The sequence below is a fragment of the Lissotriton helveticus genome, chromosome 8 (assembly GCF_964261635.1).
Source record: "Lissotriton helveticus chromosome 8, aLisHel1.1, whole genome shotgun sequence".
NCBI lineage: Eukaryota > Metazoa > Chordata > Amphibia > Caudata > Salamandridae > Lissotriton > Lissotriton helveticus.
Genome location: NC_136069.1, coordinates 772,306,494 through 773,459,926, shown reverse-complemented (window position 1 = coordinate 773,459,926; position 1,153,433 = coordinate 772,306,494). Strand labels below are relative to the sequence as shown.

The window sequence follows — 1,153,433 nt, the reverse complement described above, 5'->3', positions numbered from 1 at the left end:
AGGTCACGCAAATCAACACACATCCTCAGACAGTTGTCTGATTTTCGTGCCAAAACAATTGGTGGGAGCCACTCGGAACCCTCAATGGGCTCAATTACCCCGGCCGCACACAACCGCTCCAATTTTTTTTTTAGTTCAGGACGAAGACTCAAAGGCACCTTACGAACCTTGTGCGCACCAGCCTTAGCATCATCTTTGAGAACAATCTGGTGTTGGAAACCTATGAGTTTCCCAAGCTTCCCGTCAAAAACTTCAGGAAACATATGTTCCCACTTGGCACCAGACAATTGGGTCACAATATGAGAAGATGAAGCAGGATCAGATTGATAAAACTCGCTACGGGAAATTACCATATCAGGATGATTGGGATGATTGGGGTGATTGGGATCCAGCACAATGTTTAAATTTCCCTGCTAATCCCAACCTAAAAGATTGTCCCAACACACACAAATTGCATTAGGACCACTACATGACAAGAAACAAGTACAATGGAGTCTTATCAACTTCCATCTCGTTGCTGTGCAAGCTGACTTGGTACCGGAGTAGGACACCAAAAGTCTTTGTCAGACATTCCCAGGAATAATCCATGTCTACTACATACTTAATAACAGCATGATTTCAAAACTCTGAAATGTCCAGATGAAGATGACATGGTGAAGGTACCTACAACAGACCATTTGAAAGAGATTAGCTAGGAAGCAATACATATGACACCAGTAACTGTTAACTTCTGGAGTACACAGTACATGAGTAAATCATGTGTCAAGACTGTCCTACATAAACAGCCTTGCACAGTGGTTTAACACAGCAGTACATAGCTAACATGTATCCCTGAATGCCCTCCTGACAGTATCCCAACAGTCATTGCAATAGTCAAAGTCATAACATATCACAGCATACTTGCACTCATGAAAATATGTTGTGATGAGCTCTCAGCGCATGACAACTTCTTTCTCTTCACTACTATCATCATAAATTGTCATCTCAGTATACTCACCTGGTGGCTCCTCCTGGTCTCCATCCTCTGTGATGAGGGGGATGTTCCGTCACAGTGCCAGATTGTGGAGCATGCAGCAGGCTATGGTGATCTGACACACCTACCTGGGTGAGTAGAGGAAGGCTCTCCCAGTCCTGTCCAGACATCTGAATCTGGTCATTAGGAGCCCAAACGCCCCCTCCACTGGCTGCCATGTTCTCCCATGGACCTCATTGAAGCTGACTTCCACTGGCGTTGTCGTATTCCTCAATTGTGTCAACAACCATGGGCGGTTGGGATAGGCTGAGTCTCCTAGACCGTAGACACATATATGTGCAATAGTGAGTCACACACTTTAAGAATATAAGACCTGACATCACAAACACAAAGGTTGGACACATCATACTCACCAACAAGCCAGGCCCTCTCTGGTAGTAGTTGTGACATCAGCTGGGGTATGATGTACAAAGGAGTCACGGGCAGATCCTGGGAATATGCACAGATGTGTGAGATGTATAAATACGGTAAACAAACCACTTGCACGTTGATAGAATGGAAGTGCATCCTTTTCCTATTAACCTGTTCTCTGGCTTGCGGTGGTACTGAGGCAATATGTTTGCCATCAATAGCTCCAACCACATGTGGGTTGCGACCAAATCCATAAAAGCCACCCTTCACATTGGCCAAATCTTCACATCTGGGGAACCTTTTGTAGCTGTCCATGTGTGTCATCATTGCTAAAAGCACATCACGTAGTATGCCACTGAACATAGGTTGTGACATTCCACCAGATATAGCCACAATATACTGAAAGGAACCTGAGGCCAGAAATGCAGTGCTTCTATAAATATAAATTTCACCACTGGAGTCAGCATATGTTAGCAGTACACTGCAATTCACATCATAATTGTATGATATAAAATAGCATACATAGCAACTTAATGAAAGAGGAAAGTGGAAGAGATGCTTGAGAATGGTCTGGGTAATACAGTTTGCCAATTGACCACTGTTGTAGGGAGGCCATACTAGGCGGGATACAGCCTACATGATTACATTGACTTTCCAAATAAGTACAGGAGTAACTAGGAGTAATTGGATCAATTGCCATTACTTCAAGTTCCACCTATCCTCCCCAATCTGGACTCAACGTGTGTCTGTAAAAGTAGTGCACATCATACAAACTTCAATGGTATGGTGGAAACTGTCATGTTGTAGAGTCTTCATTGTACGCTTACCATCACCACCGTTGTACAGTGCACTGTGGTTATCATGTGTTCAGACACAGTAATGTGTAACACTGATGTTTGAGTATCGATATAGGCAGATAAATAGTTTTATAGGTCAGGTGACATGTTCCAACATATTTGTACTGGTGGTGTATGTGGTTTTCAACACTGGTATGGCAGATGCCTGACCTCATTAATGGGACATGCTAAATCGCCGACCTTTGGAAGATTTAAACCGTGTAGTAGGCAGCTTCCTCCACGGCAGTCACATCAATAGGCTAACATTGGATAATGTGACTGTCGCATCCAAGGGCTGTGGCCGTCAACACAGAAGACCGCCTATATGGCCTAATTGTTCGTTGCGTTTTGAAAATCAAATCACTTGTCTCCAGAAACTGCTGCTTACACCACCTCCTCAACGTCAGCTGCTTTTTTCAATTTCTGGGAGCTGTCACGGTACTCTGTATAGGGAGCAGGGTCCCTGCCTTCACTCCAGAGGAGCTGGAGACCCTGGTGAATTAGGTCTTTCCCCTCTATTGCCCTCTCTATGGCTCACCAGAGGAGCAGGTGAGTACTGCTAATACAGTCTGCACTCTGCAACAATTAACCCATCCAATCCCATAGGCCACAGTGTGGTTCAGAGCTCCAGATTGACACCACAGTTTTGTAAGTCAGATAGTGTGGCTCCTACATAGGACAATCATGTCATGGTTCATGTGGCACTGTGCTTTGTGGACTTCACATCACAATATTGATGTGTAATCCGTCCTAAATTTGACAGTGGTTGCATGCACATATTTATGCTTGTGTATATTTTATGCTTTCTCTGATGAATTTGCTATTCAGTTAATGGCAGATGTGCTAACAAATGTATAGGCCTTACACTCTAACTTCTGTATGTTTCCTGTAAGGAGCATGTGAGGATGATGTGAGAAATGTGTACCATGTCACTCAACACACATTAGGTCTCACCAAACTGTTGAGATACCTAGACCTCAGAGACCCCTTCAGAGTGACCCGCAATGGTCATGTCATATATAGGATGGCCACACGATGTACTTTTAGGTATGGAAAATGTGGGCACATGATGGTCATGTGGGAACAGTATGCTCAGCCTGCAAAGAGCAAACCCTGATAATGAGTTGTGCCATGTATGGTCCATAGCCCAGGATGTATCTGAGATAATGTGGCTATGGAACTGGTGCAAAAAGTACTCTCTCTGTATATTTGCTGATCCTCAGATGTGGCCTAAATTAGTATCACAGAACCATGAGTTGGCCTCAATGCACCCAGTATTACTACAGTGGGTATGGTGCATATTGAGATCCCCAGACCTGAGACTACTGTCCATGGACCTATAGCATCATTGTGTGTCATTGCCTTAGGGCAGACACATTTCTCCCACATGTCTGGGATTTTACCGTCCTATGAGTGATGCCAGCATTGTACAAGAGCATTGCTTGTGTGAAACATGTACACTGCAGATAATTGGTTACATCTGCAGTGCAGTTCAGAAGTTAATCACCGGCAGTGTAAGAATGAGCAATCATGCTATATGTACAATGGTATGTTGAAGTCGCTCTATATACACTGCCACATATGGCATACGGTGTGTCCTGTGATGCCAGGACTTCCCACACAAACACATGCAGACCTATTACGATGTCCAAATGAGTAAATCGCATCCACTGATCCTCAGAATGGGAGCTCTAAGCAACACACATGCCAGCCCTTTCACTGTGACCCAAATCTTAGAATGTAGTCAAGCAATGGTAGCAGTGATGTCTTGGACTGCTTGAATAAAGTCAATTGTACAGACTGTTCAGGTATCTGTCCAGTGATGCACTAGGACTGTACCCTGCGGGAGTACACAATGGCGTGCTGTGTTACATTAGAACTCATTTCAGAGCACATGTTGTGTGGCCCAGGATTATGTGATGTCAGTGGGCTGACCTAGTCAGTATAGGCATAATCATGATAGAGGTTACTCCTCAGATGAATTAAACAGTGTGTAGTAAAGCTTTTTGTGGTGCTCAGCATGTGAGCCTTATACATGTAGGACCCGATTCACAAAGGCAATCTGAGACAAAAGTCTAACTTTACGACTTTTGGTATTCACAGAGGTCATTTATGAGTTGTATCTTTACGTCCGCAGACAAGCCGGAATCTCTGCACCCGGACCGTACTCTCCACACCTTAACCGTACTCTCTGGCTTGGGCCAAATAAAGTGTAATCAATGGCCAGAATAAATTATTTTACAAAAAGGAACACTTCCCCCTTATCACACGTTCCTAATGTTCCAATGTTGCCCCCTCCCAAAGCCAAAAGGTCTTCTTTCCCACTACTATCCTTCACTTCCAAGTCCACCCCAAAAAAACCAGCCCCCCCCCACTAACCCCCTCCCTACCCCACAAGGCTTCAAAAAAAGGAAAACCACTCATTCAGAAACCGACCCTCCCCCTTCCCAAAATCCAAATGCTTCTTCTGGTGGGATGTATGGTCAAACCCAGTCCGCCCAATCCCGAGGGCAGCTCTCCCAAGGACCAACCCAGCCTTCCCAATCCCAACCTGCCCCACCCATATGACCTCATTCAGGTGCCTGGATTGCCCACTACATACCCCTTCCTGGGGAGGTGTTCCTGGCAGTGTTCTGGTAGGCAAGTTAGTTGGCACAGCAGTGTACTGGATCACATACTGGATTTTGGACTATCCATTGGCCTTTATTTTGGGCTTCCAATTTTTAGTCAATAATAAACAATTTGCTTTGTTTAGAACACCTTTGTCTGGCCATTGCTACTAATGCTACATGGTGTTATTGGCTTATTTGGGATTTGTGACTACAGTTGTGTTTGTTTGACCATGATAGGTGATCCATTTTCAGTGGTATGTATGGTCAGGCCTTGGGAGAAGTTATGGTGTTACAGAGGACAAGGGTCAATGTTCAATGGATGTATACGTGGGATGAGTTGCAATTGAGGATGGCTTTGCACTGGGTCAGATCTGCTATGGTATGTATTGCTTGACTTGGCCAATGTCCACGTCTTTCGGCTTGCTGTACTACCTGAGATGTAGGATGTATATATGTTTAATGTGTGCAATGTAGGCATTTGTTTCTCCACATATGGGGGATGTTATATTTTCATACCTAATTGGTACGGTGGATGCGCATGTAGCCTTTTTCATGTGTGTTCTTTCCACATACTTTTAATATATGTCTGACAACTGCTGTTGCTGCAGTGTTTTTTTCAGGACTTGCACTTACATATTGGTCACATGTGTATGCCACTTTGTCACAATATTGGTTGTCCCTGATCTACCTCATGCCACAGGTCCTATGCTCATGGAGACGTTGAAGCAGGTGCAATATGGACTGTGGCCTTCGCATATTGGCCTTCCAGGAGCCCCCAGGTTTGGCTTACCCAAATCTGCAGGGAGTCTTTACATTGTGGCTTTTACATCTATGAGACTGTGGTTTGTGGGAATCTCATTTGCCTGACTTTCCTTTTTCATGTGGGTGATGTGTGAAGGCCAATTATAGAGCTTTAGCAGAGAAGGTGTTTTATTTTCCTGAGACATGCTTAGTGATGTATGTTCGATGTCCCAACAGGACCCAGCTTATGAGCAATGTGAGGGTGTCACAGAAGATGATTGCTATGCTATGCATGAGGAGGAGATGTTTTGTGATACTGTTTATTGCACACATCAGTACACTCGATTTTGAGATGTCCACACATTTAGAGTTTGTGAGAGTGTGCCTGTACATTGTTACTAACCTGGACATAGAGGGAATCATTCAGATGTGATGGGAACATACATTCTGTGATTTTGCGTACAGTGACCCACAAAGTGTTTGGACAATGGATACAATGCTCTTGGCCTTATTCACAGTGTTTTGGCTACAGGTGTATGTAGTGTTGCAACCCTATGATTGATGTATCGTGTGTGACAAAGTTGGCTAGGAGGGCTTTCAGTTAGCTGATGTGCAGTGTCTGTAGATTTTCACCAGGGATGTTTAATCTGTCCACATTGACACATACACACACGCTCTGTCTTCTATGTTGTGGTGGACTTGTACAGTGTTGTGAAGGGGACTTTGGGTGGGATGACTATACTGGAGGGGTCTCTCACATGGGCGTGACCGATGTACATCAGGGCGTGGCTTACAAGCATTAAGATGTACATCTGTGATTGGCATACTTTCCTGGACAAACAGTATATTCATACTTTTGTCATATCTGATACGAGTTACACTTCCAGGACTATTGGATTTGCCAATGGTTGGTAATTGCATTTGTTATTGGAGCAGCAACTGTGACTTCATTGTATAATATTATGATAATGCTTCAGGTCTGACCCGACAACACTGGGAATGGAGTATTATGAGTCTTTTTGCAGCTACATCTGCGTCAGTGGATGGTGGTACTGCTGCAGAGTTGAATTTATTTCAACCCTGAGAGTGAGGGCAAATTTGGAGAGTCCGAAGGGACCCATCTCTGCATCTGCTTTTTTGACCTGCTGGTGCTAAGCACTGGCAGACCCAGAGCACTTCAAGCCCTGCTACACAACTCTCACTACTCGCTCGCTCCACTGTCCCTTCAAGCCCCCTCATGTCCAGCTGCTCATGAAATATTGGCAAGATTTGCCAGCGTGATGACTTTGAACCATGTTGCTCACACACCCCACTCATACTGAGCAAGATAAGCAACTGCTTTATTATGGCAGTGCATTGATTTTCTGAGGACTCCATGTACACGGGTAGGTGTGACACTTACCAAAGGTTGCGTTCATGACGGTGTCGATTTTGGGTGTCATCAAGCAGATTCAGCAATGGCAGGAAGGGTGCGATAGGCTCCTTGTCGGCACAGGACATGAGAAGCTCTGTGCAGGTGAGTTGCATCGTCATATCTCCCACTTTCCGCCAGCTCAGATGAGGTGGTTGGACCGCCATGGTCGGATCGTCGGAAATGCGTGTGATAATAGGGTGGCTTAATCGTAAGGCGGTCCGCTCTCTGATGAGCTCCATTGGAGTCCTCTGCATGAAATTCCGCTCTTGCTCGCGGAGTTTGCAAAGTTTTTCACACTTTGTGCTCTGCGTAGCGCACAGAGTTACAAAAAACTCCAGCCACGGAGCAGTTTTTTCCTCACTCACGATTGCCAGAGTTAAGTTGGCAAGCGCGAGCGGGTAAAATCTTACTCCACCACCTCCCGTGAGATTTCTCAATGCGAGCGGTTGCGGATGCCCTCTACCGTTCACTTTGAGAAACCATCTGTTCACGTTGAGGAAGCTGCCCTTCAAGTGGACCATCTACCCAAGCTGCAGAAAGAAGCGACCTCTTGAGCTGGCATGGGGAGGCTCGTGCAGATTTTCCAGCTCATGACAAACACCCTGTGCTGAAAATCAGCGCAAAAGGCATGACCTGATGCACTTCTCCGCTTCTGGAGCTCTGCGTAGCACAGCAGAATATTTGGATCACTTGGTGGATTTCCACCCAGGCCTACTCTATTGGTCCTTTCCAACACCACCGTAGTCGAAAATTCCTGGCAGATTATGAGGGACCGTGGCGGTCGGAAATCTATGCATATGATTTCATCGTAATAAGGCAGTGGAATTGACCACTTTCGATGATAGCACAGTGGTCCGCCTGCCTCCGAAGGACAGCGGAAGCAGGTCCGACCGGCATCGTAATGAGTCCCTTAGTGCAATTTTATTGAAAACTTTAAATGGGTTGAATCATGGCTTGATCAAAGTGTATGATTATTTTTTGTTGGTTGTAGTTTTTTGTTTTATGTTTAATGTAGTTTAAGAGCTCGTAGTGAGTACTCCATTGATTGTTTGGTAGTAGGTTATACATGAATGGTTTATTTGTGTTTTGATATTCACCATGTGTGGTATTATATCTGAGTGAATTGTTTGGAGTACATTTTGAAGGTCTTGTCCATCATCCAGGGTTGAAATTGACCTAATTGTAGTACATTATCTGCTGTCAAAAATATTAGGAATTGTCATGCATTGTTTAGGTTGTCACATAAGAAGAAGGGTTCCACGTTATGTGTACATTTTTAGTGTTCATGTATTTCTATATGTTCTGGTGGTTGGAGGGGTATCACTGGTGGCTTTTTAGTTTGTGCAAATAAACCCTTTAAAGTGGGTGCAGGTGGAAGTTAGCCTGTGATGTGTTTAGGGACTTTAGGGAGTATATCTTTTAGGATGTTTGTTGTGGGCTCCTGGGAATTAATGCTTGCCTTTCCTATATCATGCAATACCCCTCTTACTGTATTTCTTTTTACATTTCAGGGTGGTTCTTTTCCCTTACATTAATTACAACATAATATTTTATAGTGGCCTCCCATTTCATGCATTAGAATAATATTTAGTACTTTTCCAATTTACAGTTTCTATCAATGTACTTTTTTGGTTGGAGGTGTAGCCCATGTGACTTAATAATTGCTCTTCTTTCTGTGATGTTATCTATCTTGTTCTCTCTGTCATAATGTCTGAAAATTGTTCAGTTGTATAACGAATTTATGCAGCTACTTTTCTGATTTATACTTACATGTACATTCTTTTTAGATTTTCACTTTTTTTTGCAACTTTTCCATTGAAGGTGCTGTATTATGGAGCAGGTGCTTTCTTTTCTGTCGGTAGAAAAAAAGAGCATCAGGTTTATTTCAAATGTTTATTTGTTTGTAGAGACTGAGGACATCAGGTTTTAAGTTTTTCGGTTTTAGGATGTGTTGCTGTTTTATAATTATTTGCATATATTTACTTTTTTATGAATTTTTCTGGTTTGCAGTCAGTGTTGCTTTTTGGTAGCTTAACACTTTCTCGATGTAGTATTTTCTTTTAGTAAGTACATGTAAACAGATAGTAGTTGTAGAGTATTTTGTTAATTATTTGGTATTTTATAATTTCCATTTTATTTAAAAGTGAGTTTTAATTTAAATATAAGTTTTGCTTACTTTTCAAGGTAGTTGTTTAGATATATATATATTTCTGTTTTCACATTCTGGTCAGAGAATCTGGAAGAGTTTCATCTTCTTGTAGCTTTTCTTGTTTATGCAGTATTAATTTGACAATATTTGTGTGCCTGTTATATTGTTAATTTAATTATATATATACATATATTTATATATATATATATCACCTACTAGCGGTCGCCAGTAGGTCGTTATAGTTAGGACCTACTTTCCATAGGAAAAGCTTTTTTTTATTTGCCAATATCTTTGGTGTTGTTTAATGAATCTTTGTGAAATTTTCAAAATTAATGACCCACTCCAGTCAGCTCCTGTTTTGAAAGTTTCAGGGTGATTAAACAAGCAGGGGGCTGAGAAAAAAGGGTATCCCAAAACGCGTTTTCTCCATGTTAATTTTCATAAGATCTTTTGTTGCCGGTACAGCCCGAACGGCTGAACGGAATTACACCAAATTTGGCAGAGAGGTAACTCTTGGTCCAGAGTGCACTCTTTGCTTTAAATGGTGCAAATACGCTCAGTAGATCCCGAGAAATGTAAAAATTAAAAATATCGATATCTGGTGACTGCGGTGGATCCGCGAACCTTCCCGACCACGAGCTTCATTCTGTTTTTCTGCCAACACTCCAAACCAAGAAGTGTTGGCAGCCATCTTGTGACTCGGTTGAACCGAGTCACAAGTAAAAGGGTCAGAAAACAATTGGAAAAGAAGATAAGGGGGCAGGGGAGAAACACTCTGACACACTAGACCTGCACTAGGGGTCACACAGGGCCCCAAAAAGCTTTTTTCTTTTTTTTTTTAAACTGCAGGATTCGCTCTGGGTTCACAAATCCTGCAGATTTTTTTTTTAAATGAAGCAGGGGCTCCTGCGATTCGTTTTGTAGAAGCATGGGCCCTCGCAGCCCTGGGGATCGCTTTCTGCCCGGGGCATTTTTAAATTTTGGGTGAGGGGGCTTGCAGGCCCCTCAAGCCCCTGGGACCACCACCTCTCTGGGGCAACATAAATTAAAAGTATGTGTAGGGGGCTCCTGCCCCCCCCAACTGCCCTGGGAACCACCACCTCCTGGGGGCACTAATTATGCTAATGAGGGGGTCATTTGCGGATCCCCGGCCCCGGGGCACACCACCTCCCCAAGGCTATGTCAATGTTGGGAGGGAGGATGCGCAGCCCCCCTTCTGGAGCCCTAGATGTCCCTGGGGACCGCCACCCCCTAGGACCGGCTCACGCAATGTCCCGGGGTGCCTACCCCCTGTTCATTGCATTTTTTAATGACAGGGCGGGAGCTATGCATTGCAAACACTGCTTTGCTTCATAGAAGCGAGAGCAGGAATCCTGCTCTCGCTTCCACAAAGCAAAGAAGATTACTTTTGGACAAGGGGAGCTGCATGTCAGTAGCTTCCCATTGTCCAAAGGCAATGCCGGCTCACGCAGGAGACGGGGAGACGGCAGAGAATGCGGGGGCATTGGGGCACCCTCCACGGTCCCCAACATGAGGGTTGGCCCCGGGGATGTGGTCCCTTGGGCTAGAAGTGGCCTGGGAGGGGGCCACTTTGACCCCTCCCTTTTAATGTATTATTATTTTTTTTTAAACAGAAGGCAAGCCCATCGGGGATGGGGTGCCCAGTGCCTTTATTGGCCTCAGGAGAGAGGCCAGGCGGCCCCCCTCTAAAATTAAAAGTCAAGGCTGGCCAGGCCCTGGGGATGGGATCAGGGAAGGGAGCCACGCGCCCCCCTCCGGTATAAATGATTTAATAAAAATTAAAAACTAGGCCATGCCACGGGGAAACAGTCCAGCCCGAACTGCCAAGCCATGTCTTCCCTGGACCGGAAACAAGATTCCGAGGACCGGTTTCTGGCATTCCAGCCGTCTTCAGCCCGGCTTGCTTGAATCCAGTGGCAAAGTGAGCAAGGGACTCACGTCTGAGCATATATACTCCTCTATATATATATATATATTACCTACTGGCGGTCGCCAGTAGGTAGTTATAGTTAGGATTGATTTCCATAGGGAAATCGCAACATTCTATTTGGAATAACTTTGGCGCCGGTTGAGGAATCAGCCTGAAATTTTCAGCAACTTTGCCTCGCGGCTCTCCGCTCCTTCCCTGAAAGTTTGGGGGGGATTCATCAAGCGGGGGCCGAGATAAAAGGGGGGGTCCCAAAACGTGTTTTCCCCATGTTAATTTCCATAGGGCGGTCTGTCGCACTTTTAGCTCGAACGGCTGAATGAATTTTCACCAAACTTGGCAAAATTGTAGGGACTGGTAGCCCGATGTGCCTTTGCTATGTCTCAAGATATGTGCTCCAGAGGATTTTGAGTAATTTAGGTTAAAAAAAATGTATATATCTATAGGCGCGCCCCGGTACGCGTACCGGGGAGCGCTCCGGGCGCGCCACGCGACTTGCGCACGGCAAGCTGATTGGGGTGTCTGTAAACATTCGAAACAGTCCGCAGCGGCCGCCATCTTGTGTCTCGGTAGGATTGAGACACAAGAGGTGGCAAAAATCAAAGGGGGAAATGAGCAAAAGGGGGCAGGGTACACCCCCCCTGACCCCTAGGTTTGATGTGGGGGCCATAAAACGGTCCCGCGGGACAAACATTTTTTTATTTTTTTTTCGATTTTCGCGGGGGGAGCGCCCCGTACGCGCACCGGAGAGCGTACCGGGGAGCGTACTTTGGTGAAAAATAGTGAAAATAATAGTGTAAAATAATCATTTTGAGTGATTACAGGTAGGGTAGCTCTGAAAAGAGCTTTTGGGTTCTGTGGCTGTTTTAGGTACCTACAAGTACGTCCCACACACACCCACACGCACACAACCCCACACCCCCACACCCACTCACCCCCCACACACACCTCACACACGCACACCTCCACCAGCACCCAAACACCCCACACCCCCACACCGACACCTTACACATCCACACCCACACCCACATCCCACACACCCACACTCAAACACACACCTCACCCTCCCTCCAACACACACACACACAAGCACACACAGATATCTCACAGACACACCCCCCACACACACACCTCCCCCCCCCACACACACACCTCACAGACACATCCACACATCCCACACATACATACACATCCTACACACGTACCCCCACACCCACACACACCCCACAGACACCTCACACACCCACACTCCCACCTACACCCAAACACCCCACACACCCACACCCACACACACACCTTACACACCCACATCCCCACCCACACCCACATACCCCACACACCTATACACCTCATCCCCCCCAGACACATACACACCTCACAGACACACCCCGCACATCCCTCACACACACCTCCCCCACGCCCACACATGGGGAAAACTCAGTGAAACACTAAAATAATAATTTAAAGTGCTTAGAGGTAGGGTATCTCTGAATAGAGTTGTGTTGTGTGGGTGATTTAAGTACCAACATGTAGGTACCAATGCAGAGTCTTAAATTCAATGTACACCGTTTCCTCTGTAGATAATTTGCATGTTGTTATTGAAGTTATTGTGGTATATGGAATCCATACCATAGTCTGTCAGGAAAGCAGAAACAGATCCTTTAAGCACTCCTTGAGAAAGCCTATGGGATCATCGGTAGTCTACCATGCTCCCTTATGATGTTTTAAAATTGCACAGTATATTGTAAGTTTCACTTTATACTATAATATAAACATAATTATTTTGGTAGTACTTCATGAATTAGATATAAAAATGAATAATGTCTCAAACAATTTTTAATTATTAAATAAAAATTTATTGGTCAGAATTTTCATAGTTCAATAAAACTTCCAGCATTACATCATCTGGAATCTCCTCAAACATGCATGTTTCTATGTCTTGTAAACATTCAATAAATTGTTCATCCAAAGACTGATCCATAAAATCTTCATCCAAAAAATCTTCATTTAGAATCTCCTCAGATGTAATCTCGAAGGAAATATTGATATTTTCTTGCTTCCCTTCCATTTTTTTGCTGTAAATTGCATAACAAATAACTATATCAGTAGAATTAGGGCAGTGTTGTGTTTAAGTTCAGACAGGTAGTTCTGTTTTTTTAACAGTTAAATTAACTTTGGGTAGTGTATGGTAACAGGCAGGAAGTAGAAATAAAAAAAGTGCCTGTGAAGAAGCGTAAGTAAATTCATATTTATAGCAGAGAAGCCTAAGTCAATCAATAAATATAACAGAGGAGCCTATCTCTATCTACAACTATAGCAGAGGGACAGTAAATAATTATCAGAAAACGTTTTTACAAATTAGCTTAAAGTGCCCCTTACAAATTATCAACTTACTTTACAGAGAGGTGAAGAAGACAAAATGCGAAAATCCTTTCAAGATGTACCTCAAGTAGTTGTAGTCAAAATGGCCGTGTTTCCCTCTCATTTTTCATTTATATTCATGTACATAACCAATCAAATGTCAGGGAAAAAAAGTAGAAAATGAAAGTAACATTTTAATTGGTTGTAAATTCTAACACTTCAGATGTGTTTTTGACATGTAATTTACCTCAGGATATTTAGACAGGGCTACAGGCCAAATGGCTCAATGGAATTCCACCAAATTTGGGAAAATGGTAGGGACTGGTATGTAGTATGGCCTATTCTATATTTGGTGAAAGTGTATCCAGTGGTTTTTATGTAAATTAACTTTTAAAAAAATTTGGGAGCGCTTACCGGTGCGCGCCCCGGTACGCGTACCGGTAAGCGTAACGGGAGTCCTCCATTTTGTGTTTCGGTAGATTTGAGACAGAAAATGGAGGACAAACAACGTTGGGAACGGGTATAAGGGGGCACGGTAGGCACTCCCTGACCCCCTAGGTTTTCTGAGGGGGTGTTAGGAGGCCCATATAGATAAAAAAAAACATTATTTTTAAATTTTCGCGGGGGGAGCGCCCAGTACGCGCACCGGGAAGCGTACCGGGAAGCGTACTTTGGTGAAAAATAGTGAAAAAAAGTTAGAAAAAGATAATCATTTGGAGTGATCAGAGATAGGGTAGCCCTGAAAAGGGCTTTTGGGTTCTGTGGCTGATTTAGGTACCTACAAGTAGGTACCAATGCACAGTCTTAAATTCAGGAGGAATATTCTATTCCCCTCATCTGAAAAGTGCACACCATCTCCCCTGTAGATATCTTGCATGTTGTAACGCAATTTAATATTGTATATTGAACCCATTCCATAGTCTCTCATGTAAGCAGAAACAGATTTATTCACATGTTTCCGTGCTTTCTCAAATTGTGGACAAAATTGATTGGACCAGTTCCATTTCTGTCTTTGGCAAATATTGGAAAATACCAAGGCAGTTTGAGGAAAAAGTGCCATCAATTGTTCAAAGGTGTCCTTTAAAAGCATTTCCGGACCTACCCCAGTCAAAGTGCCCAAGTCATTTCCTCCACAGTGCACAATTAAAAGGTCAGGGTGTGGCAAATGCAAAAAGGTTTTCACCAATGGTATCAATTGGTGACATTTCAATCCTCTCTGGCCAATCCATTTAATCTTCACATTTGGTAAGTCAAGGTTGTGAAAATTTCTGGTAGCTGCATACCTTTGAGCCCAGTGGATATAGCTATGTCCAATAATCCAGACAGAATACATGGTGAGAGGAGATTCTGATGCAGTCAGATGAAGTGTGGAAAAGAAATGGCAGTTGGAACAATAGGAGTTTGCAAAAAAAAAAACCTGTGGAGTTTCAGTGCTCTTGAATCACAAGCAATGATTGGTAGAATGAGATAGTTGAAAACTGAAAGTTAGGGTGCATGGTTATGTTCTGTGTAAGAAGTAATTTGAATGGTTAAAAAAAAGTCATTTAAAGAAACCTTGCACCAGAAAAGCTGGTATATTCGCAGGTCAAACATCCTTGCTGAGGTGATTTGCAACATTGTAGAATAAACTTTTAACCCTGGGAGCTCAGTGAGGAGGGAGTTGCTATGGTAACAGGTAGAAAGGGCTGAGGGGGGGAAGGGTGTTGGTTTGAAAATACAGAGGGAAGAGATTTGATTGGTTACCATGAGCAATATGTGTGTAGAATTAGAGGGTTTCTATGCCTTTATGGTTTGCAGTGCCTGGAGAACATACCTTTTGCTCTGCTAAAGAAATATTGGTGTGTGTATCTGACACTGTTCTGAATCTCCTAAAATATTTGTAAAGGTGAGTTATGATTCATTTGATATACATAGAGACTTGTATACTCTATGGAGAAGATTTGGAAGCAAATTGTGGTTTTTTAATGTTGCTTTGTGTCATGCTTTTTGATAATGCTTGGTAAAAAGTTTTTACTGCATAGAGTAATTGTATTTTGTAAAATTGTGAAGTTTTAGTAGTGACATGGAATGCTTCTACATAGGACCTGTGCTGTGTTTTTTAAATGTGAAGTCAAAAACGATTTTGGGAAAAATGAATGGCTTTTACATTTTTTAAAAGGAATAAAGAATGTGTGCATGTTTAAAGAAATACATTTGACACTTTACAATGATGTTACCTGTGTTAACTCAGTGTAGGAAGCATATTGAGTTTGTTTGCATAGAGGAATTGTATTTTGTAAAATTGTGAAGCTCCATGTGAAAGCGTTTGCCTCAGTCTTATCCCTGTTGTGAGGCAGGTGCAAGATTTTGATGTAACAGTGTCCTAAAAGTGACGCAGTGAAATCTCATAGATTTTACTGCGTCATTATTACGAGGCTTTTTGTGGAGAAATGACCCCTCTCTGTACATTACACTTGACAGAGGTATAATGTGGTGCAAAAGGTTTTAAAAATGACGCATCTACCTACATGCGTCACTTTTTAAATATGGTGCAACAAGGCACATGTTTTATGACGCCAATGCGTCACAAAAAGTGACGCTTCAGTAGCGCAAAACTGACGCATGGCTTTATAAATGAGGATCAATTATGTCATCTGTGTTACCTTAGATTAGGAAGTAGATTGTGCAGATGAGGTGAGTCATGTCCAGAGGGACAGAGGAGGTGAGGTTTATGATCAAGACTGTAGTGGGAGAGAGGCCTTTCTCGGGAAGCATAGGTGGTGAAGCGTGTGTATAAGAGTGCAGTGGACTTATACACAGGTCTCATCTTCTTTGTACTTGTGGACAGAGCTGTCTTCCACTATACTCTTCAATACAGGCCTCACGTTTTGTGCACCCCTGGAGAATCCTCACCTGATCTGTAACCCTGAATAGATCGTTTGCTTTTTGTCATTGCTTTGTTGTTTGGTAATAGGGGTCTATAATGTGCTACTTTTTTCTTTAACACAGATTGAAATTGTTATTTCAAGAGTAAGCAAAGATGCCCACAAGGGAAAGGACAAGAAAACAACGTAACCGGGAAAAATCAAAAACAGCAACAGAATTACAGCACTCTTCCACAACAAATACTTCAAAAAACAGGAACCAAGCTCCTGGTAAGACAACTAAGTCTTTTCTTCGGAACATATGTACTTTAAAAAAAAATGATGGACAGCATGTAGAAAAAGAAAATGAGAGAGTAAAATTGAAAAGGAAGGAGAGAACTTCAAAGAATCCTAAAACTGGAGCAGGAGAGAATAATATGTATAGGAATAGAAGGCAGAATCAGTTTAGAGACATTCGTAAACGAATGTTTCGCAATAGGGTGGTTTTAAATTTGTTAAAAAACATTAGGAAAGGTAAAGAGAGAGCTGCTTTTTATAAGAAAAAGAAAAGTGTAGAGAAGATTGTTGATCAGGCTTTTGAAGTTAAGAAAAAATTATTTATTTTAATAATCAATAGAATTAGGACACTTAACAAGACAATTGATGTTTTCAAATCAAACAGTAGATGGAAAAGAGTAATTAATCGGACTAATTTTTGTAAAGTTTTTTCTGGAGAATGGATGCACAGTTCAAGTTGTGAGCCATTTTTTAATGAGGAGAGTTACTTCCAGGAGAATGATTTAGTGCATGCAGTTGACACCAGTGGTCGAGCGTATGAAGTGAAAGACGGTTGTCCGATTGAAAAAGAGAAACTTGTGCCTAGAGAACCAGAAGAGGTGTTATCTGATGGAGTTTTAGGGAAACGTACTAAGGGTCCAGTGTACACTTGGAAGTGTAGTCGTATTTGTAGTGTGCGACAGGAATCAATTGATTTGTTTTGTAATTTCTTACGTACATATAGTAAGAAAAGTCTAAAGCAGAAAGTGAAGTTGTTGCAAGACTTAGATCCTTGCAGAGTGAGAGAAAACACAGGTTTGCAAGGCCATTCACTGGCTTGTCTTTCTAGAAAAGTCTGTCAGAGTGTTTTTCATCCTTTTAGGATGTTAGCAGTGCATCATACTAAAATGAGGAAATTAGTGAGAATGTTGTATTATGCAAAAAGTCCAGCACTTAAGCTTAAACAAGTAAACAGTGCTCTTTTGCATGGAACTGAATTAGATGTGAAGAAGATTTGTGAAGAAATTGAGATTTGATATTTTGATAAAAAAAGAGGATAGTGTAGAAATTGACACAGCAATTCAAGGTAATGTGGAAGACAATGTACAGATTTCAAGTACAGAAAAGTTTGAGCAGGAAATTACCAGGTTTAAGGTGAAATCAAGTGAAAGGCCGAATTTTACTTGTGTGTGTTGTCGACGAAGTCATTATAAGCATCAAACTTGATTAGTTGATTTATACGTAAAAAGTGAAAAGGTGAATAATTATGAGTGGAAAGATTTCGCAACTTATTTGTGGGTGGAGAATTGTTTTGATTTGAGTTCTGATCAGCGTATTTTTAAATATTGTTATGATAAATTAAATCAAAACAGAATGCCTGCTAGAGCTGTTCATAATAATCTGGAGTTGGTAGACATTCCCCCTGAATTGATGGATTTAAATACATATGAGTCTATTTTGATTCAATGTGTCCACCCTTTTCAGGCAATTGTTCGCATGGAGCCTAAGATAGGGAAATTGCCTCCTACAGATTTGCAGAGAGGATTAAAGGGAAGAGTTGTTTATTTGCCTCTAGATTTCAAAAAAAATATTGATACAATTGGTATAGAAAAAGTAGAAGAGGAACCTTTAGTTATTCTAGTTAATGGGGTTCCGACAAAGAGTAAAAAAATCTGGCAAGATTTAGTGGATGTTAGGAAAGTCAAAAAGGCAACGTTGTATTTAGTCAAAAACAATGAGTATTACAAACATGTTTATGTTGCAGCAGAGGAAACAGCTGCAGATGAAGACAGTGATTGTTCAGGCGGCCAAATTAAAAAAGTTGATGTCTCTGAAGTGAAGAAATATATGAACATTATACTGTTCATCCTTTGCATTCCAAAGAAGTAATGGGGAATGCAATTGAATTGTTTCACATGAAAGCAGCAAAAGGAAGTCCCGTTAGTGTATGGGAAGAAAGTTTGGAAGCTCGTTGTTTTCCACAACTATTTCCAACAGGTCGAGGTGGACGATATGACGATCGACCACTTCAAATTCCTGCATCTGAATATCGAACTGTAAGATTATATGCTGAAGATCCAAGGTTTCGTCAATGCATTCCCTATTTGTTTCATCTACTGTATGAAAGTGACTTGTCTGGGCTTTCTTATGCAGTAAACCATATACTGAAAAGTGGAGCACATCTGCAAAATGTTTCGGCGAGGGACTTTATGGAGAAAGTGAATCTGCAAGATAATATTTTGGAATTTCATCTAATCAATCTCATGGCATGTCAGCGTGGTACAAACGAGTATTGGTACCGTCGTCATGGGGAATTGAAATGTATGCTAAGAAACTTAGTAACTCCTACATGGTTCCTCACTCTTAGCTGTGCCGAGTATGCATGGGACGACTTACTCCAATTTCTACGAGAGGCAAATGCAAATATACAAAATATAGAATTCAAAACACCTGGAGAACTGTGTTCTTTGGATCCAGTGAATGTATGCAGATATTTCAATCATAGATTTGAAGCTATGATGTCTTTTATTACCAACAAAAAAAATCCTCCCCTTGGAGAGGTTTTGGATTTCTTTTGGAGAAAGGAGTATCAAGCAAGAGGTGCTCCTCATATACATATGTTCTTGTGGATTAAAGATGCACCCACATTTGGAACAGATTCGGATGAAACAGTGATGAGCTTCATTGAAGAGTATTCAACATGTGCTGTTCCGAAAACTACCGAACAAAATAGTTTAAGGCAACAAGTTTTACGCTTTCAATCCCATCATTGTGGAAAGTACTGTCGTCGAAAATTCAGAAACAAGGACAAGTTCTACACAAAATGTCGTTTCGCCTTTCCACGACCAGTGATTTCTAAAGGAAGAGTAAATAATTTGATGTCTTCTCTGCGACATAGTGTTACGAGGAAATCACCAAAAAATACATACAATTTAAAAAGAAACGAAGAGTCCAAGTACATCAACGACTACAACCCAGTGATTTTGTCCATGTGGAATGCTAACATGGATATTCAATTTGTTGCTGACAACTCTATTGCTGTGGCTCGATATGTGATGTCTTACATCACAAAAAAAGAAAAGACAGAACTGAAGGAAATGTGGGAGGACATTTCACATGAAAAGAGTCTAAGCAAGAAATTATACAGTTACAGTCTGAAGATGTTGTCGCATCGAGAAATTGGAGCATATGAATGTTCTGATCGATTGTCATCAGCAAGTCTCTATGCCAAATCTAGAACCATCATTTGGGTGAGTCTAGGTCTTGCTGCAACACGAAATCGAGTTTTGAAATCTGTACAACAAATAGAGTTTTTGGCGGAGAAAGAACCAGAAAGTACAGATATTTTGAAGACCAACATGTTGGATACATACTATCCAAATAGAAGTAGTCATCTTGAGAACGTTTGTTTGTATGAAGTTCTGCAAAACTATATTTATAAGAGAACCATCAGAGAAGATATTAACAATGGAATATATGCTATCATTGGGTGTGAAGGATGTCTAGTGAGACAGAAAAAATGCCATTTAATTAATCATCGAAAATTGAGTTGCGAAAATCCAGAGAAAAGGGAATTTTACTATTTGGCTCTTTTGCAACTCTAAGCCATGTCGTACAGAAGAGGAACTACTTGGAGATTTTCTCTGTTACGTAGATTCTTTTAATGCAACCAAGGATACCATAGAATGTCCTGGTTTTCCAAATTATCTGCAAATGTTGAACGAAGAAATAGAGCAAGAAGCCACAATTGCTGCAGAGATTGCTAGAGACAGTTCCCAAGACAGTCAGAGTTCTGCTTCATTGAGTCAGGATCCACTTGGAGGACCAATTATCCAAAATGAAGCTGCCACTGCCATGGATGAGGTGGAAAGAGCTATGGAACAAGCTCAAGATGATGAAGTTAACTTAGAAGATTTGGTGAAACAACTAAACTTTGAGCAGAAACAGATATATGACGAAGTCACAGAACAGATTGAACATGGATTCAGTCATGAGAAAAAAGAGTGCTCATGTACATCATTTAAGCCTGTCCAACTGTACGTGAGTGGAGAAGCGGGAACTGGAAAAAGTTTTCTGATTAAAGCAATTGCAACTTATCTGCAGAAAAGGACTGAATCACCGCTGTCTTGTGTTGTTACCGCTCCAACTGGGCTGGCAGCACATAACATTAAAGGGATTACTTTACATCGTTTACTGATGCTGCCAGTGGAGCATGATAACAAATTGGAGTATCACAAGCTATCTGGAGATGCGTGTTCCGAAGTTTCGAGAGTCCTGAAGAAAATGAAACTTCTAATCATTGATGAAGTAAGCATGGTGTCAAATATAATGCTTGCTTTTGTGCATTTGAGAATGCAAGAAATTCTTAGAACAGACTATGATGTCTTATTTGGAGGAAAACACATTATTGTTTTTGGAGATCTTCTGCAGTTGACTCCAGTGAAAGGACAACCTGTGTTCAAAATGCTCACACATGAAGATACCAGGAAGTGCTTAGGAAGCATTGGAAACGTTAATATATGGTTAAACTTCAAATATGCAGAACTGCTTCAAAGTATGCGGCAGGCAAAGGATGAAGATTATAAAAATATTTTACAAGATGTAAGGATTGGAAAAGTAAGTCAGCAAGGGAAAGAAGCTTTACATGGATGGTTAATTTCAAATTTGTACCCAAATTAAAACATTCTTCCAGAGAATATTTTTAAGAAAATTAATGAGAGGAAATCTGCCATATGTTTGATGCCAACTCTGAAAGAATGTTCCATGTTCAACAACAAAATGTTAAATTTAGAAAATGAAGAGATAGTGAAACTGGAAGCTACAGATAAAATAGAGCATATGGGAGCAACAATTGTTTCGTCTGAAAATTTGAAATCAAAATTGGATCCATTAGAGAAAAGTATATCTAAAACTGCTGGTTTTGAAAAGACTCTGAATGTTTGTTTGAATTGTCGTGTCATTTTGAGAAGGAATTTAAATGTTGAAAGAGGTCTGGTATATGGAGCAATGGGTCATGTTGTTGGTTTTGTGAATTACAAAAATAGAGATGGAATTGAAATTTTAAAAATTAAATTTGATGGCATTGATGAAATAGAACAAATTTGTTGTTGTTCAGCTAGATTTTTGCTCATGAAAGACTTATATGTTCGCCAAAAACAGTTTCCTATTTGTTTGGCATATGCGGTGACAATTCATAAATCTCAAGGTTTAAGTGTAGATAGTGCTTTGGTGAACATTGGAAGTTCTGTGTTTAAAGAGGGTATGGCATATGTGGCTTTATCATGAGTCAGAACTTTATCAGGATTGTACTTGATTGAATGTGATGAAACAAAGATTTGTGCTGATCTAGATTGTGTTAAAGAATGCAATAGGTTAAGAAGAGAGTATGCTCCACATTTGCCTCAATATCCTCTGATTGAAGTGAGGTAGTAGCAAAAAGACAAAAAGTAGATGAAACTGTAATTGTAAGGAGAAGGAAAAAGGATTCTGTTGAGGATGTTGTTGGATTTCAGTTTGAAAACAGTTCTGGTGTCAACTGCTATGCTAATGTAGTAGTTAATGTTGTTTTTTTTCTTCAAAATTTACAAAAACAGATTGTCGAAAATCGGGAACAAACATTGTGCTGTTTATTGAATTCTGTGTTAGAGAAATGTAGTAGTGATAGAGCAAAAATAGAAAGTGTTTCAGAAATTAGAAATCTTCTAGACATATGTTCAGGTCAAAATCAATTTTCACAGAATATTCAGCAGGATTGTCAGGAATTTTTAATGTATATGTTTGATGTATTGCAAGATGAAGGAGTAGATATAAAAAATCTTTTTAACCTTTCTTATCAATGGCAACTTGACTGTGATAACTGTGCTTCATCAAGTACTACTAGAATAGACTCTGAAAGATTTATATATTTGACTTTACCAGACTGCAAATCAGTGCCTTTTAATAATCTAGTTAAAGCAGCGGATCACAATATGGTGTGTACCCAATGTAAGTCTGCAATGCTGTCCACATTATTTCTACAAAATTATGGTCACTATGTCATTTTAATGTTCCAACGATGTAGACCTGATGGAACTAAATTGACAACTTCTATTAAAAATTTCGTGGCTTCTCAGTTATCGATATTAGGAAGAACCTTTGCAACTGTAGCTATTATTTTTCATGACGGTCCTTCTACAACATCAGGGAATTACATATGCTATTTAAAAACTTCTAAAGGTTGGACCCAATGTAGCGACACTCATTTGACTTTCAAACAACGTTTGCCTTTTGGCTTTATAAATTCATACCTAGTGTTTTTACAGCCAAAATTTAGGTAAAGGTAATTGGCCTATGAAGACGGGAGGAGTACTGATATATACTCATACATCTGACACTATATGGCCAAATGGAAAGGTGACGGAATGAGTAAAGAGTCATGACTGAAAAAAAGGAGTATATGAAAATATTGAAAATATTTCAGATGTTCTTGGAGTTTTTCTTCTAGAAAGTCGATGAAATGGATTTTTTACTGAACAGCAAAGTACTTTGCAATGAGAAAAGGACCTCCATGATATACTATTTGGCCTCAAGGAAAAGTAAGTCAATCAAAGATTAGTGTACATTTGTCATTTGTCAGTATCTAAGTTTTTTTTTTAAAACACAATCTTTTAGATTGTGGGTTTTTTTCCCGCTGTCATATGATGAGTAATTTGAACTCACTGTTTTAAGTGAAATTCAATATATTCTGAGAACAGCAAAAATAAACTATGTAACATGTTGTACAAGTTATTCTATACTTTGGATTGTGTAAATTAAATTGTATTCCCATTCTCTGACACTCACTTTCCTTTTTCCATCCTCTTTGAGCTCTTTTAACTCACTTATAATGTCTTTCTCTCACTCACTGTAACCCCTGTTCTTTTACTCCACTTCTTTGACAAGCCCTCATTCTCATTTCAACTGTCTGCATCCCCTCTCTCCCTTGCATAACTTTTCAGCTTTCAGTCTCTCTGCTTTACTTCCCTTTTCCGTATTTTCCTCCTTTGCTCTTTTAGTAATTCCTGTTTACTCACTCAGCAGTATTATCGCACTCTATCACTATAAATCACCCACTCTCCCTCGCTTATCTTTGTTTGCTCCTTACTTTTGACCTTTTCTATCTATTTTTCGTTCACTACTTCTATGTCCTCAGTGCCTCACTCTCCTTGTGTTATGTTCACTTGTGTTTATCTACCTTCTATCCTTTCTTTTACAACAACTTCACTGCTCCTCTCTCATCGTTCTTCATCCCATGTCTTTTACTCTGCTTCCATTACTATCCCTCATTTCCTTTCTTTCAATGTCCTTCTCTTTACTTTCATCACCAAATTATTTTCTCTCAGTACCACTGTTTTAGTCGTCTTCTCCTCTCTTTCCTTTTTTTGATCCCTTACTCATTTCCTTTTCTCACTCATTGTACTCCACCTCACTCAGTTTTTCTCTTAGTGTGTCTCTCTACTAACTTCCTCACTCCATTTCCCTCAATCGTTGTATATTATCATCTCTCCCTTCATCCTTTCATTCTATGACTGTTCTTCACTTACTCTCAGTTATCTTCTATTCCTTATTCTTCTAAATGCATCCTTAATTAGACTGTTTTATGTCTCAGTCATTATCTTTTTACTTACTACTGTTTCCTGATTTAGTTTTGCTTACTCACATTGTTTTAGTATCTTTCTTACCTTCAGTTCATTTCTCTGTTCTTCTCTTCCTCTGTGTCAGTGAATCTATATGCCTTACTCTTAGTAATTTGCTCTCATTCTATTTCTTTTTTTATCTTTTTATCCTTCTACCTTACTTTATTTCCCTTTCTGTGTCCTTCACTCTTACTTTATTTCTAGATACACTGTTATGATTTTTAACCTCTTCATTTGTATCTTTTAATTTAAAATACATATTTTACTAATTATAACTTATTTTTTCTTCTCTCTTTCACAGATACAAAGTGTAGTAAAAAATGTAATTAAAGTTACATTTATTATATGGTAAGTATGACTAAAAAAATGTAGTTTGTCATCACCCTTTGCTTTAAGCTCACTAATATTTTCTCAACCAACCTCACTCCTGTTTCTTTACTCTGCTTCCCTCACTTATTCTTATTCTCCATGTTTACTCCAATTTCCCTATTTCCCCTCTCATATTCCACTTCTTTCAGTCCCTATTCTTTACTTCACTTACCCTCTGTTCCCTTCCTTTGCTTCTTCACTCATTCTGTTTTTCTTAATTATTTACCTTACTCCTACACACACACCTCACCCCCTAACAACACATACACACACTTCTGACATACACCCCACACACACACCACACACACACCTCATACACAGAAAAAAATCCCCCCACACACACACTTCACATACACACACACATTCCATACACACACATACATCTCACACATATACCCCCACACCCACACACCCCTCACACATATCTCACACACCCTCACCTCCACCCACACCGAAACACCCCACACAGCCACAACCACAGAAACACCTTACACACCGACACCCCGACCTACACCCACTGACTCCCTATAACTCACACAAACTACATTACTTATCTTTGTTTGCTATTTCACTCAAACCCATTCAGGTACTGTTACCTTTATTTCCTCTGTCCTTTGTGTTTGTCACTCCCCAGCTCTTATCCTAATTCAATTTTTCACTCTCTTTCACCCCTCTTTACTTATACTAACTGGTCTTTTCTTACCCTCCCTCACCGTTCTTCATTTATCCCAGTTACGCCACTACCGTTCATTCTCAATTTTTTTCTGTCCTATCTTTTTCTTTCAACACCCACTCACATTCTCCCACTATCTCTAGTTTAGTGTTCTTCCTCTCTCTTCCCTTCTTTCGCTCCTTTAGTGATTTTACTTTTCTCATTTTCACCCTATTACACTTTGTCTGTTTTTAACTATGTAGTAAATAATCCCTGTGTGTTTCTCCCTCTAGCTCTCTTTCTCTTAACATTACTCTCTTTGTGTTCTTCCCTCATGCTAACTCCTTCATTAATTTTTTTTTTTGTTGCGCTCCCCGGTGCGCGCCCCGGTGCATGTACAGGTACGCGTACCCTGCAGAAAAAAGATTGACACAGATTCTTTAAAAATGTAGGTTTATTTTTATAAAGTAAAGGTAGTTCTAAAAAGAACTGTTTTTTTCTTCTTTTTGTTGTTTTATATTTTTTTTATGTTTTTTGAACATTTTGTACTTTTTTTGGCTTTTCTGAACACTTTTATATTTTTTTTGTATTTTTTATGGGGAGAAACAAAAAACAGGGAATTGTAAATGGCTCAACTGGAGCATGAAAAAAATCAGGAAAAATTAGGTTTTTTTTGGACACTAATGGTTATCACCAGAAACCATGATAAGTTAAATGCTTTGCTCACCATAAGCAAGTAACTTGTTACAATATTTGCATAAACTGTTGTAATCATTAAACTTTGGTTGAATAGCAGCCAATGTGTCTCTTGCCCCCGAACCCGATGGAGTGGGTTGTTTTGATGTTGAGCGTCGAGACGTTGATGGGGGTAGTTTACTGCAGAGGTCCCTTAACTCTGCATTAGAGTAGTTGTTTGGATGCCAACGCATCATGTGGCAAATCATCGTATGATTCCCGAAGGAATACTTTTTGTTAGGGTTCCCCCTGGATAGCTCAGCACCACAAATTAAGCAAGTGACCTTTGCTGCGTTGACTTTTTTAAAACCCCTTGGGAGTTTGTAGAACTGCCATACAAAGTGCTCTTTGGGTTTGTAGGGCTGTTTATCTTCTGGCAGGAACTCTCTTGTCTGTGTCTCCTCTTCCTCATCCTCCTCCTCTTCCTGTTCACCACAAATATAATCTTCTGGTGGTCTTTTAGATGGTGGTGGGCCAGATGCTCCAGCTGCTGATACTACTGTAGCCATTTTCTGAGATAGAACTCGAAACAGGTCTTCCTCAGTCAAAGGACAAAGTCAGAATAAGGAAAAAAGGAGGGGGCTTTCATCATTTGGAAAACAAAAGTGTTCTGGACCAATGAAAAGTGTTATTTTCAAGTCACATGATCCAAGCTTTCATCATTTGGAAACCAAAACTGATCTGCACCAATGAAAAGTGTTATTTTCAGATCACATGACCCGGCGCGCTTACGCTACGCGCCCCGGGGCGCGTTGCGTAAGCGAGTCGAGACGTTGCTCGATCGTATGCGATCGCGTGCTTCCGGGTGCGCTTACGCAGTGCGTCATATGACGCATCACGCGACTACGCGAAACATCATGATGTTGTTTTCGTTCGCGGGAATAGCGCTCTCGGGACGCTCCCCGGTACACGCCCCGGGGCGCTCCGTAGCATTACGCTCACCCGTACGTTCACCGGTACGCGCCCCGGGAGCGCCCCGGGGCGCGTACCGGGGCAAACAATAAAAAAATATATATATATTTACACAATTTAAAATTTGTTATAAAAATTATTACTTTCATACCTATAGAAATTTGCTATTAAAAAACCTATGAAATTCACTGAAAAAACCATAGGTTTCACCCCAGTTATAGTTAGGAATTAGCATTTAAAAAACCTATTAAATTCACTGAAAAAACCATAGGGTTTACACCAGTTATAGTTAGCTGGAAGTTTTACTCGCATAAAACCATTGAAATTCCCACTTTATAGTTAGTTGGACTCACTATAACTTGCGCGTGCAATGCACTGCTGATGACGTCACATATTACATCACTCATGACATGGTCAGTGACATCACTCATGACATCACTGATGACACCATCCTTGTGACAGAGTGACAGACCTCCTTCCACTGTGATGTAACCCTTGAAACACATATTCAAAAATAGAAACTAAAATTTTCAAAAAAATGGAGATACCCATACCAGTTACAACAACCAATTCAATAATTCCAACATCTATATACACATCCACTCATTCACCAACAGTTCTATATAGTCACTCATACATATACTCACTCATCATATGTAGTGATACACCTATACATCCTCTTACACACTGACAGTCATCCAATAGATACTCTCACACATACTCACACATGTAAATAAACTATTGAACATCCATTTATTTGCATATACAGCTATACACACCGTACCACTTTACTTCTAAGGAAACTTACACATACTTACTCTCTTAAACAATCACTTATAGAAACACATACTAATTTAAACAGGAACTCTTACAATCCCTCACTCTCACATATACTCACTTATATACATCAATATTCACATATACTAGATTAAAACATATGTAGTTACTGATAAAGACACTAGTGAGACAGTCATTCACTCACTAACACACACATATACACACTCATCCACCCATACAGTCCTGCACATATGCTGTCTTCAAAACACATACAAAGAGAGAGTCAGTCATTCATACATGTATGTGCTAAGTAATACCCCCACCAAACCATACAAACACTCATACTGATACTAAGAAAAACATCTAATAACCCATATACACACACATGTAGCTACTCACCAACCCATGCAGCCACTTATACACAAAGTGACACACTAATACATATATTTGAATATTTAAACATTACTCTCTAATATATGTATTCACTAAGATACACTTAATAAACCAGTTAACCAATCAATTTTTTTTTTAAAAAACATCCATGTAAACACTTATTTAAACATTTATTCTTCCATCAACTTTTACATATACATATATAACACATATTTATTTTTCAGAAAGACACACGTTCACTGGATGGTGTCATCAGTGATGTCATGAGTGATGTCACTGACCATGTCATGAGTGATGTAATATGTGACGTCATCAGCAGTGCATTGCACGCGCAAGTTATAGTGAGTCCAACTAACTATAACGTGGGAATTTCAATGGTTTTATGCGAGTAAAACTTCCAGCTAACTATAACTGGTGTAAAACCTATGGTTTTTTCAGTGAATTTAATAGGTTTTTTAAATGCTAATTCCTAACTATAACTGGGGTGAAACCTATGGTTTTTTCAGTGAATATATATATATATAGGGTTGTAGACTTCCTCCTAAAATCATACACCCTGTGGATAAAAGTGAAAAAGAGGACAAGGACACACATTTAGACACAGACATAACACTCATATTTGGATAGCTGTTGGTTCCAAAAGGTTCTTTCAAGTATGGGGATAGAAAAAAAGTTTTGACAGGAATTTGTCTTACTTATCGTTTTTGGTTACAATGCCTCATGAGCCTTTAGCGCATTTTGGGGGGTTCCATCATGCTTGCATCAGCGATCTGTAGGCATTAGAAAACCTGATTTAGGATCCATTACTTACATCTATCGGTGAATCTGCTTTTTGGCTTGTTTTCTTAACTCACGGTTTTACAGGACACAATTCGCCTTCTTCCCCACAGCGCGGCTCCAACGATAACGTCGGTGTGGGGAGGGCTTGTGCTATTTATACCATAGTGTCCAGAGTTAATTGCCAAAATTACGGGCTTAATTGAAGTCGGATAGGTCCAAACATGGGCTGTTCATACCGTGTCCCTTCAGTATTCCCGGTTCCGCGCTACGGAGCAGTGTTGACAACTCCACGCATGCTCAGACATAGACGATGTTAGTGCGCATGCGTCGAAGTCAGAGACTAGGCGCATGCGCATGCGTAGATCGTGTTAGCCGGTTGTGGGATTGTACCGGTGTGAATGCTAGGTTTCACTAATGTTAATACAGAGAGGTTTCTTCGGAAATAAACGTCCATGGGGCAAAATAAAGTATAGTAAATAGCCCGGATTTTTGAAAAACTAAATGATGAATAAAGGCTCCATATGGAATGCAAATGTTTATGGGGCCAAAATGTAGTTTCATTTCTGGCAGTACAAATTTTATAAAAGCCAATATTATAAAAACCCACATATGTCAAAAATGTGATTGAGTCTTTGGCGGCTCCCATGGAGGAGATGCCGAGGTTAGATGGGAATCGGATCTATGCAATGGCCAGTTATCATGGTATCACGGAGAGAAAACAGAGCGATCGAGCACTGGGAAAGTAGTTAGTTAATGATGTGTAGTCCCTATGAGGTAATGGTTCAACACAATTGGCCCCAGGGTATGGCATCATTGAGGCCTTCGGTGTTGGAGCCCAAGTGGAACTCCATCTTTGTTCTTTTTCAAACAGGGCCGTTTCAGAGGGTAGCTGTTAAATGATGGTCCACATTAGTTCATTAACACAATGTTGCCTCTCTAGGTAATGTGCTGCCATCTTTGTTGTGGATTTTCTGCACCTCACATTGCTCTTGTGTTCACTTATCCTCACTTTCACGGGTCTGGTGGTCATGCCCACATATTCCAAACCGCAGGGTCATGTGATTAGGTACACCATGTTCTTGCTGTTGCAATTAGTGAAATTTCGTTGTTCCCACTTACTTCCATTCCTGAAGGTGAGGGACAGACTCTTCTTTGTTAGGTGACAACCACTGCAGTTGCCGCAGGGATGGTGTCCTTGTATTCGCTGTAGCCTAGGTTGTTGATTGGAAATGTTCGGTGGTCTGGTATGTACCAAGATATCCTTGAGGTTTTTACCTCTCCTGTGGGCAAAAAGTGGTTTCTCCAAATTCAGGGTTCCACTGGTTAGTGTTCTCCAATGCCTGGTAACCATTTTTGACACTTGGTTCGAATGTGTGCTACATGTGGTGACACATACTGGTCTAGATTCAGTATTGTTTCTGGGAACTTTGTCCTCCAGCAGGGCCTCTCGATTATTATTACGTGCCCTTTTCATTGCTGAGTTTATTACTTTATCAGGATAGTGTCTGAGTTGTAGTTTCTTTTTAAGATCTTGGGCCTGCGCTTTGTATTTACTTATGTCACTGCAATTACGGCGTAAGTGACGCGGGTGGAAACTGTCGAAGCGTAATAGGCAGTTCCTTGCAGTAGGTTTGAAATGGGTTTCAGTTTTCAGAGAACCTGATTCATGGTAAATGTTGAGGTCCAAGAAAATCATGGATTCGTTTGACATTGAATGGGTGAATTTTAGGTAGGTGTTTTGGTCGTTTAGCCAGATCAGAAAGTCAATGACTGACTGGTTGTCTCCTTTCCAGATGACCAAGACGTCGTCTATGTATCTCTTCCACGTCTGGATGTTGTTCCTGAAGGGGTTATTCGGGTTGAGGATCTTAGTCGTCTCTAGGTGGTGCACATACAGGCCCGCCAGGCTCGGCGCGAAAGTGCTGCCCATGCTGGTACCGTGGCACTGTAGGTACAGAGTGCCCTCATATTCAAAGAAATTCTTTGTTAGAGCAGTTGCGATGCACTCCATTACAACCCCTCGTGGGGTTTGGTATTTTCACGTGGTTGAGTGTAGTACCTCCTCTATGATGAGGAGAGTCTCGTCATGAAGCAGACTGGTGTAGAGACTCTCCACATCAAGGCTCAGCAATATCTGAGAGTCTGGGTTGAACGGGAGGTCTTTTAGTAGTTGTAGGACAGCTTTCGTGTCCTTCAAGTAGGTATTCGTGGCCTGGACTAATGGTCTCAGGAAGGCATCAGCAAACTTTGATAGAGGTTCTAGGATAGATGTTATACCTGATACTATAGGTCTACCAGGCGGTTGTGTCAGGCTTTTGTGTATCTTGGGTATGCAGTAGAAATAGGGTGTACGTGGATTTTTCTGCGTGAGGAATTCCCCTTCTTTTTTGGTTAGCCAATCATGGGCTAGGGCCTCCGCAACCATAGCTCCTATTTTGATCCTTAGTTGTTCAGTGGGATCATCAGGTAAGATTCTGTAGTTTCTCCTGTCAGACAGGAGTCTCCTGCACTCCTGGTCATATGCTGTTGGGGTTTGTAAGACAACCGCTCCCCCTTTGTCTGCTGGTTTTATCATCAAATCCCTATTCTGGGAAAGTTCTCTCATTGCTTCACTCTCCAGTTTGCTCATATTGTGAAAGGTATGGTGATTGTTGGTGTCCATTTTGCTGAGTTCTACCATTAGGGCTTTCTCGAAAGCTAGAACTTCGACTGGTAGGGCATGATCAGGAGGTGTGAATGTGGATTTTGGTCTCAGGCCAGTATCTGAATTATCAGGGGTGGTCTCTCGGTTGTGAAAGAAAGCTTTCAATTTTATACTTCTGATGAAGTGTTGTACTTCTGTATGCAAACGGAAGGTGTCTAGTTTGTTTGTGGGTACATATCCCAACCCTCTATTCAGAACTTTGTTCTGTAGTTCAGTTAGGGGCCATGGTGTGATGTTTATCACTAGGTTCCCCTCTTCCTCGTGGAGGCCTGGTTGGTCAGTGCCCCTGTCATGCTCCTGGTATGTACCCTGGGGTCTGTTTCTTCCTCGGGTTGCCAAGACACGTTGTTCCCCTTCTTGTTCCTGCCCCGGCAGGGTCCTTGAGCCCACCCTAAAAAGGCTGTTGGTTGTGGGCTACTGCTGAAGGGTCAGGCGCCCATTGTGGGTACATCGGTCCCATTGGTGGGGGCCCGTATTGGAAGTGTGGGTATTGTGGTTGGCCAAGAAAGGGGTTGTATTGCGGGGGGCCTTGGTAACCTCTCCATCTTCTCTGGCGTGGGTATTGGGATCTCTGTTGTCTAGATCCTCCCCTTTGGTATCTTTTTTGCTGATAGTTACTTGAGTTTGAGCTAGAAGAGCTGCCATCAGAGCCCACACTATCCGTGTTGCTTGTGTTGTTATTCGTAACATAGTCAGCTTTGGTGTATGGGTAGGCTCTTTCTGCTGTGAACGTATCCTTGTCTTTCTTGAGCTTACTGAACTTGCTTTGTTTTAATGTTATTTCAAAATCCGACATCTGTTGATTCAATTCCTCAATTCTTTTCTTTAAGACTGCTGGTGCGATGAATGCTTTTAACTGTACCTCAAGTTTTTGTATGTCTATTTTTAGCTCCTGGGCTTTTCTAGTGGCAGTTTGTACAATCAACACAAGTCAGTCTCTTGTGCAATGCCATGAGACCAAAGACCAGGCTTTTTTGAATATTAGGTCATCTTGAAAAAAGAAGGGCTCGTTCTTAACAATGAGACCTTGGGGCGCTATTTTGTTCCTCAGGTACTCCATCATCAAGAGGCCATGCAATGCTGTCCTGATTTGTGTTTTACGCAGATTTGTGAGTTCATCCCAATCAGCCCCTGCGGGGCCCGGGTCATTACTGCTCAATCCCTCAAAAGGATTGATGGCCGTCAATATCCTGTCGATATCTTCCTCACCAAAGGTGAGCCCATGCTCGTGTTCCATTATGATGTTGATGAGAGTGTGTTCCTAGTGTGTGTCTATGTGTGTCCAACAAAACTCCCACAGCTGTGCGCTGTCAAGGACATATGAATAACGAGCCAGGTATTTTTTTTTTAAATATCACTTTCACCACTCCACCACTCACTTTAAGAACCCCACTCACATCCACACATAGTCCACAGATAGTGCTCCCACTCAGTCGTTGGTCGTAGCACGCCGCATTCCGTAAGGGGTGCGAAGACCCCAATGATGATGCATGACACCAAGGGGCCTGTTGGTGTGTGAGGGGTATTTTAACAACACGGTGTGCTCCCTACCACAGTAGGGACTACCGCCAAAAACCACCCCCATATTTTAGTGGATTCCACTTTGTTTATTTATACCAGTGCGTCCTGCCCAGACAATGCACTGGCTGCACCCACGCTGAGCGCTTCAGGTGCCACGGTAGACGGTTTCTTTGCCAGCCTAGATGATCTGATGTTTTCTCCTGACACTCCTGAGAATAACTTTTGATTATTTCATACAGCGTTCCCTGAACAATTCGGCCTTCATTTTTCAAAACAATCCGCTAATTTGAACTTTTCCCAAAATAGAACTTTTGGCACAGAGTAATCTGCTTAAAGTAGAACTATTCTTAGAGAACACGATTTCGTGTTAGAACTTCCTAAAAGGACAATATTTGACTTCAACCTCGAAAACAAACACAGTTAAAAACTTATGCTATGGGACAGATTTCAGGTATCAATTGATGAATGTACTTTTGTATTATTTAAAAACAATACTGTCTCCAGAAGCTTGGGGAGAGTTGTAGGGGTGCTGCCTGTTCTATGGAGTCGTCTGTTTGGCCTGGTACAAGCGCTTAGAGACCCCCGGGTGATAATGCGCTATATAAATTGAAATAAATAAATAAATGGGAGAATATATGCTCATGATTTATCCTTGATTTCAGATGACGCCTATAAATTATGCATACAGTATATACTCATTTCATGTGAACAAGCCTATTCAAATGCATTTTTTGTATTTTGGGGTGGGATTGTGAACACTTTGCTTTAGATATGTTCAGTGCTTAGGTATTATTGAACTTAATAATCGTGGAGTGGATGTTATGTGGGAATCTAGGACCCTAGTGTAATTTTCCCGATTCATGCCCATATATAGGTATGATTCACCCAATCCTTATATAGGCATAGGAATCATTACCTTTTTTAGTCTTAGCCTGTTCAGCCCAAATGGCTACTTCCACTAAACTCCGAGAATCCACAACGATTTCTTGGAAAAACCAGCCTTCAGCAGTCAGGAACTTCCCCCTGCTTGAATACTAATTTATCCAAGAACTCCTGGAGTTTTCAAGGAACTGAGGCACTAGTGACGATATTATGTCCAATCTTACGTCAAACTCGGCACCTTCAAAGTATAAATATGCCTACATTTGCCCAGTCAAACACGCAGTGGTTTAGGAGCAGATCGACTAACTACTTGCCCGACGCCCTGCTGCTGCAAGTGTCGAAGGAAGCCGACCCTCCAACTGACACACTCAGAAGACGCTGTCTTTTCTCTTGCCGAGAAATCCAGCTCCGGTGTTTCCAGGCTACCCTTGCGGGTTGCTGGGAGATCGAGTCCTGAGAGAGAGATACAAGACCTCTATCATTCTAAAACCAAGGTACGGAGCTGATTAGACCCTTAGAGAATTCTTGGAACAGATTCTTGGCAGAAAATTACTAGACTTAAGCTACACCACACTTACTCCTCCCTCGTACTAGACTTAGGTTAGGTACCCCGGGGTAGGCGTATTTTAGAAGCACCAGTTGAGTACTTTTAGCCACTATTTTATCACTGTATGTATTTTATGCATTTTATGTATTCTATGTTTATGGCTTAGAAACCATATCATGCTCTTACAGTACTGTTTTATAATACTATTCGTATTATATGCATTGTACTTCTTAACTAGCATTTCAATTGTAGCAGTGCATTTCTTATGCTTAAGAAATAAGACTGTTCAATAAATACTTTTATTGAAAACGCCCATCTCTCTATTTCTAAGCAACTCTGGTGAAATGAAGCATGCACATCTGACTGAGTGAAATAGCCATCTATTGTTTCATTCTGGGGAAACAAAGTTGTCATGTTATATGGTTGTCAGAGACTAATCCCTTCTTGTACTTTCGAGAAAGTTTCTAGTGACCTCTGAGCTAGCTGGCACACACAATTAAGTCTAATATATTCGGCAGAGACCTAGTCGACTTAAGTCCTACGTCTAAGCTGCAGGATATATTATTCCAATGCGCAGAGCCTATTGGGAGTATAGGAACTACACTACAGACCATTGTCACCATTTATCCAACAGGTTCCTGAATAAGGACTTTCAGAATATGAAATTGTATTAGGATTTCCAGGACGATCTACAGTTATTTGGATCCACAAGTTGCCCTGATGATGTTCCCCCTTTGGGACTGGCACTCTTTGTTTGATGTTTTCGAGCTGTTAATTTATGTTTTTTTTAATAAAGTACTGTTTTTTCACTACTGTTGACTACTGGACTCCATGACCTGGAGCACACCCATTTCAAAAACCACATTCTTGGATCTGGAGAACAGAGGTGCAAGGCAACGGCTGGGGTTGGGGTTGGTTACGCAAGAATACTGCAAATTGGGACAAGAGTGTGGTGCGGATACAGGGGCCCACAGTTGCTTTTGTGGAAATGCATCAAAGACATGTGTGAAGAAGTTTAATAGGACTGACTTTGAGACTCTTCCGACTCTGCCAGTTGTTGGTTGGAAGGTACAAGAGACCAACAGGTGCAGCACTGCCAGCATCTTTGTCTGCGGAGGGATGTTGGTTGTCTGCTGTGCTGGTACCGTCAGCCTGTGGGCAGTGTGGTAGTGTGCACCAACTTGAGAATGGGGCGATAATTCTTTCGCCACTTTTGCTGCGCTAAAGTGCAGATAACTCAGCGATAAGTCCCCACTGTTGGGTTATAGGGTGGCTCTAATACAAGCCCTTGTGTTTATTAGGAGTTTGTTGTAGCTACATGAGAATCACAAGAAAATATTTTTTTAAAAGGTGAAAAAACGAGAAACGTGGGCAGGCTGCAAACACCCTGCCCCCTAGGCCTGCTCAGTGGACCCCAAAAGGACCCCCAGAGCCAAAAAAAGCATTTAAAAAAAAAAAGAAAGCGACTAGGTGCGAGAATCCAGATAAAAAAAAAAAAAATGATGGGGCGTATTCTCAAGGGCTTATCGCTTTGTTATCGGCAATTTAGTGCAGAAAAAGTGACGACCTGGTGCAACCTGCGATATATCCAGTATTCCAGCTAAAGGTTCTGCAAAAAACATTGCCACGGATGAGAGAGACAACTAAGGCTAATGATGTGCAGAGTAGGCATTCCCTTGCAAGCAAACACGAAAGCATCACTTCCCAATATTTTCAACGACCAGCCAAATCTGCGATCCGATCCAAAAACAGGCGATAAGACGCGTTAGCAATGTGAATTTAACACCTGCCTGTTACTGGAGTAAAGCAGGATGAATACCTACAGTATGAAAGGGAGCCCCGCTGAGAGCCACATCTGAAGACCAACATATGTCATGGAGCTTCTGATCATGCAGCTCTGATACCCAAGAGGGCCACAACACCCACCGCCACGACCCCCACTACCCCCCCAGACCATCCCCCGACTACCACCGAGGCAGCGCAGAACAGGACAGCGAACATACCGAAAATGGCAAGGCCCCTCAACCACACAATAGCTGAATGTTGGAAGAGGTGGGAACAAATTATGTGTGAAGGAGGCAAGCCACCCATGAATAAGAATGCACACAATGTCAAGTGTGGCGGTGATGTGCTGGGGAGACCTCACTCTGCAGAACACAGACCTCTCCATGTGGACATATACTGCTGGTGCTTGTAGTGTTGTGGACAGTGGACGCAACCATGTTACCTGAGCCAGTGGAGAAGATCTCTGTCATGTAGATGTGTTGTCCCCCCTGTAAGCGTTAGTGGATTGGGCTGGTCTGACGTACGCTACTCCAGCGTAGGAGTGTGAATAAATAGGCTAGAGCTCTGGGGGTGGCTCACTTCCGGGAAGGCCAGCGCGTCTGCCAGCGTGTCTGCCAGGGCGGCGGCCCTCACCCTGCCATGAGGCCGCTGCCGTGACTGTCGGCCTCCTCAACACAGGCCCCCTGCGAATCAAGTGGCACAGCACCAACTACAGCTTTGGACCTACACTGCGGACAACAGGGCTCACAATTCAGATCGAGTCCCGATTCCAGATGCAGCAGTCCAGTAGGCAACAGACATTGCTACCAGTGCGGCCCGCCCGGACCATGCATCATCGCAGGCTGCACACCCGCTTAGCGCCACAGGTGCCACTAACTCAGTGCACCACAAGTCACCGTCACGTGGCCTTATTGAGGTAGAATTAATTAGGCAAAAGACATTGCTCCCAGTGCGGCCCGCCCGGACCACGCATCATCACTGGCTGAGCACACATTTAGTGCTTCAGGTGCCACTAACTGCAGCTCAAGTCAACGCCACGTGGCTGTGGGCCCTTGCTGATCGCTTCCTCTGGCCTACACTGCGGTCAGCAGGGCTCACAATTCAAATTCAGTCTTAATTCATTAATTGCAGAGTCCAGCAGGCAACAGACATTGCTCCCAGTGCGGCCCGCCCAGGCCACGCATCACCACTGGCTGAGCACACATTGAGTGCTTCAGGTGCCACTAACTGTGCAGCTCAAGTCAACATCACGTGGCTGTGGACCCTTGCTGACCGCTGCTTCCAGCCTGCACTGTGGACAGCAGGGCCCACAATTCAGATCGAGTCACGATTGCAGATGATGCAGTCCAGTAGGCAACAGACATTGCTACCAGTGTGGCCAGCCCGGACTAACATCATCACTGGCTGCAAACACTCTGAGTGCTTCAGGTGCCACTAACTCAGTGCACCACAAGTCACCCACACGTGGCCTTATTGAGGCATAATTCATTAGGCAAAAGACATTGCTCCCAGTGCGGCCCGCCCGAACCACACATCATCGCTGGCTGTGCACACACTGAGTGCTTCAGGTGCCACTGACTCTGTGCAGCTCAAATCAACGCCACGTGGCTGTGGGCCCTTGCTGACCGCTGCCTCCGGCCTACACTGCGGATAGCAGGGCTCACAATTCAGATCCCGTCGCGATTGCAGATGACACAGTCTAGTAGGCAACAGACATTGCTACCAGTGTGACCCGCCCGGACCACGCATCATTGCAGGCTGCGCACCCTCTGAGCCCCACAGGTGCCACTAACTCAATGCACCACAAGTAACCGCCACGTGGTCTTATTGAGGCAGTATTCATTAAGCAAATGACATTGCTGCCAGTGCGGACCGCCTGGACCACGCATCATCGCTGGCTGTGCACGCGCTGAGTGCTTCAGTTGCGACTAACTGTGAGTCAATGCTACATGGCTGTGGTCCCTTGCTAACCGCTGCCTCCGGCCTACACAGCAGACAGCAGGGCTCACAATTCAGATCGAGTTGCAATTGCAGATGATGCAGTCCAGAAGGCAACAGAAATTGCTACCAGTGCAGCCTGCCCAGACCATGCATCATCGCTGGCTGTGCACACGCTGAGTGCTTCAGGTGCCACTAACTCAGTGCACCACTAGTCACTGACACATGGCCTTAATGAGGCAGACTTCATTAGGCAAACGACATTGCTCCCAGTGCGGCCAGCCCGGACCACGCATCATCGCTGGCTGCACACACGCTAAATGCTTCAGGTGCCACTAACTGTGCAGCTCAAGTCAACGCCACGTGGCTGTGGGCCCTTGCTGACCGTTGCCTCCGGCCTACACTGCGAACAGCAGGGCTCACGATTCAGATTGAGTCGCGATTGCAGATGACGCAGTCCAGTAGGCAACAGACATTGCTACCAGTGTGGCCCGCCCGGACCACGCATCATCACTGGCTGCGCACACGCTGAGTGCTTATGGTGCCACTAACTCAGTGCATCACAACTCACTGACACTTGGCCTTATGGAGGCAGAATCATTAGGCAAAAGACATTGCTCCCAGTGTTGCCCGCCCAGACCATGCATCATCGCTGGCTGTGCACACGCTAAATGCTTCAGGTGCCATTAACTGTGCAGCTCAAGTCAACGCCACATGGCTGTGGGCCCTTGCTGACCGCTGCCTCCGGCCTACACTGCGGACAGCAGGGCTCATAATTCAGATGGAGTCGCGATTGCAGATGAAGCAGTCCAGTAGGCAACAGACATTGCATCCAGGGCGGCCTGCCCGGACCACACATCATCGCTGCCTAAGCACACACTGAGTGTTTCAGGTGCCACTAACTGTGCAGCTCAAGTCAACGCCACGTGGCTTTGGGCCTTTGCTGACCGCTGCCTCCGGCCTACACTAAAGACAGCAGGGCTCACAATTCAGATTGAGTCACGATAGCAGATGATGCAGTCCAGTAGGCAAAAGACAATGCTACCAGTGCGGCCCTCCCGGACCACGCATCATTGCAGGCAGTGCACCCTCTGAGCGCCACAGGTGCCACTAACTCAGTTTACCATAAGTAACCTCCACGAGGCCTTATTGAGGCAGAATTCAGTAGGCATCATACATTCCTACCAGTGCGGCCAGCCCGGACCACGCATCATCGCTGGCTGAGCACACGCTGAGTGCTTCAGGACCCCTAACTCAGTGCACCACTAGTCACCGACACATGGCCTTATTGAGGCAGAATTCAATAGGCAAAATACATTGCTCCCAGTGCGGCCAGCCCTGACCACGCATCATTGCTCGCTGCACAAACACTGAGTGCTTCAGGTGCCTCTAACTCTGTGCAGCTCACGTCAATTCCACGTGGCTGTGGGCCCTTGCTGACCGCTGCATCTGGCCTACACTGCAGACAGCAGGGCTCACAATTCAGATTGAGTCACGATCGCAGATGACACATTCCAGTAGGCAACAGACATTGCTACCAATGCGGCCTGCCTGGACCACACATCATCACAGGCTGCGGACCCCCTGAGCACCACAGGTGCCACTAACTCATTGCACCACATGTAACCGCCACATGGCCTTATTGAGGCAGACTTCATAAGGCAAAAGACATTGCTCCCAGTGCGGCCCGCCCTTCCACGCCTCATTGCTGGCTGCACACACACGAAGTGCTTCAGGTGCCACTAACTGTGCAGTTCAAATCTTGCTGACCGTTGCCTGCGGCCTACACTGCGGACAGCAGGGCTCACAATTCAGATCGAGTCACGATTGCAGATGACGCAGTCCAGTGGCAACAGACATTGCTACCAGTGCAGCCCGCCCGGACCACGCATCATTGCTGGCTGTGCACATACTGAGTGCTTCTGGTGCCACTAACTCAGTGCATCACAAGTCACTTACACGTGGCCTTATTGAGGCAGAATCATTAGGCAAAAGACATTGCTCCCAATGTTGCCTGCCCAGACCATGCATCATCGCTGGCTGTGCACACGCTGAGTGCTTCAGGTGTCACTAACTGTGCAGCTCAAGTCAAAGCCACTTGGCTTTGGGCCTTTGCTGACCGCTGCCTCCGGCCTTCACTACAGACAGCAGGGCTCACAATTCAGATCAAGTCGCGATAACAGATGATGCAGTCCAGTAGGCAAAAGACATTGCTACCAGTGTTGCCCTCCCGGACCACACATCAATGCAGGCTGCGTACCCTCTGAGCACCACAGTTGCCACTAACTCAGTGCACCACAAGTAACCACCACATGGCCTTATTGAGGAAGAAATCAGTAGGCAACAAAAATTGCTACCAGTACTGGCCGCCCGGACCACGTATCATCGCTGGCTGAGCACACGCTGAGTGCTTCAGATGCCACTAACTCAGTGCAGCTCAAGTCAACGCCACGTGGCTGTGGGCCCTTGCTGACCGCTGCCTCCAGCCTACACTTGCGGACAGCAGGGCTCATACTTCAGATGGAGTCGCGATTGCAGATGAAGCAGTCCAGTAGGCAACAGATATTGCTACCAGTGCGGCCCTCACGGACCACACATCATTGCAGGCTGCGCACCCTCTGAGCACCACAGGTGCCACTTACTCAGTGCACCGCAAGTAACCACCAGGTGGCCTTATTGAGGCAGTATTCATTAGGCAAATGACATTGCTCCCAGTGTGGCCCACCTGGACCACGCATCATCGCTGGCTGCGCACACGCTGAGTGCTTCAGGTGCCACTGTCTCTGTGCAGCTCAAGTCACCCACACGTGGCCTTATTGAGGCATAATTCATTAGGCAAAAAACATTACTCCCAGTGCGGCCCGCCCGGACCACACATTATCGCTGGCTGTGTACACACTGAGTGCTTCAGATGCCACTGACTCTATGCAGCTCAAGTCAACGCCACGTGGCTGTGGGCCCTTGCTGACCGCTTCCTCCGGCCTACACTGTGGACAGCAGGGCTCATAATTCAGATCGAGTTGCAATTGCAGATGACGCAGTCCAGTAGGCAATAGACATAGCTACCAGTGCGGCCCACCCGGACCACATATCATCGCTGGCTGAGTGCTTCAGGTGCCACTAACTCAGTGCACCACTAGTCACCCACACGTGGCCTTATTGAGGCATAATTAATTAGGCAAAAAACATTACTCCCAGTGCGGCCCGCCCGGACCACACATCATCGCTGGCTGTGTACACACTGAGTGCTTCAGGTGCCACTGACTCTATGCAGCTCAAGTCAATGCCACATGGCTGTGGGCCCTTGCTGACAGCTGCCTCCGGCCTACACTGCGGAGAGCAGGGCTCACAATTCAGATCAAGTCGTGATTGCAGATGACGGAGTCCAGTAGGCAAAACACATTACTCCCAGTGCGGCCTGCCCGGACCAAGCATCATCAGAGGCTGCACACCCGCTGAGCACCACAGGTGCCACTAACTCAGTGCACCACATGTAACCGCCACATGGCCTTATTGAGGCAGACTTCATTAGGCAAAAGACATTGCTCCCAGTGCGACTAGCCCTGACCATGCATCATTGCTCGCTGCACAAACACTGAGTGCTTCAGGTGCCTCTAACTCTGTGCAGCTCAAGTCAATTCCACGTGGCTGTGGGCCCTTGCTGACCACTGCATCTGGCCTGCACTGCAGACAGCACACGCTGAGTGCTTCAGGTGTCACTAAGTCAGTGCAGCTCAAGTCAACGCCACGTGGCCCTGGGCCCTTGCTGACCGCTGCCTCCGGCCTACACTTGTGGACAGCAGGGCTCACAATTCAGATCGAGTCGTGAATGCAGATGAAGCAGTCCAGTAGGCAACGGACATTGCTACCAGTGCGGCCCGCCCGGACCACACATCATCGCTGGCTGCGCACCCTCTGAGCACCACAGGTGCCACTTACTCAGTGCACCACAAGTAACCGCCACATCATCGCTGGCTGCGCACACGTTGAGTGCTTCGGGTGCCACTAACTCAGTGCACCACAAGTCACCGACACATGGCCTTATGGAGGCATATTTCATTAGCCAAAAGACATTGCTCCCAGTGAGGCCCGCCCGGACCACACATCATCGCTGGCTTTGTACACACTGAGTGCTTCAGGTGTCACTGACTCTGTGCAGCTCAAGTCAACGCCACGTGGCTGTGGGCCCTTGCTGACCGCTGCCTCCGGCCTACACTGCGGACAGCAGGGCTCACAATTCAGATTGAGTCGCGATTGCAGATGACGGAGTCCAGTAGGCAAAAGACATTGCTCCCAGTGCGGCACGCCCTGACCACACATCATCGCTGGCTGTGCACACACTGAGTGCTTTAAGTGCCACTAACTGTGCAGCTCAAGTCAACGCCACGTGGCTTTGGGCCTTTGCTGACTGCTGCCTCCGGCCTACACTGCGGACAGCAGGGCTCACTATTCAGATCGAGTCGCGATTGCAGATGACACAGTCCAGTAGGCAACAGACATTGCAACCAGTGCGGCCCGCCCAGACCACGCATCATCGCTGGCTGTGCACACGCTGAATGCTTCAGGTGCCACTAACTGTCAACGCCACTTGGCTGAGACCCCTTGCTGACCGCTGCCTCCAGCCTACGCTGCCGTTACAAGGACTCCCTATTCAAATTCTGTCTTGAATCATTAATTGCAGAGTCCAGTAGGCAACTAACTATAACGTCCTTGAAACCTGCGCCTTTTTCAGTGAATTTCTAAGGTTTTTTAAATGCTAATTTCTAACAACATGATTGTACTCAGAAGATCCAATATTTCGAAAATGTTTTCCCCACATATTTTATCTTTTGTTCCATACTCCTACACTGCGGTCAGCAGGGCTCACAATTCAAATTCAGTCTTGATTTATTAACTGCTGAATCTCTGGCTGCTCACACGCTGAGTGCTTCAGGTGCCACTAACTCTGCAGCTCAAGTCAAGGCCACATGTCTGTGGGCCCTTGCTGACCACTGCCTCAGGCCTACACTGCGGTCATCAGTACTCACAATTCAAATTCAGTCTTGATTCATTAATTACAGAGTCCAGTAGGCAACAGACATTGCATCCAGTGTGGCCCGCCCAGACGACGCATCATCACTGGCTGGGCACACACTGAATGCTTCAAGTGGCACTAACTCAGTGCAGCTCAAGTCAATGCCACGTGGCTGTGTGCCCTTGCTGACCGCTGCCACAGGCCTACACTGTGGTCAGCAGGGCTCACAATTAAAATGTAGTCTTCATTTATTAATTGCCGAGTCCAGTAGGCAACAGACATTGCATCCAGTATGGCCGGCCCGGACGATGCATCATCACTGGCTGCGCATACACTGAGTGCTTCAGGTGCCACTAACTCTGTGCAGCTCAAGTCAACGCCACATGGCTGTGTGCCCTTGCTGATCGCTGCCTCTGGCCTACACTGCAGTCAGCAGTGCTTGCAATTCAAATTCAGTCTTGATTCATTAATTGCAGAGTCCAGTAGGCAACAGACATTGCATCCAGTGTGGCCCGCCCGGACGGCACATCATCGCTGGCTGCACACACACTGAGTGCTTCAGGTGCCACTAACTCTGTGCTGCTCAAGTCAATGCCACGTGGTTGTGGGCCCTTGCTGACCGCTGCCTCTGGCCTACACTGCGGTCAGCAGGTCTCACACATATCCAATCCTGACCTGAAAGAACACGCCATCATCGCTGGCTGTACACACACTGAGCTCTTCAGGTGCCACTAACTCTGTGCATCAAAACTCATGGACGCGTTATGATTGACTTTCGTGCTGTAGACCCCGAACGCAACAATGCGACCTCAGGCAGCAGGAATATCCTAAAGGGACATTAACAATTTCTTCACATGAGCACGCTCATCTCTAGTGCCCCTACCTCAGTGCATCACAAGTCATGGACCCTTTATGATAGAATCTTTTGTGTATGATTTCAGATCTGGTGCCCCTACCTCAGTACACCACAAGTCATGGACCCTTTACAATAGAATCTTTTGTGTGTGATTTCAGATCTGGTGCCCCTACCTTAGTGCATCACAAGTCATGGACCTTTTATGATTGAATCTCTTTATGTAATCAGATGATCACTGTTGTAGTTGATGCCAGCACCAACCATTCCCTGAGGGCTGGCCTAGACTCATCCCACATGCATCCAGCACAGGCATCACTGGAAATGTGACCGTGGTAATAAAAAGGGGCCAGGCGCACGTGCCCCTAGCCAGTTCCACTATCTATCTAACTGTGTCCGTGTGTTCATTATGTATGCATGATGGCCCCGGGCCCTACCACATTACATTGTGCTGTGGACAGCGGACGCAACCATGTTACTTCTGGCAGTGGGCAAGACATTTGTTATGTAGCTTTGTCATCCCCCCTGTTAGCATAAGCAGAGAGGGCAGAGATGGCGTACGCCAGTACAGTGTAGAGGTGTGCAGAATTTACCCAGGGTTCTGGCCGTGGTTCCGTTCTGGACTCGACAAGGAATTAACTAATGCGTGTGTCTGTGTTTTAGTGTTGGCGCCACCTGGCACACATAGACAATCTTGAAATGTAGCATGCATCCAGAGGGCGGGCTCGCATGAACGGAGAAATGAAGGAGCTCAAGACCGCTCAGGATCTTGGCTCATACTTGCCAAGTGTTGTGTGCACCTATATTGCCGCAGCATGAGCCACATGCCTAGCCCTACTCACAGCGCAACTTCAGCCAGGCATGAACTCTACATCTGTGTCCGCCCTATCCTTACCATAGCCCTACACTCATGTGGCCAGCTACCTTCAAAGGCCAACATCAGTGTGTCGTTGTCAGGCTTGTGGACATGCACAGAAAAGCATGACAGTGATTCGCCATAGGAGTGCAAATGATGCAACCACGCAGCACACACAAGTAAATAGGCTCAGATGGAGGGAGGGAGGAGCAACTGTGAGGCAACGTAACACACAGTGATGCCACACGTTTGCCACATGCAAGACACGTCAAACATGAATCCCAAAGTCTCACATATCCCACCCCACCCAAACAAGCCCCATCACATTGCCTGAATGCAAGCAAATGACAAACTAACATTAGGGTTGAAAGCTCCTTTGTCTGAACTATCAGGCGGGAGCACATCTATTGGTTACACATAATAACCCTTAGCAACTGACTTCTACCCCCATTCCGCTCAATGCTAGTTTCCTTAGTAATAGTTCATGGAACATTCAACTAAACTGACAGGCCACAAGTTCAACATATTTTCAAGTTCAATGGACAATATGGAGTCAGCACCCATCGATGAAATATTCTTTAGCAGTCTCTCCTGTTCTCAATACATATAAGAGTGCTAAGTCTTGTAATAAGAAAAAATCCGTACTGTTGCAAAGTTTCTTATTCAAATTCTTTATTGTGGTAATCCAAGACAGGCAAAAAATCCAAGCACAAATATGGATTTCCCTTCTTAGCCGACGCGTTTCATCTCTAACACTGAGACTTCTTCAGGGCTAAGGATAAAACATAAGATAATTACACACTTATCACTTTATACATAAATTAGTTTTTTTTTAAAAACAATAGAAATTTTGGAACAATGCAATTTCACATAAATATTTTGTATACAGGATTCATCCGAATTGGCTAACACCTGGACTCATATTTTTAACAGAACAAAAGATAGGATGTACATAAGAAGTATTGTCAATGTGAAAAAAGACAATATCCTATTTAATCCAAAGGGGTACTTTAAGTTTTTATAAAAACGATCTGGTATTGAGAAACCTGCTTAAGATACATTGATTTCCAGAGGATCTATGTAATAAACGAAACCCAAGAAGAACATGTAAGTAACCTGCATACCTCAAATATCAGTATTAGTCAAAGAAATCATCATCAATACAGCAAAGTAAGATTCCTTGAGAATGGCAGGTCAATGATTCCTAAAGAGACATGTGAAAAATAAATTAAAATTTAAGACAATAGTTATACTCTTAATTCAGCAGTTGCCACATGTTGTTAACTTATACTTAGTTTTACAAAGAACAATATAATCCTAGAGATCAATATTTCCTTGCTGCACAAAAATCAAGATTCTCCTATAAAGAGGAATATCAAAAGTTATTTTTATAAGATTTTTTGGAAATTTAAGCACTTGTAAGGAAAGGTAATCACTAAAACCTTTAGTATGGACTTATACTGCATATTTCATGATCTTAGGTCTTAATTTTTCAGCCTAACTTTGTACAGAAAAAAGTTGTTGGACCATCATTTTAAAGGCTAGGTAGTCCCTAAACCAAAGGGCATATATTTGGTTACTTTTTACGTCTAAGTCTTTGAAAAGTGTGATTAGGATAATCTTCTCAAGGAATAACAATATATGTTGTTCTTGTTCTTTGTCAGGCTGTAAACAAGATATAAAAAATACATTTAAGGCATGAGGTCACTAGAACCAGAATTCTCAATACTCTAGAAGTGAAATAAAAATGCCATGTGTAGTTTTTGGAAAGTACCTGTTTACATTATACTTGGTCTTGTTCCGCTGTAAGTGGCCCACCGGGAAAGAGAGAAAAGAGACAAAGACCACTTTCAATTACTGATCTTACATCATATAAACATTTTTTGGTAATAACTTATATGCAATCTGTCTCTCTCCCAGGTTATACCATTGATGGATTTTCTAATAAAAGATGTCTAGTTAGCTTATAATATCCTGACATTTTAGTACAAGCTCTATATGGTTTGTGTAGACTCACCATAAATACATCATTTGTTGGTTACTGACATTGAACAAAGAGGTGGAGCATGCCTGGGGCCCCAGAGCCAAGACCTGGTGTGATCATATCATATTTTATGCCCGCTACATTGATGATGTCGTTTTAATATGGAATGGACCAGTGAGAGATCTTATGGCCTATTTTAATTACCTTAATGAGAATGACTTTAATGTCAGATTAACTATCAAATACTCGGCCACCGAAATAGATTTCTTAGACCTGAAACTGTATGCCCATGATGGAAAAATTCACAGTGATGTTTTCAAAAAACCGACGGCATGCAACAGTATAATGCACGCCACAAGTGCTCATCCTCAATCGACCATAAAAGCCATACTTTATGGTGAGATGGTGCGCGCTAGACGCAATTGCAGTAGAGATTGTGATTTCTCTAAAAATTTGGGCCAGATTAAACAAAATTTCAAAGGCAGGGGATATGATTCTGAATGTTTGGATAAAGCAGAAACACGTGCATTGACTCTGGACAGAGCACGCATGTTGACTCAAACCAAAAACAAGAAAACCAGTGATACTCACTGGGCACAAGTACCTTTTATCACCAAATATAGTTCATATAGCAGTCATGTATATAATATACTACGCAAGAACTGGCATCTTCTGAAATCAGACAGCATTCCGAATGATATTGTTTCTACAAAACCTAAGATTGTCTACAAGAGAGGATCTACCTTGAAAGATACTCTTTGCTCTAGTTATGTAAGAACATCGCAAAAAAAGATCACCTGGTTTCCTGAAAACCCAAAGGTTCTTACACATGTGGCCGGATGTTCTGTATGCAAATTTGGCAAGAATAAAACAATCTAATTCTCATATAACGGCTCAAGACGCTTTGAAATAAAGGAGTTCATTAACTGCAATACCACCTATACAGTATATCTACTATTATGCGCATGTGGGAAAACTTATGTTGGCAGCAGTATTCGTTGCTAAAAACTCGATTGCAGGAACACGTTAGAGCCATCAATAATGGAGAAGTTAAATATCCGATGGCAGTTCATATCTGTAAAGAACATTCTAAAGAAAGCAATATTGAATTCCACGCGATTGATCATTTAAAAACATGGATCAGAGGAGGCAATAGGGAGCTTGCCCTTAGACAATTGGAATCTAGATGGATTTGCCGTTTGAGAAACGTACAGTATGGGTTGAATCAAAATTCTGAATTCCATCATTTTTTGTGAATCTATACACATCTGTAAATTCTAGCTCATTTTCTGCTATCAATTGTTTGGAATTATAATTAATGTTCTGTTTTATCATGGAATTTAAAACTTTTTGTAAACTACATTGCACATGAGATTTTTATATTGCCAATCACTTTAAATGTCCATTATTCGGCTAAATATACCTTAATGGTCTTACACATTCTTGTCACATACTTACCATCTACCATGCTAGATTAATGTTTTGGAATCTTTTCCCAATTTGTATAATGATGTAAATAACCGACAACTCCAGCACTTATATACATTATGAATGCCGAATATATTTATGTAATTATTATGACTACTCTAAGGAATTTATTAAGAAATAAGGTTGTGTTATAAGACTTGCCTCTAATATCAATTGGTCACTAACATTCCCTACATCAATCTTGCCAGTAAAAACATCCAGGGCACAAGGATGGCTTATATTCTGCATCACGGTTTACTATACTAATAGTTTGCATTTCTCTATACTGATTTGCACTGTATTTGATCCAGCTATAAAGCTTATGATTGAATCTCAATACAAACTTGACAGGTTGAAGTTTTACATCCCGAATAATGTTATTTACTGATAATATAGTCAGTTTTATTTTAACTTGCCCATCATTAGCAACATAATTGTATGTCTCCAGATGGCTGCTGCATCTCTCCACAAGTAATACGCTACTCACTTCGGGTTTTTTAATTCCTTGTTCCCAATGTTCATTTAATAGGTTACAATTTTATAGAGAACAATATCGTTTCTAATTGGGGGTTATACCCTGGCAGTTTTATATATCTTTACTCGTCATAAACGATACACACTTAATACAATACGAATGCCCGTTCCAGGATGGCCGCTGTGCTTTCTACTAGTGAGTTATATGGGTTCTGTAACGAACATGCGCGATAGAGTGTGAACACATTCTTATATTGTCTATTCTAAACCAATTTTGCTGACTATTGCATTTATGATATAATATTCATTTGATTTTTTTCCCTTGTCCACGTGACAAGTTTACAACTTACGTAATTTTACTAACTCATAACAAATGCGATGTAGTCTTTTACGCACTCGTTCGCTTTTAACATTTACCAAATCAGTTTAATTTTCAGTTATATAAAACTATTTTCATTCTGTGAGATTAAGAGCAAGTTCTAAAAATATGTACTCCTTATCAACAATGTGCATTCAATTTTTCAAGATGGCCGCTGCGCTCGTAATTCGCGGCATGCGTTCTACTTTAAATTTACATGTTTACCTTTACTTTACAAATTCGTGAAAGGATTTATAGAAACCATTTCGCGAATGCGAGGCTAATTCCTGTATTTACTTTATTTGTGGATATAATCCTCTAAAAAACTGGATGGCGGTCAATTACACTCTCAATTACATTCATCTCCATTTTCAATATTAAAATATTTGCGCGAATGAAATTAGCGCAAAAAATACACATTTTGGATAGTAGATCAATCTCTCCATTTCCACATAGATTTCTGATGTGGTTTCTCTTTATTTCCAGCTTTCGTATAGTAAGATCTAGGGACTTTTGCTTTTGTTTCATATTACAAGATGGCTGCCGTGTTTTTCATTACTAACGCAATATTTTTTGGCGCTTCTTGCACCAGGTAGCAAATTGAATTCAGGTGTACCCAATTGTCTTATTAACATGGGTATATAAGGAGCAGGTCTGACAGCTCACAATTTAGATGCTGTTTGACCGGTGATACGCGACTCTCCTTTGGCTACCATGCCTCTTTTCTGGTAAGTTGGGTTATAGACCTTGCTTTGCTTAAAAACTATTAAAGATGGCATTTACCTCAATTTTGCTCTTAAAACATTTTCTTTTCATTACCAGATCTGACCATATCACCACTTTTAAAGAATTTTTTAACTACTTTTGAGCTCTTGACAAAATTCCAAATAATTACATTGAAAGAATATGATACATCTTATTAATTGGCCAACTTTACCAGTCAGTGTTTCACCTCTCTTATAATGGGGACTTTTTACTAAACACTTATAATCTAATATGGCGAGTAAAAGTACTTTGTTCAATGTCAGTAACCAACAAATTATGTATTTATGGTGAGTCTACACAAGCCATATAGAGCTTGTACTAAAATGTCAGGATATTATAAGCTAACTAGACATCTTTTATTAGAAAATCCACCAATGGTATAACCTGGGAGAGAGACAGATTGCATATAAGTTATTACCAAAAAATGTTTATATGATGTAAGATAAGTAATTGAAAGAGGTCTTTGTCTCTTTTCTCTCTTTCCCGGTGCGCCACTTACAGCGGAACAAGACCAAGTATAATGTAAACAGGTACTTTCCAAAAACTACACATGGCATTTTTATTTCACTTCTAGAGTATTGAGAATTCTGGTTCTAGTGGCCTCATGCCTTAAATGTATTTTTTATATCTTGTTTACAGCCTGACAAACAACAAGAACAACATATATTGTTATTCCTTGAGCAGATTATCCTAATCACACTTTTCAAAGACCTAGAGGTAAAAAGTAACCAAATATATGCCCTTTGGTTTAGGGACTACCTAGCCTTTAAAATGATGGTCCAACAACTTTTTTCTGTACAAAGTTAGGCTGAAAAATTAAGACCTAAGATCATGAAATATGCAGTATAAGTCCATACTAAAGGTTTTAGTGATTACCTTTCCTTACAAGCGCTGCAATTTCCAAAAAATATTATAAAAATAACTTTTGATACTCCTCTATATAGGAGAATCTTGATTTTTGTGCAGCAAGGAAATATTGATCTCTAGGATTATATTGTTCTTTGTAAAAACTAAGTATAAGTTAACAACATTTAGTAACTGCTCAATTAAGAGTATAACTATTGTCATACATTTTAATTTATTTTTCACATGTCTCTTTAGGAATCATTGACCTGCCATTCTCAAGGAATCTTACTTTGCTGTATTGATGATGATTTTTTTGACTAATACTGATATTTGAGGTATGCAGGTTACTTACATGTTCTTCTTGGGTTTCGTTTATTACATAGATCCTCTGAAAATCAATTTATCTTAAGCAGTTTTTTCAATACCAGATCGTTTTTATAAAAACTTAAAGTACCCCTTTGGATTTCAGCACAAGGCAGCATCAATGAAAATCTTTCTAAATATGTTGATTTTTCCCTTCAACCCCACATGACCTCACTTCCCTCTTACCTCAAAGACACCACGGATTTTTTAGTTAAAATTAAGCAAGTCACTTGGTGTTCTGATTTTTGTTTCCTGGTTATGGACATTGAATCCCTTTACACTAGCATTCATCATCTGCACTGTTTGGAAGCAATCCAATTTTACCTTGACATGAGAGATGCAACGCTTAGAGACCACAATTCCATGTTACTGGAGATGATACGTATTTGTTTAACTAACAATCATTTCCAGTTTAGCAAGGACATTTTTCATCAAGAGCGTGGGGTTGCTATGGGCTCGTGCTTCTCCCCTAGTTATTCATGTTTACATGTTGGCTGGTGGGAGGAGCACGTTCTCCATGGGGCCCATCGCCACTGGCTTCAACATCTAGCCTATTATTGGCAATTTATAGATGATATTTGTATCATCTGGAAGGGCACACAGGAACAGGCAGCACTCTTTGTCAATGATATCAACAACAACAACCGCAATTTGATATTCACTGCCACCATAACATCAAACTCAGCTGAGTTTCTAGACGTACATGTCTACATTGATCAGGGTCAGATTCACACCAAACTACACAGGAAAAGCACTGCGGGTAATTCTATTCTTCATGCCTGCAGTGCTCACCCTCCACATACCATCAATAGCATTCCGTTTGGCGAATTCATTCGTATTAAAAGAATTTGCAGTGATTCGAAGACAACTAACCAATGCTTGGCTGATTCCATGCAAAGGTTTTTGCAGCGCGGTTACAAAAAAGATCTTTTAAATCGCGCACTCATAAAGGCATCTAGGCGCTCGAGAGACGAACTTTTGACTCTTAGAACTATTGAAACCTCTGAATCAGCTTCTAGGGGGTCTGTCCGCCTTATCACCACCTACTGCTCTCAGGAGCGTAAATTAAGACAAATCATCAATGCAGAGTGGCCAATTGTTCTGACTGATGTAATTCTAGGCCCAATCTTACCTAAATCACCAGCAATCACATTTAGGAGGGCACCGTCCATGAAAGATGCATTGGACAAAACCCAGCCTGAGCTTACTGTTAAAAGTCCTTGGTTTGCTAAAACAGGTTTTTTTAGATGCACGTCCTGCCGGGCTTGCACATTTGCTTTCAATGGCACGCACTATACATCAGCGTTCAGCCATAGGCCTATAAAAATTAATGAACATCTAACCTGTCGCAGTGAATTTGTCATTTACCAACTAACATGCACATGTGCATTATCATACATTGGGAGCACCAAGCTGCCAGCCAACCAGCGCATTTTACAGTACATACGCGCAATAGTGAATTCAGATACAAACTATCCGGTGGCTCACCATTTTAAGGCAGTGCATGATAACAAACTAAAGGATTTAAAGTATACTTTATTGTGCTCAGTCCCTAACCTTGGACGAGGTGGTGACCGAGAAAGACTACTCAGGCGGAGGGAAGCATATTTTATTTTGTTGCTAGATTCGAGATCCCCTAACGATTTGAATGTTATTGAAGAGTTACATCATTATTTGTAATGTTTGATGCTATTTCAATTCTTGCTTTTTTCTCTTTTTCTTTTTCTCTTCTTTTTCTTTACTTTTCTTGTCTTATTTAATCGTTGCTGAAAACTAAAATTTAATGATACATTTGTATTCACAAGTAGGATGTGTTCTTGAGGAATATAGTAAATGACATAATTCAAGTTCAAGTAGGGCTATAAGCCGCATGTGTGTTTTTAATAACTTAGTTTCATTATGAATTTTGTTTCACATTTTAAGCACTTGCACTTTACTAAATCAAGCATTAAGTAGTTGGCATGAGACATATGAACAAATATGTGTTGAATTGAATATGATGTGGGTAATATGACAGCTACCTCTATGCATTAGCACTTGAATCCATTGGATCTTTACCTATTTGTAGCAATGTACATATTTATGCATTAGCACTTTTGTATTCGAAATTTATTTCTGCCATTGAAACTGAGGTAGTAACATCTATTTGACATGAATTATTGGATATTTTATCCATTATTTCTATGCTTTTATATATTCAATCTTGGAAACCATCCAGCACCACATAACAATGATTTCAAATGGAATTTTAAAGCACTATGCTATAATTCTTTCTTTTGCCTCGTTTGCCAAAAAACTTTGTAAACAGTTATTTTTATGCTTGATTGTATCCTTCACCCATGCGTCCTGTTTCTTTAGGCGCTTGGGCTTTTAACCACTTTATATTGCTCTGCCTGCTCCTGACGCGTCATGTGATCAAGCTCCGCCTGCGGAGCGAAACGCGTCAAGGAGAGCACTTGCTCTGCTATGGAAAGCAATAAATTTGCACTGCTGACACTTTAATCGTGTGATGGCGTTTTGATATTATTCAAAATATACTTTGGAGGAGAGGTGGTCTGCGCCCGCTTGTGACCGCGACCAGAAGCGGTCGGGTTTCTTCTGATATATATATATATATATATATATATATATATATCAATACAGTACCCAGAGAGAACGCCTGAAGTGTTTATGTGCATCGTTTTACTTGAAGCCTAAATATTGATTATGTTGTTACCATCAACCAGGTGTTGTGTGCTTGGTAATCTGTTTAAGGCTGTTAGGAATAGGAATCATCTGGATGCAGGAATAAGCAATTGTTACTTTTTTTTCATTCCAATGCACTAATGTCCCTATTTTGACACCCCTGTCGGTGTGAGCAAAGCTACTGACCTTGTGACACTGAGTATATTTTATGTATGAAGTAGTAGCATCCTAATCACAGTGATAACTTGTAAAATTAACCGAATGTGTAGGGTGGCCAGATGGCCACCACCACTATGTGTTACTCCCTTATCCAGTATTCCAGTTGCTGATCATGACAGGAAGGGGCAGGGCATCATTGTGCCATATGCCCGCTCAGGTCAAGTGGCCAGGTGGAGTAGGTACAGATGCACACATGCTAGACCAGCTGCTCATTGGCTTTGTGCTGTAACCATCTTGAATAAGCAGTTTCTATTCTTTCCAACATCTGGCATCCGTTCACAACCACTGATAAAAAGGGATGCTCTAAGGACAAAACGTGCAAGTGTAAATATGAAGGTAAACTCATCATGAGATCAGAGGCCTAACAGGCAACAGGGCAAAATGTCACTTTTATTGAAACCTTCTTAAAAAGAATAGTTGACACTGTTGTTTCTCTGATGCCCCAGATTATCTTCAGGGGAAGGATGACCAAGAAAACAAACTGCTTAGTAACGAGAAGGCTGTGGACCTCACTAGTTATAATAGATGCATTAGATTCTAAGAAAGGCCTTACATTGGGACATTGACTCCCAAAGGAATTGCGCACTTTCGGGAGGAATACCCTTTGAAATACTGATGTATGATGTTTTTTACATTGAATGTAATCTTTTATGATTTTTTAAATCGAAATAAAGATCATTGAAATTGAGATGCATTAGTGATTAAGTACATTACATAGACTTTTGTAATTTTCTGATTGCATAAGGTAAGAAGGTGTCAAAACATTCTACTATGATACTACAGTGACAAACAGCATCACTGCTTGCTTAGAAATCAGAGGTCTACCTACTCATGCTTTCCAGTGCTTGAAATCCATTACTGTTATCCTCCTATACAAAGAAAACTTCATGACCAAAGTATTGATGTAGAGCCAGGGCAATCTTCATCTTAAAATTGATTAATAGTGGTTCTTATGGGGCTATTGCTTGCTCGCAGGAGACAATTAGTTTGTTGCACTTCTTAGCACTGGCCACAATAAGCCTATCAAAGTCTACATGGATGTTACATATGTGCTGCAGAACCATTAGACTTTCAAACATATGTGTGGTTCCCTGGAAATGGAACATTGAATTACAGGGCCCCAAATTCAGTGAGCAATAATCAAGTGGAAGCATGAAGGACATGCTCTTCGGTTGATTATGCTGTTTTTAAAGAAGGTTTTTTTTAGTATTTGGACTATGCAATTAATTTCTTTGTAGAAAAAAAGGATCCTATTGGTTTTTAGATAAGTGTTGCTCTCTACCTAATATAGTAATAATATATTCAACATCTAACTTTTTCATGTTGGGCACTGCCTGTGTACTTTAAAGATATTACAGTACTCGTTTGAAAATAAAATCTTACTTTGTTGTTTTTTTAAATTATAGGGCACCGGTAATAGCTAATATGTACAATAACTATAATAAGGAAGGAACGGAAATGGATTCTAGAGCACTCCCATTACTGTCTCAAGACAAACGCAAAGAAGATGTGTATGGGAGGGATATTCAGACTGCTATATGCCCCCAAAGACACTGCAGAGAAAAAAGATATATTGGTTCAGGACAGGATACTAAGAGATGTTTCCCTAGCAAATCTTGCATCAGATTAACGCCAAACAAAGAAGAAAAACAGAAGAGACTGGTATTGCGCAATTGTTTGCCCGATAACTTTGAATATCTTACCACTAATCGATCAGCCTTATCTAACAACAGGATGGCACCAAGCAAAGAACAAGACACTTTTTACTTTCCTGGGCCAAAAATGACTTCAAAAACAAAATCAGATTACAGTTGTCACACGTGCTCATCAACACAGTCCACAAGAAGGCCATCTGGTGTTTCTTCAACATGGTCGTCAAAATATTCTTCCTCAGGCTCGTCCCCCAGATGTTCAGCTATGCCATTTACTTCAGCATCCATCCCTTACATCAGCTTACTTTCAGATGATGAGGACCAAGGTCAAATTTTGCTATCTGAGCTCCGATTCTAATTAGTCTAATGTCAATCAGAAAACAGGAAAGTGATCAAACCAATAGATATTGTAAACATTTGGAATTTAGCCTCTAATTCTTGTGGGCAAAAATAAAAACTATTTTTGTATACCTGATTACCTACGAGATATTTTTTTTTATTTGTAAATAATATTATGAAAAATACGATGTAACAGGTGGCATACATACCATGGTATATTTTCGAGTTATATTTTAAAACTGTTGTAACTTTGTAATCGCCATTCTTTTTTTGTTTGTTTGTAAGGAAATCCCCACTCAACTTCAAACTACCTTTTTAGTTCCAGCGTTAACCGCGAACTTTTTGTTTAAAAAATACTTTAAAAATACATACCCGGAGGGGCCTTCAGTCAGCTTTCTTTATTCATTGGCATGGGTCTCGTCTATTACATTTTGTATCTGCCCACCACAGCATATAGTAAGTTAGTCAACTTCAGACATTAGTTTCTGTCTCTGTGAGTAAGGGCACTATGCTCAAGCAGTGGCATCGCCCACACAGAAAATAACCCCCTTCAGTGCCAAGGACTGGAAATCAAATATATACTTTGTCATTTTAAAACTGTTTCCCTTTGCTACGTTTCTGTTTGATGATACAGTGACCCAGGAGCTCCCCAGACACTGTTACTTGCCCATCACTCTTGCTTGCAGAGTGCCATATCCCGAACATGCACTGCTAGTGGCCAAAATCTTGTAACTGCTTTGGTAAACCAAGGTGACTGCATATTAATATGCTTGTGTGCACATCAGGGGCCATTTTAGAATGTTTTTTGTTTAACTGTATCAGAAACATTTCCCAAGAAGACTCTCGGCGGATCTGCATATGTGCAGACACCTGGGCTGCAATCATTGAATGTTTTTAATGTAAAACTTATCACAGAACCATTTTAAGATGCCAACTGGCTTGTGCGTCTGTGTTAATGTTCTTGGAGCTGCACATACAACCATCTTTGAATGGTTTGTGTTAAACCTTATCCCAAAAGCTAACCAAAAATGGTCATCCATGCTTTAATATGTATGTGCTCACTTGAGTGGCTGTCTCTACATGTTTTTGTAACAAAAAAGCATGCGTGGAGGCAGCACCAGGGATGGAGTCAAAGATCAGCCAGTGTATTATATTTCAGCCCATAGTCAAGCAGCGTCCGTGTCCATGATATGGAGGTGCCATCTCCGTATCGTGGACACTGACGCTGCTTTGACTATGGCTGTCTTCGGTCTTAAACCCTGATACTAGTGGCTTATCATAGCCCCATATATATTTGAGGACGGGTCATCTGTATTAACTATTTATATTTTGACATTAGTGGCCCAATTTTGGACTCATCTACATTGGAAGACTGTCGATCTACTTAGATTTCCAATACCTTCTTACAGTGTCCGGTGCAAGATTATACTTATATCCGCACTTTTGAAGCATCCTTCTTTCTGATTTCGGATTTCACTTGCCCACGTCGCTTTAGACCTTCGCATCATTGGACATTTGGTTCTTCCAATAAATGTATTCACCCTGATGAAGTTCCTATATTAGGAACGAAACGCGTTGGCTGTTGTCCTATTTTGAATATTTGAAGAAGAATAAAAGATATTGAAATATAATACACTGGCTGATCTTTGACTCCATCCCTGGTGCTGCCTCCACGCATGTTTTTGAAGTTTTGTCACTGGAATTCCAGTGCGACCCAACCGCAGCAGGTCTCGGAGGCTATTGGCACAGGACTTGACACTTTCTTGAGACTGAAAGATTGAGGTGCTCGACATTTAGTCAGCTGTGGTGTCGTAGCTTATCTTTCAAATGTTTTTGTAACAAGATTGACCTAAAATATTTTCGACCGAAACAAGCATTGGCAAAGCCAATAGGTAGGCGCCCAACAATAGTGTAACTAACTTTGCCAGTGCTCCTTGTTCTTTGTCTTTATGCTACCCTTCCCATCACCTGTTCTCTGTCCTTTCGTGAGTGGTGGTGGTGACTGACAGGGTTCAAAGAGTGTTCTGCCTGTGTTTGACATCTCAAGCCCTCCTCCCTTACAACTCACTTTTTATTTATGTAGGGGCTATATTGTAATGAGTGCTCTCAAAACAAATATGTTTTTTAATATATTGGTGTGCCCCTCTGTATTCTTATTGAATCTTGACACACTTCTTCTGCATGGCAAAGAATAGAAAATGTGCTAAAAGACTGGTTGAGGCTGAATTGGTCTGTGAAGTGTCTACCCAAAAACAGCACTTGTTTCTGAGTTTAAGCAAATTGCCACCAATTGATTTCTATTAGCACTGACTCAAAATAATTGAGAGTTCATATATAACATTTGACATATATTAAATTTGACGTACATTTTTTTGTATAAGCAGCATAATTCAATATAAAAATCTTTACCTGAAGTGTTCCCATCAATAATCTTTACAATGTAGGGTTAAAAGAAAAGTCAACACGTGTGAGCTTTGGTGGCTCTTTTACTGTTCAGCTGTTATACAGAAAAGCTTGGGGGTGACAGGCTGTGGGCTCTGTTCACATGTGCTAGAGTGCTTTCCCTGAAATGGGCTTGGGGACAAGCATGCATCCATTTGTTTTTTCTCTTCCTACCTTCGTGGAGGCCAGGACTCATTGATATCTGAGACTGTAGACCTTTGTTTCAAGCTTCGCGCTGCTAGCGGCCCTTCCTGCAGAGATACTGGCCTGCTCCGATAGGTCTAGGATCTACAGGGCTGCATGTCCCTCATAGGACTGTTGTATAACATTGCGCCTTTCATCCCACAACATTGGTGATTCTTGGACAACCCATATCCTTTTCGGGGATCCCCATCATGACTATCAAGGGCTCAATATACCCATCGGCTATAGTGCGACCTGGAATACCAGTTGTCTGTTTCCCTATCCTTCTTTACTGCTTGCTTATCATTCCAATGCATCCTGCAGGGGCAGGGGGCATCAAGCCAGGCCACAATATTGGGTGTGCTCTATCTAGCACACTCGCCACACCTGGCACTGCCAGCAGCCTTGTATTTACCCTTCCCTTCTCTTTGTTTTTCATTGCAGTGTCTCCTGCAAGGGCCTTGGGTGTCAGGCGAGGCTGCAATATTGAGAGTTTCCTCCCTGGCACACTCACAACATCTGCAGCTGATGGTGAACTTGTATGTATCCTTTGAGAAGTAGGTCGGCATGATAGTTGGTCTCCAGTACAGTCCTTATTACTATTATCCTGCACTGCCAGGTGCACTGTCTACGGTCACGTACTGCATTCTGTCCCACAGGAGGCAGTGGGAGTTTCATGCAAAGAGTCTGACTACCTGAGTCGCTTCCTGCCGACAGTCCTCTGACCCCTGGGTTATGACCTCCACAGGGGATTGGTGCACCTCTTTGATTCACAAGTCTACACAAAGGCCGACAGGTCATCGGTTGTTATTGTTGGGGGTGGTCAACCATGCCAAACTCAATCAGACTCTCTCTGACACTACCAACTCTGCAACCTCTGACATGGAGGCTTTTCAGAAGGAAATTACTGCTGTAGACTCGAATCTGTCTGGCAAGGACTCCAAAATGTCTGATCTTACCGCAGAAGTAATGTTCACGAGGCAGGAAGTCTTCAAGTTTCACACTCACGGAGACAAAAATGTTCAAAGGATTGATGACCTTGAGGCCCGTAAAGCTGCACTCACTGACTGGGAAGCCAATTTCGAGTTCCTGCACCACAAGGTCAACGACATGGAGGACGGGCTCGTCCGAACAACTGTCCCATTTACGATCTCCCTGAGGATGCAGAGAAAGGAGACATTGTATGTTTCTATCGTATTTTCTCTCTAAACTCCTTGACCTGTACCTCTCACAGCTTCTGGAGTGCCAAAGGGCGCATAGTTTTTGGGCTCGCACTGGGATTCAACAATCTTCACTGCGCCAATCAGTGCTTGTGACTGATGATACCAATATACCAGATCTATCCTCCATGTGGCACGGAACTCTAAAGAACTTCTGCTCGGCGAGGGACATCGAGTCTCCTTCTTTGCAGATAACTCCTCTACGTCCACTATCAGGCGGAAGAAGTCCCATGCACTCCAGCATTGGGATCTTAAAAATAACTGCTTAGAGTCTGCATGCATGCTGGTGACAGCGGATGGTTGCACCAAAAGCTTTTCCAACCAAGATAAGCTGGAATCCGTTTTAGACAAGATGAGAAAGAGTGAATGGATACTCTCACTTAACAGGGTATCTCATATCCACCTCCCTCAGTGGGTGTGCCTGACCAGCGTGAACCACCACAGCATCATTTGTGACATAAGAGATAACTAACTGGCCTGCACAGGAGATCAGACCGGGAGGGTCTCTATTAGGTGGTGGATTCCCTCCATGCAGAAGCTGACCATGACAAGTCAAGATTGCCCCTTAAGTAAGCATCTGCAGGTGCTGGACCTGAAGATGGTGGTTCTTTAAAATGTTCTGTTTAGATAGAGGGGTGGAGGGGTGTATTGATGTTGACCACCTGCTGCTGAGGAGGGACACAACATTTCTCTTTAGCTGATGCTCCATGTAAGCCTTGATGATGTATCTGTTTATTTACTATGGTTTAGCTAAGGCTCTGCTCAACTAGTGGACCTCTCCTTCCATTAGTGTAGGCAATGTAGGTGGGGATATTAGAGCTTCAGTTTGGAGTTTGTTGTTTTGGCAAACCTGAGCTTGGGCCTGTGCATCATTCCCTTCTCTGTCACACACTCACCCTTGATCCCACAGCGTACCTTCTACTTCTTCTTGCTGTGTCTTATTGGATTCTGTCCACATTATTTCCCCCATGTAGTGTCTGGGTTAGATCATAATCCCACTCTGTCTATACACCAGTATTTAGCTGGTTGCTCCCTCAGCTCCCAACATTTAGCAGGTGCTTCAAGTACCCTATTGTTCTCAGGTGGGAACGTGGATCAGTGCTGTCTGGTGTTGTGGAAGTTAGCTTAACACCTAAAGTTATCCTGATTCTTTCTCCTTTCTCTTCCTTCTCTCTTCCCCACTCCTCAACCCCTTTTATGTTTAATGGGCTTGCCATCCTAGGTTGTGGATGGGATCTTCTCCCAAACAGCATTTCTTTTGCTATCCTTCCTCACTTATTACCCCCCCTGCCCATGGATCAGTTGTTTGTTTTCTTTATACACAGTTCATAGCATTCATTCAGAGATGTGGCAATCCTTGTCATTAGTTACTGAGGGCTTGAGTCACAAAGGTGAACTTACACTTTTGTGTACATTTGCAATTGTTTGGTATTCACAAAGGGGTTCACGAGTAGTATCTTTATGAGGGTGGAGTCTCCACACATAAATAAATAGGACTGCCCTATCTTTGTATGTGTGGAGACTCTACACTTGTAAAGATACTACTCATAAATCTCTTTGTAAATACCGAACAATCATAAACCTTCGCAAAAGAGTAAGTCTACCTTTGTGAATAAGTCCCTTAGGATGCTAGCACCATTTCGCATTATGTTAAGCGCAAAAAGAAATTGCACTGGGTTAACACAATACATGTAGATATTGCACTTCCTCAAGGTATACATCTTTTACCTGAGGTGTCTCTAAACTCAAGTACGATTGGATGGGAACTGTGGTGAGTAACAGTAGGGTGGTGCAGTCCATTGGTGATGAGGCCCCTTCACAGAGATCTTCCAAGACATATGGGGTGACCATCCTTATTAGCCAGAAACTACCCTGCAAGTTACTCTAGACTTGGACGGATGAGGAGAGTCAATGGGTCTTTGCCAAGTTGCTTACCATGGGTCAATCGGTGATAGTGAGCTGCATTTAGGTCACTAACACAGACAAGACTCACTTTCTAGCCCACCTCCCACAACTTTGCATTGCATTTGGACGTATACCCCTGCTCCAGGGGGGATTGGAACTTGTCTCCTGACCCTACCTTGGATGATTCTGGATGTCTTGACTGCCACCATTTGATGTGCGGCGCTTAGTCCAACCTATGGTTTGGGACTAGACATTCTTCTCCTGCTCTCACAGGACCCAATTAAACATTGCCTACTACCTTCTACAGGGTCAGAAACTCTCACACGTGGTGGATCCAACATTCCAGATGCTGGCTTATCAGATAATACTACTGTGAATTTGGACTTGGATATAGGACTGGTGACTCTCCCCGCTGTCCAATTGAAGATGGGCGTTTGCATAGAGATAACCCAAACAGAATAAAGCTCAAAGCCCATATCAATGCTTGCCTCACTGAAAACTACATGTCAGTGGAGTAGACCGGGTGTCTGTGGGTGGATGGCAAAGCTGCATTACGAGACATGCTAATACTGAATTCTGCCATCAAAAAGCGTTAGGCCAGAGGCTGATACACAACATCTGGAGACCAAGGTCCATGATCTCCAGCGTAAGTACCTGCCGATGCCCACACCTGCACATCTTACACCCGATAAATAAAATGCCTACATGCATAGAATAAGAAATGCAAAGAACGTGTGACAGCCCACTGACAGGGAACAGTGCAGTGGGTATCACCGTGAGTTAAAAGAATGGTACCTTACTCAGGGGTAGAACATTGTACCCCTCATACCTTTCAAGAAACTGAGGTCTTGTACAGTGGGCTGCTCAAACGAATGCAACCTGAGGCGACAAATCATGATCTTTACATTATTTGCATTTCTTATTCTACAGAAGCCAGCATTTTGTTTCTCAGGTGCAAGATGCTACCCTCATTTTCTCTGTCCTGATGAGACCTGGCTACCTTTCGGGGTCAAAACACCATCAACGCAATTAACAAACAAACATAGGACAGCAAATGGCCTTAAGAGGGCTAATGGACTGTTTCACCATTAGCGTTGTTTGCTGAAAGAAACGGACTGTTATTTATTGAATGGATATTTCTGTGGTTCTTAAATTCACTTGGGACACTGTGCACATATTTTTTACTTGTAATGATTCAAAAGTTGCTTATCATTTTGAATGAATGTGATGAAGATCAATATAATCGGATGGTGGTCTGAGTTTTAAAGAGAGGAAGATGGCATTGAATGCTGAGGATTAATTAACTTTATATACCCTTTATTATTATTTAAATAATATTTTCGAATGCCATTGTTTAGTTGTGCAGTGAATACCAGGCCTCATGGGTTTATGGGCAGTTCTTGTAGCTTGGTACATGGCACACTTATTACGGCGTACAAAGAATGATGACAAGACTAAATTGGCTCTCCCGCTAAGTGCTGAAGAAACATGTGATCGTGTAGAAAGGCCAGACAAAGTTTCCTGCTGTTATCTAGTATGAGGTTTAGCTATAATTTCATAGGCAAAGTTAGATCCTTTTATGATTCGCCCCCTGCAGATGTCAACTGCAGAGGATTTCCGACGCCTACCTTTGCAATCCACAGGGGCACAAGAGAGGGCTGCCCTCCATCCCTGCTCTTGTTTCCCTTAGCCTTCAAACTCTTGCCCACAGCTATTCGCCTATTGCTGGTGGCATAGGGCATCAGGTTGAGGGATAGCGAGGTCAATGCCATATGTTGATGATATGTTGCTCCTTCTGTCCTGACCAGAGACTTCTGTTCTAGCTGCAATGGCTCTTATTGAACAATGTTCTGCACTGTCCAGTTATTAAATCAACTGGACCAAATGTGGGCGCTCCCGATGTCAAGGGTAATTGCTAGTGCATGTATTCAGATGTACAACATGTGGTGGAGGCGGAAGGGCCATAAATAATCTATGCCTCTACATCACCAGGGGCTTGCAGGAGTGGTTGACAATAACCTCTTACCATTGATAGACTTGGTAAAGTAGGACTTGTCAAGTGGAAGCACCTAAACCTCTCATTCTGGTGGAAGATGTAGACTTTCATAATGGTGGAGGCTCACCGTTAACAATTATGTGCTGGAGATGCTACCTTTTTTAACACCTTGCACTCTGCTTTTGGGGGTAGAGGTTGACATGTGGTCATATAAGTTGAGCAGGAATTGGCCTCGGTGATGGGCATCTGGCTTTGGGCTGATACTATGGCAGGGGGCCTCCGCCTCCCACATATGACCTGCTTTAGGTTTACCTTCCATCTTTCACAAATATCTCAGGATCTCCTTAACATTCTGGTTTACCTCTCCTCTATGCATTGCTCCATTGCAGAAAACCCGATTCTTCATATGACCATCATAGCGTTGAGCACTGCCCATTGGCAGGGGGGCATGTCTTCTTTTCACCACAACAAGGTGCTGCTTTGGTATAACTCAGATTTCTGCACGGACAATTAACAATTTTACTGGCTGTCCTGGTATAACAACAGGGTACACTGCCTGTTCCAGCTGTTTAGGATGGCATTATCAAAACCTCCCATGTGCTTAGAGATAAATTTGATCTCTTGGCATTGGATATTTGGAAGTGTCGTCAATTAGCTCATTACAACAGGCGTGTACTCAGACTTCTACCCCCATCTGTGGCACTGCCTTTCACCCCCATTCATCAATACCTCAGGCTGTAGAATCAATTTAGGGGGGGGGGTCATGGTTTTCTGGGGTGATCATCAATATCCAGCACCCTGGTCCTTACTTTAATATGATGAGACTACATTGGGCGAAGAATACTTGCCTGAAAACTGGGTGGCTGTACTCTTGGATCATGATAGGGTACTTACGGAACTAAGACTGAAGTTCCATTACTTTAAGGTCCTTAATGATTGGCATTGGTCGCCAAGGAAGTTGCATTGGGAGCATTTGCTGTGTCATGACAGGTGCTGGTGCTTCAGAGACTGCCTAAGTGATTTATATAATATTCTGTGGTACTTCTAGAGCTCCACTTGCCAGACATGTGGGCCAATTCACTTCTATATAGCCTGCTGGCTCCTTCCCCTGACACTCCTCCATGAGTCACAGATGTTCCTGATATAAATTGTCACACCCACAGATGGATAAACACCTCACCAGCAGTGGCTACACTATGTATTCTCCTCAACTGGTGGCAATCGAGCATCCCTACAGGGCTAGAGTGGCTTAAAGAATTACAAATAGTGGTGCTTCATAAACATACTACATATAAACTCAATGATCAGCTGGAGGTGTATGAAAGGGCTTGGGGCACATTTCTTTCTTCCTCACCCCATTGCCCCCTGTCTCGTGCTGCTTATTATTATTATATCCTTTGGCTTTAGAACAGGTATTTGACTGCTTGGTGTCATCCCCTTTCTGCTAAGCGTCCTACTCCCTTCCTATTCTCTCACCCCTTCTTTCCTCCCTGATCCTTCCTCTCCTCTTCCCCTATTCCTCCCACCTGTTATTGCAATGGTATTGGGGTATTGTAAGTCTTACTGTGCCTGTTGCCCTGTTGAGGCATGATTTCTTGCATTTTTTTCTATTATGTACTCCTCCCTTGATATTGATTGCTGCACTGCTGCTTGCTTTTGCCATTGTTTCCCTTTATTAAATTAAATAAACAGATTTTGCAAAACAAATGTATTGGGAATATTTGCTACTGATGTTGCAATTCACTAAGGCAAAAGTAGTCACGTGATGTGGTCACTAAGAGGAATAGGGGATCAAATTGAGCCAATAGTAATTGCCAGTCTTTCTAGAGAATGCATGTCACAATAATGTGGATTTAATATCAACATGCCAAATTATTGCGCCCATGATACCAACTACCAACATATTGTCACGGTAAGCTCATGTAGGGGAGTGTAGATCGACCATTTTTAACTTACTAGGATTACATATTCATGGTCGATGTCATGGATATAATATTTAGGGAGGTCAATATTAAAATGACGATGTTGTAATATAAGACCTTTTAAAGGTGTGTTGATTAATGGGGGTGTACATTCTGCAATATGTAATTGCAATTTTGCAGGTCTGATATGCTGATATTCCACTATTGCAAAAACCAGACATTTTGACTTTAGGATTGAGTAACATGTTCAGCGAGTGAAGATTGACGTGTTTTATGGATAACAGTAATGGGGGTGAAAAATTCTTGCTAGAGGAACTGTAATCGCCTTATATTATCCCACCCAGATGTACTTTTAAACACTTTTTTTGATTGATATTTTTCAGATGTTTATGGTAGATAGATGTTTTTCCCTGTCACACATGGTTGTTATCTCTCTTGGTATGTTACAGAAGATTTTCTAAAGCACAAGAATGCCACAGAGGTGACCTTAATGTGTTGATATATGATAGTATGACCAACACAATACAGAAGGATAACCACTGGGTTAAATCTAGAAAGAGAAAGTATTCAGAGGGCATTTAAAAAGACTATGATGTTCCAAAATCCTTATTTGCATAGTTAGCAAGTTCCAAAAGCAAGTGTTCAACATCAAAGTGATGCCTGTCCATCTCCTTGTCTTGGATCTGGTGATCGCTACAGCTATTCTGCTTGCCAACAGCTAATTTTGATAGTATACAATACATTTCCTAACATAATGACAACTACTTGCTGAGGAATACCCTCTGAACCTTGTATGCGGCCTTAAAATCAGTAATCTCCTTAATCGGCAAAAGGGTGGGGGATGCATGATTTCTTCACCGCGGGTATTTTAACAGGTGAATTGCCCCCTTCTGTAGTCTCTGTTGCTTATTAAGCAGAAATGTAGGCCCAACTCAGTGGATATAATTTGGCATAGTCCGTTGTAGGTATTATTATTTGACCAAGACTGTTCACACCTGATGAAGAAATCTTATACATTTAAGAATTATTGTAAAAGTGTGTAGAATAGAATAACCAGGAGTAAAGATACAAGAGACTTTTGGCACAAAGTCAGGTAAGGATCTATATTTTACGCACAAGGAGAGAGCAAGAGGGTAGGAAACCTAGTTGTGTCCTCCCAAGGACAATTTCGGCTATCTATAGGCAACAAGTTTATACTTCTGGATTAGGTCCTGGAGAAAATCCAAAGAGTTTGGAGTAGACGCCTTACCCACTATGTATGGTGACATGCTTCATCATTGGCCCCTATCCACACCCTGATTGGATAATACCACCATGGCAGACCCAACCAAAGTTGGGGGTTCATATATAAATCGCTGCTGGATATGGAGCAGGGATCCAGAGAAAAGAAGCAATTAAAATGTCTCAGGGTATACCCCATTTAATTTTCTATATTGTTTGAGTACCCCAGACATGATTGAAAACTTGTCGTAGGGGCTATTTGAGTATCAATGGCTCATTTACCACTATATAAGCCAACTTGTTTCAGTCCTCATTTAAATCCCACACAGGTCTGAGGCATTTGTTAGGGCTGTTAGCATCCCATCTCATCTACTCATTTGTACCATGCATAGAAATGAAGTCTACAGGAGCATGCCTCTCGCCTGACTCGCATGACTCCCAAATCTCCCATAATTAGGGTAAGAAGACTGGCTCCTCGGGATTTGTTTTTGTGCAGGAAAGTGCTGCATCCTACACAAAAACAATCCTGCCAACCACGCGGACATCCTTGCAACATGGTGCAAGGGTGCCTGCGTTGGCGCTAGGTACCTAATTGAGCGCCAACACTAGCTGAAAGGACAGGAATGCATTGTATCTCTTAAATATGATGCATTCCAACCCTTTCAAATTGGCATAGAGCAGTGCAGCAAAAAGTCTTGCGGAGCTGCCCTACCCCAAGTTGTTGTGAATGAGGCCCTACATTTTTGAAAAATACCTGTGGAGCAAATTTATTCCATTGAGCCTGAGTTACACTCTTGTAGATCAGGGGGGTGATGTTTTTTAGACAGTTAGTAAGACACTGTCCAGTGTGGGCTGTTAAACACCCTAATGACATGAACATTTGAGCAGTTGAATAGTATTTAATTGGAATATCTGTTAGAGACATCTAGCTGCAGATTCCTTAACTTTTGAATTCTCTCCATGCGCCAGTTTGGATCCGAAAAACTTTCAGCAGTACCTCTGTGTGCCTGGGGATGGCGTTGTACGACTCCGTGGTGACATCAACTCCAGTTTTGATGTTACTGGTGTCAGATAAGTCCCCTTTGGTTTGTAGATGTACATTTCTTCTTTTCCACACTGCTACGTGGATCTGAAGCAGTGATTCCTCAGGCCTGTTTCTGGCCTACCTCAAAAAACGTTGTCGGTTGAAACAGTGTGTCCTTCATGTCTTGAGGCTTTAAGCCTTGTGGGTCTTGTGCACAACAGATGTTGGCATGGACCCTCATTCCGTTTGTATGTGGTGTTTGGGAGCCGCCACGACTCTGAAGATTGCGTTTCCTATCAGAAGCTGAATCCAAAGGTGCTCAAGGAATGCCGTTTGAAACTTCTGAAGGAATAGTTTACGTGGTCCTCGAATATTTCACTGCGGCCTCAGTCTTCTCCTCATTCCGTCTTTCAGGTCTCCTCCCAGTCACCGGTTGAGGAGGCTGTACATGAATCGGCCTGCCTCGCACTCCCCCATCTTTCCAGGAGCCGGGGCGTCGATGGCCCAAATGAGAGATTATTATAACTCTTCATCTTATCTTTGGGTCTCTACCTTCTCCAGGTGCACCGTCAGGCCCCATGAAAGTGAGAGGACCCACACCGGTGGGTTCACCCTTGGTGTCAGTTGGGCCTTCTGAGTAATTAGGTTGATGCCAGTCAGCGTAGGCCGGTTCCACTTTGGTGCCGATGAGTTTTTCATCTTCGGCATCTTTCCTCCATCAGCCGGCTCCTGCAACGGTATTGGCGGTGTCGATCTGAGCCATTTCTCCTCCTCTCTACATCAAGGCGCCACCATCTTGATGACATGTGTGAAGTCCATGGAGCCTTCTGTGGGGATGGTGGTCCTTCCACTTCCCTCTCATGTTGGTAAGTCTGGGGTCACATTTTGGCAGATGATACGGAGGAGACAGGACTATTGCAGCTTATATTTGAGGCTATTCGGTCTCTTATGGAGGAGAATGGGCTGTATGCACTAGGGGAGGCTAGTGGTTGGCCAGCTTTGGGACTTCTTTCCCCTCCTAGCCTTGCTACCGAGGCAAGTTCCTCCTTTGCAGTCATGTTAAGGAGAGTCGCTATGATCCTAAAGTCATTTCTTCCTTCTGTGGAAAAGTCTACTGATCCCCTGGTTGATATCCTCTATCAAGGTCAGACAGGGGTGATGCCTATTCTCCCATATAGTGAGCCCCTGTATGGCATTTTTTTGGGTACTTGGGCTAAGCCTGATACAGAAGTCTCTGTGGATTGTGATATAGTTCGCAGGCACCAGCCTGCTCCTGGAGATCCGGCTTCTCTCCTCAGACATCCTACTTCTCGTAGTTCGGTGGCACGGGCTGCTTCAGCATCACACAATATGTATTATCTACCTAATGTACCATCAGATAGAGATTCTAGGAGACAAGATGCAGGTAGCCAGCCGCGGTCGGTAGGGGAGTACCTGCCGGGGCGGTGACGTGGGGAGGGGGAGGGGCAGGGTGGGGGTTAGTAATGTATGGATAATGGAGGTTTGCAGGTAAGTAAACATTTAAATAAATCAAACGAATTTCGTTGCGCGCACTGCATTGCATTTGGGGATGCAGTGCCCGCAACGAACTTCGTTTGATTTATTTAAATGTTTACTTACCTGCAAACCTCCATTATCCATACATTACCAACATCCACCCTGCCCCTCCCCCTCCCCACGTCACCGCCCCGGCAGGTACTCCCCTACCGACCGCGGCTGCAGGTAGCAGACATATTTTTCCTCAACTAGTACTGATTTAAGATCCATTAACACATCTTGTGTTCTTGGGCATTTTTCTAAAAAATAGTGGGATTCATTGCAAACTATGTTGCAGTCACTTCCAGATGACTTCCGATGCAATCTTGATCAGTTGATTCGGGATGGCCAACAGGCAGCTAAATTGATCATTAGATGTAGCATGAATACTACTGATTCAGTGGGTCAGGCCATGGCATCCTTTGTGGCACTACGTCATCGTGCCTGGTTAGGTACTTCAGGCTTTTCAGAGGCTGTCCAAGCTGCTTTGGTCAACATGCCCTTTGATGGCACCCATCTTTTAAGTGCCCAGGTTGACTCTGCATTACGGCGTTTCTGTGATAGTTGCTCTCTTTCTAATTATATGCCTCTATAATGTATTCGCTATATTAGACTTGTATGGGGGATGCTGATTTTTTGTTTCATATAGAGCTGGCCATGTTGTGGCAGTGCCATAGTTGTTGAAATAATGCCTGTTGGTGTCAAGCGATGTGGTGTTCCTGCGGTTATCAGATATTATTCTTTGAAAACTGTATTTGGCAGGTTGTGTTGTACAAGGATGCCTATTCCATAGGTGTTTCCCTCCCCCTTTTTCCTCTGATGATGGGCTTCATGCTCAAGAGGTTGTTGCTTGTTATATTTTCTTCCAGTTAGGAAGTTTACTTATGTCACCTGCTCCTTGGGTGGCATTTCAGTATGCCTCTATGCATTACTTTTGGCTTTCAGTGTCTCTTATAAGGAAATCTGGTTTATGCCCTTTGTGGGGTTTCTATACAGAGAGCATGCTTACTCTTTTTGGTAACTTTGAGTTTTTCCATCGGTCTATGTTTCTAGCCTGACCGAGGATCCCACTAGGACATTTTTTTGTATCTGTCCTTTTCACTATTTTTGGCAGTCTGCACTTTTTAATGAATTCCTATAGTGCATGGGCTGGATCTATCTTAGGTGATTTTCACAAAGGTTCTGCTACTCTTTTTGATGATGGTTATACCAGCTCTGCCACATTGTGAGGTCTTGGCAGTGAATCTCCTTGCCTGAGCCTTGATTATTATCCCTTGATGTTATGCAAGCCTCTTTCTTAGAGCTTTTACATATGGTAGGGTCAAGGTGTCTACTTCGTATTCTTCTGGACACTTAGATAATGGTTACCTCAATGATTTGGGGATTGCATTGTTTTTTACATATGTTCTTTGAACATGGTTGTTCCGCGAGCAATGCTTGCGAAGTTATCTGGGATGTGGTGTCATGATATTTTACCCCTCCGGGGTTAGGTAGTACTCCCATGTTTTGTATTTTGTGGTGGGATTTCTTTATTATCTTAAAAGAATATCCCTTACAATGGTTCTTTCTCTTCTTTAAGTACATTCTGAGTGTTGTTCCCCATATACTGGGACATGTTAAGCGTGTGGGTGTAGTTGCACGTATCCTTTTCGGAGGTTGGATGTCCCTACCTCATTGGGACAATATTTCATCTAATTGGCTTGTTCCTTTGCTGGATTCAATTGCTAAAAGCCTCATAAAGTCATTGGAGAAACATCATAAGAGTGAGCTCACTAAGTGTTGGGAGGGGAAGTCGCTCGAAAAATACCATGAAGCAGGTCGGGTGCCGAGGGGCCTCAGGAATATGTTAGCACCTAGTTTTGAACAGCCGAACCCGTTACTTTTTTTTATTTTAAAAGTTTTTATTGTTATAAAAAGGGAACATACAGATATATAAGTGGAATATACATTGGCAGTTTTTTTATATCTACAGTCCATTTGTGAAAGCGCGCTCTTTTCGTTTGTTTTCCCCCAGTTAAGAGGGGGAATTGGCAGAGAGCAACCTCGAGGCCTCAATGAGATTAGTTTGTTTGCTTATAAAATATGCAAGGATTGACAGAGAAAAGGATCTCTGTCAAAATTACATGACTGCAAGGTGAATTGGATGTGATTACCAATGACAACAACAAAGACATAATAGAAAAAAGTATGAAGGAAATGCATGCAAGAAAGGACAAACTTGAAGAAACATTTAAGACGAGAAAGATTTGGAAATTTGCACGTGATAAAAACGATTATGAGTAGGGGCAGGTGTTCACATTTGCAAGGAAGTATGACCTAGTGAAGAAACAAAAGGTGCTCACCAAAACCGGCACACAAATTGGGCAGACAGTAACTGAAGGTCAAACACTTGCAAACAGCATTGAAGTTGCAGGATCGGATTTAAGCTTAATACTGAGTGACACAGATTCAGAAGCAAGTAGTGGTGCGGCGAGTGTTTCTTTGGCATTGGGCCCTCTTTCCTACGCCGAGGAAATTGATTTTTCAGGGAACAAAGAAAACAATCCCTGCGACCGAGAAATCCACAACTACCTTCTTCAAAGAAAGGAATCGCCGAAGGAGGGAGCACCGCAAATGCGCCAAACGCACAAAGCAGAAGTCAATTGAAAAAGAGCAATTGGCGCAAAAAGTAGCACCACAAGCACAAACCATAATTAACTTGACTAATATTGAACTCAATAAGGCCGAACAACAACTTCTGGCATTGGGTTTAAGCTACAGCCCGGAAAGCAATTTCAACCTTGTACAGACACGTGTAGATGTCTATAAATTCATTCGAAAATTGAAACTCAGGAAATATTTTACAATCAAAAATCAAGGTCAAGATAAAGCCCCTGTCCCAGCATTAGTAGAAAAGACAAGACTTACGGCAGGAGAAATTCCGCTGTTAACAACACTACATGCATTACGGGGAGAGGAAGCTGCGTGTAGTACACAGACAGCAGCACAACAAGAGAATATCAATATCTCCTCACCAGGCAAAGTCCATTCAAAGCCCCCTCTACTTTTGTCCCAATCATGCCCCGGGACGCTGTAGATATTTTCCATGAGCGTATCACGGATGAATTAAAATTGTTATACAGAAAATCAAGCAATTCCAAAAATCATGGTAAAAATAAAGAATACTTTCAGCTAATGGCCAAACTTAAAAACAATGATTCAGTTGTAATTAACAGCGCAGATAAAAGTGGCAATATTGTTCTTTGGAATAAGGAATCATATAGGACCGAGGCATTCATACACCTTAATGACAGACAGTGCTACGAGCTCAGCAACGGAGTCGCAGTGAAAAGGATCAATGGGGATTACAAAAACGAACTGTTGAAATGGCAGCGAGAGGGTCTTATTAGTAAAGATGAATTTAAGTTCCTACACAAAGAATACCCTACCCTCCCGACATTTTACTTAATCCCCAAGGTTCATAAAGGTCTAGACCCATTGCAAGGAAGACCCATCATCTCGGCAATTAATAGCACATTTGAATGCACATCCAGATATGTGGACTTTTTTCTCCAAGAACATGTAACAGCGTTGCCTACTTTTTTACAGGATTCCAGGGACTTTTTATTCAAATTACACAATATACAGTGGGCCAATGATTATTTGTTTTTAACTTTGGACGTAGTCTCATTATACACCTGCATCAGGCATGATGATGGGCTCCATTCTGTAGATTTTTATCTCAAGCATAGGAACATAGACTTGTATCAACATAACAAAATGCTGCTAGGAATGATACAGTGGTGTCTTTTTACCAATATGTTCATGTTTGATGGCAAGGTGTACAAACAGAAACAGGGCGAGGCGATGGGGGCATGCTTCTCCCCCAGTTATGCATGTTTACATGTTGGCTGGTGGGAGGAGCATGTCCTCAAAAGACAGCACAATGCACTTTTTCAACAGCACGTCATACATATGTGGAGGTATATAGATGATGTTTTTATAATTTGGAGAGGAAATGAGGCTGAGGCAAAGGCTTTTGTGGATGTTATCAACTCCAATGACCTTAATCTCAAGTTCACATCCCAAATTGATTCTGTGTCAATCACCTTTTTAGACATCAAGGTAGAAATGTGTGACAACAGTATTCAAACCAGTTTGTATAGGAAGCCTACTGCTGGTAACACACTTTTACACTCCTCTAGTTTCCACCCTCACCACACTATAGCCAGTTTGCCCTATGGAGAATTTTTGAGAAATCGTAGGGCGTGTAGCACTGTGGCTGCCTTACCAGCGGCACAAACAGCTACTAAGAATAGACTATTAGAAAGGGGCTATGATTCGCACAAATTGGACCTGGCCATGAAAAAGGCAAACCAAAAAGATCGGTCCAAGTTGATCAAGGTAGTACCGGAATCTTTGGACTCAATGGATGGTCCAATTGACCCCAGTTCTAGGGAAAATTCTGAATCAGTGAATTCTTGCAGATTCATTACTAGATATAGTAGGCAGTCGCACTCTATCAAACAAATTATAAATAACCAGTGGCCAATAGTTTTGACTGATGCTGTTCTTCTGGGAGTTTTACCAGGCAACCCCAATTTTACCTACCGCAAGGCACACTCCATGCGGAGTGACCTTGTCAAAACTAGCCCAGAACTCTATAATAAAAGTAATTGGCTGTTTCCAAAGAAGTTTTTTTTTTAATGCAGTACATGCAGGGCATGTAAATTTGGAATTAATACCAACTCCTATCTAAATGCTTTCTCAGAGGTTCCCATTAAAATAAGAGGACATTACACTTGTAGAACTGAGTATGCCGTTTATGTATCAAAATGCATCTGCGGCCTGCAGTACGTAGGAAGTACCAAGCTTCAGGTACATGCACGCATTTTACAGCATTTGAGAGCAACAGTCAATGCAGATCCAACATACCCTGTTGCCCGACACGTCAAAACAGAACATAACAACAATCTGAATGTTCTGCAATACTTTGTGATTGATTGTGTCCCACAGAATAAGAGGGAAGGCAACAGGGAAAAGTCCCTCCGACAGTTAGAAACGAAATATATCATTGAATTGGATTCCAAGAGTCCGAGGGGTCTTAACATCTGTGAGGATCTACATCATTACTTTTAGGGCAATTTTAGAACATTGAATTTTGAATTTTGGGTTTCCTTTTACCATCAATGCTGGTGTATATATATGAATTTGATGATTTGTTGGTTTCTGAGGTTTTCAGATTTTAACTATGGCAGTTAATATGTATTGTATTTGGTTTTAGGTCATTTTTAATTGATGGTTTTTATATCGGTCTTGTGGTCAATCTGTATGCATTTTACTATGAATTTATGAGATTTGTTTTATGAATGATTGGTTTTATGGTATTTATTGGCACACTTGCACTGATTATTTACTGTCTCTGAAATGACTGAAACTCAGTTTACCCAAAGAAGACTATGTTTGGCCATGTTTTTGATTGCTGTCTCAATCATATTTTGGAGTTCTGTATACCCAAATTATAACCTAATTAGTCTGTCCCCAGTTTTGATTTATTTTGACTAATTTTTGATTAATTTTTGATTAATTGCTGCATTCAGGTATTGCTCTTTGTTCAGTCCTGATCTCGCCCCAACCATTCAACCCATTGAAATTGAACCCGGCTGGGTCAAATTGATAGGGTATTTCTATAGATATCCCTTCTGTTTGGGGTTGAAGTTTAAGTGATTTTTACATTTAAAAAATTACTAGTACAGTCACTTTTTGTTGCACTTTAGCACTAGCACTTTTGGAGATCATGGATCAGATAGGGTATGGACTTTTTTCGTATAATTCGAATACATGGACAATCTGAGCGTAGTTTATGAATGCCATTGATAAAGTGAATGAGTATCATATGTTTCAAGTACAATCATAAGTTCAAATCTTGCATTATGCAGTTATTAATTTGTTTTGTTCTTGGGACTATTTATATATTGGTGTGATTTCTATACATACGCTCATATGTTGCCATCAAGACAATTTTCAAAATGCAAATGTCCTTATGTATTTGTACAGATATTATTCATGAAATTTCAAATAATTGCAACATTTCTATTACCCAGTTTTAAATTTTTAGATTTCTGGATATAGTGTTGTTTTTATATTTTGCATTAGGTCCTTACCAGTGTCTATGTTAGATATAGCGTGGAGTTCAAAAGTCTGTTTTCCATGTTTATCTAGTAGCTATGTGACCTCCATACACAGGATTGGTAGATGGTGTTTTAAAATTTGTTTGGTCACTAATCACTAATTTCCAGTGAGCAAGGCGACTGCATTCGCCGAAATGCGTCTGGATTACAGCACATTCAGTTCACATGAAAATTTTAAAATAAAATACCTGCTTCAAGAAGAAGAAAACAAGCGTCCGTTTCTCTGTAGTTTGCAACATGCAAATCAGGAGTGTTTGACTCGATATATATATATATCCTATATATCCTATATATATAACAGTTCCGTGTGGTGAAATAATTAATTGAAGAACAACCGTTTGCTGCCCACGTTATGTTATTATTTCCCCACACGGAACTGCAATGGAAGCGAGAGCCGTAAAACGGCAACAGAAGGCGGAAACAATGTTTTAAAAGGGAACGCCGATAGCGAGTAAAGAAGGGGCAACACCCAGAGTACAAACAGACACAAAGAATCTTAAACAACTATTTGTGCAATTAGAGAAAGCAATGAAAAAGGAAATAACGAAAAGTTGGGAAGTAATTACTTTAGAAAAGTACATTGAATATGAACGTATACCCAGACGACTGAGAATATTCACTCTGCCGAATCATCCAGATACAAAACCTGAAATGCTGGTAGAGTGGGGCGAAATTTCGATGCAATGCTCTAAAAATATGGTACTGATAATTATCAAATATGCGAAAAAGGACATTGAAGAGTTACATGTAGTGATTGGAGACATTGAAAAGCTTATCTTGGACCTAAAACAAGAAGATGACAGCAAACAATTAAGAAAAGAAATGGAAAAAAATCTAGATAAATATGAGCATGAAGTAGAATTACGCAAATAGAGGAAATTCAAACGAGATGAGGTAGACTATGAAACTGGAGCAATACTGACATTTGCTAGAAGATTTGATGTATTGAAACATCAATTGGGAAAAATGGGACCAAATGCAAATTTCAGTTTTGGCACAAATGACTCTGAATCTGACCCGAGTGAGGAAGAGAGACCGAATAAATCTGGAAAGCCTTCTTTTTTTAGAAGAAATTAAGCTTATGTACATCGACCAAAGGACACCGAGGGTCAGAGGAAGTGGACGTGGCCGAGGAAGAGGCTCATGGTCAACTTCAAAAGGAAACGAAAAACCCGAAGGGGAAAAGGAACAATCAAAGGGATATCCACTGCGGAACCGCATGCGGAAGTAGTCGGTCACAAACAGCCAAATAAATATAAAAGGCAGAAACAGAATCTGATAATCAACCTTTCAGATCATGTATTGACGATTGATGAACGTAGAGTCTTCAATAAAGGACTCACCTTCTGTCCGGAGCAACACCATGACCATGTGGAGACACGAATAGATATCTACAAATTTGTAAGAAAACTAAAATTGGCAAAGTTTTTCAACAAAACGACTAATGTTATCAGTAGACAGAGTGAACCATCAACGAGTAACCTGGCCATTGAAGATCTACCAATCTTGAGAACAGTGATGAATCTGGCAGAAAATACTGATGAGGAAATGGCTACAGACTCTCAGGGTCTAGAGGAATTGATGATAATCACAAATGTGACACAGTTCACTGGATTCAAAGCCAAATCAAAATTTTGTCCGATGCTGAGTCCTGGAAACAGGATAGATACCTTTCATGATCTGGTGGTAACAGATTTAGAAGCAATGAGGAAAACAACCAATCAAAAGAAAAAAGAAAACTTGAACAAATCATAAAGACAAGTCATGAAAATACCAATCTAATAATAAAACCGGCAGACAAGGGGGGCAATATTGTCCTTCTAAATAGAAAAGATTACATCATGGAAGCACGAAGACAATTGGATGATAAGAAAAATTACATCAAACTTCCAACAAATCCAATTAACAATCTAACTCTCGATCTTGAATCCAGAATTAAAAAGTGGCACCAAGATGGATTAATATCAGAAGATGAAAGAACATTCCTAAGAAATGAAAGTCCGGTTTTGCCTACGATATTCTTCCGAAAGTACATAAGACACTAATAAATCCTCCAGGGAGGCCCATCATTTCAAGCTGCAATGCGCTCTACGAAAATGTCTCCACCTATGTAGACTCCTTTTTAAATCCTATTGTCATGAACTTAAGTTCCTATATACAGGACACAGGCGATTTTTTGAGAATTTTATCAAACTTGGGCTGGCAAGAGGGGTTTTTTTTCGCCACTATTGATGTGGTATCGCTTTACACATCCATAAGTCATGATGTAGGAATGAATGCTATCAGCTACTTTCTAAAACAACGTAATGAACACCAACTCAAACACTCAAGGATGTTAGAAGAAATTATATCATTATGCTTAAGAAACAATGTGTTCATTTTTGACAACCAAATCTACACGCAGATCTGTGGTTGCGCGATGGGAATGTCTTTCTCTCCAAGCTATGCCAACCTCACCATGGGTTGATGGGAAAAACACATAGCTTGGAGAGAAGACAATGAGGAGTTCACTGCTAAAACTGAATTGTGGTTGCGATTTATCGACGACCTGTTTCTCATCTGGAGCGGAAGCAAAAGTGAATTTGAAAACTATATGACTGTCCTGAACACAAACGAGGAAGGACTACAGTTCACGCATAACATCAGCGATAAGGAAGTTCAATTTTTAGACATTACGGTCTACATTGAGCATAACCAGATGAAAACAAAAGTATTCCGAAAACCAACTGCAACAAATTCGATCTTGCATGGACAAAGTTTCCATCCAAAACAACTCAAAAAAAGCATTTCCTATGGCGAATTCATAAGAATGAAACGCAATTGTTTCTGATGAAAATATCATGGGAAAAACTTTTCATGAAACTGAACAAAGATTCCTACAAAGAGGATATAATATCCAGGATGTAAAAATAGGGCAGAAAAAAGCTCGGAATGTACCCAGAATAAACTCACTACAGAAAAAAGCCAAAAAGACTGAGGATAATAAAATCAGGCTCATCTTAACCTATAGTAAAGAGAATTATCAGATCATGACAATTCTGAAGAAATATTGTCATGTCCTACAAAAAGATCCAGATTTGAAAAACAAAATCGGTGAAATACCAGATGTTACATACAGAGAAGCTCCTTCATTAAGGGACAAACTAGTCAAGAGCCTTATGACATCACAAAGAAAAACAGATTGGCTAACGGATAAAAACAAAGGATTTGTGCATTGTAACAAATGCAAAGCCTGTAAAATAGGAAAAAATACTCAGATGATAAAAGACTTTTTGGGAAAACCATTTTCAATCATGGAGAAAATAACACATGTGAAACAACTTATGTGGTATATGTCATCGAATGCCACTGTGGACTCCGCTATATAGGAAGCACGATCTGTCCCCTAAAGAAACGAATCCTGGAGCATTTAAGAGCTATCCATAATGATGACATGAATTATGCTATTGCCAAACATCTCAAAAGCCACACAGAGAAACTGTGGAAGGACATCAGATTCTTTGAACTAGTAACCATTCCAAAAAATGAAAGAGGGGGCGACAGAACTCTCAAATTAAGGAGACTTGAATCAAAAATGATTCAAAACTAAAATTCCCCATGGATTGAATACAGATGAAGATCTACATGTACATCTGGGCTAATTAAACCGATCGTGAGGCGGAAAGCAATAATAGACACAAACAATGGACCTTGTCGGGCACTAAGCCCTGGATTGTGCGTAAAATCTGAAATTGGATATTGTCGAGAGATACTAATCAACAGACATCAAAGAAATCCTATATTAAAGCAACAAAGAAAGGATATATAATTGACACCAACTATATTGAAACATAAAATTGCTATCCAGACCTTGTGATCGAGACATCAACAATGAAAGCCCCACCACTCGAAATCATTACATTTGGACACTGAGTCAAAATAAAAAGTGACATTTGAGAACTCTCGCCCTTTTGAACCAAAAAACATATCCGCTGATGGTGAATAAAATGAACTGAACTACAAATCCCATAATGCCTCCTAAAAGGCTAATATGGGGAGCTATAAATAGTGACACAAAGAAAGGACTCACATGCCGTGAGCAAGACCCGTGGGGGTTGAAACGCGTTGGTGGTGGTTGGGTGTGAATATTGCACTGTTACTGGAAGAATAAAAAACAAATACTGCTGACCTTGGTGTGCGGTTTTCTTCATTACGAAGAAGAAATTGGGAGAAAGATATATATGTGTATATCTCAAAACAAAACCCTTTAAGGCATAGAGTGACACAAAAATTATGCAAAAAAAGAAGCAGATAACTCTGGGTAGTTCTCAAGTTTAGGTGGGAAGCAGCTCCAGTATAGAGCACTCTCAACACCAGCATCACCCTAAATTTGCTCACCTCTGCAGACATATCAGAGGTGCGCAAATTTAGACTGTCGCTGGTCTTTGTTCTTGTTTGGTCTTTACAGATTTGCAATGAATGAGTTTATTCATCCTAGATCTAATGTGGATGTGATCTAGGAGTCCATTTCTTTAAGTTTTTAAGGGCAGGGTTCCCTCCAATACTCCTTTGTTGATGGATGGAACTGTATTTTTCATTGCCTCTCACCTCTTAGTCCTTAAACTCACTGTCCTTGTTTTCTATTGTATTTTAAATGTGCAAAGCGCACTGTGACAAAAAATAGTATCCTGGCGCTAACTATACCACTATGTGAAGAAATCGACTGAAGAGAATCTGAAATGAACTGAAACTGACCATTACTGAGGGAAAAGCCAGGTTTTCAAGGACCTTCTGAACTTTAACAGGTCAAAGTGCAGTCTAATGGAGATGGCATTTTATTCTAAATCGGAGCTGCTTTTGCGGTAAAAACACATCCTCCTTGTCGAACTTTTTAAAATCTGTATTCTTGGACACAGTTGCATGTGGCCGATTGGAGGAGTCTGCCAGGAGTGTATTCTATTAGCTTGGCTTGTAAAGGTTTTAGTCCTTTATTGTGCAGTGCCTTATGTTCAATACAGAGTCATCTGAATATAATTCTCTGTTTGATAGGCAGCCAATGATAATCTCTAAGGGCATTTGTAACAGAGGAGTGTTGAGGTCTGTTTAATGTTAGCTTTGCTATGATTATCAGGAAGTGTTCCAATTTATTTAATAAGAAACTGGGAGCTCCTGGTAAAAGGGCATTACAATAGTCCAGCCTACTTAATCATACACCTCTGGAGATCAATGATCTGGCTGGGAGATCAAGCAGTTGGTATAACTTCCTTAGGTAGCGAATCAGTGTGAAGCATGTCCCAGTAATTCAGTTCACTTGCTTTTCCATAGAGAGACCTTCATCTATACCTACCCCTAAATTTCATACCGCAGTTGAATTGCCCAACAGGGTTTCTGTGGGCAATATCTAGAAATTAGGGGGTAAAGATACAGGAATTTTATTATAAGGGAAACAAAGGAGCTCCATTATACTTCCACTCATCTTAAGTGAATTTGCATTCACCCATTTAGATATGTCCAGGATACATGCCTGAAAGTTGCACTGGTCTTTGTTTAATGATAAAATCAGATGGGTGTCGTCCACATAATTAATCAGCTTCATTTTGTGGGACTTGATAAGATAAATTAGGGGTTTAATATAAATGTTGAATAAAATTGGGCTGAAGGAAGAGCCCGGGGGATCGCCATTTGAAGTAATTCTGAATTTAGATAGAAAAGGGCAACAGATGCAGCCTGACAGCGGCCAATTAGACAGGATTTTAGCCAGTTTAACATTGGGGCTACCAACACCCACTGACATAAGTCTGGGCAGAAGAGTGCGGTGGTTCACCATGTCAAATGCAGCTGACAAATCAAAGAGGACCACTACCACAGACTGGCCGTTGTCTGTTATCCTCCGTATTTCATCAGTAGTGCAAATCAGAGCATTCTCGGTTCCGTGACCTGGACGAAAGCCGAATTGCTCTTTCTCTAGCCATTCGTAGTCCTCTAGGTATTGTGACAGGATTGTACTTATATAATGTTCTAGAATTTTCATTGGAAAAGGTAAAAGGGAAATGGGTCTAAAATTAGCTAGATCTGATGGATCGGACAGGGCTTTTTCAATAATGGCTTCACTGTAGGCCTTTCCCAACAGTCAGGTACTGTCTCGGTATTAAGGGAGTGGTTACAAAGTTTGTGAGAGCGTCGATTCGGGCAGCATAGCAGCCATGCTAGTGCTTCTCCATTTGTCAGCGGCGTTTGATATGGTTTCCCACTCTATCCTTCTGGATAGGTTAAGTAACATGGGTATACAGGGCACACCCCTGTCCTGGATCCGGCACTTTCTGGGAAACCGGTCTCAACAAGTCTTTCGCCATCCTTTCATCTCCTTGCGGCGCTGGTCGAATCCTGCGGGGTGAGGGTGACTTCCTACGCTGACGACACCCAACTGGTATTTTCTTTTGAAGAACATTTCGAAGGGGCATTCTCTAACTTTAGAAATTGCCTGAGTAACATCTCGGCCTGGATGTCACTCAACACTCTTAAGCTTAATTCGGACAAAACCAAGGTACTCTTCTTTAACCAAAAAACCCGCCCCGGCGCTTTGGGTGGCCACCTGAGATAAATCCCCCTCCCTAGCCTATTGACTCGGTGAAAAATCACAGCTTCAGGTTTGACAGTGAACTTTCTTGCAAAACTCAAATTAGACAGGTGTCCTCTTTTTGCTATGGGAAGCTCCACATGTTGCATACATTTCTCCACTTCCTTCCCCGGAGTCCCGTCAGAAGGTAATTCATGCTTTAATTACATCCCATCTGGACTATGCCAACAGTCTTTATCTGGGGGCGCCTGCCTATATTTGATTAGGCGTCTACAGATTGACAAAACGCTGCAGCCAGAGTGATTTTCTAAAATCCCTTTCCACCACTTGATCACCCCCCATCTGAGGAAGCTTCACTGGTTACCGGTGATTAAACGCACTGAATTCAAGACTCTCACTCTCGCATTCAGAGCTTTTCAGGGACAAGGCTCTGCATACCTGAGAGCGATACTCAAGCACTATCCTCACAACTGGACCCTCAGATCTAACCATCTTCGTCTCCTTGCTATCCCCTGTTTTCACAGGTCTAGTACGGGTGGCAGATTCCTTAACACCCTGTCCATCCTCTCTGGACTGCAAATGATCTGAAATGATCTGTAGTGTAAGAGGCATTTCCTGTTACAGCCCTAGTTTGTACACCAGTGGTCACTGTTTCACGTGGCTATGTGCTTCAACGAACCAAGCCTTCTTTCGTTACAGACCTTGTCTGGGCATTAACTTACAATTCATTTCCATTTTCTGATTATTGTTTCCGAGATACATTGATCCTTTTTGGCACACAGATTCACAGGCAGTTTCTATAGTGGCTCTGTGTTGTGGCGCGGAAGGTTTCACAGAAGAAACTGATGTCCGCACACCGGATAGGAATTATATGACTCCGCTGACATCACAACCGGAGTCTAAGTCGTTGCAAAGTTGTATGACTCTGTCCACTGGAGCACAGAGGTACTGATGAAACATGTCCACATCCAGACTGGCACCTGTGGTGAATTTAAAAGTTAAGGAATCAGCGCTGGCTAGACTGTGTCTATACCAGATAATGCGTTACTGAATGTAAGTAACTTATTCTTCTTGACAAATGGGTTACATCTTCTGTTTAAAGTATGATACAACAGAATTGTAAAAAAAACATTAGAGAGTGTGTTATGAGCAAATGATGGCATCAGAGGTGCATAATTCTTTCAAAATGTGCCAATGTGCCAATGATATTTCTGTGAGTTCATTCAGGACTGACATACATTCACAAAGATTTCACATTGGTTCTGTTTTCTTCCTTATTGCACACACATGCATATTTCTTAACTGTGTTTTAGCAAAGGTTTTATTTTGTGGTATGCACACTTTACATTCAGGATACGAATTATTCTTTATACTCTTTCTGTGGATGTGCTTTCACAGCAAATGTTTTGTATTTGAGTACAGTGGTGTTTGAGTGACTGTCATAGGGTGCCTACTTTATTCATTTCCTCTTGGAGGCGGACCTTTTCTTTTGGCATTTATGGACTCACAGGCTAGAATCTAGTTGCCAGTTGGAAAGGCTCTTTTTGCTAAAGTTGGGTGGTGTTCTTCCACTTTGTTCTCAGCCACCATCTTGGGAGGAGCAATATGAATCAAACTCACTCAAAAGTTCACCATTTTGGGATGTGTTGGGAATCCAGCACCTAATTAGGGTTCCTGGGTCTATGCACAAACTTCAATTTGTAGTACGCTTTTAGTACTAAAGTTCTAGTACAAAAATTCTACAAAAGGCTATTTGCAAACTTACCTGAAGAATATCAACCTCTACCACTCCTATCTTTTTCTGTGTGGAGATCTTCACCCCGACTTCCGAACCTCAGCAGACATAAATATACCTTTTAGTAGTAAATGCGGGAGGAATAGATGAGAGTGACTGAAAAATGTGGCCTACTTATGAGTAAAGAGAAAGGATTACACTGGAGTAAGAAGCGACTTAGGGAGGGAAATGCGCCCACCAAAAAAAGAGTAACCCCACTGCTATTCACAGACTGACTTCTAAAGTTTCTTTAGCCAAAAAGGGACTCAAAAGAGTATTCAATTACTCCAGTTCAGAGCTAAAGTAAGTCCAATACCACATATGGTAACCACTGGTACTGCACCACCCTTCCCTACCAAATATTGGAAGTACGGACTCAAAATTGAAACCAATAGGAAATAATTTTAAATTAAATTACCTTATTTAAAATATTTAAATAGATATAATTGAAAGTTTAAAATAAAAAAATGCAACCTATTTGTATTTATTTATAAAACATTTGAACAACTCTTTTTACATTTTAATGTGAGTGCATTTTAATAAAATGTTATTATGAAATGAAATGAAATGAAAAATTGCATTTGTATAGCGCGTAACTACCCTGGGGCCTCGCAGCGCTTGAAGATAAAAATGGCTTAGCGCAGGCTCAGGGTAGATCAGCAGGATTTAGCAAACAAATGCGTTTTCAAGGCCTTTCTAAAAGACAGGAGGTTGCTGTTTCCTCGGATGGCGAAAGGAAGGGCGTTCCAAAGTCTGGCCGCCGAGTGGGAAAAGGAGCGGCCACCCCAGCGGGCTCTATTAATTTTAAAAGAGGTGGCCAGCTGCAAGGTGCCAGAACGAAGGGAACGGGCTGGGACATAGGGCGTGACCAGAGAGTGCAGAATCGCTGGGCCTACACGGTGGAAGGATTTGTGCAGAATGCACAAAGCCTTGAACTGCACTCTGGCAGCCATTGGGAGCCAGTGGAGGTCTTTCAGTGCCTTCCTCGCCGACTGCCGACGGGGCAAGTTGAACAGTAGGCGGGCCGCGCTATTTTGCGTGACCTGAAGCTTCTGAAGTACCGAGGCCGGTGCTCCCAGATAGAGAGCGTTCCCGTAATCCAGGCGGGAGAGAATCAGGGCCTGGACCATGATCCTCCTCGCCTGGAAAGGGAGCAAAGGGAGCACCCGCCGGAGCATCCTCATTAGTCCAAAGCAAATGGCGGCCGTCTTGGTAGCCTGGACCGAGAAGTCAAGGGCGGTGTCAAGCCAGATCCCGAGGCTCTTTATCTGGGACCTAGGGGCGGGGAGAATGCCCAGACATGGTGGCCAGATGGATGCAAGAACAGACGGGGAAGGATTGCCGAGGAGAATGATGTCTGTCTTCTCCCCGTTAAGTTTCAGACAAGAGGCTTGCATCCATCTGGCAACCGCCTCTAGACAGGGGCCTAAGGTGTTGGATGATCCATCTGAGTGGTCTAGGGAGACCACCAGCTGCGTATCATCCGCGTAGGTGACAATACGCACACCAAAGGGATGGACTATCCTGTCCAGAGGTTCCATGTAGGAGTTAAAAAGGGTCGGGCAAGGGAGGAGCCCTGAGGGACACCTGAGAGGATGTTTGGGAGAGACTGTCTCGCCCTCGAAGACCTGAAAAAAACGCTCACTCAGGAAGGAGGCAAGCCATTCTAGGGCCGCGCCCGACACGCCCATGCCAGCCAGTCGATGTAATAGTGTGGCATGGTTTACCGTGTCGAACGCGGCGCTAAGATCTAACAAGATAATGGCCACCTTTCCTCCCTGATCAAGAACGGTTCTTGCGTCTTCTGTAACCGCTAACAAAGCGGTTTCGGTACCATGTTGAGGGCGAAATCCTGTCTGGGAGGCACGCAACAGACAGTTGGACTCTAAATAGTCTGTTAAGATGTTGTTAACGTGCCTCTCCAGCAGCTTACTCAGCCAGGGGAGCAACGAAATGGGGCGGTAGTTGGACAAGTTGCTCTGATCCAGGGTGGGTTTTTTGAGTAGTGCATTCACCATGGCACATTTCCAGGAGGGTGGGACCGATTTGGAAACAATGGAAGTGTTTAAGGTTTCCAAAATGACAGGACGAATAACGTCCAGGGCCTTAACAAGGATCCGGGGGGGTGCCGGGTCGTTGAGTGACCCGGAAGTGACTTTGGATATTAGTCTGTCCAGACCACAGGCATCAAGAAGCGGAATTGTGTCCAACTTGCAGAGAGCCAAAGAGTCAGCTGATTTGTGTGAGGTAGGGCTGGCGTTGACCATGGGATTACTAAAAGAGGAGTATATGGTCAGAATTTTCTTTGAAAAGAAAGCGGCCAGCTCATTGCAGCGGTCTTGTGCACCTTCGGCAGTAGGGCGCTCGGCCGGAGGAGAGATAAGGGACCTAGCTATCCTAAAGATTTCCCTGGGCGCATTGGCTGCTGCATTAATTTTCCCTTCATAGAAGAGGGCTTGCGCCTTTTTGATCTCTAATTTGTAAAGCTTCATTACAGCCCTATAATCCTCTTTCCTAGACTGAGAATGGTCCTTCCTCCATGCTCTCTCAAGTTTACGACACTCAAGTTTTAATGACCTTAGAGCGGGAGTATACCAAGGTGCGACTTTAGGTCTTCTAATAAGTTTACATGGGCGTTTGGGAAGGACGTGGTCAAGGGTACTGGAAATCCAGTGGTCAAAGTTGTTAGAGGCAGAGGCAGGAGTCATAACCTTCCTCGGGGGATCTTGGACAAGAACAGCTGTCCAGTCGGTGAGGGGGAGTGAGGACCATTTCCTGCCCAGATGCTTGATAGGAGCATCACAGGGGGAAGGAGGGTTGGAGAGCCAGGTGAAAGGTATCAAAAAATGGTCGGTCCAGGGTAGTGGAACAGGGGATTCTACCTTAAGGTTGGTGTTACTATATATGTGATCAAGAAGATGTCCCTTCTTGTGGGTCGCCTGATGGCCTCTCTGGCAGAGGTCTAACGCTTGCAGGTTGACCCGTAGGTTATTGGCTGACGTAGCATGGGGGTCATCCAAATGGAGGTTAAAATCACCAAGCAAAGTAAAATTAGGCGAGGTCACCACTGCATTGGCAGTGAGGTCCGTGATCTGCGTAATGAAATTATTAGGGGAGCCAGGTGGACGATAGAGTAAAATGCCAGAGAAGGTGGTATATTACTTTAATTATTTCTATATATCACTTTTACTAATTAAAAATGTGTAATGAAAAATATATTTTTTGTTGAATTTAGATTTTTGTTTTATTTAAACTTCAGAAAAAAGTGACTTTAAATGAATTTGATATATTTAAATCCATTTAAGATTTCAATTAAATTAAGTTAATAATACTGTCACATTGTTTCTTTTGTTATACATTTAAAATACATATCTAAAAATATATACATTTTATTTTACACACAAATATTTTTACAAATGTTTTCGGGTTAAATAAACTCTAGTAATTTCCCTGTACATCACCATAGGAAATCTCTAGTAAAGTATAGGAAAATCGAAAGAAATGATTAAACGTGGAAAAAGTTAGTAAAAATACTTTTGTGTTAAATATTATTAGAAATTACTTTTATAATTTATATTTTTCTTTTAAATGTAGAACAGAAGCTACATCACTGTTAAATTAATTTTTGAATAAATAAATCAAATTAAAAAAATCTGAAGTTTGAGTTAAAAAATACATTCACACTGAAGTAAACAAACTAATAATTATGTATTAATAGTTAATACAAGTGATGTATATAATTAAAAGTGATTTAATTATAATCTATTAAATAAATGTGTGATTCCTGGACATGGAAATTTAAGTAGAGGACCTCAAACTCAGTGATCAATAATCAAGAGGGCGCATGACAGCCACGCTCTTCGGTTGATCATGCTGTTTTTTTTAAGAAGGTGATGGAAATGTGAGATTCTGCTATCGATATCTCTGTAGCCAAGTATTGCTTACTGCCTTAATATAGTTATATTATGTTCTTCTTTAAAGTAGAAATCTAACTTTTCATTTTGGGCACTACCTGTATACTGAATAAATATATGTGTAAAATGAATGAGAGAGACCCCTCTGTATAAATATTACAGGCCATGTTTGCAAATTTAAATCTTACTTTGTGTTTTTCTTTTCTTACAGGGCCCCAGTAATACCTAATGTGTACACGGTCTCTAAAAAGGAAGGTATGGGAATGGATTATAGAGAAGTCTCATCACTGTCTCAAGACAACTACAAAGAACTTGTGTCTGATAGGGATATTCAGAACTCTATTTGCCCCCAAAGCCCCAGTAGAGAACAAAGCAATACTTGTTCAGGACAACAGAAGAGACAATTATTACGCAGGTGTGTGCCCGATGAATTTGGAGATTCTACCACTAATCAATCATTTCGTTCCAACAGCAGGAGGGCAAGTGTTCCTTCTGCTAATGCTCCAGAAAAAGAACAAGACACTGTTTCTTCCCCTGGGACAAGAATGGTTTACAAAATGAAACCAGATGGCAGTTGGTGCACGTTATCACCAACACAGTGCTCCAGAAGACCAGCTGACGTTTCTTCAACCTGGTCATCAAAATGTCCTTCCACAGGCTCATCGCCCAGATGTTCAGTTACACCATATACTTAATAAGTCATCCTCTACTTCAGCATTCTTTCAGATGACGAGGACCAAGGCCAAAGTATGCAATCTGAGCTCTGATTCTAATTAGTCTAATACCAATCAGAAAACAGGAAACCAATCAGACCAATAGATCTCCCAAGTAATATTGTAAACCTTTAGAATTTAGCCTCTATTTCTTGTGTGCAAAAATAAAAACTATTTTTCTATGTCTTTGTGTTATAAATAATATTCTGGAAAATATGATGTAACAAGCGGCAAACATACCATGTGATGTTTTCCATTTCTCCTCTATACAGCTGTATTTACTTTCCCAGTGGGGCAACTCAGCAAATGGAAGTGAGTGAAAATTACAATGTCAAAAGGTCATCCCAATACTCAAGAGCTCAAGAGATGTTAGATATTTTGAGAAGCATGGATATTAAAATTTCTGGATGAGCCATGCATCAGCTTCGGATATGTTGTTTATTATTTGTGTAGTTTATGATGAGAAAATATAGAACAATAGAATTTCAAAGGGTCAACGTGATAAAGGTGCCTGTCTACAACACAATGAGCCAGGAGCAACAGATACATTCCTCACTTTACCAGCCCAAGGTGAGGCAGGTGCTGTTCAGCAGACAGTGCAGCCTCTCTTGCCAGGTCCAGGGGTCAGCAGGACAGTTCTTCTTTGGTCCCTTCTCCAGTTCCAGTGCGATCTGAGGTTCAGGGGTCCAGGGGTGCCATATGTATGCCCAGAAAACGCCCCTGTGCGTTTATGCTGTCACTAGCCAGTGAGCTAATAGGATCCCCTCCTGTGATGATTTCTGGCTATGTGTGGCATCTAGAAATCCCAAAGACCACTATTCTGCACAATCCCAGGATCTCTGAAGTCTTCCTTGGATGTTAGGAGCTTGGTAGCCCAGCCTAGAGGTGTGGCTACCTGTTGGCTACACACCCACGAGAAAATCATTTTGGGCATTGGCCTCCCCTCTCTGTTCCTGCCACCAGCTGGGGCAACCCTTCAGGAGTGTGATCGCCACTTGTCCACCAAAGGGGGCTTCACGTTTCAAACTTGCCTTGTGGGCCACCACCCTAAGTGGCTTCCTGAAAGGGGAAGTAACATCTGTCACTGTAGCAGTATTCTATTGTTCCTGAGCCTAGGAGTCATTCACACCACTCCCCAAGAGGGCAGAAGGCTGTCTGTTGGCCAGCAACTGTATGAGGGCACTGGAAAAACTGGGCAACAGAGTGGCAACTTTAAAAAAGTTGCCTTTCCTCAAAAGTGATATTAAAATTTGACTTGGGCATCAAGTCAAGTTTAGTGCCACAATTAATTTAATACCTTGAAGTACCCATTTTTTGTATTCGCATTCAGAGGTTAGCCAGGCTGAGAGGTCAGCTTGTAACTCTGCATTAGCCTACTTTATCTACTAACTTTTCACAGCAAAAACAACAATTTGGAAGTTTTGCTCTAAGGGCATATTAAACATATATATCCTACTTAATAATGTACAGCTCCCTGCCTTAAGGCTCCATAGGCCTTTCTTGGGGAGACTTACATGAATTGTTACGGGAAGTGGGGGCTTTGCCATTGGTGTAAAATGCAACGTTGAACTAGCAGTTTGCAACTGCTCTACCAGGCAGCCGTGGCAGACAGGGAGCCATTTTGTAATTGGCACACACAGGATGACCCAGCCAATGTTCAGCCCCAAGTGGACACTCTGTCCTACATGCCATGGGTACCCTTGGCCCCATATTCTAGGGTCTCAAAAGTAAGCCAGCTTTTTCCAATTGGGGGTATTCAATTCAACTTACATTTTTAAGGGGTTAAAACACTGGCACTAAGGTCTGGTTAGCAGGCCTCATTGCAGTATCAAAGTCCGAAAAACAGTCCAAAACTTTGAGGATGATTATGCAAAAAGAGACAGTTGCTTAAAAAGAGGAACTGCCTCTCTTTGATCATTTGAATCCAGTGACAACTATCAAAAGAGCCTCTGAGACAATAGAGCTGAAAACCTACCTGTTAAGTACTGGGGGCCTTAATCATAGAAAGCAAGATGAGTCAAAACCAGAGACATGAACAAAACTCTGGGGCATATTATCAAGGCCAGGCGATATATTATCGCCGCTTTTATCGTCAGGAAACTGCAGATAAAGCGGCGATAATGGCCTTGATAATATGCTCTATGAATTCCAATCAAAGCCCATGTTAGATGTGAACACATCTAACATGGGCTTCGATTGGAATTAATAGAGCATATTATCAAGGCCATTATCGCCGCTTTATCGGCAGTTTCCTGCCGATAAAAGGGGCGATAATGTATCGCCTGTCCTTGATAATATGCCCCTCTATTCTTTACCGCTAACCAGTGCAGCTTGCAAGAAAATTGGAGATGGAAGCCCAACAAGGTAATTTAAATAAGAGAAGTGCAGGTGCATTCTGTACAACCTGCAAGTGCTTGATGAAATAATCTTAAAGGCCTAGGAAAAGTGCATTAGCGTAGACCAGCCTAGATGTAATTTGGGCATGTGCCAGCATTCTCTTGGACTTGTACGGCAGGAGGTAAGTACATTCATTGAGATTCCCCATAATTGCAAAAAAGATTCAATAGAGAGATAATGGTCAAAACTAGCTTGCAGATTCCTGACCACCATAACGGGGTGCAGATATTGGAACTGGCCAGCAGCTCCCCCACCAACAGGTGGAGGCTGGGCCATACAGAAGGGCTTCTGTTTTATCTGGATTACATAGCAGATTACTGGTTTGTATCCAGTTTATTACTATTCCCAAACATACTGAACGAGCTGTTGTCATATGATAGGAGAAGCTGAGTATCATCTACACAGGAGTTATCTTAATACCATAGGACTCACCCAATGCTGCCAACTGAAACATGTAGATATTAAACGTTGTACTCAAAGATGAACCCTGAATTACTTCCAGTTTGAGAGTCTTGGTAAGAGATGAGTAGAGTACCATCCAGATGGCTTGTCTTCTGTAATCAAGAAAAGGTCGGATCTATTTCAGTGCAAACCCTCTCACCCCAATATCTGAGAGATGTTATGGAATAATATTATGAGAGATTGCATCAAATGTCGCTGAGAGATCTAATATCAAGGCATCATTATTACCTTGATCCAAAGTCAATTTGATGGAATCAGAAATTTCCAGCAGAGCTGTTTTTGTATTAGTCCGAGATTAAAATCCCAAGTGGGAGGGTTGCAGAAGCCTATACTTCTTGAACTACACAAAAAGCTGAATATTAACAATTTTTTCAATATTTTATAAGAGAGAGGTCTGAAAAGTAACAACAGAGTTCTTTCAGTTTAATGCTTTTTTAAATGTGGGATCCCTTTTGTCTCTTTCCAGATGGAGGGAGCCTGCACCATCTAATAAGAGATATTAAAAAGTTTTTAGTACACCTGATTAGTATTATCCACTGCTTCAGTTAGAATAAACGTGGACAAGGATCTAACAGTGAGCTTGGCCTGCAGTTCAGAATTACCTTTTTTGACTCTTCTAGATTAATTAGCTTAAACTGAAATAGAACACTAGCTGTGGCCAAAGACTGTAATTCCATAGCAGTTACTGGCAGAGAATGGCAGAGACTGAAGATTAGGCTGAATTTTTATAGTTTTGTCTTCTAAAACGTCTGTCAATTTGGTACACAAGTCTGGGCAGGCTTTAATAGGAGGCCACACGCTTTTGGCTATAAAAGTTGGTGGTAACTTTAAATATTTATTGTGGCTTGTTGGCTGCCCCAGATGTAATAAGTGTAAAAAAGCTGCTCTGTGCTGCCCTTACAGCTGCAGGATATTTCATTAAAAAATTCTTATAGCTAGCTTTATCCACTGGTAAATCATTTCTCTGTCAGATTCATTTCCGTTTTTACAGTGCTTTTTCTCCTACACTGAAGCAACCGTGAACGACAGGGAAAAATAATCCTATTTCTGCTAGGTGATCATTTTCAGCAGAACAAGCAGATTTGCAGCTGACTGCAGCCAATTGTTAAATGTCAACACATATTTTATTTACATCACCCACCAAGATAGGAAAGGAAGTAGAGAGGACCTCAATCAACTCTGGAGTCTTGATTTTATCCCAGGACTGAAAAACGCAGAACAAGTGACGGTTCTACCTGTTTGTTTTCAAATGTTGCATCTTTTGACTATTTTAACTTTTGGATATGGATCATTTAAGAAATTGAGCTACTGGTTGGGGAGGAAGGTGAAACCCTTATCAAGCAGTAACCACAAATATTCTCAGGGTGAAGTCAAAAGCAATCCCTCGGGGAGCTTGGCACAGAGCAGTCAGGCTGAACTCAGAGGAAAGGTGTAAAGTATTTTTGCAGCACTTCAAACAGTAATACAGAGATAACCCACTACAAAAGGATCCCACAACAGATGTAGAAAAATAGAGTCATATTTAATAAATAAAACAAGACTCAGAATGACAAAAATCCAATTAGCAGAACTGGAGATATTACATTTTAGAGATTTTTGTGAAAATAGCACAAAAGGTGTAGAGTGCCAACTGTGGATATCTGGTCGCACCATACCGTGACAAAGTCACAAGTTCGGGCAGACCCAGTTAGGCCCACTGAACAAAGTACCTTAAATCCTGGATTGCGTAGCATTGCGAGGATCAGCTTTGAAGATGCGTCATGCAGCTGAAACAATACATTAGTTCTGAGATGCGGCGAGGCTGCAATGCAGAAAGCTTCATTGTCGTCAAAGGTGCTGTCGACAAGAGATTTGTGACGTGAGGACCTGCACTGGCAGGGCGCGTCGCGCAGCTGTGGTTCCGATGTGGGCTGCAAGGTTGTTGCTGAGTCCTTGCACTGGGAGAGTCCGTGCAGCAGAGGCAATGCGTTTGTTCTGGTCAGGTCAGAGCCGTTCAACAGAGGAGATGTGTTGGTTCTGCTGGATCCACAGATGGGCTGGTAGAGCATTTTTAGGCCCACTTTCAAGTTTCCAGGGCTAGGGTGGCACCACTTAGCACTGTAAGACTAACAGATGGCAGAGTCCGGGTGCTTGGTTCAAGGTTGTTGGAGTCACTTCGGGGCCCAGGTTCAACAGATTCAGGTCCAGTCCTTCTCACCAAGGCAAAAAGGCAGCAGGCAGTGGATCCGCACAGTAGGGCAGAAGTCCTTTGGAGCAGCAGTTCAGCAGAGTAAAATTCCTTTCTGCAGAACAGCAGTCCTTTTTCCTGGCAGAGTAGCCACAGGTCCAGAGGTTTACTGAAGGGTTGGTGTCTGAGGGTCAATATTTATACCTGGGCCTTCCATGGAAGTGGGAAGAAGTTCTAGAGGTTTACCTTTGAAGTAAGTCCACAGGCTTCCTACCGTCCCTGCCCAGTCTCCAGACTAACTACAGTAGGTATGCAGCCCTTTGTGTGAAGGTAGGACACAACCTTTTCACGTAGGGCATGCCCAGCTATGCCCTCCCATCCTGCCAGTAATGGCCCGTTCAGGCACACCTAAACTCTCTATGGTGTGTAGTTGTCTAGGAGGAATATACAAAGCCCAGCTGTCAGCTACACCCAGTCATGTGACCCAGATACGCTAAGGTAAGATTTATTGTCAAGTTAATTAAAACTCACAATTAAAATACATTGTTTATATAAGAAAGTATATCAAAAATAAAAAGTTGGTTATCAAAGGTTAAAATATTGTAGTTCATATAATTGGTTGGTCAATCGATGTGCCTCATTTGGGTCGCCAACCCAAGAATGCTCAGTGTCACTGTCTGGCTATTGCACTGTTACATCTTTTTGTGCTTCCTTGATCCTCATTGCCACTGCGTCAAGGAATTTTGAAGTTCTGCAGTTTAGTTGAGTCTCTTGCAGGTTGAAACACAGTTTAACTGCCTGTCGACAGGATCTAATCCCCTTCTGGTTCCAAATCACGCGTAGTAGTGTTCTTCTTATGTCAGTTAAACCTGGGCAAATACATATTATGTGGGTTAGATCTTCAAAGCCTGCTCCGCAGAGACGGCAAGTTTGGTCTTCCTTGTTCCTTTCCCATGAGGCCAAATGAGAGAGAATTGGTAATATGCCTAGGCGCAGCTTTAAGAATTTCTCCTTGGTCTTCTGTTTGAACCCATGGTCTAGGTACGCTTGGGGCTTTAAAGTTTTATAGTCATTTAAGACTAACCATCCATGGGCCCTTTTTGCCAGGGTTTCTTTGTCTTCCAGTAGCGATGTTTTTTTCGTTGCTTTTGTTACTAGCTTTTTAAAGCTCTTGTGGTCTACTGTGCTGTTCCAGAGGCCAGTCAGTTCGAGACTTTCTAGAGATTCTGTCAGGTACTCTCTGGCGTGCGATCGTTCTCGTCTTTGCAGTTCGGTCCAAAGGTGGGTATTTAGGGTGCCTGGCTCTGCATTTCTGATCTTATGCCAGCATTTTATAAAGCTACCCCTTCTTTCCACTGTTTGTTTTTGTACCGCGAACTCCAGACGAATTTGTGCAGGAGATGCGTAGCTGGGTAGCTGAAAGATTGACCTGTAGGTTTTGGCGATCACCTTGTCGAGTGTCAATGCATCTCTTCCGAAAGTGGATTCGCTCCCATATGTTAGTGTCGGTTGGAGACGGGCTCTTAGTACCTGTAGAAAAGGATCAAGCGTGTGATCTGGCAGGATCTTCTTCAAGGGTTTCATCGCCAGATGGCTCATGATTCCTTTTTGGTGTAGTGACTCTAATTGGGGTTTAGACGACCCTCTGTTGTCCACCAGAACACCCAGGTACTTGTAGCACGTCACTTGGTCCAGTTTGTGTCCGTCCAAAAAACAATTGTTCTTCCTGATCTTCTTATAGTTCACTGCCATGATTCTTGTTTTTTTCAGGTTGATGGTTAGGCCGTTGCGGTGTGAGAATGAGCTAGTGGTGTTTAGAAGATGTTGGAGGCCTGTTGGGGTGCGACTTATTAATACGAGATCGTCGGCATAGAGGAGGTTGGTCAGCGCAATGTCCCCCAACCGTGAGGCGTGCGATTTGGTGTTGTCCAATTCCTCTGGTAGGCCTGCCAGATAAAGGTTGAACAAGCTCGGTGCTAGGACGCACCCTTGTTTCAGGCCGTTGAAGCTGTTAATTCGCCTTGAAAGGTGCGTCTCGTCACCCAGCTTGATCCTGACCCAAGTATTGGTGTGGAGTAGAATGAGTTGGTTCAAGAGGGGGTATGGTATCCCCCATTTTTCGAGCTTTTGCCATATTTTACCCCGGTCCACATGGTCAAAGGCTGAGCTATAATCTATGAACTCACGAACAGTGGGTTCTTTCCCGATTTTGCCGCATCTGTCAGTAACGACAGAGCCATAATGTTGGTGGAAGTTCCCTGTCCTATACAGAATCCTGTTTGAGTTGGTGGAATTATGTGGTTTGTCTCTACCCACGATGTCAGTTCTTCTAGTAGTATGCCCGCGTAATACTTTGCCTCTATATCTAATAGGGCAATCAGCCGATAGTTGCCAGGATTACTCCTGTCTCCTTGCTTGTAGATTGGGCTTATGATGGATGCTTTCCAGGATTCCGGACATATTTCTAGTTCCAGAGTGCTCGTAAAAAGTGGCACTAATGTGTTGCTCCAGAATTCTGAGTCATGCTTGAATATTGCCGGTGGAATCCCATTTGGGCCCGGGGCTCCTTCCATTTTCCTCTTCTTGATTTGGGTTTTATTCCGGTTTGCGGTTATTTTAATGTCATTTTCGATGCTGAGTTTTGATGTGCTGTTATTCTTTGCCCACCCCTGCCTTCTCTTGATTGTGTTGTGCTCTTGTACTTTCTACTGCGGTTCTAAGCCCTTTTTCAAACTTTCTTGTTTCGCTATTCTCCTTATTAGGCTCTTTTTCTTGTGCTATCGAGCATGAGGGGTTGTTTTCATTAGATTGGTTAAAGTGGTTGTGCAAATAATCTGCCCAGGCTGGCTCTGATATATGTGAACTTATCCCGTGATGCCCTGTTCGCTGCAAACTGTGTACCGTTTTCCAAAAGTTAGCGCTGTTTTTTAGTTTGGAATCATACTTTATTTTTGCCCAGAGTTCGTCGTTCGCCTGCCTCTTGTTTTCCCAAATTTCCTTTTTTAGGCTTACTTTTAGACCGCGTAGGGTGTGTTGTAAGTGTTCTTTTGTGGGCTGTATGCGCAGTTGTTTCAGAGTTTGCTTGATGTCCCTTTTGAGGCTTTTTATCTCGGATGTGCTTGTCTTTCTCATTGTACTCTTCGTGGATTTGCCTTTAGACATTCTTGGTTTGGTTGCATGTTTGGTCCCGTGGGCCTTTGAGAACCCTTCCCAGACCTCTATTTGATTTGCAGCCAAGTTGCCTTGCTGTATTAGCTCCTTTGCATTGGTGGAGAGTGCTTCAATGTTGTCTTGTTTAAATCTGATGCGTTTGAAGTCTGTTGTGTATTCAGAGCCGATGGTAGCCCTGACTTCCTTGAAATTTCCACTAAGGGTGTTTAGGACAATTTCTTGCGGCAGATGGTTGCTTTGATCGCTGTCGCCCAATTGAAATGATCTGATGGCGTCAAATAAAGGGAGGGTTACAAATGTGTAGTCTAGATAAGAGGAGGATGTGGCGGAGTGATAGGTTGCTGCTGGGGGAATGTCTTCTTTAAACCGGCCATTCAGTGCTCTTAAGTTTAGTTGCTCTAGGTCTTTTAGCAATTGCATTGAGTATTTTGTTGGTTTTGTTGTCGGCACTTGTGCTTGCTATGGTATTCCCCAGGCTCTATTGAGTTCATGTGCTAGTTCGTCGTCCGCTGCGGTGCCAAAGAGAGAGAGATTAAAGTCTCCTGCCAGGATTATGTCCTCAACTTCCCACTCAGTCAAGATTCTTGCTGTTTCCTTGGCCAGTTCTCTTGCACCCTTCTGCTTGTGCTTTGGGTGTATGTAGGAGTTGATTATTACAAGAGGACGATCCGCCTTCCTTATGTTGAGTGTAATGACTGCCGCCTGTATCGCGTTAGGAGCTATGGTTTTAGTTTTTATTTCCCTCATTTATCCTATTGAGAGTATTGAGGCAAGGATCGTTAATCCTCCTGAGCTATGGCCAAAGGATGAGGTCCTGGTTGCAGGGCAGGTTTGCATCATATATCCCTCCAGGGCTATCTCTTCTACTTCCCATGTTTCTTGTAGTAATATTAAGTCAAATGACCTTAGGTATTTTAATGTTTCCTGGTCGTCCAGTTTGTGACCCAGATACAGGCTACAAGCACTAAATGGCTAAGACAGGAAAATGCCAACTTTCTAAAAGTGCAAAAACAACAGTTGATGGAAAGAATGCAGAACAATGTCATACATTCACCCCAGTACAGAGATCTGGGCCTAAATCCATCGTTTTTTTGCTCACCACACCAACCCAGTTCAGACATGGCCATATGCAAATCAGCCTTGACCCTGTGCCTCATGGGAACAGCTCAGCCCGAACTGCCAAGGCATGTCTTCACTGGACCGGAATCGAGCATCTTAGGACCGGTTTCTGGCTATCAGCAGTCATCAGCCAGGATAGCTTGACTCCAGTGGTGTGGAGAGCACGGGACTCACGTCTGAGCATACCCGTCCCACTCGGTGTGACAAATGCAAAAACACCAGTTGATGGACAGAATACAGAACATTACATATATCTGAACTGGGGTGGCTTGGTGATCAAAATAACGATGGATTAAACCCAGATCTGTGACTGGGGTGAATGTTTTGTCATTGTGCAACATTCCCTCCATCATCTTGTGTGTTTTGCTGTTCACCCTATGTGGGAAGGGTATGGCCAGACGTGGGTCCTGTGCTCACTATACCACTGGAGTCAAGATATCCTGGCTGAAGACGGCTGATGGCCAGAAACCAGTCCTAGGATGCTTGATTCCGGTCCAGGGAAGACATGGCTTGGCCATTCGGGCTGGACGGTTCCCATGAGGCACAGGGCCAAGACTGATTTGCATATGGCCATGTCTGAACTGGGGTGGCTTGATGAGCAAAATAACAATGGATTAAACCCAGATCTGTGACTGGGGCTGAATGTTTTGCCATTGTGCAACATTCCGTCCATCATCTTGTGTGTTTTGCTGTTCACCCTATGTGGGAAGGGTATGCCCAGATGTGGGTCCCGTGCTCACTACGCCACTGTAGTCAAGCTATCCTGGCTGAAGACGGCTGTTAGTCAGAAACCGGTCCTAGGATGCTTGATTCCGGTCCAGGAAAGACATGGCTTGGCAGTTCAGGCTGGACTGTTTCCATGAGCCACAGGGCCATGACTGATTTGCATATGGCCATATCTAAACTGGGGTGGCTTGGTGAGCAAAATAACGATGGATTAAACCAAGATCTGTGACTGGGGGTGAATGTTTTGCCGTTGTGCAACATTCCATCCATCATCTTGTGTGTTTTGCTGTTCACCCTATGTGGGAAACGTTTTGCCCAGACGTGGGTCCCGTGCTCACTACGCCACTGGAGTCCAGCTATCCTGGCTGAAGACGGCTGATAGCCAGAAACCGGTACTAGGATGCTTGATTCTGGTCCAGGGAAGACATGGCTTGGCAGTTCGGGCTGGACTGTTCCCATGAGGCACAGGGCCATGACTGATTTGCTTATGGCCATGTCTGAACTGGGGTGACTTGGTGAGCAAAATAACGATGGATTAAACCCAGATCTGTGACTGGGGGTGAATGTTTTGCCATTGTGCAACATTCCCTCCATCATCTTGTGTGTTTTGCTGTTCACCCTTTGTGGGAAGTGTATGCCCAGATGTGGGTCCCTTGCTCACTATGCCACTGGAGTCAAGCTATCCTGGCTGAAGACGGCTGATAGCCAGACACCGGTCCTAGGATGCTTGATTCTGGTCCAGGGAAGGCATGGCTTGGCAGTTCGGGCTGGACTGTTCCCATGAGGAACAGGGTCAAGACTGATTTGCATATGGCCATGTCTGAACTGGGATGGCTTGGTGAGCAAAATAACGATGGATTAAACCCAGATCTGTGTGGGGGTGAATGTTTTGCCATTGTGCAACATTCCGTCCATCATCTTGTGTGTTTTGCTATTCACCCTATGTGGGAAGGGTTTGCCCACACATGGGTCCTGTGCTCACTACGCCACTGGAGTCAAGCTATCCTGGCTGAAGACGGCTGATAGCCAGAAACCGGTACTAGGATGCTTGATTCTGGTCCAGGGAAGACATGGCTTGGCAGTTTGGGCTGGACTGGTCCCATGAGGCACAGGGCCACGACTGATTTGCTTATGGCCATGTCTGAACTGGGGTGGCTTGGTGAGCAAAATAACGATGGATTAAACCCAGATCTGTGACTGGGGGGGAATGTTTTGCCATTGTGCAACATTCCGTCCATCATCTTGTGTGTTTTGCTATTCACCCTATGTGGGAAGGGTTTGCCCACACATGGGTCCTGTGCTCACTACACCACTGGAGTCAAGCTATCCTGGCTGCAGATGGCTGATAGCCAGAAACCGGTCCTAGGATGCTTAATTCTGGTCCAGGGAAGACATCTTGGCAGTTCGGGCTGGACTGTTCCTATGAGGCACAGGGCCAAGACTGATTTGCATATGGCCATGTCTGAACTGGGGTGGCTTGGTGAGCAAAATAACGATGGATTAAACCCAGATCTGTGACTGGGGGTGAATGTTTTGCCATTGTGCAACATTCCCTCCATCATCTTGTGTGTTTTGCTGTTCACCCTTTGTGGGAAGTGTATGCCCAGATGTGGGTCCCTTGCTCACTATGCCACTGGAGTCAAGCTATCCTGGCTGAAGACGGCTGATAGCCAGAAACCGGTCTTAGGATGCTTGATTCTGGTCCAGGGAAGGCATGGCTTGGCAGTTCGGGCTGGACTGTTCCCATGAGGCACAGGGCCAAGACTGATTTGCATATGGCCATGTCTGAACTGGGATGGCTTGGTGAGCAAAATAACGATAGATTAAACCCAGATCTGTGACTGGGGGTGAATGTTTTGCCATTGTGCAACATTCCGTCCATCATCTTGTGTGTTTTGCTGTTCACCCTTTGTGGGAAGTGTATGCCCAGATGTGGGTCCCTTGCTCACTATGCCACTGGAGTCAAGCTATCCTGGCTGAAGATGGCTGATAGCCAGAAACTGGTCCTAGGATGCTTGATTCCGGTCCAGGGAAGACATCTTGGCAGTTCGGGCTGGACTGTTTCTATGAGGCACACGGCCAAGACTGATTTGCATATGGCCATGTCTGAACTGGGATGGCTTGGTGAGCAAAATAACGATAGATTAAGCCCAGATCTGTAACTGGGGTGAATGTGTTTGCCATTGTGCAACATTCCGTCCATCATCTTGTGTGTTTTGCTATTCACCCTATGTGGGAAGGGTTTTCCCACACATGGGTCCTGTGCTCACTACGCCACTGGAGTCAAGCTATCCTTGCTGAAGATGGCTGATAGCCAGAAACCAGTCCTAGGATGCTTGCGTCCGGTCCAGGGAAGACCTGGCTTGGTAGTTCGGGCTGGACTGTTCCCATGAGGCACAGGGTCAAGACTGATTTGCATATGGCCATGTCTGAACTAGGGTGGCTTGGTGAGCAAAATAATGAGGGATTAAACCCAGATCTGTGACTGGGGGTGAATGTTTTGCCATTTTGCAACATTCCGTCCATCATCTTGTGTGTTTCGCTGTTCACCCTATGTGGGAAGGATATGCCCAGACATGGGTCCCGTGCTCACTCAGCCACTGGAGTCAAGCTATCCTGGCTTAAGACAGCTGATAGCCAGAAACGGGTCCTAGGATGCTTGATTCAGGTCCAGGGAAGACATGGCTTGGCAGTTCGGGCTGGACTGTTCCCATGAGGCACAGGGCCAAGACTGATTTGCATATGGCCATGTCTGAACTGGGGTGGCTTGGTGAGCAAAATAACGATGGATTAAACCCAGATCTGTGACTAGGGATGAATGTTTTGCCATTGTGCAACATTTCGTCCAACATCTTGTGTGTTTAACATTCTAAAAGTGGCATTTTCAAAATTGTTATTTAAAAACTGACTTCACCATAAGTGAGTATTTTCTATTACAATACCAAAGCACAAAATATTAACTGGATACCTGTTCCAATTTGGAAATTAAAGCTTAATAAGTCTAATATGCTATCCTGTGGGAGAGGTAAGCCTTACAATAGTGACATACAAATCTAAGAGTTTTCACTATCAGGATATGTAAAACTAAAAAGGACATGTCTAACTTTTTAAATACACTGCACCCTGCCCTCTGGGCTGTTCTGGGCCTTCCCTAAGGTTGACTTACAAGTATTAAAAAGGAATGTTTAGACTTGGCAAAAGGTTTATTTTTCCAGCTTGAAATTACAGTTTAAAAACTGCAACCCAGGCTGCAATTACATATTACTCAAGTGGGTGGCACAATAAGTGCAGCAGGCCCACTAGTATCGTTCAATTCACAGGTCCTGGGTATATGTAGTACCATGTTACTAAGGACTTATAAGTATATTAAATATGCCAATTGGTGATAAACCAATATTTCCATGTTTTTAAGAGTAAGCACATGCACTTTAGCACTGGTTGGCAGTGGTAAAGTGCAAAAAGTCCTAAGGCCAGCAAATACTAGATAAGCATAAATAGGAGGGGTGAAGGCAACACATTTTGGGAAAGGCAACACTGAGGCTGAAAGGTCTAACAGTCGCCTTCCCCAAGTAATATTCAACAGCAACGGGTTGTGGTCGGAGAGGGTGCATCTAAGATATTTGGGTTCTGACACCTCTCTAAGTAGGTTAGAAGAAAAAACAGTAGAGCCCAATCTGAAATGAACATCATGATCCACCGAATAGTAAGAAAATTCCTGTAGTGTAAGAAGATGCCAGTCCCTAGGGCCTTAGAGGTTGTGTGTGCTGGAGGATTGGGGGGTGACACCTATCCAAATCTACATTGAAATCCTCTTCTATAAGTGTTGGATGGCCAGACCAATTAGTCAATAGAGAAGAAAGGGATGTGAAGAAATGTGCTTGCTTGTCCCAGGTTGAGTAGAGAGCAGGTGTTCAGAATATCCCCAAAAGGCATATTGGGTACCATGAAAATTGTCTAGAAGCCACAGGGACAGTTAGATTGGACCCTGTGAATTCCCCCAAAGAAGGAATCTCCTCCTCAGCATCGTGGAAAAACAAGGTTTAACCAGTTCAGCAAGGAATGAAGAATCTCCACCCTCAAAACATCAGAGCAGTTCCTTTGTTGTTTGTGGCATGATAGAAGTTAATATGATGTACAGATCACTGATGGTGTCAGAGTTATTATTAGAGTGACCTGTGGGAGAGTCAGAGGCTTAAGGTGGTGAAGTCTGGCTGAAAGATGCAGCAATGACAAGGGCGGCCACTTTACCCAGCTGAACTTGTCTGGGGGAAGTCGGGTCAAGACCTGTGATTGCCCAGCCCAACTGCCGTTTCTACGTGTCCTAGAGGGGTGTCATGAGTGTGTTCTTGGACTGTTATTTTTCTCTTTGTCTGCGGATTTGTGCCGCTCCACCCAGTCCCTGGTCTCCTCTGGCTTAGTGAAAAAATATGTACCTTGGTTCAATAACAATTTTCAGGCTGGAGTGAAAGGAGGTGTATCAAACCCAAATCTCAAAAAGTTGCTGCATGACATCTTTTGACCTGGCCCGTGATGTTGCAAGCAAGAGTGCAGTCTGGGAAGAACATCACTCTTCCTGACCCAACCTCAAATTGTCTTTCTTTACGAGCATTACGGATGATCAAATTGCAGCCTTTGTAATTCAGGATCCTTTCTACCATAAGCCTTGGTGGGGCTCAGGGAGGAGCGCGCTTAGTAGGGACACAATGGGTTCTCTCCTCTGTGAACCAGGCTGACAGACTCCGTGGGTCTACTGTTTCCTAAAACTATGTTCCTACAAAATGAATGAAGTTGTCCCCTTCTGTTCCCTTCAGGAGACTGATACAAATATTGTTTTGTATGGCTCTGTCTTCCATGTCCCCTGTCCAGCCCTCAAGAAAACACACTTGGGGCTATATTTATAAGAACTGGAGCACTGATGTTTAGCCGCTGCGTTGCGCTAAAAAAGTTACCGCCACGGTACGACAAATTCTAACGCCATGTTAGTGTCGTATTTACAATAAGGCGCTCCATGACATTAGGAAGAGGCTGGTGTGTGTGCCGTGTTGTTAGCAAATTTACAGCTAATGTTGCATAATTAAGGTTTGGCCAATTAGCGTCTAGAAAACAGATGCTAGCGTCACGTTTGTCCTTCTAGCAGGAAAAAAAAATACAAAAGCGTTGCTAACTGAAAGCAGCAATGGAGCAACCAGGAGTGAGCACTGTCCAGGACAACACGCCCAGCAACCCCAGTACCAGCCAGGATGTCCAGCCAGAGTCAGGGGAAGAAGAAGAGCAAGTTCAGTGAGGCGGAAGAGAATGAAATCTTGATCACTGAGGTGACGGAGCACCAACATCAGGTCTTTGTCAGCTCCAAAATGTCATTGTGAAGGAAAAAGGCCATATGGCACACCATAGTTGACTAGGTAAACAACATTGCCAAAGCCAAGAGGACATTGAGTGACTGTAAAAGGTGCTGGCATGATTGCAAGCGTGGGACAAAGGAGAAACTGGCAACCAATCCCAAGGCAGCATTGCAGACCGGAGGTGGTAGTCCAGCATACCAAGAGGTGCTGGATCCCTTGGAGGAGCAGTTGTCCGCTTTCATCTCCGAGGAGTTGGTGGTTGGATTTGCAGGACAAGACAGTGCTCACTATGACGAACTGCAACAGCAACAGAGTAAATTGCAACAAGGGGCAATGTGGGTAACTAAGTCAAGTCATGCAGGGCAGGTAGCTATGTCCCAGCACTCTGCGGCACTGTCTGTAGGCAAAAGGGTAAGATGCTGGCTCATCTATGGTTAAACATGAATCAATGAAAGGCTCATGGCCATTGCAACAATAATTTGGCATAGGGCAGCGCTGCAAACCTTCTAGCTATGCTACCCTATTCCAAAAGAAAAGGGCAGGACTGCACCATATCTACAAGATACAGCACATTCCTGTCCATTCTGCCAGCACTGGTGCACAGACAGCAGACGTCTGCTAAAGCAGGCACCCTTACACCATGGTGCAAGGATACCTGTGTTGGAGCTAGCCAGCTGATTGTGCACCAGCTCAGAACAAAGTACAGGGATGTGTTGTACTGTTATAACCACAGCGCCTACCTGAACTTTCCTAATGACACAGCTTGGTGCAGCAAGATTGTTTGAGGAGTTGAACAGCACCACATATCTATGAAATATTCACCTCTTTCTTACTTGGGATCATGAACATCAACCTAGCCTGCAAATCCATAGCATGGAAACAGTTTCTCAGGAGAGAAACAACACACCTGAGGGCTGGGGGATAAGTAGGCCATGTGAAGTACCTACACATAGGGACATTTCAAGAGCTGCCATAGTAGGGTCCACCTGAACTCTCCTCAGCTACTAATCTACTAAACATGACTGGGTGTGGGGGTGAATGCAAGTGATGTACACCAGAGGACCATGGGACATACTAACAGTGAAATGGTGCAGGACGTCAATGCAAACAAATCTACTGTGCCGAGCTGCGTCGTATAAAAAATGCAGCAATGGGCTGTATTTTCAGGAATATGTCATCCCAAAGCCGGTGCAAAAAGACCGAGTGCCGAACGCAGGCACTCTTGCACTGTTGGGCAAGGGTGTCTATGTTGGCAATAGGCTGTTCTTTTTGTACTGGTGCAGGGATAAACACAGCAGTGGCAAGTATTCCTGTAAATACGGCCCATCCTTTCCTGCACATAGGTAATCAACCATGGTGTTTTGCTTTTTATTTTTTATGCTGCAGAATGCAGCACACATAAAAAGAGAAAAAAGAGGAGAGTGCAACACCAGCAGCACCAAACCAGCCGCAGCTGCTGAGGGCGGAGGCCTCAACACCGCCCTACAAAGCGTCGCCTCGTGCCTCGCAGTGCGGGGGACTTTTGCTGTTTTACTTTCCCGACACTGCTGTTCTCCCTATTTTGAGGGACTGGAGGCACCCTGCCCCCTCTGAACATCGGTCCATCTTCTCCATGGACCCCCACTGCTGTTCTCCTGCGGGCATCACACTCTGGTGGGACTCGGAGTCCCAGAGTGCAACACCAGCAGCACCAAACCAGCCGCAGCTGCTGAGGGCGGAGGCTTCAACACCGCGCTACAAAGCACCAACATGACCCCGCTGCGCGGGACCCGCCTGGTGAATCCCGGGCCAAGGGCGGGCCCGTCCTCCCGTGATCGCCCGAAAGAGGCAGGGCAGGGCCACACCCCTGACATTTCATTTTGGGATTCAAGGTACTTTATCCTAATTTGTATTCAATTTTATGGACTTTTTTTTCCCCTTCCTTATTGCTCCCAAAGAGGTGTTTGTTGTGGAGGTTGGCGCCTTACCTCTATACCAACGATCCACTGCATGCTCATTTATACTTCCCATTGAGGAATTATAGTTATCACCATGGGCAAGAGGAAATCAATGGAGGGTGGGGAAGGGGACGGCTTAGGTGGTTCCTCTAGGGGCAAGAAAGGGAAAAAGGCTAAGAATACAAGGCATCCTGCCAGCAATTGTGTACTAGATAGGATAGAGTCGATAGTTAGTGACTGTGAAGAGATTCTAGGGTCAAAAACCGCTGCTGTTGATATGCCTAATAACAATCAGCAGGAGCTATTTGTCAGCAAATCCAAACGAGTAATCCCACCAATATTCAAGAAGCAATAGATGAGGAAATATCACGTCCCGCATCATGCGAACTATTGCCTAGCGATACTGCTGATTCACTACATAAATGTAACTGCGCAGGTCTAAACAAGGACTTAACAAAGATAGTTGTTTCATTACAAATGGAGGAAGAGTCATTAAGGAGACTGGTGGTGGAGCTAAACCATAGGTTTGAGCCCCCCCCCAGCTGTCCGTCCTCAGATTCAGCCTCTTGACACAGTACATTCCACCTTTTCAAACGGGCTGAACAGTAGCTCCCTACCCTGGGCGGGAGGTGGAACCCTACCCGAGCCACCGAACCTGGTGAAAGGTACTTATTCTCAGACCGCTATTCCAAATCACAAAAAAAAATCTTTTGTCGATGCAATCAAATCATCAGGGGCCCCTCCCAGTTTCCCCAAGATTGATGTAACCTCTCAGTACCAACATCCACCTATTGACATGAACATCCAGGCTGGGGTCAATAAAAATCGATTCCCTACTTTTCAGGGGGATAATCCTCCAATAGTGTATATGGTTAAAGTCCCAAAATGTTCCACTATGCATGGGATTGAGAGTAATGAGTCCATACGAAATAAAGCAATACACTGGATACGCCATGTACGGGGTTGTAGGTCTATAATCCGGAATGATATTGTCAAAGTAAGGAGGCTCACAGCGTACAATTCCCATTTGGATTGCATAGAGCTAACCCTAACAGATGCCAATCTAGCTGAGAACTTGCTGGCCTTAGAGTTCCGCACTTCCGCCCCAGAGCATCTGCCATTCAAATCAGACGTTTTCCTCTCCCGTCACTATCCAGGCCAAAAGGCCAAGAAGTCTCAGGGACGCCGGGAGGTGAGTCCAGCCTGAACGTGGTCGATTAACTAAATAGGGGTTCAAATCAGACTAATGCTTTTGAACTAAATGGAGCTAGCAGAAGGAAAAGTACTCCAAGCTCAAATTACTCTCCCCGGGTGGAAGCTTGGGAGAGGCATTGTCTGATGCCCAGCCATGCTCTCAGGGTTGTACTCCGCGCAGTGAAGTCTCTGTTGTTTTGTCAAATCCAAACTTGCTTAAATTTCTTTCTTGGAACATAGCTGGGCTCCAGAAGAAGGTATCGCTGCCTGATTGGAAGGAGTTCATTGAAAGCTTCAATGTTTGCTTATTTCAGGAGACCTGGAGCCTAGTCCCTATACATAAATCTGGTTATACCACCTACTTTGTGCCAGCTACAAACACGGGTAAGGGTCACCCGTCTGGGGGCCTAATAATCTGGATTAGTATTTTATTGAACTGGACAGTCACTTCACACACTTGTCTGTCTCCAGACATTCTCCATCTGACCATTAGAGGGCCACCCAATGGGGTAATTCTAGAGCTTTTCAATGTATATGTAAGGGGAACTGTGGGAGGTCAAACATCTCCGATCGTATCAGCACTGGAGCAAGAGTTGTCCAATACTCTGCCGCGCTCCAACATCATAGTAGTTGGCAACCTAAACTGCACATTCGAACCCTTGAGTGCAGATGACCTTTTGGGAACTGCTGAGGAGGATAGCAAATGGGACATCCCGACTCTTAACTTAGCCCCAATCAAAAAACAGTCACAGATTGCAGTCCAAATGAACGCACTCACCCAGGAATTCAACCTAAGAGCTGTAAATGGGAGGGCACGATCTGATCTTATGGGCTCTAATACCTTTAACAGGATAAGTTCCCTGTCCTGCATTGACTACATTTTAATTGACGTTTGGCTATGGAGGGACCTTCTGGATATGGTTGTCAAATCAACCTCTGTAAGCAACCATAACCCACTTTGTCTCCAAATGAATAATGTCTGGTCATACTTCACCCTAGACGCACCCACAACTACCTTAATGTCTTGAAGAGAGGTAATCCCCTCAAAATGCAATAGGCGGCTCAAGTGGCTCAAAGTGTCCCAGCATGAATCTAAAATATCAAGCATTAGGGAAATCCTTGACCAAAAGATCATGGAGCTTGAAGGGCTCCCAAGCAAAGCAGAGAGCCTTTCGAAATTTCCTGCGGTCTATCTAGAAACAACAGATAGGATTGAATCTTTCTTCATTGTGAAAGGGAAACTAGGCCCAAATAGAGGTCTGGCGCGGACCACAAATATATGGTACACACCAACATGTAGGGCGAAGAGGCAGGCTCTTACTGAAGCGCTTAAAAAGAAAGTTCCCTCTGCGATTCATTCAGCAAGGAAAGCATACAATAAGGCACTTGCTGAAGCAAAACGCAGTTGGAACGGGGATCATTGGCAGGACCTCAAACATGCATCTAAACTGAGGGATTCAACCTCATTTTGGAACTTACTTAAAAGCGGAGAGAGGAAAGGATTAGATCCTATCCCGAACCACATCACTGGGCAGACATGGCAAACTCATTCTACTAAACTATATTCTGGCAATGAAGGTCCCGCCACAGTCCCTACGGGGGCCAATATTTATTTTCCCTCACCCTCCCCTCCACCAGACTGTTTTGAACTTTATGAGGTAGAATTAGCAATAAATAGCATTTCTTCTGGAAAAGCTGCGGGCCCTGACGGCCTGCCTAGAGATCTCCTCCTGCACGATCCAAAGCCTTGGGCTCAGTTCATTCTACTTTTAAGGAATTCAATTGTTAGGGAGGCTGCAGTCCCCGACTCATGGAGAGGAGCTGAGGTCGTCCCAAACTACAAAAAAGGAGATAGGGAGGACCCTGCGAACTACAGGCCGATTAGCTTAATCAATGTGATCCAGAAGGTGGTAGGCAGGGTTCTCCTTATGAAGATAAGGGCCTGGATTGAGGACCAAAAAGTCCTCTCCCACTACCAAGCTGGCTTCAGGCAAAAGGTTGGCACCATGGACCAGTTTTTCAGACTTTTTCTGATCAATTGGAAAGTTGTTATAATTGAGAAGGGTAGTTTGTACCTGGCCTTTATTGACTTAAAGACCGCTTTCGATCTAGTGCCACTGGACAAGCTCTGGCTGGTTTTTACAAGAAATGGGTATCTCTGCACAGATCCTAAATTTTGTTAAATGTTTGCACAAGGATAACTACGCCAGGGGCTCACAGGGCCAGTTGACAGAGAGGGTCGAAGTGAACATGGGCGTGCGCCAAGGGTGCGTGTTGGCCCCCACCCTGTTCTCTTTATACATGACCGGGGTGGTAAGCCACCTTAGAGAGGACCCGGCAAATCCCCCAATTTTGGCTGGGGAAAAAACACCAACGCTCCTCTTTGCCGACGACACTCTGCTGATTTCTAAAACACCGGGCAGCCTCCAAAAACTTTTAAACAGATTCAGTTCCTTTTGCAAATCCATCCCGTGGGCTCATAATCAACACAAACAAAACAAAGATCATGGCAATTAATCCATCAAAACGCTTTAGGAATAACATCACTCTAAACGATACCATATTAGACACTGTTGAGTCTTTTGACTATCTGGGAATCCGGGTCTCCAATGGTATGAAATGGAGTTCCCACCTAGCCAAAATGCTCCTAAGTCACAAACGGGTCTCGGGGGCTATAGTAAGAGAGCAGCATCTTTCTTCGAGTAGACCAGTAGCCCCTGCACTCGTGGTCTACGAGGGTAAAGCGTTGCCTTCGGCCCTTTATGGGGCGGAATTATGGGGCTTTGAAAATGTTGGTGAACTTGTTAGATCGGAGAACAAATTTCTTAGAGATCTTACTTCCCTTCCGATATCCACTCCGTTAAAACCCCTATATTACGATATGGGAAGGCCTTCTATTCAGGACATTGCACGTCTTCATCCATTTTCGTTTTTGGGCTCGCGTCAGAAGGGTCCCAGAGCTCGTCAACTATGCAGCAGCACTCAGCGAAGTAATACTAGCTGATACAGGGAATAGGATTAGATGGTTGACCAACCTTAGGCAGCTCCTAGCTGACATTGGCTTTGGGGAGGCTTGGGCTGGCCAGATTCCGCCGACCAAGCTGGAGCTTAAAAATGCCTATTGGAAATGGGTACAGGATAGAGAGATATGCAACCCTAAACTTGGGCAACTCACTGAGGGGTTGCTTGAGCACAAACCCACTCAAAGATTAGAACCCTATCTCGATTTTATGCAAATACTTAGGGATAGGGCTCTTTTCATGAAGTTGAGACTAGGGTCACTTCCACTCAACAGTATGCCTGCAGCATTGATTAGGTCTAACACACCATCTGAATCCTGCCCAGGCTGTGCTGCTCCTAAAGAGTCCATTGCTCATTTTCTTTTTGCGTGTCCTGCGTACCGGACGGCAAGAGCCAAATGGCTCAAATCAGTATGTAAATAACTTGGCTGCACAAACTATCGTGTTGCATTACGTATCATAAGAACCAACACTACTTCTTTAACTCTGGTTTGTGGTGTGGCCAAGTACCTGGGCTGTGCTTGGATAATAAGACACACGCTCCGATCTCAACTACCTCAGTAATTTACCCATTTTATATTGCTGCTTGACTTCTTTTTATAAGTGCTACTTATGGTCTTAACTGAAAGCTTATCTTTGTAAAACTGCACAAAAAGTTTTATATACCGGATGAATTTATTTGCTCGATTCTATTTTTAAGATTTTATAATGAGACTTTTATATGTAGTATGCTTTTATGATAATTGTTTTATCGAATAAAGCAAATTTAGAGAAAAAATATTTATCTTTGTTGGCCCACTCTAAAGCCTAATTTTAAAAGACGTTAGTGTTTGGAGCTGCCTCAGATTGATGTTTACTTGCAAATCTGGGGCAGTGCCAAAAAGCAAAGGGTGCTGCATTGCAACGCATACATCAAAACACATTGCACACTCCTTTGACACAGAAATATGTGTCAAAGGGGACGATATTTACAAGGTGGCGTTAAGACATACAAAGTGGCTTAGTGCCGCATTGTAAACATGGACCATTGTAAGAGGTCATGATCTGGTGGCACAATACCCTTGTAAATATGCCCCCATGTGTGTCAAAACAAATGATGGTGTGTGGCCCAGGTAGGCTACTGCTAGTGCAGTACATAGTAGGTACTTGCTGTGCACGTTGAACTGCGAATCTGACTGGGGAGACTTTGCTTTGCAAAGTGATGAGAAGGGACATGTGTACTACAATGTACCTTCACAAATACGCATGTACTGCTGCATCTGACTAGGTCACACTTGTGAAGCAGCTGGTTAGGAATGACAGACAACAACCCATTGTGGTACTACAGTCTACATGTCATGTGGACCTTGTTAAAGATGGCGTATGTGCCAGGAGGGAATATCGACCAAAATTGCCTCACTGTGCCACATGTACAAGTCGGAGGATGTCATACAGGGAACTACTTAGTCATCACAAAAGGCACAAGTACAGGAAGGTCAGCGGCTGAGGTGGATGGGCCCAGTTGTCTTGGAAAACTGGGGGGTAAATTTATAAGTGCATTGCGCCACTGGAATGTCACTTTTTAGGATGGTCTGGTGGTGCAATGCCCTGCTCCACATTCACAAAGTGGCGTTAAGCCATTTTGAGTGGCTTAACACCACTTTGTAAATATCATACCCTTTCAGGGTGTGCAATGGGTGTTGCTGTGGCTGTTCCACCACAACACCCATTGCTTTTTGACGTTGACCCAGATTTACAAAGATGTGTAAATCTGAGACAACACCAAAAACTAATGCTACTGAAATGCAGGCATTACATTGGTGCAACAAGGACAAATACTTGTATTTCTCCTAATTTTTGCTCTTTCTATGAGTGCTACATTATGCAGCCCACAGAGAAGAAGCAAATTTCCTTTAATGTTTGTTCATGTACAGAAAGGTTTCCCTTCTTGCACATAAGCAACCATCTCTACAACACAGACACCCTTGCACCATTGTGCATTGGTGCCTGAGTTGCAGGGATTCATCCCTGCAATGCAGGCACCCTTGCACCATGTCGCAAGGGTGTCTGTGTTGGTGGTTGGCAACTTTTTTTAACGCCAGCGCAAGGGAAAACATTGAGGTTTTCTTGTGAATACGGCACATCCCTGTGCACTGAATTGTTTGCAGCGCCATGCGGTCCCATTTCTACGTGAATATGCCCCTCAGTATGTACATGTCACTATTCCCAGCACATCCCTTTACAAACAGCCTGCCATGTCGGTCCATTGGATATGGTCATGCATAATGTAGGTGTCGTAGGCACATGAGCGTCAATGTATGATCAGGGTGAAATCACTGTGTGGCAGTAAGAACGCTGCCAGAACCAAATTGGGCACAGCTAGAGGAGGCATGTGCAGATACAAGCACAGGGTCTGATCAAAATGATGTGTGACACTCTGCAGGTAACCAACTCCGGTCCTGATCAAATGAGTTGAACGTCAGTGATTGTAATCTGATGAGTATGACAGTGTCCATCTACTCAGGCACACAGTGGTAGTGAGAACAATGATGGGATCCAGTCATCTGAAAGGAAAATACAGTGCAATTTGCAACCCATAACCTTTTTTAAAAAAAATCTTTATTTTTTGACATTTTCCAGCCAAGAACAAGATTACAAAACTATGCATCGTGACATATATAACCAAGTACAAGACCAGTCGCAGTGACGTTGTATTCATACCCTCAATCCAGTCATATGAGGCACTTCTCATCACGCCCACATTGTTCAACAGCGATGAGGAGTTTTATCGCATTAGGCATTGTGACATTGTTCATAGCACTGTCCGAGGGATCTGGGGCCATTAAAAAGGTCGCAAGTAAGTACATAGGTGTCCAGTATGACATTATAGCTCAGCAGTAAGACAGACATATGGGCGTCCCGCCCAAATACATAGCCAGCATAAGTAAGTAATGAGCATTGTGGGAGCACTACAGCACTCGAAGGCCCTATTTACAACCTCCAGCAGTTACGCACTGGTCAGTAAGGAGGAGTCCGAGCCTCCCTCCTCCCCTCGCATGAGGTAAGTTTGTAGAGGATTCCTTATATCCCTTGCTCTATAAGCCATCGGCAGTGTTTCAGCATATATGGAGGTTTGCTCTTGACAATAAAAAACATCTCGTAACCACTCCTTAAATTTTGGTGCCCTCCTCCTCCCCCAGCGGCATGCCACCCTACGTTTGGCCATTAGTAACGCAATATCCAGAAATGTTCTACTATGTTTGGGTATTTGTGCAGTATATCCCAACAGCATGACCAGTGGGTCTCTCTCCAAGGTGACATCCAGCATGTGTTCGAGGGCCTCATGCACTTGCATCCAGTATTCCGATACCATCGGGCACTCCCATGCCAGGTGCATGAAACCAGTCCTAGTCCCATTACATCTTTCACATCTGTCATTATCCGAAAGCCGATATTTGTATTTTTTGACGGGAGTGTAGTAAAGACACTGCAAGAACCTATAATGTATGACCTTGAACCGGCAACTAGCTGATACAGATTCTGTGACATTACAACAATACTTCCATTGGTCGTCGGTGATTTCCTGTCCGATATCATCGCTCCAATGCTTGCGAGCCGAGCCTTCCACCCCCCTCTGTTGAGCTTGTATACTACGATATAACCCCGACACCAAGTGCTTCCCTTCAGGAGAGCTAAGAATGAAGTGCAGTGGAGCAAGAGTTTCCGATTCATGGGGAAAATCGCGAAGTAACGCCCTCAATCCCTGCCTCAATCGTACATAGAGAAAGACCTCCAAAGACCGTGGAATAGGTGCTCTAAAGAGCGAAACGACCCTTCATGAAACAAGTCCCCCCATGTAGTAACATGAAGACGCTTACATAAAGTCTGAAACCCCATTTCTCTGAAAAGTACTATTTGAGGGTGATATGCGAGTGGAAGTTGCGATGAATACAGTAGTGGAAACCCCAGCATACGCCCCATACGTCTCCATGCGTCCACTGGGCAAGTTATGGTAGTGAGTGGTGTCTCTATGGCGCTAATAAGGCCATGTATAAGGTCATTTAAAGGAAGGGGGTGCGCCAGCCAATCCTCAGTCGCTAGCTGTGGCATATATGTTGTAGGTACCATCCAGTGATATGCATAATGAGCTTGTGCACTGATATAGTAGGTTTTGAAGTCAGGAATGTCGAAACCACCCCTATCATAAGGTTGGGCGAGAACCGCCCAGCTAAGTCGTGGTTGTTTACCACCCCACAATAATCGTATTAGTTCCGTGCGCAGAGTTTTAAAGAAAAAAGCCCCAGGGTAATAAGGAATGTTAAGAAATAGATATAGAAATTGGGGGAGAACCACCATCTTTATAAGGGAAGCTCGCCCTGCCAAAGACAATAGCAGAGAGATCCAACGGGTGACATTATTGGTCAATACCGTAGTTCATTCTGAGCGTTTCCTCCCTATCCCTAGAAATCTGTATACCTAAATACCGAAGATTGGAAGAGCACCATTCTAGAGGAAAATCCAACGAGAATGGGGATACAGCAGGTGTGAGCGGGAAAAATTGTGATTTTCCCCAATTAATGTTGACACCCGATAGCTGTCAAAACACCAGAAATTCCCTCAGAAGGGGTTAATATTTTGCTGAGGTTCCCTAACATACAGCGTAACATCATCAGCATACAGTGACACCAGTATTTGTCGCTGAAAACACTTATTTTATTTTATTTATTTAAAACACTTGTATAGCGCAGCTGTCACCTTGCAGGTATCCTGGCGCTGTAAAAAATAACTCCTGAGGTGGAGGCAGTGGGGCACAACAGATAAATGTAACCAAGTTTAACATTTAGGGAAAAGCCAGGTTTTAATCCACTTTCTGAAAGGGAGAAGTTCAGTTGTTTGGCGAATGTCAAGGGGCAGGCTGTTCCAAAGTTTTGCGGCAGCAACTCTGAAGGATCTTCCCCCTGTCCTGACCTTGTAGAATCTTGGTACTGTAACCAGATAGGCTGTGGAGGAGCGAAGGGCTCTGGTAGGGATGTACCAAGAGAACATGGATTGCAGGGATTTGGGCCCAACTCCGTGTAATGCCTTGAAAACGAGACAAAGTGATTTAAAAGCCACTCGCTGTCTCAAAGGAAGCCAGTGCAGCTCGGCCAAAGCCGCAGTAGCCAAAGATCTCCTTGTCCAGCCAAGGGCTAATTTGGCAGCGGCAGATTGAACTCTTTGGAGTCGGTCTAGCAGTACGACTGGGGCCTCTAGCAGCAGCGCATTGCAGTAGTCAAGGCGCCTGAGAATAGTACACCTGACTATTAGCGCCCGGGCCTGTGAAGGAAGAAGTGGCATGATCTTGCGTAGGGAACGCAAGAGGGCCGAGCAAATGGACACTGTTTTCACAACCTGAGTTTCCATGCTGAGTTTGTCATCCATCATGACTCCTAGATTGCGGACGGTGGTGACCGGTTGAGGCTTTTCCAGGGCTTCAGGGGCCCAAAATTTAGATGGGAACACGCAAGGAATCCGACTACCGCAGCAGTACAGAACTTCGGTTTTAGAGGAGTTAAATTGCAGGGAGTTTTTGTGCAGCCAGCCGGCTGTGTCTCTCAGACAGTCGTGAAATAATTCCAGGGGGATTGATTCTTCACCCTCCCAAGAGAGGATGAACTGAGTGTCATCAGCATAGTTTATGGCTTTTAGTTGATGGGATTTTATTAACGTGATCAGAGGTTTAAGATAGACGTTAAATAAAATAGGGCTGATAGACGAGCCTTGAGGCACCCCATGGGGGACTGGAGAGAAGGCAGATTGAAACGGGGGGAGGGACACAGCCTGCTTCCTATCCCGCAGGAAAGAGTGAAACCAGAGCAGGGCGGTGCCATCAACCCCTGCCTCCCTCAGTCTTTCCAGCAGAATCACATGATTGACCATATCGAATGCGGCAGACAGGTCCAGCAGGATCAGGGCTACTGCCTGGCCCCTGTCTGCACGCATACGGAGGTCCTCCGTGGCAGTGAGAACAGATGTTTCAGTGCCATGGGCCGGGCGAAACCCAAATTGAATTTCGTCCAGGATGTGGTTCAGCTCCAGATGTTTAGAAAGACAAGAGCTCACCCAGCGCTCGGCGATCTTCGCTGGGAATGGTAAAAGGGAGATAGGCCGATAGTTCAGTAAGCACTCAGGGTTCAAGGAGGATTTCTTCAGCAGCGGTGTAATGAGAGCCTGCTTCCAAGGAGCCGGAACAAATCCGCAACGCAGGGATTGATTGCAGATCCTGCAAAGAGTGCAGAAGAGTTCCACTACGAAAACTTTCCAGGTATTAGGGGGCAGAGGGTCGAGAGGGGAACCCGAGGAGATCCCACGAGCCAAACTATCGAAATCCGCCTCCGAAATGGGGGGGAAAACACTGAGAGGCCCTTTCTCTGTGGAACTGACACAGCCTAGACGCTAAAGGCTCAATCGCTATGGCAAAAAGTAGTGGGGAGAGCGGACACCCCTGCCGGGTGCCACGCGATGTGGAGAAAGCCTTAGAGAGATGACCATTTATCAGTACTTTGGCAGAAGGCCGATGGTACAGCAGCTGCACCCAGGAGATAAATAGTGGGGAGAACTCCATCCTATGCAAGACTCCGAACAGGTAACTCCACTCCACAGAGTCAAATGCCTTAGAGGCATCTAAGAAAACAGCCACTACTAGGAATTCTGGCGCCACGGTCTGTTGCAATCCATAACCTTGCATAAAAGGTGCCCTACTCATCAATGAGGAACTGAACGTAAAATTGATTGCACCTTCATTGTCAACTAAATTACTCATGTCAACATCTAAAAGAGATCAGCAATAGTATTTCTCCATCTCATTGCAGAGGATGAACCCTCACCGACTTCAGCAATGATGGGGATAAACAACCTTCAAACCATCGACCAGGACACCCTACAAGAACTCCTTGACTCCATCAGGACACCATCTCTGGACAAGGGGAGGGTCAACAGCTTTGTGGGGTCTCTGCATCCCCACCTGCTAACCAAGAGGCAACCCCTGCCACCCTACCTAGAGTCCTGGCCTCTGAGGATCCACATATTACCTTGTAACGGAATGCGATAGGTGTTCAGCAGGAGTTGGTAGAGCAGGTGCGGGTGATGATGGAGACCGTGGCATCCACCCTAGAGGAAGACCGTGGGTGCCTCAGTACCAATAGGGACAACACTGTTGCCATCAGAGGCACCTACTCCTTGCTCCGTGGCCTCCAGTAGCCCCTGGTGGACTTTGCTGGGTTCATGAGTCAGAGGCATGAACAAATGCTCTGCCAGAGTGGCACCATTGAGGTAGCCAACCAGCTGGAGGAATCAGAAATATATTGGAGTCCATGGAGCGGAAGTAGGACTCCCACTTAGCTGCCATGGCTGCCTACCACTGGACGTTGCTTTTGTGTTGCTTCGTGTGTTGGCACAGATGAAAGCAGCTGCCGGCATAGGATCCACATCCTCCACCCCTGATGTGTGTGTGCCCCCCTTGGCTGTCGCACCTACAACACCCCCCTTACAGGAAGACACCACACACATCAGAGGAGGAAGACGTGGTCTGCATCTCTTTCCAAAACAACGTTTTTGGTTGCATCCATCGGTGCCACATACCCAGTTTCTCCTTTGCCCTGTGCTTATGAACATGCCAGGGAAAATCAGCTGCCACTGTCCTCATTTTGATTTTGCCCTGTTTACCTTGACTATTTGTGAATTTTCAATGTGGCATTTCCTCCCTAATGATATTGTGGTCATCTTCCTCACGGAAACACTACTATCCTCCACATGTCTCATGACATTTTACCCCCATTGACTCTGGATGTTCACTGGCTCAAAACATCCTTTGGGGTTGTTGTCCTATGAACTGTAGCTGTGAGCTGTATTCTCATTTGCTCATGTAAATAAATGCACTTAGTCCCACCTATGCGTTGTCTGTCTATTGGAGTCAGGACCAAGTTGAAAATTGGACATTCTATGAGGCAAAGACACCAACTGCTCGCCAAAGGGACATGTGTGTTTTGGAGTCAGGGACAATGCTGGGCTGTGAAAGTGTAACAAATTGGGTGAACTCTGTGTGTGTGGTGACTAGCAAGTGGTTACTCAAGGTTGCAAGCATGAAGTTCAACAGGTGTCATGCAGTCACAGTTAATGGTGAATGAAGTGAACCTCAACGGTCGGGTCTACACATGGATACTAGCAAGCAAACAGCATTGGGCTGACAAGTAAATGCTGCAAGTGTGAGTGAGTACAGGGCAGCCATCAGTGTGTAAATCTAAAAACCTGCAATTTGGACAAATGCTTTAACCACAACATTCTCCCAAACCATGTTGCATGACGTACCCACGCAGAGAAATCATATGTGAACACTTGCGCTGTGTACCATTTCCGTCATGAATGCCACACGCACTGCTCAACAATGTCTTTAGATAGATTATTTAAAGCCATAGCCAATCTGACAGATCCCTGTTCATAGGTAAAATACCTACTCACACATGTTGCAAAACACTGCTAGCAAACACAAATGCATGTACATAACATTACCTGAACACACATGCTAGCTTCCACACAGTAAATCATGATGTAGACCTGTACGTAGCAAACAGTGACATTTAATGTTCATAGAAAATTTACAATTACAAAAACTACCTAACCTACACTAACTAATCTAATCTAACCTACACTATCTTTTCCTACATACTATCTAAAACGACCTTAACTTAACCTAGCTTACTCTCTACATTTAGCATGACATGATAAACATAAACCTCCACCCCCTTAAGACACACGCCCTCACACAAGGACAACAGAAACTTCCAAATTATCAACTAACTACACATAGAATCCTAAACAATCATGTATTTTTTTTAAATGTTTTTTTAATACACATATTAAACACATAAACCTTCACCAAAAAAAAACACAAAGTACCCCTACCAACTAAAATTGCAACCCACCATTCTCAAATCCCCTAAAACCACATCCCCTACACTATCACTACACTAACTAACCTAAACTAAGCTATAAAAACAGTATTATCAAGATTAAAACTATGTACAGAGTGAAGGGCAGAATGGCTTCCATTCGGTTAACATGGCTTGGTTCTTCCCAATCGGTTACAATAAGGAGATAAGGGGATCAGGAACAGGTCGTCCCTCTCTCACCGTAACATATACAACACAAGACCTGTTCCTATAATGAGTGCACTTCGCCTGATCATAGCCAAACAATAATGTAATTTAATTTAATTGGACAAGCGGCTGCGGCATCTAGCCATCTTGTATTCCTAGATCAGGGTCACCCTTTTTAGAACATTAATTAAAATGATGCGCTGTTTTCTCTGTGCCTCCCCCAAGGACTATCTGGAGTGTAAGGTGAGTGAAAACAAAGGTGAGAAACGGAGTGGTGGAGCCTCACAGGAGTAACACCATGGAGGCTAGCAGGATGGTACTCGCCTGCTGCCTAGGTTCTCATCATCAGCATCCACCACTCCAACCAAGAAGTGATAGTGTATAAAGAAAAGGTAAAGGTGCTGGGGAAACAGTGCCAGCCTGTATACCGAGCGTGGTGCACTGCAGGTTTGGACCCAAAGTGCGGAAAAGCGTGTCAACTGGCACACTAGTCCTGTGATTATAAAACCGAGCTGGATCACACTAGCCAAATATCCTTTATTCTGTGATGTGTGCCTGCCCCATTAAAAAGCCAACATGTTTCGTTGCCTATTGGAAACTTATGGCAACTTCTTCACGGCCTGGGTCTGTCACTCCACCCTGCACCACATTTCAAAAATATGCCTGTGAATAATATACAAAAGGAGAAACAACGCATCTCTTATCAATTTTGCATTACATTTCTGAATGATTCAATTATTAAAAAAGTTAACATATGCATTGTATGCACATGTATCTAAAGCTCCCCCCTAGAGTATCACAACTGATTTACCATTTTTCAGCGCTCCAAAGGCATACCTATACCTCGAGAGTGGGTGTGCTTCTGTCACAGTTTTACAGAGTTTTTCCCTTGTGCTGCAGCTGTCAGCCTGAAACAATATGGTGCAGAGATCAGTTATCTTGAGGTATATAACACATTCATCTCTCTCGTACCAGTATTACGTTTTCTGTAATCAATACCTATATTCATGTGGGCATTCGTTCTGTTTATCTAACAAACCTTGTGGTGCTTCTAGAACATGCTGCCGAATATCGCGGCTGTTTAGTATACGATTATCTTACTCGCTTGCTCCACATTTATACTACCAATGTAAGTCTGTACTTATCACTAGTGCATCATTCATTCGCGGTGTCCATTGACATCGTCCTCACATTCAAACTCTTACCGGGACCTTGCGGTTTGTTGAGCGTTGTCTCAGCACCGTGCGGTTCCCGGACTGTGTTGTGGTTTTAAGCCTCAATCGGGATTTCCGCGCACTCACGTTGGTCACGTGGTCGCGGAAATCGTTTGTTTTGCATACCCATCGAGCCTGGGCGCCATCTTTAAATGTATCATGGTTGTACTTATTCTACCATAAAAATGGCGGAATTGCCCGTAACTCGAGATTTTCTCTGTGTTTAGGGCTGAGTTGATATTCAAATCCTAATATACTCTTCCCATATCATTCGTATGTTTGCATCAGAAATTGACGTACTATACCGGAATGGCCATTCCTGCACCTAATTATTACACATGTGTACTTCTGATAATCTATGCTGTTAAAGTGTCCATATTTCAAGCGAATCGAGTAACGCCACACCTACCCTACCAGGGTCATTAGTGTCTACATCGATGTTAGGAACTCGTGAATGCAACTATATTCAATTTGTGTCAATGGACAAACAAAATTCAAAATTATGTATTCTGATGATGTTGGCTTAGGTGTATATTATTTATGCCTATATATTGTTGTATAAGCTGCCTGTAATATTCGGTGTATAGTTACCCCATTGGTGCTGCAATATTACAAAAAGGTGTATACCTAGGTGGATGTAATACACCTAGCAATTAAATGTCAAGTATCTTAGTGATTCTTCTTGAATTCCATGTAGTTTCGTAATACATAGATTAAATGTCCACTTTGCCCCATTCAATGAGGTCGTTGAGTCCAACCTGGTTCTTCCCAATGCCTGCTTCAGTTCCTGGAGCAGTGTTATTGCCAGGTCCATTTTGTGCACAAGCACAGCCACCCTTCAACTTTAGATCCGAAAGGTCCTTCTTGATATCAAGGTCAATTGAGCGGGCTCCTCCAGTGGCCTACGGTGTGGGGCCAGGTGGTTAGGATGTGACACTAGTGGAAGTGCTTGCTACCGGTGCCTTGGAGGTACCATCCATCTTTTCCTGAGCTTCTCTTGTCTCGTGGTCTGTTGGTGGCTCCAGAGGAAGGACTTTCCACTTACCCAGATTCTTCTCCTCCTCGTGTTGCTTTCTCATGGCCCTGTGTTCCTTAGCAACTTTTCAAGGATGGAAGTAGCTCTCCTTTCTAAGGTAATGCTTCCTCAGCTGCTCTGTGATCATGTTGCCTGTTTAAGCAAAGAGGAAAATTGTCAGTCAAGGGTGGCTGGGAACAGGCGCAAAGGCCATGAAACAATATTATTTTAACAACATCTAAAGTAGCTGCCCTTACAGCCTAAATTCATATTGCAGCTTAGAGTGAGCATACACATGCCTATTATCTATCACATCAGATTTACTAAGGCCAAATCACGAAGGCATGGCAATTGTTGTACAATGTAACTGCAAAACCATGGCACATCTAGGTATGACCACGTCAGTACTCAGTATGCTTGGGAGCAATGCTCTTTGGTACCCATGGAATGTGACACGTCACCTTTACTGTACATTGGTCTGCCTTCTGCATCCTGCAATGGCTAACAATTCTGAACACTTGGCAGGTATGAAATGCAACCATGTATGCTGGATAAGTTCCTCACATAACACAGAGGCATAAGAAACGTCTCCTATCAGAACTGTTGTAAGTCCTTGGTGGACCATTCCACCGCTTTTTCCATGCTCCCACTATCATAGCATGTGCAACTGACATGCATCCGGAATTCTTCACAACCACGGCCATGTTCAGATGTGTATCTACAACCACATATTTTCACATAGTCTGCCAATGTGATTATGGCTCCACTGTCAAGCCTCTAGCATGTGGTCCATCCCAGATTGGCATTATATTCTCCATGACAGTAGTCAAAGGTTGATAGAAATACAAACATTTGCATCCACTTTTCCTGACCTATTAATCATCATACAAAAGTTTATTTGTGATAGGGACTGGTTCAGCATTTGTGGTGGGGACTAGGGAGGATTATGAACCAGGAATGAAAATGGGGCCTGCAGCAATCATGGCAGTGCACCACAGAGACCTCGTAGTAGGAAGGGCCTGCCGGTTTGTGCGTGGGTTAGGGAAGTGACAGGAGCGGTCGAGTGAAGGAGTTCAGAGGGGTTTAACGCTCTTGCTTCCTACCCAGCCCGCTATATGGGAACGTACCTGGGTGAGCCACACTTCCCTTGAAGTGCGGCTGGGCGATGCACCTGGACGTTGGCCTCCCGGCATTGTGGCACGACGTTCCACCTCCGCTCTCTGTTCTTCTCCGGCCGCCTCCTTCTGGCTTCGGTTCTCGCTCTCTCCGTCCTCGTTGACGCCCTCGTACTCCTCTTCGTTCCTCCGCAATCCGACTCGTCCTCTGGGTGATGAAACACCGGTCTCCATTGTTCACCGGTATTTACTTCCTGTATGATGTCACGGGGGGGGTGTTCCAACTCCGCCCAATTAAAGAAACAGTGTTCCTCCGTAGCTTCACTGTCGTGGTAATCCGTCTCTATCTCAGGTCTACTCCAATCAACAGCCTGCTGGGTGAAAGAAGGGGAGAATGTTTTGTAGGGATGTCCCTGAGGTATATCCGGTCCTAGAGGAGTTTCCTGCTCCTCCTTGTCACAGGTATTCACAAAGGGCATTACGAGTAGTAAAGTTAGACTTTTGTCTCATTTAAACTTAAATTTTGGTCTTAAGTTTAATTGAAACCAAAACTCAGACAAAAGCCTAACGTTATTACTCGTAAATGTCCTTTTTGAATACCGAAATTTGTAAAGTTAGGTTGCTAGAGCCCCTGCACCGAGAGAATTCACCAGAGACTCAGAAGAGTACAAGCTCCCAATGCTCTCTAGGACTCGACAATCTTCAATCGATGAGTGGCTCAGCCGCCAGGGAATTCATTAAGGAGGACTTCCATTTTGTATTGGGTGGCAAGATGCGCCATGCCACCCACCACTCTCAGGGGGTTATGGCTCAGTACTTTATCGCCCTCACAAGATGGCAGGAGTTTCCATCGGTAGCAGGATTGACGAAAGAGGCAAACTCCGATGCCTGTGTCCAGTAAATAGAGCTGATGCGAGCCAGGCCATTTCTGGAGCTCATCGTAATGCGTCCACCATGTTCCGTGGTCAAGCAACGCCCTCCCCCAACACTCGTCTTGTTTCTGGGATGCAGCGATGTAATACTTTTCTTTTTTGGGGGATAGCAACTTGTTAAGTCTCCCACTCTTTGTTTGACTTGCATACTTCTGGTTGTAATAGGATGAGTACTAGAGTAAAATGTGTGATGTTTGGTTTCCAATTGGGCAAACATCGCATTGTGATGAAGTGGAAGGGTTTTTCCATGCCATTAGTGATTCAGGCTCATATTTATAATTTTTTCATGCAGCGCAATGTGATAGGGCAGGAATGCTCTGTATTTAACATTATATGGTGAATTCCTGTCCTTTCCTAGCACTGGTGCACATTTGGCTGGCTAGCACCAATGCAGTCACACTTGCAAGCTGCCTCCTTTGTAGCCAGGATTGGTTTTGTGCATGAAGGTTCACCCTGCTGCACAAAAACAATCCTGAGTATCTTTTTCTTCTTTCTTTATGTGCTGCAAAATACAAAACATATTTCTCATTGTTGCACCTCACCTGGGGAGGCACAGCATTTTGACAAATTCCCAGGTCTATCAGTAATGGTAAAGCTGGGAATGTGCCAAAAGCCATAGTTGGATGTGTGGGAAAACCCACGCTCCACCTATGGAAGGCGTTACAGGAGGTTTTGTGTGTAGCTTCAGGAGGCTCATTTCTGCATTTTCAATGTGGGCCAGCTTTGGCGTCCTGTTTCTGTCTGTGTTTTAAAATTAGGGTGTGCAGGCTTCATAGGCCATAAATCCTTCTGTGTTATAGGCAGGACCGACAGAGTGACAGGGGAGAACCGAATTATGTATCACAGAAAAGTAATTAATGCAGCACATACTGTGATAGCAATGCCTTATTATTTTGTTATTTTTACACGTTAGAGGGCAGAGGTGTAACCTCATTACTACCAGTTTAACAGCCAAAAACAGCAATAAGAAATAGAGGGGAACCAGTTAGAAATTACGAAGTATCTTTCACTGTGCAGCAAAACGAGTTACCAGTGGCCGCCTGCACAGGTAAGGGCAGTGAGGCAGTGGGTTAAGGTGGGGGCGGCGTGGGGTAGGGGTTGGGGAAGTCAACATATGACGGGATAAGTTAAATTAAATTAAAAAATAAATAAAACCACATACCTTACGCTCGCCGCAGCAGAGGATTGGCGGGGTGGGAGATGGGGGAGTCAACATATGATGGGATAAGTTAAATTAAATTAAAAAATAATAACACTTACCTTGCAGTCGCTGCATCTTTGACTCTAATGCAGCGAGCACAAGGTAAGGGGTTTTATATAAAAAATAAATATTTAACTTATCCCGTCGTATGTCGACTTCTGCGACCCCCGCCTGCCACGCCTCGCCCTTCACTCTTAGCTGTGCCGGACCCGACTGCGAGTCATCGCATGTTTAGTAGCTTTTCTTCTGTTTGCACTAGAAGCTTTTTATTCATAACATCTGCAGATCATGCAGCAGATGATAGTTTATGTGTTATATCCATAACTATGCAGAAAACACTGCTGCTGCAGAATCACATAATTCACAATCCCCTGAGTCATTATCCTCTTTCTATATGTACTGCAGAATGCATATTTCTCCTTGTTACGCCTCACCTGGAGAGGCATAGCAGCTTTGGTGCATTCCCAGGTCTACCACTTATGGTAAATCTGGGAATGCGTCAAAATCCATGGGTTTTGTGCGGGAACACACATGCACCCACCCATGGAATGCCTCCCTGGGGCAGAGTAACGCAACGCAGCAATCTGCGTTATATTACATTACTCTGGATTTATCAAGCCACTCAGGGCTATGGAAGGTAGCGTTGCGTGACTTGATACATTTTATGCAGGATGCACGTATAACTATCCTACTTCCGGCGTGTCTCAGTACTGGAGACAGAGCCAGGATAGGTGAAGGGCTACTCACAACGCCACTTTCAGTGAGTATAAGATGCTTAGAACATATTCAAGCCATACCGGTAAGCGACTGTTGTATTACAATCTGCTCCCTCTTGTCCTCCTTCGTACGCAAGTTGTGAATGAGCGACTTGCTCTGAAATCATTACCATCAGCTTTAGACGTAATTACTATTGGGTGATTGCTCTTTACATAATCTGACAGAAAGGAATATTTTGACACTTCAATTATACCACCATTATTGGTAGCTGAGATCACTCAATCCAGTTTCAGACATCAGGCAATGATAAAGGAAATGTTCGTTTATTTAATGCGACAAGCTCAGAGCCTGCTTTAACAAACATACATAGAGATTGCCAACACAATACGGGCTATACTCATAGAGTTAGTTAAGCTCATGATTGCTAAGTGCCAAAAATCAGATCAACATGAGGATGCATGTGTGAGTAATTCTGTTACGGGTTACCATTTGTAAGCACGTTTAAAAACAAAAAAAAAAGTTCAAAACAATACTTGTGTATCTTAAGTATTGTGCTGCCACTGTGATTTTATTTTATTTTATTCTTCTTTCCCCACCTCTTACTTTTTTGATGTCACATATAGATACAAGGTGAAATGGCTGGTAACTCGAACAAACTGTATACTTGGAAGAACCAGCCCTGCAATAGTGTAAGATACTTAGAAAGTTTTCTCTGGTCGTTCCAGACGAATTGCCGATAGACCCCTTGGGGGGTAGATAAGGCAAGAAACATGTTGACCAAGTTTTTTAGCATGCATGCTTTATGGGACCATTATTTCCAATATGAGCTACACTGTTTTTACTTAGGTTAGTGAGCTACATCAATAAAGTTTAGTAAGCAGAGCTTCTCGAAACCTACTTTAAAATCACCCTGACTACTTCACTACACTACTTACCACCGCCCACACACCCTCACTCACTCCATGGCTTTATCAAAATGTACTCCACCAAAGTGCCCATTCCCGGGTTCGTGTTGGGCATTGCAGCGCCGGCCCAATGAGGAGCACGCCCAAATGATGAAGCATGATACCTTTCGAAGTGTGTAAGGGCACTTTCTCCAATTGGAGACTATTCCACAGACTTGACCACCACTATCTCTCTTAGGAACTGCACACCATTATATTTAAACTATGTTTAGAAGGGAGTATGTGTGCTGGACCTATTCAAAAACTCCCGGTTCCTCTCATTTTTGGGGACATGATAAATGGCATCACAAGGTTTGCGCCGCTTTTGCATCCCACTCCGTGGTGCAAAAGAGATGCAACCCTTAATAAATATGGCTCTTAATGCCTTGCCCACTAAGCCAGAAATGTTGAAAGTTCTAGTGCAAAAGCTTATCAAAGCTATAGCTTTTAGTTTTTTTATTTTGAAACTTTGTGCTGGGAAATGTATCCTTTTATCCCATTGTTTTTGAAAAACGAATTTGCATGGGATATGGCAACCGGCCTCCCAAAAATGCTCTGCCCGCCTAATGCAAACTCCAATGCTCCCTGCCCTTATTGACCAAGCGCAGCTAGGAGCTCAAACTCACCAGCCGCCACTGTCAGTCGGTTATGGCTTGGTTCTATTGGCAAAGTGTGCATGGGACCCACGTCTGGGAATTCCTGTCCCACTTCGGGCAACAAACTAAAGTATGCAAAAAGTGATGGATGGAATGATTGAATTAATTTTAGCCTCTGATAATTACTAGGACCACATCATAGTCCAATATTATTTTTACAGACCACGCCACCTCAGTTTGAACCCATGCAAATCAACCTTGACTCTGCTCCAATGGGAACAGTCCAGCCCAAAATGCCAAGCCAGATCCTCCATGAACCAGAATACAAGCAACCCAGAACTGGTTTCCTGCTTGTTATGGGCTCATTAAATAGGTATGGCTTGGTTCCACTGACGACGTGTGGACAGGCCCATGTGTGGGCTTACCCGTCACAATTAAGGCAACATACTAAAATTCACAAAACATGATGAATGGAATGCTTGAATTAATCTCAACCATTGGTAATTACTGTGGGCTGCATCCCAATCCATCGGTATTTGCACACGTCACCTCAGTTTGGATCCAGCTATATGCAACTCAGTCTTGACTCTGCCTTAATCGGAACAGTCTAGTTCAAACTGCTAAGCCTGGTCACCCTAGAACCAGAACACAAGCAACCCAGGACCGGTTTCATCGTTGTTATGGACTCATCAGCTGAGTATAGGTTGGTTCCAGTGACACAGTGTGCACAGACCCAGGTCTGGGCATACATGTTGCAGTTAGGGCATCAAATACAAGAACAAGGTGATTATTTGAGTGCTTGATTAAATCTCAGCCACTGGCAATCACTCAGGGCCTTATCCCAATCCATGATTTTTCACCCATCTTTCCACTTAGTTAGGACCCACCTACATGCAAATCATTTTTGATCCTGCTCCAACGGGAATGGTCCAGCCCGAACTGTAAAGACAGGTCCTCCCTGAACCAGAATAGCAGCAAGGTAAATCTAATGTTATGCCATGCAAGAGGTAGACCTTGCAATAGTGAGCAATACATTTACGAGTTGTTCCCTATCAGGACAAGTAAAACTAAAAAGTACATGTCCAACTTTTTGAATACACTACACCCTGCCCTCTGGGCTGTCCGGGGCCTACCATAGGGTAACTTACATGTTGTAACGGGGTGGGAGCGGTAACCCCTGTCGATTGGTGGGTCGCTGATTGTGCCTCCCCTCCTTCCCCTCAGTCTGATTGGGATACCAGTCCGCTACTTTCTGACCCCGGAGACGGAGACGAATTGAAGGAGGGCACCTTTAACTGGGCCTTCAGCGGTGATGAAGCCACGCCCCCGCATGACGTCAGAGGACCCGGACTGGACAAATACCCGGAAGCCCTTTATTCGGGGTGTGTCGACACCCAGGAGGAAGCGGAGCGAAGGTCGGAAGACGAGAATCGGAGCAAGGAAGACGGCGTGCGCTGGCTAGGACGTGGAAAGGACGGAGGAGAGAGAGTGGAAGACTGTGGAGAGCCAGGAGGCCAACGATCCGGTGAACTGCCGTGCCACACTCCCGAGGGAGGAGTGTGGCTTTCACAGGTACGGCGGCATTGGGCAGCCTGGGTCGGGAGTAAGGGGGCCCGTGTATAATACTGTACATATTCCTGCCTTTCGTTTTCCTTTCCCACATCCCGCATCCCCCTACCCTCCTATCCCTCCCTTTCGTTCCTCACTCACTCCTAGAGCACAGAGCACCGGCAATACTTGATTAGCACTGGTGTTCCCTCACAATCACTAGGTCCCCGTGGTGCAACCGGTATCAGACAGTAAGACTGACGGTATCCCTCTGTTGGTTTCTCTTTGCGGAGCTGACCAGGAGCAGTAAAAAGACACATCACCCGAAGTGCTGGCTCTAAAAGAAAAACCATAACATCCACTGAAAGAGGATGGCCTCGTCATCCACGGCAAGAACGGACGCCATCACTGACCGGGCAGATTTTGCAAGAGAAAGGTTGACTTTCCGGACTCGTAAAACCTTTATCCGAATAAAACCCTCATTACGCAGAACAAGTCTCCAGCCTGTTCTTAATCCCCCGATAGAAAGACTCCAGCCTGTTCACACCCCCACACTACACATGTGTTAGAAAGAAAGGCTTGGGTCTGGCTAAAAATTCATTTTGCCAGTTAGAAATGGCAGTTAAAATGGCACTACAGGCTGCAATGGCAGGCCTTAGGCATGTTTTAAATTACTACTTTAGTGGGTAGCACAATGAGTGGTGCATGGCCATTAGTAGCATTTAATTATTGGCATGGGGACATATAATAACTTACTAGGGACTTACAATAAATGAGCATGGTTGAAAAGAGGGGTCCCATGGGTACTCCCAAGGGCCCCAACCGAAGGCCTCTGAATAAAGAGGGGCCTGCTACATGCCACCAAGTTCAGGTTCTGACAGCGATTTCATGTCGGACAAACCGACTTGGAACGGCTGTCCTAATCCGACATAGTGATACGTCTGTCGGAAATGCATTCCATGGACCTGTACGATTCGTCTCCGACTGACTCTGAGTCTCCAAATGCCGGTCGGAACAGAGTCTGAAAGACCGAAAGGTTACCTTTCCATCATAATCAGTCGGAAATGTTTCCAAGTCAGTCGGAAACATAGATTCCGACAAGGGTTAGGAAAATGCCATATGGGGCCTTTCCGACCGACATCGTAATCGGCCCCATAGTTTTGAAGTCTGGGCATCACCACGGCTTGTATTATTTTTACAATGCTTCATTGTTATTATAGGCTATTTCTGACTGTGCATACATGCAGAAGTTTAGCTGATTTTACAGTGGCTTGGATCAAAGGATAATTGAGAATCAAACACTGCATCAAAGGTATTATGCCACCTCAACAGAGACTGGTGATTGACATAATTGCTAGGCCCCATACTTAGGTGATTGGGCGATTAATTTATCATCAACCACCACAATCTCAGGTTTCCTGCTGTTCAGGCATATGCCATTTAGCTTCATCCAATTTTTTTATTGCCAAAAGACATTCAGACGATATGTGTGATTCATTGCAATTTCTATATAGATCGACAAGTCTCACAGGATTACATTTAACAGTAAAGGCCTCTTTTTAGGTCAAGCCTATAGCGGATGGAGTATGGAGTGGAAGCTCTGTGGAAGCTACGCCCAATCTCCGCCCATGTTTTTATTTGGCTTGTTTCATTGTCTTTCGTAAATGCTGCCGTCTAATTGATTATGAGGCTTGTTAGTCCCTCCTTATTATGGCCATGTTGTCATTTGTACCCTATAACAAAAACCGATAGAGAGGAAGGTCCAAGACCAAACACAGGTACGTCCCCCAGAAAAAGACAGTATGAAAAAACAATGAGTAGCTGTGGGTCTAAACAAGTTATCCGTGAAGCAATGTCTGATAAACAACTCAAGTCTAAATGTGTTTATAAAACAAGAGAAAATGTGATTCAAGCACAACAAGATACTTCCATGCTATGAAAGTACCCATCAGTTATCGTCCGGTACCGCCCTTGTCATCATCTGGGCATCCTCACACCAAGGAGAATAATCTTGCAGCCACTCAGGAAATTTGAAGTGGGTGCCCCAGTGTGTTGAGGATTTTAAGGAAGGTGACCATGTACTGATAACTACAAAGCAGTGCGTGAAAAAAAATATAATAATGGTGAGTGTGTGAATAAAGTGTGAACTCTAAAATTGGAGAACCGTGAGGAAAATAATTTATTAGGTACCTCACATGTTTCCAATGTTTAAAAACCAGTGCGGGAACATAGTAGGTTGAACAAATAGCTACTATTTAGATCTTAAGGTCAACATGTTTCTGCAGTCTCCGGACCCATAAAAGTGTCCGCTGCTTTCATCAGGACCGTATCTCGCTACTGCTTAAAAAGGAATAAAGTAAAAAAGTTTTTTACTTAACGTGATATAGGTGTCACCTGGACGTCCTTAGGTAAGTATACGTCCTCCTAGGTTCTACTGGAAATCCAGGGGGTAGAGATAGAACAATCAGACAAAGACACAGACAGCAAAAAGACAAATAAAATTACATGTCAATAAGGGTAATCAAGTATTACCAACTCTTGGTGTAAGTATAGTTTACCCCAAGTGATGTCATAATATGTACATCTAGGGCTCAAAAGTACAGCCCTGGTCCGCTTACCTGGTAGGTAGGAGGAAGGTACTACGCCTCACCTGGCTGCGGCTCAGGTAGGTAGAGCACCGATCTAATAAAAGTAAAAAGCATAAACACAAAAGGAATGGTCACAGTAGGAATAATCAAAGTTCTTAAAAATCACCGATGTATCTGGTGATGACTGATATAAAGAAAAGTATCTGGTCTCAAGAGGTTTTCGACATACTATCACAGAATATAGCGTTGCGCTGCAATCCCTCTAGTCTCAATGTCACAATGTAACTAAGAATTTAAGGTGAGACTTATCCACATGTATCTTTACCCTGTTCTCAATTCTCAAATACTGGATGTTTATTAGGGGTAATGGGGTAACACCCTATGAGTCCTGTGGGCAGAGTCAGTCGAGTCGCTTTCCCTCCGATATAGTAGCCAACGTGCCTACTTCGCCAAAGGCGTGCGATTCCTGATTATTATCTCAGTAGGTTCCTCTCAAGATTGCTAGTGTACTCGGGAGAGAAGTGGAATAATTACGTTGGCATTCGCTGGGCACGTAAGAATGCGAGAGAGACTCTCTGCACTTCATAAGTTTGGCAGCGAGGCTTGCATCGCTGTAAAGTCTGGCACGGCTACTCATAGAAACTCACCTAACCGTCGGTACTCCGGGCGTACCTCTGGGCCGTCTTGGGGAGGTACCTGACCGGTTAGCGGCGCCATCTTTGTAGTGTAATGCCAGGGATGTCAATGCGTCACAGCACCTGACGCTGAGCTGGGCGTATTGTGGCAAAGCATGTAGGGAGCTGTAGTTCTTGCATGTCGTATTGTCCACAGTGAGATCGAAAAAGCGAGGCAGCGTTATCGAAAACACTTTGATATATCAACATGGAGTATACTTCAACAATGTTGGATCTTGTGAACGCAGCGTAAATCAGCTTTTTATGTTTAACTTAAAATCCAAAACCCAAGTCTCCCATATAGGGCTCCAAAGCGCGCGTCACAGCAATGCATGTAGGGAACTATGGTTTTGACACGTCAGTCTACTTCAAATTCATGATCCCTACAGTTGACAACCTGAGTCTTCCATAGAGGGCTGTGCTACGCGTGTCCAGGTAGAGCATGTAGGGAACTGTGGTTCTCCTATGTCGCTTATTCTATGTTCAGACTACAAATATGCGGAGAGCGGTTTATAGGCAAATTCCAAAGGTAATCAGTAACCGTGGTAAACCTTTCAGTTAGATAAAACCTGGCAAGACATGCAATTATAAATACCGCTAGGGTGGAACAAAGTCGATCATTTCAGGAGTAAGTGGTACCCAAACAACTTTGCGAGCCAAAGACGATAACTGATGGGTACTTTCATAGCATGGAAGTATCTTGTTGTGCTTGAATTACATTTTCTCTTGTTTTATAAACACATTTAGACTTGAGTTGTATATCAGACATTGCTTCACGGATAACTTGTTTAGACCCACAGCTACTCATTGTTTTTCATACTGTCATTTTTACCCTCCCATGGCTACTGGCCCCTTTACTTCGAGTGTTACACAGTACAGTAAGTGTTATTTGGACTGTGAGCACTACTTTGTCTGTGCCTTCTGGCCCCCTTCTCCCACCTCCCGCTGTCCGTGCTCCCCCCTCCCGTTGTCCGTGATGCAGTGCAATAGGTCTTGTGTAAATGTAAGTCCTATTGCATTGCAAATGCTTGTTTCTAATCCCAGTAGTTTGGATTGGCCTATTTTGATTGTATCCCCTCTGACTTTCACATTAGGTTGCCTCAGCAGCGTATCCTTCCTGGTCCACCACTGACTGCTCTCCCGCCAGGTTAGCCCCCCCCTTTTGTACATGTCTGGTCTCTCGCACACTCTTTCATGTTACTGAATGTTTTATCACACTCAGTATGAGTCTCAGGGGAGGCCAACGATTGTTTAAATTGTCATGTATGCCCCTTTCATGTGAACCTGTAGCAATCACAGCACACGGACAGCGAGACGGAAAGCCTGGTTTCTGCCCAGACCCGCCCTCTAATCGGACCATTCACATCCCCTGGAGCCCCCACCCCCAGTGAAAACATCGATTGTCTGTCTGCTCTCTGTGGACGCGTAGTGTATGTAGTTGGTGGGGTGGAAGGGACCCCACTGCATATAAAGAAGGGTGCCCCCCCGTTAGTACTCTGCATTTACAGGAGTCATATATGGGGCATGGTGCAGAGAGAGGCAGAACTGCTGTCCCCGGCACTATTCTAACCCGCATAGTAATCTCACCCCCCTCCCCCGGCTGCATGTAAACAAGGGTGTCCTCCTCCTGTGAATACGCTGCATTTACAGGGGTCCTGTGCAGGGCACGAACAAGGTGGCAGGCAGAATTGCTGCCCTGGTACTATACTCACCCGCATTATAATATCACCCCTCCACCAGGCCCCAGTATGAACATGGGGTGTTTGTCTCCGGCCACCAGTGACCATTAACAGGAGCCATGTCCGAGCACTGTACACTGAAGCATACTGTGCCATTCTCACACAGAGATACAAGTTAGGGGGCATAGTGTCTCATCATTAGGGGCCCTGCAGGCGCCAGTTATCAACATGCGAAGTTCAAGTTCAAGTTCAAGAATTTGTATAGCGCACTACTCACCCAGAGGGTCTCAAGGCGCTTGGGGAGGGGGTTCATTATTTATCGAATAGCCAGGTTTTAAGTTCTTTTCTGAAGGAGATGTGGTGCTGTGTCAGGCGGAGGTGAGTGGGGAGTGAGTTCCAGGTCTTGGCCGCCAAGTAGGAGAAGGATCTACCACCCATGGTGGATCTTTGGATACGCGGAACTGCGGCGAGGCCTTGATTGGAGGATCTCAGTTGGCGGGTGGGTGTGTGGAAGGATAGTCGAGTGTTGAGGCATTCGGGTCCTAGTTTGTAGAGGGCCTTGTGTGCGTGGGTGAGGAGACGGAATGTTATTCTCTTATTGACGGGAAGCCAGTGGAGGTCTTTCAGGTGACCGGTAATGTGATCTTGGCGAGGGATGTCCAAAATGAGTCTCGCCGAAGCGTTTTGGATGCGTTGGAGTTTTTTCTGTAATTTGGCTTTAATTCTGGCGTAGAGGGTGTTTCCGTAGTCTAGTCGACTCGTAACCAGTGCGTGGGTGACAGTCTTTCTTGTCTCGGTGGGGATCCAATGGAAGATTTTTTTGAGCATACGAAGAACGTTGAAGCAGGAGGATGAGACGGCGTTGACTTGTCTGGTCATCGATAGGGAGGAGTCTAGGATGAAGCCTAGGTTACGTGCGTGGTCTGTGGGTGTGGGAGCAGAGCCCAGCTCCGAAGGCCACCATGAGTCGTCCCAGGCAGAGGGGGATGATCCTAGGATGAGCACTTCCGTTTTGTCTGAGTTAAGTTTTAGACGGCTGTTTTTCATCCATATGGCTACTTCATTCATGCCTTCGTGAAGATTGGTTTTGGCGGTGTTGGGGTCTTTGGTGAGGGAAAGGATCAGCTGGGTGTCGTCAACTCAGTGCTACAACTCCTCGCCATGTGTTGTAAATACTATATAAATCCAGTTGAAGTTGCAGTACTGTACAACACCATGTAGAGAAGAGGCAAAACATTGTGTTTATTTTTTTTATTTTTTTTTTATTTAAAAATCTCTTTATTTTTAAAAAAAAATGTTTTTATTGACAATTTTTACAGCATATTTCCCCCCCCCCCCTGCACCAGACAATATCCTTTAACAGCAGGTATACTTCTAAATAATCACATAATAAAAGGGATTCCATTACATACTTCCACAATTTATACGTCTTGTAGAAAAACAGATTTAGAAGAAAATACATGAGAAGGAATCAATATAATAAAGCCAGTGAGACACAAATTAATAAAGAAAGGAGCTCAAAAGCACGATAATCAAGATACAAAAGGGGAACAAGAATCAAGAACAGAAATCGTCAAAAGCAAGAGGACAGGTTAAACCACCGAAGAGGCAAAAACAAGAAACATGAGTACAAAACATGAGTACAAATGGACACCTCTGGCTATTCGCCCCCCTAAACATTTGCCATCCTTCTTTTCCAATCTGCAATAGGCTTCCACAACTGTAAACCAAGTTCTCTGCCCTTTTTCCCCCTTCTGGCATAAATAGCTTTCTCTAAGTTGTGGATGCACAATAACCTAGCCAGCCAGTGCTGGAACGGGGGTGGTGTCTTATCTTTCCATGCAGTTGCTATACATAGGCGTAGAACAGCCATAGCCACAAATATAAAGCCCTCAACTTGATATTGCGAATTGCTCCCTTCTACTCCTAATAGTATTACTTCTGGTATCAGCTTCAATTTATATGCCAACGATACTTTCTATCAATGGAGAGAGGTTTGGACACCCCGCAAACATATGCAATATATCTGCCTCCATGCTGTCGCACCTTGGGCATCTAATCCCCTGTGTACCTCCCCACTGGGCGATTCTGGCTAGGGTATAATACAATTTGTATAGCGTCTTATAGTGTTGTGCCTGCAACGCCGCCGAGCAGAGGGTTTCTCTTCCTAACCTTAATGACTTTAAGAATACTCCCTCTGGTACTCCTAGGGCTTCCCTCCATTTAGTCTCGTATTTCTCCAGATCATCCCCTCGATGCTCTATAAGTTCTGCATATAATCTTTTAATTGTACAGGGTTCTGCCCCCTCAATCATCTGCAGAATCGAATTACTTAAAAGCCCATCGGTCCACCCCGTTTATTACCTAGGAAGCTTCTTATTTGCAAATATTTAAAAAAAAAATGCTACTGCTGACCCCAAATTCTTGTTGGATTTCTGTGAATTGCCGTACCCCTGATTCCCCTATTAAGTCCCCCATGTTTTTAATTCCTGAACGAGCCCATTCCCTAAATATGGTATCGGAAAATATTTCTGGTGGCAGCATAGGATCCTCTATTATTCTAGTATATGCATGAAACCTCCCTAAGCCAAAACTTTTCTTAAACGATTTCCATATTTTGTCTGCCGCTTCTAATGTCTTAAACCTGGTTCGCTTAAAATAGCTTGGCTCCGAGTATCTAAGGAGGGCGTTGTTTGTCTCATCGCCGAGAATTATCCCGTACACCTCTGTTGACCCTGTAGGATTTTCAGTTTCCCTCTCAGCTCCTCCCAACAACCCAGTCATTTGCTGCAATGCTGCCGCCCAATAATACATTTTAAGATCTGGTAATGCCCATCCCCCCCTGTCCCGTGGTAAAGACATATATTTCTGGGCTCTTCTTGTCTTCCCCTGGGACCACACAAATCGATTTACCATGTTCTCCACCTTATTAAACCAAATCATACTAAAAAACAGCGGAATAGTTCTAAATAAATACAAAAATTTCATCAGCAGATTCATTTTTACGTAGTTTACTCTACCTACTATGGACATATGTAAATTATTTACCCTGTCCAGGTCCTTTTTTGCTCTCGTAATAATAGGCTTAATATTAATTTCCACCAATTTTTCTAGCTCTGCCGTGATCTTAATACCCAAGTACACCCCCTCATCAACCACCCGTGCATCTGTACATATTGTGTAAGCGTTCTTTATAATTTGTGACTTACTTTTATTCAGAGCATACCCCGCTATTCAACCAAACTGATCTGCCTCCTGTTCTATTTCTCTTATTGCATCTATTGGGCTAGGTGTGATGACCGCAATGTCATCTGCATATGCTAGGACTTTAATGTCTCCCATCCTGGTAGTTAGCGGAGTAATTTGTTCATTCTGCTCAAATCTTCGTATCAAGGGGTCAATGTACATAGCAAACAAGAGGGGTGAGCAAGGGCATCCTTGCCGCGTTCCCCTAGTAATAACCAGAGGTCTAGTGCGGCCTGAATTTACCCTAACACAAGCAGTGGTATTTGTATAAAGTGATTGTATAACTCTTACGAATACTTCACCTACTCCCCCCCTTCTTAAAACTGCCCACAGATACTCCCACGCCACCCTGTCAAAGGCTTTTTTTGCGTCCAATAACATGGCTGCCATAGGGTTCCCCTCTACTTCCTGAGCATCAAAAAGTGTTATCATCTTCCTGACGTGTAAAGTAGTGCCCCTTTGTGGTATAAAGCCATGTTGATTAGTGCTGATCAGTTGAGTGATTATTTTAGCAAATCTAGCTGCCTGTATTTTCGAAAATATTTTGGTATTCGCGTTAATTAGTGTTATGGGGAGGTACGACCCTGGTTCTGTTGCATCCTTCCCCTTTTTAAGTATGATTACGATGTCCGCCCCGGCCCAGCTTACCGGAATCGCCTGCCCTTGCTGCACCCCCCTAAATGTTCTTGCTAGATCCTTAAATATGGAGGGCAGGAATACCCTATAAAACTCTCCTGGTATCAAGTCTGGGCCAGCTGCTTTCCCCTTTGGTAAACCCAATATGGCCTCATTAATCTCCTCATCCCTCAGATCAGCATCCAGAAAATCTCTATCCTTGCTATTCAGTACTTTACCCGGAATATTCTGTAAATAATCCGCTATCTCCCCCCTGTCCCGAGTTTGCTCTTCTTTATATAATTTACTATAATACTCCCTTAATACCTCTGTTATCCCCGTCTCATCCGTAATTAACCGCCCCGCATTATCTTTTATTTCCTTAATCTCACCCTTGGCTACCCTTTGTCTTGTACGTGCTGCTAAAGTATGTCCTATTTTTTCACTGAATTCATAGCACCTTTCTCTCTGTGTGTCGTATGTCCTGGCAGCTTTGATTGCCACCCCTTCTAAAGCCTCTGCCCTTGCTATCGTTACTTCCAATACACGCTCGTTATACTCGCGCTGATCTACTATGGCCTGCTCCAATCTCGCCTCAGCTAATCTCAGGGCATTATTTTACCGTTCGCTCTCTATTTTTTCCTTCCTTTGTTTAGCGATAGAGTAGCTAAGTGTCTCACCTCTTACCCCCGCCTTAAATGTGTCCCAATCATTCCCAATGGTGGTGCTCCCCCTATTAATCTCCCAGAACTCCTTGATCCATGAATGCATGTGTGTAATATACTCATCATCTTTCGGCAATCCCCTTTCAAATGTCCAAGATCCTACCACCCTCTTGAACCCAATTCCTTCTATTGTTAACTTTAGGGGATTATGATCTGACAATATCCGTGGCATCCTGTCTATCGTCGAAGCTGTTACTAGTGACCTTGAAACAAAAAAGTAATCTAATCTGACGCATTTCCGATGCGGAGCCGAAAAGAATGTATAACCCGGGTATAAAGGCTTCTGGGCCCCCCACACATCCATCAATGCATTATTCCTTACTAGACTCTGTATTGCCCTACAAACCCTCTTTTTCCTTCCATAGTATTGTCCCATAGAGTCTAGCCCCAATCCCCTGGCCCCATCAATGTTAAAATCTCCTGCCAAGATAGCACTTGGTGCCCATGCAGATAATTCAGTATCTAAGAAATCAAACACCTCTGGATCATCCTCTGTTGACCCATATATAGAACCTATAGTGACCCATACCTCCCCTATGAAACACTCAATCAAGGCGCATCTCCCCCACTGATCCTCAAATTTCTTCCTTGTTCTTATATTTAAATGCTTTGTCAATATAGCAACCCCTCTAATTCTAGCCCCCTGTTTAGAATTGGCTAACAACCTAAAACCCATCTGTTCCAACAAAAAAGACCTATTCCCTTCCACATGTGTTTCTTGTAAACAAAAAAAATCTACCCCGGTGTTTTTCAATAATAAACCTACCTGCTGCCTTTTTATTCTATCGTTCAGCCCACATACATTCATAGTCACGATTTTAATGTTTGTACTCAAAGTATACTTATTTTCTGATCATTTAGCCCAACCCTTATGCTCTTATATCTACTCAGTTCATGGTTTTGTTGCCTCTCCTCATTTTTGTTAATTTCTTTTCTTTCCACTGTGTACTGTAATCTTGTTTTCCTTCTTTTCTCCCAACCTGTACGACCCCTCCTGTCTCTCTCCCTCTGGTGCATCCCCCCTCCCCTATCCCCCCCCCCTGTCCACAGGCAACTAGGTCAATCCTGACCTACGTATGACTGGTTCCCAACCCCCTTGAGTGCTGCTGTACCCCCCCCTCCCTACATCTATTCTCCCACATTAGATGCAGATACAAAAAGAAAGCCCCTCCTTATTCATAACCGCGCCCCACCAATTCAAATCCTACTGTACATATACATAGTGCTATAATCCTTCATCTCCTTAGGACCTCTTCTGACTCGTTCTTATTCAGACAATATCAGTTAGTTTCATATATCTTTTGTTTGTATTATCTATTTCCTTCTATTTTCTCTTAGTTCAGTCAAAAAGCTCTGTGCTTTAATTTCCGAGAAGAACTCCTTCCACTGAGAGACTTCATCCTCCAATTGGCCTGTTCTTTCCTCTACTTCTGTCATTCGGCCAGCCATCTCCGCATACATCTTGTTCACTTTGCTCAGTGACCCCTCAATTTTGTTGCTTGTCCGTTTCGCTCTCTTAGCTTCAACCCTCACTTCTCCCTGCATTTGCCTGAGAGTGGCATACAGCATCTCCACTGAGGGGCCCTGTCCTTGAGATTGTCCTTGAGATTGTGAGCCTGAAGGGCCGTTATGTCTAGACCTACTTCCTCCTTCGTCTTGATACATTTTCGAGGTAGCTGAATAGTCCCAAACCAGTTTGCTAGGCCTCTCAATATGCCTAAGGCTGCCCCTGCTTTGCGGTTTCCTGGTATTCTGTTGTTTCTTTCTTACCACCGTTTGCCTCTGCACACTGTCATCCAAAGATGAATGGGTCTGTCCAATCTCGGACTCTGTGTCTGTGTCTGTCTCAGAGCCCTGTTCTGACGTAGATACCTCTGTCTCTTCTAGGCTTACATCCAAATCAGTTGTCTCAGACTCAAGTGGTTGCCCCTTGTTTTTATGCATGCCCGAAGCCTTATCTGTTTCATCAGTCTCGTCGTTTAATGAGAAGAAGATATCATCTCCTGGGGTCCCTGGTAGTGAAGCTGCCAGTGGACCTAAAACATCTGCTATTCCAACGACGGGGATCCCCCCTACTGACTGTGCAGAAGCGCCACCTTCCAGACCATTATTACTTAGATGAGCCTTATTCAACACTCCTTTGTCCAAATTTAAGCCACTTGCACGGACGTCGACATTTTCCACCATAGTCTTATCTGCACCGTTCCCTACACCGCCCCCCTGGCCATCTGCTGTTTCCCTATGTGACACCACAAGTAAAGGGTCGTCGTGTAAATTCGCTGTTGCCACCAAAGATTGGTTGGGGATGACCCCTTGAGCAGTAACGATATTGGTATGGGGCACTACATGACCACTACTGCTCGGGGTGTTAGTCTGATTATCAGGCCCACTAATACTGCCATTAGGATCCATTCCGCCAGCCGTATCGCCTACTTTCTTGCCTTCTGTTGTTAACTGACTTACCAATGCCAATGCCGGGGTGTAGGAGAGTAGGGTCTGCTATCCTATGGTCACCCCAAATTTTTGCTTTTTGCTTCACTGGTTTTCGACTACTGAGGCTGTGGGCCTGCTGATCAGACCCCCAGCCTGCTGTTCTCTCACTAAATTAATGATACATGTGCTATAGGCACATACCACAATTGGAAATGGACTCCTTGTCAGCCCCTGTATAATGCACTATAGGTGCCCAGGGCATAGGGGCCACCAAGGCCTACCAGGGGCTGCAGCATATCTTTTGCCACCCCTGGCTGGTTCTTAAATTGACACAACTGGCTGATCACTCAGCTGGGGTAAGGTGGTGTAATCACCCCTTACTTAGATATAGTATACCTATATCTAAACCTATATCTGGACACATATAAACCTGTGAGCCACTCCTATGGAAGGCCTCATCAATCCTGGAGGCAGAGTGCGTGGTTTAATGTGAGATGGAGCTCTAGCATGAGCTGAGCCTGTCTGCAGCTGTCGGGAACAACTCCCTAAGCTGTTTCAGGATAATGCCATACCATATACTCTTAAGTGCCTTATAATCCTCGCGGTTATATAGCAACTCTGGTTTGGCTTTATCAAAACATGTCGTGTAAGGTGTCATACGATTTGGAATACTATCCCCTCGCCAGTTCTGGCGACGGGGATAGCATTCCACCCCTCTAGAGGGGTAAGACATGTTCCTTTACTTTAATGCGGTTAATTTCTAAAAGGGCCTTAGATCCACAAAATGGATGCCTCTGCCACAGACAAGAGTCTGGACCCCTGCAGCTGACCGAAACTCAGCCAAATGGGGCCTGGACAAAGGGTTTCCTGCCACAGGAGGGTGTCACCACCCTCCAGACAGGAGATAGTGGATTGTAGCAGGGAGGTCTGAAAGAAACCAGACACTGCCTGGGGCGCACAAGGCTGCCCCTTGCATAATCCGGCCAAACCGGTTCTGGGGCACTCCAGCCCTCGTGCCAGGGCGGCCTGGATCAAAGGAAAGGGGTGTATCCACCCCCTTCCTGGGTCCCACCCATAGGGGGGGGGCCTAGCAGGTAATCACGCCCCCCAGATTCGAATAAGAGTGGGAGCAGTGCCAATGCACTTCAGATTTCCTGGAAGAAACATAAGAAACGAAATTCTGGACCCTTCGACATCCTACTCAACGTGGAAGCCCGAAGAATCTCCCTTGTGGTCAAGGAGTGACCACCCTGCACCAGCAGGCACCATCCAGCCCTCGACGTCTACTTTGTTGCAGTTCCCGCCGGAACTCGAGCGACAGAGATCGACGAGATTAAGCTTGTCTGCCTTCCAACAGCCCGATCCACAGTCCCTGCAGAGCTGAGACCCGTGGAGGCGACCGGAAGCGTGGGGCACGCCATCTTGAATTGACCACGAGACGCTGACCGTGCAGCCCACGAGTGACCCTCGAAGCTGTGCACCAGGGTTTGAGAAGCCCCAACCCTGAGCCACTCTTGCACCGAAGCTCACCCCTCTACACTCATCGAGGGCTGCGTGGGGCCCTTCTGCTACTTTTGGCTCAACGCGTTGGCCCGGTCACTTGCCAGCTGGCTAGTGGCCCCTGTGCCGACAAAAACTTGAAACCGACTTGTGAATCTGGTTGCTCCAGATCTGCACCAGCTCCCCTGAAAAGGAGCCCCCACTCTGACCTTCCTGGTTTGAGTGAGAAGCAATCTCCCGGTTCCGCGTGGATTGCTTTTGCCAAGTGTTGTTTGCTCCAATCTTAAAGCCGACAGCGCCGACCGTGAGAGCCTGCGTGGGACAGATCGTGACTTGCTCCTGGACGTCGTAGATGCCCCAGAGCCCACGTGACAGCGGAGAGAAGCACCTCGACAGCGACCTGATTGCGCCCGACATTGCCTGGTTCCGTCCTGGTTCCACCCTGGTCACTGCTGAGTGACCCAGACTCTGTCCCCTCTGCTTTCAGGTACTTTTCGACTCGAGTCCACCCTTGGACTCCACCGGACACTTCTCTTTCACCCCGCCTGCAGCCCTTTCAGCTTCAAGCACCAAGAGCCTGCGTGACGAAACCCGACTCAACTTCGACCCTGTGCACCCGCTTCCTGTGGGTGAGGTAACTTTGCTCCGCCGGTGTTCCCACACTGGTACACATCTCTAGGGTCTGTGTCTTAAGTTTTGTTCCTCTAGGTTCAGCGGAAGTGTCCTTAAACTTTAACTTTGCAACTTTTATGCACCATTGGTTAACATTGGTGCATGCGTGCGCTTTCCGCAGTGCTCCCGAATCCCGTGGGCCTCTCCCGACTTCAGCACTGCTTGTCCTGACTGCTCCCAGCGATTCCCTAGGCCCTAGGCCTAACCACTGTTCGATTGGTATCTCTTATACCACTTGTTTAGTATATGGTTTGAGTGGCCACCCGCCCTCATCCATAATTGTGCAACTTTGTATGTTTAAACTGTGCTTTTGATTTAACGCTTGTGCCCCTTTATTCATAAAGAATACTGGGGATTGTTTTTAGTAATAAACACATATATTTTTATAATATATACTTGTGTGGTGTCCTTTCATTTGATATTACAGGATTGTATGTGGTAAAACAGCTCGCTTAACACGACCTCTTAAGTTAAGCCTTTAGGCTGCTTAGTCCATGCTACCCCTAGGATAGCTTGTCTAACAAGGTTGACTTACAACCTGACACCATAAGGGATTGTTTGGTCTGATAATAGGTGGTTCCAGAATTGGAAACATCACCTATCAGGCCAACTTCTCACATTGGTGAGCAGCGGTGCGGATTTGAGCTTGCTGTTGTTTTACCAGTGCAATCTTTTTATCAAATTGAAAGATCACATCAAGTACCTCTAGGTACATATAAATCAAAAGCTTAGCATATTAAGTTCTACTGAACTTAGTAGTTGTAGATTAAAGGGATTAGCACACCCTGACTACAACTCACTAGTAAGGTACAGTAGGAAAACACTTAGTGTAGGTAGGTGCATCACTTACACCACACTAGAGTCATGTCTGACTCAGGAAAAGCCTCAGGGTCTACTCCTGTGACAGTTGACCTTACCCAGGCAACTTCCAGCTATGACAAACTAACCCGAAAGGACTTGATTGCCTTGTGCAAATCAAGAGGGTTAAAAAGGGGCAGAAGCCCCACCTGTCCAATCCTGATAGCCATTCTAGAACAGGATGACTTAGAAAGGGCGAAGGGAATTCCCCTAGGGTCAGGAAATGGAGAGAACCCACCTGTAACTGGTACCCCTCAGGGAGAAGAAGGAGAAGAGGGGGATGAGGACTCAGAGGTTGAGGACACAGAAGACCAGGATCAGGAGGGTAGCCAGGTTGGAGTTGACAGGCTTAGCCAGGCCAACTTAAACCTACTGGGGAATGGAGAGGGCCAGCACCTCCCCAGACCCTATAGCATTCTCCCAGGCAACAGAAGAGTGAGATCTCCCTCAGGGGACTCTCATATTTCTAGTGCCTCCAGAGAATCACAGAGAGGCATGACTGCTTCTCAAAAGCTAGAGCATAGGGCCAGAATGAGGGCTGTCAAACTCCAGATAGAGAGGGAGGAGGTAGCCTTGGCTCAAGCTAGACTTGCCTTGGCAAGAGAGCAGAAATTGAGTGGCTTAGATGCCACTGGTGGCAGCAATATTCCTAAAGAAAAAGACAGGGGCTATGATAATAGAAACCTGACAAAAATTGTGCCCCCCTACAAGGAAGGGGATGACATCCACAAATGGATGACTGCTCTGGAGAGAGCCTGCATGGTACAGCAGGTTCCTCAGGATCAGTGGGCTGCAATTTTATGGTACTCCTTTTCTGAGAAAGGGAGGGACAGGCTCCTCACAGTAAGACCTGAGGATGCCAAAAACTACACTGTCTTGAAGAGTGCTCTTATTGAAGGGTTTGGCCTAACCACTGAGCAATACAGGTTGTTGTTCAGAGACACCCAAAAAGCACAGAATCAAGACTGGACTGATTTCGTTGAGTGTGCCACTAAGGCTTTGGAGGGTTGGTTGCAGGGAAGTAAAGTTTCAGACTATTCAGGAATGTACAATCTTATAATGAGAGAACAGATCCTTAATAACTGTACAAACCAGCTGTTGCATCAATACCTTATTGACTCTGATCTGACCTCTCCCCAAGAATTGGGAAAGAAGGCAGACAAATGGGTCAGAACAAGGATTAAGCAGAAACCCCAGAACCAAGGTGGTGACCAGAAGAAAACAGACCAGAAGGGTGGAAATCAGAAAGATAAAGATAAAGAAAAAGACCAGAAGTCTTCAGGCCCCCAAACTAATAGTAAGGAGGGTGGTTCCCAAAATGGAAACAAGAAGAAGAAGAATAAAGGTCCAAAGACACCTTGGTGTAATACCTGCAAATCAGTTTCACACTGGGGCAGTGAATGCACTAAGGCAAATCCAGTCTCCACCACTCCAGCTCCTAAAGCAACTGCAACCCCTAGTACAGTAAGCAGTGGTGGAACACAGTCCAAGGGTGTAGCTGGGTTGACCCTGGGTATTGAAGTAGGATCTGGCCTAGTCAGAACCCCTACACAGGCAGTTCTCTTATATGATGTGGACATAGATTTGCCCACTGCAGTAAGTCCCAGTAACCTGGGCAAATATAGGCAGACTCCCTTAATTAATGAGAAACTGGCTCAAGCCTACAGGGACACATGTGCCAGTGTCACAATGGTGACACCTGACTTTGTGGACCCTGGACAGATTGTACTAGGTGAGAGTTGCCTAGTGACCAATGCAAGCAACTCCACTACTTCCCATAGTGTGGCAGTTGTGAACTTCTCCTGGGGAGGGGTAGATGGCCTAAAGAAAGTTGTTGTGAGTGCAGACCTACCAGTAGACTGTCTGTTAGGCAATGATCTTGAAAGCTCAGCTTGGTCAGAAGTGGAGTACAGGACTCATGCAGAAATGCTAGGGATTTCAGAGCATGTCCTTGCCATGACAAGGGCTCAGGCTAAGAAGTGCCTTCCTGAACCAGTGGTGGATCTTGGAACAATAGACCAACCACAACCCAAGAGAAGGAGCAAGAGAGGAAAGGCTGAGCCTTCCACCTTGCCCCAGGTTGAGGATCAAGTTTCAGAGGAAACTGATTCTGCAGTCCAAGAGGAGACTGTCTCTGAGGAACTTGAACCTGACCAGGTTGAGTTTCTGGGGACAGGGGGACCCTCAAGGGCAGACCTGAGGCAGGCTCAATTAGATTGCCCTTCCCTTGAACCCCTCAGACAGCAGGCTGCTGCTGAGGCTGCTGTGGATGCCCAAGGTACCCATACTGTGTATTGGGATGATGGACTCCTTTACTCAGAGGCTAGAGACCCCAAGCCTGGCATGACCAGGAGGTTGGTTATACCTCTGCAGTTTAGGGGGTTCCTCCTTACCTTGGCCCATGCTATTCCCCTTGCAGGACACTTAGGCCAGAACAAGACGTGGGACAGGCTTGTTTCACACTTTCACTGGCCTCATATGTCAGAAAATGTCAAGGAGTTTTGTCGCTCCTGTGTCACTTGCCAAGCCAGTGGTAAGTCAGGTGGCACAACAAAGGCCCCCCTAATACCACTACCTGTGGTGGGGGTCCCCTTTGAAAGAGTTGGAATTGATATTGTGGGTCCCATGGACCCCCAAACAGCATCTGGGAACAGATTTATACTGGTGGTAGTGGATCATGCCACCAGGTATCCAGAGGCTATTCCCCTGAGGACCACCACAGCACCTGTGGTGGCAAAAGCCCTCATTGCAGTTTTTTCAAGAGTGGGCTTCCCAAAGGAGGTGTTATCAGATAGGGGCACCAATTTTATGTCCAGCTATCTGAAAGCAATGTGGAAGGAGTGTGGGGTAAACTACAAGTTTACCACCCCCTACCATCCCCAGTGCAATGGGCTTGTGGAGAGATTTAACAAGACCCTTAAAGGCATGATAAAAGGATTACCAGAGAAGCTCAGGCAGAAATGGGACATTCTTTTACCTTGCCTGCTCTTTGCTTACAGAGAGGTCCCACAGAAGGGGGTTGGCTACAGCCCTTTTGAACTTTTGTTTGGCCACCCTGTGAGGGGTCCATTGTGTTTGGTGAAGGAAGGATGGGAGTTACCTCTCAAAAAGCCTAAGCTAGACATAGTGGACTATGTACTTGGTCTCCGCTCCAGGATGGCTGAATACATGGAAAGAGCATCCAAAAACCTGGAGGCCAGCCAAGAATTACAAAAAGCTTGGCATGACCAAAAGGCTGTACTGGTAGAGTTCCAACCAGGACAGAAGGTGTGGGTACTGGAGCCAGTGGCCCCAGCAGCACTCCAGGACAAATGGAGTGGACCCTATCCTATCATTGAGAAGAAGGGAGAAGTCACTTACTTGGTTGACTTTGGAACACCCAGGAGCCCTCACAGGGTAATCCATGTGAATCGTTTGAAAGCATTTGTGGACAGGGAGGACATGAGCTTGCTCATGGCCACAGATGGGGATCAGGAGGAAGAGAGTGACCCTCTCCCAGACCTGCTTTCTCAGAACCCTGATGATGGTTCAGTTGATGGAGTAGCCTTGGCAGGCAGCCTCACTGACCAGCAACAGGTGGACTGCAGACAAGTTTTGCAGGCCCACAGGCATTTGTTTTCACTCACACCCAGCCAGACTGACTGGTGTACCCATGTGGTGGACACTGGTGACAGTCTGCCTGTGAAGAATAAGATCTACAGGCAACCTGACCATGTCAGGGATTGCATCAAGGCTGAGGTGCAAAAGATGTTAGAGCTTGGAGTGATTGAGCAATCAGAGAGCCCATGGGCCAGCCCAGTAGTCCTTGTGCCAAAACCTCATACCCAAGATGGAAAGAGAGAAATGAGATTTTGTGTGGACTACAGGGGTCTCAATGCTGTCACTAGGACAGATGCTCACCCCATTGCAAGAGCAGATGAGCTCATTGACAGATTGGCTTCTGCCAAGTTTCTGAGCACATTTGATCTGACAGCTGGCTACTGGCAAATCAGACTAGCTGAGGAGTCAAAAGCCAAAACAGCATTCTCTACCCCTAGTGGACATTATCAGTTTGTGGTAATGCCCTTTGGTTTGAAGAATGCACCTGCCACTTTTCAAAGGTTGGTGAACCAAGTCCTTACTGGGTTGGATGGCTTTTGTGCAGCATATCTAGATGATATTGCTGTCTTTAGCTCCACCTGGGAGGATCACCTGATCCACCTGAAAAAAGTTCTGGAGGCCCTGCAAAAGGCAGGCCTGACTATCAAGGCCACCAAGTGCCAGATAGGGCAGAGTAAGGTTGTATACCTGGGCCACCTAGTAGGTGGAGGTCAGGTTCAGCCACTGGAGAGCAAAATCCAGGCCATACAGGACTGGGCTCCTCCAGTTACCCAGCCACAAGTCAGAGCCTTCTTGGGCCTGACTGGGTATTACAGAAAGTTTGTGAAAAACTATGGGTCTATAGTGACACCATTAAATGACTTGACATCCAAGAAGATGCCAAAAAAGGTTCAGTGGACAGTTAGCTGTCAAAAGGCATTTGATGACCTGAAGAAGGCCATGTGCTCTGCACCTATCCTGAAGAGTCCTGACTACTCCACACCGTTCATTGTACAGACAGATGCTTCTGAGTTGGGGGTGGGAGCTGTGCTCTCACAACTTAATCAAGATGGTCAAGACCAGCCCATTGCTTTCATTAGCAGAAGGCTGACCCCTAGAGAGAAACGTTGGTCAGCCATTGAGAGGGAGGCCTTTGCTGTGGTTTGGGCCCTGAAGAAGTTGAGGTCCTACTTGTTTGGAACTCACTTCCTAGTTCAGACAGACCATAAGCCCCTCTTATGGCTCAATCAGATGAAGGGTGAAAATCCCAAACTGCTCAGGTGGTCCATTTCCCTAAAGGGGATGGACTTTACAGTGGAGCACCGCCCAGGGACTGACCATGGTAATGCAGATGGTCTCTCCAGGTACTTCCACTTAGAACATGAAGACTTATCTGGTCAAGGTTAGTTTAATGTCCCTGCGTTTGGGGGGGGGTTGTGTAGGAGAGTAGGGTCTGCTATCCTATGGTCACCCCAAATTTTTGCTTTTTGCTTCACTGGTTTTCGACTACTGAGGCTGTGGGCCTGCTGATCAGACCCCCAGCCTGCTGTTCTCTCACTAAATTAATGATACATGTGCTATAGGCACATACCACAATTGGAAATGGACTCCTTGTCAGCCCCTGTATAATGCACTATAGGTGCCCAGGGCATAGGGGCCACCAAGGCCTACCAGGGGCTGCAGCATATCTTTTGCCACCCCTGGCTGGTTCTTAAATTGACACAACTGGCTGATCACTCAGCTGGGGTAAGGTGGTGTAATCACCCCTTACTTAGATATAGTATACCTATTTCTAAACCTATATCTGGACACATATAAACCTGTGAGCCACTCCTATGGAAGGCCTCATCAATCCTGGAGGCAGAGTGTGTGGTTTAATGTGAGATGGAGCTCTAGCATGAGCTGAGCCTGTCTGCAGCTGTCGGGAACAACTCCCTAAGCTGTTTCAGGATAATGCCATACCATATACTCTTAAGTGCCTTATAATCCTCGCGGTTATATAGCAACTCTGGTTTGGCTTTATCAAAACATGTCGTGTAAGGTGTCATACGATTTGGAATACTATCCCCTCGCCAGTTCTGGTGACGGGGATAGCATTCCACCCCTCTAGAGGGGTAAGACATGTTCCTTTACTTTAATGCGGTTAATTTCTAAAAGGGCCTTAGATCCACAAAATGGATGCCTCTGCCACAGACAAGAGTCTGGACCCCTGCAGCTGACCGAAACTCAGCCAAATGGGGCCTGGACAAAGGGTTTCCTGCCACAGGAGGGTGTCACCACCCTCCAGACAGGAGATAGTGGATTGTAGCAGGGAGGTCTGAAAGAAACCAGACACTGCCTGGGGCGCACAAGGCTGCCCCTTGCATAATCCGGCCAAACCGGTTCTGGGGCACTCCAGCCCTCGTGCCAGGGCGGCCTGGATCAAAGGAAAGGGGTGTATCCACCCCCTTCCTGGGTCCCACCCATAGGGGGGGACCTAGCAGGTAATCACGCCCCCCAGATTCGAATAAGAGTGGGAGCAGTGCCAATGCACTTCAGATTTCCTGGAAGAAACATAAGAAACGAAATTCTGGACCCTTCGACATCCTACTCAACGTGGAAGCCCGAAGAATCTCCCTTTTGGTCAAGGAGTGACCACCCTGCACCAGCAGGCACCATCCAGCCCTCGACGTCTACTTTGTTGCAGTTCCCGCCGGAACTCGAGCGACAGAGATCGACGAGATCAAGCTTGCCTGCCTTCCAACAGCCCGATCCACAGTCCCTGCAGAGCTGAGACCCGTGGAGGCGACCGGAAGCGTGGGGCACGCCATCTTGAATTGACCATGAGACGCTGACCGTGCAGCCCACGAGTGACCCTCGAAGCTGTGCACCGGGGTTTGAGAAGCCCCAACCCTGAGCCACTCTTGCACCGAAGCTCACCCCTCTACACTCATCGAGTGCTGCGTGGGGCCCTTCTGCTACTTTTGGCTCAATGCGTTGGCCCGGTCACTTGCCAGCCGGCTAGTGGCCCCTGTGCCGACGAAAACTTGAAACCGACTTGTGAATCTGGTTACTCCAGATCTGCACCAGCTCCCCTGAAAAGGAGCCCCCACTCTGACCTTCCTGGTTTGAGTGAGAAGCAATCTCCCGGTTCCGCGTGGATTGCTTTTGCCAAGTGTTGTTTGCTCCAATCTTGAAGCCGACAGCGCCGACGGCGAGAGCCTGCGTCGGACAGATCGTGACCTGGTCCTGGACGTCGTAGATGCCCCAGAGCCCACGTGACAGCGGAGAGAAGCACCTCGACAGCGACCTGATTGCGCCCGACATTGCCTGGTTCCATCCTGGTTCCACCCTGGTCACTGCTGAGTGACCCAGACTCTGTCCCCTCTGCTTTCAGGTACTTTTCGACTCGAGTCCACCCTTGGACTCCACCTGACACTTCTCTTTCACCCCGCCTGCAGCCCTTTCAGCTTCAAGCACCAAGAGCCTGCGTGACGAAACCCGACTCAACTTCGACCCTGTGCACCCGCTTCCTGTGGGTGAGGTAACTTTGCTCCGCCGGTGTTCCCACACTGGTACACATCTCTAGGGTCTGTGTCTTAAGTTTTGTTCCTCTAGGTTCAGCGGAAGTGTCCTTAAACTTTAACTTTGCAACTTTTACGCACCATTGGTTAACATTGGTGCATGCGTGCGCTTTCCGCACTGCTCCCGAATCCCGTGGGCCTCTCCCGACTTCAGCACTGCTTGTCCTGACTGCTCCCAGCGATTCCCTAGGCCCTAAGCCTAACCACTGTTCGATTGGTATCTCTTATACCACTTGTTTAGTATATGGTTTGAGTGGCCACCCGCCCTCATCCATAATTGTGCAACTTTGTATGTTTAAACTGTGCTTTTGATTTAACGCTTGTGCCCCTTTATTCATAAAGAATACTGGGGATTGTTTTTAGTAATGAACACATATATTTTTATAATATATACTTGTGTGGTGTCCTTTCATTTGATATTACAGGATTGTATGTGGTAAAACAGCTCGCTTAACACGACCTCTTAAGTTAAGCCTTTAGGCTGCTTAGTCCATGCTACCCCTAGGATAGCTTGTCTAACAAGGTTGACTTACAACCTGACACCATAAGGGATTGTTTGGTCTGATAATAGGTGGTTCCAGAATTGGAAACATCACCTATCAGGCCAACTTCTCACACGGGGCTAATGCCGGGGCCGCCCCCTCCAGTCCTGCACCCTCGCTTGCCTCACTTGCCTCCAGGACGGCACTGGGTGTGTCCTTTCCAGGCTCGGTTCCCGACGCAGTTATCAGCTGTCCCAGGCCGGACTCTGTAACTCCTACCAGCCTACAATCCTCCACGCAGGGCTCAGCCTCCCTCAGTGCTCCCGCTTGTCCGACTTGTTCTGCCTCTGCCAGCGCTTCCGCCGCTTCCCCGGGAGCTGGTTCTCGTGGCGGCGGCGTTGTCATGTTCATGGTGTCCTCTGCATCGGCCCGGATCTGTCCTCTGCTTCGGTCCATCGATGCCTCTCTGCTGTTGTTGCCGAAGGATTCCGCCAAGGTAGGCTGCCTCAGCCCCCCTCTTCCCCTTTTGGGGGTGATTTCCTTTGCTGCTGCCTCCTTCGCTGCCGTCTCCGTTCTCAGCGCTTTCTTCTCTGCCCGACCCGCATTAGCTGCCGCTGTCGTAGCCCGGCGCTCAGCCTTCTGCTCGGCTCTAATTTCGGCCTCGCGCTCCTTCTCCTTCCGCCTCAGCTCCCCCTTTTTTGTGGCTGAGTCCATTTCCACATCCGAATCCAGGTTCTTGTTTCTGGCAACCTGGTTCCTCGTCGCGATCTGCGATGGCATTCTTTCCAATCTGCTCCGCTCGTATTTTCTTTGAAGCGGCCTTCTTATGTCTTCTGCCACTACTTCGGGCCTCAGGAATAGGGTAATGTCTTTAACCAGCCGTGCCACCAAGCCCACACGCTTCAAAATCCTCTGCTCCAACCGTAGCAAGTTAAATGCAACTGCCCCGTGATTCCTCGTTTCCAACTGCATCGATATGGCATCTAAAGGGTCACCTTTTGCGTCTGCATACCCTCTCACAATGTGTTTATTTTTGTTATTTTTATTAATGTCGATGTTTTTAGGGGAAGTTCTCGTGTTTGGTTCTCTTAGTTGTGGCTCGAGTATCTGGATGGGCGGGGTGGAGCGGAGGACGTGTAGTGAATTACACTGCACATGGGCTAGCCTTTTTTTAGCATCATGTGGTGCTTGTTTGCATGTTATTTTCAGGACACTACATGTTGACGCTCATGCAAGAAACAACCTGACACTGTGCGCAGATAGGAAGAATAAAATACAGATGAATAAATAGTCGTTGTTATAACCCTCTCAATGCTCAGAGAGTTGGTAGCTCTGCACTACAGCTGCTAAACGAGTTCCTGGGAACCTTGTCTGCGTGCCCAAGGACATGCCGGAAGTGCCTCTTGTTCCCCCTTGCACTGCAGGATCAGACTGCCCTCCCGCAGTTTTGCTGGGTGTTCTGTTGCACATGGCGGGTGTGGCCAGCCTCGCTGTGTTGGCAACAGTGGTACATACTGATGTACATTTTCGCAAATGATGCACTCGGTGAGCACAGCTGATGGTCTCTGCCATCCTGGCACACTTTCCTCATCAAACAGGGATGCCTTCTCAGTTTCAGACCAGCGGTGCATACACACACACCAGTGTTTGCTGCCCAGCATGTGAACGGATTTCCGTCCCATCCAGTGCTCTAAACGGGCTGCAACATTTCTGCAAACAAACAAGCGCTTCCTGTGATTACAGGAGATCCAACTACACTCCTGCCTGCATTTATGGCCTTCATACCCCATTCTGGCAGAAATGGCAGCCTGCCATAAAACTGCAGGTACTTCTCAATGCAGTGCTATGCAGGGGCGGCCTTAGGCATGTGCAAGCTGTGCACCTGCACATGGCCACCAAACCCCAGGGGCCACCACGCCAATATATATCCTTAATATAATAATCCTCTGAGGATGGATACATATTTGTGTGGCGGCCCCTGGCAGGGATTTGGCGGCCTCCGGCTCTGTTCCACTTCCAAACACCCTGACCCACCTCCCCCCCTCTTCACTGGCCTCCGTGCTCCACCCCGCCCCCCTCTTCCAGGGTCTCCTACCTACGCTCCCTGCCCAGGGCCGCCATGAGCCTAGAGCCGCCCCTGTGCTATGTTAATGAACAGCAGATGTGGCAGCACCAAGGATAATGTAATGTATGGCTAAATACTTTATACAGTTCCAAAGGCCAGACCGATTGCATTGCAAATGCCTGGTTTATTAATTGTGTATACGGTTGAGTAGTTATATTTCTCTGCATATTGATTCTGCTTGTGACCCTCCCCCTAGGTGTTTTCCTTTTGGATGGCTAGGGGCTTATTTATAAGCCCCTTGCGCCACCGGAGTTTCACTTTTTGTGATGCTCCGGTGGCGCAGGAGCCTTCCCCGTATTTACCACAAAAAAAACTGACAGATTTAGGCCCAAATCTCTGTACTGGGGTGAATGTTTGACATTGTTCGTCATTCTGTGCATTGATGCATTAATCATCCTGAGTGGGATGGGTATGCCCAGACCTGGATCCCGTGCTCTCCATGCCACTGGAGTCAAGCTAGCCTGGCTAATTTATTTATTTATTTATTTATTTCAAAAGTTTTATATAGCGCTGCTGGACCCAAAAGTATCAGAGCGCTTTACATGGAGGTGAGAATCAACGAATGTTTGTGCGAGAAATAGAGAAACAAAAAGCAAAATATACGTAATGGAATCAAATATACATAATAAAGCAAAATACATAATGAAAGTGTAATCTGTAGAGCTTGCGTTATTTACCCCAGTATTTGTTGAGAAGAAGTACTTTGAGTTCTTTTTTGAAGAGAGAGTAAGAGGGGTTGCAGCGAAGATCTTTGGGGAGAGAGTTCCAAATTGTAGGAGCGTTGCCAGAGAAAGCACGGGATTGGGTCTTTTGACATTTGGGTCTAGGAGGGATAAGGACAAGGGAGTTTGTGCTTCTCAGGGACCTGGAGCATCCTGCTTTGTGTAGCTTGTTTGAAAGGTAAGAAGATGTGTTTTGGTGGAGAGCCTTGTGTGTGATGCAAGCGATCTTATAGGTGGATCTTCCTTCTATTGGGAGCCAATTGAGGATCTTGAGGGTAGGGGAGATGTGATCAAATCTTTTACAGTCGGAGATGAGTCTTGCAGCTAGATTTAGGACAGATTTGATCGGAGCAAGATGGATTTTAGGTGAGCCGGCCAGAGTTGCGTTACCATAGTCGATCCTAGAAAGGACAAGCGATTGGACAACAAGCTTGAAGTCGGCTGCTGGTATAAATGGTTTAATTTTCTTGAGTTGTAGAAGGGTGATAAGGGCACTTTTTGCTGCATTTTCAATGTGGGGTATGAGATTGAGGTTCTGGTCAATACTGATGCCTAGGGATTTAACGGAATTTGAAGTGGAGAGTGAACAGTTAAGAGCTTTGATGTCATTGATCCAGAGTTGGATGGGAAGGGAATTGTTTTTGGGGGAGAACAGTATGATTTCAGTTTTTTTCGGATTAAGTTTGAGATGGTTCTGATGGAACCAGGTTTGAACTTTAGTCAAGGTGTCATTGAGGTGAAGTATGTCTTTGTGGGATTGATCTTGTAGTATAGTTGGGTGTCATCGACATAGAGGTGGTAACTGATATTAGCTTGTTTGAGGATGAGAGTGAGTGGTTCCATGAACAGATTGAATAGGGTTGGGGAGAGGATGGATCCTTGAGGGACGCCGAGTGAGACGGGTTGGGGTTTAGAGAGGAAGTGGTTGAGCTTGATTTGTTGTGATCTGTTATGAAGGAATGAGGAGAACCAATTTAAGACATTACCTTCAAGGCCAAATCGAGCTTTAAGAATGTTGAGAAGGGTGCTGTGGTGTACAGTATCAAAAGCAGAAGAGAGGTCAAGGAGGATTAGTATTGAGGATTCCCCCCTATCTAGTGAGCGATGGATGTCGTCAGAAATGTTTAGCATAGCAGTTTCGGTACTACATCCATTTCTGAAGCCAGATTGGAAAACATCAAGTAGATTGTAGGTGATGATGTGTTTATCTAATTGTAGTAGGACACATTTCTCTAGGGCTTTAGAGAGGAATGGAAGGTTAGAGATAGGGCGAAGGTTGCTGAGGTCATTAGGGTCAGTCATGGGATTTTTTAGAATAGGTGTGATTTGACCAAGTTGAAGAGAGGCGGGAACTCAGCCAGTGGAAAGAGAGGAGTTGATGATTTTGGTCCAAATAGGTGCGATGATAGAATTAAGTTCTTGAACCAGGTGTGCGGGAAGAGGATCTTTGGAGTGGGAGGAAGGTTTGAGTTTGGTAATGATATTAGTGATCGTAGATTCAGATACTGGACCAAAGTCACTCCACGAGGCATTGTTTTTAGCCGGGGAGATGAGTTCCAGAACGGGGTCAGGTTGGGAGAGAGCCGGGAGGGCTTGAGAGGGATTGATATAGAGAACAAAGGTGAGTTAGAGGAGGTGGAGAGGGTGTGTTGGGTGGGGGGAGGTTGGAGTGAGAGCGGGAGGGAGGAGAAGGATAGTTCGATCAAGTTGATTTTGTTAGTAAAGAAGCTAGCGATTTCTTCACATCTGTCGGTAGAGGCTAAAATTTTGGGAGGGCCAGTGGAAGTTTGTTTTTTTACAATGTTAAAGAGTTCTCTCGGGCGGTTTCTCGCCTGATCAAGCTGAGTTCGGAGAAAGGAGGCTTTTTCATTGAAGATATGTTTTTTGTACTGGGCTCTAGTGGCTCTGAGTAGAGACAGATTTTCAACGGTCGGATGCTTCCTCCAGACCCTTTCAGAATGTCTAAGGGATCGTCTTTGATTATTTAGATCGGTATTGAACCAAGACTTAGGAGGGATATTTTTTTGTTGTTTGAATTTGATTGGAGCAATTTGGTCGAGGGCTTCATGAATAGAGTTATTATAGTGGTTAGTTAGATCGTTGGTGCTATCAGAGAGTGGAGGAAGAAGTAAGTGGTTCTTAATTGTCGATTTCAATTGTCCAGGGGGAATGAGGTGAAGGTTGCATGTGGGTTTTTTAGGTAAAGTGATGATGGGGGTGCTGCGAGGAACAGATCTATTCATGGTAAAAAAGGATTAGGTAGTGGTCAGACCAGTCAACCGGAAATATGTTAGATAGGGAGGCCAGATCACCGCTGGTCATGATAGCATCAAGGGTGGCACCTTTGTTATGGGTAGGAGAATGGCAGATTTGGGTCATATTGGTGACATCCATGGTGTCATTGAATATGATGACCGCAGGGTCATCCTTTTTATTCCAATGGATGTTGTAGTCACCGAGAAAGAGATTGTTAGGGTGTGAGAGTGACGCTTGGATAATAAGATCAGTCATCTCTTCCGTAAAGGGGATGTTATTACCCGGGGGGTGGTAGATCGAGTGCAGCCAGATGGAGGGTGAGTCAGGTATCGTGAGATCGGCGCAGAGGTATTCAAAGGATGAAGGATCTTGAAGGGGGACAAGTGAGATGTTAAGTTCAGTTTTAAAAATTAAGGCGAGTCCACCTCCTGTTTGTTCAATTCTATCTTTCCTAATGATAGAATAGCCAGGGGGAATAAGTAAGTCAAGGATGGGGGTAGAGTGGGGGGTGAGCCAGGTTTCAGTTAAGAATGCGATGTCAATGTCTTCGCTGAGAATGGTTTCAGCAATCTCAGTGGCATGGCATGAGGCGGAGCGGCAGTTGATCAGCATGCAACATAGGGGAGTTGGGTCGGGTGATTGTGAGGGAGGACAGGGGGGGATAGGTCTAAGTTGTTGGGGAGGTCTCGGGGAGGTCGAAGGAGGGGGGAGTCTGCTAGTTCCTAAGAGGACTGGGATATTAGATTGATGAATCAGTGGAGAGGTGGGCAAGGGTGGGGAGGGCGAGATGGGAGCGTTAGTAGATAAGTTACTTTCTACGGATGGTGGGTGAGTACCAGGATGCTGCGGTGAGGTCCTTTTGTCCAAGTCGGGCGGGATAATTTGGGAAGGATGGGTGTGAATGGGACTGGTTGGGTCAATATTGGAGTGGGGAGGCGTGTTGCTGTAGGTAAACGTGTTAAGAGGACAGAAAGTGGAAGGGTTGTAGAGAGTGTCATTGTGTGAGGAGATGGTTTTGGTAAGGAGGGAGATTTCGTTTCTGAGGGAGGAGAGTTCTAAAACTAGGGATGTGAGGACCAGTTCAATATTGGGGGATGCCAATGTGTGGTTAGATATGAGAGGTGGGTCTGTATTTATTGGGAGGATGACAGTGTTGGGGTTGGGTGGATGAGGGGGACGGTGAGGAGGATGGGGGGGAAAACCTGGAGGGGGTGGGATTAAAATGTGGGGGGATATCATTTTTGTAGGGCAGAAGTGGACACGAGGAGAATGTGGAAAACTTGTACTATTCAGGCTGACAGTTAGAAGAAGGTGGCATCGGGGAAGTAGGAAGAGGTGAACCTGTTGGATTGAGGGTAATCGGAGATAGTAGGGAAGCGAGAGGAGGTTGTTGTGGAGGGTAAAAGGTGGCTGCTAAGGGGGTGTGGGAATGTGAGCCAGAGGGACAGAAGGTATGAGAGTCGTAGGGTGGGAGGAGTGAAGGAGAGGGAGTGTGTAAGGAGGGGGGTAGTATCGGGGGTACATGGTAGTGGGAGAGGTGAGGAGAGAGTTAAGGGGGGGAGGTGCATGGGAGGGGGGTAATTAATGGAGCGTGGGGGAACCAGGAGGTAAGGGGCAGAGGGAGAGTTGGTAAGGCAGTCGAGGGGTGGGAGGAGTGTGGGAGAGAGCTTGTAGTTAGAAGCGGGGGGGACCAGGGGGTGTAGGAGGTGTCATAGAAGGAGTGAATGTGAGGTGTATGGGGGAGGGATGTGGGAGAGGGGGGTAAGAGGCGAGATATGTGAGATAGAGCTAAGAGCATTAGGTATTGATAGGGGAGCAAGGGGAGGTGTGTGGGTAGCCAGGGGATTAGAGGGGGTGAAGGACTCAAGGAGGGGGGAAGGAGAGTCGGAGGTAGAGAAGGGGGGTGGGGCATGAACACTAGAAGATTGTGAGATAAGGGAGTCATAGCAGGTTATAATGTTGAGAGCGAGAGAGGTAAGTAGAGATTGAGAATAGTCAGTTTGGTTGAGGGAGGGGGAGGAGGGGGGGAAACAGAGAGGGGATATAATGGGGTGTAAATTGTCATTTAGAGTGGGTGGGGGGGAGATAGAGAGAGGGGATAGAATGGGGTGAGGGAGTGGTGGATCAGAGCTCATACTGGAGATGAAAGTGGGGGAAGTCATTTGAGGATGTGAGGGAGAAACGATGTTGAGAGTAAGAGAGGGAGAGGGAAGGTCAGGAAGAGGAGATAGGAGGGAGGGTGAGATTAATGGTGAAGAAGGCGAAATGAGTTGGGATAAATCAGGGAGATGAAGTGAGGGGGTCTGGGATGTGATGGGAGGAGATGAAGAGGGCAGCGGGGGTGACATGGGGGGTTCAGGGATTGAGTGAGGGTTTGGGAAAACTTACAAAAGTGTTGTTCAAAGGTGTCAAGATGATTTTCAGACGCTTGGATGAGTATGGTTCCGGATTTGAAGATGGAGATAACTACTTCGCCTGGGAAGGATGAGGATGAGGATGATGTGGTGGAGAGTTTTAGACCGTAAGGGATATTATGTGAATTAGAGATAGTGAGGTGGCGTAAGAATATGCTTTTCCATTTGGATGGACGTTTAGTGAAGAAGACTAAGTTGGTGGTAAGTGAGGAATTAAGGTTGTTATGGTGATCTGGAAATAAGGTTTTTGTGTGTAGACAGAGCATTTTCTGTTTGAATTTCTTCTTACCATGTTTGGAGAGATGGGGGGGTAAATGATGGACCAAGTGTTTGGGCCGAGTTTAAAGATGGGAGGGGTTGAGCTAGAGGGTGGAAGAGAGAGTGGAGGCATGGTTTGGAGAAGGGGGGGAGAAAGGGGATGGATAGCAGAATGGATCGTATTGGTCAAAGAAGCGCAGACGGGAGGTGGAAATAAATCATAGAGAATAATTCGAACGAGAACTTGAAGCAGAATACAGTGAAATGACATGAAGGTGAGTTAAACGGAGCTTCAAAATAAACAATGTAACAAAATGTAAAAGGAACATCAAATATACACTAAAGCAGAATATATAACAACAAATTATACATAAGGATAAAGTGCAAAGTGAAGGATGGTACAATGACATAGGCAATCTAAAATAGAAGAATTAAAATTAAAGTTGAAATGTATGATAAATAGATTACAACTATATGAAGAAATAAAGTGCCATGAGGAAGGGGGACATAACTTAATACACAATCAGTAGATATGGAAAGTATACAAAGTCAGTTGGAATGTACAGTAAAGAAATCACAAATCAGAATAAATAGAATTAGATTTATGTATATTATTAGAAAGTTATAAAGTGCAGGCATAAAGGAAGTAGAGGAGAAGTAAGCTAAGTGAGAATAAAATAGTATGAAATAGCATTTAGTGAGGATAACTGGATTAAGGGGGTATAGTGAAGTTAAGGAAAAGAAAAGAAAAGAGAAGAAAATGGGGTGAGAAGGAGGAAAATGACAGGGGGAGATATAAGGGAGCTGGTTGTGAGATGACAGTAAATGGGATAAAGAGCAGAGAAAGAGGGCATAGGCTTGTAATTGAGATTAAAGATCAGGTCAGTCTTCAAAGATGGTCGCCAGTTTTGTAGAGGAGTAAGTAGTCCTTTTTTAGTGTCAATGTTACTGGTACGAGAAAGCAGTCCCTTCTTAGTGTCTAGGTCATCAATAGGGAGGAGGAGTTTATTATTGAGTGGGTAGAGATCGACAAAATGGAGGACAGATAAACTAGTTGATGATTGAGGAAAACAAAATGGACAAGGGCAATGAGTGATCAATTTTGCCCTTATAGGAGTGATGAGGGCTGGATCCCCACAGCTCACAATTTGCATGTGTCCTGCGTAGGTTGGCGACGAACAACAGTGCCCCCACTGTTCAAAACGGCAGCAATGTGGCTGCCCAGGGCATCAGATCAAAGCCATGATCTGTTCCCAGTAGGGATCGTTCGTAGGAAAATACACTGGAGCAGCCGAGCCCCTCCGATCCTACCTGTATCTATGAGGTAGTCCAGGGCATCAGGAGCGAAGATGCCCGCACTGTGAGGCAGTCCAGGGCATCAGGAGCAAAGCTGCCCGCACTGTGAGGCAGTCCAGGGCATCAGGAGCGAAGCTGCCCGCACTGTGAGGCAGTCCAGGGCATCAGGAGCAAAGCTGCTCGCACTGTGAGGCAGTCCAGGGCATCAGGAGCGAAGCTGCTCGCACTGTGCATCAGAGGCGGGTGAGGCACTGAACAGCGTCATGCAGCAGGGGTGTCTTGGTCAGACAGCCCCCAAGCTGTGTGTCTGCAGGCAGACCGGCAGACTGTGGCATCAGAGACGAAAGGGTAAGGGTCCGTCGCTTACGAATATAGCCCCCAGCCCCGGAGGACCCACAGGAAGGGAGTATCAGGAGCAACACGCTCGATGACGATGCCGACCAAGCTCCAGGGGGGCCCGTTCCACAGAGGCACCAGGACGCAGAGCGGCGGCTGGCGAATAAAGCATGGAGGCAGCGGTCGTCTCAAGGGGGGACACGGCACCCAGATTAGAGGCGGCGTCGAGGGGGTCTCATCAATGTCCCTGGTTCAGAAGAGGCCTCCTAGGTAGGGAGCAGCGGACCGAGTTTGTGACCGAATCAATACAATGTAGCTGAGGCAACAGGACGGGGAGCAGCAGCTGGCAACCAAAGTATTGAAGTATCGGCCGCATCAACAGGGGTCACTGCAGGGCACGCAGATCAGTGGTAGCTTCGAGCGACAGCCTCAAGGGAGGACCTGGAAGTGCACTCGGCTCAGCGGCAGCGGCCAAGGGGTCCAGTCAATATCCTCGGCTCAGCGGCAGCGGCCAAGGGGTCCAGTCAATGACCTCGGCACAGCTGCAGCACCAAGGGGTCCCGGCAGTTCTGTGGCTGGGCGGCCGTATCGAGAGGGTCCCGGTGGTGAGCACAGCTCGGACCAAAGGAGACCAGTAAGCCACCTCGTCGCTCAGATGTCTCCAGATACGTGAGTAGAGGTCCGAAATACATTTCAGTATCGTCGATAGACAGAGGAAGTCTTCTTGTCTTAGTTGGTGTGTTGAACGGAGATGGTTCAAGGTTTATCCGGGGATTTACACCAAAAAGGTGATCCCTAAACCAGGAGCTTTTCTTTCTGCTCCTCCTCAGGCGGCCATCTTGCCTGGCAAGTGAAACCCCGAAACTGGTACCACAATGCTTGTTTCCATTCCAGGGGGACCTTGCCTGGCAGTTCAAGACAGACTGTTTCCATAGGCAGCAGGGTCAAAGTGACTTGCATATGGCTGGATTTGAACTGGAATGGCATGAGGAGCAACGAACAATGGATTTAGGCCCTGATCTCTGTACTGGGGTGAATGATTGACATTGTTCTGCATTCTGATCATTAATTGTTCTTTTTGCATTTGTCACCCCAAGTGGGACGGGTATGTCCAGATATTGGTCCTGTGCCCTCCATGGCACTGGAGTCAAGCTAGCCTGGCTGATGAGGGGTGAAACCCCAGAACCGGTGCCAGAATGCTTGTTTCCAGTCCAGGGAGGACCTGGCCTGGCAGTTCGGGCTGGACTGTTCCCATAGGGAGCAGGATCAAGACTGATTTGCATGTGGCTGGGTTTGAACTGGAATGGTATGGGGAGGCAAAAAACAATGGATTTAGGCACAGCTCTATGTACTGGGGTGAACTTTTGTCATTCTGTCCATTAATTATTCTTTTTCCATATTTACCAGGCAGCACTAAGCGACTTTTATTTTGCTTAATGCTGCTTTGTAAATATCGTTCCCTTTAATGCAGTTTTCTGTGTTAAAGGAGCGTGCAATGGGTGTTGCTGGGGGCATTCCTAACACTGAGGCAGCACCAAAAACTTACGCCTCATCAGGGGAGGCATAAGCGAGGCACAACAAGGAGAAATATCTTTATTTCTCCTTGTTTTTCATTTTTCTAAGTGGGCAGTATTCTGCAGCACACATAGCAAGAGGAAAAAACCTCTTGTAATTGTTTTTGTGCAAGAATGTTTCCCTTCCTGCACAAAAACAATCATGTTTGCAACGTAGGCACCCTTGCACCATGGTGCAAAGGTGCCTTTTGTTGGCACTAGTTAGTACATTGTGTGCTAGCGCAGGGGAACAGGACACAAATGTGCTGTATCTGATAGATATGGTGCATTACTGCCCTTTTCTTTTGCCATAAGACAGCGTCGCAGGAAGGCCTGCAGCACTGTGCTACAACAAAAACTCACAAATGCGGGCCTCATTTACGAAAAGGGTTACATCACTGTAGTACACAGTGATGCAAACCTTTTTGGTGCGCTGTCTTTGTGACACCATGGATGCGCCGTATTTACTGTATGGCGCTCCATGTCGCAAGGATTGACCGATACGTCAGGAATCCTGACGTATTTGTCGGCGCACAAATGACGCTTTGCTGGAGTGTGTCTGGAAACAGACGCAACTCCAGCAATGTGTCATTTCATATGGGGCAAGCCCCATGTGAAAAGGCCTGCGTCACCCCTTACACCTGCTTCAAGCACGGGGTAAGGATTTGATGCAGTGAGGTCATAGAAGTGTTGTATGAAATCGCATAGATTTCACTGCAACACTTCTACCAGCCTTTTCTGCGCCAGAGTGCCCACTCTGCCTATATTATACCTGTTGCAGGTATAATGTAGTGCAGGGGTTTACAATGTGACGCATCTGCCTAGATGCGTCACTTTGTAAATATGGGTGCAGTGTGGCACATTTTTTACACCGGCGCATCACAAAAAGTGACACAACTGCGGTGTAAGTCCTTCTTAAATAAGGCCCTTGGGCCTCATTTATGAAAAGTGTTGCATCGTTGCGGTAAAGCCATGCAACACTTCTCAGTGCGCCCTCCTTGCAACACCACGAATACTCCGTATTTACTGTACGGCGCTCCATGTCACAAGGATTGACAGATACATCAGGAATACTGACATGTCTGTCGGTGCAAAAATGGTGTATTGCTGTAGTGTGGCTGGAAATAATTCAACTCCAGCATTCTGTAATTTCACATGGGGCAAGACCCATGTGAAAAGGACTGCGTCACCCCTTACGCCTGCTTCAAACATGTGTAAGGATTTAACGCAGTGAGACCATAGAAGTGCTGCAGTGAAATCTCATAGATGTCACTGCAACACCTCTAAGATCCTTTTCTGTGCCGGACGTGCCACCCTGCATACATTATACCTGTCACAGGTATAATGTAGCGCAGGTGTTTACAATCTGACACATCTGTCTAGATGCATCACTTTGTAAATATGGCACAGTGTGGCACATTCTTTACACTCAAAAAAACAGAACGTTAAAAAAGGGTTCTAAGGGGAAAAATGTTTAGAGACCAGCTTGCATCCTATCCCCCAATCTAACTATCAACAGACACACAAGGGATGCTAAGGGTCTAACGAAAAAATGAGTACACTCAATAAGTAGTGTGGTGAAGTAGTTAATGTAAGGAGAGAAAGACAGCTGTATGTGGAAAGATACCCATCAGCCCACCTATCGGCGGAATCTCATCCTCTGGGTATTGTTAAAGACTGGTATCTGCTAGGTACCTCTCTGTTGATATGTAGAGGAATACTAGCTTTAGATCCACCAGTGAGAGAAAGCCAACAGGATACGTTGGAGGGTTGAGGGAGAGAAAGGTTGAAGTGCACAAAGAAAGTATAGAATTGTGAAAGAGATGTGATTGATTAAAAATGCCTAGTATGATGTAAAAAAAATGCTTTATTAAGGAGGGATCATCATAGTGGCAAGATTAAAAGCAGAGTGAGGATAGTGTGTTGAACAAATACCACTATCAGTTATATGAACTATATGGTCAACATGTTTCAGCCTAACAAGGCTTTCGTCAGGACCTATTATAATTACACTACTGCAACATTGAAAAGTGAGAACAAAAGGTATGACCTACCAGTAATGATTTACTATAAGGTGGTCTCACATCGTGATGAAGAACTCTCCTAAAACAAAAACAATTATAACCAAAAGAAATGTGATAAACACAAAACATTGGTGCAAATATATCTGTGTATGTCCATTTATCAAATTTGGAACTTGAAGGATAGACTCACCCATAAATTTTATGGAGATAGCCTCACCTCGCCTGGCACTCGCTCAGGTCAAAAGAGGCCCCGCTCTATAGGGGAAGGGAAGGAAGAAACATCTGTTGTTGATTGAAAGCAATAGTCTTCTATCAAAATTCCTTCTTTTTATATTATTTTAAGAAAAAGTCACTCTAGAGGATAGGTGACACAGAAAGAGAGACCTCTACTAGCCTAGATAATGAAAAAAAAAAACATATTCCTTTGAAGCCATGTAAATAAGGTGACTTCATAACTTTGTCGCTGGTATAGTGAAAGAAAGGCGCTTGTCTCTTCTCTCAGTACAACGAAAAAATTTGAAAACTAAATAAACTTGTGCTGTTAAGATTATCAAAGTTCTCACAGGACTAGCGCAGTATATAAATGAGAATTTGACCGCCATAGTATCAAACCATGCAAAACTACATCGCAGAGAACGGAAACCCACCTATCCGTCGGTACCCCCGGCTATCATCTGAGCCGAGGGGAAGGTAAAGGGCATTCCGACCTGCTGTCTTTTTGTATGCGTGGTGCGGACCTGAAAGAAAGCATCTCGAAGATGTCTCTTGTTGATCCCTGAGTGCGGGAGGCCCGCGGTCCCTGCAGGGGACCCCATAGGAGGGCAAACCCCGTAGTAGTGCGCAGGAAACCGCAGGCCCGCCAAGGGGGAGGGACGGGGGGGCGGGGTTGGACAAAGGTAGGCCACCCCCTTTCTCTCCTGGTCTGATAAGGGGAGCACTTCCGTTCGGGCGCCCTCTTTGCTGCTGCCCCCCTTGCCGACGGTCGCCCCAGGCTGCCCTCGCCAGCTAAACACAGGCCCATAGCCCTTTCTTTCCCTCTCACTTCCCCCCACGACGCCGGACGCGAGGCCCGCAATTTCTCTCCCCTCCCTACCGCTCACCCGCGAAAGGGGGGAAGTGTGGAGGGGGGTATATTAATGATGTTGTTGTTTTCCAGGTTGCAGGAGGAGTTACAAGGCGACCCCCATGCAGGACAGGCGCAGGAACAGGACCTGAAGCCACAGTGCGAGAGGCACAATACTGAGTCATACATAAGCCGAGGGGCCCTTCTTGGGGACTTGGTTCAACGGCACCCCGTTAGTCCTTGGGCGGTTGTAAGCCTGAGCAACCGGGGGTTTGCTAATAACGCCCCTCCTGGCTGGGCAAGGTGTGAGTTGACTCTCCCTGGTTCAGAGGGGGGGGGGCAGGTGGACGATAGGTGATTCGGTGGGAGGCTTGCCTCCCAGGTTCGACACATGGCCAGGGCCACTAGTGTCTGCTTCATTGGCTCTACTTCAGGCGCCCTGCAACAAGGGGTTGCGGGGTGTGAGGGGTCACCTGTCAGTTAACCCGCTCTGTTATTTGTATCACAAATAAACCTGCGACTTCTTATTCCCAACATACTTGTCTGTGTATCATTTGGGCGGTGAGGGTTGTGGGACAAGGGTACCGATGCAACTACTATGGTTGTTACACAGACAGGATTTCGGAAGTTCTTACAACCGGAAGTTAATACAACCGGATGCGATATAGGGGACAAATAAAGCTCAAAATCAAACACCGACCCTGGCAATGTATCCTCATTGATTTTATCCATCATCTTAGTTGAAAGGCATTCCAACCTGCTGTCTATCGTTTACGCAGTGCGGACCTGAAAGGGGACACCATAAAATGTCTCCTGTGGTCCCGTGATTGGTTGTTAGTTACACACACAGGAAACCGGAAGTAACTATAACCGGATATCTATTGTTTGCGCAGTGCGGACCTGTAAAGAGACATCCCCAAATGTCCCCTGTAGTCCCGTGATTGGTTATTACACACACAGAAAAACAGAAGTAAGTACAACCGGAAGTGATGTGGGGGGCAAATGGAGCTCAAATACAAACACAAACCATAACGATGTTTCCTCATTTGGTCACGGCTTCTTTTAGCGTGTTATTTTGTGTCGTTGCGGACCAAAGAGGAAGCTTTGCATGAGAGCACCAATTATTGGGCAAAACACGGAAGCAGACCAATGAAAGACGCGGGCCAGATACTGCTAGATCAACATGAATTTTTTAGGAAATTTTGTTGTTATTTCGGTGTTACTTAAGTATTTACAAAACATGATGCTGTAATCATTCTGGCTAAAGGCTATAAAGAAAATTGTACCTTATAGTTAGAGGCTAATATGACGATTGTATCTTATGTTTAAACGGCTGGAACAACATGAATTGTTTAGGAATTTTTGTTGTTATTTCGGTGTTACTTAAGTATTTACAAAACATGATGCTGTAATCATTCTAGCTAAAGGCTATAAAGACAATTGTGCCCTATAGTTCAAGGCTATTAAGACGATTATATCTTATGTCTAAAGACAGACATCCAGTAGCCAAAGAACGCTAGGGCAGAGTAGGGGGCAATAAAGTGCCGGTGGCATTTGAAAAAGGGGGCTCAAAGTTGAATCCATGGAATTTCATTGTTTAATCCTGTAGTGTCACACTTTAATTTAAAAATCCATTTCTGTTCTTTTACGAACAAGTATCGAGAGATGTCGCTCACATGTTGGGGAATGTACGGTTATTCAAGGACTAACCATTGCATATCTTCGGCAGAGTGTTTCATCATCAAAAAGGGGTTGGTAAGTCGTGTGGCCTGTTTGTTACGCCTGATCGTACTCTTGTGTTCTTGAATTCTGAGTTCACCTTCCTGGACGTCATACCAACATAACGTAGTGAACAGGGGAAAGTAATCAAATATATCACCCTTTCACTATTACAATTAGTATGTCGTTTGAGCACCCAGGGGCGTGAGGTGCCAATGTCAACTGTGAGAGTTTTGTTGGTTTGGGGACACACTGAAGAGTTTCCACACGGATAGTGGCCTTGAACTGGTGGTAAGTCCCAGAGTGTTGTAAGGGACTCTTGAGGTGTGGACCGTGGTCTAGTGTGTACCAAATCATCTTTTAAGTTTGAACTTCTCTTAAAAGAAAACAACGGAGCCGGAATGTTGTTGCCAGCAGTGTTAAGGATGCGCCAGTTTCTCCGGATGATCTTTTGGACCTGCGTGGACACCGTGCTGAAGGTGGTCACAAAGGTTGAACTCTCCAGAGGAGTTTTAACAGCAGGTGGAGCAAGTAAAGCTTCTCGGGGATTATTAGAAGCCTTTTTACATGATCTTTTAACCAGGGCACTGGGGTATAGTCGCTGTTTCAGTTTGGAGCATAGATCTGCAGATTGATCCTTGAAATCAGATTTTTCTGAACAATTCCTTTGAACCCTTAGAAATTGTCCGAAAGGCAGATTCTCTCTTAAAGAGCGCGGATGGTAACTATCGAAGCGAAGAAGGGAATTTCTGGACATGGGCTTGCGATACAATTTGCTTGCTAGATGTCCATCTTTTTCCCCCTGATTCTTTGGTACTGGCACATACACTTTTCCAAGATGGCGCCCGTTTTATTTGTGTGCACATTTTATTTTATTTTATTTTAGATCATTCAGTGATTTTGAGAGCCAGTGGTAGTAGCTCTGACGAGTTACAATGTAGGTGATGTCTCGGTTTCGTTGAGTTCCCACCGTGATATATTGAGTATAGTTTTTTCGTTTGAGTCTTATGGAGCGATGAGTGTAGTCCATTTTTAGTTTCGGAGCATTGATGCATTTGAGGACGGTGGCGGCACTCGCGTTTGAGGAGGTTTACGTCCAGAGAGTGGTGTGATCAGAGCGAGGGCGAGTCGTAGATGTGAAATATTTACTCCCTAGAGGTAAGGCTTGAGAGACCAGTTGATTCTCAGTTACTGGTACGTTTTTAAGACTTGAGGAGTAAGTCTGGGTTTCCATTCATTTTTTGTCAGCAGTTTGAACAAGCGGAAGTTGAGAGCGCGTCTAAAGACTTGGTTGAAGGTTTTCCTGCTTTTAAGTCACTCGAAGTCGATACTAAGGTAACATGGTGGTGAGGCTTCCACTGTCATTCAGAGTTACCCTTGATACATTTTTGTATGACTGATTTTACCCATGTTCTTGTTGCAGGACCCTGAAAGTTTTTTGTCCTATCATTTAGTGAGTATAAGAAGTATTTGTCACACAAAGTGGTGGGTGACAGGGTTTCTTTCGTCTTTTTTCACGTTTTGAGTTTCACTATTTTCTTCATTTAAAACACACGTTGCTGAATACCTTGAGAATTCTTGACATTTCTGTAAACATAAAAGTTGAAACAATGTCCGTCTTTTATTTTAACCCACAGGCCCCTGATGAAGAGCTCCATGAGCTCGAAATGCATTGGGCACAGAGAAGAGCTATCCGTTATTGATGTCAAATAATTGTGATAATGCATAATATTGTATTAGCAATGTTTTGTGATTTTAGCAAAATCTATGCTGATGACAAAAGTTTATGAAAGTTAATTTTGTGATTCTATGAAGTAAATTTGAACAGTTCTACAAGTAAAAGTTTGATTATTATCATTTTTGTAAAAAGTGTGTTAAAACAAAGTGGTGTGCGTTTTGAACCACAACCAGCAACAGTGCACAGAGGTTAAGTGTGACCCACACTTAAGATAGGTTATTCAGTGTAGGCACGGTCAGGACAAACGTGCCACCTCGGTTGCACGCTTATGTTAAAAACTTAAAACAGCCAAATCATCTTTCATCATAATACAAAAACAGGAGTGCTTCTCTTATCCACTAATACATTTTGAGATTTTGTCTACACGGACCAAATTTCAAGCATTACAAAAAACAGAGCTAATATCTTAGCTTACACCAATGAACAAGCAGCTGACATGTATTCTTTAATTCAGGATGTCAAGTCTTCCAACGTACAAGGCAACACAATTATTCAACAACTAAAACAACTTGAGTATTTAGCAAAACGAGAAGTGAACCAAAAACTGCATGCGTCAACCCTGGTGCATTATCATAGAGTGAAAAGAATTCCACGAGGTCTGAGGATGTCAATCAAACCGATGTTGTATAGATTCCACCTGAATAAGGAGTTTATGGAAAGGTGGTACTCAATTCCTAATAAATGTTCCCTGGACTTGATCCTTTTACTGATTGAGGAACTGGCGAAAGTAATCCATGAACTTTCAAATGAAATAGAGGAAATTAAACACAATTTGGAATCAAGAATGAATAAAGACGACTGGGAAAAATCACTTAATGAGATCAATGCAAAGCTGGATAAATATTCCAAAGAGTTGCAGGAAGGAAAATTAAGGAAATTCAAACGAGATACGTTGGATTATAAACTCAATGAAGTCTACACGTGGGCTGAGGTCTACGCACAAAGGAAAGTTTACCCTAAGAAAAAAGCACCCACAACATCAGAGGAAAGTCTAGTTTCTGATACAGATTTGAACACAAATAGACCACCAGCTCAAACCCAAATTGTGGAAGTCTTATCAACAACTGAACTAACCGCTACAGAAGTATCAAGAACAGCAGGAACGAGCCAGTCTTTTTTAGCCCAGGGAGGGGACTCAAGCCAACCGCCAGGGAAACAACCACTATTAAAAAAACCCGCAGAGGACACCGAAGGAGCTCGCACAAGAAGCAAGAGACAAACATAGTTTTAAACATTTCAAAAACACAATTGACTAAAAATGAAGTTCTAGTACTGAACAAAGGCTTGGGATTTGTCCCCACATATGATACCAACAAATTGGAGAGTGAAATTGCTTTCTTTAGATTCATGCGAATCCTGAAATTGAAACATTTTTTCGCCAATGTAGTTCCACCACAGCCTGATAAAGAGGAACCGGAATTTTGGGAATTCAGACCAAAATCAAAATTTCAAGCACCAGTGTCACACAAAATCTTGGATGCCTTTGAAAACGCGGTTAAGAACGATCTAGATCGTTTGAATTTGAGCAAATCAAAAAGGAAGAACTTATCTGTATATGACAAGAACATATTGAAAGGATTGCAAGAAAACACGGAAATATTGATTCAAAAGGCTGATAAAGGAGGAGCTATTATAGTTATGGACAGGATCATGTACAATCAAAAAGTTGATGAACATGTGGCGGACAGACTAACTTATCTTGAACTAGACAAGGATCCGACCGAGGATTTGAAAATCACTCTTCAAGCGATTTTGACACACGCATTCCAATCAGGACATATCTCAACAACGACTAAGTCTTTTCTAACAGTTCAGTATCCTAGGAGACCACGTCTCTATATGCTCCCCAAGGTGCATAAGAATCTTCAAGATCCACCCATGCGTCCAATTGTGACCGGATGTGGTACTATTTTTGAACCACTCGGTCAGTACATTGACACATTTCTTCAGTCATTCGTTCAACAATGGCCCTCATACATAAAAGACACCAACGATTTTCTACTGAAATTGCAGGAAATTAAGATTACTGAACAAATGTTTTTGTGCACAATTGACGTTAAGTCGTTGTACACATCTATTCCTCTTCAATCTGGTCTGGAAGCCGTGGAATGGGCATTGTTACAACAACCTACAATGAAGGCAGATAAAGTTTTCATACTAGAACTATTACACTTTTGTCTGTACCATAGTAATTTTCAATGGTCCACCAAGTTTTTTCTCCAACAGAATGGTACTTCCATGGGTTTGGCGGGAGCCCCCGCGTACGCTAATACCTTTATGGCGAAATTTGAGGCAGACTTTGTTTTCAGCAACCAGTCTTGGAAAGAACAGGCGATAATATATCGCCATTTTATAGACGATATTTTTGTATTATGGTCTGGCTCCAAGGAAAGTTTAGAGACCGAAATTCGAAAACTTAACCAGTGCATGGATCAAATTGAATTTACACACACCATCAGCGATAAGGAATTACCATTCCTGGATGTTATGATTAACATTCAAGAGTTAAAAGTCAGGACAGCAGTTTTCAGAAAAGAAACTGACGTAAACAATTCTCTATCCGTTGACAGCTTTCACCCTTTAAATCTGAAGAATAATCTGCCTGTGTCTCAGTACATGAGAATAAAAAGAATCTGTTCGACAAAAGAAGATCTAGAAATAAATCTGACAGTACAGCAACAGAGATACAAAGAAAGAGGATATCCTGATGATGTTTTGGATAAAGCAAAGATGAGGATACAAACGAGCAGTAGAGAGAATCTCTTGAGGCAAAAACCCAAAAAACTGATTGAACGACATGTCTTTGTCTCCAAATTTTCTACTTCGTCTCAGAAAATCAAGAACATTGTAAAAAGACATTGGGCATTATTGCAAAATGAAACTGATTTTAATGGAATTTTTGATAACAAGCAGATTTTTGCCTTCACAAGATCTAAAAATATAAAGGAGATATTGTCCACACCTATATGACAAGCAGAAGCTAACCATAGAGGAATGAAAAATTTTTACAATTGTGTACATTGTTCAAATGTCATTGAAGGTAAAGTGTTACACCATCCTCAAACTGGACGAGAAATCAGTCTACATTATGATGGTGACTGCAATTCCAAAAATCTTATTTACTACATAAAATGCCCCTGTGGGAAATTATACACAGGTAAAACAGAAAGGAAATTAAAAACTAGAATTTCTGAACATAAAAGCATGATCAGGAACAAAAACTTCAAAAGCAATCTAGCAAAACATTGGTCGGACAATAATCATAACATTTCCCAATTCAGGTTTTCCATACTGGAAATTGTTACAATTTACGAGGGGGTTGATCTAACCAGATCCCTCCTCCAGAGAGAGATACATTGGATAAGAACTCTAAATACACATGAGCCAACAGGTCTTAATGAAAAAATAGATCTTACGTGTTTTTTATGATCTTTTCACTTGTGATCTGCTAATAAGGTTGCCGTTTGTACTGTATTATTATGATCAAGTTTGGTCATTGTTATGCATTGAGTTTTTTTCATTTTTCTTGTTTCACCATGAAGCATCTTCCTTTGCACCTTTTTTCGCCACTTTATATGTTGCGTATCTGTTTCCCCCTGATTCTTGGGTACTGGCACATACACTTTTCCAAGATGGCGCCCGTTTTATTCGTGTGCACATTTTATTTTATTTTATTTTAGATCATTCAGTGATTTTGAGAGCCAGTGGTAGTAGCTCTGATGAGTTACAATGCAGGTGATGTCTCGGTTTCGTTGAGTTCCCACCGTGATATATTGAGTATAGTTTTTTCGTTTGAGTCTTACGGAGCGATGAGTGTAGTCCGTTTTTAGTTTCGGAGCATTGATGCATTTGAGGACGATGGCGGCACTCGCGTTTGAGGAGGTTTACGTCCAGAGAGTGATGTGATCAGAGCGAGGGCGAGTCGTAGATGTGAAATATTTACTCCCTAGAGGTAAGGCTTGAGAGACCAGTTGATTCTCAGTTACTGGTGCGTTTTTAAGACTTGAGGAGTAAGTCTGGGTTTCCATTCATTTTTTGTCAGCAGTTTGAACAAGCGGAAGTTGAGAGCGCGTCTAAAGACTTGGTAGAAGGTTTTCCTGCTATTAAGTCACTCGTAGTTGATACTAAGGTAAGATGGTGGTGAGGCTTCCACTGTCATTCAGAGTTACCCTTGATACATTTTTGTATGATTGATTTTACCCGTGTTCTTGTTGCAGGACCCTGAACGTTTTTTGTCCTATCATTTAGTGAGTATAAGAAGTATTTGTCACACAAAGTGGTGGGTGACATGGTTTCTTTCGTCTTTTTTCACGTTTTGAGTTTCACTATTTTCTTCATTTAAAACACACGTTGCTAAATACCTTGAGAATTCTTGACATTTCTGTAAACATAAAAGTTGAAACAATGTCCGTCTTTTATTTTAACCCACAGGCCCCTGATGAAGAGCTCCATGAGCAGAGAAGAGTTATCCGTTATTGATGTCAAATAATTGTGATAATGCATAATATTGTATTAGCAATGTTTTGTGATTTTAACAAAATCTATGCTGATGACAAAAGTTTATGAAAGTTAATTTTGTGATTCTATGAAGTAAATTTGAACAGTTCTACAAGTAAAAGTTCGATTATTATCATTTTTGTAAAAAGTGTGTTAAAACAAAGTGGTGTGCGTTTTGAACCACAACCAGCAACAGTGCACAGAGGTTAAGTGTGACCCACACTTAAGATAGGTTATTCAGTGTAGGCACGGTCAGGACAAACGTGCCACCTCGGTTGCACGCTTATGTTAAAAACTTAAAACAGCCAAATCATCTTTCATCATAATACAAAAACAGGAGTGCTTCTCTTATCCACTAATACATTTTGAATTTTGCATTACACAATTCACGTAACAAACTTCACTGGTTGCATTTCAACTATTATGTAGAAATTGTGGTCATAGCGTCACTACAGACTGGTGCGCATATATGTTTCTGCTTCCTGGAATGAGGCTCAGGGCGGGTTGGGAGTGGGAGGGAGTTCTTGGTGTTATGCACTTAATTCGTATTATACTGCTTGCATACTTGTATGTGTATTTCTATGGAACAAATACGTGCCAAAATTGATAAATACATTTTTTTTTTAAATTGCGTGGTGTAGAAATATATGGTCGCGTGTTGAAATATGTTGAGTAGAATAATGTGGAATAATGTTGAGCGTTTTTATGTTGAGTGTTGGTATGTGTTATATAGTGGATGTATGGTGAGTGTATTTATATGGTATGGACTTCATTGTAATTTTGAGGACAGCATTTTTGTTGTGTTGTGTGTTCTATGAACTGTTTGTGATGTGTGGAATTGTGCCTCTGTTTTGGGAATTATGTGGTATGGTGTGGAGTGGAAGTATGTTGTGATATAGTTTGTATGTCTGTAGTGTGAATTTATGTGGTGTTTAGTGGGAATTTATGCTGTGCATTGAAAGTATGTGTTATTTAATGTATGTGGTATTGAATTGTGCGGTGTGGAAAAGTGTGGTAATAAGTAAAATAGTGGTGTTTGGAGGTATAAGTAACATTAACGCCTCTTATAAGTAACTCTTTTTTACAGTGTTTAGAAACAGCACTTATAAGCTATTAATTATATATATTTAGAGAGAGAGCTATATGTAGACACATATGTATATATTGTATTAGTAGAACTACTTAATGGTTCCCTTAAGGAGTGGACTGGTCCTTTCCTCTTTAGGTCTCTTTCTAGATGAATAATGAAAACATAATCCATAAGGAGGTTGTGCTCCTGAGCCTCTGGCACACACAATTTTACTATGTCTTACCAGAATGCCATGATGATGACTGACAAAACCCGTTTGACTTTAATGGCGAGATTTTCACAGTCTTTGCACAGACAAATTGCAGATAATAACATTTAGAGGTTTTTTAGATGGATTGTAATATTTTAAATAGTGCTGGAGCGATATTAGAAGGTCTAGTTAGCAAAGGCTCTAGCAAAACAAAAAATGACTTCTGTTTAAGTAATGATGTAATCATTTTCACAGCTATATTATTTATCTTGATACCTTAAACAACAAATTAAAATTTCTGTTAACCCATTCAATCTTATTAGAAAATATTGCTTTTCTCAATGACCAGATATGGTTGTAAGGTTGAGGTAGGCCTGCCAGAATTCGAGCCAGGGCCTGGAAGTTTACTCTCAAAGCCTTACAGCAGATGCTTAACCCATGTCACAAGTTTATGGCCTGATTTTGAAAATGCTATGTTGCTTTTGAGCGTCAATGCGTCCCCTGTTACATGTGTTGGTGCTCTCTAAGCTCTAATTACAGCCTCTGAGCACTTTTTGATTAAATGAATTGATCACAGGACACACTCCCCCCCAATGCTTTTTTTTTTCTTTCATAGCACGGTACGCCACCCTGATACAGTGGTGACCGTGCTTTTAATTTGTTTCTGGTCCAAACGCGGCTGCATGTTTTTTTTCTTACTATTTAGTTTTTGGATTACAAGCGCCCAATACGGCGCTTTCACTTTAATGTCGGCCAACCCCCTTTCTTTAGACACACCTCATCTAAAGAAAGGTGTGCAGCCATCAGTGTCTGCAGAAATGTTTCCAGGGGGGGCAACATTTTAACTTCATCACTCGCCTTCCAGGGGGGGGCAAAATGTTAACTTCATCACTCGCCTTCAAGGCACGTATAATGCAGACGGCCCATTGTCATTCTTTATGTGATGATTAGCAGCAGACAGAATGACAATGGGCCTGTCCACAGTCTGCTCGAGGTTGGGGAGGGGCTGCTGCAGCCTCTAGAGTTCAAAGACATGTGCGAGAGGCCCCAAGTGAGAGATCATTAAAACTCCTGGGGCTTCTCGCAGGGGAACAGCCTGCTGTAATTTCGAACATTACGGACCATTAGGAATGGGACCGGCGATCCAGGGGGGGCAAGCGTACCCCCTTGCCCTCCCCTGCGGACGCCCATGTGTGCAGCTGCTATTAAAGTGAAAAGGCGGCATGGGGCAATTTTACAAAAAAAAACTTTGTTTGTCAAGTTAACAAACAGATGCTATTTTTTGTTAAAGCACCCATACCGCACTTTAACTTTAATGGCTGCAGCGCCCCTTTCTTTAGGCAATTCTGGCCATTAACGTGAAAGCACTGCATGGGGCGCTTTTCTAAAAATAGTATTTGCAATGCAATAGGTCTCGCATTTGCGAGAGTTTAAGCTATTGGCATTGTCATTTAGAATGCCAATAGCGCAATCTTTCTTAACTGCAAGACTTATTCCATTGCAAATGCTTGTTATCCATGTACCTAAAAAGGCAGACAGCTTCTAACAGTATGAGGTGATATAGAAGGCAATGGAAATTAAGTATCCCTGCATACTGTTAGAAGCTGTCTGTCAGTTTTATGTGGGAAGAGTTTTAATATTATAAGTTCAAAGTCCATGAGTATCAACAGTAAATATGGCTTAAACTGTGTGATTTGCACAAGATCACTGTATGTTAGGGTGACGCCAAGACTGAAATTCAATTTCAGCAACAGTGTTACTTATTTTCCTATTTTAGGTACCTGGATAAAAAAAGTGATTTGATCACAATAACAGGATATTGAGATGAGGTTTCTTTTGTTAACATTTGCAATTTTTGTCATATTTGCTCTACAAAAGACCCTTTAATGTTTTAGACATAAAGTGTGTGCTTCTATTTGACATGGGCATTTTCAAACACCAGAAAATATTAGTGGGATGGGGAGGCTGGGTTTCTAGCTAATAAGCCCCGTGCCAGAGTCAAGGTCCTTATAATCATTATTGCTCTATTGTTTGTAAATGTTTATTTTTTCGCAGATTTAGGTACCGTGAACTTGGTAGGAATGTATTGGAGCTTTTTCTATAAACACAAAGTACATTAACCACAAACACAGTAATTGAGCTCAAAATCATTTTTCTGAAAATATGCTCTGGCATCTATGGTTATAAAGGGGCTTCCAATATTGTGTGCTCAGCTTTACTATGCGAATGCAAACATGTTACAGGAGCAATGTTTTCCATTGCAAGTCTTCCTGTTATATGTGCTGCCGTCCCCACTTCTGCTAAATAAACAAATAGCTTGGCCACAACATAAAAAATGTTGCGCCCTGCCGAAGTTTCGCAATAATGTGTTTTTTAATGCTTTTCTATTTATTGATAGTCAAGCATGTGTACTGGTGTAAACAATCTAATAAAATCAAATGGTAAGCACAATACAGCTGGTCCCATCTAAAGTTTAACAAAATGCCCTTCAAAATCCCTTTCTACAGCAAACACACAGAAACAATAATGACAATGTGTTTTATTCTATCTGCTTTTGTTTGGTTTGCTATATATATATATATTTATTTTACTGAATCAGCGACAGTTTTTTGCAATGGAGTTGTAATATTCTACAGTGCTGTTTATTCCTTACAAGGACCCTCTGTGCAAGATAATGCAGATGCGACATAGACAATTACCAGCCCAGGAGGGCCTTGGTCCGACTGCAGGCATTGACAAAACCCATCTGCTAGATAGATACAACCACAATAATTATGGGATAGGGACGGATTAGAACTGCCATGGAGGGCTCCATTACAGTGTAAATGCTATCATTGGTTCAGCAGATAAGACATAGGGAAAGTGAGGAGAAAAATGAGTGAGAGGCTTGAATAGTGCTCCAATACCTCGGCCAACATGGCGACTTTGAGGAAGGAGGCCCCTGCTACTCTGTACCACCCCCGATGATGCATGAAGAGGCTTAAAACAAGCCCAATCCCGCCTAAAAAGAAGCAAAAACCAAACCAAAATTCTACAAACAAGGAAATCCAACTTACTGTCAACATCCAAAATTACTAAAAATATATATAAGCGGAGGGCACAGTGCTGAAGGCAACACTAACCCAACTGTGGCATTAAGAGGAGGTGGGAGGGAGAAATGCTATAGTTAAATTTAAGCACGAAAGCTGAACACAGGCAAAGAGTAACAGAGAAGGAAAACAAAAAAAATAGTCCCCCAAAGAACATATAAAGAATCATAGCGGAATGAGACAGTACTAGGGCCCTGCTCTGTGGGAGGAACAGAAGAGAGAAAGGAGGGACAAAGAGGCAGGACTGACTTGCAAGCAGAGATTCTTATAGGACCACGACTAAGACAAATGAAAAGGAATGCCAAGAAAAGGGATGGACTAGAAGTCCACGGATCAATTACAGCAGGTCTCGAAGAGACAGTGCATGCGCTGTCTACCTCGACCTAAAAACAGTCACTTTCTTGGCTAAGTGGGAGGAGCAGTGGTCGCAGTTTTGTATGGCCGGGGAAAGAGCACCTATTATGCCAGAGGCATGTCCGTGTTGCCTTAGATCACACAGTTCACAGCTTTTATAACTGCTGCTTGCTCTGTTAGTGTTGCGGGCCAACCAAGATTTTGCAGCGAGGGTGTACCAATATTTCTGGAGCTGCCGACTTTGGAAAATAGAACAGAGAAACTGAGTTTGAATCTCGGTCAGCATAAGTTTTGCATTTTGAGTTTGGGCCCCACAAAAGCTTTTATTAATTGAGTGACTTCTATTCTGTGACAGTGTCCTAACTACAGGCCTCTACATTGGAATGCCAGGTCCAGCGAGCCTGGGCCCGATTCACAAAAATAATCTGAGACAAAATCCTAACTTTACGACTTTCGGTATTCACAAAAGGCATTTAGGAGTAGTAAACTTAGGAATCCGAACTTTACTACTCCTAAATGCCTTTTGTGAATACCGAAAGTCATAAAGTTAGGATTTTGTCTCCGATTACTTTTGTGAATTGGGCCCTCTATATTCATCCTGATGACCCTGGACGAGGCACAACAATCAAACTGTAATTTGAGGGCATCCAGAACAGTAAACTCAGGGCCACTGGCCTAATTAAAAGACTTGGATGACTAGCTCTCCCAAACTCTACTGTGCACATAAACTTTCCCTCCTCTCCCAGTCAGACTAAGGGGGAAGAGAGCAGGCAGTGTTAGCTGGCATGTTCCAAGGGTGGTAGGGCAGGTGGGACATTAAAAAAAAATATTAAAATTAAAACAACTGACCTGCAAGGTCTACACAAAGTCCTCCTCCCCAATGGTCTTCTCTCCTCCAGGTAGGCAGGCAAGCAGGCTCCAAACTCCCTTCACCAATCCTAGCGCTGCTCTCACCAGCAAGACAGCAGTGCTAGTATTGGTGGGAGTGGCCTCATTCTGGACTCCACAATGCTCTGGAGACTTTTGCTTGTTTAAAAAATTTCACTTTCTAATACTTTTCACATAATCTGATGTAATAAGGAAAAAATCTGCGGCATGTTAAAGAAATACACTTTCTTGAATGGAGAAGCAAAACTTATTATATTCTAACATGATGTTTGTTGAATGATTTACTTTGCAGATATTTGAAAAGCTTGCTTCTAGCAAGGACTCTTCCAGCCAGAGCCAACCTTTGGCTCGGCCCTAGATCAGCTTTCCCTGTTAATTTCTTGGTTCTTGGTTCTTCCAGGTGCTCCTTCCGCTATATTGCTACATTCTTGGGGCAGTGCATGAAAAAAGTAGAATGCAGCAGCACAGATCACAGCAGCTGCAGATGTGCTAAACGTTTTGGGCCTCATTTACAATAATTTGACGCGGGGCAGCGCTGCACGTCACTGTGCTGAGCTGCCCTGCGTCAAAAGAAAAGGACAGGGATGCACCTTATCTATGAGGTACAGAGCCTTCCTGTCCTCTCACACTGTGGTGGTGCTCATATGGCTGACTCGGGCCAACGCAGTCACCCTTGCACCATGGTGCAAGGGTGCCTGCGTTGAAATCAGATTGTGTTCGTGCTGGAAGGGACACCTCCCTGCACAAAAACAACCATTTCGCCACCCCTGGGGAAGCATATAAATTTTACCCATTCCCAGATTTACACTATGTTGTAAATTTGGGAATGTGTCAAAAACCATGGGCGTTGAGTGGGAACACCTTCCACAACGCCCATGGCATGTCTCCTTGAAGCAGTGTGAGGCAACGTAGCTACTTGCGCTGTATTGCCTTACACCATATCTACCAGGCCATGAAAAGCCACACAGGTATGGCTGATCTTAGAACGACATGCACTTTTTAGCCAATTTACTATGAAACCACTACAAACACCTAATTGATGTGTGACATTCAGTGTTAGAGTCTATAAATTGGAGGTCAATACGTGATAACAGAAAGGGGGTGCATTCGCATGGAACTGAGTCATGAAAACCAGAGTCTGGCTATCAACTTATACATTTAGGGCCATAATTATGTGAAAGTCATGCAGCGCAGCAAACCACCTTGCTGCACTTCTTGACAGGGAAAGGGCAGGAATATGCAGTATTTAAAAGAATACTGTGCATTCCTGCCTTTGTCCCTGTGTTGATTAAAAAAAGGGGGGTGGTGATGAACAGAGTGTCTGAATTAAGCAGACCACTCTTACCCAGTCCAAAGATCAGGGCTTGATCCATCACCGTTATTTAGCTCACTGCCCCATCCCAGCTCAGAACCTGGCTATATGCAAATTAGTCTGTCCCTGGCCCAGTGCATCATGGGAACAGGGCAGACCAAACTACCAAGCCAATTCTTCACCAGAAAGGAGACAAGCTTCCGGGGACCGGTTTCTGCCATTCCAGGCGTCGTCGGCCCGGCTTGCTTGAATCCTGATGGAGCAGTGAGCAAGGGACTCATGTCTGAGTATACCCTTCCACGCTTATGGTGGACAAAATGATTCAAAAAAGGGGGTGGTGATGAACAGAGTGTCTGAATTAAGCAGACCACTCTTACCCAGTCCAAAGATCAGGGCTTGATCCATCACCGTTATTTAGCTCACTGCCCCATCCCAGCTCAGAACCTGGCTATATACAAATTAGTCTGTCCCTGGCCCAGTGCATCATGGGAACAGGGCAGACCAAACTACCAAGCCAATTCTTCACCAGAAAGGAGACAAGCTTCCGGGGACCGGTTTCTGCCATTCCAGGCGTCGTCGGCCCGGCTTGCTTGAATCCTGATGGAGCAGTGAGCAAGGGACTCATGTCTGAGTATACCCTTCCACGCTTATGGTGGACAAAATGATTCAAAAAAGGGGGTGGTGATGAACAGAGTGTCTGAATTAAGCAGACCACTCTTACCCAGTCCAAAGATCAGGGCTTGATCCATCACCGTTATTTAGCTCACTGCCCCATCCCAGCTCAGAACCTGGCTATATGCAAATTAGTCTGTCCCTGGCCCAGTGCATCATGGGAAGAGGGCAGACCAAACTACCAAGCCAATTCTTCACCAGAAAGGAGACAAGCTTCCGGGGACCGGTTTCTGCCATTCCAGGCATCGTCGGCCCGGCTTGCTTGAATCCTGATGGAGCAGTGAGCAAGGGACTCATGTCTGAGTATACCCTTCCACGCTTATGGTGGACAAAATGATTCAAAAAAGGGGGTGGTGATAAACAGAGTGTCTGAATTAAGCAGACCACTCTTACCCAGTCCAAAGATCAGGGCTTGATCCATCACCGTTATTTAGCTCACTGCCCCATCCCAGCTCAGAACCTGGCTATATGCAAATTAGTCTGTCCCTGGCCCAGTGCATCATGGGAACAGGGCAGAGCAAACTACCAAGCCAATTCTTCACCAGAAAGGAGACAAGCTTCCGGGGACCGGTTTCTGCCATTCCAGGCGTCGTCGGCCCGGCTTGCTTGAATCCTGATGGAGCAGTGAGCAAGGGACTCATGTCTGAGTATACCCTTCCACGCTTATGGTGGACAAAATGATTCAAAAAAGGGGGTGGTGATGAACAGAGTGTCTGAATTAAGCAGACCACTCTTACCCAGTCCAAAGATCAGGGCTTGATCCATCACCGTTATTTAGCTCACTGCCCCATCCCAGCTCAGAACCTGGCTATATGCAAATTAGTCTGTCCCTGGCCCAGTGCATCATGGGAACAGGGCAGACCAAACTACCAAGCCAATTCTTCACCAGAAAGGAGACAAGCTTCCGGGGACCGGTTTCTGCCATTCCAAGCGTCGTCGGCCCGGCTTGCTTGAATCCTGATGGAGCAGTGAGCAAGGGACTCATGTCTGAGTATACCCTTCCACGCTTATGGTGGACAAAATGATTCAAAAAAGGGGGTGGTGATGAACAGAGTGTCTGAATTAAGCAGACCACTCTTACCCAGTCCAAAGATCAGGGCTTGATCCATCACCGTTATTTAGCTCACTGCCCCATCCCAGCTCAGAACCTGGCTATATGCAAATTAGTCTGTCCCTGGCCCAGTGCATCATGGGAACAGGGCAGACCAAACTACCAAGCCAATTCTTCACCAGAAAGGAGACAAGCTTCCGGGGACCGGTTTCTGCCATTCCAGGCGTCGTCGGCCCGGCTTGCTTGAATCCTGATGCAGCAGTGAGCAAGGGACTCATGTCTGAGTATACCCTTCCACGCTTATGGTGGACAAAATGATTCAAAAAAGGGGGTGGTGATGAACAGAGTGTCTGAATTAAGCAGACCACTCTTACCCAGTCCAAAGATCAGGGCACCCTTTTCGCTGCCTGGCACAAACGCTGGCTCCCTTGTACCATAGTGATAGGGTGCCTGTGCTGCATGCAGGATTGTTTTTGTGCAGGAAGGGACAGCTTCCTGTACAAAAACAATCCTAAGAGGAATACTCTTCCTTCTATGTGTGCTGCAAAACACAGCACACATAGAAAGAGGAAGTAATAAAGATATTTCTCCTCATTTCACCTCCTCTGAAAAGGCATATCTTTTTGGCGTATTTCCACGTCTACCTCTTTTGGTAAATCCGAGATTGGATCAATAACCATGGGAGTTGCCTCAGAACGGGAAACATCCTTTACAACGCAACTTTTACCACACTGTGCCTTTATGACGCAACTTTTACAACGCAAACCATTACAACGCATTGCGCTGGGGGGGCGCTCTAGGATAGGGAATACGTTTAATTTACTGTCCAACACCTTCCCTAGTGTCCACGGGGACTGGAGTTGGAATAGTAAATTAAACTATTCACTATCCAGCGCCCCAAAGCACTATGAATTGTAAAGGTATCTGTTGTAAATACCGCGTTGTAAAGGCATGCGATGTAAAAGTATGCGTTGTAACGTCATACATCCCGTTACTCCAGATGTATTAAGCCATTCAGAGCTACACAAGATTGCCTTGCGTGACTTCATAAATCGTATTCTGTCTTCTGTCACACTTGCACCATGCTGTGTACTGCAAACATGACTCAACTCCCCTCATAAATATGCCCCTTACTTTTTAAGTACTCTACTGTAAATACATTGGCAACAGTGACAAATGTGACTGTAAATCTTCTAGCCTAATTTGTCACAAAGGCTGCATTTTAAAATATTGTATGGGGTTAAGGCATCTTCAGAAGCAATCTTTCTGTGCCCAGCAAATCTCAGGAGATACTAATAATGGTAAGATAACTCTTGTGGTTAATATAGTTGCTGGAGAGATCTATGTTTTATTTAGTTACAGTTTAAACTCATAATTTTGCATAGAGGTTTAATGTGTATCCTGCAAAGCACTTTGTGTAACATGCAGATCACAGATTTTTATTTGATGTAGATAAAAAAATTTTTTAAGGAAATAAAAAATGTAACTACCTGCTTATAGCAGCCACATTGAATTGATTCCAACTGATATGACAAAACTGGCCCTGCCCTGCTTCCTAATCTGCTGACCCTAAGGCAGCGAAGGTCTATTAGAATAGTTCCATATCACAACTCTCATTAACTACATGACAGGACTAAATATGAATCCAACTGGAAGTAACTCCTTCTCTATTCTTTAACCCTCTAAGCTCTCTAAAAATGCAACCAGAAATTTTAAACACACCCTGCTCAGAAAGAACACAGACATTCTATTCTTAGACCCTTCCTTCGACATAGAAAAAGGCACCATTATTATCGATCTTATATTTTTCACCAGACAAATGGCAAAATGGCGTACTACCTTCAATAATTAGCTATATAGCAAGAAAAAAAAAATTCCATATGGTTCCAAGATTCTAACAGTACTTTCACATAATCTTAGAGCAACTCTGAATATTACCTCCTACAAAAATGGCACAGTTCTTATCCAAGCAGCAAATAAGGACCTCAAGCTATTTGACGACTATTTTGCCATGCTAAAAAATCTTGTGTACAACAAATCATATCCTGCACACCATCAAGACATTTCCTCGCAATCGGACCCTCAATCTGATCGTCACCTCGGCACAATAGAATGTATAATCTCTCAGGATCTGCAACAACCTATGCTTACAACCAGAATCCTTGCAACTAAGGGCAGCAACTCCCTTCTCTTAGCTCTCAAATCACCCCCATCTCCATTACCATCACAGCTCCCAGTCCCATCTCAAGGACCCACTCTACCACCCTCAATCTACCATGATTACCACTGGGATCACACAATGACAGGCTCCAGATAGCAAAAAGGAAAAAACCTATACACCCTGCTCTACCTCTCGTACCACTGAACACTACTAATTCAACCACTTAAAACTCCATCTAACACTGCCCAAGACAACCAAAGACCAAATCGTAACCCCAAAATGAATCCAAAGTAATACCCTTTAAAAAATGCAAAAAGGTCAGATAGAACTTCTACCAGATCCTCTCACACGGATGTTGAACAATCTAGTATTCCTCCCTCCAGATCTTCCGGCACTCTGGTCCAACCATTCCCTTCGTCCTTAGTAGAACAAGAAATACTCAAAACCCAAACTGATAGGATCTATCTAAACTTGCAAAACGCCGTTTCAGAAATTAAGAACCTTTTACTCATCTCAGAAAATTATCTCTCTAAAATCAACCATTTTCAAAAATTCACTCTCTCAAACCAGAGCAAGGCAAACCCTTTTACCCTGCCTCTATCCTATCGCCATCTCCGAACCTGCAAACAGCATCAATACCTGACAGGCTTGGAAACTCAGTACCTGTTACTCTCTTATGAATTTCCCCCAATTCTCCCTCCATGATGGTTGAACATGCAATTAGCTCACTCCCAATCAATGTAAAAAGAACTACTCACCCAAACAACAGAAAGGTTAACCCTAATAACCTAAGAAACAGTAACATTTACTCCCAAAATACATGAAACTAACAAGGGTAACTCCTCAAAACAATCTCCTTCCTTCTACTCAACTGCCGCTCAGCAATGAAACATGCTGCTGACATTGCTAACCTCATTTTGAGCCGCGAAGTTGATCTAACCAACCTGACGGAACCGTGGCTAACGGAATCTTCTTCCCCTTGCTTAGACCTTCTTGTGCCTCCCAACTACAACATTGTTAGGCTAGACAGACCACACAAAATGGGCGAAGGCATTGCCTGTATCCATCGAGTTGACATCTCTAGTACTATAATTCACTCCAACCCCCTCGAATCTTGTGAATACCTTAGGATCTCCTTAAAATCCACAGATAACCAGATCTGCAAACTACACATATTTTACCACCCTCCATGCAAAAAAGCCCTAGTCATTGACCAACTAATAGAAATCCCCCTCACATTCCAATGATATTTTCCTAGGGGATTTCAATCTTCACTGGGAAGACAACTATGATCCTCAAGTCAGTGCTATCAAAGATTTCCTTACAGACTAATCCCTAGTCTAAGCATGTACCCTTCCTACCCACAATAAAGGTGCAACACTAGACTGGATCATCTCCAAAGAAAAAATTATTAATGAAATCCAAATCGACCCCTGCGATTGGTCAGACCATCATATTATCACCTTCCAAATACCCCCTACAAGAAAAAAACCGACCTCACAATCTACCTAACCTAAACAATGGGTTTGTGAGACAAAAAAACCTTAAGTTGGGATTACTAACAACACAATATAAGAAAGAACTTCTCCCTCCCACCAATATGGAGAACGTCAACGAGCTCCTGGAACACTACTATTCCACAATGACAAAAATGATTGATGCTCTAGCCCCGCCAAAACTCAAAAGGATACTGGACAAAGATAAAAACCCTTGGTTCTCTCAACGAACAAAGACGCAAACCGAAATTAACAGAACGGCAATGGACAACATCCTTCATCCCCTAACTTAAGACTGCTAAGATGGTCCAGAAACTCCTACAACCAAAGTATCCTAAAATCTAAAAAAGACTTCTTCAGATCAGAACTTGACAAAGCCAAAAATAGACCGAGGAAATTATACGAAATACTAAAACAGCGATCAAACAAACTGGCCAGATCCGCACCCTTGACATCAAAATCTCATTTAAGCAGGGAAGAATTCTCCTCCTTCTTTACTGCTAAAGCCACCTCCAAGGAGAAGGAACTGAAGACTGCCACTGATAACCCCGCTTCCCCTAAAAATTCTCCCATCATTCATCCAACTCAACTTACTCTGTCAGGATCCCAAAATACACCCTACTGGTCCTCCTTCAAACTTTATGACCATAGAGACATCACCAAAATCCTATCGTTTATATAACTGAACAACCACTACAATTACCCCCTCCTGTTGAGTTGCCTGACAGCTATCAACCATACTATCATCCCCCTTTTGACAAAGATAATCACTGCATCGCTCTCTCAAGGATCCATCCTGGACTGCCTCAAAAACGGCCGAGTTATCCCCATCCTAAAAAAACTTACAGAGAACCATTCAGACCCAAATAATTTTCGACCGATAACTAACGTTCCCATGTTAGCCAAAGTAATAGAATTTTTTTTTCAACAACAGCTTAACCAACACATTATGGAAATCAGGCTTCTAACCCAAGCACAGCACCAAAGCAGCTATCCTACATATTGTGGATAATGCCCTACTAGCATTAGACCGTAATGAATCATGTCTACTTATACTACTTGACCTCTCATCTGCTATTGACACTTTTAACCATGGTAAAATTCTCAAGAGACTTGAGAACAGGATGGGTTTATCGGGAACAGTCCTAAAATGGTTTAAGTCCTTCTTAGACAACAGAGAGCAAAGATTCCTGGTGAATCGAAATCTATCACACCATCTCCTAACCTACTAGGAGTACCACAAGGCTCAACACTATCCCCATCATTATTTAATCTCTATATCGGACCCTTAACCGTAATACTACAGCAGGCTAACATCTCCTTCCACATGTATGCAGACGACACTCAGCTACATATCAAGATTACTTCCCTGGAAGAAATTAAGACGACGAACCAAGTGTTAAAAAATACCGACCACTGGCTAACAAGCAATCACCTTAAGCTAAACTCTCAAAAAAACAAATTCCTTCTAATCTCCTCCCCAAAAAACTCCACAGTTAGGAAAGATTGGACTAAGCTAATCACTGCACTAAACTGTACGCCGACCCTGGTGGATTCCACCAAGTCGCTACGAATCACTCTAGACAAGAACCTTAATATGCAATCACATATCAACCTGATGGCTAAAAATGCCCGTTTTCACCTCAGCTACCTTAGAAAAATGAAACGGTACATCAAACCACTAGACCTCAAAACTGCTGTTCAGTCGTTAGTCATCTCCAGACTTGAATATGGATGTGCCACTCTTTCAGGACTGCCCAAAGTCTCAATAACCCCGCTTAAAGCCTGTCTTAATGCAGCTGCGAGACTCTTAACTGGGTCTAAAAAATTTGACCACATCAATCCTCATCTGAAAGCTCTCAACCAGCTGCCACATGAAGCAAGAATTCAACTAAAGATGGCCTGCATAAAGCATAAGGCAATGTATCACAAAACCCCACTTTACCTAGTACAGAAAATCTCGATTTCTGGAGGAAGCAGGCTCTCACGGAGCGCCAGCGCTCTTCTTCTAAAACCTCCACTCTTCTGTAAGAAAAAACATATGACAGAGCCTTCTCTGGAGCTGCACCTAAATGTAAATGTAGTTGAGCTTATATAGCGCACAGCTACCCGCAGTGGGTTTCCCGGCGCTTGCTTAGGGAACCCTTCCTGGTATTCCCCTGTGAGATAGCAAGGTATCCACAAGGTGAAAGTCAGGCATCCCGCCGCGACCTAGAATATGGAAATCGCTCCCCACCACCAGGCAGTAGGAAAATCTCTTCTACTTCTACATTCAAAAAAGAAGCTAAGTCCTTCCTAATGAGCAAATTCCTCCCTTAATCCACAGTAATCCACTCATTACATGTTCTAGAAGCCTCATTCAGACAATCACTTTACCCACCCAAGCCTGTAGAGTATCCCTCTCTGTAAGCTCATCCATTACCAGACTCTAGTTGAAGTTCCTCAATCTCTCACTAGGCGCATCGCGATGCTCCGTACTTGCATTGAAACGTCTGCTTGAAGACTGCTTCCCCTACTGTCACACTGAGAATACCCAGAACAAGCCCAAATGTATGATAAGCTATAACCCAGGCTACTCTAATTGTATTAATGATTGTACAAATGTTTTTCTCTATGTTTTTTTCTTTCCTCGCCTCACATGTCCTTCGAGGTAACTACATTTATAGATTTCTATTGCATTTTTTAAAACTTCAATGCTATTTATCTATATTTGACCCGCTCTAATACTGTATAATGCGACAATTCTATGTATATGTGAAGTGCTTTGATAGCCATTTCTGGGTCTTGTTCGCGCTATATAAAACACTAAATAAATAAGTACAAATAGATAAGTGGGTTTTTCCTTTTTACACAGATCCTTTTATTACTTGCAGCTAATAAATTGCAATCCTTCTAATATAGCACTGTGAGCTATGAAATAGCATCAGTGAGCTCCTTTGTTAGTAATAAAGTCTTGTAACTACAGACAACCCCAAGCACTGTTACATTTTAAATCGTGTATATAGAAAAAGGGAGCGACCCCACTGACCAAGAGACAGGGTACCACAATAAAGTGTAAAAGGAATTTCTCATGGACAAATACCAATCTGCAATCAAGCATCCAACCAACCATATAGTTCAGACACACCTATACATACATACACAAAATTGAGGGAAAACCTTTTTATTTATACATGTAAGGACAAAGCCCCAAGGAAACAGCTGTTTGTAACAGAAAGATAAGTAACCAAGACCAATAAAATAAAAAACACAGATACAGTTTCTTACATAATGTACCCAAAAAACATACAGGTAATAAAACAGTCCAGTAAATATACTGCAAATAAAAACTACCCAGAGAAACAAGACAGATGTGGCAAATTACCTTTTTGGACACTCGGGTACTAGCCAAGAGATCCACTCCCTCAGCAAGCTTCCTGGGGTCAGTCAGCTTACTGTCAACTAGGTGCTGATGCAGCTCTGGAAAACAAATACTGAGCATGTGCTCTCCCAAGATTGAATTGTACAACCCACTGTAGTCATTAACTTTACTGACCGCACCCAAACATTCAGTGCCTTGATAAAGTAGTCCACAGAATCTGCCCAGGACTGGTTGGGAAACTTCTGACTGTCCCTGAACCTCTTGCTGTACTTTTTTTTTTTTTTAAATCTTTTTATTAGAGTTTTTCACCCTTTTTCCATATTTTCCATCACATATTACAGCACAAAGAAAAAATTCAAACGACAAAAATCATACAGGCATCAGTAAAATTCAGGTACATGTACTTTTCCCGTCCTAAAGACAAATTTGGACAAGGAGCATAAGATCAAATAGTTTTATAATCCCTTCTAACCCATCAATTCTCTAATCCACTCTATTTGTCCTATTTTTCCCTTGGTCTATTGATAGCCAAATCCGTCCCCCCAGTGCTCTTGCCCTTGTACCCTTCCTTTCATATATAGCTTTCTCCAAAATATACGTAGAGAGTAGCCTTGCAATCCAGGTTTGAAATGACGGGGGCACCCTATCAAGCCATGCCCTTGCGATTTCAATTCGATATATCGCAGTTACCATAAATAAGAATTCTCTGGAGTCGCCCACTGAGCCTGCCGAGACACCTAAGATTATTAATTCGTCTGTCAATTTAATCTTGATTCCCAATGGGTTCTCCAGAAATTCCTCAATTGCCCATTTTAGTGTATGTAGTTGTGGGCATTGCGCAAACATATGTACAATATCCGCCTCACTTGCATCGCACCTTGGGCAGGTGATCCCTGTGTCTCCCCCCCACTGTGCAATTCTGGCCGTGGTATGATAAAGTGAGTACACTGTCTTATAATGCTGTGATTGTAATGTCGCAGAGCATAAAACTGTTCGCCCGAGGTCTATAGATGTCTGTAATCCCTCCGTTGTAGAGGACACCTTATCTGCCCATTTACTGACATATTTTTCTCTATCATCATTTTTTAAACAGTACATCTCTGCATACAGCTGACGAATTGTACAATGATAACTCTTTTCAAGGTAGTCCATTATTCTGCAGTGGTTAAATCCTATCGAGCCACCCCTTTTGTTTGCCAAGAAGCTTCTTATCTGCAGATACTTAAAGAAGCTGTTACCCGATATCCCATGCTTCCTTTGTAAATCCTGGAATTGCATGACCACCCCCGCTGTATCCAGTAAATCCCCTATCTTCCTAATCCCCTTGTTATTCCAATCCTTCATAATTACATCCCGGAAGATTTCCTCTGGGAGTGAATGATTTGTGTACAACCGGGTGTAGGCGCTGTATCTGCCAAAACCAAGTTTTTTAGCCACCACGTTCCATACCTTATATGCCGCTCGTAGAGTCTTAAACCTGGTATGTTTAAAATAATTGTAGTCAATCGTATTTAACAAACCATTCTCAGCCTCCCCCCCACCAGTGCCCTATATACATTTGTAAGACCTGTGCTGCCGCCTTGCTGCTCGATATCACCTCCACCCAAAAGCCCCTGTGCGTACTGAAGGGCAGCTGCTAAATAATAAAGTCTAAAATCCGGGGCTCCCCAACCCCCTTTCTCCCTAGGTATTACCATATATCCATACGCTCTTCTGGTCTTCCCTTGAGCCCATATCAGTCTATTAAGTACTACTTCAAATTTCCTGAACCATATCTGATCAAAAAATAATGGTATTGCTCTGAAAATATACAAAAATTTCGGGAACGTAATCATTTTAATGACGTTTATCCTACCCAATAATGTCAAGTGAAGATTATGTATACTTTCTGTATTTCTTTTTACTTTGGATAGTAGTGGTTCCATGTTAAGCCCTACTAGATTATCTAAGTCCGTAGTCACTTTTATCCCGAGGTATGTGGCTTCAGTTACCACTCTGATATCTTGGTATGTTGTATAACTATTCTGCACGATCTGGGTCTTGCTTTTGTTGATTGAATATCCAGCTATCTCTCCAAACTTCAATGCCTCTTGCTCAATTTCCACTATCGCTCCCCCTAGTCTCGGTGTTATAATAGCCACGTTGTCTGCGTATGCAAATAGCTTATAGTCCGTTCCTTGTAACCTAACTGGATAAATATTGTTGTTGCTTGTAAGTTTTCTCAAGAATGGGTCCAAATATAAGGCGAACAACAATGGTGAGGCTGGGCAGCCCTGTCTAGTCCCGCGTCTTATCTGAACTGCTTTTGTATAGCTCCTGTTTATTCTCACTCTAGCTGTTGGCTGTACATAGAGAGCCTGGATTGCCTGACATAGCTCTCACCTATCACAAACCACTCCATAACCCTCCACAAATAGTCCCAGGAGACCCTGTCAAAAGCCTTGTCGGCATCAAGAAATATGGCCGCGACAGGGTCTCCTGCGACCTCCGCCGCGTCCAGAATGGTAATCATCTGCTTAGTGTGTTGGGTGGTTCCTTTCCCAGGGATAAAACCATGTTGAGAGGCAAAAACTAGCCCCTCAATCACCTTGCTCAATCTTTGTGCAAGTGATTTAGAAAATATTTTTGCGTCCGCATTTAACAAGGTGATTGGTCTATAAGACCCTGGGTCTAATAGTGGCTTATCCTTCTTTAAAATCACTATAATATCACCTCCTGCCCATGAGTGTGGTATTGCTCTACCTATCTGTGCCTGCTTAAAGGTTTCCACCATGTTTTCCCCCAGTATATCCCAGAATATCTTATAAAACTCTGCTGGTATTTGGTCAGGTCCTGCAGCCTTCCCCACTGGTAGAGAATTCACCGCCTCCCTTACTTATTGTAGCGTTAAGGGAAGGTCTAGTTTCTCTTTCCCATCTATACCTAATATATCATGTGGTATATCTGCCAAATAGTCCGAAATCTCCAATTCTGTATTACTTAGGTTCTGTTCATAGAGATTCCCATAGAAGCTCCTAAAAACCTCCTGTATTTCCTCTGGTTTATGAACTACATTTCCTGAGCTGTCTCTGATTTCCTTTATTTCCCCAGCTGCTAAGTTTTGCCGAATCCGAATGGCTAGAAGGTGGCCTACTTTTTCATTAAATTCGTAGCACTTTTCCTTCTTAGATAGAAAATTACCTGCTGCCTTCTGCGCCAGACTCTCCCCTGCCTGTGCTTTGTTCAGTTCTATCTCCAGCAATATCCCCTCTATTGATTCTTGCTTAGTTATGGCCATGACTAGCCACTCTTCTAGTCCCTCCAGATCTCTCACTCTATTATCCATGCTACTTTTCCCTTCTTGCTCCTCAGCAGTGTGTAGCTTAAAGTTTCCCACCTTACCCCAGCCTTAAAAGCATCCCAAACCATATTAGAGGAAGCTGAATTCCTATTGATCTCCCAAAATTGAGGGATCCATTCCTGCATATGCCTAATATATCCTGGCTCCCTCAATAAGCCTCTCTCAAATGTTCATATGGTGTTTTTAATGGCTCCCCTATTTATCAATGGAAGACTTAAAATCAGCGGATTATGGTCCAAAACTAGCCTTGGCAGTCTTTCTAGCTGTGAACCGCTTAAACTTGATCTTGAAATAAAGAAGTAGTCTAGTCTTGCTACCATCCTATATGGGGCTGAGTAATACGTGCTCCCTGTCCCTATTGGGTTCTTTTTTGCCCACACATACACCAGAGCGTTATGTGACACCATATTATATATAGCCTTACACATTTTCCTCTTTCGACCGACACGCTCTCCTCTTTTCAAAAATCCCGCCCCATCCAGACCATTGACATTAAAATCCCCACAACATATTATGGGCTCTGGCCACAGTGAAAGTTCTGTATCTAGATATTCAAACATTCCGGGTTCATCGTCATTAGAACCATAAACAGATACAATTGTAAAACATCCAGCCCCGGTCTGTACCTCCACAACCACCCATCTTCCCTCCTGGTCCTCCTTTTTTCTTTTAAGTTGGACTGAACCTTTCTTTGCTAGTATGGCAACTCCACGTGTTCTAGTTTCTTGTTTTGTATTTGCAAGCACCTCAAGCCCCATCTGTTCCAGAAAAAGCTTTTCTTTTCCTGCGATGTGTGTCTCCTGCAGGCATATTATTTCTAACTTAAGCAATCTTAACATCGCAGCTACTTTCTGCCTTTTATCTCCATTATTCAAACCAGATGTATTCAGATAAATAATCCTTAATGGCATTTATATTTTCTAGCTTTTCCTACTTTTCTCATCCCAAAGATCCTGCTGCTCCCAATTTGTGTTCTATTAGTGATACATTCTCCTCTCTTCCAATTTTGATAGTTTTGACTTTTTTGTGCTGTTTTTTTCCAGTGTCCCAACATCCCCCGGTACTCCCCCCCTCCGCCCCTCCACCCTCCCTGCATCTCCCCCCCACTCCCACATCTCCCACCCCCTTCTCCCTTCTACAGGCAACTAGGTCACTCATGACCTGTGTGTGACTGCTGTGTGTGGTAGAGTCGCCCCCCTCTCCTCCCTCTGATCGTCCAATCCCCCCGCTGCCATAATGCCCATAAGCCTGAATATCACTCCAGGTTACTGATGATATCTTATGACTACTACTTTATGCCTTATACCGTATTTCTTTTACAACAGCTATTTCTTTCCTCTCCCTTTACTCAACTCAGTAAGTTCTGAAAGATATTCTCCTGCCTTTATTTCTGAAAAAAACATCCTCGTAGCTCCACCTATGATGATTTTTAACTTTGCCGGGAACATTAAGTAAGCCTCTGCCCCTTGTCGCTGAAAGGGCGCGATTAACTGCCTGAGTCCCCAGCGCCTCTCCACAGTGACGTGGCAAAAATCCGGTCGAGAAAAAAAAGTGACTCCCTGTGATTTTTTTTTTAGTCTGGTCTGGTTTTTTCAATAACTTCTTGCCTTGCCAGAAAGTTTCCAAAAAATACCAGCATAGCTCTGGGCAAATTATCCCTCTTGCTGTACTTTTCAAAGGTCAGTCAAAACATAGCAATCAAGATGGCTTTCTTGGGGGTGTACCGGGTGTGGTCCCCAATCTCTAAAGGAGGAAATGTGTCCCGCCCCACTGTAGGCATGTGTTTCTACCCCATACTCTTCTGGGATCTTGTGAAACCCCTGGGCTACCTCCTAGGCAGAAAACCATTTGTCAATGTTGCCTGCTCCCACATACCTGGGCACCAAATCCTTGGTGATGCTGACCTCTTTGTATCCTTCAGATACTGCATGGTATGCTGCTAATAATGCTGCAGGAAATGTTCCTGTCATTCAGTTCCAGCTCCTTAAGACTCCTTTCATAAGCCAAATGCTCTAAAACTAGTGTTTCATCCATGGCCAGTCTCTTCTCCTCCATCCGGAGTTGGCCATGTCCAGCTTTAACTCTCACTCTTACCTCCTTTTTACCAGCTTCTCTTGGGATAAGTTGTTGGAAAATACACTAATCCCTGCCCTCGCTGGGGGCTCTACTCCAGGGGCCAATTGTTCCCCTTCAGCTGAAGGCTGGATGTCAGGAAGGCCCTCTATTTGTCCTTCAATCATCTCAAACCCTTCTGTGGTTTTAATTGTTGAATGATGGGCTTTTTCAACTCTGCCGTCGTGGTGGTGCTCTTGGCATGAAGTCCCCTCTCCCTGCAGAACTCCTTGAGCTATGCCACAGTGTATACATCCATCTTGGCCAGCTAGAATTCCATCCTTGCATGTGAGGTTTCAAGAGGAAGAATTTGGAAAACACAAAAAGAAAGCAATCAAGGAGAATTTAAAAACTTGAATTGGTCTTAGATTATTTATGTGGGGTAATAGTGTAACACAAGATTCTTGTGAGGCACTGCACAAACATATGTCCAAATCCTAACTGCTGAACACAAGTGGAAGAAATTGGGATACTGGTTGACGGAGGTGATACCCTTCTCAAACATCAACTACAATTCTTCTGAGGGTGAAGTCACAAGCAAACCCTGAATTAACATGGGCTCAACCCTTGGGTATCTTGGCACAGAGCAATCAAGCTTAACTCAGAGGCAATGTGTAAAGTATTTTTGCAACACTTCAAACAGTAACTCAATGAAAACACACCCCAAAAGGAGCACACAGCAGTATTAGAAGAATAGAGAAATATTTAACAAGACCAAATTAACAAAAATCTAATTAATAGAATTGGACATATTTAATTTTAAAGTTTTCAGTGAAAATAGCACCAAAAGGTGTAAAGCGCCAACTGTGGATATTTACTTGCAGAGAACCAGGACAAAGTCACAAATTCAGACCAACTGTAATGGAGAGTGAACCCGTTACAGTGATCCCTTTAGGCCCACTGAACAAAAGTTCCTTAAATCGTGGTTTGTGGAATGTTGCATGGATCCTCGTCAAGGATGGCTCACGCAGCCCTAGCGATGTGTGAGTTCCGAGATGCAGCATGGCTGTGATGCAGGAGTCTGCATTGTCAGTGAGGATCCCATCGATAAGGCTTGCTTTGTGAAATCCACAATCAAGGATGCCGTGACCCGTTGGGGCGATGCATAGCTTATGAACAGTTGCGTGGTCCAATCCATGCAGCAGCAGAGAGGCATTGGTTCTGCTGGACCCTCAGATGTTAGCAAAGCACCTTAAGTCCACTTCCAAAGGTCTAGGACTGGGGTCCAACTACTAGGCAGGGTAGACTCACAGGTGGTAGAATCTAGGTACAGATGCAAGGTTGTTGGAAGCCTGTTATGTCCCTATGTCTTCAGATCAGGAGGCCAAGTAACTAGCTCTATGAGTCACTTTAGGTTCTGGGTTCAAGAGATGCAGGTACAGTTCTTCTCACCCAGGCAACGGGGCAGCAGGCAACAGGTCAGCACAGCAAAGCAAGAGGTCTAAGATCCAGTATTTATACCCAGTTGGGCCTTTGAGGTCAGGGAGAAGCTTCTAGAGGTTTCCTGTTGAAACCCACAGGTATCATGCCTTCCCTGTCCTGGCACAAGACTAACTACAGGGGGTATGCAGCACTTTGTGTGGAGTCAGGACACAGCCTATTCAGGTGTAATCAAGGCTCTGCTCAGCTCCTCCTTCCTATCCTGCCAGTGATTGCCCATCCAGGCACACCCAAGATCCCTATTTTGTGTGGCTGTGTAGGAGTATTGCACAAAGCCAAACTGTTAGCTATACCCAGTCATGGGACCAGAGACAGGCTACAGGCATTTTCAGAATTACATTTTAAAATACAAATTCACCATAAGTTAGGATTTTAAATTGGGGGGCGGCCCGGCACTGATGGAGAGAAAGTGCACTCTCCGAGCTTCCAGGTGTCCCTCAGCCATCCAACATAATCCTGATGGATTTTTCACCCCCTTTGCCCTCATTGTGATAGACTAGTCCCCACTCCTGGTTGCTGATGCTAGTGGCCTACCTAGGTACTCATGAAATGAAAATCAGAGCAAATATGGCAGCTGATGGGTCAAAGATTAGCGTATGCTAAGGTAAACGTGGGGATGACACATCTGCATATGAGGTATATTGTTGTTCTATTATTTTGATGGCAGGCAGAGACCCCGGAGCTTTTCTCCATGAAGCCAGCCAGGAAACATCCTTTAATACAAAGCCAGTATCAGGCTGTGCCTTTACAGTGCCGGCAATAGAACAAATGCATCATTACCACGCATTGGTTTAGCACAAAAGTCCTTACAACAACTTGCTTGGGGGAGCATTGGTGAAGTGGTGTTGGATTTAAAGTCCAACACCTTGCCTACTGTTGCGTAGACTGGAGTCGGAATAGTAAATGATACTAATCCAAAGTCCAGCACACGTTTGCTCTAATGCCGGCATAGAAAAGGCATGTGAGCTAAATGCATGCATCATTCCGTCATACAATCAAGCCAGCCTACATCTACTCAGAGTTCTTCATGTGATCTACTCTCAAACTGTGTATTGTTCTATCTTTGATTGGATGGGGGGATGTTACCTCTCTGTTTGGGGTGGGGAGAGCCGATCAGAGGTCAGTGACATATTGCCCATCTGTATTGCAATTTTCTGTGAGATGGAGGGGTGCCTCACCTACATGCTCCTGTGGAGTTTTTTTGGTCCCAGTGGCTGGATTTGGCGTGGACTATAAATTGATTGAGTGGAATGCCCGGGGGGCCGAATACCATGGGGAAGAGTAACCAGGTTCAGGCCGATTTGAAGCACAGGGATGTCCACATTGCCCTCTTCTAAGAAAATGACCTAACTGCATTGGAAGGGGCTTCCCTCCATAAACAATGGTGGGACAACTTTATTATGCTATGTATTCTGCCTTTGCCGGGGAGGTCTTATTTGGGTGAGGCCAGGGGTATCTTTCCAGACTTTGGATATGCAATATGATATTGAGGGTCATGCTCATTTATTTGTACACCCCTAACACGGACCAGGTCTGTCTCTTTGACAGAATATCCCTGGTGCCATTTGCACCTCACCCTAGTTGGAAACTTCAATTGCAAAGTCGACCCACAACTGGATCATCCCCATCCTCCACTGAGCGACTCCTCTGTACTGTGATTAGAGGATAAGTTCTGGATGTGGCAAACACACTGGGGGTTGATGAGCACTGGGAAGTGCACTCATTAGGGCAACAGGCACTTCTCCTTGCACTCCTTCTTCCATGATCATAGAGCATAGATACCTTTCTGTGCACACCTTCAGTACACACACTAGAGACTCACTCTAGGACCATATCGGACCATAACCCATTGCTTATGATGCTAGCTAGGGTGCCCTCCCCTACTAAGATCCTGATTTGGTACCTCGAAAGTGGCAATCTGGAGGACCTAGCATTCCAGCACACAATAGAGGAGTGAATCTGACACTATTTCACAGAGAATGCACTTACCTCTACCTCTGCTCTCCTGGGAGACCTTTAAGGTTGTGTTCAGGGGCCAGGGCATAGCTTTCACATGTGGTGTCCATAAAACTCTTCAATGTGGGGTCCTAGCACAAGAGGGTGCGCTTAAGCACTTAGAGTGGGATAGATAGGAAGATCCTAGTCAACAAGAGGTGTTTTTTGAGGCACAGGAAACACTTGCGGAGCTCATAGAATGGCTCCACTGCTTTGATTACCAGGAATACATGGGCCAAGCACACGCGGAACATGGCAAGTCGGGTTCTCTACTGGCCTGGCTGGTGAATCCACTGAAAATAGGATGCCCCATACTAGAATTGAAGGATGCTCACACTGGTATAGTATATAAGCAGCTCAAATTTCACAAGCTGTTCAAGAATTACTACACTACCCTGTATGCGCAGCAGGGCCCTCAGGTACCTAGAGCAGTTTCACATGACCTCAAGAGGTAGCTTGAAAGCGAAGGGCAGACATAACTGGTGAGGAAGTAGTGGTCAGTATCACTGCCTTGGCCCGGATTAAAGTAATGGGTTCTGATGGGCTCCTGGTGAAGTTTTATGCTGCATATAGCGACTGGCTAATACATAAGCTCCTAGAGGTTTATCAAACTGCGATGAACACTCGATCCCTGCTGCTGACATCGAGGGAGGCACTAATCATACATTTGCCTAAACCTGGGTGCCCAGCGCAGGATGTAACGGTGTATCAACCCATGTCAATGTTAAACAACGACTATAAAATCTTGGCCAGAATTCTAGCTTTGCGACTACTAACTTAAATGCAGCACATTATCCACCCTGATCAAACAGGCTTCATACCAGAACGTAACACGGCCCTAAACATTTATTGGGCCACTGCGATCCTACTAGCAGCCCCACAGTTAAGTCCTGATGCGATCAGACCTAGGGACACTTTCTCCACTCCTGAGGCGGAACCGGGAGTTAGATTGCTCTGCACTAATTTTTAATGCACTTTACTTGACCGCATTGTTTTAATAAAATCCATTGTATTCCCCTCATATTTTAGCCATTAGGCTCACATTCTTTTGCGCCACATTAGGGACCTGATTTCCATCACTTCAGCCGATTAGGAGCTGAATTGACTCGGGGCTTGGAGGTGGCCGGCTACTCACAGCGGTCATCTTGGGGAGGAGGCAGGTTGCTGCTCTAGTCTTTGGGGAGGAAGCGCTGGACCCGCGCTGAAGTGCATAAATTCAGTGGGTGAGATTGTTCTGGTCAGACCTAGGGACACTTTCTCCACTAATGAGGCGGAAGCCGGGAGTTAGATTCCTCTGCACTAATTTTTAATGCAGTTTACTACTAGCTACTCACAGTGGCCATCTTGGGGAGGAGTACAAAAGGGGGTGGTGATGGACGGAGCATCTGAACCAATCAAACACTCACACCCAGTCAAAAGATCTGGATTTGATTCATCACCGTTCTTTAGCCCACTCTGCCACCCCAGTTCAGACATGGCTATATGCAAATCAGTCTGACCCTGTGCCTCATGGGAACAGTCCAGCCCGAACTGCCAAGCCATGCCTTCTCTGGACCGGAAACAAGCTTCCGAGGACCGGTTTCTGGCATTACAGCCGTCTTCAGCCGGCTTGGTTGAATCCAGTGGCAAAGTGAGCAAGAGACTCACGTCTGAGCATCCCCTGCCACACTTATGGCGGAAAAAGCTGTACAAAAGGGGGTGGTGAAGGACGGAGCATCTGAACCAATCAAACACTCACACCCAGTCAAAAGATCTGGGTTTGATCCATCACCGTTCTTTGGCCCACTCTGCCACCCCAGTTCAGACATGGCTATATGCAAATCAGTCTGACCCTGTACCTCATGGGAACAGTCCAGCCCGAACTGCCAAGCCATGCCTTCCCTGGACCGGAAACAAGCTTCCGAGGACCGGTTTCTGGAATTACAGCGGTCTTCAGCCCGGCTTGCTTAAATCCAGTGGCAAAGTGAGCAAGGGACTCACGTCTGAGCATACCCTGTCACACTTATGGCAGCCAAAGCGGTACAAAAGGGGGTGGAGATGGACGGAGCATCTGAACCAATTAAACACTCACACCCAGTCAAAAGATCTGGGTTTGATCCATCACCGTTTTTTAGCCCACTCTGCCACCACAGTTCAGACATGGCTATATGCAAATCAGTCTGACCCTGTGCCTCATGTGAACAGTCCAGCCCGAACTGCCAAGCCATGCCTTCCCTGGACCGGAAACAAGCTTAGGAGGACCGGTTTCTGGCATTACAGCCGTCTTCAGCCCGGCTTGCTTGAATCCAGTGGCAAAGTGAGCAAGGGACTCACGTCTGAGCATACCCTGCCACACTTATGGCAGCCAAAGAGGTACAAAAGGGGGTGGTGATGTACGGAGCATCTGAACCAATCAAACACTCACACCCAGTCAAAAGATCTGGGTTTGATCCATCACCGTTCTTTAGCCCACTCTGCCACCCCAGTTCAGACATGGCTATATGCAAATCAGTCTGACCCTGTGCCTCATGGGAACAGTCCAGCCCGAACTGCTAAGCCATGCCTTCCCTGGACCGGAAACAAGCTTCCGAGGACCGGTTTCTGGCATTACAGCCGTCTTCAGCCCGGCTTGCTTGAATCCAGTGGCAAAGTGAGCAAGGGACTCACGTTTGAGCATACCCTGCCACACTTATGGTGGCCAAAGCAGTACAAAAGGGGGTGGTGATGGACGGAGCATCTGAACCAATCAAACACTCACACCCAGTCAAAAGATCTGGGTTTGATCCATCACCGTTCTTTAGCCCATATTCATTAGCACTGCTGAACTGTCGGTCCCTCCCGAGGCACGCGGTTGAAATCCGCTTGCTTCTGGAGGAGCAAGACCCTGACGTCCTTTTCCTGACGGAAACGTGGCTAACGGAGACATCTGACCCAGATATAGTTCGGGCTCTCCCACCCAGCTATTTGATCTGTAGGCACGACCGCCAAACTGGTCAAGGAGGAGGGGTTGCAATAATCCATAAGAACTTATTTGTGTGCCGAATCTCTGAGAGTCCTCTCTCTGAGTGTGAGAGTGTGGCGTTTTCCATCTCTTTCTCCCCTACGTGCACCCTTTCCGGGATTCTGGTCTATAGACCACCTGGAGCTCATAACAGTTTTTGTAACAATCTCCACGATAAGATCACCCACACTATTAGTAGTACATCTAACTTTTCCATTTTAGGTGATCTCAGTATACACCTGGATAAATTAGAGGCTCATTCATCGCAAGATTTGCTGGATGTTCTAGGGATATTACAATTGAAACAAATTGTGTCTGGAACCACTCATATAGCGGGGCATTTGATTGACCACTTTTTTACTAATCTCGGAGACATTAGTTGTGATGAGCCGCTCTTTGTTCCATGGACCGACCATGCATTGCTTTCGTTTACTTGGATCCCGTCTGACCTAAATTATCCAGTTAAATTAACCAAGAAACTTAACCAGATCTGGTCGAAATTACCCCTGGATGACTGGGTTGCAGCCTTGAAGAAGTTCCCCCCTGCTACCCATGATAATCCCATTGTTGCCAACGCCGCTTATAATGAGTGGTTAGAGACCACCTTAGATTCCACTCTGCCCATGAAAGAAGTGTGCCATCGTAGTGGGTCAAACAAAATGCCTTGGTATTCCACGGAATTAAAGAGTCTTTCTCAGCTGTTAATAAAAATGAATATAGATCTACTCTCAGAATATATCAGAACCAACTAAAAACTGCACAATCTGCCTACTATCAGGATAAAATTCCTGCTGCAGCTAACATGCCTAGGAAAATTTTTAAAATATTCCACTCTTTGGTCACCCCCCCCCCCGTCCGGTTAATGCATCCCCTGACCCCCAGAAACGCTGTTATGACCTGGCTTGTTTTTTTACTACCAAGGTAGCCAATATCTATTCTGGCTTCCTCCCAGGTCCCCAGCCCCTTGGCTTGACTGAGTGTGGTGATGCCTTTTCTCCCATAATAGGTCCTGGTTCCCCCGTAGTCCTGGATTCCTTCCCTCTGCTTGATCTATCCACGGCAGAAAGTCTCCTCTGTAACCTTAAATCTGGCTCCCCTTTGGATGTCGCCCCGCCATCGGTCCTTAAACAGGTCTTGGAGACTGTCTGCCCTGTTATAAAAGACGTCATAAACTCCTCCCTGACAGCAGGCGTGGTTCCCCCTTCATGGACACATGCCAGGGTTAAGGCTCTTCTAAAAATACCTAGCCTGGATCCTGAAGACTGGTCCAAATATCGGCCCATCTCGCTGCTGCCTGGGCTTAGTAAAATCGTAGAAAAACACGTCAATTAGGCATTTTCATCATTTACTGAGATCACGGGAGCCCTTCACTCCACCCAAACCGGGTTTAGAGTCAGGCAGGGGTCGGAAACGGCACTAGGGCCGTAGTAGAGGAGACTAGGAATATTGTGGATGCTGGAGGGTGCGCAGCGGTGGTCCTGCTGGACCTTAGCGCAGCCTTCGACACAGTAAACCACCCACTCCTGATCCACCGTCTGCGGCAGGTGAGAGTCACAGGTATGGCCCTCAAATGGCTCCAGTCCTGTCTTTCGGGGAGATCCTTCTCGGTCTTCGAGGACGAATCATCGTCGAAACAACTTCCACTGCATCATGGCGTTCCCCAGGGATCCTCACTCAGTCCGACCATGTTTAACATCTACATGAGGCCACTTGCTGATGTGGTTCTTCCCTGGGGAATTCAATTGGTCACCTACGCCGATGATACGCAGTTGGTCGTCTCCCTGGCAAGGACTGACGCCTCGGACTCTGGGATTAATAATCTGGCCCCTGTCTTACCAAGGTTTTGGACTGGATGGACGCATCATTTCTCAAGCTTAACGGTTCAAAAACCGACATCATGCTACTGGGTTACAAGGCCCCCATTAACCTTGATCCATGGTGGCCGAAATGTCTTGGTCCCCCCTACCCCCAAGAACCAAGTTAAGAGTCTGGGGTTCAGGCTTGACTCCACCTTGGGATTTCAAGTTCAGGGCAGAAAAGTTGCCGCGACCTGCTATGGTCTGCTCAGGCTCCTTAGGAAGGTTCTGGTCCTTCTTCCATTCGAGGCCAGACGCTTGCTAGTCCAGTCCTCATTCTCTCCTGACTGGACTACGCAAATGCGGTCTATCTTGGTGCCCCTGCAGGCTCCATTAAAATACTGCAATATGTCCAGAATTGTACAGCTCGTCTTTTCTTGGACGTACCTAGACACAGCTCTGCGAAGGCTGCCTTGCATTCTCTTCATTGGCTCCCGATACAAGAAAGGATCTTGTTCAAAACCATGTGTATGGCCCATAAATCTGTAACAAATAATGGCCCGGCTATTCTTCGTCCTCTGTTCCGCCGCCATCAATCTCTCAGAACTCTGAGATCTAACCATCTTAATTTGCTGGTAGTGCCGAGGGTGAAGCGGTCACGCATGGGTGGTCGCCAGCTCTCCTTCCATGCAGCTAAATTCTGGAACCAACTTCCCGGGAACATCAGGCTTGAAGCTAACCATCTTGCCTTCAGGAAACGGCTGAAGACATTCCTGTTTCACTGAATGGTTCTGTCCCGATGTCAGGTCTAAAAGTGCTGGGATGCCTCCGGGTAGCCATGCGCTATACAAGATTGTATTCATTCATTCATTCATTCATAATGCCTGTTGACATAGAAGAGCTTTTGACAGCTTGGACTGCGAATACCTGTGATGGAGAAAATAGGCTTGGGCTGGATATTTGTTTATTGGACTAGGTTGTTGTAAGCTTGCCCTACGGAGAGGGTGAGGGTTGGGGGGGTGCTTTCTGATGTATAGTGTGTAGAGCAGGCACAAGACAGTGCCATCGCTGTTGAACTGCTGCCGTGCAGGGCTTGGTAGGACATGCACCACAGGGGTCTAAACACAATCGGGGAGATGCACCATAAAGCATTGAACATGGACGCATGCTCCTTTTTTTTTATGATAGGTGACCAGAAGTGGCCAAGGCCTCTCAGCTTCTGGGTGGCTTCAGGACTCTGTCTAGCCTGCGCGTATATTGGCAGATGACCTGCTTCTCCCCCTTACAACCCATAGAGGAACAGGCAGGGGACCTTTGGAGCGCTAGATGGGAGCAGATCTTGTTTAGTTACTTGGGCGCTCATCTTTATTGAAATTAACCTAACATACTTGAGCATAATATCCAAAAGACAGTTGCAGCACTCCAAGCCTGGGTGGGATTTAGGAGACGCTGCCCCTCTTGGTGATGGGTAGAATTGCACTGGCCAAAATAGTGGCATTACCCAGTCTTCTTTATTTGTTTGATTCTCTGCTTATAATCATACCCAAGGTGTATTCAGGGACCTAGATTCACTGTTCGTGGAATTATTTTGGAATTCAGGCCGGTACAGGGTGGCACTTATGAAGCTGCAATGCTCTAGCCTTGACGAAGGCCTTGTGGCCCCTAATTGTGAATCATATTATCTGGCGGCTTAGGTACAATGGGTGATGCTTTGGGTGGCAGCCAGATTTTATGGGGTAATGAAGGCAGAGTGTGTACACCCACATCTCAGTGGTTGGCCTAGCTGATCCTGGAGCCTGAGAAGGCAGGACTCAACTGGGGGGCCGACAGGCTGTAGCCAGGCACTGCTGAATACACTACCTCCCAAACTATAAAATGGTAACCCCCCTACTCTCTGGAGATGCCCCACAGCTGGGTCTCAATATTTTGTGTATGAAGGGGCCCTACCACAACTGACAGACTGAATGATGTTATGTAAAGTAATGGTGGGAGATCTCTATGAAAACGGTCACCTGCAGAGCTTTGAGGACTTACAGCTTGCATTCAATTTGCCAGGAGGTCAGTTCTTACTATATGGGATGCTTTCAGCGGCGCAGGGCCGGCGATGGGGGGATGGCCATGATGAACCTACAATGCATAAGTGGTATCATACTCTCTGTATGACCTCGGGCAAATGCAAAGCTGTCACAGTCCTTTACTAGACTCTGCAGAAGGATGTGATTACTCCCCTGCTCTTACTGTGAGACAAATGGGAAACTGACATCGGTACTTCGATTTCCAAGGCAGACTGGGCATAGGTCCTTGCTGCCACCCCTCGAATCTCACGGAATGCTCGGTTCAAGTTAAAAAAAGTGTTCTACCTGCATAGATTGTTCCTCACAGCAGACTTCCAGTCACTAATGAAGTCACTGACCGCAGCATCTCTCCCCCTTGACATGCCTTCAAAGTCTTTTTCCTAGACCAGCCAAGTGCAAGGCGACCACTAAATTCATACACCTTGTACTGATATTAGCCAAGAGGCAAATTATCATTAACTAGAAGAGCACCAAGGGTGTGCAGCTGGAAGGATGGCACATTGTTCTCACATGGTGGGCTGAGTATGAAAGTATGACTCCAATGAAGGATGACAAGCATGGGTGTGTCCTGATAGAGACAGCCCGAGCCTGAGAGGCACTACTGGAGGATCTTAAGTGGGATGGGGATGTTGACCAAGAGGACCCATCCACACCATAGGGTGACCCAGGAGTGGGGCCTGATGATGTATACCTTTTCCCCGGACTGACATGCCACCCGGCCCATAGATTCTTGACACAGACTTTTTAAAGTACCGGCTGAACTGGGACCATCTCCTCATTCGCTATGCCCCTGGTTTCTTCATAGATATAAGCAATACCATTCTACCACTTGTACACTTTTATTTGGACACTAACTGGACAGGGTGTTGGGTAGAGGGGGTTTGGGTTCTTGTTGCATTTTTGTGGCCTATGGGTGCGGCCACCGAATATTGTTACATTCCTTTGTTGTATGAATTGTTGCATCCTAAGCACTGCCATGCACTTTCGTCCCTTACTTGCAATGCAAGTTTTGTTTTATGCATGTACTCTGCTGAATACCAATTGCATTGTGGAAATGTGTGCTGGATGTGAATATGATCACAATGTTGCACCTTCAGTGTACCACTATAAAATGTTCTAAAAAAAAAGTTTGGATTTTAAATTGTTATTCCAGAGACACCAAACATGAACTGATTATCTCTTTTTATTTGGAAATTGCACTTATAAAATGTAATAAGGCAACTCCAATGTTATCCAATGTTATGAGAGAGATCAGCCTTGCAGTAGTGAAAAACTAATGCAAGATATTTTCAATATTAGAACATGTAAAACCTAAAAGTACATATCCTAGTTTTAAAATACATTCCATCCTGCCCTCTGGGCTACCCAGGGCCTACCCTAGGGGTTACTTATATGTATTAGAAAAGAAGGGTTGGGCCTGGCAAATGTTTATTTGTCAAAATGGCAGTATAAATTGCACACACAGGTTCTACAGTGGCAGGCCTGAGACATGTTTAAGGGCTACTAATGTGTGAGGCACAAACAGGGCTGCAAGCCCACTAGTAGAATTTAATGTACAGGCCCTGGCTAGAAGTAGTACCACTTTACTAGGGACTTTTAGGTAGATTAAATATGTCAAAGGGGATAAGGTGATATTACTTTATTTAGAAGAGAGAGCACAATCACTTTACCACAGGTAAAGTGCAGACTCCTAGGGCCAGAAAAAACAATATCAGCACAAAAATGGATGAGGAAGGCAATACGCTGGGGGGAAAGGCCCCCCTAAGGCTGACAGGTCTAACAATCCTTATATCACCTCCAGGCAATGGGCAAGTCTCACATGCCAATTGTCTTATTAAGGAAATTATACAGTTGGTATTAAAGGGCAATTTACCTGTAAGTAATGCATTAAAAACCCACCTTTGGACATACTGAAGTAGCCCCCAAAGTGTGACATTGTCTCAATTGTTGAGGGGTAGGCCTTTCTTAACTAAACTACAAACCCATTGGTTCAAAGGGAAAAGAAGGGTTGTTGACGATGTTTATTATGATAAGAAAGAGTTTTGAATAACATGGTCGAGAGAAAACAATCCAAAATGAATCAGTATTATGGCCAAAGAAATCTGTTGTCAAAAATGACGTGTTGATGATGTGGTGAGGATCAGATGTCCAGATGCAAAACTGGGAGGTGACGAATTCGGCAATCCTGTGTGGGTAGTTAAAATTTCAGAGATAGCTATCTGGTTGGAAAATGGTGGGTGGTGAAATATTTTGCGTGCTACATGGGTAGCTCCTTTCAAGAAGTTGCACATCCTTCCTTTTAAGACTAGTAGTGATGAATCTATGAAAGGTGGAGGAAGTGAAAGAGAAACAAGTTTAACACCGCAGATGCCAGCATTACCGCCTTCCAGAAAGTCACCACCATAAGAGCATATTGAACTTCCCCAGGAGGTTCAGGTTGACAGTCAATGCTTGCATTTAATTAAACTTACATTTTAGTCATGCACTAACTTCCACTAGAGGAGGGAGAAGATGCAATATTGCCTGGGCATTGTTATTATGCGATTTTACCTTTGAGCTGTTGCATTGTGTTTAGGACACAATGAACAATATATTCCTAGACAATTATAAAGATAGAGAACATATATTGAAATATAGGTCAAGTCACCATAACCAAAAGTAACCACAACAATTAATTACTAAAATACATAAAATACATATCTTTTATTAGATTTTTATTAACAGGTTATGCAAAGATAAAAACACTATTATTCCATATAAACATACAAGAAAGTTGTTTCAAGTTTACACAAATTAATATCAATAAAAATATACTATTAAAAATGGAGACAATGCTGTGGCGAAATTGTTTACTTTTCGACTCGCGTTTCGGCGCAAAGCACGCCTTCGTCAGGAAAAAAGCCACAATTCCTGAAATCAATAAAAGACATTTCTAAGCCAAGGTTAACATATAATCATCTTTAACTTACATTCACATTACATGTTTTGTTTCATTGGTCTGACTGACATATACAAAGCTGTATCCTTAGAACAATTTTTAAGTATACCTTCATAGTTTCTATCTAAATTGAAAATATACAATTCATTACAAACAGTACAATTTGAGGGGTTTTCTAAAAGGAAACTGAAATGTGGGAAGAATTTATAGAGTGTACTAGTCCTCAGTGTGAAAAAATTAAAAAGAAAAGTGAGGATAGATTCCAAAACACCCAGAGTGATCTCTATTTTATCAAGGGTTGTAAGTAACAGATTGAAACAAGAGATTCTTACTTTTGGTTTATGACTGCCAGATTTTGATGTATTAAAAACAACCAGATGACAGAAACCTGATGATGTACAAAGACACAGAGATGATATTGGTATTATGGAACGTCAAAAGTCAGATAAAGTGGACTTAATTTTTATTATAAAGTGTGTACCTTATTTCTTGTTTTAAAGGTCCATCTATTATATGGAAATATCAACCAGTTCTTGGCATCAATTGTCGTTCCTTAGGGGATGTTATCGTCACTTTGTGTTACACAGGAGAGAGTCTAATGACAAAGAGAGGCATGTTATCTTATGCCTAATATTTATACTATGCTGATGTGTTATTTAATATGGTCACCTAGTACTCTATATTACCTACATTTAGTAGATAGGTTACGCACTCAGGGGTACAGAAGAGATGTCTCGCATTGATGGCGGACATACAATCAGTGTGCTTTTTCCTTATAGACAAAAAGCAAAAAGATAAAATATATATATAGTCTTTACTCCCTATTACATATAACGCAAATTATTCTCGATAAATGAGGATAATATCATAAGGCTAAACATGGTTGAGAATTTATAGTACTTGGTAGCTTATGTTCATTTAAGTCAGTGATACTATTATTATCTAAATAAATCTTTTTAGAAAAAGGGGAGGAGTTTCATATTAATGCATATAATTTTGTAGGTACCAGTCGATTAAGACAAGCAAGCATGACCTTATTGTACGTTGGGGGGCCACATAAATTAAATGCCATAGATTTTTAAATGTGTTTGTGATTCTCTAGTCGAGCGCAGATATGAGGTTTACTAGTGACAACCAATAGAAACATACATGTGTAAAATATCAAGATATCCTAATCAAGAAAGAGAGCCCACACGTATCCTGCCTTTAATATAACATAGCTCATTTATGTAGTACAAGTAAAGTAAACAGCTAGCAATGTCGGCAGATCACTTTCTAATATGATAACTAAATGGCCAACAGTCTCTTAGTACGTATTACGTTTCAATAGTTAAAGCGGGCGGCACCACTAGTAACGTTTACCTCAATAGGGATATTTCTTATTTTTATTGTCCCCTCCTGGGTGAAGGGTCAGCGTTTCACCTAACGGTGGATAGCAGTGAATACAATCGCGGCGTGTAGTCGACGCTTTAAATGCGGTGGGTCATTGCCGGTTTACGTGACGTAGTGTCACGTGTTTACGGCGTAAATACGCTACGTAGAGCACTACTCGCATAGCGTATTACGTAAATATCTGGAAGTAAGGATAACATTAATTGACTATAGGGCATAAATCCTAGCTTGTGTTCTTGTGATAAATATTAATCGACTATACTGAATATACAAATAACAGATTCTTAAATAATTTTAAATGGCCCAAACATTTTTTTAACCAAATTGAATATGTCGGGGTATTTTTTATTTTATTAATATTTCTGTTCTATCATTTATAATATTAAGCTTAGCCTGACCGAGTGACCACTGACTAGAAACTAAAATACAATGAAATAAATAAAATAGAATATAAAAAGGTCAGTATTATTCGTCTAATTTTATATCGACAACCATGTGTTGTTTATTAAAGAAAGAGGAAATATTATGATTGTTACCAAATTAATTCAACAAAGTATAAGTACCAAAATGGACATCCCTACAAAGTTGAAAAGGGGGAAATTACTCTAGATGTCATCTACTGTCTTTAACATATAACAGAATACCTACCCTATGCCAATATTAGTTATACTTAGACAATGAGTGGGGCGGTAATTAAATGATAGCATTCTCCCATGGCAGTTCGCTATTAAGATTAAGGCCATTTTTTTATGTACCTAAGGAAAAAATCCAGAAGACGTCGCGTTACTTGCAAACTTTCATTCCATTTTTGTCATCTGGTAAATTAATTTTTTCCAGGATGCGCCATCTGATGTCTTCTGGTTTATGTCGCAATTCCTGGAAATGTTTCACCAGAGGGGCCATCAATTTTACTGTCTTTATGGCAGAGCGGTGTTCAGTGAGTCTTGTTTGTATTGCTCTTGCAGTTTCTCCTACGTAGCCCAATTGGCATGGACAGAGAATAAGATAAACTACATTTTTGTGTTATACAATTCCACATACCAGTGGCTTGGATCTTAAATCCATTAAGGATTAATGTTTCACCTGGTATTATAGAATCACAAGATTTGCATTTAGTACATCTTGTTGTTCCTCTAAGAGGAAATTCCCCATTGATGGGTTTCTGAATGAATGGTTGATTAAGCTTTTGATTGTCAAATCTAGAGTGTACCACGATATCTTTCAGGTTTTTATTTCTACGGTACGCGTAAAGGGGATTCTCCAATTTGTTAGTATTTTCTGAGTTACATTTCAAGATATGCCAGTTTGTGTTTATGATGTGTTTCACTTTGGCATTCAAAGTGGAGTGTCTAGTTGCACATATCAACTGTTTTTGCTCTGCTTGTTTCACTGTTCTGAGGAGATAGTCCCTATCATAAAATCTTGCCCTTTTGTAGGACTCTCTTACTCGTCTATGGGAATATCCTCTTTCTAGGAATTTAGTTTTCATTACTGCAGCCTGTTTGTCAAAATCAGATAGATTTGAACAATTCCGTCTCACTCTTAAAAATTGTGAGAAAGGAAGGCTTTGTTTTTGGCTGCGTGGATGGAAGCTTTTAAAATGAAGCAAGGTATTCCTTGCAGTTGGGTTTACATGTAAGTCAACTTACAATTGTCCTGATCGATTCATGATTATGATGTCTAGAAATTCCACCCGGGCAGTATTACTGTTGGCGGTGAACTTTTAAATGAGGATCTGTGAGGTTCAACCATTGTATGAATTCTGATAAGGTGTCTTGTCTACCGGGCCAGATAAAAAAGATGTCATCAATGTATCTGGACCAGTAGGCAACAGATTCATAGAAAGGGGCAACCTCATTATGGATAAATATGGATTTCCACAGTGCCATATAGATGTTAGCTATTGAAGGTACCACCGAAACTCTCATGCTAACACCTTTCACTTGGTGAAAGAGATGACTGCCGAATGCAAAAATGTTCTCAGTTAGAATTATTTGTAGACCATCTGTGATAAATGGTTTAGAGCAAGGTATGTTAAAAGCATCTATAAACCATTTTGTATCATCTATAGCTTCCTGTTGGGGGATGTTACTGTATAGTGACTCTACGTCTAGAATCACTAATACATCATTGTTACAGTTAAATGGTAGATGTTCTACTTTAATTATCATACCCCTAGTGTCTTGTATATATGATTTGATTAATGGATATAGGGTCTAAGTAGATCATCTACAAATTTAGACAGTGGTTCTGTCATTTTCCCAATAGTTGAGACTATCGGCCTGTAAGGAGGATTTTCCATATTTTAATGGATTTTTGGCAACCCATAGATGCACATAGTTTTGACTTTCGAGTAATTCAAGTAGTTGTTTTCTTTGGTTGTAATGAATCCTTCATTGAGAGCAAAATTTGTCAAGGTTAGTATCCTCTTTTAAATTTTAGATATTGGGTTCATTTTTATGTTTGAGTAAAAGATTATTATCTCGCAGCATATCTAACATGTTTTTCTCATAGTCTTCTGTATTAAGGACTACAATTCCACCTCCTTTATCGCAACATTTTATTGTGAGCAACTTATTTTGTGTGATTCTTTTCAGCGATAAGAATTCTTCCCTATTCAAGTTGTATAAAGGTTTAGGAATGAATCTAAGATGTTGCTCTAGTTGTTTAAGGACTACATGTTCAAAGGTGGATACTTCTGGTCCTAGTTGTTCAAGAACGTAGAAGGTAAAGCTAAACTATTATTTCCAGCGCTATTGCTCTCTGTTTTTTCATTAGAATAAAGAAATGTTTTAATCTAATTGTTCGAAAGAAAGAAAATATGTCCTGGAAGAGATCAAATGTATTCACAAAGGAATGGGGCACGTTTGATAGGCCTTTAGAGAGGAGATCTATGCTAGAAGTGTCTAGTTGCTGAGATAACAGGTTGAAAATGAGAATTACATTCTGTGTTTCCAGTATTGCTGGTTCCTCGTTTCTAATAGATATTGGGGATCTGGTTGTAATGGTGTCCCTGGTAACCCCCTCTGGGTTGGGTTTGTGGTTGGAACCTGACTCTCTGTCTGCCCCTGCGTGTCCCTCGATGGCCTAAAAAAGGCTGGTGGGTATTTTTAAGATTAATAGAACCGTATGCCTCATAATGGTGAGAGGGTCCTTCACTCTCTGTGTCGGACGTGTCAGAAAAAGTTTTTACTTTTTGTTGTCTAGAGGTTTGTTCATTCATGAAGTGATTTTGCTTATAGAAGTTTTCATTAAGGTATTGGTATGTTTTTTCTAATGTACAATACCTTTTATCCTTAGTCAATTCGTCTAATTTCCTCTTGTTTAAAAACTCAGCTAATGAGGCCAATACTCTGTTAGATTCTTCTAATTTTTTGTGCTTTCTTCTACACTATTATTCTTTTTTATTTTATCTTCTAGCTCACTCAGTTCTATTTTAAGAGCTGCAGCTAATTCTTTGGCAGTTTCAATACTTAAGATCATTAGAACTCTTGAGCATCGGTTTGCGATCATGCTCCATTTTTCTAGAAACTCTTTATATTGCACAAAAAGTCCTGGGATATTACGTACCCGTAGACCCTGGGGTATGATGCCGGCTTTCAAATACTCCAGCATGAATTCCCCATGTGCCTCCATTCTTTTGAGTTTCTTTTTTTAGATCTAATTGGTTGTTGATATCCTCATTATTTTGGTTATTGAATATAGAACTATTGCCAAAAGAGTTCCTGGTTCCTACAAGTTTGGCAAATTCCTCGTCTGTAAACCCAAAGGTTTTTAACTGGCCCGTTGTGTTTGGGGTGAGCGGAAGGTAAGAGATTGTTATAGTTTGAAGGAAAAGAATATATGAGACAAGAGAGGGAATATCTGTAGAATAGCTTCCAACAAATGTGTAAATTCTCAAAAATGAAGGCATACAAAATTACAACTTTAAGGTACATACAGTTTTCTAGTTAATGAGAGGCTTTGATCTATCTCTTTTTTATATAGAATAATGATACAGAGAACAGTCCCGCACAGACAGGCTGTGGGTAAATATGCGTGAGCAACAGAGACCCCCTGATAGTTTAGAAATGGAATTTCGAGGACAGGGCAAAACACAATGAACAATATCTTCCTAGACAATTATAAAGCTAGAGAATATATACTGAAATATATGTCAAGTCACGATAACCAAAAGTAACCACAACAATTAATTACTAAAATACATAAAAAATATATCTTTTATTAGATTTTTATTAACAGGTTATGCAAAGATAAAAACACTATTATTCCATATAGACATACAAGAAAGTTGTTTTAAGTTTACACAAATTAATATCAATAAAAACATACTATTAATTCTGTGGCAAAATTGTTTACTTTTCGACGCGTGTTTCGGCGCAAAGAACGCCTTAGTCAGGAAAAAAAGCCACAATTCCTGAATTCAATAAAAGACATTTCTAAGCCAAGGTTAACATATAATCATCTTTAACTCATATTCACATTACATGTTGTGTTACATTGGTCTGACTGGCATATACAAAGCTGTATCCTTAGAACAATTTTTAAGTATACCTTCATGGTTTCTATATAAATTGAAAATATACAATTCATTACTAACAGTACAATTTGAGGTGTTTTCTAAAAGGAAACTGAAATGTGGGAAGAATTTATAGAGTGTACTAGTCCTCAATGTGAAAAAATGAAAAAGAAAAGTGAGGAGATAGATTCCAAAACACCCAGAGTGATCTCTATTTTATCAAGGGTAGTAAGTAACAGATTGAAACAAGAGATTCTTACTTTTGGTTCATGACTCTTGATGAATGCCAGATTTTGATGTATTAAAAGCAATCAGATGACAGAAACCTGATGATGTACAAAGACACAGAGATGATATTGGTATTATGGAAAGTCAAAAGTCAGACAAAGTGGACTTAATTTTGACTATATAAAGTGTGTACCTTGTTTCTTATATTAAAGGTCCATCCATTATATGGAAATATCAACCAGTTCTCTACATCAATTGCCGTTCCTTAGGGAATGTTATCGTCAATTTGTGTTACACAGGAGAGAGTCTAATGACAAAGAGAGGCATGTTGTCTTATGCCTAATATCTATACTATGCTGATGTGTTATTTAATATGGTCACCTAGTACTCTATATTACCTACATTTAGTAGATAGGTTACGCACTCAGGGGTAGAGTTGTCCTTTTTTCAAATATTACCGAAGATATATTGGAACTTAAAACTGTAAGATCTCTTGAAAATAAAGTGGTAGTATCCAAATGCAAGTATTATAGCTCTATTGTGAAGTATCTTACTATCCCAATTAAGTATAATATTAAAGCTGAAAGCAACTGGTACTGTGCCAATAAATACCAGAGTATGACCGCTTTATAGTGTTAGTAATGTCACTATAAGCATGGTGTAGCACCTCTGGGAGGTTCTGGCAAATCTGAAAAATGTATGGAGGGCCTAATAAATGTTGGTAGCAGCACTGTTTTTAAAAGTATGGCAGCCATTTTGAAAAGTGGTGAATACTGGTCAATGTATCCTAAATATACAGGAGAACTATTGAAGCATTCCAGTTGACATTACAGTCGCCATATTAAGAACTTCTGATTTTGTCTATTTAAAATATAGTATGTAAGCTGAAAAGTAGTAGCAGCATGCCTTTGAAGGTATAGGTGTGTAGAGTCACCCGGTATTACCCCATCAAAGATTCAGCAGCCATGTCTTAATCTCACTGATCTAAAACGTTTATAGTGAAAACATCTGCGTTTGTTCATAGTGGAAACATCTGCGTTTGTTCATAGTGGAAACATCTGCGTTTGTTCACGAGTTTGCTTTGTTTCTACTTTTTTCACACACTCCCTCCTGTAACTAAGCCCTTTCTAAACCTGGTAGCTGATAATTGAAGTGTGTTTGTGATCGCAAAGCCTGCAGTTTGCAAAATCCTGGTCTTAACCACAGAAGAACCAGTTGCAATGTAGATAGAGGGAGAGGATGTGGTCTCACGGACAGACTGCCTACTTTGGAGCAGGGAAACCATGGTTTGAGCCTCGGGGTCATCTCCACATCCAGTGATTCTGGGAAAATCACGTAATCTCCCTGTGCCTACCAAAAATATGAATGTGCCCTTGTGTAACATAACTGGTTCTCATGCAAAGCGCTCCAATACCTTCGAGTCAAGTTTGCGCTATATAAATCTGCACAAAAAAAAGGTACAGAAAACACTTTGTTAATTGGACAAGTCATTCGGTCGATGAACTGCCTTCGTTACAGCACCAAGTACTTTTAACCACTGACATTGAGCAAGCAGACCATAATTTCCTCTTGACCTCCGGGTTTCTCCTTGGTCATTTCAGGTTTGTCAATCTATTTGCGATCCTCCTTGACAGGGGAGTTCAGGAATGAGGATCACATTTTTATTTCATGAATGATTTTATTGTACACGTACCAACAAAATTGGACAATGAGCTAATGGTTACAACTCCATAATGAAACAGATTGGAAGTGTGACCTTTGATTTTTTGCAGAATCAAATCTTGCTTTTTTCGTGGGGATCTCCATGGAATACCAGTAGGCCTCAATAAGCTGGTCTTCATCTGAGGGCAGTAACTTGTGGTGACAGCATGTGCAATGCAGGAGATGATAAGTCATATATGAACAGACCAAGTACGGGTATGGTGCCCAGAGTACAGTCTGAAAAGAGTATTCTTTAAGGGATTTAGACTGTCAAAAACCTTACTAGCCATTTTAAGGAAGAACAGTTAGACATACTCCTTTTTATCAAAATTGGCTGAAAAGCTTGGAACTGTTTTCAGCACTACAGCAGTCTGGTGTCCTTTTACGCGACTGGCGATCACTGATGTGCGTTCACTGTAAGAATACCCAGTTCTGAAAAACAACATTGAGAGTTATAACCCAATGACTGATTTCTTTAAAGGTTATAAAATTAGTCAGTGCGTTCACATTTAGTTATCATTTGTAACATAACTATACCCTATACGCTCGATTCACAAAGGTAAAGTTAGACCTAAAGTCCTACTTTACTACATTTCGGTATTCACAAATTGTAACTGTAATTGCATTTATATAGTGCTTACTACCACTCACGAGGTGTCAAATTGCTTTTTCAGTGAGTAGCACGCTATTCCAGAACCTAAAAAGGAGTTGTGGTGAATTAGTATAGTGATATATGAAATTAATTTGAGCGGTGGACATGTTAGTCTGTTATCTGGATTAAAAAGGACAGTGGAGGGATAGAAGAGGGAAGAGTTTGCATTTATAAAGCACTTGCTACCCTTGAAGAGGTGTTGAAGTGCTTTATGGCTAGTAGCACCATACACCGTAACCCAAAAAGGATTAGGGGTGAATTAGTATAGGGAAATATGAAATTAATTTGAGCGGTGGACATATTTGTTTGTTATTTGGATTGAAAAGGATAGTGGAGGAATATAAGAGGGAAGGGTTTGCCTTTATGTATCGCTTGCTACCCCTGTTGAGGTGCTGAAGTGCTTTTCGGATCCCAAACAGGATTAGTAGGGAATTAGTATAGGGGAATATGAAATTAATTTGAGCCGTGGACATGTGAGGTTTTTTGGGATTGAGAATGAATAGTAGAGAGATAGAAGAGGGAATGGTCTAGAAAGGTTTTTAAGAGGTACCTCACTCACAGCAGAATTTTGCACTCAAAACTTTACCTTATGGCTCTTTTCCCTCTAAGTTTACGAAGGCCCATTCTCAGGGAATTACCACTTCAGCGCCAGGACACCGATTGGTATTAGCGCGCTTTATAAGTGTTATAAATATGTTATAAATAAATACCTTTGTGAATCGGGCCCTATGAGAATAGACAGCTTATAGTTTATATATCATCTTTGAAGAGTTGGGTAAGCATAAACACTAAAAGGCACATAGTTAGAAATGCAGGACTTTACCAGGTCCTTTCGATATGTCTAGCAAGTACACGTTTATATTTCCAGACCTTATTTAATGCCAAAGGGCTGTTAAATATTGCAGGGTACCATGGCTGCCTGCTGTGTTCTTTTCTCGTTGTTCACCATTATGAGGCAATGCATAGCATGGATGATGGGAAAAAAGCCAGAGGTAACAGTAAATATTCATGGCAATTTAGTAATCAAATTCATTCTGTAACATGTCTTGTTTATGCCACATATTTATACCACATATTTTTACCTACGAACACTGTCGCATAGAATATAATACAGAGTTCATGTTTTTTTTGTTTACTGAACAAAAGTTAAGTACTTGAATGGCTTTGTTTAGCTTTGTTCTGTAGATATGGAGATTCTATAGATTGTCATTTCCATTAAACTTGGCACGAGAGAGAGAGGTGGATAGTATACATTTTAATAAACGTCTCCTACAATCCATGTTCAAACATCAGTCTGACGTTCAAATTATTTTCTGTAGTCTTTCCAAATAAAAACAAGTTCTTACAGTTAGGCTGGCCTGACCACTAAGTCATTCAAAGCTGAGCAGTGCCCATGGTTTTCTCCCAACTTCACAATCTGATAACAAGCCCTGCAAATGCAATTGGACTGGTCTTAGCAAGCTGACATGATAGTTATATTTCTTAAAATATTTATTCCAAGCCACAAAAAGAAATAAAAAAGAAAACACTCTGCTGGCCAGGCATGGTAGCCATATGCTTGAAATAAAAATAGCATTTATTTTAAAATATATTAACCATTGCGTGTATCCTTAATATGTCATACGTTTCAAACTTTTAGTTGGTATGGTGTATACTTCAGATTTCCTTATCAACGAGTAGGCCATTCCCATGTCGCCCATTCTGGAAGAACTCATTGATGATACTGTGCCGGAAGATGTATGCATCATGGTCACTTCCAGGGTATTTGGCCAGCACATTGGTGAACATCTCCAGATGGTCTATGATGAGCTGGACGTTGATGCAGTAGGTGATCCTCCGGTTCCTGTACAGGTGTCCTGTTTCAGCAGGGGGAACCAATTGCACATGCGTGTAATCAATGGCACCTAACACAAGGGGAAATCCTGCAATTGAATAGACGTCTTCCTTGAGACCCAGCTGTTGTTGTTGGGTCTTGGAGAAAAGGAGGTACTGGGGTGGGAGCCTGATGATAGCATCCAGGACAGAGGGTAGGAAAGCAGAAAATGATGGCTGGTATATTCCTGCCACTCTGGCTATTGTGATCTGGAAGGAACCAGGTGCCAGCACAGGAGCACTGCCATCAGTTTGACCTGTGGAGGGATGTTATTGGGCCTGGCAGTTGGTGGGTGGAGATTTGGCCCAATCTTGTGGAGCACTTAAATAATAGACTCTGCTCTTAGTCTGTAAAATTTTATGACCTCATCCTCCCAGAGGTCAATGAGGGGTATGCGCTGCCGGAACACACAATCCTTTTTCCTTCGCTGCCTACGTTGTGACTACGGTCTCCTCATGACTCTCAGCTGCAGAATGTCCACCTCCATGGCATAGTTGAGCTTGCCAAATTGTTTTGTGTGGTGTATCTTTATATACCACAGCCCCTGTGTAATTACCTATGCCTGGGTTGCCGATGTGCAGAAATGTTGCCACATTTCATGCTTCCTGCATTGTTTATTGATGATGCGTCACACATCAACAATACCATAAATATCACTAAATTAGATTTATTTTACATTTTGCAGGGTGAAGTCTACCTTCCATGTTTGCATTTGTGCATAGCGCAGCTGGTTTAGGCACAGCTTTTTTCCGAGGAGTTAAAAAACGGATGCATTTGGGTAAATGCATCATCTTGTAAATATGGAATACTTCTTGCGCCGCCGTCGTGTCAAAATTATTGGTGCAACACTGGCAAAAGCTTCTCATAAATATCCCCCTAAGGACTCCCAGCTAGACAACGGAGATGATTCAAACATGTGAATCCATAAAAGATATGAATACTGGAAAACTAAAGTTACAGTTAAGTTACTGCTTGTATTTCCACCCTACATTTTTACAAGAGCCTGAAATGGATGGGCAAAAAGTGTATCTGAGAAATGCTACCTTTAAATTGTGGTTTCTATCTGATTAGTAGCATATTAGGCTTTACATTTTGCATTGGATGTAATAGAATTCATGGGGTAAAGTATCCCCTGCTATACACTACAAAGATATTGGGAGTCATATAAACGTTCTGTGACCACATAGAGGAACAAGCCAGCAGCAGAGTTACATTATAAGGTCATGGAACACTGGGGCGAATTGCAATACCCTTCTAACATATGGCACAGAGTATTTTATTCCCTATAAGATATGGTCACACCACCATCCATCCCGCAAACCACTTAAATCCCTGGTGTAGTGCTCTTTCGTGTGCAAGAGATAGTATGGTTGCAGACATGAAGAATGCAAGTGAAATCTGAAGTGCAAAATTAAACTTAAAAGTCGGTAGTAATTTGTTGCCGATCATCTTAGAATCGGTCTAATGTACATCAAATTAAAAGAAAGGTGTAGTGGGCGGCAATGTAGGGACTGAGACGTAGATGGTTGTCTCAAAACATTTATTAGGGTCACAGACAAGTAGCAGATGATACAGTACACGACCACAGCCACAGCTGGGTTCTGGCCGCGACGCCTTCAGTCTCAACTCTCACAGGCGCTCACCTTGGAACCCTCGCAGTGGTGACATTCTAAATGATGTCAGCACGGAGCATTCCAAGGCGCGCTAGGGGACAGGAGGGTGGTGGCTAGTCAGAATGGAAGATACCACACATCCCCCTTCCCTACACATCAAAACTACAAATGATAAACAAGAACATTATCAGATCATGTCCCGAATATTAGGTCACATATTGCTCCAGATGTCTGGGCGGTCTAACCACTCTTTGGCTAGTCCTGCCAGCAGGATGAGCTAATACAGAACGCTTCCTAGGGGGCAGTTCACCTTGCACCAGGGGCTTATCCATTCTCACTTCCCCCTTTATAGAGTCTTGCTTTGGGGGGTGATACCTCACTACTCTTCCCAAGTTGGTGGCCAGTGAGTATGTCACCCCCCTCGGCTTCCTCTCTGGTTGCTAAAAATCTGGGGGTTAAAATCGACAACACCTTATCACTGAAATCTCAAATCACGGGTCTTACCAGTACCTGTTTCGGCCTGTTAAAAATGCTGCGCAAATTTCTTCCACTTCTCCCTCTTGTGCACAGGAAATTGACGGTACAGGCTCTGATTTGTTCTAGGCTTGACTATTCAAATATCCTCTACCTTGGCTTGCCTGACTATCTACTGCACAAACTACAGGTAGTCCAAAATTCTGCAGCAAGGGCCATTTTTGGCCTTCCCCGCCATGCTAGGGCCTCGGAGCTGCTTCTGTCCCTTCACTGGCTCCCTGTCAGGAAGCGGATTACATTCAAAGCCCTCACACTGGCTCATAAGGCACTCCATTCGGTTGGTGCCCGTTACATCCAGAAACGGCTTTCCTTTTACAAGCCATTTCGATCTTTGAGATCTGAATCTCTTGGCCTGGCAACGGTTCCATCTATCAGGAAAGTTAGGACAGGTGGACGTTCGTTTAAGTATCTCGCCCCGAAACTGTGGAATTCCCTTCCTGTCGAGCTGCGCCTCATTCCAAATCTACTGGCTTTTAGAAAGGCCTTGAAAACATGGCTCTATACTCAATTACTGTTATGTTCCCTGCTTTTTTTTCAGTCTTGGGTCAGAAAGCGCCGGGACACTCCTTGGAGTAGCCGAGCGCTATATAAGACACCCATTAACATAACATAACATAACAAGTTCCAAATTTTTCCCTCCTGGGTCTTCACAGCGTTCCTGAATAATTTATCAATCTTTGTAGGTCTGCTGAATTCCGACCAACTCGCCCTCCCTGTGGGTGCTCTGATTTTTATGTCATCTCCCACCCTGAACCCTGCATCAAGGGTGGAGTGCAATCTATCGATCCTTTCTTTCCTTTCTATCATGGCTTTGCCCTGTCTGTCTAGCGCTTTAGCCTCTCTAGAGTGATCAGTCCATCCTTTGTGCCAACCCATCCACCAAGGCAATAGTTTGGTGTTAGGTCTCCTCGCTCTGAGCAATTCGAAAGGGGTTGCTCCCGTCGTCTGGTGTGGGGTCAGACGGTAGGCTTCCAGACGTTTTGTGATTTCTTCTTTCCAGTTTAGGCCATTGGTCTTGGCTAATTGGATGCTATCTTTCAGGGTCCTATTGAATCGTTCTACCATTCCGTTGGTTTCGGGGTGGTAAAGCGCACAGCGCTTGTGAACAATCCCATAACTCTCGAGGAATTCCTTCATCTCCCTTGAGCACAGCTGCACTCCATTGTCTGTCAGTAAACTGCTAGGTGATCCTTCCCTGAGGAATAGCTCCCGCAAGAACTCAACAATAGTTTTAGTGGTGATTTTCGGTACTATCTTCACCTCTGGCCACCTTGAGTACAAATCCACTAGTACAAGGATGTACGGTGTGCGTGATTCTCCAGTCAGCGGGCCTATTATGTCCAGTGCCACTTCGTCCCACGGTCCCGAGGGGGTTGGCCTGCAAACCATGGGCGGTGTGTGTTGTTTCAAAACTTTGTCGCTAACTGTGCAAGGGATGCAATCTCTCACTTTCCTCTCGATTTCATGGTCCATGCAGTGCCACCAGTAGTCCTCTCACATTCTCTGTTTGGTCTTGGTGATGTCCAATGTCCGTCGTTGGCTAAATACACTAATTGCTCTCTTACCGCACTGGGCGGGACCAGCCTTGTTCCTCTGAACAGACATCCGTCAACATCAGACAGTTCCTCCCTGACCCTCCAAAACGGGCGTAGAGTTTCGCTTCGCTTGTCTTCGTGTCTCCACGTTCCTTTTACTCTCTTACATACTCTCATCAATAGGTCGTCTGCCTCCAAGGCCTCTTTCCACGATTCTTCACTTATGGCCCCTTGATTGATCACACACACATTCTCTGTTTAGAAGTCTTCATTGTCTTCACTACTCTTGTCTTTGGGCTTGTCTCCTGCCTTTTCTTCCACCAGTCGCGAGAGGCAGTCTGCTGCAAGATTCTTCGTTCCAGGTACATATTCAACACAGAATGTGTATTCCTGCAGGTTTACCACCCATCGCCTGATTCTGCTCGATATCTCATCAAGTCCCTTCTTGTTGAATACTTCAACTAGAGGCTTGTGATCTGTACGCAGGGTGAACTTGGTACCCCAGATGAAGTCTCTGAATTTGCTCATGGCCCAGTGTGCCACTAACGCCTCTCTCTCGATCACTGAGTAGTTAGTCTCGAACTTTTGTAGTGATCTAAATGCGAAGGCTATGGTTTCTTCTCCCTTCGCCCCTACTTGAGAAAGGACAGCTCCTAGTCCTTTCAAACTTGCATCAGTGGTTACCACGGTCTTTCTGTTAGGAATAAACGCTTTCAGGCTGGGTGCTTCTGCCAGTGCACTCTTTACCTCCTCAAACTCTTTCTGACACTCTTCCTCCCAATCGAACACTACGTCTTTCTTGAGCAGGCATCGTATAGTAAATGTTCTGCCAACGAAGTTCCTTACGAACTTACTGTAGAATTCCAGCATTCCCATGAACGACTTTATTTCCTCCTTGTTCTTTGGAGGCATCAAGTTGGTTATGGTGTTCTGAAACTCGGCTTTCGGGCGGATTCCATCTGGCGTCACCTTGTGCCCCAGAAAGACTAGCTCCTTGCACCCAATCCTGCACTTTTCCCTTTTCACAGTGAGGCCTTGTCTTTAAATCTCGCCAGTACTTGCCTCAACCTTCTGTTGTGTTGTTCATCGACCCTGCCAAACACGAGTACGTCGTCCTGGTAACATAAGACGCCGGAAATACCTCTAAGTATTCTCCCCATGATTCTCTGGAAAACCGCAGCTGCGGAGACCAACCCAAAAGGCGTTCTCTTGAATTTAAATGCACCCATGGGAGTCACAAACGAAGTGACCTCTTGTGAGTCTTCGTGGAGCTTGATTTGGAAGTAGGCCGAGGTTAGATCCAGCGTTGAGAATACCTTTGCTCCTTCCAGCATACTCATCATTTGTGTGAGGTTTGGCAGGGGGAATTTGTCCACGACCACCTCCTTGTTCAATGCCCTGAGGTCGATGCATAGGCAGACCGATCCATCCTTTTTTCTTGCTGTGACGATCGGCGCAAGCCATTCCATTGCTTCCACTGGCTCTATGACCCCTAGGTTGCATAACTTTTCTAGTTCACCTCGGACTGCTTCTTGAATGGCTAACGGAAGGTTCCTCACCTTGGCTACCACTGGTACAGCGCTTTCCTTCAGGTATCCTGTGGGAGTAGTTCTTCAGGCACCCCAATTCGTCGTTGAACACCTCCTTGAATTCCGCCTCAATGCTGTCCCTGGTTTCTTTCACTTCTCGTACCAAGATTTGTGGGGTTTTGTTAGGGTCAAGGTATATGCCTAGCTCCTTTTGTGCTTGCCACCCCAGGATGTTGTCTCCCTTGGTGGATACGTACACCTACGCCAAGGTGAGTCTGTCTTTGTATTCTATCGTGCCCCAGAAGTAGCCCTTCATGCTAATGGGTTGACCACTGTACCCCCCTGGTTTAACGTCCATTCTGCTCAACCTGATCTTACTCTTGGCCACCCTTTCAAACTCTTTGGCATTGATGATCGTGATCTTGGAGCATGAGTCGAACATGGCCTCAATTCCGGTCCCCTCAATCGTAATGGTGTCTTTGGGACTGTTGACTTGACAACTCTCAACTTGTAGGACGATTTCATCACACACTGTGTTCATGTTTTCTATTGTCTGCTTCTTAAAAGCCTGACCACTCCTGCAATACTGTCGGAAATGGCCCTTCCTACCACACTTGTTACATGTGTACTTGAGCGCGGGGCAATCTTTGTCATTCGCCATTTGTGACCTATTTTACCACACCTATAACAATTCCCTTTACAGGACCATCCCACTTTGCTTTCCTTCTGCTCCTTATGACCCAACTTCTGTCCTTTAATTTCCATTACGCTGTCCCCTTCTGCCACTACCTCACTCATCTTAACCTTACCCTCGCTGTCTTTGCCCTCACTGTCTTGCCTAATCTCACTCACACATTGCATCATGTGTTCTACCTGTTTGGCAACAATGAATACTTCTCTTAGTGGAGGGTCATCCTTTAGCCACAACTCTTCCCGTACCCGTTCCGTTCTGCACGCTAACACAAACTGGTCCCTGATTCTCTCTTCACTTGAACCCCCAAATGTGCATGTTGCAGCAAGTTTACACAAATCAGACACAAAGGGCCCGATTCACAGAATTAACTTAAGACTCAATCCTAAACTTACTACTATTTTGGTATTCACAGAATGCACTTACTACTTTTGGCATTCACAGAATAAACTTACTACTTTTGGTATTCACAGAAGTTAGGATTTTGTCTTAAGTCTGTCTTAAGTCTGTCTTAAGTTTGTCTTAAGACAAACTTAAGACAAAATCCTAACTTCTGTGAATACCAAAAGTAGTAAGTTCATTCTGTGAATACCAAAAGTAGTATGTGCATTCTGTGAATACCAAAATAGTAGTAAGTTTAAGATTGCGTCTTAAGTTCATTCTGTGAATCGGGCCCAAAGTCCTCAATAGATTCCCCTTCCTTCTATCCTCTTTTCCCAAAATGGTACCTTTCCATGATGGTGCTAGTCTTAGGGAGGTAGTGTAGGTCCAGTTTTTTAATGCTTATTTCGAAGTCCTCTAGCCTCAGGTGCACCTATCTCTGGAAGGTGCTCTAAGACTTCTTCACCTTCTGCCCCCAAATAATATGCTAACAAGGCTACCTTCCTCTCTAAGCCCAGATTTGGACCGCAAACAACAGCATAGTTCATAAACATTTTTTTCCATTTTTTCCATTGTATTGCAGGTTCCCCTGGATTCACTAAAAACATGGGGGGTGGCGTTACATTTTGCATTTTTCCCACTGAGATATCTAGGTAGCTTTAATGGCTATGGCAGGATAGAGGTTGCACTATACACAAACATCAAACACTATTTACTCAATGCACAAACACATTGTTGTCATGAAATATGAGGAACAAAAAAAAAAACACTAAACTCTTGAGCCCACAAGGTGGCACTGTTGTTCTGAAATCCCTCTATTGTCAGTCTCCCCACTCCTGCGCAATGTTATGGTACGGTTGGCAGTGAATTCCCTAACTAAGGTGAGGAGAGCCTTTCTAGCTTCAGCAGATACAGTGAGCGATCTCCAAATATCCCCTCTCAGCACTTGACTACGGCGGCAAGCCTGTCCAAAGCTACACGCGATGTTATCACTCCATAACGGTCTAGCGCGATGAGCTTCTGAGTGAACTCTGGCACTAGGGTCAATCTTCTTTTCGCTCTGACAGTTCCACACCTAAGCTAAGTTCAGTCTCGTTTCTTTGCGTAACCTCCGCCTCCCACGTCGCACTCCTGAGGTGACCTCCGACGCTACGCTCGCAATCACAATATGAGGTAGCACACTTTTCTCGCTTCCCCCGCAGCACTCTTCTTCCGCCGCACATGTCTTTCTCCTTAGCTGTTGTCTCTGGCAGCAGTCATTATGATGTTACAACTCAAATGTAATAAGCTGTTATATTGGGGGGCAGTCATTTCCTTATCACATGTGACATTATGATATTACAGGTCACAACTCATTTCTAATAAAGAAATGAGATCCAGTTTTTTATACAGTGATTGCATGCACCCCTGTATAATATATAGAATTATCGATGGGTAACTGTGAATAACAGGAATGTTTTTCACAACAGGATTCTGAGTGACATGAAAGAGACTATTTTTGAATTCACTTCTCGTGGTCCGTCAAACATTCGGAGCCGTTTTCAAGGGCTCCTAGTGGCGGACCACCCCTACGCTTGCAGCCGGTTGTCTTTGGCAGTGTTCTGTCCAGGACACGGTCGGTTGTTGCTGGGGGTTTGTCTGAGGCTGTGGGAGGTCTGCATAGTTGGATTCTGAATGCAGCTGAACAGTTGGATACACCACTGGGACACAAGAGAGTAAGACTGACACTGTCTAAACCCTGGTTCTCTGCTGAACTACAAGAACAGAAAATAGCGTGCAAAAAGCTTGAACGGAGTTGGCACCAAGCTTATTGCCCAACAGCTAAACAAGCACTTAGGAAAGGCCAGAATAGCCATTATGCTGCAATCAAGAGTTCTAAGGGTCTGTTTTACGTGGAGCGTATCACACTATCCAGGAATAACTCTAAAAAAATATTTTTGATTGTCCAGAGTTTTCTGAAGCCATGTGCAGAACGCAAGGCCGCTCCTGCCTCCAACTCTTGGTGCGAGCAGCTTTTGGATTTCTTTATTGACAAAATGCAGGCTATTTAGGACAGCTTTGGGCCGTAAAACCGGGGGCTGGTGGATCACTCACCCTGGCCAGCCGGTGTACTAGACTCTGCCCACGCTTCTTTGACAGTGTTCACACCTGTTCCTCTGCTGGACACTCTGGCCATTCTTAAATCACTTAAATCTGGATCCCCAGCAGATCCCTGTTTGGCTAGGCAGCTGGCAGCAGTGGCGGAGGTAGTTAACCCCGAAGTAAATTATATCGTCAATTTGTCTTTGCAATCTGCTACAGTGCCTAAAGAATGGAAACCGGCTAAATTACTTCCCCTGCTCAAGAAACCTTTGTCTATCCCTGACATTTTGGCAAACTATCGACCTATCTCACTCCTTCCAGCAGTGGCTAAGGTATGCGAGAAGGCAGTCCATAAACAGCTGACAGCGTTTGTGGAAACGGTGGGAGCCCTGCACCTGGCTCAATCTGGTTTCAGGGCCTCGTACAGCTTAGCGACTGCTCTGGTCCAAATGACCGAGGGGATTATGGAATGGCGCGACTCGGGCGGCAGAGCGGCCCTGTTTTTACTGGACCTCTCTGCCGCATTTGATACGGTTCCCCACCGTCATCTACTGGCCCGCCTGTCCGACATTGGAATTTCAGGCCAGGTGTGGAACTGGATAGAATGCTTTCTGACTAAAAGAACTCAGCAAGTGTGGTTGCCTCCTTTTTCATCTACCCCTTTAAGAATAACTGCAGGTGTTCCTCGGGGCTCAACATTGAGCCCATTACTTTTGAATGTTTATGTGACACCATTAATTTATTTGGCAGAAGGGCTGGGCGCTAAAATCATAGCTTACGCCGACAATACACAGCTGCTCTTTACCTGGAAAAAAGAGGAGGTATCGCTTGATGCCGCAAAAAAATGCCTCATAGAGGTTTTTAAATGGTTAGTGCAGGTACAACTCAAATGTAACGAGGATAAGACTTAGGTCCTCCTCTACGGGTCTTTCCCGCAGAATTTTAGGGACGACCTGTGGCCCGAGGGATTCCTATGCCAAAAACCATGGGTAGCCCAGCAACAAATTTGGGGATATGGTTTGGTGAGGACCTTTGATTCCCCACTCAGATTAACAAATTGGCAGGTGTGTGCTTTGGCACCCTGAAGATCCTTAAGGAATTTTTGCCAGTACTACCAAAAGCAGCTAAAGAAATGATGACCCGCGCTATTATCCTCTCACGGCTGGATTATGCTAATCCTCTTTATATTGGCCTTCCCTGTTACCAGCTAAAAAAGCTTCAGATCATTCAGAATGCGGCCGCCAGAATGCTCTAGGGTATTCCGGGTAGATCCAGTATAAAACATTTTCTATGGGATCTGCACTGGCTCCTGGTTGACCAACACATTCTGTTCAAGGCACTGACTATTGCCCATTTTGCTCTCTACAAAACTGTACCTTTATACCTTAGGAAGCGCTTTGAGTTCTATGTCCCAGCGAGACATTTGAGGTCCTGGGGATAATGCCTGGTGGCTGTTCCTCACTTCCGCCTCACCAGAATGGGAGGTTGCTCCCTCTCGGTAAAGGCAGCTTTGGCCTGGAATAGCCTGCCTTTTGAGCTCAGGTCCATCTACGGTCTTAGGGCGTTGAAAAAGCAGTTACAAACTTGGCTTTTCTAGTTCTCCAGTTGCGGCTTTCACTTCCAAGCTCCCCTGTCTAGGTAATCGCGCCGGGACACTTCCGAGAAGCAGTGCGCACTATAAATGCTGGCTAACATAGCATAACATAACATAACAAGAGTAAAGCTAGAGTTATCCATAATGTCATTCAAACCTTGAGATGAAATATATCCCTGTTATTCACAGTTCACCACCTATAAAGTTGCCTGTATCAACAAATCTGAGATCCAATTCCCAGCACCTGCTCTGTGTACCTCGTTATGCTAAGTTCCGTATGGAAGGCAGGTCTTTCACAGTGGGGGCAGCCAGACAGTGGAACTCCCTGCCTTCCCATATGCATCAGATCAAGTCTGACCATGAGTCCAGAAAGACCTTGAAGACTTGGCTCTTCAGCCAATGCTAACACCTCGGTTGGACCTCCCTCACCTGCAGTGACCACGTAGTGTCGGGACACCTCTGCTTGGGGTAGGTGTTTGCACTCTACAAATGCTATTATTATTTTTATTTATTTATGAAGCAGTAATAGTTAATTACAGGGTTCTGTTACCCACTATTGTGACATCTAGCAGTGAAATACTGGTTTTAGCATCTAGCCATTTAAACTAATAGCTGTCTATGAGTGCCTCACTTGGGAAAATCACCTTTGCTACGTGCTTAGCTGCAGACTTTTTGCTCCCTGTTCTCCCTGTTTGCCCTGTTACCTTTTGCCGCGGGTGCCGCTCATCTGCTCCCTGAGCCCGTTCCCCCTGGTGTGAGCGGCTCCGCAGTCGGCGTAGAGCATTTGCGCTCCCAGTACAGGACGGGCCGGGTCGAGCCCTTGGCGAGAGTACAGTGCGTGGAGCCTACCGGGGGACTGCGAGCACGAGCATCCTCAGCTTCACAAAGCTGGTGCCTCTTCCCCCGGCGGCCACGCCCCCAGCCTCCAGCAACATCAACGCCTGGGACCAACGGTTGAGTGGGTGCCTCACTTGGGAAAATCACCTTTGCTACGTGCTTAGCTGCAGACTTTTTGCTCCCTGTTCTCCCTGTTTGCCCTGTTACCTTTCGCGACACCCGCTCCGCGGGTGCCGCTCATCTGCTCCCTGAGCCCGTTCCCCCTGGTGTGAGCGGCTCCGCAGTCGGCGTAGAGCATTTGCGCTCCCAGTACAGGACGGGCCGGGTCGAGCCCTTGGCGAGAGTACAGTGCGTGGAGCCTACCGGGGGACTGCGAGGAGCAGCATCCTCAGCTTCACACAGCTGGTGCCTCTTCCCCCGGCGGCCACGCCCCCAGCCTCCAGCATCATCACCGCCTGGGACCAACGGTTGAGTGGGTGCCTCACTTGGGAAAATTACCTTTGCTACGTGCTTAGCTGCAGACTTTTTGCTCCCTGTTCTCCCTGTTTGCCCTGTTACCTTTCGCGACACCCGCTCCGCGGGTGCCGCTCATCTGCTCCCTGAGCCCGTTCCCCCTGGTGTGAGCGGCTCCGCAGTCGGCGTAGAGCATTTGCTCTCCCAGTACAGGACGGGCCGGGTCGAGCCCTTGGCGAGAGTACAGTGCGTGGAGCCTACCGGGGGACTGCGAGGACCAGCATCCTCAGCTTCACACAGCTGGTGCCTCTTCCCCCGGCGGCCACGCCCCCAGCCTCATTGTACTTTACTGGCCGGACTTCTACCGCGACGCGGGACGCGCGCGGGACGGAGCACGGGGCGAAGACCGGGCAAAGAGCGGGCCGTTTGAGGCCGTTCGAGCACGTGAGAGCCCGGCCCGGGCCCCCCCCCTTTTTCAATCGCTAAAGCGGGCCCTCTGTTCACACGGAACAATGTGTAACAGAGAAACCAGAAGCAAATCTACACTAGCTGCGGCAGGAGCTGCAAAGGGCCCAATCGACAATTATTTTGTTAAAGCAGGATCTCTGTTAATTGAAGAAATTGAGGTCCTGGAAAGAAGAATTTCCCAAGAAATAGACTGGGTTAGACGTTCTTCAATTGGGCCAATAGCTCAAGCTAGAACACCCGAGGGGAGGACTGAACTCATAACAAAAGAAAGGACTAATCAGGTAATACTTCATCTACCTAACCCAAATATTACTGACCCGGACTTAACCATCGAGGTTCCAAGTGAATTTGATGATTTGAGTATAATGGCCCTCCCAAATACTCATCCGTCATCTACATCACCTGTAATTTTACCCTTATTGCTTGACCCAAAAATTACGGTAGTTAATCCCCAAGACCCCAGCCTTAATAGAGATAGGGGGACCAGGGAAGGTGCTATACAAAAAAAGAGGGGTGGCCCCACTAAAGAAGCCAACAAGACAAAATCCCCAAAATCTAAATCCTCAAGGGGAAAAGGGACGAAGGGAGGTATTACTGATTCTAACCAAGAAAGCCAGGGTACAACAACTACCCCCATAATCCATACTATAACGGCACCAGCAATGGCCACAATCACTACCCCAGCTAATGACCCCTGTGATGATATCACATTGGAGGATATTGGTGTGCTTCTTAGATCACTACTGAGCCCCCTCGAAGCTCGATTGATCAAGATTGAGGCCAGGCTAGTTAATATTGAAAGATCTACTGTGCAATTAGCTGACTCAAGGAAACTTGACTCTAATATACCCATAGCATCAAAAGGGGGTCTTGACCCAAAACCCAAAAATGGCAATGTATCCACAGTTGCAAAGAAAAATTTACCCTCTACTGATATACATAATCTAGCACCCTCTGTGCCTAAAACTCCTTTACCCCCGCCCAACCTAAATTCCAATAATGCACTGCCCGTAATGTCTCAAATACAAACTGCTCCACGACTACTACCACTACACCCAAAGACATTGTCCCTACTCAGTCTAAACCCAAGGGTGATCAAACATTTACGGGAGAAAAATCCAACCACAACCGTAAATCAAAATTTGTTAACCTCCCTCCAGAGGCTGCCCCTTACACATTAGTTTTGGCAGGGGTTCCAGAATTAAAATCTACAACAATAGAAACAACATTATCACTCAGGAATAAAGTTATCAGCTGGTTATCGACTTATAGACCACTTCCGAGAGGAATAACCAGCGACATCTCTATGGCCAGGCGGGTTACATGGGTGGGATACTCCAGAAAATCAGTGAGGGAAGATTGTGTTTTGGTCACTTTTAGAGAACAGGGCACTGCTGCCTACATCTGTGCCTGGGACTCTGATGACCAAGCCAGTAACATCCAACCCCTCCCCCTCTCCTTCTTTTATCCATCAAGCCCATATAACTTGGAGGATGAAAGATGGGGGCTTCACCAAGACTTACTGGATGAATGGGGAAATGGTCGAAGGGAGAGAAGTGATCCTCCCAATTATAGAGGAAAACCTACTGACCATTTCATGCAGTTTGAGCAGGATGAAGGCTGGGAAAATATCACAAGGAGGAGGGGCCGTGGGGGAGGACCAGCAAGAGGTATCCAAGGGCCCCACAGAATGCACTATCCAGCCCAACAGATATAGCACTTTGGAAATGGTGGATTGACACATGGACAATGTGGGGTCCGAACAGACAGCACCGGAAGGGATGGGGAATAGTTCACTTTTATTATCCACTCTGCTTACAGGGACACACAACCCTCTGGAACCAAATCTAGTACCGGAACTCTCTCCAGAGGCTCTAAATGCGACCCATAACAAAACAAGATGTGCTTCGGCGCATGAGGTGGCTACTCCCGGGTGCAGGGAAGTTAATAATAACACCACTATGGGCCCACTTCTTTCAAAACCATGCCCCTTAACCCTGGTGTCGTGGAACGTAGCAGGATTGGCTAACAAGATTGACTCTCCTGACTGGGTCTCGTTTATTAGATCTAAGAACATCTTACTTTTACAGGAGACCTGGGCGCGTGAGGAAATCCTGCTCCAGGGTTTTGCATCCTTCGTTAAACCTGCTAAGTGGGGTGGAAGGGGAAGACCATCGGGAAGACTCGCGACATGGATAGCAACAGATTTAGGCTGCCAGGCTGTTTGCCTGGAAACAGATTCAGATGATATTTTGGCCGTCTTATTGGAGTGGCCAAATTCCTTGAAATTGGTGGTTGTAAACATATATTCCAGGCCGGTACCAATGTCCAAGGAATCAAGCACCATAGAGCAACTCTCTGTGTTCCTTGATGGCATTCCCGGGGAACTTGCTTGTCTGGTGGGTGGTGATTTAAATGCACAGTATGAACCACTATCAGGTTTACGCGATGGCCCCTCTTTTGAGGAAGACATACGCTGGCGCATCCCTGCGACGGTGTCACCTCCCCCGAGAGCGTGGACTCCCTTGGCCTTGCAGATTACTGCCCTCACCCTCAACCAAGGATTAAGGGCCTGCAATGGCCGTTGTAAATCAGACATACCTAGCACTTATACTTATAATAAAACCGGCAGAGAGTCGAGAATAGATTACATTCTCGTTAAACTATCCATGTAGCCACAAGTAATCGATCTTAAAATCATCGAGAGAAGGGATAGTGATCATAATGCTCTGGAACTTATCTACACTTCACCAGGGGATGAACCCACTATGTCAAGCACAAATAATGATAAGTCAGGGCTCTTACTAGAAAATACCCGGAGGAAAGTTAGGTGGGAGAATTTAGTCACCAGGGGAGATAGACTACCTAAACTATATGCAAGGATCATCCCGTACTTGGAGAAGGCCTTCCAGATAGGGAAAAAAGCGGAAAGTCAAGCTAATAGTGAAAAGCTTGCTCAGGTACATGATGGGCTAATTAGTACCCTAGAGAGAGACCTGTTTTTTAAGTCGGGAAAAAAACCAGGACCCCCAGCCAAGACCACCTGGTACAATGCTACTTGCAGGGAATCTAAGACCAAATTGCTACTTGCTATCAAGAGCGGCAACAATAGGGACGAAATCCAAGCCAGGAGAAGATCTTATAGGAAGCTCCTGGCAGATGCAAGGGTCGAATGGGACCAGGAATACTGGGAAAATCTCTCGAGGTCACTAACCACTCGCGACTCGCGCAAATTTTGGCGCCTGGTCTCAAACGGTACAGAGGAGCTACCCTCAGCTATCGAGCCTAATATTGCTCCCAGCTTATGGCAGAGCCATTTTAAGGCATTGTACTCAGCAGAAGAAAGGTCTTCTAACATCTCAATCAGTACGCCAGGTCCTGGCATATGCGGCGACAGTTTTACAGAAAAAGAAGTGAGGGCGGCTATAGCTGGGCTTCCCGCTGGAAAGGCCCCCGGTCTTGACGGGGTACCTGGGGACTTATTCAAACAAGAACCAGGAATATGGGCCCCATACCTCACATTGATATTCAATGCCATCCTGGGGGGTATGGAGGTCCCGGATACTTGGCTGGGCGCAGAGGTGGTCCCAATTTATAAAAAGGGGTCCCATCTGCTCCCAGCCAACTACCGCCCAATCAGTCTTATTGACATATCCCAGAAGCTCTTTGGGAGACTGGTTCTGAATCGATTGCAGGACTGGGTAGACGAGATGGGCATTCTGACTCCTTACCAGGCGGGATTTAGACAGGGAGTGTCCACAACAGACCAAATGTTTAGGTTGAACTTGCTATACTGGAGGACAGCTATAATCGAGGGCGGCACCCTGTACACAGTCTTTGTAGACTTGCGTGCCGCCTTTGATTTGGTACCAAGAGTGAGGTTATGGAAAGTTTTAGAGGAGTTGAATGTCCCTGGAGATATTCTGGGTATCCTGATGCGATTGCATCATAACAACTATGCCCGCGTTAGGTGTGGCAGAGGAGGCAACTTAACCGAAAGGTTTCCCGTTCGCAGAGGGGTTAGACAGGGTTGTGTGCTCGCACCGACCCTGTTCTGCCTCTTTGTGAACGGGATAATTGACCACCTAACCAGGATTCCAAACACCGATGCTCCAAGGCTGACTGGCAGCAGGGTGCCTGCGATCATGTTTGCAGATGACACCCTGCTGCTGTCCAAATCCCCCATGGGCATTCAACGTGTCTTGGATGGGTTTTTACAGTTCTGTTTAGATCGAGGACTTGAAATTAATCCCCAAAAGACAAAACACATGATCCTCAACCCCAAGCCGCACAATCGATCCCCACCCAGGTTGGGAGAAGTCCAACTGGAACGGGTGTATACAATCGAATACCTGGGGATCACTCTAAATGAACACCTAACGTGGTCATCCCACCAGATGAAAGCGAACATTAAACTGGCACAGTCGGCGGGTGGTATTATGAGACTGGCGAATAAATCCCCCTTCCGCCCACTTAGCCCCATCATTCAAATCTACAAAGCCCAAGCTCGGGGTGGTGTCACGTATGGGGGTGAGCTATGGGGGCACATTCCTTCATCTAAATTATTAACAACTGAAAACAAATTCCTGAGAAGGATTGTTGCTCTCCCACAGAGCACTCCACTACTCCCGCTCAGACTGGACTTGGACATTCGACCTATAACGGAGGAGCTGGGACTAAAGCCTTTGACATTTTGGCGGCGTCTATGGAGCAGTCCAGACCTTTCAACTTATAGAGCTGAGTTGCAAGAATTTCTAGAGCTACCCAATGCCAAAACAATGCCATGGTTGATCTATATCAGGAGAACGCTGGAGGCAATTGGACTCTATGAACTATGGACAGACCCACTAAACAGTTCCCCAAAGGTCTCAAAAAAGGCACTGGCAAGAGCCTATTACGATCACATGCTCCTCAGAGCCATGGACGGTGCACGTGCACGGGAGGGGTCATTGTCCAACAAGTTCACACAAGCAAAAGACTCCTACCATCTTGAAAGCGTCCTCGACGCCATATCTCCACAACTAACCAGGAAACTATTTCTCCAATGGAGATATGGAACCCTTCCCTTAGCATCATTCACAGCATCCTGGTCTTCTCATTCCTCTTCAGAAACTTGCCCGGCCTGCGGACACTCAAAGGAGAATGATGTTCATGTTGTCTTCTTTTGCAGGGGGTACGCAAGGAGCAGGAAATTTTGGCTAGTCCCCTTACTCAGGAACCTGGGATTCAGAACTTTTCTACCCGCCTATAGAGTCCTAAAGACAGATTTATCCCCCGCTCTAGTATTTGCTTTATCTAAATTTTTAACCTCTATGTGGTTTGCCCGATGTCGCTGTCTAAAAATGATGTGCTAGGAAACCTGAAGTCTTGGAACAGTCCTAAAATTATGTCATATTTTTTAAACTCCAGTTTTTACTCCGATCACTAATGTTGTTTAATACGCTTTTTAAATTTTGTATAGAATTGAATGTACATCTTTTATGATCTTGTGATCAAAATAAAGATTAAGTAAGTAAGCTATTATTATTTTTATTTATTTATGAAGCAGTAATAGTTAATTACAGGGTTCTGTTACCCACTATTGTGACATCTAGCAGTGAAATACTGGTTTTAGCATCTAGCCATTTAAACTAATAGCTGTCTATGAGAGCCATACCTTGCCAGACTGTTCTATTTGGTTCCCTTTTTACCTCAAAGGCTTTACATCTCTCTTCTGCAGAGGACTTCATTCCACCCCTCAATAGCAGCTTTAAGCACACTCACCTCTAAATTAGTACAGATGCTCATTCAAGAGCCTGGACAGAGAGGTTATGATTTTTCAGGAATTCCAGAAATAGTGTGTATATTGCATAACTGTCGATTTGAATTTGTGATGTGAATATGAACTGAGTTTGTGCAGCAGGGGGAGTTAGAAGATGGAGCTACACAGCCCCCGCCTCCCTTTTTCTTGCAAAAAAATGAAGAGAATCTGGTCCATAACTACTCAATAACATGTCAACTGCCCTTAAACTTGAATTTCTGTGTTATGTCAGTGATCTCTGGTTTTGAAATAGGCAAGAAACATCTGATTCCTGTCTATACTTTCACCGCAGAGGAATTTGGGCTTCGGTTTACTTAGGAGCTTATTTAAAAGAGCCATGCCTCAGCTTTGGACCATGTAAAGGGGTATATGCATGATTCAGGCGTGAGGTTCCGTGATTTTCGACTTTGCTTCGTAGTCAGCCGCCATTTTGTGACAGCCGCCATTTTCTGTTGCCCTCACTCAGGCGACACGGCGAACATAGTGTTTTTGCCTTTTCAGCTGCTCGCCTCTCCTGTTAAAAAGTAACCCTTTGTCCTTGTTTAAGAAACCGATGTCAGGAACTGGCCGAGTTAGTTAATCCATGTCTAGACTGATTGATCCTTGTCTTAGTTGGCTGTGTGGGTCTCACCATTCTTCCTTTATTTTATCCTGTTTAACTGGCCTTCACTATTCTCTCCGTGTATTCTCTTGTTACACAACTGTCCTTTGAGGCTCTCAAATACGTCCTGCCACCTGCAAATTGAATTACATGCACTAGCATTGATTAACTTGAGGGGAGGGGAGAACACGGGGTCTGAAAGAAGGGCGTATAAAAGATACCTGATAGCTTGTTTTTGAACTTTTCCCATTTGTCAGTTTTGTATGTTTTGGGAGTGGGTATTGTAAATATGTATGGTATAAAAGACTGTTCGCCACGGAATGAAGTGGCAGTCTCCTGAGAATTTACCATTGGTGTACTTCTAGGACCACTGTGCTTAGCTGCAGCTAATAAACCTGATTTTCTACGCCTAACAGAGTGTCTCGTGTCTCTGTCTGATAAGGCATGTGAACCCGGAGATATCAGGCGTGCCCTGCGCCGCTAGGCCCATAAGGCCCAGTTCTCCAGGTGTCTCAGAAAGATTTATGAAGCCGGGAAAAGCCATTGGTGTACTTCTAGGACCACTGTGCTTAGCTGCAGCTAATAAACCTGATTTTCTACGCCTAACAGAGTGTCTCGTGTCTCTGTCTGATAAGGCAGGTGAAGCCGGAGATATCAGGCGTGCCCTGCGCCGCTAGGCCCATAAGGCCCAGTTCTCCAATTGGCGTCCCAAAGTGGGGCGACTTCAGTGGTAGCGGTTCAGCCCAAAGTACGCGAGGAGCCTTGCAAGAAAATTTTGGAGGATTCGCGAACCACGTCAAGCGACCCCTGTATGTCGAAAGTGGACCGAAGGTCTTTTTCAGTGCGGCTACTCCTTTCCGACGGCTGCGGACGACTGCTGCCCTGACAGTTGCCCTGCCTTGACCCCCTGGTGATGATTGGTATCGCGTAATGTTAGACGGACACCTGTTGGTGTGAGAAAATACTTAGTTAAGTATATGTGGTTAGCTCCCACTCTTTTTGTTTTGGTTTTTATTCGACAAATGCATTAGTCAAAGCCGAGGGGTAAGTACGTTTGTGCTGTAATAATTGTCTTAAACCCCTGGAAGTTTGAGAATAGTCCAGTTCGTTACGAAATGCCTGGACTTAGTAAGTTTAAGACATATTGTTGTTTTCGTTGTAATAGGGATTCCCAGCTCGAGGACTCCTGTCCAATTCCTCTGGTTGGAACTCCCACTTATGAGCTCTATTCCAAACATGGTCTTGGTCCTATTATTTTTACTGAAACATGGATTCGATATACAAAGAAAAATTGTGTTTTGCAGTGGCCACAAAATGGTAGTTTTGAGCCTGACATATTAGACAATTTAGAAGCGATTTTGTTTAAAAGAAAAGCCCGGCCGGCAATGTTTGACTCTTTCCGCCTATGGCGTAAGGAAGCCAAACAGAAAGAAATTAAACAAGCGAAAAAAGATAAGAAAGCACAGGATCTGACGATCCTACAAGCTGCTCAACAGTTTAAAAATAATGAAACTGATCAGATGATTGAAATATCAGAGAGACAGCATCGTATGGCGATAGATAGATGCTATCCTGTATTGGCCCCTTCCACAAAGAGTAAAGATCTTGACGAAGATCCTTTAATGTCTCGTTTGTTGAGATTACCTCCATCTTATGTATTAGGTGCTAATGCACCTCCATTACAACCTATTGTTCAGCAACCTGTTGTCCAACCAGTTGTTCCAGTTCCTCCACAATTGCCTCTTCCAGTAATTCCACCCCCACTTCCTTTGCCACCGACTTCTGTACCTCAGTCTCCTTCACCGTCAGTTTCTTTTACTACTGATAGTTCTTCCCCTGCTGTGCTTAACACGATGTCTCCAATCTTACTTTCTGATTCTCCTACGGCCCGTCAACGATTAGTTGAGACCGTTTCCGGTCTTCTGTTGCCTTTCTTTGTGTCTCTTAATTTGACTCCTGCTTCGTCCCGAAGACAATCCCGTAGTCAAATTCTGGATACTGACGAGCGAATTAGGTTGGACTCTCTCGCTCACAATTGGATCATGAGTGGTCCACTGTATAATGTGCATGACATCTTGGATACTTTCCTTCAGTGGAATGCGCCTACGCAGAGATATGTTTTTAATATTATGTGTAATACTCTGATTAAAGGATGGGGTGATATAGGTTTGGATTTACCTCCTCAGAGTTTGTTTGAAATATAGGCTACCTTCGATAAGGGTCTTATTGTGGGTTCCGATGTCGAGGATGCTGATCGAACACTTATCACTTTTAGGTCTTCCTTTTTCTCTCAAGCTTCTCTTGAACCGGATCCTGCGGTGAGACATAAAGTGAAACATTATCCTATGCGAGAAGTACCTCCAGTATGGCGGGAAGGGGATCAGAATGCTGTTCCACCTGTCCCTGCTCATTTTCAGCGTATATGGGTACATGTTCCTTGGAAAAGATCTTAAGTTCTTGCGCTTAAACAGTCTCTACCGGACCCTCATAAAAATCCTGCTGGGTATTATAAAGAGTTGTCCCAGACTGTTGATGCGTGCATTATGAATTTGGGGGATATTGATTTACTGATGGGCAATGTAGTCCCTCAAGCATTATGGGCTCGGATTCGTAAGGAAGATCACGATCAAGCTTTGGGTGGTGATTGGGCTGCTTTAACTGCCGCAGATGCGCAACAAGTAGGTGGTGCTAAACCCAATGCTTTGATCACTGAATTGCCTGGTAGAATAATAGCTCTAATGAAAACGATGATGCCTGCCCTCCGAGTTAATTGGGATAAGTTAGCTGCCTGCAAACAGAAGAAAGATGAGAGTGTCTCTGACTTCTTTACTCGTTTCCAGGAAACATTTATCGACCATAGTGGTCAAGATATGAGTACGGAGGGTGGACAGCGATTATTTGTGGATACATTTGTGTTTAATTTACTTCCCGAATTATCGCATAAATTGAAAGATTCCGAGAGTTCGTGGGCCGTTTCTTCATCTGCTCAGATATTAGCTACTGTTCAGTATTACGAGAACAGGGATAAGGAAGAAAAGGATAAAGCAGAGAAAAAGACTAAAGAGTTGAAAATGAAGGTTCTTTTGTAACAAGCTTATCCCCCTCGTTCTGCTCAGAATCAATCGCAACAGCCTCCACAGTTTCAGAGATTGTTACAGAAACCTACATCGTTTGTTCCACGTGCTTTGTTAGGTCCTAATCAATGTGCCTATTGTAAAGAGGAAGGTCTTTTCAAGAATAGTTGTCCGGTTTTATTGCAGCGTAATGGTGGACTATCAGGGCCACGAGGCCGTGGTGGTTTTCAGTCAGCACTTAGGGGTAGAGGGCGAGGTGCACCGTCTCAAGGACAGCGTTCCTTACCCCCTCAGAATACTATGAATTATTTTGATTAGCAGAATTCTCAGTCTGCACAATATTACAATGCCGATTATTGTAGTGAGAACGAAAACCCTGACTTTTCTACTACCTAGGACAGCCGTAGACAAAGCAAGGGAGTGGTATCAGTTCCAGTGGATCAGGATGGGCCTTATGTTAACGTTGTTACATTGGGTGTTTCAGAGACGTTTCTTTTGGATACTGGTGCAATGAGAAGTTCTATTATTCACTCCAAACTCCCTGGGGCACCTTTGTCTGGCTTAACGAATGTTTCTGTAGGATTCTCTGGCGCCCCAGTTAGCAACCCAGTTTCATGTCCCTTACCCATCTCTATTGGGCCTTACGATTTGGAAGCCCTGCTCATTTTAAAGACTGGTTGCGGTGAGAATTTGTTGGGCTTGGATTTATTGAAACGTCTACATGCAACGTTTTATTGTTCCCCCTCTGGTGTACATCTTACATTAGGAGATACATTGATTTCTCCCATGTATCTGTCTAAAGATCAACTACCACTTGAATTGCGTTCACTTCCTGCTACGCTTTGGGCCACGGGTCCGAATGATGTTGGTTTGCTCAGAATTCCACCGTAGGTGATTACTGTCAAGCCAGATGTTCAGTTTCCACGTATTCCTCAATACAAGATTTCTAGCGATGGTGAAAGAGCTCTGTTGGCTATTGTGCATGATTTAGTTCAGAAAGGTGTTGTTGAAGAAACGAGAGGAAACGAGAGGAAACGTTTGCAACAGTCCTGTTTTACCTGTTCTTAAACATACCGATCCTTCTAAGCCACCTGTGTATCGTTTTGTGATTGATCTTCAAGAGGTCAACAAAATTGTTGTCCCTCAGTTTCCTGTTGTCCCAGATATTACTGCTTTGCTCACAATGGTACCTGCTTCGGCTGCTTGATTCTCAGTTATTGATCTCAAGAATGCTTTCTTCAGTATTCCTATTGCTGAGGAAAGTAGAGATCTTTTTGGTTTCTCTCTTGGAGGCCGAAGCTTTAGATTTAAACGTGCACCTCAGGGATACTGTGAGAGTCCCTCCATTTATAGCCAAGCTTTGAAATCCCAATTGGATTCTTTCTCTTTGCCTTCCAGTGCTACTCTTATTCAGTATGTGGATGATTTGTTGGTGGCTGCCGATTCGGAAGATATCTGTAAAGATGCGACTGTTTCGATTTTGCGCCACTTGTCTGACTTACATCATAAGGTGTCACCCTCTAAGTTACAATATTGCCGCCAAGAGGTTACCTTTTTAGGTCATCTCTTGTCGAAGGAGGGAAAGCGATTGACCCCAGAACGTATCCATGTAATTTCACGAATGTCTGTACCATCCACGCAAAAGGAAGTGCGTGCCTTTTTGGGCATCACCTCTTATTGCAGACAGTGGATCCCGAATTTTTCTCTACTGGCTAAACCTTTGTTGGGACTTACTCTGAAAGACACACCCCAACCTCTTTCTTGGACTGACGAATGTCAGAAGAGTTTTTCTGATCTACGTACTGCTTTGTGTTCTGCTCCTGTGTTGGGTACTCCAGACTATAGTAAGCCTTTTACACTCTATGTGCATGAACGAGAAGGTTGTGCATTATCAGTTTTAACACAACAATTTGGAGACAAACAAAGGCCATGGGCCTATTTTTCGGCTACTTTGGATCCAGTAGCCAAGGCATTACCTAGTTGTCTCAGAGCAACAGCAGCAGCGGCGATCTCTATTCGTCAATCTGCTGGATTGGTATTAGATCATACTCTTGTTGTTATGGTACCACATGCAGTAGATACTCTTTTGAACAGAACGAAAATGCAACATCTCACGAGTGCTCGTTTGTCTGGGTATGAGTTGACGCTTTTAGCAAGCCATATACACATCAAACGATGCAATGTTTTGAATCCAGCAACGTTGTTGCCTACTCCAGAAGAGGAGGATACACAAAATCAGCATGATTGTTTTCTCCGAACGGAGGAGGAAACTAAAGGCAGAATAGATCTAAAAGATACACCACTCGTGGATCCGGATGGGATCCTATGGGTAGATGGCTCGTGTTTTAAGCTTCCTAATGGTGATAAGACTGCAGCCTATGCTGTTACCACTTTGCATACAGTATTAGAAACTGCACGTATCACACACAATTCAGCACAAGCAGCTGAGTTGATTGCACTGACGAGAGCATGTGTGTTAGCGAAGGGGAAGAGAGTGACTGTTTACACCGATAGCCAATACGCCTTTGGCGTGGCTCATAGTTTCGGTCGCTTGTGGAAGGAAAGAGGATTCTTTACTTCCGATGGGACTAAAATACAGCATGGTCAGTTGATTACTGACCTTCTTGAATCACTTGCCTTGCCTATCCAAATAGAAATCGTAAAGTGTAGTGCACATAAAAGGATCACTGATGATGTAGGTCGGGGGAATGCATTTGCAGACGAAGTAGCGAAGGAAACAGCGAGAAACGTTAAGAGCCATATGTATGTTGCAGGGCCTGCAAATTGGGATAGAGAAGGAGGTATGTGTGAGGACACAGTGGAAAGTGTGAAAATGATTCAAGCAGAAGCGACTGAGAAGGAATTAAGCAAGTGGAGAGAAAGTACAGGAATGTTGGATGAGACAGGATGTTGGACGGAATTGTCGGAACACCAACGATGGTTGTTACCAGATGCCTATGTACTACTTGTAGTTACTATGGTGCATGGTCCAGCTCATATCAGTGCGAAAGGAATATGCAAGCTTCTAGCTCCAGTATGGCAGAATGAAGGTATTCCTAAATGTGCGGAAAACGTAGTGAAGCATTGTATTGTTTGTTTAATGCATAATCCAGGAAAGGGAACCCGAACTCCGGCAGGTAATTTTTCTTCCCCTACGTATCCTTTTGAGGTTTTACAAATAGATTACATTCATATGGAACGTTCCAACAACCTCAAGTATGTCCTTGTGGTGGTCTGTGCCTTTTTCAGATGGATAGAGGCTTACCCCCTTAAGGAAAATACTGCCTTGTCCACTGCCATAGTCCTCTTGAAAGAATTTTTCCCAAGGTTTGGTTTGCCGCGCATTGTCTGGAGTGACAATGGAAGTGAATTTGTGGGTCAAATTAAGGAGAAGGTGTGTGCGGGTCTTGGGATTAGACAGAAATTCCATGCGGCAAACCATCCTCAGTCAGCGGGTTTGGTAGATTGCTATAATGGCACTCTCAAGCTCAAATTAGCGAAGATTCAGGCCAGCACAGGCCTCGCTTGGCCTGGCGCTTTACCTTTGGCACTTCTCTCTACGAGAAAAACGGTGCATTCTCGTTTAGCACTTAGTCCTTATGAGGTAGTTTTCGGACGCCAAGCTAATGTTTGGGGAGTCCCTCGACCAAAGAAATATTCCAATATTCCATACTCATTGTTGGTTGACTACTTGCATGACCTCACCACTAAATTACGTGTTATTCATCAACAGGTCCAAAATGCTTTACCAGATGCTTCCTCAGATCCAGGTCATTCCATCCGACCTGGCGATTACGCCTGCCTCAAAAAAATTCCAGAGAAAGAAGAATCTGGAACCTCGTTGGGGGCCGCCGCGACAAGTGCTTTTGACAACACGTACAGCTGTGAAGGTCGCCGGAAAGAAAAACTGGGTCCACGGCATGCACTGTAAGAGGGTACCCCTGCCTTTACCTTATGATCAGTGGGTTCAAGAAGGCATTGGCGATAGTGAATGTGAGAAAGTACCCCGATTTGTACCTTTTAGTAGTGCACGCCTGGACGGGACAAGTTCTGAGAAAGAGGATGATGATGTGCTACAAAAAGCTGTACCACCACATTTAAGGCTGGATATGACTAACCCAGAGACTCTATTCCGGGACCAAACGATACCTGGCAAGGCACGGTACAACCTAAGATCTAGGTTGTCAAAAGATAATTGAACTCAAAAGACAATTGAACTGTGTTTTTCTTTTTCTTTGATTACTTTTTTTGAAAAGACATTTCCTTTCCACTATCCATCAAGTTGCAGGGTCACGGTAGGAGTCTTGGGCTGTGACCTGAATAGTGACTAGGTCAACAGGACTTGCAGTGTCATAGGACGGCTAATAATCACACCTAAGTGATCTAGGAAGATTACGGTGAGCAACGCCTTTAGAGAAGTGGATACTAAGATGGAAGGGAATGATGTTATGATTGTAAAAAGAAATAAGTACAAGAAATCGCTATTTAGTCGATGTAGCGTAGCACTATGTATTCTAGTGTGTTTATGTATTTTATTAGCTTTTGTGGGTTGGATTGTCCACGCTATGCAGCAAGCACCTGTTCCAACTTCTGTTCCTTTGCTCTCTTTTTCTACTAACTCTCCGCATAAGTTCTACACACTCCCAGACCATGAACAAGTTAGGAGACCAGAATATTTCAACAATTCTTTCATCCAGTTGTTACATCAGCATCAACTGGTAGTTAACACTACAGATTGTTGGGTTTGTGGGCTTTTGCCCCATAATGCTGAGAAAGGGATGCCACATTTAGTTCTCCCGTTTTCATATGAAGGTTCCGCTTGGGCTTATTTGGCTATGTTTTCCAATGCATATCAGAACCAACTTCGATATCCTCCTGGTGATCTATATACTGGTGGATCCGACTATAGTCATAGTCCTTTGATAAAAGGAATAGTGACTATGGCTAAAATTGCCGACATTAGTAAGATTCCCGTGGACGAGAAGCGAGCATATGATGGTTGGAATGTGACTCGCTACATTACCAGCCTCACTGACAGGGCTAAAGAAAGAAGATCCTTACCAATTTGGACTGTACCTCATGAAGGCACCCTGTGTTTGCAAATAATTAGTCAGAATAATAAGAATAAACAGGAGGGGAGTGTTTGTTCCCATACCTATGTCTATTCCCCCTTGATTTCTTCTCCGTTAGTACCATCTCAAGGTACATATTTTGTCTGTCATGATAGGGCCTACACATGGCTTCCTGCCTATTTTTCAGGAACATGTTATATAGCTCTTCTTCTTCCCCCTACATACACTGCTCCTTCAGGACACCACAGGAAAAGATATGGTGGAGGGGTTATTGATTCTGGACACACAGCTGGACAAGAGGGAGGAGACTTTATTAAAGGGTTTTTTCCCTTTTGGGGCCCAATGGTCAATAGCATAAACATTAGACAGTTGGTTCGTGTTGTTGAGGCTACGATAAATGTAACTTCCGGAGCCTTGAGTAACTTGATGGCTGAACTTCAGGCGGATCGTCTTATGACTTTACAAAACCGAATGGTTTTAGACATTGTTCTTGCTGATAGAGGAGGAGTTTGTAAATTGATTTGGTCTAGTTGCTGCATTTAGATTCCTGATAATGCCCCTACAGTATACCAAGCCATTTCTAAGCTACATGTCATTTCCGAGTCTATTCATCAGGACTCAGGAGATTGGTAAGTGATGGGATGGTTTTGGGGACTACTGTCCACATGGGGATGGAAAGTGTTAACTTTCCTTGGAATGATTTTAGCCATCATTTTCTCTTGTTGTCTCTGTTTGCAATGTGGTCCCGCTATCTGTGGTCTTTGTGCCACCTTGTGTGTTCCAAAGCCTATGTCACAGCAAACAGAAAATATTAAAATGATGTTGCAGCAACAGCTCAATGACCTCATGACCATTGACATTGACTCAGACTAGCGTGAGTCCTTTGTGTTTTGACTGAGTAATGGCAAAAGGAGGGTCTGAGGTTCCGTGATTTTCGACTTTGCTTCGTAGTCAGCCGCCATTTTGTGACAGCTGCCATTTTGTGTTGCCCTCACTCAGGCGACACGGCGAACATAGTGTTTTTGCCTTTTCAGCTGCTCGCCTCTCCTGTTAAAAAGTAACCCTTTGTCCTTGTTTACGAAACCAATGTCAGGAACTGGCCGAGTTAGTTAATCCATGTCTAGACTGATTGATCCTTGTCTTAGTTGGCTGTGTAGGTCCCACCATTCTTCCTTTATTTTATCCTGTTTAACTGGCCTTCACTATTCTCTCCGTGTATTCTCTTGTTACACAACTGTCCTTTGAGGCTCACAAATACGTCCTGCCACCTGCAAATTGAATTACATGCACAAGCATTGATTAACTTGAGGGGAGGGGAGAACACGGGGTCTGAAAGAAGGGCGTATACAAGATACCCGATAGCCTGTTTTTGAACTTTTCCCATTTGTCAGTTTTGTATGTTTTGGGAGTGGGTATTGTAAATATGTATGGTATAAAAGACTGTTCGCCACGAAATGAAGTGGCAGTCTCCTGAGAATTTACCATTGGTGTACTTCTAGGACCACTGTGCTTAGCTGCAGCTAATAAACCTGATTTTCTACGCCTAACAGAGTGTCTCGTGTCTCTGTCTGATAAGGCATGTGAACCCGGAGATATCAGGCGTGCCCTGCGCCGCTAGGCCCATAAGGCCCAGTTCTCCAGGTGTCTCAGAAAGATTTATGAAGCCGGGAAAAGCCACCCAGTGTGGCTTTGAGTTGCCTCATAAATCGTGAGTAATGCGATGCAGTGCAAATCGCTGCGTCACCTTACACTGTGCCAGGTTGGCCTTCCATGGGCATTGTGGTTGGTTTTCGCATGCAACACCCAAGAATTTTGATGCTGCCCCAGATTTACTTAATCACGTAAACCTGGTGCAGTTCCTTACACCTCCTCAGAGCAGGTGTAACAAGGAGAAATGTTTGTATCTCACCTTGTTTATTTCTCTTTCCATGTGTGCTGCAATCTGCAACACACATAAAAATAGGAAAACGGCTCTCAGGATTGTTTTGTGCAGGAAGGCTCTCCAAACACAATACTGCATACATCGCAGACACCCTTTCACTATGGTGCTAGGGTGCCTGCATTAGTGCTAGGCAACACATTGAGTGGCAGCACAAGGGGAAAGGACAGGAATCACTGTATTTCATAAATACAGTGCATTCCTGCCCTTTCACATTGGCATAGGGCAGCGCAGCAAAAATGACTTGCAGTGCTGCCCTACACCAATTCCCCATAAATTAGGCCCTTAGTGCCTAAACAGTCCTTACAGTATACCTGTTACATGTGCAGACATTAAAAAAAATTGGGGATAGGTAAGATTTGGTAAGTGGAAAGATTTGTGCGATATTTGGAAGGTAGAATGGAACATGCTGCTCATGCACTCACTCACTGGGAATGGTGAGGTCTCTTGAAAATTGATTCAGTGATGTTAGTGTATTCTCTAAAGTTCGGCACTTGAGTGTCACAACCTCCAATGAGGGTCTGCGCATACTCTTCACCCTTAGGAGAGGACCTGGGAAGCTAGTGAAGCTGCCCCTCCCAAAATAGAGATCAATTATTCAGTTCCTCTGCCACCTCCTTCTGATGAAGTAACTCTTTCAAGTATGCAGCTAGACGGGCTAGACTACTGGGCCCAGCGCATGATGAGAGCACTTGTCATGCACAGTGAACACAGCAGTTGCAGCCTTGGCTGGCTATCGGAAGGAAAGGTGGGAAGCAAGCTTAAAATTAGATCCAGCAGTCTGTAGTCCTGAGGAGAGCGTTCTAGTAGGTACTGAGGGGCGGCTCTAGGCTCATGGCGACCCTGGGCAGGGAGCGTAGGTTAGGGGCCCCGGAAGAGGGGGTCGGTGAAGTGGGGGGGGTCAGGGTGTTTGGAAGTGAAACAGAGCCGGAGGCTGCCAAATCCCGGCCAGGGGCCGCCACGCAAATATGTATCCATCCTCAGAGGATTATTATATTAAGGATATATATTGGCGCGGTGGCCCTGCGGTTTGGTGGCTCTGTGCAGGTGCACAGCTTGCACATGCCTAAGGCCGCCCCTGGGTACTGCCAGGGGACAGCATGCTGCAGGAAAATAAGGTCAGAAAGAACTCCTGCATAAATATCGCTCAAAGTGTCAATTTGATCATTCTTATTACCTGACAACATTTCCTCTCTTGTATTTTTCTTGCCGTTTCCGCTCTGTCAACTGGGCTATGGAGGCTGCAATCTCTCACCTAAGTTAAGCTACACACTTATAATGTACATACTTTGTTAATAAAGAAAAGCGACATGTCTTTTAATGTAGGTTCATATACGCAGAACCTTCACGTGTCTCTGGGTAAACACAGTTTGGGGTTTTAAAACACCCAAAAGTTTTTCATTTTCAGCTCACAAAGAAAGAATCATCCCAAAGCAGGAGTGTTGAGGCTCGGAGAACACATGATAGACTACAAACAAAAGCTATAAATGCTCAGGTGGATACTATCTCAATGGAGGGCCAACCTGCCATATCGCCAGTGATGCCTGGGTAACCCATTTTAGCAAAATGTATGCCGCTACTTAAGCCCAAAGCACCACAATATAGGAGCATATCTATGGGGAATTTCAAGTGACCTTGAGTGGAGTGGAAGACGCCATCAGTCGAGCATACGTGGTAATTCCTCTATAAGTCCTCTATAATAGAATAAGAGAGTGGGCAGAGGAAAAGTCCATTCTGTATCCGTGTCAATATTTCTTTAGGAACCGAGCTGGCACCACAGAGCAATGTTTAAATCTATCTTTAATCATTGGGAAATTTACAATTGATATTACCAAGGTTTATCGCAAATGCGATAAAAATCGGCCGCAATGCATGAATATCGTTGAAAAGTCAGCGATATTCATGCATTACCGAGCTAATGCTCTTAGCCATGTTATCCACCTCCCATTGGATAACATGGCTAAGAACTGCTCAGGGCAGGTGTTAGCTTTTGGAGAGATTCACGCTTAGCGCGAATATCTCCATAATTGGTAATAGGAGATAGCGATGTTAGCGACTGTTTCCGGTCGCTAACATCTTGGCACGCCCACTTTACATGTCATTAGTGATAAATATCACTGACATGCAAAGTGGGGCCCAAGATGGTCGCTATCTCCTACTAGCTGTCGCTAACTGGTGTTAGCGACAGCTAGGTAATAGGGAGATCATTTTATCTCCGCTTTCTTGGCTTTTAAAGCCAAAAAAGCGGAGGTAAACCCCCTTGATAATATGCCCCAAAAGCTTTTCTCAGAAATCTATGAAAGTGAATATCAATCGAAATCTCTGGTGTGGTCGTTATGCCAGGCAAGGGTTAGTTCACACTCTGAAGCTCTCTCTTAGCCCCCAAGGCCTGTCACTACTACCTTATGAGCCGTTTGAAGTGGGGAGAGTGCCAAGGGTTGCTTGGGCTCTTCTGAAGGCTATAGCATTGACAAGGTTTGTATAGAGGCATGCAGTCAGTCTTCTCAGAGAACTAGGAGGAGCTTTTTAGGCAGGAACCTCGTCCTCAGGTCCTAAATCAGTATTCGTACACAACTTTGTATCTATAGATCTTTATTTTTAGCTTTTCTGGTGCAAACTATACGTGTAGTGATTGTACTGTATATGAGTGTGACATTGGCAAAGGCAAAAGTTAGAATGGTGAACACACTAGTCAACACATAGGTTGATAGGTCCAAAGAAGAAACCTATCTTATACTTTTGAAGGTGAGAAGTGCATCATTAGCTCCACTCATCCGTGGTAGGCTGAACACAACTTTGGCTGAAGACTGCTTGTAGATATCCACAAGTCACATTTTGCTATAACTTGGGGCTGAATTCCAGACCATTGTTTTGCACCGTCATGCCACTCTAGACTGAGACCTGCCATATGAAAATCTGTCTTGACCCTATTCCAATAGGAACAGTCCAGCCCAAACTGCCAGGCTAGATCACCTCCAGATGAAAACACAAGCAACCCCAGAGTAGTTTTGGCCTACTTAGGTTTCATCAGTGAGGTATAGCTTGAGGGTATTCAGAAAAAATATTGAGAAAATAAATCTCCATACTAAAGTATTGTTTCAAAAATATTGTGACATGGAAATATTGTCGGCAAAAATATCGTTGTCCAGAATATCGATTTTAAAGTAAGTAATATCAATTTGCAAAAATAGAGTTGCTTAAAATATAGTTTTTTAAATATTGTTATATATTTTAGCAAACATTTTAAATGTATATGAGGTACTGTATTGTTATGTTTTATATTTTTCAAATATAATTTAGAGTGTCACTGGTGTTGAGGGTGCTCTATACAGGAGCTGTCTTCCACCTAAACTTGGGAACTACCCAGAGTTCTCTGCTTCTTTGTTATATAATTTATGCGTCACTCTCTCTATGCCTGCAAGGGGATTGTTTTTATATATATATATATATATATGTGTTGCAAAACAGTCCACTCCCATTCCGGCTAGACAAATGACCAGCACGCCATACCATAAGTTTTACAAGTATTTAATGTAAGCCCCTACCCCCACATGTGTGTATATATATATATATATATATATATATATATATATATATATATATATATATATATATATATATATATATATATATATATATATATATGTATTTGATCTATTTCTATATTAGTTAAAAATGTTGAAATTATGATATAGATTAAAATTATTCATTTAATAATTGTCACATACGAAAGATAGCATCCACCAGGGTACAAGGGGGCACACAGGAGCGTAATAATTGTTTTTTAAGTAGATATGTGTAATTATAAATATATTTGGCATTATATATGTGTCTTTAACTTTTTTATAACAACGTTTATTTGTTATATTTGTCAAAATATATGTTTAATCTATTTTTGTAAATGAATGTTACTATTTAATATATTTAATATGTATTATTATAATTTATGTATATTTAACAAACTAAATTTAATACAACAATATTTATTACAATGATATTGTCTTCAATATTTTTGTACTTCCTATTATAAGTGTGGGATGACTATATTTTTGACATCAATATTTTGCTCACGATATTTTGGTATCATGATTTTTTGGGGGTCGATATTTTGTCAGTGAACCTATCTTAAGCCCTACTGCACAGTGAAAGATGGAACCTACATCCGGGCCTACCTGTCACACTTAGGGCATCTACTGGAACAATGAAAAAGGTGATGGAAGGAATGCTTGACTTAATCTCAACCACAAGCAATCGCTTGGGACACATTCCAGGCAAGCATTTGTCCCTACTATACAATCCTAGACTGCTTTTAAAAGCGTATTTTGAGTTCCTGCTACGCCAGCCATTTCATGGCAGAGCCCTGCCATAAAAAAGACTGGCAGAGCAGGGACAAAGGGGACCAGACAGGGCCCCCATATGGCCTGCGCCATGAGGATACATTTAGGGGGGCATTTGCATATAGCTGTGTCTGAACTGGGGTGACAAAGTGAGATAAAGAATGATGATGGATTCAACCCAGATCTGTGACTGGGGGTGAGTGTTTGAAAAGTTTCAGTACTACGTCCATCATCTCCTTGTGTTCGCTTTTATTGCCCTAAGTTCGCAGGGTATGCCTAGACGTGGGCCCCTTGCTCACTTTGCCCCTGGATTCAAACTAACATGGCTGAAGAGGGCTGCTAGCCCGAAACCGGTCCCAGGATGCTTGTTTCCGGTCCAGGGAATACATGGTTTGGCAGTTCGGGCTGGATTGTTCCCATGGGGCACAGGGTCAAGACTGATTTGCATATGGCTGGGTTCAAACTGGAATGGCACGGTGAGCAAATAAACAATGGATTTAGGCCCAGATCTCTGTACTGGGGTGAATGTATGACATTGTTCTGCATTCTGTCCATCAACTGTTGTTTTTACTTTTAGAAAGTGGGCATTTTCTTGTTTAACCATTCTGTGTGTCTCTGCCTGTTTGTGTATTGAACTCTGGTTTTGGAGTGATAGCGGCTGGGGAAGTGCTTTCACTGTAGACAGCTACTGGGGGGTTGAGGTGTGCCTGGCCCTTCCTGGATGACTCAGAACTGAGCTGAATGGGGCTTGGCTGAATTTAGAGTAGTGGCAGGAGATTTCCTTGCACCTGAATAGGATCCATCTTGCTTACAGAATGCTGTCTCCGCCCCCTGTGGTCATACTGCACCAGGGAGGACAGAGCTGGTTTGAACTGGGCTCAGAGACCCTTGCACAAGGAGAACAAATATATTTTGGGGTATAAGTATTAGAGCTGAAACCTCTGAACTTTAGATCACTTCTGGAATTCAAGAAGAACCTTTACCAAGGAGAAGAGCTGGAGAAACTGGAGGAGGCATACTGTCCATTTGCCGTGTGTTTACTGGGGTTGGCCTGCAGTAGCTGTTTCTGCCAAGGAAAGGACAAGGACTTTGCTGTGTGCTGTGTCCCCCCCCTTGAGGATGATCTCCAAGGGCTGAGTGGAGCTTTCTTACTGTTCTGAAGTCTTAGGAACACAAAGACTTCATCCCCAGCTCCCCTGAACTTCCTTGCTATGAGTTCTGACATGCCAAGAGGTGCTTGGGACTGTGTTGGGCCTCTGGAGGTTGTTTCTGCTGGAGGGGGGCTGGAAAAGCAACTCAATTATAAGGAAGCAATGCATTGCTCTTCTTGCAGCAGTTTTCCCGACGCAGCACCGCAGTGCGAGAAGAATCACCAGGCATCGCTGCGCCACTGCCCAAACCAACGCAGCACCTGTCGCTGCTGCAAGAACCAACGCATCGAGGGATCGCGGCTGAAGAAACTGATGCAGCGCCACTCAAAGCCATCGCATTGATCGCCGATGCAACCCAGATTTCCACGCATTGTACCTGTGTGGCAAGTTTGCCCGATGCATCACCCGCTGACCAGTATCACCTTTAAGTCGACGTATCACATCCCCCTACAGACCAGACATGACGCATCACTTCTCCTGTGTGCAGCAGAACTGTTGCATCTCCTCCCCATGGTTTCAGGAACTGAAGCATCTCTTTGTATTCTCAACACTTCCCATCTCTGTGGCTGTTTGGTCTTGTGAATTTTGTCGTCACTACAGGTTCTTTGAGAGAATTCATACATCCGTAGTTTTCTATGAACCCAATTGCTTAAAACCTTTTTAAAGTCATATTCGTAATACTTGTATGTTGTCGTTTAGGTCTTGTTGAGTTTTTAATAAAGATACTTTATTTTTCTAAAATGGTGTGGTGTCCATGTTTGGTGTTATCACTCTGTTACTGTGTGTTTTTAGTACAAATACTTTACACATTGCCTTTAGGATAGGCCTGTCTATTTTTGACAAGCTACCCAGGGGGTGAGCAGGAGTTATCCAAAGTGTGTATCCCCTTTACCCTGATTAGAAGCTATGGTCCCTATTTGGACAAAGGGACTACTTCTGCCAATTAGAGACCCTTATTTCTAACACATACTTTTCAGGTGTCTCAGCTGCTGTTAGGAAAGACTAAAGCAGCTGTACAGTATAATTGAATTGAGCCTGTTAACTTCCAGTGTCTGCCTTTTAAGATAAAATCACTGCTGAACAGCAAAAGTAAGAGATTCTGCACTGGGTACATCTGAACATGTGTATACACTTGTGTGCATGTGTATTGGCACCGCGTGTGACACTGTCATTGTGCACAGCCTGGTATCTGTGCACAGGTAACTTGTCACAGAGGGGGCTCTGCAAGGATTGGTACTGATCTGGTATAGGCTTTATAATATGAGCACGTATTTGTATTGTATGTGTGTGGTGTTTACACTGTATTATACATTATAGGCAAAATCTGCCTTTAGAGTACAGTTTTACCCTGCTTAGGACCACATGGTCTAGTAAGGTACCAAACCTTTGTAAAACAAGTATTCAGGGTATGAATGTGCAGTCCCCAATAACCTATATTATGGGACTTCACGATTTTTCATATTTCTCTGGCTCAGCTCAGAATCAGATTTGAGGCCGCTATCCCCTCTACTGGGCCAAATGAATTACCCTGTTACCAGCAGAGGGATCAAATGCCTCTTCACACAAAAAGGCAATCATCAGTGATTGGTCCAGTTCCTGCAAGAGGAAAGGGATGGGGAGGGAATCTGAATGATATATTTAGCTTGTCACATTGCAACTGGACTGGGACAGCCCAGATCCACTAGATTAAAGGAGGAAGGCTAGACCTTTGGAGCCAAAACAGAAGGGGCTCATTTTTGAAGTTTTGGTGGGAGGGGTTCAGGCAGCTGTATTATCAGGGGATGGAGCTGAGACTGTCAGAGGAGCTCTAACCAGAGACAACTTCAAGTAGACATTTTGGTATTTCCGAGAATGCTGTGCAGGAGGGTTGGGACAGTGGTAGAGGGATGATGTGTTATTCTTGGACTGGCCGGGGTGCCTAGCCCATAAAACGTCCCTCTCCCACTAAATTAACCCTGCACCAGGAAGAGACAGTGTAGAATACCCTGGTCCTGGTAGTGACAACTGATAAAGGAGGCCCAGCTGAAAGGAGAAGCCTCAAAATTCCCAGAAAAGGTGCACTTTGGGACTATGACTCCAGCTGAACCGCAGGACTAGGATGGGCCTCTGGACGGAAAGAGAGTCTGGTCCCTTTATGCCCCCTCAGGACCAGATGGGATAAAGGGCCTGAATTTCAATGCCTCCTGGGTGTCCTTACAGAAGCCAGGTGGCTTTGAGTCTGAGGAGGGTGGCTAGGATGGCGTGTTGCTCGTTAGTTGAAGAGGAGCTAAGCAAGATTCCCCACCAGCAGGATTTGAGCACCTGGAGCCAGGCTTTGGACAGGTCTGGTGCACAGAGGACAAAAATCAAGCTCCCTATAAAATATTCCCCTTTTGAGTCCAGAAGACCACTAGAGAATGTTCCTTGTGGCTAGAGCTAACCAGCAGGAGCAAAATAAGTCCAAGATGAAGAAAAGCAGCACAACTGGGTCAAATATATGCAGTTTTAAATATTTGCACTTAAACAGAAAAGCAAATAAAGAAACCTACCAGATTGCCCAAGGAAGGAGGTGTGCGTGCGGCCCCTTCAATGAATCAGGATTGCTTCTACGTACAATTATAACTCCAGGGGCTGTAACAAATGTAACAGAAAGGAAAGCTTTACAGAGCACCATCCTCAATGGTCCTTGGGGGCCCCCAGTTACCGGGGACTGAAGACAAACCTGGCCATGTGCACCCAGCACCTTACTGCCACTCCCACTGCAGGTGCATAAGAAGTTGCTCTTGCCATGGTGGGAGCAGAAAAGAAGATGCTCCTTGCAGCACAGGAGCTGCACACAGGCATGGTTGTATGAGCCTTGGGTCTCTGCCGATCAATCAATCAATCAATCAATCATTGCATTTGGCAAGCGCATTTCTTACCTGTGAGGGTCTCAAGGTGCTGGGGGGTGGGGAATGCTGCTGCTGCTCGAAAAGCCAGGTCTTCAGGAGTCTTCTGAAGGTCAGCAGGTCTTGGGTCTGTCGTAGTTGGATGGGGAGGGTGTTCCAGGTCTTGTCGGCGAGGTGGGAGAACGATCTGCCAACGGAAGTCGCTCTTCGGATGCGGGAGACTGTGGCGAGGGCGAGGTCAGCGGAGTGGAGCTGGCGAGTGGGGGTGTAGAAGCTGAGTCAGCTGTTGAAGTACGCTGGTCCGGTGTTGTGGAGTGCCTTGTGTGCGTGGGTGAGGAGCTTGAAGGTTATCCTCTTGTTGACGGGGAGCCAGTACAGGTCTCTCAGGTGCGGTGTGATGTGGCTGCGGCGAGGGATGTCGAGGATCGGGCATGCAGAGTGCATTCTGGATGCGTTGAAGCTGTTTCAGGAGCTTGGCTGAGGCTCCTGCGGAGAGGCCGTTTCCGTAGTCCAACCTGCTGCTGACGAGGGCCTGGGTGACCGTTCTCATTTCGGTGTGGATCCACTTGTAGATCTTGTGGAGCATGCAAACGGTGTTGAAGCAGGAGGAAGAGACGTCATTGACCTGCTTAGTCATGGAGAGGGTGGAGTCGAGGATTGACCCGAGGTTGCGTGCGTGGTCGGTGGGTGTTGGAGCTGTTCCCAGTGCGGTTGACCACCAGGAGTCGTTCCAGGCCGAAGGGGTGGATCCAAGGATGAGGACCTCCGTCTTGTCCAAGTTCAGCTTCAGTCGGCTGTTCCTCATCCATTCGTTGACGGCCTTCATTCTTTCGTGGAGGCTGGTTTTTGGCAGTGTGGGGGTCCTTGGTGAGGGAGAGGATCAGCTGGGTTTCATCGGCATAGGAGATAATGTTAAGGTCGTGCCATGTAGATGTCGAACAGCATTGGGCTGAGAGATGAGCCCTGGGGTACACCGCAGATGATCTCTGTGACTTTGGAGCGGAAGGGGGGGAAGCAGTCCAGGGCCTTCTCTTGGATCCCGGCATCATGGAGGCATGTTCGTAGTGTGCGGTGGCATCCAGGAGGATGAGGGCCGCGGTTTCTCTGTTGTCTAGCAGGGTCCCAATGAGGGCAGTTTCGGTGCTGTGGTTGATGCGGAACCCGGACTGGGACTGGTCTAGGATGCTGTTCTTCTCGAGGTAGCGGGTCAGTTGTTTGTTGATGGTCTTCTCGATGACCTTTGCCGGGAACGGGAGTAGGGAGATGGGACGGAAGTTCTTGAGGTCCTTAGGGTCTGCCCTTGGTTTCTTGAGTAAGGCGTTGATCTCAGCGTGCTTCCAGCTCTCTGGGAAGGTTACTGTCTTGAAGGAGATGTTGCTGGCTTTCCGGAGATGGGGTGCGATGGTGGTGCTGGCTTTGTTGAAGATGTGGTGAGGGAAAAGGTCTGACGGAGATCCGGAGTGGATGGTGTTCAATATCTTGATGGTGTTGTTGCCGTTAATGTAGGTCCAGGAGAGCAAGTGGTTTGTGCGGACGGTGGTCGTGGGGGTGGAGGTCACAGTGGCTGTTGGGGCGGTCATGGCGTTGAAGCTGTTGTGGATCTCTGCGATCTTGTGTTGGAAGAAGGTGGCCAGCGAGTCGCACAGGTCTTGTGAAGGTGGGATGTCGTTGGAGTTGGAGCTGGGGTTGGAGAGTTCCTTCACGATGTTAAAGAGCTCTTTGCTGTTGTGTGCGTTGTTGTCTAGGCAGTCTTTGAAGGAGGCCCTTTTGGCTGATCTGATGAAGTGATGGTGCCTGTGGGTGGCATTCATGTGGGCTGCGTAGCTGTCTGGTGTTCGTTCACGGAGCCAGTTCTTCTGCAGCTTTCGGCAGGTTTGCTTGGAGGCCTGGAGGTCTTCAGTGAACCAGCTGGCTTTCTTGCTGGTGTGACTGTTGGAGGGTTTCTTGAACGGGGCAAGGGTGTTGGCGCAGTTGTCGATCCACTGTCTGAGGTTGCGGGCGTCGGTGTCGGCGTCGGTGGGGTCGGCAGGTGGGCTCTGGGTGAGGGTGATGGTTAGCTGGTCTTCGGTGACTTTGCTCCAGCAGCGGCGAGGCATCTGTTGGGTGCGGTGGTGGGTTTCTGGAAGGTGAAACGGATGTAGTGATGGTCAGTCCAGTGGAGTTCGGTGGTGTGGTTGAAAGAGAGGTGGGGGCTTGCGGAGAAGATGGGGACTAGCGTGTGGCCGGGTGCGTGGGTGGGTGTTGTGACGAATTGTCTGAGTCCAAGGTTGGCAAGGTTGTCGATCAGGGTGGTGGAGTTGGTGTCATTGTTGTTCTCGAGGTGGGAGTTCAGGTCCCCAAGGAGGATGTAGTCCGTGGAGGCGAGAGTGATGAACTGTGGTCGGGTCCGGAGGATTTGTAGACGAGGGTTCCTCTGAGGGTGGTTTTGGGGTTGGTGTAGATCTGGAAGTGCAGGTGTTCAGCTGTGCTGAGGGTGTCGTCGGTGCTGGTCAAGACTTTGAGGGTGATCCTGTGGACGATGGTGATTCCTCCTCCTACTCCATTGGTGCGGTCCCTGCGGGTGATCTTGTAGCCTTTCAGGATGGCTATGGTGATGTCGGGTGCCGAGGACGGGTTCAGCCAGGTCTCCGTCAGGAAGACGACATCTGGGGAGGTAGAGTCGAGTTGGTCCCGGAGTTCAACTGCGTGTTTGCGGGTGGAGCGGGTGTTGAGAAGGATGCAACTGAGGTAGTTGGGTTCTTTCCTGGTCGGTGGGTTGGCGGGTCAGATGCTGGTGAGGCTGCAGTTTCAGCAGGAGAAGGGTCCTTGGTGCGCTTCGGGGCAGCCAGGAAGTAGGTGCGTGATCGTCCGGCGTTGAATGCGTGGTGGGTGCCGGAGTCGTAGCGAAGACGGGCGTTGTGGCGTTAGCGGTGGCCAGGGGTTCAGGCGCTGGGAGCGGTCCAGGCACGGACGGGCACAGACAAACTTGCCTTAGGTGCGCCTTTGGCGCGACCTCTGCACGCATCCATTGTGCGGGAGCTGGGCGGCCTCCATATAAGGGAAGTAGGGAGGGTGGAGCAGCTGGGAGGTGGGAGTGGAGCGGCGAATGGGTGAGAAGGGGGCAGGACTGCAGGGACACATCGGGGGCAAGAGCGGGAAAAAAACAGGTGGTGGGCGGCAGGGTGGAAACAGAGGGCTAGCAGGGCACAGAAACTAGCAGGAGGGGGAAAAAAAGGAAAAAGGCAAGCTACAACAAGACAAGTACAATCAGAGCAGTGCAGCAGTAATGAAAAAAAAACACACCAGTACAACTGAAGCAGTACAGCAGCATAGGGAGCGACCTGCCTGCGAGCAGGGTCAAAGGTCGCTCATATGGCCGATGACCCCCATTGTACCCCCAAGCCTATGAGTGTCCTGGGTGGAAGCATGGCACCCCACCGTGGGGTACTCCACCACAAACACAAAATACATGGCAAAAGGCCATAAAAACAGAACAGGATAAAGGCTTTTCCTGCTCAATAAGTATGCATAATTACATCAAAGGACTGCCCCATGATGGCCTGCAAGAGGGCTGAGAATGCACATATTTTCTCTGTGATGTCCCAAGGTGAAGCAGGGGCACCACAAAAGCCTTTACTAAGTGTTGTGGGGGGGTTGCAGGGATTCTGACACCATTTTCTGAATCCTACTGAATCCTGCAGCTGCAGTTGATCTTGCACACCCCTAAAGGGCTACCACCCCACCAAGCTTGTCTGGTACCTAGACGTGACTGGTGTGCCCTCATTACCCCCTGCACTAAAGAGGCCTGCCGGGTGAGGTGAGATGGTGAGCTCGCATCTAGACTGTGCATGATAGTGACACTGCAGTGTGCTCTAGTGAGAGGGGCACTCCTGTTCCCTGGATGACTTTTCTGGGCCACTGAGTGACCCCCAATGCTGCCTGGCACCCAGTGGGGTCTTACCAGCAGGTGCAGCAGTGCCTGGATGTTAAAGTCGTCCCCCCGGCCTTTATTACACAACCTAGCCACATTGCATTGCATAGCAGGGCTGTCCATGCTACTTTGGACAGACGTAATCTCCTGGGCCACGTCATACTGTTGGACTGTCCCTTGAAGGTTAGTGTACTGACTGTTTGCCTGATGTGCCCTCTTTGAAACCCCCTTTAGTGCTAGGAGGTGCGTTAAGGCCCAGGAGTGGTCGTGGAGCCCAGTAATTGCGGCAGGTGCATTGGGGCAAGCACATTTCCTGATCCTTAGAGTGGAGGGTGGTGCACCTCCCTCTCTGGTGGTGGCAGGGAACCCGCCTTGACCGGATTCGCCTGCCTGTTTGCCTCATTTCACTGCTGGAGGGGTGGGCTACTTACCTGCCTCATTAGCCCAGAAGAAGTAGACTATTCTTTGGAACTCCACTGGGTCATTTTCATTTTACAAGAGGAGAACTAAGGTGTCTAGTAGGAACCTGTGACAGCAGGTTCTCGTACTGAGCAGGGCCCTTAAACTCTTAAGCACTGCAAGATATAAGCCCCCAAGATACTGCAGGCTAACAAAATGGATAAATGCACCCTTTCTGTGCCACAGGAGGGAGCTACAGGGGTGCCAGCCAACCAAGATCTGTCTGCGGAGCAGGGTGCCCCAACAATGGCAGACATCATGGAGGCAATCACAAGCTCGAAAGTGGATGTGTTAGAGAAAATTGATACTGGGGCCATTAAGCTGGGCCTCCTCCATGCTGACCTTCGGAGCATGTCAGAGATGATAGCTGAAGCCAAGGGACATGCTGCGGAACTCAAACAGGAAAAAGTGACACTGAAGAAAATGGTAGCTTCACGCCAGGCGCTCTCCACCTGCATGGAGGAATGGATTGGAGATACAAAGGGGTGCTTCAGAAAGAAAAACCTCAGATTTGTAGGCTACCCAGAGCAAGCAAAGGGAAAATCTATAGAGCTATCCCTGGAGGAATGCATTATCACCACTCTCAAGCTGCGGAAACTCTCCAAGTACTTCACAATTGAATGTGCCTACTGTGAATTGGCACCTGAGCCTTAGCCAGGAGCCTCTCCCCTTGCCATTATTGCTAGGCCATTCAATTATAGAGACCCTAGTGCAATACTACAACATATACTTGTGCATGCTGCTCCACAACATGAGGGGAGGAACATTATGGTATTCCTGGATTACACCCTCAGGGTACAAAACCGCCGAAAGAACTTCATGCCAACAAAACGTCTGTAGGAACTCAACCTCCGGTACAGCTTGATGTTCCCCATGAAACGCAAGGTACATCATAATGGATAGGCATGTTTTTTGTAACCCCGGAGGAGGCAAATTACTTGATTGACACGCTTGGGGGAGCAAAGCAGAAGGCACCCTCGAGCTGCAAATTGGATGGTAGTGCTAATAGCCACAGGACCACGCGGTGCGTCCAGAATTCTACTGGCTCGGAGGCACAGACTGGGGCTCAGCAGATGGGCCGGATTATGGTTTGCCCAAATGGAATATTGGAGGACTCTAACTGTGTGCCAGAAACCTGTGAATCCTTTCAACTCCACAGCGGGACCGTGACTGCCTAAGTGACATCACTGACTTAGGACTATGAGAGCTGCATGAGTGACTCTGCTGCCCTGGTGGCAGGGACATCATCCTGGACTGTGGGATCCCCCCTTGTAATGGGGTTACTACTGGCACCTGTAATGCATGCTGACTGAACAAAGCTGGGGACTCCAGGAGTCTTCAGATCCGAGGCTGAATGAGGCCATCCTTGTAGTAATGGATTCTGTTACTGTGCACATTGTTACACTGATGGGGAGAGATATTGTTTGAAGCACTTTGTTGTTTAATGGGGGCCTCATTTCTTCTGTGATGGTATTTGACTGGCTGTGATTGCAACCTCTAGATACAATATTGGCCGTCGGGAACTGACCGATGGCTACGGCTCCCTGGGGCAACATGAGTGCCATTGGCCTTGCTGCACTGGCATGATGCTGGGCTCTCAGTGAGAAGCATTTAGTAAAGTTGGGACCTCAGCCTCTGCTGGATGGATAGAGCAGTGGGTTCTGAGTGTTGGCTTGGATGTTATATTCTTCAGCTGTTTGAACACACTGCATTTGGGTGGGGATTTCTTATTTTTCTGTTACTGTTTGCACTGAGGTTGGTGGAACCGCTCTATGCTGCATGGATAGAAAGAGGAAGAAGGGGGTTGCGGATTGAATCACTCAATGTCCTAGGATATATCAGACATGGAAATTCTTACCCTGGAAGGTTAGGTGCCTCGGGCAGCCTGTTAAGAGGAGGAGGGCGTACACAAACCTGAGGAGATATGGCATCTCAGTGGCCTTCCTTCAGAAAACACACATTTTGCGAGATTGGATAGGACAGTTGTTCAGAAGATGGAGAGGACAGATATATGCATCATCCTGTTCTAGTTATGCTCGAGGAGCGTTGATCCAGGCAGCATCTGGGTCAGAGGTAGTTGACCCGTAGGGTAGGTTTGTCATAGTATTCGGTATGTTGGATACCAGGTCGCTTTGCTTGATAAATGTTAAAGCCCCTAATGTGAAGGATGTTGATTTTTATAGTGCATTGATGAGGATTGCTACTGATCATGTTGGTCCTGAGGTGATAGTCGCAGGGGACCTAAACTCTCTTTTGGATGGTGCAATGGATTGTCTCTCCCCCAGAGTAGACCCGAAGCCAGTAACAACTGGGGCGTTTTGAGAGGTCATGTGGGAACTTGGTTTCCATGATGTGTGGATGGAGCATAATCCACAGAGCTGAGCCTACTCCTGTTACACCCCAGGGTCTGGGACACATAGCCGTCTCGATTACTGCTTGATATCTGGTAACCTGGTCCAGGATGCTGTTACTGATTCCTGTCTGCTACACAACATTTTTAATCATTCCCCTCTATTGTTTTCCTAAACAACATGTAGGCGAGGCCCTCTGGTCCCTCTTTGGTGGTTGAGGGTGGAGGCCTTGGCAGATCCTGTCTCTGCCCATGCAGTATCAGAGGTAATACACCATTACTTTGATGAACATCTGGAGAGTGCCAACTCTAGAGTCACAGAGTGGGATGCTATTGATGGAGCAAGGTGGAGAAACAAAATTGTGTATACCGCTCATGAAGTAATTTCCTCATAACTATAACCTTTATTAATTGCGTGATGTGGAAAAACATTAACCAACATAGTATAGAATGCACACACAAATACGCGTGGGAATACTAATCTGCTTGTATGGCGAAAATATAACTAACTAATTAATGTTGTTGTCGTGATGTGAAATAATGCAAAAGCTTCGAAATAATTAAAAGCGTCATAAATGTGCTTTTTGTGCATGTATTTGTGGCAGGAACCGAAGGATAAGTGAGTATAAATCGCATATGTGTTGCTTGTTTGCTAGGTAATAACTAACAGGGAGACCTTAGTATGGGGGGAGGTACACAGAAGGGCTATATTTGGATGTATGACATTACAACGCATGCTTTTACATTGCATGCCTTTACAACGCTGTTTTTACAACGCAAACCTTTACAGCGCATAGCGCTTTGGGGTGCTGGATAGTGAATAGTTTCATTTACTATTCCAACTCCAGTCCCCGTGGACACAAGGGAAGGTGTTGGATAGAAATTTAAACTTATTCCCTATCCTAGAGCGCCCCCCAGCGCAATGCGTTGTAATGGTTTGCGTTGTAAAAGTTGCATCGTAAAGGCACTGCGTGGTAAAAGTTGTGTAGTAAAGGATGTTTCCCGCTATATTTCAATAATTAACATTTATTTGTGTTTGTTTCTATGATAGTTCCCATTCTGGCCTGTGAGGCCTAGTGAAAATATGGCTGCTTTATTAACTGTGAATAGAAGACGAACTGAGCATGCGCAGCCCAAGTCCGAGTTTTGAATGCGAGCAGTTTGTGCATGAACGAAACCAGTTCACGGACAACATGCCCTGGAAGTCCTGATGACTGCCAAAAAGAATGGACGTTTGAGTTACTGAACGTGGGAAAAGGCCATGGAGTTGCTAGTTGAGGATGTGACTAGGCCAAAGACTTTCTTAAACAAAGGACTCTTTAAAATTTAGCTGACACAACGGAAATCGAATATTAGAATGATGAGGTGATGCTCATCCACCCCCAAATTGTCCAATCAGAGCTCGAGTTTATGCTGATAGTTACTTTTGTTGATAGATAAAGTTAGTGAAAAAGGTATAAAAAGTGCTGATTTTGCTTAAGAAAAAACTCTCTTCCAATTTCCTCCTGAGATGCTGTCGGTATGCTGATTTTTCTGAGATGTAATTATGAATGAGAAAAGAGCTTTAGTTGAGGTTATTAGTTAGGGAAGTTAGGAGCAAATGAATTTTGGGAACTATCTGTCTTTTGCTAATACTTGTGTTCTGAAATCTAAATAATAATGTCTATTTTCGAACTTCTGAAATAAAAATTAATATAACTGATTGAGATAACACTTTTACTCTTTTAAAGTCATCTTTGAATAAAAAAAAAGCGAATACACTGTTAGACATTCTAAATTTAGCTTTTAATAAAAATTAGATAAATGGAGAATTAGGCTGGTTTTGTATTTTCCTACGCCAAATTTTTTATTAGCAGATCCGTTGACCATAACGGTGGTGTGTCTAAACAAATGACCTATCGATAGAAACCATGGTAAAACTCTTTAAACTGCAGGTGTAAATAGTATAAATAGTTAGTTTTAATTTTTAGACACTCCGTTATGATACAGCAGCTCTCCTTTGAATCTCACCGATCCATGAAATAAGATGGAAGTGTTTTGTGAGTAGCTCACAGTGTTATGGGCCCCACTGATGAGTAAATGCATGATTTGGTGATTCAGGGAAAGGTGATATGCTTTTAGAAATTATTTACGGAGTAGCGCTGCATCAGTAATTAGCTTGGTAGCAAAGCATTGGTTGCTATAGAATTAGCTAGGATTATGTATAAAGTGATATATAAGGATTTTGATGTACAGAAGTATGACTAACATTTGTTGAGTTCGTAATTACGTTATATGTAGTCCTGAAAAGGCTTCCGAGGATTGTGTGAAGCTACTCACTCTGTCTGCAGGCAGAGGAAGTGTGGCAAGTGAAGTCTCACATTGCATAGTCTGTTTCAAAAAGTAGTATTGTCGTATACTGCGGTGGTATTGTCGTTTATCACAAGTGGTGTTGTCGCACATCACAAGTTTAGGAACTTTCCGTGTGAAAGGATAAATGCATAGCGAGGGCAGTCTATAAAATCTTAGCCTTCAAGTACAGGGATCATTGCTTGTCCTGATTTAAAATTTACTGCTGGGAGAGTAATAGAGCTTAACCCGAGCTTGAGAGAAGGGTAAAGTAGAGGAAGTGGTGCTACTTTATCGCCGAATGTAAAATTCTGTGGTAGAGAAGAGGTAAGCGCTGTCTACTGGAAATACAGAATACTTGTGTGATTGAGAAAATTCTATCGCTTTGTTTAGCGAAATAGAAGAATGGAGTTGTTTTGTGTAAGTTTCTAACCGATTCAGTTGAATATCTTGTAAATACGGCTTCTCGAAAAACCTTGTAAAGGAGGGGTCAGTCAGCGCTGCAGAAGCGGGAGCGCTGGTGACGTCAAAAGTGTAGCGCAGGGATTGGTCCTCGTGACCAAGACAGAGTAAGGGCTGATTGGTGCATCACGAAAAGCAGCGAAACTATTGGTTAAGCACTAAAGAGACGTATCTTGTTCTAATTGGTATGCTAGTGTAAACCGCGCTGTGATAGGTTGGTGTTACGGAACAGCAATAGGAAAGTACGCGATCTTTTGAAAGGCAGGGAATTTACAGAAAAATTGATTACTATTACGAAGAGGAAAAGAAGAAACCTTCATGGTTTAAAAAGTTGAAAAATGTGTTTGTAAAAGACAAGGCACTAGTAACAAGAGAGGGAAAATTACTTCCTCCGCCAAAAACGCCTGCTTCCTATATGTTGTCAAAATATGGATATCATACATGTGTTTGGTTAGAGAATTGGGCAAGGTATACCAGAAATGATGGTGCGTTAGCTTCCCAGAAGTAGGATCTTTTAATTTGACAGTTTTGCAAAACTTGAGAGACAGGATGATGAAGCTTGAGCCAAGACCTAGACCGACTCAGTTTAAAGCTTTAGTTGAATGGGAAGATGAGATGCACAAAATGGAATGAGAAAGGTCGGAAAGACATATCAGACCAAGAGGTTGATTGCGTGGATTCATGGAGAGTAGAATGCGCAGATGGAGAAACGCTGACATGTGTGTTGGAATGTATCCAGGCAGATTAGTGGATGAATATGAAGGTCGGAAATGTACAGAAAAGAGAAAAAATGTGGAAACATGGAAAGAAGGTTATGGTGATAGTAATTTAGAGGATGCTGTACTGGAAGAAATATTAAATAGGAGACCGCCACCATATCAACCAGGTTCTTTATGAACTACACCTAATGCTCCGACAGTAGAAGAGAGAATTAATGAAACCCCAAGGCAATTTTCAAATTTTAGAGATATACCAGAAAGAGTAGAAGTGAGATATAATCCAAATGCCTCAATAACAGAAACAAGATTTACCGGTACGCCTAAGCAAAATAATGAAAGAGAAAGCGTAAATAGAGTAGAAAAGCGAGCTGAAGAACAAACAAGTACTGCCGAATATATACGATCTACAAATGAATTGACAGAAATGATACAAGAGCTTACGAAAAACATAGAAGCAGTAACAGTCCCAGTAACAATAGGACCTGTAATTCCAGTGTTTGAAAACCAAAGAATAAAAGAGCCAAGTCTGATAATCCCTTTACAACAGAGTTTGCAAAAAGTAAAAGAAAATGTTTATCCAGATGTGTCATAAATTAGATGAGGAAATAATGTAAATCCGCATGACTTAACTTTCAATCAGAGTCCAGAAGAAACAGATTGGGTCAAAATAGACAGAACTACACATGAACCGAAAGAATCTGTACATGCATTTTATGAAAGATTGTTGTTGGTATTTAAACAATACAGTGGATATGAGGAGTTGAGCGAAAAGGACATGAGTCATTTTATATATCGATTTGTGTATGGATTAAGACCAGTGATTGGAGATATGATTAGGCATAGTATGATAGGATGGCAATCGAGTACTGTAGATGATGTCTTAAGGAAAGCCAAATATTGTAATGAAGAAATTGATGCCAAACAAAAGAAATTAAAAGAAAAAGCTATATGGGCACAAGTGAAGGTAGCAGAACACCAAGTGGCACAATTGGAAAACAAAAATAGTCCTAAAGTTAGGAGTCCTAACTTTACTACTCCTAAACTGAGAAAAATCCTAACTTTAAGACTTACGGTATTCACAAAAGGCATTTAGGAGTCCTAAAGTTAGGAGTCCTAACTTCTGTGAATACCGAAATGAGTAAGTGCCTTCTGTGAATACCAAAATGGTAGTAAGTTTAGGAGTTTGTCTTAAGTTAGTTCTGTGAATCGGGCCCTATTGCCGGGGACGGTAGATTAATCTCCTCTATATATAGGGCGCTTTGTGAGGCTGTCCCACTGTGCACACTGCCGGTGCAGGGCAGACAGCAGGAGGCGCTGGGGGATTCGATTCCAGACAAGGAGGGTGAGAGAATACATTCAGAGGTACAGACAGCTACTACCACTTCAAGATTTAAGTTAATCCACTATAATGTTATCTCCCAAGTATCTCTTACTCCTGCCACACTGCACACTATTTACCCAGGAAGGCCATCTACCTGTCCCCGGTGTTTGGTTTAGAGAGCAGAACGTTCTGCACATGCTGTGGGGATGCCCTGAGCTTGAAATGTATTGGTGGACCATAGTTGACCGGTTGATCACAGCCATGGAGTAGGGGGCCCCCTTGGGAACTAAAAAAAATGACTGTTGCGGCTGATCTCGACACATAAAAAGAAGGACCTAAGTAGAGGGCTTCTTTTGTTGGGGTTAATCATGGCCCTTGCCAAATTCAGAGTGGCTATTTATTGGCTGTCCCTTACCCCTCTGGAAGCATGAGAATGGGTTAGAAAAATGACTCAGTGGCTGAAGAGAACCCTATGCATAAATGCTGGAGGGAGAACACATTAGCTGATGACTTGCAGGCTTAGGCTGCGATGCTTGAAAACCTAGTGAGCCCCCTGATGCTAGACCCCCTTAGGCATGCTGTCTTGTTAGGTCAGGTGTGACTTTGACCAATGATTCTAAAAGAGGGGAGGAGGAAATGGAGTTTCTTTTTTTTATTGGATGCCATTGCACGTGTTCCTCATGAGCCTACATGAATGTGATACCTGAGTTGGGCTGGATAACAGGGGTGTAATGATTCTTTCTTGTGCTGCCAAGAAAACAACCTACTAGACTCTTTGTCTTTTTCACACTCATATTTGCAGGTTACCAGACTGAGCTATTACCTGATTAGGACTTGACCGACTGGTGCTCCTCAACCTTTGGAAGCCCTGCTCAAATATTGGCAGTCTTTGGCTAGCAAGCATAGGTGAAATCTGGGTCTTTAAAGTTTAAAGATTGTGAAATGTCTGCTCAGGTTGAAACCTTCATTGCTGTTCTGCTACTTTCCTTACAAGGAGTATTTGTACAGCAGTAAGCAGCCCCTTCCTTTAAAATTTGGTTGCATAGCTACTAGTCATGTCACCAGCTTCCATTCTTGCCCGTCTGGCATCCTTTTACTCAGTTGACACCATCTCTACCTTGACCAGGTTGCTGTGAGGATTGCATGACTTTTCTGAATATTTTTGGGTGAGGAAGCACACTGCAACCCCAACCCTGCATCCTCTCTGGCTATGTGGTGCCGTGTAGCTGCCTATATGTTTTAGTCCCTCTACCGCCAAACTGTACTACCTAAATGCAGACTATCTAGGCAGAAACCTCCTTCTTTCATTCGTCTTGTTCTGTCTCCCTTTGCATGTTATTTTTCATGCTTCCTCCTCCATTACACTCCCAGGAGCTGCGCCCCAAGATAAAATGCACATAACACCAAAAGCTTCCCACATAGCATCACAATGAATATGCCTCTTAACTCCGCATACCATTATCCCGCATGCTGTCACAACGTGGTCGTAACAACGACCGCGTTGTGACAACACATACCATTATTCCGCAAGTCGTTACAGCGCTGGATGTTGGAATAGTAAAATTTACTATTCCAACTACAGTCTGTGTGGACATAAGGGAAGGTGTTGGATTTTAAATCCAACACCTTCTCCCCCCCCCTCCGCAAGTTGTTGTAACGACTTGCGGAGTAATGGTATGCGTTGTCACAACGCGGTCATTATAACAACCGCGTTGTGACAGCATGCGGGGTCACGAATGCGGGGTGAAAGTGCTTTACCCATCACAATATCTGCCAGCCATGCACTCTTCCATGGTGTAGCAAGCTGCCAATCCCTTACTGTGCTTTGGTGCCCCCCACAGAGGGGTATGAAGATCTATGTAACTGCTAAAATATAATACCTGGGGCGTTTGCTGATTTCTGCGATTGAGCAGCAGAAAATACTTCCGCCCACCAAGCAAAGCGTAGCTCCTGCCCATCCAACAAACAATGCGGTTCCTAACTCATACCTGCAAAAAAATGAACACACCTGTTAGAACAGTATCTGTGAAAACAGATTTTTGCACATTGTCTCCTGCACAAATTACCATAAATGCACAAAGCAATACATGTGGAACATGACCACTTTTCATCAGGAATAAAATCACCAAATGCATTCAACAAAGCAACCACAGCTCCAGATTGCCACCTTGCCAAAAATCTCACCATATAAGAAAATAAACATAGGTGGCACACTCTTCTCTGTTCAAGCAGCCAAACTATGGAACGTAATACCTCCAAGCATAAGATCCCCAGATAACTATGTTATCTACAGATGACTACTCAAGAGTTGGCTGTTTCCTACATAACCACCATACTCAAGCACAGATGTACAGCATAGTCCTGGGAATAAACATTTAATTTGATTATAAGTATGTATCTAGATATGTGTATTTATTTGCATAAAAATGTATAATAATTATATTTTAAATGTATAGATATTCTTTAGGTCTGCTTAACAAATGTGCATATTACTGATGATTAAATAAATGTAGATTATTGTATGCTTAACATGTATATAGGTCACTGCATAGTTTCATATAAATTACTTGATTCAATACTTATTGTTCTCCATTTATTTATCCGTCATAGTATGTAAATATTATCATAACAATTTTATCTACTTTGTGTCACTATTAAAATATTGAAATACAAAATTCACAAATATATTAGCTTAAAGTACAGCAACACTTGAAAGTCTGAGTTTATTTAATTCTTGATATATTACCTTCCTTATACATGTACACCCTCTATGCACCTACGTATCTATATATTTATTACTTTAATCCTGCTATAAAAAAACTTTAAGTCTCTCCTATGCTTCACCGTATACCTCTCTCAATATATCCTCTACCTCCACCCTCTGACTCATCCCAAACCTCATTCTGCTCATATTATCTCCAAAATAACCCTTTCTAGACTCTTTCTTGCTCTGTCCCTTCTTGGATCACCACAACTCTCATTTTACTACTATGGTCTCCCAAAGAACCCTCTATAAATTCTTTCCTTGGGTATCCCTCCTTAGACTCACCCCAAAACTCATTTTACTACAATGATCTCTGTAATCCATTTCTACAGACTCTTCCCTCCTCCATCTCTCCTTTATCCATCCCAAAACTTATCTTGCTACTATGATCTCCCAATAAATACTTTCTAGACTCTTCCCTCTTCTATCCCTCCATTACCCATTTCAATCCAACTAACTGACTCACATGAGCTCACATGGATTCATAATTCCCTGTACTAATTCACCACTAATCCTTTTTGGGTTCAGGAGTAGTGTGCTACTCACCAAAAAGCGCCTGTTTCGGGGTAGTAAGAGCTATATAAATACAATTACAATTACATTTTCATGTTCAGCGCTCTGGATGCCTTTGAAAATCCTTATATAAAGTTGCTTTTTCCAATAGTGTCTTGCTTGCAGCAACCACAGCAATGTCCTGAATTGTTATCAATGCATTCCTGTAGGAAGCTGGCTCTGTATATACTATACCAAAGTAATGTATAGTGTGCACAGAGTCCAGTGGATCTCCAGAGGTATAGCAGAGGCTAAATTAGAAAATCACTAACAGCTCTCCTTGTGGTAGTGTGGTTGAGCAGTTAGGCTTATCTGGAGGGTGTGTTAAGCATTTATTGTACTCACTCAATCACAGACTGATTACACACACTCAGAGACAGAAACCAGACCAATTAGGTAGGTATAAAAAAGGTATACTTATGTTTTATGTCTAGAACCAAGCAAAACTTGGCACAGGTAGGTAAAATGTACTTTCAATTGCACAACCTGACAGGGAAATGCAGTTGTGAATGGAATTGTAAATGCATTAAGGTTGTATTAGCTTTTAAAACAGTTTAGAATACATAGAAGTTACTTTGATTACTTTTGTTTTACTTTTGGATTACATCAACTACTTGGGGTGATATGCATGGATATCACACCGTGGATCCTACAATACAAAGGTAAGTAAGACACTTTTTAATTTAAAGCACAGTTATTCTTTTTTCATACAAAAACAGTTCAACAGAACATTTTAGGAACGAAACTCATAAAATTGGTTTCTATGAGAAAAGGATGATTATCGGTTTGCCGTAAGTAAACAACATGCACAAATAGTTTTTGGCCGTTAGAATCAAGTTTCCCCAAGGTTCAGTTAGGCAATCAAATTGTACGACCAGAGGCACTGAGACGGCCGGGTGCAGAGTGCATGGGCCCTATGTTAGCCAATGGGGCTAAGGGGGCTTTCGGTCAGGGGCTACTTACAAGCAGGCCACGTGGGTGGGGGAATAAAGTTCCTGGGAATAAGATCAGCACTGCAGGGGCCAACAATAAGCATAGGAGCTGCACCACCAGTGGCACAGAGGCCGCCAGATGCAGACTGCCAAGACGACGTCGGGATCCCTGTGGTATGCAATGGTGATCTTGGGTTTGAAGGAAAGGCTGCAGGCTCAGGCAAAGACGTTTAATGAAGGTCCCCACAGGCAAGAGAGGTGAGTATTATGCCACCCTCCAGTAGGAGGGGGACATGACTCTCTCTTTAATTGGGTGGGTCCCCTCATCTTCAATATGGAGGGAATAGAGATATGTGCTTCACCTCGCCTTCCCCACCTGAGGGGTGGGGTTGGCAGAGGTGTAGGCTGGCAAAGGTGGGCACACCTCTCCTAATAACTTGATTTTACTGCCTATTCACCCACCCAAAGTGGGGGTCAGTACCGGTGGGTGCCAGTTGCTGGGGGCAGCAAAGGGCAGGGACAGCTTACACAGGCAGCAGGGCTTTGAAGCTTCATCTTCATGGACCCAGCCCATCCTGGGTGTGGAGGATGTGCTTTGTGTCTGGACCCAAAGAGCGGAGGCCCTCTACCTAGAGGTCCAGAAACCTGTCTGATGGTGGCAAATGGTGGGCAGCCATTCAGGAACCACACAAGGCCTGGCCGTTTTTCAGGGGGCATCTCTAAGATGCCCTCTGAGTGCATTTTACATTAAATCCCACACCGGCATCAGTGAGGGTTTAATATGCCAAGAAGTTTTCTATCAAACTTCCCAGATTTCAGTAAAGCCATTATGGAGCTATGGAGTTCGTAATGACCAACTCCCAGACCATATACTCTTTATGGCTTTACTACACTTACAGGGCCTTATTTGTGAAGGCCTACAACACTTTTACGCTGCAGTTGCCAAATTCATAAGTTGACGCATCTAGGCAGATGTGCCACCTTGTAAAGCCCTGCTCCACATTATACCTGAGTCAGGTATAATGTATGCAGAGTGGCCATTCCCCCCCCATCAAAGCCACATAGAAGTGGCGCATTGAAATCTATAAGATTTCAGTGCAACACTTCTAGTACGCCATTGCATCAAAACCTTACGCCTGCCTCATGTCATGCATAAGGGTGGTGCAGTGCATTGAAGAGAGACCTCCCCCACACATTGCTTGGGTTGAGTCATGCTTGTGACACAACTCCAGCAATGTGTGACATTTGCACCAACGGATACGTCAGGAGTCTTTCCTTGAAACATGGAGCCCCGTACAATAAATATGGTGCATCCAGCATGTCGCAAGGAGGGCACAGTGAAAAATGTTGCATCCCTATTTTGTCACAGCGATGCAACAGTTTTCATAAATGATGTCCACAATGTCTAAGAATGGACTTAGCGCTATATAAAACCATTAAATAACATAACATAACTTAGACACTGTAGGGGTACAGCACTCTTGCAAATGTACCCCCACCTGTGGGGTAGTGCACCCTACTAGAAGGGCAACTTACCTGTGCACCAGGCAGTGGGTTGGATGCATGGCACGCAGAGATGTGTGCCATGTGGACTCTTCACTTTTCTCTGCACCAAAACATGCAGACTGCAATAGCAGTGTGTGGGTGTTAAGGTGCAGAGTTTTTAAGGGTGCTACAATAGGGGCTGGCACCCTTAGAGACCTTCCCTGGTCACAGTGCCCATGGTATCTTTCACAGCAGGGCTTACCTGTGGCCAGAGATGTGCCAACTGTGGGTACAAAGGAACAGTTTTGGGGAAAGAACATAGGCTCTGGGAACCTGATTGGCAGGGACCCAGTGCACATCTAGTTGACATGTATCAAGTATCAGGCAAAAAGTGGGGGGTAACCATGCCAAAAGGGGTGCTTTCCTACAATGCCTTTAGAACATTTGACAAAAACTATTAATGACGTTATGCTTCTTGTGTCTAGAAATATTTGTGACAAGTCAATGATATCTTTTTGTTGTGCTGTACTTTTGCAGTCTTCTACTCTCAATAAATTGCATATATACCGTTTCTGACTGCTAGTTGTGATCAAAAAGAATATCTTTTTAAGTTTTCATGTTTTTCGAAGTGTGCCAAGGATGCAAGTCTAGTTTAAAAATATATATATATATTTCTCCTATTTGACGGGGTTTATTACAATACTATGTCAAAATACGTGCCTTTCATTCCTGTTGTTACTGTATAGAGATTTGGGAATCACCTCCTAATCTAATGATCTCTCTTCAGACTGTGTCCTTCTTTTCCCTAGGAGTGAGTCAGGATAAGCGATGCCAACGCAGGGCTTCATTCGTACCCATTGTTGCAGGTGGTGAGCACTGGCACTCATTTTTGGTAATGACGACTTATTTTGTAGACCTTGACTTCTAGTAAGGTAAAAAAAAATGTAAGAAGAAGCAGGAAGCAGAAGACAGAGAAAGAGTGACAAAGGGAGAAAGCAGAGATGAAAAATAATCAGGAAGATTGACAAAAAGAGACAGCGAGTGAATGGTGGTTGAAGAAATATTTGAGGTGAACTCAGAACTTGGCAGCTTTGGTTGTTGGCAACCCACACATTTGTCAGCACTGGCAGTGGGCTCTTAAGAAATACTTTGGGCACATTCTTAATTGCTGGAGTGAAGGTAGTTAGTTGTCTGTTACTCAACATATTTGTAGTTAAAATGCTTGTCAATACCAGTGTACCCATATAAAAACAAAACAAAAGGACCTACCAGTAAATTTCCCCAAAATGTATCTTAGACTGGCTGCATCAAAGATATACGATATATAAGGTCTTTGATTAGGTGTGGTCCTTGGCAAGGTTGGCCACCCCCATGTTCTGCAAACTCTGGAACTGGAAGTATTTACCAATACCATTATCTCGAGGTGAGATATTTAATATGTGTGGTTAATATTTCCTATTCCAATTTCCAAGCTTTTAACTTGCAAATGGCGCATAACACATAGAATTGGTATTTAACACACAGAAATCTGCATGATTTGCCTTTTTTACGGTCCTTTTCCCCCGAAGCATTTCGGCAGGTTTGACTTGCCAGAACCTATTGGGAGAAAACTATAAGGGTGCAACAATTTACACACATTGGGGCATATTTACACGAGTTTATCGCCACAGGAACATTTTATGCTGTTCCTGTGGTGATAATCCCTTTGCCTTATTTACAAGGGAGCGTTAAGCCCCTTAATATGGCTTAACGCCGCCTTGTGAATAAGGTTCCCTTTCACGCAGCACTTTGTTTGAAAGGGGCGCGCAATGGATGTTGTGGTGGGCGTTCCGCCGCAACACCCATTGCTTTTTGAAGCTGCCCCCTATTTAAAAGGGTGGGGTAAATATGGGGTAGTGCCAAAATTAAGACAAAAAAAAACCTGGTCTTAACATGGCAAAACGAGGAGAAATTATACATTTTTTCTCATTTTTGCTATTTCTATGTGTGCTGTATTGTGCAGCACACACAGAAACAGCAAATCGCCATGAATTAATGTTTATGTGAAGGAATGTGCCCCTTCCTACACATAAACAATCATTTAAAAAATTATGATTTGCAACTTCTATGTATGTGGCACAATGCATCACACAGAGGAGTTACAAATCACCATTAGTTATTGTGTATGTGCAGGAAGGGGCACCTTCCTGGACCTAAACAATCATTCACTCAACGCAGGCACTCTTGCACTATAGTGCAAGGGTGCCTGCGTTGGTGCTAGGCAGCTAAAATTTACCGCCAGTGCTAAGGATAACGCGGGTGTGCGCCGTATCAATGTAAATACGGTGCAACCCTGCGTTTTCATAATGGCGAAGCACGGCGCAAGCAATTTTGGTCTAACACCGCGCTCTGCCATTCTCTGTAAATATGCCCCATTATTACACAACTCATACTTCCTATCAGTGTGCTATCTCTTGTTAGCATAGGGATCGGAATCTAAGTCAGCAATTGCAATGAAATTTTATATAGAAATTCTGTTTTATCAACAAGCAGGATACTCAACAACAGCTAATGTTAGTAAATGAAAACGTCTTTTAAAATGCAGCACCTAAACCGAATCTCGATTAGGTAAATTAGAGCCCAGTGTAAATAATGTTTTATTGTCACAAAACCTTCCTTTCCCACAATCACAGACTTCGAGACTTCGAAACAGCAGAACACAGTCACAATGTACCGAAGGCACTTTGCCAGTTGGAAAAGATTTTTTTCCAACTTGCAAAGTACAGTTTTCGATCCCTTGTGAATCGAAAGGATGAGGGAACAGTGAGATAGGGACACCACCCACTCCACTCCTCCGTATGGAGTGGCAATGGAATGTATCAGTGCTCTGCAACCACATTTCTGAGCCTAGACCATTAATACTATTAATAATTCTGTGAATTCTACTGAACGTTCATTTTACGTTGCACTGGAGTAGTGCACCCTTCACACTGCAAACTATAGGTAAAGCTTCAAAGCAGTGTGCAAAAGCACTAACACTTTGTGACCCAACCGATCATACATCTGTCCATAGTCCACACATTTGTGCAGCCGTGGTCCATGCAGGTAACAGCGGTGGGCGGTGGGGCCGGGTGGGGGGAGTTCGAGGGATGATGCAGAGGGAAAATTAAATAAATAATTAATTTTCCCTCTGCATCGTCCTTTGAAATCCCCCCTTTCATGGCCTCACCGCTGTTCCCTGCACGGGCCGCGGCTGCATTTGTGTGTGCAAAATTACTGAACATTTCCGTGAGTGCGTAAATAGATGTGAAATCGAGTAGTCGTGTTAATTGGCGACAATCTCTGCTTCCAATTAGTACTCTTGGAATTCTTTGTGGATTCTGGAAAAAAAACGGAAATGTACCCCTAAACATGGGCCTACACTTTCACGGGCAAATTTCAGATGTTTCCTAAAGAGTTCTGAGAATCAGACCTTTTTACATGGCCCTTTGAAAAAATCGAAATAGGACTTCTCAATGAGGAGGAAAACCCTAATTAGCGAAGTGGATAGGTTTGCCTGCATAAGCACATGCGATTCTTAGGCACCAGGAATTTGAATTTGACATTCAGTGAGAAATGTGACTTTTCTATGACAAGATTGACATGTTTCAATATGAGGTGGCAAATGTTCCTCATTAATGAGGCTGTAGTATTGTGGTTTACAAAATTCACCCCACAAACCGAATCATCTCTTTCTATTTAATAAAGGGGCGTTGTTAAAAATGTCAAAAGCATTAATGTGTTAATGCAAATTGATATATTTCACATGCCTCCTAGCAATGGCTATTGGCCTGTTTGTATAAACTCACATTGTCAGAACATAAAGAACCTGAAGATTTTCCTAGAAACACAGAGGTAAGTCAAGTAGCGAGTCCAGGATTTGAATTAAATTATCAAGATTCTAAGGCCAGCAGCCTAGTGACTGTACTAAATCATAATTTCATTATCCTCAGCAGAATAAAAAGGTGCATCAACCCTGAGAGGGTTCAATCCTAATAAACAGCAATCAACTCCAAAAAACGCTGAGTCAATTACCAAAGGGATTTTTGACATAAACAACTCTTTACGACCAAAAGTGGCCAGATTTACATCTGTTAAGAAAACTGATGGATATTAATATACTCTTCTGTCATTGTACGCCACAGCTGAGTACAATTATGCAAGAGTATCTCCCAACAAAAAGGGTGATTTGAGCATTAAACAACGTATTTTTTCTTATATCATGGTGATGCTTTTGTTGGTTATTAAAGTTCCTTTGCATAACCCTTATTTCTTTCATATTATCCATATGTACTATTTACGAAGACTTATTGTGTCTAGACCAAAAGATATATTATTCTTCTTGACTTTCCATCACTTGTATCACTTTTTATTGTATTTAACTATTTATATGCTTCTTAAAAACTAATAAACTTATTGAACAAAAAAAACAACAACGTAGTTAGCCTTGTGAGTTTATGAATGGTCACAAACGTCAATTTGTGAGCATTCACAGGCTCCTCTATGGCCATTTCCCACCCTGGAATGGTCTGATGTTTGTGATTCCAAAGGCCTAAAGTAAATCCCTTTTTAAAGAGGAAAGGGAAACAGAACATCTACAAACTTCACATTAACAATACCTATAGAGAATCCCTCCAAACCTCACTGCACTGGGCGCAATGAGTGGAAGTGCTTGCCACACCTAGACTCCACTAGGGGTGGGGAAAAAAGAATCATTTTTTATATGTAACCCTCAAACTATATTAGTGTCATGCTTCATCATCGGGTTCATTCTGACTCCTAAATCTTAGGGTACAGGGATGTGTGCCTTGTCAGTTCTTCACTTTTCTCTACACCAACACACGCAGCCTGCAATGGCAGTGCGTGGGTGTTAAGGTATAGGGCCTCTAAAGGTTGCACAATGGGTGCTGCAGCCCTTAGTGGCCTTTCCCGCTCACAGTGCCCTTGGCACCCAGGGTACCTTTTACAAGGGGTTTACCTGTGGCCAGAGATGTGCCAATTGTGGGTGCAAAGGCACAGTATTGGGAAAGAACACAGCCCCTGGGAACATGATTGGCTGGGACCCAGGGCCCATCAAGTCAGGTTGCTCCAGATGTTTGGAAAAAAGTGAGGGTGAACCATGCATACAGAGGCACTTTCCTCAGTGACAGCTGGCATCTACTGAGGGAGGGGGGATGAGAAAAGAAGATGAAAAACACCGAATAGTGACGTCCTTCTCTCACTCCGACCGCTTCCGTATGGACTGCAGTGCAGGCCCAGCAAACTCCTTCAACCAATTCTGAACTGCTCATGTGCTGTTAACCAGCATGTGAGCAGTGTCCTGATTCATGGGAGCGGCCTCTATCAGTGCTCCCGAGGAATCTGAATGCCTGCACTTTCTTTCAACCTGGCTGTCATAAGACAGCTAGGTTGAGAGGTTTAAAGTGCGCATGTGTGACTGGCTGTCGCAAGACGGCCGGCCAAAGGGACATTTGCCCTTTAAACAGTGCAAAAGCAGCCCTTTGCCCACCACTCCTCTCTGCTGTCACTCAGCAGGCCCCACCCCATTCTAACGCTATGTTCAGGACAAGGGGTTGAAAAATAAATGGTAATAAACTGCCATTTTATTTTTCATCTCTGGGGTTTTGGGAGGCACTTAAGTGGGGCGCGCTTCTCTGCTCCAATGGAGGAGCCGCTCCTGACTTTCCTACAAGGACGTATCACCCTTCTCCTTTCTTAGCTAACAATTGATCTCTCTACCCTCCAGGACTGGTCTTCACACTCCAAGCTCTTTGTTTCCAAGCATCTCCAAACTTCTTCAGAGTGTAGGGTAAGGAGATTTTCCACTTCGTGAAATGTGTATCCCTTGGAGAAAAAGTGAAGACAAATGTCACCTTCCACATAGGCACTGATGTCTCACATTGCTCATTTGCAATATGCACACAATTTTGCCTTGTGCAACTACCAATCTTTAAAAATATCCTAGGACTTTCCTGGTGCCTGGAAAGCTGAGATGGGCACAGCTTTCCAAACATACTACTGGGAATATCTCTAAATTCTCAAATGTCATACATCTACTGGCATATGTAGGAATAAATGTACATGTGTAGGCATGACTTTTTTCCTGACTCAGTCCCATCACCTCAAAGATTTCTCTTAAAGGATACACTTGTCATTTTTCGCAGACTCTATAGGTTGGTTGTGTCTCTTGGTGCAGAGTGCTGTCTCTGCGTCGTAGGTCTCCCTAGGGTGGAAGTCCTACCGGTGTGTTGGGGCTTGTGGGCTTCTCTATCTCAAAGCACATATGTTGACTGAGTCATCTGCTTAGCCACTTATTTCCATATGGTGGAATCTGTGTGTGGGATTTGGTCTTGCAGTGATCATGAAAAACCTGCACAGGTGTATTTAAGGGGTCTTTTAATTGGGCACTGCAGATTTCCCAGTTTGAGAGCAGTGGTTTGGGCCTTGAGACCGTACCTAACATCCATCTAAACAATTGTCTTCAATTGTGTTCATTAGTTTGAGTGTACAAGTGATTATGAAACACAAGTTGTTAGTAACAGGTTCGGTCACTTGATAGAACAACCTTAACTGAAAATTAAGATAAGGGGTCAAACTCATTAAATACTGAAGTTTAATATATATGACTAAGGTGTCGCAAATGGGGAACATCCTTTACAACGCAACTTTTACCACGCAGTGCCTTTACGATGCAACTTTTACAACGCAAACCATTACAACGCATTGCGCTGGGGGGCGCTCTAGGATAGGGAATAGATTTAATTTACTATCCAACACCTTCCCTACTATCCACGGGGACTGGAGTTGGAATAGTAAATTAAACTATTCACTATCCAGCACCCCTTAGCGATATGCGTTGTAACAGCATGCGTTGTAAAAACTGCGATGTAAAGGCATGCGTGGTAAAAGCATGCTTTGTAATGTCATACATCCGACGCAAATGACCCCAGGACATTTTGTTTGTAAGCAATAAGTTATTACCTCACATTAAAATAGACAATTTGTTACACATCCTTACTATTCCTTAGCATACATTTTTGCATATTTCAAAAGAGAAGAAAGGGTTGAGTGTAGGACATATTAAGTGAATCTCCTGACCTCATATTGTATCATTCTCCTATGATTTCCAAGCCTTTAAGATGTATCACCTTACTTCAGAGCCCTTGGTCTAAAGACAGAGCCTGGCGCTTGCATTTCGAAGACAGCATCAAGAGACGATTTTGCCTATAATGTGTGATGGTTTCCTTTTTCACACTCAGTGACGTAAAACATATGTGGACAGCTTGTGAATGCTATAATATTAGAAAATATCCCATGTATGTTAGCAAGTAAACTATGAGAATTATTATGAATATAATCTTTGCCTACTGATACAGTGACGTACGTGTAGAAACAAATACATCATATCGATATCACCATGTCGGCTACACCAAACAAGTTTGTTGTTTGGCGCCCAGGAGACAAATTCACACTTTTGATCTCTGCTACCACTGCAGACCAAAAGCCTGTTAATTTGAAGAAGTATCTCACTTTAACAACCACTTTATTTCGTTTTATAATTTTGCTTTGATCTTAAATTAAAAGAGAGGCAAGATAATAAAACTTACTTTGCTGCAATAAAACTTGGATCAAAATATTCAGATGTAGTCTTGTGCGCATATAGAGAACACGCGCTCAGAGAGGACAGTCCTGTAAAACATGCAATGAACAGTCAGTAACGTGTATGAGCACAGATGTTACGCATCTGCATGTTAATATATTGTGCATCGAGTAGATTTGGGCAGTTGCAGCCTTCAAAGTGTGGACTGATGACAACGAGTGTGCTTTATCCTGAATATTTTAAGACTTGGCCCTATTGAAACGTGTAACAAGCAATTGAGATGCCATTCGATATTTTTTCCAAAATCTCAAAATTTCTTCTTATTTCGTCTTAACCAGAGACATACCATGCATAGGAATTAAAAAGTTAAAAAAACAGTGGCGCAAACAGATTTAAAATAGATTGTTCTTTAAAATTGTGGAGATGTAGTTAATATGACCTTTTGCTGCACTAGGCGAATTTGTGCTGTATTTTTTTTTTAAATACATTTTTTTTGGTTTTCCTGAAGGAATTTAGGCCATAGCCCTACAAGTACCTGTAAGAAATAAAATAAATCAGGAGTACCAAAGTCTTTAAACAATTGCAATACCCGCGGAACATGCAGGTTACACAACATGAACATAATGCAGACTGTACTAGATCCCAGTAATTGTACAAAGGTTACATTCATAGAATGACAGGCTGTTACATAGTATAGAATGATTTGGTCAGTGGATATTTGAATGGGTAGTGATTCCTGTCAGGTATCCGACGTTTGGAGAAGGGGAAGATCTATCCCACAATATGTCGCCCAGCTGGTCCATATTTTCCTATGTTTTTGGGGCAACCACAGGCCAGAAACACGCAATCTCCGCACCCATACATCTGTCTAGCTCGGCCTTCATTTGCCTATAGTCAGGGTAGAAGTCCCCTTCTACAGTTGGGCATTATCGCGTTTGGAAATAGTAAGTGCCAAGAAGAGCAGATGTTGTTTGTACTTATTTTCCCCTATCTCGTTGGTACTGTGCAGGAGGAAGAGTCGTGGGTCAAGTGTGAGCTTCCATGGTAATACATTGCTAAGGCAAGACGATACCTTGCGTAAAGGGCTGCAACGCAGTGCAGCTCCAGACTGTACGTAAAAATGTCCCTTCCTCCCTCTCACATCTTAAGCATATAGGGGGCTGAATAACTCCAATCTTCCAGAGTCTGGCTCATGTGTAGTATGCGTGGTGTATGTACTTGAATTGTATAAGGCGGTATCGTGTGGAAACAGCAGTGCCCTGAGGGCTGGCAATGGCCTCAGCCCAGTCATCATCCGTCAAGTCAGGGATTTCTTCTTGCCATGCTCTTCTAGTCTTGTCAAGTGTCGTTTGTTTATGACCGTCAGTGTTTGATATGTTTGCCAGATTTTATGTAACCCCAGATCCCTCATCAGTAGGCGGCCCTCAAGAGGATGAAATTCCAGTAGAGTTTCTAAATCATGAATCAGGGGGCTCAAAGCATGGCGTTATTGGAGATATTTGAAAAATTGTGTCCTATGTAGTTGAAATTCTAATTGTAACTTTTGAAAAGATTTCAATGTAGTGCCCAGCATTACATCCCCCAGGGTAGATATCCCTACTAAGTGACACCCATGGAACCCCCCACAGGGCTGCCCCTGGATGGAGGTATGGGCCATGCCACAAAGGATTCAGAAAAGGGGGTGGTGATGGACAGAAGCTTGTTTCCTTTCCAGTAAAGAATTGGCTTGGTAGTTTGGTCTGCCCTGTTTCCATGATGCACTGGGCCAGGGACAGACTAATTTGCATGTAGCTAGGTTCTGAACTGGGATGGTGCAGTGAGCTAAAAAACGGTGATGGATCAAGCCCTGATCTTTTGACTGGGTATGAGTGTTCTGTTTAACTCAGATGCTCTGTCCATCACCACCCCCTTTCTGAATCGTTTTGGCCACTATAGGAGTGGCAGGGTATGCTCAGACATGAGTCCCTTGCTCACTGCACCATCAGGATTCAAGCAAGCCGGGCCGAAGACGGCTGCAATGCCAGAAACAGGTCCCCGGAAGCTTGTTTCCTTTCCAGTATAGAATTGGCTTGGTAGTTTGGTCTGCCCTGTTCCCATGATGCACTGGGCCAGGGACAGACTAATTTGCATGTAGCCAGGTTCTAAACTGGGATGGTGCAGTGAGCTAAAAAACGGTGATGGATCAAGCCCTGATCTTTTGACTGGGTATGAGTGTTCTGTTTAACTCAGATGCTCTGTCCATCACCACCCCCTTTCTGAATCGTTTTGGCCACTATAGGAGTGGCAGGGTATGCTCAGACATGAGTCCCTTGCTCACTGCACCATCAGGATTCAAGCAAGCCGGGCCGAAGACGGCTGCAATGCCAGAAACCGGTCCCGGGAAGCTTGTTTCCTTTCCAGTACAGAATTGGCTTGGTAGTTTGATCTGCCCTGTTCCCATGATGCACTGGGCCAGGGACAGACTAATTTGCATGTAGCCAGGTTCTGAACTGGGATGGTGCAGTGAGCTAAAAAACAGTGATGGATCAAGCCCTGATCTTTTGACTGGGTATGAGTGTTCTGTTTAACTCAGATGTTCTGTCCATCACCACCCCCTTTCTGAATCGTTTTGGCCACTATAGGAGTGGCAGGGTATGCTCAGACATGAGTCCCTTGCTCACTGCACCATCAGGATTCAAGCAAGCCGGGCCGAAGACGGCTGCAATGCCAGAAACCGGTCCCCGGAAGCTTGTTTCCTTTCCAGTAAAGAATTGGCTTGGTAGTTTGGTCTGCCCTGTTCCCATGATGCACTGGGCCAGGGACAGATTAATTTGCATGTAGCCAGGTTCTGAACTGGGATGGTGCAGTGAGCTAAAAAATGGTGATGGATCAAGCCCTGATCTTTTGACTGGGTGTGAGTGTTCTGTTTAACTCAGATGCTCTGTCCATCACCACCCCCTTTCTGAATCGTTTTGGCCACTATAGGAGTGGCAGGGTATGCTCAGACATTTGTCCCTTGCTCACTGCACCATCAGGATTAAAGCAAGCCGGGCGGAAGACGGCTGCAATGCCAGAAACCGGTCCCCGGAAGCTTGTTTCCTTTCCAGTAAAGAATTGGCTTGGTAGTTTGGTCTGCCCTGTTCCCATGATGCACTGGGCCAGGGACAGACTAATTTGCATGTAGCCAGGGTCTGAACTGGGATGGTGCAGTGAGCTAAAAAACGGTGATGGATCAAGCTCTGATCTTTTGACTGGGTATGAGTGTTCTGTTTAACTCAGATGCTCTGTCCATCACCACCCCCTTTCTGAATCGTTTTGGCCACTATAGGAGTGGCAGCGTATGCTCAGGCATGAGTCCCTTGCTCACTGCACCATCAGGATTCAAGCAAGCCGGGCCGAAGACGGCTGCAATGCCAGAAACCGGTCCCTGGAAGCTTGTTTCCTTTCCAGTAAAGAATTGGCTTGGTAGTTTGGTCTGCCCTGTTCCCATGATGCACTGGGCCAGGGACAGACTAATTTGCATGTAGCCAGGTTCTGAACTGGGATGGTGCAGTGAGCTAAAAAACAGTGATGAATCAAGCCCCGATCTTTTGACTGGGTATGAGTGTTCTGTTTAACTCAGATGCTCTGTCCATCACCACCCCCTTTCTGAATCGTTTTGGCCACTATAGGAGTGGCAGGGTATGCTCAGACATGAGTCCCTTGCTCACTGCACCATCAGGATTCAAGCAAGTCGGGCCGAAGACGGCTGCAATGCCAGAAACTGGTCCCCGGAAGCTTGTTTCCTTTCCAGTAAAGAATTGGCTTGGTAGTTTGGTCTGCCCTGTTCCCATGATGCACTGGGCCAGGGACAGACTAATTTGCATGTAGCCAGGTTCTGAACTGGGATGGTGCAGTGAGCTAAAAAACGGTGATGGATCAAGCCCTGATCTTTTGACTGGGTATGAGTGTTCTGTTTAACTCAGATGCTCTGTCCATCACCACCCCCTTTCTGAATCATGCCACAAAGGAGTCAACTGGGTTAGGGTCTCGCACCACCCCATCTGTCTCACCGTATACCGCCAAAGCTGTATTACCACTCTACTCACCCGGGTGGTTTCTGGAGCTATATAGGAGCTGCGTCGCCAGGAACCATGCCCCTGGTTACCGCTTACTGCAAAGAGCACAGATTTGGCAGGGTTGGTCTGCAGACCTGTAGTTTTCCCAAACACTCTGAGGATTTGTAAGATACAAGGCCCTGAAAACCCTGGGTCAGTCATAAAGAAAAGGACGTCATCCGCGTATAGCGCAATGCGGTCTGATCTCGACTGGGACCATTTAAATCCACAGAGCACTGGGTCACCTTGAACCCACGCTGCCAAGAGTTCCACTGCTAGGGCAGCCAACAGCAGAGATAGGGGCAACCCTGTCTCGTGCCCCTATAAATATAGAAGGGGTCTGAGCGAAGTTCTGCTATACGAACAGAGGCCTTTAAGTTAGTGTAGAGTAAACAGACATATGCTATGAAGCGGGGGCCAAAATTAACCGCTTCAAGTAATTTGAATAGATAAACCCAGCTGAGAGAATCGAAAGCTTTGTCTATGTCAGCTAATAGTATAGCTGCTGGGTGTCCCAACTAAGGGGCCATCGCTATGGCATTATGTACTCTTCATATGTTATGGCGAGTAGCCCAATGAGGCATGAAGCCTGATTGGTCTGGGTGAATTAAGTCCGACACACAAGTCCGTAGGTGATCAGCCAGGACCTTCCCAAAAAAGTTAGGCTCAAAGTTGATAAGAGAGATAGGGCGGTATGATGAAGGGTCCTCTTGAGGGTGACCCGGTTTAAGGACTAGAACTATCTCTGCATGGCGCCAATCTCAGGGTAATGTACTCTGTTCTTGGGCATCCTGTATTGCTGCCAGCAAATGAGGGCCTAATATGTGCATATTCTGCATCAGGAACTCCATTAGGAATCCATTGGGTCTGGGGCCCGCTCTGGGCGCATAGCATGTAAGGCTCCGCTCAGCTTCTCTAGGGTGATAGGTGCCTCCAGTTGGTCTCGCATATGGTCTGTGGGCCTTCGAGGTGGGATATCTATCCATCAGGAATTTCGGTAATTGGGCCTCTGAGAGCTTCTCACGATGCTTGTATAGTGAGCAAAAATGCTGTGCAAATTTCTGAGCCACCATTTCTGGGGATGAACACAAGACTCCCTCTGCATCACATAGGGTGGGGACTGTAGCGGGGGATTTGTCAACCTGGCATAGCCTGTGAAGCATTTCACTCCACTTATCTCCTCATTGGTATATCCGATGTTGCGACGCCTTGCAAGTCACTTTAACTTCACCCATTAGATATTGCTGTATTGTTTGTTGCACTTGTAACAAGTTGCTAGGAGAGAGGGGCTGGGGTCCCGGTGGAGTTGCATCGCCAGGGACGCCTGGCGTGACTCTTGGTGCAATACCTAATTTCTGCCCCACACATTGTGGGCTTTAGGGCTTCCCAAAGGATGCCTTGAGATGGGGCAGAATCAACTTAAGTTTCTAGATATTCGGATATTGCCGCATGTCTTGATAGTCCGGATTTCAAAGGTGCCACGAGGACAACCACCACCTAAAGGGGAGTCTGCGGGAACAAGTATGGATTTTAGGACTAATCGGTGAGTGATCCGATGGCCCTCTGGGAGGTGAGCGACTTGTAAAAACTTATGGATATATGTGCGAGGTGTACGGGGGCGTGGCCTGATAGCATGGCCGGCTAGACGTGTTTCTGTGCTGGTCCGGCCATGAGTAATGTTTATCCTACAAAATCCTGGCGATATGTTACCCTAACTAGTATATATTAGCACCAGAACCCTCCCCGGATGTTGTGGTGCCCGGTAGAGTCAGCCTGCAGTGAGGGTCTGCCGATACGAGCCGCGGCAAAACCCCATTGGAACTCTGATCCCCGTAATGGCGGCCGCCGTCGCAAATTGAGGGAAGAGACTCGGCGGGCGGTGGATGTGGCCCTCGACCCCCGGAATCCCGCCGAATGGCTGGCGCACCACTAAGACCCCAGGAAGGGGGATACAATAAGATAATGCCGAGCAGCGGGGTCAGAAGAGTGTGATCGGCAGGCAGGCCTCCGCAGACTGGGCACAAAAGCTAGGAAAGCCCGAGGTGGTGAGGCCTACCGGCATGCAATGAGCGGTGAGGATCCCGGCTACTCTCCAGGCTGTGTGCTGGTGGCCTCCTGGTGGCGCAGAGTGGTGGGCGCTGACCGAGATCGGAAGAACCCCCGGGGCCTCGGTGAGTGAATCCGCAACGAGTTCCCAGGAGGGGGGAAGCCAGGCGGGGCCCCATTGCCGGGAGGAGAAATCCACGCGAGGCTGTGGCGGTGCGGCCTTTCTGCATCCTGTCGGACTGGGCCTGCTAACAAGGAAAAGTCCGCTTGGGGGCCCGGCGGCGGGCTTGTAGTGCCTGGGGCCTGCATTTAGAGCCTGATAGTGGAGCATTGCAGCCTCACATGCCTGCATGAATTGACTTGCCTCACGGTATTTCTGCACTGATCCATCTGTAGGCCAGTGACAGGTCTTGCGGGAATGTGCTGCGACCTTCCTTGGTGACGGTCGGTGAGTGGTCAATCTGAGGTCTAAAAACAGAGGTGCACAGAATCGAGGCCGGGGGCTGCACCCTACTCTGGACCACTTGATTACAGTGCACTGAGAGGGGCATCTCACTGTGAAAGATCTGCAGCGCGAGCCACCCTGCCTCGGACCACACGGACCATAGTGAACAGGGAAGGCTATCCCCATATTACAGGACTTCTAGTGCTACATTCTGATTTACGTGAAAGATGGTCCTAGACCTATATTTAGTATTTAGGACAAATCAATTCTTTCAAAAAATACTGGTTCATAGGAATTAATCCTAAACGGAGAAAGAGAAATGTTCTTGTCTATACATATATATATACAAATCAAATGTTTCAAAAAATCCATTTTATTCGAACAATCAACATTTATTTGAATATTTACAATTATATAAAAATACTTTGTACATAGACCAAGAAAGAAAACTGCCGGGCGCAGTAGCAAAGTACAAGAAAAAGTGCTTGTGTAAAAGGAAAGATCGATAAAAGAATTGAGTAATTCACATAAGAAGGATAAGGTACAATTCCTTATAGCAGAAACCTAACCCAAATAACTAAATCAAGGCCATTTCATATTACAAAGACAAAATGTCATGGGGAGGGGGATGGGAAATGGATTCAGGTTTCAAAAGAATATGGGGTAAAGAAATGTCGACGTTTCGACCCTGGCGCATTGGTGGGTGGGTTGACACCTCAGCTACGGGTCTTCATAAGGACAAGGACGGGCAAGGGAACCTGGGGTAAAGACGAATAGATCATCAGGTCAGAAATTCTATATCAATTAAAAATTCAAAAGTTCAAGAGTGGCCCAAAAGATGGGTAGGGTACATTACCTACAACATAATCTGGCAGCACTTCACTTAGATGAGCCACCTAAAGATAGACAAGAACATTGGGCTAAGTGCCAAGATTCAAATATTGGCACTAAACAACTCTATAGGGTACTCATTTAAAATCATGAGACAAAAGAGAAGAAAGCACTCACCAAACAATGATCTGCTCCGCCAACAAATGGTATGCTATACTAGATCACCTCAAGTCTATCAATGACGAGGTTTTTCTTAAATGGGACTTAGTTCCAAGAGCTACAATATAAAGAAGGGGTGGTATGAGTCTTATGTATAGACCACACAAGTGATTGGTGCACAAAAATGTCGCAATCCCGGTATAACAAACTCACCATATGAGTGTATTATTCGGAAGTCACTCAAAAGTCGGTAGTGCAGCAGGTAAATGAATCACCCCGTCAGCTCTAGGTAAAATATGCATAACGCCATGTCAGTATAGCTAAGCCAATGGGTGTTTTAAAAAAATTACACAACCACCCTAGAGGTCCCTAATTGTGCATACCTGTTAGAGTTGATCATAGAGCCAGCACACAAAAGTGGAAGCCACAGGTGAGCAGCCAGAGTACATGTAGTTCTTGAAGGAGTCCCTCGTATGGCTCTAAAAATAGATAGTGCAGAACGCCCCATTAGTTCAAAGACGGCGTTCACGGGTGCAATCACAGGCCCTATCAAACGTTTTAAGAAAATATTTGTTTATATTTTAATATCACCATTATGCCTACCTCTACGGATTCATTAGATAGGTTTTAAATCCCTAAGGCGCTGTGCAAAACTACCGACTTTTGAGTGACTTCCGAATAATACACTCATATGGTGAGTTTGTTATACCTGGATTGCAACATTTTTGTGCACCAATCACTTGTGTGGTCTATACATAAGACTCATTCCACCCCTTCTTTATATTGTAGCTCTTGGAACTAAGTCCCATTTAGGAAAAAACCTTGTCATTGATAGTCTTGAGGTGATCTAGTATAGCATACCATTCGTTGGCGGAGCACATCATTGTTTGGTGAGTGCTTTCTTCTCTTTTGTCTCATGATTTTAAATGAGTACCCTATAGAGTTGTTTAGTGCCAATATTTGAATCTTGCCACTTAGCCCAATGTTCTTGTCTATCTTTAGGTGGCTCATCTAAGTGAAGTGCTGCCAGCTTACGTTGTAGGTATTGTACCCTACCCATCTTTTGGGCCACTCTTGAACTTTTTAATTTTTAATTCATATAGAATTTCTGACCTGATGATCTATTCGTCTTTACCCCAGGTTCCCTTGCCCGTCCTTGACCTGATGAAGACCCGTAGCTGAAGTGTCAACCCAACCACCAATGCGCCATGGTCGAAACGTCGACATTTTTTTTACCCCATAATCTTTTGAAACCTGAATCCATTTTCCATCCCCCTCCCCATGACATTTTGTCTTTGTATTAAGAAATGGCTTTGATTTAGTTATTTGGGTCAGGTTTCTGCTATAAGGAATTTCTACCTTATCCTTCTTATGTGAATTACTCAATTCTTTTATCGATCTTTCCTTTTACACAAGCACTTTTTCTTGCACTTTGCTACTGCGCCTGGCAGTTTTCTTTCTTGGTCTATGTACAAAGTATTTCTTATATAATTGTAAATATTCTAATAAATTTAGATTGTTCGCAAAAACTGGCTTTTTTTAAACATTTGATGGGTGCATTGTATATATATGTATAGACAAGAACATTTCTCTTTCTCCGTTTAGGATTAATTCCTATGAACCAGTATTTTTTCAAAGAATTGATTTGTCCTAAATACTAAATATAGGTCCAGGACCATCTTTCATGTTTATCATTTGATACCCAGGTCCTCTGACTATTTTGGGTGATACCCCATTTTTAAATGGTTCCTTGTGCAGGGATTCCTGCGAGGGTTGTTGCTTTATTTGTATATTTGTTTGCTACACAATTGTGTTGTGACTTTGTCTATTCTCTTTACCCTGTTTGACTGATTGGATATGTCAAAAAATGAAACATTGGTATATAGTGAGGAGTACATCAATCAATCAATCAATCAGTGACACTTATAGAGCGCGCTACATACCCGTAGGGTCTCAAGGCGCTTGGGGGAGGGGGGGTGCCGCTACTGCTCGAACAGCCAGGTCTTCAGCTTCTTCCTGAAGGAGAGGTGGTCTTGGGTCAGGCGCAGGTCGGTCGGGAGGGAGTTCCAGGTCTTGGCGGCCAGGTAGGAGAAGGACCTTCCTCCTGTAGTTGCTCTTCGGATGCGGGGGACGGCGGCGAGGGCGTGATTGGCTGACCGGAGGTGGCGTTTGGGAGCGTAGAAGTTGATCTGGCTGTTGAGGTAGCTCGGGCCTTGGTCGTGTAGGGCTTTGTGTGCGTGGGTGAGGAGGCGGAAGGTGATTCTTTTGTTGACGGGGAGCCAGTGGAGGTCTCTCAGATGTCCGGAGATGTGGCTGTGTCGTGGGATGTCGAGGACGAGTCTGGCTGAGGCGTTCTGGATCCGCTGGAGTCTCTTCTGGAGCTTGGCGGTGGTACCGGCGTAGAGGGCATTGCCGTAGTCCAGTCGGCTAGTGACGAGGGCCTGGGTGACGGTCTTCCTGGTCTCGGTGGGGATCCACCAGAAGATCTTCCGTAGCATGCGTAGGATGTTGAAGCAAGCCGAGGAGACGTTGTTGACTTGCCTGGTCATGGAGAGGGAGGAGTCCAGGATGAAGCCCAGGTTGCGTGCGTGGTCCGTTGGTTTGGGTGCGGTGCCCAGGGCGGGAGGCCACCAGGAGTCGTCCCAGGCGGAGGGTGAGGAGCCCAGGATGAGGACCTCCGTCTTGTCCGAGTTCAGTTTCAGGCGGCTGGTCGTCATCCACTCGGCTACCTCTCTCATCCCCTCGTGTAGGCTGGCTCTGGCGGTGGCGGGGTCGTTGGTCAGGGAGAGGATCAGCTGGGTGTCGTTGGCGTAGGAGATTATGCTGAGGTTGTGTTGGCGTGCGATGGCCGCGAGGGGGCTCATGTAGACGTTGAAGAGGGTGGGGCTCAGAGAGGATCCTTGAGGGACGCCGCAGATGACTTTGGAGGCCTCTGACTTGTACGGTGGTAGGCGGACTCTCTGTGTTCTTCCGTCGAGGAAGGAGATGATCCATTCCAGCGCCTTGTCCCGGATTCCGACGTTGCTGAGGCGCTGTACTAGGGTGCGGTGGCAGACAGTGTCGAATGCCGCGGAGAGGTCTAGGAGGATGAGGGCCGCTGTTTCTCCGTTGTCCATCAGGGCTCGGATGTCATCGGTGGCGGCGATGAGGGCGGTCTCGGTGCTGTGATTGGCTCGGAAGCCGGACTGTGAGGGGTCGAGGGATCCATTCGTCTCGAGGAAGGCGGCCATCTGCTTGTTGACGGTCTTCTCGATGACTTTGGCTGGAAACGGGAGGAGCGAGATGGGGCGGTAGTTCTTGAGTTCGGTGGGGTCCGCTGTAGGTTTCTTGAGTAGAGCGCTGAGTTCGGCGTGCTTCCAGCTCTCAGGGAAGGTGGCGGTGTCGAAGGATGTGTTGATGATGTCTCGCAGGTGGGGTGCGATGACAGCGTCGGCCTTGTTGAAGACGTGGTGAGGGCAGGGGTCGGTCGGTGATCCGGAGTGGATGGAGTTCATCGTGCGGATGGTGTCTTCGGTGCTGATCGGGGTCCAGGCGTGGAGGGTGGTGGTGGGGGGTGGTTGTTCGGTCCTGGTGTGCGTTGGTTGTTTGTTGAAGCTGTTGTGTATGTCCGCGATCTTGTTGTGGAAGTAGGAAGCGAGGGAGTCGCAGAGGTCTTGCGATGGGGTGATGTCGTTGTTTCCCGCGCTGGGGTTGGAAAGCTCTTTCACGATGTTGAAGAGTTCCTTGCTGTTGTGTGCGTTGTTGTCCAGCCGGTCCTTGAAAGCAGTTTTCTTGGCAGCGCGGATCAGCTGGTGGTGCTTCCGAGTGGCCAGTTTGAGGGTGGTCCTGTTGTCCGGTGTAGGTTCCCTTCTCCAGACTTTCTCGAGGGCTCGGCAGTTCTTCTTGGAGCTCTTGAGTTCGTCGGTGAACCATGGGGCTTTCTTGCTGCCGGGTCTGCTGGGCGGGGTCCTCAGCGGGGCGAGCTCGTCCGCGCAGATGCTGATCCACTTCGTGAGGTTCTCGGCGGCCTGGCTGGGGTTCGCTGAGCTGGCAGGAGGGTGTTGGCTCAGGGTGGTGTCGAGCTGGTCTGCTGTGATCTTGTTCCAGCTTCTGCGGGCGGCCTGTTGCTGGTGGTGGTGGGTCGTCGTTCTCTTGAAGGCGAAGTGGACGCAGCTGTGGTCCGTCCAGTGGAGTTCTGTGGCGTGGCTGAAGGCGACGTCTGTGCTGGAGGAGAAGACGGCGTCGAGTGTGTGTCCGGCGAGGTGGGTGGGGGTGGACACCAGCTGCTTGAGTCCAAGATTGGCGAGGTTGTCGAGCAGGGTGCTGGTGTTGCGGTCGTTGTTGTTCTCCAGATGGAAGTTGAGGTCCCCCAGGAGGATGTAGTCGGCGGAGGGGAGGGCATGCGGGCTGACGAAGTCGGCAATGTCCTCGCTGAATTGTGTGCGTGGTCCCGGAGGTCGGTAGATCAGGGTGCCTCTAAGGGTGGTGTTCGGGTTGGTGTGGATATGGAAATGCAGGTGCTCGGCGCTGGTCAGGGTGTTGTCGGTGCTGGTCGTGAGACGGATGGTGTTCCTGTGGATGATGGCGATGCCTCCTCCCATCTGGTTGGCGTTGCGGTCCCTCCGGACGATCTTGTAGCCCTCTGGGATGGCGATGGCGATGTCGGGGGCTGAAGAGGCGTTCATCCAGGTCTCCGTGAGGAAGGCAACGTCAGGGGCTGTGGCGTCTAGGAGGTTCAAGAGTTCGACGGCGTGTCTGTGGACGGAGCGGGTGTTGAGCAGGATGCACTTGAGGTGGGTGCTGCTGGTGTTCGACTTGGCGGGAGCTGGTGTGAGGCAAGTCCGGATGCAGGTGAACTTGCAGGCGTGGCAGCTGAAAGGTCCGTGGGTGCGTCGTGGGGTGGCCTGGTTGCAATCTGGTAGTCGGCCGGTGTTGAGTGCGATGAGGGTGGCGGCGGAGTACGTCAGGCGGGTCGGTCGGGGTCTTCGTGGGCCAGGGGTCCTGGCGCTGGGCGCGATCCGGTCGCGGACGGGCGCAGACGGGCTTACCTTTGGCGCGCCTTCGGCGCACAATCGGCGCGCCCGCTGCGCGTCAACGCTGCGCGTTCGCACGGTCGCCATATAAGGCGAAGTGCGCGGGTGGGCGGGGCAGCTGGGAGGCGGGAGCGGGGAGGGAACAGAATGAAAAAGGGGCGGGGTCAGCGGTGGTGGCGGGAGCGGGGAGCGGGGAGGGAAGACGGAGGGCGGCGAGATGGGCGGGAAACCAGGAAGGAGAGCGCTGGCCCGGGCAGCAAGTATCTGGACAATCCAGGCACACGCTAACACGGGCACACAAGTAGGGAAACAAATACAGGCACAAATGAAGGTCCAAACAAAGAGAAGCAGACAGCAGTGGAGAAAAAAAAAAAAAAAAAATACAGGCACAAGTGTAGGTCAAAACGAAGGAAAAACAACAGCAGCGGAGGAAAAATAGATACAGGCACAAATGCAGGTCAAAACAGAGGAAAAACAACAGCAGCGGAGGACAAATAGATACAGGTACAAATGCAGGTCAAAAACGAAGAAAAAACAACAGCAGCGGAGTCAGCCGGCAGCCGGCAGCGAGGCAGCGAGGCAGAGGGCAAGGCAATGGGGCACACACTCAGCAGCTGGTGGCCGTGCGGCGCGGGGGTGTCCCACAAGTACATCAACAAATTACTGACAACTCAGGGTAGTGGGATGTTTTTGGGCCGTACAACCCCCATTATTGACATAACCCTCAATGATAAAGCTTGAAAAGAAGCTTATCAGGACCAGGCTACATAGTCATGTCCTTACACAATATTTGCAGTCTAACATTATCCCTGTAGGTTTGCAGGTTCGTAACGAGCCGGCGATATTTGTGGATAATCCAAAATTTAAGGGCAAGTTCAGTTTCATCTCCAACACATGCTCCAGGCACTGGATGGTGCTTGGAGTGGAAACTGCTGTTGAGGAGGTAGAACGACTAATAAAAGAGATTAGTGATTTGAGGAAGGAGATTGTGGACGATAAGGCACTGACCAACGCAAAAGAGGCTTTGGAGCGCTTAGAGAGGACGTTAAAAGACTTTGATACGTTTACTCAGACCTCCAAATTGGATAAACTTGCCAAGGACTTACAATTCTTTGACAAGAAGACAGTTTAACCATATCTTGCAGAGGGTTATTATAACCAAGAATCACAGGGGACGTATTCTACCAGGGGCAGATGAGGTTATAGAAGGTATACCACTTTCTCTAAGTCCTCTGTCAGTAGTGGTTCATAGAGTGACCAACCTAGTACCAGTGGTGCTCGACAGGAATATCAACCTGATTTTTTAGAGCAGGACCAATGGAAAGACCAAAGAGGGAGAGGCCGCCCCTGGGGTCGTCCCAGGGGACGGGGACAAGCATCTTGGAACCAAGGGGCTGGAGATCGACCAAACAGGTACAATTTGGCCAGGAGGTACACGGGGACATCCGGACCTGGAAACAACATTACAGGTGGTGATTCCACCTAATAGTACCGTATCTGATCGGCAGACTGACACGGGAATCGCTTTAGAAGTGATCCCACCTATGGGCTCAAGATCTGATAACCCTTAGATTAACCTTTCCGATTATGAACTAACGACATATGAACAACAGGTATTGGAGAAAGACCTTTCTTTTGTGCCCACCAGTTTACCAAATACTTTCAATCTCAGGATCGAACTCCACCAGTTTTTTCGTAAAGTAAGGCTGAAGCATTTCTTTACTAAGATACCACATCAGCCAATCTTTAGTACTACTGGATTGCGCCCCCATCCACTTTCATTCCACCTGCCCATATGATGCCTCAGAAGGTGTTAGCATTTGAACAGGTAGTCATGAGAGATGTGAATAAAACTCTGAGTGAGAGAAAATATGTAAAATATAATGTATCAAGGCATGAACGGGAGGCCCTAGAATCTTTGAAGAAGATCTCTAATATCGTGATAAAACCCGCTGATAAGGGGGGAGCGATAGTTGTACAGAATAGGGATGATTATAGATCAGAAATTTGCTCCCAATTGGCAGTTGAAGGGAATTATAAAAAACTGAATACAGATCCTACGGGTGAGATTGCCACCTCAATCAAGGCAATTACTGAGAAGGCACTTGTAGATGGATATATTACCAAACATGAATGTGAGTTCCTTAACAATCCACACCCTAGACTACCAACGATATATACGCTTCAGAAGGTGCATAAATGCCTTCTGAACCCTCCGGTAGGACCGATTATATCGGGCTGTGGCTCGTTACTAGAGCCACTTTGCAAATTCATTGATATATTCATGAAGCCTATAGCTGAAGAAACAACATGCTATCTGCGGGACACTATGCAGGCCATTAAGTTGGTGGATGGACTAACTTTTGAACAAGAAAGGGACCTGCTAGTCACTATGGACATAACGTCCTTATACACCAACATTTCCCAAGGAGCAGCACTTAAAGTTATCAATAGGATCCTGGAAGAAAGACCGAGACCCCATAAAGTACCCTCTAGTTTCTTAATAGATCTCCTAGAGATTGCGATGCGAAAAACATTTCTTCTATTTCGATGGAGACTTCTATGTGCAGACCAGTGGTGTAGCGATGGGGGCTAGCTTTGCCCCCGACCTGGCTATAATTTATATGGACGCTTATGAACATGAACATGTACTGGATGAGGCTAACCCATTTTTTGATAATATCAAATTGTGGCGTCGATATATTGACGATGTCCTGTTGGTGTGGAGTGGTAGTATTGACCAACTTACATCATTCCACACCTGGTTGAACAACAGGAACAAGGACATACAATTTTCCCTGGAGTATAGTAGTAAGAGGATCAATTTTTTGGATATCACTATTGAAGAAGATCATGGCATTTTACAAACCACCCTATATAGAAAACCTATTGAGAGGAATACTCTCTTGCGGTACTCAAGCCACCATCCTCGAAACCTCAGGGATAATCTCTGAGGTTGCGGAGGAATTGTAGTAGGAAAATTGATTTCTTTGCAGAATCTGCAATACTGATGAAACGACTTTTAGATAGGGGATATCCAAAGAGTCTCCTTAAAAAGGCAACGAAGAGGGCGTGGTTCTGCCATAGGGACTTCTTGTTGGAACCAAGACAGGACAAACCAGAGGAGAAGGAACGTATGACCTGTGTCACTACGTTCAATACACGTAACACAGAGATTAAGAAAATAATTAATGAGCACTGGCACCTAGTAGCTGATGAAATAGGAATAGTGGACCAGCCTATGCATGCCTTTCGGAAAGGTAGAAGTGTCAGGGATTTTGTGGTCAAATCCTTACTCCCCAATAGAAACAGAGATAACCAGTCAACTTTATGGAATATGCCCCCAGCATTGGGCCATCATAAGTGTGGGGCATGCAAGGCTTGTGAAATGACGATGGAATTGAAAATGTTCACGTATAATGACTATAAGTATGACCTCCAACACCATAGCAATTGCAGTTCTATGGGGGTTATTTATGCGATACTTTGCCCCTGTGGATTTATGTACATCGGACAAACTGTACAGAGGGTGAAAGCACGTATTCTGCAGCACTGCAGCAGAATACGTTGCAAAGTACAAGGTGCCCCTTTGGTGGATCATTTTGTGAAATTCAACCCCCCCCGGAAAGTTTGAAATGGTGGGTGGTGGAGAAAGTGACTAGGAACCCACGGGGTGGGAATTTTACGAATACCCTGAGCATACATGAATGCAAGTGGATGCACTATTTTGATACAGTCAGCAGAGGCCTTAATGAATATGAGGAGGTCAATAGACAAATGGCTCCCTTGCAAAGTATGTAATAATGCCCCCGCTGTCTGTTAGGATGTAATGTACCCGATAATTGGTGATAGGTTAACTGTGGGACCACTTAGGTGTGAAACCATCAATATGCACCCTGGACAGACTCTTATTCTTTAGGTATATTGATTGCAATTATTTTATGTTGTAAAAACTTTTCCCAATGTTTTATGTTTGTGATATTGTCTTTTGAAATACAAAATGATAATTGCCTGCAAATTTTGATGGCTATTGTATTATATTGATGATGAATATATATTTAATATTTGCTTTCATCCACAAATGTCACGATAAATGTTTCACTAAGCTATCTGGCCTTTGGATACGATATTACCTGCTCGCCTATCTCGGAAAGGGTTGCTCTGCTATTGACTGGGGGACTCTTACTTTGAACTAATAGACGGCTCCTATTTTGAAGCATAAACGAGACTCCCACGTCCGTTCTACTTGAACGCGGTAGTCGGCATTTCTCGCGTTCGGAGACGTTGAATCCGGATGCGGTTTTGTTTTGCACAGCGCCTTGGGGATTTAAAACCTATCTAATGAATCCGTAGAGGTAGGCATAATGGTGATATTAATATATAAACAAATATTTTCTTTAAACGTTTGATAGGGCCTGTGATTGCACCCGTGAATGCCGTCTTTGAACTAATTGGGTGTTCTGCACTATCTATTTTTAGAGCCATACGAGGGACTCCTTCAAGAACTACATGTACTCTGGCTGCTCACCTGTGGCTTCCACATTTGTGTGCTGGCTCTATGATCAACTCTAACAGGTATGCGCAATTAGGGACCTCTAGGGTGGTTGTGTAATTTTTTTAAAACGCCCATTGGTTTAACTATACTGATATGGCGTTATGCATATTTTACCTAGAGTTGACAGGGTGATTCATTTACCTGCTGCACTACCGACTTTTGAGTGACTTCCGAATAATACACTCATATGGTGAGTTTGTTATACCTGGATTGCGACATTTTTGTGCACCAATCACTTGTGTGGTCTATACATAAGACTCATACTACCCCTTCATTATATTGTAGCTCTTGGAACTAAGTCCCATTTAAGAAAAACCTCGTCATTGATACACTTGAGGTGATCTAGTATAGCATACCATTCGTTGACGGAGCACATCATTGTTTGGTGAGTGCTTTCTTCTCTTTTGTCTCATGATTTTAAATGAGTACCCTATAGAGTTGTTTAGTGCCAATATTTGAATCTTGCCACTTAGCCCAATGTTCTTGTCCATCTTTAGGTGGCTCATCTAAGTGAAGTGCTGCCAGCTTACGTTGTAGGTAATATACCCTACCCATCTTTTGGGCCACTCTTGAACTTTTTAATTTTTAATTCATATAGAATTTCTGACCTGATGATCTATTCGTCTTTACCCCGGGTTCCCTTGCCCGTCCTTGTCCTGATGAAGACCCGTAGCTGAGGTGTCAACCCACCCATCAATGCGCCAGGGTCGAAGCGTCAACATTTTTTTACCCCATAATCTTTTGAAACCTCAATCCATTTCCCATCCCCCTCCCCATGACATTTTGTCTTTGTAATAAGAAATGGCTTTGATTTAGTTATTTGGGTCAGGTTTCTGCTATAAGGAATTGTACCTTATCCTTCTTATGTGAATTACTCAATTCTTTTATCGATCTTTCCTTTTACACAAGCACTTTTTTTTGCACTTTGCTACTGCGCCTGGCAGTTTTCTTTCTTGGTCTATGTACAAAGTATTTTTATATAATTGTAAATATTCAAATAAATGTTGATTGTTCGAAAAAACTGGCTTTTTTGAAACATTTGATGGGTGCATTGTATATATATATGTATAGACAAGAACATTTCTATTTCTCCGTTTAGGATTAATTCCTATGAACCAGTATTTTTTCAAAGAATTGATTTGTCCCAAATACTAAATATAGGTCTAGGACCATCTTTCATGTTTATCATTTGATACCCAGGTCCTCTGACTATTTTGGGTGATACCCCATTTTTTAATACATTCTGATTTACAACACATCTACCATAGTGCACTGTGAGGGCTACCCCTATGGCGGGGTACTTGCAGCGTGGGATAATTCACTCCAGACCACACCGATTACAATACGCTGAGAGGGATAATTCCCAGAACAGCAGGCACAAGAGATCTTTGAACCCCCCTTTCTCACCGCGGAATCCCGGTGGTGCAGAGGGTCTGGACCGTACCCTGACACAGGTGGCAGTGGGGGCCGCCAGCTATTGGACAGCCGCAGGGGTCCTTTCCTTCATACGGGACCAGGAACACTGCTGAGTGGGTGAGGAAAGGATGGATTGCGCCCCCATGTGTGGAATCCACACGTCCCGACTACACAGGGTACGCCATCGGGGTCCATCACCTAGCCGAAGTGGAAATGGGGAGACAGCAGCGACCAATGACCACGACATCAGCGCCGGCAATGAGGAGACAGCCCTCCCCAGGGCCTTCGGGGAGAAAACAGAATGGAGACCCACCGCATGCGGATAACATTTCAACCAAGTTGGACAAAGTATTAGCAGCAATAGAACATTCCCGGGTGTCTATGGAGAGTAAATTCGGTGAGCTAGCCACGGACCGCAACCTATTGAGAGACGATCACAGTAAACTGGCTGAAAAAGTAAACCAAGGGGAAAAGATGCTACATGGAATGGGGCCGCAGGTACAGACGCATCAAGAAGCCATCAAAGAGCTACAGAACAAAGTGCAATCCCTAGAGCGCAAAACCGATGATTTGGAGGGCCGCTCTCACCGCAGCAACATACGAGTCCTCAACTTACCGGAAGGTGATGAGGGGGCAGACCCCATACGCTAAATAGAAAATTGGATTAAAACTTTTACCAAGGACCAGGACCTATCCCCATTCTTTTCGGTGGAGAGAGCACACAGGGTCCCAGCTCGGAAACCGCCCGCGGGTTCCCCACCCAGGCCGTTTTTGCTCAAACTGCTGCATTATCAAGAGCGGGACGCAGTACTGCGAGCAGCCAGACAAGCGAGAACACTCAGAGTGGAGGACAAACACGTAATGCTGTTCCCAGATTATTCCCAGGCAGTACAGCGTCAGCGGGCCACATTTCTTGCGGTGAAACAAAAGCTACGTCAAATCAACGTGCAGTAGGCGCTCCTCTTCCCAGACCGCCTAAAGATTATTCACGGAGGATATACACACTTCTTCACAGACCCAGCAGAGGAGAGAAATTGGTTGGAGCGACACAGTGATGACCTGCCTGAACGCAGAGCCACGCCACATCATGGACTCCCCAATAAGCGGCGACTGCGCTCTAAACGGGTCGTCCTTACACAGCTGAATCGTCCGTCGGTCCCCGGCACCAGAAATTCCTCGGATCTGGAACAAATAATAGCGGACCGAAGAAGAGCCTTGCAAGCGGCGGCGGAAGCCCGACGCACGGTAGATAGCTCTGAGGGAGAACTTGGCCCACATATCTTCATGTCAGAGGAGGAAGAACACAGCGACACTCGCACCTCCAGAGAGGGCTCAGTCTCACCACCACTGGTGACCCCACAGACTGCTGACACGCTGATATGAAACATAACATGAAGTCGACATGGTAAGGGCAAGATATTCCATGCAGATGGACACCGGCAAGCATCACGAACCAAAGATGAAGGTAATGGCAGGTGCGAGCACACTCACAAATACACTATGAAGTGGGTAGCCAGAACACTGACCACCAGTGGCGACACCAAAACACCCCCCGCACAAAACGAACTAGAGACAGTATGAGATGTACAGTTTGGACTTATTGTGTCGAGCAATGGGCCCCTTATGTTGGGAATGTTTCCCGAACGTTGTTTTTAAGTTCCCCCTTCCCCATCACTTTCCTGGTACTCTTGTGGGAGCGAACAGCTGGACTGATATCGGACATGTGGAGGGTGGCTGGGCGGGTGGGGGAGGCCCTGGCTATGTGGTGGAGCGGGATAGAAAGCAGGCATACGTAAGTAGTCACAGACATGACGAGAGCCCCTAACACGTACATTACATTTATTACACTAAATGTGAGGGGACTACACAATGCAAGCAAACGCTACGCAGTGTATGCCTATCTAAAGAGACAGCAGGCACACATATCCCTCTTACAAGAGACCCATCTGACGACAATAGAGGTCGAACAATTACAGAAGAAATGGAGAGGCACCATTTGTGCCACTGGGTACTCAGCGTTCGCTAGAGGGACATTAATTTGAATCAGGCCAGGTAGCCCTTTTAAGGAACAGGTAAGGGTGGTGGATAAGGAAGGGGGATACGTGCTGATAGAGGGATTATTGAACGGGCAATCGGTATTGATAGGCAGTATATATGCCCCTAATGTGGAGCAAGACATGTTCTGGAGCCGCCTCACGAAAATACTAGCTCAACATACGCACACCCCCTGGATAGTAGGTGGAGATTACAATTGTGTCTTAGACACAGACTTGGTCCGCTCCCGCCCCCCACCGGCACATTCGCCACTCTATAGACAAACAGAACTCTTCAACATATGGGTAAAACACTGAGCATTGATAGATGCATGGAGGGCACAACACCCCACCACCAAACTGTTTTCATTTCATTTCATTCCCCATGATCTACGGGTGTGCCTAGACAGATTTTTATGCTCGGCAGCCTTACACTCCAAAGTGCAACACACAGATTATTTGGGGAGGGTGCTATCAGATCACGATGCCCACTCGCTGACCCTTAGGTGGAGACCGCCTCACCCCCCAGTAACCACATGGAAGCTACCCCGGGAATGTCTCACGGATCAGGCCTTCACACATGATCACGGGGAACACTTACAGGAACAATAAACGCAGGAACAGCATCCTCACGACTCTTGGAGTGGGATACACACAAAGTGATGGCGAGGGGTCACTGTATACAGTAAGTAGTGGGTGTACGCAAAACACTTGAGAAGGCGCTACTAGACACGGAACGCACCCTAGCAACCCTACTGAAAAAGGAGGACCGTGGCGAGACCACCCCGGAACGAGTAGCCGAAGCTAAAACTAGATACGCGGAAACACTAAGGGACCTCCACAAATATAATTTCAGAGTATACGCTGCCAGGGTACACCGGGAGGGCAACAGGGGAAGGACACTTCTAGCCTGGCTCGCTAGGCAGGACCCCAACCTGAAACCAGTCACGGAAGTGAGGGATCAAACAGGATGCCTCCAGACCTCCCAACCTGTGATATTGCAAGTCTTCCACGCATATTATTCCAGCATTTACCAGGCCCGAGACAGGAAGACCCCCAAGCAATCAATAGCTTTTTCCATGCACTAACACTCACCCAGGTTCCGCAAGCGGTTAAGAAATTGCTAGAGAAAAAGATACGAGGAGGTCAAACAGGCGATAACGGCATTGGCTAGGAACAAGGCCCCAGGTTTGGGTGGCTTCCCACTTGAATATTATAGCACTTTTTCGGCCCACTTGGTCCCACGTATGGTTATCATGTATAACGATGCACTCGAGAAAGGGGAATTACCAGGATCCCTTAGGAAATCGATTATAGTTACCTACCTAAAACCACACACAGACTCTACACTCCCGTCTTCATACAGACCGATCACGGTACTTAACGCGGACTGCAAAATACTGGGTAAAATTCTGGCCGAGAGATTCGCACAAATCCTGACCCCGTTGGTGCACCCAGACCAATGTGGGTTCGTTCCATGCCCTAACACGTCGCAAAATATACGCAGACTGTTCCACATTCAGGGCACGACAGGGGGACAGTTTCCTAACGCGGCATGCTTAATTCTAGATATTGAAAAAGGCATTTGACACCCTGTTATGGCAATATTTATTCGAGGTCCTTCGAAGAAACTATATCGGCCAGGGTCTATTAGCATACACAAGGCTCCTGTACACGCGCCTTACCTCTTGAGTCCGGATGGGCAAATACATCTCCCCAGAGTTCGCAGTGGAGAGAGGAACCAGGCAGGGGTGCCCACTATCACCCCTCCTGTTTGCCTAGCGGTCGAACCCCTGGCAATCCGCCTGCGATGGGAGGGAGAAGGCTAGGGATTTCCCCTAGCAGGTACAATACACTGTGTGTCCTTGTATGCTGATGACCTATTAATATAGGTCCGGGACGCCACCAAAGATCAGACGGCCATCTGGAGATCACTAGAAGACTTCGCAGAAGTCTTGGGCCTCTCGGTGAACTGGGAGAAATCCTCGCTCTTCCCGCTGAGCCCCCTCATGGCCCCATTCGAAGCCCGGATTGGTGCCCAGTCTCTCATATGGAACGCAGAGGCCCCTAGGTCTCTGGGAGTGCGACTGTACCACACCCCGGAGCATCTGTATGAGGGAACCATCGTAAAGCCCTAGCAGGACTCAGGTCGGCAGTAGGATTTTGGAAAACATTACCCCTGGCCCCCATAGGCCGAGTGGCAGTGGCGAAAATGGTAATGGTCCCCCAACTGTTGTACCATGTCACTAACCTCCCAGTGGTCTCTCTGAGACCATTCTTTAAAAAGCTAGACAGTCTCCTTACTGAACTTATATGGGGAGGAGCGTGGCGACGGGTCGCGTTGTCAACGTTATACCTACCCACAACAGAGGGGGGCTTAGGAGCGCCAGCATTCAAAGCATACTTCTTAGCGGCACAGCTCCAATGGCTATCGTATTGGACAGCGGGACACCACATAGGGGAGACAATCACTATGGAGGGCCTCATGCCACAACTGGCAATCCAAAGAATGCTGCTTCCCGGTACTAAACCCATACGCACGCGGCCACTACAGGTGTCCATAGCCCGCACCTGTATGATGAGAATACATCGTATGTCAAAAACACGGCCACCATACTCGCCCCTACTACCGTTGGTGGGCTTTCCAAAAGGAGACACGTACTACACACCAGGGGCTCTCCAGATATGGACAGATCTGGCAGTTACAGAGGTAGAATCGCTACTCGAGGAGGGGCAGTTGAAAACATACGACCAGATGATGGAGCAGTACGATCTCCCACCTGGGCAATTTCTAAGGCACAGACAGATACTAGATAGCAGCCGTAGGTACTGGAATCCTAACACAGGGGGAACCTCCAATGCACCCAGTGATCCACACAATATTACACATGGGAGTGGGGCGTCATTTGGTCACTTGGCTTTATAAGGTAGTGTGTGAGCTGACCCTCCCATCCCTTCAGCCCTTGCGTCAAAAATGGGAAACGGACATAGGTAGGGTAGTCCATGACAAAGAATGGAACACAGCCCTGGAATACCCCAAACAAGTTTCCAGAAATGTGCGATTCCAAAATATACAGTTTAATATCCTCCACAGAACCTACCTCACACCACACCACCTATACCAATTCTTCCCAGATACACACTTTGCATGCCCCTGCTGTCAAGCCCCAGCAGCAGACTTCAAACACATGTTCTGGAACTGCCCCACACTCAATGGTTTTTGGGACAGGGTTCATCGGACACTCACAGTAGTCACCAACATCACGACTATGTCCACATGGGAGGCATGTGCACTCGGGATTTTCCGCAGGCGGAAAACCGAGAAAGTACAATACTGATTTATGTCCCTAGCCATCATCTTGGCAAAAAGAGGAATAACCATGCACTGGAGGTCCCCTACAGGGCCTCCGGAAGCAGCCTGGGTAGGCGCCATGAACAAATGGGGAAAAGCTGAGGAAGAGACACTCCGGGAGGAAGAATTGAAGTGAATCCGCAAAAACCCTATTTCCTTAGAGTGGGCACAATTAATGCATGATTTACGCAGGCAACGAACCCACCGGAGACACCCGCGGCCTCACAGTCCCAGACCGAGCCGGCTACTCCAGCCCCCTGTACCTCAGAGATGCCACAACAAAATCCGCCACCCCGGACCCAATCAGGAGTGGTACCCACATAGAGTGGTCACCCCTTGGCAGAGTAAGGACCGCTGCAAAGACTCGAGTCCTCGGCCCCCACCGCCCCACGCACGCTACTGCTTCTCCACACATCACGGAAGTAGGAATAAGAGAAATCCAACCAAAGCCTTGTTGGAAAACTCCCGCTCCCCTTTAGTTCCTCCCTTCCTATGGTTTGCTCCAACAGTTAGAAAAGTTAGCAAGTTTAAACTGGATGGGGTCCCCCCGCCAGAGATTTATTGATAATGCATATGGACAAGGTTGACACGGCAACACCAAGGGATACACATCACAACAACCCCGTCAGGTACACCCAGAATGACAGATTACACCTACAAGTGACGCAGGGTCGCTTTTGTGCTAAGAGGGGTGGGTTACTTTCCCCCGACAGGTCTTTATTATCATGAGGTATACAACACTGACGCTGCAGGAATATGATGTATGTAACAATGGATCAAACAGTTCCAGAACGGTCGGACAACACAATGCTCATGTATGAGAATGTATACCTGGTTTGTCTTGTTATTGTGTCTTCACAGCCTCGCACTAATGTACTGAACTATAACTGTCATAATGCAAAAAACCCAATAAACCAATTTAAACAAAAAAAATATATGCAAGGTGTAAAAAAGTGATCTAATCGGGTCTGCTAACTGTGTACTGCAGACATGAATGTGTAACTGCGTTCTGTGGGGTGATATTCACGCCAGATGCCTACCCAGCCTAGGGTGGATGCCAATAAATTCAGTTTAGAAGGACCCACTGGTGGGTGGCAGTCCGTGCTGCGCTGTCTAGCCACTTGGTATCATTCCAGTCCCCATCTAGGAGGGTTAAGCCATCAAGCAGTTCCCCGTAATCCTGGAGATCCTGTCAACAAAGGTCATCCCCAGTGGGGGGGGGGCATAAATACTACCTATGGTGACATGCTCACCATAAAGTGTGCTGGTGATAATGGCATATCGGCCCCCTGGATCTACCCAGTGGTTTGTGTGTTGGAAAGAGACTCTTCGATGTATCAGAATGGCCGCTCCCCGTGACCCCCTGGTGTGTCCTGCGTGGTGTATATATTGGTAACCAAATCTAGCCAGGTGTGGGATTTTTGTACCAAGAAGATGAGTTTCTTGTAGGAGTAGAAAATCGGCCCGTATCTTTTGGCCTGGCGCAAGACCGCACCCCATTTTATTTCATTGAGAAGACCCCTGAGGTTCCAAGAAACCACAGTAAGATCCCCAAGGGGGGCTGTGGCAATCTGTACCATCATCCTGTATCCATGAGGTCACTGTAAGTATAGCTTTGGGATTTAGATAAGAAGTCTGCATGTGGAAAAACAATGAAACTGATTTCCCTTAGTATCCCCCACCCCTCTCCCACCACTGACATTAACTAGGAGCATCTGCCGCGGTGTAGGGCACACCAGGCCCCCAACTAGGGGAACCCGGGCCCCCACGCCAACAATACCAAACCCACCCACGAAACATTAACAAGGGGAGATGAGAAGGTCCAGGGCCTAGCAGCCCATGGCTGGGCATTCCCACCCATTCAGAGGACAGTGAGTAACATGATAGTCACAGTGAATAGCGATCCACGGCTAATATGATTTGCCACTTGATGTATGACTGGATGACTCAGGATGTGCGTTCTGGACTGGGGGATCGCTAGCCTGAACCGGATCTATGGCGTCTCTTTGATTTGGTCCTATGAGGTCTGTTCCCTTGTGACCCCCGGGAGAAGTCTGATTCCTGCGGCGGTGTCGTATGCGGCTTGAGGTGGGTGTGTTCATCTGTCCATGCGAAAACTGCTACCGGTGTGTCAAAGAAATACAACTTGGAATTGAATATAACTTGCATCCTAGATGGGTACAAAAGCATGTATTGCAAATTGAGGTCTTGTAACCTACGCCTTGCTGCCACGAAGGACTGGTGTTGCTGTTGGACCAGGCGTGTGTAGTTAGGAAATATCATTATGTGCCTCGAATCAAAGTTCTCTTTATGCGATCACTGGTCCAGGATTCTTGCCCTGGTTTGGTTTCTTAATCAGCACCCGGTGGGCCCGTTCCTTGACAAAACATAAGGATAACAGTTCCTTCGGCAAATATCTGTGAGCCATTGGACAATAAGGCAGGTCAAGGAGGATCCTTCACATCCCTCCGGCAGGCCCACAAAACGAAGGTTATTGCGCATTGCACGGCCCTCTGCATCTTCTACTCTAGAGGCTAGTTCCTGTGAAACCACAGTTAGTTTATTGACCTTTTTTTAGAGGGTAGTCACCAAATCCTCCACCGTCGATACCCGCGCCTCTGCTACTGTGATGCGGTCTACCGTTGTTCTAAGGTCCTGCTGGAGGAACGAGACCTCTGACCCCACTGCACTGATTTTGGCATCCAACTAATCTCTGGCGTCCTTAATCGCTGCTAGGAGTGCCGCATTGTCTGGTGCTGTGCCCGCCCCATCGCCCCCGTGGCACACCCTGCAGGCATAGTGAAGTGATCAAGGGGGCCCCGCTTGGGGCCAGTGCCACCAGGTTTATCCGAGACCATAGCAGTTGGCAAGAGGGAGTAGATGCAGGGGTCCTCCGGGAATTCAGATGTCGGATTCGTGTCCACGCCGGTGCAGGGGTTACTACTCTGACCAAGAAGAGCCATAAGGGTAGCGTCGGGCCCACAGCGGGGAAGCACTGTCAGCAGGTCCTCACGAATTTAGGCGTGTCCTGGGCCACAAACCGCACCGAGCCTAGCTCAGCCGCTTCCGCAGCTCAAGACCACCCACCAAGTAGGCCCTGTAAGGGAGCCAGGTCCGCTGGCCTGCCCGCCCAAAGTGCTCCTCACAAGATGCCGAACCTCGGGTCTTAGGGCCTCTGCAGAGGCTCCAGGGGCCGCACACACCTCACCGCCCTGAAAGCGATCGAACATAAGGGGGGAGGCCCCTGCGCCCCAGTCAATCAAGGGGTACAGCACCTTACTCTCCTCATCTCTCAGCACATCTCACATGCTCGCACCCTTGGTAGGAATCAGCACGGCGCAGCTGGGGGCCTGTCCTTGCCATCAATACAAGCTTCAACAACCTCCAATTAGTCCACCCTCACAGATGTATAGCGTGGGAGGGATGTATGACGTTATAACGCATACTATTACTCCGCAGACCATTACAACGCGACTTTTACTCCGCATACCGTTACAACGCATAGCGCCTTGGGGCGCTGGATAGTGGTAAGTATAATTTACTATTCTAACTCCAGTCCCCGTGGACCCTAGGGAAGGTGTTGGATAGTAAATTATACTTATTCCCTATCCTAGAGCGCCCCCCAGCGCAATGCGTTGTAATGGTATGCGGAGTAAAAGTCGCGTTGTAATGGTAGTGCGGAGTAAAAGATCCGTTGTAACGGGTGTATACCGCGTGGGAGAGAAGCACAGTGGCCTGGACGAGGTACTAGGCCCCCCTGCCTGCAGGGCCTATACGTAGGCTGCAGCAGTGATCAAGATGGCACCCCCGGTCTTGTATATATATGAGGCCTTCACTGGGTAGCCACGCAGGGTCTCGGGGGGCGCTGGCTCCTCGCCACGGGCTGGTTGCAGCAGGAAATTCTCGGCCAGAGGTCTCAAAGGGTGATCGGCAGCACCCGGTGGGGTAGGCCCTCTTTTCTCACAGGCCCGTTACGGCCCCAGGATGTAGGGTAGCAGTTAGTACCACACCTGCCACATCGCTCACCTCCAGGGCCACGACCACCGCAGCACCGTGAACGATGGGTCGGGTCTCCAGATGGAGGCTGCCTGCCCAGGCCCTGGCCGGCATCTCCCCTTCCACGTCTGTGCGGTGTGGAGCGCTCGCCCCGGCTCCGCAGCAGGCATCGCCGGGAAACAGCACTGCCTTGCACCGGCGGGATCGAGGTCTTTGCTAATCAGCTCCTCTGAACAGGATTATGGACGGATTAAAGGCGGATTACAGCACAGACGTGCGAACCCCGATTAGGCTGCGTCCACCATGTTGGCTTTCCAAGCCACGTCCCTGTGCTATATTTTAACAATATTATTTATTGTATGAATTCTTTAATAAACGTGCTGTTGCACTGTTTTATGTATGGTGTGTTTTATGGATGCATTTTCCGAATAAACATTCTTGACTTTCTGACTGACAAGTAGATTTTCACACAGTATAAACCCTATACTCTTAGGGTATTCTACTTTTAGTGTGAGGATAATTATCAGCTACTCATGAGTTCTATGAACTAATTAATGAATACATACATAAGAACAAACAGGGCTTGAGCTAGCTTTAAAATCTATGTCCCATGGCTTGAACTACTGGCAGGGAACTCACAATCCTCTGACCAGGAGAGTGTTTTTTTTTTAAGTTTGAAGTTTATTGAAATAGAAAGAACCAAAGACAGAAAATGAAGAAACAATCAAAAGTTATGCGAAAAAATGAGAGTAATCTTACATATTAGCGAATTACATTTAGGATACTGAAACATAAAATATGAAAATACAGGCAATGAATATGAGGAACATAGGAGGATGAGAAGATACCTTAAAATATGAAAACAGATTAAAAATATGATAAAACATTTGCTGTAAATAATAATATGATAATCGAATGAATTAAGGTAATGCATTTATGGAGGTTTACAAACTTCAACCGTACGTAGTGGAAGTGGTGGAGGAGGTCTAGCCACTGAGGAGAGATAGTCAGTGAGGGGAAGCCATAAGAGATCACGTTTAATTGCTAAGGAGATAGGAGAGACAAAATTAGTGTCAAGTCGGTGATTAAAGCAAACTGCATTCCACCATGCAGTAAAAGAAACATCCTCAGCTTGTTTCCAATGCGATGTGATATGGTGGAAAGCAATGGCTATGCATAAGTCAAGTAATTTGTGGTTGGAGTCGGATTCAACAAAGGTGGGGGATAGGGAACCTAAGAAAATGTGTGAAATGGAGAATGAAACCGTAAATTTGAAAAATTTTTGTAACTGGGACCAAACTAAGGGGTCGATTAGGATCGCGGACGGACTTGAGTCCGTCCGCAACCCCTGAGGAGGAGGGAACGTCCGCATGGGCTGCGGCGTTCCCTCCGATCAAATTAGGATGTGACCGCCAGGGTGGCGGTCACATCCTCTATCTCTAACATTGCGGCGGGTGCAGCTTCAAGCTGCACCCGCCGCAATGTAAAAAATCCATGCACAGCATTTGCGTGCACAAAGCGGCAGGCACCGCGCGGTGCCTGCTGCATTGTGCACGCAAATGCAGGGGGGTACCATAGGTACCCCCCATGTGCACCCCCCACCCCACCTTCACCCAGGGGGCCCGCAACGGGCCCCCGAAGTGAAGGTCCGTATGCTTTTCCACGGCGGTAAAGCCGCCGCGGAAAAGCATATATTTTCAGACATCCTAATATGCCTGGCGGTGTCTGATAGACACCACCAGACATGTTAGTGCTTTTCCGCCGCGGTCGCCTTCCGACCGCGGCGGAAAAGCGGCGGACAGATTATCAGACCCACCAGCCATCCTAATTTGGCGGTGGGTCTTTGGAGTCTCCGCCGCGGTTTTTCCGCATCCTCCAGGCCGGCGGACACTTCCGCCGGCCCGGAGGATGCGGAAAAACCGCCATCCTAATCGGCCCCTAAGTGCCAAAAACGTAATATAGGGGGACATTCAAATAGCATGTGTTTCAAATCAGCTGAAAGGGATGTGCAGGACCAACAAGTAGATGGAGTGTCTGGGGAAAAGGAGGACAGGAGCAATGGAGTGAATAATATACGATTATAAATAAAGAATAAGGTTTGTGTGGTATTTGCAGCTCTGGATGTACTGTGAACCTTGGACCAGATTTTGTCCCATAAAATAATGGACCATGTGTGAGATAAATCTTCTTCCCAAGCCAACTCAACCTTAGATTTGGAACGATCAGCAGAGGATTGTAAAGATTTATAAATAAATGACGCAGAAAGAGATTGATCGATAGCATTAGAAATCGAAAGATGCGTGGTAGGAATAAAGTTAGAGGTTGGGAGTGAAGAAAGATATTGAGTAAGGGATGGAAGTATCGATAAATATTGTTTACGGGATGAGGCAGGTAACGAGAATTGAGTTTGAAGATCTTGAAATGAAAGAGGCTGATTATCCGAGATAAGTTGTGAGATCCATTTTAGACCAAGGGAGTGCCAGGATTTCCAATATAAGGAACGATTGCGAATTTTGAGGAATTTAGGAGAGTGTTGACATCCAGATGATGAACACAGTGCTTCATTTCATTGAAGTTTTATTGGCAATAAGCTATATAAAGGGGTAACAAGTAAGGGGCAATCCATCCAACGACCGACCTTCAAAACATTCCACACTCAATTGACCCCCAATCAAATCCTTCTAACCACTACCATTCCACATTCCACTCTCTCTCAACATTCACATATAAATAGCATCAAATTCCATCCAGGCACTACCAAGCCCATGCTACAAAAGGATTAAAAATCACGAAAGGGTGTTGACTACAAGGTCTAGGCTGAGGGTGGGATTGGTTAATGATGCTGTTGACCTTGCTGAATCCCTTGTTAGGAGAATTCCCCTCTGCAGACCCTTCTTAGCTTCTGAGCCTTCACCAGGGGCCAGGACAAAAACAACTCTGTACACTTGTTACATTTTGGCATGCAGAAATTAAGTGTGGGCAGTGACCTCTGCTACGTCAGCGGAGCGCCCAATGATTTTTTACTCTGCCAGGCCAGGCCCCCCCCAGGCACTGGTGCCGGCACATGATGATGATCTGTGCTGCCCGCCTGAGGCCAGGTCCCGCCCAGGCCCTGTTGTCATCAGCCATTCTCAATAGATTCTATGTAAACTGTAACTGCAGTCTCACAGTCTAAAACTGTCTATCCGGTCTCCTCTCACTTACCTCAGACCGCAAACTATGGCCACTCTGAAGCAGGTCCGCCGCCAGCTGGAGGAGGCCGAGCAGCCAAAGCACCTTCGCTTCTGTGTTCAGAGATTCGCTTCTGTGTTCAGAGGGGCCGGTATCACTGCTCACGTAGCTATGAGAGGTGAGCACTGCCGGGATGATGCTGAGGCCGGGTCAATGAGGACGGATGAGACCAGGGGCCCAGAAAATGAAACCCCTGCCTCCTGAACTCCTGGGCCATGTCTGCTGCAGTGACTCAGAGTCTTTGGAGAACTGGGAGCAGGAAGGTGAGTGTGGTGCTTCCCAGAAAGGTGTAAGTGCTTCAACAAAGTGAATTTTTGCTGATATTTGGCATTCGGACTTCGAGTTGCTCATATAAGAGCTGCAGCAGGCCTGGGAGACTGCATCTCCAATCCATTTCTGAACAAATGCATGATGGTGGCTTTTTGCTAGGGTGGAGCGGTACTCAGCGGAATTCCACTGAGTTTTTATGCAACTCTGCAGAATTTATGAGAGCCTCGTTTTGAAGTAATTTCAGTTTTTTTTATTTATTATATTTTTGTGAAATCGTCTAGTTGCTGATAGTCCTACTGCTTCCTTTAGAGTCTTGGAAATCTATATGAGGACATCTATTCAAATAACTTGCTGTCTTTGCTCTCTATTTTATATGTGGGATGTCATTTAGGATCAGATTATGATATTGCAGCCCGTGTCCTGAGTTTGCTATTTAAGAGGGCATATGCTACCAGTTCTAATGAAGCCATTTGTTTCCATGCAATCCTGGTGACGACATCCCTGGACTGTTACTGCAACAGAATCCTTTTGTGTGTATATAATATTTCACAGAGCATCTGTGTGCTCTCAGTGGAACTGCATCCCCTCTTTTCTACGAGGCCATCTGCAGGCTGTCAGTGGAACTGCATCCTCTCTTTTCTACGAGGCCATCTGTAGGTTGTCAGTGGAATTGCACCCTTTCTTTTCTATAAGGCCAACTATTGGATGTCACTGATACTGTAGACCTTCATCTCTATGTAGTGTAATATGTGCTTTCGCACTACTTGTATGTAATGTTAGTAATGATGTTATTTTCGAGTTCACCCATGAAGTAATGTTTAAGATTATGAGCAGTGTAGTGATGGAGTTACAGTGGATAAGCATTACTTGAAAAATCTATACTCTTGGTTTGTCACCATAAATGATGTCCATTAATGTTCCTTCAGCTGAAGTAGTTTAAGGGAATACTTGTATACAGCTTTATAAAGGGAGGCATATTTCTTTTAAAACGCATTGTGAATGTCAGTCAGTAAGTCAATCAAACTTTATTCCGCAAACTCGCCATAAAAGTAAAGACAAGAAAAAAGATCTCAACGTTAGCATCACATTAATCAATAATGAGCAACAAGTACGGAGATTGCTATATTATTCCATATGTGATGCACAAATAATAAATAGGATCTAAGCAGTGGTTCATAAATAGTTACAATACGTAAAACAGTTAAAACATTCACCCATTTCTAAGACCTATTCTATGAGCAGCTGAATAAAGTAATAGCAGCAATCACAAAACTCTCGCCATTTAAAAAAATAAATATTTTTTTCCGCATTTATCGAACATTTCAAAACTGATTACTGCATGGCAGACTTCGGCTGAGCCTAACTGCTGTAGTTATAGAATATCTATCCTGTGTGTTCTAATATTTGAGGAACGAAGAACTGGTGCTAAAAATGTATACTATTCACAACAAGGAACTAAAGAGAGAAATCACCAGGCCACCCTCCTCTCACAAATCATCAATACAAACAAGACCTGGCTCTAGGAATGTTTATTTAATGTCACTTTTAGGCACTGCTTCCCACGTGGGTCTCTCTTTTTTACCCACTATTTGGCACACCGTCCAATTTCCCGCAGTCCCAAAACTCTCAAATTAATATTTTTAAAAAAAGGGAGAAGAACCACTGTCAGTCAAGCCGCCCAACCATGCATACCCTTCACCACAAAATGTGAGTGAAGAACACTTATTAGAAAATAAGTGAAAGAGTGAGGGGGCACCTCATGTATGCAACACCAAGGAGGCTACCAGCAGGTTCTCGCCAGTATGCCCACGTATATCATCATCGGTTGCCCACTCACTGAAACAAAGAAGTAGTGTCCAAGAGAGAGACAAGGAAGGCAGAAAAAAGAAATCAACTGTCCCAAGATATAAACCCCGTGATATGCAGAAAACAGTGTGTTCAGTGCACCTTAAAATAAAGTTAAGACTCACTGGTAAATTGTCCTCTTTATTTGAAGATGTGAGCTTACTCTGGTTAAAAGCACTGCATGTTGCTAAACTTTCCAAGAAGGCCTACATGTTTCATTGCCAGTTACATACATTGTGGCAAATTCGTCAGGGCGTGGGGTTCAATCACTCGCCTCTCTGGACAATGTTTTGTATAATGCGGATTGGCCAGTGTGGGCAGAGGGCTTTCATACCAGCCTGCACCAGACCAAAAGGGCTGTGTGCATCACTCTTACCCCTTGTTTGGAAAGCACTACCATTGCTTATCAGTTGCACCGCAACCGCAATCGTATAAAGCAGCATCTCTGGGACGAGTCGCTGCTTTATACAATTGCGGGTGTCTTCTTGGATAAGGTTAGCAACATGCATATCATGGGGTTTATATCTTGGGACAGTATATATATATTTTTTTTCTGCCTTCCTTGTCTCTCTCTTGGACACTACTTTCTTTGTTTCAGTGAGTGGGCAACCGATTATGATATACGTTGGCGTACTGGCGAGAACCTTCTGGTAGCCTCCCTGGTGTTGCAAAGGTGAGGTGCCCTCTCACTCTTTCACTCATTTCCTAATAATTGTTCTTCACTCACATTTTGTGGGGGAGGGTATGCATGGTTGGGCGGCTTGATTGACAGTGGTTCTTATCTCTTTTTAAAAAAATATTAATTTGAGAGTTTTGGGACTGCGGAAATTAAACGAGGTGCCAAATAGTGGATGAAAAAGAGAGACGCACGTGGGAAGCAGTGCCTAAAAGTGACGTTAAAGAAACTCTCTTAGAGCCAGGTCTTGTTTGTATTGATGCTACAAATGTATACACCATGTCAATATAAAGCGCAAAAAAGCATAAAATGTGTTGTACTTTTGCTTGGAACTATTATCACACAGGCAATTTGGGAGGTAAATGAACCACGCTCCTTGTTGGGGAAAGGGTAAAAGGAAATGTAATAAGACTAGGCATAGGCATGTTAAATACCATCTATCCTGGATATTTTCTATAAAGTTTAAATGAAATTCCAGGACGTATTGGGGAAGCAATGCAGGGTAGTTTAGCATTGAATGAACCTGAAAAGCTATTCTTTGATGGAACTGTTGGCGCTGTTCAACGAACAGAAGCGTAAGCAGTATGCTTCAAACAACCCCACCTGTGTCCAGATTAGTAAAATACTCTGGTTCTCCCATGCTTGCACAGATATCTCTAATGTAGACTAGCCAGGAAATGTTTGCCATGTTATCCAAGGCCATGCAGTTTCTTAAAATACGTTTTTAAGACCTTTTTTCTGACGTTTGCCATATCTTAAAGCATAACACTGGAGGGTTGGGGGTGGGGGGCACCCTGAATATATCCTCCGAATATGTCAAACCAACTTCAGAATGACAGAAGTAGGCAGCCATCCCTGCAGTGACTGCTAATAGTCTATGACATAATCAATTCACTTTGGTAAACTTTATTCTGTAGGTTTAAAAACAGCCATAAAAGTACATACCAGAAATGTACAATATTAAAACACAAATGCTTAAACACAAATGTCAAAAAGGTAGCCATACCTACTCCTATTGTCTTATCTAGCACATCATACTTTCCCTGAGGTGTACTGACCCCCTTATAAAAAAAAAGCAATATTAAAACATACAAAGGAATCTCCAAGTGCAAACCGACAGCTCAGTGCATTTTTAGAATCTCTAATATTCTGTGCAAGAAAAATAGTCTCAAGGTAATAATTCCTCAGATTCTTATAGTAGTCATGGCATAACATTAAGTGCTGAGTGCTTTGCGTAGACCAGTGATATTCAAATTACGGCCCGCGAGCCATTTGCGGTCCTCCTAACTCTCACATACGGTCCCTTGGTGAACAGCAGGCCTTGGCTACTGCTTACTTAAGAGAGCACTAACTTTCTGAAAGATATAAAATGATCGGGTAAGTGTTTATTTACAAGATAACCGAAGTAAAAGAACCGAAGCAAAAAACAGTATCTTGCACCACTTAACTTTCGGAACATGTTAATTTTGTAGACATCTTGCAACAAACGTGTTTAAAAATGACAAAGTCTCTTCATAATTCACTTTTTTTTAATCATTAACTTGCACAAGAATTTCACCTTACTACATGATTGTATCAGTGCATTTACAAGTGTTTTCTAAAAGTAATAGGGCCTCATTTATGAGGCTGTGCGTCACTTTTACGCCGCCGGTGCGTCACTTTTTGTGACGCACCAGTGGCGTAAAAAATGCGCCTTGTTGCGCCATATTTACAAATTGATGCATCTAGGTAGATGCGTAACTTTGTAAACCCCTGCGCCACATTATACCTGCGCCAGGTATAATGTATGCAAGGGGGGAGTATTGACGCAAGAAAGGGTCATGGAAGTGACGCGGTGAAATCTATGAGATTTCACTGCGCCACTTCTAGGACTAAAATGCGTCAAAATCTTACGCCTGCCTCACAGCAGGCGTATGACTGAAGCAGGACCTTTCAAATGGGGCTTGCCCCATGTGAAAGGTCACATTGCTGGAGTTGCGTCACTTTTGTGACACACTCCAGCAATGCGTCACTTTTGCGTCTACAGATACGTCAGAAATACTGACGTATCTGTAACTCCTTGCGCAATGATGCATCATACTGTAAATATGATGCATCATTGGTTTCGCAAGGAGGGCGCAATGAAAAGTGACGCATCGCTGTTTTAATGCAGCGATGCGTCACTTTTCATAAATGAGGCCAATAGCTTTTAAAATGACAATAGAAACATTCATGCCTCCTCCCTCCCTGACAATAATGCCAATAGTGAACTAAGAGGCAAGTCAGTTGTCCTATCAAATCCTCTGGATGGCTTATGATCCTTCCTATACATGGATAACGTTATAGTTTTTTTAATCAAACACATTAGAAGGTTTTGTATCATGCATATCCTGAGCGTGGATATTCCAAGTTGCTTTTACATGTGAAATGAAGAAAAAGGAGCAAAGTGAAATAAAATAATTGACTAGGATCACACAATTTCGCCAAGTGAGGAAGCCAGGACTGATCATAGGTTTTTTGCTTTCACATTGTGCAATTCTATTTCATTCCAATTCACTAATGAAGTTACTTATGTTTTTTACACTTGGCTTTCCCGAGGCAGTGATAGCTCGCAGAGAAGGCTTGTAAATGGATAGCGATTCAGATACTGCTTAGCACAGTATTGTCAAATCTATGACTTCTAGCGAATAGGGGATTAATTTAGAGGAAAGTATGGGCTGAAACCCTCAAAATAACTCCATGACTCACTGACCACACTTTGTACATGCTTCTGACTGGTCGTAGAGGGCCCCTGGTTGATTTCCCCATGGGCGGGAGGGGTGGGGGACGGTTTTTGTACCCTTGAGGGTCGGTTTTCCAGCAGTGCTGCAATATCGTCCCCCTGTAACAAAAGCGGGAGCGGTGCTTCTCACTAGCACCCCTTACCCCCTGGGACCAGTCAAGCAGCAATCTGCCAGAGCTAGTTTCTGTTACCAGTCTGGCCATGCCCAATGCCCACCTTACCCCCAGCTTACAAGGACCCACTCCCATCCTTTTGGCATCAATGTGGCCCTCAGACACACCACAGACCATATTTTTGTGGCTCCTGGGAAAATGTTTGTGAGTACCCATGGCTTAGACTAACCATCATATAGACAGGGTGTCTTCATATTAGGAAAGGCAACCAAATGATGAACGGGGCCCACTCGTAATCTGGTCAGAACATGACGGTTCTGAATAATATTTACACAAGACATGTAATATTGACAACCTTCCTGTGGGTTGAACGACATATGAAAAGCAACAGTGGGTTTCTTCAACTCTTCACACATTCTGCAATCATATCTATATTTAAGGAAGGTTACCTTATTAAAACTCTTGTTGAAAGATAAAACTTTGAGTGGATCTTAACAAACATATTAAATAAAGTGCTGAAGGATGCTTTCATGTATGAAAACCAAAAAATATTAGAATTGTTGTCCAAGGTAATACAGTCTAAGATAATCGATTTCGTAAAACTTTTTTTTTCTTTAGACCATTTGGAAAGAAAAAGTAATAAAGGTTTTAGTAAAAGCACATCCTCCAGATATAGCAGAGCAACCTCCTTATGGGCAATCAGGGATGAAGCTGAAACAGGTAGACATAACAAACGTTTTAGGAAAATATTTTCCTCTTCCTGGAGGTGGTTACTAGGGGTATAACCCTACAATCATGCCCCAAAAATAGCAGTGAAAAACTCTCTAGCCTTATATACATCTACCATCTTTTTACCAAGTCAGCTACCCAATTTATAGGAAAACCTAAAAATCACAAGGCAATTTTTGCTCCTGTTGGATATGGCATTTAGAACCTGCTGAGACCAGGCACGGTGGCGCAAGAATAAAATCAACAGAAGGAATCTACTCTGGTTATCGGGGAGTCACAAATGAAGAATGGTCTGCATTTTTGCACTTTCTTCCTGCATGCCATTGTATAGGTTTTAGCTTTGTTAATCACTATTTTCTTGGATTCCATAAAGGCCCCAAATGCATTCATCAGCTACTGCAAGCCAGGATAATAAAACACCATCATCGGCGTACAACAACACAGGAATGGGGTGTCTGGAGGCACTGGGCACATAGGCTTGCAGACCCTGAAGAGCACAATCAACTCAGTTAATAAAGGGAAGCCAATATACAGTCCTGCCTATTTCTCCTCCCGACCCTAAAGGGGGTGGAGCATTCACCAAGGGGGTGCCATAGACAATAAATTCTGATACAGACATGTGAGGAAGCAAATGATCTTCTCCAGGGCACCAAGGGAAATAAGGGTTGATCAGAGAATGGAATGGTCAACCAAGTCAAACGCACTAAATCAGCGAAGCATAGGTGAAGGGATCTTACCTTAGCCCTAGTATACTTTCTGATCAGCAACTCTAGATTTACACATTGCTCGACTGTCCCCAGGTCCTTCCTGAATCCAAACTCGATAAGATAGAGCTATTCTGTTCCTATTCCTCTAATCACATTAAGGGCATCTTACTCATCAATTTTACTGATGAATCTCGGGGGGAACTGGAGCAATAACATTTGGGGTCTGATTTATCACCCTTCTTAAAAAGGGGTACAATTATTGAGACAGCCAAGGAGGGAGGAATCGCACACTCTGCAACCACATTAAATATCCGTGACAGACTGGGGTCCCGCCTTGGCTGCTTAAACGAGTCAAGTGGTACCCCATCTGGGCCTGGTGCCTTCCCATGTGAGCTTTGATGCAGGGCAATGCGGACCTCTTACAAAGTAATATTTTATGGGAGGGAATATCTACTTAAAAAAACTTGCACACAGTTGGGCAGCTACCCTCCTGATTAGAGTTGAAAAGGACACAGAGCTGTACTATCCATGATTCACAAGAGACAAAGGAGTTAGGTTCTGCAATAAAATACATTTTACAAAATTTTGCTTTAACTCTATTCCAGAACAGCTTTGTATCCTTTGTCTCAGCAGCTTGGATCGGTTTGGACCAGGCCTATTCCTGTACCACCTTCTTCCAGGCTGCTTATACCTGGTAATAGTTTTTTTTGGAGGAGCTTGATAATGATATGATGCCCAGGGGAACAGTGTAGTGTCGATTTCAAGCACTGAGAAGGCTGTGTTAGGCGAATGGTCAAACCAAATGTTTTCTGGTTTTAGTGGGTCTCAGGGGTCATTGGGAAGGGAGTTTATTGTACAAGTAATCTGTTAAATGGTAGACAACAACTTTTCATGGTCTACCACAGCCTCCAGACAGTAACCAAACTCAGCTGAATTCCTACCTTCTACTTGGTGTAGTACTCTGTTCGTGCCCATTTAATGAGTACGCCATTAGGCCTGACTGGAACAATATTGACTTTGCAAACAGATTCTATGGTATTATTAGCCCAAAATAAAAAGGTAATACTACTGGATTAATGTTGTTCATTGCAGATGGGATGATACTACCGGTACAGAGCAGATCACAAGCAGAGATGGAAATCAGTACATGGTCAATGATAGTCTGGGTGTTTCTACCAATGAAGGAGGGAATCTGTACCCCATCGGCTTGGCATTTACAATCTAGCAAAATAAGGTCATATTAAAATAAAACAGATTTTAATGCATGCCCATTGACATGATGAGGAAAATGTGAAATGCCAACCTCATCAGAGCTAGAAAGTCCACATATCTCCTTCGCTGGGAGAGGGCACTTCTGAATATTAAAATCAACTGCCCATATCAAAACAAAGTTGGACTGGATAGGATGCAGAAAGTCTTCCAATCCCACATCAAGGGCATGAACCACCAGACTGCGGACAATATCAAATACATTATTTTAAAATTGACTACTACTAAATTGGGGCCACCCTTAGTTGATAACCACAGAAACTGGGAATGGGGCACAGAAGATGAAAGCCTTTTAACAATAACAGGTAACTTATTAGATATTAAAATCTGTAGCCTCCCTTTGGCACACCCTGCTAAGGATGGTACAACACCCGGGAAATAGGAAGAGAAACCCTCAACATTGATTAGGTCCACACAACAGGTTTTCTGGGCACAGATAATATCAGTAACAGAAGTAATATGTAGCAAGTGTGTGGAACCCAACTTATCCTGCGGCCCACAAATATTCCAGGTAATGCATTTATATACACCTTCATGACACTGTTGAATGGTCCTCGAAAGGAACTCCACAAGGAGAAGCTTGGCGAGAACACAAGTACATGCATTACCATTTACCATTGGCCAGTAAGTAGTATATGTGGTGCAGCCCTCAGATTCAGGTATACATGATAAATTAGAATTAAACGATTCTGCTACTAAGTTCACAAATTGGCCCAATGTCTGTCCGCACATCAGGGGAGGGGTAAGGTCCCCCTGTGATGGAGTCAGTCATTATCTTGCAATGAGCTCAAGCCTTGAAACCTGTTGGACAAGTTTATAGGGTGAATATAATGGAAGTTGCCCCCAGTCAAAAGTTGATTGTTTGATTTACCCATAGGCAGCGGTACAGTGCCTCGTAAGTGGCAATAAAAGAAGCCTAGTTGGAGTAAAGCAATGTTCCTAACCAATGGAAAGATATGCATTGACCTTGATAAGGACTCCCTTGCAAATCTGGGTTGCTTAAAATTAATGATAAGACAATCCCCTTGAAGACTTTCCTAAATTGGCCAATCCATCCCACTTGCCTAGTCATCAAAATTTGAACAGACCTGCTAAATGGGAATATATGTTTCAAGCGAAGCCAGTAAATACGTTTGTTCTTTAGCAGCTTCAGGGGTACATTTATGCCAGGAGTCAAAGGGGGGAGATTGACCAAAACTGCCACATAAGGGTGGTGTAAGTTACTAGTTACTGGGTTGCAAATATCCTCAATACCGTTTCAGTCAAGTGGCAACATAGACGTCTGATTCAGGGAGGAAGATGACTGAGGCTGGTGAATACCATCCATAGACAATGGGCCTTAATACGACTTTGGCAGTCGTACAACAGATGCTGCAATGCACTGTTCACTGTAGGACCACCAAAGCTGTGATGCTGCCGCCTGCCAGATTAGGACTTCAATCCTGGTCTGGCAGGCGGTCCTGCGGCAGTCTGACACCGGCCATACTGCACTTTCCTTCATTGTGTGGAATACATGCCACACCGTGCAGGAAATGGGGGTGCACATTCAGGGGGGCATTGCATGTGCCCCCACATGCACCCCCAGGTCCAGTAGTGGCAGAGGGTACTATTATGTCCCCCTTAGTTGCCTCACTGCCACCCTTTTCATAATGGGATCACCGCCATGGAAAGGGTTGTGGTTTGGCAACTCCTAATATGCTTGGCAGTTCCACAGCTGCACCACCAGTATATTACTATGCCTGACCACTGCATGACCACGGTTAGATCCTTGATTCCCTGATGGCCACAGCGGTCCTGTAGTTGGACTGCCACCATGGGTTCAGGAACTCGTAATAAGGATTTATGTCTTAGCTGTTAGCAGTATACCACCCATAGGGTTCTGTTTGAAGCCATGATGGAGATGGCTAAAATGGGGTAGCATGAGGGCACCACTATGAGTATTGCTGCTGTTGACATCACTTGTGGGAGGGCTTAATCCGTTATCATGGGCAGAGACAACCAGCTGCGCATGTCCTGGTGCGGTGATCCGGGTTTGGCCCGGGCACTCACCTGGGCATGACCAAAACAGGACACCTCTGATGAAGACCGTGACTGCCTGGAAAGCTGGAGGAGGAAGTCTCACTCCAATGATTATGGCAGCAATCATGGCAGCTAGTTTGTGGGCAGGGAAACAGATTTGTGAGGCTCCTGAACTGTGGGATGCCTCTGAAGAAAAAGTAGCACTCAGGCCAGGAACGTTGGAGGATTAAGTCCCATCTAAGTGAGTATGGCAGCGATTATGCCCAATGCAGGTGGCACAATAAATGAATCAAAGGGTCTTTGACCCCCAAATGTTCCAAATTGAACCATGATTTTGAGTGGTCAAAAGTATCAAACACGCTCAAAAGACCCATAAATGCTAAATGCAATGCTCATTTCTTAACATGGATGTACTTTCCAACCAAGACAGACAAGTCTAGGCATTGTTCCGCCTTGCGCATACCTTTTCTGAAACCATATTGGAAATCTGACATAAAAGTATTGGTTTCTGCCCAGTCCTCCAGCCTTGAGAAGAGTACACAACTCAAAAGTTTGACTGTGGAGTCTGGAGAGACCTCCCCAGCACTTGTCAATCACTACGCCACACATGGGGATTATTTTTACAAGTCTTTATTCATCAGCGTGTAACTGTAAACTCAACATTCTAAACCTGCATTCACTTCAACATGCTCATGCTCTTAGTATTATGTTACAGGTCAACGCAGTCCATCAGGAGCCAAAAGTGTTCCGTCACTGCTAACTCACATGACACTACAGAGTCCAACTTAGATATTGGGTGATAGCAGGCTGGGTAATTCCTGTCCCCCTTTTTAAAGAAGGGTACAATGGTTGCTTCTTTCCAGGTGGGAATTATTGGTTCTGTAATTACAGCTCTAATCACATTAGTGAGCAAAGGCACCCAGAGACCAATCTTTTCTTTAAAAATAGACACAGGGACACCGTCCTGGCCCAGAGCCACATCTCTTATCAATAGTTTATGCTACTTCATTTACCCTATAGAAATGCTTAACTAAATTGCAACCTCACTTTCCAATGTTAAATTAACCCCACATCCTGAATCACTTGGAAGATTACTGTCAAGTTTAAACACCTTGGAAAAATAGGTAACCCATGTGTCAGCAGTAATTAGGCAATCGGCCTTTCAGCAAATATGGGACGGTTCACCGCTTCCCAGAAAAGTCTAGACCAACAACTAGCGATAATTATCGCTATGTTGGTTTAGCGGCGATATTTTTATCGCCGACCTGCGGCGATTTTTATCGCTTAGGAACCTTGCTATTATCAAGGTATATCTCCTAAGCGATAAAAATCGGCCGAAATGCATGAATATCGCTGAAAAGTCAGCGATATTCATGCATTACCGAGCTAATGCTCTTAGCCATGTTATCCACCTACCATTGGATAACATGGCTAAGAACTGCTCTGGGGCAGGTGTTAGCTTTTGGAGGTATTCACGCTTAGCGCGAATATCTCCAAAAGTTGGTAAAATGAGATAGTGATGTTAGCGACTGTTTCCAGTCGCTAACATCTTGGCACGCCCACTTTGCATGTCATTAGTGATAAATATCACTGACATGCAAAGCGGGGCCCAAGATGGTCGCTATCTCCTACAGCGACAGCTAGGTAATAGGGAGATAATTTTATCTCTGCTTTCTTGGCTTTTAAAGCCAAAAAAGCGGAGATAAACCCCCTTGATAATATGCCACTAGATTCCTTGTCACTCCCTACTGCTGCTAAGTCGGCCCAAGCTGTTTTTTTTAAGTTCAGCTTTCCGGGATTCAACAGGGCCTTATAGGTCTTACGAACTGTAACTCACTCCTTGTTTCTCGGAAAGCTATTTACAGCTATCATAAATTGTTTATGCGGTCAGGAAAGGCTGCAGTAAACCACCGATGATGAAAGGGTTTATTTGCCCTAGTCTTTAAAGTTAAACATTGGGAAATAGAATGGCATAGGATGGCAAAACTGTTTATTATAGTGCCAGCCGGGACATTAGTGGACAAACACTTGTTTACTAATTCTGTATTTTTAATATGCCGATTGTTAGTGAATTTAGTCGCATACACTGTATCCCATTTCATTCCTGAACCCGGATTTACTGAGAAAATAATCGCACCCAAATCCGTAGTTTCACTCCTTATTGATGATACTAAATTCAAAGAGAATGCCAGGGGAGTATGCTTACTAATACAGTTTGGTATTATATTAAACTTGGCTATTAAAAACTAAACTCTTTTGACAACAATATGAAATCAATAATGGTGCATTTGCCCTCTGCGGTGAAAGTTGGGTGTTCATTAAAAGTTGCCTCATCAATGTCCTTTGCAAACGTCAACTCAATTATAAGGAGGAACTTATTAGGCGCATCTGTATAAGGAGTATTCTTGAAGTGAGTGATCTCCTGCCCCTCAGTATCCTCCATCCCAAATACTGTTGCCCAGATCTTAAAATACAATCGGTTATTGATAAACAGATTTGAAATTAATTCATCTAATATATCAACACTGCAATGATAATGGAAAATATTATGATCAGTAAATCCGTAACCGCTATGACAGACAGGCAATAACAATAATTGATGCAAAGGGTAGCGCAAAGGTCTTAAAGACTGAGAGAAATAATGGCAGCTAGGCCCCCGTTGCTCTACCAGAAGAACGGAATTGCAGGACTACAGTGTGATTGGTACCCATCCACACAAACATTTTCTGTATGCCTGGAGCCATATTATAGAAGTGCCCCCGAGGCGCTATGGGCGTTTGTGCCCAATGTACGCACCCGGGCTACTTTGGTATTACAGGAGGGGCCGCAGACGCTTGTGCGTCACCTTCTGCAATACTAAAAGCACCGGCACACATACATCGCCAACGCTTCCTCAAGAGGGCGTTCCCTCATTTGCATGGGGGTGTGGCCCCATGCAAATGAGGGAATCCCTTTGCCTCTGCCTCCGCACCTATTACAGATGTGGGGGCAAAGACGATCTAATTAACCCCTCCCATGCTCATGACGAGCTGAGCTCGTCATGAGCCACGGCGCTCCGGTGCTCATGACGAGCTCAGCTCGTCATGAGCCGTGGAACGCTCGCATGCGGGGATAATTCACCTGCTGTGCTGAGCGTTCCACAGCAGGTAATGCACCTGTGACGAGCTGAGCTCGCCATGAGCACAGGAGCGCCGTGCCTCATGACGAGCTCAGCTCGTCATGAGCATGCGGGCGCTGTGCGCGCCCCCCTCCCCCCCAGCACAGCGGGGGATTAACCCCCGCAGCGAAGGGGTTAACAGCACTGACAGTGCGCCACCTAAAAGGTGGCACACTGTCAGTGCACCCCCTGATTACAGCCCTCTGGTAGGGGAAAAAGGGGGTGCCTAGACCCTCAGACATCCCCTTGCAGGTGGGTGATGTCACTCACTACACCCACCTGCAACAGGATCTCTAATCCCCTTTAAAAGTGCAGGTGAATTGCCACCTGCACTGTGAAAACACAGAGCGGCTTCAAAGCAGCTGCTCTGTTTTTCACATGAATGTGCTGCCCCAGGTCACTGCTGCCTTGGGGGCAGCGCATTCAACCTAACACAGTGCACTTTCCTTGATTGCCCCGGGCACACATTTTAGAAGGTGCGCCTGGAGCAATCAAGGAACATGGCCCCTGTCTCTTGAAGTCATATTACGTCAAAATCCTTTATGAAGGTTAGCTAGTCTTCATGTGTAACTTAGAATGGACTTCTGCAATATTCCAGGATAACAAATATCTTTGGTCTTGATGTAATTGGAGGGTCCCCAGACGCACCTCTTTGTTGTTAAACAAGGACGTTGTGAGTATTAGGGGGATTAAAAAGAAACCTGCAACCGGGCAGAAGATGCAATGCTATATTATGCAAAAGTAATTGGTCTTAAGACCCACCTGCTTATGCATTTAACCTCTGCAGCCTATTGAGACAGCCAAAGATTTACAGAGGCAAGAGAATGGCCCCACCTCAACTGTCAGGCCTTATTAAAAGATGGTGAAGATGACAGGTTCTAAATGATGGTGCATTTGACAGGGAGACAAAGGAATCATCAGTGCCTCACTGAAGACCCCTCTCCAATTGCAATTGTGTAGGCAACCTGTATTTACTTTCTACATATGGACTGACATCTAAGATTTCCTCAGCTACCCAGAATCTAGATATTTATTTTCCCGCAGTGACTATGACTGCCTTGGTGATTAGTTTGTGAGTGAAAGTGCAAGTGTGTCATATACCAAGCTTCAGTGGTCCTGGACAGCACATGTATCAATGGTCCAAACCATAATGAGCACTGATGGTTTTGTGCACTAATGTGCATCAATGGATTAAGACTCCTGCAAGCATCAATAGCCCAAGCTATAAAGAACATCAATAGCCCCCGACAGTAGGGAAGATCAATGTTCACACTCATCAATGTCCCCCTTCTAACCAGACAGGGCTGCCCCCTGTCTCCACTTCTTTTCTCACTAGAACAGGGGCATCTGGCTGGGTAATGGACTACATGTGATTTTGCTCTATGCAGACGATCTCCTGCTGTACCGTAGGGATTTACACAACATACTTAACACCACCGCGGAAACACTAGAGAAATTCAAGATGATGTCAGGCCTCAAGGTGAACTGGGCCAAGTCATTCTTATACCCTTTCAGGGACGGGAACCCAAATCTGCTAATAAATAATTCTCTCCTCAGCTGGCAGCCATCCACTTTTAGATACCTAGGCATCATTGTCTACTGAGAACCCACTGACATCCTGGAGGGAAATTAGACTAGAGCTATATCTGCCATCAGGTCACATGTCAAGTTCTGGAAAACACTGCCGCTAAACGTGATGGGCAGAATCTCCCCGACCAAAATGGGAATGCTGACAAAGCTATTGTATTATTTCTCCAATTTCCCCATTTATGTTCCCACTAAAACATTCCGAGAGCTGGAGCAATTGCTCCGAAGCTTCATCTGGAACTCAGGCCACCACAGAATAGCATTATGGAAATTATACGCACCACCATGCAGGGGAGGGCTAGTGGCCCCCAATATGGAACTATATTATTTGGCTGAGCAGCTGCAGTGGGTGACGAAATGGTTCACGGGGAATAACTTAAATTATGCAGCTTCATCACACAGTGGGCGCAATCCCAGATTTACCACTTGTTTCATCCAATAGTCCGACCCCAGTCCATCGCCGACATGCCTAGCTCTAGCCTATTATTGCTACAAATGCTGCCTCTACCTCATGAGCTAAAAAACGGTGCTGGATCAAGCCCTGATCTTTGGACTGGGTAAGAGTGGTCTGCTTAATTCAGACACTCTGTTCATCACCACCCCCTTTTCTGAATCATTTTGTCCACCATAAGCGTGGAAGGGTATACTCAGATGTGAGTCCCTTGCTCATTGCACCATCAGGATTCAAGCAAGCCGGGCCGACGACGGCTGTAATGCCAGAAACCGGTCCCCGGAAGCTTGTTTCCTTCCCAGTATAAGAATTGGCTTGGTAGTTTGGTTTGCCCTGTTCCCATCATGCACTGGGACAGGAACAGACTAATTTGCATGTAGCCAGGTTCTGAGCTGGGATGGTGCAGTGAGCTAAAAAACGGTGCTGGATCAAGCCCTGATCTTTGGACTGGGTAAGAGTGGTCTGCTTAATTCAGACACTCTGTTCATCACCACCCCCTTTTCTGAATCATTTTGTCCACCATAAGCGTGGAAGGGTATACTCAGATGTGAGTCCCTTGCTCATTGCACCATCAGGATTCAAGCAAGCCGGGCCGACGACGGCTGTAATGCCAGAAACCGGTCCCCGGAAGCTTGTTTCCTTCCCAGTATAAGAATTGGCTTGGTAGTTTGGTTTGCCCTGTTCCCATCATGCACTGGGACAGGAACAGACTAATTTGCATGTAGCCAGGTTCTGAGCTGGGATGGTGCAGTGAGCTAAAAAACGGTGCTGGATCAAGCCCTGATCTTTGGACTGGGTAAGAGTGGTCTGCTTAATTCAGACACTCTGTTCATCACCACCCCCTTTTCTGAATCATTTTGTCCACCATAAGCGTGGAAGGGTATACTCAGATGTGAGTCCCTTGCTCATTGCACCATCAGGATTCAAGCAAGCCGGGCCGACGACGGCTGTAATGCCAGAAACCGGTCCCCGGAAGCTTGTTTCCTTCCCAGTATAAGAATTGGCTTGGTAGTTTGGTTTGCCCTGTTCCCATCATGCACTGGGACAGGAACAGACTAATTTGCATGTAGCCAGGTTCTGAGCTGGGATGGTGCAGTGAGCTAAAAAACGGTGCTGGATCAAGCCCTGATCTTTGGACTGGGTAAGAGTGGTCTGCTTAATTCAGACACTCTGTTCATCACCCCCTTTTCTGAATCATCTACCTCATTAGGAGCACAACCCCTTATGCTCCAGTGTTGCAACTCCTGGGGACTCCGAGAAACAAAACGGGCACTCATAATAGTGCACTTACACACTGACATGCTGCCGAGATACACACGATTGGTGACCTATACACCGACGTTACCTTGATTCCTTTAGACATATTGTCTGACGAGAATGACTTGCCGGCAGGTCAGTTTCTGTTATACAACTCGATTACACGATCACTCATATCGGCTTGGGGAGACATCAACACTGAACCAGAGATGCATCTCCTGATCCAATACCTACATGTAATGGGCAATGGGTCCCATATAGTGCATTAGCTGACAGAGGCACTTCTAACTCACACTACACAACCCATGGCAGCCTCGCGTACATGATGGGAGTAGGACATGGGAAATCTATGGATGGATCATGAATGGGACACGATCCTGGCTAGCCCCACGCAAATACCAAAAACCACCACATTTAGACTCATAAAAACGTACATTACACACAGGGCACATCTGTCTCCAGACAAGTTGAACTTGTACTTCGAATTAACCAATTCTGCATGCCCTCGCTACTTACAGGTGGGCGCGATCTTTCTACATATGATGTGGTACTGCCCCTCCCTGCAAATATAGTGGCAGGGAGTAACAGCGGCACTAGCAACCTACACTGGCAGGCCCCAATTACATACATGGGAGGAGTGTATACTAGGCTCCTTCCCCAGAACCAAGCAGCACAGGGTCACGAATCCAGGCCTTATGATCGCCAAAAGATTAATTACTAAACGATCTAAAAGCAGAAACCCCGTCCTCAACAATTGGAAAAATGCACTAACAGTATGGGCACAGGCAGAAAGCACGGCCCTGCATAGGAATGAGATAGCTGGCCTGCGCAAATATCCCATTACCCAATACTGGGACGTGATGCTGGTAGAACTGTAACAGGAAGATTAAGAAATCAAAGACAATAACTCACAAAATGGCAATAGTTTGGGGTCCGATACAGGCCCCTAATTGGACTACAACTCAAGTGCTAGCCACAGTACTCTAATACACATGTTGTATAAGAAGGGGTAGGGATGATACACATAGGGGCTTGAACGATACCAAACTACACATTATCCAGTCTTGAGAGGAAGGGACGCGAGATATGAAAATAACTACTTTAAGGGCACAGCCATATATGACAGCTTAGGGCGATCTTGGTGTGATGGAATGTTGTTGTTTTGTTAAATTAATGTTAAACACGCATTATACTGTTTTATTTAATGTAGGCCATGGGTCTGAATACAAGTTAAAATAGACAAATGGGCACACAAGTCTATTGGGACATAGTATACTTCGGGCGCTAGAGACAAATGTTATTATACCTGTCGGACAGACAAATTGTACTATGATCACTATACATTGCTTGAATATTGATGAACTCCCTTAACCCAGTTACAAGTGACTAAGGGGTATGTTCACATGAACGTGTGATAACTACCACAAGAGGAGCGTAACGCAACTTTCAACATCGCATCCTATCGCGGGAAAATAACCCGGGGTCAACGTGGAATTCACAATGCGGCGGTAGCATGCGATAGACACCAGATACCACGTCAAATGTCGGTGTGAAAATCAACAAGGCACCGCAAAAATGCGATGCGCGAACGCCCAAAAACATGCAATGAGGCCAACTGCTGTACAAAAAGTAGCGAAAACCAGCCATAGGCCTGCAAATCCCAAAACCACAGAAAAAGCACACCGGAAACAAGCCAAAGCACTCAGCAACAATGATGCACGCTGACCCAGCGCAGAGGCCAACTCCAATCCCACAACCCTCACAGACTGCCAGCAAGAAACAACGCATCGGAGAAGGCCGAGGAGAAGAGGGAGAGGAAGACGGGGTGCAGACTGCAGGAAAACAAGACCAGCGTCATGGAGGTAACAGAACACTACCAGCAACTGACCCACTACCAGACCACTTGGAATGCAGTCGGAGTGCCGAGGAGGCCAATCAACGAGGCCAAGAGGCACCGGCATGACGTGACAACATAAACCAGGCACAAAACCGCTGCCAACAGGAAGGCATCAGCGGTGACAGGAGGTGGCTGTCCAGTGCGACAGGAGGAGCTGGAGGAAACCCAGACCACAGTCATCAGTGTGAGACGGTGCAAGGAGTAGGGAGCACAGACACAGCTCACAGGACCTGACACAAAATCAGCAGGGAGTGCAACGAACAAGGACTGGGGGGGTGGGGGAGATGGGCACAATGGCATACATGCACAACGAGGTGTAGCACACTGCATACCCACAATCACCCAGGGTCATGTCCCAGATCCCCTTGGCACACTGCAACATACACACTTAGCAAGAACAGCACACCCACATTGACGACAACGTGGTACAATGTGCATAGCTGACACTGCAGAACAGAGGACAACTTGGCTCCGCACATGAACAGAAACATGCCCACTACATCTGACAGAGCCGGAAACTGTGAAATGGAAATGTACGCATATGACCTCACATCCGTCATGTAGTCCAAATGTACACTGTCCCGCAGAAGAATCCAGCACCCCCAAACAGTCACAATGTACATTGCCATACAGTCTGCATGCACACCAGCACAATGCGCCAACATACATGTCAACACAATGTCAACATGCATCTCCCCTTCACATCGCAGAGGGGCACGCAACACCCTCAGGAGAGCACAGAATACAATACATCTGTGATGCCAGAGAGGACCACCACACCGTCGACACCGACACCCTACAACAGCCCATGGATATCCAACGCAACCCCCCATCACAAGCCAAGCTACTCAGAGGTAAACACCGAGCCTGCAACAGACCACAGAGCAGAAAGCATCCGCAAGCACAGTTGGCTCACGACACTTCACCCACCCACACATGGCACCCCAATGCTATGTGTCAGCACGCCAAAAGGAGGTGGCTCAACAGGTGCTGGTGGGGACCTAACCCATGGAATGCAAACTAGGACACATAAGTAGGTGTCTATCACCCTTCAGGACCCACCCACACCCCACTAAGGAAACCCACCGTGCCATAGAGACACATGCAGATGCACATTCACAGTACAGAACTCACAGTATAAAACCACGCCCAGGGGCGCTCGAATAGCAGTCACACACCCATGTTGGCTTTGCCTACGACGGCCCTGCCACGCCTCTTACGAATTGAGTGGCTGACAACAACGCTACATGTCCAAGCTCCATCCCGCTGCCTGCCGTGACATGTCTGAATCTGATGTACATAGCACAATGTAATGTTGTAGGGCCCAGGGCCCTCATGCATAGAACAAGAACTGGCTATGGGCATATGACCCTTTATTGGCAGGGCCACATGTACAGTGACGCCCGTGCTGGATGTGTGTGAGGTGAGTGTAAGCCATTAAACACAGAAGGTCTGGTGCAAGCAACCGCTTGAACATTGGGCACCAGTGCAACGGAAACAGAAAACACATGCATAACAGAGTCAACTGCTGAGCAATATGGAGTGAGCCGGAGAAAGTACAGAGGACAGCCAACATGCAAACAGAAGTGTCTGTGAGTCGCAGTGCACTGGGGTTGGGACACTAAAGATGAGCGCGCTCATGTGAACAAAAAGTTTTGGATTGTGTCCCTTCGATATATTCCTGATGCAGATGCAGTGGGGTGTGTTAGACCTGCATCATCTTCCCCATCAGCGTCTCAGGGCCCCCACACTGTTTGTGGTGACATAGCTGCACAACTGCTCCACAGCACAAAACACAAGCAGAAATGGACAATGGCCTGCAGTGCACTGAGTCACTGGCACCTGGAGTGCTGAGCAGGGTATTAGGCCGATGATGGCATCCACGACAGTTCTGAGCAACTCCGTAAGTCTGTCAGGACCACCGTTTCGACTCTGGCAGACGGTGGTTGGAGGTGGTCTTTGCAGTGGTAGCATGTGCCTCCTGCGGTGATGCGACGTCCAAGCCGGTCTGGGCTCGCTTTAGTGTGAGCCCTGGTGGGACGCATTTGGGCCCATAGGCTGCGTACAGCACAAGGCCACAGAGAAATGGCAATAATGACCCATAGGCCAACGCTTCAGGGGCCATCCAATATCTCAGAAGAAGGGGTCCCGGACTAGACCAGCACAGAGTTAGTGGCCCCGGATGGAACAGGCACCCAGACACGGGGCGGTGACCTGCGGTGCAGTCAGATGGGCCATGCGACCTGAGCGGGTCCCCATCAATGTCCGAGGTGTATGTTATGGAGGGTTGCAGTGGGCAGTGGAAGGTGTCCTCCAGGGCATGATGCGGAAGTTTTGATTTTATCCGGAATCAGCAAATTGGGGGGTGGGAAGTGCAAGCCTAGTTTTCACCACCAATTCAGCATCAGCTACATGAGGATGAAAACTAGCCCCTTGTCCATAGACTCAGACGCCACCAATGTACGACCAGTGAGTGTCCATGAATGTCGGGCAACAGACTTAGTGGCACCAGGGCTGAGAGGTGATGCAGTCTGCAATGATGCCGGTACACTAATATGAACTCCGCCATTGCTAACTCATGACTCTGTGACCTACTGGACCACAGTGTAGGCCGGAGGCAGTGGTCAGCAGTGACTCACAGCCACCTGTTGTTGGCTTGTGCAGCACAGAGTTAGTGACACCAGGGCAGTTGTCTGTAGGGTACGATCACCTCGGTAACAATGCTCCTTTTTTCTCCGCTAAGATGCAACGCATCATCCTCTTACGCCTCTCCTTGCGTGCAATGATATGTAATCTGCCTCTACATACTCGATGTTCAGATCCAAATCTGTGACCTACTCGAGCGCATCCTAGGCAGAGAGCAGTGTGGGCCGGAGGCAGCGGTCAGCACAGCCATTTACTGACTGTTGTTGGCATAAGTTGGTGGCCCCACTGGCCTGTGTAGTTCAGGTTCAGTGGCACGACGTGTTCGGTCACCTCCGTGACTGTGACCCGGCTTTCGTCCGGACTGAGCCGCATCTTCCTCTTACTCCTCTCCGTGCGACCACTGGTGTGGACTCTGCCATTCGTGATTTGCGACTAGGTGCTGGATGTGAGACCTACTGTTTCTGCAGGGTAGTCCTAGTCCCTCATTGACGTGTTGCCGGCTGGCGTTGAACAGGGTTAGTAGCAGCACAGGTCACTGGCTGACATTGAGCAGGGATTGTGGCAGCACATGATGCCGGCTGGCGTTGAACAGGGTTAGTGGCAGCACGTGTCGCTGGCTGTTGTTGAACAGGGTTAATGGCACCACGTGTCGCAAGATGCCAATATGGAACTATGCCTCACTGATCTGGGTGGTCTGGTGCTGTGGCCGCTTGCCCGGATTTGGGGTCACTGCCATTCAGGACCCAGGACACAGTTTCACATATGGGACCTACTGGGCCGCAGAGGACACCGGTGGAGTATCTGAATTAGGAAGGAGTAATGTGGGCCAGCGATGGTCTGGAAGGCTGGCAGGGTTGTGGGCCTCGGAGCTTACACTGGCACGTGGTGGGCCCTCCTTGACACACGCCGGTGTCGGCAGGTGAGCAGTGTGGCCTGGCTGTGCAGGGGCGGGCCTGATGGGTTTGTGGTCCAGCGGGCAGGGGTAAGAGAGGCACACCGGATCACAGGCAACTCCGCTAACGAGGACGGCGGCGGCCTCGTGGTGGGGGTGGGAGGCACCGCTTTGGCAAAGGTTTTGGGCTTTCCGGAAAGGACCACGCCCATGGCTACATGCATTTTATTCACACCCCTACGCTGGCCTGGCGTACACCATGCCATCCCACTCTTCTCATGCTTGCGGGGGGGCATAACAGGCAACATTTCCGAGCGGAGCCCCAATGGCTGGGGTGACATCGTTGTGTCCACTGTACACTACACTCCATACAGCAGAGGTGTATGTCGCCGTGGATATGGGTGTGTTCTGGATACTGCGGTCTGTCCAGCACATCGCCGCCACTCTTGGCATTGTGTGGTTTCCCAATCATGGTTCTACTGCATCCTTCACACATGCCTGGTTGCCACCTCTCCCCACATTCGGCTATTGTGTGGCTGAGGTGCCATGTCGTTGATGGCTCATGTTCATGGCTTGCCCAGGTTACCATTGTAAGTTGTTCTGTCGTGTCTGGTGGGTGGGCATGTTGTTGTGCATGTTGGTTGCGATTTTGTGACGTGTGCATTGCCAGAGTTGTGGTTTGCATGGTTGTGAAGTTGAGGTGAGTGGGGTGTTAATTTGGAACTTGCCAAGGGGCTGTGCATTTCCCTTGGTGCCATCCTGGGAACGCAGGTTGCTTATGCACTGTTGGAGAATGAAGGGATCATGCTCAATGGATGTGTATTTGGAGGCGACATTGGTGTAGGTCTCAAGGTGTTCTGATGTTGCCTGCACCTTGATGTGTGACGTGTGCTTCCTGTTGTGGTGATTGTGTGCTCTGTCACCAGGGGCGCAGTTAGGGCATGTGTGCTGTGGATTGCCCCCAACACATGCGTGCAACCTGCAATGGTGTATGGTCCTTGCTTGGTCAACAGCGGTTCCTGCGCATTGTCTTGGACGTATGGGTACTGGGGTGCCAGGGTGCTGGTGATGTCCAGACAGGTGTGGGGGACTTGCATGTGGCTGGCTGTGAGACTACTCCGACTCTGGCGGTTGTTAATTGAGGTGTGACAGAGGACAACAGGTGCAGCACAGCCAGCAGCTTGGTGTGGGGTGGGATGTCGATTGTCCACTGTGTTGGTGCTGTAGGCCTGTTAGGTGATGATGGTCAGGTTGCCTAGGATGGTTGTCCCTTTCAGACTGTTGTGGACAGTAACAGTGCGTTTCCTGGGAGCCACTGTCTTTGTCTGTGCTGCCTCTGTGATGGTCGGGGGGGGTGTTCCAGTTGGGGGTTGGGGTCCTGGGGTGGTGGTGGTGGGTGTTGTGGCCCTCTTGGGTGTCCAGGCTGCATGATGAGTTGCTCCATGGCATCTGTTGCTGGGGTCCCTTTTGTGGTGCAGGCTGCCGTCCGACTTTACACCAGGTCAGAGTATGTGTTAATTTCCTGCTGCTAATGCGCCTTATTGTGTGTTTTGTGTTCTTATCGCCGAGCTGGCTGGTTGTTGTGAACGTTGAGGTCTCGTGTTGTCGTGGATTTTTGCACGGGACGCCTACTCTGCATCTCATTAGCGATAGTTGCAGGGATCCTCTGTGGCTATGTTTTTTGCGGCTGCTATCGAGGGTAAACTGGTGCTGTGGACTTTTATCACCAGCTTGTTAATGGGGAGGTAAATTTATCACGGCTTTGGCTGCGTTAAAGTGCCGTTAATTCGCCGATGGCTCCTTGTGAATATGTTCCTAAGCTGTCTTGTCTCCATACAAACCTATGTACATGCAAACGCAACCAGATACACGCCCACAAGTATATGGTACTTTACCCCATATGTAAACAGTAACTTTTATACAATAAATGCAAATAAAGAAAATGTAAACAATCAATATCCCCCTTCTAACAAGGATCATTGTTTCTACAAAGTAATGTGCATAAATGGCTCAAGGCAGAAATGAGCCTTGTCTGCAGGCCTGCTGCCTCTGTCACTCCATCTCCCACTCATGTCAGCCTGTCCAATAGTGCCCCAAGGGGCCACCACATACGTTTTGCAGCCCACAATTATTAGTTACTTTGCATCGTGGTATGGTCCTTGGGGTACATAACCAAAGAACTGGAGGCTAATCATAGATCCAAAGCTTGCTAACTGTGCCTGTGCGTACAAGTCCAGAGCAGTCAGCTTCTTGTTGTAATCACAGCTAGATCGGTGCAGAATAAGTTGCTCTGGTTGTCGTGTTGCGCAGCTGGCTTTAAGTCCAGTCTGGCTCAGGACTCAGTCATTCCCAAAGACAGACCCTGCAACACATGACAAGTGAGGTGTTGTTCTGCAGCTCTGAGAAGAAACAAGATAGTGCCAGGGGAATCCAAAGTAGCTCATAATAACCTAATTCGTTTCTTGAGGCCTCGCTCTTATGGAGACATCATAACAACTCTCTCCATGACTACATATGGCAGACAGGGACATTTGAAGGATTTGGGGGACCCGGGCCCAACTTATTTTGAGGGCCCCTGTTTGGAATAGCTTTGAATTTATGATCCAATTTCATCTTTTTTGTGCCCCCTTTGGTCAGGTCACTGACCGTGCACAAGCACACTAGTGCAAATTCGAAATGTGTTTTCATCTAATATTAAGGGATAGTGCCTTGTGTTTTCAATATTGTAACACAGCAGCAGCTCACTAATATTACTCCAAAAAACCTGTGACACCCACCCTTTTCTCATAATTCAGGTCCTTTTGATCTAAAAGAACCATTTTTTATGGATTTTGCATGAAACATAAACACAACATTTCTCTGCAAAATGTCTGCAATAGACTTTCACACATCACCCACATTAAAAATGAATTAAAGAAAAATGGTATTTAAAACAAACTATTGAAGCATCACTCAAGGTCACCAGAAAAAGACTCTCTGCAGAAAAGAGCTAGCTCTAAAAGGGGGCCCCCTGAAAGGCTGGGGCCCTGGGCCAGAGCCTAATTTGCCCATGCCTTAAAACATCTCTGCCTGCACTGCCACCATTGTTTCTGCTATAAAGTCTGCAAGCTAGGTCTAGCAACAAAAAGGTGCCTGACACATTTCTGTAAAGTGCCAGGAGATGCACGACATTGCCATTTGATTCACCGGTACGACGACCACTGCAACTTCCGGCAATAGCAGCTATCTTCATAAGGGCGAGGGGTGGAAAATGGCCGGTCTTTAAATTAATGTACATTTTTTGCTCTACAATTATCACTGAGATCCTAATTAGGGCAACATTGTCAAAATGCACAGACATTCAAGCTAAAAGAGGTAACTTGTGTACACTACAGAGTTGTGTGTAATCTCAGGTTTTTGAATGAACAACCTCTCAAAGTTATTACTCACCTCAACGTTCACCACAAATAGGCAAATTTAGTTTGACCTTGCGTTTGTGGTATTCACAAGTACAGGAGAGAGGAGGTGATCCGTCAGCTAGACTGCCGACTTTGGTGCTTAAAAACCAGGGTTCGAACCTCGGTGTTGCGTCCATATCCTGTGATTCTGGGCAAATCACTTACAGCCAGATACATCAACCAAAATAGAGATCGCAATAGGTGCGAATTAGCTATTGCGATCGCTAATAAATGAAAAGCCGTTCATGAAGCGAAAAAATCAAAAATGCGAATTCGCAAAATCAAATATGCGAATTCGCAAAATAAATTGCAGAATCCAGGTTGACCCCCGTAGCGAATGGTAATTAGCGAGAATCCAAGGATACAGTGAAATATATTGCGATTTCGCAATATCAATTTTGCGAAACCGCTAAATATTCGCTAACCAGATTCATAGAAAATCGCTAATAGCGATTATAGCAAAAATCGCTATTTGGCAATAGCAGTTTAAAGGGAATCACAATAAGGTGGTAAAAAAAAAAGTGTTCACTCACCTGCTATACATCTGAGGTCTATTTAAACAGACCCATGAGGCCATAGTGGCCTCCCACAATGGCAGGACTCTACATTTTTGCGAGGAGGAGGAGGATACTTGCAGCAGGCCAGGCCAGAAGGAGAATCCAGGAGAGAATTCTCCGCCTGCGCATCACTTTGTTGGGACAGACTCGTGAGCAAATATATGACAAGTACAGGATGAATGCAGCAATGATTCTATACTTAATAGATGAATTGGACCCACTATTGCAGCGCCAAACACGTAGGACCCAGGCAATTCCAACTCATGTCCAGGTGCTATGTTGCCTGCACCTGCTTGCGTCAGGTAGCTTCCAGGATATAGTGGCAGAAGCTGAAGGGGTATCACAGAGCTCCCTCTCGCGGTTCTTTAACTCCTTCCTGGCCGCCATGATGTCTTTGATCAACAACCACATCACGTTCCCCACAACCCAACAGGAATTGAGCCAAACAAAACAGGACTTCTACCAAGTTGCCCAGTTTCCACACGTGATCGGATGCAGAGATTGTACCCACGTAGCCATATGTCCCCCTGCCGTCAATGAGTATATCTTCCGCAACTGGAAAGCATATCACTCAATAAATGTCCAAGCTGTGTGCAATACTAAAAACATCATCACCGACCTTGTAGCACAATACTCTGGGAGCACTCACGATTCCTACATCTTCCGCCATAGTGGCTTGCACACACGTCTGCTCAGGGGTGATTTTGGCGATGGGCACCTGCTAGGTAAATTGAATACAATACTTATCACTGAATTATGTAATGGCAATGCATACCTGACACTATTTTATTGTTTGTAACTCTGTAGGTGACAGTGCATACGCGGTGAGGCATTACATCTTGACTCCATACCTGAACCCAGCCAGCCCACAACAACAGAGGTACAATGCAGCCCACATCAGGACATGTAATGTAATAGAACGGACATTTGGATTGCTCAAGAGTCGCTTCCGCATCCTGCATAAAACTGGAGGAGCAATGCTGTACCAACCGGAAACATGCTGCAGGATAATTGCGGCATGAGCTATGTTGCACAACATAGCAACAAGGAGAGGTATCCCCATTGAGGAATCCGACACAGAGGGCAACCAGCCACCAGCACACCCACGCCGGGCACATCTTGGGAGTTCAGCGGAGGGGCAAAGAAAACTTACAGACATCACCCATCATTATTTCTAAAGTATGTAATGATGACACACAACACTCAATTGCATTTGAAGTTAAAGTATTTATTACCACGTCAGGCGGTAGGGGTGTAAAATTGAACAGAACTGGTGGCCATTAGCACATTAACTGCATGCACTGAAGGACACAAGAGACACACAAAGGACTTGAAATGCAGTCACAAAGAATGTCTTGGACATGGTTACGTCACCATGATGATTTACACCCTTCTGATGATGTTTAGCGTCTCCTCCCTCTCACACCCAAATGTCTTTCTCCTGCATCTGCATCAGCATTCCCGGATGCAGCGGGAGGTGTTTGTCTACAGCTACTGCTCCTCCTGACAGTGGTGAGTGGCGCAGTGATGCTGCTTAGGCTGGATGTCTCACTACCCTCTTCCCCTGTAACATTGCCCTGACCACCAGTGCTAGACTGCATAAGTTCAACAGCAGTGGTAATTTGGCCAAGTGCCTTGGACACATCCCCACAACAATGGCCCATATCAATCTGCATTTCCACCGACCGACGTGACAGCTGTGCCATGCTGGCGCAAATCTTGTTGTTGGACCTGGTATAGCCACCCATGCAGGTCACGAACTGGTGATGCCTCCTCCTCTGTGTGGTGTATCCCTCCTGCATCACACGCGCCACCTCCTGCAGTGTGTTGTTTGATTGTCTGTTTGCCTCCACTAGTGCAGCAGTGAGTTCCCTCACACTCTCGGCCATTACTGATATGTTTTTTTCATTTTCGTCATCTGCAGGTTGATGGCTCTCATATGCCTCGCTTGCAGGCGCTGCACCCGCACCATCTGTGACTCCACACCACCCCACTCATTGGGAGTTCCTGCCTCCCTTGCCCAGGTATGGGTCCTTGGCCTGCGTCTTGTTCCTGGACGGACATGTGCCTGCGGTGTAGTTGTGTGGCTCGCACTCGGACGACTTGTCCCAGGAGCAGTAACTGGTACCTATTCTGACTCCATTGGCTGCAGTGGTGTAACTGTGGCCCAGTGTTTTGCTGGTGCCTTGGATTTGGGTGGTGGTGTCACAGGTTTTGACACGGCAGCCTCTTGGATGACCTTTTTGCTGTCTCCACTATCACTGTCATCAGTGTGTACTTCTGCTGCATCTGTGATGTGAAACAGTGCTATGTTATTTTATGTTGTTGCATTAGTTGAACAACATTAAAAATCAATACATTTATGCTTTCACTGTCTCTCATCAATGACTGTACTGCATTTTGGTAGCATTTGGGCTTACTATGTTGGATTCTGACAGGCAATTGGGTTCTACAGACTACAGGTCCCATGATGCATTGGTGTTCTTATGTAAAATGTGTACTGGACTATTTCTAATGTGAGTTTGCAGGTTGGTTTAAAATTGGGCACTATCCGTATGTACATTGATATGTTGATTTCCATGTATCTTACCTTGTGTGCTACTGGCCGCCCCGGATGTATCCATCTGCGTTACTCCCACCACTGCTTCAGGCTCGATTGTGCCCTCAACCATGTCCTCCTGGGCTGTGTTGTCTGGGACTGTTGGGCTTCCTCCTCCGGTCCCCTTCGCCTCCTTCAGCCTTTCCGCTATCCGCTCCTTGGCACGGCTACGCAGGTCGTACCAGCGTTTCTTTAAATCATCTATGCTGCGATGTGTGACCCCCACAGCATTGACCTTGTTTTTGATCCGGTTCCGTATCCTTCTTTTTTCAGCCTCTGGTAATTTGAGGGAGAGCTTTCCAAATAGCTTCTCATGGTTGTTTGCCACCTCCTCAATGAGGTGCTCAAGTTCACTCTCACTGAACCTGATTTTTCTCTTCCTGGCCACTGCACCCTCCTCTGTAGCTGTTTGGGACATTTTGGCTGTCTCCACCTGTAAGCAAACTCCAGTTTTGTTTTTCTGCTCTCTATCCCAGCACTCAGCTTCTGCCTCTCTGTTCCTCTGTGCACAGGTGGCAGCATGGGCTGATTGACTTCCTGGTTGCGATGTCATCAGCCTGCTCCCAATGCGACTCTGTAGTTTTCACATTCTCACTATTTGCGAAATCGCTATTTGCGAAATCGCTATTTGCGATATCGCAAATAGCGGGATCGCAAAATGCGAGAATGTTTGGTTTTCGTGATAGCGATTCCTTAACATGGAATCGCTATTGTATTTAGCGATTTTTTGCGATTCTTTATTTTTTTGCTATCCTCATCATGCATGGCTAACAGCGAATCCTTATTTGCAATTCCTTAATAATCGCTAATAAGGAATCGCTATTTCTTTGCATGATGTATCTGGCCCTTAATCTCCCCGTGCCTGAATGTGTAATATAAATACCGTGCTCATGTAAAGCACTCCAATACCTTCGGGTCGAGTTTGCGCTATATAAATATGTAAAAAAAAATAACAGGAGGCCACAGGCGGCTCAAAAATAAATATGCATTTGTTTAATTATTACTGACAATGTTTACCTCCAATAACGAGCGTGGCTCCAGCTGAGCAGGTTATTTTGGCCTTTGTTCTGTCTGAGCCCCCGATGGTCGAGCACTTCATGCCAATCAGTGCAAGTATGGACCCGAATCCGCTCAAGCACACAGCAGCAACCATGAGCGCCCTGCAAGCCTGAATGTAACCTGTAATAACAACAGCAGGAATCAGACAGTGACCCTCGACAGTAAACATACATATCCTCCGTGCTTGCCCCCCACATTCTCAGGACAAAGTACTGCATTTAGCATGTGCACACTTCTCCCTTACCGATACAGGTATAATGAACTCTTATATTTATAAGCAAATCAGGAGAATAATAATGTATTATCCAGTACGCAGTTACCACCAAGTTAAACAGAAACTGTGCGAATGATGCCACAATAGACACATTCGCAAAACACAAAGTCAATTAACTGGTGACTGGAACAAGTTATTTGATCTGAAACCATATACTCGTATTGGAGAGAGTTAGAGGGCTGTTTCTGGCAAATTCTACCACTCTCCTTAGAGGCCAATTACGATGCAGCTCGTAGGTCGGAGCCTTGGCCGCCACCTCGTAATAGGCCGTTTGGTTTCTTTTCCAATAGCCTCATTACGATGGAGGTGGTCGGGAAGGAAAACGTCTGGTCATTCCGGCTGGCTTCCTTGGCATTCGGAATCAGCCAAGTAATCTCAAGGGTGGATATTTCCACCCTTGAGATTACGATGATGGTTCAGACATGGTTTCCATGCCCACCATGTCGGAAAGCGTTTTCGGGGGCCCCCCAGCAAGGCCCCCTTGGGTGCACGGCCTCCAGTTGGAGAAGGAGGGGTGGGCCCCCCAGTTGATCCCTGCACCTTTGGCAGGCACCTTGAGGTGCCTGCAATGGGGTGCAGGGAAAGACCGCACCTCCTATTTTACTATTGGAGAATGCATTACGGCCAGCTTACAGCCGGAATGCATGCTCCCATAGTAAAATATAGGAATGCGACCGAACAGTGTTCAGTTGCATCCTAATGGGACGTTTGGGACTGCCGACCGGGTGTCAGTCTATCCCATGACCGATGAAGTGTGGGGCAGAAGTGATTCCACCGGACATCGTAATGACCCTCTAGGGGGGATATTTACAGCACAATGTCGGAGCGCGTTGTAACTCCAAAATTGGTAACGCTACAATCTGAATTTTTTTTTATTGGAAGGATGCGCCGTATTTACAAAAATACAGTGCACTCCTGTGTTTCCCCTAGCGCTGGTGCTAATAAAGCTGCCTAGCGCCAGTGCAGGCACCCATGTGCCATGTTGCCAGGGTGCCTGCGCTGCAGGTGGGTTTGTTTATGTGTAGAAAGGAACACCTTCCTACACATAAACGATCTTGAAAGGCGATTTGCTCTTTCTATTTGTGCTGCAGCACACATGAAAAAAGCAAAATATGAGGAGAAAATAATAATTTCTCCTCGCATCACCAGTCTAAGACCAGGTATTCCCCGGTCTTAGTTTTTGGCATAGAGGTATGTTTGAAAGTAGGCTTTGCCTTAAATCTACGGCCTGTTCCAAGGAAATCTGTGAGAAAGGCCAAAGCTTCTGTTGATAATAAATTATCCATCCACCAGTGCATATCTAGACACCTGGTCTGTTAAATAGTTCTAATATAGTGCAATAGACAGATTCTGTGTAGCAAGGACGTTTAAAAGTGTTAATTTTTCTTTCCAGAACTTCGCTGAAGATTTGGAGGCATTGGAGACTGTTGACTAATGTAGAATAATGTGGAATGCAGAGGAGCTTTATCCACCACCCACATTTTATTTTTAAACATTTTTTACAATACCACAGTACTCCTGCATTACTGCCACCCAAGCGGCATCCCAATGGTATCACCAGATCGCGCAAGCTTCTATTAGTGAAGCTTGTGTGGACTTTTGATATCATGCTTCCGTGGGAGAACCTCGCTGGAGTAACGTGGTGTCCGTGACAAAAACATTTTTTTTATTTTTAGCCCCATGGGGGTCCCTCTGGTTCCCTTACAAAATTGCCAGGGGGTCAGGGTACCCGCACCTTGCTCCCTTACATTTTAGTTTTCACCTTCATTTTATTTTAGTTTTCAGTACTCTGGGGATCAAACCCCTGAGTACTGTAAAGCCGGTCACAACATTTTCTTCAGGTTGTGGTCAGCCATTCAGATCACTTGGACTGATGGGACTGGTTCCAGCCCTCTAGGACCAGAACTACTTGCAGGGAAAAAAGGCTCTCTCAACCATTCAAATTACTCAATTTTTCTAATTTACAGTTCTACGGGAGCGCTGTGGGATCAACCATCCAGCAATACCTCTTTTTTTTTAGCTCCTTCATGACCACCCAAGCACCTATTTAAAAGCAAATGTCTCAAAAATGGTTAAACAGATTTACACCAAATTTCTTTTAACCCGTTGAGTGCTCATGACGAGCTCAGCTCGTCATGAGGCACGGTTGAGCTGCACTCATGACGAGCTGAGCTTGTCACAGCCGTTGGAACGTTCGCACGCGGGGATAATTTCCCCGCTGTGCAGAACGTTCCAAAACGGGTGTGGCTGTGACGAGCTCAGCTCGTCATGAGTGCAGCTCCACTGTGTCTCATGACGAACTGAGCTCGTCACAAGCACAGCGGCGCCGCGCGCATCCCCCCTCCCCCCCACACGGCGGGGGGAAAACACCCCGCAGTGAAGGGGTTAAAAAAGCATACTTCATGAGTGAAATTCTAACTTTCTGCCAATTTTGGTGTACTTCTGTTAGGCCTTTTTTCTGCATCACCCGCAAAACATCTTATGGGAAGTGAGATGGGTAAAATATATTTTTGGGCCCTGTCTTTTAATTGACCCCCAATTGACAGATCACTCTAAAACTTTCCAGTAAGGAGCTCAGGTGGATAAACCTTATTTGTAATTTTTTTTCAAGATTTGTTAAATGCCAGCGTCAAAGTTACATGCAAAACAAAAAATGCTCTTCCTTTAGAAACTGTAACCTAATCATACTTACACAGTCGTGACAGCCACAGTTTAATATTGAAATTAATACTACATGGTGATGTTCTCACCCCTATATTTTCTTGAGTTTTTTAACAGGCATGAACACAGTGAAATATTGTTGTTGTTGTTATAATAGAACACCCAGGAATTCTGATTGGTTTGCAAGGCAGTTCCTCCTCTGGGTATACTTTGATCCACCATGGAGCATCAAACGAAATCTTTCAGAGGTTCATGTAACACAATTCTCACTTTCCCGGAGCACTACTCCCATCAGAACATAGTTTGAGTAATTATCCTCCATTATTCACTATGTTTTTGAGGCAAGCAATGCAAAGGGTTGGGGGCGACCGCTGGCGTGCATGCTCTGCCTCACTCTCCAGCAATCCTAAATGCAAAATGTGTTCACCATTCTGATTGGTAGAACAGATAGTAAATGAGGTGGCTATCTTGAAATAGACACTTTTTCTATAGTTTCAATTCTTATAAAGAATTGGAGTTTTAATGATCTAGTATAGTATTTAGTTAGTGAAGCTTTCAAGACAATTGTGCCACTGGATTAAACACTTAACAAAATGATCTGGTGAATTAGGACTGAAAAGTCCTAATCTGTAGATTTTTTTCTACTTTTTACTTGCAACATGTTGTTAAATTTGAATGATACTTTCCACAGAGATAGATGTGCATTCTCACCGGCAGAGCCCATTCTTTGGGTAAGACTTAAACTATGTAATATTTAAAGACCTTGGGCCTCATTTATGAGGCCTTGCGTCAGTTTTGCGCTTCCGATGCGTCACTTTTTGTGGCGCATCGGCGGCGTAAAACATGCCTCCAGTTGCGCACTATTTACAAAGTGACGCATCTAAGCAGATGCGTCACTTTGTAAACCCCTGCGCTACATTATACCTGCGTCAGGTATAATGTATGCAGGGGGGGCGTTCCCCCATAAAAAGCCTAGTAGAAGTGACGCAGTGAAATCTATTAGATTTCACTGCGTCACTTTTAGGACGCTGTTGCGTCAAAATCTTGCGCTTGCCTCACAGCAGGCGTAAGACTGATGCAGGCCCTTTCACATGGGGCTTGCCCCATGTGAAAGGACGCATTGCTGGAGTTGCGTCACTTTTGTGACACACTCCAGCAATGCGTCACTTTTGCGCTTACAGATACGTCAGAAATACTGACATATCTGTAACTCCTTGCGACATGATGCGTCATACATTAAATATGACGCATCAGGAATGTCGCAAGGAGGGCGCACTGAGAAGTGACTCATCGCTGCTTTCACGCAGCGATGCGTCATTTCTCATAAATGAGGCCCCTTGGGCCTCATTATGATGCCGGTCGGACTGACCGTTTGACCGCTACAGCCGCAATCCGATGCCAACCACTGATGCCGGGAAAGTTTCACCGCAGTATTACGATGCAACTGCTCCTACCTCAGCGGTCTCATCTACAGCGATGCACATATCTCTTAATATGTTGCTGAAAGTGCGTACAAACTCACAGGAAACATGCAATATGTACACACATGCATGACATATATGGGGATCTGCCTTGTGCTGCGTGTACCTCATTGCTGGAGTGTGGCAAACTGTGCACAGTCCAGTCAAAGGAGATGCATACTACCTACGGACTTACCTGCATTCCAGTGCCCACAGGGTCAAAGTCTTCAGGATTCAGCAGGCGCGTTGTAGGGGGTCCATGCCAGAGACTTGTGGGGAGAAGCGGATTTGTATGATTATGCACCCCAAATCCTTTCTTTCCGATGATTCGAGGCTGCCTGCATGGTCAGCTCATCAGAAATGCACATTGTAATTAGGACAGTTCTATGACTGCTGTTTTTCTCTGACCGCCATCCCAGCAGTAAGATTAAAGTTTTCAGAGTGGGTGGTCTTCCATCGGTCGGATTGGTCTGCATTCAACATGCATCCTAATGCTGTGGTCGGTCTTACCGCTTCTGAGGAGACCGCGGCAGTCCAAACAACACCAGCAAGGCTGCGGATTTCGGTCTGACCGGCATCATTATGAGGCCCCTTGTTTTGAGTTTGGTAGAAGGGATACTTCCTCAAAACAGTGGTTATCCCATCCAACATATTGTAAGTTCCATAGGCTATATTACTCTTGTAATATTGTAATACAACGGATGGAAGATTTGCCACATTTTTTAAAGAGAATTAAATCCACCAAATTCTAAAATAAGGTCCATGTTTCCCCATGCCTCCTGAATACCATTTTAACTATCTAGGTGGAAGGTAGAGTTTGACAGTTCCCTCAAAAATAGAGGTGAGGGAACTTACAGTTTCTAATGGTAGACCTTCAGCTGGCTTCATAACCAGAAGCCCTTCACCCAGAAGTCCATCAACCTCATGACAACCACTAATTTTTCCAACCTGGTTCCTCCAGGTGAGGCATGGCACATCTAGGGAATGAAAACAAACAGTGACCCGAAGTGTGTTGGGAAAACCTCCTCCTTTGGGAATTAGTTTCTCAAAATAAAAAAAAATTGTGAGCTTGACAAACTAAACTGTATCAATGTGGTGGAATCACATTTGTTAGACCAATCCTGCCAAGCAGGCAGGGTTTACTGAATGAGCTAGGGATTCACCAAACAGATGGGTCACTCGTTATAGTCTAAATGAGCCACAACATTTGTAGAGAAACCTGTAATGTGATTTAAATTCTTCTGAGTGTCTTGTGAACGAGGCCTACCTTTTTGCCAGTGAAGGATAGAATGGATGACGCCATGAGGCCACTAAGGCTGATGCCTGATTCTGAGAGTGGTACAAAAGGGGGTGGTGATGGACGGAGCATCTGAACCAATCAAACACTCACACCCAGTCAACAAATCTGGGTTTAATCCATCACCGTTCTTTAGCCCACTCTGCTACCCCAGTTCAGACATGGCCATATGCAAATCAGTCTGACCCTGTGCCTCATGGGAACAATCCAGCCCGAACTGCCAAGCCATGCCTTCCCTGGACCGGAAACAAGCATCCGAAGATCGGTTTCTGGCATTTCAGCCGTCTTCAGCCCAGCTTGCTTGAATCCAGTGGCAAAGTGAGCAAGGGACTCACGTCTGAGCATACCCTGCCAACTTATGGTGAACAAAGCTGTACAAAAGGGGGTGGTGATGGACGGAGAATCTGAACCAATCAAACACTCACACCCAGTCAACAGAGCTGGGTTTAATCCATCACCGTTCTTTAGCCCACTCTGCCACCCCAGACCGTCCATTGCCACCCCCTTTTGTACCGCTTGATTCTGAGAGTGACAGCTACAGAGCTAGTAACAGTGAGGAGTGGGCATCCTTTTCATGATGGATCACAGCGTCTCACGCCGCTCTTGATTTGAAGCCTTTAACAATAGGAGGAACCCAGTTGACTTTTCGCTCCTGCTGGTCTTTCCATTTTTTGTAAAATTAGCACCGATCAACTGTAAAGCAGATATTAAAGGGGCAAAACAACGGTCAAACGTCTTCACCTGAAGGTTGTCTAACTCTCCTTTGCGGTCGCACTTGGTGGGTGAGGTTAAGTAAATAGAGGGTTCTTGAAACGTTTGTGATGCCACCCCTTCCTGCCTGTGTCTTTCTCCCACCTCAAATCAGCTGTACTACTGGGCGAGGGTATTGAAAATAAAAGTTGCTCACAGAATTTGTCTGTGCTCCTGTCTTTCAAATATCTCAGCTTGTTTATTTTTCCTTAATAATTCCAATTGCAGGGTACAAATGGTATGCAGAAAGCCTATGCCTGAGACATCCTACATAGGGAGGGCAAGCACCTTAATTTAAGTGAAAAAACCCTTTCCTGTATGAAACAAATGTGATGCAGATGCAGAAATCCTAGTCACAAATGTACTAACATTTGTCAAAAAGCAGCAAGACAACTTGCGGCGCTGCATCAAATGAAGTGAGCAGGAATTTGCCATATTTACCAAGACATGGAGCATTCCTGCTCTCTCTGTGCTCCTGCACTGAGTGGAGTCTAGCACCTACGCAGGCACCCTTGCGCCATGGTGCAAAGGAGCCTTGCATTACAGGCAAGATTGTTTTTGTGCAGAAATGGATACCTTCCTGCAAAAAAACAATTCACAGAGGCATTTTCCTTTTCTTTGTGTGCTGCAGAATACAGCACATGTAGAAAGAGGAATTAACTAGGAGAAATAAACATATTTCTCCTCATCATGTCTCTGTTGAGCTGGTGTACCATTTTGGCTGGATATGCGGGAATGCGTCGACACTCCACCCATAGAATGCCTTCAAAACGCAGAGTAACGGAAGGCAGTGACTTGCGCTGCCTTGCATTACTCTAGATTTATAAGCCATGGAGAGCCACACAGGGAGGCTTTGCATGCTTTAGTAAATCTCACTTAAGGGCTTGTGTTGTCTGGTGTGATGCAGGGGAATCGCTAGCCCTCAGTAAATCTGGGCCCTAGTGTCATAGGAGTGGTATGATTTATACCCCCTAGTTGGCAATAGATCCTCTCTAAAGAGCAGCCCAAACTCACAGCTCTCATGCATTTCCTCATGTAGAGACCAGGGGCTGTATTGCAGACAGCACCCTGGGGGAGCAACAAGCGTGTGCATACGCTTCTGTGCCCCCGGGGCACTGTAGTATTACAAAAGGGACTATGGATGCTTGTGCAGCCCCTTCTTTAATGCAGATAACGCTGGTGCACACATAGCACTAGTGCAATCTTAAGGGGGCATTCCCTCATTGGCATGAGGTTCTAACCCCATGCAACTGGGGAAAACACCACAATCTGCACTGACTGTGTGCCACAAAGAGATGGTGCATAGTCAGTGCGTCCCCAAGGGAGCCCTCTGGAAGGGGGCATTGGGGAGGCATGGACTTCAGGCACCACCTTGCAGATGAGTGCAGTCACTCTTTGCACCAGCCAGTTGGGGGGGATCTCTGTTCTGCCTTTAAAGTACAGGCTGGGCACTGCCTGCACTGTGAAAGATGGGGTGGCTGCTTGTAAGAAAATGGTTTACTGGATGAGGGTATGAAACCCTAGTCAAGTGACAAACACAATTCTTGTCAGGGTGAAACATAAGCAAACCATAAATTAACCTGTTCTTAATGATCTGATAGTTTGGCACAAAAGCAGTCAGGCTTAACTCAAAGGCAATGTCTAAATTATATATGGAAAAAACCTAGTTGATGGACAGAATGTAGAACAATTTCATACATTCACCCCAGTACAAGGATCTGGGCCTAAATCCATCGTTTTTTTGCACTCCACACCACCCTGGGTTAGACACTGGCTATATGCAAATCAGCTCTGACCCTGTGCCTCATGGGAACAGTCCAGTCCGAACTACCAAGCCATGTCTTTCCCAGACCGGAATCAAGCATCCAAGGACCGGTTTCTGGCTATCAGCCTTCATCAGCCTGGATAGCTTGACTCCAGTGGTGTGGAGAGCCTGGGACTCACGTCTGAGCATACCCAGCCCACTCGGGGTGAAAATTGCAAAAAACACAGTTGATGGACAGAATGTAGAACAATGTCATACATTCACCCCAGTACAAGGATCTGGGCCTAAATCCATCGTTTTTTTGCACTCCACACCACCCTGGGTTAGACACTGGCTATATGCAAATCAGCTCTGACCCTGTGCCTCATGGGAACAGTCCAGTCCGAACTACCAAGCCATGTCTTTCCCAGACCGGAATCAAGCATCCAAGGACCGGTTTCTGGCTATCAGCCTTCATCAGCCTGGATAGCTTGACTCCAGTGGTGTGGAGAGCCTGGGACTCACGTCTGAGCATACCCAGCCCACTCGGGGTGAAAATTGCAAAAAACACAGTTGATGGACATAATGTAGAACAATGTCATACATTCACCCCAGTACAAGGATCTGGGCCTAAATCCATCGTTTTTTTGCACTCCACACCACCCTGGGTTAGACACTGACTATATGCAAATCAGCTCTGACCCTGTACCTCATTGGAAAAGTCCAGTCTGAACTACCAAGCCATGTCTTTCCCAGACCGGAATGAAGCATCCAAGGACCGGTTTCTGGCTATCAGCCTTCATCAGCCTGGATAGCTTGACTCCAGTGGTGTGGAGAGCCTGGGACTCACGTCTGAGCATACCCAGCCCACTCGGGGTGAAAATTGCAAAAAACACAGTTGATGGACAGAATGTAGAACAATGTCATACATTCACCCCAGTACAAGGATCTGGGCCTAAATCCATCGTTTTTTTGCACTCCACACCACCCTGGGTTAGACACTGGCTATATGCAAATCAGCTCTGACCCTGTGCCTCATGGGAACAGTCCAGTCCGAACTACCAAGCCATGTCTTTCCCAGACCGGAATGAAGCATCCAAGGACCGGTTTCTGGCTATCAGCCTTCATCAGCCTGGATAGCTTGACTCCAGTGGTGTGGAGAGCCTGGGACTCACGTCTGAGCATACCCAGCCCACTCGGGGTGAAAATTGCAAAAAAGCCAGTGTCTAACCCAGGGTGGTGTGGAGTGCAAACAAACTATGGATTTAGGCCCAGATCCTTGTACTGGGGTGAATGTATGACATTGTTCTACATTCTGTCCATCAACTGTGTTTTTTGCAAATTTCACCCCGAGTGGGCTGGGTGTGCTCAGACGTGAGTCCCAGGCTCTCCACACCACTTGAGTCAAGCTATCCAGGCTGAATGAAGGCTGATAGCCAGAAACCGGTCCTTGGATGCTTGATTCCGGTCTGGGAAAGACATGGCTTGGTAGTTCGGACTGGACTGTTCCCATGAGGCACAGGGTCAGAGCTGATTTGCATATAGCCAGTGTCTAACCCAGGGTGGTGTGGAGTGCAAAAAAATGATGGATTTAGGCCCAGATCCTTGTACTGGGGTGAATGTATGACATTGTTCTACATTCTGTCCATCAACTGTGTTTTTTGTAAATTATATTTGGAGCACAAAAGCAGCAATAAAGTGAAACACAAAACAAGACACTTTTTTAAAAATAGAGTAAAATGTAATAAATTATTTGACATCAAAATGACAAACATCCAATTAATAGAACCAGAGATATGAAATTTTAAAATAAAAGTAGTGCTTAAAAACACGAAGTGGCAGCCATGGTTGTCTGGTTTTGCCAGATCAGGACAAAGTCACAAATTCTGGCCAACTGCAATGGAGTGTGGGACGGATACTGGGACCAAATTAGGCCCGCTGAACAAAGTACCTTAAATCACGGTTGTAATGTGTTGCAACGGAGCAGTGAGGCTGCGATGCGAGGTCCTGTGTTGAGGATGCATTGCACAACAGAGGCTCCAAGGAGCTGTGGGGCTGCAATGTGAGGTCCTGCGTAGAGGATCAGTCACACAGTGGCAGTTCCAAAGAGCTGCGAGGTCCTGAGTTCGGGCTGTGTTGTGCAGTGGATGTTCCAATGCGGAGCTGCAAGGCAATGTTTCACACTACTTGGAAGGCAGGGCAGCAGACAGAATACAGGTGCAGGGTTCAAGGTGGTTGGATTCCTTTTTTGTTCCATAGGCTCTGATCAGGAGTCAATTCTACTAGACCTTGAAGTCAATCTGGTGGTCCTTGGTTCAAGAGGCATGTCCAGTCCTTCTCACTCAAGCAACAGAGCAGAAGGACAGCAAGAAGGCACCAGAGTAGCAGAGCAGCAGAGTAGCAGTTCGTCTTGCATCAGACCAGCACAACAGTCCTTCTTCTGAGTCTCCCACAGGTCCAGATGTGTACTGAAGGGGTGGATCTGAGGAACCAATAGTTATCCCCTGTGCACATTTTGAAGTTGGAGAAGCTTCTGGAGGCCTACCCTTAAAGAGGTGTCTGGAATGTTCTGTCTCCCTATATCCCCAACTTGTTTAAAGGGGTACAAAAGACTAATGTGAAACTCTGTGGGAGTGTACTGAGGTAGTGTCTTTGCCATGTGCAAGTGTGGTAGGTGACAGCTCCTTCCACTCATCCTAACAGAGATGGCCCATCTTGCCACCATCTATTCCCTCTTTGTCTCACCGTCTGGGAACAATGCACAAAGAACAATTGCCAGCTACACCCAGTCATGTGACCCAGTGTTAGACTTGGCCTTTTTGGCTAAAGTTCCCTAAACTTTTTGCTTTCCCCCTAGATCGTTTTCATGACATGGAGTTGCCAATTGAGAAGCTTTGGGTACTTTGCCACTGCTGATCAGTGTCAAAGTACAAGTGTTCCCTGTGTACAGTGTAATGATAATAGGTTGGCCATGATTGGTATGTTTGCCTTATTAGTAAAGTCCCTAGTGATGTGCACTGTGTGTGCCAGGGCTAGTAATGCAAAGGTGCGCTGAGAAGGGAACTCAGGCCTGCAGTATAGGGCCTGGACGCGGTTTGCAAAGTTAGCATGTTAAGTGCAACCACTTGTCTGGCCTTACTTTCCTTTTTGCATACACAGTGAGCACCCCTGTAGTAGGTCCCAGGTAACCCCATAGCAGGGTGCAGTGTAAGTAAAAGGCAGGACATATACTGAGGTGTGTGCTATGTCCTGACAGTGAAAAACAATCCGTTTCGTTTTTCAGTGGTGAAATGCCATCCTGCCCATAGGTTAGAATGGGGGAGGCAGGTTATTGTGTTTTGTTAGCCTAGTTTCCTATAAGTTTAAAATGGAGAGGTGAAGTTTAGTATGTATGAACTCACAGTGCCATAACACATCTTTCTAAGAAAGTGGTTTTGTCACTGTGTGTTCAGAAACCACTCTTTTAGAAAGTGGCTGAGTTTTGTGCCTTAAGCATTTCTGTGTGTCTCTGCTGAATGTGGATTGACTGTCTGGATCTGAGAGGTCAGAGCATCTGGACAGTAGGAGAGAAGAAGCCCTGACCCGTCTCCTGCTGAGTGATTAAGAATCCAGACTCCCAGTATCAAAGGGAGAAAGGTGACACTGGGAGGGAGACACCAAGAACTGATTTAGGCAGGGAACCCTAAGCACAACTAACTTCAAAGAGATTTAGGGGTATAACTATGAGAGCTGAGCCCTCTGAACGTTAGAAGAGAAATTGATTAAGACTGAAAAAGCTTGGACCCATTTCATGGACAAGAGGAACCTCTGCTAAGGAAGGAACAACCAAAGAGACTGCTGGGAAGACCAACCCTTGCTTCGTGATCTGGGGCTGGTCTGCAGCTTGCTGTTTTAACCAAGGAAGAGGCTCGTACACCAACATGATGAGTCTAGGGGGTGGTCTTGCAGTTATTGCCTGTTTGCAGGAAAGAAGACATTAGATGACTAAAAGGAACCTATGTTTACATGCAGGCAAGACTTTGCTTTCTTGCTTTCTTGTTCTGATCGGTATCGTTAGATTTTGTTTGGGCTATGGAAATTATGGTGCCACCACAGCTTAAAGGCTCAGTGAGAAATGGCTGTGTCATATTTGACTGGACTCATGTCAAGGTGTGTCACAGATTAATTTGTGTGTCACAAACAACTTTAATAAGTTTCAGTACAGCAAGGATAATTGATCTTTTCAAATTGTGATCGGATTAAGGAAGTTGACCACCTGACAATTAGACAAAGCACAGTGAGGCCATTGGTTGGCCGCCAGCCAATGGTCGGATTCATTTCATTGTTCCTTGTTTAATCTGTAAATCCCTATGAAGCTATGCTACAGGCGTTCCTGAACTGCCTTGTTCAATTTGAGAGAAACTCATGGCATCATGCTCCACCAGGAACACCAAAGCCCAGGTTTATTAAGGCTTTACGTCACCCTTACACCATGCAAGGAGGCGCAGGGCACTGCAAAACCTAGAATGAGACTTACCAAGCTATACAAGGCCACCTTGCATTGCCCTGCGTGGCTAGGTAAATCTTGAGTAATGCAAAACAGCGCAAGTTGCTGCCTTGGGTTACTTTGGGTGGTGGGGGTGTTGCATGGGTGGAGTATGGGTGTCCCCCTATATCCACCCATGTATTCTGAAGCATTCCCAGATCTACCAGTACTAGTAGACCTGGGAATGCATCAACATTGTACGCCTTCCCATCAGAGGTGCAACACTCCTCTTTGTTCCTCTTTCAAAGTATTCTGCATTCTGCAACAGGCTTAGGAAGAGGAAAATGCCTCTAAAAATTGTTTTTGGGCAGGAAGTTGTCCATTCCCTGCACAAAAACAGTCCTGCCTGCAACACAGACATCCTTGCTCCATAGCACAAGGGTACCTGTATTGGTGCTAGCCTGCATATTGCGCGACAGCGATGGCAAAGGACAGGAATAAGCCATATCTTAACAGATATGCCCTCTCCCTTTCACTCAGCGCAGCAAGTTGTCTTCCTGCGTTGCCTGAAAAAATTGAGGCAAATTCAGGAAAAAAATAAGTTGATTAGCTTTAAGTGTAGATGTACCAATCGTGGGGTTTGCTGAAGGTGGCAGATGGCAAGCTCCAGAATGTGTTGCCTATCCATCACTTGCACATTATTGTTTTTCATTGTTACAAGTGCAAATTGAAATCGTATTCTATCTAGCTGTCTGGTTCTCTATATGATAACTTTTTTATTTCTGTTGGTGTTTTACTAATGTCAAATGTAATTTTTATTTTGTTGTATATGCACCTTAAAGCTCAACAACATACGACATTTAAGAAAATGAGAAACCTGGACATGCCTTTGACAGCAGAGGAGCCAGCTTCTTGTGTGCCCGAGCTTATCTTTAGAGAGTGAATCGCTGCTGGTTTAGAAAAGTACTTCAATTGGGAAGCTTTTGTGATCCTAGAAAATCGCAAAGATATGCTTCTTTATTTTTTAACGTCCAGAGCGCTTGTGAATTTAAGGAAGTGTGAACTTTCTTCCTGTTTAGGCTTTTCTTCTAACTCCTGTAGTAAAATGTGTGCCTCCCAGTGACGCATTCGACTCAGTCATTTTTATCTTTGATGATTTAATGGTGCACTCCTGACTTTCAGTACATTCACAAAAAATGATCAGTAGGGTGCATTGAACTGTATGCATGTTTTCGATTACATGTATACTTCTGCTGCCCACGTTTATTCTTGCACAGCGTTCATTTTCATACCTCTACTTTAGTTTGCTGCCCGGGACACATATCCTCAGTGTTAATAAATGGATATAATATGGGAACACATCTAGATAGAAAAGCTAATTCCCGATTGTCCCGGCCTGTTACTCCTCACTGGGCGCACCATTTATCTGGCTATAAATAGGGTGGTCTGATATCAGCTTTCCGGTTAAGAGGCTTTCCTGAGATGTCCAAGGATTACCTCTGTCTTGAATCTGCGTTTGCTTGTTTGTACTCTGAGTGCTTGTTCCATATTCTTCCCTAGTTAGGCTCTACAGGTTCACAGTGTTTTTTCACCTTGCTTTGTCTGACCTGCCTTCTGTTGGGTGATTGGAGCAGAAGTGAAAGATTATTGGGCTCTGGCCACAACACAGTGGAGGGCAAATTTACAAGGGCATTGCGCCACCGGAGCTTCATTTGTTGCGATGCTCTGGTGGCGGTGTGCACTGCTCTATATTTACAAGACGGCACTAAGCCACATTACGTTGCTTAACGCCACCTTGTAAATATGGTCCTCCTCAACGCGGTTTTCTGCAGCAAAGGGGCGTGCAATGGATGTTGCTGCGGATGTTCCGATGCAACACTGATTGCTTTTTGACACTACTCCTCATGGTCAGAGGCTCAAATCCCGGAGAATCCACTCAGCCTATCATCCATCTGAGGTTGATAAAATGAGTACTGTTGGGTAACATGAACATCTGTTATTCAGCGCCAAGATGCCTACGGGTGAACGTGTGCTTTACAAATACACGTTATGTAATACCACAGTTGTAAGCTTGTTATCAAGAATAGTGACAGCAAATAATTGTGTTTCACAAGCAAACATGTCCTATTTGCTCAGGGCAACCTAGACATTCATCCTGCTAACCACAACTCTGTGCCGATCCATACACCAAGTCATCTGTATATCCGCCCTCCTCTTCACACATATACATCCATGTAATATGCTATCCTTCGGTCCACCGACATTCATCCAGTCCTCAACACACATTTACCCACACCTATGCATGTATCCACCCATTCCATGCATCCATCATTCACCATCACCCAAGAACATATCTATCTCCCACACTCAAGCACTCATCCATCTACCCACACTTACATTCATCCAGCGCTCTGCAACCACGTCCATCCATCTAGCCACCCATTCTACTGTTGTAGGCATCTAGAGATAGCCAGGCATCTGGTCATCCTTGTATACAAGCACAAAGCCATCAATCAAATATGTGCCTGCAGGGACCCCAATGTGTGCTGTCTAAATGTAGGCACGTCTTCATGTGTGTGAATATTCATCCATTAGTGTCTGTATCCCTATGTCTGGTCATGCAAAATGATTACACAACAACATATGCTCATTACAACAAAAGAACACTTGAACAAGCCAGGGGCCTCATTTATGAGGCTGTGCGTCACTTTTACGCTGCCGGTGCGTCTCTTTTTGTGACGCACCAGTGGCGTAAAAAATGCGCCCTGTTGCGCCATAGTTATAAAGTGACGCATCTAGTTAGATGCGTCACTTTGTAAACCCCTGCGCCACATTATACCTGCGCCAGGTATAATGTATGCAAGGGGGGCGTATTGACGCAAGAAAGGGTCGTAAAAGTGACGCAGTGAAATCTATGAGATTTCACTGCGTCACTTCTAGGACACCATTGCGTCAAAATCTTGCGCCTGCCTCACAGCAGGCGTAAGACTGACGCAGGCCCTTTCACATGGGGCTTGCCCCATGTGAAAGGACGCATTGCTGGAGTTGCGTCACTTTTGTGACACACTCCAGCAATGCGTCACTTTTGCGCTTACAGATACGTCAGAAACACTGACGTATCTGTAACTCCTTGCGCAACGATGCGTCATACTGTAAATATGACGCATCACTGGTGTCGCAAGAAGGGCGCAATGAAAAGTGACGCATCGCTGTTTTCACACAGCGATGCGTCACTTTTCATAAATGAAGCCCCAGAACTATTGGCTTTTGCCAAAGCATGTCTGAAGTAGAATATTCTGCCCTTACTCCACTTCCTCACGTATAATGACTCAAAGGCGAATATCAACATGATGCAGACTTCATTTTCTACGCAGGGTTATACACTGGGACGAAATCAGTCACTCAATGAAACTTGGAGCGAGAGGGAAACATGCAAAAAGTGCTCTGAGATTTATGGCCCGTTTCCGCGATAAAGGCATCTCGCTAACAATAATTTGAGGAAATAGAGAATTGCTAACTATTATCAAACTGCAGGCTTAACTATGGCGAATATTCACATTACAAAGAACCATTTTGAGCCAAAAGATCTCTTTTTGGTGTCCTGCTGCTATACTTCCTGTAGTTATTGTTTTTTAAAAATAAAACACATTGAACTTAAAAAAACAAGCTCGGTGTAGGTCCTTCTTTGCTTATTCGTCTGGATAACATTTGAGGTCAGGGGAAATCCTGGTTTTGTGAGCAATGCTCCACATATACACATAAAGCTATGTTTATTAACATTGCCGGACAGGCCATTCTTCCATTTGGGCTGCGGGCTTTGAGGCTCCTTTCAGAGCCGGATGGGCTGCCGTGTCCTAACCATGAAAATCTCCCAACCTATTCAAGTCACCTGCAGTGTGAGACTAATTTGACCATTTTAGTAAGGGTGATTTTAGTTCCCAGCCTTGCCTTTTTTACTTAGTAATGTCACATCTTTGTTTACATTAGCCATACATAACTCGAAGTCGTTTTCGAATGTCTGATAATAGGACCCTCATCAAAGGGGAACCTATAAGTAGTCACTCGCCGGAAATCGACGACTCTCTATGATATTAGAGCACTCTGCTGGCATTATTATCAAATAACCGTGATGCACCGACTTGAGCAGGAATGTGGCCCGATAAAGGGAACCAACCGTACTTAACATTATACGGAGCATTCCTGTCCTTTCCTTGTGTAGGCGCACAATGTGCTGCCTAGTGCCAACTCAGGCACCCTTGCGTTCTGGTGCAAGGTTGCCTCTGTTGCAGGCAGGATTGCTTTTCTGCAGGCACAAAAACAATCTTATGGGGCATTTTCCGCTATTGGAAAGAGAACAAAATTGGGAGAAATAAGGATATTTTTCCTCATTATGCCTCTCCTGAAGAGGCGTAGCATTTTGACACATTTCCAAGTCTATCAGTAATGGTAAATCTGCCAAAATCCATGGTTGAATGTGTAGGAACACACCTATGGAATGCCCCCCTGGGGCAGAGTAATGCAACACAGTGATTTGCATTATGTTGCATTACTATAGATTTATCAAGCCACGCAGGGTCACGTAAGGTGGCTTTGGATGGCTTGATAAATCTGACATAGTTGTTGCGTCGCCCTTACGCTCTCTTGCATGGTGCAAGGGTGACTCAACTCAGTGATAAATATGCATCTTAGGGGCCGATTCCGATCCCATTCGGAAGGGCTCCACATCGGACTCAGTCTTGCCGAATCCGATTCGAACCCTTGTTTCCAACTGAATTGTACCCAGTTCTAAACGACTTATTACGATGCCTGGAAAACAATTTGGGCTGTTAGAATCGCTTCCGAAAGGCATTCGTACAGGTGGAAACTTCCAGAGCCGATTCGTAAAGCTCTATGGACACAGTTTCTGAGTGAGCGATTGTGATGACAGATACAGAAGGCCATTCCGATTCGGTTTGCCAGGAACGAAACGGCTGTCCTAATTAGTCGTTGGGGGCCCGTAGCAGGCCCTCCTTCACCTCTGAATCAGGCCTGTGGAGTACCCAAGGGACCCCCCTTTCCTATCATGCACAGTGTGGCAGGCACCAAGGTGTGCCCGCCACAAGGTGCACGATTTTCCCCATCCTCCCCTTTCTTCAATGGGAGCGTTTGTTCTCGTTCCGAACAAAGGCTCCCATTGAAGACAATGGGAGTCTGACCGAATCATTTTCGGAAGCATCCGGATGCATCCAATTTGCATGGTCACACTCCCCCGATCTATGTTGTCTGCACAGCATTCCGGAACCGATTTGGTCGGAATTCTTTCTGAACAGGATCGTAATTGGCCCCTAAGTGTGTAATGCATGCGCAGTTCACAAAGGCATAATAACTGAATGTATATATCGTCTGCATACATTATGAACTTGTAATTCCGTTCATGAATTTAGTAAACTGAATATTGCTGGAGAGGTTTTATGTGAGTGCCTAGGGCATGCTATGTAAAATATGAGAAGCACCCACAAAATAGTAACTTTCTAATTTGCTAAAGTTACCAAATGCATTTCCCACACTTATCAGTACATTAAGTTAACACCCAAATCCTTGAGGCATTAGTGGTGCACCAAGTGTGTGAAAGCTCACAGGTACCACATTGCCAGCAACACCATGCTCAGAGTAACTCTGATTGCCAGGCAACTAGCTTGTTACCTACCTAAGAGATGCATAAGCAGTCATTAAAGCTTCTTATTACTATGCAGACCATTCGGCGCGCACCCACCATCTTGGTGACAAACTGGGCAAGTTATTGGCCTGGCTGATCAAGCAAGATGCAATGACAGCTCCAGTGACAGCAGTGCGTGTCAATCAGGATACTATAGCATACACACAGAGTACCATTCATGCAGCCTTTGTGGATCATTATGTAGGATTGTACCGCTCTAGGTTGCAGGTTTCTGCTGCCACTATAACCGACTACCTTTCAGACATCACGTTGCCTAGCCTGGAAGATGTGCAACGGGATGAACTGGAAGCCCCACTTACACCTGACGAATTGCGCACTGTCATTTTTTCCCTATCTAATGGCAAGTCCCCGGGCCCAGATGGGCTCCCAGCCGAATTTTATAAAGCATACTCTGATATTTTGATCCCAGAACTTCTTAGAGTATATGCTGCGGCATTTCTGATTCTTCCCTCCCGCCCACGTTGAATGAAGCTAATCTAATTTCCCTAACGAAACCTGACAGAGACAGTGCGCTTCTGGGCTCTTATCACCCACTGGCCCTCCTGAATACCGACTACAAAATCCTAGCTGCTGCACTGGCTCAACGCTTAGCCTCACTGGTGCCCACACTCGTGCACAGCGACCAGAATGGCTTTGTGCCCACACGTAGTACTTCACTTAACATCCAGCGCTTGTTTAGAGTGCAAAGCTATGCCACGAAACAGTGGCCCCGATCGGGGTGTTTGGTACTAGATCTAGAAAAAGCATTCGACTCGGTGGAGTGGCCCTACCTTGTGGCGGTGTTGAGGAAATATGAACTCGGGGACAATTATATTCAGATGGTGGTCCTCCTGTATCAGAATCCCATGGTACGGGTTCGCATCGATAAGTTGTTGTCTGAGTCCATTCGTGTCAGGAGGGGCTCCAGGCAGGGATGTCCCCTGTCCCCACTGCTCTTTTCGCTGGTGTTGGAACCCCTAGCGGAGCGTTGAGAGCGCATGGTGTGGATTGGGGTATCCCCCTAGCAGACGGACTACATACAGTGTCCTCATACGCTGATGACCTACTTTTATATGTCAGAGACCTGACCTGTTTGACATCGGCCCTATCTGATATATTTCACACCTTTGAGACAATGTCGGGACTTAAAGTCAATTGGATAAAATCTGGGGTGTACTCCTTCAGTGCGGACACACAGGAGTGTGAAGTCACTATCAACAGGGGGCGGCTCGCCTGGTATCCTACTACGTTCCGCTATCTCGGCATACATATCTATAGAACCCCGATAGACGTGTTGGAGGGCAATTTAGTGCGAGCTGTCTCCTCCTTGCAAGCGCAAATGACCTTTTGGAAGACCCTCCCCCTAAACGTACCAAGCCGTGTCACGCTGACAAAGATGATAGTTTTGCCCAGACTATTGTACTAGTACGCCAACCTCCCGGTATACGTCCCAACACGCATATGCCGTGAGCGGGAAGCCTCAGTTAGAAATATCATATGGAACACGGGAAAGCCCCGCGTAACGTTGGAGAAACTCTACGCGTCTCTGGATGCTGGAGGCCTGGCGGTTCCTAACCAGGAACTCTACTATCTGGCAGCGCAGCTGCAGTGGGTGGCCGGCTGGCTGAGCGGGAAGAATCTGGGGGACACTGCGTCGGACTCCACGGTCTGGACACGAACGCAAATTCACGCACTGTTTCATCCACTGACCAGGACTCCCTATCTGTCACAGTTACATTTAGCAGTTGCTCGCAAGTGCTATGTGAGAAGCTTGAAACTTACTGGTGCCGTGGTACTATATTCGCCAGTACTCCCATTGTTAGGAATGCCCAGGGACGGAAATGTCGTTACAGAGGCGGCGCTGGAGCGCTGGGCGCAGGCCGGGGTGGACGCGGTGGGAGACCTGTACACAGAGGGATTACTGGTTCCTTTTGAAACTCTAGTTGTGGACATGGGACTCCCGACAGGGCAGTTCCTCCTGCATGCAACAATCTTGCACACGTTAACGCGGGCCTGGGGTGACCTTTCCGGAGAGTTGCCAAGGCATTTGCTGGTGCAATACTTGCATGTAATGGGGAATGGCTCCCATGTGGTCCAATGGCTGGCTCAGGCACGGCTTGCCCATACGCAGTGCTCCACTCAGAACCTGCGAGACAGGTGGGCGGTGGACAGGGGACGAGAATGGACAGATAAGGAATGGGCGGTAGTGCTAGCGGGCGCCACGAATATCCCACGCAACTCCCGCTTCAAGCTTATACAGCTTTATATATACACCGCACATATCTGTCGCCTGACAAACTCAATCGCTACTTCCAAACCACGACATCCGCATGCCCGAGGTGCGCACTTGTAGATGCAGATCTCTTGCACATGCTATGGTCATGCCCTGCATTGCAGACATACTGGCACTTTGTGACAGCTTCCCTTGCGGAAGGGGTTGGCAGGGAAATGCAGCATACATGGGAGACATGCATATTGGGTCTATATATATATATATATATTTGAGCCTCGGCCAAACTTCTGAGACGGCTCCAACGCATCCAGAACGCCTCTGCACGCCTGATCCTTGACATCCCTTGCCTCAGCCACATCACACCCCACCTGAGAGACCTGCACTGGCTCCCGGTCAACAAGAGGATAACCTTCAAGCTCCTCACCCATGCACACAAGGCATTCCACAACACCGGACCAAAGTACCTCAACAGACGACTCAGCTTCTACACCCCCACCCACCAGCTCCGCTCAACCGACCTCGCCCTCGCTAAAGTCCCCCGCTTCCGAAGAGGGACCTCAGGCGGCAGATCGTTCTCCCACCTCGCCGCCAAGACGTGGAATACCCTCCCCATCCACCTACGGCAGACCCAAGACCTGCTGACCTTCAGAAAACTCCTCAAGACCTGGCTTTTCGAGCAGTAGCAGCATTCCCCACCCCAGTGCCACGAGACCCTCACGGGTGAGAAGTGCGCTTTACAAATGATATGATTGATTGATTGAAATAAACAGAAGAAGCACACTAGAGTCCCCTCTAGATTCTGGGACCTATGGCTTATCACAGCGAAGAGGTTAATCACCAAGCGCTGGAAATGCAGTGAACCACCGCAGGTGGCACACTGGCGCAACTCTTTTGATAACTGGGCGAAGGCGGAAAGTACAACCCTTCACAGGGAGGAAACGGCGGCGCTACAAAAGTACCCTATAGCACAGTCCTGGGATGACACTCTAAAGGCTTTTCATCAGGCATGCCTTCGAAGAGGGGCTCCTTAGATATGCCTTTGCAGGCCCTGCTTGGGGGAGTAGCGACACTGGCGACTGGGGCCCGTGTGATCTCTTTGTGCCCAATGCCTCTCCACAGAACACTTTTGACATGCGGTGTTGATGAGTAGTTGGCCTAGACATCAACAGCTATACTCTCATTGCGCCGTGAGCCTGGCATTGGTGTTGCACAAGCTGATGACCCTTCCCTCCACGATAGGCCCTGAGAACAGTAGCAGCATGTTTCCTGGCCCCCGCACAGGCTATGCCCCATGAGCACAGTCACGAACTAGCAGAAGCACACCTATGATTTCGCTATTAGCTTATTCTCCTTTTTTCTTTTTTCTTCCCTCCTTTTTTTATCCTCTTCTCTTTTTCTGCCTTTTCTTACTTTGTGTCTCATTATGGTTTTAGTTCTAGCAGTTGATATAATGTTATGAATATCGGATTATGTACACATTACTCCATATCTATTTGCATATGCCAATAGTAATGTTTCAGATGTTCCGTTCTATGACTGTTTACTGCATTACTAGAGACTATAGTGCATGGTTAATATGGCCTAGATGCTATGTACGCTCTGAAGTTCATCTTGGTTTACAAACTCTTTTGATCCTCCTGCGCCTTGGGCTTTGTTGTGGTTTACTGATATCCGCCACATCCTCCTTTCCTATATGGACCTAGCGCTGAACAGATGCAGGATTTCTCGTATGACACGCCCTCGAGCGCATCTTTGATTTGCACAATAAGAAACATGTGCGGTACTGTGACAGACTATTGTTTATACTGAATATTATTGTTTGGCTACCAGATGTAATGTTACATTTTCACGATTATTGGGGGGGCGCTAGAGGGCGCACTGCGGGATGGCTGGCTGATCTGACAGCTCCGCCGGACGGGCTTGGAATAACGAAATATAGCCCATTAATGGCAACCGACTTTATCGGCAAACCCCTCATTCTACAAGATGCGAATGCGTAGCACCTAATGGTCGTGCCTGCGGTCCGGTGAGGACAACGCCAACGGAAAAATTTAGCCGGGAAGTCTGAGGCGCGCTCCGACCAGTACCGGGTAAGATGGCGATCACCGCTGCCGACCGCATCGCGCTACTTGCACCACAGTGCTGCAGGATCTTAAGCTGAGACGCTGCTGCAGACACCGGAATATATACTCCGAGTGCATCTCTTAGACAGAATCCCATCACACTGTGAGACGCCCGACTATGAAATCGGATGGCTGCTACGAGAGGTTTTGGCTGGCATGGCGGCAAACATGGCGACCCCCAACATAGATGCAGTGCTGCGCGTCGCTAGACCCAGCGCCTCATGAGGCACGATCGGACGCTTCCCAGGCCAGGCTGCTAATTGCTATATACACGAGTATTACGGAAAGGCCGTAGTTTATGTGGGGACAAGCGGCCCTGCGCGCTCGCACCTACAATTCAAAAACGGCGCAAAAACGGCTGACAAGATGGCGGCGCCCATCTAATCAACCTGCAGCTACCTAGATATCGTGTATCTACCAACTATACACACCAGAACGCATTGAGGACACAAACGATCTAGCATAACACTACACAGGTCTCACAGCCCATTGCTGGAGTGTTGTGGCGATTATGCACGAACGATAGAAGTGGTGGAGGCAGAGACCCTTGCGGCGGAACTGACTGGGGCTGCGACCGTTACCCGCATATCAACGGCTACCTTCCCCCTATGTAAGGCGATACCACATGGGCCCCATCAGACATCTACACCACATCATGGTCTCCAAGGGCATGGAATAATACGACACACAAGCGCTGCTGGCCCATCTGCTGCTCTGAACCGTGGTGTGAAGCGGTAAATCTCCTGCAGAGTGACACTTGTAGTTCAGGGTTGCGACACTGCTCTCCATCTCTCCCACATGTGCTTAAGGACTCCATCTATGCCGACTATAAGGACGCCATAGCGCCTGCTGGAGGGCGTCCGGCTCTTCACGACTATTTGGAAAGGGATCACTTTCTCTGCTGCCAAATCTAACCTGCTCTCAGCGCCAAATCCCATTGCATACAACCGGCCTGTAAACTAAGAAGCAGACCTTATTGAATGTCTGAAACGTAAACAATATTATGAGGCAGCATCTTTGCTACGAGTCTGCATCTTAATACAACTGCTGTGCCGTACCTTAACCCATCTATCTGCTGCATTCCAGCAAAGCTCAGCATTCAAACATGGGGAAACCGACAGGCAACAGCCAAAACTTAACTTCGAGCAGCGCAGAACGACACGTGCTCCTACTACCCATTCAGACACAGAGATGGACACAGCGACGGATGCAACGCAGGGGATGGACTCCATACTAAAGGCCATTCACTCAAGTCTCCAGGATATAAACGGGAAATTGGACAATCTAACCTGTCGAGTAGACAACATGGCAGAAAAACTAGATAGACATGGCGAAAGGCTAGATGAGGCGGAAACAAGAATATCAGCGGTGGAAGACGAAGCGCATACGAACACGTCTAAATGTACAGGCTTTGAGAAGATACTAGAAGTCATACGTTCAAAGGCGGAGGATTTGGAAGCTAGATCGCGGCGCAATATCGTGCGCATCACGGGTGTGCCCGAATCCACAAACACAGGCAAAATTGAGACCTATGTTGAGGACCTCTGTTTGGCACTCTTTGGCAAGGATGCGTTGTCACCTGTCTGCATTGTGGAGAGGGTTCATCGTACCTTGGCGCCACGACCTCCACCAGGTACGCCACCGAGGCTGATTGTGGCGCGCCTCTTGAATTACAGAGACCGAGATGTGATACTGCGACTAGCACGCGAGCGCAAGGAACTCGTCTACCAAAACAACCGATTAGAGTTTCACCCTGATTACACGATGGCTGTACAACAGGCGCGCAGAGAATTCAATACAGCTAAAGCCAAACTACGTGACCTTAAGGTGGACTACGCTATGCTGTACCCTGCACGTCTAAAGGTGACATGCGATGGCAAATCGACAGTACTATCGACACCCAAGGCGGCGAGCCACTATATCAAAACTATTGTGGCTTCCCGTCGGACCAGGGACAGACAGAACCAGGACCAGGACAAGGAATGAGGTGGTTTTGCGATTTCAGCACTGGTGGCGAGGCAGACACTGGTAGCTCTCGCAGACCAATAAGGTGGGGCTTTCCTCGGAAAGGTGAGCTCTGATCTACGCTACGATGAACTCCACACGATCGGTAAGTCCATCCTATGAGTTTCCATGTACTATTATACTACATCATTACGTAGGCTGTTAGCCAACCGTCAGGACAGGATTTGCCTGGATGGGTGGTAGTTCAACTGGACTTGCCAGAGGGAGTGCCTCATTGCAAGAAGGAGCTAATATATATGGCAGTATATCCCACAACCTCTGGGCGATGCTACAGAACTGCACAGGGTTTAGATTGAGCATGGAGGGAAGTGGGAGAAGGGGCCCAGATACATTACTGTCATCACTGCTAACAAGTACTACGTGGACCTCAATTATGTCCTGCCACTGCAACTCTGAGAAGAGTCAGCTGACTCCCAACCTCATTCTACTCAATAATCTGCATGCAAAAATGGAAGCTTACAGAACGCTCATGCAGATGCCCTGCAGACTATGATGACAGTTAAGGTTGCATGCTAATTTGTGATTATACGCTAGTGTGAGTCTGCTGGGCGGAATATGGAGCAGACATGACCACTGTGTGGGAACGCAGGTGACCATGACCGCCTAGGCACTAACAATGATACATAAGCACTCTATTCACAGCTGGTATTGCGTCCTGAACACTGATCAAAACGATATGCGGAATGACCGTTGTTTGAAGACATGCAATAACTCGTAGTACAATCTGGAAATAGGTTGGGACGCACGCACTTTTGATGACACTCGATAGACATTATTTGACCTGCTCCGATACCTATCCTAGCTGTTCACACACCGCAGAGGCTTCCTCAGTTACTATATTACCTTATACTACTGTTCATTGTTAGAACTGGCTATTTCTGGTAGGCTATGGCTGACGCCAAAGCCAGGCAGAAACCACCATTCTAGTCAGGGCGAGGGAGTCACACGCCAAGATAACCCCTGCTCACCCCCTTGGTAGCTTGGCACGAGCAGTGAGGCTAAACTCGGAGGCAATGTGTAAAGCATTTGCGCCAGCGCACAACAGCAACAACATCCTAGGCACACCACAAAAGGAACTCCACACAAGGTTATATAAAAATAACTTCTTTATTGTCAAAACCACATCAGATAGAAATCACACATGTACATTGTGCCAACTGGCACGGGCAATATTCACAAGGGATTATTTACAGGACAGGGCCACATGGGCCACTGTCAGAATCAAGACTTTAGAAATAGAAATACTGTCAGAAATTTGAATAAGTATAGCACAAAATAACAGTTGTAAATCCCATCCAGTAACTACTGGGAACAGGTAAGTACCACCTACGCAACCCTAACCACCTTAGGAGAATGCCACACAGGGGACCAGGACCTCACTAGGACCACCTGTACTAAAAAGAACAACCACCTAAGTATCACATAGCATTTAGGGGTATAAGCTCAACACATTACACATGATGCATGAAAACACATTCAGCGGTGTAGTAAAGGGAAACACATGATGCCTAGAAACATTCAGAGGTGTACGGACAACCACCTAAGTATCACACAGCGTTTAGGGGTCTAGAAAAGAACACATTACCCATGATGCATAAATATACATTCAGAGGAGTAGTAAAGGGAAACACTTGATGCATAAACCTACACATTCAGCGGTGTTAAGAACAAAGCACATGATGCAATAAAAATACATTCAGAGGTACCAGAACAATACAATAGCGCAAAAACTCACATGATGTCTAAAAACATTCAGAAGTGCAGGAATAACACATGATGCAAGAAAGCACATTCAGAGGTGCAATAACCATACAATTGCGCCAAACTTTACATAAGCCACCACCTGTGGCAGTCCCTAGGCCAACTGGCCGTGTTGGGGCTAGGACGCCCTGTGTCTCAATGTCAGGGGCCTAAACAGGGCAGGTGCCCACTACTTGCTGGGCACCTGGGACCATCCCAAGACCTAAACGGTGCAGCTGCCCACTAATTGCTGGGCAGCTGGGAAATAAAAACTGCGACAGGGCCCTCACTGACCCTTAGGCGCAAACTGCACCCACTGCTGGAGCCACACAGGCTCTGGACACCAACTTTGCCCCCTAAGAGCCCTCTTCTGGGCTCGCAAAACAACAGGGGGGGCAGGGAGCCTCTCGGGGCTCTACAACAAGGAATGCCCCCAGAGCCTCTCGTGGCACGAAACAAAGAAATGCCCCCTCGAGCCTCTCTGGAGGGCCTTGCGGGCTCTAAACATTGTGGGGCCATGGAGCCGCTCAGGGCTCGAACTGCAAATGCCCCTTGAGCCCCGCAGGCTCTGAACAACTATCTCGCTGGCAGGAGGGGGCGGGCACCGGCAATGTGCCCCGACGCCCCCTCTAACCACAAACGGCCCCCGGAGCCTTCTCATGGCTCTAGACAACGTTGGGGCGACCCGCTGCCAACCGGGGCCGCCCTGACTCCGTGCCTCTCAACCGGCACCAACAGCAGCTGCCCGGAGCCCACCCAGCCCCTTCTACTCACCAGGCTGTTCTTCGGCGGGGCTCCTCGGGTCAGGCGTCGCGGGGATTCTCTGCTGGGGGCAGCAGCTCCAGGCTGCCTCCTCTTTTCTCCGCCGGCGTCATCTCCTTCCAGGGCTCCCTCTGGTCATTGGAGACCCGCAACACAGCGGCAATCTTCTTCTGGCGGCCCCGGGGCTCTCCCTCGCTCATGGGAGCCCCGGGCCGCAGCGACCCTCACTCGGCCAGCTTAATCCGGCGGCAGTATCTCCGGTCTCCCTCTACACACGGGAGACCAGAAGACCAGGCAATCGCTCCCTCCCACGCCGCACAGCTCATGGACCACGAGGAGGCGGGGTAGGCTCCTGACCTCCTCTATCCACCACTTCCGGTTGTCTCCCTCGTCCCTCCCCCGGCCTGCCTGACATCCGGTTCGGGCGCCGGGCGGCGGCAGGGACGATCTCGCCGCAATTCACGGGGGAAAACGCCGGGTGGGCACCGGCCATGGAAAATAAAGCGCTTCCAAGCGCTAAGGACAATGAGCACAGCGCTACCAGCGCTATAATCAGAAATTAAGCGCTCCTAAGCGCTATTGTCCAGGTGAAGCGCTCACAGGTGCTAAAGAGAAGAAACACAGCGCTCCCAGCGCTAGAAGGACAATAAAGCACTCTCTCAGCGCTAGATGCAAATAAAGCGCTCCCTCAGTGCTACAGGAACAAGTCCAGCAAAGTCCTTAAGCACAGTGAAGAAAAGGGGACCCAGTAAAAGGGTCTCCAGAGTCCAGGAAAACAGCAGGAATCCAGGGCAAAGCCAAGTCTCCCCCCCATCAGCCCAGGCAAGGCAGAGGGGTCCCCCAGAAGTCCTCCAGGCATCCAGGGGCTGGGCAGCGCCCGCCCCTGGTAGATTCAAGTCAGAAACAAGAACATTTTGGAAGGGGACACAGCCCCTTCTTATTCACAGAAAAGTCTTTGAAGTCTTTGTGCAGGCAGTGTGAGAACCAGCTAGAACTGGTTATAGGGAAGTCCTTTCAGTATCAGGGTCAGGGGTGACAGTCTCCCAGCGGGGGGGTGGAGCCAGCATTGTGGCAGGCAGGCACAGCCTCATTCACTCTCAGGTGCTATCTCCACCCACTTCCTTGGCAGCAGATGCTGCCTTTCATCCACGGACTGACTCAGACAACCTCCTGGGGCTCTGCAGCCCCTGTCACCCTCAAACCAGACAGTCAATCCACAAGCAGGCCCAGGCACTCTGAGCCAGGCTCACCAGCCAATCACACGCCAGGCACAAATTACACAAATATGCCAACTTCTCAAAGTGGCACTTCTAGACTAGACACAACCATGCCGGATAAACCATTACGCAGCATTCAATCTCACGAGTTCGCACATATCAAACTCGACCCTGCACTCCCCACACATCAGGAACTACCATGGGCATACATATTCCCCATTCATTCCGATGGGAGGGCAGGTCACTCACTATACATACACAGTTAGCACACGCACTTTACACTGTACCACAGTGAAAAAGTGCGCCAAGGCCTAAAATCACCAACACCAGGTTCCAGAAACAGGCTAGGAAAAAGAAAAAGTCTCGGGGTGAACCTGCCAAAAGGCCCAGGTCCAACACAACCCCCTTCCAGCCAAAACGCAGGGTAGACCAATCACTCCACTGATGGGCTTCCTTGCTTTGGGCGACAAAACACGGACACGGACCCGCAAGGCAGGGACGCCCTCCTGTTTTTCGCCACTCTGAACCCACCTAGATTTCTCTCAACAAAAGCTCTCTGGCACAACTAGAGTACCCCACTGGTACTCTCTAGTCATCCACGGTCAAGACCAGGCCCTAGGCTATCCAAATGTCACAGGTCCTAACCACTTCACAGAGTGGGGGGCAGTAACCCCTGGCACACAATAGCCAGTCTCCACTCTCTCTCTCTCAGTGTAGCTACAACTACCACTGATCCTTCAACCTAGGGACCACACCCTCAGGCTGACCAGAGGTCACGGGCAAGAATGCCCCACCCTACCTCTACTTCTGGGTTCCCGCACCCTCACAGGGAAGCACTCACCAGAACACAATTCTCCTACCAGATCAGGACCTCACTCCATCACTGGTCTACCACCTGGAAACTATTTCACTCCTGAGGTACAAAGTACACAGCACAGTTCCTCTTCAAGCAGGTGGGGGGACACAGCACACAGCAAAATCCCCTTTCATCCACCTTAGTAGAAACAACAAACTGCAGGTGAGCCCCAGCTCACATAGCAAGGGCAGCCCCCTCAGTCTCTTCAGCTGATCTAGTTTGGCAGAGATTCCTCTCGACCTGGAAGCTTCCTAATCTCCCAACCTAGGATCTAAACCCTCAGGTTGCACCGGGGTCAGAAGTACATCGTCCCTCTGCACCCCCTTCCAGATTTCTGCACCCTCCACTTAGGAGCGGTACCCCTCAACACCAGGACCGCCGGAGTTCTGGTTACAGACACTCCCCGTCCTCTAGACACAGGAAGATCCTCCTCAAATGACCTGTAAGTACAGCCTAGGCCCCTGACCTGGCGCTCCCGGGGGAACCCTCCAGGCCCAGAGACAGGGTTTTGGGCCAACGTGGGACACACCGTCCCACACTCACTCCGCCTCCACTGAGACAGAGCGTGAGCCCCTACACCCCTACCATCCTAATGGGACCCCGCTGGGCTACACATGAACCTCTTCACCTACACAGGATCATCAGATACACAAGCCACTACTTTTAGAATCACTCCCTAATGCCTCTGCAAGACATCTAGCAGACCGCCAGAAATCCACCTTCTTATCCAGTGCCTCTGCAGGACCTCCTGCACACCACCAGAGGTACACCTCCTGTGCAAGCTCCTTTAAAAAAAAACTGACACCAACTCCTCCAGTTCAACACAGCACTCATCCACACACTCCCCCTCCAGACTGGAGAGACAGTTCCTCACTGCCCCTGACTCTCAACCTATACCCCTCTTACTGAGCACCAGGCACCATACTCTGGGAACTGGGAATGGGATTTCACTCACTGGACACCTTTTAGCTGCCACCACTGGATCCTACCATACTGGGTAATCCAGACACACACACTACACTCAGGAGATAACCACCCTCCCAACCAAGCCATTTCTCCTCCACACTCCCTCTCTTCCATCTACCCACACAGGGACAGGAATTGGGATTGGACACTGGACCCAGCAAGGGATTCCTAATCTATGGGAACCTCCCCCTCTACTGGCGTACCGCCCTGTCACTTTCTCTCATCTGCCACTAAACAAAGCGCAGATACACCATCTGAAAATGACACTCTTGAGGAAAAACAAAATCAATAACAATAATCCCAAACATGTGACTATCTAAAAAAAATGCAGAGTTTTGTAATGTAGCCAGCTGTCGCTGTGGCACTGCGCAAACACAAGTCCAAATCCGCACCGCTGACCAACAATGTTAGAACTGGCTATTTCTGGTAGGCTATGGCTGACGCCAAAGCCAGGCAGAAACCACCATTCTAGTCAGGGCGAGGGAGTCACACGCCAAGATAACCCCTGCTCACCCCCTTGGTAGCTTGGCACGAGCAGTGAGGCTAAACTCGGAGGCAATGTGTAAGGCATTTGCGCCAGCGCACAACAGCAACAACATCTAGGCACACCACAAAAGGAACTCCACACAAGGTTATATAAAAATAACTTCTGTATTGTCAAAACCACATCAGATAGAAATCACACATGTACATTGTGCCAACTGGCACGGGCAATATTCACAAGGGATTATTTACAGGACAGGGCCACTGTCAGAATCAAGACTTTAGAAATAGAAATACTGTCAGAAATTAGAATAAGTATAGCACAAAATAAGAGTTGCAAATCACATCCAGTAACTACTGGGAACAGGTAAGTACACCCTACGCAACCCTAACCACCTTAGGAGAATGCCACGCAGGGGACCAGGACCTCACGAGGACCACCTGTACTAAAAAGAACAACCACCTAAGTATCACACAGCATTTAGGGGTATAAGCACAACACATTACACATGATGCATGAAAACACATTCAGCGGTGTAGTAAAGGGAAACACATGATGCCTAGAAACATTCAGAGGTGTACGGATACCACCTAAGTATCACACAGCGTTTAGGAGTCTAGAAAAGAACACATTACCCATGATGCATAAATATACATTCAGAGGAGTAGTAAAGGGAAACACATGATGCATAAACCTACACATTCAGCGGTGTTAAGAACAAAGGACATGATTCAATAAAAATACATCCAGAGGTACCAGAACAATACAATAGCGCAAAAATCACATGATGTCTAAAAACATTCAGAGGTGCAGGAATAACACATGATGCAAGAAAGCACATTCAGAGGTGCAATAACCATACAATTGCGCAAAACTTTACATAAGCCACCACCTGTGGCAGTCCCTAGGCGAACTGGCCTTGTTGGGGCTAGAACGCCCTGTGTCTCAATGTCAGGGGCCTAAACGGTGCAGGTGCCCACTACTTGCTGGGCACCTGGGAACATCCCAAGACCTAAACGGTGCAGCTGCCCACTAATTGCTGGGCAGCTGGGAAATAAAAACTACGACAGGGCCCTCACTGACCCTTAGGCGCAAACTGCACCCACTGCTGGAGCCACACAGGCTCTGGACACCAACTTTGCCCCCTAAGAGCCCTCTTCTGGGCTCGCAAAACAACAGGGGGGGCAGGGAGCCTCTCGGGGCTCTACAACAAGGAATGCCCCCAGAGCCTCTCCTGGCACCAAACAAAGAAATGCCCCCTCGAGCCTCTCTGGAGAGCCTTGCGGGCTCTAAACATTGTGGGGCCATGGAGCCGCTCAGGGCTCGAACTGCAAATGCCCCTTGAGCCCCGCAGGCTCTGAACAACTATCTCGCTGGCAGGAGGGGGCGGGCACCGGCAATGTGCCCCGACGCCCCCTCTAACCACAAATGGCCCCCGGAGCCTTCTCATGGCTTCTCAACGTTGGGGCGACCCGCTGCCAACCGGGGCCGCCCTGACTCTGTGCCTCTCAACCGGCACCAACAGCAGCTGCCCGGAGCCCCCCAGCCCCTTCTACTCACCGGGCTGTTCTTCGGCGGGGCTCCTCGGGTCAGGCGTCGCGGGGATTCTCTGCTGGGGGGCAGCAGCTCCAGGCTGCCTCCTCCTTTCTCCGCCGGCGTCCTCTCCTTCCGGGGCTCCCTCTGATCATTGGAGCCCCACAACACAGCGGCAATCTTCTTCTGGCGGCCCCGGGGCTCTCCCTCGCTCATGGGAGCCCCGGGCCGCAGTGACCCTCACTCGGCCAGCTTCTTCCGGCGGCAGTATCTCCGGTCTCCCTCTACACACGGGAGACCGGAAGACCAGGCAATCGCTCCCTCCCACGCTGCACAGCTCACGGACCACGAGGAGGTGGGGTAGGCTCCCGACCTCCTCTCTCCACCACTTCCGGTTGTCTCCCTCGTCCCGCCCCCGGCCTGCCTGACTTCCGGTTCGGGCGCCGGGCGGCGGCAGGGACGATCTCGCCGCAATTTATGGGGGAAAACGCCGGGTGGGCACCGGCCATGGAAAATAAAGCGCTTCCAAGCGCTAAGGATAATGAGCAGAGCGCTACCAGCGCTATAATCAGAAATTAAGCGCTCCTAAGCGCTATTGTCCCAGTGAAGCGCTCCCAGGCGCTAAAGAGAAGAAACACAGCGCTCCCAGCGCTAGAAGGACAATAAAGCACTCTCTCAGTGCTAGATGCAAATAAAGCACTCCCTCAGTGCTACAGGAACAAGTCCAGCAAAGTCCTTAAGCACAGTGAAGAAAAGGGGACCCAGTGAAAGGGTCTCCAGAGTCCAGGAAAACAGCAGGAATCCAGGGCAAAGCCAAGTCCCCCCCATCAGCCCAGGCAAGGCAGAGGGGTCCCCCAGAAGACCTTCAGGCATCCAGGGGCTGGGCAGCGCCCGCCCCTGGTAGATTCAAGTCAGAAACAAGAAAATTTTGGAAGGGAACACAGCCCCTTCTTATACACAGGAAAGTCTTTGAAGTCTTTGTGCAGGCAGTGTGAGAACCAGCTAGAACTGGTTATAGGGAAGTCCTTTCAGTATCAGGGACAGGGGTGACAGTCGCCCAGCGGGGGGGTGGAGCCAGCATTGTGGCAGGCAGGCACAGCCTCATTCACTCTCAGGTGCTATCTCCACCCACTTCCTTGGCAGCAAATGCTGCCTTTCATCCACGGGCTGACTCAGACAACCTCCTGGGGCTCTGCAGCCCCTGTCACCCTCAAACCAGACAGTCAATCCACAAGCAGGCCCAGGCACTCTGGGCCAGGCTCACCAGCCAATCACACGCCAGGCACAAATTACACAAATATGCCAACTTCTCAAAGTGGCACTTCTAGACTAGACACGACCATGCCGCATACACCATTACGCAGCATTCAATCTCACGAGTTCGCACATATCAAACTCGACCCTGCACTCCCCACATATCAGGAACTACCATGGGCATACATATTCCCCATTCATTCCTATGGGAGGGCAGGTCACTCATTATATATACACAGAGAGCACATGCACTTTACACTGTACCACAGTGAAAAAGTGCGCCAAGGCCTAAAATCACCAACACCAGGTTCCAGAAACAGGCTAGGAAAAAGCAAAAAGTCTCGGGGTGAACCTGCCAAAAGGGCCAGGTCCAACATTCATCAAATGCGGGTTCATACTGATTGTGCGATATATTGATGTGCATTTTTTCGTATGTAACTTTGATTGACTGGCGCCGCTACCTGCTAGTCTCTATTTACTGCCAATGTCCTGCACCGCTGTGTGCTGTTATAACGTGTTAAGGCGCTATGCAAAGGATGTCACTGACTAACATAGTCCATCCACATCCGATATTTCGGATGGAGATGTGTAGCCCAGGCGGACCCCACTATGGGAAATCCCCACAAAACTTTATTGATTTTAGACTGTTTTCTGGGGTATGGCATCAGCAGGATTGGGCTGCTTTTGTGGGTGGGGGGGGAAGCATTTTGAATGTTGTTTTAATTTCTGGATCTGACCGCTTAAGATGCACTGCCTATACCCTACTGATACATGTTAGTTGCTGTTTCAGAGGTGCCTCCACAAGTTCTCCTTGGTATGACAGAAAGAACGCTATCCTCGAACACTATGATAACGTTTATATTTCACGACACCAGTTACGATGGCTGACACTCCGTTAACTACACAACCCTTAAACTTCCTTTCTTGGAACATTAGAGGCTACACGAATCCCAAAAAAATGCGCCAGATATTCGCGTGTCTGGATAGGTGGCACATTGACATTGTTATGTTTCAAGAAACACATGAAGCTCTGCAATCTACTTCTCAGGTGGAAAGGAGGGGGGCGGAATCCACTCACTGCTCAAGATATTCTTCGTATTCTAGAGGGGTCTCCATACTAATTAAGCAAGGCACAAACTTTAAGGTAGACACAAGGATCTTAGATACATATGGCAGATATGTCATCCTGAAGGGTAGACTTAGGGGATATCCACTAATACTGGTAAATACATACGGCCCAAACACCGATGCACATGACTTCTATCATACAATTTGGCAACAACTACACTCAGCTGACCAGCAAACGATACTTTGGGGAGGGGATCTTAACCTAGCCCTAGATGATAAGCTGGATAGATCGGGTGACACAACGGAACATCATACACAGGCTCGCACCAAACTCCTAGACATGATGTTAGATCTACGTATCACGGACATTTGGAGACCCGTCATCCAGGAATAAAAGAAGCGATACACACTTCAGCTGCACATGGCAGCTGGTCGCGCATAGATTACTGGCTAGGCTCGGATGCACTGCTATTGTGGACTGCGGCGATTAAACACATGCCTACAACTCTCTCGGACCACAACCCCATTAAAATCTCCCTAAACTTCCCTAATTATGTACCGCCACCTTATAGTTGGAGGTTCAATGCCACAGCATTGGCCGACCCTATATATGCAGATACTATCGAGAACGTGATTAGGGAATACTTCCTAATAAATGATAAATCTACTGAGGATGCATGTCTATTATGGGAGGCTTTCAAAGCTACAATTCGCAGTGTCTGTATAAGCACAAGAGCTGGAATACTAAAAGATATACGAACACAATTGGCTAGGTGCGAATCCAAGCTTAGAACGTTAGAACACCAATACGAAATAACGTCTCTTCCGACAACACTTGCTGAAATACGCACCGCACTAACCGAACACCACTCAATAGCTGAGGATGAGGTCAAGTACCTGAGTAAGAGACATGTCGCCCGCGCCTATGGGGCGGGCGGACGGCCCGGGAGAGAACTGGCGACCAAAATCTGTGCTGGCTGAGCTCCCACTACGGTAACACAGATCAGAGGAGGCGATAATCAATTACACACAGATCCCGCGGTCATCTTAAAATGCTTTGTTCAGAATTACGGAGACTTGTATCAATCAAGGCCGGTAGCAACACAGCAAGAAACGCTCCAGTATCTGGACGATATCGCCATTGCCTGGCTTTCTGATGCCCAGAGGCAGTATCTATCAATGCCGATTACAGTGGAGGAGGTAACAGAAGTGATCCAATCTCTGCCCAACGGTAAGAGTCCTGGCCCGGATGGATTCACATGTGAGTTTTATAAACAATACAGAGACCTCCTGGCACCTCGCTTGGTTGGTATGTTCGGGGCCGCACATGACGCTCAGATATTACCATCTACGCTTCGAGAAGCGCTAATAGTGGCACTCCATAAACCGGACAAAGACCCGGAGAATTGTAACTCATATCGCCCGCTTTCCCTTATTAACGTAGACTCAAAAATACTTGCTAAAATACTTGCGGTGCGACTCCAACCCCTTATGCCGAATTTGGTCCTCCCAGACCAATCAGGTTTCATACCCGCCCGCAACACAACACACAACACAAGAACACTGTTCGCGGTCTCACACTACCTAGACCCAACGACGAAGGCCGTGGCTGTGATGCTAGATGCCGCTAAGGCATTTGACTCTATCGAATGGTCTTATTTGATTACTATACTGCATAGGATGGGTTTTCCTCTGGTATACATTCAATGGATCCAACTGTTATACACGAAGCCCACTGCGAGAGTCAGAATCAATGGCTATGTCTCTGAGGCTTTCAACATAGGAATAGGGACCAGACAGGGCTACCCATTGCCCCCCTGCTATTTGCTCTGGCCCTAGAACCCCTGGCCTGCATAGTTAGGCAGAAGAGCCATCATCTCGCCCTGCAGTTTCCGAGTAGGCCCCTACATATCTCGCTATATGCAGATGATATGTTACTATATGTCCGTGACTCACCACGAAACCTAGATCCCCTATTGCGTACATACATCAAATTTGGTGGTTTCTCGGGACAACAGATAAATTGGGAAAAATCCTCGATTATCCCACTCACAGACACCACCACACCGCATGCTGTGGAATACCCATTAGAATGGCAAACAGACCCCATAAGATATTTAGGCGTATGGTTTCACAGGGATCCGGAAAAAGTCATTAGGACAAACTACGGTAGAACGATTGATGCCCTAGAGGACAAAACTAAAAGATAGATTCAACTCCCATTATCCCTAGCCGATCGAATCACGATAGTAAAGATGGTGGTGCTCCCCAAACTCCTTTACCTCTTTAACAATATCCCCATTCAGCCGCCAAGGGAAGTATTTAAGCGAATAACCACGATGGTCTTGAGGCTGATTTGGGCAGGCAGACAAGCGTGTATCGATCTAACTACCTTGACGCTGCCAACATCCAAAGGGGGATGGGGTGTCCCGGACTTCTTCCTATATTATCTCTGCGCTCAGGCACAGTATGCAGCCTTCTGGTGTCATAGAACCCCGTACTTGACTCATGTAGCTGTTGAGGAGGGAGATGCTGATCCCATTCCGCTCGACGCCATTATCACACATGACAGACCACCACTTCACGACACAGACATTAATACCATAGACGTTACTAACGCAGCATGGAAAAGACTAGGCCAGCTAGCCCACAAATTACCACTTTACGCTCCGGCTCTTCCCCTGCATAACCATCCGGCGCTGTCGGTAACAGCTGAACCAGTGGAAATGGGCCTATTAACACAAGTAGGACTAACTTCTATGGGAGATTTATATAAAGATGGAACTTTCCTTACAGAACTTGATCTAGCCTACATACAAAATCCATCTTTATTATTTCAATTTACATTCCATAGACTGAAAATGGCAATTTGGCATCTCTATCACACCCTTCCTGAGGAACCACCCACCCTGGACACATTGCAAATAATTCTAACGACCTCCAACACATCTCACTTAGTATCCAGACTTTATACATCGGCTCAAACAGAGATCGGACACACCACAGCTAAGGCGCGGGACCGATGGAACCCGCCATTGGAGGACCCCCTCACTGATAAAGACTGGGAAATTACGTGCACTCTGACTACACTCCTAACGCCGAATGGAAACTTACGAATCATTCATTTTAAATACCTACACCAGGCATACTACACCCCAGTCTCTCTGCATCAATACGGTCTGAGAGAAGATGCACGATGCAAACACTGTCACTTTCAGCATGGTGACTTCATACATTTAGCATACATTTAGCATGGCACTGTGTGAAGATCCAGGCCTACTGGCTGGAAGTTACAAACGAATTGTCTGAAATGGTGGGGATACGTCTGTTGTCTCCTGGGTCTATTGGGGAAAATGAAACAGTGCAGTAGCCCTGTTGCTAGCTAAGCGCAGAGTCTCAATGTGCTGGGGGAGTAAAAAGGTGCCGACAATCAAGCAGTGGCTCAGGGATATGACTTACTGCCATGATATATTACGCACATATGAAGAAACGCTACCAGCTAGGTCCCGGCCAAAGGACTATCAGATATATCTGACTGCATACCTAAATGCTCAAGGGGGTGAGTGAAAAATGTTAAGCCTCAAAATGATGCACCTGCTGTAAATTTTAGGATACTATTGTTGTGTAGGCACTGTTCAACCACAATTATCAATAATGTTGGAGGGGGACGGAGTGCGGTAGTGGACTGATCCAAGTTGTTTTTTGTTTGTGTTCCACAGTAAAATAAACCCCAAGACTCACAGTTACTATTGACGCGGCCAGCTCATGGTGGTTGTAGGCGAATTGCTGTGTAAACTGTACTACAGCCACTCACTTCTTCAGTGCTATGCAAGTACCTGGTTATAACGCTGCCGGCCTTCTTTAAGGTTGTAGGCACTGAACTGTGTTATCAGTCAAATGCATTTTCAATAAAGGTCTTGGAAATTAAAAAAAAACAAAAAACAATTCACGATTATTACTATGGTATATTGTAGTGTAGTTTCTATATTCCCAATAGGCTCTGCGCATTGGAATATTATACCCTTCAGCTTAGACATAGAACTGAAGTCAACTAGGTCTCTGCTAAATATATCAAACTTAATTGTGAGTGCCAGCTAGCTCAGAGGTCACTAGAACCTTTCTCGAATCAACAAGAAGGGATTCGTCTCTGACAACCATATAACATGACAACTTTGTTTCCCCAGAATGAAACGTATCTCTAGAGTCTTGGAAACAATAGACAGCTATTTCACTCAGTCAGATGTGCATGCTTCATTTCACCAGAGTTGCTTAGAAATAGAGAGACAGGTGTTTTCAATAAAAGTATTTATTGAACAGTCTTATTTCTTAAGCATAAGACATGCATTGCTACAATTGAAATGTTAGTTAAGAAATACACTGCATATAATACAAATAGTATTATAAAATAGTACTGTAAAAGCATTATATTGTTTCTGAGCCATATACATAAAATACATAGAATGCATAAAATACATACAGTGATAAAAGAGTGGCTAAAAGTACTCAACTGGTACTTCTAACATACGCCTACCCCGGTGTACCTAACCTAAGCCTAGTACGAGGGAGGAGTAAGTGAGGAGTAGTTTTAAGTTTTAGTATTTCTCTGCCAAGAATCTGTTCAAGAATTCTCTAGGGATCTAATCAGCTCCGTACCTTGGTTTTAGGATGATAGAGGGCTGGTATCTCTCTCTCGGGATTCGATCTCCCAGCAACCCGCAACGGTAGCCTGGAAACACTGGAGCTGGATTTCTCGGCAAGAAAAAAGACAGCGTCTTCTCAGTGCGTCAGTTGGAGGGTCGGCTTCCTTCAGCACTTGCAGCAGCAGGGCGTCGGGCAAGTAGTTAGTCGATCTGCTCCTGAACCACGTGTATTTGACTGGGCAAATGTAGGGATATTTATATCCCTGAGGGTGCCGAGTCTGACATAAGAATGGACATAATATCATCACGAGTGCCTCAGTTCCTTGAAAACTCCCGGATTTCTTGGATAAATCAGTATTCAAGCAGGGGGAGGTTCCTGACTGCTGAAGGCTGGTTTTACCACGAAATCAATGTGGATTCTCAGAGTTTAGTGGAAGTAGCCATGCCATATTAGGGCTGCAGCGGCTATTACTAAATAAGGCAATGATTCTTAATGCCTATATAAGGACGGGGTGATTTATACCTATATATGGGCAAGATTCGGGAAAAATTACACTAGGGTCCTAGATTCCCACATAACAATATAATGTGCCTACGAAAAATTAAAAAGCAATAAAAGATATTCAAACAAAAAAAATTAGAGCTTCTTATTTATCTTCTGTGACTCCAAAATATTACATCCACAGCTCAATGAGTACCCATTGCCACACAAACATCCAACATGGCAATGTTTGATCCTTTTACATATGAACCAGCCAGCTCTATAGACCAAACACGTCATCAGTGTGAATTGAGACCATAGCCCACTATAGAAACCCAGGAAACCGATGGACAGGATCCCCAGACAGCTGGCAGTGCCACATAGCCATAGTAACAGCAAACTCTGGGCTATATATATCTAGCAACAGCATAACATCTGTAGTATTGTGACTGAATATTTGTAGGAAATGGAGCAATGTACAGGAAAATTACAATTGTGGAAAAAAGTACAAAAATTTATTTTAACAGAGTCACACAATTGTCCTCACACTAAGGGTATGATTATGATGTGGTCAGAGTATTCTGACCCGCCCATAAACTCCTGTTTAACCACAGCTTTCAATTACAAGTCAAAAGGTATTGCTTGCTTTGATAACTATATTTCGGTCGAAAGACCATAAAAGTGCAGATAAAATACATACAAGGCACAATTCATTTAAAACAATAAATAGTGAACAAATCAATATTAGAGATAAAAATTGATTAAACTCAGCAGTTATCAAGAAGCAAGTAATATAAAATTCATAATTGATCACAGGCATTATACAAAACTTTTCCTTCTGCGCCACATACCAAGTAGAAAACGAGATACAGCAAAAACTATGGGGGAAGAGGTATCATACATTAGAACCCAACAGGCCTGCATACAATGTCTAAACCCCAGGTTCCTACATAATGGGATCAACCAGCATTTCCTTATTTTTACGTATGCTGGACAGAAAAACATAACATGAGGAACATCTTCTCGTTTATAATTACATGCCGGGCAGGCTCCATTTTCGGATTTTGCCCATTTAGAGGTAAATACCCTGATTGGTAGGCTGCCATGCCTGAGTTGAGTGTATGACTTCCTCGCAAGAGGTGGTTGAATTACATCTAGGAATTCCTCTAGTCGTGGTTCCGATTTTACTAAGAGGAACTCTACGGACAGCCTACCCAGGGTAGTTGATCTCTGTAGGGCTAATAGATTTTGCCGCTTCAGCAGATTTTGGAGTTCCGATCTGGATATCCTCGGGCAGCTCAACTCGGGAGTCTCCCAAAGCTCAGGCAAACCTATCCGGCACTAAGACCCTTAATGTAAAGCAGCCACGGGATATTTTTGCTTTTTAGAAGACCCCAAACCTCCAAAAATTCCGCTCTATAGGAGGCCAGCTCAGGAACTGACCAGAACCTCTTCCAATAGAGCATAGGCCGTGCAGCTACCAACTCCTCTATTGACTTCAGGCCCAAGTCAAATCGACGTGGGATGAGTGGTGTACTTTGTGGTAAACTCACCAGATTCCTCATAAAACACTGTTTCACCCTCAAAAGATTGGATGTATTCTTATGGTCCCAAAGTTCAGCACCATACTTTGAGGCTGTTCTCGCCTGGAGTTGATATATTTCAAGAACCGGAGCTGCCAGTTTGAAGTCGGATGTTCTGTGGAGCTTACTAATACCCCCTGCTACTTGTGTTAGCCTGAGAGCTGACTTAGAAATTTGGAAGCCCCAGTCAAAATCTTCTATCAAGGTAATACCAAGATAGACAAAAGTTTTGACATGCTCCAGGGGGATGCTATTGAGGACGGGATTTGGGTGGGTCTGTTTTGGGGGATTGAAGATAATAAACTTGGTTTTATCCAACTTAACCTCCAATCCACGCGAGGCACAGAACGTTGCAAAACCGTCCAGAATACGCTGGATGCCCGATGATATTTTGGATAACAGCAAAGTGTCATCCGCAAACATCAGAGCGGGCACCCGCCCGGAAGCCAGCCTGGGAGCGTCATTGTCTATTACACCAATTAAATGGTCCACAAGACCATTTATTTAAAGACAAAATAACGTGGGAGCCAGGACGCACCCCTGGCGTACACCCTTTGAAACAGGAAAGTGTGCTGAGAGATCGCCATGCCTCCCACACCTAACTTGGGCATAATTGCCAGTATGTAATCTGTTTAGGATGTTCAATAAATAGGGCGGGAGACCCAAGTCTGCTAAAACTTTCCACAACTTTTCCCTAGGAACAAGGTCGAAAGTGGCCCGCAGGTCAACAAAGACAAGGTAGAGGATGCCACCCTCCACTCTTGCCGTTTTCCAAAATAAAACCTGCAGCTGAAATATTTGGTCCAAGGTTGAAATGCCTGACCTAAACCCGGCCTGGAGTGTAGTCAATATTTTGTTTTCCTCCATCCACCCTTGGATCCTATCCAAAATGCGAACTCAACCTCCTTCAGAGTGATAATCTAGGGCATTGCAAGATGGCTCTCATCCTCAACATTCCGGGACCCAAGGCCCCCACCAATCGATACTCATGGCGGGGGCCTGGGGCGGCGAACGAAGGAGGCACCGTAGCCTCCCCCAGGGCCAGGTCTGTCACCCCTACCAATCTATACTCCTGGCAGGGTTCGAGACCTGAAAGTGGCACGGACTCTAGGTCCAAGTTAGCATATAATGCTCCAAAATGTGCTTCCCGGACTGAGGGTGCTATATTCGGGGATAGAGTCAGACCTCCCCCACTCACACCTGAGCTAACAATAGCCCAAAGCGACTTAGAGTCCTTACATGAGAGTGCAGATCTAAGCTCCACCCACCTAGTCTCCTCCCAATCCCTCTTCCCCTAATGAGGGCCTTTTTGTAGAGCAATCGTGATATCCTAATTCCTGCTCTGTCTTTAGTTTTAATTGCAGTGAGCAGGTCTTTTTTTGCTTTCCAGCAGGAGGCGCCGTATGTATGTATTTATGTATGTATGTATGTATGTATGTATTTATTTACTTATTAAGCGCGTCTGCCACCCAAAGGGTATCCTGGCGCTGAGACTGCATCCGTGCTACAAACAGGTCTTCCAATTACATTTTCCTTGGGAACAGGAACGTTTTCAGGTCCTTTTTAAAAGAGGGGAGATCCTGTCTGCTCCTCAGTGTCAACGGGAGCGAGTTCCAAAGTGTGGCGGCCGTAAAGCCTAACGCCCGGGATGTGATCCTGACCCGATGGGGTTTGTTCCCACCCACAGGGCAAAACACATCCACTAGCGTGACAGCCAACTGCTTATGGATTTCCACAGCTCTACCCTGGGGACCCAACTCCTCCATCTCAGAAATCAGAGGAATAGCTATCTGATATATTTCAGCAAGTTTGGTGGGGGAGTCCTGGAAATAAGGCCATTTAAACCTGTGCCTATTGTTGGCTATCATGAGAGGCAGGATTTCAGAATTAGGTTCAGGACCAGGATTTGTCAGCCCAAAACTCCCTGGCTTGAGTAATAGGACAAGGGCAATATGGTCACTGTCTTGTCTTGGGACAACCCTGAATTCCAGCAGCCTATCCCAGTATTTAACCTCCATCATTATATAGTCAATGATGGAAGTTTGCTCTAATCTGTTAAATGTAGCTGACCCCGGTCTGTCAGGTCCCAGCCTCCCGTTACACGCCCGCAAAGACGTTGTAAGGGAGAGTGATTTAATTTGGAGGACCAACGGGGTCCATGCCCTGACAGGAGGGATCTGGAGGTCAGGAATATGCCAAAACAGGTCCTCATCATCCTGTTCACCCAACTCTGCACTGCCAAGGGGCTCAAACTGACAAATAAAATCACCACCAAGCACTATAATGATCAAGGGATCAAGTTCCTGGATGAAGTGTTTTAATGCATCAATTGTGCCAGATTCCTGCCCACTTTTAACTGGCCTTGAGTAAATATTTAATATGGCCACCTGGGGCATGTTTTGAGGGGTTAAAAGTACACGCTGGACATCTAGGGAATTAGTTGGTATATGGGCAGCCTGGGCTCCCAGGTGCGTACCCACCCATATTGATAGGCCTCCCGATGGTCTCCACCTGCCCCTGGTTGTTGCCAGAATGTCAAAAGTTGCATAACCAGGACTTACACTCTCCTCCAGTGCCCACGTTTCCTGCATCAAGCAGATGTCGTGCATTACCATAAAGGAGCCTCACTCAGGCAAGAGCAATTTGTTTTTCAGCCCGGCCACATTCCAGGACAACATTTTTATACATCCATCAGCTACCCCAACATTGGCTGACGGTTTCCCCTTGCCTGGATCAGACCCGCTATCAGCAGTGGGAACCCTGGACTGTATTGTCCCTTCCCTTGTCTCGCCACTAGATAATGCCACATTAAGGGTACGGCCTCACAGCTAATGCACCTTTTCCCCCAATTCAATCCCACACTCAACGATCGAGTGTTGAGCTGTTATTACATTTTCAGGGGCAGTGGTAGCATCATTACCCTCCAGTGCAATTGCAAGAGTACATAGACTACTGGCAGTTTGTGATATGGAATTCTGCCTCTCAGGGCATCAATCCACCTGATCCAGCACACTAAACCTATTTCTTTGGGGAAATGATGAGAGTAAAGGAGCATATGAATGAGAGCCCTCTCAGGTTGTTATCCCCTGTTGCATTCTACATGGTAGTTTACTTTGGCCCACTCCATACTGGACACCTCTATTCTGACCGATTCTCAACTGGGAAGTAGGATAGAAGTATGACAAATGAAGGGGGAGAATTTGGGTGTTAGACCAGGTTGGAAGTCCACTGCAGATGTGTTCTACAGCACTTGTGTGCTTAAAATTAATTACATCACAGTTTCCTGCAATAGTTTTAGGTCCACTCCCAATCCATTCTATTCTTCTAACGCACAGTATTTCACCTGAGGTATTAGGGGGTGAAGGCCTATTTGTGTTGAGCAAGTGTATGCATTTATTTTTAAGATCAGTGTGATCCTCATTTTTTCCCTAGCTTAATGGAGGTACCCCAGCTAGTACCACAACATAGGGTAAAGACTCAGGAGGGAGATCAATGGACGGCAACTCCATTAAGGGACCCCTAGCTGGGATGTTTCTACTAGTTAGGGTTTGTTGGTCCGAGTGACTTATCCCCGGTTCTGATACCCCCCTCGCCACCGTATTGCTTCCGCCTCCTATTTTCTATCCCTCGGCAAGGGCTGGGCTATATCAGAGGTAAGGTTTTCAGTTGCCTGAGGGATTTCAGCAGAAATATTATTGCTAGCTGGCAGGCTCACAGGGTCAGAAATAGGCTTAGTAGTGCTCGCAACTAGTCGAGCGACAGAATTCCCAGCAACACTATTGTTGGCTGAAATGGTCCTACAATAAGGAGTGGGCTTAATAGTACCAGCAGACTCTCTGTTAGCATGCTTCCGCAATGGACTAGTAGGCTGGACTCTCCCTAAATCCATGTTGTTAAGTGTGGGGACTAGTCTGTCCAGCCTAGATGCCAAAGGTTTGATATGTGTGCCAATAATCTGTTCGATATGAGCCTGGAAGTCAGCAAGTAGGTGGGTAACCCAAAGTGGTGCTCCAACAGGGGATGGAAAAGAGGCAATAGCAACCGGTACGGAATCATGTTTAGACACCGTTCTCTTGGTTGATTTTTTGGGCAATTTAGGTTTCTTACTTCTGGGGCGCGGTTTAATAACTTTATTTACTACAGAGTGTGGGGGGGATTTAGCAACCTGTAGACTATCATTTACCTCTATGGCAACCTGGGCACAAGGCAGCTCAGCAAAAGAAGAAGTGAGAAAAAAACTAGAGTCAGGAGGATTAATTGTGACTGCTGGGAAATCCCTCACTTGCTGAAGCAGAGGAACAGCAGGGATAATTGATAATCTCCTCTCTGTGTTTTCTATGGCTATTGCCACAACACCAATTGTCTTCTGTAGCATCTTGTCAATAGCCGTTAGGCTTGGGAGGGGTTGAGTTGTTGCAGCCTGATGCCTGGTCATTGGGCGGGAAACAACAGACTTCAAATTTTTACCCGTATGACTCATTGTTATCAGAGTGGGGGGGGGGGAGGGCTAATCCCACTGTTCGCAATATGGCCTCCCAACGCTAGTAGTGATATTTAAATAGGCAGCCCTGTGGTCAAATATGTGTGTATAAACACAGAAATGTCCGATTAAAAGTATTTCCAGTTGACAGTCCCTTATAAAAAGGGTAAAACTCCGAAGTAATATTTTACATATGTTAGGGGGGTGGCCCGGCCCGAACTCCTCTGGCCTCTGACTGTCTCAGACGGTCCCGCCCTTGTCCCAGGCTTCTCCCGGGACGCTCCCGCGCGCGATACCACGACGCGGGGGCTCTTTTCACTTTTAAGCGCCTCCGGGCGCAGAATTGGCGGCAGTGGCTTCCGCCACAAAGGATCCCGGGAGATAAAGTCTCCCTCCGCACAGCGGCCGCAAAAGATGGTGTGCTGTGGCGGCGGGAGGGAGAGCAGCCAACCAGCATACAGTCAGGAGTTCTAGGAGGCCAAAGGTAAGGCCAAAGGTAAAGCTTCCTTCCCAGAAACAGCGTCCGGAGAGCACCCGCTCCACCGGGGCTCTCGTCACTTTTAAGCGCCTCCGGGCGCAGAATTGGCGGCAGCGGCTTCCGCCGCAAAGGATCCCAGGAGATGTAGTCTCCCTCCGCACAACGGCCGCAAAAGATGGTGTGCTGCGGCGGCGGGAGGAAGAGCAGGCAACCAGCGTACAGTCAGTAGTTCTAGGAGGCCAAAGGTAAGGCCAAAAGTAAAGCTTCCTTCCCATAAACAGCGTCCAGAGAGCACCCGCTCCACCGGGGCTCTCGTCACTTTTAAGCACCTCTGGACGCAGAATTGGTAGCAGCGGCTTCCGCCGCAAAGGATCCCGGGAGATGTAGTCTCCCTCCGCACAGCGGCCGCAAAAGATGGTGTGCTGCGGTGGCGGGAGGGAGAGCAGGCAACCAGCGTACAGTCAGGAGTTCTAGGAAGCCAAAGGTAAGGCCAAAGGTAAAGCTTCCTTCCCAGAAACAGCGTCCATAAAATAGTAGATGAATTAAATAACTCAAGGCTCATAAAGTTTCGGCAGGTCCAAAATGCTGAAACTTAACAGGTGAATTATGTACAGTATTGTAGCGCAAATGTAGCGCTTTCATTTGTAGGGGTGCATCATAATCATGGGTAGTCAACACGCATATATAATCCATTGTCATATTACCCTGAGACAGTAGAACCTGAAATGTATTAACATGAATTGTGGGGTATTAGGGATATTTTCATTTAAATGTGAAGAAATTAACATTAAATTCATGTGTTCAGCTGAAAACTTTAACGTGCAGAAATGTTGTATGCTGCGTACAGTATTTACGCATTTGTTGTGCTTATGTAACGTCTTGCTATAGAAGTGCTTAGCAAAAAGTGTTCATTTATATGTAATTTCATAAGGCCTATGTGCCGTTTCTTATGTTGGCCGATTTCTCACGTTTCTGTTGGAAGGTGGAAGAATCATCCTTGTTAGCTAGAATAATGTCTTTGTTTTAAGAGTTAGTCTTAGGGAGACGAGGATTCATTGAGCGTTAATATTGATAATGGAGAACTATTGTACTTTTTCATTGGAGCAAGCCTGGGAACCATGGTCATCTCGTCAAGGCCTCAGAGGATCGCAGCCTAATGGAAAATCACCGGAATCAAGCATCCTAGGACCGGTTTCTGGCTATCTGCCTTCATCAGCCAGGATACCTTGATTCCAGTGGCATGGAGAGCACGGGACTCACGTCTGAGCATACCCGTCCCACTCGGGGTGACAAATGCAAAAACAACAATTGATGGACGGAATGTTGCACAATGGCTGATGACAGCTGATAGCCAGACAGCCTAGGATGCTTGATTCGGGTCCAGGAAAGACATGTCATGGCAGTTCGGGCTGGACTGTTCCCATGAGGCACAGGGTCAAGACTGATTTGCATATGGCCATGTCTGAACTGGGGTGGTCTGGTGAGCAAAATAACGATGGGTGAAACCCAGATCTGTGACTGACGGTTGAATGTTCTGCCATTGTGCAACATTCCGTCCATCAATTGTTGTTTTTGCATTTGTCACCCGGAGTGGGACGGGTATGCTCAGACGGGAGTCCCGTGCTCTCCAGGCCACTAGAATCAAGCTATCCTGGCTGATGACGTCTGATAGCCAGAAACCGGTCCTAGTATGATTGATTCCAGTCCAGGAAAGACATGGCTTGGCAGTTTGGGCTGGACTGTTCCCATGAGGCACAGGGTCAAGACTGATTTGCATATGGCCATGTCTGAACTGGGGTGGTCTGGTGAGCAAAATTACAATGGATTAAACTCAGATCTGTGACTGGGGGTGAATGTACTGCCATTGTGCAACATTCCGTCCATCAATTGCTGTTTTTGCATTTGTCACCCCGAGTATGACGGGTATGCTCAGACGTGAGTCCCGTTCTCTCCAGGCCACTGGAATCAAGCTATCCTGGCTGATGATGGCTGATAGCCAGAAACCAGTACTAGGATGCTTGATTTCCGTCCAGGAAAGACATGGCTTGGCAGTTCGGGCTGGACTGTTCCCACGAGGCACAGGGTCAAGACTGATTTGTAAATGGCCATGTCTGAACTGGGGTGGTCTGGTAAGCAAAATAACGATGGATTAAACCCAGATCTGTGACTGGGGGTGAATGTTCTGCCATTGTGCAACATTCCGTCCATCAATTGTTGTTTTTGCATTTGTAATAAACTGACTAAACTTTATTGGGTGTCTGTGATTCTTAGGGGTCATGGTAAATTGAAACTGAAATGATTGACTGGCTAGTGATTTTTTCCCCTCCACGCTTTCATGCTGACCAAAAGTACCATCGACTTGGGGTTCCAGAGCAGATCTAGAACATGGAACTCTGCTCTGTCAACATTAACAGTATCATGTGGATTTTAGTGCGTTAAACAGCAAAACTGGCATGTTTTTCTCCATAAACTCATGATATCTGTTATTTATCGCACCAAGAAATAACATACACCAAGGTATCATTAATTATCAGGTGCGCTAAATTGCACCTACACTCTTGATCAGGGCCGAAGCATGCTAAATGAACATTTACTTCACACACCTAGGGGTCTATCCACTAAATTCTTACGCAAAGCAGTTACAAATACTGCTCTGATTGGCGTGAGAAAGAGAGCGTAGGAAAGTGCTATACCTACAGAGATATGGCACTCTTCTCCTCTTTCACTAGCACCGGTGAGCAATGAGCCTGCCGAGCGCCACACACATAAATCTGCACCATAATACAATAGTGTCTTTGTGAGTCTAGTATATGCTTTGTTCTGGAAGTGTATCCTTGCAGTACAAATACTATGCTTAAACTATTCTTCCTACTTTTACTATCTTGTGTGTGTGCTGTATGATGCAGCACACATGCAAAACCTGAAAGGAAAGGAGAAATAAAAGCATGTCTCCTTGATAGCGCATATGTCAAAAGAGCATTATTGTTTTATGCAAAACCCTGTCTACTTTTTTATTTTTAGTAGATAGGCTTTTGCATAAAAAAACATGGATGGTTGCATGATAAAACCCATGCACAACCCATGGACTCCCACCTTGGAGCTAATGCAAAGCAGCACTAAGCGCCGCTTTGCACTACTTTTAAGTGACTTACCAGTGCCAAGCAAGTTTCTGCTAGAAAGTAAATTGGAAAACAAAGGATTTGCATCACTTTTGGGATGCAAACGTGGCACAAAATCTTTAAATATACGCCTTAGTGGTATCCCTTTGATGGAGGTGGGGAGAGGCGAGGCCTGCTCCTTGATGAGGAAGGGGCCCATGGCTGACGCAGATGGACCAGTTGGGATGAACAGCCATGGAACAGAGCACTGTAACTCAAGGGGCACAGCATTCATGGGAGGGGGTGCACTTGACTCCACCCCGATAGGGCATACTGTGCAGTCCTGCAGGCCTTTCCTATTGAAGGGGGCCCACCTCTTACCACCTGACACCCATGAGGCTTTGTCCTTGTGCTACTTGAATGGTACCCCCAGTCCCTACTGACAGGTTAGATCCCATGTTTGGACTGCCCTAGGCTGCCTGAAGACATGAGGTGAGAAACTGCTGCAGGTTGCGACCGGACTATAACCTGAACTCTTCCTGGGACACCTCTTACTTTAACCCCTTGCATGCTGCGGACAGCTCCCGGCTGTCCGACGTCATGGTGGGGGTGTGCGGAGGACGAACGGGGGCGTCTGAACCCCGCCCACTCATTAATTCACCCGCACAGCAGAGGATTTTGCTCAGCACGCAAGGGGTTAACATCGCCGGGGCTGAGGCTTGAGGGTTTCCATGGCATAGATGATCGACTACCTCTGGTGGCTGGCAAAGATGCTGTTGTGAAGTTGAGTGGGAGGATCCCTGGAGCGCTCCCAGGCCTGGTCGGCAGACTTCCAGGATAGTTGCACCAACCATTGGAGTGAGGCCAGGGGGTTCGTAATTCCAGGCATGGAGCACCCACAACCCTCCTTTGGTAGGGTTAGGCCAATACACAGCCTGACTGCTCCTCCTACCTGCCAGTATCACAGGAACCGGTGGAGCAAGTGGGTCAGGCTTGATTTGGTGTGGTGATGACTGGTGGTGGTGGCCTTGTGCCATCCCCGACTTACTTCATCTCCCCACATTCCCGGAGACCCAAGGTGACTTCAAAGGATCAAAGGATACAGACGACCAACTACTACATTTGGGTGGGGGTTACCTTAGTCTAGGGCAGAGGGCCTCATCCAATGACCACCAGATCAATGGACAGGATTGCCCCCATCTTCACAGATGCAAACCAAGATGGACGGATCCACATCACCTGAGGGGCACCAGGAGGAGAAACTTTGCTGACATGCTCACCTGAAGGTCGGGATACCAGTGTTATGCATCAAGCCAAACAGGATTCGAAAGCGGCATTGGAATTTAAATTAGGAGAAGTGTAGGCCAGCGTGGCTCTTCTATTATAGGACCATCACGATGCAGTTGACAGAGTATCAGAAGCAGATGGATGATTCTCAAAGTTAGAGAACACTGTATGGGAGTTCAGATATGAGGTGTGCCACCTACCGGTGACATCCATGGCTCTTTCAGACAGGGTAGAGGATCGGTAGAATAGAGGGTTAGATTTTTGGCTTCTCTGAAGGAGAGAATTCTGCACCTGAAATCTTCGTAGAGCAATGGATCTGATCATTTATGGACGAAGAATGGCTATCATCATGCTTGATCATTGTAAGGGTGCACAGACTGCTAGCACAGAAGCCCCCCAGAGCCCCATCACACCTCATGAATGCCAAACCACTGAACTATTGAGAAAGAGATACAATTCTGCGAGGGGGATGGACAGTGGGACAATGCTCATTCAATCAACGCTCATTCAATCCTGTCCCTTTATGATCTTTCCAAACTACGCTTGTCTGACACAACAGCCATGGATATCCTAAGAGCATGCCAACTAGAAATTCTGTGACATAAAACTCTAATTCTGGTCTTCGTGTCAATTTTGCCAAATCCCTTTATTTCCCTTTGAGGGGTGACAAAGGGGATAAGACCTGACAGCTGAAACGTTCAACATGCCTCCTCAGTCTCCACTACTTTGGCATAGACATTGCCCTGAAACCGGGCCTGCCATAGAGCCTGAAACTCCGACCACTATTGCTCAGAACCCAAAATGACCTGGATAGATGGGTCAAATTATCGCTCAACATTTTGGACAGGATCGCACTGTTCAAGATGATGCTATTACCGCATTTGAGCTATGAGCTCCAAAACTTTCCACTCCTTATTTTGGAGCACTGGTTCCAGAATCAGATTGCCAAAATGCATACGTTCTTGTGGTCAAACAAACCCTCTTGGAAAGTGTGAGAAGCTGGCCTGGTATATGATGTCCACTAATGTAAGTGGGTACCTTTCACCAGTCCAGACAACCCTTTTGGCGATTTAAGAGGTCTTAGCCAACCTTAGAAAGCACTCTAAGTGGTAGCTGTGGAGAGCAGCCTTCAGGCTTAGTCCAGAAGGAGTGTAAAGCAGCTTGTTTCAGCAGAATGCAACCTTATTGTATAGGTTAAGTGAAAAATAACCACACAAGATATTTATAAAAATATTTATTTATTATAGAATACTCTCTAACACGTTTAGATTTCTCCTGGAGATAAACACAATACTTTGCATAGAAATACAGTAGATAGCACGAAATACACAGTGGACCCCGGTGGGGGACCAAACCATACACTAAGAAAGTGGTATAAGAACCACGACTCGGATCAAGACAAGGTCGAGAGGACGTAGAAATTCTGGGGACCTAAGGAACCTCCCAAAGTGAGTAGAAAGGGACCCCACAGAGAGCGCGTGCAGTGTGGAAACAGAACCACATACTCTGTACAACCCTAAATAGTAAGTTGTGGTTAGCTTTTTAAACATTAAGGACCCTTCCCAGTGGACCCTGAAGAAATCCCATGGAAGACAGGAGGTTGGAGAGCCACCCCAGCAGTGGATAACCTAGTACCCACGTTACCTACACCAGGGAAGCCAGGGGCATACGTGTTAAGTGGTGTCAGAAACAACCGTCAAACCCAATGGAGGACTTCAGGAAAGTGCCACTGCTGAGGAAGGAGAACGTGTCCTGTGGAATGTAAAGGAGGATTCTAGATGAGAGGTACCTGTAAGCAGAGGGGACCCAGTCTATGTCACTCAGGAGTGATCAGGAGACTTGGAAGACGAATGCCCTCAATGTCAGCTGTTGCAGGATGGGTGACAATGACCTTGACTCGGCCGGTGTGCGGACCAGGTGATGCTGAGGAGTACCAGGAGCCATGCACAAGCTGTCCCATGAAGTATGTTGAGTGCTGAGTGGTCGTTGTCCAGCGGAAGAACAAACAAGCCTTGGCAAATTCAACCAATGCAGGAATTGAGGAAAGAGCGATGTCAGGACCAGCAAGGTCTGTGAGACTCACCACAAGCAGGGGAGTCATGGCAGGCCTGAGCAATCAAAAGAGCCCACAAGAAACAAAGGTGACCATCAAATGGACCCACAGGAGGGAGGCACTGGATTCGCATGAGGACTTCAAACAGCTCACTTAAAGATGCTGGCCACGATGCACATGATGTGGTGTGGCTGAAGATTCTGTCACTGGAGGTGCTTGAAGTTGGGGCTACTTGGAGCTGGAAGATCTTCTTGGAAGAAAGCCAACAAGCAATTGCAACGGAAAGTTGACACGTTGCACAGGGGTTTGGTTATTGCAACCCCCACGAGGGATACTGGCCTCAAACTTGGTGAGAGGGCAGGGCAAGCCTCCAGGCTGTGGAAAACTACCACCTGTGTTGCAGAACCTTACAGAGTCCATAGGAGCTCAGGATCAGCAGACCGGTCAACTTAGTTGTGGTGCCTGCAAATGCAGGGGAGTGACTCATTCACTCCAAGGGAGATTGCTTCAGGTGTCTTTGATGCCCACAGGCCTTGGAAGGTTCCTGTATGGTGCACAGGTTCCGAAAATGCAGCAGACTGGAAGGGAGAAGAAGTCAATCCCAAACAAAGTCCAGTGAAGTCCAGAGTGCCCTTACGGTAGAAGTAGAAGTGGTGTCTGATCTGAATCTTGTCCCACAACTTATCTAGGGACCCAAACCCAGGTAAGCCCTTAAGAACCCTAAGGAAAGGGTTTGGACGATTCATGGGACCCTTCCAGGGCAGGACCTGGACAGGGGGAGGTTACTCCGATGTCATTTGTCCGGTTTCATGCCAGCGCAGGAGCCAACAGCTCCCAGGACTGATTTGAACTGGACTATGCATAGGGACACCAAATGTGCCCCTCATGCAGACTGAGAGGTGCTGGCAAGTGCATCCACTCTACCCCAATACACTAAATCCTGTCTGATAGGTGGTCCTACCTCCCTGTGACAGGATACTTATTGTTCTGCCTACCCATGCTCACGTTTGGCTCAGCAGCAGGAGGGCAGAATCGTGTCTCTAGTCAGCTGCAATAATTTTTGTGCTGTCCAGGTCAAGAAGTCTGGTAGCGGGAACACTGAGAGCCTAACAGAGGGCTTTTCCAGTGCTTGGAATCATACCTCCCACACCATGTATCGTGTGGGGGTATGATTCTAACACATTTCATACCAAACATGATAGGATTCGTTGCAGCTGTTTTCAGGATGGTCATCGCGTAATTACGTGGTGCCCCTCTATATAGTATATGGCTGCTTCACTTACAACACAGGAGATTGGGCTTCGTAGGCTGTTGGGATGTCCTGCTCATACAGGGGTACCTTCACACTTAGAACCAAGCACCCTGCCTTCAGGATTGATAAGGCCTGCTATAGGGGTGGTTTATAGTTTTTAAGTGCCGTGGCCCTAGATGTCGAAAACCTATATCTTTAGTAAGTGGTGCTAGCAGCAGCCCACACATGCTGCAATGGCAGGCCTGTAGTTCCATTTTGAATTGTCTCACATGGGTGGCATAATACATACTTCTGCTAATGGGGGGCCTCTGGGGTACCTATGCCCTGGGTACCTTAGTACCATATACTAAGGACTGATAAGGGTACCCCAGTATCCAATTATGGATGTACCTAAGTACTGAAGATAACACTTTAAGGGAGAAAGTAGAGGGACTGGGGTCCTGATTAGCAGGATCCCAGTCAGACTAGTCAGGCAGCTTAGCATCAGGCAAACAGTGGGGGTAACCATGCAGAAGGATCTTACCTTACTACAGAAAGCCTTTGTAAAATATGTGCAATCCACATTTGATGGTGGGATTGCCATGGTGGATGTGTGTCTTTATTACTGGATTATGTGGACTGGCTGGGACCGGAGGGTGATACCCAAGACTCTCATTTGGAGAGACCACTGGTTTCACCATGCAGCGTGACTGGAGTGGGTTTGTAGTTGGGACCTGATCAGAATATGAGAGGTAGGGGATGTATGGGAGTGAGCCCACATGAAGTCCTTTTGAGAGCTTTAGCAGAATTCAACCTGCAAAGATCCCAGTTCTACTGTTACTTACAATTGCACCTGCTCTCTTGAGCCAATTGAGCGTCACTTTAGAAAGCCTCAAAGTATAGCGTACAAATGCTTATGGCCACCCCCTGGGGAAAGGAGGAATTTCCCTGATTTTTAAGACACTGGTTATTCACTCTCCTGACCTTATCTCAAACCTACAAATGAGGTGAGAGTGATGGCTCGGTCTCCTAGATGACAGTGATTGGAGGGATGTATGCATGGACCCTGGACCCTCATAATATGGGCACATTTGCACCTTATTTAACTTAAATACATCCATCTCGCTTACCTCATGCCTCTAAAATTGTGGAGAGCCCACAGACTGCCTGAACCTAAATGTTTGAAGGAGACGTTTTCCATCTGTTAAGGGGATTCCCTGTCCTAATGAGGTATGGTTTAAGATCTTTCAACCTGATTCATGTACGGGCCGTTTTGCGTGTCCCTAATAGCGATCAATAGCGACTCGCTATTGAGGAAACGCAAAACGGCATTCATGTACTTTTCGGAGAAAAAATAGCGACTCGCATGCGGGCGCTAAAGCCGTTAGCGACCCACAAAAAACGCAGAATAATCGCTATTTCCGGCTACCTGCGATCGGGATTGCGACTCGCAATCCCGATCGCACGAGATTGCGCTCGCAATCCCGATTGCACGGGATTGCGAGTCGCATTCTCGCGGGATCTGGAAAACGGGAAGACGCATTCCGAGCACCGTGATGACATCACAACCAGGAAGCAGCCAAATCCCACCCCCAAACACCACAGTGACGCTATCAGTCGACTGTCCACGACGGAAAGCTGCCACCAACCCGCCGTTTGCGCATCCCGACCCCGCCGAAATAGCGACCGCTATGTCAGACGACCCGCAGCCCGGACCCAGCAACAGCGCTGGCCGAAAGCGCAAATTGAAATTTTCAGAACAGGAGCTGGAGAACCTCATAGAGGGTGTGGTGGCCAACCACGACCAGCTGTTTGGTGCAAACTCCCGGAGGGTCCCAGAGCAGGAGAAGAGGAGGATCTGGGTGGGGATTGCCGCAAGCGTGAACTCTGTGGGAGTTGCGGACAGGTCCCTGGAGGAATTAAAAAAGCGGTGGTACGACCTCCGAGGGCGTGCCAAGGAGAGGGTTGCGGAGCGCCTTGGTGAGGCATCTGGCACCGGAGGTGGTGGCCCGACTGTCCCACCCAACACCCCCCTGGAGGACCGGGTAGAGGACACGTTGGAGAGTGAGGCGTGTGTTGGCGTCACCCCTCTGGACTCCTCCCGCCCCACCCAAGACACCCAAGGTAAGTGGCATGCGACTGCGACCCTGTCCTCTATGACCGCCCATGACCAAATAGGCTCACTCATTGGCCCTTAGTCATGCCGTGCATCAGGAAATGCCCTGAAGCATTGTGGGAGACGTAGTATGTCCACAATGTAGTACTACCACAATGCGGCCCGAAAGGTTCCAAAGTGCGCAAATACACAGCCACCCAGGGAATGACACCCAGCATGCATGTAACATCTGCACGTCTGACAGTCACATGCACCTAATGAGTATCCACTTACCCTCACAGGTGCAGGAGATAGCAGCGACAGTGAGAGGCTGCAGATCGACGAGGAGGCCCAGGAGGAGGAATCCCTACCTGCTACCCAGCCACCAGCCCCTGCGCCAGCGCCAACACCAGCAGCCAGGCCACCCACCTTGCCTGCTGCATCCGCCTCAGGCCCACCGGCTGCCAAGGCCAGGCCACCCACCTTGCCTGCTGCATCCGCCTCAGGCCCACCGGCTGCCAAGGCCAGGCCACCCACCTTGCCTGCTGCATCCGCCTCAGGCCCACCGGCTGCCAAGGCCAGGCCACCCACCACACCTGCCGCACCTGCAACACCAGCTGCTGCAAGACCTGCAGCTCGTCCACCACCATCTGGGCCAGCCACATCCGCTACACAGCGGCCGACCACCAGGAGGGGCAATGGCCACTTCCACGCATGCATGAGTGTGGAGCGGCGCATGCTGCGTTTACACCAGCGCCAGTCGCAGCAGCAAGGAGCCATCCAGCTCCAGCTGCAGAAGATCGGCCGCAATGTGGCGGGAGTGGGCGAGAGGGTGGACCGCATGACGGCGGCCATTGACCGCATGACGACGGCTATGGAACACAACACTGCAGCGCTGGTGAAGCACCGAAGTGTTGCTAGCAGGCGCCACCACCAGTTGCTGAGCCGGCTGTCCACCTACAGCCGCTCCAATTATGCCTCGGCAAATGCCACCACCCTGCTTGCGCGCCGCTCCTTAACCCAGCAGCACCAACTCGTCCAGTGCTGCGAGGATATTACCCGGGTGCTGGAGCATTTGACAACCGCGGTCACCGCACTGCACGCACCTGTGATTCCGGCAATTGTGGGGGGTGATGATGCTAGTGAGGGTGCCTCTAGTGTCAGCAGCCACTCTGCCACGCAGGCCCCCCCACCTAGGCGCAGCGCAAGGGCTGCCCCACCTCCAGCTGCCCAGGAAGAGGAAGAGGCTCCCAGGCGCCTGGGAATTGTGCGCCGGAGGCGCCAATGACATTGTGTCAGGGACACAGGCGCAGGCTGAACTTAAGCCTGCCATGGAGCGTCTCATGCAGTATGCATGAATACTGCTTTTTGTATATAGTTGTTACGAAGACCCATTTATTTTTTTGTGATTCAAACAAATACATTTATTTTGGTGCACACATACGCCTTGTGTAATCATTACAGTTTGCATGCAATTGTGATATGTGGGGTGGGGGAAGGGGGTGGGCTAGAAATTGTTAGCTGTGATGTGGTTGCGACGTCTGTGGCCTTCAGCTGGGTTCTCCCCGCGTGCATGGTGCGCATGTGCTGGTGGCCGGTCGTCCCCCTCAGATTCACTGCCTGAGATGTCAACTGGTATCCGGCGCTTGGTTGCAATGTTATGAAGCATTGCACAGACAGCCACAATGCGGCAGCACGCTGCAGGACTGTAATACATGGCCCCACCTGTCTTGTGCAGTATACGGAACCTGCTCTTGAGCAGGCCAAATGTCCTTTCAATACAGTTCCTTGTCCGGATGTGCGCAACATTGTAGCGGCGTTGCTGAGGTGTGGCAGGGTTGAGGTAAGGGGTCAGGAGGTATTCCCGTAGGGCGTAGCCACTGTCACCTGAATGAGAGGAGCAGATGTTGATTGCCTGTGCAGCGCAGTTACTTCATAGCAATGTGACATTGTCGACAAAGTGTACTTACAAAGTAGGTGTCCTTCCCCAAACTCTCCCCTGATCAGTCGTGTGTGGAGTCCGCTGTGCCTGAAGATAAAGGAGTCATGGGTACTCCCTGGGTACTGGGCCACAATGTCAGTGATGATGGTCTTGGCATTGCAGACCATCTGTATGTTGAGGGAGTGGTACGACTTCCTGTTGCGGTACATATACTCCGTGGCAGCTGGTGGGCAGATGGCGACGTGGGTACAGTCTATGCAGCCAAGGACATGGGGAAAATGGGCAACATTATAAAATTGTAGTTTTGTGAGGTCCAAATCCTGTTGGCTCGTGGGAAATGTGATGTGCCGGTGGAGCTGGGTGAGCATGGCGTCAACAAAAGTGTGGAGGCAGCGTGACATGGTGGGCTGGGAAATCCCCCCAGCAGCGGCTACTATGCCCTGGAAACTGCCGGATGCCAGGAGGTGCAGGCTGCACAATACCTGCACATGTGTGGGCACAGAATTGTTTCGCCTTGTTGGGTGCTGCATGATGGGGTCGAGTTCTTGTATCAGCCAGGTGATCATTTCCCCATTCAGCCTGTATTTAGCATAAATCTGTTCTCTGGTTTGCCCCAGCAAGGTGACCCGCTGCCGGTAAATCCGTGCCTGCCTCATGCGTCTCCTCCGTGCTGCTCGCTGTAGCCTTCGCCGCCTCACCACCATGTACATCCCAGGCATTGTGGAACGCCTATTGCTGCTGCTGAATGTCCTTATGTGTGATTGGTCAGGCCTGGACCTGTTGGTGATTGGCTAACAGTTTTTCAAATTTTGGTTAATCATGGCTTTTATGGTTACCACCTGCTTTGAGTTGTCCTTAAATTGCGCCGCGCTAATGTGCGATTTAGCGATTTTTTGCTAATGTATTTCTTTCATGAATGCCGATTGAGACAATATTGCGTTTCGCTATTCAATTCGCAGATTCCGTGGTTGGTCGCTATTTCATTATCGCTAATGCTCGACTTCCCGGAGTCTGCGACTTTTACAGCGTAATCGCTATTCCGCTCGCTATTATTTTTTAGCGATTTCGCTATTTCGTACTTGAATGCCGATTCCGTGTTTTGCACCCGCAATTGCGTTTTCGCAGCCATTGCGGGCGCTATTTCGCTTCATGAATCAGGCTGTTTGTCTCTTTGTTCAGCTTCCTAGAAGGTCCAATAAACCCCTCACCAACGCTTGCCTTACAGGGGATCCTTGACAATCCATGAGGCTCATGCAGTGATCACACCCTGGTGGGGATTGGAACAATGATTACTAAGAGAGATATTGACAATCACTGCAATGCCACAGGTTTCCCCCACCAAATAGCATGCGTAATGGATTTGGGCAGAAAGCAGGAAGAGCCTATATTGTCCATGCAAGGAGGGCTATGTGCCAAGATAGGAACTAGTTGCTGTACTTTTATTCCACAAATGATGCGGACAACGTAACTTTGTCAGAGACTATACACACTTTGCACAATCTACAAAAGCAAATGATAAATGAAGGAGGTACCCCAGATAATTGGTTAAGTAGGTGGTTTACTTTCAATCAATCAATTACGTTTCTTGTATAGTGCGACTACTCACCCATGAGGGGGTCTAATGTTCAGTAGAAAAGCCAGGTCTTGAGGTCCTTCCTGAATTCCAGTAACAATGGTGATTGCCTGAGGTGCAGGTGTAGGGGATTCCAGGTCTTTGCAGTGAGGTAGGAGAAGTATCATCCTCCAGTTGTGGTCTTGTGGATCCACGGAATGGTGGCCAGGGCCAGTTGGGTGTAGCAGAGATGTCTGGTGGGAGTGTAGAAGGAGAGGTGGTGGTTGAGATATGCAGGTCCAACAATATGGAGAGATATGTAGGCATGTGTGAGGAGCTTGAAGGTAATTCCTTTGTTGATAGGTAGCCAATGAAGGTCTCTCAGGTGGCCGGGAATGTGCCTGTGGTATGAGATGGTCAGAATAAGTCTGACTGAGGCGTTCTGGATGTTCTGCAGTGTTTAGGGGGAGTTTTTGGGTGGTGCCGGCATAGAATGCATTGCCGTAGTTGAACCCTGGATGTCAGGACTGGTGGGAGCCTTGTTGCCAGCACTTGTGGTACTACTAGTTTGTATTTAGCTATCAAATTAGTTTTAGCCTGTTGAGGCAGGATTGATACAAAGACGGGAGGGGTGTTTCCAGGTAGGACACTAACATGTTTAGCAGATGCTGAGGGCAAAACATATCACTTTAGTGCCAAGTGTAGACCAAGGTTTGAAATCAGTAGTTGAAACATCAACTAGAGAGGGAATGTTATGGAAGAAATGAAATATGAAAACACGTCACAACAGGAGACAGCAGTGAGAAACGTTACACTGGTATGTGCAGTGAAAGAGCAGTGCAGGCCAAAAACTCATGCTAATGAAAAAGAGGTGAGGAGTTTACTAGACAACTGTATATGGTAAAGGGGGCCTGCAAGGGATTTGATTTTACAATAGTCTCAAGTTATTCAAAGATAAATCAGGGAGTTAGTCCTAATGGAACATATGCCAAAGTGTCACCAGACAACAATAAACACAAAGAAACAATCTTGATATAAGAAACACGGGCAAACTAGTAATTTGAGAAAATATATCTTATTTTATGTATTTTGTTGAAAAAATGGAGTACAAATAGATAAAAACATTCAGCACATTTATTATTTATTTATTTATTTTTTCAGCTTGTAAAGCGCGACAGCTACCCAAAAAGGGTTTCCCGGTGCTAAAAATGAAGGCTAGCGTGGAGTACGGTAAAAGGAAAAATTACTAGTTAAATAACCAGGTCTTAACTGCCCTCCGGAAACGGTTGAGACAGCGTTCTGCACGAATGACCAGAGGGAGGGAGTTCCAGAGCCTAGGACCTATGAAGGCGAAGGACCTCCCGCCCATCCTGGCAAATTTAACCTTGGGCCCACAAAAAAGTTCTTGGGTGGATGATCTCAATGTGCGGGTAGGGGAGTACGATGACACCAAGGATTGAAGATATCTTGGTGTCGTGCCAGCTTTTATTTTATGCATGTAACATAAAGTTTTAAACTTCACACGATTCTCCACTCGGAGCCAGTGGAGTACCCTGAGATGTCATGTCATGGGTTCATTCCTCTTGCAGCCACAGAGTAGACGCGCCGCAGCGTTTTGGACCATTTGAAGGCGGCGGGTAACCGCCTTAGTGACCCCCAGATAGAGCACATTACCGTAATCCAACCGGGAGGTCACCAAGGCGTTCGAGAGAAGCAAAAGTCAAATTGTCCTAACAATACATGACTTTACAAATCTATTATGGGCAACAAATCTTTGAGTGAGAATGTATATTGCTTCAGAATGACAAGTTTTCTTGGAAATAGACCAAGAAATGTCGACGTTTCGGTCTGTTCGGCGGTAGTCTCTCAGACCATCTTCAGGATGACAAAATTGTAGCTGACAGAATGACTCAGCATTAAAAACATCAAAGAACTAAGGAACCCGTGTGTAGCAAAAGAAGGTGATGAAAAAGATCATAAAGTACAGATGTCCAATTTATGCACCACACAGAGGAAATCAAATGCCTCCACCATCACCTTTTTATGTTGATGTGGTATCTAGTGTACCACTTACTTTCTCATCGAAGTAGGCAAACGCCTAGTACCAGATAAAAAAATCTGTGGTTACTGCTGTAGAGGCGTTTACTATCAGAAGAAAACAACAAAGCAATGTTGTTAAGACATTAAAACTATTAGTCTTCAAAACCAATTAGCCACATTGTAAGGTAGCATACTTGTGTTATAGGGAAGTTAATCTCCTATGTTTGATTCTTCAAGCCGGATCTGTCTGTTAGGACAATTTGAATTTTACTTCTCTCCATGTCTATGTGCCGAATTTTTTATCTATTTGTTCTCCATTTTTTCAACAAAATACATAAAATAAGATATATTTTCTCAAATTACTATGTTTCCCCGTGTTTCTTATATCAAGATTGTTTCTTTGGGTTTATTGTTGTCTGGTGACACTTTGGCGTTTGTTCCATTAGGACTAACTCCCTGATTTATCTTTGAATAATTTCAGAGTATTGTAAAATCAAATCCCTTGCAGGCCCCCTTTACCATATAACTTGTTGCCCAAGCCTCCAAGGATATATTGGGTTCCCCTAACTATTGATTACTTGAGAACTGAGCGCTTGACCTGTAAGGTCATAGTAAAAGGAAAACTCGTCTTTGAGAAGCTTGAGGGAATTTATGACCTTAGCCCACAGGCACACTGGCACGTTTTCTGTGTTTTCAATAGATTGACAAATTATTAGACAATAGAAGCAGAAGACTGAATTTGCCAAGAACATACAAAATCTGGTAACGGATCCTAGGAGCTCAATGATAAAGCATACACACAAACATACATGCATTCAACACAAATAAATGCATTCAATTCAAATACACATGCATTCAAGAGTAGAAGAAAACTAAGGGCCTCATTTTCGAGGTTTTGCCACAGGGTAGTGCAGGAAGGAATTTTGCTGCGCTGCCCTGTGTCAAAAGAAAACGGGAGGAATGCGCCTTATCTAGGAGATACTGTGCATTCCTGTCCTTTCCCTCTGCTCTAGCCCACAATGGGCTGTCATGGGCCAATGCAGGCACTCTTCAGCAGTGGCAAGGGTATCTGCGTTGCATGCTACTTGAGGCGATTTCCTCTTTCTATGTGTGCTGCAGAATGCTGCACACATAGAAAGAGGAGAAAACAAGTAGAAATTAAAACATTTCTCCTCGTTGCACCTCCCTAACGCTCCCCTTGGGGTGGTGTTAGAATCTAAATCATTCCCAGGTTTACAATTTCTCTTAAATCTGGGAATGCTTCAGATTTCGTGGGTGTAGGGTGGGAATACCCACAACAACACACATGGAATGCCCCTTTCACTCAGTGTTCTGCGTGGAAGGGGCACATATTTACAAGGCCATGAAAAACCACGTAAGGTGGCTTTGCGTGGCCTTTTAAATATGCTGCGGGAAATTGTACCACCAGAGGCTTTAAAAAGTGACTCTCCGGCAGTGCAATAGTGCTGCTAGGGGCCACGTACATTTTTCCCTTAGTTTTTTTCAGCATTGTTAGAATTGCAATAAAGGATGTGTAGAGAATTAGGTTAAAGTTTAGGGTCATAGGTGACATCATATTTTGTAACCACTGTGTAACTTTTAAGTAACTTAGTGTTTAAACTTATGTAACAAACAATGTCTGACTGTGGATAAAAATTGCTGCCTGTGAAGCAGCAAATTGAGGCCGACTGTTTACTTGTGTGAAGAAGATCACTGTCCCTGCAACATGTTCTTGTTTTGTGCTGTCTCTTTATTTCAACAGCTGGTACTATGACAATTTTAAATTATTAATTGCCTATTTAATAAGTAGTAATGAATGCCATTTTTAGATTTATTCTTTTTTTAGTAATTCCGAGCATGTGATTACTTGCACAATATACCACAGAAGATTTACCCGTTACATTAGATCAAATTTGCATACAGAAGAAACGTCATCAAATCATTTAACCTTACGCAGGAATCAACTCACTATTTTACACACGATTCTAAAATAACCCACACCAAGGGAAAGATGAAAGCAGTGAGGCAAAATCACCAAGAAATAAAAAAAAGCTATATAATCAAACTTTTATCTCTCCCCTGCAGGATCTCCCCCATCCCACTGTGCATAGCTCATGACATGACGCCTTCAGGTTTTTCATTAGTTTAAGGATAGATCTTATCAAGGGCCGGAGTTCGCAGATGAACTATTGAGGAAGACTTTTGCAGACCCATTTAGAGAAAACATAAATTGCCTTCTGTTCAACATTGCTCACAAGCCTTCAGGGTGTGTCCTTGCGCACAATGTTCCTTCTTGATGTCAACAAGGCCTCTCTTTCTAACCAAAGTATCTGTGTTTAGATCAAGAATGAACATGATGCAGTGGTTGTATAATTTGTGCCACTTTCTGTGTTTTTTTTTATCTCTGCTTTAATTCTCAACTGTCTCCATTCTGATAACCATGGGACCATCATTAGCGTGCCTCTATAGGCCGCAACCACTCTTGCAGTGTGGAGGGGAGACAATACACTGATCCTACCATCTGATGCACCACATCTGAGTTCAGGAGCTTTAGCACTAGGGCTCGTATATCTTCAGAATGTGCTCCCTGTGTAATGTCCTCAGAAACGTCTAGTACTCGAAGCACGGGCCTCTGCATAAGTTGTCCAGATGTTACAATTTAGCATCTAGCCTGAGGGTCCCCTCTGTTAACACTGATTTAAGGGACATATAGGGCCAGATTTACTAATCATTCATGCAACGTAGTGCAGCAGGGAAACTTGCTGTTCTTTTTTGCGTGAAAGAGAGTGAGTGGAAATGCACCATATTTACTAAGGTATAAAAAAACAACAAGGTGATGGATGAAATGCTTGAATTCATCTCAGCAACTGGCAATCGCTCTGGCTGCATCCCAATCCATTATTTTTCTCGCACCATGCCATCACAGTTTCGACCCAACCATGTGCAAATCAGTCTTGACCCTTTTCCTCATGGGAACATTTCCCCCTGAGCTGCCAGGATAGGTCAGGCCCAGCCTTAACCAGAATACAAGCAACCCAGGACTAGTTTCCCCGTTGTATGGACTCTTAAGCTAGGTATAGCTTGGTTCCAGTGGCACACTCAGCCCAGGATATACGTCTGGGCATACCTGGCGCACAAACGGCATCAAATGCAAAACCAAGAAGTTGTGCAAAATAACGATGGCTTGGGATGCGGCCCAAATAAGTTCGAGTGGCTGAGAACAATTCAAGCATTCTACCTGTTACTGTTTTGTATACATATTGTGTTGCCCTAAGTGGGAAGGGTATCCCCTGATATATGTCCTGTGCACACTGTGTCACTGAAACCAAGCTGTACCTTGGTGATGAGCCCATAACTAGGGTGAAACTGGTCCCAGGTTGTGTGTGATCTGGTACAGGGAGGACCTGGCTTGGCAGTTTGGGCTGTACTGTTCCTATTGGAGCAGGGTCAAGACTGATTTGCATATAGCTGGGTCCAGACTGAGGGGGCATGGTGTGCCAAATAACAATGGGCTTGGATGCTGCCCAAGTGATTACCAGTGGCTGAGAATAATTCAAAAATTTCATCCATCATTGTTTTGTTTACTTATTATGTCACCCAAAGTGAAACTGGTATGCCCAGTTGTGGGCCCCGTGCACACGGTCACTGGAACCAAGCTGTACCCGGTTGATGAGCCCATAACTTGCTCGTGGTCCTGTTCAGGGAGGGTCTGGCTTGGCAGTTCGGATTGGACTGTTCAACGGCAGCGCCTCTTATTTATCCTGCCTGCTGAGTCTCGACCTGAAAAAAGACCTAATCAGGCATTATAACCCCAAAAGCCTACAAATATGGCCATTTGAATGGCCCTGAGGCCCCGAACTGCATGCTATGTAACTATAAACTTGAATCTATGTTGCATGTAGTATGTGTATGTAAAGAATTGAATGGTCTAAGGCGTTATTGGTTAACTCCTGTATTTCATATTTTAGGAATCAGGAAATATCAAAACACTACTGCAGCATGCCTAAGTGTCACACATGCTCAGCTAACCGCAAGATTTCGGACATTTTTGAAGGACACCTACAAAGTTATGAACATGAATGCCTCGTCATTTCCCAACCAAGGGCCTCATTTATGAGGCCGTGTGTCACTTTTTCGCCGCCTGTGCGTCACTTTTTGTGACGCACCAGCAGCGTAAAAAAATGTGCCTTGTTGCACTATATTTACAAAGTGACGCATCTAGGTAGATGCGTCACTTTGTAAACCCCTGCACTACATTATACCTACGCCAGGTATAATGTATGCAGGGGGGACGTTCTGACGCAACAAAGGGTAATAGAAGTGACACAGTGAAATCTATAAGATTTCACTGCGCCACTTCTAGGACACAAATCCTTCAATTTCTTACACCTGCCTCACAGCAGGTGTAAGACTGACGTAGGCCCTTTCTCATGGGGCAAGCCTCATGTGAAAGGATACATTGCTGGAATTGCGTCACTTTTGTGACACACTCCAGCAATGCGTCACTTTTGCGCCATACAGACACGTCAGAAATACTGACGTATCTGTAACTCCTTGCGCAATGATGCGTCATACTGTAAATATGACGCATCATTGGTGTCGCAAGGAGGGTGCAGTGAAAAGTGACGCATCGCTGTTTTCACGCAGCCATGCGTCACTTTTCATAAATGAGGTCCCAAGTTTTTAGATCAAGTTTTTATGTTCTAAGATAAAAACAAAGTCAGTACAATATCTCTGGACAGCGCATTACAATTTATGCCACTCATGAAGAAAGTATTAGTTTCTGTACTAATTTTCTATATTGCATCAATCACACGATGATGCACTTGTTATGCATCAATCTGGAAGTGTAGCCGATGCAACGAAGCTTGGAATCATCTTGCTCATTGTGCACTTTGAAACAGTTTTTATATTAAGTATCTTTATGCTTTATGTTGCAAAATAAGAATGATGCTTGTGTGTTACTTTTAGCTAGCATTATGTAGTTTATGCCTTTTCAAAATGAAGTTGGAGTATTACCTTGCTCATTTTGCACACTGATGCAGATGTGATTCTAGCCAGGAATGATGTCACCGTTTTTGTCTGCTTATTGTACACACTTAATTTACTTTTAGACAATATCCTGACCACACTTTAATAAAACAATGCAAGAATGTCATTTTAGTTTTTTAGTTTTTGTGTTATGTAGTTTTTAGCTGAAGTATATTAATTTGATTAGTTTGAGATAACAAAATAATTTTTGATAAAGTGTTTATTGTTCTTTTTTCTCTATGAATTTGTCATGCACTTTTGATATTGTTATAGTTTTAAATAAACAATAAACATTTCCCTTACCACTGGGAATTACTGATGCTGGCTCATGTTCACCCGCCAGAGTTATTTTACTGCTCATGTGGCATCCATGACCACGCGCCATCTCCAGACACCTCTTCAGTGAGCTGCACCCCGCTGGTAGTCGACACGGAGAAGGCAGAATGAAGGTTCCCCATTATCATTCAAACCAAATCAGTAGCCTCAAAAATGACCCCAGAATTTCTCTGTCACCTCTTTTTCTTCCTGTGAGGTCCTGCCAGGCCCAGAGAAGCACTGTGCACCACGGCAAATGGTGCAGAGAAGTTGATCTCAGGAGCTCTCAAAAGAAGTGGTCACGTTAAGCCCCGGTTAGCTCCACCCCCAATGAATTTAATTTCTAAACTTTGATGATTATTTAGTGTATGGTAGGAAGTCTGCCAAGCCACAAGGTCAACTGCAGCCATTGCCTACTCATTCCCTTTAGAAGCCCATCTGCAAAACTGAGAGATCACTGTTAGGCAGACAGGGATCATGCAGCGTTCACTGGAGCCCCCACCATAGTGATTCAATTGAAGGCTGTCAAGCTTTGCTGAGCAGGTGCCATGTTTTGTGGGCCTACTCTGCAAAGCTTTTCGTTTTTCAAGAAATAACTCCCAAAGCAGAAGCTTGTTCCACTGCAAAACAGTGAGTTTTATTCTTGAGTGTGGGGATCATTGAGAGATTTCCTTGCCTTGCGGTCACTTTTTATATGCTTTAGGAGCCGCCTCGGCAGGCAAATATAGAGAAAGTCTAGTTACATGAGGTGGGGTAACTGTCACAATGACCTGATGGCCCAGTGAGCAAGCCCGTCATGTCAGAGGTTCCTGATAGTAGAACCAGCTGAGGCTTTGCACTCAGAAACCCAGGACTTTTCCTGACTCTAATCATAGCCAGAGAATCACAAGTTTGGTGGGGCAGGAGCACTGCCAATTTAGGACACTACTATGGCTCCATCAAACTGTAAATTACCTCTTTATGTGAATTGAATTATCTAGAACAATTTTGCTTTCCTGGTCATTCCTCTACTATTATTCCTTACTTGCTCTTTGATCGGTCAATTCAAGGCTTTGTTTCAGAACACGTATGTGAAACAATCTTCAATCATCCTCCAGACTACTTTGCCAGCTGATAGCTCGTACCTTACCTCCTTGCCATTAAGGTGACAAATATCTGATTAGGTCACCCCTGCACCCATGTTATCCTGCACCCCCCTTTTCTTCCTCTCAGCATATACTTTAACATATTATCACCCTTCAAGGACCCTACTGCCTCACTCTGCTTCCCCTACATCTGACCATGCTACCATGGCTCGGAGTTTCCCAATAAATTCTTCTTTTACCATCTCCGGTAAGCTGTATTTTCTCTGGAAAGTCCCACATATATAAAAACTGAAGCAAATAACCCAAACCTTCTGAAACACCCCCTACTTTCTAACATCCACACCCACATCTCTCCTTCCTGGAGCTCACCTTCTACTTAGCTCTATTTCTAGTCCACCCTCACCTTTTCAGTTACTCTATCAATCAATCAATCAATAAAGAGTTGATAAAGAGCAACTACTCACCCGTGAGGGTCTCAAGGCGCAGGGAGTGGAAGGAGTGCGGCTCCGTTGAGTGCTGGGTCATCCAACAAGCCAAGTCTTGAGGTCCTTACTGAACTGAGGCAGTGTGGGATATTTCCGGATGTGGAAGGGAAGGGTGTTCCAGGCTTTGGCTGTGAGGTAGGAGAAAGACTTTCCTCCCGTTCTAGTCGTGCTGATATGTGGGACGGTGGCCCGAGAGAACTGGGCTAATCAGAGGTGTCTTTTAGGTGCATGGAAGCAACTACATCTCAGACACCGAGTGCACCTGTCAACTCCTGCTGTTGACAGGTTTATGAGAATAATATTATGCTCAACTGAACCTTCCTTCCACCCATCCTATCACCATTCGACACCATAAACCTTTTGTTTCCCAGGGTTAGCACTTCTGTTACTCTCTGCTCTGCCTTGATGGGTATGGTACAGCATTGTGTAAATTCACTTTTTCAGCATAATATTAATCTTCACAGTGGGTGTCCTTCTTCCAGACATCCTGGTCATATCCTGCAATGGGGTTTGTCTCACCAGGGAACAGAAAAAAAACTTTATTGAGGCTGAGTGTCCAACAGTGAACTTTCAGATGTTAACGTGAAAGTGATCCAGCAATGATGAGTAGTAAGATCTCAAAGAATGATGCAGGTGTAACTTTTTGGTAAGGCTATATCTGCTACGGGCAAAATAGTTACTGACTCTTGTTTCAGAAGGGTGGGTGTTGGTAAAGAAGTGGAAGGTGACATTGTGAGAAAGTGGATTATTAGTTGGGTTGGTTCAGAGACCTCACCAATATGGTCACTATTCTTTATCAGGTCCAGCCGAGTTTACTTTAATTTAAACGTTAGCTCAATCCTAGGCAGCTGTGACACAGAACAGTCAATAAGTACACACGACACAATAAAAAACCCAGATAAATGTATAAAAACAGTGTACATTTTAATCTTTAATTTGACATCAAATTGACAAAAATCAATGAAGGAAATCAGAGTTAAGATTTTTCCAAAGGTTTTTAAAAACTACTGCAATTCACTCAAAAAGTTTGATAAATCACGGCTTTTTACTTGTAGCAATAGTTTATGAAACTAGAGGAAGAGGGTCCAGGCCAAAGTATTAACGGGACTCATAGGCTGGACTGCTGCAGCTTGGATCTAGAGTTGGGCTTGACGTCTGCAGACAGGAGAGGTCGAGCATTCTGGTGAGAGCCACACTTCTTGACGGGTGTTCGAGGCTCTGCACAGACTGGCAAAAAGTGTAATCTGGTGGAATCTGAAGTTATTCGCCCAGACAGGCTTCATCGACGATGGGGAGCTGAGTAGCAGCAGTGTGGTAATCTTTTTTTTTATGTTGTCTTTGAGCTCTAGGCCCATTAGTTACAGTTCTTCCAGGGCAAATAATACATTCTAAGCCCAGCCACAGGCCCAGAAACTTCTAGATGCCATGTGGGAGTTAGAACCCAATCCCCCAGAATGCACAAGATGGGTCCAGGGCTTTTCCATTCTAAACTGGTCAGCTGGGCTCTTGCAGATATAGGACATGTTTTGCCTTTGCATCCCTGGAGCTTCACAGTAGGTTAACCAACTAGACGTTGGAGTCCACTCTTTGGTCATTGGCAAGATGGGAGAGTAGGTCCAGTCATTGGGGTTCCTTTCCAAGATGTCAACAGTAGGAACAGTCTTTTTCTATAAAGTCCTGTCTTCAGTTTAGCAGTTGCATGGTAAAGCCTTTCTTTCTGAGTCCAACAGGTTCAGAACTGCAGTTCTTCTTCTGTTATTTCTAAGTCCAGCAACGTTCTAAGGCTGGGACCCAGTTTTGCCACTTACATGTCAGCTTTAGGTTTATGTGAGGGTTGAACACCATAACCAATGAGGATAAAATTCTCACAGGTAACCCTACCCACTCGTGTATCATATCCTGGGGAATTGGCACTAAACAATCCCACAGTGCACCTCTCTGCTCAAATCCAAGATATCTGTATATTTGTTCCCTTGGTCAGAACTGTACGCAAATCTCTCAGGTGTGTCCAGCATAATGAGCAACTCCTCCTGGAAAACCGCTTCAGCAGCAGGTTTCCCCCTCTAGGGGGAGATGCAGGCCTGTCTACATTGACAAAGGAAAGAGCAGGATACAGTGTGACTCACATTTGCCTATCAGAGGCGGCTGCCCGTGGCCACAGCTCACTGACCACATTGTCAGAAGCAGGTCACACCTCCTCCCACCAATAGGCTCTTTGTTACCTTGTCCTAGTGAGCCATTCTAACCTCCTGGCTGGAGGGCAGTCCATTCTCTCAGGTGACAACTGGTGTAGTTAAGTAAAAGTAGCTGCTAGAAACTGTTGACAAGAAGGTGGTGACTTTCTAAAGTCGCCTTTACCTTAATAGTTTTTTTTTAAAACGAATTTGGTAATAACTAAAGTTTAATGAACAATTAATTGGATACATTGGAATGCTACTTTTGGTATTCCCAAATGGAAGTTAGCACATAGTCAGCGCAAAAGTGTAACCCAATGTTAGCCAATGGGACTATCCGTCTTGCTACAGTGAAATCACCAATGATGAGTTTTCACTGTCAGGACATGTAAAACATAAAATACACATGTCCTTCTTTTTAATATTTTGCACCCTGCATTATGGGCATTTAAGGCCTTCTTAAGGAGGGACCTGTAACTTTTAAAAGGAAGGTTTGGGCTTCGCAAATGTGTTATTGTGCCAAGCCGAGTTGGCATGTTACAAGTGGCCTGGAGAGACTGTTGTGGCCATCTGTTCACTTTGTCACACTAGGAGTGGCACAAAAAGTGCTGCAGTCCACAGGGGACATTTAACTTATAGGCCCTGGGTACCCAGAGTACCATGTACTAGGGACGTATAAGTAAGTTAAAAATGCAAATCACGGATTTTTCAATTGCATATATCTTTAAAGGGCCGGAGCATGAACACTGGGGCCTGGTCAGCAGGGCCAGTTCACCTCAGAATCGAAAAACCCGAAAAATCCAGCAAAACGTGGAGTGAAAAGTGGGGACATTTCCTCACAGAGATGAAGAGAAAGTGGAGGAGACACATAACTGAAGAATGTGACTTGAGAGCGAGATGGGGAAAGGAGGACCAGTGAGTGATGCAAGAACTCTCAGTGAAGAAGTCGAACAAAGAAGGCAGGAGATATTTTGATGGGACAACAAACGAGTGGTGGGAACCAGATCCAGCAGGTTTCCAGAGGGTGGGTCATCAGAAGAAAGAGGCCAAACCAGACTAACAGAGCAACGGTGCCAGCAAAAAGGGGACTATCAATAAAATCACACACCATTTTTCACATAGTACTTTTAGGGAGAAAGGTGCTGAGTTCTTGGATGCCACAACTTCCTTTTGGAGGTCATGGCTTGAGACAAGAATTCGGATGTGGTGCAGAAGAAAGGAAGACCTGGACAACAATCACAAGGAGTGAAAATAAAGTCCTTTTCCGAATGGTTCATTCTGACTCTGGTACAGGAGATACTTGGTGCATCAATCACATAACATGAATGAGTCTGATATGAAGCAGCATTATCTCTGCACATGCTAAATGCAAGCCTTGAATATGTAAGTGTTCACAGGGCTGGCTTTAGCGCTGTTGGCGCCCAGTGCGATAATCATTTTTGGAACCCCCACATTCCATGACCGCCTCCTCGGATTCTCTCACTACCCCAGGGCAAAAGATTCCCTCATCTCTCCAATCATAAGGTATTGCTAAACCCAACGCCCCCCCTGAGATCGACGCCCCCTCCACAGGTCAGCGCCCTGTGCGGCCGCACCAGTCACACTGCCCTAAAGCCGGCCCTGAGTGTTCATGTAGGAAGTAGATTGTGTGCAGGAGAATACTAGCTAAAGATGCCATCCAGGCTCTGACTAGACACCCGAGGACTTTAGAGTGAAACCTACCTCTGGAACAGAACCCCTGCCCCTTTTAAAAATACTGAAGTGCTTTCTTAGTTCTGGCCACAGACAACTTTAGCTACTGTTGCCTGTTTGAGTTCATGTCATCAATCAGTCTGCATGAATATTGTGCAGTTTTACATTTTGCAATGATAATTGAAAATGCAGACACTCTTCAGCATTACATATAAAATACGTATTGAAAGTAAACAGCAATTGAACAGTGCTTTATCAAAAGCTCAAACCTTAAAATATTTCAAGGAAAGGATGGCATTGAAAATAGCTGCCATCTTTGCCCTGTCAGATCATATCTTAGAACTGTTTTATCAGTATAAATAACAATTGAAAGGACAATATAAATAGTATAACAGTGTCATCCGACTCTAGGGCATGATTGATATGCACATCACCTAAAGTACTGATCGAAATCTTCCTTCTTCAAAAGAAGTGCAGCACTGTGTTCCCTCACCAAAATGGAAGATCTTCCTTTAGTGTGATTCCAGTGGTTACAGCGGTATTCATTTACTATTCATTTACTATTAAAATATAGTATTTATTTAGTGTGCATGAAGACTAAGTAGTATGCCCACGAGCCAAAATATGCAAATTAGGGAATACTAGTTCTACTCAACTACCGTTCAAATACATAATGAACACTTCAATTGATTGCTAAAAGAAGACTAGTAGTATTCTAGAACAATAGTATTTGAAGCTTAGTAGTATTCTGTTAGAGTTTATTTGCGGCTCTTGGGCTATTTCAAGAGCAAAATGAAGGCTAGTCTCATTGATTGCGACCACTATTTGAAGACTAGTGGTATTCTTTGTGAGCAATATCTGAATACTAACAGCAATGAATGCGAAACGGGGTGGGGTGGTTCGCGGGGCGGTTCGCGGGGGGGTGCTTCGTGGGGGGGTGCTTTGCAGGGGGTGGTTCGCGGGGGTGGTTCGCGGGGGGGGTGCTTCATGGGGGGGTTCGTGCGGGGGGTTCTTAGGTCTAGTGATCACCATACTTAAAACTCGAAATTCATTGGATAATGTCTGTTTTGGTAGATTTGTTTTTCTCAGTTATGTATTTAACTTTTTTGCCCCAGGCTTCGTATTCCGCAGTGCTTAGGGGCAGATTTATGAAGGCCTTGCGCCACGTTTACGCCGCTGTTGCGTCACGCAAGGCGGTGTAAACGTGGCGCATCCCTACGAACGATTTACAATGTGATGCATCTAGGCAGATGCGTCACGTTGTAAAGCCCTGCGCCGCTTGTGGGCGTTCCGGCGCAGGGTGGGCGTTCCGGGGCAGGTGCGCCTCGCAAAAGTGGCTGAGTGAAATCTATAAGATTTCACTCAGTCACTTTCACCCCAATGCTGCGTCAAAAGCCTGCGCCTGCTTGAAGCAGGCATAGGTCTTGATGCAGCATTGGTCAGATAGGGCACCCCCGAGCCTTGCTGGAGCTGCGTCGCGCTTGCGACGCAACTCCAGCAATGCGCCGCCTTTACGGCACAGATGCGTCACGCATCTGTGCCGTTTTTGCCCCATGGTGCGCCGCATTGTAAATGCGGCGCACCATGGGTGGCGGAGCTGTGGCGCACTGTGGCGCACATTAACTGGCGCATCCCTGGGGATGCGCCAGTTAACATAAATCTGCCCCTTAATTTGTACTGGTGGTTGCTGGTGGTGGACACTGGCACTTTTTGGCGACTGGGATGCATTTTTCATCCTTAGCCATTGCTTCAGTGCAAATGAGAGAAAAGCAGAAGAGGGGAAGACAGGAAGGAAAAGAAAGATACAACAAGCATTTGCAATGCAATCGGTCTTGCCTTTGTATTTAGCTATGCAGAACATTAGCCTGGGTGCTGAAACATCTACTATTCTTTAGCATGGAGGGAAACTAAGCACCAACCAGAGTGCCACGCCAGGTATGGGAACACATAGAGAGAAATATTGTCTATCAGCGGCAAATTGTATTGTCCAAATGTCTGTTTTAATATAAAATTAGGGCCTTTGGTGGTCATATCACTGAAAGTACAAGATTTTAAAAATATTATTGTCTCGGGTGCTCATGGAAGACAATTTCTATGGTTTGGAATCTAGGGAATGCTAAAGTGATTCTGGTATTTTACTAACCTCTGCTGGTCGTTTTCTATTAAGACAGTTAATTAGAGGCAGTTGAACAGAAATAAAAGTCCCTAAGTGGAAGCAACCAAGTACTAGGGCTGATCTCCAAAGCCCACAAAGTACATACACATATAAGTATATATAAGTATATACTAAAGTATATACAAGAGGTCTCAAACGCTCGACCTAAAAACAGTGACAAAGAGAAAGTTGCAATGTAAAAGAACCTGCAAAAAGTAAAATTCAGAGGCAGGAAGTGTAGGACATTGGGAGGAAAGCTTAGAGGTGAAAACAGTACTAGAAAGCCTTAGCTTTTGGCAATTGGCAGAGAAACTTTGGGTCCTTGCATTTATTATTTTGTATTCCCACAAATGAAGCACGGCCATTATGTGTCAAACAATAACCATTAATCTTGTAATTACCAAGCAGTGTACACAGCTTTACTGAGGAAGATAGTACTCCAATGGCCCCACCACCAACCACCCTTCTCCACACCACATGCACACACTCTGCTCATGGATAAGAGCCTGTGGGCAGTTGGGGAGTTGTCGATTGCCATTTTGATTAGCACTGCCCTGGCAGGGTTTTTTTTGCCTTTCAGACCTCATGCTGGGGAACCGTGGTTCCAGAACGAAGGCCTGTGGTGGGAGGCGATGCGGCTGTGCATGATTGCTTCAAGCAGCAGGGAACCCCTTTCGGCTACAAGTGGTTCAACCTGAAGGGGTTTCAGTGCACAGCCTCTTGCAGGAGTAAACATTCATGCTCACAGAATGGAAATTGAAATAGAGGAGAAACAGAATCTACATCCATGTTTTTACCGTAAGCATGCAAGCCCAAACCACCCCTCTTTATTTTTGGTAGAACCACTTATCAGCTCCTTCAACCATTTTGGAAGATACGTGAAAAAACATCTAGGTACGGTACCGGTTCTGGTGACTTCAGAGGGATCTAAAATGAAGACCTGTGATACAGAACCTTTTCGGCTGACACCAGAGGGACTTCTAGTAATGACTTGCAGGCACATGCATCATTGTAGTCATTTGCGATTTCTTAATATCGAATTTTAAGGATTCGCAATTAAGAAATCGCAAATGCCTATGCATGTAGAAATCGCTGAAAAATTTACGATTTCTAAACATTCCTTAATTGCGACTCGAAAATTGCGAGTCGCAATTAAGGAATCCCTCCCCATTGATTGGTGGCCCAGGGGATTCGCTCCGCCACATCGGGACACACCTTGATCTCGCCGGTGCGTTTCCCGTCCAGCTCCTCAACGAAATTTGCCAACATCATGCACCGGAATGCGTGGGGACTCCGGTGAGCAAATTTTTTAACTCAAGCACGTCACGCTTCATCCTGGTTTTTCTGCCGAAGTCTTTACCTCAGGGTGCCCACCATTTTAGGTGCGCGCCTCGGTGAAAGACTCCTGTGCACTGACAGGCATACTGCCTATGCATCGGCCTCATCAACTGCCTTTTGTATTCAATTAGTTTATTTGCCTATATGCACCATCCTCTACAGGTGAAGATATTGTTGGTTATATCTAAAGTGACGCCAGGCTATGAAGACTATGAATCCCTACCACAACATGCTGCATAGGATGTTTTATCATTGTCTATGGTCAGCGCACCTTCTCTACCGCCTTATATCTTGTATATCCAAAGGAACACCTGGTTTTCTTTGATTCACTTGGAACCTTTATTCTTTTCTCCAAGTAGCAAGACCGCATCTCTGCTTTTTTTATTCTTTGTCTGTGACCGGCGCTTTTCCTCACTTGTTTGAACTTTTGCCTTTTCAAAGGATTTTTTTAATTGCTTGGAAGCTTTACTGTTTTCCTCAACAAGACAACCGCATTTCTGTCTTGTTCTCATAAGGTCAGCTCGGTAATTATTATTCTAACGCCGGTTATCTTACTATCTAATGGTGCTTCACGCATTTTTGTGACTCTTTTCCTCTCAGGACTCAAACTGATTAGTTTTCTTGGTGATTTTCTGATTTTACTGCCTCCAATAAAGTTGTGCATCGTTAATTTTACACATTGAATGACAGATATCTATGGGAAGGTTGGGCAAACCGGAATTAGTTTTTGTATCATCGAAACATGCTCCTTTGGCAGCACCACCACCTCTTTCAGCATCAGACTCCTCTTCTAATACAGATCAAATGGCTGGAGCAGCTTCTAACCGCACTTCTTTGACACAATCTTCTTCAAGCAAATCCTCTCCACCTGCCTCCTCATCTAAACGCTTGAAACATGATCCTCCATCTCCTGACAAAACACCATCTCCCATTTCTATGGAGTTGCTTTTAGAGGGGATACGCGCTTTGCGCCCGTTTGTGGAGGAAACCAAAGACAAAATGCAATTTCTTGAGGATAAATGGTCTACCATGGATAACAGAGTGACTTCGATGGAGCAGCAAGTTTCAGAGATACAGGTTAATTCTCAACAAATTTCCTCTTTGGAAAACATGGTTCTTAGCCTTCAACAACACACTGAAGACTTAGAAAATAGAAATAGGAGAAATAACCTACGTATATCTGATTTACCGGAGTCTTTGGAGGGTGATGATCCTGTATCGTTCTTCTCCTCTTTTCTTCCAAAACTCCTAGATATGCCATCTACTACCTCTCTCAGCATCCAAAGAGCTCATAGACTTGGTCCTCGTTTATCTCATTCAACAGCTCCAACTAAACCACGAGGCGTCATCATTCTCTTCTTGAAGTTTAAGGATCTTCTCTAAGTAATCTCTGCAGCTAGATCTAAGCGTCAAATGTCCTCGTTGGGACAGAGAGTGTTTTTGTCTCAAGATGTCTCAAGCTATGGCGTCTTGAAGAAAGGAGTTCCTGACTCTTCTTGCTCCTCTTCGAACTCTTGGTGCTAGATATGGTTTATTCCACCCATGTATCTTCAAAGTGACATACCAAAACCAAACATGTACTTTTCAAGATCCTGCGGAACTTAAAAACTTTATCCATATCCATACTACCAACGGCATGGATGCTACTAATTCTCCTAGTGGTTGACCATTTAATTTTTCTTTTTTCCTTACAGGGTTCCTGTTGATATCTCCATATTTTTCTTCTTTTTATCTGTTATAGGGTAGTTTTTACCTTTTGATGTTTCTTATATAGAATTAACAATGTTCTCTTTATTGTTTACATCTTTTTGTAATTGCTCATTTGAAGTAACATACGTTTCTCAGGTTTATCATATTTTTTGCTGCATGTTTGCTGGTTGTATTTTTCCTTATGTATTATCCTAATGTTAATCGTTTATTTTTGTCTATTCATACAGATCTGTTTATGTCCTGTCATCCCATATGGTTCCCTTCCTATTTCCTTTTTGTCCTGATGCGATCTGGATTCCCAGTTTCAGGTGGTTCGTCTTGTTGTGTGTCACCACTGCCCCATTATCCTTTCTTTGTTCCCCTCAGGTATGTTATTCTCAGTCATCCATTTTGGATATGTACAGTCTCTTCTTGTTTTTCTCCTCTCTTTCCCTTTCCCTCTTTTCCTTCTCTCTCCCTTTTTCCTAATGGATCTATTCTTCTTTCTTCTTACTATTTCAGTTTCATCCTTTTCTACATATAAAGTTTTAATCTCTTCTTCCTAAGGCTTCTTCATCCCCTTCTCTCTGCTCCTCCTTCTTTATCATCCTCTCTTTCTTTTACTTATTGGCATTCTCTTTTATCTTTTTATCCCTGTAGATTTTGTTTCCTTTACATTTTTATCATTTTTACCTTCAGAGTTATCTCCTGGAATGTAAAAGGCTTTAATAATCCTATTAAAAGGCAGAGAATCCTTTCCCACTTTGCTTTGTATAACCCCAATATTTATTTTACAGGAGACTCATCTTACAGAAGCTGAATCACTTAAATTAAAAATAAGCTTGGTGGGTACGCTTTTATTCTCACCATCCACTAATAAAAAAAATGGTGTTATCATTCATCATAAGAAATTGAAATGTAAAGTTTTATTGCAAGAAAATGACACTGAGGGTAGATGGATATTAGTCAAGTTGTCATTTAATTGTGTACCTTTAACTGTCTTTAATATTTATGGTCCTAAGCAACGTGATTGTTCTTTTTGGCCTTTGATTATGCAAAAATGTATTCAACTTAGAGATGATTTGTTTATTTTAGGTGTTAATTGCAACCAGATTGTAGACCTGGTTCTAGATCGAAAGTCCACAGTTTGTTTTTATCCTTATAAGACCCACAAGCAATTCCTGGACACTATCTCTCAAGAACATCTTATTGACTCTTGGAGATGTTCTCACCCTAATACTCTTGACTATTCCCTTTTCTCTACTCCGCATGCATCTCTTTCTCGTCTCAACTATATCTTTCTCTCTCAATCTTTGTCTCAAAATCTACTGTCTTCTTCTATTGAACCTATAGTTATCTCAGACCATGCCCCAATTGTAACGGACCTTGATTTACTCCCTCCACATCCAAAGCCTTCCAGATGGCATTTTAATAACTCTCTTCTTACTGATCCTCTTTTCTCCTCCTCTTTTCTCTCTTTTGCCAATGAATTCTTTATGCTTGATTGCGACGCCAGTACCTCTCCTCACATTATTTGGGACTCTTTTAAGGCAAATGCAAGAGGTTTCATTATAGATTTTGTCTCTAAGAAAAAGAAACGTTTCCTCCAGAAACAGAAAACTACAATGGCTCGTCTTAAGCTTTTGGAGCATGAATTTTACATATCCTCGAAGAAATCCATTTCACTGGAACTCATATGATCTAAGCTTGAGTTTAATAAAATTTCTACTGACAATGCATCATCAATACTTCTTTGTAGTAGCGCTCGTTATTATGGAGGGCGCAATAAAACAGGGAAACTTCTAGCTAATTAACTCAAAACACATAAGGAGCGCACTTTTATAGATTCTATTTACTCTTCTGATAACTCCCTTCTACACAAAGATCAGGAAATACTTGATGAATTCAAACTTTTTTAATCAAAATCTTTACATTCCAGAAACTCCCCCACTTCTTCTCTCATTCAGACTTATCTTGACAAACTTCCTACTTCCTCTACTTCCCATCTTAATATTCTTGATCTTGAGAATGACCTTCCCCTTAATGAGCTTTCCAAAGCTTTAAATACCCTCACTAAAGGAAAATCACCTGGACCAGATTGATTTTCTGTTGAATTTTACATGCATTTTTCTGATCTATTACTCCCTCAACTTTTAACACTTTTTCAATAATTTTATTCATCTGGTAAGACAGAAGGTGCTTTTCAAGAGGCCATTACTTGCCTCATTCTTAAAGAAGGCCTTGATCCTCAAATTAGTAAAAATTATTGTCCGATCTCTTTAGTTAATGTTGATTATAAATTATTTGCTAAAATTCTTGCTTTACGTTTAGACCCTCTTATGCCCCATGTTATTCGTAAAGAACAATGTCATTTTGTTAAGGGCAGACTTATCTCCGATAACTCTCGTCTCTTTCTCAATGTTTTAAATAAAGTTTCCTCCCTTTCCATTCCCCTGGCTGCTATCTCTGTTGATGCAGAGAAAGCTTTCGATAGAGTTGATTGGTCTTTTCTGTTTGCGTCATTACGTTGGCATGGTTTTGGTCCTAAATTCATATCCCTTATGTCCTTACTATATACTGCTCCTAAAACTTCGGTACTAGTCAATGGTCGCGTCTCATCTTATTTTCCTCTCCAACGTGGTGTTCGTCAAGGCTGCCCTTTATCCCCACTTCTTTTTTCTAGCCCTTGAACCTTTTTTGACTTCTATGGGTAATAACGACTCCTTCTCTGGTTTTCTTTATGGTGATTGCCAGTTGAAACTCTCAGCTTATGCATACAATATTCTTTTATTCATTTCTGCTCCTGAAACATCTATCCCTCCGTTATTCTTTGAATGTAATTCTTTTTTGCAGGTTTCTGGGTACAAAATTAATTCAGATAAGACTGAAATTCTCCCTCTTACAAAATTCTGTCTTCCCCATCTCTTCCCCTCCACAGGGTTTGCTTGGAATAGTTAAAAATTAAATACCTAGGTATATGGTTTTCTAAGTCCATCACCTCTTCAATTAAACTGAATATGTCTGCAGTCCTATCCCGAACTGAGAAGTCATTCTCCGCTTGCAATCCCTTTTTTCTCTCTTGGTGGGGGCGGTTGGATTCGATCAAGATGATGATTGCACCAATTTTAATTTATATTTTCTCCATGCTCCCCGTCCACATACCCGTTACTTACTTTAAATGTATTGACTCGTGCCTTTCTAGATTTCTCTGGAAAAATAAAAAATCCAGACTTGCCTTATCATATCTTCAAAAACCAAAATCTATCGGTGGAGTAAACTTTCTGGATTTTTGTCTTTATCACAAATCCTTCTCACTGCACCAGGCTTGAAGGTGGCTCACATCAGAACCCTCTCCTTTTACTCCCCTTTGGTTCCCCATTGAACAAACCTTATTATTACCCTTTTCCTTTAATGAAGTTATAAGCTTCTCAGCCAAAACTTCTCTCACTTCCCTCCTCTTATTTAGACACACTTGTTCCCTATTGAAACCTTTGATCCACCCCATTACTACTTCCAGTGAATCTTTCATAGTCGCCCCTATTTGGCATAATTCACTTATTCTCTTCAACAATAGTCCTATTTTTTTGAACGCATGGAGATTAAAAGGTATTTCATGGGTTAAGCAGCTTTTTGATGGAGTTTTACCTTGTTCGTTTCCCCAATTCGAGTCCTTATTTCATTGCCCTCGATCCTTTTTGCAGAAATGTACCGCTCTTATGGCGATAATTCTTGACATATACTATTCCCTTCCTCCTTCACCTTCGTCTGTTTTCCAAAATACTCTCCTCAAAATACTTCTTACCCTTCCTAAAGCCTCTCTTTTCTATACATTTTTATCAGCCCCCAATCCAGATTGCGTTAAATCTAAACTAGAACTTTACTGGATATCGGATTTGGGATGTGATTGGTCTTTCAATTTTTGGGATAAGCTCTGGTCCAGATACTTAAACATTTCTCATTCTGCTTCTCTTACCCAATCTCTGTTCTTCCTTTATCACAGACTTTTTCTTTCCCCTGCTTCCTTTTCACGTTTTTCTGTTTCTTCTGACTCTAACTGTTGGACTTGTGGTTCTTCTAATGCTGATCTTTTTCATCTCCTCTTTCTCTGTCCTACAGTTTCCAAATTCTGGGAGAAAGTTTGGTCATACATCTCTCGTCTATTTACCATCTCCATTCCTTATTCTATACCTCTCCTCTTTGCTGGTAGCTTTTCTGACTCTTTGGACCTTTCTCCACATTGCCATGGTCTTTTTGACCTCATGCTTGCACTCGCTTTTCAGCACATCTCCTGTAACTGGAAAGACTTCACAAATCTTTCCATACAACATTGGTGGAATACTCTCTGCCATTTTCATAGACTTGATGTTGCCTTTTCCTCCTCTTGCAACCCAACCATTAATAGAGATCTCTTCTGAATGCCCCTTACCACCTATTTGGACCGAATGGTTTGAAAAAATACTTTGCATGTCACCTCTGAAAATGTTAAACCCCATTGAAATATATAAACTCTGTCCTTCACTTTTTTCTCTACCCGATTAATTTATTATATGTACTTCCTTGCTTGACAATTTATATTGATTCATTTACAGCATTTTTCTAGTATGCCGTTCTCTGCTTTATTTCTTGATATAATAGTGTTAATATTCCCTCTCCTCCCTTTCTGTCCCCTCTTCTGTTCCCTTTCCCCTTCCTTCCCACCTCCTTATATAAAATCCCACAAATTGTTTTTACTCTTTTCTTCCAGGTGTCAGCCAAATACGTTGTTACAATGTTATATTTGAATTTTTTTGTATTTAAGCTGGTATCTTTATTTATTAACGAATTGATCAATAAAGATTACAAACATAAAAAAAAGAAGGAAAGGGCACCTAAGGTAATCACGTTTGAGGGAAGGGAAGATAGGATGTAGTTATTTGCTTATGAAATGGCTCAGAAAATGTGTTTTTTGGTTGATATTCTTGCAAACGAAATGTGACAGCATTATTGACTTCAGATACAAATATTGGTATGTGCTGAGGATTAGGGAGTGAAGGTGAAAATCTCAAAATGCTTTAGTAATTACTGAGGGGTAGTGCACAGTTATTTCAATCAGCAGGTTTGCATTTCAGAACCATATAAGGCCTGCCAGGGTTGCTTTCCATACAACTGTGATCAGCAAGTAAAAACATAGAATAGCTCTATGGTCATTAGCTTTTTCTCTTTAGAATAATTGTGATCTCTGCAAACCCCAATCCCTAGCAATTCTTAACCCTTTCTCACTGCCACAGTAAAAATGTGATCTATTAAAAAGACAATATATAACTGATTTACTAAATGAACTGTTGTTATAATAGAAAGATCCCTGCAGTGATGATTTATCAATCAAGTAAACTACAACCACACTTGGTAAAACACGTCATTCAAGACACATGGTATAGCAAAAGAAATACAAAAGTATTTTCTCTGTTCTAATAAAAATTACGTTAAGCATATATGATTGAGCAAAATAAGTGTGGGTATGCAGATTTCGTACAAAGTAATGTGGGTTTGTGAATGATCGATCCTGCTTACGTTTGTCCCCACTAACATCTACAACTCCATTGAAAAAGGGATCTTTCAGAAAGTAGTATTAGTATATCTAAGCCCTGCCTGCTGTGACAGGGCAGCTGTTCTTGCAGACACAGCTTCTCATGGTACATATGTGCACGTGAATGCATTCTTTTTTGTTCATGTTTAAACTGTATAGTGTGCAAGAGCACATACTAATGAAAATGACATGGAGCATTTCCATGGCTCTGACATCAGCATTGGTTTGACCATCAAGTCCAAATTCCCAGGCGACAATACCTCAGAAGCTTGTTTAAACACTATTACTACCACTGAGGAAGTGTCAGCCTCAGAAGGACAAATGTAGGACCAATCACTTTTGTGAGTCACAAATTGCGTCGAATTGTGACATGCAATTTGTGACTCGCAAAAGTTAATGTACAACACTGTCTCAGACACAGTTAGCAATTCACAATGGGGTCGCAAATTGCATGCCTCAATAATATTCATGAGGCAAGTGCAATTTACGACCCCATTGGGAATGGCAAGCACTCACAGGGATGGTGGCCTGCTGGGGTCAGCATGTCTGTGACTGCTTTTTCAATAAAGCTGTTTTTTTTTCTTACATGCAGTCCATTTTCCTTAAAGGAAAATGGGATGCATTTAAAAAAGAGAAATTAATATTTTCAGTTTCATTTTTTAAGGGCAGGCAGTGGTCCTATGGACCACTGCCAGCTCCTACGAAATATTTTTGCACCCATTCACAAAGGGAAAGAGGTCCACTGGGGACCCCTTTGCATTGCGAGTGGTTTACCACCTACTTGAAGTAGGTGATAATCTGCGTGTGTTTTGCACCCGGAAATGCGGTCGCAAAACAATAGTATATGGCATTGAGTCTCGCTATAAGGAAGGGAAGTCCCTTCGTAATAGCGAGAGTCGCAAATGCAATTTTTCTAGTCAGCGACTTGCAAAATAGCATTTGTACATGCCAAGACCCTTTTTTGCAGTCAGAAACTGGCCTATCTCCCTTTTGCGAGCTGAAGAAAGGGTCATACATCGGGCCCTAAGAATGCTGTAATATGTCTGACTCGTCCATGCACTCACTCATTAATTTATTGCTGAGCTGTTCCTGGGCTGCTGAAGGAGACACGCACAGCTTTGACACACTCTACTGCCACATGTCTATGAAGAAGAACTCCAGCACTGTGGGCCTGATCTGCTGCATGAACAAGGGCAAGGATCTTCAGCAATGAGGCAGAAGGATTGAAGTGAATGTGATCAAGAAGACCAAACGGATGAGAGCTGCACTCACCATTTAACTCACCCATCAATGCAGTCAATTATTCAAACATTCATCTATCTGTTAACTGAGTCAATTTATAGCAATGTAGGCAGTCAGCCGACAACCTAACTATTGACTCATGATCACATTTACCCACTCACCCATTTACATAACCATTCGCACAAATTTACTAATCAGTGGGAAAAAAATTCACCTACAAAAAATATGCAGACCTGTTGCCTTTGACAATACTTGTTTGATGAGTTGTTGGGCACTCAGACATATCTCCTTTGTATGTCTTAAGGAGGCAGTTTTCATAAATGAACCAATATATAAACACATTGTATGTTGTCTGTTAATACACCCTACCCCTCTGGACCAGTGGGAATGCAGACACTTGTGCAATACCTGGTGAGGTATAGAGCGCTTTGCATTCAATGCTAGAGTTCATTTTTGAGTGTACTATATTTATAGATTCACTGTGAGACAATTCATCATGATCAGACCCATATGAAATCCACCAAGTAATCAAACTAAGCAAACCCAACCGTATAACAGCTACTAAATATTACTCAGGTCTAGGAAGTACTGGGAACCATAACTACTGTCTCCAAATATTATGGTGTACATGTATTTGTTCAGTCATATTTAAAATAGAGGGCAGTAGAACTTCACATGATTCGTACAATGAATACTTTTCACCCAGTAGCCTCCTGGAACTAGCAATTACCCATACTAAGATGGAAGAAGAAATGGAAAAAAGAACAGTTAAGGGTCAAAAACCAATGGAGAATGGAGGACAAAGAGAATAATAACCCAATCTATTTAAAAAGGAGAGTCTTAAGGACTTCGTAAACACCAAGTAGGGCCTGTGTTTTTGTAAGTAAAGTAGGAGATTGTACCAAAGTTTTGGTGCAAGACAAGAAAAGAATCAACACCAATTTTGAGCCTCCTGTATCAAAGGCTACTGTAACAATCTTAGGTCACTGGGTCGCATGGATGTGTGTGGCTGGTAGTGTTGCCGATGGTTAGACAAAACTGATGGATGAGGACTGCAAAAGGATCTTCAACCAAGTGAAGTCCTTAAACTCTACTCTTTGATCCACTACAAGCCAATTGTGTTATCAAATGTATTTGTTTTATAGAAGTCCCATTTCCAATGCTCATCACATAATGGGCCATTTTACATTGATAATGATGCAAGCTGGGGTAGAGGGAATTACAGAAATCAACTAATGAACTCACCTTTGTGTTATATGTATTTCTGAGGGCAAAATCCTAATATTGACCTTTAAATCAGGAGTGGTAGGACTGAATCCCTTTTAAATGAAATTTGGTTACAAAAAAATCTGCTGATGCGATGGTCTTTATACATATGTAAATGTGGAAGCAAGGGCAAATTTGTGGATGCTTCGTTGTCGGCCCATCAATAAAAGGTGGTGAACATGTGAAATCTAGAATGTGTGTGTGTGTATTCATCAAACATTTGCTATAATATTCCAATATGGGAACACTAAAGGAAATTCTCCTGTCATGGGTAATGTTCATTCCTTTTCTTGGTGGAAATGGAGAGCCCCAAAAATTGAAGTGATCTCACTGATATAGTATAATATATTAGAAGTATTTATATTACAAATATATATATTTCTCCCTACTTCCAACCTACATTTACAAGGACAAATCCACTTTTTTAAAACTTATTTTCTTGGGGTTTTTGTAACAACAAGCAGTATTCATCACAATTCCATTGCAATTTCAATAACATTTTCATAACATGCTCATTCGGTCTACTTGAGTCCAATCGCAATTGGATGTTCAAAACGATTCTAATATTAGTACATTCCCCTTTTTACCTATCCCAATTCCCAACTCACTTCCTCCCACCCCTCTCCCAGATCTTCATCAGCCAGGCTTTATAAACATGGCTGAACTGTTTGTAGTCCCTCCGTTCTCCCGCCCATGTTCCTGGGGCTCTGTTTCTACAGTTCTGACCCAAGATTGCAGACAGTCCCTACCTTCTCAGGTATGTTTTTAATATGCATTTTAACTATTTGCACTGTATTGAATTTGCTGTGTGGAGTGAGGCGTGAAGCCCTTCCAAAATTCCATGTTGGTTTTTAGGAATTGCAGGGCCTTATCTAAATTCCCCTCAAATTAATCCACTTGGGGATGATATATTTTACCCCCGAGGTACTCTAGGCATCGGGCTCCCATTTAAGAATGCCCAGCTCTGCCCGGGGGACTCTGTTAATTATCAGCGTAAACAGTTTGGATTTTTGCCAATTAATCTTTAACCCAGACATTTCTCCAAACTCCTCCATCAATGCCCTGGGTCCCAGTAGATCCTCCTCTACATTCCCGAGGAAGAGTAAAAGATTGTCAGAATAAAGGGCAATGTGATGCATAGCATTCCCGAGGAGAATCCCTTGATACCGGTCTCCTGTGTGCATTAGGGAGGCCAATGGTTCCATAGCAAGAGCAAACAGCAATGGTAAGAGGGGGCAACCCTGCAACTCTCTGATATCGTCTGACCTGATTTGATTCTTGCCACTGGTCGCATGTAGAGCAACTTCACCCAATTAGAGAAGTCCTGTCCCTGACCCATTTTATCTAGGACACCATATAAGAACCCCCATTCTAGACTGTCAAAAGCCTTCTCTATGTCTACCACAAAGACCACCTCTTCATCCGTCCTGTTTTCCACTCTTGACATAATAGCCATAATACGATGAATTTTAAGAGCCGTGTTGCGCCCCGGGATAAAACCCGCCTGGTCCTGGTGAATGAGGCCTGTCAGTAACGGGTGGAGCCTTGTAGCCAATATTTTACTTAGTATTATAAAATCCAAATTAAGCATTGACAGAGGCCTATAAGCTTTGCATTTAACGGGGTTCTTGCCTGGCTTAAGTAGGGGGACTATCACTGCTTCCTGGGTGGAGTTTGGGAGGAGACCCTCTTCCATTGCCGCAGCACAACTCCACTTGATTTCGCAATGCCACAAGTGGAAATCTACAAGTATTACATTTTTGTATGCAGAAAGGGTCACAACATGATGGAATAGTGACTGCAACTTTAAAGAATTCAAAAGTACATTGATTTTTGTGAATTCTAAAAAGTCTGAGGTTATCTACCAGCAAAAGAGGAAACATCTAGTATTATATTCAAATGTTTTCACTGCCAGCTTTGTGAATCATGCCGATACAGAGAAATAGAAACCTTGTAATGTTTTTCTGACCCATTTCTCTATTGCTTAAACATTCCACCAGTATCCACCATGGCAAAGATGCATCTAATTAGGAGTGTGGGAAATGTAAAAACTGTAACCAGCAAGGTTTATTTAAATCAGGATTCTAGTGCCCCTTCAAAGCAGTTCTTAGCTGGAGCCAAGGTTTGAAGGTGGGGCCCACCTACACTATTTATGGGGACTGCCACTTATTTTTCATCATCATATTTTAACTCAGAGCAAGAGAGAGAAAATCAGAAAGGGGGAAAGAAGTAGGAGAAAGGAAAAGTCAGAAAAACAGTATTAAAGAAAGAAAACATGGATTAAAAAATAGCCTGTAAGAGTGACATAAAGGGGCAGAGAGTGTTTGGTGGTGGGTGGTAGAGACATGAAGTCAGTGCTTAAGTTGCTGGTGGGGGCCAGTGGCTCTCATTGTTGAGGATCCGCACACTTTTTTCGGCATCAGACATTAACCAGGAGCAAGGGAGGCAAAAAAATATATAAAGCTGAAAGGCGGACAAAGAGAAAAACCATCACAAAGGGAGAACGCACAAACTTACAAGAGTAAGATAATGGGGATGGGAGTGTTTGGCGGTGGATTTGGCAGGTGATTTTAAAACTACGCAGCCTCTGTAATGTGTACTTCGCCATTTAATTGTACCGGCTGCGGGCTTCTGAGCAGATCTTCGGCACTGGTACTCATTCTTTTACAAATTAAGCAGTGCTTGAGGAGGAATCAAAACTATGCACACTTGAGATTTGGCACCCTGACCAGGACTGGCGCAGCCACACCTGACGCTGACCTCAGGAGGTGCTGTGCCACAGCGTTACTTGTGTATCCAGTAGTTTTCAAGCAAGAATAAAAATGCCAAGATAACTCAGGTGATTAATATTCCTACTGGAGAGAGATTGGAGTTTTGTTTAGTGTCAGTTTTGACTCATCCTAAAGTAGTGCAGCAGGTTCATGTGCCTGCTGCTATGAAGAACTGAGTATGAGTGAACTATGAATAGCGATACCAAAGGAGATGATGGACGGAGCGTTTGAGCAAATCAAACACTCACCCCCAGTCAACTGATCTGGGTTTAATTCATCATCATTCTTTAGCTCACTCCATCACCCCAGTTCAGACATGGCCATATGCAAATCAGTCTGGCCCTGTGCCTCATGGGAACAGTCCAGCCCAAACTGCCAAGCCATGTCTTTCCTGGACCAGAAACAAGCATCCTGGGACCGGTTTCTGGCTAATCAGCCATCATCAGCCAGGCTAGCTTGAATCCAGTGGCAAAGTGAGAAAGGGACCCACGACTAGGCATACCCTGCCAACTTAGGGCGAACAAAGCAATACCAACAGGAATGATGGGCGGAACATTTGAGCAAATCAAAAACTCACCCCCAATCAACTGATCTGGGTTTAATCCATCATCATTCTTTAGCTCACTCCACCACCCCAGTTCACACATGGCCATATGCAAATCAGTCTGACCCGGTACATGATGGGAACAGTCCAGCCCGAACTGCCAAGCCATGCCTTCCCTGGACCGGAAACAAGCTTCCTAGGACCGGTTTCTGGCATTACAGCCGTCTTCAGCCAGGCTAGCTTGAATCCAGTGGCAAAGTGAGCAAGGGACCCACGACTAGGCATACCCTGCCAACTTAGGGCGAACAAAGCGATACCAACGGGAATGATGGACGGAACATTTGAGCAAATCAAAAACTCACCCCCAGTCAACTGATCTGGGTTTAATCCATCATCATTCTTTAGCTCACTCCACCACCCCAGTTCACACATGGCCATATGCAAATCAGTCTGACCCTGTGCCTCATGGAACAGTCCAGCCGGAACTGCCAAGCCATGTCTTTCCTGGACCGTAAACAAGCATCCTGGGACCGGTTTCTGGCTAATCAGCCGTCATCTGCCAGGCTAGCTTGAATCCAGTGGCAAAGTGAGCAAGGTACCCACGTCTGGGCATACCCTGCCAACTTAGGGTGAACAAAGCGATACCAAAGGGAATGATGGACGGAGCGTTTGAGAAAATCAAACACTCACCTCCAGTCAGATGATCTGGGTTTGATCCATCATCATTTTTTAGCTCACTCCACCACCCCAGTTCAGACATGGCCATATGCAATTCAGTCTGACCCTATGCTTGATGGGAACAGTCCAGCCCGAACTGCCAAGCCATGTCTTTTCTGGACCGGAAACAAGCATCCTGGGACTGGTTTCTGGCTAATCAGCCCTCATCAGCCAGGCTAGCTTGAATCTAGTGGCAAAGTGAGCAAGGGACCCACGTCTGGGCATACCCTGCCAACTTAGGGCGAACAAAGCAATACCAAAGGGGATGATGGACAGAGCGTTTGAGCAAATCAAACACTCACCCCCAGTCAACTGATCTGGGTTTAATCCTTCATCATTCTTAAGCTCACAACACCACCCCAGTTCAGACATGGCCATATGCAAATCAGTCTGACCCTGTGCCTCATGGGAACAGTCCAGCCCGAACTGCCAAGCCATGTCTTTCCTGGACCGGAAACAAGCATCCTGGGACCGGTTTCGGGCTAATCAGCAGTCATCAGTCAGTCTAGCTTGAATCCAGTGGCAAAGTGAGCAAGGGACCCACGTCTGGGCATACCCTGCCAACTTAGGGTGAACAAAGCGATACCAAAGGGCATGATGGACGGAGCGTTTGAGCAAATCAAACACTCACCTCCAATCAGATGATCTGGGTTTGATCCATCATCATTTTTTAGCTCACTCCACCACCCCAGTTCAGACATGGCCATATGCAATTCAGTCTGACCCTATGCTTGATGGGAACAGTCCAGCCCGAACTGCCAAGCCATGTCTTTTCTGGACCGGAAACAAGCATCCTGGGACCGGTTTCTGGCTAATCAGCCCTCATCAGCCAGGCTAGCTTGAATCTAGTGGCAAAGTGAACAAGGGACCCACGTCTGGGCATACCCTGCCAACTTAGGGCGAACAAAGCAATACCAAAGGGGATGATGGACAGAGCGTTTGAGCAAATCAAACACTCACCCCCAGTCAACTGATCTGGGTTTAATCCTTCATCATTCTTTAGCTCACAACACCACCCCAGTTCAGACATGGCCATATGCAAATCAGTCTGACCCTGTGCCTTATGGGAGCAGTCCAGCCCGAACTGCCAAGCCATGTCTTTCCTGGACCGGAAACAAGCATCCTGGGACCGGTTTCGGGCTAATCAGCATTCATCAGCCAGGCTAGCTTGAATCCAGTGGCAAAGTGAGCAAGGGACCCACGTCTGGGCATACCCTCCCAACTTAGGGTGAACAAAGCGATACCAAAGGGGATGCAGGACGGAGCTTTTGAGCAAATCAAACACTCACCCCTAGCCAACTGATCTGGGTTTAATCCATCATCATTCTTTATCTCACTCCTCCACCCCAGTTCAGACATGGCCATATGCAAATCAGTCTGAACCTGTGCCTCATGGGAACAGTCCAGCCCAAACTGCCAAGCCATGTCTTTCCTGGACCGGAAACAAGCATCCTGGGACTGGTTTATGGCTAATCAGCCGTCATCAGCCAGTCTAGCTTGATTCCAGTGGCAAAGTGAGCAAAGGACCCACGTCTGGGCATACCCTGCCAATTTTGGGTGAACAAAGCAATACCAAAGGGGATGATGGACAGAGCGTTTGAGCAAATCAAACACTCACCCCCAGTCAACTGATCTGGGTTTAATCCTTCATCATTCTTTAGCTCACAACACCACCCCAGTTCAGACATGGCCATATGCAAATCAGTCTGACACTGTGCCTCATGGGAGCAGTCCAGCCCGAACTGCCAAGCCATGTCTTTCCTGGACCGGAAGCAAGCATCCTGGGACCGGTTTCGGGCTAATCAGCAGTCATCAGCCAGGCTAGCTTGAATCCAGTGGCAAAGTGAGCAAGGGACCCACGTCTGGGCATACCCTCCCAACTTAGGGTGAACAAAGCGATACCAAAGGGGATGCAGGAAGGAGCTTTTGAGCAAATCAAACACTCACCCCTAGTCAACTGATCTGGGTTTAATCCATCATCATTCTTTATCTCACTCCTCCACCCCAGTTCAGACATGGCCATATGCAAATCAGTCTGAACCTGTGCCTCATGGGAACAGTCCAGCCCAAACTGCCAAGCCATGTCTTTCCTGGACCGGAAACAAGCATCCTGGGACTGGTTTATGGCTAATCAGCCGTCATCAGCCAGTCTAGCTTGATTCCAGTGGCAAAGTGAGCAAAGGACCCACGTCTGGGCATACCCTGCCAATTTAGGGTGAACAAAGCGATACCAAAGGGGATGATGGACGGAGCGTTTGAGCAAATCAAACACTCACCCCCAGTCAGCTGATCTGGGTTTTATCCATCATCATTCTTTAGCTCACTCCACCACCCCAGTTCAGACATGGCCATATGCAAATCAGTCTGACCCTGTGCCTCATGGGAACAGTCCAGCCCGAACTGCCAAGCCATGTCTTTCCTGGACCAGAAACAAGCATCCTGGGACCGGTTTCTGGCTATTCAGCCGTCATCAGCCAGGCTAGTTTGAATCTAGTGACAAAGTGAGCAAGGGACCCACGTCTGGTCATACCCTGCCAATTTAGGGCGAACAAAGCGATACCAAAGGGGATGATGGACAGAGCGTTTAAGCAAATCAAACACTCACCCCCAGTCAACTGATCTGGGTTTATTCCTCACCTCCAGTCAAGGCTTGGCAGTTCGGGCTGGACTGTTCCCATGAGGCACAGGGTCAGACTAATTTGCATATGGCCATGTCTGAACTGGGGTGGCGGAGTGAGCTAAAGAATGATGATGGATTAAATCCAGATCAGTTTACTGGGGGTTAGTGCTTGCAATGTTCAACACTCCGTCTGTCAACCCCTTTGATTTTGTCTTGAACTATGAATAGCACTTTAAAAATTAAATGTGTGTCAGAAAAAGGCTATGGAGAGTTGAGGGGCACTGTTGGAGGGTGGTAGGACATTTTTGGAGTAGTAGGTCATGGTGGGGGGAGGCCTCAAAAAAGATTGTCGCACCCAGTACCACTTGCGCTAAAGCTACCCTTGACCCTCATTTTCGATAGTGTGGGCCACAGGCTGCTGGAAAAAGCTTTAGACAGTGACCCTCCTTTTAATAATCAACATCAATAGACTTTCAAAGTAGCAAGAAAAACAGCGTTAAAGTGATAAAGAGAACAGCCTCAACAAACTCGCTTGAGGAAAAACAGTAAAAGGGAGATTTTGTTGGACCAATAAAACCTTTGCACAGCCTTATGTGGAATTCAGATGATGCTAGTAAATTAATGTAGTTATAAAAAAAGGTGACAATATTTTAATAAGATATTTACTCAAGCTTGGCTTGTTAAGTCAGGCTGAAGTATAAGTTACTCTATTGGAACTCTTCCCAGAGTGCTGCACTTTAGAATCAATCATTTTTATTAAGCAGCAACTCAACCTCTAACACAGCTCCGCTGCCTACATCCCCAGGCCGGCAGAGCAAATTCTAAGCGTCTGAACACAGCCCAGGGGCCTACAACCCGGAGGGCGGCCCGGCAAGGATGCATGCCAACACAAAGAAAGCAGCCAACACGTATAGCTTTTTACTGCATTTTAGATTAGAGCGAACCCAACACCCCCAACCCAGCTTACCCACCGCCCCCCTTCCTCCTTCCGCCCCACCCCCCTCCGCCCCACCCCCCTCCGCCCCCACCCTCCTCCGCATCAGCCTCAACTAGCCCTTTTATGGACCCTAAGGTTACCTCCTGTGTCCCCTCCTTTCCTCTAGCCACCCATACTAATGGTCAGCACCCCGTGGTGTCACTGGGATAAGCTGCAGGATCTGCAGAAACTTTGGACAGGTCACCTCAGGCATATCCCTGGATAAGAGATGGATAATTGGATCCCACAGCTCTGCATATTCAGCACCCCTACCATCAACACACAAAGACAGCCGTTCCATCGCCAAGAGGTGCCAGAGCCGCCGAATCCAGTCTCTAGGGTCGGGGGGATCGCTGGAGCGCCATTGCGTGAGGATGACTAGGCGTGCTACTAGCAAAGCCAAAGCTATTTGCTTACCCCTCATAGAGTGCAAAGGAAATGTCTTGGTGTGCGAGAGCCCCAACAATACATGCTCAGGTGCCCTGGGGAAGGTGATGTGAAAAGCATCGTCTATATCATCAAGAACCACTGTCCAATAGCGTGTTAATTTTGGACAGTGCCATAGCAGGTGGGTTAGTGTACCCGTGGCGCCACAGCCCCTCCAACATAAGCCCGAGTGCTTCGGATCCCATGCTTTAATACGCGGGGGGTGTAATACCAGTATGTCAGTGCCTTGAAGGCCGATTCAGCCCCGGCAAAGTTGGCGGTCGTGTAATGAGCGCGATAAAACACCCTCTCCTATTCCTTGCGCGAGAGTGGGCACCCGATCTCCGTCTCCCATCGCACCTGCGCCTTAGTACGCACCCACTTGAAGGCAAAATCCTTCTGTAAGTATTGTGCCTCTGCAGCAGGAATTGAAATATTAAGAATCTGCGACTTGGCGAAATTAACCTTAAAACCTGCCACGGCACCAAATTCGAGTAATTCCGCGGCGGGGTATTGCAATGAGGTGCGAGGTTGGGTGAGCGATAGTATCACGTCATCGGCGTAGAGACAGATCTTGTTGGTGACGGCGCCAAACCGCACTCCTGCAATACCATCGTTGAACCGCACTTTCTGAGCAAAAGGCTCCATGTAGAGGGCAAAGAGCAATGGCGACAGGGGGCATCCCTTCCTCGTCCCGCGAGAGATGGTAAAAGGCGCCGACCTGCAGCCGTTAACTCAGACCGCCGCTGTCGGCTCTGCGTACAAACATCGCACCCAACAAAGAAAATTATCCCCCAGGCCAAAAGCCTTCGGGACCGCGAACAAATACGTCCAATTGACGCGGTCAAAGGCCTTCTCCGCGTCTATTGATAAAAAGAGGGCCTGATTGCGTGCTCGATGTACAGAGTCCATGAGATGCAAGAGCCTCTTAGTGTTTTCCCCTCCCTGACTCGTCGGTATGAACCCCACTTGGTCAGGTTCCACGATACCGTCAATCAGCGGGCTAAGGCGCACTGCCAATATGCTAGCAAAAATCTTAGCATCGATATTGAGGAGGGAAATCGGGCGGTATGACCAGCACTCAATGGGATCCTTTTCCGGCTTGGGGATTACCGTGATAGAGGCCTCTGACATTGAGGGTGTTACCGCTCCCGTTTCCAGGAAAGAGTTAAAAAGGCGAGTTAAAAAAGGTGCCAGCTCCACACAAAACTTTTTATAAAAAATAGCTGTGAAGCCGTCCGGCCCCGGGGATTTGGCCACTTTCAACCGCACAATTGCGGAGATAACTTCTTCAATGTGAATATCAACTTCGAGTGCCGCTGCTGACGTCTGGAATAGGGGGTAACACCGCAGGATGTTAAGTATGCCTCCACCTGTGCGGGATCTACAGGTTCCCTGCAGTATAGCTCGTGATAAAAATGACTGAAGGAGTCTGCAATGGCAGAGTCACTAGTTTGTTCTATTGCGCTGGCATCCCTGATGGCCTGAACAGCGGCTTGCTGCGCTCTCGCCCTCAACCTGTGCGCTAACATCCGGCCCCCATTATCCCCACTGAGATAGAACTTGTGGCGCAAGAGCAAGAGGGATTATTCTGCCCGGTCAAGGTCGAGGTGTTTGAGCTTACGGCATTTTGTTTCCAACTCTCTCCAAATGCGCGGCGCCCTGTTCTCTTATGTATCGCTTCGAGCGCACCCACGTCCCCCTCCAAGTCCTCACGCTTCTCCCTACGAATCCGGGCCAAGGACGCAGACAATGCAATAAATTCCCCTCGGGTTACCAACTTAAGGGCCTCCCACATGGAGGTTAGCGCCATGCCCCCCTTATCATTCTCTGTAAGATAGTGGGTGATCGTATCCCGCACGTGTTCAACTACAGAAATTGAGGAGGGAGTCCCTAAACCGCCAACCGGCCGCCAGCGCCCTCCGGCCACCACACGCAGGCTGCACAGAAATAAGGGCATGATCAGACAGGGAGCGCGGGGAAATCGCAGCTGTGGACAGGTGAGGCATGAGGGACGTCGTCATAAGGAAGTGGTCTAGGCGCGCATACGTTTTACGGGCCACCGAGTAATGCGTGAAATCCCGCTCTAGGGGATGATGCACTCGCCACACGTCATGTAGCCCCCATCACGCAGCCACTGCCTCCCTCGCTGGGACATGGCCCCTGTCTGGTGTGAGCGCGCCGTAGATCTCTCTAGTTCCTGGTCGATCACAATATTCAGTTCCCCACCCACCAACACATCCCCATCCGGAGAAGCTAGGACTTCCGCAAGCGCCGTTTTCAAGAAGGATTCCTGGTGTTCATTAGACTCCCACTGCACCCTAACTACTAGGAGACGCCCCTTGATATCAACGAGTCAGGAGAGGACCTTACAGTGAGCTTTAACGCTGAACAGGATGGCCACCCCCTGTTTCTACGCCGGACCTGAGGACCACAATTGCACTGGGAAGCGTCTGTCCCTCATCCTTTTCGTATCCTTAGAGAGGTGGTGCGTCTCCTGCAGCAAACACACATCACCCTCTGCACCCTCTAACAGCGACAGTATTGCAGAGCGTTTAACGGGGTTATTAAGACCCCTAACATTTAAACTGACAATTTTCAAGAATCCACCCATACTCTCCAAGTATGCAGAAAGGCACTAGGCAGGGAACCCGGGACTGTGCTGTTGTGGTAAAATTTGGAGGCCCCCCTCCCCCACCCCCCCGAGGACTGATGCAGAGCCCCGAAAACAACCCCCCCCAAAAACCCCCTCCCCCAAAAGTGCAACAGAGCACAAACTCAGGGCATGTGGAAAACCAAAGGACAAAAGTCCGTTGAGCAGATCATCCTTACTGGGAAACACAGCACCCCTTAACACCTTACCCAACCCTGATGCAGGGCACCCTCAGTACTAGGCACCAGAAGGATGGAAAGACACAGTCTCTGCTCCTGAAATTCCCTCCCAGCACCACCCTGCGAGTCGTATCTGGCCAAGCAAACTACCTTCACCCTGCTCCATCACCATCAGTCACCAGCGCTGCGGAGGAGACTGCCGCCTCCCTTTCAATAAGGCTGATAGAGGGATCAGGTTTCTTCACCGGGGATGCCTTCCCCACTCTCTGCCACTCATTGGAGCGCCGGCGTCGTCATATAGGCGAACTCACTGCACCAGTCGCCGGCTCCGAACTCTCCAAGCCGAGCGCCTCGAGAGCCGCTTCCAGGGAACGGAGCTGTAGGAGTTTCCCCTTGTATTTAAAGATAATGCGGAACGGGTGACCCCATGAGTAGGGGATGTTTTTCTATCTCAGCTACGCGGTAACAGGCTTGAAGCTGCGACGCTTGATTAGCGTGGAGGCCGCCAGGTCCTGGAAGAGGGCGGGCTGATGCCCAGTACTGACTCCACCAGGCCCCTTGCCTTACGCAGAATCTGCTCTTTGGTCTGGAAGTCATGCACGCAGACTAGGATGTCAGGCGGCGGGGCCTTGGCACTTCTCGGCAGGCCGACGCGATGCACCCTGTCCAGTTGCAGCTCGAACTCTTCACCGACGCCCAGAATCTGCCGAAACAGTGCTGTCACGTATTCCCATAGGCTGTCCCCCTCTCCCTTCCAGGGGACCGCTCGAAGCCTAATGTTATTTCTCTGGGAGCGGTTTTCTAGGTCCTCTGTGTGCGCCTGCAGGTCCAGGTTCTGCTCGGTCAACCGGAGCACGTCTTGCTGGAGCTGGTGCAGTTCATCGGCCGCGCTCACATCATGCTCCTCTAGGGTCGCCACCCTGTCGCCAAAATCATCAACATCCCGCCTCATTTCGCGTATGTCGGAGGAGAGTTGCGAGTGGATCTCCATTATGCCCTCTTTTATAGCAGCGAACAGTTCCATCATAAAGGCCTTGGTCGCTGGGGCCTCTGCATCCTCCATGCGTGACACCGGGGCGTCCGGCAGCGGAGAGACCCGACTCCCTTGCTTCAACAACGGAACCTTAGGCGTCTTGTCTTTCTTGCCCCTATTGGACGCCATTTCCGAGGCCTGACAGTCCTCCGGCCCACCTCCAGCTCGTCACCAAGAGGGGTCGTTCACCTCCCTCCCTCCTCTGAGTACTTGCTTCACACCGGGTCACCGCTCCACACCAGAAAGCAGATGCTCCGCCGGGTCCCCGTATGCAAAGCAGGGGCCACTGCCCGTTGCACAAGTCCCAGGGGGGGCCAACTCGCACCTGGACCTCAACACACTATCCGTCCCAGCGCTAGGCCCTCACCGGCCTTCAAACGGCCCTTTAGTGCAACTCCCCATTCTCCTCTTGCAGACCCCGACCGGGGGGGGCCCCGCTGAGCTCCCCGTTGAACAGCACGCACTCCACTCCTGCCACCTCTCGCTCTCAGGCCCAGCCAGCTAATCACGACCCGATCCAGCCAGGAGCGTGCTCCGTCACAGTCCCATTCAGTGGCTGGCCCCTCACTTCCACCTCGAGGGGCCCCGCTCCGTCGCCCCTGGGCACTCAGCTGTACTGGGGGGAAAGCAGGCCCGGCCCCTCTAGAGCGTCTGTTAGCTGCCCAGTGGGCTGTCACTGCTGGTTGCCAGTCTTCAAGGCCGGCGCTGTCTCCATGTGGGGGGGCCACCACCGTCTCAATACCGAGACCGCCGCGCCCCGCCACGGGACCCCCCCCTCCGTCTGCCGATCCGCGGACCGACCCTCTAGGCCCCAGGCCCCGGTATGGCTGCCATGCTCCTTTCCGGATCAAGGCGCGTCACCTCGCACCATGCTAGTGGGGGGTCTGCTCGTGCCTCCTCGCTTGGAAGCCCCTCGCTGCCAGGCACACAGGCGGGGGTCTCTGCAACGCCACGCTGGGGGCGGATCGCCGCACTGCCAGGGAGCCGCCCCCAGCTCCTCACCTCCGTCCTGGGGCACCAGCGTCCACTCGACCAGCTGACTACGCCGCGGCCTCGGCCCTGCACGGTATGGACCAGGGCCCGTCCACAGCCCAGCGTCAAGCCTCACAGCGGCCCAGGACCCGCAAGCTCCTCCGCGGTCCAGGGGCCCGTAGCTCCCTCCAGGCCAGGCCTCGCCCGCGCAGACACACCAGCGCAGTGCTCGCTCCACCGCCGCCTTCAGGCCTCTCGTCGCTCGCCGCCTCTACACTCCACGCGGCAGGCACGGCCTACAGGAGCTCCGGGCCGCAGTCGCCAAAAGGGCAGAATATCGCCTGTTACTCCGACAATATCACCAGCGTCAGAGCCAGCACGAAGCAGGGAGCGCCAGCCGCCTCCGTGTCCGCTCAGATGGGCAGCAGGTAAGGCAGTAACAATGCTATTTTGCCAGGCGGTGCGGGAGGGACAGCAGGACACGTCCTACACCGCCGCCATCTTGGTCACCCCACCTCAAGTGCTGCACTTTAATAGCTACATCATATGTAGTTTATGGCATTTCCTACATACTACTAAGATGTCAGTGATAGATGCTGCCAATTCCTGCTGGGATATTTAATTATAAATCTAAGCTGCAGTAAATATGTTTAAGGCTGAAGTAAACATTGTCATCCCGATCAATTATACAGCGGCTTGTTTATATGCATGCAGACAGATGCTAATGCAGAAGTATCCGTGTCCTCTCCAAACCACAGGGATGTTCCTGTTTACAAACAGGGCATTATTCATCTTGATATTTATGACACACTCTTAGAAATGACTCGTGACTAGGAGTCTTGAAAATGCTACCCTGGGAAACAAGTTAAGATTGCTGAAGGGGGAGTGGTAAAGTAAAACAAAAAAAAAACATGAAAGGGGTACGTTAGATCATTCAAAGAGTTTGGGCTTCATCTTCCGAGTTTGATTCATCAGTATTCATCGTGGTTAGGCCTTTGGCAACTAATGTTAAATAAGGATACATGAAAAGATTTACGACAACGGGTGTATCTTTAGCCTACACACATTTATAACAAGCATTTACAATGCAATAGGTCTCGCATTTATGAGAGTTTAAGCTATTACCATGGTAAATGACAATGCCTTATATTTAACTTTTTTGATAATTAACACATAAATAAAAGGTATTGTAATTTACAGTGATAATAGCTGAAACTCTTGTAAATGCGAGACCTATTTAATTTCAAAGAAGTGGCCACTATTGTCCCGGGCGGAAGAGAAAGCAGGCATGGAGCACTAAATGTTGTAGGAGATCATGTCATGCCTGCAGCAGGAGATACTCATTAAAGAAAATAGTGCTAATAGACTAAATAAGACATATCGTGTAACAACAGAAGTAAAAGGCCCAGTCTTCATGGGAGGTTATAAATGAAGACAAGGCTGTACTAAGGAGGGACTAACAAGCCTATTAACGAATCAGAAGCCATAATTTACAAAGGACAATGACACATGCCAATGGGAAATATGGGTGGGGAGTGGGCAGAGCTTCAACGCCGTACTCAAATACATGCGTTGCAGAGCAGCCCATGCGCTGCCCAGGCTCAACCTAAAAAAGATTCAACGGGTATGGGGTAGCCACACTTTATGAAAGGGTGAGGCAAGTGTAGCCAGGAATTTAGGAAGGAGTCTTAGCCAGGGCCACTGGAATTCTGTGGCAGGGTTAACTGAATTATGCAGTAGGAAAAAGCACATTGTGCAGAATAATGTGGCACAATTTGTGGAAATGTTATTTCACTATTTTGTCATTTTTATATTATAAATACTGTCTGTTAAAGGCTTTACCTCAATAGTATGAAAGTAGAAAGTAGAAGCGTAATTGAGTTTCCTGAGGCGAAAGCCGGGAAAATAGCACTGTTTGTCATTTAAAAAATTTTAATCTGCCTATTTGCACATTTGTGAAACTTGCTCCCACCGCCTCCTCACCGCGCTCGAACCCTGGTCCCCGCAGACGATTAGGTGCTGCCGTAGGACGTACTGTGGGTAAGCGGACATATTAGAAGGAATTTGAGGTGCAGACTAGTTGCTCTCTAAACCCCGCCCTCGCAGCCACATAAACCACGCTTCCCTACTCGCGCTGGTTGAAAGTAGAAGCGTAATTTAGTTTCCTGAGGCAGAAGCCGGGAAAATAGCACTGTTTGTCATTTTAAAAATTTTAATCTGCCTATTTTCACATTTGTGAAACTTGCTCCCACCGCCTCCTCACTGCGCTCGAACCCTGGTCCCCGCAGACGATTAGGTGCTGCCGTGGGCCGTACTGTGGGTAAGCGGACATATTGGAAGGAATTCAAGGTGCGGAATAGTTGCTCTCTAAACTCCGCCCTCTCTGCTACATAAGCCACGCTTCCCTACTTGCGCTGGTTGAAAGTAGAAGCGCAATTGAGTTTCCTGAGGCGGAAGCTGGGAAAATAGCACTGTTTGTCATTTTAAAAATTTTAATCTGCCTATTTGCACATTTGTGAAACTTGCTCCAACCGCCTCCTCACCGCGCTTGAACCCCGGTCCCCGCAGACGATTAGGTGCTGCCGTGGGACGTACTGTGGGTAAGCGGACATATTGGAAGGAATTCGAGGTGCGAACTAGTTGCTCTCTAAACCCCGCCCTCGCCGCTACATAAGCCACGCTTCCCTACTCGCGCTGGTTGAAAGTAGAAGCGTAATTGAGTTTCCTGAGGCGGAATCTGGAAAAATAGCACTGTTTGTCATTTTAAAAATTTTAATCTGCCTATTTGCGCATTTGTGAAACTGGCTCCCCCTGCCTCCTCACCCCGCTCGAACCCTGGTCCCCGCAGACGATTAGGTGCTGCTGTGGGACGTACTGTGGGTAAGCGGACATATTGGAAGGAATTCGAGGTGCGGACTAGTTGCTCTCTAAACCCCACCCTCACCTTCGTTTAAATGACAGCACCAACTCGGACGAGCGCAGCGGGCGCGCCAAAGGCAAGCCCGTCTGCGCACGTCCGGGCCAGACCGTTGCCAGGTACCAGTCTCTATGGTGGTTCTGCCCAAGGTAAGGACCACACCTCTGAGGCTACTGGGAGGATTAGTTATTCTAGGCAGGAGTTATTAAATCTCGCTTCCAACCCTGACAGCCAGAACTGCCCAGACACCGCCACCCGTCTATGTAAACAGAAGTTACCACCCTGCCTGGAAGGTCCCTTCCCATGTCGGATTTGTAGATTCCACAGTCTTCGAGAGAATATTAGCACTCTTCATCAAAGCGACCCAGCCGTGGAAGACTGCTCAGCTGACCACAACTGGAAAGCTTTTTTAGCCAACGTACGCTCTCTCCCCAAACACGCCACCCACATATGAGACTTCCTCTCTTCGTCGAACCCTGATCTCGGGTTTCTCACAGAAACATGGATAAAGACCACTTCGGCCCGAGCTATTGCAACAGCCTTACCTGAGGGATATTGGATCCTAAAATTAGATAGACCCAGGAAGACCGGGGGCGGGACCGCCATTGTTTACAAGGATCCCATAAAGGTTACAGTACTAGATGAACACCTGAGCACCAACCTTGAGATGATTATATTTAGAATATAACTCCACTCCACTCACAGCTTAGCTGGAAAGGCGCACTTGTCTATCGCCCTCCAGGTCCCATTACCGATTCAATCTCACTTCTCTTAGAGCTAATTGCTCCCCATGTCATCTCCACTAACAGATTCATCCTTCTAGGAGATTTTAATATACATAGTGAGGATCTTCGAGACCCTGAGACCTTACACTTTCTTAGAGATATCTCCCCTCTCGGCGTGATCAAGAAAAATAACGGACCCACACACTGTGCAGGCCATACTCTTGACCAAGTGCTTTCCAACTCCATGGATCTAATATATAGATAAACACTACCCTTAACCTGGTCAGACCATGGCATGATCACATTTGATCTAGTGGGACCCAGTATGAACGTTCCCAACAAAAATCCAGGTACTTGTTGCTTTAGACAATGGCTCAAACTCTCGCCTCAATCCTTTTCCGAAGCATTTCACGCCCCCCACAGGTTCTCAATAGCACAGTTGAGGAGCACCTTAAATCACTCCAAAATGCCATCAACCTCACTTTAAATCCACTTTGGCACGTCGCCCTCAGGTCCCCTGGTACTCTCAAGAATTAAAAATAGTGAAAAGCAAATGTAAGGTACTGGAGCGTATCTGGCGCTGCTCCAAAGCACAATCAGATAAGGACAACTTTAAAGAGACGCTGAGAACATATCACAAGAACCTTAGAAACACCAGGAAAAAGCATATAGCATTACAACTAGAGTAGGCAGACAACACCCCTAAAACGCTTTTCCAGATCCTCAACTCTCTCGTTAACCCTAAAGCTTGCAATCCCAAGGACGAGTCCTCCCAATTACTCTGTGATAACATCGCCAATCATCTGACTCAGAAGATTGAAGACAATTACTCTAATTTCCCATCCCCCAGTTCACGAGAGCCAGACACAGAGATTTCACGCATTAGTCCATGCTCTCTTATCCAGCCATCCCTAAAAATGTTTCCCCTTCTCACTCTAGGAGAAACCGAAACCCTTCTTAAATTGGCCAAGTCAGGATCCCCCAAGGCCTAATTCCGGCGAGAATGGTAAAAACTCTTGCTACAGAACTGGCGGGACCTCTTGAAGCTGTCTTTAATAAATCAATCACGGAGGGTAAACTCCCAAAAGAATGGAAAGACGCACAAGTCATGCCTATCAGGAAAAACTCCAAACTCCCACCAGATGTGATCACAAACTACCGGCCCATATCCCTGCTTCCATCATACAGCAAACTGCTGGAAAAACACATAAATAAACATCTCTCATCTTATATTGAGACCTCTAATTGCTTAGATCACTCCCAGTCGGGTTTCTGGCCCCGTCATAGCACGGAATCCGCCCTGGTCAATGTCATTGATGATATCAGAACCCAGGCGGATAGAGGTCGAGCAGTAATCTTGATACTGCTCGACCTATCCGCCGCCTTTGATACATCACATTCTACTAGAGAGATTGCGCACCACAGGTATTCGGGACATCGCCTTAGAATGGTTGACAGACTTCCTCAAGGACCGGACCCAAACAGTCAATCTGGGCACATTCAAAGCTAAGACCACCTCTGTCACCAAGGGAGTCCCACAGGGTTCCTGTCTCAGCCCTACCCTTTTTAATATTTACATTGCCCCACTGGCCTCTCTGCTTAGGAAGATCGGGTTTATCCCGGTCTCCTACGCAAATGATACACAACTGCTCCTGGCCTATGATATTGATGCGCCCAACATCCAAGAAATCTTCTCCGAAGGCATGCTCACAATCGCGGCCTGGATGAGTCAGAATTTCCTGCAGCTTAACACAAGCAAAACGGAGATCATGCTATTCACGGAGGCAATCACCAACTGGTCCCCGAGCTGGTGGCCGCAAGAACTAGGAACAGCCCCCACCCTCAAATCAGTCGTAAAGAACTTAGGAGTACTAGTAGACAGCAAGCTAAACATGGATGAGTACATAACATCAACCAAACGCTCATGCTTCCATGCCCTTAGTCTTCTGCGGAGAGTCTTCCATTTCCTCCCCCTTTCCACTCGCAAGACTCTCATACATGCTTTAGTACTCTGCCGGCTGGACTTTAGCAATGCCCTTCTCATGTCTGCCAAAGACTCTGCTTTACAGACCCTTCAGGTGGTCCAGAATACAGCAGCCCGTCTGGTCAACAATTCTCCTCGCCGCATCCCATCCATTCCCCTCCTACGCAAACTCCATTGGCTCCCTATACGCAAGTGTGTTCCCTTCAAAGTATGCTGCTTAGTTTTCAAGGGCCTTCACCAGCTGGGCCCAACATATCTAGCCAACAAACTGATCACCTACGCCCCTGCACGAAGGCTCCGCTCCAAAGGCCTCCTGGTAATCCCCCGCTTCAAGAAAACAAAGTGGGGTGGGAAAGCCTTCTCCCACCTGGGACCCAAAATGTGGAATCAGCTTCCTGAGACACCGACTTAATCACAACTACCTCAGTTTTAGAAAGAATCTGAAGACCTTCTTGTTCTAATGCACTGATCTTACGCTTCTACAATCATTAGCGCGGAGATACCCCATGTGGGGTGATTCATGCGCCTTATAAGACATCTAAATAAGAAAAATAAAAAATAGTTTAAGTTTAACACCTAAATGCATCAAAACAGAGGTGGCCTTTCACTACGTGGGAAAAGGCATGCTACTCTATGGTTAAATGTGTTCGCAGCATTTTGAGTTCAATGGGATCATCTTCCACCCCAACATTTTTATAAATTAAAATCTACAAGTATGCAGAAGATGATGGACTGTGTGGCAAATGTGGCAAATCCATAATAATGCAGAAAATGCTGGAACAGCAGGATCACACAATTCCTGATGACTTCAGCCAGCTGATTTTGGTGATTGCTTCTGTAAAAAGGTGGACAATTATTTGGAGTGAACACCTGTCCACCACAAGCAATAATAACACTCCTTTTCAGAGTGACCCCTCAAAGTAATTAAATTAACCTGAGTTCAGTCCCCTTGTAGTAATGGTACACAGCAGACAGCCTTAACGTTGGGCAATGAGTAAAGTATATATGCAATACCAAAACAATAATAAAGTAAAAATGCCAAGGAATGAACATTCATTTAAAAAGACAGAGTAAAATGTAATAAACAAAATGACATCAAAATGACAAACATCTAGATATGAATTTATAAAGTTTTAAGTGGAAATAGCACCCAAAAACATTAAGGCCCTGATTATGATGCCGGTCGTACGAGCGTCCAACTGGCATTGTGTTGTATTGGAAACCAACCAACTAGTAGTCCACGGTTCCATCCGACAAATTAGGATGCGACTGCTCATGAGGTGGTCAGAAACATTCCTATTTCCATTGCGGCTTGTGCAGCGGCCGGAAAAGGGCTGCAGCACAAGCCGCATTGGGAAAATGGCTGTTTACAAACATCAATGCACCATATGCGAGGCACCCTTTGGTAGCAGAAGCCACAGAGTGACAGGGGCCCTGCTAGGGGCCCCCACAGTCTATTTCTAACAGCCTTTCAATGTAGGGAATAACATTCCAACTGACGGTTGAATGGGCTCCTTGAGCCCCTCGGAATCGTCGGTCGGTCTCTCTGTATCCTGCCTCCGATCGCCAAGCATCACTTTATGCGGTGGTCAGACCACAGCACTAGATGTCGGTCAGACTACAACTGTTAGGCCATCGGTTGCAGTCCGACCGACATCATAATGAGGGCCTAGGTGTCGATAGTATATGGAACCGGTAGACAAGGACCTAAATGTGATTTTATGCAAACTGCAATGGAGCCAGGGTTGGACATACATGGTTGGTTGGTCTGGTGAAAGTCTGGAAGGCCAAAAATTTGAAAATGTTTCGAAGTCCTACTTCAGAAAGCAATTTTGAAGAAAAGCATTGACATTTCCTCTATTTCATTCTACTTTTTAGTCTTCCGGGATTTCCCAATGCATAATGGGACTTTGTCAGTTTTGGGGAGGTCTCAGTGTGGAAAAAAGCTGAAATTAGATCCAATGCTTTAAAACTGCAGGTCAGATACTTGGTGGTTCACGCTAAACTTCGTAGCTCTAGAGAAGACGTTTTCATAAGTTTCCCAAAAGATTTCTTCTTGTTTTCAAACAACCACAGGAGTACACTTTAAAGTCCCCCAGGACCTCAGGGGAAGGCACTGTAGTGATGTAATGTAGAGTTTAAAATGTGGCATGTAGTCATGACCACATATATATTGTCACGGTTTGAAATAAGGAAGGGGTTAAATGAATAAAGCTCAGGAGCAGAGCAGAAGGAGTCGCTCCAGAGTCCTGATAATAGACGTGTTTTGAAGCATAAATCTGGCTCCGCATTGTCACCGATACGCTACCTTCTTTCCGGTAAAAGCATGCTTACTAAAAGCAACATTTAAGATCAAGCAGCATAGATAGCTTTGTTGGGGTCAGAAATCAGTATAATTAACACTCAAGTGTAATAACTAACTGTCTTTTCTCTGCACGTGCATAGCTCCCGATGCAATTGTTCAAAGGGGCATGCATGTTAAAATCTCGCGAGATCTGTCTCATTCTGTGGCCATATTGAAAGCAGGCAAATCCCAATGTGAGATTTCAAAATCTAGGTGGAAACCTTTTCATCAGTCAAGCTACTGGGACATTCATAAGAAAAAGGCCTGCCAGCCATATTAAGATCGGGCAAAATATCAGAAACTAAGGACAAATTTACAAAAACAGCTGAAATTGAGCTGGAAATTCTATTTAAAATAGTGATACTTAATTCTTAAAATTAGAAAAACACAAATAATTAAAATATATATATATAAATATTTTCTAAATAATAAGAAAATATACAACACAAAGCTGGAAGAAGGTAACAGTTCAACAAGTACAACTGCACATACACCTATGGATAATGTATATATCCATGAGACCTTTACCGTTTAACTTAGCGGATCAACAAACTATTGCGTGAAAGATGGGAAAAATGGATAAGGAGATTTGAAATTTTTTCGAAAGCCACATATACAAAGCACACTGATGACCAGGCTAGAGAAGTCCGCCCGCCATCATAACGGAGATCGGGACCGCCCGCCTGAAGGGTGGGGGTCCCATCATTGGCATTAGGATGCGCCCGCCACAGTGGCGGGCGCATTCCTCAAGTTAACATTGTGGCGGGCGATGCTCACTGCACCGCCCGCCGCAATGTGAAATACAAATGCACGCATTTGCATAATCGAAGCGGCAGGCACCGCGCGGTGCCTGCCGCTGCGATCATGCCAATGCAGGGGGGTACCACAGGTACCCCCCCGTGTGCCACCCCCCTTTGGCTGTCACTCTGGGGGCCCACAGGGGGCCCCCGCAGCAATCACCGCCTGCCATTCCGTGGCGGCATTGCCGCCACGGAAAGGCCCCTAATTTCAGGCATTGTAATATGGCTGGCGGTGTCCATTGGACACCGTCATCATATTATTCCATCACCGCCGCGGTCGCCTTGCGACCGCGGCGGTAAAGCGGCGGACGGTCTTTCCGTCCACCGCTGTCCCCTCCGCCATGCTAATCTGGCGGAGGGGAAAACAAGAGTGCTTGTCGGGCGGATTGCCTCCGCCAGGGTGGCGGCGGCCACCGCCACCCTGGCGGAGGCAATCCGCCCGACATACTAATGGACCCCTAAGGGGCCTATTAGGATGTCTGGCCGCCACGGCAACGAAGCATGGGACCGACCAATTGCCGAAGTTGTGGTGGTCCCACCATACAAATTAGGATATTCCTGCCACACTGACGGGTGCATCCTCGACATTAACATTGCTTCGGGTGGTGCTTTAAGCAGCACCCGCCGCAATGTTAATGCCCATGTTGTGCATTGCCATTAACAACGTGACAAGCACCGCGCGGTGCCTGCCACCTTGTGCATGGCAATGATGGGGAGTACCATGGGTACCCCCCAGTGCAGCCACCCCCCCAACCCAGGGGCGGTGGCTATGGGCCCACGCGGAGATTTCCCGCATGCTTTTCCATGGCAGAGTCTCCGCCATGGAAAAGCATGCTTCCTAATATGGATGGCGGTGTCTTCAAGGCACCGCCACCCTATTGAGTCCCTTTTCCGCCCCGCTGGCATTCCGACCATTGGAAAAGCGGCAGACGGTCTGCCCGTTCGCCGCGGTGCCCCCCACCATACTAATATGGTGGGGGGTGAACCAGGGACATATGGGGGGCAGATCACCACCACTGACCCAGCGGTGTCCACCGCCGGCCCAGTGGTGGCGATCCACCCAAAATCCTAATGGGCCCCTAAATATTTAATTCAGTAGGTGATGAAGTGAGGGATATACTTGTTACATTCCCATACTTGCTAAGAATACATACAAAGGGCTTATGAAATGCTTAAATGAAAGGTTCAATCGGAAACGATTTCGAGAGATATAATTTCAACATAGCTTGTCAGCAAGATAATGAGACCATTGATGAGCTTGTGACTAAATTGCGGAAGTTAGACATGCTCTGCGAATTTGACAAATGAAACAATGAGGGAGCAATCTGATTAAGAATTATTCAGGGATGTAATTCGGTAGAATTCACAAAACCTTTTTGGGAATAAACACATGACCTGCATACAATTCTTTGTATGGCATTAACTGAAACACATGCCAAGAAACATGGCACTAACATGGAACAAGGCAGGATAAAAACTTTGGAACACATTAGACAAATTGTCAAAAAAGATAATAAAGCTGAAGTGACTAAGAAAGACAACAAAGCTGAGAACAGAACTGACAACAAAACTGATGATCAATTTTTATAAGGAAAGACAAAAGAACATGCTATAGATGTGGACAACAGTGTCCTCATAAAAAACATGTTCAGCATTAGGGCAACAATGTAAGGAATGTGAAAGAATGATTAATTTTGCTAGTGTATGCAGGTTAAAGCGAAGAGACAATGAAAGAACATGGCAAGAAAGGTTAAAGGTAATGTTAAACACATTCATCAAGTGGAAAGCTTTGATGACTCTTCCACAGATGGACTTGATCATGAATGATTGTACATGACTGGGTAAAATAAAGATGAAACAATAATATGTGAAAGAAAGAAATTATCAAGAAAACTGTGTCAGTCGACATATTAGTAGCATCTCAAAACATTATTTTTGTTTTTGACAGTGGAGCAATATGTAACATCATGTGCATAAGTGAGTGTGACAAAATACAGGCAAAGCAACCACTTGTTTCACCGATTGTCAGTGTATTTCAGTGGGAAGCAAAATGCGCTGTCACTTGTTTAGGAACATTTGAAGAGAATAAAGCATATGGAAGCATTTCTCTCAAATAGGAAGAGCCTGTTCCTAAGGGAGAAACGTCTGGTTCTGCTTACTGTGCAATGTTACTGCTCAACTAATTGAACTGCTAGTTATGACATTTAAAATAACAACAGTACACGCTATACTGAGGGAGTTATCTGTTTTGACTAAGGGTCTGGGCAAACTAAAGGATAAGACTATTACTCTGCACATAAATGAAAAGGTCAAACTTGTGGCACAGATGCATAGGAGAGTATAAATGCATATGCAGGACAAAATGGAAGCAAAAATAAATGTATTGCTTAAGCAAGTGTTGGAAATGGCCTTTTTTGCAGGGTCCCCAAACGTTTTGCTTCTTGCTCCTATTTTTTCCTGACTTGTTTGTGTTGGTTTTAAGTCTCTGGGCACTATACCACTGCTAATCAGTGCTAAAGTGCATATGCTCTCTGTGTAAATTGAGTTATGGAGTGGTGTTTCCATGATTGGGTATTTGATTTACTTGTTAGTCCCTAGTAAAGTGCACTGGGTGTGCCAGGGCCTGTAAACCAAATACTACTAGTTGGCCTGCAGCACTGATTGTGCCACCCACATGAGTAGCCCTAAAAAGATAAACTCAGACCTGTTATTGCAGGGTTTGCACACCATTTGTACTTGCTGTGTCAACTTGGCCAGTGCACACACTTGCCAGTCCCTAATCTTCCCTTTTCTTACATGTCAGGCACACCTAAAGAAGGCCCAAGGTTCCCCTGTGGGCAGAATTCAGTGTATGTGAAAGGTAGGACAAGGCCTGGTGTGTGTGGAATCTCCTGATAGTAAATTACATTTCGTTTTTCACTATTGTAAGGCTACCTGTTCCCCATAGGACTGAATGGGAAGTTTGTTTATAACATCTCATAAACATAAATGGCCCTGGGAACTAGGTGGGAAAATAACATTTAGTATGCCTGAACTCAGAATTGAACGATGCATCTTTTAGTAAAGGTGATTCTTAAGTATGGGTGAATTTTGAGAATTCGCAGTACGTGAATTCGCGCGAAAGCGTATTCGCGGTCCGCAAAATCCGCGAACTTTTGCGAACTTGCGATTTTTTTATTTTTGCGTGTTTGCGGGATTTTTTTCAGCGCGGCTACCGCGAAGTTACACATGCGGTCGTACATGGGTGCGGCCATCTTGTTTTCAGTGTTCGCTTGTATATTTCTGTTTCCGGGCACTAGTTGCATGCTCGCGTTGTGCATTTCCTACGTGCGGGGGTGCAATTGCGTGTTCGCGTCCGTTTTTGCGTGCTCGCGGGGGAAATATCGTGCAAACTTACCCACGTGGTCGCAATGGGCGCGGCCATCTTGTTTTTCATTCATTGCTATGGTTCTGGGCATGCTTTTTCAATCCTCCTTCAATCTTTATAATCCTTTGTTTCTTTGAACTTTTTTTAATCTTTTTTACTCATTATCTATCACTCTATTTTTGTACATCTATTTTTTGTGTTTTTTTCTACTTTTCGTTACTTTAAAACTACTTTTTTTAACTCTCTTTTCTTTTATTTACTTTTTCCCGGCTTGGTGAGTACTAGTAGCTATTTAATCACTACTTTGTTGTCTTCTGCTCTGTGTTATGATATTGCAAATATATTTTTTTTCCGAAGAGCAAGAATGCTGCAGATTACATTGCAGGTAAATTATGTTTCAAAAGCTTCTGTGATTGCAGGTGCTCGCCTGCTCACTGGTGGTGCTGCTATGCTTACTTGTTTTCAATTTTGTGCTCATTTGGCTGAGTGATTATGTATGAGTGTACTTTACAGAACTGCTTAATGCTAGACACTAGAGATTACATTGCAGGTAAATTATGTTTCTAAAGCTTCTGTGATTGCAGGTGCTCGCCTGCTCACTGGTGGTGCTACTATGCTTACTTGTTTTCAATTTTGTGCTCATTTGGCCTGAGTGATTATGTATGAGTGTACTTTACAGAACTGCGTAATGCTAGCCGCTAGAGACTCAAGTCCAGTCCTTCCTTTGTACTCCTGCCACTAAGAAGAGATAGTGGTGGTGGATTGATAGTTTGAGTATATTATGACTGGTTATTTAGTAGGAAACTTTTTAGTGGTCTGCAATCATGACGGACTGTGTCTGTCACTTCAAGTGCTGCGGAGTGCTGCCTGCCAGTCCTAGTAGAACCTTTTTGTAGTTGGTTTAGTGAGTTACATAACTTTCCAAGTAGACGGTCCGCGAATCCAGCAATAATAATATCCTAGTAGACCACATCAGATAGGCCAATAAATTTAGTGCAATTGTTGTCTATTTCCCCAAAATAATTTGTTATTGTTTTTTTTAAATGTTTGATCTGGTTGACAACAATCAAACATGTTTGTGTCTTTCTTTGATGTACATCAGCAACTCCCAGGGGCAAGAGGATAGAGGAGGTAGCGGCGCCGGAGGAGCAGGAAGGCCAGGATCGGTCCGCCGAGGGCTCCTCTGCTGGCCCCAGTAAGTTTTCCTGTTAATAATAATAATTATACTTCCCTAACTTTTACAGCACCTATTTATTCCAAACGTTCATCATAATTCTATTTTTTCCTAAATCGTCTTTGATCTTCTTGTAGACTGTTTCTAAATTCTTATCCTGCCTCTACTATGACTCTTTTATTAGTCTGTTTGTGTTGCAAGCTAAGCTGTTGCTTTGACCTTATCCTCCCCAGCAAGTGTGTGGAATTATTATATTGTCATTTAATCACACCACAATGAAAACCACACAGCCCGGGGGAAGAGGGTTAGTGTTTGAAAATTGGATGGGAATGGGTTTTTTGGGAAAGTTTTGTGGAGAGATCAAAAAAAACACAGCATGGACAAACAACAAATGAAGAAAAACAAATCTTTGGATATGAAGATATCCATACATTTTTAAGGGACATAAAGAAGGTGCACTGCATGCATGAAGTTCTTTGCTAAATGGATGGTTAGGTTACTGACAAGTAGTACTTACTACAACTTACTAACTATGAATAAACAATTTGACAGTACAGGGCTGCAGTAATTACGCAATTTCACTTGCCTATCTGCCCTCAGAGAGAATAAAGACTTATTAGTACATTAAATTAGGTTTAAAAAAAGCAAAGAAACTTATCAAATAGCTGTAGGGATGAATTTGAAGCAGAGAGCAAACGCAAAGAGTCACACTCATAGAAGTTCACAACAATAACATTATTTAAAAGATAAGGAGAAGTAAAGAGGATACTGTAACTGTATGTTGTAGTTGTCCTGTTCAATTTGGGAAGTTGCATGCATCCAGCCATTCCTCTTATTCGCAGTACTCCTCCATTCCATCTGACGCTCCGTTGATCAATCTTGGTGACCAGACACACTGTCCACTGCCTGCCTGGTAGATGCGGAATTGCGGATTGCTATGGTAAGCCTGAGTTTATGTTTTTCCCACCGCACAGGGTAAAAGCCGGCCTGTAATTGTCGATGGAAAAACAGGAAGGGATATTAAATCACCACAGAGAAAAAATATAAGATACGGTGTGTAGTGCAAAAATAACACTTTCACTTTCAGAGGCAACAATATTACATACAAGCATCATTTCTAAAGTGCGTACTCTGAGTCTCCTTTTCAAGGATAGTAATTAGCACACAGCAGGCCAGGGCCATGCTGACGGTCAAGGCAGGCACCACTGAGTGAACCAACCTCCATGTAGCATGCCTCTTTGACACAGACAGACAAAGCAGATCTAATTTTATGCAGCAAGCCACATAGCCTTTACTTTACATGAACTGCTGTCTGGACTCTGGCATAACAACCAGTCCATACCACGACTAGACAGACATGTAGTTCTGCTGTGGTTGTTGTTGACTTGTTTACCTGTTTGCCACTCACAAAATGGCCATAGTACTTCCGTAAACCGACGATGATGATCTATCCTTCCCAGTGAGTGACTGTAAACATATTATGTAACTTTGATCATCAAGACTCATGATCATCATGGTATTGGCAAACTCTATGTTGTTCATGCAGTCACAGTCTACACACAGTGAGTCCAAGGACATTTTCCATAATAAAAAATGCAACCTAGTGCCCCCTGCAGTAGAAGTACAATTTGCAATAAACAAGGTAAAAACAGAGTAGATTTGAGTTACATTTAGTGTGTAAAAGATTAAATAATAACATAACACATATGATTCATTTCATGCACAACAAACAAACAGCAATTGCTTTCATCAGAGCCAGACAGCCAGTGTTGTCCACTGCATGCCATCTTATCATTCATTACCTGTTCCACTTTTTGTCCGCATCTTATTCTTAAAGTGAAGGCCCACAGGGCAGCCTCTCATGTCAATTTCAGAAGTAACAGTCAGCATATAGTCAGTAATTCCAGTCCCACTTCTTTTGAGGGGACTCATCTACGAAGCGACAGTTTCTTTATTCTGCATAATCCAGTCATCTGCCTTGAGGGAAATGGATAGGTGGAGTCTGGAGGAGGAGGATAGAGGAGCATGACTGAGTTGTGAACTTGGGAACTTCAGGAATGCAGACAGCGGCACCTTCAATAAGGAAATAAGACGAAGACAGTGCTGCTGATGGATTTGTTGTGATTAGAGTTTTGTTGTGGTAAGAGTTGCAAAACAAAGAAAGACACACAGGAATAAAAGTGAATAAGGACAAAAAAAAGAAAGTCAGTATTTCAGGCCTAGGTGTCAGGGAAGTAGAGCTCGTCCTCAAACTCTGTGAATTGACCCTGGAGTAGGTCAGCTAACAGAGAAGAACTTCAGTCACCTAAGTCGGTGTCCTCTTCTTCCTGCGTGGATTCACATATTTTGTAATCTGGCGGTATGAAGTGCTGATTCATCTTGATCAGTGTTAACCTCTCCACATTTTTGGGTGAGAGGTGGGTCCTTTTTGAAGTTACAATGGCACCAGCAGCACTGAAAATACATTCAGAAGACACGCTTGCGAGTGGGCAAGCCAAATAATTTAGAGCCAGCTTGGTGATCAGTGGCCATTGAGGCCTTTTCCCATACCAATACACCAATGGGTTCTGATCAACGAAGACCTCTGCTGGGTCATTCAGATAGGCCTGCACCATCCACTCAAGGTCCTGCATTGGTGCTCCACTTTGCGTACCATCTGTTGCCTTTGCATCAACACTGGAACAAGCAAACCCATGATGAGTTATCCAATCCGCTTCCGACAATATTATGTCTGGGCCTGGTGCAGGTGATGATGATGATACGGTTGCTGCTGTCGGTAACGGTTGTGAGGGAAAGTGACTGCCTTTAGCCACAGAAGTGGACCTTGACGCCGGATGGCCTGCTGCTTCAGTAGTACTTGTGGTGGTTTCTTCAATTTCCTGCCGCTCTTTTTCGAACCGAGTGGCTGACAGAGCTAGCCAATGTTTGTACTTGGAAACATCTGCTTCATCAAAAGGAATTAATGTATTGCTGGACAGTGCCTTTTTGTACCGTGGAACCAGAATAGTGGCACAAATGTAATGTTGTTCTGAATGTATTGCTTTAAGCCTTTCATTGTCAACTAGGCGGCTTAATAACTCTCCGCCAACTGATATGTGTCTTGTTTTTCAGCATCAACTCGGAACGTTGAAGACACCGCCTTCAGTTGGTGCTCTAGCATTCGCAACAATGGGATAGCTTTGCCCAAAGTACAGTCCTCTCTGCTGAGTTCACGAGTGAACACCTCAAAAGGACAAAGCATATCTGTCAGGCTTTTAACTAGGTCCCATTCATCCACCTCTAGTCTCATGTCTTTCATAGAAGCACCCCGTGCATTAAAGACATACTCATTGATTACCAAGTACTGCTCAAACAGACGCTCAAGCATGTAGAAGGTTGAGTTCCAACGTGTTGCCACCTGCGGGATGAGTCCTCTGACTGACACTCTACGGTTATGTTGAATGATCCTCAGCTGCTTCCGCGCCCTAAAAGAATGGCTGAAATGTGTGCAGATTCTTCGGCAGGTAGTCAGTAACTTGCTGACTGTGTTTTCTTTTTTCAAGAAATCTTGAACCACAATGTTAATACTGTGCGCCAAACACGGCACTCTGAAATAGCCACCATCAGACATGGCCTTAACTATTTCACTGCCATTATCCGTGGAAACATAACCAAACATGCGCTTTCTTGGCTGCAGCCATTCAAAGACCTTACTGTTAAACTCCTCCAAAATGTTTACTGCAGTCTGAGATTTCTCCATGGCAAACATGGCTACTGTTGCATGTTTCTGAGTAGCTTGAAAAATTGTGACACTGTCAACACCTGCAGCTATCTTCTCTCTAACCCCCGCAAAAGAGACCCAGTGTGCAGTAATGCACATGTAATCAACGGCTTTGCAACTGGTCCACATGTCTGTTGTCAGGTGGATACTGTGAACAGCACTCTTCTGCAAAGCTGCCCCAATCACCTCCAGCAAATCGTGATGTAGTGCTGGAACCGCAACTCTGGCAAAATAGGACCGGCTAGGAACCTTCCATTTAGGGCAGACAAATTCTAGAAAACCCACCCCTTCTACAAAAGAAAAAGGGAGAAGGTCCAGCGCTAACATTTTAGCCAGCATTGCATTATACAGACGTGCCGTTGGATGGTTGCGTTCAAATGGCACCTCCGATCAAAATATGCTTTTAATGGTGGTCTGGACCGTTTTCATATGTGATGACGATCCAGACTTCTTCAACCCAGTTAGGCTCATTGATGTACTTTTTCGCATTGGTGTCTCTACCAGACTACTGTGCCTCCTAGATGGTGCTGGGGTAGAGGAGAGTGTGGGCACTACCTCTGCAGTGCTGCTGCCAGGGGTACTGTGCGTACCAGAAAAAATGTTGCTTGATTCTTCACCTCCCCCTGCACGATCAGCTCCTCGTCATCAGATGCAATATCAATGGATACATTTGGATTTGTACTTTTGGCTTTCCGGATGTTACTTAGGTGCACCTCCCACTGGATAATGTGGTGTTTTTTAGATGACCTCTCTGGCCTCCGGTACCATAGTTGGTACCAAGCTTACCCCGACTAACTACTTGTTTACAAATCGAACAAATGACTAGGTTTTCCGCCTTTTTGCTAATACTAAAGAAGTCCCAAACTGGGGACTGGAGATTTCTGGTGGTGGTGGAGGTGCTACTTTCAGCTTCAATGCCAGATGAAGTGGAGGATGGATGTGGCGGAATTCGACTCTGTTGTGCACTTACAGCGCCACTACTTGAGGTCATGGAGGTCGAGCTGGATGGAGGTCCCTGTCGGCCCTTCTGACGAGAAAATATGGAAGCTGTAGGTCGTGTTGGTGTAGTAGTTAGTGTTACCTGTGTTGGTGGTGGTTCCAGTGGTGCAGCGACGCACACATCTTGCACAGCAGCATTTTTGGATAGGATAAAAATGTCTGTCTACTGCATGCCCGCTGGGGCTGGAGTGATGACTGTGATGACTGGGTCGTCTTCGTCAGACTGTTCATCAGCAGTATAATACATCACTTCTACTTCTTCGTCATCACCCATAACTGAAAGCCTTGTGGGAAACTTCCTTTTACCTAGCTTTGTCGGCTCATGGCGTGCCTCCCTCTCAGACTGCATTGGTGGCTGGCAATCAAGATCTAGATCATTAGAAGGAAGGGGGCTTGAATAAGAACTTGTACTAGCCCTCCTTGACCTTTTCCTTGCTGGGGATCTTGAAGACAATGGATTATCAGGAGGAGTGGCTTGCTCGGCTGATACCTCCGCATGAATCTCGATTTCCTGATGTGCCCGTACTTCTGGAGGAACAAGCATTGTGGGCAGTTGTGCCTCTCCATGCGCCTCTCCATGCGTCTCTCCTTGTGTCTCTCCATGCGCCTCTCCTTGTGCCTCTCCTTGCGCCTCTCCTTGCGCCTCTCCTTGTGCCTCTACTTGCACCTCTACTTCCGCCACTCCTTGAGCCATTCCTTGCGCCACTATTTGCAACTCTCCTAGTGCCACTCCTTGCGCCTCCCCTTGTGCCTCTCCTTTCGCCTCTCCTTGCGCCTCTCCTTGCGCCTCTCCTTGTTACACCTGTGGTTGTCGTTGCGGCTGTGGTTGAACAATCGTCAGATGAGTTACACCCTGCGTTGTTTGGATGCTACTCTGCGATGAGTCAACGCCAACATCACTGGTCGATGGTGAAGGAGCAATTAAAGAGGCTGCCTCTGCGGCACTCATGGACTTGGGCCTAACTTGGCGTGGTGGCACTGAGACCAATGAAGCGAAGGTGCTGCTCCCCGCTTGGTCCCCAGGGACACCGCTGCTGCAGGCGTAGTTTTTTTTTCCCAAAAAAAGTGTCTGTCGGCAGACCAGTCTCCTTGGTAAGTGGCACCACTTGCTTCTTCTGCTCCTTCTTACTGGCAGTGGCACTGGCAACTTTCTTGGTAGAGGAGCAACGGCCACCTTTCTTTGGGCCCATCTTCTTCAGATGTCAGAACAGCAGGACGCAGTTGCACGAGTTGCAGATTTGTCTGTGGCCACCACACGTGACGTCACGTGACATTGTTCACACACCGCAGCAGGACTTCTTCCTGGCACTACAACAAGTGATGATGATGAGGATGATTCCTGGTTGTCAGTCTTTGTGCACCTATAGCAAAGGAAGCCAGAGGAACATCAGTTAAATAAATGTTGCATATGTCGTGGTTGAAATAATATTTGCAACTAGGCATTTAATATCATTAACACAACACACCCAAAAAGGGAAAGACCCAAAATAAAAATTGCAATCCGAATCCATAATGGATGTTTAAATTAATAGAAGAGAGACCATGCAGAGAGAGTTGTTTCATGCACCACTGAGTACCCCTGGGCATAATGGATGAAAGCAAGGCAGACTGGGTGCAGGCCTATGGCACAAAGCGCACTGCCTGGCTACAAAATGGCCGCTAGACCCCCCACCCACATGGCCAGGCCCTGGACCAGGCCTCAAAATGGCCCCCACCCACTTGGCCAGGCCATGGACTAGGCCCCAATAACACCTGAAAAATCAAAATACACACAAAAATCACCCCAATCCAATGGCATCCATGCCCTAAATGATGTTTTAAAGCAAAATAACACACAGAAAGACTTGGCCCATGCACCACTGACTACCCCTGGGCATAATGGATGAAAGCATGGCAGACTGGGTGCAGGCCTATGGCACGAAGCACACTGCCTGGCTTCAAAATGGCCCCTAGACCCCACCCACATGGCCGGCCCTGGATCAGGCCTTAAAATGGCCCCACCCACATGGCCAGGCCCTGTACCAGGCCCCAACAACACCCAAAAAATCGAAATACACACAAAATCACCACAATCCTATGGCATCCGTGCCCTAAATGATGTTTAAAATCAAGAGAACACACAGAAAGACTTCGCCCATGCACCACTGACTACCCCTGGGCATAATGGTTGTAAGCAAGGCAGACTGGTTGCAGGCTTAGGGCACAAAGCACACTGCCTGGCTTCAAAATGGCCCCTAGACCCCCACCCACATGGCCAGGCCCTGGACCAGGCCTCAAAATGGCCCCCACCCACATGGCCAGGCCTTGTCCAGGCCCCAACAACACCTACAAAATCTAAATACACACAAAATCACCCCAATCCAATCGCCTCCATGCCCTAAATGATGTTTAAAATCAAGAGAACACACAGAAAGACTTGGCCCATGCACCACTGACTACCCCTGGGCATATATATTATATATATATATAAATTCTTTATTCGGTTTATTCACAATGGAAAAACCATAAAAGAGCAGAACATAACATACAATGCAAAAATACAGGTATTAGATAAAATTTCATATAAAATTCATTTCACAATAAGAAGATTAATCAAGATCTACAAGAATTAATCAAGATGTGCAAGAAGCCGCTCAAATTTAAGACTGACGAGAATTTTAAAGATTCTTTCTATGTTTCATGGTGTATTTTAGAAAACTACTAACAAAATAACAGACTTTTTCCGTTTCCAGCATTTGCAATCTTAGGAGGGCGGGTCTGCATTGTCTCAGCCCCCACGCTGTTAATATTGGTAAAAGCCAGATCTTTCTATGGGCTTGATGGTATTTACAAAGCAGGATCACATGCAGATTAGACTGTATTGAGAGACCATCACATGGGCAGGGGGGAAGTATGGCATTCCAGCAATTTTGTAATGGAAATGTGACCATTCTAAAAAAGGTATTTAGCCTGAATCTTGTGATTAGCATTCTCTCGTAGGTTGGTATTTGGAGTGCCAAATACGGATGAATGTCAAAGGCTACTTGAATCGTATTTGCATGAATAACCGCCGTTTTTGAGGAAATGGATGCGAGTCTTAAAGTTTCCAGGTGTCTTAAAGCTTTCTGTTTAAGATCTTTTTTCGAAATGTCTGTTACTGACACCGGGTCTAAATAGTAGTTCTCAGCACCTAGATCTTTAAAAAAGTTTCTGACATAAAGAAGCCATTTTATTTTTGTAGAATTGTCCAAGTTCATTGAGTCTGAGATGATGGCTTGTGTGAGGGCGTTTTTGTCTGAATTCCAAATACGGCGCCACAGCATCAGCGGTTCTATTTTGATTAAGTCCTCTATATAAGGTATGGCTAGTTCTAAATGCATTGCATAGGTAGAGGTGCCTTTGGGGGTGGCTAGTAAAAATCTTAAAAAAACATTTTCAGCTTTCTGGATGGGACTGATGTCAGTGTAGCCCCAAACTCCCGCGCCATATGTTGCGATTGCCTGGCATTTGGCGTTGTAAATCTTGAGGAGCTCTACTGGCGGTCTTTTGCCTAGTCTCTGAGAAAAAGCTGTTAGGGCGGCAATTGCCCTCCTAAATAGATGTACCCTTGTGTTCACTGCTGGCTTCCAGCTAAGTTTGTCATCTATCATGACCCCTAAATAAGGGTACTGAGGGGTAGCTTCAAGCTTTTGATTGTTGAGGAGTATGGGATTTATTCTTTTTTGGCCTCTACCGATTGTCATTACAAACGTTTTTTTCACGTTCACCTTTAAATCGAGATTGCCCATGAATGAGGTGTACCTGGTTACTGCTTTCTGGAGTTCGCGGGAAGTTCTTGCAAGGATTACAGCGTCGTCCGCGTAGAGCAGGGCAGGGATCAGGTGACGCTTTATACGTGGGAGGTCCTGGGCCCCCCTCAACATCTCCCCCTCCAAACCATTAGTGTAGAGTGAGAAGAGGAAGGGGGCCAGGACACATCCCTGCCTGACCCCACGCCCTACGCCAAACGGGGACGTCAGCTCTCCGTTTACGCCAAAACGCACTCTAGCTGTTGCTCCGGTATAAAGCTCTCTTAAAAGGTCTAAAAGGGGTTGATCTATTCCCAGTTGAGCTAGGACCTTCCACAGCTTTGTGTGCGAAACGCAGTCAAAAGCTGCGGAAAGGTCGACAAAGACCATATATATCTTGGTGGGGGTAGCCTGGGTATATTTGCCCATTATTAGGGTAAGATTTAAGACCTGCTCTAGTGTACCAAAGCCTTCGCGGAAGCCGAATTGGATATCCCCTGGGCATAATGGATGTAAGCAAGGCAGACTGGTTGCAGGCCTAGGGCACAAAGCACACTGCCTGGCTTCAAATTGGCCCCTAGACCCCCCACCCACATGGCCAGGCCCTGGACCAAGCCTCAAAATGGCCCCCACCCACATGGCCAGGCCTTGTCCAGGCCCCAACAACACCCACAAAATCTAAATACACACAGAATCACCCCAATCCAATGGCATCCATGCCCTAAATGATGTTTAAAATCAAGAGAACACACAGAAAGACTTGGCCCATGCACCACTGACTACCCCTGGGCATAATGGATGTAAGCAAGGCAGACTGGTTGCAGGCCTAGGGCACAAAGCACACTGCCTGGCTTCAAAATGGCCCCTAGACCCCCACCCACATGGCCAGGCCCTGGACCAGGCCTCAAAATGTCCCCCACCCACATGGCCAGGCCATGGACCAGGCCCCAACAACACCCAAAAAATCGAAATACTCACAAAAATCACCCCAATCCAATGGCATCCATGTCCTAAATGGTGTTTAAAAGCAAGAGAACACACTGACAGACTTAGCCCATGCACCACTGACCACCCCTGGGCATAATGGATGAAAGCAAGGCAGACTGGATGCAGGCCTATGGCACAAAGCAGACTGCCTGGTTTCAAATTGGCCCCTAGACCCCCCACCCACATGGCCAGGCCCTGGACCAGGCCTCAAAATGGCCCACACCCACATGGCCAGGCCCTGGACCAGGCCCCAACAAAACTCAAAAAATCGAAATACACACAAAAATCACCCCAATCCAATGGCATCCATGCCCTAAATGATGTTTAAAAGCAAGAGAACACACAGAAAGACTTGGCCCATGCACAACTGACAACCCCTTGGCATGATGGATGAAAGTAAGACAGACTGGGTGCAGGCCTATGGCACAAAGCACACTGCCTGTCTTCAAATTGGCCCCTAGACCCCCCACCCACATGGCCAGGCCCTGGACCAGGCCTCAAAATGGCCCCTACCCACATGGCCAGGCCCCTACAACACCCAAAAAATCGAAATACACTCAAAAATCACCCCAATCCAATGGCATCTATGCCCTAAATGATGTTTAAAATCAAGAGAACACACAGAAAGACTTGGCCAATGCACCACTGACTACCCCTGGGCGTAATGGATGGAAGCAAGGCAGACTGGGTGCAGCCCCATAGCACAAAGCACACTGCCTGGCTTCAAAATGGCCCCTAGACCCCCACCTACATGGCCAGGCCCTGGACCAGGCCTTAAAATGGCCCTCACCCAAATGGCCAGGCCCTGGTCCAGGCCCCAACAACACCCAAACATCGAAATACACACAAAAATCTCCTCAATCCAATGGCATCCATGCCTTAAATTATGTGTAAAATCAAGAGAACACACAGAAAGACTTGGCCCATGCACCACTGACTACCCCTAGGCCTGCTGGCTAGTGTGGCTTTAACACACACCACACAATTACAAAAAACATCCACACAGATATAATAACAGTGAGCTATTCAATTCATTGCCATCCATGCCGTAAATGATATTTAAGTTCATCAAAACTCACTGAAACAGTTGTATCATGCACCTATGACTAACCCTGGGACTACTAAATACTGTTGCTACCCATAATATATTTTAATTGTTTTTTAAAAAGTTGTAATTTTTTTTATAAATTGTAGTTGCAGCAACTGCAATGCCCCAAACAACACCAACTTACTTGTAAAATCTCAACTCCAAAAGTGATCCAAACAAAAAGTCCTCAAATACAAATATCCAGCAGCAGCCACAAAGAGTAATCCTTCCAGCTCCACATCCAAATGAAAAGTGACCAGGACATGGACAAAGCAGTGGGAGGAGCCTGCTGGACAGGAACAGGAAGTTGGAGACTCTGGGGCACTTCTTTCCTCCGAACCCCCAAAAATGCACTCCTTGCATAAAAAAGTGCAGCCAAATGTCAATCTCAGGAGTTATTCTGATACAAATCATCAATTTCACAAGGTTTATGCTGCCAGCGATAGATTTCTTGTGCAGAATTGCAATTTTTGCTATTTTGGGAAAGTGAGATGTTCAAATCTCCCACCGGATGTCAGCTGCATGGCAAATCTACGTGTTCGCAATTGTTTACTCTCACGATGCGTGATCGCGGGCCCTTATGATGTATTCGCGTTCTGAAAGTCTCGTAAAACAAGATGGCGGGACGCTATGACGTACTCGCGGTCGAAAAGTCTTGCGTGATCACGCAGCAAGATCGCAAATGGCGCAGCGCACGCAAACCGGGAGGAAAACAACTCGCCGGACTCAGAATCACGGTAAGACAACATCGCTCTCGCGAGATTGCATTTTTGAAGCACGACCAAGCAAAAAAAATCCGCCAACTCGCGAATCGCAAATTCTTTGACAATTTCGCGCGATTCGCGGACCGCAAAATTGCCACAAATTCTGCCAGCGGAACGGATTTTCAGCCCATGCTTACTGATTTTTACATTCTGTGTTGGAAAATACCACTTTTAGGAAGTAGGTATTTTCTTGCTCAGTCATCCCGTGTGCCTCTGCTGAAATGTGGATTGCCTGTCTGGGTTTTGGACGACAGATGGCTAGAAAGGAAGGGTTGCTCCCGATAGTCTAGGTAGGTTAGGAAAGGGCTGAATAGACCTGGGCTGCGATGGGGGAAGAGAGAGGGGATTTCCTTGCACCTCAAAGGGCCAGGTCTGCCTTTGAGAATGTCGTTTCCACCCCCTGCAGGGAAATCACACCAGAGAAGGCAGAACTGGTTCTGGCTGGGCACAGACATCCTAGAGGATCAAAGGATTTTGGGATACAAATACTGGGGCCCAGACCCCTGAACTTTAGCACTCTTTTGGATCAAGAAGACTTCCAAGAAGAAGAGCTGGAGAAACTGTGAAGAGGAACTACCACTTTGCTGTGTGTTTTGGTGTGTTGGCCTTCAGTGGCTGCTTCTGTCTTGGGCAGTGAAAGTACTGGACTGGACTGAACTTTCCGCAATCTTTTTTTTTAGTTACTCCAAGAGCTTGAGGTAGATCTTGCCCCCTGTTCAAGAAGTCTCAAGAACAGCAAAGACTTCAAGCTCTTCTGCCCTCAGCACTGGGGACTGTCTGTTTTGTGCTGCAACAGAAGAAAAGCAACCCGATGACATCTATGATGCTGCTGCCTACTCCGTGTCCTGAAGGCATCGCAGAGGGCACCACCGCAATGCCACACCACGACCCTGGTCTCACCGATGACGCCTGCTGACACTGCCACTGAACCGCTGCTCACACCGTGACTTGTGGGCACCACACTGCCTCGCTTCACGACAATGCCTTGGCAGTGCAGATGGCAACGCCGCACCATGACCCTGGTCTCATCGACGATGCCTGCTGACACCACCGCAGGGCCGCTGCTCACACCATAACCTATGGGCACTGCACTCCGCACCGCCTCGCTTCGTGATGACACCTTGGTACCGTAGAGGGCACCGCCGCAACGCTGCAATGAGACCCTGGTCTCACCGACGATGCCTGCTGATGCCGCCACCAGGCCACTGCTCGCACTGAGACCTGTGGGCCCCGCAATCTGCACCGCCTCGCTTCATGATGATGCCTTGGCCTCCCCGACGACGCCTCTCCATGCCGAAATCTATGCCGCTGCTTGCACCGTGGTTCAAGGGCACCGCTCGTAAAGTGATGCACCACCCTCATCCCGCACCGCAGCCTTGGCCTACCAATGCCGACGCCATCGACTCCAGTTCGTCAGTGGATGACAGCGCTTCAGCAACGAGGACGCTGCTGCTTGCACTGTGACCTGCCAGCACCGTGATAAGCACCGACGATGCCATCTGATGCCACCACTAAGCTGCTGTTTTCACCGCGACCTGAGGGCACCATACGCCACACTGCTGCACTTAGCACTGCAGCACAGGATGCCTGCCGACACCAGCGCTCCTAACTCCCAACAGAGAGGAGATCGACTTGCAACACGTGTGACTTAGAGGGCCCCAACAACTCCTGCACCGACCCCCGGAACCAACACCTGTGGACGCCGTGTTTTCGGAAGCTCAACGAGAGGTCGCCGACACCCTGCCTTTCTAAAAGGTACTGTTTGTGGGTCTTCCCAACACCGTAGCTGGCACGCGATGCCGCGGTCTGCCACAACTGTTTGGATTTGTTTGGTCACGACACTGTGATAGCCCTGGGCCGAGCTATCGACCTCAAGGAACAGTTTTTAAAGCATATTTTGACAACTGTATTTTTAAATACTGTATTGTGGAATTTTATCGTTTTTAGGTCTCGCCTGAGCCTGCGCGCAAGCGCTGTCTGCGAGACTTTTTGTAAGGGCTGGGACCACATTCTTGTGAGTGTGTTTTTTTGGGGGGTTCCCACGCTATTGGCCTTTGCATGCGTCTTTCTAAGAAAGACATCACACAATTGGCCAAAGGCAGGTGTATGTCCCACCTTGCCTGGAATTGCAGCCGCCTTTGGCTTGCGGTTACGCACAGCCTGCCACACAGCACCACCTGTTTGCAATTAGCTGCATTCCAGTATCGGGTTACTAATTTACCCAGCGCGGTCGCTGTTACTTTTTCGACCGCGCTTGTTTACACTGCTTGTTTTTTAACGTGCCTGTGCTGGGAGTCCCTCTTCCCTTTCACTGAGTGTTCTCTCAATCAGTGACCATCTGATTAATGCACCCTGGGGCCCAGGCAGGAAGCATTCAGTTTCTTTGTAGATTTCCTAAGAGTGCGGCTTCTCCAAACACCAGGATGTGCTGCTGGGTTGAAGAGGTCTGCCAAGGGCCTTTTATTTAGTTCGGACATTTCTTCCTGGTGTTAGTAATGGGCAGGTTTTATTGGAAATTTGTGAGAAATCACTGTAGGTGAACTTTTGAACTTGGGCAAGGCCCTTGGAGCAATTATCTGAAGCCATAACACTGAGAAAGCCTGCATTACAAAGGGGTTTAGGGGCAGCAAGGAGAGAAAATGTGCGCCAAGCCCTCGTGCTTGTTTGCTTTAAGTGTGCATCTCTAAACACACTGGAACAGTACATGGAGTCACCCCACATATGTGCGTTGTGAGTGTGACATGTTTCTGTGCATTGTGAGCGAGCGTCTCAAAACGCACAGACTGTGTCAGCATTATATCTACATGTGTGCAACAGGAGCATGACAACCGTGATGGCTGTGTTTGGAAGAGCAGTGTGTGTTGGACCCAGTAAAGAACCGGTTACAGAGGCCACGCAGCCGCCTTTATACTTGGACTTTTATATGGAGCATCCCAAGGGAGTAAGCGGATTTGCACAGACTCACAGGGTTTGTAGTACTTGAGTGTAGAAGCTGGGATTAGAGCTCCGCCGCCAGGTTCTAAAGTTCCTCGGGACATGTCAGGCTTGTTGCTTTATTGAATTTACTAAAGCAAGTGGCCCAAAAGTTAAATTACCTGCTGTTGTGCATGGTGGTTCGTTGTTTTTATATATAACAAAAAAATACAACAACATTTTTAGAAACAAATGTTACATTAAATTCCTACAGTTTTACCTACCGACCCTTAATCACCATTCTACCAAACTTTAACATGGATCAAGACATTTAGAGGCCCTGAGCACTTTACCTACAAGATTTTGGGGCCCCATGTATATCTAACTCAAAATATAAACAATAATAAACCGCACAATACAATTTTATTTTTCGAAATCAAAAAAAGCTTACAGTAAGATGGAAAAGAATGTTTCTTTTTTGTATATTACTGCTTTATAGGTTCAGCTGCAGCATGTGCAGTTTTGCTCCATATGGTCCATAGTAAATCAGGCCATGGAAAAGTTTTGTGGTGCTCCCTCCCACGATGCCCTAGCACGTGCCTATTTTGCATAATGGTTACTCCTGCCCTGCACAGATCAATGCACAGTGCCATGTCCGCACCTAATTTTGATTTTGGTGTTTAAAGAGCTTGATTTTCCGAGTGTAAATTCAGGTGGAAGTCACAAAATATGAACCTTCATTTGCTGATTGATTTTCTCACACGTATAATTGCACCACTGAGGTATACTTTTAATTCTTTGGTAAGCTGTGACATGTCTACGGAGGGGCAGGATACCTAGGGCCTCATTTATGAAAAGTGACGCATCGCTGCTTGAAAACAGCGATGTGTCACTTTTCACTGCGCTCTCCCTGCGACATGATTGATGCGTCATATTTATAATATGACGCATCATGTTTCAAGGAGTTACAGATACGTCAGTATTTCTGACGTATCTGTAGGCGCAAAAGTGACGCATTGCTGGAGTGTGTCACAAAAGTGACGCAACTCCAGCAATGCTTCCTTTCACATGGGGAAAGCCCCATGTGAAAGGGCTTGCGTCAGTCTTACGTCTGCTGTGAGGCAGGCGCAAGATTTTGACGCAACAGCATCCTAAAAGTGACGCAGTGAAATCTCATAGATTTCACTGCGTCACTATTACGAGGCTTTTTGCGGGTGATGCATACATTATACCTGACGCAGGTATAATGTAGCGCAGGGGTTTACAAAGTGACGCATCTGCTTAGATGCGTCACTTTGTAAATAGTGCGCAACAGGAGGCATGTTTTACGCCGCCGGTGCGTCACAAAAAGTGACGTATCGGAAGCGCAAAACTGACGCAAGGCCTCATAAATGAGGCCCCTTATACAGAGATGGCTGCCTGTAAACTGGGCTTTTTTTTCATTTAAAGAAATGCACAGTCAGGTGGAGAGCTTCTCTATCCATAGGCAGGAGACTTGCACGTGTTCTGTTAGTTTAGACCATGGGTACTCACAAACATTTTCTCAGGAGTCAAAATGTTTGGCTTGTTATGTGACTAAGGTCTGCATTGATGCCAACAGGATGGTGGTTGGCCCAGGGGTGTGGGGTTGGCTTGGGGGGATGGGGTGTTGGTGAGTGTTTGTGGTATGGTGGGTATATGAGATGCTGAATATATATATATATCTAGTGGCTGAACAGAACAATGTGAAACCAGAAAAGCTGGGATTCATCCCGCCTTCCTCACTTTACCAAATTGTGTGATCCTAGACAACTGTTTTATTACACTGTCCCTCCTTTTTCTTCAGTACTATATATGAGAACCTTGAAATACATGACTTCAGGATGTGCGTTTTACAAAACCTTCTTCTGTATTAGATTTAATAAATTATAATTTGTTTATATATAGGAGGAACCCAGGCCACCCAGAGGATGCACGTAACACCTGACCTGCCTCTTAGTTCACTATTGGCATTGTTGTCAGGGAGGCGGGTAGAATGAATCTTTCTAAATACATGATTGGAAACTATCACTTTTTAAAATAATACTTTTCAAGGCACTTATATAATCTAATATACCAATGATATATGGGTCTGCATATTAACGATATACCCTTTTTGAATTTTAAAAATACATTATCATATTTTTACAGGTTTGTTGCAATATGTCTTCAGTTTACCTTAACATAAAAGCTTTTCCGTTTATTTGACGTTTTTGGAATGTTTGTTTTGAGTTGAGCCAACAGCCCAGGGCTGCTGTTGACCATGGTGCAAATGCGGCCCTGGGGCCATACTTTGAGTATTACTGGTGTAGATAATGTGGCCGCTTGAGGGCATGTCGTCCTTGCTGGGACAAGCCTTGTCAAGGTATAATTGAACCTTCTCTATGTCCAGCCATTGAGGGCAGGAATAATTTCAAAATTTTTGACCATTCCCAATGGTCAAAAACAAGTGTAAACTTACTTCAAACACAGGAGTAAACGTGTTAGGTGTCACAAAGTGGCATGTAAGCGCTGTGTTAAGTACTGGAGAAAGAGTTTTAGATATTCAAAGCAAACTTGCGGTGTCACGCATCCTTACAGCTAATGTTACAGAAAAATGATTTTCACTTCTTAACACACTCTATACTATAGAATTACTGTGGTGGGAAACTTGGGAACACAGAAGAGGACAACAAATAAAGACCAGTGGCTACAGAATTTAGTGAACATTGAAGGGTACAGAATGTGCCTTTTTTTTTTTAGGACATTGGTTCTTAACCTGTGATTAGCAGACCCTTGTATATCCGTGATTATTTAGAAAAATATTAGCAGAATAATAAAGCATATTTACATAATACTGCAAAATTGAACATTTTAAAATGTGAAGCAATTTTAAATTGGATGCTAAAAAGTATGTAACCGTCCTTCGCTTTATTTGAGGGAGCAGCGACAGCACAGAAAAGAGAATCTGGTATGGGCAAATACACTCCACATAATACCACTCAGTACCACAAAATTATATGCTACATAATTACAATGCACTCAATGCAACATACACTCGAAATAATGCCACTCAGTGCCACATAATTACACACCACATAATTACACTCTACTCAATGCAACACAAATACGCTCCACATAATACCACTCTGAGCCACATAATTATATGCTACATATTTACACTGCACTCAAGGCAACATACACTCCAAATAATACACTCCACATAATTACACTCTACCGAATGCAACATAAACTCCACACAATACCACTCAATGCCACATAATTATATGGTACATCATAACACTGCACTCAATGCAACATACACTCCATATAATACCACTCAGTGCCACATAATTACTCACCACATAATTACTCTACTGAATACAACATACACTCCCCATAATACCACTCAGTGCTACATAATTACACACCACATAATTGCACTTTACTGAATGCAACATACATACACTCCACATAAATGCACTCTATACCACATACAACCAATCAACATAAATGCACTCCACACCATGACACAATTTCACTAAGCATAATTTCACTCAACACCACAGTTCCAGGCCACTCAATTCAACTCCGCACATTACCAATACACATTGCATAATTACACACCCAAAAAACATATTTCAACGCCACAATCCACAATGTTCCTCCAATCCACACCATATACTGTCACCACCTTAGCACCAAACATAATTCGCCACCACCATTTTGCATCAGCACACCACCTAAGCATCACGTCTGTCTGCCCTTGGAATCTGGCATCTGTTGATTCTCCCCTAGTGTCCGTCCGCTGCTCGTGTTCTAATTAAAAAACTGTTTTCCAACCTCCACTCCCCCATTATTTATGTTCCGCTCCTCCATAACAAAAAGATTTATAACAAACAAGCATGAGAAAAGGCAAGAAAAAGTTGCCAGCAGTACAAAAAAAGTAGAAGACATTTTTTATGTTAAAATCTTTATTTAATCAGGTTTTTTGGTTATATATAATGTCACCTTCATTTGTATAAAGGTAACACTTTTTATTATAACTTTTCAACATAATGCAGAGCAGCCACAATGCTCTACAACATTGCCAAAAGTTCTGGCTAAACACATAAGTTACCAAAGGTGAGACCTATTGGCTATGCCAATGCTTGTTGGTCTTGTCTTATGTATATAAAAATATTGGATCTTTTTCTAAGCTGGTGTGGTGTCCTTTTGTAGTGCTTACACTGTATTGCTGTTGGTTATATGCAAATGCTTTACACACTGTCTCTAAGATAAGCCTGACTGCTCGTGCCAAGCTACCAAGGGCATGAGCAGGGGTTATTTTAAGAGTGTAACTCCCTTATCCTGACTAGAGTGGTGGTTTCTGCCTGGCTTTGGCACATGCCCTAGTCTGCTAAAAATCCCATTTCTAACATTGGTTGTCAGCGGTGAAGATAGGACTTGCGTTTGCACTTGACTTACAGTGATTGGTATGCACTACTACCATATCGCAGACCATTACGTGCCACATACTGGTTCTGTTTCTTTTTGGCCTATTTTTTTGATCTTGCCAGTATGAACTTGCTACTTCGACAAGCCTGAATCAATTGCTTCATCTGTTGCATCCTTGGAATTGGCATTTAAGGAGGAGAGGTTAGAAACCTACAATATGAAGGAATTGAAGGCGATCTGCAAAAACCTCAAAATCCAGATCAGGGGCCTCACCAGAAACAAGGAGCTACAAAAGGTGCTGAGGGCCTGGGTAGCAGCCAGATATGCTAGTGAGCTATCTGGAGATCTTGGCATGGAGGCAGAGGAGCCTATTGCAAGGGTGGAAGTGTTTTTGGGAGGGGGGCACCCTCTAAACCAGGCAGCAGCAGTCTGTCCTCAGAGGAGCTGGAGGACAGGCGGGAAGCGAGGAAGTTCGCGTTGGAGACCCTCAGGATGGAAAGTGAAAGGGAAGACAAAAGAATAGCTATGGAGGAAAGGAGGAAAGGAGGATGATGTTAGACCATGAGTTTAACATTAGAGAGCTGGACTGGAAGCCAATGAGCTAGGTCCAGCCCAGATGGTGGCAGCAAAATTGTTAGGTCCAGTACTGAGGATGAGGTAGACACACAAACAGATGTGGGGCCCTGCTTCAAGGAGGGGGTTGACATACACCAGGGGGCCCAGGATTGTGCGGTAACTACAGTGGTGCTCAGTGTCCCTGAGGTGGATTGGAGAACTGGCACAGGGGATACTTTTCCTGGTAGTGGGAGGGACCCTCTACTGTCTCTAGATGAGAGGTACAGGGAGAGGGGTTCCCCCAGGATAGAAGCCCTAGTATGTGAGTACGGAAACCAGCCAGAACAGTATGGGTTGAGGGACAGCAACAGTCAGGAGAAGCATCTGGGGGTGACACGGAAGGTAGTGGCTTAGGTATTTCCCAATCGAGGGTAGTGAAAAAGGTTTGTGGTAGCCTAGATAGGTCCCGGTGTTGTGGGAGGGGTGTAGGGACTCACGCCCTGTCTCCAAGGAGAAGGAGAGGGAATGGGCTGCGGCCCAAGGTGCCCAAAACCGGGTCCCAGAACCAGCGTGGTTCCAGGAGGGAACACCAGATGAGGAGCCTAAGCTGTATTGATAGGCCGTCCGTTGAGGGGGATCTCCTAGTGTCAGGAGAACATGGAGTGTCTGTAAACAGATCTCCAGTGGTTCTGGTGTTTGGCAGTGCTGCTCCTAAGTGGAGGGTTCAAAGTCCAGATTGAGGGGTGAGAGGGGGATGCGTTCCCCAGTGGGAGAACCAGTGGGTCTGGGGCCAGCCATAAGGGCTGAGCCTCCTAGGAGTGACCATGGTGACACCACTTCTGTCCTGGGAGATCTTCGTGCACTGTCAGATGGACAGGGGTTGGGAGATCTGCACCAGGCAGACTGTCACACAACATATGAATCATGTGTTACCCTCAGGGGATGCATGCATGCTCCCAAGGAAGTCCTGGTGCGCCGGACAGTTGCTCAGCCACAGGGGTTAGTCCCTGGGGTGGGAGGCCAGGTTCAGGTCCTGCCTGACCTGGAGGGAAGGACAACTGTAAGCAGTGTCCTGACCGGTTTATCTTCTAGGGGTACCACTCTAGGTGGGAGGGTGCAGAACTCTGGAAGGGGTGCAGAGGGAGGGAGTCCTCGTCTCTGACCCCGTTCAACATGAGGGTTTAGATCCTATGATGGTGGATCAGTTGCAGGGTCAAGGCCCTGAACTGGTGGAAGAATTGTGTAGGAAGTCTGGTTCCAGCGTCCTGACAGTTTAAAGTTCTGAGGGTGCTTCTCCCGGGAGGAGAGTACAGAACCTCAGAAGTAATGGTAAGGGGAGGAGAGCCTCGCCCGATACCTCTGGTCAGCCTGAGGGTATAGACCCTGGGTTGGAGGACCAGGTTCAGGGTGTCCCTCCTGACCTGGGATAAGGGACAACTGCTAACGGTGCCCCTATCAGTTTCTCTTCTGGTGTGCAGCTCCAGCTGGTACGGTAAAGAGCCCCAGGGAGGAGGACTGGGTGTGGGAGAGCCCACCCGAGTCCCTTGTATAGCCTCAGGGTGCAGACCCTGGACTCAGATACCAGTTGCAGGATAGCCCACCTGAGCTGGTGGATGAATTGTGCAGGACACCTGCCACAGGTGCCCTGACAATTCTGGAAGGGGGTACCGCTCCAGGTGGGATGTATAGAGTCCCAGGGAGAAGGAGAGGGTATGGGGGAGCCCGCTATGCCTCCTGTCCAGCCACAGGGTACAGACCTTGGGCTGGTGGGCCAGTGTTAGGATGCCATACCTGACCTGGCTAGGGGGAGAGTACAGAAAGGGTGCCAGGCACCTGGGATACCGCCCCCCACTCTCTGACGCCACAATGGTTGGAGTGCCCTAAAAGGCAAAAGCCTCAACCTAGCAGGAAAGAACACGGAAGAGCACCTTTGCCTCATGGCACGGCAAGCAGTGCAGTGGGGAGCCTTACCTTTGCCTTACATTTTCCGCAATCATCTGTACGCCACCAACTACCGCTACCAACTGCGCCGCCGCCCCGGGACTACATCCCCCGCACATCAGTGACGCCACAGCAGCGCAAGGAGGCGCATTTAGCAGCGCGCCCCTCCGCGGCGTGGGACGAGCCGGGCAAAGCCCGGGCCAAGGGCGGGCCCGTTTTAGCCCATTCTAGGCCGGACAAGGACGGGACGGACCACCCCTCTAACATTCATCACTTTATCTAAGGTTAGTGAGCGGCAGCTAATACTTTGTTTGTAAATTCATTAACAGTTAGTGGAATTCCCCCGGTAATCATGTCTGCTACTCCATGCTAATGGGCACTTTGGACAATTTTTTTGTTAGAGTGTCCTCAGCTCTAGCAAAGGACATTGAGCTAACGGCAAAAAGACTGTCCTTGGACATTGCCTTTGATAAAAGATCTTCTTTGGGCAGGCTAGCCGAAGTTCGGTCTCCAGACTTGCAACGGATTGACACCAAAGTCGCTATAACATCCTCGGGGGGCGGAGAGAGGAGTCAGTCACCAGTTTTAGCTGGGCCCTCGACATGTCAGCCACCCTGTCCTATCACTACAACTACAACGGACAAGAGACTGGCTAAAAAAACATGCACTCTGACAGAGGTCACACGTTCTGAATGTGTGTACCCTGGGGATTGTCAGCAGAGACTTGCCAGTGGATCTGAGGGTTCTTAACGGGTTGTGGGGTTTAAGCTTTTGTTCAATATACATTGGTCCATGTCCATTGATGGTGGACTAGGCAGCATAGCTTACATTTTATGCGCTTTTTTATTGGGAGCCAGTGTAGGGTTTTAAGGCAGGGCAGAGATGGGGTGCGCAGGGGGAGATTTAACACCAGTCTAGCCGCAGTGTTTTGGAGAACCTGCAGGCGGGCCAAGAGGGTTGAGTTGACTGAGCACAGTAGCGAGTTCCCATAGTCTATCCGATTGATAATGAGTCCCTGGACAACGGGCATGCGAGATGAGAGAGGGATCCATTTGAAAATCTTCCTCAAGCTGCGCATGAGGCCGAAACTGGTCTGAACTACTTTGTTGGCGTGTACAGTCATTGATAACTTATTATCAATGATCACCCCAAGATTTCTGACTGGAGATTTGGGAGCGGGGCAGGGGCCGAGGGAAACTGGCCAGCAGTCATCGGACCAGGTCTTATCGGCCTTTCCAAATAGAACAATCTCCGTTTTGCTAGCGTTCAGCATCAGGAAGTTCTTTGTCATCCAGTTTTGAACGTCTACCATGCACTTTTTAAATCTCAGTTTGGTCTCATCTGGATCATGGTTAATTGTGATCAGTATTTGGGTGTCATCTGCGTAAGACACGGTTTCAAAGCCGTGTGCTCGAATAACCTTTGCCAAGGGGGAGACATAAAGGATAAAAAGGGTGGGGCTCAAAATTGACCCCTGTAGGACACCCTTGTCATTAGCATGATAGCAGGAGGAGTGGGAGCCAACTTGGACCTTTGACCGTCTGTTGGTAAGGTAGCTTTTTATCCATAATAGCGCAGAGCCCTCGACACCAGCCTCAGCAAGACGTTCTAAAAGAATGTGATGCGAGATGGTGTTGAAGGCTGCCGACAGGTCAAGTAGGACAAGTATGGCCGACTGTTTAGAATCCAGGGTCATTCTGATATTGTCAATGATCTCAAGCAGGGCAGTTTCGGTACTGTGGGATGCCCTGAAACCCGACTGTGATGGGTCCAGAAGTCTGTTAGACTCAAGGTGGGTGATGAGCTGCCTATTTATTAGAGATTCCATGATTTTGCCAAATAAAGGCAAGAGGGAAATGGGTCCATAGTTTCAGAGTAATTTAGGGTCGGCTGTGTTTTTTTTTAGGATTGGCCTTATTATCGCCTCCTTCCAGCGAGTGGGGATGGAGGAGTGCAGGAGGGACTGATTGAGGACTTTGGTTAAGGCGGGGACCAGGACAGGGGCGAGTTTTGCTAAGATTTGAGGGGAGGCGGGGTCTCCCGGGGCTCCTGACTTCATTTTATGAAGGATTGCCTCCACCTCTGTTTCAGAACAGGTTGAGAATTCCCTTAGGCTGTTAATGTGGGTAATTGGATCCCTGGAGTAGTTGGTGGGTGGCAGAGTAGTCTGAGGCAAGGGGGGTATTGAGGAATGTGTGTCATTGATTTTTTCATGAAAATACAGGGCTACGGTGTCAACCCACTCTTTAGATTTGTTGGGTGTTTGCTGGCAGGCAGGTGGATTGGTGAGCTCTTTTACAATTTTATATAGCTCTCTCTGAGAGTTGGCTGCTTGGGAGATCCTGTTTCAGAGATACACTTTTTTGGCCATGGCAATTTCACTCATGTAGGACCTGTGAGCTGCCTTATAGTGTAGCCTGTCATTAATGTCTTTGGTTTGGCGCCATTTTCGTTCTGTAACCCTGACCAAATGTTTGGTTATTTTCAGGTCCGGAGTGAACCATGGTGAGATCTTAGAGGGAGGCCTTGAGGCTCGTGCCTGGGCTATAGAATCTAGTGCTAGGGAGATGGCAGAATTCAGGTCGATCGCTGCAGTATTAGGATTGGTATTATCTGTGATAGGGGGCGGGGAAAAATGGGTGGCATAAGCAGTCTGGGTAATTTTGTTGAGTGATCTGCTCAGTTTTTCTTGGGTGATTTTGTGAGGTTCAGGGTGTAGACTTGCGATAGAGAATGTTATTGCAGAGTGGTCAGTCCAGAGCACAAGGGAGATCTGATTGATTTCTACTTTGGTCGAGTTGGTACAGATAAGATCTAGTGTGTGGCCAGCGTTGTGCGTTGGGCCGGTCGGTATTGGGTAGAGTCCAAGAGAGGTCAAGTTGTTAACTAGATCTACAGTATGAGGGTCACAGGTTAGCTCCAAGTGATAGTTAAAATCCCCTAATAGTAGGAAATTCCCTGTGGCCAGGGAGGAGGGAGCAATAGCTTCAATCAGCCTATTTACAAAGTGGATTTTAACTCCTGGGGGTCTGTAAATAAGGGCCACTTTCCATGCCTCCTTATTCCCGAGGGTCAGGGTGACAATGCCCAGTTCGCCCCAGGGCTCTAAGTAGGAGTCATGGGGATGGAGTTTAATGGAGGATTTGTATATGATGGCGATACCTCCTCCTTTTTTGCTGCACCGGTCGAGGCTGTGTAATTTGTAGTCATGGGGCAGGGCGATAGCAATGTCTGGGGTAGAGGACTCTTGAAGCCAGGTCTCTGTGATAAATAATATATCGGGATTGTCGGAGTCCAGGAGCGACCAAACTTCTAGGGCGTGTTTGGGCAATGATCTCGCGTTGCAATACATGCACATTAGGTTTGTCGAGGAGTCAAAGTTCGGTATGCTATTATGAGTTTGCTCTGTTTTAGCCAGGTTTGTACCATTTCCTTTGCAGTGGCTAAGTGGTTTGGGAGTTTTATTACTAGTGCCGGTTGTATTTAGGGAGTTGAGCTCCTGGTTTGTATATCGTATGATACCCATTTAGGAGTCTGGGCCCGAAGGGTAGTAAGGAAACTAATATAGAGAATGAAAAGAACAGGGTACCTGGCATCTGGTATCGTCCTCGTGTGGAAGATACGGGTCTGAGCGAGATGGGACCATCATTTTGGACAAGGCTGGAACGCCTCCTTAAGAAGGCTTGTGTACCATTATGTGAAAGATTGGACTCAATTGAATCTAGATTGGTGTGCCTTGAACTGTCGGTTGCTTCATCACGGGCTAGGGAGGGAAAGCAAGTTAGTGGGTCAACCAATAATCAAGTAGGTGTCCTTGGGTCAAATGTAACAGTTGCAGACCCTGCCCCCAAAGTATTGAGTAAAGAGAGTGACAGTGGTAACCTGGCAGGCCCCCGGGTACAATGCCCTGTATCGGCCCCGAATAATATGTTAACCGCCAAACGATCTAGAGATAGGGATAGGCCGCAGTCAAGGGAGCCCAGCCGGTCGGTAATTCACCAGCAAGCTTTGCATACAAATCCATCTGATCACAGTGAAGCTAGCTTACCGATTATTCAACTCCCCCCAGAGTCGTCCCCTTATGTGGTGGTTCTGGTAGGGGTTCCTTCACTAATCCAGGGTAAGAGGGAACCATATACTGAGTTAAAGAATAAGTGTATTTTCTGGCTCAACAAGAACCGCCCATTGCCATCCCACGTATCGACAGAAATTCTCTTCGCTAGAAGAGTGGGATGGGTGGGGAACAAACCAAAGTCTGTGAGGGGGACTGTATAGTCATTAATTCCAGAAATAGGAGGGCAGTGGAATACATCTGTGAATGGCAGCAAAGGGACTCAGTATCTGCAATCTGTTCTCTACCTTTGTCCTATTTGTATCCAATTGTGTATCCATGGCGTGGGGAAAATCCCCCTATGGGGGGGTATAATGGTGTAATGCGGGGAAAATAACGCTTTCTAATAAGTTTGATGGGCTATCTGGCCTGGAAGATTGCGACTGACTGCAAGGTGATATTCGCGATCGGAGGGCCAGTAATATTGTCCATGATGAGGGCGACAAAGTCAAGAGTATAATTGTAACAGAAACCTCTGACGTAAACATTGAGCCCCAAGCACTAACCTGTAAAATTCTAAGCTGGAACATAGCTGGTTTGAGAAGCAAGTGTAGAGACATGATCTAGTTGGGTGAGATAAAGAAATATGATATAATGGCATTCCAAGAAACCTGGGCGATTCACAACAATTTCAAAATAGATGGGTACTCACACTTTTTCATCCCTGCTAAACAGGCCCCGGCTGGTAGGGCAAAGGGAGGTTTAGCAATATTTTGCTCCCTGAAATTGAATGGCTCACTAAAACAGCTCGATGCGGGTTGTTATAATTGCCAGGTAGTGGAGCTATCATTGCCACAATCAGAGAAACTGCTATTGGTTAATTTTCATAACTCTTCTGAGAGTGAGATTTTAAATAAATTTTTAACCTGCTTAGAGGATTTCTTAATAGCATACAGAGCTAAATATCCAAGCGCTGAGGTAATCCTCATGGGGGATTTTAATATTCACCCATGTGGTCAAGCGTGTGTTTTTGATACTTTTGAAGGGCCCCCTGTACAGTTCAAACGCACTTCGAACACACTAAGCAAGGGGAGGCCCTTGACAACCTTTTGGCCACCACGCTTCTCTACGAATCGGGGTGTGTCGAGGGAGGTCTAAGGGCTCCTGCTTTTAAAGGTACGGAGCTGGGAACAGTTTTGGATTACATATTTAGGCCAGCTCTAGTTTTGACTAGAGTGGTAATATATAAGGTGGGGTCCTCCGCCTTCAGCGATCATAATCCCGTGACTTTAGAAGTGGCCCTGGGGGCCCATTTAGGTTTTATTGAAACAAAGATTGTGGGTATCAGGCGTGAGGTGATACCAACAGACCAGGGCAGGAGATTAAAATGGACAAACGTAGTCCCAGAAACCTTTATGGGAGAAGTCCTGTCCAAAGTAGAGAGAGAGGTTGCTATCTGCTTGAATACTGCTGCGCCAAGTGTAATGATAGTGGGGGCTTTTGACGCTATCTGTAACCAAATTAACACAGAATTAACGATAAAAATCCATCCTACAATTAACAAGGGAAAAAGATGGTTTGATAATTGATACCCCCTGTTCTAGGGCACACTCAGCCTTGCTTAAAGCCTTGAAAGGGTGCCCTAGAAATAGGGAGGAGGTCATGAAGTTAAGGAAGACTTATAACCAGGCCATCAGGGACAGGAAAAATCAGATTAAAGAAGAGGCCTGGGAGAAACTTCTGTCCCCGGAGGTGTTGAGGGACAGTGGGAAATTCTGGTCAACCATTAATGAGCCCTTTTTTTCTGGAGATGAGAATTCCCCACTTGATTGCAATATCCCTGACGACCGGTGGATTGCTCACTTTGAGAAGATTTTTGGGTCCCAGATGACAGAGAGTTCACAAGCGGCGAGCTTGAACTTAGAATTAGCCCCCACAGTGGTTTTTCAGGAGACAGAAGTGGCAAAAGCAATTGAGGAAACTAGGACAAATAAGGCGCCTGCGGACCTATTTAAATGTTTTCCTAGATTCTGGGCCAGGGTATTGACTAATGTCTTCAACGCCTCGGGTGCGAATTTATCCCCTGCGTCCTGGTCTAAATCCATTATTATTCCGGTTTTTAAAAAGGGTCAAAGAGATGACCCATCATGTTATAGGCCTATCTCCCTGATAGACTCCACTGTGAAAATTTTAGGCAGAGGCATTTTGGTGAGGTTGACAAACTGCCTTGAGGGGTAGAGGGATCTTGTCAAATGCTCAGTATGGATTTAGACCAAAAGAAGCACATTAAACCAATGTCTTAATCTGCAGCTTATTATTAGCAAATACACCATAGCTAAAAAGGGCTCCCTCTATATGGGGTTCATGGACCTCTCAACGGCATTCGACCTGGTAAACAGGTCGAGGCTGTGGCAAATTTTATTGAATATGGGCATTGACCAGGCTTTAGTTGAATTCCTGGCAGATCTTCACTGTGGCCTGTTAGCCTCTATCCGAGTCACCCAGGAAGGGAGATGCACAAGGAATTTTAACTCAGAAAGAGGGGTCAGCAGGGGTGCATACTGGCACCCCTACTTTTTACGCTTTATATAAACGCACTAGAACCTGCTTTGAAGGGAGCTACACTAGATGTCCCGCGTGTAGGAGAAATCAGTATACCAGTTCTCCTTTACGCGGATGACGCGGTTTTACTGGCGCGCACTGGTGTTGGTCTAAATAAATTGCTGGACATGTTCGGCAAAATTATGGATTCATTAGATCTGAAAATAAATGCTAAAAAATCTCATGCAATGATAGTGGGGGAACAAAGTAGAAAGAAAAAAATGATATCCTTTTCTTGTGGGAGAGATGAGGTTAAAAGGGTCCCTGTTTTTACCTACCTAGGGCTCCTATTTGATGAAAAAGGGCCCCGGGGCCCCCAATTGAAACATAAAAGAAATGTATTTGCCAGATTTACCTCAGCCTTTATGGGCTTTTCAAAACGTCTTGGGGCCAGACTTATGGAAGCTATCCTGAAGGTGTATAAGGCAAAGTGCCTAGCAATAGCTTCGTATGGCTCAGAGATTTGGGGGTATAGTACACAAGATCATCAAATTCAAGTGGTAGACAATATATTTCTAAGAACTCTATTGTCTATACCTCAGTCCACCCCCACTTTTTCGATTCATACAGAGATGGGGCTGGGTTACTTTTCTGATACATTGAAAATAGCCCCGCTAATATGCTGGCTTAAGACCTGGCTTAACCAGGAGATCTCATTGAACCATATGATCTTAAAAGACTGTTTAGCTCTAGACAAGGCTGGTAAAATCCCATGGCTGGCGTACATTGAATCTGCCTTTAAAAAACTTGGTCGTCCAGGGCTTTTTTTGGCCCCGGAAACCATTAAGAAACTAGATGTAGACTTGATTAAAATTGCCATGTTAAACCTTCTCTCACTTGAAAGGGAGGATTTAGAGCTGAAAAACCCATGGTAAGAGTGCACTATGGCCTAGTGAGCTCTCCCGGAATTGAGCCTTACCTGAAGTTAGTTACACGCCCTTTCCATCGGTATCTGTTAACCAGATTTCGACTTAACTTAATTCCCCTTACACTGGGAGATTTCCCTAAATCCTGCACTCTGTAGAGGCGGTCGCTCCCTCACGCTGATCCCCGATCTGCCAGACTCCTACCTTCGCCTGCCTGCCTGACTGCCTGCACGAAGTACCGCAAGTACATCGTAGCGCTTGACGAAGAAATAATTAATTAATTGCCAAGCGCATTTGGGATCGTAGCTATTTAATTGTGCAACGCTTTTGGCCGCATCCATTTTGTTTAGTTTACTGCACTGTTGTTGTTGTTGTGGCTCCCTACCCGAGTCTCCACCCCCGCTCCCGCCTCCCAGCTGACCCGCCCTCGCCCCTCCCCCCTCTACCATCCACATATGACAGATGCTTTTACGCGCAGCGTTCACGCGCAGCGATCGCGCCCTATGCGCGCCGAAGGTGCGCCAAAGGTAAGCCCGTCTACGCCCGTCCGCGCCTGGACCGCGCCCAGCACCAAACCCCCTGGCCCCTGCCGTACCCAGCCCTCTAGATTCACATATGATGCCGCAACTCTCCTCGCCCTCAACCCCGGACGTACTCCACAATGCTGCGAAGCCACCCCAGGACGTACCCACGGTCCCTTCGCCTGCCACTCCTGCAAGTTCACCTGCTCCAGGACCCTCACCAAATCCACTTCCCCCAAACATAGCTCCGACTCTAACCACCTAAAATGCATCCTGCTCAACACCCGCTCGGTCCACAGACAGGCAACGGAACTCTGGGACCTACTCGACACTGCGTCACCGGACATCGCCTTCCTTACAGAAACATGGATGAACACATCATCAGCACCCGACATCGCCATAGCCATACCGGACGCTTACAAGATTACCCGTAAAGACCGCACCAATCAAACAGGAGGAGGCATCGCCATCATCCACAAGAACACCATCAAAATCACGACCAGCTCCGACGATAATCTTGCAACCGCCGAACATCTCCAGTTTCAGATCCACACCGACCCTAGGACCACACTTAGAGGCACCCTCATCTACAGGCCTCCAGGTACCCGCACTCAATTCAGCGATGACATCACTGACTTCGTCAGCCCACATGCCCTCGCCTCCGAGAACTACATTCTTCTAGGAGACTTCAACTACCACCTTGAAAACAAACACGACAACAACACCTCCACCCTTCTAGACAACATGAACAATCTCGGACTCAAACAACTCGTGGACACCCCCACCCATGTAGCCGGACACACGCTCGACCCCATCTTCACCTCCAGCAAGCACATTTCCTTTGATCGCACCACAACTCTCCACTGGACGGATCACAGCTGTGTTCACTTCAGCTACAAAACCACCCTGACCCACAACCGCCCACAACCTATTCCTCGAAGAAACTGGAACAAAATCACCTCCGAACAACTCCTCACATCACTCAACCAAAACCCTCCCACCCTCTCATCGGACCCAAACCAAGCGGCCACCAATCTCAAGTAATGGATCACCCACAGTGCTGACGAATTAGCACCCTTGAAAAAACACCAGATCAAATCAACCAGCAAAAAAGCTCCCTGGTTCAATGATGACCTTAAAAAATCCAAGAAGCTATGCCGCACCCTGGAGAAAACATGGAGAACAAACCCAACCACCGTCAACATGTCCACCCTCAAGGCAGCGACCCGCAAACACCACCAACTGATTCGATCCGCCAAGAAATCAGCATTCAAGGATCGTCTCGACAACAACACTCACAACAGCAAGGAACTTTTCAACATCGTCAAAGAATTCACCAACCCCACCGCAGCATCTAACGACATCACCCCCTCCCAAGACCTTTGCAAAGCGTTATCCTCCTTCTTCTTCAACAAAATTACCTACATTCACAACAGCTTCGTGAATACTTTGAGCGTCCAACCCCCCCCCCCTCCCTCAAATCCTACTCCGCCAACTAACAACCTTAGCGCCTGGAACCCAATCTCCACCGAAGACACCATCCGCCTTATGAACTCAATCCACTCTGGCTCGCCAACCGACCCCTGCCCCCATCACATCTTCAACAAAGCGGACTCCATCATCGCACCCCATCTCCGTGATGTCATCAACTGCTCGTTCAACTCTGCCACCTTTCCAGAAAGCTGGAAACACGCCGAACTCAGCGCCCTTCTGAAGAAACCCACAGCAGACCCCTCTGAACTCAAAAACTACCGACCCATATCCCTCCTCCCATTCCCGGCCAAGGTCATCGAGAAGGCCGTCAATAGCCAGCTCACCACCTTCCTTGAATCCAACAACTCCCTCGATCCATCCCAATCCGGGTTTCGAGCCAAACACAGCACCGAAACGGCCCTCATTGCAGCGTCTGACGACATCCGAACACTACTGGACAACGGTGAAACAGTGGCCCTCATTCTACTTGACCTCTCCGCCGCTTTCGACACAGTCTGCCACAGCACCCTCATACAACGCCTCAGCAACATCGGCATAGAAGGAAAAGCCTTGGACTGGATCACCTCATTCCTCGCTGGGAGAACTCAAAGAGTCCCACTTCCCCCATTCAACTCTGAGGCCACTGAAGTAATCTGTGGCGTATCACAAGGATCTTCACTCAGTCCCACCCTCTTCAACGTTTACATGAGTCCACTCGCCTCCATCGCGCGTCATCACAACCTTAACATCATCTCTTACGCCGACGACACCCAATTAATCCTTTCCCTCACCAAAGACCCGAACACCGCCAAAAACAATCTTCACGAAGGTATGAAAGAAGTAGCCGAATGGATGAATCATAGCCGCCTAAAACTCAACTCAGACAAAACGGAGGTGCTCATCCTAGGATCTTCCCCCTCTGCCTGGGACGCCTCTTGGTGGCCTTCCGCTCTGGGCACAGCACCCACACCCACAGACCATGCACGTAACCTTGGCTTTATCCTAGACTGCTCTCTCTCGATGTCCAGACAAGTCAACGCAGTCTCATCCTCCTGCTTCAACATACTTCGCATTCTCAAAAAGATCTTCCGTTGGATCCCCCTCGAGACAAGAAAAACTGTCACCCACGCAATGGTCACGAGCCGACTGGATTATGGTAACACACTATACGCCGGAATCACAGCAAAATTACAGAAAAAACTACAACGCATCCAAAACGCATCAGCGAGACTCATATTAGACATCCCTCGCCAAGATCACATCACCGGTCACCTAAAAGACCTCCACTGGCTTCCCGTCAACAAAAGAATTACATTCCGCCTTCTCACCCACGCACACAAGGCCCTCTACAATCTAGGACCTGAATGCCTCAACACTCGACTGTCCTTCTACATACCCACCCGCCAACTAAGATCGTCCAATCAAGCCCTCGCCACTGTCCCGCGCATCCGCAGATCCACCATGGGTGGCAGATCCTTCTCCTTCCTTGCTGCCAAGACCTGGAACTCACTCCCCACCCACCTCCGACTTACTCAAAACCACATCTCCTTCAGAAAAGAACTTAAAACTTGGCTATTCGACAAATAATGAACCCCTTCCCCAAGCGCCTTGAGACCCTCTGGGTGAGCAGTGCGCTATACAAATGCTCGAACTTGAACTTGAACTTAAATGGGGAATACCGGATAATGCTGAGAGACACCTCCGTTTTGATATTTAGTCCGTTCTTTAGCTCTATTACCCAAAGCTCCCGATCACGTGACACGGATGGATTATTTCTAAACTTGAAGCGAGGGAGCTTCATGGCGTACATTCACACCGTCGGGCTCGGAGGATTCCGGTGACTGAACACTATCTTATAGGTAAGATAGCTAACAAAGAGGCAGATACTTTTGATTCTGTTGTCCTTAGAAAATCGGGCTGATACCAGAACGTTTTTGTATTTGTATTTGGTTTTAGAACATCCACGACTCGTCACATTGGCTTAAAAACCTTCTGAGCATTACACTAGGTAAGAATATGGCGAACTTCTATCTTATTTTTCTGTTTGATGCATTGAGCGATTTTTGAAAAGGGATTATGTAAATTTACAGAGTCGATAACAGAAAGGAAGTCAGCGCTCGTCCCATTCAGACAAGAATCCACTTAGTGATATAAAGGTATTTAGGATCTAGTTTCATACAGATTGGAGTTTAATTAGAATTATTTAGGATTGTTGTGTTAATTTTGTGGTTTATTTTGCAGCTGTTGCTTGTAGGAAAGCATTGAGGACTTCAAGTAAGTTGTGGCAGGATTTGCCGTGACACAAAGGTGTTGGTGATTGGGCATGACTCACTGATTTGAATAGAGTAGAACTCTTAGAATTAACGTGCTTTAGTGAATGATTTGGTCTCACGTTATAATTTTCTTTTACAGCTATACCCCTGAAGAAGAGACCAAGGTCTCGAAATGCATTGGGTGTGAAGTTATAAAATGCATATTTAGATATTGTATGTAATATATGGAATTGTTTATTTTTAACTCAAAAATTTCTTGGATGTAAAACTGCTACATTATTATTTTGGAAATATAAAAGCTTTTTTGAATAAGCAAATGAAAAAAATTAAAAAAGTGAATAGAACATTTTATTGCAAAAAACAACTTGTGTGTTAGTGCATGTTGTAGTCCCAGTCGCCCGTGAGGGGCTGGGCCTCTATCACTCATTGTTACTTATGCTCAGTAGGAATTTATACAACATTGCACACCTATCGAAACATTAGATTAAATTGAATCTGAGTGCGCTAGGTACATTACTAATTCTTGAGCCCTGTAAGTGTGACAATTTTTCATTACAGGATACATTTTGTTATGTTCTGCGAGTATTATGCAGACATCAGGAAAAAGTACTTGATACCAGTGTTAAGGGGAGCAGGGTTTGCGCAGGTCAGGCCGGGACATATATATCTGCAACTATTGAGCAGCGCACAGATTACTTTTCATGTTGCAAACTTTCTAGTGGCAGCTGTACGGATTAATAAGACGAAGAAAAGATTAGGCCCCACGGGAGCTGAAGTTTGACTACGAATGACGATGTGGTTTATTTTTAGCCTACTGTATATGGAATTGCCTGCTATTTTTATGCTCAGTATTTGGCAAGATTTTAACTGAAATTTTAATGTATTTCCACGTATGGAATAATTCAGTGTAATAACTGTCCCTTGATTGAAGCCCTATGAAATTTGAATGTAAAGGAATTTAAGGAAGTTTTTATTGTTTTAGCTTTGGATTTGCACAAATGTGGTGAATTTTGTATCTGTGCCTTTTTATGATTTTAAGTTATCGAATAAAGTATATGACGACTGATTGACTGACTTGGCTCTCATCACTGACAGTTGTCAGTGGCCACTGTGGCTGGCTGTCCGGAGAGACAGAGTTGCCCCTGGGAGGGGGAAAGGAGTCACCCCTGGGGGTGGACTAGGCCACACCCTTCTGTTGGCCATGTGGGTACTGCCTGCCTGTTGGGACACATCTGTGAGCAAAGTAAGTTTAGGTGCTGCACAGATGGGGTCCACAGGTGAGGAGAAGTGTTCCCCGTGGGTCAGCTTAGTGGGCCCTTAGAGTATGGATAGAGGGATCCGACTAGGTTCAGGAAGGCGTAGAACAGGAAGAAACCCCTGCTGTTGTGGGCCCGGACCCTGGTTCTATTGCCCCAAGCAGGGAAGTCCCTCGAGGTATGGATTGGTATACCCTTGCTTTAGACTGGAAGGGGGTTGTGTTAGAAATGGCCCTTTTTGCAGGATTATCCCCAAACTGTTTGCTTCTTGCTCCTATTTTTTCCTGACTTGTTTGTGTTGGTTTTAGGACTCTGGACACTACACCACTGCTAATCAGTGCTAAAGTGCATATGCTCTCTGTGTAAATTGTGTTATAGAGTGGTGTTTTCATGATTGGTATTTGATTTACTTGTTAGTCCCTAGTAAAGTGCACTGAGTGTGCCAGGGCCTGTAAACCAAATGATGCCACCCAAGTGAGTAGCCCTAAAAAGATAAACTCAGACCTGCCATTGCAGAGTCTGCATGCAGTTTGTAACTGCTGTGTTGACTTGGCCAGTGCAAACACTTGCCAGTCCCTAACCTTCCCTTTTCTTACATGTCAGGCACCCTTAAGGAAGGCCCAAGGTACCCCTGTGGGCAAGGTGCAGTGTATGTGAAATGTAGGACATGCCCTTGCGTGTGTGGCATGTCCTGATAGTGAATTACAGCCCATTTAGTCTTTCACTATTGTAAGGCTACCTGTTCCCCATAGGACAGAATGGGAAGTTTGTTTATAACATCTTATAAACATAACTGGCCCTGGGAACTAGATGGGAAAATAACATTTTGTATGCCTGAACTCAGAATCTAATGATGCATCTTTTAGTAAAGGTGATTTTTACATTCTGTGTTTGAAAATACCACTTTTAGGAAGTAGGTATTTTATTACTCAGTCATCCCATGTGCCTCTGCTGGAATGTGGATTGCCTGTCTGGGTTTTGGATGACAGATGGCTAGAAAGCAAGGGTGGCTCCCTATAGTCTAGATAGATCAGGAAAGAGCGGACTAGACCTGGACTGTGATGGGGGAATGGGGAAGAGGGAGGAGATGTCCTTGCACTTCAAATGGCCTGGTCTGCCTCTGACAATGCCGTCTCCACCCCCTGTCAGGAAATCACACTAGAGAAGACAGAACTGGTCCTGGCTGGGCCCAGACACCCTCTGCCTAGAGGATCAAAGGATTTTTGGATACAAATACTGGGGTCCAGACCCCTGAACTTTATAACTCTTTTGGATCAAAAAGACTGCTAAGAAGAAGAGCTGGAGAAGCTGTGAGGAGGAACTACCACTTTGCTGTGTTGGCCAGCAGTGGCTGCTTCTGTCTTGGGCAGTGAAAGGACTGGACTGAACTTTCTGCAATCTACTTTTGTGATTTTCTCCAAGGGCTTCAGTAGAGCTTGTCCCCTGTTCATGAAGTCTCAGGAATAGCAAAGACTTCAAACTCTTCTGCCCTCAGCACTGGGGACTGTGTGTTTTGTGCTGCAACAGAAGAAAAGCAACCTGACGACATCTATGACGCCTCTGCTGACTCCGTGTCCTGAAGGCACCGCAGAGGGAACTGCCGCAATACCGCACCGTGACCCTGGTCTCACCAACGACACCTGCTGCCGCCGCCACCGAGCCGCTGCTTGCACATGACCAGTGGGCACTGCACTCTGCACTGCCTCGCTTCACGATGAAGCCTTGGCACTGCAGGGGGCGCCGCCACAACGCCGCACACGACCCTGGTCTCACAGATGATACCTGCTGATGCCACCACCAAGCCGCTGTTGGATTGCGACCTGTGCGCACTGCACTCCGCACAGCCTTGCTTCACAACAATGCCTTGGCACCGCAGAGAGCACGGCCACAACGCCGCACCACAACCCTCGTCTCACCGATGCCGCCTTCTGATGCTGCCAACGAGCCGCTGCTTGCACAGCGACCTGTGGGCACCGCCTCACTTCACGACCATGCCTTGGTCTCCCCGACGACGTAGCTCCATGCCAAAATTCACGCTGCTGGTTGCACCGTGGTCGAGGGCATCGCTTGTAGAGTTACACGATGCACTGCCCTCATCCCACACCGCAGCCTTGGCCTACCGACGCCGGCGCCATCGGCTCCAGTTCATCAGCTGACAACAGCGTTTCAGCAACGACGATGTCGCTGCTTGCACTGTGACCTGTCTCACCAACGACACCATTTGACGCCGCCACCAAGCCGCTGCTTGCATCACGACCTGAGGGCACTGCACACCGCACCGCTACACTTCGCACCGCAGCACACGACGCCTGCCGGCGCCAGCGCTCCTGACTTCCAACAGAGAGGAGATCGACCTGCAATGCGTGTGACTTTGAGGGCCCCAACCACTCCTGCACGACCTCCGGAACTGATGCCTGCAGATGCCGTGTTTTCAGAAGCTCAAGGAGTGGTCGCCTATGCCGATGCCCTACATTTCTAAAATGTACTGTTTGCCGGTCTTCCCGACACCGTAGCTGGCCCGCGACACCGCGATCAGTCAGAACTGTTTGGATTTGTTTGATTACAATGCCGTGATAGCCCCGGATGGAGCTATCAACTGTTTTTAAAGCGTATTTTGAAAACGGTGGCTTTTTAAGTACTGTATTGTAGATTTTTACCGTTTTTGGTCTTGTCTTAAGTATATAAAAATATTGGATATTTTTCTAAACTGGTGTGGTGTCCTTTTGTAGTGCTTACACTGTATTACTGTTAGTTATGTGCAAATGCTTTACACATTGCCTCTAAGATAAGCCTGACTGCTCGTGCCAAGCTTCCAAGGGGGTGAGCAGGGGTATTTTAGGAGTGTAACTTCCTTATCCTGACTAGAGTGGTGGTTTCTGCCTGGCTTTGGCACATGCCCTAGTCTGCTAAAAATCCCATTTCTAACAGCAAGATATTATTGAAACGAGTGACTGATCCAACACCTTGGGTGTCCCCAATAGTAGTGCTATGCAAGACAAATGCAAGTCAAATTCAAATTTGTGTTGATAGGAGAGTACCAAACATCGCAATTGAGAGGGAAAGGCACCCAGGACCACATTTAAATGACACGATTAGTGTTTTAAATAAAGCACCATTTTTTTTCAAAATTAGACCTTTATAAGGGTTATCTTCATTTAGATATTGTTGAATGTTCAAGATATATTACAACATTTCAATGCACTTGGGGCTATTTTGCTACAAAAGACTTAACTTTGGGATATGATCAGTGGCAGAAATATTTCAAGAAATCATAGAAAATGTTATCAGGCCTGTAAAAAACTAAATGAATTACAGTGATGACATTCTTGTATTTGGAAAAACAGAAAGTGAACATGTCCAAACATTGAGGGAAGTATGTCAAGAGCTCATGAAAGCTGGATTGACGCTGAATCCAGATAAATGTGAGATTGGCAAACCAATAGGTAAAGGGATGAGACTGGACCCCATGAAGTCCAAAAGATATTACAGAGTTGCGCTCCTTTTTGAGAATGTCTAGTTATTACTTACGTTATATCAATGATTAGGCCACTTTTAGCCCATCTCTTCGAGAATTAGCGAAATATGCAAAAATATTTAACTGGGATTTTAAGTGGGAACATGCACTCAAAAAGTAAAAAATAATATAGCATCAGTGGCAAAAGTAAAATTTTTTGATCCCAAATCCAAACACTGAACCAATCATAGATGCTAGTCCAGTAGGACTTGGTGTCGCTTTAGTGCACACCAACTTAGGAAAAATACTTTTAGGTTTTTATTGTCGCGTGCCAGTAAAAGCTTAACATATGTCAAAAAGTATTACTTCCAACCAGAGAAGGAAAGCTTGGCAATAGTCTGTGTGTGTGAGCACTATCATGATCGCTTATTTGGAAAACTGTTTGTGAAAGTCACCGTTCACCGAGCACTAACAACATTTTTGGGAAATACAAAGGCAAAAAGACCTCTTTGTATTTAAAGTTGGGGTATTAGAGTGATTGGCTATGATTTTAAGATTGTTCACGATCCTGGAAACTAATACAATCCAGCTGATTATTTGTCAAGACATCGAGTTGATATGTGTTAAAAACAAGGTAATGAAATTGAAGAATATGTACATTTTGTAAATAATCAGTGGTTCCTTAGGCAATTTCATAGCAAAAATTGATCCATGAATGTAACAAAGAAAGCACTCTTAGATAAGTGAAATGCATAATAAGGCTAAATAAATAAAAACATGTTAGTGTCATGACAAAATGTCAACTTGAAGCGTATAGGAGAGATATACTTGCATTCAAGAACATACAACCTGAGCTGACAATAACTTCTTCTGGAATTCTTGTAAGAGGAAATAGAATAGTTATTCTGCATGCTTTGCAAAAACGTGTGATTAATCTGGCACACCAAAGTCACAGAGGGATATCAGTAACAAAAACATTTATGTGAAAATGTGTAGTTCCCAAAACTTTTCAGCCAAGTAGAAGAAATTGGCCAAGCTTGTCAACTTTGTCAATTTACTACTAAGGAAAGGAATGTTGATGAGTTACACATGTCCAAATTGGCAGATGCTGTATGGTCTGAGCTAGCATGTGATTTGTATGGGCCATTAGTTTGTGGACAATATTTGTTTGGCATAATTGATGAGTACTCAAGATTTCAGATGGGAAAATAGTTTCACCTATATCTACGTATGTGATACTCCCCATCCATCTACATGGGGTATACTCAAAGTATTAAAGAAAGACAATGGTCCACCTTTTAAAGGAAGAGAATTTAACAAATGTATTGAGTATATGGAAGTGATACATAGGAAAATTACTCCAATGTAGCTAAGGCACAGGGTTATTTGACCTATTATTCTAGCGCTGAGAGACCCTTTCAAGGATGGGTTGTTGCCCTATATTGAATTAACGTAACATAACATAACACGCCATAACAACATAACAACTGAATGGGTAAAAAAAATTAATGTCTACCATAAAAAAAATCTGTTCAAAGAGCTAAATTGTCACAGATTTCTGTAAATCGACCATTATGTCAGGTTCTAAGTGATTGCAGAAATACACCTGAAGAGTCGACTGGAAAATGTCCTTCCTTCAGAGTTGCTATTTGGACAAACTAGACAAACACGTATGCCACAAGTGCCTCTGAAACCCCTTAAGGACCATGAAAAGAATTGCCGAGCTGAGATGATGAAAGGAAAAATGTAACAGCATGCGGATCAAAGAAAACATGGTCAAGCAAGAAGTTATCAGGTTGGAGATTTTGCTTTGCAATAAAATGAAATGAAAAAACTTTTATAAAGCGTGATAGCTACCCTGAGGCATCCCAGCCCTGTGGACATACGTAGACAGGGGAAAGGAATCAGCGGCTGTTAAAAAGTAAGAATGCGGACGGGAATGGGAGAGCATTCCAAAGCTTGGCGGAGTTGTAGGAAAAGGAGCGTCCACAGCATCTACCTCTCTTTATTCTGGGCAGTAGGGCGAGGGAAGAAGAAGAAGTTGAGCGGAGACGCCTCTTTGGCTGGTAGACAGTTATCAAGGACTGGCTGATTAAACAGCTTATCTTCCAAAAAGCCTTGTGCGCAATGCACATGGCTTTAAACTGGATTCTCTCGTGAACCGGTAACCAGTGGAGGCTCCATAACCCGAGGGCTGCGGTCTGTCAGTGAGGGGTCCAGAGCAGCGTGCGGGCTGCACAGTTTTGAATTATTTGAAGTTTGCATATGGTGGATTGCAGGGCCCCTAGGTACAGGGCGTTCCCATAATCTGAACGAGAGAGGATGAGGCCTTGTACCATGATTTCTTTTGCATGGAATGGGAGAATGGGAAGTATCTTACATAGCATCCTCAGCAGACCTTAGCAGGTAGCCAAGAGTTTCGCCACCTGGTGGTTAAAGCTGAGGGTGCGGTCCAGCCATATGCCAAGGCTTTTGATTTGGTCTTTGGGTACTTGAGCGGGACCATGGCATTTCAGCCAGAATTGCTCCGACCTGAGAGAGGGAGAGTTTCCGAGAAGCATAATCTCGGTTTTGTCCCCTTTGAGTTTCAGGCAAGAGAGTTCCATCCATTTGGCCACCTCCTTAAGACAGTTTTCAAGGTGGTTTAATGCTACCACAAGCTGAGTGTCGTCAGCATAGGTGATAATTTTTTTGCCAAATGGCAGGACAATCTCTGCCAGGGGACTCATGTAAATTAAGAATAATGTGGGGCTCAGGGAAGAGCCCTGAGGCACACCACAGCTGAGGGGCATCCATTTTGATACAACATCATCCTCAAAGACCTGGAAGGATCGATCACATAGGAAGGAATGTAGCCAGGCGATGGTATTCCCTGATACACCCAAATCCCTTAGTCTCAGAATGAGCGTGTCATGATTTACGGTGTCGATTGCGGCACTGAGATCAAGAAGAATGATTGCCGCAGAACCTCCCTGATCCAGGATCCTCCTTGCCTCCTCTGTTACAGCGAGGAGGGCGGGTTTGGTCCCGTGTTGGGGATGGAAGCCAGTCTGCGAGGGATGGAGTAAGTTGTTAGGTACTAAAAATTCTACCAATACTGAGTTAATATGTTTTTTCAATATCTTACTCAGCCAGGGAAGTAGGGAGATTGGGCGATAGTTGCTCAGATTGTTCTCGTCTAGATTTGTTTTTTTCAAGAGGGCCTTTACCATGGTACATTTCCAAGCTGGGGGGACCACTCCAGTAGAGATGGAGGTGTTCAGCAGGTCGAGGACAGTTGGCATGATGTTTGCTATGACTGATGACAGTGCGCGGGGAGGCGCTGGGTCGTAGGGGGAGCCTGACTTTACCAGGTGCATAATGGGATCTAAAGATACGAGATCTAAAGGAGGAAGTAGTTCCAATGTGACTTGAGTTCCGCATCCTAAACAGTTTGTGGTTTCAGATAGCGTAGGAGTGAAGGTGGAAAAAATATTTTGTACTTTCTGATGGAAAAACTCTGTCAGATTGTTGCAGCAGGATAGAGCATCGTCAGAGGTAAGTTGCTTCTGGGGCAGTTTTGAGAGGGTTTTGGCTATCCAATAGATCTCATTGGGGGAGTTGGAGGCAGTCTTAATTTTTTCCTTGAAGGATGCAGCTTGAGCGAGTTTAATTTCAAGTTTATAGGTTGTTATTGCCTCCCTGCATTTGGCGTTGCTAGGGACTGCATAGGTCTATCTCCATTTCCTCTCTAACCATTTGCAGTGTTTCTTGAGCTCCCGTAATTTAGGGAAGTACCACGGAGACACCTTTGCTCTGCATTTATTGTGGGTGTGACCTGCAGGGAGTACAACATCTAGGGAGCTCTGGATGCAGAAATTAAATTCCTCATTGGCTAGGGTAGGGTTGGGGTCTTTGTTAGGTCAAGTGGTTTCAAGAGCGGAAATCCAGCGTTCTCTGGGAAGCTTGGACCAATTGCGTTCCCGGCGTGAGGATGGATTGGAAGGATGGGGGTAAATTGGGATTTCCCAAGACATGGGAATCAAGAAATAATCGGACCAGGGAAGCGGAGATGGCATCCCTGATGTGAGATCAGGGCACTTGCTAAAGACGGGGTCAAGCAGGTGGCCTTTAATATGGGTAGGTTTAGATACTAATAACAGAAGTGCAGAGAGGTTCAGGTTTAGTTTGTTAGTGGTGTGATCAGAGGTATTGTCTAGATGGATTTTAAGATCTCCCAGTACTGTGAAGTTGGATGGCGAGCAAGCTAGATTGGCGATGGTTATCAGGAGGGTATTAAGAAATTGTCCCAGGGGGACGGGTGAGCAATAAATTAGTAACCGAGAGAAGGTGATTGTGGCAGAGAAATCTATGAAAAATAGGAGACTCTCGCAATCTGAAACCTGATCTGGAGAGATGTGACACTTAAAGTGGTCTTTAAAATGATCGCTAAGCCCCCCCCTCTACCTTCGGTCCTCTTGTTGTTTGAGGTAACCGCCAGGGAGATTTTGAGTGAGGACCGGCTTAGACTCCTTGTTAAGCTTGTTTCCATCAGGAAGAGAACATCAGGTTTTAGTTATTCCAGTAGTAGTGTGATTTCGGTAGCATGTTTAGGGAACAATCTGCAGTTTAGCAAGAACATCTTTATACTGGCTTGCTTTATAAGGGTGTTCCGTATCTTGACTACCGGCCGAAGTTTAAACCCACAGTGGGGACAGTCAGTGTGTTTATCTGCTACATTCCACAAGTGGAGGCACTTGTCGGATATCGTTCCTCTTAGATTACGTAGGTTATGTGGGCTATAGGATCTTATGTGGGACGGGGAACGGACAGAGGCTCTGGCCTTGGCCCCGGCCGGCCGCGGATGGGCGCAGACGGGCTTGCCTTTGGCAAGCCGGCGGCGCGCCAGGGGCACGCCAGCGGCACGTCCGCTGCGCGAAGCTTGTTGCCTGTGGGCTAAGTAGTATGGAGGCTCCGCCTCCTCCGGTCTCCTGCCCGGAAGTGGGTGGGGAATGGTGCCGGATACTCCCTCCACACAATCGGGACAACCCAATGTGGACCGGTGAGCAGTGCAGTTCAGGGAAGGCAGGTGAGTAAACTGAAATGCGGCGTAGTTAAAAGAAGATTTCCAATTTTTAAAACAATTCTGGCAGCAAGGTTTATTCAAAAATTGCAGTGCTTTGCTTGCCTTCAGCCTGTGCACGTCTGTTTTAGTAGGACAGAATCAGGTACAAAAATCTATGAGTAGATTTCATTCATTTCAATAGGAAATAACAAAGGTAAAGGAATCAGCAATCACTGCACAAAATGAGCACCAAACTATAGTAAGAAACAAAACACATTTCGAAAAGTGTATTAATCCAATTCAACAAAATATGAAAGAGAAGGTTTATGTTTCTTTCAGAAGGACTGGAAGGACACTCAAGAAACTACAAAGACTTATTGAACAATGTTAAATTAATGATTTATTCCCCTTCCTTTTTTTATTGAAATCGACAGCATTGAGCCAATTAACACATAAAAATCACAAATCAAGATTCAACAATGGAAAGAAATCAGTTTGCATCCTTCCCCAGGAAAATTACTTTCAACAAGTCAAATGTTCATGCATAGCCGCCCATATTGTATTGTATTGTATATGCATTTATATAGCGCTTACTACCCCTGACGAGGCGTCGAAGCGCTTTTTCGACGAGTAGCACGCTACTCCGGGACCCATAGAGGATTAGTGTTGAATTAGTATAGTGAACCATGCAAGTACATTTTAAATGGTGGATAGGTTGGTCAGTTATTTGGATTTGGAATGATAGCAGAAGGATAGAGTAGGACAAAGGTTTGTATTTATAAGGCGCTTGTTGGCGCACGCTATTAAGGAAGGCTATAAAGGATTAGTGGTGAATTAATATGGTGAAATATGAAGTAATTTCAGTGGTGGATATTAGTCTGTTACTTGGAGTGAGAAGGATAGGGGAGGGATAAACGGGGAAGAAAGATTTGCATTCATATAGAACTTGTTACCCCTAATGGGCGTTGAAGCGCTTTTCTGGCAAGTAGCACGCCACTCCGGAACCCATGAAGGAATAGTGTTGAAAATTAGTATAGTATAAATATGAAGTAATTTGAGTAGTAGCTAGGTTATTCAGTTATTTGGGTAGTATATTAGTATAGTTGAATATGGAATTTGAGAAGTGAACATGTTAGTCTGTTAATTTTGATTGGAAAGGATAGTGGAGGGATAAAAGAATGAAGGATTTTTTATTTAGGTCTTAGCAGTAGGAGGAGGCTTTTGGAAGAGTAAAAAGGAGTTTTGGAGGGGAGGAGTCAGTGGGAAGAGTTTAGAAAGGTTTGTTTTAGAGGATCGGTAAAGTAAAAAGAGGTGTCAGATGATGCAAGGAGAGGTAGAGTAGGAGAGTGTCTAGAAAGGACTATTTTGGCGATCATAGTAGTGGTATGGGGTTTGGGACAAATGAGAGAGTGGATGTAGAGGATATATTGATAGATGTATAGGATGGGAGAAAGGGTAGTGCATTGGAAAGAGTACATGGAATGTACATTCCAAGTACATGGAAAGTACATAGATGCACAAAGGAAGTATGTACATGTAGACCAAAGATGATTTTTATTTATTTATTTATTTATTTATTTATTTTTTCTCTAAACATAATTATTTTACATGTTTATACAAAGTAATACACAAAGATAGATACATATCTATAGTGAAAACAAATGCTTATATACAGAAGGATATGTTGTAAATTTGTGTTTGCGTATGGTGCTTATGTAGGGAAGAGCCAAATCTTGAGTAGTTTTCTAAAGATAAGGTGGTTGTCGGTGGATCTTATGTTGGGGGTAAAGAGTTCCATAGTTTGGCTGCTTGAACAGAGAAGGATGTGCCACCCATGGCTTTTTTCTTGTATGATGGGATTTTGAGGCGAGATGCTCCTTTAGAGGGGAGGTTCCTTTGTTGAACGTGTTTGGTGATTTTATTCCTGATGAAGAGTGGTCCTATTCCATGTATTGCTTTATGGGTGATACAAAGCAGCTTGAACGTCGATATTCTGGCAACCGGTAACCAATGCAGGGCTTTCAAGGCAGGGGAGATGTGGTCTTGCGGTTTGATATGCAAGAGTAGTCTGGCAGCCGAGTTCTGAATCCGTTGTAGTCTTTTCATGGTCGTTATAGGTGATCCTTGGTAGAGGCTATTGGCGTAATCGAGTTTGGACAGAACAAGGGAGATGGTAGCTTGGACCTTGTGTGGAAATCCCAAATGAGGGAAAATTTGTTGCAGAGTTTTTATAGTAGCACAGCTTGATCTTTCTAGTTTGTCCACTTGGGCATTCATCAACAACTTTGAATCCATGGTCATTCCGAGGTTTCTTACTTCCTTCGATACTTTAGGCAGTGATCCCAGTTCATCAGGCCATGCGGCAAGCGGGTTGTAATGTTTCCAATCGCCACACGTGAGTATTTCAGTTTTTGAAGCATTCAATTTGAAATGGCTCCAATTCATCCAGTGATCCACAGCTCTGAGACAGCTGAAAATTTGTGATTTTCCAATGTCTTTGGGGCATTCCAGTTGAAGGAGTATTTGTGCCTAGCTTTTGCTTTCTTGCCCTTTGACAGAGTATAAACTAAACTACGTGTTAAATGTATTGTAAAACCTTGCGGGCCACATTTGAAAAGATGGTGCCTCAGGATGGAGCCACGTGGATGCTATGCACAGTCGTGTAACAGCCGCAGCAATACAAAGAAGATATCTAGACTTATACATCGATCTCCATAGCAGTAGATCTCCCCCAATTCTAAGCAGCATAATAGAAGCCGATATTTTTATAGCTACTCCTGTAATCTCTGATAACAACCTCTCAATGTGCTGTATAAGCACCGTCAGTTTGGTACAGGAGTAGAATACATGAGAAATATCGACATCATCTACGTCAAATCGGAAACATTTCCCATCATAGACACCCCCCCATTTCTTCATCTTCATCTTTGCGGGAGTATGATACAAATTGAATATTGTTTAATAACGTTGTGCTTTTAAATTCGCCACCATAAGAATTTTCCCTGCTATATCGACCGACTTCTCTAGGGACACATGTTGTTCTCCCAAAATGTTCCCCCATTTAAGATTATGTTTCTCTAAATCATCTACTTTGAAAATTTGCAGCTCTTTATAGAGAACCCCAATTTTTTCCTGACATCTAATGATTTCAAGTATCTTATGTTGTTTTAAAGTTGTTACATGTTTACTTAAGCAATCACGTACCTGCAAAAACGTAATGAATTGGCTTTTGGGTATCTGATACTTATCAGCCAAGTTTGAAAAGGAGGAGATGGAGCCCCCGGCCTCCATAAGATGTCCCAATTGTGTGATGCCAGAAAGTCTCCATTTTCCTGCCACGTGGTTATGAAATATCGATGGAAGAATCCCTGCAGCAGACATCGGTGTGTAAAATGATAATCCTTCAATCTGAAACTTTATTCGCACAAACCTTGCGCCCAATAAGAGACAAAATGGCGTCCGCAAGCTCGGACTTGTGAGTTGACTGTTCCTGGGTTTCCCCGCATCTGCACAGGTCGGAGCCCTGCCTAGAGTTACTGTCTTGGTGAATGTCATGCAGTCGCTGAAAACGCTGGGAGTAACATCCAAAGTGGGATGAACAGTTTTGTGGACCTTGGAAATACGGTAGAGTGGCTCCTCAGCATGTTGCTTGGAAGGTCAATGCGGCTGTGACCCCTGTTGTTATTGCTTCGCAGCCTGTGTGTGTCTGCTGTTGCCGATGGGACTCGGACAGCTCGGCTGAATAGGTGATGAGAGCAATCAGTAGCGTGAGAATGGAGGGGTGTGAACGCTGAAGAGCGGGTGCTAAAATACTACTTTAAACTCACAAAGCCACAAAAACTTACCTGTTGGAGGTCTCCCCGGCATGTTGTGCACCGCGGCTGCAGTGTTATCGGTGGGACCGCGATGACTGTAGAGAGGCAATCGGAAAACTGCGTTATCGACGGTGTGATGTTCTCGAGTTCTCCCAACATGTTCCCCCATTTAAGATTATGTTTCTCTAAATCATCTACTTTGAAAGTTTGCAGCTCTTTACAGAGGACCCCAATTTTTTCCTGACATCTATTGATTTCAAGTATCTTATGTTGTTTTAAAGTTGTTACATGTTTACTTAAGCAATCACGTACCTGCAAAAACTTAATGAATTGGCTTTTGGGTATCTGATACTTATCAGCCAAGTTTGAAAAGGCGTAGATGGAGCCGCCAGCCTCCATAAGATGCCCCAATTGTGTGATGCCGGAAAGTCCCCATTTTCCTGCCACATGGTTATGAAATATCGATGGAAGAATCCCTGCAGCAGACATCGGTGTGTAAAATGATAATCCTTCAATCTGAAACTTTATTCGCACAATCCTTGCGCCCAATAAGAGACAAAATGGCATCCGCAAGCTCGGACTTGTTAGTTGACTGTTCCTGGGTTTCCCCGCATTGGCACAGGTCGGAGCCCTGCCTAGAGTTACTGTCTTGGTGAATGTCATGCAGTCGCTGAAAACGCTGGGAGTAACATCCAAAGTGGGATGAACAGTTTTGTGGACCTTGGAAATACGGTAGAGTGGCTCCTCAGCATGTTGCTTGGAAGGTCTATGCGGCTGTGACCCCTGTTGTTATTGCTTCGCAGCCTGTGTGTCTGCTGTTGCCGATGGGACTCGGACAGCTCGGCTGAATAGGTGATGAGAGCAATCAGTAGCGTGAGAATGGAGAGGTGTGAGCGCTGAAGAGCGGGTGCTAAAATACTACTTTAAAGTCACAAAGTCACAAAAACTTACCTGTTGGAGGTCTCCCCGGCATGTTGTGCACCGCGGCTGCAGTGTTATCGGTGGGACCGCGGTGACTGTAGAGAGGCAATCGGAAAACTGCGTTATCGACGGTGTGATGTTCACGAGTTCTCCCAACATGTTTCCCCATTTAAGATTATGTTTCTCTAAATCATCTACTTTGAAAGTTTGCAGCTCTTTATAGAGAACCCCAATTTTTTCCTGACATCTAATGATTTCAAGTATCTTATGTTGTTTTAAAGTTGTTACATGTTTACTTAAGCAATCACGTACCTGCAAAAACTTAATTAATTGGCTTTTGGGTATCTGATACTTATCAGCCAAGTTTGAAAAGGAGTAGATGGAGCCGCCAGCCTCCATAAGATGCCCCAATTGTGTGATGCCGGAAAGTCTCCATTTTCCTGCCATATGGTTATGAAATATCGATGTAAGAATCCCTGCAGCAGACATCGGTGTGTAAAATGAAAATCCTTCAATCTGAAACTTTATTCGCACAATCCTTGCGCCCAATAAGAGACAAAATGGCGTCCGCAAGCTCGGACTTGTTAGTTGACTGTTCCCGGGTTTCCCCGCATCTGCACAGGTCGGAGCCCTACCTAGAGTTACTGTCTTGGTGAATGTCATGCAGTCGCTGAAAACGCTGGGAGTAACATCCAAAGTGGGATGAACAGTTTTGTGGACCTTGGAAATACGGTAGAGTGGCTCCTCAGCATGTTGCTTGGAAGGTCTATGCGGCTGTGACCCCTGTTGTTATTGCTTCGCAGCCTGTGTGTGTCTGCTGTTGCCGATGGGACTCGGACAGCTCGGCTGAATAGGTGATGAGAGCAATCAGTAGCGTGAGAATGGAGGGGTGTGAGCGCTGAAGAGCGGGTGCTAAAATACTACTTTAAAGTCACAAAGCCACAAAAACTTACCTGTTGGAGGTCTCCCCGGCATGTTGTGCACCGCGGCTGCAGTGTTATCGGTGGGACTGCGGTGACTGCAGAGAGGCAATTGGAAAACTGCGTTATCGACGGTGTGATGTTCTCGAGGCTGCAATTTTCTATGCAGCCGACAAATTACACGCTACACTTCTTTGGTGATGCATCCCAAGGCTGCGAGAGGGAGAGCTCACCCTCTGGCTGATCCAACTGGAGTTGGAACAGGAATCGGACCAGCGAGCACTAGAAACGCTTCAAGTATTAGTCACTGTAGTAAAGTTACTAAGGTGGATACAGCTTTAACTGGCGAAACAACTGCTAAAGATACTACCGGTAAGGGCACTATTCCTCTGTTGTTTTCTGCTGGGGAAAAGAAAGGGAAAAAGCTACTAATTCCCCTCAAACTAAACCTGCAGAGGTGGTGCCATGAAGGCTCCTGATGCTGTAAGCGACCAAAACATGGGGGAAGTAGATGCTATTATCTCTCATAGTAATACAGTTTATGCCAACTCGGTGCCATCAACACCAATGATGGAAGGCGTTGTAGAGGGGGCCAACCAAAAATCTAATGGGTTTAACACCCCTATTACTGAGGGAGCTCCGGTTTGTTTATTAACCAATGCAAATGTCAAAAACGCAGAGAAACAGGAGTCGGATGCTAAAAAGGACTTACCAAATACAAAACCTCCTTAGAAGGAAATAGACTCCGGTGATTATTTCGATTCTTTATCAGACTACTCTGACTCATAAAGTGAGGATCCAAAGCTAAGCTTAAAGACCCAAGACAGATTGCTTGGGGCCGGTGGCAGCGACCTCAGCAGTGCGCAGCTAGAGGATACAGGAGAAGAAACATCTGAAGATAGCCCCTGCACGATACGAAAGAAATATGAAATTAAAAAGGGGCTCACATTGGTAGATAGCAGCAATGGTGGCAATGCTCTTCAGTGGGATTACTCCCTTACAACTGAGAGTGCCACTTGTACTGACGTGGTTAAAGGAAACGCACCAGGCCCATATGAAGAGATCTCACATGCCCTGATCTACCAAACTATAATGACCCACAGGGAGGAAAAACAAACAGAGAGTCAGAGAGTGCAAAGTTATTGCAGTAAGCTTCAAAAGTCGGTGCGTCAGATAGCGAAGACCTGCACGGAATTTAAAACTAGATTTAACGAAGCAGAGGCACAAATTTCTTCTCTAGCAGATGAACTTGTGGAACAGAAAGCTATGACTGAGGCCCTGCGCTCTTTAAAAGATGATATTTAGTGTAAACTGGTCGACTTAGAAAATCGTTTTCGCAGGAACAATCTCAGAGTTCTGCAGATTCCTGAGGGCATGAAGGGCCAAGATCCTCGCAAGTGTATTATTGAGTTATTTTCTGAGGCTTACCTGAACTTAAACAGTGGGACTGGCAGAGAGAGGTGCAGAGGGCACACAGATTTCCTTTTTCCATTCAAATAACACCTAGACCTAGAGCTATCCTAATTTCTCTTAATAATTTTCTTGCTCGGGAAGCCTTGTACGAGTTGCCCTGCCTGATAGAAAGAGGACTGGTAAGGGGTTGGAGTTCTTTGTTTAGCCTGATTATTGTCACCACACCGTTAAAAAGCGCTGGCAGCTTCGTCAGCTTGTATCACCATTTCAGGCTAAAGGTGCACAAGCCTTTTTACTCAACCCTGCAAAGCTAAAAGTCCTATTTAAAGTTCATACCAGATTTTTCACATCTGGGGTCCAAGCTAAAGAGTTTTTGCAGTCTTTGTAATATTGCATGAATCACCTTGGCTTTAATGGTGAGGTATAGTTTGTATGATTGTCTGGTTTAACTTTATTTAGGATATATATATATCACGCTCACTGGGGTGTTTAACAATTGAACAGCACTCGAGCCACAAACCGCTTGTTCCCCATCAAGCCTTTATTTGGTACAAACAGCTCGCATTATCCAGTCCTTTAGAAGCAGCAGACCGCTGCCTGACGCGCTTCGAGATCAACTCTTCCTCAGAGGCAGTAGCGGTCAAAAGAGGCATGGAGGACTGCAGCTTCCTGATATGCCAAATCGTGGGTCCTGATTAGTCCACTCTGCATGAGTCACACGTTGCAGTCTGGGAGTTGCTGTCCTTAATATTTCTTCAGATGGATGCCCCTTTCACATAAATGCTCTGATAAAGCCCTCTGTGAACCCCGGAATGTACGTCTGTTTTTATCTATGATTCGTGCTCCACATACGAGTCCCATAACATCGGGCTCTGTGGCCCCCTGTTTCTGGGGTGGTGCCGCTCGGCAGCAGGACCGCCGACTCTACATCGCACTGACTGGGGTGTCCAACAATTGAGCAGCACTCGAGCCACAACCCGCTTGTTCCCCATCATGCCTTTATTTGGTACAAACAGCTCGCATTATCCGGTCCTTTAGAAGCAGCAGACCGCTGCCTGACGCGTTTCGAGATCAACTCTTCCTCAGAGGCAGTAGTGGTCAAAAGAGGCATGGAGGACTGCAGCTTCCTGATATGCGAAATTGTGGGTCCTGATTGGTCTACTCTGCATGAGTCACACGTTGCAGTCTGGGAGTTGCAGTCCTTAATATTTCCTCAGATGGATGCCCCTTTCACATAAATGCTCTGATAAAGCCCTCAGTAAGTCCCGGAATGTAGGTCTGTTTTTATCCATGATTTGTGCTCCACATACGAGTCCGGTAACATCGGGCTCCGTGGCCCCCTGTTTCTGGGGTGGTGCCGCTTGGCAGCAGGACCGCCGCCTCTACATCGCGCTGCCTGGGGTGTCCAACAATTGAGCAGCACTCTAGCCACAAACCGCTTGTTCGCCATCAAGCCTTTATTTAGCACAAACAGCTCGCATTATCCAGTCGTTTAGAAGCAGCAGACCGCTGCCTGATGCGTTTCGAGATCAACTCTTCCTCAGGTGCAAACACAGGTTGCTAGATGTAAGGCCAATATTAATCTGATATGTAGTAAAGAAATTGCTACAAGGTATCAGCTCTTTAAAAAAGAATGTTAAGAATATGGGGAGGCGACAGGGCATTGTCTAGCTCAGAGACTACGCTCTAAAGAGGCAGCACAAAGAATAGAAGGTATGAAGAATCTGGCCGGTAGCGTGGTACATGATCCCCACCAGATTCTGGAAATCGATCATAATTTTTATCAAGAGCTTTATACAGAGCAAGAGATAGAGCGGGATGTCAGAGATCTGTTTTTTTTTACCATGCAATTTCAGCGCCTACCCCAGGCAGCATGTGCTTTAGTGGATAGTCTGATTATGCTGGATGAACTAGAGCAGGCTATTAATAGCATGATGAGGGGTAAAGCTGCAGGTCCAGATAAGCTCCCATCTGAAGTTTTTTCAGACCATTTTTCAAGACTCTAAAATGGACCTTCTGGCAGTCTTTCAGGCTGCGCAAAGTGGCCGTGGCTCCACAGTCGTGGGATGATGCTAACATTGTGGTATTTAAAAAGAAGGACAAGCCATATGATCTCCCGGGGTCCTATCGCCCAATCTCACTTACCAAATGTGATGGGAAGATTTATGCAAAAATACTCGCTAATCGACTGGCCAAGGTTATATCCCCATTGGTTTCTTTAAGACAGCACAGGTTTATCCCCGGAAGGGGAACTGTGAATCATATTGCTAAAGTTATCACTTTACTCGACATTGCTCAGGTTGAGTCTAGAGATTTAGGAATAGTGCTCCTCGATGCAGAGAAGGCGTTTGACCACGTGTTGTGGGATTTTCTTTGGGGGATTCTACAATTGATGGGGTTTGGCCAGGGGTATATTAAATTGCTACAGGTTTTATATCGCTCTCCTGTAGCTAGGATCTACTCTATGGAACTGACATCAGAACCAGTTTTGATCTCTAGAGGTACACGCCAGGGGTGCCCTTGCTCCCCGCTTTTGTTTGCGTTGTATATTAACCCCTTTCAGGATATGCTGGAGAGAAGCTCTAAGATAAGACCATTTATGGTAGGGCAGGAGCAGTTCTGTGTCTTCGCTTATGGGAATGATATAGCTATTGTAACATCTGATCCAGTGATGGCTCTACCCGAAATTGAACATCTGGCACACAAATTTGGCCGCTTGTCTGGCTACAAGCTTAACTCGTCAAAAACCCAGATCCTCCGCACTAACCATAATATGGATAGTGATCCGAGAGTTGCTAACAAGATTATATACCTGGATATTAAGATACAGGTGTGCCTGAAAGAGTTTGTTGACGTAAACTGGGGGGGGGTGCATTACTGGAAATATTAAACAAGCCCTTGGGAGATGGGAATGTCTTAATTTTTCTTTGGTAGGTAAAACTAATGTTCTTGAAATGAAAATATTGCCAAAAGTGCTTTATTTTTTTAGATCCGTACCTTTGGAGATATCTCACCCGCAATTACAACAGCTTCAACAACTCTGCTCTAGATCCTGTGAGCCCCCGGGAAACCACGGAGAGCTGCACGGTTCATGACTATGCCGCGTGATAAGGGGGTGTGGTCAGCAATGCTTCTATTCTAGCAAATATACGTCTACTATCGACTGGGGAAGGAGTCGATAACCTTTCTGAGGCTCCATCAATTTATCAGATGGTGCTGCGGACTGCGGCTAAAAACTGTTTGTTTAAAAAAAAATTATGGTAGAAATGACAAAAGAACGAGTATTCTCTATCCTTCACTGTGTTTTTGTTTTGCTTTGTTTTAATTAATGATTATTTCTTTGTTTTGTCAGAAAGGGGGAAGATGTAGTGATTTCATGTAGAGTTTAGAATGTGGCATGCAGTCATACCACATAAAGAATGTTAGGGTTTTTAATAAGGAAGGGATTAGATAACTGAAGCTTAGGAGCAGAGCAGAAGGATTCGCTCCAGTGTGCCAATAATAAACGAGTTTTAAAGTATAATCTGGCTCAGAACTTGCAAAAAGAACAATGATGGAAACAAGCATCCTAGGACCGGTTTTAGGCTTTTAGCCCTCATCAGCCAGCATATCTTGGCTCCAGTGGCAAGGAGAGCACAGGACCCACATCTGGGCATACCCGTCCCACTCGGGGTGACAAATGCAAAAAGAATAATTGATGGATAGAATGCAGAACAATGTCATACATTCACCCCAGTACAGAGATCTGGGCCTAAATCCAAAGTTTTTTTGCCCACCATGCCATTCCAGTTTTGACTCAGCCATATGCAAAACAGACTTGACCCTACTCCCAATGGGAACAGTCCAGCCCGAACTGTCAGGCCAGGTCCTCCCTGGACTGGAAACAAGCATCCTAGGACTGGTTCGGGCTTTAAGCCCTCATCAGCCAGGATAGCTTGACTCCAGTGGCAAGGAGAGCAGGGGACCCATGTCTGGGCATACCCTTACCACTTCAGGTGACAAATGCAAAAAGAACAATTGATGGACAGAATGCAGAATAATGTCATACATTCACCCCAGTACAGAGATCTGGGCCTAAATCCATTGGTTTTTTTGCTCACCATGCCATTCCAGTTTGGACCCAACCATATGCAAATCAGTCTTGACCATGCGCCTAATGGGAACAGTCCAGCCCGAACTGCCAGGCCAGGTCCTCCCTAGACTGGAAACAAGCATCCTAGGACTGGTTTGGGGCTTTCAGCCCTCATCAGCCTGGATAGCTTGACTCCAGTGGCATGGAGAGCACGGGACCCACGGTTGGGCATACCTGTCCCACTCGGGGTAACAAATGCAAAAAGAACAATTGATGGACAGAATGCAGAACAATGTCATACATTCACCCTAGTACAGAGATCTAGGCGTAAATCCATAGTTTTTTTGCTCACCATACATTCCAATTTGGACCCAGCCATATGCAAATCAGTCTTGACCCTGCGCCCAATAGGAATAGTCCAGCCCGAACTGCCAGGCCAGGTCCTCCTTGGACTGGAAACAAACATTCTAGGACTGGTTTAGGGCTTTCAGCCCCCATCAGCAAGGATAGCTTGACTCCAGTGGCATGGAGAGCCCCGGACCCACGGTTGGGCATACCCGTACCACTCGGAGTGACAAATGCAAAAAGAACAATTGATGGACAGAATGCAGAACAATGTCATACATTCACCCTAGTACAGAGATCTAGGCGTAAATCCATAGTTTTTTTGCTCACCATGCATTCCAATTTGGACCCAGCCATATGCAAATCAGTCTTGACCCTGCGCCCAATAGGAATAGTCCAGCCCGAACTGCCAGGCTAGGTCCTCCCTGGACTGGAAACAAGCATCCTAGGACTGGTTTGGGGCTTTCAGCCCCCATCAGCAAGGATAGCTTGACTCCAGTGGCATGGAGAGCACTAGACCCACGTCTAGGCATATCCGTCCCACTCAGGGTGACAATGCAAAAAGAACAATTGATGGACAGAATGAAGAACATTGTCATACATTCCCCCCAGTGCAGAGATCTGGGCCTAAATCCATTATTCATTTGCTCACCATGCCATTCCAGTTCAAACCCAGCCATATGCAAATCAGTCTTGACCCTGTGCCCATTGGGAACAGTCCAGCCCGAACTGCCAGGCCAGGTACTCCGTGAACTGGAAACAAGCATCCGTGGACCGGTTTCAGGCTTTCAGCCCTCATCAGCCAGGATAGCTTGACTCCAGTGGCATGGAGAGCAGGGGACCCACATCTGGGCATACCCATTCCACTCAGGGTTACAAATACCAAAGATGGACAGAATGCAGAACAATGTCATACATTCACCCCAGTACAGCGATCTGGGCCTAAATCCATCATTTTTTTGCTCACCATGCCATTCCAGTTTGGACCATGCCATATGCAGATCAGTTTTGACCCTGCGCCCAATGGGAACAGTTCAGTCCGAACTGCCAGGCCAGGTTCTCCCGGGACTGGAAACAAGCATCCTAGGACCAGTTTTGGCCTTTCAGCCTTCATCAGTCAGGATACCTTGACTCCAGGGGCATGTAGAGCACGGGATACACTTCTTGGTAGACCCGTTCCACTCAGGGTGACCAATGCAAAAAGAACAATTGATGGATAGAACGCAGAACAATGTCATACATTCACCCCAGTACAGAGATCTGGGCCTAAAACCATTGTTTTTTTGCTCACCGTGCCATTCCAGATTGGACCCAGCCATATGCAAATCAGACTTGACCTTGCGCCCAATGGGAACAGTCCAGCCCGAACTGCCAGGTCAGGTCCTCCCTGGACTGGAAACAAGCATCCTAGGACCGGTGTTGGGCTTCAGCCCTCATCAACCAGGATAGCTTGACTCCAGTGGCAAGGAGAACACGGAACCCATGCCTGGGCATACCCGTCCCGCTCCGGGTGACAAATGCAAAAAGAACAATTGATGGCCAGAATGCAAAGCAATGTCATACATTCACCCCAGTACAGAGATCTGGGCCTAAATCCATCATTTTTTGCTCACCATGCCATTCCAGTCTGGACCCAGCCATATGCAAATCAGTCTTGACCCTGCGCCCAATGGGAACAGTCCAGCCTGAACTGCCAGGTCAGGTCCTCCCTGGACTGGAAACAAGCATCCTAGGATGGGTGTTGGGCTTTCAGCCCTCAACAACCAGGACAGCTTGACTCCAGTGGCATGGAGAGCACGGGACCCACGTCTGGGTATACCCGTCCAACTCGGGGTGACAAATGCAAAAAGAACAATTGATGGACAGAATGCAGAACAATGTCATACATTCACCCCAGTACACAGATCTGGTCCTAAATCCATTGTTTTTTTGCACAACATGACATTCCAGTTTGGACCCAGCCATATGCAAATCAGAATGATGGATTTAACCAAGATCTCTTGACTGGGAGAGAATGTATGATTTATTCAGCATTCCTTTAATCATTTGTTTGCGAGTCACAGGAACTTGGGGCCTGATTACGATGATGGTGGGACTGCCACCGACAACCCGACTGTGGCGGTCTTACCACCATCGACAGGAGGATTCCCGCCCGCCACATTAGGATGGAGGGCGGATAGGTGGTGGTCGGAGAGATGAACCGCGGGGCCTGTCGGACTGTGGGAGGGAACATCAATCCCAACAAAGGTGGCGGTGCCTGTCAGGTAACGCTGTAGAGATTAAGATGTCCCTCCCGCCGGCCGTTTCATGGCGGTTTACCTGCAATGAAAAGGCTGGCTGAAAGGGACATTGGGGGCCCATAGTGACCCGCCATTCCCCGTGACCCTCAGCTTTGTGTTTTGGGGTCACCTATGGTGCTCCCTACATATCCCTGCACCATTTGACAGTCACCACATGGTGCCTGCCACTTAGTGCAGGGATATGTGTAATGTCTACTTTTTGTACTGCAGCCAACCACACCTGCTCCAATACAAAATATAGACATTGTGACTGCCATGGTGGCGGTAGCATCCTAATGCCTATGGCAGGACTACTGACAGCCAGTCGGGTGGTCCCATTCACAAAAGGAAGGCAGGTCGGACGAAAGTCAGACCTCCATCATAATGAGGCCCTTAGATACTCTCAAGATGTCAGGCTAAGGCCAACAGCAAAGTTCACTCCAGGTTAAGTCCTCAGATTTCTTCTCAGGTCACAGACAGCAGGTTCAGTACTCTTCTGATCTTCAGCAGGTTCAGAAAGTGTTCTGCCCAGGGTGCCTTGGGTATTAGTAGCCAGTACATGGGAGTAACTCCTGGGCACACCCTTGTCAATGGGGTAAATGTTCACAGGAACAACCGTACCCATTTTTTCAGCAATTCCCGTTTCTTTACTGCAAAACAAACCTGAAAAGCCATGTGCCATGGCAAAGCCAAGAAAGCCAAGGTCTTCAGCCACACTAAACTTGGGCTCTGAGAGCTGAAGGTGTATGGGGGGGTACAAGGGTAATCACCAGTGTGTTCCCACATCTAGCATTAAAATCCAAATTGCAGGAGGGGCCTAGATAAAAAATAAAACGGAGACAGATGTTTGGTAGAATAAAAGCAAGGTCCATCAGCAACCAGCCAGAGGATACACTAGAATTGCTTTCTGACACTGTTTGACTCATTTTAAAGATGAACAACAGTACGTGTGCCTCAGATAAACTTGTTGGGCAGGATTTAACATTGTTGTGCTAACAGGATGGCAACAGCCCCCAAACTGAATATTATGCTGACATCAGATGGGAATTCTCTGCCTTTTCAGTTCAGCCTGTCAATCAAGACCTATTGCATGCTTCCTGGGATGAAGCTCACACTTACAGGGTATGTACAGACTGGGAGTTGCTGGAGAGAAAATGCATATTAGCATCCAGGAGCTTCTGGCAATGTAAAGGTAACTTCGTAAAAGTTACTTTTCTTAGATTACCATTGCAGTGGAGTTTTAATAACTATTAAAAACAGTGGTTTCCATTATTTTCTATTTCTAGTTTGTCCCGTTCCCAGAGAACAGTAATAATGTTTTACTCTGTACTTAGGTTTGTTACATGGAACAGTTAGGCCTACCACAATGAAAACAGGGCTTTGTCACTGTTGGGATGTGTTAACATTAATTTTCTGCATTTTCCACTTTTAAATACCATGCACCCTACCTTGTGGGCTACAAAGCCTACACTGGACTGACTTTCTAATATTTAAAACAAAGTTCTTTACCAGTAAAAAGGTTTAATTTGACAGGTTGCGCTGCAGGTTTTTTCTGCAGCAGTCAGGCTACATTGAAAGACTTGAAGCCTGTTTTGCAGACCAACTTTGTTGTTGATACAATTGGTGCTGAAGTTCATAGTTGACATTTAACTTCCAGGCCTTGTGTGCATTTTCTACACCAAGCACTATGGCCGTACGGACAAGGTAAATGTGTGAATCAGCAACACAACAATTTTATTATATTTAAAGGAGGAGCACAGGCACTTTACTTTTGGTTAGCAGGGGTAAAGTACATACAGTCTTAAAGACAGAGAAAATAGAGCTCAGAAAATGGGAAAACCCGGATTGACCATGTAGAAATTCATATTTCCTGCAGCTCTCTTCCATACTGTCCTTGCTAAGAAATCCTTGATCATTTCGGATGAGAATTCAGTCAAATATGGCTATGCTCAAAATTTGTAAGGCAAGTCTCCTTTACTACTTACTTTTTGAGGCTTACACTGTGGTGGATTACGTAAAGAAAAGAGGGATGAGGGAGAAGAGAAAGTAGGGTTTTCTGCTGGCAAAAGTGAAATAATCTGTTTTCACCTTCTATCAATGATTCCAATTTAAAGGTCAAGGGTAGTAAGATTTATCAGTTAATAGTTGCAGTTGAATGTAAATTTCAAATGTTCATTTTCTGAGATCCTACTTTGAAAGAGGTGCAAACATTTTTGAGTTGCACTCAGTCACATGGATGGATGACTAAGGGGCTGATTACGACTTTGGTGGTGCGGGAGCGGGGAAGCATGCCACCCCCCCACTCCTGCACCACCAAAATCAACCGCCGGCAGCCCGCCAGATTAGGAGTTTTTTTCTGTTCTGGAAGGCGATCCTTTGGCGTTCCCACAGCGATGCTCTTCAAAAAGGTACCACAATGGAAACACTAAAGCAAGATCCTGCACAACATGGACTGTTTAGTACATGCAGTGCAGGAACTGGGCGTGCATGCGCACAGGGGGCACAACATGAGCCCCTTCTGCATGCACCCCTATGCATGGGGCAAGAGGGAGCCTTGTAGGGCACATTTTGTTTCACGACAGCCAGCAGTTTCATCGAGGAAGAACCTCCATGACAATGCTGATAGTCCTGAAACTCGTAATATGCATGGCCGGGCTGCAGAGGCACCACCAGCATTTTGTGAGCCCCTGACCACCAGAGGGCCACCAGAGAACGAGGTTACCTGGCAATTGTGGTGGTGCGATGGCAGTCTGACTGCCAAAGTTGTAATACACTTTTGCACCCCTGTGAGTCTGGCGGTTTTCGGACCATCAGACTCATAATCAGGCCTTTAGACTAGAACAATCTGTTACAGAAATCTGTGCTAAACAAACTAGAAAAAGAAAGACTATTTTTAAACAACAAAGGATTAGGTTACTTAGAAGTAATAGGCAAACCCATTCTTTAAACTACATATGAAATTTATCTAAAAAGCATCTAACAAACTACAACCTAGTACACCAAAATAAGTTAAACAACTTTTTTTAAAAGTAGTAAAATATTATTATTATGTCAGTGAAAAAATGTTTCTACACTTTGCATTACTCACTGAGATAAAAAAATATAAACATTATTATTTAAACATTTTTTTAATTTAATACATAAAACAAACTACCTACACCTAATTTTAAAAATACATCACACAGTTTCTACAAAACAACATGACAAATATATCAACATAACATAATTATAAATATATAACATTTTCCACCCACAGAGAATTATTAAAATAGCTTACATTTTTGTTGCTGCAGATCTCTATCCAAATCCAAATAGTTTCAATAAGAAATCCACCAAAAAGTTGTTTAAACATTAGTAAACCCCCGCAAAAATGTAGTATAAAAAAAAACAATCACTTGAGCCAATCCACATTGTGTTGGTTCCACACAAAATATTGTTTTGAAAAAACAACCACTCCAGGAAACCCTAAACACATTTAATTAAGGCTCCCTGTTTTCTGTTTTTACTGATTTTTACAGATAAATACAGACAGAAACCATTTATTTTCTTGTTTGTGTTTATTTTAAATGTGGATAAAAATTTAATCTGGGTGCTTTTTGAGTGATTCTAAATACCCTTTGCCATGACTACCTGTGTGAATTGATAGGTAAGGGGGTTACAAATGGAAGGGATTTTAGTAAAGAGGTTTAAACAGCAGTAGATATGCACAAGGCTGATACTGAAATGTGCATATTTTCATATAAGTGCATTTATATGTCTTCTTCGGGTGTTCATATCACTGAAACATGGCAGGCATTCAAGCATGACTGCAGATTTATTGGTTAAATAAATGTGGAAATATACCAGTTTCATCTAATAATAAATATGGATAAATACAGATAATGTTGACAAAAAATAAATATGGATAAATACAGACGGAAATGTCACAAAAAATACAATTAAGCCAGGATCCCTAATTATAATCTATTTAAAAAAAATTATTTTATAAAAAATTAATTGAGATTTCGTTAAAAAAAAAGGGACACCCGACTTGCCTTAAAACCGTCCAAGAAAATTACACCTGCAAAAAAGAGAAAAAACACCCTTGCGGACAAAGCACTACAATCCCAAATATATACATACATAATACTACTGCACACAAAACGAGTCAGCAATACATACACTACACACAACTTACATTAAAAAACACTTCAAAGCAAAGTATGCAAAACCAAATAGCACCCAATAAACAATATAACACAAAATAAACTCACCAATAACACCATCCATATCATATACACATCTCTCCTACCTCCCCCACCTTAGAAATACCTTAAAAATACGTACAAATGTACTTACCTTTATCGTCGAACAGCATCACCTAACCGTGACTTCTTTCTTCCCAAAACGACTCCAAAATAACACCAACAGACTACAAAATTAAGTTGGTGGTAGAAAAAAATGACCACCTTATAAAAGTGAAAAAAAGACTTTCTCCCCATAGGAATCAATTACAAAAATAGTAGAAACATTTGAAAAATGTTTATTAAAAAGTTTAAAAATGATAAAAAATATAACACATGTGCATTCTCAAAAATAATAACAAATGGCAAAGCATATATTACATAATGTTATAATGTATATACAAGTATGTAATATGTATAACACATTGGTATGCTAAATAGCAGTATAGAAATATATGTAAAATATGTTTGTAAAAAATATTTGAAAATGTACAATGTTTAAAAACAATATGAAAATGTATATTACTGAAAATTAATTCAGAAACATTTGTTCTGTATTTGTTTAATAACTATTCAAATGGGTTACATATTAAATAATATAACATAAATATTATTATTTAATTCATCTTTAAAATATTTCTGTTAAAAAACAGTATAAAAATGTATTCAAAATATGTACAATGTTTAAAAAATATGAAAATGTATATTACTGAAAATATATTTAAAAATATGTGTTCTATTTTTTTAACAACTTTTACGAAATGTCATATATATTTCATAAAAAACTGACACATTTTCTTTCTAATAAACATATATCAAATTTATAAAAAAAGTTCCAAAGAGTGTTTTTTCTTCAAAATAAATATAATAAAACATTGAGGCCCTGATTTTGATGTTGGTCGGAAAGCCCCAACCAACATCTTTGAGTTAAATTCTGACCACTGCATTACAAATATGATTATCGGAATAGAACCGGCCGGCCATTCTGGCTCGCTTCCGACGGGCTGAAGGAGCCTGTCGGAACCGGCATGTAATCCTTTAAGGACGGCGTTTCGGCTACTGGGATTACGATGTTGATTTCCCACAATCTTTTCATGTCGGCTTTCCAACATGAAAAGTCTGTCCGAAAGCGAGTTTGTGGGCCCCTAGCAGGGCCCCCTTTCAACGTTGACTCTGGTTGTGGATTTGGGGGGCAAATATGGTACCCCTTTGTCAACCTCTGCACTGAGTGGCAGGCACTTGTGGTGCCTGCCACGCGGTGCTGGAATTAACAAAAACTCCCATTTCTCTTTGGGAGCTCGTTCTGTGGCCGGTTTCTGACCACAGCACAAGCTCCCATAAAAAAAGTAAAGCATGTGACCGCACCATGTGCGGTCGCATCCCAATACAGTGGTAGGGACCGTCGACCGGAGGTCGGTTGGTCCCAATTCCGGCACAATGTCAAACAGACATGAGTCCGCCCGATATCGTAATGAGGCCCTGAATGTATATTATGTTTTTCAAATACTTATTAGTGTCAAAATAATGATAAGTTGCAAATGCTACGCTTTTTTACCATATCAATGCAACATGTATTTGAACAGATGATTTAATCCTACAAATATAACCCATACTAATACCACTTCACTATAAAAAAAGTAAACAAATATCCACAGCAGTAAATACTTATATTTCTATATTCCCACTACAACACGACTTACCTCAGGGAAGGTTCTGGACATTAAAAGGGTGAAATATATTATTCCCTCTCCAAGATAAATGAATTCAAAGAAGGTGTTGGACACCGTATGGGCAAAATTTACTATCCCCACTCCACTCTAACATAACTTAGGGAAGGTTTTGGCCACTAAAATGGTTAAATATACTATACCCACTTCAAGATAAAATAATTCAGGAAAGTGTTGAACATTAAAGGGGCAACATTTACTATTCGTACTACAATATAAATTAACTCAAGAAAGGTGCTGGACACTAAAGAGGCTACGTTGTCCATTTCCACTACAATAAAACTTATCACTGAAGGTTTTGGACACTAAAATGGTTAAATATACTATTCCCACTCTAAAACAAAATATACCAGGGAAGGTGTTGGACACTAAAGAGGTCGCATTGACCATTCCCTTTGTGATTTAACTTAACTCAGGGACGGTGCTGGACACTAGAGATGAACCTCGTCCATTCCGTCTGCAATAAAAGTTATCTCAGGGAAGGTTTGGTCCCTAAAAGTGTTAAATATACTATTTCCACTGCAAGATAAAATATACCAGGGAAGGTGCTGCACACTAAAGGGGAAACATTGTCCATTCCCACTACAAAAAAACTTCTTTTATGGAAGTTTTAGGACACTAAAAGCGTTAATTATACTAATTCCACTCTAAGAAAAAAATAATTTAGGGAAGGTGCTGGACACTAAAGAGGCACATGTACTATTCCTACTCAAATCTACCTTATCTCAGGGAAGGTGCTGGACACTAAAGAGGCGACATTGTCCAGGGCCACTGCAATAAAACTTACATCAGGGAATGTTTTGGACATTATGGGGCCAATTATGATGTCGGTCGGAGTTGCCTCTGACCGACATCATGGAGCAATTGGAACCGACCGACCTCTGGGGCCGCCTGATTACGATGCCACTGCACCATACCCACATTTCCCTATAAGAGCTTGAGTTAAAGCTGTAAACCATCCATAACACAAACTCCCATAGAGAAATGGAAGATTGTGCTCATCCCTGCACCCGGTAGCAGGCACCTCAAGGTGCCTGCCGGAAGATGCAGGGATCAAGCCCCCTTGGCCCCCAACCGGAGGCCACAAACAGAAGGGAACCCTGCTAGGGGCCCTCAAACAAGCTTTCCGACAGGCCTTCCATGTCGATAACCCCGGCATGGAAAGCCTGTCGGAAAGCGTGCATAGTAATCTAGATGACGTAAAATGCCATACATATGGATTATGGGCTGGCTTCCAACTGGTCGAAGGGCTCCTTGAGCCTGTTGGAATCCAGCCAGAATGACCAGCCGGTTTCAATTCCGACTGGTTGTATTGTAATCATCCGGTCAAAATTGAAACTGATGATCTCAGTGGTTGGAGGCTTTATTACTGACATGGAAATAGGCTCTTAAAAGGGTTAAATGTACCATTCTCACTCCAACATAAAATAATTCAGGGAAAGTGTTGAACACTAAAGGGACAACATCTACTAATCCCACCCCAATCTAACTTAACTCAGGGAAGGTGCTGGACACTAAAGAGGCAATATTATCTATCCCCACTGCAATAAAACTTCTAAATATAAAGATGTTGGACACTAAAGGCCCAAATATTATGTCAGGTGGACCACAACCGACTGACCATCAGTTGACGTCTGCCTGACATCTGCCCCTAAGGTCAGTATCGGAATAATGGTGACAGAGCCAGCTTCGGCTCTGCTGTCGGGATTAAGATGTCACTTTTCAACAGCCTTTCCATGTCTGCCTTTCTGACATGGAAGGCTGTTTCAAAGTGACTTTGGGGGCCACTAGCAGGGTCCCTGTCACTATGCAGCCTCTGCACGATGTGGCTCGCACCACATGGTGCCTGCCACACAGTGCAAGGATGTTTAAAAACATACATTTTTCAATTTCAGCTTTTGCTGCAGGCCTTTTCTGCCCATCGCACAAACTGCCATTGAAAAATTGATGTTTCTGAAAGCCTATGGCCAGTCGAATCCAAATTGTGCGGTCGGAACAGCCGACCTCTGGTCAGGTGGTCCCAATTTACAACTTGTCAGGCAGACCTAAGGGCCTGATTGCGAGTTTGATGGCGAGGGAGCGGACTGCCATGCTGGTGGCCCGCTCCAGCACAGCCAAACCTATGTGCCCACAGCCCACCAGATTAAGAGTGTTTCTCATGTCTGATTTGCTTTTTTTGGCTGTCCAAGGACGGTGCCTCTGAAAATGGACACCACAATGGGAACACCAAAAAAAGTTCCTACATGGCATGGCCTGAAAAGTCCATGCCATGCAGGAACTGGGGTGCATGCACACAGGGGTGCATATGTTGTGCCCCCTGCATACACCCCCGTGCACATGGCCAGCCCTTTGTTTCCTTTCTGTCACAGTTTTCATGGAGGAGAAACTGGCATGAAAACCATTGCGGAAAGTAAACTCATAATATGCTTAGTAAGATCGCAGCTGTCCCACCAAGCATATTGCTGCCTCTACACCGCCGCGCCAGGGAACAGTGGTTCCCTGGCAAATTCCCTGTTGCAATGGTGGTCCGACCGCCCTACTTGTAATAGGGCTGTTGAGCGTGTTTGGTGTTACTCAGACCGCCAGACTCATAACCTGGGCCTAAATAGACAAAACACACAATACCTTCACTACTATAATAGAAGAAACCCAAAATATACCACACTGTAGAGTTAACATTTACTATATCCACCACAATATCAACAAGTTGAACAAACATCAAAAAAAAATGTTTTATTTAAAATTGAAATACACCTCATGATTTAAATGTTATTATCAGTAAAGCATTTAAAATATATTTCAGCGGGCGTGCCTAAGATGGCAGCATGAGAGGACGTGTAATCCTGTCCCTCCGGCACCGCCGAGATTAAGCATTGTAATATTGCTCACTTCCCGCGCCATTTGCCGCTCGGTGGGGTCGCCGTAGCTCCATGGTGCTGCTGTGCACTTCTCCTCTAGAGATTTGTCGGTGTTGGGCACCGGTTTGTGCCACTCAGGCCTGGAGCGTGATGGCGGCCTAGTGAGCAGAGCGGCGGGGCGGCCCATTCATGGAGCGTGAAGGAGCGGGAGCGGCATTAAGGGGCAGCCCACCGGAGAACAGAAGGAGGAAGGCTGCAAAGTGACGGTCCCGACAGTTGCAGAGAGCGCCTCTGTGCCCCTGCGGCTGGTGGAAGAGTGAGGGAGCATCGGACGCGGAAGGTGCCATTTTGCCGCGGCGGACGGTGACCCAGAGGAGGGAAAGCCGGCAGTGCCTCAGCGCTGGAGGGCCTGTCAGGAGGTGATCTCGGCTGTGCTATGGGCGGAAGAGATTGTCCAGTGGTAGATAATGTGGGGCCGTTAGATCGGACCTGCCCTGATCCCTGAGGGGCCGCTGCGCATGTGTTGCCAGATGTGAGGGGGCCCGGCCCAGCAGACTCGGTTTGTAGGTCGGCGGATGGCGGGTAACGGCAGGCAGGCCATGAGTGCTGGTGCACTCTGTGTGCTTTGGGCCGCAGAGCACAAAATATTGGAGTGGGGCGCTAAGGCTGGGAGATCCCCCCTACGACAGCGAGACCTGCTGTGTCTTTGCGGAAGGCCTTCAGGGCCAGTGCATGGTAGCTTGGGCCCGTGATGCTGGGGCTGCTCCCGCTGGCTGAATCTTGAGTGTCCAATTCCAGCTGTGACTGCGCCTTGGTGGGGCCCGAGAGTGGAGGCTGTTGTTGCTGGCCTGGCTTGCGGTGCCCGGTGGGAGCTGGGAGCTGCTGGCCCTCCCCTGGCACCCTCATCTCAGTGGTGGAGCACTGCTAAACTTATCCTGCCCTTTGCCGCTGTGACCGGGGATCCTGCGGCTGGTGGAGGGGGCCTCTTGGAGGTCCATGAGTTGGTGGAGAGATCCCTGGTCCTGAGCTTACGAGAGTAGGACAGAGGAGGTATTGCCTGCAAGGGGGAGCAGAATTGGTGAACCTGGGTGCCCTGACGGGGTATATTGGCGGTTCGCAATCGGCGAACGGCGGCTTCTGGTGGAGAGAGGTATATGGAAGGGAGTGCTGCTTAAAGGGAGATGGGGAGCGTTGCTGGGACCTGAGGGAAGTGCGCCAGTCCGCGAGAGTCATGGCTGCCACAAGAGCACGCAAGGAGAAATCTTTGAAGGACCTCCTCATGAAGCAGTAGGGTCAGGCAGGGGTGCGGCGGTGACAAAGAGGGTGGTCCGTGGTAGGAGAAGATGCCCCGGCTACTAAGGCCTTTATGCTGGAGCTCTTTACGGCAATTAGAGAGGATATACAAGAGTTGCGGGCCCAGCTGGCCTCCGACTTAAAGGAGGTGTGACGCGACATAGATGAAATTGGAGAGCGGGTGGCGACCTTGGAAGAGCACGACCTGTCGAGAAAATTAGAGCTCCATCACTTACAACAAGAGGTGCTACGCCTCAGCGAGCAGAACCTGGATCTTCAGGCCCACACTGAGGATCTAGAAAATCGCTTGTGGCGAAACAATGTTCGCATCAGAGCAGCCTCATGGAAGGCAGAGGTGGAAGACCTGCCGTCGTTTGTCAATGAGCTCTTCCAGCAACTCCTCGGCGAAGACGAGACCGCGGACATTCAGATGGACAGGGTAAACCAGGTGGGCCTCCCGCGAGGCAATAAGGCGCCACCACCGGACATTCTAGTGTGTGTCCATGACTTTTAGGTGAAGGAGCGGATACTGCAGAAAGCTTGTGATGCCCAACCTATCCACTTTCTCGGTTGCCAACCGGCTCTATATCAGGACCTGGCAGCTTCTACCCTTGTCAAAAGGAGGGCGTTCAAACCTGTGACCACAAGCCTATGAGAGCACAATGTTCCCTATGCTTGGGGCCACCCCCTTTGTTTGATTTTTTAACACCAGAGCAAGCTGCTACAACTAAGATCGGTTGAAGAGGCAATGAGGGTCTTGAAACCGGAGCGCTCCGTGCCTGTAGATGAGGTGGCAATGCCCAAGTTGCAGTGGGTGCATCATACCTCGAGATGGCAGTGGGTGGGTAAGGCCTGCACATCCACGAAACCTGACCAGTCCACACAACTCTGAGAAAAAGGAGCAGTCTTCTCCGCCCTGGTGCAAACCACGGATCGCCCTGCTACCCCATGAAGATGTAAATGGCAAGCATAGGAGTGGGCACATGGAGGGGCGTGGGATGGAAGGAACGTAGAGACCGGTTGAGGGTCTTGTCGATGCGTCATGGATAAGATGGCTCAATTCCAATCCTCACATGGGAGGTGGATTGTGGCCACAAACTTGCGACTGTTATTCAATGTGACGGACTTTGGTCATATTTTGTTTGCCAATGTTTTGTCTATCTGAGTGTTCTGATTTTGATCTTTTTGGGATGGGGATGGGTGGGGCTGTGGGTTGGAACCTACACATCAGTTCAGGTATCAGGGGAGGGGGTCATTTTACGAAGCAGAGTAGTGATGCTGCCTCTTGGTTGGGGTGGATCCCGGCTCTAGTTTTCTTGAAAATGTTGAGAGTGATATCTGCCTGCTCCAGGAGACCTGTCTGCTTTCTAAAGATGTGCTGTGCATGTGTGACAGGCAATTCCCACAACAGGCATAGTCTGTGGGACCATCTAAGAAAAATGAGATGGCTATTTTAATAGGAGCTCGATGTCCATGCAAGATCTTGAAAATGCTGAGAGTGATATCTGCCTGCTCCAGGAAACGCGTCTGCTTTCTAAAGATGTGCTGTGCATGTGTGACAGGCGTTTCCCGCAACAGGCATGGTCTGTGGGACCATCTAAGAAAAATGGGATGGCTATTTTAATAGGAGCTCGATGCCCATGCAAGATCATTTCCACAGTGACAGAGATTAAGGGACGGCTTTTGACCATTAGAGTGCAATGGGGGGGACTCACCTTACAATTGGGTCAATTTATGCCCTGAATGAGAAGCACAAACCCTTTCTTTTGTCAGGCATTGCGTCGGTGCTTACCTTACCAGATGCTTCGGTCCTGGTGGGTGGTGACCTGAATCTGATGATGGACGCGGCCCGGAATAGGTCCGGGCAGCGGATGCACCAGACCGGAGCACTGTCGGCGCGGGGAAGGGAGTGGCTGGCGGAGAGTGGGCTGTGTGACATTTGGCGTGCTCAGCATCCCAACGCCCAAGACTTTACATACTACTCAACAGGTCATAAAACGTATGCACGGCTTGATCATTTCTTGGCTTCCACATCACTCATGTCCAGCCTCCTCTCCTCTGACATTGCCCTCCGCTCCCTGTCTGATCACGCGCTTATTTCTGTCCTGCTGCTTGCGCAGCGTGCACTCATCTTTCTCCCTAGCTGGCGGCTTAGATAGAGTCTGTTGCATTCCGAGGATGTGGTGAAGTGCATGCGTGATACAATAGTGCAATACCTGCGGGTAAATGATACAGGAGGGATGTCTCTGTCATCGGTCTGGGAGGCGTTGAAACTTGTTGCTAGGGGGGAGTTTATTGCGATCGCAGCAGCCTATAATGCTATTTGTAGAGATAAGTGCACTGCGTTAGAGAAAGAAGTCGGCTAGCTAGAAGCGATTCATAAGCGTACTGGAGCACCACAGATCTGGAGGGAGCTAGAGAACCGGAGGCGCGCTCTGAAGCACTTGGATCTGGATAGAGGGAGTAAGCTCTCCTTAGATTGAAACACAAATTTTACCTTAGAGGTGATCGATGTGGGAAAATGCTGGCGCAGAGGCTTCGGGTTAAGACACAGACCACTGTGATCCACTCGGTCCGTGATGGCAACGGGATAGAACAGACCGAGGATGAGCAGGTTGTGGAAGCCTTTTGCAATTTTTATCACCTTCTCCACTCCAACAGAGAACCGCCTTCAGAAGACCTGCAGGTGTACCTCGATTTGTGCAATATTTCACCTCTCCCCACCACGGCTAGAGAGGATCTTGACGCGCCAATACACATTGAGGAGGTGATCTCTGTGATCTCTAAACTGAAACCAGCCAAGTCTCCAGGGCCGGACAGATTTACGGTTTTCTTTTATAAGGCATTCTGTGTGGAGCTGGCTCCCTTTATAACCCATCTGTTTAATTATTTTCTTGATACAGCGGCGGGGACCCCGTCTATGTCCGAAGCAGCCATTTTGGTTATTCTAAAGCCAGGTAAAGATGCGCAAGCATGCAGGTCGTACGGACCTATTTCGCTTCTTAATGTGGATGCGAAACTCTTTGCAGGGATCCTGGTGGCGTGCCTCAACCCTTTTATGGAGGGCATCATTGATCCTGATCAGTCAAGATTTATCCCGACCAGGCAGGGAGGAGATAACACCAAGCACCTGTTACACCTTATAGATAGCTCACAGAGGTCGCAGAGGCCGGCCTTCCTCATGTCTATCGATGCAGAAAAAGCATTCGACTGCGTGAGGTGGGACTATTTATTTGCGGTTCTGCGCAGGTTTGGAATAGATGAGAAGTTCCTGTAGTGGATCAGGTGCACATACCACTCCCCCAGGGCGTACGTGTGGATCAATGGGTGTAGATCTGTCTTCTTCTCTATAGAACGTGGGATAAGGCAAGGCTGCCTTCTTTTTCCCCCCCTTTTATTTGCGCTCTATATGGAGCCGTTCGCTCAGCGGATACGGGCCGATCAGGAGGTCAGGGGGCTACGGTTTGGGGGTACTGCCACAAGATTAATCTGTACGCAGATGATGTGATTCTCTCGCTCACTCAGACCAGGACGACCTTTCCAGCATTATTAGACGAAATGGCGAGTTTGGGGCTATCTCGGGTTTTAAAGTTACCGTGGAGAAATCGCTGGTTCTGAACCTGACTGTCCCCACAACGGAAGTGGAGGCTCTGCAGAGGGATTTCACTTTCCGATGGACGCACGCCGATATGACTTACCTGGGTATTCGCCTGACCCTGACTTTTGAGAAAATGATCTTGCTTAACTATGCCTTACTGCTGGATCACATGACTAAGGCGCTGGACGCCTGGGTGTGACTGCACTTGGCATGGTTTGGAAGGGTGGTGGAAGTAAAGATGACGTTACTCCAGCGCATCTTGTATATCTTCCAGCTGTTACCGATGACTCCACCACCGGGCACGCTCAAGAAGTTACAGGCACAAATCAATAGGTTTGTGTGGGAAGGGAAGAAGCCGACGTTCTCGTTTTCACAAAAATTCCCCCGAAGGTGCAGGGGGGTCTGGGCCTCCCGAGCATAGGCGGCTAAAGCTAGGCAGCGTGTCTCCTCTACATTGTGGAGTGGAACAGGTCTACATGCAGCAAACATTGGAACTTTATGGACCAGTCCATTGCTGGTGTGAATATCAGGAGGGAGTTTTGGTTACCCCGTAGTCACAGATCCTGGGGGTTTTATTCCTCACTGGTCATGTTGCCTATTCTTAGAGTCTGGGAATGAGTGGCACAGAAAAGAGGGTGGACATCATTCCCATCACCAATGTCCCCATTGTGATAACTCTGAATTTCCCCCGGGGCAGAAGTCGGTGGTGTTTCATAAATAGAGGGAAGAGGGGTGCAAGTGGGTCGGATCCCTCTTTGATTTGGAGGGGCTGATACCCTTTGCACAACTGGGACAGGACTATGATCTTCTGGCTAAGGATGGTTTGTCATATAGGCAGGTCTCGCATTGGGTAACGTCCCCCGATAATTATTCTTGCATATCAGACCCTTAATGGCCTTTGAAAAGTGGCTAATGCGCAAATCGAATGATAAAAGACTTATCTCGGAATTATACTCCATGCTTATGGCAACCCCATCGTGTCAACGTACCAAAGCCCAGGTGCATTGGGAAACAGAGATGGGCAGGCCCCTATCACCCTAAGAATGGGAACATGTCACCTACAGAGCACACCATACTGCACACAGTACAGCAGGGGAGGAATCTGCTTTTAAGGTCATCACATATTGGTACTATACTCCTACTAGAATTCATAGTTAGGACAGGAACAGAACGGATCTTTGCTGGAGGGCATGTGGATCCACTGGCACACTAGCCCATTTATTATGGCATTGCCCAAAACTGGAGCGGTATTGGCACCAAATCTTCGTTGACATAGATGCTGTGTTCCAGATAAAGCTTCCCCGTGCCCCAGAATACTCTCTGCTGGAGCTCTCCTACCCTTTCCTAATTTTTTATTCCAAAATGTTTTATATAATGTTTTAAAGTATATACACATACTTTATTTTGAAAATAGTTCACACCCTTATCCCTTATAAACCTAACATCCCACTCCTAAAAAGTATAATTATACTAAATAAAAAAATTACAAAATGTAATTACAAAAAATCTCATAAAAAAATACAAAAAGATTATAAACAATTACTATAAGTAAAGCATAGAATGTATTACACACTTTTTATCACTAAAAAGTGATATAAATAACAATAATAACTACATAGATATTAAATACATCAATAATAAATACATACACCTACAATTTATATTTTTGACAATAATATTAAAGACAACCATATTTATGTCATTATATTCTTGACACAATATTTATGTCACACGATAATTTTTTCTCAGTATTTTGTCAGAACACCAGGAGTAACTGATGCTAAGTAGTGTATCATTTGCTTAAATGAGTTGCCTTTTAAAAAGAAAGAAGTTGTGGAACTAAAATACATATACATGCTTTTGATGTTGAAATTAGTAAATGATATGTGCAGCTTCTTGAAAATTTCACCTATTGGAACTTAAGCCCCAAAACCCAAAGCTGATATATAATCATGCTAGCAAATACTTTGGGGCATATTCACAAGCCCCTATCGCCACCACAGCGTCACTTTCAGCGACGTGGTGGTGGCGATAGGTGCCTTGTGAATTAGACCACCTTCACGCTGTGTTTAGCATGAAAGGGGCGTGCAGTGGGTGTTGAGGTGGGCGTTCCACCACAACACTCATTGATTTTGATGCTGTCCCCTATTCACAAGGGCAGCGTAAATAAGCGGCAGCGCCAAAGTTAAGGCCACGAAAACCCTGGTCTCAAGTTGGCAAAACGAAGAGAAATGCTTTATTTCTCCTCGTTTTTGCTTTTTCCATGTTTGCTGCACAAAGCAGCACACACGGAAAAAGCAAAATGCCATAGGGACACCTTCCTGCACATAAACAAAACTCCCTGCTTGCAGACACCCTTTCACTCTGGTGCAAGGGTGCCTGCGTTGGCGCTAAGTTGTGAAACTTAGCCCCATCGCAGGGGGAAATGCAAGGCTGCACCATATCCTTGTGAATATGGTGCAGCCTTGCGTTTCCGAAGTGGCGGAGAGAGGCGTTAAGCCAAAAAAGGCTAACGCCTCTCTCCGCCACGACCTTGTGAATATCCCCCTTTGTGTTTCTAATTGTCCTTGCCAGAGAAAGGCTATGGAAGGATAATGGTGGAATTTATAGAGAAAAAAGTGTGTTTACTCGGAATGATTTAGTCAAACATCACAAAAATGAACCCAATGCAGTTTGATTCGATTTGTTATTGCTTACTGTAAGGATAACGAAAATACCCAAAAGCTTATAAGCGCTCCTGTCAGTACAATATAACCGTCCTGTGCAAATCAGATTGCTTTTTATTGAATTTCTGCGTTGTACATCTCCTGGAATATGAAGATGCGGTCTTGAACAAATCGTGGAGTAATTTAATGGGCATTAAATGGATAAAACTTGCTATTTTTCGTCAAATAAACGAAATAAAGTAAACAAATTTGCCATAAATGAAATGAAATAATAAAAAAGCAGGTACGTGTGTACTCACTCTACAACCAGCGCGCACTCTGCTAACTTTTAAAAAAAAGTAATAAACCTCTGTGTGTGTGTGTGTGCATCTACTTAGCCGATCCACAAAACAGAAAATACTGCTTACGACTGCTTTTTCTTTTTTTGAGAAAACATTTACCATGCAGATGTTCCGTGTACTTTGAAACATTCTTCAGTGTTTATGGCTAAATCATCCAAGTGTGGGAAGGTCATCTGTAAATGTTTGAGAATACCAAGATGATGGATGAGGAAGTTATATACACCATTAAAGTCGAAAGAATACTTAAAGAATTGCCTAACATGCTGCAGTGGGGCAACAATTCTATATCTAGTTTGCAATTTTGTGAAATTACTAGAAACTGCATGACTATTCATGGTAAGTTTATACTTCGGGGAGAGGTAGCAGCCTTACGACCAGAGCTGCCGGCTTTGCAGCTGGGGAGCCAGGTTCGAGCCTCGTCATCAGCTCAGCACCCTTTGATTCTGGGCAAATCACTTAGGGCCAGATGTAGGATCCCTAATACCGGTCGGAAACGGCCGATTTTGGCCGTTTCCGACCGGTATTAGGGTTTTCAGATGTAGGGCATGCATTTACAGAATCGGTATTTTACCGATTCTGTATTTACCGATTCGGTAAAATTACCGAATCGGTAAATACAGACTCGGTAAAATACCGATTCTGTAAATGCAGATGTAGCTGGCACATGTCAGAGTGCCACAGGGCTTTAAGAATCGGTATTTTACCACCCAATTCAATTGGGTGGTAAAATACCGAATCCAGGTGTGCATGCACATGTGTGCATGCACACCTGTGCCATGTGACACACAGACATGCCCTTAGGGCATGTCTGTGTGCCACATGGCGCACATGCCTATGTTTGGGGTGCCAGAGGGTGTCAAAGTGACACCCCCTGCACCCTTGCTGAAATCGGTATTTACCGAATCTGTAAATACCGATTCGGTAATGCCCATTGATTCCTATGGGCTTCAATGCCCATAGGAATCAATGGGCATTACCGATTCGGTATTTACAGAATCGGTAAATACCGAATCTTAACGATTCGGTATTTACCGAATCTGAAATACCTACATCTCCCTTCCTCTTTTTTACCACTTCTTAAATACCGATTCGGTATGAATCGGTATTTAAGAAGTGGTAAAAAAGATTTACCTACATCTGGCCCTTAATCTCCCCGTGCCTACCAAAACAAGCATTGGCATAGCCAATAGGTCTCGCTTTTTGATGCCTTATAAGTGTTTAGCCATGCAACAGTTGATGTTGTTGCACCAAGGATATTGTGCTGCGTAACTAAATACTTATAAGGTCCCAAAAGTGAGACCTATTGGCTATGCCAATGCTTTTTTAAAGGGGGGCTCTAAACAGGTCTAAATCAGGTCTGTTTTGTGCCCTGACACAAACGGTCAGTTTTTTTCGGGACTGCAGTGACATCGATGTGCGCATGCTCACACTGCTCACTTCTCACTAGTGGAAAAGTTACGGCATGACGTCATGCCAGGGGAGCGTTGTAGGGGAAGGGAAATCCTTGCTTCGTACATCTCCCTTGTGTCTGCTTTTTAAAGCACAAGACTCCGACCGCTGTTGCGAGTGAAGTGGAGCCCTATTGAATAGCTCACACTGCAAATTGACACCTCTTTTTGAAACTCAGGAGCAGCAACATTGTCTTGGGTCACCAGGGCTTTAAGTGGAAACGTTTTCAATATTATATACAAGCCATTGTTGCTGCCAGTTTGTCTTATGCAACTAACAACCATTGACAAAGCTAATAGTCCTGACTTGTTTTAGGTATGATCTGGATGCAATGACAGAAGCAGCAAAATACAAGTCGGGCGGCACACTATGCTAAGCATAGATTTTTAGCTTATGTGTTTTAAGCCAAGCCCTAAATTACTTTGACCACGCCCCTTTGAGAGACCCCCCACCCCCATTTTTTCATACCACTTAAAGCCCTGGGCGCCACCATAGGTTAGGATATATTATGTTTACTGCTCACTTGTGCTACGGATACGAGTACTATTAACGTACTGTACTGCATGCATTGTATGCAACATGTTTGTTATCTCTGAAAATCAATAAAAATAAGTTTAAAAAATACTCTATTTTGAGAATCGTGAACATATCCGGATATATATAACTGGTGCATGGCTCAGTGACCGCTCACACATTTGCTTACATCTACCACAAAAGCACTAGTCGAAACAAGTTATTTTATAAAGTCACGTTTTTATGCCCCCCCCTTATAAATTTTGATTGGTTTTAGCAATCTGAACCAAATTTGACTACTTTAATGAAGGAGGAACGCATGTCGTTTCTGACAGGTTTTGGGTAAATTGCTGTAGCGTGGCAAAGTATATGGTTCCAAAAACGGAAATCCTATTACCAGATGTCCACATTACCCTCATAAGTGCGACGGTACCTCTAATTTAGCTCTTATGGAATTTACGTAGCATTCAGGTGGAGTAAAGAGTACAGAACTCATGCCCATTTGATATTTGGCGTCTCAGTGAATGATGAAATACTCCAGTCTTCATGCCCTTCCAAAGACTGAGTGTAAAAAAACAAACGTAAAGTCACGAGGAACATGGCGCATGGGTGGATGCTTTGCAGCTACTATGCCTGTCATTTGTCTGTAATCATCCGTTCTTAATTGCGCAAGAGTCTCACACCCTGGTAGATTGCGAAGCGACGGGGCAAATCTCAGATTGCTTTTCAGATTACTGAGTCATGAGTGGCAGATCTGAGCAGTCACTGAGAATTAGTGGGGATGAGCACACATCTGGGCATGCGCGGAAGACTACTGCTGAGTGACTGCTACAGTATGGAAAGTGGCATGTGTGAGAATTGTACATCTAGTACCTAGCACCACAATATGGTTAAACGTATAGTCACTGAGAAGTTACATACCGACATCAGCGGCCTCGGGCTCTGAAACTGAACTGATCGTTTTCGGAGCTCACATGTAGGAGGCAGCAGGGGGAGGGGCGAGAGGAGGGGGCAAGTGAAAGTGTTTCCCTTGCGGGAGCGTGCAGCGCCAGGAGCGATAATTGCTACCACATGGCACCGCTCGCTCCCGCAAGTGAATCGCCACACGTGCACGCATAGCTATTCAAGGCAATGGAACACGTGCACGTTTTTGGCTGAAAAGCCAAAGCGATCGCAAAAGGTCTTTTTGCCTTATCAGCGCATGCATGCGCTCTGCTAGGCGAGACCTAAAAATGTATATGTCCTTGTGTTACGTAACTGGTGATCATGTAAAGCGCTCCAATACCGTCGAGTTCGCGCTGTATAAATCTGCAAAATATAAAAAATAAAAAAAACTTCAGGGCATATTAGCAAGAACCTTGTTAAAATTATCGCCGTTTTAGCGGCAGGAAACTGCCACTAAAACGGCGATAATGGTCTTGCTAATTTGTGTTATAGAATTCCAATAGAAGCCCAGGTTAGATGTCCTGCACATCTAACCTGGGCTTCTATTGGACTTCTATACCACATATTAGCAAGCCCATTATCACCGTTTTAGCGGCAGTTTCCTGCCGCTAAAACAGCCATAATTTTAACAAGGTTCTTGCTAATATGCCCCTTCCTTCTTTACCTGTTAGCATTCTGGCATAAAGCTTGGGAGAACAAGAGATATTGTGCCGAAGGCATAGAATCAGTGCCCAAAAGCAACATTCACAATAGATTAATAATAGATTAATCACCAAATATATCATAAATGCATAATTAAATACCTACATGATTTTAAACTACAGTACTAGTTAATGGAAATTAGGGTGATTATAGAACTTTGACTATATAGTGTTAATTATTACCTTTTGATCTGAATGGTATATATAATATACTCTTAGGGTCTTTCAGCCATATCTCTTTTTTGTTCCACTCACCACAGCATATACCATAGGGCACAAGGCTCACCACTCACTTTAGCCCTTGGCTTACCTCTGTGTGTGTGACATTCTGCTCTTGCATAATGGGCGATTACACTCAAAAAGTAATTCCCTTGTACTGGTAAAACGAAAATTAGGAAACCCATGCTAAAGCTATTTGGTTTGTCAGAGCTTGTTTTGCTTCTTTGGTTGGATATAGCCCTGTCCTGCACACACTTATGTCCTCTATCCCCGGAAGGGCTCGGTGACTCTTTCTCCTTTCCTCATGACAACCAGAAAGAATAAAGAGGGCCCCTCCCAGTGCAGCTCCCCACTAACCCTATTTGTCAGAGGTCTGTGTTGAAAGAGCAGTAGTCTCCCCTGCCATTTCAAGACTGCAGTTCTTAAGAACTCGAGTTGATAGGCCCCCAAAGGCAGACATCTATGGTTGTGTAAAAGCACCTGCTGCATTCAGAGAATCTTTGAAAGGGCTGGTATACTCCCACTCCTCCCTCCTTTCATCACACCCACCAGAGTTATTTTATCCTGTTTACGCTCACAGCCCATGATACCCATGTATGCCATGCATGGGCATCCAGTAAATGGCCTTCATCTGGAGACTCATTGTTATGGGTTCACTAAGGCCCCGACAAGAACACCCACATTTTACATGCTCATGTTTAAAGCTGACATCTTTCTTGAACATTGACACTTAACACACATTTGCTTGCATGCCTGTATGGCATAATATTCTCTGAAATGACTTTGCTTACACTTCTTCACAGGCATATCATTAGAGCATTGAACATTCTGTACGTGGGATAAATTCACTGATTGGGCCTGTTAGGGTAGCATTATAATCCCAGCATACTGACTTACATTCAATCAATCAACTCCCTTGGATCCACAGCTGAATACTAGTAAGAACACTGTGCCTTCCTCCAAATGCTGCACTAAACTCTATATCTATCATTCAAAGCACAATATAAGGAAATAACTTTGGTACTAGGCAACATTTTGAATATAATCAACAAACGGCAGTTTCAATTGTAGCACATCACTCTTTGTGTATAATGAAAATTGCCATACAGTATTGGAGCCCCTCAAGGTTAAGAACATACACCTCACTACCTCAGGTGTCAACCCACTGTGGTTCAACTGAACCCAGTGTACATGTTATATATAGAGATAAACCTCGGCACTCTGACCTGTTCAATAATTTCTTCGTGGAGAGTTATCCAAGTCTATGATACTCATTTTAAACAAGGAGCAATGAATAGTTTGTAGTTCGATTTAATGTATGTAACATGCACCAATTCGGCCATATTTTCAATACATTTGGTTCAAAAGCAAAATTTGCAATGACACAGTATTACAAGGATGAAGGGCGTAATACAGTAAACCTCCAATAGAGCGGTGGATCCGCAGCCGAACAGAAATATTGAACAGGTCAGAGTGCCGAGGTTTATCTCTATATATACCATTTTGAATATATGCCCCTATCTTTAATCGCAATGCCTTTGATACCTGTATAGCAGTATTGCATGCAGCTTATGTAAATACACCTAACAGAATAATCCAAACATCACTATTATCTTTTTTTTAATGTTAACAGAGATTCGTATAGTCCTTTTGTACAACTAGTATCTCATCAAGCACTGTCAGGCTTGGGTATCTTCACACTCAGGTCACAAGTATTTTGTCGCAGAACGGAGTCTGTTTTCTGTTTGAGTAGAGTCATCAGTAGTGTGGGTGATAATCAGGGCATATTTGGTGTAGTGTGGGTTGGAATTGCTTGTGAGACGCTGGCCTGGTATGTGATGTCCACTAATGTAAATTGGCACCCTGCACCGGTCCAGACAACCCTTATGGTGACCTAAGAGGTCTTAGACAACCTTAGAAAGCTCTTTAAATATTAGCTGTTGAGAGCACCCTTGAGCCTTAGTCCAGACGTAGTGTAAATCAGCTTGTTTTACCAGAATGCAATCTTATATGTATAGATTTAGTGAAAAAGAACCACACAAAGTGTTTATAAAAATATGTATTTCTTATACAATACTCTCTAACATATAACTATCTCCTACCCAGAGATATGCACAATGCACACAATACTTTTCAGAGAAATTACGTAAATATCACAAAATACACAGTGGACCGGGGGGCCAAACCTTATACTAAGAAAGTAGTATAAGAACCACAACTTGTGTCAAGAGGATGTATAAGTGCTGAGGACCCAATGTGAGTAGATAGGGACCCAAGGAGAGCATGTGCAGTGTGGGAAGACGACCACGTTCTCCGTACAAATCAATGTGTAAGTCGCAGATGGAATTTTTGAGATTAAGGACCCTTCCCGGTGGACCCTATAGGAACCCAGTGGAAGACAAAAGGTTGGAGTGCCACCCCACACGTGGAAACCCTAGTACCCGCTTTGCCTACTCCAGGGAAGTCTGGTGCATAGGTGTGAAGTGGTGTTGGAAAACGTTGTCAAACTCAATGGAGGACTTCAGGAAAGTGCCGCTGCTGGAGAAGGAGTATGTGTCCGTTAGAATCCGAAGGTGGATTAAGGATGAGAAGTAACTGCAAGCAGAGGGGACAGAGTCTATGTCACTCTGGAGTGACCCAGAGACCTGGAAAACGAATGCCCACAGATGTCGGGTGTTGCAGGAGAGTTGACAGTGACCTTGACTCTGCAGCTGTGAAGAACAGGCAATGCTGAGGCAGACCAGGAGCTGTGTAAGAGCTGTCCCACGTTGGATGTCGAGTGCTGAGGGGTTGGTGTCCGTCAGAAGCACCAACAAGACTTGGCAACTGCTAACAACGTGGCAGTGAAAAAAGGAGCAATGTCAGGACCAGTAAGGTCTAGGGGACTCACTTCAAGCAGGGGAGTCTAGGGCAGGCCCGTGCAATAAGAGGAGCCCAAAAGAAACAAAGGTGACCCTCAACAAGATCCACAGGCCGGAGGCACTGGAGTTGCAAGAGCACCTTGAGCAGCTCACCAAAAGATGCAAACCAAGGTGCAAGTAAAGCAGTGTGGATGAATATTCTGGTCACCGGAGATGCTTGAGGTTGGGGCTATTTGGATCCTGAAGATCGAGCTGGATGGAAGCCAACAAGTCTTTGCAACAGCAACTCAATGTATGCACAGGAGTTGGGTTACTGAGGCTCCCACGAGGGATACTGGCATCAAACTTGATGAGACGGCAGGGCAGGCCCGAGAGCTGTGGAGAACCACTACCTGTTTTGTTAAACCTTTGAGAGTTCATAGGAGCTCAGGATCAGCAGACCAGTCAGCTCAGTTGCGCTGCCTGCAGATGAAGGGAAGTGACTCCTTCACTCCAAGTGAGATTTCTACAGGTGTCTTGGTGTCTTGGAGTCTTGCGCTATATAAGCACCTTAAAAAAAAAAAATGCCCACAGGCCTTGGAAGGTTCCTGTATGGTGCACAGGCACAGAGGAGGCAGCAGACTGAAAGGGGGACGAAGTCAAGCCCAATTGAGGTCCAGCGAAGTCCAGAATGCCCTGACAGTAGAAGTTGAAGTGGTGTCTGAATTGAATCTTGTCCCACTACAAATCTAGGGACCCACCTGCAGGTAAACCCTCAAGTACCCTTAGGAAAGTGGTGGGATGATTCAGTGGCCCATCCAAGGGGAGGGCTTGGATAGGGGGTAGCTACTCCCATATAGTTTGTTCAGTTTCATGCCAGAACAGCAGCCAACGGCTCCAAGAGCTGGTTTGAACTGGACTCTGCACGGGGATAGCAATTGTGCCCCTCATGTAGACTGGGTGGCGCTGGCAAGCGCGCCCACTTGGCCCCAATATACTAAATCCTGTCTGGTAGGTGGTCACACCTCCCTGTGACAGGATACATATTGTTCTGTTTTCCCCTGCTTGAGCTTGGCTCAGCAGCAGGAGGCCAGAATCGTATCTCTGGTCAGCAGCAGCCATGTTGGGCTGTCCGAGTCTCGAAGACTGGTACCAGGAGCACAGATAGCCTAACGGAGGGCTCTTCCAGTGCTTGGAATCATACCCCCCACCGTTTACGGTGTGGGGGCATGATTCCAACATGTTTGATACCAAACATGATAGGATTCGTTGTAGCTGATTTTGAGATGGTCATTGTGTAATTACACGGTGCCCCTCTATGTGGTATATGGCTGCTTCACTTACAACCCGGGAGAATAGATTCCGTGGGCTGTAGATGTGTCCTGCTCATGCAGAGCCACCCTCACACTTAGAATCAAGCACCCTGCCTTCATGATTTAGTAACATCTCAGTAACGCAGGTTATGACTATTCTTTTCCAGACGAGATCAGGATCACCCTGGGACCCCTGTCCCTCTAAAATCCTCCACCTGGCCCCGAAGGCTACGGCCCATTTCCTTACTAGTGGTTTCAATCAGATGTTCTCATTTGGATACTTCCCGATTGCCTGGAAGAAGGCATCTAATCTGCCACTGTTGAAAAATCCAAACTTACATAGTCTAGATGTGATCAGCTACATGCCTATCTCCTGTCTTCCCCTGCCCGCTAACATCATTGAGAAGGCCATGAGCATTGAACTCTCCAAGTTCATGTAGGACAATAAGTTACTAGACTGCAGGCAATATGGCTTCGGAAGTCAACATGGCACCAAGCTGGCCCTAATCAATGTGTCAGAAGAAATCAGAGAGGTCCTGGATAAAGGGGAGAAGTCAGCTCTGATCCTTTTGGACCTCTTGGCGGCCTTCGACACGGTTGACCACAATCAGCTTGTTAGCCACCTCTCTTCGGTAGGGATCAGGGGCAAGGCTCTGGCCCTTCTGAAGTCCTTTCTCTCAGACAGAGAACAATGGGTGTAACTTGACAGGCATAGCTCAGCCTGGTTTACCCTGTCCTGTGGGGTGCCACAGGGCTCTTCACTGAGCCCAAAATTTTTCAGCCTGTATGTTACACCCCAAAGTTCGCTTATAATGTCCTCTGGATTCAAAACAGTGTTGTATGCAGATGACACGCAGATTGTGGTGTCCTTTTTGGGAGATCCCACAGACACTGCCCTAAGATTCCAAGACTGTCTGCGCAAAGTCAGACACTAGATGTCCCAAAACTGCCTCAAGCTAAACGCAGGAAAAATGGAGGTGCTCCTATTTGGTTGTGACACCTCTTTCTGGCAACCAAGCTGGTGGCCTCAGGAAATGGGCGAAATTCCCACTCCTGTCTCCAAGGTTAAAAACCTCAGAGTTTATTTTGAATCCAAGCTTTCCTTCGAGAGGCAACTCAATGCAATCACCTCTTCCTGTTTTTTCATGATCACAACCATCAGAAACTCCTTCCTTGCATCCCACTAGAGCTCCAAAAGCTTTGGTAACTGTGCTTATATTGTCCAGACTGGATTATGGTAGTGGGATGTTTCTTAACATATGTGTACGCTTTCTCAATAAAATGCAGGTCCTGCATTTTGCAGTGGCCCGCCTGCTGCTTGACATTATGAAACATCAATCAGTAGCACATGCCTTACCAACCTTACATTGTCTACCGGTTAAAAGAAGGATCAGATTCAAGGCCCTCTGCATCACCTTTAATGTACTTCATGGAATCGGCCCTGACTTCCTGGCAAACAAGGTCAAGTGGTTTCTTCCAGCGAGGGAGCTTCGCTCTGCAACATCTGCAAATCTGGTAGTCCCCAGGACCAAAATTGCATCTTGGGGGGAAAGAAGCTTTGTTGCAGGCACAGCCAGATTGTTGAGTTCACTCCCAATTGGACTGAAGACAGAAAGCAACCTCCTGGCCTTCCGGAAAACCTTAAAAACTCTTCTGTTTAACAACTAGCTGTCCCGTCTCCTTGTACTCCCCGAGCAGGCTCACACATCAGCCGCCGCGCCTAGACACCTTAGGGCATTAGTGCACGTTATAAATTCAAATTTCATTTCATTTCAGAAAGGCCTGCTATAGGGGTAACTTATAGGTTTTAAGTGCTGTGACCAGTGATATAGTAAACCTACATCTTTTGTAAGTGGTGAAAGCACCAGCTTGCACAGGCTGCACTGGTAGGCCTGTAGTTACAGTTTGAATGGTCTTGCATGGGTGGCATAATACATTCTTCAGCCCATGGGGGACCTCTGGGGTACCTAAGCCCTGGTTACCTTAGTTCCATATACTAGGGACTGATAAGGGTACCCCAATATCCAATATGGGGTGTACCTAAGTACTGAACATAAAAATTTAGAGGAGAAAGCAAAGAGACTGGGGTCCTAATTAGCAGGATCCCAGTCAGACTAGTCCAAAACAGTTTAGCACCAGGCAAAAAGTGGGGGTAACCATGCAGAAGGATCATACTTTCCTGCATAACCCCACCAAACAAAAGGAGATAGGCTAACCTTGCCCAGTTGAGTGTTTATTTCCTCAGTGGCCATATAAGGAAGGTCGTGCACTAGCATGGATACCACCAATCTTATAGTCCACTGAGAAGTTCTTCCCCAGTAGGGTCTTGGATCCTCTTAAAAGTTTGGGGTATCTAACTGTCATCTGTTTAAGCCATGAAAGAGGCTGGTGAATGGTCTGATCAGGGAAGTGAGGCCCTAACAGAGTTGGTCTCAACTTCCTCAGAGCACTGGCCACTATTGAGGCCTTTTTCTCCATGACTGACCAGTACCTATCCCTAGGGGTCAACCTCTGGCTGCTCATAGCTTTTGGCTGATATTGTCTGGTTGGAACAATGGAGGGCAGTGAAGGATTGGGACAGCCTTGTCCTAGGTTTTGTTTTGCCCAGAAGTGTCCATCTGGGGGATGTCACTGACTAAGTGTAAGAGGGATCCCTCAGATTGCTGAGGATTATCCACCTGGCTAGTACTACTAGGCTGGGGGTCCCTAAACTTTGGATAAGGGGATTCTCCTTTGCAGTGGGCCCTGTGGGGTCCACTGACATCCCTGGCCTCTGAAGCGCTAGGCCGACCAAGGCCTGGTAGAGAGGGGCAGGATGATTTCTCCAGACCCTCAGTGGCTCTTCCAGGACAGGCCTGACCTCCTCTGGGGCTGTTTCTTTAGGGTGGGATCAGTTCCCCGAGGAGGCTGACCCTCACCTAAAGTCTGGGGGAAAAATACTTTTCTTCCTCGACTTTGTTTGGAGCAGAGTGGGCCATTCTTTCAGGCTCCACTGCTCCTGAATTTCCCTGCGGTTAGACTGGGGCCTTAAGGGTCACGCCATCTTTCTCAGGGAGACACTACCACCTCTAGATGACCCTTCAGTTCTACTTCAGTCCAAGTTGAAGTTTCCAAATCATTGACCAAGAGGCAATCTACAGGCAAGTTTGGCGACACTGCAACTCTTCTAAGACCAGTGACCCCCTGAGAGTGACTATGGCCATGTGATGATCTGTTGTAACACAATCAGTGTTGGTCACCTGGTATAGGTACTCAGGTAAAAGCTGAATTGGGGGCACCAGGTTTCCTGTCACCATGGTGACACTAGCCCCTGTGTCCCTATAGGCTACAGCTTTCTGACCATTAATCAGAGGTTCCTGTCTGTACCTGCCCAAGGTATTGGGACTTACAGTAAAAATAGTAAATCCCATGCTACCATCACAGACTAAGGTGGCCTATGTGGGGGATCTGGCTAGGCCAGTACCCACTTCTGTACCCATGAGAACCCAACTAGATTTTTGGGTGTGCTATTACTACCTGGGGGAGTACTACTTGGGCCACTAGGGGGCTGTAGCAGTAGTAGTAGAAGTATCCTTTTTTCTGGCCTTGGGACAATCAGGATCATATTTCTTGTGGCCTTGCTTTATGCAAACAAAGCAATAGAGTCTTGTTCCAGGGGAAGCAGGAGTTTGGGACACACTCCCAGAGGAGGACTTTTGGGGACCTTCAGAGGACTTTGCTTTCGACAGACCCCCACCTTGCTCTTGGGTTTTGGAAGAATCTTTCTTCTGGTCACCACCACCCTCGAGCCACCATGGGTCTATTGCTTTACCCTGGTTCTGACTCATTTATCTGCCTTCTTTACCAATTCTTGGGGAGAAGTCAGATTTGAGTCCACCAGGCACTGGTACAAAAGCTGGTTCCGACAAATATTAAGGATCTGCTCCCTCATAATCAAATAGTACAATCTTTGGTAGTCATGAACTTTGCTTCCTTGTAGTGAGCCTTAATGACACTATCCACAAAATCTACCCAGTCCTGGGTTTGTGCTTTCTGGGTGTTTCTGAACTTAATCCTATACTGTTCAGTGGTTAAGCGAAATCCATCTATGAGAGCCCTCTTCAGTACTGAGTAATTATCAGCATCCTCTTCTCTAACAGTGAGGAGCTTATCTCTACCTTTGTCAGCAAAAGGAGGGCCACAAGATAGCTACCCACTGCTCTTGGGGGACCCTCTGAACTTTACAGGCCCTTGCTAAAGCAGTTATACATTTGTGGATGTCATCCCCAACATGGTAGGGAGGGACTATCTTGTTCAGGTTCCTATGGTCAAGAGACGTTTCTCTAATCTTAGGGACACTGTTGCTGCCACCATAGTACTCTAGTCCCAATTTCTTCCTTGCTATCTGGACTTCTAGGGACTCTTTCTCAAAGGCCAACTGCTCTTGCCTGAGTCTAAGCCTTGCTTTCTCAAGTTCAAGAAGTTGGTATTCCCTATCCAAAGATTTCTCCCTCTTACTAGATATGGAGGTCCCTACTGTTTTTCCTGAAGCATTGGATTCTGCAGAGGAGGATCTAGACCTGCTTAGTCTACTCTGCACTCTCCTAGGAGGAAAAACAGGCAAACCCTCAAGGTCACCAGTAGTATCCTATAGAGATCTGAGTTTTCCAGGTGGGAGTCATCAGGCTCCCCCTGGTCAGAGTTAGATTCAAGGTCATAGAGGGGTCCCCCTCCTGGCCTATCTTCTGTCCACTGCCCCCTCCCCACTCTTTCCTGTTCATCTGACCCACTGGCTTTCCTTAGGTCATCTAACAGTAACACCTCTAGGAGGCGCTGAGTGTTGCCACTTTTTCCCTGCCTTCAGCTTTCTAGAGGCACACAATGCTTTCAGTTCTTGGAATGAAAGTTCACTGTATTTAGAGGGCAGGAGCCACTGGCATCTCCTTTAGAAACCATACTAAGTGTGGTGTGGTTTTACAACTACCTAACCTAGTGGGAACTAAACTCTCTGAGGTTGGAGAAAGGGTGTGCTAAACCGTTGGCTTACCCAATCCTAAATTCAGTAGAACTTACTATTCTAAGCTTGCATTATATGTGCCTAGTATTAGTGATGGTTTTTCAATTAATCAACACAAAGATTTATCTGGTAAAACAATGCAGGCTTGAATCCCATCGCTGTCACCAATGTGAGAGGCTGGCCTGGTATATGATGTCTACCAATGTAAGTAGGCACCCTGCCACAGTCCAGACAACCCTTATGGTGATCTAAGAGGTCTTAGACAACCTTAGAAAGCTCTCTAAGTGGTAGCTGTGGAGAGCAGCCTTCAGGCTTAGTCCAGAAGGAGTGTAAAGAAGCTTGTTTTACCAGAATGCAATCTTACATGTATAGATTAAGTGAAAAAGAACCACACAAGGTATTTATAAAAAATATGTATTTATTATATAATACTCCCTAACACATACAAATATCTCCTACCTGGGGATATGCACAATGCGCACAATACTTTGCAGAGAAATTACATAAATAGCACAAAATACACAGTGTACCCCAGGGGGGACTAAACCATAAACTAAGGAAGTGATATAAGAACCACAACTTGGGTCAAGACAGTGTCGAGAGAATGTAGAAGTGCTGGGGACCCAAGGAACCACCCAAGGTGAGTAGATAGGGACCCCACAGAGAGAGTGTGCAGTGTGGGAACACGACAGCGTTCTCTGTACAAATCAAATTGTAAGTTGCGGTTGGAATGTTATAGATTAAGGACCCTTCCCAGTGGACCCTGAATAAACCCCATTGAAGACAGAAGGTAGGAGAGCCACCCCACATGTGGATACCCTAGTACCCATGTTACCTACACCAGGGAAGCCGGGTGCATAGGTGTGAATTGGTGTCGGAAAGTGCAGTCGAACCCAGTGGAGGACTTCAGGAAAGTGCCACTGCTGGAGAAGGAGAAACTGTCCGGTGGAATGCAAAAGTGGATTAAGAATGAGAAGTACCTGCAAGCAGAGGGAACAGAGTCTAGGTCACTCTGAAGTGACCCGAGACCTGCAAGACGAATGCCCACCGATGTCGTGTGTTGGAGGAAAGTTGACGGTGACATTGACTCTGCAGCTGTGAGGACCAGGCGATGCTGAGGAGTACCAGGAGCCGTGCATGAGCTTCCCACATTGGATGTCAAGTGCTGAGGGGTCGGTGTGTCTGTCAGAAGCACCAACAAGCCTTGTCAACTGCAAACAATGTGGCAGTCGAAGAAGGTGCAATGTCGGGACCAACAAGATCCAGGGGACTCACCACAACTAGGAGAGTCAGGGCAGGCCCTGAGCAATCAGAGGAGCACAAAAAAAAACAAAGGTGACCCTCAACAGGACCCACAGGCCAGAGGCACTGGATTTGCAAGAGGACCTGGAGCAGCTTACCAAAAGATGCAGACCACGGTACAAGCAATGCGATGTGGACAAAGATTCTGGTCACAGGAGATACTTGAGGTTGGGCTACTTGGAGCCCGAAGATCTTGGTGGAAGTAAGCCAACAAGCCTTTGCAACAGCAAGTCGGCGCAGTGTACAGGGTTTTAGTTCCTGAAGCTCCCACGAGGGATACTGGTCTCAAACTTGGTGAGAGGGCAGGGCAGGCCTCAAGAACTGTGGAGAGCCACCACCTGTGTTGTTGAACCTTTCGGAGTCAGTCCATAGGAGCCCAGGTTCAGCAGACCAGTCAGCTTAGTTGCTGTCCCTACCGATTCAGGGAACTGACTCCTTCATTTCAAGGGAGATTCCTTCAGGTGTCTTGGATGCCCACAGGCCTTGGAAAGTTCCTGTATGGTGCAAAGGCACAGACGATGCAGCAGACTAAAAGGGGGACAAAGGTGACCCCAATCGAAGTCCAGGGAAGTTCAGAGTGCCCAGATGGTAGAAGTTGAAGTAGTGAGAATTGAATCTTGTCCCACAATGAATCTAGGGACCCACCCACAGGTAAGCCATTATGTACCCTTCAGAAAGGGTTGGGATAATTCAGGGGACCATCCAAGGGGAGGGCTTGAACAGGGGGGAGGTTACTCTCATGCCCTTTGTCCAGTATTGCGCCAGAGTGGGAGCCAATGGCTCCCAGAGCTGGTTTAAACTGGACTATGCAGGGGGACACCAAACATGCCCCTCATGCAGACTGAGTGGTGCTGGGAAGTGCACCCACCCGGCCCCAATACACTAAATCCAATCTGGGAGGTGGTAACATCTCCCTGTGACAGGATACCTATTGTTCTGTCTTCCCCTGCTCGAGCTTGGCTCAGCAGCAGCAAGGCAGACTCGTGTCTCCGGTTGGCAGCAGCCATGTTGTGCTGTCCGGGTCGAGAAGGCTGGTGCTAGGAGCACTGAGACCCTAACGGAGGGCCTTTCCAATGCTTGGAATCATTCCTCCCACACGGTTTAAGGTGTGGGAGGTAGACTTCCAACATGTTTGATACCCAATATGGTAGGAGTTGTTGCAGCCAATTACGAAATGATCATCGTGTAATTATGCTGTACCCCTTTATATGGTATATGGCTGCTTCACTTACAACCTGGGAAAATGGACTCTGTGGGCTGCTGGGGTGTCCTGTTCTTGCAGGGGAACACTCACGCTTAGAACCAGGCACCCTGCCTTCAGGATTGTAGAGGCCTGCTATAGGGGTGACTTCTAGGTTTAAAATGCAGTGACCATTGATACAGAAAAACTATATCTTTCGTAAGTGGTGCAAGCACCAGCGAACACAGGCTGCAATGGCAGGCCTGTAGTTACAGTTTGAATTGTTTCTCATGGGTGGTTTTACACATGATTCAGCCCATGGCAGACCTCTGGCGTACCTATGCCCTAGGTACCTTAGCACCATATACTAGTGACTGCTAAGGGTACCCCAGTATCCAATCCGGAATGTACCTAAGTACTGAACATAACAATTAAGGGGAGAAAGCAGAGAGACTGGGGTCCTCATTAGCAGAATCCCAGTCAAATTAGTCAAAAACAGCTTAGCACCAGGTAAAAAGTGGGGGTAACCATGCAGAAGGATCCTACCTTCCTACATTGCTATTGTAAATTTCGTTAATTACCCTACATCTCAGATTTTATCTTGGCCTAATCACCTACTATCAAAATACTTCCCTAAACAAAGATTATCCCATTCCACACACTACTGCATACAGTTGTTCTACCTCTAAAATGAAATCCAAACACCACCACCTTTTTCCTCACAGTAAAAGTCGCTCACATTGATCCCACATTCTCACATTATTTTTATGCATGTCATTACTTCAAGTCAAATATTGCTTTATTCGAGGTTCACTCATAAAAGCATACACAATCACCAATATAAAATCATGGCTAGCAAACATTACAATTAAAAATAAGACTGGATGGCTAAGAAATAATTTAAAACATAAATATCACTACAGAGTAAAATTTTACAAGTAAAACTTGAAGATAAAAATTACAAGTATAAAAAATGCAGACAGACTAGTAATATTATGATAAAAAAGACAATCAAGTGCCTAGAAATCTCTGCCTCATGGACCATGCCCATCCAAGATATTTAGCCGTAGATATTGCTAGGGGCAGTAAAGTGCTAGTGCATATAATACGCAGAGCTACAGTACTACTAGTGGTACCCAAGTTCTTGCACATTGGTGTTAACCAAATGCGTCTTGGGACAGCATAGGTTATGCAGGCAAATAAAAAGTGTCCAATTGATTCCTTGGGGGCTCCACAAGTGGGACAATGTTTGGTACGCATGCCTCCCCACCTGCCTGTCAGAGATCTAAGGGGAAGGGCACCTGCTCTTAGTTGGAAAAGGAGCTTTCTGTCACCCGGTCTAGTTATAGCGTCCCAGTATGGTTCAAGGCAGGGGTACAACTTGGCTTCTAAGAATCCTCCAGCCATAGACGCTGAGCTAGTACTACTCCAATTCCGAGCGGCCACCTTCTCCCAATAGATTTCTTTTATGGTTGTTTTAGTTGGGAAGATTGTTCCCGCTGGGTTATCCCACAGCGACCTGAGACCGAGTTCGCTCAGTGCTGCACTAAGTGAATTCAGCCATCCAATTTTGTGGAACACATCCGCTTTAATGAGTTCTAGGAACCCCTCAGCATAATGAGAAAGTTCAGGTGTAGTCCAAAGCCTCCACCAGTACAAAATTGGACGAAGCCTAGCCAAGTCTACAACAGCCTTCCGGCCCAGGTCATATCTAAGAGGCAGCAATGGAGTGCTCTTTGGAAGGCCGGTAATAGCCCGGAAGAACTTGTTTTCTAAAGTTTGGAGTGTCACTAACTTCTCAAAGCCCCATAGCTCAGCGCCGTAAAGTGCAGAGCCAATGGCCTTGGCTTCATAAACCTGCAATGCTGGTTTTATTGGTTTGGTCATAGATACGTCTATCGCCCATGTTTTGGAGAAAGTTACATGCATTATGGCTACTCATGACACTCTTCACTACTTTTCTGCAACCTCACCTTTCACTTTTATACTCCCCTGCCCACTTCTCCACCGTTTTGATGGCCTATTGACCTTTCACAACCACCTCACCTACCGTCTCATATAAACTCTAATCAAACACTCAAGTACAAAAATCACAACTCTGAACACTTTAACATAGCATAATGGTTATAGAATGTCTCATCCATTTGCAGTACAACAATCTACATTTCTGACCATTTAGATCTCTCTTCCTCCCACTCTATTTCACTAACATCATTGAGGTTCAGATCTGTCTTAGAGGAACTGTGGTACTTGTAGACACCATACCGACTCCATTCTGAATTCACTACTTTCACAAACCTCGCAAACGCCAAAAGGATGGAGGAGTGAACCACAACAAAAACCTTATAAACACATTCAGCCCAATATTAGCCTCCCCATGATTCTCCTTTGAATACCACTCCATTACTAGCTACACCACATTTAGTGCCTACATTGTACCAAAATACTGCCCATCTGGTAATCTTGTTTCCTGCTTTAGTACATGGATGCTGTGTTAGAATTTCTAAACCCTCTACACTACTCATTATCTTTGGAGACTTCAACCTCAACCCAAACAACCACCAAACCCTGATATTGTTCAATCATCTTCTCTCTGACTACTAACACCACTCACTCCTCCTCTGCACCCTTAATGACACTCCATATGAACTATTTGTTTTTCTGAAAATACTTACTCCCCACTCACCATTTACCCATCCACTCTGATCATGCTTTGATATGCATCAGATGTTTCAGCTGCTATCCCACCAACAGCTTTTGCTCCACCCAACAAAACACAGAATGAAAGCACTACACAAGTGCATTAGCATTTTTCCTAAATTAAATTCATGATTACTAAATTAAATTCACAACTACCCCACATCCATAATGAACTCCAATTCTCTGAACAACTCAACAACACACTGAAAATATAATTTGACTTGCACTTTTGACTTTGTAATTTCACTACTGTAGCACCTTGTTTGCAGCCGTCTAGTACTTCATTGAACCAAGCATTGAAAAATGTTCTGAATCTCTTGTGAATGAAGATACAAATAAATCTCTGAGCACCTTGAATCATTCAAGCAAGCCCCAAATGCTCTCACACCTCCAGTCACGACTGTAATAGTCTCCTGTTATCTAGACTTAATCCCATCAATATACTCTCACCAACCTCTATTTATGCACTCATAATCAAGACTCTTCTCTCCTCTTGCCACCTTTTTACACTTAGCTGAACATTTCACAGCTTACTTCTTTTCTACAATCTTGGTAATTATAATTAGCCTAAAAATGTTTCTCTTTAAATCCACCTCCTTCCTTCTATTTCTCTTCTAGTCTACCCAATATCCCCTTCAAGCTCAGCATCCTCTCACACACAACTCATGGGCTATCTTTCCTGACTTCTCTCTGTGATAACTCTTTCAACAAAGATCTGTAGTAGTCAGGAGTACTTGAGATCAGATGGGCAAAATGTCTCCTCCCTAGTGGGGCTTCACTTTCAAAAACCACCACCATCACCATTACAACATATTGTCCCCCAAGACTATGCACTGATTACACTTTTGGATTTCTATGAAGCGGAGAGGCACAGTAAGGAAGCAATGAGAACCAGTGAAACCTAGAACCCCCTGGCGCTGCTCAGCATGTAACATGTGAGGCAGCTGGGATGAGTTGCCAGACAGAAACATGGTGAACCTGGGTGGTGGCGATAGCTCACACAGGGCGATCCATACACTATATTGGTCCATTACACCATACCATCTCAAGCCCTGACCCACTTGTGCTGCATTCTGGAAACTGAAGCTGGCCAGAGGCATGGTCAGGTCTAGCTGTGCTGGTCCTTCTTGTAGGAAACCAGTGAGAACAGAACATTGCATACACACCATAAAACACCGATCCTGGGCTGAAGTAAGTAAGCATGGGACTCATTCCCCCCCAGAAGCCACCAGGATGTGCTCAGCCGGCATGACAGGGAAAAGAAGACCGTGCATGGCCTGACTGCATCCACCCCCTTGATGGGGAGTGGTGTGAGAGGCATGAGGGATAAAAAATAGATTTCCCATACATAAGGAGTAACGGACCATATTATTTTAGCATGATGCATCTATATGTACCCTCTTTGCTTGATATATATATATATATATCTATATATATATATTGCTTTTGCAGGGAGGATAGCATTCATTCACTCCTTGCGTTAACACTGGTAACAGAGTAGGCCGAGAACCATACAGACGTCATTTTCCGAACCTATGCTCGAACACGGCTGTGATCACGTGTTAGTCTCCGGCAGTTGTCAAGCCCCTGTTCAGCAGAATTACTTGGAGCAGCTGAACGTAGGCTGTTTACTTGACTGTCCTGAGACTCAAGGTCGCATCTGGCTTTGGGTGCGATAAGCGCATTCCTGGAGGCGCTGTGCCTACACTCCCGGGCACCAAGAAGAAAGGGAGTCACCCCTCTGACCTTCCCAGTAATAAATAGTTAAGCTTTGAACTAATCATGTGTGCCATATATGGTCTTTTCCTGGAGCTCGAGGGCCAACTGGTGTTTTTCCTTTTACAGTGAGTATATGTGTTGAACTGAAAAGTACATAACCTCATTTTTAAAAAAAATATCTTTATTTGCATTTTATTTTTTCCATTGCATACATTACTGGCATCAATATATGTCAGTGCTCATGACAATAACATTTGTTTTATAACAACGTACATATAGTCAAAAACATTTATGTCGCATAGTTTGAACAGCATGCACGTTGTCGGTGCAAGAGTACTCTCACATATATATATATATATCGCCTTGGGCTCCTACAGCCTAAACACCCTGTTTTCTCCATGTCTGGGCCAGGAGAGATCTAGTGTCTGCGCCTCTCCACGCCAATAGTTGATATTGTGGTAAGGCGTCCCTATACATATAAAGGATCCGTTTATAAGCGGCATACCTGTTAGTCAACAGTATGAAGCACTTCCTGGGTAAACAAAGTTAATATACATATAGGTGCCGCCAATGATAAGGAATATTAAATCAGAACAATGAGATATCAAAGAGCTGAAGAGATATATGGCTAGTGTGCCATGTGCCAACTGGGCATGGTGACATCTAGGTCTTTGTGTGAACAGTGATTACGGACCACTACAGTCGTGTGCTACGAGGTATAGAGTAATACTGGTATGTCATGTGGCTAATGCCACGTCTGTGTGATGTCTTGTGAGGAATGTGAGGTCAGCCCCAAGTGCGGCAATCGTGGGTAACACTTGGGTGCAGCGCATCCTCTGCCCACATGTAACCTGTAGAAAGCTTGATCCCGCCTACCGTGCAGGAGGCATCTGTAAAACAGCAGTAGTGCGCACTAGGGTTTTGAGCATACCATCCCAGGACTGTGCAATTGGGTACTTTCGCAGCCCTGCTGTTTCTCCCCTAAATAGAGTTGTGCCCTCTGCCTGCATCCAGACTTCTAGGGATCTCACCCAGTGTGTTACATCCAGTAGATCTTTGTGCTTCCAGCGCTTATTTATAAGCCACTTTGCAGTTATTAGGCCTAGGTCGCGAAACCTAGAACTTACTTTATTGGCCTTAGTTCTTTTAAAAAGCCCCAGAATACAGACTTCCCATGTGCTAGGCACCTCAGTATTCGTGCATGCGGCAAGTATACCTATGATTGCGCGCCAATAGGGCAGGAGCAGGGGACAGGACCACAGCATAAGCAATAGGTCAGCGCCTAGGGAGCTGCATCTCGGGCAGTCTGATGTGTTGATGTTAAAATATTTATTATTTTTGTCCGGCGATAGGTATGCTTTATGTAGTATGTAAGTTTGTATGAGCTTAAACCTCGAGTTACGTGGTATGTGTGTGGCACTAGCTAAAACGCGTTCCCACTCCCTATCGGTCCAGGGACGGCCTCTCTCTGTAGTCCAGTGTGCGTGTAGTCTCTGTAATGGTTTCAGTACATGGAGGAGCAGGCCTTGAGCTAGCCAGTGTATCATGTGGGATCCCTCCCCCATTACATGTAGATATTGCAACAATTGATGGGTCGGTGGCTCAACAGTCATATCTCCCCAGGCTAGCGTGAGTGTCCATATGATGGCAGCGTGCAGAAGGAATTGGCCCACCGGTAGTCCACTATCTGCTGCTAATGTCGCAAAAGGTAACAAAGAGCCTCCTGCGAATAAATCCCCTAGCGTTTCCACTCCTGCTGCCATCCAGGTTATCAACGTCGTGTCCGTTATAGGGTCTCTACCTCTGGGCATCCCTACTAGAGGCAACGTGGGAGCATAGGGAGTCGTGTCTTTTCGTAAGGTGGAGACTTCTCCTGTAACATCTATGCGCTAACTCCACATATAGCTGCATCTGACGGGGAACCTTGCCCAGTGGATGAAACAACGTGTATATCTGAGTCTGGGTCCAGATCGTTGTCTTGGTCGCTGTGTCCGTCAATTGTTTACCACTTAACCATTTTGCGACCCATTGCAGCTGCGCAGCTAAATAGTATATTTCCAAATGGGGAACTGCTAAGCCCCCACCCTCTGGGGAAGCATATGGCTTTTGTATTGCTATCCTGGGCCGCCCCACATTCCAAACCAGGCCTCTGATTAACCCTTCTAATTCCCTAAACAATCTCATCAGGACATATACTGGAAGGTTTACAAAATAATATAAAAGTCTGGGTAACACTATCATCTTTACTAAAGTGATGCGGCCCATCACCTTGAGTGGCAGTGTTTTCCAGAACTGTATCTGTGATCTTATGGAGGAGAGAGCGCGAAGTAGATTACCCTCCAGGATGTCTACCGGGGACCTGTAGATGTAAATATCGAGGTATATGAACATGGTCGGATACCAGTCAAGCGCAATCCCGTTGAACATGATATCCGCAATAGCCACATCCCCGCGAAAAGAATAGGCACCCAACTTCGCCCAGTTTACCTTGAGGCCTGATACCACCTCAAAGTTACGGAACAGTTCTAGTATCGTCGGCGGTACTGCGTGCAGATCCCTTACGTACAATAAGAGGTCATCCGCATATAGGGACATTGCATGAAGTCCATCCCTCAGGGGGATGCCCTAGTCCATGCCACCCACTCGGAGGAGAGCCGCCAGGGGCTCCATAGCTAAAGAAAAGAGTAGCGGGGACAGGGGGAATCCCTGTCTGGTTCTTCTCCGTACCCTAATTGTGTCAGACAAGAACTTGCCTGTGCAAGAGCGCAATGTGGGCGCTGATAGAGCAGTTGCACCAACTGCAAGTATCCATCCCCCAACTCATATTTGCGCAAGACCGCTGCAAGATAGGGCCACTCCAGCGAGTCGAAGGCCTTCTCCAGGTCTAGTACCAGACAGCCCGAGCAGGGCCAGTGCTCTGCTGCATATGTCTGAAGTCTAAAGAACCTGCAAATGTTCAGGGAGGTGCTCCGAGCGGGAACAAAGCCATTTTGATCAGCATGTACTAGAGTCAGCACAAATGGACAGATACGTTTGGCCAGTGTGGAGGCAAGAATTTTATAATCTGTGTTCAACAGAGCCAGCGGGCGATAATAGCGCAGGAGATTGGGATTTCTGCCCGGCTTCAAAAGAGAGACTAACGTGGCCTCGTTCTGCGTTGGTGTGAGATTTGAATATTCCAGAGCCGCCTCATATACCCGCAGCAGCTCTGGCACTAGTATATCCGAGTACGCCTTATCAAATTCTGCCGGCACTCCGTCGGGGCCCGGCTGAAAAGTATATAACCTCATGTTTGAATGCTCCTCTATAGAGTATTTTTGCTTAATAAATGATTGAACTTTCGTCACTGCCAACTGACTGATTATTTGGTAAATGGGATTGGGGCTTTTGGTAGGTATAGCCTTTTATATTATTTTGTTGGTACTTCAGGCACACATAGGCCTTGTGTGTGAGAAAATAAAGATTGGGAGGTATTAAAATACACTAATTTAGTCCCCGGAAAGAGTGGGAATTTTGTTAATGTGCTAAGCAGGTGAACATTTATCAGACTACTATATATGGATCTCAGCAGATAACATGCAATAACACAGATAATAATAAAAACATGCACACAGTATAGGACAAATGCACTGTACCTGGCCAGGAAAAACAGTACATTATCTCCTAGCCTGATCCCTGCAAGACATTACAGACAGACTGTAATACTAAGTCACAGGTTTATTTCATAATGTGCAGTTTGCTAAAACAGCATACTGCAGAATTCTCCATATCAATATTGCATTACAGTAAGAATGTGAGGCTCACCAAATGGCACACACAAACTCAACAGCACTCTGAGCACTCATGATGGGAAACAAAAACAGCAGAAACTGAAGTTTCCGCCTCGTCAGCTACAAAACCAATTTGACATTACAATGAACCAGCCTCAATTAGAATACCATGAACAGATCCCACTGAAGTTAAATACATTCTCTGTGAGGTGCAACAAAGCCTCACCAAAACTGATAGGAAACCAGACACATTGCCAATATGAATGAACCAGGTGCCCGAGAGATTTGATAAACAAAATGATCAAATTGACACTGCAGAGACAAGTATTTCTGAAACTGAAAAAAGATTGAAGATTGTAGGAAAAGGATTCCACCCATTTAATCCAGCTGGAGTTTCTGCTTTTGACTACCCATTTTTTTTTACTGTTACTGTTAGTGATTCTCCTTGAGTCTTACTCACTGTAAATACTGTGGAAATGGACTAAGAGTGCTAACTGCCAGTCTGCCTTTTAGTGTATGTGAGTATGTATGTTAGTTGAGAATGCAAGACTACAATCTCAGCCTGGTATCTGCACATAAGTAGCCTATTGCAGAAGGAATCCTTCAAGGATTGGTGCTGGCCTGGTGTACTCCTTATAATATAATATAATGTGGAGTGGTGTGGCTCACTGGTTAGAGGCGGCAGACCCGGAAGCAGAGAACGGCCCGGGACCAGGGTTCAATTCCCGACGCGGCAGGGTCGTGGACCAGGGTCAGCGGACTCGATAATTCTCGCCTCGGTGCCTACTATAACCAGGGAGCACACTAGGCAACTCTGGGCATTAGTTGCCTCATCTCTACAACGGCCCCCACATTCGCCGGGGATGCCTGGTTTCACCTTGGAGATACCCAGTAGGGACCATCTCACAGGGATAGCCAGGACGGGTTCCCCAGCGATCTACTGCGCCACGACGCCTCAGGGCAGCAGAGCGCTTTACAAGACACATACATTTACATATGAGTGTGAACTCAAATTGTAGTGCTTAGTGAAAATCAACAGTAATTAACTCAATCACACATTACAGGTGAAATCTGCACTAAAGTGCAGTTTCTCCCCACTTAGACCTACAGGGTCCAGTGAGGCAATATTCTTAGGGTAACAATGTATCCCATGCATACATCTACAGTCACTTTGATCATAACGGCACTCCTTATAGCACTTTAAGTATTGTCATATTTCCCTTGCTCAGCCATAATCAGATTCCAGGCCTGTGTTCCCCCTACAGGGCTAAAGTAATTGCTCTGTTGGACACTAGTAGTATTGAAGGCATCCCCACACCATAGAACCATTAACAGTGCTTGACTCAGTTCCTGGGGAAGGAAGGGGCGGAAATCTGCCAGTTGTCTGTTCATGTTATATCTGGCCCGGGCAAGCTTACAGAGGCAAAGGAGGAAGGGCAGAACTTTGGAGACGAATACAGAATGAACTCTCCTTCGAAGTTTTGAGGGAAATATCTCAGAATGCTGTGCAGGAAGGTTGGGCCAGGGGTAAAGTGATGATGTGGCACTCAAGGATTGTCCAGGGGTTCCAGGGCTTCTAAAACTTTCCACCCCCACTTCAAAATACCTGCAAAAGTAGGATACTCTTGACAAGGCACTGGACCTTGGATTAACATTGGAGAAAGAGTGCACAGCTGGAAGGAGAAGCCACCTGATGCCACTGCAGGGATGTACTAAAGGACTTGAGCTTTAGCTGGATCCTTATAAAGCCAGTGGCTCTGGCCTCCTTATGCCCCCAAGGAACATTTGGGTGAATGCTCCTGCTCAGGGACGTGAAGGGTTTCTCTAGGACCTCGGTGAACTAGCCCTGACGCCACAGATACACAGGTGCTTCTCAAGTTGCCAGGAGGTTATGGGACCCGGGGAAAGTGGCAGGGAAGGTGCTTTGCTTGTTGACTGTAGAACCCCCCCCCCCAAGCAGGAGAGCCCAACAGCAGAACAGGTAAAGGGCAGGTTTGAAAAGGGAGCTTTAAAAACCAAGATCCCCCACAGGAGTAACGTTTAGAGGCCATAGGGCCTGAAGAAAATGCTCCTGGTGCATGGGCTGGACAGGGACTGGGCGGAAAAAAAAGTGCATAGCACTGTGCTGGAATTCTTTAAAATCCCTTTGGTGATGGCCAAGACCCCCGGGTAATTGAACCTTACTGGTTTAATTTAATGGAGAGGGTGAGTTTGTGGGACAGCCTGCTTAGATTCACTATCTGACCCAGGGACCCCAACCCAGAGGCCCAGCACATTCAGCATTGTTCCAGATTACTATGGATTAATAAATCAGGGTAAGGAGGCACCTAGGGCAGACTTAAGCTCCAGGAGTGTGCCTGGTGCTTCTCTTAAACTCCGTACCTGTGTCTGGAGGGGGGTGAGAGCACCTGTGAGATGATCCCACCCATACTCTAGGTGGACCGGGAGGAATCAAGCCATGTCCCATGCAGGCTGCCTTAAAATTGTTGACCATGCTAGGAGCCAGATGGTAGGTACAGGAGAGGGCTCCCAGTGCTGCCCCAGCAATTGATACAGACTGGGTGCCACATTGAAATGCCAACCAAGATTGGAAGAAAGAAACTCGTTTTGAGGACACCAAGTTAAAGGAAAAGCAGCAAAGCTGCTCCTACAATAGGCCCCATAACCCCCTGAAAGGGCCCTGAAAATGTACATACTGTTCTTTATGATGCCCCAAAGAGGGGGCAGGAGCACCACCATTTTTGAAGTGTGTTTGGCAGCTGCAGGCAGTGAGATAGTCTCATAGACATTTCTCCCAAAGCTTCACCTAAGTCTCCCGGGTGTTGGGTGTCACATTTATGACCCTGGTGAGGTTTTACTTGTTTCAAATTGCTACTAGACCCTGTAATTATGGATATTGAGTATGGGGATGCCTATTGGTTTTCCGGTCAGTCCTATAGCTGCTGTAGCAACATGGTTAAAGTAGAAGAAAGTATATGTGACCTATTGAATTGTTTTAATTACAGTGCAATGGTATGTGCTGTAATCGTGGTCAAACAAATATTTTTATTGACATGCAATAGGTTAATTAGCAATCATTATGTATTTTGTCTAGTGGAGAAGGTATTAGAGTCTTCCAGTAGTAACATCAGGTTGTTAGCTAGTTCCTTCCCAGATAAACTGAGACAGTCTTACCTTGACTCTACAACAAGACAATTTTAAAACAAATTTTGTCAGTGAGACTCTTAGTACTGCCAATAATAGATATTAATACTCGCTGGAAAACACTAGAGGCGGTTAACACCTGCAGACTGTGTCACCTGCACGAGGAATCCATGGCTCACTTCGTTTACGAATGCCACCGATTGAATGATGCACTTCACACTTTATTGAAACCGCTGTTTTTAAAATACGGCACACGTACTTGCATAGATGCAATAACAATCCTCTTCAATTTGGAGATTCCAATGGAACTGGCTAGACTAGCGAAATTTGCACATCAGCTAAAATAACTTGTAATCAAAGACTCAGCCAAGGACTAGAGGCAGCCCACAGCTTCAAACTAGTGTTTACAGTTGAATTCTACTTGACTCTTACTGTCTTGTGCCGTGACCATCAGACTTGTTTAATGAAATGAGTATGTTTTATCCATGACTATTAGACTTGTTAAATTAAACGATTATGCTTTACCCATGACTGAAGAAGGTGAGTGGGCAGAGATATCTGAGCGGAAGCGCAGCGGACGCGCGCAGCGGGAGTGCCGCTGGCGCACTGAAGGCACGCCAAAGGCAAGCCCATCTGCACCCGTCCGTGCCTGGACCGCGCCCAGCGCCATGACCCCTGCCCCCCGATGATGCCAGCCCACAGGACGGACTTACGATGCTGCCACCCTCAACGCACTCAACCCCGGCCAGAACCCCACCTGCTACCGAGCCACCCCGAAAGGCACCCACGGACCCTTCACCTGCCAAGCCTGCAAATTCACCTGCCTCCGGACCTGCACCGCACCCGCAATGCCAGGCACCAGCAACATTCACCTCAAGTGCATCCTGCTCAACACCCGCTCCGTCCACAGACACGCCATCGAACTCTGGAACCTCCTCGACACAACATCACCAGACGTCGCCTTCCTCACAGAAACCTGGATGAACGCCTCCTTAGCCCCCGACATCGCCATAGCCATCCCTGATGGATAAAAGATCACCCGGAGGGACCGCGCCAACCAAACCGGAGGAGGCATCGCCATCGTCCACAGAAACACCATCTGCATCACAACCAACTCCGACGACACCCTCACCGCCGCCGAGCACCTTCACTTCCAGATACACACCGACCCCAAGACCATCCTCAGAGGCACTCTCATCTACAGACCCCCGGGACCACACACACAATTCAGCGAAGCCATCGCAGACTTCATCAGCCTGCACGCCCTCACCTCCTCAGACTACATCCTCCTAGGGGACCTCAACTTCCACCTGGAAAACAACAATGACAGCAACACCGCCGCCCTGCTGGACAACCTCGCCAACCTCGGACTCAAGCAACTGGTGAACACCCCCACCCACTACACCGGCCACACGCTTGACCCCGTCTTCTCCTCCAGCAAGCACATCTCCTTCAGCCACTCAACCGGACTACACTGGACTGATCACAGATGCGTCCACTTCAACTTCAGGAGAACCACGACCAACCACCACACGCAACAGGTTCCCCGCAGAAGCTGGAGCAAGATCACCGCCGACCAGCTCCCCACCTCCCTCAGCCAGAACCCTCCCACCAACACAACGGACCCCAACGAAGCAGCCTGCAACCTCACACAGTGGCTCACCAACTGCGCCGATGACCTCGCACCACTGAAGAACCCTCCCAGCAGACCCGGCAGCAAGAAAGTCTCGTGGTTCACCAACAACCTCAAAACCTCCAAGAAAAACTGCCGCACCCTCGAGAAAACCTGGCGCCACGACCAGAATACAGAAAACATGACAGCCCTCGAGAACGCCACCCGCACACACCACCAGCTGATCCGCACCACCAAGAGGACAACATTCAAAGAACGGCTGGGCAACAACACCCACAACAGCAAGGAACTCTTCAGCATCGTTAAAGAGCTCTCCAACCCCAGCACCTGCAACAACGCCATCACACCCTCGCAAGACCTCTGCGACTCACTCGCCTCTTTCTTCCACCGCAAGATCGCCGACATACACAACAGCTTCGGCGCACAGACCACGCACCCAACCACCAAACCAGCGCCCCCACCACCACCCTCTGCAACTGGACCCCGGTCAGCACCGAAGACACCACCCGCACGATGAACACCATCCACTCCGGCTCCCCAACCAACCCCTGCCCTCACCACATCTTCAACAAGGCTGATTCCATCATCGCACCCCAACTCCGGTACATCATCAACATCTCCTTCGCCACCGCCACCTACCCGGAGAGTTGGAAACATGCCGAGCTCAGCGCTCGCCTGAAGAAACCCACCGCGGACCCCACGGATCTCAAGAACTTCCGCCCCATCTCGCTCCTCCCTTTTCCTGCCAAAGTCATCGAGAAGACCGCCAACAAACAACTCGCCGTCTTCCTCGAGACAAACGGATCCCTCGACCCCTCACAGTCCGGTTTCCGAGCTAACCACAGCACCGAGACCGCCCTCATCACAGCTACCGACGACATCAGATCCCTGCTTGACAAAGGGGAAAGAGCTGCCCTCGTCCTCCTGGACCTCTCAGCAGCATTCGACACAGTATGCCACCGCACACTAATACAGCGCCTTAGCAACACCGGAATCCAAGGGAAGGCACTGAAGTGGATCATCTCGTTCCTCGCCGGAAGAACCCAGAGAGTCCGCCTCCCCCCGTTCCGTTCCGCGGTCACCAAAGTCATCTGCGGCGTACCTCAAAGATCCTCGCTCAGCCCCACCCTCTTCAACGTCTACATGAGCCCCCTCGCAGCCATCGCACGCCAACACAACCTAAACATCATTTCCTATGCTGATGACACCCAGCTGATCCTCTCCCTCACCAACGACCCCGCCACCACCAAAGCCAGTCTCCAGGAAGGAATGAAAGACCTCGCAGAGTGGATGAAGACCAGCCGCCTGAAGCTGAACTCTGACAAGACGGAGGTCCTCATCCTGGGATCATCCCCCTCCGCCTGGGACGACTCCTGGTGGGCCCCTGCCCTGGGCACCGCCCCCAAGCCAACGGACCACGCACCCAACCTGGGTTTCACCCTGGACTCCTCTCTCACGATGACCATACAAGTCAACGCCGTCTCGTCATCCTGTTTCAACATCCTGCGCATGCTCCGAAAGATCTTCCAGTGGATCCCCACCAAAACCAGGAAGACGGTCACCCAGGCCCTCGTCACCAGCCGACTGGACTACGGGAACACCCTCTACGCGGGAACCACAGCCAAACTACAGAAAAGACTCCAGCGGATACAGAACGCCTCCGCACGACTCATCCTGGACATCCCCCACCACAACCACATCTCTGCCCACCTGAGAGACCTGCACCGGCTCCGCGTCAGCCACAGAATCACGTTCAGACTCCTCACCCATGCACACAAGGCTCTCCACGACAGGGGCCCCAAGTACCTCAACAACCGCCTCACATTCTACACACCCAACCGCCAGCTCCGCTCGACCAGCCTCGCCCTCGCCACCGTCCCACGAATTCGCAGAGCCACCGCCGGAGTAAGATCCTACTCCTACCTGGCGGCCAAAACATGGAACTCCCTCCCCATCCACCTTCGGCTGACCCAGGACCATCTCTCCTTCAGGAAACAACTCAAGACCTGGCTATTCGAGCAATAGCGGATCCCTCCCCTCCCAGCGCCTTGAGACCCTAGCGGGTAAGTAGCGCGCTATATAAATATGACTGATTGATTGATTGACCAAGTTTCTTCAGTAACAATTTTAATTAGTTGAAACAATAAATAAATGCATTCATATATTCATTCCTTCATTCATTCAATTCATTCATATTGTGTCTAGTGATGGTAGGAGAATTGTGGTTAAAGGAGTTCAGGATCCACTAGGGGTGTAATATGTTATGAGGTTGTCATCAAAAGTATTTATGTCTACCTGATTGAACATATTTGTAATTTTTTGTGTACTATGTACTAGTTTGTGCATAATAAAGTAATTTTCCTTTTTATAAAAAAAAGCCCTGACTGGACAATAATGTACTATGTGTAATTTGGTATGTACCAGCAAACTGGGGTACTGGCATGCTAAATTTTAGCCGGCGGTTTCCGTGCTCGGCAACGGCACTTAATTGTCAACTCCGGCACTCATAATAGTCTGCCCCATTGTGGCGCTGTCAGTCTAATGTGGATATGAGTACAACAAAAGTTGTTTATTATTTCAATATAAATAAAAAACAACTAGTACTTGCAGTCCAAAACCTTTTTATAGCTTTGGGGGCCTGGAATAGTCTTGGCTGACACACTTGTAAGAGTTTATTGGTTAGTAGTTGTGTTGGTAATGCCTTTTGCGTTTTGAACAACAACAGCGGTCCCAAACATTGAAGGATATCACATGAATAAAATATAGACAGAGTCAATCTATATTTTCAAGAAAGACATGTCCAGCCGGACAGGGGTCTTCCAGAGATTTTACTCGAGAATTATGTATTGAAATCACATAAAAATACCATCCAACAATCACCAAGGGTGGACCTGTGTCCAGTACTAACAGAACAAGTACAAGAGGTGATGTAGACAGCAGAGAAGGGCTTAGTAAGGCGAAAAAACGTTACTCTATAAACAGTACAATTATACAGAGTATACCAGACATGCACTGGACATTTTAGTAGTATTCACAGTTAGGTTCAAGTGCATAAAAGGTCGACGGCGTTCCGGACCCCTATAAAATATCAGGGACCATCATCAGGACAAATACAATGAAAAGCCTTAGATTAATTAAGCCTCAAAATGCCTAAAGGGGGGAAAAAGAAAGAAAGCAATATTCAAAACACATACAGGAAAAATGAAGATAAGATCTGTAACATAGTGACTTGAGTGTGACCAGTGAGCGACAAGGTACCGGTCAAGTATGTCAAGTGGACTATGGTGCTGGTGTACACATTATTAGCCGTGATCCGGAAGCGGGAGAGTTACATATAATAGTGAGAGTGTCCAGTGGAGCCGTAATCGCAGTCAAGAACGTAATATTGCCGCGGTGACTAGATTAAATTGGCCTCGCAGTCAGGGAGTGATGTCGGGTGAAAGCGATGTTAAAAGGGGGCAAGACTCGTGATCGTGAGGGAATAACGTGAAGAGATAACGTGAGGAACCGGCCGGTGCGGTTGATTCAAAAAAGTGCACAAGGGCTCACCGGGTAGCCTCGTGGGATGGGGGCTGACTCTTTTGCAACACAAGCAGGGGCAATAGGTGCTACAAACTGAAGTGACCTCCTGATGAGGGTCTTAGCCATTATTTTAATTCAAATTAAGCACTGGGTCCTAGCCCACACCACCTCCCCTGAGTAGGCCTTGGACTTCTCTGCTTTGCTAAACTGAAGGAGTCAAATGCTACAATGGGGTACCTGGTCGCCAGTAAAAAGGAATTTGAGGACTTATTGCTTGTGAATAACTCACATCCTTGGCAACTAATAGACCCACTTTTTCCAAAGATAATGTAAGCTAAAAATGAAGCCATTGAGACAAGTTTAGGCAGGAATAATCTTCATATTCTAGGGGTGGCAAAATCTAGCAATACAGGTCAAATGGAAATGTTTGTTGAGAATCTACTATGCCAGCTTCACAGCAGAACAGATCTTGGCCAGGCTTCAAGTCAAACACATGTACCAAACAATAGGAAAAGACCAAGGAGCACCCACCAGAATCATAAATGCCAGCAATGCTAATAAAATACATGGGCATGGAATAAAAAAAGAACAATACAAAGCACCACCATATCGATAGATCTTAATTTCACCTTAGTTGAGGAAGAGGCTCCAAAATGTTCAAGGCAATCAAGAAAAGGTTCTAGGAGACCCATGTTCTATATTTCATGCTGTGTCCTGCAAGACAGAAACTCACTTTCTAAGAGCAAGCTAAAATATGTTTGGACTCCGAAAAAGCAGTTCTATTCTGAACAGTAAAGACCGCAAAATGAAACCATGAGTCACAGATATGAGCAATCTCAATGAGCGTAAACAGCAAGAGATCCTGACACCCAGAGACTTGTCAACCCTGTATATGCAGAATAAAAATTGACTGTTCCCTGGAGATGATAGTTATATAATTCAAATTTTCACTGGCACAACCCAGCCTTAAGGTCCTCTCAGGCTACAGGGGTCAACATACCAGCTACATAAGAGGAAAGTGAACGAAGACCCAATCAGACTAAAATTGGTGCTATGGAATCTGACCTTAATAGAAAAACATTCTAGCACTGATATTGGTCATCACTGTTTGGAACAAGGCTGATAATAGAGATTTGCAATCAAATGAGCGGGAGCTCAACTCAACATATCGCTGTGGTGCAGTATCAAACCTAACGTACCAAGACAAAGTAAATAAACCTTTCAGTTCTTGCTGAGAGTTACCAATAGCTAACTGCAAACTGAAAGTGATACCAGAGCATTGGTTACATTGGTGTGTTAAAGGTTGACCCCACCTTCTCAGTGAACATGAGTGGGGATAGCTGAGGCTGCCTTGGAATCTCCAAGCATAGAGCAGTGACTAATTTGAGCATTATTGACCTGAAGATAGGGTCTACAATGGTTATTTGGTTCTCAGTTAATATGATAATGTTGTTGTTTTAATGAGATAATGTAATGTTACAGAGTTCTGAGTGGGAAGTGGGAGACATAGGGGGTTAAGCATCTCAGGGCAATATACTTCAGGCACAGAACCTGGGCTCTCCGGCTGACACCATACATACACATTGCTCCATGACATTGTCCAGCCGATATGATTTAAACAACTATCTTGATGGTGATACAGTCACACTCCTAATCTGGAATGTCAGGAGACTCAACAATCCCATAAAACACCCAAGTTCAGGAATATTCAGACAGTACTCAATTAACATAGCTCCACTGCAGCAAAACCATCTAACTGTGAACCAGGCTTGAGAATTAAAAGGTAAATGGTGCACTACTATTCAAAGTATTCTAGAGGAGTAATAGCTAGCTACATCAAAAAGAGTGCCCCATTCTTTACTATTCGATCAGTCACAGATGTACCGCGTGCTGCGTGAATGGAGGGGCGAATTAGAAATCTGTATACGCCAGATATACATGGGGAAAAATACTGTATGATCGCATAGTTGTTATTTTGTTAAAATGCAAAAGAAAATATATAAAAAGAACCTATGTGAAGGACAATAATATGGGGCAGAAACGTCAAGATTGTGCTAATTTCTGCACTCAGTAAAATAAGCACACCATATCTGCTGAAATTTTCAATCATATACAATATAACAATTTTGAATTTGCACCAGTTTTTCATTTGCTATGGTGCATTACAATGAAGGACCTTTAATGATTCAGGCACAACCCTGGCGCAGAGGGCCTCGTCCACTCACACAAAATTGCAGTAAGTCAACCATATCTGAAGGCAGGGCTGGGAAGTTCAGCCCTACAGAACATACTGAGAACTAGGCTCCTTACACTGCCAATATGGGTCTACAGGACACACTGGAAACATAGACTGCCTGGAAACAAGGGATGTCGCCTGTGTCAATATCACACAAAATCAGCTGAGTATATCATATGCTGCTGCCCAGTTTTGCTGGGACAAAGGCGATTATATTTAAGATCGCTCTTTCTGCAAAATGGCATGAGAACTTGCAAAGAGGCCCTAACACTTATTTTTACCATCATGGCAGCGATGGCCTTCACACGAATCAGCAAATTCTACGTAGAAGCAGCTAGGACTTTAAGAACTACCCTAGTAATGGAGAGAGAAAAGTCTGCAACCTGCAAGCCGCCGATCATCAACCACCACAGAAACACCTTTTGGAGGAACATCCCATATGAACTGGCTAGAATGTTCTCACTCAGGCACCAGGCATTATTGTTCCCTAAGGTGGACACTGGCATGCATGAAGGGTGCACTGTTCTAGTGGCCAACACACAGTCCTGATTTTCCACCAAGCACCGCATTTATTTCTGGCGTAATCTTCTTGTGGGGCCCGTCGCACATTCATGCGCCATACAGACCCACATCCCATATAGCCCGCATTAGAAGGTTCTAATATCAGATTCTTATTGACCTGGGAGGAGCATCACTTTCTTTCTGTCACAAATGTTGGATAAATCTTGACACATCCCCATGCAAAACTTAACCACATACATGCTTGCACTGTATAATATTGCATGCCACCGCACTCCATAGCTCTGGCCTTGTGTAGTATTGTCTCACCCAGTATTCGCTATATATAAATCACTTCTGACCCCACCTCTTGGGTTTACCCTGCTTGGCGATAAATGCTGCGACACCACAAATTTTTGACACTGCATTACTTGACTGCACAATTTATATTGTCCTTTTATTTATTTTTTAAACTCTGCTTTTGTCCAATTGCTTTTGTATAAGATTTTAGATATTCATACAATAAAAATGTACTTCTACAAGAAAGGCAGTTGAGACGCTAAGTATCATCATTAATATTTGCACAATCGTGTGTAAGACTCATTTGTTACATAGATATACTCCTTTGTATTAATAACTTGTGTTATTGGTATCACAGAAAGTTTTTCCATGAATAATCCTCATAACAAATTTGTTAAAATAATAAAGTAATCAGTTAATAAACATGTTAAATTTGTTGTTCTCAAAGTTCTTCCTTTCTATAAATCCAAGCACACTTTTACGGATATGGTACCTCAGCTTTTCTCTGTTGTCAATGTTATTTTTCTACAGGTGCGCAAATTGCACGTTTAGAGTTTCATTGTCAAAATCGGTTTTTATGTCATATAAAGAATGATCAGTTTTTATGCTGCATCAAGCCCCCTTCTGATGGGGAATTAAGTCATCCCACTTTATCCCACATCAGATCATCACAAAATATGTTTTTGTTGTCTTAAGCCTGTTTTTTTCTGGAATCTTCCAGAAGTGTCAATTCATCTAATTATTTTCATTGCTTATCCACCTTTGCAAGATCAGCTCTTGTTCCCTGTGTATTCTTTTTATACCTACAAACAGTTCATAGATAATGTTATCAGCATCATGCACAAAGAGATCACCATTAATGTTTTCAAGCTAGAAATCACTAGTCCATTCACTAAGTTACCCAACCAGTTGCTACCAGTTGACAATCCTTTTCCTATCATTTTCCAGGCACTGTCAGATTTTAACCCTTTTAAATCTTTGTTTAAGTTAGTAATATTTTTAATGTCATTTTCTAAATCTCTGTTCTTATCCAGTATGTGGGTGCAACATTGTTGGACTTTTAATAACCAAAGACTCCACCCTCCTTTGAGGAAGAATGCCTAGGGCGAGCCAATTTTGCATGACCATCAATTTTATGGAAATCATTTCAATATCTGAAAGGGATGGGAGCACGCTGCTTCACCTTCCAGCACTGTTCGCCCCTTAGCATTCTGGTCAATGTAGTTCATGGTACATGCTTTCTTCAAATTTCACTGGAGTACTTCACCAAAGCTGATGCAGGTTAGTGCTGTAAATCTGTAGACACATGTTTCTGGATTTCATCCTTCATCAGTACAGATAAAAACAAATTTTATTTGGGGTTGCTGAGCAGGCTGCCACAATCTTTTCAGGTCTTAGTACCTCTCACATGCACATAGGTGTATCTCCACAAGCTTGTCAGCTCAATGGCTCAAGGGAGCCTTTTCAAACAGGAAGGAATGGGAGCACACTGCTTCACCCCCCAGCACTGTTCGCCCCTCAGCATTCTGGTCAATGCAGTTCATGGTACAAACTTCACATTTCACTGGAGTATTTCACCAAAGTTGGTGCAGGTTAGTGCTGTAAATCTGTGGACACGTGTTTCTGGATATCATCCGTCATTAGTACAGATAAAAATGAATTTTATTTGGGGTTGCTGAGCAGACTGACACAATCTTTTCAGGTTTCTAATGTTATGTGAGTTTACTGCTACTCCTATAGAAGGTATTAGAGATCCAAAAATATCACCCATTATCTTATTTGCACTCACACCTCTCTTCAGTCTCCTGTTCTGCTCTTTTAATTCTCCTTCAATTTATTTCACATGATATATTTTTGGAAAAACAGCTCCCATGTTGCAACTTCCATACCATCCTTTCAGCAATTTATAAAAAGCATTCTTTTCACAAATATAAATCACTCCAGGGAAGTTAGGATTGACTCCTTCTAAATAGCTCCCCCAGTTCTCATAAACATCAAATGTATTTTCACATTCACTAAAACCTACAAACGTTGTGTTAATATTAGACCTTTTTCTGTATATACACAAAGCTTTCCTTTATGTTGACAGTATAAAGCTAATCTAGTCATTTCTTCAACTATTTTATTCTTCTTCCAGTAAATTCCAAAGAGTTAGTTTTGGATGTGCAGTAGTTTTAATTGTTGCATTACCATTTATACTTTCTACTAAATCTCTGAATTTATTTTCAGCGCTTTCTAGCTTACATCTTAGGTTATTTCTATGTGCATGATTCATGTCCAAGGATGGTCTAAATAGATAGCCCATAGTCTCAGCTAGTGAAGTTTCAGGATGTGGATCAAATTTTTCAGGACATGAAGTTCAGAAAAGATCGGATCTACATTTGAATAATAATAATACAATGATTAGTATCATAAAACAAACTAGTTAATACACTGCAAGAAATTCTATATGCTAACTGTACACCGTGGTAGGTAACACTTTCTGCAACTGATGCAGGTAATTGCATACATGTGTAGCAATCACTAGCATCCATTGTGTCAATGTACTCATTCAGTAAACTAGTGTAGACATTTAGAGAACAATCGCTTTTTGGAAAATCAGGATGTAAAGTGTTGTCATTCAAAACAATAGAATCAGTGCTTATAGTTTTGGCAGTTTTGAAATAAGTTATGAGCTTAGAAACTTATATGGATTCATAATATGGCAAATTTAAAATAATAAGCAATGCAACTAATATCAAGCAATAACAGAAAAGATTCCTGCAATTACAGGTTTGTATCTAAGAGAGATTTTAGTGGTAGGCTTCATGGTCTTTCCTGATTCAGGCCATTTGACTAAACATTTTTTTAAATAGCTGCAAGTTGTTTGAGCAGTTCGACAAAGTTCAGCACAAAAGTACCAAATCCCCTTTCAATAGTTCTGTTGAGTCTGGAAAAATATGCAGATCAGCTTAGTTAATGCGTATATTTAGGATAAATTAAGTCACTACTTTAAGTGGTATACCAAGATTGAAATTCAAATCCACAACAAAGTTAATTTCAAGTAGATTCAGGTGAACTCGTAATGTTAAAGTAAAAGGTAGAGAATTCTTGTTCCCATTCATTTGCTGACAGATAAGTCCATTTAGGAGATGAGCAGCTTTGGCTGGGGACACTGGCTCTTTTTGGTCATCACTGTCACCCTGATCAAACTGCTTGGAGATGTCAGGAATGGTTTGTAATACTCTTCCTTCCATCAGGCAGTTTCTCAGTATCTCACCTCTTCTGGGTCAATGGACTCCAGGTAAAACTTGCTTTCTTGCTGCACTAAGCCCTTCAATAGGATCTCTGTCTCTTTTTGTCAACTCTACTGGCTGGAACCCTTCGTTACTGACAAAAGTCGACTCTCCCAGAACCCCCTCAGGCCACTCGAGTACTGCCACAGCTGCTTGCTCATCCCCAACAGCTTGACTAGGCTGCTCCCTCTGTTTAACTGTAACCATTGGCACATCGAGAACAGGTGCTGTTGTATCATCAAGGCAACATTGAACTCTGTCAGTACCCAATTCATAAGACCTCCACGCTTCATATCTGTGCTGGTGACCAGGATCACCTGGTAGGGGCCTCTCCAACGTGGTTCCAAGCATGACTTCCGCACATGCTTCTTCACCATTACCCTGTTACCAGGACTTAGGTCATGGCACTAACCCTGTAGAGTTGCAAGGGCAGCCTCTCCGGGGCCGATTCACAGAACTAACTTACGACAAAATCCTAAACTTACTACTTTTGGTATTCACAGAAGGCATTTAGTAGTCTTAAATTAGGATGTTGTCTTAAGTTAGGATTTTGTCTTAAGTTAGGATTTTGTCCTAAAGTAGGATTTTGTCTTAAATTAGGAGTTTGTCCTAATTTAGGATTTTGTTTTACATTTTAGGATTTTGTGCTAAGTTAGGATTTTGTCTTAAATTAGGATTTTGTCTTAAATTAGGATTTTGTCGTAAATTAGTTCTGTGAATCAGGCCCTCCAACTTGGTGAGACGCAGAACGTTTCACTTCAGTCATACCACTGTGGTAGTCTAATACTACGTCATCTGTAATATTGATGCGTTTTTACAGGAACAGCTGGCTGTCTTATCACTCTGCCCATGATGACTTCATGGGCCGACAATCCTGTCCTCCTGGCTGGTGTACTTCTCTGACTCTTCAAAACAAGAGGCAATGCATAGGGCCTCTTTAAATCACTGAAGCACACGCCTTCACCAATCTGGATTTCAATGTGCCATTAATCTGTACCACAAATCTAGAAGCCTCTGGACAATAACAGCAATGGAGCTTCTGCTCAACTGGTAATTTAGCACATAACATTTGCCGGACCCCAATATTAAAATGAGCTCCTCTGTCTGACTCAAGAGAAGTTAGATGTCCAAACCTTAGAATCAACTTCCGCAACAACAATTTAGCTACTGTATGTCATTTCTTTATGTTTGATAAGCTTCCACCGATTTTGTGAAAATGCTAACAATGATCAAGACATATCTCAAGCGGTTGCAGAGGGGCATTTAAATGAAGTCCATTTTCGTTCTGTTAAAGGGACCTTCATTCCCCCTATGTGGTTCATTGTAACTAGTGTTTTTCTTCCAGCGTTTTGTTGTTGACACACTGCGCATGGATAGTACAGATTCTCGGCTATCAATCTAAATCTGGGATTGAACCACAACTGTAAAAAGAGGGGCATCATTGCATCTCCTCCTACATGTGCGGGACTATGATAATTTCTAGCCATAGGTGGTAACAAACTACCAGGTATTACAGGTGTGCCATTAGTATAAACCCAAATGTCTTTTTCCCTCTTGATGCACCAAGCTCGCACCTAACTTTGCTGTTCAGCTTCTGTCACTTCTTCCTGTATCTCTTATCATCATCTCATGTGTCTATAGCAGTTAATAACAGGTTGCAATTTGTGATGTCTGATGTCTTGTTGCTCAAATCCCCATTAAGGTTCTGGGCATTTAATGCACAATATTTGGCAATCTAATCGGCAAATCTATTGCCAACAGTCATGCAGTCAGTGCCTTGTCTATGAGCTATGCATTTAACTACTGCAATTTGGGCAGGCAATAGTGGGGACCGCAAAAGGTTTCTCACAACTTCTCCTTTTCGTACAAGGGATCCGGAGGAAGTCATGTACCCACGATGTGACCACAACTGCCCAAAGTCATGTACAACTCCAAAGTCATACTGACTACCGGTGAAGGTTGTCATCCTGAGTTGTTCTCAAACACCCTACACCTGTGTCAAGAAAATCAATTCAGCAATCTGTGCCGAATACACTTCTTGACCCATGATACTTCAACAACACCTGCAACTGCATTAGCAGCTTTCAGATTTCCTGTATTGCCTCGCAAACAGAAACCATCAATAAGCAACACGTGATCAGATTCAGGCAAACGCTCATCCTGTATATCAGGTTGGGGCTTTGTGCATAACTCAGTCACATACAACGCAATCATGTTCAGCTTCATCAGTTACAGTTTCATTTCCAAGCAGTTGCAACAGAGTGGATGGATTCAGAATTGTACACCTTCTAAGAGTTAGATTAACTGAGCACAAACGTATTTGCTCATATTTTGTAAGTCTACTGTTGGTGAAGTACTGTGTCAGAGTACATGTCACCAGTATTTTCACTGAATGGTGCACAAATACAGTCATAGCATGTCCCTTGACTATGCTTTCACACTGTTCAAAACTCCCTTATGCAGATGCAACCGCTTTCAAACATCCAAGCAAAGCTGCAGTAACAAGGTCAAGAGTTGCCAAAAAATAGGTGTCCGGCCTGTGACTTCTTCAATGCATTTGTATCAGAACTGAAAGAGCGAAGCTTTCCCCTTCACTACAGAACAACACAAAGCATTTGTTATAATTAGGCATTCCCAGAGCCGGTGCCCGACAAAGACATTCTCGCAGCTCAGTGAGGTCAGTCATACAACTGTCAGCCCAAGGTACCGGATCCAAAATGTCATTGTGTGCCAACTTCTGAAGAGGTTTTGCTGTTAAAGGAAAATTTGGAATCGATTGTCAACAGTAGCCCACCATTTCTAGCAACATGCAAACTTCCTTTTGGGTAGTTGGTGCTCATATTATGGATCGTAGAGATTCTTTCTTGTGACACTTTACGTGTTCCTTTTTCAATGTGGTGTCCAGAGTATAAGACTTCAGTCTAGCAAAATTGTACCTTATTCAGGGATACTTTCTATCCATTTTTAGCCAGATGATTTAAAAGTGCAATAGTATCAATCTTACAATCTTCCTCTCTATGTGACACCACCAGCAGGTTGTTAATATACTGTACTAGAAATGAATGATTAGGCATTACCAAAGACACAAGATTCCTTTTAAATATCTGATTGAAAAGTGGCTTTCTGTATACCCTTGTGGGACTCAACACCATGCCTAGACCCGATTACCAAAATAGAAAGCAAAAAGGAACTGACCATCTTCATGCAAAGGAATAGAGAACAAGTAGGTGGCAGTGGTCAAACAGCTTACGTTGCACATCACAAATTCAGGGTGAATATAAAACCAAGGTCATAGGAAAATGTGTGTTAACAAGGACAAATAACATTACGCCCCCACCTAGTTTTAACCAATGTCTGAAGAAGCCTTCTGATATTCAAAAAGTAATATTATGTCCAGAGCACCACATAATAGGGAGATCTTGGTCCATCAACATGATCGGTCGATAGGGTTATCCCCCAAAAAACAGAAGCTTATTAACACATTGATCAAAGTACAAATATAAGACACCGTTTAGGTCTGTAGTTCAAAATGCTTTAATATTCAGGGTAAAACAATTCGAGTTGTAGTCCAAAGATGAATACAGCTGGCACATGTTTCATTGTTTGACAACTTTCTCAAGGCTCAAAAAGATTTCATGGAGCAAAAATGTTCCACTAGTACATGTCGCAAAAATTACACACGTTCCTCTGAGCCCCGAGGTGAAAGTTGTTTAGATTACAGTAATTTCTTATAGGCAATAAGGTCCTAAAAAAGTTCCAGAATCAAGTGTCTTGGAACACTTCTCAAATTTCAAACTACAATAATGTTGAGTATACGTGATCGTGTCAAGGGCTATGATAGGCCCATAGTTATCCAATTTCAAGTTAATGGCACTGTCCAATGTTTCGTCAGTTGCATAAAATCTTAAACAGTATCGCAACTAGATTCAGTACCACAGGACAACAAGGGATATGAATAGCATTCAATTTCCATAAATCCTGAATAATACGATACTTGCCATTCGGCTTCTGCAAGTCCATAATTGGAGAGTTACATGGACTCCCCATTATCTCTTTTAGGATCCATTGCTCAATCATAGAGTCAATCACAGGAGTAGTACCTGCAAGAGTTTCTGGGGTCACATTGTACTGTGGGATTCTCTGAAATTCTGCATGTGGTTTGACAGTGTTACTGACTGGTTCAACACCTTTGATTAGTCTGATATCTTTGCCTGTAAAGTCCCGAACTTTAGGTAAAACAGTGTCTCTCAATTTAGTAGGCAAATCATCTCTCACCAAGAGAGGGTACATTCCCATGTCAGATCTCTGTCGGGCTAGTTTAAACACAACATCGTCATCATTGGTATGAAATTTAATACCTGTTGGAGTGCAATACATGGAACAATTGAGCTTGCTCAATAAGTCCTTCCCAAGTAGATTAACCAGACTAGAATCATACACCACAACTCAATGCCGATCCTCAAAGGACCCTATTTTACTGGAGCTTCCTCAGAAATTTTGCCTAGACAACTTTTTATTTGAAACTGCTACAACTTGGATACTTTCTACAGAGAGGGGTAGGTTAGGAACCTCTGTTGTTCTTACAGTAGAGCGGGTAGCACCAGTGTCAAAGAGGAATGAGGCATGACTCCCGTTTACCTCTTCATCCACATATGGACCACTCTGGTCTACTTTTAAGGCCTTTACCCCATCAGACACCGTCAAGCTGACGGGTCATGATTGAAATCAACTGTCTGAATTAAATTCTGGTGTGGTGCATTTTGATTTGGGAAATATTTTCTGTTCATCTGCTGACTCTGATTTATGTTGTATCTTTGTATCTGAACATTCTGTTGAGGCATTGTAGCCTGTGGTATCTGCATTGATTGAGATATATTAGGATTTTGAACTCTCTGTCTTTGTATCTGTTGAGTATATTCCATGGTATTTCCCTGATACTGTGCATACCCACCAGTTAAATCAGCTTCTCAAGTGTCTGTCTAGCTTATTGGGTTATATCTTTACAGAGAAATATTTGTTCCTCCTCCTGGTAGGTATCTAATCGAGATGGACTAAGAGCTCCCAAAATAATGTATTCTACCTTTAGCTTGGCCAATTCTAATGTTCTTCCCTGTTCCTGGACTGGAACAGTTTCAGGACTTTGGTTGTTAACCTGAGTACTAATCCATAAAGCCGATCATCACATTTTTGAAGAGTAAACCCTGATTGTTTTCTTGGAGTATTGAAATGCAAATCTCCATTGGTAACACTTCTGCTTGTTTCACGTTGCATATTTAATACAAATGTATCAGGAACTGAAATTCCCGCTGGCACAGTCGTTTCAGAAGCATTGTAACATATTTCTGGAAGGTCACTTTATTTTTTATTTTTTTAGAGTTTTATATAGCTCGAACTAGACCCAAGACATCGGGTATCAGAGCGCTTTACATAAGCACCAGTTTCATTACAGATGGACACATTCATTTTTGTTAGGCACGGGAAGATTAAGTGACTTTCCCAGAATCACAGGATGTTGAGAGTCGTTGCCGAGACTCAAACCTGGTTCCCCAGCTTCGAGGCCGATCACTCTAGTCCTAAGGCTACATCCTCCCCCTCAACTTGTTCTGGGCATCTAAAAAGGTGATAAACTCTGGACCATTCTGCTTACAGGGTCAAATTGTGTCTGATTTCAAATGAAACCAGTACTCTTAGGGGCACATGCACCAAAGGCTTTTGCGATCACAAACAGGGCGATTTGAAAAAATCGGCCGTTTGCAATCGCAAAATGGCCTTTTGCGATGCATGAAAGTGTTTGGGACTATCAATTTAGGAAATCGCAATTCATCGGGATTTCCTAAATTGCAATTGCATTTATGGAATCGCAATTTGCTATTTCTTAAATGCAATGCAATGCTAGAAGCTAGAAGCTAGGGCCGGAAGATACAGTGAAGTTACACTGGTCTGTATTTTGCAAAAACTTTGTAAAATGCACTAAAGTGCATTTTTCAAAGTTTCAGGTTACACACACACATGCCCTTGGGGCATGTGTGTGAGCAACATGGGTGCACACCACAATTTCAGGGATGCAACAGGGTTTCCTTTTGACACCCTTGCACCCTTGAAATTGCATGCGCAATTTACGAGTACCAATTGGTACTTGCAAATTGCACATGCAATTTCCCATTCATTCCTATGGGCCTATTGTAATGAATGGGAACCCATTTCCTAATTGCGACTCGCAATTTGCGAGTCGCAATTAAGGAATCGCTATTTTTATAGCGATTCCTACATGCATAGGCTTTTGTGAGTCTTTAATTGCGGTTCCTTAATAATCGCAACTAAGGACTCGCAACATCATACCTTGATGCATGTGCCTGTAAGTACCTGTAGTATTGCTTTGAGTCGGAACCATGCGTGTGTGAAGCAGCAATCTCCTTGCCAAATCTAGTCAATTACCATGTGCAATATTTACTCAAGCAGGTATAGTCAAAGTATGGGCAGTATTTACCTGTGACCACTGTTCCCTCTAGATTGTGCACCTGGGTGGCTGCGCACATGGTCAGGGGACCATCCAGAGCACTCATTACAAAGGGTTCCTCTGCTGATCAGCAGGAGAGCTATTTTATGGGAGTCTAAAAAACAAAAAAAAATATGGGCTCCCGCAGTAAAAAGAACAAGCATTAGAAATGCAATCGGGCTCGGATTTATTTGAGTTTGAGCTAATGGCATTGTAAATGCCAATGTCTTTTTGCCATGTGTTATGGAGTGTGTGCATGTGGTGTGTAGTGGAAGTATGTTGGTTGAATTGTAATTTTACCAATGGTGGCATGCTGTGCTTTATATGAATATGTTTAAAAGTAAAGTGTACCATACTGCGATTGCTTGGTGGAAAAGTGCACTGCCGGCTGGAGGTGTGTGTGCCTGGTGGAAGGGTGCACTGACGGCTGGTGGGTGTGTGCTTGGTAAAAGCGTGCACAGATGGATGATGGTTGATGGTGTTTGTGCATGGTGAAAGCATTCATTGACGGCTGGGGGTGTGTTGTTGTGTGTGTTGTTTTCTGTGTGCTGGTGAGTGTGTGGTGGTGAGTCTGTGGGGGTGAGCCTGGGGAGTGAGTGTGGTGGTGAGTGTGTTGTGTTGAGAGGTGACAAGTGTGTGGTGTTGAGAGACTGAGGTGTGTGGTTTGTGTGTGCGTTATGTGTGTGTGGTGTATGTGTGTGTGGTGTTTTCTGCACACTCACACACTGCCCCTACACATTCACACACTGCTCACCCGCACACTCCCAATGTCACCCTGCATAGTCACACACTGTTTACCCTGCACACTCATTCTGCACACTCACACAATGTGCACCCTGACACACTGTCTCTGCAGTCACTCTGCACTCACTGTCACTCTGCACTCACTGTCACTCTGCACTCACTGTCACTCTGCACTCACTCTCACTCTGCACTCACTGTCACTCTGCTGTCACTCTGCACTCACTGTCACTCGCACTCAATGTCACTCTGCCGTCAATCTGCACTCACTGTCACTCTGCACTCACTGTCACTCTGCACTCACTGTCACTATGCCCTCACTGTCACTCTGCACTCACTGTCACTCTGCTGTCACTCTGCACTCACTGTCACTCTGCACTCACTGTCACTCTGCTGTCACTCTGCACTCACTGTCACTCTGCACTCACTGTCACTCTGCACTCACTGTCACTCTGCACTCACTGTCACTCTGCTGTCACTCTGCACTCACTGTCACTCTGCACTCACTGTCACTCTGCACTCACTGCCACTCTGCACTCACTGTCACTCTGCACTCACTGTCACTCTGCACTCACTGTCACTCTGCACTCTACAGTCACTCTGCACTCTACAGTCACTCTGCACTCACTGTCACTCTGCACTCACTCTGCACTCACTGTCACTCTGCACTCACTCTGCACTCACTCTACAGTCACTCTGCACTCACTGTCACTCTGCACTCACTGTCAGTCTGCACTCACTGTCACTCTGCACTCACTGTCACTCTGCACTCACTGCCACTCTGCACTCACTGCCACTCTGCACTCACTGCCACTCTGCACTCACTGCCACTCTGCACTCACTGTCACTCTGCACTCACTGCCACTCTGCACTCACTGCCACTCTGCACTCACTCTGCACTCACTCTGCACTCACTCTGCACTCACTCTGCACTCACTGTCACTCTGCACTCACTGTCACTCTGCACTCACTGTCACTCTGCACTCAGTCTGCACTCACTGTCACTCTGCACTCAGTCTGCACTCGCTGTCACTCTGCACTCAGTCTGCACTCACTGCCACTCTGCACTCTCAAACTGCACTCTAAAAATGCACTCTCAATCTGCACTCTCCACTCTCATACTGCACTCTCATACTGCACTCTCAAACTGCACTCTGCACTCTCAATCTGCACTCTCAACTCTCAAACTGCACTCTCAAACTGCAGTCTCAACTCTCAAACTGCATTCTGCACTCTCAAACTGCACTCTGATTCTGCACTCTGATTCCCACTTCACGTGCCTTTTCAAAATTCAGCAGCAAGAACTTGTGCACTTGTGTTTGGGATTGTAATTGTGAAAGGCGGGTGGAAGTTCCGTATATCCCAGCGGGGCCCCCCCTACCGGCATCTTTTTGTCCCCATACCATGTAAGGCATGGTAATGGGCACAAAGCCCGCACATATAAATGTCTCAGAAACTTCTGAAACCCACATAAATGATGGTTTGCAATGGGTGTCAGAATTATGAGTGTGTCAGAAAAATCAGACAATCGGTTTAAACCTGGTGAAATTTACTGGGTGAAAAATGCTTCGTAGGGGGTAGGATGTGGAATTTGCTGAAATGTGGGACACGAGCTGAGTGTTATTCCCCATTTCAATAGGGAAACTCGCAAATGGCATTATGTTTTTCATTCGATAAATAGTATACCACAAGATCTCGTTAATTATTGGGTACGAAAAATAACACTCAATTCTGAGGCCCTAGAAATGTAGTCTTGATATGGTTACTGGGTTCCTTTGTGAGCCCTCGCTTTCATTGCACGTGTACAATCACAATGGCTATTTTTGTACATAGCGCGTCATACTGCAGTGGTACCTTTTAAGAACTTTAAAAAACAGCGTTGAACGGCTGAGTAGGTCTCTACCACGTTGTCACCTACAGGTCACATTAGATTCTTTTTTATGTATATGTCACATTAAATGTCACCAACAAGCGCTTAACTTGCTGAGTTGTCTTGCCTTGTTCCCTGCCCCGCAAATCCCCCTGAGATAGTATACTATGGACGTGAATGGTTTAGAGAGAATAAAATTAATTAAATTAACAAACGTAGGTTGTGGAACACGTAACAAAGTCTGATAATACAAGTGTTTAGGTGTATAAGGGATAGGTACTGAGTGAATTTGGCCTCTCTGTCTCTTTTTTACCAATTATAGCACTGCCCCAAAATAATAATGCCCCCACCCCGCTACAATCACTCTCGTCAGAGGGTGAGAACCTAGCCCCTGAGAGTGTGCATTTCTGAACACAGTATTGCTGTGCCTTGCGGTATGCGTCTCTGTAGCTGGAGGGAGGGAGCGCAGGCGGAGGGAGGGGGCTCTGGTGGATGGCTGTTTGCAGGCTCCAGCAGCAGCGAGATGAAAGGGACACTCCTGGAGTAAGCTGCTGCTGAGTCTGAGCGGCTCCAGGAGGGGGCGGGGAACCTCCTCCTTACCAAACCCCAAAGATGGGGGCTTTTGCCTGCCCACCGCCTGTGTCCCTCCCCTGCCAGGAAGAAATCGCAGCATTAACAGTCATTAATCATCCTAATATGAGGAACCTAATGGCATTATGTATTTCATTCGATAAATCGTATACCACAAGATCTCGTTAATTATTGGGTACGAAAAATAACACTCAATTCTGAGGCCCTAGAAATGTAGTCTTGATATGGTTACTGGGTTCCTTTGTGAGCCCTCGCTTTCATTGCACGTGTACAATCACAATGGCTATTTTTGTACATAGCGCGTCATACTGCAGTGGTACCTTTTAAGAACTTTAAAAAACAGCGTTGAACGGCTGAGTAGGTCTCTACCACGTTGTCACCTACAGGTCACATTAGATTCTTTTTTATGTATATGTCACATTAAATGTCACCAACAAGCGCTTAACTTGCTGAGTTGTCTTGCCTTGTTCCTTGCCCCGCAAATCCCCCTGAGATAGTATACCATGGACGTGAATGGTTTAGAGAGAATAAAATTAATTAAATTAACAAACGTAGGTTGTGGAACACGTAACAAAGTCTGATAATACAAGTGTTTAGGTGTATAAGGGATAGGTACTGAGTGAATTTGGCCTTTCTGTCTCTTTTTTACTAATTATAGCACTGCCCCAAAATAATAATGCCCCCACCCCGCTACAATCACTCTCGTCAGAGGGTGAGAACCTAGCCCCTGAGAGTGTGCATTTCTGAACACAGTATTGCTGTGCCTTGCGATATGCGTCTCTGTAGCTGGAGGGAGGGAGCGCAGGCGGAGGGAGGGGGCTCTGGTGGATGGCTGTTTGCAGGCTCCAGCAGCAGCGAGATGAAAGGGACACTCCTGGAGTAAGCTGCTGCTGAGTCTGAGCGGCTCCAGGAGGGGGCGGGGAACCTCCTCCTTACCAAACCCCAAAGATGGGGGCTTTTGCCTGCCCACCGCCCGTGTCCCTCCCCTGCCAGGAAGAAATCGCAGCATTAACAGTCATTAATCATCCTAATATGAGGAACCTGCTGATCTGAGTGACTGGCACATGGGAGCTCTGCGTCTAGGCACGGCGCACGAGAGCTGACTGGGCTCTACCAAAAGATGCTAGAGGGGGCGTCATGGAGGCAGGGAGACAGCATGGGAGTTTAAAGGGTGTATTAAAAGACGCAACACCGAACGGTCCACACTCAAAAATTAATAGCCAGGATATTTTATCTTACCCTGTGGGAAACGAAGCCCCTGTAGCCAATGGTAGAAGTTTCACAGTTAAAGTCCAGTGGCTACTTCAAATAAAGCTCAGTTGTCTTGAGTAGTAACCGAGTCTTACCATCTAATACGGCGCACTGCAGTTGGATATTGGATGGAAAGCTTACTAAAGGCTTGAATGTACTCCGGATTCCCGGCCTGGCATGCAGCAGCTGCGCGCTGAGCGCTGCTGAATGGTGAACGCGCCCGGCCATCTGGATTCACTTACGGAGGCACCCTGACAGCTCCTAATTATAATTAATGTACTTCTTTGCGCGCACACGAACGAAAAATGCCCAAGATGGCGGAACAAAACTACATTTACCCTATCACTTCAAGCCTATTAAAACGACAACACAACGAAGACGAATCACTGGCCAGATGACAGAACACACTAAGGAATGTGTGGAATTTGTCTCGCCAAAGCCCTAGGAGATACTTTTTTTTTCTCTTCTTTAACATTAGGATCTCGAAACTCCTCCCACTTACGTGGGCGGAGGCCTCGCCCTAAAAATGCAGGGCAGGTGTAACTGTCTCGCTTTAGTTAAAGTACAGCAGAGTGAACCATATTTGACCCCATTGGAGGCAGATTACTGTTGGCTGCCTCCAAATGTTGTGACATGTGTCTGTTGTGCTACAGAAAAGACTAAGAACTGAATAAGCCCAACACTGTAAATCAAAAGTATAAACATATTACAAGGAGTTACTTATTTCAGCAGAAACTACATTCTGTTACTACATTTCTACATTTTACAGTGTACAGACACACCTTTAAATTTAACTCCAGCCCAGAGTTTCCTGAACCTTGATTTATGGTGATACGTCCAAGCTATAAATAAATATGACTTTGATTTCTGTGTTTAGTATGTCATATTTGCTACACGCTTCAAACACGTAGGTCAAAAGTGAGGTTATGTTTGTCTGCTGCTTATATTTTTTTTTAACATAGACCTGGTGTTTTCAAAAGCCTCTCACTTTGCACTCCGAGAAAGAAAAGCAAAGTGAATTATGTGCCAATCTTTCATTTTACCAGGTTATGAAATAATACAACCTAAGGAAAGAGGCAATGTAATTGCAGTTTAAACTCAGCATTTCTTATTTAGTAAACTAGACTCATAATTAAGTTAAAGAATAATTAAATAAATCAAGCATATCAAGAACAATCAAATAAACCAAGGATTGGACGTGGCCATAAGAAACAATCATTGAGTACTCTAGGACAATTTATCCACACTGGTGGATTAATGGATTACTGGATTAAACTAACATTACTATTGCACCCAGGCAAAACATGCACTTTTTAGTGGCATGCACCACCTCATTCTCCTCATGTAATTGTAGAAAAATATATGATCACTCTGATACCATTAGAGACCGCAATATGGAAGGATAGCAGTGGCCTTCCCAGGGAACGCAATGTGTTAAAGTGCAGTAAGCGGGCCTGGAAAAAAGTAGGTGAGCATGATGGGGGCACCCTGCTGGGGCAATCTGATTTTTCCACAGACCAACGGGAAAGTATAACTAACAAAACTAGGTTGCATATTTATGAAATAGGAGTGCAGTGCAGCGCAGCAAGTCACCTTGCTGTGCTGCACTGCATCATTGCCAAAAAGGGCAGGGGCCTCATTTATGAAAAGTGACGCATCGCTGCGAGAAAACAGCGATGCGTCACTTTTCATTGCACCCTCCTTGCGACCCCAATGATGCGTCATATTTACAATATGACGCATCATTACGCAAGGAGTTACAGATACGTCAGTATTTCTGACGTATCTGTAAGCGCAAAAGTGACGCATTGCTGGAGTGTGTCACAAAAGTGACGCAACTCCAGAAATGCGTCCTTTCACATGGGGAATGCCCCATGGGAAAGGGCTTGCATCAGTCTTACGCCTGCTGTGAGGCAGGCTCAAGATTTTGACGCAACAGTGTCCTAAAAGTGACGCAGTGAAATCTCATAGATTTCACTGCGTCACTATTACGAGTCTTTTTGCATGAGAACGCCCCCTCTGCATACATTATACCTGATGCAGGTATAATGTAGCGCAGGGGGTTTACAAAGGGACGCATCTGCTTAGATGCGTCACTTTGTAAATAGTGCGCAACAGGAGGCATGTTTCACGCCGCCGATGCGTCACAAAAAGTGACGCATCGGATGAGCAAAACTGACGCATGGCCTCATAAATGAGACCCCAGGAATGCACCATATTTAAGGCATCTTGCGCATTCCTGCCTTCTCACTGCCGTACAATAGACTGCCTAACGCCAATTAAGGCACCCTTGCACCATGGTGAAGGGTACCTGTGTTGCATGCAGGGTCCTGATAGGTACATAGAAAGAGTAAGTAATAGGAAGAAATAAAGATACTTCTCCTTGTTACACCTCTCCTGGGGAGGCGTATCTTTTTGGTTCATTCCTAGGTTTACAAGGTACTGTAAATCTAGGAATGCGGCAAAAACCATGAGAGTTGCGTGGGAACACCCACCAAATGCCCATAGAATGTCTTCCCAGGGCAGAGTAATGTAAGGGAGCGGTTTGCACTGCGTTATGTTACTCCAGATTTTTGGCGCCACACAAAGTGGCTTTGCATGGCTTTAAAAAATCTGAGTTAAGGTTTGCATCGCTCTTGCACCACGTTGCGTGGTACAAATGCGATACAAACTGGGTCAGTCATATGGCCCTAGGTATTCCCAAAATGGAAGAACGATTTAAAGATGGAACATTTAATCCACTACAAGGCATTAGGAACAGGACACAAACAAACCCTCTACATGTGTTCTTATATTTCAGACTAAGAACAACAACACAATTTACCCTGGCAGAACCAGAATGGTTGATTCCTCTGACATTCACCCTCACCTCCTAAAATATAAATAATAAACTGGCTGCCTAACTTTAAAAACTTGCAAAAAGAGATTTGCCTACCCCTCATATATTTTGAGTTTTGCAATTACTAAGGCAACAATGATAAACACTTTTCTTCTGTTTATCATAGACATTTATTTGTCATTTCATACAAAATTTTCGTTATTTTTTGAACATATATGCATGTGGAAAAAGAAACAATTGCACTTCCAACTTCTGCTCACATATCACAAATAATGAATTTCATAAGAAACAAGTGATTTTTATACAGTGAAAAATTAAACAATATGTGATTTATGTACAGTGACAAAAAAGTGATGATATTTGTCAAAACAACGATGCAAGATAATGATTTCAATCAAGCATATACCGCTTTTATACAATTTAATACATTGCGAACAATGAAGTTATTTTTGAAAGAATTCAAAGTGAAAGACCAACTTGTCTATTAAAACAGACATAAATCAGTGCGCCTCGTTTTATTACTAGGCTTGTGAAATGACAAATAAATGTCTATGATAAACAGAAGAAAAGTGTTTATCATTGTTGCCTTAGTAATTGCAAAACTCAAAATATATGAGGGGTAGGCAAATCTCTTTTTGCAACTTCAATTGGCCCAGCCAACCCTTCTGTCCCATGGGCTCTACTCCCCCTTTTTTTCAGTAACTTTAAAAACTAACACAAGCAAATATTTTGGCAGTAGAAGCACAGTCCAGAACAATTTTGGAGAGAGACCTGAATAGACCCTTAACAATGAGGAATAGATATATAGTTGCTCTCAGACAGGGGACATTTCAATTGCAGGCATCGCTTGATTCATCCTAAATTTTTCAACAGAGTATATTGCACATTACCGTGCCTGTTTGAATGGGACTTAGGTACAACTCTAGATGTGACAGACGCAAGATAGATGCTGCAAGTTTCATACGTTTGGCTTAGCATGTCTGATTTTTTTTTTTTTGTAAATATATTTTTATGCAGCAAATTAGGTGGTACAAACAAAGCATTAGCATCAATCCCCCCGTTGCCCGGTATACCCATTAGTCTCCTGTACTTGTTCCACACAGCCGTTTAGCTCACACCCCGGAGGTCGAGCGGCGCAACCGGAAATGAAAACTCGTGTAAGGAGATATAGTATGACTCCGTAGCATCTGGGCGTCCTTGAAATGGCAATGCTACTTTCCAGTTCTCCTTGTCTCCCCCCCCCACGCACAGTTCCTAGTGGGATCAGTAATTATTCTTCTGCGTTGCTGTCCAACAATCTCCACCCGTTCAACCTGCTAAACCTCGCCTCATTCTCTCCCCCCCCCCTGAAACTACCCCTCCCACCCTTAACTCTGCCCCCCACCCCCCCAGACGTGCCAGTGGAACATCAGTGCGCATCCACATCCATCCCGATCAATCCAGACCCGAAACAGACTATCAGGAGCAATCAACTAACATCATTCAGTCAACACCTAGGAAATAGGGGAATTAGGAAGGGGGACTAGGACCCCATCTCATCAGGCGGCCGGTTCACCGGAGCCGGACTATGCTCTGGGGTGTCCGCCTCGTCTACGTCTAAAAGTGTGAACTCCAAGATCAGCCCCTCCCACGCCCTGGCCCCCTCCAGAGCCACTTCATTGTCTGACCTAAGAGCAGCTTGCATACGCAGCTCCCCCTCGCACCGGTTGGCTTAGCATGTCTGATGAGGTTTAGTGGATGAAAGTGTTCAAAGAACTATGTAAAATGACAAATATCCCAGCGCGCTCACCTCTTCTGAGAGCCTTGGTGGGATACATCAAGGGAGAGCCCTAAACCACCCTTAAACTTCTGCACTAGAATTACTGCTGGTGAAGAGACTGGTGGCAATTATGTGGGCGAAAGCCTCTTCCTCCAAGCGTCGACAAATGGATTGCTCTATCTAAATTACACACCATCTTACGAAGTGAGCCTAAAGATTGTATCGGTATTAGGGAGGCGAGGGCGCTATATAAAAAGACCCGAGCAGCAATAGTTAAGGAGATTAAGAAGAATGCTTGGGAGAACCTACAGACTGCTGGCCTAAATAAGAATTGCGCCGTTTTCTGCAGGGTGGGTAATGATACTTATTTTAAGGATGGCGATGACCCGTCAAAAGATATACATATACAAAATGGTTTATGGGTAAAACCCTTCCCAACCATTTAAAAGCACGAGTCTTTGTACTACAGATGCGCTTTGCAGACTAGGTGAAAAAAAATATTTGCCTAGGATCACACAATTTGGTCCAGCGCAGAAGCTGCAATTGATAACAAGTTTTGTGGCTTCACATTGTGCAATTCAGCTGCTATATGGACATCATCTGTCTCTCTTGTTTTACACCAAATGTTAATGATTTTTCTTTAATTTATGACTCATGAAGTTAGAGCATGGGTGACAGGCAGAAGACACATTAAAACGTGGCTTGTTTACGCCTTGAGACTCTAAGAAGACCACGAAATGAGCTAGAACCAGACATCTGTCTTCAGCCTTCAATGGTTTACCCACCTCTGCATTCCAAAATTACGGGAGCAAAAGTACACTGCTTTAATTGTTCAACTCACCTCGAGGTGAGTGAGTTAAAACCCTGACTTTCTTTTAAGTAGGAGCGATGAAACACATTGTAAAATGCATAACGTGTCTATATTGGGGTCCATGAAGTGTAGAGTGAATCACACATCCCCATCTGCCATCCCCCAAAGCTCATATTAAAAGAGACTGTAACTTCTCCATTGCACTAGTCAGATGCCCGGCATTCCAGTTCACCGCAAGGTATCCAGCACTCACTAATAAAAATAAAGAGCCATAACCATTTGTGGGATAATTGAAAGGTGTGTGGAGACTGGGCAGGCTGATAAATCGACTAGGAGGACTACTGGTTGAATGACAGGGAGTTGCCAATGCAGACTGTGACATAGGTTGGACGTCTATCATGCATATTGAGAGCCATCCTATACCAGTTTTACCTAGGAAATAAGACCATGGAAAAAATTGGATTGCCATGATGTATTTTATTTTACTGTCCCACTTGCATTATACTCTTACACTGTCCAGTACTTGCAAAGGAAATGGAAAAGTGAAACATTGCAGTGGTCATACCCATACTAAGCAACTATCTGCTGCCCATTCAAACCCTGTAAAGCACTGTCCTTTCTTCCTACTCCCTTTCTTCTCAAAAATCCATTTATGCCGATGACACTCAAATATGTCTCTCTTTTTTCATGTCCCCACATACCTATTAATATGGATTTCGAACTCCCTCACAGCTATCCACCACTGGATTCCTATCAGATCACTCATGCTGAACACACGCAAAAGAGAAATAATGTAGTTTCCTGCTAATTTGACGCCTGCCTCACTCCTCTGTCATAACTACTACCCACTTGATATCCTGACTCCCACACCCACCAGCAGGCATTTCAACATTCCTTCAATAATTTCATGAACATGGAGACTTTCATAACAAACACACCTACGCCAATGAGACTACAATTAAGGAATTATCAAAACATCTATACATACATTTCCTTTCATATCGCAAAGTCACTGAAACCCTTACTTGTCGTTGACAAGCTTAACGATTGTAACAGTCTTGTAGTAAAGCTCCCATGCGCAATGTTACAATATTAAACAAATTATTAACGTTCACCACAAGGACCCTTTAAAACTTTCCAAATACACTTCTTCCTTCGCCTACCAACAACAGAGCACTTTGCAAGCTGTTGATTACAGAGTTCAAAGCTATACATAGCTCTTCTTGAAATTATGCGGTTCCCACTGTAAAGATGCAGTTGCCCCCAAATGATGACAGGACTCAGATTTTGTGTTGAGGGTTTTTATTCTAATTAACTTGCTAAGAGAGCGCCGAGCCGGTAACTAATGGCCTCGGCGTTCGCGCTTCTCTGCCCTGGATGCGCGCGTATCACCTCCATTATGGCTGGGGCCACGTTGCGTAGTGACGCAACGCGGATCAACTAGACTGCAAACATTACATATCTCCCCCTTTTTCTACCAATGGAACAAATTGAAAACTTACAGTCCTTCACCCATTTCATAGTCCTGGAACCTGGATGGTCTCACCACCGCTCTTCCCCTTCAGGTATACCTTACCGGGGTGGCTGTAATGTCTCTCTCTTGATTCTCTGCATTGCCTTCCCCTCGGCTAAGTTCAGCTGGGCTCCCCATCGATCTCCTTACACTCCTCTCTCCTTCCATTCCGGGGGTAGCTCTACCGTCCTGTTCCTCATTCAAGTCTCCATCTTCCATGTCCTCCTCCAAGTCAGGGAGTTTGGCTCCTTCCTTGGGCTCCGTCGTCACTCCATGCTCCTGCTCACCCTGATTCCACTGTAGTACCTTGTTGCACCTGGTCATGCGGTCTTGCGACCATACGTTGCCGTCGCTTAACAGGGCTGCTTGGTCATACACCTCCTTGACCTGGAGGGGTTACTGTATTTCCTGTACCCCTTCCTCTGCATTACCGCCAACTTGACTCTTACCCATTCGCCTTCTTCTAATCCAGTGTCTTTCACGTTCCTTTGTGAGTTATAGTACTTGGCGTATACATTCTGTGCTCTCTCTAGGTTCGCTTGCACCACTGCCGGGGACCATTTGCTGGTTACTGTTTTTTCCTTCCACATTCTGTTGTCCTTTGTGAAGGGAACTCGGCCTCTCAGGATTTGGAAGGGGCTATACCCTGTGCCAGTGGGGGTGATTCTCTACGCCCATATCATTTGCCATATATCTTTCTCCCAGTCATTGTCACTCATATTCGCCGCTTGCACAGATCCCATCACCACCCGGTTAAAGCGTTCTACTAGTCCATTGCCTGCCGGGTGATATATGGATGTGTGTTTGGAGAGGATTGAGATGAGTGTGCTACGTGGTACGTAGACACATCCCTGTGTGATGGGCACACTTGTGAGGTTCAGAATAACTGACTCAAAAGGAAGTTCAAGGAAAAAAATTAATGAAGAGTCCACACGAAGATTTCATCATATGGTTGATTTTTAGTAGTTCACAAGTTCTTGTATTTAAAGCGTTACATCACGCCAAACAATTGAATGCAATCCAACAAAGTTTTCGGAGTATGCTCCAATGCATTTCGGACTAATGGAAGTCCTTTATCAAGGAGCGCTGCGGGGGGATACAAAAATGCAACTTAGATCAACGACGCTAGGAGGTAAACTGGTTGGGTAACATGCGGTGTGCGGTGATAATAGATTCGACATGCATTAGCAGGTAAGTGAGTGAGTTCAAGCAGCATCAACCGGTGCGTGCAAAAGAAGGTGATGGAAATTAAATCGTGCAAGGTGTCTAGGAGAGGGCCGGTGAATGTGCGGTTTAAACAGGGAGCGTGACGGTGGAAGTCCGCGATGGGAACCATGCAGATGAACACGGAAAGAAAAAAAGTTTGTGACAGAAAGTAAAAACGGGTCTCACATTTACGAACTCAGCGGGAGGCTCACATCAGTGCTGCGGAAAAGGAGAGGGGATCATGAGATGTAGAAAGCACATAGTGCGTGGGATCAAAACGCTAAGGGCATGCAGTGATAGGTTACTTACTGTGAAGAGATTCAGAAGGTAGACCGAGTGTCACGAACTTCGCGGAGTTACTGCGGAGTTCACTGAAAGAGTGAGTGAAGTTAAAATAGACAAAGGACACCAAAGTGAAAGGAAGTGGGGGCGGCCATCTTATAGTGGAGTGTGGTAACTAGAAAGTATGGATGGGTGTATGTGCAGAACAGGAGACATAGTATCAAACATGAATCAATTACAGGTAACAACTGAGTTCAGTCCGGTCATTAAGACCAAAAGGTTTCAAAGACTGGAGTCTATAAATCCACGAGGTTTCTCGTTGTAGGAGAGTCTTATTATTGTCCCTGCCCTCAATGTGGGCAACCATTTCCAGTACGAGGTATTTCAATTGTGCCACACTGTGGTGGGCTTCATTAAAATGGACAGCCACATTTGATTTGGTGTTCTTTGTCCTGATGTTTGACTTATGGTCGTTAAGTCTGATTTTAATTTTTCTGCTGGTCTTTCCCACACAGGACTTTCCACATGGGCATTTGAGCAGATAAATTAGGTTAGCTGAATCACATGTGGCATCTACATTGAGGTTGATGTTAAAGCCTCTCATGGGGTGGTTCAGGGTGTTACCTCCAATGACGTTATTGCAGTTACTGCAGTGGTGGCACGGGCGGGTGCCCGTGTGGGTGGTTTTCGTCGCAGTTGGTTTGGATAATATTTCTTTAATGTTCATCGGTCTACTATACGCAAAAATGGGAGGTTCCTTGAACAGGTCACCAAAGTCTGGTTCCGATGATAAAATGCGCCAATGTTTTAAGATGGTTTTCTTATAGATTTTGCTTGAGGTGGAGTACCTGGAGACCAGTGCCATTCTGGAGGTTGAATCCTTCTTTTTGCTTTTTAAAGCTTCTGACCGTGGGATCAATTTTACTTTGTCTTGAGCCTCTTTGATAATGTCGTGTGGATACCCTCTAGTAGAGAATCTACTGGCCATTGATTGAAGTTGAGAGTCTCTTTTTTCATCATCGGATACGATCCGGGTTACTCTGAGCATCTGGCTGAACGGTAAGTGTCTCTTTAGGGAGTCCTGGTGAAAGCTGCTGTACAATAGAGTATTATTGCGGTCGGTTGGCTTTCGATAGAGGTCTGTTTCAATGCCCTCAGGGGTGATTTTCACTAATACGTCTAAGAACGTGATTTCTTTGTCAGAAATATTCCAGGTCAGTTCGATCCGGTCATCTTTAGAGTTTAAGGTGTGCAGTGCTGATTCCAAATGGTCTCGAGAATCTTTCCAGATGAAAAATAAATCATCTATATAGCGTGCGTATAGTTTAAGGTTGGCATTCCAGTCAGTATTGGTTAGTATGTGGTCAAGTTCGAAGCTGCCCATGTAAATGTTCGCGTATGTGGGCGCGGCACAATTGCCCATGGCCATCCCGGACATCTGAAGATACCATTGCTTTTCAAAAGAAAAATAGCTGTGGTAGAGGGTAAAAACCATGAGTTCTAAAATGAAAGATTTCATGGAATCCGTGATGTCAGATTTTAATAGTGCTAGTTCAATAGCCTCGATCCCGCCGGCATGGGGGATTGAGGTGTATAGGCTCTTGATGTCAGCCGTACACAGCAAAATTTCTTCATCCTCGTTGATTTCGATAGAATTCAGCTTATTGATGAAGTCGGTGGTGTCTCTAGTATAGCTCTTTAAGTTGGTAACCATCGGTTGTAAATAGCGGTCGATAAACTTGCCAATCGGTTCGTGGATTGAACCCCTTGTGGATACAATGGGTCGAAAAGGTGGATCCATCAAGTCTTTATGGATTTTTGGGAGCATCGTTAGAGTAGGACTCCTTGGGTGATCCACTATCAGGTATCGCCTGGTTCTTTCATCAATAATGTCCTGTTCTTTCGCTTTGTCTACAATGTTGAGTAGAACAGCCTTGTATTCATTGGTAGGATTACCCTCAAGAGGTAGGTAAGTGTTAGTGTCAAGAACATGTTCTCTTGCTCTACGGTTGTAGAGGTCAGTGTTCAGGATGACTAAAGCGCCTCCCTTATCAGCTTTCAGACATTTTATTTTTGGGTTGTTGGCAATGTTTTTTAGTGTATCATGATCCTTGTTGGTGAGATTTTTACGAGTCTGTTTTCTAAAGTTGATTTTGGCGATGTCTTGTCGTACGAGAGTCTCAAAAGTATCAATGCTCTTATGACTGCTAGGAGGCATGTAATTACTAGGAGGTCGTAATCCAAGTAGCAAGTCTGGTTTGGTTTCTTTGGATGGTTCCAATACTCTTTCAAAAAAGTGCTTAAGTCGCAATTTCCTGGTTAGCTTAAAGGTGCTAACTTCTAATTCGAGGAGATTGGTATTGCTGGTAGGAATAAATGATATGCCCTTCTGTAGAACTTTGGTTTGGTTCATGGTAAGGTTGGTGTCTGAGATATTTATTACTAGCGATTCTTCCTCGTTTTGGGCTTGCCATGTGGTTGTGGTGTAGTTTTTTCGTTGTTTTTTGTTTGTCCTTTTGCCCCGTCTGGGTCGTCGGTTCTGTCTGGGTGTGACTCTAAAAAAGGCACGGCGATGGTTGTAGCAGTTTGAGCGGTGGAAGACGTCGGTGTTTGTCCAGATTCGTCTCTAGGTGTCGTCCGCTGGGTTGGTTGAGATCTTGGGGGACGGTTGGTATGATCGCTGTCGGAAGAAGAGGTGTCGGTGTTTTGAGTGTATGGTCTGTTCCTACGACGTTGGGCGTAAACTTCCGCCCAGGTGTACGCTTCCCCAAGTTTATAATCTAAGGTATCGCGCCGGAATTTGCGCAATTTCCGTTCGTTGATCTCACAGGTATGGCGGTCAATTTGTCTGTTGATGTCTTCCAAAGTGGTGCCTAATTCTTCCGGAGTGAAAAGATCCTTTAATTCACTTTCAGTGGTGGAGATTTCAAGAGTAAGTTCCTGAAGAATACCAGACAGTTCTTCAATAATAAGTAATATCAGGTCCAGACTACACTTGTTTAGTATGGCGTACCATTTTTCTAAAAAGGCTTTGGAATTTTTACATAACGAGGGCTTAAGGGCAATCCGGAGGCCTCGGGGAATGCGGAGCGCTTTATGGTACTTGATCAGTGTGCTTGCGTGGAGTTTTTGATTAACGCGACGTTTAGACAGGTAGAGTAAATGCTTGATACATTGTTCCTTCGTTCTGCTTGAAGGTGTTTGGGTTAGGTCATCGTTGATCAGTGCATAGATCCTTTCCGTTGCCTCTGGATCAAATGCTAGCGTTTCAGCATGGGCTTCAGTGGATTTTGTGATGTCGTCATATTGCATGGTTGCTGTAAGATCAGGTGGGCGTGCTGCCAGCCGGACGGGCAGTGAGAGGACTGAATCAAAGTGAAGAAAGGCTTAGGCGCACAGCATCAAATTGAGAGAATGGTTAATGGAGAAGCTGATGATGGGCTGAAAATGGAATGAAGGTGCTCCAACAGGCGACGCAACTGGCCGAGTGCGTCCACTGATGCTTGAGATGAGTGTGCTACGTGGTACGTAGACACATCCCTGTGTGATGGGCACACTTGTGAGGTTCAGAATAACTGACTCAAAAGGAAGTTCAAGGAAAAAAATTAATGAAGAGTCCACACGAAGATTTCATCATATGGTTGATTTTTAGTAGTTCACAAGTTCTTGTATTTAAAGCGTTACATCACGCCAAACAATTGAATGCAATCCAACAAAGTTTTCGGAGTATGCTCCAATGCATTTCGGACTAATGGAAGTCCTTTATCAAGGAGCGCTGCGGGGGGATACAAAAATGCAACTTAGATCAACGACGCTAGGAGGTAAACTGGTTGGGTAACATGCGGTGTGCGGTGATAATAGATTCGACATGCATTAGCAGGTAAGTGAGTGAGTTCAAGCAGCATCAACCGGTGCGTGCAAAAGAAGGTGATGGAAATTAAATCGTGCAAGGTGTCTAGGAGAGGGCCGGTGAATGTGCGGTTTAAACAGGGAGCGTGACGGTGGAAGTCCGCGATGGGAACCATGCAGATGAACACGGAAAGAAAAAAAGTTTGTGACAGAAAGTAAAAACGGGTCTCACATTTACGAACTCAGCGGGAGGCTCACATCAGTGCTGCGGAAAAGGAGAGGGGATCATGAGATGTAGAAAGCGCATAGTGCGTGGGATCAAAACGCTAAGGGCATGCAGTGATAGGTTACTTACTGTGAAGAGATTCAGAAGGTAGACCGAGTGTCACGAACTTCGCGGAGTTACTGCGGAGTTCACTGAAAGAGTGAGTGAAGTTAAAATAGACAAAGGACACCAAAGTGAAAGGAAGTGGGGGCGGCCATCTTATAGTGGAGTGTGGTAACTAGAAAGTATGGATGGGTGTATGTGCAGAACAGGAGACATAGTATCAAACATGAATCAATTACAGGTAACAACTGAGTTCAGTCCGGTCATTAAGACCAAAAGGTTTCAAAGACTGGAGTCTATAAATCCACGAGGTTTCTCGTTGTAGGAGAGTCTTATTATTGTCCCTGCCCTCAATGTGGGCAACCATTTCCAGTACGAGGTATTTCAATTGTGCCACACTGTGGTGGGCTTCATTAAAATGGACAGCCACATTTGATTTGGTGTTCTTTGTCCTGATGTTTGACTTATGTTCGTTAAGTCTGATTTTAATTTTTCTGCTGGTCTTTCCCACATAGGACTTTCCACATGGGCATTTGAGCAGATAAATTAGGTTAGCTGAATCACATGTGGCATCTACATTGAGGTTGATGTTAAAGCCTCTCATGGGGTGGTTCAGGGTGTTACCTCCAATGACGTTATTGCAGTTACTGCAGTGGTGGCACGGGCGGGTGCCCGTGTGGGTGGTTTTCGTCGCAGTTGGTTTGGATAATATTTCTTTAATGTTCATCGGTCTACTATACGCAAAAATGGGAGGTTCCTTGAACAGGTCACCAAAGTCTGGTTCCGATGATAAAATGCGCCAATGTTTTAAGATGGTTTTCTTATAGATTTTGCTTGAGGTGGAGTACCTGGAGACCAGTGCCATTCTGGAGGTTGAATCCTTCTTTTTGCTTTTTAAAGCTTCTGACCGTGGGATCAATTTTACTTTGTCTTGAGCCTCTTTGATAATGTCGTGTGGATACCCTCTAGTAGAGAATCTACTGGCCATTGATTGAAGTTGAGAGTCTCTTTTTTCATCATCGGATACGATCCGGGTTACTCTGAGCATCTGGCTGAACGGTAAGTGTCTCTTTAGGGAGTCCTGGTGAAAGCTGCTGTACAATAGAGTATTATTGCGGTCGGTTGGCTTTCGATAGAGGTCTGTTTCAATGCCCTCAGGGGTGATTTTCACTAATACGTCTAAGAACGTGATTTCTTTGTCAGAAATATTCCAGGTCAGTTCGATCCGGTCATCTTTAGAGTTTAAGGTGTGCAGTGCTGATTCCAAATGGTCTCGAGAATCTTTCCAGATGAAAAATAAATCATCTATATAGCGTGCGTATAGTTTAAGGTTGGCATTCCAGTCAGTATTGGTTAGTATGTGGTCAAGTTCGAAGTTGCCCATGTAAATGTTCGCGTATGTGGGCGCGGCACAATTGCCCATGGCCATCCCGGACATCTGAAGATACCATTGCTTTTCAAAAGAAAAATAGCTGTGGTAGAGGGTAAAAACCATGAGTTCTAAAATGAAAGATTTCATGGAATCCGTGATGTCAGATTTTAATAGTGCTAGTTCAATAGCCTCGATCCCGCCGGCATGGGGGATTGAGGTGTATAGGCTCTTGATGTCAGCCGTACACAGCAAAATTTCTTCATCCTCGTTGATTTCGATAGAATTCAGCTTATTGATGAAGTCGGTGGTGTCTCTAGTATAGCTCTTTAAGTTGGTAACCATCGGTTGTAAATAGCGGTCGATAAACTTGCCAATCGGTTCGTGGATTGAACCCCTTGTGGATACAATGGGTCGAAAAGGTGGATCCATCAAGTCTTTATGGATTTTTGGGAGCATCGTTAGAGTAGGACTCCTTGGGTGATCCACTATCAGGTATCGCCTGGTTCTTTCATCAATAATGTCCTGTTCTTTCGCTTTGTCTACAATGTTGAGTAGAACAGCCTTGTATTCATTGGTAGGATTACCCTCAAGAGGTAGGTAAGTGTTAGTGTCAAGAACATGTTCTCTTGCTCTACGGTTGTAGAGGTCAGTGTTCAGGATGACTAAAGCGCCTCCCTTATCAGCTTTCAGACATTTTATTTTTGGGTTGTTGGCAATGTTTTTTAGTGTATCATGATCCTTGTTGGTGAGATTTTTACGAGTCTGTTTTCTAAAGTTGATTTTGGCGATGTCTTGTCGTACGAGAGTCTCAAAAGTATCAATGCTCTTATGACTGCTAGGAGGCATGTAATTACTAGGAGGTCGTAATCCAAGTAGCAAGTCTGGTTTGGTTTCTTTGGATGGTTCCAATACTCTTTCAAAAAAGTGCTTAAGTCGCAATTTCCTGGTTAGCTTAAAGGTGCTAACTTCTAATTCGAGGAGATTGGTATTGCTGGTAGGAATAAATGATATGCCCTTCTGTAGAACTTTGGTTTGGTTCATGGTAAGGTTGGTGTCTGAGATATTTATTACTAGCGATTCTTCCTCGTTTTGGGCTTGCCATGTGGTTGTGGTGGAGTTTTTTCGTTGTTTTTTGTTTGTCCTTTTGCCCCGTCTGGGTCGTCGGTTCTGTCTGGGCGTGACTCTAAAAAAGGCACGGCGATGGTTGTAGCAGTTTGAGCGGTGGAAGACGTCGGTGTTTGTCCAGATTCGTCTCTAGGTGTCGTCCGCTGGGTTGGTTGAGATCTTGGGGGACGGTTGGTATGATCGCTGTCGGAAGAAGAGGTGTCGGTGTTTTGAGTGTATGGTCTGTTCCTACGACGTTGGGCGTAAACTTCCGCCCAGGTGTACGCTTCCCCAAGTTTATAATCTAAGGTATCGCGCCGGAATTTGCGCAATTTCCGTTCGTTGATCTCACAGGTATGGCGGTCAATTTGTCTGTTGATGTCTTCCAAAGTGGTGCCTAATTCTTCCGGAGTGAAAAGATCCTTTAATTCACTTTCAGTGGTGGAGATTGCAAGAGTAAGTTCCTGAAGAATACCAGACAGTTCTTCAATAATAAGTAATATCAGGTCCAGACTACACTTGTTTAGTATGGCGTACCATTTTTCTAAAAAGGCTTTGGAATTTTTACATAACGAGGGCTTAAGGGCAATCCGGAGGCCTCGGGGAATGCGGAGCGCTTTATGGTACTTGATCAGTGTGCTTGCGTGGAGTTTTTGATTAACGCGACGTTTAGACAGGTAGAGTAAATGCTTGATACATTGTTCCTTCGTTCTGCTTGAAGGTGTTTGGGTTAGGTCATCGTTGATCAGTGCATAGATCCTTTCCGTTGCCTCTGGATCAAATGCTAGCGTTTCAGCATGGGCTTCAGTGGATTTTGTGATGTCGTCATATTGCATGGTTGCTGTAAGATCAGGTGGGCGTGCTGCCAGCCGGACGGGCAGTGAGAGGACTGAATCAAAGTGAAGAAAGGCTTAGGCGCACAGCATCAAATTGAGAGAATGGTTAATGGAGAAGCTGATGATGGGCTGAAAATGGAATGAAGGTGCTCCAACAGGCGACGCAACTGGCCGAGTGCGTCCACTGATGCTTGAGATGAGTGTGCTACGTGGTACGTAGACACATCCCTGTGTGATGGGCACACTTGTGAGGTTCAGAATAACTGACTCAAAAGGAAGTTCAAGGAAAAAAATTAATGAAGAGTCCACACGAAGATTTCATCATATGGTTGATTTTTAGTAGTTCACAAGTTCTTGTATTTAAAGCGTTACATCACGCCAAACAATTGAATGCAATCCAACAAAGTTTTCGGAGTATGCTCCAATGCATTTCGGACTAATGGAAGTCCTTTATCAAGGAGCGCTGCGGGGGGATACAAAAATGCAACTTAGATCAACGACGCTAGGAGGTAAACTGGTTGGGTAACATGCGGTGTGCGGTGATAATAGATTCGACATGCATTAGCAGGTAAGTGAGTGAGTTCAAGCAGCATCAACCGGTGCGTGCAAAAGAAGGTGATGGAAATTAAATCGTGCAAGGTGTCTAGGAGAGGGCCGGTGAATGTGCGGTTTAAACAGGGAGCGTGACGGTGGAAGTCCGCGATGGGAACCATGCAGATGAACACGGAAAGAAAAAAAGTTTGTGACAGAAAGTAAAAACGGGTCTCACATTTACGAACTCAGCGGGAGGCTCACATCAGTGCTGCGGAAAAGGAGAGGGGATCATGAGATGTAGAAAGCGCATAGTGTGTGGGATCAAAACGCTAAGGGCATGCAGTGATAGGTTACTTACTGTGAAGAGATTCAGAAGGTAGACCGAGTGTCACGAACTTCGCGGAGTTACTGCGGAGTTCACTGAAAGAGTGAGTGAAGTTAAAATAGACAAAGGACACCAAAGTGAAAGGAAGTGGGGGCGGCCATCTTATAGTGGAGTGTGGTAACTAGAAAGTATGGATGGGTGTATGTGCAGAACAGGAGACATAGTATCAAACATGAATCAATTACAGGTAACAACTGAGTTCAGTCCGGTCATTAAGACCAAAAGGTTTCAAAGACTGGAGTCTATAAATCCACGAGGTTTCTCGTTGTAGGAGAGTCTTATTATTGTCCCTGCCCTCAATGTGGGCAACCATTTCCAGTACGAGGTATTTCAATTGTGCCACACTGTGGTGGGCTTCATTAAAATGGACAGCCACATTTGATTTGGTGTTCTTTGTCCTGATGTTTGACTTATGTTCGTTAAGTCTGATTTTAATTTTTCTGCTGGTCTTTCCCACATAGGACTTTCCACATGGGCATTTGAGCAGATAAATTAGGTTAGCTGAATCACATGTGGCATCTACATTGAGGTTGATGTTAAAGCCTCTCATGGGGTGGTTCAGGGTGTTACCTCCAATGACGTTATTGCAGTTACTGCAGTGGTGGCACGGGCGGGTGCCCGTGTGGGTGGTTTTCGTCGCAGTTGGTTTGGATAATATTTCTTTAATGTTCATCGGTCTACTATACGCAAAAATGGGAGGTTCCTTGAACAGGTCACCAAAGTCTGGTTCCGATGATAAAATGCGCCAATGTTTTAAGATGGTTTTCTTATAGATTTTGCTTGAGGTGGAGTACCTGGAGACCAGTGCCATTCTGGAGGTTGAATCCTTCTTTTTGCTTTTTAAAGCTTCTGACCGTGGGATCAATTTTACTTTGTCTTGAGCCTCTTTGATAATGTCGTGTGGATACCCTCTAGTAGAGAATCTACTGGCCATTGATTGAAGTTGAGAGTCTCTTTTTTCATCATCGGATACGATCCGGGTTACTCTGAGCATCTGGCTGAACGGTAAGTGTCTCTTTAGGGAGTCCTGGTGAAAGCTGCTGTACAATAGAGTATTATTGCGGTCGGTTGGCTTTCGATAGAGGTCTGTTTCAATGCCCTCAGGGGTGATTTTCACTAATACGTCTAAGAACGTGATTTCTTTGTCAGAAATATTCCAGGTCAGTTCGATCCGGTCATCTTTAGAGTTTAAGGTGTGCAGTGCTGATTCCAAATGGTCTCGAGAATCTTTCCAGATGAAAAATAAATCATCTATATAGCGTGCGTATAGTTTAAGGTTGGCATTCCAGTCAGTATTGGTTAGTATGTGGTCAAGTTCGAAGTTGCCCATGTAAATGTTCGCGTATGTGGGCGCGGCACAATTGCCCATGGCCATCCCGGACATCTGAAGATACCATTGCTTTTCAAAAGAAAAATAGCTGTGGTAGAGGGTAAAAACCATGAGTTCTAAAATGAAAGATTTCATGGAATCCGTGATGTCAGATTTTAATAGTGCTAGTTCAATAGCCTCGATCCCGCCGGCATGGGGGATTGAGGTGTATAGGCTCTTGATGTCAGCCGTACACAGCAAAATTTCTTCATCCTCGTTGATTTCGATAGAATTCAGCTTATTGATGAAGTCGGTGGTGTCTCTAGTATAGCTCTTTAAGTTGGTAACCATCGGTTGTAAATAGCGGTCGATAAACTTGCCAATCGGTTCGTGGATTGAACCCCTTGTGGATACAATGGGTCGAAAAGGTGGATCCATCAAGTCTTTATGGATTTTTGGGAGCATCGTTAGAGTAGGACTCCTTGGGTGATCCACTATCAGGTATCGCCTGGTTCTTTCATCAATAATGTCCTGTTCTTTCGCTTTGTCTACAATGTTGAGTAGAACAGCCTTGTATTCATTGGTAGGATTACCCTCAAGAGGTAGGTAAGTGTTAGTGTCAAGAACATGTTCTCTTGCTCTACGGTTGTAGAGGTCAGTGTTCAGGATGACTAAAGCGCCTCCCTTATCAGCTTTCAGACATTTTATTTTTGGGTTGTTGGCAATGTTTTTTAGTGTATCATGATCCTTGTTGGTGAGATTTTTACGAGTCTGTTTTCTAAAGTTGATTTTGGCGATGTCTTGTCGTACGAGAGTCTCAAAAGTATCAATGCTCTTATGACTGCTAGGAGGCATGTAATTACTAGGAGGTCGTAATCCAAGTAGCAAGTCTGGTTTGGTTTCTTTGGATGGTTCCAATACTCTTTCAAAAAAGTGCTTAAGTCGCAATTTCCTGGTTAGCTTAAAGGTGCTAACTTCTAATTCGAGGAGATTGGTATTGCTGGTAGGAATAAATGATATGCCCTTCTGTAGAACTTTGGTTTGGTTCATGGTAAGGTTGGTGTCTGAGATATTTATTACTAGCGATTCTTCCTCGTTTTGGGCTTGCCATGTGGTTGTGGTGGAGTTTTTTCGTTGTTTTTTGTTTGTCCTTTTGCCCCGTCTGGGTCGTCGGTTCTGTCTGGGCGTGACTCTAAAAAAGGCACGGCGATGGTTGTAGCAGTTTGAGCGGTGGAAGACGTCGGTGTTTGTCCAGATTCGTCTCTAGGTGTCGTCCGCTGGGTTGGTTGAGATCTTGGGGGACGGTTGGTATGATCGCTGTCGGAAGAAGAGGTGTCGGTGTTTTGAGTGTATGGTCTGTTCCTACGACGTTGGGCGTAAACTTCCGCCCAGGTGTACGCTTCCCCAAGTTTATAATCTAAGGTATCGCGCCGGAATTTGCGCAATTTCCGTTCGTTGATCTCACAGGTATGGCGGTCAATTTGTCTGTTGATGTCTTCCAAAGTGGTGCCTAATTCTTCCGGAGTGAAAAGATCCTTTAATTCACTTTCAGTGGTGGAGATTGCAAGAGTAAGTTCCTGAAGAATACCAGACAGTTCTTCAATAATAAGTAATATCAGGTCCAGACTACACTTGTTTAGTATGGCGTACCATTTTTCTAAAAAGGCTTTGGAATTTTTACATAACGAGGGCTTAAGGGCAATCCGGAGGCCTCGGGGAATGCGGAGCGCTTTATGGTACTTGATCAGTGTGCTTGCGTGGAGTTTTTGATTAACGCGACGTTTAGACAGGTAGAGTAAATGCTTGATACATTGTTCCTTCGTTCTGCTTGAAGGTGTTTGGGTTAGGTCATCGTTGATCAGTGCATAGATCCTTTCCGTTGCCTCTGGATCAAATGCTAGCGTTTCAGCATGGGCTTCAGTGGATTTTGTGATGTCGTCATATTGCATGGTTGCTGTAAGATCAGGTGGGCGTGCTGCCAGCCGGACGGGCAGTGAGAGGACTGAATCAAAGTGAAGAAAGGCTTAGGCGCACAGCATCAAATTGAGAGAATGGTTAATGGAGAAGCTGATGATGGGCTGAAAATGGAATGAAGGTGCTCCAACAGGCGACGCAACTGGCCGAGTGCGTCCACTGATGCTTGAGATGAGTGTGCTACGTGGTACGTAGACACATCCCTGTGTGATGGGCACACTTGTGAGGTTCAGAATAACTGACTCAAAAGGAAGTTCAAGGAAAAAAATTAATGAAGAGTCCACACGAAGATTTCATCATATGGTTGATTTTTAGTAGTTCACAAGTTCTTGTATTTAAAGCGTTACATCACGCCAAACAATTGAATGCAATCCAACAAAGTTTTCGGAGTATGCTCCAATGCATTTCGGACTAATGGAAGTCCTTTATCAAGGAGCGCTGCGGGGGGATACAAAAATGCAACTTAGATCAACGACGCTAGGAGGTAAACTGGTTGGGTAACATGCGGTGTGCGGTGATAATAGATTCGACATGCATTAGCAGGTAAGTGAGTGAGTTCAAGCAGCATCAACCGGTGCGTGCAAAAGAAGGTGATGGAAATTAAATCGTGCAAGGTGTCTAGGAGAGGGCCGGTGAATGTGCGGTTTAAACAGGGAGCGTGACGGTGGAAGTCCGCGATGGGAACCATGCAGATGAACACGGAAAGAAAAAAAGTTTGTGACAGAAAGTAAAAACGGGTCTCACATTTACGAACTCAGCGGGAGGCTCACATCAGTGCTGCGGAAAAGGAGAGGGGATCATGAGATGTAGAAAGCGCATAGTGCGTGGGATCAAAACGCTAAGGGCATGCAGTGATAGGTTACTTACTGTGAAGAGATTCAGAAGGTAGACCGAGTGTCACGAACTTCGCGGAGTTACTGCGGAGTTCACTGAAAGAGTGAGTGAAGTTAAAATAGACAAAGGACACCAAAGTGAAAGGAAGTGGGGGCGGCCATCTTATAGTGGAGTGTGGTAACTAGAAAGTATGGATGGGTGTATGTGCAGAACAGGAGACATAGTATCAAACATGAATCAATTACAGGTAACAACTGAGTTCAGTCCGGTCATTAAGACCAAAAGGTTTCAAAGACTGGAGTCTATAAATCCACGAGGTTTCTCGTTGTAGGAGAGTCTTATTATTGTCCCTGCCCTCAATGTGGGCAACCATTTCCAGTACGAGGTATTTCAATTGTGCCACACTGTGGTGGGCTTCATTAAAATGGACAGCCACATTTGATTTGGTGTTCTTTGTCCTGATGTTTGACTTATGTTCGTTAAGTCTGATTTTAATTTTTCTGCTGGTCTTTCCCACATAGGACTTTCCACATGGGCATTTGAGCAGATAAATTAGGTTAGCTGAATCACATGTGGCATCTACATTGAGGTTGATGTTAAAGCCTCTCATGGGGTGGTTCAGGGTGTTACCTCCAATGACGTTATTGCAGTTACTGCAGTGGTGGCACGGGCGGGTGCCCGTGTGGGTGGTTTTCGTCGCAGTTGGTTTGGATAATATTTCTTTAATGTTCATCGGTCTACTATACGCAAAAATGGGAGGTTCCTTGAACAGGTCACCAAAGTCTGGTTCCGATGATAAAATGCGCCAATGTTTTAAGATGGTTTTCTTATAGATTTTGCTTGAGGTGGAGTACCTGGAGACCAGTGCCATTCTGGAGGTTGAATCCTTCTTTTTGCTTTTTAAAGCTTCTGACCGTGGGATCAATTTTACTTTGTCTTGAGCCTCTTTGATAATGTCGTGTGGATACCCTCTAGTAGAGAATCTACTGGCCATTGATTGAAGTTGAGAGTCTCTTTTTTCATCATCGGATACGATCCGGGTTACTCTGAGCATCTGGCTGAACGGTAAGTGTCTCTTTAGGGAGTCCTGGTGAAAGCTGCTGTACAATAGAGTATTATTGCGGTCGGTTGGCTTTCGATAGAGGTCTGTTTCAATGCCCTCAGGGGTGATTTTCACTAATACGTCTAAGAACGTGATTTCTTTGTCAGAAATATTCCAGGTCAGTTCGATCCGGTCATCTTTAGAGTTTAAGGTGTGCAGTGCTGATTCCAAATGGTCTCGAGAATCTTTCCAGATGAAAAATAAATCATCTATATAGCGTGCGTATAGTTTAAGGTTGGCATTCCAGTCAGTATTGGTTAGTATGTGGTCAAGTTCGAAGTTGCCCATGTAAATGTTCGCGTATGTGGGCGCGGCACAATTGCCCATGGCCATCCCGGACATCTGAAGATACCATTGCTTTTCAAAAGAAAAATAGCTGTGGTAGGATCATGATACACTAAAAAACATTGCCAACAACCCAAAAATAAAATGTCTGAAAGCTGATAAGGGAGGCGCTTTAGTCATCCTGAACACTGACCTCTACAACCGTAGAGCAAGAGAACATGTTCTTGACACTAACACTTACCTACCTCTTGAGGGTAATCCTACCAATGAATACAAGGCTGTTCTACTCAACATTGTAGACAAAGCGAAAGAACAGGACATTATTGATGAAAGAACCAGGCGATACCTGATAGTGGATCACCCAAGGAGTCCTACTCTAACGATGCTCCCAAAAATCCATAAAGACTTGATGGATCCACCTTTTCGACCCATTGTATCCACAAGGGGTTCAATCCACGAACCGATTGGCAAGTTTATCGACCGCTATTTACAACCGATGGTTACCAACTTAAAGAGCTATACTAGAGACACCACCGACTTCATCAATAAGCTGAATTCTATCGAAATCAACGAGGATGAAGAAATTTTGCTGTGTACGGCTGACATCAAGAGCCTATACACCTCTATCCCCCATGCCGGCGGGATCGAGGCTATTGAACTAGCACTATTAAAATCTGACATCACGGATTCCATGAAATCTTTCATTTTAGAACTCATGGTTTTTACCCTCTACCACAGCTATTTTTCTTTTGAAAAGCAATGGTATCTTCAGATGTCCGGGATGGCCATGGGCAATTGTGCCGCGCCCACATACGCGAACATTTACATGGGCAACTTCGAACTTGACCACATACTAACCAATACTGACTGGAATGCCAACCTTAAACTATACGCACGCTATATAGATGATTTATTTTTCATCTGGAAAGATTCTCGAGACCATTTGGAATCAGCACTGCACACCTTAAACTCTAAAGATGACCGGATCGAACTGACCTGGAATATTTCTGACAAAGAAATCACGTTCTTAGACGTATTAGTGAAAATCACCCCTGAGGGCATTGAAACAGACCTCTATCGAAAGCCAACCGACCGCAATAATAATCTATTGTACAGCAGCTTTCACCAGGACTCCCTAAAGAGACACTTACCGTTCAGCCAGATGCTCAGAGTAACCCGGATCGTATCCGATGATGAAAAAAGAGACTCTCAACTTCAATCAATGGCCAGTAGATTCTCTACTAGAGGGTATCCACACGACATTATCAAAGAGGCTCAAGACAAAGTAAAATTGATCCCACGGTCAGAAGCTTTAAAAAGCAAAAAGAAGGATTCAACCTCCAGAATGGCACTGGTCTCCAGGTACTCCACCTCAAGCAAAATCTATAAGAAAACCATCTTAAAACATTGGCGCATTTTATCATCGGAACCAGACTTTGGTGACCTGTTCAAGGAACCTCCCATTTTTGCGTATAGTAGACCGATGAACATTAAAGAAATATTATCCAAACCAACTGCGACGAAAACCACCCACACGGGCACCCGCCCGTGCCACCACTGCAGTAACTGCAATAACGTCATTGGAGGTAACACCCTGAACCACCCCATGAGAGGCTTTAACATCAACCTCAATGTAGATGCCACATGTGATTCAGCTAACCTAATTTATCTGCTCAAATGCCCATGTGGAAAGTCCTATGTGGGAAAGACCAGCAGAAAAATTAAAATCAGACTTAACGAAAATAAGTCAAACATCAGGACAAAGAACACCAAATCAAATGTGGCTGTCCATTTTAATGAAGCCCACCACAGTGTGGCACAATTGAAATACCTCGTACTGGAAATGGTTGCCCACATTGAGGGCAGGGACAATAATAAGACTCTCCTACAACGAGAAACCTCGTGGATTTATAGACTCCAGTCTTTGAAACCTTTTGGTCTTAATGACCGGACTGAACTCAGTTGTTACCTGTAATTGATTCATGTTTGATACTATGTCTCCTGTTCTGCACATACACCCATCCATACTTTCTAGTTACCACACTCCACTATAAGATGGCCGCCCCCACTTCCTTTCACTTTGGTGTCCTTTGTCTATTTTAACTTCACTCACTCTTTCAGTGAACTCCGCAGTAACTCCGCGAAGTTCGTGACACTCGGTCTACCTTCTGAATCTCTTCACAGTAAGTAACCTATCACTGCATGCCCTTAGCGTTTTGATCCCACGCACTATGCGCTTTCTACATCTCATGATCCCCTCTCCTTTTCCGCAGCACTGATGTGAGCCTCCCGCTGAGTTCGTAAATGTGAGACCCGTTTTTACTTTCTGTCACAAACTGTTTTTTCTTTCCGTGTTCATCTGCATGGTTCCCATCGCGGACTTCCACCGTCACGCTCCCTGTTTAAACCGCACATTCACCGGCCCTCTCCTAGACACCTTGCACGATTTAATTTCCATCACCTTCTTTTGCACGCACCGGTTGATGCTGCTTGAACTCACTCACTTACCTGCTAATGCATGTCGAATCTATTATCACCGCACACCGCATGTTACCCAACCAGTTTACCTCCTAGCGTCGTTGATCTAAGTTGCATTTTTGTATCCCCCCGCAGCGCTCCTTGATAAAGGACTTCCATTAGTCCGAAATGCATTGGAGCATACTCCGAAAACTTTGTTGGATTGCATTCAATTGTTTGGCGTGATGTAACGCTTTAAATACAAGAACTTGTGAACTACTAAAAATCAACCATATGATGAAATCTTCGTGTGGACTCTTCATTAATTTTTTTCCTTGAACTTCCTTTTGAGTCAGTTATTCTGAACCTCACAAGTGTGCCCATCACACAGGGATGTGTCTACGTACCACGTAGCACACTCATCTCAAGCATCAGTGGACGCACTCGGCCAGTTGCGTCGCCTGTTGGAGCACCTTCATTCCATTTTCAGCCCATCATCAGCTTCTCCATTAACCATTCTCTCAATTTGATGCTGTGCGCCTAAGCCTTTCTTCACTTTGTTTGGAGAGGATGCCATTCCTCTCCATGAATTTAGTCAATTTTTCTGAGGTGAACTGAGGGCCGTTATCACTCAATATGGATTTGGGAATGCCTTCTCTCATGAACGTGTCATTCAAGAACCTTAGAATAGTTTCTGTGTCCATTATTTCTTCCACTTTCACTTCTGGCCACTTGGAGTATCTGTCTATGAGGACGCACACATACTTCTGGGTTCCTTGTCCATCCAGGATCGGGCCCAAGATGTCAATAGACAGCTCTTCCCATGGGTTTCTCGGGGGGTCAAATTTACCTAACGCCAGCCTCAATGGCTTGAGCGTTTTGTCTGCTCCTTGGCACTGGGTGCACTCTCTGACATATCGTTCAGCCTGCAGATCCATGCCTGGCCACCAGTATCCCTGTTTTGTCCGTAATTTTGTTTTACCCATCCCCAGGTGTCCTTCGTGGAGTATCGCCAACAGTCTATGGATTATCCCTGCTGGAGGGATGACCTTGTCCCCCCTGTATAAGAACACTCCCTTGTCATCCTCTGACAGCTCCTCCCTGACTTCATAGTACTTCCGTAGATTCTCGTTAAGGTGTTTCTTATCTGGCCAGCCCTTCATTATGTACTCCTTCACCTCCTGGACGGCCTGATCCTCTTTATAGGCGGTATTCCACTCTTGGTTGCTGATGACCCTTTCCTGGTCGTCCAATAAGGCTACCATTTCCTCTCCACCTTCTTTGTCATCTTCTTCTGTTTCCATGGCTGCCGCCCTACTCAAGTAGTCTGCCACTTTATTCAGACTGCCAGGAATATATTCCACATTGTATCTGTATTCCAACAGCTTCAAAGTCATTTTAGAATTTCTGGGTGTGGCACTGGCATGCCCACTGGAGGTGAGCACTTTCACCAACGGTTTGTGATCCGTCTTCAACTGGAATCGTGTTCCCCATAGGAATTGTCGGAACCTTGTCATCGCCCACACCACTGCCAACATCTCCTTTTCTATGACACTGAACTTCTTTTCGGTGTCACTTAGGGTGCGAGATGCGAAGCTCAATGTCTCCACCACTCCTTGTCCTCTGTCCTGCATTAACACAGCACCCAGGCCCTTGTCACTGGCGTAGGTTGTGAGCACAGTTCTTCCTTGGGGATCGTATCCTTGCAGGGGTACGGCACCTACTATGTCCATCTTAACGCTTTCAAATTCCCTCTGCGCTTCTTCTGTCCAACTGAACGTGGTCTTTTCTCTCGTTAATTGTCTCATGTGGTGGGTTTTTGTTGCAAAGCGTTGAACGAATTTACTATAGTACTCCGCCATGCCTAAAAAGGACCTGACATCTTCCTTGCTGGTGGGGGGTGGTGCGTCACAAATCGCTTTCACGTTTTCTGTCTTAGGCGTGATTCCTTGCACTCCGATCTCGTGTCCTAGGTATGTTACAGACTCCATTCCTAGGCGGCACTTTTCCCACTCTGCGGTTAGGCCTTTCTCCTCCAATACTTCCAGTACCTTGGTGAGTTTCGCGTCGTGGTCCATCCTGTCTCGCCCCATTACTAGGATGTCATCCTGAAAGTACTGGATGCCGTCCATGTTCTTGAACAACTGGTGCATCAATTTTTGAAACACCGCTGCTGCCGACGCCAGTCCAAACGGCATATGGCAGAACTGGTAGCATCCAAAGGGAGTGATGAATGACGTCAGCCTCCTACTCTCCGGGTGTAAGGCAATTTGGTGGTATGCTGAGGTTAAGTCAATGGTGGAGTACCACTTTATTCCTCTTGTTTTGGCTAGCATTTCTTCAATTCTTGGTAAGGGGAACTTCTCCACTACAATGTTTTTGTTTAGTTCGCGCAGGTCTACACATAGCCTGACCTTCCCGCTGGGTTTCATCACCACCACTAATGGCGCCAGCCATTCAGCACACGTGATTGGTTCAATTATGCCCTTTTTCTCCAGCTCCTGCAGTTCAACCTGCACCGCATCTCTTACCGCAAGGGGCACATTCCTCACCTTGTGGGACACTGGCTCCGCTCCTGCTTTGAGTACGATCTTGTGCGCAAACTTCTCTAGTTTTCCCACTTTGCCTCCGAACACCTTTGGGTACTCCTTCTGCCATCTGTCTAAGTCGGGCCATCCATCTGGTTCGGTGAGTAGGATCTGAACCTTTCCTCCCGGGTCCAGTTTGGTTCCAAGGTCACCCTGGTACACCCACCCCAACACCGATGGTCCTTTTTCTGAGACGCACAGCTTGCAGTAGGCACTGCGTCCTCGAAATTAGAACTTTAACGGTCTGAACCCCACCATGGGTATGCTGTCTCCGTTGTACGTGACGGGCCTTATGTCCAGCCTCTCTAGCTCTGGGCCCACATGTGGTTTAAATGTCTCGTTCCACACCGCCCTCTGGACTATTGTGTATGGCGAACCTGTGTCTGCCACAATGCTTATCGGCACTCCACCGATCGTCATGTCTAGCACCGGCTTGCTTGACCTCTTGGTGTCCACACATAGCACTTGATCGTAGATACAAAGTAGAGTGTCCTCCTCCTCGTGGCTGCTCCCCTCTGGGTCTTCTTGCTCTTGGTCCACATATCGTACCATACTCCTGGCTGACTTCCTACGGCACACCTTCTCATAGTGCCCGACAATCCCACAGAACATACATTTGGCACGAAACGCCGGGCACTTCCTGTAGTGGGCCTCGTGCGCTGTGCTTCCGCATCGGTAACAGGCCTTCTTACTGCCTCCCATCTGTCGTCCCAGTGGGCCTGGATTCCCTTGCCATCTGTTGGGTCCTTTTTGTGGAGTGCCCTTGTTCCTGTTGTCTCTCCGGGAGTCGTCCTATTCTATCCTGTTCACCATAGGTCTGGTCAGTGTCTCTTTCTTCGCCGCTCCTGCGCACCGTTGTGCCAACTCAGCTTTCTTTACCGTAGCCATGACTTCCTTTAGCGTGGCATCCCCACTTGACCATAATGTCTCTTGCACGGTCTTGTTTGTGGTGTGCATCACGATTTGGTCCTTGATGAATTCGTCTTGGAATGTATTGTATCTGCACGTGGATGCTAGTTTCCTTAACGCCGCCACATACTCTTCCACCGACTCTCCCGCTTCTTGTTTTCTCTGTTGAAAATTGTATCCATCAATTGAGACACATACTGCTGGTCTGTAGTGCCCATTTAATTCCTCAATCGCGTGGGCATAGACGTCATCGTCGATAGTTGCTCGTTGTTTAGGCACTAGGTTTTTGAATACTCTGAGCCCCTCCGGGCCCAGGTTGTGTAATAGTATTCGTTTCTTCCTCTTACTTGTGAATTTTTCTTCATTTTCATCTTCTAGTACTTCTATAAAGTTGTCGATGTAATCTCTCCAGTCTTCCCACCTCATAAGGGGTTCTCCTGGCTTGGGCAAGAATGGGACAGGCGCTGTCGCTGAGGACGCCTGTGCGCACATGGTTTCGCGCTTGTTTGGTGGCGAGGTCTCACTTTGTCCCTTGTGGCTGCCTGGTGCACCGTCTCCCTCCTGCTCCTTGTGTCGAAGCTGGGGACTCTTTGTCTTTTCCCCTTCGCTCTTCCCTGAGGTCGCCAGCGCTCCTGTTCCTGGTATGTGTCGGTGTCGTGGGGGGCTGTAAGGTTCTTACCCCACTGCGTGCCCTTCCTGGCCCTCTGTGTGGTCTGGCTGGTCCCCAAAGTGTGTGTTGTGGGCTCTGTCGCGCTCTCCGTAGCCTCCCTCTTCTACTTTTACTGTGGTCCTCTGGTCACCTTCCAGTGAGCTGCTGTGTGCACCTGCGGGGTTCGGTGGTCGGTTGTTTTTTTTTCCATTAATTATGTCCGTTTTTTTTTTATCCCGATCTCTTCGCCATTGTAAAGATGCAGTTGGCCCCAAATGATGACAGGACTCAGCTTTTGTGTCGAGGGTTTTTATTCTAATTAACTCGCTAAGAGAGCGCCGAGCCGGTAACTAATGGCCTCGGCGTTCGCGCTTCTCTGCCCTGGATGCGCGCGCATCACCTCCAAAATGGCGGGGGCCGCGTTGCGTGGTGACGCAACGCGGATCAACTAGACTGCAAACATTACACCCACCTTGTAACTTATGCCCATCCAACTTAATTCTCTCTGTCACCCCACCAGCTACACCATCCAGCCGAGCCTCCTCACCTGGTGCTCTCTCACCATAGAAGACACCGCTATGACAAACTATGAAAAGCATCCACTCCGGAGCACCCACTGACCCATGCCCACCGCACATCTTCCTCAGTGCCACCATCGCACTCAAACTACGACAAACGATCAACTGCCCCCTCAATACAGCCACATTCTCTGATGATTGGAAACATGCCAAACTCAAACCCCTTCTCAAGATGCCCTCTACAGACCTGACAGACCTCAAAAACTTGAGGCCCATTTCTCTTCTCCCCTTTGCTGCCAAAGTCAAAGAGAAAGTCATCAACCTTGGGTGACTTTGAAAATGTCTGAGCAAATCCCGAATGACCAATCCCCTTTATTGTATGTGCCAGCTTTGAATGCTTCGATCAGGATATTCTCTTTTAAAGATTAGTTCTGGAAGTTGATTAGAATTCTTTTCAGCTTCTGTCTTACCCCTGTTTTCCTGAATGGGTCCCGTGGAACCCTCTGAATGTTTTTTTCCCAATAATGCTATCTCCAAACCAGGGATAAACTCATTTAATAGTCCCAGTACAAAGCTCTTGACATTTTACCCTTCCATTCCCTCTGGGATATTTAACAATCTTAAATTGTTTCTTCGTGCATTGTTCTCTAAAGATTACATTTTATACCTAAGATCCTTCTCACTCACCTTTATAGCCTGTATTTCTCTGCGATACATCTCTACCTCTCTGCCTAAATCCTCTACTGTGGCTTCTACTATTGCCACACAACTCATCAAGGTATTAATTTTCTTCTCTAAGACTTCACATGTCCCTTGAATTTCGCAGAGGTTGCAAAGTTCGTCCTCATCTCCAAAATCATAGATTCTATTAATTTTTCCACCCAGAGGTGTGTTGCTGCGGCCATGGAATTTTGTAGCTCCACCAGAGCACCAGCACATGGGTCACCTTGGCCTTGACTACAATTTTGTTCTCTCTGTGGCTCGGAGGTTGGTACTTCCTCAGGATCATCCATGGTTACTATTTGAAATTTTTGCTGATTGTTATACCTTCCCCAACTATGCTCTCCCCTCCATTTACATTTCTGTTGTGTCTTTAGGGTTAGTCACTTCGGTCACAACAAAGTCCACTGGTGGTAATTTGGTATGGACTTTAAAAAAGGATCGCAATGACTAGGTGATTATTAATTTGGTCCCTATATTTCTTCCTCTGGATGGCAAGACTAGTAGCGGGTCAGGATGTTTAACTTGCTTCCACTTCTGATTATTTGAGGTGAGGACCAGCACTGGGTCGTTGTTAGGGACTGTGGGACTATGGAAAACCTACATTTATATTTCTCAGACAGTAGCTTATCCTGTGCTCAAACTAGTTTCCTGTTGATGTAAGTCCAGGGCCACAGGTGTCTTCCCTTTTGCCAAACATTTAGGATCACCCCCTTCCCCTCCTTGCTCTACACTCTGGGGGATTGTGCTTTCCTCCTACCTCCTCCCCGAGCACTTACCAGAGTCATGTGAAATTTAGCCACACTCCTCTACTTCTCCTGTGCCTCCCCGACTCCTCTCTCCTTCGGGCAGCAGGACTCCAACCTACTCCAACACCTCCTGCTATGCCCGGAAAAGAAATCCTGCCCGCTGCCCTTCGGCTCCACTTCACGCTACCGTCTGCTTCCACCCACAATGATCCCGCAGGGCTTTAGCGGTTCGCCGCGCACCATGACCGCCACGTCTCCCAGTCTTCCAACATGCAGCTTTGGACAGGAGGAGAGGTACATTTTCCAAATTCCTTTTTTTAAGAGAACTCTTCCTAGATAGCTGAAAATTGTAACATTAGTGGAGGCATAGTGTAACACGCACAGCTACATCCTCAGATGGCTAGAGTGATTTAGGAGATCCCAACTGGACCTCCATTAGCCGGCCGCCATGTTCTTCCTCCGTGTCCTCCTAGGCCTCTCAGCAGCCTTCGACACCGCCTCCCACTGCACACTAGCCGCCAGACTCCACCATGCCGGCATCCATGGAACTGTATTAGACTGGATTCAATCTTTCCTCTCAGGCAGAACACAAGAAATAAGACTCCTGCCCTTCCTCTCCAAACCTATAGAGATCAGATGCGAAGTACCCCAATGATCATCCCTCAGCACCATGCCCTTCAATGTCTACATGGCCCCCCCTGCAACCATCATCAGAAAACACAGACTCAACATAGTCTCATACATTGATGACACTCAGCTCAACCTTTTTACCACCAAGGAACCCAACATCACCCGGCACAGTTTCCCTGCAGGGATGAAGGTTGTCGCATCTTGGATAGGCTGACCAACTGGCATGGGTGCAAATTCAGGATGATGCGTGTAAAAATTCAGGCAAAGGGTCAAAATTCGGTACAAAAATTCAGGACAGGAGGTCAAAATTCAGGAAAAAACTTCAGGACAAAAGGTAAGTTTTACAGACACATCAACGGACGTTGTGGAATAGAATATAAGTAAGCCCAGCCATATCCAAACATATTCCACCATTTGCAAACCTATCCATCATGTATCCCTCCATCCATCCATCATTCCAGTCATCCATGCTTTCACTTACCCATCCATCCATCCACCCTTTCACCCCATCCATCTGTACACTCATCCATCCACTCTTCCACCCATCTATCCATTTACCCTTTCCCCATCCAGCCATCCTTTCACTTACTCATCCATCCACCCAGTCACTCATCCTTCCACCCATCCACCCTTTCAGTCATCCATCCATCCATCCATCCATCCTCCCTTTCTCTCTTTCCTCAACCCTTTCACTTAGCCATCCTTCCTTCCATCCATCCACCCATCCATCTACTCATCCATTTATGAGTCCATCCATTGACCCTATCACTCATCCATCTTTTCTCTCATCCACCCACCCTTTCACTCATCCATCCATCCTTTTGTCCATCTACCCTCCCTTTCACTCACTCATCCATCCTTACATCCACCCTTTCACTCATCCGTTCATGTATTCACCCTTTCATTTATCAATTCATCAATCCATGATTCATTTCACTCATCCATCCACCCATTCACTCGCTCATCATCCACCCTTTTACTCATCCATACATCCTTTCACTTATTCATCCATCCTTTTACCCATCCATCTACCCTTCCACCCATACATCCATCTATTTAACTTTTCTCCCATACATCCTTCCACTCACTCATCCATTCATTTATCCTTTCTCTCATTATTCATCCATTTACCCATTCATTCATCCATTCACTAATTCATCCATCCCTTCACTTACTCACTCGCCCACCTTTTCATATTAATTATGAGCTGAACCTTTGACTGCAGAGTTGCAGACAAAAGAGGCCTTCAAGAAGTTTACCCTTGCTGTAGTTCCTAAAGCAAAGGGTGGGGTAGGGGTAGGGTTCACTATGCCCCTGTACATAGGCAATCTGAAAAAGTGGAAGTCATGCATGGTGCACAGTGCCAGGATGTGAGGCGACTGTGACATGGTGTTGTTTCCAGGGCTTTAAGTGGAATGAAAAAACTGGGGGTCTCTCCAAAGGGGGTGTTCAATGTAATTAAGGGCATGGCTTAAAACACCTAAGCTAAAAATCTGTGCCTAGTATAGTGTGCTGCCCGACTGGTATTTTGCCTCTTCTGTCATTGTATCCAAATATATAACACAACAAATAATGTTACACCTACAAGCGAGAACTATTGGCTTTGTCAATGGTTGTTAGTTGCATAAAATAAAAAAGCAGCAACCATGGCTTCATTGAATATAATATTGAAAATGCATCAGTTCTAAACTGATGAGACTGTGAAAGAACTATAGCCCCTTCTTTTTAACTTGTTTCACAGTCTTCCATCTGACAGAATGCCCTGTCTGAGACCGAGGCTGGGGGCGGCCCACCACAGGCTTTGCAGCCCACCCTGGCCCTTTGTCATTCTGTATGTGGCAATCATCAGCCACATACAGAATGACAATGGGCAGGTGTGGCTGCTCGTGTGCTCCTAGGAGGAGTGTGAGGCGGCCTCATCAAGCAGTAGAGGCTTCATGCAGGGGAAAAATGCAATTCTCTTCAATACCTAAAATTACGGACAAAAGGCGTCCGTAAAATGAATCATCATGGACAACGGCCTTGAGACCCAAATTACGGACTGTCCTTGAAATTTATGGACGGTTGGTCACCCTAATCTTGGATGAGCAGGAGCTGCCTAAAGTTCAACTCAAAGAAAACAGAAGCCTTCATCCTCGGATCCACCCCCTCCACATGGGACAACACTTGGTGGTCCCCTGCCCTCGGAAACCCACCCACCCCTATGGACCACGCTTGTAACCTCAGCATCATACTCGACTCTTCACTCACCATGAACCGCCAGATCAATTCAGTGTCTTCCACATGCTTCAACACCCCCCGCATACTCTGCAAGACCTTCAAATAGATCCTACCAACTCCAGGAATACTCTCACCCACGCACTCATCACCAGCAGACTGGACTAGGGAAATGTGCTCTATGCCAGAATCAGCAAAACACTCCAGACCGTCCAGAATGCCGCAGACCTACATCCTTGGTTTAAAGTCCGACCGTCTTCTTACAAAGAAGGCGGTTGGAGTGTAAACTTGCGGTCAGTCAAACTGGCTTCTGACAGGCTCTAGTAGCCCTTAGCAGGGCCCCTTCTCTCTGCGGCCTACAGTTGTGGGCCGGAGGGGGCACCTATGGTGCCCCCCTGTAAATCACTGTCTGTAACATGGTGCAGGGCTTTACAGTAACTCCCATTTCTCTTTGGGAGCTTGTGCTGCAGCCGGTTTCTGACCGCCGCACAGTGACCGCACCATGTGCGGTCGCATCGTAGTTGTGGTTTCAGACTGCCAACCCGAGGTCTGACGTTTTTGAAACTACAGAGATGTCGGTCGGAGGCAACTCTGAATGACATCCTAACCTGCCCCTAAGTGAAAACAATATCTATTTCTCTATATTTTTGTCACGTTATTAAGTAAAGGGAGCCAACATTTTTTTAATTGATATTTTTGAATCAATATTTTCGTATGTAGATATTTTTGTAGTCGATAATTTGTCAGTAAACCCGCAGCAACAAAATAGTTTGATAAGAAATTCTATATTTAGCAATAGTTAGACATTCTAAAAGAAATTGGTTCACAAACAGAATATTGACCACCAATATATCTCCTTTCCAAAAAATTGTGATCAAAATTTCAATGTATAAAATATTGTTAACCTATTCTTCAAAAATATCAAAACAAATATAGCAGTAATAAATGTTGTTGCTGTAAATATCATTTTTAAAATAATATATGAATAAAAATAAATCAAATATATTAAATAGTATAATTAATTTAAACAACCGATTTAATATACATTTTAACATATAAACTTATTTAAAAAAGGTAAACACACATATATAATAATTGATATTACCTAGTTTCCATAGGAAATCCTCAACATTCTATTTGGAATAACTTTGGCGCTGGATGAACGTGCTTGAAATTCACCAAGAAGATGACCTGCTCCGCTCCGCTCCTTTCCTGAAAGTTTGGGGGTGATTCGTGAAGCGGGGCGAGAAAAAAGGGGGGGTCCCAAAACGTTTTTTCCCCATGCAATTTTCCATATGGACCTTTAAGACGGCTACAGTCCGAACTGCTGAACGAAATTGCACAAAATTTGGCAAAAAGGTAGAGTTTGGTTCGCAGGTGATGCTTTTTGTTAAATGGTGTAAATCCGTGTAGTAGTTCCTGAGAAAATCAAAAGTAAAATCATAGATATATCTATGGACGAAGTACCATCCGAGGATTATACATGTACCTTTACAAGCACGAGCTGCATGCTAATTGGCTGTCAACTGTCTGTCACCACTCCAAACCAGGAAGTGTTGGCAGACATCTTGTGTCTCGGTAGAATCGAGGCACAAGAAAACTGAAAAACAAGTGCGCAAAAGACCGAAAGGGGGCAGGGTAGAAACACTCTGAACCCTAGGCCTGCTCAGGGGGTCCCACAAGGACCCCCAAAGCCCAAAAAAATAAATATATATATATATATCAAAGCTCCAAGGTTCCCACCAGTTGGAGACGCACCCTGACATCCACTCAGGAGGTAAAAGCCGGATCGGGGAGCGGATCCAGTTTACAGCATGCCTGTCGATTCACACCGGACGCGTTTCGTGCTCATTGCACTCTTCAGCGGCGCGACAGTCATTTTGGCATAGAGGCCACACCTCCCACTTAAAAATATGAGCCCTCCAATGGGCAACTCAAATGAGTCCGCGTTGATTTGTGGGTCTTGTAGTGAGTGCCTCAGTTATGTGCCGCTGTCTGATTCAAGACCACCAATGGGCCTCCACGCGCACATCTGGCTTGTCAATCCTCCATGGATGCCTCCACATTGAAACTCCGAGAATCGGAGCTCCGTGGCCCCACATTTCCGGGTGGTGCATCTCCCGCGGCTGGGAGGCCGCGTAAATATCAAAGCTCCAAGGTTCCCACCAGTTGGAGACGCACCCTGACATCCACTCAGGAGGTAAAAGTCGGATCGGGGAGAGGATCCAGTTTACAGCATGCCTGTCGATTCACGCCGGATGCGTTTCGTGCTCATTGCACTCTTCAGCGGCGCGACAGTCATTTTGGCATAGAGGCCACACCTCCCACTTAAAAATATGAGCCCTCCAATGGGCAACTCAAATGAGTCCGCGTTGATTTGTGGGTCTTGTAGTGAGTGCCTCAGTTATGTGCCGCTGTCTGATTCAAGCCCACCAATGGGCCTCCACGCGCACATCTGGCTTGTCAATCCTCCATGGATGCCTCCACATTGAAACTCCGAGAATCGGAGCTCCGTGGCCCCACATTTCCGGGTGGTGCATCTCCCGCGGCTGGGAGGCCGCGTAAATATCAAAGCTCCAAGGTTCCCACCAGTTGGAGACGCACCCTGACATCCACTCAGGAGGTAAAAGCCGGATCGGGGAGCGGATCCAGTTTACAGCATGCCTGTCGATTCACGCCGGACGCGTTTCGTGCTCATTGCACTCTTCAGCGGCGCGACAGTCATTTTGGCATAGAGGCCACACCTCCCACTTAAAAATATGAGCCCTCCAATGGGCAACTCAAATGAGTCCGCGTTGATTTGTGGGTCTTGTAGTGAGTGCCTCAGTTATGTGCCGCTGTCTGATTCAAGCCCACCAATGGGCCTCCACGCGCACATCTGGCTTGTCAATCCTCCATGGATGCCTCCACATTGAAACTCCGAGAATCGGAGCTCCGTGTCCCCACATTTCCGGGTGGTGCATCTCCCGCAGCTGGGAGGCCGCGTAAATATCAAAGCTCCAAGGTTCCCACCAGTTGGAGACGCACCCTGACATCCACTCAGGAGGTAAAAGCCGGATCGGGGAGCGGATCCAGTTTACAGCATGCCTGTCGATTCACGCCGGACGCGTTTCGTGCTCATTGCACTCTTCAGCGGCGCGACAGTCATTTTGGCATAGAGGCCACACCTCCCACTTAAAAATATGAGCCCTCCAATGGGCAACTCAAATGAGTCCACGTTGATTTGTGGGTCTTGTAGTGAGTGCCTCAGTTATGTGCCGCTGTCTGATTCAAGCCCACCAATGGGCCTCCACGCGCACATCTGGCTTGTCAATCCTCCATGGATGCCTCCACATTGAAACTCCGAGAATCGGAGCTCCGTGGCCCCACATTTCCGGGTCGTGCATCTCCCGCGGCTGGGAGGCCGCGTAAATATCAAAGCTCCAAGGTTCCCACCAGTTGGAGACGCACCCTGACATCCACTCAGGAGGTAAAAGCCGGATCGGGGAGCGGATCCAGTTTACAGCATGCCTGTCGATTCACGCCGGTAGTCAAGTAGTTCCTGAGAAAATCAAAAGTAAAATCATAGATATATCTATGGGCGAAGTACCATCCGAGGATTATACACGTACCTTTACAAGCACGAGCTGCATGCTAATTGGCTGTCAACTGTCTGTCACCACTCCAAACCAGGAAGTGTTGGCAGACATCTTGTGTCTCGGTAGAATCGAGGCACAAGAAAACTGAAAAACAAGTGCGCAAAAGACCGAAAGGGGGCAGGGTAGAAACACTCTGAACCCTAGGCCTGCTCAGGGGGTCCCACAAGGACCCCCAAAGCCCAAAAAAATAAATATATATATATATATATATATATATATTTTTTTTTTTAAATTGCTGGATTATGAGTCGTGCATCCAGGGTGTGCACAACAGGGGGCCGCACTGAACTGGGTGCGCAAGTTTTACTTTTTCCGTTAAAAAATAGCCCCTATCAGAACTTTCTAATATTCCTGGGGGTCTTATACGAAATGTTGAGGACCGTGAGGGGAGCACTACGCCCCCACGGTCCGGGGGAGCACTACGCCCCCACGGTCCGGCCGGCTTCCCGCGTTCTTCGGGAGCCGGCATTGCTTTTGCACATGGGAAGATGCTAACTTGCATGTGGAAATGCAATCTTCTTTAAATTTTGAAAGTGAGAACAGATTTCACTGCTCTGTCTTTCAAAATGCAAACTAAGTTTGCTATGGGAGGACGGGAGCCGCAAGACTTCCCCTTCTCATAGCAAACAGCAGTGTCCCGGGGGTAGGCACCCCTGGATACTGCAAGAACCGGCTCTGGACGTGGCGGTCTCCAGGGTTCTGGAGGGCACCAGGCGGAGGGTCACACAATACATAAATCTCCGGGGGTGGTTGTTCCCGGTGTTTGAGGGGCGTCATTGAGGCCCACACACTTTTAATTTTGTAGGGGGGGCCTTGGACTAAAAAGTGGCGCAAGGGGTTGTAAATCTGGTACACAGTGTTTTGTTTTACTTTTCTTTCCTTTCTGTCTTGTAGAGGATCCAGGGTAAATATAACGGTTTTTGTACAGCCAGTACCTTTCAACCCTAATTTCAAACGGCTTTCTGCCTGTTACCATAGTACTTCAAATTATAAATATTATTTCTATTGGGGACCGATACACCCCCCAAAAAAAGACGTATATACTTTTAAAAAAATTAACTTTTATTAAAATAACAATAAATAACTGGAAACATAACTTAAAGGTAACAATACAATAAAGAACTAGAAACATAACTTTAATAAAACAATATAATAAACAAAATGTAATGTGGACTCCAATAGACGTACGGTAGGTAATCTGAAAAAGAAAAAAGAAAAATAGTGTTAAAAAATTAGATCGATGTGACTAAATGAGGTCAAACATTACAAGTCAAGGTAACACTAAGATTTTACATGTGCAGTGTGTCTGGTACATTTCACTTGTGTTATAGGCCCGCGTTGAAGCGGTGTCTGTATGGTAGTGCCTACTGCGTTAGTGACGCAAAAGTGGCAAAATGGGACTGTAAATAAGTTCTTTTATTTCTAATGAATTTAATCAGAGGCATATATATCTAGGCCACTCTGCTTACATTGTGTAAACACTGTGACCAGCAGAATTCACAACTTCAACTTAGCATAGGTTCTACACGTCAGAGTAGACAGCAGCGTCCATAACTTTAAAAGAGGAAGGGAAATGATGTGAGAGAGAGTGAGAGAGAGATAGAGAGAAAAAGAACGACAGTAAAATGTGGGAGAGGGAAAGTTATAGATGGAGCAGTTAATACTGGAGAAAATACTCATAGCTCACCTTTTGCCTCCGTTGTGTGTCCACGGATCTGCTGCTTCAGTTCTCAATATTGCGTACCTAGACTGTTGCACCCCAATGACTCGCAGAGTCTGGAGGTGAGTGTTTTTCTTGAGAAGGCAGAGGCAGATTTACAAGCTCCTTGCGCCACTTTTCCAATGTTAAAAGTGACACAAAAGTGGGGCAAGAAGTTAGTAGATCTGTTCCTCAGATTGTTGTAACCTATCAATTCTCACTGCTCGGAGGTAATTATATATTTCTACGCAGTGAAGCTGCTGCACACCAGGCGGGCAACTACAGCCAAATTTCGGGGGGGGGGCTGAAAAATATTTGGGAGTGGGCTAATTCTTCCAACCATAGATAGAGTGGCTGTAAGAAGGGGTGAACACACAGCAACAGCCTCATTGACAAGTAAATAGTCTTTTAAAGAGCTGTTAAGTACTCGGTGTGGCTGCAATTAGATGCTCGCCAGTCTGCGAAGCTGTCTTTGCCCAGGCTGACACATACGACGGGGGGGCTGCAGCCCCGTGAGCCCAATGGGTGTTGCACGCTTGCTGCACACTACCCACTCTCTCCTTTCACAGATAACTTGATGTTGATTTGGAAACAAGCTTCTTTGCCCACCTTTTGCCATTGGCGTGTTTCAAAGAGGGTGCACTACGTGTCGAAGCAGGCTTCTCAGTCTGTGTTACAATGGCCTCGCTTCATCGCAGAATACACAAACGTAGAGCTTTGTGGGTTTTTTGTGGGGAGGTGATGCCAATTTGTAAAACACAACCTGAAAGATAAAAAGGAAGTTAAAATTGTGTGTAATTTTGTTTTCAACGGAGAGAGGAAGTAAGAGAGTGACTGCAAAGAATATTCGCAGCTTAAATTTTTGTCACCAGTGTGTTTTCACTACGTGCTGGGACAATATGCACCCTGAAGTTCTACATCTAAAAGATAGTAAAAGAAAGATGTTATGATTGGTGATTGTTACTATCTTAATTTGGAGTTGAATAACATCGTCCTTTCGCACACGTTCCTTCTCACATTCAAAATAACTATTTGTATAGTTTATATTCTGGACGTTTGAGCGATTATAAAAACATTCCTGCTATTGGAAAAAATATATATACATGTAATTTGATACACTATATAGGACTGCATTCGTCTAAATCGCTGCATCGCTTTTTTGTATCCAGTCTGCTACAGCCCTTCGACTCACTCCGATGCGCACCCAGGCCTCATTGCTCACCTTTTTGTGGACAGGACACCTTCTACATCATGTAGTCCTGATCTGCCACCAATAAATGTGACATATGGTGCAGAGTCTTGATATAGGTATGGCTAACGACGTACTCATGCTCCCATCATCATCGCAGGTTCTTTACCTACTCAATGTTTCAGGTACTACTAACTCAGTGACCAAAGAGGCCAGGCACTTGGTAGTGGGTCCCTTTGTTCGGTAGTTCGGGCCTACAGGAGGCGTCCGAACCACTAGGACGGACCATCAGAGCGGTGCGGATGGGAGCAACTCTAAAATGGCATACAGCATGTGCACCCTGTCTTTTTTATAGCTAGGGTCGCGTGTGTTGTGACGCATGTGGTGTCGGTGTATACCAGACATGAGGGAGTGTGTGTGCCATTCTGACAACAAGACCTGGAACTGAGAAATCACTACAATGGAAATCTGGGCCATGTAGTGTTGTTGTGTTTTCCTGGTAGCGTAAGCAGAGTGGGGTGGCCTGACGTACACCAGTGCTGCGCGAGGCTCTGAAGCATGATTTCGGAGCTATGGGCGTGGTCACATCGTGAGCTATATGAAAAATCATGTGAGTCGGGTATTTGTTTTGTAGTGCTAACGTCACCCGGGTCTTAAAAGTAAATGTGTCATTATATCTGTAAAGTTCTACAACTTGGCCAACATGGACGGTACGGGTATCACTGACTGTATATTCGTTTATAGTTGCACACATAAAATTTGTTAGACATGACGTATTTCTGCGATTATGAATGTTTATTGTACATTCAGTGGATTGTTGTAGTTGTAGTAATATAGGGCTGTGAAGGTTTTAAGTTGTAGTGTTCGGCACACAAAGGGCAGATAATTTATATACGTATGTTCTCATTCAGGTACACTGTACAACTTGATGCTGGAAATCAGTGTTCGAGTGTCGGAGTTGCATGCACATCCTGTTAATATAGAGTAATCATTTAATGTTTGCGTACCCAGTGAAAAAGAAAAAAAACAGAAGCCCGCCTTATTGTTAATTAGCCCCCAGGGGGGCCAAATCCCGGGGGCAATGTATTTATTTATAATAGGGGAACACCACCCCCGGGGCTTTGACATTAGGTATGCGGGGGGCCTCACGGCCCCCCCACAGCCCCAGGGACCGCCACACCCCGGGGCTTATTTTTTTATAATAATGGGGGGCCAGAGGGGAAGCCCAGCCCAGGGGACAGTCACCCCCCGGGGCTTTGATATTATGTATGCAGGGGGCTCACGGCTCCCCCGCAGTCCCAGAGACCGCCACCCCCAGGGCTTCTTTTTAAAAAAAATTAAAATTACCTGTGTGGGGGGGCTCAAGCCCCCCACACGCTCCAGGGACCGCCAACTCCCCGGGGCACTACATTTCTAAATTGGGAGGTCCGTGACAGACCACCATGGGGACCACCACCCCCGGGGTTTTTAAATGTTGGGAGGGGACCGCGTGGCCCCCCCTATTGGAGGCTTGTGGTGGCCCTGGGGACCTCTGGGGTGCACACGTTGGGTACGCGTACTGTACCCCGTATGCTACCTGGTTTATAAGGCGTCCTGTACGCGTATGCAGGCAAGAAATAGAAAAATATTTTTCAGATATTTATCAAGCCTATGTGCTTAGATGTTGAGTGGCTCTAAAAAGAGCCCTTGTGTTTATTGGGAGATTTTAGTACCTACAAGTAAGTATTGATGCAGAGTCTAAAGTTCAAGAGGAAGACTCTGTTCCCTTCATCTGTTAAAGGTACACCATCTCTCCCATGGATGCCATGCATATTGAAAAGCAGGTTGTTGTTGTAAATGGACCCAATTCTATAGTCTCGGAGAGAAGCAGAAAGAGATTCATTCACATGTTTTCTAGCTTTCTCAATCTGTGGACAATATTGGTTGGACCAGTTCCATTTCTGCCTTTGGCATATATTAGAATAGAGAAAACCAAACACTATCACAGGGCTAGAGGGATATTTAGAGACCAAGCCTAAGTATTATCCCCCATTGGAACTGAACTAATAAACAACAAACTTAGGGGTCTATTTGAGAAATCCAATAGTGATTCTACATTATCATGTACCCATGTCAATTGTACATGAGGACAAACACAGTTGAACTATCAGACCATATCACCAAAAGTGAAGCACCAGTAAGCGTAAGTCACCCCTAGTAAAGGATTCCCATCAAAAGTCTTGTATGGATCAATATTCTCATTTGGTAATCCTTATCGGGTATTGTATCTCTTGATCATTGAGACCAGCGTACCCTGATAGCCAGTTAGGGGTAGCGACCCACAATCACTCGGTACTACCAATGATGTTGATATGATGGGAAAGTGCAGTGCAAAACAAATAAGTGGTGATTAAAAAAGGATAGGAAACTAACAAAAACCATTTTTAATAAGAGTAAGTCCCTTCCTCTTTAAAAACAAGAACAGTGTAACATCATCGTCGCAGTACACACAAATAGCTGCGAGGAGACCAACATGTTTCAGCCACAACAGGAAGATTACCAGGGCTTTCGTCAGGGTCTCTGTTCTATATATCTGCTACTGATTCTAAGTGAATAAAGTGTGAAAAACTATACAAAAAAACACACAAGTGAACACCAGTAAAGGATATAATATTCCTTCATCTGTGTAAACTCCTCTCTTCGGTACCTGGTTGACTTATTACTGTATGTAGGGAACAAACGTACAAATAAATCACACTCAGATAACATGGTCTGTAGCAAGAGGTGCATTGTTTCTCAAATACATGTAAACATTCAAAAATACCTTACTCACCCAGAGAGCCCGGGGAGTGGACCTCACCTCTTCCTGGACCTGGCTCAGGATATGTGAGACCCCGCTCTACAAGGATAAAAGCCAACTTCGTAAGAACAAGGAACAGAGGGATCAACGTTGATCTGCTCTGGCAGTGTATAAAATACGAAGTACCAAGGTCTTCTATACCTGGAGCTCAATAGCATCTAGCCACTGGTTATCAATTAAACCTACTATCCAATCCATTGTTAACCATAATGTGAGTCAATAATAGCGTATATAGCGCTAAATGAACAGTCTGAAGACAACTGAATACACCAATATTAAAGTGGATACAAAGATATTAAAGTATTAAAGTAGGAGCAGTAGAATGGTGGTCCTACCTGTCCGTCGTTGTCTCTGACTATTACTGAGTCAGGGGGAGGCACCAAGTGTACTGCGTGACTCCTATTTCACTCGACTGTTGTGCTGGAAAACAACCAATCAAACCACCGCATGGGAGGGGCTGTCCTGAAGGGCTGGCACGAGTTATTATCATAATTCTATATCGCCGCCCTGTACTATCCGGGGTTCGTTTTTAACAGACGGGGGGCCGATGTGTATCTCCGCGGCTCCGCGTTAGTTTGTCAAATTCATGCCCGTAGTCTCGCGAGGCATCCCGGTAGAGAACTACCAAATGATGTCACGCCTCTCGCTTGTGTAGTTTCTTTATTTAAACTTCCGCCCACTGAGGCCGAATCCCAGGCTGAAGCCCGGAACTACCAAATGACGTCATATCTGTCATGCCGGTAGTTCCTAACGGGATGAAGCCATGGCGATGTGCTGCTGCATGCTCTTTCGAAATGTGTGTCACCCTTCTTAATGAGGAGAGACCCAAATACTGAAATGCAAGGCAACGAATGCGGAATAAACAGGAGCAAAAAATCCAAGTTTGAAAATATATATGTTGCTCGGGGACAATATGTTCGTTAAGCCATAAGGTGGCACCATGGCACATGAAAACATACAGGAAAAAAGCCCTCGTTACCACCCTACTTGGATGGCATAATTCAGGAAGGACGCTGAGGATCTCAGAGGCACATGAGTGGCCTAAAACCCAGAGACCAAACTCATTCATATGCATGAGAGAACTGGTCGTCATGTTTACTTAAACATATTCATGCAGCCCAAGAATACACAGACAAAACTCTTTAACGCCTAACCTTATGTACAACTACGATAGGCTGAGCCAAGGTATGTCATCGTTCAACCCTCGTTTGTCTGTGCCCAGTTTGAAAACCCATTTTTGTTCACGCAAGAACACAAATCTCGACACATCACTCACATGTGGGGGGATGAAAGGTTTTTCCAAAACATGCCACCTGAAGTCTGTTTCTGCATGGTTGTGTGTTATAAAGTGTTTTGTGAGTCTGGAAATATCTTTCTTGCACCGAAACATACTTCTATGCTCTTGCATTCTCACACGCACCTTTCTCGTGGTCATACCTACATAGCGTTCGTTGCACGTACACGTTATGAGGTAGATAAGGTTGGTACTATTGCAATTGGAAAATTGTCGCAGTACCCAGGGCCGATCAGTGCCAATGTCCACACTCGTGATTCTAGAGGTCAGAGGGCAGACAGAACAACCACCGCAGGGATGGTGACCCACTACAGGAGGTAGATCCCATAGAGTGCCTAACTCTCTGCTAGGTGTGGCCCTGGGGCGAGTGTGTAGCAAATGGTCTCTTAGGTTTCTAGAGCGTTTAAAGGCAAAGAGCGGAAAAGCAATCTGCTCTTTGCCACTGTTCAGAATACGCCAGTGTTTCTTAATAACTTTCTGAACATAGTTGGACTTGGTGTTGAAGGTACTCACTAGTGTCAGGCGATCCAAAGGTGGTTTTGCTACGCGAGGTTCAAGCAGAGCAGCTCGATGGTGCGCCAAGAAACCGTTTCGGTGTACGTGCGCGGTATAAATTTTTTAACATAACATAACATAACATACGCTGCTCGTTTATATGACCGCTGGGCCAATTTTTTAGGATAATGTCTTGCGGTCAACTGCTTCGATAAGTCCTCTGCATGGTGTTTGAAAGTATCTGAGGTGGAACAATTCCGTCGAACACGGAGGAACTGTCCAAAGGGCAGATTGTCCCTCAAAGACTTAGGGTGTTGACTCTCGTATAGGAGGAGGGAATTTCTAGCCATGGGCTTGCGATATAGTTCGCTCTCTAGCCCAGTCCCGGTACTATAGATTGAAAGGTCCAGAAAGGGGAGCCTTTCTTTACTCATTTCTATAGTAAAGCGAAGGTAGCTGTTCTGATTATTGAGCCATTGATGGAAACTGAGGACCGATTCACTGGTACCTCGCCAAACCATGAGAATGTCATCGATGTATCTTTTCCACCAAATTATAGAAGAAAAGAAGGGATTGGTGGGATGCAATACTATGGTTTGTTCAAAATCATGAACATACAGATTCGCTAGGGAAGGGGCAAAAATGCTGCCCATGCTCGTCCCAGAGACCTGATGGTATATCTGGTCCTCGTACATGAAGAAATTTTCTTTCATCGCCATTGTAGCCAAAGCCATAATGAACGGCACAGGGGTGATGGAGTCCAAAACCGATTCCTCCAGGATGGATCTGACGGTATCCAGAGTCGCATCCTGGGGAATGGAGGTGTACAATGACTCTACATCTAGAGAGACTAGATAGTCAGTCTCTCGATCAAAGACTATGTCGGGGATTGCTCTGAGGACATCGGTGGTGTCCTTGAGAAAGGTGGGCATCTTGTGTACCAAAGGTTTCAGGAAAAAATCGGCAAATGCCGACAGGGGTTCCAAAAGTGACCCCTGGCCAGAAATTATAGGCCGCCCCGGTGGAGGTCGCTGGGGTTTGTGCACCTTCGGTAAAGTATAAAAATAGGGCATGATGGGATGCTTAGCCTGTAAGAATTGTCCCTCTGAGGGGGTAATCCAACCCTCACCTAAAGCCTCTTCAACCAGTACTCTGATCTCACTCATCAGTCTGGGGGTGGGATCGGTAGTCAAAGGTTGATACGCAGTGTTGTTGCTCAACTGGAGGAGACACTCAGTCCTATATGTGTCTTAATCTTGAACGACAATGGAGCCCCCTTTATCAGCGGGCTTCACGATTATGGTCTCATCTTGGGTCAAAGTTTTTAAAGCCTGTCTTTCAGCAGTAGAAAGATTATTATAGTTGGATCTCGAACAGTATTGTATTTGTTCTAAGTCATTTTTAACTGCCAACTCAAACGCAAGTATTTGAGGTGGTATAGCGTGTGCTGGTGGTGAAAAAGTAGATTTGATCTTGAGGCCTGTGTTGGTGTCTTTACCATATTCAGATTCCTCCATACTCCTGTTCTTAAAGAAATAGTGAAGCCTAAGTTTTCGGAAAAACTGGGCTAGTTCAGTTTGGAGTACAAAAGGATCACCCTCGTCTGTCGTGACAAAGCCTAGGCCCTTATTCAGCAAGACTTCCTCAATGTCTGATAAAGTTCTTTGACTTAGGTTGACTACCAAACTGTTCTCCGGTGTTCCTATTGTTCTTGGGCACCCCTTCTCGTGTGGCTCCGCGTACCTGCATGGGGGCCTGTGGTATCCTCCCATTGGACCTGAGGTTGTCCTTGTGTCGGTCTTCTTTTGCCCCGTGACCGTCTGGGGCCACGCGCCAAAAAAGGCTGATTATTAAAGTTAGGGAAACCAGAAAAAGGAGCCATCGGTGGCTGAAAATTACCTGGGTAACCCCAAGGGCCCGGTGGCCACCAAGGTTGTCCTGGCATGTTATATTGGCCCCTATAGTTTTGAAATCTGCCTCCTCTACCTCGATTAATTCCGGCATTAGGAGGCTGATTGCTGGCCTCTGAGTCACTCCCAGTGTCCGAGCTAGATCCAGAGTAGTTGGATCCATACGCTCTCCCTCGCTTGTGGAAGTCTGGGGCTTTGTAATTATCACTGGTGTATGGATAAACAGTTTCTAAACTAAACTTGGCTAGATCTTTTTTGAATTTCTCTAGCTTAGTCTGAAGTATTGAGTCAGCAAAATCTTTGTTAGTTTTGTCAGATTCATCTTTATGTTTTTTGAAATTGGCGGTGACCGTTGCCTTGATTTGTCCTTCCAGAACTTGAATTTGGACCAAGATGGCGTCTGCTAGCTTTCTCAATCTGTGGACAATATTGGTTGGACCAGTTCCATTTCTGCCTTTGGCATATATTAGAATAAACAAAGGCAGTTTGGGGGAAAAGTGCCATCAATTCTCCAAAGGTGTCCTTCATAAGCATTTCCAGACCTACCGCAGTCAAAGTGCCTAGGACATTGCCACCACAGTGCACAATTATGAGGTCAGCATGTTGGAGATGTAAAAAGGATTTAACCAATGGCATCAACTGCTGCCATTTTAACCCTCTCTGTCCAATCCATTTAATGTCTACATTTGGTACACCTAGGTCTTTGTGAATTCCTTTCTGTTCTGCGTACCTTTGGCTCCAGAAAATATAGCTCTGTCCCACAATCCACACTCTAAGCATGTTGAAGAGAGGTCTGGATGCACTCAGATGGTCTTTGAAAATGAAATGGTAGTTTGAAAACTAAGATTTTTATAAAAGGGTGGATAAGATACAGTTTTGAAAAAAGATAAGAAATGATTGGTTGTTTGAGAACATTCTACCCTGAAAATTAGGGTGAATGTTTCTGTTTTTTAAAATCATGTTTCTTATTGGTTAACAAAAACTGATTGAAAGGTACATTACATAAGATAAGCCGATATGTTGAAAAGTCAAGCATACTTGCTGTTTTGATTAGTAACATTGTGTGATGAACTTTTGACCTGTGTGCTCAGTTAAGTATTTCTATGGTAACAGGCAGAAGGCAGAATGGGGGTAGGGTTCAAAGTTATGTCAGTTGGATAGGGTTCAAAAGTTGAACTAATATAAATGTGTGCTTGCTTTTGAATTAATGTGGGAAGAAATGTGATTTGTTATTTACATATATATGTGAGTAGTATGAGAGGGAAACCTTGCCATTTTCTGGTTTTCTTAAGAACAGTGAAGTACAGAGATTCTGTGTAAGAATATCTGCTGTGTGACTGACATTCTTCTTAATCTACAAATCAATTTGAAAGGTGAGTTGTTAACTTGTAAGGGGATGTATGTGGTGCATTTTGTTTTAATAAGAGTAATGTGTTTATCGTTCTAAATTGCAAGGAGTAGTTTAGTTGTGTAGAATCACATTCTGAGTTTGTCTGCATTTCGATAACCATTGTGATAAAAGCATTTGGTAAGTTAATTTGTTTGGTAAGTCACCTTTGTACAGTAAAGTGCAGTACTAAAAAATGTAGAATGTGTGCAGTTACTTTTGCAGTTGAAGGGTCGTTCAGCACCTTGCATCTTCTGGCTGGGCTATGCACCCATGTGCTTTCCTGGGCATAGTGTTTCTAACTTACATGGGTCGTTCAGCACTGTGCATCTTCTGGCTGAATCTGGTTTAAATGCTCTGGTTTGTTTTCTTTGGCCTAAGGTTTTTGTTAGGGGTATAGGGTTACATTTCCTAAGTATTTTGGGCTATGCACCCATGTGCTTTGCTGGGCATAGTGTTTAATTGATGTTGTTACAGATACGTGGTGTAGTGGCCCGGTTGGCGGCAGTTGAAGCAGAGCCTAGCTACTTCTTTTACTCTTCTCAGCAATGTCTAAATATCTTTCTTTGGATCCCCATTACAATGCTTGACAGCAAGTGCTTGATTGTGACAGATGATGCTGGATACAGAAGTTTACAGATAGCTGATGCAGCGTGGATGAATGATGGATGGATGGATGTGTGAAAAGGTGGATGAATGATGGATGGATGGATGGATGGAAGGCTGGATGGGTGAAGGATGGATGTATGGAATGAAGGATGAAAGGGTAGATGGATGAAGAATGATGTAAGGATGGAAGGATGAATGAAGGATGGATGGATGGAAGGATGCAAGGGTGTATGAATGAAGGATGATGGATGTGTGAAAGGGTGGGTGGATGAAGTATCGATGTATGGATGGAAGGATGAAAGGGTGGATGGATGAATGATAGATGGATGGATGGATGGATGAAAGGGTGGATGGATGAAGGATGTATGGATGGAAGGATGAAAGGGAGGATGGATGAAGGATATATGGATGTAAGGAGGAAAGGGTGGATGGATGAAGGATGGATGGATGTGTGAAAGGGTGGGTGGATGAATTATAGACGATGGATGGACGAAAGGGTGGACGGATGAAGAATATATGTATGGATGGAAGGATGAAAGGGTGGATGGATGAAGGATGGATGGAATGATGCAAGGGTGGATGGATGAAGGATGGATGTATAGGTGAATCATTGGATGGATGTAGGGATGACGCATTGTCTATCTTAATGCACATTCAAATATTTGCACTGTGTGGGATAAGTCCCTCTTTATCAGTTTATAAGAAAAATTAAGTATTCACATAATCATAGACACTGCGATCTTTTTGCTTTTCTGTGCCTATCTTCAAGATGCTGTTTCTGAGTTGGGAAACATTATTTGTTGGAATCAAAACGTTGACTGCAAGAACTGCAACTGATCTTACATAGAGATGCCGCGTGACAGTGACAGATTGCCGCACACATTTCATCTCTAGTGATTGTGCTGAGGAAGAGTTTAGTCTAGGACACTTTGCTAAAAGAGGCTGAAAATATCCATAAACTATCACATGGAAGTTATGGTAGCAAACATATTTGCACACTTTCCTTCCTCACAAATCTCTTCTGTTGGCCAAACTGAATAAAATATTTAACTCTCGCTCTCCTTCGCTTGCTGTAAAAGCCTTTGAAGAATTGCGCTCGCATTATGGACATTAAATAAATGTATGTTTATGCTGCTGTAGCTTATACCAGTGTCCCAATCTAACCTGCACAAGATCAATCTTACATCGATGCTAATATGACTGGTGCGTGCAGAAGATGTTTCATAGCACATGGAAACGTGCTGCTTTTCATTCCGACTGATCAAACGGCGAACACCCATCACTGCGGAGTGTGTGTTTTCGGGTTAAGGGTTGGGTCAGGGGGCCGTAGTTTAAGCTACTAATTTAGGATTTAGGAGTTACGGGTTTAGGGGGACAGGCATAGGAGGTGTGCTCGTGCTGGGGGTAGTGTGTGTTATTTCGGGGGAAAAATGCAATGTTAAAGCCTACGGGGTGTTTGTGTGCGTAGTTGTTGTGTTTTGTATGAATTTCAATGGTGGAGCGATGTAATGGGTTGCGTTGTGTCAGCGTGCTTTGTGAATGTGTGTGCGATGTAAAGACGGCGATGTGAATGTTTGCGATGAAAACATGTGCAGTTTATCATTATACATCAACCGTTTCTAGACTAGTAAATGTGTTTTGGTAAAATGCAAGGTCTAATATTTTTTGTCTAGACTCACACTGTGCGTCTATGTGCATTTGGGAATTATTCTGACAGAAGCATTTTTGTATGTTTTGTGTTTGCAGACACGTAACTGCTTAAAAATCTATCCTTTTTTCAAGTTTTGATAGAATTAGAAACCAGTTATTGCTTTTGTATTTGGAAAATGACTCATGGTTGTACAGTAAAATGCAGTATTTATATTTCTGGAATGTGTGCAGTCATTTTAGCCCTTCAGGAGTAATCAATAGTGTTGCTTGTCTAGAATCAGACTTCTGTTACAAATCTACAATTTCTCAGTTAGCATACATACATTGCTGCATAGACTCTGGGGCAGATTTACAAGCCCCTTGTGCCTCTTTGTTGTTCTATTGTGGCACTTTTTTGATGTAATGTTCGTGCCAATAATGCAGCAAATTGGTTATGTATTTGCAAAATGAACCAGGATTGTATAGTAAAATGCAGCAGTCATATATATTGAATGTGTTTACTCACGTTAATGTTTCTAGACTAGTAAATGTGTTTTGGTAAAATGCAAGGTCTAATATTTTTTGTCTAGAATCACACTGTGCGTCTGTGTGCATTTGGGAATTATTCTGAGAGAATCATTTTTGTATGTTTTGTGTTAGCAGACACGTAACTGCTAAAAAATCTATCCTTTTTTCAAGTTTTGATAGAATTAGAAACCAGTTATTGCTTTTGTATTTGGAAAATGACTCATGGTTGTACAGTAAAATGCAGTATTTATATTTCTGGAATGTGTGCAGTCATATTAGCCCTTCAAGAGTAATTAATAGTGTTGTTTGTCTATAATCAGACTTGTGTTTCAAATCTACAATTCCCCAGTCAGTATACATACACTGCTGCAGACACTCTGGGGCATATTTACAAGCCCCCTGCGCCTCTTTGTGGTTGTATTGTGTCACTTTTTTGATGTAATGTTGGTGCAAATAGTGCATCAAATTGCTTATGCATTTGCCAAATGAGTTAGGTTTGTACACTAAAATGCAGTAGTTAGATATATAGTAGGCCTTAGGGCATGGACTGCTTCAAACCCCTATACACTATGTATGCAGTCTTGTATCTACCTCCCCAGTCTGTATCCTTGAACTTCCACCAAACACTCTGTCAGTGCTGTAGCACTGTTGTAGTGACCCATTCAGCAGTATGTGCTAATCCATTTACTGCGCTAAAACTCAAGCACTTATAAATTCAGTCAGGCACTGTCCTTGCAGAACTGGAATCATTCAGTCAGTACCCAAGTACTCATGCAGCGAAGTAGGCCTTAGGGCATGAAGTGCTTCAAACCGCTATGCACTATGCTTGTAGTTTTCCATCTACTTGCACACTTTTCTTTTATACCTTCAATTCCCTAGTCTATATCCTTACACTTCCACCAAGCAGTCTGTCTCTGCTGTTGCACTGTTATAGTGACCCATTCAGCAGTTTGTTCTAATCTATTCACCCAAGTACTGATGCAGTAAAGTAGGCCTTAGGACATGGACTGCTTCATAGCCCTATGCACTATGCTTGTAGTCTTCTATCTACCTGCACACTTGTCTTCTATACCTTCAGTTCCCTAGTCTGTATGCTTCCACTTCCACCAAACACTCTGTCACTGCTGTTGCACTGTTGTAGTGACCTATTCAGCAGTTTGTTCTAATCAATTCAGTGCACTAAAACTCAAGCACTTATAAATTCAGTCAGGCACTGTCTTTGCAGAACTGTAATCATTCAGTCAGTACCCAAGTAGTTGTGCAGCGAAGTAGGCCTTAGGGCATGGACTGCTTCAAACCGCTATGCAGTATGCATGCAGTCTTGTATCTATCTGCTCACTTGTCTTTCCCACCTTCAATTCCCCGGTATGTATCCTTGCACTTCCACCAAACACTCTGTCACAGCGTTTCCACTGTTGTAGTAACCCATTCAGCAGTATGTACTAATCCATTCACTTCTCCAGAACTATAGCAGTTATAAATTCAGTCATGCACTCTCCTTGCAGAACTGTAATCATTCAGTCAGTACCCAAGTACCAATGCAGCAAAGTAGGCCTTAGGGCATGCACTGCTTCAAACCCCTATGCACTATGCTTGCAGTCTTGTATCTACCTGCTCACTTGTCTTTCACACCTTCAATTCCCCAATCTGTATCCTTACACTTTCACCAAGCACTCTGTCACTGTTGTTGCACTGTTTTAGTGACCCATTCAGCAGTTTGTTCTAATCCATCCATGAACTAAAACTCAAGCACTTATGAATTTAGTCAGGCACTGTCCTTGCAGAACTGTAATCATTCACTCAGTACCCAAGTACTCATGCAGCGAAGTAGGCCTTAGGACATGAACTGCTTCAAAGCGCTATGCACTATGCTTGTAGTCTTCTATCTAACTGCACACTTGTCTTTTATACTATCAATTCCCTAGTCTGTATCCTTACACTTCCACCAAGCAGTCTGTCACTGCTGTTGCACTGTTGTAGTGACCCATTCAGCAGTTTGTTCTAATCCATGCACTGAGCGAATATAAAAACATTCCTGCTATTGGAAAAAATATATATACATGTAATTTGATACACTATATAGGACTGCATTCGTCTAAATCGCTGCATCGCTTTTTTGTATCCAGTCTGCTACAGCCCTTCGACTCACCCCGATGCGCACCCAGGCCTCATTGCTCACCTTTTTGTGGACAGGACACATTCTACATCATGTAGTCCTGATCTGCCACCAATAAATGTGACATATGGTGCAGAGTCTTGATATAGGTATGGCTAACGACATACTCATGCTCCCATCATCATCGCAGGTTCTTTACCTACTCAATGCTTCAGGTACTACTAACTCAGTGACCAAAGAGGCCAGGCACTTGGTAGTGGGCCCCTTTGTTCGGTAGTTTGGGCCTACAGGAGGCGTCCGAACCACTAGGACGGACCATCACAGCGGTGCGGATGGGAGCAAATCTAAAATGGCGTACAGCACGTGCACCCTGTCTTTTTTATAGCTAGGGTCACGTGTGTTGTGACGCATGTGCTGGATGGGTGTGGTGTGGGTGTATACCAGACATGAGGGAGTGTGTGTGCCATTCTGACAACAAGACCTGGAACTGAGAAATCACTACAATGGAAATCTGGGCCATGTAGTGTTGTTGTGCTTTCCTGGTAGCGTAAGCAGAGTGGGGTGGCCTGACGTACACCAGTGCTGCGCGAGGTTCTGAAGCATGATTTCGGAGCTATGGGCGTGGTCACATCGTGAGCTATATGAAAAATCATGTGAGTCGGGTGTTTGTTTTGTAGTGCTAACGTCACCCGGGTCTTAAAAGTAAATGTGTCATTATATCTGTAAAGTTCTACAACTTGGCCAACATGGATGGTACGGGTATCACTGACTGTATATTCGTTTATAGTTGCACACATAAAATATGTTAGACATGACGTATTTCTGCGATTATGAATGTTTATTGTACAATCAGTGGATTGTTGTAGTTGTAGTAATATAGGGCTGTGAAGGTTTTAAGTTGTAGTGTTCGGCACACGAAGGGCAGATAATTTATATACGTATGTTCTCATTCAGGTACACTGTACAACTTGATGCTGGAAATCAGTGTTCGAGTGTCGGAGCTGCATGCACATCCTGTTAATATAGAGTAATCATTTAATGTTTGCGTACACAGTGAAAAAGAAAAAAAACAGAAGCCCGCCTTATTGTTAATTAGCCCCCAGGGGGGCCAAATCCCAGGGGCAATGTATTTATTTATAATAGGGGAACACCACCCCCGAGGCTTTGACATTAGGTATGCGGGGGGCCTCACGGCACCCCCACAGCCCCAAGGGAACGCCACACCCCGGGGCTTATTTTTTTATAATAATTAATTCCGAATTTCTTTCTAATCAAACAGTGTCTGCTTGATTAGAAAGAAATTCGGAATGAAATTATAAAGTTTAAGTGTATTTTTATTGCTGGCTTTTAATTATTTATAATGGTAATCAGCTATTTTTTATTTTGGTCTTGTAATTAAATGGAAGAAAGCTCGACTGTATGATTACTAACAGTGAATGAGTAATGCATTACCCTAAAAATGTAAATAATCTGTGATGATGGCCTGGGACTTGTACATACTGCTTTTTTGTACTGCGAATGCTTTGCTAAATGTAACTTAGTTTTTAAAATTCGTTTATGTATGTATTTTATATGTGTTGGCTTTATGACAAATTGTCGAATAAAAGCTTTACTACTACTATAATAATGGGGGGCCAGAGGGGAAGCCCAGCCCAGGGGACCGTCACCCCCCGGGGCTTTGATATTATGTATGCAGGGGGCTCACGGCTCCCCCGCAGTCCCAGAGACCGCCACCCCCGGGGCTTCTTTTTAAAAAAAATTAAAAATACCTGTGTGGGGGGGCTCAAGCCCCCCACACGCTCCAGGGACCGCCAACTACCCGGGGCACTACATTTCTAAATTGGGAGGTCCGTGACAGACCACCATGGGGACCACCACTCCCGGGGTTTTTAGATGTTGGGAGGGGACCGCGCGGCCCCCCTATGGGAGGCTTGTGGTGGCCCTGGGGACCTCTGGTGTGCACACGTTGGGTACGCGTACTGTACCCCGTATGCTACCTGGTTTATAAGGCGTCCTGTACGCGTATGCAGGCAAGAAATAGAAAAATATTTTTCAGATATTTATCAAGCTTATGTGCTTAGATGTTGAGTGGCTCTAAAAAGAGCCCTTGTGTTTATTGGGAGATTTTAGTACCTACAAGTAAGTACCGATGCAGAGTCTAAAGTTCAAGAGGAAGACTCTGTTCCCTTCATCTGTTAAAGGTACACCATCTCTCCCATGGATGCCATCCATATTGAAACGCAGGTTGTTGTTGTAAATGGACCCCATTCTATAGTCTCGGAGAGAAGCAGAAAGAGATTTATTCACATGTTTTCTAGCTTTCTCAATCTGTGGACAATATTGGTTGGACCAGTTCCATTTCTGCCTTTGGCATATATTAGAATAAACAAAGGCAGTTTGGGGGAAAAGTGCCATCAATTCTCCAAGGGTGTCCTTCATAAGCATTTCCAGACCTACCCCAGTCAAAGTGCCTAGGTCATTGCCACCACAGTGCACAATTATGAGGTCAGCGTGTTGGAGATGTAAAAAGGATTTAACCAATGGCATCAATTGCTGCCATTTTAACCCTCTCTGTCCAATCCATTTAATGTCTACATTTGGTAAACCTAGGTCTTTGTGAATTCCTTTCTGTTCTGCGTACCTTTGGCTCCAGAAAATATAGCTCTGTCCCACAATCCACACTCTAAGCATGTTGAAGAGAGGTCTGGATGCACTCAGATGGTCTTTGAAAATGAAATGGTAGTTTGAAAACTAAGATTTTTATAAAAGGGTGGATAAGATACAGTTTTGAAAAAAGATAAGAAATGATTGGTTGTTTGAGAACATTCTACACTGAAAATTAGGGTGAATGTTTCTGTTTTTTAAAAGCATGTTTCTTATTGGTTAACAAAAACTGATTGAAAGGTACATTACATAAGATAAGCCGATATGTTGAAAAGTCAAGCTTACTTGCTGTTTTTGATTAGTAACATTGTGTGATGAACTTTTGACCTGTGTGCTCAGTTAAGTATTTCTATGGTAACAGGCAGAAGGCAGAATGGGGGTAGGGTTCAAAGTTATGTCAGTTGGATAGGGTTCAAAAGTTGAACTAATAGAAATGTGTGCTTGCTTTTGAATTAATGTGGGAAGAAATGTGATTTGTTATTTACATGTATATGTGAGTAGTATGAGAGGGAAACCTTGCCATTTTCTGGTTTTCTTAAGAACAGTGAAGTACAGAGATTCTGTGTAAGAATATCTGCTGTGTGACTGACATTCTTCTTAATCTACAAATCAATTTGAAAGGTGAGTTGTTAACTTGTAAGGGGATGTATGTGGTGCATTTTGTTTTAATAAGAGTAATGTGTTTATCGTTCTAAATTGCAAGGAGTAGTTTAGTTGTGTAGAATCACATTCTGAGTTTGTCTGCATTTCGATAAACATTGTGATAAAAGCATTTGGTAAGTTAATGTGTTTGGTAAGTCACCTTTGTACAGTAAAGTGCAGTACTGAATACCCCCACCCCTCCTGAGGCACAGCCGGAGATAGCGCTGCTTATTTGCTTATTTGCACATTGTTCGTTTAAAAAATTGAATTTTAACTTGCTTTTAAAAGTCTATCAGTACCTGCTTTCCCTGCTACAAGCATCCCCTGCAGCGGAGCTAGCGCTGAGAGGGAGTGCTCGCAGGAGTCTCCATTAGGCGCCATCGGCCACGCGAAAGCGAGGGACACGCCCCCCTCGAGGCCACGCCCCCTTCTGGGAGTATAAACAGAGCGCTGACCTACGAGCGCGCCAGAATACCCCCACCCCTCCTGAGGCACAGCCGGGAGATAGCGCTGCTTATTTGCTTATTTGCACACTGTTCGTTTAAAAAATTGAATTTTAACTTGCTTTTAAAAGTCTATCAGTACCTGCTTTCCCTGCTACAAGCATCCACTGCAGCGGAGCTAGCGCTGAGAGGGAGTGCTCGCAGTAGTCTCCATTAGGCGCCATCGGCCACGCGAAAGCGAGGGACACGCCCCCCTCGAGGCCACGCCCCCTTCTGATAGTATAAACAGAGCGCTGACCTACGAGCACGCCAGAATACCCCCACCCCTCCTGAGGCACAGCCGGGAGATAGCGCTGCTTATTTGCTTATTTGCACACTGTTCATTTAAAAAATTGAATTTTAACTTGCCTTTAAAAGTCTATCAGTACCTGCTTTCCCTGCTACAAGCATCCCCTGCAGCGGAGCTAGCGCTGAGAGGGAGTGCTCGCAGGAGTCTCCATTAGGCGCCATTGGCCATGCGAAAGCGAGGGACACGCCCCCCTCGAGGCCACACCCCCTACTTGCCCTATAACAATGTGCATGCACCGGAAGCGCAGCGGACGAGCGCAGCGGGCGCGACGATTGCGCGCCAAAGGCGCGCACAAGGCAAGCTCGTCCGCGCCGAGTCCGGGCCTAGGGCCAGTCCCCTTGCACCCCAATCCTCAGACCCTATACGTTACAGTGCTGAGACATTGCACAGCCTTAGGGCTCCTACCAGCAACTGCTGTCGACATAACTACCAAGCCGACACCTTGCTGTCTGCCTGTCCCAAATGTAATATCCCCCTGAAACCCAAAATAGCTACTGAACTGCTATACGACTTCCGCATGTTCCTGTTGAACTGCCGCTCCCTCCCTAAACATAAGGTCGAAATTGCTCTTCTAATAGAGGAACATTCACCGGACATATTGTTCTTAACAGAAACGTGGCTAACCCCTGACGCTGATCCAGCGGTCATAGACGCCCTCCCACCAGGCTTCCAAATCTCTCGACAAGACCGGCCCAAAGGGAGAGGAGGAGGCCTGGCGATAATCCACAAAGAACAGCTTTGTTGCCGAGTAGTACCCGAAACCATTCCGGACTGTGAAAGCATTACTTTTAACGTTGAACTTTCACCCAACAGATGCTTCTCTGGCACGCTCATTTATCGCCCTCCCGGCCCCCCCAACCAGTTCCACGTCAGCCTACCCTCAAGCGTAGCTGAACGTCTCAATCTCACATCTAACTTCACCTTGCTAGGTGATTTTAACTTTCACTTCGACTCAGCTTCAGATCACATAGCCGTGACCTTAGTAGATGACCTAGCGGCTTTGCAACTTACCCAAAGGGTTACCTCTCCCACCCACGTCAAGGGTCATCTGCTGGGCCCGGTCTTCAGCAACTGCCCCGGTCTTCTAACCAGTCCACCTATCCCCCTTCCTTGGACTGACCACTTTCTGATCCCCATTAGTTGGTCTGCGCCTAAACCCCCTGAACCGACACCTACCACGAGACTCATGAGAGCCTGGTCCTACTTAGCAGTTGATAACTGGTCTAACAAACTTGCTGAGAACCCTCCTCTGATAAAAGACAACCCCGGCCTAGCAAACCAGGCATACGCTAACTGGATCACTCAGTCTTTAGACATCGCTCTTCCCCAAAAAAATATCACGCTCAAACGCCTCCACGAAACTGCCCCGTGGTACACTGAGGATCTTAGGGACAAGAAACGTCTCTGCAGGCAATCAGAAAGACGCTGGCGATCTGATTATTCCACAGACAAAAAAAACCTTTATCGAGACGCCATCAGTGAATACAAAACACTGATAAAAGCGGCTCAAGCCACATACTTATCTGAGAAAATTGTGCTCGCTAAATCCAAACCCAAGGACATTTTCCAAATCATTAAAAAACTGACTAAACAGCCCCCTAGCGTGCATGCAGACAAGTCCATCACCCACTGCAATAATGTCGCCGAATTCTTTCATCAGAAAATAAGTTCCATCTACTCGGCCTTTTCTCCGAATAATCTTAATCCCTCGGCCCCCCCCTCCATCCCACGGTCTCCAGTCAACACTCACACATGCTGACTCACTTCCCTCCGTTAGATCTCGCTTCTCTCGAACACTTAGCACGAAAAGTAAAATCCGGTTCCCCCAATAACCCAGCCCCGCCAGACATAATAATGGCTGCATCGCAGATCACCCTGCCCATCATCAAGGAGGTTCTAAATTCCTCCATTTCATCTGGCACGGTCCCGATCGCATGGAAGCAGGCCATGGTCAGAGCCCTATTGAAAAAGCCCAATTTGGATTCCAATGACCTGAGCAACTATCGCCCCATATCCATGCTCCCATGGGTCAGCAAGATCCTGGAGAAATTTATAAACAAACAACTAACAATCTTTCTGGAAGATCACCATCTACTGGACCCTACCCAGACTGGCTTTAGACCTAAACATGGGACCGAGACCGCCCTCCTCATGGTTACTGAGGAGGCTAGAAAAATCCTGGATCAAGGAGGATCAGTGGCAGTGATCCTCCTTGATCTCAGCGCGGCCTTTGACACGGTCAGCCATGACACTCTGCTGTACCGTATGTCCCAGGTCGGGATTGGGGACAAAGCCTGGTCTTGGTTCCAGTCCTTCTTAGAGGACAGATCCTTCCGTGTGTTTGAAGGCGAGTCTGTCTCCACCAGCAGACCGTTGAAATGTGGAGTCCCTCAGGGATCATCTCTAAGCCCTGCACTTTTTAACCTGTACATGAGACCACTGGCTGATGTCGTTCGCCTATATGGGATTAAGATCATCTCATACGCGGACGACACGCAGCTGGTGGTCTCCTTGACACAGGAAACTAATCCATCTGCACCGGGCGGGCTTAGAGAGTGCCTTGAGGAAGTGAAGACCTGGATGTCCCTTTCATCTTTAAAACTGAATGGGGACAAAACTGAGCTGATGCTCCTGGGCCCCCCAGACCTCAGCATCTCCCCCTCCCTGTGGCCGCCCAGCTTGGGTCCCCGCCAACTCCCAAAAATAGCATCAAGAGTCTCGGAGTTTGGCTGGACAGATCTCTGTCCTTTAATGTACGGGCCACAAAACTCTCAGCCACATGTTTTGGCATCATGAGGATGCTAAAAAAAATCCTCCCTCTCCTTCCCTTGGATGCCAAACAAACAGCCGTACAAGGTCTAATTCAGTCACGACTTTATTTTAATAATGTACACTACCTTGGCGCCCCTGAATCCACTCTGAGAAGGCTTCAGATAGTGCAGAACTGCGCGGCACGTATTCTACTTGACCTTCCCCGCAGACAGTCAGTGAGGGCCGGATTGGTAACCCTCCACTGGCTACCGGTGCGCCAGAGAGTCCTGTTCAAGGCTACGTGCATAGCACACCAGGCCTTCTGGAACACTGGCCCCAAAATTACTCGGAACTTAATCACTCATTGCATGCCCAACAGAAGCCTCCGCTCCAGTGAGACCTTCCTTGCAAAGGCCCCCAGAATAAAAATATCCAGATCCGGAGGCAGGACGCTTTCCTATAATGGCGCCAGGGCTTGGAACGCCCTCCCGCTACACCTCAGAGCCAACCCCAATCTCTTGGCCTTCCGCAATGAGCTGAAACCTTTCTATTCCATCCAGTCTAGTCAACTTCTACTTTTCTCTCCTCCTGGGCCTTTGTGTGGGGCCACGGTATTCCCAGCGCTTGGACGCCTCCGGGCAGCAATTCGCGTTCTACAAATGTACATCCTATCCTATCCTATCCTAAAAAATGTAGAATGTGTGCAGTTACTTTTGCAGTTGAAGGGTCGTTCAGCACCTTGCATCTTCTGGCTGGGCTATGCACCCATGTGCTTTCCTGGGCATAGTGTTTCTAACTTACATGGGTTGTTCAGCACTGTGCATCTTCTGGCTGAATCTGGTTTAAATGCTCTGGTTTGTTTTCTTTGGCCTAAGGTTTTTGTTAGGGGTATAGGGTTAAATTTCCTAAGTATTTTGGGCTATGCACCCATGTGCTTTGCTGGGCATAGTGTTTAATTGATGTTGTTACAGATACGTGGTGTTGTGGCCCGGTTGGCGGCAGTTGAAGCAGAGCCTAGCTACTTCTTTTACTCCTCTCAGCAATGTCTAAATATCTTTCTTTGGATCCCCATTACAATGCTTGACAGCAAGTGCTTGAGTGTGACAGATGATGCTGGATACAGAAGTTTACAGATGGCTGATGCAGCGTGGATGAATGATGGATGGATGGATGTGTGAAAAGGTGGATGAATGATGGATGGATGGATGGATGGAAGGCTGGATGGGTGAAGGATGGATGTATGGAATGAAGGATGAAAGGGTAGATGGATAGAGAATGATGTAAGGATGAAAGGATGAATGAAGGATGGATGGATGGAAGGATGCAAGGGTGTATGGATGAAGGATGATGGATGTGTGAAAGGGTGGGTGGATGAAGTATCGATGTATGGATGGAAGGATGAAAGGGTGGATGGATGAATGATAGATGGATGGATGGATGAAAGGGTGGATGGATGGATGAAGGATGTATGGATGGAAGGATGAAAGAGAGGATAGATGAAGGATATATGGATGGAAGGATGAAAGGGTGGATGTATGAAGGATGGATGGATGTGTGAAAGGGTGGGTGGATGAATTATAGACGATGGATGGATGAAAGGGTGGACGGATGAAGAATATATGTATTGAGGAAAATTGAATTTTGCCTTGTTGTGTGTCCCTACGTGTTCCCCATTATATGTTATATGTGCATGACCGATATGCATATGTTCCCCTATGATCGAATAAAGACGCACTTATAGTTGTGTCCAACGTTAGTATGCCGGTTATCCAGTCCCGTGAAAGCAACGTGAATTAGGCTTCTAGGCCTATGTTGCCAACGTTTTACATTATGCACGTTAATTCATCGAGTTGTCCCCGTTTTCTAGGCCTCAAAGGGCCCGGACACCAGATTCAAGCTCCAGTCTCCTGAACCTGCTCCGAGGAGCGATGCAGCCCCTCCCGCATCCCTGACCCTTCGCTTACTTTCTGCCAAGCAGCACGGTGCCCGGCCCGGCTCTGTCTGCCTGCCTGCCAAGAATATGTTATGCATACAGTTATCAGTTCAGATCTCCGGCTTCACATTCCTAGCTAACGAGCTGCATAAACATCTTCAGCTATAGTCTAGTCTTTCTGTCTCCATGTAAGAGAATTACTGAATTAATGTTCATAGAAGATTCATAGCACACGCAATACATCAAGTAATATATGCACACACCAGCCTTAGTGACAAGTAGCCTTTCCCCTGATGACTTTTAGATTCTATCAACATGTTCTCCAAACACGAGATACCAGATATGCTATAGGTACATGTCGTCCTGACATCCCAGACTTTAGTCTCCTCTTCTAGTGCAAGAGTCAGAGCCCCCAGTTCTCCCTAGTTACACGTCATGGCCCGTTTGCGCGCACCACTAGGTTAAAGGTTCCAGCTGCCCGGGTAACCCCCTCCATGTATCCACCCATTCATGACACTTCTGTGACGTTCTCATCACATGTCTTCGTGCAGGCCCTGTGCACGCCTTCTTTTCACGCCCATATGTTCTTATCTTTCGTTTGTCACTTGTTACGCCTACTGTATTCAATGCAATTGTAATGTTTTCCTATATATACTATGTACTGTTAATGAGACGTTGCAGCTGCCATTCCATTCCATGCCAGGCTATTCCGATCCTGTCCCTTCCCTTGTGCCTGATTAAAGCCTGTTCAACTCAGATACCCCGGATCCTGCCTCTTATTTATTGAGCTATCCTTTTTATTTAATGTATAGAAAAATAGTACCGGTAATTATTTATTTATTTACCACATAATGGCGCCCGAACAGGGACGAGCCCCTTCCCCACGTGCCGGCGATGTAACGCAGGCCCCCTGACCCTTCTACAGCCGTGACGGAACCCTATGCGCACGTGCAGATATTTCTGCTTTAAGTCTCCCTCAGGCCCACGGAGGAGACGGAGACTGCGGTCCGGCATCCAGACGAGGCGGTGAGGAATGCGGTTCGTCCCGACCAGAGCCCAAGCCGAGAGTGCAAGGTCCGAGGTATCCGGAGGCCCACCTGTAACCGAAGTCCGAAGTTCGAAGCGCATGCGTAGTAACCAGACGTCGTAGCAGTCCAGTCCAGTCCGAGGCCTTCAGTTTCTGCTTCCCGGTGAGTACCGTTGCTGGGGGAGTATCTAGACGGGGTCATTAGTTTGTCTCCGGTCCGATGGGTTTGGGTACACAGATCCAGTCCGACGTATCCATCTAGGTGGATACGGTATGACGTGCCTCTTTATGAGACCGGTATGTTCTGTACTGTTTTAGCAGTGCATCCAGTATTTCTAGTAAGTCTGTTCTCGAGAAGTTCAAGTATTATGTTTTCAATGTATCAGGTAGTATTCTGTTCGAACTGTTATTAATGTGTTTTTCTTATGTCGTGGTATGAGTGATTGTTTGCTATCCATTATTGTGTTTACTGTGTATAGTGTTCAAGTTTAAATACAAGTTCAAATATGCCGCTGTTTTCTAAGTTACGTCAGATCAAAACCAGAAAAGGGTTACTCGAAGAATCAGTTCCTGTCCCTCCTAGGGACAGTCCTGGACATTTTATGTATCATAAGCATGGCTTAGATGCCATACTATATCTAGATTTATGGGTGGATTACACCAAACATCTTGAAGAGAAATATAGATGGCCTGTATCAGGTACATGGGATGCCGAGTGCATCATGCGAGTAGAAGAGGCATTATGGAAAAAGAAAGCCCGACAGTCCCAGAAAGATGCCATAGAATTATGGTGTAAAGAATCTCATAAAAGATCCGAAAAAGAATTCAGAAAAGCAGAATTAAGTAGGGAATCCTCAGAAAAAGCCCAAGAAAGGGAACTTCTAGAAGAAGGTGAATGAGTTAGAGCAGAACAGTCAGACAGACAGAGAAATGCCCTTATTAAAGGTATGTATCCTCTTCTTGCCGAGCGCTTGCCGAAGGCAACCCCGGAAGTACCCTGTAATCTACCGCCACCATTGGTCCCGACTAAGCTACGTCATAAACCGACTGCAGCTGAAATTTTTCTTTCGTCCTATTTGGATGATACAGTCCCAGAATATGCAAATCCTATTCCGCCTGCTCAACCTCAGCATCCTGTTAATAATGTAATTCCTGTTCCTCCAGACACTGGTCCCGGGAACCCTGTCCATGTGCCAGTACCCCCGGACCAGTCCACACCACGTGTTTTGCCAGTCACTTTACCAGCACATTCAGTATTAATTGACAATTCTAGTTCAGGAGGAGCGGGGGGAGGTGCTCCTACCACCCCGCCTCAAGTAAAACGACTGACGCTGAGAGACGCAGCGTTACAGAGCACGCCAAAGGTGACTACATACGCAGACCTCAAGCGACACCTTACTGATTGCATATATGATTCAGTACCAGGCGAAGATCACATGATAATATATTCCATACGTTTACGACGAGTTGCCAACTATTTGGCCACCCTGCCCGATATGAAGGAACATCTAGACAGAATATATCGTTTTATCCGTACAGGGGAGAATCCAGGAAGTATTCACGAAGCTATGGCACATAGAAAAGTCGAGAATCAAAGTATGATTTTACAGTTCTTGATTAACTGTTTAATAAGAGAACAAGATCAACCTGGTAAAGACAAAGACGAGATGAAAGCCTTGACTAAGTGGAGTGATAATATAGCCGAGGGAAAACATAAGACACAGAATAGTATAGAAAGTATGTACAGGAAAATCCGTAAAGAAATTCTAACTATACACGAGAAGGAGAAAGCAATAAGAGCAACCGAGAAAGAGAATGATTCTTCAGATGAAGATATAGACAGCGAGAACCCAACCAGAATAGCGTATGTAGGTAGAACTGGATTGTCCGACCGACATTCACGCCTAGATTACAAAAAAGTGTTTCCTCATCCCGTGCCAGAACAGTGTTCTCTTGAACAAGTATTCCGGGCTACTGATAAAGTTCTGAAATTACGAATAGGTTACAGTGAACTTAGTACCATGCATGAACAAGAACTAGCCCGATCAGCAGTCCGATGGACTAGTGATTTTACCACGTTTTCAGATGAAATAGTGGCCCAAATGTTTCTGAAATTGCCCCCAGCCGAGCAGCGACTGGTGGGTATGTACATGATCCAACACCTCATCACACTGTATGAGAATCAGCATTCTGATCCAGGTCCTTTATATGATGTACTGAACGAGTTACTCCTAAACCGATGGAAAGGTCTAGGTACCGATTTAATTAGTGTCATTTTAGAACAGCGCCACAAATACAGAACGTTCCTGACTCCGCATTTTGTTCCTGTTCCACCCCCAGTAAGAAAATCATTCTACATAGATAGACAGAATCCGTTGAGAGAAGTACATCCAGTTAAGGGAGCGGGGGGTGATTTAGAACGAGTATTTGTTTACACCCCTATCACGAAAATAGAACTTCTAGAAATGAAAAAGTTAATACCCTGTCACGATAAAGATCCTGCAGGGTTCCACCGTGAATTAAAAGACATGCTCCGTATGGGAGAATACACGTATCCTGATATCATTAAAATGTTAAAGGTCCTGTTGCCTGCGGGCATATATGAAAAACTCAAAGAAAAAGAATGGGAGGTGGGAGAGAAAAAGATAGATTGGACCGCATTAGAGACTGAAGATAACACACGAGTTCCAGGTACCGGTCTTGGGGAAAAAGCTAAAGCATTGCCCGAGTTGTTAATACAAGTCTTGCCAAGATTACTAGCCACGAAAAAGGAAGACTGGGATGCTATCTCAGCCTGTAAACAGAAACAAGATGAAGACACTAGTGATTTTTATTCTAGATTCGAGAAATGTTTCATTATTAATAGCGGTCTGAAAACAAGTAGTGAATCGTATCCACATCTTTTTGTTACCAAATTAGTTGAGAATTCTTTACCACAAGTTAAAAATCGAGTATTGAAAGTCGAGAGTACCTGGCAAGCTAATACCCCTTCACAGATGCTCCAGATGCTACAGTACCACCAGAACAGAATCAGGGAAGAGCAAGAACACGAAAGGAGACGTATGAAAGACACGAAAATGAAAGTATTAGTTGCACAGTCTGTTCCACAAGATAGTCAGAAGAGGGGTACGAATCAGACTAGTCATTCTACAGTTCCCGTTAAAGGGACATGCAATTATTGTAAACAGCCAGGTCATTATATAAACGAATGTGCAGTTCTGAAACACAACATAGCTACTGGTAAGACGAAAGAGAGACCGCGTCCTCCTAGACAAGAACATGTTCCGCAGAACACGCAAGCACCGCAGAACGCACAACAGACAGTTACAGTACCGCAGCCTATAGCGGCCACACAACACGTTACACAACAGATGTACCAGTATGCACAGTCAGATTATCCAGAATATCAGCAGTATTCATGAAACAGCCTAGAGAGGGAGGTTGGCTTGCCTCTCATCGAAGTTCCTGTAGATCAAGAGGGTCCCTATGTACATAGTCAAGTATTAGGGAAAGACAGAAAGTTTCTGATTGATACAGGGGCAAGTCGGACTACCATCAGTCATGACGAGGTTCCAGGGGCTCCACTCTCAGGCTCTAGAAATGTTTCCCTTGGATTTTCAGGAAAGCCTATTGTTAATGAAATATCGAAACCAGTTTCCCTAGAAGTTGGTCCATTGTCCCGAACTACAGACTTGTTACTTACGAAATCATGTCCAGAAAACTTATTAGGTATTAAGACACTGAAAGAATTAGGAGCAGTCATTTGCTGTTCCCCAGAAGGAGTGAGATTGTTTTTACGTGATTTTAAAGGTCATTATGTATTACGTGATTTTGATCCGAGATTATTGAATGTACCACAGCATTTATGGGCGCAAGGTCCAACTGATGTAGGTTGTATGCACATTACACCATATCGTGTCACTCTGAAGCAAGGTGTTGTATTACCACGAATCCGACAGTACAAATTGCCACCTGAGGCTGTAGCAGCCTTATCCAAAATTATTGACGAGCTCATTGCTCAAGGAGTAGTTGTAGAAACTGACTCCAATGTATGTAATTCTCCTATCATTCCGATTCTTAAACGTACTGATCCAAATGCACCTCCAGTTTATCGATTAGTGATTGACCTTCGAGAACTTAATAAATGTATCATACCCCAGTACCCAGTGGTTCCAGATATTTCTTCCCTATTGACTGCCATTGATTCTGAAGCTACGTTCTTTACTGTTATTGATCTCAAGAACGCATTCTTTAGTGTCCCCATCCATCCAGACAGCCAGTTCCTTTTCGGATTCTGTTTAAATGGAAGAAGCTATAAATTCACACGAGCACCTCAAGGTTTCACAGAAAGTCCTAGTATTTACAGTCAAGCACTTAAAAGACAACTAGACAGTATTCACATGCCAACTGACACTGCCCTGCTCCAGTATGTCGATGATCTATTAATTACAGCCCGTACAGAACGTGACTGCGAACGTGCATCACTGACAGTCTTGTATTTCCTAGTAGAGATGGGGCACAAGGTGTCCCCTTCGAAACTGCAATTCTGTGTCCAACAAGTGGTATACCTTGGACACTTGTTGTCCAAGAGGGGTAGACAGTTGACACCAGACCGTATCCAGTTAATAGCACATCTTCCACAGCCCAAGACTCAGAAGGAGGTACGAGCTTTTATCGGCCTCACTTCTTACTGCAGACAATGGATTCCTCAGTACGCATATCTAGCCAAGCCACTGATACAGTTAACGACACAGGAGGCAGCCACATTGACTGTCCTCCCTTGGACCCAAGAACATACACGTGTTTTCAATGAGTTAAAGAAAGCTTTATGCCAAGCACCTGTTCTAGCAACACCGAACTACAGTAAGCCTTTTACACTTTTTGTTACTGAACGCAATGGTACAGCATTATCTGTTCTTACTCAAGATCAAGCAGGACAACACAAGCCTTGTGCTTATTTTTCAAGCACATTAGATCCAGTAGCCCAGGCTCTGCCTGCGTGCCTCAAGTCAGTTGCAGCCACAGCCCTAGCTATCAGACAAAGTGATTCCATAGTGTTAGGACATTCCCTGACAGTACAAGTTCCACACTCCGTGGAAGTTCTTTTAAACCAAACACAGACTCAACACTTGACAATTGCACGTTTAACAGGTTATGAACTGACATTGTTCCAGCCACACATAGAAATCAGACGCTGCAACATTTTAAATCCCGCTACACTGTTACCCTCGACTGTTTCAAATCCTGCCACGCATGACTGTGTGGAAGTTATTAACACCATGACAAAGCCAAGACAAGACTTGACGGACATTGCATTACCTGATCCCGACCTGACACTTTACGTGGATGGTTCATGTATGAGCACAAGTACAGGAGAATTAGTAGCTGCGTATGCAGTGACTACTGAAAATGAAGTTATAGAAACACATCGTATTGATACCCTGTCTGCTCAAGCAGCAGAGCTCATCGCTCTGACCCAAGCCTGCATACGAGCCAAGAACCTGAAAGTAAACATATATACAGATTCACGTTATGCATTCGGAGTCGTTCACGACTTTGGAGTACTCTGGCAAGAGAGAGGTTTCATGACTTCTCATGGAACCCAGATTCAGCATGGCCCCCTCATTCAAGCTCTGTTAGATGCAATACATTTACCGAAAGCTATCGCTATCATGAAGTGCAAGGCACATACGAAAGTCACTGACATCATTTCCCAGGGTAACGACCTGGCAGATCGAACAGCCAAGCTTACAGCTCAGACTCCAGACATTCCAGTTAACACGACACAGACAGACGTTCCAGTTCAGACTACTTGTATGACAGTTAAGGACCCTACACAAGACGTACTAGACATACAGTCACATGCTACCCCCGACGAAATCAAGAAATGGTCTGAACAAGGAGGGGTCCAGACAGATCAAGGATGGTTGACGAAGGGAAAAGCCATATGGTTTCTCCCCGACTCAATGGTTCAAGTCATTATTAACACCGCACATAGTCCAGCACATTTAGGAGAAAAAGCCATGTTAGACAGTATTCAGAACCTCTGGTTTAACAAGCATTTACGAGCAGCAGCAAAGCAGAAAGTACGTACCTGCATGATCTGTTGTCAGTTCAATCCAGGTAAAGGTGTCCCGGTGGAGAAAGGTGGATTCCATCCTCCTGACCACCCTTTTGAAGTCCTCCAGATGGATTATATCCAGATGGAGCGATGTCGAGGTTTCAAGTATGTCCTCGTAGTTGTATGCGCTTTGTCCAGATGGACAGAAGCATATCCAGTCCCAGATTACACTGCCGCGACCACTGCCAGACAGTTGGTTCATAAGTATTTTCCCCGCTATGGATTACCGAGGGTCGTGTATTCAGACAACGGCCAGCCATTCTCATCTGAACTCATGAAACAAGTATCCCTTCTGTTAGGGTACCAGTGGAAGTTCTACTGTGTACGACACCCCGAGGCAGCTGGCCTCGTTGAGAGACATAATCAGACTCTGAAAATCCGCATTGCCAAGGTTTGCGCAGAGAAAGGCGTAGATTGGATGGTAGCACTGCCAGTCGCCCTTTTTTACATGAGAATGGTCGCTCACTCCCGTTCAGGTCTGTCACCCTTTGAGGTAGTTTTCGGTCGTTCTCCAAACATGTGGGGTACACCTAGGCCCCGTAAAATAACTGATGTTGACAGTAATATGCTGACAGATTACCTGGCTTCCTTGATGTCTGCACTACTCTCTTGTCGTTCACAGGTTGCCGCCGCTTTTCCAGACAACACCCAGGTGAAACCGCACGAGGTCGTTCCAGGTGACTTCGTCCTCGTAAGAAATTTTGATCGTTCAAGTCCGCTGGAGCCCCGCTGGAAAGAACCAAAGCTCGTTTTGATGACCACAAGGACCGCTGTGAAGATCGAGGGCAGGAAAGGCTGGGTTCATTCCAGTCACGTGAAACGATTTCATGGACTCCGTCCAAAGACTTTTTTCAAAGACTGCCCCGTTCTCAAGGACTGCCCAGATACTGACTCTAAACTCCCCCTGATAGAGAAAACTCCGCAGCAGGAGTATAAAGAAAAATTAAGGTCTAGTAAGTCAGACAGTTTAATTGTTTAAGTCCCTCTCAGGTGAAGCGGTTAGACAGGTTCCTGACATGTATGAGATAGACCCACATAGTGAGAGAGTTAGTCGAAACTCTAAGAAAATACGTTATCACAAAGCTCTCCGAAGCCGATGCATTGTTACTCTTTTAATTTTATTATTTCTGAGTTTTACGATTACAGGCATAAGTTATGTTTTATATGTACATTTTCCTCCTCTTGTTTCACATATACATCTTTCCTTTAATAATACAGTAGAGCACACTTTTAGTGAACTACCTCCTCACGAGTTATCCTACCGACTTGCCATGCGCAACAATTCTTTCATCCGTATGTTACACTATTCGCACCAGACCAGCAATGCCACTAATTGCTGGGTGTGTGGTCGACTCCCCCCTTTCCAGACACCGAAGGGAGTTCTGCCACTCTTTCCCTATCCGTTTTCACACAATGGTTCGTGTGGAGCGTGGTTTACGTTAACATCATCCTCAAACGATAAGTCGCTTCTGAATAGAACATGTTTCCCAGACAAGGAGGGTCTTTCCCATAGAACAGGGTTAGATCTAGAAAATGAAGTATATGATCTAGGTAATTATTCCTCGAATTTCATGGTTCTGAATGTTCAGTCCGAGACTACTCCAGATTTGCCTGCTATTACAGTTCTACCAGTGAAAGGCGAATTATGTGTCAGAAAGAATGGTTCAGTACACCTAGGACACAGTGATTGTACTACTGTGGTCGAGTATAGTGACAGTGGGAAATCTGATTTCAAAGCTTCACGTCATTCATATTTTATATGTGGTCAGACCGTATATGTACGTCTGCCCCTAGATTGGGATGGAACATGTTACATTGCCTTCCTACTGCCACCAGTTTTCCTAGCCCCATCCGATAATCACAGAAATACACATCAAGTACACGTTAGACATAGAAGGGAGATTGAGTCCCCAATTGTCGATCAGACTGAAACTGCCTTAGAACAGTATACCGACTTCAATAAAGGTTTCTTTTTCTTCATAGGACCTGTCCAGAATAGTAAGCTAATACGTAGGTTAACCAGAACCCTTGAAGCAGTAGTGAATGAGACTACTTCCGCTCTAGGTAACTTAACTGAAGAACAATCTGCTATGAGATTTGTCGTGCTTCAAAACCGCCTTGTCCTTGACGTCATATTGGCCGATAGGGGCGGAGCTTGTAGAGTCATCGGATCTAGTTGTTGCATTTTCATTCCTAATAACGCACCGTCTGTTTATTCAGCTATAACCAGACTTCATAAAATTGCCCATCAGTTACACCAGAATCCAGGCACCTGGACAGGGTCCGGTTGGCTCTGGAGTATAATATCTGCCTGGGAATGGAAAGTATTGTCATTCCTGGGTATAGCAGTAATGATCGTATTCAGTTGCTGTCTCTGTTTACAATGTGGCCCTGCGATTTGCGGCTTGTGCGCTACATCTTGTATTCCAAGTCCAAAGTCCCGTTCCAAGAAGATTCGAGACGAGCAAATGATGCTATATGAAATGATAGATGGTATCATGAATATTGATGTTTCCTGATGGAAACGTAGGGCACAAGGAGGGAATGAGGAAAATTGAATTTTGCCTTGTTGTGTGTCCCTACGTGTTCCCCATTATATGTTATATGTGCATGACCGATATGCATATGTTCCCCTATGATCGAATAAAGACGCACTTATAGTTGTGTCCAATGTTAGTATGCCGGTTATCCAGTCCCGTGAAAGCAACGTGAATTAGGCTTCTAGGCCTATGTTGCCAACGTTTTACATTATGCACGTTAATTCATCGAGTTGTCCCCGTTTTCTAGGCCTCAAAGGGCCCGGACACCAGATTCAAGCTCCAGTCTCCTGAACCTGCTCCGAGGAGCGATGCAGCCCCTCCCGCATCCCTGACCCTTCGCTTACTTTCTGCCAAGCAGCACGGTGCCCGGCCCGGCTCTGTCTGCCTGCCTGCCAAGAATATGTTATGCATACAGTTATCAGTTCAGCTCTCCGGCTTCACATTCCTAGCTAACGAGCTGCATAAACATCTTCAGCTATAGTCTAGTCTTTCTGTCTCCATGTAAGAGAATTACTGAATTAATGTTCATAGAAGATTCATAGCACACGCAATACATCAAGTAATAAATGCATACACCAGCCTTAGTGACAAGTAGCCTTTCCCCTGATGACTTTTAGATTCTATCAACATGTTCTCCAAACACGAGATACCAGATATGCTATAGGTACATGTCGTCCTGACATCCCAGACTTTAGTCTCCTCTTCTAGTGCAAGAGTCAGAGCCCCCAGTTCTCCCTAGTTACACGTCATGGCCCGTTTGCGCGCACCACTAGGTTAAAGGTTCCAGCTGCCCAGGTAACCCCCTCCATGTATCCACCCATTCATGACACTTCTGTGACGTTCTCATCACATGTCTTCGTGCACGCCCTGTGCACGCCTTCTTTTCACGCCCATATGTTCTTATCTTTCGTTTGTCACTTGTTACGCCTACTGTATTCAATGCAATTGTAATGTTTTCCTATATATACTATGTACTGTTAATGAGACGTTGCAGCTGCCATTCCATTCCATGCCAGGCTATTCCGATCCTGTCCCTTCCCTTGTGCCTGATTAAAGCCTGTTCAACTCAGATACCCCGGATCCTGCCTCTTATTTATTGAACTATCCTTTTTATTTAATGTATAGAAAAATAGTACCGGTAATTATTTATTTATTTACCACAGTATGGATGGAAGGATGAAAGGGTGGATGGATGAAGGATGGATGGAATGATGCAAGGGTGGATGGATGAAGGATGGATGTATAGGTGAATCATTGGATGGATGTAGGGATGACGCATTGTCTATCTTAATGCACATTCAAATATTTGCACTGTGCGGGATAAGTCCCTCTTTATCAGTTTATAAGAAAAATTAAGTATTCACATAATCATAGACACTGCGATCTTTTTGCTTTTCTGTGCCTATCTTCAAGATGCTGTTTCTGAGTTGGGAAACATTATTTGTTGGAATCAAAACGTTGACTGCAAGAACTGCAACTGATCTTACATAGAGATGCCGCGTGACAGTGCCACACACATTTCATCTCTAGTGATTGCGCTGAGGAAGAGTTTAGTCTAGGACACTTTGCTAAAAGAGGCTGAAAATATCCATAAACTGTCACATGGAAATTATGGTAGCAAACATATTTGCACACTTTCCTTCATCACAAATCTCTTCTGTTGGCCAAACTGAACAAAATATTTAACCCTCGCTCTCCTTCGCTTGCTGTAAAAGCCTTTGAAGAATTGCGCTCGCATTATGGACATTAAATAAATGTATGTTTATGCTGCTGTAGCTTATACCAGTGTCCCAACCTAACCTGCACAAGATCAATCTTACATCGATGCTAATATGACAGGTGCGTGCAGAAGATGTTTCATAGCACATGGAAACGTGCTGCTTTTCATTCCGACTGATCAAACGGCGAACACCCATCACTGCGGAGTATGTGTTTTCGGGTTAAGGGTTGGGTCAGGGGGCCGTAGTTTAAGCTACTAATTTAGGATTTAGGAGTTACGGGTTTAGGGGGACAGGCATAGGAGGTGTGCTCGTGCTGGGGGTAGTGTGTGTTATTTCGGGCAAACAATGCAATGTTAAAGCCTACGGGGTGTTTGTGTGCGTAGTTGTTGTGTTTTGTATGCATTTCAATGGTGGAGCGATGTAATGGGTTGCGTTGTGTCAGCGTGCTTTGTGAATGTGTGTGCGATGTAAAGACGGCGATGTGAATGTTTGCGATGAAAACATGTGCAGTTTATCATTATACATCAACCGTTTATAGACTAGTAAATGTGTTTTGGTAAAATGCAAGGTCTAATATTTTTTGTCTAGAATCACACTGTGCGTCTATGTGCATTTGGGAATTATTCTGACAGAAGCATTTTTGTATGTTTTGTGTTTGCAGATACGTAACTGCTTAAAAATCTATCCTTTTTTCAAGTTTTGATAGAATTAGAAACCAGTTATTGCTTTTGTATTTGGAAAATGACTCATGGTTGTACAGTAAAATGCAGTATTTATATTTCTGGAATGTGTGCAGTCATTTTAGCCCTTCAGGAGTAATCAATAGTGTTGCTTGTCTAGAATCAGACTTCTGTTTCAAATCTACAATTTCTCAGTCAGCATACATACATTGCTGCATACACTCTGGGGCAGATTTACAAGCCCCTTGTGCCTCTTTGTTGTTCTATTGTGTCACTTTTTTGATGTAATCTTCGTGCCAATAATGCAGCAAATTGGTTATGTATTTGCAAAATGAACCAGGATTGTATAGTAAAATGCAGCAGTCATATATATTGAATGTGTTTACTCACGTTAATGTTTCTAGACTAGTAAATGTGTTTTGGTAAAATGCAAGGTCTAATATTTTTTGTCTAGAATGACACTGTGCATCTGTGTGCATTTGGGATTTATTCTGAGAGAATCATTTTTGTAAGTTTTGTGTTTGCAGACACGTAACTGCTAAAAAATCTATCCTTTTTTCAAGTTTTGATAGAATTAGAAACCAGTTATTGCTTTTGTATTTGGAAAATGACTCATGGTTGTACAGTAAAATGCAGTATTTATATTTCTGGAATGTGTGCAGTCATATTAGCCCTTCAAGAGTAATCAATAGTGTTGTTTGTCTATAATCAGACTTGTGTTTCAAATCTACAATTCCCCAGTCAGTATACATACACTGCTGCAGACACTCTGGGGCAGATTTACAAGCCCCTTGCGCCTCTTTGTGGTTGTATTGTGTCACTTTTTTGATGTAATGTTGGTGCAAATAGTGCATTAAATTGCTTATGTATTTGCCAAATGAGTTAGGTTTGTACACTAAAATGCAGTAGTTAGATATATAGTAGGCCTTAGGGCATGGACTGCTTCAAACCCCTATATACTATGTATGCAGTCTTTTATCTACCTCCCCAGTCTGTATCCTTGCACTTCCACCAAACACTCTGTCAGTGCTGTAGCACTGTTGTAGTGACCCATTCAGCAGTATGTGCTAATCCATTTACTGCGCTAAAACTCAAGCACTTATAAATTCAGTCAGGCACTGTCCTTGCAGAACTGTAATCATTCAGTCAGTACCCAAGTACTCATGCAGCGAAGTAGGCCTTAGGGCATGAAGTGCTTCAAACTGCTATGCACTATGCTTGTAGTTTTCTATCTACTTGCACACTTGTCTTTTATACCTTCAATTCCCTAGTCTGTATCCTTACACTTCCACCAAGCAGTCTGTAACTGCTGTTACACTGTTATAGTGACCCATTCAGCAGTTTGTTCTAATCCATGCACTGTGCTAAAGCTTAAGCACTTATACATTCAGTCAGGCACTCTCCTTGCAGGACTGTAGTCATTCAGTCAGTACCCAAGTACTGATGCAGTGAAGTAGGCCTTAGGACAAGGACTGCTTCAAAGCCCTATGCACTATGCTTGTAGTCTTCTATCTACCTGCACACTTGTCTTCTAAACCTTCAATTCCCTAGTCTGTATCCTTACACTTCCACCAAACACTCTGTCACTGCTGTTGCACTGTTGTAGTGACCTATTCAGCAGTTTGTTCTAATCAATTCAGTGCACTAAAACTCAAGCACCTATAAATTCAGTCAGGTGCTGTCCTTGCAGAACTGTAATCATTCAGTGAGTACCCAAGTAGTTGTGCAGCGAAGTAGGCCTTAGGGCATGGACTGCTTCAAACCGCTATGCAGTATGCATGCAGTCTTGTATCTATCTGCTCACTTGTCTTTCCCACCTTCAATTCCCCAGTATGTATCCTTGCACTTCCACCAAACACTCTGTCACAGCGTTTCCACTATTGTAGTAACCCATTCAGCAGTATGTACTAATCCATTCACTTCTCAAGAACTATAGCAGTTATAAGTTCAGGCATGCACTCTCCATGCAGAACTGTAATCATTCAGTCAGTACCCAAGTACCAATGCAGCAAAGTAGGCCTTAGGGCATGCACTGCTCCAAACCCCTATGCACTATGCTTGCAGTCTTGTATCTACCTGCTCACTTGTCTTTCACACCTTCAATTCCCCAGTCTGTATCCTTACAATTTCACCAAGCACTCTGTCACTGTTGTTGCACTGTTTTAGTGAGACCATTCAGCAGTTTGTTCTAATCCATTCACTGCACTAAACCTCAAGCACTTATGAATTCAGTCAGGCACTGTCCTTGCAGAACTGTAATCATTCACTCAGTACCCAAGTACTCATGCAGCGAAGTAGGCCTTAGGACATGAATTGCTTTAAAGCGCTATGTACTATGCTTGTAGTCTTGTATCTACCTGCACACTTGTCTTTTATACTTTCAATTCCCTAGTCTGTATCCTTACACTTCCACCAAGCAGTCTGTCACTGGTGTTGCACGGTTGTAGTGACCCATTCAGCAGTTTGTTCTAATCCATTCACTGCACTAAAACTCAAGCACTTATAAATTTAGTCAGGCACTGTCCTTGCAGAACTGTAATCATTCAGTCAGTACCCAAGTACTCATGCAGCAAAGTAGGCCTTAGGGCATGAACTGCTTCAAACCCCTATACACTATGTATACAGTCTTCTTTCCAAGTACACACTTGTCTTTCATATCTTACATTCCCCAGTCTCTATCCTTACACTTCCACCAAGCAGTCTGTCACTGCTGTTGCACTGTTGTAGTGACCCATTCAGCAGTTTGCTCTAATCCATTCACTGCACTAAAACTTAAGCACTTATAAATTCAGTCAGGCACTGTCCTTGCAGAACTGTAATCATTCAGTCAGTACCCAAGTACTCATAGAGAGAAGTAGGCCTTGGGGAGTGAACTGCTTAAAACCGCTATGCACTATGCTTGTAGTTTTCTATCTACTTGCACACTTGCATATACCTTCAATTCCCTAGTCTGTATCCTTACACTTCCACCAAGCAGTCTGTCACTGCTGTTGCACTGTTATAGTGACCCATTCAGCAGTTTGTTCTAATCCATTCACTGTGCTAAAGCTAAAGCACTTATAAATTCAGTCAGGCACTCTCCTTGCAGGACTGTAGTCATTCAGCCAGTACCCAAGTACTGATGCAGTGAAGTAGGCCTTGGGACATGGACTGCTTCATAGCCCTATGCACTATGCATGTAGTCTTGTATCTACATGCACACTTGTCTTTCACACCTTCAATTCCACAGTCTGTATCCTTACACTTCATGTAAACACTCTGTCATTGCTCTTGCACTGTTGTAATGACCCATTTAGCGGTATGTACTGATTATTCAGTGCACAATAACTCAAACACTTATAGATTCACTCAGACACTCTCCTTACAGTACTGTAATTATTCATTCAGTACCCAAGTACCTTATGTAGCGAAGTAGGCCTCAGGACAAAGACTATACTTCAAACCTGTATGCTGTATGCATGCACTCTTCTATCCACGTGCACATTTGTCTTTCATACCTTGAATTCCCCAGTTAGTTACCATGATGTTGCAGCAAATACTCTGCCTCCCCTAGTACTGCTCTATTGATGCATTGAGCACCATGTACTAATCCATTCACTGTTCCAAAATCCAACCATTTATAAATTCATTCAGGTACTCTTCTTGCAGATGTAGTTCTTGAAACTCATATGCGGTATGTATGCACTTCTGTTATCAGTTACACACTTGTTTGTTATACGTAGTCATTGTAGATTGTATTTGTTTAGTAATAGAATAGTATATTTTATAGATTTATTTTTATAACCTTATATATATTTTTTATAACAGATTCTATTTATCACCATTATAGATAATGGGGTAACCCAATAGTCAGCCGGACCTGGGTACAGTACGGGAATGAAAAGATGGTCCGTGACCGATTATTTTACAGAATTAAATTAAACTATACACACTATGTGAAGTGTGAATAACTACAACACTGGTATATAATACCCTCACCAATTTACAAAAGAACACACAGAAGAAAAGAAAGTCGCCCAATTATATTCAAGAATAACAACATTTATTTTGAATTCATCATAGTTTCATTTCAAATAGACATAGGTTGCGCGCAAAAGACGTAAAGGGTAGAAGGGTAGTGGTGGTGGTGGGTAGTGAAAGTGCATATCATAGGATATAAGAAAGACAGTTAGATACTTTAGAAATTCCTGGTAGATAAAGACCAGGCAGTATTGACCTGTCCAGGATTAGAATTTAAATTACATGTACTCTGTAATATACAATATGCATTCAATGCAATTTCAATGGTATGAAAGATGGAATGCTGGTACAGGTCTTGTTGGAAGAGTGTCGACATTTCGACTCGGCTGACACAAGGAGGGGGGTTGGAGCCTCAGCTGCGAGTCTTCATCAGGACTGTATGTTGCAACCTAAACCTGGTGCCAGGCCTGGCTACACAGTTAGAATTCCATCAGTGAAAATACTGGTCCAAGATCGCCAGGATCGCAAGGACTCCTTGCCAGCACAACTGTCGAGCATCTTGGAGCCAGCAGAAGCCCCGCAACTAAGAAAGTGGGCCCATCAGCATCTATTGACTAGCTGTCGTGATGGGATAATCTTCCACACACCCAATAAGAATTACCATATCACGGGAAACTTTTTTCGCTGAGGCGCTACGGCCACCTATCTTTGGGCCCATCTTCTTCAGATGTCAGAACAGCAGGCCGCAGTTGCACGAGTTGCAGAGTTGTCTTGTCTGTGGCCACACGTGACGTTGTGCTGCACACACCGCTGCAGGACTTCTTCCTGGCACTGGTGGTTCTCTTGTGCACCTAAAAGCAATTGAAGCCAGAGAAACATCAGTTAAACACACCAAAAAGTGAAAAAAACACACAAAAATCACCACAATCCAATGCCATCCATGCCCTCAATGATGTTTAAATTCAAGACACCCCACAGAAAGACTTGGTCCATGCACCACTCATTACCCCTGGGCCTAATGGAAGAAAGCAAGGCAAACTGGTTGAGGCCTGAGCACACTGCCTGGCTTCAAAATGGACCCTTGACCCCCAGCTACATGGCCAGGCCCTGCCTGGACCAGGCCTCAAAATGGTCCCCTCCCACATGGCCAGGCCCCAACAACACCCCAAAAAGTCAAAAACACACAAAAATCACCACAATCCAATGCCATCCATGCCCTCAATGATGTTTAAATTCAAGACACCCCACAGAAAGACTTAGTCCATTCACCACTCACTACCCCTGGGCCTAATGGATGAAAGCAAGGCAAACTGGGTGCAGGCCTGAGCACACTTCCTGATTTCAAAATGGCCCCTTGAGCCTTGACCCCCACCACAAGGCCAGGCCCTGCCTGGACCAGGCCTCAAAATGGCCCCCAGCCACATGGCCAGGCTCCAACAACACCCAAAAAAGTCAAAAAACACACAAAAATCACCACAATCCAATGTCATCAATGCCCTCAATGATGTTTAAATTCAAGACACCCCCAAAGAAAGACTTGGTCCATGCACCACTGAGTACCCCTGGGCCTAATGGAAGAAAGCAAGGCAAACTGGGTGCAGGCCTGAGCACACTGCTTGGCTTCAAAATGGGCCCTTGACCCCCAGCCACATGGCCAGGCCCTGCCTGGACCAGGCCTCAAAATGGCCCCCACCCACATGGCCAGGCCCAACAACACCCCAAAAAGTCGAAAAACACACAAAAATCCCCACAATCCAATGCCATCCATGCCCTCAATGATGTCTAAATTAAAGACACCCCACAGAAAGACTTGGTCCATGCACCACTCAGTACCCCTGGGCCTCTTGGCTAGTGAGGCTTTACAGGCACCCCAAAATAAAAAAAAGAAATCAACATATAACAGTGAGCTAAAATTCCATGACATAAATGAGAATTAAGTTAAAAAGAAATCACAGAAACTGTTGTATCATGCACCCATTACTAACCGTGGGCCTACTGGATACTGTAGCTACTCACAATATATCTTTTTTTTTAAGTTGTGAAAAAAGTTTTAAAACTGTGGTTGCAGCAACTGCAATGCCCCAAACAAACAACACCAACTTACTTGTAAAATCTCAAGTCCAAAAGTGATCCAAACTCCAAAGTCCAAAAAGTCCTCAAATACAAATATCCAGCAGCAGCCACAAAAAGTAATCCTTCCATCTCCAGATCCAAATCAAAAGTGACCAGGAAATGGACAAAGCACTGGGAGGAGCCTGCTGGACAGGAATAGGAAGTTGGAGACTCTGGGGCACTTCCTTCCTCCCACCCCTCCCCCAAAAATGGACTCCTTGCACCAAAAAGTCATCATTATTTTCAGGTTTTTGCTGCCTGCGGTGGATTTCTTGTGCAGAATTGCAATTTTTGGAAAGCGAGCTGTTCAAATCTCCCGCCGGAAGTTAGCTGCGCTCCGCATCTACGTGTTCGGCATTGTTTACTCCCGCAATGCGTGATCGCGGGCCCTTATGACGTACTCGCGTTGTCAAACTCTCGCTGTGCAAGATGTCGAGCCGCGATGACGTAATCGCGGTCGAACAACTCTTGCGCGATCATGCAGCAAGATCCAAAATGCCGCAGCACATGCACACCGGGAGAAAAACAACTCGGCGAACACAGAATCACGGTAAGTCAATGCAGCGCGCGCGATATTGTATTTTTCAAGCGCGACCAAGCAAAAAAATCGGCAGATTGCGAATTTGCGGGTTTTTGGGCAAATTCGCACGATTTGCGGATCACGAAATTGCCAAAAATCCGCAAATTACGCGAACAAAACGTATTTTATGCCCACGCTTAGTTATTTTCTTTGAAGAGAGTAAAAGGAGACATCTCGCCATATCTATGGTGAAACCTAGGAACTCCAGAGTTCTGGAAGGCGTCAAAATCAATTTTTCTTTGTTTATGATGAAACCTAAGCTTTCTAGAAGATCCATTACGTCTTCCGATATTGGATTATTTGTGAAAGGTCTTGGGACATTACAAGGATGTCGTCCAGGTATACGATTATACAGATGGCTCTTTCTCTTAGGGAAGAGGCAACTGTTCTTATGACCTTGGTGAAGCACCATGGGGCAAAGGATAGCCCGAAGGGGAGTGCCTAATATTGGTATAGGTGGTCTTTCCATATGAATTGGAGAAAGGGTTGTTGGATTTCGGCCATTGGGATGGTGAGGTATGCATCTTTTAGGTCCAGTTTGACTAGCCAGTCACCCTCTAGTAATAGATCCCTCATAAGGTATATGCCCTCCATCTTGAAGTGCCCGCAAAGCAAATATTTGTTTAGTTCTCCTAAATTTATCACAGGTCTCCAACCCTTGTCTTTTTTCTCTACGAGAAATAGTGTCCTAAAAATGTCAAAGCTTGCAGTGGGACCTCTATTAAAGTTCCTTTCTGAAGCATGGAGGAGATCTCCTCCTCCACTATTTTCTGTTGATCTAGGGAAAGTGGGATGTTTCTCAGGAAAGAGGTTTGTGGAGGAGTTTCCAAAAAGTCTATCATAAAATCCTCAACAGTGTTTAATACCCATGGGTCTTAAGTAATTAATCTCCAATTCTGATAGAAGAATTTGAGTCTGCCTCCCACCTTTTGGGGAAAAGAATGAGAAGGGGAGGGGAAGAGTACTCCAGTGGTGGGTTGCTGTTGTTGGTGGGTCCATGTGATCTAAACCCTCTGTTGCGGGGACCTCTCCCTCTCTGGTGGTAGAATTGAGGAGGGTTGCTTGGTTGATAATCTCATCCATAGCCATCTGATCTTGGGTAGGGCCTTTGATTGTAGCGGGCAGAGGAGAGACCCCTTCTTCCGGCCCGGCCAAAAAGGTTAGGATTGAACACTCGCCTCATATTTTGTTGGGCCTTATCCAAGGCCGTAAATGTCGAGACGTATTTTCCCAAAGATTTTATAATTTCCTTCCCGAAGAGTAACCCTTTTGGATTTTAGGAGGGTTCTCTGTCTGCCATGTCACTATATTTGGGGTTGATTTTGGTCAATACCACTCTTCTCCTCTCTGCATTGAGGCTTTCGTTGGCGTTGCCCAACAGTATTAGCGCTCTCTGGCTCCAGCCTCTGATTAAATCTGTATTCAGGGGTGTGCCATTGATGTGGCTTTCTTCAGCGGAGTGTATGATTCTGGCTAAGGGTCCCAGGACGTCAAGGAGGCGGTCCTGGCAACCCTTGAGGGATCTTTCCATCCCTTTTCTCGGATCTCTCCCGAGCTTGAAAAGGAATTTCATTAACTCCGTGTCCAAGTTAGGAGCTTGGCAAGTCTTGTCTTCAACTGAGGGTCTTGAACACTCAGCTCTGAGTCCATTCCGAGTGTCTCTCTCTAAGAGGTTTCTTAGCCATTTTTACTGAACTTGGCCACATGATCTTGTGGCCACCACTCAGAGCATCTGGGAGGTTTGGTGTTTAGTGGGGCGAACAGTTCTTCTCCGAAGGGGTTAAAGATATTATCTTTGGACAAGGATGGGAGTTCCTCTTTGTGGCTGTAAAATTCTTGATCACCCTCGTCTAGGTCTATGACGTATTCATCAGGTATGTTTTTTGACTCATCGTCATGTAAGTCGTTATCTCCCGCAGTGTAATGAGCACCAGGATGTTTTGTGCCGCTAGGGACACCCAGATATTTTGTGCCGCTTAGGACACCATTACGGGATGTGCCACTAGGGACACCCAGGGAATTTGAGGTGCGAAGACCTCCATTATTATTTGAGGTGCTAAGACCTTTAGGGTTAGATGAGTTGCTAGGACCTCCAGTCGTACTGTTGGGGGTTGTTTGTTCAATATTTTTACTTTTCTTGTGTCTTTTCCCCCTTATTTCAGTAATGTTGTCGGTGTAGTGAGGGCCCAAGATTTCAATAGCCTCGTCCTCCTCGGTAGGAGAGGACCTTTTGGAGGACATGACCTGGCTCAAGTTCTTAAGCATACAGGATATCATTTCCTTATGTATATATTTTTTTAATGCCTCATTGTCCATGTTAGAAGTAGGGGCGGTAGCGTCATCTGAGTCATTGTTAGACATGGCGCGGGTGGTAGGCTTGAATTGACAAGGTAAAGTTTGGCAAAGGTATTCTGAAAATATAAGGCTGTTAGTGCTCAGACCTGAGCCTTTAGACACAGAGCAAGTCACACGAACAGGGAAGATTGCGAGAGCTTATCTGCTTATGGGCATAGGAGGAGTATGAGCCAGGTTGAGTCTTATAAATAGTAATATTAATAGTAATAGGGCTTTAAGTACTAAGAATCGGTAAAATGATAATTCCCTTTACTTTTTTTACGTGAGGATTATTAAAGTTGTCACTTGCACTTGTCCGGAGGTTGGCAGCAGCTGTTCGCAATTTAGAAATGACCAACTGACTCATGAGTGCTCAAGCGATCAGCTGCTGCCTGTTGCTATGGCGATGCCGGGCCTCGAGCTCGATCAACTATGTGATCAGCTGGAGGCCGGCAAGGAATGCGGGGAAGAAAGTCTCTTGGGAATGGGGGGACATGGCGCCCCCATTGCCAAGGAATCTTCCTCCAATCCCTTACGCGATGCAGTGCCGAGCTGGTGCCCGCGGCCTGCATCGTGGGAAAGAGGTAAATCAGAATCTTCCCGGGCTGATATATGGGCTAAAATATTGTCAAATGGTAGCGATCGAGCAAACTTATTTTGAAAACTGTCATCATATAAGTTCAAAATGGAAGCGCATACAGAGCATAGTAATAATCATGACAAGGAAGGTTTAAACTAGCAATACTTACAATGAACCTGTGCAGGTTTGGTATTACGAATGAAAGGGAAGGGTACGGTTAGAAGAGGCATTACGCCGGTTGTTGGTCGGGAAGGGTGGGGGAGCCCATGTAGCAGCTGAAATTTATGGGAAAGCAGATATGGGATCTCCGTAAATTGGAGATCAGTATGGAGGGGGGATGAGAGGGTGGGGTTATGCCACAGGAAAGGTATCTTAAAGAGGAAAGTAAAGACAGTTATAGGCAAATGATAAAGCAAACTTATCTGCTCGGAGCCGCATTTAAATGAGGCAGATTGTTGTTGGCTCATGCCTATTATTTATTTGTAATGTTCTATTCTGGAAACCTTTACTTTGTGATGTATGCGGCTGCTTGGACTGCATTAAAAGAAATATGCATAATGGTAGCCTCCGTTCTTGTAATGAAATCTAATCCCTACAATGAAAGCGCTGCCTGCTCAGGCCCCGTAGGCATTACAATGGCCCTTTCCGACGGCCTTTCAATGGCGGTCCGACTGCCATTGAAAGTCTGTTGGAAACAGACTTTGGGAGTCTCTAGCAGGGCCCCTGTCCCTGCTCGCACTCCGCTATGAGGCAAGGGGGGCACCACAGGTGTCCCCACAAACATCCATGCCCCATGTGGCCTGCCACTTGGTGCAGGGATGCTTAAAAACATGCATTTTGGTACTGAGGCTTGTGCTGTGGGCCTTTTCGGGACGCAACACAAACCTCAATGCCAAAAGGTATGTTTCTGATTGTCTCCACGGTGGTCAGATCCAAATTAGGTGGTCGAGACTGCCTCCGAGCTGTCGGCCAGTCCCTGTACCGCAACAAGGCCAGTCAGATACTCGTCCGACCGGCATCATAATTAAGGCCAAAGTGTTGAACTCAGGAGGTCTAAAATTTACAAGTCCCACTACAGTCAATCCAACAGTAGAGACAATGTTGGATGTTGGAGGGGTAAAATTTACTATTCCCACTCCAATGAGTGCAACAGTAGGGGAAGTGTTGGATTGCGGAGGGGGAACATTTGCTATTCCCAATCTAGTCAATACAACCGTAGGGAAAGTGTTGGAATGCGAAGGGGTAAAATGTACTCTTCCCACTCCAATGAGTGCAACAGTAGGAAAAGTGCTGGATAGTAGAGGGATAACATCTACTATTCCCACTCCAATAAATGCAACAGTATGGAAAGTGTTGGATAACGGAGGGGTAAAATTTACTATTTCCAGTCCAGCGAATGCAACAGTAAGGAAAATGTTGGGTTTTGGAGGGTTAAATGTACTATTCCCAGTCCAGCGAAAGCAACAGTAAGGAAAATGTTGGATTTTGGAGGGGTAATATTTACTATTCCCACATCATTCAATATAACAGCAGGGAAATTGTTGGATTGCGGAGTGATAAAATTTACTATTGCCACTTCAATAAGTGCAAAAGTAGGGAAAGTGTTGGATTGCAGAGGGATACAATTCACTATCCCCACAAGAATGAATGCAAAAGTAGGGAAAGTGTTGGATTGCGGAGGGGTAAAATGTTATATCCCCACTCCAGTCAGAGCAAAAGAAGGGAAAGTGTTAAATACAATAAAATATGAACATAAAAAATTACAAATATATTTCATATAAAAATGTATATAAAGTAAATATTTATTATAATGTAAACTATATATCATAAATAATTACAAACAGTATTTAAATGTAAATCCCAAAATAATTTTCACATTCAAAAATGTTATTTTAAAATTATTTACAAACAAATAATGTATTAAATAATGTTTATTTTAGTTGCCATCCACCATACATTCCAACAAAGCTTTAAAGCAGCATCTGAAACTTAACTTTAAAAAGCTAATTATTTACACTTTTAACAAAAATATTTACCTATCAACTAATTACCATGAATAAAAAAAATTTTTTGTATTATTTTCTTTCCACAATATACCCCCACAAAATATGCAACACACTCCTACAATTTACAAAAAAAATACTTACACAATAAACATGATAAAGTGTAACTTTAATGCTTATTATCAATGAAAAATATGTGTAACCTAATTAAAATATAATTTACTTCCTAAAATATAACCCATCAAAACCCAAACCCACTCATAAAATTTAGTTAAAAACATTTAATTATACAATTAATATAATTAAATATACATTTTGGGGACGGTTATAATTAAATAAGTATTATTGTTACATGTGCAGCCCAATTTCATGCAAGATCTATAACGGCAAAGAGTGATACCAATGATGACAACTGTTAGAAATAAAAGATACTGTAATAGATGTATAAAGATAATGTCATATACTAATGATTACAAGACAGAAAATGTATGAAGACTATATATCACATTGATGTGTGACATAATTTGAAAAACTCAATAAAATGTTTCAAAAAATAAATATATATATATATATATATAATTAAATATAATTTAAATAATCATTATTAATAATAATTACTTAGAATTAATTTACTTCCCAACCTGTACCCCTATAAACCCCACAACCCACATCTAAAAAAATATGTCCACAATTAACATAATTAATTATTAATTAAATAATTTATATTTAACAATTAAATATTAATTCATTCAAATTGAATTACTTCCCAGCCAGTACCCTGATGATCCCCACAACCTGACATATAGGGGTCGATTCGTATTCAGGAAACAAATCAGTACGCCGATTCGTATTCGTGCCATTTCCGTACGTATCATACAAACCCATCCGAATCGCGTAGTACGATCCGTAGGAAAAGAATACATGCGAATGTGTGCAAACCTCGCGAAAAGCAAGGGAAAATCCGTACGATATAGGACCCTCAAGGTGAACCGTAGGAATCATAAACATGCTGTACAACCAGACAAGTATGATCCGGACCGGTGAACGAGAACGCGATTTGTACAGAAAACATCGTATGAGCAATTCGTACGGAGAACCACACATTCACATACGCACCGTACCCCTGCAATCATGGGGGTATGCACCGTACCCTATGCTCTGTACCTCTACGCACCGAAACCCCAATGCACCGTACACCTATGCACTGTACCCCTACGCACCGTACCCCTATGCACCGTACCCCTGCATTCATGGGGTGCACTCGTGTACCCGGGGGGTCCGTTTTGCATGCGGTTGGAGTTGAAATATGCTTTTACGGATGTTTTAAACTCCCGTAGAAAAAGAGGCGTACGGAGTGTTGTCGTAACGAATCGTACTTGCTGGTTCGTGAAAAGCTGCTTCGATCCGTACGGACGTCACATATTGCGTGTTCCGAATGCGATTTGTACGTATTTTTAAGTTGCATGATCTACTTTGGGTTCGGATCGTACTTCATCGTACGTACGGCGACGTTGAAGGTGTACGATTCATACGGGAAAAATGCTCCGTACAACGATTCGTAGGGGATTTTACTGAATCGGAATTGACCCCATAATGTATATTTAAAAAAGATAATTACCACTATTAACATAATTAATTATCAATTAAATAACTAATATTGACCAAAAGCTTATTATTACATAATTAAAATGACATTATTTCCCACCCTGTACTCCTATAAACCCCATAACCTGCACATACAGTTTAATTACACTATTGACATAATTAATTATTAATTAAAAAAATTATGTTAAATAAAAACTAATCATTAATATATTACAATACAATTCCTTCCCACCCTGTGCCCCTAAACAACCCAACTCACCACAGTACTAATAAAAAAAGATAACGTACATACAATTTGATAACTACAAAAAACTTGCAAATACATTAAAACACATAAACAATCATTTTACCCAAAAAACTACATTATATACATTTTAAATATATACCAAAATACATAACAAAAATTCAAAAACGATTTTATAAACAGCAATATTTTGTCATTGATTATAATAACTTCAATATTTAAACATTGATGTTATCTCAAATCGATATTTGTGACAACAATATTCTTGGGGGTGAGTGTCCGAAAAGTTTAAACACTCCATCCATCATCTCCTTGTGCTTCCTTTGTCTGCCCTAAGTTGGCAGGGTATGCCCAGACGAGGGTCCCTGGCTCACTTTGCCACTGGATTCAAGATAGACTGGCTGAGGAGGGGTGAAACCGGTCCCAGGATGCTTGTTTCCGGTCCAGGGAAGATCTGGCTTGGCAGTTCAGGCAGGACTGTTCCCACAAGAAACAGGGTCAATACTTATTTGCATATGGCTGGGTCTGAACTGGGGTGGCAAAGTGAGCTAAAGAACAATGATGGATTCAACCCAGAACTGTGACTGGAGGTGAATTTCTGAAAAGTTTCAGCACTCCGTCCATCGTCTCCTTGTGTTTGGTTTGTTTGCCCTAAGTTGGCAGGGTATGCTCAGACGTGGGTCTCTTGCTCACTTTGCCACTGGATTCAAGTTAGCCTGGCTGATGAGGGGTGTTACCCCAAAACAGGTCCCAGGATGCTTGTTTCTGGTCCAGGGAAGACCTGGCTTGGCAGTTCAGGCTGGACTGTTCCCACAAGGAACAGGGTCAACACTGATTTGCATATGGCTAGATCTGAACTGGGGTGGCAAAGTAAGCTAAAGAACGATGATGTATTCAACTCAGATCTGTGACTGAGGGTTAGTGTCTGAAAAGTTTCAGCACTCCGTCCATTATCTCGTGTTTGCTTTGTTCACTATCAGGGCCCCATTATGATGGTGGGCGGACCGTATCAGAAAACGGGACTGACCGTCACCCGGGCGGTCGCATCCAACATCGTTATCATTGCGGCATGTGGTGCTGTGAGCAGCACCCGCCGCAATGATAAACTATTCATAAAGGGGGTGGTGATGGACAGAGTGCCTGAATTAAGCAGAACACTTCTACCCAGTCAAAAGATCAGGGCTTGATCCATCACCGTTTTTTAGCTCACTGCACCATCCCAGCTCAGAACCTGGCTACATGCAAATTAGTCTGACCCTGGCCCAGTGCATCATGGGAACAGGGCAGACCAAACTACCAAGCCAATTCTTTACTGGAAAGGAAACAAGCTTCCGGGGACCGGTTTCTGGCATTGCAGCCGTTTTCGGCCCGGCTTGCTTGAATCCTGATGGTGCAGTGAGCAAGGGACTCACATCTGAGCATACCCTTCCACACTTGTGGTGGCCAAAACGATTCATAAAGGGGGTGGTGATGGACAGAGTGCCTGATTTAACAAGAACACTTCTACCCAGTCAAAAGATCAGGGCTTGATCCATCACCGTTTTTTAGCTCACTGCACCATCCCAGCTCAGAACCTGGCTACATGCAAATTAGTCTGACCCTGGCCCAGTGCATCATGGGAACAGGGCAGACCAAACTACCAAGCCAATTCTTTACTGGAAAGGAAACAAGCTTCCGGGGACCGGTTTCTGGCATTGCATCCGTCTTCGGCCCGGCTTGCTTGAATCCGGATGGTGCAGTGAGCAAGGGACTCACATCTGAGCATACCCTTCCACACTTGTGGTGGCCAAAACGATTCATAAAGGGGGTGGTGATGGACAGAGTGCCTGAATTAAGCAGAACACTTCTACCCAGTCAAAAGATCAGGGCTTTATCCATCACCGTTTTTTAGCTCACTGCACCAAAGAATTGGCTTGGTAGTTTGGTCTGCCCTATTCCCATGATGCACTGGGCCATGGTCAGACTAATTTGCATATAGCCAGGTTCTGAGCTGGGATGGTGCAGTGAGCTAAAAAACGGTGATGGATCAAGCCCTGATCTTTTGACTGGGTATGAGTGTTCTGTTTAACTCAGATGCTCTGTCCATCACCACCCCCTTTTCTGAATCGTTTTGGCCACTATAGGAGTGGCAGGGTATGCTCAGACATGAGTCCCTTGCTCACTGTACCATCAGGATTCAAGCAAGCCGGGCCAAAGACGGCTGCAATGCCAGAAACCGGTCCCCGGAAGCTTGTTTCCTTTCCAGTAAAGAATTGGCTTGGTAGTTTGGTCTGCCCTGTTCCCATGATGCACTGGGCCAGGGTCAGACTAATTTGCATGTAGCCAGGTTCTGAGCTGGGATGGTGCAGTGAGCTAAAAAACGGTGATGGATCAAGCCCTGATCTTTTGACTGGGTATGAGTGTTCTGTTTAACTCAGATGCTCTGTCCATCACCACCCCCTTTTCTGAATCGCAATGATAAACTGGCATATCGTGCATTGCCATGCTGAACGTGACAGACACCGCGCGTTGCCTTTGACCTTGTGCGTGGCAATGAAGGGGGATACCCCAAGTGCAGCCACCCCCCACACCCCAGGGTTACGCAACGGGCCCCCAAAGTGATTAACCGTAACATACCCACACCAGCATCATAATATAGATGCACCATATTGTCGGCCTTTTCTGCCCAGCCGGTAATCGCGCAGATTGCCGACCGGCAGAAAAGTGGCGGACGGACTTCCGTCTGCTGCGGTACCCCGCCATGGTAATCTGGCGTGGGTAAATGTGGTTGCGGCAGTGGCGATCCGCCTGCCATCATAATAGGACTCTAAGTTGGGAGGGTTTGGTCAGACGTGAGTCCCTTGCTCATTTTGCTACTGAATTCAAGCTAGCATGGCTGATGAGGAGTGTTACCCCGAAACCAGTTCTAGGATCCTTGTTTCCAGTCTAGGGATGACCTGGCTTGGCAGTCCGGGCTGGACTGTTCCCACAAGGAGCAGGATTTGGCTGGGTCTGAACTGGGGTGGCAAAGTGAGCTAAAGATTGATGATTGATTCAACCCAGATCTGTGACTGGGGGTGAGTGTCTGAAAGGTTTCAGCACTCTGTCCATCATCTCTTCATGTTTACAATATTCTTGCTGACAATTTTTCTATGTCAGATTTTTGGGCAATCCTGGTCTTATTATAGTCTCAATAGCTAGTAGATCATGGTTGGATCAGGCTCTGAAGAAACCTAGACCCTTCATGCTCCCAAGGAGACCGTAAGTGGACAATGCACTGACTGCCACCATACTAGGGTGTCAGGGACAGGACGATGAGAAGGTCTGTTAAGTATACTTGCTCATTGCTTGAGGAAAGAGTGACTCCTGCCAGTAATTAAGGTTCCACTGAGCACAGGAAAGTTCACTTGAAAAGTATCAAGTGTCTTCTTAAAAGTGTTAAAGTTAGGAAGAAAAAAATCACAAATGGAAAAAAACTCATTGGCAATCCTGTATTTCTTGATTAAGGATAAAAGTTTATGCAGAAGTAAATAGCAAGCAACCAATCTCTCTCTGACATCAGGGAAGAGGAAAGGGCCAGGCAAAGATAGCCAGCAGGAAATTTAGAACAAAGTCCAGCTCTAAGGAAAAAAAGAAGGAACAAATATAGTAGCAAAATGGTGATGAACGTAACAAAAAAATAAAGGAACTAATGTGTTGTGACGTATCTATCAATTCTAATACTTCTTTTAGATATGATTTAAATTTATTAGGAACTGACATTGCAGGAAAATACTAAAATGTATCTTAAATTGTTACTCACAGGCAGAGTTCCCAGAAAAGACACTGATCTTGCAAAGGGAATGTCATAGGGCTTATCCAATCCCCTTCCTGTGACTCATGGTGCCGTATCCATGAAGAAGCCGAAGTATGACCTCCTTTGCCAAGTGCAGATCTCCAAAGTCGTGTCACTGTTCTTTCAGTCTGATGCTCTCACTGATAGCAGAACACCTCTCTGGGTGACCATGGTTCTGTAAGTGCAAGTGCACCCCAGGACACGTGAACACCCATAAATGGGATGAGCATGGCGCCCAACAACACAAAGCCTTACTGTGCAGTAGGCACAATTACTTTTTTATATACATAAAAGTTCTGGTAAGCACCTAGGACAAATGTGACATAGGGTCTCAACTCATGTCAATGAGAATATGTTAGGTGGGACCCATGCACCATTTGATTAAAGTATGTGAGTTCCCTACAAAATTACACACAGTTAGGTACACCGTTGACTTACACAGCAAAGCACATCTACCCTTCTTTCAGTTTACCCAAAAGATTGTAGGTGACAATATCCATTCAATAACACATAGATTGTGTTGCTCCTCAATCATTTACAGCTCTTCTCCTGAAATGTAGAGACAGCCCCATAGATATCCCTAAGAAAGTGAACTGACCCACTATTGATCTTTTGAAAACTTTGGGCCCGATTACGAGTATGATGGTGCAGCGGTGGGGAGCCATCAAACCTGCATGAGAATCGCCCGCCAAATAATTACTTTTTTTCCTTTGCCATTCCCACAGCAGTGCCTACAAAATAGGCACTGTAATTGGAACGTCAAAGGAAGTTCCATCACGGCATGTACATGAAAGTACATGCAGTGCTGGAACTTCTGTGCATGCACACAGGGGGGCACATGTTGAGCTCCCTGTGTGCATCCACAAGGCATGATGCATAAGGGGGTCCTGCAGATCCCCCTTTCTCTAATCTCTGGCACTATTTTCATGGTGGATGAAAGTCCTCCATGAAATCAGTGGCAGAGATGAAAGTCGTTATATGCTTGGCGGGACCGCAGCAGTCCCACCGAGCATATAGATGCCGCTTGACTGCTACGCAACCACCAGGGAACGGCGGTTCCCTGGCAGAGTCGGCAGCTACAGGCCAGCATGACCACCAAGGTCGTAATGTGGCAGTCGGAAGACTGCCACTGAGAGTCTGGGGGTCCTCAGGCCCTTTGCGTAGAAGCTCAGTTGCCATTCATTGGAAGGTCACAATGGCCTAATTGAGGATGAGGAAGAGTGTTGTGTTCGAGCTGAGTATAGGTATCTGCTATCTGAGCCACCAATCTGAACAAAAAATATGCATGTGCAACTGTAAAGAAGTTGTTCTGCCTGCAGAGCAGGAGAATTCCAGTGTACATATAAACATAAGGATTCTATCAATGTGTAGAGGTGCAAGATATTTTTAAGAATTTTTTAGTTATAGTGAAGTGATAGGCTCTCTCTTAACAGTGGAAAGATGAGAGCACGTGTGCTTGTTTAAAATACCCCTCACACACTAAAAAAATCCGTTAGTGTCATGCTTCATCATAGAGGTCTTCCCGTCCCTATAACGGGGCGGGGCGTGCTACGACCAGACGGACTACGCGGGAGCACTATAAATGTGACAGAGCTATGTGTGGGTGCAGTGGTGATACGTGAAGTGTAGGGATCTAACTAGTGAATGCAAAAAATACAAAAATTAAAAAATCCCTGGCTAGTAGAACAAATACACTTTATTGGTTTCTCTGGCTGGGAATGTTAAAAAGGGGATGTAGGTAGAGCAATTACTGACTACCGAGTCGACATGTTTCATAGGCAGTCCCCTACTGCCTACTCATCAGGACCAAATCGTGATCCCTACTGTGAATAGCTCAGTTCTATAGAAGTAGGCCTACTGTCCTACAAATATGCCAGCAAAAATAAGCTGGATATTTGTGCTTCGGGGCATGAGCTGGCCCAGGTGAAGCAAGGCACCAATAATCAGTGCCAAAAAAGTGACCAATGGTCTCTGTAAAAGAAGAGGAGGAAAACGAGGGAGAAAGCACAGACATATACATGTTATCACTACTAGTCATGATATGTACTTCATTAATTCGCCTTTACATTCACAACAATAGCCAATCCAGTAGGATTTCGTTATGCTAGGTGCAATTTCCTTCACCACAGGTTTTAGTGTATTAATCAGTATACACCTCTTATTGCTGGACTATGTGTCCGACGTTTCATCCAGAACCATCCAAATGGACGTGGTTCATTAATAACTCATCACTCACTCATACATTAGTGGCTCAACACATTCATGCATCCAATCCCAAAGGTATCAGAAAAGACCCATATATCGTATTTTTTCAAGATCGATATTCTAGAAGTAATATTAGTGAAGATGGTGGTTAAATACACTCATTATATACATACTTTTCGGTATTTTTCTCAGTGCCCCATGAGCTGGCAGGAGGAGGAAGATTTGCTCGGTCTACTGAAAAATAAATGTAGCCGCCCCCACTGTTAGATGTGGTTCGTTCGTTTTCTGACAGAGAAGTGGCCCTGTGACCCATTTATTAAAGACTCGGGGTCCGAGTCTATCACTTACGTTACCGGCTTCAGCAATTCGCCTGTCATTCCTACCGTCCAGCTCCGAGGATGTGTAGTCACTCGTCTGCCGGGGGGATATAGTATGCCATTGCCTTCCGTCATGCTCATTGCTTCGCGTGGAACGCCCAAAGAAAAGACTAGACAGCGCAGTCCTAAGATGGCCGCCGCAGAACGGCACAATGTGAGGACTGTTATCAGAAGTCTTTCCACGCTTTCCATGGCTAGCGTGAAGGACCCGAATCGTCTTAAAAACATAAATGCAGATTGTAATAAAGTTCTACACCTCAAAAATAGATGCTTATTAAATAGTGCTCATAGGTCAAAAATAAAATATAGTAGTATTTTTAGAAAACAAATTGTTATCAGATAGGTTATCATGGGTCAATTATGTCATTCGCCAGGGGGTTCCCTCCGCAGGGTACTGTGTCATATCATCTTTACTGGGTTGGTACAGCCAAAGGGTCACCGGAATTAACTCGCAGATTGACCAAACAGCAGATGGTATTAATGTATAGTAATTACATGAGGATGGAATGATGGTTTCAAAAAAGCAGTGGCTCACAACTATCCCCAAGGTATGTCATCGTTCAGTATTAATGTATATTTATTACATGAGAATGGAATGATGGCTTCAAAAAAGCCGGGGGTCACAATTGTCCCCAAGGTATGTCATCGTTCAGTCCCCTTTTATGGGATTGGATGCGAAACACCCATCTTTGTTCTTTCTCCAGAAGGAACCTCTCGTTGTTAACTTGCTCTATCACAGTCCAAGATATTTCACCAGGTTTGTGGTTCATCTCTAGGAAGTGATTCGTGAGTTTCGTGCTGGTTTTCTTGCATTTTATGGTACTTTTGTGTTCACCTATCCGGATTTTCACTGCCCTACTCGTCATGCCTACATACTCCAATCTACAGGGGCATGTGATTAGGTAAACCACATTGGTACTATTGCAGTTGCTGAAGCCCCTTTGTTCCCAGGTCGTCCCATCGCTAAAGGTTAGGTTGTTGCTTTTCCTCGTGAGACAACAGACTTTACAGTTTCCACATGGATGATGACCATGTACAAAGTCAGGATTATTCTGCACAGTGTTGCTGTTTGCTTTGGGTCTTGTGTGGACTAAGACATCCCTTATACTCTGTGCTTTCTTATGAGAGAACATCGGTTTTGGTATTTGCAACCCACCACTATTCAGAATCTTCCAATTCCTGTTGATGATCTTGGTCACTTGGTTCGAACAGGTGTTATAGGTAGTGACACAGATAGGTCTCTTATCCTCCTCTTTTGGGATTTTTTCTTCCAGGAGACTCTCACGGCAGTTATTTTTTGCCCGTTTGTATGCCTGGTTGATGATCTTATCTGGGTACATTCTGGCTTCCAGCTTCTTTTTCAGGTCTTTGGACTGCAGTCTGAAGTCATCAATCTCTGTGCAATTCCTGCGGAGGCGCAGGAACTGACCGTATGGGAGATTATCCCGCAGATGTCTCGGGTGAAAGCTGTTGTACAACAGTAAACAGTTCTTTGAGGTGTCTTTAAAATGAGTTGTGGTCATCAGTCTGCCTTCTTTGGGGAAGATGTTCAGATCCAAAAATACCAAGTTGCTATTGGAGGTGGTACTGGTGAATTTCAAGTAGTTGTCTTGCAAGTTCAACCAGCTCAAGAATTGTTTAGAGGTCCTCTCGTCTCCATCCCAGATGATCAGGATGTCATCGATGTACCGTTTCCATACTTTGATGTTATCTCTGAAAGGGTTGTTTGGATGAAGTATTTTGGTCACTTCTAGGTGGTGCACATATAGACCAGCTATGCTGGGAGCAAATGTGCTTCCCATGCTACAGCCGTGTTTCTGTAGATAGAGGGTACCTTTGTGCTCAAAGAAGTTCTCTCTAAGGGCTAGGGAACAGCATTCCATCACCACATTTCGTGGTGTCTGGTATTCCCAGAAATCCTCGAAAAGGACATCTTCCACAATCTCTAGAGTAGCATGATGTGGCAGGCTAGTGTAGAGACTCTCTACGTCACAGCTGATTAGTAGCTGGTTGTTGGGGTCAAAGGTAATGTTTTCTAATAAGTTCAGGACATCCTTCGTATCCCTGAGATATGTTGACGTTTTCTGAACAATCGGTCTGAGGAAAGCATCCGCAAACCTCGACAGAGGTTCCAAAATTGACCCGATGCCAGATACGATGGGTCGTCCTGGAGGGTTCTGTAAGTTCTTGTGTATCTTAGGAAGTGTGTACAGATACGGGGTCCTTGGGTTCTTTTGACACAAGAATTCTCCCTCCTTCTTAGTGATCCTGTCGAGGTTTGCGGATGCTTTCCTCAGACCGATTGTTCAGAAAACGTCAACATATCTCAGGGATACGAAGGATGTCCTGAACTTATTAGAAAACATTACCTTTGACCCCAACAACCAGCTACTAATCAGCTGTGACGTAGAGAGTCTCTACACTAGCCTGCCACATCATGCTACTCTAGAGATTGTGGAAGATGTCCTTTTCGAGGATTTCTGGGAATACCAGACACCACGGAATGTGGTGATGGAATGCTGTTCCCTAGCCCTTAGAGAGAACTTCTTTGAGCACAAAGGTACCCTCTATCTACAAAAACACGGCTGTAGCATGGGAAGCACATTTGCTCCCAGCATAGCTGGTCTATATGTGCACCACCTAGAAGTGACCAAAATACTTCATCCAAACAACCCTTTCAGAGACAACATCAAAGTATGGAAACGGTACATCGATGACATCCTGATCATCTGGGATGGAGACGAGAGGACCTCTAAACAATTCTTGAGCTGGTTGAACTTGCAAGACAACTACTTGAAATTCACCAGTACCACCTCCAATAGCAACTTGGTATTTTTGGATCTGAACATCTTCCCCAAAGAAGGCAGACTGATGACCACAACTCATTTTAAAGACACCTCGAAGAACTGTTTACTGTTGTACAACAGCTTTCACCCGAGACATCTGCGGGATAATCTCCCATACGGTCAGTTCCTGCGCCTCCGCAGGAATTGCACAGAGATTGATGACTTCAGACTGCAGTCCAAAGACCTGAAAAAGAAGCTGGAAGCCAGAATGTACCCAGATAAGATCATCAACCAGGCATGCAAACGGGCAAAAAATAACTGCCGTGAGAGTCTCCTGGAAGAAAAAATCCCAAAAGAGGAGGATAAGAGACCTATCTGTGTCACTACCTATAACACCTGTTCGAACCAAGTGACCAAGATCATCAACAGGAACTGGAAGATTCTGAATAGTGGTGGGTTGCAAATACCAAAACCGATGTTCTCTCATAAGAAAGCACAGAGTATAAGGGATGTCTTAGTCCACACAAGACCCAAAGCAAACAGCAACACTGTGCAGAATAATCCTGACTTTGTACATGGTCATCATCCATGTGGAAACTGTAAAGTCTGTTGTCTCACGAGGAAAAGCAACAACCTAACCTTTAGCGATGGGACGACCTGGGAACAAAGGGGCTTCAGCAACTGCAATAGTACCAATGTGGTTTACCTAATCACATGCCCCTGTAGATTGGAGTATGTAGGCATGACGAGTAGGGCAGTGAAAATCCGGATAGGTGAACACAAAAGTACCATAAAATGCAAGAAAACCAGCACGAAACTCACGAATCACTTCCTAGAGATGAATCACAAACCTGGTGAAATATCTTGGACTGTGATAGAGCAAGTTAACAACGAGAGGTTCCTTCTGGAGAAAGAACAAAGATGGGTGTTTCGCATCCAATCCCATAAAAGGGGACTGAACGATGACATACCTTGGGGACAATTGTGACCCCCGGCTTTTTTGAAGCCATCATTCCATTCTCATGTAATAAATATACATTAATACTGAACGATGACATACCTTGGGGATAGTTGTGAGCCACAGCTTTTTTGAAACCATCATTCCATCCTCATGTAATTACTATACATTAATACCATCTGCTGTTTGGTCAATCTGCGAGTTAATTCCGGTGACCCTTGGGCTGTACCAACCCAGTAAAGATGATATGACACAGTACCCTGCGGAGGGAACCCCCTGGCGAATGACATAATTGACCCATGATAACCTATCTGATAACAATTCGTTTTCTAAAAATACTACTATATTTTATTTTTGACCTATGAGCACTATTTAATAAGCATCTATTTTTGAGGTGTAGAACTTTATTACAATCTGCATTTATGTTTTTAAGACGATTCGGGTCCTTCACGCTAGCCATGGAAAGCGTGGAAAGACTTCTGATAACAGTCCTCACATTGTGCCGTTCTGCGGCGGCCATCTTAGGACTGCGCTGTCTAGTCTTTTCTTTGGGCGTTCCACGCGAAGCAATGAGCATGACGGAAGGCAATGGCATACTATATCCCCCCGGCAGACGAGTGACTACACATCCTCGGAGCTGGACGGTAGGAATGACAGGCGAATTGCTGAAGCCGGTAACGTAAGTGATAGACTCGGACCCCGAGTCTTTAATAAATGGGTCACAGGGCCACTTCTCTGTCAGAAAACGAACGAACCACATCTAACAGTGGGGGCGGCTACATTTATTTTTCAGTAGACCGAGCAAATCTTCCTCCTCCTGCCAGCTCATGGGGCACTGAGAAAAATACCGAAAAGTATGTATATAATGAGTGTATTTAACCACCATCTTCACTAATATTACTTCTAGAATATCGATCTTGAAAAAATACGATATATGGGTCTTTTCTGATACCTTTGGGATTGGATGCATAATTGTGTTGAGCCACTAATGTATGAGTGATGAGTTATTAATGAACCACGTCCATTTGGATGGTTCTGGATGAAACGTCGGACACATAGTCCAGCAATAAGAGGTGTATACTGATTAATACACTAAAACCTGTGGTGAAGGAAATTGCACCTAGCATAACGAAATCCTACTGGATTGGCTATTGTTGTGAATGTAAAGGCGAATTAATGAAGTACATTTCATGACTAGTAGTGATAACATGTATATGTCTGTGCTTTCTCCCTCGTTTTCCTCCTCATCTTTTACAGAGACCATTGGTCACTTTTTTTGGCACTGATTATTGGTGCCTTGCTTCACCTGGGCCAGCTCATGCCCCGAAGCACAAATATCCAGCTTATTTTTGCTGGCATATTTGTAGGACAGTAGGCCTACTTCTATAGAACTGATCTATTCACAGTAGGGATCACAATTTGGTCCTGATGAGTAGGCAGTAGGGGACTGCCTATGAAACATGTCGACTCGGTAGTCAGTAATTGCTCTACCTACATCCCCTTTTTAACATTCCCAGCCAGAGAAACCAATAAAGTGTATTTGTTCTACTAGCCAGGGATTTTTTAATTTTTGTATTTTTTGCATTCACTAGTTAGATCCCTACACTTCACGTATCACCACTGCACCCACACATAGCTCTGTCACATTTATAGTGCTCCCGCGTAGTCCGTCTGGTCGTAGCACGCCCCGCCCCGTTATAGGGACGGGAAGACCCCTATGATGAAGCATGACACTAACGGATTTTTTTTGTGTGTGAGGGGTATTTTAAACAAGCACACGTGCTCTCATCTTTCCACTGTTAAGAGAGAGCCTATCACTTCACTATAACTAAAAAATTCTTAAAAATATCTTGCACCTCTACACATTGATAGAATCCTTATGTTTATATGAACCGTTCAGGAGGGTGATTCTATCTCAACTTCTACGCTTCCCCTTTGGTTTTTTGTGGAATTCCAGTGTACCCCAGCTGTATGACAGATGAGATTCATAGGAGACATTAGCACAGTACCTAGACAGCGAAATGTGGACCAGATTTCCTAAGGATTATATTGATGCTTGTGTGAATCTAAGCAACATAAAGCATCAAAAAGCATCACAAAGAGACGGGAACAGCAGCAACCAATCACTTTGAATTATTTTGCACTAAAACTTTACCCTTGTACTGAGCCCATCCCCTTTCTAATGTATGTTGGGGGAGTGTCTAGAGAGGGCAAGGTAAAACCTTAGGTTTTGGTGCAATACCAGATATAATATATAGTGTGATCTGGTTATCACTTGTAATGCTTATTTTATATATGGTTTACCTTTATAGAGGAACTCACATCAAAGGAAAATTCCCAATTTCATCTTAAATTGGGAACTACAGGCAGAGTTCCCAGAATAGACACCCATCTTGCAAAGGGCAGTTCATAGAAGTTATCCAATCCCCTTTCCTGTAACTCATGCTGTTGTCCTAACCTTTGAAGAAGCTTAAGTATGACTTCCTTTGACAAGTGCACAACTCCGAAGTTGTGTCACTGCCCTTCCAATTTGATGTACCCCACTGATAGGAGAACACCTCTGTGGGTGACCATGACTCTGGAAACACAAGTGAGGTCCAGGACACAAGAACGCCCAGCCATGGGTTGGGCATGTTACCCAACAACATAATGCCTCACTGCACAGTTTCTTCTTCTTGATACACACAAGTTCTAGTAAGCACCTAGGACTCATTACCATATGGTATCAACTTCTGTCTATGAGAACAGTTTAGATGGGAACCCTGCACCATGTGACTAAGGTATGTAAGCTCCCTACGATCTTACACACAGCTAGGTACCTCCACTGACTTTGCTCAGCAATACAGATCTGTTCTTTTGTTGGTGTACCCAAAGATTGTGGGAGAAAAATATTAATTCACAAACACTTAGAATTTGTGACATCTCAGTTATTGGTAGCCCTTCTCCTGAAGATGTAGAGACAGCCTAGAGATATCCCTAGGAAAGTGGACTGGTCCAGTGTCGATCATTTGAACACTGCGAGTAGAATCTCAGTTGACATTCATTGAAGCCCACAATGGCATAGTTGAAACATAAGGAAAAGTGTTAAGTTTCATCGTGAGTGCAGGTGTCTGCTGTCTGAGCCATCAATCTGGATATACTAAGTGTACCCTCAACAGCAAATAAGTTGTTCTGCCTGCAGAGAGTCAGATTTCCAGTTTCCCTCAGTCTGCCTGCAGAGAGTCAGATGACCATGTGTCCCCCATCTGTATGGTGAACAAAACTGATAAAGTATATAAACACAGGGCCCGATTCACAATCCTAAACTTACTACTTTTGGTATTCACAAAATGCACTTACTACTTTTGGTATTCACAGAATGCACTTACTACTTTTGGTATTCACAGAATGGATTTACGACTACTAACTTTATGTCCGCACTCGGGCCAGAAATTCCGGCCCAAAGGCGGAGCTTCCGGATTGGAGGTGGAGCTTCCGGCCCGGAGGCGGAGCTTGCGGCTCGGAGGTGGGAGATTTAGCCATGGCTGAAATCTCCACCTCTGGGCCGGAAGCTCCGCCTCCAAGCCAGAAGCTCCGCCTCGGGCCGGAATTTCTGGCCCAAGTGCGGGCGTAAAGTTAGTAGTCGTAAATCCATTCTGTGAATACCAAAAGTAGTAAGTGCATTCTGTGAATACCAAAAGTAGTAAGTGCATTCTGTGAATACCAAAGTAGTAAGTTTAGGATTTTGTCTTAAGTTAGTTCTGTGAATTGGGCCACAGTACTCAGACAGCAGCAAGTGGGCCTGATTTCCTAAGAGTTACATTGATGCATGTATGACGCAAAGCATCATGCGGCATTACAAAGCGCTGCAAACAGCATCAACTGATTCCTTCCAGCTATTTTGCACTAAAATCTTGTACTTGTGCTGTGCCCATACCCTTTGTGCCATCCTCTTGCTAATGTATGCAAGGGAGCATATCTGGGGCAGGTAAAGGTTTTGGTGCAGTGCCAAATACATTAAATAGCGTTGATCTGGCTTTGCCTCAAATACTAACACTAAATAAAAGCAGGTCCAAACAAAGTGCTAAGGCGGGCTCTCTTAATATACCCATCCATAACTTGTGTGATTTACCCTAATGCATGCATCTTACGTCTACTCTCTGCACATCTGTGCTGTGTCTACATATAGCAATTTGCATTGGAGGATGTGGCCTCTGTGCAAATCTTAGTCTATACCGTACAGTGCCCTTTGCACCACAACATGAGACTCCGTGTATAACCCAATTTAGTGTGCGTGCCACCAATTACATAATCAGCAGGCGACTTACTAAATCTGTCACTGCTATATTTTATGTTCATCTCACAGGGCAGTGCTACAATTTTTCACATAGCCTTCCCTTGAAGGACAGTACATCTGGGCCTGTGTGTCTTAGGCACTGGATGATTGAATGGAGTTTTTTGGTGCACACACAAGCCACATCATTGTCTGCTCCACATCACTGGACTGGGGCACGTAGACCAGTCCTGTACAGGTCAGCACCACCTACTAAAATTTGCCTTTAGTTCCACATAGGAGGGTGGAGTTCCATACAGCTGTGGAGAACCACAGAGTGTTATACAATGACACACAAGAATTCCATTAATTCATAATCACCAGCTTTTCGAGTCTCAACATGTGTACTGTACATATATGCTATGACATATAAAGATGCCACCCAGAAGTTAAGATGTTTTGTAAATTTGTGCTTAAGAGTTTACTTCTTCTCAGCAAGAATTACACATATTCTATTCCCCAAGGCATCGATAACAAGTAGTTTTTTGGTCTGGATATAGACAGTTTTACCTTTTTATAGACCTCACCTCATGTCATTATCTCTTCAATGAAGTAGTGCAGGAGAAAGTGGGCTTGGGGTCAGACTCCTTCAGCCACTGACTTTCATGGGGTTCCATGGTTTACCACTGCTGGACAGACTGTCCAACAAGGCCATGGCATTTTTTGAATAATCACATTTATAATTTGTGTTTTGGTGATGGGGCATCAAGTAGTCCTTTTGTTACTCTGCAGCCATGGCATGACAAGCTTGTAATGAAGAGCAAAAGCTATGAGTTTGATGGTGTGGAAGATGCTGAGAACTCACTAGATGAAGTTAGGGTTTCCAGTGTAGGTTGCACTATGCTAAATGGAAACTTCAATTTTTCTGATGGCAGAGCCAACGCTGACTTTTCCTTTAAGGTAGAATTCCTCTGTGACATAATTTCCTCATTAGGTTTTGATTACTACTTATACCTTGTTACACCCACATTGTTTCTCTTTCCTTAATTTCTCCTCCTGTCTCTAGGCCTGGACACCTGATTGTATAACAGCTATCCAGTACTGAATGGCACTCAGATAAGTACATCAGTATTGTTTTCTAAAGTCTACTGCACCAGACTCTCTTCCCAGAACCACCCAGTATTACCCATGTGCCTTGTTCCTACCTTCAGGCGCCCTTCTTTCAGCAACAAGAAATCTCAGGGTGATCTGTAATTTCATCACGTGACTAGAATTATTCCCTCAACCACAACTACTACTGTTAGGCACCATGAACCAAACATTTGTGAATTCTACCCTAATCTTCCTTTCCTTTCCATTCCACAAAAACATTTAGCAAGAAAGGTTTCTTAGGAATAGACTAGATTACTGCAATAGCCCTTTAACTGTATTGCCTTAACAGTCTCTTACCCCTAGACATGGATATTAACTTTATCACACAATCTCTTTTTAACTTCCCTAAGTACATGCTGACTGCCCACTACCACAACAAACAACAAGGTGATGGAAGGAATGCTTGAATTAATTTCAGCCACTGTTGAGTGATCAGGACGCATTACACGCCATTGTTTTTTATGTACTGTGCCACTCTAGACAGAGACTTACCATATGAAAATTAGTCTTGGTCATGTTCCAGTAGGAACAGTCCAGCCCAAACATCCAGGCGGGGTCTCCTCCAAATGGGAACACAGCAACTCAGGCCAGTTTCAACCTACTTAGGTCCCATCAGTGAGGTATAGTTTGAGTCCTGTGTCACCTTGAGAACAGGAACCACATCTGGGTATACCGGTCTCACGTAATTCATTTTCTGCAATAAACCACAAGTTGATGGAAAGAATGCTTGAGTTACTTTCAGCCACTGGAATATGCTTGGGCAGCATTTCAGATCACTGTTTTCACCCACTATGCCAGAGAGACCTGCCACATGCAAATCAGTCTTGGTTCGACTCCAATAAGCACAGCACCAACCTGAACTACCCGAAAAAGTATCTTCTAAACAGGAACACAAGCCATTCCAGACTAGTTTTAACCCACTTAGGTCTCATCAGTGAGCTAGAGACCTGTAGCAGAGTGACCACAGGAACTGTGTCTGGGTACACTTGTCACACTTAGAATGTCTACCATCTACCCCACGCCGATGCATGCTCTGTTTATTTTCCCACCCATGTAACTTCATCGAACCACACACTCATCATCTGCATCTGTTCTTCTATCCATGTAAATCTCACTTTATCCATCTAAGTATCCACGTACCTACCTGTAATCATGCATTTATCTTGTCACCCTATAGCCATTTAGTCATCACGCATTGATCACTCATGCACCTATCCACCTCTTTGTGCTTGTGCTGAACGTGCTTTGTTACTATTTCTGTGCCTAGACGTGCATTGTCTTGTTTCCTGTGTAGCCATGTTATACTTATGGAAGTGGCTGTCCATATGTGTGTTAGCCTGATGTGCTTGGGTGCTTGTGGATGTATGTTTGTGTGTAGAAGGATGTCTGTTTGCATCAATGTGAAGTAACAGTCCACTTCGACTTTGAAACTCAGCTTCCCTGCCAATCACAGGTTGTCTCTGTACAGCACCCTGCTATATTTTGGCTATGAATAGATATCTACATACATTCCTGTAAGTATATTGATCTGTGTTCACTGGTTCCTATGTTTGTGTTTGTGTGTATGCTTGGACGACTAAAGGGTACCCGTACATACTTGGATCAGAATTTAAACGTGGACATATAGTGTGTTGATGTGTGCATGGACCTCTGTATGTTTGAGGGTATGTGTGTGCATATCAGTGCTTGAAGGTGTATTTTTTTGAGTCTGTAAGTATCCGGGAATAGGCACGTTACTTGTATGTCTTTTGTTCTGTGTGAATTTGTGCCGGCTTGTATGCTGGCCTTTGCTGGGCCTATTTATGGACTTGTCACGCAGGGCAGTGCAGCAAGTCACCTTATTGTGCTGCACTGCGTAACACGGAAAGGGCAGGAATGTGCCGCATTTATGGCAATATGGCACATTCCTGCCTTTTCCGCTGGTGCCCTTTTGGCAACCTAGTGCCATGAAGGCGCCATTGTACAATGGTGTAAGGATGCCTGCATTGCATGGAAGATTGTCTTTGCGGAGGAAGGAACACTATCCTGCGTAAAATCAATCCTGAGAGGCATATTCCTCTTTCTATGTGTGCTGCAAGAAGTAACAAGGAGAAATAAAGATATTTCTTCATGTTCCACCTCTCCTCAAAAGGCATATCTTTTTGGCGCATTCGCAGGTCTACCAGTTCTGGTAAATCTGGGAATGCGTAAAAAAGCCATGGGAATTGTGTGGGAACACTATTCAATGCCCATGGAAGCCTTACCGGGGCAGAGTAAGGCAACGCTCCAATTTGCGCTGCATTGCCTTACTCCAAATTAATGGAGCCCTCAGGGCCAAGCAAAGTGGCCTTGCATGGCCTAATAAACTGCATGTACAGTTTGCGTCGCTCTTCCACCACGTTGTGTGGAGCAAGAACGTTGGAAACCAGGTCATAAATAGGCCCTATTGTATTTGTCAATATTTACAGCAGATCCACCGCAATTGTTGATGTGCTACTTGCACTGACCCTCCCCACTCACAGAGGGGCATATTACCAAGAGCCTTAGCGGCAATTTTTCCAGCTAAAGCGGCAATAATTTTATTGCCCTATTACCTAGCTGTCGCTAACACCAGTTAGTGACAGCTAGTAGGAGATAGCGATCATCTTGGGGCCCACTTTGCATGTCTGCGATATTTATCGCTAATGACATGCAAAGTGGGGGTGCCAAGATGTTAACGACTGTAAACAGTCGCTAACATCGCTATTTCTATTACCTACAAAGGCGTATATTTGGAAATATTTGCGCTAAGCGTGAATATCTCCAAAAGCTAACGCCTGCCCAGAGCAGTTCTTAGCCATGTTATCCAATGGTAGGTGGATAACATGGCTAAGAGCATTAGCTCGGTAATGCATGAATATCGCTGACTTTTCAGCGATATTCATGCATTACGGCCAATTTTTATCGCTTTTTTTGATAAACCTTGATAATAGCAAGGTTTATCTGCGATAAAAATCGGCGGAGCTCGGCGATAAAATGATTCCCGCTAACCCTGCTTAGCGATAAATATCGCTATTGCTAGGTAATATGCCCCTGAGACTGTCTGTCACAAGAACTCCATGCAAAGTAGCGAGAGAGGCCTGCAAAGTTTGTCCTTCGCATTCATCTTGTTTCATTGGTTTGTATGCAGTGATACTTAGGTTCTTTCTCCTTAAAAATACACAAAATACAATTTTACAGTGGTTTAAAAAATTACAGGTCTAGCTGCACTCTGAAGGACATGAATATTTTGTATTCGGTTTACATGTATGCCAAATAATAAAATCATAATACAGATTGATGTGCATAAATGTCATGAGCCCCCATGTCATGTGTGACCAGGGGAGTAGCTTTCACAGGTGCAGCAGGTGTAGTGGCACCGGGTAGGCATAAGGGGGAATTAAACCCTGTTTATTGGTGTGTTTCATAGTCCAAACAGCAGCTAGGGGTGTCATTTCCTTTCTTGCACTATGACCCATGACACCTGTCTATGGTACCGTGTATGACCAGACAAACCTTCCCTCTGCATTCAAAACATGCCGTTTAGCTTTTATTGTTTCAAGTGAGAGTTTAAAAATGCAAGTTAGAAAAGAAAATGATTCTGAAAAGCTAACAATGCCTTAAAGCATCAAACAGTATATGGATCCACTTGGCAGCTATGCATGGGTTTCCCTGTTACATCTCAACCAACGGACAGACCCATGTCCAGTGATTATAACCTGATCTACCTCAGGCCTAGGCACATAAGGCCATCCACACATGAAAAGAGAAACTTAAGAACTCACTCGGAACAACGATCTACCTCAGACGGACCGGCGACACCGAAGAAGACGGAAGATGATGTACTTACATCCTTTACCCTTGAACCTTTTTGTATACAATGACTTGTGCGTTCCAACAATAACTAAACTAACATAACAAGCAACAAGACACAACTAAGACAAAGGGCCAATAAGCACAGACTCAGGGGGTGGGGGTGGGGAGGGCCCTTGCTGTCGCACGTCCACAGTTCTAAATGCGGAGGGAGGGGAGGGGAGGGAGCGGTCACATTATCCAGTACAGAAGTATGCATTTCTTTTTCTCTATATCTATACTATCTATAGGTCCCTATCCACACCCATCTACCACCGAGGGGGGAACACCTCGGCCAGCACACACAGGTCAGAACTTCTTAGCCAGTACAGCAAAGCAAGAACTAGCAATATCCCGGATCTGCAACGGACGGGGACAATAGCACACTTAGTACAAACCGAAAAGGGTAGCGAAAACAACAAACCACCATGACTACACTAGCACAGACCAGCCTAAACACAAACCTTAAGGTAGTATCCCTCAACGTGAAGGGCCTAAACCACCCCATCAAGCGTAGGAAAACCCTAGACTACTTAGCTAAATTAAAAGGAGATGTGTACGTCCTACAAGAAACTAGACTCTCGGAAGAGAATGCAAGCCGCCTCAAGGCTAGGTGGATAGGCAAAGTCTTCTGCTCACCAGCCAAACACAAGAAACAAGGGGTTATCATCATAGTAAGCAAGAAAGCCAACATGACTCTAAAGAGCAGCCACACAGACGAAGACGGCAGACTACTACTAACGAGCCTAAAGAGAGGGGAAGAAATCATACACGTGGCCAACGTATATGGGCCCAATGCAGATGATAAAGACTTTTGGCACAGCGTAGGATCCAAACTAGCGGAGCTACCTCAAGGGGACCTCCTCTTACTAGCGGGAGACATGAACCAGGTCCTAGACCAGTCCACGGACAGGCACCCACACAGACCAAGTCACGACTCCCAAAACCAAAACATCCTCAGAGACATATGCACCAAGCTCCAACTCAGGGACCTGTGGAGGTTACAACACCCAGAAGCAAGAGAATACACGTTCTACTCACACCCACACAACTCATACAGTAGAATTGACTACATCCTAATGTCAGCCACACACACACACCTGATTGATCAAACAGACATTGCCCCAATTACCATTTCAGACCACGCACACATATCGCTCTCTATGAGCGGAAGACACAATGACACACCTAGCCGCAGATGGAGACTCAATAGCGACATCCTACAACACCCAGGCAACATAACAGAAATCGAGGAGGCCATAAAGGAATACCTAGAACTCAATGACAACTCCGAGGTAAATAAGAGCACCATTTGGGACGCCCTAAAAGCCACTCTCTGAGGCAAACTTCTAAACATCAAAGCCAGAATGAATAAGGGCAGGAACAAGAACATAGCCGAACTAGAGGAACAAAACGGGGACCTAGAAAAAGGGCAAAGCGCAAACCTCACCAACAAGAACACACTGACAACACTAACAAAGAAAAAGTATGAGCTCAACAAGATTCTGAGCAAAAGAGCGGGCACATGGATCAACAAATTCAAGCCATAAACCTCTGCTATGCCAACAAAGCAGGGAAAGAGCTATTGTCATATCTGAAAGCGAAACAAAGGCAACACTCGATTGCGGCGATAACCGATAAAACAAACAAATCGCAAACAACCAACAAAGGGATCCTAGAAGTCTTCAAACAGTTCTACCAGGAGCTGTACAGTGCCGACAAGAACCTAGCGCCGACGGGGGGTGGAACTACTAAGCAAAATTACCCTTCCGACTGATGAACTCCATAGAAGAGTATGCAAGAGCCTCAGGCTACAAATTAAACAGGTACAGATCAGAGTGTAAACCCATGAACGTGCACGCAACAAAAGGGGTACTAGGAAACTCAGGCCTAGCCTGGCAAACCAAACCCCTTAAGTACCTGGGCCTCCTCTTCGGTAGAGACCTCAAAGCAACCCTGGAGCATAACGAAGAAGCCACTCTAAAGAAAATAAAGAAGAGACTAGAACTATGGTCCCCCAATTACATCAGCTGGTGGGGTAGAGTGGAGACGATAAAGATGATGGTGACAACAGCTAACAATTACACCCTTAGCATGCTGCCTCTAACAATGACAGAAGATTGCCACAAGAAACTTGACAAACTGATAAACAGGTTCATAAGGAAAGACAAGAAACCGAGTGTTAGACCTGGCACCTTGGCGTGAGTCTCCCTCCCTCTTTTTGCTGATGGGCCTCAGATGTTTTGCTGGTGTTCGATGCTCAGGGCACTGCGCCACGGCCAATACTTGCCGCAGTGCAAGTGCTCCCAATGTAAAGTATATGTGTAATTGATTTCCACGATTGGCTTATTTGGTTTACTGTCAGTCCCCAGTAACGCGCACGAGGAGTGCCGGGCTTGTAGATACAAATGCTGCTAATGGCCCTGCAGCGCTGGTTGCGCCACCCACAGAAGCGGCCTCGTAAGACATGACTCGGGTCCGCCATTGCAGACCCCGCGTACAGTCCCGTACTGTCACGCTGACTGCGCAAGTGCCCACACTTACCAGTCCCTCAACCTTCCCTAACCTCCATATCAGTCGCCCCTATGGTAGGTCTACGGGCAGGGTGCATTGAAGCGTAAGGTAGGACAAGCCTAGAGTGTGGCATGTCCTCATAGTGAATTACCGCCCTTTTCGTTCTTCACTATGGAAGGGCTACCAGTTCTCTTAGGCCAAGATGAGCTGTCGGAACTATTACACGCTATAGTCCCGCCAGAATCAGGGAACACGGTAGCATGTCGAGTTTAGTATGCCTGAACTCAGAATAATAAGATACTTCCTTTAGTAAGGTTTATTTTAATATCCTGTGTTTGCAAATGCTACTTTTAGAAAGATAGCCTTTGCGCGCCTAACTATTTAGCCTGCCTCTGCCAGGATATGTATCTGTTGTCTGGGTTTGTGTGAGTGACAGGGCAGGGAGATTCCCGGGGACAGTTGGGACCCCTAGGTGGTGGATAGGGTGCTTACACCAGGATGGGTGGGCGGAGTAGTCCTTGACTCTGAGTAGGGTTGTGCTCCACCACCACAATGCTGGCTCCACCTCCTGCGGAGCGTCTGATGTCTCTGCCCGCACTCTGAAAGGAGACGGCAGCTTCCTGTAAACAGAGTACTCCAGAACCGGGTTGAACTAGGCTCAGGCCCCTGGCCTGCAAAGACAAAAGAATCACGGTATAAATATCGGAGCTCCCCTCCTTACAAATCAGATCCAGTTTTGACCACGACGAACCTCTGCCTGACTAAAAGGACCAAGAGAAGCTGAAGGACGGAAACCGGTCTGAATCCTGTAAGACTGGCCTGCAGTGGTGCCATGCTGAGAACGGAGAGGAAAGGACCAGAAAGGACTTTGTAGACTTGTGCCTGAAACCATCTCCAAGGGCTTGATCGAGAGCTTGCCCCCTGAACGGAACCCCAGGACCATTGGGTTCTATCTGCTTGTGCCCGTCTGCTGTTGGGCCTTAGTTCTTATTCCCTTGCCGGAGTTGTGACTCGGGTGCCTTCGCCCCCTCCCAGGTCGTGACAGCTCGGAGCCTGGTCGCCCCGCCGTGGAGAGCCCGCTCATCCCTGAGTCGCTCTCCGCTTCAGTGCCGGGCCGCCCGCTCTCCTGTCACCTCGCCGCTAACGGAGCGCGTTGTGTACCTCTCATCTTCCCCCGCCGGAATCTGCACGGAGCGCATTCCATAGCCTCGGACAGTCCGTACGTCGTAACGTACCCGACTGTCTCGCTTTGCCCTCCTGCATACCAAGACCTGTGCCGCACCTCAAGAAAGGCCTCCCTGTACCGTGTGGTTGCACCTGTCTGCCGTAGAACGTGACGCCCCTCACAGATCCATGATTACGACCCGGCGTGCTAAGAAGTAGTACGCCCCGCAGGCCTGAACGGCGCATCGCCCCGTGAGCTGCATCGACCCCAGTTCGCCGCAACCCTCCACAGTCCTGCTCCCCCACCTCGCATCTCGAGGGGGACCTGAGCCGGAGAGATCCTCTGGAGAACCGTCGGCCTCGTTCGGAGTCCGCCCTCACGAGCCGCGCCTGAAACGCCTCGGACTTCCACAAGCAAGGTACACTTGAACTCCGCCCCGAGTTCACATCGGATCCAGGGTCCGCAACGTTCTTATCTCCCTGTCATCGTACCTTGCTGAACAACGAACATTTAACGACTAAATCTTGCCTATTATAATCTGGTGGCCTCAAATCGTTAAACGTTACATGGTCTTGTGATAATCCTGCTTGAATCTATCTTTTATATAAAGTATACGTATTTTTGATACAACTACACGACTGGTGTCCATTTGTGGTGGGTCAGTGGATTTACTGTGTGTGATCATAAATGCTTAACTTACTATCGCCCTGAGGATTAGCCTTGTCTGCTCGCGCCACACTACCTAGAGGGTGAGCAGGGGTTATTCGAAGGAGTAGTTCCCTTGCCCTGACGTGGAGCTGAGGGTCCCTGCTTGTCACAAGTGCATACCTGTGCCAACCAGAGACCTCCGGTTCCAACACCGAGAATCAGTCTACAGAAACTGAGACTCAACAAAGGTCTCGGTGGACTGAATATTATGAACTTTAAAAACTTCCAAACTGCCTGCCTAGCTAAACAAGGAATCTTCTGGATTACCAACACGCAGGACTATGAACCCGAGTGGCTAAAACTCGAAAGGAACATCCTGGGGGGGTTAAACCCAATCGCAATACTCACAGCGAACAAACACCCCGCCATGCATGACCCCATCATCAAACACACCAAAACAGCCCTGCTAAGAGTAGACAAGCAAATGGGACAATGGATCAGAGGAACCAATTGGGAATCAATCTGGTTTAACACAAGATTACAATACAAAGGGAGAACGATGTGCAACGAAGCCTGGATCAAGAAGGGTATCACCACCAGCTGGAAAAAAACCATACCCCACTGACTTTCCAGAACCTCAAACAGACGCATAACCTACTGGACATAGAACTCTACACGTTCCTCAAAATCAAAGCAGCCATAACCAAGGCAAACCTAAACAGGGAAACGCCCACCCTCATACAATACATGAACAATCTCAACAAGCCTCAGCCACAAATAGAGCAACATAACAGAAGCAGACTGGACCCATGCCCTCAGATCTAACTAGTCTTTCCTCACTAGTGACCTAAAGAACAACCTATCCACCTTCAACAATTGGATCTCACTTGGCACCAACACCTTAACCCCCACGAAAAGAATCAAACACCCTAGAACTCCCACTCAAGCATGCTGGTGCACAGAAGACCCAAGATGCTCCAAGTACTATTGCAAACAACTGGAAAGAAAATGAAGGGCCACCTGAGACAACACCTCCGAAGACATCTACAAATCCACACTCAGCAGATACCACGCGCAGATCAAAAAAGCCAGGAAAGTGGCCCTCGTGATCAGACACAAATCCTTCTCCATCTCCGGTAAAGAACACTTCGAACATCATCAAGGAATTCACCAACCCAACATCAGTCACCAACACCATCACCCTCTCAAAGCTCACAGCAACCACAAGCCCATCCCGCTCCTACTCTTCCATGCTAAGGTCCTGGAGAGAGAGACTAACAAGCAGCTGTTTGCCCATCTTGAACAGCACCACCTCTGGGACTCCACCCAGTCAGTGTGCCACAGTAACCACAGCATGAAAAACACCCGCCTGACAGCAACAGACAACATCTGGTCAATCATGGACAGAAGACAAACCTCTGTTCTTATTCTGTCTGACCTCTCAGCGGTGTTTGACAATGCCTTCTAATTTTTTATAAAATGCTTTGCCATTTACAGTGCCAATGGCTCAGAGACTCGTGATTGCGCGACCTATTCCATTGCAAATGCTTGTTATCAGTGTTTCTGAGGCTACACTATCTGCTAGAGTATCGCAAATAAAAGTGGTTCCTCCAGGCATAATATTGCTCATGGGCTACATTTCTTACCAGTTTATTATTTCATGGGTCCTCATGTATGCTTTGACTAAATTGTATGGTGGCATGAATTCTGGCCGACACCAATTCTAATGTGGCACAATTATACATGGGCGCCCATTTAATGGAGGCCACTTTGAGTTCTATTCACAAATTGTGTTATGTAGTATATGACGTGGTACTAAAGCAGTACCACTCATATACTCAAAATGCTATTCATAAACGTATGGGCAGAGACGTCTGCCTCCATCTCACTTAACTTGTCAAAGAATAGATCTCTTTTACGGTTGCGGAGGTCTCTGAACAGTAAGCATATGACTTGGGTTAGGAGTTCCTAACCTTTTTACTTCTGTTGCCCCCCCCTTTCCCCCCATTGAAACACTTCTGTAAGTCGTGGACCTATGCCCATGCATTTTATTTGATATGAACTTCAAAAATACAAAACAAGTATACATCAAGCAAATACACACATTATTACATATTTCATTTATTTCACAAACAAAAAAATGAGCAAACAACAAGATTTTAATATTAATGGAATGGCTGAAGCTTTTCAAAATGTAGTTTTATTTCTAAAAGACTAAGTTATATGCCGGACTTTGGCACACCAGTTTGTCTTTTTTGATTCTTATGCAAAGGCCTTTTTTGTCTGAGAAATGCCAGTGCGTCAATTGAAGCTGGCAAAAACAAAAATGATGTGTAGGAACTGATTCAGAAAACCCTTATTATAATAGAGAAGACTTTAATTAGTCTCTAGTGCTGGATATCGCTGTCCCAACCGACCTACATTGGTTTAATTTCAAACTCTTGAGCAGACACCAATTCCAAGTATACAATATTATTTATTTGGTAAACAAACATTTAAAAACATAAACAAAAAAACACAACAAATATAAAGTGCAAAAAGATTTTCTCGTTCACATACAATCACTTTTTAAATACATATGACTTCAATATTCAGTAGTCCTTGACATTTCATATGGATGGTAGTCCAATATCGATACGCACCCGAGGAAACAACAGGGCCCTCAAACCTATATGGTGTGTATTCAAATCCTATGTACAAATGAAATCCTTAGTTTAACTCCTCCATTCCAAATGGTCGACTTATTTTGGCCAAACATTTCAGGTCTCTTCAGGACGAAGGAAGGAAGAAAAAAACTAGAGAAATATATATACAGTTGATGGAGCAAGGTTGGAAAGAAAAGTTTTTGTATACCCCTTGTAAAATCACTTTTTCATAACAGTAACATGAATTAATCGTGTGGTTTTGAAATTAACCAACATAGAATAGAATGCACATATACAAACACACTTGGGATACTAAATTGCATGTATTGCGAATCATAATCTACTAATTATGTAATGCGTCCTGTTTAATCTGTGCGCATTTAGTATAATCTAATTGAAAATCGCATGAATGTGCTTTTTGTCTGTCTTCTTATGGCATAAATGATGGAGATTGGTGAGTAAACCATGCCTATATGTTGCTTAAAATCTAGGTAATGACTAATTGGGATACCTTAGTATAGGGGGAGGTAAACATTAGGACTTTATTTCTAAAATTAACGTTTAATTGTGTTTGTTTCTATAATAGTTCCCATTTGCAGCCTATGTGGCACAAATAAAATGGACGCTGACCGCGACTCTGAGTTTGCGATGATGTGCGCATGTGTGATAGAGAACAAGGAGAAGCTCGAGCAGCCTGTGCCTGTGCAGAATGGGTCAAGGACAGTGCAGCCTGGCTATTGGAATGAATGCCAACTTTTTCGAATGTCAGCATCATGAACGTGGAAATTAGGCATAGAATTATAAATTAAAGGACACAAGCGGAAGAGGAATGATACGGACAATAGAAACCTTATTTTCTAAATTATAATGATGACCGCGGAAATTGAACAATAAGGTGATGAGGTTATGCTCATCCACCCCTGAAAGTGACCAATCACGGACAGTCTAATACCCCAAAGTTACAACTTTTAGTTAGATAAGTTAGTGAAAAAGGGTATAAAAGAGGACGTTTGGAAGTATGAAAAGAGGTTGCTTTTCGATTTTATCTTTTCACCCCGACATGCTCCTGGACTGCATAACTTTTTCCTATTGCGCAAGGACTTTGACATTTTTCTGATCTTTAACTTTTGAATGGGTGCGGAGTCCTTTGAAAGAGGAAAATCGTGAGAGATAGAGAGGTGTTCATTGGGAACTATTCTGTCCTTATGCTGATGTCTGTGTTCCGAAACTTTGGTAATATAATGTTTTGTTTATTTTCAAACTTTTATGCTAATAAATGAATGTTTCGAATTATAAAAACCTTTTCTTTCCTAGGTCATTGATGATTAAATTACTTCAATTAGAATTAATAAAATAAACTTCATGCTAGGAGATTTTGGGGGTCATTATGATGGCGGATTTTCCACATACTCCGGGCCGGCGGAAGCCACCGCCGGCCCGGAGTATGCGGGAAATCCGCCGAGGAGGCCTGAAAGACCCACCGCCAAATCAGGATGGCTGGTGGGTCTCACAATCTGTCCGCCGCTTTTCCGCCGCAGTCGGAAGGCGACCACGGCGGAAAAGCACTAACATGGCTGGCGGTGTCTAGCAGACACCGCCAGGCATATTAGGATGTCTGCAATTCTATGCTTTTCCACGGCGGAAAAGCCGCCGTGAAAAAGCATACGGACCTTCACTTCGGGGGCCCGTTGCGGGCCCCCTGGGTGAAGGGGTGGTGGGGGGTGCACATGGGGGGTACCTATGGTACCCCCCTGCATTTGCGTGCACAATGCAGCAGGCACCGCGCGGTGCCTGCCGCTTTGTGCACGCAAATGCTGTGCATGCATTTTTTACATTGGGGCGGGTGCAGCTTGAAGCTGCACCCGCCGCAATGTTAGAGATAGAGGATGTGACCGCCACCCTGGCGGTCACATCCTAATCAGATCGGAGGGAACGCCGCAGCCCATGCGGACGTTCCCTCCTCCTCAGGGGTCGCGGACGGACTCAAGTCCGTCCGCGATCCTAATCGACCCCTTAGTCTCTAAATAAAAATTAAATAAATGGAGAATTAGGCTGGTCTTTACTTAACTTTTACTAGCTGATCCATTGATAAATAGTGGTGGTGTGTTTAAATGTTTTCTTTAAATCAAAATATGGTATTAGAAATAAAACTGCAGATGTAAATAATGTATAAAATTTAGTATTTAGACACTCCGCTATAATCCAGCAGCTCTACTTTGGTCTTCACTGAATCCTCGGAGCAGGGTAAATGTGTGTATGAGTGACTCGCAGTGTTATGGGCCCCACTGATGAGTAATGTATGAATAGCTCTCTGGGATAAGGTGATGGTTTCACAGAGATTTTCTGGAGCTGCACTGCATCACAGTCCATCTTTAGAATATTTTCTTGGGTGTCAGAGAAAGAGGAACACACGTATGACAAGCATATCGTGCGCCCAGTGGAATGTAAGCTACACTCAGAGGATGTAAGTTCCGTCACTAATGGAACCAAAACACACACCTTTTAATTCCATAATCTTAACAAATAAAAATGAATAAATAATAATTGGTCCTATCACTCCAAAGTGCACGAAAAAAAGTAATAATAATGTTATCAATCCACAGTTTAGAAAAAAACATCCATATTGATCATTCAATTGAAGCCAGCAATAATACACACCAGATTTAGTTTGTTGTACCTGGGATTCTCCCACAAAGCAAGATAAAGATATCAATTAATTTTAGAATTCTAATTTCAAATTCCTTCACATTTACAGAGCTCTAAACAATTTTTAGTTTTCTATCTTGCTTTTTTATGTTTATATATATTTTTATAATCTCCTAAATGTATTCAATTTTCGAAACGAAACCTCATGAGTAGACATCGTAGACCCCCAGGGGTCTACAGACCCTAGGAGAATAGTATGAAAATTAAACATATGTATTCCTAAATGGGAAGGGTTAAGGGCAATGTAATAATAGGTTCAGGGAAGGACATGTTAATACAAACACATACCCACAAAGAGTAAAATAAACGCTATTCACAAAATGCACTTCTGAAGTTACTACAGCCCTAAAGATGACAGAAGAGGTGTAAATGCCTGAACCACACATTGGCACTCAAAGGTACTGCAACACACTCCTATAAAAATAAGGGAATTAAAATAACACCAAATCGTTTCAAATCATTTCAACCTTTTACTTTAATATTTGTAAAATGTGTCTGTATGTGGGTGTGTGTATATATATATATATATTGGGCTTGATAAACTTTTGCTGCAATATTGCTCTGTTTGATGCTAATCAGCGTCACAAAAAACCAACACTGTAAGATGGCCGCCACTATTCTGTGTATGGTGTAAGTCCCCTTGTCAATGTCTATGCCACTAGGTTTGTGGGAGTGAACAACAAATGAAATGTTTAAAACAATGTTGAGTTTCAACACAGTGCATCACACACTGACGAAGGCAGACCGCCGAAACGCGTCTGTGTGCACCTCCTCCGCTGAATAAAATCTAGCGTGTTGAAGATTCCACCCTCGAGTGCTGTGTTGTCCTTTCTGGGAGAGACTGAAGGGATTTTGAGCGTTATATGTGGCGGTGTCCACGAACCGCCGACAGCACCCGCCAACGAGTGAGCAGCCGTTTTTCGTGGGAAAGGAGCGTTTTGCAGTGCACGGCTGCGCACCGCCTTATCCAAAATGGGAGTTCGAGCCTGAGTACGGAGTACGGAGGAGTGCGCATAGCGGTAGCCCCGCTTCTCCCGAGGAAGACGTCACCGGTGAGCATGAAGTGCTTTTAACCGTGTACTCCCATCTCTGCATGTCAGGGACTTTTGGAATTGTTTGGCCAGGCGATAGAGGATTGGAGCGGTAGACTCGCTGTAAGACGCGGGGGAGGTAGCACTACCTGTAAACACGGGTCTATAGCACGAGTCTACAAGATACAGTTGAACTTGAGTCATTGTGCATAACCCGTATGAACTCGACATGTTTTCTGATGCGGAGCGGCAAGCAGCGGCAAAGGGCATGTTTAGAAGGCAAGAAAGAACGCCAGTAACAGCTGAACTGCCAACAGTGGATAGGCCGAGTAATCCATTGTTAATAACCATGACGAAATTAGAGCGTCTCCACGAGAGGGAGATCCGTAAATGGTGGGAGGCAACGAGTCTGACCAACTACATTGAAGAGGAGAGAGTGCCTCGAGGATTGAGGGTTCACACTGTTCCCTCTTATGAGAATCCGGACCCACAACTACTCACAGACTGGTTCGAACACACCGCTGAATACTGCGTGGGTACATTGAAAATACTCGTTAAATACGCTTGGAGCGATAGAGAACGGGCATTGGCTGACATTGCTGAAATTAATAAAGAGCTGGAAAGCGAAACTGATCCTAGCCTAATAGCAACAATTGGGCAAATGAAAGACCAGATGAAAGCCAGGCTAGGAAAGTATGAAGCCAAAATAAGACTCCGAAAGCAGGAGAAATACGAGAGAGACGCAAATGACTATCACACAGGACGCGTCCTCACGTATGCAAAGAAGTTCGACGCTCCTCGTAAGGCCCTCCAGAAAAGTAGAAAAGAAGGCTTAGGGGCAACAAACGAAACTGCGGAAGTGACATCAGAATCTGACATAACTGAAAATGAGTCAGAAGGAACTCAGTCAGACGCAGAGGAACGCAGGACCAACAAAGGGTCGAAAACCTCGGAGAAAAGTAGGAAGACCCCTTTTCAGGAGGAGTACGAGGTAATAAAAAGCTCATGGCTCCGGGGCGGGAAGAACAAGCCACCGGATGCAAGTACCCAAGGGGCAGGAAAAGCAGGAGAACCAGAAGAGCAGGTGGGGGGAACAAGAGGCAGAGGAAGAGGCGGTGCAACACCATCTCGTTGGGCGAACCGGAAACGCGCCAACAAGAAACAGCAACAATAATATCCTCAGCCACTAACTCCATAGATAACAACTACATCACACATACCTCTCAACCCCGAACTACCGGAAACGAAGAAACAAATCTAACGGTGGTCAACTTAACCACGAGAAAGATCACGACAGAGGAAGAACATGTTTTAAGCCTCGGATTAACTTTTTGCCCCAACAATGAGTTGGAATATACTCAGACTAAGATATACCTGTTCCGCTTCACTCGCAAGTTGAAATTACACAAACATTTCAAATTGCGTCCTCACCTACAGAACAAGGAGAACCAAGGGTCTAGGATAACAGCAACTGACCAATTAAGCTGTAGAGATCTGCGCTCAGTAGAAGTACTCAGCGACCTAGAACTGGAGCAAACACAGAACCTCGCATTATTAGACACAGCCCAGAGAGCGGAAATGCAAGGAATTGAACAAGAAAGAGACACGAGTGGATTCAGACCAGTGTCGACTTTCGTCCCCCAGTCCCCTTGGGATGCCGTAGATGTGTTCTCTGAAGCTATGAACGAGGATCTACTTAAATATCGGAAAGCCAACCACCAGAATACTAACTACAACATCACAGAACCACAAAGACTAGCCCTGAAAACATTAATGACTGACACAAATTTAATTGTGAAGCCCTCTGATAAGGGCGGGAATGTGGTTTTAATGACACGTGAGTTTTACAAACAGGAAGCATTAAGGCAGCTCTCTGATGAGAACTTTTACAACAAATGCACCAATGATGTCTACCAGCAGAGTATCAAAGACTATGATACACTTATTGCGAAGTGGTATGACCAACATATGTTTAGCAGTGACGAACATCTGTTCCTACGTACGAACTGCCCTATGACTCCCACATTCTACCACCTCCCAAAATTACACAAAAATCGTGAATGTCCACCTGGTCGCCCTATTATTTCTTCAATTGGAAGCCTTACAGAAAATATGTCTCGCTTTGTGGATCATACCTTATTTCCTTTGGTATCGAATTTGGATTCCTATGTGCGAGACACGAAAGACTTCCTGATGAAGTTACAGAACCTAGTGTGGGAACAGGAATACCTATTGGTGGTATTAGATATCACTAGCCTCTATACAGTCATTCAACATCATCAAGGACTAGAGGCTGTGAAATGGGCATTAGAGCAACGCCAGCTACGATTTTCGAGACACAATACAATGATTCTCGAATTCGTAGAATTTTGCCTGACACACAATATTTTTCTGTTCGAAGAACAATTGTATATTCAGAAGTCTGGGACGGCGATGGGTACCTGCTTTGCCCCCAGCTATGCGAACTTGTTCGTTGGCTGGTGGGAGGAGCAGGTACCCAGGAGCTGTATATCAGGAGAGGATGAAGGGAAGGTCATATGTTGGTATCGATATATCGATGACCTTTTCCTTGTGTGGAAAGGGAACTTTGAAACAGCTTACGAATACATCAATGTCCTGAATAGAAATAACGTAAATCTCCATTTCTCAGGGACAGTAAGTCCGGTGGCAGCGGACTATCTGGACCTGAGAATATATGTAGAAGAAGGACAACTCCACACTAATCTTTTCAGGAAACAGACTGCCGGCAACTCAACACTATATGCCAGCAGCAGCCATCCCCCACAACTGATCAACAGTATCCCCTACGGGGAACTGTTGAGACTTCACAGAAATTGTTCTAAACCATCTGATTTCGAAGCGGCTGCTTCGGAATGCATATCCCGGTTTAGGGTTAGAGGGTATGGCGAGAAACTACTGGATAACACCCTCAAGAGAGTTAGGGGAGTAGACAGAGTGTCTCTTCTGACCAACAATCCTAAACAAGGGAATCGCAGAGCCAGACCAGGTGACAATAAGGGCAAGTTCAGAGTTATAACCCCCTACTCATCAGGAGCCGAAACTCTTAGAGCTATGCTCAGGAAGAATTGGCACATTCTTCTTACAGATAACGTGCTCAAAGCAGATCTACCGACTCGGCCACTCCTTACCTTCAGCAAAGCCAGATCGATAGGCGATATGTTGGTGAAAAGCCATCTTGAGAAAATGCCCCAAAAAAGCAACACCTTAAGGGAGCAAAGAGGCTTTTACCCCTGCGGCGGCTGCAAAGCGTGCGCAGGAAGTAAACGGGTCCTCTCCTATGTCATCAAGGACACTGGCAGGAAAATGAATATTAACAAATTCATTACCTGCAGTACCCAGTACGCAGTATACTGCCTACAGTGCCCCTGTGGCTTACGCTACATTGGGAGCACTATTAAAGAGATCAAGCTCAGAATACTCGAGCATATGAGAGCCATCGATAAAGTTGACCAGGCATACCCGGTGGCTCGCCACTTTGCTGAGGCACACAATCGAGACAGGAATAAACTCCAATACTTTGGCTTAGACGTTGTACCACCAAATATACGTGGTGGTGACCGCCTACGCAGATTAAGGAGACTGGAGTCTCGATATATTATAGACCTCTCCATGAAACATCCCAAAGGTCTAAATAGCGGGGAGGAGATGGCCTTCCATCTAGGTAAATAGCGCAGGAGACATGATAAGAGCATCAGGCCAACATAATTCCAAGGTGATAGTTTATCTCATGATACTGGAATTAGAACTTTGACTATCACCTTTTGTGGAATATATGTAGAACAATGTATATTTTAGCTCCAGAAAATCCTGTAAACTTGAAAATTTCGTCTGTATGTTTGATCCATACCATATACATATAACGGTGTGAGAGACTGTTTATGTTGTATACAGCATTCAATCTGTTTGAGAATTTCAGCATGTGAATTGAATATGAATATGAATTTCAATCAATCAATCAGTGACACTTATAAAGCGTGCTACATACCCGTAGGGTCTCAAGGCGCTGGGGGGGGGGGGGTGCCGCTACTGCTCGAACAGCCAGGTCTTCAGCTTCTTCCTGAAGGAGAGGTGGTCTTGGGTCAGGCGCAGGTCGGTCGGGAGGGAGTTCCAGGTCTTGGCGGCCAGGTAGGAGAAGGACCTTCCTCCTGTGGTCGCTCTTCGGATGCGGGGGACGGCGGCGAGGGCGTGGTTGGCTGATCGGAGGTGGCGTTTGGGAGCGTAGAAGTTGACTCGGCTGTTGAGGTAGCTCGGGCCTTGGTCGTGTAGGGCTTTGTGTGCGTGGGTGAGGAGGCGGAAGGTGATTCTTTTGTTGACGGGGAGCCAGTGAAGGTCTCTCAGATGTCCGGAGATGTCGCTGGTTCGTGGGATGTCGAGGATGAGTCTGGCTGAGGCGTTCTGGATCCGCTGGAGTCTCTTCTGGAGCTTGGCGGTGGTACCGGCGTAGAGGGCGTTGCCGTAGTCCAGTCGGCTGGTGACGAGGGCCTGGGTGACGGTCTTCCTGGTCATGGAGAGGGAGGAGTCCAGGATGAAGCCCAGGTTGCGTGCATGGTCTGTCGGTTTGGGTGCGGTGCCCAGGGCGGGAGGCCACCAGGAGTCGTCCCAGGCGGAGGGTGAGGAGCCCAGGATGAGGACCTCCGTCTTGTCTGAGTTCAGTTTCAGGCGGCTGGTCGTCATCCACTCGGCTACCTCTTTCATCCCTTCGTGCAGGTCGGCTCTGGCGGCGGCGGGGTCGTTGGTCAGGGAGAGGATCAGCTGGGTGTCGTCGGCCTAGGAGATTATGTTGAGGTTGTGTTTGCGTACGATGGCCGCGAGGGGGCTCATGTAGACGTTGAAGAGGGTGGGGCTCAGAGATGATCCTTGGGGGACGCCGCAGATGACTTCGGAGGCCTCTGATTTGTACGGTGGTAGGCGGACTCTCTGTGTTCTTCCGTCGAGGAAGGAGATGATCCATTCCAGCGCCTTGTCCTGGATTCTGATGTTGCTGAGGCGCCGTACTAGGGTGCGGTGGCAGACCGTGTCGAATGCCGCGGAGAGGTCTAGGAGGATGAGGGCCGCTGTTTCTCCTTTGTCCATCAGGGCTCGGATGTCATCGGTTGCGGCGATGAGGGCGGTCTCGGTGCTGTGATTGGCTCGGTAGCCGGACTGTGAGGGGTCGAGGGATCCGTTCGTCTCGAGGAAGGCGGCCATTTGCTTGTTGATGGTCTTCTCGATGACTTTGGCTGGAAACGGGAGGAGCGAGATTGGGCGGTAATTCTTGAGGTCGGTGGGGTCCGCTGTTGGTTTCTTGAGTAGAGCGCTGAGTTCGGCGTGTTTCCAGCTCTCAGGGAAGATGGTGGTGTCGAAGGATGTGTTGATGATGTCTCGCAGGTGGGGTGCGATGACAGCGTCGACCTTGTTGAAGACGTGGTGAGGGCAGGGGTCGGTCGGTGATCCGGAGTGGATGGAGTTCATCGTGCGGATGGTGTCTTCGGTGCTGATCGGGGTCCAGGCGTGGAGGGTGGTGGTGGGGGGTGGTTGTTCGGTCATGGTGTGCGTTGGTTGGTTGTTGAAGCTGTTGTGTATGTCCGCGATTTTGTTGTGGAAGTATGAAGCGAGGGAGTTGCAGAGGTCTTGCGATGGGGTGATGTCGTTGTTTCCTGCGCTGGGGTTGGAAAGCTCTTTCACGATGTTGAAGAGTTCCTTGCGGTTGTGTGCGTTGTTGTCCAACCGGTCCTTGAATGCTGTTTTCTTGGCGGCGCGGATCAGCTGGTGGTGTTTCCGGGTGGCAAGTTTGAAGGAGGTCCTGTTGTCCGGTGTCGGTTCCCTTCTCCAGACTTTCTCGAGGGCTCGGCAGTTCTTCTTGGAGCTCTTGAGTTCGTCGGTGAACCATGGGGCCTTCTTGCTGCCGGGTCTGCTAGGCGGGGTCCTCAGTGGGGCGAGTTCGTCCGCGCAGTTGCTGATCCACTTCGTGAGGTTGTCGGCGGCCTGGCTGGGGTTCGCTGAGCTGGCAGGAGGGTGCTGGCTCAGGGAGGTGGCGAGCTGGTCTGCTGTGATCTTGTTCCAGCTTCTGCGGGCGGCCTGTTGCTGGTGCTGGTGGGTCGTCGTTCTCTTGAAGGTGAAGTGGACGCAGCTGTGGTCCGTCCATTGAAGCTCTGTGGCGTGGCTGAAGTCGATGTCTGTGCTGGAAGAGAAGACTGCGTCGAGTGTGTGTCCGGCGAGGTGGGTGGGGGTGGACACCAGTTGCTTGAGTCCCAGGTTGGCGAGGTTGTCGAGCAGGGTGCTGGTGTTGCGGTCGTTGTTGTTCTCCAGATGGAAGTTGAGGTCTCCCAGGAGGATGTAGTCAGCGGAGGGGAGGGCATGCGGGCTGACGAAGTCGGCGATGTCCTCGCTGAATTGTGTGCGTGGTCCCGGGGGTCGGTAGATCAGGGTGCCTCTGAGGGTGGTGTTCGGGTTGGTGTGGATCTGGAAATGCAGGTGTTCGGCGCTGGTCAGAGTGTTGTCGGTACTGGTCGTGAGACGGATGGTGCTCCTGTGGATGATGGCGATGCCTCCTCCCATCTGGTTGGCGTTTCGGTCCTTCCGGACGATCTTGTAGCCCTCTGGGATAGCGATGGCGATGTCGGGCGCTGAAGAGGCGTTCATCCAGGTCTCCGTGAGGAAGGCAACGTCAGGGGCTGTGGCGTCTAGGAGGTTCCAGAGTTCGATGGCGTGTCTGTGGACGGAGCGGGTGTTGAGCAGGATGCACTTGAGGTGGGTGCTGCTGGTGTTCGACTTGGCGGGTGCTGGTGCGAGGCTGGTCCGGATGCAGGTGAATTTGCAGGAGTGGCAGCTGAAAGGTCCGTGGGTGCGTCGTGGAGTGGCTTGATGGCAATCTGGGAGTCGGCCGGTGTTGAGAGCGGTGAGGGTGGCGGCGGAGTACGTCAGGCGGGTCGGTCGGGGTCTTCGGGGGCCAGGGGTCCTGGCGCTGGTCGCGATCCGGTCGCGGACGGGCGCAGATGGGCTTACCTTTGGCGCGCCTTCGGCGCGCCCGCTGCGCGTTTGCACGGTCGCCATTTAAGGCCAAGTGCGCGGGTGGGCGGAGCAGCTGGGAGGCGGGAGCGGGGAGGGTACAGAATAGAAAAAGGGGCGGGGAAAAGCGGCGGTGGCGGGAAGGGAGGGCGGAGGGCGGCGAGGTAGGCGGACAGCAAGGAAGGAAAACCAAAACACAGGCAAAAAGAAATTACATAAAAAAAACAGGCACAAATTACAGAAAAACAAGGCAAAAACAACCGCAGCGGAGGCAGCCGGCAACCAGCAAACGAGGCAGCAGCGAGGCAGAGGGCAGGCAAGGTGCACACGCAGCAGCTGGTGGCCGTGCGGCGCGGGGATGTCCCACAAGTGGGTCACACTCACCTGCGTCGCACGGTCGCCATTTAAGGCCAAGTGCGCGGGTGGGCGGAGCAGCTGGGAGGCGGGAGCGGGGAGGGTACAGAATAGAAAAAGGGGCGGGGAAAAGCGGCGGTGGCGGGAAGGGAGGGCGGAGGGCGGCGAGGTAGGCGGACAGCAAGGAAGGAAAACCAAAACACAGGCAAAAAGAAATTACATAAAAAAAACAGGCACAAATTACAGAAAAACAAGGCAAAAACAACCGCAGCGGAGGCAGCCGGCAACCGGCAAACGAGGCAGCAGCGAGGCAGAGGGCAGGCAAGGTGCACACGCAGCAGCTGATGGCCGTGCGGCGCGGGGGTGTCCCACAAGTGGGTCACACTCACCTGCGTCGCACGGTCGCCATTTAAGGCCAAGTGCGCGGGTGGGCGGAGCAGCTGGGAGGCGGGAGCGGGGAGGGTACAGAATAGAAAAAGGGGCGGGGAAAAGCGGCGGTGGCGGGAAGGGAGGGCGGAGGGCGGCGAGGTAGGCGGACAGCAAGGAAGGAAAACCAAAACACAGGCAAAAAGAAATTACATAAAAAAAACAGGCACAAATTACAGAAAAACAAGGCAAAAACAACCGCAGCGGAGGCAGCCGGCAACCGGCAAACGAGGCAGCAGCGAGGCAGAGGGCAGGCAAGGTGCACACGCAGCAGCTGGTGGCCGTGCGGCGCGGGGGTGTCCCACAAGTGGCATGTAATGTGTACAACAGATTTATAGAATGCATAAGTGGCTTTGGATCCTTAACAATATGTTTACCATGAGAGTTTCTCATGTACTGGTTACCTCTCCACTGTGTTTATATTCAGAGTGGCATTTGCACTTGTGGAGATTTGTATATATGCATATATAAGTTTGCGTTTCATCACACCTCTTCGGAGATTGATCTTTAGAATGAAATGTGATTTGCTAGTTATCTCCTAAATGAATTGTGAATGGAAGTTCATATATATAGATATATATATAGATATATTATCACATGATTTTTTGCTGCTGCACGCAATGCACCTTACTACATATTTTGAGCACCCCACTTAAAAGTTTCCTTTCTGCATTTTGAATGTTTAATTGTAAGTTCCTTATCTTTGGCTGTATACATTTTGACTATTTCTTCTACGAGGGGACACCAGCCGATCCACGGCTAAATGTTTTTGTCTAATTGAAGACTTGAATACACATGATACACCATGCTTAGAATTAAGAGGCTGCCCATTTGTGGGCTTGATAAACTTTTGCTGCAATATTGCTCTGTTTGATGCTAATCAGCGTCACAAGAAACCAACACTGTAAGATGGCCGCCACTATTCTGTGTATGGTGTAAGTCCCCTTGTCAATGTCTATGCCACTAGGTTTGTGGGAGTGAACAACAAATGAAATGTTTAAAACAATGTCGAGTTTCAACACAGTGCATCACACACTGACGAAGGCAGACCGCCGAAACACGTCTGTGTGCACCTCCTCCGCTGAATAAAATCTAGCGTGTTGAAGATTCCACCCTCGAGTGCTGTGTTGTCCTTTCTGGGAGAGACTGAAGGGATTTTGAGCGTTATATATATATATATATATATATATATATATATATTCACTGAAAAAACCATAGGTTTTACACACGTTATAGTTAGGAAGTAGCATTTACAAAACCTATGAAATTCACTGAAAAAACCATAGGTTTGACACCAGTTATAGTTAGCTGGAAATTTTACTGATATAAAACCAATGAAATTCCACGTTATAGTTAGTTGGACTCACTATAACTTGCGCGTGTAATGCACTGCTGATGACGTCACATATTACATCACTCATGACAACACTGATGACACCATCCAGTGAATGTGTGTCTTTCTGAAAAATAAATATGTGTTATATATGTATATATTATTGAATATCTTAGTGAATACATATATTAGTGAGTAATGCTTAAATATTTAAATACATGTATTAGTGTTTCACTTTGTGTATAAGTGGCTGCATGGGTTGATGAGTAGGTACATGTGTATGTATATAGGTGATTAGATGTTTTTCTTAGTATCAGTATGAGTGTTTGCATGCTTTGGTGGGAGTATTACTTAGTACATAGATGCAAGAATGACTGAGTCTCTGTTTGTATGTGTTTTGAAGACAGCATATGTGCAGGACTGTATGGGTGGATTCGTGTGCATATGTCTGTGTTAGTGAGTGAATGACTGTCTTATTAGTGTCTTTATCAGTAACTACATATGTTTTAATGTAGTATATGTGAATATTGATGTATATAAGTGACTATATGTGAGAGTGAGGGATTGTAAAAGTTCCTGTTTAAATTAGTATGTGTTTCTAGAAGTGATTTTTTAAGAGAGTAAGTATGTGTAAGTTTCCTTAGAAGTAAAGTGGTAGTGTGTGTATATTTGTTTATGCAAATAAATGTATGTTCAATAGTTTATTTGCATGTGTGAGTATGTGTGTGAATAACTTTTGGATGACTGTCGGTGTGTAACAGGATGTGTAGGTGTATCACTACATATGATTAGTGAATATATGTATGAGTGACTATATAGAACTGTTGGTGAATTAGTGCATGTGTATATACATGGTGGAATTATTGAATTGGTTGTTGTAACTGGTATGGGTATCTCCATTTTTTTGAACATTTTAGTTTCTATTTTTGAATATGCGTTTCAAGGGTTAGATTACAGTGAAAGGAGGTCTGTCACTGTGTCACAAGGATGGTGTCATCAGTGATGTCATGAGTGATGTAATATGTGACGTCATCAGCAGTGCATTGCACGCGCAAGTTATAGTGAGTCCAACTAACTATAACGTGAAATTTCATTGGTTTTATATCAGTAAAATTTCCAGCTAACTATAACTGGTGTCAAACCTATGGTTTTTTCAGTGAATTTCATAGGTTTTGTAAATGCTACTTCCTAACTATAACGTGTGTAAAACCTATGATTTTTTCAGCGAATTTCATAGGTTTTTAAAATGCTAATTCAGAAATATCTCGTGTATACAACCTATACTTTTGTCAATAAAGTTCTGGCAATATTTTTTTCAGAAACAAGCCGTTTTCTTCACTGTTCAAGTTGCATAGAGACTCCTTGTAAAGCGATACAGAATTAGAAAGTCTGTACCTTGCCTTTTTTCAACGCATTAAAATTTGCCTGTAAATAAAAATAGCCTTTCTAAACTTTCGTGCACGACCCGGTGTGCGCACTCTCGGCAACAGTTCTCAATAAAATGGATAGCGCATTTCCAGGCTTTCGTGCGCGACCGACTGCGCGCACCCGCCTATATATTTCGTGAAAACTTTGCAATCTGAACTTATTGAATTTCTTCATAGACCCATCAAAGAACTTATAATACGTCAAAGAGACTAAACCTAGGCTTCTTTTTTAATATTATGAAAATTTTCATTAAATGGAGCCGAATGTCTTTTTAAACTTTCGTGTGTGACCGAATGTACACACCTTGGTATTTTAAAAAAATATATAAAAGGTTTTATACTTTAACAATTGTATGCTTGAATCGAGCTCAGAAGATATATTAAATCCGGATATGTTTGGATTTACTCCTTTTCACGTTTTGAAACTTCGCTGAATTAGACCGCTACTTCCAAATGGCGTACGTGACCAGATACTATCACCGCGTACACGTCCTGAGACGCGCATGTGAAGTCATGTGACTTGAAAACAACACTTCCAATTGGTTCTTAGTAGTTTCTATTCTGCAATTTACACGGAGGACTCCACCCACTCCTCTCACTATCTTTTCTACTCTCAAAAGAGAACAACGTTCAACACCCTTCGGAAGACTTTGCTGAAATGGCTGCCGCCCCGCATTCATCTTCCGAATCTGAAGGAAATGAGCGACTACCTTTAAAAAGAAAAAAGGAATCTTTTATTTGGCAATTTTTCACTTATCCTGAAGAACAAAAGAAAGTGAATGCGTCAAAAGTTACCTGCACGATATGCAATTCGGTTCTCTCAAGAGGAAATCCAAGAAAAAAATATTCCTTTTCCATACATACCATGGTGCGGCATGTCAAACAAGTGCACCCTGTGGAATTTGCACAGGCATCGACAAGAGCCCTGGCCACGCTATTACCATCAGAGGTGGCCAGCACATCTTCTGGTGGACGACCTGTATCTCCATCGAGTGCTGTGATGGACTTGAGACCATATCTTGCAAAGGTGCACATGAAATGCAACGAGTGTGGAGAAATTCTTCTGTACGGAGAGCAGAGCCTCATTCCTACTAAAATAAAAATTGAGAGTCATAAATGCCCCGAGAAAAGATAAATTTCTTCATTTCATTTTGATCCTGTGTCACACATGAAAATGTTGTTGCAAGTTAAAAAAATCAAAAACTGCATGACACTGTTCCTGTCAAGGTAGCATAGCTGGCGGCCTAGGGGTGGAGGACCGTTGTGCAAATACCCCGGGGAGGACTCTGGATATGCTTGGTCCCTGAGATTCTTAAATGTCACTGCCTTCCACAAATGGCATAAGTCCTGGATGTTCGGTGCCATACTTGAGGGTTTGACCTAAAGACACGTCCTGCGGTGCCCTGGTCCAAAATCAAACAACATAACACTTGTTTTAAAAAAAAAAAAAAAAGTTATTTTCAGAACTAACTCATTGTACCAAAAACAGCTCCAGGAGCATATTATAAAGGGGGTTTATATCCCCTTTTTTGGCTTTCGTTCGTGCGCGACCGTGTGCGCGCACCCGCCTATATATTTCGGGAAAACTTCGCGATTGCAACTTATTAAATTTCTTCATAGACCCATCAAAGAACTTATACTACGTCAAAGACAGTAAACCTAGGCTTCTTTTTTATTATTATGAAAATTTTCATTAAATGGAGCCGAATGTCTTTTTAAACTTTCGTGTGTGACCGAATGTACACACCTTGATATTTTAAAAAAAAATATAAAAGGTTTTATACTTTAACAATTGTATGCTTGATTCCAGCTCAGAAGATATATTAAATCGGATATATTTGGATTTACTCCTTTTCACGTTTTGAAACTTCGCTGAATTAGACCGCTACTTCCAAATGGCTTACGTGACCAGATACTATCACCGCGTACACGTCCTGAGACGCGCATGTGAAGTCATGTGACTTCACAACAACACTTCCAATTGGTTCTTAGTAGTTTCTATTCTGCAATTTACACGAAGCACTCCACCCACTTCTCTCACATCTCTACCCTGTTATCTGCAATTGTGAACATCAAAAGAAGCTGCGCTACGCCCCTGTAAGAGGCCTCACTCCCACTGCTGCAACGGCTTGGCAGTCCTCCAGATGCACAGGAACAGCCCCTCCGATCCATTGAAGTTCTCTGTCGTGAGAGGCCTCACTCCCACTGCTGCAACGGCTTGGCAGTCCTCCAGATGCACAGGAACAGCCCCTCCGATCCATTGAAGTTCTGTGTCTGTCTCAATACCACTTACGAAATGAAAATAAGCACTGAAGAATATTTATGCTGTAGCAGGAGGAGTACTACATGCTTGCAGAATGCATTCTATTACCTATAAAAAAGTGAAACACCCACGCTACAATCATATAGAATACTTCCTCTAAAGAAGCCTGTGAATAACTTTTGAACATCAGGTTAACCTTTTTTTACTCTGTCATCATTGTTAAAGATAAGTATTTACAATACTATATTAAACAATGCCATGATTTTTCCTTTTTAATTTTAAAAACCTTGCAATCTTTCACAAACCCAATACTCATGGCTTCTTTTTCGTGACAAAAATCTTGCAATATTACATACCTACATAGAATAACAGAAAAAACATAAAACTACAAAGGCCAAACAGTCTACTAAACGCGGATTTGTAACCTATGGGGCAGATTCATGTTAACTACTTCATACCCAGATATGCACCAGTTAATGTGCACCACAGTATGGTAGTGCTCCGTTACCCATGGTGTGCCACATTTGAAATGTGGCGCACCATGGTACAAAAACACCATACATGCGTAACACATCTGTGCTCAAAAACTAATACATTGCTAGAGTTGCATCGCAACTGTGATGCAGCTCCAGCAAGGCTCACCAATGCACTATATTCACAATGCTACGTCAATACCTACGCCTGCTTCAAGCACATGCACAGTTTTGAAACAGCACGGGCCTGAAAGTCACTGAGTGAAATATCATACATTACAGTCAGCCACTTTCAAGACGCATTCCTTCAGAGGAACACTTACCGGTTATTAGAGGTAGATCGTCCGACTCCACCGGAGGAGACCCCTAATAAAAAAGACATATATAAAATGCGGACTAGCCACTGTATCGTGCTAGCAAACTTTAACTTAAAAATCATTAGAAAAAACAAAAGGAATCGAGCAAAATTAGTAGGCCACTGATAGGATCTCTTTTTCACCTCGCTAAAATAGAAACATTAGGAACAACCCCTCATGAGAAATATGAAACTAGTGAGAGAAACGGAGCTCGACGCCATGATGGCTGCAAGATAGCTCGGCTCCGCCGCCCACCCCGCCCAAAACAACGACAAACCCTATACAAATATTATAAATAAATACAACACACCAGCAAAGTAACAGGGTAAAACGTTTTATTAAATAACTATTTACATGGCAGCCTGCTGCAACATGAAAACAACACTTCCAATTGGTTCTTACTAGTTTCTATTCTGGAATTTACACGCAGCACTCCACCTACTTCTCTCACTATCTTTTCTACTCTCAAGAGAGAACAACGTCCTACATTTTTCGGAAGACTTTGGTGAAATGGCTACCGTATCTCATTCATCTTCCGAATCTGAACAAAATGATCGACTACCTTTAAGAAGGAAAAAAAGAATCTTTCATCTGGCAATTTTTCACTTATCCTGAAGATCAAAAGAAAGTAAATGCACCAAAAGTAACCTGCACGATATGTGACTCGTTTCTCTCAAGAGGAAATCCAACAAAAAAATATTCCTTTTCCATACATACCATGGTGCGGAATGTCAAACAAGAGCACCCTGTGCAATTTGCAGAGGGATTGACAAAAGCCCTGGCCACGCTATTACCATTAGAGGTGGGCAGCAAATTTTTTGATCGACGACCTGTATCTCCATCGAGTGCAGAGATTGACTTGAGATATTTAACTATATATGGTCTATAACCTATAGTTTTTTCAGTGAATTTGTTCCGCCGCCCACCCCGCCCAAAATAACGAGAAACCCTATGCAAATATTATTAAAATATACAACACACCAACAAAGTAACAGGGTAAAACGTTTAATTAAATAACTATTTACATGGCAGCCTGCTGCAACATCGATCCAAATGCATGGTTTTTTCAGTGAAATTCCTCCGCCGCCCACCCCTGCCAAAATAACGAGAAACCCCATGCAAATATTATAAATATATACAACACACCAACAAAGTAACAGGGTAAAACGTTTAATTAATTAACTATTTACATGGCAGCCTGCTGCAACATCGATCCAAATGCATGACACTGTTCCTGTCAAGGTAGCATAGCTGGCGGCCTAGGGGTGGAGGACCGTTGTGCAAATACCCCGGGGAAGACTCTGCATATGCTTGGTCCCTGAGATTCTTCGATGTCACTGCCTTCCATAAATGTCATAAGTCCTGGATGTTGGGTGCCATAGTTGAGGGTTTCACCTAAAGACACGTCCTGCGGTGCCCTGGTCCAACCATCACATATACCTGCGCCAGGAGACGGACTGGGGTGCACTGGAAAGGAGAGGCGGCGCGAACGAGCCTCCCCCACCTCCCCAGGTGGAGGTTTCTCAGCTACACCCCTAAAGACACGTCCTGCGGTGCCCTGGTCCAACCATCACATATACCTGCGCCAGGAGACGGCGTGGGGTGCACTGGAAGGGAGAGGCGGCGCGAACGAGCCTCCCCCACCTCCCCAGGTGGAGGTTTCTCAGCTGCACCCCAGCACTTCACTCGACATAGGCGGCCGGCTCCCAGGGTCCGGCGGAACTTTTAGCCTTTTGGTGACTCTTCCATTCTGGACCTTGCCCCACAATCCGTTTGACCTGAAGACACGTCCTGCGGTGCCCTGGTCCAACCATCACATATACCTGCGCCAGGAGACGGCGTGGGGTGCACTGGAAGGGAGAGGCGGCGCGAACGAGCCTCCCCCACCTCCCCAGGTGGAGGTTTCTCAGCTGCACCCCAGCGCTTCACTCGACAAGATGAGTCGCGCCCGCTCCTGCGGCACAGTGTCTCGCTCGGCCAGCTGAATTACGCCTGCTCTTGCTATTACAGCGTCTCACCCGCCATCCGGCTGAATTGCACCCACTCTTCCGGTACAGCGACAGGCGGCTGCCACGGAGCTCAGGAAATGGTGGTCGACTTGGGCCTGGCCTGCAAGGATGGCTCTGGACAACCCTGGAACTCGGACGCTTGACTGCTACGGCATGGGCCCCATTCCCAAAAGCGTCCCCCCAGCCTTGAAGATACTACAAGAGTCACCGGGGCCCCCGACTCCCGAAGACTTCCGGTGGGCAGCTTCTGCCATGATTGCTCGCAGAATGGCCACGACGTAGCCACGAGGTGCTCTCATGCTGACGCCAGCTTCAGTCTGAAACATCCAGAAACACTGTAGTATCGCGTTGTCGCGTAATGCGTCATATGACGCGCCGCGTTAGCGCATCCGGTGCGCGAAGCGCAGCTTCCCGGAAGCGATCCGGGGCGCGGCGCGAAGCGCGTAACGTAAGCATAACAGGTCATGTGACTTGTTAATAAAACTTTTCATTGGTTCATTTCACTTTTGGTTTCCTAATGATGTAAGGCTAGGTCATGTGACCTAAAAGTAACACTTTTCATTGGTTTAGAACTAAACCACACCTCTTCAGGTGGTGGTTGAGCAAGAGGTGCCCCCCCTCCCCACCTTCATGTTGCCTGATTCGGCCAGCTCAATCGATCGAGCATGAGACTCTGTTGTGATCTGAAGAACCGCTGCCTGCGGTGCCTCACAGAACCGCTTAATGAAGGCCCCCGAGGGGCGGTGTGGTGGCGCGGACTGGGAGGGGCCGCTTATCTCCTACCCCGTCCCCAAGTCTCGCTTGGCCAGCTGAGTTCCGATCACTCTTGCGGCCTACGACATGGAGACGCTGAGGCGTTGACTAGGCGGGACCTCCGGCCGCAACCACAGCGCCAACGATCGCTGCTGACGGAGGGGAGCCTTGCCGGTGAGAGCCACTGATCTAAAGAACCGCTGCCTGCGATGCCTCCCTGAACAGCTTAACGGAGGCCCCCGAGAGACGGTGTGGTAGCGCGGACTGGGATGGGGCGCTTGGCTCCTGCGCCCTTCCCAAGTCTCGCTCGGCCAGCTGAGTTTCGCCCACTCTTGCGGCCTACGACATGGAGAGGCCGGGGCGTTATGGATCAGTATGAGCAAATTGATCTCAGTCTTGTTGCCCTGGTGTGGCCTGAGATCGCCCCCGACATAAGCGGCAGGCTCCTGGGGTCCGGCGGAACTTTTAGCCTTTTGGTGACTCTTGTCTTCTGGACCTTGTCCCACAATCCGTTTGACCTGAAGACACGTCCTGCGGTGCCCTCGCAATGCGGCCTGGTCCCTGAATGTGTGCAGGGGGACGGTATTGATTGCATCAAGATGGCGGCTTCACACAAAGCTGACTCAAGTGTTGCTGCTGAAGCTATGCAGACAAAAACTGGTTTTCAGTTTGTACATTCTTCAGGCTTTTTCTTCATAAATGTAACAATGTGAGACTCACTAGGAGAACGGCCGTTTATCTTTCCTTTCAAAATGCTGCCAACAATATTTTCTGAATGGAAGACACCATCTTGTAGCATAAAGGGCTGCGTCAAGAGTGGTATTGCCCAGAATGTCTTGTTTTCTAGTGCTCGTAATGACGAAGCCAGAACTGCCGAAAGGGATTCTGGTCCTGCCGCTACTTATTGGACACATTGAACTATACTCTGGTCCTGCCTGACCTCGACCAAAATGGCGCCAGTATGGGAGCGAATTGCAACTCCTTATGACGTTCTAGTTACTTAGCCTTGACGTTATGGGGGATGTATGCGGTCTTTATGCACATTGCGGGTGGGGAAGGGTACTGACTAGGAATACGGACAACCCTATTGATGTCGATTTTTCATTATTGATTATTGTATTAATAAAGCTTCGAAATAATGTTACCCATGATACTCGCCCATGGTATGCGTATTGACGATTTTATTGTATCTGATCCTGTTATACTTTCAATTAAAAAATCAACCTTCACTGATCCTGCAACCGTTTGTCACGTTTAGTTTTTTCAATTAAATGGCTCGCTTGTTACATACTCCTATACCCCTGGCTTTTGAAAGACACCATCTTGTAGAATAAAAGGCTGCGTCAAGGATGGTATTGCCCAGAATGTCTTGTTTTCTAGTGCTCGTAATAACGAAGCCAGAACTGCCTTGGTATATTCCAATATATGCCAAAGACAGAAATGGAATTAGTCCAATCAACATTGTGCACAAATTGAGAAAGCAAGGAGACATGTTAATAAATCTGTTTCTGCTTTCCTCAGAGATTATAGCATGGGTTCTATTTACCACAACAACTTGCGTTACCACATGCAAGACATCTATAGGACAGATGGTGTTCATTTCACGGATGAGGGAAACAGAATCTTCCTCTGCAACATCAGACTCTGCATCGGTACTTACTTATAAATGCAGAAAAAACTCAATTAACACAAGGGCTCTTTTCAGAGCCACCTTATATCAAAGCACTCAAACTTCTGATTTATCTCCATTTTCACACTCTTGTAAATAGGTGTGCGCGCCCAGGTGCGTGCACCCCGCAACTTTTTAAAAAAAATATATATATATATTTTCGCGTTTAAGGGCCTTACTGCACACCCTGAGAGAACCTATGCAGCAAAACAATCTCTACCTTCTCCCCTTTCCATGTTCCAACGCTTTGAAATGACAATATATTTACTCGCAGTGACAAAATGGCGGTCAACACTTCCTGATTTCCTTCGAATCAAACGTTAACAGACGTCACGCAGCAAAAACAAATTCCGCTCGCGCGCAGCCGCTTGAGCACGCGCACCCGTCCGCGCTTACAGATATATAATTGACTTTAACTTTAATTTTCTCATCAACTACTGAACGGATTTACACCATTCCAAAAAAAGCGTAATCTGCGAGCCGGACTCTACAGTTTTGCCAAATTTCTTATAAATCCATTCAGCCGTTCGACCTGTAGCCGTGTCTAAACGTCCTATGGAAAATAACATGGAGAAAACACGTTCTGGGACCCCCCTTTTATCTCAGCCCCCACTTCACCAATCCCCCCCAAACTTTCAGGGAAGGAGCGCAGCGGACCGAGCCATCTTCTTTGAGAAATTCGCAATGATTCATCCACCAGGGCCAAAGTTAATCAAAATAGAATGTTGAGGATTTCCTATGGAAACTAGGTCCTAACTATAACTACCTACTGGCGACCGCCAGTAGGTAATATATATATATATATATATATATATATATATATATATATATATATATATATATATATATATATATATATATATATATATATATATATATATATATATATATATATATATATATATATATATATATATATATATATATATATATATACATATATATATATATTACCTACTGGCGGTCGCCAGTAGGTAGTTATAGTTAGGACCTATTATCCATAGGATAAGTGTTTTTTTTCCTTCTTGTCAATATCTTTGGTGCCAGTTGACGAATCTTCACGAAATTTTTAAAACTAATGGCCTGCTCTGGTTAGCTACTGTCTTGGGGGTGATTCATCAAGCGGAAACCGAGAAAAAAGGGGGGCCCCAAAACTCATTTCTCCATATTAATTTCCAAACGAAATTTTGGAACAGGCTACAGCCTGAACTGCTGAAGGGAATTACACCAAATTGGGCAAAAAGGTAGCTCTTGGTTCAGAAAGCGACCTTTTTTTAATGGTGTAAATCCTTTCAGTAGTTGCAGAGAAATTCAAGAAATAAAAATATCGATATCTGCGCACCGAGGATGATTCACAACTCCCCCGGAGCACGAGCTGGCTTCTGATTGGCTGACAACACTCCAAACAAGGAAGTGTTGGCAGCCATCTTGGGACTTGGTAATCGAGTCACAAGAAAACAGAAAAAAAGATGAAAAACAAAACAAGTGAGCAGGGTAGGAACAGCCTAACCCCCTAGGGCTGCTCAGGGGGTCCCACAAGGACCCCCAGGGCCCAAAAAAGTAATTTTTAACAACAAAAAAATTGGCCGAATTCACGCGGGTGTGCGAATCCAGCCGAGAAAAAACCAAAAAAACAGCTTCCTTATTAAGCCCCCATGTGGGCCAGGTCCTGGGGGCAATGCGGAATTATATAGTGGGAGCCCATGGGGGCCCCCACAGCCCCAGTGACCACAAACTCCCTGGGGCTTTATACATAATGAGCGGGTGGCACACGGCCCTCCCAGCAACCCCGGAGCTGCCACCTCCCCGGGGCAATCTGTAAATATAGCTGCCTCCTCCTCCGGGGCTTTATTGGAATAAGGTGTGGGTGCCTCGCGGGCCTCAACCTCCCCAGGGCTTTGCTAAATATTTAGTGTGGGGGGCTTGAGCACCTCACACTGCCTCAGAGACCACCAGGTGCACTGTTATTTAAATACGGGGTCCGTTGTAGACCCCCAGGCCCCGGGGACTACCACTTCCCTGGGACTATATTTAGCTTCGGAGGGGGCCACACAGCCCCCCTCCTGGAGCCCTTGATGGCCCTGGGAAACACCTAGGAATCAGTGAGTGGGTATGTAGTAACTGGTGTTGGTGTGTCAATGGTTTCAAAAATAGTAGTCTGTATTTTAGAGTGGGTGTATCAAAGGTTATATTAGTGTGTGAGCAGGTGCATCAGATTATCACATGGATGATGTCATCAGTGATGTAATTTGAGATGTCATCAGTGATGTCACTGACCATGTCATGAATGATGTAATATGTGACATCATCAGTAGTGCAATGCGGGGGCACGAGTTCTAGTTTGCTGAACTCACTATAACGACGGTTGAAAAACTACATAGAGCCCTTTCTTGATCTTTTAACTCACGTATGATAGAGTCTGTCTTTTATGTCCGAGTTTGGGACACTACGTGCAAGCGCATGCTATGAGGCGTTCTGGTTATTTTTAAAGCGGAGACGAGAAGAGACATGGTTTGCACACGCGGAATTGTAGAGAAAGGGACCGGTATATTTGATTGACTCAGACTCTTGACAACTGACGGGTAAGCATACCTTCCCCACACACATTACGTACGTGCAAATTTGTGCATGTGGACTGGGGGTCAGTGTTTGATTTGCTCAATCGCTCCGTCCATCCTCCCCTTTTGTATAGCTTTGTTCGCCCTAAGTGTGGCAGGGTATGCTCAGACGTGAGTCCCTTGCTCACTTGGCCACTGGATTCAAGATTGCCTGGCTGATGAGGATTATGAATCCGAAACCGGTCCCAGGATGCTTGTTTCTGGTCCAGGGAAGACATCGCTTGGCAGTTCGGGCTGGACTGTTCCCATGAGGCACAGGGTCAGACTGATTTGCATATGGCCATGTCTGAACTTGGGTGGCTGAGTGAGCTAAAGAATGGTGATGGATTCAACCCAGATCAGATGACTGGGGGTGAGTGTTTGATTTGCTCAATCGCTCCATCCATCATCCCCTCTTGTATCGCTGTGGAAGTTTTTCGAGCATGGTTTAGAGGGTTTAGTAAGTGTTATTTGTTCTACAGGTAGGCGGTTGTTACTTTTGAAACACAAATCAACTACTGGGAAAGACTGACCATCACGAGAGTGAAGCAAGTATTATATGAACCTCACGTGACGGGTAGATTGGCCCCACTTATATGGAGAGAACACTTTGATGAACTTTGAATTTAAATGATGTATCTTATTTTATAGGAGTCCACTTCGAGCTTTAGCGCCCATCAGGCACCATCGAGGCGCAGCTAGAGGTCTTTCAGTTATAAGACTGTGATAGAACCAGAGGATGTGAGTGGGAAGGACTTCTTTTTGTGATTGTTTTGGTGTAGTTTTCTAGTGCACCACACATTTGTTAATTCTGCACTTGTTTGTTTAATAATCTGCAGCTGGTGGTTGGTCTTGGTGCACCACTATATGGAATTTCAACTTATGTGAAGAAAACACGTAGAGGACACGTGCTGTGCACTATTTCACGCTCCGATCACATTTCCAGTTGTTTGCACTAGGGTACATGGATATTGGGTTTCCCGAGGGCATGCTTTATCCAAATAAGAGACGAGATATGTTTTTGAAGGATAATATTAATGTATTTTTATTTGTATGGTTTGCTTTAGTATTGTTCCTTTGCCCTTGTCCTGAGGAGGCCGATAAGTTTACAGAGGCTGAAACACGTCCGCATCGACGATACTTCTATGAGGAGTCATGTTTGTAAATTAAAAAGTGTTTTTTCCAATAGTACATTGTGTGACACCAGAGACAGGAATAGAGTTGTGTTGCCTCTGTGCACATACCTTTGGGCTACCTTCAGTGGACTGCCTTAAATAAATAGGCAGACACCAAATAGACTTTAATGTATTGGTAACATTATGTTGTGTTCATTTATCTTTTTTGATGTAGGTATTATTTTTCTTTATGTATACTTGTTTATTATCTTTATTTAAAGATCGGTCCCATTATGTATGTGTGCCCCATATCAACCTAGGCAATTTAGATTTGTAGGACTGTTGAACTACTAGTGAGGGTAACTGATTGTTCCCTACGCTTTAATAAAAATTGCATATCTATTCCTCCTTATCATTGCTCTTTTATATATGAACTCACTATAACTGCCAAATTTCACTGGTTTTGTCCGAGTGAAATGTTCAACTAACTATAATGTCCCTGAAACCTATGTTTTTTCAGTGAATTTCAAAGGTTTTTTAAATGCTAATTTCTAACTATATCGTACCTGAAACATATGTTTTTTCAGTGAAAAAAAATATATATATACATAGCCACAAAAAGAGCACCCAACAGTGAAGGCGCCACACACAATCGTGATTACTTCCTTTTATTTTGCAGGGCCTGCAGGACAAACACCATCGCTTGTTCCAGCTTTCAATATGCCAAAAATATCAGATGCGTTTCGGGCGTCATCTCGCCCTTTGTCCATGGTTCTGGCTTATATGGAGAAAAGGCAGCAGTTACTCCCATCGCACTCGCTGTGGAATTTATAGTTCCGCCCATATGTGCGTGGCAACAATTTGTATTCTGGTTATAGTAGTCCTTACTTCAGATATTCCCCAATGGGTGCCATAATCTTCTCCATTATCAAAGTTTAAAATACCTCAGTGGGTAGCTGCCAAACACTTGATGCTGTTGCTTTGCATAATTAAAGTCCAAACAAATGGACACGATGTTCCTAAAGCGCCAATGCAATCAAGGCGCTGGAGCCGCTTTTTCTCTTTAGCGGCGGGGCGCCTTTGCGACCTGGGCAGGCCGCTAACATATATCCACATAAAGAGCACTCAACAGTGAAGGCTCCACACACAATTGTGATTACTTCCTTTTATTTTGCAGGGCCTGCAGGGCAAACACCATCACTAGTTCCAGCTTTCAATATGCCATACGTATCAGACGCGTTTCGGGCGTCATCTCGCCCTTTGTTAATGTTTCCGGCTTATATGGAGAAAAGGCAGCAGTTACTCCCATTGCACTCGTTGTGGAATTTATAGTTCCGTCCATATGTGCATGGCAACAATTTGTATTCTGGTTATAGTAGTTCTTACTTCAGATATTCCCCAATGGGTGCCATAATCTTCTCCATTATCAAAGTTTAAAATACCTCAGTGGGTAGCTGCCAAACACTTGATGCTGTTGCTCTGCATAATTAAAGTCTAAACAAATGGACACAATGTTCCTGAAGCGCCAAAAAATATTCTCACAATATAAAAGAACCGGAGGGACACAGCAGGGATTCCAGGTGAGTCATTTATTCCATGAAAGCACTGGCATGACGCGTTTCGACTTAATGTCTTTTTCAAATGCCTGCTGCCACAGCGTTTCCCACCAGTTCACCTTGATAAATATTTCCAATCGTTCTGCCATTGGTGGCCAACCAGGTGGGTTGGATCAGAGTCATTATTAGTTTTGCAGCTGCGTCGGCTAACTGCAAATCCCAACATGCACCTCTCACGGCATGTTGGGTAAATGTCTCCTTCACGGCTCCATCTATCCCTTCCTAGGTCCTTGATATATATACCCACCAACACCATTTTATCATCTTCAGAAAATTCATAAAAACAAAGACATGCTGATGATTGAGTTGGACATAACCAACCTATATACTTCCATCTCTCATGGACATGGCATGACGACGATATACTATTTTCTTAAACGAAGATCATTGAAATTCCTGGAGCACAAAGTCATGTTGGATGAATTTGTAAATTTCTGCCTCAATAATAATATCTTTCTTTTTCAGAAACAGCTTTACAGACAGCTACATGGGGAGGCCATGGGCACCTGCTTCGCCCCCAGTCATGCAACTCTTTCATTGGCTGGTGGGAGATGCAGGTGTCCTGTTCGGAAGATACCAACAAGTGGGTAGACTGCCTAGTGAGCTGGTACATGGACATTGAAGATATCTTTGTTTTATGGAAGGGATTGCAAACATCAGCAGAACAATCTATAGCTGCTTTTAATATAAGTGAAGTCAATCATAAATTCACATGACACATAAGTGCAAACTCTGTTAATTGTCTGGATCTTAGGGTGTTCCTAGCTGATTGAAAGATTTGCACAGATCTGTACTGTAAATCCACAGCAGGGAACTCTATTTTACAAGCAACTAGCAGTCATCGCACCTCATTAAAGTGGAGTATCCCCTACGAAGAATTACTCCACATGATACTCAATTGTTCTAGAAAGGAAGATTATGATGAGGCAGTGCAGGGTGCCATAAATAGATTCATAGCACAATGGTATCCAAGAGAGGGACTACAATGTGCGTTAGAAAGAGTAGATCATAAACAGAGAGATGGCTTACTCTTGCAAAAATCCAAAAATAAGAAAGGCAAAGATCAAGAATTCAGACTGGTTACCACCTTTTCTACAGATGCAGTGGCAGTAAGTCGTATTATACGACAAACCTGGAATATTCTTAAAACAGATTCAGTTATAGGGAATGATATACAAGAACACCCTAGCATTAGCTTTAGAAAGAGATGGTCAAAAGATGCATTAGTACAGAGCCATCTCTCAACAGAGATGATTGATACAAGAATCAGTAATATCAGAGGGTTCTTCCCATGCACTTAATGTAAAGCATGTAAGAATAGTTATAAAAAAAGTATTTACTCATTAACAGGGTGTAATAAATCAAGCACCATTAACGAGTTTATGAATTGTAACACACCTTACTCAATGTATTGTGTACAATGCCCGTGTAATTTAAGCTGTATTGGCAGCACAAATCATCTAACTAAACAATGGATCTTAGAAGATGCCCAAGCCATCATGAATGAAGATCAATCATATCCTGTTGCTGAGCATTTTGAGATCCATCACAATAGTGATAAAGATCTACTCAAATAATATTGTCTTGGTCATGTACCCATTCCTGAAAGGGGAAGTGAAAGAATAGCCAAGTTGAGAAGACTAGAATCTAGATATATTCTAGATCTTCAAACAAAGGTACCTTTTGGTTTAAACACCAAAGATAAAATGGCAGTGCATCTAGGATATCAAGATTATCACAATACAAAACATTATTTTTTTTCAAGGAATGAAATTAGAACAGTGATGCTTTTCTATGGTGATTCTAATTTAAATAGATGGTCAGATATGTTGTAGATATATGTAAGTATAAGTGCAGAAATAGTATAAGCTTGTTCAGGGCTTTTATAGCTAATGGTTTGGTCTAGCATGCAAATTTCGCATATCGAATAATTATGAACATTATGAGGAAGAACTATGAATGTGAAAACGTAAGAACAAACAGATTACGCCTTTGTATGTTACAAAATGGCATCCACATTATCCTTGCCTTTGATTTAGGCTCTCAACTGGTCCCTCTTTTATATTAATGAACTATGACATTACGATGCATTGAACCAATGAACTACCATATATTGCTGTGCATTGCAAGTATGGGCTGAACTTTGAGTAAGGCGTCAGCCGAAATGCATCTCGTTTAGTCTCTGTGAATAGCAGAGTTTCTATTATCTCTTGAATGCTTTTTTCTCCTTGTGGGATTCGCAGCAACTATATATATAACTTGACTTATGTGAATATTTAATTGCCAACATTAACATTTTGAACTAAAAAGAAAACACATAAATTCACCAGTTATATTTAGCAGAGCTAACTATAACTTGCTCACCCGCCATGCACTGCTTATGACTCCACACGTGACATCACTCATGACATGTTCAATGACATCACTTATGACATTTCTGATGACATCTCAAATCTCATAATTTCCCCACTCCTCTTTATTATTGAAACCATCTGGGGATTGGGGGAAGGCAATGCCGCCCTCTCCCCTTATTGAATATGGCCCGTGGGTGAGCTCCCTAGGGTCTTTAATGACTAGGGGAGGGGAGCCATGTACGCCCCTCACCTTAATCAATGTGGCCCAGTGGGTGGGCTCCCTAGGGCTTATAATTAATGAATGAATGGGGTCTACCCGTTAATTGTGGCACCTGGGACATTGCTGGAACCGGCCCTAGGGGATAGCGGTCCTCAGGGCCATGGAGTGCTTCTGGATGGGGGCCGTGTGGCACCCCTTACATCTTTTGTGTAGCCCCAGGGAGGTGGTGGTCCAAGGGTCTTCAGCAGAGCCCACATTTAATGAATGTATGCCCCCGGGAGGTGGTGGTCCCCACACTTGATTTTTTTGTAGATATCCCCAGCTTGGTGGCAGTACCTGGGGCTATAGCTCAAGGAGGTGGCGGTCCTTGGGGCTGCGTAGGGGCAGGAGCACCCCATGCATTTTTTTAACAAAAAAGGCCCAGGGGAGGTGTTGGTCCCCAGAGCTAGAGGGGCCCGTGTGGCCACCTCACATTTAATGTTCTCAAACACCAGCGTTCACCCGTGTCCGTAAACAGAATTATGGAAGCTGTATGCAGAGCGGTTAAAGACATCTGCTTAGTATTCATGAACACGACTGGCACCATGCCCATTTTCACGTGATTGGGGCACAGCGGTATAAATTGAATTACATTAGACTACAACTAACCAATGGGAGTGAGGGAAGCATCACATAAAATCAACAAATCTTTGAGGAGATTTCACTTAACAGCATTGATAAAGTCAACCCTTTGTTGAAAAGTATCTGCCTGTTAGATTACTACTATATATACAGATAGATAGATGGATAGATAGATAGATAGATAGATAGATAGATAGATAGATAGATAGATAGATAGATAGATAGATAGATAGATAGATAGATAGATAGATAGATAATGTGTATGTATGTATGTCTTAGTCTATATGTGTGAGTGTGTATATATATATATATATTCACTGAAAAAACCATAGGTTATAGACCATATATAGTTAGGAATTAGCATTTAAAAAACCTTATTTTACTCACACAAAACCATTGAAATTCCATATATAGTTAGTTGCACTAACTATATATTGCGCACCCGCAATCCACTGCTGATGATGTCACATATTACATCATTCATGACATGGTCAGTGACATCACTGATGACAACATCCAGTGACTATGTTTCTGTAAAGTTAAAATATGTCTTACATATTGAAGAATGAGTGGATGTATAAGTGTCTGGACGAAGGATTTAGTAGGTGCATGACTGAATGTATGAGTGAGTGATTAAATGTGTCTCACTGAGTGCATGGGTTAGTGACTAAACTGTCTTAATTTGTGCATCATTATGTCTGTTGTTCTGTAAACTGCTGCATGTGTTGATCAGTAGCTATATGAGTAACTATATGGGTTATTGATTGATTGCCCAAGTATTTGCATGGGAGACTGAGTGTGTGTGTGGCTGGATGGGAGGTGTGTGACTCTGTACAGATCAATGTGTACTTGTATCAATGATTGTATAAGAGAGTAAGTATGTGTTAGTATATGGTTGAAAACGTAAGGTGCTCTATGTTTAACTGTATAGAGTAGAAAATGGAAGTGTGATTGATTCTTTACAGGACTGACTAGGTGTGTGAGTAACTCCATGGATGAGTGGCAGAGTGTGAGTGTCTGTATAGGTGTATGAGTGCATATGATTGTGTTGTAAACATGAGTGATTGTATGTATGAATGATTGTATGGGTGAATGAGTGAATGTGTGTGTAGACGTAGGAATCAGTGAGTACGTATGTAGTAACTAGTATTGGTGTGTCAATGGTTTCAAAAATTATACTCTGTTTTTAACACTGGGTGAAACAGAGGTTATATTAAAATGTGAGGAGATGCATTGTATTGTCACATGAATGATATCATCAGTGATGTGGTCATTGATGTCAAATGAGATGTCATCAGTGATGTCATTTGAGATGTCATCAGTGATGTCATCAGTGATGTCACTGACCATGTCATGAATGATGTAATATGTGACATCATCAGCAGTGGATTGCGGGTGCGCAATATATAGTTAGTGCAACTAACTATATATGGAATTTCAATGGTTTTGTGTGAGTAAAATAAGGTTTTTTAAATGCTAATTCCTAACTATATATGGTCTATAACCTATGGTTTTTTCAGTGAATTTTCAAGGTTTTGTAAATGCTAATTCCTAACTATATATGGTCTATAACCTATGGTTTTTTCAGTGAATTTCAATGGTTTTTTAATAGCAAATATCATAAGCTGTCGAATGTCAAGTACGTGGTAAGAATTTTTTTTTTCGTGTTTATGCACACTGATCTGCTTTGATTGCTGCCCCCCACCCCTCATTTCTATTAGGAGTACTCTCTCTTTGCAGATAGTGAAGGGTAGTTAACGCAGCCCTTTCCCCCTTTGTAATCCGTCGTGCCTGCTTCTCTCTCCATTTGATTGATTGTTCTCTTTGGTTCATTCTCTATTTACAAACAAGCACAGAGTCGCAATACTCTGTTTAGTCTTTGCAGATAGCGAAAAATCGTGTAAAAAAACAAAAGGAATCGAGCAAAATCAGTAGGCCACTAATGGGATCTCTTTTTGACCTCGCTAAAATAGAAACATTAGGAACAACCTGTTGAAAATAGCAATGCGTATGTACATAAGCGGCGTTCATTTGTGTTCACAGTACCCCTTGTTGATTGTTTCAATCGAGCATTGAATTGTTCGATGTTAATTCTCTTAAGGATCTTCTCTACCTGCAAACGAGGAAGAATAGGAATATTCTCTCTCCCTTTGCAGATAGTGAAGGGTAGGTAACGCAAGCCTTTAACACGTCGTACCTATTTCATTCCTCATTGATTGATTGATTGTCCGAACATTGACTGTTTGGGAATTAGTTCTTTTTGGAGGTATTCCCTGTTTGCAAATAAACGTAGGAAAATCTTTGCAAGTAGTGAAAGGGTACGTAATGCGGACCTTTCTCCCCCGTTGTAATCTATCATGCCTATCCCCACTGATTGATGCACCTGTTTCACCCGGACCATTTACTAGACATACGTCATCTGGCCCGACCAGAGAGCACCCCTAGTGAAAAGGACATATGCAATAATAACGAAGTGATCACTGTATCCTGTTAACAGAAACTTTAGCATGAAACAACCTGGAAAGAAAAGAATAGGAAAACGAAAATCAGTAGGCCACTGATGAACATGAACTTTTATTAAACAACGAACAAAGAAACGATAACATAACGTAATGATAAAACCTATTAATGTCCTAGAAACAAGAAAACGTTAAAATATGCCAGTGGTGAGAGACCAGAAAAACAGTAAGAGAAACCAAATCACCCCTCGCTGTCCCACCGCCTGCCACGCCCAAAAAATCGATAGACTAGGGAAAATGCAAGTCAGTAGAACATCCGCCCCCACTCTGGAAACTTCCAAGGTGGGGCAGGGTTCCGGCTACGCCCAGCCGGGAGCAGCCCATATAAGGCAGGTCCTGCTGCCACGCCTCGGCCAGGAGATCCTAACGTAGGGTGTAGCCGGAGGAGAGGCCGAGACCAACGGGACCCGGCCAGGGGATTGCCTTTACAACGCTGAACAGTTGCAGGGGGGGGGGAATGTCTCCTCGACCCTCCCCTCTCTCTCCCAGTCCGGCCGCGGTGGCCCTTGAGAGTTGCAGGTAGTCCCGCCACATGCTCTTCCGGTCCGGCCACCAACGGTCGGGGGGCCGAGGCCGACGGAATCCGGCTGCAGCCGATAAACCAAGAAACCCGTTCATGGGGCCAGAGCCAGGGGCGTCCGGCCGACATCCACCGGAAGCCCGGCCCGAAGACGGACGGGACACTTCTTTCTTTTATAATGGCTGCGACAACACTGGGGGGGGATGTCTTGCACATGCCTCCGACCCCCCCCTCGTCCTCATCGCCTGGTCCGGCCATAACAAATCTCAAGCGAGACGCCGTGGGGTGCACTGGGAGGGAGAGACGGTGCGAACAGGCCTCTCCCGCCTCCCCAGTGTAGGCTTCCCAGCTGCACCCTCAGCGGTCCAGGCGCCCGGAAAAGAGTTCTTCCACTGTGGCCATGCTGCAACGTCTCGCCCGGCAGGGTGGAGCCCGTCCGTTCATTTGACCCCGCGATCGCCAGTAGCTACCGAACTCTCAAAATGGCGGTCGACCTGGCAAGAGCGGGCCCAGCATAAAGAAATGGCCCGGTCACTGGTTGACTCCACCACCGTAGTCCTCCACGACCTTGAAGATTCTAGAGGAGCCGCGGGAGTCTCCCACCCCCGATGGGGAATGACTGCCATGATCACCCGTGGAGTGACGAAACTGTATCCGCGGGACGTCGGCGCCAGCCTCACTTTGAATTACTAGAATCCTGCAGACCTCACTTCCGGTGAAAGCACAGTGTGACCCGGTAGGAAAAATTGTTGCACCCCCTCCCCTTTTTGACTGATAGTTCAAACCACCGATCCTTTCCTTTGCCCTTTTAACGGAACTTTGGACTGCCTCCCCCTCTTTTACATTTTCTAGAGAAAACAAAACATTAACCACTACATTAGCATAGCAGTTGACACCAGAACTGTTTTCAAATTGAAAACCAACAACATCTTCAACAGAATCCTTTTTGTTTCTGCTGTGACCCTGCTCCAGCACAGGCATTGTCCCCAGCAGTAATTCTGCAATGCCGGTAAGAATAGCTGTGGTGCCTACTGGACTCACTCACCCCCGCGGCGCCCCACGCCGTTATTTGCTGGGCGGCAACTTGCTAGACATCACCTTCGTGACATCCAGATTTCAGCGCGTTCTGCTGCCTTGGAACTATTCGCACAACAGACCGCTACTGACAAGAATATTTCATTATTGGTGCTGTCAATTTCAATAAATCTATTGGATAATTCAAAATAAATTGCCACGGTCTCTTCGTTGTTTAAATGTTTTTACTGTTTTTGTTTTGTTGTATATATTTATATGTTATTAAAGTTTTATATTCCTACTACTTTGTTGGAGTGCTATATATTTTTTATGTGACACATAATTGTAAAAACTTTGATGTACAAAGAGTCATTCCTGGAATCTTCCGCTTCAGGCTCGGTCCCCTCCCCAATCACAATACAGGATAGTTTTCAGATAGTAGGAACACGTGTGGTGTGACGGATCTCATCGGGTGTGGGCCTTGATCTACTATAACTCCTTTGAAGAGGGATGATTCTTTACAGCTGGGGCCATAAACTACATCTGCAGGGCTAGCTGATAGCCTGGACAATCGGACACAGAGGAAGAGGAGTGTCACAGGGTGCGGTAGTGAATAGGGCGAAAGGGAGGTGTCGGGCGGGCACAGTGTGATTCTCAGGGAAGAGCAGCGCAGATGGGGGGAGGTTTATTGCCCATGCATAAGACAGAGAGCGGGGGTGACCAGTGCCTGGGGAAGATGCTTGCGAGGGTGAGGAGCCATGCTACGAATCGACAGCGTGCAGAGAGTGGGTCTGGTCAAGACATCTAAAATGGCTGCCGTGCACGACAAAAGTGTGGCATTTCAAAAAAGGCAAGATGGCGCAGACAATGTTTTTCAACACTTCCTCATTTCCTTCGAATCGAACGTTAACAGACGTTGGGGCATATTACCAAAGTTAAGCGATATTTATCGCTAACGATGCTTACCAACCAATTTTTTACCACTAAGCATCGTCAGAAATTATCGAAGATAAACCTTACTATTATCAAGGTTTATCGCAAATGCGATAATAAACGGCCGCAATGCATGAATATCGCTAAAAACTCAGCGATATTCATGCATTACCGAGCTAATACTCTTAGCCATGTTATCCACCTCCCATTGGATAACATGGCTAAGAACTGCTCAGGGCAGGTGTTACTTTTTGGAGATATTCGCGCTTAGCGCGAATATCTCCAAAAGTTGGTAATAGGAGATAGATATCTTGCATGTTGTAATGCAAGTTATTGTGGTATATGGAACTCATACCATAATCTCTCAGGAAAGCAGAAACTGATCCTTTTGGGACCGCCTAAAAAGGCCTAGGGGGTGAGGAGTACTCTACTTTGCCCCCTTTTCACGTTCCGAACTATTTTATTTTACTCTCTTCTGTAATTACACAAAATACCAGCGATAAGATGCATCGGAGACACACAGTGAGAGAAAGGAGGCCGGAGATGAAGAAGACATGTCAAATACACATTGGAGATAATATAGTGGCAGAAGGGAAGTAAATATGAGTAAACTTACCATGTAACATAAAAATGTTGCACTCTATACTATAAGTCTCATTTTATACTACAATCACTTCGCTACAACCTCATAAATTAAAAATAAAAATAAATAATGTCTCAAACAATTTTTGATTTCTAAATATAAATTTATTCTTCAAAATTTTCTAAATTTGAAACAACTAGTAACATGTCCTCATCAGTAATTTCCTCTTCAATCATCTCATCTGGAATCTCCTCATTAAAAGTCTGCAATGATGATTCTTGTAACTCTATGGTCTCCAAACACTCGATAAATTCGCCATCAAGAGATTGATCAAAAAAATCATTCAAGTCATCTCCTCCTTCTGACAATATTTCATTATTGGTGCTGTCCATTTCAATCAATGTAGTGGAATCATTCAAGTCATCTCCTCGTGACAATATTTCATTATTGGTGCTCTCAATTTCAATCAATGTAGTGGAATCATTCAAGTCATCTCCTCCTTGTGACAATATTTCATTATTGGTCCTGTCCATTTCAATCAATCTAATGGAATCATACAAGCCATCTCCTCCTTGTGACAATATTTCATTATTGGTGCTCTCAATTTCAATCAATGTAGTGGAATCATTCAAGTCATCTCCTTGTGACAATATTTCATTCTTGGTGCTGTCCATTTCAATCAATCTAATGGAATCATACAAGTCATGTCCTCCTTGTGACAATATTTCATTATTGGTGCTCTCAATTTCAATCAATGTAGTGGACAATTCAAAAGAAATTGCCACGGTCTCTTCATTGTGAGCCATTTTATTTTGAAATTGCTTGCTGTAAATTGCAGAAAAAAATAATCACTTTCATTTATCGTTTTTAGTAATACATAATATAAAACTAACTTCATCAAGTATTTAGTATAACAGAAGGACTGCAAATAAATAACAGAAAACATTTTTCAAATTATCTTCAAGTGTACAACATAGTTCCCCTTACAAATTAACAACTCACCTTTTTAAAAGTAGCAGAAGTGTTAGTACTGTGTAAATCAAACACCAGAAATTCACCACCAAAAATTCCTCACAAATGTACCTCAGACAGTAGTATCACAAAATGGCTGTGGTTTCCTCTCATTTGACATATATACATAACCAATTAACTTTCATCACACACAAATACAAAACCAAAGTAACATTTTAATTGGTTCTAAATTTCAACACTTTCAAATGTGTTTTCCCCATGCAATTTTCCATAGGACATTTACATACGTCTACAGCCTGAATGGCTGAACGGAATTACACCAAACTTGGCAAAATGGTACATCAAACCTAAGAGGTCAGGAAGGATCTACTATGCCCCCTTATGGTCATTTCCCCCTTCGCTTTGGCCTCCTCTTGTCTCTCAATCCTACCGAGAGACAAGATGGCGGCCGCTACGGACTGTTTGGAATGTTGACAGACGCCGGAGAACCAATCAGCTTCGCAAAGCTCCGTAACGCGAAAAGTACGCGAAGCGGAGCGCTGTTACAGATATATATCTTTTTTTGAACGTTAATTTCTCAAAATCCACTGGAGCACATATATTGAGACCTAGCAAAGGCACATCGGGCTACCAGTCCCTAATATTTTGCCAAGTTTCGTGCAAATCCATTCAGGTGTTCGATTATTATTATTATTATTTTTTTTTGCCCCGCGGGGCCCTTTTAAAACCTCCACATCAAACCTAGGGGGTCAGCGAGGATCTACTATTCCCCCTTATGGTCATTTGCCCCTTCGCTTTGGCCTCCTCTTGTCTCTCGATCCTACCGAGAGACAAGATGGCGGCCGCTACGGACTGTTTGGAATGTTGACAGACGCCGGAGAACCAATCAGCTTCGCTTCACAAAGCTCCGTTGCGCGAAAAGTCCGCGAACCAGTGCGCTGCCCGGTCCGCTGTTACAGATATATATCTTTTTTTAAACGTTAATTTCTCAAAATCCACTGGAGCACATATATTGAGACCTACAAAAGGCACATCGGGCTACCAGTCCCTACAATTTTGCCAAGTTTCGTGCAAATCCATTCAGCCGTTCGGGCTAAAAGTGAGGCCAACCGCCCTATGGAAAACTCAATGTTAAAAACACGTTTTGGGACCCCCCTTTTTTCTCGGCCCCCCCTTGACGAACCCCCCCCAAATTTTCAAGGGCTGCTCAGAAACAAAATGTGCCATTTTCCTGAAAATTTCAGCCAATTCCGTCCACAAACGCCAAAGTTATTAGACATAGAATTTTCAAAAAACCCATAGAGAAAAAATCCTAACTATATATACCTACTGGCGACCGCCAGTAGGTAATATATATATATATATATATATATGATAACTGATCTGAAAAATATTCAATTTTAAATGTCAACTTTTATTAACAATTAAAAAACATTACATTAATTAAACACATACCTTTTAAATAAATTGTGAAATAGTAACTAAAAATAATAATGCTAGTGAGGATGGCATGAATTATTTTGTTTAAAATTACGATGATGAGCAAGGATTTCTCAAATGCAGCAGATAATCCAAAGAGTCTCTCAGCACTAAAACTCACAAGCAAGAAGTTAAACCTGAACAAAAAGTAGTGTTTTCAACTTTTTCTTAAATGTCTGTTGCGGTGTTTAAGTCACAAATCGAGGCCAAATCTTTTTTTACCTATTAACTTTCGAACGCAAATCCTATTTATGCTGGAAAATCAAATGAAAGTAACGCACTACTTAGCACCAAGGGGATGTTCCATGGGCTTTCAAATGCATAAAACCCTATTTACTTAAAAAGGTAGACAGGATTTTGCAGCAACAAACTGTGCCCATTTCAAATAGAGGGTATGAAGGACAAATGCTTCCATTTCTCCTTTCTTTTCTGACTTTACATGTGTGCTGCACTGTACAGCATACATACAAATTAGGAAAAGGTTTACAATTAGTCTAAGCATGGTATTTTGTACTGGAAAGATATCCTTTCTGTTAAAAATGAGGGTCTTATGTTGGCAGTGGTATACACCCTGTCCAAGTAGGGACCCTTCCTTCTAGTCAGGATGAGCAAAGTGCGCACCTAAGTATCCCTATGCTCACCCTCTGGTAGCTTGGCACAGAGCAGTCATGCTAAATCGCAAAGTCAATGTGTAAATCATTTACACGTATCCCACAGTAACACAGTGAAAACACCACGAATGAACACCACACCAATTTAGAAAAGTAAAGTATTTTTATCTAAACTAAACAAGACCAAAATAATAGAATTCCAACATACAAATATCAAAATATGACATTTAAAAGTTAAAAACAGTTCTGCCCACAGCTCTATGGATGCGTCACTTTTTGAGCAAAGTACCTTAGAAGCATCAAAATTGCAGTATGAAGACAGGTGCAGGGAAGGTGATACGTTGGTTCCTTACTCGCAGGGAAGGTGATGCATCAGTTCCTTGCTTTCAGGGAGGTGAGGCATTGGTTTCTAACTGCCAGGCAGGGGAAATCAATCCATTTCTTACTGAAGAGGAGGTGATGCGTCGATTTCTTACTGCAAGGGGAGGTGATGCATCAATTTCTTACTCAAAAACCCGGCGTCGAAGTAGATTTGGCGCCGCACAGGTGTGATGTGGTGTGCACGAAGGTGATGCATTGTTTTGCAAGGCTTTGTGTCCTCCACAGTCGGTCCTGGGGGCTGCACAGTGAGGCTTTACGGGGCTTGGTTCTTAGTTCCAAGAGGCTGTCAACTGTTCAGCAGGACTTGCAGAGGATTTGCGTCATCAGGCATCAGTTCGGAGTGGTTTGACTGGAGGGAGGCACCTCAGGCAAGAGGACGGCTCACAGATAGCAGAGTCCAGCAGCACCAGCAGAGTTGCAGGAAGTCTTTTGTGTCTCTGAGACTTCTTAACAGGAGTCAAGCTCTACTTCAAGCCCTTGGAGAATCTTCCAAGCAGGATATAGTAAAGTGAAAGTCCAGACCTTTCCATTGCCCACAGACAGACGCAGCATCTGCAGGTCAACCCAGCAAAGCAACACAAAGCAAAGGGGCAGTACTCCTCCTGACAGCTCTTCGGCACTTCTTCTTGGCAGGGTCTCTTGATCCATAAGTGTTTTAAAGTTCTGGAGTCTTAGGTCTAAGACTTATACACCTTTTTCACTTTGAAATGTTTGTTCTGTCCTCTCTGGTCCAGCAACAATACAGGGTGTAGAGACAGCACTGTGAAAGGTAGCCACATACTATTTTGGTGGTAGTGACAACTCCTCGCACCACTCTAGCCCAGGAAGCCTAATCAGGATATGCAGGACACACCTCAGCTCCCCTTTGTGTGAGTGTCTAGAGTGAATACACAGACCAACCTGTGACAGCTACATACCAGATGTTGATTCCACAGGCAGGCAGAGTCACAGGATGGTTAAACAAAAATAGGCCCACTTTCTAAAAGTGGCATTTTCAAACACATAATTTAAAAACCACCTTCATTTAAAGATGTCTTTTTAAATCCTGAGCTCAGGGATCCCAAACTTTAAATCTCTAGCTGTCTCAATTGAAAGTTACACTTGTAAAAGGTTACAAGTCAGCTCCAATGATAGCCTATAGGAGAGCTAGTCCTTACAAAGGAAAACACGAAATTGGCAGTATTTCACTATCAGGGCATGCAAAGCTCACCAGTACATGATTCTACCTTTCACATACACTGTACCTTGGACCTCCCTTAGAGGTGACTTACTTGTAAGAAAATGAAGGCTTGGGGCCTGGTCAGTGAGTAAACTTGCCAGGTCGACATGGCTGTTTCAAAAAGCACTCACAGACCCTGCAATGGCAGACCTTAGACAAGTGTACAGGGATACTCAAGTGTATGGCACAACCAGTGCTGCAGGTCCACTAGTAACTTTTTGATTTACAGTCCATGGACACACATAGTGAACATTTACTAGGGACTTACCAATAAATCAAATGTGCCTATCATGAATTACCAATCATAATCACAATTTACACAGAGAGCATGTGCCAATTACCAGAGGCGCCCAGAGTCTTAAGGCCAACAAAAACAGGTCAGAAAAATGAGGGGGAAGAAAACAATAGGTTTGGGGATCATCCTGCCAAAAGGGCCAGGTCCAACACTTCCAGTACAAAACCTGTGCTAGCCTCAAGGAGATATCCCTACACTATGGTTGGCTGTTTGTGGGCCTGTTTATGGCCTGATTGGTCAGATGTTACTGTTGCTTTCCCTGACATTGCAACAAACATTGACTGCAGGAAACACAAATGTGTGCAGTTTCCCATACCTTGCAATGCAACTACTCAGCTTGTATTTCCAAGTGCAAACTGTTCTAATTTGTAAATGTGGGCCACTTTTTTAATCTATTTGATTCTTTCTTCGGGTCTGCTTTTATGCTTGGAGCTTGGGCCTATCTTCTGTTCCAGGTCGACCCTAGCCACATTGTGAGGACCACGGTGACAGCAGAATCAAGCAGACGAAGAATACTCCTGAAGAGCTTTGTTTCTACTCTCAATGATTGCGACTTAACTCTGATCTCCCTGTTGACCCGGTTCACAAAGGTAAAGTAAACCTTACAACTTTCAGCATTCACAAAGAGCATTTAGTGCTCATAAATGGCCTTTGTGAATATCGAAAGTCGTAAAGTTCAACTTATGGTATTCACAAAGGGCAATTACGAGTAGTAAATGTTCTTTGTGATTACCAAAAGTGGTAAAGTTAGACTTTCGTCTCATTTCACCTTTGTGAATAGGGCCCGGGGAGTGCAACTGTGACCCGCCCTGTGGGGTGTAACTTTCTAGAGGAAGAAGGTCATGGAGCATCAGATGCAAACAGCAATGAAACTGTAAACAGAACTTTGAGGACTGTCTCTCATGACGATTATCCCACTGAACTTCATCAGGAATCATGATAGTGAAAGTTAAAGAACTGAAGAATCTCAAAGATGTGATAAAAAGAAATGCATCGTATCTTAGAATATAGTGCTACCAACAATATTGTGGGTAAAATATTGAGGGGCAATACATAGAAAAGGGAAGTGCATATCTTAGTATAGTTTGACTATTCTTTAAGATACATCTACATTCCTAGAGAGATATGAAGTTACGAATAGTAAGTCTATCCTTACCTATTTACATTTAAATATGAGTTAAATGTACCTAGGCAAGTATTGATTTACTACTTTTAACTCCAGATCTATATCCCCTCGTTGATGCGGCATTAAGAATATTAAATCTATATTAACCTATACTTACCTATATGCTCTTACCTTCTCAATGTTTTGATCTTCGATATTTTGCCCATGATATTCTGATAGCACGACATTATGAGTAAGGATGCCGCTCGAAAGGAGTAGACTTGTGTATTCGGGGCACTTGAACCCAGCGGACTACAACAGCCCACCAGTTCCCGCCCACAGCCTCCAGCTTCCTTATCACTCCTCGCGGCCCCCGCTCCGCGGGAGCCGCTCGAAGGAGTAGACTTGTGTATTCGGGGCACTTGGACCCAGCGGACTACAACAGCCCACCAGTTCCCGCCCACAGCCTCCAGCTTTCTAATCACTCCTCCCGGCCCCCGCTCCGCAGGACGCGCGTGGGCGTGCGCTGGGCGAAGCCCGGGCCAAGGGCGGGCCCGTTTGAGCCCGTTCGTGTACGGTTGAGGACGGGACGGGCCCCCCTCTAACATCTGCAATAAGGTTAGTGTGCGTACGTGCAACCATCTGGTAAGCTAAATTAGAATTGTAACCACCAGCAATCCCACGGTGGAGTTGGATTTATCTGTTTATCTGTTTCAACATCATGACTTCCTCCACGGGTGGGAACGCCAGAAAATCTATCGCCGGAGGGTCGGTAATAGGCACTTTGGACCAATTCCTTGAAAGAGCATCTTCTGTCTTATCTCACGAAATTGAGCTGACTGAAAAGAGATAATCGATGGATATTGCATTCGACAAAAGATCCTCTATGGGAAGTTTGGCCAAGGCTCGCTCGCCAATCCACCAACAAGCTGCTGACATTGCTATTCTGGGCAGCTCAGGGGAGGGCGAGGGAAACCAGTCTTTGCAACCTGCTGGATGCTTGGTATGCCCCTCGGGCAGCGAAGTGGCCTCTTTGGGCACCAAGAACAGTATCAACTCTAACATACATTCCATATCACCTTCATCTAGTACCAAGACCCGTTCTGCCTATAGCTCCAAATCCGGGGTGTCTCAACCAATGGCAGGCTCAATGTCAACGTCAAAAAGGAAGAGTAGTGGGGCCCAAGCAAAAGGAAGAAAAGCAAAAATTATGAAAGCAAACATAGCTAATGGGAGTGTGACTCCCACAAATTCCCACAGTTCTGCCACAGGTCAACCTATCAACGATGCGATTACATTGTCATCAAGTCCTGGGGATGCTCTACCTGCTGAGTTGGGATCGGCCTTTTGGACTAAGCTGGAATTCATTTTTAAAAAGACATGCCTCCCAATTTATGATAGACTGGACTCTATAGAAAATAGGCTTGTGTGCCTAGAATTATCGCTCGCATCGGCCCAGGCACGGGGTGGAAATCGGGCTAATGGGGCAATTGGCACTCAAACGAGTATGACTGGGCACAATAATAATGTAGCCGTTGACCGTACAGTCTCACAGAATGTGAATAATACAGTTAATGTTACAGCTCCAGTCGGGCCCTTACATCCCTCCCCCATATGCCCTTACGGTAATTTAGCAGTGCCTAACCAACCCACGCAGAGAGGCAGGTCACGGGCAGTGGAAGCCAGTATACCTGTAATTCAACAATCACCAGTGAACAATTCCCCTCGTGTTCTATCTATAAAAAGATTACCATGTATAGATCTCCCCCCTGAATCTACCCCATATGTGGTGGTCCTTGCAGGGTTCCCTCTTTGAGTCAGGATAAAAGGAAGACGTACATGGAACTTAAGAACAAATGTATCCACTGGCTTAATCTCAACCGGCCGCTCCCCATTCAGGTATCTGCTGAAATATTGTTTGCTAGACGAGTAGATTGGGTGGGACCACGGAAAAAGCCCATCGAGGGAGACTGTATAATTATCAACTTTAAGGATAGTAGGGCCGTTGAATATATCTGCAAATGGGCACAGGTAGGCCCAGCGACCTTAATCCAGTCTCTACCCCTGACCTATTTCTACCCACCAGCATACCCTGCCCCCCTAGCAAAAGTTAGCAGATAGGACGTTACAGAATTGGAGCAATACTCGGGGTTTAAGGATGGTTAACAGATATGACATGTTGTCTGTGCTGGAAGACTGTGATTGACGAATATCTGAAACTGTAGTGGCTTCCAAGGAGGATAAACCAGAAAAGAGCCTATCTCCATCTGTCCACAAAGTTAGTGTCCAGGGTGAGGCAATGGGTACTAAGCGCAATGGATTCCATTCTAATGCAGAGAGTTTAGTCTCGAACCAGATGGGTTGCGAGGTAATAGTAAACCAACCACTGAGTGAGATAAATTTATCTTTATCACCGGAGCTGAGTATATAGCATCGGCGCCACCCTCCAATTAGCTGGGTGGATAATGTTGGTAGTTCTCATAGCACAAACTGTTCTATTTCATTGGTATCTTGGAACTTAGCGGGCTTGGGATCGAAACTAGCCTCGCCTGACTGGTCTAATTTCATTGAAAAATTAGATGTTTGTCTCTTTCAAGAGACCTGGTCGGTGGATCCTGTTTGTAGGCTGGGTTATCTAAATTTCCACCTTCCTGCGGTAAAGAAAGAAAAGGGTCGCCCATTAGGAGGCTTAGTGATTTGGGCTAGGCAGGCTTTAAGTTGTAATGTTCAACAACTTACTGTATTAAATATTGATATACTTGCAGTGAGAGTTACTTTCCCCTCTGGTGAAAGCATCGCTATTTTTAATATTTATGCAAGAGGACATCCGGGAGGGAAAAAGTCTGAGGTAATATCAGCCTTAGATGGCTCGATTGAGGCTTTGCCTAGCAATACACTGCCACATGTAGCGGGGGACTTTAATACCACCTTTGAGCCACTAGGGCATGATGACTTGAGTTTTACAGAGGAGGAAGACTCCAGATGGGGCATCCCCAAACTTGAGTTGTCACCTATAAGAAAATGGACTGAGGCAGTAATTCAACTGAAAGGGCCATGTATGGCGAAACAACTAAGGGTTGCTAACGGCCTAACGCCTTCTGATAGACAGGGCAACAGAGCGTATGATAATGGCCATAGGTCTAGCTGCATAGATTACCTGCTTGTCCACCTAAAACTGTGGCGTTGCCTTGTAGATATGGCAGTAATGGGTCGCATAGAAAGTGATCATAATCCCCTTGCCTCCTTATTTAAGTTGGATATAGATGGAGTCGTAGCAGCAACCCAGGGTAGAACAGCCCCAGACCTTGCTCTCGTCAATGACATGCGCCACCTTAAGTGGAGCAAAGTCATAGAACAGCCTGACACCCTGATTACCATACAAAATGATGTAAATAAGGTATTAGTAGAACTGGGGTCTAGTGCCACCAGTGGGGACTTCCATTCTTTTATGATCGATGCCCATACTAAGCTTTTTGCTCAATTAAAAACACATTTTTGTAAGTCGGGCACAGGCAGAAGTAAACTAAGTAAGAAACCTGAGTGCTGGTGTAATGTGGCTTGTCGACAAGCACGGACTGAGCTGGGTTTAGCCCTAAAAACGAGGGACCCAAGTAAGGAAAAAAAGGTTATAGGGAAGTACAGATGGAGGCCAAAAAGACATGGGATGAGTGTAAGTGGCAGGAACCTAAAGAAGCTTGTGTGGCCAAGAACCCAAAATTATTTTGGGATACATATAAATGGGACAGGGGTGGGTGCCCGGACCGCCCTCAGAACAATGTTGCCCAGCATCTGTGGGTTGATTATTTCAAGCCACAGTACGCATGTACCGGTAGCGTTGAGAGCAGTGGAACACCTTCCTGCACATTCTACGAAGGAGTGGCCTTTACTCTAGAAGATGTTGATAGGGCGCTAGAGACAGTAATTGAGGGAAGAGCACCGGGTATCGATTGCATCCCTGCCGATTTATTCTTAAATGATAAGTAATCTTGGCGGTCATATATCGCCTACTTGGAAAATGCTATAGCCCAAGGAGCTGCTGTCCCTCATTCTTGGAAGGGAGCAGAAATCATACCGGTGTATAAAAAAGGGGACAAGTCTGTCGCAGGCAATTATAGGCATATTAGCCTAATCGACTCAATCCAGAAGATCATGGGTAGATTGGTTTTGTGTAAGTTGCAGACTTGGATGGACGAAAATAATATCTTGAGTCTGCTGCAGGCCGGCTTCCGCCCCCAAACAAGTACAATAGATCAAGTTTTTCGTTTTATTACCCTCTATTGGCGGACAGTGGTCTTGGGAAAAGAGGCTCTGTATGCTGTGTTCGTTGATTTGAGGGAAGCTTTTGATTTAGTACCGCATAGTAAATGATGGCGAGTCTTGGAGGAGTTGGGGATGGCCCCGGAGTTACTGACACTGGTCGTGTGCTTGCATGAGGATAACTTCGCCTGGGTTCGGTGGGGGTCGCAGGGTGAGGTGACGGAAACCTTTCCCGTTGAGCGGGGAGTGCGACAGGGATGCGTTATGGTGCCTACCCTGTTCTCGCTCTTCGTCAACGGGGTGGCGGACTTCCTTTCCTTGGTCCCCATGGATGTCCCAGTGCTGGCAGGCACTCGTATCCCTATCCTCATGTTTGCGGACGATACCTTGATTATTTCCAAAACACCGAGCGGCCTCCAGCGGGCCCTCCAGCGGTTCGGAGATTTTTGCCTCCTTCGCGGTCTGGAAATAAATACTGCCAAAACTAAATTCATGTCGTTCAACGAACACAAATCTTTTATAGGTAGCGTGTTTATGAATAATCTCCCACTAGAGCAGGGTAATACTTTTACTTATTTGGGTGTTACCCTGCATACGGATATGCGTTGGACTAGCCAACAAGACCTGGTCGTGCAAAAGCACCAACAGCAATCAGGGTTTCTTTTACAAAATTCAAAACTTCACTTACTAAACCGATTAGCCCAGTCCTTGACATCTATGGGATGAAGGTACTGAGTTCGGCCCTATATGGAGCGGAACTGTGGGGGTTTGAAAACCTAAAGCGCCTGTCCTTTGTGGAGAATGAGCTTTTTTGTAAAGTTACTAGTGCCCCACAAAGTACCCCACTGACACCACTATTATGGGATCTAGGTAGGAAAGCAGTTGAAGATCTGTCAATTCTTCGCCCATTATTGTATTGGCGTAGAATATGGAGTACCAAGGAACTCTCCCACTATGCTCAGGGCCTTATGGATATTATTAAAAACGACTCCTTCCATAAAATTAAATGGCTGAAGGAGATTAAATCCCTGCTAGTGAGGTTGGGCATGACCGAACTATGGGATGACCCCTTGAATGCAGTCTTTCCTTCCAAAAAATGTTTTAAGGGAAGATATTGGGAAATGGTTTTCTCATCAATATGTTTGAAAGGTCTTTCATCCCACCTCACTGGACGTTTCCTTGAATTTAAGTCCTGGCCAGAGTTAGAGAAGTACTGGGATTTGATTGAAAAGCCCTATGACCGTAAACTGTATTTCCTATTTAGGGTGGGCCCTCTCCCAATAAGGTTATTCACTGGTAAATTGGTGGTTCAACTAATGACAGATGCCCTAGGTGCCTGGACCTGCAAGAATCTGTAAGTCACATCTTGTTTTTCTGTCCTTTATATACTGCACCACGCTGTAAGTGTATAAAACCAATTTGTCGACTAATGGGTACTCAAAGATATGCTGAGGCTCTGAGAATACTACGTTCAGACCCCAATCCACCTATAGCTATTGCTGTGGCGAAGTTCTTGAATTGGGCTTGGGCAATACGATCAAAAATGATGCTCCCGGCTAGCTAGTAGTCGGTCCATCTTGCTATCTTTTTAGTCTCAAGTCACATACCAGTAACAATAATGTGGGTATGTGTTCCCTGCTTACGTGGTTGATACTGTGTTCTACTGAATCACCCCTTAGCCCATATAATGAATTACCGTAGTAATATGGTAAAAATGCTTTTTTTTTATTTGATATATACAAAAATAATTTTAAGCTCAAAAATGTTTTAATCATTGTACTCGATAATCTATGGAATTTAATTGTATCTTAATTATTTATATTGAAAGTATATTATGGTTGTTTTAAGATTGTACAGTATATGATGAATGGTTTTATGTTGTGCTTTAATGACTTAACTGTCAAATAAAGTTTATGATGATGAGTAAGATTACGATTGGGGGTACAAAGAGTTGAAAGCTGTTTTATATTGTTAAAATGATTGCAGTATTGTTTCCCCAAGGTTGGTCAATAAGAATATGTGAAATATAAAAAAGTATTCGCTAATCGAGTTTTCGCTTGTCGATCCCCCACAAAACATTTGCTGTGTAAACAAATGCCTATAAGTTTGCTGGGTTACAAGACTAGTGAATCTAGAGTATTGTTGCAAGATATCACAATGAGCCTGTTCTTGACAATATCTTGTTGAATTTTCTCTAAATAGCAAAATTTCACAAATGATTCAAATGACTTAAAAAACAACCGATAACTGTGCAATACCACATTGCTAATTTTTTTTATGTGTTTTAATGAAATACCTTTTTTGTGCCAAATAATTATTTTCTGAGGTGCTATAAGACTCATCTTTGAAATGGACTATGCAACACAACTTCTGCAATGCTCTGACTTGCTTTCAAAAGTCACTTGCCCAGACTGCAGTTTGAAATGTCCCATTTGCAGTAATTTTAAAAAATATATATTGCGGGAGAGTCACATTACCTCCTTCTATGGCATTAATCCTCTCAATGTACACAAGGATACAGGTGCCTTTACCTTCTTCAACTCCAGTCTACCTGGACAGAGACATCATTGAGGTAGATGAAGAACCAGTGCTAACAGTGGTGTTGCATGATGACAGGAATAAAGGGGCAATCCGTGGGTGATGTTACCTGCTGTGGTTATTGATAGGTTCTGCAGTAATGTTCGGCCCATACCAGGCTTGCGCGCAGTACCACGTGGGGCTGCAGCCTAAGAGTGAGGGGTGGTGGTAAACAAGGAGGGACCACAGAATCATCTCATTGTGTTTCCCGACCTTGCTTGAGGATAGAGTGGAGTTGGAAGAAGTTAGACTTTGAATTTCAGGGACCTCCAAGACTGCCCCTGCATAAATATTTGCCATGGGTCAATGGCTTTAGCACCCACTGGACCCTTCCCGTCTTGCCACAAACAGTGTTACAGACACGGCTGATGAAATGTAATCTCTAATAGCTACTTACATTTTGTACCTCTCTGGTGAATGTGGTGTTGAAAGCTGGGAATAGAACCTGTGAGTTAGCCTAATAAAGGTATCATCACTAAAATATTGCATGTTGTTGTTTTCCTTACTTTAACTGTGCTGGTAAATTTTAGCACTGATTTATTTGACCTGTTTTACAATATCCACTTCTATTTTTCCAACTGGGATTTTAATTAATTTCAAACATTTACTTATCTTGTTTTTTATCGTAGGAAGAATTGAGACAGTTTGTCCGCAACATATGTTGCCTAATATTGGAAACTATCTCCTGAAAGGTCACTCACTTATCAATATCGTTGGTTGTTTGTACGTCTTTAGCTTGCATCACCATCGCTTTTGTAAGGAAAGGTGAAGTACATTTCAGAGTGAAGAGGGAATGCCCCAGCACAAAAGTAGCAACATTTAACAAAATAAATCACTCCACAAAAAAAGATATACGAAGCACAAGCTAGTCACAACTCACAAGATATTCTTGTCCTTGAAGACGTGGACCTAAGGGCAAGGGAGATAGGGCGATAGACGGGTAGACAGACAGACAGGCGGACGGACAGGTAGACAGACGGATAGACAGATAGATAGATAGATAGATAGATAGATAGATAGATAGATAGATAGATAGATAGATAGATAGATAGATAGATAGATAGATAGATAGATAGATAGATAGATAGATAGATAGATAGATAGATAGATAGATAGATAGATAGATAGATAGATAGATAGATAGATAGATAGATAGATAAAAATACACAAGTGAGAGTGTTAAAGGTTGAAAAGAAGATGTCCCTTTGTCCTATTTTGAGCCCTATGTCTGCGGTGTGATGACGTAAACACACACCAGTGTACAGTAATGGATTCTGTCCACCATGTGAGCTTCACTTACCTTCTACTTTGAAGAGAGTAAGATGCGGTCTGCAATGAAAGGACCCCAGCGCATTCCCAGCACAGCTCATCCAAAGCCCTTGGAAGACCCAGGTGGCAGTGATGACCGACGACGCCCTGCTGGTGATCTTCCACTCATTGGAAACGACAGCACCAATATTGGCTGCCATGCCACCGATGCAAAACACAAGGGCTAAAATCTGTACTGCAGACATTGTGGAACTTTTTTTATTTACTTGTTCTTCAAAATTTCATACACCAAACCTCGGTCAGCCTTGCCTTAAAGGGAGACCGTCGGATAAATAAGTCCAAGAGAATATGGTGGCTTAGTTTCATAGGAGACACAATATAGTTGTTTTACAAGGAAACGCGTGTTGCAGAACATTAATGAGGATGTAGGACATTGTTCATGCTCCAGTAGCATGAGACATGCACGTTCAGGCAATGAGACGGAAAAGAGAAGTGTGGCTTCAAGTTAAAATAGCCTATGGATGAGTTGAGTTAAAGCACACCTTTAGTTAAATCAAGATTTTTGGTGAAACCCCACCTCGAGAAATATGTTTACACTCACAAGTCACTGAGGTCTTTTTTAAGGAGAGAATCGCCTTAGTAAAATAAATGTACTTTTCTTTTTGAACGCGCTCAATCCTAATAGTTTTTAAAGGGAATGCTTGCTGTGTGTGTGTTGGTTTTAGATTAACTCAGAAAATTAATGAACTTTGAAGGGGAGAGAGGGATCAAAGTCCACACTGCTACCTTATTCGAACTCAGTATTCACAATTGAATTGGACAGTAAGACGTTATTTTTCCAAATAAACAGCTTGGACAGCACAGAAGCTACTGTGCCTTTTGCCTGTGCACGGTTGTATTCTATTTTATGCTGGTTGTGTTGTGTTAAGGTGGATGAACCATTTTTTTGCATGCAGTTTATTTTTCTCTCTTTTCATAGTAGGCAGGGCAAGAGTTCCTAAGTTAGCTGGCCATCTTTTGGCCGCCCCCCAGCATTGTCACCAGAGTTCTTTTTATAATTTAACAGATTTTGTTGAATAAATAAAAACACTTTCTCATACTCTAATAAGCAATTAAAAAAATTCTATGAGGGCTATCAAAATATCACAACTCAAGGATGAATGATAATTATTACATGGTAAGAAAGCATAGACTGCTGCATTGGAAAGGAAACATATTTTGCAATGTGGTATCTTGGAGTCATACTGGTTTGCATGTGAATAGCCACATTCAAAAACAGAGGCTCCAGTAACATGGTTCTATTCGGGTATTCGAATTATATCCCCGCACTGTATGGCTTTAATTTTTGTGGTGCCATGGTTTGCACTTATATAACCCCCAGACTGTTAGATTCACTGCTGTTTTGGCACAGGGATATATAATGACTAATAATGCTATGATTAAGTTTGGTAATCCCCATTACTCTTAGTCCTACTCGTCCTCGACCCAGTCATCACTCATGAGGTATTCCACAGACAGGAAACAAAACAGGAAACGCTTTTAGGCTCCACCCCCCCTCCTGCCAGTTGCTATATCAGACCTAACCACCAGAAGCACATCCTGACACACCAAGCAACAAAGGCCTGGACAGGGAGGGAGGGTGGGAAGTATGGCTGGGTCGAGGACGAGTAGGACTAAGAGTAATGGGGATTACCAAACGTAATCATAGCATTACCTCTACATCCCTCGTCCTCGACCCAGTCATCACTCATGAGGCATACCAAAGCAACGCCCAAACAGGCAACCCAAACACTGCAAACCACAGACCAGACACAAAGGAGTGCAGCAAGTGAAAAAAGTTTAATACAGAAGCAGAACTCAGAGCGGAGGGGGAACCCCCACAGCTTGCAACACCCCACGACCAAAATTGGTCCGGTCAGACAGGGCACAATTCAACCTGTAGTGCCTCACAAACGTGGACTCAGAGGCCCAGGTCCCAGCATGACGAATCTCATCAAGAGACACACCATGGTAAGCAGCCCAGGAGGCAGACACGCCCGAGTGGAACGCGCCTGAACACCCGCCGGACAAGGCAAACCAGCACCACGATAGGCAAGTGTGATGACAGCCTTAATCCAGCGACCCAAGGTGAGCCTGGAAGCAGCCTTAGCCATACCAGCCAAACCAAAGGTGACAAAGAGAGAGTCAGAAGAGCGAAACTCCCCAGAACGAGCCACATAAATGGACAAGGCATGCCTCAGGTCCAAAGAATGAAGCAACAGCTCAGCAGGAGAAGAAGGAGAAGGACACAAAGAAGGAAGAACCAGCTCCGGAGAGGAATGGAAATGGGAGCGGACTTTGGGGATAAAACCAGGATCCAAAGAGAGCACTACAGCGTCGTCCAGAAAACGCAAAAATGGGGGGGGAACAACGCAAGGCCGTACGCTCCCCCAACCGCCTCGCAGAAGTGATGGCCACCAGAAAAGCCACTTTGTAGGACAGAAATTTAAGGTCCACAGTCTCCAAAGGTTCAAAGGAGGAAGACTGCAAAACACCCAACACCAATGAGAGATCCCAAGGGGGCACCAGAGAACGAACAGAAGGGGAAGAAAGAGAACAACTACGAAACAGACGAGAAACCAATAGGCCATCTGAAGAAAGAAAAGAATCCGGGTCCCGGAAGGCCCGGATAGCAGCCCACTGGCCCCTCAAGGTAGACACAGCAAAGCGCTTCTGAAAGCCATCCAGAAAAAATTGAAGGACAGAAGACACAGGGCAAGAGGTAGGAGACAAACCAATAGAGGAACACCACCCCGAGAAGGACGATCAGTGCTTTGAGTAGGAATACAAAGTAGACGGCCTACGAGAGGCCTGCATCACAGAAATGATGTGATCGGGCAGACCACGGACCCCAAGAGACAACCGTTCAACCTCCAGACCGCCAAGGAGAGGGGAACCAGAAGAGGGGACGGGGACCGCAGAGGAGAGGGGTAGCAGGGCAGAAGCCAAGGAGGGCCCACCGCTAGGCCCAGCAGCAGAGGAAACCAGGACCTCCTCGGCCAGTGCGGAAGAACAGCCACCACCTGAGCCCCCTCCCACTGAACCTTCAGCAAGAAGGCAGGAATCAGAGGAAAGGGAGGAAAGGCATAAAGAAGCCAAGGAGGCCACCGGAGAGACAAGGCATCCACTCCCCAGGCGCCCACCTCCGGAGACCTGGAGCAGAACAGGAGAACCAGGGCATTGGACCGGGAGGTGAACAAGTCCAGACCCGGAGTCCCGAACCTCAGGCAAAGCAAGCGAAAAGTCCGGGGAGCCAGGCACAGGGACAGAGACAAAGGAAACCTCCGGCTCAACGAATCCGCCACCACGTTGTCCACACCTCGAATATGCTGAGGGAAGAACTGCGGGTCCCCCCCTGGTGATTGATATAGGCCACCGACACAGTGTTGTCCGATCTCACCAGGACATGGCAACCCCTCAGATGAAGTTGGAAAAAACGGAGCGCCCTCTCCACCGCAGACAACTCCCTCCAGTTGGACGACCTGCGAGACTCCAACGGGAGCCAACGAGCCTGTACAGCCCAATGGTCCAGAGTCGCCCCCAAGCCGGAAGCGCTGGCATCCGTGGTCACAACCAGAGGAGGAGGCACACAGAACAACATCCCCACGTGAAGGTGGAAAGTATCCAGCCACCACTGAAGAGCAGACACAATGTCCAGAGTCACGGGCACAGGAACCGCATAATCCAGGACAGGAAAGGGCACCCACCGCTGCACATGCCACAGCAGAGGGAGCAGATGAACCCTGGCCCAGGGCACGGTGAAGACAGAAGTAGCCATATGGCCCTGAACCTCCAGCCACTGAAGGAGGGGAGCCGAGGTCTGTGACAACAACTTCCTCAGCAAAGACTGAAGGCGACAAATTCGGGCCTCCGGCAGGAACACTTTGCCCAACACAGAATCGAACACAGCTCCGATTAAAGTCCTCCGAGTGGCAGGCTCCAGTTGGCACTTCGGCAAGTTGATCAAGAACCCGTGGTCCCTGAGCGTAGACATGGTCAAGAGAAGGTGGCGAGACATGATCTCCAGGGACGGAGCCTGAACCATCCAGTCGTCGAGATACGGGAACACCGACACCCCCAGGAGATGGAGATGGGCTACCAAGGGAGCCACCACCTTGGTGAACACCCTTGGGGCGGACCGAAGACCAAAGGGAAGGACACAGAACTGCCAGTGCTGGCCCTCCAGGCAGAAGCGCAGGAAATGCTGATCCCTCACAGCCACCGGGATGTGTAGGTACGCATCCTGGAGGTCCAGAGCTGAGAACACCCAACCGGACTGGATCAGCGGGATAACCTTCTGGAGAGTCTCCATCTTGAACGGGATCTTCCTCACGAACAAGTTCAGACCCCCGAAGGTTGATGACCACCCGGAAGCCCCCCGTGATCTTCGGGACCACAAAGATGATGGAGTAGATGCCCACCCCCTCTCCGCCATCGGAACAGGGACAACCGCAAGCTTGCTGACCAAAGAACGAACCCCGTCCGACAAGGCCAGACGGCGGGAGGCATCCTGAGGAGAAGGGGTCACCACCACCCCGGAGGGGGAGGGGGGCACAGGAACTCGATCCGGTAGCCCCTCGACAAGACATCCAGCACCCAACTGTCGGAGGACGTCAGGCGCCAAGCAGGAAGGAACTGGCGAAGCCTCCCACCAACCAGAGGCGGACCACCAACTAGAACGTCCCCATGGCTGGCATAGTCAGGAACGCTGTGGACCAGACCCGGCACCCCTCTGGGACTTCTTCTGAAACTTCCGGGGAAAAGACCGGCCAGTGCCACGCTGACTCCGAAAGGAGGACTGCTGAAATCTGGAAGGCTGGCGGAAAGACGTGGCACCAGAGAAGGAGAAACCCCTACGGGGCGGAAGATCACGAAAGGACAAAGAATGCTTGCGCTCCTTGAAGACCTTGTGCAGTTTCTCCTCCAGCAAGTCACCAAACAGACGGGCACCAGTGAAAGGCAGCCTCAAAGCCATGGAACGCTGGGCCGCGTCCGTCTTCCAATCCCGCAGCAACAGGTTACAACGGGCAGCAACAGAGGAACCACAGGACATAGCAGAAGCCCTCACAGAATCAAAGGCGATGTCCGACAGGAATTCCGCCTGGCGCTCCATAGACTCCAGCAACTCCGGAGAACTGGCACCCTCTTGCATCGACGAAAACAGGGACTTGAAATCGGTCAGCAGAGACTGGGCAACATAGGCCCCATAAACGGCAGAACGAATAGCCAGGTGAGAAGCGGCAGAATCCACCTTTTTGTCCACGCCATCCTTCAGAATGTTATCATCTGCCATAGAAGGACGACCCACAAGACTGGCCACAACAGAGTCCACAGGAACGGAATCAGGAAAATTGTCCGCCATATCCTGCAAGGGATAAAGCTTGGACATAAACCTGGGCATGGAAATATGATTTGGGTCCTTCCACTCCTTCAACAGGACATCAGAAACAAAAGGATGCACAGGCAAGGAAGAGGCAACAGGCTTCCGAAACTGCGGCAAGAGAGAATCTTGAGAGGAACTGGGCGCAGAATCATCTGGGAACCCCATGTTAACTCTCCCGTCAGCTGCAAAGCCACGCCAGAAGCCGGAGTCAGGTGCCGGTCCGCCCAGTGTACGGTGGCGGCGGCACAACCAAAATCATCCCCAAGGATGGGAGCGTCCAGAGCCCACCCGGGCGTCCGTCCAAACCGAGGCAAGGAAGGCAATGCCAACCGCGCATGCGCGCATTCAAGGAAACGCGAGAGGAGGCCGGGCTCCCACACAACGAGGAAGCCCGGCCACAGTAAACAGGGCGGCAGAGCCAGCCGCCGGTACACTGCGACCATCAGCGCCCCCCCCCCCGGGCCCCAACAGTACAGAGAGGCCGGGAGGGGGGAACGAGAAACACAGGGAGGAGCGCGCAGAATCCAGCGCTCCCCAACCCACGCACCACCCCAACGAAAACATCCCCGGGCCCCCACAACCACAGAGAGGCCCGGGGGGGTTAAGGAACACCCCGGGGAGGAGCGCGCACACAGCAGACCAGCGCTCCCTACCCCTACCTGACAGCAGGCGAGCACGAGGAGCCGGTAGTCATCAAGGGACAGCAGCAGGAAACCAGGCATGAAGAAGAAGGAGGAAGACCAGAGAAGCACAGCAGCTTAGGTCAACCAAGCCCAGGAGGAGACAGGGAAGCCCAGCAGCCCCACTCCAAAGAATCCCACGACGGTCCATGGGAGCCTCCCAGAGCCCAGCAGAGGAGGATCCACAGGAAAAAGATGGAGGTAAGTGCCCGGCACCCACCCCAGGGTCTCCCATCAAGTAATCCACCGACAGGAAACAAAACAGGATGTGCTTCTGGTGGTTAGGTCTGATATAGCACCTGGCAACAGGACATCAGAAACAAAAGGATGCACAGGCAAGGAAGAGGCAACAGGCTTCCGAAACTGCGGCAAGAGAGAATCCTGAGAGGAACTGGGCGCAGAATCATCTGGGAACCCCATGTTAACTCTCACATGGGAAAGGACATCAGGCAAGAGATCCCTGGAAATGTACTTGCCCTGAAGCTCAACAGCAGCTGAAGAAGACTCATCAGACTCAGAAGAAGATGAAATATCAGAATAAAGCGCAGCAGAACCAGAAAGACCAGCAGCACCCTTCTTGGACGCCTTGATATCAGAAAGAGTCTCCAGGGTAAGGCGCTTAATCCTGTCATCATCAACCCCCTTGGCACGCTTCACAGGAGGAGGAGAGGAGTCCCTACTGGAACCCGAGGAAGAGGGAGGCACAGGAGAGGAATGCTTCCTCTTGCGATGGTGCTTGCATGACTAACAACCAAAGCACAAAGCAGGAACAAAGGAAAGAACACCACAAGAGTACACACACACCCCCACCCCCAGAGGACACATATATATACATATGTAGGGCACACCCCAATTAACCCCCCACAGGGAGGATCGGGAGAGGCCAAAACGGCCAAAACAACCAAGATAGCCCCTCAAAACAACCAGGGAGGCAAGTCCCGACCCCCCAGCCAACCAACAGGCCAGGCCGGAGAAGAGGGAGGGACAGGCAAAGCAAAAAGATGGGCAGAACAGCCCTCGAGGAATAATATCGTAAATAACAAAGCACGACTCATCGAGGCTCCCGTCAGCTGCAAAGCCACGCCAGAAGCCGGAGTCAGGTGCCGGATCCGCCCAGTGTACGGTGGCGGCGGCACAACCAAAATCATCCCCAAGGATCGGAGCGTCCAGAGCCCACCCGGGCGTCCGTCCAAACCGAGGCAAGGAAGGCAATGCCAACCGCGCATGCGCGCATTCAAGGAAACGCGAGAGGAGGCCGGGCTCCCACACAACGAGGAAGCCCGGCCACAGTAAACAGGGCGGCAGAGCCAGCCGCCGGTACACTGCGACCATCAGCCCCCCCCCCCCCCCCCCCCGGGCCCCAACAGTACAGAGAGGCCGGGAGGGGGGAACGAGAAACACAGGGAGGAGCGCGCAGAATCCAGTGCTCCCCAACCCACGCACCACCCCAACGAAAACATCCCCGGGCCCCCACAACCACAGAGAGGCCCGGGGGGGTTAAGGAACACCCCGGGGAGGAGCGCGCACACAGCAGACCAGCGCTCCCTACCCCTACCTGACAGCAGGCGAGCACGAGGAGCCGGTAGTCATCAAGGGACAGCAGCAGGAAACCAGGCATGAAGAAGAAGGAGGAAGACCAGGGAAGCACAGCAGCTTAGGTCAACCAAGCCCAGGAGGAGACAGGGAAGCCCAGCAGCCCCACTCCAAAGAATCCCACGACGGTCCATGGGAGCCTCCCAGAGCCTAGCAGAGGAGGATCCACAGGAAAAAGATGGATGTAAGTGCCCGGCACCCACCCCAGCGTCTCCCATCAAGTAATCCACCGACAGGTAACAAAACAGGATGTGCTTCTGGTGGTTAGGTCTGATATAGCACTTGGCAGGAGGGGGGGTGGAGCCTAAAAGTGTTTCCTGTTTTGTTTCCTGTCTGTGGAATACCTCATGAGTGATGACTGGGTCGAGGACAAGGGACGTAGAGGTAATGCTGCATGTGCCAACCAATTGTTGTTAATATGTATATATAACTAGACCACCAATTACGCATATGTGGAGTTAAAATCCCTGACCCAATTGTGTTCGAATGTCTAAATACATTTTTAATGGCACATTGTTACATTTTTGCCGTACAAGAAAGCATATTAATATTGTCCCCTTCTTACCTAGTTCAACTAACACAGGAAAATAATTCCTATTACCATATAGTAGTAATTTCAGTTCTTATATATAGAATGGTCACTAGAGCATAATCTTATGTCTTCAAAGCATTAACTGATATGATTAGGATACACTAATGCTTTTACGTATTTAGGAGTTTAAAAATAAAATGTAGCATTGCGAAGCCTTACATATTAACTCTTTGTCTATGATTGTGTTACGTGCATTTGCCGACATGGGCTAAAACTATAAATTTGCTGGATCTGACCATTCCTATTTTAAAAAACGAAGAATTCCGTTCTTTTCAATTAAGGTATGTTTGTGCAAACCAGTGATATATAAATATTTTAATTACATTTAATTACATGAAAACAGAGTTGTGATACGATACTCGTTAAACTCTTTCTAGGACCCTTTGAACTATTTAATGTGAACAGATGACTGTGAAATAGCTATGGGAGAGGACAAAGGTAATAATGTTGGGATCATACGTAAAGGTCATATGTCCTTTTAAGGCTTGTACCTAATATTAGTTAAGCTAGAGGACTAAGAAGCAATCTCAAGAATAATAGACACAACTCCCCTTACCTTGGTAGAAAAATAGTGACCAAAGATTCTGTTTATTGGATGATTGTTAGTATAGCATAGAGACACGACTGTTAAGATTTGTTTTTCTTCCCTATTTATCACCACTATGAGAGGTAAATATAAAGCCTAAGAATATCTGATTATGGAAATGTGACTATTGAATGGTCTTTCAAAACATCATATTAGGATGGGGCAGTAACTGCTTTTTAACTCCATTTGTTTAATAAATGTCAATAGCATGACACTCAATCATTTTTTATCTAGAGGTCTCGTTATTGCTGATGCAGTGAATATTACCATATGTAAATTCGAAGTGCAATGCTTAAATCATTAAGAAAACATGGAAAGAATAATTAAATTATGGTTATTTCATTGGGAAAATGTACATATAAATGTATCTCTGGGTTATGTTTTACACATTTGTGCTACATGTATAGATAAGTGCACCTTGTGTTGCAATAATACTTCAGAGCATCATGCTCTGTGTTTTAAGATTGTTGTGTAAACATGTTTTTTTTAAAAATGTATATGTTATCTGTGTTTTGTAACCCTGAAGAAGTCTCGGGAGAAGGGACGAAACGCGCTGACTACGTTGGTGTGAATATCTTGCACAGTTTCAACAAAGAATTTTTCAGGACTTGACAAGCCTGAACGATTTTGAATGAATTTATGAAATATTGATGCTAATTGCTACAAAATTCAAAGTTGCAATTGATTAATTTTGTTCTGACTAGAAAAGATAATATTTGGTAAAACAATAAATAGTGAGTGTTGATCTATTTGGTGTGAAATGTGTGGATTATATCCACTTATGGGGACCCAGGATGCTGTTTTCCCTTGATCTGAGCACCACTTATTTGTAATATACCCTACAGTTTGATAGGTGTGATATCTGGAGCTTAGGCCTCTTTTTGCAAATCGTTTGCATATTCTAAGGCTGGAGTACTCAGGCAATATTTTTGGTACTAATTGAAGGAGAATTACCAATGTGCTCTTGTATTGTTTTTTTTAATATAGATTGATCGAGGAGTAGATAAGAACCATATCTGGTCTGTTTTAATAGATAATTGTACTAGAGAAGGATTAAGATTGCTAGTTTTATTGTTAAAACAAACCTTATTGCAGCATGCAACATAAGAAAAATGTGTCATATTTCTGATATAAAAAATATGCTAAATAGCAACCGCTATTAGCCAGCGATTCGTCCTTTCTTTGAAGATAATGGCAAACCTCTACCAAACTATCCAAAAGAATATTATGCAACAGTAAGGGGTCGATTAGGATGGCGGACGGAAATGGGTACTGTCCGCCATGGTCGGGGAAATTTTACTCCCGGATGCGCCGCGGAGATTCCGCAGTTGCGATTAGGATAATCATGTCACGAAACTCCGACCGCGGCGGACGGATCATAACAAACACCGTCCGCGGTGGACGGAACACATCTAACTCCGTCCACGGCGGACGGAGCCTAATGAACAACCACCGCCGCGGACGGAAATGACCGTGGAAAAAGACACATTTACCGCCATACCTGTGAATACTCCGTGTCCGCAATTAGGATCAATCCGCTGTACCACGGTACGCACAGCCATCCACGTCCGCGGCGGAAAGAATGCTACGATAAACAGTGCATCACTGCGGAAGGCCAACACGCACAACATCCCTAACGTCTAACAAATGTCAGAAAGTGTACCGCAAGTACAAAGCAAACATACGAACATTGACAAGGCCCCCCCCCGATACACCAACACCAAGCACAAGCCACCATGACACGCCCCAAGTACCCAATAAGGCACACTAGTCAACACGCCCACCTACCACCTGACTGCCAACAACCATTGAGACACGACTATAAAATGACACCCACACACTACCACAATCCTTTGCATCACAGCATTGCTGCTAGCAACAGGCCCTAATCGATATACAGCTTACTGAAATAGAAGACACACAACCACCACCCTACCACACCCACCACACAAACACCCACCACACCATTCCTACACATCACACACCACACACCTGCACCCCTCAACTCACTCAACCCACACACTGAGCACCACACACCATGGCACCCAAAAAAAAACCTAAATTCACGGAGACCGAGTTGAAGGTAATGGTAGATGAAATCATCCGTGTTGAGCCCCACATCTTCGGGGCCCAAGTCCAGCAGACGTCCGTGGCGCAAAAGAACCACATGTGGGACAGGATCGTCAGTCGGGTGAATGCGTCAGGGACCGTGCCGAGGACGAAGCATGAAATTCAGAGGCGGTGGCATGACCTGAAGACCCGGGTGAAAGGCATCCGCGCCAAAAACTATGCAAGAGCCCATCATACTGGCGGAGGAACACCCCTGGAGCCCATTATCTACACCGATTGGGAGGAGAAGGTGCTGGTGATACTTCACCCAGAGAGCCTAGACGGACTTGATGAAGGAGAAGAGGCTGGTAAGTACAAACCGAGCACCACGAGCAGTACGACATGGTCAGGCCCACACAACTGAGAAGACACATCTCCTACGCCCCAACCCATGCACGTCGGACACCTACTCACAAACATGTACATGACTACCAACAGGCCCCCATGTTCACGGGGAGGGTGGTGGTGGTGGGTGGAGGGTGGTGGAGGGTAGGGTGTGTGGTGTGTGTGAGAGGTCCAAACTACAACTCCCAACAGGCTCCCATGTTCACGGGGAGGGTGGTGGTGGTGGGTGGAGGGTGGTGGAGGGTAGGGTGTGTGGTGTGTGTGAGAGGTCCAAACTACAACTCCCAACAGGCTCCCATGTTCACGGGGAGGGTGGTGGTGGTGGGTGGAGGGTGGTGGAGGGTAGGGTGTGTGGTGTGTGTGAGAGGTCCAAATTACAACTCCCAACAGGCCCCCATGTTCACGGGGAGGGTGGTGGTGGTGGAGGGTGGGGTGTGTGAGAGGTCCAAACTACAACTCCCAACAGGCCCCCATGTTCACGGGGAGGGTGGTGGTGGTGGGTGGAGGGTGGTGGAGGGTAGGGTGTGTGGTGTGTGTGAGAGGTCCAAACTACAACTCCCAACAGGCCCCCATGTTCACGGGGAGGGTGGTGGTGGTGGAGGGTGGGGTGTGTGAGAGGTCCAAACTACAACTCCCAACAGGCCCCCATGTTCACGGGGAGGGTGGTGGTGGTGGGTGGAGGGTGGTGGAGGGTAGGGCGTGTGGTGTGTGTGAGAGGTCCAAACTACAACTCCCAACAGGCTCCCATGTTCACGGGGAGGGTGGTGGTGGTGGGTGGAGGGTGGTGGAGGGTAGGGTGTGTGGTGTGTGTGAGAGGTCCAAACTACAACTCCCAACAGGCCCCTATGTTCACGGGGAGGGTGGTGGTGGTGGGTGGAGGGTGGTGGAGGGTAGGGTGTGTGGTGTGTGTGAGAGGTCCAAACTACAACTCCCAACAGGCCCCCATGTTCACGGGGAGGGTGGTGGTGGTGGAGGGTGGGGTGTGTGAGAGGTCCAAACTACAACTCCCAACAGGCCCCCATGTTCACGGGGAGGGTGGTGGTGGTGGGTGGAGTGTGGTGGAGGGTGGGGTGTGTGCGACAGGACACAGAAATGTCTACAAATCTATATGAACATGTAATGTCCACATTACTGACCAGCTCTATCTTGTCCCTCAGGTGATCGTGAACTGACTGGGGAAACCAGTACCCGGCCGCAATCCTCGCCTCCCACACATACCGGACTCTCTGGTGACGATGACACAGGCAGCTCCGGTGCCGAGGATGGAGCGGGCCCAAGCACACAGCCAGGGCCATCTGGCTCACAGGGACTACCGGGCCCGACAACCGTCGCATGTGTGACTCCAGCGACACCTGCCTCTGTGATCTGCAGAGTCCCCACCACCACCACCACCACCACCAGTACCACCAGTACCACCAGTACCACCAGTACCACGACTCCTGCCTGTGCCACCCAGCCTAACCCAGCGCACAACGCAGGTCCATCGGCCTCACACCCAAGCAGGGTGAGTGGGCCACAAAGGAGAGAGGCGACGGGACATCAGGCAATCAGGCGACCCACACAGCGCCGTACAGAGGAAAGACAGCTACCCCATCCTGTGGCAGAGTCCCAACAAGCCCTTGCCAGGTGCCAGGCGTCATACGACCGTTCCCAGGAACATGCAGATCGTGCACACCAGGACTCAGTGGACAACACCAACATGTTGCGCGAAATCTCGGGGTACCTTGGCCAGATAGTGCACATCATGGGCCAGCAGACAACAATGTGGAGGGAATGGATTGCCCGGAACAACCCCCCCCCCTCCACCAATTGTCGTAGCGCCACCGTCACCTCCACCGCCACCGTCGCCTCCACCGCCGCCGCCGCCACCACCACCACCTGTGCCCCTGGCGATGGATCTGGCCCATGAACAACCTGCACTCCCAGCTGACTCTGTTCAACCTCAGAGACGGAGGGGCCGCCCGAGGCTGGAAGTGGGTGAGAGCAGTGTTGGAGCACCATCCACACGCTCCAAGAGGGGCCGCCAATGACTTTGTCACTGCCTGTGCCAGACATTCACCCTGCAAAGTATCCTGTCCCACATAGACAATCATTGCCACTGGTCTGCTGGACTAGCCTGACACCCCCCAATGTGGTGTCAGCACGAACATTTCATCTGCCATTACCTTCAACTCCAACTCCCTCCCCCCCCTTACTTGTAAATAATCACCATCACAAATACACAACCTGTAAATAAATTTCACTTACACACTCAATGATGTTTTGCCTCCATGTTTATTCACATGATTGCCTTCACAAACAGACGTAAACAGGTTCAGGAAACCTAGTCGTACATGATCATGGCGCTGCGGGAGTGACCTAGGGAAAATCAGAGACAGCAAACACACGTCAGGAAACAGATTCACACACATCACAACACACTGCACAGCAACATTACACAAACTACACTCATCACAAAAGCATGGGATGAGAGGACACACATCATGGAGACTTGTATGTCCAAAGAAATGAAGACACACATATGCAACCATCATAAACAAGAACACACAGCTGATGCACCCCACATCCACACAACGCCAGCAAACATATATAAGGCATTGTCAACTGGCACAAGAGGTAGTTACTCACATTCAAGGGAAGTAGCGATCAATGAGCTGGCGCCTCTGGTCCACACCTTCCTCCTCACCACTATCCTCATCAGTCGACATGGGTGGGATGGGAGGCCGAGGAACTTGTTCGTCTTCAGGGTCCAAGAGCAGTTCAATGTCATTGCGCACGGCCAGGTTGTGGAGCATGCAGCAGGCAATCACGATCCTGCATACTTTCCTGGTGAGTAAGGCAGGGCCCCTCCGGTCTTATCCAGGCACCGAAACCTAGACTTTAGCAGTCCAAAGGTACGTTCGATCACTCTCCGTGTCCTTCCATGTGCATCATTGTAGCGCCTTTCACCCGCTGTAGTAGGATTACGTATGGGACTGAGGAGCCAGGGCCGGTTTGGGTACGCCGAGTCGCCTATGTAGGGGGATGACAGACACAAACATCACAACAAGATATGGTGGGTACCCCATGCCACACAGAGATCACAAGAGTCCCCACTGCACACTCACCAACAAGCCACGCTTGACCGGGTCGCAGATTTGCCATCAGTTGGGGGACAATGCTGCTACGCATGATGTGGGCGTCATGTGCGGAGCCAGGAAATCTTGCACACACATGGGAGATGATGTTGTTTGCCAGGCACACCACCTGCACGTTCAGCGAATGGAAGTGTTTTCGATTCCTAAAAACCTGTTCACGTGCCCGTGGTGGAATGATAGCAATATGTGTGCCATCAATTGAACCCACAACGTGTGGTATGCGGCCCAGTGCATAGAAGTCTGCTTTGACTGCTGGCAACTCTTCCGGCCGTGGGAAATGTATGTAGTCATTCTTGTACAGCATCATAGCTGTTAAAACATCCCGAAGTACCGTGATGAACATGGACTGTGACATCCCCCCAGCATATCCAACTGTGTACTGAAAGGTGCCAGTAGCAAAGAAATGTAGTGCCGCCATAACCTTTGCAGTGGGTGTAATAGAACCAGGATACGTCCTACGTGGCTGCAGATGAGGAGACAATTGGGCAACAAGCTCCAACAACCGACGTCGATCCAGCCGGAATTTCCTAATCACCTCCTCGTCAACCATATCCTCCAGCACAGTGTATGGCCGATGCACATTTGGAGCCCTCCTGTGTGGGAGAGAAATGTAACTTGAGTCAACTTACATACGACACATACGTCTGCAACTCCATCACATGTAAGCCAACATTAGCAAGAGCAAAAATTTGAGGGAGAATGGTCATATGTCTGACATCTCTGATAGTCAATACAATACGGAGTGGCCCATTCACAAAGTGCAGCCACTTGCAACAGGAAGTGTGTCAACACGTACAACGCAACGTAGTCACATGTGAACATTACTGACAATACGTGTGTCTTTACCCTAATGTTTAGAAGCCACAACACAGACACACATGCAAGTGCATGCACACAAACGATAAAGATACACACACACCATGTCATCATGCACCAATGCCAACACCAATAATGTTGTGCATACGGTAATTACATGCATGGTTACACAACGTCCAAAACACATACACTGAATGCATGTGTACCCCCACCATTGTAGTCACCTCGCCAGAACCACACACTGACAACAGATTCATAATTTGGCCATACAGCCGTGATGTACTGTGTAGTTGTGAAGATGTAATAGCGTCTGTAGGGTCACACCCGACGTCAACACGTCCAAATGCACATCTGTTGCCCATTGTGTGCCCACTGATGGGCATAGTATGGACACACATGCAATAGTGAATGACATATGAAGTTTCACAATCACGCTCACAACCCTCATGACGCAACTGCAGACAACACATCATGGTGCAGTGTCTGACAAGATAACATAATTGGCGCCGCCATGGCGGTGCACAGCTTCCGCTACTTCCCAATGGCCATACGCGGCCAGCGTCCCTCTTCCCATTGGCTGCATGTGCACGGACCGTCACGGGCACACATCGGCTACCGCACGTGCAAGCTTCAGGCACGGATGCTTCAGTTGCCAGGCCTGGCACGGCGGTTGTGGACATGGCCGGCACGGCGGTTGTGGACATGGCCGGCACGGCCGTCCTAGGCCCGGCCGCTCCGGCTGGTGTACGGTGGATGATGCAATGTGACTGTAAGAGGGGACATGGACTGGCATGTCCATAGAGTACATCTAAAGGGTGTATAGGCCTGCACCTCCCCCGCAGAGTACGTGCACCGCCATGGTGGCGCCAGTGATAGAACATTGTTGCAACTGAAGCATCCGTGCCTGAAGCTTGCACGTGCGGTAGCCGATGTGATGCAGCCAATGGGAAGAGGGCCGCTGGCCGCGTATGCCCAATCGAAAGTAGCGGAAGCAGTGCACCGCAACACCAGGGCCAGTCATTGGCCCATTTCACAAACACGCATCCAGGGCTGACCAATTGCTTGCGACGTATGCCACTGACACGTGCTGAGGGCCCTATATATGTGTGTTGTCCAAAAGCACACATCCTACCCTGGGGACCAGTTCTGTCTGTTCACCTCGACCTGCTGCTGCTGCTGAGCTGACCACCGACTGCTGCCTGTGACCATCACCTCGACCTGCTGCTGCTGAGCTGACCACCGACTGCTGCCTGTGACCATCACCTCGACCTGCTGCTGCTGCTGAGCTGACCACCGACTGCTGCCTGTGACCATCACCTCGACCTGCTGCTGCTGCTGAGCTGACCACCGACTGCTGCCTGTGACCATCACCTCGACCTGCTGCTGCTGCTGAGCTGACCACCGACTGCTGCCTGTGACAATCACCTCGACCTGCTGCTGCTGCTGAGCTGACCACCGACTGCTGCCTGTGACCATCACCTCGACCTGCTGCTGCTGCTGAGCTGACCACCGACTGCTGCTCTGGTGCCATACTCCGTGATCTTGCCATGTCGAGAGGCAAAGAGATCCGGTCTCGTCCCTTCACCGCCGCGGAGCTTGATGCCTTCGTGGACGGTGTGCTCCGCAACTATGGACGCCTCTACGGCGCACCCGGACAGGTGGTAAGTGCAGTGTGGGACATGTTGGTGTGCATGAGGGGGCCACATAATCCTGCCTACAGCAATCTTAGCTGTGTAGTGTGGGCTCGACATATTTTCCGGATTGTGCATGGAGGATGACAGATACGTGTTGCCCCTATCTGTGTGACAGGCCAACTGTCCACTGACTTACACCCTTTTGTCTCCCATCATGCTAGGTCAAGCTGCACCTTCGCAAGGACGTGTGGAGGAGCATTGCACGGGAAGTACGGGCATTGGGGGTGTGCAACAGACGACATACACACTGCCACAAACGCTGGGACGACATTTCCAGGCTGAGCAAGAATGTAGCGGAAGTGACACTGGGGATGATTCCAAGGACGCCACGTCTGGCCCGACGCTCCATGACCCCTCTCATGCACCGTATCATTGCAGTGACGCATCCTGAACTGTCCGAACGTCTGAGTGTCGATCAACAGCAAACTAGCGGTGAGCATACTGTCTGTGTAGGAAACTTGTGAGTGCAATGCATGTATTGGTGCACAGACACAGTATTGAGTTCCGTGGTGCGTATGTATCTCTGTGATGCCATGTTGGTCCCATTGGGTGGGTGTCATTTGACATCCAGGTCCGCCATGTTGACACGCCACTTGCTTAGTAGTTGAGTGTTGAAGCACATGGCCTGGTGGTCCGTGGCGCCATGGCAGGAAATGTGTGCAGACGTACCTGCTCCTGCCCTGTCCGCATGCAGTACATGTGTCACGGCCATCCAACGCTTATGTAATGTGAGGATGACTGGTAGAGGTGGCCCGTGTGCAGGATGGGGGCTACAAGAACTTTGTCAGCTATGGAATTTGTGAATCCTTGTCCTTCTGTACGTGAGTGTGCCCATGACTTACACCTCTTTTATGTGCATTTCAGCTATGACAGAGGACACTCAGCCACAGACGGAGAAGATTAGTCAAGGAAATGAGTCCGGGTCAGACTTCGCACACACGCAGACTGACACAGAGGAGGGCAGCGCCGGAGAGGGGGACAGGACCGTCCCTGAGGACTCGCATGTGGAGACACCATCGTCCTCATCTTCTGAAAATCTGGGTGAGCCAGCACTGTTGTCACAGACTGGGAGTGGGCAATCATCACCTTCTGTCGGAACACAGCACACAGGGCCCACACTTCCGCCAACTGCACCATGTACTGTTCGTGCCTGCAGGAGTAGGGGGAGCAGAGTGGCGTTCGGTGCAGGCACCGCTGCCCCTGCCACGGTGAGCCAAAATGCACTGTGTGCTGAGGCCGTAGATCTGCTGCGACAGCTGTGTGTGGGGCAGACCAATATGACAAATGCTTTCCAAGACCATGATAGGAAGTTGGGGCAGGTGGTGGCATTCATGGAAGGGATGCATGGCGATCTTGCTGGTCTACACAGGATAGTGCAGTCATTGGCAAGCAGTGTGTCGTCTGCAATAGTACAGTCGCATGGACAGGGTGCTACTTCTGTTTCCCCATCTACACCACTGGATGTCTCAGGGGGTAGTGATTATTCTGAGCAGGACTCAAATACAGGTTATTGCACTGGAAGCAGCGTCAGACAGCACGTCAGGGCACGCAGGGCACAGACCCCATCCCCTAGGTCAGCAAAATCTGTTCACGAAGACAACGTCAGATACACTGGAGTACACACACAGGATCCACAAGTGTTCTTGGGGGACATGCCTTCAGGAGCTACACAGGCATTCAACACAAAAGGTACTCCCAAGGCAAGGGATACTCACAAGTCCATGGACAGTCCCTTGGACAAGGCCACTCATAAGACAAAGGCACCTCAAAAGAGCAGGGAGACTCCCAAGGGCAGGCCCACAACAGAGGAAAGGCCCACTCCCAAGGACACGGCCAAGGACAGTCAAAAGACAAAGGCACCTCCTAAGAGCAGGGAGACTCCCAAGGGCAAGCCCACAACAGAGGAAAGGCCCACTCCCAAGGACACGGACAAGGACAGTCAAAAGACAAAGGCACCTCCTAAGAGCAGGGAGACTCCCAAGGGCAGGCCCACAACAGAGGAAAGGCCCACTCCCAAGGACACGGACAAGGACAGTCAAGAGACAAAGGCACCTCCTAAGAGCAGGGAGACTCCCAAGGGCAGGCCCACAACAGAGTAAAGGCCCACTCCCAAGGACACGGACAAGGACAGTCGAAAGACAAAGGCACCTCCTAAGAGCAGGGAGACTCACAAGGACAGGCACACAACAGAGCAAGGTCCATCTCCCAAGGCCAGGGACACACACAGAGAGCAGGTGTCTACTGGAGACAGGTACACCACGGACAACAAGTCTGCTGGCAGGAACAGGGCGCCGACCAGGGCACAGGCAAAATCCAGAGACAACACACCACCTAAGGATAAGGCACATCCTACGGACGAGGCTTCTACCATGGACAATGGCGCAATCAAGGACAGGCATACTTCACCCCTGGCTGCACTGAGGCTGATGTTTTCGACTGAATGCCAAACAGAAGTCTCCGCGGCGGAGTCTCCCCATACCTCCACTCCCATCCAGGCCAGTCAGAAGCAGAGGAGGGAGTCCCCTGTTGTTGCATCCCCCATTACACATGATTCTGAGTCCAGACGGCAGGCACACAGCAAACGACAAGCTGGCTCCAGCACGTCCCCAGAAACCCGATCCCCGGCTGCAGATGCTCCACCTATGGTGGGTGATATTTGTTTAGAGTCCCCACCACTTGCCACTCCTGTCCTGTCCAGGGTGCACTCACATATCCCTAAGAAACGCAGACACACACCATTGACACCTGCCCACACCGATGTCGCTCAAGGTCAGCTATCCCCGGCTCCCAGTGCCACCCTGCCTCCTGGCCCATACAGCCCTGTGGCTCATCATTTCAGTGGTCCCAGTGGCGCAGGTTCAGTTGACTCTCATATATCAGATAGTGGCACTGTGTCTGTTGTTTGCTGTCATACATCATGTAGTGGCACTGTCTCAGTTGTGCCCTCTCCTGTTGCAGGTCCTGGCAGTGTATCTGGGTCTATGGCTCACGTGTCAGTGAGTAGATCTGTGGCTGCACACTCCTGTTTCTGGTGCTGGCAGTCTGTCTGGGTCAGTGGCCCACGTGTCAGTGACTACATCTGTGGCTGTGTCTCACATTCCTGTTGCTGGTGCTGGCAGTGTGTCTGGGTCTGTGGCCCATGTGTCTGTCACTCGGGCTGTGGCTCTGTCTCACACTCCTGTTGCTGGTGCTGGCAGTGTGTCTGGGTCCGTGGCCCATGTGTCTGTCACTCGGGCTGTGGCTGTGTCTCACACTCCTGTTGCTGGTGCTGGCAGTGTGTCTGGGTCCGTGGCCCATGTGTCTGTCACTCAGGCTGTGGCTGTGTCTCACATTCCTGTTGCTGGTGCTGGAAGTGTGTCTGGGTCTGTGGCCCATGTGTGTGTCACTCGGGCTGTGGCTGTGTCTCACACTCCTGTTGCTGGTGCTGGCAGCGTGTCCGAGGCAGGTAGTTCACGCAGTCCACCTGATTCTGTGATGTGAGGTGCAGATCACTTCACTCACATGTTATTTCACATGGTGTGTCCATTGTCCATTGAGAACTGCGTTGCACTCTTGTGGTCCCTGGGACGGGTTGGTTGGGACACGTACTTGTGCTGCCTCTGATGTACCTGCTCTGTACTCCACAATGCCCTGTTGCTGTTCTGAAAAAGCATTCTGCCATGTGATGTGCTGACTGTGATGTACCTGCTCTGTACTCCACAATGCCCTGTTGGAGTTCTGATACTGCATTCTGCCCTCTGATGTGCTGCCTCTGATGTACCTGCTCTGTACTCCACAATGCCCTGTTGCTGTTCTGAAAAAGCATTCTGCCCTGTGATGTGCTGACTATGATGTACCTGCTCTGTACTCCACAATGCCCTGTTGGAGTTCTGATACTGCATTCTGCCCTCTGATGTGCTGCCTCTGATGTACCTGCTCTGTACTCCACAATGCCCTGTTGCTGTTCTGATACTGCATTCTGCCCTCTGATGTGCTGCCTCTGATGGACATGTTCAGTGCTATGGACTGTTGATGCACTTGGCCCCTCTCACGTGCTGCCTCTGATGGACATGTTCAGCGCTATGGACTGTTGATGCACTTGGCCCCTCTCACGTGCTGCCTCTGATGGACATGTTCAGTGCTATGGACTGTTGATGCACTTGGCCCCTCTCACGTGCTGCCTCTGATGGACATGTTCAGTGCAATGGACTGTTGATGCACTTGGCCCCTCTCACGTTCTGCCTCTGATGGACATGTTCAGTGCTATGGACTGTTGATGCACTTGGCCCCTCTCACGTTCTGCCTCTGATGGACATGTTCAGTGCTATGGACTGTTGATGCACTTGGCCCCTCTCACGTGCTGCCTCTGATGGACATGTTCAGTGCTATGGACTGTTGATGCACTTGGCCCCTCTCACGTGCTGCCTCTGATGTACCTGCTCTGTTGGGCACAATGCCCTGTTGATGTTCTGATACAGCATTCTGCCCTCTCACGTGCTGCCTCTGATGTTCCTGCTCTGTACTCCACAATGCCCTGTTGGAGTTCTGATACTGCATTCTGCCCTCTCAAATGCTGCCTCTGATGTACCTGCTCTGTACTCCACAATGCCCTGTTGGAGTTCTGATACTGCATTCTGCCCTCTCACGTGCTGCCTCTGATGTACCTGCTCTGTCCTCCACAATGCCCTGTTGGAGTTCTGATACTGCATTCTGCCCTCTGATGTGCTGCCTCTGATGTACCTGCTCTGTACTCCACAATGCCCTGTTGATGTTGTGATACAGCATTCTGCCCTGTGATGTGCTGACTGTGATGTTCATGCTCTGGTGCCCACTTTGCCCATGCTCACGCATACACTGTGATTATACCCCTATTATGTGGAATAAAGGTAGTCTATCATGTCTCGTGGTTTGTCGTTGTCATTCATGTTTGCGCACTACAAATGTGTATTTCTATTTGCTTCTCATCAGTGGTTTCAGTAACATGACACTCCCCCTCCCTACGTCACGACCCTTGCAGGTATTCCCCTCCATGCAGCCAATGGTGTGTGCCTTACCTGCACCGGCGACGATGGTGGGCCAAGACTAGGACGTGGTGGATCGCGAAGAGCATCGGGAAAGCGTGTAGCGCTGGGTCCATGGTGGCGAGCAGCTTGTGGTGGGTCTCTCTGCTATGTATGTTTTCTTCGCTGTGGGGAATCCGCCGTGTTCAGACAGGTTGTTTTTCCGCTGCGGTTTTATGTGTATTTTCCGCCATCTTGATTTGGGGGACGGTCTTAGGCGTCAGTACGTACGGCGGAGCCTCCGGATGTGTTACGTCCGCCGCGTGGTCGTGTGTAGTTGGCCGGCGGTGCGTGCTTTACCGTCGCGGACGGAATTTTGACACGTTTTCCTATCCTGATTTGGCGGACGGAGTGTCCGCGGCAGGCGGACATGGAAAAGGCATTTTCCGCGTACTCCAGGGCCGCGGTTGCTCTTCCGTCCGCCATCCTAATGAGCCCCTAAGTGTGCATTATAACTAAAACTAGTATTCCGTTTGAAGCTATTGATGAATTTCATAAGTTTAACTGTCATGCAGTTAAAACATCATATGTCAAATGTCCAACTTGAAAATTATATGACACACACTGGCAAAAATAAAAATAATATTATCAGGAAGCAAAAAGGAGTATCAAATTTTGTAAGAAATGACACCATTTTATCGTGTTATGTTCTAGCCATTTTGTCTTGATTTTGCTTGCTTTAGACCTCTATACACTTTACCACTGCAAAACAGTGTTAAAGCGCCTGCACGTCCCCCCGCCCCCAAACTTACTGTACTTGGAACTCCTTGTTTCAACTATTTACCAGCCCTAAACATCCTTTGGAAATGGTGCCTAAAATGGATCTATAGTATAAAAGGTTAAATGTCAAGCACCAAACGTATATGTCTGCCAGGGGCACCACTGTGCTGTGGCTGACTGCAATTTAAATGCCACATAGTGACATGCCCTAGAAAATCAGAAGCGGCTCCCCCACTAAGGCGGAGGAGCATCGCCTCACTGCTTTTCAGCAGTGCAAAAAAGGAAGAATAAGGGCTGCTAGAGAAGGGGAAGGAGGAAATATGTGCACTTAAGTGCGCATTATGGTTTCGCCGGCAAAATAGTCAAGTGCACTAAACAGTTTCTCCACCTGGCTGTACTGCACTGCCTGGGTGGAGAACATGCACAGGCTCCCACTCCCTGTATGAGCCCTGAACCAGGCCGCTCTGACCAATCATGATGCTGCTGTCCATGCTGGTGACAGCAGCTTTGTGATTGGTTTAGGGGAGCTTATGAGCTCCTGCTTCCAGGAGTCAGGAAAAGGAGCAGAGGAGTAACAGCAGCAGAGGAGCAGAGGAGTAACAGCAGCAGCGGAGCGGTTAGCGCTTACTCTGAAAACTCCTAATACTTGCTGCCAGAACTACCATTAATTTGGAATTTCGACCAATACGTTTGCGTAAAGCTTCATTTTTTATCGGGTATTTTAAAAGCAATTGATTTAATAATTGTTTTGCCTAGCATGTTTGTAAATAGACTTATTTGCACAATTGATTTATAATTTGCACTACTACTCACCTGACACCCTATCCCTGTTCCGCCGCGGGAAGTCCCGTAGCCGCCATCTTAGGAGTGGTGGGAGTGCAGGGACGCGCTCTAGCACTCGTGACTTCCGGGATACGAGCCTACATAGACAGGACTCGCACGGAGGTTCAACACTAGTCAGAAGCCAGCGGAGCGGTTAGCGCTTACTCTGCAAACTCCTAATACTTGCTGCCAGAAATGCCATCAATTTGGAATTGTGACCAATACGTTTGCGTAAAGATTCGTTTTTATCGGGTATTTTAAAAGCAATTGATTTAATAATTGTTTTGCCTAGCATGTTTGTAAATAGACTTATTTGCACAATTGATTTATAATTTGCACTACTACTCACCTGACACCCTATCCTTGTTCTGCCGCAGGAAATCCCGTTTGTAGCGGAGGGAGACACGGGCTGTCTAAAGTCTCTTTGCCGCATAGCCGCCATCTTAGGAGTGGTGGGAGAGCAGGGACGCGCTCTAGCACTCGTGACCTCCGGGATACGAGCCTACATAGCCCCATGCTTTCCCGGAAGCGCAGCGGGCGCGCTGGCGGCGTGCCGAAGGCGCGCCAAAGGCAAGCCAGTCTGCGCCCGTCCGCGCCGGGCCCGTGCCCAGTGCCCAAACCTATGCCCATTTGACCATCAAAAAATACTCAAGACAGGAGTTATTAGGCATTTGCACACATCCTATAATGCTACACAATGGTAGCACCTTCACGACTCCAAGTTGCACATCTTGTGGCTTTAGGACTCACAAACGTCCCACTACCGTACCGCATATGCTTCAGGACTCGCAGCTTATGAATGAGTGTAATATTTATACCAACCACTTACTGGCCAATAATAACCATGAGTATGCGTCAGGTCATTCTGATAGCAGGAAAATCTGTTTGAAATGCATTCTTTTAAATGTTAGATCCATGGTGAAGCACAAATATGAGATTGAAGCACTCATCATGGACCATGCCATTGATCTAGCGTTTCTCACTGAGACCTGGGCATCTGAAAGCTCTGGTCCCGATTGGATCGTAGCAGTTCCTGAAGGCTACACTGTAGCATATGTTAATAGATCAGGATCAATAGGAGGTGGAATTGCGATAGTTCATAAATCTCATCTCAAAATATTCTCACTCCCCCAACTAGATTTGGAGGCTGAAGCCATGAGCTTTAATGTCAAAGACAACAATCATTTGGTGTTCTCTGGTCTGCTTGTGTACAGGTCTCTTGGCCCTAGAGCCCCTTTTACTAGAGCACTTCATACATACTTGGAATCTACCTCAGACTCAATCACCTATACTATTCTGGGTGACTTCAATTTTCACCTTGAAGAGAATAATGATTCCGAATCAGCTATGCTAATTGATAATCTTCTCAGTTTTGGTATGAATCAACTAGTTTTGAATCCCACACATGTAGCAGGGCACACCCTTGATGGGATCTTCACAAATAATGACCACATAAGAGTAACTTCGGTCCTGCCTGTTCCATGGTCCGACCATGCGGCCATTCTCTTTAAATTGCAATCGAATCTTCCTGCAAGCTGCCGAAGAGGTCTCCTGCTTCCTGAAAAAACGCGCCCCTGGAAGAAGCTTGAACCCAATCTATTAGCTAGCGTACTTGCCAGAGATCCTCCTCCGCTCGAATCCCATAATATTGAAACCGGGGCGACAATGTTCCACAATTGGATCAGCCATTCAGTAGATGAATTAGCTCCAGTGGAATAAAAAAAACAGAAGACGATCTGCTGCCGCCCAATGGTACTCTGCTGATGTGAAATTAATATAACTTAAGTGCCGGCGCTATGAGCGTATCTGGCGTTTGGACTACAGTCAGCACAGCAAGCTAGAATACACAAAAGTCTTACACGAATATAAGACGGTGATAGCCCAGGCGAAAGCTGCCTTCTTTACAAAAAGAATTCAAGAAGCATCCAACTCCCTCAGGGAATTATTCAAAGTAATCACCTACCTGATAAAGAGCCCCCGTGACACCATCTTTATACCTGACCAGAATTTTGTGGAAAATATTATTATTATTATTATTATTGCGAATTTTGATATAGCGCCTGGTTACCAAAAAGGCATCCCCGCGCTGCCTATTTCCAACAAAAGGTTCAGGCAGTCTATGATGATCTACAGATTTTAGCAGTAGGTACATCTGTGGATTATTGTGAGCACAAAACCCCAGCTGACACAAATTATTCTCACTTTTCTCCTTTAGAAGAGATACAGGTCAGCGAGCTACTCACACAGATGAAATCAGGGTCCCCTCTGGACCCCTGCCCCCCATATGTACTGCATATGATCCCAGAGACCATTACCACAGTCCTGACGCCCCTGTTAAATGAGGTCATTAGATCTGGTGAATTCCCCAGTAGCTGGAAGAAAGCTTGCATTAGGCCTATCCTCAAGAAAGACACCTTAGATCCTACGGAACCAAAACACTATCGCCCGATATCCTGCCTTCCTCTTCCAGCAAAATATTTGGAAAAAGCTATGAACCAAGAGCTAATGAGGTATATAGATCAGAACAACTTATTAGACCCCTCACAACATGGGTTCCGGCCCTGTCACTCAACGGAATCTGCCCTAATCATGGCTACGGAGGACATTCGCAAGAATATGGATGAAGGCGGCAGAACGGCCCTGGTTCCATTGGACTTAACAGCGGCGTTCGACACCGTAAACCATGCGGTCCTACTAAACAGATTGAGAGCCCTGGGAATTACGGACACTGCCTTAGCCCTTCTAACATCTTTTCTTGACGCTCGGATTCAACAAATACACTGGGGAGGTCTTCAATCTGATGAATTCTCTCTTCCAGGAGGCATTCCCCAAGGCTCGGCCTTATCACCTACTCTGTTTAACCTATATGTTACACCTTTAGCCGCGTTATTCAAATCTCATGGCCTCCAATTAGTGTCGTACGCCTAGGACACTGAAATTGTAGTGTCGCTTTCCCAGTCAGTGGAAGCCACCACAGAACGTTTTAGGGACTGCCTCCTAGATATAAAGTGCTGGATGAGCCGTAACTTTTTCAAACTAAACACTGAAAAGACCGAAGTGATAGAGTTCGGCCAGAAACTATCGATCTGGAGCCCCCTTTGGTGGCCCCCTGAGGCTGGCATCTGCCCTATCCCAGCGGACAAGGTCAGGAATCTCGGATTTCTGCTTGACAAAAACCTTTCCTGTACAGCGCAAATCAACCAGGTCACCTCGGCCTGTTTCTATACCATTAAAGTGCTCAGAAAAATCCTGCCATACATCCCGCCTACTTTAAGGAAAACGGTGATGGGAGCCCTTGTAATGTCCCGAGTGGATTACTGTACTCACTCTACTTGGGCACCGGAGAAAAACAACTGACAAAGTTACAGGCAATTCAAAACGCCGCAGCCAGAGTCTTACTGAATCTGCCAAAACGTCACCCTACATCCAAAACCATACGCGAACTTCATTGGCTCCCAGTTAGGACCAGGATTCCCTTCAAAGCCCTCTGCCTGGTTCACAAATCACTGTATGAGAAAGGACCTGATGACCTTGCCAAACTCTTCCATCGCTATAATCCACTACGCACATTAAGATCAGCTACTCAAGATCTGGTGTGCCAGCCCAGAATATGGAGAGCACGATGGGGTGGGAAATCTTTTGCCCATCAAGTCTCCAAATTATGGAATTCATTGCCCTCTGTGCTCCGATCGGAAAACTCTAAAATGAGCTTTAGGAAGGCACTGAAAACTTGGCTCTTTTCCTTGCCCTAACTTGCTTTACTCTGTTCTTCTGTACTACAGCGCCAAGACGCCGCGGCAATAGAGCGCTTTAAAAATATTTCAGTCAGTCAGTCAGTCAGAGGTGTTATATGTTTTTTCATTCGCCCCTCCACCCCCGTTCGGTACCACCAGCCACTGTAGAAAATGCTTTTGCTTTGCAGGAAAAGTATATTTTTATGTGTTGATAAGTCATCCCCAAAGGTCAGTGTGCTAGAATATAAAAATAGGGAACACTACAAATTAGGGTTAGTGTGTTTTCACAGAAAATTAATACCTGAAAGCTCTTTCACTATACAGACTTTAATAGACGGTACCCTGAACAGGCTTAGATGGAACTAACATCTTTATTTCTTATCTTGACCTAGGGAAATGCTAATAATTCTTCAACGTTTTTTTCCACTTATGTTTAAAACCTAATTTATTGGTTACATCCAATTGTTTATAATTTTAGGACAAAAGTAACTTCATGAAAACGTCAATTTGTCTGTCTGATCTTATTAGCTATTTAACTGTATACCTTTCCAACATACATGCCTGCTTCATCATCTGATAAAGTTCTGCAATGCATCTAATTACCTTCCTATTTCTTGGGTAACATAATTTATTATAATTGTGCACAGATAAAAATTAGCTCTATAATTGCTGAGGTTAGTTTGGAGTTGGGGGTCTGTCTGTTGTCAATATTGGTGTTGTGTCTATCTACATATCTATTTCCTTTATTTATTCCATTATATGTGATGTCGGTGAGTGTGACTTGTATAGTGGGTGGAATCATCTTATCTGTTTCCCACTAAACCATCAGGTAATTAAACCTCCATTCTTTCTTTGAGTTCTTCTTCCAGCAGGTAGGTCGCCCCCCCAGCTGCCACCACGGTCCTCCTGACAGTGCCCCCGCTGCTGCCGAGTAAGTCCTCTGTGCCTGTCGCCTCCCTCGCTCTGCTGCCTGTGCCCTTGTGACCCCTCTCACCCCGTTTTTCTTCTGTGCCCCTGCTCCCTGGTGTCCCCTTCGTTTTTGCTGCCTGTGCCCTTGTGACCCCTCTCCCCCGTTTTTCTTCTGTGCCCCTGCTCCCTGGTGTCCCCTTCGTTTTTGCTGCCTGTGCCCTTGTGACCCCTCTCCCCCCGTTTTTCTTCTGTGCCCCTGCTCCCTGTTGTCCCCTTTGTTTTTGCTGTCTGTGCCCTTGTGTCCCCCTCCCCCGTTGTCCTCCGTTCCACCTTCCCGCCGCTGCGTCCCTGCCCCCCGCTGTCCCATTCGCCACCCCGCTCCTGCCTCCCAGCTGCTCCTCCCTCCCGCTACCCACTTAAATGGAGGCCACACAGCACTGAAGGCGCGCCTAAGGCAAGCCCGTCTGCACCCGTCCGTGCCTGGATCACGCCCAGCGCCAGGACCCCTGGCCCCGCCGGAGCCAGTCCACCCGACGGAAATACAACGCCGCCACTACCCCGAAACGCACCCACGGAGCCTTCACCTGCCATGCCTGCAAATTCACCTGCCCTCGGACCTGCACCATGCCCGCCAGAACAGGCGCCAACAACAACCACCTCGAGTGCATCCTACTCAACACCCGCTCCGTCCACAAACACGCCGTCGAACTCTGGGACCTTCTCGACACAACAGCACCAGATGTCGCCTTCCTCACGGAAACCTGGATGAATGCCTCCTCAGCCCCCGACATCGCCATAGCCATCCCGGATGGCTACAAGATCACCCGGAGGGACCGCGTCAACCAAGCCGGAGGTGGCATCGCCATTGTCTACAGAAACACCATCCGCATCACGACCAACACCGACGGCACCCTCACTGCCGCCGAGCACCTTCACTTCCAGATACACACCGACTCCAAGACCACCCTCAGAGGTACCCTCATCTACAGACCCCCGGGACCACGCACACATTTCAGCGAAGCCAACGCAGACTTCATCAGCCAGCTCGCTCTCTCCTCCTCCGACTACATCCTCCGAGGGGACCTCAACTTCCACCTGGAGAACAACGAGGACAACAACACCACCTCCCTACTAGACAACCTCGCCAACCTCGGACTCAAGCAACTGGTCAACATCCCCACCCACTACGCCAGCCACACGCTCGACCCCGTCTTCTCCTCCAGCAACCACATCTCCTTCAGACACACCACCGAACTTCACTGGACCGATCACAACTGCGTCCATTTCAACTTCAGGAAAACCACGACCCACCACCGCCCGCAACAAGCCCCCCGAAGATGCTGGAGCAAGATCACCACCGACCAGCTCACCACCTCCCTGAGCCAAAACCCACCCACCAACACTACGGACCCCAACGAAGCAGCCCGCAACCGCACACAGTGGATACCGACTGCGCCGATGCCCTTGCACCACTGAAGAACCCTCCAAACAACCCCGCCAGCAAGAAAGTCTCATGGTTCACCAACGACCTCAAAGACTCCAAGAAGTCCTACCGCGCCCTCGAGAAAGCCTGGCACCACGACCAGTCAACAGAAAACATGACAGCCCTCAAGAACGCCATCTGCAAACACCACCAGCTGATCCGCACCACCAAAAGGTCATCTTTCACAGAACAACTGGACAACAACACCCACAACAGCAAGGAACTCTTTAGCATCGTTAAAGAGCTCTCCAACCCCAACGCCAGCAACAACGACATCACGCCATGGCAATACCTCTGCGACTCACTCGCCACGTTCTTCCACCGCAAGATCGCCGATATGCACGACAGCTTCAACACTCAGACCCCGTATCCAACCACCGAGCCAGCGCCCCCCACCACCACCCTCGGCACCTGGACCCCCGTCAGCATGGAAGACACCGCCCTCGTGATGAACACCATCCACTCAGGCTCCCCAGCCGACCCCTGCCCACACCACACCTTCAACAAAGCTGACTCCATCATCGCACCCCAACTCCGGGACATCATTAATAACTCCTTCGCATCCGCCACCTTCCCGGAGAGCTGGAAGGATGCAGAGATCAGCGCCCTCCTGAAGAAACCCACCACAGACCCCACAGACCTCAAGAACTTCCGCCCCCTCTCGCTCCTCCCCTTCCCCGCAAAAGTCATCGAGAAAACCGTCAACATTCAGCTGACCGCCTTCCTCGAGACGAATGGCTCCCTCGACCCATCACAGTCCGGATTCCGAGCGAACCACAGCACCGAGACCGCCCTCATCGCAGCCACCGACGACATCAGGACCCTTCTTGATAACGGAGAAACTGCCGCCCTCATCCTCCTCAACCTATAGGCTGCTTTCGACACGGTCTGCCACCGCACACTGACAACCCGCCTCCACCACACCGGGATCCATGGAAAGGCCCTGGAATGGTTCACCTCCTTCCTCTCCGACAGAACCTGACGAGTCCGTCTCCCCCCCTTCTGCGCAGCGGCCACCAAGATCATCTGCGGCGTACCCCAAGGCACCTCGCTCAGCTCCACCCTCTTCAATGTCTACATGAGCCCCCTCGCAGCCATCGCACGCAAGCACAACCTCAACATCATCTCCTACGCCGACGACACCCAACTGATCCTCTCCCTCACCAACGACCCTGCCACCGCCAAAGCCAGCTTCCAGGACGGAATGAAAGACATCGCGGAATGGATGAAGCTCAGCCGTCTGAAACTGAACTCAGATAAGACGGAAGTCCTCATCCTCTGCCCATCCACCTCCGCCTGGGACGACTCCTGGTGGCCCCCTGCACTGGGCACCGCCCCCAAGCCCACGAACCACGCACACAACCTGGGATTCATCCTTGACTCCTCCCTCACGATGACCAGGCAAGTCAACGCCGTTACATCTTCTTGCTTCAACAACCTCCGCATGCTCCGTAAGATCTTCCGTTGGATCCCCACTGGAACCAGGAAGACGGTCACCCAGGCCCTCGTCACCAGCCGACTGGACTACGGGAACCCCCTATACGCTGGGACCACTGCCAAACAACAGAAAAGACTCCAGCGCATACAGAACACATCTGCACGACTCGTCCTGGACATTCCCCGACACAGCCACATCTCTGCTCACCTGAGAGAACTGCACTGGCTCCCCGTCAGCAAGAGGCTCACGTTCAGACTCCTCACCCACGCACACAAGGCTCTCCACGACATGGGCCCCGAATACCTCAACAACCGCCTCACGTTCTACACACATTCCCGCCAGCTCCGCTCCGCCAGCCTCACCCTGCCACCATCCCACGGATCTGCAGAACCACCACCGGAGGAAGATCTTTCACCTACCTGGCGGCCAAGACGTGGAACACCCTCCCCACCCACCTAAGACTGACCCAGGACCATCTCTTCTTAGTGAAGCAACTCAAGACCTGGCTTTTCAAGCAGTAGCGACACCCCCCCCCCCGCGCCTTGAGACCCTCGCAGGTGAGTAGCGCGCTCTATAAATGTTCCTGATTGATTGATTGATTCCAACCTGCCTACATTGAGGATTATGGATGCCAAGCCTTAGAGGTTCAGGGTAGTCTATATTTGACAACTTCCCATAGTCTCTACAGTTTCATGTCTCACACTAATTTCAGTTCTGGTCCCCGAGGACATCTATTCATTTCTCTCACCATTGCATACTCTGCCTATACCTTTTCTCTGTGTCTCCCTCGGCCATACTCTTCTGGGAGGGGGGTCCTTCAGAATTCCGGGACAAGGCAATTGAGAGCTTTGGGTTAATCAGGGCCAGGTTGGAAAACCTGTATTGAGATTTTAACTTTTTAGACCTTGGTAGTTGTCCCAACAGGCAGACCTTCGGCAACATATTCCACTGTCTTAACTATCAGTGTGGTGATTGTGTCAGTGATATCGCTTGAGTATAGTTGGAGATTTGGATAGTCCCAAACAATGTGGCTGAATGATGTTTTGCTCTGCTTACACCTAGGGCAATCACCTGTGGTGTGCTGATGCATTTTGTGTAATCTTTCAAGAGTCAGTAATGTCTGGTGTAGGCAGTGAAATGGGATGAGCCAGAACAGAGCATTGCACAATACAGTGGTACCACGCATCCTTTCCCTGAACCCTTCTTCAGACAGAATTTTTATTCCTTTGTCTGCTTCCCATTTGTGCCTGACGGTTAGTGGTTCTAGACCCCACTAGTTGAACAAGTTAGTCACTAGTTTGCGACCAGAGCCATAAGTGAAGATCTGCCTCAGTACTTTGTTCAATTCAGGTTCTTTCATCAGTTGGGACCATGTCATCACAGTTTCCTACACCACAAATTATTGTGTGCCAGAAAATGACTCAGATGTATCCTATATAACTATTAGGCCTTTCGCAAATTATGGAAATTATAAAAACTTTATTTTTGCTGCCTCCGCTAACAGTGGCCTAAAACCAGTTTCGCTATTCAGCCTCTCCAGAACTGAAATACATGTCCTTGGCTGGGAGAGTTAACAACTCTGGATCAGAGAACAGTAACATGCCCCTGAGCTAAGGAAGAGCAGAGGGGTGTTAACTGCTGAGCACATAACAAGGATTAGCTATGTGGGAGTGGATGCTAACAGTTGGCAGAACAAAGTGCTGCTTTTGCATAACCCCTTTTAGCTTGGAGATGCCAGGGAGGGTATTTCCCCTGTTCATTCCCAGGTTTCTCTCTCTCAATAAGGCTCCAGTCATAGTGGGGGAGAGAACCTGTTTAGACCCTGCCAGGAAAGAGGAGAGTTCATCTAAATAGGGAAGTAGCCAAGGAGCTGAAGAGAGGCCTGCATGGGTTCTGCCATATTAAAATGAGGCCCCCTTGGGTAATTTTATATTAAGGTAAAGAAGTGTTTCATTAGAAGGTGAGGAACTGCAATAAAATTGTTCACCTTTAGCGATAGATTTCTCTAATCATTGGCTAGCGCACAGGATACATCTGGCACCTCAATCACACCTTCCTCAGAACATTCCTTGACCTGGGATGACTACACCTGAATAGGAAGGTTCATATTGGAAGAGAAAGACATAAGTTATGGAAGAAAAGGACTCAGAGACTCCTAACTTCTGCTGATAGAAAGAAGACTCCTGACTTATTCTGGCCCCAGGAACTGGAGTTGATCTCTAAGGGTCAAGTGTCTGATGTCTTGATTGCATGCTCCAGGGACAGAAAAAGCAAAAGTATTTCTGACTCCAAAACACTCCAGCTGACCACCAAGATGCCTGCAGTGAGCAGTTGGGGGCTTTAGGACTGACTAGAAATAACCTTCCTAGTAATTGGAGAAAAATAGAACTTAGCAATTTCCTCAACCTCCAGAGACCAGGACAACGTGCTGAGGTTTGCTCACGAAAGTCACATGCAATGTGGGGAAGAATAGCAGGTTAGTTCTGCTCAGAGCTTTTTGCTGTGCTGAGAACTGGTTCAGTGGGACAAAGGTGTACGGCCTTGTGGAGACCTGTCTGGTTACATATTCCTGTCTTGCCCCTCTGAAGGATTTTGACTCCAAAAAATGTGCCTAAGTCTGAAGGTAAAACCTTGGACGGTGTCAAGGAGGCAGATCCATTCGACCCACAAAGTGATTACATTGTCTAAGAAATCCAGGTTTGTCTCACTCTTGCTTTTTGTGCCATAACAACGTATCTGACATCGAGAGACCCTTGCCGGCCTTAGTCTTGGACCTTTGCGCCACTGAAAGATGTTGGCTTCTATTTCAAAGACCAAATGTAAAGGTAAAATTATGAATGTGGCACAGGCGCACTGTACTGAGACTCTACACACTGTGGCTTGGAAGTGTTTGTCATAAAATAGCCACAATGTGAATGCATTTTCTTTTATATTGCACACCACATACTCAAACAGTGGGGCACACACAACTCTTTTTGCAGACATGAGGCCCAGGAAGATTAAACAATTTGTTCATGGACCACCAAGTTGGTCAATTGGGGAAGCCAGGATTTCAATGTAGAAGTTGCAATTGAGCTGCTTGTTATTGTCTTCCCACACCATCACATAGTTGTTGAGGCTCTGCGGGTCCGTCCACAGTATTTTTAGTGTGGCGTCAAACAACCACAGGACCGTCACATCCGCTGAGATCCAGGATCCCATGGTGTTGGCGCAGTGGTCAGGAACAGTAATATGCTGGCGGTGCCGCTGCAGCACCGCCAAGCATATCACTAGTTGCCTCTTCACCACCCATTTCATGGCAGTATGCCTGCCATGAAAAGGGTGGCGGAGAGGCAATGTCCCCCTGCATCTCCGAGGCCTGGGGATGGATGCAGGGGGGGCACATGTTTTGCCCCTCCTGGAATTGCACCCTTATTCCTGCACGATGCAGCACGCACGACATGGCCCATGCCACACCAAGCAGAAACATGCAGTCGGCACTCTCACAGAAAAAGGCCTGCATGTTAGGCTCTCCTATGAGCATAACAGACCACCAGTGTGAGACCACCACAGCACTGCCCACCTGCTATATATTATACTCCTAATGTGGCAGGCAGGTGCACTGTGGGTTTGGCGGTCCTCCTGTTGGTGCAGGGGCGGCTAGCTCTAAAACTAAAAAAGTATTCACACAGGTAAAATAAACCAGTGAGCACACAAGGGGTTAAATGGAAAATAGAAATTAGGGGCCTTGTTTAGAGGCTAGAAGCTGTATCACTCAGATACAATGTGATGGATATCTTCCCCACTTTTTACAAGTGTATAAGATGTAATGCACTTGAAATAAGTCATACAGATATCCACAACATTGTGATGCAGTAACTCATCTTTAAAACTCTAAAGGAGACCCTTAATGTCATAAAAAAGCTAAATAAACAATAGAAATATCCAGACATGTTAAAGCTACATTAGTAGTACATATTAAATATGAACACAATAGTATACTTCAGAAGGTACAATTCAGCATGTTTTACCCAATAACACTTTACATGCTGCTGCTATATATATATACTAGCTGCCCGCCCCGACGTTGTCCGGGGATGAAAATGAAAGTCTCGAAAGTTCTTTTTTACCTGTGTAGTTGAGCAGTGCATACACGGTAACGCTAGTTGTCCATTGCAGCCGAACATGTGCCTCCGCTTGTCCAGCAGTGTGAGGAAGTGCCACAGTGACTCCGTTTTAGCCCCGCTGCTACGCTGAATCGCCTCAGCACCCGCCTCAGCACCCGAGCAATTTTGGGAACGTCTTTGTCGGCTCCAGCCGCAAACATGTTTGTCCGCTGTACCTGACGCCACTGCAACATGCGAACTGTGTCAGCCGCGAACGTGTTTGTCCGCTGTAGCGCCACTTAGATGCCCCACATGGCGTCAACGGCCAACGCCCACAACAATGCCAAATGCACCGCCCACTAGTATTGGAACGCTAGTCCCACCCAGAACGCTTCTCGCATGCGGTGCAATCCAGCTTGGTTTTGACGAATGCCGCGCCCAGCTTGGTTTTGACGAATGCCGTGCCCATCGCTCTATGCACACGCCTCCAGCACAACGCACACTCCCACAACGGACTACTCAGAACGCTTCTCGCAAGCGGTATAATTCAGCAGGGTTGGGTTTTGACGAATGCCGCGCCCATCGCTCTATGCACACGCCCCCAGCACAACGCACACGCCCACAACGGACTACTTTGCCCCCAACATTCTTTTCCCCTTATAATGTATATGGTGGGCTGCTGTATGGCCTATGTCCATCTGCTGATACTGTGTTTTGCAATGCTGTATTGGGTGTTCCGATTGGCGCTGTAGTTCCTGAGCTTACCCGCCTCAAAGGTTTGGGCTCTCTCTTTATAATATTAGTATGGATATATATTTGAGGAACATTTTTGTGCTACCTGCTTTCTTAGACATTTGGGACAGTCATGAACATTGCCAATTAGACTATGGATCACGGCACCTAAATAGAAGTATCGTTGTGTTGGTGGCAAAACACTCAATACCCAATATTTCAACCTTCGACACGAACATTTGTTAACGGACTTTGTATTTGCAAAGCCAACAAAGGGGATTATGTACTTTGTAGTCCCATAGGAAAGAGAGTCAATTACCCAAGGGGCCGGGGGCCGGCATTGTGGTCATTAATGCAATAAGAATATTAATCGGAGCCCCGTGAACTTATCATCAGCCCAATATCTCTTCAATCAGTGTGTTCCGTTGTAGGATGTGCCTGCACTTCAGTTCGTAAATACAATTAAAGTCTTGTTTGTATTCCGTAATTACAATTGTGGGGGACTGTGTTCGTTTCAGTAATGTGGCAATGTGATGTCTGTTATTTAGCATGAACATTATTTTCAGCACGTTTCATCTTTTACTTAAATGCATTGTTTTATTTTTCGATTCAGCTTCGGTTGGGCTGAGAGCATTGGCGCCATCTAATGTACAAACATTATAGCACTTTGGCTTGGTATTACGATATGCCCACCCTCAAGGCAGAGAATATATGTATACTTTTTCTGTGTTATCTTCTATAGTTGTGTATGTTCTATCTTTGGTGGAACAAACTGGCTGTGCACTATGCTGTTAGTTACATTTATTATTTTTTACTGCACTTTGCATTTTTATATATTTTTGCAAAAATAAGCTTGTCTCAATAGGCATGTTTTACCATTGCGCAGTCCATTTTCTATGTTTACATATGCCTTAATTAAGGGGGAGGGCTATATAATCTTTGAATTTCATGGCTCCAAGTAGATTGGCGAAACGCATCTCTCTTGCTATACGGGGTCACAGGAGACCTGAAGCTCAATAAATAAACCTTATTCTTACCTGCCTCGTGTACGTACCTCTTTTTGCTGGGAGTAGGATTGTCTTATATATATATATATATATATATATATATATATATATATATATATATATATATATATATATATATATATATATATATATCTATATATATATATATATATATATATTACCTACTGGCGGTCGCCAGTAGGTATATATAGTTAGGATTTTTTCTCTATGGGTTTTTTGAAAATTCTATGTCTAATAACTTTGGCGTTTGTGGACGGAATCGGCTGAAATTTTCAGGAAAATGGCACATTTTGTTTCTGAGCAGCCCTTGAAAATTTGGGGGGGGTTCGTCCAGTGGGGGCCGAGAAAAAAGGGGGGTCCCAAAACGTGTTTTTAACATTGAGTTTTCCATAGGGCGGTTGGCCTCACTTTTAGCCTGAACGGCTGAATGGATTTGCACGAAACTTGGCAAAATTGTAGGGACTGGTAGCCCGATGTGCCTTTTGTAGGTCTCAATATATGTGCTCCAGTGGATTTTGAGAAATTAACGTTTAAAAAAAGATATATATCTGTAACAGCGGACCGGTTAGCGCTCTGGTTCGCGGACTTTTCGCTCAACGGAGCTTTGTGAAGCGAAGCTGATTGGTTCTCCGGCGTCTGTCAACATTCCAAACAGTCCGTAGCGGCCGCCATCTTGTCTCTCGGTAGGATCGAGAGACAAGAGGAGGTCAAAACAAAGGGGGAAATAACTATAAGGGGGCATAGTAGATCCTCGCTGACCCCCTAGGTTTGATGTGGAGGTTTTAAAAGGGCCCCGCGGGGCAAAAAAAAATAATAATAATAATAATCGAACGGCTGAATGGATTTGCACGAAACTTGGCAAAATTGTAGGGACTGGTAGCCCGATGTGCCTTTGCTAGGTCTCAATATATGTGCTTCAGTGGATTTTGAGAAATTAACGTTCAAAAAAAGATATATATCTGTAACAGCGCACCGCTTCGCGTACTTTTCGCGTTACGGAGCTTTGCGAAGCGAAGCTGATTGGCTCTCCGGTGTCTGTAAACATTCCAAACAGTACGTAGCGGCCGCCATCTTGTCTCTCGGTAGGATCGAGAGACAAGAGGAGGCCAAAGCGAAGGGGCAAATGACCATAAGGGGGCATAGTAGATCCTCGCTGACCCCCTAGGTTTGATGTGGAGGTTTTAAAAGGGCCCCGCGGGGCAAAAAAAAATAATAATAATAATAATCGAACGGCTGATGACCATAAGGGGGCATAGTAGATCCTCGCTGACCCCCTAGGTTTGATGTGGAGGTTTTAAAAGGGCCCCGCGGGGCAAAAAAAAAAAATAATAATAATAATCGAACGGCTGAATGGATTTGCACGAAACTTGGTAAAATATTAGGGACTGGTAGCCCGATGTGCCTTTGCTATGTCTCAATATATGTGCTTCAATGCATTTTGAGAAATTAACGTTCAAAAACAAGATATATATCTGTAACAGCGCTCCGCTTCGCGGAGATAAAATTATATCTGTATTACCTAGCTGTTGCTAACACCAGTTAGCGACGGCTAGTAGGAGATAGCGACCATCTTGGGTCCCACTTTGCATGTGAGTGATATTTATCACTAATGACATGCAAAGTGGGCATGCCAAGATGTTAGCGACTGGAAACAGTCGCTAACATCGCTATCTCCTATTATCAACTTTTGGAAATATTCGAGATAAGCGCGAATATCTCCAAAAAGTAACAGCTGCCCTGAGCAGTTCTTAGCCATGTTATCCAATGGGAGGTGGATAACATGGCTAAGAGCATTAGCTCGGTAATGCATGAATATCGCGGAGTTTTCAGCGATATTAATGCATTGCGCTCGTTTTTTATCGTATTTGCGATAAACCTTGATAATAGCAAGGTTTATCTGCGATAATTTCTGACGGTAAAAAAATCTTTGCAATGCATCGTTAGGGATAAATATCGCTTAACTTTGGTAATATGCCCCAACGTCTGTTAACGTTCGATTCGAAGGAAATCAGGAATTGTTGAAAAACATTGTGTGCGCCATCTTGTCTTTTTTCAAATGCCACACTTTTGTCGTGCACGGCAGCCATTTTAGATGCCTTGACCAGATCCACTCTGTGCACGCTGTCGATCCTTAGCATGGCTCCCCACCCTCGCAAGCATCTCCCCCAGGCAGTGGTCACCCCCGCTCTCTGTTTTATGCATGGGTAATAAACCTCCCCCCATCTGCGCTGTTCTTCCCTGAGAATCACACCCTGTGCCCGCCCGACACCTCCCTTTCGCCCTATTCACTACCGCACCCTCTGACACTCCTTTTCCTCTGTGTCCGATTGTCCAGGCCGGTCCTAGGCTATCAGCTAGCCCTGCAGATGTAGTTTATGGCCACAGCTGTAAAGAATCACCCGTCTTCAAAGGAGTTATAGTAGATCAAGGCCCACACTCGATGAGATCCATCACAGCAGAAGCGTTGCTATTATCTGAAAACCATCCTGTATTGTGATTGGGGAGGGGACCGAGCGTGAAGCGGAAGATTCCAGGGATGACTCTTTGTACATCAAAGTTTTTACAATTATGTGTCACATTAAAAATATATAGCACTCCGACAAAGTAGTAAGATTATAAAACTTTAATAATTTATAAATATATACAAGAAAACAAAAATAGTAATAACATATAAACATTTTTAGAGAAAAACAACGAAGTAGCGGTCGGCTGTGCGAATAGTCCCAACGCAGCACAACGTCCAGATTTCCGGCGTGGGGCGTCGCGGGGGGTGGGTCATCAGTAGCAAACTGTTGTGCGAATAGTTCCAAGGCAGCAGAACGCGCCGAAATCTAGATGACACGAAAGTGATGTCTAGTAAGTTGCCACCCAGCAAATAACGGCGTGGGGCGTCGCGGGGGGTGGGTCATCAGTAGCAAACTGTTGTGCGAATAGTTCCAAGGCAGCAGAACGATGGCACCAAGGTGATGTCCAGTAAGTTGCCGCACTGGTTTTGGTATCCTACAATGCTGCTCCGAATAACGGCGTGGAGCGCCCCGGGGGAGGCGGCGTGAACGGGCCTCTCCAGGTGGAGTCTCATCTGTTTTAGTGGGGCGCCCCTTTACCGTTTCAGTTGCCATTCCGTCCGCTTTTGGTCCACTGTGTCAAAATCCGCCATTCAGCTGAGTTGCGCCCACTCTTGCGGTGCAGCGATAGGCGGCTGTCACAGGACTCTCAAAATGGCGGCAGGCTGTTTCCTTTTTGGGCCTGGTCCACTGAAATGGCCCTGGGACACCTTGGAAATCGGACGCTTGTCTGCTAGGTCTTGGACCCCATTCTCGAAAGCGTCCCCTCCGCCTTGAGAATTCATCAAAAGTTTTGGGGGCTCCGACTCCTGCAGGCTTCTGGTGGGGAGCGGCTGCCATGATTGCTCGTGGAATGACCACGACTGAGCTACGAGATGGTGGTGCTTTCATGCTGACGCCAGCTTCAGTCTGAAACATCCAGAAACAAGGTGGGGCTTTCATCGTTTGGGGGAAAAAAAAAGTTTTCATCCAATGAAAAGTGTTGTTTTTAGGTCATATGATCAAGCCTTCCATCATTAGGAAACCAAAAGTAAAATGAACCAATGAAAAGTTTTATAAACAAGTCACATGACCTGTTATGCGGCATAGGGTATAAAATGCGGAGAAAATACGTTGGCACGTGAGGCGGCGTCAGTAGCGGACCGATGTGCGAATAGGCCGAAGGCAATACAACGCGCCAAGATCCGGATGGCACCGAGGTGGTGTCATAGTTGAGAGTTCTGAGCAGCGGTTGTAACACTGTCTGAAGCCTATTTGCAGCTGCTGCAGCTTCACTACGCGCCAAGATCCGGATGGCACCGAGGTGGTGTGTAGGAAGTTGCCGCACTGGTGTGGCCATCCTACAATGCTGAAAGTCGGCGTGGGGCGCCCCGTTGGCCTGTGAGTTTGCGTCAGTAGCGGACCGATGTGCGAATAGGCCGAAGGCAGCACAACGCGCCAAGATCCGGATGGCACCGAGGTGGTGTCTAGTAAGTTGTCGCACTTCTGTGGCCATCCTACAATGTTGAAAGTCGGCGTGGGGCGCCCCGTTGGCCTGTGAGATGGTGTCAGTAGCGGACTGATGTGTGAATGGGGCCAAAGGCAGCGCAACAATATTTTCTACTATATTTCCGGTGTAGAAGACACCACAAGGCGCTGAGATGCCAAGATCCGGATGGCACCGAGGTGGTGTGTAGCAAGTTGCCGCACTGGTGTGGCCATCCTACAATGCTGAAAGTCGGCGTGGGGCGCCCCGTTGGCCTGTGAGATGGCGTCAGTAGCGGACCGATGTGCGAATAGGCCGAAGGCAGCACAACAATATTTTCTGACTGACACCACAAGGCGCTGAGATGCCAAGATCCGGATGGCACCGAGGTGATGTCTAAGTTGCGGACTGATGTGCGAATGGGGCCAAAGGCAGCGTAACAATATTTTTTGTATGGAAGATACCACTAGGCGTTGAGATGCCAAGATTCGGATGGCACTGAGGTGATGTCTAGCAAGTTGGTGTGGTCATCCTACAATGCTGAAACTCGGCGTGGGTCACCCCATTAGCCTGTGAGATGGCGTCAGTAGCGGACCGATGTGCGAATAGGCCGAAGGCAGCACAACGCGCCAAGATCCGGATGTCACCGTGGTGGTTTCATAGTTGAGAGGCACTTCATCTGCAGTGGGGCGCCGAGATCCGGATGGCACCGAGGTGATGTCTAGCAAGTTGCTGTACTGGTGTGGTCATCCTACAATGCTGAAACTCGGCGTGGGTCGCCCCATTAGCCTGTGAGATGGCGTCAGTAGCGGACCGATGTGCGAATAGGCCGAAGGCAGCACAACGCGCCAAGATCCGGATGTCACCGTGGTGGTTTCATAGTTGAGAGGCACTTCATCTGCAGTGGGGCGCCGAGATCCGGATGGCACCGAGGTGATGTCTAGCAAGTTGCTGTACTGGTGTGGTCATCCTACAATGCTGAAACTCGGCGTGGGTCGCCCCATTAGCCTGTGAGATGGCGTCAGTAGCGGACCGATGTGCGAATAGGCCGAAGGCAGCACAACGCGCCAAGATCCGGATGTCACCGTGGTGGTTTCATAGTTGAGAGGCACTTCATCTGCAGTGGGGCGCCGAGATCCGGATGGCACCGAGGTGATGTCTAGCAAGTTGCTGTACTTGTGTGGTCATCCTACAATGCTGAAACTCGGCGTGGGTCGCCCCATTAGCCTGTGAGATAGCTGTTCTTTGGATTTGGGCCTGGTCCACCAAAATGGCCCTGGAACACCTTAGAACTCGGACGCTCGATTTTTTTTTCCTTTCCTGTACATGCAAAAAAAGGTAAATGCCCGGTACGTTACACGCTTCATCTGCCACGATGAACTCTCCAGAGGAACCGAAAAAAAATATAGTTGTCGTAACTATACCATGCATCGTCATATGGAGAGGTGGCACCAATTAATTATAGTGCTGCATAAAAGAGAGATTTGGAGGAGAACCCCTGACCTGCTAGTACATTCATCAAAGAAGTGGCACTGAGAGCTTCAGAGGCAAGGGAAACGGTCCCAAATATTTAGAAGAACTTTGGAAAGATTAAAATGACATGTTTAGATTGTGGCAAATTAATTTCATGTGGACAGATGAGTGTTACTCTAATAAATACAGCATATGAACATCATCATAGTCGATGGTTGGTAGAGACATTTTGACTATATCCTGGACCTGCCCGTCCTCGCCCAAAATGGCGCCAGAATAAATGGGACTCGTAACTCCTTGTTGTGTACTGGTTGCAGAACCTTGAAATCACGAGATACGTATGCAGTTTTGAAGCACATGGCGGGCGGGGACGAGAATTGATTGAATATTTCGACATCCCTATTGATATTAAGTTCTGATGTGTTATTGATTACTGTACTGTTGAAAGTTCGAATTAACGTCACCCATGGTACTTGCCCGCAAATGTATATCTAGATAATTTTATTGTAACTGGCCCTGTCGTATTTTAATTATAAAATGTACGTCCACCGATTCCGTAACTGTTAGACACCTTAGTTCTTGCAACCTAATGGCCCGCCCGTTACGTTCCTCTACAGTGTAAATGTCTATTCATCATATACGATTACAGTTTGCTCCGTGGCCGGCCCACGTGGTTATAGGCTCGTATTTGTATAATGAAATTTTCACAATAAAGGTTTTTAAAAGAAAACATGGTAGTAGTATATACATTGGTAAAGTTTTTAATAATAGTCACTGTTTTAGAATCATTAAAAGGCAAGTGAAATAAAGCAGACCAATTACATGAAGGGTAAAAGGTATAATACGAAGGAACGCAGTAAAGATAAATGGTCAAGGGCTGTTGTGTTTTCTATTCCTGCAACATAAAGTGATCGATAAGAATCTCATATTCAGGCGTATCGGCGACTAAGACAGCAGGTCGACCCTCTTTTGCTCAACGGCTCCGTCATGGGACGAAGAAACGCTCTTTTTCTCGAAAAAAGAATATATTTTACTTGCAGGACAGTTGTAAAATTTCCGGGAAAGTACATTAGCCTGGAACATTATAACATATATTTAAGAAAAAATAATGTTCGGAAGTAATGAAAAGCGTAATTTTTAGGTCATATGACCAAGCCTTTCATCATTACAATAAGAAAAGTAAAATGAACCAATGAAAAGTTTTATTAACAAGTCACATGACTTGTTATGCTTACGTTACGCGCTGCGCGCCCCGGATGACTTCCGGATGCGCTAACGCGGCGCGTCATATGACGCATTACGCGACAACGCAGGTACAGAATATAGTCAAAATGTCTCCACCAACCAGTGGTCGGAACACAACCCCTTTCAGCAGGCTAAATAGTTCTGTTAAATGACAACAGAAGGGACAGGCAACAAGAACCATCAGTCAAAGAGGGGAGGGCTAGTTCTTCTCTACCGGGTTACATTGGGGCGCTACCGGAACTGATCGAATTGGTAGTCTACAGTGTTTCTGGATGTTTCAGACTGAAGCTGGGGTTAGCATGAGAGCAGCACCATTTCGTAGCTCCGTCGTGGTCATTCCGCAACCAATCATGGCAGCCGTTCTTTATCGTTATTTTGGGCGGGGTGGGTGGCGGAGCCGAGCTGTTTTGCAGCCATCATTGTGTGGAGTTCAGTTCATCTCACTAGTTTTGTATTTGTCATGAGGGGTTGTTCCTAATGTTTCTATTTTAGCGAGGTCAAAAAGAGATCCCATTAGTGGCCTACTGATTTTGCTCGATTCCTTTTCTTTTTTTTTACACGATTTTTCGTTATCTGCAAAGACTAAACAGAGTATTGCGACTCTGTGTTTGTTTGTAAATAGAGAATGAACCAAAGAGAACTAATTCTAAAACAGTAAATACTTGGATAACAATGAATCAAATGGAGAGAGAAGCAGGCACGACGGATTACAATGGGGGCAAAGACCTGCGTTAACTACCTTTCACTATCTGCAAAGAGAGAGTACTCCTAATAGAAATGAGGGGGGGGCACCATTCAAAGCAGATCAGTGTGCATAAACACGAAAATGTTTTCACTTACCACGTACTTGACATTCGACAGCTTATGATATTTGCTATTAAAAAACCATTGAAATTCACTGAAAAAACCATAGGTTATAGACCATATATAGTTAGGAATTAGCATTTACAAAACCTTGAAAATTCACTGAAAAAACCATAGGTTATAGACCATATATAGTTAGGAATTAGCATTTAAAAAACCTTATTTTACTCACACAAAACCATTGAAATTCCATATATAGTTAGTTGCACTAACTATATATCGCGCACCTGCAATCCACTGCTGATGATGTCACATATTACATCATTCATGACATGGTCAGTGACATCACTGATGACATCACTGATGACATCTCAAATGACATCACTGATGACATCACTAATGACATCTCATTTGACATCATTCTTGTGCTAATACGATAAACCTCTTCAGACTCTAATATAATCTTAGATACACTCAGTGTATACAGACACTCACACACTTCCACTCATCCATGGAGTTACTCACACACCCAGTCAGTCATGCAAAGAAACAATCTCATCTCCATTTCTTCAACTATACAGTTAAACACACCTTACTTATTGAAACATATACTAACACATATTTACTCTCTTATACAATCCCTGATACAAGTTCACAATGATCGATACAACCACTCACTCATTCGGTGGCTCTCATGCACAGTTATTTATATATGCCAACTCTCACATGTACTGTGTTTTACATATGTACTTACTATGACATGTAGCATTGAGATATCCATTTACTCATCAATACACTCATGCACACAGTCAACTGCCCATGTAGCTGTTTCCACATGCACTCTTGAACTCATACACCTAGTGAATAAACTGTTCACACATCTATGCATAGAGTCACACACCTTTCAGCCACCCCCACACAAACTCAATCTCCCATAGAAATACTTGGGCAAGCAATTAATAACACATATAGCCTCTCGTATAGCTAATGATCAACACATGCAGCAGTTTACAGAACAACAGACATAATGATGCACAAATTAAGACAGTTTAGTCACTAACCCATGCATTCAGTGAGACACATTTAATCACTCACTCATACAGTCAGTCACGCACCTACTAAATCCTTCATCCAGACACTTATACATCCACTCATTCTTCAATATGTAAGATATATTTTAACTTTACAGAAACATACAGTCACTGGATGTTGTCATCAGTGATGTCATCAGTGATGTCATTTGAGATGTCATCAGTGATGTCATCAGTGATGTCACTGACCATGTCATGAATGATGTAATATGTGACATCATCAGCAGTGGATTGCAGGTGCGCGATATATAGTTAGTGCAACTAACTATATATGGAATTTCAATGGTTTTGTGTGAGTAAAATAAGGTTTTTTAAATGCTAATTCCTAACTATATATGGTCTATAACCTATGGTTTTTTCAGTGAATATATATATATATATATATATATATATATATATATATATATTCACTGGAAAAAACATAAGTTTCAGACATGTTATAGTTAGGAATTAGCATTTAAAAATCCTTAGAAATGCACTGAAAAAAACATAGGTTTTAGGGGTGTTATAGTTAGCTGGGCATTTCACTCGTACAAAAGCATTGAAATTCCTTCGTTATAGTTAGTTGTACTAACTATAACTCGTGCGCCCGCAATCCACTGCTGATGTTGTCACATATTACATCATTCATGACATGGTCAGTGACATCACTGATGACATCTCAAATGACATCACTGATGACATCATCCAGTGAATGTGGTTTCGTTCAATATTTAAATAAGTATTAGGTATATAGCAATCTCCATTGAAGAGTGAGTGGATGTATAAGTGTCTGGATGGAGGATTTAGTAGCACTGTGATTGACTGTCTAAATGACTAATTTAAAGTGTCTCACTAAATATATGGGATAGTGATTAAACTGTGTGAATGTCTATATCACTCTATCTCTTGTTGTATAAACTACTACATACGTTGGTTTCTAGCTATGTGAAAGTCTATATTAGTTATTAATTAGTAAAGTGAGTATTTGTATGAGATAGTGAATGTGTGTGTGGTTGGGTTGGAGGAGTTTGACTGTCCAAAGATGTGTAGTTATTTGATTTCGTAAGTATATAAGGTTAAGACTGCATGTGGAAACAGTTGTTTGGGTGAGTGAATCTCTTTATGGGTGTGGTGATGAGTAAACATATTTCTCAATGATACATGTCCAACAAAGTAGAAATATAAAAGGCAGTGTATGTGACAGTTGTTGTATATAAATAAGTATACATAAGACTCAGTGATTGCATGAGTGACTGTATCGAAAACTGTATACTTGTAATAGTGATTTTATAACACACTAAGTATAAGTTACTATCTATATGAATGAATAAAGTGGTGTTTGTATAAGTGTGTAGTTTAGTAAATGTAAGTATGATCAACTGTTTGCACAAGTGAGTAGGATGACTGCATAAGTGAATAGGATGTGTGCTGGTGTGTAATGTCGATGTAGGTGTATAAGTATATTCAAATCAAATATAACTTTATTTGATTGTTAAAAAGCAATGATAAAAACATTTAAAAAGAGTTATTAAATTCATTTTACATTCTTAATGGCGTACAAAAATAAAATACAAGTTACAGACTTCATAATATCATGAATCTAAAGTGCATCATATAAGGATACTTTTTCTACTTCGCAACACGTTTTTCAAATACAAGATAATTGTTGCAACACATACATGGTTATCTAGGTATTGGAGGTTGAGCATTGCCACACGACATTGTCGATAACCCATTTCTTTTAGCAAGGGCAATAGTACAGTATGTCTAATTAAATCATAAAATTTACAAAAAAGAACGACATGTAAAGTGCTCTGATATGATACATTGTCACAAGGACAAGGAGGTAGTTCACACATCCAATTATTTACCGTTGGGAAACTAACAAGTCTGTGGAAAATTGCAAATCTAAAACGGGACAATAAAAATCTATCATAATTATCTGACACATAGATCAAATAGGGTTGAATTTTAAAAGTTGATAAAATCATCTGATGACGCAGGACAGTCGGTTTTAAAAACTCAGAAGTTACTCTTAAAGAATCCAGCAGAGCCAACCCCTCCTTTTTAAGTTCTTTGCGTGAAATGGTTGAGATAGCGGTAGGATTTATAAAATAATCTAGCTTTTCAATATCTGTTAGAAATTTACACACATATCTCAGCCAAGGGATCCTCATAGCTCCTTCTAATTTTAAAATATCTATCATAATATCTCTATTAAGCTTTGTTTCATCCTCTGTCCATAGTCTATGCCACAGTAGCACGGGTTCCAGCTTAATTAGATCAGATAAAGGAGTAAGACCCAGTTCTGCATAGCAACTATAATTCGGAGTACTCTTGGGGACTGCAAGGATACATTATATAAATGAGTTTTTCACCACCTGGATTGGGGCAGGATCAGCAAGGCCCCATAGTCCACTACCATAGGTCGCCCCAAACACACATTTGGATTTGTAAATTTTTATTAATTCAACTGGGGGTCTAGTACCTAATTTCTTCGAGAAACTCTGTAGGGCAGCAGTCTAGCGTACCAAGGCTAGTTTTTTCACCATAACTGCCTGCGACCAAGAGTCCCTCTGAGTGAACAAAATACCCAAGTATGAAAATTGTTTGGTGGATTCAAGTTTCTGACCTGCAATAAATATGGCCCTCTTAGGTTTATGGTACTTGCCGCAATGCATAACAAAAGTTTCAGATGTATTAACTCTCAAACCCAGCTCCTTCATATGGAGAAAGAAGCTGTCCAACAGACGCTGAAGTCCCACTTGGGTACGGGACATCAGGACAGCATCATCAGCATATGAAAGTGCTGGAATCGCACGGCCAGCAACATATGGGGGGTCTAAACTATTATTGCACAAATATTTTTCCAATCCATTAATATACAAGTTAAAAAGGAAGGGGGCCAGAACACAGCCCTGTCTGACACCGCTCCTGATTGGAAATTTATCTGTGCGTCCCCCCTTCAGGCCATAGCGTACGCGGGCTGATGCGTCACTATAAAAACGTTTAAGATAATAAATAATATTTTCCTCAACCCCAAGTTGTCCCATTAAAATCCACAGTTTAGAATGGACTACACAATCAAATGCGGCCAAGAGGTCCACAAAGGCCAAAAACAAGTTCCCTTGCTTGGCCCTTGTGTACTTCCCGATCAACATTAGAAGGTTTAATCCTTGTTCCACTGTACCCAACTCTGAGCGGAAACCGTACTGTAGGTCAGATAAAATAGAATTTTCTTTAACCCAGACCAACAACCGATCCAAAATAATCCGACCCGTTATTTTTGTAAAGGAATCTTAAAGGGAAATGGGCCTGTAACAGCTCGGGTCATGTCTATTCCCCTTTTTGTAAATTGGGACTATTACAGACTCAACCCATGTAGACAAAAAGTCGGACGTGCAGCTGGCATTGAGCATCTGGACTAAAAGGGGGCCCCACAGTACAGGTGTGGCCTTAAAGATATCTATTGGTATACCATCTGGGCCGGGAGCCTTTCCCCATTGCTAGCGCCTAGTGCCTTGTCTACCTAATCCAAAGTGAACAACACATTTCTTGAGTCAGAGTGTGCAGAGATAGTAGGTTGGGTACTTGCCCCTCCCTCTCCCTCATATACTTTCGAAAAATACCTGATCCAATCACATTCGGGGATTGCCATTTCCAGCCTGGGACCTGCATCCTCCATAAGGAAGGGGGTTCTAATAATCTTCCAAAATCCCGCACTATCATTACTGATGGAAGCTAGGTGCAGGGCTTCCCAGGTTTCTATTTTCAATGTGTTTTTTCTATTTCTTAAAGCTATTTAATATTCTTTTCTGAGTCTGCAAACTTCCCTAGCACATCTGGGTTTCTTGTGTAACTCCTTCTTTAGAAGTGCATAAGCTCTAGTGCAAGTAGAGTCAAACCAACCTCTTTTGTATTTGCAATTTTTATTCTGTCTTTAGTGTTCTATGGATCTTTGTTAGCATGTATGAGTAAATCTATATGCAAGTGTTTAGATGTGTGTGTGTAGAAGTTGGAATCACTGAGTGGGTTTTTAGAAACTTGTATTGGTATGTCAATGGTTTCAAATGTGGTACTCCATATTTTATAATGAGTGTTTTAAAGTTATACTAGTGTATGATGAGATGTATCAGATTGTCACGTGAATGATGCCATCAGTGATGTCATCAGTGATGTCATTTGGGATGTTGTCAGTGATGTCATCACTGATGTCACTGACCATGTCATGAATGATGTAATATGTGACATCATCAGCAGTGGATTGCGGGCGCGTGAGTTATTGTTAGTACAACTAACTATAACGGAGGAACTTCAATGGTTTTGTATGAGTGAAATGTCCAGCTGACTAAACTACCCCTAAAACCTATGTTTTTTTCAGCGAAAAGGTTTTTTAAATGCTAATTCCTAACTATGACATGTCTGAAACCTATGGTTTTGATAGTTAATTTCAAAGGTTTTGTAATTGACAATTTTTAAATGAATTAATTGTTATATTTATTTTTTTGATACTGATTTACTACATTTTTTAAAAGTAGTTAAACTATTTAAAAAAAATTGCAGAAAGGTGTTCAGAGGCCACGCCCCTTTTTACAACTTACTGGCGCTTACTGGAGGTACCTGGTGGCTAGTTGGCCCCCAGGGGATATCTGGATTGAAGAGGAATTAATTCCCCAACTTAAAACGCGCCACAGGGTGAGTTTGCACACATATCACCTCAGGCCCCGCCCCATACCTTCACCACTGCGCAAACGTGCCCTGTGGTGCGTTTTAAGTCGGGGATTAAGTCCCCTTGAATCCTGAGGGTCCCTGGGGTCCAACTAGCACACCAGGTACCTCCAGTAAGCACCACAAGGCTGTGTTGCAGAGAGGTGTAAAAAGGGGCGTGGCCTGGACCACCTCTCTGCAACGCAGACCTGTGGTGCTTACTGAAGGTACCTGGTGGGCTAGTTGGCCCGTAGGGCCCCCAGTATTGAAGGCGAATCAATTCCCCAATTTAAGAACATGCCGCAGGGTGCTTTTGCAGAGTGTTTTTGTGAGGGGGTGGGGCCTTGGGGGCTGTGTGGCCCCCCTTCCTTTGACTTTTTGGGGCCCTGGGGACCCCATCCCCCAGGGCCTGACCCCCAAATTAAAATTACAACATTTTATTTATGGTAAAGGGGCCGCGTGGCTCCCCTTCTGTGGCCAATTCCGGCCCCCTCTTAAGGCCACTTAAGGCCCCGGGGACCCCATCCCCCGGGGTCGGCCATTGTTTTATTTATTTATTTATTTTATTTTAATGGGGGAGGGTGGCGGCGTGGCCCCCCTCCTGGGCCACTGCTAGCCTTGGGGACCCCATCCCTGGGGCTACTATTAAGTCCTGGGGGGAGGAGGTCCCCGGGGCTGCGGGGGGCCGTGTGCACCCCGCAAATATTCATACTTTGCCCTGGTGGGTGGTGGTTCCCAGGGCAGTGTGGGGGGGATAGGGTGAACCCATACTTTATTTTTAACATGCCACTGGGATTTGACCCCCCCGGCGGCTAATTAGAATTGAAGCGCGGGAGGCCGCGCTTCGTTTTTTTTTGTTATCGGCAAGATCCTCGTACCCTGCACGGATTTTGCCAATTTAAAAAATATATATATATTGGCCTTGGGGGTTCTTCTGGGACCTCCTGAGCAGGCCTAGGGAATCAGGGTGTTTCTACCCAGCCCCCTTTTTGCGTTTTGCGCATTTTTTATTAAGTTTCTTGTGCCTCGGATTCACCGAGGCAGAAGATGGCTGCCAACACTTCATGATTTTGAGTGTTGACAGCTAATTAGAATACAGCTTGTGATCGGCATGGTGCGGCCATAGATATATATGTTATTTTGATTTTGATTTCCCAGGAACTACTGAACGGGTTTACACCATTTAAGCAAAAGACACAAGTCTGAACCAAGGGCTACCTCTTTGCCGCGATGCACGGTACCTATGGAAAATTGCATGGGGGAAACACATTTTAGGACCCTTCTTTTTTCTCGGCCCCCGCTTAACAAAAACACCCCGAGACTTTCAGAGTAAGAGCGGACCGGTTTTGAAAATTTCACGAAGATTCGACAACCGGTGCCAAAGTTATTCCAAATAGAATGTTGCTACTTTCCTATGGATAATAGGTCCTAACTATAACTACTTACTGGTGACCGCCAGTAGGTAATAAATATATGAATGTATATATATATATATATATATAGATATATATATATATCTCCAAACTCGTGACACTGTTCCTCCACTTTCGTGCAGAATGACGAGGGCAGACCTTCTTAGTGCAAAATATTTTACTTCACCAGTGTTCCTTCTTGATGCGTTTCGGCCGTCCAAGCAGCCTTGATCATATATATTCATATTCACTGGAAATAACAGAGGTTTCAGGGACAAAATTCAGCTGTTATGGTTAGCTGAGCGGCTCTATAACACATATATACATAGACATGTCTGCCTGTACAACTGAATGACAAAGCAGAACTGAGAAGATATGAGCACCTATAGGAGAAGCTACCGGCTTTTTAAATTACCATCTTGAGATGCATAACACATGAGACTACATGTACAAGTAGACATATACTTCAGTCATGATAGCACGCAGACCTTTAAACTTGACAGCTTGCACTTTCCATTTGAATAGAGAAAGAGGCGAGAGAAGCACAGAAAGAAGCAAGAGTAGCGCAGAAAAAAGAGGTGCAGAAACAGTAAGAAGTGTGCAGAAAGAGGCAAGAGAACTTCAGAAAGCGGAAAGAGAGGTGCAGAAAGAGGGAAAAGGGGTGCAAAAAGAGGCAAGAGAGGTACAGAAAGAGGCAAGAGGGGTGCAGGAAGAGGGTAGAAAGAAGCATGAGTGGGGCAAACAGAGGCAAGAAATATGCAAAAAGAAGCAAGAGAAGTGCATAATGAAGAAACAGAGGTGAAGAAAGAGGCACTAGAGGTGCAGAATGTGGCAAGAGAGGTGCAGAAACAGGCAAGACAAGTGCTACAAGAAGCAACAGAGGTACAGAAAGAAGCAAGAGAAGTGATCAAAGAGACAAAAGAGTTGCAGAAAGAAACAAGAGAGGTACAGATAAAAGAAAGAGAAGTGCAGAATGAGGTGCCGAAAAAGGCAAGACAGGTGCAGAAAGATGCAAGAGAGGTACAGAAACAGCCAAGAGACTTGCAGAAATATGCAAGAGAGGTACAGAAAGATGGAACAGGGGTGCAGATAGAGGCGAGAGGTACAGAATCAGGCAAGAGAGGTGAGGAATGAGGGAACAGGGATACAGAAAGAGGCAAGAGAAGTGCTAAAAGAAGTAATGGAGGTGCAGAAAGAAGCAAACAAATTGCAGAAAGAAGGAAGAGAGATGCAAAATGAGGCAAGAGAATTGCAGAAAGAAGCAACAGACACAGAGAAAGAGCAAGAAAAGTGCAGAAAGACAGAACAGAGGTGCAGAAAGAGGCAACAGATTTGCAGAAAGATGCAACAGAGGAACATAAAAAGACAACAGAGGTGCAGAAAGAGTCAAGAGAGATGCAGAAAGAGAGAAGACAAGTGCAGAAAGAGACAACAGGGGGTACATAAAGAAGCAAGAGAGGTATAGAAAGAAGCAAGAGAAGTACAGAAAGTAGCAACAGAGGTGTAGAAAGAGGCAAGAGAGTTACAGAAAGAGGCAAGAGAAGTGCAGAAAGAAGCTGCAGAGGTTCAGAAACAGGCATGAGAAGTACAAAAAGAAGGAAAAGAGGTACAGGAAGAGGGAAGAGAGGTATGGGAAGAGGGGTGCAGAAAGAGGCAAAAGGGGTGCTAAAAGAAGCAAGAGAAGCACAGAAATTAGCAAGAGAAGTGCAGAAAGAAGCAATATGGTGGCAGAAAGAGGCTAGAGCTATGAAAAAAGAGGCAAGAAAAGTGCTGAAAGAAGCAACAGAGGTAGAGAAAGAAGCACGAGAAGTACAGAAAGAGGCAAGAGAGGTGCAGAAAGGGGAAGTGAGGTACAGCAACTCAAAAGAGGGGTACAGAAAGAGGCAAGAGAAAATCAGAAAAAAGCAACAGAGGTGCAGAAGTAGACCAGATATCTGCAGAAAGATCAAGGAGAGTTGCATGAATAGGCAAGAGAGATGCAGAAAGAGGGAACAAGGGTGCAGAAAGGCAAGAGGGGTGCAGGAAGAGGAAACAGGAGTGAAGAATGAGGCAAGAGGGGTGCAGAAAGAAGCAGGACAGCTGTAGAAAGAAGCAAGACAAGTGCAGAAAGAAACAACAGAAGTGGAGAAAGAGAGAAGAGGGGTACAGAAAGAGGCAACAGAAGGGCAGAAAGAGACACACAAAGCGAGAAGAGAAGTGCACAAAGAGGGAAGAGGAGTGTACAAAGAGGCAACAGGGGTGCAGAAAGAAGCAGGAGAGGTACAGAAAGAGGCAAGAGAAGTACAGAAAGAGGCAAGAGAGTTGCCGAAAGAGGGAAGAGGGGTGCAGAAAGAGGCAAGAGGGGTTCAGAAAGACAAATGTGTGGTACAAAAAGAAGCAGCAGGGGTACAGAAAGAGGCAAGAGAAGTACAGAAAGATGGAATAGGGGTGGAGGAAGAAGCAAGACAGCTGCGGAAAGAAGCAAGACAAGTGCAGAAAGACGGAACCGAAGTGCAGAAAGAGGCAAGAGGAGTGCAAAAAGAGGCAAGAGAAGTGCAGAAAGAAGCAACAGAGGTGCAGAAGGAGGCAAGAGAACTGCAGAAAGAGGTAATAGAGGTGTAGAAACACGTAAGTGAGGTGCAGAAAGAGGGAACAGGGGTACAAAAAGAGGAAAGAGATGTGCAGAAAGAGGTAAGAGAGATATAGACACAGGCAAGAGAGGTGCAAGAAGAGGGAACAGGGGTGCAGAAAGAAGCAACACAGGTGCAGAAACAGGCAAGTGAGGTACAGAAATAGGCAAGAGACGTGCAGAAGGAGGCAACAAAGGTGCTAAAAGATGAGAGTGAGGTACAAAAACAGACAAGAGGGGTGTAGAAAGAAGCAACAAAGGTGCAGAAAGAGGCAACAGAAGTGCAGAAAGAGGCATGAGAGGTGCAGAGACACAAGAGAGGTGCACAAACAGGGTAGGCGAGTGCAAAAAGAGGCAAAAGGCGTACAGAAAGAAGCAAGAGAGCTGCAGAAAGAGACAAGAAAAATGCAGAAAGTGGCAAGAGAGGTGCAGAAAGAGGCAAGATAGGTGCAGAAAAAATGAAGAGGGGTGCAGAAAGAAGCCCGAGTGGTACAGAAAGAAGCACGAGAAGTACAGAAAGAAGAAACAGGATGCAGAAAGAAGCAAGAAGGTTGTAGAAAGAGGCAAGAGAAGTGCATAAACAGGCATGCAAGGTGGAGAAAGAGGCAAGAGAGGTGTAGAAACAGGGAAGAGGGGTGCAGAAAAAGGCAATAGGGGTACAAAAAGAAGCAAAGATGTGCAGATAGAAGCAAGAGAATTGTAGAAAGAAGCAACAGGGCTTCAGAAAGAGGCAAGAAGGGTGCAGAAAGAGGCAAGAGAACTGAAGAAAGTGGCAAGAAAGTTGCAGAAACAGGCAAACAAGGTGCATAAAGATGGAAGAGGGGTACAGGCAGAGGCAAGACAAGTGCAAAAAGAGGGAAGAGGGGCGCAGAAATGTGCAAGAGAGCTGCAGAAAGAGGCAAGAGAACTTCAGAAAGCGGAAAGAGAGGTGCAGAAAGAGGGAAAAGGGGTGCAAAAAGAGGCAAGAGAGGTACAGAAAGAGGCAAGAGGGGTGCAGGAAGAGGGTAGAAAGAAGCATGAGTGGGGCAAACAGAGGCAAGAAATATGCAAAAAGAAGCAAGAGAAGTGCATAATGAAGGAACAGAGGTGAAGAAAGAGGCACTAGAGGTGCAGAATGTGGCAAGAGAGGTGCAGAAACAGGCAAGACAAGTGCTACAAGAAGCAACAGAGGTACAGAAAGAAGCAAGAGAAGTGATCAAAGAGACAAAAGAGTTGCAGAAAGAAACAAGAGAGGTACAGAAAAAAGAAAGAGAAGTGCAGAATGAGGTGCCGAAAAAGGCAAGACAGGTGCAGAAAGATGCAAGAGAGGTACAGAAACAGCCAAGAGACTTGCAGAAATATGCAAGAAAGGTACAGAAAGATGGAACAGGGGTGCAGATAGAGGCGAGAGGTACAGAATCAGGCAAGAGAGGTGAGGAATGAGAGAACAGGGATACAGAAAGAGGCAAGAGAAGTGCTAAAAGAAGTAATGGAGGTGCAGAAAGAAGCAAACAAATTGCAGAAAGAAGGAAGAGAGATGCAAAATGAGGCAAGAGAATTGCAGAAAGAAGCAACAGACACAGAGAAAGAGCAAGAAAAGTGCAGAAAGACAGAACAGAGGTGCAGAAAGAGGCAACAGATTTGCAGAAAGATGCAACAGAGGAACATAAAAAGACAACAGAGGTGCAGAAAGAGTCAAGAGAGATGCAGAAAGAGAGAAGCCAAGTGCAGAAAGAGACAACAGGGGTACATAAAGAAGCAAGAGAGGTATAGAAAGAAGCAAGAGAAGTACAGAAAGTAGCAACAGAGGTGTAGAAAGAGGCAAGAGAGTTACGGAAAGAGGCAAGAGAAGTGCAGAAAGAAGCTGCAGAGGTTCAGAAACAGGCATGAGAAGTACAAAAAGAAGGAAAAGAGGTACAGGAAGAGGGAAGAGAGGTATGGGAAGAGGGGTGCAGAAAGAGGCAAAAGGGGTGCTAAAAGAAGCAAGAGAAGCACAGAAATTAGCAAGAGAAGTGCAGAAAGAAGCAATATGGTGGCAGAAAGAGGCTAGAGCTATGAAAAAAGAGGCAAGAAAAGTGCTGAAAGAAGCAACAGAGGTAGAGAAATTAGCACGAGAAGTACAGAAAGGGGCAAGAGAGGTGCAGAAAGGGGAAGTGAGGTACAGCAACTCAAAAGAGGGGTACAGAAAGAGGCAAGAGAAAATCAGAAAAAAGCAACAGAGGTGCAGAAGTAGACCAGATATCTGCAGAAAGATCAAGGAGAGTTGCATAAATAGGCAAGAGAGATGCAGAAAGAGGGAACAAGGGTGCAGAAAGGCAAGAGGGGTGCAGGAAGAGGAAACAGGAGAGAAGAATGAGGCAAGAGGTGTGCAGAAAGAAGCAGGACAGCTGTAGAAAGAAGCAAGACAAGTGCAGAAAGAAACAACAGAAGTGGAGAAAGAGAGAAGAGGGGTACAGAAAGAGACTACAGAAGGGCAGAAAGAGACACACAAAGCGAGAAGAGAAGTGCACAAAGAGGGAAGAGGAGTGTACAAAGAGGCAACAGGGGTGCAGAAAGAAGCAGGAGAGGTACAGAAAGAGGCAAGAGAAGTACAGAAAGGGGAAAGAGAGTTGCCGAAAGAGGGAAGAGGGGTGCAGAAAGAGGCAAGAGGGGTTCAGAAAGACAAATGTGTGGTACAAAAAGAAGCTGCAGGGGTACAGAAAGAGGCAAGAGAAGTACAGAAAGATGGAATAGGGGTGGAGGAAGAAGCAAGACAGCTGCGGAAAGAAGCAAGACAAGTGCAGAAAGACGGAACCGAAGTGCAGAAAGAGGCAAGAGGAGTGCAAAAAGAGGCAAGAGAAGTGCAGAAAGAAGCAACAGAGGTGCAGAAGGAGGCAAGAGAACTGCAGAAAGAGGTAATAGAGGTGTAGAAACACGTAAGTGAGGTGCAGAAAGAGGGAACAGGGGTACAAAAAGAGGAAAGAGATGTGCAGAAAGAGGTAAGAGAGATATAGACACAGGCAAGAGAGGTGCAGGAAGAGGGAACAGGGGTGCAGAAAGAAGCAACACAGGTGCAGAAACAGGCAAGTGAGGTACAGAAATAGGCAAGAGAAGTGCAGAAGTAGGCAACAAAGGTGCTAAAAGATGAGAGTGAGGTACAAAAACAGACAAGAGGGGTGTAGAAAGAAGCAACAAAGGTGCAGAAAGAGGCAACAGAAGTGCAGAAAGAGGCATGAGAGGTGCAGAGACACAAGAGAGGTGCACAAACAGGGAAGGCGAGTGCAAAAAGAGGCAAAAGGCGTACAGAAAGAAGCAAGAGAGCTGCAGAAAGAGACAAGAGAAGTGCAGAAAGTGGCAAGAGAGGTGCAGAAAGAGGCAAGATAGGTGCAGAAAAAATGAAGAGGGGTGCAGAAAGAAGCCCGAGTGGTACAGAAAGAAGCACGAGAAGTACAGAAAGAAGAAACAGGATGCAGAAAGAAGCAAGAAGGTTGTAGAAAGAGGCAAGAGAAGTGCATAAATGTATGTATAGGCATTTATATAGCGCACTACTTACCCGTAGGGTCCCAAGGCGCTTCGACCGCTGCGAAACCCTTCCTGGCTTCCCTGAGAGATGGTCCCTTAATGGGTATCTCCAGGGTGAGACCAGGCATCCCCGGCGGTCTGGTGGGGCCGTTAGTGAAGATGAGGCAAGCTAATGCCCAGAGTTGCCGAGTGTGAACGCTGATCAGAGTGGGCACCGAGGCGAGAGAATTATCGAGTCCGCTGACCCTGGTCCAGAAACCTGCCGCGCCGGGAATCGAACCCTGGTCCCGGGCCGTCCTCTGCTCTCGGGTCTGCCGCCTCTAACCAGTGAGCCACACTACTTCACTAAACAGGCAAGCAAGGTGGAGAAAGAGGCAAGAGAGGTGTAGAAACAGGGAAGAGGGGTGCAGAAAAAGGCAATAGGGGTACAAAAAGAAGCAAAGATGTGCAGATAGAAGCAAGAGAATTGTAGAAAGAAGCAACAGGGCTTCAGAAAGAGGCAAGAAGGGTGCAGAAAGAGGCAAGAGAACTGAAGAAAGTGGCAAGAAAGTTGCAGAAACAGGCAAACGAGGTGCATAAAGATGGAAGAGGGGTACAGGCAGAGGCAAGACAAGTGCAAAAAGAGGGAAGAGGGGCGCAGAAATGTGCAAGAGAGCTGCAGAAAGAGGCAAGAGAAGTGCAGAAGAGAGGTGCAGAAAGAGACAGGAGGGGTGCAGAAAGGCAAGAGAGTTTCAGAAAGAGGCAAGAGAGGTACACAAAGAGGCAAGAAGAGTGCAGAAAGTTCCAAAAGAGGTACATAAAGAAGCAAGAAAAGTTCAGAAAGAAGCAAGAGAAGTAAAGAAAGAGGTAAGTGAAGTGCAGTAAGAGGCAAGAGAGGTGAAGAAAGAGACAAAAGAGGTGCAGAAAGATGGAAGAGGGGTGTGGAAAGAGGCAAGAGGGGCGAAGAAACTGACAAGAGAGGTGCAGCAAGAAGCAACAGAGGTGCAGAAGGAAACAAGGGAATTTCAGAAAGAGGCAAGAAAGCTGCAGAAACAGGCAAGAGATGTACAGTAAGAGGCAACAGGGATGCAGAAAGAGGCAGGAGAGGTACAGAAAGAGGGTAGAGAGGTATAGAAACAGGCAAAAGAGGGGTGAGGAATGATGCAAGAGGGGTGCAGAAAGAGGCAAGAGAGGTGCAGAAAGAAGCAAGAGCTGTGCAGAAAGGACCAATAGAGGTGCAGAATGATTCAAGAGGGGTACAGACGGAGGCAAGAGAGGTGCAGAAAGTGGGAAGAGGGATGCAGAAAGAGGGAAGAGAGGTATAGAAACAGGCAAGAGAGGTGCAGAAAGAAGTAAGAGAGGTATAAAAACAGGCAAGAGAGGTGCAGAAGGAGGCAACAAAGGTGCTAAAAGATGAGAGTGAGGTAAAAAAACAGACAAGAGGGGTGTAGAAAGAAGCAACAAAGGTGCAGAAAGAGGCAACAGAAGTGCAGAAAGAGGCATGAGAGGTGCAGAGACACAAGAGAGGTGCACAAACAGGGAAGGCGAGTGCAAAAAGCGGCAAAAGGTGTACAGAAAGAAACAAGAGAGCTGCAGAAAGAGACAAGAGAAGTGCAGAAAGTGGCAAGAGAGGTGCAGAAAGAGGCAAGATAGGTGCTGAAAGAGGCAAGATAGGTGCAGAAAAAATGAAGAGGGGTGCAGAAAGAAGCCCGAATGGTACAGAAAGAAGCACGAGAAGTACAGAAAGAAGAAACAGGATGCAGAAAGAAGCAAGAAGGTTGCAGAAAGAGGCAAGAGAAGTGCATGAACAGGCAAGCAAGGTGGAGAAAGAGGCAAGAGAGGTGTAGAAACAGGGAAGAGGGGTGCAGAAAAAGGCAATAGGGGTACAAAAAGAAGCAAAGATGTGCAGATAGAAGCAAGAGAATTGTAGAAAGAAGCAACAGGGCTTCAGAAAGAGGCAAGAAGGGTGCAGAAAGAGGCAAGAGAACTGAAGAAAGTGGCAAGAAAGTTGCAGAAACAGGCAAACAAGGTGCATAAAGATGGAAGAGGGGTACAGACAGAGGCAAGACAAGTGCAAAAAGAGGGAAGAGGGGCGCAGAAATGTGCAAGAGAGCTGCAGAAAGAGGCAAGAGAAGTGCAGAAGAGAGGTGCAGAAAGAGACAGGAGGGGTGCAGAAAGGCAAGAGAGTTTCAGAAAGAGGCAAGAGAGGTACACAAAGAGGCAAGAAGAGTGCAGAAAGTTCCAAAAGAGGTACATAAAGAAGCAAGAAAAGTTCAGAAAGAAGCAAGAGAAGTAAAGAAAGAGGTAAGTGAAGTGCAGTAAGAGGCAAGAGAGGTGAAGAAAGAGACAAAAGAGGTGCAGAAAGATGGTAGAGGGGTGTGGAAAGAGGCAAGAGGGGCGAAGAAACTGACAAGAGAGGTGCAGCAAGAAGCAACAGAGGTGCAGAAGGAAGCAAGGGAATTTCAGAAAGAGGCAAGAAAGCTGCAGAAACAGGCAAGAGATGTACAGTAAGAGGCAACAGGGATGCAGAAAGAGGCAGGAGAGGTACAGAAAGAGGGTAGAGAGGTATAGAAACAGGCAAAAGAGGGGTGAGGAATGATGCAAGAGGGGCGCAGAAAGAGGCAAGAGAGGTGCAGAAAGAAGCAAGAGCTGTGCAGAAAGAACCAATAGAGGTGCAGAATGATTCAAGAGGGGTACAGACGGAGGCAAGAGAAGTGCAGAAAGTGGGAAGAGGGATGCAGAAAGAGGGAAGAGAGGTATAGAAACAGGCAAGAGAGGTGCAGAAAGAAGTAAGAGAGGTATAAAAACAGGCAAGAGAGGTACAGAAGGAGGCAACAAAGGTGCTAAAAGATGAGAGTGAGGTACAAAAACAGACAAGAGGGGTGTAGAAAGAAGCAACAAAGGTGCAGAAAGAGGCAACAGAAGTGCAGAAAGAGGCATGAGAGGTGCAGAGACACAAGAGAGGTGCACAAACAGGGAAGGCGAGTCCAAAAAGAGGCAAAAGGTGTACAGAAAGAAGCAAGAGAGCTGCAGAAAGAGACAAGAGAAGTGCAGAAAGTGGCAAGAGAGGTGCAGAAAGAGGCAAGATAGGTGCTGAAAGAGGCAAGATAGATGCAGAAAAAATGAAGAGGGGTGCAGAAAGAAGCCCGAATGGTACAGAAAGAAGCACGAGAAGTACAGAAAGAAGAAACAGGATGCAGAAAGAAGCAAGAAGGTTGTAGAAAGAGGCAAGAGAAGTCCATAAACAGGCAAGCAAGGTGGAGAAAGAGGCAAGAGAGGTGTAGAAACAGGTAAGAGGGGTGCAGAAAAAGGCAATAGGGGTACAAAAAGAAGCAAAGATGTGCAGATAGAAGCAAGAGAATTGTAGAAAGAAGCAACAGGGCTTCAGAAAGAGGCAAGAAGGGTGCAGAAAGAGGCAAGAGAACTGAAGAAAGTGGTAAGAAAGTTGCAGAAACAGGCAAACAAGGTGCAGAAAGATGGAACAGGGGTACAGACAGAGGCAAGACAAGTGCAAAAAGAGGGAAGAGGGGTGCAGAAATATGTAAGAGAGCTGCAGAAAGAGGCAAGAGAAGTGCAGAAGAGAGGTGCAGAAAGAGGCAGGAGGGGTGCAGAAAGGCAAGAGAGTTTCAGAAAGAGGCAAGAGAGGTACACAAAGAGGCAAGAAGAGTGCAGAAAGTTCCAAAAGAGGTACATAAAGAAGCAAGAAAATTTCGGAAAGAAGCAAGAGAAGTAAAGAAAGAGGTAAGTGAAGTGCAGTAAGAGGCAAGAGAGGTGAAGAAAGAGACAAAAGAGGTGCAAAAAGATGGAAGAGGGGTGTGGAAAGAGGCAAGAGGGGTAAAGAAACTGACAAGAGAGGTGCAGCAAGAAGCAACAGAGGTGCAGAAGGAAACAAGGGAATTTCAGAAAGAGGCAAGAAAGCTGCAGAAACAGGCAAGAGATGTACAGTAAGAGGCAACAGGGATGCAGAAAGAGGCAGGAGAGGTACAGAAAGAGGGTAGAGAGGTGTAGGTACAGGCAGAAGAGGGGTGAGGAATGATGCAAGAGGGGTGCAGAAAGAGGCAAGAGAGGTGCAGAAAGAAGCAAGAGCTGTGCAGAAAGAACCAATAGAGGTGCAGAAGGATTCAAGAGGGGTACAGACGGAGGCAAGAGAGGTGCAGAAAGTGGGAAGAGGGATGCAGAAAGAGGGAAGAGAGATATAGAAACAGGCAAGAGAGGTGCAGAAAGAAGTAAGAGAGGTATAAAAACAGGCAAGAGAGGTGCAGGAGGAGGCAACAAAGGTGCTAAAAGATGAGAGTGAGGTACAAAAACAGACAAGAGGGGTGTAGAAAGAAGCAACAAAGGTGCAGAAAGAGGCAACAGAAGTGCAGAAAGAGGCATGAGAGGTGCAGAGACACAAGAGAGGTGCACAAACAGGGAAGGCGAGTGCAAAAAGAGGCAAAAGGCGTACAGAAAGAAGCAAGAGAGCTGCATAAAGAGACAAGAGAAGTGCAGAAAGTGGCAAGAGAGGTGCAGAAAGAGGAAAGATAGGTGCAGAAAAAATGAAGAGGGGTGCAGAAAGAAGCCCGAATGGTACAGAAAGAAGCACGAGAAGTACAGAAAGAAGAAACAGGATGCAGAAAGAAGCAAGAAGGTTGTAGAAAGAGGCAAGAGAAGTGCATAAACAGGCAAGCAAGGTGGAGAAAGAGGCAAGAGAGGTGTAGAAACAGGGAAGAGGGGTGCAGAAAAAGGCAATAGGGGTACAAAAAGAAGCAAAGATGTGCAGATAGAAGCAAGAGAATTGTAGAAAGAAGCAACAGGGTTTCAGAAAGAGGCAAGAAGGGTGCAGAAAGAGGCAAGAGAACTGAAGAAAGTGGCAAGAAAGTTGCAGAAACAGGCAAACAAGGTGCAGAAAGATGGAACAGGGGTACAGACAGAGGCAAGACAAGTGCAAAAAGAGGGAAGAGGGGTGCAGAAATGTGCAAGAGAGCTACAGAAAGAGGCAAGAGAAGTGCAGAAGAGATGTGCAGAAAGAGACAGGAGGGGTGCAGAAAGGCAAGAGAGTTTCAGAAAGAGGCAAGAGAGGTACACAAAGAGGCAAGAAGAGTGCAGAAAGATCCAAAAGAGGTACATAAAGAAGCAAGAAAAGTTCAGAAAGAAGCAAGAGAAGTAAAGAAAGAGGTAAGTGAAGTGCAGTAAGAGGCAAGAGAGGTGAAGAAAGAGACAAAAGAGGTGCAGAAAGATGGAAGAGGGGTGTGGAAAGAGGCAAGAGGGGTGAAGAAACTGACAAGAGAGGTGCAGCAAGAAGCAACAGAGGTGCAGAAGGAAACAAGGTTATTTCAGAAAGAGGCAAGAAAGCTGCAGAAACAGGCAAGAGATGTACAGTAAGAGGCAACAGGGATGCAGAAAGAGGCAGGAGAGGTACAGAAAGAGGGTAGAGAGGTATAGAAACAGGCAAAAGAGGGGTGAGGAATGATGCAAGAGGGGTGCAGAAAGAGGCAAGAGAGGTGCAGAAAGAAGCAAGAGCTGTGCAGAAAGAACCAATAGAGGTACAGAATGATTCAAGAGGGGTACAGACGGAGGCAAGAGAGGTGCAGAAAATGGGAAGAGGGATGCAGAAAGAGGGAAGAGAGGTATAGAAACAGGCAAGAGAGGTGCAGAAAGAAGTAAGAGAGGTATAAAAACAGGCAAGAGAGGTGCAGAAGGAGGCAACAAAGGTGCTAAAAGATGAGAGTGGGGTACAAAAACAGACAAGAGGGGTGTAGAAAGAAGCAACAAAGGTGCAGAAAGAGGCAACAGAAGTGCAGAAAGAGGCATGAGAGGTGCAGAGACACAAGAGAGGTGCACAAACAGGGAAGGCGAGTGCAAAAAGAGGCAAAAGGCGTACAGAAAGAAGCAAGAGAGCTGCCGAAAGAGACAAGAGAAGTGCAGAAAGTGGCAAGAGAGGTGCAGAAAGAGGAAAGATAGGTGCAGAAAAAATGAAGAGGGGTGCAGAAAGAAGCCCGAATGGTACAGAAAGAAGCACGAGAAGTACAGAAAGAAGAAACAGGATGCAGAAAGAAGCAAGAAGGTTGTAGAAAGAGGCAAGAGAAGTGCATAAACAGGCAAGCAAGGTGGAGAAAGAGGCAAGAGAGGTGTAGAAACAGGGAAGAGGGGTGCAGAAAAAGGCAATAGGGGTACAAAAAGAAGCAACGATGTGCAGATAGAAGCAAGAGAATTGTAGAAAGAAGCAACAGGGCTTCAGAAAGAGGCAAGAAGGGTGCAGAAAGAGGCAAGAGAACTGAAGAAAGTGGCAAGAAAGTTGCAGAAACAGGCAAACAAGGTGCAGAAAGATGGAACAGGGGTACAGACAGAGGCAAGACAAGTGCAAAAAGAGGGAAGAGGGGTGCAGAAATGTGTAAGAGAGCTGCAGAAAGAGGCAAGAGAAGTGCAGAAGAGAGGTGCAGAAAGAGGCAGGAGGGGTGCAGAAAGGCAAGAGAGTTTCAGAAAGAGGCAAGAGAGGTACACAAAGAGGCAAGAAGAGTGCAGAAAGTTCCAAAAGAGGTACATAAAGAAGCAAGAAAAGTTCAGAAAGAAGCAAGAGAAGTAAAGAAAGAGGTAAGTGAAGTGCAGTAAGAGGCAAGACAGGTGAAGAAAGAGACAAAAGAGGTGCAAAAAGATGGAAGAGGGGTGTGGAAAGAGGCAAGAGGGGTGAAGAAACTGACAAGAGAGGTGCAGCAAGAAGCAACAGAGGTGCAGAAGGAAACAAGGGAATTTCAGAAAGAGGCAAGAAAGCTGCAGAAACAGGCAAGAGATGTACAGTAAGAGGACACCGGGATGCAGAAAGAGGCAGGAGAGGTACAGAAAGAGGGTAGAGAGGTGTAGGAACAGGCAGAAGAGGGGTGAGGAATGATGCAAGAGGGGTGCAGAAAGAGGCAAGAGAGGTGCAGAAAGAAGCAAGAGCTGTGCAGAAAGAACCAATAGAGGTGCAGAATGATTCAAGAGGGGTACAGACGGAGGCAAGAGAGGTGCAGAAAGTGGGAAGAGGGATGCAGAAAGAGGGAAGAGAGGTATAGAAACAGGCACGAGAGGTGCAGAAAGAAGTAAGAGAGGTATAAAAACAGGCAAGAGAGGTGCAGAAAGAAGCAAGAGAAGTGTAAAAAAGAGCAGGAGAAGAAGTAACAGAGGTGCAGAAAGAGTCAAGAGGGATGCAGAAATAGGCAAGAAAAATACAGTAAAAAGCAACATAAAGAGGCAAGAGAAAGTGCAGAAAGAGGCAAGAGAGCTGCAGAAACAGGCAATTAGTTGCAGAAAGAGGGAACAGAGGTGCAGACAGAGGCAAGAGAGGCATAGAATGGGGGAAGAGTGGTATAAAAAGAGGAAAGAGAGGTGCAGAAAGAAGCAAGAGAGGTGCAGAAAGAAGCAAGAGCTGTGCAGAAAGAACCAATAGAGGTGCGGAATGATTCAAGAGGGGTACAGACGGAGGCAAGAGAGGTGCAGAAAGTGGGAAGAGGGATGCAGAAAGAGGGAAGAGAGGTATAGAAACAGGCAAGAGAGGTGCAGAAAGAAGTAAGAGAGGTATAGAAACAGGCAAGAGAGGTACAGAAAAAGGGAACATGGGTGCAGAAAGAAGCAACAGAGATGCAGAAACATGCAAGAGAGGTGCATAAACTGGCAAGAGAAGTGTAGAAAGAGGCAAGGGGAGTGCTAAAGAAACAACAAATTTACAGAAAGAAGTAAGAGAAGTGATGAAAGAGACAAGAGAGTTGCAGAAAGAAAATAGAGAGGTTCAGAGAAATGCAAGAGAAATGCAGAAAGAGGCAAGTGAGGTGCAAAAAAAGGCAAGAGAGGTCCAGACAGTCAAGAGAGGTGCAAAAAGATGAGAGTGAGGTACAGAAACAGGCAAGAGGGGATAGAAAAATGGAAGAGAAGTAGAGAAAGAAGCAACAGAGGTGCAGAAGGAGGCAAGAAAACTGCAGAAAGAGGCAAGAGAGGTGAAGAAAAAAGGAAAATGGGTGCAGAAAGAGGCAAGAGAGATACAGAATGAAGTAAGAGAGGTGCAGACTAAGCAAGAAAAGTGTAGAAAGAAGCAAGAGAAGTACAAAAAGAAGCAAAAGATGTGCAGAATGAGGCAAGACAACTGCAGAAAGAGGCAAGAGACATACAGAAAGAGGCAAGAGAGGTACAGAAAGATGCAAGAGGGGTGCATAAAGAGGCAAGAGGGGACAAAAAGAAGCAACAGAGGTGCAGCAACAGGCATGAGAGGTACGGAAACAGGTAAGGAAAGTGTGGAAAAAGTCAAGAGGGGTGCAAACGATGCACGTGAGGTGTAGAAACAAACAAGAGGGGTGCAGAAAGAAGCAAGAGAAGTGCAGAAAGAAGCAACAGAGGTGCAGAAGGAGGCAAGACAACTGCAGATAGAGGCAAGAGAGGTGCAGAAAGAAGCAAGAGGGTTGCAGAAAGAAGCAACAGAGGTACAGAAAGCAACAGAGATGCAGAATGAGGCACGAGGGGTGCAGAAAGAGGCAAGGGAAGTGCTGAAAGAAGCAAAAGGGGTGCAGATAGAGGCAATCGTGTGTCAAAAGAGGGAAGACAAGTGCAGAAAGAGACAGGGGTGCAGAAAGAAGCAAGAGAGATGCAGAAAGAAGCAGGACAAGTGCAGAAAGAAGCAACAAAGGTGCTGAAGGGGGCTAGACGGAGCAGAAAGAGGCAAGAGAATTGCTGAAAGAAGCAAAAGTGGTACAGAAAGAGGCAAGAGAAGTACAGAAAGGAGGAACAGTATTGCAAAAAGAGGCAAGAGAATTACAGAAAGAAACAACAGAAATGCAAAAAAAGGCAAGAGAACTGCAGAAAGAAGCAACAGAGGTACAGAAAGAGGCAACAGAAGTGCAGAAACAGACAAGAGAGGTACACAAAGAGATAAAAGAGAAAGAGGGAAGACGAGTGCAGAAAGAGAAAACAGGGGTGCAGAAAGATGCAACAGTAGTGCAAAAATAAGCAACAATGGTGCAGAAAGATGCAAGAGAAGTGCAAAAAGAGGCAAGAGAAGTACAGAAAGAAGAAAGAGAGGTGCAGACAGAGGGAAGAGGGGTGCAGAAAGAGTCAAGAGGGATGCAGAAATAGGCAAGAAAAATGCAGTAAAAAGCAACAGAAAGAGGCAAGAGAAAGTGCAGAAAGAGGCAAGAGAGCTGCAGAAACAGGCAACGAGTTGCAGAAAGAGGGAAGAGAAGTGCAGACAGAGGCAAGAGAGGCATAGAAAGGGGGAAGAGGGGTATAAAAAGAGGAAAGAGAGGTACAGAAAGAAGCAAGAGAGGTGCAGAAAGAAGCAAGAGCTGTGCAGAAAGAACCAATAGAGGTGCGGAATGATTCAAGAGGGGTACAGACGGAGGCAAGAGAGGTGCAGAAAGTGGGAAGAGGGATGCAGAAAGAGGGAAGAGAGGTATAGAAACAGGCAAGAGAGGTGCAGAAAGAAGTAAGAGAGGTATAGAAACAGGCAAGAGAGGTACAGAAAAAGGGAACATGGGTGCAGAAAGAAGCAACAGAGATGCAGAAACATGCAAGAGAGGTGCATAAACTGGCAAGAGAAGTGTAGAAAGAGGCAAGGGAAGTGCTAAAAGAAGCAGCAAATTTACAGAAAGAAGTAAGAGAAGTGATGAAAGAGACAAGAGAGTTGCAGAAAGAAAAAAGAGAGGTTCAGAGAAAAGCAAGAGAAATGCAGAAAGAGGCAAGTGAGGTGCAGAAAAAGGCAAGAGAGGTCCAGACAGTCAAGAGAGGTGCAAAAAGATGAGAGTGAGGTACAGAAACAGGCAAGAGGGGGTAGAAACATGGAAGAGAAGTAGAGAAAGAAGCAACAGAGGTACAGAAGGAGGCAAGAAAACTGCAGAAAGAGGCAAGAGAGGTGAAGAAAAAAGGAAAATGGGTGCAGAAAGAGGCAAGAGAGATACAGAATGAAGTAAGAGAGGTGCAGACTAAGCATGAAAAGTGTAGAAAGAAGCAAGAGAAGTACAAAAAGAAGCAACAGATGTGCAGAAGGAGACAAGACAACTGCAGAAAGAGGCAAGAGACATACAGAAAGAGGCAAGAGAGGTACAGAAAGATGCAAGAGGGGTGCATAAAGAGGCAAGAGGGGACAAAAAGAAGCAACAGAGGTGCAGCAACAGGCATGAGAGGTACGGAAACAGGTAAGGAAAGTGTAGAAAAAGTCAAGAGGGGTGCAAACGATGCACGTGAGGTGTGGAAACAAACAAGAGGGGTGCAGAAAGAAGCAAGAGAAGTGCAGAAAGAAGCAACAGAGGTACAGAGAAAGCAACAGAGGTGCAGAATGAGGCAGGAGGGGTGCAGAAAGAGGCAAGGGGAGTGCTGAAAGAAGCAAAAGTGGTGCAGAAAGAGGCAATCGGTGTGTCAAAAGAGGGAAGACAAGTGCAGAAAGAGACAGGGGTGCAGAAAGAAGCAAGAGAGATGCAGAAAGAAGCAGGACAAGTGCAGAAAGAAGCAACAAAGGTGCTGAAGAGGGCTAGATGGAGCAGAAAGAGGAAAGAGAATTGCTGAAAGAAGCAACAGTGGTACAGAAAGAGGCAAGAGAAGTACAGAAAGGAGGATCAGTAATGCAAAAAGAGGCAAGAGAATTACAGAAAGAAACAACAGAAATGCAAAAAAAGGCAAGAGAACTGCAGAAAGAAGCAACAGAGGTACAGAAAGAGGCAACAGAAGTGCAGAAACAGAGGTGCACAAAGAGATAAAAGAGAAAGAGGGAAGACGAGTGCAGAAAGAGAAAACAGGGGTGCAGAAAGATGCAACAGTAGTGCAAAAATAAGCAACAATGGTGCAGAAAGATGCAAGAGAAGTGCAAAAAGAGGCAAGAGAAGTACAGAAAGAAGCAAGAGAGGTGCAGACAGAGGGAAGAGGGGTGCAGAAAGAGGGAAAAGGGGTGCAGAAAAAAGCAAGAGCTGTGCAGAAAGAGGCAAGAGCGGTACATAAAAAGGGAATAGGGGTGCAAAAAGAGGCAAGAGAAGTGTAGAAAAAAGCAACAAAGGTGCAGAAGGAAGTAAGAGAACTGCAGAAAGAGGCAAGAGAGTTGCAGAAATAGGCAATACATATATAGTAAGAGGGAACAGTGGTAATATAAGAGGCAAGAGAGGCACAGAAAGAGGGATGAGAGGTAGAGAAACAGGCTAGAGACATACAGAAAGAGGGAACAGGGGTTTGGAAAGAGGCAAGAGAGGTGCAGAAAGAGGAACAATGGGTGCAGAAAGATGCAAGGGGTGCAGAAAGAGGCAAGAGAGACACAGAAAAAAGCAGGAGAAGTACAGAAAGAAGCAAAAAATGCACAGAAGGGGGCTAGAGGGGTGTAGAAAGAGGCATGAGAATGGCAGAAACATGCAAGAGAGGTGCAGAAAAAAACAAGAGCAGTTGAAAAAGAACCCACAGAGGTGCAGAAAGAGGCAAAAGAAGTGCAGAAAGAAGCAACAGAGGTACAGAAGGAGGCAAGAGAACTGCAGAGAGTTGGGGAAGCAGGCAAGAGATGTACAGGAAGAGGAAGAAGGGGTGCAGAAAGAGGCATGAGAGGTACAGAAAGAGGGAAGAGAGGGAGTAGAAACAGGCAAGAGATGTGCAGGTAGAGGGGTGCAGAAGGATGAAAAAGGGGTACAGAAAGAGACAAGAGGGGTACAGAAAGCAGCAACAGTGGTGCAGAAAGAGGCAAGAGAGGCACAGAAAAATCGAAGAGGGATGCACAAAGAGGCAAGAGAAGTGAAGAAAGAAGCAGCAGAGGTGCAGAAGGAGGCAAGAGAACTGCATAAAGAGGCCAGAGTTGCAGAAACAGGCAAGGTATATGCAGTAGGAGGGAACAGGGGTACAGAAAGAGGCAAGAGAAGTACAGAAAGAGGGAAGCGGGTACATAAAGATACCAGAGGGGTGCAGAATGAGGCTAGAGAGGAACATAAAGAGGGAAGAAGGGTGCACAAAGAGGCAAGAGAAGTGCAGAAAGATGCAACAGAGGTGCAGAAGGAGGCAACAGAACTGCACACAGATGCAGGAGAGTTGTGGGAAGAGACAAAAGAGGAATGCAAAGAGAAAAGAGAGGTGCAGACAGAGGGAAGAGTAGTGCAGAAAGAAGCAATAGAAGTGCAGAAAGAAGCATGAGAGGTACAGATAGAGGCAAGAAAGGTGTAGACAGAGGGATGAGAGGTGCAGAAAGAGTGAAGAAGGCTGCAGAAACAGGCAAGAGGTGTGCAGAAAGAAGAAAGAGAGGTACAGAAAAAAGCAACAGAGGTGCAGAAGGAGGCAAGAGAACTGCAGAAAGAGTCAAGAGAGTGGCAGAAACTGGCAAATGCGCTGCAGAAAGAGGGAATAGGGTTGCAGACAGAGGCAAGAGAGGTGCAGAAAGAGGGAAGAGGGGTGCAGAAAGACGCAAGATGGGTGCAGAAATTTGCAAGAGAGGTACAGAAAGAAGCAAGAGCAGTGCAAAAGAACCAACAGAGGTGCAGAAAAAGGCATGAGCGATGCAGAAAGAGGCAAGAGAAATACAGAAAGAAGCATAGATGTGCAGAAAAAAGGTAAGAGAGGTGCACAAAGAAGGAAAAAGAAGGGTGCAGGGAGAGGCAAGAGTGGTCCAGAAAGAAGCAAGAGAGGTGCAGAAAGACAGGAAGTGCAGTAAGCGAAAGAGATGTGCAGAAAGAGACAAGAGATTTGCAGAAAAAGGAAGAAAGGTACGGAAATAAGCAAGAGAAATTAAGAAAGAGGCAAGAGAGGCACAGAAAGGAGCAAGAGTGGTTTGCATACCATTAGTGCCAATTTAACACCCACATTTAGCAATACGTAGCAGGTGACCTTTCTATGTTTGCATAGGACCTTTCAACACACTGTAACACTAGTCCCTGCATTTTTGGTAACTTTTGAGCCATTTGAGCTAGAAATAAAGTTTTTTTTGTTCAAATCTGCAGATTATGCAGCAGATGATGGATTATGTGGCAAATGCAGAAACTGTATAATCATGCAAAAGTAGGTGCAGCCAAATAGTCGCATAATTCCATTGGCCCTGCTCATACCTCTGACTAGATCCAGTAGTGCTCCTCAGTGGTTCCTTCTTTTTTTTGTCTCATTGAGTTTATGGTTTAGCGTCTATGGAAACGAGGGAGACTAAACCTGAGGTTACCACTCCGCAACACAGATTACCATACCATATAATTAGCCTCCATAACACGTAAAACCACTCTACATAAGTCCTATACACTTAATACCACACACTTTCTACCCACATAATTTCACTACACACGTTTATCGACTCCACCCCAAAAAACATTTGTGAAAAACGATTACAAGTACAATGCCAATAGCTCTAAATCTCACAAATCCGAGACCTATCACAACTAGTAGTCGCATTTGCAGAGTGGTAGAGAAAGGGGCCTGGGCCTCCAACCAGTGCTCATGAAAGCCGCTGCGTAGGACATACAGGAGGTACTAAGAGGGCTTCCTGGCCCCCAAAGTCCCTCAGGAGTAAAGTAGGCTTCATCCCCCAACCAGTTGTGTGCTAGGAGGTGCGTTTGCAGAGTGACGGAGAAAGGGGGCATGGTCTCTGAAGACCTCTTAGCAATCCCACTGTGTGAGACTTACTGGAGGTAACAAGAAGGGGAGTTGGCCCCAAAGGACAACCTTGGGGGCCAACTACCCCTCCTATTACCTAAGGTAAGTCTCACACAGCAGAATTGCTAATTTCTCATAGCAAGCTACATCCCCTTTGCCCACCACTCTGCAAACGCGCTTCCTGGTGCACTCTTGGTTGGGGATGAAGTCCCCTTGCCTCCTGAGGGTCCCTGCGGGCCAACTAATCCTCCTGTTAACTCTAGTATGCCCACACAGCTGGATTGCTGAGAGTGGTCAGAGGCAACACCCTCTTTTTACACCACTCTGCAAATATGCCACATGGCGCACTGCTGCTTGGGGGATGAAGCCAACTATAGTCCTGAGGTGCTCAGAATACAAAGGGACCTTGTCACCCCACCAGCAGTGCACCAGTGTTGTAAAAAGGGGTGTGGCCTCGGACCACCCCTCAGCAATACCACTGTATGAGGCTTACAAGAGGCACCTTGTGGGCTAATTGGCCCCCGGGGACCCTCAGTAGCGACAGGGATTTTATCCCCCAATACAGAGCACGCCAGGAGATGTGTTTGCAGAGTGGTGCAGGGAGGGGGGCTGTGTGTCTCCTCTTCCCATGACCCTTTTGGGCCCCAGGGACCCCATTCCAGGGGCCTGACCCATTTGTTGAAAAATAAATTTGAAAAGGGAGGGGGTGCGGGTCCCCTGCCCAGGCTGATTTTGGCCCCAGGGACCACATCCACTGGAGCCTGGCAAAATGTTTTTATGGAAGTGGGGCAAAATGGCCCCCTTCCCTGGGCAACTTTTGACCCCAGGGACCCCATCCTCCAGGCCCTGCCCAGCCTTGTTTTAAAACAAAATTGGGAGGGGGCTGTGTGGATCAGCTACTGAGGCCAATTTTGGTCTCAGGGACCTCATCCACCTGGGCCCAGCCTTATTGTTTTTTTAAATACATTAAAAAGGGGAGGGGGCTGAGTGGCCCCCCACATGCCATTTTCGGCCCCAGGGACCCCATACCTCGGGGCATGGCCTCTGTGTTGAGGAGCATGGGGGGAGGCCCAATGCCCACGCAGGTCCCTGCCAGCTCCCTGCCTCCTACGGGAGCCAGCATTGCTTTTGGACAAAAGAAGCTGCATGTTTTCAAAAGCAATTCTACATCGTTTTATGGAAGCGAGAGCAGTTTTCCTGCTCTCGCTTCCATGAAGTGATACAGATGTTTGCTATGGCGGGGGGAGCATTGCTCCTACCCTGCCATAGCAAACTGCATTGTCCCATGGGTGGGCATCCCAGGACATTACTAGAGTGGGCCCTGGGGGTAGCAGTCCCCAGGGTCATGGAGGGTTCATGGAGGGGGTCCATGCAGCGCTCTCCCAACACCTTTGAAACCCCGAGGAGGTGGGGATTCCCGGGCCGGGGATCAGCTACGGACCCACTTCTTTTAATTAATTAATGCCCCGGGGAGGTGGTGGTCCTTGGGGCAATGGTGGGGCAGGAGCCCCCCCACAATTCATTAAAAGAAAATGAGCCCCAGGAAGGTAGCAGACCCTGGGGCTTGGGGGGGCCCACAAGGCCCCCCCACCAATAATTAAGAAATGCCCCGGGGAGGTGGTGGTCCCCGGGGTAGAGTGGGCAGCAGGAGCCCCCCCCACGCATTTTTATTTACCAAAAGCTCCGGGGAGGTGGCAGTCCCCTGGGCTGTGGGGGGCCTCGTGCCCCTCACATATAAATAAATTAGCCCCAGGAGGTGGCGGTCCCTGGGGCTGTGGGGCCTGTGACCCCCCACATAACATTTGACATTGTCCCCAGGACCTGGCCGCCCCGGGAACTTGATTAAACAAAACGTGAGAGACTACGTTTCATTTTCTTTTTCAGTGGGATTCATGGACCCTATGCTTTTTTTGGACCTCTGGATCCCTGTGGGACCCCCTGAGCAGGCCTAGCGGATCAGGGTGTTTCTACTCTTCCCCATTTTCTTGTTTTTTAAAACTTTTTTCCTTGTGACTCAGTTCAATCCAGTCACAAGATGGCTGCCAACACTTCCTGGTTTGAAGTGTTGGCAGCCAATTAGAGTCAAGCTTGTGATCGGGAGGGTTCACGGATCTACTACAGTCACCAGAAACTAACTTATTTATATAGGAATTTCTCAGAAACTGCTGAACGGATTTACACCATTTAAAGCACAGAGTGCACTCCGGACCGAGAGTTACATTTCTGCCAAATGTGGTGTAATTACGTTCAGCAGTTTGAGCTGTAGCTGCGACAAATGTTTCCTATGGAAATAAACATGGAGAAAATGTGTTTTGGGACCACCCCTTTTGTCTTGGTCCCAGCTTGACAAATCACCCTGAAACTTTCAAGACAGGAGCTAACCTCAGCGGGCCATTAGTTTTGAAAATGTTGCGAAGATTTGTCAAACGGCGCCAAAGATATTGGCAAAAGAAAAAACGCTTTTATGGAGTGGATGTATGGGTCACAAAATGGCACTTTTTCAGATAAATAAGGCTGTTGCACAGCCTAAACACATTCTCGGTCCAGAGTTGCCTGTTTTAAATAAACCAACATAAGACTTATACCGGCCTAGAGTGTGGTTTCCTTCTTATTATGAAATAAATATTTTAACATATATATATATATATATATATATATATATTGCATACAAGTTGTCCTGTCGCAGCGGGAGCACTTCTCAGCCGGTGCCAGCGACGGGACCAGGGCAGTGTCCCAGATTTGCATGGAATACCAAATAACTCGCCGCACTCGCCTTGGTTAAGTTGCAGTTTCTTTATTTCTCAAAACGTGACAAAACACCTACGCGTTTCGAACCGTAGTTCGTGTTCACGGTAGCCATAATGTGTAGTCCCTTCATTATTTCAATACAATTAGGCCTGTAGTGCACGCCCCTATTTTTTGAAGCATGCTGGGACATGTAGTTTACATTGTTTTTAGCCATCACTTATTTGTGTGCTGTGTCAAGGGTTTTTGCTGCATTGGGGCAAGTTTGGCGTTACTGCAAGAGCCCTTTATTGACAAATGGAGTGTCTCCATGCCAGTTACGCATCATTAGCCAACCCTCCGGTAAACAGAGGGCTGACTACATACGCACGTGTTGTCACGCGCGTCAAGAAGCGACATTGCCCTAGTTAACTGGGGGCCCGCTCTTAGATGCAGTAACGCCAAACTTGCCCCAATGCAGCAAAAACCCTTGACACAGCACACAAATAAGTGATGGCTAAAAACAATGTAAACTACATGTCCCAGCATGCTTCAAAAAATAGGGGCGTGCACTACAGGCCTAATTGTATTGAAATAATGAAGGGACTACACATTATGGCTACCGTGAACACGAACTACGGTTCGAAACGCGTAGGTGTTTTGTCACGTTTTGAGAAATAAAGAAACTGCAACTTAACCAAGGCGAGTGCGGCGAGTTATTTGGTATTCCATATATATATATATATATATATATTTTTTTTTTTTTTTTTTTCTGTTTCACAGCGCGCAGCCTCAACTACGCAGATGCACTCCACCCCGAAAGTTTAAAGACCAATCCAATCTCCAATGCGCAGTCCAAGAAAGATTTATTAGTTCATTGCAGCATGTGAAACGGTCAATGGAACAAAAACCCCAACGCGTTTCGGCGAAGCTCTCTCCTTGGTCACAGGTGTTTTTAGCAGTGATACACAAACAATAAATAAAGTTTTGAAAACAAATCTCGTGAGAACAAAGTTGTGAAAATAAATGATGGACTCATGATCCGTGATACAGCGGCCATCTTGAAGTGGTGTGTCACTAACATCTAATCAAAAGACCGGCTTATTCTAATGCAAGTGCAATTAAATAAATAAATAAGACCATATTTATGCCGTAAGTCCCATAACGTATGCATAATACATTTGTGCAGTAAAGTCACATATTACTATTAGGGTTGTGATAAGAAGCTTTACTCTGCTTGGATTTCGTTATTCAAGATTCCCACTTGGGGAGTATGAAATGTGTCCCATCAACTGTGCTTATGTGCCTTAAATACCTGTATGTAGTAATTATGTTATGACTATTGGTTTTGCCCACTGGGGTTGAATTGTATTCATTTATATTCATTTATATTTTATCCGTGCTATAAGCGGTGGTTCTCTTATATTGTTAGGAGATATACACACAGGAAAACGTAATAGTAATATGTGACTTTACTGCACAAATGTATTATGCATACGTTATGGGACTTACGGCAGAAATATGGTTACCGTATGATGATGTGACCAGTTATTAGCAATTCTCACTGTTTGCCTTATTTATTTATTTAATTGCGCTTGCATTAGAATAAGCCGACCTTTTGATTAGATGTTAGTGATAAACCACTTTCAGATGGCCGCTGTATCACTTGCAAGTATTTTATTTAGCCAATGCCGCCATTACGCGCTTCAGGAGATCCCTCCCTTGATCACATGACAACTCTTTGGCAATTTTCATCGCTATTGAAAGTGCAAGTGCAGTGCAACAATTACATAAACATAGAAAAATCACTTCAGATGTATTCATTGTTCTAGGTCATAACTCTAATACATAATGTAAAGAATATGACCACAGACCATCTAAAATACCTTTAACAATTGCATAAAAGGAACATTAATATGAAATTCAATATGTCATATAAAATAACAGCATAAATGCATGAATTACTTGAGTTTCCAAATATGTTAAACAGTGAAACCTATCAAAGTGCTTAACTAAAATCAGTGCAATTTTTATCCAGTGAACAAATTAGTAGACTTAAAAACACTCAGTAGTTTCTGGTTGTCAGAAAGGTGACAATTATCCTTGTGCAAAAAACATTGAAATTTAAAGTGCAAATAGCTTCAAGACAGTAATAAATACATTCCATATTGTAGGTTGATCCATCAGAAAATCACTATAAATAGCCAGAAGAATAAAAATGCACTTTCCACTCAATGATTTCTAAAACCAATCCTTAATATCATAAATATGTAAATAAACACCATCCTAAAATTTCACAAGTTAAAATTTCACACCCGGTGGAACTAATAAACATTTTCTATTTCATCAGGAAGAAATCTATTGCCCATCTATAGCATTAATTACTCATCATCTCATATAGTATTTCAGACTCAATAGATTTTTTACACATTTTTCAGCATGTTTGAGTTGACCTACAAGCTTTATAAGAAAGTATACAGATCTGCACTAGTATTCAATCCCTTCGGGTACTTTGAATCAAATTGAAGAATGTAAGTTGTCTCCAACCTCCTCAATTTGGACTCTCTGTCCCCTCCTCTTTTCTGCAGTGTTATGGCCTCAATACATAATATTTCAGATGTTTCGGATCGCTATTTTGGCTGAGTTTGAAATGCCTTGCAACTGGGTAATTCTCATCATTGCTGCAAATAGCGCGAATATGTTGAAGAATCCTCTTGTGTGCTGGTAATTTTGTGCTCCCTACATATCTCAAATTACAACTACAGGTGAGCACATAAACTGAAAAATCGGATTTACATGTGAGGTGTTGATTAATTTTACAAACTGCTGGGCCAAACGCCCTGGTATAAGCAGTAGTATTTATACCATATTGGCACGCCTTACATACAGAGCATTTGTAGAACCCCTTTCTTGCTGACAGCCAAGAACCCTTTCCTCTTGTTTCAATATTACTTCTGACCAGTGACAAACCCATACTGTTAGCTTTCCTGAAAGTTACTGATGGTTTGTTAGGCAGTAACCCCCTATCACTGGGTCACCCTTGATTATGGGCCATATCTTTCTAACTATCGCCCTAATTTGTTTTTCCTGTCGTGAAAAACAAGGATTGATCTTGGGTTCTTCTTGTCGATCCAAACTGCTCTGTTTATCCCTGTACTTCAGCAAATCCTGTCTAGCCAACAATTTAGATTTAACAATAGCTGACTCAATCACATCTGAGCTATATCCCCTATCCAAAAACCTGCTTTTACACTCACTCTGTTTGATATTGCAATCATCTTCTCCACTACAAATCCGTTGAATATGGAGCATCTCCCCATACGGGATGTTCGTAATTAAATGAGGCGGATGCACACTGGAGGCATGCAGGAGTGTATTACCAGCTGTAGGCTTTCTATATAGGGTAGTAGATAGTTCATTATTGGAAACCTGGACTCTTACGTCTAGGAATGTGACCATTTCCTTGCTTATCTCAGCTGTAAATTGTAGGTTGACTCTGTTATTGTTCAATATTTCAATAAACTCAGTAGCACTTTCAATGTCCCCATCCCACACTATAAACAAATCATCGATATAGTTCAGCCATGTTACCACACTCTTGTTATAGATCTGCTCATGTTGTTGCATAAGGACCAGCTCCTCCCACCACCCCATAAATAAACAGGCGCAACTGGGGGAGAAGCTGGCCCCCATAGCAACTCCCTGACTCTGCTGAAACATCTTTCCATCAAATAAGAAAAAGTTATTTTCCAAACAGGAAAATAACATTTTGAGCAGCATAGTGGAATGTTGAGATTAAACTATGGGCCTGTTCAACAAAAAGTATTCTATCGCTCTCATGCCATCCTTATTCTTAATACATGTATATAAGCTGGACACATCAAGTGCTAACAACAAGTAAGTGGACTTCCATTTTATATTCTGTATCTTTCTCAGAAAGTCACTTGTATCTTGCACATATGATTTTAGACCTCTAACAAAGTCTTGCAAGAAAAAGTCTATATACCTTGAAAGGTTTTCCAATAGACCATTGCAAGCAGCAATTATGGGACGCCCGGTGGTTTGTCCATATTTTTATGAACTTTATATATATAAATATATATATATATATATATATATATATATATATATATATATATATATATTCACTGAAAAAACCATAGGTTATAGACCATATATAGTTAGGAATTAGCATTTACAAAACCTTGAAAATTCACTGAAAAAACCATGGGTTATAGACCATATATAGTTAGGTATTAGCATTTACAAAACCTTATTTTACTCACACAAAACCATTGAAATTCCATATATAGTTAGTTGTACTAACTATATATCGTGCACCCGCAATCCACTGCTGATCATGTCACATATTACATCATTCATGACATGGTCAGTGACATCACTGATGACATCACTGATGACATCTCAAATGACATCACTGATGACATCACTGATGACATCTCAAATGACATCACTGGTGACATCACTGATGACGTCTCAAATGACATCACTGATGACATCACTGATGACATCTCATTTGACATTACTGATCACATCACTGATGACATCATTCATGTGATAATACGATGAACCTCTTCAGACTCTAATATAACCTTAGATACACTCAGTGTAAACAGACACTCACAGACTGTCACTCATCCATGGAGTTACTCACACACTTAGTCAGTCATGCAAAGAATCAATCACACCTCCATTTCCTCAACTATACAGTTATACACACCTTACTTATTCAAACATATACTAACACATATTTACTCTCTTTTACAATCCCTGATACAAGTTCACAATGATCCATACAGCCACTCACACATTCACTGGCTCTTATGCACAGTTATTTATATATGCCAACCCTCACATGTACTGTGTTTTACATATGTACTTACTTTGACATGTAGCACTGAGATATCCATTCACTCACCAATGCACTCATGCACACAGTCAACCGCCCATACAGCTGTTTCCACATGCACTTTTGAATCCATACATCTAGTGAATCAACTGCTCACACATCTATGCACAGAGTCATACACCTCCCAGCCACCCACACACACACTCAGTCTCCCATACAAATACTTGGGCAACCAATCAATAACCCATATAGTTACTCATATAGCTACTGATCAACACATGCAGCAGTTTACAGAACAACAGACATAATGATGCACAAATTAAGACAGTTTAGTCACTAACCCATGCACTCAGTGACACACATTTAATCACTCACTCATACAGTCAGTCATGCACCTACTAAATCCTTCATCAAGACACTTATACATCCACTCATTCTTCAATATGTAAGACATATTTAAACTTTACAGAAACACACAGTCACTGGATGTTGTCATCAGTGATTTCATCAGTGATGTCATTTGAGATGTCATCAGTGATGTCATCAGTGATGTCATTTGAGATGTCATCAGTGATGTCATCAGTGATGTCACTGACCATGTCATGAATGATGTAATATGTGACATGATCAGCAGTGGATTGCGGGTGCGCGATATATAGTTAGTACAACTAACTATATATGGAATTTCAATGGTTTTGTGTGAGTAAAATAAGGTTTTGTAAATGCTAATTCCTAACTATATATGGTCTATAACCCATGGTTTTTTCAGTGAATTTTCAAGGTTTTGTAAATGCTAATTCCTAACTATATATGGTCTATAACCTATGGTTTTTTCAGTGAATTTCATTGGTTTTTAAAAGCTAATATCTATAGCTGTAAAATGTATTCTTCTTTAAATCAAAAAATATATTTTATATGTTTATTAATACATTTTTTTTTTATTATTATGTTTTGGTTCGCTCCCGGTTCGCGAACCGGGTAGCTTCCCGTTAGCTCAATTTGGTGCCGCGACTCGGTACGCGAACCGGTAAACGTTCAGTTTGCACAACTGCCGCGTTAGAAATCAACATCGTGACGCGTCGCGGAAGCGCGACGTATCGCGTTGTCGCGTAATGCGTCTTATGACGTGCCGTGTTAGCGCACCCGGAAGTGCTCCGGTACGCGAACCGAGGCGCGAAGCGAAGCTCCCCGGAAGCGATCCGGGGCGCGTCGCGTAAGCGCGATGTATTGCGTTGCCACGTAATGCGTCTTATGACGCGCCGCGTTAGCGCACCCGGAAGTGCTCCGGAGCGCGAACCGAGGCGCGAAGCGCAGCTCCCCGGAAGCGATCCGGGGCGCGGCCCGCAGCGCGTAACATAAGCGTAACAGGTCATGTGACTTGTTAATAAAACTTTTCATTGGTTCATTTCACTTTTGGTTTCCTAATGATGTAAGGCTAGGTCATGTGACCTAAAAATAACACTTTTCATTCGTTTAGAACTATTTTTTTTTCCAAAATGATGAAAGCCCCCACCTTTTTTCTCACTCTGACTTTCAACTTTGTGAAAGGAAGACCTATTTTGCTGAGTAGAAAATGGCTTCAGTAGTAGCTGCAGCTGGTGCACCCCCACCACCACCACCACCACCAAGTAAGAGAGGACCACCTCCACAGTTCCTTCCCAACACAGAGGAGGAAGAGGACCAAGAAGAGGAAGAGGAAGTACAGCCAAGACAGTTTTTACGTGAGGAGCCCCGGATATCTCACCGCAAAAATAGTTTTATTTGGCAGTTTTTTTCTTTTCCTCAAGGACAAAAAAAAGTGAATGCTCGCTATGTGACATGCCTCATATGCAAAGAAGATTTATCTAGAGGCACAGATAAGAAGTATAGTTACGGCAACTATACAATGCATCGTCATATGCAGAGGTGGCATCCACTAAATTACAGCAGGGCAGAGATGCGTGACCTCCAAGACAACCCACCAACTCCTGTGGCCAGGACATCGGCACAGGTAACTCTGTCGGGGCCAGAGGCACGGGAAACAGTGCCAAACATTCAAGAAAATTTTGTGCACATGAAGATAGTGTGTATTTATTGTGGTAACCTACTCTCATGTGCCAATATGAGTATTAATTTGATAAACAGAGCATATGAAAACCACAAGTGCTCAAAACGCCCCAAAAAATAAAAAAAAATTTTGCTCCTGTTGAGCCCTTTCTGATGCCTGTTTTTCGTTGTTTCCCCCCAAAAAAACCAAAAAAAACATAAAATTGTTCAAAAAACACAAAAAAAACAAAAAATGTTCAGAAAAATAAAAAAAATATATAAAACAAAAACATTAAAAAAAAAGTTCTTTTCAGAACTACCTCCCCTTTATAAAAACATTGCTAGAATGTTTAGCACTCTGGCAACCTCTATTTCTTTTGGTTCGCTTCCCGGTTCGCTCCCCGGTACGCGAACCGGGAGCGAACCAAATTTTTTTTTTAAAAAAAGAAGAGTAAGTATAAGGGAAGTAAACAGAGAGTAATGTTAAAAGATAGACAGCTATAGGGACTAAACCAGAGATACTGTTTAATAGATCTATTTACCGAAGAAAAGATGGAAGAGGGTATAATTGTGAAAAACAAAATAGATAAGGAAGTGAAAGAAAAAAAGGAGAGTAGAAGAATAACAAAGAAGAGTTTCTTAGAGAATATGAGTGAATGTTCAAAATAAGATTAAAACATGTGGAATAACAGAGAGAAAAAACAGAAAGCAGAAAAGAAGAAGTAACAGAAAAGGAATAATTGAAACAGCAAAGTGATGTAAATAACATAGGGGCATATTATCAACATAGGCAATAAAAGTTTTGCAGCTTTTATCAGCAGAAATGTGTCGCTAAAGCCGCTTTTGCGGCAGAAAACTGCTGCTAAAACCGCTTTTGCAGCAGTTTTCTGCCGATAAAAACAGCAATCATTTTATTGGCTGTGTTCATAATATGCCCCTTAGTGTGCTTCAACTACACAGAGAAAGCATAATGAACAAGTAGTGAAAGAGTGATCAGTCAGAGACAGTGAGAGTAATAGAGACGGAGTGAGTGAACAAGAGTGAGGAACTATGAGAAGAGAGGGACTGAGAAAAGGAGTGGAAGGAGTAGAGTAAGTAAGTAATAGAGAAAGGAATGAGGGAAGTAGCAAAGGCAGGAAAGTGAGGGTTAAAGAAATGAAGCAGTGGAACTAATAGTAGTTAAATGTGATAGAAATGTAATGAAAAGAGTACAAAACATTTACCTTATAATTGTCGTTAACTTAGTCACTTGTTATTTTTATACTTTCAATCTGTGAAAGAGAGAACAAACATTTGAAAAATATTAAAACATGTATTTAAAAATTAGAAAAGACAAGGGAAAAGATTGAAGGACAAACAGTTTTTCAACAACTTTGACACTTACAGAAGCCTCTGCTTCTCCAGGCCCCCTACACAGTCCTAAAGAGATACATTTTAAACTAACAGTATCTTGATGCAGATGAAGTGAGGCCTATCTTGGAACATGGTGCATCTTTTGCACTGCTGTTGTCTCACAAAAGTGACGCAATGGCAGCGCAAAAGAGGTGCACAATCATCATAAAACTGTTCCTAACATTTTAAATGATTGTTTCAGGATGGCAATAAGGTGTGTCCTATCCAGACGTTGGTTTCAGGTGAGGCCTACTCAGGGTTGCAGATGAAATTTAGGCTGTTGAAGAGTACAGAGGAGATAATACATGTGCAGGCCTACCAATAAAGTTCAGACCTCCTCTGTTTCCCTGGACAGGCCTAAACTTCATCTGCACAATGTGATTCGTAATGTTAGGAAACACAGGTAATGTATTTGAAAAACGTGCAATTTCTTTTGCTCATTTCACAATCACATCACTTGTGTTTCCTTTGGTTAGGTATCTCATTGTGCAGATGTAGTCCAGCATATGAAAGAGTACGCACTGCATGCAACAACTTTGACACTTACTGAAGCCTCAGCTTCTCCATGCCCCCTACACAGTCCTAATTATATACATTTTAAACTGACGGTATCTTGCTGGAAATGAACTGAGGCCTATCTTGCAACATGGTGCATCTTTTACACAAAAGTGACGGAACAGCGGCGCAAAAGAGGCACACAGCCTTCATAAAACTGCCCTTAACATTTTAAATGATTGTTTCTAGATGCTGATAAGGTGTAACCTATCCACAGATTTGTTTCAGGTAAGTCCTACTCAGGGTTGCAGATGAAATTTAGGGTTGTTGAAGAATACAGAGGAGATAATACATGTGCAGGCCTACCAACGAAGTGAGTCATGTCCACTGCACTCTTGAACAAATGTCAGACCTCCTCTGTCTCCTGGAACAGGCCTAAACCTCATCTACACAATGTGATGTGTAATGTTAGGAAACACAGGTAATGTAATTGAAAAACGTGCAATTTTTTTTGCTCATTCCACAATCACATCACCTGTGTTTCCTTTGCTTAGGTATCTCATTGTGGAAATGTAGTCTATCATATGAAAGACTACGTAGAATGTGAGCACTGTATGCAACAACTTTGACACTTACAGAAGCCTCAGCTTCTCCATACCTCCTACACAGTTCTAAATGTACATCATAAATACAAAAAGTACAGAATTAATTATACATGTTAAATGGTTTATTTTTGCTGTTCTCAGAATGTATCAAATTTCACTAAAAACAGTGACTTGAAGGTATTCATCATATAACAGCGGGGAAAAAAAACACAATCAAAATGATTGTGTTTAAAAAAACCATATAACATAACCAATCAGAAATCAGAACTCCTCAAAAGTAACTTACTTTCCATGACATCGAAGGATGTCCTATGAACAGCTTACACTCTGTTGTGCTGTTTTTATTTTCAGCCCGCCACTTTCTGAAAGAAAACCTCCATAGTTTTGAAAAATATGTTACATACAATAAATGACTTCTCGCTCTCTACCACACGTTTCCACAAGGCCAAATCATGTAAGAGCCATTTATAACTCTTGGAATTCTTGTAAGCAAATCCCGTCATTTTGTATTTCCGCAACTTTCAGAAAGAAAACGTTCAAGATCACTTTCACAATCCTGGACTAGTAATATCTTACCCTTCTTGCTCACTCATGTTCTACATTTCCTATGACACTGATACTGCTTACTATGAAGCAGACTTACACTACCTCTATGACTACTACAATTATTTAATTCTCTACATCACTTTTAATCACAAAGCAATATAAAACAGTAGATAAAATTATATCAACCCCTAGAATCATTATACGCCAGTTACCTACCCTAAATTCTCTTTTCTGAAAACAGAAAGTAAGAATATTTTGAAGTAAAAAGGCAACATTGTATCGTAGTCAAATGGGAATAATTTCCGAAACAGCAAATTTTTTTACATTTTCAATGAGCTGTGTAATAAGCGGATCTTGTCAAATGACCATCATGCCATATAATAGCTGCAGTTACAAATGTTCTTTCTAAAATCAACGACTGTGTAGCCACAACATTTGTAATTAAAGTTGAAGACTTACTTTCATCAGGTTTATATAGTTGGATTTTTAAAATGACATTATAATCAAAAGTTTGGACAAATAATCTAGACAGCATTGCAGACTTACATTACCTCTACTCCATGTTTTGATTGGCTGCTTGAATTAGCTTATAAAAAGAAACAGTTTTTCTGAACTCATTCAAAGTGCAGTTATTTTTCCATGACGTCAAGTGTTATGGTAAGAACACCGTTTGCTTTGGGAAATACTCTGTTGTCCTTCAACTAATCTGTGCCCACCACTTTCTGTAAGAAAATCTTCTTTTTTTCCAGGAACTATTTAAAACTCAAAAATAACTTTTGACTCTGTACTACACTTATCCTCAAGGCCAAATCGTGTAGGAGCCATTAGAACCTCTTGAAATTCCTCAGAGCAAATCCAGAGATTCCTTCTCTAAAATGTTGGTTTTAAAAACACCAGGTAAGAATTTTTAAGGTCAAAAGGCAATTTTTTTTTGAAAGTTAAAACAGAATCGTTGCAGAATGACCAGCCATTTCTAGACTTTAAATAAGCTGTGTAATGTCCTGATGTTATTGAAGGACCGTCATGATATATAATTGCTGCAGTTACAAAAGTCCTTCCTGATATTGACAACTGCGAAGCCACAACATTTTTAATTAAAGTTGTCAATTTTGTTCCATCAGGCCTACATCGTTGGAACATTAAAATGACATACTGGCCATATGTTCATATAAATAATGTTGACATCATTTCAGATTTACATTGGCTACACTCCATGTTGTGATCAGCTGCTTTTACTAGCTTATTAAAGGACACTGATTTACTGTCTGGCAAAGTTAAATATATAAATCTTTCTGAGTCTACACTAGTAGTACTTGATACCCTACAGTTCTCGCAGTCATGCTGCCATTGATAAGAAAGCCCAAACAGGTGATCTACATCTACACCTTCAGCATGCAATACATCAAGCATATACATTAAAAACCCCTGACAATCTTGCTGAATATTTTGAGAGAATTGTGTTTGACCTGAACATCTGTCTAACAGATTTCGAATTTCAGACACACTTTCTATTTTTGTTCTATCAGTGCTACATTTCTCTAACACAGAATTTAACAAACTGCAAAATCTTTGATCCGAATTGACCACAATCTCTTCTTTTACATTTTCTAGAGAAAACAAAACATTAACCACTACATTAGCATAGCAGTTGACACCAGAACTGTTTTCAAATTGAAAACCAACAACATCTTCAACAGAATCCTTTTTCTTTCTGCTTATAATTTCAGGTTCATCGACTTTTCGTCTTTTTGCTACAACCTCCCTAGTATTGGTCACATTTCTTCGTTTCCGGCCTACCACACGTTTCTCAAACAAAGGATATTGAGGCAAATGTGGCGCATACTCTCTTCTTAACCTATTGTATTCCTTAACACAATCTAGATCCGCACAAATGTTTGTGACATCACACTCAATCAAGTACAATCCCGATAAAGTTCTAACTCGTGACAATGCCACATATGCCATACCCTCCTTGAACACAGAACTGCCAATATTCACCAATGCACTGTCTACACTTAAACCTTGCGATTTATGGATTGTCACCGCATATGCCAAGCAAACAGGAAACTGCTTACGGCGAACATATAAGTCTTTTACAAGCAAAAATCTAGCAGAACAACTACCAATTAGCTGTACTTCCTCAATGCCATCAAATTTAATTTTTAAAAATTCAATTCCATCTCTATTTCTGTATTTCACAAAATCAACAACATTACCCATTGATCCATTTACCAGACCTCTTTCAACATGTAAATTCCTTCTTAAAATTATACGGCAATTTAAGCACACATTCAGAGTCTTTTCAAAACCTGCAGTTTTAGATATAGTCTTCTCTAATGAATCCAATTTTGTTTTCAAATTCTCAGACAAAATAATTGTTGATCCCATATGCTCTACTCTGTCAATAGCTTCCAGTTTCACAATCTCTTGGTTTTCTAAATGCAACATTTTGTTGTTGAAGATGGCACATTCTGCAAGAGTTGGCATCAAACATATTCCAGATTTCTTCTCAGTAATTTTCTGAAAAATATTCTCAGGCACAACGTCTTGTTCTGGATATAAATTTGACAGTAATCGTGCATGTAAAGCTTCTTTCCCATGCTCGGTCACTTTTCCAATTCTAAAATCTTGTAGAATATTCTTGTAATCTTCATCCTTCGCCTGACGCATATTTTCATGCAGTTCAGCATAATTGAAGTTTAACCATATATTGACGTTGCCAATGCTCCCTAGGCACTTCCTGGTATCTTCATGCGTGAGCATTTTGAACACAGGTTGTCCTTTCACTGGTGTCAGCTGCAGAAGATCTCCGAAAACAATGATGTGTTTGCCACCAAATAACACATCATACTCTGTTTTAAGAACTTCTTGTATTCTCAAATGCACAAAGGCAAGCATGACATTGGAAACAATGCTTACTTCGTCAATGATAAGAAGTTTCATTTTCCTCAAGACTCTTGAAACTTCACAACAAGCATCTCCAGATAACTTGTGGTATTGTAGTTTGTTATCATGCTCCACTGGCAGCATCAGTAGACGATGCAAAGTAATACCTTTAATGTTATGTGCTGCCAGTCCAGTTGGAGCGGTGACAACACAAGACAGCGATGACTCAGTCCTTTTCTGCAAATAACATGAAATTGCTTTAATGAGGAAACTTTTTCCAGTTCCCGCTTCTCCACTCACGTACAGTCGGACAGGCTTCAACGACGTACATGAGCACTCTTTCTTCTCATGACTTAATCCATGATCAATTTGGTTGGTAACCTCGTCATATATTTTCCTCTGCTCAACGTTGAGTTGTCTTTCCAAGTCTTCTAAGTTAACTGCATCCTCCTGAGCATGTGCCATGGCTCTTTCCACTTCATTCATGGCAGTGGCAGCTTCATTTTCGATAACAGGTCCTCCTAGTGGATCCTGACTCAATGAAACAGAACTCTGACTGTCCTGAGAACTGTCTCTGGCAATCTCGGCTGCAATCGTTGCTTCCTGCTCGATTTCCGCATTCAACATTTCTAGATATTTGGGAAAAACAGGATATTCTATGGTCTCCTTGGCGGCAGTGAAAGAGTCTTCGTAACAGAGGAAATCTCCAAGCAGTTCCTCTTCAGCACGGCAAGGCTTAAAAAGTTGCAAAAGTGCTAAATAGAAAAACTCCTATTTTTTCAGGAGATTCGCCACTCAATTTTCGACGGTTTACCAAGTGGCATTTTCTTTGCTTGACCAGACATCCCTCACTTCCAATTACAGCATACACTCCTTTATCAATATCTTCTTTGATGTTCCTCTTGAATATGTAATTTTGTAGAACCTCATACAGACAAACATTCTCGAGGTGACTGCTTCGATTTGGATAATATGTATCCAACATGTTGGTCTTCAAAATATCGGTACTGTTCGGCTCCTTTTCCGCCAAATACTCAATTTCACGCACAGGTTTCAGAACTCGATTACGCGTTGCAGCAAGACCAAGACTCGCCCAAAAGATACTCCTGGATTTGGCATAGAGACTTGCTGAAGACAACCGGTCAGAACATTCGTAAGCTCCGATTTCTCGATGTGACAACATCTTCAGACTGAAACTGTACAACTTCTTGCTGAGGCTCTTTTCATGGGAAATGTCCTCCCACATATCCTTCAATTCTGTCTTTTCTTTTTTGGTGATGTAAGATGTCACATACCGAGCCACAGCCATACAGTTATCAGCCACAAACTGTATATCCATGTTAGCATTCCACATGGACAAAATCACTGGCTTGTAGTCGTTGATGTACTTGGACTCTTCGTTCCTTTTCAACTTGTATGTGTTTTTAGGTGATTTCTTCAGCACATTATGTCGCAGCGAAGACATCAAACTGTTTACTCTTCCTTTAGAAATCACCGGTCGTGGAAAGCCGAAACGACATTTGGTGTAGAACTTGTCCTTGTTTCTGAATTTACGACGACAGTACTTTCCACAACGATGGCTTTGGAAATGTAGAACTTGTTCTCTTAGGCTTTTCTTCTCCTTTGCGTTTGGAACAGCACACGTAGAATACTGTTGTATGAAACTCATCACTAAGTCTTCTGGATCTGTTCCAAATTTAGGTGCATCCTTGATCCACAGCAGCATATGTATATGAGGAGCACCTCTTGCTTGGTACTCCTTTCTCCAGAAGAAATCCAACACCTCTCCAAGAGGTGGATTCTTCTTATTCATGATGAAAGACATCATAGCTTCAAATCTATGATTGAAGTACCTGCATACATTCACTGGATCCAAAGAGCACAGTTCTCTGGGTGTCTTGAATTCGATATTTTCAATGTTTCCATTTGCCTCTCGTAGAAATTCAAGTAAGTCTTCCCAGCCATACTCGGCACAGCTCTGAGTGAGGAACCATGTGGGAGTTCCTAAGTTCCTCAGCATACATTTTAAATCACCATGACGACGATACCAGTACTCATTAGTACCACGCTGACACGCCATGAGATTAATCAGGTGACAATCCAAAATACTGTCTTGCACATTGACTTTATCCATAAAGTCACTTGCAGAGATGTTTTGCATCTGTATACCACTTTTCAAGATGTGGTTCACTGCATATGACAGTCCAGACAGATCGCTTTCAAACAGGAGATGAAACAAATAGGGAATGCATTGTCGAAACCTAGCATCTTCTGCATACAATCGTAAAGTCCGGTATTCAGAAGAAGGAATTTGATGAGGTCGCTCATCATATCTTCCTCCTTGACCTGTTGGAAATAGCTGTGGGAAACACCGAGCTTCCAAACTTTCCTCCCAAACACTAATGGGACTCCCTTTGGCTTGTTTCATTTGAAACAACTCAATAGCATTCCCCATGACTTCCTTGGAATGCAAAGGATGAACACTATAATGTTCATATATTTCTTCACTTTTAGAGGGTTCTACTTTCTCAATTTGACCAGCACACAAATTGCTATCCTCTTCTTCACTTACTTCCTCTTCTGCAACATATACATTCTTATAGTACTTATTATTTTTTTTCAAATACAATGTTGCCTTTTTGACTTTCCTAACATCCACTAAATCTTGCCATATTTTCTTACTCTTTGTCGGAACCCCATTAACTAAGATAACCAGAGGTTCCTCTTCCACTTTTTCTACTCCAATTGTATTAATGTTTTTCTTCAAATCTAGAGGCAAATAAACAACTCTTCCCTTTAATCCTCTCTGTAAATCTGATGAAGGCAATGTCCCTGTCTTTGGCTCCATTCTTACAATAGCCTGAAAGGGATGGATACTTTGAATCAAAATAGATTCATAAGTATTTAAATCCTTCAATTCAGAAGGAATCTCAACCAATTCCAGATTATTATGAACCGCTCTAGCAGGCATCTGGTTTTGATTTAATTTGTTACAACAATAAGTACACACACGTTGATCTGATCCCAAATCAAAACAATTTTCTACCATCAAGTATGTTGCAAAATCCTTCCATTCACTATTATTTTCCCTTTCACTTTTTGCATATAAATCCACTAACTTAGTCTGATTCTTATAATAAGTGCGTCGACAACACACACAAGTGAAATTAGGCCTCTCACTTGATTTCACCTGAAACGTGGCAATTTCCTTCTGAAAATTATCTGTACTGGAAACCTGTACACTATCTTCCACATTACCCTCTTCTTCTGGGTCAATTTCAACATTCTCCTCTTTACTTCCAAAGTAACAAAACTCAATTTCTTCACAAATATTCTTCACATCTATTTCAGAACCATGCAAAAGAGCAGTGCATAATTGTTTAAGCATAATTGCTGGACTCTTAGCATAATACAACATTCTAACTAATTTCCTCACTTTATTATGATGCACTGCTAGCATCCTGAAATGATGAAAAACACTCTGGCATACTCTCCTGGAAAGACAAGCCAGTGAATGACCATGCAAACCTGTCACTTCTCTCACTCTGCAAGGATCTAATTCTTGCAACAACATCATTTTCTGCTTCAAACTTTTCTTATTAAATGTCCGTACAAAATCACAAAGCAAATTGATGGAATCCTGTCGTACACTGCAAATACTACTACACTTCCAGGTGTACACAGGACCCTTAGGACGTCTTCCTAAAACCTCATTACCTAACACCTCTTCTGTCTCTGTTGTCACAAGTTTTTCTTTTTCAACTGGACAACCATCTTTGACCTCATAAGCTCGACCACTGGTGTCAACTGCATGCACCAAATCATTATCCTGGAAATAACTCTCCTCATTAAAAAATGCCTCACAACTTGAACTATGCATCCATTCTCCGGAAAAAACTTCACAAAAATTACTACGATTAACTATTCTCTTCCATCTACTATTTCTTTTGAAATCATAAATTGCCTTGTTTAGCTTCCTAATTCTATTGATTATCAAAATAAATAACTTTCGTTTAATTTCAAATGCCTGATCAATAACTTTCTCAACTTTTTTTTTTCTCTTATAAAAAACCACTTTCTGTTGACCTTTCTTAATATTTTTTAACAAATTGCCAATTATCCTGTTGCGGAACATTCGTTTACGAATGTCCCTAAACTGTTGTTTCCTTCTACTATCATGCACAGAGTTATCTCTTGCTCTAGCAGTAAAATTTTTGATTGGCCTTTCCTTTCCGTTTAAATTGCTTCTCTTTTTCTGGACTGAAACATTTTCTGTAGTAATACTTTTTTTCTACAAATGTTTCTTATGAATGATTTCGTTGTCTTACCCGGTGCTTTCTTGGTGACTTGACGATTTTTTATTGTAGAGGACTGCTGCAATAATTGATTAACCTGCTGTCTTTGACGTTTTGTAGCCTTTCTGATTCTATCCTTAGACGGCATTCTCTACTTTTGAAATGATCTGCAGTTGAATCTGTGGTAAAATATAATAAAAAATGTTATTAACCACTATTACCAAACAGTAAATCAATAACAGTCGTCAAAAACTTAACACACTACTTGTCATTTTCACTTAGAATAATTTTTAGTGCATAGGCAAATTTAGTATTCACAAATAGTAGCAAAGAAATGGAATGCTTCTACATTTTACCTGTGCTGTTTTATATGTGAATCTGATCTAATTTTATGATCATATTATACTATTTTATTAAAGACACTACACATAACCTGTTTTTGAAGTTGTGTTTAATTTTAAATGAAACGGTTTACATTTTTACTTTTTATTTCCGTTAAATTTTAAAAATAAAGGTTTATAGTTCCATAGGCTCAAGCAGGTCAGCTTCCCACCCTATGTCATACAATTCTGACAAATCGGCATCCTCATCATGTTCTTCATCATCCTCAGGATTTAAATCATCTAAGGGATCTACTTCCACTGACGTTTCAATGACAAGTTCAACGATAAGATCGAGATCAACTGATTGCTCATTATCACTCATGCTTGATGTTGTCGTTATCTTTAAAAAAAGAGAACAACAATGAGATGTTGCAGAGTAAGACACAAATCTCAGAGACTATAATAGTAAAATTGTTTAACAAGAGTAACATTTTGCAGCTATTATTTAGCCATGTCCAGCGATGCTGAGGAGGTGAGGCCTATGTCCAAGTTTTCAGTGAACAGGACTCATCTCTTCTTAACCTTGGATAAGCCTCACCGACTCTGTGTCCCCTGCACATACTTAAATGTAAAGGGGCAGATTTATGTTAACTGGCACATCCCCAGGGATGCACCAGTTAACGTGCACCGCTGCTCTGCCACCCATGGTGTGCCGCATTTACAATGTGGAGCACCATTGAGTAAAAACAGCACAGATGCGTCACGCATCTGTGCCGCAAAAGCAGCACATTGCAGGAATCACGTCATAAGCACGACATGTCTACTGCAATGCACAGGAGGAAGCCACACATTGCATGGTGCATCACTCCTTAGGCTATTTCAAACAGGCATAAGGATTTGATTCAGCAATGCTATAAAGCTGACTCAGTGAAATCTTCTAAATTTCACTGTGTTAGTTTTACAGGGCTTTCATGCAAATGAATGCCCACCCTGCAACAAAACACCTATATGAAACCTGAAGCAGGTTTCATGTGGCACAGGACTTTACAGCATAACACATCTGCCTAGATGCATCAAGTTGTAAATATGTCACAACATAGCAAATGTTTTGCACCGCCGCTGCATCACAAAAGTGACGCACAGCGGCACAAAAGAGGCACACACCTATCATAAATCTGTCCCTAACATTTTAAATGATTGATTCAGGATGACGATAAGGTGTAGCCTATCCAGAGGTTTGTTTGAGGTGAGGCCTACTCAGGGTTGCAGATGAAATTTAGGGTTGTTGAAGAATACAGAAGAGATAATACATGTGCAGGCCTACCAATGAAGTGAGTCATATCCACTTCACTCTTGAACAAAGGCCAGACCTCTTCTGTGTCCATGGACAGACCTAAACCTCATCTGCACAATGTCATTCATAAACTTAGGAAACACACGTGATGTAATTGAAAAATGTGGAGTTTCTTTTCCTCATTTCACAATCACATCACCTGTGTTTCCTTTGCTTAGGTATCTCATAGTGCAGATGGAGTCTAGCATATCAAAGAGTACACAGAAGTTCAGCAATGTATACAACAATTTTGACATTTACAGAAAATTCAGCTTCTTATCTTGTTGGAGATGAAGTGAGGCCTGTCTTGCAACATGGTGCATCTTTTGCATCACTGCTGCATCGGTTTCATGTGGCACGGGACTTTACAGCATGACACATCTGCCTAGATGCATCAAGTTGTAAATATGTCACAACATAGCAAATCTTTTGCACCGCCGCTGCGTCACAAAAGTGACGCACAGCGGCGCAAAAGAGGCACACACCTATCATAAATCTGTCCCTAACATTTTAAATGATTGATTCAGGATGACGATAAGGTGTCGCCTATCCAGAGGTTTGTTTGAGGTGAGGCCTACTCAGGGTTGCAGATTAAATTTATGCTTGTTGAAGAGTACAGAGGAGATAATACATGTGAAGGCCTACCAATGAAGTAAGTCATGTCCACTTCACTCTTGAACAAAGGCCAGACCTCTTCTGTGTCCGTGGACAGGCCTAAACCTCATCTGCACAATGTCATTCGTAAACTTAGAAAACACAGGTGATGTAATTGAAAAATGTGGAGTTTCTTTTCCTCATTTCACAATCACATCACCTGTGTTTCCTTTGCTTAGGTATCTCATAGTGCAGATGGAGTCTAGCATATCAAAGAGTACACAGAAGTTCAGCAGTGTATACAACAATTTTGACATTTACAGAAGATTCAGCTTCTTATCTTGTTGGAGATGAAGTGAGGCCTGTCTTGCAACATGGTGCATCTTTTCCATCACTGCTGCATCGGTTTCATGTGGCACGGGACTTTACAGCATGACACATCTGCCTAGATGCATCAAGTTGTAAATATGTCGCCACATAGCAAATCTTTTGCACCGCCGCTGCGTCACAAAAATGACGCACAGAGACGCAAAAGAGGCATACACCTATCATAAATCTGTCCCTAACATTTTAAATGATTGATTCAGGATGACAATAAGGTGTGGCCTATCCAGAGGTTTGTTTAAGGTGAGGCCTACTCAGGGTTGCAGATGAAATTTACGCTTGTTGAAGAGTACAGAGGAGATAATATATGTGAAGGCCTACCAATGAAGTAAGTCATATCCACTTCACTCTTGAACAAAGGCCAGACCTCTTCTGTGTCCGTGGACAGACCTAAACCTCATCTGCACAATGTCATTCGTAAACTTAGGAAACACAGGTGATGTAATTGAAAAATGTGGAGTTTCTTGTCCTCATTTCACAATCACATCACCTGTGTTTCCTTTGCTTAGGTATCTCATAGTGCAGATGGAGTCTAGCATATCAAAGAGTACACAGAAGTTCAGCAGTGTATACAACAATTTTGACATTTACAGAAGATTCAGCTTCTTATCTTGTTGGAGTTGAAGTGAGGCCTGTCTTGCAACATGGTGCATCTTTTCCATCACTGCTGCATCGGTTTCATGTGGCACGGGACTTTACAGCATGACACATCTGCCTAGATGCATCAAGTTGTAAATATGTCGCCACATAGCAAATCTTTTGCACCGCCGCTGCGTCACAAAAATGACGCACAGCTGCACAAAAGAGGCACACACCTATCATAAATCTGTCCCTAACATTTTAAATGATTGATTCAGGATGACGATAAGGTGTAGCCTATCCAGAGGTTTGTTTGAGGTGAGGCCTACTCAGGGTTCCAGATGAAATTTAGGGTTGTTGAAGAATACAGAGGAGATAATACATGTGCAGGCCTACCAATGAAGTGAGTCATATCCACTTCACTCTTGAACAAAGGCCATACCTCTTCTGTGTCCGTGGACAGACCTAAACCTCATCTGCACAATGTCATTCGTAAACTTAGGAAACACAGGTGATGTAATTGAAAAATGTGGAGTTTCTTTTCCTCATTTCACAATCACATCACCTGTGTTTCCTTTGCTTAGGTATCTCATAGTGCAGATGGAGTCTAGCATATCAAAGAGTACACAGAAGTTCAGCAGTGTATACAACAATTTTGACATTTACAGAAAATTCAGCTTCTTATCTTGTTGGAGATGAAGTGAGGCCTGTCTTGCAACATGGTGCATCTTTTGCATCACTGCTGCATCGGTTTCATGTGGCACGGGACTTTACAGCATGACACATCTGCCTAGATGCATCAAGTTGTAAATATGTCACAACATAGCAAATCTTTTGCACCGCCGCTGCGTCACAAAAGTGACACACAGCGGCACAAAAGAGGCACACACCTATCATAAATCTGTTCCTAACATTTTAAATGATTGATTCAGGATGACGATAAGGTGTAGCCTATCCAGAGGTTTGTTTGAGGTGAGGCCTACTCAGGGTTGCAGATGAAATTTAGGGTTGTTGAAGAATACAGAGGAGATAATACATGTGCAGGCCTACCAATGAAGTGAGTCATATCCACTTCACTCTTGAACAAAGGCCAGACCTCTTCTGTGTCCGTGGACAGACCTAAACCTCATCTGCACAATGTCATTCGTAAACTTAGGAAACACAGGTGATGTAATTGAAAAATGTGGAGTTTCTTTTCCTCATTTCACAATCACATCACCTGTGTTTCCTTTGCTTAGGTATCTCATAGTGCAGATGGAGTCTAGCATATCAAAGAGTACACAGAAGTTCAGCAGTGTATACAACAATTTTGACATTTACAGAAAATTCAGCTTCTTATCTTGTTGGAGATGAAGTGAGGCCTGTCTTGCAACATGGTGCATCTTTTCCATCACTGCTGCATCGGTTTCATGTGGCACGGGACTTTACAGCATGACACATCTGCCTAGATGCATCAAGTTGTAAATATGTCGCCACATAGCAAATCTTTTGCACCGCCGCTGCGTCACAAAAATGACGCACAGAGACGCAAAAGAGGTATACACCTATCATAAATCTGTCCCTAACATTTTAAATGATTGATTCAGGATGACAATAACGTGTGGCCTATCCAGAGGTTTGTTTAAGGTGAGGCCTACTCAGGGTTGCAGATTAAATTTATGCTTGTTGAAGAGTACAGAGGAGATAATATATGTGAAGGCCTACCAATGAAGTAAGTCATATCCACTTCACTCTTGAACAAAGGCCAGACCTCTTCTGTGTCCGTGGACAGACCTAAACCTCATCTGCACAATGTCATTCGTAAACTTAGGAAACACAGGTGATGTATTTGAAAAATGTGGAGTTTCTTTTCCTCATTTCACAAACACATCACCTGTGTTTCCTTTGCTTAGGTATCTCATAGTGCAGATGGAGTCTAGCATATCAAAGACTACGCAGAAGGTGAGAACTGTATGGAACATGGCTATGTAAGTCAAATAATCAAAATCTAAATTTGCCAAGCACACATGGGGGTGTATTTACAAGGACCTTCCACCACGAGGAAATGTCTTTAATTAAAATGGGAAAAATAACATCAAAGGGACTCAAATGCCTTTTAAATATACCCCAAGCAACCTATGAAACTGTAGCACTACATATCAAGAAACCTAATTGATTTCAAAAATCGTTTTTAAACACATCATCTAAATCAATTATATACCTACATTCAAGGGGAAATGACTTAAAATGGCCTAAGACACATGAAAGCGTTTTTTAAGGCCCTTGCACCATTTTTGGGTCGCTTTTAACATGGCTATGTTAGTCAAAGAATTCAAATCTAAATTTGCCAAGCACAGATGGGGGCATATTTACAAGGACCTTGCACCACGGGGAAAGGTCTTAAATTAAAATGGGAAAAATAACATCAGAGAGACTCAAATGCCTTATAAATATGCCCCAAGCAACCTATGAAACTCTAGCACTACATATCCAGAAACCTAATTGATGTCAAAAAACGTTTTAAAACACATCATCTAAATCAATTATATACCTACATTCATCGGGAAGTGACTTAAAATGCCCTAAGACACATGAAAGCGGTTTTTTTAAACCCTTGCTCCAATTTTTAGATCACTTTTAACATGGCTATGTAAGTCAAATAATCAAGATCTAAATTTGCCAAGCACAGATGGGGGCGTATTTACAAGGACCTTGCACCACAGGGAAAGGTCTTAAATTAAAATGGGAAAAATAACATCAGAGAGACTCAAAGGCCTTATAAATATGCCCCAAGCAACCTATGAAGCTCTAGCAGTACATATCAAGAAACCTAATTGTTTTCATAAATCTTTTTTAAACACATCATCTAAATCAATGATATACCTACATTCAAGGGGAAATGACTTAAAATGGCCTAAGACACATGAAAGCGTTTTTTTTAAGGCCCTTGCAACATTTTTGGGTCACTTTTAACATGGCTATGTTAGTCAAAGAATTAAAATCTAAATTTGCCAAGCACAAATGGGGGCATATTTACAAGGAGCTTGCACCACGGGAAAAGGTCTTAAATTAAAATGGGAAAAATTACATCAAAGGAACTCAAAAGCCTTGAAAATATGCCCCAAGCAACCTATGAAACTCTAGCAGTACATATCAAGAAACCTAATTGATTTCAAAAAACGTTTTTAAACCAATCTTGTAAACAAATTATAATTATACATTCATGGGGAAGTGAGTTAAAATACCCTAAGACACATGAAAGCATTTTTGTAAGACCCTTGCACTATTTTTGCGTCACTTTTAACATGGCTATGTAACACAAAGAAACAAAATCTATTTGTAAAACACTTGACACAAAGCAACATTTTAAATACACAACTTTCTTCATAATTTTCTCCCTAAACCATACTATTCTCTATCTAAATTAAATGAATCTTTTCTCACCTTAGCAAATACTTTATGAGTTTCAAAACAGTCTCAGAAACACACCAATTTGTCTTTAGCAGAGCAAAAGGTATGCACTCCAGAGTCTGCAGCCATAAAAAGCACAGAAAAGCTGTAATTCATCACACATATCTCTCATGTCACCCAATCAAAACTCTTCCCTCACTTTTTTCAAATCAACACTCTTCCCCCCTCTGCCCTTTCTGCCTTTTTTGCATAGCAACCACCTCCTGAAAGACCTCTGATGTTTGCAAGTTCACACAACAATGTTTCAATTGAACTCTGAACTCTCAGTGCACCTGCATATCCAGTGCAATCTTTCATAAAATGATTTTTTCTTGACCATTCAAATTACATCTTTTAAAGAACTCATCCATGCACCCTAACTTTCTGTTTTCAGCAATCAAAATCCACCAATCACTGCTACTGCTTCCTTAACACAGAAACTCCACAGTGTTTTTCATTTTAAACTCTTATTTTTTCAACTGCCATTTCATTGCCACACTTCATCTGACTGCAGCAGAACCTTCTCTCACCATGTTTTCTGTCTGGATTGTTGGACATAGTTACATCTACTGGGCTCAGAAGTATGCTGATAACAGAAATTTACCTAACCTCAATTTACAAAATGTGGAAATTAAGTGGATTGGCAACAGAGGATTAAAATGTCACCAATTGATACCATTGGTGAAAACCTTTATGCATTTGCCTAAACCTGACCTGTTAATTTTGCACTGTGGAGGTAATGACTTGGGCACTTTGACTGGGGTAGGTCTGGAAATGCTTTTAAAGGACACCTTTGAGCAATTGATGGCACTTTTTCCTCAAACTGCCTTGGTATATTCAAATATATGCCAAAGACAGAAATGGAGGTGGTCGAACCAATATTGTCCACAAATTGAGAAGTCGAGGAAGCATGTAAACAAATCTGTTTCAGCTTACATGAGAGACCATGGAATGGGCTCCATGTACAACAATAACTTGCGTTACTACATGCAAGATATCTACAGAGGAGATGGAGTTCACTTCTCAGATGAAGGGAACAGAATTTTCATTTTGAATTTAAGACTGTGCATTGGTACCTACTTATAAGTACCTAAATGTACCATAAACCCAAAAGCTCTTCTCAGAGCTACCCTACATCTGATCACTCACAATTATTATTTTACTCTAACTTTTTTCACTAATTTTCAACAAAGTACGCTCCCCGGAGCGCTACCCGGTACGCGCACCGGAAGCTAACCGCGCGAAATTTTTTAAAAAAATGTTTTTTTTTCGCACATATGGGCCTCCTCAGCCACCCTCAGAAAACCTAGGGGGTCAAGATACGTCTACCGTGCCCCCTTCTACCCATTCTGAACATTATTTGCCCTCCATCTTGTATTTTAATTCGACCGAAACACAAAATGGTGGACTCCCGTAACGCTGCCGGTTCGCGTACCGGGGCGCTCACCGGGAAGCGCTCCATTAAAAAAGGTGGGAAAGTAATTTACAGAAGAAACCCTGGAGACAATGTCACCAAATATAGATTAACTCATACTACATACCAATCCCTACCATTTTCACACATTTGGTTGGAATTCCATTTAGCCATTTAGCCTGTAGACCTCTCTAAATACCCTGAGGTAAATTACTTCACAAAACACATCTGAAGTGTTGGAATTGACAACCAATTAAAATGTTACTTTCATTTTCTACTTTTTTTACCTGACATTTGATTGGTTATGTACCTGAATATATATAAAAAGAGAGAGAGAAACACAGCCATTTTGACTACTACTTCCTGAACTACATTGCAAGATCATTTTCACTCACAACTTAAACTTGTTTTTAAAAGGTAAGATATTATTTTATAAATTTGAAAACAATTTCAGATAGTTATATACTATCCCTCTGTAAGAGTTAGACATTGAGAAAGGCTTGTTTATTATAATTATGGATTGATTTAGGTTTCTGTGGTATAATTATGAATTTACATAGGCTTTTTCACAGGCACTTTTTAATAGTACTACTTCATGCCTCAAAAGTACCTGTCTGAACTTAAACCCAACAGTGCCCTATCTCTACTGATATATTTATTTTTTATTCAAATTTCAGCACAAAAATGCAAGGAGAACAGAACGTTTCCTTTGAAATTGTCCTAGACATGAATAATGAGGAAATAATTGAACCGATTGACTTGGAATTCATGGATGAATCACGAGACCATGAACTTCTACAATGTGTAGAATCTGTGGATTATTTACTTCATTATGATGACGGTCAAATGTGGGAAGTTATGTTCACTCAACAAGAGGACATATCGGACAGTCAAATGTTAGACGTTCTATTAAATTTTGAAAAAGAATCAGAAAAATAAAATTATATTTAATATTAAAAAATTGTTTGAGTCTTTAATCATTTTTATATGTAATTCATAAACTAGTACCAAATTGATTATAATGTAAAGTCAGACTTATAGTATACTGTGCACAATTCCAAAAATACATTTATATTTAATAATCATTAACACTGCTACTTAAATAAAAAAATAAAAAACAACAAAAAGAACAATCAATAAACATACAATATTTCAAAATATCATAGTCTATCATTCTTTATTCCTTATAGTACGCTCCCCGGACCGCTTCCCGGTGCGCGTATCGGGCGCTCCCCACGCAAAAAAAACCAAATTTTTTTTTTTTTTTGCCCCGCGGGGCCCTTTTAAAGCCTCCACATCAAACCTAGGGGGTCAGGGAGGATCTACTATGCCCCCTTATGGTCATTTCCCCCTTTGTTTTGGCCTCCTCTTGTCTCTCGATCCTACCGAGAGACAAGATGGCGGCGGCTCCGGACTGTTTAGAATGTTGACAGACACTGGAGAGCCAATCAGCTTCGCTTCGCGAAGTTCCGTTACGCGTCAAGTACGCGAACCGGGGCGCTGCCCGGAGCACGCTTACAGATATATATTTTTTTGAATGTTAATTTCTCAAAATCCACTGGAGCACATATCTTGAGACCTAGCAAAGGCACATCGGGCTAACAGTCCCTACAATTTTGCCAAGTTTCATGCAAATCCATTCAGCCGTTCGGGCTAAAAGTGAGGCCAACCGCCCTATGGAAATTAACATGGGAAAAACGCGTTTTGGGACCCCCCTTTTTTCTCGGCCCCCCCTTGACGAACCCCCCCAAATTTTCAGGGGCTGCTCAGAAACAAAATGTTCCATTTTCCTGAAAATTTCAGCCAATTCCGTCCACAAACGCCAAAGTTATTAGACATAGAATTTTCAAAAATCCCATAGAGAAAAAATCCTAACTATATATACCTACTGGCGACCGCCAGTAGGTAATATATATATATATATATATATATATATATATATATATATATTCACTAAAAAAACCATAGGTTATAGACCATATATAGTTAGGAATTAGCATTTACAAAACCTTAAAAATTCACTGACAAAAACCATAGGTTATACACCATATATAGTTAGGAATTAGCATTTAAAAAACCTTATTTTACTCACACAAAACCAATGAAATTCCATATATAGTTAGTTGTACTAACTATATATCACGCACCCGCAATCCACTGCTGATGATGTCACATATTACATCATTCATGACATGGTCAGTGACATCACTGATGACATCACTGATGACATCTCAAATGACATCACTGATGACATCACTGATGACATCTCAAATGACATCACTGATGACATCACTGATGACAACATCCAGTGACTGTATTTTTCTGTAAAGTTAAAATATGTCTTACATATTTATGAATGAGTCGATGTATAAGTGTCTGGACGAAGGATTTAGTAGGTGCATGACTGAATGTATGAGTGAGTGATTAAATGTGTCTCACTGAGTGCATGGGTTAGTGACTAAACTGTCTTAATTTGTGCATCATTATGTCTGTTGTTCTGTAAACTGCTGCATGTGTTGATCAGTAGCTATATGAGTAACTATATAGGTTATTGATTGGTTGCCCAAGCATTTGTATGGGAGACTGAGTGTGTGTGTGGGTGGCTGGGAAGTGTATGACTCTGTGCATAGATGTATGGATTCAAAAGTGCATGTTGGAAACAGCTGTATGGGCGGTTGACTGTGTGCATGACTGTATTGGTGAGTGAATAGATATCTCAGTGCTACATGTCAAATTAAGTACATATGTAAAATACAGTACATGTGAGAGTTGACATATATAAATAACTGTGCATAAGAGCCAGTGAATGTGTGAGTGGCTGTATGGATCATTGTGAACTTGTATCCAGGATTGTATAAGTGAGTAAATATGTTTTAGTATATGTTTGAATAGGTAAGGTGTGTTTAACTGTATAGTTAAGGAAATGGAGGTGTGATTGATTGTTTGCATGACTGTCTAGGTGTGTGTGTAACTTCATGGATGAGTGACAATCTGTGAGTCTGTGTTTACACTGAGTGTATCTAAGGTTATATTAGAGTCTGAAGAGGTTCATCGTATTATCACATGAATGATTTTATCAGTGATGTCATCAGTAATGTCATTTGAGATGTCATCAGTGATGTCATCAGTGATGTCATTTGAGATGTCATCAGTGATGTCATCAGTGATGTCATTTGAGATGTCATCAGTGATGTCATCAGTGATGTCACTGACCATGTCATGAATGATGTAATATGTGACATCATCAGCAGTGGATTGCGGGTGCTTGATATTTAGTTAGTACAACTAACTATATATGGAATTTCATTGGTTTTGTGTGAGTAAAATAAGGTTTTTTAAATGCTAATTCCTAACTATATATGGTGTATAACCTATGGTTTTTGTCAGTGAATTTTTAAGGTTTTGTAAATGCTAATTCCTAACTATATATGGTCTATAACCTATGGTTTTTTCAGTGAATTTCATTGGTTTTTTAATAGCTAATATCAAAACCTTTACAATGTATTATTCTTTAAAAAGAAAAATATTTTTTACATGTTTTTTATACAATTTTTTTTTTATTTTTTTTTGTTTCGCTCCCAGTACGCGTACCGGTTAGCTTCCCGTTAGCTCAATCCGGAGGCGCGACCCGGTACGCGAACCCGTAAACGTTCCTTTTGCGCACCTCTCGCGTTACAAAACAACGTCGTGACGCTTCGCGTCAGCATGACGTTTCGCGTTCTCGCGTAATACGTCATATTACGTGCTACGTTCGCGTACCCGGAAGCGCAGCGGTACGCGAACCGGAAGCGATCCGCGGCGCGGCGCCGACCGCGTAACGTAAACATAGCAGGTCATGTGACTCGGTAATAACACTTTTCATTGGTTCATTTCACTTTTGGTTTCCTAATGATGTAATACAAGGTCATGTGATCTAAAATGAACACTTTTCATTGGTTTAGAACTTTTGTTTTTCCCAAATGATGAAAACCCCTCCTTCTTTCATCACTCTGACTTTCATCTTGGTGAGAGAAAGACCCTTTATTGAGACTTTGAGATGGCTTCATTAGTAGCTTCAGCTGGTGCTAGCCCACCACCTCCACCAAATCCAAGAAAGAGAGGACCACCTGCAGAAGTAATTTTGCAAGAAGAGGAAGAACAGGAAGAGGAGGAAGAGGAGGAAGAGCATGAGTTTTTGCCAGAGGAGCCCAGGAGGTACAATCGAAAGGAGAATTACATCTGGCAATTCTACAGAATTCCTGAGGGGCAAAAGAAAGTGAATGCACGCTACGTGTTTTGCCGTATATGATAGATTGTCAAGGGGCACTGATAAAAAATATAGTTATGGCAATCATACTATGCATCGGCATATGAGTAGGTGGCACCCAAATAATTATAGTGCTGCCCAGCTACGTGACGAACAACAAAATCCCCTCCCAATGGCAAGAAGATCGGTGGTTCCAGAGGTGTCGGGACCAGAGGCGAGGGAGATGATCGCAAACATCCAAATGTTGTTTGGGCACGTAAAGCAAGTGTGCGTGGAATGTGGCACTTTCATCTGCTACAGAGAAAGTAGCATCACTTTGATTTTGCGAGCAATTCAAAATCATATTAATGTTTGTACGAAACGCACCAAAAAATAAATTCTTTTTTTTTTTTTTTTTTGCTCCTGTTGAGCCCTTTATAATGGATCGTTTTTGTTTCCCCCCCCCCCCCAAAAAAACCAAAAAAAATTTAAAAACGTTCAGAAAATACAAAAAAAGTAAAAAAATGTTCAAAAAATACTAAAAAAAATATAAAACAACAAAAACATTAAAAAAAAAGTTCTTTTCAGAACTAACTCCCCATTATAAAAAAATTGGTAGAATATTTGGAACTCTGCCAACCTCTATTTCTCTTAGTTCGCTCCCGGAGCGCTACCCGGTACGCGTACCGGAAGCTAACCAAAAAAAATATTTTTTAAAAAAAAGAACAGTAAGTATAAGGTAAGCAAACAGACAGTTATGTTAAAAGAAAGACAGCTCTAGGGAGTAAACTAAGGATACTGTTACCTACAATCCACTGCTGATGATGTCACATATTACATCATTCATGACATGGTCAGTAACATCAACAGCAGAGGATTGTAGGTAACAGTATCCTTAGTTTACTCCCTATAGCTGTCTTTCTTTTAACATAACTGTCTATTTCCTTCCCTTATAGTTACTGTTCTTTTTTAAAAAACATTTTTTTGATCAGTCATAAACAGTGACATTAATAGAAACAGAGAGAGTGAACAAGAGTGAAGAACTATGGTCCTCCTCAGCCACCCTCAGAAAACCAAGGGGGTCAAGATACATCTACCGTGCCCCCTTCTACCCATTCTGAACATTATTTGCCCTCCATCTTGTATCTTGATTCGACCGAAACACAAAATGGTGGACTGCCATAACGCTGCTGGTTTGCGAACCGGGCAACTTCCCGGGAAGCGGTCCAAAAAAAAAAAAGTTGGGAAAGTAATTCACAGACACTAAGAGTAATAGAGATGGAGTGAGTGAACAAGACTGAGGAACTATGAGAACAGAGGGACTGAGAAAAAGAGTGGAAGGAGTTGAGTAAATAGGTAATAGAGAAAGGAATGAGGAAAGTAGCAAAGGCAGGAAACTGAGGATTAAAGAAGTGAAGCAGTGGATCTAATAGTAGGTGAATGTGATAGAAATGTAACGAAAAGAGTACAACTATTTACCTTGTAATTGCCGTTAAATTAATCACATTTTATTTCTATACTTTCAATCTGTGAAAGAGAGAACCAACATTTGAAAAAATTTAAAATATGTATTTAAAAATTACAAAAGACAAGGGAAAATATTGAAGGACAAATAGTTTTTCAACAACTTTGACACTGACAGAAGCTTCTGCTTCTACAGGTCCTCTACACAATCCTAAAGATATACATTTTAAACTAACAGTATCTTGATGCAGATGAAGTGAGGCCTATCTTAAAACATGGTGCATCTTTTGCATTGCTCTTGTTTCAGAAAAGTGTCGCTTCAGTATGCCAATAACATGTCTCCTATCCAGAGATTTGTTTGAGGTGAGGCCTACTCAGAGTTCAAGATGAGATTTACACTTGTTGAAGTGTACAGAGGAGATAATATCTGTGAAAGTCTACTAATGAAGTGAGTCATGTCCACTGCACTCTTCAACAAAGTAGAAACCTCCTATGTTTCCCTGGACAGACCTAAACTTGATCTGCACAATGTGATTCGTAATGATAGGAAACACAGGTGATATAATTTATTTTGCTCATTTCACAATCACATCACTTGTGTTTCCTTTGCTTAGGTATCTCATTGTGCAGATGTAGTCCAGCATATGAAAGAATACGTAGAAGTGCAGCACTGCATACAATAAATTTAACAAAACTTTAAGAAAACTCACCTTCTCCATGCCTCCTACACAGTTCTACATATACATCATAAATGCAAACAGTACAGAATTAATTATACATGTTAAATGGTTTATTTTTGCTGTTCTCAGAATGTATCAAAATTCACTAAAAACAGTGACTTGAAGGTATTCATCATGTAACAGCGGGGAAAAAAAAACACAATCAAAATGATTGTGTTTAAAAAACCCATACAACATCAGAAATTAAAATTCAGAACTCCTTAAAGTTAACTTACTTTCCATGACGTCCAAGGATGTCCTATGAACAGCTTACACTCTTTTGTGCTGTTATTACTTTCAACCCGCCACTTTCTGAAAGAAAACCTACATCGTTTTTAAAAACACGTTACATGCAATAAATGACTTCTTGCTCTCTACCACTATTTTCCACAAGGCCAAATCTAGTCAGAGATATTTATAACTCTTGGATTTCTTGTAAGCCAATCCCATCATTTGGCATTTCCGCAACTTTCAGAATTAAAATGTTGAAGATCATTTTCACAATCCTGGAATAGTAATATCTTCCCCTTCTTGCTCAGTCATGTTCTACATTTCCTATGACACTGATACTGCTTAATATGAAGCAGACTTACACTACCTCTATGAGTACTACAATTATTTAATTCTCTACATCACTTTTAATCACAAAGCAATGTAAAACAGTAGACAGCATTGCAGACTTACATTCCCTCTACTCCATGTTTTGATTGGCTGCTTCAATTAGCTTATGAAAAGAAACAGTTTTTCTGAACTCATTCATAGTGCACATACATCTCCATGATGTCCAATCCTATGATTAGAAGTTATGTCTCTGAACTACACTTATCCTCAAGGCCAAATTGTGTAGGAGCCATTAGAACTTCTTGAAATTCCACAGATCATATCCCGAGATTATTTTCCTAAAATTTTGGTTTTAAAAACACCAGGTAAGAGTTTTTAAGGTCATACGGCAATTTTTTTTTGAAAATTAAAACAGAATCATTGCAGAATGACCAGCCATTTCTAGACTTTAAATAAGCTGTGTAATGTCCTGATGATATTGAAGGTCCGTCATGATATATAATTGCTGTAGTTACAAAAGTCCTTCCTGATATTGACAACTGCGAAGCTACAAATTTTTTTATTAAAGTTGTCAATTTTGTTCCATCAGGCCTACATCGTTGGAACATTAAAATGACGTACTGGCCATATGTTCGTATAAATAATGTGGACATCATTTCAGATTTACATTGGCTACACTCCATGTTGTGATTAGCAGCTTTTACTAGCTTATTAAAGGTGACTGATTTACTGTCTGGCAAAGTTAAATATATAAATCTTTCTGAGTCTACACTAGTAGTACTTGATACCATACAGTTCTCGCAGTCATGCTGCCATTGATAAGAAAGCCCAAACAGCTGATCTACATCTACACCTTCAGCATGTAATACATCAAGCATATACATTAAAAACTCCTGACAATCTTGCTGAATATTTTGAGAGAATTGTGTTTGGCCTGAACATCTATCTAACAGATTTCTAATTTCAGACACACTTTCTATGTTTCTTCTATCAGTGGTACATTTCTCTAACACAGAATTTAACAAACTGCAAAATCTTTGATCAGAATTGACCACAATCTCTTCTTTTACATTTTTTAGAGAAAACAAAACATTAATTACTACATTAGCATAGCAGTTGACACCAGAACGGTTTTCAAACTGAAAACCAACAACATCTTCAACAGAATCCTCTTTGTTTCTGCTTGTAATTTTAGGTTCATTCACTTTTTGTCTTTTTGCTACAACCTCCCCAGTATTGTTCTCATTTCTTCGTTTCCGGCCTACCAGACGTTTCTCAAACAAAGGAAACTGAGGCAAATGTGGCGCATACTCTCTTCTTAACCTATTGTATTCCTTAACACAATCTAGATCTGCACAAATGTTTCTGACATCACACTCAATCAAGTACAATCCCGATAAAGTTCTAACTCGTGACAATGCCACATATGCCATACCCTCCTTGAACACAGAACTGCCAATATTCACCAATGCAGTGTCTACACTTAAACCTTGCGATTTATGAATTGTCACCGCATATGCCAAGCAAACAGGGAACTGCTTACGGCGAACATATAAGTCTTTTACAAGCAAAAATCTAGCAGAACAACGAGCAATTAGCTGTACTTCCTCAATGCCATCAAATTTAATTTTTAAAAATTCAATTCCATCTCTATTTCTGTATTTCACAAAATCAACAACATTACCCATTGATCCATTTACCAGACCTCTTTCAACATGTAAATTCCTTCTTAAAATTATACGGCAGTTCAAGCACACATTCAGAGTCTTTTCAAAACCTGCAGTTTTAGATATACTCTTCTCTAATGAATCCAATTTTGTTTTCAGATTCTCAGACAAAATAATTGTTGATCCCATATGCTCTACTCTATCAATAGCTTCCACTTTCACAATCTCTTGCTTTTCTAAATGCAACATTTTGTTGTTAAATTTGGCACATTCTGCAAGAGTTGGCATCAAACATATTCCAGATTTCTTATCAGTAATTTTCTGAAAAATATTCTCAGGCACAACATCTTGTTCTGGATATAAATTTGACAGTAATCGTGCATGTAAAGCTTCTTTCCCATGCTCGGTCACTTTTCCAATTCTAACATCTTGTAGAATAGTCTTGTAAACTTCATCCTTTGCCTGACGCATATTTTCATGCAGTTCAGCATAATTGAAGTTTAACCATATATTGACGTTGCCAATGCTGCCTAGGCACTTCCTGGTATCTTCATGCGTGAGCATTTTGAACACAGGTTGCCCTTTCACTGGTGTCAGCTGCAGAAGATCTCCGAAAACAATGATGTGTTTGCCACCAAATAACACATCATACTCTGTTTTGAGAACTTCTTGCATCCTCAAATGCACAAAGGCAAGCATGACATTGGAAACCATGCTTACTTCGTCAATGATAAGAAGTTTCATTTTCCTCAAGATTCTTGAAACTTCAAAACAAGCATCTCCAGATAGCTTGTGATATTCTAATTTGTTGTCATGCTCCACTGGCAGCATCAGGAAACGATGTAAAGTAATCCCTTTAATATTATGTGCTGCCAGTCCAGTTGGAGCAGTGACAACACAAGACAGCGATGACTCTGTCCTTTCCTGCAAATAGCATGAAATTGCTTTAATGAGGAAACTTTTTCCAGTTCCCGCTTCTCCACTCACGTACAGTCGGACAGGCTTCAACGACGTACATGAGCACTCTTTCTTATCATGACTTAATCCATGATCAATTTGCATGGTAACTTCGTCATATATTTTCCTCTGCTCAACGTTGAGTTGCCTTTCCAACTCTTCTAAGTTAACCGCATCCTCTTGAGCATGTGCCATGGCTCTTTCCACCTCATTCATAGCAGTGGCAGCTTCATTTTCAATAAGAGGTCCTCCTAGTGGATCCTGACTCAATGAAGCAGAACTCTGACTGTCCTGAGAACTGTCTCTGGCAATCTCGGCTGCAATCGTTGCTTCCTGCTCAATTTCCGCATTCAACATTTCTACATATTTGGGAAAAGCAGGACATTCTATGGTCTCCTTGGCGGCATTGAAAGAGTCTTCGTAACAGAGGAAATCTCCAAGCAGTTCCTCTTCTGCACGCCAAGGCTTGAAAAGTTGCAAAAGTGCTAAATAGAAAAACTCCTTTTTTTCAGGAGATTCGCCACTCAATTTTCGATGGTTTATCAAGTGGCATTTTCTTTGCTTGACCAGACATCCCTCACTTCCTATTACAGCATACACTCCTTTCTCAGTATCTTCTTTGATGTTCCTCTTGAACATGTAATTTTGCAGAACCTCATACAGACAAACATTCTCTAGGTGACTGCTTCAATTTGGATAATATGTATCCAACATGTTTGTCTTCAAAATGTCGGTACTGTTTGGCTCCTTTTCCGCCAAATACTCAATTTCCCGCACAGGTTTGAGAACTCGATTACGCGTTGCAGCAAGACCAAGACTCGCCCAAACGATACTCCTGGACTTGGCATAGAGACTTGCTGAAGACAACCGGTCAGAACATTCGTACGCTCCGATTTCTCGATGCGACAACATCTTCAGACTGAAACTGTACAACTTCTTGCTGAGGCTCTTTTCATGGGAAATGTCCTCCCACATATCCTTCAATTCTGTCTTCTCTTTTTTGGTGATGTAAGACGTCACATACCGAGCCACAGCCATACAGTTATCAGCCACAAACTGTATATCCATGTTAGCATTCCACATGGACAAAATCACCGGGTTGTAGTCGTTGATGTACTTGGACTCTTCGTTCCTCTTCAAATTGTAAGTGTTTTTAGGTGATTTCTTCATCACATTATGTCGCAGCGAAGACATCAAACTGTTTACTCTTCCTTTAGAAATCACCGGTCGTGGAAAGCCGAAACGACATTTGGTGTAGAACTTGTCTTTGTTTCGGAATTTACGACGGCAGTATTTTCCACATCGATGGCTTTGGAAACGCAGAACTTTTTCTCTTAGGCTTTTCTTCTCCTTTGCGTTTGGAACAGCACACGTAGAATACTGTTGGATGAAACTCATCACTGAGTCTTCTGGATCCGTTCCAAATTTAGGTGCATCCTTGATCCACAGCAACATATGTATATGAGGAGCACCTCTTGCTTGGTACTCCTTTCTCCAGAAGAAATCCAACACCTCTCCAAGAGGTGGATTCTTCTTATTCATGATGAAAGACATCATAGCTTCAAATCTATGATTGAAGTACCTACATACATTGACTGGATCCAAAGAGCACAGTTCTCCGGGTGTCTTGAATTCGATGTTTTCTACGTTAGCATTTGCCTCTCGTAGAAATTGAAGTAAGTCTTCCCAGCCATACTCGGCACAACTCAGAGTGAGGAACCATGTGGGAGTACCTAAGTTCCTCAGCATACATTTTAAATCACCATGACGACGGTACCAGTACTCATTAGTACCACGCTGACACGCCATGAGATTAATCAGGTGAGAATCCAAAATACTATCTTGGACATTCACTTTATCCATAAAATCACTTGCCGAGATGTTTTGCATGTGTATACCACTTTTCAAGATGTGGTTCACTGCATATGACAGTCCAGACAGATCGCTTTCAAACAGGAGATGAAACAAATAAGGAATGCATTGTCGAAACCTAGCATCTCCTGCATACAATCGCAAAGTCCGGTATTCAGAAGCAGGAATTTGATGAGGTCGCTCATCATATCTTCCTCCCTGACCTGTTGGAAAAAGCTGTGGAAAACACCGAGCTTCCAAACTTTCCTCCCAAACACTAATGGGACTCCCTTTGGCTTGTTTCATTTGAAACAACTCAATAGCATTCCCCATGACTTCCTTTGAATGCAAAGGATGAACACTATAATGTTCATATATTTCCTCACTAGTAGAGGGTTCTACTTTCTCAATTTGACCAGCACACAAATCGCTATCCTCTTCCTCACTTACTTCCTCTTCTGCAACATATACATTCTTATAGTATTTATTATTTTTTTTCAAATACAATGTTGCCTTTTTAACTTTCCTAACATCTACTAAATCTTGCCATATTTTCTTATTCTTTGTCGGAACCCCATTAACTAAGATAACCAGAGGTTCCTCTTCCACTTTTTCTACTCCAATTGTGTTAATGTTTTTCTTGAAATCTAGAGGCAAATAAACAACTCTTCCCTTTAATCCTCTCTGTAAATCTGATGGAGGCAATTTCCCTGTCTTTGGCTCCATTCTTACAATAGCCTGAAAGGGATGGATACTTTGAATCAAAATAGATTCATAAGTATTTAAGTCCTTCAATTCAGAAGGAATCTCAACCAATTCCAGATTATTATGAACTGCTCTAGCAGGCATCTGGTTTTGTTTTAATTTGTTACAACAATAAGTACACACACGTTGATCCAATCCCAAATCAAAACAATTTTCTACCATCAAGTATGTTGCAAAATCCTTCCATTCACTATTATTTTCCCTTTCACTTTTTGCATATAAATCCACTAACTTAGTCTGATTCTTATAATAAGTGCGTCTACAACACACACAAGTGAAATTAGGCCTCTCACTTGATTTCATGTCAAACGTCGCAATTTCCCTCTGGAAATTATCTGTACTGGAAACATGTACACTATCTTCCAAATGACCCTCTACTTCTTGCTCAATTTCAACATTCTCCTCTTTACTTCCAAAGTAACAAAACTCAATTTCTTCACATATATTCTTCACATCTATTTCAGAACCATGCAAAAGAGCAGCGCATAATTGTTTCAGCATAATTGCTGGACTCTTAGCATAATACAACAGTCTAACTAACTTCCTCACTTTGTTATGATGCACTGCTAGCATCCTGAAATGATGAAAAACACTCTGGCATACTCTCCTGGAAAGACAAGCCAGTGAATGACCATGCAAACCTGTCACTTCTCTCACTCTGCAAGGATCTAATTCTTGCAACAACCTTATTTTCTGTTTCAAACTTTTCTTGTTAAATGTCCGTACAAAATCACAAAGCAAATTGATGGAATCCTGTCGCACACTGCAAATACTACTACACTTCCAGGTGTACACAGGACCCTTAGCACGTCTTCCTAAAACCTCATTACCTAACAACTCTTCTGCCTCTGTTGTCACAAGTTTTTCTTTTTCAACTGGACAACCATCTTTCACTTCATAAGCACGACCACTGATGTCAACTGCATGCACCAAATCATTATCCTGGAAATAACTCTCTTCATTAAAAAATGCCTCACAGCTTGAACTATGTATCCATTCTCCAGAAAAAACTTCACAAAAATTACTACGATTAACTATTCTCTTCCATCTACTATTTCTTTTGAAATCAAAAATTGCCTTGTTTAGCTTCCTAATTCTATTGATTATCAAAATAAATAACTTACGTTTAATTTCAAAAGCCTGATCAATAACTTTCTCAACTTTTTTTTTTCTCCTATAAAAAACTAATTTCTGTTGACCTTTCTTAATATTTTTTAACAAATTGCCAATTATCCTGTTACGGAACATTCGTTTACGAATCTCCCTAAACTGTTGTTTCCTTCTACTATCATGCACAGATTTATCTCTTGCTCTAGCAGTAACATTTTCATTTGTCCTTTTCTTTCCATTTGATTTACTTCTCATGTTATGGATTGAAACATTTTCTGTACTAATATTTTTTTTATTAGAAATATTTCTTATGAAATATTTAGAGCTCTTACCCGGTGCTTTCTTCATGGCTTGAGAAATCTTTTTGTTAGAGGACTGCTGCGTTTTTTTTTTCTCCTGCTGTCTTTGACGTTTTGCAGCCTTTATCTCTCTTATTTTTGTAGGCATATTGAAATCTTGAAATGATCTGCAGTTGAATCTGAGGAAAAATATAATAAAAAATGTTATTAAACATTATTATCAAACAGTAAATCAGTAATAGTGATCAAAAACATAACACACTACTTGACATTTTAATTTGAAGATTTTTTAGTCATTGCCATTTTTACAATACAGAAATACCAGAAAAGAAATGACATTTATATTTATGTTACCTATGCTATTTTATATGTGAATCTGATCTAATTTTATGAGCATATTTTAATATTTTATTGAAGACACTACACATAACCTGTTTTTGAAGGTGTCTTTATTTTTAAATTAAACGGTTTACCTTTTTACTTTTTATTGATTATAAATTTTAAAAATAAATGTTTATAATTCCAAAGGCTCAAGCAGGTCAGCTTCCCATCCTATATCATATAATTCGGACAAATCTGCATCCTCATCACGCTCTTCTTCATCCTCAGGATTTAAATCATCCAATGGATCAACATCCACTGATGTTACAATTACAAGTTCAATGATGAGGTCAAAATCAACTGATTGCAGATTGTCGCTCATGTTGAGGTTGTCTTTATCTTTAAAGAAAGATAACAACAATGAGATGTTGCAGAGTAAGAGACAAATCTCACAGATTATAATAGTAAAATTATTTAACAAGAGTAACATTTTGCAGCTATTATTTAGCCATGTCCAGCGATGCTGAGCAGGTGAAGCCTATGTCTAATTTTTCACTGAACAGGACTCATCTGTTCTTAACCTTGGATAAGCCTCAACGACTCTGTGTCCCCTGCACATACTCAAATGTTAAAGTGCAGATTTATATTAAATGGCACATCCCCAGGCATGCACCAGTTAATGTGCACCACTGCTTTACCACCCATGGTGTGCCGCATTTACAATCAGATAGGAGAAAGCTGCTTCAAAACCCTGCGCCTGCTTGAAGCTGGCATAGGTCTTGACGCAGCATTGTAGAGATGGGGCACCCCTGAGCCTTGCTGGAGCTGCATCGCACTTACGATACAACTCCAGCAATGCGCCACCTTTACGGCACAGATGCGTCACGCATCTGTGCCGTTTTTGCCCCATGCTGCGCCGCATTGTAAATGCAGCACAACATGGGTGGCGGAACAGTGGCGCAGGATGACTGTCACATCCCTGGTGATGCGCCACTCATCATAAATCTATCCCTAAGCTTCTTATCTTGTTACAGATGAACTGCCATATGTATCATCAAAATATTTTACATATTATAAATAGCGAATTTTAAGGAATAAATAGCGATTCTTTACTATTCCTAATTTGCAATGAGCAAATTGCTAATTGCAAATTACCCATTCATTTCCATAGGCTAGGAGGCTCATAGGAATTAATGTTGCAATTTGTGATTAGCAATTAGCTCATCACAAAATAGGATTTTTTTCAAGCGTGCAGGGGTATCTCAAGAACACCCTGCTGCACCCCTGAAAAAGAAATTTGGGAGCACATGGCACACCTACATGCCCTAATGGCATGTATGGGCGTCATATGGGACTTTTTTTTTTTTTTTTTTTTAAATGCTTTTTGAAAAGAATTCGCAAATTACCACAAACTAGAAGTTGGTGGTAGTTTCCAAATCCTTAATATCATTTTTTACATATTTTTTTTTTTGATACATTGCATTTAAGGAATCACAAATTTTGAATTATTGACATTTTAAGTAATTTCCACATGTGCAGTGTTTTCAAAATATAATTTGAAAATCGTTTTTGGGGAAAAGTAATGGTTTGCAAATTTATGACAAGGACATAATGGTGTATGCTTCTCTATAAGGCATTTCAGTATCTCTAATGTCATTTTTCCCATATTACATTATAAGACCTTTCCCCATGAAGCACATTCCTTGTAAATATGCTCCCACCTGTGCATTGCAAATTTAGATTTTGACTGTTTCAGACACATAGCCATGTTGAAAGTGACCCAAAAAAATTGCAAACGTTTTAAAAAAACACATTCATGTGTCTTAATGACATTTTAAGTCATTTCCCCATGGACAATGTTTTCTAAGTGGCACAAAAGAGGTATACACCTATCATAAATCTGTCCCTAGCATTATAAATGATTAAATCAGGATGACAATAAGATGTGGCCTATCCAGAGGTTTGTTTAAGGTGAGGCCTACTCAGGATTGCAGATTAAAGTTACGCTTGATGAAGAATACAGAGGAGATAATTTATTGTAAAGGCCTACCAATGAAGTAAGTGATTTCTACTTCATTGCACCAGTCATCATAAATGTATCCATAAGCTTCTTATCTTGTTAGACATCAACCGCCATATGTATCATATAACTATTTTGCATTTCCAAAAAAGCGAATTTTAAGGAATAAATAGCGATTCTTTACCATTCCAAATTTGTTTGAGAAAATTGCTAATTGCAAATTACCCATTCATTTCCATGGGCTAGGAGGCTCATATAAATGAAGGTGCAATTTGCGATTAACAATTTGCTCATCACAAATTAGGAATTTATTCCAAAGGTGCAGGGGTGTCTCAAGAACACCCTGCTGCAACCCTGAAAAAGAAATTTGGGGGCATATGGCGAACATAAATTTTAACAACATTCCTTTACCTCAAAAACGATTTTCAAATCATAACTTCAAAACACTACACATGGGAAAATTACTTAAATTGTCCTTAAGACACATAAAAGCGTTTTTTGATTGGCTTTCCTGCATGGTAGGGTCACTTTTAACATGGCTATGTAACATAAACATTCAAAATCAAAATTTTCCATGTACAGGTGGGAGCATATTTACAAGCAATTTGCGCCACAAAGAAAGGTCTGACATTAAAATGGGAAAAATAACATCAGGGACAGTCAATTGCCTTATAAAGAACCATACACCATTATGTCCTTCTCATGAATTTAAAAACAATTCCTTTTTCCCAAAAACGATTTTCAAATCATAATTTCAAAACACTGCACATGAGAAAATGACTTAAAATGTCATTGAAACACATGAAAGCGTTTTTTGATTGGCTTTCCTGCATGGTTGGTTCACTTTTATCATGGCTATGTAACACAAACATTGATAATTAAAATTTTCATGCACATGTAAGAGCATATTTACAAGCAATTTGCGCCACAGAGAAAGGTCTTACACTAAAATGAGAAAAATAACATCAGGAACAGTCAATTGCCTTATAAAGAACCATACACCATTATGTCCTTGTCATGATTTTATAAACAATTCCTTTTCCCCAAAAACGATTTTAAAATCATAATTTCTAAACACTGCACATGGGAAAATGACTTAAAATGTCATTAAAACACATGAAAGCGTTTTTTGATTGCCTTCCCAGCATGGTTTGGTCACTTTTAACATGGCTATTTAACACAAACATTCAAAATCTAAATTTTCCATGCACATGTGAGAGCATATTTACAAGCAATTTGCGCCACAGAGAAAGGTCTTACACTAAAATGAGAAAAATAACATCAAGGACAGTCAATTGCCTTATAAAGAACCATACACCATTATATCCTTGTCATGAATTTAAAAACAATTCCTTTTCCACAAAAACGATTTTCAAATCATAATTTCTAAACACTGCACATCAGAAAATGACTTAAAATGTCATTAAAACACATGAAATCATTTTTTGATTGGCTTTCCAGCATGGTTGCGTCACTTTTAACATGGCTATGTAACACAAACATTCAAAATCAAAATTTTCCATGCACATGTGAGAGCATATTTACAAGCAATTTGCGCCACATAAATCATAATTTTCTCCTTAAAGCACACTATTCTCTATCTAAAGTAAAGAAATATTTTCTCACCTTAGCAAATACTTTGAGTTTGAAAACAGTCTAAGAAACACACCAATTTGTCTTCAGCAGAGCAAAAGGTATGCACTCCAGAGTCTGCAGCTATCAAAAGCACAGAAATGGTGTAATTCTTCACACATATTTCTCATGTCACCCAATCAAAACTCTTCCCTCACTTTTTTTCAAATGAAAACCCTTCCCCCTCTGCCCTTTCTGCCTATTTTCCATAGCAACCACCTCTTAGAGAAACTCTGGTGTTTGCAAATTCACACAACAATGTTGCAATTGAACTCTGAACTCTCAGTGCACCTGCATATCCAGTGCTTTCTTTCATTTAATGATTTTTTATTGACCACTCAAAATACATCTTTCAAACAACACATCTGTACACCCTAACTTTCTGTTTTCATCAATCAAAATCCACCAATCACTGTTACTACTTCATGAACACAGAAACTCCACAGTTTTTTTCATTTCAAACTCTCATTTTTTCAACTGCCATTTCATTGCCACACTTCATCTGACTGCAGGAGAACCTTCTCTCACCATGTTTTCTGTCTGGATTGTTGGTCATAGTTATATTCACTGGGCTCAAAGGTACGTTGAAAGCAGGAATTTACCTAACCTCAATTTACAAGATGTGGAAATTAAGTGGTTTGGCCACAGAGGATTAAAATGTCACCAATTGATACCATTGGTGAAAACCTTTATGCATTTGCCAAAACCTGACCTGTTAATTGTGCACTGTGGAGGTAATGACTTGGGCACTTTGACTGGTGTAGGTCTGGAAATGCTTTTAAAGGACACCTTTGAGCAATTAATGGCACTTTTTCCTCAGACTGCCTTGGTATATTCAAATATATGCCAAAGACAGAAATGGAGGTGGTCAAACCAATTTTGTCCACAAATTGAGAAGTCGAGGAAGCATGTAAACAAATCTGTTTCAGCTTACATGAGAGACCATGGAATGGGCTCCCTGTACAACAATAACTTGCGTTACTACATGCAAGATATCTACAGAGGAGATGGAGTTCACTTCTCAGATGAGGGCAACAGAGTTTTCACTCTGAATTTAAAAATGTGCATTGGTACCTACTTATAAGTACCAAAATGTACCATAAACCCAAAAGCTCTTCTCAGAGCTACCCTACATCTAATCACTCACAATTATTATTTTACTCTAACTTTTTTCACTAATTTTCAACAAAGTACGCTCCCTGGGGCGCTACCCGGTACGCGTACCGGGAGCTAACCTCGCGAAAATTTTTAAAAAAATGTTTTTTTTTCGCACATATAAACCTCCTCAGCCACCCTCAGAAAACCTAGGGGGTCAAGATAAGTCTACCGTGCCCCCTTCTACCCATTCTGAACATTATTTGCCCTCCATCTTGTATCTTAATTCGACCGAAACACAAAATGGTGGACTCCCGGAACGCTTAAGGTACGCGAACCGGGGCGCTCAACGGTTCGCGTACCGGGTCGCTCCCTGGGAAGCGCACCATTAAAAAAGGTGGGAAAGTAGTTCACAGAAAAGCCACTGGAGACAATTTCACCAAATATAGATTAGCTCATACTACATACCAATCCCTACCATTTTCACAAATTTGATTGGAATTCCATTTAGCCATTTAGCCTGTAGACCTCTCTAAATACCGTGAGGTAAATTACTTCACAAAACACATCTGAAATGTTGAAATTGACAACCAATTAAAATGTTACTTTCATTTTCTACTTTTTTTACCTCACATTTGATTGGTTATGTACCCGAATATATATAAAGGAAGAGAAGGAAACACAGCCATTTTGACTACTACTTCCTGGTGTACATTTCAATAGGATTTTCATTAATAACTTCAACTTCTTTTTAAAGGTAAGTTGTTATTTTTAAAACTGAAGTATATTGTGCACTTTAAGTTAATATGGCAAACTTTTTCTGTTAGTTATATACTATCCCTCTGTAGTACTTATAAATTTAGATACACTTTTTTATATTCCTACTTCCACTCTGATACTATACACTGCCCAAAGATAAATTCTCTGTTAAAAACTGCCTATCTAAAATTAATCCCAACAGTGCCCTACCTCTACTAATATATATTTTTTTTATGCAAATTTCAGGAAAAATGGAAAGTGAACAAAACATTTCATTTGAAATTGTCCTTCCAGAGTCCAACACAGAAATCATTGATCCAAATGAGATTGAATTTATGGATGAAACTTGGGACCAAGAACTACTGCAATGTGTACAAGCAGTAGATAACCTCCTTGCAAATGAGGACATTTTACAACCTCAGAGACTACAATCTATATTCCATGATTATTATGAAATTTCTGACAATGAAATGTTAGAAAGTTTAATAAATTATGAAACACAATAAAAAAAGCTTAAAAAAAAAAATAAAAAATAAATAATCAACAAAACCAACAATCAATTAACATACAGCATTTGAAAAGTCTATCATTCATTTTTCATTGTGGTACGCTCCCCAGAACACTTCCCGGTTCGCGTACCGGGCGCTAACCACGAAAAAAAACAAAAAAAAAATTTTTTTTTTTGCTTCGCGGGGCCCCTTTAAAGCCTCCACATCAAACCTAGGGGGTCAGCGAGGATCTACTATTCCCCCTTATGGTCATTTGCCCCTTCGCTTTTGCCTCCTCTTGTCTCTCGATCCTACCGAGAGACAAGATGGCGGCCGCTACGGACTGTTTGGAATGTTGACAGACACCGGAGAGCCAATCAACTTCGCTACGCGAAGTTCCGTTACGCGTCAAGTACGCGTACCGGGGCGCTGCCTGGTCCGCGCTTACAGATATATATCTTTTTTTGAACGTTAATTTCTCAAAATCCACTGCAGCACATATATTGAGACCTACAAAAGGCACATCGGGCTACCAGTCCCTACAATTTTGCCAAGTTTCGTGCAAATCCATTCAGCCGTTCGGGCTAAAAGTGAGGCTAACCGCCCTATGGAAAACTCAATGTTAAAAACACGTTTTGGGACCCCCCTTTTTTCTCGGCCCCCCCTGGACCAACTCCCCCCAAATTTCCAGTGGCTGCTCAGAAACAAAATGTTCCATTTTGCTGAAAATTTCAGCCAATTCCGTCCACAAACGCCAAAGTTATTAGACATAGAATTTTCAAAAAACCCATAGAGAAAAAATCCTAACTATATATACCTACTGGCGACCGCCAGTAGGTAATATATATATATTCACTGAAAAAACCATAGGTTATAGACCATATATAGTTAGGAATTAGCATTTACAAAACCTTGAAAATTCACTGAAAAAACCATAGGTTATAGACCATATATAGTTAGGAATTAGCATTTACAAAACCTTGAAAATTCACTGCAAAAACCATAGGTTAGAGACCATATATAGTTAGCTGGACATTTTATTGACATAAAACCAATGAAATTCCATATATAGTTAGTTGCACTAACTATATATCGCGCACCCGCAATCCACTGCTGATGATGTCACATATTACATCATTCACGACATGGTCAGTGACATCACTGATGACATCACTGATGACATCTCAAATGACATCACTGATGACATCACTGATAACAACATCCAGTGATTTTTTGTTTCTATAAAGTTTAAATATGTCTTAGATATTGAAGAATGAGTGGATGTGTAAGTGTCTGGACGAAGGATTTAGTAGGTGCATGACTGACTGTATGAGTGAGTGAATAAATGTGTCTCACTGAGTGCATGGGTTAGTGACTAAACTGTCTTAATTTGTGCATCATTATGTCTGTTGTTCTGTAAACTGCTGCATGTGTTGATCAGTAGCTATATGAGTAACTATATGGGTTATTGATTGATTGCCCAAGTATTTGTATGGGAGACTGAGTGTGTGTGTGGCTAGCTGGGAGGTGTGTGACTCTGTGCAGATCAATCTGTACTTGTATCAATGATTGTATAAGAAGGTAAGTATGTGTTAGTATATGTTTGAAAATGTAAGGTGCTCTATGTTTAACTGTATAGACAAGAAAATGGAAGTCTCATTGATTCTTTACAGGACTGACTAGGTGTGTGAGTAACTCCATGGATGAGTGGCAGACTGTGAGTGCCTGTATAGGTGTATGAGTGCATATGATAGTGTTGTATAGATGAGTGATTGTATGTATGAATGATTGTATGGGTGAATGAGTGAAGGTGTGTGTAGACGTAGCAATCAGTGAGTGCGTATGTAGTAACTAGTATTGGTGTGTCAATGATTTCAAAAATTATACTCTTTTTAACACTGGGTGAAACAGAGGTTATATTAAAATGTGAGGAGATGCATTGTATTGTCACATGAATTATATCATCAGTGATGTGGTCATTGATGTCAAATGAGATGTCATCAGTGATGTCATCAGTGATGTCATTTGAGATGTCATCAGTGATGTCATCAGTGATGTCACTGACCATGTCATGAATGATGTAATATGTGACATCATCAGCAGTGGATTGCGGGTGCGCGATATATAGTTAGTGCAACTAACTATATATGGAATTTCATTGGTTTTATGTCAATAAAATGTCCAGCTAACTATATATGGTCTCTAACCTATGGTTTTTGCAGTGAATTTTCAAGGTTTTGTAAATGCTAATTCCTAACTATATATGGTCTATAACCTATGGTTTTTTCAGTGAATTTTCAAGGTTTTGTAAATGCTAATTCCTAACTATATATGGTCTATAACCTATGGTTTTTCAGTGAATTTCAATGGTTTTTTAATAGCAAATATCATAAGCTGTCGAATGTCAAGTACGTGGTAAGTAAAAACATTTTCGTGTTTATGCACACTGATCTGCTTTGAATGCTGCCCCCCACCCCTCATTTCTATTAGGAGTACTCTCTCTTTGCAGATAGTGAAGGGTAGTTAACGCAGCCCTTTGCCCCCTTTGTAATCCGTCGTGCCTGCTTCTCTCTCCATTTGATTGATTGTTCTCTTTGGTTCATTCTCTATTTACAAACAAGCACAGAGTCGCAATACTCTGTTTAGTCTTTGCAGATAGCGAAAAATCGTGTAAAAAAACAAAAGGAATCGAACAAAATCAGTAGGCCACTAATGGGATCTCTTTTTGACCTCGCTAAAATAGAAACATTAGGAACAACCTGTTGAAAATAGCAATGCGTATGTACATAAGCGGCGTTCATTTGTTTTCACAGTACCCCTTGTTGATTGTTTCAATCGAGCATTGAATTGTTCGAAGTTGGTTCTCTTAAGGATCTTCTCTGCCTGCAAACGTGGAAGAATAGGAATATTCTCTCTCCCTTTGCAGATAGTGAAGGGTAGGTAACGCAAGCCTTTAACACGTCGTACCTATTTCATTCCTCATTGATTGATTGATTGTCCGAACATTGACTGTTTGGGAATTAGTTCTTTTTGGAGGTATTCTCTGTTTGCAAATAAACGTAGGAAAATCTTTGCAAGTAGTGAAAGGGTACGTAATGCGGACCTTTCTCCCCCGTTGTAATCTGTCATGCCTATCTACTCCCCACTGATTGATGCACCTGTTTCACCCGGACCATTTACTAGAGATACGTTATCTGGCCCGACCAGAGAGCACCCCTAGTGAAAAGGACATATGCAATAATAACGAAGTGATCACTGTATCCTGTTAACAGAAACTTTAGCATGAAACAACCTGGAAAGAAAAGAATAGGAAAACGAAAATCAGTAGGCCACTGATGAACATGAACTTTTATTAAACAACGAACAAAGAAACGATAACATAACGTAATGATAAAACCTATTAATGTCCTAGAAACAAGAAAACGTTAAAATATGCCAGTGGTGAGAGACCAGAAAAACAGTAAGAGAAACCAAATCACCCCTCGCTGTCCCACCGCCTGCCACGCCAAAAAAATCGATAGACTAGGGAAAATGCAAGTCAGTAGAACATCCGCCCCCACTCTGGAAACTTCCAAGGTGGGGCAGGGTTGCGGCTACGCCCAGCCGGGAGCAGCCCATATAAGGCAGGTCCTGCTGCCACGCCTCGGCCAGGAGATCCTAACGTAGGGTGTAGCCGGAGGAGAGGCCGAGGCCAGCGGGACCCGGCCAGGGGATTGCCTTTACAACGCTGAATAGTTGCAGGGGGGGGGGAATGTCTCCTCGACCCTCCCGTCTCTCTCCCAGTCCGGCCGCGGTGGCCCTTGAGAGTTGCAGGTACTCCCGCCACATGCTCTTCCGGTCCGGCCACCAACGGTCGGGGGGCCGAGGACGACGGGATCCGGCTGCAGCCGATAAACCAAGAAACCCGTTCATGGGGCCAGAGCCAGGGGCGTCCGGCCGACATCTACCGGAAGCCCGGCCCGAAGACGGACGGGACACTTCTTCTTTCTTGAATAATGGCTGCGACAACACTGGGGGGGATTTCTTGCACATGCCTCCGACCCCCCGCCCCTCGTCCTCATCGCCTGGTCCGGCCATAACAAATCTCAAGCGAGACGCCGTGGGGTGCACTGGGAGGGAGAGACGGTGCGAACAGGCCTCTCCCGCCTCCCCAGGTGGAGGCTTCCCAGCTGCACCCTCAGCGCTCCAGGCGCCCGGAAAAGGGTTCTTCCACTGTGGCCATGCTGCAACGTCTCGCCCGGCAGGGTGGAGCCCGTCCGCTCATTTGACCCCGCGATCGCCAGTAGCTACCGAACTCTCAAAATGGCGGTCGACCTGGCAAGAGCGGGCCCAGCATAAAGAAATGGCCCGGTCACTGCTTGACTCCACCACCGTAGTCCTCCACGACCTTGAAGATTCTACAGGAGCCGCGGGAGTCTCCGACCCCCGATGGGGAATGACTGCCATGATCGCCCGTGGAGTGACGAAACTGTATCCGCGGGACGTCGGCGCTCCCATGCTGGCGCCAGCCTCACTTTGAATTACTAGAATCCTGCAGACCTCAGTTCCGGTGAAAGCACAGTGTGACCCGGTAGGAAAAATTGTTGCACCCCCTCCCCTTTTTCACTGATAGTTCAAACCACCGATCCTTTCCTTTGCCCTTTTAACGGAACTTTGGACTGCCTCCCCCTCTTTTACATTTTCTAGAGAAAACAAAACATTAACCACTACATTAGCATAGCAGTTGACACCAGAACTGTTTTCAAATTTAAAACCAACAACATCTTCAACAAAATCCTTTTTGTTTCTGCTGTGACCCTGCTACAGCACAGGCATTGTCCCCAGCAGTAATTCTGCGATGCCGGTAAGAATAGCTGTGGTGCCTACTGGACTCACTCACCCCCGCGGCGCCCCACGCCGTTATTTGCTGGGCGGCAACTTACTAGACATCACTTTCGTGCCATCTAGATTTCAGCGCGTTCTGCTGCCTTGGAACTATTCGCACAACAGACCGCTACTGACAAGAATATTTCATTATTGGTGCTGTCAATTTCAATAAATCTATTGGATAATTCAAAAGAAATTGCCACGGTCTCTTCGTTGTTTAAATGTTTTTACTGTTTTTGTTTTGTTGTATATATTTATATGTTATTAAAGTTTTATATTCCTACTACTTTGTTGGAGTGCTACATATTTTTAATGTGACACATAATTGTAAAAACTTTGATGTACCAAGAGTCATTCCTGGAATCTTCCGCTTCAGGCTCGGTCCCCTCCCCAATCACAATACAGGATGCTTTTCAGATAGTAGGAACGCGTGTGGTGTGACGGATCTCATCGGGTGTGGGCCTTGATCTACTATAACTCCTTTGAAGAGGGGTGATTCTTTACAGCTGGGGCCATAAACTACATCTGCAGGGCTAGCTGATAGCCTGGACAATCGGACACAGAGGAAGAGGAGTGTCAGAGGGTGCGGTAGTGAATAGGGCGAAAGGGAGGTGTCGGGCGGGCACAGAGAGTGATTTTCAGGGAAGAGCAGCGCAGATGGGGGGAGGTTTATTGCCCATGCATAAGACAGAGAGCGGGGGTGACCAGTGCCTGGGGAAGATGCTTGCGAGGGTGAGGAGCCATGCTACGAATCGACAGCGTGCAGAGAGTGGGTCTGGTCAAGACATCTAAAATGGCTGCCGTGCACCACAAAAGTGTGGCATTTCAAAAAAGGCAAGATGGCGCAAACAATGTTTTTCAACACTTCCTCATTTCCTTCGAATCGAACGTTAACAGACGTTGGGGCATATTACCAAAGTTAAGCGATATTTATCGCTAACGATGCTTACCAACGAATTTTTTACCGCTAAGCATCGTCAGAAATTATCGAAGATAAACCTTGCTATTATCAAGGTTTATCGCAAATGCGATAATAAACGGCCGCAATGCATTAATATCGCTGAAAAGTCAGCGATATTCATGCATTACCGAGCTAATGCTCTTAGCCATGTTATCCACCTCCCATTGGATAACATGGCTAAGAACTGCTCAGGGCAGGTGTTACTTTTTGGAGATATTCGCGCGTAGCGCGAATATCTCCAAAAGGAGATAGATATCTTGCATGTTGTAATGCAAGTTATTGTGGTATATGGAACTCATACCATAATCTCTCTGGAAAGCAGAAACTGATCCTTTTGGGACCGCCTAAAAAGGCCTAGGGGGTGAGGAGTACTCTACTTTTCCCCCTTTTCACGTTCCGAACTATTTTATTTTACTCTCTTCTGTAATTACACAAAATAGCAGCGATAAGATGCATCGGAGACACAGTGAGAGAAAGGAGGCCGGAGATGAAGAAGAGATGTCAAATACACATTGGAGATAATATAGTGGCAGAAGGGAAGTAAATATGAGTAAACTTACCATGTAACATAAAAATGTTGCACTCTATACTATAAGTCTCATTTTATACTACAATCACTTCGCTACAACCTCATAAATTAAAAATAAAAATGAATAATGTCTCAAACAATTTTTGATTTCTAAATATACATTTATTCTTCAGAATTTTCTAAATTTGAAAGAACTAGTAACATGTCCTCATCAGCAATGTCCTCATGAAAAGTCTACAATGATGATTCTTGTAACTCTATGGTCTCCAAACATTCGATAAATTCGCCATCAAGAGATTGATCAAAAAAATCATTCAAGTCATCTCCTCCTTGTGACAATATTTCATTATTGGTGCTGTCAATTTCAATCAATGTAGTGGAATCATTCAAGTCATCTCCTCGTGACAATATTTCATTATTGGTGCTCTCAATTTCAATCAATGTAGTGGAATCATTCAAGTCATCTCCTCCTTGTGACAATATTTCATTATTGGTGCTGTCCATTTCAATCAATCTAATGGAATCATACAAGTCATCTCCTCCTTGTGACAATATTTCATTATTGGTGCTCTCAATTTCAATCAATGTAGTGGAATCATTCAAGTCATCTCCTTGTGCCAATATTTCATTATTGGTGCTGTCCATTTCAATCAATCTAATGGAATCATACAAGTCATCTCCTCCTTGTGACAATATTTCATTATTGGTGCTCTCAATTTCAATCAATGTAGTGGACAATTCAAAAGAAATTGCCACGGTCTCTTCATTGTGAGCCATTTTATTTTGAAATTGCTTGCTGTAAATTGCAGAAAAAAATAATCACTTTCATTTATCGTTTTTAGTAATACATAATATAAAACTAACTTTATCAAGTATTTAGTATAACAGAAGGACTGCAAATAAATAACAGAAAACATTTTTCAAATTATCTTCAAGTGTACAACATAGTTCCCCTTACAAATTAACAACTCACCTTTTTAAAAGTAGGAGAAGTGTTAGTACTGTGTAAATCAAACACCAGAAATTCACCACCAAAAATTCCTCTCAAATGTACCTCAGACAGTAGTATCACAAAATGGCTGGGGTTTCCTCTCATTTGAAATATATACATAACCAATTAACTTTCATCACACACAAATACAAAACCAAACTAACATTTTAATTGGTTCTAAATTTCAACACTTTCAAATGTGTTTTCCCCATGCAATTTTCCATAGGACATTTACATACGTCTACAGCCTGAATGGCTGAACGGAATTACACCAAACTTGGCAAAATGGTACATCAAACCTAAGAGGTCAGGAAGGATCTACTATGCCCCCTTATGGTCATTTCCCCCTTCGCTTTGGCCTCCTCTTGTCTCTCAATCCTACCGAGAGACAAGATGGCGGCCGCTACGGACTGTTTGGAATGTTGACAGACGCCGGAGAACCAATCAGCTTCGCAAAGCTCCGTAACGCGAAAAGTACGCGAAGCGGAGCGCTGTTACAGATATATATCTTTTTTTGAACGTTAATTTCTCAAAATCCACTGGAGCACATATATTGAGACCTAGCAAAGGCACATCGGGCTACCAGTCCCTAATATTTTGCCAAGTTTCGTGCAAATCCATTCAGCCGTTCGATTATTATTATTTTATTTTTTTTTGCCCCGCGGGGCCCTTTTAAAAGCTCCACATCAAACGTAGGGGGTCAGCGAGGATCTACTATTCCCCCTTATGGTCATTTGCCCCTTCGCTTTGGCCTCCTCTTGTCTCTCGATCCTACCGAGAGACAAGATGGCGGCCGCTACGGACTGTTTGGAATGTTGACAGACGCCGGAGAACCAATCAGCTTCGCTTCACAAAGCTCCGTTGCGCGAAAAGTACGCGTCCTGGAGCGCTGCCCGGTCCGCTGTTACAGATATATATCTTTTTTTAAACGTTAATTTCTCAAAATCCACTGTAGCACATATATTGAGACCTACAAAAGGCACATCGGGCTACCAGTCCCTACAATTTTGCCAAGTTTCGTGCAAATCCATTCAGCCGTTCGGGCTAAAAGTGAGGCCAACCGCCCTATGGAAAACTCAATGTTAAAAACACGTTTTGGGACCCCCTTTTTTCTCAGCCCCCCCTTGACGAACCCCCCCCAAATTTTCAAGGGCTGCTCAGAAACAAAATGTGCCATTTTCCTGAAAATTTCAGCCAATTCCGTCCACAAACGCCAAAGTTATTAGACATAGAATTTTCAAAAAACCCATAGAGAAAAAATCCTAACTATATATACCTACTGGCGACCGCCAGTAGGTAATATAAATATATATATATATATATATATATATATATATATATATATATATACACAACGAAAATGGCGTATCAATCGAGCACTCGGGTAAAACAAAACACCAGGGTTACTGCAACGTGTTCAAGTATAAAAGGTTTATTAACTCCATAAACCTTAGGTGACGCATTTCCCACTCCAAAGAGCGCTTGATCACACAACTTTGTCCATAAAGTTTGCCGTATTTCAAATGAAACTACTTCCTGTACATGTTCATAGACAGAGGACTGTCTGTTACATCGATATAAGCGCTATCTTAGCATGGTCACATCAACATACTGTGCGTTTACTTGTTAGTAATGCAATTCATTAAAACAAATCTTAACATGCACCTGTAAACAATTTTTAAACAATTATCAACTCTTGCCATAATTCCTTATCACATATAATATTCAGTATTCTGTCACTGCTGGGTATTAGCACTTGCGCGCGTGAATTATGGGCAATGTAGTGTGTATGTGTGTCCAATCAAAAACGAAAGGCTCACGTATTGTAGATTAGTCGGACATATGCCAAAAAATTTATATACAAGTGTATAGGCATAAGTCTAGACTAGCATTCTCAATAAAATGCATATATACAGAAAATCGTGTCTGGTTAGTGCTACAGATGTATATTAAAGGTGTAAAGGCCAGACTCTATATATCGTATATATGTGTCATCAAGGCTGGTTAGTGCCATAAAATAGAGCACAGCAAGGTCTATACATCGACATCCAAAATGCGAGTTCTCAGTGCATGTATGATTATAGAAATAAAACTGCATTGCAAAGTAAAGAGTTAAGGGTGCTAGAAGGTCTACTGTATCGACAAACTTGGAGTGTAATGTGTAGGTTGAAGGGAGTTATACTTTATCTCCAGCAATACACAGTATACATTGTGAATAAATATACAGTGCACAATTACCAAACTATAAAGGTGAATATGCAAAAATACATTACATCAATGGAGAGAGAATAGAAGATGACCCATATTTTGGAAGTGGAAAAATAATTTAGCTTTCAGGGGAAATTATAGTTCCAATTGTTTTCAGTAGTGTTGTTTATCAAAAACTGAAGGCCGAATTCAGAGTTCAGGGAACGCTGTGTGCTCATTGTTTTTTTTTTTATATATATATTTCTTTTTATTAATGAAAAACAAGAAAAACAATCGGCAGACGCCTTACATCTCGGGGTAAGCAACAATTATACAAGGTTACAATCAGATACACTCTCACTAACCAAGAGCTCCAATATTGCATCCGGCACAAGGCCATCATCCACCGGCAAGGCGTGCACCGTGGGAGGCCCAGCTCGTACGAGATCTTGCGGTGGAGCAGAGTCCGGTCTCAGGAGCTCAGTCCCAACTGCACAAGCGAGCATTTTGTGGATCAAAACCTCCACATACTTATGTAGAGCCCCGATGGCAGTCAAGACGGTCTTCAGCGACGGTTCGCACTCCGTCCGACCCATCTCCGTTCGTTAGTTGCCAGCAAGGTCTGGTTTATCTGAGATTAGAAGGGGCGTCTGTGCTGGTCGTTTCACTGTTGATACTTTCATTCTTTGGCATATTTCACATTCTAGAACATAGTTCCTAGTTTGTTTTCTCATGCGCGGCCACCAATATCTCTGTTTTAATAATGATACTGTGGCGGAAACACCACCGTGTGCAGAAGCGAGCCCTTCGTGTGTGCCGCTAAAATTAGTCCTAACCTGTGTTCCATGTTTGGAATTTCCCTATCCCCCACTCCAGGGATTTGAGCAAAAGGAACATTATTCGCATCAGTTATGTATGAGTACTTTACTGGAAAGCCTTTCGGGAGTGTTTTTCTATTATCTTTTACTGAAGTACTGACAGCTTGCATTATATCGCTGTCTATTTTTGTTTTTGACCGAGTGATTGCAGCTACGGAAGCCGTTTGCACAGCTGCCTTCGCCGCCTCAAGAGCCAATGAATTCCCTTCAACGTGAACGCCATCACGTTGATGACTTAGTGAATGTATCACGTGAGTCTTTTGTAGTTCTTTCTGTAAAAGAACTACTTGTTCCCAAAGCATTTTGTGCTTGATTGTGCCACCTTTTGCATCTTTGAAGCCGTTTTGAACCCAGTTCTGCAAGTATTCATTGTAAGACTGAACGCAGTAATATGAATCGCACACTATCAGTGTGGGGAATTCGCGATCGGTATTTTCAAGCGCCATCTTAAAAGCCAGAAGTTCAGCTCGCTGAGCTGTACAATCCCCTAGAGATTGAGTTTTAGTGACCAGTGGTCTAAATTTTCCTTCGTGCCAACGACCTTTAACAATCGCGCACGCAGCACTATATGCTTGTTCACCCCCAACTGCGGGTTGTGCTGATCGGTCTGTATATATTATACAGCAGTAATGTTCCAGAGGCAGGATTTCGGTCGGCAGAGGACATTCATATTCATATTGGAGAAATTCTTGTGTTTTTAAATGAGGATCAAATTTGTATACTACGTGTGATGCAGCAAGAGAATTAACCCATTGTATCCATCTCGGATGTAGAGCTTTAGCATTTGGAATGCTTGCTCTTGTTACTGCGTCTAGTGCAGGTACTGGTGTAACGATTATTATTCGTTTACCTTGTGCGAGGGCTCTTTCTTTTGCTACAGCAGTTTGAACCGCAGTTAGAATTTTCTCATTTGAACTGAATTATATTTCAGCTTGTGTGTACAAGTGTGATTCGTAAGCTATTGGTACCGTTTCTCCCTCATTAGAGGTCAGGTACGTGAATCCGCATCTTCCTGGGATGACTCGGATTACAAGGTTGCGTACGTTTTCGCATGTTTGCAATTAATTGGTTTGAAATCAGGTTTTATTAATTCGTATAGAGGTTTAATCCTCTCTGCATATTTTAGAATTTATGTTCTTCTGAAATTCAGGAAACCTAGTATTGATTGTAAATTCTTCAGCGTTTTTGGAGCTTTGAGTAAAGCACACTTCTCTAAGAAGTTGTCTGCTAGGCTTTTGCCTTCACTTGATAATTCATATCCTAAAAACAGGACAGTTAGGTGAGCAATTCGTGACTTTTTAAAGTTGAATTTATACCCTTCTGCTGTGAACCCAAGTATTATGGTGTTCACTCTTTTTAAGTGAGTCTCCAGGTCGTCGTCTGTAAGATAGATGTCATCGACATAAGATAATGCCTCATCATCATATATTTGTAGTAAATCTGTTACCCTTGCTGAGAATAATCCTGGGCTATTCTTGAATCCCTGTGGGAGTCGGCAGAATTGTTTTTGCGACCCCATACAGGAGAAAGCGGTCAAATACCTGCTTTCAGGTGCAATGTTTTGACAAAACAATCCATTAGAGAAATCTAATGTTGCTTTATATTTTTTGCGCACAATGTTATTTATTAGTGTTGTACTGTGTGAGTTTTGTACTGCAAATGTTTTGCAGCAGGAGTTTAGGTGTATGTAGTCCAAAACTAGACGATATGAATCGTCTGGCTTGGAGACAGGAAACAAAGGATTGTTCACTTGTGAGGTGCATGTTTCAATCACCCCCTGATATTCAAGTTGATCTAAGATCTCCCTGACTTGCTTTTTAGCTTCTTGTTTGATAGGATACTGCCTCTGTGCAGTGGGTTGACTTTTTAACTGGATTTTGTGGTGAGGAGAATCCTCATCCCATCCTACATTATTTTTATATAATGCAGGGGCTTGGGCCACTGCCCATTTTCTTGAAAATGTGTATTTTTTATGAATTGGAATATGATTTGAGAAGGCAGGCATAATCATTTCTTCACCATGAGGGCACTCCCTGACAAACTCTGGTGGCCAGTCTTTCTCAGCTTGTGGTAAATAAATAATTAATTACCGGTGCTCTTCTTCAGGATACTCATATAAACAGATAGCTCAATAAATAAGAGTCAAGATTCGAGGTAGCTGGAGTCTACAGGCTTTAATCAGACATAAAGGACAGGAACAGGACAGCCTGCATGGGAATGGGATGGCAGCTGCCGGGGGCAGGATCTGGGAATTGGCTCGCTTTTAATAACAGTGCACAATATTTATAGTTAAACAAATACATTACATTCAATACAGGGGGCGTAGCAGTAGGCGTGGTTTGTAGCAGTCGCGAAAGATAAGGGCAAAATGATGTAACAAGAAGGCGTGTACAGGGCGTATACATAGACATGTGACGTAAACGTAACAGAATATGTCATAAAAAGGGGCGGAAACATGGAGGGGGCTACCTGAGCAGCTGGGACCTCTAACCTAGTGGTGCGCGCAAACTGGCAATGACGTGTTACCAGGGAGAACTGGGGGCTATGACTTCTGCCCTAGAAGAGGAGACTAAAGTCTGGAGGGTCAGAGCGACATGTACCCAGGCATATCTAGTATCTGATGTTTAGAGTACATGTTGATAGAATCCAAAAGTTATCAGGGCAAAGGCTAACAGACACTAAGACTGGTGCATGCATAATTCTATATGTAGTGCGTGTGCGAGGAATATTCTATGAATATTAATACAGTATTTCTCTTACATGGAGACATAAAGGCTAGACCATGACGGAAATTATTGATGCGATTCAGTAGCTTAGGAATGCAGAGAAGGAGAGCTGGACTGATAACTAGAATCATAACATACTCTTGGCAGACTGGGAGGCAGAGCCAGGCCGGGCCGGGCACTGCGAGGCATGAAGTAAGTGAAGGGTCAGGGATACAGGTGGGGGCTGTATCGCTCCTCGGAGAGTTCAGGAAACAGGAGCTGAATCTGAGTCCGGGCCCTTTTGAGGCCTAGAAACGGGGATAATTCAATGAATTAACGTGCACACTGTAAAACGTGGCAACGTAGGTTTACATAGGCCTAATATTCGTTGTTTTCACGAGGACTGGAAACTGGCATACTAGAGATGGACACAACTGTAATTGCGTCTTTAATCGATCAGAAAGGGGATACATGCATATCAATCATGCACATATAACATAAGATGGGGAACACGTAGGCACATATAACATGGCAAAATTTACTTTTCCACATTCCCTCCTTGTGCCCTACGTTTCCATCAGGAAACATCTATATTCATGATACCATCTATCATTTCATACAGTATCATTTGCTCGTCTCGAATTGGCTGGGAACGGGACTTAGGACTAGGACTTGGAATACAGGATGTAGCACAAATGCCGCAAATCGCAGGGCCACATTGTATACAGAGGCAGCAACTGAATATGATCATTACTGCTATACCTAGGAATGACAATACTTTCCATCCCCAGGCAGAAATTATACTCCAGAGCCAACCGGACCATGTCCAGGTGCCTGGATTCTGGTGTAACTGATGGGCAATTTTATGAAGTCTGGTTATAGCTGAATAAACAGACGGTGCGTTATTAGGAATGAAAATGCAGCAACTAGATCCGATGACTCTACATGCTCCTCCTCTATCGGCCAGTATGACGTCAAGAACGAGACGATTTTGGAGCACGACAAATATCATAGCAGATTGCTCTTCGGTTAAGTTACCTAGAGCAGAAGTAGTCTCATTCACTACTGCTTCGAGGGTTCTGGTTAACCTACGTATTAACTTACTATTCTGGACAGGGCCTATAAAGAAGAAGAAACCTTTATTGAAGTCTTGATACTGTTCTAGAGTAGTTTCAGTTTGATCGACAATTGGGGACTCGATCTCCCTTCTATGTCTAATGTGTACTAGATGTGTGTTTCTATGATAATCAGATGGGGCTAGAAAAACTGGTGGCAGTAGGAAGGCAATATAACATGTTCCATCCCAATCGAGGGGCAGACGAATATATGCGGTCTGACCACAAACAAAATAAGAATGACGTGAGGCTTTGAAAATAGATTTCCCACTGTCACTATACTCGACAGTAGTAGTACAATCACTATGTCCTACATATGCGGAACCATTCTTTCTGACACATAATTCGCCTTTGACTGGTAGTACTGAAATAGCAGGCAAATCTGGAGTAGTATCAGACTGAACATTCAGGACCATAAAATTCGAAGAATAATTACCTAAATGATAAACTTCATTTTCTAGATCTAACCCTGTTCTATGGGGGAGACCTTGCTTGTCTGGAAAACATGTTCTATTCAGAAGGGACATATCATTGGAGGATGACGTTAACGTGGACCATGCTCCACACGAACCATTATGTGAAAACGGATAAGGAAAGAGTGGCAGAACTCCCTTCGGTGTCTGGAAAGGGGGGAGTCGACCACACACCCAACAATTAGTAGCATTGCTGGTGTGAATAGTGTAACATTCTTATAAATGTGTTATTGCGCATAGCAAGACGATAGGATAACTCGTGAGGAGGCAGATCACTGAATGTGTGCTCTACTGTAGTATTAGAAAACTTATTTACATGAGAAATTGGAAAACATAAATGAAATGCATAACTTGTGCAGGTAACCATAAGACTTAGAAACAATATAAAACTTAGAAAAACGATACATCTGATAGAGTTTTGACTAACTCTCTCACTATGGGGGTCTATCTCATACATGTCAGAAACCTGTCTAACCGCTTCACCCGAGGGGGACTTAGACAATTAAACTGGCTGACTTATTTTACTAGACCTGAGTTTCTTTTTATACTCCTGCTGCGGAGTTTCCTCTAACAGGGGAGGCTTGGATTCAGAGTCAATTTTTAGGCAGTCTCTTGGAAAAAGGTAGTCCTTAGAAATGTTCTTGGCAAATGTTTTTATACGACATCCATGGAATTTCTTGATATGGGACAGGTGGACCCACCCCTTGCGGCCTTCCAACTTCACGGCCGTGCGGGTGGTCAGAAGGACAATTCGTGGCTCTTTCCAACGAGGTTCCAGCGGACTTGAACGATCAAAGTTCCTTACGAGGACTAGGTCGCCTGGAATGACCTCATGCGGTTTCACTTCGGTATTGTCTGGAAATGTGGCGGCAACCTGTGAACGACAAGAGTGTAGTGCAGACATCAAGGAAGCTAGGTAATCTGTCAGCATATTACTGGAAACATCTGTAATACTGCGGGGTCTAGGTGTACCCCACATGTTTGGGGGGCGGCCGAATACGACCTCATAAGGGGACAGACCTGATCTGGAATGTGCAACCATTCGCATATAAAATAATGCAACTGGCAGGGCAACTAGCCAGTCTACACCTTTCTCTTTACAAACTTTTGCAATGCGGATTTTAAGGGTCTGATTATGTCTCTCTACGAGACCGGCTGCTTCAGGATGGCGCACACAATGGAACTTCCACTGGTACCCTAACAGAAGGGAAACATGTTTCATTAACTCGGATGAGAATGGCTGGCCGTTATCTGAATACACGACCCTAGGGAGTCCATAACGGGGAAAGAATTCACGAACCAACTGCCTGGCAGTGGTCGCAGCGGTGTAATCTGGAACTGGATATGCTTCTGTCCACCTGGACAAAGCGCATACAACTACGAGGACATACTTGAAACCTCGACATCGTTCCATCTGAATATAATCCATCTGGAGGACTTCAAAAGGGTGGTCAGGAGGTTGGAATCCACCTTGTTCCACCGGGACACTTTTACCTGGATTGAATTGACAACATATCATACAAGTACGGACTTTCTGCTTGGCTGCAGCTCGTAGGTGCTTGTTGAACCAAATGTTCTGGATACTGTCATACATAGCTTTTTCTCCTAAATGTGCAGGACTATGTGCGGTATTAATAATGACTTGAACCATTGAGTCGGGGAGAAACCATGTGGCTTTTCCCTTCGTCACCCATCCTTGATCTGTCTGGACCCCTCCTTGTTCGTACCATTTCTTGATTTCTTCGGGAGTAGCATGTAACTGTATGTCTATGACATCTTGTGTAGGGTCCTTAACTGTCATACAAGTAGTTGGATCTAGAGTGAGTGTCCGTGTCGTGTTAACTGGAATGTCTGGGGTCTGAGCTGTAAGCTTGGCTGTTCGATCTGCTAGATCGTTACCTTGGGAAATGATGTCAGTAACTTTCGTATGTGCCTTGCACTTCATGATAGCGATAGCTGTCGGTAAATGTATTGCATCTAACAGAGCTTGAATGAGGAGACCATGCTGAATCTTGGTTCCATGAGAAGTCATGAAACCTCTCTCCTGCCAGAGTACTCCGAAGTCGTGTACAACTCCGAATGCGTAACGTGAATCTGTATATATGTTTACTTTCAGGTCCTTGGCACGTATGCAGGCTTGGGTCAGAGCAACTAGCTCTGCTGCTTGAGCAGACAGGGTGTCAATACGGTGTGTTTCAATAACTTCGGTGTCAGTAGTCACTGCATACGCGGCTACTAGTTCTCCTGTACTAGTTCTCATACATGAACCATCCACATAAAGTGTCAGGTCGGGATCAGGTAATGCAATGTCTGTCAGGTCTTGTCTTGGCTTAGTCATAGTGTTAATAACTTCCACACAGTCATGTGTGGCAGGATTTGAAGTAACTGACGGTAACAGTGTAGCAGGATTTAGAATGTTGCAGCGTCTGATTTCTATGTGTGGCTGGAACAGTGTCAGTTCATAACCTGTTAAACGTGCAATTGTTAAGTGCTGAGTCTGTGTTCGGTTTAAAAGAACTTCTACGGAGTGTGGAACTTGTACTGTCAGGGAATGTCCTAATACTATGGAATCACTTTGTCTGATAGCTAGAGCTGTGGCTGCAACTGACTTGAGGCACGCAGGCAGAGCCTGGGCTACTGGATCTAGTGTGCTCGAAAAATAAGCACAGGGCTTGTATTGTCCTGCTTGATCTTGTGTGAGAACAGATAATGCTGTACCATCACGTTCTGTGACAAAAAGTGTAAAAGGCTTACTGTGGTTCGGTGTTGCTAGAACAGGTGCTTGGCATAAGGCTTTCTTTAATTCATTAAAAACAAGTGTATGTTCGGATGTCCAAGGGAGGACAGTCGATACGGCTGCCTCCTGTGTCGTTAACTGTATCAGTGGCTTGGCTAGAAATGCATACTGAGGAATCCATTGTCTGCAGTAAGAAGTGAGGCCGATAAAAGCTCGTACCTCTTTCTGGGTCTTGGGCTGAGGAAGACTCGCTATTAACTGGATACGATCTGGTGTCAACTGCCTACCCCACTTGGACAGTAAGTGGCCTAAGTAGATCACTTGCTGGACACAGAATTGTAACTTGGAAGGGGACACCTTGTGCCCCTGCTCGGCCAGAAAATACAGAACTGTAAGTGACGCTCGCTCGCAATCACGTTCAGAACGGGCTGTGATCAGTAGATCATCGACATACTGGAGCAGGGCAGTGTCAGTGGGCATGTGAATATTGTCTAGTTGTCTCTTAAGTGCTTGACTGTAAATACTAGGACTCTCTGTGAAACCTTGAGGAGCTCGTGTGAATTTATAGCTCCTTCCATTTAAACAGAATCCGAAAAGGTACTGGCTGTCTGGATGAATCGGAACACTGAAAAATGCATTCTTGAGGTCGATGACAGTGAAAAATGTAGCTTCAAAATCAATGGCTGTCAATAGGGATGAAATATCTGGAACAACTGGGTACTGGGGAATGATACATTTATTAAGTTCTCGGAGGTCAATCACTAATCGATATACTGGAGGTGCATTTGGATCAGTACGTTTCATGACTGGAATGATAGGAGAATTACATACATTGGAGTCAGTTTCTACAACCACTCCCTGAGCAATGAGCTCGTCAATAATATTGGATAAGGCTGCTACAGCCTCAGGTGGCAATCTGTACTGTCTGATTCGTGGCAAGACTATACCTTGCTTGAGAGTCACACGATGGGGTGTGATGTGCATAAAACCTACATCAGTTGGACCTTGCGCCCATAAATGCTGCGGTACATTTGATAGTCTTGGATCAAAATCACGCAATACATAGTGACCTTTAAAGTCACGCAAAAACAATCGGACTCCTTCTGGGGAACAGCATATCACTGCACCTAATTCTTTCAATGTTTTAATGCCTAATAAATTTTCTGGACATGCTTTCGAGAGTAACAAATCAGTAGTTCGGGACAATGGACCAACTTCTAGGGAAACTGGTTTCGAGATCTCGTTAATAATAGGCTTTCCTGAAAATCCAAGGGAAACATTTCTAGAGCCTGAGAGCGGAGCCCCTGGAACCTCGTCATGACTGATAGTAGTCCTACTTGCCCCTGTATCAATCAAAAACTTTCTGTCTTTCCCTAATACTTGACTGTGTACATAGGGACCCTCTTGATCTACAGGTATCTCGATGAGAGGCAAGCCTACCTCCCTCTCTAGGCTGTTTCATGAATACTGTTGATACTCTGGATACTCTGTCTGGGCATACTGGTACATCTGCTGTGTAACATGCTGTGTTGCAGCGATAGGCTGCGGTGCTGGAACTGTCTGTTGTGCATTCTGTGGTGACTGAGAAGTCTGTGAAACTTGTTCTTGTCTAGGCGGACGTGGTCTTTCTTTAGTCTTACCAGTTGCTATATTGTGTTTCAGAACTGCACACTCGTTTATAAAATGACCTGGCTGTTTACAATAATTGCATGTCCCTTTAACGGGAGCTGCAGGATGACTGGCTTGATTCGGACCCCTCTTCTGACTGTCTTGTGGAACAGATTGTGCAACTAATACTTTCATTTTCGTGTCTTTCATACGTCTCTTTTCGTGTTCTTGCTCTTCCCTGATTCTATTCTGGTGATACTGGAGCATCTGAAGGATTTGTGACGGGGTACTAGCTTGCCAGGTACTTTCGACTTTCAAAACTCAATTTTTAACTTGTGGACTTGAATTCTCGACTAGTTTAGTAACAAAGAGATGAGGGTATGACTCGCTACTCGTCTTCAGACCACTGTTAATAATAAAACATTTTTCAAATCTAGAATAAAAATCACTAGTGTCTTCATCCTGTTTCTGTTTGCATGCTGAGATTGCATCCCAATCTTCCTTTTTCGTGGCTAGTAACCTTGGCAAAACTTGTATCAATAACTCGGGCAATTCTTTACATTTGTCCCCAAGACCGGTACCTGGTACTCGTATATTATCTTCAGCTTCTAGAGCTGTCCAATCTATCTTTTTCTCTCCCACCTCCCATTCTTTTTCCTTGAGTTTTTCATATACCCCTGCGGGCAACAGGACCTTTAACATTTTAATGATATCTGGATATGTGTATTCTCCCATACGGAGCATGTCTTTTAATTCACGGTGGAACCCTGCTGGATCTTTGTCGTGACAGGGAATTAACTTCTTCATCTCTAAGAGTTCCATCTTTGTGATAGGGGTGTAAACAAATACTCGTTGCATTTCACCACCCGCTGTCCTAACTGGGTGTACTTCTCGTAACGGATGTTGTCTATCTATGTAGAATGGTTTACTTCCTGGGGGTGAGACGTGAACAAAATGCGGGTTCAGGAACGTTCTATATTTCTGGCGCTGTTCTAGAATGACACTAATTAAATCGGTACCTAAACCTCTCCATTTATACTGGAGTAACTCGTTCAGAACATCGTGTAACGGACCTGGGTCAGAATGTTGCCCCTCATACAGTGTAATGAGGTGCTGGATCATATACATACCCACCAGTCGCTGCTCGGCTGGGGGCAGTTTCAGAAACATTTGTGCCACTATTTCGTCTGGAAAAGTGGTAGAATCAGTAGTCCATCGGACCGCTGATCGGGCTAGTTCTTGTTCATGCATAGTACTAAGTTCACTATAACCGATTCGTGATTTCAGAATGTGATCGGTAACTTGAAATACTTGTTCAAGAGAGCCTTGTTCTGGTGTTGGAGGAGGAAAGACTTTCTTGTGTTCTAGGCGTGAATGTCGGTCGGGAAGTCTAGATTTACCTACATACGCTATTCTGGTAGGATTCTCGTCGTCTACCTCTTCAGTATCAGAGTCGTCTTCTTTCTCGCTTACTTGTGCTGCTTTGCGTTTCTCGTGCAACCTTATTATTTCCTTACGAATTTTCTTGTACATACTCTCTATACAACTTAATGTCCTGTGTCTTCCCTCAGCTATATTATCACTCCATTTTGTCAGGACTCTCATTTCGGTCGGATCTTTAGTCGGATAATCTTGTTCCCTTATTAAACAATTAATTAGAAACTTTAATAGCATGAGCTGAGTCTCAGCTTTCCTTAGAGAAATGATTTCGCCAATACTTTCTGGATCCTCTCCTGTACGGATGAAACGATATATTCTGTCTAGATCTTCTTTCATATTTGGTAGGGTGTCCAAATACTCGGTCACCCGTCTTACGCGTAATGAATATATAACCATATTATCATCGCCTGGGACTGGATCATAACGGCATTCGGTAAGAGCTCGCTTGATATCTGCAACGGACTGATGTTTGGGCGTACGCTGTAACGCACGTTCATGTAACTCGACTAACGTTACACGTTTGTGTGGCGGCGGGGTACCAGGAGGACCTCCCTCCGCAGCTCCTAAACTAGAATCGTCGACTGGTACTATTCGTGCTGGGAGAGTGACTGATGTAGCGGGTACTTGTACTGTGGGCTGGACCGGGGGAACCGTAACAGGTGCTGTAACAGGTGCCCCGGTGGCTGGAGGAACAGGAATTACATTATTTACAGGAGCGGGCGGAACAGGATTTGCATATTCTGGGACCGTGTCGTCCAAATAGGACGAGAGGAAAATATCAGCTGCGGTCGGTTTGTGACGTAGCTTAATCGGAACTAATGGTGGCGGAAAATTACATGGTGCTTCCGGGGTTGCTTTCGACAAGCCCTCGACAAGAAGAGGATACATACCCTTAATAAGGGCATTTCTCTGTCTGTCTGACTGTTCGGCTTTTACTCGTTCACCTATTTCGATTAATTCCCTTTCTTGGGCTCTTTCTGAGGATTCCCTACTTAATTCTAACTTTCTGATTTCTTTTTCGGTTCTTTTATGAGATTCTTTGCGCCATAACTCGATGGCATCTTTCTGGGACTGTCTGGATTTCTTTTTCCATAATGCTTCTTCTACTCGCATGATGCACTCGGCATCCCATGTACCTGATACAGGCCATCTATATTTCTCTTCTAGATCTTTAGTATACTCGACCCATAAGTCTAGATATAATATGGCACTTATGCCATGTTTATGATACATAAAATGACCTGGACTGTCCCTAGGCGGGACAGGAACTGCTTCTTCGAGCAGACCTTTTCTGGTTTTTAACTGACGTAATTTCGAGAACAGAGGCATGACTTAGACTGGAATCTGGACACAATACAATACACGATAAACACAATAATAACTTGAAAAACAAATCACTCATACCACGACACTGAAAACACATGAATTGACATTTAACAGTTCGGACAGAATATCACCTGGAATACTGAGAACAGAACACATGAATTTCTCGAGAACAGAACAGAACTTACTGGAATGACTAGATGCACTGCTAAAACAGTACGAAACTTACCGGTCTCATAAAGAGACACGTCAGGACCCGCATCCACCTAGGTGGACACTTCGTGTTGGATCTGTGTACCCAAACCCACGGACCAGAGACAAATTAATTGACCCTGTCTAGATACTACCCCAGCAATGGTACTCACCGGGCAGCAAGAACGGAAGGCCTCGGACTGGACTGGACTGCTACGACGACGGACGGACGAACTTCGGACTTCAGTTACAGGTGGGCCTCCGGATACCTCGGACCTTGGACTCTCGGCTTGGGCTCTGGTCGGGACTCGCCGCGTTCCTCCACCGCCTCGTCTGGACGCTGGACCGCAACCTCCGTCTCCTCCGTGGGCCTGAGGGATACTTGAAGCAGAAATATCTGCACGTGGCCGGTATGGTTCCGTCACGGCTGCAGAGGATCAGGGGGCCTGCGTGGCTTCTCCGGCGCGTGGGGAAAGGGCAAGTCCCTATTCGGGCGCCATTATGTGGTAAATAAATAATTAATTACCGGTTCTCTTCTTCAGGATACTCATATAAACAGATAGCTCAATAAATAAGAGTCAAGATTCGAGGTAGCTGGAGTCTACAGGCTTTAATCAGACATAAAGGACAGGAACAGGACAGCCTGCATGGGAATGGGATGGCAGCTGCCGGGGGCAGGATCTGGGAATTGGCTCGCTTTTAATAACAGTGCACAATATTTATAGTTAAACAAAACCATTACATTCAATACAGGGGGCGTAGCAGTAGGCGTGGTTTGTAGCAGTCGCGAAAGATAAGGGCAAAATGATGTAACAAGAAGGCGTGTACAGGGCGTATACATAGACATGTGATGTAAACGTAACAGAATATGTCATAAAAAGGGGCGAAAACATGGAGGGGGCTACCTGAGCAGCTGGGACCTCTAACCTAGTGGTGCGCGCAAACTGGCAATGACGTGTTACCAGGGAGAACTGGGGGCTATGACTTCTGCCCTAGAAGAGGAGACTAAAGTCTGGAGGGTCAGAGCGACATGTACCCAGGCATATCTAGTATCTGATGTTTAGAGTACATGTTGATAGAATCCAAAAGTTATCAGGGCAAAGGCTAACAGACACTAAGACTGGTGCATGCATAATTCTATATGTAGTGCGTGTGCGAGGAATATTCTATGAATATTAATACAGTATTTCTCTTACATGGAGACATAAAGGCTAGACCATGACGGAAACTATTGATGCGATTCAGTAGCTTAGGAATGCAGAGAAGGAGAGCTGGACTGATAACTAGAATCATAACATACTCTTGGCAGACTGGGAGGCAGAGCCAGGCCGGGCCGGGCACTGCGAGGCATGAAGTAAGTGAAGGGTCAGGGATACAGGTGGGGGCTGTATCGCTCCTCGGAGAGTTCAGGAAACAGGAGCTGAATCTGAGTCCGGGCCCTTTTGAGGCCTAGAAACGGGGATAATTCAATGAATTAACGTGCACACTGTAAAACGTGGCAACGTAGGTTTACATAGGCCTAATATTCGTTGTTTTCACGAGGACTGGAAACTGGCATACTAGAGATGGACACAACTGTAATTGCGTCTTTAATCGATCAGAAAGGGAATACATGCATATCAATCATGCACATATAACATAAGATGGGGAACACGTAGGCACATATAACATGGCAAAATTTACTTTTCCACAAGCTAACAGGATGTCATAGCCTTTCGAAAGGTTATCCCAAAAGAGACCCCTTACTTTCCTAGTTTTGTCCCCCTCTATACGCAATGTTATTTCGTATAATTTATGGGGTTTGCTAACTCTGGTGTCTGCAGTTTCCACCTGAATGTATTCATTCGTGTCCACTGTCTCCAGAAGATTCATCAGGATGTTGCGAGCTATGGTCACTTCTGCTGCGCTGTCTAGCATTGTCTGGGCCCACTCTCCGTTTTTCAGTTGTGCCCTCAGTATCCTCGGCATGTTTTATTTTAATACTAGCTGCCTTCTTCTTTGGAAATTGTAATTTTTTACTTTGATGAGCAGGTTCCTTGTCTTTGGACTTGACGTGCTCTTCTTTGTGTTCTGACGGTCCTCTTCTTTCCGATTTCTGTGAGGAAGTCTGAAAAGATCGAGAGGGACGTGTATCAATATCTTGATATCTGTCAGGTTTTCTCAAATTATCCCTATTTCTAAGGTTGTATCTTTCTCAGAGGGCTCCCTCTGTGGAGACTTGCTTCCTCGTTCTGGAGATCTATCTCTTCGTTGAGGAGACCTTCCTCTGGACTGGAATCGTTTTTCTCTGGGAGTGGATTGTTTATTACCCTCCCAACTCTTTTTTGGAGTGTTGAGATTATTCTTAATGAATGTTTTTTCAGGATTTTCCGTTAGTTGGGGTTTTACTGGTTTCCCACCCAAACTATCTCTACCTAGTTCTTCATAGGATTTTTCTATGATTCTGGCAAGTTCAAATGGTTGTTCTGCTATATCTGTTTCTTTCAATTTCTGCAGGTGTGTTATGTCGTCAATTGCCAATTGAACTAATTCTCTATATGCCTTTGGTAATTCTTTTAGTTTTACTAAAAGTTCTTCGCTTGACATTTTACCTATGTCGGAATGTGGTGTGTGGCTGGCTAGAACCGGCCACGTGGCTCCTGGTCTACCTAGTGGACCAAGCCTGGTGATGTGATTTTGATGTTTTAGGGCGCCATTAAACCAGAGCAAGTGCTCTTGGTATGTTAGTGGGATTTCAACGTACTCGAAAGGAGCGTATTCATCCGGAGGTTCCTCTATTTTGTAATAGTGGAAATCTTGTGTTACAGCGTTTGCTGCTGGAAAATGTATCCATGAATAGAATACCTCTGTCTGCCGATATTCATAGGCCTCTACCACAAATATGACTGTACCACCTCTTGATGATAGTCAATTTTCTATAAGTTTAAGAGTTATAGTTCTTCTTACATTGACCGGAATGATTATAGCATTCGGGTCATTCTGTCGGAGAGTTGTGTCATCTCTTTCTTCATCACCTTCCGGCATTTTACTGACTGAAAGGTTTTTGTTGCAGATCAAGTTTCAAGGAAACAAAGATTAGGTGCACAATATTTTGGAACACTGTATCCTTCAACGTTGACTAAACCAAAAACTAATACATAGGAATCTCTTCCTACTAAGTTCCGGCGGATATTAACCTTTTACCCACTCCAAAAGTCTTTTGGAGTTTTTACGGGAAAAGGGGTCTGTGTGAAAAGCACAACTGAGTTACTCTAGTGTCTTGCGTTAGATTATCGCCTTACCAAACATTGGGCGCCATGTAGTGTAGTTCCTATATTCCCAATAGGCTTTGCGCATTGGAATAACATAAACAGCAGTTTAGACGTAGGACTGAGGTCATCTAGGTCTCTACTGACTATGTTAGCCTTAATTAGGTTTGCCAGCTAGCTCAGAGGTCACTAGAAACTTTCTCGAATGTTCAGGAAGGAGTTAACTCTCCTGATTAGACAAGAAGGGATTAGTTTCTGACAACCGCATGAACATGACAACTTTTCTCCCTCAGAATAAAGAGTATATCTCTAGAGTCGTGTGAAAACAATAGACAGCTTTTCACCTAGTCAATCGTGCGTACTTAATTTCACCAGAGTGCAGAGAAATAGAGAGACGGGCGTTTTCACTAAAAGTTGTTATTTATTGAGCAGTCTTCTTTCTCATGCAAGAGAAGTGAGTTGCCACAATTGCAATACTTATGAAGTAAAGTGCGTACAGTAAAAGTAGTATTATGAAATAATACTGTAAAAGCATTAATATGGTTTCTGAGCCATATGATACTTTAAAACGGATAAAATATATACATACATAAAAACATTGACTAAACTTACTCAACTGGTGCTTCTAAGATACGCCTACCCCGGTGTACCTGACCTAAGCCTAATACGTGGGAAGGAGTAAGTAAGTTGCAGTTTAAGTTAAGTTGGTTTTTGCCAAGAATCTGAATCAAGAATTCTCTTAAGGTTTTAATCAGCTCCGTACCTTGGTTCTAGAATGAAGGAGGTCTTGTATCTCTCTCTCAGGACTCGATCTCCCAGCAACCCGCAAGGGTGACTGGAAACACTGGAGCTGGAATTTCTCGGCAGGAGAAAAGACAGCGTCTCTCTCAGTGCGTCAAATGGGAGGGTCGGCTTCCTTCGGCACTCGCATCAGCTGGGCGTCGGGCAAGTAGATAGCCGCTCTGTTCCAAACCACCGTGTGTTTCCTTAAGGCAACATTGGTATATTCATACCTGGAAGGTGCCGGGTTTGCGGTAAGGTTGGACATAAGACGTCACTAAGAACTAACAGTTCTTTCTGGACTCCAGGAGTTCTTGTGCAAATCAAAACAAAAGCAGGGGGAATTCCCGGGCTGCTGGAGGCTTGGTTTGTTTAAAGAACGCGTTGTACTTTCTAGGAGTCTATGGGAATAGCCTTGCCGTATTTGGACTGCATTGGCTATGACTAAATATGGACATGATTCTTATGCCTTTATAAGGATATGTTTTGTTATAACCACATAAGGGCATGATTTGGGGATATTTAATTAGGGTCCTAGATACATACACAACAGAACTACATTGCCCATAGTTCACGCGCGCAAGTGCTAATATCCAGCAGTGACAGTGTGGTAAATAAAATATTACCCTGGCTTAATTTCTAGGCATTAACAATTATCATGCATCAAGTGAGAAGCAGAGTCCGTGGTATCTGAGTTAAAATGGGCTTTATTCCAATAACTCGAGTCAAAGGGAGAATATGTTCCATCACCTCTGAGGTTCAGGAAGAGTCTTCTAACATTTAATAACAATGAACAGAATATATACATTTTACTCCTTGTACATAGGGAGGAGCGCTCCAGGCAGAGCAAGAAAGAAAGAGATAAGAGCATGTGGGCGTGTATGAGGGTGCATGAGGGTGTACACTTGATGAGTCATAGGTAGGTGATAGGTAGGTGTCATAGGTGGGTGGGTACTTAGAGGAGGAGTTTGCATGACCAGCTGGAACTCTGCCCTAATTGTGCAACTTGAGCATGGCGTGCAATTGACGTGTAACTGGGAGGAGAGCTGACTTCCAGCCTAGCAGAGAAATCTCTTGTGTCAGGGCGAAAAGCACATCTTGTACAATCTGATATGATAGGGGATGTATTGTCTGAAGCAAAAGGTTGTTCACCACTAAGAATCAGAAAAAGCATATATTTCTCCGTTCATTGCATGGGGGCTGAGACAGAGGGCTAGGCCTTATCTGTCGCGGACGGGTTCTGTTTGCTTTTCCTCACCGGGCAGGGATGCCACTCTGTACAGCAAAACAGATAACTGTTATTCATAACACTGTCTTGGCAGGCTTCTTGCTGACGTGACTGCAGTTTTCAGTGTGCCAGGAGTCATGAAAACAATATTTCAGAAAGTGGTTTCAGGCTCAACCACAAAAAGAGCTCAGTGCGATATTTATTTTAAAAGTGCACAATGCAAAATGCAAAAACATGGGCCTTCATGTTAGCTTAATGTTTGGGAGACTTGATGACTTGATGACTTGCAGGACATGTTTGCAGAGGCCTAGTGATTCAGGCCACTACGAGAAATATGCATGGGTGACATGCACATGTATGTAACATAGGGTGTATGTAGTGGACATTTTTGGTCAGGCAAAATATCATTTTCCTCATTCCCTCCTTGTCTCCTACATAACCCTTTAGGATACATCTATATTCATGAGACCGTATAGTTGATCATACAGAATCATTTCTTCATCTTTATCCTTTGTACATGTGGATGGGGAACGCAAGCAGTTGCACACAGGCCGCAAATCGCCAGGCCACACTGCAGACAGAGATAGTATCATGGCAAACTGCTCCTGGATCAAGTCGCCAGGGCAGATGCAGCTACATTGACAACTGCTTCCAGGGTTCTTGTTAATTCGCGTACCAGTTTACTATTTTGGACGGGGCCAACAAAGAAAAAGAATCCTTTGTTGAAATCTGTATATTGCTCCCAAACTGTTTCAGTCTTAACCACTGAGGCATCTGTCTCTCTCCTTACTCTAGCATGTTCTAGTCGTGAATCTCTATGATAATGGGATGGGGCCAGGAATACAGGTGGCAATAAGAATGCTATATAACAAGACCCACCCCAGTCTAAGGGCAGATGTACATAGGCTGTCTGACCGCAAATGAAATAGGTATGGCGTGACGTTTTGAAAGAAGAAAGTCCTTCTGAGAGTGAAGTTCCTTGTAAATAGCTCCTTGTAAATATGGTTTATGAAGAGCATGTCATTATTATAACTTGTTGAGTTTCTTGTAAATATGGCTTGTGAATAGCGCCATGTGGATATGGTTTGTGCAGAGTATGTTGTCATTGCGTTAGGCAGGAGAGAGCTGGATCTCTTTCAAGTGCTTGGAGAAAACGTTATGAAGATGTGCGTACGTGTTATGTGATAACGTGGAGAGATGAGTTCATGACTTTCCCATGTACTGTAGTCATTGGGGAAAGATTGTGCTTCAGCTGCCAAAGAGTTGATATCTTGTATTGAGAAGGCAGTATTTGTTTTAACATGCTGTTTAACAAGGTGTTGAGGGATTTTGGCGTTGTTTGGCGTTTGCGGGGGGGCGTGTTTTTGAGCGGAAATTCGTACCCGTTCCAGTGGAGGGATTTGGTTGCATTTTGGTGAGGATGTAGGGCATCGCTTGGACTACTGTGATGCCAAATTTGAAAAGGATCTGAGCTGTGGAAGTGGTGGAAAAACATGTTTTGTGCGGAGGTGCGATTTGCCATGTTATCCAATGGGCGATTTTTTCGAAAATTTGAGAAATTATTTCGGCAGAACTCCCTTTGTTTTCTGATAAGGGGGTAGTTGGCCACATACCCAGCAATCAGTTGCATTGCTGGTCTGGTGAGAATGGTGTAACATTTGAATAAAAGTATCGTTACGCAAGGCAAGTCGATATGACAATTCATGAGGTGGCAGGTCACTAAATGTATGCATACTGGATGAATGTATATGTGAGGAAATGGGAAAGAAAACATGTAGCAATAAACTAACACCAATTATAACAATGCACAGAATAAAAAGAATGATCAAGGTAACAATACATCTACTGCGTAATATCTTGCAGTATTTTTCTCTCTTCTTGCTATTCTCATATGTGATGATCTTATACATGTCAGAAACTAGTCTAACCGATTCACCACCGGGTGGGCTTAAACAATTAAACTACGTCTGACTTACTAGATCTTAGTTTGGACCTATACTCTTGCTGAGGGGTCTTTTCAAGCAAAGGCGGCACAAAGTCTGTATTGTCATTAAAGTCAATGTTCTTTGCAAATGTTCCACATTGTCCAAAATACCGCTTAACGTGATGGGCATAGATCCAGCCCTTGCATCCCTCCACTTTCAGCCCGGTCCTCGTGGTAAGAAGCACCAATTTCGGGGTCTTCCAGCGCGGCTCGAGGGGGCTGGAACGATCAAAATTCCGGATGCACACAAAGTCCCCTGGGACTATGGCGTGTTCCTTGACCTGGGTGTTGTCAGGGAAGGCGGCAGCAACCTGTGAACGACAAGAGAGTAGTGCAGACATCAAGGAAGCCAGGTAATCTGTCAGCATGTTACTGTCAACATCAGTTATCTTTCTGGGCATAGGCGTACCCCACATATTTGGCGGTCTACCGAAAACCACTTCATACGGAGATAGGCCTGTTCTGGAATGTGCTACCATACGCATGTAAAAGAGGGCAACCGGCAAGGCTACCATCCAATCCACGCCTTTTTCTGCACAGACCTTTGCTAATTTTGTCTTGAGGGTCTGATTATGTCTTTCTACAAGGCCTGCTGCTTCTGGGTGTCGGACACAATGGAACTTCCATGTATAACCTAACAGAAGAGACACTTGTTTCATTAATTCAGAAGAGAATGGCTGGCCGTTGTCTGAATAGATCACCCGAGGTAATCCATACCTGGGGAAGTACTCGCGCACTAACTGTCTGGCTGTTGTTACAGCAGTATAATTTGGAACTGGATAAGCTTCTGTCCATCTAGATAGTGCACACACTACTACCAAGACATACTTGTAACCTCTACATCTGTCCATTTGGATATAATCCATCTGGAGAACCTCAAAAGGGTGGTCAGGAGGATGAAATCCGCCTTGTTCCACCGGGATGCCTTTACCTGGATTGAACTGGCAGCAGATCATACATGTTCGCACTTTCTGTTTCGCTGCGGCACGCAGGTGCTTGTTAAACCAGATATTCTGTAAGCTGTCTAACATTGCTTTTTCTCCTAAGTGTGCTGGACTATGGGCTGTATTTATGGTTACTTGTACCATGGAATCTGGGAGAAACCATGAGCTTTTTCCCTTAGTCATCCAACCTTGGTCAGTCTGGACCCCTCCTTGTTCAGTCCATTTCTTTATCTCATCTGTGGTGGCATGTGTCTGTATGTCAAGTACATCTTGTGTGGGATCCCTGACTGTCATACTTGTTGTCAGTAATGGTACCTCTGTCTTTGTCGTGTCTGTTGGTGTCTGTGCTGTAAGTTTAGCTGTTCGGTCTGCCAGGTCATTACCCTGGGAAATGGTGTCTGTAACTTTGGTGTGAGCTTTGCACTTCAGGATAGAAATGGCTGTAGGTAAATGTATGGCTTCTAACAGGGCTTGAATAAGCTGGCCATGCTGAATCTTGGTCCCATGAGAGGTCAAGAAACCTCTCTCCCTCCATAGTACCCCGAAATCATGAACAACGCCAAAGGCATATTGTGAATCAGTATAAATGTTTACTTTCAAGTGTTTAGCTCTTATGCAGGCTTGTGTCAGAGCGATGAGCTCTGCTGCTTGTGCTGACAGTGTGTCTATTTTCTGTGTCTCTATGACTTCTGTAGCAGTGGTCACAGCATAGGCTGCTACTAACTCTCCTGCACTCGTTCTCATGCATGATCCATCTACATAGAGCGTTAAGTCTGGTTCTGAAAGTGCAATATCTGTCAGGTCTTGTCTTGGTTTCGTCACTATATTCATTAGTTCCACACAGTCATGTGGTGGTGCATTTACTGTACTTGAGGGCAAAAGTGTTGCAGGATTCAGAATGTTACAACGTCTGATCTCTATGTGTGGCTGGAATAATGTCAGTTCATATCCTGTCAGTCTTGCTACAGTCAAGTGTTGTGTCTGTGTTCTGTTTAAGAGAACCTCCACTGCATGTGGAACCTGTACTGTCAGAGGGTGACCCAGCACTATGGAGTCACTTTGTCTTATGGCTAGGGCTGTTGCTGCAACTGATTTCAGGCATGCAGGCAGAGCCTGGGCCACTGGGTCTAGCGTGCTAGAAAAATAAGCACAAGGCTTGTGTTTTCCTGCTTGATCTTGTGTGAGAACAGATAACGCTGTTCCTTCTCTTTCAGTTACAAAAAGCATAAAAGGTTTGCTGTAACATGGAGTCGCTAAAACTGGCGCTTGACATAATGCTCTTTTTAATTCCTCAAATGCCAAGGTGTGTTCTTGTGTCCAAGGGAGGACAGTCCCCCCTGCCTCCTGTGTAGTTAACTGTATGAGTGGTTTGGCTAGAAAGGCATACTGGGGAATCCATTGCCTACAGTATGAAGTGAGGCCAATAAAGGCACGTACTTCCTTTTGTGTCTTGGGTTGTGAAAGGTTAGCAATGAGCTGTATACGGTCTTGTGTTAGCTGTCTCCCCTCTTTGGAAAGCAAGTGTCCTAGGTACACTACTTGCTTTTCACAGAATTGCAGCTTCGAAGGCGACACTTTGTGCCCCTTGTCTGCCAGAAAGTTCAAAACTGTCAGTGATGCATATTCGCATTCTTTCTCTGAGCGTGCTGTAATCAGGATATCGTCCACATACTGTAGTAACGCAGTGTTGGTAGGCATGTGAATGCTGTCTAGCTGTCTTTTCAGAGCCTGACTGTAAATACTAGGGCTTTCTGTAAAGCCTTGAGGAGCTCTTGTAAATACAAAGCTACGACCTTTTAATGAAAATCCGAACAGGTACTGGCTGTCTGGGTGAATGGGAACACTAAAGAAAGCGTTCTTCAAGTCGATAACGGTAAAGTAAGTAGCCTCTGAATCAATAGCAGTCAACAATGAGGAAATGTCTGGCACCACTGGATATTGCGGTACTACACATTTGTTCAATTCTCGCAGGTCAATAATCAATCGGTACACTGGCAGTACACTAGGATCAGATCTTTTAAGGATAGGAATGACAGGCGAGTTACATACATTTGAGACTGTCTCTACCACTACCCCCGTGCAATAAATTCGTCAACTATTTTCAGTAATGCTGTTTCGGCTTCAGGTGGTAACTTGTATTGTCTAATACGTGGAAGTACTACTCCTGCTTTGAGTGTGACATGGTGAGGCGTAATGTCCATGTAACCTACGTCAGTCGGTCCTTGTGCCCACAGGATCTGTGGCACGTTCTTGAGTCTGTGGTCAAAATCAGTCAGTACATAATGTCCCTTAAAATCACGTAAGAACAGGCGTACTCCTTCTGGAGAACAGCAGATAACTGCTCCTAGATCTTTTAATGTCTTCATACCAAGTAAGTTTTCTGGACATGACTTAGTAAGTAGCAAGTCAGTGGTACGTGACAGTGGACCAACCCCTAGGGAAACTGGTTTTGATACTTCATTAACAATAGGCTTTCCTGAAAATCCCAGGGAAACATTCTGTGAGCCTGAGAGAGGTGCCCCTGGAACCTCGTCATGACTGATGGTAGTTCTGCTCGCCCCTGTGTCAATCAGAAACTTTCGATCCTGACCTAGAACATGACTATGTACATACGGACCCTCTTGATCTACAGGAACCTCAATAAGGGGCAAGCCTACTTCCCTCTCGAGGCTGTTTCATGAGAACTGTTGATATTCTGGATAGTCAGACTGTGTGTACTGATACATTTGTGGTGTGGCATTAACAGGCGGTGGTGGAGGAAAATTCGCTACTGTCTGTTGTGTGTTCTGTTGCGTGTTATTCTGTCTAGGAGTGTACTGTCGCTCTTTTGTCTTGCCTGTAGCTATATTGTGTTTCAGAACAGTGCAGTCCTTTACAAAGTGACCTGGTTGTTTGCAATAATTACAGTTCCCTTTGACAGGTGTCGTGTTATGTTTGTTTGAAGTCGCCGGTACCGTCTGGGCAACCAGCACCTTCATTTTTGTCTCTTTCATGCGTCTCTTTTCATGATCCTGCTCTTCTCTAATCCTATTCTGATGATACTGTAGCATCTGTAACATTTGTGAAGGGCTGTTTGCTTGCCAAGTACTCTCAACCTTCAGTACTCTATTCTTGATCTGGGGTAAGGAATTCTCTACTAATTTGCTCACAAAAAGATGTGGAAATGACTCGCTACCAGGCTTAAGGCCACTATTAATAGTAAAACATTTCTCAAATCTAGAATAGAAATCACTTGTGTCCTCGTCTTGCTTTCGTTTACATGCTGAAATAGCATCCCAATCTTCCTTTTTAGTAATCAATAATCTTGGCAAAACTTGTATCAGGAATTCAGGTAGTTCTCTAGCTCTATCTCCAAGACCAACTCCTGGGAGCCTGCCCTTCTCTTCTGTTTCCAATGCATCCCAACTTAACTTTTTCTCACCCACTTCCCAGTCTTTTTCCTTAAGTTTTTCATAAATCCCTGCAGGTAACAGTACTTTTAATAGCTTCAGAATGTCAGCGTATGTATAATCTCCTATGCGGAGGATGTCTTTTAATTCACGGTGAAATCCCCCCGGGTCTTTATCATGGCAAAATGGCGTCTAATCCATGCTTATTATACATATATTGACCAGGTGTGTCTCTAGGCGGGATGTTAACTGATTCTTCTAGTATACCTTTTCTGGTCCCTATCTGACGTAACTTTGAAAACAGTGGCATGTTGAAACAGTGGAAACACAATACACAAAAATAGACTGAAACAATCAACAATCATTCACACTAAAACAAATTAAACACTAAAACAGATACAACCTAAACTGATACAGAGAGCTAAACATGTACTTTATGTCTTTATCATGACAAGGCAACATCTTTTTCATTTCTAAAATCTCTAGTTTCGTTCAGGGGGTGTAAACATACACTCGTTGTAACTCATTGGCCGCATTCTTAACGGGATGAACCTCTCGTAGGGGGTTCTGTCTGTCTATGTGTACGTTATGTCTGTCATGGTGTAAGACTGGAGGCATGTATGTAGTCAGAGAATCTATGTACTTATGTCGTTGATCCAGGATTACATTAATTAATTCAGTACCTAAACCTTTCCATCCATCTAGTAAAATGTCGTCAAGTGTTTTATGCAAGTGACCAGGATCAGAATGCTGAATTTTATACAACGTTATCAAGTGTTGAACCATGTAAATACCAGCCAAACGCTGTTCGTTCGGTGGAAGGCTTAAGAAAGTCTGAGCCACTATATCACTGCTATATATATTGGCATTGGACACCCACTGGGTGGCTGACCGGGCCAACTCTATTTCGTGTTGTGTGGGAGGTCTCTCACTCCCTATCCATTGTTTCAGTGCTTTTTCAGTAGCCTGGAATAGAGCTTCAAGGGAATATCTTTCTTTTATAGCTGGCCCTTGTTTACAGTAATCAAGGCACTTGGGTCTGTCAAACTGTCGCGCTTTTCCTACATAATTAATCTTGCCTTTCGGATCCTGACGATCCTCTACCTCTTCCGCTGATGACTCGCCCTTCTCGTCAGACTCTTTTCTGTGCCTTTCTATTATTTCCTTTCGTATTTTCTTGTACATGGCATCTATCTGTCCCTGTTTCTCATGTCTACCGGCATCTATGTGATCACTCCATTCTATCAAACCTGGCTTTACATCTCCGTCTCCTTCGTCTTGTTCCCTGATCAGGCAGTTAATAATAAAACGTAAGATATGATTCTTAACCCCTACCTTTCTTTGTGCCATGGCTTGTGCTATACTATCTGGTCCCTCCCCCGTTCTAATAAAACGATACATGCTATCTAGGTGATCTTTCATGTCTGGTAATGTCTCTAGATATGCAACAGCTTGTCTTAGTCTACGTGAAATCACGACCATTGAACCCTTTCCTGGTTCTGGATCATATACACAAAATGGAATGGCTGCATCTACAGTAGGCACCCCTCCCACTGCCCCGGGACCTACGTCATCTTTTACGGGCTGCTGCTGGAGTTGCTGGAGCTGATCTGCTGGTGGGGGTGGAGGAAAACCTGCATTAACGTAGTCTGGAAGGGACTCGTCTAGATACGAGGAAATTAACGCATCTGATGCTGTCGGCTTTATTCTATGTACTCTATATGGTACTGGTGGTGGCGTTCGCGACCTACTGGGTCTCTCTGGGGTGGTCACTTTAGCTAGTTCTTCTGACAGAACGGGATAAATACCATTAACGACGGCGTTTCTTTCCCTATCAGTCTGTTCTGTTTTGACCCGTTCCCCCTCCTCCCGCAGTTCCTTTTCTCTGGCTTTTTCCCCAGCTTGTCTAGTTCTATCTGCTTTATTCAATTCTTTCTCTGTTCTCCTATGTGACTCTTTGCGCCACAATTCGATGGCATCTTTCTGAGAGGGTCTTGACTTCCTTTTCCATAGCGCTTCCTCCACCCTCATAATACATTCAGGATCCCATGTTCCCGAGATTGGCCATCTATACTTTTCCTCCAGGTCCTTTGTATAGTTTACCCATAAATCTAAAAACAAAATGGCGTCTAATCCATGCTTATTATACATATAATGACCAGGTGTGTCTCTAGGCGGGATGTTAACTGATTCTTCTAGTATACCTTTTCTGGTCCCTATCTGACGTAACTTTGAAAACAGTGGCATGTTGAAACAGTGGAAACACAATACACAAAAATAGACTGAAACAATCAACAATCATTCACACTAAAACAAATTAAACACTAAAACAGATACAACCTAAACTGATACAGAGAGCTAAACATGGACTTGAAAAACAATTTTGTGCACTGAAAATACAGTACAACCATACCGGTCTCAGAAATGAAACACGTCTATACCGTGCCCACGTTTACCATGAGCACGTCTTGACCGTGCTCATAAAAATGAGGCACGTCTTTACCGGATTCACAAATAGCGTGAACCCGTCTATACCGTGCCCACGTTTACCATGGACACGTCTTGACCGTTTTCATTTAAAATGAACCCGTCTTGACACTTGATGCATTCCCCATAGTGGTACTCACCGGGAAGCAGAACTTGAAACTTGAAGGCCTCGGACTTCTACGCATGCGCCTTGGAACAGGTGGACCTCTGGAGACCTCGGACCTTGCTCTCTCACGGGCTGGGCTCTGGTTTGAGACGATCCACGTTCCTCACCGCCTCACATGGATGCCTGGTCGCAGTCCGTCCTCCTCCTGGGCCTGAGGGAGTAGCGGGAAATCCCAATGGCGTGTACACTTTAAAGTCCGTCACGGCTGTGGAAGGGGGCAAAGACTAGACCAACAACTCCGGCGAGTGGGGAAAGGGACATGTACCTATTCGGGCGCCAATTAATGTGGTAAATAAAATATTACCCTGGCTTAATTTCTAGGCATTAACAATTATCATGCATCAAGTGAGAAGCAGAGTCCATGGTATCTGAGTTAAAATGGGCTTTATTCCAATAACTCGAGTCAAAGGGAGAATATGTTCCATCACCTCTGAGGTTCAGGAAGAGTCTTCTAACATTTAATAACAATGAACAGAATATATACATTTTACTCCTTGTACATAGGGAGGAGAGCTCTAGGCAGAGCAAGAAAGAAAGAGATAAGAGCATGTGGGCGTGTATGAGGGTGCATGAGGGTGTACACTTGATGAGTCATAGGTAGGTGATAGGTAGGTGTCATAGGTGGGTGGGTACTTAGAGGAGGAGTTTGCATGACCAGCTGGAACTCTGCCCTAATTGTGCAACTTGAGCATGGCGTGCAATTGACGTGTAACTGGGAGGAGAGCTGACTTCCAGCCTAGCAGAGAAATCTCTTGTGTCAGGGCGAAAAGCACATCTTGTACAATCTGATATGATAGGGGATGTATTGTCTGAAGCAAAAGGTTGTTCACCACTAAGAATCAGAAAAAGCATATATTTCTCCGTTCATTGCATGGGGGCTGAGACAGAGGGCTAGGCCTTATCTGTCGCGGACGGGTTCTGTTTGCTTTTCCTCACCGGGCAGGGATGCCACTCTGTACAGCAAAACAGATAACTGTTATTCATAACACTGTCTTGGCAGGCTTCTTGCTGACGTGACTGCAGTTTTCAGTGTGCCAGGACTCATGAAAACAATATTTCAGAAAGTGGTTTCAGGCTCAACCACAAAAAGAGCTCAGTACGATATTTATTTTAAAAGTGCACAATGCAAAATGCAAAAACATGGGCCTTCATGTTAGCTTAATGTTTGGGAGACTTGATGACTTGATGACTTGCAGGACATGTTTGCAGAGGCCTAGTGATTCAGGCCACTACGAGAAATATGCATGGGTGACATGCACATGTATGTAACATAGGGTGTATGTAGTGGACATTTTTGGTCAGGCAAAATATCATTTTCCTCAACAGAATACTGAATATTATATGCGATAAGGACATATGGCAAGAGTCCATAATTGTTTAAAAATTGTTTACAGGTGCATGTTAAGATTTGTTTTAATGAATTGCATTTCTAACAAGTAAACGCACAGTGTGTTGATGTAACCATGCTAAGATGGCGATATATCGATGTAACGGACAGTCCTCTGTCTATGAACATGTACAGGAAGTAGTTTCATTTGAAATACGACAAACTTTATGGACAAAGTAGTGTGATCCAGCACTCTTTGGAGTGTGAAACGCGTCACGTAAGGCTTATGGAGTTAATAAACCTTTTATACTTGAACACGTTGCAGTAACCCTGGTGTTTTGTTTTACCCGAGTGCTCGATTGGTACGCCGTTTTCGTTGGATATTGATTACCGGCTGCTCCGCCGGCATCGAGCCACCCCAGATGAAGGTAAGAGATTTCCAGCAGGAGCGCTTTTTGATACATTATATATATATATATATAAATTCACTGAAAAAACAATAGGTTTCAGGCCTTTTATAGTTAGGAATTAGCATATAAAAAACCTTTGAAATTCAATGAAAAAACCATAGGTTTCAGGCCTTATAAAGTTAGGAATTAGCATTTAAAAAACCTTTGAAATTCACTGATGACATCTCAAATGACATCACTGATGACATCACTGATGACATCATCCAGTGAATGTGGTTTGCTTCGTTATTTAAATATGCATTATATAGAGCAATTTGCATTGAAGAATGAGTGGATATATAAAATAAATATTTGGATGGAGGATTTAGTAGCAATGTAATTGACTGTTTACTTTAACAATGTATAGTGTCTCACTAAATATAGTGGATAGTGACTAAACTGTGTGAATATCTGTATCACTTTGTCAGTTGTTGTGTAAACTGGTTCTCCAGTTGGTTACTAGTTATGTGAAAGTCTATATTACTTATTAATTAGTTAACTGAGTATTTGTATTGGAGAGTGAATGTGTGTGTGGTTCGGTGGGGGGGGGTGTGAGTGCCCAAAGATGTGTGAATAGTTGATTCAGTAGATATATGAAGTTAAAACTACATGTTATAATAGTTGTTTGGGTGAGTGAATATCTTTATGGGAGTGGTGATGAGCAAATATATTTCTCTTTGGTGCATGTCCAACAAAGTAGAAAAATAAAAGGCAGAGTATATGTCAGTTTTTGTATATAAATAAGTATTCTTAAGACTCAATGATTCAGTAAGTGACTATATGGATGACTGTATACTTGTAATAATGATTTTATAATACAGTAAGTATGACTTACTATGTCAATGAATAGATGAAGTGGTGTTTGTATAAGTGTATAGCTAAGTAAGTATGTAAGTATGATCCATTGTTTGCATAAGTGAGTAGGATAACTTCATATTTTAATAGGTTGTGTGCTGGTGTGTAATGATGATATAGGTGTATAAGTATTTTTGATATTGTTCTATTTTTCATTCACAGCATGTATGATTGAATCTACAGGTAAGTGATTAGATGTGTGTATACATCTAAGAATCACTGAATGGGTTTTTAGATACTTGTATTGCTGTGTCAATGGATTCAAATATGATACTCTGTATTTTACAAAGAGTGATGAAAGATTTTACTAGTGTATGAAAAGGTGTATGTGATTGTCATGTGGATGATGTCATCAGTGATGTCATCAGTGATGTCATTTGAGATGCCATCAGTGATGTCACTGACCATGTCATGAATGACGTAATATGTGACATCATCAGCAGTGGATTGCGGGTGCGCGAAATATAGTTAGTCCAACTAACTATATAGGAGCAATTTCAATGGTTTTGTATGAGTGAAATGTCCAGCTAACTATAACACCCCTAAAACTTATAGTTTATTGAGTGAATTTCAAAGGTTTTTTAAATGCTAATTCCTAACTATATAAGGCCTGAAACCTATGTTTTTTTCATTGAATTTCAAAGGTTTTTTATATGCTAATTCCTAACTATATAAGGCCTGAGACCTATGTTTTTTTCGGTGAATTTGCAAGGTTTTTTTAATGCTAATTCCTAACTATATAAGGCCTGAAACCTATGTTTTTTTCATTGAATTCGCAAGGTTTTTTAAATGCTAATTCTCTTAGCGGATAACGTTTATATATTCAAACTTTTTTTAATGCTAATTCCTATCTATATAAGGCCTGAAACCTATGGTTTTTTCAGTGAATTTCAAAGGTTTTTTAAATGCTAATTCCTAACTATATAAGGCCTGAAACCTATGGTTTTTTCATTAAATTTGCAAGGTTTTTTAAATTCTAATTCTATTAGAGGATAACGTTTTTATATATTCAAACGTTTTTTTAATGCTAATTCCTAACTATATAAGGCCTGAAACCTATGGTTTTTTCAGTGAATTTCAAAGGTCTTTTAAATGCTAATTTCTAACTATAAAAGGCCTTAAACCTATAGTTTTTTCAGTGAATTTGCAAAGTTTATTAAATGCTAATTCTATTAGCGGATAACGTTTAAATATATCAATATCCTAGTGGGACCACCTGAGCAGCCCTAGGGGGTTAGGATGTTTCTACCCTGCCCCCTTTTTGTGTTCTACACGTTTCTTTTTCTGCTTTCTTGTGCCTCAGTCTACTAAGACCCAAGATGGATGCCAACACTTCCTGGTTAGAAGTGTTGACAGCCAATGACCATGCAGCTTTCTCGGGAAGGCATGCTGATTGGCTGCCACTGTCTGTCAACACTCCAAACCAGGAAGTGTTGGCAGCCATCTTGTGCCTTGTTAGAACCAAGGCACAAGAAAGCATTGAAACAAAGGTGTGAAACTCGCAAAGGGGCCAGAGTAGAAGCACCCTGACCCCCTAGGCCTGCTCAGGGGGTCCCACAAGGACCCCCAAGGCAAAAATAAAAAAAATAAAAAAATTAAAAGTCGCGGTGTTCGCGCACCGTACGCGTAACCCGAGACTTTTTCGAATTTGTTTTGGCTTTTTTTTGCCTTGGGGGTCCTTGTGGGACTCCCTGAGCAGGCCTAGGGGGTCAGGGTGCTTCTACCCTGCCCCCTTTTTGAGTTCTACACATTTGTTTTTCTGCTTTCCTGTACCTCACTCTACCGAGGCACAAGATGGCTGCCCACAATTTCTGTTTTAGAGTGTTGACAGACAGTGGCAGCCGATCAGCATGCAGCTCGTGCACGTAGGGGTACGCGCACGTATGCGTACCATACGCGTACGTACGCATACGGTACGCGTACCGGTAAGCTTACGAGTAAGCTTAAGGTGAGCTCATATAGATATATGTGTGTTTTTGAAGGTAATTTTCATAAAAACCACTGGAGTAATTTTCACCAAACATAGCAAAGGCACATCTGCGTACCAGTCCCTACAATTTTGCCAAGTTTGGCGTAATTCCGTTCAGCGGGTCGGGCTGTAGACTTGTCAGACCGTCCTATGGAAATTAACATGGGGAAAACACGTTTTGGGACCCCCCTTTTTTCTCAGCCCCCACTTCACGAATCTCCCCGAAACTTTCAGGGAAGGAGCAGGGCGGAGCTGGCCAAAATTTTGGAAAATTACACACAAATTCCTCAACCGGCGCCAAAGTAATTCCCAATAGATTGTTGCGGATTTCCTATGGTAGCCAATCCTAACTATATATACCTACTGGCTATCGCCAGTAGGTAATATATATATATATAAATATATATATATATATATATATATATATATATATATATATATATATATATATATATTTTTTTTTTACCTACTAAGTCTCCATAGGAAGAGCATTTTTTGTTTTGCTTATAACTTTGGCGTTGTTTGGTGAATCTTGATGAAATTTTCCAAACTACTTCTTTGTTCATATCAGTTACTATTTTGTAAGTTTGGGAGTGATGCGTCAAGCAGGGGCTGAGGTAAAAGGGGGTCCCAAAACATGTTTTCTCCATGTTAATTGCTATAGGAAACTTTAGATAAGGCTACAGTTCGAACAGATTAATGGAATTACTCTAAATTTGTCAGGGAGAAGGGTCTTGCTCTAGAAAGCACGATTTTGTTTATTTGGTGTCAATCCGTTCAGTAGTTTGGGAGAAATATTGAAATTTACAGATATCGATATTTGGGAATTCTGTCAGCTGATTGGCTGAGGCGTTACGGGCACAAACTTGCAGCTTATTGGCTGCAAGCGGTTGCAACTAGGAAGTGTTGGCCGCCATTTTGTGTTTCAGTTGAAGCGAGTAAGGGGAAAAAAGGGTGAAAAAAGTTGGAACGCGGAGGGTAGGAGCACTGTAATGTCCGTGGGGTGTTTAGGGTGTGCTATACAGGGAGTGTGAAGTGAAGTTTTTACCCCTAACGGTGTGAAAGTGCTGTTTTGCCCACAGTGATAAAGTGCTGAGGTGAGGGGCTGGTATACTCGGGGATGAAAGCGTGCGCGTAAACCGTGAGATGAGTGCTGTAATGTGATCTGGGCGCTCGGTTGGAACTATGAAGTATTGTCCACCATTTTGTGTTTCCGTTGAAGCGAGTAAGGGGAAAAAAGGGTGAAAAAGTAGGAAGGAGGTGGGTAGGCGCACTGTAACATCTGTGGGGTGTTGAGGGTGTGCTACACAGGGAGTGTGAAGTGAATTATTTAACCCTACCAGTGTGAAAGTGCAGTTTTGCAGAGAGTGAGATGATGCTGAGGTGAGGTGTCGGTACAGTCGGGGTTAAAAGCTTGTGTCTAAAGCGTGAGATGAGTGCTGTAAACTGATGTGCTCTGGGTGCTGTAGCATACTGGCCGAAGCAAAGTATTTACCCATACCGGTGTGTAAGTGCTGTTTTGCCCACTGTGAGGTGGCGCTGAGGGGAGGGGCCAGTAGACTCGGGGAAGAAAGCGTGAGCCTAAACCGTGAGCTGAGTGCTGTAAACTGATGTGCCCTGGGCGCTGTAGAATACTGGGCGCTGTAGCATAGCTGTACAGGTGGTGTTAGTATACGTTTAGAGTATAGTGGGAGTGGGATTTGTGGATGAAAATGCAAGCTTAAGCCGTGAGCTGATTGCTGTAAAGTGATGTGCTGTGGGTGCTGTAGGACTCAGGGCGCTGTAGCATATGTGTGTAAGTAGTGTTAGTATGCGTTTATACTATACAGGGAGTGCAAAGCAAACTACTCACCACTACCGGTCTGAAGACTCGAATGCAGTGTTTTAGCAAGCAGGAATAAAGAAATAATCATGAAGAATATAATGCAGAGTGTTGCAATGCCACAGAAGACAAATGGTGAAATCAGGTGTGTCTAAGAAAGTGGCTGTGTGTAATAAAGCGATTGAGTTTGAAAGTTATATAAAAAGAGTCTTTATTTAAGTGCCATAAATTGACCCACTGGTCCAAGAGCTAAGGCATCCAGCTGAGGCAAACTCCAACCTGTTCTGCTGGATTCAAACGTAAGCTCCTGTATCAGTGAATTCAACATTACATGTTACAGTTCCATGTGACATGCACAATAGCTATTAGACATGAATGACTAAATTGCATAATGAAAATAATAAAGGTAGGATACGATTAACACACTAAACAAAGTCTTCTTTTTAGATCTTGATCGGCAGCTTGTGAGCACAGGCTGAGGAAGAGTACATTTGTGTGAAAGGGCTTCGTGAATAACAGGCAGAGAGAGAGACGTGTGCACAAAGAATAGACATGGTTTCTAAATGGATGTTGGCTTTAGGCTAATTTAGCTAATTTAGCAAGTAAATAGCGTACTTGCACAGGCCATACATCACCGATCCCTGGTTAGAGTGGAGACTTAAGGGGCAATAATGAAAACAGAGTTCAAATGCGTGAGCATACTTAGAAAGTTATTATATGAATGTAGGACAATTAAAGTGTATTAAAAAAAATTAAAGTAAAAAGTAAAAAAAGATGGGAAAAATCAATCCAAGAATAACGTGAGTTTCTTCAGCAGTTTGAGAGGCGTAATGTTCCAAGAGGTCATTGTTGCCATCGTGTGAGAAAAGTGAAGCGATCCAATTCATATCCTCGAAGGGACAGTAATGTTCCTCGAATGTTGGAGTGGCAATTTGAATTGGCAGGCAATCTGCAATGTTGTCAAAGGTCGCACGTTGCAGGAGATCTTTCGCGGCTGCAAAGAAATCCCATTGCGCCACGATACCTTTTTGCGTGGCATCCGCCATTGCGCCAGTGCCCGAAAAATCAAGTTCATGGTTTTCAAGATACAGCATTACCTGCTGGATATCGGGAGCGATTGTTGGGATGCTGGCAAGGCATAGATCCATTCGCCAGTCGAATGGGCAAGTTTTGCAATAAAAAGATGGTTGCACACAGATCGCATATGTATAAATAAATGTCATGTTGTAGCTGGCTCCAATAACAGATAGAGGCAGGCAGCCGAAAAGTAGTTTCATTTTTTCACGGTATTGATTTAGCTTTGCGTAGTGGCATATTCTGTCAGACATGGTTGTTACCTCAAGGAGCACAGCAATTTTTTAGAAGCAAAAATAGTAGTAGAATGGCCGCAAACAGAGCGAGAATTATAGGCACTGTTCCTGTTTTTCCATAGATGATCGAATGAATGGAGTCTGGTATTATACCAAAAACAATTTGAAAGGGTGGTAGAATGCCGGAAGAGACCATGTTAAAAAAGTGTGCCAGACCTTGAGTGTGAGATGTGTTGAAAATTGTGTAACAATTTACAAACTGTAATGGGAGGTTCGTATTTAAAAGGGACTGTATTTTACTTGAAGTTCGTGCTAACTGCAGTCGATAAATTTATTTTGCAGACGTGAGGGACACTTCTGTTCAAAAGCACTTTCAGTTTGGTTAAGCTATCCGGAATAGTAAGGGAGGGAAGGCCCCAGGACCAGATGGGGTCCCGGTTGACCTGTATAAAACGGATCTATCATTATGGAGCCCCCTTCTGACACACGTTTTTAATGCATCTGTAAAGGAAAGCACCCCATCCACATGGGGTGAGTCTATAATTTTGCCGATTTACAAGAAGGGAGATAGAGGAGAGGCCAAGAACTACCGCCCTATCTCCCTTCTTGATTCATCGTTAAAAATTATGAGTAGGGTCATTTTACTACGTTTGGAAGAGTGGGCTGAGGCTAATGGTATCCTTGCGGACTCCCAATTCGGATTCCGCAAGGGCCTTGGCACTATCGAGCAGTGTATTAATTTAGACCTAATTATTGGCAAATACACCAAAGCCAATCAGGGATCTTTATTTCTCTGTTTCGCTGATCTCTCCAGTGCTTTCGACCTGGTGGATCATGCTTTATTGTGGTCTACATTGCTCGAATTGGGAGCCCCTGCTGCTATTATTCATTTCCTGGCCAGAATATATAATAAGTTGTCAGCAAAGATTCGTTTTGGCCAAGCGGGGGAATGTACCAAGAAGATTAAGGTCAAATCAGGAATCAGGCAAGGCTGTGTTTTAGCCCCGTTACTTTTTTCCCTTTTTATAAATGCTTTGGACTCTGATCTGAAGAAGGTTCAAGCTGATGCTCCCCAAGTAGAGGGCCAAGCGATCCCGGTACTGCTTTATGCAGACGATACTGTTTTACTTTCCAGAACACCAGTAGGTCTGCAGAGATTAATGAATTGTTTCTTTGATTTTATAAAGGGGAGGAAACTCAAAATTAATAATTCCAAAACTTCCATTATGGCATGCGGGAAAAAGGTGAAAAAGTTGAGACCATTCCAGTTTAAGGATCACATAATCGAAGTGGTGGATAAATTCTGCTAACTAGGAATAACTTTTAGTAGCAGTGGTACATGGGCCCCAGCGATCCTTAATATTAAGGCTAAGATGGGTAAGGGGGGCTCAGGGGTTTTTAGATTTGCTTCTAAACTCGGCAGTCGCCGACCACTAGATATGCTAAATATTTACCGACATAGATGTGCATCTGTGGCACTCTATGGTTCGGGTGTCTGGGGACACTGCCAACGTGGGGACTTGCAAATTGCTGAAAATTTCTTCTTAAAGAGGCTTCTTTTTCTTCCAACATCGGCCTCAAATGAGCTGGTTCACAATGAGGTGGGGTTGGAATACCTGACTGATTTAATAAGACTGAGGCCCCTTATGGTCTGAAGGTCCATTTGGGCTAAGGACGAAACAGGATTCACTAGGAGAATAATAAAAGACTGCCTCTGCCTGGATAAATCTAGTCAGATCCCCTGGCTCAAATATGTCCTGACCTCATATAAAGATGTGTTTGATCTGGATGTTTTCGTGGACCCAGCAAGTGCCACTAACATCGCAAAACAGGAGCTCAAACTTGTTTTTTTGGGGGAGAAAGCTAAACTGCGTAGAGAAGCCAGTAGCCAGTTTAACTCACATTTATTTTATAATTCCTACAAGTTGGCTGGTTATGGCTTTTCTAAGTACCTAAAAGTAATTACTAAGCTTTCTCACCAGTATGTTCTTACCAGGCTGTGACTAGGGATTGCCCATAATCTGGTGGCCTTCCCCATGATGAAAAAACATACATCATCACCCTGTCCATGTGACGGAGTCTCCAAACAGAGCACATGGCACTTTCTGCTAATTTGCCCCTTGTATCTGCACTTCTGTATCATTTATCTTAAACCCCTTTTTATGAAATATTCAGTGTCCACTGTTACAACTGCTATGAGACTTTTATTTGCACTTGATGTTCCGGATATCTGCTTTTATACTGCGACTTTTATTCTAAAATCTGTGTCAGCTAGGAAAAGCATGGAAATTATGACCTAACTGTGAATATTCCCTTTTCTGTATAAATTGCTGTTATGCTGATGTTATCCTTTTCCTTGTGTGATCATATTGAATCCTGTATTTTATCTTTAAATAGTTTTAATAACTTGCCGGAGATGTCTGTAATATTTTATGTGCTTTTATGATCATCTTGAATGATCGAATAAAGTTTTCAAAATCGGTTAGTTTAATGAAATCTGTTTTCAAAGTAGGGATTGAAGGCCTAGTTGAAGTTTGGGAGTTACTTTGTGTGGTTGGGAATAGACATTGCCACAGGAAGTTACTCGGTTTGAAACAGTAGGGACATACGGTATGCCAGCTCACATTCCGTAGGAGTGAATGTTATTGAGAAGCAGATAACTGCCATTAGAAAGCTCTGTGAATGTTGTTGTAATTGTGGGAGTTGGTGTGCTTTTAAGAAAGCAAGCAAGATTGGGGGCTGCAAGCTTGGAAGCGTCGTGCAGTTGGACATTCTTGGATAGTAATGAATGACTGCCATCGTGGTGGCAGTTTTTACCTGTGACAAAAAACTTCTATATGCTCTTTAAGAGAGTGATATGTAAATGGGAGAAACCATTGCTCGTGTATAAACGTGCTGCCTCATATATTCACATACAAGATGATAAACAACATGTACACACAGCAGACACAACAACACTACGTACTGTGGGAACCATGGCTAGCCATGAACACAAACCAAACATGGCATGGCACCTCTGTTACACAATGTAGAATGTAGGGAGAGATGGGAGCAAAGTATGTGTGAAGGTGGCAAGTGATTCTCGTTTATAAAAGTATACAATTCAAAGTGTTGAGGGGATGTGTCGGACAGACTTGAGTATGCAGAGCACAGACATGTACATGTCAACATACACTGATGGTGTATTGAATGAAGTGGACAGTGGACGCTACCATGATAGTACAGTCAGTAGGGAAGATTACGGAAACGTAGCGCGTACGTGCCCCCTCCCCCCAAATTTATTTTAGCGTAGTGGGCTGGCTCAGCGTATGCAAGGCTAGTGTAGGGCTATGAATAAAAGGCACGTTTCTCAGGGTGTTGTTCTATTACAGAATGGCGAAAGTGTCTGCCAGGTCTGAGCAGCTTACACCGCCACAAGGTTCCCACGTAAGCGAAGGTGGCTACGTGAGAAACCGCCATGGCCGCTGCAACGCATATATGCCGCACAGTTCACCTTTTGACACCGCCGTATGTGAAAGAGGGATCACCACGTGCCGGCGGAATCTCGTGGGCCCAGGTCTGCGAGCTCGGAAGGCTCCTGAGATCAACGCTGGCTACTGTGACACAGGCACACAGCGCCCAGCCTGAGGCCCAGCAGCGTGGAGTGCTCTGTATACTACTAACATAGTAATAGAACAGGTACTAACAGTGGAACGATGTCTTGATCCCACAATGAACGATGTTTGAACTGCACCTGAGAGTGGAGATGAAGGCACTCCCTTCGACCAGGTGCAACAAACTCTAGGTCCCAACAGTGGAACGGTGTCTTGATCCCACAATGAACGATGTCCGATATTGCCTGTTGCTTGGTTTTCACAGAACTCCCTCCATTGAGGTGTATTAGACTCTGTGCTTCCGTAACTAACTGCTGTAGAGGATTATTGGGCTTGGTTGACAGTAGTCGCTGGACTACACCTCTGTACAGCAGGTCCGAACAGTGAAACGGGGTCTTGATTTTATGATTGAGGACGTCAGAAGTTAAAGTCTGTGAGGATTTCTGTGTACCCCCTACAACCAGGTGCAACCAACTCTAGGTCGCAAGAGTGGAACAGTGTTTTGATCCCACAATGGATGATGTTAGAACTGCATATGAGAGTGGAGATGAAGGTACTCTCTTCGACCAGGTGCAACCAGCTCTAGGTCCCACCAGTGGAACGGTGTCTTGATCCCACAATGGAAGATGTCCGATATTACCTGCTGCTTGCTTTTCACAGAACTCCCTCCGTTGAGCTGGATCACGCTCTGTGCTTCCGTAGCTAACTGCTGTACAGGATTATTGGGCTTGGTTGACAGTAGTCACTGGACTACACCGCAGTACAGCAGGTCCGAACAGTGAAACAGGGACTTGATTCTATGATTGAGGATGCCAGAAGTTAAAAGTCTGTGATTATTTCTGTGTACCACCTCCGAACAGATGCAAACAAGTCTAGGTCGCAACAGTGGAATGGTGTCTTGATCCCACAATGGACGATGTCCGATATTACATGCTGCTTGGTTTTCATAGAACTCCCTCCGTTGAGGTGCATCAGACTCTGTGCTTGTGTAGCTAACTGTTGCACATTATTATTGTACTTGGATGACACCAGTCGGTGGAGTACACCGCAGTACAGCAGGTCCAAACAGTGAAACGGGGTCTTGATTCTATGATTGAGGATGTCAGAAGTTAAATCTGTGATGATTTCTGTGTCCCCCCTCCGATGTGGTGCAACTCCATGCTTTCTAATTCAACGATACATGGCTGTGAGGCGTTAATGAATACTGTCTCTTGGCTACACTGCGTTCAGCAGGATTCACAATTCAGATCGAGTGGTGATTTTTAATTACAGAATCCAGTAGTCAAGTAACTAGAACGTCTATTAAGATATATACAATATCCTTTTAGTATACTTGCTTGAAGAAATTTTTTAGATGACATAGGTTTACTACAATGATCAAATTCATCTTGCAAGTGCAAAGGAACACTGAATAGCCTACACTGTGGACAGCAGAAATCACAATTTTTGATGTATTTATTGCTGACTTTTCTGTAATTTATGTTGTTGTATTTTGTGAAGAGGAAGTGAGAAAAAGTAATAATGGTTGTCTGTGTGAGTAGTGCCTTCAATTAACACTGTAGACAGCAGTGTTCACAATTCAGATCGAGTCGCTATTTTAGAACACGCAGTCCTGTAGGAAAAGACATTGCTCCAGTGCGTACTGTCTGCACCATGCATACGTATCATTACAGGCTCTGCACACGCTTTTTTTTTGCTTCGCTTATGACAAACTGGGCAGCTCAAGTCCACGTTACGTAGCTGTGCACCCCTGCTGACCGCTCTCTGTGGCCCACACTGCAGACACCAATGTTCATAATTCAGATTGAGTCGCTATTGCAGATGATGCTGTGTTGATGGCCACAGATATTACTCCTAGTACCGCCAGCCCGCATCATCGCAGGTTGTTGACATGCTGAATGCTTTTGATGTGGCTATCTGAGTGCACTAGAACTGATGGACCCTATATGATACAATCTTTTTGTATATTATTTCAGATCTATTGATTTTGTCTCAGTATACCACAAGTTGTGGTTCTTTTACGATAGAATATTTTTCTGTATTATTTCACATTTACTGTCCCTACCTTACTGCAGCACAAACTATTGATTCTTTTATTATTGAATGTCTGTGTGTGATCGAATGATTACTGTTGTAGTTCATGTTGTTAGCAGCCATTCCCTGAGGGCTGGTTTACACTCACTCCACACCCATCCACCACAGACATCACTGGATATGTGACCCTGGTAATAAAAAGGAGTTGTGCGCATGTGCCTGTACCCACTTGCACTATCTGTCTGTGTCCGTGTGTTCATTATCTATGCATGATACTGCCCCTGGGACGTATTACATTACATTGTGCTGTGGGCAGCTTATGCAACCATATTACCTCTGGTAGTGGGGAAAACTTCGGTTATATAACTTTTAGGTGTGTAGCTATCATAGGTGGAAGGCTACTTTACAGATGATGAATATTGATGAAGATGATCGTTACATGTTGTGTGTAGTGCAAGATATGTGTACATAGCAAAAAGTTTCAAAAAAGGTCTCTAAGCAGAAGACGTGTGTCTCGTCAAATTCTGTAGAGAGAATGACTAAAGTGGGCGGTGTACTCCAACTGCCACAATGGGAAATGTTATGAACTAATCAAATGCTTTTTTTTAAGGTCACATGGCAATCGCATACTCCGCGTGCAAGAAGACTGCACCCGACGCGATTTGAGACAATATATTTACTATAATATACGTTTATTACAGTTAGAAATATATAAATGTATGAATCATTTTAGATTATCGCTTGCTTTTGTATACACTTTAAAGTTATTTGCATATACTTTTGAGACATTAAAAAAAATGAGGGAATGGCGTACCCGGCGCGACACCATACGTCTATGATGTAAGACAGGGCCTGGCAGCGTGCACTCATCACATACGCAACGCGCAGCGGGCGCGACCCCATACGTACATGACGTAATGCGTGGCTTGGTACTGCGCACCCGCCGCATACCAAACTAGCAGCTGCCGCAACCTCGTACGTATATGTTGTTATGCGGGACGCAGTGCCACAAACCCGTCGGATACAAAATGCGCATCATTTCAATATGGTGGATAGGATTCGCGTGCTGATGGAGCTTGGTAGAGTATCGGTACGGGACTTTAGTTTTCTCAACAAAAAAAAGAAAAAATTATATACATATTTTTGGGGGAAGATATAAAATATTACATCATTTTAAAAGGTAAAAAAAAGATAATAGAGTTCTTAAATATTGTAAAAAAAATTAGAAAAAATATAGGTTTTATAAATATTAAAATATGAAATTAGCATTTAAAAACCTTTGAAATTCCTCGAAAAAAGCATAGGTTTAAACAGACGTTATAGTTAGGAATAAGCATTTAAAAACCTTAGAAATTCACTGAAAAAAATCATAGGTTTTAGGGACATTATTGTTAGTTGGACATTTCACTCATACAAAACTATAGAAATTCTCCTGTTATAGTTAGTTTAGCTAACTTTAACTCCCCCCCGCAATGCACTGCTGATGACGTCACATATTACATCATTCATGACATGGTCAGTGACATCACTGATGACATCACTGATGATATCATCGAGTGACTATGTGTTTGAGGAGGAAGAAGGGGTCGGGTGGAGGATGGAACAGAAGGAACAGGCAGTGGGGCAGAGGAAGAAACTGAACGATTCGATTGTGTGGGAGTTTTTCTAATTGCCGCCTGAAGGAAAAAAAGATTAATACCAAACTGGTAACTTGTAACCTATGCAAAAAAGTAATTTGCCATGGGGCCTGTCAGGCTCTGCTTTCTGGCCTCTTCGGAGCTGTGCTGAATTACCTATAACCTCCCCTATGAACCGCCTCAGAGTCCGAAGTAATAACACAGACTACTAAGTGAGTCCAACCGGGGAGAGAAAGGAAGGGGACAGCGGGGAGGGAGATCTGCAATGACAAATAACAGGTATTTAGAAACACCCCCGTAACTTCCACTGCTATCCCACCCGCCTGTGCCCCTTAAAGCCAACACTTCAAACGAGCCCCCCACATACCTGAAAAGGAAAATACAATTGACTACTCCATAGGAGACTAGAAGGCACCAGAGATTCTACCCAGCTGCAGGAGAGGAACAGAAAGGCATACAATGAAGTCATGCAATCCAATGAGAGCTATGTTATAATCAATGAGGTCCTCCACACATACCAAAATTATGAACGAATACACTTCAATGGGTTGGATTTAATCTCTCTGAATAGTTGCCCTTCATGTGTCTCCTGTTTTGGGATATAAAAGATAAACAACGATGTGTAAGGAAATCCAAAGAACAAACGAGCAGACTGGGTAACAGGATCGCCAACACTGTCTGCTGGTGCGACTGTGCGTTATTGTACGAGTGTTCTGAACACACTCATAGCCCTTAGCACATTCAACCGCTGACCTAGAAATACGCCTGTGTTAGTGATCGATAGGATGCAAGCGCTGTAGCACCCCGGCAACACCAAAGTTACGGGCACTTTGATAATCGGGGTAAAGTTTTGCAAGAACAAACCACCAAGTCCGCTGTTAAGCTAGTTCACTCTCAGCCGAGAGGAGAATTGCCAGATCAGAGCGCCACACAGGAAATGTGGCCCGCAGCTCCGATATCAAGAAAGTTACCAACTAAATGCCAAAAAGGTGTCAAGGCTCCGTGGGGGTAAGACCCTCTATCTTACCGCATCTTCAGGCATACCAACCGACTGCAAGGTACTGGAACGAATAATCAGCACCGCCGATTCTGTGTAAGGCTCTTTTACTTCCGGGGATGTCCGCCTAGCATGATGGGTATTGTAGTTCTTTGCCTTTTCGATGCCCTTTACTGCGCACTATCCGGCTCAACGCACTATACTCGTGCGAGTCTTGACAGTACATCACCCTTCACAAAGGGCGAGGACCGGCAGCAGGTTTGGCCGGATACAAATGATGGAACTTGGCAACCAGCCCGGGAGCATGCACAGCCCTAGCAGGCTCCCAGGAATTTTCTTCCGGCCCATACCCCTTCCAGGAAATCCGGTAATGCAAACGACCCCTCACCCATTTGGAATCAAGTATGCTCTGTACTTCATACTCCTGGTCATACTGTACCCAAATAGGCAGGGGTACACGGCAAACCGGGCACCGAGAGGATTTAAGGAAAGACGCATGGAAAACTGGGTGTATCCTGAAGTGCGCCGGCAGGCGCAGCTGAACAGCCACAGGGTTTATGTGCCTCACTACCCTATAGGGCCCAATAAACCGGGGATTGAACACGCTATACCTCTTGAATTTGATGTGTTTGGTGGATAACCACACCAAATCCCCCTTCTTGTACACAGGTTTGGGCCTACGGTGTTTATCAGCCTGTACCTTGTAGCGGGCCTTGGGTCGCAGCAGGTTCTTGCGTATAGCAAGGAGCACCTTGCGGACACGCAACAATCTCTCCCTGACGTCTGGCAGCTTGGTATTCGTGTTTGGCAACAACATAGGGTTAAACCGGGGATGATGCCCATATGTACTAAAGAAGGGTGTGTGCATAGTGGATGAATGTTGAGTACTGTTGTAGGCAATTTCTGCTACCCATAACCAATCTACCCAAGAATCGGAGTTGGTCTGCACGTAACAACAGAGATATTGTTTCAGGGTCTGGTTCAGCTTCTCTGTTTGACCATCAGTTTGTAGGTGGAAACTGGTTGACAAGGATGTTGCAATCTGAAGTTCTGAACACCAAGTTTTCCAGAATCTTGCGGTGAATTGGGCCCCCCTGTCTGACACTATATCCCTCGGGAGCCCGTGTAACCTAACAATGTTCACAAGAAGAAGGTGAGCCAGATTGCCTGCTGTAGGAAACTGATTACAAGCTATGAAGGGCCCCATTTTAGTTAAGTAATCGACCACCACTACTATAGCTGTTTTCCCCTGGTCTTTTGGGAGGCCTACAATGAAGTCCACTGAGAACCTTTCCCATGGGTGTTCTGGCATGGGCAAGGGTTGTAACAACCCCTGAGATTGTTGTCGATCGCTTTTCATTTGATTGCACTTCGTGCATTCCTTCACCCATTTCTGAATATCCGGTCTGATGGAAGGCCACCAGAATAGTCTTACTGCCTTCTCTAGAGTTTTCACATATCCCGTGTGTCCTGCGCAGGGAATGTCGTGACACCAGGAAAACACAGTTTTGCACAAGACGTACGTAGGGACGAGGATTTGCGTTCCTCTCAAAGGTATTCCTTGTTTTACAATCCATTCAGGGTGATGCCTAATCCAGGTTCTCCATACACAGGATTGTACTCCATTCCTCACTCCCATCAGGAAATCTCGGGTTCTGGTACCACAGACGACCTTAGAAGGTTCTATAATGGCCCTAACCGGTCTTGCGGTGTGTAGTGTTGGGTTTTCTTGTCTTGTTAGGGCGTCCGCTTTCCTGTTATGAGTACCGGGTCTGAAGGTAACAATAAACCGGAACTCCTCAAAAATAACATCCAGCGTAGTTGTCTTGGGGTAAGTTGTCGTGCGGCCCGCATGAACTGTAGATTTCTATGGTCAGAATATACTTTGACCTGGTGTTTCGCTACCAACAACCAATGCCACCACTCCAAAAAAGCGTCTTGAATGGTCTGCCCTGCTCCCATGATGCACTGGGCCAGGGACAGACTAATTTGCATATAGCCAGGTTCTGAGCTGGGATGGTGCAGTGAGCTAAAAAACGGTGATGGATCAAGCCCTGATCTTTTGACTGGGTATGAGTGTTCTGTTTAATTCAGATGCTCTGTCCATCACCACCCCCTTACTGAATCGAATGGCTAGCAGCTCCTTCTCTGCGATGGTATACTTGAACTCGGCTGGACTGAGTTTCCTGGACATGTATGTGATGGGATATAACAGGCCTGACGTTTCTTTTCTCTGTGATAATACCGCACCCAGAGCGGCTTCAGACGCATCTGCCTCCACTACGAAAGGAAGTTCAGGATTTGCGTGGATCAATACCCGTGCCGTGGAAAAAGAGGCTTTCAACCAGTCAAAAGCTTCCTGTGCTTACCTGTCCCATACAAAAGGTTCGTGAGTCTGGTCTGAGGGGTCACCATACCAGAGAATCCATGAATGAAGCACCTGTAAAAGTTGGTGAGCCGCAACAGGCTCTGGATATCCTTGACGTTACAGGGACGTGGCCACTCCTTTATTGCCTGGACCTTACGCTCAGCCATCACTTGACCTGAGGGGGTGAGCATCACTCCGAGTAACTCCACCGTTGTTACATGGAATTCGCACTTGGTAATTTTACAGTATAAGCGGTGCTTCAGTAGTGCACGTAGCACCGAACTCACGTGTTTCACATGTTCTTCAGTTGAGTTAGAATAGACAAGAATATCGTCAATATATACGACAACATGGTGATCCAGAAACTCCCTCAATACCTCGTTTAAGAAGAATTGAAATGCAGCCGGGGCATTACATAAGCCGAAGGGCATCACCAAGTACTCGTAAAGCCCGTACCGCGTCTTGAATGCTGTCTTCCATTCATCACCTTGACGTATACGTACAAGGTGATACGCACCTCATAGGTCCAGCTTGGTATACACTTTAGCCGCTCGTACCTGTTCTAACAGAACAGGGATCAAAGGTAAAGGGTATTGATTCTTTATTGTGATCGTATTCAACGCCCTGTAATCGATGCAGCATCTTTTCTCTCCATTAGCTTTCGGGATGAAAAACAATGGTGATGCCGCGGGAGACCTAGAGGGACGTATATATCCAATGGCAAGGTACTTGTCTAAATATGCTCGTAAGGTCTCATTCTCGGGTAACGTGAGAGCGTAAATCTGACCATTGGGTATCTCTGCCCCCGACAGTAGGTCTATTCGGCAATTATATGCCCTGTGAGGAGGGAGTACCTCTGCTTCCTTATCGCTGAACACCGCTTCAAATGCCTTATAAAACGAAGGAAGAGACACCTCTTTTTCTGCTGCCGTGGCAATCCTCTGTATTAAGGCCAATGTCTGTGAAGGGTTAGGCAACCCAAAGAGGCAATGTTCTAGGCAATAGGGTGATTGGAACTGCACCGTCTTGGTAGACCATTGAATAAAGGGATAAATACAATATATCCCGAGCAACATCAAACTGTGTACAAAACATATGTCAAATAAAGCATCATATTCCAAAATAGGTGTCAGTCTTCTTCTTTAATATTCATTGCAGCATCTCTTTGACTGCTAGCCAACACGTGTTTCGTCTAATTTTAGCAGTTTGTGCATTTAGACTTCATCAGGGCTAAAATGTATAACAAAAAGCAACAATTACAAACTAAATATTTCAAGTAAGACATATTCAGGATGTAATTCAGAGAAGACAAAATAATTCTCAACCACATGACAACCATATCGCCACAAGCGACAGGAGTATCCCAATAGTGATTTCACCTAAGTGTCAAAGAAATAGGTTCAATCAGCACATCTAAGTAGGTACAACCTATTCAAATAACCAAAGAGTCACCGAAAAGTGTATTTTTTGTTATTAAAAAGGAGAGAAAAGAAGTGCAAAAATAGATTCAATAAAACCCACGGGAAATCCAACATAAAATAAAAATAAAAGAAGTAAAAACAGTAAAAAAAGGAAATTATTGAGAGAGTAGCATGTCAAGCTAAGTACCTCGAAAACCCTCAGTGAAAAACAACGAGTAAAAAGGAGTTATTAGTCCAAAATTAAGCTCACCAGCACTTATATTTACGAAACTGGTGACACCACTGACTCTCTGTTCCAAGTGGCGCAATAAGTTAACTGTATAACGAAACAAGTTTAAGAAAATATTTACCATGAGACATCCAGTTTAACCATGAAGTAACATTAACGTTCCAAAATATCTGCCTCATCACACTAGGTAAAAACAACCTGAAACGTGACTCCAATACTCACTAAATTTGAAGTTATCAGTCAATTCCACGAAGAAGTAGCACCTTTGTTTATAGAATAAACGAAACCCTTGTCAGGGCAAAGTCTGGTCACAACATCTAAAACAGAACGTTAGTATTAAATCCTCGGCAATAAAATAAGTTATAATACCTAATTTCCGACAGCATTAATAATTTAATTGCCCTACTCAACCTGATTTTACATACTCGAGTCAGGGCATATTCACGTTTTCTAGGGAGAACCTCTCAAACAAGGTTTCATATACTACAAAGTACTTATAAGATTAACAGAACATCAGTAGATAAAAAGGGGAGTCACATATCGCAAAGCATAGCATTTAAAGGCTTCGGATAGCAGTTCGAGGGTTTTTGAGAAATTACCGTCTTAAAAGGCACTTACCAATTAAGTTTATTAGTTTTCAACATCGGTGACAGCACGAGTACGGCATCTAGCACCCGCGCCATCTTTTGGTGTGCATAAGTAATCAGTTTCAAACACTAAGGAAGGACCAATTATTCCCCGATTTCAAACCGTTCCAAAATGGCCCAGGAACAGCCTTGTCCACCTCCTTTTGGATCAATACTTACGCAGGGCACGGACTGCGGCTGGACCTTCCACTCCCCTTGAGTGGTAATTACGCCCGCACTGATCCCATTGGATCACTCTCCCCCAATTTTGTATACACGCCCAAAGTTACGCGTCTTTACAATACGTATTTAAAAACTTTATTCGGCACTCGCAATGAGCATACCAAATCTTCAGGTTCCGTCCTGATACCTTATTCGTTGTATGTAATGTCCCAATTTTGTCATTAAATCCAGGGACCACATCTAAGACGTGCACTAAATGTGGAGTCTCGGTCGTTTTACTTGGTCGTCAATCGCAATGGTTATATAATAGTGCACAAAGAAGGGAATGATATAAGTGGATCAAAACTTAATAAAGTGAGATAGAGCAAGTATTAGAACATGCTTAGACCCACCTTAGAAAAGAAGAAAATCATCATTATATGGATCAAAATACATTGTTCAACATGTAACGTTATAATGGAACACATAATCATTATATACACGAACCAACTCAGATAATTCCATATAGGCACACAGTTGTAGTGGTGCATCATATAGGTAAATAGATGATCATATACATTTCCAGAATCGAAACAGAATGAATAGCAGCATTAGCAAGTAAACAAATCTGCAATATACAGAATGAAAATAATACAGTCTGATGTCATAAAATATTTCATCCTAAAAATATTGCAGTTCATTGTCAAAATTCAAGCCCTTTTCTACAGCACGCAAATTCAAGATCCAGCGAGCTTCCCTCTGTCGGAGTTTAAGCTCTCTGTCACCACCCCTCACATCTATCTGAATATTCTCTATACCATGGAATGTGAACGTAGGGTGAACACCCTGTGATACACATTCAGTAGCATGAGCAGCAATAGGATATCTTGTGTCTTGATTCTTCAGAGCCCTGAAGTGTTCTGATATTAGATCCCTAAGTCTCCTGATGGTACTTCCAATATAGATCAATTGGCATTTACAGATCACGGCATACACTACATAAGTAGTATTACAATCAATATGAGTGGTAATGTTGTAATTCTGCGAACCATTGTAGCTAAAACAGCGTATGCCCTGTATCATCCTACTGCACCTACTGCAGTTTCTGCATCTAAATGATCCAATGCGCCTTGTTTGTAGCCAATTGGGAGCCCGTGAGTGTTGTCTAGGGTAACTAGGACTTAAAATGTTCTTAATTGACTTTCCCTTACGGTAAGTCACAGAAGGATGGCTTGCAATGAATGGGCGTAGCCCCGGGTCAGATGTTAAAAGAAACCAGTATTTATTCAGTATCCTGTATATTTTGGAGGACCAAGTACTATAGTTGGTTATAAGACGCACAGTAGTCATGTTCCTATTTTTGTTCTTAATCTTGGATTTCAATGTTTGTTCCCTAGGGAGCTTAATGATTCTTTTTTTGGCCCGTGCAACTACTTTATTGTCATATCCCCGAGATAGGAAACGTTGTTCCATATCCCCAATGCACTCCAAAAATTCAGGTTCCCTGGAGCAATTGCGCCTTGCTCTATAAAGTTCTCCATAAGGTATGGAGTTCACTTGTGTTCTCGGATGGGCGCTATGACCATGTAAGATCGAATTGCAAGCGGTTGATTTTCTGTGAAGTTTACTGCAAACTTTGTTATTTGCAATAAAGAGTTCCACATCTAGGAACACTATCCTCTCACGATTGTGATTCATGGTAAATTTCATGTTGTATTCGTTGTTGTTCATGTATTCAAAAAAATTTAGCAGTTCAGTCTCACCACCCGTCCAGACTAGTAAACAATCATCAATATACCTTCCGTAATAACAAATAAAATCATGCCACTGGCAACCACCAGGGCCCCAGATGTGCACCGCCTCAAACCATCCCATGAAAAGACAGGCAAAAGACGGCGCAAATCTGGAACCCATGGCAGTCCCACACATCTGTTTATACCATTTCCCATTAAATAGGAACACATTTTGCTCCAATATGAGCCTGGACATGGTCAAAAGCATCTCAGTATGTTCTAACAGTTCTACTGGTCTACGGTACAAAAAATATTGTAAGCATGAAGACCATGTTGGTGGCCAATGTTCGTATAAAGCGACACCACATTGAGTGTGACAAAAAGCATATCTGATTCCCAAGTATAGTCATTCATGATATTCAAAACATGCTTAGTGTCTTTAATACCAGATGGCAAGTTTAGAACATAAGGCTGCAGGAAGAAATCAACGAATTCCGAAAGTCTCTCTGTAGGACCCCCAATACCACTCACAATTGGTCTACCAGGAGGGGAGACCGGGTCCTTATGGACCTTTTGTAAGGTGTACATGCATGGAAAACGGGGTCGGTCTACCAGAAGATATTTGTATTCACAGTCTTTGATGAATAAAGGGATCGTGCTTTTGCAACCAAGGGAGCCCCAAAATAATCCCATATTGGGTTGCTTGGATTATGTTGAACACCATTTGCTCATGATGGGTTCCGTTGTGGGAGAGGTCGAATTCCGGAGTGTGATACTTAAAGGGCCCAGCCTCCAGTTCCTTCCCGTCGACTGCATATACGGTTTCTGGATGTGTTTTGGCAACCAGACGCACTCCCAGCCGTTGGGCTTCTGCGTAGTCCATGAAACAGCCGGTAGCCCCAGAATCCACCATGGCACGAATACTTTTGTCCTCGGAATCAATCACCAGCGTCATACCAAGAAACGGATGATTCCCTTCCTGGTCAGTGCCTGGCGTTATGGAAGGGATGATGCTCTTGCTTGATGGTTCCCCTTTGTTCACGTTCAAGCTTTGGAGTTTTCCGACTCTTTACCGGCAACTCCTGCTGCGGGTTGTCCTACCCTAAACCTGCCGGGTTTGGGTTTCACCAGGCATCCCCTTAGGAAGTGCCCCTTCTTGCCGCAATACAAGCATAATCCTTGTTTACGGCAGTAGTCCCTTTCGCTCGCTGTTAAAGAGGCCCGTACGGCGCCTATCTCCATTGGTTCGGGCACTGCAGAGGATTTGTCCCCAAGGCTCGATTGTTCGTAGGGTGCAACCAACCGGTCTTTCTTCTTGTGGTCACCCTTCCGTTCCTTCATCCTGTGGTCTAAGCGTAAAGTGAGTTCGATAAGCGCAGTACAAGTCCGGGGCTGGTGGTCGATTTGTGCCAACACGTCTTTCATCTCTATGTTTAGCCCTTGATAGAATAAAGCCGTTTGTTTGGCTTCTGGCCAATCCGTTTCCGCCACCAACCAATGAAAACTGTTCAGATAAGTTACTAAATCCGAGTCACCTTGTTTGAGCTTCAGCAATTCCCTGTCTGCAATGAATGTTTCAGCCCTTCTGTCGAAGGTCTTCTCGAATTCCGCGTGGAAATCATCCCACGCATAAAGGAGAGGGTCATCTCTTTTAACCACAGGAACAGCTCATTGTGCGGCTTTGCCCCCCAGGTATGAAATAAGGAAGGCTACTCTGGCTTGATTGGTGCCAAACATTTTTGGTTTACACATGAAGTGCAACAGCACTTGCGTCATGAATACCTGTACCTTTTTGTTGTCCCCATAAAACCGTTCAGGAGAGGCCAATGGTATCTGTGATGGCATTTCTACCACTACCGAGGTAGTGGGAGCATGACTACCACCCACCGTAGCTGGGACCCCAGGCAACCCGTCCATTCGGGCTTTCAGTTGAGCAGTTTCAGCTCGAGAGGCTGCCACTTCTCTCTTGGATGCTACTAGCTCAACCTGAACCTGAGCTAATGCCGCCAGTACGTCGTCTAGGGTTGCCATTGCCGAGGTCAGCACAGCCAAGAAGTGGATAAAATTCTTGGGTCGATTATTCTGTCAGGCTCTGCTTTCTGGCCTCTTCGTAGCTGTGCTGCATTACCTATAACTTTCCCTATGAACCGCCTCAGAGTCCGAAGTAATAACACAGACTACTAAGTGAGTTCAACCGGGGAGGGAAAGGAAGGGGACAGCGGGGAGGGAGATCTGCAATGACAGATAACAGGTATTTAGAAACACCCCCCGTACCTTCCACTGGTACGGGGAGTCCAGAACGCCTCCACCCGACTCATCCTGGACATCCCCCGACGCAGCCACATCTCCGGCCACCTGTGAGACCTGCACTGGCTCCCCGTCAACAAGAGGATCACGTTCCGGCTCCTCACCCACAAGTCTCTCCACGACCTGGGCCCCAAGTACCTCAACGACCGCCTGACCTTCTACACGCCCACCCGCCAGCTACGGTCTACCAGCCTCGCCCTCGCCGCCGTACCACGCATCCGAAGAGCCACCGCCGGAGGAAGATCCTTCTCCTACCTGGCGGCCAAGACATGGAACTCCCTCCCCATCCACCTTCGGCTGACCCAGGACCATTTCGCCTTCAGGAGACAACTCAAGACCTGGCTGTTCGAGCAGTAGCGGACCCTTTCCCCCAAGCGTCTTGAGACCCTTCCGGGTGAGTAGTGCGCTATACAAGTGTTATGATTGATTGATTGATTGATTGATTGGTATCCCACCCGCCTGTGCCCCTTAAAGCCAACACTTCAAACAAGCCCCCCACATACCTGAAAAGGAAAATACAATTGACTACTCCATAGGAGACTAGAAGGCACCAGAGATTCTACCCAGCTGTAGGAGAGGAACAGAAAGGCATACAATGAAGTCATGCAATCCAATGAGAGCTATGTTATAATCAATGAGGTCCACCACACATACCAAAATTATGAACAAATACACTTCAATGGGTTAGATTTAATCTCTCTGAATAGTTGCCCTTCATGTGTCTCCTGTTTTGGGATATAAAAGATAAACAACGATGTGTAAGGAAATCCAAAGATCAAACGAGCAGACTGGGTAACAGGATCGCCAACACTGTCTGCTGGTGCGGCTGTGCGTTATTGTACGAGTGTTCTGAACACACCCATAGCCCTTAGCACATTTAACCGCTGACCAAGAAATACGCCTGCGTTAGTGATCTATAGGATGCAAGCGCTGTAGCACCCCGGCAACACCAAAGTTAACGGCACTTTGGTAATCGAGGTACAGTTTTGCAAGAACAAACCACCAAGTCCGCTGTTAAGCTAGTTCACTCTCAGCCGAGAGGAGAATTGCCAGATCAGAGTGCCACACAGGAAATGTGGCCCGCAGCTCCGATATCAAGAAAGTTACCAACTAAATACCAAAAAGGTGTCAAGGCTCCGTGGGGGTAAGACCCTCTATCTTACCGCATCTTCAGGCATACCAACCGACTGCAAGGTACTGGAACGAATAATCGGCACTGCCGATTCCGTTTAAGGCTCTTTTACTTCAGGGGATGTGCGCGCAACACGCGTCACCTGCGTGACGTGCCGCCTAGCATGATGGGTATTGTAGTTCTTTGCCTTTTCGATGCCCCTTACTGCGCACTATCCGGCTCAACGCACTATACTCGTGCGAGTCTTGACAGGGCCATCAAACAACACTCATTTGGTTAGATGGGAATAAGGTAACACTTGTAGGCAATCCATTTGAACAGGTTGGGGCCAGCCTAAAGAAGGCACCCGAAGGAGTTGGCAAAAGCCAAAGCAGGAACCTCAGCAGTGGGCACTTCTCTGGCTATGGCAACACTTTCATCTTCCTCTGTGTCCTCAGGACCTCCACCACCACCTGCTTCATCTGTCCCTCCAGTACTACTTGTTACTTCTTTAGCTCCATCATCACCCCGACAACCACCTGGTGCATTTGTCTCTGCATCAGTACATGCTCCTGGTATCGCTGTGCCAATAGATCTGTTGAGGCAGGATAGATACATTATAAAGCAGTATGGCAGTACTGCCAAATACTGTTTCCTGTGCCATACTGTGATTGATGCAGAAGAGAGAGATCTGACTTACATTTTATAGAAGCACATAGTCACTGGATGATGTCATCAGTGATGTCATCAGTGATGTCACTGACCATGTCATTAATGATGTAATATGTGACGTCATCAGCAGAGCATTGAGGGGGCACGAGGTATCGTTAGCTCAACTAACTATAAAAGGGAAATTTCTATTGTTTTGTATGAGTGAAATGTCCAACTAACTATAACGTTTAACTTAAGACAAAATCATAATTTAAGACAAAGTCCTAACTTAAGACAAAATCCTAATTTAAGACAAAATCCTAATTTAGGACAAACTCCTAATTTTAAGACAAAATCCTAATTTAGGACAAAATCCTAACTTAAGACAAAATCCTAACTTAAGACAAAATCGTAATTTAGGACAAAATCCTAACTCAGGACAAAATCCTAACTTAAGACAAAATCCTAATTTAAGACTACTAAATGCCTTCTGTGAATACCAAAAGTAGTAAGTTTAGGATTTCGTCGTAAGTTAGTTCTGTGAATCAGCCCCGGAGAGGCTGCCCTTGCAACTCTACAGGGTCAGTGCCATGACCTAAGTCCTGGTAACAGGGTAATGGTGAAGAAGCATGTGCAGAAGTTGTGCTTGGAACCACGTTGGAGAGGCCTCTACCAGGTGACCTGGTCACCAGCACAGATATGGACTTAAGACAAAATCCTAACTTAAGCCAAAATCCTAACTTAAGACTACTAAATGCTTTCTGTGAATACCAAAAGTAGTACGTTTAGGATTTTGTCGTAAGTTAGTTCTGTGAATTGGGCACGGAGTTTCGTCAAGTGAAGTGTAGTTGAGTGTGGTGTCATAGAGTTATATAGAGTGGGGTAGAGAGTTGTAGAGTGGAGTGGCATAGAGTGAATTAGAGTGGAATAGAGTGGCATAGAGTATTGTGGTGTACAGTGGAGTGGCATAGAGTGGAGTCCCATATAATTGAGTTTTGGTAGAGTGGAGTATTGTACAGTGGAGAGTCATAGAGTGTGGCAGAGTGGAGAAGAGTGGAGTGGCATACTTTGGAGTAGAATGTCATAGACTGTGGTAGATTGGAGTGGCATAGAGTGTTGTAGAGTGGGGAGGCACAGAGGGGCATAGAGTTGAGTAGTGGAGTAGAGTGGAGTAGTGTGTCATAGAATAGAGAGGAGTAAAGTGTAATTGAGTGGCTTAGTGGAGTAGAGTGGAGTGGCATAGTGGTGGAGAGTGGAGTGGCATTATTATATTCCCGAGTTAGGCCCATGTAGTGAAGCACTGTATTTCTTACATTGTCCTCGCAATAACATTTTGAACTGTGACCTTTTGCACATGTTTGCATGCGCGAGAATTGTGGATTTGTTTCCCTAAAATCTAAAATTGTTTATACATCTAGCTTTGCACATTATCACAATGCCCTGAACATCATGTACAAGTCATGTTTGCACTATGTACAAATGTCATCTCTATCTTCATCCAGGGGGGCGACAGGGATATCTACATATCCATAACATTGCTAATCGATATGCACATCGCAAGGCTGCTTTCTATTATAAATGATGAGCATCCCAATAGATTAGCAGTCTTGGCACCAAGCCATTAGTTTATGTTGTCCAAACAATGCATAGATCCTACAGATTAGTAGGAACTACATGACATGGTGCCGCCAACATTGGTTGGGTTCTTCTTTAACGGTCAATCAGAGTAGTTCGGTAATGTTTTCTCAAAGACCCCCTACTCACATTTTAACCGGAGAAGTCCGAAGTGGGAAGGAAAGCTAATCTTCCTCAGCTGAGTAGGTATACCCTATATATTGGCTGTAGGTTATTCAAGATTGGAGGATTAGAAGTTCCTGCATTGTACTTACCATATCTTTATAAATATTTCATCTAATAATTCCTTCTCTGACAATGAACAAACAAGTTAAGGACATTTGGAGCAGGTAGCCGCTCTAAATATTACAGAAAATTGCAGACAAGCAGTTATTATGAAATTACTACAACATGACCTCCGGGCAACAGGTGGAGATGTTACATTTGTGATTGAGGCACATGAAGCATTCAGAACAGAGGTATTCTACTGGTGGGTTAAGTTCCCGCCTGCAGATACACGCACAAAGTTGTTTCACATTTACCTTAAAGATGAACCACCTGAAGCGTACATCCCATACGTGGACATAGAAGTTCTATTAACTTACCAAGAGCAAATTAATTAGTTTAAAAGTTCCATACCCTATACCACAGAAAACGTGAGCAAAGCAAGAGCAACCTGGCTGGTCTTAGCTTCATATACACCACATCCAGACATTACTACTTTAACAGCAGCAGGAATACGTACACTTTATAGAGATTTAGTAAAAATGTACAGAAATCTTACACAATACATAATGAGAACATTGACAGTCAAACCTGTGAGGACTGCTCAGGCTGCACATCCTCAAATGGCACTACTGGTATTTGCCCCCAAACACTAAATGCCATTATGGGAAAGATTGCCACCAGCTGGGAGCAAATTCCATTCAGGATAGCACAGAAAACAGCACAGCTTGAAACAGTTTTTTCCCTATACAGGCCCACAGGAAAAACACAGAATATTAACAATTTGCTTGCCAATGGGGATCGCTCCCCCGATAGAAGATTGTGTCACTTGGGGTACAATCTTTGCTGCTGTATATATCAGAATAACATGGTACTACTTTATTAGCAGCTATACCAGATGTACTGAAACAAATACAGAATGAGTATGGGGCAGAGCCTGCAGTAGATCTGGAATGAAACTGAAGGGCATTTTTTCCCAGGTATCTGCCATTATGTTGAGTAACATAAAATGGGAGGCAGTAGCAGTGGCTATATGCCAATACCTCCAGGAATTCACTCCTGCGCAGTAGGAGCAAGAATTGCCTAAGATTATTGATGATACACATGCTTCGCTTGGTAGAGATAATCCGGGAGCCAGATCTGGGAGACCAAACGTTATTTCTAAAAAGGATAACTCTATGCAAGCACCCAATACATCAAAGAAGAAATAAGATAATAAACAAAAATATTAACATAGTAAAACACAGTCACGGGTGGGCCTCCTCAACAGAGCACACCAAGAGAAAATGCAATTTGAGAAACCTTGACAAAATTAAAAAGCCTGACAGGTATCACGATACTGAAACAAGTTCCTCTCGTTCTTTTCAGAAGTCATCCGTAAAACGTTCAGAGAGAGCCGGACAGTCATAGCACAGATTGGAAGAGCGAGTAAAGACAAAAAGGGAGACACATTGCACTTCAGACTACATCATAAAACAGGAAGACAAACAAAAGGCTTCTAAACCTCAATTTAAAAAGAAGAAGGTAGCCGGTATTAACATTTGAAATTCACAGGCTACCGAGGACTCTGCTTCTGAATGTGGAATGGGCAGTGATGATGTTAGATAGCGTGACAGAGATCGCAATAGCTTGCCAGAACCTGATGGATTATCTGGCGGAAGTAGCGCTGAGTGAGCATATCACGGTGGAAAGACCTGTTAAAAGGGTAAGTATCCCACATCATTTACACAAAATAATGATTCAAATGAAAAGAGACACACCCAGGCAAGTGAATGGTGTCTTTGCCAAAATATAGCACCTGAGAGCAGATATTAGACAACATTCTTGGTGCTAGGTATAAGATTAGCCCCGGCCTGTTTTCAGCAACAGTAACAGAGTTACTTCAAAATTTTGATGAGGAGGCACTGCCCTATGTAGATGACATCTATCTGATGGACGATGAATTAATGGAACACTTGTCTAGGGTGAACCACATAATTCTTGGCTTCGCCCACCTGGGATACACATTTAATGTAAAAAAAATCAAAAATTGCCCACTTCAGTGTCCTATTTCTAGGGTATGATTTGTCAAGTGAAGGAAAAATGTGCACTGCTCCAACCTCCAACCACTCTGAAAAGACTACAATCTATTTCAGGATTTTTACATTTTGGCAGGACATATATTTTGCATTCTGCAGAAAGGGTGAAACCTTTCTACGACTTAATTATAACTGATTTTTCAGTACATCAATGGAAACTGAAACATACAGATATTCTAAGTTCTGTACAAGCTGGTATGATAGCTTCGAAACATTTACATACACGTGTTAACACAACTAACCTGGTGATCCGCCTAGTCGCTGGACCAACTGGGTACACATAAACCACTTTCAATGAAGCTCATACAGTCCCTATAGCGTACAAATCACATTTGTACACAAACACTGAAATGTGTTTTGCACCAACTGAGAAGATACTCACAGCAGTACCGACTGCTACAGTAAGAGAAAGAGCATTATGCATGGGAAATGCATAATTGTCATGACCCCAATACCAACCATATTGGCTGTTACAAAAGCAAGCATCCCGAATGCTAAAGCATTGCACCTACATTACAAACACAAGCATTTTTGCAGTACGAACAAGAATATCCTCTGCCGAATGAGATCATGCCTCTAGATTGATGTAAATGCATTATTTATACCTATGGTTCTGCCCAGCCGACTATAGGAATGAAACAGCAATATTCAGCCATATGTGCAATTGTAAAAGGGTGCGTGCATGTTGAAAAGTTACATCCTGGAAAAGCACAGAGTCCCTGGGGGACCCTACGGCGTAGCTGGGGAAACTAAAAGCTCGGATACTAGCACTACAAGATACGGATCATGAATTCCACACAGTAATTGTGTGTGATTCCTTTTACTGTGTCCAGCCCTATAATGAATACTTACATTATTGGGGCTAGAATGGATTTAGCGATTCCAAAGGTTGCTCAGTAAAGCACAAGATACTTTGGGAACAAGTGGCAAAGCTGAAAGAAGGCCTGCCACGGGCTCATGTAATTCATACATTGAGTCATCAACGTGTTGCCGTTCACATTGAAGGGAATTCGATGGCAGATGAAGCCATCGAGGCAACAGTTCGCACTGCTGCCGTTGCTGCAATAACTCGCTCAAGTACAAGGATAGACGGATGCCACGTGTAACTGAAGCCAAGAGACTTTCCACTCAAATACTCTTACAAGTTAAATGCACAAAACATTTTGTATGCTCAGATTCTAGGAGTGGGGGATAGAGTTATACCAACCACAGGTCCCAGATTAGGATTAATACTAGCAGCACATGCTCATGCAGGGATTACTGCTAGAGTTTCATTACTTGAGCATCGCTATTCGTGACCCGGTCTATTAAAACAGACCAAAGACTTTGTGCTTAAATGTGACATCTGCCAGCAGATGAAAGGCTCCACCATAGCACATCCAGCACAGACACCTCTATTGATCTCAGACAAGCCTTTGGCTTGTGTTTATTTGGACCATTGCAGCCCCTTACAATCAGATGGGGAATACAAGTATATCTTGGTGGCAGTGGATTCATGCTCCAGATTCCTGTGGCTGGGCCGCAGCTCTCAGCTGATGCTCCAACTGTTATAAAAGATTTGCGAGTCTTTATTGGAACATAAGCAGTTTGCATACTACATTCAGACCAGGGTCTGGCGTTTAGCTCTTGGGTTTACAAAGAAGCCATGGGAAGTTTGGGTGTCGCCTTGCAGTACTCTTCCCCATGCCATCCAGAGGAAAATTTGGTAATTGAAAGGAAAAAATATGACTTAAAGCAATCCTTAACAGTGAGGGTATTATACTTGGGTGGCTGTTGGGTCAATCACCTGTATAGTGTCAAGAGGGCACTTAACAACTTGCAAAGAAAATTCCGAGGGGGTCATACACCTTATGAACTTCTGTTTGGTGTAAGAATGTGGGTAACAGACCTCGACAATGGCGGCTGAAACATCATTTGACATCAATGAATGTTATTTACTGTTTTACAGGAGCTCAATGAAGTTCGGGGTTTACAAAACATCCAAGTAAAACGCACGGCCTCTGGGGAAGGGAAGGTAGTACCAGCAAGACCTGCCTGGGTCCCGAAGATTGGGGATCTGGTCAGAGAAAAGATAGTTAACAAGAAAAAATGTGAGCCATCTTACAGAGCGCCTGTATCTGTCCTGGCTGTTGAAGGTACAAGAAGGGTACTTCTCCCCTCTCCTTGCCGACCGCAGAGAGAAAAGGTTTGTCTCAATTGATCTGATCAAACCACACTATGTGGCCGATTTTCAACTGTAGGCCATGTGGGCTCCTGGGTACCCGCTGCTCTCGTTCCGCTACTCTGCAGGAAGTTCAGATGGATGCTTTAATGACGACTGAATACTCCACTCTCCAAAGAGAAGTTGTAAACAACAATGAAATGAGACTGCTCCCTGTTAAAACAACTACAACTGTACAGCCATCGAGAACCGAAATCTCAATTAAAAAAAATTGACAGTGTCTATTTAGACATGCCACAGATCGAATCATATACCAGTTCTACAAACCTGCTGAGCTGCCAAGAATAGAACGGGTGGGGTCTGGCTACTTCATGCATTATGACAATTTCTCATTGGATCCCAGTGAACTTGAACTGCCAACGCCACTGCTTCAGTTTAAGATACGTGAATATGCTTTCCATCTTTGACTGAAAAAGACATACTTTGTTGTTCTGTGGATTACATCTCTGGATTACAATTGGATTATTTTTCCTGGTTCTCTGTATTGGTTTAGTGGCTGTCTTTTTCCTGCTTCTGAATGGACGTTATCTCCCAGAACGATCCGCAGTACATCTTGTCAATTTGGTTCTTAAATCACATACATCATCACACCATGAATTAAGAGACCTGTCTCTGGTAAATATTACAGTGGTTCCTGTTCCTGAAGGAATTGTATGGGACAAGGTATTGCATGATGTATATGGTTTTACCAAATTATTAAATATCCTTACTTGTTTAATATTTTCTTCAATTATATCATCACCTTTAGTACTTACTCTGATGATTTGGACATTGAAACTGTGCATAATTTGCTTGCAGGTCTAGAGCAATTAGCTGCCTTTTCTAATGATGAATTGTATGATGATGCAAGTAATTATGGAGATATGTTCTGTTACCAGAATTATGGTCACAATTTTTCACACAAAGCTAGTATCCCATGCTCTGCTTATAATTACACTCAATGGAAACACTACCCTACACTGCCAAAAGGTAGTTCAAAGATAGTTGCACATAAGTTTGGTTATTTTTCAGGTTTTGAAACATTAGACCCAGCCTTGTATTATTATAGGTTCACACCTACAACTGCAAAGAAAAATATGTTAACAAACACCAAGCTGATATACTTTGCTTCCTTTATTTCCCAACTGTCTATGCAAGGTTTTGACTTTTGGAAAGATACCCTAGACACAAAATCTGTGCTGGGGTCAAAAGATCGGCAGGTTAAGGGAACGGAGGTCTTATTTAGAGCATGCCTCATACTACATCAAATAATTTTCCCGAGCAAAACAGTGCAACAAACTTCATGTCTTGGTATAGCAAAAATGAAGGATTTAAACACACCACGTATTCCCGCATTCTCACACTTCAAGAATTGGCAGCACTTAACACACCTTAGTGAGGATACACTAGATACCATGATACGTAATGGTTCCTTTAATTCAGAAGATCCCAATTTGAAGGGATGGTTGGAATGGCCTGTGGACAGAAACAGGTGTCAATCTAGATTCCTGGGTAACACAGAGGGATTTAGGATTATAGGCCTGATCAACGATATGTACAAACAGAACACTCGGAGGTGACTTCATATAGTGTTGGGAAGTTATGCCTATATTGGCTAAAAACCTCAACATTTTCCCAGGTTCAGCAACACTTGTCTCTTTTTTCTGATGACATGGATCTCATTGAATTTTTATTAAGTCCCCGGAACCACGTCAAAAGCGTTTTTTGTACAGAATATATAACGAACGGTGGAAGATTTTTCAACAGGAAGCTGCTGAGAGATTGCACAAGATTGATAGTGTTAATTTAGAAAAGGCTTTGGCTGTGGTTGACAATGGGATGACCACATTGTCATCCAGAATCGATTCACTGGGCAACATAGATATTTTTGCAATTGACAACATACAACAAGACATGTCTATTTTACAACCCGTCAGTTATGCTTTTTTGAAGCGACATTGGGAAGGCCGACGAGCTGCAACATAGGGAAGGCATTAGCGAAGCCGGTCAGGAGACGCTGGCAGGAGTGTTTCGCTTTAGTACAAGAGATGGTATCCGAGCATCGAGTGGCATTTTAGAAATGACAGTTACTAATTGTGAATAGAGCGGTTCGATCATTCCCGTAAACTGACATGATGATAATGCCATTAGTGAACCAAAAGATGTAGATATCTTCCATAACGCTGTCCCAGAAGTATCAGGATTGATGGTTGGCAGATTGATTGGCCAGTTCTAGAGCACGGCTTTAGGGAGAGACTCCTGTTCTCCCGCACGATTGTGCAAGGTTCCCTGCCTGCAACATATCTGGATGTGTTCTGCATCACCAATACAGACTGAAATTTTTTATAGGGGAGATGTTAATTCTTGTCCTGAAGAAGTAATTATTTGCCGAAAGGTGGATTCTTTTCTGACTTCTATTTTACAACATGGACAGTCACAATTACTGAAAATCATGATACTAAGCTGGATGTTACAGATGTTACGTTCTGGACATGTGCCATGGAGTTAGAGCAACAGTGAAATGTGTTTTTGGCTTACAATCTAACAGAAAGACAGATAGTAATGGCACACAGCGATGCAAAATATACAGTGTTGCACATTGAAAAATAAGACCAATCACCTTTCACCTTTGTTGAAACACCATCCACTGACTGGACATTCCATGGTTAAATAACCCTACCATTCACAACTTTCCAATTCCAATATTGTCTCCAATACCAACAGGTAGGCAGATATAAAGTGCTAGAGGAAGTATATTAGCATTAATATTGGGAATTACTGTTCAGGTTTAGATGCAGAAATGGGGACATGGACGTTTTTCTTAGTGGCTCTGACTGTGAGGATGTTTTAGGCGGATAATATTCTTCCCTTCTTTTCCCTTTTCGAAGCTCCCACTAGACTCTCATGAGAGCCAGGGAGGCAATCCCTTGCATGCAGTCAGAGAGGGCAGTGCTTTCTGGTTTGGTCTTGTGAGTCTCGTGAGTCTCTCACAAGATCTTATTTTTTATAATGGACTTTGCATTTACACTAAATATATCCTGATATAGTATGTATAATGTATATAGGCTGGAATAGTAGTAATGTGTTTAGTTTAATGAAATGCAATCCATTATATAATTGTGGAGGCAAATAAATCACTTAGATTTAAGAAAAAAACCTTGTTTTATCTGCATTAGATGAACATTGGTACATAGCACACATTGCTAGGCATTTATTTATATTGAGTTCATTTATTATTAGAAAAAGTTGAATCACTACTTATTTTATGATCCTGTGGGAGTCTCGTGAGATCGTAAACTTTTTTTTAGAAGAAGAATTTACATTTCGGTTATTCTTATCCTTAAGACTTATTGTCCCTGTTAGTAGGGTGTGGGGAGAAAGTAGACTCTCAAATGAGACCTTTTCACAGCATAACAGCAGGGTAGGATGTAATGAGACATTTGTATCTCACTGACACCTCTCCACAGACTAACAACTGTGCACCTCCCCGGGGCTGGCCGAGTCTTACACAAAATGCAGGAGGGCGCGCAGCATTCCACCTAAAGCTCCGGTAGTCCCAGGATCCACCACCTTCCTAGAGCTTTATGGGAAAAAAGGAGGGTGCTCTCTGAGTCCCCTTCATTGCCTGAAATGGCCCCAGGGGTCACTACCTTCCCGGGGCCATGTATATAATAATGGTAGAGGGGGTTGTGCAGTCCCTCTCCCGGGCCATATACGGCCATGGGTACCGCTACCTCCCAGGGGCATGGCCAAACTAAAGGGGGAAGGAGGCCGTGTGGCCCCCTCCCAGACAATATACAGCCCTATGCACCGCCACCTCCCCAGGGCCAGCCTGTGAAAGTAAAGGAGGGGGCTATTAATAGCCTTAGGGACCGCCACCCCCCAGGGCCAGCTTCTGCTTTCTACCGACGTGCCCACCCTTGGGCAATAACAGTTTACTTTTGCTTTGCAGGAGCTTTGACAGCTCCTGCCAAGCGAGAGCAGACATAACTCCACTCCACGCATGTGGGAGCTATCAAACTGCTCCAGCTTGCTGGGAGTGGAGCTTTCATCTGTCATGCGGGCAAGGAAACAGATGAAGGAGTGCACCTGCATGCAGGGAGCTGCATAATTAACAATGCTGGCTCCCACAGAGGTGGGGAGCTGGCTGGGACTGTGGGGGCCTTGCGGTTCTCCCTGCATTCCCCATCATAGCACACTGGTTACCCTGGGTGGGCTCCAGGGCACCCAGGTAAACATGGCTGGTTTCCAGGGAAGGGGGTTACCGGGGCTGACATTGGCCTGGAAAGGGAACCATGTGGCCCTCCCTACCCCAGTTAGTTTTAGCTGGGCCCCAGAGGATGGGGTTTTCAGAGCCAAAATCTTCCCAGAGAGGAGAGACATCCTGCCCCATTGAATTTTTACTAAGCCCGGGGTATGGAGTCCACAAGGCCAAAATCGGCCTCCCTTCCCTTGTGTAAAACACAGATGCCTAACTTCTTGGGCTTGGTAAAGGCAAAGCAAATGAGGGTCCAGTTGTAATCCATGCTGAAAAACAATCTGAAATCCTTCATGGAGGTGATTGCATCATTGATCTACTGGAGTGCCATCTGATCTGGGTGACTGTGATGCGTGGTTTCATTGTCTTCATCTCCTGGTCAGAGCAGAGTCAATGATTCTCCCTTTTAATCACCCTGAGTATGCAAATGCCCAAAATCATCTCCAAGCTCCGTCTGTTTGGCCATGCCCTGTTTTCCCTAGTAGTACACAAAAGTCTTCCAGCCTTTTCCAATGTTGATGGACAGCATAACAAAAAGCCCTTGAGCATGTTTCAAGCCAATTTTGGTGATGCGTTATTGATGAAGAGGAATATGAGGACATCTCCACCATACAAAGAGGCACTTACTTAATTTAGATAAAGGGGAAGTACCCCTGTTTGGTGGATACTCACCTCTTTGTAGTCTCCTTGTCTTCTCTTTTCACTTTATCACTGATTTGTCGATGAAGACTCTCGAGGAACAGTCAGATTGCAGAAATGTCATGCTTACCTAATGGCCCTTTATGTAGCTGTAGTGTAGAATATGCACAAGACATTTACCAAACGAGCTTGCACTTGCTAATTACCCAAATGAAAGTACTCCAGTTGGGTAGACGTTTTCAGCAAAACTGGGGACTCTTCTTGGAAAAAATGAGGTTTGATTCTGGCCCTGGTGCTGATTTCACAGAAATGTAACCTCAACAGGAAGCACTTACAAATATAAACATAGCAGGTGCCCCAGTTAAAGCTCCACTTCAGTAAAGCACAAATGATCCTAATTTCTTGGTAAAGGCAAAGCATAAGTGATTCCTCTCATATTCCACATTGAAATAAGATATGAAATCCTTAATGGAGGTGATTTCATCATTGATCTATTGGAGCACAATCTGATGTGCAGTGACTGTGATGGTTGGTTTCTTTCTTCTCATCTCCTGGTGAGATCAGAGTCCATGGTTCACCCCATTAAGTACCCTAAGTATGCACTTTCCCAAACTCCATAGCACCAATCACACACCTACTCACAGACATACACAGGCACTCACACACCCACTCACATAACCCACACAGGCACTCACAGACCCACACAAGCACTCACAACCCCATTCAGACACTCACACAGGCACTCACAGACTCACACAGGCACTCACAGGCCCACTCATAGACCCACACAGACACTCACACACACAGTCAAAGGTGACACCCCGGGGTACTCCCCATATTACTATAAAACATGCCCCAATGAGTTGGCCCACCTGGGGGCAACATATAAAAGACACATGGGCGCCCACTCACTTTTTTTTATTTTCCCTGGATTTGCTGATCCACCTGCGAATTTGAGGCAAAATCTTTTTTTAAATCTCTCTTAAACCCTAGTGGGGTCCTTATGGGACCCCCATCATATCTTGGGGTCAGGATATTCCTACCCATCCCTCTTTCCTTTAATTATTACCTGGGGGTGCTAGTGGGTACGTTAAAGATGCTGTGGATGATGTCATCAGTGATGTCACTGACCGTGTCATGAGTGACATAATATGTGAGGTTATAAGCAGTGCATTAAGGGGGGTGAGTTATAGTTAGCTCAGGTAACTATAATTCCTGAATTTCACTGGTTTTGTACGAGTGAAGATTGAACCTAGCTATAAAGTCTCTGTAGCCTCATTTTTTTTCCAGTGAATATATACATGTATATTCACATATAAAAATCGGGCGAATGCACTTGCAAATTTTCTTTACCTTTTTCTATCTGGCTAAAATATTTTCCCTGTGGAAAAATCCCTTGCCTACACTCCACCAATTTTTGGGTGTAATTTTCTATTAATTTCCAGAGTATGAATGAGTGGGAGAGGAGTTTGAGCAACGAAAAATATCAACAAGCCATGGGACAACTGCCTACTGTTAAAAAATAATGTTTTCATCATTCTCAAAGGAGGCCCCTTCCAGTTTGCGATTGGTCAGTCATGTAAGAATATTCCCAGTAGCTCCCGAGCTCCAGTGTGCCCCCTCTGTGTACCGGGGAGAGGCAGGCTTGAGAGCTCCTGAATGGATTCAGACCTTGGAAGCCCCCCTCCATGCACCTTGCAGGGGGGCCCACTCAAGTTTCATAACACAACTGTGATTGGTGTACCACTACATTTTTGTAATTGGTAAAGTATTAGGGCCTGATTTCAATGTCGGGCAGAATAGCTTCTGCCCGACATCGGCTCGGACCTGCAACCAACCGACACCCGTTCTGCTGTCCTGACCGGCCCATCATAATGCGACTGAACAATGTTCGATCGCATTCTCACTTTTCTCAATGGGAGCTTGTGTTGAGGCTGTAAACCAGCTGTAATACAAGCTCCCATTGAGAAAAGGGAGGTGCAGTTCATCCCTGCACCCGCGTGGCAGCACCTCAAGGTGCCTGCCACAAGGTGTAGGGATCAACGGGGGCATCATAGGTGCCCCCATAAGCTTCCAACTGGAGGCCGTGCACCATAAGAAGCCCTGCTGGGGGCCTCCAAATACGCTTTATGACATAGTTTCCATGTCAGTCAGGCCAGCATGAAAACCATGTCAGAAATTGTGCATCGTAATCTCAAGGGTGGAAAATCCCACCCTTGAGATTACTGGCCGGCTTCCAACTCGCCGACGGGCTCTCTGAGCCCGTTGTAACCAAGCCCGAATGGCTGGCCGGTTTACTTTCCAACCGCCTCCATCATAATGAGGGGATTGGAAAGTAAACCGCGTGGCCCACTATGATCAGCCTTGACCCTGTGCCTCATGGGAACAGTCCAGCCCGAACTACCAAGCCATGTCTTTCCTGGACCAATTGTTGTTTTTGCATTTGTCACCCTGTACTGGGGTGAATGTATGACATTGTTCTGCATTCTGTCCATCAATTGTTGTTTTTGCATTTGTCACACCAAGTGGGATGGGTATGCTCAGACGTGAGTCCCATGCTCTCCACGCCACTGGAGTCAAGCTATCCAGGCTGATGACGGCTGATAGCCAGAAACCGGTCCTTGGATGCTTGATTCCGGTCCAGGAAAGACATGGCTTAGCAGTTCGGGCTGGACTGTTCCCATGAGGCACAGGGTCAAGGCTGATTTGCATATGGCCATGTCTGACCTGGGGTGGTGTGGAGTGCAAAAAAACGATGGATTTAGGCCCAGATCTCTGTACTGGGGTGAATGTATGACATTGTTCTGCATTCTGTCCATCAATTGTTGTTTTTGCATTTGTCACACCGAGTGGGATGGGTATGCTCAGACGTGAGTCCCATGCTCTCCACGCCACTGGAGTCAAGCTATCCAGGCTGATCACGGCTGATAGCCAGAAACCGGTCCTTGGATGCTTGAATCCGGTCCAGGAAAGACATGGCTTAGCAGTTCGGGCTGGACTGTTCCCATGAGGCACAGGGTCAAGGCTGATTTGCATATGGCCATGTCTGACCTGGGGTGGTGTGGAGTGCAAAAAAACGATGGATTTAGGCCCAGATCTCTGTACTGGGGTGAATGTATGACATTGTTCTGCATTCTGTCCATCAATTGTTGTTTTTGCATTTGTCACACCGAGTGGGATGGGTATGCTCAGACGTGAGTCCCATGCTCTCCACGCCACTGGAGTCAAGCTATCCAGGCTGATGACGGCTGATAGCCAGAAACCGGTCCTTAGATGCTTGATTCCGGTACAGGAAAGACATGGCTTGGCAGTTCGGGCTGGACTGTTCCCATGAGGCACAGGGTCAAGGCTGATTTGCATATGGCCATGTCTGACCTGGGGGGGTGTGGAGTGCAATAAAACAATGGATTTAGACCCAGATCTCTGTACTGGGGTGAATGTATGACATTGTTCTGCATTTTGTCCATCAATTGTTGTTTTTGCATTTGTCACCCCGAGTGGGATGGGTATGCTCAGACGTTAGTCCCATGCTCTCCACACCACTGGAGTCAAGCTATCCAGGCTGATGATGGCTAATAGCCAGAAACCGGTCCTTGGATGCTTGATTCCGGTCCAGGAAAGACATGGCTTAGCAGTTCGGGCTGGACTCTTCCCATGAGGCACAGGGTCATGGATGATTTGCATATGGCCATGTCTAACCTGGAGTGGTGTGGAGTGCAAAAAAACGATGGATTTAGGCCCAGATCTCTGTACTGGGGTGAATGTATGACATTGTTCTGCATTCTGTCCATCAATTGTTGTTTTTGCATTTGTCACCCCGAGTGGGATGGGTATGCTCAGACATGAGTCCCATGCTCTCCACACCACTGGAGTCAAGCTATCCAGGCTGATGACGGCTAATAGCCAGAAACCGGTCCTTGAATGCTTGATTCCGGTCCAGGAAAGACATGGCTTAGCAGTTTGGGTTGGACTGTTCCCATGAGGCACAGGGTCAAGGCTGATTTGCATATGGCCATGTCTAACCTGGAGTGGTGTGGAGTGCAAAAAAACGATGGATTTAGGCCCAGATCTCTGTACTGGGGTGAATGTATGACATTGTTCTGTTATCTGTCCATCAATTGTTATTTTTGCATTTGTCACCCCGAGTGGGATGGGTATGCTCAGACGTGAGTCCCATGCTCTCCACACCACTGGAGTCAAGCTATCCAGGCTGATGACGGCTGATAGCCAGAAACTGGTCCTTGGATGCTTGATTCCGGTCCAGGAAATACATGGCTTAGCAGTTCGGGCTGGACTGTTCCCATGAGGCACAGGGTCAAGGCTGATTTGCATATGGTCATGTCTGACCTCGGGTGGTGTGGAGTGCAAAAAACAATGGATTTAGGCCCAGATCTCTGTACTGGGGTAAATGTATGACATTGTTCTGCATTCTGTCCATCAATTGTTGTTTTTGCATTTGTCACCCCGAGTGGGATGGGTATGCTCAGACGTGAGTCCCATGCTCTCCACGCCACTGGAGTCAAGCTATCCAGGCTAATGACGGCTAATAGCCAGAAACCGGACCTTGGATGCTTGATTCCAGTCCAGGAAAGACATGGCTTAGCAGTTCGGACTGGACTGTTCCCATGAGGCACAGGGTCAAGGCTGATTTGCATATGGCCATGTCTGACCTGGGGTGGTGTGGAGTGCAAAAAAATGATGGATTTAGGCCCAGATCTCTGTACTGGGGTGAATGTATGACATTGTTCTGCATTCTGTCCATCAATTGTTGTTTTTGCATTTGTCACCCAGAGAGGGATGGGTATGCTCAGACGTGAGTCCCATGCTCTCCACACCACTGGAGTCAAGCTATCCAGGCTGATGGCGGCTGATAGCCAGAAACCGGTCCTTGGATGCTTGTTTCCGGTCCAGGAAAGACATAGCTTAGCAGTTCGGGCTGGACTGTTCCCATGAGGCACAGGGTCAAGGCTGATTTGCATATGGCCATGTCTGACCTGGGGTGGTGTGGAGTGCAAATAAACAATGGATTTAGACCCGATTCTCTCTACTGGGGTGAATGTATGACATTGTTCTGCATTCTGTCTATCAATTGTTTTTGCATTTGTCACCCCGAGTGGGATGGGTATGCTCAGACGTGAGTCCCATGCTCTCCACACCACTGGAGTCAAGCTATCCAGGCTGATGACGGCTGATAGCCAGAAACCGGTCCTTGGATGCTTGATTCCGGTTCAGGAAAGACATGGCTTAGCAGTTCGGGCTGGACTGTTCCCATAAGGCACAGGGTCAAGGCTGATTTTCATATGGCCATGTCTGACCTGGGGTGGTGTGGAGTGCAAAAAAACGATGGATTTAGGCCCAGATCTCTGTACTGGGTTGAATGTATGACCTTGTTCTGCATTCTGTCCATCAATTGTTGTTTTTGCATTTGTCACCCCGAGTGGGATGGGTATGCTCAGACGTGAGTCCCATGCTCTCCACACCACTGGAGTCAAGCTATCCAGGCTGATGATGGCTAATAGCCAGAAACCGGTCCTTGGATGCTTGATTCCGGTCCAGGAAAGACATGGCTTAGCAGTTCGGGCTGGACTGTTCCCATGAGGCACAGGGTCAAGGCTGATTTGCATATGGCCATGTCTGACCTGGAGTGATGTGGAGTGCAAACAAAAGATGGATTTAGGCCCAGATCTCTGTACTGGGGTGAATGTATGACATTGTTCTGCATTCTGTCCATCAATTGTTGTTTTTGCATTTGTCACCCCGAGTGGGATGGGTATGCTCAGACGTGAGTCCCATGCTCTCCACACCACTGGAGTCAAGCTATCCAGGCTGATGACGGCTGATAGCCAGAAACTGGTCCTTGGATGCTTGATTCCGGTCCAGGAAAGACATGGCTTAGCAGTTCGGGCTGGACTGTTCCCATGAGGCACAGGGTCAAGGCTGATTTGCGTATGGTCATGTCTGACCTGGGGTGGTGTGGAGTGCAAAAAACAATGGATTTAGGCCCAGATCTCTGTACTAGGGTGAATGTATGACATTTATCTGCATTCTGTCCATCAATTGTTGTTTTTGCATTTGTCACCCCGAGTGGGATGGGTACGCTCAGACGTGAGTCCCATGCTCTCCACACCACTGGCGTCAAGCTATCCAGGCTGATGACAGCTAATAGACAGAAACAGGTCCTTGAATGCTTGATTCCAGAGGAAAGACATGGCTTAGCAGTTCGGGCTGGACTGTTCCCATGAGGCACAGGGTCAAGGCTAATTTGCATATGGCCATGTCTGACCTGGGGTGGTGAGGAGTGCAAATAAATGATGGATTTAGACCCAGATCTCTCTACTGGGGTGAATGTATGACATTGTTCTGCATTCTGTCCATCAATTGTTTTTGCATTTGTCACCCCGAGTGGGATGGGTATGCTCAGACGTGAGTCCCATGCTCTCCACACCACTGGAGTCAAGCTATCCAGGCTGATGGCGGCTGATAGCCAGAAACCGGTCCTTGGATGCTTGTTTCCGGTCCAGGAAAGACATAGCTTAGCAGTTCGGGCTGGACTGTTCCCATGAGGCACAGGGTCAAGGCTGATTTGCATATGGCCATGTCTGACCTGGGGTGGTGTTGAGTGCAAATAAACAATGGATTTAGACCCGATTCTCTCTACTGGGGTGAATGTATGACACTGTTCTGCATTCTGTCTATCAATTGTTTTTGCATTTGTCACCCCGAGTGGGATGGGTATGCTCAGACGTGAGTCTCATGCTCTCCACACCACTGGAGTCAAGCTATCCAGGCTGATGACTGCTGATAGCCAGAAACCGGTCCTTGGATGCTTGATTCCGGTTCAGGAAAGACATGGCTTAGCAGTTCGGGCTGGACTGTTCCCATGAGGCACAGGGTCAAGGCTGATTTGCATATGGCCATGTCTGGCCTGGGGTGGTGTGGAGTGCAAAAAAACGATGGATTTAGGCCCAGATCTCTGTACTGGGGTGAATGTATGGCATTGTTCTGCATTCTGTCCATCAATTGTGTTTTTGCATTTGTCACCCCGAGTGGAATGGGTATGCTCAGACGTGAGTCCCATGCTCCCCACACCAATGAAGTCAAGCTATCCAGGCTGATGACGGCTGATAGCCAGAAACGGGTCCTTGGAAGCTTGATTCCGGTCCAGGAAAGACATGGCTTAGCAGTTCGGGCTGGACTGTTCCCATAAGGCACAGGGTCAAGGCTGATTTTCATATGGCCATGTCTGACCTGGGGTGGTGTGGAGTGCAAAAAAACGATGGATTTAGGCCCAGATCTCTGTACTGGGTTGAATGTATGACCTTGTTCTGCATTCTGTCCATCAATTGTTGTTTTTGCATTTGTCACCCCGAGTGGGATGGGTATGCTCAGACGTGAGTCCCATGCTCTCCACACCACTGGAGTCAAGCTATCCAGGCTGATGACGGCTAATAGCCAGAAACCGGTCCTTGGATGCTTGATTCCGGTCCAGGAAAGACATGGCTTAGCAGTTCGGGCTGGACTGTACCCATGAGGCACAGGGTCAAGGCTGATTTGCATATGGCCATGTCTGACCTGGAGTGATGTGGAGTGCAAAAAAAAGATGGATTTAGGCCCCGATCTCTGTACTGGGGTGAATGTATGACATTGTTCTGCATTCTGTCCATCAATTGTTGTTTTTGCATTTGTCACCCCGAGTGGGATGGGTATGCTCAGACGTGAGTCCCATGCTCTCCACACCACTGGAGTCAAGCTATCCAGGCTGATGACGGCTGATAGCCAGAAACTGGTCCTTGGATGCTTGATTCCGGTCCAGGAAAGACATGGCTTAGCAGTTCGGGCTGGACTGTTCCCATGAGGCACAGGGTCAAGGCTGATTTGCGTATGGTCATGTCTGACCTGGGGTGGTGTGGAGTGCAAAAAACAATGGATTTAGGCCCAGATCTCTGTACTGGGGTGAATGTATGACATTTATCTGCATTCTGTCCATCAATTGTTGTTTTTGCATTTGTCACCCCGAGTGGGATGGGTACGCTCAGACGTGAGTCCCATGCTCTCCACACCACTGGCGTCAAGCTATCCAGGCTGATGACAGCTAATAGCCAGAAACCGGTCCTTGAATGCTTGATTCCAGTCCAGGAAAGACATGGCTTAGCAGTTCGGGCTGGACTGTTCCCATGAGGCACAGGGTCAAGGCTAATTTGCATATGGCCATGTCTGACCTGGGGTGGTGAGGAGTGCAAATAAATGATGGATTTAGACCCAGATCTCTCTACTGGGGTGAATGTATGACATTGTTCTGCATTCTGTCCATCAATTGTTTTTGCATTTGTCACCCCGAGTGGGATGGGTATGCTCAGACGTGAGTCCCATGCTCTCCACACCACTGGAGTCAAGCTATCCAGGCTGATGGCGGCTGATAGCCAGAAACCGGTACTTGGATGCTTGATTCCGGTTCAGGAAAGACATGGCTTAGCAGTTCGGGCTGGACTGTTCCCATGAGGCACAGGGTCAAGGCTGATTTGCATATGGCCATGTCTAGCCTGGGGTGGTGTGGAGTGCAAAAAAAATGATGGATTTAGGCCCAGATCTCTGTACTGGGGTGAATGTATGACATTGTTCTGCATTCTGTCCATCAATTGTGTTTTTGCATTTGTCACCCCGAGTGGGATGGGTATGCTCAGACGTGAGTCCCATGCTCCCCACACCAATGAAGTCAAGCTATCCAGGCTGATGACGGCTGATAGCCAGAAACCGGTCCTTGGATGCTTGATTCCGGTCCAGGAAAGACATGGCTTAGCAGTTCGTGCTGGACTGTTCCCATGAGGCACAGGGTCAAGGCTGATTTTCATATGGCCATGTCTGAAATGGGGTGGTGTGGAGTGCAAAAATACGATGGATTTAGGCCCAGATCTCTCTACTGGGGTGAATGTATGACCTTGTTCTGCATTCTGTCCATCAATTGTTGTTTTTGCATTTGTCACCCCGAGTGGGATGGGTATGCTCAGACGTGAGTCCCAAGCTCTCCACACCACTGGAGTCAAGCTATCTAGGCTGATGACGGCTAATAGCCAGAAACCGGTCCTTGGATGCTTGATTCCGGTCCAGGAAAGACATGGCTTAGCAGTTCGTGCTGGACTGTTCCCATGAGGCACAGGGTCAAGGCTGATTTGCATATTGCCATGTCTGACCTGGAGTGGTGTGGAGTGCAAAAAACGATGGATTTAGGCCCAGATCTCTGTACTGGGGTGAATGTATCACCTTGTTCTGCATTCTGTCCATCAATTGTTGTTTTTGCATTTGTCACCCCGAGTTGGATGGGTATGCTCAGACGTGAGTCCCATGCTCTCCACACCACTGGAGTCAAGCTATCCAGGCTGATGACGGCTAATAGCCAGAAACCGGTCCTTGGATGCTTGATTCCGGTCCAGGAAAGACATGGCTTAGCAGTTCGGGCTGGACTGTTCCCATGAGGCACAGGGTCAAGGCTGATTTGCATATGGCCATGTCTGACCTGGAGTGGAGTGGAGTGCAAAAAAACGATGGATTTAGGCCCAGATCTCTGTACTGGGGTGAATGTATGACATTGTTCTGCATTCTGTCCATCAATTGTTGTTTTTGCATTTGTCACCCCGAGTGGGATGGGTATGCTCAGACGTGAGTCCCATGCTCTCCACACCACTGGAGTCAAGCTATCCAGGCTGATGACGGCTGATAGCCAGACACCGGTCCTTGGATGCTTGATTCCGGTCCAGGAAAGACATGGCTTAGCAGTTCGGGCTAGACTGTTATCATGAGGCACAGGGTCAAGGCTGATTTGCATATGACCATGTCTGACCTGGGGTGGTGTGGAGTGCAAAGAAACGATGGATTTAGGCCCAGATCTCTGTACTGGGGTGAATGTATGACATTGTTCTGCATTCTGTCCATCAATTGTTGTTTTTGCATTTGTCACTCCGAGTGGGATGGGTATGCTCAGACGTGAGTCCCATGCTCTCCACACCACTGGAGTCAAGCTATCCAGGCTGATGACGGCTGATAGCCAGAAACCGGTCCTTGGATGCTTGATTCCGGTCCAGGAAAGACATGGCTTAGCAGTTTGGGCTGGACTGTTCCCATGAGGCACAGGGTCAAGGCTGATTTGCATATGGTCATGTCTGACCTGGGGTGTTGTGGAGTGCAAAAAACGATGGATTTAGGCCCAGATCTCTGTACTGGGGTTGAATGTATGACATTGTTCTGCATTCTGTCCATCAATTGTTGTTTTTGCATTTGTCACCCCGAGTGGGATGGGTATGCTCAGACGTGAGTCCCATGCTCTCCACACCACTGGAGTCAAGCTATCCAGGCTGATGACGGCCAATAGCCAGAAACCGGTCCTTGGATGCTTGATTCCGGTCCAGGAAAGACATGGCTTAGCAGTTCGGGCTGGACTGTTCCCATGAGGCACAGGGTCAAGGCTGATTTGCATATGGCCATGTCTGACCTGGGGTGGTGTGGAGTGCAAAAAAAACGATGGATTTAGGCCCAGATCTCTGTACTGGGGTGAATGTATGACATTGTTCTGCATTCTGTCCATCAATTGTTGTTTTTGCATTCGTCACCCGAGTGGGATGGGTATGCTCAGACATGAGTCCCATGCTCTCCACACCACTGGAGTCAAGCTATCCAGGCTGATGACGGCTGATAGCCAGAAACCGGTCCTTGGATGCTTGATTCCGGTCCAGGAAAGACATGGCTTAGCAGTTCGGGCTGGACTGTTCCCATGAGGCACAGGGTCAAGGCTGATTTGCATATGGCCATGTCTGACCTTGGGTGGTGTGGAGTGCCAAAAAACTATGGATTTAGGCCCAGATCTCTGTACTGGGGTGAATGTATGACATTGTTCTGCATTCTGTCCATCAATTGTTGTTTTTGCATTTGTCACCCCGAGTGGGATGGGTATGCTCAGACGTGAGTCCCATGCTCTCCACACCACTGGAGTCAAGCTATCCAGGCTGATGGCGGCTGATAGCCAGAAACCGGTCCTTGGATGCTTGTTTCCGGTCCAGGAAAGACATAGCTTAGCAGTTCGGGCTGGACTGTTCCCATGAGGCACAGGGTCAAGGCTGATTTGCATATGGCCATGTCTGACCTGGGGTGGTGTTGAGTGCAAATAAACAATGGATTTAGACCCGATTCTCTCTACTGGGGTGAATGTATGACACTGTTCTGCATTCTGTCTATCAATTGTTTTTGCATTTGTCACCCCGAGTGGGATGGGTATGCTCAGACGTGAGTCTCATGCTCTCCACACCACTGGAGTCAAGCTATCCAGGCTGATGACTGCTGATAGCCAGAAACCGGTCCTTGGATGCTTGATTCCGGTTCAGGAAAGACATGGCTTAGCAGTTCGGGCTGGACTGTTCCCATGAGGCACAGGGTCAAGGCTGATTTGCATATGGCCATGTCTGGCCTGGGGTGGTGTGGAGTGCAAAAAAACGATGGATTTAGGCCCAGATCTCTGTACTGGGGTGAATGTATGGCATTGTTCTGCATTCTGTCCATCAATTGTGTTTTTGCATTTGTCACCCCGAGTGGAATGGGTATGCTCAGACGTGAGTCCCATGCTCCCCACACCAATGAAGTCAAGCTATCCAGGCTGATGACGGCTGATAGCCAGAAACGGGTCCTTGGAAGCTTGATTCCGGTCCAGGAAAGACATGGCTTAGCAGTTCGGGCTGGACTGTTCCCATAAGGCACAGGGTCAAGGCTGATTTTCATATGGCCATGTCTGACCTGGGGTGGTGTGGAGTGCAAAAAAACGATGGATTTAGGCCCAGATCTCTGTACTGGGTTGAATGTATGACCTTGTTCTGCATTCTGTCCATCAATTGTTGTTTTTGCATTTGTCACCCCGAGTGGGATGGGTATGCTCAGACGTGAGTCCCATGCTCTCCACACCACTGGAGTCAAGCTATCCAGGCTGATGACGGCTAATAGCCAGAAACCGGTCCTTGGATGCTTGATTCCGGTCCAGGAAAGACATGGCTTAGCAGTTCGGGCTGGACTGTACCCATGAGGCACAGGGTCAAGGCTGATTTGCATATGGCCATGTCTGACCTGGAGTGATGTGGAGTGCAAAAAAAAGATGGATTTAGGCCCCGATCTCTGTACTGGGGTGAATGTATGACATTGTTCTGCATTCTGTCCATCAATTGTTGTTTTTGCATTTGTCACCCCGAGTGGGATGGGTATGCTCAGACGTGAGTCCCATGCTCTCCACACCACTGGAGTCAAGCTATCCAGGCTGATGACGGCTGATAGCCAGAAACTGGTCCTTGGATGCTTGATTCCGGTCCAGGAAAGACATGGCTTAGCAGTTCGGGCTGGACTGTTCCCATGAGGCACAGGGTCAAGGCTGATTTGCGTATGGTCATGTCTGACCTGGGGTGGTGTGGAGTGCAAAAAACAATGGATTTAGGCCCAGATCTCTGTACTGGGGTGAATGTATGACATTTATCTGCATTCTGTCCATCAATTGTTGTTTTTGCATTTGTCACCCCGAGTGGGATGGGTACGCTCAGACGTGAGTCCCATGCTCTCCACACCACTGGCGTCAAGCTATCCAGGCTGATGACAGCTAATAGCCAGAAACCGGTCCTTGAATGCTTGATTCCAGTCCAGGAAAGACATGGCTTAGCAGTTCGGGCTGGACTGTTCCCATGAGGCACAGGGTCAAGGCTAATTTGCATATGGCCATGTCTGACCTGGGGTGGTGAGGAGTGCAAATAAATGATGGATTTAGACCCAGATCTCTCTACTGGGGTGAATGTATGACATTGTTCTGCATTCTGTCCATCAATTGTTTTTGCATTTGTCACCCCGAGTGGGATGGGTATGCTCAGACGTGAGTCCCATGCTCTCCACACCACTGGAGTCAAGCTATCCAGGCTGATGGCGGCTGATAGCCAGAAACCGGTACTTGGATGCTTGATTCCGGTTCAGGAAAGACATGGCTTAGCAGTTCGGGCTGGACTGTTCCCATGAGGCACAGGGTCAAGGCTGATTTGCATATGGCCATGTCTAGCCTGGGGTGGTGTGGAGTGCAAAAAAAATGATGGATTTAGGCCCAGATCTCTGTACTGGGGTGAATGTATGACATTGTTCTGCATTCTGTCCATCAATTGTGTTTTTGCATTTGTCACCCCGAGTGGGATGGGTATGCTCAGACGTGAGTCCCATGCTCCCCACACCAATGAAGTCAAGCTATCCAGGCTGATGACGGCTGATAGCCAGAAACCGGTCCTTGGATGCTTGATTCCGGTCCAGGAAAGACATGGCTTAGCAGTTCGTGCTGGACTGTTCCCATGAGGCACAGGGTCAAGGCTGATTTTCATATGGCCATGTCTGAAATGGGGTGGTGTGGAGTGCAAAAATACGATGGATTTAGGCCCAGATCTCTCTACTGGGGTGAATGTATGACCTTGTTCTGCATTCTGTCCATCAATTGTTGTTTTTGCATTTGTCACCCCGAGTGGGATGGGTATGCTCAGACGTGAGTCCCAAGCTCTCCACACCACTGGAGTCAAGCTATCTAGGCTGATGACGGCTAATAGCCAGAAACCGGTCCTTGGATGCTTGATTCCGGTCCAGGAAAGACATGGCTTAGCAGTTCGTGCTGGACTGTTCCCATGAGGCACAGGGTCAAGGCTGATTTGCATATTGCCATGTCTGACCTGGAGTGGTGTGGAGTGCAAAAAACGATGGATTTAGGCCCAGATCTCTGTACTGGGGTGAATGTATCACCTTGTTCTGCATTCTGTCCATCAATTGTTGTTTTTGCATTTGTCACCCCGAGTTGGATGGGTATGCTCAGACGTGAGTCCCATGCTCTCCACACCACTGGAGTCAAGCTATCCAGGCTGATGACGGCTAATAGCCAGAAACCGGTCCTTGGATGCTTGATTCCGGTCCAGGAAAGACATGGCTTAGCAGTTCGGGCTGGACTGTTCCCATGAGGCACAGGGTCAAGGCTGATTTGCATATGGCCATGTCTGACCTGGAGTGGAGTGGAGTGCAAAAAAACGATGGATTTAGGCCCAGATCTCTGTACTGGGGTGAATGTATGACATTGTTCTGCATTCTGTCCATCAATTGTTGTTTTTGCATTTGTCACCCCGAGTGGGATGGGTATGCTCAGACGTGAGTCCCATGCTCTCCACACCACTGGAGTCAAGCTATCCAGGCTGATGACGGCTGATAGCCAGACACCGGTCCTTGGATGCTTGATTCCGGTCCAGGAAAGACATGGCTTAGCAGTTCGGGCTAGACTGTTATCATGAGGCACAGGGTCAAGGCTGATTTGCATATGACCATGTCTGACCTGGGGTGGTGTGGAGTGCAAAGAAACGATGGATTTAGGCCCAGATCTCTGTACTGGGGTGAATGTATGACATTGTTCTGCATTCTGTCCATCAATTGTTGTTTTTGCATTTGTCACTCCGAGTGGGATGGGTATGCTCAGACGTGAGTCCCATGCTCTCCACACCACTGGAGTCAAGCTATCCAGGCTGATGACGGCTGATAGCCAGAAACCGGTCCTTGGATGCTTGATTCCGGTCCAGGAAAGACATGGCTTAGCAGTTTGGGCTGGACTGTTCCCATGAGGCACAGGGTCAAGGCTGATTTGCATATGGTCATGTCTGACCTGGGGTGTTGTGGAGTGCAAAAAACGATGGATTTAGGCCCAGATCTCTGTACTGGGGTTGAATGTATGACATTGTTCTGCATTCTGTCCATCAATTGTTGTTTTTGCATTTGTCACCCCGAGTGGGATGGGTATGCTCAGACGTGAGTCCCATGCTCTCCACACCACTGGAGTCAAGCTATCCAGGCTGATGACGGCCAATAGCCAGAAACCGGTCCTTGGATGCTTGATTCCGGTCCAGGAAAGACATGGCTTAGCAGTTCGGGCTGGACTGTTCCCATGAGGCACAGGGTCAAGGCTGATTTGCATATGGCCATGTCTGACCTGGGGTGGTGTGGAGTGCAAAAAAAACGATGGATTTAGGCCCAGATCTCTGTACTGGGGTGAATGTATGACATTGTTCTGCATTCTGTCCATCAATTGTTGTTTTTGCATTCGTCACCCGAGTGGGATGGGTATGCTCAGACATGAGTCCCATGCTCTCCACACCACTGGAGTCAAGCTATCCAGGCTGATGACGGCTGATAGCCAGAAACCGGTCCTTGGATGCTTGATTCCGGTCCAGGAAAGACATGGCTTAGCAGTTCGGGCTGGACTGTTCCCATGAGGCACAGGGTCAAGGCTGATTTGCATATGGCCATGTCTGACCTTGGGTGGTGTGGAGTGCCAAAAAACTATGGATTTAGGCCCAGATCTCTGTACTGGGGTGAATGTATGACATTGTTCTGCATTCTGTCCATCAATTGTTGTTTTTGCATTTGTCACCCCGAGTGGGATGGGTATGCTCAGACGTGAGTCCCATGCTCTCCACACCACTGGAGTCAAGCTATCCAGGCTGATGACGGCTGATAGCCAGAAACCGGTCCTTGGATGCTTGAATCCGGTCCAGGAAAGACATGGCTTAGCAGTTCGGGCTGGACTGTTCCCATGAGGCACAGGGTCAAGGCTGATTTGCATATGGCCATGTCTGACCTAGGGTGGTGTGGAGTGCAAAAAAACGATGGATTTAGGCCCAGATCTCTGTACTGGGGTGAATGTATGCCATTGTTCTGCATTCTGTCCATCAATTGTTGTTTTTGCATTTGTCACCCCGAGTGGAATGGGTATGCTCAGACGTGAGTCCCATGCTCTCCACACGACTGGAGTCAAGCTATCCAGGCTGATGACGGCTGATAGCAAGAAACCGGTCCTTGGATGCTTGATTCCCGTCCAGGAAAGACATGGCTTAGCATTTCGGGCTGGACTGTTCCCATGAGGCACAGGGTCAAGGCTGATTTGCATATGGCCATGTCTGACCTGGGGTGGTGTGGAGGGCAAAAAAACGATGGATTTAGGCCCAGATCTCTGTACTGGGTTGAATGTATGACATTGTTCTGCATTCTGTCCATCAATTGTTGTTTTTGTAAAGTTCACTTAAACCCTTTGCTTTTCCCCTAGACCGTTTTTCTGACAGAGAGAAGGTAGGTTAGAACCTGTAGGTACTTGCCACTGCTAATAATTGTGCAAGTACAGATGATCCCTGTATAAATTGTAGTGGTAATTGGATGTCTCTGGTTGGAATGTTACCTTACCAGCAATATCCCTAAGTGATGTGCACTGTGTGTGTCAGGGCTAGTACTAAAGAAACATACAGAGAGGGAACATAGGTCTTCAGTGTAGGGCCTGCACACATTATCCTAAATTTGTCTATTGTCCCGACAAGTGCCAACACTTGTAAGGCTTGACTTTCCCTTTTGCCGACACATGGGGCACCCCTGTAGGACGTCCTGGGTAACCTCTAGGCAGGGTGCAGTGTAGGTAAAAGGCAGGACCGGTGCCAGTGTGGGTGCTAGGCCCTGACCGTGGAAAGAACTCCATTTCATTTTCCCTGGTGAAAGGCCATCCTGCCCATAGGACAGAATGGGGGAGGCTGGATGTAGTATTGTTAGCCTAATTTCCCAAGAATTGGAAATGGAACAGTGAAGTTTGGTATTTCTGAAATCACAGCGTCATAACGCACCTTTTGGGTGGATGGTTTTGTCGCTGTGGCTGTTCTCTCAGGCATATGAATGAGTTTAGGATCTGCAAGTTTTTTACTGTATCCGTCGCCAAGAAACCTGTTGGTGTATGTGCGCTTTATAAATAATATAAACATGACATGAAATGCTGTGTGTCCAGAAACTGCTGTTTGAGAAAATAGCTCAGTTTGTGCTTTAGACCTTTTGGTGTGTCTCAGCAGAATGTGAATTGCCTACCTGGATCTGGTGGAGGTGAAAAAGGCTGAGGGAGGTCGTGCCCGAGGGGAGGGGTGGAGATGGCACCTGGCTGCCCTGCACATGGAGCAGGGAGAAGGAGAGGCTTTGCGAGGTAAAGAGGCCTGGGTCGGAGCCATAAAACAACATACCCATCTCCCTCTGATTGATTAAAGATCCAGGCCCCCAGTATCAAAGAGAAGACGTGACACTGGGGGGGAGATAAGCAAGACTGATTTAGGGAGGGGTCGGGGATCCCTGAGCACAAGGAAACTTCAAAGATAATGAGGGGTATAACTGAAAGAACTGTAAACTCAAGACTTTGGATATGCGGATGATGTCGTCGAGAACGGTCTCGGTAACGTTCAGAGAAGTCCTGGGAGCGCTTTGAAGAAGCCGTTGTCTGGTCGAGTCTCTGGTGGCTTTGACCTGTCCGCGATCGGGATGAAAAACATCTGTCTCAGGAAGAGTTGCTGAATAGGCTGCGGGAGACACTTCACCCTTGCTTTGTGATCTGGGGCTTGTGGGCAGTTTGTAGCTCTTGACCGAGGAGAGACTGAAGGGGCATTACAGTGGGTCATGCCCCCCTTTCTTCCTGAGCAGGACTTTGCTGTATGCTGCTTCCTGAACCCCAATGGCCCGAAGTGAGCTGGCTTCCTGTCCGGAAACACAGAAACGTAAAACGTTCCAGGAAGTCTTAAGTGGCACAGTGGTGGGACCGTGTCGTGCCAAAGTGAGACCTCTGAAGGGGTGCCTAAGGTGATCGTGTTTACAAAAATAGAGCCACCCAATATTCCCAGAGGGACTGGGTATAATCAGTAACAACATACAAAATTGTCCCTATAGGATTCATTCAATCACAACTTAATAAATTCAGTAATTTGCCACCATAGTGATCAATTATTCAGGAGAAGCAAGGAAAAAACAGATTTAAACTGTTTTTTATTATTCCAATTATTCTTTTGTACACACAAATATGTGGAATATGGCAACCAAAATACTACTATATTGACAGATATGAGTCTGAGTAGTATGGCAACTTTTGCTATATACATGTAAAACAAATACCATGTACGGGAAAAACTTTTCACAGTACAATCATTTAGAAATCAAATGATGATACAATAATGAGCAAAACGTTGTCAAGCGTGACGTTTCGGTCCTTTGTTGGTAAATCAATCCATCGGACCATCTTCAGGACCAAGCGTTGCACATATTAATCTATAACAAATACATATGTGAATATAAATATAAATATATAAATGACCTTGCCTACTTGGTATCGTCTACTTATCCCAAAGGACAACAAGGGACTAGAATTGTGACACACACCTCCTATGTGCAACTTAAACTTAAACCAACACCAAAAGACACCATCAACCAAGTGCCAACAACAGTGCACAAAAAAACAAATTAAAGAGACCATGTTAAAAGAGCTTACCCAGGACCTCCAGCCGGAAGTCACAAGGCTTTGTACTGCAATAACCTAAAGTCTGACACAAGAAACCAGCGTCAGTATCATGAATCATCAAACCTCACTCTATACAGTACTATGACACATATCGTCACCAAGCACCTACTTACAGATGAAGTAATGGCTGTTCAACTATCTCGTCTTATGCATCTGATTCAGGCGTCACCAGAGGAGCGAACACGTCACCTGTAGAGAATACCCTTAGTTAGAACTAATATCGGCCGACTTAAGCTGAAGTCAAGACTAATTCTAGGGTTTATGCCAGCTCGGCACTAGTAGGAAGGTCCAGGTAATAACTTACTGAATGGCGTGAAGGAAGCACCGTCGTTACTGCCCACTCGACTCAGTCTTCGCGAACCGAGTGAGGCTGCTTCCGTGTATATAAACGCTGACCGCGTCATGACGACATACGTAAAATAGCGGGGCGCCATCTTGGTAAAGTAAGTTAAGTAGCCGGCTGAACAACTTGCATATTCGTCCGTCAGCACTAGGAAAAGTCCCTCCACATGAAACGTGCCTGGTACTATAATCGGGAGGCATTGCTGACAAAGAAAGAAGTAACTGGTACAGGCGAGACTGACAACAAGCCACTCACCTGTGTCACCACGTTTGGTTCTGAATCACATCAAATTAGGACCATCATAAAAAACAACTGGCATCTCATTAGTAAAGTCGAACCCCATTTCGAGCAACCACGTTTTGCATTCAAAAGAGGTAGAAACCTCAGAGACTTTCTAGTAAGGGCTTACAATGAACCATCATCCTCCACTATACAGTCACAGTGGAGGTTACCACCTGTTATTGGACATTTCCCATGTGGCTCGTGTGCAGCATGTGCGACTACTAAGACAATGAAAAGTTGTACAGTGAACGGTAAAGATATCAAACTGTTTCAGCATTCTAATTGTAACACTAAGAATGTCATATATTGCATACAATGCCCTTGCATGTTGTCATATATTGGAAAAACCACACAGGCTGTTAAAAAACGGGTGTTACAACATCAGTCCCGCATAAGATGCAATGTCACCAATGCCCCATTGGTGGAACACTATCAGCAGAAATTACATATGCCAAATGAAATGCAGTGGTTTATAATTGATGTCATTAAAAGCACTAAACGCTGTCAGAACGTGGATCGCCTGCTTACCCTGAGGGAGAATAAGTGGATCTGGACTTGTGACACAGTTGATAAGGGCTTAAATTCCGTGATAGAATGGCACTCTGTGGCTACCCTGTGATTCGAACTTTACAGTCTTGTGGATACTTTTTAACATTAACATTATAGAGAGGAGAGAAATGGCGCCTAATCTGGATGAATGACCATTTAATGTATTGTGGAATGGTTTGATATGGACGGGGCTCCGTTCTAAGATGGCCGCAATATTGATGAATGGTTGTTGTTTTGAGTGATGATTCCGTGTGCAATGTGGAGGGACTTTTCCTAGTGCTGTCGGACGAATATGCAAGTTGTTCAGCCGGCTACTTTACTTACTTTACCAAGATGGCGCCCCGCTATTTTACGTATGTCGTCATGACGCGGTCAGCGTTTATATACACGGAAGCAGCCTCACTCGGGTCGCGAAGACTGAGTCGAGTGGGCAGTAACGACGGTGCTTCCTTCACGCCATTCAGTAAGTTATTACCTGGACCTTCCTACTTGTGCCGAGCTGGCATAAACCCTAGAATTAGTCTTGACTTCAGCTTAAGTCGGGCGATATTAGTTCTAACTAAGGGTATTCTCTACAGGTGACGTGTTCGCTCCTCTGGTGACGCCTGAATCAGATGCATAAGACGAGATAGTTGAACAGCCATTACTTCATCTGTAAGTAGGTGCTTGGTGACGATATGTGTCATAGTCCTGTATAGAGTGAGGTTAGATGATTCATGATACTGACGCTGGTTTCTTGTGTCAGACTTTAGGTTATTGCAGTACAAAGCCTTGTGACTTCCGGCTGGAGGTCCTGGGTAAGCTCTTTTAACATGGTCTCTTTAATTTGTTTTTTGTGCACTGTTGTTGGCACTTGGTTGATGGTGTCTTTTGGTGTTGGTTTAAGTTTAAGTTGCACATAGGAGGTGTGTGTCACAATTCTAGTCCCTTGTTGTCCTTTGGGATAAGTAGACGATACCAAGTAGACAAGGTCATTTATATATTTATATTTATATTCACATATGTATCGGTTATAGATTAATATGTGCAACGCTTGGTCCTGAAGATGGTCCGATGGATTGATTTACCAACAAAGGACCGAAACGTCACGCTTGACAACGTTTTGCTCATTATTGTATCATCATTTGATTTCTAAATGATTGTACTGTGAAAAGTTTTTCCCGTACATGGTATTTGTTTTACATGTATATAGCAAAAGTTGCCATACTACTCAGACTCATATCTGTCAATATAGTAGTATTTTGGTTGCCATATTCCACATATTTGTGTGTACAAAAGAATAATTGGAATAATAAAAAAACTGTTTAAATCTGTTTTTTCCTTGCTTCTCCTGAATAATTGATCACTATGGTGGCAAATTACTGAATTTATTAAGTTGTGATTAAGGTGATCGTGGGCACCCGGAGCGAATCAAGACTCTGACGCGCAGGGTGCGTGTCTTGGTGTGGCTACAGGTGTTGGAACGCCTGTGAACTGTGGGCATCATGGAAGAGAGACAAAATTCGGGACGCGCAGAGGGGGTGTCGCAGTGCAGTCCAGGCACTAGTGAAGAGTGCCGGGATATCGGGGGCACTAAGGAGAGTCTGCGACATGTGGGTCGGCATGTGAAGATGCAGCCAGGGCGTTAGTGGAGAGCGCCTGGCACCTCGTGTGCACCAGGTGCAGTGTGCGTGTAGTGGTGCGACCAGGGCTTTGGTGGAGAGCACCTGGATCATCGTGTACACCAAGAACCAAGGTGGGTCTCCAGCATGCAGGGTGCGTGTGGGGGTGCAGTTGCGGCACTAGAGGAGAATGCCTGAAGATCATGTGCACCCAGAGACGGAGTGAGACTCAAACATGCAGGGTGCGTGTCAAGGTGCCAGCCGAGGCGTAGTGAGGTGCGCCTGGCTATCGGAGGCCAGAGGAGGAGTGAGTCTTGGGCACGCCAGGGGTGCGTGTCGAATGTGCCACCGGAGGTGCTGGTGAGTAGTACCGGGGATCGGTGAGCACTGGGGAGCGAAGAAGTCCTAACAGCCCTGGAGAGGAGGGCCAAGTGATCGGGACCTCAAAGGCAACGTGGGGTTGCACCAGCGTTGTGTGGAAGGCTTCGTGGAAGGAGTTTGTGATGAACGTTGTTGGCCCGGACCGGCAGCCCGGCAGGAGCTGAACTTCCGGCCGGAGTGCGCCTTGCCCGTAGTGACAAGGTTCTGATGTGAGGCCAATCCGCTGCTGCAGGAGAGGAGTGTGGGGTCACGACCTCCCTGGTAAAGTGGATCATCGCCTGGGGCGGGGTGCAGGCTCGGAGGGATACTCTCACACTGCTGGCAGCTGTGTGCACATGTTGCTTCAGCCCAGATCTCGGCCAGTGCTGGTCCTGGGCGGGGCAGTACAAAGGCCACGGCCAGGAGTGGAACTTGGGTGTCATTGTTGATCCGTGTTGGGGGCAACCGGTTGCATAACTTCTAGAAACAGTCATATAACACTTTGCATATTTGCTGCTAACAAACTATTGAACTATTGGCAACGTCTGACACTAGTGGTGCTTAACGAACTAAGGGGTTAGAGCTCTACTCACTAAGTTATGTTTCTCTTGCAGGATACAGGATCCTAGCGTAGTGCACTGCATTGGTTGTTTACTGCACTGTACTGAATTGCACTCTGACGCATTACCATATTCCGTCCTTGCACAGGGCATGCAGGTGGCGATATGCATTGCATTGTCTTCCTATCGCACTATAAGTAATTGCAGCGTGACGCATTGCTGTATTTCTTCCTTGAACAGGGCATGCTGGTAGCGAACCGAGTTGCATTATCTTGTTTTGACTCAGTACATGATCGTGATGCTACGCATTGATTGTTTCACTGTGGCACTGTACAGGAACCCATCGTTAAGTAGTGCAGTATTTCTTGTATTTTCAACATGTATGATTCTAGTGATACAACGTACCTAACCTGTTGAGAACGGTTAAAAGTCAGCAAAACTGTTGGTTAGAAGCGGTGGTTGGGGATTAGAACCGCCCAACCCACCGGAAACCATATTAACCATTGTATATTTGTGGAAGTTGTATCGTGTGGTCAATTCGAATATCTTTCTATATATAGTATACTCGTTTTATACAAACTTGTGTGGAGTCCATTTGTGGTGACATTATTGAGATTGCTGTGGGCGTGGTTGGACATACTGAAGCCTCGTGCTTGGAGATCAGCCTGACTGCTCGTGCCAAGCTACTAATGGGGTGAGCAGGGCTGTCTTGGATGGTGTCCTTTCTTGGCCAAACGTGGGAGCGGGCGGGTCCAGGTCGCGCACTTGACAACAACAGTGCATGTGGGAACTCCTGCTTCTAACAATTGGCGGCAGAGCGGCGGGATTCAACCCTAACGTTATTAAAACGTGCATGTGCAAAACCACTCACAGCAATTGATACGCATCGCAAATTGTCTGTAGACCATGATACAACCACATATTGCATTTGTTTATTGGTTCTATCTTTGGAGTGACCCTATTAGCCACACATCATGTCTCAGGAGGGGAGTCTGATAGCCAGTGGGCCTATGGCTGCAGAATGTGAGTGTGACATTGAGGCTTTGTTGTCTTATAAAGTTGAACAATTGAGGAGGTTCTGTAGAGCCTTGGGATGTCCCATGAGGGGTAGCACCAAGAAGGAGGTGCTACAAGTGGCCTTGAGGGTCTGGTGGGAAGCCCAAGAGACTCCAGGGACAGGTGATGGTGAGGTGGATGAGGAGGACCCCGGGAAAGGATTTAGTCCACAGGATTGCCAGTGGAGGGGCCAGCCAGTGGGGCTGGCAGTGGCCATTCTGGGAGGAGTTTTTCACCAGAGGAGTTGGAGGAAAACCAAAGGGTCAGGCTGCATGAGTTGATGAGTTAGAGGTGTGTTAAAACTGAAGGCTCATGCAGAGGAGAGCAAGGGGGCTCTCGCGCTGGAAGAGAAGAGTCTTCCCTTCGCTCGTGAGTTAAGCATGACGGAACTGGACCTGAAGGGTAGATCGGAGGTGTCCAGTTCGGATGGTGGCAGCGCACCACCAGTGCCAAGTGCAGAGGAGTACAGGAGGGCACTGGAAGACTGGGTGGTGATAAGCATGGTAAATGATATGGAGGGGTTGTCTAGAATGGCCCTAGGGGAGTCTAGGCTCAGGCATTATTTTCCAGGTTTACGTCACCCAGGGTTGTGGAGTCAGCTCTTTGATTCCCGGGAACCTGCTTAAGAGCCTGACCCCTGGTCACGTGTCCCGGGGCCTGAAAAGGTCCCAGAGAGGGAAGGAGGGCCAGGAGGTGAAAGGAGATCCTAGAGTAGTGAGGAAAGGTGGCAGGCAAACCCCTTGTCTCCAAGGAGGGGGGAGAAGAATAAGCAGTACGCCCAGGGATCAGTAGCACCACCCAGGGAACTGGGGAGCTGTGGGAATGCCCCCGGGTGGAGGACTTGGGCCTGGTTGCCACCAGTGTGGGGAAGAACACCTACATCAGGAGGGCCAAGGGAATCGGTCATCAGAGCCCCTGCAGTCCTTCAGTTTGTAGGTGCCATTCCTAGGTGGCAGACCCAGAAAGCCAAGTAGAAGTTTAAAAGAGGGTGGTGTTCCCCAGAGGGTACACCAGAGGAACAGTGTCCAGTCCCTAGGACTGGGTCCCATGGAGGTGACCAAGGTAGGCCCCCTTTTAATCTGTCGGGCAGGATTACTAGTAGCAGTGTCCTGTCCCAAGGATCATCCCAGGGAACCGCTCCAGGTGGGGGTGGGCATCAGAGCAGCACCCCTTGAGGGGTCCCCCTGGCTGGGAGGGATCCATGGAACAGCATAATAAAACTCAGGAGGTAGTGATCACAAGGATTGCCTGGGGTCAGGAAGGTGAGGAACAGGAGAGTGTCCCTGTGGTAGAGGGCCTGCGCCCTTGTTCTATTGCCCTAAGCAGGGTAGTCCATCATGGTAATGATTGGTCTACCCTGGCTTTTGGCTGGGAGGGGTTTGTGTTGGGCTTGGCCTTATTGGCTAAAGTTCACTTAAACTTTTTGCTTTTCCCCTGGGGCACCCCTGTAGGACGTCCTGGGTAACCCCTAGGCAGCATGCAGTGTAGGTAAAAGGCAGGACCAGTGCCAGTGTGGTTGCTAGGCCCTGACCTTGGAAAATACTCAATTTCATTTTCCCTGGTGAAAGGCCATCCTGCCCATAGGACAGAATGGGGAGGCTGGGTGAAGTATTGTTAGCCTAGTTTCCCAAGAATTGGAAATGGAACAGTGAAGTTTGGTATGTCTGAACTCACAGCGTCATAACTCATCTTTTTGGGTAGATGGTTTTGTCACTGTGTGTCCAGAAACTGCTGTTTGAGAAAATGGCAGAATTTGTGCTTTAGACCTTTTTGTGTGTCTCAGCAGAATGTGAATTGCCTGCCTGATCTGGGAGAAGTGAGAAAGGCTGAGGGAGGTTGTGTCCCAGGGGAGGGGTGGAGATGGCGCCAGGCTGCCCTGCACCTGGACCAGGGAGAAGGAGAGGCTTTGCCAGGTGAAGAGGCCTGGATAAGAGCCATAAAACAATAGACCCATCTCCCTCTGAGTGACTAAAGATCCAGGACCCCAGTATTAAAGAGAGGATGGTGTCACTGGGGGGGAGATACGCAAGACTGATTTAGGGAGGGGTCGGGACCCCTGAGCCCAACAAAACTTCAGAGACAATGAGGGGTATAACTGAAAGAACTGTAACCCCAAGACTTTGGTTATGTGGATGATGTCTTCAAGAACGGTTTCGGTATCATTCAGAGAAGTGCTGGGCGCGCTTTGACCTGTCCGCGATCGGGAAGAAAACCTCTGCCTCAGGAAGAGTTGCTGAATAGGCTGCGGTAGACACTTGACCCTTGCTTCGTGATCTGGGGCTTGTGGGCAGTTTGTAGCTCTTGACCGAGGAGAGACTGAAGGGGCGCTGCAGTGGGTTGTGCCCCCTTTTTTCCTGAGCAGGACTTTGCTGGGTGCTGCGTCCTGTACCCCAAGGGCCCAAGGTGAGCTGGCTCCCTGTTCAGAAACACAGGAACATAAATCTTTCCAGGAAGTCTCAAGTGGCGCGGTGGTGGGAAGATGTCATGACAGCCTGAGACCTCCGAAGCGGTGCCTTAGGTGATCGTGGGCACCCGGAACGAATCAATACTCTGATGTACAGGGTGCATGTCTTGGTGCGGCTACAGGTGTTGAAGCGCCTGTGGATTGTGGCATCATGGAGGAAAGCCGAGATTCAGGCCGCTCAGGTGGTGCGTATCGCAGTGCAGTCCAGGCACTAGTGAAGAGTGCCGGAACATCGTGGGCACTAAGAAGGAGTGAGTTTCTGACATGTGGGTTGACATGTGGTGGTGCAGCCAGGGCATTAGTGGATAGCGACTGGTACCTTGTGTGCACCAGGAGGAGATTTGAGACTCAGACGTGCGGTGTGCTTGTCGTGGTGCGACCAGTGCGCTAGTGGAGAGCGCCTGGATCATCATGTGCACCACGAAACGAGGTGGGACTCCAGCACCCTGGGTGAGTGTGGGGATGCAGTTGCGTCACTAGAGGAGAGTGCCTGAAGATTGTATGCACCCGGAGACGGAGCGAGACTGGGATGCGCAGGGTGAGTGTCAAGGTGCCAGCCGAGGCGTAGTAAAGTGCGGCTGGTCAACAGAGGCCGGAGGAGAAGTGAATCTCGGATGCGCCGGGGTGCGTGTCGAAGGTGCCACCAGAGCTGCTGGTGAGGAGTACCAGGGAGCGGTAAGCACTGGGGAGCGAAGAAGTCCTAACAGTGCTGGAGAGGAGGGCCAAGTGATCAGGGCCTCGAAGGCAACGTGGGGTGGCACCAGCGTTGTGTGGAAGGCTTTGTGGAAGGAGTTTGTGCTGAACATTGGCGGCCCATACTGGCAGTCCCGCAGGAGCTGAACTACCGACCCGGGCGCACCTTGCCCATAGTGACAAGGTTCTGGAGTGAGGCCAATCCGCTGCTGCGGGAGAGGAGAGTGGGGTTGCGCCCCCCCAGGTAAAGTGGATCATCGCCTGGGGCGGGGTGCGGGCTCGGACGAACACTCTCTCGGCTTCTCGCTGCTAGCAGCTGTGTGCGACTGTTTCTTCAGCCCAGATCTTGGCCAGTGCTGGTCCCGGACAGGGCAGTACAGGGGCCAGGGCCCATAGTGGAACTTGGGTTTCATCGATGATTCGTGTTAGGGGCAACCGGTCGCATAACTTCTAAAAGCAGTCATATAACACTTTGCATATTTACTGCTAACAAACTATCGAACTATTGGACAACGTCTGACACTAGTTGTGCTTAACGAAATCAGGGCTAAGTGCGCTACGCACTAAGGGGCATATTATCAAGCCCCAGCGATAATTATCGCTAAGCGCACTTAGCGCTATGATAATTATCGCCGGGTAGCGTGGATTTTTATCACTGAGATAGCGTGCTATCAGCAACGCTTATCTCAGAAGTGATAAAAATCCTCACGCTAACTGCCAAATGAGAGATTATCGCTGGAAAACCAACGATAATCTCTCAAAGTTTGGCGTTAGCTTGATGATAGGGGCTCACAAACTTAGCCATGATATCCACCTTCCATAGGATATCATGGCTAAGTCAGGAAAATACCAGATGTAAAAAAAGCAGCGCTAACCACGGTTAGCGCTGCTTTTTTTCTCACTGACAGGGTTAGCGACATCCTTGATAATAGGAGAAATGTCGCTTAACAACATTTCTCCTATTATTTTTCTCTGGAAAGCCCCCTTTGCATCTCATTAGGGATGCAAGGGGAAGCGTAGAGAAAAAGGGTGCTAACATGCAAATTTGCGTGTTAGCACCCTGTTGCTGATAGGGAGATAATTTTATCTCTGCTTTCTTGGCTTTTAAAGCAAAAAAAGCGGAGATGAATCCCTTGATAATATGCCCCTAAGTTATGTTTCTCTTGCGGGATACAGGATCCTAGCGTAGTGCACTGCATTGGTTGTTTACTGCACAGTACTGAATTGCACTGTGACGAATTACCTTATTCCGTCCTTGCACAGGGCATGCTGGTGGCAATATGCATTGCATTGTCTTCCTATCACACTGTAAGTAATTGCAGCATGACGCATTGCTGTACTTTTTCCTTGAACAGGGCATGCTGGTAGCGAACTGAGTTGCATTATCTTGTTTTGACTCAGTACATGATCGTTACACTACGCATTGATTGTTTCACTGTGGCACTGTACAGGAACACATGCAGTATTGCTTGTATTCCGCAACATGTGTGATTTTAGTGATACAACGTACCTATCCTGTTGAGAATGGTTAAAAGTCAGCGTAACTGTTGGTTTGAAGCGGTGGTTGGGGATAAGAACGGCCCAACCCACTGGAAACAATATTACCCATTGTATATGTGTGGAAGTTGTATTGTGTGGTCAGTTCGTGTATCTGTCTATATAAAGTATACTTGGTTTACACAAACTCATGTGGAGTTCATTTGTGGTGAAATAATTGGGATTGCTGTGGGCATAGTTGCACATACTGAACACTTGTGCCTTGGAGATAAGCCTGGCTGCTCGTGCCAAGCTACTAAGGGGTTGAGCAGGGCAGTGTCCTTTCTTGGTCTAACGTGGGAGCGGGTGGTCCGGGTCGCGCACTTGACAACAACGGTGCACGCGAGAACTCCGGCTTCTAACACAGGTCATTGTATTGTATTGTATTGGAATTGCATTTGTATAGCGCTTACTACCCCTGACGAAGCGTCAAAGCTCTTTTTTGGCGAGTAGCACGCTACTCCAGGACCCTAGGGGATTGGTGTTAAATTAGTATGGTGAAACATGCAAGTAATTTTTAAGTGGTGGATAGGTTAGTCAGTTATTTGGATTCGGAAGGATAGCAGGAGGATAGAAGAGGAAAAAAGGTTTGTATTTATATAGCGCTTGTTACCCTTGATGGGGTGTTGAAGCATGATACTCTGGAAACCCATAAAGGATTAGTGGTGAATTAGTATGGTGAAATATGAAAGTAATTTCATTGGTGGATTTTAGTCAGTTATTTGGAGTGAGAAGGATAGTGGAGGGATAGAAGGGGAAGAAAGGTTTGCATTCATATAGCACCTGTTACCCCAGATGGGTGTTGTAGCGCTTTTCTGGCTAGTAGCACATTACTCTGGAACCCATAAAGGATTAGTGTTGAAAATTAGTATAGTGAAATATGAAGTAATTTGAGTGGATGATATGTTATTCAGCTATTTGGATTGAGAAGAGTTGGGGAGGGGTAGAAAAAGGAAAAAGGTTTGCATTTATATAGCCCTGATGGGGTGTTGAAACGCTTTATTGGCGAGTAGTACGCTATTCTGGAACCCATAAAGCATTAGTGGTGAATTAGTATATTGGAATATAGAATTTGAAACATGTTAGTCTGTTATTTTGATTGAAAAGGATAGTTGAGGGATAGAAGAATGAAAGTGCACAGACTAAAAACATGGCTGAATGAATGGTCTAAAAATGCCATGCAGAATGTTTTTAAAAGGATTCCCATGAGTGGCGATAGGGAATAATTATTCAAAGCATGTGAATCTATTAAATAACCAAAGCTGAAGAATCTCTAGTTCAACAAAAAACAGTTGAAAAAGGGGAAACTAAGGTGGCAATATTACCAATTTTGGCTGTCCTTTCCGTTTTTTTTTAATTAATATTTTTTAATTATTGGGGAGGGGTGTCGCATGGCCCCCTCCAGGGCCACTTCTGGCCCCGGGGACCCCATCCCCCGGGCCGGCCCTTTGCGTTGGGGACCATGGAGGGAGCCCCAATGCCCCCACGGTCCTGCCGGCTCCCCTCCTTTTTGCGGGATCCGGCATTGCTTTTGAGCAAGGGGAGCTGCATGACAGCAGCTCCCCTTGCTCAAAAGCAATCCTGCTTTGCTTCATTGAAGCAAGAGAAGGATTTCCTGCTCTCGCTTCAATGAAGCAAAGCAGAGTTTGCTATGGCAGGGCAGGAGCCGTACTCCCGCCCTGCCGTAGCAAACAGCAATGTCCCGGGGGTGGGCACCCCGGGATATTGCAGGAGCCACAAGCTCCCCCCCCGACATAAATAGGAATGCCCCGGAGAGGTGGCGGTTCCCGGGGAAGTGTGAGGGGCAGGAGCCCCCCCACGCATTTCTTAAGAATAAAGAGGTGGCGTCCCCTGCATATGATAAACAAAGCCCCAGGGAGGTGGCAAACCCTGGGGCTGTGGGGGTCCCCACTCCATTATTAACAATTGGCCCCGGCACCTGGCCCACCTGGGGGCTTTAAGAAACAAAGCGTGGCAGCCTGCACTTCGTTGTTTTTTTATGATGCAGCCTGAAGCAAAAAGCAGACCGGTGGCTTGAACAGCCGTTCTACATTTAAATATTGAGTTGTTTACAGTGCAGGTGGGAGTTTGGACTTGCACTATGAACAGCACATTCAAAGAAATAGGGCTTTATGTCCTTGTCTATGCCTGCTGCACCCAGTTCTAGTGTGGTTTGGTGCTGATCCTATACGTAATATACAATGTACATAACACCCACTGTTACTTAGGTAAGCAGAAAAGCAATTTGTATGGTAAATTCCTCTTTGTGAGCCATAGGATCAGGATACATGGAACTTTATGGTTGTAGATTTATGATTGTAGAGTGCACTTTTGAAAGGAAAAAACTGCCTTACTAGTGGGAGAGGGATATTTCAGGATAGGGCACCGTGCACAAAAAGCTCAGCATCCACAAAAGTGCTTGTTTTTAGATGTTCACATGTCTCTTGCTGCTAGTGTGGTAAATTAATCTAGGACTCTAGTGTAATTTTTACCGATTCATGCCCTTATATAGGTATAGATTATCAAATTCTTATATAGGCATAGAATTCATTACCATATTTAGACTGAGCCTATGGAGCCCAAATACGGCATGGCTACTTCCACTAAATTCCAAGAATCAACAACGATTTCTTAGAGAAACCCGCCTTCAGCAGCTAGGGACTTCCCCTTGCCTGAATACTAATTTATGTGGGAAATCATGGACTTTTCGAAGAACTGAGTCTTTGATGACGTTATTAAGTCCAATCACACGTCAAACTCGGCACCTTCAAAGTATAAATATGCCTAGATTTGCCAAGACAAACACACTGTGGTTTGGAGCAGATCAACGTACTACTTGCCCGACGCGCTGCAGCAGCAAGTGCCGAAGGCAGCCGACCCTCCAGCTGACGCACTGAGAGACGCTGCCTTTTCTCCTGCTGAGAAATCCAGCTCCAGTGTTTCCAGGCTACCCTTGCGGGTTGCTTGGAAATCGAGTCCTGAGAGAGAGATACAAGACCTCCTTCATTCTAAACCAAAGTACGGAGCTGATTAGACCCTTAGTGAATTCTTGGATTGATTCTTGGCAGAGAAATACTAAACTTAAACTACTCCTTACTTACTTCTTCCCTTGAACTAGACTTAGATTAGCTACACTGGGGTAGGCGTATTTTAGAAGCACCAGTTGAGTACATTTAGTCATTATTTTATCACTGTATGTATTTTATATGTTTAGGGCAATTTATGGCTTAGAAACCATATCATGCTTTTACAGTACTGCTTTATAATACTTATCGTATTATATGCCTTGTACTTTATAACCAGTATTACGATTGAAGCAGTACATTTCTTATGCTCGAGAAAAAAGACTGTTTAATAAATACTTATTATTGGAAACGCCCGTCTCTCTATTTTCTCAGCACCTCTGGTGAAACGAAGCATGCACGATTGACTGAGTAAAATAGCTATCTATTGTTTCTGTGACTCTAGAGATTGATTTCTTATTCTTGGGAAACAAAGTTGTCATGTTTATGCGGTTGTCTGAAACTAATCCCTTCTTGGGAATTCGAGAAAGTTCCTAGTGACCTCTGAGCTAGCTGGCACTCACAATTAAGTCTAATAGATTGGGTAGAGACCTAGTCGGCCTCAGTCCTACGTCTAAACTACAGGATGTATTATTCCAATGCGCAGAGCCTATTAGGAATATAGGAACTACACTACATGGCGCCCAACGTTTGGTGAAGGAATATAAAATCGATATTATATAATGTTGACCTAATGTATCCAATATATTAACATGCCATCTTAGGAAAACCCCTTGTAAATACACTCGAACCATGCATACATTAAGAATCAGGCCTAGACTGAACAAACGCCATTTTGGTCTCATTTCCTTGTATCTCTTTCGTTAGTTAGGAAAACACGTGACCTGCTACTGTGAAGAGAGCCTCAGAGGCCGGCCTGGGCTATGAACGGACCAGTGATTCTAACTTAGGAAACTCAAGGTCGCATCTGTCTTTCTTGTAGGATGAGCACATTCTTGCAGGCTCCATGCCTGTACTCACATGCCCCCAGAACGAAAGGGAGGCACCTTCACTGACCTACCCCCGGAATAGTTTGAGCTGAGTATCGAATCAATCAATTGTACCTTATATGGGTTTTCCTGTTGGCTTCATGAGAAGTGGTATTTTTCCATGTACGGGGTTTTCATGAGGTATGCTTAAAGTATATATGCACTGTTTTGAATGTTATCCAGCAGTCTCCTCTGCGCACCTTTGAGGATGAAGACGAGAGAGAGGCTCCCCTATATACGGTACTTTGCAAAATAAACGATTGAACCTTCTCCATTGCCGACTGACTTATTCTTGGTAAATAAGGTATATGGGCTATTGGTAAGTATAGCTCTATGGTATATAATTTTAGTACTTCAGTTGGCGACTCCGCCGGGACTCCGCGATAGGGTTGTCCCCTCCTGTAAACAGGAGAAGAGGGACGGGGAGGGGTTCTGGGCGAGTGGGTGGATTGAAAAAGGATCCTAATTGAGAAACCAGTTTGTGGTAGAAAAGGAAATTCCACTCTCGAGCCCAGTGACCTTCCCAGCTGCAGTCGGCAGTGGAGAACACGCAATCAGACCTGAGTGCACCAGGTGAGTAAATTGTATTGTTAGTCTTTTGACGACTTTGGAACAAGCACTTTGGAGAAGTGGCTTAAAGAAACAGTTAACTGTATATGGAATTTGGTGGTTAGCGAACCACAGGGAATCTGGGGGTCTGACGTGGCAGTGGAGTGACTGCACGGGCGGATGCCCCACAGAATTGTTTGTTGACTATTTGAGCCAACATCGGACGCCTTAGTGTTGCACGAGGGGTGCTCACTCGGCCGGATCCTCTTCGGAAAAGCCCTAGGAGCAACTGGGTAAGCTTGGGTACTGGAGCTACGCGCCCAGCTGCCTGGCCCAACCAGCACAGGACTATGGGATGGTCTGTAAGAGGGTTCGTGGTTCGCCTGTCTGGTGATCTCAGGGCAGTCTTTGGACTGTCTCTTTTGTGAATCTTTGTGGTCTGGAATCTGGCGTGATCGGTTCCCAGAACAGGAGTCGACGGGCTCTGTTCGATTTGGAAGACATGTCATTTTGTATTTTGAATTCATGACCGAATCGTTTCTATCAATCGAAATTTATGCACTTTATGTATGGATAGCAAGTGGGATTGTACGATTTAGGAGTGAAAGGGTATGTGATGAATGGACGCGTCCATGAGAGTAAGTCTGGTTGAAATGGTATGAGTTATTGAATTTATAAACATATCGTGTTTTAGTAAATTGTGTTTTGGATGCTGCCGTCGTCAGAGTGGACGGCTGGAAGAAAGACAGCCTGCTCCTCCGGAAGACAGTCCCAGTTTTGATATGTATGTAAAACATGGTATTTCTCCCATTTTGTTTAATACACTATGGAACAAGTATACTAAAGATAATTCAGAACTACAATGGCCTTTAACGGGGTCTTTTGATGAAAGAAAAAATTATTATTTGCAGAACAAATTGTTTATGAAGAGGAGCTGTCAAACTATGTTCGACTACCTGAACCTATGGTTAAAGGAGGCGAAACAGCGGCGAATAAGAGAAGAAAAATTGGGAAAAATTAAAGCTGGACAGACTGTTACCCAAAAGGCAGTGGCATATGAAAAAGAAAAGGTAGAGAAAAATATTGAACAAATGGATAGACAATTTCGATTACAGACAGATAATAGTTATATGACACGGACTGAGGCAGAAGATGATATAGAGGAATTATTAGAAGCCCGTCCGCCACTTCCATATGCCCCTCAAGGTTTATATCCTGTGGTCCCCATAGCTAGGACAGGGATGGCTGGAGCTCCCGCAGCGGTGCCCTCAGCCGCTACCGCACCAGTAGCCGTGCCCCCTCTGGCTCCATTATTTTCTCCTCCTACCCTTCGTCCAACTACCTCAGATTTGATTACTTTGCTACCTGGGCCGGTTGCTGCTTCTCCTTTGTCCCGGGTAGTTTTAACACCCCCAGCCGTAGGACCAGCGGTCTCCCTTATGGGAATGATGACTGCCTCTTCAGATGTTATGCCACGACGCCCCGTAGGGGGTTTGGAAGTCCAATGAGTTTTTACTCGATCGTCCTTAGGATCTGAAGAAAGATCGGCTATTGTGATTCAGGCATCCCAATGGATGCGGAATCCGATTTATACTTTAGAAGATATTTGGAGTACTATGAAAGATTTTGAACCAGTTACGCAACAATTGGCATTAGAACACATGGCAATCCGATTAATTTCCTTATGGGAACAATGTTTTGAGGAAGGGCTGGCTCCTCAGATATTATGTGATATCAGGGATCGAGCTTTTAAGTTCGAATTTCAAGTCGAAGAAGTATTCCAGAATGTTGAGACCCTGATACAATACCGAGAACGAATGCATAGGAAATGTCCAGACTGGGGGGCACAACATCCCATGAAAGAAGTGCATCCTCTTTTCCATCCAGAGATTCCCGTAGTAAGAGATGGAGGTGGAACAGTGACCAGAAATCGTGTAGAAGCACATTTCCAAGAGCAGTGGGTTTATACCCCTTGGAAGCGAAGTGAGGTTCTTACATTAAAAGCCCAACTTTCTGACCCACGTAAAAATCCTACAGCCTATTATAAAGAATTAACCGAAGCCGCAAACTCCGCCGTTATGACTTTAGCTGATATTGAGCGATTTTTCGGCCTCTTGATCTCAGTAGATATATGGAGACAGGTACATGACTCAGATCATGCTGCAGAACTAGGAGGGACCTGGGATCAGATTAAAATATGGGATAAAGATCGGAAGCCGGGTGATAATCCTAAAGATGAGATTTTAGCTAGGCTCGTGTCTAGAGATGATCATAATACAAGTACTTACTTGCACCGATTGAGGTGAAATACTTCGGAAATTTTAACTTTGAACTGTTCCTGAAAATATTTGAACTGCACAGACCATGATGCAGTGGGGCGATATAGCGGAAGAGGTCAGTGGTGTGCTCCCAACTCCGGTATCCCTTTGAGATTTTAGCTATACCCTCTCGAATCATAACATACATGCAAACTCTTATTCCCCCACGAAAAGTGGATTGGGATAAATTAACGGCTTGTAAACAGAAAAAAGATGAAAGTGTATCTGATTTTTTCACACGGTTTGAGAAAGTATTTATTGACTTTAGTGGACAAGACTTGTCCACGGAAGGTGGTATACGATTATTTGTGAATAGATTTGTCACTAATTTGTTGCCTGAAGTAATGGCACGATTACAGGCTGCTGAAAGTACATGGACCACTTCGACCCCTTCAGTTATTCTCAGCATGGCCCAGTATTATGAACATCGAGAAAATGAGAGCAAGGACAAGTCTGATAAAAAGGTTAAGGAGTTAAAAACCCGAGTGTTGCTGCAACAGGTGAGTAGGGGACAACATGCCGGAAGGGGGGGAAGAAGTTCATTTTCGAAAAGGGTAATGATGGGTCAGGGCGGAGGAATGGTTCCGACTCCGGATGTAGGGATAAATCAGTGTTCCAATTGTAGACAAGAGGGACATTGGCGAGCTCAGTGTCCATTATTATATGGACAGGGAGCTTTTAACAGAGGAAGAGGACGAGGTGGTAGTGATCGGAATAGTATGAGACGCGCGGACATGTCTGGTGGTGAGACAGGAAGGAATTATTTTGATGATCCTCAAGGGAGACAATACTACAATGAGGATTATTGGGGGGACGGACATGAGGGAAATGGTTACGCATGATACAGCCACGGACAGAGCAGGGGCCACATATCAGTACCAGTTGACCAACAGGGGCCTTATGTAAAGGGGCAATTGATGGGGACATCTGAGAAGTTTTTGGTAAATACTGGAGCAATGAATGGTTCTGTTGCTCATTCACTGGTTCCAGGGGCTGCTCTGTCTGGGCAAAATAATGTATCAGTGGGTTTCTCAGGAATCCCAGTAGTAAGCCCCATTTCTAAGCCACTGCCATTTACGATCGGCCCGATTACTGTGGACTCCCCATTTTTGCTTACTTCCAGTTGTGGCGAAAATCTGTTAGGATTGGATATATTAAAGAAATTGCATGCTCGCATTTACGGTTCTCCTGACGGTGTTTATTTAACCATGCAGCCTCCTACTAAATGCACGTCTCAATGTTTTGTTAAAAATGAACATCTCCCACCTGAATTCTCCGAAACTCTCCAGACCCTTTTGGCTAGGGGGGACACAGTTGTGGAATTGTTAAAAATACCCCCTGTATCAATTACTTTAAAACCGAATGCACGTATCCCACAATATCGAATTTCACCAGAAGGCGAACAGGCCTTATTGCATATCATTTGTGACTTAATTAAGAAAGGAGTGGTAGAGGAAACAGCTGCTAATGTTTGTAATAGCCCCATTCTACCGATTTTGAAAAAGGCCCCACTGGATGGTGACCCTGACTATAAAGATACATATAGTTTTGTAATTGACCTCATAGAGGTTAATAAAATAGTGATTCCCCAATATCCTGTGGTTCCGGATATCACTGCAATTCTTACTATGATTCCTCCTACTGCCCAGTATTTCTCAATAATAGATTTGAAGAATGCTTTCTTTAGCATTCCGATCCTCCCTGACAGCCGTCATATTTTTGGATTCTCATTATATGGCCGCAGTTTTAGATTTTGACGCGCTCCTCAAGGCTATACCGAGAGTCCTAGTATTTATAGCTAAGCACTTAATGCAGTACTAGATGAATTAGTCCTGCCCCCTGGTAATGTTCTCAACCAATATGTAGATGACATAGTGGTGGCGTCAGACACAGCAGAAGGTTGCAAAGAGGCCACTGTCAAGTTATTGACTCATTTAGCGGCTAACAGTAATAAAATATCCTTATCCAAATTTCAATATTGTCGACAGGAAGTGACCTACCTTGGTCATTTACTGTTGAAAGCGGGGAGGAGACTAACTCCTGAACGAATAACTGTTATTACTAACATGTCTGTTCCCCGTACTCAACGTGATGTTCGTGCTTTTCTTGGCATAACCTCTTACTGTCGCCATTGTTTTACTAATTTTTCTCTTCTGGCTAAACCCTTGTTGCATTTGATTACCAAAGATGTGCATGAACCCTTGCCCTGGACGGATGAATGTCAGGATGCTTTTGATTCTTTGAAATCTGCTCTTTGCTCTGCACCTGTCTTGGGTACTCCGGACTACCGAAAACCTTTTGAACTTTACGTGCATGAGGTGGACGGTTGTTCACTTTCAGTGCTAACACAAGGCTTTGGCGGAAAGCAACAACCTTGCGCATATTTTTCGGCAGTATTGGATAATATTGCCAGAGCCCTTCCTAGCTGTTTAAGGGCTACTGCTGCTGTGGCAGTGGCCATTCGACAGTCGGAGGGGATTGGTTTGAATACTGACCTCACAGTGATGGTACCGCATACTGTGGATATATTATTGAATCGAACAAAAACCCAGCACCTTACGAGTGCGCGATTGACCAGTTACGAATTAACTTTATTTGCACCCCACATTACTATTAAACGATGTGCCACTCTGAATCCAGCCTCGTTACTACCCCTCCCTTCGAGTGATCAAAAGGACGATGTCCATGATTGTATATTTCGGACTGAAGAAGAAACGAAGGGACGAGTATACCTCACTGACACCCCTTTATCTGAACCCCAAGGGGAGTTGTATGTGGATGGCGCATGTTTTAAGTTCAAAAGCAACAGTTAAAAAAGGGTCTTAGGGGAAAATAATTATTAGAGACCTAGTAGCATCAAACCCCCCACTTACAATATATCACAACAAAAGAGATACTACTGGTCTGTCAGTGCTGTTCACATTTGCTTTTAACCTTTGACACCATGATATCTCCTTAATAAACTTATTTCTAATATCCTGGTAGTCAATTTTAAATTACACTTCTCTTTTTTTCACATTTGTTATTCACTGCAAAATAAGAAGCTCACCACAAATTACATACTATATGGTATGATCTGTCACTGGTGGTTTATGACCAAGGCAACACACGATTACATGAGGTGGGTTGCCTGAGTGTAGACTACTTCTCTACATAAATCCCAGATGATGAAGCTCTGCCATTGGGTGGGCTGATGGGATTAATTTTATGTTCCTTTTGACACATACAGATTCACCATAGACGTTTTTTCTGCTCATCATGTTTTAAGTTACCAGATGGCACGACAACAGCTGCATGTGCTTTTACTACCCTCAGAACTATAGTGGAGACCGCTCGGATTTCCCATCACTCAGCGCAAGCAGCTGAACTAATAGCATTATTAAGAGTGTGTGAATTGAGTGAAGGTTTAAGAGTAAATATTGGCGTAGCCCATAGTTTTGGGCGGCTGTGGAGGGAACGAGGATTTCTTACCTCCCATGGTCACAGAAAACAACATGGCCCTTTGATCGAAAGATTGTTGAATGCATTAACCTTACCAGAGAAGGTGGCCATTGTCAACGGATGTATGACATTACAACGCATGCTTTTACATCGCATGCCTTTACAACGCGGTATTTACAACAAATACCTTTACAACGCATAATGCTTTTGGGCGCTGGATAGTGAATAGTTTAATTTACTATTCCAACTCCAGTCCCCGTGGATAGTAGGGAAGGTGTTGGATAGTACATTAAACCTATTCCCTATCCTAGAGCGCCCCCCAGCGCAATGCGTTGTAATGGTTTGCGTTGTAAAAGTTGCGTCGTAAAGGCACTGCGTGGTAAAAGTTGCATTGTAAAGGTTGTTTACCTTATCAAGTGTAGCGCCCACAAGAAAATCATTGATACTACAGGGGAGGGAAATGCCTTTGCCGATCAGGTAGCAAAGGATACAGCACAAACTAAAATGTCTGCTATGTTCCCCAATGTATCAGCAAGGTGGGTAGCGGAGACAACAGTGTTTGACAATACTATTGAAAGTGTTAAAGAACTACAGAAAGAAGCTACTCCTGATGAGATACTAAAATGGGAACAGGAAACAGGAAAGTTGGATAAAAACAATTGTTGGATTGATTTGACTGAAAAACAGCTATGGCTTTTGCCCAATGCACTGGTATACGCAGTAGTTATGATGGCCCATGGTCCCGCTCACATTGGAGCAAAGGGTATTTGTGCATTATTAGACTCTGTGTGGAATAACCCGAATATTCCAAAAACAGCTGCCCCTGTGGTTAAATACTGCATGGTCTGTTTGCAGTATAACCCTGGAGGGAGGGAAACAGTCCTTAGTGGGAATTTTGCGCCTCCTTCTTTACCATTTGAAGTAATACAAATGGATTATATTCAACTCGAAAGGGTGAATAACCTTAAATATGTACTGGTGGTGGTATGTGCTTTTAGCAAATGGGTTGAAGCATATCCTACCAGAGATAACACCGCTATGGCCACTGCAAAAGCCCTAATCAAAGAATTCCTGCCCCGGTTCAGTTTGCCTCGAGTCATTTGGACAGACAACGGGGTAAACTTTAATGCAGACCTTGTCAAACATATTTGTAATGGTTTACAGATAAAACAGAAATTTCATGCAGCACGACATCCGCAGTCTGCAGGACTGGTTGAGAAATATAATGGTACACTGAAGTTAAAGATGGCAAAGATTCAAGAGAGCACGGGCTTGTGCTGGCCTGATGCTTTGCTCTTAGCGCTAATGTCATTAATAGTAACCCCCCATTCACGAGCCGGGCTGTCACCTTATGAGGTTGTTTTTGGTCGACCAGCTAATGTGTGGGGTGTCCCGAGACCTAAGTCCTTCCGTGATATTGATTACCCTATGATGACAGACTATCTGTATGCTTTAACTAAAGATTTGCGTTCCATTCATCAACAGGGGTCAGCTGTACTGCAGCTGCTGCCGGAGAGTCCCGGACATCGTTTGGAGCCAGGACAGTGGGTCCTAGTACGAAATTATCAGCGGAAATCGAGTTTGGAACCAAGGTGGAGCCGTCCCTACCAGATTCGTTTGGCAACACGGACAGCAGTGAAAGTGGACGGGAAGCAACACTGGATTCACGTTTCCCACGTAAAAAAATTGCCCCTTCCGCTCCCCTTTGACCAGCAGAACCGGAACGAAGTTCTAACGCAGAGGCTGAGTTTTGTGCCTTTCTCAGATGCCCTTGAAATCGGGCAAGGGGAAGGATTGTTGATACACCAAGGAGACGAATCAGCCCCAGTCTCTGAATCTCTTGATAAGGCTGATTCCTCAGAGGCTTCTGAAAACCTTGTTGCACCGAATGTCCCTGCTGCTGTGTTGTTTCATGACCAGGAACAACCTGCCCATCTTCGAGACAATTTATGGCCCTGAAAAAAACTCGGTACCCCAGTTTTGGATTTTAGGAGATAGGGAAAGACTTGAGCTGTAGGGTTGGAGATAGCTCTTTACTCGGGTACTGAGCAAGACACTGGACCGAACCCGTTGCGAGCTTGGAGCTGTCACGTTGCTCTGTTCAGAAAGAAAGACTGAGTTACATTAAGGGCCTAAATTGCAACAGTGAAATCAAAGTGTGAAGTCGTTCCTTTTGGATGAACAATAGGAGCCTGCCTGTGAGGCTCTAGACGGACACAAGGAGAAGATACCCTCTGGCAGTTGGCTTGCACCTTTTCCCGAGTTTAGTTTGGACTTCTAGCTAGGATGTATCCCTTTGCCCGGTTCGCCTTTGAAGGTGAACGACCCCTTGCTCCCCAACCTTTTCTTGAAAATGTCCCCATGTTTTCTGGTTGGGCTACCAGAGTGAAGATAGCCTTTGTAATAATTATTGCAGTAATCATGATAATATTAATGAGTGTATTCATGTATCTAGAATTTCAATATCCTATGCATAAGGTGTTAGGTACTACAGCAGTTCTGCCTGAGCATTTCTTTTATACTTTGCCTCCCCATAAGGAAAGACATCGAGAGACCTATGCTAAAAATGAGTTCATTGTGATGTTGCATCAAGCTCATAATACCACAAATAAGACAAACTGTTGGGTATGCAGCCTTTTGCCATCTGTAATGCATCGTCATGATTTATTCATTTATCTGCCATTATCACACTTAGCAAGTTGTGAGGCCTGGTTTCAGTTGTTATCTCTTATGTATTTACACTATGTAGCCGACCCCAAAAGATATACTGAAAAAGATTATGAAGCTATTTTAAGATATATAGAACAACATCAGGGATTTGACGCTCTGGGAAACCAAGAAGAGAGATCTTTAGATCCAGATGCCTGTATGAATGTGTATACCACTTATGAAAATGCTACCTGGTTAAAGGAAGAAATGTTAGATTTTGAACACTTTAACTCCACGCAATATTTCCAGTATTTCCAAGACCGTAATGTTACCAATGACAAGGCAATGCCAGTCCCTATTTTAAATAGTACGGCTTCATTTTGTATTAGAGGAAAGGGTCATGTGAAGGTAGGAGACAGTAGATGTAACTACACCTACTGTTTACATACCAATAGCACCCCGCCATTGGTAACTCCGCCTAATGTGTATTTCGTGTGCGGCGAAAACACTTACACTTGGCTTCCCCGAGGATGGGCAGGGCAGTGTTACCTGTCTTTCCTTTATCCTCCAGTATATATAGCCCCTTCTAATTATCATAAGAATCACCAGCTGACTAAACGAAATTCAGATCTCTTCCGAGCCAGTAGAAGTATCGATACTGATAGTACAGATCAGACTGACACCGCCTTACAGCAGTTTGTGGACATAGCAAAAGGTCTCTTTCCTATATGGTGTACTATTTTTACCAGCAGAGATGTTAGACGTCTCTCCAGAGTGGTGGAAAATGTAGTTCAAACCACTGCTGGAATTTTGACTAACCTGATGGTAGAGCTTCATTCTACGAGGCTTGTTTCGCTTCAAAATCGGATGGTGCTTGACGTCATCCTAGCTGATCGAGAAGGAGCATGCCTCGTGATCGGCAGCTCCTGCTGTGTGTATATACCTGATTCTGCTCCAACTATACATTAGGCCATTCAGAAATTGCATCGCTTGGCCGCGGAAGTTCATGCTGACCCTGGTACTTGGTCCTTAACAGGGTGGTTCTGGAACCTCTTGTCCACCTGGGGTTGGAAGATCTTCATAATCCTTGCTGGAGTACTAGGGGTGGTATTTACTTGTTGCCTCTGCCTGCATTGTGGGCCAGCATGTTGCTCTTATTGCGCTGCTAAGCTTACTTCCTCGTTGACAGTTTTGCGCCAGGTGAAAATTGAGAAGCAGTTAGTGCAAAAGGAAGTTACAGACCTAATGCAAATAAATGAAGGTGTGTTCTTAGATTGGAGAATCTGTTATGCTATATATTGGCTACATCATGCCAAAAGGGCGGTCTGAAGGAATATAAAATCGATATTATATAATGTTGACCTAATGTATCCAATATATTAACAAGCCACCTTAGGAAAACCCCTTGTAAATGCACTCGAACCATGCATACATTAAGAATCGGGCCTAGACTAAACAAACGCCATTTTGGTCTCATTTCCTTGTATCTCTTTCGTTAATTAGCAAAACACGTGACCTGTTACTGTGAAGAGAGCCTGAGAGGCCGGCCTGGGTTATGAACGGACCATTGATTCTAACTTAGGAAACTCAAGGGCGCATCTGTCTTTCTTGTAGGATGAGCACATTCTTGCAGGCGCCATGCCTGTACTCCCGTGCCCCCAGAACGAAAGGGAGGCACCTTCACTGACCTACCCCCGGAATAGTTTGAGCTGAGTTTCGAATCAATCAATTGTACCTTATATGGGTTTTCCTGTTGGCTTCAAGAGAATTGGTATTTTTCCATGTACAGGGTTTTCATGAGGTATGCTGAAAGTATATATGTACTCTTTTGAATGTAATCCCGCAGTCTCCTCTGCGCACCTTCGAGGGTGAAGACGAGAGACAGGCTCCCCTATATAAGGTACTTTGCAAAATAAACGATTGAACCTTCTCCATTGCCGACTGACTTATTATTGGTAAATAAGGTATATGGGCTATTGGTAAGTATAGCTCTATGGTATATAATTTTAGTACTTCATTTGTAAGGTGATAATTTAACTCTAGATACTAGAGTAACTCAGTCGTGCTTTTCACACAGACCCCTTTTTTCCGTAAAATACTCCAATAGACATCTGGAGTGGGTGAAAGGATAATATCCGCCAAAACTGAGTAGGACGAAAAGTCCTATGTATTAGTTTTTTGGTTTGTTCAACGTTGAAGGATACAGTGTTCCAACATATTGTGCACCTAATCTTTGTTTGCAAAACTCTTCAATCAGTAAAAATAATGGTTACTGACGAAGAATTAGAAAGAGCTGCAGCAGCAGCTCAATCAGCCTTAAATTACAGAAATCTCCTAGAGAATGACCTGGATGCTATAATCATCCCGGTAAATGTAAGGAAAACTATAACTTACAAACTGATAAATAATGGAGTATCATCGAGAGGTGGTAAAGTAATCTTTGTTATAGAGGCACATGAGTATCGGCAGACAGAGGTATTCTATTCATGGATTCATTTTCCTCCATCGGATGGAGACACACTCGAGTTTCAATACTACAAAGTAGAAGAACCTCCAACGGAATAAGTTCCTTACGAGGACGTTGAAATTCTGTTAAATTACCAAGAGCATCAGCTCTGGTTTAAAGGCACCCTACAACATCAAAATCAAATTACCAGGCTCGGTCCACTAGGTAAACCAGGAGTTACATGGTCGGTATTAGCCAGCTATACACCACATCCTGACATTGAAAGAATGACAGGTCCAGAACTGTTAGTACAGCTAAAACAGTTAATTAAAATACACAGTCAATTGGTACAATATGTCATGCGGACCTTAACAGTACAACCTACAATAAGGATTCCACAGCACACCCCTCACCAGGGGAACACAAACAAAATAATACCATAGACTATACAATCAGTCACTGGTAAATTGCCCGCAAAAAGGGAACAAATTCCCTTTTGGCTAGCACAGAAAATCACTCAGATAGAGGCGGTATTCCCTGATAGTACACCTCATGAGAAACACAGAATTATGACAATCTTTTTACCAATGGGGATAGCACCACATGTGGAGGACTGCGACACTTGAGGTACAGTCTTTGCCTCAATCTACACAAAAACACATGGTGTTCTGACTATGGAGGTAATACCAGACGTTCTGAGACAGATTCAAAATGAATACGGTCCAGAACCGGCCTTGAATCTAGGTATGAAATTGCTAAAAGATTTCAAACAAGTCTCGGCTATACATATACTTTACTTTATTCGATACATGTATCATAAAAGTACAAACATAAAATACATACACATATATTTCAGGAGATACACTCTTTAAAAACACTACATCTTGACAAAAGATTAAAAGTGATAGAGAAATAACACGTTTAAAATTCATGTGGAAATATGAACTGTAGACAGATGGGACATCAACCTTAGCCTAATGATCCAAGCACTTGCTAAAAACTTGGCGACCCCACAAACAGTAACCATGCAAGTAGTATTGGAGACAATAATTCGTAGGGCTGTTTTGTAATCCCTAACTCCAAGATTCCTAAAGACTGGTTTCAACCATTTATTTCTAGCCTGTTTATAGTCTTTGCATGCAAAAAGGAAGTGGCCTAGGGATTCTTCCGGGCAGGGACAACCCGGACACTTCCTATCCTCATCCCTCCTCCCTTTCCACCCTACCATAAAATTTTTGAGAGGGAGAGTGCCATATCTAAGTTTCAGGAATAGAGTTCTGTCACGGGGAATCTGAATAAAATCCAGAAACGGTTCTAGCTTTATAGTGAGCTTGTGAGAAAAAAAATTCTCTGTTAATTGACCCCAATTTGGGTTTAGCAGAACCTTGGCCTCTATCCAATCCCAATAAAGTTTTTTAACTGTTTGTTTAGGTGGGGGAGATTGAGAAGCCCAGGCGTCACGTAAACCCAAAGTTACCATAAGCTTCTTTAAATCGTTTAACCACTTTATTTTATTCGAGACATTCAGGTTGATTAGTTCGTCTAACACTAGGGCATAATTTGCTAGTTCCGGGGTCCTCCTAAGGCGCACCCAGAATAGTAGTGGTCGGAGCTGGACAATGTCACAAATGGATCTCTTACCCAAATCAGCAAATAAGGGTTTTAGAGGAGTTGAGACAGGAAGCGAGACTAAGTCTCTCATGAACTTATTCTCAGCCACCACCAGTGCTTTGGTATTCTCAGTACCCCATAGTTCTGATCCATAGACCGCTGATGCTAACGCCTTTCCCTCATAGACTGTCAGTGCAGGGGCTATTGGTCTACTCACTGAAAGGCGTTGGTTCTTTAAAATAGCACCGGATACTCTTTTGAGATTTAAAACCATTTTGCTCAGATGGGATTCCCAATTCATTTTGTTACCAATTCTGACCCCGAGGTAATCAAATTCATCCACTACCTCCAAAGGTGACCCATTCAAGGAGAGATGGATCTTCCTATGATTCCTTTTTGCGGTCATAACCATTAATTTCATTTTTGTAGTGTTTATCGTTAGCCCGCACATTTTGCAGAACACATTGAAACAGTCAAGGAGTATTTGCAGGCCTTTGGGGGTTTTAGACAACAGGAGGGTGTCATCGGCAAAGAGGAGTGTTGGTGTTTTCTCCCCGGCCATGACAGGAGCGTCTGCCGGCATCTCTCTCAGATGGTCCACCACTCCATTTATAAAAAGAGAAAACAAGGTCGGAGCCATCACACACCCCTGCCGCACCCCTCTGTTGACAGGAATCCTCTTGGTTAGTTGCCCCTGAACCCCCCACCGAATCCTAGCAAAGTTACCTTCGTGTAGTTTGATTATGAGCTGCAACAAGTAACAAGGGAATCCCATGTCCAAAAGAACCTCCCAGAGTTTGGCGCGGGGGATTACGTCAAAAGCCGTTTTTAAATCTATAAAGGCCAGGTACAGGCTCCCCCTGGCTATTGATACCGTTTTCCAGAAGACCGCACAAAATCTAAAAACCTGGTCCATTCCACCTACGTTGCATCTAAATCCGGCCTGAAAGTGAGTCAAAATATTGTTTTCCATTAGCCACATCTCTGTCCGGTTTATGATGACCCTGCCAACTACTTTTTGAATGGTATCAATTAAACTAATTGGTCTGTAGTTGGCAGGGTCCTCTCTATCACCTTTTTTAAAAATGGTAATGACCTCAGCACCCTTCCAGGATTCGGGTACTGGATGGCCAGACTGAATAAGATTCATATTTTTAGATATGAAATCTGCCCATACTATAGGATCATGCAACAGTAAATCCCCTGGAACGCCATCGGGGCCAGGAGCCTTTCCTGGAATTATTTTATGGATGGCATCCTGAACTTCACGGGGTGAGAACGACTCATCAATACTGCCACGCTCCGAGTTGACCATACTAGCAAAACCCAGAGCGGGAGATGTTAACGCACCCTCCACACTACCTTCACAATATAGTTTTAAAAAGTGGGAGTGCCATTGGAGCTCGGTGATGTGGTTTGGGATAGGCTCTACCCCTCGCCTATCGAGAATATTAATTAAATTCCAGAAAAGAGTGGGGTTTTTCCCATATGCTACATCCTTGAGCGCCTGCCAATGGTCCTCTTCCCAGGTCTTATTGGCTATCGCAATACTTTTGCGGTAATCTTGTCTAGCAATTCTTACAGCTACTGGGTCCTTACTTTTTATGGCCAAAGAAATTGCTTTCCTTTTTTTCCTACAGTTGGCTGTGTACCAGAGATTACCCTTACTTAGATTGTACTGATCCAGTTTCGGCCCCTTAGATTTTTTAATAAAGAACCTACCAATCTCCCCCATTAGATTCTTATACTTGGCTACTAAATTTGACCCCGAGGTATAGGGGGCTGTTGAAGTAACCGGTGCCAGGTCACGCAGTACAGCCATGACTAGTTCCTTGATATTGTCTAATTTCCCTTCATCACACCTAACTGCGTTCCACTTAAGCCTGCGATTGCAGTTAGAGGGAATTACTTCTTTAGTAATCATCTCTTTAGGACCACTTTTACTAAACTTGTCTCCCCAATAAATTTCCATGCATGAAGGGTTATGGTCGCTATCTGTTCTTTGTCTGACCTTCATATCCACTAAGTTGTCCCATGACTGAGTATCCAGGAGGTTATAATCAATCCGTGATGGGCAGCCTATCCAATTAAAAGTCATTGCTCCCTCACGATCGGATAAAGTGCGACCATTTAGGGCCCGTAAATTGTGTTCCAGAACCAGAGCGTTTAACTGGATTGCTCTCGCAGTCCATTTCTTAATTGGGGTAAGGGCTAGAGGTGGTATAAACTGGCTCCCGACTTCATTGTTTAAACCCATAAAATCTTCCTCATCCAGGGGCTCGAAAGTACAGTTAAAATCACCCCCCACCAATATTTTAGATCTAGTGGGGAGGGAGGATAACCTGTTGTCTAGCAACTCTAATATAGGTGAAGTTTGACCACCCGGAGAACCTCTAGCATATACACAAAAGAGTTCTAATATGTTATTGCCGGAGGGACTTTTTACAGAGATATGCAGGATGTCATTTGAAGAGGTGTTATGAGTAGTAATGACACAGTTTAAGTCTATCTTAACCCAAATACGTCCTTTCCCCATCGAAACAGCAGGAGTAAAGAAGGTTGAATATCCGTTTTTATATTGTGGCAGGGCACACCAGGTTTCTTGGAACATACATATATGGAAGTCATTTATAAATCATTCCAGGCAGGATTATCAAGATTTAAGACCTGCTATGTTCCAGGACAGGATCTTGATAGAGGTGTGAGCTGTGGATAATTCTTTTGATAAGGTCAGAGTATCAAATTCCCTTTCTGTTATACCTGGACTGATGCTGGTCTTGTTAAGTGGTACCTCCCTGCCAGTGTTGTTAGCTCTAGGGCCCAAAGAAGTGGGCTCCCCTCTCTCTCCGGATAGTTCAGGGGACTGTGATGGTAGTCAGTCCACCCCTTCTAACCCACTGTAACGGTTGTAGCAGGAGAATAAAGGATGGTTGAGCTGAGGACCCAACCCTTCTCCATTCGGCTGACAATCACCCATCCATGGTCTCCCCGCCCTCCTACCAACTAGATTCCAACCTTCCTCTTCAATCCCACCCCACTTTTGGGGGATCTGATAATTAAGGTTCTCCCTCCTGTTTCTCCCTCTCCCTGTCCCTGTATTAGACGACCTCAGCCAACTCCACCTAGCATCTTGATGGTCCTCTTGCATATAGAAAAATGACAAGGGTTTGGCTGCAACCACAGACTTGTTGTCACAGGGGGGAAAGGAGCAAATTAATTCTACCAGTCGTGGGTCCTCAATGTGGCAACAACGCAGTCACCCTTTAAACTTTTCTTATTCCCACCTACCCAAGGGGCCCTCTCTACCATAAGAATTTTATTGATTAATCCAGGAGGAGGTGGATAATTTCTGTCTAGCCAGTGACAGATTTTGTTTTTAAGTGCCCAGAAAGGTTCTGAAACGGCAGGAGCCAGTTCAGGGATGCCAGTCAGAACTACCACATAAGGACAGGCATCAGGTGGTAAGTTAATGCTCCGGCGTATGTTAGTCTTTTTAGGGTGGGATAGGGGTATACTGGGATCTGGAATAGTGAGAATGGTACCCTTCTGAATATGAGTGAGAGCCGTAGTGGAAGGCTGGTTAGTACTGGTTTTATTGCTCACAGGCATTGGTATATTAAGCGGACGGGTCTTGGGAGCAGTGTTAGCCCCTGTAGGGTGCTTTTTAGGAATGGGCACCTTATTGTGAACAGAAGGTGTTGCAACAGGGGTATCGGGAACGGGATTAACCATCTTGGGTTTTTGTGTTAAAAGAATAGACTCAAGCTGTTGTTCGATGTTTGCTAGTCTAGTCTCTAGAGGCAAGAGTAGTGATTTAATAAGGCTGGGCATAGAGTTCATAAAAGAGGCATTACTAGCCTCTTGATCAGATGAGGATTCATCACTACTACTAACGTCCAGGATACTGGCCAAACTGCTATCGGGGGTTATATCATCTGGGACACCCAATGATAATAGGTGAGGAGCAGATTCAGCAATATCACTCTCCAAATGATCATTAATACCCAAAAGGTCCCTCTCTTCTACCGCCAAAACACCCATATCAACCTCCCCGTCAATTTGTCCCAAAGACTCTTGTGCATTAGGAATAGGGGTATCAATCATATGGCTCATGTTTTTTGGGTCAAACGCAGCACATTTCGGACTACCCACTTGTGAAGAGTCATTCTCTTGATGGATTTCAACTGCTATTGATACTAGGTTGTTCAACAAGGGGGTGGCAGTAGGTAGTGTACTCACAGAAGGAGGGTCTGGGGGTGGTAGTAAGGAGCACATAGGGGGAAGCAGTCCAGCAACGGGCTGGCTGGAAAGAGGAGCAGAACTGTTTAGACCTTTGATCGGGGAGCGAACTAAGGCAATATTGCCTAATGAGGATCTTTTAGCTTGAGCGAGATCCATCGAGACCCTCCTTTCCATGAGTGAAATTCCCTGGTCGATCAAAGAGTTAGTGCGTGAAATAAAATTATCTAAAGTGCCAATTACTTTTTTGGTTTTTGCATTAGCCGCTCTCTGACTTCGAGTTTTACGAGTAGACATGATAATCAGTAACAAACACTTGTAGGCTCGGAAAAGCAGAGGGGTGGGAAATAGATACCAATCTAATATCGAAAACTACAATTGGAAACAATAATTGTAACAAATAAGACCACCAATATGTGATAGCAGCGAAAATAAAACAGATAAGGCAAACTGGTGGCTTATCGCAACAACAAAGGAAGGTATCCGTGGAAAGTAGAAGGGCAAAAGGACCTGCCCAGGCCAGGCTCTGCAGGCCTCGGAGGGCCACAGAGGGCCCGCCCTTAGCCCCGGGCGCTCCCGCGCACCGGGGTTTGCCGGTTCTTAAGGGCGTAGAGACGTGAATAGGCGAGGCGGGGCGGTCAGGGAGAGCGGGCCAGCTGACTCGGCCTTGGAATGTCCGGGACTCTTGGGAAAGCGAGTCCCGGTCCGCGCTCGCAACCCTGACACTCACCCTGCAGGAGCCGACACCTCAAAGGCACTGTCCAGACGAAGCGGGACCCACGGAGCGGGTTCCGCGAGGAGTGGTGGCAAGTCCTTGTAAATAGCAGCAGCAGGTCAAAAGTCCAAATTCCCAAGGGCGTCCCACGTTGCAGCAGCAGGCAGGGTCCTTTTAGAGAGATTAGGTGGGGCGGGGCGGTCAGGGAGAGCGGGCCAGCTGACTCGGCCTTGGAATGTCCGGGACTCTTGGGAAAGCGAGTCCGGGTCCGCGCTCGCAGCCCTGACACTCACCCTGCAGGAGCCGACACCTCAAAGGCACTGTCCAGACGAAGCGGGACCCGCGGAGGGTGTTCCGCGAGGAGTGGTGGCAAGTCCTTGTAAATAGCAGCAGCAGGTCAAAAATCCAAATTCCAAAGGGCGTCCCACGTTGCAGCAGCAGGCAGGGTCCTTTTAGAGAGATTAGGCGGGGAGGGGCGGTCAGGGAGAGCGGGCCAGCTGACTCGGCCTTGGAATGTCCGGGACTCTTGGGAAAGCGAGTCCCAGTCCGAGCTCGCAGCCCTGACACTCACCCTGCAGGAGCCGACACCTCAAAGGCACTGTCCAGACGAAGCGGGACCCGCGGAGCGGGTTCCGCGAGGAGTGGTGGCAAGTCCTTGTAAATAGCAGCAGCAGGTCAAAAGTCCAAATTCCAAAGGGCGTCTCTCGGCTATACTATTAGCCAACGTCAAAGGTGAAGCAGCATCCGTGGCAATCTGCCAGAAGTTAAAAGAAACAGATATAACAGACCAACCATATGAGCTTGCAAGGATTATTGAAAAATCATATGAAGCACTAGGTAGAGATAGTTTGGGTGGGAAACCATTAAAACCCCAGCTAACTGAAAATTCTGAAAAAGTTTTTATTAAAAATAATCTCACTACTCCAAAAAAGAAGTGGGAAAACACTAAGCAAACACTTCCTAAAGAGAAGCATTCCCAGTCCAGAGGAAGATCTCCCCAACAGGGAGGTAGGTCTCCCCAACGGGAGTCCTCTGAAAAAAGGTATAACCTTAGAAATAGGGATACTTTAAGAAAACCTGATAGATATCAAGATACCGATATAAGTTCCTCTCGCACCTTTCAGACTACCTCGCAGAAATCAGAGAGGAGAGGACGATCACAACAAAAAGAAGAACGCATGATGTCCAATGACGAAGTGCAGGTTCTTAAGAATAAGAAAACTCAATTCACCAAGAAGAAGGTAGCAAGCATAAAGATCAGACATGCCGAGGATCTTGAAGACACAACTCAAGAACGGGGAGTGGGCCCAAACAATGCTAGACAATGCAGCAGAAGTGACCATAGCTCGCAAGATCCTGATGGATCATCTGGAGACAGTGGACTTGAATGAATGTATTCAAGTTGAAACTGCCGATACCAGGGTTAGTGTACGCCACAAATTATATGAAGTAACACTCTGGATGGAGGGGGACATACCTAGAAAAATAAAGGCACTCTTTTGGGATATACTTTCCAAGGGTTGTGACATTCTTCTAGCTGAACGAGACTGGCCACCTGAATTTGTCAGTGAGTGCCCACATGGCGAAGAGATAATTATGCAAGCCTTCTCAAATCATATTCCTATTCATAGAAAATACACATATGCCAGAAAATGGGCAGTAGCTCAGGCTCCAGCATTATATAAAAATCATGTGGGATGGGATGAGGACTCTCCTCACCATAAAAACCAGTTAAAAAATCAACCTACTGCACAGAGGCAGTATCCAGTTAAGCAAGAAGCTAAAAAAAAAGTCAGGGAGATTTTAAGTCAACTTGAATACCAAGGGGTGATTGAACCATGCACCTCGTCAATGAACAATCCTTTGTTTCCAGTCTCCAAACCAGACAATTAATATCGTCTAGGTTTGGATTACAGACATCTAAACTCCTGTTGCAAAACATTTGCAGTACAAAATGCACATAGTGCAGCACTGATGAATAACATTGTGCGCAAAAAATATAAAACCACATTAGATATTTCGAATGGGTTTTTCTGTCAAAACATTGCACCTGAAAGCAGGCATTTGACCACTTTCTCAATAATGTGGACACGGCGACAATTTTTCCGTCTCCCCCAAGGATTCAAGAATAGTCCAGGGTTATTTTCGGCCAGGGTAACAGAGTTACTACAAATGTATGACGATGAGGCATTATCTTATGTCGATGACATCTATCTTACAGACGATGATTTGGACGTGCACTTGAAAAGAATGAACACCATAATACTCGGGTTCGCATCTGAAGGGTACAAATTCAATTTTAAGAAATCACGAATTGCCCACCTCAACATCCTATTCGTAGGATACAAGTTATCAAGTGAAGGCAAAAGCCTGGCAGCAAACTTTCTAGAGAAATGTGCGCTGCTCCAACCTCCAAAAACGCTGAAGAACTTACAATCTATTGTAGGTTTCCTGAATTTTGGAAGAACTTATGTTCTAAATTACGCAGAAAGGGTTAAACCTCTCTAGGAACTAATAAAACCTGATTTCAAACCAACAAATTGGACTCAAAACATACAGAAATTTTGCATTCAGTGCAAACAGACATGCTAGCAAAAACACAATTAGAAACACGCGATAATACACGCAATCTTGTGATCCGAATCTTCCCAGGGAGATGCAGATTCACATACCTGACCTTTAATGAAGGTGAAAAGGTACCAATAGCATACAAATCACACTGGTACACACAAGCTGAAATAAAATTCACTTCTACAGAAAAATTCTGACAGCAGCTCAAACTGCAGTAGCAAAAGAGAGAGCCCTCGTACAGGGTAAACGCATAATGATTGTTACACCTGTACGTGCCTTAGAGGCAGTGACAAAAGCAAGCATTCCCAATGCTATGGCTTTACATCCGGGATGGATACAATGGGTTAATTCTCTTGCTGCAGCAGACGTTGAATACGTTTTTGACCCCTGCTTAAAGACACAAGAATTCCTACAATACGAATACGAATGTCCTCTGCCGACCGAGATTCTGCCTCTAGAACATTATGAATGTATAATCTATATGGACGGATCAGCGCAGACCGCAGTTGGGGGTAAACAAGCCTATAGTGCTGCGTGCGCGATTGTTAAAGGTCGCAGGCGCGAAGGTAAATTTAGACCTATGGTCACTAAAACTCAATCACTCAGAGACTGTACAGCTCAGCGAGCTGAACTACAGGCTTTCAAGATGGCGCTTGAACATACCGATCGCGAATTCCCCACACTAATAGTGTGCGATTCGTGTTACTGCGTCCAGTCTTACAATGAATATCTGCAGAACTGGGTTCAAAACGGGTTCAAAGATGCAAAAGGTGGCACAATTAAGCATAAAACGCTTTGGGAACAAGTAGTTCTTTTGCAAAAAGAACTACAAAAGACTCACGTGATTCATACACTGAGTCATCAGAGTGATGGCGTTCACGTTGCAGGGAATTCATTGGCTGATGAAGTCGTGAAGGCAGCTGTGCAAACGGCTTCTGTAGCTACAATCAATCGCTCTAAATGAGTAATAGACGGTGAAACGTTACTAGCAGTAAAAGCCTCAATGGAAGGCAGCTATGCAGCGTTACCTCTAAATTATCTACTCGGTAATACATACATAATTGATGCAAACTTCGTTCCTTTTGCTCGAATCCCTGGAGTGGGGGACAGAGTAATTCCAAACAGGAATCAGAGAGCCGCTTTGGTACACGAAGCACATATGGGAGAGGGTCTGAGACATCAAGGGATCTTAAAATCTCTAATAGAATTACAAAAGATGTACTGGTGGCCGGGAATGAGCGTTGATGTGTACAATTTCGCAATTTATTGCCCTAACTGCAACAGAGATCGCAGCAGTGAAAGCCATCAGATACCGGACTACAGTGTAGCCAGCCCAGTTCAGATACCTATGCTAGACAGCATTAGACTATCTACACGCAAACATTATATTGAACGGATGCGGTCCCACAACCACTAGGACAAGATTTATTTGGATGTGGCCCCAGGGCTCGGCTGACGCCAGACCTGTTTTAAAGGATTTGAGAGTCTTTATCGGCACATACGCAATTGGCACACTACATTCTGACCAAGGTCCTGTGTTTAGCTCTCGAGCTTACAAGGAGGCCATGGCTAGCTTGGGCATTGCATTGCGGTATTCTAAGCCCTTCCACCCTGAGGGTAATACGGTAGTGGAAAGAACAAAACCAAGACATAAAGCAATTCATAACAGCTAAGGTATTAGTTTCGGGTGATGGGTGGGTCAAACATCTAATAAGTGTCCAACGTAGTCTTTACAATCTGTCAAGAAATTCTCTGGGTGGAAGCACTTCGTATGAATTACTGTTTGGTACTAGAATGTTAAACTTCAGTGGTGGAACATAAAGCCTTTGGCTATCTTACAGGACTTAAATGAAACAAGAAGAAGTCTGAGTAACACGATACAGAAGCCAACAACCACTGAAGAAAAACCACCTGTCCCAGCAAGACCTGTATGGATTCCAAAGATTGGAGATCTAGTCAGGGAAAAGATCGCGGTAAGGAAGGAATTTGGGCCTTCTTACAGAAAAGCAGTACCTATCTTGTCAATCCAAGGAACAAGATCAGTAGTACTTCTGCCACTTGCTGGTAAAAGGGAGAACAGAGGGGCATATTATCAAGGGGGTTTATCTCTGCTTTTTTTGGCTTTAAAAGCCAAGAAAGCGGAGATAAAATGATCTCCCTATTACCTAGCTGTCGCTAACACCAGTTAGCGACAGCTAGTAGGAGATAGCGACCATCTTGGGCCCCACTTTGCATGTCAGTGATATTTATCACTAATGACATGCAAAGTGGGCGTGCCAAGATGTGAGCGACTGGAAACAGTCGCTAACATCGCTATCTCCTATTACCAACTTTTGGAGATATTCGCGCTAAGCGCGAATATCTCCAAAAGCTAACACCTGCCATGAGCAGGTCTTAGCCATGTTATCCAATGGGAGGTGGATAACATGGCTAAGAGCATTAGCTCGGTAATGCCTGAATATCGCTGACTTTACAGCGATATTCATGCATTGCGGCCGTTTTTTATCGCATTTGCGATAAACCTTGGTAATACCAAGGTTTATCTGCGATAAAAATCGCCGCAGCTCAGCGGTAAACTTTTGTCTCTAACCAAGCAATAGCGATAATTATCGCTATTGCTTGGTAATATGCCCCAGAGTTGTGTCCATCGACCTGGTCAAACCACAGTCATGTGGCCGATAAGAAGTAGTAGGCCCAGTGGACTCCCAAATTGTAGCAGACGACCGAATCTTGCTACAATCCAAGAGGTTCAAACTGAAAGACTTATCACCTTTGATAAACCTACAGTAAGAAAAGAAGGACTATGCAACAAAGCCATGGAACTTGTGCCTCTGGATACCCAAATAACAGTTCGTCAAGAAACACCTGTCTACAATGATGTAGCATCTGACTATACAAATATGACAAAGGAAGTAGCAACTCCAAAGATTAATAACAATCCTGATGCAATTCCAACAATTGACAGAACTGCCTCTGGCTATTTCATAAATGTTGATACATTTTCTGAGGATCCCAGTGAGCCTGAAGAGTAGCCAGCGAATAAAACTGTCAAAGAAAAAATAACAGAACTCTTTCATCAACTTGAAAAAATATATCTGGTTTCACCATGGGTTGGGTTTTGGATTGTGCTAGGTGTACTTTTCCTCCTGCTCTGGCTCATACTGGTGTTAAGTTTGGGAAGGATGATAGATGGAAAATACAGTACAATGGATACAGCAAGTAAGAAAATCAACTTGGTCCTAAAACCTCACAAATCATCTCATTGTGAGAAAAGAGACCTCTCATCAGTGAACATCACAGCCGTTGCTATACCTGGTGGTATAGCATGGGACAGAACTGATTATGGCATCTATGGCCCGGTGGAACTGCTAAAGATTCTACACCAGTTCAAGGTTTCTTTGAGTGACTTTGTCTCACCCAGCACATTTTCTGATGATTGGGACTTTGAAACTGTTAATAACATTATGACAGACTTAGAAATGCCAGCTAAATTTACAGAACATGAATACTTAGAAGGTTCATCAGATTATGAACAAATGTATTGTTTTAATCATTATGGTCACCATTATTTGCATAAATCTGCAAGCCCGAGAAATGTTTTTACACACAATCAATGGGAACATTGTCCAACGCCACAAAAGGGCAGCTCAAAAACATTTTATGAAAAATGTTCGTACTTCTCAGGGTTTAATGTTACACATCCAGAAATATTTTATTTTAAAAATGAAAATAAGACAGGAATGAAAACAATGCTGACCAACACTAAACAAATTTATTCTGCAAACTTTTATGCTCAGCTGTCTACATTAGGTTTTGACTTTTGGAAAGACAACATTGAGACAAAATCTGTCTGGGGCACAAAAGATTGGCAGGTTCAAGCTTTAGAAGCCCCATTTAGAGCCTACATTATACCAGAACAAATAATGTTTTAAATGACACTGTTCAGCACACTTCTTGTCTTGGCCTGGCTAAGATTAAATATTTAAACAAACTGTCTATACCTAAGCCAACATCTGACAGTGATGATACTATAGAACAGGAGGGAGACATACCCTATATTTTAAAACAAAACAGAACTGATTCTGATTTGAAAAAATGGTTAATCTGGCCCACCTACATGAATAACTGTCAAAATAGATTCCTGAACAAAACACAAGGGTTCACAGTGAATAGGCCAGATCCAAGATATACGCCGGTATATACGCTGCGTACAACGAAGCTTGGAAAATAACGCAAATGGAAACTGCAGAAAGAATACGAGAAATTGATCGTGTTCATTTGGAGAAAGCTCTCTCTGTAGTGGACAATGGGTTAACGATTCTGTCCTCCAGAATTTATTCTTCGGACAGCATCGTATCATCTGCAATTGACATAATAGAGCAGGACTTGCTAATGTTACAACATGGCCAGTCTCAATTATGTTCTATAATGCTGCTAGGCTGGACGTTGCAAAATCTCCGTACAGGCTACGTGCCCTGGCGTCTAATCAACACCACGTCATTGTTTTCTGTATGTAACCATACAGATAAACAAATCTCTTTGGCACAAAAAGGAGCAGACTATACGGTGCTGAGCATTTAAAAACTGGAAAGATTACCATTGACAGTTTCTGAGAAGACTGTCATTGAATGGATAATACATGGCAAAATCACAATACCAGTGACGATTTTCCAATTTTAGTATTGTCTACAGCATATACCAGCGGGCCTGTATGAAAGGGTGGGTAAAGAATATATTAAGTCGACCTGGACTTTACCATACACACACAAATGTTGGAATAATGGAAAGGAGGTATTCCTTAGTGGTAAAAATTGTAAGACCTCACTAAGTGGTACACTTTTGTGCAATGGTATTAATTTACATGGAGCCTGCGAAGGTTCTGCAAATAACCTCTCTAGCCACCTGCACGGTACACCCTCCGCAGTGATAGAAACAATTTTCAGGCAGCTATCCAATGGCAGTTATGTGATGCTCAACGACCACAGCTGTTGTGGCATGTTGCCAGGAAAAGCGTATCTAGTCAGTGTCTCGTCCATGGTCACTTGTTGTATGCAAGTATTGTATCCAACGCACAAAACAGATAGGGGGACGGCAATATGGCCTTCACTGAATATCTCTTCTATACGAATTTATACTTTAAGCAGAATGAAAGTCATTCTTTTACAAAAAACTGTGCCACTGACCTCATCTATAGAAACGTATGATCTGCAAGTTGCAAGGACTTCTGCAGAGATACATGCATTATTATCAACAAACTGGCCAGTACATTTCACAGAAATGTTAAGTCAAATCTTAAATATGTCTGATACCAGTGGCATCGCACATGTATTTAAGATGATTTTTTCGGGACTGTTAACACCATTTCAAGCACTCCTCGGCATTTTTCCAAATTTCGTGCCTCTCATCTGGGACTAGTAGTAGGAATTCTATTTTTATTCCTTCTGCTCCGATATGGCAAGTCCGATCACCAGCAACACCCAGACTACCAAGGAACAATGCCCCCTTGCCATGAGATATCTTGAGAGAATTTCAGAGATTCTTGGCTTGGCTCGTTCAAGAGATCTGAACACAACCTGGTTTCTATCGTTCGGACCAGTCTGGCAAGATTGCATCTTACCTGTTCTACGATGCCTGCTTTGAGGACAGGAATGCTTGTTGGACATTTGTCTTACACTTCCACCAGTACTGCCTTCGGATGTTGATGCTTTGCTCAGTCCAGTAACGACTCATGCATTGTGTTGCCCTCAACGGCTGCCGATTCTGATGACGACATTCATTGAGGTCTCACCGGCAAGTCTAACTGAGGGTGAGATACGGGACACTACAGGCACACGGGTACCATCTACTATGGACATTGCTAATGCATCAAACGCTGACGGCGATGATCCACACTTCTGCACTTTTGATCTGCTAACTGAAGTGGTTCCACTTTCACCTACTATGGCAGAGGGTTTCTTTGCCAGCCTAGACGATCTGATATTTTCTCCTGACACCGAGAATAACTTTTGATTCATGCACACAGCATTCCCTGAACTCTGAAATTCGGCCTTCATTTTTCAAAACAAACTATCTACCAATGTGAACTTTTTCCAAAATAGAACTTTCTGACACAGTATAATCTGCTTAAAGTAGAACTATTCTTAGAGAACAAGATTTCTTTAGAAAAACTTCCCAATGACAAAATGTGGCCTAAATCATCATAACGAAGCGATTTAAATATAATGCTATGGGATAGTCTCGATTTCTTTTCTATAAAACTTAAGAGACATTTCATGAATGTAATATTATGTTTCATGCTAGAATGTATGCTCATATACCATGCTTCATATCGGTTGAGAACTGTTTTTTTTCCTCTAAATATTATACTGGTTTCATGTAAACAAGCCTTTTCAAATACAAATTGTATTTTGTATTTTGGGTGGGATTGTAAACACTAGCTTTAGACATATCAGTGCTTCTATGTTTAGTCGTATTGAACTTAAAATCGTGGAGTGGGTGTTGTAAATGAATCTAGGACTCTAGTGTAATTTTTCCCAATTCATGCCCTTATATAGGTATAGATTATCCTATCCTTATATAGGCATAGAAATCATTACCATATTTACACTGAGCCTATGCAACCCAAATACGGCATGGCTACTTCCACAAAATTCCAAGAATCAACAACGATTTCTTAGAGAAACCTGCCTTCAGCAGCTAGGGACTTCCCCTTGCCTGAATACTAATTCATCTAGGAAATCATGGACTTTTCGAAGAACTGAGTCTTTGATGACGTTATTAAGTCCAATCACACCTCAAACTCGGCACCTTCAAAGTATAAATATGCCTAGATTTGCCCAGACAAACACACAGTGGTTTGGAGCAGATCGACTTACTACTTGCCCGACGCCCTGCAGCAGCAAGTGCTGCAGTAAGCCGACCCTCCAGCTGACGCACTGGGAGACGCTGCCTTTTCTCCTGCCGAGAAATCCAGCTCCAGTGTTTCTAGGCTACCCTTGCGGGTTGCTGGGAAATCGAGTCCTGAGAGAGAGATACAAGACCCCCTTCATTCTAAACCAAGGTATGGTGCTGATTAGACCCTTAGTGAATTCTTGGATACATTCTTGGCAGAGAAATACTAAACTTAAACTACTCCTTACTTACTTCTTCCCTTGTACTAGACTTAGGTTAGGTACACCGGGTAGGCGTATTTTAGAAGCACCAGTTGAGTACTTTTAGTCATTATTTTATCACTGTATGTATTTTATATGTTTTAGGCAATTTATGGCTTAGAAACCATATCATGCTTTTACAGTACTGCTTTATAATACTTATCGTATTATATGCCTTGTACTTTATAGCCAGTATTACGATTGTAGCAGTACATTTCTTATACTCGAGAAAGAAGACTGCTCAAAAAATACTTTTTATTGGAAACGCCCGTCTCTTTATTTTCTCAGCACCTCTGGTGAAACGAAGCATGCACGATTGACTGAGTAAAATAGCTATCTATTGTTTCCGCGACTCTAGAGATTGATTGCTTATTCTTGGGAAACAAAGTTGTCATGTTTATGCGGTTGTCAGAAACTAATCCCTTCTTGTGAATTCGAGAAAGTTTCTAGTGACCTCTGAGCTAGCTGGCACTCACAATTAAGTATAATAGATTCGGTAGAGACCTAGTCGACCTCAGTCCTACGTCTAAACTACAGGATTTATTATTCCAATGCGCAGAGCCTATTGGGAATATAGGAACTACACTACACTAGGTTTGCACCATGAAAATGTATGCAGGTTTTCCCTATGAAAAACAGGAATCATTTAACGGAGGTGGGAAAGGAAAGTGAACATCCTTTTATCTAATTAGTTTATAGAAACATTTCCCTTATGGAGAAAAATGGTAATTGTGCAAATGCGTGATCATGCACTCATTCAGATTTTCTACCAAAAAGAAAACTCGCAAGACAACATTCTTCAGAAATCAATTTCAAATGCTGAAGTAATGCTGTGAGGTAAAGTTATAGGGCCTCATTTATGAGGTTATGCGTCACTTTTACGCCGCTGGTGCGTCACTTTTTGTGACGCACCGGCAGCGTAAAAAATGTGCCTTGTTGCACCATATTTACAAAGTGACGCATCTAGGTAGATGCGTCACTTTGTAAACCCCTGCGCTACATTATACCTGCGCCAGGCATAATGTATGCAGGGGGGTGTTCTGACGCAAGAAAGGGTCATAGAAGTGACGCAGTGAAATCTGTAAGATTTCATTGCCCCACTTCTAGGACACAAATGCGTCAATTTCTTACGCCTGCCTCACAGCAGGCGTAAGACCGACGCAGGCCCTTTCACATGGGGCTTGCCCCATGTGAAAGGACACATTGCTGGAGTTGCGTCACTTTTGTGACACACTCCAGCAATGCGTCACTTTTGCGCCATACAGATACGTCAGAAACACTGACGTATCTGTAACTCCTTGCGCCATGATGCGTCATACTGTAAATATGACGCATCATTGGTGTCGCAAGGAGGGCGCAATGAAAAGTGACGCATCGCTGTTTTCACGCAGCGATGCGTCACTTTTCATAAATGAGACCCATAAAGTTTACTAGGCTTTTTTTAATGTGGGCCTAAGCGCTTAAACTGTTTCAATGTAAGTTTTAGCAGGCAAAGCTGTCTCAGTGTAGTAGGGCCATAAACTATAAAATATTCTTCCTCCAATGGCATCGTAGAATGAGGACCCTCTTCAGACATCTGGAGGAAGCCTCAAAATCCACAGCCACAGGGGACAAACACACATATTATTGAGACTTCATAGTTAGTGTAATGCTTTAGGCTGTTAGGCGTGATCAAAGTGTGTGGAATCTTTGTCATTTTGCATTTCTTTTAATTTTTTTCCCAGGAACATTTCAATACAACACAATGACAGGATATTGAGAGAGGAAGATCATAATACTTCTGAGCACTAGCATGGTTCTGTTTTTGTCTATGTGGTGGCTACCCTAAAGGAAACTGAGCTTTGACCTTCTTGATCTGAATCTTTGATTGTGTCTGCAGATTCCTCATTTTCAATAGTCGAGTAGAACTGTGCTCCAGAAAAACGCATCAGCTCTAGCATGCAAAACGTCCTTGTCACCATGGGTGTCACCATTGTCTTGCAGACATATTTGACCTCCAGCACCGTATTTGTCCCTTCTTCAATGTGCTGCCATAGTCAGAATGCACAGTAATTCTTTATTGGCTATATCGGTTATTATTAATTAACTTAAGTGAGTCCGTAGAATAATTCTCGAGCCAATACACTCACTACATGTGGCAATATGAATGTGTGATAATGGGACTCAAAACAACAAGATTAACTATATCGCACTCCAATTGGTTATACAAGATAATGCCTCTGGGTGTGATCCTCGTTCGTGGGACTACATCCCCAGTGCCCCTTTACTAAACCTTCTCAGGTTGCCCCACTCTCAGCGCTAGTCGCCATAAACAAAGGGTGGAGGGGTGGGTGGGGTCACGCAGGACGTGTCACGAGGGGGAGTGAAAAATGCAATATTAAAAAAAAAACATACCTTTTGCCACCAGCTGCTTCCAGGGTCACATCCCGTTGCGCTCCCTCTCTTCTTCCTGCGTGGTCCCAGCAGCCCCTGGGACAGACTCCCTATCCAATCCCCGCTGCGGAGCAGCGTGAGGATTGGTCTGAGTGGGCAGGAAAGACGCCCTGCTCAGACCAGAGAGACGCGGGGTGATTCTTTAGCCCGGCTGCTCAATGCAGCTGTGCTGGAGAAAACCTAAGTGCGCATGTGTGTTTTGATCCGCCTTAGACAGCCGGCCAAACACACATGAATACTTAGGGGGTGGAGTGCACATAGCACTCCTCCTCCCCACCTCCCAACACTGCTGGCTAAGAGCTGGCAAATGTAAAATAAAACGATGCAAGAACATTGTTTTATTTTAAATGTGCCGGCTCTGAGCCAGGTAGTGGGGCGACGCTCTCGCTTGTTCTGCCCTTCTGGAAATAAGGTAATGCCTCAGACAAGCTGGTGCAGTCTTTTGTTTCACACAGTCAAATGCACTCTCAGTTGAAGATCTTTCTTAATCTTACACCCTTTTGGTGTATCAGGTAGGTACATGTGCATTCCTCTTTTCTCTTGTGAAGCCCAGGTAGCCTCTCTGTGCATCTGATGCTGGGCACCAGTAGGCAAAGATCTGCTAAGGCCTCCAGTTAGGTCAGGGACATGCTAGGTTGCTCTATGTGCCCTCTTTTCTTGTCTTGTCATTCCTGCAATGCCACAGCTGTCTCAGTGATGCAGACCCACCTGGGCTGATGGCAGTTGTAGCCTCAATCAAGCCAATGATGGTTGCAAAAGTAGTAGCCCGACGGGTCCAAAGGAAGATGCACTCCTGAACGGATCTATGACAATCCCGGCACTTACAGCTCCTTGCTGGGCCAAAGGTATATGTAGCTCTAACCGGCCAACAATAATCATGGTAGTTGCGGCTCCTGACCTGGCCAAATATAAATGCAGCTGTAGTGATTCTTGCCAGGAACCCAGGGTGAAGTCCAGGAAGACCCAACTCCCCCTCTGGATAGTCAGCTCTCTCTGGGTAGCGCTCTGTCCCCAGTGACACACAACGCCACTCACTCTTTCTGTAGGGCTAGGCAGACTCCTTCTCTCTCTCAGCAGGCAGGCATGCTTCTTGATGCTTCTGGACGTTCCACAGCTCCACCAGCAGAAAGAGAAGACTTCAGGTGATATCCCCATAACTCATGGAGACTAGCTCTCCATCAGACACTAGCCTAGCTGCACTGCACTCTATTGAGTACTCTGTGGAACACCCCCTTCCCTGGTTATAAAAGACTTGGAATTGAAAGTAAGTGGGGTTGTTTCGGGTTCAATGTTTATGCACATCTTCTAGATCAGAGTGTGACTCCACTGTCTCGAATTTAAGAACTGGTTTGGTGTGGTTCTTCTTTTAAGTGTCTTCTTCTGACTGCTCTCCAGACACAGCCATTTTGTAAAGTGATGCTTCTTATAGCAGATAACTTCAGGCTGTCAACTTGAAGCACTCACCACACATGCACGCTGTATGAAGTTTCTGCGACTGGCTATCATCAGTCCAACCGAAATAGTAATAAGAAACAGATTAAAAAAGGCATGCCTGACCTAGAAATGTCATCACCTCACAAAAGAGAAACTCCGGTTCCACCCCTCCCCCTCGCATCCATCTAATGGTAGTTCTCAGGAGGACTAGTCAGCAGCTCCTGGCTAACTGCAAAGCCTCACAGATTTTATAATGTTAGCCCTGTCTCCATCCTCCTCATTTCAGTCTTTAATTCCCCTCCCTCTGGCCCTAGGAATGCACCCAACACACTTCCACTTCATGGGGAAACAGTGATAATTCTCCATTTTGTGCTATACCAGGCAAGGGGCAGTAAAAATGGATCCCACCAACCCCATTATTCAGGCTCACTCAAACACATAGTCTATCACAACATGTGTTACATGTGATACCTATGCTTACCCACTTGACGCTCTGCATGCCAGCACAAGGTTACACATTACACACAACATTACACAAGTGGGACCAATAGGCCTCACTTTCACTCCCAGTGACGCAGACTAAAAGTTCTGTTTACTCTTTTGATATATTTAAAATATAGTATGCTGTCTCTATCCCTTTATGTGCTACACTCAGGACAGGGACAATAGGCATCTTCCCACAATATGGGCATGCCTGGAATGTACCTCTTGGTCACAGGACAGGCCAATGAGTTCATGTAGCCAATGACAGGTTTAGGTATCAGCACACACACTTGGATAGCATGATCCTAGGGGCAAAATAAAGTCAGGATACCAGATATTCATGCAGTTGTCAGGGCAAGGAGATACACCCGTAGAGGAGAACATTACCGTCCCAATAGTTATTGTATAAATCCATTGCAAGTGCACAATGTATTTCACACACTAATCTCCCGCCATCACAGGAATGCTGAGGGTATGAGAAACACATATTCATGTGAACCCCTCATTCGCAGAGGAGTGTTTTGAAATTTCCACCTTACACTTTTCCAATTTCCCTATGACATTTCAGAGTAGTCACCGAGCCAACTGAAGCAGTGGAAGAACAATGCAGTCCCTAAACAGAAAATACCCTTTTTGCATTGAAGTTCCCATATTCACCACTCATAAAATGCATGAGAGGTGCAGCACAGATCTAAACTTACATCCCTATCTTAAAAGTGGAAATGTAAATCTAAACATTAATATGCAAGGGCCCATTAGGGCTGATGCATGTCAAAGATATCCCTTAGTAATGTGGTGTGAGGTGATAGGAGTTTGATATACCTAGGTGAATCAGGGGTGCCTATGCATACTACAGCAGCGAGTGCATGGCCAAAGAAAGAGGACTATTCCACTAAGATTGTTTTAGTTCAGGAAGGGATACAATCCTACCCGTAACAAAGGTGTTGCTCGAATATAAATTAACCTTGAAAAAACAAAAACAAGAGGCGGTTGGCAAAACAGGAACAGTTGGTTTAATTAAACACTTTAGACAGGAGTACAACCCACAGAAATGAGTCTTAGGACAGTCTCAAAGTACAATCAATTGTGCAGGCTTATATACAGTTTTGGATACAATAAAAGTACATCCGGCAATCCGTTTTTGGAAGAACTTTGTAGGCCTTTTCTGTGGAGTCATAAATTAACAAAAAGGGGTTTCTGATAACAAATGCAGATAGGCCTCAACCATGCGTGGACACAATATGGGCAAGTGGGTAGTGTGTCCAGATGTCCAGCATGAGGGGTGCGTAATCGCTACTTGTTCTGTGTGTGGTGTGTCCTGATTAGCAGTGTGTTCCTAACTCCATGTTGCATCTAACTTTATGGTGTTTAGGAATGCGTGCACCCCTCTGGCCATGTGTGCTTTCTTGAGGCCAATTTCCCTAGGCCATTGTGGTGTTGCCACGCTTATCTGGGGGATGGACCTGAGTTGCCTGTTTACGCATTTGTCTGCCGGCTACATGCCACTGCACCTTTGACCTCTCAATCAGTTACCACAGGCCTGGGTTGCAGAGCCTGCTTGATCACTTATTTTTGAGTCGGGTTGATGGAGAGTTCAGGATGGGGGAATTTGCAAATAGCAATGCGATTTCGTTAATATGTGCAAGCGTACCATCATAAACATCATTTTTATCAATATTAACAAAGGCACCCTTGCACTATGGTACAAGGGCACCTGTGTTGACACCAGTGCAAGGAGAGAGGAGAAGTGGGCCATATCTTTTTAACTATAGAGCATTTCTGCCCTCTCCTTGTCACGCACCTCAGCATAGAAAGTTTCCTTGCTGCACCGTGTTGCATGAAATAATGGTAAATGTGCTCCTCTGTTTCTTCGGTACTGATGGTGCTGCATCTGGAAGTCAGTGTACTTTCCAGTGAAATAGGGAAACATGGTTCGTAGCTAGTAAAAATCCGAGCAGCTGTATTTTCCCTAGAAGCTTTAGTCTGTACTGTACATGCAGCTCCTCAGGTGACCACAAGGAAGGGCATTATCATAGTTCAGTTTACTGGAGATTAATGTTCTGGCTATTGTGGTCAGACTCTATTGAGTCAGATATTTATTGATGTTTTCTGAACATTACAGCATTGGATTACGAAGTCATGAACTTACAATTGAAGGGAGAATGTCTTCGTGCTGGGGATTACTGTAGCATTCCACACATTTTAAATTTCTTTGGTTGACTCTGAGATTTTCCCCCAGTGGTCCTGATACATTTAGGCTCATTGGAGTTGTTTCACATAGATTGTTTCCTCTACCAACAGAACACAAGACCCCTTTGGACCAGGGTGCAAACAAAGTGTAAATCCCCTACCAATATTGAAGGGTGGTTAATACCCCTCACTGGGCTCTGAGGAGAATGATAACTATTACATAGGCCTTTTCCCCTGTACTGCTGGGGGGAGTCCCCATTATTGGCAATCTCGTGCGTGGCTGCATTTTGTGTCCTATGTATGGAGACTGTATTGTAAGAATGGTGGTCTCTTCTGGGACCCAACTTATGTAGCATAAGATTTTAGTTATCAGGACAGTGTGCACAGAGCTTTCTTATTGCTTTTGTCATTTTGCCTTATTTGTTCTTCTTCTAATGAAACTTATTAAAATGTATTTATCAAACAGATGTTAGTTGACTGCATTAATATTAAGGTCTACACTGCTTTTCTCGTCCTTGGTATAGACAGTAATACTGTGCCTTAGAAATCCCACAACGTTTTCACCCATGGCTGTTTCGGGGCTGCAACAAATAATCAACCAAAAGATCATACCCCTGGGAAAAACTGTTTTATCTTTTTGATTACAGCAAGACACAGATTTGATGACCAATAGCTTGAAAACACTTTGGATGTCTGTCTTGTGACTTTTTTATCCTGATCCCAGTGACATTTTTTACACCTCTCTCCCTCCACTGCAAGAAGGCCAAGATAATGCAGCCGTAGATTATCCTAGATCCTGTTCCTTGGGAAGCCTGAATTCAAGGGTGGGACTTCTATTGTAGGGCCCTGGCTTCCTCCCACTGCCTTCAGTTTTCAAACATGCCCGAATGCAGGAGCCAGTACCCTAGAAAAAGCTCAGAGAACAATATAGTAAGGTGATGTGGATCCTGAATTTTGAGTAGGGAATATCGTTATACCTTAATACCATAACCAACATTGTAAAGACAAAAATATTGGGCCCGATTCAAGGAACTAACTTAAGACAAAATCCTAAACTTACTACCATTTTGGTATTCACAGTAGGCACTTACTCATTTTGGTATTCACAGAAGGCATTTATTCATTTCGGTATTCACAGAAGTTAGGAGTCCTAACTTTAGGACTCCTAAATGCCTTCTGTTAATACCGAAAGTCTTAAAGTTAGGATTTTCGTCAGTTTAGTAGTAGTAAAGTTAGGACTCCTAATTTTAGGACTCCTAAATGCCTTCTGTGAATACCAAAAGTCTTAAAGTTAGGATTTTTCTCAGTTTAGTAGTAGTAAAGTTAGGGCTCCTAACTTTAGGACTCATAAATGCCTTCTGTGAATACCGAAAGTTTAGGAGTCCTACAGGTAGTAGTTTTGTGAAGCTTAAGCTATATTTTATCCAATAATGTAGTGGGCCAACAATCCAGTAAATCCTTTTCCCAAGCTAGATCAGTTTTTTACTTTGATCTATTCGAGGTCAATTGCAATGCTTTATAAATAGTAGAGGCTGATGGATTATTATTTAATAATATAAAAGGTAAAGTGGATATGGAGGGAAGGCATGGTATAGATGGCAATGTGGAAATTTAGGGGCACATGCATCAAGATAATGAATTGTGATTCTTTAATATCGATTTATAAGGAATCGCTATTTAGGAGTCGCAATTCCTTATGCATGTAGGTTTCACAAAAATAATAGCGATTCCTACACATTCCCTAACAGCGAATCACAAATTATGATTTGCTGTTAGGGTATGCTTTATCATTCATTTCTATGGGCCTGGAGGCCCATACGAATGAATGTGAAAGCATTTGCAATTTACGATTACCCAATAGGTTATCTCATATTGCGAATGCAATTGCAAGCGGCCTAAGGCCCCCTGATGCACCCCCAAAACAGGTTAGTGTGCATATGTTGCACACACACATGCCCTAAGGGCATGTGTGTGCGCCACATGGAACTTAGAAAAATGCAATTTTGTGCATTTTTCTAAGGAATTGCAAATTATCATCATCATGAAGTTGATGGTAGTTTGCAATTCCTTAATGCAAAGTTGCATTTTGAAAATGCTTGTTGAATTGCATTTAGGATATAGCAAATTGCGATTCCCTAACTGCATTTGCAAAATAGGCAATCGCAAAATTTGCGATTACTTATTTTGCGAATGCATTTTGGGTTGAAGCATTTTAAATGACTTTTTACCGGTCGCAAACGGGCCGATTTGCAGACTCTGCCCGTTTGTGACCGGTAAAAAGATTGATGCATGTGCCCCATATTGATCAAGGGAGGTACATATAAGTTCATACTGGGTTCCGAAGGTAGATGGCAAAGAGAATTAGTGTAAGAAGTTGCGATATCCTACACAAGCCCTTGGCTCGCCAAGTCTTCCAGGATATAGAACAGTTCTTAATTCGCAGTGACCTATGCCAAATGGGTTGTTGTGGATAGGCAGCAACCCAGGAGTAAGTCGATGGTGGAAGGGGAACAAGAGGTATATAGGAGGGTAAAAAAGTTTGAGAGTGCCACTGGGAAATATTTGTTGTGAAGGTCAGAATTTCTTTAAGATCAAAAGGGGTTACAAGAGATTTCTCTAATTGCATCCACAAGGGAGGGGGCAAAGTGAGGTCAGAGGAGAGCCATCAGGCAGATTGTTTCAAAGAGAAAGCATAATGTCATTTTTTTAAATCAGGGAATTTAAAACCTTTGTTAGGTTTATCTTTCTTTAACAAAGATAGAGCTATACAAGGAGATTTATTTTTCCATTAAATTTTGATATGATAGTCTGTTTTCTTAAAAATAATAACCAGGGATGTGAGCAGATCATACATGTAGATCATTATGATCATTATGATGTAGATCATGTATGTAGATCATTATGAGAACATATGTCACAGGAGTAAGCACAATCCTAACAGAGTCAGTTGTGCCCCACCAGGAAAGAAATAGTGGGTGCCATCTATCATTTAGTGTTTTGGTAATGTGATCAAAATTCAACTTTAAAGGTTCCTTAATCGTCTGAGAAAACCACAAACCCAGATACTTAATTGTTGGAGGGTTGCCAAGCAAAACCTTTAGAACAAAAAGTTGTTTATTACATAAGACATTTAAAGGTAATACCTCACATGTATCAGTGTTGAGGCGATATCCTGATGAATGGGAAAAAATTGCCACTTGTTGAAGAAAAGGAAAGAGGGAAGCTGTGGGATTGGAACAGTATAGAAGAATGCCATCAGCATTTATTGACATCTTAATTTGGCCCGACCCATATTGAAAACATGAAATTTGCGCATCCTGTCGGATTTTAATTTAAAATGGTTCAATTGCAATGATAAACAAAAGAGGTGATGATGGACAACCTTGACGTACTCCTTCAGAACAAAGGGAAATAGTCTGAGAGCATACCATTAACATACGTTGCAGATTTAAGGCCTGTATGCAACAATTAAAATATGGCGATCAATTTAGGTGGAAAAGCAAACTATTTTAATTTCTGAAACATAAAATCCCAACCAATCCTATCTAAAGCTTTTCGGCGTTGCTTAGAATATTGAAAATGACTTGTGTATTGTTGGAAGCCAATTCACCCTTAACAAAACCAGACAGTTCAGGGCCGATCTTGTAAAGCAGGGTTAACACGCAATCTTTGTCAAACTCTTGTAATTAATATTAACTAAAGAAATGGGATGGTAATTCTTGCACAGTGAGGGGTCTTTATTATCCTTTAGATGTAAGCAGATCATGGTGTTCAGCAAGGAGACCTGAGATGCACCCTTAGAGATGAATGAATTAAATAAATCTAAAAGGTTGGGAAGGAGAGTCATTGCAAAATTATTATAGAATCAAATAATAAAGCAATCCAGCCCAGGAGCTTTCCCTCTGCATAGTATAGAGACAGCAATTGTGATTTCTGAGAGTGAAATATCTGCCTCCAATGGATCAAAATCCATATGATGCAAAGAAGGAGAAGGAATAGATTCAAAGTTTTCAGCCAGATCTGATTGTGATGGTTGTGGTTCTGGAGAATATAAGTTTTTATAACAGCTGACAAATTCATTTAGGATTTCCATGTCTTTAAAGAGAGTAGTCCCTGAACTATCTCGTAAAGATTCTATTCTAGTTCTATCTCTTCTGATTTTTAGATAGTTAGTAAGCAATTTCCGCATTCTTTTTTGACCCCAATAATAGTGCAAACTGCTCTTCAATAGGTAAAAAGAAGCAGCATTCATGCTTAATCTGTTAAAGGTGAGTTTGGCATTGATAAGCTGTAGGAGGAAAGTCTCATTTTTAGAGTGATAATAGTTATGTTCCAATTTTTTTATTTGATCAAGTAGTAGGTTTGATTGCACTTCCATAGATTTTTTCTTTCGGGAAACAACATTTATTATGAAACCCCTTGCCTCTGCTTTAAAGAATCCCGAATCATTACAAAAAATGACTCAGGCATCGTGTTAACAAGTAAAACTTCAGAAGCACAAGTTTTATTTAGGGATGTGATTTAGTATATTAAAGTAATTAATTGTTAAAATGCTATTTACCTGCATGTTGTGTAAAATTTATAAGGTCCAGGTCAGTGTATAATAGGGCATAGTCAGATATCAAATTTGATATTATATCTGACTGCAGGACATGTTGGACCAGTGAGTTATTAAGGAAAATATAGTCTATGCAGGATTGAAACAAGTGTGAGTGGAATAAAAAGTATATTCCCGAAGATCCTGGTGGCATAGCCTCCAAATATCAACTAATGACTTACGCTGGATGGCGGATTTGAAGTGTGAGTGCATTTTAGTGTGTACAACCTAGCACTTCGCTTTTAATCACCTGCTCGTTTCACTTGCTCTTCTAGTGTCCCCCTGGTCCGTCACGGCGTGCGCCGATTGTACGGAGGGGTAAAACACTATCTTCCACCAGAATTGACTCACTTCCTGGAGCACAGGGTTAGCGCTCCATACACTACAGCATCCCTGCGGCCGTCCCGCCCACTTCCTGCTTATCAGCCAGTGTGCCGAGCAGACGCGCGCAGCAGCGTGCCACCGGCGCGCCAAAGGCAAGCCTGTCTGTGCCCGTCTGCGCCTGTCTGACGTCAGACGCCAGGTACCCTGCCCGTTTTTTTTTAAACCTGGACAGCTGATGGCCTTTATTCAATATACTAGTCAGGAACTCCACTCCTTAAATGCTGCTCCTCGCCCTCCACAGAAAACCCCCCTACCTTTACAGTTCAACACCCGTAATCGGGATTGCTTAAAAGCCCCCAGCTACATCAAACACAACAAAAGTGAGCCTTCACCTCATCCTCCGACAAACCTAATCTGCCTATACTGCAATGCCTGGTCTCTCCCCAAGCACGCCCTAGAAATATGGTCGCTACTTGACACTGAAAAGCCAGACCTATTCTTCGTCACTGAAACCTGGCTTCAAGAATCCTCCACACCCGACATCTCTATAGCCCTACCCCACGACTATAAGATTTACAGACTTGGCAGACCTGGTAAAAGAGGAGGGGGGACTGCAATCATTCATAAGTCATATATTAAACTCCATATCATCGACTCCAACTTAGAAAACTGGGGCGAAATGTGCATCGCCACCATATCAGCTGGGAACGAGGAGTCATGGAAGGTTGCCCTTATCTACAGACCCCCAGGCGTCGAAACTCACTTTGTAAATAAACTGATGGAAGTAATAGCACCACATGCCATGGCCTCTGGCAACTTTATCCTATTTGGGAATTTCAACTATCACGCAGAACAAACCCTAGACCCTCATACCAGTGATCTTATCACCAGCATCAACTCCCTAGGACTAAGCATGCTAGCCACTGGCCCTGCCCACATTGCAGGCCACTCACTAGATCTACTGTGCACTAATTCCCCGAAAGTGGTAATCATCCAAATTCTCCCGGTCCTTTGGTCCGACTATTATGTTATCAAATTTCACATCACAAGAACTTCCACACAGCCTCTGACTAGCAATCAAGCAAAACTGAGTAGACCATGGAACAAGATCACCCTGGACTCTTTCACCACTCATTTCACTCCCCTCTCACTACCAAGGCCACCAACCCAAATAAAGCAGCTGTCGACCTTGAACATGCTATCACCTCAACCTTAGACATAATTGCGCCCAAAAAAGAATCGAGACCCCCTACTAAAATCTCACCATGGTTCACCCCAAACCTGGAAAAAAACAAAACTCTGTCAGGACAGTAGAAAGGAAATGGCGACAAACAAAAGACTCAACAGCAGACAGACAACAATATAAAACTGCACACAGACTATATGAAAGAAATCCCCACTGCAAAAAAAGCCTATCTAGGGAATAGGATAACTCAGGCAGCTAACTCTCAGAGAGAGCTATACAAAATAGTTAAAGAATTTACAAATCCCCTGCCTGTCAGTCTTCACTCACCGAATCCCAAGATTGGGTTAACTCCATATCATCCTATTTCCATGAGAAAATCAACAATATCCATAAACTCTTCCCCCAACCAACTCACCCCATCCAGACCAGGCCCTGACTCCAAAAGGTCCACAAAGAACCCGCTCCCCTAGCCATAGCCCTCAAAGATTTTCAACCTTTCTCAGAAACAGAAGTAGCATCCACTTTGCACAAAATCAAATCGGGATCCCCTGATGACTTAGCTTCCTCTCAGATTTTAGCAAAAATTGCACCTGCCCTGATTTCCGACTTAACCAAGACCCTTAATCTTTCCTTATCGCATGCCTCTGTTCCCTTGCACTGGAAGGAGGCCACGATCAGACCAATCTTAAAGAAAGCCTCGGCCGACCCCAATTAACTCTCTAGTTACTGGCCTATTTCACTCTGCCACTATTTGGAAAGAACTTGGAATCCTTGGTAAACAAACAACTAGGCAAATATCTAGAGACTAACAAACTCCTAGATCCTTCCCAATCAGGATTCAGGGCGTCTCATAGTACTGAGACTGCCTTACTTGAGATAGTAGATAATGTCAGGATGACTCTCGATGCTGGACAATCTGCCATATTGGTCCTACTCGATTTGTCGGCCGTCTCCGACACCATCTCTCATTCTTTTAGAGCGTCTTGCAGAGATTGGTGTCGAAGGCTCAGCCTTACTTTGGATCAAAAGCTATCTGACCGAAAGGCGCTCAAAGGTCCAAGTAGGAGCATACACCTCTAGCTACCATGAACATGATAAAGGTGTCCCCCAGGGATCAATATTGAGCCCTACGCTCTTTAACTTATACGTATCCCCCCTGGCTCAAATGATCAGAGCTCATGGCTTTGGAACTGTGTCTTACGCTGACGACACTCTGCTACTGATCACCGTAGGCCCAGATCCTAATGAAACCAAATTGAGATTCCAAAAGTGCATGGTTGCAATACATGATTGGATGACCAACAACTTTCTAATGCTGAATACTGGCAAAACGGAGATTGTGCTCTTCGGAAAGGCTGACAAACTCTGGACTGATGAATGGTGGCCACCGACACTGGGACCTTACCCCTCTCCAAAGTCCTCAGTCAGGAACTTGGAGGTGACAATTGATAACAGGTTGTCCATGACTGAACATGTCAACAAAATAGTGCACACTAGCTTTGGAATAATACACAGCTTGAAGAAAATGTTCAAATGGATCCCCCTGCCGTCCCGCATGCCCTTTGTCCAAGGACTCATCATCAGCTGTATGGATTATGGAAATGCCCTCCTGGCCTCCATAAATGAAAATCTCCTGGCAAAACTTCAGGCACTGCAAAACACCGCAGCCAGACTGGTGCTTAATCTTCCTCCCCACACTCCTTCGGTGCCCAATCTCAAGACCCTGCACTGGCTTCCTATAAAGAAACGCATACAATTCAAATTATGCTGCCTAGTCCATAAAACCATCCATGGACGAGGACCGAAATATTTAGAAAAAAAGTTTAAATTCCACAGTTCGGTTAGAACTCTCAGATCCTCCAGCAAGCTGCTTCTAACTACTCCCAAAGTCCGCACAGTTAGAAACGGCGACAGGGCCTTCTCCAAAACAGCTCCTGAAACCTGGAACGCCCTGCCCCTACATATCAAGACAGAACCAAACCATCTGAAATTCCGAAGAAACCTAAAAACCTGGCTTTTCTAATCATTTCTACCACTGCCTCTGCTTTGAGGATCTGCAAGCGCTCTGAGACCTTCGGGTGATTTATGCGCTATATAAATATATTTACATTTACATTTACTGTTGAATTTCTATCTAGTAGAGGATCATGAACTTGATTGCAGTCTCCACCAAATATAATGTACTCATCATCACACAAGAGCAATTTATCAAAAACCTTGGTCCAAAAAGTATTATCAAGAGAAACTGGACTATATACATTACAAATAGTTAATGGTATGCTATCAACAAGCAGTTTTACAATGAACCATTGACTTTCAGTGTCAGACTCTTGGTGAACAACTGTGACATGTAACTTTGTATGGCAAATAGTTAATACTCAATTCTTCTTCGGCAAAGCAGGGGAAGCAAATCCACTACCTACCCAGCATATTTTTAACTTGGCTGCCTCAAATTCAGAAAGGTGTGTTTCTTGAAGTAACGCAACACCAGCTTTCAGTTTAGCTATGTGGGATAACACCCTTTGCTATTTAATAAGGTTACCTAACCCTTTAATATTCCATGTAATAACCTGGAATGAAATATTTCAACAAGAGCATTAACAAATTATATGTCTACAGTAGCAAGATTAATAAGGAAATGAACGAAATGTTGGAGAGAAAAAGATTTTTTTGAAGAGGAAAGAAAGGGAGAGAGGGGTGATAGAAAGGGAAAGAGGAAAGGAATCATGACAACTTGAAGTCAATCAAATGAAGACTCAAAAACACACCTACAAAATACAGAACAAGAGGGTGAGTGGTAATACCAGAAGATGAAGACTACAACACTTGAACCACACAGGATGACAGGAGAATCTTGACTTTGAATAAAGACATCATAAAAAGGGGGAACTTACGGGAATGATACACAAAGATATACAACTGTATCATAAGAAAAGAGACAATACAGAGTTAAACCTTGTTATATGGAAAGAAAAATCATCATAACATTCAGGCAAAAAGAATCTAATACTTAGTGATTATTAAAAAGAAAACACATGCAAGAAACAACAAAATAGCATTCAAGTAATTCTTGAAGTGTCCATATCCTCATAAGTGGTTGTTATTTCCTTGATATGAAAGTGATCCTGAGCAAGTGGTGATATACTATTCACATTTGTTGTTTGCGAACAAGAACCTGAGTTGTAAGGACTTCAAAAAACAGTCACTTTAATAAGACATCGGTTAGTACTTTCTTGTCATTGTTTAATTGTAAGTGAGACAAAGGAATAAAGCTACTTCAAAGGAGCTCAGCCAACACTTGTTTCGCCCCATGAGGCCAGAAAACCAGGGCTTTCTCAAGGCTGATGTTATCAACAGTCCATAGTAAAGAAATCTAACAGAAATGCTCAAGGATGAGAACGAAAGATTGATAAAGAAGGTGAGTGAGAAAGATTTGAACAGGTGACATATAGAAGGCAGTAGATATGAACAAAAGAGACAAAAAACAAGAAACGGAAAACAAAAAATAAGGCCAAATCAATTTACATACTGTGACAACCAATTATGTGATATGGTCAAACATTTTGGCAAAATTACAAAAGGTAGTGAGACACCCGAAGCATACAGGGGAAATATGAGGTAAGTATATCATGAGCAATCCAATGATTCAGTTGGGAGATCAAAAGTAAATGACCAGAGACATTGAGGATGCATTGTTCAGGGTAAATGGAATAAAGGGGAGAGAGGCAAAAGAAGCAACAGATTAGCCCATCATTTAGCAGTAAAAACAGGAATGCATATCATTGTCATGAGATGTTTGGGAACACCAGTCAAGGAAATAGTAAAAAAGATCCACATTAGTTAAAAACCCATGTAGTTGTATATCCACATAGGTTGGAAAAAGACTACAGAGACATCTCACGGTATACGACCACATTGTTTTGAGAGGCACATTGATAAAGACAATGAAAGAAGTAATATACATACGCGTAGGATTCATCAGTCAGGCGAAGTGGAAGTGGAAATGCCATTTGGGGTGACCTTAACATTTGGTTTGATAAACCCAATATGAACCATCCAAAAACTATAATCACCGGTCTAGACGCATTGAACCTGCATTAGATTGTCCACATTCCGACACACACCGCTGGACATATCCTAGATGTCATTTTTGCTAACACTGAACTAGTTACCTTTCAAACTATAACTCCAGTCACATGGTCAGACCACCACTTGCTTGCCTTCCAACATAAAACAACGCTAAGGGACTCACCTAAAACTACCTTACATCCATCGACCTATCGGACGTGGAACAAACTCAATTTGGAACACTTGGAAACACTACTAAAATCCAATACAAATCTGGAAAGCATAAATTCTGTTCAAAATCTATATGAGTAGCTACAGGAAGCTTTTGACATCCTGATACCATTCAAAACCACACAACAGAACAAAAGAAGAAAAGCGCTTTGGAGAAACATAGAAATAAAAGACATAAAACAACAAATTAGAAAGCTGCAACGTACCTGGCTCAAAACAAACGCCAAACAAGACAAACTTCACCTTCAGAAAATTAACAGATTATATAAGTCTGCTATCAAAAAAGCTAAGAAAAGGTACTATTCAGACAGAATTCAAAATGCCAAATGTGCAAATAAAGAATTCTATAAAATACCCAATGAATTTTGCAAACCAAATAGCCTAGAAGGAACTCATCCTGTTACTCAAGATTTCACTGACAAACTGGCAATTCATTACACGGACAAAGCAGACACATTGGAATCGTACTTGAAACAGAAACAAAGCACAAGCACTAACCCTTGTACAAAACAACAAGCCAAGAATGCTCTAATCAAGCCTCGCCGTTCCTTCCGACACATCTCACACGATGAATTTATGGAATTTATGGACCTTGTCAAAGCAAGCAGGCCTGCCGGCAGCACTTCTGGCCCCTGTCAGCCACAAACTTTCAAGACAATTCTTTTAACAACCTCTGCTGCCACTCCAGTAAAAAGAATCATCAAAGATTCCTTAACTACTGGAATATTTCCAGAAGAACTCAAAAAGTCATAAATACGCCCTTTACTAAAGAAAACAAACTTGGACCCCCTGAACCCTGACAACTACAGACCCATTACAAATGGACCGTTCCTGGGCAAACTGATAGAAAGAGCAGCGTTCGCCCAGATGTCACAATTCATTGAAGAGAATTACATACTTTCAGACTTCCAAACAGGATTCCGTCCGGGAAGAGGCACTGAATCTGCCCGCCTTGCCATCGGGAATGACCTAAAGAATACAGTTGACCGCAACTGGGTTGCTGCGCTACTCCTCTTGGACCTCTCAGCTGCCTTTGATATGGTTGACCATGACACTCTGAAACAAAGACTCTATGAAGCCGGCATAGAGGGAACTGCTTTAGACTGGATAGCGTTCTACCTTCAAAACAGAACTAATGTCATCCATTCCCCACCTTTCTCGTCCAAACCATACTCCACAAAAGCAGGGGTCCCTCAAGGTTCTATTATCTCGCCCATGCTTTTCAACATCTACATGAAGTCATTATCAGTACTGATCAATAAATTTCACCTCATGTGCTATAACTATGCAGATGACACGCAAATACTCCTTCAACTGGAATGCCCCAAAGACATTGGAAAATCACCAATTTTCAGCTGCTCAGAGCTGTGGATCAGTGGATGACCTGGAGCCATCTCAAATTGAATGCTTCAAAAAACTGAAATACTCACGTGTGGGGATTGGAAACATTACAACCTGCTTGCTGCATGGCCTGATGAACTGGGATCACTGCCTAAAGTATCGAAGGAAGTAAGAAACCTTGGAATGACCATGGACTCCAAGCTGTCGATGAATGCCCAAGTGGATAAACTAGCAAGATCAAGCTTTGCTACTATAAAAACGCTGCGACAAATTTTCCCCCATTTGGGATTTCCACACAAGGTCCAAACTACCATCTACCTTTTTCTGTCCAAATTTGATTACGCCAATAGCCTCTACCACGGATCACCTTTAACAACCATGAAAAGACTACAACGGATTCAGAACGCGGCTGCCAGACTACTCTTGCATATCACACCGCGAGACCACATCTCCCCTGCCTTGAAAGCCCTGCATTGGTTACCAGTTGCCAGAAGATCCACTTTCAAGCTGCTTTGTATCACCCACAAAACAATACATGGAATGGGACCGCTCTTCATCAGAAATAAAATCACCAAACACATTCAACAAAGGAACCTCCACTCTAAAGGACCATCTCGCCTCAAAATCCCACCATACAAGAAAAACACCATGGGTGGCACATCCTTCTCTGTTCAAGCAGCCAAACAATGGAACTCTTTACCCCCCAACATAAGGTCCACCGACAACCACCTTATCTTCAGAAAACTACTCAAGATTTGGCTCTTCCCCACATAAGCACCATACGCAAACAGAAATTTACCGCATATCCCTCTGTATACAAGCATTTTTTTTTCACTATAGATATGCACCTATCTTCGAGTATTACCTTGTATAAACATGTAAAATAATTATGTTGTTGAGAGAAAAAATTCTAATATTAAATAAATAAAAATCATCTTTGGTCTACCTGTACATACTTCCATTGTGCATCTATGTACCTTCCATGTACTTGGATCTGTGTGTCTGTTACTTTTCTCCTCAAAAAGCACTACCCTATTTCTCATCCTGTGCCTCTATAAATATCTTTAATCTACATATACTTACCACCTTTATGTGTCTATATACTTTCAATGTAATTATGGATCTATACATTTATCACTTTCTTCTAATTTAGCATTTCCAATGCACTACCCGATTTCTCAGCCTATACTTCGCTCAATATATCTTCTAGCCCAACCTTCTGACTCATCTCAAACTTCTTCTACTACTCCTTCCAATGCACTACCCTATCTCTCATCCTATACATCTATCAATATATCCTCTACATCCACTCTCTCATTTATCCCAAACCCCATAACACTACTATGATTGCCAAAATAACCCGTTCTAGACTCTCTCCTACTCTACCCCTCCTTGCATAATCTGACACCTCTTTTACTATACCAATCCCCTAAAACAAACCTTTCTAAACTCTTTCCTCTGAGTCCTCCCCTCCAAAACTTCTTTTTACTCATCCAAAAGCCTCCTCCTATTGCTCAGACATAAAAAAATCTTTCACTCTTTTATCCCTCCACTATCCTTTTCAATCGAAATTAACAGACTTACATGTTCACTTCTGTCAAATTCCATATTGAACTATACTAATATACTACCCAAATAACTGAATAACATATCCACTACTCAAATTATTTCATATTTTTTTTATTTTTACTATACTAATTTTCAACAGTAACCCTTTATGGGTTCCGGAGTGGCGTGCTACTCGACAGAAAAGCGATTCAACACCCATCAGGGATAACAAGTGCTGTATGAATGAAAATCTTTCTAGCATGGGGTTTGTACTGGAAGGATACCCTTTCCCTACAAAATACTATGCTTAGACTAACTTTAAAACTTTTCCCTTGTAAGTGTGCTGCACAGTGCAGCACACGTGCAAAGTCAGAAAAGAAAGGAGAAATAAAAGCATTTCTCCATGATAGGGCCTGTTTGAAGTGGGTGCTATTTTTTATGCAAATCCCTGTGTGCTTTTTTAGTAAATAGGGGTTTGTGTCACATACCTTGGGTGACTGCATGGGAATGCCCATGCACCTTCCATGGGACACCACCCTGGCGCTAAGTACTACAAAGCAGCACTATGCACTGCTTTGCGCTACGTTCAAGTAATTTTCCAGCAAAAAAACATAGTTTTATGCTAGAAAGTAAATTTGTAAATATACCCCAAAGAATCCAGATTGTGGAAAACCAATTGTTATCAAGAGTACCCAACAAGAGCACTGCTTAGTAAACTCTCTTTGTTCCAAAACCCTTAGGAAAGGCTGCAAAAAGTTTCTCAAAACATTAGCCCAGCCTGTTGATTCAGTGCATGCTGACAATGCATTGATTCAGGATTATAAAATTGTACGCCTATAGTTATATTATCGTAGATATTTCCTAGGAACTCTTCAGTCACTAGTTATAAATGCTACATCTTCCACATTGGATCACTTATTTTAAAAGATTTAGCACCGGGTTTGTTTCTCTTTTTTGACGCAAACCCAACGCAAAATCCATTGTGGTATTTACCAAGCAATGCAAATGTCGATTTGCACTGCTTTTTAAAAAAAGTAACGTAACAAATCGCATTTCACTGCCTTGTGTTACTTTGATTTAAGAAGGCGATCCATGGGTGGTGCATGAGCATGCCACTGCACCTCCCATGGATTCTGATGCAATCTCATAAAAACAAAGGCTTGTAGAGATATGTTTGCTCCAAAATGATGTGCCTGCCTGAGGCTGGGATAGCAAGGAGAAATATTATAATTTCCCCTCGTTATTTCCTCTTTTCATGTGTGCTTCAATACATATAAGGAGGAAATGGCCTCAAAGCATAGTTTTATTCAGGACTATACCCCTTCCTACACAAAAACTATCCTGGTCTTAATGCAGACACCCTTATACTAGGCAGACACAGGTGCACCAGCGAATAGAGCAGAACTGCACCATTTTTTTGAAGATCTGCTCCCTCCCGTTCACGCAAGGTAGCCTAGCATCTTCATATGCTGTGCTGTGTTGCTTGAACTCTTTGAAAATATGCCCCTCAATGTCAGCATGACGATGGCATTCCTTCAGAGTGGTTATCTCCAGTTAACAGTTAACCCATATGTCAGGTCTTGCATTATAGATGTGGATTAGCTGGGTAGATCAGATGCTGTTAATGAATCAGTCAGTAGGCCAAAGGGAATGATCACGCAATATGTTCTGGACTTACCCTGAAGGAGGTGGCTTACAAATGTGGCCAAAATGAATTAGTAACAGCTGCTTGCAATGGACATGAGTGAGATACAGCATACAGATACACCTGAAATTACTAGTATACATGAAGGCATGACTAAAGTCTATAGCATTATGAGAATAAGAACGGACAGAAGAGTTGAACATGAAGATTCTAATGCATAATTCTGTATCTGTCATGCTAGTACTAGCCCAGAGTTTGATAGTGATAAAATAATGGATGTGCGATGGGTCCTGGGGTGATGAAGTGAGGTAAGATTCCCTTTTTAAAGAATTGACCACAAATAATGTGCATGGTAAAGAAGGTGTCCAATGGACATGAACATTGATAACATATGCCAGGAACATTAAGGGGTCCATTAGGATAAGTCCGCCCGCCACCCTAACGGAGCTCGGGACCATAAGGGCGGGGGTCCCGGTGTGGGTATTAGGATGTGCCCGCCACAGTGGCGGGCACATCCCATATGTCTTACATTGTGGCGGGCGGTGCTCTCTGCGGTGCTCTCTGCACCGCCCGCCACCATGCAAAACATAAGTTGCAGCATTCAGACATGCAATGCGGCAGGCACCGCGCGGTGCCTGCCGCTTAGCATATGTACATGTGGGGGGGTACCATAGGTACCCCCCATGTGCCCCCACGACAGTGGCGCCAACCTGGGGGCCCTGCAGGGGGCCCCCGTAGCAATCACCGCATGCCTTTCCGTGGCGGCATTGCTGCCGCGGAAAGGCCCCTAATTTCAGGCATCATAATATGGCTGGCAGTGTCCATTGGACACCGCCACCATATTATTCCATCACCGCCGCGGTCGCAAGGCGACCGCGGCGGTAAAGTGGCGGACGGTCTTTCCGTCTGCCTCTGTGCCCTCCGCCATCCTAATCTGGCGGAGGGGAAAAAGAGAGTGCTTGTTGGGCGGATTGCCTCCGCCAGGGTGGCGGTGGCCACCGCCACCCTGGCGGAGGCAATCCGCCCGACATACTAATGGACCCCTAAGTCTGACAATGCAAAGGAAGTCCATATGCTTTAGCTGCAGGACTAATATAGACTGGTAAGGTCCTTCCACAGAGGTTGGGTACACGCAACTGCATGTTGGGTGTTAGTAAGGATGCACTGGCAGACTAATCTAGAAGTACATTTTATTTTTGTAGTTTTATACCGTGAATACAGAGGAAGGGGGACAATAAGAAGTCAATTACGATGTCGGTCAGAAGTGCCTCCGCGGATCAGTCAGAGGCGTTCGGCCCAACCGAAACGTTTCGGATGTGATCGCCCCTACTGCTGCATTATGATGCCTAAAATCCATTAATTACCAACCGACTCGATGTCTCCAATTCTGACTGGAAATTCCAACCGCAAAACCTTCGGATATACCAAATAGAGCTGTTCAGAGTGACTTCCCTACCCCGGAACTACCCGCCTCATTAAGACGTGTATTTCCTATGCGCCAAATCTGTCAGACCAACCACCTCGTCAGAGAAGGCGGAAGGGGAGTATTTCAACTCCGAATCTTGTCACAACATGATTTCTGTGACCTGTGTTGTGTAGTCATGGAGTCCATTGTGCATGTCATCCCTCTACTATAAATCTACGATGAATATTACAAACCCAACCGGCGCGGTCGTCGCTGCCCGTAAGTAAGGAACCTACCCCTACAGATTAACGTAACTACCCAGCGAGGGTCAATAGAGTAGAAAATGTTCTGTTGCATGTTGACCATGGCAAATGAGGGAATGTCTTCATCAGGTATCTACAGTCTCACCACCAAATACTGGGAGAAACAATTTTTTTTACGTAAGAACAGGAATGCCCATAGCCACATATATCTATGTATACCGAATTGAAAAGATGAGTACACCTCAGCACACAACGAAACATTACAGGGCAACAGAAACTCAATTCACTCACAAAAGTATGTTCACAGAAAGATATGCACTGGCACCAGGCCGCACCTGCATTCATAATTTCCCCAGGCAGCACCTGAATATCTGAAATGTAAATAAATACCACAAGATCTCATATGTCATAGGAAGTCACCTTTCAGGAAGTGACATCATTTACCATGATCACGTTGCCATTTTACAAACACCATAGCAAGAAGCTACTTATCTAGTCTGTATAGCTTGTAATTAGCCAACAACATGTATAAACCCCACGTGAAAATAATGTCAATATATGGCTGATCTACCAGGAAGCAACACAATACATTCACCCATTCTCATGGAAAAACTAGGCCTAGCTCGTTTACAATCTCACACATTAGTCAAGCATGGCCTGCCACTCTCCCATCAGCCCACATATTGTGTCCTGCTGAATACAGCTGTGTCAGAGCAGGCATTCACCAAAGCCTCTGCTCTCCATTATCTCAGCCTCACTGCAGAGCAGGTAGCCAGATCATCATAGGGAGTTACAACCAGCATGGGATGTCGGAGGTGTCAGGAATCACAGATCCTGAGCAGGACTCACACAGATGATTCCCTTACATACAACCTCTAGCATGCACCCATGTCTGCTTGCATGCACACCTCACTCACATACATTGGGACACAATTATCTTGAGGCCCCATATGCTTTGCCAGGCAAGGTTACATGCCCCTGGTGGACCTATGCCGTTCCTCCACCACTGTTCACTGAGGCCAGCACGCAGGGCATGAGCTAGGATACCTACAGTCAGGGCATGTAATCAAAATGTCCCACTTGAAGTAACAGCCCTCCAAAAGGTATACATTGATAAGAGTCCACATGTGGAGGGCTTCAAATCTGCAGGTACATAAAGGATGGCTCATGATAGAAAACCTTGGGGAAGGAAGAAACACATTTCAAATCTCAGACAATGCATTACCTTGCATATGGCTCAATGCATGTACCTGCACACAAGTCACAAATCACTACAACATCCAAACAAATCCCTTACTATTAGCTCAATGTTATGCCCTGGGCACAAACTGGGATGGATGTAAATCATCTTACATTAAACAGGTAATGCAGATCTGGTCATATGGGCATAACAAACAGTAATCATTCAGTTAAGCATATCACAACAGGAGCTTATGGTACAAAATTGAACAACATGATGACCATAACAAAATAGACGAGCACAGAGGGTTCATGGGCATTTAGAGGGTCAGCATCCCACATACCTCACAGTGCACACATGAGGGGTGAGACTCTGGCCTCTAGTACAAAAGCCATTATCAACAGTTGACATTGTAGCATATCTGAATTATAAGAGACAGCCCTACACGTAAATGAAGGAGGGGATGTCAGGCAGCCAGTCTGCCTCACAAGGCAGAGCAGCTGCCTCATCTAGCCATATCTGGACCTCCTCTGGTAGGTCCATGACCACGTGTATGTGAGCCTGAGCCTTGAAAATCCTTCACCTATTCAGTGGCCATTCCTATGCAACCTGTAAGTCCTGTGAGAAGTTGTCCTACAGCTTAGCTAGTGTAATCCTGTGGAGGCACATGACTCACGCCCTGCACTGCGCAGTAGCCTCAGCCCTACACCATTAGCGAGTTGCTGCACCCAGGTGTTCTAGTGTTGGGACTGCAGTGGCTTAACAATGCATGCAAATGGCCCGATGTGTTATGTTCATTTACAAATCCTTCCTATCATTGGATACCTTTCAAAACATCATCTGCAGGAATATCCCTCTCTACATCCCCTCCAATGGAAGGAGGTTTAACCAACCCCTCATGGTGCCAAGTACATCTGTAACTCCTGACCACAGGTTTGCAGCATACAGCCATGTCCAGAACATATGTATCAAATACAAAATAGGTGCATTACATTGTGTGCACAGAGAGCAGGACACAAACTTTCTAGGTCAGACAACTGAGGTGTGACATGCCTTGTGCCAGATGTCACATTGAATGGAGTGGAGTTTGGCATCACAAGCTACTGTACATAGGTAGTGCCTTGTGTATTCCCACTGTTCGTCCATGAGGGCTCATGATATATCAGTGTCCCATAGCCAGCAAGCAGGTGACAGTGGCTCATTCCTCATGTGTTCGAACACATCATCAAAAAAGGTCACCAGTCTCCGAGCTCCACCCGTGACGTGCGGGTGTTGGTTGGGGAGGGGCGATGTGCCGAATCAGTGTCTGTGACTCTCCACACGTTTCCCATCTCAGCTATCACTGTGCCAAATTCCCCCTGGAATGTCAGGATCCACCTGCAACTGGTCAAAGGTAATGTGTTCCCGGATGCTAAATAGGTCCCCCACTGAGCGCTATCCCATGTCTGTCCATGCAGTCAGTCCTTCCAAACAAAGCATCTATGGAAAGGTGCTTGGAAGGGAAGGATACCAGAAGGAGAGTACCGGATCATATGCCTGAGTAGCCAGAGGCCCTTTTAGGTCAAATAACACACTTTCACCAGGCTATCAACTTAAAGGGGAGATCCACAGTGGAACTGCACTCCAGGGAGCAACAATTATCCTGCCATCTCCTGTGTCCTGTATGTTGTGAACATGCCCACTTCAGCCCTCCCAGCCAAACATCACACTGGCCATTGCAGCGGTCCTGCCACATAACATTCAATAAAAAATGCAAACCCTGGACAGCCTTCACACAGGCAGATGCAGCCTCCACAGAGCCACACTTATCATGCCACTATTGCCGATCAACCCTCTCAGCATGGTGTTCAACTCCCTGGAGGTGGCCCGAGGCACAGACACTGCTAGGTGATGGCAAACATACAAGATTCAGGGGAGCATTAATATCTTGGAAAATAAAATACATCCTTTGCGTGTAACAGGGAGAGTGATACAAAAAGCCATGTGTGGACGTAAGGAGGATGTGGCCCTACTAAGATTTACACAATGAGATAGTTTGCATCATTACAGGTACAGATACCTAAGTACCAAAGCACATGAAGCTCACGCATCACCCTCTACTCACCCGCCATCACCTCTTGTGGAGGATACTCCACACAGAGGATTAAAACACAACACTTGGCCCAGATAACATCACAACTTGACACACTCTGAAAATCTGATAGTCTCACAGAAATATTTGGAATGTTTCTGCAGATAGACTGAATATCAAGCAGCATGTCATCTGCATCAATGGATACTCCATGTACCTCATTGCATGGTAGAACTCCCCATGAAAAAGTGGCTGTATTACCGGCTACATTGTCAGGGCAGAGAGCAGTGGGGAAAGGGGCCAGCCCTGATGAGCCCCCTGCCCAATCTAATAGAGGGTGTCACTTGACTTGGGCAGTTTGCTTGGTATTAAAAATAAATATGAGCTGTTGCAGCTGCCCTGCAATGTCAACTTTTGACAGTATGGCAAAAAAGTATACCCAATCAATAGTATTGAATGCCTTCACCAATTCCAGCTCTAAATAGGCTTCCCTATGGACACCACTCTCCTTGACCAGCTACAGCACTCTATTTTGGATAGTACTGTTAAGCGCCGTGGATCTATCATGGATAGAAACGTTTTGGACTCCATGCACTAGATGCTGTATGTGTACCAGCAGTCGAAGCACCACTATTGTACTAAGGATTACAAAATACTTTCAAGCATGGACAATGGATTGTAGGACCATAGTTTGGCCATGTCACTTTTGGGTTTTAACAATGAACACAAAAAGAGAGCCCCGTATTTATTGTGGGTGTCTCCATTCACTCCAGGTGGCCGGAGAGAGCTACGGTCATGTTTGGGCAAGTACAAGCTCACAGGCCTTGTCGATGCTGGATGGGAGGCTGTCCAACGCATGAATTGTCAATGTGAAAGTGTACACAATCACTCTGTATCTCTGGTACCAGCCAATGGGTAGCTGATCATTGCAAATGCTGCCAGATCAAGTACAGTTAGATACAAGTTAGCCAGTAATTAGGAAACATCTACCTAGCATTCAGACTAGGGTAATGTATAGACAACAACAATACACTGTGAAGGATTCATGGATGGCTGCCTGACTAATGTGCATCTGGGGGAGGTGATCCCTAACCATCATCATCTGCTGGGTAGTTGTTCAGCAACAGAGGAGGCGGGACAGGAGTTGCCCTGACTTATCTCCCTCCATGTGCATTCCAGCTTGTTTTGTTGCCAAGCAAAAGCAACTTAGTTTCTCAATTACATAGGTGTGGTGTGTTTTAGTATCTGTCAGCGTGGGTAACATCCCATCCTGCTTGTGGACCACAGTGTCCTGCTGACCTAGAGGTGCCTCTGTTTACATCAAAGCCCTGTGGATATTGGTCCTTTCACCCACCCAAACCCCAAGCACCTGCCACTCATTACTTTTAAATGCTTCCCACTCCAACAACCTAGAAGTGTCCCAGTTGTCAGGGAAATATTCGGAGACAGAATCCGTCAGTGATGAGTAAAATGCATGTTTGACAAAATGTCGATATACAAAATATCGACCTACAAAAATATCGCAACAAAAATATCGATGTGAACAATATCGACATCCTATCTCCAACAAGGTAAGTACAAAAATATTGAGAAAAAAATATCGATATCAAAAATATCGTAGTTAAATTTTTTTTTTTTTTTAAATAAAACATTATGTAAAATAAATTAAATAATACTTGTAAATGTAATAAACATAGTTACAAATATGTTATAATATTTAAAATTAATAAATAATATACACAATTTAATTTAAAACAAATTAAACATATACATATAATACATAATATATACTTCCTTAATATTAACTATTAAAACTTATTTTAATAACTTATAAATAATTAACAATATTATAAATTACAAATACATCTATACACATAAAATAATAATATAAATAAAAATTTGTAAAAATGTAAAACAAATTTAAAAAAGTAAGTAAATGTTGGATAGCGTAGGGGAAAAAATTACTATTCCCACTCCAAAGAGCGCAACAGTAGGGAAAGTGTTGGATAGCGTAAGGGAAAAAATTACTATTCCCACTCCAAAGAGCGCAACAGTAGGGAAAGTGTTGGATAGCGTAAGGGTAAAAATTACTATTCCCACACCAGAGAGTGCAACAGTAGGGAAAGTGTTGGATAGCGTAGGGGAAAGAATTGCTATTCCCACTCCAGAGAGTGCAACAGTAGGGAAAGTGTTGGATAGCGTAGGGGCAAAAATTACTATTCCAACTCCAGAGAGTGCAACAGTAGGGAAAGTGTTGGATAGCATAGGGGTAGAATTTACTATTCCCACTCCAGAGAGTGCAACAGTAGGGAAAGTGTTGGATAGCGTAGGGGTAAAAATTACTATTCCCACTCCAGAGAGTGCAACAGTAGGGAAAGTGTTGGATAGCGTAGGGGTAAAAATTACTATTCCCACTCCAGAGAGTGCAACAGTAGGGAAAGTGTTGGATAGCGTAGAAGTTAAAATCACATACATATAAATAAATTAATATTGTAAAATATTTAAAAAATTCATTATTAAATGAATCTAAACTATTTACAAATACCAATACATAATTATTAAAAACATAATTACCAATGAATAATTAAGTCAAAATAAATAATAATAAATACCAATTCATAATAATTAATTTCCAATTAATAATTAATTAACACTATTATAATTAACAAAAACAATTAATTAAAATAAATGATTACTTAATTGCATTTAAATTACTTCCCACCCTACTCCCCTATAAACCCATAACCCGCACCAGAAAATAATTATCAATTAATCAATAAATAAAAATTATTTACCAACTAATAAAAATTAATTACCAATTCATAATTAATTAACAATATTATAATTAACAAAAACAATTAAAATAAAGTATTACTTAATTAGATTTAAATTACTTCCCACCCTATTCCCCTATAACCCCATAACCCGCTACAAAACATAATTATCAATTAATCAATTAATTAAAATGAATTACCAATTAATAAAAATGAATTACCAATTAATTAAAATTAATGTATCATTCTTAAAAATTAATAACTAATTTAGTATAAATAAATTACTTCCCACCCTATTCCACTATAAACCCATAACCCGCTACGGTACTAAAATACAATATTTACTTAAATTACATTTTTTTTAAAATACATATTAAATACATAATAATATACATAAAATCATATAACAATCGATATTAGTAACATCGATATTACCAACATCGATATTAGTGACATCAATATTACTAACATCGATATTAACAAAATCAATCTTACCTTCGAAATTCTGTCCCATCGATATTACAAATATCAATATTACTTACCTTTTTGTATTCTGTCCCTTCGATATTTAAACATCGACATTATTGTATGTCGATATTTAAAAATCGATATTTTGTCCGCCTACCGATAGAGTCAGCATGTTTTGAATGGGGGGGCTGCACACTACACCCAATGTGTATGTGTATTGGTTTAGGTTCTGAGAATGTTCTTTACTGTTATTCAGCATCTCGCTACTCAAGCTGTAGTGTGAGCTGATAACAAATAATTCCATTCAGAATGTGCAGATTGTGTACTGCTGAGTAGTAGGAGTACTTATGGGTCTCAGGACATAGGATCTACCAACAGTGTCAGATGGACCAGTGCACAGCCCATTGTGTAAGACATGCAGCCAGTTCTGGAGAGGATGCCGGGGGGAGGGGACAATTAATCTGTGGCTCTTGCACACAATTGACATTGCCATCGTCAAGCCAGGGGATATATATTTATTTATTTATTTGTAGGTTTATACCGCGCTGGAATCACACCCGAAGGAGTATCTCCGCGCTAGACAGCTGTAAGAAAAATGTTAAGCAGGAGACAGAAGCACTAATATTGAAACAACACTGTTTTTAGACTTTTCCTGAAAGTGAGGTGATTGGTGCACTGTCTGAGGGAGAATGGAAGATTGTTCCACAATACAGGGCCCATTACAGAGAGGGCACGTCCTCCTTGTCTGGCCCTCTTGACTCGGGGAATCGGTAACAACAGCTGATTACTTGATCGAAGATTGCGTGTGGGGAGATGGGGGACAAATCTTTCGGCCAAGTATGAAGGACCTAGATCGTGCAAACTTTTATGTACCACACAGCAAATCTTGAATTCTATTCGCTGTCGAATTGGTAACCAGTGTAGTTTGTCAAGAAGAGGTCGGGATGGTGATCTGGGGGGGGCATTTAACACCAGTCTTGCGGCAGTGTTGTGCACTACCTGGAGCCTATTTAGGATGCCCTCATTTGCTGCTAACAGTAAACCGTTGCAGTAGTCCAGGCGACTAAGTACAAGAGCCTGGACCAGAGTCTTCCTGGAACTGTCAGGCAAGAGAGGCAACACTTTCCGGAGTAAGCTGATGACATGAAAACAGGACCCCACTGTGGTGTTGGTATGATGTTGTAATGTGAGGTTCTGGTCCAGGCGTACCCCCAGGTTTTTACCACCTGTCTAGGGAGAGGAGCCCCACCTAGGCTGGCTGGCCACCAATCTGGGGTCTACAATATTTGGCTTCTCCGAACAGCATGACCTCGGACTTCCCCACATTACATTGGAGGAAGTTTCTGGCCATCCAGTTGGAGACAGCTGTCATGCCATCCGAGAAGGTTTGTCTTACAGCTAGAGTAAAGGTTTTAAAAGTGAATAACAACTGAGTATCATCAGCGTAAGATATAGGTACGAAGCCATAAGTTCTCATAATTCCGGCCAAAGGGGCGACATAAACGTTAAACAACGTGGGGCTGAGACAGGAGCCCTGAGGGACCCCTTTGGTGATTTTTGACGGGGCAGAGCGGAATGCCCCCATATTCACACACTGTGTACGATCCGTCAGGAAGCTCGTAAACCAAGCTAGAGCTGAATTTTCCAGACCAATCTCCTCAAGCCTTTTAAGAAGGATGGCATGAGATATGGTGTCGAATGCTGCTGATAAGTCCAACAGCACCAACACCACAGACAGACCCTTATCTAAGGACATACGAATATTATCCATGACAGATAATAGAGCGGTTTCGGTGCTGTATTTTGGCCTGAACCCTGATTGAGAATGGTCCAGGCACCCGGCACGCTCTATGAAGCTTGAGAGATGATAATTGACATGCTTCTCAGTTAATTTACCTAGGTAGGGTAATAAAGATATGGGCCTTAGATTGGACATGTCTGACCAGGGAGCGGAAGAATTTTTCCTAATCGGCCTTACTAGAGCTTTCTTCCACTCTGATGGAACTGTACCCTCTGATAAAGAGAGGTTAATCAAGGTCTGGATCATCGGGCTGAGTGTGTCACCTATTGTGTGCATCACTCAGGCAGGGACGAGGTCAGTCGGGCATCCTGACTTCACTGTGCCAATAAGGTTGTTAACCTTATCCACCGTGATCCCAGGTATAATGGACATTTTAATAGAACTAGTGGCTGCAGTCTCCTGAGAAGTGCCCTGGGGCAGATCACTAATTTGGTCTGTGTGTCTTGACTGAGCGATCTTTACATAGATCGAGTCAATTTTGTTGGAAAAGTATCCGGAGATGTCATCACAGAGTTGTTGGGACATAGTCTCTGGGCTTTCACAGGCTATTGGTTTAGTGAAAGTTTGGAGAATCTGATATAATATTTTTGGGTCCTTGCCTGCCTCATCTAATTGAGAAGTAATATAATTTTTGCGCGCTGCTCTAATATTTTTATGGTAACTTTTTAGGGCAGCATGATAGCGAGTCTTATCTGCTGTTAGATGGGAGGTTCTCCAGGTCTTCTCTAGTTTCCTGCAAACTTTTTTTTCGGACCGAAATTGATCAGAGTACCACAGTTCCTGACGGTGAGTAGACCGCCAATTGCACATTCTTATGGGGGCAATGGAGTTTACTGCGGCCTCTATAGCTGTGTTAAATTTAGAAAGTGCCTTCCCAGTGTCATCTGATGTAAGGTTGCATGGAGGCTCAAAAGTGCCTTTAAAGGCCTCCGTACACTTTATACCACTGTCTACGCCAGAGTGGTAGAGGAAAAGGTTGGGAACGTTCTTCCATCAGGATGGGTAGGACAAATTCAATCACTGAGTGATCTGTCCACTCTACCTGTTTGGGGGGGAGACATAGCAGTGTTTGGGAGTTAGACAGGATTAGATCCAAGGTATGTCCGGCTCGATGAGTGGGACCTTTATTACATTGCTTCAGACCTAAAGTGGCCAAATCTGTTAGCAAGGTTTGGTCCTCTACATTATCTGTAAGTTCACTATGGATATTAAAATCTCCAAGAAGCAAAAAATTGGTCCCAGCACCAATATGCGGTGCCAAGGTCTCCATTAAGATCATGGAAGCGGTCGTACAGGGGCCAGGAGGGCGATAGACCAAAGCCCCTTTCCAACTGGACTCCCTAGAGTTACTTATTCTAAAAACCAATATTTCAATATCGGTGGTACAGCTTTGGTCTAAGATGTTAATCATAAAAGTATCCTTGTATACAATGGCCACCCCCCCACCGGTCTTCAGGGGCCGATCTAACCTGATTATTTTATACCCCAATGGTATCCCAAGCGTAATAGCTGGGACCAGATGCGGTTTTAGCCATGTCTCAGTGCAAAAATAGAGGTCTGGTTGGGCGGAATGAATCAGGTCCCAGACCTCGGTATGATGTTTGGACAGTGACCTTACATTGCAGAGGATGCTGTTACATTTAGGGAGGGGGATTACAGCATTCCCCAGCAGTCGCTTATCCAGACACTCTTTACTGAAGAGTGACTGATATTTACAATTATTGCAGGAGAAAGGTCCTTCCGGGAGAGGCCAGGATTCTCCGACACAGCTCAAATGGGAAATGGGTTGTATGTTATATAAATCTTGGGCTGAATAGCTTACTCTCTTAAAAGGGTTAAGATCTTTCTCCGGAAATGAAGGGGTCATATAGGTACACTTTGTGAGGAAGAGGGATAGTTGCTGAATGAAGTTTGGTTTGTCCACATTTGGCACTAAAACATTGCCCCATAATCTTGTAAAACATCAAGGAGACCCTCTACAAAGACATATTGCCCTCCAATTAAATGGCTGTGTCTAATGGGCTAAATGGGAACCTCGTATGGAGCCGCACAAAGGCTACCCATTCCAAACCAAAGTACATTCTGCAAAAATATTGGCTATGCAATCACTACTGGAACTGGGTCTAATGTCCCGGTGTCACATGTGTCTCTTGTAAGAGTGCAATTTTTTTTTACCAGCACATCCAGATATATCATCACAATGCATGTCTCTTCCTTGGTGTCCCCATTCCTCTGACATTCAAAGTCAGAATGTTATGAGTACCTGTTGGGGATCTCTGGTTGGCTAAGGCTTGCACCACAGCCAGGCAGAGACCACCACTGCAGTCAGGTAAAGGGAGTTACACGCCAAAGATAACCCCTGCTCACCCCCTTAGTAGCTTGGCATGAGCAGTCAGACTTATCCCGGTGACGATGTGCAAAGCATTTGCGCAACACACACAGCAACAACATACCAGGCACACCACAATAAGAACTCCACACAAGGTTATATATATATAAATAGCCTTTGTATTATCATAAAACACATTAGATGGTAATCACACAATATACACTGTGCCAACTGGCACTGGGCAATATTTACAGGGGATTATTTACACATGACAGGGCCACGTGGGCCACTGTCAGAATCATCACTTGGTAAAAATAGTAAAAGTAAGACATATCATGAACTTAGAACACAACCAGTAATTACTGGCACACTATACTCAGCATCAACCTGCAACATAAATCATATTACGCACAGTATCACATCAGGCGAGAAATATTCTGCGCCAACCTCATAAGCCTAAACATAGTAGACAATAACCTCCTAAACATAACTCGCATTAGGAAATAAACTTACTATCATGAACCGCAGTACGGAAAAAATCACACCTAAACCACAGTAGTAGATAAAAATTAAAAATAACACAGTAGGTAAAACCTCCTAATAATAAAATCATACCTAGAACATAAATCAGGGTGCATATAATTTACACTTCCTAGCACCTATATAAATCACACTCAGGCCTGGCGCCCTACAATCCTAATAATCCCCTTGGGAAACTGGCCATCTCTAAGGGGCTCAACTGCCCTATGTCCAAAAGTCAGGGAGCGCTGCCTATGCAGCGAAAGTCAAGAGTGCGCACTTTGCACAGGCCTAAACGTAGCAGCTGGCACTAAGTGCTGCGCAGCTGGGACTGGAATGGGGGCAAAGAAGTGCATCTCACTCCTAACTTCAGCACGTCCCCTAAAGAAAAGAATAACCTAAACGTTACAGCTGCCCACTACTTGCTGGGCAGCTGGGAATATAAAAAAGGAGGCCTAAACTGAGCAGCTGGCACTAATTGTTGCACAGCTGGGATCACCAAATGGGGCCTGGACACTCACTGGGCCCTCTCATGCGAAGGTGTGCTACGTTGCAGCTGCACACTGTCAGGTGGGGCAGCTGAAAGAAAATGGCCAAAAAATGGAGGACTAGACGCACCACAGGGGAAAAGCATGGAACACTCTGGGCCCTTTTACAAACAACTACACCCATTGTTGAGCCACACGGGCTCTAAAACAAAACATACCCCCAAAAGAACTTGCCCCCTCAGTGCAGCTGCCCTCTGCAAGCGGGGCAGCTGAAAGAACAAAGTGAAGGGGGGCCCCGGGCACATCCATGCCCTCGGGCCCAACTGCGGCATTTCTGACAAAGATGCCCCCACAAGTCACTGGCCCTATTCGGGTATGGGGGAGCCCCAATCACTGGGCTTCTCCGTGTGCCTCTATCTGGTCTCCGCCCCCCCAGCCATCTAAACGCACCAGCTCTCTCCTCAGGGACTGGGGCAGACACTGGTACTTCCTCAAGGTCTCCTCTTCACCCGGGCCCCCTCCTGGGACCCGGGACTTTTCTGCACATCCGGCGGGGCTCTCATCAGCATACGGGAGCCCTGCTCGACACCGCTTCTCTTCCTTGCATCTACGGGTGGGTAGGACTTCCTTTAGTGAGGCAGAAAATGCGGGGTGGGCTCCCGTTTTAAAATAAAAGCAAACAAGGCAGGCAACATGCGGGTGGGCACCCGCCATTGAAGGATAGTGGGAGAGCGGGGTGGGCACCTGCTTCCCATAAAATGGAACAAATACACTGCGGCCATGACGCGGGGTGGGCACCCGCCAGGACATCGGAGAAAGTGGAGGAATCCTTACATCGCGATTACCTCGATGATGATCTCAGCCCAGCGCTGCAAGTAAAGCGCTTGGTAAAGAGTGAAATAAAGTGCTCACCAGGCGCTATGGGTAGAGGCACAAAGTCCCTATGAATACCCAAATAAAGCAAAAGGGTCCCAGCCAAAGATATCCTCAACCGTAAAAAAGGGCAAGGCAGGGCCCAGGGAGGCAAGCCCTCATGGTAGCCCCCCTGCAGGCAGTGGATTAACGAAAGTTGAGGGGGACCCCCTGCAAGGTTCATGGAGGGGCCACCCTCTGGATTTAATCTGAAGCGCTCAGTACTGAGTACTGTGCTAATGGGGCCCGCTGCATCTCGCCCCCCCTCCCCACTCCTGCGCACTGCAGGGTCCTATGTTATGCCACTGGTTTAATTTCACTCTGTAAAATAAGATGAGAACTTTGGGGCTAGAAAATATTTGAGCTGATTTACACCCTGGTCCACTGGAATTATGTAGCAGGGGAGTGCCAATTATGTAACAGTGTTGACTATATTATGCAGCAAGAAAAGGAAAATGTGTAATGTAATGCAGCACGTGTGATAGCATTACTTCATTATTTTGTTATATTTGCACTTATTAATACTGTATGGGCATTGGTTGCACCTCATTAGTACAAGTTTAGCACCCAAATCTTTGTGAAGGGTTTTCACTGCACAGCAACACATGATGCTGTGTTTTTACTTACTTTTGACCAGTCTGAGCTAGACATTTTGGCCCAGATGTAGGTAAAAAATATTTACCGATTCTTAATTACCGAATTTTACCGATTCGGTAATTAAGAATCGGTAAATATGAAGGGTGGACATGTAGGTCCATCCAGATGTGTATTTTACCGATTCGGTAAAAATCGGTATTTACCGAATCGGTAAATACCAACCGGTAATGCTCCATTCATTCCTATGGGCTTTGAAGCCCATAGGAATGAATGGGGCATTACCGGTTGGTATTTACCGATTCGGTAAATACCGATTTTGACAAGGGTGCAGGGGGTGTCACTTTGACACCCTCTAGCACCCCCAAAAAAGGGTCGGGGCATATGGCAGGCAGACCTGCCCTTAGGGCAGGTCTGCCTGTCATATGGCACAAGTGTGCATGCACACATGTGCATGCACACCTGAATCGGTATTTCACCATCAAATTGAATTTGATGGTAAAATACCGATTTCTTAGGCCTTGTGGGACTCATAAGAGTCCCACCTACTTATCAATTTTACCGATTCTGCAAAAATACCGGTCGGTAAATTTACCGACCGGTATATTTACAGAATCGGTAAAATTACCGATCGGTAAATTTACCGAACGGTAAATTTACCGATTCAGCCCCCTACATCTCAAAATCCTTTTACCGGTCGGTAACGGCCGATTTCGGCCGTTACCGACCGGTAAAACCCTACCTACATCTGGCCCTTTGTTTGTTAAAATCTAAAGATTATGCAGCAGATAATGGATAATGTGGCAAATCCTGCAAATCCATAATTATTAACAAAAATGCTGCAGCGGCACAACCACATGATTCCAGTGACCCTGATTAGACCCTGCAGCTGATGTGGGGTTAGTGAGGTGGTTAGCTCAGATTTTGGCAGCAGGCTGGTGGGCGAATCTCTGTTTCAGTGTGAGACTCTCGATTTTTTCACTCAAGCATGATTTTTCCCCCTTTTAGCCTCGTATAAGGCTCACTGCATAAACATTAAGTCAAGTGTGGTAGCATATACAACCTGTCAATATTGTTTTAATATCTGGGATGAGTAGACAGCCGTTCTGCATTTTAAATCCTTGTGCGACTTCATAGGTGTATTTTTTTATCACCATTTGATTTGCACCATTGGTGTTGAAGGGGACTTGTTTTCCTGTTTATCTTTTTTATGTCGTCATTCATCCTTGGAGCTTTTGTTGAGTGGAGAAAGTGTTGTTCAAGCAAGCATATAATCTTTCTACTGTGGTTATCTATTCACGGTTCAAGCAAGTTGTAAGGTGGATATTATGTTGTTTCTTATCAATTTGTTCCATTTTCCTTTTGGTATCTATAAGCAAAATTAATGATATGAGGTTTTTCCAAGGAATGAGGATATATATTTGATGTTGATTGACTCTGGGTTGTTGAAACCGCATCAAGAGTGTGTTCTACATTATATGTAGGTACTGAGATGAGCTGGGGGAGTTTGTGAACTAACATACCTGTTGTCATGCTATTTTGTGAGGTATTTTTTAATCTGTCAATAAATATGTTGAACTCTCTAAGGATTTAGAAGTTTGAATATTTCATGGATACATCTGATATGGGGCCAGATGTAGGAGCCATTTACCGACCGGTAACGGCCGAATTCGGCCGTTACCGGCCGGTAAATGGGTTTTTGATATGTAGGGGCACATTTTTACAGAATCTGTAAATTTACCGATTCGTAAATGTACCGATTCTGTAAAATACCGAATCGGTATTTTTACCGATTCGGTAAATCTCAGATGTAGGTGGGACTCTTCTGAGTCCCAAAGGCCCTACAAATTCGGTATTTTACCACCCAATCCAATTGGGCGTTAAAATACCGAATTCAGGTGTGCATGCACATGTGTGCATGCACACCTATGCCATGTGACGGACAGACATGCCCTTAGGGCATGTCTGTGTGCCACATGGCGCACATGTCAATTTTTGGGGTGCCAGAGGGTGTCAAAGTGACACCCCCTGCACCCTTGCAGAATTCGGTATTTACCGATTCGGTAATTACCGAATCGGTATTTCCCATTGATTCCTATGGGCTTCACAGCCCATAGGAATCAATAGGAAATACCGATTCGGTATTTACCGAATCGGTAAATACCAAATATTACCGATTCGGTAATTCCACATCTGGAATTACCTACATCTCCCCCCCTCTATTTTACCACTTCTTAAATACCGAATCGGTAAAATTCTGTATTTAAGAAGTGGTAAAATAGAATTACCTACATCTAGCCCATGGTGTTTATGAATTTGTCTATGAATGCACTGTTGATGGGGGCCTATACAATAGGAAAATGTACGGAAAAGATATGTATAGAATTAAATTATATTAGAAGTGACTCAGTTTGAAAGCGATAAATCTTCAATGTTGATGGCTGCAATTGATCTTTGAATATCATTTTTAATCCTCCTCTGGTTTTGCCTTACAAATTCTGGTGATATGCAAAATATGGTGGGATTGCCTCGTGGAGCACTGGTGCTATGGCATTGCCTCCTGTCCCTGTGTTTCAATAATGAAAAACATGTCTAAGACTGACTCGCCTATTGTAAAAACTCGGTATTTGTAAAGCGTGAACTAATCACCTGTAATGGTCTCAAGGTGCTGGGGGCAGTCAGGGAGATTAAGTGAGCTATTGCCCAGAGTCATATGGTGCTGAGCAGATCTGCCTCCAGCACTGGACAGTCTTTTCTTTCCAGGTTATGAGTGCGCCCCTGTGAATCGATTTGTTCTAATCGGTTACTGTCACAAGCCCAAGAAAGTGATCCCTTTAAATCAGACCTTTCACATAGTACCCGATTTATTTGTGTCGTGCATATGCTGTGGTTTAACCCCTTCGATGCTGATGATGGCCATAATGCATCATGGGGCTTGTGTGCTGATGACGGCTGGGGGCCGTCATAAACCCGCCCACTTCGAAAAACGCCGCACAGGCACAAAATCGCGGCTGCGCCCAAGGGGTTAAAGGCCCCATTTCGTAAGTAAGTCGCTCGGATTTCACCCAGTATGATAAAAAAGCATTGAGACAATATGCAGTGCTTGCGCAAAGTGCAGAATACCGTCACTGTGACCAAACCATCCCATGCCCTCCCCCTTATTATAAACGTCCTAAAATCCTATAGATAAACTCGCATGAAACCCATGTAGGTGACAGTGTAATATATCGATAAGCCCAGAGATGACACAGCAAACTTTGTGGCAAAATGCAAAATTTAAAAAAGGAACAAAGCAAGGTCCAGATATAAAGCCCAAAAAACAGTTGGCAACATTTGACAATTTAAGCCACCAAAACGACCAGCATTGAAGCAACATCTTACTTGACAGCATTTGAGTGTATAGGAAACATAAAATGTACAAACGTATAAATATAATTGTAAAACACGAGACAGTATGACAATGTACGACACCCAAAATGATAGAAGCAGACATGACGACCTGAGAATAGTAGTAGAGCCATATATATATAGATATATATATATATTACCTACTGGCGGTCGCCAGTAGGTATATATAGTTAGGATTTTTTCTCTATGGGATTTTTGAAAATTCTATGTCTAATAACTTTGGCGTTTGTGGACGGAATTGGCTGAAATTTTCAGGAAAATGGCACATTTTGTTTCTGAGCAGCCCTTGAAAATTTGGGGGGGGTGCGTCAAGGGGGGGCCGAGAAAAAAGGGGGGTCCCAAAACGTGTTTTTAACATTGAGTTTTCCATAGGGCGGTTGGCCTCACTTTTAGCCCGAACGGCTGAATGGATTTGCACGAAACTTGGCAAAATTGTAGGGACTGGTAGCCCGATGTGCCTTTTGTAGGTCTCAATATATGTGCTCCAGTGGATTTTGAGAAATGAACGTTTAAAAAAAGATATATATCTGTAACAGCGGACCGGGCAGCGCTCCAGTACGCGTACTTTTCGCGCAACGGAGCTTTGTGAAGCGAAGCTGATTGGTTCTCCGGCGTCTGTAAACATTCCAAACAGTCCGTAGCGGCCGCCATCTTGTCTCTCGGTAGGATCGAGAGACAAGAGGAGGCCAAAGCGAAGGGGCAAATGACCATAAGGGGGAATAGTAGATCCTCGCTGACCCCCTACGTTTGATGTGGAGGTTTTAAAAGGGCCCCGCGGGGCAAAAAAAAAAAATAATAATAATAATCGAACGGCTGAATGGATTTGCACGAAACTTGGCAAAATATTAGGGACTGGTAGCCCGATGTGCCTTTGCTAGGTCTCAATATATGTGCTCCAGTGGATTTTGAGAAATTAACGTTCAAAAAAAGATATATATCTGTAACAGCGCTCCGCTTCGCGTACTTTTCGCGTTACGGAGCTTTGCGAAGCTGATTGGTTCTCCGGCGTCTGTCAACATTCCAAACAGTCCGTAGCGGCCGCCATCTTGTCTCTCGGTAGGATTGAGAGACAAGAGGAGGCCAAAGCGAAGGGGGAAATGACCATAAGGGGGCATAGTAGATCCTTCCTGACCTCTTAGGTTTGATGTACCATTTTGCCAAGTTTGGTGTAATTCCGTTCAGCCATTCAGGCTGTAGACGTATGTAAATGTCCTATGGAAAATTGCATGGGGAAAACACATTTGAAAGTGTTGAAATTTAGAACCAATTAAAATGTTAGTTTGGTTTTGTATTTGTGTGTGATGAAAGTTAATTGGTTATGTATATATGTCAAATGAGAGGAAACCACAGCCATTTTGTGATACTACTGTCTGAGGTACATTTGTGAGGAATTTTTGGTGGTGAATTTCTGGTGTTTGATTTACACAGTACTAACACTTCTCCTACTTTTAAAAAGGTGAGTTGTTAATTTGTAAGGGGAACTATGTTGTACACTTGAAGATAATTTGAAAAATGTTTTCTGTTATTTATTTGCACTCCTTCTGTTATACTAAATACTTGATAAAGTTAGTTTTATATTATGTATTACTAAAAACGATAAATGAAAGTGATTATTTTTTTCTGCAATTTACAGCAAGCAATTTCAAAATAAAATGGCTCACAATGAAGAGACCGTGGCAATTTCTTTTGAATTGTCCACTACATTGATTGAAATTGAGAGCACCAATAATGAAATATTGTCACAAGGAGGAGATGACTTGTATGATTCCATTAGATTGATTGAAATGGACAGCACCAATAATGAAATATTGTCACAAGGAGGAGATGACTTGAATGATTCCACTACATTGATTAAAATTGAGAGCACTAATAATGAAATATTGTCACGAGGAGATGACTTGAATGATTCCACTACATTGATTGAAATTGACAGCACCAATAATGAAATATTGTCACAAGGAGGAGATGACTTGAATGATTTTTTTTATCAATCTGTTGATGGCGAATTTATCGAATGTTTGGAGACCATAGAGTTAGAAGAATCATCATTGCAGACTTTTCATGAGGAAATTGCTGATGAGGACATGTTACTAGTTCTTTCAAATTTAGAAAATTCTGAAGAATAAATTTATATTTAGAAATCAAAAATTGTTTGAGACATTATTCATTTTTATTTTTAATTTATGAGGTTGTAGCGAAGTGATTGTAGTATAAAATGAGACTTATAGTATAGAGTGCAACATTTTTATGTTACATGGTAAGTTTACTCATATTTACTTCCCTTCTGCCACTATATTATCTCCAATGTGTATTTGACATCTCTTCTTCATCTCCGGCCTCCTTTCTCTCACTGTGTGTCTCCGATGCATCTTATCGCTGCTATTTTGTGTAATTACAGAAGAGAGTAAAATAAAATAGTTCGGAACGTGAAAAGGGGGCAAAGTAGAGTACTCCTCACCCCCTAGGCCTTTTTAGGCGGTCCCAAAAGGATCAGTTTCTGCTTTCCTGAGAGATTATGGTATGAGTTCCATATACCACAATAACTTGCATTACAACATGCAAGATATCTATCTCCTATAACCAACTTTTGGAGATATTCGCGCTAAGCGCGAATATCTCCAAAAAGTAACACCTGCCCTGAGCAGTTCTTAGCCATGTTATCCAATGGGAGGTGGATAACATGGCTAAGAGCATTAGCTCGGTAATGCATGAATATCGCTGAGTTTTTAGCGATATTCATGCATTGCGGCCGTTTATTATCGCATTTGCGATAAACCTTGATAATAGCAAGGTTTATCTTCGATAATTTCTGACGATGCTTAGCGGTAAAAAATTTGTTGGTAAGCATCGTTAGCGATAAATATCGCTTAACTTTGGTAATATGCCCCAACGTCTGTTAACGTTCGATTCGAAGGAAATGAGGAAGTGTTGAAAAACATTGTCTGCGCCATCTTGCCTTTTTTGAAATGCCACACTTTTGTCGTGCACGGCAGCCATTTTAGATGCCTTGACCAGACCCACTCTCTGCACGCTGTCGATTCGTAGCATGGCTCCTCACCCTCGCAAGCATCTTCCCCAGGCACTGGTCACCCCCGCTCTCTGTCTTATGTATGGGCAATAAACCTCCCCCCATCTGCGCTGCTCTTCCCTGAGAATCACACTCTGTGCCCGCCCGACACCTCCCTTTCGCCCTATTCACTACCGCACCCTCTGACACTCCTCTTCCTCTGTGTCCGATTGTCCAGGCTATCACCTAGCCCTGCAGATGTAGTTTATGGCCCCAGCTGTAAAGAATCACCCCTCTTCAAAGGAGTTATAGTAGATCAAGGCCCACACCCGATGAGATCCGTCACACCACACGTGTTCCTACTATCTGAAAACCATCCTGTATTGTGATTGGGGAGGGGACCGAGCCTGAAGCGGAAGATTCCAGGAATGACTCTTTGTACATCAAAGTTTTTACAATTATGTGTCACATTAAAAATATATAGCACTCCAACAAAGTAGTAGGAATATAAAACTTTAATAACATATAAATATATACAACAAAACAAAAACAGTAAAAACATTTAAACAACAAAGAGACCGTGGCAATTTCTTTTGAATTATCCAATAGATTTATTGAAATTGACAGCACCAATAATGAAATATTCTTGTCAGTAGCGGTCTGTTGTGCGAATAGTTCGAAGGCAGCAGAACGCGCTGAAATCTAGATGGCACGAAAGTGATGTCTAGTAAGTTGCCGCCCAGCAAATAACGGCGTGGGGCGCTGCGGGGGTGAGTGAGTCCAGTAGGCACCACAGCTATTCTTACCGGCATTGCAGAATTACTGCTGGGGACAATGCCTGTGCTGTAGCAGGGTCACAGCAGAAACAAAAAGGATTCTGTTGAAGATGTTGTTGGTTTTAAATTTGAAAACAGTTCTGGTGTCAACTGCTATGCTAATGTAGTGGTTAATGTTTTGTTTTCTCTAGAAAATGTAAAAGAGGGGGAGGCAGTCCAAAGTTCCGTTAAAAGGGCAAAGGAAAGGATCGGTGGTTTGAACTATCAGTCAAAAAGGGGAGGGGGTGCAACAATTTTTCCTACCGGGTCACACTGTGCTTTCACCGGAACTGAGGTCTGCAGGATTCTAGTAATTCAAAGTGAGGCTGGCGCCAGCATGGGAGCGCCGACGTCCCGCGGATACAGTTTCGTCACTCCACGGGCGATCATGGCAGTCATTCCCCATCGGGGGTCGGAGACTCCCGCGGCTCCTCTAGAATCTTCAAGGTCGTGGAGGAGTACGGTGGTGGAGTCAACCAGTGACCGGGCCATTTCTTTATGCTGGGCCCGCTCTTGCCAGGTCGACCGCCATTTTGAGAGTTCGGTAGCTACTGGCGATCGCGGGGTCAAATGAGCGGACGGGCTCCACCCTGCCGGGCGAGACGTTGCAGCATGGCCACAGTGGAATAACCCTTTTCCGGGCGCCTGGAGCGCTAAGGGTGCAGCTGGGAAGCCTCCACCTGGGGAGGCGGGAGAGGCCTGTTCGCACCGTCTCTCCCTCCCAGTGCACCCCACGGCATCTCGCTTGAGATTTGTTATGGCCGGACCAGGCGATGAGGACGAGGGGGGGGGGTCGGAGGCATGTGCAAGACATCCCCCCCCCAGTGTTGTCGCAGCCATTATTCAAGAAAGAAGAAGTGTCCCGTCCGTCTTCGGGCCGGGCTTCCGGTAGATGTCGGCCGGACGCCCCTGGCTCTGGCCCCATGAACGGGTTTCTTGGTTTATCGGCTGCAGCCGGATCCCGTCGGCCTCGGCCCCCTGACCGTTGGTGGCCGGACCGGAAGAGCATGTGGCGGGAGTACCTGCAACTCTCAAGGGCCACCGCGGCCGGACTGGGAGAGAGAGGGGAGGGTCGAGGAGACATTCCCCCCCCCTGCAACTGTTCAGCGTTGTAAAGGCAATCCCCTGGCCGGGTCCCGCTGGCCTGGGCCTCTCCTCCGGCTACACCCTACGTTAGGATCTCCTGGCCGAGGCGTGGCAGCAGGACCTGCCTTATATGGGCTGCTCCCGGCTGGGCGTAGCCGCAACCCTGCCCCACCTTGGAAGTTTCCAGAGTGGGGGCGGATGTTCTACTGACTTGCATTTTCCCTAGTCTATCGATTTTTTTGGCGTGGCAGGCGGTGGGACAGCGAGGGGTGATTTGGTTTCTCTTACTGTTTTTCTGGTCTCTCACCACTGGCATATTTTAACGTTTTCTTGTTTCTAGGACATTAATAGGTTTTATCATTACGTTATGTTATCGTTTCTTTGTTCGTTGTTTAATAAAAGTTCATGTTCATCAGTGGCCTACTGATTTTCGTTTTCCTATTCTTTTCTTTCCAGGTTGTTTCATGCTAAAGTTTCTGTTAACAGGATACAGTGATCACTTCGTTATTATTGCATATGTCCTTTTCACTAGGGGTGCTCTCTGGTCGGGCCAGATGACGTATCTCTAGTAAATGGTCCGGGTGAAACAGGTGCATCAATCAGTGGGGAGTAGATAGGCATGACAGATTACAACGGGGGAGAAAGGTCCGCATTACGTACCCTTTCACTACTTGCAAAGATTTTCCTACGTTTATTTGCAAACAGGGAATACCTCCAAAAAGAACTAATTCCCAAACAGTCAATGTTCGGACAATCAATCAATCAATGAGGAATGAAATAGGTACGACGTGTTAAAGGCTTGCGTTACCTACCCTTCACTATCTGCAAAGGGAGAGAGAATATTCCTATTCTTCCTCGTTTGCAGGCAGAGAAGATCCTTAAGAGAACCAACTTCGAACAATTCAATGCTCGATTCAAACAATCAACAAGGAGTACTGTGAACACAAATGAACACCGCTTATGTACATACGCATTGCTATTTTCAACAAGTTGTTCCTAATGTTTTTATTTTAGCGAGGTCAAAAAGAGATCCCATTAGTGGCCTACTGATTTTGCTCGATTCCTTTTGTTTTTTTACACGATTTTTCGCTATCTGCAAAGACTAAACAGAGTATTGCGACTCTGTGCTTGTTTGTAAATAGAGAATGAACCAAAGAGAACAATCAATCAAATGGAGAGAGAAGCAGGCACGACGGATTACAAAGGGGGCAAAGGGCTGTGTTAACTACCCTTCACTATCTGCAAAGAGAGAGTACTCCTAATAGAAATGAGGGGTGGGGGGCAGCATTCAAAGCAGATCAGTGTGCATAAACACGAAAATGTTTTTACTTACCACGTACTTGACATTCGACAGCTTATGATATTTGCTATTAAAAAACCATTGAAATTCACTGAAAAAACCATAGGTTATAGACCATATATAGTTAGGAATTAGCATTTACAAAACCTTGAAAATTCACTGAAAAAACCATAGGTTATAGACCATATATAGTTAGGAATTAGCATTTACAAAACCTTGAAAATTCACTGCAAAAACCATAGGTTAGAGACCATATATAGTTAGCTGGACATTTTATTGACATAAAACCAATGAAATTCCATATATAGTTAGTTGCACTAACTATATATCGCGCACCCGCAATCCACTGCTGATGATGTCACATATTACATCATTCATGACATGGTCAGTGACATCACTGATGACATCACTGATGACATCTCAAATGACATCACTGATGACATCACTGATGACATCTCATTTGACATCAATGACCACATCACTGATGATATCATTCATGTGACAATACAATGCATCTCCTCACATTTTAATATAACCTCTGTTTCACCCAGTGTTAAAAAGAGAGTATAATTTTGGAAACCATTGACACACCAATACTAGTTACTACATACGCACTCACTGATTGCTACGTCTACACACACCTTCACTCATTCACCCATACAATCATTCATACATACAATCACTCATCTTTACAACACTATCATATGCACTCATACACCTATACAGACACTCACAGTCTGCCACTCATCCATGGAGTTACTCACACACCTAGTCAGTCCTGTAAAGAATCAATGACACTTCCATTTTCTTGTCTATACAGTTAAACATAGAGCACCTTACATTTTCAAACATATACTAACACATACTTACCTTCTTATACAATCATTGATACAAGTACAGATTGATCTGCACAGAGTCACACACCTCCCAGCTAGCCACACACACACTCAGTCTCCCATACAAATACTTGGGCAATCAATCAATAACCCATATAGTTACTCATATAGCTACTGATCAACACATGCAGCAGTTTACAGAACAACAGACATAATGATGCACAAATTAAGACAGTTTAGTCACTAACCCATGCACTCCGTGAGACACATTTAATCACTCACTCATACAGTCAGTCACGCACCTACTAAATCCTTCATCCAGACACTTCTACATCTACTCATTCTTCAATATGTAAAACATATTTAAACTTTTCAGAAACACACAGTCACTGGATGATGTCATCAGTGATGTCATTTGAGATGTCATCAGTGATGTCATCAGTGATGTCACTGACCATGTCATGAATGATGTAATATGTGACATCATCAGCAGTGGATTGCGGGTGCGCGATATATAGTTAGTGCAACTAACTATATATGGAATATATATATATATATATATATATATCCATCTATCTATATATATATTCACTGAAAAAACCATAGGTTATAGACCATATATAGTTAGGAATTAGCATTTACAAAACCTTGAAAATTCACTGAAAAAACCATAGGTTATAGACCATATATAGTTAGGAATTAGCATTTAAAAAACCTTATTTTACTCACACAAAACCATTGAAATTCCATATATAGTTAGTTGCACTAACTATATATCGCGCACCCGCAATCCACTGCTGATCATGTCACATATTACATCATTCATGACATGGTCAGTGACATCACTGATGACATCACTGATGACATCTCAAATGACATCACTGATGACATCACTGATGACGTCTCATTTGACATCCTCAAGGGGGGAGGACTCAGGAACATCAGTACCCGCAGGGAGAACCGAACTCAAAGCATGGTGAATCTGTGTGTAGCGGAAGAATTCCCTGTCACTCAGTTCATATTCTGTCTTTAGTGCCTCAAAGGTCTTGATTTTGCCCTTGACCCAGAGATTGCCCATGCAGCTAATACCAATCATATCCCATTTTTCAAACCCTTTCGTTTTACAGAGACTGCCCAACCTTTCAGAAGCATACAAGGGGGTCGCACGAGTCAATCGGTCTTCCCAACCCACAGATGCATTCGCAGCACGCCACACTCGTACAGCAATCTTGGTAGGGCCAGATGAATCCTTGCCCGCCGCCTTGGAATAGAGCGCCCTCCTGTAGTCCCCACCCGGTAGCAAATACTTATCCATCTCGAACGCCGGGTTAGGAGCAGGTGCATATGTCGCATGATTAATCGCACTCAGTTGCGAGGCCCAATAGTAACGCCTAATATCCGGCAACGCTATACCCCCATCATACCAGGGAAGAGTGAGTTTAGCGAGGGAAATACGCGAACGTCCATCCCAAATTAACCGTCTCTGCAGGCTCTCAATCTCTCTAAAGTAGCTCGCCGGGATAATATCGAACGTATTCTGAAGCGCGTACAAAAACCTCGGCAGGGCCATCATTTTAAAAAGGGCAGCGCGCCAGAGCGGTGACAACGGCAACCCGCGCCAGCGCTCAACATCGAGTCTCAATCTTTGAAGGGGAGGGAGCAGATTATGTGCGTGACGGGCCGCAGGGTCTAAAGATATAAAGATCCCCAGGTACTTAAAGCCTGTCGGAGAGATCCGAATGGGGCATCTGCGAGGTAAGAAAGGGGGACCGCCCGAAAGCACTTATACACAGGATTTAGCCCAGTTGATAACAAGGCCCGAATTTTTCCCAAATGAAGTGAGTACATCGAACAAAACATTCAGAGATATTCGAGGGGACGTAAGGTACAATAAAATGTCATCTGCGTAAAGCGAGACACGATCCTCAAAGTCCGGGGACAACCGGATCCCCTTAAGCGAGGGCTCCCAGCGCAACCAGGCAGCCAGCGGCTCAAGGGCAAGTGCGAAAAGCAGTGGTGACAACGGGCAACCCTGTCGCGTGCCCCTCCCGAGAACAAAAGACGCTGAGACCCGGCCATTCACAACCACCTGCGCCAGTGGCTCCGCATACAAAAGTTTCACCCAGCCGATGAACCCGGGCCGAATCCAAATTTCACAAGAGCAGCCCAAAGATAAGGCCACTCAAGAGTATCGAAGGCCATCGTAGCATCCAAGGAAGCCAAGATGGCCGGTTCAGGAAGTGACGCCACCCTCGCGAGAACACCGTGCAAGCACCGCAGGTTAAGCGCCGTGTTACGATGCGGAATAAAACCGGACTGATCCGGATGGACCAGGTCACTGATAACGTTTCTCAGGCGGGTAACTAATACCTTAGCCAGTATTTTCGGTTCAGCGTTTAAGAGCGAGATCGTCTATAAGATGAACATCGATCCAGTGGCTTCCCTTCCTTGTGAATCACTACGATAGTAGCAAGACGCTGGTCACGTGTGAGGGAGCCAGAGTCGCGGGACTCAAGAAACATATCACGAAGATATGGAGCCAGTTTGTCTGGGCACAATTTATACAGTTCAATGGGCAGACCATTAGGGCCCATGGCCTTGCCAGAGCGGAGTGAACGAATGGCGGTAGCCACCTCATCTGCCGACAGCACCGCGTCCATCAGGTCTCTGTCAGCCGCAGATAGGCAGGGCAAAGTAATATCGCGAAGCAACAAATGGGAGTCAGCCTCCGGTCTGTCAGAGACCGGAGCATACACAGTTCGGAAGTGGTCCGCAAAGCATTCAACAATCGCAGCCGAGTCAGTCACGCACACTCCATCAAGGTTCTCAATCAAAGGAACTACACGACTCGCCCGTTCTTTCTTGTCAAGCCACGCAATCAGCTTACCCGCCTTATCCCCGACATCATACAGTCTGCCCTGCTGTTCCCTGCTCATGACCTTCGCATCATCAGTAACCAGGGCCTTGTAATCTAATTGTTTGAGGCTGAGGGAATGAAGTTTGGCACTGGACACTCCGTGCTCCAAGTCACTCTCCAGTGCGATTATTTCCGCCTCCAGACGGACCACCTCTTCATGCTTACCTTTCTTGGCGGTAGCGATCAAAGATAAAGCCTGCCCACGTATAACAGTCTTAAACGCCTCCCACAACGATACAGCAGATGACACAGACCCCACATTTTCTAGAAAATAATGGTCAAAGGATTTCACCAATTCGGTACGGGTCTTGGGATTGTGAAGAAACCAGGGGTTTATAGGGGCGACCCGCCCCTCGTTACTCATGTTAATATCCATGCTAAGCCAGACTGGGGAGTGGTCGGAGATACCCCGGGCGAGGTGCCTCACCTTCCCAACGGAGGAGGACATCGCCGCCGGCAACAGAATATAGTCGAGTCTGGATAGACTGCCATGGGCTCCAGAGTGAAAGTGTATTGTGCCTGATTCGGGTGTAGCAACCTCCAACAGTCCACCAAACCAAGTGTCTCCAGGAACCCACTTAACCAGGATTGTGACTTGGGGAGATCCCTGAGGGGGTAGCGATCCATGTCACCGGAGACAACCGAATTGAAGTCTCCGCCTATCACCAAAAAGCCCTCAGGGAGCCCCAGTACTACACGCCCAAGATCAGCAAAAGTCGAGGTCTGTAGACCCGGCGGAACATAGACAGTGACAAATGAGACCCCCCTCCCCTCCCATCTACCAGTGAGAGTGGCATAGCGCCCCCTATCGTCAAGAAGCACATAATCGATTGCCAAGGGGAGAGAGGACTTGACGAGGATACCCACATCCCTAGAACCAGAGGTGAAGCCAGAGTGTGCCACCAGACGATACCCTCGCCGATTCATGGCATGGCACCTGTTCCCAACTAGATGCGTTTCCTGCAACAACACAATATCGGGGGAGAGGCGCCGCAGTAGCTGCAACACCACACCCCGTTTTATCCTATCCCCCAACCCATTGACATTCCAACACATTAGTTTCAACCCACTAACCCCATCCCAAAAAGATGTGCAGAGTCCACCCCACAACGTACACAATGACCCAATCAAAAAGAAATACGATACGTTGCCTTGAAGGAAACCCACGAACACCCAAGAACCCCCCACCACCCCCAATAAGAACCTGTTACAACTCCCCCCACCCTGCACCCCTGCGTTAGACTCAAAAGCCACCCCAACTTGCAGTGTGCCTGTCGCCCCATCGTGAAACTAGTCTATGAAAAGAAACCCCTGAGGAGGAAAGAGTCCCACTCCCCCCGCCACCCTCGGGTACATTGCAAAAGGACACAGTAATAGTAGAAATATCGAACCCAGCCGAATAGTACGTGAATGTTCAGAAATCAGGAAACATAAAGTCACTCTTGTTCCGACACGCCGCCCTCGGCTCCACCCGGATGCCCGGTTGAGTCAGTCTGTTTGGGGAGGGTATCCAGCCAGTCACTAACTCCGTCAGGACGATCAAAGAAGAAAGTCCGGTCTTCTTATTCGACGCGCAGCCTGGTTGGAAAGAGCATTGCGTATTTCAGGCCCAATTCTCTCAGCCGTCGTTTCACTCCCTGAAACCCCATCCTTTGTCTCTGAACCAGCTGCGTGAAGTCCGGGTAGAAACTCACCGTTGTGTTCTAGAATTTGACGGGGCCACTGACTCTCGAGGCCTGTAAGATGGTGTCTCTGTCCCTAAAATTGAAGATCCTGGCGATGATAGGCCTCGGCGTGGCGCCAGACTTCGGCTTTCCGCCCGGCACTCGATGGGCACGCTCCACAGCAAAGAATTTACTCAGGCCTGTGGGGGCCAGGTGATTCAAGACGATGTCCTCCACGAGAAGATCAGTTGCCGAGGCACCAGAGGTTTCAGGGACCCCGATAAGGCATATGTTGTTGCGCCGGGCCCTATTTTCAAAATCCTCCAGGCGATGGATCATGAGATCGTTGGAGGAGCGCAAGCGTCCAACTTCCGTTTGCAGATCAGAGACATCGGTCGTGAGGCTAGAAGTCTTCAGGTCCAAAGACTTGACCCTTTCATTGGTCTTCGACAAATCAGCTCTGATCAAAGTAACATCAACTGCTACGGTGTCTATTTTGAGAGCGAGAGCCTCATATTGCTGACCAATTGAAGTCTGCATGTTGGCAATGGCGCCCATGACGTCCTGCAAAGTCAATTCGGCCAACGCAGTAGGATCGTCAGTGGGGCCCTCAAAAGCTCGACTGGCACCACCGGGGGACCCCTTGGGTTGGGTATAGCGATCCATGACGTTGATTTGAATCGGTCCCCCTCGTAGAGGCGTTTTAGTATTCTGCTTCTCGTTGTCAGGCCTGGTGGTCATGTTGAATGGTGAGCCCCGAAGGGGCCCGCGGGACCTGGTGAAAATGGCCGCTCACCCCCCAACCACTGCAGTAACGAAGGTGGGCAGAAACAACAGCTCAGCCCAACACCCAAGCCCTCCGAACAGTTGGCGTATAGTCAGGAGGCAGAGTTAGGCTGGACCCCGGGGGGGGAGCGAGGCAATCACGCAGTCGGAGAAGGCAGCGGCCCAGAAAGGAAACCCAAAGTCAACTCAGGGCAACAGGGGAAACCCTCAGGCCGCTGTTGTTCAATTACTCCCCGGCGTCTTGGTGTGCCAGCTCCCGGTGTCGCCGCAGGGCGGGCCTCCAAAACTCCAATCGGCGTAACTGCGGATCCCGAAGTCCAAATTAAATTTTGAAAACAGCTAAGGTGTCAGCTGAGGTTCATCTGCAAGAACCCGTGGTCAAAGTCAGGATATCTGTCAGGATATATGCGGAGGGCAGCGAGGGACCCGGGAGCCCTGTGCTCACGCGGCCATCATGGATGCGCGCGTAGCTCCTCCCGTACATTCTTTTTAATTAACTTTTATTAAAACAATAACTGGAACTATAACTAAAAGATAACAATACAAGAAATACCTAGAACTATAACGGAAAAAAACAATATAATAAACAACGTATAATATGGAGTCCAAAAGAAGTTTTGTAGTTAATCTGCTGCAAAACAAAAAAGAAAATTAGTGTTTAAAATTAGATTGATGTGACTAAATGAGGTCAAACATTACAAGTCGAAGTAACACTTGACGATATTTATATATTTTAAAATCTTTGCAGTGCGCCTGAAACGCTTCCACTGGCATTGTACATGCAGACTTTGGTCCACCCTTTTTATCAATTTTGCAGTTTGAGATATAACGTCCCACCTCTGTTATTCATCTCCTACTTTCTCCTTTCAAATTATTTTGTAAAGACGTTAACAACAATTAAAGGGAACATTTTCTGCATATTTTTAATAAAGCATTTGACACAATGCATAGTGACACCGTATTTAATGAATGTTTTGAAATTAATTTTCACAAGTCTTAAAAAAGGCGAATGCAAGAAAAGTGACTTGCCGCATATGCAAGACTGCTTTCAAGAGGAGACCCCAATAAAGAGGACTGGTGTGGAACTGTAAGTATGCGGAAGTACTTGCAGACTAAGAATCCGGTCAACTTTGCAAGGGAAGAGTTAAGGATATTGAGAGAGGCTCCTGCTGCTTCATGAGGAGACCCAAGTTTCAGTGGAGCAACACCATTAACCTCTACTGCACAGTCTAATATTCGTCCCCAATTTGGAACCCTTTAAGAAAAAAAGTAAGAAGGTTGGGAGCTCTGTATGCCATCCTAAAACCTAATCATCCATTAGTTATACAGAGATCCACCCTGTATCAGACTCATTCGTAGAAGTGTGAATTTGAGATTATCTGCCACCGAAAACCCCTCAAGCACTTATATCCGTTACTTTTTAACTTCGTCGAGTAGTCGTATTGTGAGTATTTACCTTAACGTTTTCCGTTAACAATTTGTGAATGTGCACGGCTTCGGACAACTAGTAAATGCCCTATTTGAGACATCGGTGTAATCAGCTGGAACAGGAGGATATAGTTTACTTCAACCTCAGCAACAAACATTCTGCAAAATGAAACAAGATTTAAAAATGTATATGTTGTACATATGTCCAAGATTTATTTAAATGTACATCAAAACATTTGTTCTCAATAGGATTGGGGATGAAAAACAATTATCGGGGGTTATATTTGGCAACCCAAATAGGAAATAACATTGCATTATACAAATTTTAGGCCGAGGTTGGTCACTCACTTTATTTACATTACAATTTTCGGCTGATAACATATGGAGAGCAGTCAGTGGATCTGGTGTGTTGAGTTGTTCACCACCACGTGGTATAGTATATGGGCAGGACAGCTTGTGGCGACCAGTACGTCTCATGGTTGAGATATCTGTATAATGGGATAGAACAGGGGGTAAATGAAGTTTAAGGTTATTAAAAACATGGAGAGCATGCTAAAATACAACATTGACCAATCAATTACATGTGCAGTGCATGGGGAGGAAGCAGCACATGACGCACTACTTAAAAAGTTATATGCGGCAGGATTAAGTGATTTGCTCAGAAACATCACCTACCAAGGCAAAATATTTAAGTTATAAGAGCTAGAAACCGTGCTAAAGTATACTTTTGCCAAAAACATTACTTTGGCAATGCATGGGGCACATGACGCACTACTTACACGAGAAAAACTACATTGTATTCACTTGAACAGCACATAGCACACTGCTGTAGGAGCGGCCACGTGGTGTTTGGCAAATTAAACAAACGCACCAGGATTATTTGATTTGCACAGAAATAAAAGTTACAAAATCAACATTAACGATATAAAAAAGCAGGAAAGCGTGCTTAAAAACAGCATTGCCAAATCGAACATAAATTTGCATTTACGCGGTATTTAAAGATTGTTCAGATTAATTAATTTAATTATTCTTAAAAAAAGTGCTCACCTACGAGGAAGTGGATACGAACACTCTCAATGGCTGTGACTAGAGAATAGGAAAAGTTCAAGAATGTTGGCAGCTTATAAATGCTTTGCAGAAGGATGATTGGTTGAGCATGATGTCACTGGGTGTGAGAGCTGTGATTGGGCATGTTGTAATTGAGCATGCGCAAATAAAATGAAATACTTTAGGGGTACATAGCCAGACGGTGGGACGTATTGTGCGCATGCGTAACATTAACACGCATGCGCTACCACAAACATGCATGCGCAAAGTGAAGGCAACTCCTACGGGGTACAAACATAGATGGAGTTCGGATGTCAGTCAGTCAGTCAGTCAAAATATCTTTATTCGATTTAATTAAAAATCATACAAAGAGATAAAAACAATTCATACAGTATAAAAACTATTTACAATATCATACAAGTCAGAGCATACATGGGATTAATAGGAAGACAAATTAAGTACATTTAATGTTATGCAAAATTCAGGTGCATTGAATAAACACGGTTTTAGAGGGGCCCATTGTTCTGATGTGTTTTTTTAATTCTAACTGCAGCCACCAAGAAATTAGCCATACAGAATGTGGTGCGTATGTTGTTCAATGATTGTAGGAAGAGCAGGGCTGGTCTCACTTGTGTGAAGCCAGCCTCCTTTAAAACAGGTAACAGATATTTTTTCCTGGACTCTAAGTAAAACCCACAAAACATAACAAAGTGCATGGTGTCTTGGGTAGAAAAGTGATCACAACAACAGGGGGGGCTAATTCAGGTTTTTCCCACGTGTTAAAATTGCCCAAATAAAAATGTAACAAATTAAACCTAAACTTAGTCAGGAGAAACCTATGAAATGGGATCGTAACTAAACCAAGATAAGGTGCTAGTGCAAATGAGTTTACAAGCAGGTAATGTCTCCTCACTGCCGGTTTCACTAGTTCCTTTTCCTCACGGCATGCTCTTGCCCTACCCATGAATTGCTTCTTGATCAGGTCAATGTCCTGGGTCTTGATGTCCCGGGGGGATGTAAAGAGTTCTGGTCATCCCAGGTCTGAGAACGCTTTTATCAGGTAAGCCAACCATGGCACCCTTTTAAAGTGGTTCAAAGACATGATATCAGCCATGATCTTATGGTTGAGGGGCAGTTCTTTGTTGAGCCAAGTCTTTAACCAAAAGATCAGGGGTGCCATGTTCAGCCCGTCAGTGAGGAAGTCCAGGCCCACCTCCATATGTATGGAAAAAGTCGGTGTAGACTGAGGGACAGACAGGAGGGTCCGTATAAATCTATTTTCCGCCTTCTGAATTGGTTCCAAGTTTACGTAACCCCAAAGGGGTGAACCATATGAGGCCAAAGCAACTGATTTACTTTTATAAATCTTCAGAAGGGCTTCCATAGGCCTAGCGCCCAGCCTACCCCCAAAACCCATAAGGGCTGCTGATGATCTGGACACCGCCAACCTCTTCGCCCTAACCTGAGGTCCCCAAGATCCTCTCTGATCAAAAAGGAGCCCCAGGTAGGGGAACGTGGAGACTCTGGAGACGACCTCGCCCTTACATTCAAAGATTTTAGATTTCCCCTTGCTACTTTGGCGCCCCATGACCATAGTATGGGACTTGTTTGTGTTTATTTTTAAGTCCAGCTGGTCCATGAATGTGCCAAAAGCGTCCAGGAGGCGTTGCAGGCAGACACCAGTGCGGGCTATTAGCACCGCGTCATCCGCGTACAGGAGCGCGGGGATCTTAACTGCTCCTGCACGCGGAACATCACCCTCAACATCCTCCAAGTATGCGCCCAAGCCATTATTGTAGATGGTAAAAAGCAACGGGGCCAGTATGCAGCCCTGCCTGACCCCCCGCATGGACTTAAAACTGGACGGACACCTACCATCATTAGTGAACCGCACAGCAGCAAAAAGCTCTTGGTGAAGGGAAGCCATGAACTTGACCAGTGCCTCATCTATCCCCATATTCAAGAGAATCATCCATAACTTAGACCTGTTCACCAAATCGAAGGCCGAGGAGAGGTCCATAAATGCTAGGAACAGAGACCCCTCCTTGGCCACCGTATATTTTGAGATCAGCAGGTGTAAGTTAGAGCATTGCTCAACCGTGCCCCTCTTCTCTCTAAACCCATACTGAATGTCAGCCAGCCCTCCACAACACTCAACATTATCCATCAATTTGGTCAAAAGGACTCTGCCTAAGATCTTGACTGCAGAGTCCAAGAGGGATATGGGCCTGTAACACCCGGGATCGTCCCGTTTGCCCTTCTTAAAAATAGGGACGATGGTAGAAATAGACCAGGTGGATGGTATGGGGTTGCCATTAACGGCAGTAAAGACATTAGCCAAGACCCCTGCCCATAACTTGGGTGAATGTATGAAAAAGTCAGCCGGCACCCCGTCAGGTCCCGGGGCCTTATGCTTAGTAGTGGTCAAAATGCTTTCTCCACCTCTAATGTGTTAAAATAAACAGGCGCGGCGTCCGGGGCCACCAGGGGGCATATTTGACCAGCAGTCTCATTGTCTCCATACACTTTTTTTAAATGGTCCAGCCACTTGTCGTCCGGGATAACACAATCCATGACCTCATTAGTTTGATCAGAGAAAAATGGCTGTTTAATTATTTCCCAGAATTGCCTGCTATCCTTCAGGACGGCCACGGAAAGGAGACTCTCCCAGGCTTCACGTTTAATATTATCTTGTCTAGTCTTGATAGCTAGCTTGTAGTTCTTCCTCAACGTTATGATGTCATCCCTAATCCTGGGTATTTTCTTCAGGGCTGTCATTAAGGACTTATGTGCTTTTGAGCAGGAAGCGTCAAACCAGCGCTGCTTATTAGACACTCCCTTCCTGGGTTTTGCCAAAAGATCCTGTGAGACCTGCCCACAGATAGTCTCAAAGGCCCCTATAATGTCACAGTCCTGGGCATTTGGGTTTTGGCACACCACCACCTGGGCCTCGATTTTCGGGAAAACATCCGCGTAAAAGTTCTCCGGAACCACCTTGAGCCATTTAAATCTTCTACCCTGGTCGGATATGCGCAAGGTATGCTCTAATCTAACTTGCCCCGGGATTAGCCCCATATAATCTCCCCAAGCTACATCGAGTGAAACAGGATTGTGGTCACTGTAATGGGAAGGCACTGTACAATAGGTAATGACCCTGTTTAGGATGCCTGGTGTTACAAAAATATAATCAATAACTGTTCCGGGGTCGGTACCCGTAAAAGTAGCTGTTCTTAAGCCCCCCTCCGGTTCATAAAGGTTAAAATTGGCCAGAAAATCTTCTAGCTCCTCACCTGAGGTAGTATGCTTGAAGTGGGGTCCTTCGGGGCCTTCTCCCCCTTTCTTGTTATTTGAACCACACACTAGCTTGCAAGGGTGAATATTTAAATCTCCCAGTAGTATGTATTCTGAATCGAAATGTGTATTCTGCCTGACTGACATTAAAACAGCATCTAATCTAGCGATATTATTATCGCTATTGTCCCTGTTCAAGGAATTATAAAAAATAACATATACAGTCCTCCTGGTGGGACTAATTTCCCTTTCAACAATAAGGATGTTGGGAGAGACATTGTTAGTCTGTCTTAAAGATCCCTTAAGTTCTAGGGAAAATAAAATAAGGAGACCTCCCTTAGCTCTACCAGCACAGCTAGGAATAGCCGCTTTGGCAAAGCTGGTAAACCCGTCCAGCCAAAAATCAACAGTGGTGTCCCATGTTTCCTGCAAGGCAATAACCTTGTGCCCAGTGACAAAACTAATCCACTCCTTGTCATTGCGTTTGGAGTTAATTCCTGCCACGTTCCAGCTTAGTAGCTTGCATACTCCATCTTCACCATGTATTGGGTTCCCTACCTCCTCTGTTGCACTGGTGGAATCGGCTGCTAGTCAGTCTATGTCCTCCAGACCCGACAGGGGGGCAAAGCGATTTACAGTGGCCAGCACCGGTCCCTCCCGAATGTTCTGATGTTCATGGGGTTGACAAGTTGGTGAGGTAGTTGAGCACCTTGGGGGTTGTGGGAATGTGTGAGTATTAATCCTGCCCTCTCCTACAAGTGGACGCCTTCCTAACCTGCTGTTCCCAGGGCCTCTAAATTGTGAGGTGCGAGCAGGGGGAGGGTAAAAAAAGCCCAGCGGGACAGGTCTTAATTGGTCCGTTAAGGAAATATCAGAGCCATCCCAGAAAAGTCTATCCGCTAGGTTAGCCCTGCTAAAATTAATAACCACACAGTCTCCTTGGGTAGATTTCTGTTGTTTACCGATCCAACCCACCCTCCTTGCAAAAATATTCTCATCTGCAATGTTCTCACCGCAACATTTGTCCAAACACCACTTATTAGTTTTAACCATAAGGTCCGTGGAAGATTCAACCTCCCCATCCCTTAATGGGGGGACCCCGATGAAGACAGCTACTAGAGGGGACGCTTCGGGTGGCAAGTTAAGTTTGTATTTACTATAAGATGCTCTCACAGGATCAGATGTGCAAGGCTGGTGCTGCGGGCATGACTGCCCCTCCAGGGCTAGAGGCGGTGTGTCCTTGACTGGGAATAGTATATTGGTAACCCCTACGCTGCTCTCAAGTTGCGATGCTGCGCAAGGTGCCTGCGCCAAATCCCCCCTATCGACCACCTTCCTCCGCCCCTCGCCCTCGGGACACTTCGCGCTGTCATGTGGTACCATATGAGAAGGGGGATTATTCACAAGTCTATCAATTAGTGCACATTTTCTAAGTACTCCTTCTAGGCAGGTGTTTAATGTGTCCACAATGTCTTTTGCGATCCCAACGAGTAGTGGTTCAATCCTAGCAATGAAAAGGCCCTCTAATTTGTCCCCCAAAAAATCATTTGGCAAATTTGATGGCCACGCACTGACAGCGTTGTTATCCGACAATCTCCTAGTTGGTTGAGTAATTGTCTGCTGACTTAAATCAGGCTGTCTGTCTGTCGAGGTGGAGGTAGATTCCTTAACAGTAGGGCATATGGAAGAAGGATTAACGATTGTCACAACAGGGTCTAAAGGTACCGGGGGGTTGCTATTAGGAGTAATATCACCCAGGTCCGGTGGGGTGGATGGGATGGTAGTTGGTGACGGGGTGGCTGACAAACCCAGTTCAAGCTCAGCATTGGCAATTTCCTTTGTCAGTTCTCCCACCACTGATGTAAGGTAAGTCATGATAGAGTTAGAGTGTCTTGGGACCTTAGCGTTCTTCCCACCCTCTTCCATATTTGTGGCTTTCTTGCGCTTACCCATTATCAGTAGCCAACGTTAGTGGGGTGGCCCAGCCCAACCTCCTTCAGCCCCTGACGGCCACAGACAGCCCGCCATTTGCCCGGGGTTCGCCCGGCGCTGCCCACGCACGTCCCGCGACGCGGGGGCTCTCTGTGGTTTAAGAGCACCTCCGGGGCAGGACTGGGCGTGCGTGGCTTCCTGCAGCAGGGGCCGCTGGGGGATGTAGTCCCCTGGTCCGCCGCGATGTCAGGCAGCAGAGGAGGCCGGTGACCGGTGACAGGCCCCAGGGAGGCTGTGCGCTCCTCGGCGTTCCTCGGTCCCACTCTGCATCTCCCGGTGAGTGTTAGAATGTCCCCCGCTCCCCCGGGGCTCTCTGTGGTTTAAGAGCACCTCCGGGGCGGGACTGGGCGTGCGTGGGTTCCTGCAGCAAGGGCCGCTGGGGGATGTAGTCCCCTGGTCCGCCGCGATGTCAGGCAGCAGAGGCGGCCGGTGACCGGTGACAGGCAACAGGGAGGCTGTGCGCTCCTCGGCGCTCCTCGGTCCCACTCTGCAGCTCCCGATGAGTGTTAGAATGTCCCCCGCTCCCCCGGGGCTCTCTGTGGTTTAAGAGCACCTCCGTGGCGGGACTGGGAGTGCGTGGCTTCCTGCAGCAAGGGCCGCTGGGGGATGTAGTCCCCTGGTCCACCGCGATGTCGGGCAGCAGAGGCGGCCAGTGACCGGTGACAGGCAACAGGGAGGCTGTGCGCTCCTCGGCGCTCCTCGGTCCCACTCTGCAGCTCCCGGTGAGTGTTAGAATGTCCCCCGCTCCCCCGGGGCTCTCTGTGGTTTAAGAGCACCTCCGGGGCGGGACTGGGTGTGCGTGGGTTCCTGCAGCAAGGGCCGCTGGGGGATGTAGTCCCCTGGTCCGCCGCGATGTCGGGCAGCAGAGGCGGCCGCTGACCGGTGACAGGCAACAGGGAGGCTGTGCGCTCCTCGGCGCTCCTCAGTCCCACTCTGCAGCTCCCGGTGAGTGTTAGAATGTCCCCCGCTCCCCCGGGGCTCTCTGTGGTTTAAGAGCACCTCCGGGCGGGACTGGGCGTGCGTGGCTTCCTGCAGCAAGGGCCGCTGGGGGATGTAGTCCCCTGGTCTGCCACGATGTCGGGCAGCAGAGGCGGCCGGTGACCGGTGACAGGCAACAGGGAGGCTGTGCGCTCCTCGGTCCCACTCTGCAGCTCCCGGTGAGTGTTAGAATGTCCCCCGCTCCCCCGGGGCTCTCTGTGGTTTAAGAGCACCTCCGGGGCGGGACTGGGCGTGCGTGGCTTCCTGCAGCAAGGGCCGCTGGGGGATGTAGTCCCCTGGTCCGCCACGATGTCGGGCAGCAGAGGCGGCCGGTGACAGGCAACAGGGAGGCTGTGCGCACCTCGGCGCTCCTCGGTCCCACTCTGCAGCTCCCGGTGAGTGTTAGAATGTCCCCCGCTCCCCCGGGGCTCTCTGTGGTTTAAGAGCACCTCCGGGGCGGGACTAGGCGTGCGTGGCTTCCTGCAGCAAGGGCCGCTGGGGGATGTAGTCCCCTGGTCCGCCGCGATGTCGGGCAGCAGAGGCGGCCGGTGACCGGTGACAGGCAACAGGGAGGCAACAGGGAGGCTGTGCGCTCCTCGGTGCTCCTCGGTCCCACTCTGCAGCTCCCGGTGAGTGTTAGAATGTCCCCCGCTCCCCCGGGGCTCTCTGTGGTTTAAGAGCACCTCCGGGGTGGGACTAGCGTGCGTGGCTTCCTGCAGCAAGGGCCGCTGGGGGATGTAGTCCCCTGGTCAGCCGCGATGTCGGGCAGCAGAGGCGACCGGTGACAGGCAACAGGGAGGCTGTGCGCTCCTCGGCGCTCCTCGGTCCCCCTCTGCAGCTCCCGGTGAGTGTTAGAATGTCCCCCGCTCCCCCGGGGCTCTCTGTGGTTTAAGAGCACCTCTGGGGCGGGACTGGGCATGCGTGGCTTCCTGCAGCAAGGGCCGCTGGGGGTTTTGCAGCACTCCTCCATAGAATAATAATGTATAATTAGCCATGCCCCGGGAGCTGGGGACCACTTCCCATAAAAACATTTAATAAGTATACTCCGCCTATTGTCATCGTACCATAAGCGCACCCTTCCGATCACACACACACTGAAGGCTAATTGGCTGTCAAGTGGTTGTCAACATTCAAAACTAGAAACTGTTGGCAGCCATTTTAGGGACGCTGAAGAAGAGTGTGCAATGTGTGTTTAAATCGTGAAAAGGGGGAGGGTAGACACACCCTGACCCTCTAGGTCTCCTCAGGGGGTCCCACAATGTCTCCCAGGGCCCCTATTCTTTTTGCTTTTTTGGGGAAAAATCGCGGGGTGTGCGTATGATCCGTGCATTTTAGCGATTTTTTTTTAAATAGGACGTGGGCTTCTGCGCGTCTTTGGTAATTTGCATTCTTTCAACTATTTAGAAGGGATGCAGCAGTGCTGTAGCCAGGATCCACCACTGAGTAAGAAAAGGTAACGATAACACTATTTACCTGCTAAGTGAATTTCTACCCATAAGATAACAGTAATGTACTTTTTAAGAAAGTTAAAGAAAATTATTAAAATAATAACCTCAGATAATCTCTTGTCTTAATATTTATATTAAATATATATAAATACGTTTTTCAACATTAAAAAAATCGCGTAAGTCTCGCACACACCTCGTCTGATATGCTTTTGACGTCACGGGCTACCGCGTATCCATGACGTCGTGTTATACGTACATCTCGCGTATGCGTACGGCGTCGCGCACAAGTCGCATAGCAACCGCGTGGTAAAAGTTGTACCCGACGCACACCCTTCGCGGATCCTAGACAGCGACCCTAAAATGGCGGACACGTTTCGCGCAGTAAATGAGTAGGGTGTTCGTAGGGTGCGCAACTGCAAAAAAAAGAAAAAAATAATAAAAATAATTTAAGTATATTATAAAAAATATAAAATATTGAAAAAATCATTTTGGTAAAAAAAAATATAAATAAATGTGTAATGTAATTTAAAAAATAACATCTAAAAATAAAAAGATTTTAAAAATGCAGTTAGAAAATATTAAAAAAAACAATAAAAATATTTACAAATTAGCATTTAAAAAAATCATTGAAATTCACTTAAAAAACATAGGTTTCAGACATGTTATAGATAGGAATTAGCATTTAAAAAACCTTTGAAATTTACTGAAATAAACCATAGGTTTGAGACATGTTATAGTTAAGAATTAGCATTTAAAAAACCTCTGAAATTCACTGAAAAGACCATAGGTTTGAGGGGTGTTATACTTAGGTGGACATTTCACTCGTAAAAAACCATTGACTGCTGCTGATGCTGTCACATATTACATAATTCATGACATGGTCACTGACATCACTTATGACATCATTGATGACATCTCAAATTACATCACTGATGACATCGTCCATGTGACAAGCTGATGCACCTGATCATACAGTAGCATAAACTTTTAACACACATTATAAAATATGAAGTACCATATTTGAAACATTGACACACCAGTACAAGTTTCTAAAAACCCACTCAGTAATTCCTACATCTACACACATCTAAACACTTACCTATAGATTCACTCATACATGCTTATAAAAGATCAATAGAACACTATTAAATATACGTATATACCTACATCAACATTACACACCAGCACATATTCTATTCCTTTATGCAGACATCCTACTCACTTATGCAAACAATTGATCATACTTACATTTACTTAGCTATACACTTACACAAAAACTACTTTATGTATTCATATAGATAGTAACTCATACTTAGTGTGTTATAAAATCAGTATTACAAGTATACAGTTATCCATACATCACTCATACAATCACTGAGTATTATGGATACTTATTTATATACAATGACTGTCACATACACTGCCTTTTATATTTTTAGTTTGTAGGACATATATCATTTGGAAATATATCTACTCATCACCACACCCATAAAGAGATTCACATACAGTCTTAACCTCATATACTTACTAAATCAACTATTTACAGTCACAAACGTCCCACCCAAACATACACACATTCATTCACTATTCCATACAAATACTAATTTAACTAATTAATAACTTTCACAAAGGTAGTAACCAACTTATGTAGTAGTTTACACCACAAGAGATAGAGTGATACAGATATTCATACAGTTTAATCACTATCCCATATATTTAGTGAGACACTTACAATCCCTCACTTAGACAGTCAATCACATTAATACTAAATCCTCCATTCACACACTTATACATCCACTCAGTGTTCAAGGCAGATTGCTATATATATATATATAATACATATTTAAATAACAAACCAAACCACTTTCACTGGATGATGTCATCAGTGATGTCATCAGTGATGTCATGTGAGATGTCACTGACCATGTCATGAATGATGTAAAATGTGACATCATCAGCAGAGGATTGCGGGCGCGCGAGTTATAGTTAGTACTAACTATAACAGAGGAATTTCAATGGTTTTATACGAGTGAAATGTCCAGCTAACTATAAAACCCCTGAAACCTATGTTTTTTTCAGTGAATTTCTAAGGTTTTTTAAGTGCTATTTCCTAACTATAACTTATCTGAAAACCTATGGTTTTTCAGTGAATTTCAGAGTTTTTTTAATGCTAATTCCTAACTATAACATGTCTTCAGCCTATGGTTTTTTCAGTGAATATATATATATATATATATATATGAGCAATGGAGCAATTTCTTTTGAGTAAAAAGCAAGTCCTAAATAGAAGGCCGCCCTGGAAATACTTGTACATGTAGTCACGGCGAAAAGGCATGAATGTTCAGTATCGCATCATTTCGCATTTTGTTGTTAGCTATCCTTTGCATTGTGTATGCATTTACCATGTATCCATTGCATTGTATTCTTTATTCCTCCATTGTTTTGCATTATCTAGTCTTTCCTGCCCTTTTCATCATTGAGCGGATTTTGTATTCAGATTTCCACTGCTATTTAAAGGCCCATTTCCCTGAGATTCCATTCAGGCAACATACATGTTCCTACAAAACACGCAGTCCAGCAGTGACAGTCAGCACAGATAATACTCTACTCACTGGTTGCCCCAAATCTCAAATTGCGGTAGGCTAATCCGCGTACTCCCAGCGCCATTAAACAGGGAGCAGCAGCAACCACGCGAAGGTCCGATCTGGGCAGCAAGGCCGGGCTAATCCAATAAACAGTCTCGGCTCTCTGCCGAGCTGCATCTGTGAGGGGGGCCCAAGCTGCTGCATCCGTGAGGGGGCCCCTGCAGCTGGGGGGCCCGCACCGCGGGGGGCTGCCGGGGCATGTGTTACGCCCCTGCCTGTAGGATCCGCACCCAAGTACAGAATATCCTCATGGGGTCACAGCCCCTATTTTTATACCACTAAGGGGCATATGTAGGTAATTTTCGTTTTGTGATTCTCAAATGCAATTTTTAGGGAATCGCAATTAGAGAATCACAAAACTAGGTAGGATTAGCAATTTTTTTTGCAAATCCCACTTATTCCTTATTTGCAAATCGCTAATTGAGATTCGCAAATAAAGAATACCTTCTCATTCATTCCTATGGGCTAGAAGGCCCATAGGAATGAATGGGAAGACATTCTCAATTTCCGATTCTCAATTAGAGAATCGCAGATTAAGAATGCAATTTCAGGGTTGTAAGGGTGTCAATAGGACACCCTTTTGCAGCCCTGAAATTAACATGTGTGCACATGTGGCCCACATACATGCCCTAAGGGCATGTTTGTGACCCACATGGCACTTTGAGGAATGCCAAAAAGTGCATTTTTCAAAGAACTCGCAAAATACCACCAACCTGAAGTTGGTGGTATTTTGCGGTTCCTTAAGCCAAAATTCGCACAACTTGGGTGCTTCTTACATTGCATTTAAGGAATTGCAATTTGCGATTCCTTGAATGCAATAGCAAAATAAGGAATCGCAAATGTGGGTTTTTGTGTGCTACATAGCACACTGCCCTAATTGTGATCGCAAATGCTGACATTCTGCGAATATCAGCATTTGTGAGCGCAATTAGGCTTCCTACATAGGGCCCTAAATCCTTTGTCTAAAAGGGGCAGGGTTTGAGGGAACCAGATACAACTGGTTCAGGGGAGCTGTGGAGCACTTTGTTTTGCTCAGCTCCTCTCTCTTCTGTCAGGTGGGGGCTCAGTGCTCAGACGCACCACAAGAGGTGGAGCCAGGATTGTGGAGGAAAGGCACAGCCCTATTCAGATCCCAGGTGCAACTCCTCCCTCCCATCTATATGCAGATCTCCCTATTCACCACTGGGCAGACTCATCCTGGCTCCTGGAGACATCCACATCATCCAGCACCTGTCACTCACAAGCCAGAAATGCAATTCACATCATGTAGGCAGACACACAGCACACAGAAATGCCAACTTCTAAAAGTGGCATTTCTAAAATAACCACAATAAATCTGCACACAGTATTGTGCAGCATTTATTCACACAAGTTCGCACATACTAAACTTGACCCTGCACTCCCCCTCATACCAGGAATTACCAAGGACACCCACATCCCCCATGCATTCCTATGGGAGGACTGGTCAATCTCACCACACGCACTCAGCAAGCGCACACACTTTACAATGGGCCACAGTGCTAAAATGTGCAGAGGCCTAAAATCACTACCACCATGTCAGAGCTTAAGGCAAAAAGTTCAGGGATGAACCTGCCAAAAAGCACCAAGTCCAACAGTACCCATGTGTATGTAATGTACTGAGAAATGTGGGGAGGCGTTTCTGGAGTGGTGTGCACCCATGTGGGCCACCAACACACATCCTATAGTATTCACTTGGTGGGGCTATGCCCTCTAATCAATGGACTGGCATTCAATGTTTCTGCCTCAGGAAAGTAAAAATGAACCCTCAGTCAACACCTCCATCCCAGGGTAGTATTCAAAGGGAATACTGAGCAATCAGTGACAACATCTACCTGCAAAGGGTAACTTGGCAGTTATGCCCACACACAACTCAGACAAGGCAAGGCTAGGTGGAGGGAACGGGTTCTGTGATGCCAATAGGTTTTGCATATGGTAGTGTTCTCTGAGCCGCCATGCCAACAATCTGTCATGAACAATCTGTAGCAGACAGCTAACTGCAGCTAACACATACTATCTCCCAAAGTTTATCTGGCAACTGTTTTTGCATACTTACATCAAACTATTCTCTCCCTGTGTACATTTGCACTTTACCCCTTGGCCTTCATTATCTCTACTTGTGCTGGTCTTTCTCTCTCATCCACCCCAAAGTACATGCTCATCTCTCAACCTATCCATCACCCACAAGCTCCTTACAATCACCTTCTAGTACTGCCATTCTTAAAACCATCTCTTGCCTCTAAGCTCTACCCTTGAACTCTTACTATTCCACCCAGACTTTCACATTATCATTCTAGTGCTGCACCTCTTACAGCCACACCTACATTCCCTGCACCATTCTTCACCTCTATGTACACCACCCCTCTCCCATTCATTCTATTCACACAATGTACTGTACTCATCACCTCTTCAGCAGACGATAACCATATCATGTCAAATGTACCCCTCTCATCCCCAACTCTCCTCTTTCCACTGTCTTTGGGACATTCATTTTTGCCAAAGTGCACCATTATATCCACCTCTTACATTCACTGTTAACACCTCACAAGATCGCTCACCCAGACACTTACATTGCTCAATGAATCTGTCCTAATTCATTTGCCTCTCACCATTGACTCTTCCTACTCTGCTTAAGGACTACTAATAGCCATTTGACATACTAGCGCATCCACAGATTCAAACATAACATACATCTACTGGCCAACACCAAGCATCTCCCCATACAGCACTGTAACTTACACAACTGGTGTATATCCTTGACATACACCTATCCACGTTGTTTCCCAAAAAAAAACATTAACCTTGTCTCACTGTGGATCTGTCACATCCACATCTCAGTTTCATGCTCCATACCTCTAATAACTTCTGCACATTAACAAACATCTTTGAATTTGAATTTGAATTTAAAATATTTATATAGCGCAGCGTACACCATACGGTTTCTTGGCGCTTTGGAGGCATGAGGACAGAAGATTAAAAAGGGCAGTTAGTGTGAAAAGGCTTGAACGAACAGAAACGTTTTCAGGCCCTTGCGAAAGAGGGGGTATTGTTTAGTAGCATGTAGGTGGTCAGGGAGAGAATTCCAAAAAATGGGAGCCAGAACTGAAAAATTGGAGCCTCCCCATTTTTTCCTGTTGTAGCGAGGAACCTGTAAAAAGGATTTAGCGGATGATCGCAGCTGTCTGGTAGGAACATAATCTTTTAGCAGGGAGGAAATGAAATCAGGGGCCGTTCCCTGCCGTGCCTGAAGGACCATGCAGCCAGTCTTAAAGAGAGATCGTTGTTTAACAGGCAACCAGTGCAGAGCCTTCAACAATGGTGTAGAATGATGGAAACGGGGAAGGCCATACACCAACCGAGCTGCCTGGTTCTGCACAAGCTGGAGTTTACATAAGCTATATGCCGGAATGCCGTTGTATAAGGCATTGGCATAGTCCAGCCGGGAGATCACAAGGGCAGACATGATGAGTTTAAGTGCCAGAGGGGAGAAGAACCGGGAAACCGAGCGAATAGTGCGAAGCATCAGAAAACAAGAAGAGACAACGGAGCTGATTTGTGAGTGGAGGGTAAGGTGATTGTTAATTTTTACACCAAGGGTTTTAACCGTGGAAGAAGGGACGGGAGGGGAACCAAGGGTAGAAGGCCAGAAAGAAGAATTCCAGGGGCTGGAAGAGCCACCAGTTAGCACCAGCTCGGTTTTATCCGGGTTCAGCTTCAGATGGTTGTGGCTCATCCAGTCCCTGATGAAAATCATAATAGTCTGAAAATTAGAAATAGCGTGAGGGGAAGAAGAGAGATTGAAAACAAGCTGGAGGTCATCTGCATAGTTATATACAGTGACCTCCAGCTGCTGAAGTGCAAAGATAAGAGGGTAGATATAAAGATTGAACAGTAGAGGGGAGAGAGAAGAACCCTGGGGGACACCGCACGTGATCTTAAGTGGAGCTGCCGTGAACTCCCCCAGCCGGACCGCCTGGGTGCGATCCCGCAGGAAGGACGAGAGCCAGACTAGTGCTGAGCCCCCGATTCCCGCCGCTCTGATACGTGAAAGCAAGATGGAATGATCCACCGTATCAAAAGCGGCGGAGAGATCGAGGAGCACCAGGGCTTGATGTTTGTTTTGGTCCACGCCCTCCCTGAGGTTGTTTAGGACCGACACCACAACGGACTCAGTAGAGTGCCTAGGACGGAAACCCGCTTGACAGGACGCCAGACCTCCCGTAGCCTCTACATGGGCGCTGAGTACCGAGGCAACATGGCGCTCAAGCACCTTGCCCAAGTATGGCAACAAGGAGATGGGCCGATAGTTAATTGAGATAGCTGGATCGGCACCTGGTTTCTTCAAAATAGGCACAATAGTTGCCGCCTTAAGGGCTGGAGTCACAACCCCTTGAGCGAAGGAACTGTTAAGGAAGGTGATCGGGGGCTGTGTGCAAACAGAATAGATTTGTTGGAGAATGCGGGCCGGACAGATATCAGCTGGAGAGCCTGACTTAACTTTAAGAAGTGTTTCCCGAAACACTTCTTCCGTGAAGGGGGGAATTGAGGTTAAACAAGGCAGGAGGATAGGCGGGAGGGGATCAACGTAAGTGACAGAGGGGGGAGGAATATTACTCTTGATATTGGAGATTTTATCCAGAAAATAAAAATTTAAAGAATCACAGAGGGCTTGAGTAGGAGGAGGTCTAGACATGCTCCTCTCTGAATAGGCTAACTCCTGAACAATAGAAAAAATTTCTCGCGTTTGATTTTCTGCTGTTAAGATTTTAGCTGAGAAATAGGCGGTTTTAGCTCCTAAAATAGCTTTTTTGTACTGCTGCAGTAGTAAAAGATAATCGATTTTCCGTAGAGGGCAATATTCCCTTCTCCATAATCTCTCAGCACGTCGGAGAGACAGTTTTTTTCCTTAAGATCTTCGTCAAACCACCGATTCGCCTCCTTAGATCTTTTAGTTGAGATCCGGCGTAGGGGGGCTGACGGGTTACAGCCTCCCGCAAGCCAGGTGTCAATCTCCGTGGCTTGAGACAGCGATGGTAAACCGGCTAAATCGGGCGCAGAGGCTAGGAGGGAGGATGATAATGAAGACAGATCGACACGATTCCAATTCCGTGCCCAGATGTTTTTTCCCAGTGGGGTCTTAACTGATAGATTACGGTGAAGAGAGAAACATATAAAAGCATGATCAGACCATGGGCAAGGGGACACTGATATGGACGAGATGAAATAGTTGAGAGACCAGACTTGGTCTAACACATGTCCACCAATATGCGTAGGGACTTGGATATGGGGGATGAAATTTAAAGAATGAAGCAGTTCAGTAAATTGTTTTGAGGCTAGGCATTCTGACGGATCATTAGGCCAGTAGTTTAAATTGCCTAATATAAGGACAGAAGCATGATTAACAGCTAGCGTTGCCAATAGATCCTGAAAAGCTATTGTAAACTGGGGAGTGTTCTGGGGTGGTCGATAAGTTAGAAGACAAATAAGTGGAGGGGAAAAGGTGACAGAGCGAGCCACGAGGTACTCCACAGAGTCGATGGAAGTGGAAGGAAGGAGTTGGAAGTTGTACTCTGATCTGGCAATGAGTGCCACACCCCCACCTTTTTTCCCTGCCGGGCGATCGGCCCGAAGGGCCGCGTAGCCCGGAGGAAGAGCAGCTAAGAGAGATGGAAAAGAGGACTCGCAGAACCACGTCTCAGTTAGACACAATATATCTGGCTTCTGAGAGTCAAGCAAGATGAACAGGTCTTGGTGGTGTTTCACGGCCGACCTTGTGTTCAGTAAAATGAAGGACAGGGGAGGAGGGGGGATAGGAGGGGATAAACGGGGCAGCAGAGGGGAAGGAGTGAGACCAAGGGCAGAGATGGTAGTACTAATAGGGGAAGGAAGCGACCAATTACCTTGCAGATATTTAAGACTCTCCGAGGAATAGGTGATAAAAGGTGCATAAGGACGAGCCCCTAGCCCCGGCCGGCCGCGGACGGGCGCAGACGGGCTTAACTCAGGCGCAACTCCGGCGCGCCTACGACGCGCCCGCTGCGCTCGTCCGCTGCGCTGACACATAGTAGATGTTTAAATAGTATGGTGACGAGGGGGGTGTGGCGGAGGTGTAGCACGCCTCTTTAGCAATGACACTGCCTTACCACAGTCATCTCTCACCGTAGTGTCACAGACTACAGCTCTCATCTCCTGCCAGCCTCAGACTTTTTTAGCTGGATCTAGCTCAATTCCATCTACCTATTCCTAGCATACCTTGCCGATGCTTTAACCAGTTTAACAGCATTAAAAAAAATACATTGTAATAATTATGATACTTCACACATCCTATCCAAGAACTGCCTTTGACCTTAACTCCTCCCTTCCACTCTAATAAAATGTGCTACTTTTACTGCCCCTATTATATCTGAGTCTCCAATCCATGTCTAAAATGGAAACAGAACTCACTTTTACCTCTACCCTTGTTTAGCTAGCTCAGCCCACACAATATCAACCCTTTAAATCACATGTGCAGCTAGGCCTCACATCCCTACATCCACCTCCTTCCCTGTTTGTCAATTTAGTGCATGGGTGTAACACAGGCTCCTGTAGCACCTGCACAGCAGACAGGCACACAACACTTGTGTGCACTCACTCTCCACTTGGCTTACCACATGCAGCACAGGGAAATCAACTAGTAGACATCACAACACTAGAAGTTAATCTCTGTGTTATCTTGCCCAGCATCAAGTATATCTTAAAACGACTCAATTGTCATCTATACACAAATGACAACATACACACCTATCATATGCTCAACTGCAAATGATGTGTGGGTAAAATGGTATAGTCCTATATTGTAGAGACAAAACAATTATCAGTGAAAAGTGTGCAAAAAATCTAAATCTCACCCATTCTCCACTCTTCTCACTCTGCCCTCATCTCTGTTGAGCAGTGCCCAATGTGCTACAATGAATTCCAATAGGGCTGTCAGACTACAGATGTGGGGGTATACCGTAGGGTTACTCAATGTGCATCCAGGCAGGGGCAGGTTGCGGTCTCATCCATAGCACCATCAAGTAATGTGACAACATGTCATAATAATGACGATGCATTGTGTACGCTGAGTGAAGGGTTACAAGAGCAAGTCAAGTGTGGCATGAAATGAAACTCAGATTAAACATTCTAATTCCAGTCTGTAAACTGAAGGGCTGTTTGTGCCAAACACATTGACATCACAGCCCATTCCTAAGAGCACCAGGTTAGTGGTGATGTGGGTTGATTTTGCATCAGCCTGATGCACTATGGATGAAAAACGAAGTGAGGGGCCTGTCCACCTGTAGCTCAAAAAAGTGGCAGACCACTAAAGGCAGTGCTCTGCTGCTTGACTCTATAGTAATTAGTATTTGTAATTTCCAGGGCTGCTGTCCATGGGCAGCGTCAGTCTGGACTGGCACACAGCATCCACCCTGAACTAAATTGACTCTATACCACTCCTGTTACCAACGACTGAGGTTCAGACTTCTTGCATGAACTGAGCCAAGAAGGAGATTGTTGCAGTGCATTGCCATGCTGAACAGGTATAACTTCAGCTGTGTCACATGAGGGGGCTAGAAGGGGCATTGGGTGACCAAGCACAGACAAATGTTGTTCACTCAGAATGTACTTGACATAGCCTAGCATTTCCAACAGGTCAATTAGATGTACATTGTCCCTGAACAAGTAGATGACATATCTTGGATACATCAAGCACAATCACCTCCTGACAGTATTGTGACAACTCCTAATTCCTATGGAGCTAGGTCACATGTGTGTCGCCGAACTGATATGACTATTACAGCCTTTGGATAATACATGTTGTCTGCCATCTTAGTTACAATGTCAGAATCATCATATGCCTGAAACAACAAAATGCAGAATGAGTACCCATATGTGAAATCCACTATCTAGTTGGTCAGTTAGGTGGAAAGATAGACACATACTCATGATACACATCCTTATCACTACACACAAACAAACCTTTGTCAAACCAAAATACACAATAGGTTTCATCGAAGGAACAACATAAAGCTTGTCACAATGCAAAACAAAGTTGTATAAACAACAAAACCAAAAGCCTGAAGTACCATGCATTGTGCCTTCGTTACAGTTAGCTTGTCACACATTCTCCCTGGCCATGTAGACACACTCAAATTCACTTATCACACTGATACTCATTGAAAACATTTGACAACATATTGCAACTTACATTAGACTGGAACAGGCCATGCATACCTTATCCTGCTGCTTACCATACTCTGGTCTGGTGCATCATATTTCTGTGTGTATGAGCAAATGCACAGCCCTGTGTGCAACAATATAGAATCTAAAGAAACATCACATGAGCATGATGTGGCCCATGTCCAGTTCCCAGAGATTTGGAAATGGCCAGACTTTCACATTATAACCATGGCATAATGCCAGCATGAGAGGTACATTACAATGCTAGGTACTGTACAACTCTAGAATCACAACATGTCACCACGAGACATCCCTTATCGCCGCCACAGATGACATCAGACACCAACTGGACAACGGCGAAACATCAGCCCTCATCCTCCTGGACCTGTCAGCCGCCTTCATCACAGTCTGCCACTGCACCCTAAAGACACGCCGCCAAGAAGCCAGAATCCAAGAGAAGGCCCTTGACTGGACCACGTCCTTCCTCTCCGGCAGAACCCAGAGCATCCGCCTCCTACTCTTCCAATCCAAAGCCACCGACATCATCTGCGGCGTTCCCCAAGGCTCATCCCTCAGCCCAACGCTGTTCAACGTCCACATGGCCCCCCTCGCACAACTGGCCCGCCAGCACGACCTCAACATCATCTCCTACGTCGACGACACCCAGCTCATCCTCTCCCTCACTAAGGACCCACACACTGCCAAAACCAACCCCCTCGAGGGAATGGCGGCCGTCGCTGACTGGATGAAGAGCAGCCGTCTGAAACTAAACTCAGGCAAAACAGAGGTCCTCATCCTCAGCCTGGGATGACTCCTGGTGGCCGACCACATTGGGAGCAGCACCGACACCCACCGACCACGCACGCAACCTAGGACTCCTCCCTCTCCATGTCGCAGCAGGTCAATGCCTTCTCCTCCTCCTGCTACAACACCCTCCGCATGCTCCGCAGGATCTACCAGTGGATCCCGACCGAAACAAGAACGGTGACACAGGCGAACGACCTCCGGCGGCAGATCCTTCTCTTACCTCGCCGCCAAGACCTGGAGCACCCTTCCTACCCATCTTCAGCAGACACAAGACCTACTCACCTTCAGAAGAATCCTCAAAACATGGCTCTTCGAGCAGAAGCAGCACCCTCCCCTCCATCACCCCCTGCGCCTTGAGACCCTCGCGGTTAAGTAGCGTGCTTTACAAGTTCCTTGATTGATTGATTGATCACTAGCATTCTAATTCTGTGACAACCATTCATGTACCATATGCTGTGTACACATCCAACTAACACATACAACAATTGTGTCCCTGTAAAGACAGTAAAACTCTGTAACTAAAACTCTGTAACTCACAGAGACATGTCCTGGACACACACAACATCCACATGATGCACCCACATACAATCAGCATGTAATGTCTGACATCTAATTTTATAGGCACTGGACAATACAGACCACAGACACCTTGCCTCACAGGAACATCTGCAGAAAGTAGAGTCCGGAGGGCAACAGGGTTGGCACACTGTCAGAACAATGCCTACCTGACACACCATGGGCACAGGATGTGTATCATATGGGTCCACAGCCTTGAAGGGTTCTGGCCTACAGTGGCATGCCACCTGTGGCAAGGTTGTCATTGCTACTAGTCTACCAGATCTATAGAAGGCACTGACATGGGTCCACCACTATAAAGTCCCATACATCAATTGTACCATTACTTTGAGTACATTGGTGTGCCCCAAGTCACTACCATGTAGTCAAAGTCCATATCTATCCCGGTGTATTTATGAGACAGTTGTCTTTCTGCACATTACAAACCTATTCAGCATGCTTCTCCTAAACAGTTGTACTTTGCCACACTTGCCCTATGTTGACATCTGAAAGCATGAACTATGTTGACGTGTGTTTTCCCAAACAAATATTTGACTTCATGTCACACTCATAGACAAAACCAATGTTGACATTGACATCTAGCCAAAGGAGGCACAAAAATCTAGGATATATACTAAGTGCATGTACTCCATGGACCATATGCAATCCACGCCATGCTAACACCATTGTACACTTACATCACAATTCACACATGAATGACAGTTAACAACACATCCATTTTGGGGACACAGAAATCTGGAATCAATATTAGGATATGCTTTATTCAGCAGAATAAGTAGGTAAGTAAAATAAGAAGGCCATTGGCCAGTCCAAATAAGCCCATAGCTTCAATAGGCCCCAAGTGTAATTCCCATAAACACTTGCCTTCACTAGTCATGCAAAAGGACGCCTCCCACAGGAAGGTCATCTAGGAAGCAGGTCAGGCTCCAAGGGGTCAAGATTAGGGAGGAGTGGGTTGGGGTTTGGGGAGGATGGATTCAGAAGGGGGGTTGGACAACTGTAGTGGTGGGTCAGATAGAGGGGGGTTGGACAACTGCAGTGGTAGGATCAGATGGACTGGGAAGACTACTGAAGTGGGAGGGCTAGGTGGAGGTGGAGATGGGCTGGGCTTCATGAGTTTGGGAAACTGGTAATGGGTAAGGGTCTACAAGGGAACAGGGAGGGCAGGTGATTTCTTGGGGCAGGATTTCTTGGATGTGGGGTTATTGGACTAGGACGTTGAAGTCTGGGCTTCTAGCAGGGGTTGCAACGTTTTGGACCAGGGGGACTTTCTCTTGGTGGGAGGTATGGGGGTACTTCTTTTAGCGGTGAGTGGGGGGTATCAGGGGTGTCAGGGTGTTTTTCTTCTTTTTGGGAGGGGGTTGGTGGGGAAGGGTAGGGAAGGGGTCAAAGGCAACGAGGTGGAAGTTCTGGGCAGAGTGGGAACGAGGGGAGGCAAGGGTAGGAGTTGTGGATGTTTGTGAATGCTGGTGTGGTGTCTGGTGGCATGGCTGTGGTTGTGAGTGTGACGTCTGTCCTGTGAGTGTACATGTGTGTATGTTTGCCCTAATGTCTGTGTGTTTGTGTGCTGCATGTAGATGTTGATATGGATGAATGCTTATGAATGTGTGTACTTGGGTCAGGGAAAGTAGTCGGGACTGTGGATGGGGAAAAGGCAGGAGGGGGTAGAACAGCTGAATCTGGGATAATGCTGCCACCTGTGTGGAGGCTAGAGCCTGATTGGATCTCTGTAGGGCAGACATGTATGAGTGAATGTCCTCCAGATCAAATCAAATCAGGTGTTTGCTAAGCGCGACTATTCACCCTTAAGAGTCTCAAGGTGCTGGGGGTGTGGGGGGATTTGCAGGTTCCAGTCCATCAAGAAGGGATGTATGACATCACAACGCATGCTTTTACTTCGCATGCCATTACAACGCAGTTTTTAGAACGCAAGTCGTTACAACGACTTGCGTCGGGGGGCGCTGGATAGTGGAATAGTTTAATTTTCTATCCCAACTCCAGCCCCCATGGATAGTAGGGAAGGTGTTGGATAGAAAATTAAACTATTCCCTATCCTACAGCGCCCTCCAGTGCAAGTTGTTGTAACGACTTGCGTTGTAATAGCTGCGTCGTAATGGTAGTGCGGAGTAAAAGTTGCGTGGTAAAGGATGTTCCCCTCAAGAAGGGGGTCTGTCGAAGAGCCGGGTTTTGAGGTTTAATGCGTCGTGGAGTCTGCGTATTAGGGTGCGGTGAGAGACTGTGCCGAACGCCGCTGAGAGGTCGAGGAGGATGAGGGCTGCTGTTTCTCCTTTGCCCAGTAAGAGACGGATGTCGTCTGTTTTGGCAAGGAGGGCGGTTTCTGTACAGTGGTTTTTTTTCTGAAGCCGGATTGGGAGGAGTCGAGGATGTTGGGCTCTTCGATGAATGTGGCGAGTTGGCTGTTGATGGCTTTCTCGATGACTTTCACTGGGAACGGGAGCTGAAACATGGGTCTGCAGTTTTTGAGGTCGGTGGGGTTCGCCCAGGGTTTATTCAGGATGGGGTTGATCTCAGCATGTTTCCAGTCATCAGGGAACGAGGCGGTTGTCAGGGAGTGGTTGATGGTATGGCAGACCATGGGTGCGTTGGTGTCGGCGGCTCTGTTGAAATTGTGGTTGGGGCAGGGGTCCATGGGGGCCCTGGAGTGGATTGAACTCCTCGTCTTCAGTGTGTCTTTGGTGGTGAGGGCTGTCTAGTTGTTGATCGCTGGATTCAGGGTGTCGGGGGTTGTTGGTGAGGGTTTAGTGTGTTGGTTGTCTTCGTCCAAGTTGTCGTAGATGCTCTTGATTTTGTGGTGGAAAAAGGTGCTGAGTTTCTCATAGAGGTCTTGTGAGAGAGGGATGTCGGTGGGCTTGCTGGTGGGCTGGGCGAACTCCTTGATGATGTTGAAAAGTTCTTTGGTGTTGTGTGTATGAGTATCCAGGAATGATAGTGGAGGGTCAGAAGATATGGAATTCACAAGAGACGACTATGTGATGGAACTAGTAACAATAGTCCACTAGACAGGGTACATCATTCATGGTTTTTGAAAAGTACCCATCAGTAGCTCTTCCTAGGCAAAGGTGCAAGCAGGAATTACGGATCACACTGGTATCCACTGCATTCTTCTTTTCCTGAAGAATGCAGTGGATACCAGTGTGATCCGTAATTCCTGCTGAAACATGTCGACCAACCTGTTGGTAGCTATTAGTTGAAACTACCAATTTCGCTCTTTTTAAGTCTTAGAGACTCTGAGGTCTCCAATAAATAATTACTTTCCTCAGAGCTATCTAATTTTATATATCACTACCTTGCACCTTTGCACTTTTTCACATTCCCTCGCACTGCTTTTCAGTAGCCCCCTGCGACCCAGATATATCACCACTGGTTCCTATGTTGTCATTTTTGACCAAACTCTTTTCCTATCCTTCATGGTTAGAAGGAACCCACATGATGAAAAGGGCGCCTAGGAAGAGCTACTGATGGGTATTTTTCAAAAACCATGAATGATGTACCCTGTCTAGTGGACTATTGTTACTAGTTCCATCACATAGTCGTCTCTTGTGAATTCCATATCTACTGACCCTCCACTATTATTTGTATTGTGTCTAGTTACCTTCGGGGAGTGTAGTGCTGAGTGGTCATTAAAATTAATCCCTGAGACCCAAACCTATTCTTATTTGTTTGATATCCAGGAATGATACCATTTATGTAAGGTGATTGGTTTGCAGCTGGAGGACATTCAGCACTGCTGTCTGCCCCACAGAGATCAGCCTCAGGATGTCAATGGCCTCCACACTCAGGCCAGCCCGGGAGACAGAGACAGGGGGTGAGGTGCTTGGCATGAAGGAGATGCATCCCCTTCTAGGGTATCGGCCACAGACAATGGGCTGGGGAGCAGTTGGGAGGGTGGAGATGGTAGGGGTGGTGATGGACTCTGATGTAGTAGATCCAGTTCCTGGGTCATCCACCACCACATGGGAGTCCTCACTGGAGCTTGAGCTCGTCATTGAGCCGACAGATGTGACATCAGACGTGCCCTCAGTGAGGTTCCCCTCCCCCTCCAAGCCACTGGCTCCCTCTTGCTCGGTCTCAGCACTGGAGCCAGTCTGGCAATCTGCTTCCCCAAGTACCATGCGCTTTCTCCTCCGCTGGCTGTTTCTGATGCTGGGAACAAGAAGTGAAATCGATCACATAAGTCATGTATATGTACTTGACACATGGGTTTCATCAAAACTCTTTCAAGATTACACAACTACCTTAATCAGACTTATAGGCGAAATATTGATACTTTTCTCTAAATACCACATGTTACTATGCAAGTAAACCTATGCACCCTCACACATGATGATGTCAGCGACATTGTGTGTAGCAAAATCAAAATCCGCATCCACAATGTCTACTACATCAATATGTACCAGCTGATGTATTGCATTTTAGTATTGACAGCCCAGTTTCATAACATAGCTATCTCTTCTAATGCAGGGGATTTTAGACCTCATGATGGGAATATGAGTCATACAATTGATTTGGGACATGTTATCCATTCTGCTATACCTAATCATCAACTTTGAGACCAGCAAATCTAGTGTTACAGGTCACCTATCTTGCTTGTCATACATCAAGATGGTGTAGTCATTGCATAGGTCACTTCACACAGATCACATGATTTTGATCATCTGACCAGTTGCTGAAGTAGTTGTTTTTTAGGTCACATGTCTAACTCTTATGGTGGAGATACTAAGGTGGTAGGCATAGGTAGGGTGAAAGGTATGTGGCCTACAGTCATGTTTCATTTATGCACAGTATTAGAAAGATGAATCTGATTATTGTCCTTAGTGTATGCATTTCAACAGTTTCCCATGTAAACACAGGACAGCACACTGCCCAGTCCAATGACCGTATCTTCCCCATGCTTCATGTGGATGATTATGCCACTGTGCCGTTTGGATGCATTGTCTGTACAAACTATTAGTACTGTACATCTTATTTGTGAATTCGCATTCAACACTTCGTACCATTGTGTTAATACTGCAGAAGTCCAAATTTGTAAAGGCCGAGTCTGAATGTCCCTCACTTTTTTTACCATTGCGCGCACTATGTGCAGCTTAATGCTATTGTTTTCCATCTCATTTTGCTAACTTACTTCCAAATGATGCTCATGGGACATCTCTGAATTTAACAGTGAGGCAAACAACACATGGTTTAAAAAGCATCAAGTATGACCAGTCAAGAGCATTTACACACATGGGAGCCATTGTGAATGTGTCTCTGTCATCATCCCTTACAATCTAAACCCAGTTCTCACCAGAGACCTACCTTGTTAGCCACTGAATGGCATGTGTTGTCACTATTACAGTGTCAGAAACACAGACTCACTCTTTAGAATAGAGAGTATGGAATATTACACCCAATCATGTTAAAGGCCAGTGTGACAGGTGACATGACTTAGCAAATCTGTAATTTGCCTATTGGATACAATGGAATACACTTCACACCATTGCTGGGACCCATCATTGGCACACTGACCAATCAATACTCACCAAGTCCTCAACATAGACATCACCTGCTGCCTGAATGTATAGAATGGGCTATAGAACAGTTCAGACATTAGTCAATGTGCTGACACATGTTGAGCACTTACAACATTTCTAAAGGTCATCTCTTTGTACATGTTGTTAAAATGCATTCAGATTACATGAGCATGGCACTACTGTTAATACACTGACCTTATTATTCTCACATGTTCAAGAAGAAAGGAACATTACCATGCATCTACTAATCCTTGTGCATATGCATCTTTTAACACAGAACAGTGGTTGTGTGTGTCTTACAACCTGAAAAAGGGCCAGTAGGCTAAGATACTAAACATCCATTGGTTAAAATGTTGCGCAAAAGGGCACATACTCACCCCCTCCTTGCTATAGTCTGCCTCTCAACATTCCATCCAGGTCAGGGTAGACCACTGCAAGGATGCATAGCATGTGGGGGGTCAGGGTTGCCTGGAGGTGACAGGCCCGGCTGGTCTCTTGTGATCTTCTTGGTCTAGCCTCTCAAGTCCTGCCACTGATTCCTGCAGTAGGCACTACGCTGACATGTGAACCCCATAGAGCGCACCTTCCGGTGATGATACTCCATAGCTTGGCCTTCTGATGAGAGTTGACCTGTAAGGATTATATGGTGACAGGCCCTTAGTTCACATAAAACGTACGGAGACAAATACTGGTACACATAGGTCATGGCCAGATTGCCCATACTGTCTAAAGGGTAGCAAAGTAGCAGTCTGTGCAGTTCTCCAATGTTCAATGATGACACTCTCACGTGAGAACAGTGATATGCTCTTTACACCAGTACATACAATTCTACATCAGTGTACTTGCCCAGATCAGTTATATACACACTTTGAAACGTTACAAATACAGTTAGAATGCTTGTCTCTAATGGTCCTAATGCCAGTAGTGCATGGTTATTGCACATGCAAACTGACAATGTGTTTGCTCATCACTTACCTTCTCCTCTGGTTTGCCATAGAGCTGCCTGTACAGAGGCAGGAGCGTGTCCAGCAGCTTTTGGTTCTCGTCAGCTGTGAATGCTGGGGTCCTGCTCTCTGCACAGCGTGCCATTGTAGCTCCCAGAGGATGTGGACAGCAGCGGGGAAGTCCAGAAATCAAGAGAAACAAAAAACACACACTGGGGGTCTACAGCTGGACCTAATGTGCTCCAGACAGCCAATTTACAAACAAGCCGCTACCTAAATCAGTAAGTATTTGCCGAGACTGTGTAATTGGAATTTTTACAAAGTATTTAGAACCATGACCTGTGCATTGGGATTCACTTCAAATAAGGATCAGACCCATACAGAGGAGTAGGATGTCCATCAACGTCCGATGTAGATCATATATTATCATTTGGTCATCCAGATAGGAATGGTATATCTCATGATCATTGGGAAAAATCCATAACCTAAAATAGACTGGGTCTTATCTCCAGATGTAGCGAAGACCAATTGAGCAAGAGGATCGTGATGGAATCTAGTGCAGTGCAAAATAAATGTAGTGTAGTGAGGTTAAAAAAGCATAGACGATCAATACCAAAGCTTTAATAACTTGATCACTCCCTCAGTAAAAGAACAGTGCAAAGATGCAGTTCAAACAAATAACTGCATTCCGGCCAACATGTTTCAACCAAAGGGGAACCAAATCTCGCGGTTTTCTTCAGGGCCACAGTCCTTCACGTTTGCTACTGCATTACAAAACACAGTGAAAACAGTGACTAAATCATATAAAGGATACACCTATGTCGTGATCAATGTATTTCAAACCATCTGTGTTGTACAGGAAGCATACCTCACCTCACCTGGATCCTAGCTCAGGATAAAGCTTTGGTATTGATCAACTATCCTTTTTTAACCTCACTACACTACATTTATTTTGCACTGCACTAGATTCCATCACGATCCTTTTGCTCAATTGGTCTTCGCTACATCTGGAGATAAGACCCAGTCTATTTTAGGTTATGGATTTTTCCCAATGATCATGGGATATACCATTCCTATCTGGATGAACAAATGATAATATATGATCTACATCGTAGCGCGAATATCTCCAAAAGTTGGTAATAGGAGATAGCGATGTTAGCGACTGTTTTCAGTCGCTAACATCTTGGCACGCTCACTTTGCATGCCATTAGTGATAAATATCACTGACATGCAAAGTGGGGCCCAAGATGGTCGCTATCTCCTACTAGCTGTCGCTAACTGGTGTTAGCGCCAGCTAGGTTATAGGGGGATAATGTTATCTCCGCTTTCTTGGCTTTTAAAGCCAAAAAAGCAGAGATAAACCCCCTTGATAATATGCCCCTTTATTTTTAAAAAGTAGTGCTAAATTATAGCCACACAATGGTGGTGTGCTCACACCTAAAAAATAAAGTGCAGATTGGAGTTGATAGTGTTTGCTTATGAAATCCAACATAGACAAGCCACAGGTATTCACATCCAAAGTCCAACTTTGACTCTCTATGAGATGTGGGACAGTTACTTTTGACAGTCAGCAAAGTGTACGGTTGGCACACACTGGATGATATCAAGGGCACCTTTTCACTTCCTGGAGGTGGTGCATTGCCATCCGACTCTCACTGATGTTTCCTTGGATGCCCCTTTGCACATTTGAGCAGGGGACCCACAGCAGCAAGCTCCTAGGATCCTGGAGACTCTTCGCCTGACTCAACGTCCCCCCTGTGGTTTTTGCTGTGTGCCCACAACAGATGTTGTGGGCACACAGGGAGATGTGGTTAGGTGACTAGTGATCTGGCGGAGGCTGGTACCAGTATCCTGCAGCACCCCAGTCATGTCGTCCATTTTGTTGTTAAACCAGTCCAGACATTGATTTTGTTCTGCCTGCAGCTGCTCCATGTTCCTGAGAATTGTTATGACCTGGCCCATTTCTCCCTGGTAACCCTCATATGCACTGATCACCCAGGAGAGGTTTGGGTAGTCATCAGCAGCACCAGCTGCTCAAAGGTGTGGATCCACATGGCCCCTCCCACCAACCCTACCACCAAGAGCATGCACATTTTCAGTGGCACAGTCAAACCTGATCCTCCTTCCTCATTGACGGGGGTGTTGTTGTCGGACAATTCCAGAGTACTCTGTGTTGCTGTGCCATTGGCATTGTCCGGGGCTGTTGTGTCTGTGAGGCTAGGGGTCAGCTGGTGTCATTAGCTGAGGTGAGAGTTGTCACTGTGGATCCTGCTGATGCTCCTGGTGCTAACTGCCAACCCAAACCAGACGGGCCAGGGTGCTCCTCCTCATCCGAGGATGTGTGAATCCTCAACGCCGGTGAATTCAAGGTTGGTTGGAGTCTGGGACTGGCTACCATCAATCTGCCCAGCGGTGTTCCCAGTTCTCACTGTGGGTACAGAAATTACACAGTCAACTATACGAATGTCCAATCCACCTCAAATGTTACCCATTACGTAAATAATTCAAACAAAAAATCATATTATGAAGATAGATTGGCCTCCTTTATCCATGATGTTTGCCTCTGTTTTGGAGGAACAATGCAAGTTTGAGATGATGTGAATTGTTAATCAGCTCCACTAATGTACATAATTGGGCATGTTGTGTTTAGTTCTTATGACATGTCCACTGACATTAACTGGTACCTGACACTCTGTAGATTGCACTGGTGTGTGCTTCACATCGGTTGGATAACAATGACATACGTACTCTTTAGATCCTAATGTCAGAGTTTGTCAGGCATGTGTACTTAGCTTAGTCCATGTATCAACAGGCATATAGGTCTGGCTGCCTACACACTGACTGTCTTTTGTTTCCCATGGAATTCTGTGCTCATAGTGTGAGAGAGGTGCTTATTGTGTGTATCATGATCCTCAGGTGAATGCCTGTAAGGAGCCAAATGTGTGACTGCTTAGCTTTGGGATTTTTACTTTGACTCCATAGTTAACTAAACTCTCGAACTTTTTCATGAGCTAAGTGTTAAAGCGCTGCTGGGCTATTTGGCAAACTTAATATCCTCCTCCCACCCAGCCCAACCAGGCCACCCGGAAGAGTGGTGTCCAGACAATGTTGGAAAATGTACTTGAAGGACGGCTGTCACTCGTGCCTGGTGTGTGATGCACAAGGCCCAGTTGGCAGTTATGATTAAGTCAGACAACAGTCCCCAGTGTCAGCCATATTGGCAGTACATTCCTGCTCACTGTCAGGAAAGCAAGGTTTCAGGGGTGCAGTTTGTGCTGGGTGGGAGGAGGAGTGTTTGCAATGGCCTCATCGACCATCAAGCCCTCTACTACACATACTCTTCCCACCCTGCTCAACAAGAATGTTTCCTGGAAGTGAGTGGAAATGTACTGGCAAGATAGCTGACACAGGTGCCTGGTGTTTGGAGCACAAGGCCTTGATGGGAGTTGTGATCAAGTTAGACACCACACATTAGTGTCAGCTATCTTGCTAGTGCACTTCCTCTCACCGTCACTGTATAGCATTCTTACTGGTGGGCTGTTTGGGCTGGGTGGTAGGAGAAGTATTTGCAATGGCTCCATCTCCTATCAGGCTCTGCACTACACACATTCTCCACACCAAGAAGAACCTGCCCACCTGGCAGAATGGTTTCCTGAGAGTGAGTGGCAATGTACTGGTAAGATGGCTGACACAGGTGCCTGGTGTTTGGAGCACAAGGCCTTGATTGGAATTGTGGTCAAGTAAGACATAATGCATCAGTGTCAGCCATCTTGCTAGTACACTTTACCCTCACTATCAGTTTAGCATTCTTACTGGTGGGCTGTTTGGGCTGGGTGGGAGGAGATGTATTTCCAATTGCTCCATCTCCTATCAGGCTCTGTACTACATACACTCTTCACACCAAGAGGAACCTGCCCACCTGGCAGAATGGTTTCCTGAGAGTGAGTGGAAATGTACTGGTAAGATGGCTGACACAGGTGCCTGATGTTTGGAGCACAAGGCCTTGATTGGAATTGTGGTCAAGTCAAACACCAGGAATTGGTGTCAGCCGTCTTGCTAATGCACTTCCCCTCACTATCAGTATAGCATACTTACTGGTGGGCTTTTTGGGCTGGGTTGTAGGAGAAGTATTTACAATGGCTCCATCTCCTATCAGGCTCTGTACTACACACATTCTCCACACCAAGAGGAACCTGCCCACCTGGCAGAATGGTTTCCTGAGAGTGAGTGGAAAATTACTGGTTAGATGGCTGACACAAGTGCCTGGTGTTTGGAGCACAAGTACACAACAATAATCCATATGTGATGGATCGTGGGAACCTAGCCTGTAGAGAACGTTTTTAGGTTCTCCCAAATTTTGGGTTCGCCTTGCCAGAAAAGAAAAATTATTTTCTTGAGTCCCCTCACTCACCCAGGGTTGCCCCTAGGTGACATGCTTCATCATTGGGGCCATCCCAAGCATCTTCTGACTGGGGCGTGCTGCGACTTGTGAAGGATACGTAGGAGCACTGATTACGGGAAACTATGTGTGGTGCAGTGTATGGGGAGTGGTGATTGGTGCTAATTAAAAATACCTAGCTAGTAAGCTCAATTTTTTATTCCTGCTCCTAGTTGGTATGGTAAAAAGGGGGTAGATAAAGGAAAAATAACTGTTAAGTGGTTAAAGTCCCTAATATCTTGTCAACATGTTTCAAGGTGTCCCCTACACCTCTTCTTCAGGACAACATGAGGGCCAGCCCCATGTATGCCACTCCTGCGAATGAACCAAAATTAAGGTAGAAAAGTTAGAAAACACACCTAGTGTGTATGTCTATAAATTATACATACGGTTAACGCTGTATCCGTAGTATCTGTATTTGGGAGAGAAATGTAGATTGTAGGTTAATACATAATGCCTGCCCATTTGGGCAGGCCACGTTTTCTAGGCAACGTTTGGTAAATAGTAGTTAGTGCCTATGTAATATAAAAACAATGATGCGTGTTCTGGTGCTCCTAAAACAAATAAACAAATAGCCACAAACAGTATGATGTACTCCATCTGTGTCTGTTCCTGGTGTTCCTGTTCAAAGTATTTAGTTAAAAAAACATCATACATACACTCTTTTTCAGTGGACACTACAACTGACAGACACAACATGCAACATTTAACATTAATTCCCAGTTTTTGGGGAAGAAAACATACTTTTTAGTTAACAATGTTATGCCCCATGGTGCGCCTGGGTGGAGGGGCCTGTAGACTCTGTTGGTGCAAGGGAAGAGCAAATGGGCAAGAGGTGTAATTCGCCGTGGTTTTAATTGAAAAACCCGGCGGTAGAAGAAGCGTGTCATACTAAGGTAGGTTATAGCGGTATTGAAAAACTCCCAAACGACGTACCTGTTCAAGAAAAATAAGTACTGAGTAGAGTGCTAAAGTGTTATTACTAGTCTCGCCCAAATAGTGTTACCGATACAAGTGAGGCTCAGGCTCAGCACAAGGCCTTGATTGGAATTGTGGTCAAGTCAGACACCATGCATCAGTGTCCACCATCTTGCTAGTACACTTCCCCTCACTGTCAGTATAGCATTCTTACTGGTGGGCTGTTTGGGTTGGGTGGGAGAAGAAGTATTTGCATTGGCTTCATCTCCCATCAGGCCCTGTACTACATGCACTCTTCGGACCCAGAGGGACCTGCCCACTTGGCAGAATGGTTTCCTGATAGTGAGTGGAAATGTACTGGCAAGATGGATGACACAGGTGCCTGGTGTTTGGAACACAAGGCCTTAATGGGAGTTGTGGTCAAGTCAGACACCAGTCATCGTATCAGCTATCTTGCTAGTATACATCCCCTCACTGTCAGGTAGCCATAGGCCCAGATGAACTGGTTATTCTGCATGGGAGGTGGAGTCTTTGCTGTCACTGCAACTCCCATCAGACCTGGTCAAACACACACATTCCCACCCAGCCCACCGGGAAGAGTGGTGTCTTGACAATGAGGGTAGGTGTACTGTTAAGATGGCTGTCACTGATGCCTGGTGTCTGACTTGGCAACAACTCCCATCCTTGCTTTGTGCTACAAACACCAGTCCCCAGTGTCAGCCATCACGGAAGTACATTTTCACTCACTGTCTGTGAGACTCAGAGAAAACTCTGTAGGATTTTGCCGCACAGGAACAGAGATGCCAGGTCCCAAATCCCACCTGACAATAACCCAGAGCTCAATTTCACGAGTCTCTAAATTGTTACCTTAGGGGGAAGGGGGATATTGGATAAAATAAGAAAGGGAAGAGAAGAGACTGTCTTGGCTGGTTCCTTTCGTCTAGTCCGACCTGCAGACCGCTACAGATTCTGAACCTAAAGGGAAAGAAAATTATTAACACCAGATTCCTCTCTACTCTACTTTCTTCCTATTTTTATCTTTTTAATGTACCTACCATTAACTTCCAAGAACTAGCCTCTCTTCTATCTTAACTTGCATAAGGCACTGGTCTGTGTCTACTCTTGTTCCACTTCTTTTTGAGTATTCTTTCGTATTGACTCTACATTGTCATTTTATTTTCTAGTACGCTCTCTTCTTAGTTTTTGACAACTCCTGTATTTTTAAAATTACACACAAGGTTAAATATGTACTCTTTTAGCAACTATAAACTATTACTGTGTCTGCAATGCTTTTAACTTACTTAGTTGACTAAGCTGACTGATGTTAATGCCCATTTTTAAAAATGGAGACAGAGCAAGCTGTGTGTGCTATCGGCCCATATCTTTGCTTGACTCCACCATCAAAATTATTGGTAGAGTCATCTTAGATAGACTGCACACATGGGCAGAGGAACACCATATTATCAGCGACCTTCAATATGGGTTCCGTGAAGGAGTGGGTACCACTGAACAAGCACTAAATCTACCAATACTGATTGAGAAATATACTACAGCAAAGGGAGGTAGACTATTCTTAACTTTTTTAGATTTGACATCTGCTTTTGATTTTGTTAATCATGGGAAATTGTGGATAATTTTAACCCGACTAGGAATAGAAGCAAATATTATCAAATTTTTGAAAGAATTGTATAACGGGGCTAGTGCAATGGTTAGATCCGGTAAAAATGGGGAGTGCACAAGGGAGTTCAGCGTTGCAAGGGGCGTGAGGCAAGGGTGTGTCCTTGCTCCATTTTTATTTTCCATCTATATAAACAATCTGGAGGACACCTTGTTACAAAACTGCATTGATATGCCAACTGCCTCAGCCCGTCGTATTCCTGTTCTCATCTATGCAGATGATGCCGTCCTTATGGCAAGGACTCCCATAGCCATGCAGGTCATGATCACTTCCTTTAACACGTTCATGGCCAAACTAGAACTAAAAGTAAATTGCACGAAGACTTTTGCTATGAATTGTGGCGGTAATGTGAACCAAAGGGAAAAAAAACATGTTCATAGGATCAACCCCACTACAACATACCCCGACATTCCCCTATTTGGGGATTTTGTATGATCACACGGGCAAATGGGGCTGTGCGATTAAAGCTAGGAACTTACTGTTTTCTAAATCGATAATGGCTCCTAGGCCTTTTAGCAAGAAGATGGGTAGAAAGCCAGTCAAAGAGCTTTTGTATATATATAAAGCAAGCTGTGTCTCGGTGGCATTGTATGGGGCTGGAATTTGGGGCGATTCAAATGTCAGTTGCCTGCAGGTCACCGAAAATGGCTTCCTGCGATATCTTTTAGCACGCCCAAAAAGTATGTCCAGTTATAATTGCCATACAGAATTGGGCATTTCCTATCTGGAAGATCTAATTAAGGTGCAACCGATTCTGTTATGGTACCGGGTATGGACCACGGAGAAATGCCACTTAAACCGCCTTATTCTGGGAGATGCTTTGAAACTAGATGGGGTAAAAAGAATTAAATGGTTGTGTTATATAAAAGCCTTTTGTGGTAATATTAAGCATCCGGAATTTTTTACTGACCCTATGTCAATGTTTGACATTACCAGGAAAGCTCTGAAACAGTTAAGCCTAAACTTCCTTGAAAAACAAAGAGAACAAACAGAGTTGTTAAAAAAGACAGTAATTGCTCACCAGATGATAATTAAACCAAGGATCACCCAGCCTTATCTAAACCTCCAAATGAAGGAACAAGAAAGGTTCTTGTTGACCAGATTTCGGTTTGGGATTCTGTTTAGACTGCTGAGTTACCCTGTCACAAATGATTAGTCTAAGGAAATCTGTAAATGTCTGTGTGATAATGTTTCTACCCAATCGGAATAAACACATTTTATTTTTCTGTAGATTTTATGTTATACCTAGGAAGAGATGGATTATGCCCATTTTAAAATATATGAAATTGAGACAGTGCCGTCCAGCATTTTTAGCTATACAACTCCTGGAGGATATTTTCTCTGTTGCATCTGTTGTGGCCTTCCCTAAAAGCACTTTTTATCTACGTAAGACAATGATTATATGAATTCTACTATTTTAACTTTCTGGCCTATGCTTATACTGTGTATATTGTTTTCTAAATATTCTAATGTAATATTTTGATGTATTTGATGTACTTTTATGGTTATTCATGAATATAACCGAATAAAGACTTTTTGATTTGATTTGACTGATGTTAATGTCTCCTGTATTCCTTCGTATTGATTTTTAGTTTCTTCTCTATTTGTTTTTTCAGGTTTACCTCACTTTCTTGTATATACATTCATTAGAACACTTGGCAAGAACTATCAATTATCCATAACTCAAGGTAAGTATTTGTTCATACTTTTCTCTTAACAAATGTTCTTAGCACAACTATAACATTGTTCTTGTTTGCCACTTAGCTCTTCTATTTGTTTTCTTCTTTTTCTTCTGTAGGCGTTCCTTTCGTCGACTCCAAGTCTCGAAGTTCGTCTTCGAATTCAACTGCTTCTTCTTCCGACTCCACAGGACTCAAACGCTACTCTTCGGAATAGCATTTTCGAATTGCTGGTAATGCTCACCTTAACACTCGCTACAAACTATAACATGGGCACTTCGAAAATGTAACTAATTTACTCCAAATAACTCCACAGAGAAATACACTACTGCTCACGCTGGAATTCTCGGTGAAGTGCGCAGCTTCTATCTAGCGCGCGCCTCACCTGGCCTCAGCGGTGGCAAAGTCTAACAACTAGACTGCTGAACCGAATGCGAAACTGGCGGCCATCTTGCAATGCCGAATTCGCTTCAGCTCAGACCAGGAAGCCTTTACTGGTTTAGAACTTCTGTCTCGAGACTTCTTGTGCATAATTATTGCTACCTGGGGTCTCAGGGTCCTGACACTGTCAGGAAAGAAGAGTTCCTAGTGACTTGTTTGGGCTGTGTGGGGAGGTGTGTGTAGGACAGGGCCTAATGGGAGATGGAACGATTGCACATACCTTTCCTCCCACCCAGCCCAAATAGCCCACCAGTAAGTATCCTTTACTGACAGTGAGGGGGAGTGTACTAGCAAGATGGCTGGCACTGATGCATGTTGACCACAACTCCCATCAAGGCCTTCTGCTCCAAAACACCAATCCCAGTGTCAGCCATCTTGCTATCCCACTTCCCTCACTGTCAGGTAGCCATAGGTCCAGTGTTGCTGGTTGTGCTGGGTGGCAGGAAGAGTGGTTGCTATTGCTACAACTCCTATCAGGCTCTGTCCTACACACACCTTCCAACCCAGCCCACCTGGTACTATGCCTTCCTGAGAGAGAGTGGACATTTACTTGCAAGATGTCTGACACTGCTGCCTGGTGTTTGTAGCACAAAGCCTTGATGGGAGTTTTGGCCAAGTCAGACACCAGTACCCAGTGTCAGCCATCTTGGCAGTACATTTCCCCTCACTGTCAGGAAAGCATAGTTCCAGTGGGGCTGTTTGCGCTGGGTGGGAGGAGGGGGTTTTGCAATGACTACGATTCCCGTCAGGCTCTGTCCTCCACACATCTTCCAACCCATCCCAACTAAACCATCTGGAATTCTGCTTTCCTGATGGTGAGTGGAAATTTACTGACAAGATGGTTGACAATGGTGCATTGTGTTTAGAGCAGAAGGCCTTGATTTGAATTTGGGAGAAGTGTGTACATGGCAATAGTTTAGAACCTTTTCATCCACATTGCAGGTATGTGGGTAATCTAATATACATACACATCGCATGCTCATTGTCTATTGGTTGGTTTAAATCTATAAATGGTCATCCAGTTAACTGGGTTAATTACAGAGAATTCTGCAGAAGTGTAATTGCTAACGTGTGTGAAATATGGAGTAACTACTTACCAGACTCCATTTCTTCTGTGATTCCATGCAAGCTCTCCGGTGGAAGGATGGCAAGTACCTTCTCCTGCCAGGAAGTAAGGTGCAGAGGAGGTGCAGGAGGTCCACCACCAGTCTGTTGTACATTCTGATGATCTTGTGCGCACAGCTTTTTACCATCCTTCTCACATTATACCAACTCTTCTTGATAATATCCAGGGAGAGCCGGACAGGTGCTTCAGCGTTCACCATGTTGAGCATGCTGTCCCACATCTTGTGTTTCTGCCTGATGGGGGTGTGTTGGACTAGGGTCCCGAATAAATGTAGCTCTACTCTGATGATTTTATCAACTAGCACTACCAACTCCTTATCTTTAAAATGTGGCTGTTTCTTATTGAGCATGGTGAGGGTGATTGTGAGGGGAATGTGAAGGGTGAGTGTGAGGGTGAGGGTGAATATGAATTGGAGGTTGTTTTTAAGAAAAGTAATCTGAACCAAAAAGTGTTATGTGCAAGTGACGGTGTGAATGCAGTGCATGTGTGCAGGGCTGACAGCAGTGAGTGGTCCAAAAATTCTCTCTGGGGCTTGCTGCAGTATTGAGTGAGCAAAGAATGTTGTTGTTGTTGCTGCTTATGCTTCTTGTCATTAGGCCATATTTTTTATTATTTTACTTGGCATGAAGCACACAAACCGACATGGTTTCGCAACCACATAAGATGCATACTTATCTGTTCAGCGGGACAACCTATGCTTGAGCGTAACCAGAGGTCATATGGGACCTGCTTTCCGATTGAATCAGTTGGGTTGGACTTGTTTCCGAGAGACGCGGTAAGGTCTGAATGCCATCTGACTGATGTGGTCAGAGCTTAACCTGCTATGTATAATAATACATTGGTTGGGGACGTCGCTGTCGAGTCGGACTGAATATATCGGAGAAAGAGTCGGTCCGACAGTCTTTCCGACTGATATCGTAATGAGGCCCTAAGTCTTATTCAGCCATCATATACAGAAAGTGTCATTAATATAATGATCAATGTTGGACTTGTCCATTTTTGCAGGGTCATTCCTGAACTTTGTGCCTTCCTCCTGTATTTTTCTGACCTGTTGTTGGCTGTTTTATGACTCTGGGCACTTTACCACTGCTGATCAGTGATAAAGTGCATATGCTCTCCCTATTGTAAATTGATGTATGGATTAGTGATTCCATGATTGGCTTGTTTGGTTTACTTTTCAGACCCTAGTACAGTGCACTGAGTGTGCCCAGGGCTTTTAAATCCAAACACTGCTGGTGGGCTTGTAGCACTGGTTGTGCCACCCACAGAGGCAGCCTTGTAAAATGTGTCTCAGGTCTGCCATTGCAGAGCCTGTGTGCAGTCTGGTACTGCCATGTTGACTGGGTAAATGCACCCACTTGCCAGTTCGTAAACCTTCCCTTTTCTTAATATCAGACACCCTATGGTAGGCCCAAGGGCAGGGTGCATTGTAAGTATAAGGTAGGACAAGCCCTGATTTGTGTGGCATGTCCTAATAGTGACTTACAGTCATTTTCCTGTTTCACTATTGCAAGGCTACTTGTTCTGCATAGGCCAGAATGGGCAGTTTGATTTTTACACCCTATAATCCTAACTGACTCAGAGAACAAGGTACAATTTCCAGTTTAGTATGCCTGAACTCAGAATGATAAAATACATCTTTTAGTAAAGTTAGTTTTAACATTCTGTGTTTGAAAATACCACTTTTAGAAAGTAGGTATTTTCTTGCCTAACTATCCAAGACTGCCTCTGCTAGGTTGTGTATTCCCTGTTTGGAGTTGAGTGACAGGGGCTGGGGGATTCCAGGAGACAGGGTGAGTCAGCCCAGTGCTGAATAGAGTGATCTGCATCTAGATGGGTGAGAGGAGTTGTACCTGGGACCTGAATAGGGCTGTCCCTTCCCTCCACAATGATGGATCCACCTCCTGTGGTGTGTTTGATGTCTCTGCCCTGTAAAAGGAAAGAAGGAATCATGTCAACAAAGTGCTCCAGGACTGACCAGAACTGTTGTGGACTAGGCAAAGACCTCTTTGCGTTCAGAGAACAAAGACAAACTGAGTTTAAATATTGGGACCCTGATCCCAAGAATTTAGATCACTTCTGGAAGATCAAGACAAACCTCTGTCACGGAGAGTAACCAGAGAAGCTGAAGGAACTTAACTGCCCTGAGCCAGTCTGCTATGTTATCGGGTGGGCCTGCAGTGGCTACTGATTGCCAAGGAGCGGGGAAAGGAACTTTTTGTGTAGTTTCATACTGGCTGAAGTAGAATCTCCAAGGGCCTGAAGAGAGCTGGCCTCCTGTTATTGAAAACACAGGACTACAAAAGTTTCCTTGCAACATCTTTCAATCCAATGTGAAGCTGGCCTGACTGCAGAGTGTGTGCACAGCTTTTGGCTGCCGTGAGGTCTGCAGTGCAAGCTGACTGAGTTTCACCACCGCAGGGCTGTGGGCTACCGCGTAGCGTGTGTCCTCGCTGCAGAGTGGACTCTGATTACTTATTGCCCCTCCGGTTCTGTGCGGGTGTCAGCGCAAAAGCTGTTAGCTGCTATGAGGTCTGCAGCGGGTGGGCTCTGATTAATTCCTACCCCATCTGGTTCGGTGCGCGTGTCGGCGCACAGCTGTTTGCTGCAGTGAGATCTGCAGCGTGTGGGCTCTGATTACTGATTGCCGATCACCGCTCCGACCCGAGTTCCCGGAAGAAGAAGACCGCGTCATAAGGAAGCGGTGCCGTTGCCTAGTGACCGAGTATGCCAGTGCGAGGGAGCGCCAGCAGCGTTACACCCCGCCCAGCAAGACGTCGATGCAGGAAGAGAAGCTGCATGGAAAGATGGAACAGGCTGTCCCGATCCCTCTGTGAGGTGCTGTTGAGGGAAGAGGAATCCCATCTGCCAATCGACCCGGCGGGGCCACAGGACTAGAACTGTTCCCCTGGTAATGAGCTTCCATCCAAGTTGCCGCCTCGCATTGCCTTAGCGGTTTGGAAGTTGGCACGCCTACCAAGGGGGAGCGTGTATGTGCAGTGAGTGTGAGGCACCCTTGTTTTAATTGCGGGTCAGCCTCCGATTGTGGCAGCATCCCACTAAAGTAAGCACCACGGCCTGTCCCTGTTGCTTGCATTTCATTTCTTCCCTCCTTGGGGCCCGAATTCACCATGCACCGTGAACTATTGCAAGGCTACCTGTTCTCCATAAGCCAGAATGGGCAGTTTGATTTTTACACCCTATAATCCTAACTGACTCAGAGAACAAGGTAAAAATTCAAGTTTAGTATGCCTGAACTCAGTATGATAAAATACATCTTTTAGTAAAGTTGGTTTTAACATTCTGTGTTTGAAAATACCACTTTTAGAAAGTAGGTATTTTCTTGCCTAACTATCCAAGACTGCCTCTGCTAGGTTGTGTATTCCCTGTTTGGAGTTTGAGTGACATGGGCTGGGGGATTCCAGGAGACAGGGTGAGTCAGCCCAGTGCTGAATAGAGTGATCTGCATCTAGATGGGTGAGAGGAGTTGTACCTGGGACCTGAATAGGGCTGTGCCTTCCCTCCACAATGCTGGATCCACCTCCTGTGGTGTGTTTGATGTCTCTGCCCTGTAAAAGGAAAGAAGGAATCATGTCAACAAAGTGCTCCAGGACTGACCAGAACTGTTTTGGACTAGTTAAAGACCTCTTTGCCTTCAGAGAACAAAGACAAACTGAGTTTAAATATTGGGACCCTAATCCCAAGAATTTAGATCACTTCTGGAAGATCAAGACAAACCTCTGTCACGGAGAGTAACCAGAGAAGCTGAAGGAACTTAACTGCCCTGAGCCAGTGTGCTATGTTATGGGGTGGGCCTGCAGTGGCCACTGATTACCAAGGAGCGGGGAAAGGAACTTTTTGTGTAGTTTCATACCGGCTGAAGAAGAATCTCCAAGGGCCTGAAGAGAGCTGGCCTCCTGTTATTGGAAACACAGGACTACAAAAGTTTCCTTGCAACATCTTTCAAGCCAATGTGAAGCTGGCCCGACTGCAGCGTGTGTGCACAGCTTTTGGCTGCCATGAGGTCTGCAGTGCAAGCTGACTGAGTTTCACCACCGCAGGCCTGTGGGCTACCGCGTAGCGTGTGTCCTCGCTGCAGAGTGAACTCTGATTACTTATTGCCCCTCCGGTTCTGTGCGGGTGTCAGCGCAAAAGCTGTTAGCTGCTATGAGGTCAACAGCGTGTGGGCTCTGATTAATTCCTGCCCCATCTGGTTCGGTGCGCGTGTCGGCGCACAGCTGTTTGCTGCAGTGAGGTCTGCAGCGTGTGGGCTCTGATTACTGATTGCCGATCACCGCTCCGACCTGAGTTCCAGGAAGAGGAAGACCGCGTCATAAGGAAGCTGTGCCATTGCCTAGTGACCGAGTATGCCAGTGCGAGGGAGCGCCAGCAGCATTACACCCCGCCCAGCAAGATGTTGACGCCGGAAGAGAAGCTGCATGGAAAGTTGGAACAGGCTGTCCCGATCCCTCTGTGAGGTGCTGTCGAAAATTAAATTTGACATTAAAAAGTCTGGGGAAGGGACTGTTAAACAACTCATTAAAAAACCCATCTTTCAGTAGAGGGATTAGATGTAGTACAACACCCTACTCAGACATTCACATCTGAGAACTTGGGCTTGGGCTTGTGCGTTGGTGTTTACACAGCTGCAGCACTCTATCATAAGCATAACCTTGACTCACAGAGTGCCGTATTCCTGATAAAATCAGTGTTGCTCACATTACTGGAACCATACATCTGGGACATTTGTTCATTGTGCACAAGGAATACAGAAACCTGCAAGTTTGTTTTCATAAGGATTTTATTAAAGAAGTAGATTTGTGTATTTGCAATTTTTGTCGCTGGTCTTGTGATAAATTTATATAAAAATATTTATTTTCAATGCTACCAGTGTGGTGTCCATCTGAAGTGTTTTCACTGTTATACTGTACGTGTTCACAAATGCTTTACACACCGCCTCTGAGATAAGCCTGTCTGCTCGTGCTACATTACCACAGGGTGAGCAGGGGTTATCCAGGAGTGTAGCTCCCTTGTCCTGACTAGAAGCAACGGTCCCTATTTGGACAAAGGTGCAAACCATTGCCAACTAGAGACCCCCATTTCTAACAATTAACATATACTCATGAGCCACATTAGCCATTGGTTGATTGTAACTTTGTTTACCTGCATATTAGAATGTGTGTAGCCGGCATCATTTTGCTTAGTTCCATTTATCTTTAAATCCACTTAGTTACCTTATAGAATGTAGAAGAATCATGGTGTAGTGTTTCAACGACAAGTTGTTCGTGATCTATTGTGGTACAGCTAAAAAGCTGTTGAACCCTTAAAATAACACATAAACCGATTATTACACATTTGGGAGAATATATGATAAACGTGCACCAACTACACGTTGAAGAAAACATGAGAAAAATCTTGAGTAAATATAGTTAGTGCATCGTAAGAGCATGCAGATGAGTGTAGACTAGACGAAAATGATTCATTTCAATAACATAGGTGTGTGCTTCCATTTACTAGCATTGGTGTATCTTTCAATATGTAATAAAATGTAAAGTGATGAACTCAGGTGTTACAAAATTTCTAGCCATCCATATAAAATATTAATGCGTGTGGAAAATTCATGAAAACAAATGTCATCCAGATGATATTTTGTGTGATAGTGTAGGGTTTCCTTCTAAACTCCATCTTTTGCATGTGTGAAAAGGAGCACTGTTGGAGTTGGCCCTTTTGGCAGGTTTACCCCTGAACTTTTTGCCTTTTACTATTACATAATTATAGTGATTTCTGGTCTTTGCGCACTTTGACACTGTGTCCCAGTGTAAAGTGTGTGCGCTCTCTGAGTGCGTGTGGTGAGATTGGCCTGCCCTCCCATAGAAATACATGGGGATATATGTGTCCATGGTAGTTCCTGATGTGTGGGGAGTGGAGGTCGAGTTTGGTATGTGACTCGTGAGATTGAATGCTGCACGATGATGTGAGCAGATTTAATGTGTCTAGTGTGGAAGTGCCACTTCTAGAAGTTGGCATGTCTGTGCAGTGAATGTGAATTGACTGTCTGACTTGTGATTGGCTGGAGCTGGCTGGTGAGCCTGGCTTCAGGAGTCAGGATGGGTCTGCCCCGGTGGTGAATCCAGAGATCTGCATGTTGATGGGAGGGAGGAGTGCACCTGGGACCTGAATAGGGCTGGGCATTCCCTCCACAATGCTGGCTCCACCCCCTGTGGTGTCTGATGTCCCTGATCCATCCTGTGAATAGGCAGAGGGGCTGAGCAAAACTAAGTGCTCAAGAACCGGTTGCATCTGGTTCGCCCCTTGCCTGCACCTTTGACAACAAAGGATTTCTGTGTATAAAAGAGGGGCTGTGACCCCAAGTAAATATTCTTGTTTCCAACTCGAACCTACCAGGAGCGTGCTGCTGCTAGGGCCCAGGGGAAGGCTTGCCTCCCTGGGCCCTGCCCAGCCCCTGCATGCTGGAGGAATTTCCTTCGCTGGGAGCTGCAGTGCTCCATCTCTTATGCCCAGGACTTCTTGGAACCCTCGAGCTCCAGTTGCTTTGTAAAACTAGGGTTTCCGTCTCCCTTAGTGCCAGGGAAGCACTTTATTTTAAACTTGCCTGTTCGTGGTGCGCAGATGCCCACCCTGCGTCTTGCCCGATTTATTTTATGGTGCTTTGTTCTTAATAGCGGGAGCCTACTACGCTTTATGGGGCTCGTATTCAAATTATGACAGGTGCCCACCCCGATGTTTACTTTTGTTTACGAGGGAGCCTACCCCTCATTGTGCCCCGAGAAATTCACCGCCGTGGCCCTCACGGGAAACAGGAAGCCAGGCCCGCGCGGCTTGACTGTGGGCGGGGCCTGTGGGGTTCAACTTCTGCTTCCCCCTACCGGGGGGAAGCGGTGCCACGCTGCAGTGGTGACCGATGGCAGCGCGGGGCTCCCAGAGGTAAAGGGAAGCCCCGCGCCACAGAAGAATGCAGCCGCCATCAGCGAGGGTCTCGGGAGAGAGAGCCCCGCTCGCTGCCGTGATGACGTCCACCGGGGCTCCCATGAGCGAGGGAGAGCCCCGGCAGACTGCCGAAAGAAGTTAGCGTCCCCCGCCGCCTCCCGAGAGCAGCCAGTGAGTAGGGCTGCCCGGAGGGGAGGGGGTAGAGTGCCCGAGCAATCCTCGAACAGTACTGAGCGGCCCCGCTTGACAGTGGGCCGCCCCATCCTGCCTCCTCTGTGTGCGTATGAACTAGGAGAATAATTGGGAGAAGCCAAAAAAAGGGTCAGGGGGAAACAATACCACAAAACAAATATATATGAAGAATTCTTACAATTTATTGAAGTATATAAATGTTAAAAAGAGAGTGAACTCCAAATGGAACCACTATCAGCGTAAATAAAACAATAAAAGATTTTTTATAAAAAAAGTTTCAATTTTGGCCAGCAAGATTGAATCACAAAAGACAGAAAAAACAGTAGGACATAAAATTTGTGCAATACTTGATGTATATTCGGACTCTATTGTGAACACCTAAGCTGTATGTACTATAATACAATATTTCAGCAAAGATGTCGAGATCCTGAATTATACTGGGTGAAGCGTCGACGCGTTTCGGTGGTTTTCCAAGTTATTGTCCACCTTTATCAAGACACCTTTTGGTTTCTGTCGTGGTGTTGGGGTCTATATAATTGCCCTTGGAGTCCGTATGTTTAGATTGAGTTTCTATGTGGTTCCATTTTTTAATGCCAAATGTGTAGGGCTGTATCTCTGGATTGTATATCCGGTATGATATTCCTGTAGATATAGGTACCTAGGCGTATAATCAATTCAGAGTTGTTGTGCCTAAGATATATACTGCTGCTGGTCTTCTTTCTTAAGTTAAAATCCAGAGGCGCCTAAGTCTTGTCCTTGCAGGATTGAGTTCCGATTCTCTAATACACCGCAAAGGACTGCTCACTTCTCTGGTTATCATTAGTCTTTAAAGTGTAGAACCAGGGGCATTGACTTCATGTCCTCATGTTATGTAGTTCTGTGGTTTCACGACGGACTGCCTTCTTCTCTGGTTCTACGGGGAATGCCAAGACTTAGGCGCCTCTGGATTTTACAATCCAGAGATACAGCCCTACACATTTGGCATTAAAAAATGGAACAACATAGAAACTCAATCTAAACATACGGACTCCAAGGGCAATTATATAGACCCCAACACCACGACAGAAACCAAAAGGTGTCTTGATAAAGGTGGACAATAACTTGGAAAACCACCGAAACGCGTCGACGCTTCACCCAGTATAATTCAGGATCTCGACATCTTTGCTGAAATATTGTATTATAGTACATATAGCTTAGGTGTTCACAATAGAGTCCGAATATACATCAAGTATTGCACAAATTTTATGTCCTACTGTTTTTTCTGTCTTTTGTGATTCAATCTTGCTGGCCAAAATTGAAACTTTTTTTATAAAAAATCTTTTATTGTCTTATTTACGCTGATAGTGGTTCCATTTGGAGTTCACTCTCTTTTTAACATTTGTATACTTCAATAAATTGTAAGAATTGTTCATATATATTTGTTTTGTGGTATTGTTTCCCCCTGACCCTTTTTTTGGCTTCTCCCAATTATTCTCACTCAAGGGAATACTCCTAGTTCATTGGTTAAATAACCCTACTTCCCTTGACTCGTGTTAAGGGGTACCTCTCATATTTACCCTCCTCTGTGTGCGTGCCAGTGAAGGCACCCAATGATATTCCATCTTGCCAAGCAGCCCCCGCTTGATAGGGGGGATGCTCAGTGATGGGGGCACAGCGTTCTCAGAGCCAGATGGCTCCCCCGCCCCACATAAGTTGTTGCAAAGCCCGTGAGGGGCCAGAGAAGCCTGTGCTGAGCCCCGTGTCTCCAACCTTTTGGGGCACAGTTATTCCAGAGCCTAGAGGGCTCCCCAAAATGCACATTATTTCTTTAGAGCCTAGAGGGCTCCAGCGTATGATTCCCGAGCCTAGAGGGCTCCAAAATGTGCAGTATTGTTCTAGAGCCTAGAGGGCTCCAATGCTTTGGCGCGGTTTTGGTTCCTGAGGGACAGTGAGTGCCCATGCCGCAGTTTATCATTTACAGCTGCCCAGCAAGTAGTGGGCAGCTGCACCGTTTAGGTATTTGCTTTCAGGAAACATGTCTTTGTGAATCTATGGGGGAGACACACTCCTTCGCCCTACCTTGGCCTTCCACAGCTGCGCAGCACTTAGTGCCAGCTGCAGCGTTTAGGCCACAGTTCATTGTCCTCAGCTGCCCAGCAAGTAGTGGGCAGCTGCAACGTTTAGGTGTTGGCACAGTGGCGCAACCTTGACCTTCGCTGCTTAGGCAGCAGCCCTGACTCTCTGGACATAGGGCATTTGAGCCCCCTTATTTGAGATGGCCAGTTGGCCAGGGGGGATGGTTACATTTACAGGGCGCAGGCCCTAATGTGATTTATGTGCTATTGTGGTTTATGTGCTAATACTTTTGGGTGTTAGGAAATGTATGGTGTATAGTATGTTTTGCGTACCCTGTTTGATACCTCTAAGCTATGGTTTATGCATAGGAGGTTGTTTTACCTGTTTAGGTATGTGTTAGGGAGATTATTCTTCCCTGTGTGATTTACGCCCCTAGTGTAATTTTTACTTAGGTGGTGAGGGTCTAATGTAGTTAGACTTGTGGGATACTGTGCATGATGGATTATATGTCACAGACTGTTGCAAAGTACAGTGATTATCAGTGTTTACTGGCTGTACATTCTATGATCTATTTTTACTTGCATGTGTATGATTTAGTTCACTTTTACCAAGTTATCTATTTTACTATTTATTTACCAAGTGCTACGTCTGACAGTGACCCACATGGCCCTGGCATGTGTAAATAATCCCTTTTAAATATTGCCCATTCCAGATGGCACAATGTATATTGTGTGATTATTATCCAATGTGTTTTGAGAATACAAAGGCTATTTTTGATATAACCTTGTGTGGAGTTTCTTTTGTGGGGGGCCTGGGATGTTGTTGCTGGGGGGTACGTGCGCAAATGCTTTACACATTGCCTCCAGGAGAAGCCTTACTGCTTGTGCCACAATGCCAAGGGGGTGAGCAGGGGTTATCTTGGCGTGTAACTCCCTTGCCCTAACTAGAGTGGTGGTTTCTGCCTGGCTTTGGCGCAAGCCTTAGCCAACCAGAAATCCCCTTTCTAACAAGCACCAAATGAGAAAAGAGAAAGTGATGCTGCACATTCATAATGAATTCAAATAATCTGAAACCTTCAGAAAATGATCTTCATATATGTACTAATGCATATCACTTGAAACAATATTAATATTTTGTGCTTTGAAATTAATTTACACGTTGGTACTTTGAAAATGCAGTAATATGCCATTGTTATGCATTAGCTTTACAACCAAGCTAACATGCTCTCTGAGTGCTTATAAATTCAATAAGAATGTTTAAATCTCATTTTCCCCCATGAAACATATATTTCCATTCTTTTATATGTTGCACTTTGTAGGCCTTATTCTTAGTAGGCCTGCATTTTCCTTACTTTCCTTGCTCCTGTTCTCGTGGGAAATTTTCATAAGCTTGCAATGTGAAATGAAACTATGTTTTACTGGGAGAGTTCCCACTTGCTTACAAGGACTACTCGCTACAATTTTCTTACTGTGGGAACATTTGCCATGAGAAACTGTCTTCTTGACACTCATGTGCCTGTTGCTAGGGAGCATTGCTCGAGAGTTACTTGTACTGGATCATCCGACAACTTACGTGATATACACCACCTCTTCCTATAATATGTGTCTTCTTTATTCTGAATGACAACCATCTTGTATGAACTGACCAATAGACTCAGTAGTCTGACCGAATGTGATGGCCAAGAAGGTGTCACCCCGGAGCTTGATGATTATATTATACGTTGAGTGGATGGAAAGGCTACGCTTGCTCTTTGCCTTCTGAAGATTTTTCTTTGTGGATTACCTTGCGGACCTCTTGACAGACCTTTGCAGACTCTACTGGCTTTCCTTTTCTGGCTGATGCATACAATGTGTGCACCTTTCGTGGACTTTCTCCTCTTGGAATACTGCCCATGAGCTATCATAGCTCATTTACTTTGCTTAACATAACCTGAGCTTTCAGTCATTTTATGGCAACCCACAAACTAATTAGACTGTCCTGCACTCTTAGGTTTTAAATGCTTAGTAATTGTGTATTTGCCCATTGAACAATCTTGATCAATCTAACTTTAATTAAAAATTGATTCTGTCTTATCTTGATTTATTTCCACAAGTTGATTGGGCATTCCAATTGTTTCATTAATGATTAGGGGAGTCCAGCATTGAAAGATCTTTGAGCATCAAGTACTAATGTTAATATTTTGCATAGCTTTTTTTTTTTAATACTTTTATTTTAGTTTTTGTCAACACAAAAATATAGTTTGAAGCAAATTTATACAAGCTAAATCATAATCCCAAGCATAATTATAGTAATCAGATCTTTTACCTTAGATAAATGAAAGAAAACAAAAGAAAAAAATGTCTAAAGTAGTCAATTATATAACTACATCCATTTCCCTCATACCAAGTGGCAGTATGGCTGAGCAACATTTTATATACACATTTTTGAACAGTGATCCCTAAATCAACTTAAATTTTCGCATGGATTGAATACCCCTTGCTCTAGCTAATGCTTCCTCCATGAAATGTATTTGCCTGACCAGTACCCACCAATCCATTACTATGGGAGCTTTTGATGATATCCAAACCCGCTCAATTGTAAGTCTTCCGCAGACAAGCAAAATGATTAAAAGGTCTTCATTATCAGATCTCAGCTCCCTTCCCCCATCAGTATCTCCATGGCCGTTAGTGGTGTGTCGATCCCGAATGTTTGCGACAGATTATATTCTACCTTCTGCCAAAAGGTCGTAAGTTCAGGACATGTAACAAACATATGCTGCATATCTACTGCATATAATTCACACTTTGCTCTGTCATTTGCCTGGGTATTAAGTGACCATTTTGCTATTCAATCCGGCGTATAATATAGTAAGCAGATTGTGCGAAACTGTTGCATTCGCAGGTTGGAGGACTGAACTACCCGAGAAATTTTACTAAGTGCATACGATATGTTCTTGGCCGAAACCAGTATAGGCATCATACTAGTCCAGCGAACAGCTATTCAGGGGCTATCCTCCAATCGGGGACCACATAAGCTTTTGTATGCTCTACTTAACAAGGCTTTATCATTAGAATCATATAAACAGTCCATTTTGTCTGAATGAAATAAATTCAACAGTTTAAGATAATTAACAAAATAATTGCGTATCTGTACATATTTAAACTGCATGTTGTCTGTCAGTTTATATACAATCTGCATTTTTCTGAACTCCATAAAACCTCCGTAATCGTATAGATCTCCTAAACATGTCACCCCCAAAGCTAGCCCAGCATTTTCCAGCCCAATCATGAAAAATGCTAGGCAGCCCTGGGTTGCCCCAGAGAAGAAATTTGTCATTCGTTAATGTCAGGCCATACTTGAGAGAGATAGCTCGCCATATAATCATACAATCACGAACCGTCTTAAATGTGACCCCTTTGTAATAATTTGGGTCATTAGTTCTAAACAAAAACAGATTGCTATCTGCTGCCAACAAACATTTGTGATAATAGGTGCACTTCTCACTGTGAATAAAACTGCGAAGATGACCAAAAAAATCAGACCAAAAATAAATGTTAAAATCCTGGAAATCTAAGCCTCCATGATTAAAGGGGAGTTTTAGCAGTTCCAGAGCTCTTCTCGCTTTTTTATAGCCCCATATGAAACTGCAAGAATCCCATCCAGTCGTTTAAAAAAGGACATAGTCAATCGCAGTGGGATGGATCTAAACAAACACAAAAATGTTGGCAATATCTTCATTTTTACGATGTTTATACGCCCTATAATACCAATGGTTAGCCTATGCCAGCTCTTAAGTAGTTTGCCTGTATCTTTTAATAGGGTCTCATAATCTAAAGGGATTATTCTTTCAATCTGCTGTGCCGCCATCTTAATTCCCAAATAAGTAGCAGTCAAACATACCTCCTGTAACGGAGATACGGATTTGTAATTCAGTAAAATCTGAGTTTTATTAATATTCAATTTGTAAATATTTTGCATAACTTTAACAGAATTATTGGTTTGTATGATTTTGGTCTGACTGAATTTCTTCAGGAGATTTGGTCTGGCAGTAATAATTCTGTAACTTTATAGTTTGTCCTTAAGTCATATACATGAATCTAATTACTAGTTTGTAGGTCAGTTGTCAAAATACCTGGCCCTCGCTTGGCAACTGGTTTCCAGATCCCTTATTTCCAGCCCCTCTCGGCATGAAGTAAGGTTCATCGGAGGACCAAGTAAGTGGCTATAGGTCATGATAACAAGAAATAAACTTATAATCAAAAATGGGCGCACAAACTCTACAACAATTGTCGAGGCCCTCTGCATCATGGCTTATCTCCAGTTTATCTACAATAAAGAAATCAAACATCTCTGGAATAAGGGCCTGCTTTTTACTGGCAATGAGGGACATTTGAGTCAATGATTGTGCAAGCAGCTTTACAAGAAGGTTATGGAAACAAATTGAACGTGGCAGTAGAGAGACATAAATTCTTTTCTAGTGCACAATTTCCTGGGGAGAATGTTGAGCAGTATGCAGCAAGCTTATGTGTTTTTACAGCAACTTGTCAGTTTAAAGATTTTCTAGACAAAATTGCAAGAAACCAATTGATCAATCACACATTGGCAATTGTATGAACTATGAACTTGCATCAGTTGGAAAATCATATTTTGTAAGTTGTGCGGCTTGGATGACCAGCTGTACAGAATCCCAACAGAACTTATTTATGACCTCATTAATTATTATTATTATTCTGTTAACAGGAGTTCACCCTTCCCCAAATTATGGTGAGCAATTCCAAAACTAGGATAATTGGCATAGGCAAGCGCTGCTATTGTTTTAACTTTGTTTCTAACCTTACTGTTTTTAACATCTTGTTAGCTGCCCAGGGTGCTTTTACTTACGGCGCCTCACCTCCTGTTCCACCGCAGCTTGTGCCGTTTGTGTGGAGAAAGCATTTTCAGCCATCATTTCCTGTTTGCTGTGAGTGAACAGCAGTTGGCAGTCTAGCTGCTCCAATTACATCACGAACAGGTGGCTATTGGGGCTTTGCGGGGGGTGGCCGACCGGATGGAGGCTCGCCCCCCCGGGGATTTTAAGGCTCCGGGAGGAAGGGGAGGGGAAGTAAATAAAGAGGACACAGGAAGGGACTTTGGGCTGGTTGGGCTGGGCGGCGGTTTTTGGGCTCCTTTTGGGCTGGGAGGGTACATAAACGGCCATTTTGGGTCACTGTGCACCATTTTATGGGACAGTGACCCAGCAGCCGGGCAGGTTAAGGGGTTTTTTGTGTGTAGTGAGCAGTTGGTGTAGTTAGAGGGCGTTCGCGCATTGCGTGGTAGTGTGATTGAATTTGCCTTACTTGGGTTGGACTTGCTGGTCGGTTTCCGTGCGAGGTCAGACTTTGGCGCGGAGAAGCGGCGGGCCGACGCGAAGAGCGGAGAAGATGGCGGCGGATGCACTGGCGGATCCTAGGGTGCAGGAAGCGCTGCGCCTTCTGGGGGAGGCTGGCAGGACCGATCTCCTCCGCAGCGATGTGCGGGTAAGGCCACCGCGGCGCGCTGCTGATGGCGCCGCGGCGGCTGTTGCTGCTTGTGACCCGCCGAGGTCACGTGCGCGTAAGGGGGAGGGGGCGGGAGCAGTGAAGAGGGCGGCGCGCGGTGGCGGCCTACAGGCGGCTGGTGCGCCGAAGCGAAGGAAAGGCCCAGGGAGGAAGCGCGGTGCAGGCAAGAAGGCGCCCTTGGTCTTTGTAGGCGATGACGAGGGGCTGGGGGGGACCCGGAATGGCGGGGGGGAGGGGGAGAATGGCCCAGGAGGATCGGGCATGGTCGTGGAGGGAGGTGCGACGCTACCCGGGGACGCGAGTGCGGGGGCGAGGGAAGGACACGAGGGGGGAGGGGCCGGGGGGCAGGGACAGGCGGAAGATGCGGTGGGGGGGGCCTGGAGGGAGAGGGGGAGAGGGGCTTTTGGAGGGAGCGAGTGGGGGACCAGGGAGGGTGGTGCAGGGAGGGTTAGAAGGGGCAGGAGGGGAATCCCCATTGCTAATTGAGGACACTGAGGAGGATGAGGAGGAGGAGGTGGGGGGCGAGAGCGGGCTGGATGGGGAGGAGGCTGAAGATGAGCATATCATTCCGCCCAGCAGTAGGGGTTCACCGCGGGGCGGGGGCAGGGGGTGCAGGGGGGAGGGGGTACGAAGGGTGGCAGACGGGAGCAGGCGGGGGGGTGGTGGTTGCGCCAGGGGGTGGGGGCGGATGGAGGAGGGGGGAGGTTTTTGGGGGGGCCCAGCGGGGGAGGGTCCGGTTTTGAGGGTGCAGGGGGGAGTAGCGGGGGGGAGATGCGTGGTTGGGGTGGGTGGGGGGTATGGGGGGGGCGCGTGGGGTGGTTCGGGCGGGGTGGGGAGCTGGGGGTGGGGGGAGAGCGGGTGGGGAGGTCGTCCGGCGTGGCGGGGAGGGCATTCGGCAGCAGGGGGGAGAGGCGGTTGGGGAGGTAGTGGTGACGGTTTTGCCCCGGCTTGCTGGACTTCCCCGTTTTTCTCTTGGCAGGAGCAGTGGGGTAGGGGCTCGGGTGAGCAGCATGCGGCTCCACCCCGCCGAGTGGATGGGCCGGCTCTGCCTAGTACGGGCGGTCGCGCTCCAACGAGGGACCTGGGGTGGTCGGAAAGAAGATGGACGGGATGCAGCTCTCCAACGCCCCCCTCCCGATGGGTCGAGCCGGCCGCCGGGGGACGGGGATGGAGCAACGATGCAACGGTTTCTTCTGATTACCAACAAGGGGGTAGACGGAGAGTGAGCGTGGACTTAGGTGCATTGATGACGGAGTGTAGGGCCAGAGCAGGGTTGAGCAGGGTCTCCACGGGTAGGATTTTGGGGGAGGGGACAGGGAGTGTTGAGCTGGAGTCGGAGGAAGAAGGGGAGCTGAGGGAGGCCGGGGAGGAGGTTTGTAACGTTGTTGGCAGTGTTTTACAGGAATGCCCCCGGCAAGTGGTGCCGCGAGTGACGGCCCCCCCAGCAGATCTGGTTAGGCGGCGGGATCCGGTGAGGACGCCAGCCTTGACACCAGGTAAGTCCAGTACGGGGTCTGGGAGTGGCTTGGGCACGCCTCAAGGAGGCAAGGCGGGAGGAAGTGGTGTCGGAGGTCACCACGTGTCGGTGGGGACTGATGCAGCGGGAGGGGATGAGGTGAGACTGGTGAAGGGTAGGTATGTGATGGATGCCGGTGTGGGTACAGAAGCGGTCAGTGGGGCGTCGGGGAGTGCGGGGTCCAGCTCGGCGTCTGGTGAATTAGTGGCGCCGTGCGCCGGGGTGAAACGGAGCGGAGAGGGACCGGTCGCGAGCACAGCGTTGGGGACTGCTGGGACGGACGTGGCGTCCGGCGGGGTCGAGTGCCGGGGCGAAAGAGAGCTGCGACGTACCGGTTAAAAAGCTGCCGTACATGGGGGTGGCGAAGCCGTTGGGGGCTCATTTGTCGATGGCGACCAGGGAGAAAACATGGAAGGGGGAGTATGTCGAGATCTTGAAGTTGCTGCACCGGGAATTGACGGCCAAGGAGGGGTCGAAAGAGGAGGAGCAGGAATTGGCGAGGCGGCCGAGAGTGCCGGTTACTATTGAGAATTGGTCGGCGGCATTCTTAATCTATGCGAGCGTATACTGTGAAAAGTATCCTGACAGGGCAGTCGCGCTTTTCAAGTACATGGACGTGGTGCGGCGGGCGCAAGTGACTTACGGGGGCAATGCTTGGTCGCATTTCGACGAGGAGTTTAGGGCGCGCATGGCGTCGGACCCGGAGGCTAAGTGGGGGGAGTTGGATGCGGACCTTTATCAGCAGACAATGAGTGGGGCAAAATTTGGCCGCACTATCTACACGGCCAGTGGTTTGCCCCTGGCTCCCTCACCCTTTTCGGCTCGCCCCACCCGTGGGGGGGTGGGTCCGGGGGGAGCCGGGAGCTACCAAAGCGGAGGGGCCTGCTGGGATTTTAACAGGGGTTCCTGTCTCCGGCAGACGTGCAAATTTAGGCACGAGTGCTCCTCTTGTGGAAAACGCCATCCAGAAGCACGATGTTGGGGGCTGTGGAGAGGCCCCACGCAGGGCCAATTCCCGGCTCCCATGCCCGGCAGGGGGAGGGGAGGGGGAAGGGGGGGTGCGAGTACCTTGGGAAAAGGCTCGTACACCGGTTAGGCTGGACCGGTTGGAACCCCTCTTGGAAGTTTATCCGCGGGCGGATGATGCGGCGGTGCTGCGTCGGGGTTTCAGGGAGGGTTTCCGGTTGGGGTACGAGGGTCCGCGGATCGCTCGATGGGCGGAGAACCTGAAGTCTGTGAACGCTCACAAGGGCATCGTCCGGGAGAAGCTCTTCAAGGAAGTGAAAGAGGGGAGGATGGTGGGACCTTTCGAGGTAGCGCCATTGGAGGACCTGATCATTTCACCCATTGGAGTGGTCCCAAAGAAAGAGCAGGGTCAATTTCGCCTGATTCAACATCTCTCATGGCCGGAGGGCGCGTCGGTGAACGATTTTATCTCATGGCAAAATGCGATGTAAAATCGGCATTCAGGTTGCTGCCGGTTCACCCAGCTGATCATCAGTTGCTGGGGATACAGCTAGACGGGTTCATTTTTGTGGACAGAGCGCTGCCGATGGGGTGCTCCGTGTCGTGTGCCTTGTTCGAACGATTCAGTTCTTTCTTGCAGTGGGCTTTTTCCTGGCGCACAGGCTCTGAGGCGATTACGCATTATCTGGACGACTTCTTCCTGGTGGGTAGCCCCGGTTCAACGGACTGCCAGCAGCAGCTGAGTAGTTTTATGGACCTGATGAATTACCTGGGGGTGCCTTTGGCGCCAGAGAAGACACAAGGGCCCAGCACGGTGCTGTCGTTCCTCGGGATAGAGCTCGACTCAGCGGCCATGGAAGCACGCCTGCCGGAAGACAAGCGGTCGGCGATGGTGGTTTTGGTGAGGGACATGTTGGCCAAGAGGAAGGTGTTGGTGCGTGAGGTACAGGTGTTGCTGGGGCATTTAAATTTCGCGTGGTGCGGGCAGGGCGGACTTTTTGTCGACGGTTGGGAATGGCTTTGTCCGGGTTGTCGATGCCTCATCATCACGTAGGGCTGCCGGCGGGCGCGAGAGAAGATCTGTGCATGTGGTTGGCCTTTTTGGAGCGATTCAACGGTGTTCCCATGGCGCCGCCGGAAGAGTGGGAGTGGGACGTGACGATGTCATCGGATGCGGCGGGAGTCGGCGGTTTCGGACTCTACTGGGCGGGCCGGTGGTGCGCGGAGCAGTGGCCGGAGCAGTGGCAGGCGGGGGGGAGAAGCATTGCTTTTTTGGAGTTGTTCCCGCTGGTGGTGGCTGTGACAGTGTGGGCGCGTGAGTTGGCGCACAGGCGCGTGTTGTTCAAGGTGGACAATATGTCGGTGGTGCAGGTGGTGAACCGGCAGTCTGCGAGGGAGCCTCAGGTGCTGAAGCTGATGCGCGTGTTCGTGTTGAGGTGCCTGGAAAACAATATCTTGTTTCGGGCGCAGCATGTGCCGGGAGTGGACAATGACATTGCGGATGCTTTGTCTCGTCAACAGTGGCAGAGATTCCATGGGCTAGCCACGGAGGCGGCGGCGGTCAAGACGAAGGTGCCGGAGGAGATGTGGTTAGTGGGAGAGCGCGGGTCGTTCGATTGGTGAGTTCGTCCATGGCAGTGTCCACGTGGAAGAGTTACGAGCAGGCCTGGCTGGAGTTTCTGCGTTTTGGAGCGGTAAGGCAGCGGGACAAGTGGCGTCGGGAGGAGCAGGTGGTGCAATTCATGCTGGGGTTGATGGACAGAGGTCTGGCGAGAGTGACCATTGCGGGTAAACTGGCGGGTGTGGCGTTTATGGGAAAGCTTTGGTGGGGCTATGCTCCCTCGGCGGGGGAATTGGGAGGGCGTCTTCTGGAGGGTTGGGAGAGAGAGAAGGGGGCCCGGGTGCGACAGAGACGGCCCATTACGGAGACAATGTTGGAGGGGTTGTTGAGTCGGTTGCCGGTGGTGTGTAGAGATCAGGAAGAGGCTGTGCGGTTTTCCACATTGATGTCGTGGATGTATTTTGGGGCCTTTCGGGTGTCGGAGCTGGTGGGTTTGAAAGGGCAGGCGGGGTTGACGTGGGGGGACGTGGAGTTTCGGGGAAGGGAGGTCGCCGTGCGGCTACGACGTTCCAAGACCGATCAGCGGGAGAGGGGCACGTGGGTGTTACTGGGTCCGGGGGGAAAGGAGGCGGTGTGTCCGGTGGAGTGGGGGAGGCGGTTGGCGGCCGGAGGAGCGCAGGCTGGTGCGGAGGTTTTTGACAGGGGACGGCCGCGCAGTTGTTATGGGTCCTGCGGCACGCCCTGCGGTCTATGGGTGAGGATCCAAAAGACTTCGGGACGCATTCATTCCGCATCGGGGCGGCGACGGAGGCAGCGCGACGGGGTTGGGGGAAGGAGGACATAAAACGGTTGGGGCGCTGGAAATCGGATTGTTATAAGACGTACGTCAGGCTGCGAGGGGTAGTGGTGGACTGAGTGGGTGTGTGGACTTGCTGCTTACATGTGTCTCTTTACAGGTGCGGTGGCGGGGCCGACGGCGGCAGCAGTGTCCATTTACGTGGTGGGACATTCTTTTGTAAAAAGAGCAGAAAAGGCCGAATGGGAAAAATACAAGAACCTTAACCTTGAATTAGATGAACAGTTGTTTCGGTGTCATTGGAGAGGAAAAGGGGGTATGCGTTGGCACGAATTGGTGCCGGTTTTGAATAACGTTGTACGGGGAGGGGTGTGCCCGGATGTTTTGGTGGTTCATCTGGGTGAAAACGACATGGTGCAATGTAAGGGATTGGCTCTGGTGAAGCAAATGCGGAGGGATTTATTGGAGATCAAGAGGCAGTGGGCAGGGTGTCACATTATCTGGTCGGAGTTTATACCGAGGAGATGTTGGAGGGGGGCAGTGAGGCCAGGGGCGATTGACAGAGCTAGGAGGAAGATCAACAGGGAGATGAGGGCCTTTTGTGATAAGGAAGGGGTGGGCAGAATGGAGCACCCGGAACTGACGTATGGAGCGGTATATTTTTTCTTGGAGGACGGGGTGCATTTGTCCAGATACGGGATGGAACTTTATGTGGTACAGTTGAAGGAGGCGTTGGACAGGGCGATAGGGGTAAAAGGGTATCCGAAGGTACAGAGGTCCTAGAGGGGGGGTCGAAAGCGGTAAAGGCTTTCGAGTGGCGCTTTTCCCTAGTTTTAATGGGGGGGTAGGATAGGAGGAAGGAGCTTTACTGGTTGAAAGGGAGGGAGTGTACATAGGGCAGAATTAAAACAGTTGAGCCAGGCGTTTGGATAAATGATAAGGTTTATGATGTTGTCGGGGAACTGTTTAGGGGTGGGGGTGGGGGGATTGACAGGTATGTGTATATTTAGTTAGGCCTAGTTTTGTACGGCAAAGGCCAAGGTTGGGGTATGTTCAGGATGCACCTGTTTCCAATAAAAGCGGCCTTCAACACACCTTATACCTGTGTCCGGTCGGTCCTTCCCCTCCCCGTCTCCCGATGGGCCCCAATGGGGCTGTGCGGGGGGTGGCCGACCGGAGGGAGGCTCGCCCCCCGGGGATTTTGGGGCTCCGGGAGGAAGGGGAGGGGAAGTAAATAAAGAGGACACAGGAAGGGACTTTGGGCTGGTTGGGCTGGGCGGCGGTTTTTGGGCTCCTTTTGGGCTGGGAGGGTACATAAACGGCCATTTTGGGTCACTGTGCACCATTTTATGGGACAGTGACCCAGCAGCCGGGCAGGTTAAGGTTTTTTTTGTCCCACCCGCCCTCCCTGTTTTTTCTGCTAGCGGGGGTTGGGGGGTCTTGATAAGGGTTTTTGTTGGTCGCAGGTGCTTTCTGTGGTAGGGTTGACAAGTGTGTCGCTAGGAGCAGGTGCTGGAGTGGTTTGTGGGTTGGCGCTTTTCCCTAGTTATAATGGGGGGGGTAGGATAGGAGGAAGGAGCTTTACTGGTTGAAAGGGAGGGAGTGTACATAGGGCAGAGTTAAAACAGTTGAGCCAGGCGTTTGGATAAATGATAAGGTTTATGATGTTGTCGGGGAACTGTTTAGGGGTGGGGGTGGGGGGATTGACAGGTATGTGTATATTTAGTTAGGCCTAGTTTTGTACGGCAAAGGCCAAGGTTGGGGTATGTTCAGGATGCACCTGTTTCCAATAAAAGCGGCCTTTAACACACCTTATACCTGTGTCCGGTCGGTCCTTCCCCTCCCCGTCTACCGATGGGCCCCAAATCAAGCTGATGCTGCCGTCGGCGTGCAGTGGTCGGGGGCTGCAAGTGCACTAAAGGCAAGCCCATCTGCGCCTGTCTGCGCCCAGCAGTCGCCAGGAGCCAGGACCCTTGTTGCTCTACCATGAGATTCCAGGTACCCTCTAAGATCTGTTTATTCCTCTGAAAAGTTGCATAAAATTGACAAATTATATAGAACAAATGCGCCTTCAGATGTCAGTTATAATACTTTCTTTCCAGTTTAACTAGAAGACCCCTGTGGCCTGCCAAAAGCGTAGATTTCATTGGTCTTCTATGACTACCAACAAACCCTCAGAGCTAAGAAGTGACCATAAACATCCGATGGTTGCCTCCCCAAGAGATCCAAAATGATTCCATCCTTAGAGGACAAGTCTGCTCCCAATAGCTTTAAGAGTTTTCAAGTCAACTTTAGGTTTCTGCCTAAACATGCGGTTGAATTCTGGGAAATATTTTCCTCATTATCACCTGAGATTGGTTTCCTCACGGAACCCTGGTTAAGTTCTACCACTTTACCAGCCATCATGCTTGCACTAACTGAGAATTACAAAATGCTTTGACTGGATAGGGAAGGCAATACTGGTGGAGGCATTGCCTCCGGCTTTAAAGACAATTATTAAGCTTTCAATACTCGGGAAATTACCCTGGACTTTGTGGCTAAGGAAATGAAGTTTACTGTCCCATCAGATGACTTAGACAGAAATTCCAGCACTTTATAACTACAACAGAGCTCTGAATTCTGCTTTTGATAAATAGCCTCTGTCAAACCTTACAACAATCTGATACATAGACCCCACTCATCTTGGTACTCAATAGAAGTAAAAATAGAGAAAGCCTCTTGAAAGAAGTTTGAAAAATGGTGGAACAGACTAATAATCTAACTCATAAGGATGCTTATACAGTATCCTTAAACCTGTACCATCGCAACATCAAGAAAACCCATAAACTGTTTATATCAAACCAAATCCCAGAGGCCAAAAACTCTTCCAAAACACTTTTATAGTGCTTAATACTTTTATAAGTCCTGATGCATGCTCTCAAGAAATAAATGCTTCACAAATACTTTGTGGCTCCTTAGCTAACCATTTTAAATCAAAATGATTTATCAGAATTTCTCTAGTCCACTTGATCGGGTTCGTGAGGAGGTCTATTTGTTTGCACTTACCCCAAATTGTGCTACCAGTCTAAGCAAATTTGAATGTTCTACACCAGAGATAATTCAGAAACTCATTGTCTCGGCTAAGTCAGGCTCTCCCTTAGATGTCTGCCCCCCCCCATAAATTTGGTGGACCTGCCCAATCAGGTTGCCCCCTCAATTTGTTCCCTATTCAATGTGTCTATCAATAGAGGAAACATTCTATCAGATAGAACGGAGGCTCAGGTAGACCCATTTAAAAAAAGGCCAACTTGGCTCTGACAAACCATGGCAATTATTAAACAATCTTGGTGCTCCATTTATTGTGGAAGCTATTGGAGAAACTTATAAATGAACAACCTATAGAATATCTGGGGGCTAATAGAATCTTAGATTCATCACAGTCCAGCTCCAGACCATCACATAGTACAGAGACAGCTCTGGTAGCAGTCACTGACCACATCAGATGCTCTCTTGATGCTAATATACCATCTATGCCAATGCTGCTGGACTTGTCCACAGCATTTGATACTGTATCGTATCCTAGGTTACTTGGTAGGCTACATTAGATAGGTATCCATGGAGTGGCACTACAATGGCTTTCTGATTTCTTTCTGTTAAAGCTGGCAATTTTTGGTGTGTTTCCCTGTCTTTTTTCTTGTCAGTTCCTGGTTTTGATGGTGTGCTGGACTTCGTTTTTGCTGGTTTAATGTCTCTGTGCACTTTATCACTGCTGTTCTGTGTTAATGTGCAAGGGCTCCTGCTGTAAATTGTGTTTATAGATTGGTGTTTCCATTATTGGGATATTTGATTCACTAGTAAGTCCCCAGTACAGTGATCTGTGAGTACCCAGGGCCTGTTAATCAAATGCTGCTAGTGGGCTTGCAGCAGCACTGGTTGTGCCACCCACACAAGTAGCCTTTTAAAGGGGTCTCAGACTTGCCACAGCAGTGTCTGAGTGCGGTTTATACTGCCATGTCACCCTGGTAAGTGCACCCACTTGCCAGGCCTAAACCATCTCTTTTCTTACATTTAAGGCACCCCTCAGGTAGCCCCAAGATACCCCCATGAGCAGGGTGCAGTGTATGTGAAAGGGAGGACATCTACTGGTTTTTATTACATATCATGATAGTGAAATACTGGTCATTTCATTTTTCACCATTGCAAGGTTAACTGTCCCATAAGCTAACATGGGAGTTGCTTTATATTATCTTACAAACAAAACTTTCCATTAGGGCAAGATGGATAAATGGAGTTAAGGCTTCCTGGACTCTGAATTTAAAAATACATCTTTTAGTAAAGGTGATTTTTATATTATGTGTTTGAAAATGCCACTTGTATAAAGTGGCCATTTTCTTGCTTTACCATCCTGGTATATTCCCTGTCTGGGTTTAGAGAGACAGGAGCCGGGGGTGTGCATTCACACTAGACAGACACAAAGGGGGATTGAGGTGTGTCTTTCCTTTCCTGGGTAACTCATACCCTGGCTGAATAGACCTGGCTGCATTTAGAGTAGTTGGAGGAGTTGTCATCTGCACCTGAACGGACTGAGGCTACCTTCCACAAAGCTGTCTTCCACCTCCTGTAGTGAACCTGGCCTGAGCCAGGCAGAACTGGTTTATGTGTGCCAGAGGAACTGTGTTTGTACCAAATTCAATAGGAAACGTGATGTAAATATTGGGGCCCTGATCCCAAGACTTTAGACCTCTTTTGAATCAAGAAACCTGCAAAGAAGAAGAGCTGGAGAAGCTGTGAAGAGAGACTACCACTTTGCTGTGTGCTTTGCTGTATTGGCCTGCAGTGGCTGCCTCTGTATTGGGCACTGAAAGGGTTAGACTGAACATTCTACAACTTCTTTATCTGAGTTTCTCCAAGGGCTTGCGGTAGAGCTTGGCCCCTGTTAAAAATTATCAGGAACAGCAAAGACTTCAAGCTCAACTTCTTCCTCACCTGGAACTGTGTGTTTTGTGCTGCAACAGACGAAACAACAACCCGATGAAGTCAACGATGCTACTGCCAGCACTGTGATCTGATGGCACCACAGGACACGCCGCAGCTAGCACCACAACCCTGGTCTCACCGACGAAGCCGATTGCTGCTGCCACTGAGCCATTGCTTGCAAGATGGCCTGTGGGCAGCGCACTTCCCACCATTACCCTGCCTGTAAATACCCAATGACGATGCTCCACGCCGACCTCAACACCACTGCCTACACCATGGTTTAGGGGCATCGCTTGTAAGGTACATGATGCACCGCAGCATCCCACACCACAGCCTTGGCCCTCTGACTGCGGTGCCCTTGACTCCAGTCCATCAGCTGATGACAGTGCTTTAATGACGACGACGACGACGCTGCCTGCACCTCAATCTTGTAGCATCGCAACAAGCACAGTCTCACTTCGAAACCCCAGCCCTGGTCTCATCGAAGTAGCTTGATGCCATCACTGAGCCGCTGTCTGCACTGCAACCTGAAAGCTCTGCACACCACACCACTGCATTTCACACTGGAGCCCCAATGCCCGCCGATGCCAGCACTCCTGCCTTCAACTGCACGGAGTATGAACTGCAAAACTTCAAGGGTCTGACGATTCCTGCACCGATCTCCGGACCCAATGCATGCCGACTCCGGCTCTTCGAAGCTCACAGTGAGGTCCCCGACACCCTTCATCTCTAAAGGTACTGTTTGCGGGTCTCCCTGACACCATGGCTTACACGCGGAGGCACGGTCAGCAAGAACTGGATTTCTTTGTTCACAACAAGGTGATAGCCCTGGACAGAGCTATCGACTTCAAGAATCTGTTTTTTTTTTGCTTATTGATATCTTTGAATAGCTGTATGTTGGATTCTTATTGTTCTGGTCTTGTTTTACACAGATAAATATTGAAATATTTTCAAAAACTGGTGCGGTGTCCTTTTTAAGTGTTTTCACTGTATTACTGCGTGTTAGGTGCAAATGCTTTACACATTGGCTCTGAGATAAGCCTGACTGCTCGTGCCAAGCTACCCAGAGGGTAAGCAGGGGTTATTTCAGAAGTGTAACTCCCTTATCCTGACTAGGAAGAAGGTCCCTACTTAGGCAGGGTAACAACCTCCCAACTAAAGACCCCTACTTCTAACACAGTCCAACAGGACCAAAACGGTTAATCTGGGCTCCGATAAATCTCATACAATGTCATTAGACAGCGGGGTACCCCAGGGCTCATGCCTTAGCCACACACTTTTTAACATTTATGGTGCCCCCGTTGCCAAAATTGTCAGAGCCTTTGGCTTTGATATTATTTCATATGCAGATGATACACAGCTACCAATCGCCCTAGACAAAAATCTGGTCAAAACTAAAGAATCTTTCTCTGCCAGAATGAAGGCAATTGCCACCTGGATGACTGAAAACTGTCTCCAGTTAAATGCAGCAAAAACTGCGAATATGCTGTTTGGAAAGGCCCATCAGCTCTGGAATCCTGATCCAGAATTTGGATTGGCCCCTTCACGTAAGTAGTTACAAACTTGGGAGTCCCGATGGATCAATCTATCACTATGAAAGAACAGGTTTTGTCCATTGAAGGCTCATGCTTCCACATGCTGCACTTGCTGAGAAGAGCCTTTACTTTATTAACACTTACAGCAAGGAAAAATTTAGTCCAGGCATTGGATATCAGCCGCCTGGATTCCGGTAATACGCTCTTGGCCTCAGCAAAAGAGTTGTTGCTATCCAAACTTCAGGCAGGGCAGAACAGCGACGCCCGTCTCATTTGCAATCTCCATTCTAGAGCTGCATCCTCCCCTCTTTTAAATGCTTAACTCACTTTTTATTGAATTAAGCTGCCCCTTCAAATGCGTATTTGCAGGGATCTTCTCCAATTCAGAAAATTACTTAAGACTAACAAATTCTAACTGTGTTACTTTCTGCTTGTTGTCTTGGTTATTCACGCTGAGATATCCCTCCTGCGGGGATTCGTATACATAACACATTAAAATAACATAACATCACAATTGCAACAAATCACTCAAAATAGTGGTAGGGGAGTATGATGGGCTTGAATTATTTTGGCCAGCTCTTTCTATGTTTGAAATAGCTAGAGGAGTTTTCATTGCTCATTGCCTATTGGGTCTCAAATAATGTACATGGCTTGAGATTGGTCCAATAATCTATTATTAGCTCTTCATTGGCTATGGTTCCCAAAGCATAGACTCTCCCTACACAATGTTCTCACCCTCCATCAGGGAGGGCTTCCTGCCCCTTTCAATCACTTAAGTCAGCTGACAAACTCCAAAACTCAGTCACTGACCAATGTAAACATGATTGGTGCCTTTAAACAGAGATGTTTTAAGGAATGGGCAAAGTGGGCTCTGGCCCAGGGCCCCCACCTTTCTAGGGGCCCCATCATTAACCTTACAGGAGAGTTCCAGACAGTGGCATAACACAGAAATGATGGGGTCGTCAGTACAATATGAACGGGCGCTCCCACGTCTCCAATATCTCATAAATATTCAAAGACTTTGCACTGAATGGAAGCTCCCTGAAGGACTGGGAATCCCTCAAAGGTTTGTGGGCCATCACAGAGGTTTGTCAGTGATCAGATCATAGTTGCTGATGGTGTGAATGAGCTGGAATAGGATAATAAATGCTGAGTTTGTCTGAGCAGGGGCCCAAAATTATTGTTTGGCTTGGGGCCCCCAAATACTTAAGATGTCCCTGCCTTTAAATAGGTTCTTGCCTTAGTAATCCTTAGTCTGTCTGTATCCTAGTGCCACCCAGCTCAGCTACCATCGCTTTAACTGCCTCTTGAGCTCTTTGACTGCCAGGGTCCAGTGACGAGCCCTGAGTGTTCATTGAAACATACAGAGTAGCTCCGAAGTATATGGGGCTCTAACCGGCGATGACAGTAAGAGATGGTGACATGGGTGAAAGCTGGAGACATTTGGCACACCAACTCCAAAAGGTGGGCCCAGGAAAAGGCAGAAAAGTATGTTAGTGTGTGAATGTGAGAAAGATGGAGACTGTCCCTGTGTGGTGTGTTGTCACTGTGTTCCCTGGCCTTGTAGCAACTCAGGTGAAACTGATCTCATCTGTATATCATTTCACTGATGAATTTTTGTGACCATTCACCTCTGTACACTGGGTCCATATGTGATGTGGTTGGACCCAACTGTAACATAATACTGATGTTTCTTGATATAAAATGATGTTTCATGACATATGATGTGCCCACCCCTAGAATAATGCCATCCCTGGAGAAATGTTTGGAATTATGTATAATAACAGTAATCATAATATGATGGTGCCAGATTCTGGCTCAATTCTGTCCTGGCTTTATGACGATAATTTGTGGCATAATGGAGACAATCCTTAGTTTAATGGGGGCAATCATTTCATGATGGTGCCTACTACTAGCACAGAGGTGTTCTTACGTAACGAGAAATTCCAGGCACGCTCTGGGGATGGCAACCATTTGTGACTTCCTGCTGAGCCTTGCATAATGGGGTCCATTCTCATCATATTGTTGACATCCTTGGCATGGTAGTGCCCATCCCTTTCATTATGTTCACCATGCCATCATGATGGCAATTCTTGGCATTTGCGGTCATCCATTTGCCTGTACTAGCAGTTATATGCTATTATAGTCAAGGATTGTGTGTTTAAACAATATTTGATCAGTTGACTAATAGGGGACACTTGCATCAATCGAACTTTGTTGGTAAAGATATACCTCTGAAAACATTGTAACAAGCCTCCTTCATTCATTCATTCATGCGTGCATTCATTGAATTACCCATTTATTCATCCATGCAGTCAAATGACCCATTCATCCAGCCATGCACTTATTCTTCTGTCCATGCATTCACTTGCCCTTTCATCCATGCATGCACTCACCAGTTCATGCAGCATCTATCTATGCACTCATTCACCCCTCCATGCATTCACTCAATAACTCATTAGCCCACCCAAGCCCTCACCCATCCATCCATGCACTCAATCACTCCCTGTTGTTAATAAGGTTATTAGTGTTACATGTGCTGTCAATGTATCATATACTTATCTTATCCACAGGTCCTCTATTTTGCTTTAGTAAACAATATTTAATACATTTAACAAAAATTTGAGCCAACATACGATTGTAATGTTTGTACAATAGTCTTCTATTATTTGAAAAGGAATAATAAAAAAAAATGAATGTAACCCTTTTTTGAACATCTTGACTTTTGCAGTTTTTGTTCGTCCAAATCGATAATTGTATGTTGGCTCAAATTTTTCTTAAATGTATTAAATATTGTTTACTAACCAAAATTCACCTGCAGGCAAAATAGAAGACCTGTGGATAAGATAAGTATAGAGTATGTATGATCCAAGAGGCAATTATACACTGTTTAGCTTTAAAGATTCCAGCCTCTTTGTCCTTAATAGAATCACCTCCTTCTCCTTGAACTGCGTCAATGTTTCATGTATCACTCTTTTTTGACAATGCACTTTTCTACATGACATGACTTAATGTACATGATCCAAACTGTAGGGTATTTTCAAATATTTAGTGTCATTGAGACATCTCAGTTTATCGAGGTGCATGTCTAGTATAGTACGTCCTCCTACTCAGTTTTGTGTAAACTTCTGTCCTTTGTCTTCAACTCTGTATCGAGTCTCTTCTAGATTCCTACTACTTCTTAATAGACCAGCCCCTAACTACAACTTTAAATGCCTCCCATTCCACTGACAGTACATCATGAAAGAGTATTGTCGGATCAATTTGGAAACAAACCTTCTTACAGCTATATGGATGTACAACTGATAGGTCCTCCCTTAGGGTCAAAGTACCAATAAAACATATATGCACATAGGCAAACAGTTGTATAAATGAATACATTTATCCTGACTCAAAACAATCCATTACCCATAGACGTCATAGAGAGTGAGAGGACTGGTGCTCTGTTTGAAGTGAATATACAGTGTGTGTGTGTAAATAATGTTTGTGCTATTTACAAATAATACTATACAAATGCGGTCTGTGCAGGTAACAGCGGTGAGGCGGTGGGGCCGCGTGGGGGGGGGGGGTTTCGAGGGACGATGACCAGGGAAAATTAATTATTTATTACATTTTCTCTCGGCATAGTACCTCGAATGCCCCCCCCACTCGGCCCCACCGCTGTTACCTGCACCAACCGCGGCTGGATTTAAACATTATTCAGTGCACTGTCCATATCATGATTTCAGAAGTGGTTTCGACTGTATGTTTATAAATGCGAAAATCAATAACAGCCAGTCTCAATGGTACAGCAGAAATATAGTCATTGACATCTCGATCCCAATCATTCAAAGGTGTGCCTGACCACATTCACTTGAGTCTTCATCAGAACAACAATGGAGAATGAGCCATAGGGAGGCATCTTCGACAGACCAGTGAGACACTTCATAAACTGTGGTTCCAAGAGGTAATCAACAGCCAAAATGGCCTTCTACAAAATAAGACTTCAGCCCAAAATTTTCTCCCAAAAGTGGTGCAATTCCCCAAGGTAGTTGCTTTATGCTTTTGTATCCTTGTCTGTATCTAAGCGATACAGACAAGGATTAGTCCTTTCTTCCTGATGCGAGTGCGAAGTATTCCTTTGACTTTTATTGGTTTTGGACCCGGACCTGGGTTGGGTGAATGTGACATACAATATTGAAAAGAAAATGTATCGCCCCATAAGAGATGTCTGTGGCCCAATAGGGTTTGCCCTAGCAACTCTGTGTATTGCATGGCAGGGCCAAGGACCTTTGAACATAGGATACGATCAGTCTCATACGCTAATCGTGCACTGGCAAGTAGTAAGAGCACTTGCTATGCAGTAGGTGACCATGCCTCTATGCATCTACTAGTCTCGAGTTTGTAAGTGTTGATGCACTGGCCAGTGATGGATGTGAGCAATCCAGACCCACATTGACCATGCAGTTTCAATCACCTGCCAATATGTAGGGAAGTGTGGCCAGTATCTTAAATAAGTTGGCGATAAACGTTAGTTGAACCAGATTGGGACCCAGACAGTACAATGTCCACCCCTCACAGTTTACCTTTGATAGTGAGAAAATGGCCCTTACTGTTTTTGTGGACTTGTTTAGCAGTGAATGTGACCCCAGGTCTTATCCACATAAGTGGGCCTAACGCGATGGGTGAGAACCTTGCTGTGTACACTTGCCCACTTCAACTATCATGTTTTCTCAAATTCATGCTTTGTTTGGTGCACCTCCAGAAGGAAGCCCATTTGGACCCCTCTGCATTTCAAATATGCCTGTATTTTAAATCTCTTATTTTTAGAGCACATTCTAGGTATATGCCAAGTAGGGAAAGTGTATGTTTGGAGTCTATCCATTTAATTTTGTTTGCCTCTGCCACCGATGTATGTGCTCCCACCTGTGGCCTCTAGGAGACACAATCCCAGCCATCACTCACCACATAGTCAATCATTCTTTCCTGCATGTCGCTATTCAAGTGCAAAGTATCATTAATATACAGTAGACTTTTCAAACTCCCATTCCCAGCACAGGTTACCAAGGAACCTCCGTCCACCAAACTTTAGACTTGCTATGTAAAATATAATGTCTTCTGCAGAATTTGAGAGGAAGAGACTGGGGGTGTGACTTGCTACCATTCACTTTGTCTGCTGGCCAGCCTGGCCTCAGAACGCTGTCCCTCTTGTGGGTTGGTCCAGCCAATCGAACACCTCTCATTGCTCTATGGAAAAAAACGTTTTACAGTGTTCCATTAACTTTATTTTTTCTAGGAATATCAGCATGTACCAGACTCCCAGATCTCACAAATGTCTCTTGAGCTCTAAAAAATATGCTTTCTTTTGTTGAACTGCTGTCAAATAATCTGGGAAAAGGGACAGCGAGTGGTTTTCAAACCTGAAGTGTTAAGTGCTCCTGGTCTACTGTAGAATGACATCTTAATAGCTGTAGCAAAGCAGGAGGGCCATCACTGGTCTGGAAGGAAGCTCTGGGGCAGGGGGGGGGGGGGTTGGATTCTCGAATGAAAAGTACTTAAAAGGTGCCTAAGGGGTCACCTTAGTGATCAACCATTTCTCAAGATATGCTACCATGTCAGTCGACTCCGCTCATGGAAAACTCCTGACCCAGATGTTGTTGCAAGTCCTCCGCTCTGATTTTGAAGAATCTTACTCTCTCGATAGGATCAGTGACTTGCTTTTGCAAGCATCGGTGGTGGGGTGAATTTCATCAAATACATCTTCAGTCTCTTTAACCTTATGCACTAGTTTGTGTTGTCACTCAGCAAGCTCATGTCTACCACCACCTTTTTAATCTTGGCTTCTAGGGCTTCCCTATTAGCAGTGTTAGCTTTCAGGATAATTTCCATCTCACTAACAGGAGAAGATATATGTTCCTTTCCTGTCAGTCCCTGTGGTGTTCCACCCGTACATTGCTGAATTTCTGGATTTTGGGCATGCTGTCCCATATTGGCTGTCTGCTCCCTATTCGCACTCACTATCTCATCAGTATATGATGATAATCTCTCCTGCACTCCTGGGCGGGCCGGGGAGGGCGGTCATTGAGTTGTTTATTGTGTAACAATTTTTCCCTAGTTTTGCTGCATTTGCTAGGGTCACCTCGCTCCAGTGCCCACTGGCCACAGTGCTTTCGCAGAATCCCTGGTGATACTGTTATTAATAATTTAAGGGATCTCTTAGGTCAGTTATACATTCATCCGGTCAGGCTCTAGTTGCCTCGTGCCAGGCACCTAATTTACTGCAACTGGTCTCCGCTGATATCTATCAAGCGTGCCAAGCGTAAGATACTGCTTTTTTCCAACCTCCATTTATCAGTAGGCAAGCCGACTACACTTGTGTGGTCAGATGATTTCTAGGTTCCAATCCTGTGAGACTATAGTGGTGGAGAGAGCAATGTTGATATACAGAAGCAGGGGGCGAGGGGGTACCAGAGAATAGGGTAAAATGAAACCTGATTTCTCTAACTTCTTAGAGAATACTCTCCCACATTTCACAGGCGATACTATCCAGGATGCTGAGACATTCAACGCTTGGGTACATCATGGCAGTAATTATCTGTCCCCGATCAGAGGTTGCCCCTTGAAAGGAAGAGGCCTCCCAGCACCCTGTTTTGCAACACAGCTACTCATTTTCAAGAAGCATGTCAATCATTTGGAGCTTAAATAACACTCAAATTATTGTCTGACTAAAAAGGAACATTAGAGGTCAGCTCTGAAAGATTATCATAGGGAAATTAAGAGAACGTAGTGCACTTTCTATTCGGCCAAACCAGTAGGGCTGAGATCTCCCCTAAGGAGATCTTTAAAATCACCAAACATTTTAGGAACTCCAAGCATAACAGCCTTGGAGGGCATTTGTCAAACATTAGTCACTTTTTTCAAAGATAAAATTATTAAGATCCACACTGGGCTGCTGCAGGATTCAAAGTTAAGCCTGCTGCCCTATAAGTCAGAGTCAGTGTGGACACATTTGGTCCATTCTCCACTATACAAATCGAACAAGGTCTTAGATAGTGCAAATCAAGCTCTCCAAGTGCCCCTCTTCTTTCCTGGTCTACTCAGCTGAAGCTATTCTTTTCCCACTAAGCTTTTTAATAAATAGTTCTGTTGACTCCATGGTGGTACCTTCTAGATGGAAAAGGGCAAAAGTACTTTAATTAGTTAAAACAACATTTCTCTGTCCCCTTAATCTTACCAAATTATCATCCTATTGCTTCTCCCTGCCTATGCTAAAATACTGGAAAAGTTGGTGAATGCGCAGCTATCTAGATTTAGAAGAGGATTGTAGTGATGTCTTTAATAGATTGTAGAATGAATGTACAATATTCTGTGTTCCACATTCTGCCTATGTGTATGTGTAGGTAAGAAACTGGAGTACGTCCTGGGAAGAATGAATGTTACTGCGGATTTTTTAAGTAGGTTATCATTACCCCTTACAGAAATTGATTCCAGTCCTTGGAATGATGTTTGTGTTGCTGGAATTTTTGTGGATGAAAATAGTCAAGGTTTACAAGAAAAAGAATGGGTTGTAGCACAAATGAATGATCCCATTCTAGAAAAAGTGAAAGTTTGTATTGAACAAGGTTGAGAAGGATGTAGTAAACATGACCTTCTTGGTGAACTTGGAGCATTTTGGCAAGTAAGAAAAGAACTAGGCATTGAAGGGACATTTTTAGTAAGAGGTGATAAAATAATTCCACCTTCTATTTTGAGAAACAAGATAATTGCCCTTTATCATGAGGGTCATCCAGGTATTGCCCGTACTAAAAAGAGTATCAAGTCACTTTATTGGTGGCTTAAATTCGACATTGAAGCAGAGCGTTTTGTTAGATTATGTGTAGAGTGTATTTCAGCAGACAAATCTCAGAAAACATTGAATCCTCCTTTATGTCCTTTAGTATGTCCCAGTTTACCGTGGGAAGATGTGGCCCTTGACATAATGGGACCTGTTTCATGGATTGATGGTACACAAAAATGTATCATTGTATTAATGGATTTGTTTTCGAAATGGCTTGAACTGGAAATTGTCACTAAAGTAGATACTTGTTCATGATTATTAATTTCCTAGAGAACATTTTCTAGAGAATTTTTTTTCCAAAAACGTTACTCACAGATAACGGAGTTCAGTTTAAATCTTTGGAAATGAAAAGGTTCATGGATTATGCTGGGATTGAACAAAGGTTCACTGCTTTATATCACCCTTGGGGAAATGCTGTTGTTGAGAGAATGAATAGGGTAATTAAAGGTACCATTCAGCTTGCCATGAATGGTACTTTTGATAGAGCAAGATTTTGCATATTACGCAACTTGCTTGAGTCATGAACCTCGAACCTGTCATAACCCAGTAACAAAACCGTATGTTGTACTAAAATTTCTTTATTTTTACTATATTCATGTATCTTAGGGACGCTTGCCTATGTGTTTTACTAATACGATTAATTTATGTTTCTAAAATGGCCGCCGTTTAGAATTCTGCGCATGCGTTAGGCATACTCACGTGACGTGACGTAGTTATGATTTGGAGGGAAAGGGTGCGCATGCGTAATAGCCATAAGATGGCCGCTTAATGTGATAACGAGGTGAAGCTCATGCTGTTGCTCATTGTGTCGTTATGTGTAGCACTTACCCTTAATCGCATAGTATATATTTTTATGATGATAAACCTGAAGTGTGAAATCATGACATGTAATACATTCATTTATTTCTATGTTTTAATTTGTTTTTGCTTACTTTTCATGTATCGCGGAAAATGGGGGTCTGAATGTACTGAGAGCCATCTTGAAGGTCCCTTCCACGCATGCTCGCGCAGCCCAGGGAGCAGTAGCCTTGAGCGGTGGAACTCAGCCAGCTGGCAGCCACAGTCAAGATGCTCATATGAACGCCACCTCTGACCCAGCAAGATGGAGTTGAATGTTCTGAAACTGTTACAATGATATTCTTCTATTGTATTCTGTGTATTCTCTCATGGGAACCCCAATCTTGCTAGGCGGTACCCAAAAATGTAAATCAGGCCTTAGAAAAGTCTGTTCTGATTGGTGTGTTAACCTATCCTACTTGGGGACCAATCGAAATTGGGGATTCTGACACTTTGCAACATTGGGGGGTGGTACACTGACCCGAAAAGAGTATATCTAGCCTAGGTTTAGCTATAGATTTTGTCCGACTTGTCTGAATAGCTGACCTGTCACTGACCCAACGCACTCAATAGGTGACTGAATACAGAGGTGCTGGGGAGCACTCTGTCCGAATTTGACCATAGACTTTTAAAGGTTTTACTAAACCTTAAGTGCTGGCGGAGCACTTTGCTGGGGAGTTCGCTAACCCAATCGGGGTTCTGACTGATAGCTGCAGAGAGGGTGGAGCGCAGGCGTTGCTTCCGAACTGCGGGTGCTGGTCGTGCCTTGGTGGTCCTGTCCTGATCCTAATCTGGGTTTCCTGTCCTGTCCTGGGGTGTCCATTCTGCACCTGCTGTCCCATTGATGACTGCTATTCCTTGGGGTATTTCCTGTCCTTGACTGATCCGTGGCCAGGGTTGGTTTTCACACCATTCTAGGTAAATATATAGATAGGGCTGAAACTCTATTCTGCACCTTTCTATTTTCCTGTCTTTGCTTCAATAAAGACATTCCTTTGCACACGTCATATTTTCCATGCTTTTTGCAAAATCTACCCTATGAAAAACTATTTGCATTGAATTTTCATAGCATGTTCCTATGTTACCCTACCTTTTAGAGCACATTATTTCCATACTGTCTATGAATTATAAATGTGGTTTATAATTTTCTCCTGAATTCTATTCTTGAAATAATCATATTAGAATATTAGCGTGTTTCACTTTTACCCTTTTGATAGACGTATAGGATTCCTAATTTCTACCCATTTTTATGAAGTACGTTCCAATAGTATAATTTAGTACATGCAAATAGCTTGCTCACTTATAGATGTCTATTCTTGAATTCCAGTTTAAGTCTACTTAGTGTGTTCCCTGTTACTCTAGTTACAAACTTAAATGATTACCCGTACATTGTTTCTTTATGGTTATGTTATTTTCGTTATCCTGATTATCGACTGTCTTTTGACTGTAAACCTTATGATTTCCGAAACTGATTTCTAGATAAAATTCTTAAAACTTCCCAGTTGTCCGTGGTCATTTTATGAATATCAAAGGTATTTTAAGTTGGGTTTTGTATTTTGCCTGCCTTTCTTCACAGCTAGCTCCCTGATCCATTGTGGTCATAGGTACCCGTAACGGTGGATGGTAAGTCGGGTGCACTAGAATACAACAGGAAGGAATTTGGGTGCTGGTGGTAGATTGTTTTTAACATTTATGGTGCCCCGGTTGCCAAAATTGTCAGAGCCTTTGGCTTTGATATTATTTCATATGCAGATGATACACAGCTACTAATCTCCCTAGACAAAAATCTGGTCAAAACTAAAGAATCTTTCTCTGCCAGAATGAAGGCAATTGCCACCTGGATGACTGAAAACGGTCTCCAGTTAAATGCAGCAAAAACTGATAATATGCTGTTTGGAAAGGCCCAACAGCTCTGGAATCCTGATTGGTGGCCTCCAGAATTTGATATGGCCCCTTCACGTAAGTAGTTACAAACTTGGGAGTCCTGATGGTTCAATCTATCACTATGAAAGAACATGTTTTGTTCATTGAAGGCTCATGCTTCCACATGCTGCACTTGCTGAGAAGAGCCTTTGGTTTATTAACACTTACAGCAAGGCAAACTTTAGTCCAGGCATTGGTTATCAGCCGCCTGGATTCCGGTAATACGCTCTTGGCCTCAGCAAAATAGTTGTTGCTATCCAAACTTCAGGCAGGGCAGAACAGCGACGCCCGTCTCATCTGAAATCTCCATTCTAGAGCTGCATCCTTCCCACTTTTAAATGCTTAACTCACAAAACTTACTCACTATTCCCCCTCAATACTTTTAAGATTTGCAACAAAGCTCTGCTTACGGTTCCTAGGGTCAGAAAGTCCCGGTCAGCGGGGCAGATCATTTTATTTCCTAGCCCCTTTTTATTGAATTAATCTGCCCCTTCAAATGCGTATTTGCAGGGATCGTCTCCAATTCAGGAAATTACTTAAGACTAACAAATTTTAACTGTGTTACTTTCTGCTTGTTGTCTTTGTTATTCACGCTGAGATATCCCTCCTGCGGGGATTCGTATACATAACAAATTAAAATAACATAACATCACAATTGCAATAAATCACTTAGAATAGTGGTAGGGGAGTATGATGGGCTTGAATTATTTTAGCCAGCTCTTTCTATGTTTGAAATAGCTAGAGGAGTTCTCATTGCTCATTGCCTATTGGACCTCAAATAATGTACATGGCTTGAGATTGGTCCAAGAAGCTATTATTAGCTCTTCATTGGCTATGCTTCCCAAAGCATAGACTCTCCCTACACCATGTTCTCACCCTCCATCAGGGAAGGCTTCCTGCCCCTTTCAATCACTTAAGTCAGCTGACAAACTCCAAAACTCACTCACTGACCAATGTAAACTTGATTGGTGCCTTTAAACAGAGATGTTTTAAGGAATGGGCAAAGTGGGCTCTGGCCCAGGCCCCCCACTTTTCTAGGGGCCCCATCATTAACCTTACAGGAGAGTTCCAGACAGTGGCATAACACAGAAATGATGGGGTCGTCAGTACAATATGAACGGGCGCTCCCAGGTCTCCAATATCTCATAAATATTCAAAGGCTTTGCACTGAATGAGGGCTCCCTGAAGGACTGGGAATCCCTTAAAGGTTTGTGGGCCATCACAGAGGGTTGTCAGTGATCAAATCATAGTTGCTGATGGTGTGGATGAGCTGGAATAGGATAATAAATGCAGAGTTTGTCTGAGCAGGGGCCCAAATTTATGTTTGGCTTGGGGCCCCAAAATACTTAAGATGTCCCTGCCTTTAAATAGGTTCTTGCCTCAGTAATCCTTAGTCTGTCTGTATCCTAGTGCCACCCAGCTCAGCTATCATCGCTCTAACTGCCTCTTGAGCTCTTTGACTGCCAGGGTCCAGTGACGAGCCCTGAGTGTTCATTGAAACATACAGAGTAGCTCCGAAGCATATGCGGCTCTAACCGGGGATGGCAGTAAGAGATGGTGACATGGGTGAAAGCTGGAGACATTTGGCACACCAACTCCAAAAGGTGGGCCCAGGAAAAGGCAGAAAAGAATGTTAGTGTGTGAATGTGAGAAAGATGGAGACTGTCCCTGTGTGGTGTGTTGTCACTGTGTTCCCTGGCCTTGTAGCATCTCAGGTGAAACTGATCTCATCTGTATATCATTTCACTGATGAATTTTTGTGACCATTCACCTCTGTACACTGGGTCCATATGTGATGTGGTTGGACCCAACTGTAACATAATACTGATGTTTCTTGATATAAAATGGTGTTTCATGACATATGATGTGCCCACCCCTAGAATAATGCTATCCCTGGAGAAATGTTTGGAATTATGTATAATAACAGTAATCATAACATGATGGTGCCAGATTCTGGCACAATTCTGTCCTGGCTTTATGACGATAATTTGTAGCATAATGGAGACAATCCTTAGTTTAATCGGGGCAATCATTTCATGATGGTGACTACTACTAGCACAGAGGTGTTCTTACGTAACGAGAAATTCCAGGCACACTCTTGGGAGACATGTAATGATGGCAACCATTTGTGACTTCCTGCTGAGCCTTGCATAATGGGGTCCATTCTCATCATATTGTTGACATCCTTGGCATGGTAGTGCCCACCCCTTTCATTATGTTCACCATGCCATCATGATGGCAATTCTTGGCATTTGCGGTCATCCGTTTGCCTGTAGTAGCAGGTATATGCTATTATAGTCATGAATTGTGTGTTTAAACAATATTTGATCAGTTGACTAAAAGGGGACACTTGCATCAATCGTACTTTGTTGGTAAAGATACAGCTCTGAAAACATTGTAAACATTGTAACAAGCCTCCTTCATTCATTCATTCATTCATTCATGTGTGCATTCATTGAATTACCCATTTATTCACCTATGCAGTCAAATGACCCATTCATCCAGCCATGCACTTATTCTTCTGTCCATGCATTCACTAGCCCATTCATCCATGCATGCACTCACTAGTTCATGCAGCATCTATCTATGCAATCATTCACCCATCCATGCATTCACTCAATAACTTATTAGTCCACCCATGCCCTCACCCATCCATTCATGCACTCAATCACTCCCTGTTGTTAATAAGGTTATTAGTTTTACATGTGCTGTCAATGTATCATATACTTATCTTATCCACAGGTCATCTATTTTGCTTTAGTAAACAAATGTTAATACATTTAAGAAAGATTTGAGCCAACATACAATTGTAATCTTTGTACAATAGTCTTCTATGATTTGAAAAGGAATAATCAAAGAAAAAACAAATGAATGTAACCCTTTTTTGAACATCTTGACTTATGTTGGCTCAAATCTTCCTTAAATGTATTAAATTTTGTTTACTAACCAAAATTCACCTGCAGGCAAAATAGATGACCTGTGGATAAGATCAGTATAGAGTCTTTATGATCCAAGAGGCAATGACAAACTGTTTAGCTTTAATGATTCCAGCCTCTTTGTCCTTAATAGAATCACCCCCTTCTCCTTGAACTGCGTCAATGTTTCATATATCACTCTTTTTTTGACAATGCACTTGTCTACAGTACATGACTTAATGTACTTGATCCAAACTGTAAGATCTTTTCAAATATTTAATGTCAATGAGGCATCTCAGTTTATCGAGGTGCATGTCTTCCTGTCAGCCAGTAATAGATGTTTAGTTTAGTACGTCCTCCTACTCACTTTTGTGTAAACTTCTGTCCTTTGTCTTCAACTCTGTGGAGTCTCTTCTAGATTACTAATACTTCTTAATAGACCAGCCCCTAACTACAACTTTAAATGCCTCCCATTGCACTGACAGTACATCATGAAAGGGTACTGTCAGATCAATTTGTAAACAAACCATTCTGACTGCTCTATGGATGTACAACTGATTGGTCCTTCCTTAGGGTGAAAGTACCAATAAAACATATATGCAAATAGGCAAAAAGTTGTAGAAATGAATACATTTATCCTGTCTCAAAACAATCCATTACCCATAGATGTCATAGAGAGTGAGAGGACTGGTGCTCCGTTTGAAGTGAATATACAGTGTGTGTGTAAATAGTGTTTGTGCTATTTACAAATAATACTATACAAATGATTTAAACAGCAGCGGTCTGTGCAGGTAACAGAGGTGAGGCGGTGGGGCCATGTGGGGGGGTGGGGTTTCGATGGACGATACCCAGGGAAAATTAATTATGTATTACATTTTCTCTCGGCATAGTACATAGAATGCCCCCACCGCCCTTAAGCAGCCCCACCGCTGTTACCTGCACCAACCACGGCTGGATTTAAACATTATTCAGTACACTGTCCATATCATGATTTCAGAAGTGGTTTCGACTGTATGTTTATAAATGCGAAAATCAATAACAGCCAGTCTCAATGGTACAGCAGAAATATAGTCATTGACAACTCGATCCCAAACATTCAAAGGTGTGCCTGACCACATTGACTTGAGTCTTCATCAGGACAACAATGGAAAATGAGCCATAGGGAGGCATCCTCGACAGACCAGTGAGACACTTCATAAACTGTGGTTCCAAGAGGTAATCAACAGCCAAAATGGCCTTCTACAAAATAAGACTTCAGCCCACAATTTTCTCCCAAAAGTGGTGCAATTCCCCAAGGTAGTTGCTTCATGCATCTGTATCTTGTCTGTATCTAAGCAATACAGACAAGGATTAGTCCTTTCTTCCTGATGCGAGTGCGAAGTATTCCTTTGACTTTTATTGGTTTTGTACCCGGAACTGGGTTGGGTGAATGTGACATACAATATTGAAAAGAAAATGCATCCCCGCTGTATCGCCCCATAAGAGAAGTGTGTGGCCCAATAGGGTTTGCCCTAGCAACTCTGTGTATTGCATGGCAGGGCCAATGACCTCTGAACATAGGATACGATCAGTCTCATACGCTAATCGTTCACTGGCAAGTAGTAAGAGCACTTGCTCTGCTGTAGGTGACCATGCCTCTATGCATCTACTAGTCTCGAGTTTGTTAGTGTTGATGCACTGGCCAGTGATGGATGTGAGCAATCCAGACCCACATTGAGCATGCATTTTCAATCACCTGCCAACATTGTAGGGAACTGTGGCCAGTATCTTAAATAAGTTGGCGATAAACGTTAGTTGAACCAGATTGGGGCCCAGGCCCAGTACAATGTCCACCCCTCACAGTTTACCTTTGATAGTGAGAAAATGGCCCTTACTGTTTTTGTGGACTTGTTTAGCAGTGAATGTGACCCCAGGTCTTATCCATATAAGTGGGCCTAACGCGATGGGTGAGAACCTTGCTGTGTACACTTGCCCACTTCAACTATCATGTTTTCTCAAATTCATGCTTTGTTTGGTGCACCTCCAGGAGGAAGCCCATTTAAACCCCTCTGCATTTCAAATATGCCTGTATTTTAAATCTCTTATTTTTAGAGCACATTCTAGGTATATGCCAAGTAGGAAATGTTTATGTTTGGAGTCTATCCATTTAATTTTGTTTGCCTCTGCCACCGATGTATGTGCTCTCACCTGTGGCCTCCAGGAGACACACTCCCAGCCATCACCCACCACATAGTCACTCATTCTTTCCTGCATGTCGCTATTCAAGTGCAAAGTCTCATTAATATACAGTAGACTTTTCAAACTTCCATTCCCAGCACAGATTACCAAGGGACCTCAGTCCACCAAACTTTAGACTTGCTATGTGAAATATAATGTCTTCCGCAGAATTTGATTGGAAGAGACTGGGGGTTTGACTTGCTACCATTCACTTTGTCTGCTGGCCAGCCTGGCCTCAGAACCCTGTCCCTCTTGTGTGTTGGTCCAGCCAATCGCACACCTCTCATTGCTCTATGGAAAATAAAGTTTTACAGTGTACCATTAACTTTATGTTTTCTAGGAATATCAGCATGTACCTTACTCCCAGATCTCGCAAATGTCTCTTGAGCTCTACAAAATTTGTTATCTTTCGTTGAACTGCTGTCAAATAGTCTGGGAAAGGGGACAGCGAGTGGTTTTCAAACCTGAAGTGTTCAGTGCTCCTGGTCTACTCTAGAATGACATCTTAACAGCTGTAGCGAAGCAGGGGGCCATCACTGGTCTGGTCTGGAGGGCAAGCTCTGGGGAGGGGTGTGGGGGTTGGACTCTCGAATGCAAAGTACTTAAAAGGTTCCTAAGGGGTCACCTTAGTGATCAACCATTTCTCAAGATATGCTACCATGTCAGTAGACTCCGCTCATGGAAAACTCCTGACCCAGATGTTGTTGCAAGTCCTCCGCTCTGATTTTGAAGAATCTTACTCTCTCGATAGGATTAATGAATTGCTTTTGCAAGCATCAGTGGTGGGGTGAATTTCATCAAATACATCTTCAGTCTCTTCAACCTTATGCACTAGCTTGCATTGTCACTCAGGAAGCTCATGTCTACCACCACCTTTTCAATCTTGGCTTCTAGGGCTTCCCTATTAGCAGTGTTAGCTTTCAGGGTCATTTCCTTCTCACTAACAGGAGAAGATATATGTTCCTTTCCTGTCAGTCCCTGTGGTGTTCCACCAGTACATTGCTGAATTTCTGGATTTTGGGCATGCTGTCCCATTTCAGCTGTCTGGTCCCTAGTCGCATTCACTATGTCTCATCAGTATATGATGATAATCTCTCCTGCACTCCTGGGCGGGCCGGGGAGGGCGGTCATTGCGTTGTTTATTGTGTAACTATTTTTCCCTAGTTTTGCTGCATTTGCTAAGGTCACCTCGCTCCAGGGCCCACTGGCCACAGTGCTTTCGCAGAATCACTGGTGGTACTGTTATTAATAATTTAAGGGATCTCTTAGGTCAGTTATACATTCATCCGGTCAGGCTCTAGTTGCCTCGTGCCAGGCACTTAATTTACTGCAACTGTTCTCAGCTGATACCTATCAAGCGTGTCGAGCATAATATACTGCTTTTTTCCAACCTCTATTTATCAGTACGCAAGCCGACTACACTTGAGTGGTCAGATGATTTCTAGGTTCCAACCCTGAGAGACTATAGTGGCGGAGAGAGCAATGTTGATATACAGAAGCAGGGGGCGCGGGTACCAGAGAATAGGGTAAAAGGAAACCTGATTTCTCTAACTTCTTAGAGAATATTCTCCCACATTTCACAGGCGACACTATCCAGGATGCTGAGGCATTCAACGCTTGGGTACATCATGGCAGTAATTATCTGTCCCTGATCGAAGTTGCCCTTGAAAAGAAGAGACCTCCCAGCACCCTGTTTTGCCACACAGCTACTCATTTTCAAGAAGCATGTCAATCATTTGGAGCTTAAATAACACTCAAATTACTGTCTGACTGAAAAGGAACATTAGAGGTCAGCTCTGAAAGATTATCATAGGGAAATTAACAGAACGTAGTGCACTTTCTATACGGCCAAACCAGTAGGGCTGAGATCTCCCCGAAGGAGATCTTTAAAATCACCAAACATTTTATGAACTCCAAGCATAACAGCCTTGGAGGGCATTTGTCAAACATTAGTCACTTTTTTCAAAGATAAAATTATTAAGATCCGCACTGGGCTGCTGCAGAATTCAAAGTTCAGCCTGCTGCCCTATAAGTCAGAGTCAGTGTGGACACATTTGGTCCATTCTCCACTATACAAATCGAACAAGGTCTTAGATAGTGCAAATCAAGCTCTCCAAGTGCCCCTCTTCTTTCCTGGTCTACTCAGCTGAAGCTATTCTGCCTTTTTCCACTAAGCTTTTTAATAAATAGTTCTGTTGACTCCATGGTGGTGCCTTCTAGATGGAAAAGGGCAAAAGTACTTCCATTAGTTAAAAAAACATTGCTCTGTCCCCTTAATCTTACCCAATTATCGTCCTATTGCTTCTCCCTGCCTATGCTAAAATACCGGAAAAGTTGGTGAATGCGCAGCTATCTAGGTTTGGAAGAGGATTGTAGTGATGTATTTAATAGATTGTAGAATGAATGTACAATATTCTGTGTTCCACATTCTGCCTATGTGTATGTGTAGGTAAGAAACTGGAGTACGTCCTGGGAAGAATGAATGTTACTGCGGATTTTTTAAGTAGGTTATCATTACCCCTTACAGAAATTGATTCCAGTCCTTGGAATGATGTTTGTGTTGCTGGCATTTTTGTGGATGAAAATAGTCAAGGTTTACAAGAAAAAGAATGGGTTGTAGCACAAATGAATGATCCCATTCTAGAAAAAGTGAAAGTTTGTATTGAACAAGGTTGAGAAGGATGTAGTAAACATGACCTTCTTGGTGAACTTGGAGCATTTTGGCAAGTAAGAAAAGAACTAGGCATTGAAGGGACATTTTTAGTAAGAGGTGATAAAATAAGTCCACCTTCTATTTTGAGAAACAAGATAATTGCCCTTTGTCATGAGGGTCATCCAGGTATTGCCCGTACTAAAAAGAGTATCAAGTCACTTTATTGGTGGCTTAAATTCGACATTGAAGCAGAGCGTTTTGTTAGATCATGTGTAGAGTGTATTTCAGCAGACAAATCTCAGAAAACATTGAATCCTCCTTTATGTCCTTTAGTATGTCCCAGTTTACCGTGGGAAGATGTGGCCCTTGACATAATGGGACCTGTTTCATGGATTGATGGTACACAAAAATGTATCATTCTATTAATGGATTTGTTTTCGAAATGGCTTGAACTGGAAATTGTCACTAAAGTAGATACTTGTTCATGATTATTAATTTCCTAGAGAACATTTTCTAGAGAACATTTTTTCCAAAAACGTTACTCACAGATAACGGAGTTCAGTTTAAATCTTTGGAAATGAAAAGGTTCATGGATTATGCTGGGATTGAACAAAGGTTCACTGCTTTATATCACCCTTGGGGAAATGCTGTTGTTGAGAGAATTAATAGGGTAATTAAAGGTACCATTCAGCTTGCCATGAATGGTACTTTTGATAGAGCAAGAATTTGCATATTACGCAACTTGCTTGAGTCATGAACCTCGAACCTGTCATAACCCAGTAACAAAACCGTATGTTGTACTAAAATGTCTTTATTTTTACTATATTCATGTATCTTAGGGACGCTTGCCTATGTGTTTTACTAATACGATTAATTTATGTTTCTAAAATGGCCGCCGTTTAGAATATTGCTTCTGCGCATGCGTTAGGCATACTCACGTGACGTGACGTAGTTATGATTTGGAGGGAAAGGGTGCGCATGCGTAATAGCCATAAGATGGCCGCTTAATGTGATAACGAGGTGAAGCTCGTGCTGTTGCTCATTGTGTCGTTATGTGTAGCACTTACCCTTAATCGCATAGTATATATTTTTATGATGATAAACCTGAAGTGTGAAATCATGACATGTAATACATTCATTTATTTCTATGTTTTAATTTGTTTTCGCTTACTTTTCATGTATCGCGGGAAATGGGGGTCTGAATGTACTGAGAGCCATCTTGAAGGTCCCTTCCGCGCATGCTCGTGCAGCCCAGGGAGCAGTAGCCTTGAGCGGAGGAACTCAGCCAGCTGGCAGCCACAGTCAAGATGCTCATGTGAACGCCACCTCTGACCCAGCAAGATGGAGTTGAATGTTCTGAAACTGTTACAATGATATTCTTCTATTGTATTCTGTGTATTCTCTCATGGGAACCCCAATCTTGCTAGGCAGTACCCAAAAATGTAAATCAGGCCTTAGAAAAGTCTGTTCTGATTGGTGTGTTAACCAATCCGACTTGGGGACCAATCTAAATTGGGGATTCTGACACTTTGCAACATTGGGGGGTGGTACACTGACCCGAAAAGAGTATATCTAGCCTAGGTTTAGCTATAGATTTTGTGCGACTTGTCTGAATAGCTGACCTGTCACTGACCCAACGCACTCAATAGGTGACTGAATACAGAGGTGCTGCGGAGCACTCTGTCCGAATTTGACCATAGACTTTTAAAGGTTTTACTAAACCTTAAGTGCTGGCGGAGCACTTTGCTGGGGAGTTCGCTAACCCAATCGGGGTTCTGACTGATAGCTGCAGAGAGGGTGGAGCGCAGGCGTTGCTTCCGAACTGCGGGTGCTGGTCGTGCCTTGGTGGTCCTGTCCTGATCCTAATCTGGGTTTCCTGTCCTGTCCTGGGGTGTCCATTCTGCACCTGCTCTCCCATTGATGACTGCTATTCCTTGGGGTATTTCCTGTCCTTGACTGATCCGTGGCCAGGGTTGGTTTTCACACCATTCTAGGTAAATATATAGATAGGGCTGAAACTCTATTCTGCACCTTTCTATTTTCCTGTCTTTGCTTCAATAAAGACATTCCTTTGCACACGTCATATTTTCCATGCTTTTTGCAAAATCTACCCTATGAAAAACTATTTGCATTGAATTTTCATAGCATGTTCCTATGTTACCCTACCTTTTAGAGCACATTATTTCCATACTGTCTATGAATTATAAATGTGGTTTATAATTTTCTCCTGAATTCTATTCTTGAAATAATCATATTAGAATATTAGCGTGTTTCACTTTTACCCTTTTGATAGACGTATAGGATTCCTAATTTCTACCCATTTTTATGAAGTACGTTCCAATAGTATAATTTAGTACATGCAAATAGCTTGCTCACTTATAGATGTCTATTCTTGAATTCCAGTTTAAGTCTACTTAGTGTGTTCCCTGTTACTCTAGTTACAAACTTAAATGATTACCCTTACATTGTTTCTTTATGGTTATGTTATTTTCGTTATCCTGCTTATCGACTGTCTTTTGACTGTAAACCTTATGATTTCCGAAACTGATTTCTAGATAAAATTCTTAAAACTTCCCAGTTGTCCGTGGTCATTTTATGAATATCAAAGGTATTTTAAGTTGGGTTTTGTATTTTGCCTGCCTTTCTTCACAGCTAGCTCCCTGATCCATTGTGGTCATAGGTACCCGTAACGGTGGATGGTAAGTCGGGTGCACTAGAATACAACAGGAAGGAATTTGGGTGCTGGTGGTAGATTGTGAGGTCGCCTGATTAATGTATATGGTGAATTGAAATTTATGGGCCCGAAAACTATATGGTGAAAATTATTGGTCAGGTGACCCCCCGATCTCTATCAGTATTTCTGGTAGCAGAGCTATGGTTAGGGACTAGTTAAAGTTAGGTAGGACTAGTTAAGCTAGATAAGTTGGATGCTGCTAGTTGAAAAAGAACTTTTGCTGCTAAAAAAGTAAAGATTTTAGGTGAACTGATCACTCACGTGAAATGCTTTGCTTTGAAAATTATGAAATGTTTTAAAATTGTTATTTTTGTTATTATACTGTTATATGTATTTATCCATTCATTAGTAAAACGTCTTAAGTGTTGTTGGGAATCCCCGGGGAATTGAATAGCGAGTGGTGAAGAGAATCCACTTGCTTTGAGGTCACTTACTCCAGGAAGGTTAGTGCAGGTTAGGTAGAACTGGAAGCACTAACTAGGGTTTTCTGAATGTATGTTTGAATAAATGTTAGCAACGAGGTTCATTGGCAAAATTCCTATTGTGGCATAACCTAGTAAGGGTCACACCGGAAAGTAGCAGGTTCATCGGAGCTTGGGTGAAAGCAAAGGGGATCGCTGGTGAAACTTTAGACTTGGATATATCCCGGAAAGGTGGATGAGTCTAGGGAAGTAGCAGGTTCTCCAATGCTCGTGTGAAGGGTAGGCAGAAGAGATCTACCCGTAGCGAGTGAAAAGTAAATGGAAGTAGTTTACTTGTAGTGAAATAATTCTTTCCTGTCTAGACACTTGAGTACAGTGGCGAATGTGTATTCGTTGTAAAATAACCAAGCACTAGCACTTTAGAAAGAAATAAAGTTTCCGTTACCTTGCAAAGGAGGGAGTCAGTCGCGAAGCTGCTCTGACGTCACTCTGTGCCGCGCTGGGATTGGTAGACGCAGCGGGTGCGTAGCGGAGCTGGAATTGTAAAGGAGGGGTGAGTGCCGAAGCGTGAGAACCTGTCTCGCGAAAGGCCGCGCACCAATTGGTCGAAATATTTGAATTTGTGCATTTCATTGGTCGCACGAAAAATAAGAAACGCACTAGGATTGGGAGCGACTTGTAAACAAAGCCGCTCGCAGAAGTCGTATGTGGCATTCGTACAGACCGCATACTAGACCTGATCCACGGCATATGGGATTTGAGAACGATCAGTGGAAAGGTGTTAAAAAACGACATTATGTACGGATATAAAAGAAAAGTGTCCCTTGTAAAGAAAGTAAAGAATTATTTCAAAAAGGACAAACCGATTAGAACCAGAGAAGGTGTTGTCATTCCGCAACCGAATACTCCCGCATCTTTCATGATGTTTGATAAAGGGTACCACTCGTGTGTATGGTTGGAAAATTGGGTGAAGTACACGAAAGATGACGGAGTATTGGCTTTTCCGTTAGAAGGTACATTCAATGGCAGAATTCTATTTAATTTGAGAACCAGAATGAATGATTTACATCCCAGACCTAGATTAACGCAGTACGAAGCACTAGAGGAATGGGAAATCGAAGCTTTTGAAAGGGATAAGCCCCGAATGGATAAAGGGTTAACTAAATTTTATCCGAAACTGAAACAAGAGACCCTTGACAAAAAGATGAAACAGTGGAGACAGAATATGATTGTAGAAGGACTGTTTCCAATGATGCCAGCAGGGGGTCCTCCTGCAGGGGAAAAGAAGACCGAAAAGTGTAAGCATTGGGTGCCTATTGGAGAGTCGGATGATGAATTGTTAGATGACCTGTTTTTAAGAAGTCCACCTCCTTATAATGAAGGACACCGGCCTTCTAGTGAGGGGGATAATACTCGAAGACCTCCGCCCCAGGAAGAGGCCCGATCTGCCAGTGTGGGAGGAGGTTGCTTCATGCCTCCCTATACTGAGAGCTTAGGTCCCGTAGATGCAAGGGATATTTATCCAAGAATGCCAGCTAGTGGGGACGCAAGATACTCCCGGGAAAGAGACTTTTGCCCTAGATCTCCCTATGAAGGTGAGGCAAGACCATCCGGTTCAGGAATACCGTTCCTAAACCCTCCATATGAGGAGGAACCCAGATCTCTAGGTACAGGTACTTTGCACCCTAGACCTAGTTATGGTGAAAGACCCAGAAAGACACCTCCCACTGCCCCGAGTTGTGCTCCAACTTTAACCCCACAAGTATTACACGACAATTCCGTCGAAAGGATATTGGAGGACAGAGAACGAGAAGCACTAGCTAAGCAGAGAGCTGAGATAGTTCAGAGGATTTCACAGTTAAATGCAAGCCCTGATTCTTTAACAATTCCGGTTACTATTGGACCAGTGGTTCCCTTGTATGGGGATCGGCAGGGAAGTCCAAGAACTCCAGTTATTACCCCAGTTGTAGCCCAACCAAGATCAGAGCCCTTAATTATAGACGACTTAACAAGTGAATGTGAGTCTGAAGTGTCGCTAATGGATCTGCCCAACAGGGAACCAGGAAAAAGGATGCAGAAAAGACATAATCCTTTTAATGTGAGGGAAATTCAGATGGAATCAACTTCAGGTACTAAAAGTGTCACGGTAGTAACTCCTGAAGAAATTGAGAGATGGAGTCGAGAATTAGAGAAACAAACTCTTCAGTCAAAACCTCTAGATCTTTACAAACTGAGAATAGAAATAGAAGAACTCATGGCAGGAAATGTAGGATTAGATCGATTAACTACCTACACAGAAGAAGAGCTGTTGTTTATCTGCAAGAGCCTTACTCGAAATGCCAGGGTACTCCATGAAAAGCTAACTGACACTGCAGCTAGTATGGGAATAGATATCTCGAAATCAAAGCCTTTGCAAAAACCGTACAGAGCAGATTTCTCAGACAAGGATCTGGAAAACCTGAACATGTCAGGGAAGAAGGCACAGGTCAAGGAGTTATTGACAGTATTACAGAAATGGGGAGATGTGGATAGGTGGAAAGCCAGGTGGGCCAAAAAGAAAGAGGAGGCTAGATCTAAACAAGTAACTCCTCAGTTCGTTCTGAAAGAAGCTGATAAGCCAGAACAGTTATGTCCTATGCGTGAAGTGCCAGGTGGAAAATATGTACATGTTCCATGGTCCAGACAGGATATTGTGTCTTTTACAAATGATTTCCCAAAATTGCGAGAGAAGCCTGTGGACTGGTACAGGCAGGTGGAAAGGTTTGTAAAGGTTCAGAAATGCCTGTGGAAAGATTTGGATGGGTTCTTTGACATCGTAGTTCCGGTAGACTTATGGACCGAGTGTAAAATAGCCATAGCATGGCCTAGTGAGGAATACCCGAGGGACTCTAGAACAGGGGAACCCTCTAAAGAAGTGATGAGAAAATATGATCAAGTAATTCAACATTTGAAGCTAAAGGTGCCCGCAAAGGAAACTGATTGGACAAAAATAGATAGAACCACGCAGGAAAGGGACGAGACTGTGCACTCCTTTTATGAAAGACTGTTACAGGTGTTTAAAACGTACAGCGGTATAGATACCATCGAGATGAAGGACATGACCCACTTCATTTACAGGTTTGTAAACGGTTTAAGACCCGAAATTTGTCAGTGGATAAAAGATAACAAAATCTGTTGGCAGTCCAAGAAAATAGATGAGGTCCTACGGTATGCAAAGTACTGTGAGGACGAGATGGCAGATAAGAAAAAGGCCGTCAAGGAAAAGGTGATGTGGGCACAGGTAAAGCTCGCAGAACAACAGGAAAAGCAATTCAGTAAATTAAGTAAAGGTACCCAAAATCCAGGCCCTGGGGGTGGGGGAAAGCCAAAGGTAAAAATGAGCAGAGAAGAAGCAAAAAAGAAATTCCCCTGCCACCAGTGCCGGGAAATTGGACATTGGCGAGACGAATGTCCGTATTTACTGCATGATAATACCCAAACCCCTGATTTAATTCCACAGACGCAGAATGAAAGACCAAGAAAGACCCAGCAACAGGTAAAAACAATCCAAGTGCCCCGAGCGCCAAAACCTAGTTTTAAGGGAAAATCACCGCAGGGTGACGACATAGAAATCTGGGGAGGTAATGAGAACAGAAATGCAGCAACTTCGCAGTATTTGTTAAATTATACTTTTCTCTGTGACGACGAGTACTGACGGGGCCTGAGAGGGGAGGACAAGGAGTGTGTACTTGGCGCCTCCTTGCCGGTAGACCAGTCAGGGCCATACATTGAAGGAAAGGTTGATGGAAATGATGTCACCTTTCTGTTGGACACTGGTGCTCCCCGTTCTACTGTGAGAACAGCGGACGTTCCAAACCTACCCCTCTCGGGAGAAGCAATCCAGGTAGTAGGTGTATCTAATCAATTGATTAGTACCCCAGTTACTGAGCCCATGGAGATCACAAAAGGGAACTTTAAAGAAATGCATAGATTTGTCGTTTGTGACACTAGTCCAGTAAACTTACTGGGACGTGATTTGTTGTGCAAAATGAACTGTACTATCTTTTGCACACCGAAAGGTGTTGAAATTCAGACCCCAGACGAAGATGGCATCTATAAATTAATGTTAATCAGACCTGACTCAGAGATTAAACGACTGACTGTAACAGACTTACCCGAAGAACTTCAAAAGACAGTGAAATCAGAAGTATGGGACTTCACTGGAAAGGGACGTAGGATTAATGGCAAATGTAGATCCCATAAAAATAGCCATGAAAGAAAATGCAGTTTACCCCAAAACCAAGCCTTACAGAATGAGTGCTGAAGTGAGAGCAGGAGTTGCCATTGAAATACAGAAATTGTTAGAAGCAAACATCATACAAGAAGTGATGAGCAGCCCTTGTAATTCTCCAATAATTGGAATCAAGAAACCTAGTGGCAAGTACCGAGTAGTGCAGGACCTGAGAAAGGTAAACAAAATCGTTGTTCCTTGCTGTCCTATTGTCCCGAACCCCGCAGTGATCCTGTATCAGATTCCTTGGGATGCTGAGTGGTTCACTGTGATTGACCTATGTCATGCATTCTTTTCGATCCCATTGCATCCAGATAGCAAATTTCTTTTCTCATTTGCTTTCAACAGTCATGTGTACATTTGGAACAGGGTCCCCCAAGGGTACACAGAAAGCCCCTCTATCTTTAATCAGATCCTGAAAAAATGCCTCGAATCCCTAGTCTTACCTGGAAAGTCTGTTTTGGTCCAATATATAGATGACCTTTTGGTGGCATCTAAAAGTCATAGGGATTGTGTAATTGACACCATTGCCTTGCTGAATCACCTAGGTGAAAAGGGACATAAAGTGGCCCCTGAGAAATTGCAGTTCTGTTCCAAATCAGTGAAATATCTGGGACACCAGATAGAAAAAGGCATCAGAAAAGTCACTTCAGAGAGAGTCAGTATAATTCAAAAGATGCAGTTACCCCGTACTCAGAAAGAGATCAGAATGTTTCTTGGGGTTGTAGGATACTGCAGGCAATGGATTGTGGGATTCGCAGTCCTAGCAAAGCCCTTGATAAGCATGACCAAAAAGGGAGCAAAGGACCCAGTTGAATGGGATGATGAAAGTTTGACAGCATTCACTAAATTGCGAGACTGCCTGTGTACAGCTCCTGCTTTAGGAATGCCTGACTATTCTAAGGAGTTTGCCCTGTTCTGTGACACACGAGACAATTGTGCATTGTCAGTCTTAACCCAGGAGCATGGGTTAATTAGACGCCCAGTGGCATATTTTTCTGCCACTTTGGATCCAGTGGCTGCTGGATTACCTGGATGTCTGAAAGCAGTAGCTGCCACTTGCACGAGCTTAGAGCAGAGTGAATCCATTGTAATGGGACATCCTGTAACTGTGTATGTTCCACATGCAGTTGTAATTTTACTGACCCGAACCAAGACTCAGTATCTCACCCCTAGTCGGCTGACTAAATACGAGAGGATTCTCATGGGTGCTGCAAATGTAGTTATTACTCGGTGTAATATCCTGAACCCAGCCACCCTACTCCCTGACTCAATGGTTGTAGAAGACCAGGGAGAGAACGAGCATGACTGCATTGACCTGACAGAATTCAGTACTAAACCTCGCCCAGACATTAAAGAAACACCTTTGCCTGTACATGATGAAGAATGGTTTGTGGATGGCTCATGTATGAGACACGAACTCGTAGGCCTAAGCGCTGCTTATGCTGTAGTTTCTTTAGACAGCATTAAAGAGGCATCATGTTTATTTGGAGTAAAGTCTGCACAAGTAGCCGAATTGATGGCTCTGATAAGAGCTTGCAAATTGGGAAAAGACAAAAAGATAACAGTGTATACTGACAGTCAGTACTGTTATGGGGTTGTGCATGACTTTGGCCAATTATGGCTGCAAAGAGAATTCCTGACTTCATCAGGTACCCCCATTAGGAATGGAGGGGTTGTACAAAATTTACTGGAAGCAATCCAATTACCAAAAGAATTGGCAGTAGTCAAATGTGTTGCCCATAAAAGAGGCCTTGACGCTGTATCTTTGGGAAATGATTTTGCTGATAGAGTGGCAAAACAATGTGCTATGGATCGCATGTCAATAAATATCAGACTGGGAGGGACTGTAAACAGCTGCCAACTTATGATGTTTGAAGAAGTACCTACCTGGGATGAAGTGAGAGAATGGCAGCATGCTGTGCCTTGGGAAGAGAAAGAGAAGTGGAAGGAACTTGGTTGTCGACCAAGGAGTGAGGATGGTGTCATTGTGGGCCCAAAAGGTATGCCTGTGTTACCTAGACACCTGCTCTCCTCTATGGCAAGATTGATACATGGCAGTTCACACACTGGCAGGGATGCCATGGTTCTGGTGTTTCAGCAGACTTGGTATAACCCGATGTTCAGGAAGGTAGCAGAATCACTCTGCCAGAGGTGCCTGACATGCCAACAGTTCAACGCTGGTAAAAGAACCGTAGTTGAACTGGGGAAAATTGGAAGATCAGGGGGTCCCTTTGTAAGAATTCAGATTGACTTCATCACCATGCCTCGTTGTGAGGGAAAAAGATATGTCCTTGTCATTGTCTGCCTGTTTTCCAAATGGGTGGAAGCTTACCCTGCCCCACAGAATGATGCCATAACTGTAGCCAAACTGTTACTGAAAGAGTTGATACCTAGGTTCGGGGTTCCAGTCATGATTGAATCAGATAGAGGCGGACATTTTCAGAATGAGATACTGGCTCAGCTCTGTAAAGCATTTGGAATCACACAAAAGCTGCACTGTGCACATCGTCCAGAGGCTTCTGGAGTAGTAGAACAAATAAATGGCACTATAAAATTGAGATTAGCAAAAATGTGTGACTCTACTGGCATGAATTGGATTACTGCCTTGCCTCTTGTTCTGATGGGACTCAGAAGTATTCCAGACCGGAAGACAGGCCTAGCCCCCATGAAATCCTAATGGGAAGAGTGATGAGACAAGCATGGGTACCAGGATACAAACTGTTAAGCATTTCTGATGATTTGGTACTTGAATACTGCAAGCAACTGGGTGACCAAGTGCGTTCTATCTCTCGCCAGATTGGGGAAGACGCCGTCGCCAACCCGACAACTCCAGTTCACAAATTGGTTCCTGGTGACTGGGTTAGAATAAAGAAGCATACTCGTTCGAGTTGCCTTGAACCAAGGTGGGGAGAAAAGCGCCAGGTAATACTGGTGACCACGACAGCAGTGAAGTGTGCAGGCGTTCCCAAGTGGATCCATGCCAGCCATACACAGAAAGTAGTTCCAGACAAGGAACCTGGAGCTGAAGGTTGTCCAGCTGAGGGGTCTGCAGACGCCGGTCCTGAAGTAGCTGATGACGAACAGCCGAGCACCAGCCAAGATGATTGGATACCAATAATCGACTTAACTGAAGACCCAATAAGAACAAGAGAGCGAACCCAAGAAGATAGAGAGTGGAATAGAGAGGAAAAGATAGGCACAGGCGAAGACCCTCAGATCATTGAGATTCACATCAAATCTGAGGACGAAGAGGGAGGTCAGACAGGGACAGAACAAGTGATCGATACTCCTCCACTGACTCCTGAAATTGAAAAGGGACAGACTAGAACTAGTACAAAAGTTCGAGCAGAAGAAAATCAAGAGATCGAAGTGCTTGAACAGGATCAGATAGAACTAGAAGAACGTGTTCAGGACACAGAAACAGAGACATTCGAAAGCCAAAATCAAAATTCACCTGAACCAGGCCAGCTTAGTAACCAGGCAGAAGAAATAGATGCAAGACCTGGGATTAGTCAGATAGGAAGGGAAGAGACAGAGACAGGAGTGCCACAAACAAACGAAAATAAAAGAGCATTAGAAGAAAGCTAAAACACAGTGCCGACTAAAAGACTCAAGAAAAAGAAAAATATTGAACCAGGATTTATTAAGAAACTGAGACTGAGAATAAAAACAGTAGAAGAAAAACTTGCAGAAAGAAGAAAAAGTCCTCGAATTTCAGAACAAGCTATAGAAAGCTCCAAAAGAAGGAGTGATTGAATAAAAAGACTGAACGAGAAATACCAAGATCCTGAATGGACATTTTTAATTTTGGAAGGTTTTGAGGATCTTGATTTAACTGACGAAAGTGACGGAGAACGGATTGCTGATCAGTCTACGGAAGAGGAGGACAAATTAACCTGAAGTTGCACAAAGTAAGATAACTGTGCAAAGTCACAGAGAGGGGTTGAGAAATCTTCTTCTGAAGGAAAATGTCTGATTCAAACGTGAATGGAAGGCCTAGTCGCAGTTGTTGCAAAACATGCTGCAAAGTATGTATATGTAGTATAGCTATAGTGATAATAATTTGGATAGGACTAACAGTTTTCATTCCTTTTATGGTAAGCAAAAATACTAATTTTGACCCTACTCAGACTGTGACAATTGACACTGAAGAACTGACAACACGAAGTGTAGAAAGACGTGAAAAAGCACTAATACAAACAAAACGACACTTAGAAGCATCAGATGAGGAAGGACTACATTACCATGGAGTTAGAAACCAGACACAGTTAAATGTTTTTGCTAATCTTTTAGTGCACTATGTAGAAACTATGGAGATAGAGGATTGCTATGTCTGCATGAAGCTACCTACTTCTGTAGCTGAAGGCGTGACTTATCATCACCTACCTCTGACCTATGGAATTTCCTGTAGCATATTAGCTAGTTTATTTTACAAAAGAGGACCATTACAGTACTACTATTCTAATTCTGACGTGATATTTTCTGAACTTCCGAAATCTGAATCCTGCACATACTAAAAGTGACATTACACGTTATATGGGAGAATACTTTCTGACTATAGGTACTATAGACTTAAATGAAGCACACAGAGACAACTTGACCTGTTCATTACATGAACAAGAAAAAATATTTTTAAACATGGCAGAGAAAAGAAGGGAGAGTTTCCAAAGAAAGGCAAATGACAAGAGACAGAAAACTCCTAAATGGGCTGAAAATATGGAAGGCACCTCAAATGGTGGGAGTGGTCCTGCTTTGTTGCTGGATTTCGAAAGGAAAGGGAAACTCTGTCTTCATCGCGAGAAGACTAGTTATTATAATAACATTTTCATTGGTTCCAGTCAATGTGAACACAATTACAAGGTAATTGGAGGTTGGGGTTTCAAAAATGGGTCAGAACCTGTGTTTCCCGGAATTTATTATATATGTGGAAACAAGGCTTATTTCAAATTGCCGGATCACTGGTATGGAAGCTGCTACTTTGGCATTGTTTTCCCGAAAATATACCATGTGAAAGAAATTGCTGGAAGCAATGAAAACACTAATGGCTTAGTGCGTAGTAGAAGAGAAAGCGTAGGTGAAATAATAGGTAGTATTTTTAGTGCACTGATACCTGGAGTGGGAGTGGTTCTGAACACTCACAGAATTTGCAAATTGTCCACAATAGTGGATGTGTTGTCTACTGACACAGCTCATGGATTTCTGCTGGTCAATACCGAAATGGTTGCGATCAGATCAATGGTTTTGCAGAACAGACTTGCGCTAGATAACTTATTAGCAAAAGAGGGCGGAGTCTGCCGGATGCTGAAGGCGCAACATTGTTGCACTTACATACCGGATAGAAGTGTACAAATTAAAAAATATGTGAAAAACATTACTAATTTGGAAAAAGAACTCAAACCACTGGAGGTTGACAGTGCCTGGAAGAGACTTGTAGATGGTCTCTCCAATGTAGGTCATTGGTTTGCCAATTTAGGTAGAAATGTATTGTTTAAGGTACTGATGCCAATTGGAGTGTTAGGTCTCCTCATACTCCTCATATTCATCTGTTGCAAATGTCGCAAACACACAAGGAAGTACACGGTGGATAGAAGGGGTGTGAAGCGAAGTGTGGATGAGCTTGAATTAGACGAAATGAATAATCAGATTTACAAAAAGGTGAAAAATTCTCACCCTGATAAAGATGTGAAAGAGAAATTGAATCGCTTGCTGGAAGAGATTGAGATGCATAAGGTGTGAGAAAAGTTGGCATCTGGTTCCATTTTATTTGTGATGATAGTAAATATCATCAAAGAGGGGATTGATAGAGCAAGAATTTGCATATTACGCAACTTGCTTGAGTCATGAACCTCGAACCTGTCATAACCCAGTAACAAAACCGTATGTTGTACTAAAATGTCTTTATTTTTACTATATTCATGTATCTTAGGGACGCTTGCCTATGTGTTTTACTAATACGATTAATTTATGTTTCTAAAATGGCCGCCGTTTAGAATATTGCTTCTGCGCATGCGTTAGGCATACTCACGTGACGTGACGTAGTTATGATTTGGAGGGAAAGGGTGCGCATGCGTAATAGCCATAAGATGGCCGCTTAATGTGATAACGAGGTGAAGCTCGTGCTGTTGCTCATTGTGTCGTTATGTGTAGCACTTACCCTTAATCGCATAGTATATATTTTTATGATGATAAACCTGAAGTGTGAAATCATGACATGTAATACATTCATTTATTTCTATGTTTTAATTTGTTTTCGCTTACGTTTCATGTATCGCGGGAAATGGGGAATGTACTGAGAGCCATCTTGATGGTCCCTTCCGCGCATGCTCGCGCTGCCCAGGGAGCAGTAGCCTTGAGCGGTGGAACTCAGCCAGCTGGCAGCCACAGTCAAGATGCTCATGTGAACGCCACCTCTGACCCAGCAAGATGGAGTTGAATGTTCTGAAACTGTTACAATGATATTCTTCTATTGTATTCTGTGTATTCTCTCATGGGAACCCCAATCTTGCTAGGCGGTACCCAAAAATGTAAATCAGGCCTTAGAAAAGTCTGTTCTGATTGGTGTGTTAACCTATCCTACTTGGGGACCAATCGAAATTGGGGATTCTGACACTTTGCAACATTGGGGGGTGGTACACTGACCCGAAAAGAGTATATCTAGCCTAGGTTTAGCTATAGATTTTGTCCGACTTGTCTGAATAGCTGACCTGTCACTGACCCAACGCACTCAATAGGTGACTGAATACAGAGGTGCTGCGGAGCACTCTGTCCGAATTTGACCATAGACTTTTAAAGGTTTTACTAAACCTTAAGTGCTGGCGGAGCACTTTGCTGGGGAGTTCGCTAACCCAATCGGGGTTCTGACTGATAGCTGCAGAGAAGGTGGAGCGCAGGCGTTGCTTCCGAACTGCGGGTGCTGGTCGTGCCTTGGTGGTCCTGTCCTGATCCTAATCTGGGTTTCCTGTCCTGTCCTGGGGTGTCCATTCTGCACCTGCTGTCCCATTGATGACTGCTATTCCTTGGGGTATTTCCTGTCCTTGACTGATCCGTGGCCAGGGTTGGTTTTCACATCATTCTAGGTAAATATATAGATAGGGCTGAAACTCTATTCTGCACCTTTCTATTTTCCTGTCTTTGCTTCAATAAAGACATTCCTTTGCACACGTCATATTTTCCATGCTTTTTGCAAAATCTACCCTATGAAAAACTATTTGCATTGAATTTTCATAGCATGTTCCTATGTTACCCTACCTTTTAGAGCACATTATTTCCATACTGTCTATGAATTATAAATGTGGTTTATAATTTTCTCCTGAATTCTATTCTTGAAATAATCATATTAGAATATTAGCGTGTTTCACTTTTACCCTTTTGATAGACGTATAGGATTCCTAATTTCTACCCATTTTTATGAAGTACGTTCCAATAGTATAATTTAGTACATGCAAATAGCTTGCTCACTTATAGATGTCTATTCTTGAATTCCAGTTTAAGTCTACTTAGTGTGTTCCCTGTTACTCTAGTTACAAACTTAAATGATTACCCTTACATTGTTTCTTTATGGTTATGTTATTTTCGTTATCCTGATTATCGACTGTCTTTTGACTGTAAACCTTATGATTTCCAAAACTGATTTCTAGATAAAATTCTTAAAACTTCCCAGTTGTCCGTGGTCATTTTATGAATATCAAAGGTATTTTAAGTTGGGTTTTGTATTTTGCCTGCCTTTCTTCACAGCTAGCTCCCTGATCCATTGTGGTCATAGGTACCCGTAACGGTGGATGGTAAGTCGGGTGCACTAGAATACAACAGGAAGGAATTTGGGTGCTGGTGGTAGATTGTGAGGTCGCCTGATTAATGTATATGGTGAATTGAAATTTATGGGCCCGAAAACTATATGGTGAAAATTATTGGTCAGGTGACCCACCGATCTCTATCACTTTTACCATTATTAGAGGTAGAGTTCCTCATTCCAAAGTAAATTCTGTTTGGATGAACAAAGGGGGAGAAAGTGACTGGAATATAGATGATATTAAAGAGTGTTTAACCAATTCTTAGCAGAAAAACAAAATGTATTTTGACAACAAATATGGAGTTAAAGGTATCAATATTCACAGTGGGCAATGGGTTAGAGCAAAATCCAGTAGAAAAATTGTTAAAGGTGAAAATAGATTTAGTGAACCACAGAAAGTTGTTAAAGTAAATAGAAACACTGTTCAACTTGAGAATGGTTCTATTTATCATATGAGCAAATTAGCTTTAGAAAAATGGTGTGTTCCTAAGGAAAACAATCTCTGTACAATTTTTTTTTCTAACTTTGACAAGTACTGGTGGATCACCATTGAACAAAATAACAAAACTGATGTACCTGTCTCCACTGAAGAAGTACATTTACCTACTGATATTGAATCAAATGATATTTTAGATTCAAGGAACGATAACATGATTTCTAATTTACCAAATAACCAAAATTGTTTTGATACGTTTAGTGGTTTTGGTAGAAAGATCACTAAACCCAAGAAACTTGATGACTATGTTTGTACTAGCCATACTTAATTTCATTTTTTTTAATTTATTTTTTATTTTTATAGAGAGGATATGGGTTGTTCTTAAATTAAAGAAGGGGGATGTGTAGTGATGTCTTTAATAGATTGTAGAATGAATGTACAATGTTCTGTGTTCCACATTCTGCATATGTGTAAGTGTAGGTTAGAACGTTACACTGAGTTCAGTTGCTGTGTAGCCGTTTCCTTGTGATCACCTTTCTACCCTGCAGTCCAGAGGTTGACAATAAATCATCTTGGAAACTACTTGTGTATTTCTTTCACTACAAGGATCATCTATTGCACCATACACACTCGGACTCTCGTTCGCAACATAGTATGGAGACAACTTTGCTTGAGGTATCTGAGGTCATTAAATTTACCCAAGATGAAGATAAAGGTAGTGCACTTATATTGCTTGATTTATATGAAGCATTCGATGCTGTCTCCCAGGACAGTATCAATGGGCGGGCCTAGAGATGGATTACATATTTTTTTGTAGAAAAGAGAGACAGATATTTGGCTGGCGCCTTACAAGTCGTCCAACAAGCAATCGAGGTTTGGTGTGCCTCAAGACTCTTCGTTCAACCCTACATTGGTTGATATGTATATGGCATCCCTAGCCAAATTGATTGAATTCTTTGCAGATAATACCCAGCTGATTTTGCTGTTTGATCCCAGTTTGGAAGTCATAGGCTCCACCATTCATTCATGCCTGGCTAATGCATTCATCTGACTACAAGAGAGCCTTTTACAATGCAATGCTGATAAAACAAAGATCATTTTATTCACGCAGGTGGATAGCAGTGGGTGTACAGCTGTTGGACAAAGGATTTCCTACCCCCACCCTCAAATTCAATAGCTAAGAATCTTGGAGTCAGGATTGACTCGCTTGCTTTTCACTCTGAGATGCTTTCGTGACTGGGACTTGTTTTGGCCTTCCATGCTCAATAAGATTTTTTTTAGATTATCTTTCCGTATCTGCCCATAGGACAGGTATCAATGCACTACTGACTGCCAGGTTGGATTACGTGTGCATACTCTACTTGACCACTCCTGTTAAATGGGTTAAAAGATTGCAAACAGTACAAAATGTGCCAGAATGCCTGATTCTTGGCCTTTACAAATGAGTATCGGTCACTAGACATGTATATGAGTTCCACTGGCTTCCCATGAAGAAAATGATTCTCTTTAAGGCTTTGATTTTTGTACATCGAGCCTTCTATAAACGTGGCCCTCAATATCTGACAAATAGAATACATCATTATGTCCCATTCTGCCCTCTAGGGTAATCGTCAGCACTCCAAGTTAGAGTACCACCAAGCTTTTGGAGAACCGGATGGAAGGAGGGGGGTGTTCTTTTTCAGTACTACTTTAATGCCTTGAAAAAAATCTTCCATGAACTCCCATTTAGGAAGGCTCTTATGACCTAACTGTTTACTTTGGTGTGAGATTGATGTAGCAATTTGACCTTGGTCAAGGCACACTGAAAGTTTTTTAAAGGAGCAGGGACATCTTAAAGATTTTGGGAGCCCTGGGCCATACCTATTTTGAGTGCTCCTATTCAGAGCATGTTTAAATGTATGATTCAATTTCAGCTCTTTTATGCCTTCTTTAACCAGGTCACTAACAGTGCACAGGCGTAATCGACCAAATTCTAAATGTGTTTACATCTAATATTCAGGGATAGTGATGTGTTTTCAAAATTGTAACACAGGAGCACAGCAGTTCACTAAGGTTCCTGCAAATAATCTCTATGACACCCTCCTATTTCACATATGTGATGTCCTATTGTGATCTAACAGAAACCTACTTTTTGAATGTTGCATGAAAAATAAACACAACATTCTCTGCAAAATATCTGTGATGCACTTTCTCACCCATCACCCACTTCAAAAATAAATTAAAGGAAAACAGCATTAAAACAATCTGTTTAAGAAGTATTCAAGGTAATCAGGGCAAGACTATCTGAAGATCAGAGCTGGCTCTCTCAAGGGGTTCCCTGAAAGGCTGGGGCCCAGGGCCACAGCCCATTTTGCCCATGCGTTGAAACATCTCTGTGCATCGGGCTGCGCTTCGGGGCCAATAACCAGCCAAGTACCCTGTGCACGAGGCCTGACAAGTTTGAGGCACTCAGTGCTCTGCTCAGAACCAAGGTCGGACTGGTAAGTCCGGGTACCGGGCAATCACCCGGTATGCTGCAGGGGGTGGGGGGCGGTTTTGTGACAGGGGGCCGGTTCTGTTGCTGGGGCCGATTTGGCCGAGTGGATCCGACCCTTGAGTGAGTCAGAGACAGTCATTAAGTCATTACATTAAGAACAGCAGCCAGGCATTACAGTCTCTTTCCTCTTTTCATTTATTTGCTTTCCTGTGCAATGGATCCAAAAAAGATTTTTTTTTTTGCTGGAAACGTCTCTTTTTCTAACATTTTTCAATTTCTAAGTGTGCAGCCTTGGGGTGGGGAGAAATAAAATATTCAGAATATGAAAAATAACTAACAAACTAAAGCAAGACAGGGTTGTTGCAAGGCGGCCAGATTGATTTATTCACACCTAAACCCATTAGCGTATGCCAGTGAAGGGCTACTTTTGTTTTCTCATCTCTCAACATTGCTTACCCTGGGTAGGAAAGTGCACTATTTCTGGAGGTACTGAAATACCTGCCTGATGGGTGAATTGGAAAACAAAATATGTACAGCGGCTTTGTGTTTACAAAAGTGGTCTTTTTAAACCATACTGTTTATGTTTTGTAAGGATATAAGTAAAGGGCATGGAAACGGGTCCCTTGTACTCCCTGTAGTCATGGCCTTAACTTTTCAGGCAAAAGCACTCACTAATTTCTGAATAATGAGTATAAAAAGAAAAAGGTAACCATGTTGTATATTTAACATGCTTTACTTAATATTGTATTCCCTATGAGTGTTTGCTTTTTCTAGAATGTTGTCAATTTTTTGTTTAGGCAGCATATTGCTCTTGTCTAGTGCGTGATTTGAATTGAGTCACATCCAGGTGTTTATAGCAGGTCAGTGCAAGTTTCTCTCAGTGGGGCAGTATGATGTTCAGTGGGGGAGAGGAAGAGGCACTATGTTCAGAGCTGCTGAATTTGGAACTGGAACCAGGTTCAGCCTTCATGACCAGTCCACCAGACCACTCTCCTGAGGGAACACATTCCCATGCTAGACCTTAGAAGGCCCCAAAAGACTGAGTGGTGGGTGGAACAGGCGAGGCAAGATGGCGGCGTCAGGCTAGACGCCGATAGCAGCCTCTGATCAGCTCAGCGGAGCATGCTGCTAAATAAGCTAATCATCCATATCAATTACTTGTAAGGAAGATGGGAATCCAGACGTTATGATCGATATAACGTTAGCATTATTTTAAAAGAAATGCCAAAATCGGGCCGAATCGTACAGCCTGTTGATCCTGGAATCGTACCTTCTGACTGCTTGATCCCGGCGAGGGCGTCTCTCTCACTGCTAGCTTCAGTTATCGGATACACAGTGCTGCGGCTACTGATCGGTAACCGCCCCTCCTCAGGTGTCCAACCTTTCCTGTGGCGGCTGAATCCGGGAAGCAGTACGGTACACGCAGCACAAGCAAGTCTCGCCGGCACTCAGGGTACAATGGCCCCCAAGAACGCTGCCGCCGCAGCCTCTGCAGCGGCCAAAACAAGAGCAGCACGGCAAGCCCTTCGTGATCAAGAAGCAGGCAACAGGCGTGGTACCACGCGCGGAGAACTAACTGAAACTCCAGCTGGGGGGACAGCTGAGAAAACACCGGCTCGGAAAGGCGTTACCTCCGGTAAAACTCCTGCGGCACTATCATCTGTCTCAGCTTCAGCTTCGGTCGCTCCCACGGTGATTACAATGTTGCAGCGTGCCGCCAACCAAAAACAACTAAATAAATCGGCACAGCGGGATAACCAAAAAGAACACTTAACCACTGCTACTGAAGGAGCGGCCACACTATTAGCTGGGATTAACGTGGATAATAATGGCGGGTCAGCACCTAATACAGAATTGGTGGAGACAACCAATGACGATCTGAATGCTCCGGAACACACTGAAGGGCAAGAGGCTGTCCATACTTCTGAGAGATCTGACACCACGGTCACAGCGGTAAGCCAAACATTTTACTCTGCTTCCGCTTCTGCCTCTTACGTTAGTACTAATATGCACCAACAGGGGATTAGCGATACCGCCTCCAAGTTAATAGAGATTCCAGACCCCCCAGAGGTACAGGTAAAAAGTCTTGATGCTGCTACTGGGTCTGTTGGGTCGGCTAATGCCCCTGCCTGTAGTGACTGCAATAACGACATCAACGACACTCCTGAGCCGAATAAGGAGCTGAATATGGAGATGCCGATAAATACTATCCCCTTGAATATGAATATGAGCTCATCTCCTGATTTAAATTATGACTTAAATACAGACTTACAACAGAGTGCAAATAAGACACAATTATTGACTAAGGGGAAAAAGGCTACAGAAGTAACTAGGAATGAAGAGGCAATAACAGCTAATACTATTGAGGTTATGGAAGCAGATAAAGATATAACAGATTTTTACTCCTTCTCAGAGGATATTAGCTGGTCAGGCGATACAGAGGATGAGATTGATGAAGCAGAGAATGATACAGATTCCAATATAAGCACAGAATCAGACCCTAACCCCCCAAAAGAGCAACGTGATAGAAGGAGGACTATACTTAAAAAGAAAAGGGGGGGACACCATGGAGCTAATGAATTGCCATGGGACTATACCCCGACCGTTTTGACCCTAAATCAGAATCAGAATCTTACTGCAATATCTCAAGCATCATCCTCAAATCAAGCCCCAAATAGAGAACAACCTGATCCATCGGGGGCTACACTGACACAAGTTATGGAAACAGTTCTACAAGCCATCGCATCACACCGGGAAGAGACCTCAAAAGACAGCCGCAAAGCTCGAGTAGCACTACAGAATGTTCAAGGTGTAGTTCGTAAGCTTTCAAAAACAATGGGCGCCTTTACAGAAAGACTAAACGATATAGAAGACCGGATCGTACTGAACGAAACAGAAGCCGCTACCACAAATGAGCGAGTCGAAGCACATGAAGCACAGTTCCAGGATATAAGATGGAAACTGGAAGATTATGAAAATAGACTTCGCAGAAACAACCTGCGCGTTCTCGGTGTGCCAGAAAAAGCAGAGGGAGAAGACTGTTGTTCCTTTATTATACAGCTCTTACGTGATACCCTTCCAGAACTCACCACCTGGGACTGGAGCTATGAGGTACAGCGAGCACATAGGGTTCCCCTGTCTCTAAAAGCTACGGCACCCGTTGGCAGGTATCCACGAGTGATCCTAGTTTATTTTGGGAACTTTATGCTTCGACAAGCTATATCTGAAAAAGTCACGCCGGATAAACATCGCAGCAAGGATTCTATATCATATTTTGTACGTCCTGACTTTTGCCACTATACTGTCGAAAGGAGATGGCGACTCAGACAGCTTATCAAGCCTTTTCAAGAAGAAAGCTGTGGTATACCTGAACAATCCAACTGAACTAAAAGTAATTTATGATGGTCAAACAAAATTTTTCACATCTGAGATCAAGGCTAAGGAATACCTAGAGAGTTTAAAATAAATCCTTAAACAATATATTAGGTTATATTAGACAATGTTACTAAGAATCACTAGGTTTCCTTATCTTTGACTATTGAGGAAATTCAAGAGGCCATTTGATGAACTGGTATACAATACTATGTTTTTTGTTTTTTTTCTTTTTTCTCTCTTTTTTCGGCTAGGCTTCTGCTAGGCTTCTCTTTTTATACTCTGGATTGCATGTTTCACTGGTGCTGGTCAGACTATGCTAATCCATCACTATAGACTCTTATGGAGTCTTGTTGCCTTTTTTGGGGTGTTGGGGGTGTAAGGGGGGCGGGGATAGGGGAGGGTGTGGGTTGGGAGTCTGGGAAGACAGGGGGGGAGGGGGGGGGGAGAAATGCATTGTAAAATGAGCAGATTCGAGATTACTAAAGGAATATTGAGGAATAACATAACATTATGTATGTTTCATGAATACCGTCTAAAACATAGAACAACTAAATGGGGAAGTTAAAATTAGGATCCTGGAACGTGGCAGGACTCAATGACAAAGGAAAGAGGGCTCAATTTATCCAATTAATGATTCAAAGCTCATGGGACATTATATGTATACAGGAAACTCACATTCCCATAGGAGAGATAAGTCAAATAAAGATTCCAGGCTTTAACTTATTGGTCACAACTACACAAACCTTGAAAACTAGAGGAGTCACAATCTTAGCAAGAACAAGACTGGGTACCTCAACACGCAAAAAAGCTGACCCTCATGGTAGATGGGCCATTGTCCAACTTGATATAGGCATTACTATCTGCTCTATTTACGGTCCTAATCTCGATGACCCTACATTATTCATCGAGTTAGAACTAGAATTAGCATCTTGGACAGGCACTCTAATCTTATGTGGCGACCTTAATTTAACATTAGGACAACTACAATGCCATCAAAATCAATACAAATATACAGGTCGAAAACCGAGAGTATTCAGGGCAGTACAAAATTTGATTCGTAGCTATAATCTTCAAGACATATGGTCTTTAAAGAACAGAAGAGATCCTGGATACACGTATTTTTCGTATCCCCACAGAAAATATGTACGTATAGATTATATATTTACGACCATGGATATTGCTCTGAATACTCTTATATTTAAAGCCCCCAAGACAATATCAGATCATAATGCACTCTATATAACATTTGAGGCCCTTGGATATAACAGGGTCTATCCACAATGGACATTTGACCGTAAACTTCTTGTTAATCAAGAATACATAACACATATCACACAATGGTCCAAAGAATTCTTCGATATTAATCAATATAGTGCTTCACGGATGATTGTATGGGATAGTTTCAAAGCCGCATTAAGGGGTGAGACTGCCACTTTTGTTGCTAGTCGTAAAAAAGAACGTGAAAAAATACATATTCAACTAACAAATAGGCTTATAAATCTAGAACATCTACATGCTAACCAATTACATCATGGTATTCAGGCTGAGGATATTCTTAGGAAGATCTTAGTGCTTAAAGCCGAGATTAATAACGATCTAACTCAAAAAGCAGCTGAAATTCTCCAAGCAAATCGAAACAAAATTTATGAGACAGGAGAAAATGTAGGGAGACATCTTGCCCTCAGAACCCGCCAATCTCAATCTCGCAACTTCATCCAAGGTATTGATTACGGCGGGCAGAAATATACCACCCAAGAGGATATAGCCATATGCTTTCATGATTACTATCAAAAATTGTACCAAAACGAAGATAAGCGATCAACCGATGATACCAAGGAGTTTTTAGTCAACTGGCTTAGAGAGACAAATATGGCGGAAACTATAGATGAAGATACAAAGAAAGAGCTAGATAAAGAAGTTTCCAGAACAGAAGTAGAGCTAGCTTTAGCTGAACTAGCCGCGGGAAAAGCAGCGGGACCAGACAAGATTCCCCTAGATCTTTACAAAATATTGGGCAACTTAATTATCCCGTTCTTGCATGATCTTTTTCTAGGTATTCAGTGGCATGGAAAACCCCCTGAATCGTGGAAGCAAACGAATATAGCCATTTTCCAAAAAAAAGATAAACCACCAGAACTAACAACATCATATCGGCCAATCTCATTGATTAACTCAGATTCCAAAACATATGCCAAGATTTTTGCCAACCGTCTGAGTAAGATCATCGAACATCTGGTCTCTCCCTGGCAACACGGTTTTATACCTGGCAAGAGTACCACAGATCACACTCGGAGAGTAGTTTCCCTCTTTGACATCATGGAAGTAGAGGGGGGCCAGATGTCGATGATCTTATTAGATGCCGAGAAGGCCTTTGACCGGGTCTCTTGGCAGTTTCTTTGGGAAATATTAGCCATTAACAACATCGGCCCGGTCTTTATAAAATCTATAAAAGCCCTCTATGTTGACCCCAAGGCAAGAATTATGACTGGTGGATGCGAATCTGAAAATATAAACATCCAGAGAGGCACGCGACAAGGTTGCCCGTGCTCTCCATTATTATTCGCACTATATATCAATCCCCTAATCATCAAATTATTAACATCACCGGCGATTACACCAATTGAAGTAGGCATTTACAACACTAAAGTTCTCGCCTACGCCGATGACGTGGCTGTTGTAACAACTAACCCTACGGAGGCTATAATCGAAATTGAAGAAACCACCAAATCTTTCGGGCTTTACTCTGGATACTCTCTAAATCAAGATAAAACTATGGTTATATGTACTGAGAATACATCTTTTATAAGCCAATACAGAGTTAAAATTGCAAAATACCTAGGAGTGAATATCTCGCCAAAAACTAGTGAAATTAACCTGCTAAATTATGACCCTCTAATTAAAAAAATAAAGGCAGATCTACTCAGAGTAAATAATCTTCATCTCTCCATAATTGGTAGAGGAAACTATGTTAAAATGACGATATTCCCAAAGATCCTATATTTGTTTCGAGCAATTCCTCTTTTAATCAACAATGATACTATGAAAACTTTAGACCAAGAAATATCCTCGTTCATCTGGAATTATGGGAAGATAAGAAGAGCCCTTCCTAAGCTAGCACTGCCACCTTCCAGAGGTGGTCTAGCGGTCCCAAATTTAACATATTACTTATGGGCAACTATCTTACAACAAATGATGTTTCTGCTTACACCCAGTTCCAATAATCATAATGATCAACATCAACCCATACCATCCATTTATGAATTAACGCTGGGTAGTAAAGCCAGAGGCCTGCTATTAAGACAGATAGAACCTTCTTATTTTAAAAAGATCAAATTCAAAATCATTTCAGATGCCTTTAAAACCTGGACGAGAACCATTAAAACACTGACAATTTCAAAATACACCAAATATACACCTTTATGGTATAGCTCAGTAATACCTTATTATCTTAACGATAATATAACCAAACGCTGGGAGAACTTAGGCATAATAACTATTGCCGACTTCTTAGATAAAGATGGTAAAATAACATTTAACAAATTATATGGCAAATATCATATCCATTCTACAGACTACCTAAAATGTATTCAAATTTATACATCCCTTAGACAAAATATATCAAATATAGATTTAAAATCCATACCACTTCTAGATCTCATACGAAAACAATCAACCAGAATAAGCAATATATACGACATTTTCATGAGCAACCACCCCGATGACCTCGAATCTACAGAAACTAGTTGGGCCAACAAATTGAATAACGCTAATCTCGACATAGATATGACCTTACAATTATCTTCTAAAGTCTTACTAGCTAGCAACCTAAAGGCCCAAATTTACAAAACGATATATAACTTATATGACACACCTTTCAAACTGTTCACTTGGGGTAAGATGGCTCATGATAAATGCCCCAGATGTACACTAGGACCTGCAGATCTTATACATATGTTCTCTGAATGCCCCAAACTAGAACAAATTAAGAAAAGCATTACAAAGTACTGGGCCGAAATTTTCGGCCACGAAATAAGAACATCAACAACTCTGTTTCTGTTAGGATATGATGATTCTCTAGGTCTTAGTAACCTAGAAATTCCTACTACTTACATAAGTACTGCAGTTTATAGAATTATTCTAGCAACTAGATGGAAAGACCCCGAAGCCCCAACTTTCCAGGGATGGCTCAATAGACTATTAGCAATATACAAGCAAGAAGTAGCCATTTATAGAACCAGAGGGAAAAAATCACGATTATATGGGGAACAAATTTGGACACCAATAGCCAACTGGTATGAACGGCAAAGGGACTAAAAAAGAAATTTAAGTTAACATATTACTGGTAAAAAGAAGGTCTCTAGCTTAAGGTCTTATTTTACTTTAAAGAATTTGGTTTGCTAAAAGTGATGACTAAAGATTTATTGTGTTATTACGTTATGGTCTTAACGAATTGAAAACAGAATGTACTATATGTCGACTTTATTACGTGTTTTACCATCTTGAATCCTGCAATCTCTTTACTTTCTTTCATGTATAATATAATATCATACTTTTGTATAGTTATGTATTTTCATTTGTATTTCTCGTATCTGCTCAATAAAAAAAAAAAAAAAAAAGAGAAGGCCCCACAAGACCTTAGAAGCCCTGGTGTCTTAGCACCAGCAGGTGGACCCTCGCAGTGGCAAGTGTGGGTTAACCTAGAAGGCCTGTCCGCCACAATTCATTCTGAAGTTCACCTTCAGTCTTGCAGGCAGGTGTTTGAAACATCACACCATAGAGTGACAGTGACTCTGTCACTGAGGTCACAGGACGCTTGAGCAGGGTGGCTCTAGGGCAGTGAGAAACCTCCAGGCGCTGAACAGTCGCGGTCCGTGCAGGTAACATCAGTGGGAAAGAGGGGCCGCGTAAGGGGGGATTTCGAGGGATGATACAGAGGAAAAATGTAATAAATAATTAATTTTCCCTCTGCATTGTCCCTAAAAAGTCCCCCTCTACCCGGCCCCACCATCCACCTGCACGGGCCGCGGCTGGCGCTGACTTCAGGTGGGGGCGTCGTGTTTGCAAGTATATTAAGGTTTTAAAAGCACTTGCTGCCTCCTTCCTGGCCTCCAACAATTTTCGGCAGCAATAAAAATGTCATGATAACTCCAGTAATTCATGTTCTTAGTTGAGACAGAAGGTGTTTAGTCTAGTGG

The 1,153,433-nt window shown here is 44.7% G+C and overlaps 2 protein-coding genes across 2 annotated transcripts in view; one reads left to right on the top strand and one right to left on the bottom strand.

Annotated features, from left to right (window-relative positions):
* Positions 1–89,082, top strand: part of LOC144772911 (uncharacterized) — a 2,519,762-nt gene extending 2,430,680 nt beyond the window's left edge. The window contains exon 21 of the mRNA XM_078657606.1: positions 88,164–89,082. Within this exon, the coding sequence (XP_078513732.1) occupies positions 88,164–88,647 (484 nt within the window). The 3' untranslated portion in view covers positions 88,648–89,082. The remainder of the gene's footprint in view (positions 1–88,163) is intronic.
* A 125,990-nt stretch (positions 89,083–215,072) lies between these two features.
* CLDN10 (claudin 10) lies at positions 215,073–739,121 on the bottom strand. Its single transcript, XM_078656067.1, has 5 exons — positions 738,523–739,121; positions 340,412–340,573; positions 279,381–279,462; positions 267,903–268,010; positions 215,073–215,822 (listed from the first exon to the last, which is right to left on the bottom strand). Exons 1-5 carry the CDS (start codon positions 738,734–738,736, stop codon positions 215,696–215,698), a joined length of 693 nt encoding a protein of 230 aa, XP_078512193.1. The 5' UTR covers positions 738,737–739,121; the 3' UTR covers positions 215,073–215,695.
* Positions 739,122–1,153,433: the final 414,312 nt, after the last annotated feature.

What these genes read in the sequence shown, in the direction of transcription:
- CLDN10 (XM_078656067.1), bottom strand. Translation starts at nt 738,736, where the DNA reads ATGTCTGCAGTACAGATTTTAGCCCTTGTGTTTTGCATCGGTGGCATG. An exon ending in TACTCTCTTCAAAGTAGAAG is followed by an intron (nt 340,574 to 738,522) that starts GTAAGTGAAGCT and finishes TTGTTATTACAG; the next exon opens with GTTACATTCAGGCTTGCAGG. An exon ending in CCAAGTTTTATTGCAGCAAA is followed by an intron (nt 268,011 to 279,380) that starts GTAAGTTTTATT and finishes ATTTTTTTGCAG; the next exon opens with GTATGAGTTAGGAACCGCAT.